We start from the raw sequence: 1153433 nt of genomic DNA, 5'->3' as shown, positions 1-1153433 counted from the left end.
ACTATCAACAGACTCATTAATGTGTGCTTGCTGTGTGTATTTCAACAATATGAATGTCTTACTATGCAGAAGGTGTCAGGTAGTAAGGCAATTTTTATGTGGGCTTTGTGACCCAATTGTCATGGAAAGCTGAAATATCATATGTTCTCAGTGCAGTTCAGAAAACAAAGGACAAACTTTTTGACTTTGGATGCCACTTCTTTTTAGGTGTTTGATTTATATGCTGGGTTTAAGCACTTTTATTTTACTATTTTATTCTGAGTGTAGTCTATAATTTTCAACAAGGTAAGTGACTTCCAAATTTATCTCTTTATGTGTATTGTTCTCCTGAAGTCCAGTTCATATTGAGAACACACACTTTTTGCAAGCAAGAATATCTTTCTTTTATGCTAGTTTTATTCTGAAGTAGCCTTAATAACCTTGGTTTATACCAGGGTGCCTGAGAACAGAATGAGGTCCAGTGACAAAAGAAATAGTGCATAGAACTAAATTTCAGTTTTGCAGCCATCAGACAGTCTTTAACATCAGACATCTTTAACAGACAGTCCAGTCATTTAGCGAATCTCATCTTGTCTATGATATCTTCTTTACTGTACGACAGAGAACCATTGGAGTTTTCACCTCATTACCAGTGTTTGCATACAAGTGCAAATTCATGTTTTCCTATAACAACAAAGGAATCAGTAGAGTAATGCCAGACCTTCATTTTCTTTGCTACATGCATTTTTTGTCCTTATTGCTTATTTGATATTGTCATATTCAGCAATAAAGGTCATAACTTCAGCAATACTGCTCCTAAGGAGTCAGAATAGTGTTTGAGAAAAAATGTTATATATATAAAAAAGCCAATCAAGTCATTAAAGTTGTATCTTATTCTCCCATAATGTTCCTACTGTAATATTCAGCAAGATTTTTGGAGTCAGTTTGACTGACAAGAAGACAAAGATTTTTTATTAAGTGTATGGATACTCTGAGTCTTCTCTGGCTTCAGGAAACATGGTATGCTCCTTTCTTTCATCAATAACTTGATAGATGTTTACAGAAATCATTTAGATTCCCAAGACTTCTTTTGAAATCTCACATTCCTAACTATGTCATTGTCTGGGCTCATTGTGAATGTTAAGTGCTGCAATGATCTTCACAAGTGAGCAGAGGGGAAAGCTTTTGTGTATGTGTTCCCTGTTTGCCACTATCAACAAGCATCTGCCTCCACAGAGACCCAAACATTTTAAGTTGATAAGCAGATAAGTCAGCCTTCACAGACAAAGTACTTCCCAGGAAACACTTTCTGCAATGACAAACTCTCAAAAGAAAGGGAGCTTGGCTGTCACAGTAGGACAATAGCAGTACAGTTTGTTCGGGACATTGTCACCACTTACAAATCCAAGCCTTAGCTGCCTGAGAGCTGCTGACTCCTCCATCCTGAGGCCCAAGAGGCCAAGCATTGTCTTCACCAGGAGAGAGCTGTGGCCTGGGGATGGAGTTGAAGATCTGCAGGGTGCTGTGGGGAGCCAGCATTGGCTACAGCAGAAAGATAGGGCAGGAGATTGAGGGCTCTTGGTGCCTGTAGGGCACTGCCTGGAGCAGCCTTCTGGGGATCAGAAGGCTGCAGTCTGCCTGTTTAGTTGCTTTTGGTGCTGAAGACATGTTGGCAAATGTCCTTGGGCATTTACACCATACATTTAATCCTCTAACTGTCTGAGCTATGAGTGTACCCATCCCCAGTCAGCAGCTTCTGAGCCATGGGAGCCCCAGTCTCCTCAGAGCAAAGATGAGGCCCTTGGGGCAATGTCTGCCTTGTATCGTGGTTACAAGGGAGCCAGATATAGGGAGAGCACTTGCACAAGCAGTGGTGGTGGCTGGGAAAGGTGAGTAAGCTGCCCTGCCATGCTGGGAAGGTGACCTGGGGGGGCTTGTGCAGTGGGGACAGTGCTGCCAGCCCTGAGCAGCTGCTGTCACGGTCCCTGCTGTGATGCTGGGAAGAGTCAGTTCTTTACACGTGATTGATGATTTTGAAATGTGACAGATATATTGATGCCCTGAGAGCCTTGGAGGGTGTTCAGAGTTTACCTAATAATATCCTGAGTTGCTAAGACAGATGTAGTTGTTGCCAACAACAGAGAAAGAAATGGAGCCAATGATGAATGTAATAACACTTCCCCACATTGGAGGAAGGCAGTTGCTATGTACTGCAGAACAGCTTTTTTTTTTTTTCTTTTTTTCTCTTTTTTTTTTTTTTTTTTTTTTCCTAAAGGATCTAATACACACTCTGGGTACATTGCAGGGGTTGCTGATGCTTTCTTCAAGAACTGAAGTCCCCTGTTGCCAAGTTTATGACATCTTTACCACGTATTTTAAACAGACTTCATGGCTGATTTCCATTGTCATAACAGACACTCTTTGAACTCAGACTTCAGCTTTTCTTTACACAGTACTCATCAGTAGATTGGTGTGGCCATGACACCCATGTGAAACTGATAATATCTGCATCACCTTATCTAATATATATATAAAATTCCTGTTGCATGATGGTTGTTTTCATATACAGTTCTTTAAATGTTTGATCTTTTTGCAATAGGAGTAATTAATGCTGGGAGTTCAGTGTTTGGTGATGTTGCTTTGACTTCATTAATATGCTCCTTTGTAATTCACTTCATTCAATATTTGCAAGCCGTGTTTGCAGTGTGCTGTCTTTTAGAGGCAACGAGCCGTACGGCCTCTCTTTGTTTCTGTTGGTTTACCTGCAGCAGAGCTTGAAAGGCCTGTTATGCAATATTTTTTTTAAGTAAACAATGGTGTTAAAAAATTTCTATGTCATAGTTTTGATTGCAAAGAATTGAATCCACACCTTTAAAAGTCCTGGCTACAGTTATGTTTAAAAGCAATTTAAGCATTTCTGCCTTGACAACAGTGCAGCATTGCATAATGCTCATCTGCTCAAAATCAATAGGCACCTTGTGGCCAACCTGAAAGCTTGCCAGGCACTGAAGTTAGCCTCTGTACGTGTTAATTTGAGGCTTCAGAGAAACTAGTGTAGTGCACAACTTTTGCACAACGGTTTTGCGGTTGGAGCAATCACCCAGAGGTGAGGGACCAGAAACTCAAGGTGTGTTGTTTAAATAGAAATCTTTCAACAAGTGGGTTGGAGTTATACTCCTTGTCACCTGTTTTTCTTTTAACCATGTGAGTATAACATTCCAGGCTGAGGTATGGCCAGGCAAACACCCTGTCTTCCTTTCCTCCCACCACAACCCTAAAGGATGGGTCTGTAATGTGGTCTATTTTATAATGTAGTCTTTATATTTTATATATCTATATTATAATTCGTAACGTAGTCTATTCTATACCAGTAGTCTATTATAAAAATGGAATGAACACAGCCAACAAGCAGCCTTCACAGGGCTAGAGTTCAATTCACCTGTACAGCTTTGTTCAGCAGTTGTGGAAAGGCAACATATTATGATCCTGGATCAGAAAGTGAAATTTCAGTGAGGGTAGGAAGGATTTTCGAGCTCTGTAGGTTTTCTGGCTACCCCTACGTGGCATCCTGTTCAGTGTCAGTTTTCAGGGGCACTATCTCTACAAAGCTCTAGATCATCCAGACATTGAAAATGGGTTACATGGTCCACCCTTTGGAAAGCAGGGGAAGTGGCTAAAAACCTGATTTTTTTGATAGCTCTGATAAAAACTCAGGCACTTCAGGTAAACTGCCATGCACTTTTTTTTTTCTTTTTTTCTTTTTTCTTCTTTTTTTTTCTTTTTTTTCTTTTTCTTTATTTCTTTTTTCTTTTTTCTTTACATTCATCTCCCCACCATCTCCAGAGCACTGTCTGCCAGGTGCAGAGGAACAGAGGGAGGTTAGTGTCGAAGTGGATCTTACCATGTTTTCCTGGGACCTCTGTGCTGGAATCAATGGGATAATTCTCAGGAGTCAGTTTTCTTTATGGTAACTCTGACCAAATTAATTCTGTTTCAGACCAACTCTGAGTTTCAATTTAATATTAAATATCTTAGAAGATGTTCTTCATCATGGCCAGGTTTTCAACCTCTGAATGCCATGTGTTCAAAGGCAATTTCACCATGTTTTTTAAGTATTCTGAATACATTCCTAATATCTGAAGCTTAATCTTATATTCTGTACTGATGATTTCAATTGCCTATGGTTAAAAAACTGCAAAGACTCCTTATTAAACCAAGTTATACACTGCTTAATATCAATAAAGTCAGCTATTTGTTTCACTCAAGCAAACAAGATGACTACCCACCCCTTCACAATGAGGGGTACACACAATACACGAAAAAAACTAGTTTCAACAGTTTTTGAAGCATGAGGACAAAGCGAAAAAGTTTATTTTTAGATAAACTTAGAAATGAATATGCATCTAATGGAAATTTGATACAGCTTTCTCCATCTCCTGGTGGGTTCTTGGAAGATTTTCAGAAACTTTTAAGACTCCAGTGATAGTTTGTGCATTTTGTATTTTTGTTTTAATTTATAAGGGAGGTATTGGCATTCTGCCTGAAATTCCAGGGAGAAATGTTGGCTCTGAAAATTTTATGGTGCTCAGGTTGTGGTTCTGTGATGTCCCATAAAAATGCTACCCACTAAGAAAAGGATTTAGATCCAGGCTCTTAAACTTAGGTTCTGATTCAGTTACTATTCACAGACATCTACGGCCATTTGGTATTCTCTGAAATGGCTCTGTCTGCAGTTCCTGAAGGGCACATATCTTCTCTAGGTTCTCTGCCATAAGCCACCAACTCTGTGTGAATCTTGGATGCGGTAGGCTGAAGCAAGAGGTACTGTGAGCTATGAGCTATGTGTATAAGCTCCTGCTGTAGCCCATTGAAACCACTGTTTTTCTCACCATAACGTAAACACCTTCATTTGGTGAAAAGCATTTCAGATTCCACTGACTCATACCCCTAATAATTCCTTTTAAATGTAATTGTAAATTTGCAGATCATCCTCACTGAAATGAATGGCATTGGGAGAGATGAAACAGAGAAAATTGCCATGCATGCCTAAAAATTCAAATTCTAACTGCGTTAAGCTGGTAGCTCTTGTGCATATGAATGGATTTGTGCACTACATAGCCTAACTCTTTGAAACATTCACAGGAAGCAAACACATGGATGTGGGAGCACATCTGGGAGCTGAGAAAAGGTGGTTCCAAAAATGTCTTTTCATTCAATATCTGACAAGCTGTAAGTTTTTGCTATTTATTCTCAATTAAAGTAGCATGATAACAATTTTGAAGTATATCATATATGCCTTACCAACTTAAAATGTTGCAGGTTATAGCAAAAAATTATACTTCTCATTAATAAAAGCCTGCTGCTTTCACTCTAGACTCCTGTTGGAACACATGGCTTTCCATTCTTCACAGTCCTTACGGTATATGAAAAGACACTTTGACATTGTGATGCATTGTAAAGCATTTTATAACTTTGTATCTGGCTAACCATATAAGCCTCCTATTTATTTCCTTATTAATACAGTGTTGTAGCCAGAAAAAGGCAGAACCAGCAATACAATCTTCTGGAAAATAACCTGAAAATTGCGAGATGCAAATCAGACATTCATATGTATTTTGCTCTGCCTTATGGCAAGTGATAAATCACATCACAGTACAATTTCAAGACTTGTCACAGGACTCAACAAAAAAATAATTTTTTCCCTTGTCCTCAGGTTTTTGGAGAGGCCTAAAAATCCTTTATGCTGATAAACAACTAGATGAAATCAGGATCAAAGACAGAAGGCCAAGACTTTTCCCCTGACAGCAAAACTCCTGCTGCTGTCAGTGGGGAAAGGAGTTTGTCTCAGGTTGTCATGTTCTAAGACACCATTGTGCCTCAGTAAAGCTGCCCCTGGTAAGTTCCTTTTGAAACAGACTCCTTGGAAGGATGAGGAAAATGTACTTGGCAAACAAATTAAGAGCTGTAGCAACTGCCCAAACACACCCACTACATGAATGAAACCCCTCAGTGCTATGCTCCCATCATTCAATCTCTGATTGATAAATCTGTGCACAGAACAGCCAAGGGATGTTTGCACATTGCTGGAGGGAGAATGGGGGAAAAAGTCAGGGCCAAATGCAATAAATTTGTTGTGCTACCTATACTCCAGATACCTCTAATTCTACTGAAAATCACAACGCAGAAAATATTGCTATCCTTGGCAGTGGTCCCCTTTGGAAGCAAACCACACAGCTCACAGTTGGCTCAGTTTTGGTACAGGATAAATCAATGGGAATTTGCTATTTACTTCACCAGGAGAATACCTGAATTCTGTTTTAGCAAGTAGCAAGGGTTCCTGGTGGTACTAAAATCTACCCTTATCTGTCTGTATATAAAGGCATATGCATTTAGTCATTCATTTTCCTTATATCTATAGATTTTTGCCATTTCTAAAAATAGAAATCTCAAAACAAAAAGTAAAACACAACAACTTTTTTTTTTCCCCAAGTGATTATAACAGAAAGTATTAGAGATGTAACGTAAAATCTTTATCTCAGCAGATGAGTTTTTCCTTTTACTCAACTCGAAAATATTCTATAACGTAAGGTTAGAGAAAAACTACATTTGCTCAGTAAATCGGGAAAAATGAAGCATAAAAAGGGGAAAGGACCTGTCTGTGGAAATGGTGTTTCAATTCACTGACTGAGCAGGGAACCAAATGGGAAGCTGGGAACCTTCTGACTTGTAGCCCGGTGCCAGCTGAGCTGGATCATGCCTCTCTCCAAGCACACAGGTGTATAGATCAATCTGACCAACTCTATTTGCCAGCTGTCCTCCCTACAAAACCACTTGCACATGGAGATAGGAAAGCTTTCAGTAGCTTTCAACGATTGTCTACTTGGTGCACTCAGAAACCTTTGCTGTACTTGTATTAGTCCTCTCTGTTTCCTTTTAACTCCATTTCTCTAATTCGTTCCCTTCAGTTTTATATCCTCCCCCTGCCTGGAAGACACCAGTTTCCAAAGACTGTACATTTCACAATCAGCTGTCAACAGCAGTAGTAAAAGGAAAAACCCTTACAAGACACATTGCTTCATCCCTGTGCATTTCTCAAGGAGGTGGTTGGGACCTGCCCCATTCCCAGGTGCTCTCCAGGAGAGAAGCTGTGGCCATTCCACTTGCCCCTTGAACCTGGGGAGTGCTACCCTGTTCAGCACTCTGTAGGACTCCCCAATGGTAATTCAGGTATGAAATCATCTCACTTAATTTTAGACATCTAAAAGTGAGCTGTCTGATTGGAGGTTTCGCATCAAGCCTGTTTATGTGGTCAGTGAATGCAGGCAAGCAGTTCCAGAGGACAGTACATCCCAAAGGCTGGAGTCCAGAAGAGGTGTGATAAACTGCCCTTTGGAGGTGCCTGTGTCTCTTTCTATAGGCTAAAGACAGTACCTGGCTAAGTGGAGTAGACAAGGTGCCTTATGTTTAGGTAGCTGTCATTAGGTAAGGTAGAATGTGCCTTTGATATCTTCACACCCTATTTTCCCCATCTGTTAACGGGGATTAATACAGCTGTCACAGGAATGCCAGGTGTCCACATTTATTAATACCTGCAATTATAGGGAGATCTTTGAATGTATAACTATGGAAGTATGAAGCACTCATTATTCACAGCTGTGACAGATGGCAGAACTGTTTTTGGGCACAGTTTACTGTAAATATTCTGTATATTATATTTTGCTAGGAGGTGTAACAAGGCAGCAGGAAGGTAGGATGACTACTTGCATTGCCTTGACTACAGAAATGAGGGTCCGGTAGCTGGTCCCACAAAGAGGAGGAGAGCAGCACAGCTTTTTTCCATGAGTAGCTGGGCAGACTCATCAGGGAGCAGCTCCAAGAGGGCTACATGGGGCAGAAGAGGAGCTAGCAACACCTTCAGCAGGGAACGGTGGCAGTGGAACAACCTGTGGCATCCCAAGAGGAGCAATGTCTGGCTTGGAGAGAAAGATGCAGGCCAAAAGCAATGCCTTCAGTTTTCCTGGGGAGCCAGAGGATATACTGTATGAGAGTCACAGTAGCCCAGAAAGATGCTGAAAATTGCTGGACTGGAAAGCAAAACTGGAAGAGAAGATGCCCCTTGGAAGGGCATGTTGAGGAGGGAGATTTATTATCCAGCCTTTTAATTTATTCTATCTCACCCAGCAATGTTGAGTTTATGTCATTAAGGGAGTTATTTTTTTCTCATTTATTATTTTCACACTCTGATAAATCTTGCTTTTGACTACTGCAGTCTTCAGATGTCTTGCAATGTCCATGCTCTGAAGAAAAAGCAAGGTAATTTCACCTCTGGCTCACAGGGAGTCATGTCACAACCTCTCTCATGCTGTCTACACTGGCATGAGTAGTTGTCTAGTATAAATGAGTACAGAACCTGATTCAGTTTTAGTAATGATGTTCCTAAATAGGTATTTAGTCCTTTGCCAAGGGTATAGGGCCTGGAGTTTTTACATGATGTTTACAATTTGTTTGACTTAAGATATGTTACAAATTCAAAGTTATGTCTGAAAGCAAACAAAATACTGCTGAAATAAGGGTTAAGCTACTTAGGCAGCTATTTCAGAGCAAAGCATTTGCTATAAATCAATACTCTCACTTAACTCACAATAACTTCTTCAGAAATGTACGGCGGGTAGATGAGCATACAAATGCCTTGGAGCTGGTGGAACTGGAATGCCTTAAGCCATTAGGGAATTTGGCCCATCACCTGTGATTAATATTAATTAACTTGAAATAAAGAGAGTCTTTTCATAATCAGAAAGGTTCTTTGGTTGATGTCAAATTACAGGCAGGAGGCCAGTTTTCTTGCTCTATCATGCCTAGCTCAAGCCATTTTGACCTTGGCAAAAACAAAAGAAAACTGAGTATTTGGAATATAATAGTGGCAGAAATAGACAGTAGAGCAGCTGAAAAACTAGCTCATGAGAAGATTCATGGACATGCAGAGGGCCAGGACAGGATGCCATCTTAATAAAGGCATATTTTGAGGATTTATTTCATCTGAAATGAGATACTGATGTACTGAAACGAAACTCATGGAAGGTAGGGAATTTTGACAGATAGTTTGTCTACTTTTGCATTAAATATTCATTTCTGGGGAATTTTTCAGCCTTGAGATTGTGTGTGCAGGGTGTGAAGCAATGGAGAATAGGGCTCACCATTGTACCACCCTATCCTCTTGTGTTTTTATAAAGTTGATAAATTAAGTAGAGCTGGACCTCTCTCCACCTTAGGTTTTCTAAAAAATAAATCCCATTCATACTCTTCTACCTGTATTGAATTCCTTTCACTTTATCTCACAGGAACAGCACACGATTTGTGCCATAATATATGGAAACCCACACTGCTCACGCTTCTGTTGCAAATGTCAGTGTAACGTGCAGCATCTGTTTACCGCTCTCATGAACAATTATGCTGAGGCACAGACTCAGACTGGTGTTAAGAATTATTTGGGTGTCCATAACAGTTCTCTTAGAAAGGACAGCTTCTGTGGCTGAACTGATGTGCTGTCACATACATATAGCAATCCACAATAGACTAAAAAAAAAATAATACAAAAACAAACAAACAAACAACAAAAAAAAACAAACAAAAAACAAGAAAAATGGTTAGCAGAGGGCAACCTAATTATTTAAATTGGGTGGGAAGAGGGGCTGTTTGTTTGTTTGTTTGTTTTTGTATGGTTGTTTTTTTTCCAATTTACAGTAATATCTTCAAGGGGAGCAGTTACTGAATATTCAAATTATTTACCTAATAAAATTTCATATAGGCAGGTGTTTGCCCCTAGGAACTGCTCAAACAACAGAATTTCTGTAAGACATTTCTGTAAGAAGTACTCTTAATAACACAAGCACCAGAAGCAGAGTGCAGCTTGAATTAGAAAGCATTTGCCTCATTCCTGAAGACAGGTGACAGTACATTCATTTTTCTTATATACAGCCACTCGAAAATTGGGAACCAACTTCTGAGAACAAATATTTCACTGAAAGGGCCCAAAAAACTGTAAAAATTTGTTCTGTGAATCCACCTGAGAATATACAGTTTTAAAACATGTTAATTTATACAGATCTAAACCATTCAATTAAGCTCATGTTCAAAATGGTTTCCTCTGACAGGAGCTGCCTGCCATCTGTTAAGTCAACTATTTCTATTGCCAATGATCTTGAGTTCATCATTTATGTTAGATTGATTGAGACTGTTAATCACAGATATAATCTGTTCTTTTCCTCTTGCTTTGGGTCATGATTTTTTGGGAAAATTTCTTAATCAGCAGTTTCTGAAAGTTAAACCCATCCAGGAACGGGAGAAGGGGTGGCTGTTATCGTTGCCTGATAGTTTACAGAGATGGTTGGTTGATCACAGTACTATAAGTGTGTGTGCATTTTCCTTTCATTTGATACATTGCCATGATTAAGAAGGATGGTGACTAAAGCTTTGGGTCACCTATTCATTCACTTTCCACACCCACAAGAACCTTTTAATTTTCATAAAAGGGTCAGATCCCAGAGGAAGTGTAAGAGTCATCTGAATCAGCAATATTTGCTTCAATAACCCCCAGAAGTTTACTTATGCAGTTCTTGCTAGCAAATCCTTGTATCTGGAATTTACATGGCAAACTTTTATTTTTAACTAAATTAAGGACAACTTCAGACAAACAAAAAGGAAAGAATTGTCATGGTGTTTCATTACTCCTTTTTGGAGATATACAAAATGTGAAAAGATGTCTTGTTCCATTTAGCAATACTTTGCTGTTTCTCCTTTTCTGATACTCATATCCACTTTTTTTTTTTTTTTTCCTCTGGCTGTTGTATCTCCTGGTCCATTCTCTCTCTCCTTTGCCAAGCCTTTGCTGTCAGAAAGTGAGCTAAGAAAGGAGAGATGAGGACCATCCCCTCTTAACGCCACCATTCTGCACAGGTGCTGAACTTGTCTTTCTTGCTCTGTAGCAGTACAGAGCATGGAAATTTATGCTTAAATTCTTGCTGCTGATGTTAGAGTCTACTGGGTCATAAGTTCATCCTGAGAGTGTATATGTATTGGCTGTGCAAAACTCATAAAGCCAAGCTGGTGCAGCCTCTCCAGAGCTGCAGAACAGTCAATAAGTACCTGCCACCTGGGAGCTGTCATGCTTGCATGAACAACATGGATTGTAAGAACCTCTCATGGCTTGTTCCACCCCCACCTCATCTCCTACTGTGTGTTTTGACCTAATGCAGCAACTCAGGCTTTGTGCTGCAATAAGAGATAGCAGGGAATAAGAATAAATTAATTATTGACTTTTTAACCATATACTTCAGGGTTGTTTTATTTCTCTTTGCCTTTTCACTGTGGGTAATAGGCATCTCATCCGAGTATATGAAGAGCTGGGTGAAATTCAGCATTGAAGACAAAAGGGTTTTATCAGCTGGGTAGCAGTGAGGGTGCTATTACTTTTGCACCACCAGCTGCTTACTACATGAATGATTTATGAAAGTGTGAATGGCTGACTTCACATTAGCTCCTGTTATTTCAGCACCCTTATTAGTGAGAATATTAGCAAAAATTATCATTCTTCTGTGTTTGAACAAGAATTTGGAACCTTATCTTGTACTTGTAAAGCAAACAACAGCAACAACAATAACAACAAAAAACTCATGGATTGCATTAAGAACAAGATACACTGATGTACTGAACTTCCACAACTCCCACTGAGACAATGGAGTGAAGGCACTCTGCATTTCCTGGGATGGGGAAATCTAGTTCGTTCAGTACACTGATAAATTATAAATACACAGCTGATTTTACAACTAGGTCTTGATGAAGAGTGAACAATCAAAGAGAAATCAGTGGCCATTTAAATTTAGCAATACTCAGTTGATACGCAGAAATGAACCTGCATAGTATGTAAGCCACTTGGAACGTTTTGAAGTGTGTTACATTTCCATGCCACTTTACATTTCCAGAAAAACAACAACAACAGCAAAAAACATACGGCCTTTTGATTGTACTCTACAATATTCCACAGTCATTTCCTCACTGATACATAGCTCTAATTTACTCAAAATATGTATTGACACTCCAAAGCTACAAAGTTCACTAGCAGTGTGAATTGTGAAGAACCATGACAAACCAGAGGAGATAAAGATGCTGTTTTAACATGAAATGTGAATTCCATTGGTTAAAATGCAAAGGTATTATTACTTTGCTGTTCTGACTCTAAGGAACTGCAATGTAATTAAGCCTGATTTCTCTCCTATTGCAAGCTCTGCTATTTAGCTTTTTATCTACTTTGTTATCAAATTTAACAACAACATAATAATATAACATAAATCCCAGCGATAGTAGGTCTTTAACCTGATCCTCCTCAGGAAACTAGACTGAATTTCATGGTATGCCATTATTGCAAGAAAAGTGCATGTTATGACTTCTGTGAAAAAGATATCAAAGCAAAGAGAAAAGCTGTATCTTCATGAACAGCCATACATTACCATGAAATTGATTTTTTTTTTTCCTCTGAATTTGGATCTCAAAAACTAGGGTGTGGTTATTATTCATGCCTTTTAAAGGTAACTGCTAACCCACAGCTCTCAAAGCTTGTGAGTGTGTGCAGAGCAGTGACAACCATTCTATATGACCACAGGGTAAAGCTCCATCAGTATTTATTATTATGAAGAAAGAACTGCAATTTAGGATCAGATCCCCATAGATATTTAGGTGCCTAAGGCTAATGCTGGCATTTCCAAATCTGCAGCTGAGCTTCTGTTCTTCCCGAAGGTGACTGTTTCCCCCCTTCAGTGTCTGTAAAGTGGCAAAGCTGTTTCATTGCTGACTAATTGCTCATAGACCAAGGTCAAGCTGAGGCCCAGAAGATTCTCAGAAGTGAGGTGATCAAGCAAGTATGAATTTGATATAGAGAGGAATATCTCAGTAGTTTCCTTTCCTTTCCTTTCCTTTCCTTTCCTTTCCTTTCCTTTCCTTTCCTTTCCTTTCCTTTCCTTTCCTTTCCTTTCCTTTCCTTTCCTTTCCTTTCCTTTCCTTTCCTTTCCTTTCCTTTCCTTTCCTTTCCTTTCCTTTCCTTTCCTTTCCTTTCCTTTCCTTTCCTTTCCTTTCCTTTCCTTTCCTTTCCTTTCCTTTCCTTTCCTTTCCTTTCCTTTCCTTTCCTTTCCTTTCCTTTCCTTTCCTTTCCTTTCCTTTCCATGTATTTTTTTTGTAGCCTTAATGTTTTGACCCTTTGTATTTCCAGTTCCTCAGCATGTGCTAGGAACATGGGTGGTCTGGGGGCAGGGAATGGTGGCAAAGCTCTGCCCATTGTTTTGGCTGACAGGGGAAAAGTGATGTGGTCCCTGGGGGATGTGGCAGCAGGGACTGAGCTCTGTATGTCAAGCAGTGCATTTCAGTGAAGCAAAGACTGTGCTGAGCGGTCATGCATCTAGGGCCAGCCTGCCATTGTTGACCTCAGCATGTCCTACTGACCTAATGGCATCCCTGCGGTTTGAGAAAGAGAGAAAGAGGGACAAGATGTGGTCCTTCATGCTCTGGTTATGTCTGTTCCTGCTTTTGCTTCTTTTGCCTGCCTTCCTAGCCCTGTAGGGTACCCTCCAAGCTTAGCTGACCTTCCATACAGAGATCCAGTGACAGTCCTAGTTGGCAGAGAAGGAGCAGAACAATTTCACCACAGTGACCATCAGAGAAGTGCCACATGCAGTTTGGCTGCCCGGGTTTGAGATATCTAAGCAGGTGATTTAAATGAAATGGACTGATATTATGGGTTCTTGGTTGAGTAGTGGACCCCTATCATCCACTATTTTACTCATCTAAGTTCTTCCCTTTCTTCCCGTCCTTGGCATTTTGCTTCTGGCCAGGTGGATCCCAACAGCAACTACAAAGAGATAAAAAAAAAAAAAAAAAAAAAAAGCTTTTTCCTTGTTTGGAATTCACAATTTGGGATTGGTAATCCGAGGTTTATTTGTGACTGGATTATGAAAAAAAAATATAATAGAAACACAAATTGGTCTGTAATTGCATTGATTTTGATAAATATTACCATCCTCTTCTATGCATGTATGTGTGTGCAGGTTAATCAGAAAGTTCATAGCCTTGCCTGTGAAAATCTACCTTTTTAAAATGTAGATTTGAATTTGGAAGTTTAATGAGATTTACTGAAATCTTACAGCATTTTCTGCTCAGAGTCACAAAGCAGAAGAAGCAATACTACAGTCTGTCTCCTGACCTTTTCTTGAGCAAATTGACTTTCTTGGATATACAAGCCAATTAATAACTCCATAGACAGTAATTACATCCATACAATATTTATTGCACACACACACACAGATACACACACAAATAAATAAATAAATCCACAGTATTCAACACACAGCACCCGCATGAGTGCTGCTTGTATTTTAATCATGAAGCTCAGAATCACGAAGCTCAGAACAAGCAAACCACAGGTTGATCATTGCTGTTTAGATAAAGAAAAAGAATCATAGAATCATAGAATATCCGAGCTGAAAAGGACCCACAAGGATCACCGAAATCAACTCCTGGGTCCTCAAAGGACCACCCCCCCAGAAAAACATATTCAGGTCATGTGTCTGAGAGCATTGCGCAAACACTTCTTGAACTCTGGCAGGCTCAGTGCTGTGACTACTGCCCTGGGGAACCTGTCCCAGTGCCCGAGCACCCTCTGGGTGCAGACCCTTTCCCTAACCCCCAGCCTGACCCTCCCCTGTCCCAGCTCCATGCCGTCCCCTCGGGTCCTGTCGCTGTCCCCAGAGAGCAGAGCTCAGCGCCTGCCCCTCCGCTCCCCTCGTGAGGGAGCTGCAGGCCACCATGAGGCCTCCCCTCAGCCTGCTCTGCTCGGGGCTGGACAAACCCAGGGACCTCAGCCGCTACTCATATGTCTTGCCCTCCAGACCCTTTACCATCTTTGTAGCCCTCCTTTGGACACTCTCTGATAGTTTTATGCCCTTTTTATATTGTGGCACCTAGAACTGCACACAGTACTTGAGGTGAGGCTGCACCAGTGCAGAGCAGAGTGGGACAATCCCTTGCCCGGCTGGCAGTGCTGGGCCTGATGCACCCCCCTGGGTGTACCCCTTTGGGCCTGACGTACCCCCTGCTACAGCTGGCCCTCTTGGCTGCCAGGGCATGCTGCTGGCTCATGTCATCTGGCTGGGACCAGAACCCCCAGATCCCTTTCTGCAGGGCTGCTCTCCAGCATCTCATCCCACATTCTGTACATATAGCCAGGTGCAAAATCCATCACTTGCTCTTGTTAAACTTCATATTGTTGGTGATTGCTCAGTTCTCTAATTTGTCCAGACCTCTCGGCAAGGCCTCACCACCCTTGACAGAGTCAACAGCTCCACCCAATTTGGTATCGTCTGCAAACTTACTCAAAAAAACCTTCAAGTTCTTCATCCAAATTGTTTATGAAACTATTGAAGTGGACTAGTCCTAAAATGGAGCCCTTGGCTCCATAGTAACAGAAGGCAGGCTACCCTATCTTGTGTGTACTCTGTCCCAGTCTCAATCTCTGTGCCTGTCTCATATAGATATATACAGTTGCCTGGGCTTCACATCCTAAAAGTAGCTTTTCTGCATGGCTATTTTCAGTCCTCTATTTTCTTCCCTTCATTCTACTTATCCATGAACATTCCCCACCTCTTTTTCATCAGACTCTTACCTCTTGCCTTGCCCTCTCTTTAGTCACTCTTTCCCTGAAAATTAACTGTCCTCATCTCTCTGCTGTGAATATGGAACCAGATTCTGACAGCCAGTTCTCCTACAGCTTGTGACAGCTTTTCAAATTCTGCCTACCACTCCATGAAGATCAAACTCCCCAGAAAGCATTTACAGGCTTCTAAAGGTTGGCAAGAAAAAGTGACGTTGCTTTCCTGCTTCCCCAAATAGTCTATAGTAGCCTGATTTGTAGAGCTCTCACCTAGGAAGCAAACTCAATTCCATTTTCAGGTTGAAGCATGTTTTATCATTCCAGCAGTACAATTCAAAACACAGTTTCACTGGGTGGGCAAGTGGCACAAGACCTGGGCTGGCTAACCTAGCGGTTAGACAGCTGTGGTATGGCTTGGTTCTGGTCTTTTCTACTAAGAATTTACGTGCATTTGGCATTAAAGTCATGACAATAAAATGCAGAAAGACTTTGCAAGACTTAGGCATTTGTTTCTTTACATTTTGTAGAAACACTGTGGTATCAAATAAGACTGTTTTCTCTATATACCCTGTCCAATATGTTTTGTACTTTTTCTGTATCATCACAGAGTGTGTACTGGACTTTCACTGGAGATGGTAAGTTTCCTGTTTTGCAGCAAACACATGGGCTATACCATCTGAGTGACAATAACTTCCCTTTACTTCATTTTTTCCCATGACCCTAAGACCCTATGAAAATAAGCAAGACAAAGTATTTTCAATCACATTTCAAGGTGCTGAGTGCAATACTCAGAAGCTCTAATTTGCTCAAGATTACCTTGTGACTCCCTGAAGGAGTATTCTTGAGGGAATTATGAAAGCGTAGTTATTGATACAATAGGAATAGTTCTGGTAGCACCAGCCCTGGGAACTTCTTCCAGGAAACCCTTCTGGCAATGTGTATGATCCAACAGTGGGCATCTTCCTACATCAGCCTCAGTTTGCACTATACCCAGTGACACTGGTATTTCTCCAGCTCTAAGAACACCCAGCACATGACAGCCCCCCTGCAGGTCTATATTGGTAGGTGTGTGGTTGTAGAACTTACTGCAGGGATTTAGCTTCCATCAGTAGCAAACTCTTGTGATTCTGCTGGCTAAATATTGACACGAGTTTGCAGGAAGTGCAGGTCTGCCTAGAAACCAGTGTATTCACCACTTCTTGGGCTCTTTGCCTATCACCTGCTTTGCTCAGTGTCTGGAGTTATTCAAGATGCTATTACCAATGGAATGTCTGAGAAAGCTTTCCCATTAATGTCCTGAAGTATGGGCATCAGCAGAGTACAAGGCCTGAGACCCTGACCTGTTGTTGGAGATATCCAGTGTCCAGGGCTTACAGGTCCTCAGGCCTGCAAGAATGACTGACTTCTTTTTGGATTTTCTCCTTGAAATGTGGATTTTCCATTTGCTCATTCAGGTTACGTGTTTGGATATCTAAGCAGTACACAGTTCCGTGTCCCTCCCCATCATCTTCCCAGAGGGGTTCAGTACAAGATGACCAGAGTGGGACAGCATCTTCTAAAAGGGCACTTGGTGGGTCATGGACCATAATTCAGTAGATTCACATATGCATCTACTGACATTTGTGAGGTCCTGGAGTATCCGAGACGTCCAGGACATCCAGAGAGCTGGACATAGAGAGGAATCTGTGCTGATAGGGGTCCAAATCATTCAGGGTTGAGAGACTTCAGGGATCTACAAATACTGCTACATTCCCGTGTGTCTGCATCCAGGTTGCACAGGGTATGGGTTAACTGGAGATGGGAAAGGGGAAATTACCAAGTGGTCCATCTGAGCCCAATGGTCTGCAATGGAGGAGCCTGTGGGACCTAAGGATTTGCAGACAGGTGGAAAACTCCACTCCAGACTGTTGACACTGAAATATTTATCAGAAAAGCTCTGTAAGAGTTGTGGCAATGTGCCTGTTCCCCAACAGACTGTACTAATCTTTCCAACAAAGACCACTGAACCTGTGACAGCTGAGCTCTTTTCATTAACCCAATTAAGTCCTCATTATACTGTTAGCTGTGTTTTTTGTTTTGTTTTGTTGTAGTTGTTTTTTAATAGAAAATACAAACTAACATTTGGATATTAAACTGCGAAGAAGTGAAATGGTTTTAAATGTGATTGGTCAGGAAATGTCTCCATCTTGATAAATCTGCTATGATACAATAACTATAGCTGCTACAGAATAAAAGGCATAAAGTAAATGGTGGCTAAAGTGCAACGAAGAGATAACTTGTATTTTGCGGAAATTAATATTAGGGAGTTGTGCTATAACCTTATCACAGTCCTTAAGCGTGGATGATAAGCATCTAAATATTACATTAAAATTAAAGTCTGTCACTTTGTAACCTATTCCAATGATTAATTATTAGGACAGGCTAATAAAGTTGCAAAGAGGTGGTATTTCATTAGTAAATTATACTGTCCATATGACATGGCTTATCATCATGGTATTAACAAATTCTTGCCAGTAATTATAAATTCACTAGAGCAAGTCCTTAATGGGAATTTTTATTGGTTTCAAAACAGAAGCTAATAATAATCTTCATATGGAGACAACTCTGGCCTCTCTGCTGCTCTCATGAAGGTGAAGACAGAACTCCCATTGCCTTTTGCAGATGCTAATCCATCACTTTTTGCTTTTCCTACAAAATGGACACTGAGGTTCCTGACAGACACCCTTCTGTCTGCTGTAGGAATAGTGACTGTCACTCAGTGTGCCTCTAGGTCTTGGGTTACTATGCAAACAGGCAACCATCACAGCTGTAGAATGTACCTACAGCTGGTGATCTAAATATATTGTTGTGATACTTCCATAAAAGAGTAAAGAAAATTAATGTTTTGCTTGTGTAAATAAAATTTTTGAAAGAGATGCATCCATTCCACAAGAGTAACGAAAGAGGAAACTAGTCTGAAAAATAGTTTAGGGAAACAAATAGAGAGATGCCATCCATGTATTCTTACTGTCCCATAACTTCAGATTTTAAGCTGGAACATTTTAGGAGACATTAATCTTTTTTTACAAATACCAGTCAAACAATGACCTTGCTTTCTTAGTGTAATTTATATTGAAGGTCATATTTCTGTCATAATTATTTTCTTAGTAGAACAAGATTGCTAATAGTAACTAATTAGTTAAGCAGTAGCCCTGGTTTCCCACTGGTTAACAGGAACCGTTGCATACATAATGTCTCATGCATTTTTCAATGACAGGAGAAGCAATTTTTTTTTTGTTTGGCAGCTCCCAAATGTCATTTTGCTGTAGCACCTATGTTAGGAATGGATAAAATTTCTGTTAGTGTCTGGGAGGTTTTCCAATTAAATGAGTTGGAGCTGACAGGACTTGAATGAGTTATTGTCTGTTTTTATGTCTTTTTAAAATTTGACTGCTTGATTTTTTTAGCACTTCAGCTGGGTTGTTAACATAACTTAGACTTTCTGTTAACTTCCCCAAAGTGACCTACATGGTTCCAATTTTATATGCAGCCCTCACTTAATCTGATTTCAACTGCATCTAGATTCCTCAACAGCTTTGTAGTTCTGTGCCTCTGTTCCTACACACCTGCTCTAATTTGAATTTATCAATCATATCATTTTATTTTAATAAGACTTAAATAAAATCCAGAAGAATGAATTCATCTTTCCTCTTCAGCAGGGAAAAAATATATTATGCTTGGATAGGAATAAACATCATCACTAATTATCATTAATAAATCATTAAATATGTCTTAATAAATTATTTAAAATTACAAAGAAGCAAGCACTTAGTGCCAACAATTAATTATATTTGAATTGAACCTCTGATTTTCCTAAAACAGCATCTGTTTTATTTAGGGATTTCACAATTTCTTGTACCAGTTTGCAGTATGTCCATTATGTCATTTGCTCTTCAGAAAAAAAAATAAAAATAAATTTGGTTGTAATGAGAATTCCTTTTATGAAATGATACCCAATAATCTTATAATTCTTATTTTTCTACATAACAGGGAAAGTTTCTAAGCCGTTACCGATCTTCCTCAGTTTATTTCTGTCAATTATTTACTTCACGCATTTTTTTCCAACCTAATCAATTTTCACACTTTTTTTTTTTTTTTTTTTTTTTTCCCCACAGTCAGGCTTGGAAACTAGAAACAATCCAGTTAGCTGAGGTGATGGCTTCAGTTAAATAGAATAAGGAAATCCGGTATGATGTGATTTATTTTATCAAATGCATACTGAACACCGAGGAAAGTTCTCTATGACTGATTTCTGTGCAATTTACATGACAATCACATTGGGCATTTGGTACTATTAATGATTTTTGAAGTTGGGCCTTTGTTCTTTTTCTGTTGTATGTGAATGAGGGTTATTTTTCTTTTCAATTGCCAAACCAAGAATCCCAGTTTTACACTCTGTTGTTTTACTCTATGAACAAAAGCCAGATAACCTGGATTAGGAATATTTAGGAATACCATACATAGGCAGAATATCAGCAGCCATGTGCTAAAGAAGGGCAATGCTGTGGATGCCAAAATGCTGTAGCTTTCCATGTGATGCACTGAAATTCACAATGAAGACCCAAGACCCCATAGTTGGTCAGTGCAGAAGCTCCACATGTTGCTTGCTGGATGCCAGCACCCCTATGGCTGCATGTACACACAGCCACAGTCTCCTCCCATTGGAGATGTTAGCCCCCAGCAGAGATCCAGAAACCAGCTGGGCTTATCTCATCCCACACCTTAGGGCTCTTGGGTCCCAGCAGGTACTCCTGAACATGACCATGCTTGCTAAAAATGCACTTGGATCCCATTTCTTTAGCAAAAATTGAAGGACATGACTGTGAGTTTTACTTTCACACAGTGCTACAGTCACAGGGGTGTTCTCAGGGGCTGTGTCAGGGACAACAATGTCCACTCCCACCACAGCCACTGCTACCACAGCTTTTCCTGGAGCAATAACTTAGGTTTTACTGTTTAGCCTTTAGGTAACTACATCTTCTCATCTTCAGAGTAGCTTCAAGTCTTCAAGACTTGTAAAAGAAAATAAGGAAAGTAAGAAGATAATTTAACTGTTAGGGTCCCAGAAAACCAAGCTCCTTTATCTCTTTGCCTTTTAGAGTGTTTGCCCTGAAAGAAGCAGCTATATGTCATAGAGCCATAGAATGGCTCACGTTGGAAGGGACTTTAAAGATCATCTAACTCCAACCCTCTTTTAATAGGCAGGGATGCCACCCAATAGATCAGGTTGGCCAAGGCCCCATCCAGCCTGGCCTTGGACACCTCCAGGGATGGAGCATCCACAGCTTCTCTGGGCAACTTGTTCGTGTCTCAGTACCCTTACAGTGAAGAATTTCCTCCTAATGTCTAGCCTAAAATATATCCTTTTTTAGCTTAAGACCATTCCCCCTTGCCCTGTCGTTATCTACCTGAAGATATGTGAAGACATTGAAAAGCATCGGTCCCAAGACAGAACCCTGAGAGACACTGTTCGTCACTGGTCTCCACCTGGACGTAGAACCATTGACCACTGCTCTCTGGGTGTGGCCATTCCTTATCTGCTGGATGGTCCACCCTTCAAATCTGTATCTTTCCAATTTATAAATTAGTGTGGGACTGTGTCAAATGCCTTACAGAAGTCCAAGTAGATAATATCACTTGGTCTTCCCTTGTCGACTGATGCAGTAACTGCATCATAGAAGGTCACCAGATTGGTCAGGCGTGATTTACCCTCAGTGAAGCCATGTTGGCTGTCTTGGACCACATCCTTGTCCTGCCTGTACCTTAATATTGCCTTCAGGAGGATTCATGATCTTGCCAGGTAAGAGGTGAGACTCACTAGTCTGTAGTTCCCCTGGTCTTCCTTTCTACCCTTTTTAAAAATGTGAGTAATGTTTCCCTTTTTCCAGTCACTAAGGACTTCTGCTGCCTATGTTATGGTAACCTCAAATCTCAAGATAAACTCCCTCAAATCTTGACTTAAATGCTTTGTTTAGTTATAGTCTACATCTTTTTTATACTCAGTTGCTCCAGATGATATCAGATGGAGTCTTGTTGAGAAGCTGCACAGGTATACAGCACGGAGCACAGGAGACAGGCAGCCTTTGATAGGGAGGGCATGTATGTGGCTAGATGGCTAGATATCACAGACAGATATGGTAGATGGAACTACATGTAATGTGCAAACAGGGTGATGGCTTGTAGCTCTCAGTAGTACCTCTATGATATTTAGTTTATTCTACAGTTGTAAAGGGTTTTTGTGTATTTCGTTCTGTTTCTATTGAAAGCTGGTATCTTGAAACTCCAAAGGAGAGCTATAGATAAGCAATGAACAACATCAAAGGACTCAGTTTTCTCTTTAGATATAAGAAATTTCGAAGAATCTTTTGTTAAACTGCAGTTCTGCAAATATGACTGGATTAAAGAACATCTTATTGTCAGTGAACCTGAGCAGACACTGATATTTAAACAGAACAAGACTTCTCGTTTGCCTTCAACATATCTTGCTGTTGTCAGTATTGTTCGCCTCACTTTATTACCCCACTTTGAATAACCAGTCCTACTGTTCATGAAGAAAAAACTTAACTTGACTTTTTGTTATTTTCTTTAGTGCTTTCAATATTTTTTTTTTCTCTTAGGGACACTGGGAAAAAGGTTTTGAAGATTTTGTCTTCTTTTCCTGTGTTTGCAAAGCAGCCAAATATTGAAACTATCTCACTGGGACATTTGGAGAGAAGTTCAAAAGAACTTAGCCCTCACTCACTTATAAATTCTAGTAGACATTGTTTTACATTTTTATTGAACTGATGATTATGGTCACTCTATAGCAATAAGATTTTCACATTCACCTTGCATTGCACGATCATTTTCGCATTCAATCACACCAAATTTTGAAACTTGTCTAGCTAAAACCAAAGGCATTTATCCATACATAAACACATGTGATAAGAAACAGTCTCATGTTGGGTATTTATGGTCTTCTAATATTAGGTCCTTAGGCAAGTGCACTCATCTCTTTTCCAAATGAAAATAATCTGCTTTTCAATAGAAGTTAAACCTGTTCTTACATACTGTGCTGAACTATGTAATGATTACTTGCCTCCTAAAAATAAATCTTCTTCTGTTTTAAAAATTCTTAAAATGCAAAAAGGCTATCAAGATTTGCTAAAATGTCCTTACACAATAGCAAAATCATTTGCCCAACTTTCTTATGCCAAGATTCCTTTATATTTTTTCAGTTTGGAAAACTGGGATTTAAGCAGCTGCGAGTGGATTTAGGGAAATCACTCACCAGACTGCCCATCATTTATAGATTTGTGCCCCCATTCAATACGATACCTAGCAACACAGATCTTTAATTAGGCTGGTCCAGCTCCTGTTAGCCAAGCCAAATGAAGATATATCCTCTTTAGAGCAGAAATTTTCAAACTTTTTATCAGTGAGTTGTTAACTCAGGATGTAGGATTGTATAAATGATATCTTGCAGAGAAGACACAAAAAGGTGTAGTAGGAAGATATCTCTACAGTACACAGGTATACAATAACAGCCCTAGTTTGCCTGAGGTTACATATCTCATCCTTGCAGCTATGACACAAATGAGAGGAGCAACACTACATTTGTGGGAGCTCCATCCTGGGAAGAAGTGCAATCCCCTATAGAGCAATTAAAATGTTATTTAGTGACTGAAGTGGATCATAGAATAAAAATATTGAACCACATTGGTTTGGAGATATCCCTTCTGATATATCATACACATTTCATACACATTTATCTCAGTCATCTTCTGAGGGGTTCTGGGATAGGAACTTAGGAGCACAATAGATTTATTTAAAATAATGTATTTTTAAGGAAATAATAATATTTCCATAGCCTATAAGCCTAGTCCCCTGAAACAATCTGTCAAATGTAAATCATCTATGATATTATCATGGAATAAATAATTCTATTATTATGATTATTCATGATTATTACCTTGTGTCTATGATATAGTACATATTTATTAAAATTTCCATAATGATCAAGGCATTTCTGTAATTGAATAGACTTTACCTTGATTATTCTATTTGTTCTAAGATGAGCTCTTCTTAATGCTCTGTTCCCAAAGGACATAGTTTCATTGCTCAGTTGGCATCAACAAGTGTTTATTTTCTACAAATGAAAGCAGTCAATGATCTCCCTTCACTGTTCTTCTGTTAGTTTTTCCTCTTCATTTTTTTTTTCTTTTAATTTTTCCAAATGAGTGATTGTGAAAAGCTGTATTCATTTCTGTCATAGCTTGACCACTACTTAAGCAAGCAGCTTCAGGAAATATTCTCGTTGCCATTATTATTCAAAATGTCCAGAAACATGCTTCTGACCTATACAAAAACTGTCAAGGGTGAATGACAAGTATTATTCAGTCTTCAGTAGTTGTCTAAGTACAAGCTCACATGAAAATGGGGAGTTCAGGAGTTCAACATGAGCTCAAATGTTATTAAGTCTGCTTTCCACTAGGGAGAGACAATCAGTGATAAATGGTTATAGTAGGGTATCGGAGTCAAAAATATATGTTATGGCTGCTATGTTCATTTAAAATTATTATCTGAGTAAATGGTACTACTGTGACTGGACAAACAATTCAAGACAATGACCAGCTAAACATGAACAGATGGGATTTGGCTTAAATCAATGAACCAGTGGTCCTTAAAAGATGCAGGTGACTGTGTGTCAAAGACTGTGACAATCAGCATGTGTGGCTGGAAAATGCTGCAAACTGATCCAGATTAAAAAACAGTGACATCAACAACAAAGATTGTAAATATTGGCGAGTGGATGCCACACATTTTTCCAGGATGGATCTGACCTTTTTATAAAATTTGGTTTAACTGATGAAGTGACAAATGCATATCCAGTACTTGAGGTTTCTTTAAACTCTGAAAGAAATCATAGACTTCATTGAAAGAAAAAGCTATAAGGAGACCTTAGAAGGTCATTGATCTCATTCCCAAATCTGAGTCAAACACAGTATCTAGGACAGCCATTTTTCTAACTGGAGCTGTTCTTCAAATTCTTAAGTGCTAGGATTTCTGTTACCTTCAGAGATAACTAAATCTGTGCTAAAATATATTTTGAAAGCTAGGATTTTTTTTATTATTTATTTATTTATTTATTTATTTTTGTAACATCTAAATATCTCTTGTTTTAAATTAGGCCAATTATTCATCTTGTTGATCACTGCCAATGAGAACAGTTTATTACTGTTCTAGCAGTCTCAAATATCTTAATATGAGTATAATGTCCTGTCTCAGTCTTCTCTTTTCTGGCCTGAACATTTTCTCCAGCTTTCCCTGTAAAGTTTTTTAGATCATGTAATTTTGTCCATTTCTAGGACATTCTCTCCAGTTTAGCAGTAACATTATTTAATGATGGTTTTCAAACTGGGACATAATGTTGTCATTGAGTCCCCACTTGTTCTGGGGAGTGCAATAATGACCTAGCATTAATAATTACCTGCATGTTAATATTTAACTAGCAGCGTCTTGTATGTAATGAGATTTCAAAATGAGACTTGTCTCTTGTGACAGCATCTCAAGCACTGACTCATTTTGTGTGTATCCCCTGCACACCCCAAGCCTTGCTTGCAGTGTTGCCAGCTGCCCAGTTACTATGCTTTTTCTCATTTTGTATTTATGAATTTAATTTTTGTTTCTTTCCCTGAGAACTTTTCATTTGGCCTTATTGAACTTCATTATATTGATTTCAGACTAGTCCTCTAATTTTCTGAGTTCTTAATTCTGCTCCTGTTCAGTGCATGTTACACTCAACTTCATCTCATCTGGAAATTTTATGGGTCTAACCCCCTTCTTCATCATCCCATTTCATAATATTTATACTGAATATTAATGGGAAGAGACTTTGGCAGGTTCTCCCAATTTGTCAGGTCCTACCATTTTGAAAGCAAATTCTTGTTAAATCCACTTCAACAGTATTTTCCAAATTTGCATAAGAAAACGTAGCAGGGACTGTTTGTCTTCTGAATGCAACCTACTGTGCCTCAAACTTTTCTAAAGTCAAGATATACCATATTTACTCTTTCTATCCTATCCACTAGAACTTGTTAGCCCAATGAGAGAGGGAGTTTTTTGTCTGTTTTTTTGTCTTTTTTTTTTTTTTTTTTTTTTTTTTTTTTTAGCTTATTATCCTTCAAGTGCTTACAGGTTGGTGGGTTTAGGAATTTGTTTAAACATTTTCCTGTCACCCATGTTTAGCTAACTGGCTGATAGTTGTCGTTTGCAAAGTTTGAGGCCATATTTAGGCTTGGTCCTCTGGTGAAAAAGTTAAGGAAAATTATACCTCAGTTCTGGTTTTATGTCCAAAAAGAACGTGAATAATATCATCTGGATTTCTGACAAAACTGAGAGTTTTGAATGGGGGAGTTTTTATGCTCTTAAAGTTATGCTATGGCTTTCCTGTGCTGAAAGCCTCTGTGAACAATATCTACTTGATCCACATTGACACAGAAAAATAGGAGATAACTGAATTTGAATAAGGCTAGCATTCCAGAGGATGCATTCATATTCCCATTGATATTTACAGCTGACTTTGCTAGCATTATAGACAGTTCCTGGAAGCAGAGAAGGAAAAAAAATAACTTCTGCACTTCAAGGGAGGTGGAGCAAGAGAAATTCAAGAGATGTTATGGGATCATTCCTTAAGCAGTGAAGTAGGTTGCATTCAGAAGACAAATAATAGGTTATAGCCTTTACCTGAAATTTCTTGTCAGTCACTTTTGATGGTCCCTCAAGATGACTATTTGAAGGTACCTGAATATTTCCATTATTTTCTTCACTCTCTATTTGCAAAGTGAAACCAGTGGAATTACCTTTTTTTTACACAGTTTATCCCTAGATAACTTAGCATAAATATACCTAGATGCTTTCTGATTATATTGTGTTTTATACAATGAGGCCCAGATAGCTAAGGACTCTATGCACTGCTGGAATATAAAATAAATAAATCAATAAATAGATAGATAGATAGATAGATAGATAGATAGATAGATAGGTAGATAAATAAATAAAACACGTGCATGAAAAAACTGAGCCAAAGGGGAGGAAATTGTTCTTTTGCTCCTTAGATGACTGTATAAAAAATCCAGACTCAGCTAGCTGGAGCATGTAGAGAAAAAAATTGTTCAAGGAGTGCCAAACATGATTATACTGTGAGAAAGAAGTATATAGAGGGAGTGCGCATGTGAGAAACAAATACAAAGAGATGTGGGAGCAGTGTGAGAAAAGGACACAACATGGCATATAAAGGACAGGACAGTGAACAAGTGAGAGACAGAGAACAACACTGAATCTGAGCAGGCAAACTGTCCCATTAAGACGGGCTATGCTGTGTTCTGGTCTCTGCTTCTGTGATTTTGTTTCTCGTCACTTAGCAAAAGGTTATTTACTAATAGAGCCATTCCAGTGAGTGGGAGAGCTAGCAGGCCTGCAGTGCAGAAGCAGATTCTCCTCCTGACCACTTCTGTGCCATAGGCCTGGCCACAACCTAGATGGGAGCAGGACTTAGTTTCAGCTCTTCTTACACATACACACAGCCACCAGTGGGCTGGGGAAGGATGCTCCCAGGGAGGTGGGAAGACTGAGGCTGAAGCCCATGGAGTGGAAAAGAGGACCAAGTCCCATTTTATTTCCTGGTTTTGTTTCCTAGTTTCATTTTCTGTTTTGTTTTCTTTAACTATTAAATGTGAACTTATAGGCATTAAATGAGGACCTCAGCTCCAGTCCTGAGACCCCAGCCTGAATATGTTTACAAGCAGGGTAGTTACCTAAGCTCTCATTACACTTCCTGAGCATATAAGTGCAATTCAGCTACCTAAGAACAGGGGCCCAGTGCCATTTGAGATTCCCGTAGGTGTCTGAGTTGTTCACATAGGACTGGCAGACATGACTGAAGGCACAGAGGACATCCCCACACTTGCAGAGTGGCAGCTGGAGAGACATCTCAGATACTCATGTTTAGACAACTGAATAGAGTCCTAAATCTCTCTTTACTGTAGTGAGAGTGAAGTCACATTTTAAGCATCCTAACTGGTGTGTCAACAACCTAAATTGAAACCAAAGTGCTGTGTGAGAGGTTGGGGAAGTGGGAAGTGGTGCTGAGCAGCAGAGCTCTGGTCAGCAGGGAAGACTAACAAAGGCACCCAGTGTTGTCTGCACAGGCAAGGAGATTCGGACCCTCTTCAACTAATCCCACCTCAGGCAATATGGGTAGATGATAGCATTGTTGTTGGTGGAGTTACAAACCAAAAATAAATGCACCTGAGTAATGGTGATACTTCTGGAATTAGGAGAGAGTCACACAAGTGTCAGGTAGCAGTGCTGGGCTTCTGGGCATGCACCTATGTGCAAGGGAAGCACGTCCATTCCCACATAACCTTGTCCTACTGCCTCCCTAGGTGAACACACAAGAATGTCCATCCAGTCAGTCCACATGACATCCAGAAGTGAAACTGTTAATGCTTTCTGTCAATGAAATACATAACACAGAGGTCTACATGCTGGGATTGCAAAAGAAGCCCTACAGGGGGGAGTGTGACTGAATTCAGTTACTCTAAATTACTTCTAGAAAAAAGCAAACAGACAAACAAACACCACCCTTCCCCCCCCCCCCCCCCCCGCCAAAAACAAAACAAAACAAACAAACAAAAAAATATTCATTTAGCAAAGTTTTCCTCCCTAAGTTGTGGGCCAACAGAAAGCAAAGTACTATCAGGAGACAGACAGCATGAAGCTTCTTCAGAGTTAAATTTTTATCCCTGGATACAGGGACAAAACTTTAATCTAATTTTTCTCATCCCAGGTCCCCAGGTTACACTAAATTTAGTCAACCAATTGCCAAGCTACAAAGAAAATAATACACATTTTATCTAAATATTTCTCTAAATTTCAAGCAAATTCTGTGATCTGATATATATATATATATATGCATATTTTTTCTTCTGCAAATAGGGTATTAACTTATAGTAAAACCCGTAGAAGACTAAGACAACAATACCTGTTATGACCTGTTATGTCTAAAGTAGATAACAAATGACCTCAATAAATACATATATAAGGTGCTAGGTGGAATACGGATGTTGAAGACCTAGAAACAATGACACCACAATAAACAAGTTGTTTAGCCTGGAAAAGTGATGAGAGAGGACTTGGTAGAAATAAAGCCTGACAAACAAGCTTAGCAGTACACTGAGATTTAACTGAATTTAAGGTAAGTACGAGTTAGATTTACATAAGATCAAAAAAAAAAAAAAAAGGTTTTATATCTTCTATTGTTAACCTAGGAAATTCATTGATAATATCCTGGATATCTGTGTTAGATATTTAGTAAGACTGAAAACAGAAATTTGACATTAATGGGGACTAGAAGAGCAATATAACTCTCTTCCTAAACAAATATTTGTATAAAAATATGCACTACATAGTTGAAAGAGGAGAAGAGATAAAGCTAATGTCAACTAGTAGAGGTTTGACAAATCTTTTGGTGAGGAGATTACAGCATTAATTTTTTACTAAATTTTAGTATAAAATGTCTGATCACTGTTAGACACATGATGTTTATAAGTGGAAAACCTGATATGATCTTGTATTTCATGTATTTCATATGATCATGTATTTCGTTGTTTGTACAATGTGTCTTTATTATCAAACAAATAAAATAAAATAAAAAAAGAACCAAAATAATCCAAGTGGTTAAAAAATGGCAGACTAGTTAAAACTGAGATTAATAGAGGCTTTCTTTGTCTCTAAGTGTGTGACATATCAGTATTATTCCTATTTTATTATGCTAAGCATGCAGTTCACTCAAAAAGAGATTTTTGTAATGCATTTTTCTGCTAGAAACAAAATACATATCTGAGATGTTTCTCACAAAATAATGGCTTTTGAGAGAAATGCATTTAATACATCTGAGGTTTTATATTCAATGCTTGCATACAATTGGTAGGAATTGCAAAGATTTAGCTGGAATTAGTGCCTGTGCTGGCTTTATGTGGCAAGGGTTTGGTTAAAGTGGCTGCAGGGGTGTCCTCTTTGAGCAGAGCCCAGCAGCTGCCCCATGTCAGATCAGAGCCAGCTCCAGCCAGCTCCAAAGGGACCCACTGCTGGCCAGAGATGGGCCATGAGCAACACTGGGTGGTCCTCTGGGAGAGCATATTGAAGAAAGGGGAAAAAAAAATATGTTATGCAGCAGCAGCTTGGGCACAGGAATGAGAAAACGTGAGTGAAACAACCCTGCAGCCCCCAAGGTCCATGCAGAAGGAGGGCAGGAGGTGCTCCAGGCATGCAGCAGCAGTTCCTCTGCTGCCTGTGGAGAGGCCCCTGGTGGAGCAGGCTGTCCCTCTGCAGCCCATGGGTCCCACATGGAGCAGATCTCCACGCTGCAGCCCCCCCATGGGTGGAGGAGCCCCCGGTGGAGCAGGTGGATGTGGCCTGGAGGAGGCTGCGGCCCATGGAGAGCCCCCGCAGGAGCAGGCCCCGGGCCGGAGCTGCAGCCCGTGGAGAGGAGCCCACGCAGGAGCAGGGGGGCTGGGGGGAGCTGCCGCCCACCTGTTGGGGACCCGTGCTGGAGCAGTTTGCTCCTGGGGGATGGACCCCGTGGTACAGAGCTGTGTGGGAGCAGTTCTTGAAGAGCTGCAGCCTGTGGGCAGCCCCTGCAGGCTCAGTTCAGGAGGGACAGCATCCCATGGGAGAGACCCCATGAGGAGCAGGGGCAGAGAGGGACCGAGAAGGAGCAGTGGAGACGAAGCACCGTGGACTGACCTGACCGCAGCCCTCATTGCCCATCAGGGGTGGAGGTGGAAGAGGGTGGATAGGAGGGAAGGTGTCTTTATTTTGTATTTTCTCACTGCTCTAGTCTGTTAGTAATATGCAATAAATTTTATTAATCTCCCCACATTTAATCTGTTTTGCCTGTTATGATAATCGCTGAGTGATCTCCCTGTCCTTATCTCAGCTCTTGAGGCTTTTTCCATCGTAATTTCTTTGCCTCCTCCTCTGAGGAGGGGGAGTGAGAGGAGAGCAGTTGTGATGGAGTTTAGCTGTCCATCAGGGTGAAACCAACACAGTGATGTCGTATCTCACAGAAATCCATTAAGTCTTGTTTAAAGTAAGAAATTCATAAATTCATAGAAGTAAAATTGCTTTATGTAGTTTTGCTGTAAGTTCTTCCATAATCAAAAAGTGATATTAGTCCCAGTATCCTTAAACTAAGCAATTTCCTTCATATTTTATTACAGTATGTGCTACCACTCTTTCATTTGGTTCCAACATGGCTTGCAAATCATGGAAGTAATATTATCTTCATTTTTCATAACAGGAATATTTCATAAAAGGAATTGAATCATACAGAAAATAAGTGTTTTGTCTGATCTGCCACTGGAAGGCCAATGCAGGGTCAAAAATCAATCCTGAACCCTTTGCTGTGTAAGACCAAGGCACACAGCAAGACCAGGAAAAATGTGACTGTTAGCAGGAGGAATGCGTGATGTGAAATTACTAACACAGTGTTGCACACCAGCATTCTTCCTTGATTTTTGAACTTAACCCTGTTTTTTTGCAGGTGGGTATTTCTACCTAAACAGAAAATAAATTCCTCTGGGAGAAGAAGGGAGGTCCGATTGGATATAGCTCTTGGTATGCTGGAAAATTGTTTAAGTTACAGTTGTATAAACTTTTTGGGCCTACAGTATTTAACTCTGACATTTCCCATCTATGACTAGCATCCTTCCCATGAGCTCTCATTTTCATCTGCAAGGAGCAGTGTCTGCCCTCCAGTACCTACTGGAGCACCTATATTGCCCTCTGCTTTTTTTAACCTGAGGAACAGAATAGTTGTTCACACTGAAATTCAAGTGATCCAGGGGCAGCTGAGTAAAAGTTTGCTAAGACGAATGGGGAAGATCAAATCACAGATACTCTTGTTGGTTTCAACCATCTCATGTAGTCATGTCTGGTTTGAATGAGTCATGGGTGATTTTTTTCACAGTTGTGACAACTGGAGACTTATTTTCACAACTTTGTTTTTGGTAAAAAGAAATAATTAGATCGTTTAGTCTGACTGGTCTGCCTCTTGCTATGCATCAGCTCTAAAACTCCCCTGTCCCATTACGTGGCAGCATTAGTCCTTGTAGATAATTACGTTTGAAAGTCTGACGTTGAGATTGTAACCTTGACCTCCAAAGTGGATACAGGATATGAACATTGTGATTTATGTGATACAGAACCAAATTACATTGCTTCTTGTCTTATTGCAATCATAGATCTTCACATGAATCATAAAAACGACTTAAGCCTCCTCCCCTAATTTTTTTAGCAAAACTGACACATTTCTACCAGTGTCAGTTCCATAGTGCATGTTCAGTGATTCATTTTATTAATTGGCTATAGAACTTGATGTAGCTCTACCTTAGAATGACAATTCTTCTAAGGCTCACTCGTTTCTTTCCAAAATGCAACCAGAGAAGACAATATGTCTGTTCTGATAGTATTTGCCATTTGCATCAACCCCTTCTGTTTGGTACATTTTCCTAGAAAGCGTGTGATCTAGGTTCAAGTTTACAATCTGACCTTACTTATTTTGTGAGATTACTGTCATATCCAGCTACAGGCAAGTTCTACAAAGCTCTATATCTTCTGCAATTTGTGTGTGTGCTTTACCTCCCTGGAGCACTCACAGTGCCTGGTTTCTCAAGGGGAGTGGCAGTACCTGGCTGTGTTTCTAGATCCCACTGGGGCCCAGGTCTACATGAAACAAGTCACAGCCAGAAGCAGAGCAGGAGGTGCTTTGGAGCTTGCAGGTCCAGCATGCACCAATCAATTTCATAAGGTGCCTGCAAAGGTATGGTAAAGGCTGAACACAGCTTCAAACACACCTGTCCAAAATTTTGCCTCAGATAACTACACAGGTCTCTGACATCATAATTCTAATCCACTCTACACATAGACATTTCAGAGAAAATATTTTCACATGTAAAACTAGGAGACCCTTTATGTACAAAATAAATGTTTTACATAGAACAAGAAAGGCTTTAGAGCTAGGCAGCTTCTCTGTGGATTGACCTGCAGTGTTTCAGCATCCTACAAATGCTATATTTCTATATAGAGATTACCAGAAGATCTAGTTGCTATTGCCTCATTGTGCTACCTAGAACATTCGCTATGGATAGAATGAAAAGAAGCTTTCCCAAGATCATGCTAATTACAAATGTACCTGCCAATGCAACCAATTCATTTTTTCAGTTTGATTGCAAGAACTGCAATTGTTATTTTATGAACATAATGATTTCAGGTGTGAAAATTTTACTAGTTGATTCAGTATCAGTTCTCCTTAACTTGCTCTGTCTTTTAATTTGCTTGGCAAAATTGAATTAAAGGAAAAGCTAAGAGTTGAGCAAAATTTTGCTCTTTTATCTTAGAAATGGCCTTCTTCCAATGTGCTTTGGCTTGCTCATCCTTTGTAGAAATAATCAAGAAAACACATAACAGGTATATTCCATCAAATGGAAATGATGAAGTAATTCAGTACACTATAATTCCAGACTATTACTCAAACACGTTTTGGTGTGGGTGGTAGAAAGAGGAGGTAGTTGCTTTAGAATTTCTTTAGTTAGGGAGTGTGGCTAATCAGAAAATGACATTTTCTACTTGTTTTTCTATGTCTGATGTGAGTTGACCCACAAGCCCAAGTACACTGCATGTGCTATTAGTTTTGCCCAATAAATTAAGGACAAGAAAAACAAGAAGAGGATGTGTGAGTACAACTTGCCAGAAACCTGGAAAATCTGTCCACATTTCTGTGGGGAAAGAGAGCCATTTGGCTTATCCTTCTATAGGAAGACTTACAAAAACCTTAATTCAAATTGTAGCACTAATATGGCATCACAGGAATACACCTAATAACTTCTAACCAGCTTGCAAGAAAGCCTTATGCCATACTACTGCCCATAGCTGCTGGATCCCATGCCTTTTCAAGTTGTTTGCGCCTAAACACTGTGTTTAGATCTAGACCTGAAGATATACTTTGAAGCTCCAAACCTTTCCTCTGGACAGGGATGCAACACAACCAATACAGAAACTAAAACACCATTTCTTTCTTACATGTGACCTTCCCTTTGGGCTCTTGCAGGTACTTGCATGGACTTACTTCTACATGGGAGTAGAATCAGAAGACAACCATGCTTTGCCATGCTATCTGAAGAAATTACCACCAACTCTGCCCTGCTCCTCTCTGCCACCTTTTCACTGGATAATGCTGCTCATTTAGATCTGGTGGTGAGCTGTATACAAGAGGCCTCTCTTGAACCATTTTTGTCCAAATGGGTTGTTCAGTTTAAATAGTTGGTCTTTGATAACTCTCCACATTTTGCCTGAAGTGATTTCAAGACCAGCTCTGAGAAAAATAGTATCTGACAGCAGGAACCACCAACAAACGTCTGAGTGCAGGTGAAGGGAAATTGTGATTTCCTTAGCTCAGCCAGCCAGAAATGGGCATAGTCAAGCACCAATACTGCAGAACTAATCAAACCTGAAGTGCCCTGTTAGCGAGTTGGTGGTTTCTCACCTCTTCAGGCCAAGGCAGCTGTCAGGAGCACAGTTCAGCAGGCACACCTTTGGCAAGTTAAGACGTGACCAAAAGCAAGCTCATAATTTGTCACTGTCACTGTTGCCATCACAGCAGTCTGTATTCTTGGTTGAATGCCATCTTCTTTCTTGTTTATTACAATGTGGGGGAAAAAAAGAAACCTGAACAGTTGGAAAATTAATAAAGGGAAATTGAGAGTTTCATGTTTTTCATGGAAAAGGAGAAAGAACTGTATTACTTTGAACTTAGCCTTCACGCAAGTAGGAAAAAAGGTTTGTGGATAATGATAATTCAAAACATGAGGGGATTAGTCCTAGAAAAGGAATTAAAATTAAATCATAGTAATAATTCAAAATAGGGCATAAAGGAAGGTTTAAAAGTGCATTTAATTATACAAACTTAGTGAATTTATATAGTAAAATTAACACGTAATCATGTTCAAAGGCTGTGTTTAAAGTTAACAAATTAAGTTATTTTTGAAGACATGATAAATAGATTACAGTCCTACTGACAGAGAAAATTATAACATGCAGCACTTCTGCTCTTTGATAGTCCTTTTTACTGCAGGAGAGGGATGGAAGCTTTCCCACACCTGAGTGATCTGAGTCCTACAAGGAAAACCATCCACAGAAGGTGGCTCTTCTCTGACTTAATCCTCACTGACTGCCTGGGGCCACTCCAGGAGGCTGCTCAGAGCTCTCCGGTCAGGCCCCTGCTGCGAGATGTTCCTGGAAGAAACCTTTCCCTTAGTTACAGAAGGAGGCTCAGGAAATTAGAACCTCACAGCTAAACATAGACTTCATCAACAATCTTCCTAATTTCTTAGAGTTTTTTCCTGGTTACTCGTTGTGTCTTACTGTCAGTATGTTCAAACACACTCACACATCTCCCTGCACTTCCAGAGATGCAGATATGTCTCACGAGCTGCAATGTATTGCACATGTAGAAAAATAAGCACTCTTTCCTTCAGAGACTTGTTGTAGACAAGCACCTAATTCAGCATATTATATAAAGGGACACCACAACAGACTACAAACATCCTTTCGATTTCCATCTGAACTGTTTCTAACACAGCACTTGTTTGCCTTCTATTCCTTCCTAACAGACTCCAATTGCAGAGCAGATGGGAATTGGAAGGTCTGTAACTTAAGTCCCAGTCACACCTTGCTCAGGAAAAGAAATAAGTGTGCCACAGTTACTGAATGACTTCTTATTCCTGTAATCCTTGAACTTTAATGAACTAGAGAGAGGAGTGTGGAAAGAAAAGAGTCAGGAAAATAAGGTCATCTACCCAACTGATCATATGCACTCTTTTGCTTTCTTCCAATTTTTATTTTGGTATTTGAAGGAAATGTTTCCATCAGTACAAAATGGGAATAAGCTGTTTGAACAATGACTAATCAGAAATGCAGTGTAATGCATCTGAAACACAAATAAAGAAATTTGATTCTCCCTTTCCTTCATATGACATCTTTCTTCATTTCCCCTTTATCTCCATTCCTGTACTCTGCTCCACTTTCAGGAGTTTCTATTTAATGAAGGGGCAGAATAATTTGGCAGCAGAGGTTATGTTCTGTCGTCATTTATCCGTGAGTCCAAAAGCTTGACATTATCTCTTGAAAATGAGTTAAAAGACACTTGCCGACGTGGACTTGCATCTGAAACCAGTCTAAAGTTTCCAGAAGGTTTTTCTTTGATGATACCAATTACTTCCTGCATTTCATTATGTCTTTGTTGCCCTTCACTTTCATAATTCCCATAGGCATCAGCAAATAGGGTCTAAATTGAAATCTATTTGCCTAAACAGATATTTTCTATCTCAATTTACTTGTGACAAGATTAATGAAATCATTGAGGCAATGTGTATTTGTGTACCACTTAGCTTTCAGAAATTGTTTGCTTATGTCCAAAAAAGTTAGGTTGTAGAACTCTGATGTGTCAAAATGTCTGGACAATATAGAATATCTCTTATTTGCAGCATCATTAGCTACCTACATATTCACATCCTAGGACTTCATTCTGTTTCTTTGCTTGCCTGTGTTATTGGTCACACAGTGTCACTCAGAGAAAAAAACTCAGAAAAGTCACTCAGAAAAAACAGTGTCATTCAGAAAAGCCAGAAAATGGGGTTCATTTCCTGCTCCCTTAAAGACACTGTAGAAAGGAAACAGAGAGACACATAGTATTTGTAACACATATGCCAAAAAAAAAAAAAAAGTCATGTCCCCCACAAGCAACAATGACAAAACAGATCAAAAAAATGAATATGCATAATTAATAAAATCCTTTTGGCATGAGCTTTTTATTTGAAAGTAAAACAAAGAATAGGATGGAGGGTAGGAATTAAGCTAGAGAGAATGATACAGTTTCTACATAAGCAGACGTGATATGCTAGCTGATTATTTCCAGGAATCTATAAAGATTTTCAGCATAGGCTTTCCTTCATGTATGTAACATTTCATGATGCCCTGAATTATTTCAGCCTAACATAGAGGAGGTGTTTTTTCTGAGACAGACAAAGAGATGGCTCTGCATGGACTAAAGTGGATGATCAGGCAGAATAAAAAGATCCAAGACACCACCAGTTTTTAAACATACATACTTGCTGCATATGCACTGTTCCTAATTCATACATCAGAGCGCAATAATATTACACCCATTCTAGTCACCTAACTTTTTCTGCCCAGTGTTGCTGAAATATTAAAAGAGACGAATCTTTTTTCCCATACCTATTATTATATTCCCATACCTATTATCTATTTTCCCATACCTACTAGACACCATTTTAAATGTGTTTTTTTTTTTTTTTTTTTTACAGTGATTTTTTTTTTTTTTTTCTCACAGTGTATGTTTTTAATTGTCATTTTGGTCTGTAAGGTAAAGGTCTAGACAGGCGTATATAGTCATGAGTTATTCATGCAAAAAATATATTATTTAGAGAACACACTTGTAATGTCAAGGGATTTCTAGAATTGTGTATATTCATACAGTGATCCTGAGGCTGTGAGTAGGTCAAGCTGAAGAGAAAAAAGTAAAAGTGAAAGGTCAGGATACAAGTTAATTTTACCACAAGGGTTTCTGTTATATGACAGATACTTAGTGTTCAAGAAGGAAAATTTATTTAACAAATTGTTTGCTTGAAATATAGAGCATTTCCTCAAGAACTCCGAAGAATTCCCTTTTGAATATACTTTCCCTTCCACTGCAAGCAGAGGCATTGTTTGTGAGTTACACTGCAGAATAATTTTTCTTGCTGACTGTAATGGGAACATCTCAGAGTCATCAGCTCGTAACCAGTAATCTTTATGTGGTCATTCCATATTACAATTATTGGTTCATCATATCCTTGGAGAAAAAAAAAAAAAAAAAAAGGATAGAAAACTGATGTGAAGATAATGCATTCTGTAAACAGAAATCTATGCAAGAGTTTCTAATTCCATTTATATTAATTTAAACTGGACTCACTCCTGTAACTTCAGAGGATTATTATAAATTCACTGTGGTGTTGCTCAGCACCCAGACTCAATTTTTTAGAAGTAAACAGGTTACATTTGTGTGGTATCACGACCAGAATTTTCTGTTATTCAGGAGACTTGAGAGTTAACAGCCTAGAGTTAAAATCAGTAAGACATAGATCAGAAAGGTAATGCCTTTTGGCTTATGGAAATAATAGAGCACACATGCTGGAAGGAATCCCAGGGACTGCACATACTCTGCCCTTGTTATTTTTTTTCATGGCATTTTGCATATAAAAGCACACATACATCTCACTAGGTGGGAATTGTTTGTGCATTTAGAAATGGTGCTTCAGCCTGGAAGCCTTTGTAAGCCTTCACTTTTCTTTAAATTCAAAAGTACCATTCATCAGCTTGAGAACAGCACGTTACATGACCTCTGTGGCCAACCAGTGGGTTACTGATGCAGTGATCTCTCCCAAGCTTCTCTCTGCTAATGCAGGTGGGCTAATAGTTTTGGAAGAGGTGTATTTGCACAGTGGGGTCACTTTAAAATTCTTCAGGAAGTTTCTCCTTTAAGTTATGTGAGAGGTAACAAAGGGCGCTACCTCATACACATGCGCAGCACTGTGCGCTGCCTATTGACCCATTGAAGTACCCAGAAAGGGACTTCTCTGACCAAATGTAACCAAGTGTGTGAAGGTAAAATGACATTCATGCACACCCACCCAATGTGCATGCACCCCGCTCTCTCCAGTTGCTGGCACTCAGACCTCCAGACATTTGTTTGCACACAGAGTTCCCTTGCCCAGGAGTGTACTAAGAAATGAAGTTAAACGAGAAGAAAGAGCAGATGGTGGTGGTCAGGCAAGGGTGGTACAAGTGACTGGAAAAGGGAACTGATCAGCAACTTGTTTACACATAGCTGACCCTCTTTTATTCCTTTACTCCTTCTGTCTTCCCACTCTGGCTGCTCCCCAAATCACTTTGATCCCCTCCTTTCCCCACTCTTTGTTCTTTCCTAAACATCCCATACTAACTCACATATAATCCCAAGTAGGGTTTGCCCTGCATCCCCTATGCTCCCCACCCATGTAGACAGTATGCCCCCTCAGTCTGTAAGCTTATCTAGAGAGCCTCTTCTGTTGACTAACTGACTGGTATCATCTCTGGACCATCAAGATGATGGCTGTCCTGTGATGGCCCTCTGATGACCCAGGTCAGGGTGTTTTATTGTTTTATTTTCTCTGATTAGGTTATTGTGGTTCCCCTGCTTGTTACTGTTCCTCCTGTTCCTCTATTCTCCTTTGTGTTCAGGGACATTTTTTATTTTATTTATTTATTTTTTTGACACACGGAGTAACAGCCATTGCAAACCCAATGTGAATGTCTGAAAAAGGTCAAATGAATGATGCTATAAACATTCCCATTCTCCCCATTGACTGCTTACCCAGCTCAGGCAGTCATGTGAATCTCAGACCTTCTGGTCATATTAAATGCAAGGAACCATATGTAGTAGGGAAAAGCATGAACATTTTCCTCTTTACATCAGTATAGGTCCTCCTGCTCTAAGACTTCAATCCACTTTTATTACCTTAAGCTATTCCGTGCTTGCTCAAAGGCAGCACACATTCATGTGTTTATCCCATGTGTTCTTACAGATTCCTCTTGCTCCTCAGTAAGCTGCACTGGCTTAGGTTTCCTTACATATTGGAAAAGTTTTCTTGGCACTTAAACGGACATGAAAAACTCCAAATTACTATAGGCAATTCTAATCATTATAAAGTAGCTGAATAAAGATAACAGGAAAGAAGTATTATTAATGCTGCTATACATGTATTTATAGAGGCAAGGCTCTATTATTCTGTACTGCTGACTTATGTTAATCAAACTAAATGCAATCTGAAAACTTGTAGTAAATACATAATTACGGTATTTCAGACCTACAAATCCATCAAAATGCCACAGAATTTACAAGAAATATTCCAATTCATTCTTTTTGTTACTGACTAATATCTTTCCATTAGAATTTTAGAAAGTATTCCTGATGGACATTTTGGCAAACAAAATTCCCACCACTAATTTAAGAGAACATTCTCTGTTTCATCTTTCTAGATGCAGAGAAATATAGATGGTTATAAAGAGCACCATTTATAAACATCAGAGATTCTTTTAAAGAGAACAATGTATTCTTCTAAGACAATTAGTCATGGAATTAAGACCAGATAGCCTCCTGCTACACAAATTGACATGTCAAAGAAACTATACTACCTAGAATGGGGAGCAACTCAATGTGTGCATATGTCTGCTTCATCACATAAAAAGAAAAAAATAATTAAAGGCAAACCTTCTTAAATTAGAGATGAGATCCATCCAAAAGAAATCAAGATATTTTTACTCAAGAATTCTGAAGTAGTTGTCTCATTTCAGTTATTCTAATCCTGCATAAGAATACAGGAAAACCAAAATGTCACGAAACTGGATAGCCGAAGAAAAAAGAAATACCTAAGTGGATCTGCCGTACTTTCACAATGATGAAATGACATCTCATTTATACCAATGCAGATGAAAGAAAAAATAGTCCTCATTGTCTTGATGGTATTGGCATTAGTGAGAGCTCATCTGAGCAGTCCAAAAAAGAGCAAAGACCAGGGTGATTAAGCAGTATGGTTATTGATGGGTTCAGCTCACTTTCTATCTTTCACTTCTCAATACAGAGATAGTTTTCTTTCCATGTTTCTGAATTACAGATGATAAAACTTCAGTCACTACACACCTTACTCTTTTCAACTTTCTTTCCTGAACAAGCCATTGACATGGCAGTAGTTACAGGGTCACCTCCCACTCACTAATTACAATGGATCCCAACACAGAACTCAGGGAGCACTTCTACTTGCTATGCTTATTGTGAGGACAGACCCAAGAGGTGATGCTGAGAAAGGTGATGCTGAACAAACTGAAAGAACTGAAGCTTAAGACAGGAAATAGCATTTCAACTCTTAATTGTAGGATGACACTGGAACACTTTGGATTAGATGTGATCCTCCTCCTGCTGGAGATAAAACACCTCTTGGAAGGAGCTATTCAAAGAAAGGCATAATTTCCTCCCTCACAAAACCTGACACCCTGTCCCATCCATTCTGAGAAGAGAGTTACAGAAGCAGTTCTCAGACAAGGAACAAAGAATAAATGATGCCTTCCTAGTAAGGAAAAAGGTTTCTAGATAGTTCATTATTGGACAGTTTCCGAATGTTGCAGATGAATTAGACGGCAAAACTTCCCTTGGTTTCTGTGGCAACAATAGCATTGAATGACAAATGGATGGGCAGGTAAATCCAGAAATGTTTCTATATCATGTCTCTCTGTGATAGCAAAAGCACTGGTATGTGCCACCAAGTCTGGTTTTGAGTCTTAGCATTGCGATTTCAAATGTGGATATAGCTGAATTTGCGGCTCTAGTGTTTTATAGAAAAAAACATAAACCAGCTTATCTCTATTGCTCTCTAAATCCAGGAACTATTTACAATAGTGATTATGTTGGTTCAGAGTGGTGTTTTGCAGGGGGGAACCAACACCACATACCTGTGTAATCATACTCCAGCAGTCCAGAGATCTGTCTAGCTTTATTGTGATCAGTTGAAGCTGATGGCCTTAGTAAGTTTGTAAGATGCAATTTTTCAAACTACTAGGAGTGAAAGCAGAACATAGTTAAGTTGCCAGGATATGGTTTGTGTGGAAAATTTGTTTACTATATTAGTGGAGGTGGTCAAGACCATACTCATCTAAAGAGAGCACCAGCATTTTGTTAGGATTGCCAAATCCAGTAGACCAAGAGATATGAGGTAGCTGCAGCTTTGTCTGGGAATATATTACAGTAGATCCGCATGCACATATACACAAATACTTTTATGTGTGTGTGTGGCCCAGGAGCTGTTGGGCCTCCTTGGACACTGGGCAGTGGCCAGGGCTTGGCAGCACCAGGTAATGGGGGTCCCACTACTGTTGCTGCTCTGCTTCTTTACATTTGTAGCAGTCAGCCCTCAACCACAGCACCTAACAGACTCCCATTTGGGATGCTATTTCTAGTTCCCCATCTGAAGGCTTTGGCAAGACAGTGAAATAAAGCACTTTTTGTGACTGTAAGCTACCTTAAGAAATGTTCCTGAATCACAGTCTCTGCAGGTTAGGAAAAAAAAAATACCTAGGAAAGGAGGAAATAACAAAATAACATATTTAACATATTCTGAAGATCTTCCTTGAGTTTTTCCTTTTCTCTTTGTGCACGTTGTGTGGTTCCTGTACATCACACAAGACCATAAAGATATCCAGTGTTTCTCTTTACGGCCAATCTCATGTTCAAATGAGTTCTTTCAACTGTACCTTAATACCAGTGAGGACAGTGATATAAGATACTGAGAACTAAGATTAGGAAATAAGGCTGAAAATAGCAAAATAACATCCAGCTTGGAAGAAAAATAAGTTAATTTACCTAGGGAAAAATGATACCAGATACAGCCTCACTGGGAGTGCAGCTTTGGGAAAGGAGGTATAAAGGATTTGAGCTTTTGTGTGCCAGAGCACAGCTTGGCTCTGACCGTTTCAGAGATGATTGTGATTGTTCTGTGTCTTTCTACAGACAAAGACTTAGTACTAGAAGAGTCTTAAAACCTCCCATTGCTCCAGTAAATTGGAATGTAACTTAAGTGATGTTTTAATTTCTGCCAACTTAGCCACGGTCCTACAAGATTCGTTTTTCTTTCTCAGGATGAAAAATATTTTTTACCTTTTGCTTTTCTTCCCTTACTCTTTTTCTGATTTTTTTTTTCCCTTCTGCAGGTGCATCCTGTACACCAGATGTAGAGAAGCCAGTATATCCAGCCTAGAGTGAACACATCCTTTCATTTACTCCCCTTCCTTAAATATAGAGCCCATTTTGAAGTAAAGAGAAGGAAAATGCTGTGATTCATACGGTATCAATATTTACATCTATGAGTTCACAGATTTGTTAAACTGTTTAGAAATCTCAAAGAGATTAAGCATTCATTTTCTTTAAAGGAAAAGATGAGCAATCTATTTTGCCAGGACCTTCTGTGCTGAAAATATTCTGGTCCTTCTCATAAATACTTTTGTGACAGACCAGTGAGGCTTGCTTTAAAATGTCAACTATCAAGAGGTTGCTAGCTTAATTCTCTTCATCTGAGAAACTGTAGATGTATCCTGGTATAGATTATATTTGGAAACAAGTATTGGCCAAAAATTGACTTCAGAGATGTTTGCTTACCTCTTTCTTGAACCGTATGTCCTTGATTGCAAATATAAACTCTTCAAAGTTTACATTTACGTTTACATAAGTTAACAGTTACATGGTTAAGTAGGTGAGATATTAATTAAAAAAATAATAATATGTGGGAGACCAGATTTAGCCATTACAGAATCACTGCTGTTCACCTGGAGCACAACAGTGCCAAAGGAGAAATCTCAGAGAAGAAATCACAAAGTTACACCAATGTAAATGAGACTGGGACATGGCTTAACATGTGTAGCTGAGGGCAGGGTGTATTGATGCTGCATTTAAAGGCTGCCTGGGTTCTCTGCTGTCACTTAACTCTTGTATACTGGCAGAAGGGAGAGCTAAACGGTGGACTTAATACCACTCACACTATTCACCAATAATAATCCATATGTGAAGAAATGGATATCTTTCAACATTTGTGCAAAGCTATTGTTATTTAAATCAATAAATTTGGCATTCCTGAAGTAGAATGAAAGGAAGAGTAAAGTAAGGAAAGGCAGCTGCATGTTCATTGTCAGCTTCAGGTGAATTGTCTCATTGTTCTCATCAACCAACATCCTCAAATCCTCTGCACGACAGTTCTCAACCTACTCATTGCCTAGCTTGCATTCATGTTTGGGATTGCTCAAGCCCAGGTGCAGGCCTTGCACTTGGCCTTGTTGAACTTCATGAAGGAGTTGCAAAAGCCCACATCTGAAGCCTGTCTAGGTCCCTCTGGATGACATCCCTTCCTCCCTGTGTATCGACCGCACCACAGAGCTCAGTGTATCGAGCAAACTTGCTGAGGGTACACTCAATCCCACTGCCCATGTCACTGACAAAGACGTTAATCTGAATCTGAAATCTGGATGAATATGAATCTTGCTTATGGAATCCAAATGAACACAAAGAGTCTAAAATGACACTTTGAAAGGTGATTTAATACAGTTAGAAATATGTAAGAAGATTTTTATGTACACTGTTGGAACATATTTGTCAATACAGGGGGTTCCAGCCCTAAATTAAAAGGCAGTATCATTGTTTGAAAGTTGTGCTTAGAAAGGAATAGGTACTGCTGACTGGATTTACTGTTTCCCAAATTATTTTTTGGTGCTATTACTGTTTTCATATAACTTGCTTTTTAAATTTCTGAAGTCAGAATATAACAGATTTTTATACTTCTAAGCTTGCAAATCACTAAATGCTCAAAAAACCTCTTTCTCCAATTATGTATAAAAATTCTTCACTCACAAAGATGTTGCATGGGTTAATATGTTCAAGAACAGAAAGCACTGAGATGCTATATTTACAGTATTTATACGTTCACTTGAAATATTCAAAGAAAACAGAGGATGGCCAGCTCAGCCACACTACCTACCACCAGAGGTGTTTCTAAGCTCCCCAACCTGCATGTTCATCCCTGCTCCCTTCCACCTCCATAGCAAGATGAGACAAATGCACAGGAGCACACATACTGCTCTGGGTAGCAGATGAACTGGAGCAAACTAAGCAAATGATTCGGGTGCAGGAGAGACAGGGTCCCAATGTACAATGTGTAATAAGGTAATAGCTAGCAATGTTATTTCATAACCAGTTATGGCACAGATGGTTTATACAGAAAGATTCTATTGTTAGACTCTGGTGGATCCAAAATTTGTCACAATTTCCTATGAATGAAATTGCTAGGAAATATGACTCAAACCCTGTGTAAAAGGAAAGGACTTTAGTATTGCAATATGGAGCACTGCAATACCCAACTTATGAGCAATTCGTTTCCACCATAAAATCTGAAACCCTGCTTTAGGTAAATGGATTCCTCTTACGATGACAGAAGGGAATTAGTGACTCTGACCAGGACTTCCCAAATCAATCCCTCTGAATTAATTAAGCTCACAGGGAAGGGAGAAAAGGGTGGATCTCACTCATCACCCTGAAAAATGTGGTTTAATGCATTGGGGTTTAATAACCCAGGATTCTCTCTTGCAAACAGATATTTGTGTTCTTACTTTGTTCTAAAATGAAATATAGATCACTGCTCAGCCAGAGAAGATAATGGGCAGGCCTCACTGGAGGACTGATCAGTATGCATACTCATCTAACAGCTTCGCTGAAACACCACTCAAAGCAGTCCTCAGAGACAGCTGTGATTGATAGACAAGTTGTCTATTCAACATTGTGTTAACTCAGTTGGAAGGGTGGAACAATATGCACGGTCCTGCAAAAAAAAAATTATTCATTGAACAGAGGGTGAGTCAAGGTGAAACATCCAGACTGGAGGTAAAAGCAGTTTGAAATGTTTCTCTGACCACTCTATCAAGGGGAGTCAAAACCAATGTAGCTTAGCTTTTGGGTCTGGAGATATGGAAATATCTTGTTGTGGGTTTATATGTGTTAAGACCTTGCTGGACAAAATATTTTTTGTTTTGGCTATGCCTTCATGACCAAAAACATGGTTATGACTTTGCTACCAAACTGAGCTTACAGCTTTGTTTTACAAGGCAAGATTAGTGCTGGAGTTTCCAGACAGCTACCATGAAGATTACAATGCCAACATTGCACATCTACCAATGGCAGACAAAGGTAGAGAAAACATGTTTATAAAATTGTTTTACTGTGTGTGAGAGACAGGGTTCATTTGCCTATTTTGCCTCAGGAAAGATCTAGCCTGCAGGTGGAAAAGTCTTCCATATAAATTTCCCCTGTGACCAGCCTACAGGCTGGTGTTAGGGTACACTCTTGGCAGATGTGAATTTGAATCCCTTCAGATGCAGAAGTATTCTTTGTTGTACGTGACAGTGCTCTAACCAGCTGGCCCTCCTAGGAGAAAAGCATCCCCTTACCAAGAATATCCAAAAAAAAAAAAACCAACAAATTCTGCCATTGTGTCTTGTAAAAATCACGGTCTTACATGCTTGAGCATGCTGCCTGGATGAAGTTGTTACAGGAAGGCCTATATTGCTGTATGAAAGAGGGTTATACGAAGGAGTAAGCTCAAACACTGACCAGCCACACTGTTTAATTCTTTGTTCATTATTTGAACTGCTTCGTCTGTCTCTTTCCACAAGAGGTATGCTGTAAAATGGCTTGTCCTCAGCAGCATGGGCAGAAGCCATTCCACACCATCAGGCCCTCAGACTGGACCTTTCCTATTTAGTATTGCACAACAACCCTAAGGAGACACAGATCAAACAGTATTTTTGATGTCAGTGGAGAAATTCACTTGCTTTAGCTCAGGAAATCACAAGTCAAAATCTGTGTAGTTTTCCTAGGCTGTCTTTACAGTAAGTGGAGAAATAGACACCTCTGGGGGTGACACAACTCAATCCAAGATTGGTATTTACACTGTCAGCTCTCATTCCATTCCCAGGTCCTGACTGGGAGTGAAATTCAGATTGTCCAGAACTAATGCCTGCCTTCAAGGGCTACCCATCTCTCCTAGAGGAGAGCACTGGGTGCTTTTGGCAAAGTGGTCCTCCCTAGGTTGATAATATAGCATCCTGCACCTGTGGTAGTCCTATAACAATACCTTGCACCCTTACGTGGCCAAGCCTGCCCACACCATATTCCTTTGCACACAAAACATACAGTACGTTTTACATAATGAAATATATCCTTGAATTATTTTGGTCACTTTGAACTGAATCTTACCCCACAGAACATTATTTTAGGAATCACCACAAAAGGTCTAGAAAAGATTGGGCCAAACGTGGATATGGTCATTTATCATTAAAGAGTGATAACAATGTGGTCTTCAGATAGTTGGTAACACCTAGCTCAGGGTTCTCTCCCTTGTCCGATGATAGAGGTGGTGCAAAGCTGGCTTTAAGGTATGTCCTAAGAATCACCTTTTTAAGTTACCTTTTTTCTATAAGGGGAATCTAGGGTGGCATGCTCAGATTTAGACATCTAACTTTTACATTGTTATGGATGAGCCTTGTAAAGTGATTTTTCATGACAAGAGCAGCAAAGGTGTTCAGGAAGGCATCATTTCCAACATAATAAACAAACACATTAATCCTTATCAAGTACCACAACATTTCTACCTGTAATGTCCGTGCATTAATGATTGTATCAAGAAAGGTTCTTTTGCTGTATAGCACAACATTAAAATTGCTCTGAAAAACTGGTTAATATTTATTATGCTTGTGACACTGTGAGAGTTTGAACGACTGATTTGACAGCTGTAGTTGATGATAATAGACTTAGAAGCCATTAAAGAGTTGATAGCACAAAACAGATCCTTCCATTCATCATCTAGTACTGTGTAATAAAGAAGATACAATACTTAACAGATCTATAGTCTACATAGAGGCAAGAACCATTCTCCTGAGCCCTAAATCATTTTACAGTTACAGAATATGGAGTACATCTATGTTACCATGTGATTCATGTGTTCCTTTCAATGGCTGGGCAGACCAGGTCTGACTAACAAATACCTGCCCTTGTGGCCCCATCATATACTTGCTCTCTGGTGGGTAAATTAATTCTGGGTTCTTTTATAAAAGGGCCTGATAACATATGATGACAGATGAAATGAGTTTAAGGCAATGGGATTTCTTAGTACTGGGGGCACATCTAATTTTAGAACCATTGCCTGGAACCCTGGTTATGTGGGACTGCAGAAATGGGTTGGGGCATATGGAAGTGTTGCACATCTGAGCATATAGATTACAGATTGTATAGATAACTATATTCCCATGGATTTTATCCAGTCTGGTTTTGTGTAATTCTGTATACTCTGGTTTTGATTCATTTCTTCAGAACAATGACTTTAGAAATCATATAAATTCCAAAGGGCTTTGTATGCAGACTGTACACTGCAGTTTGGTTTGCAGTGTTTGCAAATGAACTAGTACCTTCAGGCTCATTATGAGATTTGTGTTACAAAAACTAACTGCACAATCACCTGAAAAATACTGTCATCTCTGATGTATAAAAAAAAACTTTTCTTGTGCCTTCAGAATTCAGGCTGACATAGAAAAGCTTTAGGTCTTTTACAATTCCATGAAGACAAAACAAACAAAAACCAAACCAAACCAAAACAACAATAAAACACTCCGGCAGTTCTGAAATGACCTTTACTTCTTCCAGAGAAATAGCAGATCCTATCTATATGCTTTGTTGCTTCTTGAATCTTTGAATCTTTGAGCTTTTGGGTGGGAAAGACTAGGTTCTGTTGGAAAAGTGAGAACATTCAATTTGAGGCAGGAAGGTTTTACTGAATTTCAGTTTAGTTGTATTTAATAAACATTCAAGTGAAAAACACTTTTTTTTTTTTTTTTTTTTTTTTTTTTTTTTTTTTCCAAATGATAGAAGATAAATTAGGAAGAAACCCAGAAAACCCTCAAATCCCTCACCCTGACAGTGCTGGATATGCAATACTGAGCCCCCAGGTAACTTTATAATGATCTAATATATATATGTATATTAAGGTATTCGTTTAGTAGAATTCTGGGCTAACATTTAGCTTGTTTTTCTTTCTCTGTTACTACAAAAAGACCACTTCCTACATCTAACTGTCACTTAGATCCGTTCTTCACTTTCTAATTGATGCAAGGTCACAAAGGATATGTCAGCTGTAAATGACTGCTGAATCCAAGGAGCAAACCTTTGTCCATTTTTTTTTAACAACATCTTTCTACATAGTTCTTGGCATTAATTATAATCTAAAGGTTTCAACCAGACAAGAAGGACAGAATTTGCCAACCCATATATAGACAGTGATGGCAAGGCCAAGCCTTTTCTCATTAGCCCTCAGTTTGCTCTGCTTTGTTTAGCTGTCATTAGCTTGATCTACCAAGCAAGTAGGTTTCACACCAGCAGTAAGTGGAAAGCAGCAGCAACCTAGACTATAAAACTAATGTGAACTACAAAACAGCTAATTCTAATAACATTCAGCATTTGTTATTCTTCTTCTTTGATAGGAAGTCACATGATATTGTTCTTCAGTATATCATGACCTCTTTGGCCATCCCATGCCACCCATTTTAGAGGAATAAGATGTAAAACTAGCTCTATGTACCCATTTCACCTGTGCAAATCAAGAAGTACATATCCCAGTAAGTTGTTCAAAGAACTCATATTGTCCTATTTACAGATCAGGCAGATCTGTAAAGAAATCCCAGAGAACTAACTAATAATTAAAGAGGGAAAAAGTATAAAGAACTGTTGCTCTTATCCCTGGAAGTTGACAGAGCTCTACAAATAAAAAAGCAGAACAAACATTAGCAGCTGGAGTAACAAGTATACTAAAGGAAACTCTAACAGCCATAAAATGGAGAAATAATAATATGCTTGAAGTCTATTGAAGTTACCACCATTTCTCTCTCCAGACATCAGTTATTTTTCTCTTAGAGGGAATAGTACAAGGTTGGCAGGTCTGTATCCAATTCACAATATCGTAGCCAGGGAGAAAAACATCCCTAAAAACCTCAATACAAAAGAAGCAGCTGGCTGAAAAGATAAATTAGTGCCAAAGTACTCAGCCAGCCTATTCAAACATAAGCAAAGGAGGTAAATACTACCAGTTGATAAACACGTCAAATGAAGCAATTGATGCTCTCAGCTCATGTGGTACAAGGCAATAACAGCCAGTGCATGTACTCACCAAGCTGCTTTCCTCTCTGAAGGATAGCGATTGGGAAGGGGATTATGCTAGTTTCAAAAGTTTTTGCAATGACACTTGTGCAAAATAAAGAGATGGTCTACACATTTTCTAATTTGAGGAATTTGGGATTTATAGTTCTCTGGTCAATATCTCTCTGACTTGTTCTGTGTCAGTCTACTCCCTCCACTGAGCTGTACTCATCTTTGCTCTGAGAAGGGAGTAACATATACACTGCTTTCAGGAAAGAGCTCTGTCACTTTTATCTTTGTAGCTTTGTACAAGAGTTGACAGAACCCTACACTGTGAGAAGGGCTACCTCTACTCTGTGGCTTATGAAGCTGAACCAGAAAGCATACTCCCTAAGCTGTCTCCATGCCTTAAACGACACATATAGCTTTCCATCCACATGGGTTAGGCTGGGCATTGGTCAGCGGGTGGTGAGCAATTGCATTGTGCATCACTTGTTTGTACACATTATTAGTAGTAGTACTATTATCATATTTGTATTATTATTATTATTATTATTTTCCTGTCTTATTAAACTGTCTTTATCTGAACTCACGGACTTTCCATTCACTTTCCATTTCTCTCCCCCATCCCAGAGAGGGAGGGGAGAGGGTGAGCGAATGACTGTGTGGTGTTTAGCTGCCGGCCGGGTTAAACCACAACACTTGATCACACAGAATTTACTAATCTGGGTTGCCTTTGCAGCAGTCTGTGGTGGAATCTATGTAAGAGACTTCCTCTGAATGACACATATCAGACAGGTGATGGAACTACAGATGTTGATGGGACCATATGGTGAATACACATGACATTGTCAGTCTGGTCTAGCTGCACTGGAGGTAGGTGGTGTGACACTGAAGAGGAACAGTGGACCATGTTTCTTTTTCCTAGGAATGTGTCTCAGTTGAAAGGTCTACAATGTGGTCTGAACACAAGCTTGCATGCAAACTGTTGCTCAGTGTGCAGCAGTAGCCAGAAAGACAAAAAAGTAATAAGCTTCATCAAGAAGGGATGAGATGAAACATTTGAGAACATAACAAAGGACAGCACCTTGCTTCTAGGAAAACCTTGGTACAACCACATCTTGAGAAGTACATGAAAATATGTGTATTTCCAGTCTTTAACCAAGAAAAACGTAGCAGAAGCAACCAAAAGATCAAGACCTTAGAACTGCTGTCTTATGAAAAGACACTAAGGCCAGGAAGAGACTCTTGTTCTCCCCTTACTCTTTGGAGACAATAAGCTGGATGAGCTATGACTGAGATTTACCAAGCTCTAAAAACAGTAGATAAGGTAAATATAGAATTGTTATTCACCAAATTGTGTAATCCTTGAATATCATTTAAAAACAAACAAATAAACAAAACAAACAAACAACAACAACAAAAAAAAAACCCACACCTTGTTTAAAGTGATAGAATCTTTAGTTAAAATACATAAAAGAAAGTACCTGTTTCCAGCGGTTAGTGAACTTACGTAATTTATAGCCAAAAGAGTTTGTGGATGCAGATCATATTAATGAGATCAAAAAAGCATCACACAACCCATGTGCAATAGGTCCACAAAATATACTAAAAGCCAAGAAAGTAATGCACTTTCTAACACTTCTAACAACAGCTGGGGACGTAGGAAGTACAAGGAAAAGCGACAGCACAAAATCTTGGGGCCTGTGTGTCTTCCTGAAACAGCATCTGCTGCTGTCAATGGAGAGACAGAAAAGTGAGCTGGATAGACCCCTGGTCTAACCCAGACAGGCATTTATTCTCTTCTGCTGTTATTATCTTCACTCTGTCATGAATACAGTTACGTGCTAGGCAATTCATACTCTGTTGACTTCAACTACTTCACTACAAATGATTTTAAAGAAGGAAAAAAAAAAAAAGTCTTGTCTAACAATGATCACTCTGAGCTTGAATAAAAATGCAGTTCATCAAATAGTGAACAAGAAAGAAAACAAGAGAAGTATTTCTCTATATTAACCTATTTAATTCTTTATGCAAGCTTTTGTTAGTCAAGCCCATGCAGCTGCTGTAGTAAAAGAATACATCTGTTTCTGAAATGATACAGAGTCTAAAGGTGGAGAATGACCAGGTAAGAATATGGTTATCTAGTATTCAATTTGTGTGTGACATTCGGAAAGCAGCAGGAAGTGAATAAGGATAATTCCGTCATTATCGCATAGTGCTCACACTTTAATTCTTTTATAATGTACAGTAGACTTTCTGGGTCTTTCCACGGTAATTGCTGGGTTGACTCAGTATGCCATCAATATTCTGCAACTCCATTATACTGCAAAATGGTAATGGTATTAAAGCATGATAGTGGGCAAATAATTGCAACATGAAGCAAACAAAGAACCAGGAAGGGACAGAAGCATTGTGTAGACAGTATGTTGTATTCTCGATGAGGTGGAAAGGGAGTTGGAGGTACTTTGCACAGTTAATATTCCCATCTGTAGGGGTCTAGATGTTGGGTTCAAAGAGCTGTTCCATCCAGCCACTAGCGGAAGATTTGATTTAATATATCCGTGAACACATTTCTCCGGAGCACACAAACAAGCCTGCTGAAGGTCAGGTTACTATTCAATTCATTAACAAGACGTCAGATGGTTTTATGGATTTCTATATCAGGGTCTGCAACAGTGATATTTCCAGAGGTTGCAAAGGAACATGTATCCTCAGATTTCAAATACAAAGCCTAAAACTTCTTGATTGAACAAGGTCTACATAATGTTTCATGATATGAACAACTAGCATTATATACTTAATTAGAATGTTTCTTTGCTGCACAATATCTACAGCAGCTGGGACACAAAGTGGCATATGAAGAGTGGAGCATAATAAAACCCTCATTCATAGGTGGAGATAATACCTGAAACTTCAAAAAGACATCAGAGCTAAAATGAAATATTCCATTCACACCCAGCAATGAGTAGGAAGAAACAGGGACTGTCATATACTCTTCTTAAGCTCTGTTTGTTACAAGCTGACCACATTTATTACAGTTAAAATATATCTTAGGCTTTCTGCAAACAAAGCATGAACTACAAATGTAAAATATTTAAACTGTTTTTGTGAAAAGTTGATTTTCAGTACTTATTATTTTGTTGTTTACTAAAAACAGAATAAATTGAAAACTTATTTTTATGAAAGGGGTGTCAAAGTCCTCTGAAACCTTTAAAGAAATTCTTTTGAGATACCAAAGATATGAGTGTTTAATTATTGACCACATATATGTCACAGAGTCACAGAATGGTTGAGGTTAGAAGGGACTGCCAGAAATCATCTTGTCCAATCCCCCGTATTCAAGCAGGGTCACCTAGAGCATGTTATACAGTATCACATCCAGATAGGTTTATAATAACTCCAAAGAAGGAAACTCCACAGCCTCTCTGGGCAGCCTGTTACAGCGCTCTGTCACCCAAAACGTAAAGAAGTTCTTCCCCATATGTCGAAGAAACCTCCTGTTCAGTTTATACCCATTACTCCTTGTCCTGTCTCTGGCCACCACTGAAAAGAGTTTGGCCCCTTACGCTTTACATTGTCCCCTCAGGTATTTGTAGAGGTTCATAAGATCCCTTCTTAATCTCCTCTTCTCTAGGCTAAACAGGTCCAGCTCACTTAGTCTTTCCTCATAAAGGAGATGCTCCAATTCCTTAATCATCTTTGTGGCTCTACACTGGTCTCTCTCTAGAAATTCTACGTCCCTCTTGTATCTCTTCAGGCCTCCTGACTCTTCTGCTTGGCTTCCTGCATGTGGGGGTGGATGTGACTTCCTGCATGTGGGGGTGGATGATTTTTGAGCTTGGAGGAAGTGATCCTTGAAAGTCAACCAGCAATAACATTAATAATCAACCATTAATACCAGTTTTGATTACGTTTATCTTGTTTTGGCAGTTTTCCTATCTTTCCCCATTTGTGCCTATGTAGTGCTCTAATTTGCCCTGAATGATCTATACAAAAGTAACATTCTCAAATGAAAGCAGTAGTATTGAGTGTGTTAACCTTCTGAAATCCCTTCTGGTTCTTTTTGAATCAAGAGGTTTTGATTGTCTGTATGGTTATTTGTTAAGTTAAGTTAATTTGTTAAGTTAAGAAGGTAAGTTATTTGTTTCCAGTTCAGTTCTGGAGAAATAAACTTTCACTGGAATAACTTAAGTTATAGTCTTCCAACCACACTGCATCAGAGAAAGAAAAAAAAAACAATAACAAATTTTTAGTAAGCTAATTAATTTTAGCTTACAGATGCTCATATCAAAAGAGTAAGTAGCAAAGGGTTTTTTTAGATATGTGAATGGAAAAAGGAGAACTAAAGAATACATAGGGCCACTCCTTGATAGGGAAGGTCTTCTCACAGACGATGACATAGGCAAAGCAGAGACGCTTAACGCCTTCTTTGCCATCATCTTTCAATGCCGATGATGGGCTTCGGGACCCAGGGTGCCCTGAGCTGGAGGACCGGGACGGTGGGGATGACAAACTCCCAACCGACCCTGAACGTGTGTGGGATTTGCTACTCCACCTGGATCCCTACAAGTCCATGGGTCCGGATGGGATTCATCCCCGGGTGCTGAAAGAGCTGGCGGACGTCATCGCGGAACCTCTCTCAATTATTTTTCAACAATCCTGGGAGTCTGGAGAGGTCCCGGTAGACTGGAAGCTGGCAAATGTTGTGCCGATTTTCAAGAAGGGTCAGAAAGAAGACCCTAGCAATTACAGGCCTGTCAGTCTCACGTCAGTGCCTGGTAAAATCATGGAGAAGATGGTTCTCGAACGTCTTGAGGCGCACCTGGGGGACAAAGCAGTCATTGGTCCCAGCCAGCATGGGTTTGTGAAGGGTAGGTCCTGCCTAACAAACCTGATTTCCTTTTATGATAAGATCCCCCGTATGGTGGACCAAGGGAAACCAGCTGATGTGATTTTTTTTGGACTTCAGCAAGGCTTTTGACACGGTTTCCCATAGGATCCTGCTGGACAAAATGTCCACCATACAGCTAAATAAAAACATCATACGATGGGTGAGCAATTGGCTAACGGGCAGGGCCCAAAGGGTTATGGTGAATGGCGCTGCATCAGGCTGGCGGGCGGTCACTAGTGGGGTCCCTCAAGGCTCCATTTTAGGGCCGGTACTTTTCAATATTTTTATAAACGATCTGGATGTAGGAATAGAAGGTATTTTGAGCAAGTTTGCTGATGACACCAAACTTGGAGGAGTTGTGGACTCGAATGAGGGTGGAAAGGCCTTGCGGAGGGATCTGGATAGGTTGGAGAGCTGGGCGATCGCCAACCGCATGAAGTTCAATAAGAGCAAGTGCCGCGTCCTGCACCTGGGACAGGGAAACCCTGGCTGCACGTACAGACTGGGCGATGAGACGCTGGAGAGCAGCCTAGAAGAGAGGGATCTGGGGGTCGTGGTAGACAGCAAGTTGAATATGAGCCGGCAGTGTGCCCTGGCAGCCAGGAGGGCCAACCGTGCCCTGGGGTGCATCAAGCACGGCATCGCTAGTAGGTCGAGGGAGGTGATTGTCCCGCTCTACTCTGCGCTGGTGCGGCCTCACCTCGAGTACTGTGTGCAGTTCTGGGCACCACAGTATAAAAAGGACATGAAACTGTTGGAGAGTGTCCAGAGGAGGGCTATGAAGATGGTGAAAGGCCTGGAGGGGAAAACGTACAAGGAACGGCTGAGGGCACTGGGCCTATTCAGCCTGGAGAAGAGGAGGCTGAGCGGAGACCTCATCGCAGTCTATAACTTCCTCGTAAGGGGGTGTCGAGAGGCAGGAGACCTTTTCTCCATTAAAACCAGTGACAGGACCCGCGGGAACGGGGTTAAGCTGAGGCAGGGGAAGTTTAGGCTTGACATCAGGAGGGGGTTCTTCACAGAGAGGGTGGTTGCACACTGGAACAGGCTCCCCAGGGAAGTGGTCACTGCACCGAGCCTGACTGAATTTAAGAAGAGATTGGACTGTGCACTTAGTCACATGGTCTGAACTTTTGGGTAGACCTGTGTGGTGTCAAGAGTTGGACTTGATGATCCTTAAGGGTCCCTTCCAACTCAGGATATTCTATGATTCTATAATTCTATGATTCTATGAAATCAAACTTCTTGCACATAATAAACAGAATTTGCTACATAGTGCTGTTATGAGATGTTGTGAGACGTGTTTTCTCATTCTGGATCTATTTGAATCTACTTTCTTTTTACTAGGAATAAAAAATATAAAAAGCCAAAATTCTTTCAGATTTTCAACTTGAATAAATGTTGGGTCCCCAAAACCTTGCATAGAGTTTTCCAGTTTTCCATGTCAGTTGGTCTTATATCACCTCTTTATTCTCCTTAAAATCTTTCTTCCTTTTCTTCCGTTCTGCCCTTGGAGAATACCATCACTGCAAAAGGAGTTAAGTGATTTACTCTGCACGGCAGCAGTTAATTGGAGGAAATATTACGGAATTATTCTGAAACTATGGAAAACGGGCAATTCATGAATCTGTCATAAACACTGGTCTGAGGCCACTTCCCTCTCCTAAAATACTTCTAAGGTCAGAATTCTTGGAACTGTTACTTATAACACCATATGCAATTAGGACTTTCTGTAGCTACGCCACAGTTACAGAAATGATACTGTGTAGCAGAAAAGCCCTGGGGACATACTTGTTAAGAACAAAGAGTCTGCTGAATATTCTTGTTTCATGTGTTCTATGAATATACTTGAAATATACTATTTTGTTAGGCAATTTTAAACACCCCTCTTCACCATTCTGTGGTGATGGTACTGTGTTTTTGTTTTTGTTTTTGTTTTCTCTCTCTCTCTCTTTTTTTTTTTTTTTTTTAAATAACTTATTTTCCTTCCTCCAGGATTTTTGTGAACTATAGGCTCCTGGGATTAAAAGGAATAACTTGATGTAGGAAAGAGAACTTGCCAGTTTTGTAGAATAATAGGCCTTTCTGTTCTCTAAAAGCAATCACTCTCTAGGTCTGCATTTCTGCTAACAGTGGTCCCCAGTGGCAGTGTGCTAGCCAGCTGTCCTCTGCTTGCAAAAGTTATGGTTAAATGCAGCCAGCCTCACTCTGAAAAAGAAACAGAACATCTCAGTCATGTTGCTGCTAGTTGTAAAATATAAATAAAGAAATAAATAAAACTCTTGATATTATGACAGATTTTATGACTAACATAAGGACTGAGATTTTTGTCCTTAGTAGAAAATTCCTATTCCTTGACACACTCCTTAAAACATAACTGAGATGAATAGCTATAACGGTTTTAGTTAAACTGTGCTTCTTACCCTGTTACAGGAGGATTACCAAAAAATCCCTGGATTTTGTAGCATGACAGTTCTTCCCTTTCCTGGAAGTATGAGAAATCCTTCAAAGAGTCAGTCTGCATACATCCTTCTTATGCATTTGCTGCTGGGAAGAAGACAAAAGTGTTGAATATTGATCTATGTTGGATGTGGAACCATACACTGAGCAGGCTGTGCTGGAGAAGAAACATGAGAGATTTTGTTTTTTGATTCCCCACAGCAGATCCGTGCTCTTGTCGCTCAAAGATGAGTAAAATGAAAAGTCTGTTCCAACATGACAGCCTTGGCTGATAGTGCTACCCATTGTGTTGCTCCAGGTAATGACTTGGCTTGCTATCTTGGAAAAAGAAGAGAGAAAACATTTATCAGTTCCTTTTACTTTGTGTATTTGAAACATCTAGCATTTTGTGCATTTTAGAGGCAGATGAACTATTTCTCTAACAGGTTCTGTAAGATGCTTTTTGTGGGTAGCCCTTTATACTTAAATGAAAGCTATAAATTCAGAAGGATTTTGAGCATGCCTACAAACCAATCTACTGGGGAGTACTAATACCATTGCAAAAGCTCTGGTGAGGTCTCATCTGGTATAGACTGTACAAAAATATTCAATACAGAAAAACATGAATCTGTGTTTGTGCTGAGCCTGAAGAACTTTTAATTATGTGTGAAAATATGAAATAAAAAACATTTCGGAATAGAAATGATAAAATTGAATTATGAGCTCCCACTGCTTTCTCTATTTTTTTTTTTTTTAGTTATTATTTATTTATTTTTATTAAAATGTCCGAATACTTTGTGTAAGTCTGGTGCCATCATTGTGAAAGGAATATATGTGTCCAGTGACCCCATTTGACTGTATGTTGAGAATTTTGAAATGAAAGATGATGTCCGTACTCTTCTCCAGCCATCATCTTGGCTGGAGAACTGGCATCATAGCCCAGGCTGAGCCAAGCTGGTTTTGTGAGACCACAGCAAGCATTCTGTGATAGCCTGCATTCACCTAGCTGGTCTGAAGACAAAAGGATAATTCCTGAGAGAGCAGAGTAAAACAAGTAACAGTGAGGACTGCACAAAAGAAAAAGTTTGGGAGCTTTCTCTTTTCCGTGAAACCCTCAAGAACATCTGAAATTACGTGCCACTGCTTTTTGTTGCTGGGATACTTAGAGAAAGAAGTGGGGGAAGGCATTGACTTCTCTGCAGAGTAGCATAAAATCCCCCAAAGAAGATGATTTTCAGATCCTGGGGACACCAAGCAACCATTCAGGTCAAACTTCCTAAGAAACGGAACTGGAGAAGATCAAAGAGTTTTGTCTTCCAGTCATCGAGCATGACCTTCTTATAGTCTGCATGTAGAAAAAATGTCTTTAAGATCTTCCTGGAAGTAAAAATTAACCCATCAGTAAATCAGTCAGTAGAGTATTCTGTTGTGTTTTTTTTTTTTTTGTTTTGTTTGTTTTTGTTGTTTTTTTAATTATTATAATTATTTAAGGACTGTTACACTTGTTACTGTGTATTTTTCAGCACTACGTCTGTCATCAAATTGTGGTAAAGAACAGCTGAATTAAATGCAGTTGCCAATAGCATGAACAGCAATGAATTGTACAGCAGGAGTATTAATGAAACACTTTTGCAAGCATCAGGCAGCAAAGGTTCTTCTGACTTTACCACCAGCAGTTGGTGTCTTCCTTGGCAGGGACCTTATAGCCAAAGACCTGCACTGAATATGTTTCACCTCATGCAGATTCTCACTGCTGAAATGAAGATGTCCATGTCAAGGTCCTGTGGCTGACAAAGGTAAATAGGTAAATAGACACTTTCAACATCTATTGAAGAACTGTGTCACAAAAGTACCTTTTTTTTTTTTTTTCTGATGCCATTCAAGATGATAATGATATTTGTCAGATAACTGGCAAAGGTGTCATACAACCCCTATAGTCAGCAATATCCTTCACCAACATGCAATTTCTTCAAAGCCTTCAATAAATGGTCTGGGATGTTAAACAAAGCAAACTTGCTCCTCAAGTACTTTTGGAGCAAGATTAACACAAATTCTTTCTAAAGCAAAAAGGGGATAGAATAAATATGCTTATTCAAGGTTGCAAGTAGGTATCTAAATCTAATGCTAGAGATATCAGAGTTCTTTTCTCTTGTGTGTATGTATTTATGTACATATATACACATGCATTTATTTACTTTTCTTTTGGCACCTCCTCTTGTTAAGCTTATATACCTCACTCTTCTTTGCAGTTGTCTTTAGGCATTCAGCCTTTCTCATCCAACGCAAAAAGAGTTTTTATGTCAAAATCAGCATTGTGAATTCTATTCCTAGAATAAAGTACCTGAAAGTCCCTTTGTAGAGCTAACCCTTGAAATCCTCATAGACAGGTTCAAGAAAGATGAATTCAGACTGAAGCAGGTGCACAGAAGAGCTATTATGATGATGAGAGTAGTAGAGAGTATATTTTGTGTGAAAATTAAATGTTCAGATAGTTTAACAAAACACAGGTCACAGAGAGGTGATGCAAATGTTCTTTATAAATACACTAGAGAGAAAGTAAAACTATTTAATGTAAAGGAAATGCTCTTACAAGCACAGACATAGACTGCCAAAGGAATAAATTAAAATTGGTACTAGGAAAAAAAATATCTATTTGCTGTTCCAGTGAAGCTGGGGAAGAGCCTTCCAGCAAGGCTAATAGGGAAGAATGGGAAGCATTCAACTTCACATGCCTCCCAAACACCGAAAGAATTCATCTGATGCACCTGAATTGTTCGTGACAACAGAGGGCTGTTGATTTTGCTCACAATCTTTTTTTTCCCTATTTTTCCACTGCAAACATGGCATTTTCACTCATTTCTTGCTGGAGTCAACCTGTAGCTTTAGCAGCCAGTTTCAGGTAGGGCAATAAGCCTGGAAAGCCACAGATTTCTGTGGAGGCTAGAGGTACTATTTTGTTGGCATTGATAATATCAGGTGTTGATAGCATGCTTCTGCTTTTTATCCTTAATCCCTAGGTACTCTATGTCCTTGTCATGGCATGCCCCAGCTCAGGAGGCCCAGCTACAAGGCATGGCTGCAGTTCCAGCTGCATCACAATGATGAAGAGACCAGAGAAGGATGAAACCTATCCCAGGCAGGCCTTATCAAACATGTACCTGTGGTACAGCAGAGGGTCAGGTGCTTGCTGAACTAGGAACAACTCTGACCCATGGTGCAGCTGAAGAGCTGCTGAAGAGCAAACTAAGTGCCATGAAATGCATTCGTTTTTCAAACAACCTGGTTGTCTGATCCCAGTCTGTTCCTGGGGAGAGCTTTGCTCTCCCTTCTTTACACCCCAGCTCCCCAGAGTGAGGAAGAAAGGAGCTGCCTCTGCTACAGCCCCAGGACTTTTGAGCAACCCTGAGAAATAAAAATGTAACTGAGTGTTCCCTGCTTCTTCTCCTTACGGTTTGGGTGATCCAGTATTTTTTCTACCTATTCTACTGTGAGTTGCTAGTACCTACTTGTAGCTAACATGACCTTGATTTTTTTCTATATCAGAGATGATCTTCTGTAACCCCATGAATATGAAATATAACATTAAGCATTAAAAATTGCTCTTTTCTGTAGCTGCAAGATGTGAATGAAAGAATACTAACTGCCAGGCATGTATGAGATCATTATGTTGTTTTTGTTTGTTTGGCATTAATATTTCCTGACTGCTATGAAATATGAGATTTACATGGCCAAAACAGTCTTCAAAAGCACTGGTCCTCCATTCAGTAGCAGTGCTCCTAAAGGAAGTCCCCTTCCAATCCTTATGTTTGAAACATCCCAGGAGCCCAAAGTAGTGCTTTATAATCCCGCTTCTGCTCCCAGCTGTGTTATCTCAATAAAGGACCAAGTGCAAACCGCTGTTCCACAGTTCCAGCACTACAAAAGCCATCCAGTTTCATTTAGTGACCTCAAGAGAGTCAAGATCTAAAATTTCCACTAGATTTGAATTCCACTCTTGTGCCCTGGACTCATTTCTAAAACATAACCCGCAGTGGTTCTCAGAATTAACATCTTACAGCACTTAATACGTGGCACTGTGTTAGCCATACTGAATATGACACTGCAAATGTACCAGGCAAACCAGGGTAAACTAACTAAACTAGATGCTAAATTCTCTCTTCCAGAAGAACCTGGATCAATTTCAATTGAACTAAAGCTTTTGGTTAGGTTGCTCTCACACAAAAGGATTGGTGGTACATTGTTGTGGTACATAGTGATGTTAAATGTTCCTTTTATGTTCAAGATCAAAAGAAATATACATTTAACAGACTGACACATTTAGGGGAAAACAAATTTCCTTCATGCACACCAGATGGAAATTATAGATGCTGGGCACAAAGGAACAATATCTATAAATCTAGCATTTTATCTACCTATTTGAGGCCGTACAATTAGAAGTTATCAATTATATTGCCACTCATGATACATACCTGCTGAAGTGTCCCCTTCAGGAAGATCAAATGTCGAATGCATCATAAGGCTAAAAGATGTACAACACTGAACTTACACTACACTCCCAAGTCATGAGCTGGGTTATCTGGAAGCAATTGCATTGCACATGGAAACAATGTCAAGGCCCAGGGAATGCCAGAATTTAAACTTTACAGTCAATGATTGCACTAAGCAGATCACTGGGAACATTTTCACGAGGTTGGTTATCTTCATGATCCATACCCAATGGATGATATCTTTTAAATATTGGAAAAAGTATATTATGGATACACAAGGATTAGGGCACCTCAAATAGTCAGTAGAAAATGCCAGGAATATAAATTTTTTTTTGGTAGTTTTTTCTCCACTGATTATGATTCCTTTCTCAGGGCAGCAGCACAGTGCCTCTGTGACACCAGGTTAGATTCATCCCATCTACTTTTATAAGCCTACATCTGGGCTTGTCATCCTTTTCATAATGAGCAGATAAAAACTCAAAATTTCAGGCACAATTGATATAATATCCTTTAGAAAGCTACCCTAAGAAAAGATAAGTCATGCCTTAGTGTCTGTTTCTCCCCCATCTTTAAAAATAAATATATAAATAAATAAAGTAGAGAAACTCAAGTGTAGGCATCTGTGTTTCATCAGATGAATTTTATCCTGGGATTTGCGGTTGTACACTACTGCCTGTATGGAAGCTTTTTTATTTGTGTATCAGAGGAGGAAAAGTACGTGGTCACTTCCTGCACAAGCAGGAACAGATTTGACAGAAAGTTCCCTGGGCTCTTGCCCGTTCACTGTCTTTCAACAGTATGAGCATTATCCCATGCCACCAAATGCAGTGTGAGTTATGAAAGCCCTCTCTTATCCTTACCTTATTCAGATTTTCCCTATATTATATCTTAGTAATAAAAAATGAAAACTTGCCCAAGAAATTAAACATACCACTTCTAGACCTGTTTCATGTGAAGGAGACAACACTGAATTCAGAGTTGTTTTTTCCTAGGAGAAAAATGTAATTAGTACTTTGGGAACTCTCCTCCTTCCTGTTTAAGTTGGGCATATAGCCAGGAGTGTAAGAACATAAGAACATGTAGGTCCATAAGAAAAATCGAGAGCTCAAGTTTGGTCTTGGTCTTCAAGTACTTGACTGAGATTGGGTAAAACTGTTGATTAGAAAAAAGCTGATTATGCTAACATAATGATTTGTGTCAAGTTCATGGCTGTCTCCAAAATTAAGTGAGTTTTTGTTTTCCTAATTCATTACTTTGGTCTGTTTTTCTCAAAATTAATCCATATCTATTAACACAGGTAAACTTAAGCAAGCAATCCTGTTTCCTAAAAGATAATACCACAAAGAAAGTACTGCTGCAGGAAATGATGCTGCCAGCATTCCAGCTAACGAAGGTTTTTGGCACTATAGAAACATGGCATAGAAACAGAGCTTTCAAGAGCTATAGTTCCAATTATAATGCAAAACATGATAGTTCTCATGCCTTTTAACTAGTGTTACAGGTAGAAAAATACAACTGCTGTACTACCCCGGCCAATGTGTTTTTCCTCTGTCCCCATGTAGTTAGAGCAGTATTATTTTTCCTAAATGTTGCTTCCATCATCCATTTTAATTATCTTCTTTTACAACTAAAAATAAATGAACAAAAAGTTTTCAATATCAAAAAATTTAAAAGTATAATGGTGCTAGGAGGGCTAAACAACCTCAGCCAAGTATCCATCCTGTCTCCAGCAGTGAACAATAGCAGATCCACATGAACACAGCAAGCATGTTTTGACACTGATCTGAAGCCTGTAGCTGCCATGTTGTATGCGCTTAAGACAGAGAAGGCAATGGAAGATTTAAGAAGGACCAGGCCTCTACCAACTTGCAATAGGGAATTTGTTTATGAAATTATGTGTTCTAAAGAAAAATAAAATGGAAAAATTCCAACTTGTTATGGTTTTAAATTTCTTATGATTTTTTTTTTTTTTAATAGGATACTTCTCTTCATCCTTCCATTCCCTGGTCCTAGCACTGCCTTAGGTTCATAAGAAACCCCAGATTTACAAGCCCAGCAGCTAGTACCTGATAAACTGGGAGCAGAAGAGAGAACTTACTCCCTCCTCCCAGTATAGCCATGACAAAGATTATAAACTGGATGTAGATTTTCTTCAGGGTGGCAAGAACGAACTCTGGGGACATATTTCAAGTTGTGCCTCCAGAGTATGGAGTTTCCAAAACAGTTGCCTGATTGTTTTCTTAGAACTTTAATTGAAATGGCCTGAAAAATTCAAGCAGACAGCTTGGAGAGCTTCAGACAGAAGTTAGCAGAATTCCAGTTAAGTCAAAACCATAGAACAATAACATGAAGTTGAGCTGCATAAATAATACAAACCCCTCAGCTCCCCTCATTGCTACTCAGCCACGTCACCTTTCACAATTCACTCTCTTCTACTACTGCTTCAGTATTCTTCTATTCACTACTTCTACTACTACTAATCACTACTCAGGTTCTGCACTGCTAGGTCTGAATTTACATTCTTGGTGTACCAGGCTGCCAGGGGTCCTTGTCGCTGAGACAGATATGTGCTCATTTTATTGTCACAGATATTGTTGGCATATCCTGTTAAAACTGTGTATCTCATATGTGTGAAAGTGGCATTCGAGCAAGCCCCTCCCATGTGATAACATTCAAGAGGTTTACAATATTTATAATGTCAGTAGGTTTATATTATGAGGGGAGGCTGTCAAAGGGATGGAGCTGGTCTCTTTTCAGTTGTGCCCAGCAACAGGACGAGAGGCAATGGGCACAAACTGAAGCCCAGGATGTTCTGGCTGAATATGAGGGGCACTTCTTTACAGTGAGGGTGACAGAGCACTGAACAGGTTGCCCAGAGGGGTTGTGGAATCTCCTTCTCTGGAGATATTCAAAACCCACCTGGATGCCATCCTGCACAATGTGCTGTAGGTGGTCTTGGGGGGTTGGACTAGATGATCTTCACAGGTCCCTTCCAACCCTATCCATTCTGTGATTCTGTGATCATCTTTAATCTGATTTACAACTTTTCTGTTTATCAAGTATTTTGTTATAGAGACAAACAGAAAAACATCATGAATCTTTCTCAAACTATAAGTAGGGAATTGAAATAGTTTGCAGAAGAGCCTTGTTATTGGACTCCACCCAGGCAGTCTAGCTATGATTTATTTTGATTTTAAAAATTCCTGAAAGAAAGAGAAGGGTCTTCCTCTCTTGGAGATAGTTTTGAAGTTACCCTTCTAAAACTAATTTTTAGGCAAACTTCTCCAGGAGCTTTCTGAAGCACTGCTCTCTACTCTGCTGGGAGGCAGCCTACTTCAAAACAAAAAAGATACACAAACACAAAAGTCTTTGAAAGTGAAGACTTTGGAACCCAGTTCAGTTTCACTAATAAAGCAAAGATACCAGCATTTCAGTTGCTGATGTGGAGGACCCTAGAGTTAGATTTGCCTGTTTGCTATGTAGATAGTACTGCAGCAAAAGCTGCCTGTGTGAGGAAATAGGTACAGAAGCAGGAGAAAATATGAAAACAAATATGGTTAAAAAAAAATCTAAGTTACCAGCAGAGCATAAAGATTTCAGAAGTAGTGGGAGTACTAGTTACATGCTGGTGATACTGGTTACATACAGGTAGGTAGAATGGCCAAGGCTGGAGATATAATATACGATGAACTCAGCAACCTCCACCCCTGACACCCATTTGTATGCACCAGTCCTTTCCTTGTGAACACCACTGCCTGCTCCATGGGAGGATGTAACAGCACTGGGAGAGAAGGAAAAGTGCATTCACAGCCTTTGGACTAGTGTCTATGGCAGTAGGAGAGTTTATTTGCTTCCGGCTGATGCCCTTGCATAGAGCTCTTCTCTCCTCCCACTTCTTGTTGAGGCCCTGGTTTCATCTATATCATAATTTATTGTCTGGTGCTAACCAGACCACGTTCCTAGGAGTGAAATCACGATTTCCTCTGTGTTTTCCCAAGATCTTGCTGTCTGGAGCATTGTGACCCTTGTAAGTAATATGTACTATAAATGTGTAATGCCTGCCAGTCCCTTCTCTCATTCCAACAGATGCTTTAGGGCCTTACTTAGGAATTAACTCACGGTCCACTGCCAGCCAATACAAAGGCAAGCAGGAGACATGGAGACTGCTGGGTCACGCCTTGTGTGTTAACACTGCAGATAAGGATGGGTACACCTCAGCGTATGTGTACACACAGCTTGCATGTCCAGGTGCAAGGCAGTGTTTTTCCCCTGGCAGACACTAAATTTCATAATAAACCTAGCACAAGTGCTTTTGTCAATGTAAACAGTATGTGAATTTGACAGAAAGCATACTCTGAAAAAGCAGCTCTGAGCCTAGGAGTATTTTTGACAAAGAGAGCAAGAACTTGAGGCATGTACATGCAGAGACGTGAGCTGCTTGTCCCATGAGCTGGAGGTGGTTAGAGGTATGGAAGTGTAATGGCCTCTTACAAACAATTCAGGAATCCCCACGGCAGTTCTGACCAGTTTTTATGTTTTTGAAAAAGAGCCAATAATTGCCGAAAGAGAGGAGGGCAGCAATTTGCAGTCCAGCATGTAGCTCTCTGGTGCTGTGGAGTTTCACGTTTAATGAGAAGATGGGGTAGGAAGTTATCACTGTGATGAATATCTGGTATTAGGACAAGTAAACCAACAAATAGAAGAGATGTTTATGAGAAAAACAGGAAGACACAGAGATCCGTTCAGCTGCTTATAGGCTGCTATCACCTATTTGACTAAACAACTAAAGCTGGTTAAACGAGTGCTAAATTTCAGCACAGATTTAAAAGGGTGAAACACTCTCCCAGCTGCTGTGCACTGTGGCTGGTAGCACACAGCATGTCCAGCCAGAAAGTACATGCATGATCACGTTATTGTAATAAGCCACAGCAGCTTCCTAGGAAGGTATCTGGGGGTGTCCACCTACACCTTGTGAACACTGTTTGAAACCAGGGACACTCTCAATGTATCTACATCCTTCTGAAAGCCCCATTTCGATTGCAGGACTGGTTTTCGCTCCCCTGCTGTCTTCTGACCTCCATCTTGATTAAGATTCCACGCTGAAGGTGGACAGTAGCACAGGGATAACAATAGAGGAGCTTTAACTGTTGAGAAAATAAGCTGAACAAAAAGATTGCAACTATCCTCTGCAGGGCAGGTTTTCAATTCTGAACTCTAAAGAGAATGTAACTAGACATCAAAATAGTGGACTATAGGCTTTGATCACAGAACAGAAAGCTGTGGATTTATTACAAATTGCAGTTGTATTATAGCATGCCAATAGCATGTGATGAAGGACAGGACATAGAGAATGCTGAGCTACCAGAGATGCTTCCAATACAGCTACACATAGTCCATTGTTAGCCCAGTGTTGTGCCTGTGACAATCTTTATCTCCTGGGAAGACTGATCAATCCAGTCAAATACCACACCCTGACACTACCTGCCTCACAACCAGAAAACCAGAAAATTAGTTGCACCCCACTACCCAGTACTTCTGATTTCGGAACTGTCACAGGAAGAAGTTCAGGTCAGTCTGGACATGACAGAGCAATCAACTTGAGACAATTTGGAAAAGGAATCTGCCCTCCTGCAAAGCCCTGATCTTATTGAACTAAGTGCTAAACATTAACTGCTGCAGCTGCAGAACAGGTCATTCTCTATTATACTCCATAAATTTAGTCACTATAGCATTCAGAAATCATTTTCAATAGCACATTAGTCTTGCAGCCTGCAAAGGCAGCAAAGGGTTAATGTTTAGCTTCACTGAAACCAAGGAGGCTTTGGTGAACTTCAGTGGAGGCAGTATTCACCTTGTGATGGGTAACAGCACTCAGATTAGAAACAGTTTTCAAGTCCTCACAAATGTCAGTACACTATTTTCAAGTTACCCTGAAGAAGAATGAATTGTTCTTGCAGTGTAACAAACTGCTTTGGAGTAGGATTAAGCACACCCTGCCCCATGTTTTTCATCTCCATATCCCATGGAGCATGTGCTTGAAGCCATATTTGATGACTGACACCACTCACCCCTCAGCTCAGGTTGTGGCATTGTCCAGCCGGGGTTTTGGAGACAATTTTATGTGAGCTTTGTGGTTCACGTTTAACCCTGAGCCAATTTACTGCATCCAGCCCTCTATAATCTCCAACAACTTCTTCTGCCCACCTCCAAAGATAAGTTGGGCAGAAAAGATAGACCCACATTCTCTCTGGGAGGCTCCAGGCATGGGTCACTGCAGAGAGGAGGGTGTTGTAGGCAGAAATGAGACTGGGCTGAATTCAGGCTTCTTGAAAAGAAAATATGGATACACAGAGCTGGGCTGCTGACATAGCCTCAGCTTCAAACTGCTCCAAGGAAGTATCTAGTACAGGATGGACAAATGGAGACTGGAAAAACACAGCTGTGGATATCTTCCAGACTTCTGGACTGTAGTCCTGACCCCATACAGCTCCATATGTACATCAGAGCTTGGCCTGTGATGAGGTGACGGCTGTATTCAGCAGCTGTTGATGTGTCCCTGGTATGACACCAGGGTGCTGTTGGTGAGCCTGGACTTCCTGTTGGACTTGGACTTGCAGGTAACTAAAGGTGCAGTCTCAAAACTGTGGAGAAAAAGGTAGCCCAGGCGTGATGAGACTGATGTCTGCTTTCATACATCGCTGGGCCTTTGCTGGAAATTTTGGTCTGCTTTTATATATGAGACAATTCAATCTTCTGCTAGGGAGGTAACGGACTTTTATGAAATGTATAGATGGTATGCGAAATCTAGATGATATATGTGCTACTTTCAGAAATAAATACTTCTGAGATATTGTTGTTGCTTATTTCAGATCACCTCGAGTCTCTGAGACCCAAACAAATGCCCTGCTATCTTTGAAAAACAGATGCAGAAGCCATTACAGCAGTACTTTTCAAGGGAAATTTGAAAAGTGAAGTTAGTCTTCTGTTTGAAACAGATTTTCTTTATCCAGGATTTAATTTTATTAATTAATATATAGCTTTAAAAATAAGAAGCAGAAGCAGAGGGATTCAGTCCCTTTCAGATTATCATCAGTGAAGTACTCTCATTCAGTGTTTCCAGATAGGGAGGAATATATCATTATTGCGATTTTCTGATGATACTTCATTTTAGAAACCCAGGAGTATTTCAAACCTCATCAGTTCATCCAAAGCTCTAGTAGGTCAATTTTAATTAGCTCAAATCCTTGAATGGTGTAAATCAGAATAACAGCTGTCATTTCCCCCTCCCCACCACCCCCACTTTTTTTTTTCCCTTTGGTCTTATTTTTCTTTGAGGATTTTAATACATGGAAATTAAGCCCTCTACAATAGTGCTTTAGTTACATTTAAATGTCTCTGAATACTTCTTCATTTGATTGTATGCAGTTTATTTTAGTATTTTTATTTAAATAACAGTAATGCTTTTTGTTGAATGATCTTTATTTTTATGAAGTGCTTTAAAGTTTTAATAGGTTTGAAGCTGCTGGGTACTGAACATCCAAAGAAGGGGCCAAATGGCAATGGTATTAATGAAGCTGTCTGGGTGGAAGTTTTGGGCTGACAGTAGACTGAATTGGCTTCTTTAGAAAACTTTGGCACAGGGCTGCCCAGTTTGTGGAACCCTCACAGTTGGTGTCAGTGGAATATGTACACTTAGATCAATAGCTCTAGGAAGATAGGCATGTACCAGACTGGTTTCTAGGCAGAGGAGGCAGGATTTATCTAACCTTGCTATTTGGATGTTCCCATGTACTGGGTCTGGCTGAGAGAGGGAATGAGAGAGCGGTTGTCGGGTTTAGCTGCCCAGCACAGTAAAACCACCACACCCCAGTATGAATGAATATATCTTGGCTATACTATATACCATGTTTATGAACAATGACATAGGCCATTTTAAGATCTGATTCATCTCGCGTATCTTAGAGACGTAGATAGAATGAAAACAATCATTTTCCAAAAATACTCATAAATCCCATTAATGACAAAGTCATAGCTCAACACCTTCTGTTTGATGAAAATGCTCAGTACTGCTGACATATTAGCTGCCTAATGGGGCTAAGCAGGTGTTTTTGAATTGCTCTACAGGATCAAAGTGTCTTGTGTTCATGTAGATTTAATTTTAGGCACTTAAGCATTACCTGGATCTCGTCTTCTCAGCTTATTTGTCCATACAGACACAGGAGAGGGGTATAACAAGCAAAACCTTTGGAGATGATCTGGTTCCTAGTCTATTTCACAGCACTACAACTATGTATTTAGGACAGTAGACAAGCCATAGCTGATCTCATATGCAGAAATGCATCTTAAGCCTCCTAAAAAACTTAGCACATTTAATTAAGCCATTTCCATTCTCCAATCTGTAATGTTTTCCCTGGGACACTTAACTGTATATGTCACTCAAAACATTTGAGGAGCGAGGGACAATAAACATTTATTATCACTGCAATACAGCCCTGCAATATGTTTTACGAACAATCCTCCAGGTTTAGTCATCTCCTTTGCCTTCTGTAGCTACTGCAGAACATGGAAGTTCTCTGTCTGTAGGAATATCCATGGCTTGTTTGGTTTTCAAAATCCACTGTGTGAAACAGTTCCATGAACCTGTATGTTAGACTGATACTACAGTGCTCCTGAATTTATGTACAATGCAAAATAAATAAATGAATAAATAAATGTCTGGGGTTCAGGACTTAATGGAGATGCTTAAATTAGGAAGTAGATACTCCCCAGTGCTCTCAGTAGTCCATAGGGATAGACAGGTACCTCAAAAGAACCATTCAGATCTAACATATGTAGAACCACTCTTTGCACGTATTTATGTCTGCTGATCAGTCTGAAACCCCTGTGTGTCTTAGAATAAAAAATAAATAAGTCCTACCTCTGGAAGCTGGCAACCTCATAACACAGAAAGTACATAGTACAAAGTCAGAACTGTCCTAATCTCACAGGCAAATAATTGAACAGTGGGAATATTCTGTTTCTAAGTACATTTAAATACTAAAATTTAGATAAATTTAGATTTAAACACAAACCACTGTTAACCCCCTTTCCCTCCCTGTCCCTCCAACTTCCCCTGCTGTAGGAGCAGTTTAAAGCCCCCAGTTCGGAGAAACAAAGAATGAATGAATGAATCCCGTGAAATGTGTTCTGTGGGGAAGAAAAAAAATCAGATGCAAATAGAAACGAATTTTAAATGTGTATATGCCAGAGCACCAGGATTCAGTGGGCTGAGAAATCTGCAAGGGAAACCCCAACCTTTTGATAGGATTTAATTTTTTCTTTGGTTCAGCAGATTCCTTTTTCATTACTATCAGAAATATTGTAGAGCTTGCAAAGCTCTGGATAAAGTACAATAATGGTTTCAGCTGAAAGAAAAAAAAAAAATCATGAGTATGATACGCAGGATTAAAGGAAAGGCCTTCTGCCACAATAATTATTAGCTTTGGCCCTTACTTTCTGGTATTCCAGGAGATGAAACTGATATATGGAAAGGTTTAGAGCAAGAAATCTATCGACTTGAAAGTGTTGGAACATTACTATTGAAGAACAGAAGAAAACAAAGCAAAGCAAAGCAAAGCAAAGAAAGCTTACTCAACTGACACTGAAGGCAAACAAAACCAAAATCACAAAACTCCAGCAGCTCTCTGTTGTTTCAGAATCTCTTTTGTGCATTATGCCCATAACATTCTGCTTGAAATATATTTTAACATCCTCAAGGATTAAAATTTAATATCACACCCAAGTATGAAATTGTAAAGGCTTTGAGCTAAAGTGGGAGAATTGAATCTTAAAAGGAAAATTTTCATCTGTGATTACAAGCAAGTGAATAAGCTCTAAAAGGCAGAAACTGAATTCATTTTCTCCTTGCAATTTCTATGTTGCCTGCGCAATGCATGAGATTTTACCATAGCTAGTACATGAAGTGGGATTAAAGGGAAGGCACATATTAATGACAAGGTTTTACCTTAATATCCATTTCCAAATGCAGTTCAGTAGAGCGGTACAAGTGGTAGTGAGGTATGGTGTAATTAGTGACATAAACATCAGAGTGGCAGCTGATAAAACATGAGGTATATGAAATCCCACATCTGCCTTTCAGTGAGGTCTGCAGGAGTGATCTGGGCTCTGAGAAAAGGCAGTACACAGTCACCTTAATACAGAAATAAGTTTGTTATTTTGGTAAAAACAAAACAGCATCAGTCACAGATGCTTTTGCAGATGTCTTCAATAATGTCATGTAAGTGATTTCATCACACACGAACAGAAAATTAGCTGTGCTACTGATGCAAAAAAATAGGTATTTGTGCTCCAGTAGCATGTAATAAGAGAAATATCCTTCTTCCTACCCTTCATGATGTTCATGAAGTAGTGATTTAGAGCTTCTATTTAGAGTCATGTGGCAGAACCAGCAAAGGCATGAGCATAACCTAAGGGACTTTGCATTCCTTTCCTCCCTAATTGGGTTTTGTGTTTTTTGTTTGTTAGCTTGTTTGTTTTGCCCCAGTCCAAAATTAGATTGTTAAGTCTTGAAAGCACAGACCATGAACTCTCATTTGGTTCAGTCAAAGTCACTGGAGTTTCACTAACTGTCAACTTGCAATAGTGGGCAAAGAATCAGACTTGTCTTACTCTTTGTCCCCAAAGTCCAAAGTATACAAATGATGTTGTCACTTGAGAAAAGTTCACTGAATACTACACAAGTTGCTCCAGCTTCCCCGTTGTCATTTCTTTCATTATAGCATTACCACAAAAAAAATTCCCTGGTGTTATTCTTGTACCAGAAGAGAGAAGTGCTTCCTTGGCTCTTCCAAGGGTGGTTCCACCTCCTAAACTCCACTTGCAGTATGACGTATTTGATATATTTATTATTTATTGGTATGATATATTTATTATGGTTTTATGGTTTTAATATTTAATATACTTATTATTGTTTTGACAAATGTATTTCTCACTCCAAACCTGTTGGCCTCCCTAACATACAGTTATCAAAGGATTTAGGTACTCAAGTTCAAAATTCAGATTTTTAAAAACTCTGTGCTTAAAATTCTCTACACAGGAGGGATCAGATCAAGTGATTCTCTACACAGGAGGGATCTTTACATCAGGAGGGATCAGATCAAGTGATGCAACTGCATGTCTGTAGATACCACGCAGAGGGAAGACCTTCCCAGAATTGCACCATAAGGCATCTAAACTGTGTCAAGAAAAGGGTTTAGCCTGCAGCCCTCCTTTCTTTTTCATTTGCAGATGCCTGTAAAAGAAAATTTGTGCCTATGTTGTGTGCCTACGCACCTATGCTAACTCTTGTGAATCTCTCTATTTAGCATATACTCATCGCTGTGTACTGTGTGGAGGACTTAGACAACTAACTTAGCAGTGAGAGCTTCACATAGGTGGCAAAGAGCCAAAAGGCACTATTCTGGATCTAGGCTTATCAACAGTTTCTTGCATTAGCATTGAGAGGAACTGCTGCAGAAAACAGGAGGGTTTGCACTACGCAGGGATGCTCTGACAACCAAGACAGAATGGCTGAGCGCAGAGTGACTGACCACTGCTGCAGCTTTACTGCAGAAGTGCCAATGTGGAGCTGGCAGCAAACACTAGGAGAGCTGTTCATGAGTCTGTCTTGTGCAGTGCTTAGTTTACTGGGCTGACCACAGACAGGAGGATACAGCCTGAGTATTCACGTAGGTCAGTGAGTTCTGCACATCCATGAGTTCCATTTCAACTGTCCTGGGAAGGGATCATGAAAAACTTACGTGTGCAGCATGACAATATGTTAGAAGAAGCAGGACACGTTGATTCACTTGTTTCCAGCTGGAGCAGCTGCCTGAGCAACCATAGGCAAGACAAACTTCACATGTGAGTAGCAATCTGCATCTGGCATCTGGAATTTGCCATCTTGTTGCTGTTTGTGGATGCAGCCAAGATAGTGACTGTGATTTGAAAAGTTTTCTGGATCCCCAAGGATGGTTCTAGGAATCAGAGCATTCTGTCTTGCTGTGAACAAAAATCATAGGATAAAAAGGATAAAAAAGAAAAAAAAAATCCATGGGAGAAAAAGGACATCAGAAACCACTGCACAAACCATTTTCAGGTCAGTGAGATAGTGTGCGTATCACATACAACAGAATGACAAAAGCAGTGGGTATCAAAGGTCCTCCTGAAAATGTGAGGAAAAAATAACTGTCTGACTAGGTCAAAGGTCATACAGAGGAAGGGATCATTTGTTTAGCTTACATTACCTTTATCCTTGTAAAATTTCCTTCAGCTACCCACATGTGTATGTACAGAAGTATGTATAGAACTAACTAATCCCCAAATATCAGTTGATCGTTGTGATGTTTTCTTTATAAATAGTATAGGTTACATACACTTTCATATATGAGCAGAATTACAGAAAATGAAGGTATTATAAATTGTAAAAAGGCAGTGTGATTTGATGTATTCCTGTCACTTAATGAACCAGCTATTAAAGTATACCTTTGTAATTTATTAGCCATTTTATACATTAAACCTTAACCCAATACATGACGTTCTGCTTTATAATGAGTGCATTTGTTCAACATGGTGCTGCAGCATTTTAAATAGAAATTATTTTCATTTAAGTTATCTTAAAATGAGAACTATTTCTGTCAAACAATAATAACCAGGTACAAGCACTGTCAGCTTGAAACACAGTGAATCAAAAATAGTTAAAATGAAATTTTACCTACACCTGACAGTCCTCCTGCCATATTTATGGATTTTATTGTTGTAATAAAATTTGAGGGGGACAGGGGATTTGATTGATATTCCTTTTGTCACCTCTTAATTCTACTGTGCATTTTGAAAGATATATGCAGACAAGAGAAATAATTAAAACAAAAATGCTCTTAATAATATGAAGAAAAGAAGCTGAAAATGATATTTTGAGTCTCTTTCAATTACAGCAAAGATAACGATAAAATTGGAATACTTTCAGAGAGGACTGTTTTAGTTTGTTTGCTTTTATTAGGCTAGAAATGTCCCTTTAACATTATAATGTAAAATTGAATTATGCACATTCTCTCATGGCTCAGAAGAATGAGACAAATTTTAAGGAAGCAATTAATGTCAAGCACGCTTATACTGGCTTGTCTTGAAGAAGTAGTAGGGCTGACAGTTTTTTTTTTTTTTCACTTTTCCTTCACAGTTACTGTGAGTTTATCGGTAAAAACTAGATCTGTAAAACATTTTATTGTTATACATTTTACTTGTTATTTGTAAGTACTTTGAAAGAACAGAAAAAATACTACTCTTTTCCAAGCACATGAATCATACCTGTAAGATGTTGTCTGATTGCTGATCTAGGGAACACTTTGTTATGCTAAAGTTCTACTGAGATCTTAACAGAAGGTCAGGAAACTGTTGATTACAGCATGTTGTGGTTTGATAGGTTGATTATTCCACTTAGATAGTTGCTATCAATAAACTTATTTCACCTCGGATGAAAAAGAGCCTGCATTTCATGGTTTATATAGCACAGCATCAGCTTTCTCTTCATCTAAAATTCTTTGAAAATGTGGGGTATTTTTGACATATGAGTTCCCAGGTGCTGACTTAAGGTTGGTGTGGCTTACCTCTTGGAGCAAAGGGCTTCATTCAAGCACTGAAAACACACACCAGTCCTGAAGGCTTTTGGTGGGTTATTGTCTCCAGAAAACAGCCAAACACCCCCAGAGCTGCTTGCTCACTCCTCCCTCTTGCAGGACAAGGAGAAAATAAAAGGAAGGCTATAAAACTCATAGTCTGTTATAAATTAGGGAAACCAAAAGCTGCTTGTGCAAGCAAAACAATACATGGACGTTATTCACTACTTCCCATCAGGTGACAGAAGTCCTGCCACTTCCTGGAAAGCAAGGCCTTAGCACCCATAGTGGTTGCTTGGAAAGACAAACACCATCACTATGACTTTCTCCCTTCCTTCCCCTGAGCTTTTATTGCTCAGGACAACATCATATTGCATGGAACACACATTTTGTCTGCTTGTGTCAGCTGTCCTGGCTGTGTCTCCTTCTAGTTTCTTGCCCATCCCCAGCCTACTTGCAGGTGGTGCAGAGTGGAAAAAAGGGAAAACCCTGACACTGAGCAAGCATTGCTCAGCAGTAGCTGAAATACCCTCATATTATCAACACCGTTTTAGTCAAAATCTGGAACAAAGGACTGTGTGGGCTGCTATGCAGCAAATTATTTCCATCCCAGACAGACCCTGTACAGGGTTTCAGCTCAAAGGGTCACCTGTCAACCTCTTCTTGTGCTAGTTATCAGTCTGTGTTTGAACTTGGACAAGTCGCTCCTTGGCGCCTCAGTACACTGAGGAGGAGGAAAAATTCTCCTTCAAGACATCAAGAATCATTATTCAGAAAGGGCTTTTAGAGACTTGGATAAAAAGAGTGATAGAGTGCCAAATACATTGTAATATTTTTAACCTTAGAATTTTAATGCTATCTCCTCTAGATGTATTCAGGAATTCGGCTTAGATTTATGCACATTGAATTTTATGGTTTTCATCAAACTTAGTCCTGCTCATTAATCCTTTCATTTACATTTTCTGTGCATGTCAGGTCCCTGTTTGGTGAATCCATGCCCTGAGAAGACTTTGGAAATAGTTTTTAGAAACAGTTGAATATTTTCTTCCCACTGATATATAGGACTGATGTTGTTTTATTTCTTTATGTAAGCAGGTTAGAGTAAAACACTGATTAAAGTTACACTTTTTTTTTAGGTATTACTTTGTATGAAAAAATAATAGCTACAAAATTAAGCTTTGGAGTAACAGTGACCTACAAAAGAAAAAAAAAAAAATCCACCAGCAACACAGAGACAGATCTGCTCTAGGGATAAATACTGCTTGTTTAAAGTTACTAACAGAAGTTCCAAAGATAAAAAGAGGACGGGATTTCATAGCAACTCATTAGAAACTGACTACTATGTGTACAGAAAGGATGACAATGGCCTCAGGTACTGTAAATTAAGCCAATGCAAAATTAAGAAAATGAACCAAGTTCAAAAGGATGAGGGAGAGTAAGAAAAAACATTCTGGTTTCTAGTGGGATGTGCTAATGAAAGACAAGTAATCTGCACACAGATCCCAATTGGTTTCATCTTATTCATATGACTAACAGAGCATTAAGGGACAATACTTCTAGAAGTAACACAAGGCTGGAACCAAAGTTTCTGAATGCAATCAGCTTGAACGTTCAGCCTGAGAAAAGCTTTAACTAAAAGGTGGGTGTCCAGCCCCAGCAAGGAGCTGCTTGTGCTCTTCATTATCATCAGTGAAAGATACCCCCGTTATGAAGGTGCTGCACTGTCAAAATCACAGACCACAGGAGAGCAACCGAAGTCCTGCACCTCCAAGACCAGGATCTCATAACCTTGTTTTAACTCATGTGAGTGGAACATAACATACACACAGAGTTTCGTGAGTGAGCACCAACCCATCAGCCGCATGTGCCTCTGATGCAGCTGCCAGCTAGTTTTGCCCAGCAGTGGTGAGGTTCATGTTGGCTTTTCACTTTTCTGGACTTAGTGCTTTTGCATTGGTGGGCACCTCACAACTCCATCTCAGCAGCAAGGCTACTGTGGAGTGAAATATGGCCACTGCTGACCCTTGCAGGTGGTGCATGTTGCAGAGATGGGCATTTCTGCATGGGGTTGTACCTTTGTGTGTCTGGAGCACTGCCACAGAGGTCACTTGTTACCTGAGATTTACACCCACTGAACTAATCTGATTTAGTCCTCACCCCTCCCTGCAGGTACTTTCCATCAAAATGGCATAGCAGTAACAGTCAATAACATACACAGAAAAGTCACCATGCAAAATGAAAAAGTTTAATACAAGATTACTCAGTAGCTCTTTTAAGTTGTTATTTACAGTTTAAAGACCAACTGTAGAGTCTTTACACTATCTAATAACCAGCTGACATCAAATGTAAATTCGACTTTTCACCTTTTTCTCTACTGCATGATGCAGCAGTGACTCAGGCTGCATGTGAAGGGCAGTTCTGTAAAAACATGTTTTTGATCATTTTTAGTCTTGATCCTTTTTATAGGGTATGAGTTTCAGTACATTGCTATTACCCACTAATTTCATGGTCCATGGCTGAACATAAGGCTATAATTCAATTGTGGGTTTTTCTGATATTATAAACAGCAAGAGTAATGCTGATTTACATTCTCAGTATTCACTGAAGGCTGTGTATTGTTATTTAGAATATAGGCAAGGGATTTGCAGACACCTAGTCATTAAGTTATTTAAAGTCTGTCATGCTGGAAAAGAAGACTTAATCCATAGAATGTAGAAAGTAAGGGATTACAGTGCTGGAGATCTCAAAAGGAAGAGATTACTGAGAAAAAAAAATGAGCACAGTGTGTTCACTTGCTGTGGAACAATCATTTGTAGGCAAGTAACAGTGTGCAGTGTGCATGTACAATCAATTTTTTTAAAACAAAAATTATTATGTAGTTAATCAAACACTAACAAATCACTGCATTATAAGATATTTATAACTGAATACAGTGTCTACATAATAATACAAGGGAATTAATTGACAAAGTAATGAGGATCTCTTATATCTACTTATGCTTGTTCTGGCAGATATCTATTTCAAGTTATGTTCAGATGAATAAGAAAGTATAGTCATAATTGCAGTAGGAAAAGCTATTGAAAGATATGAAATCAATAGCTGTCCTGAAACTGGTACCAGAAGAGAAATATTTTGCAGAACGATTCACTGTGGAGCCACGCACTGTTGTAGCATTTGATCTTACAAGAAGCTGAACATTTTCCCTCTGCTCCAGCAGACCACTCATGTGTGGATGACAAATACAGTCCCCCTGACAGCACTGGCACTACTCATATGCTTATATTTAAACTGGTCCTTAAACAATTTGGGCTTTAAGCCAGGATACACAGCACCTTACAACAATGAGCCTTTAATAAAGATTGATTTACAGTCCAGAACTGAATTCTGCAGTCCTCAAGGTCAAAGCAGGTTTTGCTCATTCACAGCTTGTGACTCATGCTGCTTAAGGCACCTGGGTTACATATTTAAGTTATCCTTATTCCACAGTCTCTACACAGGCAAAATGTCCTTTGGTCTATCTACTAAAGCAGACATATTAATTCTACAGATCAGATTCAGGCTTTTTATAATAGGTTAATCCTTTTCCTTTGCTTATTAAGCATCCTCTATACCACAAGGTTTTAGGTTGATGATGTGTGTCACAAACAAAGGAGCGGTTTTGCTGCCATCACCAGATGTAGTTGTATCCACATACTGTGGGTGAGTGAGAGCGAAAAGGAGGAACCAGAGATGCTCATGCATGGGGCTGATATCTCTATCTTGTCTCTATCCTATATCTTGGAGTCTCCCACTCTGCTGGCTGCTTTAGAGGCTGTGAAGGCATGAATAAGTCACAGAAGTTGTGACAGGGCTGGTAAATCTATTATCCATCTATCTTGATGTCTGTTGCTTGCTGGAAAGCAGAGATTCAGAGGTATGGGAGCCTGCTCCCACTGACATGGGACAGCCCTCTGCCCTCCTCCAGACAGAGATGGAAGGCTCTCGTTCATGCCCTCTCTCCCTAATAACAGAAGTTCAGGTACATCAATTTCTTCTTCAGGTGGCTGAAAATGAATAGAGATATTAAGATGTTCCCTCTGTTATGGAGTGTCCTTACCATGCATGTAAGGAAGTTAATTTTATTAATGTCTATCCACTGAGTTGACAAAAACTAGAGCTTGTTCAGCTAAATTTGAATTTCTTTATAATAGGGAAGGCTGGTCAATAAAGATAACAGCATTGATCTAACTTCAGCAGAGAAGAAAATACTTGACTTGATGTCATACATTTTGATCAAGAAGCTAGAATAGCAGAAAAAAATCATGTGATAAATGGATTAAAAATTAGTCATGTTATTGATCTTAAAAATACCTGTAAATTAATAGTCTTCAAGTGTGTGTGCTTCTCATAAGTACCTCCAGGTATCTGGGTTTCATTCTGTAGTGTGTAGCATTATTCTCAGTGACCTGAAAGGAAACATAACGTCTTTGCAGATAAGATTTACAGATCACAGAGTGAGGAGTTGGGAAGAGTGAACAGGCTCGGACACTGATGAAGAGAATGGTGTTAAGCAGTGCTCAAACAGACAAAACATGAAGCAAGAGGGATAAATATAAACTCATAGCCAAGATTACAAAATGCAGATTATATATTCAGGTGGGGAAAGCCTAACCTAGTTGCAGTCTAAAAAGCATTTGAGGATCACAGTGGGAAATCTGAATATAAAAACCTATGCTGACATTGCCCAAAGGGTTAAAAAATTCTAGGATACATTAAAAAAGGAAGTTTTCAATATGAGGATAGAAAATTATCTTTTTGTGTGTGATGGGAGCATGCCTCCATGTGTCAAGAATTCCAGCTCTAGGTGTCCAGAAGACTATTGAAAAATGAGAGTTCAGGGAGGAACCATGACAAAGACTGAAGGGTTGGAAGCTCTGCCTTATAACTCATTCTAATTTGCTTTTCAGAATGAAGGTTCAAGGATGGATAAATCAGTTTGTGAGAATATATGTGAGGAATAAAACACCAACAAGGAAATCCTCTGTCTCACAGATAAGGTACACATTTTTAAATCTTAAAGCCTGCCCTGAGTTCCAAAACACTACAAGTGTTTAAACTTACACTGTCAGTTTCACTAAAAGAGGCATTTTTGTGTTTTCACTCAAATACTCAATAATGCAAGAAAAGACAATTTTGCCTGAGCTACATAAAAGGTCAGTGTATTGCATCTTAATGGCTCCTTCTGGCCTTCTGGTTTTTCAGAGTATATTCTGCAAACTGGTTTACCTCTATAATCTCTTATTTCAGACCTGGTGTTTTGAGATTTTTCTTCTTTCCTCTGACCTGGGAATTTCATTATCCAAGGAAAAACAACTTTATTAAATTGAACTAAATGTCATCTACTGGCCTGGCAATTTATGTTTACAAAAGAACATTACATGTAAAACATGCTGGACATTTTACACTCTTCATTTTTTTGTCTTCTGTGTACCCTGCTCATTCACAATCCCACCTATACAATCCATGAGGATTAAGTCTGTAAAAATAATTAAATTTTCCATTTCACTGTCAAACCAAAACCATCTCCTCACCAAAATAAACCTAAGGAAAACAAAAGTATTACATTTAGAGTAGAATTATTCATTCTCAAGTGTATGACAGAGAAAGAGACAGAGACTAGAGCAAAACAAGATGGAGGGGAAAGAAATAGTTTTCTCAGTAGTTCATTCATGATGTCAGCAGACCTGTTTAATTTACAACTTACACTGGACTGCTCAATGTATTCTGTTTTGGGGTGCCAGAAATACCTCCTGTTGAAGGTCTTGTACTAGAATTGCCTGCCTTTCCTTCTTTCCTTCCTTCCTTCCTTCCTTCCTTCCTTCCTTCCTCCTCCTCCTCCTCCTCCTCCTTCTTCTTTTTCTTCTTCTTCTTCTTCTTCTTCTTCTTCTTCTTCTTCTTCTTCTTCTTCTTCTTCCTCTTCATTTTTCTCCTCTCCCTCTTCCTCTTTGTGAATTATCTTCTCAGTGAGTAGAAAGGGATCGCCTTTACTGTGAGAACACTGCAAAGCTAGTCCACTGTATCTTTGCTTTTATTTAGTGTTTGAATTGAAGGGATTTTGGAAGCTTTTTATCTCAGAAAGTGTGAGAATTATCTTTTTTGTCTTTTCTAGCATTTTTATAATTTTCACTCTAACCAAAACTGCAAATTTATAACATGATTATGACTGTTCCAACACTAGAACTTTTTTTTTTCAAATAAAAGATTTATGAAAGTTATGAAGAAAAAAAGAGAAATTTAAAAAAAAAAAAAAAAGAAAGGAAAAAGAAAAAGAAAGAAAGAGAGAATGAAAGGGAGAAAAAAGGGAGAAAGAAAAAGGAAGGAAGGAAGGAAGGAAGGAAGGAAGGAAGGAAGGAAGGAAGGAAGGAAGGAAGGAAGGAAGGAAGGAAGGAAGGAAGGAAGGAAGGAAGGAAGGAAGGAAGGAAGGAAGGAAGGAAGGAAGGAAGAAAGGAAAAGAAAAAGCAAGCCTTGCCCATTCCTGTTATTATAAGCTCTTGCAATCACAGAATTTGTCATGGAGGAAATAAGAGTTGAAAGTTGTGTGTTGAAAGCAGTGTACCATGCTTCCTCTGAACCTCTTTCTGCCTTCAGCTTGGATCTGCCTCATCACCATGCATTTACTGGGTGAATGCTGGTCTGGTACTGGTTACCATAATGGGTCTGCTCTGCACTTCTCCTTGGGTATAGTGGGACAACCTGGGCTGGTGACAGGCTCCCAGCTCCCCTTCCACTGCAGAGCTGCAGGTTCCTGCCTTTCCCTGGCAGGCAGTGTCCCTGGCAGTTATTTCCAGGCTGTTTTTGATTTCCTACAACTAGTTCAAATGTAGCTTATCTCAAAATGCCTGGAAGTCCCTATTCAAGTTCAATTGCCTTCATAAAATGAGTAATATCAAGTCAGCTTTGTGACAATGGCTGTCCATGTCTTAATTCACACATTGTCTAATGAGAGCTGGCACTAGTATTCTTAGAACCAAAATGCAAGCATGGCTGACTATACAAAATCATTGGAATTACAAGCGCCTACATGGAAACAGGCCCTCTGACCCGAAGCACTGAATTTCAGAGCTCTGACATGAAGCACGAGGGCTCAGTAGTGAAAACTCATTCACTCCTTGCATCATAATTCTTACAGAGGCAAAAGGAAGAATTCAGCCTTCTTGCCTCTCAATATATCACCATTTTCCACACAGAAAGGAATTCTCTCTTAAAAGCAAACAAAGGAAAGAATGAATTAATGAATAAATAAACCAGCAGAAGTATTTGTCAAACACAGAGATACAATTAATGTGATACATGGCAGGAAACGAGTTTCCTGGGGACATAGATGCTGTTACACACATGTCTTGCTTGTGCAAAGATCCACTACATTACATAAATACACATTTAAGAGAAACCTTAGGCAGGAAAATTTCAAAATCTTGAGTGTTGGATTTAATGCCAAATGTTCTTGCCTTGTTTCTAATCCCTGGCAAACTTAAAACAGCTCCCTGCTAATAATCTTATCCCAGGACTGGAAATTAAAGAACTACCCCAATCTCTAATCATCTGTTGGGCAGGACAGTAGATGACCACTGACACTCATAGCTTAACCAATAACGTTTTTGAAGAACATAGTACATATACTTTTTGGTCTTTGCAAAGAACATAGTAATTTGAGGTCCTATAGAAAATAGGTAATTAAATGTAGTATTAAATTAACACAACCCCTTCTTAACCCATCCAGAATGAAATCTCCACAAAATGTTCAGAGTGAAAAATTTTGCTAAATAATCGTTTGTTGATAAAGAGATTTTTATTTTATTTTATTTTATTTTATTTTATTTATTTTATTTTATTTTATTTTATTTTATTTTATTTTATTTTATTTTATTTTATTTTATTTTATTTTATTTTTATTTTATTTAATATTTTTTTCTTCACCAAAACTGTAGGTAAACTGAAAAACCTTAATGGCAAAATAGGAGGAAGATAAACATGTTTAGAAACTCATCCAGTACTTATGGTGCAGACAGAGAGGAAAGTGAATCTAAATCTACTTTTGCTTTTAAAGGTGAGATCCTCCATGCACAAATCAGAATTCCGCCCCTTGTGATAACCTTTATAAAGCAGTGAAATATAAAAACAAGAATGTTAGTTTAAAAAATCACATTAATACAGCAGGATTACAACAGTTGCTAGATTTCCTACAGACTGATTTTTCTCAGAAAACCATCCAGAACACTATGAATGGTAGAAGCTGTGCGGATTTCTGGCTTAACATGACATACATAGCAAGGAGGTACAGAAAAAGGTTAAACTCTGAGGAAACTCTTATTTTTATAAATTTGCACTTGCTACTTTTGTCACCATTGAACTAAATCAGAAACAGCGGTGATGCAGGACTTCTTTAGGTAGTAGAGGCTGTGAGTAGCTCCTTAGGTGCTCACAGGGGCCCAATGAGGTCAGTGTAGCCACCATGCACTCTGTTAGGCAGATATAGAGGACACAGCATGTATGATACACTGATCTCCTTCTACAGGGACAGTCAGCATTGCCTTGAAATAGTCTTTGTGTAAAACAGACCTGCAGAACTGCATTAGACAGAGTTGAGTGTGATAAAAGGCACCTAAGGAGTCCTACACCTGGCTCAGAGGAACTCTTGTAGAAATATAGAAACCTTGACTGGAAGACAGGTGATTTAAAGAGATCTGAATGGGAAATGTGTCGTCAGTGTTATGGGAATTTGAGAACACAAAAAAATATATCATCATTCTTAATATAGGTTGTACTCTATTTTATTATCACTATATGTGGCTATATACTGAAAATCAGATAAAATATCTGAACTCAGAAGAAACTTCTGAGAAGTGTATAAGCAAAATTTATGTCACTTACTGTGTCTTTGTTTTGCAAAATTTAATAGCACATGATTATGTACAAGCCTATCCAAAAAAAACTTACATGTACATTTAGGTTCAATTTGAATTAGTAGCTGCTAAGCAAGCATTTAAAAGTTGATGAATGGTCCAGACCTTTACTGAATATAAATTGGGAAACTGGGGTTTTAGTTACAGCTTGGAAAGCCCAGCTCTGAGCTGGGATATACATGGACAAATGTCCACTGGGTTATATATTCATACCTTCTTTCTCTTGTTAGATAGCACTCCATTTTATTCACTGAAGTTTACTGGCTACCTTAAATGAGGATAAAAAATTGGTCCAAATGGACTAATATACATGTATTCCAAAGCAGGATATTTTTCAGGAAATATTTGGAGACCAAAAATCCTCAGGTGTGAAGAAAATTTTGAATCTGAAAAGATAATAAGTACACTTCAGAAAGGATCTTAGATCTACAGCTGTCATTCCTTGCAGAATAAAATACTAAAAGCTTTTACATTCTTAACAAAACCTCATTTTTGCAAAATTTCTTCTAAGGAAAAAAAAAAAAAAAAAAAAAAGCAGCTTCTATTGCCTGAATTCAAACTGTACTTAAACACATTTTTTTTTTTTTTTCAAAATCAAGCCTGCCATTAAATAAAGGGTATATTTATTAAATGTGGGTGTTAGATAATCAGAATTGTAGAATGGGTACAAGCTGTGCTTTTTCATCCTAGACATTTACAGCAACTGATTCCAGTTTTCCAGCAAGTAGAGAAAGAGTTTAGTCAAAAAAATTGTTGTTTTTAGTGTAAAATATACACTAAAGAGTTCTTTATATTCAAGGATTTTCATATTTGCTATAAAGGAGACAACACTCAAATGAAAAAGGCACAAATATTAACTTGAACAAGTTGTTCATGGCTGCTTTCCGTTCTTAAAAAAAAAAAAAAAAAAAAAAGGAAAAAAAAAAACCACCTTTTGTCATGTCATAATAATGATTACTTTCAAGGGCTGCCATTTGACAGTCCCACACAGTGTAGGAGGGGTGAATGAAAGCTGCTTCTTCTGCCTTCAGGCTGAAGCATACAGCAGACTCACACAACAAGCAAGAGCCGATAGGATGTTACATAGCATTATCTCAGTCATTGTCTAATGATGCTTTGAGTTGTCCTTAGATTTCATTTTGTTTTTCAGGGGGTTTCAAGAAGAGTAAGTCTTTCTTGCCTTCTAACTCCAGTGAGCCACACTTCATGGTTTTAACTATGTGCTTCATTTTGGTCTGCATTTCAAAAAACATGAGGCATGAAGAATGATTATGTTGTTCAGGCAAAGATAAAACAATCTCTTGTTAGACTTGATTTCAATTCCCCTGCAGACAGCCTACACAAAACCATGGGCATTATTATCACGGGTATTATTTAAATCACAGTTATATTCTTGAGGTCTGACTGACACTGACACTGACTTATGGCAGTTTACATAGATGATTCCTGAACCCTTGCTGACAGGCTAATGGAATCCATGAAATCCTGAGCAGTAGTTCATTTGCACTGAATTGCACCTGAAAATACAGTATGTGGGTAGATTTAAGTGTCTGTGTCCAGTCTTTCAGCAACAGCTTGTGCAACCAATTTTGTGCATATAAGAAAACACAGAGTTTTATGTGGAGTAAAACTGAATGTCTTAATTAGTTCTCTTACATTTATACTGAAAATATTTCTAACTGATGCACTTTATTGTTTGTTTAATGTCTCATACATTATCTAGTACTATTTTTAAAAGTTTCAGTTTACTGTTGCACAAAACAGGAGTCTGATCCAGCTTCCTTTAAAGTCATAGAATCATAGAATCATGGAATCATAGAATCACAGAATGGTTTGGGGTGGAAGGGACCTTAAAGAACACCCAGTTCCAACCCCCTGCCATGGGCAGGGACACCTCCCGCCAGATCAGGTTGCCCAAAGCGCCATCCAACCTGGCCTTGAACACCTCCAGGGATGGGGCACCCACAGTTTCTCTGGACAACCAGTCAGAGGGCCTCACCACCCCCTGTCTAAATAATTTCTTTTTAATGTCTAATCTAAACCTACCCTATTTTAGTTTAAAGCCATTCCCCCTTGTCCTAACACTCTGCTCCCTGACAAAGAGTCCCTCCTCAGCTTTCCTGTAGTCCCCCTTTAGGTAAGCCCAGTGTAAGGTCTCCCTGGAGACTTCTCCAGGCTGAACAGTCCCAGCTCTCTCAGCCTGTCTTCATAGGAGAGGTGCTCCAGCCTTGTGATCATTCTCATGGCCCTCCTCTGGACTTGCTCTAACAGGTCATAGAATCACAGAGTCATAGAATCATATGCCCAAGTCTTTCTTGTGCTGGAGGCCCCACAGCCAAATGCAGCACTCCAGGTAGAGTTTCGTGAGAGGAGAGTAGAAGGGGAGAATTTCCTCCCTTGCTTTGGTGTGTGACCATCCAGCCAATTCCTTACCCACTGAGTGGTCCATCCATCAAATCCATGTCTTGCCAATTTATAGACAAGGACATGAGCCAGCAATGTGCCGTGGTGGCCGAGAAAGCCAATGGTATACTGGGCTGCATTCGGAAGAGTGTTGCCAGCAGGTCAAGGAAGGTGATCCTCCCCCTCTGCTCAGCCCTGGTGAGGCCACACCTGGAGTATTGCATCCAGTTCTGGGCTCCCCAGTACAAGAAGGGCATGGAACTCCTGGAGCGAATTCAGAGGAGGGCTGCTAAGATGATTAGAGGACTGGAGCACCTGTCTTATGAAGACAGGCTGAGAAAACTCAGTCTGTTTAGCCTGGAAAAGAAAATACTGAGGGGAGACCTCATCAATGTGTATAAATATCTGAGGGGATGGTGCCGAGAGGACAGAGCCGATCTCTTTTCCGTTGTCCCCAGCATCAGGACAAGTCAATGGGCACAAACTTAAGCACAGGAGGACTTGCTTGGATATGAGGGGGCAGTTCTTTACTGTGAGGGTGACAGAGCACTGGGACAGGTTGCCCGGAGAGGTTGTGTAGTCTCCTTCTCTGGAGATATTCAAAACCTGCCTAGATGCCATCCTGCACAACATGCTCTGGTGATCTTCCTCAGCAGGGAGGTTGGACTGGGTGATCTTCAGAGGCCCCTTTCAACCTCGGCCATTCTGTGATTCTGTGATATCATGAAGGACGTTGCCAAATGCTTTGTACAAGTCCAGGTAGATGATGTCAGTTGCTCTTCCCCTATCTACATGTACCAATGCTGTAACCCCATTGTAGAAGGTCACCAAATATGTCAAGCACAATTTGCACGTAGTGAAGCCATGTTGTCTTTCACTAATCACCTCCTTACTTTCCATGTGCCTTAGCACATTGTCTAGGAGTATCTACTCAACAATCTTGCCAGATACAGAGGTGAAACTGACTGGCCTGTAGTTCCCCTGGTTTTCTTTTTTTTTCCTTTTTAAAAATGGGGGTTATGTTTCCTCTTTTCCAGTCAGTGGAAATTTCACCAGACTGAAGTCATTATATGTGCATTACCATGGCTATTGTAGGTGAGCACTGAGATTTTACGCAGTTGGATTCATATACATTGAATGTCAGCAAACCCAGCTGTGTTCACACCACAGACCCTAATAGCACCTTTATACTAGTCCTGTCACTTTCATCCTCCAGCTTGTTTACCATCTTCATGCTGCCCATGTGAAGTATATTGTTTTGTACTAGCAGTGCAGGACATTGTTATTCCTTCGGTATTTTTTTTTTCTAGCCATGAAATGCAGTGGAAGCAAAGAATGGAAAGTGTGGAGAGTAAAGAAGGAGGGTAAGTATGACACCTGAGTGAAAACTTTAGCCCCTCCTCCTTGCAGCTGAACATTTCACAGACACCAACCGTTTTCAGCCGTCTACCTGACCAGCTGTCCTGGTTTCAGTTAGCACAGAATTAATTTTCTTCCTAGTAGCTGGTGGAATGCTGTGTTTTGGCTTAGGATGAGAAGAGTGCTGATAACACCCCGATGCTTTAATTGTTGCAGAGCAGTGCTTATACTAAGCCAAGGACATCTCAGCCTTTTGCTCTGTCCTGCCAACGGGCAGGCTGGGGGTGCAGTAAGAGCTGGGAGGGGACAGACCCAGGACAGGTGACCCAAACTAGCCAAAGGGGTATTCCATACCATCTGACGTCATGCTAAACAATATATAGGGGTGGCTAGCTGGGGGGAGGGGGCCGGACTGCTCGGGGTTAGGCTGGGCATCGGTCAGCGGGTGGTGAGCAATTGCATTGTGCATCACTTGTTTGTACATACTATTACTTTCGTATTATCACCATTGTATCATTATTACTATTATTGTTATTATTATTTTTGTTATTATTATTTTCCTGTCTTATTAAACTGTCTTTATCTCAACTCACGGGCTTCACTCTCCATTTCTCTCCCCCGTCCCAGAGAGGGAGGGGGGAGGGTGAGCGAACGGCTGCGTGGTGTTTAGCTGCCGACCGGGTTAAACCACGACACCAGCATCCCAGAATACTCTCACTTTGTTTTGATACTCTGAAGCTTGAAACAGAATCTACCTGGATCTCATGTTTTGCAGGGATATTTCCAGGATGCATCCACCCAGCAAAACCTCTAATCATAATTTAGAAGCATGTTGTGATGGGACCATAACAGTCTAGGCGCATGCCACTGCCACAAGCTGTCAAGACTTTTTTTCTTTTTTTTTTTTTTCTACTTCAACCCCAGCAGGCAGCCAAGTGCAACCCAGACTCCCAGGTGGGATGGGGGAGAGAATGGGAAAGGTAAAAGTACAGGAACTCCTCGGTTGAGACAAAGACAGTTTGCTAAAAGTAAAAGGTAAAGTCATGTGTGGAAGCAAAGCAAATCAAGGAATTCATTTACAACTTCCTATTGGCAGGCCACTCCCAGGAAAGCAGGACTCATTGCATGTAGCAGTTTCTTTGGAAGACAATTTCTTCACTTTGAACATTCCCCTCCTTCATCCTTCTTTCCCCCAGCTGTTATAGCTGATCATGATGCCACATGGTATGGGACATCCCTTTGGTCAGCCCTGGTCAACTGTCCTGACTGTGTCCCCTCCCAGCTCCTCCTGCACCCCCAGCCTCCTCACTGGCAGGGCAGCACAAGAACAGTCCTTGGCTCTGTGTAAGCACTGTTCTGAAGCAATGAAAAACATCAGTGTGTTATCAACATTATTTTCAAAAAAATCCAAAACACAGCTTTATGAAAGCCTCTACAAAGAAAATTAACTATCCCAGATAAAACCATGACAAGATGTTCTTACCTTGGCATATCTTCATATAAAGGTTAGTTTTATATAAAAACTTTATATATATATATATATATATATATATATATATATATATATATATAATTTTTTTTTTTTCCTAAAAGTTACTTTTCCTTGGGACAGAAAAAGTGCTGAAGGAGACATGGCCTTCTGTGCCCCTAATATTTCATTCCTTGCATTTTTATCTCTGTTTCAGACAGCCAAACCTGTTAAAGTCTATAGTTGCTACACAGGTTCACAGCTGCTGGCCTATCCCACTGCTTTTCTGACTTTGATGGCATTAGTGCGAACTAACAAAGACAGGGAAAAAGAAGTTACAAAGACAGGGAAAAAGTAAGTCCATGTAGACGTTTGTATACTGACAGCTGCTAGTTGTCACCAATGACTTTAGTGAGTTGGAATCATTGTGAATTTCTGTTTGAAACAGATATGGGTAAGTCTGCAACTGGTAGTGCCTACTATAATCTAGGAAAACTAGAAAAAGTTTAAAGAAAGGAAATTTGGATGATCACATGACTGAAATGGATGCCAAAATAATAGACTAGGAGCACCCAAAGTGGAAAAGAGAAGACTGAGGCAGGAGATAATACTGAAATATTAAACAAACATAACATGAAATTAAATAGAAAGTAATAGTACTAAATACATAATATAAAAATCATACAAAAACAATGAATAAGGAATCATTGTTCACTATTTCTTATAAAAACAGATCCACTCAACACCAGCTGAAACTATCAGGTAACAGCTTAAAAATAAGACAGTTAAATTAAGATCTCTAGCCATTATTTGCCAACTTTATTTTTTCTATAACGGTTAATCTACCTATGTTGCCATTCCAAAACTGAATGAGACTACGTATAAGAAAGTCAGCCTTAACAGCTACATATTGTCACAAGTGCAGGCAAGTGAAAATAGAATTCAGAAGAGTGTGAGGGATCTTTATTGCCCTTTGTAAGACCTGGCATGAAAACTAGAAGTATTTGTCACCATCATTTAAAAGCAGGTATCTTCATCTTCAAAGAATCAACATTTTCTCTTCTGCCTGTGCTGCTAGTCATATCGGATAAATCATGATCCCCCAGATAACTACTTCATTAAGTAATACCGAAGATACCTGCAAAAAGAGCTGAAATAGTTACCCTTTGACATGGAAATGAGCTGTGCACTGGCAGCTGCAATGGCAGCTGCAATTGAGAAGGAAGATTTTTGTCCTGCTTTCAGCACTCCCAGCAAACTATGGACATCATGTTGAAGGGCTTGCTGAATGTCAAGAAGACATATGGGATACTGGACATTTGTCACAGAGTGCTCAAACTTCACTAACTGGCAAAGGTAATTGAAAGAGAAGAGTGAGTGAGATTTAAGGAAAATAACAAAAAACAAAAACAAAAACAAAAACATGATACACATGATACCAGAGAGCCTGAACTACTTCGAATTGGGACAGAATAAAGTCTTTTTGTATTCAGAGCACTGTAATACTGTTAAACATCATATCCTTATGATTATTAACCTAGTATTTATTTCAGTAAAAACAGTTATACCAAGACCATCAGAAAAATGCAATATAAAAATGATACTTACATTTTTATTACTCTTCAGTATGTCATAAGAGAAAAGTAATTTTAGGGAGGACATAATAAGAAAATTATATCAAAACATACAATAAAACAATCTATTTTGCACTTTGGGGACTGTAAATAGCTCTCAAAATAAAACTGCCAGGCTTCTGGGTCTCAGTGAAAAGTCTACAACAGCTCAAGCTAAGTGAAATACTCTAGTTGCATTAAAATGGTGGAATTCTGCATCTTGCCGTTATAAATCCTTAATGGAGTAACAGCCTTATCAACTATATTGCCTATCAGACACCTACTGTATCTTTTTCCAGTATTGGATCAAAATAATATGGGAAAGAGGCCCAGGAGAAACAGTGTATTAAGAAGCAGAGGGATGGGTGGAGTGGGACTGAGATGTCTGGATTACAGAAGCACAATGTTTGCCTGATGAAACATGTTTTGGAAGAACTATCATTATTTAAGTGGCATGGTAATAAAAGATACAATTAAAACTAACTTCTTTGTATTCTTTCCTTCTTTCCCCAAAAGCATGCAAAGTCATGAGCCTGATGTGTGATTTTTTTGCACTGGTAATTACAAAAATATGATTACTTAAAAAACACTGAGCTATCCAAACTGGTTGCAGTGCGAATCTTCTGGCAGAGCAGACCAATATAAAGCACAATCTCTAGGGGAAAGAATCCCCTTCCTGTTTCCCCTAACTGCAGAAATGAGTCCACAGGGTAAAGACAACAAAGATTGTTCTAGGTATCCTAATGGTGGAAGGAAAAGGCCTGTGCTTTTTCTAGGCCTCAACAGGAAAGAGGAATAGCCTATCAGATTACAGATGGTGCAAAGACAGAGTTTGCTGAGTTAAAGACAAATAGAGGGTGAAGTGAGAAATGCTAAAAATGATCATATGTATGTCAATAAATGTAAAGAAGCTGTTACGGAGCGACAGCCTGCCTTCAATTAAAAGGGAAGATAGCACAAAAGAATTACCAGATGGAGAGAAATGACCAAGATTGTTTGTTTTGGCTGGTTTTGATTCACCTTTCTTCCTTCACTAGCAGGTAGGTTGAGTCTTGTTATTATACAGTTTGAGGAGACAAAAATGTGCCCTGATGCTCAGTCAGTGAAGTAACTGACCTCGGTAGAAACAGATTTCACCCAGGGTCTTCTAAGTACAGACGAACATCTTAGATCAGGGGGTACTTATTGTTCTTCTTTTTCAGCCTAAGATGCTACAACTGGATTAATTCTAAGACAAAGTACAAGGCAATTTCATTTAACTTGCGTTGTAATGCAAAATATGGAACGGCTCTGTAGGTGTCTTAAGCATGGAATATTCTGTCTCTACCCTAGATAAAAATACAGAGTGGACCTTTTACCCCTCAGACTATAGGGAATAAAGATGGCTGAATACCAGATGTCTCACATCTGGTATCATGAAATGTTTAACATTTTGCTTGCAGAACTGTGTTTGTCAGAAACAAAGTAAATGCAGTAAAAAATGGATCTTTTCGCAGTCAGGCTATTTTTTCTGCTCTAATGACTTCTAGATTCTTTAAAGAGAAGATCTTTCTTCAAGATCTTTTCAAGATCCTTGAAAAAGATTTGAGGACTGTTTTCTACTGAATCACTCTAGTATTTAATTTTATGTTATTTATTTTATTTTATCATCTATTTACATTGAAAGACTTGTAGGAAGCAATTTGCTTGATCCCAACATCCTCTTAACTACTCTCAGAGATAACTCTGAGATAAAAGACTTGTATTGTGAGCAAGAGCTTGTTAGTTTTAAAACTTCAGATTACTTTTCATTTCTCATAGAGAAGAATTTTAGATACCACACATAAGCATTAAAAACATTGTTTTCCCAGTGACTTTTATATTGACCTTTGGTAATCAAACACTGTTTTTTCACAACCCAGGGAAAATTATGCCTATTATCTAACAAAGGAAGTTAGAGTCCTCATAAAATGCTTCAGAGACCTTACTTCAAAATTAAGTCTGGAAATAGGCTAGTTATTATGGACTTTCTACTTTCATTTCCTACCTTTAATGTGCACTACTGACAAAAATCAACAAACTTGCTTCAGTAAAAAAATAGTATTTTTTCTATGTAGGATTTAATGCTAGTAAATAACAGCTTGTGACTGTGGGTCACCGGTATTTTCATTTTATTGTTTCATTAAAAAAAAATCCATATCCACCTATCTGTCCAGATAGGTGGATAAATGTTCCAGAAGAAGGTTTCTTATAGTTTTCTGATTTTTTTTTTTTTTTTTTTTTGAGTCAAAGGAGAAAGACTTTAAATATGGAAGTAAAACCAGTCAGGGGAGGGCAGAAGCAGTGAAAAGATTGAGAAGATAATGCTGTTTCACTCTTGAAAAGACAGTCATAGACAATAGAGAGGAAAAAAGAAATGGTGACAGGTCACCATCAATGTCATGCCTCTCACTGTTTCTAATTTTTACAAATAGGAAAGGAAAGGAAAGGAAAGGAAAGGAAAGGAAAGGAAAGGAAAGGAAAGGAAAGGAAAGGAAAGGAAAGGAAAGGAAAGGAAAGGAAAGGAAAGGAAAGGAAAGGAAAGGAAAGGAAAGGAAAGGAAAGGAAAGGAAAGGAAAGGAAAGGAAAGGAAAGGAAAGGAAAGGAAAGGAAAAGAAAAGAAAAGAAAAGAAAAGAAAAGAAAAGAAAAGAAAAGAAAAGAAAAGAAAAGAAAAGAAAAGAAAAGAAAAGAAAAGAAAAGAAAAGAAAAGAAAAGAAAAGAAAAGAAAAGAAAAGAAAAGAAAATTCAAGGCATTTTTGGATTTTGCTCAAAAAAATCAGTAAAGTGCAAGTCTATTAAAACAGCAGTACCTGAAACATCATGAATGTAATTCAAACTGTTCCAAGGCTGCTGCAAAACCATTTAAACACACTGAATCAAATTATACTTCAAAACTGTTTTTGGAGCTCCCTAGCAACAGTATTAATTGCCTAACATAAACTAAACTCTCTGCAAAATCTTAATAAGCCAGGATGTTATTTAACTACAAAAGAAATTTCAGCTAAAACTCTAGAAGAGTGTGTCAGTAAATAATACAATAGAACACCTTGTTTCATTGAAGTCATTAGTAACAGGCAGCATATACATATGTATCCATATACATGCATATATAATATGCATAGTATACATACAATCAGCTGTACCTTTAGTAGATTAAAACATGTTAATGTTGCAAGGAATCAGTTCATGTGCATTTCAAATGTACCTGAGATATTCAGGTACATTTGATTCCCATTGAGTCTGCTTGGATTCAGCTTCTAGCCAGCAACACAACTGTTCATATTTAGGTCAATATTAACGTCCTCTCCCACTGGCATCCTCCAGATACTGTCCCCACAGCAGGGACAAGTAACATACATCTTTGCAAGCAGATGAAAGAGCCATCAAAGTCACACTTCAGGATTTAATTACATGTCCAGTTTATTTCGATAATGAAGATTACAGTCAGTTTGATATAGGATGTAGTCGCTGGCAAAGTGCTTTGAGGTATAATGAAAGCCAAATTAAAGTTTTCTGATGAACTGGTACAAGTTATGACTTTGAAAAGCTTTATTATGATATTTTTGTATAGACTAAAACAGTTAGCTCTCCAAAGCCCACTGACAAAGCTGGATTGTAGTACTCTCCTTGTAGTCCTTGTTTTTACCATTTTTAATGGTGAAAGCATCTTCACAGTTTTATATCTGTTGCTCTTTTACTTTATTGACTAAAAGGTTTTCTTGTAGCCCACTTTTGTGTTCTTAGTAAGAATTCTTCTCTGCCCAGGCTATCCATCCTACTGTAGCACTTCCAGAGCCAGGTTCAGTGCCAACTGGAGGAATGGCCAGAAACTCAATCAGGAGTGCTTAAATAGCAGCGTAAGGCACCCACTCCACACTCAGGGTAAGAGAAGAGGCCTTCTAAAACACCCATCTTTTGGTTCCATCTCCAGGCTTCTGAGAATACCACCCCCCCCCCACCCCCCCCTTTTTTTTTACAATGTCACTCCATCTTTGGTTTCTTGCCCATTAATAACACATCATCTTGCTACTAGGTCAGCTCACTGTGCAAGTTTGATATTTAGGGGTGAGGCAGAACTATATGTCCTTTTGATTACCCAGAACACAATATATAGTGTTTAACCGGTCTTTTGTCATCTACATGAAGATAGATACCTGATCCAGTCAAAGATCTGATGGCACAAAGTTTCCCCTTCAGAAATTTTTATGAGTTTGAAATGGCAAAGTGAGGTGAATAAAACTCACTGTGGCAAAGAGGAGGGCTGTTTTGTACACATATGCCTTGGGGATCTTTTTTCTGCAGTGCTCACTAATACTTGGTAGAAGTCCATGAAAGCCCCTGTACCAAAACCATCATGATCTGAGACTACCCATTTGTAGACAGGTCTACACGAGGTACAGGTGTGAAGTTGATCATACTAGCAGCAGTTGGCAGGACTGGAACCAGTATGATGCACAGGCAAGTAATAAAGGAACAGGGAAACAGGCTATGGGAAAGATGGGAGATAGTAAGACACAATATTGTGCATGTTTTGTTTTGTTTTGTTCTTTTTATAATAAAGGGATCTTGGAGGACAGGACACAGCCCTCCTAGGGTGAGGACTGGTCTATTTTTGCTTCCTGTGGCTGAGAATACATGCACGCAGGCTACCAATTGGTGTTAAATGAGGTGCAGGGACAGATATATCCCTTTTAGTTCCAATAGAACATAAATTCCTGGTCATTGTGATTTGGAAAATACTGCAAAAATATACTAAAAGCATTCTGATTCGGGGTTCCTGAAAATCTGTGCATTTACTAGCAATGTTTATAGTGAATCAGTTTTAAAGTTAATTCAGAAAAAAAGCATCTTATTTCTACAGAAAAGATATGTGGCAAAAGGCTGGGGTTTGATCAGATATTTTTTTTTCACATCCACATTTTGACCTGTTTGACTATTCATTTAGAATTCCCAAGCCTTTTTATTATTTGTGTAATCCTGTATGGGAGCTGCTATCTACAGGTTTTGAATTTATTATCTCAGGCTGCACAAAAGGACCATAAGATAACCTCCTCCCCTACCATTCTGTTATGGCTGATAGCAACTTTAAACATTCTAATAATGGAAAAGATCAGAGCTTGGCTGAGCAAGCTGCTAGCTTTTTTAAAGAGTATATACTAGTACTGCAACAAACCAGAGCCAGGAATGGAAGAGGAAAAGAGAATAGCTGGCGGAGAGGGGAGCAGGAAGAAAGCATGGAAGGCAGCAGGCAGAAAATCCTTTTAATACAGTGTTATACTTTGGAAAATCAACGAAAGTCTAAAATGAAAAAAGGAAAAATCAAAGCAATTCTAAAATGTGAAGCTATTTCAAGCCACTCAAGTGCCTTGGAAGGCTTTCCAAGATGACTCTTGCTGACAGTGACTAAGGCAGGACTAGCTGTAAGCTTGCCTGCAGCTACATTTGTCCTGTTTTATACTCTTCAAGGTCAGCTGTGAGTGTCACCAAGTGCACGTGTCTCCTTCAAACAATGCACCCTTTTTTATATCCTATTGCACACATTTTTTTATTTATCTCTCTCCAAATGAGAGAGATGGTTATGCCAGAAGAAAATTGTTCAGCAGCAGTGAAGGTCAGGAGCTGAACAGATTTGTTTAACAAACCATCTCAGTACTACCTTTTTAATCCTCTGGGAGAGGAACAGAGCAGAAGTGCTGTTAAAATTCAGTCTACTTCATTATTAATTTGCCTCTTTTTCTTCCCTATTAACTCATATGCCATAATACCTTCCACCTCTATGCAATGGCCCCAGGCAAAACCAGCTTCTGGCCTTAAGTGAGAAACATGTCTGTGTCTTACAGGAGCTCTCCAACTTGAGGAGATCGTGGGTCCTCCAGCTGAGTGAAACACCCACACATACTCCATCACCCTAATTCCCATACCCCAAAAAACTCTACAGGGAAATGTGGGATGCATCCACAGTATTAAATTTATTTTTTATTTCAAACTCAGCAACTGCCATCTGTGTTCACGTGGTTGCAGACTTACCATGATCCCCCAACTATGGAGATGCATGGAGTACCATGGCTTTAGCACAAGCACGGACTCTCCCATATGCAATCTCATCTGCATATTTAATGCAATCTTAACAACATACAATACACCACAGCTGATACTTTTTCTGAGCAGAGCCTGTGGGTGAGTGTTGGGGTATAACCAGCACCAGACCAAAAACATTTGGTAAATAGGATTTCAGGTGTTAAATTTATTATTTGATCCATGGAATAGATCTACACAATTAATAGCCCACAAGGGATTATTTATATACAACGTATGCATTCACACAATCTGAGAAAACAGTCAAATACCTAAATTAAAGCATAGAGTAAAACTGACTAAAAAGTGGCAGGAAAATTGTTATAAAGAGATCATAAAAAAATAACATACTGATTCCATCCATCGTGCAACTGCCTGTACACATGAACTAATATCTGAAGCTTTATACTAAAATATTTCATCCTGATGAGGCTGGCAAGGCAGGATATGGTAGAAAAGGAGGCCTGGAAGAAAACAAGATGGTAGAAGTCTCTTGGGATTCACGGGCTTCTTTGGTGCAATTATTTGATGAGGGGCTTAGTTTGCAGTTACTAAGAAGGTTTAGTCCCAAGAAAGGCAAAACTGAGCAGCCTTTGGGGATAAGATTTTTTATTAGTTAAATTATGGGGAGCAGGATTCTTTGTTACAGCCAGGGTGGGGTCTTGGGAGGTGAAAAGGAGAGTTCTTACCGTCAATATGTCTATCAGGATGAACATAAATATTAGACTTGTGAGTATATTACTTTCTTGTGCATGCTTATCTATTTCTTTTTTTAGCCACCCTGAAGGACCTGTACTCAAATGTTTTCTTGTAGCTCAGAGAGAGGAAGGCACATCAGGGTGGGAACCTGTTGTGTCTCTCACAGTATTGAACTTATAGAACTTATGTGGCACATGGGGTTCACAGTCCAGAAACCTCGTCCTTAGCTCATGAACCTGCCTTTTCTTCTGAGTGCTGGTGGCTTGCTCATAAAAAAAGACAAAACAAAGGAAAACACAAATATCCCATGCAGAAAAAGATGGTGCTGTCACTGATACTCTTCTTCTTATACAATGTCCTAATGTTTAGATCACTCATGCCAGTGATGGACAGATGTCAGACTAATGTCTCATGTCAGTCACATCCTTTCACTGATGGAAAAAAAGCCATAACCACCAACAAAGAGCATCTCCTCCCCCCTCATGTTGGTACTGGCACACAAGCTGTCTTGCAGCACTCCCATTCAGGAAACTGATAAACCTGAAATCTAATCACATATTTCAGGTAGGTCACGCTGAATGCACCCCTGTGTTTGTATGGTTGTGAATCTTTAGCAATGTTCAAGCCTGAAAGAACATTTTGCAATAAAACTGGAGACTTTCAGGGAGGGTTTTATGATTGAAGAGACACATCTGTGTCTCTGCATGACTGTTCACAAAACCTTTTAAATGACATGCCCACTTGGATTTTTCAGAGAACCTAGAATGGAATAACAGAATACTGTATTAGTATTTTATTTTTTATTTCAGAGGTGGGAGAATAAGCAATAAAAGACAGTATTTCAGAAACAAAATGTCACCCTTTCATATTATATTATAATCAATGAAAATCCTTCTGGAACTTCATCTGAGCACCAGAAAATCATCCCAAGTTTAACAAAAAATATGGTTACCTTTTTTTTATGAACAAACTCTTTCTCCAGGCATGTTGTAAAATCTATGCACCAAAGGCCATGTTACAGGCTATAAAGGATGCAGTAGCTGAAACCACTGTATTTTTCTCCAAGAAGCCTGAGATGATCTCTTGCTTCCACCTTCTTGTTTACAGTAATGGATTCACTTCATAGGTTGGATATTATTGTTATTTCTTCAATGTTTCTATGCAATTACTGTTCTTGCTTTAGTTCTCTGATTTCTGATTAGGCGTCATGCTTGATAGTGACTTCAAACATTTTCAAGTAGCAGCTGAATTCCACCCTATTATCTTTATTAACCAGACTTCTGATTGCTACTTCAGCAGTGGTCATCTAGGAGTGATGAAAAAGTAAGAGGCGTAAATCTTTCAAAAACCAGTCCCAGAATGAAAAGTCTTTCCTGGGGACTGTTTTAAGCTGGTTTTATACCTTGTTAGTGAAGATGCAGTGGCCTTTTGACACAAAAAGTCTCATTAAAACCTAGATGTCAGTGAACTCTCTTGATCAGGATTGATTTCTATTTCATTGTATTGTGCTTAATTGAGAGAAAAGAAGCAGTATTGGAGTAAACTAGCCAAAGGTTATTTATTTAAGTACAATAATATCTGCTCAATCAAGAGACCCCACAAGATGGCTTTTTGTTCTGATTAAGATATATAAGCGATTAAAGGCTTCAGATCAACTCCCTCTCAAATCAATGGGAGCTTTCTCCATCAACTTCAATGGTTGTTGATTAGGCCTGCAGAGAGGATGCTCTTTCATATTCGAAAATGTTCCCAGCTCACTCTTTTTTTGGAGGTAAATTACTTGTTGAAATAGGAGAAGTAAGATCCTGAGACAAGATATTGCTTCAGAGATTTCTGAAGTAGAAAATTTTTGCAAAGACGAAAAGTCAGGAGTTACTTCTGAGAATTTCTGCATAAGACCCATTTATTTAAGCTGGTGTACTGAGCTGCGAATTACAGGTGTATGTATTAGAATCCATTGAATAACCATGAGGTGTGCCCTTATTTTTGTTTGAGAATGCATTTAAATTCATAATGTAGATTAATAAATAAGAGCAGCAGAGCTTTAAAAGATTACAAAAGATTTCTTTCTTTTTTTTTTTTTTTTTTTTTTCTCCACAGGTGTTGGTGAGTTGAAGAGTACTAGAGAACTATCACATTAAATTTTCCCCAAGCTATTATTTCCTCTAGTAAATACTTGAAGTCATTTAATTTTAAGGAATATTTTAAGAGTCTGGGTCTTGCATTCAAAATGACTAACTCAAACCACCTACCAGAGCTGAGTCTTCATAGTTTCTTGATTTAATTCATTAACTTCTTGTGACTTAAGGATGTAGGCTGTAAATCCATACCCTTCAACAAGATGTGAGTCTTTCAATGATTAAAAGCAGTTAGAGTCCAAATTGTATCATTTAAGACCAAAACTAGCCAGAGGAAAAGCCATATGTATTTCCAAAAAGGTCAGAAGAGACAGAAGATGGCAGCTTCTGGTATGGCTGTCTTAAATTACTGCCTGCTCTAGCAGGTGTATCAGGTATATTGTGTCCCCAGATATGTTCATAGTTTGATTTGGCTATATACAAAGAGAAAAGTTGGGCATACAAACAACAATTATCCATATCCATGAATGTTTTAGCTATCATTAATGCACTGCCAGCAATTTGGAAGAAAAGATTAGAGAAAGGGAAGGGAAGGGAAGGGAAGGGAAGGGAAGGGAAGGGAAGGGAAGGGAAGGGAAGGGAAGGGAAGGGAAGGGAAGGGAAGGGAAGGGAAGGGAAGGGAAGGGAAGGGAAGGGAAGGGAAGGGAAGGGAAGGGAAGGGAAGGGAAGGGAAGGGAAGGGAAGGGAAGGGAAGGGAAGGGAAGGGAAGGGAAGGGAAGGGAAGGGAAGGAGATAGAACTCCTCATTCCACACTGATCTGAGAAGTGCAGGTGGATTTCAGACCATTTAGGGAAGAATTAGTGGATGGTTAAATTCCCTGGTATTTGTGAGTAGCTGTTTTAGTTTCTCAAAGGAACTTAGAAAACTATCAGAAGCAGCTCTCTGTAGACTAAGTAAGTTATTATCTACTAATCAGTAAGGAATTTGACCCAATTTGACGCCCTAACTCTGAAATGGCCATTCTGGATTTTTCTCACTTACATTATTTCTTTTGCAAATGCCAGAAGCCTGTGTTTCTGCTACAAAGCCATTGTGTGCCTGAACAAGGCTGAGATCTACCAATGTGAAGCTTGCAGCTGACTGTACTCAGTGTAACCACAATGGTTTGTGAAAGTCATCATCTTGTATACTGTCAGCTGATGACTTCCTAGAACCCAGGACTCCCTGTTTCGTCCAGAATATTTTAATAATTGGGTTACACTATGTCACTTGCTTTCTTTACCTCCATGAATGCTACATTCTTTCCTGTGCTTTGACATAACTGTAAGAGGTTAGGTAGAAGACATCATCACATGGATAGCGATGGAAGATCATGGAACAGATTCTCCTAGAAGCAATGTTAAGGCACATGCAAGACAAGGAGGTGATCCGAGACAGCCAGCATGGCTTCACTAATGGCAAATCATGCCTGACCAATTTGGTGGCCTTCTGTGATGGAGTAACTGCATCAACAGACAAGGGAAGACTGACCGATGTCACCTACCTGGACTTCTGTAAGGCCTTTGACACAGTCCCATATGACATCCTGATTGGAGAGAGATGGATTTGAAGGGTGGACCATTCTGTGGATAAGGAATTGGCTTGAAGGTCACATCCAGAGAGTGGTGGTCAATTTCTCTATGTCCAGGTGGAGGACGGGGATGAGTGGCATCCCTCAGTGGTCTGTTATGGGACTGGTACTGTTTAATATCTTTATCAACAACATGGATGGTGGGATTGAGTGAACCCTCAGCAAGTTTGCAGATGACACTAAGCTGAGTGGTACGGTTGATACAACAGAGGAGGTAATGCCATTCAAAGGGACCTGAACAAGCTACAGAAGTGGATCCATGTGAACCCAATGAAGTTCACCAAGTCCAAGTGCAAGGTGCTGCACCTGGGCCTGGGCAATCCCAGATGTGAGTACAGACTGGGTGGAGACCTCACTGAGAGCAGCACAGCAGAGAAGGACTTGGGGGTTCTGGTGGATGAAAAGCTTGACATGTGCCAGCAGTGTGTGCTTGCAGCCCAGAAGGGCAACTGCATCCTGAACCTCATCAACAGAGGAATGTCCTGTACTGGTGGAGGGAGGTGATTGTCCCCTCTGCACTGCCCTTGTGAGGCCCCACCTGGAGTGCTGTGCCAGGTCTGGGGCCCCCAGCACAAGGATGTGGGGCTGTTAGAGCAAGTCCGGAGGAGAGCCACAAAGATGATCAGAGGGCTGGAGCATCTCTCCTATGAAGAAAGATCTTATTGCAGCTTTTCAATACTTACAAGGGGCCTATAAAAAAGATGGAGAGCAACCTTTTCTTTGCTCAGATAATGACAGGAAAATGAGGAATGGTTTTAAATTAAATGAGAGTGAATTTATATTAGATATTAGGAGAAAATTCTTCATTCAGCAGGTGGCGAGACACTGGAACAGGTTGCCCAGAGAAGTTGTGGATGTCCGGTCCCTGGAGGTGTTCAGACCAGGCTGGATGAGCCCCTGGGCAACCTGATCTAGTGCATGACATCCCTGCCAGTGGCAGAGTGGGGTTTGAACTGGGTTATCTTTAAGGTACAACCCAAACTGTTCTATGATTCTAAGAATAATGGTTGTTTTCTGAGTGAGCATCAAATGGCATATTGTTAATGTATCCCACCATTTTGCATGTTCATGCTTCTGAATGAAGAATTACTTTGAACACAGAATATATTACAAAATGCCAAGAAAGTCTTGCATAATGCCAGCTTCAAGAGAATTAGCGGGCTATGGTGAGAAGAAACATTCTTGGCATCTCACAGTTTTGATCCCTTTGGCTAAGCTGTTTGCTTTTAACCATTTCTTAGAAAATGGTTAAAATTTCAATTTCAGGTTGAAAGCATCATTACTGTTACTGCATTTATTATTATAGTACTTTTGGACATGTCAACACAACATTTTTAGTGTGCATATTTCTATATAAAGAGAAAAAAAGTACAATTTGCCTCTTTTTCTAAGAACACCTTTTAAAGTGCTAGGCCTCAGCATTTTCACTTGTTTGGAATTAAAATTTTCAATCCCCCATTCTTGCCCTAGGATTAGTGAAAAACATCCATACAATGACCAAACACTCTTTTAATACAATTGAAAGACTGCAATGAAACATTCTTGAAACACTTTTTTCCCCCAGAACTTTCTACATGCAGAAAAAATATGCATATAAAACACAATGAGCCCATCCAAACATCAATGAAAAATTAAAAGAATAAACAATATTTATTTGTTGTTATAGACTCACCTAGTTTGCTTCATGATAGTCTGAGCTGATAGTTTTGAGTTAAAAAAGGAAAACAAATCCAACCGACCTGCTTGAGCAAAAATAACTTGATCTCCATTAGCTTCTCAGAATATCTGCTATCTCCTCAGGGATCTTAGACAGCACCAGTTCCTCAACATATATATATTAAAAAAAAAAAAAAGGTTTGTGTGTACTCTTATTCTTTATAAAACATCACCATCAAGCTGTTAGATGTTTACCAGACTTAAAGGATGTTTGTTTTGCTTGTTAAGCTGAGGGCATGGTGTAGTGAGTCTTCCGGATGTCAGTTAGTGTGGATATTCACATACATATTTTAGATGCAAGGCAGTAGAATCTGGATAACTGGGGAAGTACTATTGCATGTTACCTCCCCAGTGTGACTGGCTCCTGTGCTGTGGGGTTGCTTATTCTTTTCTATACAAATCAAACAAGTGAATTTGAACCATCTGTGCCTATAAATAATTATGCTTTAAGATCCCCTGTTTGACTTTGCATTAAAATGAAAGATAATTAGCAATCTCAATGAGGAGATGGAGAACAGCAGAAATACCTTTCAGCTTGTAGAAGTTCTGTGCTGAAGCAGCAAGTATATCACATTAAAGCAACTATATTCAGCAATTTCATATTTACCAGGTAATATACCTTAACAAGAAAGATTTACTAAAACTTGTTACACTGGACAGAAAGGTAAATACCCATCCAAGGCAGCAAGAATGATACTTTTGCTTCATGGTTCTCAGCTCCTACTCCCTTGGATTAATTCATAGAGAATTGATTCAGCAGATAATATAGAGCCAGTCCTTCACTATACCTCTGGCTTTGGAGAGAAACAACATATCATACTGTCTCCTTGTCCAGCTAGATGCAATACTGAATGCAGAGAAAAATCCTTCCTTACAAAAGGTGAAAGAGAAAGGTACAAAGAAAGAGAAAACGACCCTGACAGTATCTTCAAGGAAGGAAGAAAAGATGAAATCCAATATGGAAGGACAAAAGTGAAAACATTTTTAATGAGTGGAAAGAAACCTTCATTCTCGCATTTTCAAGGCTCTAAATGGTCATTCTCCCTTCCCCAAGATTAATCTCTAAGGTTATTCTCCCATGGCAGTCTAATAGCGCCTGTTCTTCTGACAGAAATCCATTCCAAACTCAAGTGTGGCAAGATGGGTTTACATGATATTTTGAGTCCTATCTGGCATATATCATGTATATATCACATGCAGCATTCATTTTGATTTTGCCAGAAATTTGTTTATTTTTCTTACTCCCTTCTTATTTGAACAGGACATCACTCTTTTATTTGCCATCTGTGAGCTCCATATGGTCACAGCTGATGAAAATAAGTCGTCTAAAAAAGATGACACTACTAAATAACCTTAGTTTGACTAAATACATTGTCTGCTTCTTTCAGAATATCCTTCCCATGATTGAATGTCAAGACAGATAGTCTTCTCGCAGGATCTGAAGAGGCGGGGTTTGGAATAGCTGGAAAAAAAATAAATGTTGCAATTCCAGTGAAATTTGCTGAAAACTCTCTAGAATTTAAGTCCTTTGGTATCTTTCTCCCTCGGGTAAGGCACATTTATATTAGCAACATTCCCTAAACCCTCAGCTCCATCAGAAGTTAAAAGGAATTTTAAGAATAATCACATTTTTTTCTCTTCCAGCCTTAGACACTTGAACCCCTTAAACTATACAGCTTATCTCTGACTCTATCATCTTGTTTATGAAAACACCCATGTCAGTGGGATAAGTAGCATGGGAATCCTGTGATGCGCACTCAGGCACCACAGAAACCATTGTATTTCTGAGCACTTTAGATGAATGAGAAAGAACAAAACCAGATGTATCTCCCTCCCACTTGTCTATCCCATCAACATCCTTACATTTAGTAGACAATAAAATAATCTTAAGCCTATATGTATATCTGTAGCAATACGACCTTTTGACCTCTGCACTCTGCCTTCCCCAGAGGAAATCTTAGCAACCACAATAGCATCTGTCAGGTGTCCCAGTGGAGCTCTCCAAGGATGCTGCTTTTGCTGAAAACTCTTGAGAGAAGAGGCCAGGATTTGCTCCTGATATATTTTTACACTTTAGGGATATAATTAAGGCTGGCTTACATCTGTGAAACCACATTAAAGCTTTGGCAGCCAGAGTCAGGACCTTTTAAGCCAGTTTCCAAGTTTGATTTTTGTAAGTTGTAATGTATGCCAGCATTATGTGGCTACAGCACTGCTAATGTACACATGAGTAGTGGTTTTAATGATTTGTTAAATTCCCTAGTGTGTTGGATGAGGTTTTAAATATTGTTTTAAAATATATTAAAATGAAATAATTAAATAATGTATTGCTTTTGAAATGCAACTAAAAGTCTATGTAATTAGAACAAGGGCTAATATACAATATTTAATTGTGGCCCCGGTGTTCTTTATAATGAAGTTTGAGTAATTAGTGGGATGATGACTGAGTACTTATTACTTAGTATGAGGTTTGTGTTCCATAGCAAAAAACATCAATCACTGCTTCGCCTAGACAGCTGTTATGGCAAAGTCTCTATTTTTCTCTTTTCTTTTGACTCTTTTTGCACAATTTTACAGTTTTCACAATTTTACATTAAGCTTTTCTCTGTCTGCCTTGGTTGTTTTGACAAGCAAGGCCAAACTCTATTGTGGTCTATATAATGTAGCTTGAATGACTACTAAAAAGGAGATTTATTTTTCCTTTTGATAAAACTCTTTCTTTCATTGAAAGGCATGATGCAAAAATGGCAGGTTTAACAGAATTTTCAATATAGCTGTGCATCTATGAAAATTTTACACCATGCCCATTTATTACAAAATTTAAAAGACCTTTTTTTGTCATCTAGGATTTTTTTTTTTTCATATATTTCTTTTGGAGGGTTCTTCCCATGCTTTTGCATGCTCCTTAAGACCATGGAAAAAACATAATAAGAAAAAAATCATCATCTGAGATTATGTGGCCTGATCCTCTCAATGGTTTCGAAAAGCAAAACAGTGATTCCTGTTTTGGTGTTAGCAACTAGTACCAAAGAAATGCTCTTCTCAAAATGTTTGAAGAATGTTGAAGCTATTCCCCTCAATACCACCTGAAGTTTCTTCAGTATCTCTGATCAATCTTAACTTTTAAAATGAGGTTAAGTTGCTCACAAATGGATGGATTATGGCCCTTCTTTTTGTGGCTAGGGAAAAGGTAAAGATGTTCTTTCATTTACTTCTTGCCATATACATCTCTATTAAAGACATGCTAGGGAACAAGCCAGAGCTATTTTAGTGACTGTGGAATAACTGGAATAGCTGGCACTCTAAAAGTAATGAGAAGGTTGAAAAGGTACTAACTGGCTCTTTAAAGGCTGAGTACAAATAAGAATTTCCTGACTACATCAAGACAGGTGTTCTTCATTCAGCATCTGATATCATACAGGCCTCGAGGACTGACAGTATTAGTGTTTGGGGTGAACATGAAAAATGACAGCATCTTCTCAGTAAAACTAAGGAGATTGTAGTACCTCCTTGCTAGCCAGCCACTCTAGGATATCCAAGGATACTGCAGTCAGTTTTCTATAAGAGTGTTTAATGGCCAGGCTAGCATCAATAGGCTTCCCCTCACACAACACACTGGTAAGGGACAAGCCATGTATATTTGATATAATATAGCAAGAAGAAACTTTACCAGCTGCAACAAAAGATGGCCTGCTATGATAGCTTCTCAGATGCAATGACACATATGCTACCTAAGTTACTGGGTGATACACTGTGAGTAAAGGTAAGGAAAGGAGCTACATGGTTAATATCTACACTGAAATGACCATAGTGAGGAATCTAGTGACTCTTCTACCTAACCAACAGCATAAGGGTCAATTTTAAGATGCACATACCTAACATCATAGCAACATCTGTCTAACAGAAGAAGGAGTAAAGGGTCTTTTGTGTAGATACAAATAGACTAAATAGAGGAAACTGTTCTGCCCTTTAACTTTTTCTTCTTTTCTACTGAAGAAGCAGAGAAAGATCGATTTACATAAGAACTATAGTTGTTGTTAGATAACACTTGGACTGAACTCTGGAACCTTTGGGTTTTATTTATTTATTTATTTTTAATTTTGTTTGTGTGTTTTCATCCGATATTCAAGGAACAGTGAAAGACAACTCTCTTTTACAAGAAGGCATCCTCGTGAGAGAAATAAAACATATATATGTGGCAAATTTGAAGCAAAGATTCAGCTCTGAAAAGATGCTAATCTGAAGTTGCTTACTCTTCAGAGCTGGTCAAAGGACTAAGGAACCTTCTCTTACAAGCATTGTTGTTTGTGCTCAGATTAACTCATATGGTTGATTTCATTGATTTCAATCTAACTTTGCAAGATGCTGAGTGCCCTTAATTCTTAGGGTTTCAAATTAGGTTGAAAGCATATGGAATAAAGCAAACTAAGATGAAGGCAGAATAGACCCAGGAAGAGTATTAGAAGTGAAATGAAAAATGAAAGGATTAAAAAAGAGAGATGAGAACAAGACATAGGGCAAGTACAGTATGACTTAAATTTGGTCACCTAAAAGCTAGAATGTTATCTGTGTTAATTTTCCAGATTTCTTCCATTGTCATGAAGAGAAAGTGAAATCTCCACAGAGTTATTAATTCCACAAATCTTGGAAAATTAATTTTAGGAAGGGATGAATTGTCCTTCAGGGCATCTGTGTCTCTCCATTGAGGATAAAGTCTAGGGAATAATTTGGAATGCAAGTTGGAGAAATTAAACTTTTTTCTAGGAGATAAATGCATTTATTTCAAAGAAAACAAATGAGTAGAGCAAAAAAATACCACTATCCTGAAGATAAACCAATTACAAGTTGGTCATATTGTTGATTTCTGTTGATTTGCTAGGTGCTTTATTGAACTATAAGATATAAAGATCTGAAAGGCTTTTTTGTATAGTAACACTGATAATTTTCGCTTCCAGCTCCACTCACTTTTAATCAAATGAACCTAAGTGTTTTAAAGTACCTGAATGGCCCTATATAGGAAATAAACCAGCTGTTACATGCTAGAAGGATCTCATATGCAGCCATAAACATTCACATTATTACCACTTAATCCTTGGTAGGTGTATCCCATAAGACTGGTAACTCCTTCTCTGTGGGTTAAACCACACCAGAGCTGAAGCACCTTAATCAGGATTTGGTCAGATATAATCTTTCTTTATGATCTTTAAACCACCGCTCAACTGTAGACATACTTCCTAATTGATTTCTAACAGCCTCCTCTGCAGAACTACTTTTATCTGAAACATCAAGTGCATCATTCATTACCAGTAGATACCTACGAAAAGATGCTATGAAACTCCCTGACCTCTTGTGCAATGACTAAGTTTCAAACATCTGGAAACCAGCCTGGCATCAAAGACTCAGAGGTGGAAGCTTAACAAGAAGTTTCAAACAATTCAGTAAGGAGCCATCTTTATCTAACCACTAGGAGAGCTCTAAATCAAAATAGTATTTCTCTTCACAGCTGAGATATCTATTAGGTTGTAAGAAGTTGTTATCATGCATGTAATATTCAGAAGTCAAAGTCCTCTCTAGAAGGTTGAACTAGAATCTGCCTGCCATAAATTAGGCATTTCTGAGATAAATAGATAGGGACCAATAAAATAGATAGGAATCAACGAGAGAAAGCTTTAGAGACAAACATAGATAGTTAGGTAGGGTCTCCAGTGTCACTTAGGATTGGGTATGAGTAAGGGAGTAGTGGAGAAGTAAGGGCAGGGTAATTGTCAGATCACACTTGGAAGATCAACTGTAAGATCACACTTGGAAGAGTTGTGAGAGAGGGCACAGAAGAAGAAGACAAGACAACTCTGTCAGAATATTTTGGCCTAGCCACTAGCTCTTTAACTTTCCTGGCCTTTTATTGAGAGGTTCAGAATGAGAATGGCACACCTGCCTTTTGTACTTCCTTCAAGATATCATAGAATCGTAGAATCATTTAGGTTGGAAAAGACCTCTAAGATCATTAAGTCCAACCTCTAACCTAGCACCAACAAGTCCACCACTAAACATAAGTTCTAAATTTACATGTTTCTTAAAGACCTCCAGGAATGGTGACTCAACCACTTCCCTGGGCAGCCTGTTCTAATGTAACAAAACCTTTTCAGTAAAGAAATTTCTCCTAATATCCAACCTAAACCTCTCCTGGTGCAACTTGAGGCCATTTTCCCTCATCTTATTACTTGGTACTTGGAAGAGGAGCCTTATCCACACCTCACCACAACCTTCTTTACGGTAATTGTAAAGCACAATAAGGTGTTCTCCAAGCCTTCTTTTCTTCAAGCTAAACAACCCCAGCTCTCTCAGCTGTCCTCATAAGACTTCTTCTCTAGACCCTTCACCAACCTTGTTACCCGATACTCTTTTCTGATTGTGTAGCCAAAAATGCTCCCTTCATTTAAGGTATGTTTAACTGTCACCTGAGCAACTTGGCCACTGATTCCCTCCAGCATCTGCTGAACAGTTGATCAACAAGTGGTGGGAGCCTGTTTCTGCTCACTTGTTATCTTGAGGAGTTTAGATGTCCACCTCTCAACTCTGCTGCCCTAAGACGACTGTTATAGCCAAGACCGACTGCAGAAATTCTTCTCCCCTTCTGCTGAAGTTACAACTTTGTATGAGGGAAAAATAAGTTTAGATTTCTATAAATAGAAAAAAAGAGAACAAATATAGACAGATATCTGCCTGGGAACAGTGAACCTATTTTTGCAGAGAAAAATTTCTACTTGTAATGACGTGGAACAGCTTGTACCCATCCCATGCACTTCCTTCCTAGGCGAATGCTCTGATTACTAGCTGAGGAATCAAGAGTTTTCTTCTACATTTTCTTGCTGAGCCTTATATCTTTTAAATAAATTCTTAGTAGCCCACTAATTCCTAACTAACTTTAGGAACAAGGTTATTTTATATGAATATTTTCCCAGACATGGCTTCTTTACAATGCAGAAATCTCATCTGTGAGTGCTTCAAGAAACTGATGTTTGTTCTAGATGTCCAGCAGTGTGCTGCTCCTGGCCTCCAAGTACAGTACAGCCCTCCAGCAACGATAGCACATGTGCTCAGTGGGGTGTGCTGGACCTGTGTAAGAGCTGAAAATGTCAGAGCGCACAATGCAATAGATCCAATACTTTTTGGAAGCATTAGGTTTACAGCTCATGCATCACAGATACTCTGGGTATGTACAATAAGTATGAAGCTGCCTAGGAAAATACAGTTTACTGGCACTTCCTAAATGTCACATGTGACATAAAGATGTTGCTCCATGTCAGTATACACAGCGAGAGGTTATTTTGGTTTCCCATCACAAGGAATTGAAGTCTCCCCATGTAGAGAATAGACATCTAGTATGGATCTGACTAAGTTCCAGGAGCAAGCCCCACCACATAAAGTGTTGTACTATGTAACTTGTGTGTGTCTAAGTCCTCTTCTATATTTTGTCCCAACTCTCTGTTCCTTTTTGCTAATTGGTGATATTCTCTACGTTGTGTTTGCTTTAACAGCTATGTAGCAGGAATGTAAAATATTATTTTGATTTAATGACCTTTGTGTTGATTTCAGTCAGATACATACACAACATATGAAGACTCAGGCTACTGGCCATTGAGCCTCTCTCTGTTTTTAGTTGGCCCCAAATAACAGCATTTTCTCAAGCAAATTGATTCATGATAGTCAGGATCAGTTTTCCAGGAAGTAAATATTTTATATTCCCCATCAAATCCAGGAATAATAACATGAAGCCATGACCAAAAAGAAAAGGTAAAAGTAGAAAAATCAACATTTCTCAGAAAAGTAACTGAAAAGCAGTTCTCATTAGTCCTAGTCCCTTGAAGTTATTACATCACCTTCCAAGATTACATTTTTAGTCTGAGAAGTTCATAACTTCAGAAGAATTCTTCATATATTTTTTCCTCTTAGTGGTTCAACAGCATCAAGGATGCTAACACTTTCTCCATCATGATGCATTCTCCATCTCCCTCCGTTACAAATGCCAGTAAGATGAATTTAGCAATTTCTCCTGTACTTTCACAGAAGACAGCAACTTGAGGACAAGAGAGATTGAGTGGTGACGTACTCATGATGTCTGTTAACTTCCCTAAGCCAAATATAGCCAAGCTGATTCCTCATGACACCACATTAGCTTGATAACTTTGAACAAGCCTCCAGAATCTGCTTATCAGTCTTGTCTCTTACCTCATTTTAGACTCTCTTCAAAACTTAAGTAACTAAAAAAACTGTACTGTTTCTCATCCCTCTCAGTTTTCTAGCTGCATAGAAAAAGTTTGATTTTTTTTTGCAAAGTCCATGTGTTGACCTGTTTTTTAAGTTCTGTATTACACTTCTCACAAAAAAAAACCACGGTATGATAAGAAAAAATAAATATTCCCTAATACCTCAATTAACATGAGTACTGTACATTGAGAATGAATTTTGAAGCATGAATTTAAAAATTAAAGTTGATATTCCAAGTCCAGATCTAATAAGGGTCAAATTTGAATGTAATAGTCAGTGGTCTAGTGAGGAGCATGGTCAACAGTTCTGCATCAACATTAGCTGTAGCTTGTTTGCCATTACTGCACCTTAAAATGGCATGAAAGGTACAAGTCTTGTGTCTCATTTCTGAAAAGTGCAACAAGCAATAATCTGATGCTAGTCTGGGTAAATGTCTGAGTAAACCCAGAAATATGAGTACTCTAATTTTGGTACATAATTGATATGAAATTATTATTTATTTCCCTAGAAGCCATAGATTTCCAAAGATAAATATAAGGTGTTTTTACCTGGGTTGCTTGCATGAGCATTTATTCTTTACAAATTGTAATGGACTCAGCTCTGAGTAACTGAGTGCATGGGCTTTCATGGAAAGCATAACTGAAAGTCACCCGTCTGTGGGAATGAAGTGTAATTTTTAATTTCACTTGGTTTTATGGATTGATATAAAAGCATAGACATAGGTCTCTAGTAACATCTGAGACACCCAGAAATATCCTGTATGTGTTCTACCTGCTGTTTCAGAGTAGAGTGAATCTCCCTCAGAGAGAAGGAGACTTGGTTATGCCACAGCATCTAAGACATCACCAGATGCATAAATTCAGTTGTCTTGAGTGGTCAACACATGCCCAAGTTAGTTGCCTGAGACAGTTACCTTTCATAACAAGTAGAGTTTAATTCACCATATTATCAACACAGAGAAGATACTAATAGGACTGTGTAGTTAAGTTCAGGCCATTTTTGTGTAAAATTCAAGGTGCTTGTCACAATGGTATTGTCTTTATAAAAGAATTGTGTTCTTAAACTAGCTACTGAAAGAACTGTGAAAGATCTGGTATATTTTTGAAGTTAAGACAATTAAACTAAACTAATGAAAAGTCTCACAAAAAAAAAAAATCAAAATAATAAGTTCTGTGCAAAGCTAATTAAAAAAGTTCAGGAACCGATGGACAATTTAGAGAATGTTCAGCTATACAGATACTAGAAAGGAAGGTCTATAGGTTTTGACCTGCTCTATACTTTCTTGGACATGTTTTCCCTCATGATAAGAAAAGTCTTATAACATTTGCCCAGCTTTTTGAATTAGGCCATGATCTAAAATTTGTTAAATTGAATTGAGGAAATTCTACTCATTCCATTCAATTGGAGTCAATCTTTACCTGACTTTTCCTAAGACATCCTTCTCCAAGTCTTGTTTTGAAAAAAGAGGCCATCTTGCTTGCCTGATGTTCAAAAGGAAACCAGCAAATTCAGAATTTCATCAAGCGCAAACTAATTTGCTCTCAGAAATGAAAATATTCTTTTGTTGTAGTTGTTTTTGTTGTTGTTCATTTATAGTAAGACAAGGAATCCAGACATATAAAAATTTGATTCACCTCTTCCTGAGACTTGAGATATGTATAGTTGAATGGAAATGCTAATGTTACAGTGGCATAACAAGGAGCTCCTCAGCAACTGAGCTGTGGCAACTGAGAGTGTCCATAGTCCTAGGAAATTTAAAATGTGAAATGAAACATTTTACCTTGAAGTTCCCTGAGAGCATGGGAGTTTATCACCCTGCATCTCAAGACAGGTGATGTACCCAACATGTATGTTGTTAGAGATGAGTTAGATTCAGTTCAGAAGGGTACATCCTCTATTGTGAGTATACTGCGTACCTGACCACAAACAGAAATCCAGACCAGGCATTTTCACTGTCACATTTTTTATTTCTTCATTTCATTAGTTTGTATAAAACTACCAGGCAATACAAATTAGACTGGGGAAAAAAAAAAAAAAAAGAGAGAGAGAGAGAGTGAGAGAAGAGAGAGAAAGAGACAGAGAGAGAAAGGGTGAGAAAAGATTAGGAGGGTGCATTGCATCTTGTAACATCATGATCAGTTAACTGTGAAATTACTGCTTATCACCACTATACATTTTCTATTACCCTATGGACTTTTTCAAACTCAGTATGTTGCTGACATAAAAATAAATTTTTTAAAGCTGCAGGTTAAACTCAAGGTTAGGCATATATATATGCATATTTCAAAATAAAAACAAACAAACAAACAAACAAACAAACAAAAACAAATAAAATAGAAAATGTTACTTATATTTTTATGGCTTAGGAAAAAATATTCAAAATCAAGGTGATTATCTTCTTAAGATGAACATCTGAATAAACAGATATTTGCATTAAGAAATCCAGACATTTTTAATTCGCAGTAGATTTATGTATTGAGAAGCTCTAAGAAGAGTGTCTTACCATCCATAACAAACAATTCCCTCTGTACCATTCAACTTGGCTGGACTCCAAATCCTGTCCCAGAGAGTGTATTTTCTGGTGGATATAAAAAGATTATATTTCTTCTTTAAGGAAAACATTGTGCACATGATTAATTGCCACAGGGATGTGATATTGATCTAGTCAGAAAACAGTATTTAGAACCAAGATTAGGAAGTGCTAATTCACAAAAATTTCAGTAATTCATTAAAACAAAGAGGCAGGGGTTGTTTATGTATTTATTGCAATAACATCAATCATAATAAAACTGTGACATTTGATAATAACACAGATGACATACATACTTACACAGAAATAGTTTGTTGACTTTTGTACAGCACAAGTGAGCCAAGTTTAGTATTGTCAAATGTCTTAAGAACAAGAAGCAAACTAATGTTATTCTGCAGTAAACATCTTAAAGGGATGAGCTAAATTTCAAAGACAAAAAACTGTTCATTTTTAAGTCATTCTTCTTTAATAGAAGGCATTGCAGTAGCTCACTTATTTTAAATAGCTGTACATTAATTTTTGGAATACATGTAAAATTATGAAAGGAATTGTAAATATAAAGATGCCAGGATGCTTTGTCATAGGAATTAGCATATAAATAGTGAAAAATAAAAGCTCAAACTACATTTCAAAGTTTTCCCATAAAATACCTTCAAATGACCTCAGAATGGTTTATAAAATAACAGATCTATTAAGCTATTTATCAGAGCCTAAATCTTGTAACAGAAGTTAATAGTCTACATTAGAAAGTAAAGAAATACAATAGTAGTGCACACACACACACACACACACACACAGAATTTAATTCAAGAATGGAATATTGCACTAGTCTACTACTAGTCTTCATTTTTCCTCTCATATAACTCCTACTGAAGTTGCTGAAAAGATTTCTAATGACTTCAGTGGAAAATAGACCAGTAACTGTATCCATTAGTAGATGCACACATTAAAACAGAGTTATTGGCATAAGCCAAAAGCCAACAGAATATAAACCAGTGACCTCAGTTCCAGATAAAATGCTCAAAAACTCCCATTAAGTAGCAGTGACAGTAAATAGTATGCCTATTAGTCTATCCATAGTGTTAAAGTTTAATAGAGCTCTCTGTGAAGAAGCCATGATGTGGCCATTCTCATATATATACCACTTAATTACATCTTCTAACAATACAACATTCAGAATGATATAAATTAATCAGCCTAGTATTTTATCACAAAAGGAACAACCTTAAAATAATCCACACAGACACAAAATTAGTATCCCTTCATCATATGACACTTTGAATCATCACCTTTGCTGTTGTGGGCCCTATATGTATATCTACAGAATATCTATATGTTTATATTACTGGTTCAGCCATGTCTTTCCATATGGAAATACAAAGCCTCTTGGAACTGAACTGAGCAATGGCTCTCAGGTTCAGCACTGTTGGACACTCTGGGGACGGGATGAAAGTTCACTGACCTGGAGATGGATGGGAGCTGTTATCACAAACTTATACCTGGGAAAGGGGCTTTCCCCGCAGCATTAAACCTGACCGACTTTTCATAAAAGGAATTGTGCTATGTGAGCTGGCCAAAAGGATATCGCAGGCATGTAAGCCTCTAACCAAACACTTGAGCTTGGTATTTTCAGCCAAGATTTAAAAGCTTGCTCTTCTAAGTCCGCTGTCTGCCTCAGCAGGGTGACACAGACATATGAGTCTGGAAGCACAAATCATTGCTGTTATCTGGGTTTGGCTCATGGGTATGAATAGGGCTATAGGGTTGTACCTTTTACTTGTCAGATTCTTTTTTTACTTGTCCTTTTGTTGTGGGAGTCAGGATTAACTGGTATATACAGACTTAAGACAGACATGACACACTGGAAATGGAGGAATGTTTAAAAGGTCCATGTACTCTTTAAATATAAATTTTAAATGAAAGACAATTCTTCTGAGAAAGGTAAATAATGAGAGTTACTTTATGGTGTACAGTGTAAAGATGAGACAACATAATCACTGTTAGCAATGAGCCCATTTTTATTTCTTTTGACATTTGTGCATGTTCATTCAACTGAAAGGGCAGACAGAACATGAACTCTGCAAGCCAGTGTCTAGTACCAGTTACACAGCTACAGATACATTGACGTCTTGCCAGTTTGTATGAAAGGTTTAGGTTTTTGAATGGAATCATGTGGTTTTATTTACATTAGCCTATTTAGGCCAGCAATGGAATAGTTTTAGATAAAGAATGGGAGCTAAGTCACTGTCCTCTTACATTGGATCCTTATATTGCATCCCTTATTAAATCATTTTCTCAGTAAAAAGTCAAGTGTATTTACTATGAAATATCTTTTTCTTAGAAAAAAATATTAACATAGATTCACAATACTTTGGAGAAAACATCATTGATACATCTCTGAATAATCTGTGTAACCCTTCTGTTTTTAATATATTCACAAGATAGCAGTGATTTTCTTTTTCCTTGTCCTTTCCTTTTTCTTTTTTTTCTTTCTTTTTCTTTTTCTTTTTCTTTTTCTTTTTCTTTTTCTTTTTCTTTTTCTTTTTCTTTTTCTTTTTCTTTTTCTTTTTCTTTTTCTTTTTCTTTTTTCTTTTTTCTTTCTCCTTTTCTTTTTCTTTTTCTTTTTCTTTTTCTTTTTCTTTTTCTTTTTCTTTTTCTTTTTCTTTTTCTTTTCCTTTTTCCTTTTCCTTTTCTTTTTCTTTATTTCTTTTTCTTTTCCTTTTTCCTTTTCCTTTTGTTTTTCCTTTCCTTTTTTTTCTTTTTCTATTTCTATTTCTTTTTCTTTTTCTCATTCTTTTTCTATTTTATTTATTTATTTATTTATTTTTGCAATTGTTGTGCAGCTTCTGGAACAGCTTCTGAGATTAAATATATTTTACATTTTTTGCAGATTGGTCACCCCATACATCTTCACCATCTGACTCTTTCTGTGGTAGACTTTACTATAATGACTTAATTATATTTTTTTTTGAATTATTTAATTATTGTATAAAGATATTTAAATCAGTATGCAGAAAAAAAAATCCAAAATTGCTCTAGGAACACCTCTGATGTATATTTCTTCTTTTCTTCTGTATTACTTTTTGCAGTCATTGTGCTTCCCTTTTCAGCATAAACTCTCAATTACTGAATGTTTACAACTAAACCAATATAATGATTTATAAATATCAGAAGAGTAATTTTATGGATTTTATTTTCAGAAAACAGAAGATATTTTACTTGTTGTATGAATGTAATGACAGTTGTATGAACATAATGACACACTCTCTAAAAGATGAGCTTGCATAGACTTAGAATTACATCTAAATTTTAAAGGTGTAGCTGTAGAACATAAAAAAGAAAACATGAATTCACCAGACATTTAGGCAAAGGTATCAGAAAAAGCCAACAACCTCTCTACCCTGCCCAAATGTCAGAAATAATAATTAGACCAGAGTTTCTCTGAGAATTTTGAAATATTAAGCAGAGATACTAAGAAACAAACATTGTAAAAAATAAGAAAATTGCTTTAATATTTTGAACATGTGTCTTGAAAACTTAAATATAGTAGATGAACCCATATTGACTTTTGAATTTAATTATATTCAATACTTATAGGTAAAACTTGAATTTCTTACTCAAATTTCTGCTGCAAGGACTGGAACTTAGCCAAACAAGGACATGCTGACAGCTGAGCTGATTTTGTTTTCTTCTGCATGACAATACTGTGTCTATGTGACAGCATTTGTTTTCTGTTGATAGAGTTCCTCTCCCAGTTTTCCAAATGGACAGAAGCCTTAGGATGTTTGTCCCCTCTTTCCTTCCCCCTGCCATCCCTGTCCAAAAAACAAGCAAACAAACAAACAACCACTACCACCAAGCAAACAAAACAATAACAATAAAAAAAAAAAACTCCAGGAAAAGATCTGAATAATGTAAATGGAAAAGATCTGAATAATGTAAATGTAAGACAGTATTTTTAATGTCTCTAAAATGAAAATTAAATTAAAAAAAAAAAAAAAGTTATTTGGTGTCAGATCTTATAAATCTTCATTAGCACCAAATCAGATTGAGCAAGCCAAGTTCAGGCAGACAAGTCCCAGAGACAATCTAAGCCATATATGTACCAGAAAATGAAACAAAACTGGTATAGAAGAGCTTGCAACTGTATGCTCAGATTTCTTATTCCTTGATAGTCTTTCCTGTCCTCTGAACTGAACATTGTCTGGAACATCCTGTTTCTCAAGGACCAAAACTCTTACATAATGTAGAAACCTATAGGCCAGTTTTGCTATGTCCTGGCAAGTCTATGCTTGTTTGCTTGTTTTTTCCCCCAGCACAGAAAGAAAGAAAGAAAGAAAGAAAGAAAGAAAGAAAGAAAGAAAGAAAGAAAGAAAGAAAGAAAGAAAGAAAGAAAGAAAGAAAGAAAGAAAGAAAGAAAGAAAGAAAGAAAGAAAGAAAGAAAGAAAGAAAGAAAGAAAGAAAAAGAAAGAAAGAAAGAAAGAAAAAGAAAGAAAGAAAGAAGGAAGAAAGAATGTGGACCTGTTAGAATGAGTCCAGAGGAGGATTACAAAGATGATCAGAGGGTCAAAGCACCTCTCCTGTGAAGACAGGCTGAGAGAGTTGGGGCTGTTCAGCCTGGAGAAGAGAAGATTCCGGGGAGACCTCTTTGTGACCTTAAAGGGGTCTTATAAAAAAGATTGAGAAGGACTCTTTACTCGGGTAGATAATGATAGAACAAGGGAGAATGGTCTTAAATTAAGAGAAGATAGATATAGACTAGACATTAGGAGGAAATTCTTCACTATAAGGTGGTGAGACCCTGGAACAGGTTGCCAAGAGAAACTGTGCATGCCCCACACCTGGAGATGTTCAAGGCCAGGCTGGACGGGACTTTGGCCAACCTGATCCAGTGGGTGGCACCCCTGCTTATGGCAGAGGGGTTGGATCTTTAAGATCCTTTGCAACCTAAGCCATTCTATGATTCTATGCTCCTTGGCTATTTCCTACCACAGATGTAACCACCATGTCAGACAAAAGGCCTATCTAGTCTCACACCCTGCATCTCAGAGGATCAGATGCTTGCAGAATAGGAAAATGGTGGATCAATAGATGATACCTTCCTAAAATCTTCTCCCAGACTCACCAGATGTGTCACTCATAGACTTCTTGAGGATATCTTTATCCTTTATATAGATAACTTGTCTTCAGTGCAATATGCTAACTTGCTTTTGAAATCCAAATAGTTACACCAACCACAATATTCTGTAGCAAAATGGTCTGCTTCCTAAACACATGTTGTATCAAGAAGAAGCTCCTTTCATTTTGTTTGAACTGCCACTGGCTATTTTCATTTGATGTGCCCAAGTTCTTGTAATAAAAGTGACATTGAACATTCTATTGACTTTTTTGATGCCATTCAATCTTTTATAGACCTCCATCAGAGCTCACCTTAAATAATTCTTTTCCAGGCTGCAAAGTCCAAGTCTTCTCAATCCATCCTGTGAGCAACTTTAATCACTCTTGCATCTTTACCAGTTCTACCAAATCCTTTCTAGATGAAAGCAGCAGAACTGCAAGGAGAATGGAAAATACTGAATATAGTAAGCCTACACAGCAGGGTATGATTTGTTTTTTATTCTCTATTATTTTTTTACAATTTTCCTAATAACATATTTGTATTTGTTTTAGAAAAGTGCTAAGCATTGTGTTGGCACATTCATACAGCTATCATATCTCCAAGTTATGACTTATCTTTCCTGAACAGTAGCTAGTCAAGTTAACATCTGACATCTTAATTTAGTATTTGTTGTTGTTGATGCTATGAAAAAATATATTTTAGTTGTTTATATTGGATTTTATTTATCATTTTATCACATTGTGATTCACTGTCTTCAGCCTGTTCCAAACCTTTTCTTAATCAGTTCTCCTCTTTATATATCCCCTTAAAACTTAGCACTGTTAATAAATCCAGCCACCTCAACTGTCTTCTCTTGTTTCCAGATCATCTGTGAATATGCTGAATGGTTGCAGTGGGGATCTCCAGTTCTAATGGGGAACAGTAGCTGAGAACCTCACTGTACTGGGAAAACTAGACATTTTTTTATTAGCTTTTTCTTCTATTTAACCAGGTCAGAAACTTCCTCCTTAATTCATGTGAGCTATTTCCTTGAAAGCACTTGGCGAGCACTTCATAAAGGAAATCCATCTAATACGTGATCTTTTTTGTTAACAGAGGTCTTTGAAGATTTATTCTCATTTCTTTGGTCTTTCTAACATCTCTTCATAAGTAATATACATTTTCTCTGAATGTTCTATATGTTTTTTAACTACTTAATGTATTTTCCATGTCATATAAAAATGTTCTACCATGTGTTTGCCCCTTGTTTTTTTTTTGTTGTTTTGTTTTGTGTTTTTGTTGTTGTTGTTGTTGTTTTGTGTTTGTTTGTTTGTTTGTTTTTGTTTTTTCAAGAAACTATATTTCCTCATGATTACATTGCCTTATAGAGGCCAGAGGGTGGGGATGTAAGGGGTGAGGGAGACAAACGATACACGGGACTTACTACGGCTGCAAAATGGCTGTTTATAAAGTACTTTATAAACAGCTTTACATTAATAATTTTGTGGTGTTGCTCAGCAAGCCACTAATTGCATCTCTTTCTACCTGTTCCTTGACTAGTTGCTCCAAAGACCGGCCAGTCCTTTTGTTCAGGAATATCCTCAGTTGTGGAATAGTCAGGAATTATCAGTTCAGGAATTATCAGTTCAGGAATTATCCTCAGTTGTGACATGTATCCTTTTGTCTGGAGTGTAACCAGACCTTCTCTGTTATTCTTCCATTTCACATCCTTTCGGTTTGTTGATTGCTCTGATCAGATCACAGAAATCATTGTTGTCCTAGTTGGATATTACTAGATGTTTCCTAATTAGAATGGAAATTTCGAGCAGCCAGCAGGGTTTCAATGTCACCTGAGACACTAAGCCTATTTATTTGATTTGGCTAGTCCCTTAAGATATAGTATCAATTACATTAGAGTCTATTTCCCATATAGTTTACACCTTTCTGTTACTTTGTCCCTCTAATTATTTTCCTCACATTGAATTTTTTGAACGCTTGCATATCAATATGCCAGTTTTAAACAAGAGACTAGTTTTTCTCATTTCTTAGGCTTCTGGCATTTGTATACAAAATTTGTATTTTTCAGTCCACTGTCTAACTGGGAATCCATTTACTGAGATTGTCCCTTCTCATTAACTATTTTCATTTTTTTTAATTTCTCTTCTCTTCTTTACCTGAGGATACACAACTCTTCACCTTGTATGCGTTGTCCTTCTGCATCTGCCATCTTCCCACCTCCCAGTATGTTAATTTAAATTTCTACTGTTTTTTTGTGTTTTTTTTTTTTTGTTTTTTTTTTTACCTTTAAGTGAAAACAACCTTGTTTCATTTTAAATTAAAATAATAATATATACATTATTATTATTTTGAATGATATATATATATGTATCCTACAAAAACTTCTCCAGCTTCTGTCCTGAAAATGCCAGAGTGAGGCTCTCTTATCTTCTTGGTCCCTCCCCCACATTGCAGGAGCTGTTAGTCGGGAGCTGGGATTGTTCAGTGGTGTCTCTGAAGACACTGTGGGAAAAAAATCTTTGCCTCCATGAAGGACCCAGTTCTGTACCTCATAACCTGCCCAGGGGGTTTTCTCAGTGTGGGTTTCTGTAATGTAACAGGAGAAAAATAGAAAAAGCTAATATAGTTTTAGGCTGTAAAAGTCTAACAATACAGAATAATCCTAGGGAGAAGAGAAAGTTACTCGGATCTCTAATTATGTTGAGGTAAACCTATGCCAAGCATGCAGAGGAACATTTTTTTTTTTTTTTGTGAAACAGGAAGAGAGTTGAAGGTACTGCTGACACAGGTGTCTTTTGCAGAGTGGGTTTCTCCAAAGTGTATATGATCAGAAAGTGGAATAAACCTAGGGTAGTCCCTAAAGTAAGAGAAAAACTGAAGGTTTGGGACTGCATGGCAAACACCAGGATTTTGTTTATTTCTTCAAGCACAGGGTCTGGGTTGAATTTTAGTTACAAATACTTTTGCAGTTCTGAAGGAGAAACACCTTCCAATTTAGCAAAGGATCTGAAAGAAGGGAACAACTGTGGCAAAACAGAGTGTGAACACAGTAGATTCTGCCAAAAGAGAAATCCTTGAGGGAAAAGGAGGATGAAGGTGAACTCTGAGTTTTTATTGGATTAGTTCCAGTATAGTGCTGCATGTTGAAATGAACAGCAGTGAGGCTTGAAACAATTTCTGGTCAGGAATCTGGATTTGTTTTCTCAGTTCCACAGTGCCACAATTTATGTACTTGTCATGTTCATTAGCTGCACATCACTAACTAGCTATTAGGGGTCTATAATTATTGCAAACTCAAGTGATTTCATAATTTTTAAACTCCTTTTAAATTTTAGCTTCACTTTCTTTGCCTATCTATGTAAAAACTCTTCATTATTTTATTCAACCATGTGAGTCTGGAACCCTCGACAAGTTAACAAGAGTAAGAACGTCATAAATTTATGACACTACAATTAATTTAGAACAAAATTTCACCAAATAGAATTGAAAGAGACAAACAGAGACTCAGCTGTGGAGAAGGTTGTGAGAATTGTGTTGGTCCTCCTGTTTTCTATCTGACACCTATTGTAGGGTCTCAGAGCTGGTGACAGACTCAGAAATCCAGTTACTGCTTTGGAATTATCAACATTTTCTTCTCCCTGTGATGATGCCAGGTACCTGCAAGCCACTGCAAAACAGTATTAGCCTCAATGTGAGCCAGAACTAGAAATCTAATTTAGTGTTTTAAATCAATGAGGAAGTCTTGCCAGGTGTCGTTAGCTCCAAATCTCAGTTCTTTGTCAAGAGGAAAATCCAAGTCCATAGAATTGTGCAAGCAAAATAAAGAATAGTGCAGATCAGTATAACAATAGAGGTATATTTCATTTAATATAACCAATTTAAAAATTGTAACAGCTCACACAAACATAAAATAGCAGTACATAAAAAAAAAAAAATAAAATCACATAATTAAAATGAATGAGGAGCATGTTAATTGAATAGCTATATTAAGAAAGAAAAAGCATTAGTCTCCTAATGCATTTCTGTTCATCAGCTGCTCAATTTCCTCTGTCTCTCAAAATAGGATACGAAAATATTCTCTTGCTTTTACAGGTAACGTCACATAAAAAATTGGAATATTTGGAATATACCTTTTACCTGAAATCTCCATGTCTTTATCAAATTTCTAAGTTAGCTATGATATCTCCTTTTATCAGAAAGAAAAAAAAAAAAAAAGAAAACTGAGACTAAGTCTCTGCCTACTGAAGAGCTACCACAAAAATTAAAAGATGAAGAAGTTTGTAGAAAAAGAATAAAAACCTTCAAACAAGATTATTTGGCTATAGCTACTCTACTATTTTTGAGAAGGTAACCCAGCTTAATCTCAGGAGTTTATGGTTCTAGCTTTTACACTGCTACTTGTTCTATTACTTCATGAGGCTCCTCCTGAGTGAGGAAAATTTAAACTACAGCTCAGCTTCTTAATGTATGCATGAACAACGTAAGGCCCAGTCTACCACAAAGTAGTCAAAACATAGTTCTTCAGCCCTGAGTGCTGTAAACCCAATCTACAGTTAATCTAACACATGTGGGAAAATGTGGTTTATGAGGTTCAGTGCAGTTAGTGCAGTGGCAATCTCCAAGGAAATCTGCTAAGGGGATCTAATGTTGGGAATTTGCTACTTCTTTGTGACAGATACAGAAAGCCTGCAATATTTCTTGTCATTAACAATGCAAAGAGCAGTGTTGGTAGAGCAGTAAATTATACTTGGACAAATACTTGGCTGTCATATGGAAAGCAGTTTAGCAGGCTATTTGGGATCTACTCAAAACTAGGACAGTTTCCAGGCAAAATTTGTTTGTCTTTATTTCATCCTACAGAACATTTAGCATGTTTTGGGAAAGGGAACTGTCTCCTGACTCTTCCAATAGGGAATAAGCATTACACACAGCAGGAAAACAGTGAATTGATTAAGCAGAAAAAGAATATGCTAATACAGGTGTATGCCCATGATTTATGTAAGTGCACTGCTGAATCATCTGGAGAATAGTATTGCAATTACAGAACAAGTGGGACTGAAAACTCTAGTTACTGCGGTGTAAGTTTCCATCCAAACTGCCTAATTTCAGTCATTAACAACTTTCAGGAGCTATCATCTACCAGGTTTTTCAGGTAGCTTTACTGTTCTATGGTAATTATTTTTTTTTCAAAGTTTAAGAATAAATAATCCAATTATTTCTGAGAAGAGGAACGGTAGAAGAACACTATTCCCACAGCAAATAATGATAACCATTTATAATTTTGTAAAAGCTTCAGCGTCATCACTGTTATCAGACCTTGAATGATATCCCACATTTATCTCTGGAGAAATATAGCTCCCTTTCTTGAAGAGCAGGAGGGAGTCAAAATGTACTGGAACAATGCTGCTGAAAACCATGCAAGGGGTGCAAAATGCTCCAATCTGCCCTGCTTCCTATCCCCCAACCTCCAAATGAAAAAAATCCCTTTAGATATTTACTAATCGTGTTTGAGAATGTTAGATTCTATTCATTGTAAAAGGGAAGTTGGAGATCATATTTAAGTCCTCAGCAAGGCCAGCACTCTGATAATGAGAAGTCTTCAGGACTCCTCCACCAACATTGCAGCTCTTGGAGAAAGAGCTGAAAGACCCAGAGGGCCACCCCCATCACCCAGGAGCTGCTTCACAGATAAAGCCATTCATCTCCACCAGAGCTGCACTGTGTCACAGTTATGTCCCTGCTTGGCCACAGACCTCATGGATCCAGGCCCCACATGCAGGCTAACATCCCCATACCCATGGAGGTTCCTGATGGGCTGGCTCTGTTCTTCATGGCCCTGGTGGAACAATCTCAGAATCTCAGCTGGTGAGGCTCTGCCCTGCCTGCCTAACTGCAAGCTTTGGCTGGCAGCTCCCCTTCCCTTACAAAGCAGCCTGCCCTTACTGCCCCTTGAAAAACACTGTTTTCCAAATTAAATATGTTAGAGCAAATGCACTGTGAAAAGAAAAAAAAAAAAAAGATGACGGATTGACTTTAACTGCTACTCTCTGCTCATTGCAAATGGGGTGGGATGCAGTCATGACTGTCAAGTAGTCACAGATGGACATCACTAAAAATGAACAACTAAATGGGACTAAAGTTAGGACCCTTGCAGTAAGAGCACAGAAAGCTTACTCTCTCACCTACAGTAAATTCTAGTAAATAACCTTCAGACTGTGCTTTCCAATTCACCTAGTGTTTTCAATCTGAGGGTTAGGCACCTTGAACATCAAGACTCTCTAAATAGCTGATAGACAGGGACAGGCATTTACAGACCGTGATTTATCCCACCTGTCTTGGACACCTTTCTCAGGATAAGGCACACATCTCCTTTTGCCAGACACAGAAGGATCTGAGATGGCTGGCTTAAGCTAAAGAATCAATTGCAATGATTTGAGATACACATAGTTTTGCGTGAAGTGTAGCTGGTGACAGCGGTGCTTAAAAAGTTTTTTAAAACAGTTACTTGGAACATTTCAATTACAAAATGTAGTACCCATGAAAATAGTCTTAAGTGCATAGAAGTAAAAAGGAAAGCAACTACACCTGCAAATTTAAATAGCAAATTGGCTGTTAGGTTATGCCTGTGTTTTACTTCCCTGTATGAACCACAACCCTCACAAAAGTTTTTACGTATTAGGCATCTACATCCACACTGCTGGCTACTACAGTAGAGAAGCCATCGATGCATTGGTTAATACATGAATGTTACGGGCAGTTTATAGTGATTTATTTTGGCTAAGCTTCAGGTCTGTGTGTTAGAGTGGGAGGCAGGGCGGCTGTCTGCAGCCTGGGGCTCTCGGGGGAATTTCACTACAAGGGATGGCAGCTCCTTGCAATTAATTATAAAGAATTAGTATGGCAGTAGCAATCTTGAAAAGGGTTTCTGTTGTTGTTTTCTCCATTCTGAAATTTTTGCTGGCTTGAAAGATCCCTTGAATGGGAGTCTGACTATCATGGATCTCCTGAGACTGATATTGATTTTTAGCGTTTAGTCCAGAAACATGAGGCTTAGAGGGAACTCCACAATCGTCAAGGACAATAGTTTGCAGGCAATCACTTTATGTAATCTGTCTTTGAAAACTCACCTATCTCTGTCTTAAATATCAGTCTTGTTCCTCCTAAAAGGCTGTACCGAATCTTAATACCCTCTGTCTTTACAAGACTTTCTCTACTTTCCAGACTGAATGTGGTAATGACAAATGTATGTTTATATGTTTTTTATGTCCAAACTGTGTTATCCTGATAACTGGTGTGCTCCTATAATTTCTGCCTATATCATTAATAAATGACCAAAAAATATCAAAAATCTTTTAGGAACATTAATCATTCCATATCTTAATGCTTCCTTCTATGATACAAATAGTTTTCTTCTCCTTCTTAGCTTCCTTACATTTTTGAACCTTTTTTCTTCAGAGTTACTGTCTCAAATGGCACCATAGAGCCATATATAAAAACATTATACCATATAAAAATATGGTAAAAACATGTTACATTCTTGTCTTCCTTGGATCATTTATTTCCATGGTATTAATTAGTATTTCTTCCAAATGTATTTTAGAGATTTGCTTACTACTGAGATAAATCTTTTGTGACTGATGTTTCTCCATATTTTTCTTTTTTGAAATATGCAATTCTCCAGTCATGAAGCACCGCCCAGAACTGACAGACTAATTTTAAAACTTGATGTTGAGAACTGTGATTTCATATGAATGTTCTTTACAGATTCTTGGATGTTGATTCTCTGATTGTATTGCATTTCTTGAGTGAGCATATTGCATTTCTTAAGTGAGTTTTCCACTCTGAGATAATTTCATTTTTGTTTTAAGGCATGCTTAAATTTTTTTATTTGCTCTGCCTTTACTTTCTCAGTCAATAACATGGTAGTTACTTAACTAAAGATGCTGTGGAGGATGCCAAAAGTGAAAAACTAAGTGTTATTTAACTTCAGTAATACAATTTCTGTATATAAATTTCCTCCTTATTTCCCTGCTTGGAAGCATAGAAAAAATATACTGGGTCAGACTAGAGGTCTACCGCCCACAATACCATCCTTCCAAGAATAACCTGTTTTCATTCCAGTAAGAGTAATAACACGGAAATTTAGATGATGTTTACCTTATACTATCTGCCTTTCAAGACCTGGTATTGTGAAATACCTTTAAGCAACTTGAAAGACTCATTTTTTTGTCTACTTCAATTTCAGATGTAAAACCTAACTTAATTTGACCTATGGCAAATTTCAACTTTCTCTTTCCTGATCTATGTTGTCTTCTTTCCTGTTCTGTCTCTTTTTTTTTCTACTACTGATTACTCCTGGTGTCTTTTCAGAAATGGTAGTTCAGCCTGTTAGGCCTAGAACTCTCACCTGCATGTTTCTTCTTTACTTTACTTGAGATGCAAAATCTAAAGACCTTTTACATCTTTGATTTAAGGAAATTCCATACGAACAATTTAGAGACCCTATTTTGTACAGTTTAAATCTTACAGGCTTTTGTTTGTTTGTCTGTTTTTGTTTTGTTTTGGAATTGATTGTCTTAGACAAAAAGCTAGTTTTTCTCATAAGTAAATTTGCATGAAGCAAAGCCTACGTTTTATTGCTGAGTCCAAGATTATATTCTAAAATATCTTAGAATAACATTCTCTTACGTTTTAAGAAACTCAGACTTAAACAGCACCATTTCTTATTCATGTAAGATTTATGTGAATAAATGTTTGAGCCAACATTTCTAGAAATACCTTTACCATATCCTTCATTTTCATTCTATCTGTTCTTCACTTTTATGTGGGTAGTTAAAATCTCCTACCATCACACAATTCCCAAAGGTATCTTTTTCTAGTGATATTTCAGATATCTCTGTTTCAGTTCACATCCAATTCTTGGGTACCATATAACACCTCTAATCCTTAGACTGCTTTTTAAAATGCCTCCTCAAACAATTTCTGACTTATCAGATTCTGTTTTGTCTGTACAATAATGGCCCAATTCATAACTATCTATCACATCATTATCTAGTGCTAACACTAGCTTAATTTTTATTTCTCTTTTTTCCTGAAGAGTATGTAACTTTTAACAAACCCAATCCAATCATGTCTGCTTTTTTACCAAAATTCCGTTATCCCTATCATGTTCCTAATTAATCTTCACTATACTTCCAATTATTTTGTGTCTTAAAAAAAAAATAGAACGCTTTCCTTACTGGTGTAAAGGTAACATATTTTGACTTGGTGCATTTTTTTTTTAATCTGAAACAGGTATGGACTGTGTACCCTCCACAGCAAATTTAAGTAATAAGATGTTTATACTTGAAATTTTCAGTCTTAAGTGCTTGTAAAGTCCATTTAAAAAGAAATCAGAAAATACATGACTATGAAAATATACAAATATTTTGAAAGTTAATACCAGGTTATATAGTATTCCACTTCAAAACTGTTTTCCTGTATTAAGTATATACAGTCAGTCTTGGAAACACAACCATCTGCACACAATTCAGGAGGTAGTATGTTCTTTTTGAACACTTTTAAGAACATTTTTTAAGATATTTTTATTAAAAATAGATGACATCATGTGGTACATGAAAAATGTAAAATATTCAAATGGTAATTGAGTGTCTGTGGAGAGTTTTTGGACATCCTGAGACTGCTAGCTACTCAGACCTGAGAGATCTAAATAGCAGCTTTGGAGCCTAAACACCTCTTAGCATTTTCAGACACACCCCATAATTCTCAATGTATTCCTACACTGATTCTCTTTCAGGGTAGTTATTATACCTATAGAAATAAAGTACTATTCTTTGACAAAATGTCATCATTCAATCATACAAAGTTGAAGTTTGTGAATGTGTGGTTAGATATTAAGAAACACATATTTCCTGTACTCTGCCAGTGTCCCATATTGATTCACATATTTCAAAATCTGAATGAAGAATTTCTTTTAAATTGGAAGAGGTTATTAAATCACATTCTAAGACCTTCTCCTTTAAAGACTTGGTTCTGTGGAGGCACTGCTTGAGGCTGTATACCTCAGGTTCCCTTTAGCAACTTCATCCTTCACCATTGACCCTCTCCACCAATACCCTGCACAAAGAAAAGCTGCTGCCTCCTCAGCCCCATGAACCGGTAATGTCTAGAAATAATGCAGAAAAAGACACTCTTGTGGTTAAGCTGTTGGATTGACATCTCCAAATTACCCCATAATAAATATATGACAGTAGGTTGTATTTATCAGATATAACTGCACCAATTTATCATAAATAACTGTCAGACATGTCTAACATCTGTTAGGGCTCTCCGGAGAGCAACAAAGATGGTCTTATTGCAGGACTATAGTTAGATGCGTAAAGTTAGGTGTCCTGAATCTTGGGAGATTGCTTCCAGTTCAAAGAAAAGCTGAAATATTGGACTAGATGATCTTGTAGGTCCTTTCCAACCTTCTGTTTCTATGATTCTATGATTCTATTCTCTTCTTGATGTTTCTATGAAATGTGCGTAAATTCAAGTTCTTGAGTAGAATTACTGAAGTCAGTGGGTTTTAACAACATGCTAAAAATAAAGTTTGTATGTGTTTTGTTTAATGGAGTTGAAATTCTGAAATTAAATATGCCTAAATATATTAATGAATTTTCCTTCTGTGTACCTCACTTTGTCAGCAAGAAACAGAAGACATTTTTGTGTTTTATTTTATTCAGCTTGTGATATATCAGAAGGAGTCTCTAAAAGTGGAATCTACAAGGTCTGATGCTGTCTGTGACTGTATTTCTTTGTAATGTTTTTCTCCTAAATTCATCTGAATACTCTGGAATCCAGACTTTCATTTCAAAAATGGAAAGCCTCTATGCTTCACAGAAATGGAGAAAAGTTTGAATGCATGTTAAAATTTATCTTGGCAGTTTAGCAATCAGATAACAAAAAAAAAAAAAAAAAAAAAAAAAAAAAAAAAAGGAAAGAAAATTTTAAAGCATCATTACTTTTAAATTGAACTGATGATAATTGGAGTTTCATTTACAGGTCTTGAAATGTTAAAATTGGTAATTCTGATCTCAGTAATGCAATGGTATAAAATTTTCACAGGAATCAAGTACTGTAAAAAAAATACCTTATTAACAAATGCACACTTTGATTGCATGACCTCACATACAGACATTTCTTTTTTATCTAGACATATTTCATATTCTTTGTCTCAGATAGGGACCTAAAATATGAGCTCTTCCCATTGCTCTTCTTAGTTGAGGCACTTATTTCAAACATCCCCAGTTATGGGCAGCAAACAGAAAATGTAAAATCAGACATTTCAGGTAAAGGCTGTCTCTTCCCTGTTTTTGTTGTTGTTGTTGTTGTTGTTTTGTTTTGTTTTGTTTTGTTTTGTTTTGTTTTGTTTTACTTATTTACTTATTTACATTTTACTTATGCCATCAGGTAGCCTATTCACAAAGAATAAAAATGTCCAAGATGTGCTTACATGTGTTCTTCTGTTTTAGAAGGAACCTAATCAACAAAACTACTGAGCAATCAGAAGAATCTTTTAAAAATTTTCCCAGGTTTACACAAAACCTAGAAACACTTTTGGTGGTTACTACTTGCCATACCTTGAAATACAAACAAATAAAACCACACTTTTTTTTCATCTCGTGAAGGTTCAGCTAGGGCTTATTTCATCTGTATTCATTTGCCCATCCACAACTGTTCGCATTCTGTACGGGTGTCTGGTCCCTAAGATAGCTTCAGGTATTAAAGTATGTCTCAGCAGGTTAGCTACTTATAACTGCAGCCACTTGAAAACAGTAGCAGTAGGAGAGCAAAGTGAGATTATCATATGCTTTTGAGAACAGAACAAGAAGTCAAGGAAAACAAAAGTATCTCAGAGAAATAAATACTAGAAAAAGAGCCCAATTATAGAACAAGCACATCTTATGTTACATCTTATGTTTTTTTTTTTTGTTTGTTTGTTATTTTTTGTTTTGTTTTCCCTTCCTCTATACAAGAATAACAATGCTTCAGAAACTGAGGAATCTTTTTGTATTTAAAGACCAAGTACTTTTCAATTACTTCAAATTAAAGCTTGAGTGAGGTAACGGTGTATTTTTGCCTCAATAAATGTACTTCAAATTATAACTAGTGGAAGTGAAGAACACCATCTTACCAAATACATAGAAAGCAGGATACATCCTAGTACCCACATTATAATAGATTTCACCAAAGCCATTCATTTAGCCAGCCAGTAAGTGAGAGGCAGCATAATCCTTGATATTTTATTTGTTTGGATTACATCTAGTTAGTAATTCAAAACTGGAGTTGTTAAAATTCAGCTAGCCAATCCACACCCCAAAAATTAAACTGAAGAGTAAGAAAGGAAAGATGAAGAACAGAAATGCTCTCCAGACTTCTCTCTATAATAAGGGAAATTTAGAATCTTATTTAGAATATCTACTGAAGTCTCAAAATACATAAAGTCAGGAAGAAGATGTATACCAGAAAAAGGAAATAGTGACAATAGGGCTTGGTCAAAATATGTTTCTTAACAAATATATTCCATACAGTATTTAATTCATTAAATACTATTATACTAATGCTATCATCCCTATTAATAGGGATATCTTAGGACATAGGTATAGTTGTGAACAAGAATATTAATATCGATCTGCTAAGAATAATCTGAAGATTTATTTCTCCTAGGGCTCTTTCTGCTTTTAATATAAATTGCCATATACTTTTTTGTTTGTTTGTTTGTTTGTTTTTTCTTCCCCATGGGATTTTATGTCTGTCCATTTTATGCTTGCAACAGAATGATTTTATTTCTTTTTTTAAAAAAATTTGCTCTTTATCTGGCTAGTAGCGAGGAAAATATTGACAGATTGTTTGTTTGTTTGTTTGTTTCTTTTACCAGTTCCAACTACACATTAATCTGTTAATTTGTAATTCTGTCATTTAGATGTTTCTGCAGCCCTGTTTCTTCCCCCTGAATATTTGGAAGGGATCAGTTGCTACAGAAACCATACCTGTGCTTTTGGTAGGAGTCCTCACCAAGACATTCCATCTTCTTGAGAATGCAAATATTTAAACAAGACTAGGGAAATGTTGTAAAAGAATTGGCTTTTCTCATACAAAATAATCCAACCCTAAACATCAGCAGCAGTGAGGCAGAGAAAGTTGGATGATCAAACATTCTTTGACTTAAAACATTTACATTTCTTTCAAGTACAGTGCATAGAAAAAGTTACCAGTAATGCAAGCAAATACCAAGGCAGAAGGCATAAATATTGCTGTCTCTGTTGACTCCAGCATTTATGCAACATTCAGGATTCCGCAGCTTATTTCTGTCAGGGGATGAATGGGTGGAACCGGGTACCTTTGATGCTGTCCTTTTTATTTACAAACAGAGGAGACAAAGTCCTTTTTCTCTCAACACGGCAGGAATGAAAAAGCCAGAGGCAGTTTACTTGCTTGCAATTCTACCCCCCTTCTCAGCTCACCACAGTTTAATAAATAGCTTCCTCTCATAGCAGAAATTTGAGAAAATGTAACTGTACTTCTCTGTTTGTATCATGGCCTCCTTGTTGTTTTCTTTGTGGTAAATGGTGGTGGTTTTAGTAATTCTCTTCAATTTATCACATCAGTCTTCCTTTACCTCCTTTGTTGGTATCAGACTGTTATAAATGGCTCAGGATTCAAATTAGGATTAAATAAAAAAAAATAGGATTTATTAAAAGAATATAAAGGAATAGAGGTAAGCAAACAGCGCTGGGTGCACCGGGAGTCTCCGCTCCACCAGGACGCACACCAGTTACATCAAGCAGCTGATTTTTATGCACCTAGACTAATACATATTCATTACTACTTCTAAAAAAGTAGATTATTATAATTAGCTTCCAGGGTCCAGTTCCTCCTACTGGAGCATGCGCATCAGTCTCCTCTGGGGGTCTCTAGGGGTCTTTCATGCTGAAGGCTCGTAGTCTTCCTCTCACCCTTTGTACTTACTCGGCACTGTTCCAAGTTTATGGAACACTCTCTGTACACTCTCCGCAGGTCTTGTCTCCCAACCGTCCTTCAGCTTCTTTTTCCTTCCTCTTAATCTCTTGGCCCCCTGGCCAGATACCAAAGATCCACATAGTATCCCATAACAGTCACTAGTTGTTATCAGTTGTTCTGAAACTCCCAGACATCAAACACAAACAGCTTTCTTATTTGACGCTTCACGAGTAATTAAAACATTCTTCCCCAGCCATTCACAGACACATCTATAGCAGTGTTAAGTTAATCTCAAAGAAGACAGGAAAAAAGGCTGTAACTGTTAGAAATAGAAGTCCGGAATAACAAAAGCAAACAGATTCATAAATTTAAGGAGTGTTTTCTGAAGACTTGATAAATTGACTGGAATGAGGGGGAGACTGGGACACACTGCCTCTGTGGTTCAAGAATTAAACTGCCAGTGCAGGGGCCAGAGGCAGACAGGATTCAAACAGAATTATTCTTTATGGACACGAATTTATGGACATGAATTGGAATTGTTAAAACATTCCTCACAAGACATTCATGAAAATCCTGGAACAAGAAGACCAAAGTTAACATTCATATATATTATTGCAAAACTAGGAAAAGATTTCTCAATAAAATGAAATAAAATAAAGATTAAGGGATGTAAACATCCAAAGTTCTCTTACTTGTAATATTTCTATTGGTTGTTTCTTCTTTGGACCCATCACTAAAAGGAGAATACCTTGTCAGGAGCCAACTAATCTACCTAACCTCAATGATAGACATCAATTCCATTCAACTAATTTCATTGAACAACATAAGAGTACTACTGATTTATTTGCTATCTAGGGGCACTTTTTCACATTGAACAATGTAATTTCTTCTATCATAGACCATGCATACAGTGATATTGACTGTCAGGCCCCTGAGCACATCACTGTGTGGGTATTTATCTGCCTGGGCTCAGGGTCAGCAGGTAATGGTTGAGGTGCCTGGCCTTGAAGAGAGCTGTTGGTGAAAACTGCTTAAATGCCTCAGTGAAGGATCCCCTAAAAAAAAAATCTGCTAAGACACCCCTGTGAGGAATCCACCTCCTTGCCCAGGAGCTGATATTAAGATGAGGTTTTTTCCCCAAGTCACTGCCATAGCTACACTGCAGCCTTGCCATGTACACGTGTAGGTAACCAAAAGACAGGAGTATCTGCACTGTTAATAATGGAGGCTACAGTCTATTTTCAAGGATATCAGAAGGTGCTACATGCCTTACTCCTAAGCAACACAAATGACACTTTGCAAACTATGCATATCATGAAACACATGGTCATGACTTAAATCAGGATTTGGCCCTGATTTACTGCACAATCTCAAAAACAAAACAAAACAAAACAAAACAAACAAAAAGTACTTATATATAATCTTTGTTGTCTCTCCATATAATGGATGACATACTCATTTTTAATATCATTTTGTTTTAAAATGAGTCTTAGTTCATTTAACAAGCCACAGATTTTAATGAAAAAAATATTTGACTGTCTACAATAAGAATTATAATAATTAAAACTATTTCAACTGTATTATTGTTAGAAGCCTTAGGTTAAATGGATTCAGATCAGCTTGTAACAGTTAAACAGATAATAAATCCTCTTTTCCTAAAAAAAATAATTAAAAAATAATTAAAAAAACATTTGAAACTTGTTCCAATAGTGCTTCTTGTAACCATCAGTTTACAGGGAAACACAGTCTCAGCCACATTATTTTATTATTTCTGTATTTCTGTGCATTTATAGAGAAGAATCTACTCTTAAGGCATGCTCCATAAAGAGAAGTGCACTGCTGAATGAATAATAATCCTGATTCAAAATGTAAGTACTTGGTAAATTCTTACTTAGCCTGTAAACTAGAAATATGTGGTGCTTTTTGCATTCCAAGTAAAATGTAGATGCATTCTTGGTAAGTGTTATCTTACTCTGTAAGTTATTTAGATGAAATCAGTAAGAATTCTTCACACAGTGAAGTGACACCTATTGTGAAAAAGTAACAGGGAATCTGATCATCATTGGATAAAAATAAAAAGCCAAGACTGAAAAATACTATTAGCATTCAGGAATACTTACAAGATGAAAAGGAATACAATGTTAAAAAATAAATAAAACAAGAATAAAAGACACTATATGCTAATTTGGTGGTGGGATGAAGCTTGGAGTTAGCTGTATAGACTATGATCAGAAAGTAATACAGGAAAAGAGGATGGCCATGAAGACTAAAGAATAATCAATGAACAGAATGTTAATAGCACAAAGTGTACTGCCATGTAGACAGAAAGAGTTCTGAGAATTTATTTGTAAACATGGAGTTTATACTTAGATGAATTTCAGGGAACAGAATGTCACTAAAGAAATATGTCTGCTAAACTGATGAAATCATGAAAAACAGAACTTTAAATCTAGAAAGCATCCCTTACTACAGGGAGAAAGAGAAGTATGAGTAGTATAGTCCTCTGGAGGTCCCATCAGGCAAATCATACTGTTCCGATTACCTGTGTTCATGGTGATGAATTCAGATAAGATGAACTCAGGGAAGATTAACTAGACTGTTCCAGAGAATGGAAAACACATTTGAATAGCTGAGACTGAGAAGTGTGGCTTGCTTAGACAAGCAGAAAGAATGCTGTGAGGGGGTGTCATTGTTGTCTATAAATATCTCAAGCAGAGAAAGAACAAGAATGATACAGATCTGCTTATGCTAAAGAGCAGCTTTGGCATAGGTATGAATGGACCATGATGTATTTACTGATTATTTCTAAATATCACAATGAAGTGCTGAACAGGTTGATTGGAGATGTCTCAGCAATTCCTCTCCCATCTTGTTGAACATATTGTGGCACAGAGGAGGTAAAAAAAGACTAGCAAAAAAAACCCTCAGATATCCTAGGAAGAGGTTGTTGGACTAAGATTGCCCTCCTAAGGTATCTTTTGCATAGTCTTGTTTTGAAATACTTGAACAATTATTGGTGGTGGAATTATTTACTATTCTGCACAGAGAATTTATATACATTTCTATTGTGAAAACAACGACAGAAAAGTCATCGTAACATTATAAAATGCTATTACAGGGACATTTATTGTAACATCACTCTTCACTAGAGCCATACCTGATCTGATTCACATTCTGTATTTAATATTTAATGTGGATACAGAATGGGTAAGGGCAAAAGGTAACAGAGTTGTCTAGCTTCTCCTAGAGTCAGACATTACAATGTGGAAGGAAGTGAATGCCCTAATACTCAAAGTGTTTCCCAGATTGGTAGAGTTTACTGTTTTTTTTGTTTGTTTGTTTTGTTTTGTTTTTTTCCCCAGTGACAGAAATCAGTTGTGTTTTGCAACTTTCATATAACTTTTAATTGTGATATCTATTACTTCAGCTCCTTGCTGACCTTTCAGTTTTTTCTTTGGCTCACTGAAACTCAGCATGGTTCTCACCAGTGAAGATGGTTTATTTTTCCCTTTATGCTTCTGTTTAAGACCACATTTCTGCTGGGTCACCAGTATCAGAAATTGCACTGAGATACAGAAAATCAGAGTTCTATATTGCTCATGCTATGCTCATTTCTTCACTGTTTGCTGTGACATTTTGTTTGTCTTCATGCCTCTCTGCATGGCATTTAGAATGAGGGAACTCTTTAAATCACAGTGCCATCAGAAAACTGGAGCTCAGGCAGGGCTAGAGGAGCAGTCAGTGGTCAGTTAATGTGGCAGCGACAGTTACAGATTTTTCAAATCAATGTTGTGGGCTTTCTGAGGACAGTTGTTAAGGGAGGGTGACTTCCCATCCAGATTCCCTGCAAGGGATAGAAGAATTGTTCTGGAAAAAAAAAAAAAAAACAAAAAAAAGAAGCTTGGTGCCTTGCTCTGCATCCTATAGTACTAAAACTCTGTTCACCATTTTTTGCTCTATACTGATGGTCTAAGCATACTCAATATTCAAAAATCATATCACATATCCCAGGCATTGCATGAGTGATTCTCCATACAGTTCTCTGAACTACTGTCTTGCATACAGTTCTCTGAACTACTGTCTTGCATATGACTACAACATTTCACACGTACTATAACGCCAACAACTGTAAGGTCAGTTCCTTCGTCCTGCTGACTTTGGGGCTAGGTGTGTCCCCAGCCTGGAAAATGAATAACAGACAGCAGAGTCCCATGAGAAAGTGCTTTGCAATCCTATATCTATGTTACCTTCTGTTAGATTGCTCCCAAAGGATATGCCAGCAAGGTAGGCCAAGCCTTCTTCACTTATTTCAGGTCCATAAAGTACTTTCTGCCCTTCCCAGCCATCTTCACACATTGCAAGTTATTTGGGGATTCTTTGGGAATACTAGCTGTCTTGAAGGTCCTGGTGATATCTTTGGCAAGGCCATTCCAGACCCCAGGTCACATTCTAGTTTGTCTTCAGTTCATATGTTTTTAATCATAGAATCATAGAATGACTTTAGTTGGAAGGGACCCTGAAGAACACCCAGTTCCAACCCCCCTGCCATAGGCAGGGTTGCCGCCCACTAGATCAGGTTGCCCAGTGCCCCATCCAGCCTGGCCTTGAACACCTTCAGGGATGGGGCATCCACAGCTTTTCCAGGGCCTCACCACCCTCTGAGCAAAAAACTTCATCCTACAATCCAAGCTAAATCTCTCCTCTTTCAGTTTAAAACCATTCCTGCCTTCCTCTCTAAGGGAACTGCCTCTCACAGTGCCTCAGGATCCACACTGCTCCTGCTCTGCAGCACACTGCTACAAGCTATGACTCACAAATCCGAGAAACAGTAACAGAAAGAGCAAATATGCTGCAGCATCACAGTGCTACTGCATCACTGTATACCCAGGCAAGACTGTCATTCTTCAGAATGGGATGATCAAAAGCACACAATTAAATTCAGGATATGAAAAATCTGCTTTATAGATCTTTACTGTTTTCTGGAGAGCAGCACAAATGCTCCCAGGATCCTATCTGAGTCCAGAAGGAGAGCATCACTTCCAGAACTCCAGTGTGATCTTTTGTGAGACAAACTTACACCCGCTACTTATCAGACATGCTGAATCCATGTCATGAGAGTACACAACAAAGCCTCTGGAAACCGTATGTACCTTTGTGATGCAGTTTGCGATAGTCCCAAGCACACTGGGAATATTCATTCTCAGACTCTTTCCTTTCTTTTTCTGTGTGTTTGTCAGATGCTTCTTGCAGACACTTAAAACCATCAGTGAAGTCTACATCACCCTGAAGTTGGTACCATTTATTGCTGTGCTCTGGGTTGTGCTTTTTCACAGTAACAGCTCTTAATGAATTTGAGAGGATTTTTATTTATTTGTTTGTTTGTTTGTTTGTTGTATCTGGGAGACTAGAAAGCTCATGAGTATATGCATCAGCAGATCAGTCCCAGACCCGGTCCCCCAGTTGGCCAAGCATTAGTTTATTCTTGAGCTCTCTTGCCTGGTGGACTAGTTTACTCTAAAGCAAAATCCTCTCATTGTTCTGCTGAGAGATGATTTGAGATGGCTATCAAAAAGCGGTCACAACAAGAATGCACCAGATTTGTCTCCTATCATTCTGTGTACCTCCAAAAAACTTCACATACCTGTATTCACGTTGGCATGCTATCCTCTAGGGTGTGCAACACACATCCTTAGTTTCATGACATAAATAACCAGTTATGTATGTGTCCTGGTTTCAGCTGTTATGGAGCTAGTTCTCCTCATGGTAGGTGATATAGTGCAGTGTTCTGAATTTAGGATGGACATAATGATGACACACTGATGTTTTAGTTGTTTCTGAGCATTGTTTGCACTAAGTCAAGGACTTTTCTGCTTCTTGTGCTGCCCTGACAGAGGAGTCTGGGGGTGCACAAAGAGCTGAGAGGGGACACAACCAGGACAGCTGACCCAAATGGACCAAAGGAATATTCCCTACCATATGATGACATCGCACTGAACAATAAAACTGGTGAGAGTTGGCCATGGGAGTTCTCAGGGACTGACTGGGCATTGATTGACTGCTGGTGAGCAATTGCATTATGCATTGTGTTTTTTGTTGTTGTTTTGTTTTGTTTAGGAAAGACATTCTTTTCAATAAAAAACAACATTTGCAGGGTGGAAGATGTCAGTTGAATGCTAAGGGGACTTGCCCTGTGTGAATGCAGTCACCCCATATCAGAGGCAAAACTTCGTACTCTGAAGCAGATACTTTAGTCTTAGCCCATGTACACGTCATTTGCATTGACAGTCCACTATAGCCTTAAATACCTGCACAAGCCAGTCTTTGCCCAGCCTCAAGGTGCCTATTCTGTTCTTACCAACTCTCTTCTTCAGACTTCAGAGGACCTTCCCTTACTTTTTTCTACATGTTCCATCATTTCTCTGTTGCCATAACAATACCATAACAGCCTGAATTAAACAGCTAATCTACGGATAATTTCTCAGCCCTTTCTCATCTAAGGTTTGTTATTTGAGAAGATATTTATTTATATTATTTTGTATGCTGATCAGAATCTATTATGAAGTAAAACAGGCAGCTCCTTCCTCCTGCAAATCCCAGGAGCTAGGCCTACCTTGAACTACACATATATTCTAACAATTTTTCAACTGTTTTCCACTCCTTCCCAGATTTTCTGCCAAGAGGCCAGGTGCCAGTACTGTATCCTATATTCTCACCTTATTTCATTCTAAATGTAAGACTTTGGAGTGCTCTCTTTTCAATGAAAACCACAATAGTGCCTTAATCTATGTAACTGGCCCATAATTCCAAGGACTGTGCATAAAATAGAGTACTTGGGGTGCTACTAATCCCAGAGGATGTTGTGTCAAGGGAACCAACACATACTAAACATAACTCTTTTTTTTTTTTTTTTTTCTGTTCTGTTGCAGATAAACTTTAAGTCTGCTAATAAAGAGGCCAATGAAAAAGGCAACCCTAAAAAACAGCCCACAACGAAGAGCACTACACTGTTTAGAAGGGTAAATCAGTGTTCAGAGAACATATTTATAAAGAATAGGTGTTTTCTAGAACTAGCATGCCAAATCTGAAAAAATCTTGTAATACATAGGGAGAGGCTCACATTTCCACTGAGAACACTCTGTGTTACTTAGAATCAGTGTCTCTGAAACACTTTTTTCCTTGACCCTTTGTTTATTTGAGCCAGCTTCAATTAGACCAGGTGCTGTCACAGAGCAGTGACATTTCAAATATCTTTATTTACTTGAGTCACCAGGAATCCCTCAATGACCCTTCAGACTAAATACACAGATTAAATACCAACGACAGCAGGTTATTTAAAGAAAGAAAAGGAATAGGAGCATTCTATTCTCTGAGAAAAAAAAATTTCTTCATGTGTCCAAGAACCAGTTACATGGCAGTGCTGAGGTAATGCCTCCCAGGTGCACAGAGGAGGTTCTGTGGTGAGGACAGAGGAACCTCAAAGAGCCAAAGGGGTCCTACTCCATCTGATACACAATAGCCCTTCTGTACCTACCTGCCAGGTTTGCAACCCCAAAGAGTGTTGTTTAGCATCATGCCCTGGATAAACAACATAATTCTGCTGCTTGCTGTGTTAGTAATAAGTCTCTAGTAAATATCAAGTAGATACCTGGGTGCCTGTGGGGAGAGGAAACATCCACTTACATGTATATGTTTGTAGTTTCAGTAATTCCCTCAGGGTACTAAGTTTGAAACTCTGGGGGTCTTTCTCTTCCTTCCCTTTCTTCCCATAATGATTTTTTCCTCAGTCAAGATTAGGCTAAGATTAGGCTAAGCATGACCAAGGGCCACCTAGCAGCTTTGTTGATGAAGCCTTTATATAAAACCTTTTAGCTGTGTCAGGACTGCCCATCTCAGATGCTGTTTGTCAGTGTCAAACTTTTAAGCAATTCTTCCTTAAATGTCAGGAAGATCTGGGCAAAGACTCATAAGCATTCAGTCTATCCATGGAAAATTCAAAATTATAGACTCAAATTTCAACTATCAAACAAATATTTTTTGTTTGTTTGTTTTTTATACATGTAATTTTTATACACATTTGTTTTTTTTATACATGTAATTCTGTAGAAATAGAAAAATTTTGAAGAATATGTTTGTTGATGTTGTTTTTGTTTTAATACAGAATTCATTATCCTTTGTCTGATTTAGTTCCCAGTTTTGTTTTGTTATACAAATACAGTAAATATTTTTCTTAAGACTATTACACTTCAGGCAAATGCGAAGAAGCCACAGTGTAAATTATTATTAGGCCCATGGATTTTCTTGACCTTTTTCTTTCAGAAATTTCCTTATATAATTGTGTCTTTCCTTTTCATTGTTGTTCTGCTATGCTTTTGAAAGGCTTGGATAAAGCAATTTATTTTACTGTATTTCCTTGAATAAAGGGGTTAAACTAATTGTCTAAGGAATCACACTTGACTAAGATTAGACATCATTGTTGGAAGCCTAACACTTAGGATTTTGTGAAGAGAATGAGGAACATAATGAGTATTCCTGTAGAGCCAAGGTAAAGTAGCTTTATGTCTGAAAGTTAAGAGAAGCTTCAAGAGGCAGAGGCATCGTTTTACCCCTTAATATACCACTCACTGTTTGCACATGATGATCTAAATTTAATGTGAAGAAGCTGTAATTCTTAAAAGAGAAAAACAGCCAAAGGGAGAAGTCATCTTTCAATATACAGCAGACACAGTCACTAAAGGTATAGCTTTAACACTTTAAAAAATAAAAGGTCATATGAGTTAATTAGGCTTTTTTTTTTTTTCCCTTTTCCATTTAATAAGAAACAAAGTTACCATGGAGACTGACTGGATAATGCATTCTATTTTGGTACAAAAACACCTTTTAGAAAGAACATATTTAGTGAGGAAATTTCAAAGGCAGTGAGTGCTGTGAAAAAAAAAAAAAAAAAAGAAAGCCTTTACTTACTCTTTACTTCCTTTTTTTTTTTTTTTTTTTTTTTATTTGTGAGTGCATTAGTGGTTCTGACCCTGTTGTCTGGGGGTTATCTGCAAAGATTTCTTTGCTCTCTGTAGAATAAATATGTTGCAATAGTAATTTTGGCAAGGGTAGCAGCTATACCTATGTTGAGATTGCAAACTACAGTCCATATTATCCATGGATCTGATACTTGTGGCTCCCCCAAACCCTTTGAAATCTCCACTCAGTTGCTTTCTAATGCCATAGACCCTAAATTCCCTATGTCTAAGTTGCCTTAGGTCTCACATTACAGCTCTTAACCTGGCAGTAAGGCCTTCACAGGAAAGAGAGAAGGATCTTTCTGGACCTCTCTGTATTAATTCTTTCCCCAGGAAGCTGAGCCAGGACTAGGAAAAAAGGTGTTAAAAGGAACATTTTCCCTCTTATTTATTTGTTCATTTATTTATTTATTTATTTTCATTTGGTATAGGCACCTAATTCAGATGAGGGCCTCCTCAGGTAAGTTTTCTACTGAGACAAATTTTTCTATGCCATTTGCATCTTGATAGTTGGTAGTAAGTACTTTCTCAGGCACCAATCCTCTGCTTCTCCAGACCATGCTTTGAACAGGTGACTGTCTCAGACTACCATTTGCTGAAACACCTAAAGTTTTCCACAAGCCAAAGGGATTGCCATTGCTATTTATAACTGTTTTAGTTTTTATGAAAAGAAATTTGTCTTATGGAATGTATTGAGACTGTGACTGTAACTCTGAGACTTGTTAACTATTTAGTATTCTAGCTTTATATTTCTCAGTAATATTTCATTCAGGTTATTGGAAGATCCATTCTTTACCTTGAGAAACTGTTCCAAAACCTTTTCTGATTTGTAATTAAGTTTAGCTTGACAACAGATTTTTCATGTGGGCTTTCACATGAACACAGCATGAATTTGCTCCTTCAGTCACAGAAAAGCTAATGAAAATAGATAATAATAATCAAAAATTAAATTATATACAGAAGTGTTTGAAATGTTACTTAATATTTTTTTCAGTATTCACTCAGTTTCAGAATACTAATGTTTAATAAAAATATATTACTCTTACTCAAAAAACAAGCTTATACATGAATTACAAAATGCATATAGTAAGAATATTTTGAAGGACAGTCATTATCTGTTCACTAGATTAAACACAAACAATGTAAATTACTTATGCATCCAGATATGTGGAAAACTCTCTATAATGGCAAAGGAGTATTTCTGTGTGTTTTTTATTATTTCTTTTTTCTTCTTTTTTTTCCTCACTGATTTTCAATTCCATTCTTTTTCTTGTACCTAAAACAATTTAAGGAAATAACTGCACATACTCCAGTTTAAATATTTAAGTAATATACCATTCTTCTAGCATTTATATACACAGAAAAAAACCTTGACTGAAAGTGGGCTATTTTAAAGTCTCACAATGAGTCCTTATCTAGAAGGCAAGGAGGCAAAAGCATCTGGATGAGCTTGATTATGGTCTTCAAACAGAGCAGGTAGTAGCTGTGTGGAACCAAGCGTAATTTATCATACGAAAGGCTTACTTGGGGCACTTGGTAAAAGTGAGACCATTTAGAAAGGAAGTCATTTTTCTTAAATTTATTCCCTGAAGGACAAGAGGAAATATTAAATATTTAACAACTGCGCAGAAAAATAAAATTGCCAACTTTAACTCAATTTCCAAGATTGATTGATGCTGTATTATTTCTACAGCTACATAGGTGACATGTGCCCATAGTTTGTTATAGATGTACAGAATAGTAAGCAAAATATTAGAAATATTACTAACTTTGATGCATTTGGTAATTGACCTGAAGAATATTGCAGTATATTTCTCTAACACACAAGCCAGATAAATAATTTGAAAAAGGACATGTTCAGGTTCTCATTAACAGTGATAATGGGAAATTCAAATAAAGTGTTTGTAACATAAAATTGATTTATAATATGTACTTCTAATGACTTTTCCTAGAGTTAAGTCTTAGCATACAGATACTTTTAGTATTTCATTGATTTGTGTTTGATATTTACAGAGAAGGAATGAAAACAATTTTGCGGTAGAGTACTAAATAAGTAGTATGTAAGGTCTTGAATCTTTTTAAATATGAATCTACAATACAATTTAAAAAAATAAGGAAGGAAAGGCATCAAAAAACATCAACAAGAGTAAAATTGGATATGTATACTAGAGATCTCTAGTAGTGTTGTTGAAGCATAAAATCATTTTTTCTTTCCACCAGGTATACTTCTAAAGGCACGTAAGAGAGGACTTGTTGAGTGGGAGCCATATTGTCTAGCTTAAGGTATCTGACAGTGGGATGTCAATAATGATCTAATACCTGTAAGATACTTTAAGATAAAGAGATGAAAGTACACACTATAAAAGAAGGGTTAATAGTCCCTTTGTTGGACTCTGATCACAAGACAACATAATTATTTTTTTTCTCTCCACTGGTAATAAAAGGAGCCTAAGGTGCCTAGACCTAATTTTCAGATGCACAATCTAACAGTGACTCATCCCCCTTGTTTCTTGTGAAAACATACTTTCCTTTCAATTTATTCTCCAATTTAGGTACAAGAACTGATATGAAAGAGGAAGAGTTCACTGTATTTCATTAATACAGAGAACAGACTGAGCATCCCATGATTGTTGACACCTTGAATTAAAGGAAAGGTTCAGGGAATGTTTTGCTTGTTTGTTTGTTTTTGTTGTTGTTTTTTTTGTTTATGTGTTACATTCATTGTGTATATCACAGCTTTTCATAGATATACCAGTGCTTGAGCTTAGGATGCAAAGTATAGTTACAAGTCCTTTTCTGTAGGTAGGTAATTTAGTTACAGTCTTATAGCCAGAAACTGTACTCAAAAAATTAATTCAAAACTGTGAATTTGTGTGAAAAGGATTATCCAAATTCTAGTATTTATTCTTTGTGTGCCTTGGGATCAGGTGATTACTAGTGCTCCTCATGTCCTTCCAAACACTTAATGATTAGTAGCCCTAAAAGATAAAGAAATAGAAGTGCTACTGTTCCCACAGTATACCCAATTTATATATGCATTCCACATAAACTCAATTGTATGGGAACTTATAAAGAAACTCAACACTGAAGAAACCAGAAGAAGTAAAGCATTTCTGTAATGTTATTTATATCAGTAAAATCAAAGTTCTGAGTTGTTAAAGGATCATGCCTTGTGTTTTGTCAGTTGAACTGCCCTTCTGTGCTATGGCTATGCCCAGGCCATGGCTGGGCTGGGCTTTGATGCTCCACAGGCACCAAAGACACAGAGAGAAAATTACTGGTTGCTGTAATGAACAGTGCTCTGTTGGCTGGAAGAGCAGAGACACTGGGAGGCTTTAGAAACATCAAAAAACACATTAAAGCATGGAAACAATAAAATCTCTGAATGAAAATAAGAATTTCTCACCTCTCAAACTGCCTCATGCTGGTCACTGCTGGTTCCAAATGGTTCCAAAATCAACAGTGCTGACTCACCCTTTGATGAAACACCATCCTGTCAGAGGAGTCTGTGGCACCGTGGCTCAGGCACATTTCATCTCCTGCAGCCAGAGACAGGAGAAGACATGTGGGGAAACACGTGAGGGCTTATCAGAGGATACAAGGAGGGACAGAAGGTGCTTTTCCTAAGTGTTTATTTAATGTTTGTCTCTTTTGTTTCTGTTGTGGTTTAACCTGGCTGGCAGCTAAACACCACACAGCCGTTTGCTCACCCTCCCCCCTCCCTCTCTGGGACGGGGGAGAGAAATGGAAAGTGAAGCCCGTGAGTTGAGATAAAGACAGTTTAATAAGACAGGAAAATAATAATAATAATAATAATAATAATAATAATAATAATAATAATAATAATAATAATAATAATAATAATAATACAATGGTGATAATAGTGCTAATAATAATAATGTGTACAAACAAATGATGCACAATGCAATTGCTCACCACCCGCTGACCGATGCCCAGCCTAACCCCAAGCAGTCCGGCCCCCCTCCGCCGGCTAGCCACCCCTATATATTGTTTAGCATGACGTCAGATGGTATGGAATACCCCTTTGGCTAGTTTGGGTCACCTGTCCTGGGTCTGTCCCCTCCCAGCTCTTGCTGTACCCCCAGCCTGCCCGTTGGCAGGACAGAGCAAGAAGCTGAGATGTCCTTGGCTTGGTGTAAGCACTGCTCTGCAACAATTAAAACATCAACATGTTATAAGCACTCTTCTCATCCTAAGCCAAAACATAGCATTCTACCAGCTACTAGGAAGAAAATTAACTCTAACTGAAACCAGGACAGTTTCCCAACAACAGAACTAGTAATTTGAAACTTACCTTAACTGGCAATAAATAAAAGCAAGTGGAATTTCCTCAGTTAAGACTGTTTTGCTTGTGACAATCTGATATTGGGCTTCATTTCAACCAGATTCATAGAATCATAGAATATTCCAAGTTGGAAGGGACCCATAAGGATCATCAAGTCCAACTCCTGGCACCACACAGGTCTACCCAAAAGTTTAGCCCAAGTGACTAAGTGCACAGTCCAATCGCTTTTTAAATTCAGACAGGCTTGGTGCAGTGACTCCGTCCCTGGGGAGCCTGTTCCAGTTTGCCACCACCCACTCAGTGAAGAACCTCTTCCTAATGTCCAGCCTAATCTTCCCCTGTCTCAGCTTAACACCATTCCCGCAGGTCCTATCACTGGTGTTTACAGATAATAGGTCACCTGCCTCTCCACTCCCCCTCGTGAGGAAGTTGTAGGCCATGATGAGGTCCCCCCTCAGCCTCCTTTTCTCCAGGCTGACCAAGCCCAGTGCCCTCAGCCGCTCCTCATACGTCTTCCCCTCTAGGCCCTTCACCATCTTTGTCACCCTCCTCTGGACACTCTCCAACAGTTTAGTGTCTTTCTTGTACTGTGGTGCCCAGAACTGCACACAGTACTCGAGGTGAGGCCGGACCAGCACAGAGCTGGTCTAGTGGCAGATGGGACAGAACTCTTTTCATGATCACCTGAATGGAGACAGCACGAACAGTAAGATAACACATTTCTTCAGTGTCCTGTCAATGAAATCTAGCCAGAGAGAGTAAGTGGGTACAAGGCATGTTCTTATTTCACAGTTCAAACCTCTGATAACAACTGCAGAGTAGGCAAAGCTATTTGTTTTTTTTCCTCTCTTTGTACAGATAATCTTTACATGAAGTTTACAAATTCTCTGCTCTTTCGCTTTGCATGATTATGCTTCCATGTATATAATCATATCCATGTCTATGAGAACCATTTCCAAAAAATATCCTTCTAACTCACACTGACAGGGAACAAAACAAATGCATCAACTCTGCTGCAGATTCAGTCTGAAAATGCTGGCATCTTCAGCATCAGCCAAGTGGACTTTTGCCTTAGTATATGTAGGCAAAGTGCTTAAATTCTATGGTAGGATTGAACATGCTTCTATTAGGGTTAACTAATGAGTTAGAAATGTCTGTGCCACTCTGGAAATCTCTAACTGAATCATTTGGTATTGCTCTTCTTATAAGAGAGAAAGGAATTCCTTCAATACTTGCTGATGATAATACATGCACCAGACACAGAGCAAGTCAACCAATGACAGTCTCTTCAATGTTTTCATTTTTCGCTTCTTTTTTTAATCCCTAAAGAACACGCAGGCATATTTTTTTTTGAGGTACCCAGTAATTGCATGCTACAAAACTTTTAAGTTTTGCTTTTAGGGACACACTTATTTTGCTTTAATCTGTGTCTTCTTTTACAGTGTCACTGGAACTCCTTTTACTCAGACTTAATAAAGAAAGAAGACAATGCGTAGACCTCCCATGTTTACACTACTGATTTTCCTACATGCAATATTTTTATTTTCTTCTTCACTGTAAACAACTTTATTATTGTGTTGATGAACAAGTAGGGATGTGCCAAGGCATGCAGCTCAAACTGTTAATTGTTAATGATGTGATTCTTCAAGCAGGAACAGCAGCCTGAGAACACAGGGTTTGTTTTTAGTAATTTAAGGAATTTACAACTGTGTTCATCACTCCACTGTAATTTAAAGTATGAAGTGAGAAACACATTTTGTACAGAATTTTGGCATTTGATGAACTAAAGTCATCAAGTAGTAGCATACCTTGTTTAGTTAAATAATTTTGAGAATTTGATTCAGTTATCTGATATTTTCTGGAAAAAAAAATGGAAAAAAAAAAAAGCAATAGTAATTCAATACATGGGTATACATTTATGCATCCTGCGGAGGATCAGCTTGTGACATTTTAAGGATTTGCATTATAGACAGGGGAGAATATCTTCTTCCCAGGGTTTATCCCATAGGCTTAGTCTGTTGTTTGTAGAAACAAGTAGACAAAGGCAACAACTTCAAAATAGCAAAAGATGTATTTTTGACAGAAATAGAAATTGAACAGAAACATGAGCACACAGAGCTATAAAACAGCTCAAAAAATGCCATTTAATATCAGGACTAGATATTTTCACAGCATCCCAATCCTCTTGAAGCCTGACTGGACTGTTCCTCTACTGTATCACTGGAGGAAATATGGGTAGGAATTTTACCTCAAGAGTTCCCACGTTGGATTTCTTCCTACTGTCTTCAAAACCTAGGATCAAGTGTCCAAATTGTTCTTTCAAATAGCTAAAACTCAGCCCTAATTCAGACTGTTTACAAACTCCACCTGCCCTTGTGACATGGCATATGAAAAAGTTCCTAGGAAAGGCTTGGTGTCCTGTTAAGGAAGGACCCAAATCATTTGTTCCACCTGACATACTCACTGCAAGGTTTCCTTTAAGAATGACAGCTATATAGCCTCCTACTGCTAGCTTATAATTAAGTTGCTACTACTAATAAACCCATTATTCTTAATATTAATCCTTATAATTAATTAATATGAAACTGTTTGGGCTTGAGTCTGCCCTCTGGCAATGAAGGCACAGTCTTATAAAATTCCAGCAGGGTTTTTACAAGCCTGCATGCCTTCATGTGCAGAACAGAACATCAACCCACTAAAAAATTGGATATGTATTTAACCAAAGTGTACCTGGAAATCATGAAACCTTTCTCAGTCTATCTTTTAGTGATGAAAGTAATTTACAACATCTCTTTTCACTTAGGTATCTTACTACTCAATCTAGAATGTATTATTTTCCTCTTTGCTGTATCTGCGTTTATAAATTTGAATTAAGTTTAGTTTACCAACTTTATTTCAAATTTATTTTGCTTTTAAAAAATTTGAAATAATTGTAGACAATAAAGGCTAGGTTTGTTGTTGTTGTACAATATGTCTTCACTGGAGGCACTTAAAAAACCAAACAAACAAAAAATACCCATATGATAAACTGTTTTAAAAATTGCTTTTAGCAAATGCAAATACAAGTGAGAATTAAACCATTATATCCTGAGTGGAAACAAAGCATTACAGCTTTGTTGGTATGAAGGGAAATGTATTCCGTATTTGATACCCAAGCCAAAAATTGAGCAGTAAGGTTATTTTTTTTATTTTTTTTTTCAAATTGAATTATAGCCTGTTTTGTGGTTCAGTTTTGAACTGTTAGTCACATTCACTATACTCTCTGAACACCAATGGAAGGATTTAAACATATTTCACTTCCTCATGAAAGGAAAGCTACCATTAGAAATTTGGCAACTATAGTACATTTAATTTAATATTCAAAATAAAATTCACTACAGCATGTTAAAGCAAAGAGATAAAATACTCAGAGTCTTCATTAATTTAGAGAAAATAAATAATATATTGGCAGCATGGGAGGGAAGGGAATGGGGAGAGAAGAAGCTGTAATGCTCTTCAAAATATCTCCTGTTTTGGGTAACTAAGGGAGGAAGACCCACACTACATATGAGATATTTTCTCTAATTGCAACAAGCTATTACGTGATGAAAAAATTGATGTTTTCACTTATTAAAGTTTTTGTTGTATTTGTAGTTGCATTTGTATTTATGAATATGTGTGTATATGCTTCAATCTTCTTGAATAAATCCTTTCTTTCATTCATCGTTGGTTTCCCAGGCTTAATTAGAATCATTCACATCACAAGCACTGTGGCCACTGCATCAGGGAATCCATGGATGAGATACTTACACCGTAAATCCATTCATTAAACAGTATTATTTACAGTCCTCAGAAGAAATTTCTGTAAGTGTTCCTGGAAAAATGCTATCACTTATTCTGTAATGATGATAATGGTTTCCAGTGAGGATGAAAATGCTTGTATGTTTATATGGTCTTTTTTTTTTTTTTTTTCTTCAGCACTTCCCTTTGTTCTGGAGGACACATCTAGAACATTTTTTCTGTAGCTGCCAGTATTACATATTTGAAAATCTTGTCCTATATTTGCACCATTTGTGGAGAATGCCAGCTATATTTTAACCCAAGCTTTCTATATTTTCTATAAAAGCGACCATGCCCCATTTCATTTTTTATTGCAGTAAGCTCAAAATTGCTGTTTTCATGTGCCAAAAGTGGCAGTTGGCAGTTAATATTTTAGCCCATGCAATTAAATGGTCTTGGGCAGCGGGCCATGCCCATTGCATACAAGCAGGAGAGGACACAAGTTTCTGGAAACATAAGCGGAGAAACTGCAAAACATTCTTCAGCCTTCTGCCCATCCCCATCTGTATGCCCTGCATCGTGCCACTACATACTGTGAAAATCTGGAGAAATTTGCCAGTTGAGGTGAGTATTGTGAGAGGCCAATCTTATCCTGTGCACATCATGGCAATTCAGAGACAACAAAAAAAGACCAAGTACCCAGCGGAGATACATTCTACCCCCTCAGTGTGTGCCTCAATTCTTTCAAGTCAATGGTGCTTTCTTGTTTGCAAAGTTTATGCAGCTATTAAGCCACGGAGACCTGAACTGACAGTAGAGAACTGAGGAAAACTACATGCTACTACAAAGTTTTGTCATCGTATTTTTATGTTTTACTCATATCCTGTTCATATCTGCCACTGATTTACATCCTTACAACAGCAAGCTCTGTTATATAGTTCACCTTAGTACTGGCATGTCGGCAGTAGCTTGACAGAGTTATATCACTGTGTTAGGTAGAGAGATCAGTATTTGAACGCTACTCAGGAAAGGTACATTTGCTCTACAGTAAATGGAAGATCACCTTACAGGCATACAAACATAACTATTCAAGACTAGGCTAAAATTGGTTGGAACAACCCGTATATTTGTGTCTTGAATGAAGCTACAAAATGACTTCCATAATTTTATGGCCTGATGCAAAGAAGTAACTAGGTTATTGAATCATATTTAACAAGACATTAACAAATTATCATTAATTTGTAAAGCAGCCAAGAACAGGACCATGGTTCACAGATCAGGTGGAAGATTGATACCAGTTTTTCTGGTACAGTTGTCACACATCTTATCTGTGCTTTTGCAGAGCACTTATTACAAGGTTCTGATAATGGATCTGATATGTTATTGATAATTCTTTAATGGAATTTAACAAATTGACATAAAGGCAAAGATTGTGCCCTGTGTGGGGCTTGGGCAAGACCATATCTAAATACACAAAAATTCTACTTAGTCCCAAAGTCACACAGAAATCTCAGATAATGTGGAAAGTGATTTCTATTAAAGCTCTCTACTATTACCATGTAGTAGAGAGGAGCTACTTTCTAACCTTGTCAAGATGCCCGAAGGAAGTAGAGATGTGAAAAAAAAAAAAAAAAAAAGACATAGAGAAAGATACAGTCATTATCTGTATTTAGCCCAGCACTGCATGAAAGATTGGTCATAATAAATAATCACATGAAGCAGAGAGGCCAGGAAAATGAAGATGACGTTTCCTTTTCTTATTTGGGGAGAGGTGTCATTCTGCTCTCTTTGAGTGTAGACGGGCTTTTTACAAGCAAGCATAAGTGTATGAACAGAAAAGGATATCTATAGACTCCGAAGAGTCCAAACTGTGAAATCTATCATTATTGTCTGTCTCCTGGAAAGAAATAGAAAAAAAACAAAAACAAAAACAAAAACAAAACAAAACCACAGCTTTTCCATTCAGAAGCATCCACTGAATTTTAAGTTTCCTAAATTTTCTACTTTTATGTATGAAGAAAATAGCATAGAAGAAATAAAAAGACTACTTTAGTGGATATGAGTTCTAACTAGAAACAGTGAACAGTAGAAGAATCACTTCAGTCTCTGAATTTCTGTAAAACAGGTAAAGAAAATTTTACTGCCTGTCTTGGTTAATCTTCCTTCCTAAAAGGTCATCACCTGATCAGTGCTCTTTTTCTAGCTGGAGCACCAGTTAGATTCAAGTGAAAGGAAAAAAAAATCTCCTTCAGCTACTAGGGCAGAAATAAAGAAAAGAAAAAAAAAATCTTTCTTCTGCCAACCTTATAATTAAATTTAAGTAGTTGTATTAATTTGGTGACTTGATAATTTGATACCATTGATTTATTGATTCAATTTCAATGATTACCTTGATTTAATTCTTGTATTAGTCCATTTTCAATTAATCTCACACAGCAATATTTGCTTTAATCAGTGATGTATACATTTAATTATAGATTACTTTGTTCTTTAATAAAATTCATAAAAGTAATCAGTTTTGAAACATTCTTTCAACTTTCATTCCTCTAAAACAAATGTGTTTGGTGTTTGGAAACCAAATGGTTTTCCTTCTAAATTCATAGCTTTACCTCTCACAGTTATGTCATTCCAATCAGCAATAATGTTTTGATCCATGAATTGCTGTTTACTGGCAGTCCTGATAAGGAGTTGTTTTGGTAATGTTATCTCTATCACCAGCAGAAATGGAATAAGCAACCGGAGACTGTGATTTAAAAGAAAGTAAAATGTAACTATATTACGATGTGTCTTTTGCCTCAAAATAAAACTCTCAGTGTTCTCCCTTAGCCAGGACAACATCAGTTTATCATCCCTTTGCTCTCTAAGCAAAAATAATTATTTTATTGAACATTAAGAATGAGAAATATCAAGAGTCACGGGAGTAATAAAACACTAGATTTTTTTTCAGTTTATTAAATTTAAGAGAGGATGATGTGCATAGCAAATCATCGTTGGATTTGAATACCTATTAACTGGCTGTCCTAGTGTAGTGACTGTCTGTCACTACAGCACATCCATCCTCTAGACCTATCAGAAGACAGCAGTGGAAGGATGCAGAGAAAAATCAGGTGTGCAGCATGCTGTCCTGGCACCCAAAGGCTGAAGACAGTCAAAGTCAATACTGTGCTGTAGCATTATTGTTGCTACCTGCCTCAGTTTCTACCTACAATGTACCTCCAATATGTTAATGCATAAACTATCACAGTCATTCATCAACAATGTGCTTCCAGATGTGGCATGCAGCACCTGTGAGCTGCCCTCCCCTCTATCACCTTTCACTGAGTAAGGGCATATTAAATTAATGCATATTTTGTGATGCTGCCGTTGTTTTTGGCAACCTGTGTCACACTTTGCTGGCAACAAGATGAAGCTGTTTTAGAAGCCATGCTAAAGAACATTACAAATGATTTATCCATAAGAATCTGACTGTCTGTGTAGCCAAATGGGAATTTATACTCATTAAACTTTCCAGTCTTTTGTAGACCCTAGAGGTCTTACAGAATTTAGCAGATAAAGGAAATAATAAGAATCTGATCTTTTCTCCAAGAATGTCATTAGATGTCCACAGGGTCTTCAGAAAACATTGTCATTATCTGCAACAGGCTAAAATTTGGATTAATGCTAGAAATTTTTCCCTAGGAAGTAGTTGTATTAAAGCAGTTAAGTTCACCATTAGTATAGATGCAGTCTGCAACAATAGGCACATGAATACATGTGAGTACTTGCTACTGCTCAAAGACATAATGTATAATTAAGAAAACTGTCCACTATATAAGGGTCTTCTAGTATGTCAAAGATGACAGCTATGTCTGTAGCTTTACTGAATTTAGTAAAACTTTCTACCCTTCATTGAAATAATCTTTTTCTGGAGTTATGAATTTGACAAATTAGATTTAAGAAAAATCCAAATGGAACCAAGTAATAGGTGACTCCAAAAAAATCCTGCACAATTTAAAGACAAAAATTTCTGGGTTTTTAGATATTATTTTCTGTTATTTCAATTATCTGTGTACTCCATGTTTTTAGTAATAATTTTGAGGCTTTTGCTCAGGCATGACATACTTGAGTAGTGAAAAGGGTGAATAAAGGCATGAATAAAATTTACCTCTTCCCTCACAGCAAAGAGAAACAGACAAAATGGTTCAATTTTTAAAGACTGTTAGTTGATTTCAAAGATAGCAGCCAGATGACAGATGCCATTCATACATTAACAACAGGGAAATTCAAGCTTAGATGCTAGATACAGAGCTTCCACCAGTTCAAGCTGTGGGTTATAGAATCCTTTTCAGAGAAATTTAGATTGGGTCTTAACTTAATGTGCTATGTTTAAGATATAATACCCTTTTTTTTTTTTTTTTTTGGCAATTTCTCTCCTTTCATTACAATGACATTTTCCCTTGATATTTGAGGAAAAAGAGCAGAAAAAAAAAATGTAATAAGAGTAAAGAAAATAGGTATTTGGAAGGTAGCATGAGGAATGTTAAAGTTATAAAGGGACATTGTTGTAAGAATTTTAAATACTAAAAGTATTTATACAGAGCAGAGATACCAACATGAAAAGCATGTGAACAACATCAGGTATATAGCTTTGTGTCCTCTGGATTTGGCTTTACAACTGTAACATAATATAGTGAGGAATGCATCCATCAGATCTAAAATAGATGTGGCTACTGGTGTGTGCTACTGAAACCTGTCTCCTAATAAAGACTGGCTGGCAAGACTTTATTTGTCCACTAGCTAGGGACACACAATCAAGGTCTAACATCTAGTCTTGATGTCAGCCCAACTCAAATATTTATTCCACTATTACACTGATGGGAAAAAAAAAAAAAAAGGATATTCATAGGAATGCATCTCCTACTTATAGCTTTCCTATGACAGATTCCACAAGTGTCATGACTACATAAGATGAACCAGCCACTTTTAGAGGAAAATACAAAATACATTTTTGTTATACTTCATATCCCATGCATATTCTTTCACATCTCAGAGACCCTCTGGAAATGGGAAGAAAAACCAGGGGAGTATCAGCCAGTTCAAACAAGAAAAACAAATAGAGTCCTATGGAAAGAAAGTAGATTGTTGCACAGATCATCTGTTTAGAATGCATCAGTAGTGAAGGTATGCTCATTCTACAGCAGCTAGTGGCATAGATGGCTTAAAGGAATTGAAAATAAAATTGAAAATTATATCCAGCTCAGATTCTAGTGTAGTCACTTGGTTTTATTTTGCTGAAAACAGTGTTTTACCTGATATTCTTGTATAAGCAAGATATACAATATCTGTATAGTTATTTCCATGAAATTAAGAACATTCTATAATGTAGAATAAAACCTTTATAAAATATAAACTATTAGTTTCAGAAATCATATTCACTTACAAACACAGTTTGGTCTTAAAATTTTATGAATTCATAACTATCAGCATACTGCATCTAATGTTATTTACGGTCAGTCTTTCTTAGATCCCATAAAACCTATATATGCTTCACATGAAAATTTTTCAATACTTTCTTTTATAGACCAGCTTTCTAAACAATGGACAGAGGTATCTACATATAAAATACTCATTAATTGCCACTCTGCTAGTCAGAAGAGCTATTACTGCCAATAAAATTTTTGACTGTAGCAGTTTTCTGTTGGTAAAGCAATTCAGAGCTGCAGCCAGCAATGACTAGAGGAACAAATTTTATACACACACATATGTAGTATGTACAAACATATCTATATACTGCTATCAGTGATGGATTTCTTACAGAAAGACCTTCAATATACAATCAGTAAAAAAAAAAAAAAAAAGTTTGCTGTTTGCACTTCATTCCCAGACATTTAGAAGCTACTACACTAACGCATGACTCCAGCTATTTTGGTGCTAAGAATTACATTGAATATGGCAAAGAGGATACATTGATATGATACATTTATTTGGATTTTGCTTGTGTAGAAGCCTCCTCTCTGGCCAACAAAGAGTACAGTTAAGATTATATAGAAGGATGAGAATATATATACATATGCATCAATATATACTATATATATGCATTATGTAGATCAATCTGAATGTAGATAAATTTAAATTAATATCCTAATCTGATTCAATTACTAATTCAGACGTTATTGCTTACAGGAAAAAAAAAAAAAAAGTAATCTTTACATAAACTTTCATAATTGTTACTCTTCAATCTGTAAGTCTGAAAAATGTCTATGACACACAGTTTTGGTGCGCCTAAGCCACGTTTAAATGGACTCCTGATGTCTCATTCAGAATATTTTTTGTGATTTTAGGATCTTTGCTCATCCTCAATATACATTAATTAATGTCACATAAATCTTTAGAATATCCTTTAAGGAATTAAAATTATATTAATTCAGAAATCCAAAATATTGCATACATGTTTATATACAGTTTGCCCGTATTGCTAACACTTGCAGAAGCAGATTTTTATGTTTTACCTGCTGTGATTGCATAGGCTCCCCACCAGGGCTAGAAAAGGATTAAAGGGCCACCCATTGAGAAGAGGCACCACATCTGTGAAGCCTAGTTAGTTTAAGGAGCAATTATAAAAGCTTACTGTAAAGGGAGAAATAATCAGAAATTGACTCCTACCATGAAGAGTGTGGCACATTGCTTTGTCTTCTTGGAAGAAGTAGGAATTATTGTTGAAAGAAGAATGACTTCAGTGCATGGATTTATAAAATACTTAAAATGGACTCCTGCAAAAGAGAAGATGCATAGGATAGCTTTGCCAAACTTTCAACACATTTAGCAAAAAAGGGTTTCTGATGTCTGGAGTCTTCAGGTGAAAACTGATATACATGTTTCTGTATGCTGTATCTTTTTCAAATATTGAGTACTGCTTTTGGAAATATAATGGATATTTGTACTGATAGTTCTTATTATGACCTCATACAAAAAAGAAAAAAAAAAAGTCCATCAATTTGATCATTGAGAAATATTTTGATGTTGATTTCAAAGTGAAACTCCCTCTCCGCACTTTCTATTTCTTCTTGCAACAAAATAATTTGAAATCTTTAGAGGCTCATCTTCCTTATCTGAGCTGATTATTTTTTTTTAATTTTTACTTTTTAAGTAGAATGAGCTTGTGAATGATGAAAAGAACAATTTTTCCAGCATTTCAGATTATGAAAAATGTTTTATACCTACCTCTGTTAGAACATTTTTTAATCTATCAAATAACTAAGCTGTCAAAATACATGAATGTATTTATATAGTGTGAATATCCATACTACTATTGAGTAATTTCCAATTAGTTTCATACTTTAGACCATACCTAAAACTTGAAATAGACTTTGAAGTGTGGCTTCTTTAATAGGTTACTCTAAGACTTTGTTCAGGCACAAAGAATAAATCTTCTCAAGATATTCCTTATTGCTCTTCAGACAATCACTAGAAGTTTAATCTCAACATATCAACCTTACCCTCAGGAACTGATGATTCAGAGTAGTCAATCAAAAACATTTAATTAATAGATACTGTTCATTACTTTAGAGGACTGACACACTCAGGAGATATGCATTATATCCCCTCATATTTTCAAGTTATAGATTTCCTAAAGGAAGAGAGGTTTCTGCAATGGAGCACTCTGAAAAATGGAATCAATCTATAGGTATGCTATTTAAGTCTTTCACTGTCTCTCTATTTATTACTGAATAAGAGCTATCTGGTCCTGTAACTATGATTTGTCTTTCAAACCATGAACTAGTTGAGGGAATAGAAACAAATATCTATTAAACTAAAGCACTGAAAATACCTAAATAAATAACAATATCTATCAATTAGAATTTATACTGTTTCCATTTTCAAAAACACATGCATATATTAGTTTGCTGTTGTAATATCAACTCATTTGCTACATACTATATCTTTATTAGGTCCTAATCCTTTCTTACTCAGTCTATATAAAATATATGGTAAGAAATTCACTTTTCTAAGCAGCACAGAATGCCTGTTTTCTTTATTGTTACATTTTTTTTCAGCATCAGTCACAAATATAGTGCTCAGAGTCTCAAAAATCTCCTCCAAAATTCTTCCACACTTTAAACAAAATGAGTATCTACCCTAGCTCAGTAAATTCCACTTCCACTTTGTTTCTGCTTCATAGAAGGATCTCACTCCAGCTTTCTGACCTGTTATCACTCATGTTCTGCTATTTAGGCACAAACATAAAACCTTTGCTTTTGCATTTTGCAAATTCCTTTATACCAAACAAGAGAAAAGTATGAAAGAAAAAGAACAAAGATTTTTTTAGACACAATAGTGTTTTTTGTTCTGTTTGTTTGTTTGTTTGTTTTCCTGCAGTATGTTACAGCACTCTGACTGGCAGATTACTCAGTTAACATTAATTGTTAGTAAATTGTATCCAGTGAGTCTTTCTTCTTACAAAATCATGACCCACCCCACAAAAATCACTGAAATTTGCTTGCATTCTCTGCTGAACTCGGAGACTTTTCTGTTTTAGTATGAAAATTATGTAGCATTGTGCATTTGAATATTTCCAAACAGTAACTCTGTTTGTTGCTGTTGTTGTCTGTCTGTTTGTTTGTTTTGTCCATAAGGAAGAATACAAATGTTTCCAATCTTTCCCACCTATAGGAATGCTTCCCACCATTGCCCTTGATAAGGTCAGGGGCAATGCTGTTGTGCAAGTATCAACCTAAACAGATTGTTCTCTCCTTATTTGGCCAACTAAACTAGTCACCTGGACTCCCTGTGTATTACTGGAAGGACACAAACACCTCTGGGACGTAAATTCTACCTGTCCTTGACATTTTTCTTAGGATGAGCTCAATTGTTGTCTTTCTTTCAAACCTTTCTATAAATGTGGATGTGCACTTTCTAATCTTCAAGGGGATAGCTGAGTTTTAGAAGGTTAAATTCAGGCAGATGTACATCCATCATTTTGTGTCTATTCTGTTTTCTATAAGAATCATGTTCATTCTTGGTGAAGCTGATGAGGGGTCTGGAGAACAAGTCTTACAAGAAGCAGCTGAGGGAGCTGGGGTTGTTTAGCCTGGAGAAGAGGAGGCTCCAGGGTGACCTTATCGCTTTCTATAGGTACCTTAAAGGAGGTTGTAGTGAGGTGGGGATTGGTCTATTCTCCCAAGTCTCTGGTGACAGGATGAGGGGGAATGGGATAAAGTTGTTGCAGGGGAGGTTTAGGTTGGATATTAGGAAGAACTTTAACGAAAGGGTTGTTAGACATTGGAATGGGCTGCCCAGGGAAGTGATTGAATCACATCCCTGGAGGTCTTTAAAATACGTTTAGATATTAAGCTTAGTGATATAGTTTAGTGGAGGACTTGTTAGTGTTAGGTCAGAGGTTGGACTCAATGATCTTGGAGGTCTCTTCCAACCTAGATGATTCTGTTAATCTGTGACTGCTTTATGGTGTAAGAAAAAGACAAATCCAGCAGTGACTTTCCAAATTTTCTAATCCAATCTTATCCTACACTTTCTAAATTGAGATGTAACAGTCTTATAACAATTCACAGATTTTGTTTAGTAAATGGGATTGCTTGATCACTTTTCTAAACTTACTAGAACTGACAGTTGGTAGAACTGAAGGACTTGAAGACATTTCTGAAGTTCTCAGGTTCAAGTGATATTCTGATGTGTTTGACAGCATGCTATGCCTTAGCTGCATACTGTATAATTGGTACATGGAAGCCATGTCGTACTTATGCTGCATTATGCAGAGTTCTCTGATCTGACATTCAGTGGACACAACTGCAATAATACTGCAGCGTTCATCTGCTATTCATCGTAGGTGAGCTGAGATCCTTCTTCAGCAATGTTCCAGCCTCCCCTCTGCGGACAATATACTTCCATAACTTCAGGCACATCTTGTCAAAGGATGTGAGCATTTGAATACAACACCCTTTAAATTAATGATAACATGACCTTTTGAAATCATTTGATGCTTGAGAATGCTCAGCATCCTGTTGTATACGTGCTGATTTGCAGTGTCAAAGCAAGACAAAGGACAAAATGTACGCATTCAGTCACTGCAATCTTACAATTAAAATGGTGTTCACCACAAAGATGGAGAGCATCCTACTACACCAAAACAGTCCACCACAGGTGGGTAGTGTTTTGTTACACTATTGAAAAATGAATGGAGAAATTTTTAAACAGGAAAGTGAGTCCACATGGAGATAAACAGTAGACTGTGTTGCAAATATAAACAAAAGCACTGCATTCATAAGAAGAAAACAAGGAGACAAACAAACAAAAACAAAACTCTGCAGTAATCAAATTATTTAATGTGAAAATGTTACCTATCTGAAAAATAAGCAAATAAGTACAGGGCAAAAGCCTTTTTTTTTTTTTTTTTTTTTAATTTACTGAACCGAACTCTCTCTTCTACAGATAATTATTTTGTCTCACATTTCACTGAAAACTTGGTGTATTAAGAAATATAGTTCTCTTTTTCTTTTGAAATTACACAAGGTTTATCATGGTAATACAATCTGTCATTCTTTAGACAGGCACACAGCAATATATGAAAAAGTTGGCTTAAAAAAAACACGATTCCAAACTTTCCTTGTATGGCACGTCATTGCCTCTCACAGATATCACAAAAATGTAATTATAGTGTCACAGAGTTTTATCATTCAAATATGGTTCTTATTAGTCTGTCTGAGTCTACTGTATAGACCTTTGAGTGTACACAAAGTGTGAAAACAAAACATCATCTGACAATGCTTTTTGCTGTCTCAGATATCCTCATCACTCATATGTTGGTGTGTCTATATCATCTACCCTGATCCTCTATTTTATCGTGAATGAAAATTTATTTTCATTTTATTCTATTTTATTTATTTTCAAACTGACTAGCTGTTGATACAATGCCAGAGTTGAGAATTTATGGGACTTCCATATAACAAGCTTCTACCAATTCCTTGTATTTTTAATATAAATGAATATATGACACAATCTATATAAACAGGAGTTGGAAAAAAATAATTAAATGCGTGTTCAAGGGGATAAATAACAATACATTGTCTTGAATTCTGAGAATTTCTTTTACTGTAGTTAATATGTCAAAGATATGCACAATATGGATATTAGAATGGTAACGATGAGGATAAATTAATGGTCTATGACATTATAACTATGAGCCTGTTAAAATATCAGGACACATTATGGAGAACCCACAGTATGAAGAAACTGTAGTGTTATTTGCTGTAGACACAAAGGTAAAATTAATGAAAATACAGGTGCAGTTTGAAGTAAATTTTGTTGAGATGACAGTCTTTAAGATCTTTCAATCAGTGGGAGAAAAGGATATTACTCTTAAAACTACAAAAACAGAATCATACTTCTGTCTTTGTTTCATATCTAGAAATATTTATTTCTGAAATTTAAGTACTAAGATGCTGTCAGGCAGTGCATGTTCATATTCTCACATTCTCACCATTCTACTAGAGGAAATAGTAGAATATCTACTTCCAATAAAGTACAACTTTACTAAAGTCATAGATCAAATTGACATATAAAAGCCCAGAATGAGATGAAAGAAAAATCTGAAGAACTCACTTACACGAAACATTTCGTTTAAGATATTTTAACTATGTTAAAGTACCTTAAACCTTATATTATGCATTATATATATTTTACCCTAAAATTTGATGATAGTTTAAGAGAATCTACTTCCGTTCCATCTAGTGAGGCTATCTGTAGGAGCTTTGCTTTTCAGATTATTTGAATATACGTTATTTAAGATTTGAGATGCCAACATAATAAAAGACAACTCTAAATTATGTGATATACTTCAGCAATCAAGTACAGACAAATGAAGTAGGCATTCATGGTCTCAATTTTCTCAGAAAATGAATAGTTGCTAATTACAGTAGGCACTATTCTATCCTTCTTAAAATACCTAGTAATATTGTATCTTTGTTACTAGGAAACCATTAACACATTATAGGAAACGTGAAATACCATAGTAATGCATAATTTTGTTATTTAGTCTTTCCTTTTCCCCACGAACCCTTCAAAATGGGCATTTTTCTGTGCTTTATAGTGAAGAAAATAAATATTTTTAACACTCATGGAAGGCATCATATTCAAGACAAAAGTCCTTAATATATTCATATGGCTGAAAATACGAATTTACACATACTAATTTGTTAATATACATCACAAACTAGAATAAGCCTTTCAGGCATAAAGGATTTCTCCGGTACTTCTGTGAAGTTTGCCAAAAAGGTTGCCATTTGATTTCCTTGGCTATAGGTTATGTGGTGGTACTACACTCACTAGAAAGCAATTTAAATATGCATAACATCTTGGTCAAATAATAATCATAATAAAAAAGTATGAAATAACAAAAATTCTTATGTTAAATGAAGTAGAAATAAGCTGAGAATACCAAGCCACAATACAGTTTCAGGAAAGTCTGCTTAATAATTTTTTGCTATTTTAATCACAGATCTGTACTAATTCGCTGATACAACTGACACGATGAAGAGAGCATCATACACCTGCAGGAGGAAGTGAACAAATATTTAGGCATGCAGGAAGCATAAATGTGTTGAGCCAACATTGCTGCTGAGTTCTTTAAACTGAGAAATTGAGGTTCCACAGAACTCAGAAGGTGCTTTTGTAGCAATCAGTACTAAAAATAAAGTGCCATTTTGTGCTTTTAAAAATGAGCAGGAATAAATCATATTATATTGAAGATATAATTTTCAAGTGGATTTACCACTAGGAATGGCAAACAATAGTGGAAATCATACTAAGGGCATTTAAGACAGAATCCTTGTAAGGAAAAACATTTTTGAGAAAGCTTCAGAATGAGAACTATAAACTAGAAAACAACTCAGAAAAGATAAACAAGTGACAGTGGACAGATAGCTCAGAATGATATCCTAACATCTCTTTTCAGTGTAAACACAGGAGAGTATTTGAGATGATCTTTTCCCTCAGTATATGACATTCCAGGACTAGAACATCACATTCTTGCATTCAAACCCCAAAGGGTGTGGGAAAAATACAGTAGGAACAGGAAATATCACTCAAATTATTCAGAGCTAAGAAAATAATTTTAATTGTAGACTGAAGGAGCTCACTAGGTTCTGCTTATCAAAAGGGTGTATGAATGATTTGTATACATGTAAACAGATGTTCCAAGAGATAAAATAGTAGATATAAAAGGGTTCTATTTGGACAAAGATTTGTATATTCTGTCTTAAACATCCATTTCCACATATTGCTGAAACACTTCAGCTTCTAACGACATTACCTCTTACAGATAATTTCAGTCTTACCAATAGGATTTCTTTGTACCAAAAATAAAAGTAGTGGTTGTTTTTTAACACCCCTGTGCGTATGCTCCACAAATATAAGAAAAAAGTAACTTGGTTTATTGGATTTTGAAATTGGATGCAATTGTTCATTCTTTTCTTTTAAAAAAAAAAAAAAAAAAGAAGAAGAAGAAATGTGTAGCTTTACAAATGTACATGGAGATGAGCATCAAATATCTATAATTTCATGAGGAAATAGTATGGAAAAAATTAGTTCTGCAGAAATGGAAGATTGTGTAAGAGTGTCTGCCAATCCTTAAAACACAATATTCTTTCCTCCAAATGTATGAGAATCTTTTTTAATTGTTAAAAAAACAAACAAACAAAAAAACAAACATGCTAACAGAGAAGAATTTGCCAGAATTTCATTAATCAAAACCCCCAGAAATTCAGATAGACTGATTTTAACAGCAAAATCTATCATCAATATAACAGAAAAAAATATGTTACTATGGTAAAAAACAAACTCTCCTTTCTCACTGTAAAAGATAAGAAACCATCTAAGAACTGCTTCTTTCCAGGTAAGGTGTGCTTTTGTTTGTTTGTTTGTTTATTTTGTTTTTGGTTGGTTGTTTTGTTTTGTTTTGTTTTCAGATTTGGTGACATGAGAAATGATGTCAATAAAGATCCACTTTGGTAAATAACCAGAATGTGTGTACAAACATGCAGTGTACAGTTTCTCGGTATTGTCAGTTTGAATTAAAGATTAACATTTCCTGATTGTTTATTATTTATTTATGTTTGCTTAAATAAACAGAAGAACACAGGTGCAGCAGTAGAGTACAATAGCATCGTGTTACTCATCTTGTGCTTTCTCTGAAAAAAATATTAAAGCAACACGTCATATTTATGACATTCAGGAGAAAGGATCAGTGTAATAAACCTGTAACACACAGTGTGCTGGCAGGAGACTGATTGTTTTTTTCCTGGCACCAGTCACACAGTCTGGATAATGGCCACCATATTGACTTTCACAGTGTAGGCCACAAGAGGACAGGATGCTAATCTTATAATGTTTGTAGAGTGACTCATCTTCCACATAACTAATAAAGGCAGAGAAGCAGTAATGTCATTGTAGTAAGTCTTTCCACAATAGACATTACTAGAATCTGTGGGGTGAAATATGGGAGACAGTGAGGGAAAGAAGAAAAATCACAAAGTATGCATAAAAAGGGAGGATGTGTAGAATTGCTGAGCTTTGCAGTTCCGTTTCTGCTCTTTCTCAGAAATGAAGATTATTAATTACCTACTCTCACAGCTAGGACAAATAATAAGAATTGAGATAAGCCCACCAAATCTCTGTATTCCAGAAAAATAAACGCGATTATGATCTTCACACTTTCAACTTTCCTTTAAGGAAAATATATGTAGAATGATAATCATTTATCATGCAGGAGATTGAAAGAATAAAGGGTAGGAAGTGCCAGGGGAGCTGGATTACTTACAGTAGACAGGAGTATAAGACAGAAGGATAGCAACTGGTTTATGGAAGAGCTCAGTTTATCAGGCAGGGTTGAGCAGTAATGAAGTGGCAAGAATTGCAATAGGACATCTGCAGCTACTGCAGGGTGTTGACATGTGTAAGTGTGTGGTATTGGGTGGTTTATTTGCTTCTAAGTGATGGGTTGCTTATATATATGTCAGGGGTGAAAGTCAGAGCCCTGGTATTGGAGACAGTATTGTTCTTGCTCTTTCTCCAACATTGCTCTTCATATCTGTGGCACTTCCTCGGAGATGCAGGGTGTAAGATCATTGAAAAACAATGGAAAAAAATCACATGACTGGATGAAAAACATACAACTGGATGTTAAAGTAAAGGAAGAACTACCAAGTAATATCATCTGTCCTGATGAATGTCTAGCATTCCAGCAGATATGCTAGGGATGCAAAATACATATGGCAGATTAGAAAATAAATCTAAGCTCTGAAAATGCTGTTTCTTATTGCAGTTTTTCTCCTTTTACCTAAAGTAGATTAGCTTTCAAGATTAGTTGATGCAAGAAAGAGCTATGGGTTCAACAAAAGGAGATACATGTCATTAGAAAGAAAAGTCCAAGCAAAACGCTTAGTTTCAGTCCTGATAGACATGTTGGCAAAGATAAGTAATAAAAGTTGGTGTGATGAACACTTTGATGGTCCAAATAAGAAAGCACAAGAAAAGACTGAAGGGGAAAAAGACTGCTGATTGGAGAATTTGGATACGAAAACGTGCTTGCTTTGTTAATACCAAAATTGAACTTTGCATGAACTTTAAAGCACATATCCATTTCTCATTTAGAAGGCAATTGGGACACATGGGAAAACTAAGAACTGATGAGGGAATATTCATTTTCTAAGAGGGTCCAGTTTAATGACTGTGAATGGGAGGGGAACAAATACATGCTCTGCAAGGCCAGTAGCCACAGAAGATAGGATCTTTGAAGGGAGCAGCACAGTGCTATGGAGAATTATTTTATTTCAATGAGCAGGAACAGCCCTACATAACCGCATTCTGTAATCAGAGGGAGGAGTTAAAAGAAAGTTGTAAAAAATAAAGAAATATATACAGGGTAATATTTGTCTGAAAAAGGAATTGATGATACAGTGATAAGGTCAGTGGAAATTGTTAGACAATAGCAGGAGCTATTGACAAAGAACGAGGAGACACATTGAGAGTATTCGAGCAGAAAGAGATCTACAGTAGGAGACTGCATTGTAATCAACAGGAAAGCTATTTAGCAGAATGTGACAGGAGATCAGTGGAAAGGTCTGGCAAAAAAAAAAAAAAAAAAAAAAAAGGAAGCAAAAGTAGAAGGAAAAAAGGTCAAGGGAGTCAAGGGACACATGAATTACATTTTCATACTGTACATCAAAATGTTACATAAAAATGTTATGTAAAAAGTATTTGGGGGCTTTGTGTTTTTCTGAAGGCATATGACTTTTTCAGGAGTAAGACTTCTATTCTGTAGAGTACCTGCTACTTTGAGGTCCTCTGAAGTTTGTTGTACTACCAATATTGTGCAACAGTAATTTTATTACTTCTGTACAACAGCTAGTGTGGAAATAATACGGCTTTGGATATATTATCTGTGTTTGCACATGTAAGATCATTTCAGACATGCATACAGACTTAACTCATTTGGACCTGGAAAACATAAATACGGTGCTCTGTGCACCCTGCCACAAGAGCTATGTGTAACACAAAGCAAATCTGATGATGGGTATCTTCCTTATCTTCCTGGGCATCATAACAGAGGCAGAGAATTCTTTGTCTCCCATATAGCCATGACACAAATTTTAGTAAACTTGTCACAATCAGATGAATCTTGTATCTTTCCTGACTTGTATCTTAGAATTACTTTGTTTCTCAAACGTGTCCTGAAACCAAAGAGATCATGAAGGACAAGGTACTAGCAGAATCCAGGATTAAAACAGACTTGCTTTGTGGAAATTTTTGATTTAAGTCATTCTACTTTGCCCTTTTAACTGGACTATGTTTTCTCCAGATTTCTCTTTGTAAAGAAGAGAAAAGAATCAGGTCTTATTTCTGAACATAATATTAATATTAAACAATGTATTTTTAAAAACAGCATTATTAGTCAAAAGAAATAAAATGAATAAGAATTACTTTTTTATGCAGAGTAAAAAAAAATAAAGCGAAAGAGTCTAATTAATAAACGAAGAGGAAGAAAATTAGTGATGATGATATAATTGCTGAGCTGCTGACTACTAGGTTTTTAATGAGGGGAAAAAAAGGAGGGAAGTAAGTATAATTAGAAAGTAATGAAGCTTCTCTAAATACAGATGCTGATAAAATAGAGGTAAGAGAACATACTAGAATGTTTAATGGCAATATTCACCAGCATAGTTTTGTACCAAAAGCACTAACAGAGGCCAGATTCTCCTTTTCTTACATGTAGACAGCTGTCACAACCTATCAAAGGAGCATAAGGGTTATCTAAGGTTTTCTGCAGAAGTTAAAAATAACATTTAACCTAAAATATTCTGAAGTGAATTTTCTAACTAATTTACTGACATTGTTCTTGAAAAGTCATAAAGAAATGAGAGCACACTTCAGATAAGTTTCTGGAGTTAAAAATAAATAAAAATATTTGTTGGCATTCAGTGTTTGTTGGTTCAACACTTGTCTTCTGAAAGCTGGTAAAATGGCTGGAAGGTATGTCCTATGAGGAGAGGCCGAGGACACTTGGGTTGTCCGGTCTGGAGAAAAGAAGACTGAGAGGTGACCTCGTTGCTCTCTACTACTTCCTGAGGAGGGAAAGCGTTGAGGGATGTGCAAGTCTCTTCTCCCTGGTAACTGATGACAGGATGCATGGGAATGACACAAAGCTGCACCAGGGTTCAAGCTGGACATCAGGAAAAATTGATTTCATCTGAGGGTAGCTGAACATTGGAACAGGCTTCCTAGTGAGGTAGTGGATGTCCCATGCCCGTCAGTGTTCAAGAGATGTTTGGATAATTCATTCAATAATAATTTTTAACTTTTGGTTAGCCCTGAAATTGTCAAGCACTTGTACTGTACTAGATGGTCATTAATAGTATAATCAGATAAAGGTCCCTTCCAACTGAACTATTGCATTGCATTCTGTTCTGTTCTGTTCTGTTCTGTTCTGTTCTGTTCTATTCTATTCTATTCTATTCTATTCTATTCTATTCTATTCTAAAGAGAGAACCAGTCATTATCTACATTATCATTGTTTGGAAACAATGGCTGCTACATATCTGAAAATGGTTTTGTACTTTCAGTTTATTTAGTAGTGGACAATAGTCAATTTGTTTTGAAGTCATTGGCACTCCTGTCAGACAGGACAAGATGGAAAGAGGTATTCTAGATAAATTAACTTTACCTTTAAGGATGATCATCCAAGGTCACAGATGGGGCACCTAACTGATAAATGTAAAGAAATTTGTAACATTTCCTGTAATCTACTTGTACACAGGCTAGCTGCTGACTTCAGTCTCTGTGATCGTGGATGAGTTCTCATGAGTAGAAATTTCACAAGCTTTTTTTAATATAAAATACAAGACAGTAAGGGAGTTCATGGAGCATATAAAAAAATTGATCACATAAATAGTAAACTGCAAGGACCAATTTAAGGCAGGGATGTTATATTCAACGCTAAAAGTTCACACACAAAATGAACAGTCATATGAATGGCTGCTGATATCAACACATGGAGGATATTTAAGAATTACAGATAACTTTGTATGAGTGGCAATTTTTTTGGCCATATTGGCTTGGCAGCAAGTAAGCAAATTAAATATGTTTTACATGCAAGAAGATCTGAAGAGAAAGGGTAAAGCAGAAAAACAACATGTTCTTTATACCTGGTGATCTGCAAGAACAAATTAACTTTATATATGTATATATATATATGCATTTAAAATGATGTTTTACATTTTAAAAGGTGTTATATACCAAAGGAAGCACAGATATTTCCAAGTTTCTTTTTACACTCTCACCTCTTGAGAGCCAAATTCAGTTCTGATATCACACAGAACTCACAGAGTATCTAACATCCTATCTATTTATGTTCAAGACTCTACAGCTATAAAGGATACTAGAAATTTTTGTTGCAAATAAAAAACATTCATTCTAGGAAGTAATATGTGTACAGTGTCTATTATGACAGGATATATCTCTAATTGGTGTCTCTGGCAACATTTTAAACAAGAATATATTTAGTCTACACAGTACCAAATAAAAACAATACTGAGTTTATCCAATTCAATACCAAATAAATACAAAATGAAGCAACAGTACTATTTATTCCTATTTTCAAATTCACTGAACCTAATCAATTACATTTAACATATTTTAGATCAATCTGTTCAGATAAGATTAGTGAATTCACCTTACCATAACAAACAGTTTCTGTTATTTTTACAACAAAATAAAACAAAACAAAACAAATAAAATAAAATACTGAGCATGCTGACGAGGTCTGCTTTAACTAAATCTATTCTCTTCACTTCTTCTTGATCTTCAGTGGATGATGGTAAATGAAGATGTTCTGTCCTTTGTAAATCACCAGGGAATGCAGAGCTTTTCAGGGATATTCCTTGGTGGGGGCCTCACTAAAAAGACAACTCAATACGTTGCATGCTTCAGTTCATCAGGTTTATGCATTTGACAGAATTTATGATACATGGAACCTTTTTTTTATTTTTTTATTTTTTTATTTTTTATTTTTTCCTTTTTTTTCTTTCTTTTTTTTTTTTTCTTTTTTCTTCTCAGTTTTACCATTCCACTCCCACAGAAACCAGTTTTGCCTGATTATCAGGAATGAGACATTGAGACATTGAAAGACTAACTGATCTGTCATTCAGGGCACCTACATCCTCTTTGGCAATAGCATAGTGCAAATAAAGAGTGGGCAAGCTTTTTTTTTTTTTTTTTATGATGTATATGAGATGAGAGTACACTATAATTCCCAAATGACAAATGGATAAATTCTAGAAACCTGTGTTATCTTCAGCTATGTTCCAACCATAATTCAGAGAAGTGAAATGGAAAATATCTTTAAAAGAGCAGGTCTGCAGCTCTTCAGCTCTTTCAAGAAACGTGTCAAAAAGGTGGGACTTCATAGCAAGGCAGTTGAGAAAGAGTGAAGACCACTAATTATCACAGGAAGCTGGAGATTCAAGTAATCACCCTTCAACCTCTGTTACTGATGCTGGGAGGCAATAGAATTATTGTTCTGTCGTTCTTGCCAATCTGTCTTCAAACTTCTGTTTTCCAGCTTCTTCCAATGATTCCCTTCTTTCTTGCTTCTCCTTGTCACACTCAGCAGTCTCCACCATTTACTTCCTGAGAATGTGCGGTTGCTCTTCAGGAAAGCTGTAACATCCCTCTAAAGCATTCTACCTGACCCAGTCAATTTCATCTTAAGAGAAGATAAAAGGTGAATTCAAATCAGTCAGTGAAGAGAACATATACTGTGCATTGTGGCTGAATATATTGGTACCTGGTAGAAGTAGGTATACCCTGCTCTTCTGCATGATGATATATTGAATTCCTGTGGACCTTCTAAGTTTAGGTCAAGATCTCAGAGTTTAAGCTTTTTTTTTGTGCTCTGAGTAAACTTGGATTACAAGTTCTAAACCCCTCTTTCTCTCATATGGATATTAGTATGGTTGCAAAGGTCTACATGTTTCTCAGAGCAATGGTTTCCAAGACTCTATCAAATGAACGCTCAACCCGCATTTTGAATGTCTGTGCTCCCACCCCTCTAAGAGGATGATAAATGGGATAAATACAGTGACAGAAGTAATATTTTTAATTCTGAATCCTTGAAAACATGAGACTGAAACAAATATCACTAAACAATTTATTTGAGGACCAATGTGTCAGAAAATACAAATGAGTTAATAAGAGTCAGGTTAGACTGCATATTTGGCAGGGCTTTAACTGGACAAAAAGACTAACTGAATATTGTAGAGGAGGGAGGCAGTATATTACAAAAGATGGTAGAAGGGGTAAATGGAATATTATCTGTCATATGTTTAATTTTAGTTTCACCAACACAATAGTTAACTATTAACATTTTGAGAATTATGACCTGCAGTTTCTCTCCATGCCCTTTTAGCAAGTCTACCTTCCAAATATTTTATACCATGAATTTTATTTCTATTCCATTATAAGAAATCATAGAGAGATTCTGTAGATGGGGCCTATAAATATATTTTACAGTGTTTAAATTTCCACAGTGGTATATCAAATGTACACGATATATGAAACACATTTAATGAATCTTATTTCTTAAGAAAAAAAGATGTGAAACGAATCTTTCAATTTTATTCTCAGAAAATCAATGACAAATGTGCTAACACTGTTGACCCTCTTGCTCTTGTATGATCCTGTCTATATGATTTCACATTAAGACTTGGATTCATCTCATCTGTCTTGTAGCTGGAATGCTAAATGCACAATGGTGTATAGTGACCCTAAATACCTCTGTCATAAACAAAAAAAGGTGTCTGCAAGGGTAAATAGAAGAAGAAAAAATTAAATTTGCACTTACCTATGTCTTAACTTATTTGTCTGGTGTCTGAGGTTTTGATTTTGCTATATTCTGGAAGGACATAAGACATAATCAGGAAACCTTAACTCTGTATTATCAATGACTCATGACACTGAATATAGACATCACATTCAAAAAGAAAGATAAGCTTTCTTTTCATTTGGCATTGCTATGACATCATCTAGAATAATTCATTCTAATCTTAATGATACAGAGATTTTAATAAAATTGAGAGACTTCAGAAGTGAAAAACAAATTATTAGGAAGATAGCATGGTAACAAGCTATCTGTGAGTGTTTCTGCAAATAGAGAAGAAGTGAGACTGTGACAGCATTTGGAAAATACAGAAAAGTGTAAACACTGGGAGTAGCTGAAGTTGTTCCAAAACATTCTCACTTGTTGAAGCAGGAAAACTGTGTAAAAAAACCTGATTGAACAGTAAGAAAAAATAAATCACGGACAGTTCTTTAAAAAAGGTGATGCGTGTCTCATTGTAATTGCAAATGGTACTGGGAGGCACATAACGGATAATGTAGGGAACAGCCTCATGTTTTTAGGCACAGATCTCCTAACCTGACTATTTAAAGCCATTGAACATATGCAGCCGTGGGGAAGTCAGAATGCTCAGACTCTCTAAAACTGTTTGCCACAGGTAAGAGTATTCTGTTCTAGTTTCAGCATTTAAGTTAACTAAAGTAAATCATTTAGATCTCTAAGTCAGACTTACTAAGGACAGATAATCTTCATAGATAATAGCCAGAAACATGCATCTGCAGTGAGCAATGCAATCCAAGACATCTAAGGATCCTTGACATTAATGATCTGGATGATGGGGCAGAGAGTATGTTCAACAAGTTTTCTGACGCTGCAAAACAGTGAGGAATGGCTGATTTCAGGCATTGGAACAGGTTGCCCAGGGACGTGGTGAAGTCACAGTCTCTGGAGGTGTTTAAGGATGTGGTACTTATGGACATGGTTTAGTGCGTAATAATAGCTGTTGGAAAATGGTTGGACTAGATGATCTTAGAGGTCTTTTCCAACCTTAGTGATTCTATGATACATTAATGGGTCATGCTGCCATACAGAGGGACCTCAAGAGGTTAAGGCTGACAGGAACCTCCTGGAGTTCAACAAGGGGAATTGCAAAGTCCTGCACCTGAGGAAAGTCCTGCACATGTTGCACAGAGTGGTTGTGGAATTTCCCTCCTTGTAGATACTCAAAAGCAACCTGGATATGATCCTGAGCAACCAGCTCTAGGTGTGAACAGGAGGGTTGGACCAGATGGTCTCTAGAGGTCCCTTCCAACCTCAGACATTCTGAGATAGTTTGAAGAAAACTTACATACTCCTTCCTCAGCAAATGCTTGCTTCTCTTATTTGATTATGAACAGAAAAGATGGTGAATAGCCCAGTATTAGAGGTTTGGCTTCTACATATAAAATTAGGTGAAATGATTGATAATTTCCATTCACTGACAGTTACTTAAATATAGATTTAATTGTTAAGTAGCTGGATTTTGGACTTAAGGACATAGGCAAGCCCATAAGATGATTTCTGCATTTTTCCTACAACTTTTTAAATTTAGTTTTCAGTCCAGCAACCTGTGTTCTAGGTCCAAACTTGAACTTGAAGAATATAAAACTTATTATTCCATCAATAGCAGTTTTGATCTGAGCTAAATTCCTTTTCTCTGGAAATAAGTTCACAGTGGAAGAAAAACAAAATTAAATATTGTAAGTACAGCAACTATAGCATAATTATTGTCAACATAAATTACCATATAATTGTAACATAATCTTTCAAAATTGTCACCTTTGCCTTATTCTTAGTAAATGTCATTCCTGTAGCTAATTTAGTTGTAAGTAGAAATTTTGCAAACTGCCTTGAAGTAGCTTAAGAGCAAAGAAACAACAACATATAAAAGTTAGTCCATGTGACGTTTTGATTTTCTCAAAATGTATGAATATAACCAAAGTACTCATTGGAAACCACTCAGTGAACTGACATTACTTAAAGCTTTGTAAATACAAACCAACACAAAATTACTGTATACACAAGTCTCCTGAATTTTTAAAGTGCATCCTTTTTTCCTTTTTTTTTTTTCTCCTTTTTTTTTTTCCTGTGTAAATAGGATCCAATAGTATAAAGAATCCTAATTTCTCAGATGAAAGGTACTGTTTGTGTTCATCACATTCCTAAGCTGAAATATAGTCACCATCATTGTGACAAAGAATTATTCAGGCTGGAAGTGACCCTGGGAGGTCTCAAGACCAACATTCTGCTCAAAACAGGGTCAATGCTGAATTCAGAGCAAGTTGCTCAGTTTAAACTATCTAGATCAGAAAAGCAGAAGTAAAAGGAAGGAACATACAGCTGGGGATGCAAAGAAAAGCCAGAAACAGCCATCTCTGACTTAGACTAAACTGTCACAGAACTACCTACTCAGCTGAATGCCAGCACTTTTCCATGGTTACAATCCTTGGAGACAGACATCTGGAAAAAAAAAAAAAAAAAAAAAAAAAAAGTGATATTGTTCTAAAACAGAGGCAACAGAGTCTTCTATATGTTCTTGACTATGGAAGCAACATGGGATGACTACATCTGAGGCAAATCATTATTTGATTATTGCTGATTTCAACAGTAGTTTCAGCATAACAATAGTCATACCTGACCTACAAAGAGATGGCTTGTAGGACAGTACAAAGGAAAAAGCACACAGTGAAGCTAGGACCTGTTTATACCAGCACTGTCAGCTAAAGAAATGCTTCTCAGACTGCATCCTTGCCTGAAAAAGTTTTAGATATCTGAAGTTGGTCTAGACAGATTCCATTGTACACAAGGTAACCCTGGAAGTTTGTATGTGTGAAATATTCAAAGTTCTGTCTTGTATAAAAAAATAAATAAATAAATAAATAAATAAATAAATGTGCCACCTTTTTTTTTTTTTTTTTTTTTTTTTTTTTTATATTTCTCCTTGTATTTGCCTTATGTATACATAATAAAATTGTGGAAGGCTTATTACAGCTAATGGTAAGTTATTTTAAAATATCGACCTAGGAAGTTGGGACCAAAGACATGAGCATTGCCAGGTATGCACCAAGTACAAGGTTTAATGTAATAGTTATGGTCTAATACTTGAAGATTGATATCTTTTGGATGTGAATGTTGGTTTGAGCATTTTCCTTGTTTTGCTATTTTCATTTTTAGGAAAATTCATCATTAATTTCAGCAAATTTTATTCTAAATCTAATCTTTTGGAGGCTTAGTTTAGAGGAAGTTAATATTTGTTCTTGGTGGAAGAAGTAACAAACAGAATGTTAAAAACACCCATGTCAATAAATAAATGTTTAGAGTATGTTGGGTTCTAAGTAAAAGCAATTTCTAGCTTACAGTCAAAGCTCAACTTTTTTTTTTTTTTTTTTCTGAAAGACTCTTACACTCAGCTACACATGCTGAAGTAGCTTAATGATTCAATAATTAAATGCATTCTTTAATTATTTAGTACAGTGCCAGAGTAAAAGAAAGCAGCCAATGTCACCCATGGATTTTCCATTTTTCTAAAAATTATCACAATTGCATTGACATTAAGAAGGAAGTACTATATATTGCTGTGCTTTGAAAAACGAAGAGGTGAAAAGGGAATGTTGTGCTGTTCCTGGTGCCACAGTTGCTACTGAAAGAGTTTTCATCCTGTTGTTATAAATGATCTGGCCTTAAAATTTCCGCTCTAGCATCACTCAGAGAAATGTTAATACTTTTCAATCCCACTTTTCTTTTTTCTTTTTTAATGTCACTGTTCTACCTAAATTCAAGACATTGTCTTGGAATATACTTATGCTCATCAATTAAATCATCAGATGATCAATGTTTAGTGTTTACACTGCAGACACATCAAGATTCTCTAACACTTTATTTGTATTATCAGATTAATGCAGCAAACTCTTGGACTACATTCTTATCCACAACAATATATATTATGACATTGATTTCAGCGGTGTCCCATTGAATTGTTGATTTATATGAATTAAAAATCTAGCTCTCAATGTAAGAGAGATTAAAACTGTGTGGGTGCAGGTACAGGTATGCCTTTTTGTCATTTTTATCAGACTTGCTTTTCCAAGATGGATTACAAGAAATTCAGAGAAAGAAAACTGTGGTTTGTAACATTTACGTTATTTCCTTATATTGCAAATAATTATAATGTCACTATTAGTGGTAATTAAGACTATTTTTGTGACAAGTTGCACATCACCACCCATTCAGCCTTAGGACCAAGCTGTACACATGCATTTATTACACATTCACCAACATAAAATATAAACATAAATGTTCACCTATTTTGATTGCCACCCATTCCTTCAATTTTAATATAAGAAAATAATAGTGATGATATAGCGAAAATTCTCAGTCACGTAAGCAAGTTTCTATCTTCCTTCTGTTCTTTTCTAGATTCCTAAGGGTGACATTCCCAAAGCAGGTTTCAAAAATGAGATGAAAATTTCATTTTTCATATGGAATTACTTGTTCCATTGATTAATCAGTACATCATTCATTTTATGATATGAATAAAAAATAGGTATTTTAAAATATTATTAGTTATTTAGTAGTATTTGTAAGAAACTGTAGTTTGAGTCAGGCTCCTATTACATGTACTTTATACAAAAAAGGGAAAACCAATTTCTCCTGGCTATGCTAAAATGATGAGAAAGACAAAAACTGCTGTCAGGTACTAAAAAAAATGAAAACAAGAGGAGAGGGTGAATTTAGCAATAACAATAACACTGACAGTAAACCATTATAAAGCCACATGCACAATTTCTGTGGTTCAGAATCGTATTTAAATTATAAATATTAGTAATAAAACAAGTGTCAGCAAGGAATATAAGACTTCTTTGTTGTAATGTATGTGAAAAACATATAACATTAGACATTTGTGCAAGCCTTGTTAGCATTTATGTTATGTGATAGGTTAGAGTAATAAATGTGAAAAAAAAAAAAGAAGGAAGGAAAGAAGGAAGGAAGGAGGGAAGGAAGGAGGGAAGGAGGGAAGGAAGGAAGGAAGGAAGGAAGGAGGGAAGGAAGGAGGGAAGGAAGGAGGGAAGGAAGGAGGAAAGGAAGGAGGGAAGGAAGGAAGGAGGGAAGGAAGGAGGGAAGGAAGGAAGGAGGGAAGGAAGGAAGGAGGGAAGGAAGGAAGGAAGGAAGGAAGGAAGGAAGGAAGGAAGGAAGGAAGGAAGGAAGGAAGGAAGGAAGGAAGGAAGGAAGGAAGGAAGGAAGGAAGGAAGGAAGGAAGGAAGGAAGGAAAGGGTTTGACTTTTCAGTTCAAAGAGAAGGAAGCTCCCAAAGAAGACTGAGTCCCGTGTTCCAGCTGCTGAAGAGAACTTCATTGTGAATGGAGATATGGTATATCCTTGATTTAAGTTCTTATTCAAGCATGCTCTTTTAGTCATTATTTCTTATTGGTCATCTCTAGGCAGTTATTTACACAGTAATACAAGAATTCTAAACCATCTCTGGAGGCAATTATGTAGAGGTAGTTGCCTCATATAACAGAGAAATAGAAGTACCTCACTTAGATCTTCTTAAAGATGGCTTTGCTGGGAAAATTCTTTTCTCTAAAGAGAGACAGAACCCACATATGATTCAAACCATATTGATGCAGTATATCAACTTAATAGCAGGCAGAGGACATCTCAAAATCTGTCACTGGATCTGGTCAATTGGTCCATTTTTTTGAAGGCGCAGGAAAAAAAAATATTAGACAAAGGTATCTGTCCCATCATGCAGTGCTTACTCTGAGAATGAAAATGGATGCTGAACAAAAAATAATAATAATAAATATATAGATATATATATTCTGGCAGGGCACTGGTCTGAGTGCATAAGGCAGAGCAAATTGTCAATAAATATAAAATGTTTATCAGAATGTTCTGGATCATCAGCAAGCCAAAATGGGATTTAATCAGTTTTGCTGAAGAAACATTTAGCCAGAAGATCAAAAAATAATGACTCTATTTTTGCTTTTAAATGCAAGAATGCAAGTCCAATCAATAGTGGAAAGTATTCACAAACTCAGCTAACTATGTTTGAAAGGAAAGCCTTTTATGTCTAAGCTTGCTAGAACTTGATTTCAGGAGGCTGAGAATAACTCCAAATGACCCTACCCAGAATAAAAAGCAAGTACAATATTCTGTAGCATGTACTCAGCAGAGACTACCTAAATTTCCAATGAATTATAAAAAAAAAAACAAAACAAACAAAAAAAAAAAAAAACAGCAATACAAAATTCTGTACAAAAAAAAATAAAAATAAAAAGGAGGGATGATGTAAGAGTGGAAGGGCAATCTTAGGTATAATTTTGCCTGCTGCTGCAAAAATGTAAAGATACAGGTTAGACAGACCAGTTGTGATAACAGCTCCCACAGATAGTGTTATGTGCAAAGAAAGCTGTCATAGATAGGGAAAATATGGAGAATCTTCAAAGCTTAAAAAAGAAATAAAAGTAGAAATAAGATACTATAGTAAGATCTTTTGGGTTCTTCAGTTAAACTCAGTGAACAACTTTGTGAAAGGAGAAATTACTTATGTAACATTTATGCATACTCAACACTGAAGTTAAAAGCTGAGGTAAAGATTGTTTCCTTCATACCCACACCAAACTCAAATACCTTGCCAGCTACCTATAAAGAAATTAAGGATGACATCGATATGTCTACCTAAATTTGAAACTGCAAGTAACTGAACTCTGTGGAGATTAATAAAAACACAATAGTTACCCAAGAAAATGAGTCAAAGCTGTGAGTATTGGTGAGTCCTTCCCCTCTCCCCTCCTGAATATGCAGCTCTTTAAGATGCAATGTGTACAAGGCATGATGAGACTGATTGTTTTGATCAAATGTAATTTTGGCACTGTTCTAACATTGTAACTTTGTTACTACTTGCCAGATCTGTATAACCTGTAGCCTGATGTTACACTACATCATGTTAGTATACACAGAAATAGATTGAAGTTATTTCAATGTAAGAACAATAAAAAGAATTAAAAAAAAAAAAAAATTCTATCTAGAATAAGTTGTATTAGTGTATTCTTTAAAGCTACCTCCCACCTACTCAATAAAAAAATAAAATAATAAAAGCTGTAGAAAGCATGATTCCACAGTCCAAACACCCCAAATTTAAGTTTTCTTGTGCAACTTCCCTTGTGGTTATATATTATGACAGCCAAATTGCTTGATCACTTACTAATTTTCAAATGATATATTGGAATGTCTTGCAATAAGTTCTACAGCTCTTATGAAACACATTTTGGAAGGTATAGTTTTCCTGGAGACTTTCCCTCACTGTGCATCTTGGTAAAAAAATATTATGAATGGACTTTGACATACAAAAGACCTGTACATTTATAAATAGGTTGCTGAGAATTTATATGTTTTTATCAACAAAATGATATGTAACTGTGAAATTCAAGGCAAATTTGCCACATTTCAGAAGTGTGCAAATGGCTTCAGTGAAGCTTACCAGCTTTACCAAAGTTCCCATCCCCTTTCTCTCTGTAACTGCCCCCTTTATTGCAGTCCTAGGAAGATCAAATCCTGTCAAGAACTTCAGCTAGAGATGTATATGTTGAAGAAGTTTTCAAAACTTCTTCCTTTAACATTCCTATTTTATTGACAAATGCAAAACACCTAAAACTTGTGGTTTGTTTTATTTATTTGTTTGTTTGTTTCCCCCTTCACCTGCATGTAGGGGCAATTTACAAAAGATTGTCTTAACATTTACAAGGTGAGTGTATCAAGGCCAGGCAGGTAACCTGGGAGAGAAACAGGGTTGTGCTGATCTCATTTAATTAACACCTAGGGAGTGCCACTGACCAGAACTGCTGCAATTTGTATGAAAACAGCAACTCTGCAGTCAATAAATATGTTCACACAGGAGGGAAAAACAAGTAAACTTAAAGAATGTTTCCGAGGCTGAACAGTACTGCAGGAGTCAGCACAATGATGATGGTGATATGCCAGAATGCACGATCCCCAGCAGAAGTTAGTGGCCATTCCTGGCACATCAGAAATCTTGACACAGATAGAGCTCCTGAAAAATGACTTGGTCATTAAATTTTCATGCTATGCAAAGTTCCTGCTACTTCTCTCCAAGACTTAGCTAGAAGTGATGGTGCCCTCATCTGTATGAGATGTGCTCTGCTTAAGTCATCGAGTCACCAAGTGAAGGAACTGAGGGAGATGGTGAACAGACTATTGGAGAGAAGTTCTTCTTATAGACCTGTCAGAGGTCAGCCAGAAGCTACATTTGAATGGGTGGGGGCTGGAAATATGCAGGATTTCCACCAACAAATAGAAAGCTCTTGCTATTACTGTTGTGCAACTGGAGGACCCTTACAACAGGGGAAGAAGAACAGGTTTCATAACTGGAAATGTGTTGTAAATGTGACACCAGGAGAGACTAAGAGGCTGCAGTGCTGAAAGACTACTTTCTACAGGTAATAGAGACAGTCAGCTGCTGACTGGACCTGCTGTATTTGGAGGTTTGTTTCCAGGTGCTTGGATCTAATATGTTGCAAAGAGGTTATGAAATCCATGATCTGAGGGCTTTCCCAGACCTCACGTTATCATCTCTACTAGCCTCATGAGCACCAACACAGTCGAGGGAGACTACAGGGCTCTGGGAGATAGGTGAAAGAGCATAGGAGCCCAGATAGACTAGTGTAGGAATGGAAATACACTATGGATCAGCATTTGGCTGTGCAGCAGGCTTGGTAGGCAAGGTTTGGGCTTTTATGATGGAGAGGTGATATCTGTAAGACAAAATGGGGCATCTTTTTCAATAGGCTTGCCTCATGAGGAGAGCTTTAGTCTATGCTTATCAGAGGTTAAATCCCAAAGCCTGGGGAGAAGGTAAAGAAAGGAAGAGCATGAAGAGGGGCCTGGGGGACAGTATATTCTTCCCCTGAGAAAACAGCTATAGATCCAAAATGCTGGGAAAATTTCCAACACTGCATTGGAAACAAAAAGGAGAATTAGAAGTCTGCGGAGTCACAGAGCTGTGGTGTACTGGGTCTGGCTGGGGTGGAATTAACTTTCTGTCCTGGTTTCAGTTAGGACAGAGTTAATTTTCTTCCTAGTTGCTGGTAGAATGCTATGTTTTGGCTTAGGATGAGAAGAGTGCTGATAACATGTTGATGTTTTAATTGTTGCAGAGCAGTGCTTACACCAAGCCAAGGACATCTCAGCTTCTTGCTCTGTCCTGCCAATGGACAGGCTGGGGGTGCAGCAAGAGCTGGGAGGGGACAGACCCAGAACAGCTGACCCAAACTAGTCAGAAGGGTATTCTGATGTCATGCTAAACAATATATAGGGGTAACTAGCCGGGGGGAGGAGGGCCGGACTGCTCGGGGTTAGGCTGGGCATCGGTCAGCAGGTGGTGAGCAATTGCATTGTGCATCACTTGTTTCCAACACATTATTAGTAGTAGCACTATTATCATCATTACTGTTATTATTATTGTTATTATTATTTTCCTGTCTTAATAAACTGTCTTTATCTCAACTCACAGGCTTCACTTTCCTGTTTCTTGCCCCCATCCCAGAGAGGAAGGGTGGAGTGTGAGTGAATGGCTGTGTGGCGTTTAGCTGCCGGCTGGGTTAAACCACAACACTTTCCCTGCAGCAGCCCATAAAGTGCTGTGCTCTGCACGTGTAGCTAGAACAGTACTGGTATCACAGCAGTCTTGAGTCTATTACTGCACAATACTGGCACAGCATCAAGACTCCCTCTAGTCCCCCAAGAGCCAGCAGGCTGGGGGTGGGCAAGAGATGAGGAAGGCACATCACCAGGGCAGCTGACCTAAGCCAACCAAAGAGATAGTACATACCATATGGTGTCATACTCAGCAATAAAAGGTGGAAGAAGGAAAGAGAAGGGAGGGGTGGGCTCTCATTGTGAAAACATCTGTCCTTCTGAACAGCTAAGTGCGTTGAGGCCCTGCTTCAAGAACGTGGTCAAGCATTGCTCCTTGGTGGGAAGTAGAGAGTAATTTATTTCCTCTGCATTTCCACATGGCCTTTGCCTGGTTTTGTTTTTGTTATTCCCCATTATCCCTTTCCCTTTTCCCTTTAGTTAAATTATTTAATTAATAATAATTTTCCCTTAACAATTATTTTTCCTTTAACTAAATTATACTTATCTTAACCTGTGAGTTGTTTCTTCTCTTTTCTTCTTCCCCTCGTCTTCTGAGGAGGGGGAATGAGAGAGCGGTTGTGGTGGAGTTCAGCTGCCTAGCAAGGTGAAACCACCCACATGTGGTCACAGTTCTTTGACCTCACTGAAGTTACAGAGGCATAGTGAGATAGCTCACCTGGCTGGAGCACTTCAGTGGATGTACACAAACTGTTTGAGAACCACAGGCTGGGAGACAAGGATGAGGGCCTCTCCACTACACAAGAAGAGGCTTGAATGCAGAAAGCTCTAATATGGAAAGGTAGCAGGTAAGTCAAATCTCATGGAACAGGATCATAGTGGAAGTCCACAAGAGGAAGCTGTGATGACCATTTACTACAGACTGCTTCAGTAAGAATAGGAGGACAAAGCTTTCTTTAAACACAAAGAAGCCTCATGATTGCAGGTCAAGTTCTCATGGTTGGGGAGTCTTTAACCAATCCAATATCTGCTCGAAGGGTAACATGGTAGCGTGAAAGCAATCCAGAAGTCTTCTGGAGTCTTCTGAGGACACTGCCTGGAGTGTGCAGGGATGGAATTGGGAAAATGCTACCTGTGAGCTGGTTATAAATTATATAAGATGGACATATACCCACAGTCAATACTGCAGAGGAAGTTGGCCAATATCATTGTAGGACTACTTGCTAGCATCTTTGGAAGGTCACAGTGAACAAGGGAAATTCCTGATGGTTGGAAAAACCCAGATGTCACAATCATCTTCAAGAAGGTTGAGAAAGAGAATTGTAGGAACTACAAGTCAGTCAGCCTCACACCAGCCCCAGGAAAATTGTGCAGCAAGTCCTCCTGGAAGTCATTTTCTGGCATGTGAAGGAGAACATGAGTTGAAACAGTCAACATGGATTTATCAAAACAAAATATACTTGATGAATCTATTTGTCCTCTTTAATAATTTGGCTGGTTCTGTGGGTAATGGGAGAACAGTGAATGCTGTTTACCTTGGCTTTAACAAAGCTTTTGACATAATCTTTCATAGTATTTTTGTAGATAGGAGACAGAGGAACTGCACAGGTGGACTACAAAGTGCATGGATAGCCAGGTTTATAGCACAGTGGTCAGCAACAATTGAGAGCAGGTTATTACTGGCAATCATCAATGGTGGATACCAAGTTGTCCACATGGATTTTAGTAAAGCATTTGGCCATGCTTCACACAGTATGCTCCTGGGGAAACTGGCTTCTCATGGGTTGGACAGGTGTACAGTTCACCTGGTGATGAACTGGCTGGATGGCCTGGATCAAAGAATCATAGTGAATGAAGTTCAATCCAGGTGGCTTGTCTCTAGTGGCATTTCCCAGAGCTCAACATTCATGCTAGTTTTAACATTTTTATCAGTGGTCTGGCTGAGGGAATGAAGTTCACCCTCAGTAAGTTCAAAGATAACACCAAGTCAGTGGGGCTATTGATCTTCTTGAGGGTAGGAAGGCTCTGCAGAGAGATCTGGAGAGGCTGGATCAATGGACTAATTGTATGACATTCAACTTGGGTAAGTGATGGGTCCTGCATTTGTGTCATAACAACCCCATGTAGTGGTATAGGCTTGGGGAAGAGTGGCTGGGAAATTGTCCAGCAGAAAAGGACATGGCAATGCTGGTCAACAGCCAGCTGAATGTAAGCCAGCAGTGTGCCTGGGTAACCAAGAAGGCCAACAGTATCTTGGCCTGCATCCGAAGTAGTGTGGCCAGCAGGACTAGGGATGTAATTGTTCCCCTGTGTGTGGTGGCACTGGTGAGACCACACCTTTAACACTGTGTTCAGTTTTGGGCCCCTCACTACAGGAAGAATACTTGTGCACAGTAAAGAAAGAAAGCTGATGAAGAGACTAGAAAGCAAGGCTTTTATTAGGAGCAACTTAGCAAACTGGGGTTGTTTAGTCTGGAGAAAAGGTGGCTGTGGGGAGACTTGATTGTTCTCTACAGCTACCTCACAGGAGGGCATCAGTCTCTTTTCTCAGGTGACAAGTAATAGGATGCAGGGAAATGGCCTCAAGTTGCACCAGGGGAGGTTTAGATTGCACATTAGGAAGAATTACCTCACAAAGGGAATGGTCAAGCATTGGAAAGGGCTGCTCAGGGAAACTGTGGAGTCCCCATTCTTGGAGGTATTGAAGAGGTGTGTGGACATGGCACTAAGGGATGTGGTTTAGTGGAGAACTCAATAGGTCAAGTTGATGGTTGTACTTGATGACCTCAAAGGTCTTTTCCAACCTAAAAGATTTTATGATTCTCTGATACCAGGGCTGATTATAAGGCAGCAGTGAAATCCTACTGCTCCATGAGGGAAGGAGCAATAGAACTCAGGAGCTGAGTATGACAACACAGTCAGAATGAAAGGGACCTTGCAACTAAGGGCCTAGTACCACCATACCAGAATGAGTTAAGAAAGGCAGGTGGTAACCAGCTCAGACACAGTCCAGTGATCGCAGGGCAAGCCCATCAGTAAATAAGTCCACAGGTTGGGGTCCAAGTCTGGATCAGCAGGGCTTGTGAGGAGGCACAGGAATGTCTGCAACACAATGGGAGCTGTAGCTCAGCTGGGGACCAAAGAGGTTTGCTGCAGCCTAAAGCAGCTCCCAAGACAAAGAAATCAGACTTCACTGAGACTTTCCTGCAGAGCTGTCTGGGAGCACCTGATCCAAGACCACCAAAGAAAGCACATCAGACCTCAGCTACCCTGTGTCTAAGTGGGCTTTAAGCCCAGAGAGGCAAACCTCTGGGAGGGAAGATACTCTCAGGACTCTCATGCTGATATTGTTTAATGATGTCTTTATTAAAAGGCAGAATGACAGCATGGAGCGCATGCCCAGAACTGTGACTAACACCACTGTGAGGAATGGCAGATAAAGTGGAGAGCCGGGCTGCCATCTCAAGGGACCTCAGCAGGGAGGGAAACAGGCTGATAAGGTTTGTCAGTGAGCAGCAGGGGCTGGATAACCTGCTAGGGAAAATGAACAGGGAGCCAAAAGTGGCTGCAAGGCAGACCTCACTAAAAAGGATCAGAACGTTGAGTCTTTAAGCCTGGGTCTGGATCAGGTCCAGACACAGTGAACAGGTCAGGCCTCAGACTGGTGGTCACCCCAAAAGTCTGCAATGACAAGGTGGGTCCAATGCCAGGCCAGTGAGCTAAACCAGAGGGACTGGGCCAAGGTCATGATCAAGAAGGTACAAGATCAGGTACAGATATAGATGGTACACAAGTGCAATACAGCACAGGCTGGAGCCAGCAGTACAGCCTTAGTTAAAAAGCAGTTCCCAAGGGAACGGAGGGGCATGCCCTCACTTGTCTTGCTTCACAACTGCTGTTACCACTGAAGGAGCTGCCCTTGGACTCAGACAGCTGAACTCCTTAACTCAGACAACCGAATTACTAGCAGGGAGTTAGTCCTCAGGAACCTGAGAGTGCCTCATGAAATTCAACAAAAGCAAATGCAAAATCCTGCATCTAGGATAGAATATTACTATGGCACAGTCTGACTATCTAAAAAGCAGATCTGTAGAAAAGGACCAAGAGTTACCTAAAGGACAAGAAGATAAGCATGAATAAGCACTGCACTTTTTCAGCAATGCAAGTTTAAGAGCAGCTGAGAGAACTGAGGTTATTTAGTCTGGAGAAGAGGAGGCTCGGGGGAAACCTTATTGCTCTCTACAGCTACCTGAAAGGAAGGTGTGGGGAGCTGAGTGTCGGCCTCTTCTCACAGGTAACCAGTGATAGGACCAGAGGGAATGGCCTCAAGTTGCACCAGGGGAGGTTCAGGTTGGAAATGAGGAGACATTTCTGCTCAGAAAGAGTAGTCAGGCACTGGGACGGGTTGCCCAGGGAGGTGGTGGAGTCACCATCCCTGGGGGTGTTCAAGGAAAGGCTGGACGTGGTGCTTGAGGACAGGGTTTAGAGGGTGACATTGGTGGTAGGAGGATGGTTGGACCAGATGGACTTGGAGGTCTTGTCCAACCCTAATGATTCTATGATTCTATTATAACAAGTGACTCAGTCAAAATTATTATTCTACCCTAGCTGGCACTAGTGAGAAGGCCTTTGGAGAACTGTGTCAAGTTTGGGGCTCCCCAGTATAAGAACAACATTGACAAACTAGTAGAGTGAGTCCAGCAGAGGTCATCAATATGGTTAGAGAACCAGAAGACAAGATGTACAAGGACAGGCTGAGAGAGTTGGGTTTGCTCATTTTGAAAAAAAAAGGAGGCTAAAAAACAGCTATTCACTGTCTTCAGATACCCAGTTGGTGGAAGCAGAGAAGACAGAGCCTGACTTCTCAGAAAAGTACAGAAGAAAGATGAGAGGCAATGAACAAAATTTGTAGCAGGAGAATTTCCTATTAGTTAAAAGGGGAAAAAAAAATGTCACCATGAGTGCAATCAAATATTGGAAGAAGATGCCCAGGGAGGCTGTAAAATCTTCAACCCTGGAGGTATTCAAAACTTGACTGGACAAGGTTCCTCAGCAACCTCAGTTCAATGTTAGATGTAACTTCAAAGTTGACCTATTTACGACCTCACAGTGTTGGAGGTTGGAGGGTCAGAGAAGGAAGAATTAAACCAGCTCACCTCCCAAGGACCCTCCCAGCCAAAATTACTCTATATTATGCACCTCAGTGTCAGCTCAGCTTTTAGGAATGTCTTAGAACATATTTTGAAAGCAAGACTTTGAAACATGGTCTGTATATAACTAATAAGATTACAATGTATTGTTACAATGAAGAATAGGTATCAATGTCTCACTGTCCACATGAAAAACTGTCTTGCATATTTCCACAGGGATGACAAAGGCTAGATACTATACAAAAATGTCATTAATGATCTGGATTATGGAATAGAGTGTGTGCTTATTAAATCTACATACAACACAAGGCTGGAAGCAACTGTGTGTACACTGGAGGACACGATTAGAATTCGTGATGATCCTGACAAACTGTAGGAATGGTCTGAGGAAAAAAAAAAAAAAATAGATTTCTGTCACACAGACAGAAGTGTGAGGCATTACTTTTAGAAGGCATACCAAATTGCACAAATACAGGATGTGGCTCATCCAGCTTGTTTGTACTTCTACAGAACAGGATCCAGGGGCAAGAGAGGATCACAAGCTGAATAAGAGTCAACAATGTCAGGTTGCAGCAATAAAAGCAAACAACCCTGGCATTTTTTCTTTAAAAGGTGTAGTCTGCAAGACATGTGAAATAATCTTCCTGCTCTACACAGTACTGTAAGAACTCAATTGAAGTAACAAATCCAGTTTTAAACTCTACTTCAGGAAAATACAGAACAATTAATTCAAGATCATGACCTTAAACATAAACCCTATTGGAATTCTGATGAAAGGGTAAGTCTGACTTACTTTCCTGGGGCACCTATAAACATCCAGAAGTACATCTTTTTCTCTGCTGTGTGCCACACCCCTTCTACTACAGTCATAGATTGAAATGATTAAGCCAAAATCAATAAAATATCATGAAGGGTAATCCTAAAGCAAGGAAAATTAAATAATAGTTGGAACTTGAAGTGTATCATGGCTCCTTTATAGATGGATTTTTTTTTCTTTTGATTTTTATTTTTTTACAGTAATGTCAGAGGAGAAAAGAACTATCCTGAATAACACATTCTTTTCATTGTAGTGCATGGAAACAGGCAACTAAATAAATCCCTTTGGGCAAATCCTGCACTTACTTTCATTCATAAAACTTTTCTGAAATCAAATGTTTTGCGTGACTGTAATGAGGACTTTGTTTATTGGGTATTTTTCTAACTATTTATAATGTAACTGATATAAAAGTTAAATGTATATTTCATGAAGATAACATCTAATAACACTTACAGTTACTGTAGGTTCCTGCTGATATCAATATTTTGGTAAATTGTTGATTGTTCCCAGACGATAAAATTAGGCCTTCAGACATATATCCATTTCTGACATAAACTAGACTACCAATTTTAAATTTTTCATCAATCTCTATTCCTTGGTGCATTATAAATGTAAAACTGATAAAATTATAATTTGACATTATCTGTTTGGCAAAAGGCTTGTAATCAGATATGAGAGTTTGTCATCTTTTTTGTCACCTGTTATTGGTCATAATGTAGTATCTAGACAAAGATGTGTGACCAGCATACTTTCTCTGTAAGCATTTATTAGGTTCCAAGTGTTTGAAGGATGAACACGAAGACGCATATGAAACAAACATAATTTGCCAATGGATCGAGTCCTTTTCTTCAACTAATAAACACATTTAATAGTAATGATTAGTTTGCCATATTGTTGCGGGGAATGTTTCCACAGAAAGTTAATTTCCACACTAAGTTACTATCTAGAATCATAGAATTACAGAATATACTGAGTTGGAAGGGACCCATAGGTGGATCATCAAGTCCAACTGTTTAGAAACACATTAAGACAAAAATATCCAAAGTAGCAGTAATTTAGGTCATACATATGGAGCTTAAAACAATGCTAGTTTGTATTTACTTTACTGTGAGGGTGACAGATCATTAGAACATGGTGCTCAGAGAGGCTGTAGATCCTTCTCTGGAGATATTCAAAATCCACCTGAATGTGATTTTGTGCAACGTACTCTAGGTGACCCTGCTTGGCGGGGGGGGCTCAGCTAGATGATCTCCAAAGTCTCTTGCAACCCCAACCATTCTGTGATTCTATATCCTTTCAGGATGCCTGAATTCCCTAACAGCTACATGCTTTTAGCCTCTAATTACTGTTTGAAATTTAGAAGAAAAACTATTATTCACTAAGTACAGCACATGGAAAAAAAGTTGTAAAAATCGTCCTGGACTAACAGTGATAGTGTGGACTGATTTCCTTGTGAATTGTCCACATTGTGATGGAACTTCAAAAATACAAGCATTCGAGGATAATTCTTAAAGTTAGCTGGCAGTCTGGCACATGGAAGGCAGCGTGCTTAAGGAGTAGGAGATAGGGAGAAGAGAGAGAAACATGATGTTTCTTAAAGTCTTTACTGTTGTATAGAATATAGATCTTCATGGAATCTCATGTTACCAAATTCTCATTGTGAAAGAGGTAACATTATACAGATCATGGAGATGAGATATCAATATAAACAAAATGAAAAATAAGTTATGGAAAGGACCGACAGAGAGGTTACCTCAATATTAAAAACTACTGTATTCATTTCAGTATTGAAAAGGTTTTCATGATTAAGTATGTACAAATAAATAAAAAAAATGACTGAATTTTTTATGTAGCTCTGACCTGTGGTTTTACAGTAAGACTTGAGGATGAATCACAGAATAAACCCTTTCAAAGCCAAGAACATAAAAACTATGCATTACAAAAACAAACTGTACTGTCCATTATCTGAAATATTGTGAAACCTCTTATTTACATCTATGCATATTTTATTATATCATAACGAAGGCAATTAAGCAAAAAATGACAAGTTGAATACATATTTTCATTTAAGAGAAAGACATATTTTAGTGGTGTTGGTTACTGCTTAAGTGCTTCTAAGACTATTACGTCTTTACTCTAAAAGCTTATGCTGAATGAAATCTTACCAGTAATATTTACAACCATGAGACCAAAGATAATATCCACTTTATTTTTATAGCACAGAGTATAAAAAGCAGAGAGAAAATTAATTTTGAATAATACGAATTTCATATAGTTATTGACTTTTTTAAATTACAAAGGAAATACTTGGATACCGTATTGCAATAAAATTCAAAGTAACTTAGAGAAGTCATACTGGTTTCAAATACGTCCTTGTGATTGAGATGTTTATAATCTCGCTTGGAAGGCCTGTTACAATGTTTCTGAAATGGCACAGGGTATAACAAGACTTGCCTCTGGAAACTTAGAAGACACTTTTTTCATGTTTTTCTCTTTCAAGACAGAAGAAAAGCAATTATAGAAAAGCAGAAAGAAATCATTTACAGCTAGAGTAGCAAGGAAAGTCTAACTTCAGGTTTTTTACTTCTTTAATGCACCCTGTTGTGTGGAAGTTTAAAAACAGTGAATGGAATGGTGAAGTGAACTATTTGGTGCAATACATATGCACAGCAGGGTAAGTTCAGATGCTGAGATGGCCTTTCAGTTTGTATTTTCAAGCTTTTTTTTTTTTTTTTTTTTTTTTTTTTTTTCTTAAAAGTTATAAGATATCCTAGTTTTCAGGAGCAAGGGCCTAATAGCACTTCCTGAGCCTGGCACAGGAACAAATTACATTATCCTTCCTCATGAGAATAGTCTAATTAAACACAACAGGAGTCCTCATATGGACATGGTAAAGCAAGCAGTATTTTGATGCCAGTGTGGCAGACAGATAAATGAAAATTCTCTAACTCCTTCAAACTTGGCTCAGTCCTCATCTACCTTGTCTAAATATTTGAGGGGGAAAAAAATAAAAATAAATAAAAAAATAGTGTAAATCAAGCATATGGCTGTACAAAACATTTAAGTAGTACAATTGTTTGTACCCCAGCCTGTCTTCTAAAGCATGTCTCTTCATGCTTTCTCAGTTGAACGGCTACATAAGGTTGTTACTCCCCAAATAAAGGAGTATCTTCTGTAGTATTGCTACAATTTATTTTACAGCTCAAATAAAAATTGAGCTAAAACTTTAAACACTTGTTAGCTTTATTTTCTCCTTCATCTGTTTATTTGTTGCAAGCATAGTAACATAAAAATATATGTCTTTTTCTTTGTTTTCTGAAATTGTACTCTAGGCCACCTCTGGCATTCATGGTGTATATGCTGAGAAAATTTAAAGAATATCATGAAATAAACCTCCCATCATCTACTACAGGTGATGCAACACTATGCTCTGAGACCAAAAACATTGCTTTCGCCCATTTCAAAGGGGAGCAAGTGTTGGGAAAGGTACAGAAAGGGATGAGATCATATGCTTGCACTGGTATTTTCTTTGTGAACAGTAAAGGAATGTGCAGAATCTTTCCACACATAAAACCTCCTGCCACACCTATCTGGACCTGTTTCAGTGACTGATCTCACAAGCTGAACTGAAAATATTATAATTATGTAAATATTGGGATTTGCTAAAGCAGAATACCATGCTGGGCTGGGACCCAGCTAGCCACCTCATAAGTGGAATTGTCACTGACAAATTCATGCTGTCTCTGTATGGAATATGTGAATATCAAGGAGAGGAGACAAATGACGTATTTAAAGAAAAGAAACTGATAATTTTCTGAAGCATTTCTAGTGTATGTAATCTAACTTTAATTTTCAGTCTGATGAGGTGTTAAAATGGAAGCAAATAAACACCGAAGCTACTACAGAGCTGAGATTAGTGTTACAGATTTGTTGTACTTTCAGTATGCCAGCACTACAATAATGTCCACATGAGTTGATGAATGGCTCACCTCAATGAAAGTTTGCTTATCAAAACCAAACACTGTTGATTAGAGAAGACAGCTACTTCTAAACTGTGTTCCAGCTTAGAAAAATAAGAGAATATGACTCTGGAAAAAATTATTTGTAAAACCAAATATGAGTTTAAGAACTAAAAGAAGACTCTAATACTAAGCATAATGTTGGAGATTCACCTTCCTTTAATAACATCTTTTTTTTCCTTATACTACACATGGCATATTATGTGATTTCAGCAGAGGAAATGACAGTCAGCCAGTTCTATTTTAGTCCAAGTCCTAAACTGGAAATTACATAATGAAGGATTTTGCAAATAGAACTTCCAAACAAACTCATGATAAAATTGTATCAGAAATTCAACGTGGAGGAATGCATGAATAATTGTATATGGAAAAGTTGTAGACAAGAAGTACCCCATCCTTTGGGTATACGTATAAATTTTGGAGTCTTCCACAAATAGCGTGAAGTAGAGAATGAATAAAACAGATATCGAGCCATATTTTTTATCCCAGTTTCCTAGAGAAAGGAAGCTTATGTGGTTGTGCTATTTGTCCACCTATTCCATCACAAAGACAAGCAACAAGCCAATGAAAAATATGAGGCAAATTCAACAATGGATCTCAAAGTTGTGAAGTTATTCTGGGATTTGTAAAAATTGGACAGTGATCCACATTAATATACCTACCACTAGAAAAGCAATTATAACTTAGCTCCTCACCCATTTATCAGACAGCAGCATGATCAATCAGAACAAGAAAACCGCTCAACCCATCAGCCAACAGGAAGCTTGCAACTATACTATTTGTAGCAACATGCCTTGCCAAATAGGCAAGGGGAATAGTGAAGGGAAGAGCTGTTGAGTGTTAGCTGTTAAGAGTATTACAATTTTTACTGAATGTCAGAGTTCTAGGTTAAAGTTTTAGTTTTGCAAAAAAGGCATATATTCTTAAATTTTCAAAAATATGTATGTGTAAAATAATTTAAGTTTACACTAACTTGAAGACCTCCAAACTCCAAGAGGATACTTGCTTGCCAGACGGGATCTATACGTGAATGAAATATCCCCTTCTCAGATCAAGATGAAGATTATGAGGCAGCCTAACATCTGCATAATGTGTTAGTTTGCAGACAAGAACAGTAATTTAACATTCCTACAAAGTTTTACCTTTTGAATTGTCACAGTTTTTGTTGCTGTTGTTGTTGTTTTTTTGTTTTGTTTGTTTGTTTTAAATGGGAAATGGGGCAAAGTAAAACAACCAATGGAATCTTTCTCTGAAAGTTCCAAGTTATGGATTTTTGCCTATGGATTTTTTTCTTGATAATTTTAAAAGCTTTTGGAATAGGACTTACTTTAGCCAATTATAGAGATAGCAAGCACAATTCAAAACATACTCCCCCATCAGCTCATCATTATACACTAGCTGGAATTTTTTGCCCCCATAATTCCACAAATGATATACAAGAGCTCACACACTACAGTCAAAAGTCTGTCTGGTTGCCTCATGGGAACACACCTCCTTGGGGGTTTAAACTAAGATGGCTGTCTTGGTATTTAAGCAGGGTTTTTTTAAGTATTTAAACTGCATTTGCATTCAGTTTCACTAGTTGTGTTATGGCTCTGGTGGGAATGGAACCTCTGGCCCTCCAGGAGCATGTGAAATCAGATTGTGCCTTCACTCAGAGTCATACAAGGTTGCTATAGGAATACTTCCCTGGAAGAATTCAAGGCCAAGCTGGATAGGGCTTTGGGCTACCTGGTCTAGTGGGAGGTGTCCCTGCCCATGGAACTGGGTGGTCTTTAAGGTCCCTTCCAACCCAAACCATTCTATGGTTCTATGATTCTACAATTCTAGGATGGTGGCAAGTTGCAATGGAATTTCCTTTTAAGAAAACTTTGTTCTTTCTTATCTCTCATAACAAATCTTTCAGGTTTTCTTGTCATCTTTTGTAGCTTTCTGAAATAATATTGGTTCTGAGATTCCCAGGTAGCCACTGTTTTAGCCACATGTATGCATCTGGTCTATGCATACTGTCAAGCACCTACAGGGCTTGCAAAACTGTAAATGTGATGTATTTTATTTACAAGTATGTAGAGCTAATGCCTCTGATGGTACAGAGCTGAGGTCTTTTCTTGGTGGAGCCTACAGCAGATGTTGTAATCCCGGAGGATGTACTGATCAGGTCCTGCTGATTCACTGTGTTTGTGCAGTTTGTTGTCTACAGGAGGACTGACACTCCTGCCAAATTCCCAAATTTGGGGTTAAAGGAGACAGAATGAATGGTATTGAGGCCTGGGGGCAAGATTTGTTGTAAAATTCAACTTTGTGGTTACAGTCACTATGAAGCCAAGATAGAGTGCATTTGTGAATGGGGATGGATTATCTCCAGCACACATAGAGCAAATACATAGTTTTATTCAAACCACTATTTGAATAATTTAAGCCTCTTCAAAACATATCAAAGGTGCTTCTGTTTCTCTGATATAATACCAGAGAGGATTGAAAAAAAAAAATGCTGGTTGGCATCAGTGAAACAAATGGGCTCGGTAAAAATGCTCTTGACTGGGCATCTCCAAAAATAACACTGGCACTGAGAACCAGAAGTAGGAGATGTGAGTAAGAACTCCGTGATGATATCCATCGCTGTGAACAAGCAGCAAGGGTGCTCTCTGGCTGGAAGACCCCAGGCTTTCCCCTTTTTGTCCCCACACCCCACGAGGTCACACCTCAGGAGCCCGAACGTACCCCCCCCCCCCCCATTGGAAATCGATTAAAAAGATGCACCAAACGCTTCGTGCAGACACTTTTAACACCCAGCAGCCCGGGATCAGCGCGACCACCGCGACTGGAAAACACGGGACGCTGCCACCCTTCGTGACGGGGCGCCTCCCCTCACGAAGACCGCCACCCCTCTCCCTCAAGGGGCGCACGGCGAGGCGGCGGGGCCGGGGCCGAGCCCTTTGCCGGGGGCGGCCCCGAGGCGAGGCGGGCGGGCACCACCCCGGCGCTTCGGGCGGCTCCGCTCCGCTCCCCTCAGGGCGGCCCCCGCTGCACCTGCTCACCTGCCGCCCTGCCGGGAGGGGGGGCCCCGGCCCATGCCCGGCCACTCCCCCCCAGCGGGCTCGGCGCAGGCGCCCTAGCGGCTACCGCAGGCAGGGGGCGGCAACATGGCGGAGTGAGCGGCGGCGGGCTCGGCTCCACAACAACAGCGGCAGCGGCGAGCGCTCGCCCCGCCGCTTCGCCTCCGCGCCCAGCCGAGCCGAGCCCTGCCCGGCAGCTCGGCGGCGCCCGCTCCTCCCGCCCCGCGGCGGGGAGGCGGCCCCGGCTGGGCAGCCTCGGGCTAACGGGGCATCGGCGCCCATAATAATCCCTCATTATAGCGGAGCGGGGGAGCGGCTCCGGGGACGGTGCCTGCGCCTCGGGCCGGCTCCCTGCGGCCCCGCCGGCTGCGGCTGCGGTGGATGCTCGGCTCGGCCCGGCCGGGCGGGGAGGAGGAGGCGGCGGCGGCAGGTGCCGGTAACGGCGGGGGGTAAATGGCGAGCGAGAAGCCGGTGTCGGGGCCGGAGCCGCAGCCCGCGGGGCTCATCTCCGTCGGGGCCGGCGGTGGAGGAGGTGGTGGAGGAGGAGGAGGAGGAGGAGGAGGCGGCGTGGCGGTGATGGGGGAGCTGAGGGCGCCGGGCGCCGGGTCCGTGGTGCTCCCCGCGGGGATGATTAACCCGTCGGTGCCGATCCGCAACATCCGGATGAAATTCGCCGTCCTCATCGGGCTCATCCAGGTCGGTGAGGTCAGCAACCGGGACATCGTGGAGACGGTGCTGAACCTGGTAAGCGGCCCCGCCACCCCGCCCCGTAACGCCCCGGCGGGCCCCGGTCGTCGTCGTCGTCGTCGTCCCCCCCTCACCGGGCACCGGCCACCCCCTGCCGGGACTGCCCCTTACGGCCCTCCAGACCCCCGCACTGCCCCTGCCCCGAGCCCCCCGCACACCCACGGCCCTTCTCCAGCCGTGGGCGGACCGCCTCGCCTCCCCCGGCTCCTCTGGTGCCTGTTTTCCCGATCATAACGCCAGCCGCTCTTCCCCCTCGGCAGAGCCCCCCCCCCCGAGCGCTGCCCGAACTCCAGGCAGGACCCTGCGAGGTGCGGGCAGGCCGCTTGTCCCCTGCCCACAGCCTCCCCGCCGCCTCCCGCAGCCTGATGCTTCACGTTAAATGCATGATACAGGGATGAAGTAATGGGCAACTCGGGGTTCTGGGTGCTGCCGTGTAACCTGACTTCTTTGGAAGAAGAGCGGTGTGGATGTAGTAGCTGTTTTTAATTGGGGAAGAAAAAAAAAAAAAGGTTAGAAAAGCAGCCTGAGCTGCTGGCTTTTCTTAGTGGCTGAAGCACGTGAAGGGTTTAACCCTGTGAGCTCAGAGCTGGCTGAGCGTTTTATGTAGGGAAGGGGGAGGAAGGAGATTTTTGCAAGGATTTAGCATGCTTTAATATCTCTAATAAAGAGTTAGTTGTATTGCAGCGTTGGGCTGCTAGTGTTTAAATAATCTGTCACGCTTTCCAAAACACATTCTTGTCCGCAAAGAAAGTGCTGTTCCCAAATTCAGGGTCTGTGCATTGCGAAATGTTATTATTTTACATTGGCGAATAGCTTGAAACGAGGAGATGGTAAGATGTAGCTCCTTAGTCATCTGCTCACTTCATGGAGTGAAAGAGTTACTGCAGGACTGTATGACTTAATGTTTTTGCGCTACCTACACCAAAGCCTGAGGAACCTACAGAAGCCAAACGAGTGGATCTAAAAATGAATCACTTTCAATTATGTGCAATTTGGTGCTGCTCCTGAATGCAAGATTTGCTGCAGCAAAGCTTTTGAAGCAGTTCAGTCAATGAAATATCCTCTATTTTTTGCATATAAAACAGGATGGAAAAATGACTGCTTCAAACTGAATGGCTATTAATTGAAACTGCCTTTGTTTCAAATGAATTTACTGCTTCTGACCTATACCCGTTTTGTAGAAAGTCATGTAAAAATATATTTCCTTTCAAAGACTTTAAAAGGATGTATTCCCCTGTTTGTTTGGTACCTATTTGCATTTGACCTAGCACAGGCTGAATGGAAAAGCTGCAGCATGCAGAGAAAGACGTGATTTGGCCAGATCATTTTAATGTTATGGCTTATACAAATGCACAGGGTTAAAACCTTAATAGTTTTTTGAATGTGTCAAAGCAGTAATCTCATATATTTCCCAGTCCTCTCTACAAGACATTTGATACTTAACTGAAGCATGTTTTTTAAATATTTTGTATAACTATAGTACAAGTCATCATAACTTTATCGGATTTTTAGCCATTGCTGTAAAAGTAGCACTCAAAAGAAGGGAATGGCATACACTTCTTTCATTAACTGGCTTTGCGTGGATCATGACAGATACTAAATTTTTTAATCCTTTCCTGATTATCTTTCTTCTTTCATTCTACTTACTGATATTTAAGCTTAGTTTAATTCTGGCTGTTAATGCATCAGCAACTGGACTAACATTGGCTTATACTTTGGGGGTGTTAGAATGTGTTTTAGTATTTATTTGGAGGACGTACAGTGCTTGGCTGTAAGATCTACCTTCTTAATTAGTTGCTATTGCTGGAAACTATGCTTATATTTAAAAATAAATGCAACTGTTTCACAGTTCTCTCAGCACCAGGAGACATATATGAATGTGAAACTGCTTGGGAGTCTGCTGCAGTAGCGATGCATTCTGGATCAGTCATTACTTAACAGATGGACTGTAATATACAATAGTCAGTATTCCCACAGCAGAGAGAGGTTATATTGTCTGCTAATCTTTTTCTTCTCAGTGCAGCAAATGTCTCAAACTTCTGCTTCTATATTTGAAGCTTAATTTACTCACGTGTAAAACAAGCATAGTGAATAGGGCAAATACAAAGTAAAGCTGATGTCATACCCCTAAACCACTAAATTCTAGCTGATTCTTTGTTAAGGATTTTAATAGCAACTTTAAATAAAATGAAATTTGTATTTTAGAAGCATTCTTGTGGGAGTGGAGGGAGAGAACTTGATTTTTTTTTTCCTTTGCCTTTATCTTTACTATGCTGTTTCTGAATGACTTTTAATGCAAATGTGATAATGAGTAGCCGGTGTTTAGAGCTGATCTCAGTCTGTGTTGTCTCTGAAAGGAATATAACCTATGGTTTAACACAGTGGGTATTTGTAAGTCATTTGCTAATAGCATTTTAGTATTAGAATGCTGCATTGCTATGACTTTAGTTATTACCAGATAGAATCAGAGGTTAAAGTTTGAGATACTTTTTTTTTTTCCTATTTTTTTTTCCCTTTTCTCTGTCTGAGATTTCTGCTTTCTTCTATGTAAAGCTTAAAGAAGTCTTTTGATTCTTCCTATATCTGCTATGAAGGCAGCAGCAAATGCCTGAGACAGAACTTTTGTTTGGCTTGTCCTTGCCCAGGAGATAGTCAGTTCTCTTTCCTGTTAGTTTTCTTCTTGAGCTTTCTCTAGGACAGTTGTTACTTTGAAATGTTTGATTTGGTGATCCCACACAGTTGTTTGATACTGCATTTCAGAGTTATTTCATGTGCTACATTCTGATGTTGATGGATGCAGTGACTTACCGTGTCTGTGAGTTGATGATATGCTTTAATCCAGTGTTGAAAATCTTTTTCCATGTTTAATGTTGTTGGATTTTCACCGTTGCTAAATTTTAATAGTTGACTTTCCACTCAGACAGTGTTTAGTTTGTGTGCATGGCTACACTGTTTATGGGGTTTGTAGCAACAAACACTTATCTTTTCCTTAGTGACCCTTCTTGTCCTCTGAAATTGCTGTGTGTTCACAATCGTGTTATACCAGTGAATTTGTTTAATGAAACATCACTTGGTAGAGTTATTAGTATTGCTTATATTATTCTTCATGGTTTCACATTAAGTGGAAAACATAATGGAGAAAGGAACCCGCCCTTCACGTGCAAATGCCAGTGAACTACTTACAGTTAACTCCTAGCTAACAAGTTAACTCCTTAAAAAAAAAAAAAAGTGCTAGCATTAATAGTATGAAGGTCAGAAGATGCTAAGAGTCTACGAACTGCAGGCTTTTCTACCATGATTTTCTAGAATATAGTATTTGTTTCCCATTTCTGGAAATGGGAGGGAGCTTCCCATCATACCTCATGCGTTCTTTTATGATGATGCTTATTTTGAGGTTTGTTTTATGGGTTTAATATGAATTCCCAGGTCCAGTATGCTCCATCTCACATGTACTTTGTTTTAACATTGACCTTTGTGTACTATGAAGTAGCAAACTGAAAAATACTTTCCTCCCAAACTGTGTAATCCTTTTATTGTTCTTTTTGGTTTCTCTTTGGGGGTATTTTGACCCCAGTTCCATGCATCTATTGATGAACGAGGCTTTTCCTCTTTGAACAGCTCTATTAGTTTTCTTAAAATACTGTCGAGGACATTGGTATAGCTATGATAGATGTGCTTGTTGGTGTTCTCCATAGTCCCTGTGCTTCTTGATACCTTTCATTCTTATGGTACATGTTAGGCTGGTGTTAAATTGAAGTTCTGCACAGTGTGCTCCAGCAAATACAATATTAGGGGTGGAACTGGGTCAGCCTGCCCATCTGTATTCTTACTTTACTTCAAAGATATTTTTGTTTTGCTTGTTTCCTAGTTAAAAATTTCACACATGGCCTTGATTAATTGGTCTATAATGCATCTCCAGTAGCCTTTTCTTTCATTATTTTTTACTGACTTGCTTCCTTAATTATCAACTTTTTCCATATTTTAACGGTTTTGGGACATTTTTTTCTTCATTGTGTGCTTTTAACTGTCACTTGTATGGCCAACTTTCATCAAATAAGCCCATGTGAATTGCATCGTCTTTTTGTTTTAGAAAGCTTTCTTTGTTCCAGTGTGAATTTCTTAGAATTTGAGTTACGTACTGCTGATTCCGTGGCAGTGCAAAATACGAAAGGTGAACAGGAAGCCAGCTGACACTAAAAAATTGTGACTGCTGCTGACACATGCTGCTTGTTTTGCTTGTGCGTGTTGAACAGATGATGTGATGCAGATTTGAACGGATTTCAAAGTGATGCAGGTGTAACTGACCAGTGTTGTTGTGCAATCTGGAAAACTTTGTTTCTTTATGTATCGTTTTTTTTTTTTTTGGTCAGGCTACAGAGTGCTTGAAAGAAGTAGGTCAGACACCAGGCATAGTTCAGTCTCTTGCTGTTCTTGTTGACTTCAGCCCACGCTTCTGCCTAGCTCTTCTCATTTTCTTGACTGTTCCATCCCACTTTGGTGTTAGTCACCCCTCAGAAGAGGTAAGCCATTTTTTAGTGCTCCATCACGTGTTGTACTTGCAGGAATAGAATTTGCTGCTTCAAAGCAATTGGTTTGGATCATGTGAGAGATGATTCTGGCCTTATGGTCTTCTTGGTAGTAGTGGTCATGAGGAAAAATGTGAAAGGAGGCATATATAAGAAACATCTTTTTAACCATTGGTTGAGTGTTGTCTTGAGCTAATGTTGGGTTTTGATATTTGAGTTGTTTTAATCCACTTACAGTCTTGGTTGCTGCAACTTCCTGGGGCAGAGGTCTCTTATTGTGTGGGGAGAATTGCTTTTGTGCTCTGAGAAAGGGGACCTCATGAGTTTTAGCCTCAGTCATGTGGCTTGTGTTTGTCTTGTAGAACTGGCTCTGCAGGCTCAAGAATCTTACTGCATTTTCTTGGCAGAAGCCTTTCCATTTTTTGTAGTATAATCCTCTGCTGATGGACAGTATTATTCAGAAAAAAACAAAGTTTGCGGAAAATTTTGAAGCTTTTTTTTATTTTTATTTTTTATTGTATCTGTGTTTCTGGTTTTAGGTAATATTTAAATTGAGGTGTCAGTTCTTGTCCAAGTTGCTGTTTATCCCACTGGTCCCTATTCTGCCCATCCTGTCTTCATTCTAAGCTGCCTGAGAGTGACTGTAGAAACTACCAGACCTATAGGAAAAGTGCAATATTTGATACTACAGGTTGTAATAGCAACCATGTAGCTGCCCAAACATGGGCAGCTACACAAGTATACTGTAGTCACTGTTGCTATCTAGTACCTTTGTGGAAAACTCAGTTCTGGTTACAGAAAATCTTTCACTGGATGTTTGCTTATTTTCTTCTAGAATAATTACTTGCTTTTAGCTTTCTAGGTGTTTATACCTAGGTGGAAATTCTTTTTGATCCTTGTATTAGTCATGAAGCCCGAGTGATATCTCAGCAAGCTGGCTTGGAATCTGCTATGGTTCTGGTGTAATGGATAGATACATTTCTATAGGCAATATATTTTTAACTTTTACTGACTTGCTTCATTAATTCTCTACTTTCTTAGTATTTTAATGGTCTCAGGACTTTTTTCCTTCATTGTGTGTTTTTAGCTGTCTCTTCTACAGCCAGCTTTCATCAAATAAAACCATGTGAATTTCATTTTCATTTCATTTTAGAAAGCTTTCTTTGTTTCAGTTAAAATCTCTAAAAAAAATAAAATATTTTTTTTTTTCGAGATTGCAGTGCTGAATCCTGTGAGTATTTCTTACCACTTAAGTTTGAATAGGTATTTTCTTCTTAGCTTTACATCTCACTTGTTTTTACAGGATTCAGTTCATGGTTTGTAAGGGAAGTGAACAACTAAGGCTTTTTTTTTTTTTTTTTTTTTTTTTTTTTTTTGTCACACTGAAGTAATAAAGCTCTGAGACTGGTATCAATAAAACTCCTCCATTCTTTGTCCTTTTCCCCCTACCTGGTACCTTAGAATCATAGAACATCCTGAGTGGAAAGGGACCCGCAGGGATCATTGACTCAACTCCAACCCTAGCTATGTTTTATCCTTTTGCATCAAGCAAAGTGATAGCACCTTTCTCTATCAAGATGCTATTTTTACAAAACTGTGACCTCATTCCACATTTACACTGTGTGTTTTACAAGACAAAGTATTCAGCTCTCTGCTCAGTTATACACTAATCTTTGCCCTCCGTATTTTTCCTCACTTCCCCCCACCTTCACTTTCTGAACGGTACTCAGAGGGGTAGAAGTCAAGGAGTATAGCTCGTTACATTAATGAGGCTGATGTCTAGGAGGCTACGGTGCAGTTTTTCTTCTATTTTAATTTTTTTTTTTCAGTGCTTCTGCCCGTACTTACCCAATACATGACACGCTGTGAATAACTACATACTTAAAAACAAGAACAGCAGCAATGACAAAAATTATCTAGTCATCTCTGAATTTCTTCTGAAGGGTTTGTTCCCTCTGCCTTTTACCATACTGAATTTAGTCTAAGTGGAATGAAATACGTGATTGGGTTAGTACCAAAACAGCAACTATTATATCCTGGTAAATACTGTGGCTTTTAATGGCTGTGTTAACTTAATAGGCTATCCGAGTTGCTTTAAATCAGTCTCATAATCTTATCTGTTCATTACTTGGTACTGAGTTTTTTTCTTTTTGTACCATTGTCTTGAGAAGTCTACCATCTTAAATTAACTGCTGTTGCTTCAGGTTGCTGTAGTTTTTTGTAGCACTTTACACACAACACATTGTTGCAGCTGCCTCCTTAGGTGACTTCTTGTATGTGCCTGGTGACCAAAGGATCCCTGCAATAGTGTTTGTTTATGTTGATGAAGTTTCATTTATTTTTTGATGGAATTAGATCTTTAATTACTATTCTTGGTTTTGGAAATACCCTAGTGGCTGTTTTAGTAATTCTTGCATAAAGAAAACCTTTAATTTATCTTTAAATCTGAACAAAATCTAGAACTTGCTTTTATAATCAGAGGTGGTAGATCTTTTGAAACACCGATTTTGAATTTGGTAGTCTACCTACCACTCTTGTCTTCTAAAGGTTTAAATGCACTTGGGTGCACACCTATCAATATATGATACTCAGCGTAATGATTAAAAACAATTTTTAAAAATGTATATATTTGTGAGGAGCAACATACCACTTCGTTAAGGATAGAAATACATGTTTCAACTACAGGATTATGTTGGACTTTAAGTAATTGAGCTATAGTTTCTTAACTTCTGATTTAAGAAGTTTGTTTATTACAGTAATCTCAAAGGGACAGATTGGGTTCTTTCTGATCAGAAGTTGTGGTGCTTCTCTACCAATCTACTGACTCGACTCTGCTAGAATTTGTATTGTGGTATTTTATGTGGTTTAGAGTTTGTTCTACTTTGGAAGTACATGGACAATAATAGTCTTCAGTAACTAAGTAAGCCAGTATCGTTCTGGTCTTACTGAGCTTTGTACCATGATGTCAATTCACTTATATTAATACAACCCTATAATGTACCTACCCGGCTTTAACTTCAAAATTGGGTTGCATCAGTGAAATTGTTCCAGCACAAAGATTCTTGGAAAGCTTACATAAATGTGAATACTGCTTATACTGTTCAATGGCTTACAAATGCTTTATTTCTTTAGCTGTTTATAGTTGAAAGCTTTTCTTAACTATGCAGACTAGATTTTTTTTTTTTTTTTTTTTTTTTGAATTAGCTGAAAATGACATAGGGCAAGATTTTCACTTACGAGTGAAATTGTTATTTATTTGAGTGCATTTAATCATGTTTGTTTTGTACCTGATGACGTTTGAAGTGCTCTTACAGTGTAGAGAGAATGATGGAAATAATCAATCTCCTGACCGGAACCTTCTAAACTAACTCCAGAACCAGCAATATGGCATTGTAATCTGTTTTTACATGATCTCACTCATCCTGGCCTTTTAAATTTTCAGTATTCTTTGATAGATACTAAGGAAGTCTTATGTTACTTTTATTGACTTTTGATTGCCTACTTTGAATTGATTGTTTAAGAACCACTTTAACATTTTTTTTTGTACTTTCTTATGTAAAAAGAAAATGTTTTGAATATTTATAAAATTGTGAATATAGAGTACAAAGGAGCCTTTACAAACCTTCTGAAACAAAGACTCATTCCTAATGCAGATTTATATAAAACTGAGATATGCTTTTATTAACTATGGAATAATAACCACGAAATACATGTCCAAACTGGTAATGAAGTGACTGAATCCAAGCCTGGACTTGGACTGCTCATCCTTGACCAGTCTGTTTGTTCTTATTCTTAAGCTTTTTGTAGCTCACTGCATTAATATTTTTTGATTTAGTTGTGAACTGAAAAATTTCCTATGTCACTTTAAGTGTTAAGAACCATCCTTTAAAAACAAAACAAACAAAAAAACAACATACTTTGAAATCAGGGAAGCTTTCTGGCTTAAAGTTGAATATATGTTTTATAGCTAGAGTGGGGAAGTCATCTGTGCCTTCCAATAGGACACACACATCAGAATGTGACTACAGAGTTCTGTCAACTCCAATTGTGTACCACACCCATAATGTGAGCAAATGTACCTGAAGATTGGGAAACACTAAAGCACTAAATAATAATAATGAAAACTGAGGACGTTATGTAGGGAGAATGAGCTTCCCAGTCATCTAGGGAATGGACTTGGGGCTTTTGTATCTTTGCAGGAGGACATTAGCTGCAGCTTTCTAATTGCGGGAGGAAAGTTGAGGGAATGAGGCAGGAGCTGTTGTCTGAAATAATAAGAAAAAGCTGGTTTTGTAGGAAGGAAAGCAGCTGCATCCCTCTTCAAATAATATTTTTTAAATCTTAATGATGCATACTAAGGGACCTCTAGAAACTACAGTGCGGGTATGTTACAGAAAATGGAAGGAGATTAAGAACCTTACTATGTGGTATTTTACACATTCATGGTTGGTGTCTTTTGGCATTTTCTTTTGATATTGAGAGCTCCATTGAAAGCTATCATTACCAGCTCATTTTTTACATATGCAGTAGGATTGCTGGCCTGAACATGTTCCTCCATGAAAAGAAATGAAACTTCAGCATGCTGTCCTAGGCTCACATGGAACTTTTTATTATTTCCCTTACCCAAATCACAATAATAATCATGCCTCTGAATTCTTCTCTTTGGCATTTACATTGCAACATCCTTCTGAAACGTCATTGTTCAGGCACTTTTGTAAGCTAGCAGAATAACAGAAATTTATTAGAACTGTATAACAGCCAAAGATGGCAGGGACTTCTGGAGGTCACTGGACAGAAGTCCATGCTCAAAGCATGGGCAACTAAAGCAAGCTGTGTAGGGCCTCGTCTGGCTGGGTTTGGAATATTTCTAAAGATGCAGGATCCCAAATAAAGTTTTTACTCAGGTGTGATTTGAATTTGCTGTGCCTTTTGTCAGCCATCGTGTCATGTGGTGCTACTGAGAGGAGTCTGGCTCCGTTGTCTATACTCCTGACCTCTCCCCTGTTCTGTCGCACCAAAAATAAGCATACAGGTTGATAACATCTCTTCATACCTTCTCTTCTGTCGAGACCATAGGCAGTCTCTCAGATCTCTTCAGACTTTCATTTTATGTCCAATGTTCCAGCCCCTGAATCATTTGCATGTTTAGGTCTTTATTCTTCTTGGGCAGAAAATAGCGCTCTCTTTTCCAAAACATGAGAGGTAGAGTCTGAAAAGGCTTTTAATTATAGCAACTCCTTTCCTCTTCTCACAGTAGGAGCTACAACATCTGCTCAAATGATCCAGTCAATATTGCTATGGCTGACCCAGCAAAGGACAATTTGCACCACGCACAGCTGGGAAAGGAAACAGACCTCTGTGAGCTGCAGCAGTGGGTGTTTACTTTTCATCTGTTGTGCCTGCTTGCTAACAGATAGCCATGCTCAGACACACAAACCTCTGCCTGCAAGTTCTGCAAACCGCGGTTGTGGTTCTAGGAAGGCTTTATTTCTTGGATTTCAGAAATATGACATCCACATTTGATGTTCTGCTAAAAATGTATGAAAATTATATAAATGGCTTAATATTGAGTTAATGAAACTTTGCAGCTCTTAACATGTATTTTAAACGCTACCTTTTCAAGTACTTAGCATGAACTGAAATTAGACCTGAAGAGCTATTAGCATAGTCTTCAAAGTTACAGATGCTTGATATCAGTAGAAAAAAATACTAATATTCGGTACAGAGCCAACGTTCTTTAAGTTATGAATCCAGTTTGTTGAAAATAGTCAAGGTTTTATATAAAGTCTAATTTTTACAGATAAAATATTCAATAGTAGTATATGTGCATATAAATATATGTAATGTAGAAATGGTAATGTGTTACACAGTCATCACTGCTTAATAATATTTTAATCATTCTTGTTTTGTACTAATAAAATAATTCTGTTCAGAATAACTTGTGTGATAATAGTCACATTGTGACTGGAGCCGTGTGTAGGTATAATCACTGAGAGGGAGTCAGTCACTGACAGTTTATACAGTACAGTATTTGACATTTTAAAGGTAGTGCTCATTGAATAGGAGTTGGTACTGTCTTTAAAACAAACTGCTCTTCAACAGGTGTGACTTCAGTTAACAGTTGCAGCTATTTCATAAAACCCAGAGGCAGGTTGTTCCCAGTTCTCACAGTTATGATCATTGCCCTTAATACTTGCAAGTTTAAGAGATTCATAAAACAATGAATACTAATCATAATAAATACAGATGATCTTTTATAAACACAAAAACTTTTTCTTAAAATTTATTTTGTAGAATACTTATATTTTGTGAAATATAAGTATTAATTCCTATTTAAGAACAAATTCGGACCTACTTGCTTTGTTGCATGTCCTGCTTCAGTTAAAAAATAGTTTTCAAGCCTGTAATCTCACTTGAAAGTAGTTTACTCGAAAAGGTATCACATTTTTCTGTAAGCCAGCATCTCAGCACAGTGCAAATGCATGTAACACATATTAAGAGCCTTTGGTGTAAATCTAAGCAACAATCAAAACAAAGGATACAAAAGGAGAAAGCTGAAGTTTCAACTGAAGGGGCTAAACCATGTGTGCTGATACCTTTTAGACTGTCAAGGATGATACTTTTCCGTTTGGGTTTGTTCTCAAAAATACCAGCACAAAAAATGTAAGCTAATCACTTCACTGAAGTTGAGTGATTAAGAAGTGATACTGCTGAAAGGCAGCTTTACATTAAAAATAAATAAATAATAAAAAATCAAATGGTATGAGTGGAAAACCCTGAGTACAAGCAGCTATCTCCTCTCAGTGAAGCAACATCTACCTGGAATTACAGGGACCTTAAAATGCATGTTTTTCATTTTTTTTATTTTTTTTTTTTTTTACTTGTGAGGTGTCTGAGAGAATTGCCACCATCTGTCAATACCAGAGTCTAAGCCTGCATGTGGGTTTCAAAATGCTTTAAGTGTTGATTTTTATTTTTTTTAATAAGAAAACAATCTCTTAGAGCAGGTATTAAATTTCAGTGTAAAAACCAAATACCTTTTAAAATAAAGGGCTTTACAATCAAATTTAAGCTCTTGAATTGTTTGTCACAGCTTTGGTTTGTGGCCCTAGCCTGTCATCTGAGGCTAGAATAGACGCAAATGCTTGTAATTGAGCTCTGCTCCTGCACTAATTATGACATAACTGGCTTTTCAACTTACTTTAGCTCAACTGAGCTATGGTTTAGCTTACTTATTCCCCTCCTCAAAAGACAGTGACACATACAAAATATTTTCTTCTAGCTCAGATCAATTCTGAATGTGTTTTGTGCTAAAAACTGATATTATCCAGATGTACAGAAAGAAAGCCATAAGAAGCTTGAAGTGTTGATATAATCTAAATCCTTTCTGGAGGTCAGAGGAATCTGCAGAGCACCTTGTTTAAATTATCTCAAACGCCTCTCTCTCATGTTCTCCTCATGAAGGTGCAGTAGATTTTAGGGCTTCCTCAGTAAGGAAGCTGGTTAAGTAACCTGAACTCAACTGGTACCAGCCTGCCAAAAGAGGTTTTCTTCACTCCATCTGTAGTTACATCCTTCTAAATTATTGTCTCAGTGTTGTGTTTTGCCCCCTGCACTCCGCCCCTGTATAGGTACTAGGGCTTTCAGGGGTGTGTGGCGTTTTTGGGGAGAAAGGTGGTTTCTTTTTTTGTTTAAGCAGCATATCTGAACTGGCTACGCATGCTTTTGCTGCAGAAGTTTAAAAGCTTAGCTTCTAAATTTCCTTTCTTGTATAGCGTTTCCTAGAGTATAAGCCGTTGAGGTGACCGTATACTTCATAGCACAAGCAGGATGCAGTACAAGCTAGAGTTGATGGTGCAGCCAACGTGAATTTTGCTTTAAAATTCCTTTAAGATGTCCTGAAGATTTCCTGGGAGATAGGAAGGTGATGTTTGTGGTTTAATAGCATGTCTGAAGAAAGTCGTCTTGGCATTTCTATTTATTTAGAAAATTGAAATCCACCTAAATAGCCTGCCCTTGTGTAGCAGAATGAGATCTTTAAAAAGCTATAATGAAAGGATACTGAAACGTTATTAAAAATTTATACAGGCAAGAGTTATTGATGAAAGCAGCATTTACCAGTAATTGTTAATACATTTTGGTACTCCTGTATCGTAAGTAGTTTCTAAATTCTTAATCTGTGTTAAGCTTGCCTGTTAATATTTTTAATTATTTTTTAACACTTTGTTGTTTTCATACTTATGCTGAGTTAAGGGTAACCACTCCAGATCAATGGGTTTGTACTGTTACTGAAAATGGAGTGGCCTGAGGTCTTTTGTTGTAAACATCAAAATAAGCTCTAGAGAAAGCATACTTCAAGTTATGTCAGTGATCTTGAAGAGAAGAATGTCACAGAAAAAAATGTTTTAAGATGCTTTATGGGGATGGGGTCCGAGGGAATGCTTAGGTTTTAAAGGTGTTGGGGCTGGGGGTCTTGGGATACGGTTCTGGTCCCAGAGATGCTGAGTTTGTTTAAATGATGGAAACATTTTGAAATGCAAATGTTAAGGAGGTACAGAAAACATGCAAATTAAATATTTTCATGCATAATTGTAAACAGAATAGCAGTTTTACACAGATTGATCGATGTATGGTACTTGTCATTTCTGTTTTTCAAAAAAGCACATCTGTTTTGCAGCTTGTGAAGTCTGTCTTGATTGGGTTGACATTTGCAGTGGTGACGTATAATTAAAAAAAAAAAGTGATCGATCCTTTCAGGTGACGAGCAAGGTTTAGTTATGCGTACCGGCTTTCCTAGACACATTGTCATTTCTGATATGCCAGTGGATTGTGACTTGTTTTAAGAACTGGCAGTGACGTGTAGCTCTTCAGCAACTCCACTGCCTCCTTTGGAAGGTCTCGTTTGACAGAGTAATTGGTTTGTTCTCTCATGCAGATTCCTGACATCTCCCTTCATACAGATGAAGCTATTTAGAATCTTCTTGGAGGAGAGTGTTACCAATAAACAGCTTGAATGAAGCTTTTTGTGTCAATAATCCCACGTTCGACTTCAGTGCGGTGTGGATGGAAGTGCTTAAGGTTCATGCTCTGTATGTAGGGTGTGACGTTGTGCACTAGTTAATAGGAAATAATGCCTAGATTTATGAACAAAAGCCTGTGTGTCATATCTGCTGAAAATGCTTACCCAGCTTTCACACAGAAAGCTCAAAACTTGTCTTGTAGGATTTGCATCATCTCATAGCTACACTGTGCTTTTTGAGTCGTTGGCTGAACAGAAGGAAGACTCTAAATGTTCTCGTGGAGAGCTCAGTGTGGTTGGGATGTTTTACCGTGGCTTGGAATACTGTAATTAAGAATACATTAAAGAGGTAATTAAATGTTTTCTTTTTCTAGTCTATCAGACAGCTACTGCTATTTAAAACTCACTTGTTTAGGATAAAACTGTAATTTATTTGTTATGAAGGTTGAATGCTAAGTTAGAATTTAAATGGAACAAACAAATGAACGAAACATCAAAAGTTTAGATTGCTGCATTTTGAACATATGCAGGACCTACCTAGCTTTTTGTTAAGCATCCTAGTGTCACAGCACAGTTATTGTGGGATTTTTTTTTTTTTATCCTAACGTTTGAACTTCTTGCTGCTTATCATTATCTCATAGTATTACTGGTTTGACTGCCAGAGACTACTATGTGTGTGTTCTACCTGGAAACATTTGATTGCCTTTATCTGTGTTTGGTACTTACGGTATAAGATTTTATTTTTCTTTGTGTAGGTGAGATTAACATTATTTCATTTTGTGTGCTTTTAAAATTCTGGAACCCTTCTCTTTTATTCTTGCATGGAGCTAGTTAAGGCTTTCACAGATGTCTGGCGGATTTAATTGCAAACTGCCACTGAACTGCACACGCATTGTTTGGTTGGATCATCTTTTTATGTTTAAAAAATCATGGCAAAAAAAAAAAAAAAAAGAAAATGGATTGTCTAGTAAATATCAGTAAATTGTAAATGTAAATATAAGCATTTGGAAGCATTCTGCACTATGAAGTAGTGTTAATGTAGATGGTGTTATCCAGCTTCGAATCACAGGATTCTGAAGCCATAAACTATAATGGTTGGTTAAAACCCCCCAAAAATGCCTTGGATTAGTTACAGAATGTTAAATCGTGACTCATAGAACAATTTAGAGTGAAAGGCTTCGTATTAGTGGTAGTCAAAACTGAGAAAGCGTGCATTCAAGTGTAGGCTCTGGGGGAGGGTATGATGGTTCCAGTAGAACTGTGCAGAACAAGAAACCTGATACCTGCCAAATGCTGTGTTTTTGTTTGTTTTGTTCACAAATACATACAAAGATTCCTGTTACTTTCCTTTCAAAAATATGAAAGGTTACTTGTTGAAAGATGTAGCGTTACTGGGCCTGTACAGTCCGTTTGCCCTCAATAGGAAGTGACTCTTCTGTTAAGTCATTATTTGCAGGTGAATAAACTTTGTTCCTTTGCTATGTAGTGGCTATGCAAAGCTGAGTACAGTAAGAAGTAATTTTTAAAAGTTATATGTCTGCTCTAAGTGAACAGACACAGCTGAATAAAATGAGATACCAGTTTTAGGAGGTACTGAGAGTTGTTCTAAGCATTTACTGGCCAAACAATGATTTCTGTCATTGTTCCATGGTCTGGATTTGCTTTCTTCAGAATGGAAATTTAAATTCATGTACTTAAAGATTCACTTTTTTAATACTTTACCATCTTTACTAATTAAATACAATTGCATTATTAAAGTTTCCTTTAGATCTGCAATAACAAAGATGACTGTAATCCTTGTCATAAGTGATGTCAAACAGTGGGGTTATGGCTTAACTTTCAAAGGAAGGAAAAAATGAATTGTCATGTTGAACAAGTATTGAAGATGCATTTCAGTGACTGCATTTGTGGAAAACTGGGTAAGTATTGCTAGCAAAGACAACTATAAAGCCAGGCGTCTGATGCAACTTCTCAGACTTTTTTTAGGCACATTCAATTAGATTTTTTCCCCTTTATTTTCTGTAGCTTTGCTGTGTGACTTTCCATTAGTTTATAGTTTGTAACTGAAATTGTTTTTTTTCTAAATTATTAATTTAAATCTTCAAAATTAGTATTGTTACTTTTTTTTGAATGAACGTGGGGCTACCATAGTCTTTTATCCTGAGTAAACATATTGCATTTTCCTGTACTTAATTTTTTATGAACATCAGAGACGTGCCTGTTCTTACAGGATTTGGGGCTAATTAGTGTTCTTGCACATTTCAAAAAGAAAAAAAAAAAGTGCATGTATTTCTAGCTTTGAATTCCTTAAATACTTGTCAAATAACATTCACGGTATTTTAAGGACAAAATATTTTTCCAGCTGGAGTATTTTAGCAAACTGTGACTTTCCATTAAAATCTTTGTGCTTACATTAATTTTATTAAACTGCTTTTCATAAAGAAGAACAGACAATCAGTCTCAGAACTGTGTGTTTGGTTTTGTGTTTTGCAAGTCTTGGGGGGAAAAAAGTAATTTTTTTGATGATACAAATAATGACAAACTGGAAAAAATCAAAGTCTCACTTGACTGGAAGTTGTTATTTTTTAAACTTAGAATACCAATTTGTTTAAATTGTTTTGTTTTAACTGTAAGTTAAAACACTGGTTATTTGCACAGTGGGATGCTAAGAGGGTGTTAGGAAGTCTCAGCTCTGGGTATAGCCTGTGAAAGTTTTATTTCCAGATCGATTTGTGATAGACAAATTTATCAAGGGCTAGAATTAGATTGCTAAAATTGTTTTCACTTATGACAGAATACTGTGTTTTAGGCAGCATCAATAAAAGTTAAAAGTTAATTCATTTTGCCTTGTCATGGTAGATTAAATTTCTACTTCTCTTCATAAGTTTTTATGATTTGTGAACATCAAAAAATGTATTTCTGTGGATGCCCACCTACTGTTGAAGGAAAAAAATGAGTTTTAAGAGAATATGGGAAACTATACAAACAAGTTCTAATGAAAGAATCTCTGTCACTCTGAAGTTTGATTTCTGTTGTACATTTTACTTAAAGGACCACTTTCAGTGTACTTTTTTTTTAACCATGTCTATATTTAGCATCTATACAGTGGGAAATTGTTTTTACTTCAAAATTATTCTGTTCCATAATACAGTAGCATATAAGCAAACACAACTGTTTTTTCATCTTTAAAGGAAAAGAAAACTCTTTTTTTTCCCCCCAGAAGTTTTGGTTGCCTTTTCTCTACCTTATAATGTTAGTTGGATATTTTTCCCCCCCTCACATTTGTGAAATCTCTTATGTTAGATAAGCCATTGTCTTCCATTAAGTTAATGGTGGAGCAAATAATTAAGTTTGGACAGTGGTGGAGATGGTTCATGCACCATGGGTAACTTGAGTTCTTCACCAGTTAAATTGTATTGAGAAGGATAGGTTTAGGAAACAGTCCCTTTGAAAAGGGAGAGTTGCATAATTCTGAAAAATCTCGTCCAAATATCTTGGCCATTGATATAAAAGATGGCATTTAAACCCCTTTAAGTATTTCCATAGCCAAAGAAGCAATACTAACAGGTAAGTTGTACTGTTAACATGCATCTTGCTCACTCAGATTACAAACTGAATTTCAAATTAGTCTTAAATGTTCAAGTACGGTAGTAAACACTTTGTGGAACTGTTAAAGTCATTAACAGGTTATAATATATAAATACTAAAAGAGTTATGAAAGCTCCTCCATTACTCTGCATCAATATTTTTGGAAAGGATAGATGGAGGGGGAAAATAACCCATCAACATTCAGTAATTTTTCAGTTTCAGGATTTAGAAATCCATGTTCCAAAATTACATGGTGTATTTCTCTTATCTGTCTGAGTTAAATGTTTTTGCTGTAATAAAGTATGCTTGTATTACACAAAGGTTTGATTATAGGAATGATTCTATTTATTTAGTGAAAATATCAGTTTGATATTCTTGGCCAATTTCGAAGCGTAGAGGTTCCAGTCATAAGCCCATCAGATTTCTGCTTAGATCCTTGATTTTTGGTTGGTAGAGGAGAAAGAGAAGTGCCCTTTGTCTTTATTGTGATTAAAAAGTTTTTACTAGCTTTTTTTAATTCTATAATAGCTATATAGTTCAGGAGTCAGTAATTCCTGAGCTGATGTGAGATTCTTTCATTAGGTTTTTTGATTTGACAGCAAGGGTGCATTGAGGACTGTTGATGAAACTATTATAATTGCTGTTAAGAGGCATGTTGAAATGGGCCGTACATAATGCTGTCCTTAAGAATGAAAATTTGTGACTGCATGTCAGACCTCAAACAGAAAAGGGAAGAACATTTAGAAGTTCAGTTGTTGGGATCAGGTTTTGGTGAAAGAGGATCTACTGATAGATAAATTTTGAGTATGTGATATCATTCCAAAATTAAATTCTAACATCGCTATGAAAAATATCCTACAAAACTTCAGTCATTTCTAGGAAGACATCAAGAAATCCTTTTTTTTTTTTTTTTTAATTTAAAAAAAGGGTGGGAAAAAAGGCTAGGTTTTAGAAGTGTGAAGCTGGAAGCTAAAAATTACTTTTTTTTTTCTCTCTTGCCTAGAATCTTGCTTTCTACAACTTGGGGGAAAAAATGGTAAACCTAAGTATCTTTTTCAGATTTTACTTTTTTGTAATACACCGTCATTTTTCCTAAAACACAGGCAGAATGCTTGTGCCTGATATAGCCAGCCATCTGTTGTAGGAGTTGTCCTCAAGATATCACTGCTTTGTGTGTATGGAATTCTAGTTTCCTGATTTCCTCTTACCAGCTCTGCTTTAGTGACATTGCCTTATCACAGGTTACAGTATTAGTGTGATTTCTGAAACCTCTTTTAGAATACTTTTATAAGCTACCTAAACCCATACTAAGGTCCCTCAGATTATGATTCCTCCCATTCTTCCCCAAAATTCTTTCATATGCATCTAAAGAAAAGTTAATCGTCAGGCTTCATCATGCTCCTAGCAGGAAATTTAGCTGCTAAAAGGGACTTCGGTGAAGCTTATCTTGTGTTCACTTCAGGTCACACCAGACAATTGAAGTATTGTTATGAAGCTACCAAAACCTGCTCTACAACCAGTGCAGTGACAGCATGCTACCATGAACGTGCTTTGCACAGCAGCTAATCAGAGCCTGGTTGCTTTAGACTGATTCTTAGCTGTGAACAGCCTCATCTCGTAGCTAGTCTTGGTTCACTATCCAGAGCTCAGCTTGGGTCAGTCAGACATGGCAGCCCATGTATGAGTGGCCCCTCAGAGCAGCCATCATTTCTGGTCCCTCTGGGCCCAAATAAACTTCAGCCTTACCTGTACTCACGACCACATGCCTTCAGAAAGTTGCTGGCACAGTTCTGCTGACAGTTCTTCTTCCACAAATTGATGGTAAGACCATCAGACAATCTGAATTAGTAAGCCTTTCCGTTCAAGTTGGTTGTGATTTATCTGATGGTTTGGAAAAGGTCATTCATGCAGCCAGAGCAATGTGGGCTTATCAGTGCTACAGAGAAGGAGATTGCTACCAGCATAGGGCAGCTATGGTAAGGAGTGGGTGCCAGGCATTTGTCTGGTGGTCGGGGTTATGATGTGCAGATGAATAAAAACACGACTCTGTTATTTTACTTCTGTAAGAAGGAATCAGTCTGTCATGGAATGGATCAGCCTTTAGAAGTAGCACAAAAATATTAGACTGCCTATCGGAAGTTTCCTTTATGGAGGTAATGAACGCTGGCAAATGAGAAATGTGCATTGCTTTTGCTTAGGTGTTATAAATAGGAGTTATAATCTGTCCTTCATGTGAGGATTCATGAGGATCTGTTTACCCTGAGATCAGTTTTGCATTGAGGTCTTAAATGCAGTATGCTAGGCAATCAACTCAGGACCTTAGTCTGTGTTTTCTGCTGTATTTCTTTAATTCCTTGGTGACTGAGATTCTGATGTAGTCTCAAAATGTGTATATAGAGGGGAAGGCTGAGATGAAGTGCTTGTGACCCTGTTTGTGACTGTATGGGAAAGCTTAGGTTCCACTGTTATTTCAGTCAGTTAAGCCTGTTAGCTAGGATTTGCAAATCTGTTGTGTTCTTGCAAGACTTGCTTAGTCAGAGGATGGAGTGGGCTATCTGTTAGGTGAACCTCATATTCCTTGTGAGATTAATTTTGTATGCTAGTATCTTTCTTTCCTAAACCTGTTTTTGATTTTGTCAGGGCTATGGATTCTATTAAGTGAACTGAATTCAGCTTCTTCCTGGATGATGATCACCAAATTATGATGCTTCTCAGCTTCTCAGGCTGTGAGCTCCGTTAAGGTCTTAGATAGAGGCATTCCTCTTTATATCGGATCCAGGGAAATTATCTTACCATGACAAGCCAAGGTATTGATGTTGCAGGTTGTTTTAAAGGTGCAGAAATATTTGTCTAGAAGATATCAAAGTTGTATTCTGGTGTGTCAGGACTTCTTACAAAACTGTCAAGGTAGATTCGGCTCAAGCTATAAAATCCATATCTTTTTTGGAGAAATCTCCTTACTGGACATAAAAAGGCTATAACCTGGAGCTTCTCTCTTTTCTATGGAACAGTGCATAATCACAGCATATGCAGGTACAACACTTTTCTGTCAGAGTTTTGCTATAACTTTCTGTGCTGATTCTGAAAGCTAGTTCCAGTAGCTCATGATTTCACAAGGTACTATACCAGGATTGTAATTTCTTTTGGAATCAACCCAATGTGTTTGTGCCTTAGAGTTTTAAATTATCTATATATATGTGTGTGCGTGTGTGTATATATATATATATATATATATATATATATATATATATATATATGTTACACTTCTGAATATGGGATTACAGTTAGCTTCAGGGTGCCAAATTTAGGAACTTTCTTTCCTTCTATGAAAAACTTCAGCATCATGATATCCAAGACTGAGATGATTGGTAAAAACTGAGGGTCAGCTTAGTCCTTTGACTAATGACATTGAGTTGTCTCTAGCCCAGTGGTGGGGAGAGTGCTGGAAAATTCAGATTTCTATGAATCTTTATATTTAGCTGCTGTAGACCCTATTGTAATTTTAGAACGTGATTTTGTCATTCCTCAAATGAGCTCTGTCACTTTAAGAGAAATGCCCACGTTAGCAATCCATGCTAGTACCAGGTGTTCTGCAGAGCAGCACAGGTGGCACAGGGAACCCAGTTCCCATGTGATAGGCATTTTAGGGGAAGTTATTCCAGACTAGACTGTCTGATCCTTTGGACTGCATGTTTGTTAGCAACTGATATGCACTTTGCTATTTTTGAAGATCTGCCTTGCCCTGAGTTTATGGATGTGTGTACTCCTGGAGTGCATCTTTCATTTTACTCACCCAAAATGAATATAACTTTAGTACTCCAAAATCGTGTTGTGATGCAAACTGAGGCAAATGAAGTTCATAATGGAGAAATCTGGAAAATTTGTCTGAGAAGCACACATCTGATCTAATGAACTACAATACTAATGTAGAGACACTCTAAATTTTCCCTTTTCATCTATTTTTATATATTTTCTATTTAGGTGCATTAATTACCAATCCTCATTTCTCAACCAATGAGAAAATGTAATGATTATGACTTTAATTAGTTGTTGTTCTAAAAATTTTTCTCTTTAATCTGTGTGTTTCCATTATGACTTTCCCTGCAAAATGCTAAACTATTTACTTATGCAAAATTTTGCATTTGACTAATCTAGGTATTCCAACTGCGTTTGGTTGGGAAAATGCAAAGTTTACGCTGTCCTCTTCTGCAGAGATCTTAATCATATTTAATCATTGGTATTTAAACTAAGAGGAAATACCTGAACATTTTGTTTAATCACACTAGCCATGCATTTCAGCCTTCACTGCTTCGCTTCCTTTAATATGTAACTTCCTGTGGATGGCCTTCTGCATTCTTCCTCAGTTAACTGTTAATGGAATTAAACAACTGTCTAAAGTATGATTTTGCTTTTTTTTTTTTTTTGTATACATTTAAAGCTGTCTGTTACAGCCCACTGCAAGAAAATAAATGGTGGGAAATTGGTGCTGCCTTGACCAAATGGAATTTGTATGTGCTCTGAGAAAGTAAGTAGTCTGAGTCTGTGTCAGAACAGCTGCTAATTCCTCTGTTTTTCCTTGTGCCTTTTACACTGGAGATCTTATTTTATTATTTTGGGACTGTAAGCATCTTCTTTCACAGAGGAATTTGATTTTTTTCATTAAAATATGTTGATTTAGATCATACCACTTATACTGAGTCACACCAAATATCTAGACCAGTGTTCTGTTTTTCAAGAGTGGATGTTTAGGGAAGAGTTTAAGAGCAGGGTAAGCAAATAACTTAGTTTTTGTTTGTTTGTTTGTTTGTTTTTCTCAATGCTGTTTTAGCCACTAGCAAAGCATGGCTCTGAGACCTCTTAGCCAGAGGTGCCAAATTGTACGGAGCATCCATCAGTGGATTTCTTCCCTGACACCCTTCTCCAATGCAATTTTCTGCTGCTTTTGAACATATGTAAAATGTTTTAGCATATATTCTTGTAAATTAATTAAGGAATTAAAATTGATTATATAGTATTTATTTTTAAGCCTACCTTCTCACACTTTAATGTAATACCCCTTAGCTGTTATATTCAAAGAGCTATTGACTTTTGTCTGTTACACCCAAAACTTTGTCTCTTGTATTTTTCCTCAGATGCCTTTTTCAAGCTGAAGAATCACAGTTTACTTGTGTGTGTGTGTATATATATATGTATATATTTTTATTTTTTTTTTGGAAACCATTCCACATCTACACAGAAAAAAGTAAAAATGATGAATTGAAAAATATTTTAAAGCCCCACGTGAGATCCTAACTGAAGTGTAAAGTGCTTTCTGGAATTCTACCTTCCAGTCTTAACTACTGTTTTTTTTTTTTGTTTGTTTTGTTTTGTTTTTTTTGATTTCTTGTTTGTGAGCATGCTTGAACAGTTTGAAGTCATAATCCCATAGTTTTTACATCCTATAGTTTTGAGAACATACTGGTTTGGGTTTTTTTTGCTTGCAGTTTCATCTTGTATTGGCCTTGCTGCCCTCCATACTGGCTGGATCCTTCTGTCACAAGTAATTGGAATAAAGATGCAGAGGTGAAACTGTTTTTACTAGAGTTAAATTTTATGGCCTTTCGCTTTTCCTTTTCAAATAGGATACTGGGGAATATGTGAAGGCCTGTATGAAAATGTAACTGGAGTATTCGCACTAGCCTGATCTGGATTCAATTTGCTGCTTACAGGTAGCTGAGATTGGTGGTACAGAGACATCCACAGAAGGTAGTAGTAATACTACTACCTTGATTCTTGACTGGATTCAGCTACCTGTAAATTTGATGCCGTGAAATTTTTTATCAGATGATATACTGAACTTCTGTAATTTATCAAAAGCTTTCATTTAAGTGAGTGTGTTTTTTTTTTTTCTGGTGTTTGTATACCTGTCACTATTCGAAAGTGGGAGAAAATTCTGTTTCATGCTTTATATAGAGCATGAGGACCTAGATAAGTGCATTTAATTAGTGCCTTACAATGTGCTTATTTTTTATTTATAAAGCATTAGAATACCTTAAATGTCAGGCACTTGGGAGTACAGAGGTAGTAGTGTGTTGTTTCTGGCCTTTTAAAAAACATCTCAGGGTGCTGCCTTTTCTTCATATTTCCTTAGCTCCTGACAGGAGAATTGAAAAAGAGGTTGCCTGGCTTTTTTTTTTTTTTTTTTTTTCATGGCAGGTCCCTTAATTTAGTCTCTGATTTGCAAAATAAATTGCACTGATGAAGCAAAGAGATGACTTTACTTGTCCACGTGTGACAAGTTGCCTTATTTTAGTAGTCCATGTTTGAATATAGACAAAATTGTGCCCATTTTTCAGTACCTTAAATTTAGTTATGTATAGATCTGGTCAAATTATTGTGCAATTCTTCTTGAGTTTAATTTTTCTAATTTGGGGTGCTGATTTAAATCTTTTTGCTGTAGTCATCTGTAGAACCTTAACTTGCTTCTGTGAACTGCTGTCAAAATTCAGGGTGTTACTTCATACCTTTTGACACTAATACTACTGTCGAGCAGTGTGTTAACATATGTATTACCTGGTCAATATTCACAAGAATGTGGCCAAAGGCATTATGAAGATATATGTAGATGGTACATACTCTGTGAAAGAATGGCAGAATACCAGAGTTTTCTATAGTTCAAAGAATATATTTCAAAACAAAGTTTTAAAAAAATATATATGTAAATATATAGATAGATAGATACATATATCCTCTGAAAAAGGTGATGTTAACTCTGGTTCTGTGACCGAGTGCTCTGCTGCAGGGCTGTGGAATGGGTAATTAAAGATACTGTGGAGTAGTTTTTCTTTTCCTAGAGTTGAGTCATACACCTGTTATAAGATTGTGAAATTGTGTAGTTAGAAATGAATCCAGCAGTACATCATGGGTTCTCTGACAGGTCTTTAAGCTCTGATGACTGAATGTGTCATGAAGGGAGGGTAAAATGAGATTGGAGAGCTGGTGATGATTACAGTGTCTAATAGGTACCAAGTTTGAGGCTATCATCTCTGTAGATGTTCTTTATCACCATTCACAGGTGGAAGAGATGGAGAAGAGTTCATACAGAGGTAGAAAAATGCCTGATTTAGAATCTTTATTTTCAGTTGACCTTAGAAAAGCTTTTTCCTTTTTTTTCTGTTTATCTTTTTCTCAGGAGATTAGCCCTTTATTTAGGAACCAAATTAGATCTCTCAAATTTGGTGCTGTGGATGTTTTCCTAATCACCGAGTGATTAATTTTCAGTTAATTTGAGATCTATTAATGCACAATCAATATCATCTTTCTTCTTGTGGTGCAGTTAGTGGTACTTACATATTCAAATCTGGGATTTCTAATTCAAATTTGATAATTTATTCTTAGAGTTTTATAATGTGTTAGTTCATTTTTTTAACCCAGAGTCTTCTGTTGTAGTCTACTGTTGGCTATGCAAATTACTAAACCAGTATATGTAAAGATTTTTGCTGAACATTTTATTATACTTGATATAAAATACATCTTTTCATAGCTTTTCCAGAATAAATTTATACATACGATTTTAGACCACATTCAGACTAAAATTACTGAAATGTCAAGTTTGTTGTTTTTCCTCTTGGCATTTTGCACATTTTTGCATGGTGCATCTATCTCATGGGTGTTCTTTTGCTTGGCTGCAGGACAGTTACCTTGTTAAAATCAGTTTGTTTATTCTTGCTGTATTTGTGTCCCAGACATATTCATTTATGTGATTCCATGTTCTATTTCTTTTTTTTAAATAAATAAATAAAGTTTTTATTGCAAGTTTCATTGTTGTGTTTTTCTTCTGGCGAAGAAATGTCTCATCCATTTATTTCCGTAAGATTTCAACCCCAGAATTAGTAACTGCAATGGGTGGTAATCTTCCTTCCAGACTAGAGGCCTTTATTAATTGGAACTTAGTTTTGTTTATGGCATTACCTATGGAAATCCTAATACTTAAACAAAAAATAAAAATAAAAATGTAAGAAATCATGTTATCGCATCTTTTAGAAAACTTATGTTTGGTATATGTGAATCAGTACTCAGATTCTCAAAATCCATTAATGTGAAGAAATTGATTTATATAGTAAGTAATGTTAAAACCTTAAGTTTTAAAGCTTTTAGAAATTACCACCCCCTCAAAAAAAAAAAAAAAGATAAGCAGTGTATTCTTATAGTGATTTTATGAAAAAAGCATGTTTTTAACAACAACAGAGTTTAAAATCTGTCTCATTGTCTGTTCTCAAATACCCAGCCTGAAGCTCGTATTCTGTTCTCTCTGCATCAGTGATGTTATAATTGAGCATGTCTAAGGAGACTGATTGAGATATTAATTAGGAGTGATTCCTAAAAGAAATGGTGTTAAACACTAATGTTGCCCTCCACTGTTAGCTGGAGCCAGTCAGTCTCTCCATGTTGGAAAAGATGTGCTTGCATTTGGTGCTCGATGCCTCCTACCTTTTCTGTCTTGCTCTGTTTTAAGGTTCTTCACATGGAAGTTACAATGATTATGGCTGTTACAGCTGACAGCTGATGTGGCCTTTGCTTTCCTTTGCTCATTCTTGGAGCATAGTGATTTAGTGAAAATATTTGAGTTCCCAGTGCCAGTCCAGAAGTGCCTTCTTTTAATGAAATCTGTTTGCCATAGCTTGGTAATCAGAGTTTTCTTGCTTTCTTTATAAGCTAACGATTCTGTAACATTGATTCAACAAGCATTTTCACCATGCACAAAACAAAAATATTTATTAAGTCATAGAATTGTAGAATAGTTTGGTTTGGAATGGACCTTAAGAAAAACATATCTTTCTTGTAGGCCTTTAAAGACTGGAAGGCTGCTATTAGGTCCCCCCAGAGCATTCTTCTCTCTAGGCTAAGTAACTCCAACTCTCTCAGCCTGTCTCCATGAGAGAGCTGCTCCATCCCTCTGGTCATCCTTGTGGCCCTCCTCTGGACTCGCTATAACAAGTCCATGTCCTCCCTGTGCTGAGGGCCCCAGAGATTAATGCAGGGCTCCAAGTGCAGTGTCATGAGAGCAGATCAGAGGGGCAGAATCACCTCCTTTGCCCTGCAGACCACCCTGCTTTTGATTCTTCCCAGGATATGGTTGGCTTTCTGGGCATCAAGCACGCATTGCTGGTTCATGTTGAGCTTCTCATCAACCAGCACCCCCAGGTCCCTTTCTACAGGGCTACTCTTAACATATTCTCTGCCCAGCCTGTAGTTGTGCTTTGGATTGCCCCTACTCAGAAGTAGGACCTTGCACTTGGCCTTGTTAAACTTCATGAGGTTCACACAGGCCTACCTCTCAAGCCTGTCCAGGTCCCTCTGGATGACATCCCTTCCCTCCAGCATGTCAACTGCACCACACAGTTTGGTGTATTCAGCAAACTTGCTGAGGGTGCATCTGATCCCACTGCTCATATCATTACAAAGATGTTGAACAGTGCTGGTCCCAATACTGACCCCTTGAGGAACACCACTCGTCGCCATCCTCTACATGGATGTTGAGCCATTGACCACAACGCTTTGAGTGTGGCCAGTAAGTAATTCCTTACTTACTAAGTGGTCTGTCCAACAAATCCATGTCTCTCTAATTTAGAGAGAAGGATATCATGGGGATGATTATATTTGAGGTGTATGAGATGACAGATACTTCTGCTAAATTGGATTTCAATGGCAACTGCGATTCATCCAAATATATTAAACACTATTTTAACACCGCTTTTAAGATAATCATGATTCTTTTCTGAAGTTTTAAAAATATCACAGAATCATCTAGGTTGGAAGAGACCACAAAATCACAGAGTCCAACCTCTGACCTAACACTAACAAGTCCTCCACTAAACCATATCACTAAGTTCAACATCTAAATGTCTTTTAAAGACCTCCAGGGATGGTGAGTGAACCACTTCCCTGTGCAGCCCATTCCAATGCTTCACAACCCTCTCAGTAAAGAAGTTTTTCCTAATATCCAACCTAAAACTCCCCTGGTGCAACTTTAGCCCATTCCCCCTCGACCTGTCACCAGGCATGTGGGAGAACAGGCCAACCCCCACCTCTCTACAGCCTCCTTTAAGGTACCTGTATAGAGCAATAAGGTCGCCCCTGAGCCTCCTCTTCTCCAGGCTGAACAAGCCCAGCTCCCTCAGCCGCTCCTCATAGGACTTGTTCTCCAGACCCCTCACCAGCTTCGTCGCCCTTCTCTGGACTCACTCGAGCACTTCGATGTCCTTCTTGTAGCGAGGGGCCCAAAACTGAACACAGTACTCGGGGTGCGGCCTCACCAGAGCAGAGTACAAGGGGAAAATATATCTAACAGTTACATGCTCAACATTTTGGTATTTATTAACATATTGATCAAGAAACTGAAATTAATGAGTATGGTATTCTGAAACAGCTTAGACATGCCTGCAAAGCACCCAAGTACACCTGAAAATCTGGCTCTGTATCTCCTAGATATTTTTTTAATCTGTACTTCTCTTCTAACCTATCTTTTTCTTCGAAGAGCACAACTTTTGTGTGCTTATTTGCAGCTAGTTCAGATAAAGAAAACATTCTTCTGCTTTTCATTAAATGGGATAATCCATTATCTGCTTTTCTTGCCACCTTAGCTTATGTTGTGTTGCAACAGTTTTCTCTGCCTGCTCTTATTGATATGGGACTTTGCTTTTTAATTACAGAATTTTAATTTTGATTTTAAAATGTTTTGCAAAGATGTCAAATAGTATTTTCTTATTTCTTATCTTTAAGGCTATTTCTTCATGGACCTGCTTCAGCATAACCATGATAATCTTTTATAGGTAGCTTATGTTTTTGTTATTTTACCTGTAGTTATATGGGGTGGCTCAGTGTTTTCACATAGATTTGATCTGAAATAGAATTTAATTGCCTCATCTCGTCAATTTATTTCTAGTTGTCGGAAAGGAATAGGTGAGAGTTCTGCATTCATTTTTTTGAGCTCTTTTAGAGGTGTGTATGAGTTTCAATCGTGTAATTGTTTCTGGAAGAGATAGGTAACAAGGACTTGATCTCCAGCTGACTGCTGAAACAGCTGTCTGACCTGAAGCTTCAGTTGCTGTGGTTAAAGGAGAATGCCATGAGCAATCCAGTTCTGAGATGGATTAACTTTTTGAAGTAAAGCTCTGTTGACAGCATAAGGTGTATGCTTGTTGGACTTGGCCTTTTGAAAGTGCTTTGTAGTATCAGAAGTCAGAGATTTGCCTTGGGCAAATTTAAGGACTAACAGCAATGATGTGCATAATTCTCCTACTATGATAAATATTTAAAAGATCCTGATGTGTCTATTGATTCAAGACTGATACTGAAAGGCTGGGGAAAAAAGGCATTGTATGAGGTGTGAGTTAATGAACGGGCAACCGATAGCTAAGAAAAGCTAGCTATTTTAGCAGAAATAGATGGAAGAGGGGAAGAGAAAGGAAAGAGAAATAAGGTGACATTTGAGTGGCAGTTTAAAGAAAGGATTCAGAATGCAGAAGATTCAAAAGACATTCCTTCTAAAGAACCTTCTAAAGAAAGGAGTGATATTCTTGGAAACGTGGAAGAAGTTTGAGAAGTAGTCAGAATCACAATAACAACACAGAATAAGGATAATCAAAATATTTGAAAGACGAGAGATTTGTGTTTTGTTTTGTTTTTTTTTTTTTTTTAAAAAGGTGAGAAAAGAAGGACCCAGTTGAATGGGAAGGTGCAATTGTACAATGTAGTTCTTTGATTTTGACTGAAAAAATACTATCTTAAGCAGTTTTCTGGCAGTTTTCAGTCTAAAGCACTTGTCTTAACGTTCACTTTTCACAGCCTCAGTTTGCAATTTCAGTTTGTATTATATGATTCTGAAAAATGACAGGGGAGTCTGGCTTGAATGTCATTAGTTGTTAGAAGTGTTTTTGAGGCTACTTGCATTTCCTTTCCTCAGATCAGTTAATTATGTAAACTGGAATCATGATGTGAGTTCTTCCATAGTAGCCTGGTCTTCGATATCAATTTGGTCTTTGGTTTTGCAACACTGCCCATGAGGCTCTAGTCTGCCTGTTTAGGTTCACTGTGTAAAATGCTCTTTGTGGTTCTGGAGTCATGTTTTCTCCCAAAGCCGTACATGGGCTACCTACCCTTTATGGCCTGTCTGACAACATTTGCCTGTTTGGCTCAGCTGTTCACATATCCAACCCACTGCCATCTTGTCATGACTAAAAGTGAAGTCAAGAAAATACAGTATTTAAACGTGACTTGTTGCAATTGAAAGTTAATATGTATTAATCTTCTACATGGTATATTATTACATGGTAAAATAGCTCAAAATATATCTTGTAAAGTGTAAGTAATATAGTTGTAAGATATTTAATGCATTGGAACTAAATACTTATTTCTGCAAGATACATATAACACTTTTATGTGCTGATCATTACATGACTTATTTCAACATTTCTGTAGCCTATGTGGTTTATAACTTTATTTACTAAAACAAAGTAAACCATAAAAGACTTCTCAAAAAATGAGATAGTGAAGAAAATAAAACTATTCTGAAATGATGAAGTTAACTCAATGTTAGAAATTCTGTAATGTATCTTAATATCAACACCCTCTTATTAAGATTGAACTGAGAGAGTGAGATCATGAGAGAGACAGAATGTATAGCCTCTTATCCACTTAATTATGCATCCAACGACTTGGCTGGAGAAGTAAAATAGTTGTAAAATGGTTTTGTACTATACCTGATTTACATAGATTTAAAAGATGCCTTTAATGTATATCTTTTGCTTTTCTCCTCTTTTCATTTTCTTTTAATAAAGTTTCCTGATTCAACAACTGCAAACAATGGCTTTTTTTTATTATTTAAATAAATTAGCTCAAGCTTAACTCTACCTATCTAGCAAGACTTTGGAATGGTTGTTTTACAGATAAGTCATTTAAATGATATACTTTGTTTACAGAGTGAGTTGCATACATTTAAAACCTTTGGAAACATAACTAAGACTGCTAAATTTGTAAAAGTAACAAACTTAACTTATTTTTCAAATCAAATCAAACAATCAAATGTTCTTAAAAAACAATCTTAAACAATCCAAAAAAAACCAATCAAATGTTCTTAAAAAGTAAGCTGTGTTCTCCAGGGAATTAATTCCCTCAAAGTGGTGAAAAAAACAACAGTTTTTCTTTCAAATTGTAGGTTGTTTTTTTGTTTTGTTTTGTGTTTTTTTTTAGGCATTTTAGGCATGCTGAATTTAAGTGCTAAAAGCTATGTGAACTGCATTCCCGTGTAATTCATGCAGGTTCAGTTAGTTGCTGAGAAGTCATTGAAGTGGTATTTTATTGAAAAAAAAAATCTTACTTACACGTCTTTTGGACCATTTCTGAAAGATTTCTCAAGACTCATATGAAAGAATATTTCTGCCTATTGACTTGAGTCTAAGAACCACTTTCAAGAAGGATGAAACTAGGATATGTTTCTTGAAGTGTTTTTTATACATACCCACCTAGATATGATAAAGAAGCTTGTGATATTAACTTCTGGAACTTGCTTGTGAAGTATGCTCAGTGATTGAGTCAATGCACCTTCTATGTCAGAGTTTAGAGGGAAGGAAGAATTTCTTTGCCTTTTTGGTTCTTTCAAGCTTCTTGGGTTCTTTCAAGCCACTTCAGAGCTGGCATTGCTTTCTCTCATTATTTTTGTGCTATTTTGGTACAGGGGAAGAAAAAGGTTAGGTGGGATCTGGAAGGTGCATATAGTCTCTTAAGTTTGCAAAGGTGGAAGCATTGCCTTTGGCTTCTCTTAAGAATCAGTCTCCCAGGATCCAAGTCCAGCCACACTTACAGCAGTGGAACATTGGGGGCTTGCAGTGTTGGATCACATTCTATTTGTTATATCACCATCTTTCTGTCCCAGTGCATCAGTCATCTTTCTACAACCACATGTCACTGTAGCACAGTGCATGCCCTGCTCTTGCCACTGTAGCCAAATGAGGTCTAGGGTTTTGTTTATTTAGCCAACAAACAGAACAGCAAAACCACAAAAAAAAGAAAAAGCAAACACTATTGCTATATCTTACATGCACATACTTGGTAAATTTTGAAATTATTAAGATGAGGAAGAACTAGATCTGTCAACTGCTGAAAAAGAAGTTGGACTGAACGTATCTGGAGCTTAGATAAAATGTTGTGTACCTTGCAAGTTAAAATATTAATTTATTTTGCACGGGAAAGTTACTATTTTTGTAGGTGATACCACTAGAATGTGTTAAGAACTGCTATGCCATTGAAAAAAGACGAGTGAAAATAGTGACAATGACCAGAGTTTGACATTGTGTCAGTTTTTAAACTAAAGATTGATTAAAAAACAGATGTCTTCATTTGTGAAGTTATGTTCTAAAGATAAGGCAGACACAAAAACATTTGGCTTCTTCACCAGACATGAATGAGGGTAAATTAAATGTGAGATTATATTTGCTTGGAAGTAAGGTGTTTAAACAAGGATTTAGTTAACTGAGATATTATTAAAGATTTCCTGTTAGAAATGTGATCAACCTGTAGTTGGAGGTTGTGTGGATTATTTACTTGTATTCAGTTCCCTCAGAAAGAGCACCACTTTATCTGTGGCTTTGCCTTTCTTTTCAAAGTCATTAATTTTTAGTTTTATTTTCTTTATTTCTTATGTATTAACTAATAGTTAAGTAATAAAAGAGGCAATAAAAATCCGAGTAAATATTAAATGTTTTTTTTGGGGGAGTGTGGGTTTGTTTTTTGATTTGCTTGTTGTTTTTTTTTTTGTTTGTTTGTTTGTTTGTTTGTTTTTTAAAGATGACAAAACAGGTATGAGTAGTGTAAAATTTAGAAATACAAGTGAAGCAGTCTCAAGAAATTGGCCAAAGTAGTTTTGCATTGCTGTGGTAGTTTTAATATAATGAATATACAGGGCAGATTATCTTTAGCCCTTTGAATTTAAAAAGATGACGAGGAGGTGAGTTATGTCTTTTACCTCTTATTACTACAGTACGCTTCACAATGTAATCACAGTTGCCTCTAAACATTTCTCTGAGATGAACTATTAATATTTTTATTGTAACATTATGAATCTGAAAGTCAGATGTGTCTATATAAAGATGCAACTAAAATGACTTGTTAAGACTTAATTTACCTACTTAGCGTGGTATTCGTAAGGCCATCATAGGTATTGGTGTTAGAAGTAGTTATCATCTTATTGGGCTAGTAGTTTTTTTAAAAAATTAACTTAAAATAATTCATGTTAGGGAGGTATATGATTTATATAACCATGAGTGTTGCAATTTATAGTTAATAAACTTATATCAAAGTTATAAGCTGCATATATAATTGTGTATGTAAGCTATGAATATAAAAGTTACAAAAGCTACGTACATGTATAGTAAACCAGCTGTATTCGAGTACTCAATACAGTGGCTATTAAAAAGTGTCTGAAGACAACATCTTTATATTTCAGTATGCCTACTTAACCATGTTTTTTGCTACGTGATCTGAAGCTTTCTCTCCAGGATATGTTCAAATCCCTGGAGATGTTTCAAATTCCTGAGAAGTATCAGATATTATTTGATAACTTTTTCTTCACTTTAGCATCAAAATAGGTAAAGGTTTTTTTAAAAAGTTGAAATACACTTCCTTCTGGGTTGATATGAACTTAAAATGCTTGTTCTAAAGAGCTTTAACGGTGACTTTTTTGAGTCATAGGTCAGAAAAATAAAGGCTGTGCAATGCCATATGAACTGAACAGATGTAGCTACCGTGATACTTGGACTTGGTAATTCTTCAACAACAATCTGGTGTTTCAGTGTTGCCTGCAGTCTGCTAGATGCAGCATGATGTCACAAAATCAGATTGGAAGTACTCCAAACAAAGCCTATAATGTCCTCCTGTATGGTAACCGGTGACAGATACAATCTCCAGTGTCTGCTGTTTCCACTTGCTGATAAATGAGTGCAACATCTGTTACTTAATGAGTATCTTAAGGAAAGGGAGAAGGAGAGAATGTAAAGATCTTTATTATTATTTTTTTTTTTTTATACCCACATTGACCTGTATGTTAACGTAGTATACTTTATTTAGTTTTTATGAAGAGAACATGTTTCATTTTGGGAAATGTATTTAGCAATATAAGAACATTTCAAAGTAGGGTATGTCCCACAATGTGGTTTAGTATAAAAGAAATTTAAATTGTTGTGGAAACAAATGTGCAAGTAAAAAATCATGGACCTGATTCCATCTCTGATTATGTGGCTATAGTCTGAGTTTTTGAGGGAGCTGTTTCTTACATAACCCTACTCCGTTCCTGGGCCGTGTTTGATGCAGAGTGTGTGCATGCCTTCCAGCATTTCCTGAGCAGTGTGATAAGTTTAAGTCATGGGCATTTTCTCCCCATGGGGGGATAACAAAATTGGAGTAGAACCCCACATTTTAAATGTTACCTTAAAAATAATAAATAAAGAAATAAAAAAATTATTTCACTCCTATATATTATCTTGAGGTCTTTGTTGCTCCCAGATCAGATATCCGCAGCATTTCTGCAGTGTCAAGATGATTCCATTAAGAGTGAGTACGTTTTACTGAGGACCTGACGGCAGTGGGACTGTGTAAATCTGCTGGGACTGGCAGTCTGTCCCTTGCTGCGTGACTCAGCAGTGTGTCCAGCAGCATGTAACCTTTCTTCTGTATTTGGCTCTTTTGCTGCTTTATCCCACTCTGCTGACCCTACCAGGAAATCTTTATGTCTCCTGTGGAACAGCAACTAACAAACAAGCCCAGGTGAGCTTCATCCATCCTTTGTAAGGAACTCAAGTACAAGTAAGTAGAATTGTATGGTACAATCACAACAATGGAGAGCTCAGGAAAGTATAAATCAGCACATCTGCTCTGTGTACTGGTACAGGTAGAAATAACAATTCAGAATACAAATAGTGAGCATGTGGGTAAATGCTGAGAACATTTCAACTTTTTAAGGATTATCAGGCCTCACAAAGCTGTCAGCATTTTCTGAAGGAAACCGGAATATGAACAGGTGATAACATCCAGGGTATTTGGCAAGATTTTTCACCAAAAGTTCTGTTGTGATTTAACCTGGCCAGCAGCTAAGCATCACACAGCTGTTCGCTCACCCTCCCCTCTCCCTCTCTGGGGTGGGGGAGAGAATCAGGAAAATGAAGCCTGTGGGTTGAGATAGAGACAGTTTATTAGGACAGAAAAGAAAATAGTACTATTATTATTATTATTACTAATAATAATGTGTACGAAACAAGTGATGCACAATGCAGTTGCTCACCACCTGCTGACCTATCTCCGAGCAGCTGCCTCCCCCTACCCCACCTAGCCACCTCTATATATTATTCAGCATGAAAATATGGGTTAGAATACCCCTTTGGCCAGTTGGGGTCAGCTGTCCTGGGTCTGTCCCCTCCCAGCTCCTGCTGCACTCCCAGCCTGCCCACTGGCAGGACAGAGCAAAAAGCTGAAAAGTCCTTGGCTTAGTGTAAGCACTGCTCTGCAGTTAAACAACAGTGTGATATCAACATTTTTCTCATCCTAAATCCAAAACATAGCACCCTACCAGCTACTAGGAGGAAAATTAACTCTATCCTAGCTGAAACCAGGACAGGCACCTAAAAGAACTTGAGCTGCCGTGGTATAAGAGGAGAGATTCTTACACTGGTTAAAATCTACAGTGAAAAGGACAAAAATAAGTGTTCCCTTTTCATAGTGAAGGGGGGTCACCAAAGGAATCCCATAAGGATCTGAACTGATGCCTGTGCTCTTAATATATTCATAAATCATTTAGAAAAGGAATGAATAATGAGGTGTCAAGGTTTGCAGACACTACAGGGTAATTCAGGATAATTAAAAAAAATCCCACTGATAAAATGGCAGTTCAGTTCAATGTAATTATGTATGTGGAGAAAGGGAATAATCCTTATGTTACATATAAACCTATGGTCCTTAAGTTGATTGTTACTACTCAGAGAATGAAACCTTGTAATTGAAATAGGTTAGTGAAAATGTTAGCTCAGTCCTCAGTTACATAAAGGGCGGTTTTAGGAATCGTTATGAACTGAATTGGAAGAAAGAGTAGAACAGCACACTAATAGGGTACAGTTGTGCTTGAAATAATGATATGGAGAGTTGGACAGATTTGCTGTTGCTTCTAAGTAGTTCTCTTACTACTTAACAAGTAGAGGACAGCTGAAACTAAGATGCTTTCAACATAATGTGTACTTAAGTTGTGAAACAACTTTCTAGGGGCTTTTGTAGCAGAAGCTACTATATACAAGTACATCCCTGCTAGCTGAAGAAATCTGAACAAAGTACTGTAGGCTGCAGGAGGAAAATTGGGGCAAGTGAGGTTTATGCTTACCCTACTTTTACATTCGTTACATGATATCTTTTAAAAGCTATTGTTTATGCCCAGATATTTTGCTGGATTTTTTTGTCTGACCTAGTACAGCACTTCTAATGAACTTTTTCAGTAGGAAAACTTTATTCTGGCCTCAGGGTCTAATTAAAACTCTAATTAAATTCATCTAATAAGAGAGGTGAGAGGGAAAGGAGAAATACTATTTTCTGTTTCTCTCTTGCCATGGTGGTCATGTTAATTTATGGTTCTCCTGTAGTCCTGCTGACACTGATCTGAATATACTTCCAATATTCTATTTGTCATGTGGCTGTACGTAGATGTGATGTGATTCTGTTTGCTTTTCCATTAACATGCTCATCCAGTCCTACCACATCACTACACTTCTAGTGCATCACATTCCTAGTGCATCATCATGGCACAGCAGCTCTTTGCTTCTTCAGTTGCTTGTATCAGGTGTAAGAAATTGGAGGGAAGCCACAACGATCAGGTAGAAATACAGATTTCCTTCCAATTTTGCTATAGAGCAAGATATAAGGTTTGAAGTTTTAGTTAAAAGCCATCTTATTTTGTATGTCAGAGTAGTTATAAATAATATTTCACCTCTTCTCTGTATGGTTGCAAAGTAGAGCAGGATATCCAAACTGGTTAATGAAACATTGACCTGAATGGGAAGCTGTACTAGAAGAACTTAACTGTAGCCCTGAACCAGACAGTTGTTCTGTGCTATGGCTCATTTGCTTTCCAAGGAGACAAATGTGTGCAGTGTTAGGGTTGTTTTGGGCTTGCTAAGAAACAGCTTAGCTGTTAAATAAGATCAAGTCAGAGGCATGCCTTGGTGTGAAAATTGTGAAGATTATTGGTGATCCTCCGTTCTGATGACATTCATTGGCGTTGAACTAACTCCTGTTAGAAATCTTTGCAATACAGCAAGGGAAAAAATCTTTTTTCTTCAAAATAAGTTGTCAACTTTAAACAGATTTGAACATGGATAACAACTGAAGAAAAAACCCTGAGATCCTTAAGATAAAGACCAAATCTTTAATTTTCATTGTAACACTCTAAGAAAGCAGTATGGGAAGTGGAAGGTCATATCTGATGTGCTTGTGGCATTTGTCTTTTAGGCACTAAAAACAGTGCCCTAACATGAATCTAGCAAGCCCAAAGCAGGTTCATCTGCTTAATTATCTGGATATAAGTTACTAGTGGATTAGTTTATTACAAAATGATGCTAGGAGTAATGCTGAAGTACAGACTGAATTTGCTGTTCTCAACCATTTGAGACTTTACTATGGATCAAAACCCTTCCTCAAAATCCTCCTCTCTTTCTCTGGGACAAGCTTCCATGTTAACTGTGGCTCCTGTCAAAAACCAATACAATAAATTTGCAAGTAGACTATTTTTTGAGAAATTTTTTAATGCAAAAATGCTGCAATTATTTGAAAATCTGCTTTTATTTGTAAATTGTTTGTCTACAGTGACTTGCAGATTTTGACTAGTTAATTAAAAAGTTCCCTGGGCTCCATCTGAATGACATTTTATTTATGAAAAAGTAACACTTCTGTTGCAAAATGTTACAAGTGAGCAGGCAAGAGCTTCCCATTGTATAGAAGCCATGTTTACATTGGGGAGTTTGATTTTTTGAAAGCATGGATATCTGGCTTTTACAGTACCTGAATAAATTAATTAAATTTAAAGGCAAAGTTTAAGTGCATGCACACACACAAATAAATAAATAAATAGAGGGTGGTATTTAAAAGATATAAAGAAGATTTCCACTAGTTCATGTATCTATATGTTGTGGGTTTTTTTTTTTGTTTTGTTTTGTTTTGTTTTGTTTTTTGTTTTTCCCAGATTTTACTTTGAAGTGGATGTCTTTGTACTTCCTGATCATTTCTGAAAGCAACTGATTTGACTTGATTGTCATGATTATCATATTTGGAGAATTTTACTTTTTGACTCTTTGACTGAAACATTTGCAACTACATTATAACTGAGTAAAGATGACTTTTTGCTCTTTCTCACCAAATCTTGAAGCATGTGCTTCATAAAATATGAAATTATTAAGGTACAGTTGAGAATGTATCTTTGAAATCTTTCTTCCTATGTAACCATGTCTAAATCCAAAGTGGGTCTGATACGTTTTGAGATCTGTCTCAAGCATTCCTGTTTTGCTAAAAATTGCAGAAGTAAACTTTGCCTCAAGTATATGTATAACTATTTGTCCCCAACTATATACACTTGTGAGGAGATTGTGTCCCATGGGTAACCCAGCTAGAGCAGCAATGCCTCTGAGAGGCTGCAGCCCGTGGGCAACTCACACCAGAGCAGAGAAATCCTGCAGGGACAGTCCTGACTCTCTACTGCATAGTGATCTGTTCATTGATGGATAGGTCTATAAAATATCCACTATAAATAGCATGGTTTAGAGCTTTTTATGAATTTAATTTTTACAATTGTAGAGTACTTGAGAGATCTGGCTAGTTTAATAAGTGAATAAATAAATAATCTGACATCGTTTGCATGCAGTCTGATTTAGGCAGCTTAACACCTCATGTCTAAACAATCAGTATGCTAAGCTAAAATTAAATAGACTTGCTAAGCACAGGCCAGAAATTTGTTTCAGTTAATGTTTAGCTGACGTGTCATTAAAAGAACGTTTTATTATATCGAATTGTGGATGATAGTTATTTGTTGTTTGCTGTTGTATAACTTCTTTATCTGGTTCGTCATCTACTTTAAAATAAGACCACATTAAGGGAAGCCAAGTTAGGACCTTCATATTTGAAAATATTATCAAATACACACAAAATAATGTGCATTTAATATTAACAGAAGTCTAGTGTTTCATTCTAAAGTTTTGTTCTACCATTTAGTTTAGAAATGACAAAGTTGGCTGTTCTCTGGCAATATCTAGGCCTCTGTTAGATGAAATATATCGGTGTTGCTCAATACTTGAAGTCTTATTTTGTACGTTTCTGTTGGAACTTTTGTAATCTATTACAGTCAAGTCAGCTTAGGAATTTTCACCATAAATGGATGTAGAGTGGATCATTATCATCTTTTTCGGTTTGTTTGTATTTTTTTAGTAAAATTTAAATCAAATTCTAAAGCTAGTTATTCAAGAAATGCATTACTTTATCTCTGTATCATTTTATAGGGTCATACATACATGGGGTATGTGTGCATCCTAATTTCTTTAAATGTTTTTACAACGGACTGATGATCCTGAATGAATAAAATACAGTTAAATATACATTCTATTTATAGTGTTCAGGTAAGAATGCCATTGATGAAAAAAATTGCATTAGCTCTCAATATTTTGATAGTGGTCCCCCTCCCTCTCCCAGGGATCACATTTCAAATTATGTATACCCGAACAGTCACTCCAACTGTGTCTGTTCTGAGTAGTATGGTGAGCAGTGAGGCAGCACACAGCTCACATTGCAATATCACCAAAGCTAATAGTCTTTTCCTGGTTGAATATAGTTTTCCATTTTGAGAGGCTAAGTCTTCTAACACACTATTTGCTGTACCATTTATTGGGTGAGCTGTTTTGCCTCTGCCTCCTTTTGCTGAAGTACATTTCCTACAGAAGCATAGAGTGCTTCTGGTCAAGGAGGTCTATCTTTTCTGTCATCTGGGTGCTTGCTTGCAGAGGCTCAAAAGTTATCTGATAAGTTGTACTCAGTCAAGCTATTTTTCAGTTAAGTCCTTCAAACTACTCTTTTGGCCAGATGCTTGTGACATTTTGGACTGTGCAGGATCTACACGGGTATTTACATATCTTTCATCCCGATTGTGCATCTGATTCATTATAGCTGGGTAGTTATCTGTGCCTTGATGAATATGTTATAGCTTGGTAAAGGATTTAATCATTTCTACCTTGTTATGCCACTGCGGTTACCAAAAGTATGAAGATGGGGCATAATTTCTTTTAATGAGCACTGCTCAGGAGACACATCTAGGTTCTACCTATGAAATAATGTAGGTAGTAAGCACAACAGCAGTCTTGTAAACACAACAGCTTAGAACAGTTTTAATCTGGTGGGGAGTCTCTATCTGATAGCAACTCTATGCTTCATAAACTTGCCAACTGTGATAGGCTTTCAGCTGTAACAGATTATTTCTGTACAAATGCTGGCAAGATTGTGCAAGATGCTTATCTGACTAATGTATTTAAAGTTCAGGGGAGTTTGAAAGAGAATCTTTACAGTCACGGCCAGCAGAGAAGATTCTGTCCTGCTGTGCATTTTTCCTTTTCTTGTATAGAGTGGACAGTAATTGAAACATAAACCCTTGTGGGATGCTTCTTGAATTCCAAATACATCACAAGAGATGTAATTGCTCACATAGTTTTTAGTCTACCTCAAGAAAATTTAGCAGAGGTAGGTGCTGTGATATCTGTTGTGGGTGTCAGCTCTTCTTCACTAACAGTGAAGCTCATCTACGATAACTAGTCCTTTTGAAAAAGAGGCAGGTTAGTGGTTGGTGCCTCCTATGTGGAGGAGAGCTGACAAAGAAATACAATCAAATAAACTCTTAGTGTTTGTTGTTGTTGTTGTTTGTTTTTGTGGCAGTACTTGTGCGAAAATAGAGTACTATTAAGTTCTGTGCTGGTGCTTTACAGATCAACATAAATTATTCTGCAAACCTAGCAGAGTTCTTTGGTGATTATCTTAAAAGCCGTTGTTAGACTTCACAGTCTCTTGAAATGTGCATCTCAATTCAGGCCATTTACTTCATGAAGTTTTGAGCTAGCTAAAACCTGAACATAAACAAAATAGCTAACCAAATAAAAACACTGTTAGCTACATAGTCCATTTCTTGATCCTTTTCTTTCTGTATTTGTTTCTACAATTTATGTGATGAATTATTATTATTTATTTTTTTTATAAAGCTTTGATTCTTGTAATGCTCAGCTCTTGAGAAAAGCAGGAATGTATGCTGGAATATGACAAGTGCAGAATAGCTCTGAGTTTTAATGCACTGGGTTATGCATTTCAACATATCTAATGCAGATCTGAGCACAATATGATTAAGCGTCTAAATCCCGTAGCAGGTGAAAAGAGACATTTTCATTTACTGAGCATCCAGATGGTGCATAGAGAAAATAGGTTAATCCCTATTTTGTGTACGAAACTAGTACATACTTATTAGCAGATTTATTTTCCATGAAATTTGTCTGGTTACAGCAGAGCTCTTTTCCATAGCTGTTTCATTATTAAAGCAAAAAAAAAGTCTTGCATTATGTCTAGACCCTTGTGATTCTGGAGTTCTTGAATTCTATGATGCATATTTTCTTAATCAAATCCTTCCTAATAGAAATGTCAAAGGTTGCTTTGAATATCGTTCCTTCTGTCATGGATGTTCTATTGAGAACTCTCAAAGAGAATGGTCTGCTTCACTAATAATGCTATTTGCATAAATGAAGTCCTTTACTCATGGAGGAAAGAAAACAGGAAGCTTGTTGATGGCAATCATGCTTGAAAACTCTGTTCCAATCCTTTATCTCAAATATTTGCATCGTCTTTTCTTTGGCTTAGTTGTACTTCTGGAATTTGTTCTGGAAATATGTATGTGTGGATTGAAAGGTTATTTTCCACAGGTATGGTTATTTTCTATGAACTTCGCAGAAAGCAGTCAACAGAAAGGATGTCTGTAGTGATCTACAAAGTTATACAGAGCAATGTGGATGCTCTTCAGTTTGTGAATCACACTCTCATACTGAAAAAAAAAATGTTGCCAGAAAGAACCCAAAAGCATAATGGTTATTATGCTGGTTAGCCAGGCTATTTCCAGAGCAGTGGTAGGATATAGAGTAGAAACATGCTGAAACAAGTATGAAATAACCCCCTTGTAAGGTAGCTGAAGGTCTTCCAGAAGAAGAGTCAAGAATGTCCAGTTGAATGCAATCACACCCCTTTTCCACACAGAGAAAGGTCAGTTTTGTCTGATATGTTCTGATAGGAGGCCTGTCACAATAGATGGATGATGCTAAGTCCATGGTTTATCAGTTTTAATGTCAGTCTACTACAAAATGTAATAGTAATATTCATTTAAATAATTCAAACAACAAATATTTCTAGGTGAAATGAAATGGTAGTTTCAACAGTCATTATAGCAGTTTTCCAAAGCATGAGAATTAGAATAGAATAGGTCAGTTGGAAGGGACCATCAACGATCATCCAGTCCAATTGCCTGACCTCAAGGCTAACCAAAAGTTAAAGCATGTTAACAAGAGCACTGTCCAAATGCCTCTTGAACGCTGATGGCCATGGGGCACCAACCACCTCTCCAGGAGGCCAGTCCCAGTGTCTGACCACCTTAACTGCAAATAAATTTTTTCTCTTGTCTAGTCTGACGCTCCCCTGGTGCAGCTCTGTGCTGTTCCCATGAGTCCTGCCATCAGTGACCAGGGAGCACCTCTTTCTGTGCTTCCCTTGCTCAGGGAATTGCAGAGAGCAGGGAGGTTGCCTCTTGGCCTCCTTTCCTCTAGACTGGACAACCCAAGGGTCCTCAGCCTCTTCTCAAAGGACATGCCTTCCTGCCCATTTGCCAGTTTTGTTGCCCTTCTTTTGTGGCATTCAGGTACCTTAACATCCTTTTTATATTGTGGGGCCTAAAACTGCACACAGTATTCCAGGTGAGGCCGTGCCAATGCTAAATATATCAGGAAAATCACTATTTGACCAGCCAACTATGCTGTGTTTAATGCACCTCAAAACATGGTTTGCCCTCATGGCTGCTAGGGCACACTACTGGCTCACGGTAAGCCTGCTGTCAAACAGACATTATGTTTTACAGAAGAATAGCTTTTATTTTCAAATATTTTAAAATGTAATTTCCCTGCTTAAATGACTATGCCTAACTAAAACCCTAGACAGAAGCCACGGGGAATTCTAATGGTCCCATGCCTTTTTTCAGATGTTGATGGCTTTGAAAAGCAAACCTAGAATCTTATTTAACTGTGTGACTTAGGAAATCAGAGCCAAGCTGAATATAACGATTTAGTGACCTGGTATACTTTGCTGAAAAAGTTTTTTTATGTGTGCGTGTGGCTTTGGGGATGGACCGCACATCCAGTCCTTTCTAAGTCTGATAAGAACTTTTCATGAAATTAGTTCATAATTAATATTAAATCAAAATGATTTATTAGAGGAATAAGTGTGTATTTTCAGCATCTGAATCATATTAATTGTATTTAGACAGTCAGTGCGTCTTCCTCCACTGTGTGCCTTTTTCAATTACGTTTCATAAAGGAAAGTTCAATGCTTGGTAGCTGTTAAGATATTCTGATTTGCCTCCAAATGAAGTCATATATTTGAATTTGATTCTGCCTTTCTGTCTGTGAGCAGCAAAGCCTACTAGTTTAGAACTGATTATGTTGGTAAATATTTTTAATTCGTAGTGTACTGATTAGAGTTCGTCAAAATCAGCTTTGCATATAAAACTGACTTAAAATAGTGCATGTGGTTGGTGACTAAGTTGACTTCCTGGTTTTTCATGACAGTAGAACTATCAGATCTACATAAACATTTATAGTCATGTATTAAAAAGTGAGGTGGGAAAAGAGGGAGTTATTTTTGCTTATCACCTCTTTCAAACTTCTGAAATGAGCTAATGATCTAGAGCAAAATAGTAATAAATTTAACAATAAATGAAGTTGGGTATTTTTTCAAAACATTTCTCTTAATCCCCAAAGAGACCCTGTGTCAAGAGCTGGCTTAGCTTCAACAGACTGTGGCAGTTAACCAATTACTTTCGTCTGTTTTGTTACATTTATCTGTAAAATTTCAGGTGCACTACTTAATTATAGCATTGCTGCAGTGTATTTGCATAAGATCTAATCTTATGTAATTATTTCAAATATAATTTTAAATAAGTTTAGTTTTAATAATTGTTTCTTTAGAAAACATTTGAATATTTTTGTGAAGATTTAAGCTGTTCTACATACAAAGAATTGAACTGAGTGACTTAGATACGTGACTTAGAAAAGTTCTCTTGTAGTCTCAAGTATGACATTCTTGTCTAGTCTTCTCGCTGAAATGTAGGTCAGGCTCTCTTAAAATAGGAATAATTTTTCTGTCATGTTCACAGTTTTGGTGGTCTGAGTTCGTGAGCAGTCCTCCTTGAACAACTGCAATAAAGCAAAATGTTTACTAATCACATAAACACAAGCAGATAATTTGCAACAATGGAAAGGATCCTTTTGTTGCAACAAATACTAGGGAAAAAACAACAGAAGATTCTGTTACAGTGTATGGTGGTAGGTTTTGTCTGTCACTTGAGCAATTACAGTGCTACTTTATACAGAGGGAATCTTACTCTGCTGGAAGTCTTGATAATGATCCTTCAGGGCACAGCATTTTTAGGTCTTCTCAGAAACAGACTTGTGTTGCTGTCGCAGGCAAGCATAAGCTTCTTCTATCTTCTTTCTTACTGAAAGGACAAATAGTAGGTGTCCAGGAGAGAGGAAAAAGAAGGAAGACCTAGCAAGGTACTAAGTCTCTGTGCAATACTTGCAGGACAGAAGCTTTATTTTTTTATTTTTTTAAAGGTATTTTTATTCCAGTTTTTAGCAGAAATAGGAGAGCCAAGTACATAAATTCACTTATTTTTAAGCTATCACAATTCTGCATCTTGTGGAGGAGGAGGTAAATTGTGCTAATCCCTTCTATACACAGTACATTAAATGTAGCATTTTTGTAGTTTTTTTTAGAGAAATGACTCAACAATTTTATCTGCTTTAATATTTCATATATTCATATATATTAATATCCTTAGTATCTGATTTAATACCTAAGTAATAAAGGGGAATTCACTTGACTCTACTCTATGTCAATTAGAAATCTGTGCACTTCTTTTCACTGTCTCCTGCTTACCCAAGTAAAGTTAAGGACAACCTTTCTAGTGACTTTGCATTTAGAAGTGCTCACACTGGCTGTTGTCACTGGATAGGAAAAAAATATCCATATCTTGTCCTAAAATGGGTCTGCAATGAGAAATAATGCTTGCTTATAGAGCAAATGCTGCTGTGTTATTTTCCTGGGGAGTTATATGACCTATACCTGCCAAACTTTGCTTACTAAGAAAATGAATAAAAGCATGAGAAACTCCTTTTAGGAAATTAAAGTACTACATTACAAAATTGGAAGTAAAGTTACAGGAGACAAAACATAAAAATGTAATTTTAAATCATTCTTTGTGTTTTAGGTCAATAATTGAGTCATCCTTTCATTCAAGTTGTTTTGAACTTTTGTTTCTTTAGACTGTCATAAAATGGACTTATCTTTCATGTTTTATGCCAAATAAGCATCTCACTTCGGAATTTATGTTGCATCTAGCTATGAAAATCTATTTTTAATCCAATTTTCATGATGAAAAAAAAAATGCATGTGTGATTGGAGGAACACTTTTCTCCTGTCTTGCATTCTGAGATGGTATTCTTTCTCTCCTTTCAGAGAATTTTCTTAAATTCACCTTTCAATTGTGTTATTAGTTAGAATCATACTTGATAGCTAAAGATGATGGTTTTCATCGAGTCGTAAAATCTTCAAGAACATGCAAAATTTTATAAAAGGCCTATCGAGAAATACTGATTTTAGATGCATTTTATTGCAGTCAGAAATCATAGTGTCTTCTCACATTGACCATAGACATGACAGTTAAAATTGACAGTGAGACTACTTGTTGCAGACTACTTTCTCCCTGCTGCTGCTTCATTTTGGTACATTCATTTGAACTTAGCATAGTTCAGCTATCATAGTTGATTAAAGACATAAATTTAAGTTCTTAGATTAGGTAGATGAGGAAAAGCAAATGACTATGAAATTACTTATCAATCCAAGAGAAACTGCAGAAGATTTTAAGAGAAATAAGTAAACTTATTTCTTTTGTTTTGCTTCTGAAATTCAGTTAACTCTTGTATGTTTTAATAACTTAATTTTAATCCTTTTTTTTTCCCATCCAAATTGAAAAAAGGCAAGTCCACTTCAAATAACTGGTACAGACTGTTTTGTAAGTGCAATTTTCAGGAATTTGGAATTGAAAGCAGAAATCGTGATCAAAGGAGAATGTAATTAGTTTATTCCAACATTGAAATAAATACTTAATGAAAGATTTATATCACTCTTGGAAGGCCTTATTCTATCAGAAAAAAATCAACTAAGAGAAGAAATGGCCAACACAGTCCCTGTAGTTTTTGTGAACTGAAATAAAACTGAGGAGAAAAGTTATGAATGCTTAATTGCTCATAGTCTGACCCAGAATTTTCATTAGAGGATAATTTTTTTTTTTAATTTTAAGCTATTAGAAATGTTTAGACATTATACTAATATAGAAGTCAGAAAAGTATGCCGTGTTCAAGAAAATGTTTGAGATTGAAATGTCTGCTTGAATTTCAAATGTGAACTAGAAAGTTTGCTTCTTAAATCACTTATGGATATATCTTTTATACAAAAAAAATTTTACTATACTGAAAGATAGGTTGTATTTATATTTACTTCAAATTAATTCTGTAAAGTATGGCTTTGGTTTTAAAACCACATAATATGTTTGATCATTTTGCTTTGAGTTCCTAGTATCTGAAATACTTTACAAGGCGTCTGTGCAAGTCTTGTAAACTTTATTGAGGTTTTGAAGGAAAACAATTGTATACAGTAGTGTACTGACAAAAAGAGGTCATTAAAAATGGCCTAGAAGTCAGAGATTACTATCTTAGTACTGTCAGTTCTGAATACTAGCTTTTACCTCAGGTGAAAACTGAGAAACCTAGTTTATATGAAAATGGTAATTATATTTGAAGTTAATTCATTACCAGATATATTAGATTATTCAGTGGGATTCAAAATATCATCTGACTTGACAGACCTTACTCTAGCTGTGGTCTGCTCAGTTAATATAAGTTCCGTGAAGGCATGGAAGTGTAAGTTGATGATTTGAGTGTCTGCCATAACTCTGTTGGCCAGACAAGGCAGGTTTAACTGGTGAGGTCATTACAACATTGGCTGTGGACTTGGTCCTCTGTTGATTTACTTCCAGGTACTTCCTCAATCTAGAACAAAACAGTAGCTGAAGAAAAGAGAGACTGTATGGCTAAACCTGACAAGATGCATCTCCTGAGTGAGTTCCTGTGCTGCTTCTGCAAATTCCTCACTTCTGCAAATTCTTCTTTAGTAATTAGAGCAGGAAAGAAAACCTGAGAGGATAGGATGAATGAGTACTTGAGAGGATAGGGAACAGAGAGCAGCACAGTTAGCCCGGAGAAGTAGGTTGCTTCACATCATCCCATCAATTTGCCATGGTCTCCACAGGTCAATGATCACACCTCTTCATCCTGGTGTCGTTCTAGCCATTACCGTCAGCTTTAACGTCAGTATCATCCTGAAATCTCTGTTGTCCTCTACCAAAGCATCATTGTTCCAACCACCCCCAGTTTCTGACTGTTTCTGGGAATGAAGCAAGCTACGAAGCAATAACTTAATCCCTTTTGCAACTCTGAATTCCCTTTGTGTATCATCTAGCAGTGGAGGAGAGATGATTACCGCAGGTAATGTCATGGGGATTACAGAAGACTGAACAGGCATGAAAGTAGTTGGAGGAGTGGAGGGCTGTAAGAGCAAGGATGAAGGGAATTGTGGTCTGGTGAGGTTTAAAGTGTTCTATTTTGTTCAAATACCTTCTCTGATTTATTTCTTTGTTGCAGGAAAAGGTGTTGCATAAATAGCAAGAACATGCATTTCTATCTGTTTACAAGATATTGAATTAGAGCACACCTTTAATGTCCGTTTCTTAAGTGGAAATTACATGCATGTTGGTAGTAAACTAGCAGTATGGAAGAGCTGAATTCATCCACAGTAGTTGAGTAGCCTGAAATTTCAAGGTCAGAATGTGTATAGTAAACAAGAATGAATAATATCGTTCAATAAAAAAATACTGTCAAACTGTTTGGATTACATGTACAGGTAATGTTTTAACTAGGTAAGTTTATGGTGCATGTGTGGAAGACAGTATAAGTTCTTGGTGTCTCACTTCAAAAAAAAAAAAAAGTGAAAGTTTTAGGTATTTTTCTCTCCTCTTTCTTCTTTACTTTTAATCTAAAACCCTTTCTCAGAGTGTTTTTTTTTCCTCAGAGTGACTTTCCTGAATATAATCTAGGGGAAAAGCTGAAATCGTGCTGGTGTAAATAACGATGTAATAATTACTCTGTTAATTTATAGGGAAGAAAGGGTGAATTGGATGATTGCAAGTGAATGTGGGTAACCTTTAGCTTTCCTTTTGTTTTCTCTAATGAAAGTTCAAGAGTCTGCTAGATATTCCATTTTACAGCGGAATGCTGGAGTTTGATGTATATGACTTGCTTATGACTTGCTTCATTACAGTGATAATTATTGGGGATTTCATGTCTGTTTCTTATTAGAGAGAAAGCATGGTATGAGTTTAGGTGTATGCTAGCCATAATTTGTGTTCCACGCACAGTAACCTTGAAGTAGAAGTAATTATTAGAAGTTATACAAGCAGATTTTTTCATAAACTGCAGCCTGAACTTCAGTACAGGGCTTTAGTTGTTGTTCTGAAATTGATCCTCTCTTTTGAAAGCACACTTCACATGTACACAGCAAATCAGGAAAGGTTTCTGTTAAAATAAAAATTTACTAGAAAAAAGCATAGTATTAAAAAATGTGTAATAGTGCCATCTGCTGACCCCTGTCATAACTAAATGGTATGCGTAGGCTGGAGTAGTCATTGCAGAGAAAGCAGAACTCCAGTCAGTTGACCCAAACTGAGAAATGAGCTAAATCTGGTCAGAGAAGTTAAATCTGGTCAGAGACGTTAATACACTTAAAGATTGCATTTATAATGAAAAGCAAACCCAAAACAAAAACAAAAATAAATATTGTTTGAAAAGATTTGCTAAGAATTTTCTCACCTATTTTTCAGCTTTATATGTTGATGAATAATGAAATTTTACTGAAAATTCAAGTCAGTCTGATGCTTTCCTGCTGTTGAAAAATGTTTTTGACTTTGATCTTGCAGTCAACATTAACACTTTTGCAGTCATGATGAGGCACTCATCCGAAGTAAGAGAATACAAGGAATTCATGGCCAGAGAGAAGAGGATAAGACTGCTTGTTCCAATGGCAATGCATTTTTGGACTGTCTCAAGTTGGTCATGAAGGTGTCATTGTTAAAGACTTCATTTGAATCATTGTGAACATCTCTCTATCATATTACCTCTGTCGGCCTTTACTCCTGAGTGTTCTTCTACAAAGTTTTCATTGTAGTATGGCTGTTCTTAGAGGAACTTCATTTAAAAGTTTGCTTTCGCTAACAGCTATATTGAAATATACTTATCACTTGGGTTAAGCTGAGGAATAAGATAGAAAAATACAAACTTGTAAAATGATTGGGAGCAACATCTAGAAGAGCAGTGATCTTGAAACTGAAGAGTATCTCAGAAGATCTGTTAGAAGTTCTGGAAACTGACTAAACAGCTGGGTAGAGAAGTTTACTGTAGGCATACTTGGAAGGGCTGAGCAACTGGAAATACAATATTCAATATTAAGTAAAATGTTTGTGTCGTCATTGCTTTTATTTATATATAGCAATAAACTATAGTCTCGGTATTTCATGTGACTGAAAAGCTTTAGAGAGAATTATACAAGCCTCGGCTGAGTTTCCTTTATATTGCACTGTAGTAAAAGACAGGCAAAAATGCTACTCTAAAAACAGTGAGTAACATAACTGTCACCCTTTTTAAGATTTACTTTGAAAAATTAATTATTTAGGAAAAAATAGGAGACATTTTTTAGGAGACATTTACTCAAGCATATAACAAGAAATTCCACAGAATCATTTTTCATAAGGAAACCAAAATCCAGTGTAGCAACAACCACTGCATTTGAACAAAATACTTTTTTTTTTTTTTTTTTTCTGTTTTAAATTATTGGCTTTATAGCTATTCCTTGTTTTGCAACCATCATAGTTTTCTGAAGTTTTGTTCTGAAGTTTTGCTTTTAATTTGCAAATTTGAAGTCTAGTACTCAGATTCTATGTGGGAAAAGGCAACGGACAAACAAATACAACTGCCATCCTTGGACATAAAAAGATCTTTTCTGAAGGAGAAGCATACAGAAAAATGTAATGGGGCTTTATGTTTCAGGAGTTCTAACTATAATACCTCATCTGCCTCTATGTTGTTTATAATCTGGGAGGAATACAGAGATTCTGCCTGTGCATGCAGAAACTCACTCTCTTGCGGTGAAAGTCAAAGGCCAACTGGAACTACATCTGATGAGGGATATCAACGGGAACAAGAAGGGCTTATGTAAGTGCATAAATGACAGAAGGAAGACCAGGGAAAATGAGGGCCTGTAGCTCAGTGGGGCAGGGGCCCTGGAGTCACAGGACATGGGAGAAGCTGAGATGCTGAATGCCTTCTTCATTTTAGTTTTTGCTATCAAGATCAGCCTTCAGCATTCCCAGGTCCTAGAAACGAGAGAGAAAGGCTAGAGGAAGGAACATTTATCCTTGGGGGAAAAGGATCAGGTCAGGGAATACTTAAGCAAACTGAGCTTACAGAAATCCATAGGACCTGATGGGATGCATTCACTAAGGGAGCTGGCTGATGTCATTGCAAGGCTGTTCTTTATAATCTTTGATCATGGTGACTAGGAAAGTGCCTAAAGACTGGAGAAAAGCAAATGTCACTCCTATCTTCAAGAAGGGCAAGGTGGAGATTCAGGGAGCTACCTCTCAGCTTCACCACGATCCCTGGGAAGGTGACAGAACAGCTAATCCTGGAAACCATTCCCAGGCATTTGCAGGTAGTGAAGGTGATCAGGAGTAGTTAGCATGGCTTTACCACACAGAAGTCATGCTTGACCAACCTGATAACCTTCTATGACAAAAGGACTAACTTGACAGATGGTAGAACAGCAGCGGATGATATTGTCTACCTTGACTTCAGGAAGGCTTTTGACACTGTCTACAATAAGATCCTCAGAAAGGAGCTGTCGAAGCATGAGCTGGATGAGCAGGCAGTGAGGTGGATTGAAAACTGGCTGAACAGCTGGGCCCAGAGGGTTGTGATTAGTGGTATAAGGTCTAATTACATAAATTGGACACCCATGTGCTTTTTCATAAAATACGGGCCTACACGTAGTTAGCTGAATAGTTTTCTGGATTTCATTGACTGTATTGCCTAGAGCTTTACTGTCAAAAATTACATATCTCATATCTAGATAGTTAAATTAACAGTGTCTTCAAACTGTTCTAAAGTTCCACCTGACATTCATGCAGGACCCCACAGTTCTTTCTACCAGAAAGCTTCAGACGGTGAATTTAGGTCTCCAGTTGACCTCACTTAAGATTCTGATGTTCAAGTTTTTTCTCTCATTGGAGCGCTTGAACTTGTTTCAGGGATTTGTGTTTATCTCTTCCAAATTCTGCCAGCAGATGCTTCTTTTATCTTTATGGTGAATCATAGATCTCCCTTTCACTTTTGCTGCGCATAACTATTTTTTTCCTTTTGGAACATATTTTTCATAGTCAAGAGGATAAAACTTGTCTCCCTGTACTTTGTTCTCCAATCTTGTTTGACAGCTTATGCTTATTTATTTCTTTCCTTTTCTCTTTTAAATTCTTTAACACCAAAGTGCCAAAACACCACTGTAACCTCATCTCTGATGTGTTTAAGTATGTTATTCAAACTCTTAACATTTAGTCCAAATGTTTTTCAGTTTGTCTAGCCCTATTTTATACCATTTTATGTCTCTTTAGTGAGCTTAGTTCGATTTTCCTTTTTAAATGTGAACTTGTCCTCAGTTTAATGACATATTCAATGATGATCCTCCTTACTCCTCTGACTGGTGTGATGGTATTAGTACAACTGGGCTTTTTTTCTTGTTTGTCCTGTCTATTTTTTGGGGTACTGTTTTCTTCCTAATCTTCTCTTAGTATTGCTGATGTTTTAAAAGCATGTTGAACACTTCTAGCTTGCAGAACATCAAGTAGGACATTTTGTGATATGTCCTTTAGTCTAAACTATGTTTAATGAGAACACAAATATTTTTAATTATGTGATAAATAACAATAAAAAAATAATAAAAGACTTCAGTATATGCTTGACTTACATGGAAGTTATGTAATAAAGCCCTTAGTTTCTGGGTGAAATCTTAATATAATCATTATAGGATGATGTAGAAACTTGCATATTTTTACTAGTACCTATCTGAAAGAGTGGTCTAATATGAATTTTAATAACTCGACTTTTTGTCTTTTAGTCTCATTTTCAAAATAGATTCAAGAGACAATTTCATATATATATATTTGAGGGGGGAAAAGGGGCAGGTGGGACATGTGGACTTATTTTTGTAATGCTGTCAGGAATGTTAATTGTTACTTTATAACTTCTGTTTAGCTTTGTCCCATTGGTATAGTACTGTGGTTTCTAATTTTCATTTTTGCCTTTCTCTGCACCTTGTTTTTGGTTATAATTCTTTGTTATGGGACTGTAGTTCCTGCTATTGTGCTGTCTTAAAATGTGTGTAAGTGCCTGCAATGCAGTAGGTTTTCTAATGTATTTATTTTTACTATCCATTGAATTTCTAGGTGATACTTAATTTACCTGTCTTGTAATATCAAGAAAGTAGGACTTTAAAATTTCTGTGAATCACTTATTATTACTTTTAAATATTCTTTTGATTTTGAAACACAGTCTTAGATTATGAATGTATTTTATAAAGATTTTATATAAGTTTAGTGTTTTGTAGTTCAAGTCTCTGTTTTTAGTATGTGACGGTTGCCCTGTGTGCATTTTTTAATATTAACTGAGAACAGACATCTTCAGGGAATTGCATCAGAACACTAGGGGATTTCACGCTTGCTTAACTTAAACAATGGTGTAAACCTCATTGTTTCCAAATCTTTTACGTCTTTATTTTTATGTTTGTTCTATTACGTATAGTTGAATTTAACTAAACTTTAATTGCTAAAGGAAAGGAAGACTGCGTTAAAAGAAGGGAGAGAGGGGGACACATGACTGTTTTTTAGTGTTCATTTTCTTATGCAGTTTCAAGCTACTAGCCAAAGGGCTCTAGGTCTAAACTGCTTTGCCGTTGGTATGCCAGAAATGTGATACTGGGCTGCTTGTGCATTGTAGAACTTGAAAATTAGCTAGGTAAGCTATCAACGCCTGGACCGATTCCCATTACCGTGCTTTGGCTGGACAGTCTTGCCCACTTTGAGTTTCATGAACAGTTTGTTACTGAAGTACAGAAATAATTTGTCTTTTCCAATTGTTAACATTTATGATATTAAAAATGAAATATCTCCATATATCTTTATCAAAGCTCTTGTGTTTGAAAAGTCAAGCATTTATCAATGGCTGTATAGGCTTCTCAAAACATTCAGACTTAGTAGTCCTGATTGGTGAAAGTTATCCTCCTGTCCCATGGTTTATGCAGAATAGCAATCACTTTATTGATGCAGGGACTTCGTACAATGCTACTGTAAGACTTTATATTCAAAAGTTTTTCCATGTTCATGGTTGCCAGACTGATAGTTTCTAAAGGACAAAATGACAAAATCGTAAGTATTTTATGAACCAGTGCATTTTTCCTTGAGGGAATCTTTTTTCTTTCTTTGAATATATGCCTGCTTCCTCATTTGGAGTCATTCCTCACTGACAGTGTCAGCTAAGCAACAGCTTTTTCTTTATTTGGGATCTCTAAAAAGATATTACTGTTTCTTTTTCAATATTGAAACTGCAATGAAGTTAAATGAAATGCATATAGTGGACTCCAAAATCTGTTTAATGCAAGCCTTTAATAAACACAATTTCAAATACAAAACTGTAGCAATAGATTTTCATTATAGAATCAAAATGATTGATAGTTTGGCATTAAATTTTCTTTCATCTTTGAAAAATATTTCTCTTTTGAGATTTTTTTTAAATGTTTGTAAAGGAAATATCTGTATGTTTACTAATGCATGACAGTTGCTATGTAAATAATTATTTTTTTTTACCTATGGGAAATCTGTGAAGTTTTTACATGAAAATGTTCATTCTTTTAGCATCGTGATGATAGGAATGCACACAGAGAAGTGAGTCAAAAGTAAGCCAGCTGGACCTGGGCAAAAGGCACCATTGTGTATCTCTGGTTTCATTACAGCAAAGTCATTTGGAACAAGCACAGACCAGTGAGACATAACGGCCTGTGGGATACTAGGGGCTCTTTTGTTAATGCTTAATAAGCGTAATGTAAGGGCAGCTGACAGTGGAAGCAGGTGGAAATGCTGGAAGTAATTACAAGCAGTGATCGTGGATTTGAGAATTGCAGTGGTAAAAGATAATGAATAATTAAAACCACAAAAATTGTAGTTTGTGTTTTGCTATTTAAAAATAAATGAATAAACTCTGTGGACATCTGTTTTAGTGAGTATATAGAAACACCTAAAGCTACTAACCCTTATGCCATTCAACTAAAGACACTTAGGATCTCAGATCATTATATACAGTGTTGAATTCTGCTTTGCAGTTCTGTATGCAAATCATAAAGCTTCACTGTAATTGAATTATTCACTGTAATTTATTAATTCCTGGCAAATACCCCACTTCACAAATAAATCTGTTGTTATTTTAATGCTATAAAAGATTTTTTACCTTTAAAAAACAAATCATGAATTACTTAAAAACAAGAAATATGTCTCAACAATTAAGACATTTTGCCAGGTTTCCTCCATCAGCAGTCTAAAGTGTCTTTCAGTGACATTTGAACATTGACTTCAATATGATATTTGTCTACATACAAGAGAATGGCTTTGTGATAGAATGGGTTGGGGCAATCCCAAACAAGAGCACAAACTGGGAGAAGAACTTAAGAGCAGCCCTCTGGAGAAGGACTTGGTGGTTCTGGTGGATGAAAAGCTTGACATGAGCCAGCAGTGCATGCTTGCAGCCCAGAAGGCCAACTTGATCCTGGGCTGCTGCATCAACAGAGGGGTGACTAGCAGCGGGTTGAGGAGAGTAATTGTCCCCCTCTGCTCTGCCTTTGTGAGACCCCACTTTCAGTACTGTGTCCAAGTCTGGGGCCCCCAGCACAAGAAGGATGTGGGTCTGCTAGAGCGGGTCCAGAGGAGGGCTATGAGGTTGATCAGAGGCCTGGAGCACTTCTCCTATGAAGAAAGGTTGAGAGAGCTGGGGAAGTTAAGGCTGAAGAAGAGAAGACTCCAGGGAAACCTCATGGTGGACTTTTAATACTTGAAGTGGGCTTATAAGAAAGATGGAAAGCAACATTTTGCTCAGATAAGCAAATGATAGGACAAGAGGGTATGGTCTTAAACTAAAAAAGGATAGATTTAGACTGGACATTGGGAGAAAATTCTCTACTGTAAGGGTGGTGAGGCACTGGTACAGGAGAAGCTGTGGGTGCCCCACCCCTGGAGGTGTTCAAGGCCAAGCTGGATGGGGCCTTGGCCAACCTGATGTAGTGGGTGGCATCCTTGTATGTGGCAGAGGGATTGGAGTTAGGTGATTTTTAAGTCCTTCCACCCCAAGCCATTCTATGATTCTATGCAATGGTAATTAAATGTAGAGTTTTAGGTAGGATTATGGAATTCTCTACAGAAAGATATTGTAGGAAAAACGCAGTCTTTTCCCTCATGAACATGTATCTGTAAATTGCCATATTGCTTCTTTCTACTTTCCATATTTTGTATATTAATTTTAGATAGTATTCTCAGTTTGAACCATTATGTGATTTCCCTTCTCAAAGTGTTACGTTGCTAATGCAGAACAGTACTTGAAGTCAAGTGAACCAACCTGCATAGAAGGATTGTCTCCTGTCATCATTCCATTGATCAACCATGCCTTCAAAACTGTTACTGAATAGAGTTACAGTTAGCATGAGTGAAAGTTATGGACTGTTTAGATTTTTAAAAGGATATTATCTCCGTTATTAATGTGGTTACACTGTCAAATACCTTAGGTGCTGTTGCATGTTGTGCATTCTTACCTCGTGTAGGATTTGTTTGTTTTCTGCTTGTCTAAGGTGTGTAACGTATCACAGGCAAAATGGTCTTGGCTTGGGAAATTTTTTACTTAATGTATTGCCAGTTAACACAAACTTTCAGTACTAACTAAGGAGAAAAAGAAGATCCAAATAATCAAACACCACATAAATACTGTTCTTCTCCAGGCTTAAAGCAAGCTGAATCCCTGGTATGCTGCCCCCCAACCAGCCTCAGCTTCCCCAGTGGTCATTGCACTGTACTGGGTTCATCCCAGCTCCCTTGGTGGCAGCACATGTGTTTGGGGTTATCTACATTATGGTTTCCATCCAATGCTTCTGAGCAATTTCTGCAGTAACTTTTTATTCTCAGTGCTTTTCCCCAGCCGCATGAGGCGGCTTCTGTTTTTGTTCTGATGTGCTTCTCAGAAGTTATGGATGATATGAGAGGAGGAAGTGTAAGAATAAATAGAGAAGCCTGAGGCCCATACATGTAGAAACACTAAGTATATTCACTGAAGTTTCAGAAAGTGGCTGCAGCAACTTTTCAGGTGACATTTTGCTTTGAAATTGAGTGTCTACCAGAAATTGGAGAATTTTGTCCATTGCCTTGAATCTGGGTTTATACACTTCTTTTTTTTTTTTTTTTTTACTTTTTTTTTTTTTTTTTTTTTTTCTGCCTGGCTTCAAAAACACAGTTTTCTTGTATCTAGAGAAATCAAGTATAACACTGATAGTTTCAGCTTGTGACCTCTTTGAAAGCTGCTATTCTTCAGGATCCACTACATGACTTGTCTTCTGTGCTCATTGTCCCATGTAACAGTCAATGCTGATGGTGGTACATCAAAGCTATTGGGTACTGCCTTAATTCTTCTTAACTCTTAATTCTGGGAAGAGTTAAATACCTAGAGGTCACTTTGGACTGCAATAAGACACCCCTTCTCTAGGTTAAGCTACTTGACTTTTCTGGCCATTGCAGCTTCTGTCATCCTAAAGGGCATAACAGAAGGAGGCCCAATCCTGCAGAGATGATATGTGGTAAGAATAAAGAATTAAAGAGTGAGGATTTTTGTTTCAAACTGAGCAGGAGGGTTGTTCTGTGTACTTCTGAATTTTGGTAGTTGTATGCTTTTTCTGCTGTGTTATTGAACATGATTTCTCTATATTCTTGTTTCAGAATGTGCAATTGTTTAATACTGATTCTAGCATTGCAATGGTGGTAAAATTATCTATTTTCCTGCTTGAAGGATCACTTAAGTAAAATAAGAAAAAACAGACCATATTACAGAGCACGTAGTGTAAGAAAAGCAAGATAGCAGAAGAAATGTTCACTGGTTTAGTAGCATCCCTGGGACTGGTAATGTATCTGAGCATATAATGTAGGTTTATTTTACTTCATTGCATTTTGTGTGTCTGAGCCATTTCGTCTATCATCTGTTTAGTTTTGTAGCAATTTAGGCTACAGCCATAAAATCTGGGTGTTCTAATGTTCAAAGCTAAGAACTATAAAAAGATTGCTTTACTGGACTCTTGCTTGTATGGTAAGCGTGTAATCCAGAAATTCTTTGGAAACACCATAATTTTAATCTTCCTAATCAAGTGTTTATTGAATTACTCAGACTGTAACATGATCAATTTATCAATGCTATTATATTTCAATCTGAATTGTACAGGGAAAAGTCAGTCCTGAGTTTCCTAAATGAAGGGTACCTTAACATTGCTGAACAGGATTAAATCTGGGAGCATTCTTAATTTTTGCCAATCTCTTTATTTTCTAAAGGGAAAATCTGCTCAAAACTCACATTACTCTTCAAGATAACAATACTCTTTATATGTTCCAAGTAATATCAGAGTTCTACAGGACATGATACTGTATACATTTCCCAATGGAAAAGCATGAACAGCTACTGAAAACATGAAGGTCTTGCAATTATTTTTAACTTTGTGACAAATCTACTGAATATAGTGTGTATTTTTTTGACTCATGATCACATAGGAAAATGATCACATAGGAAATGCACAGTGGAGCATTTACATCACAAAAATAGCTTAGAGAATCAGTGGTGAATGTATAGAAAAAACTGATGACTGTAAAACATCAATACTTCCTTTAGGTCCCGAATTGCTGGGCTAAATAAGTTTAAGTGGGCTTGTTCAGCCTGGAGAAAAGGAGGCTCAGAGGCGACCTTATTGCTCTCTACAGGTACCTTAAAGGAGGCTGTAGCGAGGTAGGGGTTGGTCTGTTCTCCCATGTGCCTGGTGAGGGGGAATGGGCTTAAGTTGTGCCAGGATCTTAGGAAGAACTTCTTTACCGAAAGGGTTGTTAGACATTGGAATGGGCTGCCCAGGGAAGTGGTGGAGTCACCATCCCTGGAAGTCTTTAAAAGACGTTTAGATGTAGAGCTTAGGGATATGGTTTAGTGGGGACTGTTAGTGTTAGGTCAAAGGTTGGACTCAATGATTCTGAGGTCTCTTCCAACCTAGAAATTCTGTGATTCTGTGAAAATACTTGATAAAAATTAATCTTCTAATAGAATGGTCTACAGGGCCATAGTGGAATTATTTAAAATTTTCCTCTGTGTTTTAAAAAAGACACAAAACTAGTACCTGTGTGGGCATTGACACTGGTCAGAGAAAAGCCTTAGGAGTTCTCAATATACGTGGAAAAGAAACCGTATTTATGAGTAGGGAATAGCTAACAAAGGGGCGGTTAGAAAGTAATATACAGGTAAAACTGAGCATTAATATATGTAAGACAGTTCACATAAGAAACTTACTGGTGTTGTCATGCATATTTTATACGTTGCTGTTATGTAAATTAGATGTGCTCAGTAATTACAGTAATTTCAGTGATTCTTCTTCTGGTACGTCTCCAGAAAAATTCTTCCCAGCTCAACAAGTGAATACAAAAAAAAAAAAAAAAAAAAAAAGTTATTTTACTATTCATTAAGAACATAATAGAACTTTAAACATTAAGGTTGGTTTTATAAACAGACCTTGAATACTGTTATTTAGCTGTAGTCACAGAACAAAAAGAACTTGCATAACTAATGAAAAATGAGTGTATAATAGAAAGAAGAAAGAACAGCAAATAAGGAAGGAAGATAGACATTCTTAAATAGGAGCAAGGGGAGGAGGGATTGAGAGAGAGCTTCCTTTTTATCTTTGTTAAGATTATGTGAAGAAAACTGCCTGAATCATTTAACAATTTTGCCAAATTAAAAGGAATTAAACCTTTGTGTTTTCAGGCTAAATGAAGATGAGTGAAGACCTCTGGGGTGCAATTGTTCATCATAAATAAAAAAGTAAAAAGTCTAATTTAAGGGGGTGGCATATATTGTATTCTTGTTTGGTTTCTTGAAAGGTAACTTGAATGCTGCTTAGGAGCACAAGTTTTCTAATATGGATTTGTTTATACTTGCTCTTAAAGATATAAGGTTCTGAAAATAAATAACTATTTAGTTTCTTCCAGCACCTTCTTTCTATTCCACTTTCTCATCTATCTGTGGCCCAATATTTGTGCATACATTCTTTCAGAATGTGTGTATGTGTCAGTTCCTCTGTAACAATACACACATCATACATTTTTCAATTATTTTTCTCCCCCTTTTTTCTTTCTCTACTGAGCCTAGAGCTTCTCCAGTCTCCCTGCCTCCCCCTTCAGCCCCCTCCATCTAGCCTTCAAAAGGGATTTGTTTTCTGTGTCTATAGTAGAACATCTTGCAGGAAAGGGCATAAAGCTCAGTCAAATCAACTTATCAAAGAAGATGAGAGGTGACTTGATTTGAAGTGTGTAGGGACTTCCTTGTGATAAGATTTTCTGTTATAAAAGTCTTGTTAATCTAGTGATAAAAAAAAAATCAGAACAAGTGGCTAGAAGCTGTAACCAAGCAAATTAAAAAGCAGATGCACGTTTTTAATAGAATGAAAAGCCACTGTAAGAATTCACCCAGGAGAAGTAGAGTATCAAACTCTTCTTACTACATGTTTTTAAATCAATGCCTTTCTACTTCTATTGTCTTTAGCTAATCTAAGCGCAGCCAAACTCATGTTTCCTTTGGAAAGGCACTATAATTTGCTTAAATTTGACTACAAAAGCAAAAATGCATCCTGACAACAACTGCTGCATTTTAAGCTACTTTCCAGAGAAGAGTAAATGAGGTTTTTCAAGGAAGTGACTAGAATTTTAATAGGTGCAAAAAAGTTTCCCATTGCTGTATTGGCTGTATATTATCAAAGGTACTTAGCCCAGAATTATTCCAGTTGGTGGAAAAAAATAGTTGAATTTCAGCTTCAGGTGTTTAACCTAAAACCCACATGGAATAGAGTATTTATAAAAGTTACAGGGTAGCCAAGTAGAGGCCTGAACATGACTGTAATCAAACTCTCGCATGTAAAGAAAGCTCACATTCCACTGATTATTTTTATTAGGTTTGTGTATCTGATGCAAACTTGCTCACTGTCCATGTTCTTGTTAGCCTATTTGTTGTACAGTAGCAAACCTGAGGCCTTAGATTTCCCTGGATTAGAGATATTTATGGAACATATTGTGGCATAAAGGTTTTTTTTTCTTCGTATTCTACCATCTGATAAAGTCATGACTGTGGTGAAAAATTGTGTATGATAAAGCCCTGGTATTACCTTTTCTGTATGCAGGAAGGAGAGGAAACCATTTTTACAATGGATAGTCTTTTTAATCACCTGTCCTTTTAGTCAGAAACCTCTTACTTGGGGAAAAAAAAAGGCATAAATCAAATTGAATAGGTAAAAGAACAGTCTTCATCTTGCAAGGTGGAAGATTTGAGAGGAATAAAAGACATTCAAATGAGTGCTTAAGGTATGGAGAGTCAGCAGTTAGATTTAAATGAAGTTTGGGCAGCAAGAATGACTTAATATCTTTCTTTTAAAAATCACATAAATAATACATAAGTATTAATACCTACAAATTCTGTAAAACCAATTGAGGGTTTAATAATTTAATTAGTAAATTTATGATCAAATAAATGTAAAAGCACCTATGTTTTATTGTTTTGATTGTTTCCTCAACATAATGATAGACATAGCAAATAATTCAAACTTAAGAGAGTACAGATCATAAATACTGGGCTTCCTGAATACACCAAGTTAGCTAATATTCATTAGGTTATTGTTGTTTGTTTGTTTTTTGCTTTTTTTTTTTTATTGTTATAGAGATGGTATTGGTTAAATACATACTGCAATCTCTGAAGCTTGCAGTAAAGTAGAGAAAATAACCTAGTTTCTGTTCTCCCTCTCATAATAAAAAGACAAAGTGAAAGCTTTTTATAAGCGTATTTTGTAATGGAAATTTTAGCAGCCTTTTGAATGAACAATTATGTCTTTGTTTCCATGGAGCTAGCACCAAAATAGCTCAGGAGCAATGTGATGGTATTAAGAACATAATGTAAGGGCTACTATGGGGAACTTTCCATTTGATCTGGTCAAGGCGATTTCAATTAAGTAATTTGTCAGAAAAATATCATCTGAGTAAAAGAAAAAATTAGGAGAATATTTGTTTTGATGGAGTTTTAATTAGTGAACAGTGCCCCTGCTACTCCCACGTCTCAAATCCTTCAAGCCACCATAGCAACTGTTTACTTTTTTTATGTACAAATACTGCACTTGTATTTGTTTAACCCTGGGTTCTCACCTACAGGAAACATGAAACACCCAGGATACTTGAGTTTGGGGCATTATGTTTCTCTGTTCATTTTGAGCTATGCCTACTTTGCACCCATTGAAAGGGTTTGGTTTCATCTGACTGTGGAACTGGAGTATGCATATATGTTGGTATATTTTTATTTTTTAACTTAGGGATGATCAAGATAATCTTTTTATAGCTTAATATAGCTGTTCCAGATGTCTCAAAGCATGCAAGCTTATTTCCCAAATGGGTATTAAGAAAAAAAAGAAAGGAAAAAAAAAAGTACTTTCCTGTAAAAAATACTTAAGAGTATTTTTGAGCTCTTCAAATCTCCTCATCATTGAACTTGCAGGATGTTAGAACATGAAACTGAAATCCCGAACCAGGTGATGATTTACGATAGGCTCTTAGCAGTTGTTTTCCAGTATAGGAAGGAGTTTGTTGAAACTACAAGTATAACGTTTCCAGCTGTGGCAGTCAGTTCAAAGCTTTGGAATATAATTGTTCTGTGGTGACTAATGACCAGGAAGGTACATACTTCTGTCATGGGGCTTGTTTCCTCAGGAATTAGAGTTTCTTACCTTTCGCTGTCTATCTCCCCCTCAACTTTCCCCCACCTCTCACCCAGCACTGGCTCAAGGATTGCTGTGAATCTTCTGTAATGAAAAGAAAGGCTGTAACACAGACATTACTCCTTATTACCAGACTCTGATCTATATTTTGGAAAATTTGTTGTTTGTATTACAGCAGCAGGCATCAGAAGTTTAAAAAAATAATTTTTGTTTTGCTTCCCTTTTAACCAGTAGCCTTACTGTATTGTATAGGAATATGTAATCAGATTTTTAAATAGAATAGTAGTAAAACACAAGAAATGTCAGGAAATCTGAGGGAAAAAAATAAAATCATTATAACTATTAATTACCTTTTTCAAATACTTTCATTGTAGCTTGAAGAATAAAAGCAATGCACAGTTGATGTTTAACTAGCTTTCAAAAGGAATTCAAAAATTTTAGAGTGAATATCCTGGCCAGTATGTAGTAGCTGATTTTTTCCAGCTGTGTCACTAAAATATTTAATCTGGCCAATCTGGTGTTCCTTTGTGTCCAGTCAGTTTGGTGAGGACTGCTATGGGAGGTACCTGAGGCTTCTGCAGGTGTGGCACTTGAAAACCGTTTTTGAGACTTGTGTTCTGTAGCAGAGTAAGGCAGAACAAGTCCTGTCTTATTCTACGTCATGACTAGTAGCTAAAGTACCTGGTCTCCTGACCTTCATTCAGCCATCCTCTCTTTTTGTGTTTGTTTGGTGTAGTCCTTGTAGCCCTTGACTTCAGGTTAGTGTAACTAGTGGCTCTCTGGCTTTAACTGCTGTTTTGGGCCCTGTTAAACTTCTGTAGTTGCAGGAACTTTAGCCAACAGTGAGCACAGGATAGTTACAACCATAATTTATGTAATAGTGAATATCCCTAAGAACTGGATGAGTAAGCCAGTATGAGTCAAATGGCTTTATCTGCCCATAAAACATTTTAAGGAGGTTGTGGGTACTTACGTAGTTATTGGTTGTTCATCTTGGTGTCATCTCCTGTGTGCTAGTAGATTTAAATTAGAGCAATACTAACTCGTTGCTATCTTTTTTTGTTCTGTTAACTGGTTACAACCAGCTTTGAAATGTCTGTTTAGTCTGTCTATTGTACTTTAAAGAAAGGCTTCAGCAAGGAAGATCAGTCTTTCCATGCAGACAGGTTTATAAACTTTAAACAGATGTTCTGCAGTTCACTAAGCAGAAACTTGCATGTCTTGTCTGTTACAATAACCTGGGTGTAGATGTTTTTTAATATATTTATGAGGCTGCTGCGTTGTGATATGTTAATTAACTAATGCTACATAAAGTTCCTCTTGGAAACTATGCCAAGGCACACGGAAAATAAGGAAGTGATCGGTGACAGCAAATATGGCTTCACCAAGGACAAACCATGCCTGATGCATCTGGTGGCCTTATATGAAGAGATTACAGCATTGGCAAATAGGGGGAGAGAAACTGACATCATTTGCCTGGACTTATGAAAAGCATTTGTCACTGTCCTGCATGATATCCTTGTGTCTAAATTGGAGAGACATGAATTTGAGGGATGGACCACTCAGCAGGTAAGCAGTTGGCTGGATGGCTGCACTCAAAGAGTTGCAATCAACAGCTCATGTCCAGGTGGAGATCAGTAATGAGTGGTGTTCCTCAGGGGTCAGTACTGGGACTGATACTGTTTAACATCTTTGCTGGTGATCTGGACAGTGGGATTTATTTCACCCTCAGCAAATTTGCCAATGACACCAAGCTGTGTGGTGCAGTTGACACACTGGAGAGAAGGGATGTCATCCAAAGGGACATGGAGAAGCTTAAGAGGTGGGCCTGTGTGAACCTCACGAGGTTCAATGAGGCCAAGTGCAAGGTGCTGCAGCTGGGTCAAGGCAATCTCAAGCACAAATACAGGCTGGATGGAGAATGGATTGAGAGCAGCCATGAGGAGAAGTACCTGGGGGAGATGGATGAGAAGCTCAACGTCAGTCAGCAATGTGTGCTTGCAGCCCAGAAAGCCAGCAGTATTCTGAGCTGCATCAAAAGCAGTGTGGCCAGCAGGATGAGGGTGGTGATTCTCCCCCTCTTTTCTGCTCTCATGATGCTCCATCCAGAACCATGTGTTCAGCTCGTGGTCCCCCAACATAAGAAGGATATTGACCCATTGAAGCAAATAGAGAGAAATACCATGACGATAATCAGAGGGCTGGAGCACCTCTCATATGAAGAAAGGCAGAGAAAGCTGGGGCTATTCGCACTGGAGAAGGCTCAGAGGAGAATTTATAGCATCTTTCTAGTACATAAAGGGGGCCCTACAAGAAACCTGGAGAGGTACTCTATCAGATAATGACAGGACAAGAAGTAATGGCTTTAAACTAAAAGAGGGTAGATTTAGATTAGATATATGGAACAATTTCACTACTCAGAGGATGGTGAGGCACAGGTACAGGTTGCACAGAGAAGCTGTGGATGCTCCATCCCTGGAATTGTTCAAGGCCAGGCTAGATGGGGCTTTGGCCAAACTGGTCTAGTGGGAGGTGTCTCTGCCTATGTCAGGAGCATTGGAACCAAAAGATCTTAACGTCCCTCCCAACTAAACCATTCTATGATTCTTTTAAAGTATTAAGTACTAAGTGTTATTGAATGATACCCTGCATACACTGAATTTCTAATGTTTATTGATACTCCAGATTGAGTGGCAATATTTTTTTCATAATCAGTTAGATTCAGGCTTACTTTTTGACAGTGCTATGCTAGCTTTCTTTCAGTCTATTCATATGGTCCCTAACCAGAATTATCTTAATTGTTTGAAGGTTCACATGACTAACTGCAGTATGAATGACAGCTTTCTGTTCTTTCTGAAAACACAATACTATTGGAAGTTTAATAAAAAATTGTTTTTTCCTTTTGGTTTACCTACATTTAAATACATGCAGTTTATGCAGGGAAAACATTTTTAAAAAGCCCAAACAGAACTTCAAGAAGCAGAGCTTGCATACTGTAACTGGGGAAGCATAGTACTCTAGTCACTTCACAGACCTGTCTTTTAGGAGGGTAGCAGACTATCTTTCATCATGTAAGAAGCATTATCTGAAGCTTTCCTGGTATCTTTCCTATACCAGAACTTGGTAGTATGTTTTGCGTTTGTATACTGTCCTTAGTTACACAGTGTTGTCTGTATTCCCATTTTCAAAGTGAGGAGTTGCAGACATCTTCTGAAAATATCTATTTGAGGTAAGAACTTGAGGAGCATACTTAGTGTGCAGTTAAACTCATTTCTACATGCTGTAAATCACATTTACTTCTTTTTAATAAAGATGTCAGAAGACTGCACTCTGCCTTTTGGAGAAGATTTGCCAGTATTTTCAATTTTGAACATGTACTTTCAAAATTTTATCTGATTTGATCCTATCATTCATAACCAGTTGCAATGCTGCTAGATTTTGCAGGGATCTTGTAAGGGAATCTTAATAGCATTATTAATGTATACTATTTTCTGTAATTTTGCCTTACTTTGGTGTATAAAAAGTTGTCTGTGTTGTTACTGTCTTTATGCCTTGAATACTTGCATTTTTTATTTTGTTTCCAAATTTGAGAATTTCAAATTAAACATTTGAAAGAAAGTAATCTGTGACACCTCAGTGTTATGTATCTTGTGTGTGAAACAGTAAGTATCTGACTATAATGGTTTTTGTCATAAAATGTCATAGATAAGTCCTTTGGTCATGTCTTCTGTTATACGGTGCCTTCTTTTCACATATTTTCAGTGTTAAGTCTACTTTGGCTATGATCTCATACAGCTTAAAATGCCTTTTCTAGACTTCATTCTTTTCATTATTTTTAAAGAGTGCAACTTTAAATTTGAAACATTTAACTTTTTAACTTTTTTTTTTTTTTTTTTTAATAAACATGGTAATGAGTTGATGTTTGTGGTCTTGTGGTCTTGTCTGGTTGCTGTTGCTGATGTGAAATTAAATAGTTCTGTACTGCATAGAATAATAAATAGCATTTAAAATACAAAACAGAAATTTTTCCTTGTGGTAATTTAGGGTTTCCCTAAATTTACTCTGATATAAGATGTTTAAGTGCTCATTCTATCAAAGATTTAAGCAGGTCTCTTATATATTACTACATATTTCTACACCTTATGTGAGAGAAACTTTGTGCAAATTTATAATATGAAATCTCCAAAAGTTGAGTAATGTATATAAAACAATCCCATTTTAAAAAGAAACAAATCATAGATATCTGTACAGAGGAGCAGTGTATGGTTTGTGCTTTAGAGGAATAGAGAGGGTAGTTGGTGAGTTTTGATAATGATAATAACATAGAACTCCCAAGGTCCCAGAAGAAATACAGAATCATAGAATGGCTTGGTAGGGACACTTGAAGATCATCCAGTCTAACCTCTCAGTTGTGGACAAGGATATCTTTCACAAGAACAGGTTGCTCAAAGCCCTGCCCAACCCAGCTTTGAATATCCCCAATGATGGGGCATCCATGTCTCTAAGCAACATGTTAAGCCTCACCAGTCTCATTGTGGAAAAATTTCTTCCTTATATCTAATCTAAATCTACCTCTTTCCAGTTTAAAACCATTGCCTCTTGTACTGTGACTCTTGCCCTGGTAAAAAGTCTCTCTCTCATTCTACAAGCCCCCTTAATGAAAGGCCACAATAAAGTCTCCCTGGAGCCATATCTAATTGTGTATGAATCTATATCTTGTGAGAACTGAGTGATGCAACAATGTTCTGCAATGTCTTTCTGATGAAACTTGGCCATGTCTTGTGATGCTGATGAGAGTCAATGAAGCACAAGGATATGTAATGGATACTCACCCTTTTTTCTTATTCATGAAAGTATAAGCTTGATTTAGATTGCAACCTGTGTCATTTGTCGATCCCTTTATCAGTGTAAATTTTAGGAGAGTTTGTAGAGAAAAAAATGTGTTAATGCAGTATTAACAAATGTATCAAGCATGAAGTACTTATAATACAGTTTGTGACCTACTTTTTGAAATAAGAAATATTTATTTCACTAATTCATCATTAACAGTAAATCTTCATGTGTCTATGTCCCTAGCTCTTATGGTTTTAGATAAATTCAGATTATTGATCTGAGAAAAGTAAGTTTTACATTGTCGGTTAAATACCTGTTAGTAGTTATAATAAATATTAGTGATGAATTTTCTCATAAAATTTATTACAAATATGTGTATATATGCAGTTCTAATATTTAATAGACATGAATGTAGTTGTATTAAAGAGATGGGCATCCTAAAATAATAAAACAAAGGTGGAGAAAAAATAACTTTCTCACATTTTTTGTAGGAATTTTCTTAATTCCATTTTACAAGGGATCTGAAATAAACTTTTAATACTACTTGTAATATCAAATTACACCTGAAAAGCATGTAGTTCAAAAAAATAAATATTTAGACAAAAAAAGTGTTGTTTTTTTTTTGCAGTGCTACTTGTAATAAGACTGATACTACTAAATATTTTATAGTAAGTTTTGATGCCTTTTTAAGTTCAGTTCTAAAAATTGTTGTAACTTGAAAATTAACTAAAATGATACATAAAAGGACCTATATTGTGTCTTTTAAAAATATTATTATAAATATAATTTGGTCTGGAATATCAAGAAATGAACCAGATGAGAGAGCTGTGTGAAAATTGCTACTCAGTCATCTAAGATAATTTAAATGCCTTGACCTGGGAGAGTAGGAGTTACGGGGATTTTGATAATGGAGTATTTTTTGATGACTTTGTCTGCTTTTGCACACTTGTGTTGTACCATATTGTTAAACATGCTTTGGATAGTTTTTTTCTTTTTATATACCTGTTAGCTTTAATGAAAGGTAATGCTGTCTTGCTTTTATTATGTGCCTAAAACTTTGAGGCATTTTTGTATGTAAACTTAGCCTTTCGTGTACACTTAGACTCCTATAAGGTTGCTTTTTTGGTAACATTTTTTATTTTAATTGGATTTGCTCTGAAATCACTTCTATAAAAAATGCAATTCATAGGTTTTGTGGTTTTTTTGGTTGACAACAAAGTAAGTGTGTTGAAATTCTAAAATCAGAATAAATATTACTAATAAAAACATTTCACATATTAAGGATCTTGAGCATTTGTCAGTATGGAGTCAGCTTTCAATGTACCTGTGCCCTAAGTATAGAATTTTAGTTAAGTACACACTGTTTGCCCATTTGTTCCTGTACAAGTCAGTTTGGACTTCCAACAGTTGATCTACTAGCAGTCTACTAACGTTCAGTCCATGGTGCTCCAATCTGATATTAAAAATAGTAATAATAAAAGACAATATAATCTTAATTGAGTCTTAAGTTAGCCTTTGTCCATTGTTTTCACTGATTTTGAATTAATTAAACCTCTTTTTGTAGTGTCAGCATGCAGTGGTTGACACCACTTAAAACAGAATGAAATGGGTCCAGCCAGCGATAGCACTCCCATGTCAGCATGTTCACCTTTATGCAGATGGATTGCCTGCTTGCCTAGGCTCCTTCAGCACAGCCCCTGCTAATTCAGTGGGGTATTCTGCATGTGTTAAGCTCCTCCTATGTTGTAGTAACTGCTTAGCTTTGATTGTTAGGCTGAGAGGGAGGCTGATAAAAGGATCCATCACTGTCAGTATTAGAAACCCAAAGTTAAAGTCCCCTATGTCAATCACACTTGGAGTGAGCTAATAGAATGATGATCTAAGTGGGAGGTGTCATGACACCAGAGTGTCATGCTACCATCCAAAGGGACTACAACAGGCTGGAGAATTGGGCTGACAGGAATCTCATTAAGTTCAACAAGGGGAAATGTGAAGTCCTGCACCTTGGGAGGAACACCCTCATTCACCAGTACATACTGGTTGAGGCCAGCTGGAAAGCAGCTCTGCAGAAAAGCACATGAGAGTTCTTGTAGACACCAAGCTGAACATCAGTCAGCAATGTGCCTTTGCTGCAAAGAGGACTAGCAGTATCCTGGACTACAGTAAGTAGTTTTTGCTCAGCAGTGGTAAGGCCACACCTGCAGTCCAGTTTTGGGTTCCCCAGCACAGGAGAGACATGAATGAGCTGGAGGAAGCCTGACAATGCCCACCAGGATGACCGAAGGACTGGAGCAGCTCTCTTATGATGTAAGGTTCAGACAGCTGGGAATGGAGAAGAGAAGGCTCAAAAGGGGTCTCATAAATGACTATAAATCTCTGTGGGGAGGGGTGGAAAGAGGACAGAGCCAGACTCTTTTCAGTGATGCCCAATGACAGGAGAAGAGCCAGTGGGCACACACTGGCGCACACACTCTGAATGCCCACTTCTCTGCTGGGTGGCTGATGGAGCCCTGGAACAGGTTGCCTATAGAGGCTGTGGGGTCTCCTTGGAAATCTAAAGTCATCTGGACATAGTACTGGATGGCCTGCTATAGGTGTCCCTGCTTGAGCAGAGGAGTTGGACTAGGTGACTCCCAGAGGTCCCTGCCAACCTCAGACATTTTGTGATTCTGTGAGATGTTTGCAAAAATCATAGAATATCCTAAGTTGGAAGGGACTCACAAGGATCACCAAGTCCAATTCCTGGGTCCCCACAGGACCATGTGTCTTAGAGTGTTGTACCACCGCTTGGGGAGTCTGTCCCAGAGTCTGACCAGCCTCTGGGTGCAGACCCTTTCCCTAACCCCCAGCCTGACCCTCCCCTGCCCCAGCTCCATGCCATTCCCTTGGGTCCTGTCGCTGTCCCCAGGGATCACAGCTCAGCGCCTGCCCCTCCGCTCCCCTCGTGAGGGAGCTGCAGGCCGCCATGAGGCCTCCCCTCAGCCTGCTCTGCTCTGGGCTAACAAACCAAGGGACCTCAGCTGCTCCTCATACGTCTTCCCCTCTGGACCCTTCAGCCTTAAGCAGTGTGACCAGAGCTCAATGAATCTTTCTTTCAATACAGAACTTTATAGAATCGTGGAATCATAGAATGGCCTGGGTTGAAAAGGAGATTAAAGATCATCTAGTTTCACCCCTCCTGCTCCAAGGAAGGGTTGCCAACCACTAGAGCAGGCTGCGCGGAAGAGGTATAAGAGGCATAGTGCCTCTCATAAGTGAAGCATTCAGAAAAAAAAATAATAATAATAAACCTCAAGTATCATTTGGGAGCGGAGAATGATGTATACTGCTTTGCAGTTAGAGTTAAGTTTGACACCAGAATTCTTTCCCTGAGCATGCTGTCATCTTCTTTGGGAGTGACGCTTGCTTTATGATCAAGCTATTATTTTTCTTCCTGTCACTAAGAGCAGTTAGAATTTCATTTTGCAACATTTCTTCTTCTGCTTTAATTCTGTTTAGCTAGTTATGGGTAAGTACATATTCTTTTGTGGATTTTCCTGCTGCCTAGAGAAATAAGAATTGTACAGAAAATAAAGCAGCATAAAATAATTGGTTTATAATTTAGATGTTCAGAATCAGAATGAAGCAATCTGCTGCTTATAAATAATAATAAGAAAATAATAATAAAAAAATCTGGTTACTGGAGTTCATAATTCTGATATTGCTATCAACATGGCTGTAAAAGGAATTTTATTTTTTTTCTTCCCTCCTCTTCATGTATTTCTGGAACTTCTGCTATGGATAGGATTTATATGTGAATTTTTTGAGGAGATAAGCCCCTGACTATGTATTTAAATTGAAATAAGCCAAGTAGAACTAATGGAATAATTAAATGTTTCATTAACTAGTGAAATAGTTTATTTGCACAATAAAATCACGCTTATTGCATGTATTCAGTAAGTCAAGAATACAAGAAGATTTGCTGTATAATAAAATTTGGAGTAGTATTGGAAAGAAAATGTACTTTACATTTTTATCAAGATTGCACACTTATTTTGAAGAGTATGTTCTTGCAAAGTTGTTCTCATCTGTTTATACATATGGTGAAATATTTTTTAACTTGGCATACATGCTTCTCATTATTATTCATTTGTTAAAAGAGAAACCAAATACGTTTTCTATTTTGCCAGTTGGGAATGGTTACTGAAGACCTTACTTTGAAGGAGCTTTTACACATTATTATTCTTTATATATGTCCCTTCTTTTTCCATTTATATAATTATTCCATTTCCTGTAGAGTACCATTTTCACCTAAACAGAGTACAGTTTTACACAGGCAAAAAGGGGAAAAAGATACTCAGTGTTAATCATGATGAACTAAAACAAATGTCCTTGACAATGTTTGTGAAACTTCATGAATTAATATAAAACAAATAATGCATTTCAAAAGGTAAAATCACCAAATAACAATAACTATACTTCTAGGTTTTTTCTTGTTAAATATTGCTCTTTAGCATTTCACATATTCAGAACTCTAGTTGAGACATTTAAAATACTTTATGCAATGAGTTCTGAAAAGTGCTTTTGATAGTTGTCTATTTTACGATGTTAGATATATTTTGTATTTAATACTGTGTTTAGGTTAGGTACAGCTAACTATAGTTACAGTGCTTTTTTTTTTTTTTTTTTACTCTTGCTTAATCGAGTGAGTGGAAAGGGGAAGAAAACTAACTGAATCCAACCTTTTGAATAGGCATTTTTTAAAGTCCCTTTGCTTTTTTACTGCTTAGTATACTTTTCCTACAAAACAAAAGGTGTGTAAAGGCTTTTAATATAATACAAAAACTTTAAAATATCAAGTGTAAGTACTACCTTTTGTGAATCGTCTAATTCTGTTGTTTTACTTTCTCATTTCAGTTAGGTGAATAGATTTTTTTTTTGTCTTTTTAATAAAGATGTATTAAACTCCTGTGAAATCTAATTTCTTCTAAAATTTGACTGAGGAATGTGAGTTAGGCATCTCCAAACCTAATCACTTCAAATGAGAAGTATGATTATTTTAGAGCCAAAGTATTCATTAATAAGAGATGGCAACATAGAAGAAGTAGAATTAAAATGGGTTCTAATTCTATTTTTTAAAAAACTTTTTTTACAGCTTTGCCACCCCCCCCCCCCCTTTTTTTCTGGAGTCAGTAAAACTGTTCTTACTAATAAGAATGTATTTCTTCCAGAGTAGAGGAGGTAAAAAGTTATTTAAGTATGGAGAAAAGCACAGCTTTGTACTTGATAAATGTTTTTTATTTGTTTGTTTGGTTTTGGTTTTTGTTTGTTTTTAATCAAGAGGAATACCATGATCCATAATGTGATTTGAAACTATATTAGTTATGTCAATATCAGCTAAGCATAATGCGAAAGAAATTGTACATATTTCTAAGAAATTTGTTTTAATGTAATGAAGAACGCTTGACTTTCCTCCATTATACAACACCTATCCTTGCGATTATTGACAGTTCAGTTATAGTTGTCTTATAATCAAATCAGATCATATGTGATCTTTGCTCGGGTGCCATAAAAAGAATGCTTAGTACACGTGGAGCTGATTAATTAGTTTTTTTCAGATAGAGTGTTTGAAATTCAGACCATAGGAATTTTATTGTCAGAATCTGGGTCTGAGTCTTGGAAATATCATAAGAGTGCATCCTTAGCTGTTATGTCCAAGCTTCAGCCTGTATTACTTAATTAAATTATTAATAAGTATAGTATCAAAACATGGAAGATATGTGAAGTTCAAAGCTACATTGCCTGTCAAATAGTAATTTTACCGTGTACTTTATTATTATTATTATTATTATTATTATTATTATTATTATTATTATTATTATTATTATTATTATTATTATTATTATTATTATTAAATAAACCAACTAAGGAACACTAATGTGTTGTCAAGAAAGAGTAAAACAAAACATTTTTATGCCATTGTATAAACCCATGATATATCCATATATTCAGTGTTGTATAAAATTCTTCATAACTTCTAGTTTCCAAAGTATATATTTGAAGTAGCAAAAAATAGTAAGATAAGAAGGCATGAATAAATACGAACTTCAGATGAAGAGCATTTTTAACAAAGTAGGAATTTTCAGCATGGAAAAGAGATGACCAAGTTTATTTAGCATGAATGTGAGTTAAATGGAGAGTGTGACAGAAAACATTTGTTCTTTATTATTCAAAAATGCAAGAAGTAGAGGGCCGAAATGAAGTCATTTATATATATATATATATACATATATGTATATATGCACACATACAGTAGATATATAACAATCTTATTACACAGTACATCAAGAAACAGTGGGACTCATTGCTACAGGATATTAAAGGTCCAAAAAGATGAGAGTTCAGAAATTAATCAGAGAAAATCATGGAAGGAAATCCATCAACTTATTGAAACAAACTTTTAATTCTGGATCAGGAAACTCTCAATTCACAGGTAGTGTGAATCTGGGTCTTTGTAAAGGAGAAAATTCAGTATATGCTTGTCCTCTTCTTATTTGAAGATATTTGATGTTTTGCTGCTTAAATAGGCTAAGTAGACCTTTTTACTGTTCTTATTTTCCTGAACAGTAGTTCGAATAGTAACACCAGGCAAATACAAATGAGCGAGCTAGTGCAATATTGAGATAACCTTGTTCTCTTTACTTGGACTTCCTACTGCAATAATTTGGTTTCATTTCCTTATGGGTTTCATTTTTAAAAAGGTGTATTTATTTTTTCAAGTGCTGCGACACTTGTGTAGCAAGGTAATGTCATGATTTTAAATAACCAAAACAGAGGGAAGCCACATACATTCAGTATCAGAATAAATCATTTTTTTCACTCTCAACTTGGTTCTAGTTGCATAATTGTTCCTAACCCTAATTTCATCTAGATCATGTGAAAAGGTGAAAAGTATGGGCACTTGTACATTAAATGGTGTTCAGCTTGGAAAAAATGAACAATTACAAAACTTTCATGAAAGGGAAACACACTGACCACTGACAAGTCGTTTCTTATCCTTATTTATCTCCTTTTAATTTCATCCTTAAAATTAACTTCCATGGTTAGAGTTGCATAATTGACCTCTCCTATTTTGCTGCGTAATTCTGGCCTTTCCTTTCAGCAAAAATTTGGCCTTTTCTTCTGCCAGTTAAAGAAAATTTTGTTCTATTGAATAAAATTCATAATAATACTAATGCTAGTAATAGTAATAAAAAGCAATTAGGGTTCAATTCTGCCTTTGTGAAACAATTGTCATCACAGTCTCTTTTGTGCCTCCTTAAGTGGTTGTGGCTTTAGGTTATACCCTTGCAGAAAAAAAGTCTTAAATATTAATGACAATTAAAATCCTTTGGAAGACCAGTCAAAACAATTATCATTGTGAGTTATTTAGAGAAAGAGAAAGGGTCTAATGTAGACAAATCTGTTTTGAAAAAATCTTTCTTACAAATTTGCGATTGCTCTTATAACCAGTGGAGGTTTCCTATAAGGATGGCTTAAGAGAGTTTTTAAAGCACTATACCTGTCTTATAACAGTATCCCACTCACTTTCATGGACAAGGAGAATGTGACACATGATACACCTTCTCTTAATTTGCCAAAATACTACAAAGAAAATAGCATGGACTGGCTAGAAAATAGCATGGACTCTAGAAAATTTAGATTTTTTTATTACTGTTTTTATTTAGTATTGTTGTTATTTATTATGGAACAAGTTTCAGGCTAACAAAATTGAGAAGCCACAGGAGTTATATAGCCATCGATATTGAATCTTGCTGTTAATTTTCCCAACCATGGGAAAATGACACCTCATGTTATAAACATTTGCATGTTTATTTTGATGGCAACACTGTATTTTATCACATACTGAACAGCATTATAAATGCATAAATGATTGCATTTGCAGAGAAATTATTAAAGCTTTTTTACTGACTAATTATATTTAGAAATGTATTGTTAGCTGTAAATTAAATTGAACTATGACAAAATGCACTTATCAAGGAAACAAAGTAAACTTAGAGATAAAACCACGCTTGTTTACATATTTGATTTTATGATTATTTATAAAATATAGCCAAAAGGCATTTCAGTCATAACAAGAATTATCTAGGTTCTACAGGAATCCTTTGTTCAAGCTCCATGTCCAACACTTGTTTTGTAGTCCAAAAAAGAGTTGTAAGGAAATGAGGTAGGGTTTTTCATTGTGCTTAAATACTGGTTTGTTTTCTTTCATGCTGTATCAATACCCAGGTTAACTTCTGGAACAAAAGACTGTAAAAAGTGGTTAATGCTTTTGGCATGTAATTAAAAATGGAGAACTGTTGAAAATGAACATGTTGAAATAAAATGCGAAGCATCATAAACTGATCATAAGTGTTAATATTGAAAAGTTTCAAAATACTGACATGGGAAGTGTTGTCAGATATCTCAAAATTATTGTTGTAAGCAGTCAGCAGGATGTTGAGAATTAAGCACATTTTTGTTGTTGTTTTCATGAACTTCTTACACTTTAGCAATATTTTCAGATAGACTGTAAGACCAGTATTATGCACTTCTCACTTCACTGTTTTAGATTATGTATCCCCAGAATGGTGGTTCTTGCAGGCTATCACTCTATCATTAACCATTCATGTAAACAGGATACCTTCAACACCTTTGTATACTAATGGCACTATTACAACTAAATTAATTAGAAATGTTCTACTTTTAAATATCGCATAGCGGTGACTTATAGTTTTCAGTTTTTCTGGAGTCTTAGAGCATCTTATGACAGGAGGAAAATGTTTCAGTCCTAAATAAAGGCAATTAAACATCCTAAATAAATCAAAATCTAAGAAAAAGATGGACATGAGAGAGCACTATTTAATAATGGATGATTTAATTTTAGAATAGGTAATAGATAGCTTAATCTTAATGAGAGGAATGTAAATAATTCCAGTTCTTACCAAATGCCAGTTCAAGTGTATATATACAAAGGAAACTGGGTTAATAGGAGATGATATTTAGCAAGGTAAATGAATTGCATGTGTTGATTATTTTTATAGAAAGCTGATTGCAGTATGAAAACTACCTAGGCTAAACTTCTTTATGTTCAAATATTCATGTCCTTTAGACTAAAAATAGGTTATTTTTTGTTTGCTGAATATCTCAGGTAACCAAATTTCACTTAGTATGAAAGAACAGGTAATTAGAGAAATATTTTGCTCCTGGGTTTTTGGGAAGGATGCAGGACATCAGTGCTGTGTCAATCCTGTTAAAGTATATTGGGTATACTGCTTTGTAGTGAAAATAACTTATACTATGTAAGTTTGCAAGGTCTGTAGGGCCAAAAGCTGAGGCCATGGGTGAAACCAGCTAGGAACTTGCAGAAGAGCTTCTAATGGGAAAAGGGTATGCAAAAGGGCTCTTTAATAGTGAGGAAAATGCAGCTAGTGCCAACAGAGAGCATCTGCTTTGCATCTCTGATTACCTAATGGGAAAAGAGGAGACTGTAAGAGAGCCTGCAGGCTCTTCCTTTTGGGTTCACCAGCCAAAGGCTGACTGCTTCGTTGTACAATGGAAGGAAACAATTATTAATATGTCTCTGAGACATGATCTGGAAGGAAAAAAATGCAGTTATGCTGGTACTGTAGTGGTAAAAGGTGCTTCAAAATAATAAACATATATATGTGGCCCAAAATTATCTGTTGCAGATTAGTAAAATAAACAGGAAAAGAGCCTTTTGCTGCTGACACAGGAACACTAGACCAGGAGGATGACTTTGGTAAAAACTGAGTGTTTTTGGAGTTTTGGGTTAGGTATTTGTATGTAAAATATCTTGCTCAGTCCTCATTTCTGCCACAATCCATTGGATTCCTGATCCAACTGTCTTTAAGTGGGTAAAATTTGTTATGTGCCGCAGGACCTTAAACTCTCACTTCGCATTGCTTGCTTCTAAGATAGGACTTTCAAGGAGTTGCAGTTTTGTGCTAGGGAAACTTTTATGAGGCCAGACATTTGAACTTTATCAGACTAATTTCTGTCCCATGCCAAAGTCAAGCATTCTTTAAAGTTCTGTGATCTGCTGGAGAACCATTGTCCTCTTTTTTGTTGTTGTTGGTGATGGTGGTTTGGTTGTTTTGTTTTTCTCTTTAAGCCTCAGTGGTACTTAGGAAAGATCTGGCTATGTGAGGTATGGGTTGACAAAAAGCAGGGAAGGGAAAGAGTTGAAATTGTTATTCAGCTAATGAGTAAGCCAAACTGTTGACCCTGTCTGTAAGTTATGTAGACTTGCAATGTATGTGAGCATAATTGATGCTTATATCTGTAAATCATGTGTGTGCTTGACTGCAGTTGACCTACCATTGTTTTGGATGCTTTGGTTGATTGCTCACTTGTATTACACAGAATCTGGTATAGCAGTGTACCCATAATTCTAATCTTAAAGTGTTCTCAAAATACCTCTCTACAATGTTTTTCTCTTATTTGACTTGTAGATCTGTGTGTCCTTCAGAAAAGCCAGTCAAAAATGACTTTTTCTCTATGCCAACGTCATTATATTTTATTTATTAAATTTCTGTTTTGTATTTATGACCTGAAAAAATAACTGTGACACAGTATATTTTGCCAATTTGAATGTGCTACAGTACATTGCTCCAGCATTCCTACTATAACAAATAGTTTAAACCATGCCTTAACATTGTGATCTTTTAAAAATAAATAATAGACTGTCATTTCAATTTATTAGGGTTTCTTCTTTCTAGTGAAGTTTCAACCAAAAAATTTCAACGCATCATGACAAAAACAGATACTAATCTGAAGTACATGGGGCAGCTTTTCTGAGCAGCACAACAATTTTTGACATTTTCACTTTCTTGTATCAAAGCAGCTTTGATGCTAAGAATGGATGAAGAGAGTCTGGAATAATATCTCACAGCACATGCAACTCAGTTTAAATACACAAAAACCTTTGTTCATTATGGACAATTCCTTTAAAAGTGTCTGTCTGGGACAAGCTGCTGAACTGACTTATTGTTAACATTTCCATTACTTAAGCATTATCGTTATCCTTAGTTAAGCATTGACAACCACTATTTTGCAGGGCTTATAAAAAGAGAGCAGCCCTTTGGAGAAGGACCTAGGGGTACAGGTGGATAAAAAGCTCCACATTAGTAAAAAGCATTTACTTGCAGCCCAAAAAGCCAACTGTATCCTGGGCTGCATCAAAAGCAGCATGGCCAGCAGGGCAAGGGAGGTAATTGTCCCCCTTTTCTCTGCTCTTGTGAGACCCCACCTGGAGCCCTGAATTCAGATCTGGGGACCCAGCACAAGAAGAAGGACATGTTAGAGTGAGTCCAGAGGAGGACACAAGGATGATCAGAGAGCTGGAGCACCTCTCCTATGGAGACAGGCTGAGGGAGTTGGGGTTGTTCAGTCTGGAGAAGAGAAGGCTCTGGGGAGACCTCATTGCGGCCTTCCAGTACCTAAAGGCGGCCTATAGGAAAGCTGTGGAGGGGCTCTTTGTTTAGTGGGTGTAGTGATAGAACAAGCTTTAAACTAAAAGACGGTAGATTTAGATTAGATATTAGGAAGAAATTCTTCCCTCAGAGGGCAATGAGGCACTGGCATAGGCTGCCCAGAGAAGCTGTGGATGCCCAATTCCTGGAGGTGCTCAAGGCCAGGCTGGATGGGGCTTTGGGCAACCTGGTCTGGTGGGAGGTGTCCCTGCCCATGGCAGGGGGGTGGGACTGGGTGGGCTTTAAGGTGCCCTTTATTTAGTATCACCAAATACCACCTTTATGTGGTATTACATTTATATAACTGCATTTTGCCAGTTTTGCCAAGTGCATGGCACAACCATCAGTATAATTGTTTAGATAACTGTAGCCATTTTTAATAAAGTATCACTAGTGCTAAATAAACCAGTGTGCCAGTTTCAGTTTGACTGTTGGCTTTTTGCTTTCATACTAGAAAATCTGCCAGTGCCAGTGGTATCATTTACAGCTGTCTGGCAGAAATTAAAGAAAAGAAGACGGTTCTTGTAATAATTTTTACTCTCTGTTCCTGGTTTATGTCCCAAGAAAGCTAATGTACTGAGGCAGATAACAGTGACAACAGGAGGGCATTAATAAGTACAGAGTTAATCTTCATTGCTTAGAGAATATTTGTTCTTTTACAACTCATGTTATCTTCCAAGCATTTCAAATATATGTTTTTGTTTCTCTTCATGATTGAAAAAGAAATGTTCTGGGAAAAAAAAAAAAAAAGTGTAGGTATTGTCAAAACTATTGATATTGACTTATAGAAAAGGAAGGGAGAAAGGAAATGATAAAATATTTTTCCTGGATAATTGTACTGGGTTTGAGAGCAGAGGCCAAAAGTTTTAAAACTGTGGTGGGTTGACCCCCATCAATTAGCTGCTCACTCACCGCACCCCACACCTTCACCAGAGTGATGGGTGAGAGAATCAGGACAGCCCACAGTTTTATTTCTAGGCATGACATGATATAGTATGGAATGTCCCTTTGGTCATTTGGGGTCAGCTGTCATCCTGGCTGTGTGCCCTCCCAGCATCTTGCTCACCCCCAGCCTACTTAAAGGAGGGACAGAGTTTAAACAGGGTGTTGACTCCATGCAAGCACATCTTGGCAATACCTAAAACATCAGTGCATTATTAGCACTGTTTTAGTCACAAATCAGCACCATATGGGCTGCCATGAAGAATATTAACTCCATCCCAGCCAGACCCAGGAGATGCCCTCTGTTTGTATAATAACATGCTTAAGCTTGGAAGTGACAAAAGAGATGTTGAATGTGTTACTTCATTCATACTTTCTCTGTAGGTATAAAAGACATGTTGAAATATTTATTTTTTCTCAGAATACTTTAAAATTGTCAATAAACTTATTAGGTAGTATGCATTTAGTGGCACCCTATTGTGTACATACTATATATTACTCAAGATAAACATATTTTTGAAGCTAAAATGAATGAAGGTCCCTTTAAAAATGGTATGGTAATGTGGAGAAAGACATGCTGTTTTCGTGATTCACATGAGAATCAATCTTTCTAGTGCTGTCATTTGGTTATAAACCATACTGTGAGCACACTGTGTGAGATTAATCTGACATAACATTAGATGTGTCTGTCTGGACTAGCTCTCCTTTTATTGTTGGTGAAAAATACTACATTCCCAGGGTAAGAATTATTTGATCCTAATGTTGTATCTAAAATCAGTGAGATGAATCACTGTCCAGATGCACTTTTTAGATGCACCTTCCATTGACAGTAAAGAGAATTTTGAAAATTACCCTGAATATAAACATCTGTAATTGAGATTTCTAAAGAACTGCATTCCAAGAGCATTTAAAATATGTATGTGTGTATATATACATGTATATATATATATATATATATATATGCCAGTTATGGAAAATAATGGAAAATATCAGTTTTAAGTGTTTATTATTTGTGGTTTTCTCTGTAGTCATGTTGATATGTTTAGATTAACAAAAATTCATGTGATCAACACACATTGGTCACTGAAAAGTTTCACTTATTTAATTTAGAATTCTAAACACTTTTCCATGAAGAAATAAACATTTATGTGGGTGAAAAAAATCCTCCTAAAAACTCTGAATTAATTGGTTAGAAATTAAATGTTTTAATTAATGACCTGAAAATAATAGCGGTTTTTTGTTTGTTTGTTTTTCTCGCCTGGGCCCACCACCTCTTCTGTCAGACTAGTGTGTCTGAATGCCTGAACTGGAGCTCTATCTTAATAAAAGAAGCAGTAGCTACCTGACTTCACATAGTTTGAACTCTCACTTGTGATTATGAAGTCAATGCAATGCTTCTTTTTGAGGAAAAGATGTTCCTGTTTGAATGAGCACTATTCTGGAATGTTATGTGATGGCCTTTATTAGCAAGGATAAAAGGTTTATTAGTTTTCTCCTTATAACTGTGAACTAATTTAGGATTTTAAGAGATTATCACTCCTATCCCAGCAGGTTATTTCTGACTTTTTCCCCATGGAAATCTATGCCAAAAGCAGTCAGCTGCTTTGCAAAGCTTAAAAGATATATGAAGATCAGGGACAGGAAAAGAATTAATAAATTTGTTTCACAGTTTGTTTCCAAACTGATTACCTCCTGTACTCACAAGGCAAGGCTGATTATCCTAATCAAATGTGTATATATTTAAATCTAAAGTGGTTCTCACAAACTAGTCCAAAATAAATGAGAATGGTTGTCATGTTGTCTGTAATATGTCCTTATTATTCTTGGCTTTAGAAAATGCAGAGCAAGTGTGACAGTAGTTAATTAGGAGGGGGGAGAATCAAATGCCTTGGTGCAAATTTGACCTGGATGTTACTAGAATTGTAGTAATTATATAATTGTGCTAATGCAGTTTTTCAATGGCACTGGCTGCCTAGTACTCTGGAATTTATATTCTTCATTTCTATTAAAATAAACACAGATAATAATCCAATTTGAAGGAACCAAGGAAAATGTACTGCTTTCAGCACTGATCAGCAAATTTAGAGATTTAAATATTTGAAGACTGTTTGTATAATTCTAATATATTTTCTTTGATCTAGACTAATATATAAAGTATAATTCCGTCTTAATGTGGGTGGGAAAAAAAAAGGCTTAATACTTAGAACTTGCATAGAGTCACTGAATGGTTTGGGCTGGAAGGGATCTTAAAGATCATCTGATTCCAAGTCCCCTGCCATGGGCAGAGACACCTCCCACCAGACCAGATTGCCCAAAGCCCCATCCAGCCTGGCCTTGAACCCCTCCAGGAATGGGGCATCCACAGCTTCTCTGGGCAGCCTGTTCCAGTGCCTCACCATCCTCTAAGCAAATAATTTCTTCCTTATATCTAATTTAAATCTACTCTCTTAGTTTAAAGCCATTACCCTTTGTCCTATCACTCATTGACAAAGAGTACCTCTTCTGCTTTCTTGTAGGGCCCCCTTTATGTACTAGAAAGCTGCTGTAAGGTCTCCCCAGAGCCTTCTCTTCTCCAGGCTGAGCAGGCCCAACTCCCTCAGCCTTTCTTCACAGGAGAGGTACTCCAGCCCTCTGATCTGATCTGATCTTATCTGATCATGGTCCTTCTCTGGATCCACTCTAACAGGTCCTCATCCTTCTTATGTTGGGGGCCCCAGATCTAAACACAGCGGTCTGGGTAAGACCTCATGAGAGCAGAATATTTATTACACCCTTAGCAAGTTTTCCAACGACACCAAGCAGAGTGGTGCAGTTGACATGCTGGCAGGAAAGGGATGTCATCTGGAGGGATCTGGACAGCTTTTACAAGTGGACCTGTGTGAACCTCATGAAGTTCAACAATGGCAAGTGCAAGGTCCTGCACCTGGGCCAGGGCAATCCCAAACACAAATATAGGCTGAGTGGAGAATGGATTGAGAGCAGACCTGAGGAGAAGGACCTGGGGGAGACAGATGAGAAGCTCAACATCAGTCAGCAATGTGTGCTTGCAGCCAAGGAAGTGAACTGTATCCTGGGCTGTATCAAAAGCAGCGTGGCCAGCAGGGCTAGGGAGCAGATTCATTGCTGGTAACTGCAAACAAATTTCACTTTGTTCTGGATAAACATGAAAATGAAAAAGTATGTTTGCCTGCCCAAAAGCATTTACAAGTTAAATACAAGATGAGAGGTCCTAGATGGTTATAGATAACACCCTTTTCTTTTTGGATGCATCCTTTTAATTAATATGACATTTGAGGAAACCAAAAACTGTTCAGAAAATCATGTTAACAACTAAAAGTATGTTTCAATTGTGCAAGTTAGTTAATAAGACTGAAAAAAGGAGGAATAGAGAGAAGCATGTGTAAAGTGCTAAAAGTAACAGAAATATTCACTTTAAGTGACATGAAACTTCTTCCAAAATTTGAGTGCAAAACATAGAAAAATAGGTGGTTATGAGAAAAAAAACCAAAAAACTATTTTATGTGTTAACATGAAAATAAGTGCAAAGAAAAATGTTTTATTTGATCTCTCTGTAGTTCAAATTTTGACAATTTATTGTTATTATGTGTTTGCACTGAGTCAATCTCTTTAGCACAATGCTCTCATGCACTTTTAACTGAATTTAACTGAAACAATACCAAATGCTTCTAAAGTATTTTCTTGCGTCATATGAAATCCTTAGGGTTCTTATATTTGCCTTTTTTCTTTTTTTTTTAACCACAGATGAAATTGTGTTGAAAAACTTTGTGTCCTCAGGGGTTTTTGTTTGTTTGTTTGTTTTTTAATGTTAGAATTAGTTCTGACCTGTGCTTTGAATTTTCATTCAGTATCAGGTCATCCTGATGTTCCATTTTTGTGTTTCTTCAGAGATTGTCTGCCATCTTTCCTGTTCTTTTTCATTCATTTGAGGAATTTTCTATTTTAGCTGCTATCTACTATCTCTTTGTTTCAGCACATTTCCTCAGAAGAATCTGATTCTGAAGAATTGTGATTTTTAAAACTGTGTAAATGTAATCCTAGATGTTCAGGAGCACATATTTTGCTCTATATCTAGAATTCAACTGTCAGATATACATGTATGTAGTCAACTTCTATATTTTGGGGGAATATTTAACATTTGTTCTAGGCCAAAAAGGTGTAAAAGACCATCTTAAGTTCTGCGTAGATGCAGAAGCCCATGAAGAAACAATTCTATTGTATAGCATAGTGAATGGGAGAGGCTTACTGAGGAATTGATGCAGTATTCAGGAGAATGGAGATTGAGTAATGCCTTTGAGGATGGTGATGTAGGTTAAGATTCTTGGAGCAATTTGCAAGGAGTTTCAACCTGTCATTGTAAACAACCTCAGGATAGAGAAGAAAGCCTAATTTGCTTATAGCTGACAGTTCAATACTTCTTCAGGAGGAGCTATGTTTTTGGCCGTTTTCATCTAACTTGGAACAGTGGTGTGAAAATTACTTTGCCTCTTCATTTATAACCACTTTGCTGTGAAAGATGCAGAGTAGTTTAAAAGTGATATGTGACCTTGACAAAGTACAAGCAATAATTCAAGATATTTAATCACAGTGAAAGTATGGTCTTTACTGAGTATGATGTTCACTTGAAGAATGCAAAGGAGGACGGAATGTATGACATAACAAAAATATTATATTTAATCTATAAGATGTATAAGGAGTACTGATTTATGGTATGATATACCAGCTACTGTAAGGATTTGCTTATGTTCATATTGTACTTCAGATGAAATTTGTCTTAGTACAGAAGTCTGCAGCATGTTATGTTAAAAATGATTACTTTATGGCAGGGCAATTTAACTTTCTGTATATGGTATTGCAGTCAGAATTGTACCCAAATTATGAAGTTGCAAGTTCATTATGACATTTCCCAGTTAACCACAGACAACTTTTAGTGTCAGCTAGTTATTTAAAGTTGTACCCATACTGGCTCTTTCTTTTACGGATGATAATTTTGAATTTGAGAGCTTGTCATATTGTAAATATAGGTAAAACTGTAATAGTGTGGTATTACTTTGTATTTACTAACTTTGAACTCTTTGAACTATATGTTATTGCCTGGCTACTTGGTATCATAAGAAATCTTTTCAACTCTTAAGAGTTGGTGGTTTAAAACTGTGTTTAATGATTTTTGGCTCTTCAGCAAACTTTGCCATTTCGTTAATATCAGCACTTGTTACCAACTTATTATTCCACTGGTACTCCACTTATAACTTCTCTGTGTAGTAAAGTCTGGTTAGTTATGATTGGTTATTCCTCTTCTTTTCTTATTATCCTAGGGAATTTTCTTACTTTTCTGGGGAAATGCACTTATAGACTTTTTTTTTTTTTTTTTTTTGAATGCATTTTGAGATGCATTTTTGAGAATTCATTTTGGTTTAGATTTTCCTTGTCATCTTAAAATTTGGTTCATGACGACTTAATATTTTACTTAAGAAAAGCAACTACTCTATACCCTTCCTATTTTTTTTCCATTAGTTTATTATTTTTTTTTTTCTGTTATTGAAGAGGTTGATTTTAATAATTGTGATCATTGTTGTGATCTAAATTTGTTTATATCTTTGTTAGGGGCAAATCAGGTTTAGTGGGTGATATTGGTGGTAGGGGGATGGTTGTACCAGATGATCTTGGAGGTCTTTTCTGACCCTAATGATTCTATGATTATATTTTAATGTTCTTTGTAGTGAAATAAACAGTCACTGACAGACTATGAATCTATTGCTGACAGATGGACAAGTATAAAAATTTTAATACTTACTGGATAGTCTGTAGTCCAGTACAACACCTTCATTGAAACCAATTTTACCATTCATTGTATTGTTGATACAGATTCTCTGTTTTAAATATACAGACATCTTATTTTTAATAGAACTGAATCACAGAATCACAGAATTTCTAGGTTGGAAAAGACCTCAAGATCATCGAGTCCAACCTCTGACCTAACACTAACAAGTCCTCTACTAAACCATATCCACCACACCAGGTTGCCCAAAGCCCCATCTAACCTGGCCTTGGAACACCTCCAGGGATGGGGCGTACACAGCTTCACTGGGCAACCTGTGCCAGGGCCTCACCACCCTCTGAGTGAAGAATTTTTTCCTAACGTCTAATCTAAATCTACCCTTTTTTAGTTTAATGCCGTTACTCCTTGTTCTATCATTCCACTCAAAAAGAGTACCTCCCCAGCTTCCCTGTAGGCTCCCTTTAGGTACTGGAAGGCTTAAAGGTCTCCCTGGAGCCTTCTCCTCTGCAGGTTGAACAACCCCAGCTCCCTCAGCCTGTCTTCATAGGAGAGGTGCTCCAGCCCTCTGATCATCCTCGTGGCCCTCCTCCGGACCTGCCTTAATAGGTCAATATCCTTCTTATGTTAGCAGTCCCAGAACAGAATGCAGGGCTCCGTGTGGGGTCTAATGAGAGCAGAGTAGAGAGGGACAATCCTCTCCCTCGCCCTTCCGGCCACATTGCTTTTGATGCAGCTCAGGACATGGGTGGCTTTCTGTGCTGCAAGCGCAGAGTGCTGGCTCATGTTAAGCTTCTCATCAACCAACACCCCCAAGTAATTCTCCTCAGGACTGCTCTCAATACATTCTCCACCCAGCATTTATTTGTGCATAGGATTTTAGTCTTGTGCATTATTTTAGTCAGTTTTGCCCATGCAGTGTTAATTTGTGATAAACAGCATATGAGGAAAATGAGATTAGTCTATACTGAACCTCTACAATCTGATAGAGATACTGCTATTCTTTTGTTGCTTTTAGATCTATGTTCTCAAAAAAAAAAAAGAGTGGGATTCATCTTGCCTATGTTAGGTATCTGAAAGTTGTGTTTCTAAATAGAATTGTAGAATAGTTGAGGTTGGAAGGGACCTATGGAGGTCACCTGGTCCAATGCCCCCTGCTCAAATGGGGCCACAGGTTGACAAGGTCTGGGTTCAGATGGCTTTAGAGTATCTCCCAAATAAAATTTGTTCATCCTAGTTTACCTGCATAGAAAGAAATGGAAAGAAAACAACAGTTCCATAGGGTGCATAGGTATATATTCAGGGTAGAAGCCAAAGCTAATCCTTGCTTAGTTGCATTAATTTTCTATAGATTGGAACTGAAGGAAGACTGAATATTTGGATAGGTTTATCTATAAAAAAAAAAAAAAAAAAGTTTGCATATTATTTCATATTGCTTCTTATTTGGAGTTTAATTTGAAAGCAATATAAAACCTTCTTTTTAATGAACTATGAAATAGCCTTGTTTTAAAAGTTAGCACTGAAATTATGCACTTGAGTTCATTGACTGTCTTTAATTAAAAATATTACTGCAATTTTAATCATATACCTACCTGGAACAAACAGAAAAGATTGTCTTAAACTTATTTGAGAATTAATTTATTTTGTTTTGTCTTCTGAATTAGGTAATATATTTCTAGTTATTGAAATTTAATATTGGTACTTTCAGAATTCAACAATCCTACAAGGATAAAGTAGGATTTTTTTTCCTTCAAAACTGAAAGGTATTTCTGCCATTAAAGGGCAAGCTTAGCTTATTTTTAAGCTAAGTTTATATACTGTTCAGTCAGATTTTCAGAGTTTATGTTCTTAAACTTACATAAGTGGCTATTTGTTTGGGATTGGTGACATGGTGAGTTCAGCTGCTTTAAGATAGTCTTAGTCTTGACTTGTTTTTTTTTTCACTTTTTCCTTAGACCTTTTTTTTTTTTTTTTCCTCCTAAAATGTGCCCACTGGTTGTGCCATTTAATTGGAATTCAGGGCATTAGATGGCATTTGGCACTTAGCCAGGTAGATAGGAATCAGTCTGAAGTTTTATCAGTGCTGCTGTTAAATCGCTCTTCATCTGAGTGCTTGTTCCTTTCCCAGTGCTGTTTCTTCCTACACCAGCAGCAGGTTTACATGGCCACATGATGAATTGTCCTGTGGTATAATTAGCACGTTTTCCATGGTTCGTTTGGTCCAGTGTAGTTCACTGATTCTTATTCTGCAGATGACTGCACAGAGGTTTGGGTGGTATAGAGGGAAGGGCAGTAAAATCTTGAAAACATGCAAGGTCAAGCGTTGTGTTATATCAAGAGGAAATATAGATAAGTTATTTTCAGTGTCTTTTTGCAGGTAAATTTCTCTCCCGACAAATGTGGGAAAGCTTCAGTTACTTTTTAGGTTTTCAGTTTCTGCATATTCTCCACTACTTCACTTTGGGCCAGGCTACCATTTCAGTTACTTTACAGTAAGGAATATTTCAAATATCTTTTGATTTTATTTTGTGAAAGTGTTGTAGTCAGCACTGTTACAAAATTTAAGGTCATATTTTATGCTAGTAGTGGATATATTTTGTACAAGATATGTTTTGCATAGCATGATTATCAGTCTGCTGTGACATCAAACTGATCAAACTCACAGCTGATCATAACTGTGAGTTTCTTTGTCAAAAGTACCTCCCTCACCATACAAAAATATTAGGTGTTGATCACAGTGCAGGTATGAGAGCCATTAAGCTATGTATTTCATGTTGTAATGTTGTTCTTGTTTTCTTTTGTAGCTGGTTGGTGGTGAATTTGATCTGGAGATGAACTTTATAATCCAAGATGCAGAGAGCATTACATGCATGTCAGAGCTTTTGGAGCACTGTGATGTAACATGCCAAGCTGAAATCTGGAGTATGTTCACAGCAATTCTACGTAAAAGTGTCCGTAATTTACAGACTAGCACGGAAGTTGGCTTAATTGAACAGGTACTGCTGAAGATGAGTACTGTGGACGACATGATTGCAGGTATAAATTACCAACTGATAAAATAATTCTTATATTGCTGAACTGTCAACTTATTGTGATTATGGAGGGTTTGGGGATAATTTGTTTTTCACTTAAAGTAATATTTTGCTTTTTCTGACTGCTATCGAGGCAGAATTTTTACCAGTTTTAGAAAAAATGAAGGAAAGAAAAGGCATTGTTATTTTAGAATATATGTAGATAACTGTCTAAACTAATTGTCAACCTGTTTAGGCTTGTTACCTTTCAAGGTAATATATTAATTCTGAAATGCATTTATCATTTTGAATTAGTATTATGATGCTTGAAGTATTGTTATGACCCGCTTTAAATGTGAGCCACATCTGACAGCATATCAGAAATTATTCATATATATGAATGCTGGATATATGGATTATATTAAACAGTTTATTTCTGTACATCATTTAATAATGTATAGCTGTGCTCCCTATAATGTCTCTGTTGTTTGTACTTGTGAATTTTAATGGCCTGAAATTTTTTACAGTAGAAAATGTAGCATTCTTTGCTCACTGAAAATATCTGATGTTGTTCTTGCATAGCTAAGGTTTCCACATTACTTTTGAAGGAGTTTGTCATTCCATACTACATCTGCTCAGTAATATGGTAATCCTGAATGATTTGGCTAGAAAAGCAGGTTGGGTTGTCTAGTTTAAATATGACAGCCAAGAGCTACATGTGCTTACTTATCTATGCCTTATTTTTACTGGAGAGAAACTTAAGCATTTTCTTTCAACTAAGTGTGAAGTTAATTCTTCATCTTTATATAGCTGGGGACTTCTAATATACTTAAATTGTGAGGCGCTTTTGAAAGATTGAAGAGGTTTTTCTTCCATAATTCTAACTCTTAAGACTTTAGGTAATGATCTGATTCCTGGCAGATATATAGACTTTGTGGAACAATAAACCAGTGAGGATTTCAGACCAGAAACAAGAAGAGGATAACAGCAGCATGAAATATGAATTATTCAAGAATGTTTTTATCTTTGGCTTTTTTTCAGTATAAAGGTGTTAAGTATTAAGTATTTGTGTTAAGTATTGTGTTAAGTGTTAAGTATTTGAAAAAGCTGTAAATTCTGTATTTCAAGGTGTTAGTGAGCAACTCAGTCATTAAAAATGTATGTGCAAATGCTAAAACCAGAAGCGTAATGTTAAATATTCTACCATGAGATTCAGACTAGAGTATAACAGGTCAATAGATTCACAAACTAATGATTTTCACCAAGTACATTTTGTTTCCAGGACTGGTAAATATGTCAGAATAGTAAGATAAGGGAAAGTAAGGGAAAGATATTGTTTATTTTATGTTAAATATGACATTAGTTGATGAAAACAGACATTATTGTTTTGAAGTTTATCAAGATTTTACTCATAAAAACCAGGAATCATACTAATTAAAATTTATTCATTTTGAGGTACCCTAATGTATTGGGTTAATGTGTCAAGGACTTGGTAGCAGGGAGGCTGCAGGGGTGGCCTCTGTGAGAGGAGATGGATATGGTCACCCAATAACTAATCAATAATAACTAGTAGGCACTTGATGAAGAAATCAGTAACTATTTTTGCATTATCTTTGTTTCTTAATCTGATATGTACGTGCTGAAGTCATGACTGACTGTAGATGATTGTAGAACTGTTTTGCCCCAAGTGTTTCAATGAACTTTCCAAAATCTAAGGATAAAGTAAGAAATTTTGTGGCAAAATGGTTTTGAATGTTCAGAGAGGCTGTTTTGAACAAGATCTGTTAGTGCTTCCTCCTAAGAGGTTAGTACCAAAAATCCTAATGTTTGCAACTGACTTATCATCTCCAAAAGAGAGAGGCTACCTGATTTTGTTTTTTTATATGTTTTGAGGGATTGTTTGTTTGATTTCAGGTCATCTCACCTGTTTCCTCATGAAATGTTGTGATTAAACCTAAATAAGGTTTAAACAGAAGAGACAAGTATAACCTCTATTATGTTATAACAGCAGTGTTTTAGGACCAGTCGAAACCCGAAGCTAATTTCCTCTTTTTTATGAAAGTAAGAGAACAGCAAACAAAAATGTACTCAATCTTTTTCAGTGAGAAAAACTTGGCTGTCTGTTCAGATGAAAACTATCAGATTATGAAGCTTCTCAGCACTTTAGATATCCCTCTTCTTGAGATTTTTCAGATTGTGTGGTCAAGAATAAAAGTTTAATCATCTTGACTCTTGACTGAAATCCAAATGAAATTATTGCCACATATATTCCAATTTGTTTTCCAGAAGCGTTATTCACCACAAGTCATCTGGGCACTGTGATAATCTGTTATACTAAGAGAGGAGATGATCAGGCTATTTATCAATGGTTAAGGCAAAAAGATTACTGAAATATTCACATAGGTGATTGGCAGACATTTTTATTAACAGCTGCACAAGATTTTCCGTGAGGGATTCAGTTTTTACAGATCCCTCATTTATTTCTCTTTGATGAGTAGTGATGCAGATCTGCTCAGTGAGATTCCTTGAGATAACACATCTCTAGTAACTTCAGAGCAGTCTGAGTGGTGAACGTAACCCTAACCTATACTGAATGGATGTGTCTCCCTTGAGCCCCATTTTATTTGCTGTACTTTTGTTGTGGTGCTGTAGGTAATTGTTCTGAAATTTCTGGAATCTAATTCTTAAGTATTGAAACAGTTCCTAATTTCTAAGCAAAAATGTTACTTTTGGACTGTTCTGCTATTAACAGACTGTTAACAAGCATTTCTCTTCCAACTGGATCCATAAGAAAAGCTTCAAAATTCTCACATTCTCTGTTGCCAGCCCATAAAAATTGATCTACTTCACAAACAGAGTTAAAATTCACAATTTCATGGCTGGCTGTTTAAGGAGGCATTTAAGGAGGCATGAGGTAGTTTTTCTGAAGTTGTGTTTCCAAAGCAGTTTAATATGTCTTCTAAAGTTAATGCCATACCATTCACTTTGATATATGCTTAGTTTACTTGAGAGACAGGCAGGCTCTTTTACCATTGTATTTTCATATGAAATGACTGAATTAAGCATTTCTTCAAGCTTTCTGGTGAATTTATAGAGCATGTATAAACTGCTTAGCAGGAAAGTATTCAGAAAGTGCCATTAACAGAAATCTGTTCCATTCAGTACATATTTGAAATGCTTAAAAAATGAGAAACGGTGCCTGCTTTCTCCTTCTGGCCTTTCTCATTTCTGAAATGAGATCATAGATACCAGTTATATATGTGATCATATTTAATATTACAGAAAATGAAGAAAACATTAAAAACAACAACAACAAACAGTTATAGTATGTTTGCAGCCTTTGCTCCTTTATAGATAAGTGGACAATTAGGATTATAAACCAGAGGTAGACTGACTCTTATATTAGATTCTAATACATACGAATAAAGATATGTATTATTTGAGTACTTTTTTTGTTCTTCTTGTTATATTGAAACAAGAAATAATTTTTTGTTTGTTTGTTTGTTTTTAATGTGTTAAAAGTAGTATTTTTAAGTTGCATAATTACATTGACTTTCAGGGATGTTCCTTTCTTTATCTTCGCGTGTTCCCCACTGGACTTCAATCTTTGTGATCTTTGTTTAACCCAGGGATACAATGATAGGGTATTTATATTTCTTTTTCTTTATCAACTTTTTATTCATTGCTTATAGACATGTATTTCATGTTTACATGAAGTAGCTTGATTTAAAACACAACCTAAGGCTACAAAATAAAAATTGGGAAATTCTCAGCTGAAGGTTGGTATTCACTCATGCTGATTTCTCTTTTTGAGTTTTCAGTGTGTTATTGTTCTCAGTTTCTGATCATGTGCAATAGGTGTAATCACTGCCAGTTTCACATTGCATGCTAGAGACTGGACAGTGAAAGGGACAAATGTTTGTAGGTACTAGAGGATGAGCTGAATCATAGAATTCACCATCATATAATATACAAGAGTTTTTGTATTCACTTTATTTTGCTTTCCTGTAAGAAATTCTGTTACAAATACAATCTGCTACTAATTTTAAAAGGAGTATTTATTAAACTCTCAAGTAGACTATTTAGAGAAAGGAAAAAATATGGTTATACATCAACATCAGGGACGTAATTAGATCTTTTGGTGAAAATGACTGCAAGTCACAATGTTTTATTTTGCTTTTCCTGACATGCAGTTTCACACACGGAACAGCTTAGTATGTCTCCTGCAAATTAAATGTTATTTCAGTCTTTACACATGCCTGTTGAGTAGGACCAGAGGCTGCTTTCACAGTGGCACAAGTAAATAGATATTGATGGTTTTACACAAAAATGCATATGTAGGGGTTTGCAGATAAAATTTCTTAAAAACAAAATATCTAAAGGATGAATATTTTTTAACACTACTTTTTGTCATCACCTTCAAGAGTCATCCTTTCACTGGTGAACAAAGAGAACATGAAGACCTGCAAAGAACATACTAGCTTAATAATGTCTTCTGAAAGGCTTATGGGGAGTATTTTCTGATTGTTGAGTGGTGAAGAAATTCAGAATGATTGTTAATGCTGATTCTGTTCAGTCGTGTTTGTTTTGTTTTTTTTTTGTTTTGAAAAACCTGTACTCCACAGTTTGATCTCTGAATTAAATTTCTTATGTAACATCTGCTAAGATGTGCAACTTGTTTTTCCTTCTGCTAAAGGCAGTAGTAATCATTAGTAGTGCTGTTTATTCCAGAAGAAAATGCAGAGTGTAAAGCAAGGTCCAGCATCCCCTAAACTAACAGATTCTTAAAATTAAATTAAATGTTTTAAAATAAAATCCAACAACTAGCAGTAATTTTAAACCCGATGTTCTCTGATAGGCAAGCTACATAATGCTATTACTTTATATGGATTTTGCAATGTTTAAATGAAATCAGTATTACATAAAATTTAAAATTTTTGATGAATTCTTTTTACTGTGGTCTTTTTTTTTCTCACTAAGATTGTTTTGCTTGGTTGGTTATGGGTTTTGTTTGTTTGTTTTCTGGCTTACTCTGATAAAAGTTGGAAGTATCACTAGCAAAGCTGTGGGAACCATGCAAATTCTCAGTATAAAATACTTAAGTTAAAGAATGATGTCAAGCAACTTTTAGTTCTGAAATGTCTGAAAAATACTATCTACAGAGGAATGAAGAAATCCTTATCCCATATTATGTAAGAGAAAGAAGCAAGCAATAAGTTCATAATGAATATTATAAAAAGAGAAAGAATTAATTCTTCATAAATTTAATAGATACTTTGTTCAAAGTGTGATATAACATCTAAAACTGCAAATGTGCATTTATTTTTAAAACTGTTAAAACAATGAGAGTATGAAATCCTTTGTAAAATATTTAAGGCCACAAAGTTTGACTTAGAATTTGTGAATATACTTATGTTTAAAGGTATTAATGCTTGCAGCTTTTTTTTTTTTTTTTTTTTTTTTGTCAAAACAATGAAATTCAGAGTTCAGAATAACTTTATTTTCCTTTGAAGATCTTCTAGTTGATATGTTGGGGGTTCTTGCCAGCTACAGCATCACTGTCAAAGAGTTGAAGCTTTTGTTCAGCATGCTTCGAGGCGAAAATGGAATCTGGGTAAGCTGTGATCAGATAAAGCATTAAGTGTCATTCCATTAGAGCCTGAAGTTAACATAAATTGTCTTCTGGGACATATAAGCTTGAATATTTTTTTTTTTATGTTGATTGAACATATGTTTATGAAGTAGTTTAGCTAACTACTATAGAGTTAATTTGCTGTGTTGTGTGAAAACCGTCCAGTTTCCATTATAGCTTAGAGAGTACAAAAATATTGACTTCTCTGCAATTTTCTTGTTTTCACAGCCAAGACATGCGGTTAAGCTATTATCAGTCCTTAATCAGATGCCACAGAGACATGGGCCTGATACCTTTTTCAACTTCCCAGGCTGTAGTGCTGCAGTAAGTTTTCAATTAAAATAGTACAATTTGAGGAACAAATAGATTGCTCCTTATTTGCATTTCTTTTAGTTTGAATTTGGAAATTCTTGCAAGGGAAACACAAGGGGAATTACAGTCCTGAGTATCACAGACCTTGCCTTCCATAGGTTTGCAACGTAGTTGTAGTGTTGAGAAGTTAAACTTGAGAGGACAAGAATGTCAAATAGAAGTTTTTGACTGCAGAAATTACTATTACAGTGAAAACTTAAAATTCCAAAGAATAACCCTATTTGATTTGAATAATGTAATTGATAATATATTACATAAAGCTTGAGGAAAATGTAGTGATATGCTTATGCATATCATCACAGTGACATTTTAAAGTGACAATTTAGTCAGAAAGTCTTTTTTTTTTTTTTCTCTACTTGTCTGAACTCCTCCAGCTGATTCTTTTCCCTCGAGGCAGTGAGTTAAATGTAGTCTACTTCTGGCTTTACTTTTTGAGATAAATCATTACAACAAAACTCTTAAAAAGGAAAATCTAATGGATTTTCTCTCTTTAGTGCATGAAAATGTGCACATAAATCCAGTTTCAGAAAACCTGCACATAAATCCAAATATTGTGTACAGATCTAATAATATGTTTATTAAGGCAGTAAATACAAATGTTAAAAAAGAGAGAAATACAAATTTGAATGTGTTTTGGTATGGAATGATATAAGCTCATGGTAGAACTTGGAAACGTTTCATAGAATCATAGAACAGCTTGGGTTGGAAAGGACATTAAAGATCATCTAGTTCCAACCCCCCTGCCATGGTCAGGGATGCCACCCAATAGATCAGGTTGCCCAGGGCCTTGTGCAACCTGGACTTGAACACCTCCAGGGATGGGGCATCCACAGCTTCTCTGGGCAACCCATCCCAGTGCCTCACACTCTGAGTGAAGAATTTCTTCCTTCCTCCTAACCATCTACATCTCCCCTCTTTTAGTTTAAAAATATTTGCCCTTGTCATGTCATTATCTTACTGAGCAAAAAGTTGTTCTCCCATCTTTTGCATAAGACTCCTTGAAGTACTGAAAAGCTGCAAAGAGGTCTCCCCAGAGCCTTCTCTTCTTCACCCTGAACAACCCAAGCTCTCTCAGCCTTTCTTCATAGGAGAGGTGCTCCAGGCCTCTGATCAACTTCGTAGCCCTCCTCTGGACCCACTATAACAGATGAACATCCTTTTTGTGCTGGGGGCCCCAGATCTGGACACAGCACTACAGATTGGGCCTCACAAGGGCAGAGTAAAGTGGCACAATCCCCTCCCTTGACCTGCTGCCTACTTGATGCAGCTCAGGATACTGTTGACCTCCTGGGCTGCAAGCATGCACTGATGCCTCATGTCAATCTTTTTGTCCACCAGAACCCCCAAGTCCTTCTCCATAGGGCTGCTCTCAATGAGTTCACGCAGTCTGTACTCCTGTCTGGGATTGCCCCGACCCAGGTGCAACATCTAGCAATAGCTCTGATAGTTTTCTTCATGCTTAAACCACCACCTCTTCTCTGTCAATACAGCTGTTGGTATGGCAGATTTCATCGGGGAAATAAACTGCCTGAAAATAGCTGTTTTTCACCTGGGGTATTTTTTGTCTATATTACTTCCCTCATCTTGTTTTATATTTAGCTGCTCAGACAGAATTACATAGGGTGGATTGAGTGAAGAATTAATAGCTGAGTTCTGAAAGAGAGAATTTCATTTGGTACTGCAATGTTAAAACCACGGTTAACCTCTCTTGCTCCAAAAGTAAAACTGTTGTAAAATATGAATTTCTATTATGACATACACTGCTGTGACATTTCTGGGCTTCGGTGGCAAATCCTGATTAAATGTCTATCTTATATTTCATTTTCTGTTAGATATATGTATAAAAAAAAGAAAAGCTTTTCAGGGCAAGAATTTCAAATATTCATCCCCATCTAAGGAGGTGCAGCAATTTTCATCAGTTATTGGAAATCATATTGAAAATTCAGTTTTCAGTACTGACAATTGTACAGTGGCATAAAGTTTCTTGATTGAAATGCATAGTAGGCATTCGTCTTTTCTTGGTCTGGATCTCATTTCATATACCGCTCATCACTGACTGCACCTGTAAATCAAGAAATACAAGTTTCAAATTTATGTTTCTTGAGCAGTCCATGTTGTATTATACCATGAAATTCTAGAGAGGAGTCATTCTCTGAAGTGGTCTGGAGGAAATGATTTATAAAATGATCCCAGCAACAAATATTTTGTTAGAGAAAAGGACTTAGTTTACAAGCATTGAATTGAGATTTTCAGTTGTGATGGGCATTGGTGCCATCAGTATCAACACAGAGAAATAGCATCATGTTTACCAGGCATGATAAATATCTTTAAAGTTGGGTGCATTCTCCACATGTAACCAAAACTTCAGTGGTAATATAAAAGGGCTTAGAAGTCTGCTGCACCAATAATGAACTGCTGGTGAGAGCTGTTTTACTATTACAACTGAAGGTCTCCTCCCAGAACCATGTTACATCACCAGTCTATCCCAGTAGCAAAACATTAGCCACTCCATTAGGAGGACACCCTATGATGGTGGTACCATTCCCCGGTATTATTCCTGTTTGTCATCAAACACCTTTTCCCCTGTCTCATGCAGGGAATTCTCTCACAGGAGGCAGGAGTTCTACGCCAGAGCATTTCCTTGAAATGTTTTGTATTGAGCAAACAGTAGCAGACTAGTAGCATAATTGATGTTATTTATTTTATCTAGTCAAATGCTAGCATAAGCTGAGAATATTGCTGTATCAAATTTTAAAAAATTACTTTGAGTTCCCTATCGTTCTTAATTACCCATTTCTCTGTTCTTAAAACTCCTTCAGCAATTGTCTTGTACTTTTCTGATGTATTTTACTACATAAAATAGAGTGTAGAATCTTAGTGTGAGTCCTAGAATCTTTTGTCTCTATTCTCAATAGATTTGTGCCCATTCTGATTTTAAAGAGTAAAGGAATTTGTTGCTGGTAGTAGTATTTTGCATGGAATCAGCATAGATACTGTGCTGATACAGATACTAATGCTCCTATATTATATATATATTATAATACTAAATATTATTATATATTATAATATATACAAGTATTTCTAACTGTGATTGAAGGACTAGAAAGTATCAAACAGAATCACAGAATGGTTGAGGTTGGACCTCTGGAGGTTATCTGGTCTAACCAAGTATCTTAACTTAAAAATTGAATATGACTTTACTTTGTGTATAGTTCTCATACTCAGTGAAAAATATTTTTCTTTTACTGGTATCATAGAAAAAATATTTTAAATGACCTCAGAAGTTCATCTTGTCCAATTTCCTCCTTAAAGAAAGTCTTCCTTCAAAGGTAAATGTTTCAGGGCAGTGCTCAGGTATAAAGAAAAAAGTTTGTGGAAATCTCTTTATCAGTGCTTCAGCCCAGAGAAATAAAGCCTGGAAAAAACAAAAAACTTCTTCCAGGTCATGCCTTATTATTAATTTATTTAACTATGGAGGTAAGATTTTGTTTCTTACCTTGCTAAGTGTTTGTAGGAAAAGAAAAGTCATAGTGCTCTAAGATTTCAGAGAACAACCTTTTTTTATACTATAGTTTTAATAGTGAATCTCTGTTTTACTGCATTTTGAGATTAAGTTGATCTTAATGTTTAGGTTTCTAGATGACATTAATACTTACCAAATGCCAAATTTATATTTTAATTTATGCATGTCATTTTCCTCTTTTTTTCCTCTTAATATTGCTCATTCACAAATGTAATTTCATGTCCTCTATCAGTAAATTTGAATAGTTAAAAATTATAGTATTTTAAAATGAATGGAAACTAGTGCATTTATTCAAAAACACTATTTAAAGTTTTTAAATTGTCTTTGGTATTTGAATGTTAGAGAAAATCTGCAGATTTATAGTAGAAATCCAGAAAGACATTATCTTTAACAGTACTTTTCAAAAATATGTTTTTGACTTACTGTTTCCTTAATCTTTTCCTTTTTTTTTTTTCTTTTTTAGGCAATTGCATTGCCTCCTATTGCTAAGTGGCCTTATCAAAATGGGTTTACTCTTAACACCTGGTTTCGTATGGACCCACTAAACAATATCAACGTGGATAAGGATAAACCCTATCTCTACTGGTAAGTAGCTTATAACCTTTTAGTTATAGCTTCTTTTGGCTTTGTAATAACCATTTATTTTTTAATTTTGTCTTTAGTTTCTTACATGCTTTTTTCCCTCCAAAATATCTGCAGATTGTATACTTCATATTTTCTGTGTCAGAGGAGGCTTAGTTCTCATTTCATTTTAAAATATATTGATTTAGACTTTTTCTCCAAAACTGTAGCCTGTATTCACTTTGCTACTGAGAAGTGACATATAGAATATATGTCATATTGTCATATATATGAATATATGTCATATTAGAATAATTGCCACGCGTACTCTAATTGCCACAAAATCCCTCTTTAATAAACATTTTTCTTTTATTATCATGTTTTGTGTTGTGTTTTTTTTTGTTTGTTTTGTTTTTGTTTTGTTTTTTAAATATAGCAGTAAATGAACCCTGTTAAGCTGTACTTTGAGTTCTCAAAGAACATCTGAATTTCTTCCAAAGAGTGTTCTGGGTTGGTTTCACCTTAAAATTACACTCTAAATAGTATTTTTATGAATATACTTCTTATTAGCTACAACCACAAGGTTTCCAATGTTTTCTTTTGAAAATGTCCATAGGTGGTATGGCAACTGTGATAAATAACTTAATATAATCTCTATTTATTACATTTATTAGAATAAAAAGTCTATCAGGGTAAGGAAACCTTTTTTTTTTTTTTTTTTTTTTAGTTTATTTTCCCCATGTATGATGTGTACGTTTTCTTGTTTTCAGTCAAATAGTCAAATAACCCAGAACATATCAAAATATAGTCTATATATAGTCTATAACATATCAAAATATAGTCTATATTTTCTTATCACAGTTGGGAAACTTGAGGAGAAAGTATAGCCACAATATGTGGAGAACTCTCCTATTGTAGCAGTTAAAAGATAACATCTTTAATAAACATACAAAGTAACCTTTGGGCATATCTGTGCTAAATGAATGAGTTATCTCTGTGTCACATGTGTGCATGCACACACACACTCTAATTGTAGTTCAGTGTCTCACTTTCTTTTGTTACCTCTTATTATGGGGTATACGTAAAATGAGATTATCAAGCACAGGACATGAAACTTCTATGACTAACAAGTTGAAACTTTGCAAGTGCTTCGTATGAGACACTGAATAGAATCAGTCTTACGTAAATCACATACCAAAACTGAGACTGAATGTAATATGACTATATGTAATAAGAGAACCTGAATCTGCTAGCCTCAGGAGGAAATTAGGGAACAATGCAAATACTTGTTGTTTTTATATAGTGGCTTAAATTGAGTCATAATTAATAATTAAGAAAAGGAAAAGTATTCAAATTAAATTACCATCTAAGCTTCTGTAGGTAGATTTTACATTTTGCCATGAGAGGTTGAGTAATGGAAAGGCAATAAAAACAAGAAACTAAAGCAATGATTTCTTCTGTTTTGAATATGCTTTTTGATCGTGTAACATCTTCTGTTTAACTAGGTGTAAAATGTATCGTACAAATTAACTCTACATAGTTTCTTCTTTAAAGTCATCTGTCTTTTAAAGAATCTTGACTTTTTAAAAGCAAACAAACAAAAAACAAACCAAAACAACAACAACAAAAACAGTAATGTACTTGCATGAAAAACTTTAAAGTATGATTTTGAAACAGAGGTGCTGAAAACAGGGTCAGCTACAGTAGGTTCCTCAGGACCTTGTCCAGTCAGATTTTGAGTCTGTTTGTGAATGGAGACATCATAACCTCTCCAGGCAACCCATTCCAGTGTTTGACCTCAAAACAGTTTTTTTTTTAAACTTTAATTTAAATGGAATTTCCTGTATTTCAATTTGTGCCTGTTGCCTCACATACTGTCACTGGATACCATTAAGAAGTCATCTCTGGCTCCGTCATCTTTAGTCTCCACCCTTCAGGTATTACATGTGGATAAGATCCTCCTGCCCCCTTTGAATTCTCTTCTCCAAGGTTTAATAGTCATTTCTCCAAGACTTAATAGTCCTTTGATCCTCTCCTCAAGTTAAGAGACTGATTATTCAGTCATCTTTGTGGTCCTTTGCTGGACTTTCTCTGGTATGTCCACATCTTTCTTGTACTAGGGAGCACAGAACTGGACACAGTACTCCAGGTGTGGCCTCAGCAGTGTTGAGGAGAGGAGAAGGACCACCTTCCTTGACCTGTTCTCCATGCTCTTCCTAATGTGGTCTGGCATGCCATTTGCCTTCTTTCCACAAGGGTGCCATATGGGCTCGTGATCAGCTTACAGTCCACCTGGCCCACCAGGCCTCTTTCTACAAAGCTAATTTCTGCTTGGTCCCCAATATCTATTGCTGCTTGAGGTGTTTCCTCCCCAGGAATAGGACTTTGGACATTCCTTTGTTGATCTTTATGAGATATTTAGCCCATTATTCGAGCCTGACAAGGTCCCTCTGAATGGCTGTACACTTTGATGGTATGTCAACCACTCTTCCCATTTTTGTATCATCTCTACACTTGGTGAGGATGCACTCTACCCCACCATTCAGGTTAACGAAGCTGAACAAGATTGGACCCAGTATTGACCCCTGGGGTACTCTGATAGTAACTGTCCTCCAACTGGACTCAATGCCACTGACAATATCACTTTTAGCCCAGCATTTCAGCCACTTTTCAGACTGCCTCGGTCTACTTACGTAGATCATTTTTCATCTGATACATTCACTGTGATAGAATGTTGAATAATCTTTGCAAAAAAAACAGGATAAACAATATCCACAGCTTCATTCACCAAGCCAGTCATCTCATCATATTAAGTTATCTGTTTGCTCAAGGTTTCCAATTTGTAAATCCATGCTGACTACTTCAAGTCACACTAGGTATGATCCAGGTGCTAAGTGAGTACAGAAAGAATTGTCCAGAGACCTTTCTGGTGGGAGAGAGCTGTTGTATGAACTTGTCTATAATGTGAAACTTTATGCTTAGAAATGGAGAAGGAAGGTAAAGGAGTCCTTTCACATTTCCCAGATGTGAGGGAAAACTATTGTTTTGTAATTAGATGAACACTAGATGCTGCTTCAAGAACTGAGAGCCAATTTGTTATATACATATACATGTAGTTGTTTCCTAGAATGGTGTTGAGCAGCTGCTAAGTGAGTGTTTTAATACTTGTGTATTAAAGCAGTTACTGTAACTTACCAATTACAAAATGAATGATAACAATACTGAAAGGAAATTCTTTGGCATTTGTATGGGTGCTAAATAGAAATAAAAACACAGACTTTGTTAAAGAGCAGTCAGGTTCAAATGGTAAGGTGAACAGAATTCAATAGCACGAATTTTTAATACAAGCAATTCGAGGTCATATACAGTGAATAATGGGTGCCATGCTTACAGAATCACCTGTTATGTATTAGAAAGTTGAAATTACAGAAGGATCTTCGGAGTTATTGTAGGTAACCAACTGACCATAAACTGCCTTTTCATTGTTCTGACTGAAAGAACTAACGTAACATTTTCAAGGAACAAACAGAGAAAAGAGTGAAGGTGATATGGTTGCTTCCTGAAATCTTGGCAAAAGGATTGCTGGAATGCCATTTATAGTTGAAAATTGCTGCTTCTTTTAGGAGACCATATTAAAATTGGGTAGAATTCAAAGAACACTCTGGAGTGAACTGTGCTCTGGAATACACATTTGATAATGAAACTTTCCAAGAAAAAAAATGGGGGGGGGGAAGATAGGGGGAGGAAGAGGAATGTAATTAAGGATGATCTTGACTTCTGTTTTCAGAATGTAAGCTAAAATCTCATGATTATGGATTGTTTAATATGAGATCTGGTGGGTAAAAAAAAAAAATCAAATTTTTAGACACAGTCCTATGGTCACTATAACTATTACAATTATAATAATACACAGTATAATATTAATCAGGATTCAATAAATCATTGGAATTGTTCGCTTAAAAGTGGCATATAAACAGTGAAAATTTAGGGCTATCTTCAAGCACCCAGTTGGGAAGTCTCAACACTCTAAGTCTCTATATTTACTTCTGCTAAAAACAGAGTTAAGGCGACATCGCATCCAAGTAAATTCAGGAGTTAGACAGACTCAACACAGATATTAAGATTTTTTTTTTCATTTTTTATTCTATTTTGAGATGCTCTATTTCAATTTGTGTATTATGGTCTGTAAAGAAATTAGAGGGTGAAATTTAGGCTAGATTGTCATAATTTTAGAGTTTTGTCCTTAAAAAAAATCCAAGTGCTTCCACAACCATGCAATGGAAGAAAGACTAAAGTTTCTGAAACAATTTTCTAAATTCTGTTTTTAAAGATGTAGGGACAATAAGTACCAAAGAAATCCTTCCAGACTTTTCATTCCATCTCTGGTGCTAATAATAATAGAGATAATGCTAAACAGTTGTAAAAGCATATAGTGGAACTCCAGAATTAGTAGAAAAGAAGTCATTTTTTCCTTCAGGCAAGAATTAATTAGGATACTGAGACTGGGAATATATTATCTTAAATGCTCCTATCTTAAATTGCTTATAAAATCATAAGCTAAAGAAACTGGACTCATTAAACAGTTTCACCAGTGGATGGAAGATTGCTTACCTGCTATTGAAGTGTAACAGCATCCAGTAGCTGCTTTGAGAGAAGAGATGAAATGAGGCTGATAACTGTTTTTATGAACTATCTGTAGTAAAATCTTATACCAGCAGCTATGGGAAGTAGTTTAATGCTCATTAAACCACGTGGGGGTTGACAGTATTGTTCTTGTCTCCTCTGTGCATTTCCTTTTTGTATGTGGCAAGTTCTACATGTGTAGTAAGGCAATTTACGTTGACTATCCTAGAGAAGAGTCCTACTTTACTTTTGGCAAGAAAGAAAATGTGAAAATTAACATAATCTTTATATTATAATATTGAGGTAAACAGAGAACATATTTGTGTTCTCAGTTTCTCAACTATGGTTATATGAGAATGCTAATTAATGGGGGGGAGGGGGGAGTGAAATCTTGATTGGTATTGGCAAGCCTTCATGTTTAGAAAATCATTCTATTCCAAGATGGAGAGAGCTGTCCTGCTCAGAAATGAGATATTACTTCATTATTTCAGTGCTTTCTTGTCTTCAAATGCTGAGCTTCAGGAAGTTACACAACCAAGGACATTTCAGTATTTAAAATTTCAGGAACAGTCCAGTTTGACCACAGTGGTGACAAAATCAGTCCAATAACTGGGGGGTAAAAGGGAAAAAGTTAAGAGGTGTAGACATTTCTTCAAAACCCACCACCCCTTTTTCTTTTTTTTTCTTTTTTCTTTTTTTTTTTTTTTTTCAGGGTGTTGTCAATGTGTAACAAAATATTTATTAGTTTCTGTTAAAAGTTGTAGTATGAATTTTACAAAATGTTAATAATGTTTTATCAGATAAAAAATGATGGCATTTTATCAGATAAAAACATAATGGCATTTACACTTATTGGCTGTTTGAAACTTAAAAAAAAAACAACACATTTTATTTGACATTTTTAATCAAATAATACTACACCATATGTCAGAATGTAATGAATCTGTGCATTATTTTTTTTCACTATCCTTGAAAATCTGATTCTGTTAGCCAAAACTATTTTAGCTTATAGAGATAACATATGTTGCTGAGAAACAAATTTGGCATTGTGAGAGATGCAGCTATCCTGTGAAAAGTTCTTTGAATGCCATGAAGCCCAAAGGAGGTAAATCAAAATCTCAAACTAGCCCACAACATGTCCAATTGTTTGTATTGTCAAGGCTGCATTTTTACATGTTTAACCTTTATTTTATTGTATAGAATTAGTACTGTGGTATTGTAGGTTATTTGTTTAGATGGGTAATGCAGGTTATATCTATATATGGGTAGTATTCTCCCCTGAGACTGTTCACTGATGCTTTTTGTTGTGGGATATGCCTGCCTCTGGGGTCATTGTGAAAGCTAAATCCTTGAAGTAGATCTGTGTTGAAACTAATTCTCAATAGACAAAGGAGAATGGCAGTGCTATAAATTGTCTTCACTTTTGAGGTCGGTTGTGATGGGCAGCATATTTGTTTTTTTTTTCCTGTTCATTCTTAGATTATGTCTTAGGTTTATTTAGGCTCATTAAAATAGTGTCTTGTTTTTGCTAGGAGGGTTGTGTCAAAACCTGTACAAAGGCTGTGGCAGAGGAGTGTGCTCCTTCCAGAGTGGCAGTTGGAGGGGAGCAAGAGTTCTGTACCACACGCAGAGGCAGACAGAAGAATGAAGAAAAAAACACAGTCTGAATTTGGGAAAATAAAGCTTCAGTAATATAGCACCTTAACATTCTGCTAAAGGGAAAGAACAAACCAAAAAGAGGCTCCAGGCCAGCAGAACCACACTGATGACCAAAGATCACAGAATCATGGACTGGCCTGGTTTGTAAGGAACCTTAAAGATCATCCAGTTCCAACCTCTTGGCCATAGTCACCCACTAGATCAGGTTGCCAAGGGTCTTATCCCCCATCCAGCCTGGCCTTGAACACCACCAGGGATGGGGCATCTACAAGTTCTCTGGGCAACCTGTTCCAGGACCTCACCACCCTCTGAGTGAAGAATTTTCTTAACCTCTAATCTACATCTCCCCTCTTTTAGCTTAAAAGCATTCACGTTTTTTCTATCATTATCTGCATAAGTAAAAAGTCACTGCATCTTTTTTATAAGCCGCCTTCAAGTATTAAAAGTCCTCAATGAGGTCTCCCTGGAGGCTTCGCTTCTTCAGGCTGAACATCGCCAGATCTCTCAGCCTCTCTTAATCATTACTCCAAATGGGGCCTGACGAGGGCAGAGTAGAGGGAGACAATCAGTTCCCTAGATCTGTTGGCCATGCCTCTGTTGATGCAGCACAGGATGCAAATCTACAATTTGGAGACCACTATGTCATGTGGGACTGTGTCAAAGGCCTTTCAAATGTCCAGGTAGATGACATCAGTCGGTCTTCCCTTGTTTACTGATACAGTTACTGTTAGAAGGCCACCAGATCGGTCAGTCAGGATTTGCCATTGGTGAAGTCATGCTGGCTGTCCCGGATCACCTCCTTATCTTGCACATGCCTTGACATTGCTTCCAGGAGGATCTGTTCCATGATCTTCCCAGGCAGAGAGGTAAGGCTCACCAGTATGTAGTTCCCTGGGTCCTCCTTTCTATCCTTTTTAAAAATGGCAGTGATGTTTCCTTTTTTCCAGTCACTGGGGACTTCGCCTGACTGCCAGAACTTTTCAGATATGATGGAGAGAGGCTTAAGAATTCCATCAGCCAGTTCCCTTAGTTCACCTGGGATGCATGGCATCAGGCCCCATAGACTTGTACCTGTTCTGTTTCATCAGGTGTTTGTGAACATGCTCTTTACGTATAGCAGGGGGCGGTGTTTGCTTACCCAATCCCCAGCTAGAGGTTCATGGACTCAAGAAATGTGGGAAGGCAGACTGGCAGTGAAGATTGAGCAAAGAACTTGTTGGGTATCTCTGCTTTCTCCATATCTGTTGCTACCAGTTCTCCCTTCTCATCAGAAATATTACACTCTCCTTGGCCTTTCTTTTCTGGCCAATGTAAGTACAGCACCCCTTCTCCTTATTCTTTGAATCCCTTGCCAAGTTCAGTTTCATTTGTGCCTTGGCTTTCCTGATCCCATCCCTGCACATCTGGATGGCATCCATTTACTGTTCACAGGCCACATATCCCTGCTGCTGCTGCCTATTTGCTTCCAACACCTCAGTTTGACCAGCAGGTCCTTGCTCAGCCATGCTGGTGTCTTACCTTCTCTGTTTGATTTCCTAAACACGGGGACGGAGAGCTCTTGTGCTCTAAGAAAAACATCCTTAAAGAGTTGCCAGATCTGTACAGCTCCTTTTGACCCTAAGGACAGTGTTCCAGGGAATCTTGTTCACTAGGTCTTTAAATAGCTTAAAGTTTGGTCTTTGGAAGTTCAGGGTCCTGACTTTGCTCTTTTCCAGGCCCATGCTCCTCGAGATCATAGACTAAAACAGGGTTTGCTCACTGCAGCCCAGACTGCCTCTGATCTCTGACTTCATCTGCACTGGTGATCACCAGGCATGTGATATGAGGCATAGTATGCTGCAACTCAAAAGATGACTTAAATCGAGACTGTAAATAAGGACCTCTGCACAAGGACATGCTGGTGTGGAGAAGAGTATGTCTATAGATGTTCGTATTCCTGTTCGCTTTAGCGAACACTGTTTTTTCCGTTTAGTATAAGTTTTCTAATTATTAACATAAAACAGCAGCTTTCTGGAACTTGAGAATTTGAAAGTCATTTTTTGACCCCTTTAAACAAATTACTTCAGAAAAAAACATCTAAGATCTGGCCACCTCAGCGTCTAGTCACACCACCTATCTTGTAAAGCTTATTTTTTTTCTCAGCAGGTTATGGTTTATCAGCTATATTCTTGACAGCGAAGAAAGAGGAAAATATTTTTTTCTCCATTAATGTACATATACAGATTTAACTATATGTTTCTGAAGATGGAATTAAGTATATAATTATGAGTTTTTTTGCATATTGAAATCAGGATGGCATTAGTATAGTGGGATAGATTAAAGATGTAGAGTTTCAGCAGCTATTAAGTAAGATGAAATTTGAACTCTTTGCATGTGATTTTCACCTCCTAATGGCACTATGAAAACAAACGAGTAAATGTGTTTAATGAAAATATTCCAACAGTAAAACCATTTAAAACATCATTATTGTAATAATATGAAATTATTTTGAAAGCAGACTGCATTAATGAAATGAGAAAGTATTAATTACTGGGCTATATGAGTATATGCAAGTGTTCATATATTTGTAATTACTCTTTTTTTAATACTTTAAAAACTGCATTTCAAATTTATGGATGAACTTCACCATTTAGAACCAATGTATTTCAGCCATTGGTTATGTTTTGTATCTTAACTTGTAACTTTTAGACTAAAATTTTTGTAAATTGTGCTCTGTATTAATGATAATACACTTCTTTTTATTGTACACAAAAGGGAATAAATAACATACCTGACATAGCAGTAAATGTGGGATTAACATTTTAAAAATCCCGTGTTTGATTTAATTCATTAATTTCCACCAACTACATTTGCAAAATGTCTTTTAAGAAGTTCAGAATATCTCTTTACAATATTTTTGATTTCAAAAATGCATAAAGAAATGTATTAGCTTTCAGCTTTTTCTATCTTTATGATGTTTGCCACAGGAAAGCTGAAAACCTTTATTAAACTTACTTTTTAAAAATTGCAATCCATCATCTAATTAAAATAAATCTATTACTCAGAGGTTTACAACTTCATAGATCATTGTCCTAACTAAATCATCAGTCCTGAAAAAGAAATAATTCTTGTGCATAGTAATTACCCTGAATCCAAACTTACATGTCATACCAATTTTGTTGTTCTCCTAGCCCCTTGAAACTGCAAGACATCGTTCAAAATCTAAGCATAGCATTTGTTTTTGTGATAGATTTGCATTTACAGCTTAAATCAGATATAATATTTGAAATTATGATGGATTAGAAAAATTAGGGCAAAACCTGAAAATATGAGATTTGCCATCTTGCATTTCTGGAAACTGAGGAAAAAATAAATAAATATTGATTTTTAGAACATAGCCTGGAATCAAGTTCATGGTGAAGATTAGTAGCAAACCACTGATTGTTTTCCCCCACCAAGACAGGGCGGGGAGAGAGGATGAATAAGAAATTAAATTCACTGTTCCAAAAGCCAATTTCTTTTCTTCTCACGGCACTTTAGAGTGTATTTGAACCCTGTTTTATTATATGATAGATCCTATTTTTCTAATTTCTGTAATAATCTTTCTTTTCAGTTTCCGCACTAGTAAAGGTGTTGGGTATTCGGCTCATTTTGTCGGCAACTGTTTAATAGTTACATCGCTGAAGTCAAAAGGCAAAGGTTTCCAGCACTGTGTGAAGTATGACTTTCAGCCACGCAAGGTAAGCAAAATAGTATTCACAGTAAAGAATAACGTTGAAAATGTGACAAAATGCTTTTGGAAAGAAGTACTAAAATCATTTTAGTGATATGGCATCTGTAGATTATTTATAAGCTTATTTATATCTATTTATATCTAATCTATTTATAAGCTTATTTATAATTAGCTTCTCTGTCATGTAGAGTGTTATGTCAGTTACAGGCTAGAATCAGTTTAAAAATAATAATAATTTATGAAGTTACCTTTCTATAAAGTTAACTTGTTTTTAAAAATACTGCTCAATTAGCTTCAGATGCTGAAGAATTTTAAGTATTTGTGAAATGGTTGTATTTCATTTTAAAAGGTCTGTATGTTACAGAAGTAATTCTTTTTCTGAACATTCTGTACTTGGTAACATTGGTGACAATGCCTGGAACAATTTTGCTGGCAGTGTTAGAATTTTGCTTATCTGTTGCTGGGAGAAACAAGGATCTGAACTTTTTCTATATTGGTGATGTTTTGGGATTTCTCATTTTTTATAGTAAGTCTTGATTATTTCTCTAGACCATATTAGTGTTTCTTTCTGCTGTATGTCTAGTAGTGTCTAGTAATCCTAAGAGAACAGTGATTCTGCTGGCTTCAAAGATTTCAGTTAGTTGGCTGCAGCATCAACTTTCCCATACAGCAATCATTTTTTGTTTGTCATTGATAACATTCCTGTATGTATTTTGCTGTGAAGATTTTATTTTATTTTATTTTATTTTATTTTGGCTTTAGGATTCTTACACTGAATTTCAGCACAGTCTTTTATATTTTAGCAAGATATTCTTTTTACCATGAAGGACTGCAGTTTCCTTCATGCCAAACTTGGAAAATGATAACTCTTGCTATTCTACCTAAAATAGTTAATTATGAAATACTAGTAAATGTCTATCTCATTATATGATTATCAGTGTCAAATCATCAGCTGATCTGCTGAAGTATATCCAAATACATCTTTCATGACAGTTTTATATTTCTCCTAGATCTTGCTTCATACACTTTGGGTCATATGTCCGATTTTAGAAAGTATTTGGAATAAATCATTATATTTGCAAGTATTTTTGTGTGCCTGTGGTGGTTTTACCCTTCTGGACAGCTGAAGTCCATCGTAGTCACTCTTTCACACCCCCTCCTCGAAGGAAGAGGGGAAGAAAATATGATGGAAAGGGCTGAAGAGTTGAAATCACTCACCAATTAATGTCACATGCAAAACAGACTCAGCCCAGGGAGATTAATATAATTTATTGCCTACCACTAGCAGACAAACCTAATGAGAAACTAAAAGAAAACTGAAAACTGAAAACTCCGAGTGGCACAGGGAACAGCGAGGGAATGGGGGCTGCGGTCAGTCCCTGATGCTTTGTCTCCACCACTCCTTCACAGTCACTCTCTGCCCTTGCTCCACGTGGGGTCCCTCCCATGGGATGACGTCCTTCCTGAACTGAGCCTGTGGGGGTTGCCCAGAGGTTGCAGCTCTTCAAGAACTGCTCCCACACGGCTCTGTCCCACGGGGTCCATCCCCCAGGAGCAAACTGCTCCAGCACAGGTCCCCCACGGGTGGGCGGCAGCTCCCCCCAGCCCCCCTGCTCCTGCGTGGGCTCCTCTCCACGGGCTGCAGCTCCGGCCCGGGGCCTGCTCCTGCGGGGGCTCTCCATGGGCCTCAGCCTCCTCCAGGCCACATCCACCTGCTCCACCGGGGGCTCCTCCATGGGCTGCAGCGTGGAGATCTGCTCCATGTGGGACCCATGGGCTGCAGGGGGACAGCCTGCTCCACCAGGGGCCTCTCCACAGGCTGCAGGGGAACTGCTGCTGCCTGCCTGGAGCACCTCCTGCCCTCCTGCTGCACTCACCTGGGGGCTGCAAGGCTGGTTCGCACTCCTCTTCCCCAGCTGCTATTGCAGAGCAGATTTGTTCCCTATTTTAAATCTGCTTCCAGAGGCCCAAGCAACGTTGCGCACTGGCTCAGCTCTGGCCAGCGGCAGGTGCCTTTTGGAGCCAGCTGGAGCTGGCTCTGATGTGACATTGATTGAGTAGCTGCTGGGCTCTGCTCATAGAGGTGTTCCCTACAGCGCCCTACTACCAAACCCTTGCCATGTAAACCCAATACAACAGCATATATTGTTTTCTATTAAAAACTTGTGCGTTTATGAGTATGGGAAAGTGCATAGAGAATAATGGAGGAAAGCAAACCTGTCAAATACTCTAAGTTAAAACATAGCCTGTTTAACATGTACATTAATTTTCTTCATATTGTTTAGTTATTACTTTGGTTCCACTAAGTATGCACTGAATGCGTTGATATGCATTCAAAAAAATTCATTTATATTTACAAAGCAGAGAACTGTCAAAATTGTATCTCAGGAAGAGCTAATTTTGTCACAAGACATACTCTTTTCTAGCATCTGCTTACAGATGGAAACATTTTAGCAATAGCTTTTGCCAAAACCATCCTCATCAAGCTTCTGAATAATCAATTTAAAAAATATATTTTTGTTGAATCACAGTAGAATTTATGTTCAAGCCACCTGGTCAAAAGGTCAGAAAGATATTATGTTATTGTGGAGGTCTTCCCACTGTTAACTGTCATGTGACACCCTAGGCAGTATAATATGAAATCTTGATTTAAAAATTTTTAGACAGGTATATAAGCAGTTATTTTAGGTTTTAATTAATGTATTTTAACAGCATTTTATAATTGTGTGTTTATAAAAAGTACTTGAGAAACTTTGTCATAATGTCTCATATAAAATGTGAGTGTAGATTAATAGAATGACCTCTTGACAGAAAAAGTATGAACAGGAAAGCAATTTAGTCAAGAACAAACAGCTTTTTTTCTTTTTTCTTTTTTCTTTTTTTTTTTTTTCTGGTGTTTTTAATCCTGAACACCTTTCCTAGTAGTAGTATAGATTAAAATTACATTCTACGTTTTGGAAAGATTGTATTCTTAGTGTGAAATTCCTCCTTTCTCCAATTGTACTGTGCTATGAAGTAAGAATATCACTTTCTCAGAAGTGGGTGATTAAACTTAAAAGATTTCAGCAGTATAAAAATTGACAGGCTCTTATCTAACTAGAGGTGTCTTTGGGTATTACCTAAGGAAGTTCTTATTACAGCAGAGAAGCATGGTATTTCGGGATTTTTGAGAAAATGGTATACAGAATGAGCTTTCAGGATGAAATTATAGGAAAATTGTATTATTGACATGTAAAATAATAATAACAATAAAAAAAGGTAAGCAAATTTTTCAGCTTAAGCTTGAAAAAAAATGTGAAAGAGTATAAAGTTTGTTTGGATCATAGTGTCATAGTAAAGTCCTGAAAACCATGTCCTTAAATACAGAATATATGAGAAATCAACTAACCCTTGGTACAACATTATAAAGAGCATCCAGGTTAATGAGACAGGTAGTAGGAAACTGTGAGACATACATATATACTCGTTTCTGCACATCTAAAAATATACATGTATATATATAAATGAAACTGTAATTGCTCTCTTAAAGGAAGATTTTCACATAACAGAAATATGAGATTTGTTGACTTGATAGTCAAAGAATCACAGAATGGGTGAGATTGGAAGGGACCTCTGAAGATCATCTAGTCCAACCCCAACTTGAGCAAGTGTCAGTGGATGCTCATTTAAAATTGCACTTACAGTTAGGAGTGAAGTCCTGTATTAAAGTCCTGTATAATAATACCAGTTTAGGTAAATAAATTCACTGTAACAATAAATGAGTTTCTGAATGCTGAAAATCACTAAGTAGAGAAAACATGCTATACAAATTTAATTGCATGATGAGGATGGTTATAATATACATAATAGACTAGGAAACATGAGAATACATAATAAAGAGAAGCTTATCTTACTTTGATATGAACTGGGTGACGTATTACTGATATGAGAATTCAAACTTCTAAATGTCAGCAACATTTGGATTTATTTCTTGTTGAAACTTTTGGAAAACTCAAGAGCTGCATCTCACTTGACTTGGTCACACACAAAAAAAAAAAAAAGAAAAAAAACAGAATGCACTTAGATATGTGGGATATTTTTATTTTAAAGGAACTACAAAACAAAAAACAAACAAACAAACAAACAAAAACACTTCACTGCTTTAAAAAAAATAAAAACATTAGAAAAGGTGCAGTTAAAAGATGGAAGTGTTTGATAGTGTTGAAGCTATTTCTTAAAGACAAATATACAGAAGGCTGAACAAATATATACTTAGTCCAAAAAAAAATCAATGGGAAGCTTAAAAGCTCATCATAATGTATCCAAACACAGATAAATAGCAAAGCAGAGACTATTGTAAACAAAAGAAAATCTTTCAGAAGATGTAAGTTGCATCAAAGTAAAGAATGCTTAGAAAAGTATGTTATAGCAAATTATATGTGAAATGAGAAGAATATATTTTTTTTCTACTCCATAAGGGCAGTCAGATGACTAATGCATAACAGGAGCCTTTGAAGAACAATGTTGTAACAAAAAGGCTAAATGAATTAATTGCATCATTGTTTACTACAAGACAATGGGGATGAGTCAGAGGAAGTGTTTTAAATTGAAATTTCAGTTGAAGAGGTATAGAAATCAATATAAGAAAGAGTAATTAGCTGTCAGGACCATACAGTAGGCACCCTGAAGTTCTATAGGAACTTGAATATGAAATTTGCCAAAATTTTAATTATGGTATGTAATGTATTTTGCCAAACAGTGGGTGATAGAAAATGATACAAAAGGCTTTGTCCATTACTTAGAATTACATATTTGTTACTTCTGCCTGGTTTCTAAACTATCAAAATGAGGCAGAAGCTAGAAAAAAATAATGAAAGAAAATATTAGAAAATAGATAAATAAACATATTTGGGACAAAGTAGTACAGTACTGCACTACATTTTGTCTCCAAGTTCTGTTGGAGGATTGATAACCGTATACACCAGTATGTGGATTGCCCAAGAACTTAAAGCATTTTACTCCTCTGAAGGCCTTAAAGAAATTAAATTGTCATGTGGTAAGATAATTGATATTTGTTAAAATACAGGGATGAGAAGGATATAAATTGAGAGAGCAAGAAGCTCAAAAAAACTTGATTTTCCTGTCAATGTGAATGCAATATGAATTTAACTTTTAGTTTGTCATCATCTATTGCGGGATGGTATTTCAGCATCTATTTTCATCTAGTATCAATCAAACTATAAGGAGTAATGTAGCTTTTCAAAGCTTGTTTTATCTAGATTGGTACTAGTGATAAATATGACAAAAGGAGTAAACCATTTTTTGAACAATACTCAGTACAAAGAAATAATAATGTAAGATGTAAATTTAGTTAATTCAAGTGCAGGAGGCAAAAGAACAATTTTTTTTAATGGATTAGTTGTGGAGCTGGGACAAATTGTGTGTACAGGCACTTGTGTGTGCATACATATATGCAACTAAAGAAAATCATAGAATTATAGAATGGCTCAGGTTGGAAGGGACATTAAAGATCACCTAACTCCAACCCCCTGCCATAGACAAGGATGACTACATCAGGTTGGCCGAGGCCCCATCCAGCCTGGCATAGAACACCTCCAGGGATGAGGCATCCACAGCTTCTCTACCTCACTACCCTTACAGCAAAGAATATCCTCCTAATGTCTAGTCTAAATCTATTGTCTTCAGTTTAAGACCATTCCCCCTTGTCCTATCATTATCCACCTGAATAAAGAGTCCCTCTCCATCCTTTTTATTAGACCCCTTTAAGTATTGAAAAGCCACAATGAGGTCTCCCCTGAGCCATCTGTTTAGGCTGAACATCTCCAGCTCTCTCAGCCTTTCTTCACAGGAGAGTTGTTCCAGCCCTCTGAAAATCTTTTTGGCCCTCCTCTGGACTTGCTCTGACAGCTCCCCCTCCTTCTTGTGCTGGGAGCCCCAGACCTGGATGCAGCACTCCAGGAAGGGCCTCATGAGGACAGAGTACATGACCACCAGTGAAGACCGAGGCAAAGAAGTACCTCTGCCTTTTCCCCATCTGTCATTACCAGTTCTCCGTCTTCATTTGTCAGAGGCGCTACACGCAAAAACAAATTCAATGTGTTTTTTAGAACTTGCCTTAGAGATCGGAGCAACAGATGTAAATAGTGCTCTGAAGCAGTAGCTATGCTAAAGATTCAAAAAAAAATGCGTGACAGGAAGGAGATTTTGACTAAAAGAAAATGCATATGCAAGGAATGCTGGTTACCATGCAAATAAAAAAAAATAGTAAAATGATAAAATCTGTGGGTTTTTGTTTTTTTAAATAAAGCTTGACATGCACACCAATGCTATCAAAAGATGGTATTGCTCATGTTATGGGATCTGTGGACAGTGTTGCAACAGAAGATTAATGAGCTATTTGTTTCCAAACAAATAGTTTAATCTACACACAACGGGACAAGCTGCACACCAGCTTGCAGACTGGTATGTTGTCTGAAATGCTCTTAAAGCATTGTAAAAGGAAAAAAAATCATAGAATATATGTGGACAGAACTTGGAGTTTATCGTTATCAGATTATTACAGAAGTAATTGTAAATATAAGTAAATAGCTATAAAAGATACAATTTTTAATAACGCCATTGCAAAGAATGTCTCATCTCAGGAAAATCATCATCATCACTAAGTGGAGATTACTGTTGAATAAACTGTGAATGAAAGAGGATGAATTTTTCATCTAACATATTTTTGTTAGGTGACGTGGAAGATTCAGAAAAGAAGCATTGACTAAAGCACTGACTAAAAGTAGTTGCATGGTTTGTACTTAGCTTAGTCAAGTTAAATTTCAGGGGTCTCAGTGATTAATTTTCTGCTGAACTTATTGAGGTGTTCCTTTGTGAAATATAATCTTCCTACAAAAGGGAAAACATTTTTCCTTCCCGGGGTCTACAAAATTTCAGCCCACAAAAATTACTTTGTTCATTTTTGCTTGGAAAAAAAAAAATTAGGCAGGCCACACGTGACTTCAGAAGACAAAGCTGCAGTGGTATGTCCTTAATCTAGTATGACCCAATAAATCTGTTTACCTGGACATGAAGGAAGTGATATAATCTTATGTACTATTGTACAATGAGTAGGATTTTTTTTACCCTTCTGTTAACTATAAGTTTTTAAGCGGAAAAAGTGAAAATACATTTTTAAAGACCTGGAAAACGTGTGGAAAAATGTGCATTCTAATATGCATGTAAAAATAAAAATATAAAAAATGCAACTCAGTTTAAGGACTACTGCAAAGATTATTGAGAATATATATTTTGCTGCATGCTTTTTTATTTCTAATTATGTGCCTTCTCTGATTTCAAAAGCAACAAGCAAAAATGTTTTTACTTTTATTTCCTCTGATACAGAGAGGGAAAGTTTTATATTAGTAACATCTGTATCTATTAAACCTGCCTCAGAGAGTGAGTCACCAAGTGAATCTGAAACCTGTACTAAGGTACTGTGTTGAGAAATTAAAAAAAAATATATGGATACAAGTTAGTTGGGTATGTCCTTATTTGTTATTTGATGAGGGACAGAGAAATCTTTGCAAAAGAAGTATAATATTAATTTTCTAAAAGTACTTTATTTCCCTAAGAAAATAAATAAATAAATAAATAAAAAGAATAAATCTGCATCATTTTACTTCATACTTAATACAAAAATATCATCCCTTAACAGCGGAGAGAGTCTTGGGAACTGTTTTGAGGAAGTTATGGATTTATACAGGGAGTTTATAATATATAACATATATGTATTCAGTTGTTTGTTTGTTTGTTTTTTAAGTAATGAAGGATATAAGTGCTAGACTGCTTGCCGTCTTTGTAGCACTTAGTCTATTTCAGGTCTACCTTTGCAGTTTCCAACAAATGCAAGAGAAAACTGTTTGACTCCAAATTACTCATTTACATGCTTCAAGTGGCAAGCGAAAGTAAGGCTTTCAGTGTGTAACTAATATGAAATTTAAACACTCCTATTTCTTCAAAAGTTTAATAGCTACTTTTATTGAAAAGAACTTGCTTGTAATTTAAACTATGTGTTTAAGAATCATTAACTTTACAAGTTACAGGGAGTTGTATCCAACTGAAAGAGGCAAAAGAATGGTACATGCGAAGGGGACATTTTCTATGGAGAAGTGAATATAAAATATTTATTTATATGCATGTAGGATCAATAAATTTGTTGTAATACAAAATGTTTTATACCTGTTTTTACTTTTTTTTTTTTTTTTTTTTAAGGTAGAAGCTGTAAGAAGTTCAATGATTCAAGTTGAAATATGGTTATTGATATTTGTAAAATAATGTTACATATACTATGGTTCCATTCTTAATGAGTGAAATTGATCAGGGCTTCATTTTTAAGTCATGCTTAGTAGACTGTATCACTTAACTTCTCAAGAGTAGATATGAAGTAGTTCATTTTGACTCTGCAAGACAAATTGGTAAAAGTTTCTTGACATGTTTCTCACTAGGAAGAAAAGAAAAAGATAAAGGACCTGCCTACAATATTTTCAATTGTCCAAATAACTACAGGGTACTTAGGAGAACAGGTGAAAATTATAACTTCTTAATTAAATCAGAGGGCAGAAGACAAGTTTGTCAAATATATCGTTAACATGCTTCATTTGTATGTCCAGACTAAATGCATTCTGTGAAGTATTTTTTCGAAAATTCATGACAAATAACTGACTCAGTATTTTATAAAGATAATGATAGTATGGCACAATATTATAGATGAGAGTATTGTTGGTGTAGAAGAGAAAGACCACCTCAACCACTTAGAGGATAGCTTCTCTAACTTCTTGACAGCTGTTTTATATTGTAAAACAAGTCAACAAGGAAGGAAATTTAAATGATTGAAACCATCAGTGATTTAGTGAGACAGTTCAGACTTTACATACATGAAATTCTCTATTTTACTTTGTTTCTTATGGAAGAACAAACTTTGATATGTTTTCTTACCAAGGCAGAACAGAAGGTGAAGGAGGAAATGAATATTTTTTCTATTTGTGTTTATTGTGTTGTAAAAGCTACCTAGATTATTTTGATTAGCTCTTAGGAGGTGGGTTCTTCCAAAAGGTTAGCCATCTAATCTAGTCAGCTGAACAAGAAACAGGCACCTGCAGCAAATTATTGTGCAGGTGTAGCTAAGACTTGGAGAATGGTATTTAATGCCTACAAGTACTCAACTTGATGCACTCCTTATTTAAGAATTGTAGGTGACTGTCTTATAGTAGGTATATATATATAGTATATATAGTATATATATAGTAGGTATATATATATAGTAGATATATATAGTAGGTAAGTGAACTTTGGTTTTCATAGATTCTTATGATTGGATCATTCAGTAAATATGATCTGAGTTTGTTTATTAGCTTGGCTTTTGTTTATGAGGTTCTCTACTTCAGAGAACCTCATAGCAACTAGAGTCAAATGAAGTAACACAGTTTCTGTATTAGGGACCTCTGTTATGTTTGTTTACTTATGAGGCTTTCTGGGACAGCCTCATAAGTATTCTTTTAGGAGGATGTGGAGCATAGGCCTAGAAATGCGGTTCATTTTGGATATTGAAATATTTTACATACAGTAGTATAAAAATCACACAAAATGACACAAATTAATGCTTATGGAGGTTTAAAATAACTTAAACCTTTTGCCGAAGTGGTAAATCATGTGGGGCTGCATCTCTTCAGAGTATTTGAAGTGCTATTTTCCAAGGGTGGCAATTTTTTAGTAAAGTGCATACGGATATGAGTATTTTGCTGCATAACTAGTTCAACTTTATTCTAGCTTTGAAACTGTAGTACTACTTTTGAAGCCCTTTCATGGTTGGACTGAATCCCATGGGAGGAGGAGGGATATACCTTTTTTCATGAAGATGTGTTTACTAAATATTCTGAAAAGTAGTGGCATAATCATAAAAAAAGCTTATTAAAATAAATCTTCAGTGACATAAAAGTTCTTTTTTTTAAAAAAAAAAAAATAAAATAAAAAGCTAAACAACAGTCAAAAAGTAATAATTAAAATGTGCCAAGAAAGAGAAAGCAAATAAATTGTAAATGACTATTCCAAATAATAATATATTAACATAATAAATGAGCATTTGTACCTGGTAAGTCCAGATGATAACATATACAAGACTGCTACTATAACTACAACTAAAACAACTGCAGCCTTACTCAAAAGGGAAAGATAAAGTCCATATATTCAGTTTAAGCAGTTAATTGAAAAAATAATTTTTAAAAAATCACTATGATCTGTCTTTTGAGATGCTCATAAATTGGCTTGAATTCTGACCAAGTGAGTAATTGTTCATTATGTGTACTCCTTCCCTGTTCAGGGAAGTGGCAACTAGATTAGGCTGCTCTAGGTGTTTCCAGTCAGGTTTTGAGTATCTCCAAGGAAGAGATGCTTCACAGCCTGTTTGTACAAACTGCTCTACTGTACAACCACCCTTACTGCCAGCCTTCTTACTTATGCTTAAATGAAATTTCAAGTATTTCAGTTTGCTCCTGTTGCCTCTTACCCCGTTACTAGATACTACTGAGAAATCTCTGATTCCCTCTTTACTTCCTGCCCATTAAGTATTTATACACATGAATAAAATGTCCCTGAGCCTTCTCCTCTCAAAGTTAAACTGTCCCATATCTCAGCTTCTCTTCATGTGTCAGAGGCATTGATCACTTCATCACGTTTATGGCTCTTTGTCGAACTCTCTCCAGAATGTCCATTTTCTTCTGGTTTTTATGTGTTTTGAAAGAATAGAATTATAGTTAAGTATGAGTTGATTTTCAGATCACAAAATATTAAATTACCATTCCTAGGATTAGGTTATTCTGAAGGTTGGGTTCTAAAGGAAAATTAAGATTTTCTTCTTAAACTTTATAATTTACATTTAAAATTCATCATGGACATAATGATTCTAGTTGAACAAATTATTTGAAAGACTACCATAGTTGTACTTGGAAGTGTTTTACTCAGGTGCTTTCTCCCCTTGATTATAAAATAGGAAGCAATTGAGGTGAGGTGCTAAACTGGGCTGTAAAATCTGCTGTGATGATTTTTTTTCTTTCTTTTTATTTAATAATTTCCGATAGATTAAAAGACAGAGATGTGTGATGTTAATTTGTTAAGGCACATAGAAATGGATTTCTGATGAGACCTGAGTTGTATTTTGTGTACAGCACATATGTTTTTAGATTATGCTTTCAGGAAAGGGAATGTAATAATCTTTTAAATTTTATTGTGTTTTAATTTTATTGCATTCTTTGCTCATATCCCATAAAAAGATGTTGGTAGGTGCATTGTTATGTCTGATCACTGTTCTACCGAGTGGACTTGGAAGTTCCACTGATTTGACTTTTAATCCTATAAGTTTGTAAGGATTCATCTGGTCATATAACTTCATGAGCTTTTTCACTTATTTTCATTAAGTTTATGTGTTATAGCACAAAAACTGCCACTATATACTGATTTTCCATCTCTTTTCAGTGGTACATGATAAGCATTGTACACATCTATAATCGCTGGAGAAACAGTGAAATACGATGTTACGTGAATGGTCAGCTGGTATCCTATGGTGACATGGCCTGGCATGTTAACACAAATGATGTAAGATTTTATTTTTTTCCTTTCTTATAGCTTCACAGTACATCAAACTGTTCACCTCATTTTAAAGTAAATGAAAAAAGAAAGAAAACTACAGTATTTTCTCTAGATCTTTGCAAATTTTCTTTCTTTCTTTCTCTCTTTTTTTTTAAGCTTTAAAATCCTTAGTTATGTGTTTCATAAAATTTAATATTGCCGTGGTTTCTTTGTGTATTTTTTTTTCCTTTTCCTTTAGATTATAATGGATTTTGGGCTCTATTTTGCAAAGTTGTTTTAAGGAAATCTGTGGAGCTTTTGTTAGAGAGACAGTTATAGTTATTTTTTTTAATGTATAATATTGTTAGAGGACAGTGATAACAGTGGATTCATATTTCACTTTTTCCATAGAAAGTTATGGTGGAGATTTGAGATATGTAGATTAAGGAAAACCCTTAAGAAAAACTGATTCATTCAGCCTAATGAATATGTATGCTGCAAAGTATTTTTGTATCTGCCAATAATTTTTGTATTATGTTAAATTCTGTTTTATTCAAGAAGAGACATCTGTTAATGATTACAAGATTTCTGTGATATTTTTGTTGATTGAACATTAGATTTTAAGTATATACTTTTTTTTTAATTGCAGTAGAACTGAATAGTCTGGACCATAGTCAGAGTCCCATTGTTTTAAGCACAATACATATATATATATAAAAATATTGTGAGAGATAATTTCTTCTATGAAGAACTTACTATTTTAAAGCAATGAGACAAACAGAGATTAAGGAGAAAAAAAAAGTTAAAGCTGGAAAACAGAAGCATGGAGAAGCGTAAGAAAATTTATGGCATTAAACAAAGTCTGATGTTTTACATCTATATCCCAGTAGCAAGCATATTTTGCCTCTTTCATTGTTTGACTTGGATTAGTTCATAGGCAGTTGACTACTATTAAAAATGCTGTGCTTAATTATTAATTAATGTCCTTAATTATTAAGGATTTAGTATTTAATTAATGTTGTTAGCAAGTACAAATTAAGTACTACAAAGTTGCAATTTTGTATTTTGAATTTTATTGGCTTGGATGACCAATAGGGAGACTATGGAGACTACCAATAAAAAGATACTGAGACACGCAAAGTTGCGTAGAACAAGTGAATACAGTGTTGTTGTGTCTGCTTGTACCACAGGCAGAAATGAGTAATTTTTACCTAGAAAAGATTGCATGTATACCTGTAAATACAACTAAATGTTAATTGGACAGAGGTCAAGTTATGTTAACAGTACATTCTTACAGGAAATGTATCAGATTTAGTATTTTTGGATTATAAATTATTTTAATTAAATCTATCTATGCTTTAAAAAAAAAAAGAGTCCACTTTCTTCTATGATGGAACGAATGAGACTGTACACCTAATGATGAAGAAAACACTAAATATAATAAAGATAAAACTTTTCAGATGCTCACTGTGTCAAAGTTACCACTGGATAAAACTCATTTGGATTATATACTTTTCAGATTAATTTAATATATTTGCCTTATTGAGTTTAAAGTTAAGGGACTGACTGAGTTACATTTTCTCTCAAGCATAGATTTTATCTTGGAAAAGACTGTGAATTGATTTATTCCCCTCCAATAGAGCTCACATTACAGTTTTTTTATATTTTAGTGTCATTTTTCATTATGTGACATTTACCTCTTGTATCCAGTACTTTAGTCTACAGTTTTCATATGTGCAGACACTGAAGATGTCTCGGTTAACTCCATCTTCATTAATGCTATTTAATAAAATATAAAAGCTATAAAAAGTTTATTGTGTTAGTTGTGTGTCACATAACTCAATGTTTTTATTCCAAGGACTAATTATAGTTAGAGATTATGACAAAAAAGATTAAATTAAATGCATGAAAACACATAACACAAATAATTGAATGTGTACGATTACTAGCTGATCAGTACATTAAACAGTTGATTATAAGAGATCAAATAGCATTTAGAGATGGATGTTACATTGGAAGAGTTGATTATTATGGATTTTAGATTAGGAATTTTCCCCCAGTTATGGGAAGACATCAGAGAAAGCATAAAACTGTTCAAGATGTAGAATTAGGGGGTTGACAAAGTCTTTTGGAAGATTTTTTGCTCAGATACTAAATTGAAGACAAATTTGATGATGTCATAGAATCATAGAATATCCTGAGTTGGAAAGGACCCTTAGGGATCCTTGACTCCTGGCTCCGCACAGGACCACCCAAAAATCAAACCATATATCTGAGAGCACTGTCCAAATGCTTCCAGAACTCCAGCAGGCTTCCTAATGCAGATTACAGTAGTTTAATTTGTCTCAAAAAGTGAGGCCCATTCCTTGTTTTCATTAAATAAAGTACACGTGGCAAGGAAACTAAGAGAACTTTGCCAAAGATCATTATGCTGTCGATGAAGTCCTCTTGTGCTGCATCTTGTTTCCTAATTTCTCAGATCTTTATTCTGGATGGTTAAGTTCTAAATTTCATTTGATCTAAAAGCCTTCTTTCTTCGAAGCACCAGAAGAACTTAACCTAATTCTTGCAAAATAAATTTAACTTGGGAAGAAAAAAAAAAAAAAAAAAAAAACCAAAGCCACACTTCAAATACGAAATAATAGGAAATGGACAGATAGAGAACTGCGGAAGGTCTTTGTGCATATAGAAGGATAGATGTGAGAAGAAAGAACAGAAAATAGTGACTTCTCTGATTGTGGAAGAAGTCAGAAGGGGAGTTTAAGTTCAAATCACATCACTGTAAGGTGTAGTCATAGAACTGTGCCCCAGTTGCAAACTAGAAAAAAAAAAAGTATTTGTTTTTCTGCCACAAGTGTTTAGCTATTTTAGCACAACAGTGAAAGAATAGTGTATTTTGCCATTCTAAATTTCTCTATTGTATGTTAAATGATTAATAAAAAAGAAATTCTAATAGCCAGTCATAACAGCAGTGTAATACCAACCCATAAAATAATACATGTTAAGATACTCAAAATGAAATTGATCACTACAAAAATTTCTTAATTACGGTCTCCATTTATTTTTAGCTCCAGTAGTTGTACATGATAGTATTTCATTATATAGTTTGTGTAACTAAAGCTCATTATCATTGCCTCTTTCTGATATAGAGCTATGACAAATGTTTTCTTGGCTCTTCGGAGACTGCTGATGCTAATCGAGTGTTCTGTGGCCAGCTTGGAGCAGTGTATGTATTCACAGAAGCACTCAACCCAGCACAGATTTTTGCAATACATCAGTTAGGACCTGGTTATAAGGTAATAATGGATCTTAAAAAACATTGTTTTGTAAAACTGAAAATAACTGATAGATAATACTTGATAGATATAGTTGGAAGCTATATGTAAATGTAGATATTCCTCTTGGGGTCATATAGAGCTGTGTGATTTGTTTTCAGAAGAAGATAAGGATTTTGTCAAGTTTCCTAACTGTTCTTAATTTCTACCAGCTTTTTGAAAGATGCAAGTAATTGCTTTAAAAAATAGCTGAAACATGATTATATGTGATTTTTATAAATTTGGGTCATAATCAAATTAGAGCAATTTTGTGTTTGAGTACTAAATAAATGGCTGGGGAAAAACTTTCTTCCTCCCTCCTGTTTTGTGTTTAAGAACTGAGTTAAAGTAGACTAACATTGAACAAAGCATAATAAGCCAATTCTGTTCAAATACACAGTTTTAAAGAGTTCTGCTGAAGTAAAAGTTGAGCTTTTCATATATGCTTTGCCAGAGAAATTTAGGGGGGACAGTATGGACAAATTCATGGTGCACACATAAACTTTGATCAATGATATGTATGAACAATGTTAGTTATTTCTTGAAATGGCTGTGTACAGTATTATTTTATCAAGAAAAACAAAGTAAATGTTTTGCAGAAGTGTGTGGAAACTGTTTGCCCAGCAGAGAAGACTTGAAAATGAATGATTGGCCCTAACCTATATTAAGAGTATGGAATTTCTATCATCAATTACTCCCAAATTTTGTTTTTGTTGATTTTTGAAATTTGCAGTATCATCTGGAATACTTGCAGATTCTTAGTATATATCATATATTTTTAAAATAAAGACTTTTAAAAAGGGGCAAATACAGATCAACATTTAGATTCTATGAACATTAATTTGCTTTGCTGAAAATGACTTTGCTGTAAGTCATTTGATGACAGCTAGCATCTAAATGACAGTGACAACTGAAAATATATTTTGTGGTATATATGTGGTGTGAATAGCCGAATATATGTCAAAGGTACTTGGAGGAGAGGAAGTCTGTTGCATGTGTTTGATGGTTAAAACCTGCTGTAAAACCTAAAATGTTCAGTTAGTCAAGAAGTGTATCACACGTGCAAACAAGGGGTACTTTATTTCAATCTTAATACTGTATTTTGTTCAAACAAAGATTTCTGCAAATGTGGTTTTTTGGTCATACAAAAGAAAATAATGTGACCTTATAGTGCTTAATAATAAATGTATAAATCTTTATGAATTTATTAAATTCCCAGATTTGCAGGAGCATAGTGTAGTTATATGAAATAGGAATAATGGTTTCATTTGTTTCAAGTGAAAAATAATATGTAATAATATCGAGTGTTGAAGGGTTTCGTAAGGCATATGTGTTTTCATGCTAAACAATATTTCTAGTAGTTACTGCACAATCATTATTACATTTATTGATTATTAGGCTTCTGTTAAACTAAATTTCTTCACACCTATAGCTTATTACTGATTTTTATAAAATGTCAATTAGATTAATTTAATACTTCAGGGATGTTTCTCCTTGGTATATCATGATTTTAGGTTTAGACAGTGTTCCCAGCACAGCTAACGCCTCTTTCCTCTGTAAAGTGTTTTCATTCTTTCTCTAAGTATCTGAAAAAATAGCTTTTACCAATAATGGTTAAACACTAATTAATGCCTATTTCTCATTTGTAGAAGCCTCTGAGATTTTAACTTTAGTTAACATATTTAGCTATTGTTTTACAATATAATCTATATAATATTGCAGTATTCATTCATTTTGTCTATGATGTTCAAATGCAGTCAGCTACAGCATCTACTATAATTACTTCTCACTTCTGAACAACCTTAAGTGCTTCTTACCGTTTTAGCTTTAGCTTCAGTTGCATTCAGCGTTGGATACTGCAGATGAGTTGGACTACGATCTTCTCTTGTTTCCTGTGTATTATTATTGTTATGCTTTTATTGGAAAATTTGATGTAGAATGTGTGTAGTGACATTAAAATTTATGCTGCAGAAATAAAATTCCTGTTATTATAAAGATAATCCTGCAACAAAAGGAAATAATGCTTAACTTTTTCCAGTGAGTTGAGGCAATTTCTTTTCTAATATTAATAAATACAAAACTGGTAATTGTGAGTTTTTAATTTTGTATTGCTAAATTTAACTGCTATGATTCTAGTATAAGCCTATGTCTTAATAGCCTTATGCCATGCTTCTATTTACATAGGTATTTTCAGCTGCTTATCTGGTTGCCCAAAAGCTTAGATTTCTATCTTGACAATTTTTATTAGTTATCGTAAGTTTTTAAATTTGCAGAAATGTTTATGATCTCTGAATAAATTCTTATACTATTTGTAGTCTAGCAATAAATTCTGATACCACTTGTAATCTGACACCATGTCTACCACCTATGTAGAACGTGCAAGCAAAAGTGCAACGAATTCCAAAACTTCCTGCAAGTAGGTTGTTTGCATCTGCTATGGAATTCTGTATACTGTATGAATATACTGTGTGAATATATTATATATGCACTAAGATATTGTTTGTGCTAGATGAATGAATTTAGGCTTATCAGTTCAGTTCAAGGGTTTACCATTTAATCAACCATTTAAAGGTTGATTAAAAGTCATCTGCTATGTCCCAGGTGACAAAAATGCAGCGTGAGATGGCAGTAGCTCTCCTAAAAGTCTTCATGGTATTTTTTGCCTTCCTAAGTGGAAAATATACATATGGGATATATAAAAAATCCAAATTTATAGTTTTTTCCATGTTAAAAAAATAATTATATCCTGACTGAAAGCTTCATCCTTTGTTGTCAAAACTAATTTAGGCTATTTTCATTATAATAATCACAGGGCATCATACAAGTTCTCCACATATCCAGTTTGTAGCTAGAATAGACAAATATCACTCTCCTTCCTATGAAGTTTGGAAAACACTTTATATTGATTCTCTAATGCTGGTTACACTAAGTAGATATTAAATGTACACAAATTCACATGTATTATGTATTTCTGAACATTGTTTATTATACTTTGATAACCAGATAAAAAATAATGGCTAAAAATTATCTCAGGAGTTCCAGTGAGTGTTTTAGAGAAGGTGCAAGAGGTTGTGGCAGAGAAAATCAAAGGTGTGGGTTTCTTGTAAATCATGTATGTATCACATAGGATCTCATATAAAATCATATATATATCAATCCTATATTGAATAATTGATAAAGAAGCTAATTTATGATGATAAGGTATAAAGGAATAAATATATGTATTTGCCATTCAACATCTTAAAACTAAGGCTCTTTGTGGTCTTTATGCCCTCACACTGGTTGTATGAGATCTCAAACTTTCATTCCTCCCATGACCAGTAATTAACCATTTTCTACTTGACCTTATACACTTGATTGCCTCTGCTGTCCTCCTGTGGATGCATTTTCCCAAGTCCCCAGGACAGAATGAGTATGCTAAATTTATATTCTTTTTTGTGTAAGCTAATGTTAATAACAAAGGAGTATTGTGTCTAATTAGTAGTTTCTTTTTCCATCATACCATAATAATGTGAATAGAACAATAGCATTTCCAATTTAAGATCATTCTTGCTCAACTTGGATGGCTGTAATTCTTTTTTCAGACAACTTTTGAAATCAGTGAAACGACTGAACTATTTCTGTCTCTGCAATAAGTGTACAAAGATATATCTGTATAGTTAAATATGCTCTCTGGGGAGAAATGCATCATCACCTTCATCAGGACAAGTCTCTAACCTGTAGTAGTGATTTCCTGATAAGTGAGATTTAGACAGCCATATGAACTGAGAGCCAGCTCTCAAGCTGTAAGCGTAAGATTTAGTCTGCCTATTTCTGCTTCAGTGAGCAGTGTGGCAAGATAAGGGAACCCGTTTATAAATTAAAGCATTCGATGCTGAAGGCTGAATGTCCACAGTGTGTGTATCAGGGTTGGGGGGAATTATTGCTTCAGATTGGTTAAAGTCTGATACTTTGGACTGAATGACTGTCAGCAGTCAGTCAACATTTCTAGTTCAGTTTCTTCCAAAAGGAAGTCTCTTTGGTGCTGAACAGGTTTTTAATATGCACAAAGCAGTAACTGGGGATCACTGGGAGTTTCCTTACCAAATATACTGACTGACAGATCTGCTCCAAGGGTTCTCAATCAGCTGCAGTCAAATGCCCAGTTTATTCAGTCTACATCTTTCTTATGACAAATTGATGCTTGTCACAAGAGCTCATATTGTCAGTCACTTGAGCAGTCACCCTTTCCCATCATTTGGCCATAAACAAGAAAATTTATTCAGGATTTCCATCAGCCTTGAGAACTCTGCAAAAGCTGCATAGGTTTTATGGGTTTACATAACTGGCAGAAACCTGTACTATTTTTTGAAAGAGCAGCTGATAGCCTATAAATTGCCTATTTTAATTCTTCCACCTTGGATAACAACAACCCTAGTGATTACATTTTTTTACAGTTTCATGATGTATTTTCTTACTGTGTTGGGGGCAGGAGCAAGAGAGAAATTTGTTAGGACAAAATGGATGAAAACAACTATATAGATGGCTATATTCAGTAAAAATAAGCAAAATAATTCATATTTATCCTCAGCAATAAATCATTTTAAGATGAATAAAGATTTTAGAAACATAAATTGAATTTCATATTACAATGATGAAATGGTGATAATTTCTAATGTATTTACTTGTATCAACAAAGTACTGTGTGTTACTACTAGTTGTCTCTTTGCCACTGTCAAATGTAAAAGTAGGTGTGTGCCAAGTAAATCTGACAACGCTTTGCAGAAAGGAAGATATCTATCTTCTTGTGCTTGATTGATTTGTCAGTGTTGCCAGAAAAAATAGTTTTAGATCAGATATGGTTCATGGTATGCTTAAGGATAACAGAGATTTTCATTCTTTTTAAGCTTAAGAATCTTTAGTTTGAAAAGTGGGTTTTAGAATTTGTTTTATTTTTAATTTAAGTATCTCATTTATATATAATCTGGATTGTTAATGAAGCCTGAGATTTATGCTGTTTTAAAATAACTGTTACCTTAAACAAAATTGATTCAAAATTCTATTTACTTTATAAAGCTTCTTGTTTGTTGGTTTTTTTTCAGAGCACATTTAAATTTAAATCTGAGAGTGACATTCATCTGGCTGAGCACCATAAACAAGTGCTCTATGATGGGAAACTTGCAAGTAGCATTGCATTTACTTATAATGCAAAGGCTACTGATGCCCAGCTATGCCTTGAATCCTCACCAAAGGAAAATCCTTCAATTTTTGTACACTCCCCACATGCTCTTATGCTTCAGGTTTGTGTATTTTATTTTACTTTCAATAATTGTAATTTTTAGTTGACCAAATGAGAATACAAAAGCTATAATTTAACCGATTATTGTTTCTGATTATTAATATTATTAGCAAATGCAAATTTTACAGCTACTAGGTACACATTAAAACTTTTCCTTTCATTGAGATTGTTTTTGTCCTTTAAATCATGTATTTGCCTTTTTTTTTTTTTTCTATGTTCTGTGCATCTCCATATCAATGCTACTATGGCTGTTGTTCCCAGCATAATCTTTGTATGCTAGTTTCCCGGAGAGGAAAAACATAACAAAAGTACTTGCATCCTTTGGATTTTCTCTGTTGAATACTTCATGTATATACTAAATTCATATTCTGTGATAACTGTTAGCTCATCATCATTTGGATGACAATATAATTTCTGTGCTATTGTACGAGGATACTGTAATTTTATATTTCGGTTCTTAATAACACCTATCATGTGAACTGTCTTTTGCTAATTTTTTTCATTAAGAAATATATACTTCAGACCATAAGCCAGAATTTGGCATGATCCTAAAGTTTTTCTATTTGTTTGCCTTTAAGTATAATGAGTATAGCTGAAACATGAGTAATGAAATTAAGTTAAAAACATGTCTTGTTTAGTTTGTACTCCATTCAATGGTAAAGTGTTCCCAAGTTATATTTGTAACTATCCTTTAAAACCGAGATTAGTGGATTTTTTTTCCTTCTATTTATTTATTTATTTTTTTATTAATTTAGGATGTGAAAGCTATCGTAACCCACTCCATTCACAGTGCAATTCATTCCATTGGAGGAATTCAAGTTCTTTTTCCTCTCTTTGCCCAACTAGACAATCGACAGCTGCATGACAGTCAGGTGGAAACAACAGTTTGGTAAGCTTCTTTCAAGCAAGATAAACATTGAATTCAGCTAAGAATATTTCAGTTTCTGCTGTGGGAATAGTTTTTGTTTGTTTTTCTTTTTGTAAATTATGTGATGTATTTTACTTTTGTTTCTTTAAAAATATGTATTATTTTTGAAAAAGTAATTTACTGTAGAGTTGTGCAAATTGTAATAACCTGAGGAAATTCCAGGCAAAATTGGACATAAGTGATTGGATTAAATAGTGAATTCAAATCACATTAGATTTTTTAAGGATAGTTTTGTGATAATTTTGCAACTTCTGAAATAAATCAATGTGTTTTTGCTTGACAATGCAATGTTGTTTACTTCTCAAAGTCTGTGACATTTAAATCCATACTTAATCACATTCCAAGCAAGGGAAAGACACCACCATATTAACATGTTGTCAGAAAGTCACACATCTATGCTCAGCTATGTTTTGGCCACAGTACAATTGCAACAGTAACTGGGGGAGACAGTAACTGGGGGAGACTTTAAAGAGACTTTTAAACAGAGGAATATTAAACCTCTGTTCTGTTGACGCAGACCTACCCTTCAGTTACTGAGCACACGTGGAAGTTGGATAAATGCTTCAGTGCATAACATGCAACGTACTGCTTAGAAATCTGTCTGTACCCTTGCTGACTTGTGTAAAGCTAGCTCAGAGGTAGTTATTTTTGTAAGGATCTTGCTTACCATTTAAGATCTCATGCTGTATCTCATGCTGACAGTGAACTTATTCTAATGCAACACGAAATGTCTAGAATTGTTAGAGCAAAGTGTGTGGCCTAATTCTCTAGAGGTAGGATAGGGGTTTGAAGGGACCTTAAAGATCACCTAATTCCACCCGCCCTGCCATGGTCATAGACATCTCCCAGTAGACCACGTTGCTCAAAGCCCCATCCAACCTGTCCTTGAACACCTCTAGGGATGGGGCATCCACAGATTCTCTGGGCAACCTGTTCCAGGGCCTCACCACCCTCAGAGTAAATAATTACTTCCTAATGTCTGATCTAAATCTACCCTCTTTTAGTTTAAAGACTAAAATATCCCCTTGTCATATCACCACAGTACTTGATAAAGAGTCCCTCTCCAGTCTTCTTGTAGGCCCCCTTTAGGTACTGGAAGACCACTGAAAAGTTTCCTTGGAGCTTTCTCTTCTGTAGGCAGAACAATGCCAACTCTCTCAACCTGTCTTCGTAGGAGAGGTGCTCCAGACCTCTGAACATACTCATGGACCTCTTCTGGACTTGCTTTAATACGACTATGCCCTTCTTATACTGGGGGCCCCAGACCTGAACACACTACTCCAACTGGGGCCTCACAGGGGCAGAATAGAGGGAGATGGTTACCTCCATCAAGCAGAAAGTCATGCTTTGACTTTCTGGCCTGCAAGTGTAGATTGCCAACTCATGTTGAGCTTCTCATCAACCAACATCCCCAAGACCTTCTCCTCAGGGCTGTTCTCAATCCATTCTCCTCCCAGCCTCTATTTGTGCTCAGGATTGCCCCAACCCAGCTGCAGCACCTTGCACTTGGCCTTGCTGAACTTCATGATCTTTTCACATGCCAACCTCTCAAGCCTGTACAGGTATCTCTGAATAGCATCTCTTCCTGTCCAGCTTATCAATCACACCACACAGCTTGGTGTCTTCAGCAAACTTGTCCCTGCCACCAACAATGATGTTAAACAACACCTGTCCCAGCACTGACCCCTAAGGAATACCACTCATCACTGATCTCCACCTGGACATCCAGCCAGTGACTGCAATGCTTTGAGTGTGACCACCCAGCCAATTCCTGACCCATCACATGGTCCGTCTATCAAATCCATGTCTCTCCAATTTAGAGACAAGGATATCATGAGGGACAGTGTCAAATGCTTTGCACAAGTGATGTCAGTTGCTCTTCCCCTATCCACCAATGCTGTATCCCCGTTATAGAAGACAACCATATTCGTCAGGCATGATTTGCTCTACAGTGAAGCCACGTGGGCTGTCACCAATCACATCCTTATTTTCCATGTGCCTCAGCATAGTCTCCAGCAGGATCTTCTATGAGATCTTCTTGGGCACACAGATGAGACTGACTGGCCTGTAGTTCCCCGGATCTTCCTTTTTTCCCTTTTTAAAAATGGAGGTTATGTTTCCCCTCTTCCAATCAGTGGCAACTTCAATGAACTGCCACAGCTTCTCAAATACGATGGATCGTGGCTTAGTGACTACATCCACCAATTCCCTCAGGACCCATGGGTGCATCTCATCAAGTCCCACAGCCTGGTGTAGCTTCAGGTCCTCAGATGGTCTCAAACCTGATCTTCTCCTACATTGGGCAGTTCTTGATTCTTCATGACATTGCCTTCTGGGACTAGGGCTAGTGCTCTTGCTGGTGAAGACTGAGGTAAAAAATGTAATTGAGTACCTCAGCCTTCTCTATAGCCTGAGTAACCAGGTCTCCTAATTCCTTCCAGAGAGGGCTTTTTTTTTTTTTTTTTATGTACCTTTTAGAAACCTGTCTTGTTTCCTTTGGCATTCCTGGCCAACTTGAATTCTAATAGGGCTTTAGCTTTCCTAATCTGATCACCAGCTGCTCAGATGATCTTTCTGTATTCCTCCCAGGCTATCTAGCCTTGCTTCCACCTTCTGTAGGCCTCCTTTTTCTGCTTGAGCTTGACCAGGAGCTTCTTTCTTCTCCATGCAGGGCTCCTGGTGTTTTTGCCTGAATTCCTCTTTGTTGGGAGGCATCACTCCTGAGCTTGGAGGAAGTGACCCTTGAATATTAACCAGCTTTCTTGGGCTCCTCTTCCCACCAGGGCTTTGTCTCATGGTACTCTACCAAGCAGACCCTTGAAGAGGCCAAAGTCTCTTCTCCCAAAATCCAGGATAGCGAGCTTGCTGTGCTCCCTCCTCATTGCCATCAAGATCCTAAACTGCACCATTTCCTGGTCACGGCAGCCAAGGCTGCCATTGAGTTTTACAATCTCCACCAGCCTCTCCTTGTCAGAGAGAATGAGGTCCAGCACAGTACTTCTCCTCATTGTCTTCTCTTTCACTTGGAGAACGAAGTTATCATCAATACATTCCAGGAAGCTCCTCAATTGTCTATGCTGTCCATCCAACAGACATAAGTATTGCTTAAGAACCGTTACCATATTTTTCTGTACAGATTTTAGGGACAATATAAACTGACTCCTGTATTTGAATAAATAATGAAAATAAGTACATAATTCAAAGTATGTGGCTTATTTTCCTGCTCAGAATGCATTCTGCTGTTAGTTATTCTGGATATTTCCTATTGCATTAGATAGTTCAATAATAAATTATTACACTGAAAAATAATAATAAATAATACTATAATGACCTATGACTTTGAAAAATTTATCTGGAAGCAATACATTGATACATTGATACATTGATACATGATACATTGGTATCATTACTACTGGAAGATCACATGTCTCAGTCTAATTTAAGAAACTAATTTGTTGAAGTTTTGTCAATTTTTTTTTTCCACTTGGTAACTCAAATATTTCTAGCTAAGATGGCTAGATGGCTGCTGGGTTTTATTTATTTATGTATATGTTTTTTCATATATATATACAGTGTAAAAAGTAAACATTCTCATTTCATGAGAATATTTTAGTACAATGGTGAAACTAATGCAACAGTCTTAAAATTAAGTAGGTCTACTTCCCTGCATTCCCTGCAGCACAGTAATGAAAATAATTTCATTCATTGGAGAAAAAAAAAAAAAAAAAAAAAAAAAGACAGAAAAGCTGGTGGTGTAGGATATTGATTTTTTACTAATCTGTTTTCCATCATATACTTTTCATTGAAGTGTTGTGAAGTAGGGGGTGGGGGTAAAGGAGGAGTTGAAAAAATTCCCTGTATGTTGTTTTTGGTTTTGTTTTTGTTTTTTTTTACTGGCACAACAGTAGGCAAAATAGTTTTTTTTTCCAATTTGAGGAAAATCATGTGTGTATGTGCACATATATTTATGAATAAAATATATGTTAAATTCATTAATGAGCTGAGTCTATAATAAATGATTAATCAGCAACTCAGTCTCTTTAAAAATGGAGTGTTAATTTAATGTAAATTGTAGAAATTGAGAGAAAGGCTAATTCTTCCAAAGTGTGTGGTCTTTCTACTGAGTGAGAACATTAATAAAGTTCAATATAAAATATATAGAACTGTTTCTGGAGTTAGTTGAACTGTAAGTAGGAAAACAGTTCTCTGAATAAATCAAAACATTTCTTCCATAATTAGGTTTTTTTTTTTAGAGCTCCGTAATTCATTGTTCTACAGATTATACAAATACATAACACAACAAAATGCGATCCAACTCAAGAACATATTCAAAACACTTTTAACCAAACGCCTGTTTGATGAGATGTGACATAAATGTTGAATTACTGTTTTTTCTGGTGTATGTACATTTTTTTCTTGTATTTAATTTTACAGGATGCTGATATAGAGAAGAAATAATAGTTCAGGTGAACAAGGAAGTAGGCAAATGAAGGAATAAAGGATTTCTGTGGTAAAGGAGAGAGGTTATGGGGAAAGAAGAAAGGGAGCTAAAAGGGTTATGTTTAAGATTAGTTTGTGGGGTGGATTAAGGAAAGTACACATTGTTTCCTTTCCTTCTTTTCCATTGTTGTTTGGACTATTTGGTCATTTACATTCTTCAGGTGTATTTTCACTTCCAAAATTCAGTTGCAGAACTGGATCTGATACTTGTTTATACCCAAAGTGTCTACAAGGCAGCACTTCTTTCTGAAAAGTAGTTGGCATTCAGCACTTCCAATATATCTGTTTTTCTAAGGTACCATCAAAAGGTGGATAACCATTGTGCATCTTTGAAAAAAAAAAAGTCCAGAGGATACTTGATGACATTATTGACACTATTATAAGCCATTATGTTTATAAAGTCTTACTCTAGCTGTTGAAGTATTTCTTTCTTTGTGGTGGCCAAATGGGAGGACTCAAAAGTTGCCCCTTGGAAAGTTGTGCTGTCTCTGGTTTTGCCTTATTGTGTTCCTGGAAGATGAGAAGAATCAACAGCTTGATACCCTAATGTATGAGCAATCCAGACTACTTTTCTAAATCCTTCTCACCTGCTACACTCCTTCATGTTTCAGTCCATTTAATAAGTACAGGTTTCTCTACTTTTTAATTAATTAATTTATTTATTTATTTATTTATTTTTCACAGAAGAAGTTTGGTAACAGGACTGGGAAGGACTACATTGCTTTAATCTCCTTGATTCACTTACAGTTTTAATCTTTTCTAAATGAATAGATTCATTGTAAATAACATTCTGAATGGACAGTGGACATTAGCAGGACAATAGCAGGACAATGTGAATACAGCAACTTCGTGGCTTAATAATATTATTTCTGAATGTTCTTTATTCCTCAATACGCATATCCCTGTATGTCTTATCTACATCTTCTGTAAGACCAAATATTGAAATATCCTACAATTCTGCTTTTGAAGCACTTCAGAGGTTCTTATGCTCTCATTCTGAAATTAGAATGATCAAAACTGAGTTCATATCTTATGAACTTAGTATTTTCTTATTTTAAATGGTGCACCTGCTACTTGAAAGAGTGGTCTATCAATTTGAATACCAAGCTTGCCCCTTTTCATCTTGTTTTTCAGTACTCTGGTTAGAATAGAAAAATTACCAGTCTAAGCCAGTGACTAGTTTATTTAATAAAAATCAATATAGAGTGGATTTGGGGGGTATTTTCTTGATACCTTTGATTATACTACATTGGTAACATGATAGGGAGGATTTGCTTTGTTTGCTTGTGGCCTCTTGTGTACAGTTCTGAATTCATTTGGGTGTGCTGAGCACTGATATAGAGACTGATTTCAACAAGGTATCAAGTGTTGATGGCTTTGGTACTGATCCAATTCCAACACGGAATGAAAAAATAAAGTGTTAATTCAGTTGATATTGTTGCTTTGAAATGTATCATATTGGGAACATATTTGAAAATAGAAGGATCTACAGCTGTTTACTTAAGATAAGGTCAAAAGATTTCTTTTTATAGAAGTTATTAACTGTATTTGCTAGATCACGTAAACTATACTAGAGTAATTAAAAAGGTTTTTATTGTTTATCTTACTAAATAAATGCAGTGCCTAGGGCCACCTTAACTTTCTCAAAGGTTAACACCCTCCCCCCAGATATGTAGCAAAATAAATGTAGTATCTTTTCAGTCAATTTCTTAAGACATTATTTTGACTCTTTAATTTAGATAGTCTATAGGCTCTGATACAGAGCATATAGACTTAGTCTTAGTAGGTGGACAATATTTCATTTCTTTTTAAATGCAAACATCAGTGAAGGGGGCAACAATAATATTTGAACTCCTGCTCATCCTTTCCTTTAAATGTTTTATGTGATTTGTTCTAATCAATTAATATCTTTAACTTTTTTTTTTTTTAATTCAGATGACAATTTTTTAGGTTCCTGTCTGCAGTTAGTAGTGTTCCCGCATATGCTTTTTGTTAGAGTAACTTAGAGAACTATCCTGTCTCTTGGGTAGCAAATATGTACAATTTCCTACTTGTTTCCATAGCTGGGATGTAGCACAGCTTGGCAGGATATATAATATGATATGTTATTTTTTTCTTATCCTAATATGGAAATCTGTGAATTTCCAATAATTCTTAGTTAATCATGTCATTAGTTTAAGTGAATTTGTCTTTAAAATCATAACAGAAGATAGGAATGCCAGGTACTATCTTGCCTATCTGCCTAACCTGTCCTCTCCTTCAAGTATGTTTCAAGGATTTTCTTGTTTGCCCCAGCTGGGCTGGGTGCCTGTGAAAGTCATACTTTTTATGACCCATATCTCCAATAGAGTATCAGGGTCGCAGTTCATTGTTGCTTCCAGTATAGAATTTGGAGTTTGCAGAGTTTGGTTCTGATAACCCACTTCTTATATGTTTCAAAGGGAACAAGGCTAAATATTGCAACTGAAATTTCAGATCTGTTGTATCTAGCTGTGATCAAAGGAAATCAGTTATACTCTTCCCAAAAAGTCATGGAAGGAAATGTTACTTCCCAAATCAGACTGCTGGAATTTCATTTATTTCATTCATTAAAAAAGCAAATAAACTAACAAACAAAAAAACGGTCATTGTACCATGTGTCAAAAATGCTCTACAAACTCCCAAACTGTGGTACCTCCACATATTCAGAAGATCCAGAAACTATTGAGGATGGCTGATTTATGACTGGAGTCTGTATCCCAAAATTTTATGTCCATAAATGAAGTTGTGTAATGACTATCCTCTTCAGTTCTCCCAAATCTCACCTATTCATGCGACTCATGTTTCATGGTGTCACTTTGGATGAAATATATAAACAGTTTTCTCTTATTGTCTTCATCATTTGATGTGAGAAAAAGAAGAGGAACAGAGAAGAGAAAGTAGTTTCCCCTTTCACTCCAATAACCTTACAGAAAGCAAATAGGTACTTAAACTGGTATCTAAGGAAACCCTTTAGAAGTTTAGCTGTGAGTGAGCTGTGAGCTCACTGGATCCTTTCTCCATCCCCACCAACTGTCAGCATGTCTCTTCTGTTCTGAGTTCATATTACCTCCAATCTGTTTAGGAGAACTCTTCCTGTTTTTTCATCACTATGGCTTTAGTAGCAGTGACTGAATAAAAAGGAATGAAAGAATATGTAATTTAGTCAGTAATCTCACAGAGCAATTAGTTGCATTAAAACATGCACGACAGCAATGAATATACCATGAAACAATTTTTCACCTTTTATATTAAAAGTGGAGTCAAAAAAGTTTCTGAAATCTGTGCCTTCCCCTTGTGGTTTGCATTTTCTTCCTGAAGGAAAAAATGTAGAGGAAGTGGAGATCATCTTGTGTTTTCTGTGCATCAAAATATATTACTAGTATATTGCTAAAAACTAATACTGCTTCTCCCTGAGGATTTCTGAGTTCATAGTATGGAACATTCCTCGTCTAGTAAATATTCTGATGAAGTAACGTATCACTTAATGAATCAGCCAAACTTGCTTAACTTTTTTCTGAAAAACTTTTTTCTCTGGAAAAAAATTGTTAACATTCAGATGGCATGGGATGCCAGTGGATGAAAAGCTTTTTAAGTAATAATAATTTTCTTTCTAATATAGCCAAGTACTGAGTTTTGTATGTTCCTGTCAGTTGAAATTATGGAGCAAGTGCCTTATGATTTTTGTGTGTCTGCAAAAATAATAATAATTAAAAAAAAGGTGTATGATTTTCCTTAATTCCAAACACTCTGTTTATGCAAAGATTAGTTTTCAAGAGTTATCACATAACAGCCTATGATGGAGTTAATCATATAATCTCTTTATCTTATTTTGTAGAAGCTGGAAATAAGATGGAATTAGTTTATGAAGGATCCTTCTGAAAGATAATCAGACAACAAATTCCTGCACCCTTCTTTTACATAGCATCTTCAAGTTAAATAATCTATTATTTATTAAGATACTTAGATATTCATAGCCACATGCTTACTTAAATCTGCTTTTTGTAATGCAAAATCCAAATAATTTTATAGCACACACTTTAAGTTGATATTTTAAAAAATAGGTAAAATTTTCAGAGAAAATTTTAATAGAAAAGTAGACAAGAGAAACTGATCTCTTCAACGTCTTACTGAAGGGGAAAAAGAAAAAAGAAAAAAAGAAAAGAAAAAAAAAAGCATATTTCACTTCACTTATTCTCCAAGAGTCTTTGCCACCTGAATATTTTTTGAATATATGCAATGGCTGATGTTCCCAATAGGATGCAATCACCAGCCAATTTAGAAGTTGACAAAGAAGATTCTTTGTCTATTGTCATAGTAAAGACTTCATAAACCATGTGACTTGTAATCTGCACAAGTTCTTTAAAATTCCCAAAGACATAAATGGAGAGTGAAAACAAAATATATATTAATGTTTTTAATTATTCGTATTTTTAATGAAGAAGGAAGGAAGAATACTCTATTTACCTCAAAATTCTGGGATTTGAGGACTGTTACCTACAGAATCAATTATTTTTGTGAATTACCATAATATATTTTGTTATTTAAGGAGCAATACTGTATGGCTGTTGACTGCAGATTGTAATGTTGACACATTTCAATGTCAGCTTCATGGTGAATTATTGAAACATAATAGTTATTTTTATTGTATCTATAGTTTAGAGTGAATTAAAGATGCTCGGTGGTATTTGTAACCTCACAGTGTGTGTCATAAGAATGACTAAGAATGAACATAAGAATGATCTGTAAGGCAGGGTATTGACAAATATCATGAATGTGTATAAACATGAAAGCAATCTTAAGAACATCTCCCAGTCAGGTAGTGCATGCTGTGCACACCAATTTTGTCCTTCTGTGGTTTGTTCTTTTTTGATTGTTTTATTTTCTCTTTTGTCTTCACAAGAGATATGTATGTTTGAGGGGAAACATACTATACTATAATAATGTAATTAGTCTTTTTTTTTTTTTATGTAACAGTATCCCAGTGATTTACTGTCTGTACACCACACTAATTACGGAATAAGCAGTGTCATAATCATTGGAAATACTGTAGTTTTATTTTGGTTTGAAACTTTTTTTTTTTTTACTTTGTAATGGAAAACTGGAAAAAAATATCCTGAATTTTCCTATAGTAGAAGAAATCACAATTCTGCCTGATTTAGTGTTAGTGTGTGTACATACTTTCATTGCGTGTCTGTATATTAGCTGCACTGCAGACGAATTGATGTCTTCTAGGTAGGGCATGGAATAGAGGAGATGTAGGAATGGGCTGAAGTATCCTTTATATTTGCCTTTGTATCTAGGGGAGTTGAAAATAGGCAAGAATGGAGAGAAATTTTGTATGGCAATGCACAGAATTTTGCAAGTTTAATGTGAGCCCTGCACCAATCCGATGCATTTTAGTTACTGGTAAGTTTGTTAAATTCTGTTTGAAAAATTTTTCATCTTAGAAGACAGTCTTCTAACCAATACTATTTCCCCTGTGTCAACAGTAACTTTTTAAAAGGCATAATTTTGACAACTTGGTTCTGCTGATAAAGATTTTTATATTTAAAATCTTAATTTATTTTCAGTTTCCAAGATGATGATATAAATTGACTATCCTTAGAAATATGTTAAAACTTCTGGATACAATCCTCTAAATTAGGCAGGTAGACTAAATTGTTAGAATGCAATGTTGAGGAGAAAACATTCATTATGTGATTAAGCATTTATTGCTACATATAGATATATAGATATATAATACGTATACTTATGTGTTTGGATGAGGTCAGTCTGAGTATGTAGAGAAGGAGAAGTTCTGAAGACATCGGGGAAAGCATTGAAAACTTTTGGGTCTTTGCAGGCAGATTGAATGCTCTCTAGTATAAAGTATAGATAACATAACGTAAAAAATATTGTTTCATTCAGCAGCTGTTATTTAGTACAGTTTAACTCCCTCTTTCCTCCTCCAAAAAAAAAAAAAAAGTTTCACCCAAAACAAGTATAAGCAATATTTCTGGGAAAAAAAAAAAAATTAAAAATAAATCAGACTAAGCATGTAATCTGTTTTCTGCCTGTCTCTTTGATCATATTCTTCAGGTAGTACTAGCTTTGGTACTGTGTGTGCAATTATAATTTAAAAGCCCTTCCATTTTGATCTTACTATACTATACACTTGAAGGTGTAATAATGCATTCACATGTGCTATCCCAAGATTTGAGTTAGTATATACTACAATTCTAGTATTTGTGGTGGTAATCTTGGATAACGTGGAATGATGAAGAATATAGGTAGAGTTACTGCTTGCAGTGCGGGCTTGTGGTGTCTTTGCATGTCTGGTTTCATAGATGTTCAAAGCAATTTTGGCCTTAGAAAAAGGCGTAGCACATTCACAAAGGTATTGTCTGAATTAATACATTTCCCTGAAAGTAGAAACATTGGCATCACTTTGCAGTGACAGCTACGTTAGCTCTGTACAGAGCTAATGTGGACAGGCAGGATTAATCAGTTCAGTCATATCCTACATAAAAATGGCTAAAATCATCAAAATGATATTTAGGCTCTATCTGTATCTGAATTAAAAACTATGTTGATTGACTATTCCTTGTACAGAACCAGCTTGTGGTTTTTTGTTTCTGTGGCATGGTTAAAGCAGGCCACTGACTGTTTCACAGTCAACTGATGTATTTTTTGCATAATTAAAAAGAAGTAAAGACAGAAAACCTACTTTGTTAAGATGTCTTAGAATTTGTGTTGTCCTATCAGATTTTATAACCATTGTGTAAAAATTGTGTTAATATGAGATAAGTATAATTCCACTCCATGGGTTTACATTTAAGTTGATAGGAGTGACAAATAAATTGCAATACAGGCTTCTGGAACATCACTCACAGAAATTATATTCCAAACATGTCTAGTGGTGTTCACATGCTATAAAAATCTTTAAAATCCTTTTTAAGAATAATCTTTGATTTTCAATATAAAATTAATATTATTTGTTATTGTAATTTAGGTCTTAATCCCACAAATGTATGTTGTTTCTTAATTTTATGCACTTTTGTCCTTCTAAGTCTAAAAGTTACTCATAAAATAGGATAGTGTGGAATTTTATTGGATCTTGGAGTTTTCTTTGATCTATTCAACTTCTAAATTTTCTAAGTATAAATCTTCAAGGCTTTACATGAGCTACTTATGTCTTGTCATGTAGTAAAAATGATGAATGTCTCATTTTAAATGACAAATACAATAGGAATTTTCTGTCATGGTAAGAAAAAATTGATGTATATAACCTGTTTTGAAATTGATGTGACAGTTTGACAGACTGTTTTGATAAATGCTTTAGAGTATTGTAAATGGATGTTATCTGTGTTCTCTTACTGCTGACACTTTGTGGAGAATTCTATATGTGTTTTTAGACTGATTATCGTGACCAGTCAGCAATGAAACAAGACAAGGCATTGTTTCATGTTCACAGTATGTACTTGGCCTACACTGTGTACTCTTCACATGCCAGCCTTTCTCACCAAATAGAATACATCTTGTTCTCCTCAGCACATTAATTGTGTTTTGGATTAATCAATCTTAACATTTATTTCAGTGTAAAAGATTGAATTTGGAGAGAAATAGAACTTCTTGCTAACTACATGCCCTATGTAAAATTGAAATTTATAAAATGTAGGTTGGTCATTTTCTTTAATTCACTTTTTCATACTTGGAAATGCTGCAGTTTTCACCCTTGCCTGTGGCCAGTACTTGTGTGTGAGAACCTTCATGATTTCAGATACTTCTTTTAGGAGTTAGGAATTGTTATAAATATTTTATTCTTAGAAAAGGGAAAATTACTTTTTTTTTTTTTTTTTTTTACATTTGTAAGTCAGCATAGTGCATTCCATCACCTACCTTTTTAAGCTATTTCAAAGTAATTTAAAATATTTTCTTTTCTTTCTGTCATAACATTTTTTTTGTTTCTCCTTTTCCTCTGGGTTTTCAGCAACAAATGAGTATATTTTTGTTTCCCTCTCACTATACAAGAACCAGTCGTGGTTTCTTTCTCTGACAGTGAATTGATCTGCCATATATTCCCTCTGTTTGTTGGTTTTCATAACATAGTTTCATCAGACGATGAGTCTGTCCCCTGAAGTCTTTAATATCTCTCCAGTTTCTAAACTGAACACTTTTTCAATTTCTCCCCCCTGTCCCCATCCTTCTCATCTGGTGCTTTCTTAACACCTCATGGATATTAAGCACATCAGAGCACATCTGGGAATCTGGGATGGACTGCTGGGTGACTTCCTTGCTGCTCTGAGTCTTTTTGTGCATTCCTACAAGAATGAAAAGTGATTCTCAGCCTTTATTTGGTGAGGCCTAGATACAAGTTTAATGTTTGATCCTGAGAAAGTATGATGGAAGCTCTTCACCTTGCTGTTACACTGTGGTTTGTGCTGGGCATTGCTGCCCACATGCATGTTCAGCCATTTGAGTCCTCATTTCCATGGTAGTAGTGTCTATAGGAACTGAAAGTGTGGAATGATGATTTATACCTAGGGGTTGCATATTTTGCTATTTAGCATAGTCTGGATGGTCTGATGGCTGGACACAGCCTTCAGCCTGCATCATTCTAGAATCATAAGCTGGATCCCACTCTTCATCTCCTGCCTCTGCCAACTGCAAGACCTTTGGTTAGAACTGAAAGTTGCAGGACTGGATACTTAAAAACTTGGGATAATTCTGTTCAAATCAGGAAAGCTAAAACAAATATTTTTCCACTTCTATAATAATAATAACTCCCACTCTTACCGTTGTAATATGTGAACAACCATGGGAGAAATCTGTGAACAAGAAATGTAAAATTTATATTCTTTCAAGGAATTGTTCACCACTTTAAGCCTGTTTCTGTTCATTTAGTAGCTGGTTAATATTGGGAATGCAACAGACTGATTCTTCTGTATTTGTAACGTGAAAAACACTTGTTCTTTACATGCAGTGCTACCCTATTGGCTTTCTTGGTTGAGCTTCTTAAGAGTTCAGTAGCCATGCAAGAACAAATGCTTGGTGGAAAAGGATTTCTAGTCATTGGCTACCTCCTCGAAAAGGTATATGTTTTTGATTGTTTTGTTCTTTGTTCTTAGTATTCTACTGCCATTCTTGTATTTCCAATCATTTAGATGAAATCTAAAGGCTGGTAGAATAAAACATATCTGTGGTTTTAGACATTTTTATTTGTAATTCTTCCAAGTTGTCTACAGGAGTTGTTGGTTTTTTTGTGTGTTTTTTTTTTTTGTTGTTGTTGTTGTTGTTGTTTTTTAATCTTATTTGTCTCTTATCTCCCAATATTGAAAGAAGCAATCTTCTGGATCCTGTTTACCTAATTTACCCTTTTACTTTAGAGCTGTTTGTGAATCACTTTAAATGTATTTTCTTTTGTGTTTCTACACTCTCTGTCCCCTAAACTCTCTTTTAGGCAACTTGTATTGTTCCCAGTTTGTAGAAGCATATCACAGACATGCAATAATTTAGGTTTACATTTCTTTGTTGTGTGTGTTAATAAAAATTAAGTTAGTCATCTGTGGCTTATTTCTGAAATTGTTGATGTAGTTGATCTGGGTTTTGAAGAAAAAAGCTATAAAATAATTTTCTTTATGAAAAAAACAGTTGCAAGTGGCATTTCCTTTGCTTATTTGTTTTTACACATGTTGAGCAGTTATCACAAAGCTGAGTTTCAGGTCAGATGCTTATCTGACAGATGTTATCTGCTCCCTGGCCCCAAAACCTTATGAGATCCAGTTACTGTAATTATGCACAGCTGACAGTAGTTTGTCTGTCAACTAAAAATTAAAAGAGTAATACTCTTACAGTTGAATCTTATGGCTGTGACATTCTTGAGTGGCTGATATTATATGTGATCAGCATAATAACAATCATTTGAGGAGTTACCTTTATAGTTTTGTGTTCTCCAATGATTAAATTATGATAATCATGCATTTAAAAATGTATTGAATTTTAAAGAGGATTTATAAATAATTTCTCTTATTCTGATGCCTATGTTATTTGCACCTAGGAAAATACATTCTTACAGAGAAAGAGTTTACCTTCATTGAAGTATTATATGAAAGTAGATTATTCTCTTTGCATCTATGTTTTCCATACTAAATAAGTGTGATTTAAACTGTTGAAGGATTATTGTAAGATTTTTATTTTTGTTTTATTTTGCTGTGGTAGGTTTTCTTGTGATATATAGTCAGAATGAATTTACAAAGCTCTTAGCTCCAGTTCTGTATGTTATGTGCAGGCAGGCCAGTGAGTCCACATGGAGTCCTTTGCTCTTGAATAGAGCACTGTGGTTCACACACACTGAATACATTGTACATTTATATGTACAAATAAATGTACATTGTACATTTGTTTTTTGTTTGTTTGCTTGTTTTTTAATGATATATTTGCCTTGGTTGAAGTTTTTTAAAAAGATGTATTTTATTTTTTTCATTATATGCTTCTGTTCAGTTGGCACACGTCAGGAAAAAAACCTTTTGTTTCCCAGTCAGGCTCTATTTTATTATTTGTAAATTATCTGTTGTTCATTTTCTGACATGAACATCAAAATAACCTGTTTGTTCTTATTAGCTGCAGACTGTTTATTGTGATTTGTGATGTACAAGCCAAAGGAAACTCAATATCCAGACAGAACTTGTATTACTGACAAATGGACTTTGCATCTAAAAATAACAAATCTGCATGTTCCCAGACTGTATTTATAGCATTAAATGTAACTGGAACATTTTGTAGGGAAGGCAAATGGGAGGATTTTTAGTGATTTTTTTCCTATTGGTTCCTTTTGTTTACTTGGTATATAAAGAAGTTTGTCAAAGACCACATGCCATGTTGCTAGTTAGGAGCAGGTCTTAGCAGTGGTTTCATAACATATGCTATGAAGTTGAACAGCTCTCTTAAAATCTGATGAAACTTTGAACCCAAATCCTTAATTACTTATGTTTAACAAAGCAAGTTTCACAGTAATATGTATTTACATGTTGATAAACCCGATTTCAATAAGACACACAAACTAACTAAAGAAGAGCTAAGGACTTCAGATGGAAGTTCTCAAGGCACTGTGTAGCATGATGTAGCATGCTGACTGGCTTGTATTAAAACAACCGAAAAAGGAAAAAATAAAAAGGATTTACACTGAGTTGATTAATAATTTGAACTCATAAAATGTAGTCCTTAGAATGATCATAAATATTATTATGAAATATAAGTTGTTGATATCTTTTTGTATGTTCCTTTCATATCCAATGAAATAAAAACATATGAGGTTGCATATATTTAGTAAAGATGAGCCTGGTGAAAATATTGTTTAATATTTCTGCTGTATTTTAATGAAGAAGTTAAAAAAAAATCCTTTTTTTTAATGATTATTTTTCCCCAGTCATCTAGAGTTCATATAACCAGAGCAGTTCTGGAACAATTTTTATCATTTGCAAAATATTTGGATGGATTGTCTCATGGAGCACCTCTGCTGAAGCAATTATGTGATCACATCCTTTTTAATCCTGCTATCTGGATACATACCCCTGCAAAGGTAATTGTACACTTGACAGATGTTATGACTCTTATACAGTGAAGTGAAATAGTAGTGTTCTTATATGCCATGGGACTTTTATATATATATATGTATATACACACACACACATATATATATATTTATAATTTATGAACATAGTAATAGCAAAAACTTCTTAGATCAAGAAGTCTATCCCCTGCTTAACTATAATCTCCAGTGAGTCTTATGCATTTGTACAAGTAGTTATATCCTTGCCTAAGATTCTGGCTAATTCTATCAAAATACTGTTTCTGGAAACCCAGTCCCTTCTTAAGTGGTTGCATTGTTTTCCTAGTGATAAAGCATAAGCATATGTATTTTCATTTGTAAGCTAAAAGTAAGCTATCTTTTATGACACATTCACATACATTTTCCCTTTTGATTTAAATTATGTATTTGGTTTCATAAAACTATAAAAATAAATGTCATTTATCTCTGATTATAGTGAAAAAAAATATTTCACTAAAAAATCACAGTTCAGAAATGTGGACAAAAGTGAAAAGTGGCATGGTCCTAAAATCTAAGAACATATACTTTTAGTATAAAAATGCAAAATATAATACTAACCAGCACATTTATTTTTGCATTAATCATAATCATAGACAATTTAGGTTGGAAGGAGTTTCTGGAGGTTATTCCAGATGAAGATCCACTCTCTGCTGTCTGTAAAGCTTTTTTTTTTTTTCTTATATTTTTTTATATCCTATCCAAAGTAAGTCCTAACAACTCTTCAAATTAAAGCTGTTAATATTTAACTTGCACCTATGCAAATAATTATTTCATTTCTTAGGTGCAGCTGTCCTTGTATACCTACTTGTCAGCTGAATTCATTGGAACTGCTACAATCTATAACACTATACGCAGAGTAGGAACAGTACTGCAGTTAATGCACACACTGAAATACTACTACTGGGTGGTTAATCCTGCTGATAGCAGTGGCATTACTCCTAAAGGGTTAGGTAAGTACCATGCATAAGAAATATATTATAAACACTTCCTGTATAGCAAGATGTAAATTTGTCAAAGCTCCTTGGATTTATAGACAAGGAGGTAAGTAATCAGCAATAATCAGTACCAGTCTTCAACAATACAATGACTGTACAAGTATTTTTAGTAAAACTCTGACAAGCAAGTTACTCACACCATTCTTTACATTTGTGTATTCCCAACAGATTCTTACTCTGGTCTTCAGTGTTATGTGGGGCTACTTTAAAAACATAGAAAAATCACCGATTCTTCTGTACCAAAGAAGAAATGTTGTATATCTCATATACTAAACAAAGTTTTGTAGGGTTTGAATATCATAATGATTGATTTGTAGGGTTAAGTGACATTGAAAACAGAGTGGAAACCTCTGGTTCTTACTACTGAGATTTCCAGTTCAATAATATTGTCCTTACAAAATAGAGATTGATTTAACTTTGTTTATAGTCAGGTGCTTCGTCTAGCTCAGGAAACATTAAACAGTAGCAACAACAAAATATGATAATACATGAAGGCTAAATGCTGCATGTAACAGATGTGTATTAACCAGAGCATCAAATCATTGTAATCCTATACACTCCAGCTGTAATGTCATTACATTTAGCAGACTACTTGTGTAAAGAAGGGAGGATTTGGCAGAAAGTCTCTTAAAAAATAATTGATATTAGAATGTTATTAATTATCTTTATTCTGTTACTACATTACTGTCATGCTGAAAAATTGAACAACTGAGAGATGCAGTAGTGCTGTCAAATATGCAAATATTTAAGAATCTGAATACAGATAAGTTATTGGCTAATTCTTCTATTATTGGAGCTATGTGCATAGCTGTATGTAATTATTTTGTGAATAAATAAAAATTGAAGGAACTATTCTTATATATACTCACAGGCAGTGGAATTATAACTTGTTGAGGCCCACAGGAATAGCTGTCTGAGGATGCTTAATCTAGGATAAGAATTGTTCCTACCATTTTTATTATTAACAAAAAAAAAAAAATGGAGCTGGGACCTCATTCAAAGTTATCTCACAGTATAATGTTAGACTAACTATATTCTTCATAGAATAATTAAAAATTGCTTTAAAAATACCTAACAAAAGCACGCTGTGCTTCTGTTCTCTATTCATTTGAATGAAAAATTTGTAATATCAGATTATGAAAATTAACTGCAGCTGTTCCTTAATTAGCTTGGATTTATTTTTTTTTTTAATGATAAAAAAGTATTTTCCACTGATACTGACTCTGGATTCCCTCTGCCCAAACGGAATTAAGCCACATTCATCTTTAGTACCTACAAAGTAGGTGTTTCAATTTGAGCTAGATGTCTGCCGATAATAAACAAAGGAATATAGGATGGATTCAGCTGCCTGCATTTGGCTTTCGAGCATTGTTATTGTCTCTGTGGGGCATCCTACTTCCTTTTCAGGGTCTGCTGCAGAAAGATGCAGGTTTCCTGTGTTTCACTGTTAGCAATGTGTAGATATCTTAGATACCTTATGGTGTGTCAAATTGCACTGGAAAGTACATTTAGGAAACTGAATCCTGGCCTGAGTCAATACAGACTCTTTGGTTTGAAAGGTGTTTGCTCTCTAGTCTCTATTGGCTATATTGACTAGCCCTCCACTGACTTCAGTGGAAGGTTAGAAGCAGGTCTTATGTGAAGCCAAGTATACTGTAGATGTCTACAAGTAGGGTTAGCTGAATCCTGCCATAGGGCTGACTCTCTTCAGCCTCATGCTTGTGACGTCCTGATGAAGATTACACTGCAGTGCTACTTAGGCACAGTTTTACCTCCAGGCAAGCTAACCAGAAATGATCTCAGAGAGGAATTAGGATGCCCAGCTGATGAGTTTATAAACACACTGTTATTTGTGACTGTTGAATGAACAGCTACTGGGAGGTAAAGTTTCCGGATGTCAGCTACATTTACATCTAGATAGAGATCTGGAAAATTGCTCAATTAGTTTGAGATTGCAAGTTTGATTATATTGTCTACTTTTTGCTCTAATTCTTTTTTTGTTTGTTTGTTTCTTTTTTATTTTAATTAAAGAGTACCTGTAGTTCTGCATCATGATACTAGTTCCTAACAACACTTTGGAAATGTATTGCATGTTACAGACTTCCCTATGGCTAGACTTGCTCTTCTGTGGAAACTGTGTGACATTTCTTTCTGCGGGAGATATGGCTTGCTTTTTCCTTGCCCAGATGTGCCTCTCTGCAGTGAGCTGTATCTTTCGAGTATTCGTGTCTGTAAGGCCACTTGTGTAGCTACAAAAAATATATAATGTATTCATCAAAATCTGAGCAGAAGGCATGGGGTACACAAGGACACAAAATTAAGAATGAAAAATGAATCAGTTACTGTGAATTAGCATACGTATGGCTCTTTTACTTCCCTATCTTTTCTCTAATTCTTATGTATTTTAAGGGTGTAGTACATTCTCTTCTCATTTGTGTCAATTCCAGACTAGGCACATTTGTTTCTGTAAGAATACAACTAGATAGCTCTCTAAAATGTAATCGGATAGTGCAGATTACTGTTTGTTTGGTGTAGTGGTACAACAACAAAAATCACAATTACTAAGGCCTGTGTAGTGTAGTTGGGAAGGCATTTTATATATGGTGAGTCCATGCACCTTTTCAAAATATGTATAGATCAGAATTTCCTCCTTTTGTCAGCTAGATTTCCAGATAAACTTACCTTTCTTCGAGGCTAATTTCAACTTCTTCCTTGTTCCTCCCTGTTGCTTAGACTGCAGAAAGTCCTATGTATTTGATACAGCTGTATTGTGTAGTATTTCCTATCTAAAAATGACTTTCATTGTATTGAGTTGAACATGTTGGCTTGCCAGGGAAGAAGATCAGTGACATGGCACTGTATCAGCAAATCAACAGTAAGATTTTTTTGCTATTATGTTACAGGTTGCTTCTGCTTCTGACTAGCACAGGGGTAATAATTATGATAACTTGTAATCAAATGACTGTGGAAACACATTAATTGCTGATATGATTGTTGCTAAATTTCATTTCATATTAACTTAATTTCATGTTGTTTTATTGAACACACATTAATTACTTTCATCGATTGATAAAATTCCCTAAAACTTTTCAAAATGTTTGATTGACTGGATATTATATTACTTCATTACTTTTCTTCCCCAGACATCCTTATTTTTTTAACATTAAATGAAATCTGCCAATGTGATGTAGAAATCTGGTTGATTCAGGCTCATAATCTTAGAATGCTACAAATAGAAAAAGCTGTAGATAATACTGCCTTATGTTTTTTTCTTTACACTTCCATTTTCAGCAATTCATGACTTCACCAGTCCTAATAAATCAGAGAAGCTAACTGTTCCAGGATGTTGTTTTTGTGTTGATTTTATTAAACAGCGTGCAGCCACTACTGCCACATATTGTCTGCAAGTTTACCATTCATTAAAAAATAACACAGTGTGTAAAGAGAAGTTTGTAGAAGCAAGTAACTTAGGCTTATAAAATACAATGATGTGAACATTAGACTTGCTGCCTCAAAAGTGTCATTTGATATTTCAGAATGAAAGAATGAGACCTACTGAGTGGTAGTTTTACTGTAAGAAACAGAAAAATATCACAATATGAGAAAATCAGAATGGTTTGGGATAGGAAGGACCTTAAGGATCATCTAGTTCCAACCCAAGGGGTTGGACTAGTGGTCTAGTGGACACTTTCCACTAGAAAGCTTACCACTGAATCAAAGCCCCACCCACCTTGGCCTTGAATGCTTTCAGGAATGGTTCATCCACAAGGTCTCTGAGCAACCTGTTACTGTGCCTCACCACCCTCTGATTTAAAAATTTCTTCTGAATATCTAATCCAAATCTACTCTCTTTTAGTTTAAAGCCATTACCCTTTGTCATATCACATCACTCCCTGAAAAAGTGTGTCTCCCCACCTTTCCTTTAGGTTTTAAGGCCTGGTAGTCCACTATAAGGTTGTAGAATCACAGAATCATTAAGGTTGGAAAAGACCTCCAGGACCATCTGATCCAAACATCCCCCTACCACCAATATTACCCACTAAGCCACATCCCTAAGCACCACATCCAACCTCTCCTTAAACACCCCCAGGAACGGTGACTCCACCACTTCCCTGAGCAACCTGTTCCAATGCCTGATTGCTCTTTTTGAGAAGAAATTTCCCCTAATTTCCAACCTGAACCTCCCCTGGCGCAACTTGTGGTCATTCCTTCTAGTCCTGTCACTAGTTATCTGTGAGAAGAGGCTGACCCCCAGCTCCCCACCACTTCCTTTCAGGTAGTTGTAGAGAGGAATAAGGTCTCCCCTGAGTCTTCTCTTCTCTAAGCTAAATAAATCCAACTCTCTCAGACTCTCTTCATAGGAGAGATGTTCCAGCCCTCTGATCATCCTTGTGGCCCTCCTCCAGAACACTCTAACAGGTCTGTGTCTCTCTTATGTTTGGAGCCCCAGCGCAGAATGCAGTATTTCAGGCAGACACCACCTGAAATATAGCAGTGTAGAGAGGGAGAATCACCTCCCTCAACCTGCTGGCAACATTTCTTTTGAGGCAGCTCAGGATAAGATTGGCTTTTTGGGCTGCAAGTGCACATTTCTGCTTATGGAGTTTTTCATTCACCAGTACCCTAAAGTTCTTCTCAGGGCTGCTCTCGATGTATTCTCTACCCAGCCTGTATTCATGTTTGGGATTGCCTGAACCAAGTGCAGGACCGTGAATGTAGCCTTGTTGAACTGCATGTTGGGTCCACCTCCTGAGCCTGTCCAGGACGGCATCCCTTCCTTCCAGTGCATCAGAATGAAATATGGTATTTCCTTATAAGAGACAACCAAAGCTTTAAGCTAACTTGGAATAAGACCTTTCAAATCTGAAAGAAACTTTAATATAAATCATGCCAATATCAGAAATTTGACCATGTTATACTGTTTTCAGATAATTTGCTGTCATATTAAAAGTAAGCTTATTCATGCATACATTTTAATAGCATAATGCTTTCTTCTTGTATACGTTTATAATTTTTTACACAGCAATATCGAAACACATTTTAATATTAGCAGTTTGATTTACTATTACTTGCAGACATTTTTCTGCTTTGAAGTTTTATTGCTTTCTCCTGTCTTAACAAAACACAAAGTTGGGTGTGTTTTCTGTACTGACTGAGTTTAGTATACCCTCTTATTTGACTAACATTTTTTCTCAAAAAAAAAGTGAAAGTTCACCTCCTGATTCTTCTGCAATTCAGCTTATAAAACAGGACATGCAAACATTTTGAATTACTTAAAAACTCAAATACTTGTTTCAAATTTGGTTTTCTATCTTCTTTTTCATTATTGCTTTCATATTTCAAATTAGTATTTCTTTCTTTATTCACTATGGTAAATTTATGTTGTTTTGTTTCCTTTTCAAGTATTAGAAACACTATTTCAAAATGTATAGATACTTGATACATATTTGATACTTGATACATTTTTAATATAATTTTGCTTGATAGTTTTACATTTCAGATGTACATGTACATAAAGGAAGCAAGTTTTCCACTTAATACTATGGAATTGAGTTTCTTATTTTATTGTTGTGTTTTGTTTAATTACTTGTTCTTGATTCAATTGTCAATTATAAATAGGTGGCAGGAAAAAATGAAGACCACATTAAATGGAAACCTGTGAAATAATCCTGACATTAGGAAGTACAGCAAAATAGTACAGCAAAATGCTATGCAGACCATTCTTCCAGTACTTGTAGCTAACTGGTTTACATAGTGTTCAGTTTCTCTAGCCTCTGTTATTTTTCTCTACCAGTCCTCTTTTAATTTTCAAAGTAATGAAGTCTTTTGAGTAGAGACTTTCCCTATTTTTCTGATTCTAAGGCAATGAAGTTTCAAAACACAATTAAAATACAAGGAAAAAACAGTAACGGAGGACAAAGCAAAAAAAGAAAAAGCATTGTTCAGTCTGCTTGGCATATAACCTGCAAGCAAGAACTCCTTTTGTGTCTTTTGCATGTTGAAGAACTCAAAAGGGTTCTTCTGTATCTCCAGAGAAACTATTGGGTATGTGAATAACTATGAAACTCAGGTATCTTTGAAGAGGTTCCAAGTTAATTTGGGATATTCTCTTTTTAATCCACCCTTTGAAATTTCTGTTACAAGAAGGCTTTGTAGAGCTCTCCGTTGCCTTATTGTTCCATTTTCTGTTTCCATAATTACAGTCTTTCAGGAAAGACAAAACACCTCGGTTTTTAGGCATGGTTTTCAGATATTTTATGTTATGAAACCTGGTAAGGTGTAGGAAGACAGAGGCAATGTGAAGACACAGATTTCTGTGATGCAGTTAAAGGAGTTAGATTCTGCATTTCAATTAAGGGAAAAAATAGCTGTTGGCTAGCAACACCATTGCCAGAAAAGCACATGCAGTTTTTAATGTAGTGCATTTAGTACCAAAACACTCAATTATGTTTTTACAACAGGAAGTGGGTGTTTCATGGTGCCATTAGAATGTATTCATAGAAAACTGTTCATATAGCTTCAAAGCCTAAACAAGAGATTTTTACAACAATACCCTTACAGTTGTGACATATGATGGTATGGGGAGAAAGCTGAAAGTTATTTGCTTCTTTCTGAAATTTACTCAACTCTACTCCTCTTCCATCTGAAACAGGGAAGAAAACTTGAGAGGATTAACTAGTCTGTTTCTTCTTCCTTGCTAAGCAAATACAACTCATCTTCAAGTTTGCAACAAGCACTTTCCTGTATTAGCTGTGTAAAGCAGTGACTTCACTTTGAAGAGTGGAGCCCGAAATTTAATATATAAAAGCATATATTAAAATTTTGGATTTAACTGGATTTGAAATCCTACTGAGACGTATATGTTATTAAGCTTTGATATTTGTTTATCAGCAAAAGATAAAATGGTTAATGAAAAAGTAAATTAGGATTCACTGATTTTCACTGTGCAAAATTTATGACTGTGTATGACATATATTGTTTGAAAAGTAGGAATTTAACAAAGAAATTTCCAGTTCAATCTTAGCCATTTATGAAAGGGGAGAATGGAATATACAGTATAGCAAAGTTCAAATGAATATATTTATTCTAAGTCTTTGCTTCTTGATTTTCTTAAAAGAAAATCTAACAAACAAAATTTTAAAAGGATTAAGGATTGCTGACTTTTTTTTTTTTTCTGTTTTAAATTGATTCTATTTTTTGGACTCCTTAATTCTCTTCGATTAAATTGTTTGTTTCTGTCGCAAGTAATAGCCATCACTAATATTTCATTAATTTATTCTTTTTTGGATTTCATTCTGATGGCATTAACATAGTGGGCTAGTTATTCCAAGTTATCATCAAAAATTTTAGGTGAGATTTGGCTTTGTATTCATACCCTTCTAAGCTTATTTATACTACTTAACTTGCACTGTTTTCAGTGGAATTTCATTCAGTATAGTCAATAGAACTAGATTTTTATCCTGAATTGCGCACTGACCTTGGGACAGTTGAGTAGAATTAGTCAATAAAGAGACTGGTTGTCTATATTCGGATTTGTATCTCCTGGATCATATGAGAACATGATTCTACAGAGCCTATACCTTAATTCACTTGTGTGGGTCAAGATCTGATTACTGCCCTGAAGGGCAGTGTCTTGTGTTCTTGTGTCTTTGTTTAAAAAATATATCTGGATTTTTTTTTTTCTTCAAAAATGAAACATCATTCAAGGTGCGTTGTGTCGTAAAATATTATTCTGAAAGTTTTATATAATATAATATGAGATCTGTTGTAGGAACGGAAGAAGGTGCACTCATTAGAGGAGTTAACTTATATTTAAATGTGGTATATTTTGCTTCTTCCAGATGGTCCTCGGCCCTCACAGAAAGAGATCATATCACTAAGGGCATTTATGCTTCTGTTTCTGAAACAACTTATTCTTAAGGTAAAACAGTCAATTACAGATGGAAACCATTAATATCTGTTATATAGGTTCTTTCACAGTAGTAAATAATTGATACCTATCAGGAGTTATATCTGTTTCTGGTTGTTAATTTTAATTGATGCACATAATTCTGACAGACATAAAGGCAGTAAATGCATACAATATTTCTTATTAACCTCACCAAACTAAGCTATATATATTTTATTAAAGGAACATACAGAAATAATATGTAATACTACAGAACCTTTCAGGTATTTGGGGTAGTTTTGTATGATGGTAGATAAAGAGACATTGATAAAGAGACAAGGTAATGGAAGTAATTAAGTCAGATACTGCAGCTACTACATTTATTTATTTATTTATTTATTTATTTATTTATTTATTTATTTCTCCTAACACTGTTTGAAACAGTCCAGGACTCTTTCTCTCTATTACAGATGGTCTTTGAGGTATAATTTTCCATGTGAGACTTGAAGCTACACTGAAAAACAGTATTTTCTGGTCTATCTTTTTTTTTTTTTTTTTTTTTTTTTTTTTTTTTTTTTTTGTGGTTGAGCATCAGGAATTGGAAGAGTGGCAGTAATAGCTAATACCATCCAAACCCCACACTATAAGAATCATTTCTAGCAGTAATAGAGGCCTGACTTCAGACTGTTTTGTATTTCCACTGTGGTACGGAAAAGGAATGTAGTGAAAATGAGAATTTAGTTTTTTGAAGTATAGGTAGTAAATTTGTAGAATTACTTGACTCAGTACAAGTTTTCTTAGGCCATGCTTTAAAGAATGAATTTTCTCTCAAAAAAAATCTCATCTTTTCTTTTCTTTTTTTTTTTTAGGATCGAGGTGTGAAAGAAGATGAACTGCAGAGCATATTAAATTACTTATTAACAATGCATGAGGTACATTACTGTAATTACCTATCTTTTACTGTAATCACTTGTATCAGATCTGTGGGAAGCTTGCTGTTGAGGTTAGTTTGTCGAGTAACATTGGTCTTGTCATACAGGACGAAAATATTCATGATGTGCTGCAGCTGCTAGTGGCACTAATGTCCGAACATCCAGCATCCATGATCCCTGCTTTTGATCAGAGAAATGGGATACGGTAAGACAGTGAAGTGAGAAAATATTTTAAAAGTAGTTGCAGTATTACCACTCTCCAAATGCCTTCTGTTTCACACAAATATCACAACTGCTGATCTTTCAAAGTACAATTTTATTAATTTGGTATATAACTTTTTCAAAAACAGACTGGTTTTGGATAGCTCTGAGACTAAAATTTTCCCCTTGAGGTTATCACTATCACATTTGAAGGTAAATGTACTGCTGTACTTATTTCTCAATCTCAAATAGAATATGTAATTAACAAGATACATCAAAAAGCCAAGTATCTATCTCAGAATCATTGAATATTCTGTCTTCTGATGTTCTACATAATTTGGGAAAGAGGAAAATGAGAGAAATCATGTCCTAATCTCTCAAATTCTCTCTGAAAAAAAAAAGTAAGGTGTCAGTGGAACTTATATGGTTATGTGCTTGTTCATACTTTTAATATCTGATAATTGCCAGAAAAGTAGGGTGTGGTTTTTTTTGGTTGGTTGGTTGGAATTTTGCCTGACATGGTAATAGAAGATTTTTCCAAGATTAATAAATTTAATGGTAATAATTTAATGTTTACTATAGGTTTTTATTTTGCATTGTACTTTGGAAAATACAAGAGGAATAGAAGAAAAAATGCCTATCACTGATAAATTCAAACTGTGTATTCTATAAAATATTTAAAACTTCATAATACTACTTATATTTAAAACTATTTGAATGGCAACGCTAGGTGAAACAAAAGTATAGGGAAGACCTGTTGAAAAGTTAGGACTTTTCTGTCAGTTTTCTATCTATAGTTCTACAGCAAAATAGCAAAAACAAACAAACAAACCACATTTTTGTTTTCTGTACTATCCAGTTACTTCAGGAAACCACCCTGGTGTGACTTTGTGTTCCAATCTTTTCCTTTTGTATAAGCTATAACTTCTCAGGCTATCTTTTATTTTCTTCTTCTAGCTAGGGAAGACTATTAGGAAAGGTTTTTTCTTTCTGTTATGAAATGTTGAACTGAATGAAAACACACCATGCCTCTAACCTAAAGAGCTCGTAATCAAATTCTTATGCTGTGCTTGGTGATTTCAGTATACCCTTCCATTTTATGTAAATTGTTGGGTTTTAGTGTTGTAAGTTCCCTATAAGATATTCCTATTTAGTGAAATACAATCTGTATGTGTGATGTTCAGTAATAAAATGAAAAACCTTGTGAATTTGTTTTTCTTTTTTTTAGAGTAATTTATAAATTATTGGCTTCCAAAAGTGAGAGTATTTGGGTGCAAGCTTTGAAGGTTCTTGGATATTTTCTCAAACACTTGGGCCATAAGTAAGTGTAGTTTCAAAATTACTGTAGTAGTGTAAATTCACAGTTCTTTATGCTTTTTTGTCATAATTACTTTGCATAATTTGACAGTCTTCAGAAATGACATAGAATAAAATTGTTACATTTCCCATTTAATCATTTGCACATTCTGTTACCTTTATACATTAGGATAAAATTGATCTTCTAGTTAACTCGTTACTATTATGAGATCTGAAAAGATAGTGTTTCTATACCAAATATATGATATGTTGAAAATTAAACACTGAAATGATCTAAAAACATTTTTCAAAAATACATTTTAGAAATTTCTCTTACATATTCAGGTAAGGGTTGTAGGAAACATGGTTGTCATCAAAAATTTGTTGCTCAAATTTTCAGTGTGATTGCAATGAGTGTGTCAGGATTGTACTTTTAAAAATACCTTCAAACTGATGGGGAAAATTAAATATAATGTGTTATTCGCATGGAAATGATTCAGAATAAAAAGTAAACAGCAAGTAAATGATCATAAAAAAATGAGGTAAGATCATGACTCTACAACAAGGGAAGTAAGAAATATTCATATTTAAAATGATCTGTGTCACAAAATAGATGTACTTAGTCTCATCTTCCCTTATTTGGTGTTAAGAAAAAAATGAAAATCATGCAGGGCTATGTAACCTGCTGCTGATCACTTTTCCTCTTGTATGCAGATATTCCAGTGGGATAGTATGCAGGATGGAAATTAGCAATGTGCTTTACTGTAGACTTCATCATGTAAAACCTTCTCAGAAGGCAAAGAAACTAGGACTCCAGACAGAGTGCAGTATTGCTATACATGCTTTTCTCCATAAGATCAATAAAGTATGACAGCGTAATTGAGAGGCAGCTGAGAACATACTCCCAAATGGGATTTTCTCATGGGATCCAGCAAACCAAAGAGCATTCTGGGAATTGATAAAGCAAATTCATAGTCCATTCAAGAATCTCAAAGGGCTTTTCAAACATTGCTTACTAAAAATGGTTCAAATTCATAGGAGTTGAATTAAGACACACCAGATAAAGGTTTAACTTGCACAGAGGCCTGTGTCCAAATAAGTACATTTGTTCAAATCATTTATTGCATATGTAGTGAACTGAATAGCAAATACTCAGCAGAACATTACAGAAAAGAAAAACTGGGATTTTTCAGAAGCTGAGATTTCTGTTCCTGATCCTGAGCATCTCTTTGTAATTATTTATGTATCTGTGGAGTTTCCATTCTTCAGTGAAAGTACATACTTAACATGACAATTAAAAAAAAAATCTTATTTTGTCACGTAATTGAAATCATTCAAATCCACTTGAATATTGTGCATCTTTCAAGGTATCTTTGAATATTAGGTTACTTTGAATAAATAAAAAAAATAAATAAAAATCTGCAGAGTCCTAGGTATCTGTGAATATTCACATTTTAGGTAGATTTCAGCAACTAAAAATGTCTCCCATTATCATATCTTATAACTAATTCTTGTGAGGTGTGCCTATTTGTGCACATATATGTGTGCATGTGCATAGCTATATAAAATTGTGGTCAAATACAGGAAATTCTAAGAAATTGCAAAATTGTAAACCACATACATTTTATAAACCACTTATAAAATTCTGTTTTATATCACAGCAAACAGGCATTCTTTTGGCATTCTACTTTAATGCACTAAAGTAGAATTGCATAAAGAGATGTTATAATTTATGAAATCAGAACCAATACAATATTAATAACCAATGAATAGATTAAAAAAAAAAAAAAAAAAAAAAGGAATCAAAATAATACATAGTTACCAGTCAGTAGATTTTCTTTGCAGATTAATCAAAGAGTTGAGATGATTAGCTACTCGGACAAGATGAAACTCTGAATTTTGTACTTAATTTTTGTTTGTGATCTGTGATGACAGACCACTTTGCCTAACCTTATCAGTAGGCAGAATAATATTCTTTTCATTTTCTACCTCCTTGATGCTTCAAGGCAGTTACAGCCAGATTTTTACTTTTTATCCGCACATTTAAACCCTCTTAAAACAGGACTGTATAGGTTTGTATGTTTATAATTTTCTACTTGTAATTATATCTAATCTCAAATACAGCAAAATAGAGCTACAAAATACATTAACATGTGCTATTTTTGGTGTTTCTTAACATTTTTTTTTCCCTAATAATTAGTCTTACCAGTTTTGGAGTGTCTTTACAATAAAGATTTTACATTATGTAAGTCAGATCAGGTAACTACAAAGCAAAATTTGGTTTAAGTGTAACTAGCATAGGTATTCCAATTATTTTTCCCTTCCATGCACCACATCATAGCTTGGAAGGTTGAATACACATAGTTTTTCTCATAAGTTACGAACTCCTTTCAGTGTGACAAAGACTAGACGCTGTTTTAACATGTTGCCGCACTCTTTTGCGGTTATTTGAAGATTTAAATATAATGTATTCATTTCAAAAATTCTAGAATGAATCTGTATGATTTAAGCCTGTGTTATCATCAGCAATCATGAAAAGGGTACTTCTTAGCTTAACTAGGAAACTTTATTAAATATTATTTCATGTTGTCCTGCTGCTTTCATATAGATTGTTAATTATTCTGAATAATATTCTTTATTTTGTATTTTTACAGCAGTAGATAAATGTAATGATGCAATATACAATAAGTACTCTATTTATTTTTAATTCTATATTCAATTAAAAATGAAGAGTGTTTGGGGATATATACAATTCACTGACGTGAGCTGCTTTCTTCTCTGCTTTTTAAGATTATAGTATTTCTTGTTCCTGACTGTAAAATTCCCCTCAATCAATTTGAATTTCGTAGCTTTCAGGATCATAGTGAATGAGAGAATTATGTGCTATTTTATTTTATTAAAAAAAAAAATCCCAAATATAGTATCGCTTGCTGTGAATCTTCATATACTACTACAATAACATTCAAATCAGGAAATATCTTAAATGAATGATGTTTAATTCATAATATATGCAGAAGAACAGGTTTTAGAACTTTCAGTACAACATCAAAATATTTGACTTTAGTGTTTTTGCATTTACTTGGAAATTTTCAGCATGCTTGGCATTTTCATAGAACTTTTGTTTTCTCTTTCAGGCGAAAGGTTGAAATCATGCATACTCACAGTCTTTTCACTCTTCTTGGAGAAAGGTTGATGCTGCATACAAATACAGTGACAGTTACAACATATAACACGCTTTATGAGGTACAAATTATTAAACATACAGATTGTAATCTCTATTGTAAAATGTATGGCTTAATTATATTTTGTATACATAGCGTTTTTGTACACTCTGGGGTTTGCAATATCCTGATTTGCAAGACTTTTGAGATTATTTTTTTTTTTATTTTAAGGAAGGACTCTGGCTCAGAATTTATTCTCCCATGCTGTGGATATTTCTGGATATTCTTAATAAAACTTTTTATTTACAACATTACAATGGGTGGTGGAAAAGATCCTGCTATTTAAGTTGTTAAGTTGTTCATCACTTTCAAAAATAATAATAACAATAAGGTTACTGCAGGCCTGCAGGCCCATACTCCTAAATTGTTTGGATTAGAGAGTTCTAGAGTGCTAGAACTAAAGAGATGCATTTTTACCATTTTTACTTTTTTTTTTTTTTCCCCTTTTTGGTGAAATTCTTTTCAAGTTAATAAGATTTTGAAAAGTGCTGTTTTTTCTTTTTTTAACTAGCCATGTTGATATGATGATAGCTTAACACAGTCACTTTGATGTAACAGATACTCTTTGAGGAAACTAAATGTGACCTAGAAACATTTAAATGTCTAGCAGCCTCTTGTAGAAAAGTAATTTTTGATGATGCACAATTTAGTTTATATATTATAAACATGAAGTTGGTCCAAACCCACATGAAAAATAAGGACATTTTTGGTGACAGCCCACATGGCTTCATTATAAAGCAAATCATGCCTGACAAATCTGGTAGTCTTCTACAATGGGGATACAGCATTGGTGGATAGGGGAAGAGCAACTGACATCATCTACCTGGACTTGTGCAAAGCATTTGACACTGTCCCTCGTGATATCCTTGTCTCTAAATTGGAGAGACATGGATTTGATAGATGGACCATGTGATGGGTCAGGAATTGGTTGGGTGGTCACACTCAAAGCATTGCAGTCACTGGCTGGATGTCCAGGTGGAGATCAGTGATGAGTGGTATTCCTTAGGGGTCAGTGCTGGGACAGGTGTTGTTTAACATCATTGTTGGTGGCAGGGACAGTGGGATCAAGTGCACCCTCAGCAAGTTTGCTGAAGACACCAAGCTGTGTGGTGTGATTGATAAGCTGGAGGGAAGGGATGCCATTCTGAGGGACCTGTACAGGCGTGAGAAGTGGGACTGTGTGAACCTCATGAAGTTCAGCAAAGCCAAGTGCAGTGCAAGGTGCTGCAGCTGGGTTGGGGCAATCCAAAGCACAAATAGAGGCTGGGAGGAGAATGGATTGAGAACATCCCTGAGGAGAAGGTCTTGGGGATGTTGATTGAAGAGAAGCTCAACATGAGCTGGCAATCTACACTTGGAAGACCTAGTACCCTAATATGCGGGACTGTGTCAAAAAAAGGCATGGCCAGCAGGTCGAGGGTGGTAATTTTCCCCATTCTACTCTGCTCTCATGAGACCCCGTGTAGAGTACTGTGTTCAGCTCGGGGGCCCCCAACAGAAGGCTCTTATAAAGAGAGGCGGAGATTTGGGGTTGTTTAGCCTGCAGAAGGAGTTCTCCCTCCAGGGAGATCTTATAGCGGCCCTCCAGTACCAAAAGGGGGTCTACAGGAAAGCTGGAGACACTTTATCAGTGAATGTGGTGATAGGACAAGGGGCAATGTCTTTAAACTTAAAAGAGGGTAAATTTAGATTATTCATTAAGAAGAAATTCTTTACTCAGGGAGTGATGAGACACTGGAATATTTTGCCCAGAGAAAATGTGGATGCCCCATCCTTGGAAGTGTTCAAGGCCAGGTTGGATGGGGTGTTGAGCATCCTGGTTTAGTGGAATGTGTCCTTCCTGTGGCAGGCAGGGATTGGAATTTAGTGATATTTATAGTCCCTTCTAACCCAAATCATTCCATGATTCACAAGCAGGTAGAAAGAACAATTGAATCTGATGACAGTATCCTAGACTGAGTGGAGTAACTAGATATGTGGTTCTAGAAAACATATCTCAGCTCTAGTTCTATTTGAAGAAGAGATACACCTTTAAAGAATGTATTTCATTTGGCTCATTATATTATTTGTGTTTGTATGTGTGTCTGGGTATCTGTATTTAGTTTGAGAGATTTTTGTCTCCTCAACCCACATACAGACATCCCCCAGCTGTACCGCATCCCATAGAGTCCCCTCACAGTCATATATTCCTTAAATCTCTTTTTCTGATAACTGTTAGACCAGTTACTGGTATAGCAGAGACAACATACCTGCTCTTATTTCAGTTCTTGGAAAATGTTGTTGTCTTATGTGTCTTTGGTTGGTTGGTCACCATCCCTGGAAGTCTTCAAAAGACGTTTAGATGTAGAGCTTAGGGATATGGTTTAGTGGGGACTGTTAGGTTAGAGGTTGGACTCGATGATCTTGAGGTCTCTTCCAACCTAGAAATTCTGTGATTCTGTGATTCTGTGTTGGGTGGGTTTTTTTTGCATACAAAATTCACAATATCTCAATAAACCTAAACTCAATTTTTTAATGAAGTACTCCAGTATTACTTTTTTAACATGTCCCACCATTATTCCTTAATGGATCTTAAACCTGAATAAGTTATTGATTTCACCAGCCTTGTGGTTAAATAGCCTTAGGTCAGTTTCTGCAGATGAAATTTACAGGAAAGCTATTTCTGTTTCATAGCAAATTTTAATCAACGAATTTCACTTTTAATGCTGGTTTAGAAAAATTACAGAATCTTTGTTTAGTTTTTATATATTTAGCCATAATTGAGTTTAATACAGAAACTGAAGCAGTTCACTCGTGCTTCTCTTAAATATAGCTGATATATTTATTCAACACTTGTCTTGAAGTTCATAGACCTGTTGTAGACAGCTGCTATATCTTTGAACTGAGACAAACATGGTGATTTTACTTACTGTAATATACAAATATCCATGGTGTAAACAACAGTAAATAAATACTATCTGACTGTAGGTTTCCTGCTGACAGGAATTACTTCATTAGGAATTCACTATTTTTTCAAACAAAATAATTCCCTTTTCATTTCTGGTGACTAGGTGTTAAACTCTTCAATGTGAGAAGTCTGAAACTTTAAAGAGATTAAGATAAATAAGTATGAACATTGGAATAGGATCTTTGGTAATTCTCTTCCCATTGTTACCAGATTTCATCCTTCTGTGAGCAATACCTTATCAAGCAAACAGCAAGCTTAACACCTAGGTTTCTCCTAGTTTATGTCTTACATAGACTCATCTCTTAAAAACACCATTGCATGTTTATTGAGTTAACTAAAACATTAGCCAACCACAGTACATCCATGAAAGTCTTACTCCTTACATGGAGGAATTGCTTTAATCTATTCTTGAGGAATAAAATTTTACCAAAATGTTTTATATGAAGTTACAGTGTGGCCATGATAAATGGTATTCTTAAAATTTAAAACAAAAACAAAGAAATGCTGTACCTTTTATTTAAAAATCATAACAGGAACTTAATATTATGTGTTTTAGATTTTGACAGAACAAGTGTGCACTCAAGTTGTTCATAAACCACATCCAGAGCCAGATTCTACAGTGAAAATACAAAATCCAAGTAAGTACTATATATTATGTTTGTACAATATATATATTGCTTAGATTTTTATTTGTTTTTGAAAGAATATGTTTTTTTCAAAAGGCAAGAACGTTTTATTAGCATATCTCAAGTGCACTTGAGTTTCAGTTACTTGGTTGCTGTCAGCATATTGGTTGCTGTCAGCAACTTTATTTTATTTTTATACCAAATGCTGTTAAAATGTGTTATTGTAACTAATTTATTCTTTCAAAGTGATTCTTAAGGTGGTGGCAACGCTGTTAAAAAACTCCACACCAAGTGCAGAGCTGATGGAAGTTCGACGTTTGTTCTTGTCTGATATGATAAAACTCTTTAGTAATAGCCGTGAAAACAGAAGGTATGTCACTACAAATAGTATTTTCTCATCCTTGATTGTGGATAATAGCAATCTGTTGTACTGTGTATAGAGTTTTGTATTGTAGATTAAATTAAATGTATAAAAATAAATTTAATAGGTTTGTGGTTTCTTTTCTCAATTCAGTAACTAGTAATTGGTTCTTCTGTTAAGAATATATTTCAAACTTCTATAATCCTAAAGTACTTTTAAGGTTTATTCCTACAGTTAGATTGATTTTAAAGTAGATGCACCATGTTATTTTCCTCCTATTTTAACTTTCGTAATGTTAAAATAAGTAAGCTTGCTTTGGATATATTTTGACCTAATTATTTCACTTTAGATGTTTACTTCAGTGTTCAGTGTGGCAGGACTGGATGTTTTCTCTGGGATACATTAACCCTAAGAACTCTGAAGAGCAGAAGATCACAGAGATGGTTTACAACATTTTCCGTATTCTCTTGTATCATGCAATAAAATATGAATGGGGAGGCTGGAGAGTGTGGGTCGATACTCTTTCTATAGCTCATTCCAAGGTAAGAAATGACCCGTGAATATTCTGTTATTGTTTTTGGTTTTGTTTTTTGAATCCTGATAACTCTCCCGAAGGGACTAGTAATATGGTAAAATAATATTTAAAGTGATTTAGTGCCATCTGGTGGCTGTGTCTATACACGTCAAGGTGGGATTTTTTTTTTTTTTGCAGGTCCTCTTATGTGGAAGAGTTTGTGAGCTGTATGTAATAAGCTGTTAAGATTCTCATTAGATTTTGTGCAGGTTCATGTATTCATCGACATAATTTATTTTTTTAAGGTCACATATGAGGCTCACAAGGAGTACCTAGCTAAAATGTATGAAGAGTATCAAAGGCAAGAGGAAGAAAACATAAAAAAGGGGAAAAAGGGTAATGTGAGCACTATCTCAGGTCTTTCATCTCAGACAACAGGAGCAAAAGGTGGAATGGAAATCCGAGAGATAGAAGACCTTTCACAAAGCCAAAGTCCGGAAAGTGAAACGGATTATCCTGTCAGTACAGATACAAGGGACTTGCTCATGGCTACAAAGGTGTCTGATGATGTGCTTGGAAATACCGAGAGACCAGGAGGAGGAGTACATGTGGAAGTTCATGACCTTTTAGTTGATATAAAAGCTGAAAAGGTAGAAGCTACAGAAGTAAAACTTGATGATATGGATTTATCACCGGAGACACTAGTAACTGGAGAAAATGGTGCACTTGTAGAAGTTGAATCTCTTCTAGATAATGTATACAGTGCTGCTGTTGAGAAGCTCCAAAACAATGTTCATGGAAGTGTAGGTATTATTAAGAAGAATGAGGAAAAAGATAATGGTCCATTAATAACTCTGGCTGATGAGAAAGATGAACCTTCTACTAACAGTACCTCATTTCTCTTTGATAAAATACCCAGCCAAGAGGAGAAACTTCTACCTGAACTTTCAAGTAACCATATTTCTATTCCAAATGTGCAAGACACTCAGATGCATCTTGGCGTAAATGATGATTTGGGATTGCTTGCACATATGGCAGGTAGTGTGGATATAACATGCGCTTCAAGTATAATAGAGGACAAGGAGTTTAAGATTCATACAACTTCCGATGGAATGAGTAGCATTTCTGAGAGAGAGTTGGCTTCATCATCTAAGGGATTAGAATATGCTGAAATGACTGCCACAACTCTTGAGACAGAGTCTTCTGGTAGCAAAACTGTACCTAATGTTGATGCAGGAAGTATAATATCGGATACAGAAAGATCTGATGATGGTAAGGAAGCAGGAAAAGAGATACGGAAGATCCAGACAACTACCACAACCCAGGTAAGTTTCAAGTGCTGTAGCTATATGATGTAATCATTAGTCTGATGTAATCACTGTTCTTTTTTTTTTTTTTTCTGAATACATTAATAGTTTGTGGTCTGAGTGATTTTTGAACTGTATTTCCTTAGTAATGTGAAAAGTTTCCATCTTCCAAGCCTACTTACTTTGAGAACTCCTTAACTTAACTTTTATGTCTGCATAGAAAATATCTCTTGCAATTGTGGATGCTCAACCTGGAGAAGAGAAAGCTCCAGGGAGACCTTATAGCAGCCTTTCGGTACCTTAAGGGAGCCTACGGGAAAGCTGGGGAAGGACTCTTTATCAGAAAGTGTAGTAGACAAGGAATAATGACTTTAAAGTAAGACAGTAGATTTAGATTAGATATAAAGAAGAAATTATTTACTTAGAGAGTGGTGAGGCACTGGAACAGGCTGCCCAGAGGAGATTTGGATGCCCCATCCCTGAAAGCGTTAAAGGTCAGGTTGGATGGGGCTTTGAGCAACCTGGTCTAGTGGAAGGTGTCCCCGGCAAGGGCAGGGGATTGGAATTAGATGATCTTTAAGATCCCTTCCAACCCAAGACATTCTATGATTCTATGGTTTAATTTTAAAAACTTTAGCTAAGAGAATCTCTTATCCATTTCCCATATTTCCTGTAGATAGGTTAAGCAGTGCTCTTAGAATTCTGTTTTAAGCCTATTGTTAGCACGTCTTCTAAGATTAGAAATGAAATATCTCTATTTTATTATGAGATACACATAAAAGTTGTTTAGAAAGAAAAGGAATAGTTTAGGGATAATAGAAGAAAAACTGTGACTTGATTTCCAGACCAGAGATCATTATTGAAATGAGGTATCTACATTCTTCTCAGGGATTCTTTCTCGTCTAGGTATCTCTTTGAAAAATTCTAACTAGTGTTTTTGTAAAAGCCACAGCATTCTTAAAATGTGAAGTCCAAGAAGCATTCTTAAAATGGGAAGTTCAAGATAGAAGTCCACTCTGAATTTGTGCTTTTGTATCCTGTGCATGCTCTGTATGCACAATGAAATATAGGATCACTTTGAACTTCTAGAGCATAGAATTAATTTACTCACTAGCATTGTTCATGGCCAATAGCATGTAATCAAAGATTGCTTTTGAGGATGTTATTGGGGGAAAAAATGACTAACTTAAAGATTTTACTATCTTACGATAATGTCCAGGATGTACACCAGCATTTATCTTCTAGAATTTTAAAGCCAAGTAGGCTACCTGAAATTATGGAAGAAGAGCCAGTGCTTAGAGAAGTTGCTCTGTTTGATGCTGTGTTATGTGTGCCACATTGTCAAAAAGTTTTAGAGCTACACAAAAACTTACTCACTGGTTATTCATACCAGAAGGTACTGAAATCTCTCTCTTCTCAGTCTCTATGACAAGAACCTCTCTTTTGAATAGAAGAGCAGACGAAACTCAAAACTTTGCATTCCCTAGACAGGTATTATAAGAAAAATTTGCGGTTCTCCTGTTGCATTATTTCAAAACTATGAAAGGCCTCATAACATCAGGGACAGATAAAGGGTTGTATAGGGATTATTATATTTGAAAGGATTCTATGTAATAAAGAATGAGCCCTGGAGATTCTTGATCGGAAGTACCATATTTTAAGTCTTAAAATTAAAACTGTTATTACCATTCAAACTGACAAATGGGACGGAATGCAGGAGAGCAAGAAAAAGGAGCAGACAATATTTATTTTGAGATGTGGGATGTGGGTTTTGTTTAAAGAGTAAAAAGCAAGAGAAAATATTTGATTTCTATATACAGATATGCAAACATAAACACAATGAATTAGTAAGATGCCTTTAATGAACAAAAAAAAATCTGACTTCATACTTGCTAGTGTTGGTGTGACTTTATGACATTTTTGTCCTTTAACCTCTTTTCTTGATGAATTTTATGTGCAGTAATTGATTTATAAACATAAAAATTCTTCATGAATTCCTAATTAACTTTTATTAAATCATTACAGGATAACAAAACCAAAATGTTTTCAAATGCTTTACTCTTAGCTTCCCAGAAAGTTCCTAGCAGATAGTTTGGATCTGCAAATTATTTACAAACTGTATACTCTTCCAAAGTCCAACTCTAGAAGTTATAGGTATTTATCTCCCTTGATTCTCCATATGTTAAAATTACAGTTCTTTCCCACTATTATCCTTGAAAAAATAATATGAGTTAGTAGCCATAATATCTCTTTTAAACTATTTTCTTGAAAACAATTATAAAGCATGTAACCACCAAAATTGTTGTCACTTCTTTATGTGTTTGGAAATGCCCAGTGAACTGTAAGGTCTCCGTAGTTATATCATTTATTTTTAAATGAAGTTAACAGTAATAAAAATAGATGGAAATGTGTATTAAATATTGGAACTGTGTTGGAACTAGTAATCTCTAAGGTCCCTTCCAACTCAAATGATTCTGTGATTCTCACCAAGGATTGTCATTTTCACGAGTAAAAAGTAGTAATATAATTAGTATGTTTACAATGAGACTGCAAGTTTAGATTGCAGCATGTGTAGGCACTGCCACATTAGATTTGATTCTACTAGCTTTGAGATCACTGAAAACATTTTTGGTTAGGTTACGTTACATTACGTTACGTTATGTTAGGTTTGAAGATTGGCCACCCAAGTAGGTATTTGGGTTTCATGGTGGTTTGTGCAATGCACATCAAAGCCTATTGTTGCAATTACAGAACTATTATCTAAATAATAAGCTATCCTGTTCTGGTGCAGTTATGATACCATTATTATAAGTGACTTGACAACAGCATATAGTTGTACCATAGAGGGAGCAAGTGGTATGCAAATGTAAATGATAACATGTTTTTCTAAAAACAGATCTGCAATCAGTTCTCTACATTAACAGTAAGCAGTAAGCATGTCTTACTACTCAAAGTAAGCTCAAATGGACTGAAAGGAGGCAACAAAATGCCCAACAAGGTAGAGATGGGATCTCCTCTATATTTGAAAGATTTAATGCCTTTGTCAATAGTAAAAGCAAACACCAAAGAATACACCAAAGGAAATATTATTTTTTCTGTGACCTTAACTATGAAAGAATAAAAATAGAACTGAAAGCACACTGCAGAAAAATAATTTAAAAGGTTGAAATCGCAATTAATTCCTGGGAAAAATAATTATTATTTAAATATAACTTTATTAATGTCTATATTAATATTGATATATTAATATTCCAAGGAATAGATAGGAATTGGAAGCCACAGCAACAATATTGTCAAACTGAATGAAAGAAATCTGCCCTGCTCTCAGAAATCTGGCTATAGGTCAGATCAAAATCAGACTAAAGATCTAAGAAGCTTTCCAATTTAACTCCAGTGCTATTTCCAGGGCCATTTCCATTTTTATGTTGATACAAATATTTCATAAACATCTTTTTGCTTTTAAGCAAAATTTAAAAGCAGTTTATAGAGATCGGGAAATGAGTATGTGAGCAAAACAAGTACATTTTCTGTTTTTCCAGTCTAAATACTTTGTATTTCTTCCTTTCAGAGATGTTGTACAATATAAATAATGTCGTTGTTATGAATATTGGCCTTTAATTTGGTCTAAATGATTGTTCTTTACTACTTTTTCCTTCACAGTTTTCTCCACCATAATCTCTTTGTGTATCTTTTGCTTTTGTCATTAATCACCAAGAGGAAACAGTCATGACTATGTAGATATTAAAAGGGTATAAAATTCCCATCTTCTACCTGATGGGAGAATCTAAAGAATATCTTAAGAATCCATAAAACTGTTAACCAGTTAACAAAGTGTAACAACATCAGGTTTGGGAGTAGATTTGATCCTTTAATGATCCTGCTAAAAACACCAAATTAATAAATTGGTTTTAGAAGATGATGAACTATACAGTGCAAGCACACTGATATCTTGAAGCCATCACTATGTAGTTTGTCAGTTTGTTTAGTCAAAGAAAATTGTGCTATCTATGCAAAAGAATAGTTGTTTCCTATAAACAAAATCTTGTCACTGCTGACCTTGTACATGCTGCGTTTAGTCTTTTCTGTAATATTTCAAGTGAATAACCCAAATGTAAAATGTCAGCAAAAGGAAGGCAAGCCATAGCACCTCTGTGCTGATTGATTTGGAGTATCTCCTTTATTGAATGATAGTGCCTGCACTGGAGTATCTGTATCTCCAGTTGTTTGTGCTTGAGTCCATTCTATCCTTTGTGCTTGAGACCATCCTAGATGGGCTCTGTCCCATCCTTTCTGAAAGTCTTTGAACCATTCAAAAACACATTGTAGAAACTTAACATGATTTTTGAACTTCTCGTTAATGTAGGCAGTACAGGGTCGATCTGTCACCCAGCAAGATCGGGATTTACGTGTTGACTTGGGATTTCGAGGAATGCCAATGACAGAAGAGCAGCGACGACAGTTTAGTCCAGGTCCACGCACAACTATGTTTCGTATTCCAGAGTTTAAATGGTCTCCCATGCACCAGCGGCTCCTGACAGACTTGCTTTTTGCACTAGAAACAGATGTACATGTTTGGAGAAGGTAGATGATTACTTCTTATTTAAATCTTGTTTTACATTTCTGTCAACAAGGAAAAATTTGATGTGTTGTTACTGAGATAATGGGAAGAGAGAGAGTTGGTGTAAGCTGAAGTGCCCTACCATATCTTGTATCTTTTCTTTTCGCCCCTTCTGTCTTTTCTAGAGACTGTATAATTCATACATACCTGACCAAACTGAGCTGCTGTCTCAGCTTATGTTTAGTGTTACAATCTGTGCTCATGCTTCACACTTGAGGAAGACTTCTGTTAATTGCCAATTTTTTTTTCAATTGTTCTAATTAAAAGAGAGCTTCTCTACCTGCAAACTGTATATATATATATATATACAAAAAAAAAAGTCATAATTTTTTCTAAGAAATCACCTTTTCTAGTTGCTAATTGTATTTTGCATGCCAGCTTCTGGTTGTAGTTAATCTTGGTGGTTAGATTACTTCTAATGACAGCAATATGATCTCCTAGCTTTTTACACTCTTAACAGAGATACTCAGTAGCTTCTTGTTATCAGTACCTTTATAATAGACACTGTCTAATCTCATTTCTTGTACACAATAACTCATTTTCAGAAAACTTTACCTTAGTTGTATCAAATAACTAATTTATATTACATTTAGTTTCCGGTTTGGGAAACTTCTCTGTGATGGTCACTAGGAAATAGGCAATTTAAATATATATATATATTTTGGAGAAATATTTTCTTTTGTCTTTTATGCTTATGTGACACTTGGAGATTAAAATTTTGGCTTGCATATTTTCAGTTGAAGACTAATTTTTTTGGCTGGCTGGCAACAAGTTTTTTTTGGAAAAAGGAACATAATAATAGGCCAAGTATTCCTCAATATGTTCACATAGCTTTTTGTATTTTGGGGGAGTGACATGGGACAATTTCTTACCAGTTCGGAGTTGCTGAGATTTCAGGTAATATTATTAGCATACGTAGCTCCAAAACTTTGGCTAATGCTAAAGCTAATATTAGTTAATATAGTTAATATTAGGTCAAAGTATCACCAGATCATCAAGTTTCTACTTTAAAACACCATCAGAAGGTTTCTTTGATCAATGCCACTCTAACAGATTAGCCTGCAGGAATGACAATTGAAAAAAATCAAGACAAAATGCACCTAAGTTCATTAGGTTTTATCAGGGCTACCTCACATGACACTGGTACTGTATGGTGGACTCTGTTAATCACTTGAATAATAAGAAACAATCTTTCAGTAGAACTGCCTCTGAAGAGAAGGACTGAGTGATGGGAATAACAGGTTTTGAGCCATTGTTCTCAACTGTGTATCTGAAACTGATCTGAAACTGTTTTTCACTGGCGTGAAATTAGCAGTCAATTTGTACATCAGATTAGTCTGTTTGTATTTTTAGACAATTTACATGCAAAGTTATGTAGACAAGGATCTACTTTATATCACAGAGACATTCATGTCTGTTTGACAAGAATAAATTTACCTAAACTTTCACTGTAACTGCTTGTTTTTAATCCATCCTTTCTTTCCTGTTCTTGCAGTCACTCCACAAAGTCTGTGATGGACTTTGTCAATAGCAATGAAAATATTATTTTTGTACACAACACAATACACCTCATTTCCCAGATGGTAGACAATATTATTATTGCTTGTGGAGGAATTTTACCATTGCTGTCAGCAGCCACATCCCCAACTGTAAGTACAATATTTCCACCTAGTGGTCATATTAAAAATTGTTGTTAATAATACAAACTACTGTTTGCAGCTGACTTTATTTCTTTACGGATTCCTGTCCCATATCCACTACTTCCTTCAAAAAGTTTAAGTTTATAATTGAAACTGTTAAGCTTCAATGTTCAGAGTGCTTATAGTAATTTTCATTTTAAATGTTAAATTTATTAATGTAGTAGTAGGTAAGTAAAAGTAAGAATAGTAATATTTCATCTGTATTTAATATTTCATTTGAAAGAGAAGACCATTATTACCATGTTTGTGAATTATGGCTACTATCAGAAAATTCCACGCCTTACGATGGCCACTCATTGATATTCATAAACATGTGTTGCTTGGCCACCATCTGTTTGCATGCCAAATGATAAAGTCATCCCCTCGCTACACTCTATTTACTTCTTCCTTCAATAGGTACTGATCTTGTTACCTTTCCTTTATTTTTTTAATCTGTTCTTATTGATATTTTTATCTACTCTTATGTTCTTAATAAGTTGTAAGTTCTTAGGTGAGAAGCAGGTAGATTAGCCTAATAGCTCAGATATGTTGAGTAGCCTAATAGAATGCTTCATGAAAGAAGAGAGAAATACTTTGTGTATGTTACATTATTGTCAAGAGTAAGTAATACAGTATTTTAATGTAATGCCTTGTCTGTGCATGTAATATCTGTAACTATCTCATTCAAACTAAAAATTTTATTTTGAACATCCCATAAGCGTTTGTAGCTAGTACTGGTCTTTGAAAGGGGAGAAAATGAAGCACAGAAGTTCCTCTAAAGTGGTTATTAAGTACTAAGCACTGCAAATGTAACTTTGCAAAATAAGCTCAATTTCTTACCATTTACCAACTGAAATTACTTTGCCTCTCCTATTACTTCTAGGTAGTTAACAAAAGACTGTTTTGCACTATTTTATTTGAAAGATATGAAAGTATTGACTGGTAATGGGCTAAAATATGTTTTTCAGACAGACAATTAATGCTATTTCTGCACTATTTTCTCTGTTAACTAGGAAATTATTTGCTATTAGCAGAAACACAGGACTCACAGAAAAGATTTGAGTTTGTAGTCACAAGAATGACACTAAAATTGCTGAATAAAAGGTTTTGCTTGTTACATTTTAAGGAATGTACAAGAGTGTGCACGAACCCATCTTGAGATGAAGGTTGTACTTTAGATAAAAGGACCTCAGGAGATATTTTTAGAAAGACATCATTTAGGCATCATTTGAAAATGAAGATGTTTTCTTTTTTTGTCTTTTATACAAAAAATACAAAATAGGCACAGTGTGAATGAAACTTTCATTCCATTGAACAGTATTCTTGTTTTTAGCTTTTTTGTCCTGGTTTATAACACTGTGAATCCCTCCTCCCTCCTACAGGATAACAATTTTTCAATTCACTATTTCCTTTATTTATTCTGAATAATGTGTCTGTTGTGTGTATATATATATTGATACACTTTTATAAATTATATATCCATTTGTTAAAATACTGTGTGTTCATACTACCTTGCAGCAATAGTAGTGATTTTCATACATCATTACAGAAGACTACATTTTCAAATGTATTTATTACATATACATTTCTCCACTACATGGGGACTCCATGTATTACATAAGTGCTCAAATATACCATCTGTTTAGGATGATAAAATTAAGTTATGAAATATACTCATTCACTTAAAGATCAATAACTGTTTTTAAACTGAATTAATCATACTCTGAGGAGAGCAGAGCAGAACAGAGGAGAGATGAGGATTTATTCATCACCGTAAGAGATGCAAATAGGCCAGCACATCCTTCCTCTTCCTTTGAGAAAATATTCTCCTTTAATATTGTTCTGGATGACAGTTATAAAGGGATTGGATACCCTGTTGGACCTCTTCTGAATATCCATCGTATGATGAATTTAAAGTTTCATACTGCTTCTCAGACCTCTAAAACTTTTGCATCCTAGAATTGCTCTGGAGAAAGTGGCTGATGTGATAGTTAGGAATGTATTTCTTCTCAGACCTGAAAGGGCAAGGTAGTTTAGTGCTTACAGTCATTTACTGAGACTCTGCCTCACTCTCCTCCTCCCATGAGCTGCTAATTGGAAGAGAGAAGTATGAAACTAGAAGATTTATATAACCTCTCCACAGAATAAAAATACTTACAACAGGCTTAATAGTGACACTTTCTGCCTGAGTAACGATCAACAGATGAAAGAGCCTATCCTCTTTCTCCCTCACCTATTCTAAAAAGGACAAAATGTCTGAGGTTGGAAGCTGACCTCTGGTCAAAGGTTGAACTCTGGAGGTCATCTGGAGGTCATCTGTTCAAGCAGGGACACCTAAAGCAGATTGTCCAGGACCCTGTACAGATGCTTTTAAAGTTCTCCAAGACCCTAAATACTTCCTGAGCAACCTGTGCTCTCTCACTTGCACAGTACAGAGGTGCTTCCTGATGTTCAGAGGGAACTTCCTGTCTGTCAGTTTGTGCCTCTTGCCTCCTGTCCTGGCAATGCATGCCAATGAAGAGTCTGACTCTGTCCTCATTGCACTGTCTGTACTTACAGTAGACATTGATGAGATCACCCCTGAGTCTATCTTCAAGCTGAACAGTCCCAACTCTCTCAGCCTTTCCTTATAGGAGTGATGCTCCATTGCCTTCATTATCTTCATGGCACTTTATTGGGTTCTCTGCTGTATGTCCATGCCTCTATGGAGGAGCCCAGAACTGCACACAACTCAAAATGTTACTATTCAGGGAATATTTTCCCGCGTTTACAGTCCCAGTTCTTGGGCCATATGCAAGAATTATGACGCTGAAATAATAGAGAATATTTGTGCATTACATGACTCTATCCCAAGATTTGCCACATACAAGCGACTTGAGATCTTTACTTGAGCAAAACTTTATATTATTAAAGAAACCACTTCAGAATAAACATATCTTCACACATCTGGGAGAAGTCAGTTTTTAATTACTCATTATATGTTTGCATATTTAAAAATTATTACCATTAATGGTAAGGCAACAAAATTATCTTAGACCATTGTGGAAAATACATGTATTTGATTCATGAGCTACATGACAAAATACAGACTGTATATCTTGTGAGGAAAAACAAACAAACAATAATTGAAGTAACTAACTGATGCATAAGAGGTTCTGTCTGAACATCCGGAAGCACTTCTTTACTGTGTGGGTGACCAAGCACTGGCACAAGTTGCTCGGAGAGGTGGTGGAGTCTCGCTTCTTGGAGATCTTCAAAAGCCACCTGGACATAGCCCTGAACAACCTGCTCTGGATGTCCCTGCTTAAGCAGGGGTTGGACCACATGATCTCCAGAGGCGTCTTCCAACCTCAGTGGTTCTGTGATTCTGTAATTTAAACTGGGCATGCTATTAGAAGTCCAGTCAAACTGTATTGCAGTGCTATTATGAAACAAAGGGTTCACGCTACATGAACTTCCATACTGGGGCAGTCCAGGGGCCTGATCGGTATACTATTCTGCCTCCAATAATGACTGCAGCATACAGAAAAACTACAAAAGTCTGAGCAAGCATATTGATTGCTCTAATAATACTATATTTCAGCATTTAGGATTTTAACAGCAAGAGGGGGTATCCAGACTGTCATATTTAATAACAACTGAGGAATTTATCCTTCTAGAGTTTATCTAATCTGTTTTGAAGCTACTTACTCTTTTAGCCTCTGTAATATCCTATGGCATCAAGTCTGACAAAGTAATTATATAACCTTTGAAGCACATTTGTCTTTGTTTTTTAAGCCTGTTTAAAAAGTATAAAGACACTATGTGCCTTACAATTTCTGCTATGAAAGGAGTGCTTAATCACTTTTTTATTCATCTCTGTATCATTTATGACTTTGTAGGCTTGAGTCATATATCCTGGTGTGTCTGTTTGAATCCGTAGAGCCTTCGTCTTGTTTAGTCTGTCTGTCTTTGGAAGCCACTCATCCTCCATATCTCAATTCTGTGGAGCTTTCCTGTTTGAACTAGGGTGTAAAAAAACTCCCATTTGTAGATCCTGTGGAATACCTGTATTCAGTTTATCAACAAGGATGAGCTCATTTTACTTCACATCTTTCTTCCTTGCCCTTATGAGAGGATGATAAAACATGATGAAATTCAAGAAGGGATTAGGGTAAACTTAGGTATCTGCTTGAAATATTTGCATGTGAACTAGATATCTAACCAATGGGGATCTACTCAAGAGAAGCAAATTATTCAGCTATCCCTAAAGTCAACCATATCTCTGTAAGCTCCACTGATTGTGATGAAGGTTAACCTGGAGCTGAATACAGAAATGCATAGTGCCTTTACAAGATCACATGTAATAATACTCCTTTTCAGCTCCATATAAGTTCTTTGACTTCCATATGTCAATCTGAGCATAACTGAGGCCTTGTACTGGGCTGTTTAGTTTTTAACTGCACTTAACACCTCTCTTCTCAACAATCTGGTATAGAGTTAGTTGTTATTTCATATATCTCATTGCCTCTTTATTATTTTAAAGGCATTTCACCTTTATATCAGTAGAATAGACACTGTATATTGGATGCTTAAATTAATTAAGGTTATAAACAAAAAATAATCAAGAGCTAAGTTTAGAAGTTTACTGTCAGGATATTGGAGGATTTATTTATTTATTTATTTATTTATTTATTTATTTATTTTTGGCTTTGTGTAACAGCTTCTGTGTTGTGTTCCTTCCCTTGCTGCAAAATGAGTATTGTCACAGTTTCTTTGTGGAATTTTCCACTACAGAAAACTTTTTCTTTACATAGTTAGGATTTGTACTGAAATGGCAATGCTGCTATCTTGGGTGGAAGATTGCTTTATGATTCCTTGTCTGCTGTAAAACAGGCAATCTTAATCCAGGGATTTCTTTACTGTTGAATGCTTGAAATTAAAATCTATCTTTTGCCTTGCTTTTTTTTTTTTTTCTTCTGTCCAGATGAGGATAATCTGAATAGTGATATGAATAAGGACCATTAAATATGAATAGGAAAAAAAAAAGTTTTCATATATGTAGGCAGATGTGAAAACAGAGAGACGCAAATCTGTGACTGACTCAAGAGAAGAGAGAAGTTTATACATTTGCATGGAAAGTGTGTTGCAATTCACTGTAATCTATTTCCACATGTAATCTAATCCCACTGTAATGTAATCCCACATTTCAGTATTTCCCTTACTTTCAATTACCACCACCCCTGTGCAAGGGTTGTCTTCAAATGATGGTGTTTTTAAAGGGACAGGAATTGTACGTGTGAACTAAAGTGAAATGAAGGCAAATATTAACAAAATATACAATCAATTCCATTGCTTTAAAGTATAAAATGGAGTGTGTTCCACTGTTGATTCTTGCGTATTAGATTGGGAGTTAAACTACCAATATTTTAGAGAGATGATACTGATTTCCTGTTTCTTTGTTCCTTGTTTGTGAGGGTGGTCTTTGAGGTTTATTTTTAATAACACCTGTAGGGAAATCATCTTAAAATGGTGTGCAAGTATACGCATATTTGGGAACTATAAGAAAGAAGGTTTGCAGAAGATGCTTTCTCTTAATAGCAGCTCATTGCAGGATAAAATATTTTGTGTACAATCTAGGAATTTGAAGTCATCATTGCTTACCACAGGGATAGTAGCTGTGACAAGGACTCAAGGACATTGAGTAAGGCAAAAGAAATGCGTTTGAGGAGTTTAAATGATTGTGACCATTGAGATAAATTTCCAGACCCCTTGAAATTACTTTTCCACTTTTACAAACTCTAGAATTTTAAGGCTCTCCGAATTCATTTAAAACTTCAGCTCTCAATTGTGATCTAAGGATTGCTGGTGTTATATGGACAGCTGTCTACAAAACTCAAATATTTAAAGACAACGTTATTGGGTCTGTGGATTAAAAACTGAGATTATATATTTTTCTGTGTGTTCTCTGTATAGTGTTAGCATTATGATGTACGTGACTCATGTATACCATACTGCAGTGTGGTCTGTAACATTTCTGAGAATCAACAGTGGTGTATTGATCCAAAAATTATGATCTAGCAATCTAGAGAAAATAGCAACAGGTTAATTCTTGAGGTGCATCCAGCTACAGAAGAAGAAGGTATATTTAAGAGGTTGAGTGTGATATTTTCTGTTCCAAGAGGAAAGAAATTAGTTTGTTTCAGCTTGTTCTACCTTCTGCCAGATTAGATTTTTCCACTACTTAATGACAAAAAAATTGCCTAAAAACAAAACAAAACAAAACAAACAAACAAAAAGCTTATTTTTTTAAACGTAACTAGTGAAAAATTACAGATGATTTCCTAGCCCATATTGATAAGAAAGTGCTTCTAACCCAAACTGAAACATAAAAAAAATAACGCAGTAACTTAATTGTACATATAGGAATTTGAAGACTAACTCTGTCCCTGGAGCTTGGTAAATCTTAAATTTTTTTTCTGTGGTTGAAAAGCATATCCAGCATGATACTGGTTCAAGTTAAAGAAGATAAACCCAAATGTATATATCCCCAAATACACCCAAATGTATATATAATATAATATATAATGTATATATTGGACTATCTTGTGTTGCTTCAAAGGAAGGAGCATTATGCATGAAGAAACAGTTTACTTTTTGTGATTTATATTTATTTTGTCAAAACATTTTAAGCCTACTTGCCTCCTCATACAAAGATTAACTACTTTATTGCATTTCAGTTGAATGGTTTGTTGTAAAATGCTCATTTTATTTCTATATAATCAGTGAAAACATTATTTTGGTTTACATTGCTTCAGAAAATTGCTCTATGTACTATATAAAATATGTGCATTGGTTTGGAAGAATCGGTGTTTACATGAACTCTGTAATAATACAAGATTTACAGTGCTTCTTTCCTTGTAAGTAGCTATCTCTAGACATCTTCATTTTCAAATGTTCATGCTGAGCTGAAATGCTATGCTGTTCTAATTATAAATTAAACAAATGTATAATTCCAAGATACTAATTTGTTTAAATTTTACATTGTACTTTTAGTTAACTTAAATTATTTTCTTTTTCTTTTATTGTTGTGATCTGTTGTCTGTTTTGTCTGTTGCATGTCCAGGGTTCTAAGGTTAGTATTGCTGCTGTAAGTTTCAGTTTTTGCATTTTCAAAAATTTCTTGGTTTTGATCATTTAGTATTTTGACTTTTTTATCATTATTTTCCTATATCAAATAGTAGGATGATATTAGGAATATAGTGACTGTATTAACTTCTCCTAATGTGTTTCCCTTCAGTAACTTAATGCATTGTCAAATATGATGCTTACTGTTAGCTAGAAGACAAATGTAGGCAGGTCCATGAGCTAAATTATAAATGTGGTTCTCAGTAGAAAAAAAATCTTTAGGCCCTGAACTTGTAATTGTATGCACAGTAGACATGAGGTGGTGATAAACTCCCTTTTTTAAAGCTTTTTAAGCTAAAATATTGAAGACAGCTTGATCAAGTGGAACTTATTTTAAATGTTATTAGAATATTGATATGCTGTTTTAATAAGGAATACTGATAATACGTTTTGCTTTAAAAAGTCCTCCAGTCCTTTAGTTTTGTATAAACTAAGACCTCAGTCCTTTAGTTTTAGTTTAGTTTTAAACTAAGTCCTTTATATATATGTATGTATGTAGGTGTGTATATCTATATATATGTATATATATAGATATATATATATTTTAGGGAGATTTTTTAAAAAGATTTTTTCAATTCAAATTTTTCAAAAATCTTGGTAAAATACACTAAAATGTATATTTTATAAAATGAATCAATTACATAATTAATTACACTTGCAGCATAAAGCAAGAGATATACTGAGAAGGTTTTAAGACTGTGATTGATGCAATACTATTAAAGTTTGAGAAAAATCAACAGCAGGCAGTCAGTATGCTGCTAGCAAACCTGATGTTATTTGAAGCATGAGTTCAAAGTTCAAGTTTCTGTAACCACATATGATATTTTCTAGAAGACTGTTATGGCTATAGATTTTTTAAGATCTATTTTCATTGGGTGAGTGCTTTTAAAAAAAGATGTTCCAGTCTCTTACAAAAAACAGAAACTAATTTTCCAGAATGTAGGAACACAGGACACACTAAGAAGGGAAGACCTGACTAAAGAATAGAGGCCAGAAACACTTATCATTTTACCATTTGTCTGATTTCATTGGACAGATCAGACAGATGACAGCCCTTCCCAAATCACTTTGGTAACTGACATGCTACGTCCTTAAGAAAAATTAAATGAAGTGTTATCTATCATTGTGATGACACATGCCACATTATATCTTACATGTTTAAAAACAGTTTTATGCTTAATACTGTTTGGCACAGTTTGCATTCCTCATATGTTATAATCTAAGCTATTCTAAAAAGTAACTCTTCAGGAAGGATACTCATTTTTTAGAAATACAGAAATAAAGGATTTTAATTTTTTTTTCTTTTTTTTTTTTTTTAGTTTCAGAAATGTCCCTAACAGTACAAAAAATGTTGTACATTTTTCACAGATAATCCTAAGCAAGTGAAAAAAAGCAGCACGTGACAAAAGTAACGTTTATTAAAAGTGACTGAACTCTGTGTTCTAAGAAGCCATGTGCTCTGAAATCTTATTGACAATCAATAAGAATCAGCCACCTGTAGACAATTTTTAAGTTATTGTTTAAGCATATAAATGTGGACAGTCAAGCCAATTTTCAATCAAATTTCAATCCAATTTTCAATTTTGCCTAGTTCCAGAGGTAGAAGTAATGTTTAGGTGTTTAAGTAGACTTTTTGTTAATTAAACAATGTTTGCTCACTCATCTGCACTGTTAGACACCCAAATGCTTTTGAAAACATGATTCTAGACACCTTGGAGAAAACATTTTTAGATTTCAGAAATAATGAGCTCATTCAGCATTCTTTAGATTCCCATTAAGCACTACATTACAGTACAGCACTACATTAGAAAAGAAATGGTAATTCTCTGAGAAATGTGAGTTGCATGCCATATAACTTGTCACATTTTTACTTCCTCCTTGTTGCTGTAGTGAGAGAGTAAACATACTCTATTCTGATTTACAGGAGAATTTGTACAGTGCTACCAATATAATAGTAAGAATTCCCAGGGAGAATCAATTCACGGAAGCAGGGCAATACTGTCCAGTTTTTCCCACTCTTACTTGTTTATCTAAAGGAATGTAAAAGATGTACGGACTTTAATTAATACGTTACCTGTCAATTTTGTTAGCCTATGGAAGAATGTAAGACTATGTTCTACCCTTACATACTTTACATTGTTTTACTATCTGAGCACGCTTTGTCTTTATGTAGTTGCTGATAGATTTCCCAGTTATATTAGACTTTTTATCATCTATTAGAACATGTAAACATAAATAATTTTCTCACTCTTCATGCTGTATTTGAATTTGGATCACAATTTATATTAGTGGTAATAATATGAGATTTTTTTTAATAACTTTTCAATGTATTTATCATTAAGTGTAACAATTTAGCTTTGTATGTGTATATGCTGCTGTCATTATATTTCAGTTGTGTTCAAGCTGTTTAATTCAATTATCTCCTTTTAAAGACTGAATTGGAAAATATTGAAGTGACACAAGGAATGTCAGCAGAGACAGCAGTAACTTTTCTCAGCCGTCTGATGGCAATGGTTGATGTACTAGTATTTGCCAGTTCTCTAAATTTTAGTGAGATTGAAGCTGAAAAAAACATGTCTTCTGGAGGTCTAATGCGACAGTGCCTGAGGCTTGGTAAGTCTGCAGACAGCACGTATTAAATAATTACTTACAGATCAGTGAGCTCAAGCTAGATAAAATACTGACACATATAGGAAAGGTCCTTGTACTGACTGTGATGTGATGAAATAATAGTATGCTGTTGCTGATTTGATGCTGTTTAAAGGTTGATTCAATAAAGACACAAAAAATAATAAAATGGCATGTCTGAAAGTGTTAATTCCTTTGTAAAAGTTGTATACATTTTTGAGTAAAAATATTAAATAAAAGTAAATGAACAGAGGAAAAGTGTTTTTCCTAGAAGCTGTTTTGCTGCATGCCTACTGCAAGTTTCCTTATCCAAGTCTCTGTAGATTTGAAAGACTGTTTTCAGTCCATGTAAGATTAAAAGCTTGGGATGTGTGTACAGACTGCAGATCTTAATATAAATATTGCAACAGTCTAGTGCCTTTCTTCACTATTTACCATTTGCTGTATCTTCTTACAATTGATTAGGCAATTTAAAAATTTCTGAATAGTTTGAATTATTCTTTCCAACCTATATCACTTTGTCCTGGTGAACATCTGTCATCCAGCATGATGCCATTTCTTTAATGTTGTATCCCACAACATCTTTCAAATTCTGAATAATTTTTAGACTCTGATTTTTGTCCAGTTATTATTCATACCACTCATTAGATCGTTGATTATTATACTGCTACTGGTATAATGCTTGTGGTTTATTATCACTAATCAATTTTAATCGAATTCTCAATTAGCTCCTACTATTTTCCTCTGTTGCAGCTGTGCATAACTGCATTCAGATTTAAAGTGCTGATAACTGATCAATAACATATGAGAACTTCAAATTTTAATATAGTGAGATAGTTATAGAAAACATTAGGTTGTTCAGCTAAAAGAAGTCACCATTAGTGCTTTCTAATGGAGTCTAATGCGATAACTATTGCTGTTATTATTTAGACATGGTTATTGATATATACAGACTGCTAACTGATACTCTAAAAATAATTATGAGAAAATAACTCTAACTTGTTTAATTTTCATGACTTTTTTAGTTTGTTGTGTGGCTGTGAGAAACTGTTTAGAGTGTCGGCAAAGGCAGAGAGAGAGAGTGAACAAGACTTCATTAATCAGCAGTAAAGCTCAGGATGCTCTCCAGGGCGTAACTGCAGCAGCAGCAACCAAGGTAATCCAGTCTTTAGTTACCAACAGCACTGACAAGACTGTACCACTGCTTCTATGATCAGAAAGCAATTGTGTCTGCCCTCTCAAGTATTTGACAAAAGCTTATGCAAAAACTTAACTCAATGGTACACTGGAGCAGTTTTAAAGAGCTTTACGACTCCTGCTTTGTTTTGAAGTTCCCTTCTTCACATCTGTATAGTTCTGTTTGTTTGTTTATTTGTTTGTTTGTTTTATACCTGCATAGCTTTTTTAATTTCTCAAGGCATCTTCAGTTTGGATGAAGTCCTGTAATTACATCTGTCAGTGGAACATCTGAGTCCCAGTAACTTCAATATACCATTGCATGTACAATACAGATCAGTATTCTCTTTCTGACTGAATGAAACCTACTTTTTTGAACTTGATAACAGCTTTGAGTCTAAAAAACTAAAATCCTGAAGAATTTAGTGTAGCCTGTGACATAACTAAAATATATCATTTTAGCTAACATAACAGATTCATGGTTTTTTGATACTATATTTTCGTTAGGAACTTTAGTGTTTTTTGTTCTCTAATGCCTCTTACAGATAGCATTTACAAACTCAGCTTCATTCACACTATTATTTTATTAAATCTCACAAAAGGCATTATATTTTCCACTTTATCACATTCAGTGCAAAGCAAGTAAGTATAACGATGCTTTTAGGTGTTTAGGCATAATATGCAATACATTGTCATTTTTTAAACAAAGCATAGTACTCTATGCCTTTGTAATAATTTGTAATAATAAGAATTATACTGTAAATAGTCTGTAATAATTCTCAGTAAAATGAAAAGAAAATGATTTTTGAAAATATTTCTGCTCATGTTTTTTAAATGTATCGTATTAGACAATTTATTGTACTGCTATGGAACAACTATAATCAGAAATCATCTTTTGTGTGCATATTATTATTTAACTCTGCAAAAAGATACAGTTGTTCTGATGTAGTGGGATGATGTAACAATTTATATCTAAATATTTAGTACAATAATTCAGACTGTTTTTTGTAGAAGCCTTGTCTGAGTGAAAAGTACATTGTTAGTATAATGAAAGTACATTGCATAATGAAAGTACATTGTTAGTAGAAGAGCATCTAAGATTAACAGTGATATCTAAAAATGTATCAAATTAAGATTCTAACACAAATGCTTTAAACTTCCCAGGACATTTGGGGGAAAAAAATTCTCATAAGTGTTTTATTTGTAGACTCCCCTTGAAAATGTCCCTGGCAATCTCTCTCCTATAAAAGACCCTGATCGGCTTCTTCAGGATGTTGATATTAATCGTCTACGAGCAGTTGTTTTTCGTGATGTGGTGAGTAATATGTGCTGTAATTCTACAAAATCATCACTTCCATTTTCAAAGAATTTTTGGTTGTTCTAGAATTTAAAATACCCTTCATTTGTCACACTTATCAGCAAACCATCTGCTCATGGCTTTGTAACTGCCAGCCACTTTCTGCACTTTAAAATCACAGAATCATAGAATGGTTTAGGTTGGAAGGGACCTTAAAGGGACCTTAAAGATCACCTAATTCCTGCCATAGGTAGGAACACCATCCACTAGACCAGGTTGCTCAAAGCCCCATCCAACCTGGCCTTGAACACCTCCAGGGATGGGGCATTCACAGCTTCCCTGGGCCACCTGTTCCAATGCCTCATCACCCTCAGAGGAAAGAATTTCTTCATAATGTCTAATCTAAACCTCCTCTCTTTTAATTTAAAGCCATTCCCCCCTTGTCCTATACCCCCTGGCAAAGAGTCTCTCCCCAGTTTTCTTGTAGGCCCCCCTGTAGGTACTGGAAGGCTGTGGTAAGGTCTCCCTGAAGTCCAGGTTGAAAAACCCCAACTCCCTCAACCTGTCTCCATAGGAGAGGTGCTCCAGCCTTCTGATCAACCTCATGGCCCTCCTCTGGACTCACTCTAACAGGACCCTGTCCTTCTAGTGCTGGGGACCCCAGAGCTGAATGCAGGGCTCCAGGTGAGGTATCACTGGAGCAGAAAGGAGGAGACCCACCTACCTCCCTCACCATGCTGGCCATGCTACTTTAGATGCAGCCCAGGATATGGTTGGCTTTCTGGGCTGCAAGCACACATTGCCAGCTCATGTTGAGCTTTTCAACAACCAAGTCCCCCAGGTCCTTTTCCTCAGGGCTGCTTTCAGTCTATTCTTTATCCAGCCTGAATTTGTGCTTGATCATATTGATAAACCATTTGAGATTAGTACATAATTTTGTTTTACAGTCAGACTTGATCATATATTAGCCAAATACTCACAACCAGAATAAATCAGTTATATCCTGAAATAAAACTGTATTAATAAAAGCGTCATTTATTTGTCAAACCATTGTAGGTGGAAGAATTATTATATTTATTGCAGAGCTGCAGCAAATTGATTAGAAAAAAAAAAAAAAGTCAATTTTTACTTCTTCTAAATGTATGTGTCATATATATGTAAATACATATATATGTTTTTCACATTTCTGCAACTGGTTTTACAGTAAAACTATTCTAGAATATCATTTTTGAAAGTACTGCATTAGGAATTATTATTATATATATGCAGATATATATTTTAAGTTTAAACTTCTGCAGCTTAGGTTTGAGTGGATTGAAGAAAAACTGAATGTAGGAATAGTTATAAATGAAGAAAGTACAATGAGAAACAAAAGCATTTATCTGTTAGAGTGATCTGACCTAATCATCTTTAAAGGCCAAGGTTGAAACTGGGTGATGATCTTCTCTCACCTACTCTTTCCTTATGTATAGGAGAAGAGAGTAGTGAAAGCAGATTCTGAAATTTCTGTGAAAGAACTAGTAAGAGGATTTACAGTTATTTTAAGTGTTGCAGTGACATGCAACCAAATTAAACACACAGAAAAATATGGAAAGCAAGCCCTGGATTTCTGATAGAAAATGGGTACCTGTAGAATTGAGACAAGTTGAAACTCTACTTGTTGAACTTGAAGCCTCTACTCTGAAATGGCCATTGACTTCACAGGCTTGGAGATTTGTGTAGTTTCCAAATTACCTTTATGATTAGGTACTTAATAAATATTGTGTACATACTACTTCAGTGAAAATCCATTAAATCTTCTAGTTAATCCCTTTGCTACTATGTTAACAGATGTAACATTTCAGTTGGGCATTATTTATAAAGCTTTGAGATGATCATGAGTGAAAATTCCATTGAAATGTCCAGTATTATAGGTTTGTTCCTTTCTCTTCAACACAGGACGACAGCAAACAGGCTCAGTTCTTAGCTTTGGCAGTAGTCTACTTTATTTCAGTTCTGATGGTCTCCAAATACCGTGATATTCTAGAACCACAACGAGAAACTGCAAGATCTGGGAGCCAGGCAGGTAGAAATATCAGACAAGAAATAAATTCACCAACAAGTACAGGTACATTTGTTTTCTTTAAATGTTATTTTTCATTTTCATGTGTAGATTTGTTAGAACTGTAATTATCTGAGTTCAAAGTACTTGAGCAGTTTAAAATTCTAATAGGAAATTACATGGTACTTTCTCTAAAATAATTTTAATGTACATTGGTAGATTTCACTTATTTTGTGCATTTGCTTATAGGGTATAACTAATTCTCATTTTTGTATTGCTTTTTATGCTTTTGTTTATTTCATTTGAATATAATTGAAAAGAAACAGTGTGTCTGATGGGGCTAATGCTGTAAAGTACAAGACAGTTGATCACCACAACTTTCTTAGGCTATTATTTGTTAGTAAGAGCAGATATCTTTATACAATGAAATATAAACAGCAAACACAGCTCTTCGCCCATGTAAACTCTTTTAGTTTAAATTAGGAGGTTTGTGAAAAGGTGGTGGTGGAGGACTCCTTTTTGGAGTCCTGCTGTGTTGGTGCCTACACTTGAAAGCCTAAGGAAAGATTATAAGAAAAAGGAAGCATTTCTCTTGCCTTCTTCGAACTGCTTGTGATTTATTTTTTTTTAATAGTAGTAGTGTTTTTCACTGGCATGTGTTCTTCAGCCTGAGAGGGAGGGAGTCTGTTAGCTGTCAGAGCCCATCAGAAATTAAGAATCCAAACTTTACCCCACTTTGTTTCAAATTCTTTATACTGTCAATTCAGTAGGTTTTTCAAGTCCCACTGGATTGTTTACAACTGTACCTTCTGTGTTAAAAGAGCTGAAAACAGTAACTGAACTTGTCCATGAAGCTCTTCATGTATGTTTTTTGTCTCATATTGAATTTTAATTACTTCATTTACGGAGTTTCTGATTTTCATTCTTCATAGAATGTATGTTCCAATTTGTGTCACATTTGCATTTGGTCATTATCTTCTAATACATCATTATGCTTTCTTTAATTTATTATTTATATATCACTTCTGAAGTTCATGTGCTTAGGGGCTTCCCATTTCAAATATAATACATGAACATGGTCAATTATGAGAAATCATATTTTTTGTGCCTTTCTGGTTATATGTTATTGTCCTGCACTAAAAAGCTGCTAGTTTCAGTGAACTATTTCACTCATGATTATCTTCTGTGTACATGTGTGTGCATATATATATGTGTGTCTTTTTCCCCACATGATTGTTGCTCTTGAAGTGCCCAAATAGGTGTGCTGTTTCCTATCTCTTGATACAGAACTTGTTTTCTTCCTTTAGAAATGCACTTTATGTTGATAATACCATATTTGCATGTTTCAATGAGATAGGACTTCTGTCATGGATCCACAGTGGACCAGGCCACACATGAATATTAGCTGGCTCACATTTGATTCCATGATTTTCTCCACAGTTGTGGTCATACCATCTATCCCTCACCCAAGTTTGAACCATGGATTCCTTGCCAAGTTAATTCCTGAGCAGAGCTTTGCCCACTCATTTTACAAAGGTAATATTAACATCATCTCCTAACCTGTTTGGGTGTTCTTATTTAATGTAATGTAATACAAGAACTAACTGTGATGTAATTGTTGATAAATAAGTATACGCCTCAGGTTACATGGAGATCAGACCTGATGACACCTTTAAAACTTTAACTTCCTGCCTACATATCTCTAGGAAATCTCTTTCCCAATTTTACTATCACTTCTTAACTTTACTTAATATGAAATAAATTTTATAAAAGATTAGTGAGGAGGAGGGAGTGGATGTAGAAAATTCTAAATGCTTTTGGTTTGTGGTTATTCTACTACAATATTAGGCCCATAAAGTCAGGCCTATTTTTAAAAAATATTGCATACCACATAACGTATGTAGTATTTTTGTACTGTTCCCTTTCCCTGTATATTTTCCTGTTATTTTTCCTTCCTTTCTTGCTTTTTTTTTTTTGTTGTTCTTGCTTTCTTGATGGTATGTAAACCTTTGATATTGTTTGTACTGTTAATTATTTTATGCATGTTAGTTAATGTGCTGTGTTGTGCTTTTCTTGAATGAGAACACTTTTGTGACCAGAGCAACTATTACATGTTTTGGGCCTGCTTTTGTTTGTTTGTTTGTTTGTTTTAATAGTTATGTTATAATATAGAGAAAATGTTTTTTAGATGCCATTATTTGAAAAAATAGGGTTACCCAGTTGTAATTTTAGCCAAATTTGCATGTACATTTCCCCATTTATTTGCATGTACTATAATGTGAATACAGAAATATAGGTTAAAAAACAACATAATGAAAATTTTATTGGTATAATTTTGCAAAATCTCAGTGAGTAAAAAGTTTGATTTATAGAAAGATGAAGAGATTAAAAACTGTTTCCTGTATATAAACAATATAAATAGTTAACTTCTTTCTTTGCTAATAATGTAACTTATGTTATATTTATCAAATCCTGTTCTGGGAAAATTATGTTAAAATTTTTATTAGATCAACTTAAAAAATCACTACGTTTATCTTACATTTCTTAAATTTCCATGTGTGCATGTAAGTATATTATAAAGTGTTTGAAATTCTAACAATCAAGGGTTTATGATTATAATTAAAAAGTCTGTTGTCTGCCATATGAAGAAAAGAAATAAAATTTAAAAATACATTTTCAGTCATTGAATTTGCTGATATAATATTCTTTGTTGTTACATTGCTGTGTTCAGTATATCATAGATTTTAAAAGAAAAGCAGGGCGAGGGGAGGGATCATTTACTCTTAGTTCAGAAGTGTACTACAGTGTTACATAGTACTAGACAATAAAAACCTGGAACAATTAGATCTTCCTTTCTCATCTCCTTTTGCCTTTAAAGCACATTTTTGTGTAGCAGGCACAGATATTTTCTTTCTCAACACCTTTTGCTTGAAAAAATGAAAATGGTTAGATTGCCTCAAAACTTACATTTATTTAAAAATATTTTTTAATTTAATACAATAAAAGAAATTATGCAAAATACGTGAGATTATGTTGCTATTTGTATATTGCTTGACATTTGAAATAATGGATGTAAAAAGGAGTGGAAAAACAAATATTTTTTCTTCTTATCCATACAAAATAAAATATACACAACAAAACCAGAAAAAAAAGACTAAAAATAAGTCTTTTAAAAACGGAGACAGCTGTATAGAATCACCAAAATATTTCAGATAAATATTTCTCAAGAGATATGTCCATTATACTATTGTCAATAGTATTTGCTTTACCTCAAATTCAAGTATATTGTAGTTTTATTTTGATTTGTTCTTTTAATAGTTCAGTAGAGTTACAGTAATAGTAATAGTAAAAAAAAAAAAAAGTAAAATGAGATACAGAAGAAACTGTAAAGAAGAAATTGTCTTTAGAAACAAATTATTCAATACAGGAAATTTTATCTGTAGCTATTTAAATTTATTTCTTGATATTTTCTCTTATACCCAACTGCATCTACATCTCTAATCTCTGTATTCATATATTAGAGAAGAGCATTTCTGCTTCTTAAATTCTGGAGTCAGTTCCTCAGTTTTGAAGGACATGAGCAGGAACTGAAAAAAAAAAAATGTCAACACTGTCAGAGAGGCTTAAAGTCAAAACCTGTTTTGTCATTTCAGGAATTTTTCATTCCGGTGACTTAGCCATTTCATTTAGACGTGCTTCCACATTTTGGCAGCAAACATATAATACATTAAAAATATTTTATATTTTAAGATTTTTTGACATATTATAGCATGATTAAATTTAACATTTAAAAGTCAATATACATTTTTAAAGCACAATCCTATTTACTATAAAATGGACAAAAATTCATTTGTTACATGGAAATAAAGCCTCTATATTTGGATGTAAAGGGTGTGTTCTTTGTCAGTCCAATTCAATACAGCAAATTGTGTCATCATTGCACTATTGTTGGAATGGTACAGGAGTTCCTTGGAACAGATCTCTGTGGGATTTAGGGAGATTTTAGAGAATTTAGGGAGAATGATTAGCAGCTTAAAAGAAATTTTTTAGTAGATGGAATTTAGTTATCTGACCAGAAAACTTCTGGGATGAGTAAAATAGGAATAGGTATATTGCTGGTATTTAAATAAGGTACTAATTTTCTTCTTAGTGATGCTTCATTTTTTTACTTTGTATATGGCATACTCTTTTATTACAATATATTTAAGGATGTGTAAGCTCCTACTTATCTCAGGTGTATTACAGTATGTGATTGTTGCATGCTTCTTACGAGTAACTACAGTTGGTGTCAAGTGCAGTTTCTAGGAATTCTAAACATCATTGACCTTGATATGAAATTTTTCATTTCTCATCATTTAAACATGTTGACCTTTTCCCAATTTATTGATGATATTATATATTAATAAAATTTAGTATTTAAATAAAACAGTTTAAAATGTGCTTCACAGGGAAATATATTATAGCTTTACTTATAATTGCTTGTAGTCACTAAAATAAAGTTTAAATGTTTGGGTGTTTTTTTTTGTTTGTTTGCTTTTTTTGCTGTGAACCAATTATTGTTCACAAGCTATATGTTATCTTATGGTGTTTAAAGGAGAAAGAACACACAAAGGAAGAGGAAGAAAAAGGTAAACCAATGGTGTCCATTATACCATTGTGTCCTTGTATTAAATGGTGTATTTAATGGTATTTAGCAATAAAAATGTGTATTTCTTTATTCTGCTGTTTTTTTTTGTTTTTTTTTTTTTTGTTTTGTTTTGTTTTGTTTTTCTTTCTAAGCTCACCATGGGAAAGATAAAGGTGACTCTATCTGTGGATTTACTCTTTTACTCTCTACAGTATTTCTAAAATAATTTGCGCTTAGTCTGACAAAGCAGAACTTGTAAAATCAAAAGAAATCTGACTCTTTTCTATTTAGTTCATATAAAGATCATGGATGCATAAAGACATGAAAGCAACCCTCCTTAGTTCGTATTATTTAACTTCATAACTTCAGAGTTTTAAAAGGGGAGACAATATGATAGTTTTCTATGATATCAAAAATCTTAAACAGAACTAAATTCAGCTCCAGAGCTTTAAAAAGCACCTTGACATGTGGTATTAATCTTCATAAAGATATCATGGCATAGCTCAGAAAGTTTTATGAATCAGCTTGTAAGTCTGCTACATCAAGGCTTATTCCACTTGCTGCTTCAAGTGTCAGATACTGAGAAATTCCTTTGGGTACATCAACAAAGAAAAAGACATACAATATACACATACACTACTGTTGGCTTATTTATTCTATGCAACATCTTCATACCTCATGTTATTCATGGCTGGATGCCAATCACATAAGTGAAGACCTCATCTGATTCAAATGCTGACAGTTTGGCAAGATTTCAGTCAAAAACAAATGCTTGTAAGGATACTCTGGAGAAAACTTAGTCTTGCTCATCTTTTCAAAGATACAATGCTTGTTTACTACTCCTTGAAGTTCAGAAACAGTTAAGACAGATCTTGGGCAACAGAATGTCTCCTGAAAGACAGAAGTTGACAGTTGACTTATTGGCAAACCTTTCTTCCTTTGTGCTCTACAGCTTCCAATATGGTGAAGTCAGGTGAATCTGGTTAGACAATCCTGAATGTGCAGTACAATTCAAGCATCTATTCTACACTAATTATCACAGTCTCAGATTAAAAAAAAAAAAAAAAAAAAAAAAAAAAAAAAAAAAAAAAAGTAGATTAATATTCTTTTGCATCTGAAGAGTGTCTGAGCAACACAGTCCAACAAAAGTAAATGTTTTCAGACTTCTTTCTGTTCACAATACCAAAGAATTAGAATAAGGGCTTTTGGAATGTCAGATAGATCTGTTTTTCTGAAATTGTACAGGTTTCAAAATGGAGTCTTTGGATTGAGAATTATTGAAATGCAAGAGTGACCTGAAATGTTTCTTGGCCTAGTGTGGTGGTTTTACCGTGCTGGGCAGCTAAACCCCACAACCGTTCTCTCACTCCCCCCCCTTTAGATGAAGAGGGGGAGAAGTAAAGTAAAGAACAACTCACGGGTTGAGATAAGGATAATTTAATTAAAGGGAAATAATAACAATAATTAAATAAAGATTATTATGAACTAAACAATTTAACTAAGGGGAAATAAAAAGGGAAAGGGGAAAAGGGAGGGGAAAAGGGAAAAAAATAAGAAGGGAGGAAAACAAACAAATAAAATAAATGAAGGCTATATGGAAGCGCAGAGGAAAGAAATTACTCTCTACTTCCCACAAATGAGCAATGATTGACCATGTCCTTGAAGCAAGGCCTCAACGCACATAGCCAGTGTTTGAGATGAGGACTGATGTTTTCCCAACGAGAGCCCACCCCTCCTCTCCTCTTCCCGTTTCCACCTTTTATTGCTGAGTGTGACATCACATGGTATGGAATACCCCTTTGATTGGTTTAGGTTAGCTGCCCTAGTGATGTTTCTCTCCTCACTTTTTGCCCACCCCCTAGGAGGGTAAGAGAAAGGCTCGATGCTGTGCCACTGCTGCTCAGCAGTAGACACAACACTGATGTGATAACACTGCTGTTCCAGCTACAAGTACAGAGTACGGCACTGTATGGGCTGCTGCCGGGAAAGTTAACATTCCAGCCAGACCCAGTACACCTAGAGATTTTTTGGTTCATGGGATTTCTTCAATTGACTGGGATGAAGATAAGCTCCATAATTAAAATATGGAGTTAGAAAAAAAAAAAAAAAAAAATTGATATAGCATTATAATATATTTGCCAGAAAGGGAGAGTTATTTTCACCTGACTATTCAAAGATGATAGAAAACTTACTTTATCATTCTCAGTATGTCAAGTGGCTGTGGGTATTGTACCTATAATTTGTACTTTCTGGAAAATGTTTCTCTTTTTCCATTGTTATTATTTTTGTCTCCCCTCAAGCAGTCCTAAGCGAATTTTCTGTGGTTGTTTCTCTGGTTGAAAGTCTGGGAGACCTTGTCTGACTGTAGAAACTGCATCTGTTGAACAACAATCTAATACAGTACCTATTTTATCACTTCTTCATGTACTGGTGTTTTGAGGGGAAAAATAGCTAATGGAAATCTGCCACACTTAGCCAGCAGACCACAAAGACGGTGGTCAGTTACATAGCTGAGATCCCACATATAGCAAGGCAACTGTGATCTAACTGTTGCAATAACATTTTACAAATTTTCTGTACTGGAGTGGTGTAGCCAGTGAATTCTGTAACCCCTTTATTTATATCTGAAAAGAATCTGTTCATGCCTGTGCACTTGAGTAGTATATTAAGTACAGAAGCTCTGTGGTTTTTTTTTGTTTTGTTTTGTTTTGTTTTGTTTTAATTAAGTTTATCGCATGGGAGGACTTAAAAGAGTTGACTGGTGCTTTTGCTCAGTTGATCAGCATTTGTTACCAAAGTTACTCCACTAGGGAAAGCTGAACATGATACATTTCTTGTAGAAGCATTTACTCAGGTTGTCCATGTTTGAAGAAATTGCTCTGCTCAATTTATTATAAACCTGCACTATTGCAAAAGCTATAAAATACACATTAAATGGGGTAAAACATTTATTTGTTTTTAGGTATTCCAGTCTCCTTTTTTGCCTGGTAAGTGCTTATGATCCTTGAAGGAGACTATTCATTGAAGTCCGATGCTGTAGCAAACTCACTTTCAAAAATTTTTGGCTTTCATCTTTGGTGATAATTTCATGTGTTGTATTTGCTAGAGAAACAGTGTTAGAGCTTAATCTCTACGGTAAAACGGTACTCTTGCTACTGCTGAGGAATGATTTCAAGTTCCTTGAAAAGTTTCCTTTCAAATTCAGTAGGTTGAAGGTAGTCCCAGTATGCAAAGCTACTTCCTGTAGAAGGCAGACAAGCTCCTTCTGTTTTACTTTACAAGCAAGTACTCTAAATTAACTTTAATGTCAGAGGAGGTTCAGGTCTCTGTAGGAGGCTTATCAAGACTCTGACTTCTGACTTAATGGCACAGTGGAACTTGCCAGTTCCTGGAGCCATTTTAAGATAACATTGTAGTGGTTGAGACATCCTTAGCAGTCTTTACCTCTGTCCCTTTAGTCAGCAAGAGCTACCAAATTCTGCTCTTTCACATGTAGTGAATTTAGTGTAAAATGCTAAAATCTGTATTTCTGGAATAGTAGCAACTTAAATAGCTTAGAAGACATTGTTTTCTTCTTGATTAGCTTATCTGATTTTTTCCAAATTTGTTATGAAAATATCTCTGTTATGTCTGGAAGGTTTGGAAGTCAAGACTGAAACACTGAGAGTAGCCCTTTTTCTTACCAGATAGAGGGTAATCGGTGTACATTTTGAGAGCAGAAATATCGTATTGGTGGAATAAGCCTATGAAATAATAGATGAGCATTGTGTCTTCTGTTAAAAGCAGCTAAACAGCTTTATATAAAACCAAGTAACCTCTTAAAGGCATGGCTATGAATTTGAAGTAGTTTTGGTTATGGTGGCCAGGAACAGCAGGGTGAGTTTTCTCAATTCTGGTCATTATTAAAGCTATACTTGCTTACACTGAGGGGTTATTATATTATTTCAACGGTACTTCCATCTCCACTTCATATCTCCAGAAGTGGAAAGGTGTGAATGATCTTTCTTTGCACATTAACTGGAAGCCTATACATTCCTAAACACACAATCAATACTACACAAATAATGGAAAGATATTTTCAGTCAAAAAAAATGACGTTACCACTTAGCATTATTCAGGAGCGTTTTCGAAATAAAAGTGTTGCAACAGTTCAAATTGCCTTATATCATATTGTGCGGAGAACATTGATGTGTAACTTATCACAACACTTTATCAAAAATGGATTGGCTTTTCATCTCCTTTGATATCGCTGTCTATATTTTTCCCAAACACTGTAAATGAACAAATTTTTAAAGGTATGTGCTGTAGAAGAACTGAAAGCTATTAATTTTTTTTTCTTGATAGAAGTAAATATATTAAGAAGTTGCAGAAATTGCTTTTTCTTCTGAGGCAAGTAAAGCATCATTTTTCTGATCTCTGAGTATTGTCCATTGATATACCATTATTCGTATTCCTAGTGTAGTAGCATAGATTTTCAGCCTATTTTTAAAATACCTCTTTTGCAGAAGGACAGCAGTCTAACTACACAAACTGGGCTAAGGGACTAATTTATATTGCCTTTCCAAATACCCTTTGCCTCCACATAGCCCTGATAAAATCTGTGGCTTCATCTTCCTCAGAATATAGTTGTCCATATGCTTTCAAGAAGTTGTGTTAAATCTTATAAGCGAAAAGAATGATAGTCATGTGAATGATAAAAATTGATTTTCTGCATGCTGCTCCAGGTTATTATATTGCTTTCCTGATTACATAAAATATATGCCACCTATTCTAACTGCTTCTGAGAGGAAGTATATTTTAAGATCTTGGCATAATAAGAAATACATCTTGATCAAATATTTATTACCATTCACCCACTACCTAAGGGATCAGAAGATACATAGTTCATTACTAATTAATCAATCATTATATACCCATGAAGCATTTGTAATTTATTTTTGTTTTGGTTAAATAACATTAACACTTAGATTTGTTTGTACAATTTACGGATATTTTAAAAGTTATATTTTTTCTAAGTTTTTCTGTATTTCTTAATTTAATGCTTTTAGTATAAGTTTTATCATGTCTATGGAATATTTTATTCTTCACTTTTTTTTTTTGTGACTGGATTTTGTAACCTATTTGACAGAATTTTTGTTGTTATTAGTTTTATAATAAATGTCTAAACAAAATTATCAGCTTTCCCATGGTGAGTCAGAAATATAGATATTATCATAGATAACTACTGGCTCATCTTTTTTTTCTTTTAAAATTGTAAGAAGGGAGGGTAGAAACCTTTAATGTCCAACAGAGTGAGAATCACAACTTTATTCTTTCTGTCCACCATTCTGCCTTCTTCACTTAGTTTCTGTTCCTGTGATCCTTTTTTTCCCATAATTTCTTCACAGATAGTCTTTTGTTATCTGTGTGTTTTTTTTTGAGTTTACACAAGACAAAAATAAAATAAAATCTGACAAAAAACTAGGGAAATTCAACTACAAAAATTAAAACATACTCTCATATTGTTCCTGATTTACATTTGTTTTTTTCTTTCAAATGCAAACTATTTACTCTAAAATTGATATGTCTTTATTACAGCTTTTAATTTTCTGATTATATTTTTCTTATGAGTTTTTTTATCTAATTGCCTTAGTTAACTTTGTCCTGAATAGTTTTAGGATCATTTAAATTTTGTTTGGTAACCAGGTGATCGGTCAGATTGATGTACACGTGTTTATTGAGCACTGAGTGAAGGAGGTTTGCTTAGTAAGAAAAGTGATAGTAAGACAGAATCAAGACTTTGATTAAAGACATTGCCTAAACAGATCATGAGTTATAAGTCTTAAGTGACTCTTTTAATACTCTTTCTTTGATCAAGGTAGAAGGAGCTGCTCTATATGTCTGCCTGAGTCCAGAATTGATTGGGGGGGTGGAGGGTGGAGTGGAAATAAAGGCTTCTGAGGAATTTAAGCAGAGTTAGTTTCCAGTGAACAAAAAGAGAAGACATGGACTTACAAGTGTCCATTTGAGAAGCTGGCTGATGACAACTCTGTTCTCTGCCATACAGGCTCCTCATCACTTACCAACCTTGAATCCCCCACCCTGTCACTAGATTTCTCTCCCATTTCAGAGTCTTTTTGTTCTGCTAATGAATGCTGCAAAATACAAGTTGCTGTTAATCAGATAACCTTGCATCAGAAATAACAGAATTCCATGAAGTACATTAGTGGGACATGGCCAAATTTGCCCATTAATGTGTAGTTGTTACATGAAGAATAATACTGTCTAGGCTGCTATATACATTATATATTATATATATATTATATATATTATATATATTATATATATTATATATATAATACTGTCTAGGAGTGCACATTATGTGGTTAGGCCAGGACCAGGAGGACAGGGAACTTTTTCTGTACTCTGTGATAACTTCCACATAGAAATAGAAATGCCAATAGGACCAAAGTTACTGAGCAGATATTGAGTAGCTTGGCATGGTAATGTTCTTTTTAGTGTGATTTTTACTGTTGTGCCCTAGCCTCTGAGTACATTTCAATTGCAATTCCATTTTGGTTATTCCATTCAGTGTAATTTTAAATCAGACCCTTATTACTCTTTGATTCCATCCTCTTATTTATTTTTTTAATTTTTGTATAACTGTGCTGCTTTTCATAAGTGAAAACTAGTAGATCAATATTGCTAGGAAGAACTTGTTCACCATCTCTTTATAGCCTAGAGCTTAGCCATTGAAGAGTTCCCACCTGTGGGGGAAACTGTAATATCACTGCCTTGTTGGCTTGAAAGCTTCTCCAGCCTGGGATGTATGCTCTCTTTAAAAATGTAGAATACTATGGAGGGGTCTGTAAAATACAGCTAATAAGGTTTTAATTAGATACAGATATCTTAGAATACAGATATCTCAGAATATCTGTACAGAGAACAACACACATTTTCTAGTGCATGTGAAGACTGAAAAGTGACAGCAACTCTTACACCAATATTGATCCCGAAGCTTCCATTGCCAAATAAAATGACAATGATTAGGATAATGCAACTTTCAAATAGATTTCATCATGAGGTGGAAACTAATATATTCAGACACATCGTTAAACCAATTACAATACACTTCATAAATCACAAGCAAACAAGATATTTTAGGCAAGGAGTGTGATGGGTAAGGTTACCAGATATACATGTCATTTAGTTACCTTAAGCCCATATTTTTTCCATAATGTCGTAGATGAACTCATTAGTTACAATGAAAAACAGTAAAGAAGAGGCATCTGGCTTCCAACTGCCTGTTTCTGACAGGGTTAAGATCACTAGATCTAGTAATGTTTCTGCTTTGTCTACTGACATGGCCTAGTGCTGTGGAAAACTGATGAGGTTTGCTGAAAATTTACAAGATTACTGTCAGAACGTTATAACATAGACAGATGTAATCAGTTATATTTTTGCTTCTGTTCATGTTTAAAACTATTGTTTTGCTAGTTTGTTTGAGTATTTAGAATTTTTTATGAAAGCATACATTACAGGTTTAAGATTTTTACAGAATAACTTGTGGATATGCAGTGTTGCAACTAAAATTGGTTGTTTTCTGTAACTCAGACTCAGGAGCTTAGAATTTACTTATAATAGTACCAATAATAATGCTGATGCAGAAGGTTTTTATAATATGTCTTTTCAGACATATTTTTTTTTTCTGAATTTCACAAAAACTTACTCACTAGTATTCTTATTTGAAAGACAATTACTAATCAGTTTATCTGTTCTGAATTTATTTTGGTTTGATTTACAAAAAAATAAATTTGATTTTTGTTCATTTGGCTTGCCTGATGTTTTGAAAAATAAAAGTTAATACATTGGATATCAGCGGTTTTTAAAGGATTACCATTTGTGGTGATACATCAGACTAAGCTTAATATACGTAGTGCAGTATATGCATTAATTTCACTGCAGTGTGAATATACACACTGGAGACACAAGAAAAGTGCAAATACAAATCTGGTTTCTGTGGAAATAAAGTATCAATACACTTATCTTCATGTAGAAGATGTCTCGTCTCATGATATTTGTGTTCTTAAATCATTTTAATTAGCTGTTACGCATTGTATGGAATGTCATATCTAAATTCTATATCCATAAATTTAATTTTTCTTCCACTTTTGACTTCAGATGGTGCAATTCTCTTGGGTCTTTTGTAATCCTTTGTTCCCAAATGAGAGTAAGAAACCTGATGAGTAATTAAGTTCACTCCTATTTATAACATATGGAAATTAGTTCTGTTTTTTTGAACTTGCTACACTGACTGGAAGGATATTCTATAACCTTAATTCCATACTGATGGCTGTCACTTCTCAAACAAAATTTATTCATAATGGATTTGCATTCAGTTTATCTCATGACAACTCTTCCATTTAACTTAAATCCTTTTTCTGGATTTTGTATCCTAAAATATATATGTATAATAGCTGTTGTATACCCTCTCAATAATAATTAGGCCAGACTGTATCAACCAAACTCCTTTTTTTTTTTTTTTTTTTTCCTGTAAGAATACATCACTTTTTATGTGAGAGTGTGTCTATATGGTGGCATTTCATCTCCTTCAAATACAGCTCAAATACCTCAAATACAGTATTCCACAGTGAAACTACCAAAGCCTTTTCTAATGCCTTTAACACTGAACTGTTTCAGGACTTCTTTTTTTTGTTGTTGTTTTGGTTTAGTTTATTATTATTTTTCATTAAAATTTGGAATCATGTTTGCCTTTTCCATGACATCAGTTGGTCACTGGCTATCCAGGGATTGATGTGTCCAGGTCCTTCTTTTTGGTCATTTCCAGTTGCTGAATTCCAGTTGTTACAGGAACCTCTGTGTTAGTCACTGAATGCATAGCTTTGAACTATTTAATTTAATTTGCAGTTCTACCTTAAATCCTTCTGTTCATCAGTTTTACCTTACAACTTTGTCATCAGTAAGTTGCACTAGAGCATACCTGAAATTGTGATTAAGGTTTTAAACAAGATAACTTCCATGGTAGTTTCCCTTTGATACTTTTTCTTTTGAAACTATTTGTTGGCTCCTTCTTACCCAGTTTCTTTTTTCACCCTCTATTAATTTACAGTTTCTCTACACTAAAGTAAAATCACTTGTGACACCTAAGGTTTGCCAAAATTGACCTTTTGGGCCATGTTTTCTTTGACCAATAAATATTAAGAAAGCATTTAGTTTAGTCTTTCAGCAAAGCCATTTTATAATCTGTCTCATTCCACATCATTACTATTCTTTACTCCAAAATAAATCCTGAAATCTTGCTTACTGTTGAAGTCTTGCTGTTTTCCAGATCTTTCTTTTTCCCTTTCTTAAAATAAAAAACTACATTTTATATTCTCCAGTCATATGTCTCCACTTACATCTGGGAAAAGTACTTTCTATTAGACCAATAATTTCATAGATTGCTTCTTTCAAAATTGGCTTGGAGTCAGTCAATTCCCATCATTTCAACACACTTAAATCATTCTGGTTTAGTTAGAGCATTTGAATTTTGTCGTGGTTTAGCCTTGGCAGGCAGATAAGTGCCACCCAGCTGTTTGCTCACTCTCCCCAGGTGGGATAGGGGAGAGAATTGGAAAGGTAAAAAGTTGAGATAGGGAGAGTTTACTAGGTAAAGCAAAAGCCATGCATGCAAGCAAAGCAAAACAAGGAATTCATTTTCTACTTCCCATCAGCAGACAGACCGCATCCAGGAAAGCAGGGTTCATCACACGTAATGGTTTCTTGGGAAGACAAATGCCGTCACTCTGAACATATTGCCCTTCTTCCTTCGTTACACAAACTTTTATTTCAGATCATGACATCATAGGGTGTGGAAAATCCTTTTAGGTCAGTCTGGGTCAGCTGTCTTGCTTGTATCCCCTCCCACTGGCAGGTCAGCAGAAGGAGCAGAAAGAGTCCTTGGCTCTGTGTGAGCACTACTCAGCAACAAAAAAAATCAATGTGTTATCTCCACTGTTTTCATCAAAAATCCAAAAGACAGCATCATCTGAGCCTCTACAAAAGAAATTAACTCTGTCCCTGCAAAATCACAAGAAATTTCCAGAACTACATTTGCATTAGTTTTACTGCCTATAGCTTTGTGTTCAACACTGTTGACCTTAATGAAAATTGAATCTAAGTGTACCCTACTTTCACCATGTAATCTACTGTCTTCCTCATTTGTATCATAGTGGAACCTCATATTACTTTATTTAGCATAGATTTCAATAAGTACCTTCATTTTACTTTCGGCAGTTCTCACTTGCTGTCCACTACTGCACTTATAATAAAGCTTTCTTTGATGGCTATTCCTTTTTTCCTTCCTTGCATGTTGTTTTTTAGGTTTTAAATAACTGCAATGGTAATAAGTGAAAGAATATTTGCTTTTGTGGTTTTATAATTTGAGTCTTTTTCTCAAGAAGCAAGGATCACAATATTTAGTTCCCTAAAGATGTATTTTTTAGATAGTTTATTAGCAAATAAGAATTAAATTACCACTCGTCTCTTCAAGCTATTCAAATCTTAGTTTGAATAATCATAAAGTAGTCACAAATTCTAGTCACAGTTCCTGCAACTATCACTGAACATTTGTTGTGCGTGAATTTCTGTTCTGGCCTCTATACATTTTATATTGCTGCCTTCCCAGCAGGTAGGGTGTTCAGCACAGAAATGCAAATCCTGTTTAAACATGGCAGCAATATGCTTGACTGCTTGTCCAGTTCTGCTCTTTAATTCGCTGTTGTCTTTGGATGGATAAAGTTAAAGACAAACAAGCAGAAAATTCATTAGGCTTATTCTGTGGATCAGATGTCCCTCTGCGCCAAATATAGGCAGTACTAAGTAGATATGGATTTTTTTACTTCCTGAACCAGCAGATGCTAAGTGCATCGTATGCAGCTCATAAATCTGGTTTCTACTTCCTGCTTCACAAAACAGGGCTCATGTCCATTTGGTAAGAAGTGTTTAAGGCAATTAAGAGAAAGAGAAGGAGGAAGTGGTTTCAACATTTATGGCTGTTAAAAAAAGAAAATACTATTCAGTATAATGAGTCATTCAGCTTTGTATTTTTAAAAACCTCTTCTGTTCTATCTATAAGTTTGTCAACTCTTGCATATGTGATTAGCTTTACAGTAGCATATTTCAAATAAATCTTACATGGATTTTTTTTTTCTATGTATGTGCATACACACACTTATGCCTCTGTGGTAAATACATAGATATTTTACAGCTGATTATATTACAAAATTAGTAATAAACTATGTACTCGTTATTCAAGTCATATTGTTGAAAGATATTTTTGTTTGAAATAGCTAGATAGGCAAAGCTTTATCTATGTTCTAAATTTTTTTCCAAAATAATCAAGACTTAGATAGCTTTCTATAAGCTATCTATTGTTTTTTTTTGTTTTTGTTTTTTTTTTTTTGGATGGTTCTGATATAGAATTAAGCTTTCTATAAGCTATCTATTTCATACACAGGACAGTTACATTCTATAGCAATGCAAATGACCAAATGAAACTAAGGTAGTATGAAAATAAATCTAAAAATCATTTTGAGTGCAAGCCACAATCTATTGCTCTAAAAATGTAACCAAAAAGATGAAGATGCAGTTTATTCACAACTTTAGCTAACTTTCTACTAAACATATCAAATTGTTCTTATCAGAATTCTTATTAACAGAAAGTGTTGTGCGTTCACTGCAATAATTAATAGAGGTACACTTCCTCGGTTCCAATATGTTGTAGAGCCTGTTTCAATCTGGAAATGCTCCAAACTCAACAGATTTCACTTTCCCATCTCTATGAAGCTGTGTTTATTTTGTTCTGAATGTTTGCCAGAAAGAATTACTGAATTTTACCTTTTGTGAATGAAGAATTATTTAACAAATAAATAACACCTTTTTTATTTGTGTATAAATAAATTTGTATTCAATATAATTGAATATAATTGTGTGTAAAATGTGTATAATGTACATTTTAAACAAAAGGATGAAGAAAATAAAAGGTGTTGCACTTCTTTTGAATTTAAACTTAATATTTGCTGACAGCAATAAAAATCCTTAAGCTTACAGTAATCCTAAAGCATAAGTGGTTGCTTTTTTCTTTTCCAATAGTCTTACAGATTATGTTGATATGCAGTCTATATACGTTATGATTTTTAATGTTGTTGCTGGCATTATTCTTCTATTTGATTACTGTGTGAGTAGCAGGCTGTAATTTCTAAATGTCACTGAGCTTGCATAATTCAGCTTTGGGCTCCCTCTTACAAGCCTTTATATATGCCAAACAGCTATTGTAACCAAAATGTTTTGTATGTAGAATGCGTTTTTACTGTAAACTACTAAGATTTGTGTTCTTCCTAAAACTTGTGTTTCTGTTTTACAAAATCTACTGATTATATTTGTGGAAAAAAAAGAATCAAACTAAATCGTATTGTTCCAAATCTCTATTTCACTACAGAGACACCAACTGTATTTCCAGAAAATATCAAAGATAAAGAAACACCAACACCAGTTGAAGATATTCAGTTGGAAAGCTCTATTCCTCATACGGATTCAGGAATTGGAGAAGAACAGATGCCTAATATTTTGAATGGGACAGACTTGGAGACCAGCACAGGCCCTGATGCTATGAGCGAGCTGTTGTCTACTTTGTCTTCGGAAGTGAAGAAATCTCAGGAGAGCTTAACCGAAAGCCCCAGTGAAATCTTGAAACCCTCATCATCAATATCCAGTATCAGCCAAAGTAAAGGCATCAATGTCAAGGAAATACTGAAAAGTCTCGTGGCAGCCCCTGTTGAAATAGCAGAATGTGGTCCAGATCCAATCCCTTACCCTGATCCTGCTCTGAAGAGAGAAGCTCAGGCTATTCTTCCCATGCAGTTTCACTCATTTGACAGGTATATGGCTGGATTCATTGTTTTATATTGATTTAATTCAGAAGTTTGAAAGTGGTTTTTTTTTTATTATTATTATTATTTTTTTAGTGTTGTTATTCTTCTATTGTTATATATTAGGCTGTCCTAAAAAAAAAAAAAAAAAAAAAAAAAAAAAACAAACAACCAGCTTCATTAGCTCTACTTTACTGTTTTACTGAAGCAGACCACATATATAAAAGTGATTCACCTTGGTTTGCTCCATCAGTAGCGAATAAAACTCTGTAATGTACTTGGGAAACAAGCCTATTTTAAATAAATATATTTGCAGCCATTTTATTTTTTTTTTGTCCTTTAAAACAACCTTTTAGTGAGGGGGAGGAGAATCTGCTGATACAGAACAGATTGGCTGTGTAGAAATTCAGCTGAATATTCTTTCAAAGGCTTAAATTTTAATTGGATCCATCACTGCACTTGTTTCCTAGTACTGAAACGCTGCGAATATGGCAGGCAGAATGTATAGTTATAGTGGAAAACAGTTTTCTTTTAGGTCTTTAAAAAGCAAATATGCTTAAATGTTAGTGTTTAAAAATGAACTGTTGAAGATTTACCCAAGGAATCCTTTGTTTCTCTTGTTGGGCTGTAGTTTCCAAGCTTCTAATGAAAATAATTTCCATTAAATGTCCAGCCTAACTTAGTTACACTAAACATAGAAATTGTGATAAAATGTGCAACTGTCAACATCCTTTGGGGAGAAGGGAAACCTGTTTTATTGCAGGCTCAACCTGCAATGTGTAAAGAGCTAATTCTCATGTGTATGGATGTGATTAAATTTTCCAGTATGACAAGATCCCTGTAGTTTATTCATGAAACTGTTAAAAAATATATATATATATAGTAAATGTAAGGAATTGAGTTTTAACTCAAAGATATGCTAACTTGTGTTTCAAATCTTTAAGCAGTTGTAAAAAAAAATAGTTTATAATTTAGTTGTATCTACAAGAACTAAAATTCTGAAAGTAAAAAATAAAACAAGAAAACAACTGCATTATGATTTATAAGAAAAAAAAATCTGAATTTACAGAAAACCTGCAAAAATGTCAGAAATGTCTTAATTAAAGTTTTAAGAAAAAACAATGTGCAATCAATGTTTCCAATATAATGTAACCAGTAAAGTGCAAGAAAATAGATGAAAAGTTTAGAATAAAAATGAAGTGCTTTTTCATCATGAATTGCATAGAAAAGCTGATGGCTTTTGTCTGTATGCATAGATTAGTACTAAAGCTGCTTTTCTGAAATAATTCAATAAACAATCAGCATCTGTTGTAAAAGAGAAGATTGGAATGAGATAAGAAAAATGAAATGTGCCTTAGTAGCAAATAATATTTCCCTTTCTAATTTCTAAGAATATTTTCCCTTTTCTAATATTATTTTGGGTCTTATAGCCATTTTAGAGAAAGCTTATTTTAGCAAGTGCTTCATTAAGAGAATATTTTTGGTTCATCTGTCTGCGTGGGTTGATTTTAGACTGATTTCAATGTGAACTTTACTCTCCAAACATTAAAATGATTGGAGAGACGAGTCTTATTATGTATTTTTGAAGTATGTCTTTATAAAAAAGCATTAAAAAACACTACAGGGCTGCAGTAGGTTGACCACAACTTCTATTTTGTGTGAGCGCCCACCTTAGATTCTTCTTGAAACAAGGTGACTGCTCAAACATTTTGAATGGTAGCTGTTAATATAGAATTATGGAATAATTTGAGAGCTGCTGCACACCTAGAGTTTACATTTTTTTTATAGGCATTCCATACTTAATAGGTTAACTTAGGGCCTAGAGTGTTTGGGGTTTCTTTATTTGTTTATTTGTTTTTATATTTATTTATTTATTTATTTATTTATTTATTTATTTATTTATTTATTTATTTAATCTGCTCTCTTACCCTGCTGACCCAGTTGTGATTTCATTCTTCCATGTGCAAAGTGTATAACTATGTATCTTGTTAGTATATGTTGTACCATATCAAATTGGTATTATTTTTTTTTCCAAAAAATAGAGGTAATGGTTGGGGTTTAAGCAAAACACCTATTGGATTGACTTCATTAGGATATTTTTTCTCTTTGATAGATCATTCTGCTATCAGATTTTGTTCTGTGAGGTAGAGCACACTTTTTATTATAACCAACAACTGTGAAGGGAAAATTGGCAAGTTAGGCAGGTCCCACCAGATCAGAAAGTGTTATATTCTTATTGTCAATTAAATGGGTGTTATTGAACAGTTGGCATTGTCCTACGTACGTTAGTGTTCTTCACCCAAAGGACCTCAAATGGCTGGTTGTACCTCCAGACTGTATCACTGAATACTACCATTGTTCAGATACTTATCTGTGCACTCCACTCATGTTTTTAAAGTATTTTCTTGACCATTGTGGTACTCTTTGGAGTTAAAAGGTGGATGGATTCATTGCTTTTCTTCTTCAAAGTGCAGATTGAGATCCTTACCATGAAACTTCTTTTGGAGGGGGGAGGAATAACAATTTACATAGTATATTGAAATCTATCACTTAGAGTTAATTAAAATGTGAATTGAGGAAGAATCATGGATTTTAGCCTGTGATGATTTATTAACTTTTTCTGTTGCCTCTAGTATCCTAATTATCATTGGAAAAATGAAAAAAAAAAAGTTACAGCTTGGTTCTCTGTCAATGCTTACTCATGCAAATATACTTGTGTTTAATGATATAAACTAAAAATCAAATAATATATATTACATATTTTTTGGAAGCCAACACTATGCTAGTGAACGTTTTTGTACGTTCTTATGTTGCTGTAGTTTATGCAGCTTTTGGTACTTCACTAAGCAATGTGGCTGTTGGTCATGTTTATTCTGTCTAGGGAAAACCATAAACAACAGAGTGTATTTTTTTTGCTAGATTTATTTGTTTCAGCTCTTTTTTTTTTGTTAACTTTTATAAAATATACACAGTGATTCTGTATTTATACACAAATCAAGATTAGAGAAATGTATTTTTCATTTCAATCAGAAGATAATTTTAGTCCTTGTGAGGCTATAGTGGTTTTTATTTTTAATTTTATTTTTCTATTTGGATGGCTGAGTGTCTTATAAAAGAAGTTATGATAATAAATAATTACTAGAAAAATAAGAGTATCTTTGTTGTTTTACAGTCATTTCATTAGCTATAATCTCTCATTTTATATGCAGGTAAATGGCATATGAAGCAAACTACAATAAATAGAATTGAAGTCAGGAATTCTGTTTATCATTAAATATCATGTGTTTATTCCACACATTCTTTTAATTGTACATTGCTAATATGTTCATAAAAGTCGTTGCCTAATATGCTGCAGTGCATTCTGAGAATTCATGCAGTTATAAATGAAATATAAAAGCAGAAAATGTGCCCAACATATTTTATCAAACCGGACTTCTGTGCAGTTAATGTATGCAGCGGTTCAAGAACTATCGAATGTAAATGATGAGGTGATATTGATGAAAGGAGGGGATTGAGGTCTCGGGGGGCGCTGATGACGGATTGAACAGAAGCGGCCTTGCACCACACGTAACTCAAGTCTGTCGTCTTCACTGCTCAAAGCCATAATGGGAGGTGGCAGTCTGAAATGAGTTGCCACGGCAAAGAGTATTATTTTTGAAATGCTTTCACACAAATCACTAGGCCCTGCATACAACTTAGTTTCATGCTTTAATGTCATCAGGAGGCACAAATTGGTGTGTCTAATTGTTTGCCACCTGCCAGCAAAATGAGCTGCCAGCCAGCCAGACGGGTTTGATTGTCTGTCAGCTATTCAATAGATTGAGAGTGACAACATCAAAAATTTCACTTCAAACTCTGAAGCTCTGAGCAGCTTTTCAGAGACCTCTTCCCCACAAGTGCTTCTGGACAACTGCATTTTTCAATTAGTTTTCAATATATTGCTGCCTTCTGCCTCATCTGTCTTAAGGTAGCTGTAATTACATTATGAGCTATATAAACAGATTTCTGGGACACAGGAGTCTGGATTCTCAAAGTTATGACATGTCTTTTAACGTCAGACTAAATTCCTTGAAAATGGCATCCAGGATGACATTTTTAGAAGCAAACACTAAAGGGTTATTTCACCTAGGTTTGCAACTAATGGAGCATAACTCACCAACAATTTCTTTTTGCATTCTCATCTTCTGTCTGACAAAAATCAGTATCTGTTATTGATTTTAGGGTTTCAGGCTTTCCTTGGGTTTTAGTCAGTTTGCATTTGTCCCACTAGACAACCTAGACAGTTAACATTTGTGAATTTATTTGTGATTCTACCCAGTACTACACTCTAAGGTTTACATTTGTTCCATTCTACTGTTTTTCTAGTAGAGAGATTTTAGAGTGAGGCTGTTTTTGAAATTGAGAGTGCTCTTGGTTTTGTATATGTTTGTTTGATTTTTTTTTTCTAAATTAGATTTTTATATATTTATATAATTATTTTTTTCTACATGTATCAGAATTATTTCAATAGGAGGCATTTTTTCATAAGCAGAAAATCTTGAGTTCCTGGAAATTAGATCAATTATTTTTCCTAAGTTAAATATGTTACTGACTTTTAATGCATTATCATTTCATAAATTGGAACATTATGGGTTATCATAGTTCAACAAAGTCTTTACAAACATAAGTTAAAATATTTTGAAGACATACTTTTGAAGAATTTTAGGCTTTTTTTTGTTGTTGGTTGATTGGTTGGTTTTTGTTTTCCCATGGAAGGTCCTTGGGGGCCAATCTTACAGATATTTGTATGCTAGAGAAGATGGACATTTTGTGGAATCCAGTCAGGGATGGTATGTGTCCTGTCAGTATGGAGAAAGGAGGTATTTTTAAAATACATTTAGATGCATAGCTATATTTTGTATACATGGACTATGGTTGAAAGTAATTGTCATTATCTCTATGTGTTTTAGTAGAATGAATATGTATATATATTATATGTATACATAAAACTGATTACAGGAAGGGAAAAGAACAAGAACTGTGAGAAAAGATACTCTGAAGGCTCAGATGGAGAAGTTCAGTTGTATCTGTTGTATTATTGCACATCTTTGGGAGATCACTGCTGTACACTGGTCTACCTCAGTCTTTTACATAAAATACCTAAATCAGTACACTACATTCCTGTTACACTACATGTCTCCAAAAAATGTAAAACAGATTTGCCGAAAACTAGATTTGGTTTTCTTGAAAATTTAATACAATAAAATGTAAAATGAGCTATGACTAAATATGTTTTAGTCTTCTCCCAGTTAAAAAAAAAAAAAAAAAAAAAGAAAGAAAGAAAAAAAAATAAGATTACTTTTTAAAGTTCATAAATTAAAATAATTGGATAAATCAAAATGCCTTTCCTACGAATCAGGTGGGGACAGGTGCTGCCTTAGACATTGCATTCCACACTACTTTGGGTATCACACAAGTTTTTTGTAAACAATGAAAAACTAATAAGCAATGTAAAGATTCGGGGCTTCAACTGGGGTTCTAGTCCACTCTCAGTAGTTTTCATGATTTTTATGCAGTGGATATTGGAGTAAAAGGAAAGACTTGAGAGCTCATCTCTCTAGAATATATTTCCTCATGTAGTAGTTAAAATATGCTCCAAAGAATGAAATGTATGGTTTCAGATCCCATTAGATAGAAGAGGGAGATGAAGTTGCATTGCCTGTCTTCCTGGATGGTGTCTTAGTCACTGATTTCCTAACTAAACAAAGGAAAATGTGGAAGAGCATCTCCCCCTCAGCTCTTCATTTAGAACAAATTTATACTAAATTTATTGATAGGTCAAGTCAACCAAAATTAGGTATATTAACCTCTTTTTTTTTCTTTTCATCAAGCTGTTATCATGTTCCTCTTGTTTGTTATTTAACAATCTAAATACAGCTCTCTCAAAACTCTTACAACCTATGTGATGTTCATCTTTTCATATTCAGTGCACTGAAATAGTTATATCTTATAAATGTATGTTTTATGAGGAGAAACTAGTATCTCTTTACTCTTCAGTATGATTCATCGGATATACAGCTGAAAACTATACTGGGTTTCTGTCTTAATTTTTTTTATCACAATAGGCCTCTGTAAAAAAAATATGTATATATTAAAGCTTTATTCACTTTTACAGAACTGCTACTTTTTAGCTTTTGATTTATTTTTTTTTTTAATATCACAGATAGATTAGTTTCCTTCCCCATTCCCAGTCTACATCTCATATTATTCATTCCTTTATGATTTTTCTTTATTCAGTGATGTTTCTTGCACTTAATACATGACATTTTAGCTTATATTCTATTCAAATTCTTCAAACTCATTAAATTTCTGGTATTTCCAATTTCTCTATTCAGTCATGACCATTTGTCTTTCTTAATAGTAAGTTTTTTTATCTCTTGCAGTATTTTCTTGTTTCTTGACACTTTTTAGATCGTTTTAGATGCTTCAGCTAATTCATCATGAATGCCAGGGAGATTCTGCAAATTGCACTGGAAATACAACCTGAAACTCACTCTCCCACTTGATCCAAGCATGAAATCAAAGACCTTCATGTTCTTGTCCTAAAACCATACCTAAGACAATTCACTTCCTTTATTTAGAAATAATAATCATAATCATAATTGTTTAGTAGATTAGGAACACATTATATACTTTAAAATTTTGATGTTTTGATGTATATATGCTATCAAATGACTTAAAGAACCAATAAGTGGATATTCAGCGCTAACATTTCATTTGCATGAACTTCAAAGATTATATATTTCTGTGAGACTTCCAGAGTTACATCTTTACTCCTTGATTTCAGATGAATCTTATCTTAATGCAGTAAACCTAATAGAAGGTTGTCTTAAATAGGATTCAAAAAGTGCTATTAATACTTGCTAACAAACACTTTAAAAGATTTTAACCATGATCTGGGAAGAATAGTGAGAAATAAATACGCATGTTTCATACTGGATCAAACATATATAGGTATAGAGAATACACAAAACTTTCTACTGTGATTTCTTCTGAACCATCTGGCAGAAGTTGATGTTTGACACAGAATACTCTTGTGAAAAAAACTTACTGAGGTATGTGCTTCTTGAATATTAACAGAATCATAGAATAGTGTGGGTTGCAAGAGACCTTAAAGACCACGTAGTTCCAACATGCTGCCATGAGCAGGGACACCTCCCACGAGACCACGTTGCTCAAAGCCCCATCCAACCTGGCCTTGAATACTTCCAGGGATGAGGCATCCACATCTTCTCTGGGCAGCCTGTTCCAGTGCCTCATCAGCCGTACAGTAAAAAAATTTCTTCCTAATGTCTAATCTAAATCTATCCTTTTTTAGTTTAAAACCATCATTACACTCACTATGCTCCCTTTAAGGAGTCCCTTTCCATCTTTCTTGTAGGCCCCCTGTAAGCCCTCTTCTCTTCTCCTGGCTGAATTCAATTTTCTCAACCTGACAATCCCAATTCTCAGCCTGAGAAACTTCAGGCTTAGGTTTAGAATTTAAAAAGGACACTCAGAGCAGTAGAATAATGATTAGTAGTCACATTTATGTTTAGAATTGTAAAATACCCGATGAACTTAGAATGAGTTGCTACAGCCAATTACTGCTAAGCCTTTGTTGACTAAATCACTGAGGAACATTTGCGACCATGATGATGTGATTCAGGAAAATGTGCACCAGTTTGGAACATTTAGGAATCCTGAAATACATTGTATAAAATATGATAAAATATGGCCTAAAAAGAAATGACAGAATTATGTATGACCTTTTCTTCTAGACTGTAGATTTTTGTTCCTTCATGAAAAGAATATCTGAATACTTGGCAGAGACACATATCAGGCATCTATCACATTAAATTATTTCTTTCATTCATATTATCTTTAGGTAGATAACTATGCATCTTTCATAAATCTGTTTTGGTTTGGCTTGGATGTTGTTTTCACTGTTCATGCCATTGGAGTGGTTTGATTGGCTAAAAGATGGTGTGTGTATTTTTTAATTTGAAAGCTGTCAGTCTTTCACTTTTCTTGTTCTGCTACTACTTTGTTTTGCACATTTTTGTCCAGTCTATTGTGTTGTTCATAGAGTTTCTTAGTCTTCTTCATCTGGATGTCATTCTCTATATTCACTTATTGTGTATTATTTTATCAAGAGAATGAGACATTTTGACAAGATTACCATGGATGATATGTCAGAAAACGGCATTTTCTTTCAAGCTAGGATGATAATGTCTCAAGGTTTTGCATCCTCTTATGGTAGAGATGTTTCTTGTGATTATTTTTAATTTAATAACACCTTACCTGTCTTCATGTCTTGATTCACACCTAAAAAAGAACATCAACCAGATGTGAAGCATTAGTACTTGTGGAATACGGGGAGGATTGTCCTTTCTTCCAAATGGAATTAATTTTTAGACTTAAACTACACTCAAGAAAACAGTCTTCTAAAGAAGATTTCTTCTTGTGTTTTTATGACATTGTAAGGACTCTGCACTTGTCAGTAGCTACTCAATATTCCTTAACTCAAGTATTCCAGAACTCAAGTATTTGATTGAAACATTAATTGAGCTAGAGATCTTTTGTGTGGATACGAGCTAATTTTAGGAATTTTTATACTTTTATGGTGCAGATTAATCTACCGGTATAGACTCAAGTTTTATTCACCTGTAGCAGCTGCTATGTAAACACTTTACATCACCAAGGACCGAAAGATATTATTAACTCCAAATGAGAGCAATTATTTTAGTGTCATGTATCTTAATCAATAGTTATTCCATTGTGCAAACTCATCTTCTCCTAATGTGAATGGAAAGAGACAGAAAAACATCAATGTGCCTAGAATTACCTTTCTGAAATACATGCTTTAGGGTAGTGGTAATGCTGTTGTTGAGAATGCAGAAATATTAACTGGGACTGTGATCCCCTTTAAAAAGAGTAAATTATTATTATTATTATTATGCTTGAGGAACCTTTTGTACACTGTCATCAGATAAAAGATCATAAAAAATAAGCTGTATGTTATTTTCACAATGGCTTCACAAATAAAATTTCCATCACCAGGCTTTGAATGAAAATCCAGAGAAACTGAGGACTTAGACATATATTAACTACATTTACAAGAGACAAAACCAAAACTCTTCACATTTTGATCCATTATGTGCCATCATGTTTACATGAAAGTGTCACAAAATAATTACCAAAGGAACTTCTAGAGCAAAATGTGGCCTTATTACCCTAAATAGTTGCATTTTCTCCCTACATTATTTCGTTACAATAATTATTTTTAGTTATAAAGGAAAATGTATCTGCTCAAGTAGAAAATGTGTATGATGATGATAATACATTGTCTTAACATTTACAAATATTTGTTTCAGGTTTGGTTTTTCACTCAGTTTTACTATTGGCATAGACTTTTATTGGAATCATTTTTTAAAATAAAGACATTAAAAAAAAAATAGAAAAGTTTAAATTTACCTGTCTGCACTATGACAGCTGTTCAGTGTTGAAAAAGTGTTAATTAAATGTCTATACAATCTTTTCCTTCTTCCATTTTAGCATGTGCAATGTATTTACAAATTCTCAAGACTACACTTAAACATTATTTTTTAAAGGGCATAATACCAATATTGTGCATGTAAATCTGTACTACTAGTATGCTGGCTTAGTTTTGAATGCTTGGTATTTTCTTTGCAAATCTAGAACACAGGCACACATAGTGGTGTCAACAACATATCAATGAAGTGATGTGATGTTTCAGTTTTAGGGGCACTGAAAGAGAAATTGAGTTTCTCAGAACAACAAAGAATAGGAGTATGGTTTCATATATGTGAAACTATAGGGTTTATATGAAACTATATATATACATGCATATATATATGTGGTTTGACTATAGGTTAACTATGAAACCATATATTATATATATATATATGGTTTCATATATAGTTCACGTAGTCAACCTATTTCAGAAAGATTAAGGAAATTGCCTTTATTATGCATTCTTTATCAATAGCATTATAACAGAGTGTAATCCTGTAATAAGCAAAAACTGTTGCTAACTCTGCTGCAGAGTTTTAGTAATCTGCCATTTCTTTTCCTACAGGAGCGTAGTTGTACCAGTGAAGAAGCCCCCACCAGGTAGTCTGGCCGTGACCACAGTTGGAACTGCCACAGCGGGGAGTGGGTTGCCACCGGGTAGTACACCTAATATATTTGCTGCAACAGGAGCTACACCAAAAAGTATGATTAATACAACAGGTATCGTCCTTAAATATTTTTGTGACACTCATTTTTCCTTTTTTTTTTCTTTGTTTGTTTTTGTTATTTTTAGTGGTGTTTTGTTTTGTTATTTTTAGAGGTGTTTTGTTTTGTTTTGTTTTGTTTTCAACCATCTTTTTGGTTACTGTTTTTATACTGTTCAAAAAAAACTGGAATGACTAAATCTTGTCCTTTGTTAGAGACAGTATTCTCACTTGGTGTATGTTTACAATCTTTGATAGTACATGTTGGACTTGCACAACCTTTAAATAAGTGAATAAATATTGTTTTATAGTCATAGTTCAGAATAAAAATGAGCTAGCTTCTCCAGTGCTCTGTAGCAGAGGATGTTTGTACAATATATACCAATTAATACCACCCTGCACACCAAAAAAAAGGCTACAGGATATTTATGCATATATCGTAGGTTGTGAAGGTAAATAGTTTTGTCAATCATTATTTATCAATACAAGTATTTTATGGTTTTTGGAAGGTTTTTTTGGTAAGAATTTACCTAATTTAACTCTAGTCATGTCGTATCAGTAGTTATTTATTGTGACCTATAGAAGGAGGATAAGAGTTTTTTTAATTATTTCAACTATTAAAAGTGGGATTGTCTATCATGAAAGAATCTGTTGACTATGGAGACTGTGGTTTCCTATCAGAAATGAATCCTTACTGTGAGAGCAACCAATGTTTATTTAAACTCCTTTGAAATGTCTGGCTATGGTCTGTTTTCTTTCTAAACTAAGCAAAAGCACTTGAGAGAAGAGCTCTCTTCAAGGATATCACAACTGCAGTCAAGGGTTGAGAAAATTAAAATCTCCCTGGGGTTGCAGAAAATGGAGGGGGAAGCTTTTGGCATCCTTCTACTTCATGGAATAATATGAAGACACACTCATTATTTTTTTCTTTCTTTTTGCAGATTACCTTTAATACCTGGTAATAGAACTTTGATTTTCCTAATGATAAAAAACAAAACAGACAAAAAAAACCCCTCTAAGTTAATTATCCTGAGGCAGATGGGAGGGAAGAATGCTTTGAATATGTTTTTGCTTCTATGAATGGTTTTATTTTGTGTAGCCAATTCTGTTAATCTTGAATGGATTTCCTTTTAGGTACTCTTGTATCATGCAAAAAATAACCTACATTGGAAACCTTGTTTTCCAAATGATATTGAGTAGTGTGAGCTTTTCAGACTCCTCACTGATTAAAGATCTGGCGTATTTTGGCTGGAATGTAGTAGCTCTTCTTTGTAAGTAATAGCATTTAAAAATCAGTTGTCTCCCTTATACCACTCTTAGTAGAGGACAGTATTGCGGGTACCATGGTATGTTCACATTTTTGTAGATTTTATAGCTTTTTCTGGGTTTTGTTTGTTTGTTGTGTTTGTTTGTTTGTTTTTGTTATGTTTTACATTTTGTATTTGTCTCCTAGCTTGATTTATGGAAAGTATTAATTATATGAAACTTCAAGTGTCAGATTTAATTAGTCAGAACTAAATGTGTACTAAGCTTCTTGTGATCTTACTTGGTAAAGCCTTTTATGCCTGAATTCATCTGAATGAATTTTATTGATTAATTCTACCAAGAAAGAGTTTTCAAAATGATTCCTTTCCAACAAATTTAATATCAACATTTTAGAAACAGTAAATGCATTAATGGCAGCAAGAATTAGCATAACATTGAAAACATATATATATTAAATTAAAATGCTTGTTTTGCAACTTTTAATTTAGCTATGCCTACAGTAGTTAAAACAGTGATTGTATATGTCAGTTTTTGAGGTGTATGCGTCAAGTATCCCAATGCTTTCAGGTTGTAGAGTTTGTGAAATTACCTGCTGTTATTAATGATTTTAGGGTAAGAAAAGAAAACTTCACTAAACTACAGAGATTTTTACTATGATAAGAAAAGAACAGTATACAATTTTATTAGAAACACTAGATGTCCCCCCAAACCTATTTACAGCTGTTTTTACAGTATGTCACAGCGTGCCAATGCAATTTTTTTTGAGGTATATTCAGTGCTGAAATTCTGAGGAAGGTGGTGTGTGGGGTTTGTTTGTTTGTTTATTTGTTTCTTTAAGTTATTCATAGATTGGAGTCAGTGTTTACATTTCATCTGCCATCGCTGTCATAGTCGATGTCACTGTCACAATGCAATGAAATGTATGTTACTGATGCCCTTTTAGTGCTTTGAATATTTCTTTTGGGAGACAGGTTTTCTTCCTTCATTACTGTAAGAGTCTGTTTCTGTAGTTTTTAGAGTTGATTTCTGTAATTCCTATCCTGATTCTCACCTCTGTGTTAAATCTGTAGTTCTTACTCTGTTTAACCTTATCTTCTGGGATCCTCACTGGTTAAATAACTTAGCAACTATGTTTTTAAACAAAAGCCATAATGAAAAGGGGAAAAGCAATGTGTGTTACCTAAGAATATATAACCCACATCTCACTCACACTGTAATAAAATTGTAGTAATTAGAGTAAATCAGCTCCTACTCTAAATCCTGAACCAACCACTATAGTAGCCCAACAAAACCTACTTCATTTTGGTATTGTTTTGAATGTTTTTGTTTTGTTTTGTTTTGTTTTGTTTTAATGGGACAGTCAAAAATCCAATTTTTACCTTAATTCATTTCAAAAAAAAAAAAAAAAAAAACTAAATACTTAAAGGCTAATAATAATAATAATAATTGTACCTGCTGCCAGAAAATATTTGCCCATTACCAGCCTTTTATCTCTACTTTATTTTCAGATGGCTGCTGAAGCAGTTAAGAAATCATACAGGCTTTGTAAATATTTTATTTGTTATTTGTAGGAAATTAAAATATATATATATATTAATATGCCTATATATCAGTTACTAATACTGACCAGCAATGGGGAGTTACTAGTTAGGATTTAAATGAAATTGGTAGAATAATGTAGTTGATCCCTTAACTTCATTTTCTGGGGTCTTCCACCTCTTGTTGCTAACTTGGCTAAATCTTTTGCTTGACACCCTCATCTCTGGTAACACTGCAGTCTCTCCAACTCTACAAGAGTTAGTTGATACCTCTGTTGCTGTGATGTGTTACATGGTGACCGTGCAGCAGAACACTGACAGCATTTATCACGATGCTTTCACTACTGCTCACAGCCACTGTATGCCTTTTCTGTTTTGCTTCAGAGAGTCTGAACTCACAGTGCCGTTTCAGCAAACATGATAGATTGGCATTTATAGTCTAAGTTTAGCCCTTAGCTCTGACCCACATCACATAAAATATAAATGTACACTCTGTTTGCATCTTTTTTCTGGGCAGCTGTTCACAACCCATTGAAATGATATCCCCACTGCCCTCCTTACTCTTCAGGTCTTAAAATTCCCCTTGACTTGAGGAAGGAAACTGAAAAACTAAAATTAGAGTCTTGTTAGAGTATTAATATTCTTCAGACACTAGTTTCTCCCATTACTTGCTGAAGGAATGAAAAATTTGTATTTTCTCAGTCATTTTTTTAAATTTCTATTTAAAAAAATAAAATCTATTTGCCTGTAGTTGCAACTGGGCAGCCAAGACATATGTATGTATAGAAAAAAAAAACAACAACACAGTTTAACTCCTATTCTTCTCAAGCTCATCTTAAATATACCTCTATTTTAGAAAGTTCTTGATTTACAAGATGATGTAAAAATGTTTTCATCTTTGGAATATAATTTGAGAATAATGAAAATGAGGTAAGGATTTATTTTGCCTGACTTTCAGTAGCTATTTAGTTTGTTATTTTTATACCAGCAAAATAAGATATTAATTTATATGGTATTCAAATTTAATGTTTTTAATTGTTTTAGATTAAGTAACATTATTTCCTTACTTAAAATTAAATGAATAAGACAAGGAATATATTAAAAGTTTCTAAAAGTTATATTTTTTCAGATTGAATTAAGACCTGTATTTTTTGGGGGACAGGTGCAGTAGACTCAGGATCTTCTTCTTCCTCTTCGTCATCCAGCTTTGTGAATGGTGCTACCAGCAAAAATCTCCCAGCTGTCCAAACTGTTGCTCCAATGCCAGAGGATTCAGCTGAAAATATGAGGTACACAAGTTCTATCTTTTAATATTAATTATCATTTCTTTTCCCATAACAACCTCATACATACAAAACACTATAAAAAGGAAAAAATATATATATATGAGAATGTATTTTTAGCTTCTTCATTACGCCTTGCTGTAGTTATTCGTATAATTCAATATATATTTATAAACTTCTTTAGTACTAAGAATGTAGAAACTAAAATAACACTTCACTGAAAAGCCTAATTTCTTAGGACTATGCTGGTCAGTAAAACTTTGTTAAAAGTTATTTTTTAGTTTACCAGCTTTTTACAACACTCAGTAGTGAAAGTAAAAATCAGAATGCAAGCACAACTTGGTAATAGGGCATTAGTAAGTGGAGAGACACAAATTCTTCTGAGCAAACAAAAGCCCTGTTTAAACTAGAGAGGGTGAAAATGAACATGCATTTGTGCAGCTAACTAGATGGTGGACTAGATCTAGATATAGCAAGAGGAACATGTCATGGAATAGTCCCCTAAAATCACCCTCTAAAATTCCTATTGTGTATCTTTGTATGATAATTTATTTAGTAAAGGTATTCATTTGTGCCATAGACAGATTTTCAACCTTTTCAATGTGCACACCTATTTGCCCTAAAAAGCTGCAACTGGATATAGTAAAGAGGACAAAGTCTTTTATAAAATTCAGATATTGAAGTATGTTAAAATTAACTTGAATCTTTAATAAATTTATTATTAAACAATTTTACTAATGTAACATTCGTATATTTTTTCAAAAGCATTTTGAAAGTTTTTGTCCAGGAGTCAAAGAACAACTTCAGTTGCAAAATCAGGCATTCATATTTTGAATTCTGAATTTGAACTCAAAAGTAGTTGTACTCCAAGTACTAGCTGTAATTAGTCAATGGAAAAATGTATATGGAGCATTACATCAAAAATGTAGATAAATTAATCAGCCTGAGTCTTTGGGGCTTTTTTTCCTTTCTTCACTTCCCTTTTCTACTAAAACTTTATTTTGATAATAAACCATTTTTGTTTTTCTCATTTTAAAATTATTGTGCTTGTAAAAATCAGAGCTGTTTGTGGGGACGGAAAGCATGAAGTGACAGCTAGCTTGTCTAAGCCTTCCCTTATAGTAACTGCACAGGAAAAAAATAACTCCTTATTGCTGTAGACCAAGCAGAAGAGAGTGAGCAGGAGGATGATCTTGGACTCTTAGGCATTTAATAGTCTTGATTCGTAGGTGGAGGTTTGGTCCGGCCTGAGGTTGCAAAGGTAGCATACTTGGGACTGCGACAGTGTGTGCCCCTATCTCAGAATCTTGTTACATCTCTGCTGTGGTGAGATGTGGTGATATATCCAAGGCTAGAGATCATGTTGCTTTTTCTGTTTGATATCACATAACATTACAGAAATTGCAAAACATTGTACAAACTACACTTTATCATGAACATACAAAGTGTTTACTCTTTCTAAATATTTTCAATTGTCATTTAAAGTATTTTACTTCTGCCTTCTGTTTCTTTTTACTCTAAAAGATACATTTTTAATATCATACATTCTATGATATTTTATCGTGTTTCATTTCAAGTCTTACGAGAATCTTTAGCTATAAAAAAAAAAAAAGAAGAAAAAAAAAGTAGGCACACAGAAATTTGGCTTAATAACCAATCATGTAGGATTGGTGGGCAAAGAGTGAATTGATTCTCCTGTAATTTCACATTCATCATTCATAGACACTCTGCTTTTGATAAGAGGAAAGTAAACGTGTAATGTGTAATAACATGGTACTAGTCCTGTTGAGAGTAAAATCCTACTAAGGAAGTAAATTAAATGGTTCAAATAACAGAGTTAGTTTTTACAGTAGGGAATTTAATTCCACAATCTCTTGTCTGTAGCTTGTATAAGCTTTGTGTTTCAGAAATATTTTATAAGTGAGGCTTTTAATCAAATTTTATCAGTTCGTTTGAGATAAAATACTGGTCTTTAGATCCTATATTTTTATTTAGATTTAACAGTAATACACCAAGAACTATTTCAAAAGATCCACTTGGATTCCCTGCGATTGATACTGTATATAACAGTACATTTAATAAAAGTTATTCTTGACATTCTTGGTAGGTTTTATGTAAACCTTTATTTTCACAGGCTGAAGTAAACAAATTGCATACCTAATTCTCTCACTAGATTGAAGTAAATTGCTTACATTCCTTCTTTGTGAGCAATTCAAGTGCTAGCTACTAAGAACTATTCACAGGGTTATTTGCTTTTTTCCCCCTGCAGTTTAAAAAGTATTTTTTTAATCTGATGCTGCTACTATGCTCCTTAAGTAGTCTTTGTCCCAGTTTATCACCTTTGTGCTCTTGCTGTCTCCCCTGTCCCAGTTTATCACCATTGTGTATATGGACATCATATATAATTATATATAATATATATTATTTATTTTCTTAATAATTTTTTCAAAATAAATAGTCTTGAATTTGGATGCTATTAAAAATGTATTTGCATTTAAGAATATGTACAACTGGAGAGAAAAAAAGTATTTTGTTTATTGATCACAAAATATCCTTAAAAACTCTTAGCTCAGTCATGAAAACTAGTTACATGAATCCCCATAGGGAGTTCCATAATGGTTGCAGGATGCATTATAAGGTATAATAGATGTGAGAAGCAGCTGTAGTATCAGATCAGTCTGTCTGTCCTCTTTAGCTTCTCTCTGTGCATGTGGGTGGACCATAAATTCAGTAGATGAGCCACCTGCTTCCCTGAATCTTTTTGGGGTCTCTGTTTATGCTTTTTTCTTTATTCTGTTTCTTCTTTTTGAAACTGAAGGAGCAGAACTTCAGTCAGTTTTCAACACATAAATGCACCTTAGTTTTATACAAAGGCAAAAGATTTTTTTTCTATTTTTTTCTCAATTTAAATATTAATTTCCATCATTTAATATGAATTTTTAAAGAGTGCTAAACTTTGATCTTAAACTTTTACAGAATACTATCCCAAATTCCCTCTGAACAGATCCATAATGTACAAGACCAATCACTATCCATTTGATAGCAAGATGCTCAAATACCTTGAGGTATTAATCATAGAATGTTTAATCCAAAGTGTTGATTAACAGCACAACCATACCTCCCATGTGATTAGATCTTTAAATAAAATTTTGGATAAAAATTTTGGAAAAAAAAAATTTCTTCATTTTAAAACTTTTTAACTTCTTTTTTTCTTTTTTTTTTTTTTTGAAAGTTTTCAGTTACATGAACTTAGAACCTTAAAGTAAATTTACGGTGAAAGCCTAACTTAAAACATGGTTTAGAGAAGTCTAGTCTAGATTTATCTAGTAGTTTTTTCTCTAGCAGCAAAAGCTTGCTTTGCTCTATATTGCAAATGAAAAACTCAAAGCTAGTCATCAGTGTTTCAAGTACAGTCAATAGAAGCTCTAGCACGATGAAATTCACTCCATCTAATCATTTAAAACAATGAAACTCTGGTTTAGTATATTAAAATATCAATATCTTAATTTGAAATAGGGAAGCAGCAACTTGAAAGAAAATAAGCTATAAGAATTCACTTTAAGCTATTAAAGGAAAACTTCCAATGTGTTTATAATGTGATATTTGTTTTTAATTGTAGGAATCTTTATGTGACCTGAATCAAAAGGTCCACATTTATTTAACGTTTATATGTAGTAGATACCTTTGAAAATTTGTTAGTGTTCATTCTCTAAGGTTCTGTCAATAAATGTAACTTCTTCCTATACTGTGCTTTTAAATGCCAATAATATTTTGTTGTTGTAGTTTCAGCACAAATAAAATGTTCTGCTACAAACTGTCTGGGGAAAAAATGAATGAAAGAAAGAAAAAAGCAAAAGAAAGAAAGGAAATGACAGAAAGAAAAAAAGAAAGAAAGAAAGAAAGAAAGAAACTTAATAAATATGTATATATATTGGTAGACCAGAATATGTATGTAATATAATTTGTTTTTCAGTAATACATCATTTCTTTGAGGTTATGTGGAAAGTGTTTAATCTTGGCACAAGAGTTTCAAAGTGCACAGGTGTTGTGCTCTGTCAGGTTTTAAAAGGGACAGAATAAAGAAGGAATCTAAGGAGATAGAGTTCCTCAGATAGTACACAAACCTCAGCAGTACTATTGCTAGCTTTGTATACTTGGAAAAAGGTATGTTATTTCAGAAGCAAACAGAAGTCACAACACTCCTTCCCATTGTACAAGTAGAAATTTAGGAATACTCCATGCCTCAAAAAGTCTCAGCAGGCAGAAAGGTAGAAATGCAGTAGAAAAGTGATTTACCTGTGATCATTTTCCTCCAAAGTTGAAGAAAATAGTATTGATTTTTCTTTATTCCTGTTCTAGAGCACTTCCTTGTCTACCTTGTCTAGAACATTTCTTAGTCTACCATTTCAATGACAGATATTGTTATGTGAAAGCTTGAAGAAAAAATCAAGTTATTTGTGATTGCATTATGTGAATAAAAACTACTCTCTTCAAGTTTTCAAATATATATAAAATATAAGGTGAGATAGGTGAAATATCTGACATTCTTCTTCCATGTTTAAAAATGAGAAAAAAAAAAAAGTTTGCTTGTTTTGGAACTCTGTCAATTCTGTAGAATTTAAAAGGCTGCCACACTGCTGAATCTGGAATAGCATTTTCATTTACATAAAACCATTTAAACACATGTAAATAATTTAAATTATTATCATTTTCTTCTCTAAAGAATCTTACAGAAACTTTTAAAAATGGGTGTGATTTGACATCATTTAATTTCAAGTTTTAAGTCTTCTTCCAATCATGGTCTCTGTTTTTCCACAGTATCACAGCAAAGCTTGAAAGAGCCTTAGAAAAGGTGGCCCCTCTCCTGAGAGAAATTTTTGTTGATTTTGCCCCTTTCCTATCTCGTACCTTGTTGGGCAGTCATGGACAAGAGCTGTTGATTGAAGGTACTGTTTCTAAGATTATATTATTTTAGTTATTAGTAGTTTGATATGAATACTGTTTCTTTTCTACTATTTTTGATAAATAAATGAATCAATTGTTAATGTCTTGTGATTTCACTTACCCTCATTTAAATTTATATAGAGTAATTAAAAATGTTACCCTGAGATATCCTGTCACCTTGGAGTGCAAAAATCTCTCTGTAATTTGCTTTTTGCTCCTCAGAATAATAATGTGTCTTTCATATTGACTTTGAGAAACTGTTGAAAAAAGTGCAGTCAATTCTTATGGAAGAAAATAAATTGAAGAATGTGGTCCAATATTATTGATATGTGCATCTAGATTTGGTAGGGAAACTGTTTCCTCGGGTGGGTCAATTGGATTCACATGGGCAGATAAAGAGCTGTCCCTAGAGGAGAATAAAAAGCATTTATGTATGTATGTGTGCATTTATTTTAAGAGAAGTATCTTTGAACACTTTCAATGATTTTTTTATGCAATGTCATTACCACTAAGTAGTTATAAAATTTGAGAAAATAATGAAAACTCTTAAGCGAGCCATTAAGTAATCCTGAAGTTATGTAGAAAGTAATGAATCACTACTAGCACAGCTAAAATAGTGATGGGGGAATGACATGAGCATGCACTTTTCCTATGTCATATATCCAGAGGAACATATTCTGTCAAGGAAATTTTTTATTTCATTTCTTATTGTCAATTAACTGTCAATATTGTTTACTGAGAGGTAAAAGAGTCATTAATGCAAAACTCATGCTGTGTGAAGATGTCTGCAGGAAAAACAAAAGAAATCAAAACAGTTTTTCTTCCTTCTGCTGTATATACATTTTCTCTAAATACTTGTGTAGAGGTAGAGTCTTTTCCTATGCTCTTAGTTATTATACCCCATGTTGGCCTTCTTTTCTTCTTAATTCTAGAAATATTTGACCTTGTGACTCAAATCTTTTAAATAGCATTTTCCTTTTTTGATATACATATATTTTTTTAATAGAAGGAGTGAGTGGTAAAGTAGCTTAATAATTCTCAGAAACTTACTTTTTTTTTTTTTTTTTCTAATACTGTTTATTTCATAGCTATGTGTAAGTTGCTGTTCTCACTTAATGACACCTGAAGCTGAGCTATTCAGTGAGAACATTGAGATGACTGTAAAATATTTGATGTGTTTCATTAAGTCTTCATTTCAGTAAAGTTGATTTTAAAATTTGCAGCAGTATTATTTTTTTCTGTTTGACGATTGTTTAATTGCATTATATTTTTTATAGAATACAAATACAATTGTCTTAGTTTCACCTCAGCTCTTTTATAGATTAAAAGTTTCTTCTCCAGTGCTGTTCCTACTTCATCTTTTGGTCCAATTTGTAGTGTGGACAGGGGTCCAACGTTTTTCAGCATATGACAAGACTGAAAAGCTACAGGCCACAGGAACCCCACAGTACATGGCAGTATGAATCTATGTCATTTCTGTCCAGACAGAGATCTGGTCTTGTTGGCCGTAGCATTATTCCAATATCCACTTTGACTGCCTTTCCAAATTTTGTCTCTTCTATGATTCAGCCATACAATTCATTCTCAGGAATAACTGTTTATGAACCAAACACTGAGTTCCAAATTACTATTTTTTTCTATCACTCTTTCCTTAGTGTTGTATTTACCTTTTTCTTCAATTGCTCTCATTTTTAATTTTTAATTTTTAATAAATAAATAAATAAAAAGGTTCTTTCTTCCCAAAATGTTGAAATAGCAATCTATAAAGAGAAAAATCCAATCAGAGGTTAGATTCGTGCACTATATGCCTCAGGACTCGTATTTCTGTTCACTCTTACTAAAGCAGTAGGACTTTTTTCTTCTTAACAAGGAACTCACAGAGTAACTTTTACAGTCACTGTGTACTTCTCATCTTAGTTTTCTTTATTGCAGACTTGATTTCAACTAAACTGGTATTACCTAGCTGAGTTCCCTTTAAAAGAGAATTCTAAATTCTCTCCTAATCATTTACCTGAATTACTTGCAAATTTCCTGTCATTGTTTACCAATAACTAAAGTTATTGATAAAGTCTTATCCCCTGAAAGTGCTCTCTATATAATGACTCTGCAAAACAGAGATTATTAGTAGAGTAATTCAAGGTATTTGAGTAAGCAGAATTTATTTTGAGATTAGATAATTTAAACTTGATTTTTTACTGGCAAGTACCAATTAGCTTGACAGTTTTATATGAAATAGTTTAATCTGTTGCTTTGTATGTAAAGGTTTTACTTACAGGAATTAAAAAAGAACAAATAAACTTCATTTAATCAAATCTGAAGGTGCTGTTTTTCAAAATGACCCCCTGATAGAAGGGGAACCCTATCAAGTAGTAATCTGACACTGCATTGCTATAGGTAAAACTCTTCACCCATTTACTTACTGAAATAGGTCTCATCTCCCCAAACCAGTTCTTTTTTTCAAAGGCATCATACACTTCACTGTTCTTCAAATGTTTCATCCACTTTCCAGAATATTATGTAAGTGGAAGGTGTCCTTACTGATAAGTTAAAAATGACTGCAGTTGATTGCAAATAGCTTTAAACAAAATATGCCAAAAATGGCCCAGTATTACTGTGGTTCATCACCTGAGGTTCTTCAATGCCTCAGAGAACAGAAGTTGCAAAGGTTAAAATTGTCAGTATAGAATCTAATTGGAAACAAACATGCAATATGTGCAGGTCATATATTTAAACTTAGCCATACTCATTGTGGAGTTCCATTTAACACTTGCACAGATATGTTTTCACTAACTCTAGTTTCCATATGGTCTGCAAATACCTTCCATGCAAAGTGCATTACAACATTCTAGCTTTTAGGTGAAAATGTTACAGGCAACTGTAATATGATACATATTCGAAAGAAAAGTTATATCCTCTCTCTGTTGAGTACAAATAAGTAGAAACATTTTCAGTGCAGCTGTACTTGGAGTATCCTAAACAACAAGAATAAGATTGAAACATAGTCACAAATGATCCTTTCTCTTCTCTTTGGTGAGATACCAAACAAACATTACCATTTTTTAATTTTTTTATTATTATTATTATTTATTATTATTTCCTATGGGATTACTTAGGTAGAATGTCAGCCAGATACCCCTTCTCCAAAAGATCTCTTACAAATTCTTTGACATACATTTGATATGTTTCTGATACATACACAATTCAAATCAGATAAAACAAAAAACATTTAAATGCTGATAGGAGTTTCTCCTCGTTAACTCACCACATGGCCCTATGAAAATATTCAATAGAAGTGGTGATGTATGTAATAATAATAGTAATGCCATACTAGCTTTGTATGGTGTTTGACAGGAGACTTCTTGAAACAATTGAAAAATTGCCCAAAACATTCCTTTGGATAGAGAGATAGAACTTGAGTGCTCAATGGCACTACTTTAAAAGCTCCCAAAGACCACAGGTGCTGCATCACTGTGGCATCTAAGAATACTATCACAACTTCTTTCTGATTTCCTTGAACAATACTGAGTTTTGTATTAGGAGAAACAGGATAATCATTTTCCTGAAATACTTTAGTAATCTGGAAGTCCTTTATAGTTTCTGGAGGGGAAAAAAAAAATAAGAAGTCCTATTTGGTGCTTAATGTGGCCCTTGGCTTTCTCTTCAAAAAATTTTCAGCACCTTTTTATTATTGTTGTGCTCAAGAGCACAGATGCTGGAAAAGTGGAGTCATGGCATGCACTTGCACAAATTTCCTTTCCTGTTCATTCTGTTCTGTTCTCTCACTCTTTCATTTCACTCTGCCACATCCCAAATATTTTTGTTTGTGTTTACATGTGTGTTTTCTTTCAACTAATCTGACTTCTTGTATTTGCTTCCAGGTCTGTAGCAAAGAAACTAACTGACATTCTGAACAAAATAAATAAATAGATAAACATTTACAAGTGAGAAAGAGAATACAAACATAGTGTTATGATTTTAAAATTTGCTTTAAATAGGATTAACTGCTTCTAAGTAAAACTGAAACTATTCATAATGTTGAAATTTCTGTGAGCCACTTTTTGATCCTCTTTTTGATACTTTTAATAATAGTCTTAACTACACAATGGAACTATTTCTGGCAAAGCTAACTGATTAGACAATGATATAAAAAAAAATCAGAAGAAAGTCATTTTGCTGAAGAGAAATGCTGAATCATTTTGTGGAATAACTGCAACTTAAGAAATAGGCATATTTCCACACAGCCAAATGCTGAGTTGGATAGCTAGGAACAAAGAGCAAGCTATATCTAGACAGATATATCTAGGAGGTGAGGGAAGAAACCACACAAAGTAGGTGTTGTTATATGAATTAGCATACTCTGAGCTCTTTTAGTTTCATGCTGAGGCAGCAAAGACTTGTCCAATCCATGGAAGCTTAGAAAGAGTAGATTCATTTCTGTGCACAACTTCAGTAAACCTGCTACCATTCGTTTCTGTAGTGAGTATTTCAGGAATGGTATGCACATACTGCAGAGGGAAGAAAAGAGCATGGTACAAGAGTGATTGATGAATGGGAGATAAACTCCATGAACTACAACATAAGCATCTGGATTTATCCAGTGTACCAAAGATAAGAGAGATCCTCATGCCATGTGTGCAAAAGTTAGATACTACCAGATATCTCAGTCTTTCTACTAACAGAACACATAATGAGGGTAAATAAGGTGGAGAACTTTACTAGGACTTATCATCAAGTATTGAGATCAGTGTTACTTATAGTCTTTAAGTGGTTTAAATTTTCATTCTAAATATAAATCTTCAGTGCAGCTTCTCAAGACAAAAAATATGATGTATCTGCTGAATGGTTTTGGTGTTTTATTGTTACCTCAGAACCCATGAATCCCCATTTCCTCTGTGCCGTACCCTTCACATAATGGTAGTCTGTATTGACCTTAATTTTCTCTAATGTTGCCATCACTGTGTTTGTTTGCATGGTCATAGATAGATAGTCTTCAGTGTCAGCTAGCTACCAGCAGCGATCTGTAAGAAAAGGCGTTTTTCTTCTTATTCCACAGTTGGCCAGATACAGTTGAGAATATATCATGCCTTTTAGGCATCGAAGATGGTCACTGTTCAAGCCAACATGAAATAAGACTCTCTCCTGATTTATATACATATATATATAACTGATTTTTATTTTTCAGTGGAATTCTTTAATTATCATGTTGAAGCTCATTTTAGTATGGTCTATGAGACCATTTCTACTTTCTCTGCCTGAAGAAGCCTGTTTAGTCAGACAACCCACATATAAGGCTCGTGACAGCTATAGTTTGGTCCTCATATTTCAGTGTATGAATGCATAACTATGTGTTTTTTGTGGTTCTAAGACTTATACGATCTCACTGGATCCACTCAAGGATCAGCCTTTAATTATTTTGATAATTTTTGATTGTGTTAGCCAGCTTCAACCAGTTTAACAGAGGATGCTTAAAAGGTATCTCCAATTTTCATGAAAATAGGTGTCTGGTTAAAGAAAGGATACCCTACAATGTCTTGGCTGAGGCAGTAATTACATTACTATTTCTTCATCAACTTCAATATCTGCTATGTGGTATCATTTGGGGTATACCATCATTTTGTAGGGAATAAATGGAAAAACTGAAAAGTAGCCCCCTCTTGAAAACCCTTGAAATTCTCCAATGCATATGATGAAAACTATTACTGGTGGTTGAAATCCTACCTGTACATGTTGTAATCTCTTCATAAACAGAAAAATAATAAAGAAGTTCAAACTCCTATTTATAGGCTGTTGGAATTTGATGTATTCATTGTAATAAATTCTCTATCTGTGATTCTCTATCTCTACCTTAGTGTCTTACTGGAAGGCTCCACACATTATTCTTACTTGTCCAAATGCTCTGGGCCTGAAGGTGTTTTTGTCTAAAGAATATTGCTGAGTCCAATATTCATGGAGACAGAAAATAACACCAGTTTTCTAGAAGTCTTTATGGTAGGAACAACAAAATGATGAAAGTTTGAGTAGATTTTCAAATCTACCTAATTTTCATGTGCACGCCAGCTGAGTCAAGTTTCAAAGTTTTACATCTTTCACATTGTTTTTCAGAATACATTAGTATTGCAATGTAAGTTCGACAATTTTGTTTTCAGAGGAAAAATTAAAGAGCAAGTAGCACAGCAGAAGTCTTCATTATTTATCCACAGTGAAATTTTCAAAGTGTAAAGGCCCCCACACCAATTACAGAACATTTTTCTCTCACATAATATTCCTTTTTGATGCTTTTAAAAGGACATCATTATAAATACCAGAAAGTGAAGAGGATGCACATTGATCTGATTTGGAGATTTAACTCTTGAATTACTGAAGTTCCTGTGCTGTTCAGAAGTGTGCTCTGAACAGATGTTTAACATGGCAGGAAACATTATAGATGAGAGATCCAGATAGCAACTAGAAAATGCATAACATCTGTCACTTTCTTGAATATAAACCTGCCAATAATTAATTACATATATGAACCACTGTCTAATGAATTGGACACTTACTAAGATGTATTAGACTACATGTATGTAACAGAGGTTAACTGCGTATGCCCTCTCCTTTGTCTTTGGCTTGTGTGGTACCAGTGTAACTTAAGGGTAGAAATAGTTGTTGGCACCTTGATTATAAGCCCTTGATTATATTATCATTGTTACATTAATTAATGATCAGGGCATCTTTAAAATCCAAAATGTGTGTAGACTCCATTACGTAGAATTTCCCTAGGTTATATTACTTTATCAATGGAGAAAAAAAGAAAAAAAAATGTTATTAATCACATTATTCACAGTCACTAGTGGTGTTTGCCAGGGCTCGATACTGGGGCCGATCCTCTTTAATATCTTTATCAATGATCTGGATGAGGGGACTGAGTGCACCCTCAGTAAGTTTGCAGATGACACCAAGCTATGCAAATGTGTCAATCTGCTCGAGGGTAGGAAAGCTCTGCAGGAGGATCTGGATAGGCTGCACCGATGGGCTGAGGTCAACTGCATGAAGTTCAACAAGGCCAAGTGCCAGGTCCTGTACCTGGGGCGCAATAACCCCAAGCACAGCTACAGGCTGGGAGATGAGTGGTTGAACAGCTGCCAGACAGAGAAGGACCTGGGAGTGATGGTGGACAGTCGGCTGAATATGAGCCAGCAGTGTGCTCAGGTGGCCAAGAAGGCCAACAACATCCTGGCTTGTATAAGAAGCAGTGTGGCCAGCAGGGCTAGGGAAGTGATTGTCCCCCTGTACCCTGCTCTAGTGAGGCTGCACCTTGAGTAATGTGTTCAGTTTTGGGCCCCCTCACTACAAGAAGGACATCGAGGTGCTAGAGCTAGTCCAGAGAAGGGCGACAAAGCTGGTGAGGGGTCTGGAGAGCAAGTCCTACGAGGAGCGGCTGAAGGAGCTGGGCTTGTTCAGCCTGGAGAAAAAGAGGCTCAAGGGTGACCTTATCGCTCTTTATAAGTACATTTAAGGAGTCTGTAGCGAGGTGGGGGTTGGTCTATTCTTCCATGTGCCTGGTGACAGGATGATGGGGAATGGGCTAAAGTTGCACCAGGGGTGTTTTAGGTTGGATATCAGGAAGAACTTCTTTACTGAGAGGGTTGTGAGGCATTGGAATGGGCTGCCCAGGGAAGTGGTGGAGTCACCATCCCTGGAGGTCTTTAAAAGACATTTAGATGTAGAGCTTAGCGATATGGTTTAGTGGAGGATTTGTTAGTGTTAGGTCAGAGGTTGGACTCGATGATCTTGAGGTCTCTTCCAACCTAGACAATTCTGTGATTCTGTAATTGTAAAATTTAGATTTTAGAATTAGAATAGATTTTACAATTTTAGCTTTTAGAATCAACTACATATATTAAACAAAATACAGAAGTATAACTAAATAAATAACTAAATAGATGCCCTCAGGAAAACAAATGCTGGTAGTTAAGTAAATTAAGATTTGCTGGAAAGTTCAGAAAGTTGTCCTTGTAAACACAGAAGCCACTAGATGTTGGAAATTATTAAATTACTATTGAAAGTGCTACTATAAAAATAACATGATTAGAAAACCAACCATACCAAATGCTGTTCTTTGAAAGCACATGAAGAAAAGCACAGAATACTGGAGCCTGTATATATGGAGCCAGTGGAACCTAAGACTAGAAGCTGTTTGTGGTCCTCAGATCCTACTTATTCCACAAGTCTATTTTTCAAGTTTTTGAACTTTTGAACTAGTAGCCTTTGACTACTAGCCAGCTGCAAGCCATTTAGGGCTAGAAAGGGCTAGCCTTCTAGTCTTAATAGAATATCCTCCCTGATGACTTCATATTCCTCATATATATTTCTACAATCAAGGTCAGATATCCCTTTTTCTTCCTTCTTGTCCTAACTTTCCACTTTCATGGAATATAATTTTCGTTTCTTTTTTTTTTTTCTTTTTTAAAGTTTGTCTCCTACTAGGAAATTATATATATATATATATATATATATACATATATATATACATATCAATCAAGAGATCTACATATATATATATATATCAAGAGATCTATATATATATATCAAGAGATATATATTTCATATAAATAGTTTTTAATTAATTTTAATGATTCTTGAGAAAATTCTTAACATGTTTGAGCACTACTGTAACATCACCTGTAGGTGGACTCATCATATCAGGTATACAACAGTAGTGCATGGTAACAGTGGACTAAGTACAAATTTTTTAAGAACAGCCACCTTCTTTTTCCTTATTATTTTCTCCTCCACTGTCCAGGTCCAAAGAAAAACGAGGTGGTATGCCAAAAAGGTATTCAGTATCTACAGGATGTTCATGCTGTGACTGAAGCTCCCTACAGGCAGAGGTTCTCCGGTTCTTATTCCACTTAATTCATCATTCAGAACTCAGCAGGGGACTCTGACTGATTTTGGACTTGAAACAGTTAGGCTGGTATTTGCCCCACCCTTTGTCCTCTACAGGCTTAAAAATGGAATCAATCTACTTTATTATCCCAGCAATATTTTCCAGAGAACTACCTAACTGATAAACTATAGGGTGCAAATAACATCTCTGTATCCGATTTTGCCCTGAAAGATGTATTTCTCATGAGGTACAGTTTAATAAGTGTTTTCCCTGTAGCCTGATCTCTACATCCCGTTTCTTTACAATCTAATCTCATTAGGGCTGGTCACAGTTTCTCATTCTATATTCCTTCACTTTCTGTCTACTTATCACCTGCTTTTATGACCCAGACTGAAACATTTTTATCGGTAACCAAGTTTAACAAAACTCCCTTACTTGATCTGATGATTTAAAGGCACTTCTGTGGTTCATCCTATTGGATATGGACGTGCTTCTTTCTGTACCTTCAAGGCACAAACAAATAATATTCTGCCACAACTCTTGAATTAACTTGAGAAACCCCTGCATTTGAAGAACTTTAAAAGTAGGTATACTTCCAAGATTCATTTTTTGATAGAAAAAGGCATTACAATAGCATATGCATTAATTAATCATCCAGCTTTATTTATCTAGATGTTAACAAACTCCCTACAGAAATGGAATTATGTTTTGCAAGGACTAAGAGAGTTAAAATAAAGATGTCTTTAGTATGTTCAGTCTAGCTTTATGTCAACATTTACTGCCACAGAAAAACAAAACCAAAAACTGCTGAACTTATACATTGTCTTATATCATGTCTTATTTTTGTCTGTTGGCTGTTGGTGTGTGGAATTTTATGATCAAATCCTTTTATACTAATAGTGATGTTTGTCTGTGGAGATTTTCTTGCAATGGGAGACCCTCATGCTGAAAGAACTTGTCAGACAGTAGAGACAGTTATGATATGTCAAATTAAGATGGCAAAGTGATGTCAAAGCAGGCCTAGGGAGAGCCTGTAACAATGTTACTGTCAAGCAAATAAAGGAAACTGAAACACAAGAAATGCAAGTTATTTCAAGACATCTGTAGCTGCAGTATGGTTCTGTGTTTTGAGAGACGCTGTTTTAGAATGATTACCATTTGTCAGTCGGGCTTCAGAATAGGAGCATGATCTGATGGCTGCCAGCCAAGGTCAGCAGAGTCCTTTGTGGAAATGAAGCTTTTTCTCCCCCACCCCTCCACCCATGTCCCATCGTTATCAAATTCTTGGGTAGCAATGACCATCTAAACAAAATACTGCCTCACCCAGCAAGATATAGAATGTATCTGTTGGGATTCAGTGCCTTATGCTACTCAGGAGATCAGACCAGATTAAAATCTTTTTGGCCTTAGAAATTTATGAAGCTGCATGAGTTCTGGGCATTTATGTTGTAATTAGTTGCAGTGGTTCACTTGCTGATGTGCTCTTCTGGCCTGTGTATGGCCACAAGGTTGCCAAACAGAAGAAATACAAGAAGTAAGGAGGACCAATAAAGAGTTTTACTGCTGTGCAGCCCATTTCAGTTGTACAAAGCTATGATGACATGCTGACAATATTCTACCTTTAATAGGAAGTAATGTAACAGAAAGAAATAGAGGGCAAAGAACTGGGAGGGAGGGGGTGAAGGGGGTTGGGGCAGAGCAAGGAAGCAATTCCTGTCTTTAATAAAAGAGAAGAAAGAAACAAGAAAACAATTTAGTAGGGAAAATATAGCAATAAGTAGGAATAAGTTACAGGCTGAAGCTAAGGAAAAAGCCGATAAATTTCCAAAGGAAAAAAAAAAGAAAAAAAAAAAAAACTTTTAAGCTAAGGAAAATATAACATTCAATGCATTTGAAGTATATTCTTTTGTTGGGTTTTCAAGGAAAGCATGGTATTTTAGAAACCATAATTTTGGATCATACTTATGTTACACCTTGTTCAAGATGTCACTTTTGACAGCTTCCGAAAGAACTCAAAAGGGTTCCTGAGATGAAGAGAAAACATCACAGGTCTAGTGAAGCTATAATGTATACGTATTTGATTATGTTAGTGAATGAAATTCAAGTCCAGATTTCTGATTGTAAACTTCTTTGAAGGTAATTCACTGTTGAGGTAATTTTTTTGAAATGTATTTCCTGTAACTCAGATTTGAGAGGAGGTGACAGAATGAAGAAAAGAAAAAAATAAAAAAGAGAGAGAGAGAGAGAGAGAGAAGAGGGGTAGAAGTTTCTTAATTTAAAAAAAAAAAAAAAAAGAAAGAAAATGGTGAGAGACAAGTATGACCTAGAATAGCTTTTTGGTTGTTTTTTTTTGTTTTTTTTTTTGGTTTTTTTTGGTTGGTTGGTTTGTTTTTTCCCAGATGTGTTGAAAATATGGCAACTTCTTCACTATCAGTTGTTTTAATTTAGTAGGTTTTGTTCACACTTATTCCTAAAAATAGCAACATGATCAAGTAAGTCTTGAGAGACTTTCACATGACAGAACTTGGAAAATCTTTTAACTTTTTATGTTTTGAATTAATTTTTAAATGACATTTTCTATTCTTTTTTTCTTATTCCGTCTATTGAAGTTAAATGTCCAGCTGTGGCAGAAATTTAGCCACAGGTGCAGTCAACAACAAAATCATTGGATAGAGAGGAGAATCAAAAGACTTTCAGGATCATATTTTCATTTGCCTATGGGGCTGTTAGATGCTTCAAAATAATAATAGTAATAATAATAATAATTGGAATGATCTCCATTGAGGTTCCTCCTAGATAAATAAGAGGTTTGGATTTTCCAGTACCTCTTTCCGAATGCAGTTTATTTTTAAGTTCTTCCAGGCTTCCACCAAAAAAAAAAAATGTTACTCATCTACCTGAAACTGAAGTAGACTTCAACAGAGAAGCAATAGTTCAATTTTATAGAGACTTTCAAGGTTAGAGGTGTTTTAATTTGATCAGATGCAGTGAAATGTGATCAGTGGTTTTGCTGTTTTGACCCCCTGTCTAGAATAGGACTTTGGACAAAGAATCATATTGGTTTTCTAAATTATATTCTAGTATATGGTAATTTTCATATTATGCAAAAATAAAATAAAATGCTGCACTTAAATTTATCAGGGAATTGGTTTCTTATAATTAACATTTGTGTTTGTTTGTTTGTTTTTTATATTAAGAGAATAATTTTGTGTCATTTTGCTCAATAGAACAATTTCTCAATTGATACATTAGAGATATATATAAATTTAAAATCAGTTATAGTATAGCAATTAAAAAAGTGTATTTTTTCACTACATCAGAATAGATACTTTAAAAGAGACCCATTCAAAGTGATACTGTTTTTAAGAGGACACAGAAACACAAATGCATGTATTGAGTCATTCTGAATGGACCATTGGGCAACAAAAGAATTACCACAGGTGCTTAATGAAAAAAAATGGATCAGTTTTTAAAATTTTCACTGAGATATTAAACTGGATAGTAGTGGTAGATTTTATTGTATAGATTAAATGGTCTCATTTGATGAATGAGAATTTATTTGTGCATCCCATTAACACTAATGGAAATTTGAAAAAAATTCCGTATATCATTATAAGGCTAGAGTCTTCAGAGTAATGTGGCACCAGAATCAGTTTTGTCAATATCATATGGGATCAGAGTACAAAAGTGTGTAATTTTAAAATGTCAATCATATACATTGCAATAAATCCTCTTTCTTTAGATGTGCTCTCAAGAGTTTTTGCCACTCTGTGATTCTGTCGGGATATTTTATAGTCCCCATTTAGATTCCTTTTAGTAACTGCAGTCATGAAGAAGTATAGGTTTTCTTCCTTTAGGAATACAATTCCAGAAACTATTATATAACATTGTTAAAATTTTACATTTTATCCGAGCATTAAATCTGATTTATTTCACAAATTTGACTAAAAGGACTGAAAAGTTTGATTTGGGTTTCAACAGATAAAAATCTATTGTTTAGATTGACCTATCAGTATTAATTTGAGGTATTTATCTTAAGCTATGAATTCCAGAGATTTCTGATAGTATTTCAAAAGTATTTTATTTGATAACTTGGATGATACCTCTCCTAGACTTTGTGGTAACAGATAAAAAGAATATTACACATATTGTTCTATGTTTATTGTTCTATGTACAAAAACAAATGTAGGAAATGTAACACTCTTGATCAACTATAAACCGAGTCAACTATCACCGAGTCAAATTCACATTCATTGTGTTTTTCTGTGTCATCTTTTGCTCTGTAAAGGCAACCCACACAAAGGATAGGCCAGAGTACTACTGCAGTCATCCTTTGTTGTCCCTAAAGTTGGTGATAATGTATTCTGCCAGTCAAGGCTACTGAAGGGAATAGTTAAATACATTAGCCTAACTTTGTTGCTTTAGTGAGTATATTTTCTTTGGAATAATATTTTCTTTTATTTAGTAAAAGTGGAGCTATAATTATTATGTAACGTGGCTGTGATTTCCATCTGCAGACTTTCTGCAATTCCTGAATATTTGCCAACTTTTTATTTTCATAAGCTAAGATTATTAGTGTAATTTAAACGTCTACAAAGTATGATATCTATGATTATATAAAAAACAATTTTGAGTGTAATCTTGCAAAACATTATATTCTGCTTTGGAGGACTAATTACTGTATTCCTACATTCATACTCTTGTTTTCTCCTTCCTTGAGAAGAATAGTCCATCAAAGTTTGACCACTCTGCAGTCCTTTGCACTGTAAGTCATTTAAAACTGAAAAACAAAACAAAACAAAAACTGTGCCCATTCATCACCTGTAGCTACTAAATTAGTTCTTTTTCTTCTGGCAAATTGGATGTCTCTCACTGTTTGGTGCAGTTTTGATGCCTCTATTTTTTCCTAGGCAAGGGTTGGCACCTCTATTTTCTAATAATCACTTTGCTTGGAGGAAGAAAATCTTTCATTTCAGTTAATATTTTTACACGCTCACAAACTTTTCAGTTATCTTTATATTTTTCCCCCTATGCTTTTCAGATCTTTAATGCACTTGCCAGCAACTTGGTAGTTGACTAAAACCATGAATCTGAATGACAACGTATGGCAGAGAAAGAATAATGGAGATTTAAAATATCCAAATAATTTTAATTAATGGTCAAAAAAAGAAATACTAAGCTTATTTCTCTGATTCCAGTTTGGATTTCGCAAAATATTTCAAGAAAATATTTGTAAAGATTTTGATGGCAGGATAAAGAGATCTTGCAAAAACAAACTTGGATTTACAACCAAAATATCAATCTCTTTTTTTCTCAGTGTTGTCAAAGCCAAGATATGCTTTAGTGTCTGTCATCGGCATGAACTGTCATCAGAGTTTTTTGCACCATTGCTAACAAATTTTGAAAGGAGTAAAAGATAATAGTCTTATAAAAATGAAGACATGTAAGTTCATCAATTAACTGGGGAAAATTCCTATTCTGTGTCTTGGCACGTAAAACAGTGAGGATTATGGGAACAGATACAGTACTAATTACCAGTACTAATTACTAATGAACAATATGAACAATGTACATTTTTGTTTAAGGTACATGAAAAGCTCTATCAGTAGGAAGTATAAAGTAGTTGACCTTATGAAAATATAAGTAAAAAATAGAATTCCATAGAATCACAGAATTGTCTAGGTTGGAAGAGACCTCAAGATCATCGAGTCCAACCTCTGACCTAACACTAACAAGTCCTCCACTAAACCATATCACTCAGCTCTACATCTAAACGTCTTTTAAAGACCTCCAGGGATGGTGACTCCACCACTTCCCTGGGCAGCCCATTCCAATGCCTCACAACCCTCTCAGTAAAGAAGTTCTTCCTGATATCCAACCTAAAACACCCCTGGTGCAACTTTAGCCCATTCCCCGTCATCCTGTCACCAGGCACATGGAAGAATAGACCAACCCCCACCTCGTTACAGCCTCCTTAAATGTACTTATAGAGAGCAATAAGGTCACCCTTGAGCCTCCTTTTCTCCGGGCTGAACAAACCCAGCTCCCTCAGCCGCTCCTCCTAAGACTTGTTCTCCAGACCCCTCACCAGCTTTGTCGCCCTTCTCTGGACTAGCTCTAGCACCTCGATGTCCTTCTTGTAGTGAGGGGGCCCAAAACTGAACACAGTACTCGAGGTGCAGCCTCACTAGAGCCGGGTACAGGGGGACAATCACTTCCCTAGCCCTCCTGGCCACACTGCTTCTTATACAAGCCAGGATGTTGTTGGCCTTCTTGGCCACCTGAGCACACTGCTGGCTCATATTCTGAATGTACACTGAATATACAGGTTCATAATTCTGGTACAGGTTCATAATTCTGGTACTGAATCTTTTTGTTTAATTTTAGGACGTTATGCTCATTTCTAAGTTAATTTTATAATAATGCATACACTAGAATGTCTTTATTTTATCATAAGCTTTATTTTCTATACCAAGCTCCTGTAGTTTTGATGACATGGTATAATGTTTTCTCTGTGAGGCCAACTTTTCTCTGTGAACTAGGCTTAACAGAGTAAACTTTTTCAGGCTTTTTTGTAACCATACCTGAGACTTCTCAGTTAAGTCACAACTGTAAGTGAGTGAAAGACTTCTGCAGCTTCTGCAGGCTCTAAAGTTTGGCTAATTGCATCTTTTTTCTAAGTTCAATAGAAGAGTTAAAACATTTAACTTTTTGTTTTTCCTAATATTACAATTGCATCCAGTTCCAATAAGGGTTTAAGTTGGCAAAGTAAAATCATTGAAAGAAAATGCAGGCAAACTTTGATAAAGACCAGATGAAATTGTGGTGGTATTCAGTTAGACTCATACACACATTGCATTAATAATAACAAAAAGAAGTTCAAAAACGTGATCTTATTTCATAAGGATTTTTTAAATAAATTATTTTATCAGCTTACATTATATTTATTCAAAATAGAAATTCATACTGACTTGTTCAGCATGGTGACTTCAAGGTTTTGAACCCATGATTTCATTAATGCCATAGGCATGACTAAAATAGTAATGTTGAAATTAATCTTTTTTAGACATTAATAAGTCATAGTGAAGAGAAATAATTAGCATATCTTTGGGGCACCAGAAGAACACTGAAAAAGAAGTCATGTAAACCAGAGCATTTCAAGATAATTGCCAGGCATACATCATTTATTCCAGATTAGCTAAGGTCATGCACTTGATTCTCCCAATTTTTGCATCCATATATGTGGTCATTGTTGCCATCAAATTGCTGAATTTTGATGGCTATATTTAATGGGCTGAGAATAGACCATGAAGAAAAGTACTAAGAACAGCAAATATAAAGAGCAAGTACTCCATTCAGTTAAACAATGACCTTTTTAACCTTGCTGTATGCAGGAAATATCCACTTGTATTTTGGTAATTACATTAACTTCCTTAATGGCATTTGATACAGATGGTATAGGAAGAACTTATATGCAGTTGAAGAATGCAGGCAACAGTTTTAGTTTGAATTGCAAATACTTCACATTGGAGTTAAATGGGGGACACTAGGGGAGAAAACAGAAAATAGATTTGTATGCTTTCCTCAATCAAAGAAGCCATTATTTTTCAAAGCTTGCCATATTTTTTGTTTCTCGTGATTCTATTTTTGATTCTGTGAAGATACCTCAACCAGTTTCTGCCTTTTTGCCTGCACAATGAGAGTAGAACATTTTCATTCTCCTTTGTTTTTTGTCTGTCAGAATATCTACTGTCTGAAGAAATAAATTATTTTAGTGTCTGTACCAAGCCTAAAGCAGTGAGGCACTCAATACAAGCTGGACTTCCTAGAACAGAGGATTGCACAAACTTAAAAAATATATATATTATTAAAACGACCTTTTCTCCCATGTATGTGTGCTAGTTCAATAGAAGAGGTATGGTGGTTCCTCTTTAACTTACTCCTACGCTTTCGATTATGTGGGATTTTCATAAACCAGAGGTTGCATTGTCAGTTCTTCCGAATAGTAACGAATGGATCTGTCCTGTTTTTATCATCCTCTACTACTGACGCTACAACACCTTTGACAGGTGAACATTAATTGTGCTTTGTGTAACAGAGGAGGAAAAAAAAAAATTAAAATTATTTCAAACCTTTCCTGCTTAATCAGTAATAATCAAAGATGGGAAGAAGCACAAGGACACAAAATAGAGCCCTTGGCAGCTAGGAATGAGGAAGCGGAGCATACAAGGGAGGGCACACAGATTCCATCATATGTTTTGAGTAGATGTTTTGAACATCTACAATTAAACATCTACTATTTTGAATATCTGCTATTTGAACATTGAGTAGATGTTCTGAACATCTACTCTACCGAAGTGTGAGTAGGAAGCTGATAAGAAAGAGTCTTATGATGTGAAATGGTGCCCCTGCTCTTTTTCACATTTCCACAATCTATTTTACTTCAAGTAATATACAGTATAAAAGCTTAGAGAAAAAAGATGAATAAAAGGATTCTGCTTCTACCCTTCGTCCTACTCATTGAGATGGAATCTCATTGAGATTCCCCCTTTTCTGTTATGACTTTTCCTATCTTTCCTTATTTCTAACTAGAGAATTGCACACTTCAAGCTGCTTCTTCTGCTTTAGGCAGAGCTCTCTGTAAAGGCATCCATCTTTTTCACCATGAACCTGTTTTGTGAGGCTTTCCTATTTCCTTCTCTACTTTCACAGGTGAAAAGTGCCACAATTTCTAAGTTAGTTGTTTGTTTGTTTTTTACTTGAAAATCCTCACACAAACGTCTAATTTCAAATGAAATTGTTATGAGAGGTGTTAATGTCTGTTAGCAGTGGTTTATTTCATCAGCAGGCAAATACAGAGCTGGTTACAACTAATGGATTTGCTGATGTGTTAACCAGATGTCAGTTCTGTATCCTCCTCTTCTGAATTTTACCAAAATCAATTCAGTCCTCGCTCTTATGCTAGAAGACTACATCCAAGATCACAGTTGATTAGCTCTGGTATACAAAAATTATCAACTGATGTTCAGACAAACAGAGAAAAGTCATTGATTTTAAGATCAGACAAACACTTTATTTATTTTAGTTATTTATCAAGCCCATATAATTATTAGGCTTTTTAAAAAGTTTAGTGTTAACATTCTTGTTACTGTTAAATAGAAGACTTTGAGTTAAAGTAATTCTCATTGTCTTCAAACAGAGTGTCCTGTTTTATGAATTATACAGCATAAATGCTAGATCATCATTGTTATTTGGATGATAATAACAAGTATTTGTCCTGTTTTTCTACCATTTTAGGCATACTTGTTTTGTTCTATGCTCCAAAATTTATTATTTTTATTTTATTTTGTTTGAAGCTGGTGGTACAAGTATTACCAATTGTCTTTGAAAGATAAAAACTTCTAATTTAATTAATTAATCCTGGAAGTATTCATTATATGTATCTCTATAAGTGAAGTGTAGGTTTTACATCAAATTTTTTATTTAAGGAGATCTGGTCAAGATGCAACAAAATTACTGTACCTATATATAACCTTTATTGTGTAATTTGATTGGTTTATTTTTCATAAGTGTGTATCATGCTTATGTTAGAGTCATAAGCATAAGCTCTTTTGATATGAAATCAGAAGGTAAAGATAGATAAACATTTAGAAGACTGTAGCATGGGAATTCTGTAGCATGGGAATTATGTAGCATGGAAGAAGAGCATTATTCTGTCTAGATCGTGTTCTCATACATATGAGGTTAATTATGTGACAGAAAAGGTGTTTGTTAGTGTTATAGAATATGAGATGGATTCACAATAAAACAGCGAATATTCTCTGGTAAAATATTTAATGTATCTGTGCTACCTGCATTGGCTTAACTATGGAGTTTGCTCTTCTGTTTGGATTTTCTTTGTCAGCTTTCAAACAGTGGAGGTAGCCTGCAGGTGATAAGTATCCCATTAATCTTTCTGATCCTCTAGCACTTGAGCATGAGAATAGCTGATCAATTACAGCAATTGTCTTCCTAAATGAGCTTTTCACATCTGCCTCTTATTTCATTAGTTAACTGTCTGCTTGTATATCTGATAGAATGGAATCCTAGTAGCTTCTTACAGCGTGTTCTGTGTTACTGTACAATGAGGATGGGATTGTTAGCAAAATGGGCACAAAAGGGTATTTATCCATTACCCTCAATAAATATCCACGCTATTGTGTAGGAGTGCTTTTGTCTCTAATCGCTGTTTGTTGAAACCTACTTAAAGCACGTCAGCTTGCTTTTCAGCTTCCTGTTTGGTCCTTAGTTGTAAGCCTTATTATTTGTGTATTTATCATTTTTATGACATGAACAAAGTGTTTCCGTGCCCTAAACTGTTATATCAATATGTTCCCCACGTGATTTTAGAACCCAAAGGATACCAAAGTTAAAAGTAGAAGCATAAATTCCTCTTCATCTTTCCACAATGTATTTTTTAAATACCTAGACGTGGTATCCTTTTCTCTGAAAGTTAATCAGTATTCCAATTTAAAAAAAAAAAAATAAAAGTATTGCAAATAGTGGTAATGTGATTACATGATTACTCAAATTAAGTACAAAACTGTGAACAATAATTACGCTGCATAATTCAGGATTTTCAAGAAAAACAAACTACAAAGTATGGATTCTAAACGATAGGAATTAGATTTCACACACGTGCACCTTTCATTACTCCTCAAACTTTCAATTACAGGAAAAACCGCTGCCAGATGAGAATTAAAACAATTTCTGTGCAGAGGCCTTATAATCTCCCAGTTAATACCTGGTCAGGTTAAACACTCACAAGATTTAATTTTTAAAGATTGTTTTCTTATCATATATTGAATTGCTTTGGATGATATAGGTAGGTAGGTAGATTTTATTTATTTGTTTTGCTAAATAATGAACTGAGCTAAATGACAAAAAAAAAAAAGTAATTATATATATATATATACACACACACACACACATATATATATATATATATCCTGATTCCAGTGTATGTTTTTCTAGGTGATGTTTTGATAGTTTCTGAACATTTAAATATGTTTGAATCTGAAGTTATCAGATGTTTGTACTTGAAATATGTTTCAGTGGATTTAAGTGATTTTAAAAAATACAATACAGAGATTTTAAGGATTTTCTAAAAACATTTAGCTACAATTACTAAATATCAGCACTATTTTAAATTCACTTTTGACTATCTATTGCAGGTCTGGTTTGTATGAAGTCGAGTACTTCAGTGGTTGAACTTGTTATGCTACTTTGTTCACAGGTAAGACATTCTCTGGTTTTAATTGTAGTAGTTATCTCAGTGCTGGATTACTGCCAGCCCAGAAATTCTGTATTGCTGCTTGTTTCATTCTTCCATTTCAGTACAGGAAAATAAAAATTAATCTCTTCTGGTAGCATAAAGATATATACACACACACAATTTTGCATACTGTCTCTATATTCAAAGAGTTTGCAAAGTATACTTGTATTTGGCTTTTAAAAGTGTATGGATGTATATTATGAACATTTCCTGCATATTAATTCTCTTTCAAGACAGTTCTTATTTACAGTACATGAATATAATACTGTTTTCCTAATTTTATGTTAAAATCTGTCCTTGAATTAGTGATTTCATTAAACCATACTTCACGGTGGCTTTCAGTATATGTGACATAAAATACTGCATATTTTTTATAGCTATCAGTACATAAAAAGCAGAGGAACATGACTGAAGTATTCCTCTAGACCTGCCAGAAGCAGAATGTTTCTGTTTAAAAAAAATGCTGTGGTTATTATTATTATTTCTTTTTACCATCGTAGTAACTGGTTTCTCAGAAATCTGAATCAATTAACATTTTGAATTGCTCTCACAAGTAAAATATTTAAAACTAAAATAATTCCTCATGGTTTTCAGATTGTTTACTTCTCAATTTTGATTTTATTTGTTTCTACAGTGTTATTGGCTAATTTCTTATATAAAGCCTTTTACTTTAAACTGCCAGTAATAAGCAAACATTTTAGAATTCTTCTCATTTTTTGTAAGACAAGGCAAATACAGGTCCCAATATCTTCACCATTTTTTTAGTTCTAAAGACTTATTAACAGTGTACCTTTTATCAAATTCCCCACAGATTTAAGATACCAGTTAAACACATTGCAAGTTGTTACGCAAAATGCCTAGGGTAACCTTTAAAATTATTAGAAAACAAAACAAAACAAAAACATTTATTTGTAGTTTTCATTGAGCATTCACAGCTACACTTTGAGAACATGCACCAAAAATGTACAAAAAACAAAAGGGTCTAGGAGTAATTGAAATTAAGATCTTCTTTTGATGAAAATAATTAACATTTACAACTGATTCAGGGGGGAGGTGTTCCAACTTACCTGCTGTTTGCTAGTCCATAGATTGCATTTCTTCAAGCTTGTGTCATAAGGAAATCATTAAATCTTGTTTTCCTTTTTTTTCTTTCTTCTTCTTTATTTTTTTTTCCTCTTAGCCAGGATGGATATTTGTTAGGAAAAAGTGAAAGAAAAATACATCCCTGGCAGGAATCCTCAGTAGGGTTTGAAGTTCAAACCCTCTCCAGCAGGATACTATACTTGAAAAATTTGTTACCTAATGGTGAAATCCTGACTTCCAGGAAAATTCCAAAAGATCCATTAAAGCTTTTGAGCCTTATGTTCATGTCATGCAACCTCTTTTTTTTTTTTCTTTTTTTCTTTTTAACAGCTTTTGAAACCTTTACTTGAGGAAAGGAATAACTTACAATCCTTTCTTCCCTAGCATTTGGTTTTACTGCAGTTCTCAATAGTAAAGTAGAATGTAGCATTAGGGTCTAGTGTCTTTGATGGCCTCATCATCTAATCAGAGGTTTAACATTACTCATTTGCTGGCTCCAGGAATTCCTGCCATTAAGGGCCCTGGAGATGAAACTTTGCCTCAAATATTGATTGAAAGGAAGAGAGAGAAATTTAAGCTCTTTCTGCAATGCTTTTTTTAGACATCTTTGTAAAGCTATGTAACAAATGCACCTAAATCAATTTGTTGTTTTTGTGACTATTATACAAATTATTTATTATTTCAAAATATTTGACTATCTTAAAAATAAGCCTAATTGTATACCTTATACAATATTAAGAGTCTAATCATTTTGGAATTTTGAATATTTATTGATTTTCTATGTTTGATTGAGAGCTATTTTCTATCTGATTACTTGGGAAAATAACAGCTTTTAATTCTTATACCCTAGCTGATATTTTAGGGTTGCTTCCTTGTCTTGTATATGAAGACGATTTTCTATGCCTATGCTTATTTCTTGTGCCTATTCTTCTTATTTCTATGCCTATTCATTACAATTACTCCAATGCTCCAAGCTTGTTGGGGGAGTGATGCTAAACGTTTCTATAGGCATTTGTCAACAGGGGGCTGTAGTGGTGTAGTGGCTCACCTAAAGCATTGCATCTGCACAGAACATGGTATCTGCATAGAGCATCTCATAGGTGTACTAAACAATCTGTGGTTCTGCTCATTTACATGAAAACTTTTTGGTAGAATTTTGTATTTAATTTATTTAAAATTATTTGTTGAAAGAAAACACATGGTAAATGTTTTAAAATACTAATAGGACATAATTAAGATCATGACTAGAAGAGAATGGCAGATAAAACATATAATGTAATCCAGCCTCTAGTTAACAGAATTTGGAATTAGGAACCTAGGAAATGTTGTCCGCAACAAAATGAGATTAAATCATCTAATCATCTCTATATAAAAATGGGTAGCGCTACCTGAGCTTTTCCATATGAGAAATTGAATAAAGTTCTTTTTTTTTGTTTGTTTGTTTTTTGTTTTGTTTTGTTGGTTTTTTTAAATATTGCCAATGTAACTAAGAGTTTTCTTCCTATCATAGGTAAATCTTTCATATTCAAATTGAATAACATTCAACAGATTATTTGGAGAAGTTTGAAATGTGTCATTCAAAAGATAGATGATAATATCAAAAACCTTTGAAAAGTGCAATTTTGTTTGCACAGAACAGAGTAACTTTAGACATGGAAAAGGAAAGGGAAATACAAAGTTTGTTTTCCTTTCATTTGCTACAGCAAATTAGATGCTTTTATGCTCTTTATGTTGGAAATTCCATGTTAACGACTACAGATTAGCAAGGATGTCAGAGTTTTTTTTCTTATCTGAGCTCCTGAATAAAATCAACATTGCCAGCGGCTCACGTCCAAGGTATGGTCTAAATTTACATGAAATATCACATTACAAATGTCTGAAGGTACATGTCATGGATAATTCAGTTCATATGGGCAGCCTTTTAGACTCTGAGGGATATGCAATCAAGTCTTTCCCCCCAAAGGAATTTAGAGTTTCTGTGAAAAATACATTTTAAATTTTAAAGGAACTCCTGTAAGGATGGTGCGTTATTTTGGGGTTTAGGGAGGAATAAAAAGTGCTTACTGTAGCTCGCTTTCCTGCACCCGTATTGTTTTTTTTGTTTATTTGATTTGTTTTGTTTTTTTTCCTAGTGTCACCTACTTCTAGACTAAAATTTAGGTTACTTTGAAGGTTTCATTTTCTTTATTTCTTATATAATCGAAACACATACATTCAAATACTTGAAATATTGTTTGGGGGGGGGGGGGGTTGGGTGGATCAGCAATGATTGATAATAAACATGTCGTTATTTTCACTTTTCATGAAAATAGGCATATTCATTAAAATTTTGTCTATTTTAAAATAAAATGAATGAAGATGTGGTATGTTTGACAAGATCTGTGCTTGATTAGCTAGCCTTTGTTCCCTCAGCCTAGTTGAGTATGTCACTGCTGTGTTGTTATTGGAGTGGCAGATTTCTTCAATAAACCATATAATTAAATATATATATTCTTTTTTTTTTTTTTTCAGTGTAGTTCTGTGTTGCATCAGATTTAGATTTCATTGATTTTATTTTATTTTATTTTATTTTTTTATTTTATTTTATCCCAAATGCTACAACAGTTCCTAATTACTTCCAGATCTCTTGGAAGTATTTCTGTTTGGTGATGCAGCTTCTGCAGAAACTGAATGGTGTTATCCCAAAGGAGTCTTATCTCATGCCACTTGTATTTTTCTGTATCTTATCTATTAACAGGGGAAATTTATCTTATAAAACAGAAAATATTCTTAGTATTTAAGACACATTTCAACTTTACCATTTTAAAAACATAGTGTTATAGTATAATTGGTTCTCTAGGAAAAATGCTGTCACTTGCAGATCTAGAATACGTGTAGAATATCTGACTAATTTCAGGATTTAGTAGTTTTCAAAACATCATTCATTCTATTGATTTCCCCTCCCCCTATGTTAGAAATTTGATCAAGATCAGAAGCTCAGGAGCTTCCAAAGGAAATATCAAAGCCAGAATGGAAATAATCTGCTTCTAAATTCCTATGTTGAGGATTTTTTTTTCTTTTAGATGTTATCCATTGTAAATTGGATTTTACTAGAAAATCTGGGAGTGGGGAGGGAAAAGATATACATAACCAATAAATGCTTTTAATTAAAACCTTTTATGAGATTCTCAAATAATTGATAACACATGGTTCTTCTGTAGGTAAGCTGTAGGTAAATTCTGTAAACAGTTTGCATTTATGAAAAAATATACAGCTGAAAGTGTCTTAAAGAAAGCAAACTATATCAAGAGTATATCAATTTCACAAACCCCGGTACATAATTGATGGATAAACTGGGCTTCAGCTAAGCCTTTCAAAGTTTGTTTAACAGTGTGAGACTCGTAAATGAGTTGTGTTTGTCTACATTGTCTAGTCTATTAACCTGGAAAGTCAGAAGCTGCTTGGATAGATTCCAGTCTGTCTCTCCATATCACAGGAAGACAGTCAGTACATACTTAAAAAAAATAAAATAAAAATCTGTGAAGGATCTTCTCCCATGTAGCACAGTCCATAAAATGGTCTCCAGAGATTTGATACATGTAAAACATAGTGGTTTTATACTATTACATACATTACAGCAATCATATGTATGAAGTGGCAAAAAGGGGTTGGGAGGAAAGAATGCATTATCCATTCTCCTAAGTGGCAAGAAAATATTTGAAGCAAGAAATTAATCCCTCTCCAAGGGAGGAAAAAAAAAAAAAAAAAAAAAAAAGGCAAGATCTATAAACCAGGTTCCGGAGAGATTTAGTACTAAATGCCCTAGGAGATCCAAACGTGCATCCTGTCTCAAGGGATGGTATATGTCCTAGGCTTCAGAGAATGGCAGCTGCCCAACACAGAAACTCAGAAGTTGATCAAAACCAGAAATCCTTTCCTGGTCCCTATAGCTGACCAGAAGAAGCCTTGAAGTGTGGGATTCATATAAAAGAAGCACAACTCATGCTTCCTGATACTACTCATATTCTATTCAATTCTTTCTAGAAAAGTAGGAATTCTACGGCTCTGTGGTATAGTTCCTTCTTATCAATACCACTCCAACAGGTATCTTATCAAGTGTCCATCTCAAGACAGTTAACCTTTCTTTCTGTACTACAATATTTGAATGTCTGAATGTCTATTTTTTACACTTTATATATTATTACAAACATTTTAATTTTCATTATAATTTTATTTATTTAATTTTGTATCTATTTAATCTTCTTGCCAATATTAGATTATTTATGACTATTATTCCGCCTTTGTTCCTTCCTAAGGTATCTCTACATATCTCATGGTTCTTAATTTTTAATATCTCTTTAAGAGTACCTTTGATAGTAGCCCAAGTGTTTGCTATTCATGTTTTTCACACCAGCATTAGTAGGAAGGCTGAAGAGAAATTAAATGATTACTTCTCTTAAATCTAAAGAATGATGAACCTAGAACTTAATTTACTTAGGATATATGCAACACAATTTGAATGAGGCTGGTTATGAAAATTCCTACAGAGGTGTACTTTACTAACCTTTTTTTTTCCTAACCATGAAACAAATTGTCTGTTCCACCTCTGGCCATGTTTACTCATTCATCCTGTTAGAATATTCATTGTTTCTGTATTTGTACCCATGCAACTAGGAGACAGATGCTGCATATCATATCATTGCAAAAGTCTGAATTAAAATTTGCTGAAGGGAAGGATGTCTATGTATATCTCTATACACAAGTTCCACAAGTTAAGTGATTTATTTATTTTTTTTTCTCTTGGAGTTTCTCTCTTGCTTTGTAGAATTCTGGAAGTTGTCCAAAAGTTTATCCTTTTGTGTTGTCTTTGTAAGCTAAAGGAGTGTCAGAGAATTTACTCCCATTAATTCCTTGTCCATGTGGGGAATGTCTTTCAACCCAATCTCAGTCTTCATCTCTTGGCCATCTGCTTCTGATAATCTAACTTCCAAATGGAAATCATCAATGTATTCTTTCCAAGTAGTGGGGAAATCTTATTTTCTTGTTTATTCTGTGAGGTGTCTTTCCAGATACCTGTACACTCAGAAAGCTAATTCAGTGTTTTTCCATCAGTAACAAGCAGGATCTCTTCCATATCTCATTTACACCTGACTCATCATAAAAATTCTGGTGATTTCTCTCTCCTGTTCATATCAGAATATTTTTTGTAAGGGAAAAAAAAAAAAAAAGCAAGAAGTATACATTTATTAGACACGAGTAAGATGCTGATTTGAGCTTTTTCTAGATTTATGGCAAAACAGGATGGATCAGAAAATTGTATGAATTACTTTCCTCATATCCCTGTATGTTAAGGTGTCTTCCCCTGACTTTTCTATTAACTCATCTACAATTGAGAAGGATCTTGGGTAGATAGAGGAAAACACCTAGAGTGTCAGAAAGAGCCATCTGGTATTTCTTTAAGGACTGAGAGTGGTTGCAAGACCTCATTATTGGAGACCATCATTATTGATAGTTAGTTGGCTTTCATTTTAAGTATGATGGAGAGAAAGTAAGAAGCAGTTTTCTGTACATTAGAAAGTCTTCTTTTTACTGCTGTGTTTTGCAAAACTTCAAATTAGTTACTCACCTTCAGCATAAAAGAATAGTAACTGGACTAGCTTTTAACATGATTATCCATAGCAACAAAAGTTGCTAATAACAATTTTAAAATGTCTCAAAAAAGTATTTTTCCAGTCATGAAGTAAACTCTAGAAATTCTGGAGATGTGTGCATCTTCTAACATATATGTATATATCTTCTATCTGTTTTAGAGGTATGTGATGATTTCTACAAGACAATTAAGATTACTACTGTAACATCTGAATAAATTTGGCCATTTCTCTAGTACTGTTTGGATAATGTAACTGTTTTTACAGTTGGGGACTTTTTTTTTTTTTCCTCTTTTCTTCTAAGATACCAATGAAATGTTCTTCTGGTAATGTTTGACTTCATTTTCAAGATAAATTGGACAATTACCACAGGTGATCTGAAGGGCAATGGGTCTGCGTGCTTCCAAGGGAAAAAAAAAAAAAAAAAAAAAGGTTAACATAGATTAACATTATTCTCAGTCAAGAATATAAAAGGAAAATGAGTCTTGCGAAAGTGAAATCTAAAACTTTCTATTACCTTTGCTGCATTGTTAAAGTCATATTCACATAAATTGTGTTGTGAAAGCTTCACATTCATTTTCTTTTCTGAGATTTGGCAAGAAGCCTAATGGATTCCAATATTTTCAGATTTGCCTTCAAGAAGAATGCTGTCTGTCATTATGCAGCATCTTTTTTTGTGGGAAATAGTCACTTTTGAAAATGATGACCTATCATAAAATTCTAAAATTATTTCCAAATTTACTTGAAAGAGTAGACCAAAATACATTTTATTTATAATCTATTAACAGTATATATGTTAGTATGGGAGAAGAATAAAAGCAATAAAATTCTTAGATCTGATTCTCATTCCGAAGAGTAATGGAAGGCCTCTTACATTTTGGCCTCTGATCTCTGTAGCTCAATTCTTTTAGGAATGGAAGGAAGGATCCTATGATCTTAAAATCTACACAATGTGCTCAAAAATTTATGCGGCTATATCTTTAAACCATTTTTTTTTTCTCATACCTACTTTTAATGGGCATGTTTTTCTGTAATAAATAAACATTTCCCTCAATCTGATAATGTTTCCTTTGAATATTTCTACTTAAATGACATAAAGCAAGTTATCAGTGATTTTAGTAGGAAACATCAAAACATGGAGTTCAAACCCAAGGTAAATTACATGCATGTTGTGAATTGCAAACACATTTTTATAAACTTTTCAGTTCCATATCCTTATAAAAGGTAGCACTTGTACAGCTCCATGCAAGACTTTTGTCCAGACATATGAAAGTGTCCAGAAAGAAGAGAATCAATATAACAAAACTGCATCTGTCAAGAAGTAATGATTAAAATACAGTAATTGAAGAACTGAGATATCAAGTGGGTTATTAATATCTTAGACTAGAAAATTAAATAAATATTCAATATGACAAAAAGGAAAAAAAAAAAAAAAAAGGAACAAACCAGTACATGAAGAGAGAAGTCCAGAGAAACTGAAATTGAGATTGTGGCTCCTGTAGTGGAAAGAGTTGTTGAATGATTATTAGACAGGGTATCTGTCTAGTCAGTAAGTGCAATTTGTTGAGACAATTCTGAAGGAAAGTTACACTTCATTAGAGAAATTGGAAATGTTCAGAATTGTCACATAGATTATGAAAACTCTGAAAATCACTATTTTTTTTTAATCAAGGTAGAGTACATCAGATTTATTATTTAATTTACTAATATATAATTAATTGATATGTAGCATTAATATTACATATGTAATATGTATTAATATTATTGTGTAATATGCATTAATATCATTTATGTGTAATTTTAATATGTAATTAATACATAATTTTAATACGTAATTAATAGAATAATGTATAGAAATTTAACATGATATATTATTTATATAGTACATATAGTATATTATGAATATTCAAATGATATTATAAATAATATATTATAAATATATAATATATATTATAAATATATATTTATATATTATATATAAAAATATATGTATATATTTATAATATAAATATTATATTTATAATATATTTATATATTTAATATATAATGTATTATAAATATGTTATATTATGAAAAATGTCATAATTTATAGTAATATATAATTAATGTAATTAATAGTTAATTATTTGATTATTTAATTTATCAATTTTAAATATCACAAGAGTTTTTTGTAAAATAAATTGTCTACTTGTCATGAATAAAAATCAGAAAAGTAAGCAGAGGCTGATTTGGAAAGAATATAAAGAATACAAGAATGAAGAATACAAACTGAAAAAAAAAAAGATTTTTTTTCAATTTTTAATTGGACAAAAATTTCAGAAATTCAATTTTGTTGTTGTTATCCTTTTATATTTTTTATTATTACTGTTTGTTGTACTAGAGATTGTAGGAGATTGTAGAACTGTGTACTAGAGATCTGTAGAAGGAGCAGGTTGAGGAAAATGTACTCAGAAAAAAAAAAAGTAACTATATCAGAAAATAAGAAAATATACATCTTATTTTGAAAGAAAAAAAAAAAAAAGGCCGGAATTTCATGTAGTATCTATACTGTGATATGGTTCCTTATCTAGAAATTTTCACCTTTTACCATCATCTCAGGTGTTTTTGTTTGTTTGTTTGTTTGTTTTCTAAATATAAAATATAAATATAAAATATTTAGAATGCAGAGAGAATGGACAGTAATTTAATTGAATGTCATATATTACATTGTTTAGTTATTGAGAATGAAGACATTTTTTGAATTTTTGATTTTTTTTTCAACAGCAAGAATGTTAAAAAAAGAAAAGAAATTCAATATCCTCTTTCTGTTTTTATTATGAAGAAGTGCTATCATTCTAGAATACTGAGTCTATTAGTCTCTAAACATGCATCTATCCCTGAGTCTTCTATACAATGCCTATGATCAAGAGGAATACCTTGTTTGGGTAGTGGTACAGTGCTGGCAGTATTTTAGTCATAGAATAGCTTGGGTTGAAAGGGACCTTAAAAATCTAGTTTCAACTCCCCTGCCATAAGCACCCTGGCAGGTTGCTTAGGGCCTCATCCTTCCTGGTCTTGAACACCTCCAGGGATAGGGCATCCACAACCTCTCTAGGCATCCTGTTGCAGTGTCTCACCACTCTCTGAGTGAAGAATTACCTCCTAATCTCTAATTTAAATCTCACTTCTAGTTTAAAACCACTCCTCCTTGTCCTGTCATTATCTGATTGAGCAAAAATTCACTCTCCATCTTTTTTTATAAGTCCCCTTTAAGTACTGAAAAGCTACAATGAGGTCACCCCAGAGCTAGTTCTTCTTTAGGCTCAGCAACCCCAGCTATCTGAACCTTTCTTCACAGGGGAGGTGCTCCAGTCATCTGCACTGCCCTGTGAAGCAAGACCCTTTTTCCAATGGAAAGGGAAACACATTCTTCTTGTATAGAAGAAATTCTCTGGTAAAACATTTTGGCAGTCTTCATCATGTTGTTAGTATCAGCAGTTGTGATGCACAGAAAAGTCTCCCAGCTCTCGTTTGAAGGCCCAGAAGTTTCGTGATATGAACTACACTTGAGATGTAGTTATTTAAGCACTACATTGTTAATAACCAAATGTGTATGCTATGCTTCTATTTGCCTGTAGCATAAATTGTCCAGTGGTCACTGCATTCTTTATATTTGGTGTATGCATGTCTTTCTGCTTCTTGCATCTCGAGGGTGAGAAAGATTTTCTGTGGAAACTAAGATAATACAACAAAACCTTTTCACATTCTTTGAGCAAATAGTTCTAAGTCTTAATTTCACTTCTTAAAATGTCTTTTATTTTTGTTATTTGTTATTGGTGGATTAATGGAGGCTTGGAATATATAGCAAATTTACCATGAAGCAATGCATGAACTACAAATCCTTGTTTCTTTGTGTTTCTGCATTGTTACATTTCCATTAGTTTTTGATAAATATGTGGGTAGGCTTCATACACTTTCATCATGAACCAATGAGATTTTCTATCTATGAAGACATACAGAGAGATTTGTTTGCTAGATCTGCTGGCATTTTAAGTACCTTGAGATATCTCACCAATGATCAAGTTAGGTGGCTTAAATTTCATGCAGTATTAAGACATTGAGCAGGAATATCTGACAAAAGACTTGCAAATATGTCTTAACTTTTTGTGGACACAGGTAGACAGGATAAACAAAAGTACTTAAAATACCACTAGGTACCTATATTGAAGCAACTGAGTCCTTTCTCTATTAGTTTCTCAGATAGACTTTGTACTATACTAAGGACTTAATTTCTTTCAAAAACTAGATCACTAGACTTGCTTCAGTCACTGGTTTTGGAAAAGAACAAAATGAACTCCACTGAACAAAGGATCTTTTACAATGGTTTTCCAGCCCACAAACTAGTGGCTTGAATGTTGATACTCTGTATTCCCTAACTGAAACTTACTTGCTCAGTAATGGATATACTTGGGTATATGCATCAGGTATTTTAGCAACTTTCTCCTTACAAAACCTATCAGGAGCAGAAGAATTGTTTGTTATGATTTGTTTTGTTTTTAAAATGCTTAAGTTGGTCAAATATATGAATTTTCATGGTAAAAAGCATGGTTAGTGGCTCGTTTTCCCAACAGTTATTTGAGAAAATTTCCTCATTCTGTGCAAAACTGTTTTTCCTGCCCATGTCAGGAGGCAAGACTTGGGAAATTCTGCCTGATGTTTTTATTCCTGGAAAAAGGGAATGTAAAGCAGAATAGCTCTGCAACTCTAACTCTCTCTACCTGTTACTGTTTATAATAAGTCTTAGACTAGATGATTTCTCTCTGAACTGTAATCCAGCTGATGTATTTTTATATTTTTTTCTATATAATGAAAAGGAAATGTTTAAATAAAAGTTCTAAGGAATTATCCTAAAAGAAAATTATCTTTACTTTATAAAGAGATAGCTTGATTTTATTTTATTTTTAGTTCAAGAACCAAAAGACAGACAGTTGAGGGGACAGAGGCAGTGTGTTTTATGACATAAATCTGTTTATGTTGCATTAAGAATTTTGTCTTTAGTCAAGTGGTATATGAGGTAAAAATTATTATCCTTTAGTATTCTATTAAATGGTTTAAATTGGTTTCAAAAGTTTATCTTGTGAAACCATGTTAAAAGTAAATAAATAAATAAAATTTAAGTTTCAGATTATTATTACCTACTTATCTTGTTTACAGACAGAATAGGGGGGAAAAAAGCAGAGACTGAACTCAAGTGTGGGTGGATGGTATATAGATTATTCCCTGCGTTACGTGAAATGTACAAGGTGTAACAGTGAAGTAAAGTGAAAAAGATGATGCTGCCATGCTTTGTTGCATCTAATATGTTCATTGGGCAACTGTATGAATGGAAGAAACAAGATTTGTTTATTTTGTGTGTGTGTGTTTTCAAGACAGGGAAACTAAATATTGCTTAAGCATAATACAGAAAATATGACCAGCTAAACTTTATTTGAAGATTAGAATAAATTACATGTTTTACATGATCAGGTCATCCTTTGTAAGGGAGGGGAAAAAAAAAAAAAAAGAGAGAGAGAAGAAAAAAGAAAAAAAGAGCAGCATTAGATTAAGAAGTTCAGACAAAATTACAAAATTCAAGCTTCTTAGGAAGTCATCAGGGTCAGTTTCAGAAATGTGGTTTAAAGTCCTTGGGTTTTGATCATGTTATATTTTATCTTCTTAGGAATGGCAAAATTCTATTCAGAAGAATGCAGGACTTGCATTTATTGAGCTCATCAATGAAGGAAGGTAATTAATTTTAAAGCTTTTGAAAAAGTAGTAATTTTGCATTTATTCCATTGGGTGATAATACTTACTCACCATCTGTTCCAAAAAGATTGTGAAAAGGCCATTATAATTAACAGATTTATTGTATAGATACTTTACATTGCAAATATTTAATTTAGAAATATATAAAATCTATTTCTTTTTCCATTGGCAGAAGGAAATAGAGACCCCATATAGATATTTGGGTTTGTTTAAGAATTGAACCACCATTTTCCTGAGCAGCAAGGTTGCTTTACCCAGACAGTCCAGGAAGCCCGATCTGTAAACCCATCTGCTGCTCCATCTGTTTTAGAAGCACAGCATTTATTGTACAGATGCACATCTTTATACTGTCAGTTCACAAGGATTTTATCTAAAATGTTGAGTCCAATTTTAGTCCTGGAAAGCACATAAGACACCATGTTTAGAAGAGCTGCCTTGCTTTTGCAAGTTGTTAAGATAGTTTATTATCAATCCTCGAGTAATTTTAATGCTGTATCTGTTTATATCTTCTACTCTGTGCAATGTTTGTCAATACTTCCAGTCAGTCAGCTGGGCACCAATGGGGAAATGGGGACTCTATGGCCTAGCTGGTAATGGCATGCCAAAGACAAATGCAGCCACTTGTGTAATGTGTGTCATTTCTATTGGCCAGTAAATTAAATCTACTTAAATCTAGATGTTTTGATAACTGCATTTGAAAAAAAAGTATATAGCAATATGCCAGTTGAAGAGATTTACGTGTGTTTTGTTGTTTATGTTTTCCCCAAAGATAGTGCATAATTGCCAGTAGTAAAGTATCAAATCTCTGTATTATAGGATACGTTTTGTCTAGCTGATATTTCAGTGGCTAAGCCATGCATTCATTTCAGAGGAAAAGCAGAAAGCATTAGAGAATAGATAGGACCATTACAATCTGGAAATCAGGAACATGTGCCTTTATACCCAGTTTTTGGTTGGTATAAATTTTCTTAGATTCCATGCAGATACTGAAGTTAAAGTACAATTATAACAGTTAGAAGTAGATTCTGTTCATTGGAAATTTTTTATTGCTATGAAGCAGCTATTTGAGTTTACACTGTAAAGGGCTCACCTGCGTGAGTTACATACTGCACCTTATGCAGTAAATATTATACATAATAGACCGAACAAATATATTAAATTTATGGTGTTGTGGGTTTTTTTTGGATAATATTGTAAAATGCCATTTTGATCCTTTTTATTTCTCAACCTGACTAGTGAGGTCAAACATTATTGCATGCTCACTATTGATAAAATGTTCCTTCTGAACAAATCTCATATCTGCATATTTTTAGCAATTAAGGTATTAAGATATCAGTGGACCCTTTTCAAAATAAAATAATATTGAAGAACTGCTACTTAAATACAGTCAAAGGAATGTCTAATCAAACTGCCCTTAGACACATGCTCCTCTATATACTTTTGTCATAAACATGTCTTAGAACAAGTGTGTGCACATTACTAGAATGCTCTTCTTTGCAAACAGCCCATCCATTTTTAATTTATCCTTTTGGGGATAAAGATAACAGTCTTTTAACTGAAAATTGTTATAAATATTTATTCTACTTAATAGCTAAACTTGTGAATGCAATTCATCAATCATAGCTAGGGAATGCAATTGTGCAGTTGTCAACAATTAACAGGATATAAACAGTTGATGAATGTGCAGCTGAATTAAAGTGCTCCCTAGGATAACCTGAAATTATAAACTGGATCATTTAAAAGAATCTAACAAAGGATCTTTATAATTAAAACAAAGCAGGGTTAATGGGATGTAAAATTGCATATAATTACTGTGCAATAATGATTGAATTTTAAATTATTAAAAGCAAAACCAAGACTAAGAATACTTTGAAGGACTTTCTGGGTTAGATTTTGAGAGACCTGGGTAATAAATCAACAGTTTTGAGCAAGCTTTTTCATTTGAGGGTGAAGGGGAAAAAAAAAAAGTGTAATGGAGGGGATCATAATTTTTAATATCCTTGGTTAGATGTCTATCTGTTCAAATATATGCATGGTATTACAAGGTGATTTTCTGAGTACCTAACTTTAGTTTGTGCGGTAAATCATTCAAATGCCTTTCTGGTCTTTGTCTTTATTAGAAATGTTCTGAAACATAATATTTCAATGTAGCTATAGTAAAAATAATAATAAAAATTAACATCTATTTTCCTGCCACTTTAATAACTTGTGTTTTTAATTTAAATTTATTGTGTTCGTTTCTGGTTTTATTTGTTTTAGATCATGTTTTACCAGGAACGTCAGAATAAAACATATTTTTAGAATTGAGAATATAAACACTCTGATAGAGCTTTCTAGATTAATTCTGAATTTGTTCTTGACTGTCTGTCAAGTCAACAGTTGTTAGTATAGCAAGAGTATCTGACTATAGATTTAAATTAATGCTTTCAAAAAAATTACCTGCAAAGATATTTAATTTCAGAGTGTAGAATAGCACAGTCTGTAACATAAGTGAAAGATTTAGAGACATCATCTTTAACTTTATGCTTCTTTTTAATCAGTCTCATGCTATGAATATATGATGTGGAGGGTATCACACATGTCAAGAGCTTCACTGATAGCAGTTTAATTAGGATTTTAGATTTACATTAGGGTATACACATAAGTAGGTTTCTTAAATTATGAGCTAGATGCATCTGCAATGTCAGCTGTATTAGGGGACTTAGAAAGAGTTTGTTTAATGAGGAATGATATGGGAGGGACATTATAACCCATGTTTAAGTGGACTGGTAATGGACAAAGTCAAAAGAAAAAGGATACGGGGGGACAAGAACAAGAGATAAAATAGGAAACACCTCAAATATGTATACAAATAGGAAACAAGAAGGAGCAATTACTCCATATGCAATATGGAGTAATGCAATAACAAAAAGTAATGCAATAACAGAAAGTATGCAATAACAAAACCATGGCATCACTAGGATGAATGAGATTTGGTGGGATAACCTGGGATAACATTACAGAAGTGCTGTGATGGACAGATATGGGTTCCTCAGGAAGGACAGACAGAAAGCAAGGAAAGAGTGTTTCCTTCTGTGTAGTGTCAGGTAAAATGTATGGAGCTTTTCAATGGGACAGAGGACAGTCCGACTGATAACTTGCAGGACAGGATGAGAGAAGAGGCTAGTAAAGGTGACATCGTGGTGTGAGGTTGTTACAGGTCACCCATTCAGTACAAGGGAAATGAAGAAGCATCTTTAAATAAATCAGGAAGTGCCTGAATTATAAACCCTAGTTGTTGTGTAGGTCTTTAAGCTTACAGAGTTCTGCTGAAAGTATAACAAGTGGGACGCACAGAGTCAAGAATATTTCTGGAGGATGCTGGGTATAACTTCCTCATACAAGACGAACCAACTAAAAGTGACACACAGCTGGATCTACTATTCACTAACAACCAGGAATTGTGTTTGGATGTAATTAATGTCAGCTTGGGCTATATTGACAGTGAAATAGCAGAGTTCGAAATACTGAGGAAAATGAGGATGGAGAGTAGCAGAGTAAAAACACCCCAGGGACAGTGATGCCACCACCTTCCTGAGCAACCCGTTCCAATACCTAACCACTCTTTCTGAGAGGAAATTTCCCCTAATTTCCAATGTGAACCTCCCCTGGTGCAACTTGAGGCCATTCTCTCTTGTCCTATCACTAATTACCTGCAAGAAGAGGCTGACACCCAGCTCCCCACACATTGCTTTCAGGTAGTTGTAGAGAGCAATAAGGTCTCCCCTGAGCCTCCTCCAGATTCAACAGTCCCAGTACCCTCAGCCTCTCCTCATAGGACTTGTGTTCCAGACCCCTCACCAGCTTTGTAGCCCTTCTCTGGACACAGTCCAGGGTCTCAATGTCTTTCTTATAGTTAGGTGCCCAAAGCTGAACACAATATTTGAGGTGTGACCTCACCAGTGCTGAGTACAAGGGGATGATCACCTTCCTGGTCCTGATGGTTACACTATTCCTGATATTCAGGATGTAGTTGGCCTTCTTGGCCACCTGGGGAATGCTGCTGGCTCATGTTCAGATGAGCATTGACCAACACCCTCAGATCCTTTTCTTCTGCACAGCTTTCTAGCCGCTCTTCTCCAAGTCTGTAGCATTGCATAGGGTTGTTGTGACCAGAGAGTGGCACCCAGCACTTAGCCATGTTGAACCTCATCCCATTGGCCTCTGCCCATCGATCCAACCTGTCCGGGTCCCTCTGCAGGGCCTTCCTACCCTCCAGCAGATGGAAACTAGCCCCCAACCTGGTGTTGTCTGCAAACAAGGGTGCACTCAATTCCCTCATACAAATCATCCATAAAGATATTAAAGAGGATGGGACCCAACACCGACCCCTGGGGAACATCACTTGTGACCAGTCGACAGCTGAATTTAACTCCATTCACCACCATGCTCTGGGCCCAGCCGTCCAGCCAGTTTTTAATCCAGCAAAGAGCATACCTGTCAAAATTATTCAGGAAGTGGAAGTAGGGACAGGCTTGAAAGGAGGAATTTAGAAACATTTCTGGGACATGTAAGGAATGATGTCAGGAAGGTCAAGGCTCAACTGAAAATGAGACATCTAAGAGGTATTAAGGGCAGTAAGTGATTCTGCCACTTCATTAGTAGTAAAAGGCTGACCAAGGAAAACATGGTCTGTTGTTGAATGGAGAGGATGATTTAGTGACAGATAAGGCTGAGGTGCTCAATGCCTTACTTGCCTTAATCTTCACCAAGCCTCTGTGTTCAATGAAATGGTTCAAGGAGAACTACAAGTAGTGCATGAGGACTAAGTCAAGGATTCCTTTAGAGACGTTGTCCAGTGGTAAAGAGAATTCTTGCAAGGGATCTCCCTATTATCTCTGAAAGGTCAAGGAAATTGGGGAAGATCAGTGATGCCTCAAGAAATGTGAATGTTGCAACCATCTTCAAAATAGTCCAAAAAAGACAGAGAACTGTAAGCTTGTCAGCTTCTCTTCTATCCCTTGGAAAATCATGAAGCACGTCCTTTTGGAACATTTCTGACCACATGAAGGAGAAAATGATTGAGAAAAGTCAACTTGGATTTACCAAGCCTAAACCATTCCTGACCAACCTGTTTGTCTTCTATGATAAAACAACTATATCTGTGAACATGCAAAGAGCAGTGGACATCATTTATCTTGTCATTAGCTAGGCTTCCATACTGTCTCCCACAGTACTCAGGTATCGGAGTTAGAATGCTACAGTCTGTATGGGTGGACAACTAAAAATGTAGAAAACTGGCTATGGGATTGGGTTCCAAGGGTTGTGGTTAATTGGTTGTACATTACCTTTACGCCTTTGGCAAATGGAGTATCTCGGGGGTCTAGCCTGTCTCAGAGAAAGACACTACAGATCATTACCAATTAGTCTTCCAGATATGGATTTCTATCCTCATTCCACTTACATTTTCTTCACCCTTTATATTTTCACAACACTAATCTATTAAGGGATGACCTTGTGCTTTCATCTAAAATCATTTCCTTTCCTTTTTTTCTTTTTCTTCTCAGAATTTCCTCTTTTTTAATAGCAGTAGTCGTCTAATCATAACAGAAATTTGAGGAAACACGAGACTGTATTTCTTCTCAAATTAAAAATTATAAGCTTTATTTCTGTAATTTAATCTCTACCTAAGTCTGATTTCTGCCTGTTGCCATGAAAATACACACTTTTATATACTGACCTACCTAGACCTCAAGACAAACTTCACAGGAAGCCTTTTTCTTTTAAACCCTGTAGCATTAAGAGTTTTCACCAATTTCCTGGAAAGAGTGGTAGAATGTCTGAAAAGACTGGAAATTTGTTTTATTTAAATTTAGATAAATTACGGATTAAATACTGAAAAAAAGACTAACAAAGACTTATGCTGCATTCTTTCCATGTCACCTCAACTGCAGAAAACTTTCTTTTGGACATCTTTTATTGCAGTTTGACAGTTCTGTTAAGTTTAGTTTGTGGTAATTGAGCTCACTGTCTGCGGCTCTTAAATGCTCAAGCCCAGTGTTCAAAGGTATACCTGTGGTGCAATTTGCACCACATCAATCATTTGACTTATGACTTGCATTTGCAACTGGTTACTTACATACACCTTGAAAAGCTCATTTAGTATTTGAGTCCAAGCACACAGGGAGAAAAGATGGTGTTCCTGGCTTCTGTCTTGACAGTGGTCTTAATCATGGAAACCTTGAGGTCAGAACAGGGAGCTCATCTGAATCATCTAGAAATGCAAGATAACATGGTCTTCAGGCATCATGGGTACTATGTAACTGAGGGCTAACAGAACAGTTTGCAGAGTTATGCAAAATCGAATATATACAAATCCAGACAGAAAATAGCACTGAGGTACACTATGTAAATATGAAAACAGGTGTTTGTTCATCTTCTCTTTGACAGATTTAGCCAAATTCTGTTGCTGTACTGTTAGCCTCACCAAAAGTAACTTCTGATTGGAGGAATCCTTTATTAACTTTGAATGGCTGTTTTATGGAAATTCATCGTAAATGTTTTCTTCCATCAGTAGAAGATTCCTGTCATAGACACTTACATAAAATTAAGCCCTGAATGTTTGTATTTCTGCTCCAGCTGAGGCATGAGTTTGAGCTCCCTGTTAGATTCACTTTTTATATAATTTCACATTCTTTACATCAGATGTCCTTGCCCTGTCTCCAGACTAGTAGCCAGTATGTGTTGAACAAAACATACACTGTTATGAATACCATTTATTCACTCATATGTTCAGTATAGTAGGTTCAGTGGAGTCTTAGACCTTTTTCAGTTTTTGAAGCAACTTCTAACCTTCTAGTCTTCCTTGGTCAGGTCATATCTCAAAGCTGAGGCTGATTGTGAGGTGCTGGCCATCTCAGTGGTATCTGTTGTTTTGGGATATTTACTAAATAACCTCTATTTTAAAGAGACAGTTTCATCTTGATTTAAAAAATTCTTACGCAAAATAGAAAATCTTTAACAGGAGCAGATTAGATTTTTTTAGTTAACTCTGAGTGACAATGACTCTTACTGGTTCTGTAGAATTCCTGAAACATTAATGGTTACTCTCCATAAAGTTTATCTTGCCACTGTGTTCATGTTGTACAGCAGTAGCTGGTCTTTGCATATTGTACTTTCAAACTTTTCTCTAGTAAATTCTTCATCATTCCCCTTTTGCAAGAATCAGGCCTCTGTGCCAGACATTACCTTCTAATGTTTATGGGAATTTACTTTCAAAGTATTTACAGCAGCACCTCATCTTGTAGAACTTCAAACTGTTCAAGTCAGGCTAGTATATGAATCCTATTATAGGTACCAAGTTCAATGATAGGTTTCATTTCTTATGAATTCCATTAAGAGTAATAATTGTCAAAACAACTGTGTTTGGTGAAAAGTGGCATATTTCCAGGCTGCTTCTTGGAAAAATTAAGCTGTGGGCATCTGATGAAAGTAAGTCAGAGAAACATCTGTTTCCCTGGACATGTGAGTTGGCAGAACTTCAGGAATGAGTAGAGGAAGCAAGACCTTAGCTAAATTATAACAAATGTTCATTTTGTAATCTGTTTTGAAAGTTACTGCTTGGGACTGATCAGCTTTTTTAGTTTATCTCAAATGAAAGAAAGATTGGGTAACATAAGCACAGTTGTTTTATCTAGCAGTATAACAGTTAAGAGCCCTCTTTCTCTGTGTGTGAGATTATTACTAGAAATAACTGACTGCAGGATAAGAGTCAGCATAGAATAATGAAATACAAGTTTTCATCCTGTATTTTTGATGGGTGTAAAAATAGCTCTGTTTGTCATAACGTATCCCAATTGAAATTTAAATCTGTTTGCAAGCACATTACAGTTCCTACATGTTTCCAAGACAGTTTGGGACGGTTTGGACAGTTAGGTATAGTCTTAGCATTGTCTCTGTTTCCAAAAATTCAAAAGATATTGTCCCAGGCTCTTATTATTTACCTGAGTGACTTCTTAGAATGTAGAACTCCCCAGTCCAGCCTTTTTAAAATTGTTTAAAGCGTCTGAAACACTGGCCATCTAATTGTTTACACATACGTTTTCACAATTTTCTTTAAACTAAGTTTGCACTTTGCTAGGTGCTCTAGACTTTTAAAGTAACCTTACTGAGGACACAATTACAGAGAGCAAACTACATGGATTTAAAGTAACTTCTTGCATATTCCTAAACAACATTTGCAAAAAACTCATGTTTATAAATCAACATGTCCTGAGATGTTCCCTCACTCGGTGTGCTCTCTGCCATAAATCTGACTCTTCCATTGATAGGTGAGGGAAAGCCGGTTCGCTACTTGCATTCTTACACATACTGCAGCCCCATCATGCTTATTTTTCAGCATTGGCATATCTAAAATCTAGTTTTTATTTCCAGTTTCCATATGTTCAGCTAGAAATTTCACACCCATCTGTACAGAAAACTCACTTCCCTATAGAAGAGTACCAGGATTTGAGTCATAAATGACCTCAGACTACTTTGTTGGTGGATTCTTTACTGGAAATCATTTGATTCAGTCTAAAAACAAATCAAACCAATTTCCTAATAAGGCAGCTTTAGCTGTGGCTCAAAAATTTGTTGGCATTAATAGAAATCAAGTTTGTCTTGATAAAAAGAAACCATAAGTTACCAAGTTACTGTTTCATCTTTACCTTATCCTGTAAGAATTGCAGCTCAAATGATAAAAGTTTGGCTGATTATCAGTTCCTAAGTGAGATCAGCTCATCTGAGGAAGGAAAGGGCAACACATTTGGCTTCAATTCTGATAGGAGTTTCAGTGGTAGAACTGAATAAATAGATAAAGCCAAAAACTTTTCTAGACTAATTCTGGTTTGGTCAATCACAAATGAATAGGAAACATTACAAAAAGTACAACAAGCCTGTGGTGACTCTTCTCAGACAACTCCTTAGCCCTGGGAGGACTACTTGTATGGGCATTAATAAGGAAGACTAAAGGACCAAATTCATCTCTATCTCAACATCAACATGGACTAATGTCCATCTATTAGCCACTCTCAAAAAAACTTGTATAGGATGAAGATTTACAAGAGTAAATAAGAACAGTGGGTATGATTCAGTCACAAGAAATGTTCAATCATCAGTGATAAGGAAGTGTCATTAAAGAATATGTTTTATTTCCAAAGAAGAATAAAAGTGGTATTGCTCTCAAATTTAAGATTTTCCCCTCTATTTAGCAAGTACATATGCATTTTTTTGTGCCTCAAGCTCCTCATTAGGTGGATTGGTCACTCCAGTGTAGAAGGATGTTTTGGGAAAGATGCAGAGAATATAATTTTATCTGAGAAGGAGTGTTCCATAAAAATCTGTGAATAGGAAACATAGTTGGGCAGATGACTGAAATATTGATATATATTGATATATATCAATATCAATATTCAGACCTGTATTAATAATGATATTTTAGAACAGCATTATTATAAGGTATTTACATATTATATAATGTAACAGTATGAAACATGACATTTTTGCTAGAGACATATATGCTAGAGAATTGGTTTATCTTTTGGAAATGTCTGAGGAGGTAAAAGACCAGTCTATCACAGAAATTTTCTTGTAGAAAATTGTAGAATATAGGGATAAACAAAAGAAAAATACTGTTCTAGATGTGCATCAGAAAAGATATTACCATTGAGATACTGCAACATTACTGTTACTATGTAATTAATGCTGAGAATTTGTCTATAATAATGCTGCCTGTCTGGGCTATGCACAGTTAGGAAAGGTGAAATCAGTCTCTGGGATGAGTAAACCCCAAAAGACAATCTTTTAGTAAATATTCTGGCATAAAAGAAAAGTTAAAGAGAGCTGCATTATTTAGCCTAGTAAAGTAGGGACGGATGGAATATCAGAAGGTCATAAGAAAGAACAAGAATTAAAACTAATGCAAACATTTGCATAAAAATGAAACAATAAAGACTACTGAAGAATACGTTTTGACTGGAAAGTAAAGAAAGAATTTTAACCTTCGGAGGACTTTCCAAAGCTGTGCTGGAGGCAAGAACCTTGATCACATTTTCACAAATAAAAGATTTATGAGCTAGATTTCATGAAAACACATTTCATAAAGATAGTTTATGAAGGAATTTTTATGATGTAACTGCATTTTGCAGTAAAGGAGTAAATTTTCTGGTCTTTGTCCCTCTCTTTTATTTATATATATATATATATATATATGTATTGTTTGTTTGTTTGTTTGTTTGTTTCATCAGCAGTCTTTGATACTATCAAGTGTGAGACTTTTCCTGGTTTGGGATCCTTTCTGAATTTTATTTTTTTTTTTTTGTAAATGACGATCCACAAGATAGTCATAAGCACTTGTTCTCATGCCAGAAAAGTCTGAGATTTCTTTTATTTTAATCTTGTGCCATGCATGTGATTGAGTTAGTAGGATTTACCCAGGCAACTGGGAGACAACTATGAGATGAACCTGAAGATTACAGGAAAGCAAACATCACTCCTTCAGGAAGGGCAAGAAAGAGGACATGGGAAACTACAGGTCAGTCAGTCCCTGGGAAGGTGATTTAGCAGCTAATCCTGGAAACTATTTCCAGACACATGAAAGAGAAGAAGATCATCAGGAGTAGTCAGCATGGATTCACTAAGGAGAATTCGTGCCTGACTAACTTGATAAGCTTCTATAATAAAATGAACAGCCTGATGGATGAGACACGAACAGTGGATATTGTATTCCTGGACTTCAGTAAGGCCTTTGACAGTGTACCCCGTAAGATTGTCATAGAGAAGCTGTTGAAGTATGAGCTGGATTTGCAGATCAAAAAATGGCTGAATAGCTGGGCAAAGATGGTAGTGGTCTGTAGTATGAACTCTACTTGGATGCCCATATCAAGAGAAGTACCCCAGGGCTCAATACTGGGTCCAGTCCTGTTTAACATCTTTGTTAACAATCTGGATGATGGAGTAGAGTTCACCCTCAGGAAATGCAGGGATGACACAAAAATGAGTGGAGAAGCTGACTCACCAGAAGTGAGCCATCAGTGAGCCATCACTCAGACATCCAGAGTGACCTTGACAGTCTGGAGAGGTGGGCTGGCAAAAATTTCATGAAGTTCAACAAGGAGAAGAAGTGCAGAGTGCTGGCCCTGGGGAGAAACAACTCCAGGTGTCAGTATGGGTGTCACTCAGCTGAAAGGCAGTTCTGCAGAAAAGGACCTGGCATTCCTGGTGGACACCAAGCTGAACATGAACCAAAAATATGCCGTTGCTGCTAAGAAGCCTAATGGTATTTTTGGCTACATTAGGCAAAGTATTGCCAGCAGGTAGAGAGGGGTAATCCTTCCACTCTACTCAGCACTGGTAAGGTCACATTAGAGTGTTGTGTCCCTCTCTAGGTCTCCCAGTATAAGAGAGGCCTGGACATCCTGGAGGGAGTCCAGTATAAGGCCACCAAGATAATGAAGGCACTGGAGCATTTCTCCTATAAGGAGAGGCTGGGAGAGCTGTGACTGTTCAGCCTGGAGAAGAGGGGACTCAGGAAGGATCTTATCAATGCCTATAAATCCCTGAAGGGAGAGGGCAAAGAGGATGGAGCCAGCCTCTTTTTGCTGGTACCCAGTGCCAGGACAAGAGGCAATGGGCACAAACTAGCACACAGAAGGTTCCCTCTGAATATCAGGAAGTGCTTCTGTGCTGTGCAGGTGACATTGCTCTGGCACAAGTTGCCCAGAGAGGTTGTGGAGTCTCTCTCTTTGCAGACCTTCAAACACCACCTGGACATGGTCCTGAACAACCTATGTATCCCTACCTGAGCAAGTGGGTTGGACCAGTTGACCTCCAGAGGTCCCTGGATACCTAAACTATTCTGTGATTCCATGATTCTGTGAAAAGCAGCTTGAAAATACAGAATAACCTCCTGTTAGAAGTAAAAATTGGTAGCAAAAAAAGTGTTTTTTAAGTAGTGTTTTTCAATTTGAGATGGTAACAAGTTTTCTTGAACAAATACAGCAAACAAATAAGCAAGCTCCTTTGCAAAAGCCTCTGTGAGGCATCACTTTCCTGACCTTACACTAGCTGCCTTTCCTTTCAAAAGTAAGATGAAATATTTAAATGTCTTAATGCATTATGCTTCTGTTTTCTGCCCTACATTCTTGCACTTACAAATCAAAACATCATGACATGCAAAATTTATTGTCAATGGCCTAGATTTTAACTTTTCTCTTTTTTGAATCTGTTTTTCTGGTAGAGGTTTTTAAGACTACTGTAGTTCTTATTAATCCTCCAGATGCAAAAGCATCGTTTACCTAGTCTTTGAAGTTCTATCTCCAATGTTTGCATATAAGTGAATCACTATATGTCTCTTATTAGCACTGATTGGTACAATATTGTTTAATGCTTGTACAGTATTGATAGGTCATGGCCTCACTTTTATCATAATCACAATGTGCTGACCACCATACAAACATTTTTTTTTCTTTTACTTGAAGAGATTGCCCTCAGTAGTAGGCATGTGAGTACATGAAATAGCAGGCAAGAAACAGTTAAAATAATACTGAGAGATTCCATAGATAAGAATTTTGTCAACAAACAATAAGGAAGAGAGAAGGTATGTCTATAGTTTTAAATACAGCCAAATAGCCTGAACTAGCCTATGTTAATACGACTTAAGGTTAGCACCTGAGAGCAGACTGCATGCATCTGTCCTACAGACCACGCAGTCTAGGTCTTCCCTGGAGCCTGTATAGTTCCCATTTCACTTCATTTAGTTAAGATTTTTCTTTGAATAATATAAGGGCTACCCTCTAGAATGATGGTATGTTCTATGTGTGCTGGGGTATGGGACGAAAACACCTGCACAACCTTCCTGGAAATAAGTTGATTTGTTCTTATCTATGCATCCTCAGTGCACAGTACCTTGAACCATGTCCAAAATGAGTTGGGGGAAAGCTAGTACTTTGAGTGCTGCAGGCAATCAGGACCCTGTGTGCTCAGGCATACTCATTGGTTCCCTTTTATTTTTCACTTCCTTTACTTTAGAACTGTGGACCCTGAAGATTTGCAGCATTTCCAGTTTACCTGAAATCTGGGTAAATTTGTGGTGTCCAAAAGCTGCGGCAACTCTAAAGTTACTCCCTAAAGAATCAGAGTTCTCAGATTGTGGAGCAGAATGGTCCATTAGAGGGGTTGGAGATAGAACTTGGGTTACCAGCAGTTTCAGCCATCTGATTTGAATCATCTCTGCACATCTATAAATGTTTTCATTTTTCTGTAAAGCGGACAGATACTAGTGTTGACAGATTTTTGTTTGTACATATATATTTTTTCCATGACTATTGGCAAGAGATTGGTTTATAACTTGTGGAAATTAACATTCTCTGAAAGTCTATTTGAAGCCCCCTGTAGGTGTTTTAATGTGTAAATGGGCACTCCAAGAGTGTGAACACTTCTTATGATAGATAAAGACGACTAAGATGAAGGTAGTACATATTTATCATTGCCCTTTTGGACACCAGTTCATGAACAGAAGCATCTTAGATTATTTTTTGAGGCATAAAAGCCATGTCCAGATGTCCCAAATAATAAACCCAGTAGATCTGAGCTAGTGTTTATATTTTCTCATGAAATTCCTGGTAGAAGGGAGAAACCTATTGATGTCACCTGAAGCCACCCTGAAATGGAAATCCTGCCTGGACCAAAACTGACTCAGACATACTGAATTTGCACAGTGCTTGAATAACTGACTGATTTATTCCTTCAGGAGGGATGTGTAGCTAGTAGACACTTGAAATCTATGTGTTCAGTTTTGAAATCCTAGCTAGCTGATCCCTGGTCATAAGGAAAAGTTCAAGAAGAACTGTGATATAAAATTTGATTGGAGATGGTAAACACTCAGTTCTAGTATTTTCTCATATCAGAGAATCTTGCTAAAGTCATGAATACTCACACCTAATACATTTATCTGAATACTTTATATTAATAAAATACTAAAGCATATCTTTCAATAGGGTAGATTTTAAAATATAGCTAAATTTTGAAGAGGACAATGGAAGCAACTTCAGTCTTTCAAGCTATGCTTTCTCAAAAACTTTTTAATTTGAAGAATAGCAAGAAATATAAAAAAGAATTATTAAAAGCATGAGTATCTGTTGTGAAATCTTGATCCAAGTTTGTTTGTCCTTATCTCTAAACAGAGGTCCCAATATTCATGTTTTGCCATGCCACATGTCCATATTAAACATTCAAGGAAAGTGATTTTCTTCCTTCACAAATGGCAAATCACAACAAAGGAAGCAAAAATAGAGTTCAAGTCTTCCACCTTAGGGTATAACACGCAGTAATTATGGATTCCATTTCTAATAATTATGACTGATTTGTGGTGCTCCCAAGCACCCAAATTTATGGTGGGATTGACTGGTAACTTCATGTTCTTAATATTGGAATATCTGAATTTGAGTGCTTCTGTGATGCTGCAGAAAGGAAAATCCTAGACAACATGCCCATTTGGCACAAAGAGAAACAGTTCTTCCTGATCCTAAACAGACAGTCCTGTCAGATCTTTGCATCCTGAAAGATATTTCCTCCCTGCTCATAAGAAGAACAAAGCAATGTTGAATAGAGTGAGCAATCTTAGGTATGGACAGTAGGGACAAGAAGCCAGTTGGTTCCATTCTTCCTGTCCAGTAAGACTTGACATCAATATTATTAATTATGCAGTGTTGTTTATGTTGCAATTTTACTATATGTATCAGTCTCAATTTAATCTTAATCTCTTTTTTTTTTTTCTTTTTTTTTTCTTTTTTTAAGTAAAATTTGCCTACTCCTGATGCTGTAAAAACCTTGGAAACATGACACATTTTTTACTTCATTGTTTTAAAAACACATGGGAGATATTTATATTATTTAGCAATCTTAATAGAATCTTAAATCTCAATGTCATTATTTTTCAAGACTTGGAAAGGGAATATTTATATTTAATAACTATAAATATATATTTATATAAATAAATAAATAATGGTATTTATGGTAATACATAAATAAATCGTAAAGTAAATGGTATAAATGGTAATATATAAATAAATAATGGTATCAGTAAGAGTTTAAATAGTTGTCTAGGTTTTTTAAATGATGCTGCAATATTCATATTAAGACTTCTGTTAAAAACATACTAGAAATATAATTCCATATTTTCCCTTCCATAAGAAATAGCAAGCTTTTTCCATGTGACATAATTTCTTTGTGTACTTGCAAATAGCAAAATTTTGGATAAAGGTAATTTTTTCATGTCAACTAATTTAGCAATTACATTGCACTAATTTCATGACTTTTTTCATTTTAAGTATTAAATAACTTATATAAGCACATCAAATGCAAAGGTTGATTTTGATTCTTATTATTTTAGATTATTATGTCATGCAATGAAAGACCATATAGTGCGTGTTGCAAATGAAGCAGAATTTATTTTGAACCGACAAAGAGCTGAAGATGTCCACAAGCATGCTGAGTTTGAGGTAAGCCTAAAAGTTGATGCATTTTTGCTTTTCTGTTTTCACTCAGTTGTCACCTACACTGTAATTCCATGCAATAAAGATTTTCTTCCAAGAAAGAAATTTATATTGAAGACATTTCAAAATTAGTTTTTAAAAGCCTTAGCTTTAAAAGCCTCAAACACAAGGAACTGGTTTAATTTCTCATCTCCTCACTGAAATTCATGAAAACATTTACAGCTTGAAGAAATCCCTTAATCAGAATGTCTGCTAAACTGGTATGGCAGACCCTTTAGTTTCACAAAGAAGTTTTCTGATTTATTGCAAATAGTAATGCAAGTCACATTACTAATTATTTCTGTTGGATTTTATCAACAGTAAGTTCAGTAAGAAAGAAAAACAGCTAATATATATAAGGCATTTCAAAAAATTAAGAAATATAAATGTTTTGTTAGAATTTGTATTTTATGACATTTTGTTAGGATACTTTTGCTTTTTGGATCTCCTTAGAGAATTTATTTTCTATAAATTACATATTGAAACATGATAATACGTATTTTAGCTACTAGTCATTAACTGATCATTAACTAATTAATCATTAACTACTGACAACGTGTTTACATTGCCTGTTCTTTTTAAGTATTGGAAGAAGTAACATAGCAGCTGGATCCCATAAATCTATAATTTTTGCCCCTTAAAAGGAGTCAAATTTTAATTGCTTTTTCCATCAATAAGTGTTGTAATTAAAAGCAAATTACTTGAAAATGATGTAAATGTACAAAAAAGCTATTTCAAAAACATTTTTTCAAGTTCAGTGTTTAACATGTTTTTGATGATTCCTTTGGGATTAATTTTGTTCCTATCCAAAAAAAAAAAAAAAATCATGCAAAAGTGGTCAAATGCAGTTAAAATTCATATTTTTGGCATGACTTTACCAAATATAATTTTGTACTTTTAAACTGCCTTTATAAACATTTCAACATCACTTGTTTTTATTATTTCCAAACTTGCTTGTGTTTGCATACATTTGTATATAAATATGTATGTACAAGCACACTTTTCATGTGTTTTAATTCTCGAGTGACCTAAGATTGAGATAGACTGACTTAGTATTAATGATAAGAAATAGCTGTATCAATTTATCCATCTGTCAGAAAATGTCAACAAGCACCTGGTGGATAGAAATCCAGTAATCTTAGCTTTGATGAGGTTTTTATCTCATTGAAACAGCTCTTTTAAATGTACACTTTGATGTACTAGTTCTTGTGCTCCTTGACCTAGCTGAAAAGTGTGAGACGGAGATATCTGTTGTCATTTCGAGTACACATAACCTTTACTTCATTTTGTCAGAGCAGACAGCAGACACTTGTCATATGGGATTGCAACAACTTTATTACCAAGAATATACTGAATATTTCAAACTTAGATAAAATCACATTTACAATTAAGTGTGTGTCAGAGTGAAGTTTCATATTGCCTCAACAATAAATAACATTTGATATTTATCACAGCATCACGCAGTAACCTAAGATGACAATAGAAGATTGAGTTATCTGTTCTTTGAAGAATACATAGAGGTATAAGGTCTGTCAGAACTCTAGACAAAATGAGAATATTCAATTAACTTCCAGCTTCTGTTAGCAAATAGGATTTAGAATATTAACTAAATTCCCTAAAGGAATAGCCTTAAGTCAGTCTTATTGTCTGGTGAAGAAACCAACACATTTTTCATATATGAAATTTTTCATTATATTTGTCACATGAAAAACCTCAGCTACATGTTTCAGATGAATAAGATAAAATCTGAAAGTCATAAAAGAAAATTATGATATGTAGTCTGTGTTAAATATGAACCTCAGATGTACTTAAATAAAGTGGCAGTTAAAGTCTGAAAGAAAGTTTTATATATTGCCTTTAATAATGGTAGGTATATAACCAAGCATTTTATTATTCATCCTACTTGAAAGTAGTAAGGACAAAGAGATTTCTGGTAGTTTTCTCTTGCATAATTGTAAATCTGTCATTTTGTTTTAATAAGCTGTATTGGTATATATTCCGGGGTTTAGTACATGTTAATCATTGCTCTCAGCAAGAAAAGTGAGTGGCTATTTTATTTTTACCTTTTAAACTTTAATTGCATAATTATGGATGAAATTATTTGGCCCAAGCTGCACTGAGTTTTGCCTGCGTAATGGGGAGGCCTTGGACCAGCATGTAAATTTTATTCTGTGACTACAGCTGCAGTCAGGGCAAGAGAAAATCCTCCTAGAATGGTTGCTTTGCAGTTAACTTCCATTTTGTTAACCTTTGTAATTGTTCAGGAAGAAAAATGAAAATTTAATTTTACTGTCCAATGAGCTGGTGAAATATTAACCTCATTACTAAGTGAGATCATTGTACTAATTGGTGCTTCCCTGTACAAGAAGATAAATTGAAAAATGAATTAACCCTTTATGAATTAGTGTAATGATTGTTCTTTTCCAGATAGATTACTTGAAAAAATGGCTATAGCCTAGTGGAAAGACCACTGTTAAAGTCTTACCAAATACTAATGCAATCACTAGCAAAAGGGTAGTGTGCAGAAATATGAAGAATAAGTACAATCTACCATGAGGTATGCTAAACTGTAATTGCCTTTTAGAATATTAGAAAATAGTGGTCTATTCAACACTAAGTGTTACAGCAGTGAGTATTGGTTGAACATTCTAAAATGGTGCACAATAATCTGTGCATGCAAAAATGTAGGTCTTTAAAATAGGTAATTTTCAAATTAGCTCTTTTTTGAGAATAAACCAGCTTTTGTAATTTACACCTAGAAAATTGACTCCTTTTAATTACCGTAGCTACATTTGCTTTATTTAGACATTTTGAAAGGATCTTTACTGGGAGGAGAAATTGGATTTAATCTTAACGTGGTTTTGAGAAAAGAAATGGAAAATTTACATTGTTCTTATTATATGTAAAGAAAGGATTTATCAAAACTAAAATGCACTACTCAGTTTTGACTATTTTAGAAACAAATTTGCATGAATAATTACAGCATTTATTTTAGAATTAATTACCTGTTAAAGGAAACATTATAAAAACTTTAGATCTTAGTTGCAAAGATGGTGACTTTTTTATCCATTCAGATATTTTAAAAGTTGTGTGTATGTTAAGAATTTTTTTAATTTTATAAGACCGAAAATATACTTCTTAATTTGATAGTCAGTTTCCCTTTAGCACCCATAATAATATTTATTTTTTTTATTTCTTTAATTTGAATTGTAGATTTTATTGAAGTTTAAGAATCAAGCCCAGCATACATGTATATATATACATATATTTCTGCAAGACTGGTTTGAAGTAGAATATACTGTATATACATATGTTATACCTGTATTTTATGCCTGAGAATACATGAAAATTTTGCAAAACCAGCTCTTAAGGCATACCCATGGTCACATACACACACATGGAGTATGTATGTTTTTAGTTGTAATTCAGATGTTTTTGCCCTTGATTGCCCTTTAAATTCTACATGTTCTGACATCTTTCTTGTGAATTAAATATAGTAGTAGAACCATTTAAATTGAATGGTGTGTCCTGTTCCTCTTAAACATATCTTAATGAGCTTGTTGGTTCTTGATATATTTAAAGAGTTTTAGTACATAACCATTTTAAGGTGACTCCTAAATAGCCTATCTTTTGTCAAGTAGATGTACTTTCATTCCTAGTCACAGTGTGCTCAATATGCTGCTGACAGAAGAGAGGAGGAGAAGATGTGTGATCATCTTATCAGTGCTGCTAAGCATCGAGACCACGTTACAGCCAATCAGCTAAAACAGAAGATACTCAACATACTAACAAATAAGCATGGTGCCTGGGGAGCTGTTTCTCACAGGTAAGCTGCAAACATAAAAAGCGTGGTTTAAATTTTAATTTCAAAGTTTAAGAGCAACAGTTACTGTATAACTGAAAAATGAATGTAGTAGGAGTTAGAATTGCCTAAATATATTCTTTCTCTGTTGTTAGTCTTTTCTTCAACTGTTTTTTTGAGAAGTCCTCTTTGCTAAAGATTCAAAGATTAAATTCCTTGATAGATTGCAAACATGATATTTTACCATAATTTAAATAAATTGTAATGGGTATTTGTCAATCATAAAGCAGATATAATACTGATACTGTTGGTGTATCATTAGCTTTTGAGGCTCCTAACAGTATCATAGCCTCTCTGAGTGAAATGCTCTGAATGAGATACTAAGAGAAAGAGAGCTTGCCATACAGATGTCAACAAAGGAAGCCTGAACAAAAGATCAGAGAGTCAAAATGACATGTCTAGCATTATAGTCAGTATTAGAACAACCAGCAGAACTGAGTCACGCAGGTTGCTGTCTAATACTTTCTTCTGTTTATAGCTTTTTTGTGCAACTGATGAAGCAGGAAGGTCCAGTGGTAAAACTGTCCTACTATAAAACAGTAGTCAATACCAGCCATGCAAAAAGTCTATACACTTAAAGCAAAACCTATATGTCTGCTTGAATTTTTCATCTAAAGCTGAATGCAACCAAAGTGCACTCAATTTTGCAGGTGCTCCTGTAAAACCAAACAAATAAAACAAAACAAACAAACACTGCATGATCCAAAATATAAAATTCTTATGATATGTAAGTGATAAAATATGTGAGATTTTAATCAGATCTGTGTTGAATGCTGTTTTTAAAAGTTTATTCTATTTGACATAGAGATGAAATGAAAGTTTGTCATACTAAAAAAACACAAAGCCTTGCTCTTCTGAATCACAAAAATAGCCAGTGGCTAAGGTGCTGACCTTCATGTGGAAGAACTGAGCTCAAATTGCTCTTTTCCTTTATGCAGAGCAAGGTCTTGAACCTGGGTCTGTCATGTGAGTGCCCTGTCTGCAAAGCTAGAGACTGGCAAGTCTCTTTCTTGTTTGTGCATTCTAGCCAATTAATAAATTGATTATTTATTCAAACTGGAACAGCTCAAACAGTAGAGATTCAGGAAGTTTTGCTCCAAAATATACTTTTTTATAGTTTAATTTCCTTCTTAAATCCTGTTTGTCTGCTCTAAGTCAGGCAGAGCAGAACAAAGAGTTCCATTTAAGCTGAGAAGCCTTTTCAGTAAAAATCTAGTTAAGACTGATATGCTGATTTAAATAAATAAATAAATAAATAAATAACATCCATACATAAATATTTTTCTTTCAGGAAAAACTATCTGAATGTAGATTCAGCTTATTAGAAAAGATGTTGAATAATAGACTTGACACATCAGTAATAACATTTTATAAATACCATGTGTACTGTTCATTCTTTTTGTCATGCTGTTTAGTTGGATCTTGAAGTTTACAGTGTAAACTAAAATGTAGATTTTCGTATTCATCATCCTCATATCTTCCAAAGAAAACACAATTTCCTGGATGACCGAGGAGATGTATTTTTTTTTTATTTTTTTAAGGCAGAATTCAGCCTTGAAATTCTATAGTCTAACATCACAGACAATTAATTAATTAATATTTAAATACATTTAAAAAATAATTTTAAAAATGACATTAAGATTCAACAACCATGTTATCTCTAGTTGAAACTTAAAGCAGTGTATCTGTAGATTTGAACCTCATGAAAATAAGTGCAATTTTCAGTCCTTTTAATGTCTTTGAATTTTTTAAAAAGTTGTGCTTCAAGTTTGGTTGCAGACACTTTGCAGGCTTTGGTCAGTTCCTCTCCATGCCACTGGTCACTAACTCTTACAGGAAACTATCTCCTCTGGGTCAGACAACTTTCCTCTCTTGCATTGTTGAAGGCATACTAAGCGTCAACAGACCACTGCTGCAGCTTTTTTTTGCTTTTTAGTCCATGATAGTTTTTGATGGGCCATGAAGCAGCTAGACACCTTTGACAAATCTATCATATTTCTTATATCAAGAAAAATAAACTCCTGTTTTATTCCTATCATGACACTTCCCCTGTGTGCTTGCTTCTCAGTTTCTTGCACTGCTGCTTTCATATTTTGGCCACATATAATGCAGCTGTTGGCCTAGTTGGTTTTTAGATACAAGCTACTTGTGGCTAATTTTTAACCTAGAGAAGTGAGCAAGTTGACAGTACAAGGTCTCCAGGTGGGGTTCACCATTCACAAGAGCTGAACAGGACACGTCCTTGCACTTTAGGTCCTACCACACATGTCATGGCAACTGGGTGATCCATCACACAAGCACACTTTCTGTTATGAGACCTAATGGACTGTAAAGGGAGAGGCCTATGACACCAGCAGTTATGGGAAGATGACCAGTTGGAAAGCATCTACACCTTGTTAAGAACCAAGGTCACTGGTTCTCGGTGAGCAGATTTAAAAGGCTTCAAGTGTAGAAAAGAGAAGGCTAGGGAAGCTATTTAGGCACGGAAATCAAAACCTGTTGTTAATTAGGTGGTTTCTCCAGTACTTTTTATATAATGGAAATTAAGATGTAATCTAAAATTTTACATTCCTGTTGTCTTGGCTGTCAACATGCTGACAAAACATATTTAAAGTAATGATTTTTATTCTTGATGGAAAATTACAGTGTTGGCAGTCTCTTCATGCTTTCCTATGCCCCAGAAGATACAGTCTAACTGGAAGAGAGCTAATAAAAAAAAAATAGTTTGGCATTCCAGACATCTAGACCTCTGTAGTGACCACATCACTTCTGTCAGGAAGAATTTGTAGAGTTTTGAAAGCGCATCACCAATTCCCTGTTTAGCTCTTGAATCTGAGAACATTGTTGGAAACTGCAAACTAAAGAAACATGACACACTGGAGTACGGGATGGCATCCAAGCCTTGACGGGCTTGAGAGGTGGGGATGCACAAACCTCATGAAGTTCAACAAGGCCAAGTGTGAGGTCCTGCAGATGGGTCAAGGCAATCCCAAGCACAAATACAGGCTGAGCGATGAGTGGATTAAGAGCAGCTCTGAAGAGAAGGACCTGGGGTTGTTGCTTGATGAGAAGCTTGACGTGAGTTGGCAATGTGTGCTTGCAGCCCAGAAAGCCAACCATATCCTGGGCTACATCAAAAGCAGCATGGACAGCAGGCCAAAGGCCCATATACGCTGCTCTCGTGAGACCCCAGCTGGAGTACTGCATTCTATAGCCCTCAGCTATAGGGCCACCAGCTCAAGAAGTACATTAATCTACTAGAACAAGTCCAGAGGAGGGCCACAGAAATGATCAGAGGGCTGGGGCACCCTTCTTAGGAAGACAGGCTGAGGGAGTTGAGGTTGTTCTGTCTTGAGAAGGCTCTGGGGAGACGTTATAGCAGCCTTCTGGTAACTAAAGGGGGCCTACAGGAAGCCTGGGGAGGGATTCTTTATCAGGTAATGTCGTTATCGGACAAGGTGTAATAGCTTTGAAGTAAAAGAGGGTAGATTTAGGTTAGATATTTGGAAGAAATTCTTTCTTCTAAGGGTGATGAGGTACTGGAACAGGTTGCCCTGAGACGTTGTGGATGCCTCATCTCTGGAAGCATTCAAGGTCAGGTTGGATGGGGCTTTGGGCAACCTGGTCTAGTGGGAGTTGTCCCTGCTTATGGCCTATGGCAGGATGTTGGAACTAGGTGGTCTTTAAGGTCCCTTCCAACCCAAACACTCCTTGATTCTAAGAAATCCTTATAAGGATTCTTATAAGGATTTCTTAGAGGGGAAGGTGAAGAAAGAGGTACCCAGTTCTGCATGAGAAATGTTTAGGAATAGCAATGCCTTTTGATATCCAAAATGGGTAAGATAGGTTAGAATCTACTTTTGGAGGATGAGTGTGATTTTTAAGAGCTTCAGTTCTCTATGACATACACCATCTGCTGCCACTGATATACTGACAATTGCACCACATAGTGTATATATATATGTATATATATGTATACACATATATACACGTTTTTATTTCTTTGTGTGTGTGTTTCAAGGTAAGGAAGAGTTTTAAGTCCTTTAGCAAAGACTCTTATGATATAAAATATTACACTGTTTCAAATATAACAAAATATAACACTGTTTTCAGAAAATCTTTTTTCCAAATTTGTTATCTTTTTAACAAATATTTTCCCTTCACTTCTTAAAGAAGAAAAAAAAAATATTTTGCTCCATTTTTTGCAGGTGTTAGCATCAACTCCCCTACAAGAAAAGGAAATTATTGAATCATCTTATTTTCTCCTACATATCTCAGATAAAGAGTAATGGTTTTTATAATGTTTGTGCCCTTAAACCAAACTAATTCTGTTTTTCTCATTTGGGCAACCATTTTAGATATCTTCAGTTTAGATATCATCAGATTAGATATCTTACACTAAACATAGAGTTTTCTTTTATTCTTTCTTATATTTAACGTTATACCAAATTTGTATATCTGCATGTTTTTTTTCCATTCAGATGAGCAATTGATGAGTTGGCTATTTCTTTGATGCATTGCCACGTACACACAGTGAATATGCAACATCCTATTTCCTTCATCTTGGGAAGAATCAAACAGGGTGTTTCATAGCTTATCGTTCAAAGCAACTTTCAGCCAGCATTTACCCTTAGATTTTTTCAGGGTTATAGCCTTCATGTCACAACATATGCTTCCTTCTGTCTTCTCTGTCAGCTTCATATGGTGCTTCTCTTCCTTCCCATCTGCTTCACTCCCCATACACATCTTTCTTTTAATATATATGTATATGATATTTAAAAAAAAAGTTTACTGAAACCTGTCTGTGAACATGAATCAAATTGCTTCTCAGCCACATGTATGCCTATTTTTTGGGCTGTAATCTGTCACTGTGCTTGTTTGGAGGGTTCTGTTATTTCAGCTGCTTGGTTTAATCAGATACCACAACTTTGTAAAAATTTTTATTCAAGAATACTTCACGTATAGTTATACTTACAGTTTCTATAAGTCTAAGGCAACCAAGGGCAATACAGGAGAGGTCTGAGCTCCAGGTTCTGTTCTAAATCAAATACAAAATATTTGTCATTGATATTTTCACATTATCAGTTTTGATATACATGGGAGGATTACTATCATGAGAAAAAATGACATTTAAAAGTGAGACTTGGTTCTCTTGCTTTCAGTGATTTGACGAAGGAGGTTCCTACATTAAAGCAGCTTTACCAAATAGCAAGTATACAAGGGCTTTTTCTGTTCAAATCCATCTTTGGTTAAACTAGACACCCATAACAAATTAATCATTCATGGTGGAGGGCAGAGCTGTCAAATTCATTCTGTGGTGAAGACCAAATTTGTCTGGGGAGACAGGCTGGAAATAAAGTTTCTTGCCAGACAGCTAGTTTTGCCTCTCACTACAGCATGTGCTTCTACAGAGATTGGGTTCTGCGGGGGGTGGGGGGGTGAGGGGGAGGGGTGGGGCAGGGAGAGAACTGAAAGAGGAGAACTCCCCTTTTCTGAGCCTATAGGGCTTGGCAGTTAAACATGTTGATTCTGGAAAGACACTGCTTCTAAACCAAATGTTTCCATTTTACAGCAAGAGGGATGAGAACACATGAACTGAGTAAGCAGGAGTTTCCCTTACAGCCAACCTTGGCATGCTCTGACTCTGTCATCATACTAGCTGCTGCCTTAGGAAGTTGAGAGAGACACAGAACCCATCCTGTCCCCCACTGCAAATCGTCTTCATCTGGTTTAGCTATTCATTCATTTCTAGCTCATTTTAACTGCTAGACATAAATTGCAAAGGAAGCCTTAGAGTAGTGGCAAAGATGTAGGACCAGATCCAGTCTACTGAGTCTAGCAGAGTGTTTAATATACCTATTGTTTGAGGGTCTGTTAAAGTGATGCATTTTTCCACATAGCCTGTAAGAATTAAGAATTTGTTTTTGGAATTGGTGGAATATGGTTTTGTTTACAAAACGTTGCTTCCGGATTGATTTCATGGAATCCGCATACGTTTCAGCTGATTCATTAGATATTTTGGTTGCAAGTTCCAAATATTCAGTTCTGAAACAGTTTCATCATGATAAAACATTAAGAAAATGCTTTTCTGTCTTCTGTTGTTTTTACTTAACTGCACTACTTTCGAGGTACCTTGAGATCACCAGATGTGTCTTCATTATTTACATCCTTGGTCCAGTATTAATCACCCTTCTGTAGCAGGATTTGGACATAAAAGTGATTGAGATTATTTTTCTAATTTGAACACTTTTTTTGTAGTATTTTACTACTTTGATGTTCTTATCTCTCTGCTGTTCCTGCTGCTCTGCGCCCATTATATTGCATCCACTACCTTTTGTGTACCCTGCTAGTTTCTCCCTCCCTGATTGCTTACCACTGTGGTGGAAGGCAGAGACTGTCCAAAGAAATTCTTGCTAATAAGTCTGTACCCTTTGAAGAGCACAATAGGGACAGAAAAATTCTGTATCAATTCCTAAGAATAAGTTAGATGTAGGATGCTATTTGCAACTTGCCAAGAAACAAGCATTGCATAGCCAGAGATGGGCCACACAAGTGAGTTCAGTTTGCTTGAGTGACATTTATTCAGTTCTGAATTTGTGCAAGGACAGTAAGTTGTTTTGAACTGTGGTGCTTTGTGCTGTAGATTTTCTCCCACAGCTGGGAGCAACCTCTGAAGAAAATAATTTTTTCCAATGTGAATTTATTTATGTAGCAGTATAAAATTATTTATCTCTAGTAAGTACAATACATTGTACTTAAAGTACAAAGATATTCGTTTAACTTTATTACTTTTGCAAGAAGAGATTTATTTTTTCCTTATTTACTCTGTCTTTTTCCATTTTTAGGAGAAGTTTTTGGTTGGTTGGTTGGTTGGTTGGTTGGTTTCTGCCTACATTTTTCCCCCCTTTAGCTTCACAGCAAACACAAAGAGGAAAATTTTGTCCATGTTATTTTTCTGCAAGCTTTACACACAACAGATCTTTAGATTTCAGTATAGTCTTGAACTGGAACAACAATCAGAATACAAATTCACATGACGTAGTGTCAATTTACTATGTATGTTTTTATTATAGCAGTAACAAGAGGATTAAAATTGTATGTATGTTAAGAGAGACCAACCTTAAGAGTCTGAGAGGGCCTTGTGCTTCTTCTTAGGTCTAGCCATAGAGATAAGAATATGCACATACAGCAGTTCAGCTTCCAGTATACTGGTCATAAGAACGGGTTCAGACCAGCAGTCCATCTAGCTCAGTAACCTATCTTCATCTATAAGTGAATGCTTAAGAAAGAGCAAGAATAGGTGAAGTAGACATGATCATAGAATCATTCAGGTTGGAAATGACATCTAAGATCATCTAGTCCAACCTTTAACCTAGTACTGACAAGTTCACCATTAAACCATGCTACTAAGTTCTAAATCTACATGATCCTTGAAGACTTTCAGGGATAGTGACTCAACCACTTCCCTGGACAGCCTATTCCAATGCAATTTCAGTCAAGAAATTTCTCCTAATATCGAACCTAAACCTCCCCTGGAGCAACTTGAGGCCATTTCCCCTCACCTCATCACTTGGTACTTGGGAGAAGAGCCCAATCCCCACCTCACAACAACCTCCTTTGAGGTAATTGTAAAGTAAAATAAGGTCTCCCCTGAGTCTTCTTTTCTCTAGACTAAACAGCCTCAGTTCCCTCAGCCTCTCCTCTGGACTTATTCTCTAGATCCTTCAACAGCTTCATTGCCCTTCTCTGGACACACTCCAGCACCTCCATGTCCTTCTTGTAGTGAGGAGCCCAAAACTGAACACAGTACTTGAGGTGAGACCTCACCAGAGCCGAGTAAAGGGAGACAATCACTTCCCTAGTCCTGCTGGCCACCCTGTTTCTCTTACAAGCCAGGATAGTGTTGGCCCTCCTGGCCACCTGAGTAGACTGCTGGTTTATATTCAGCCAGCTATCAACCAATACCTCCCACATCCCTAGCTGCCAGGAAGCTTTCCATACACTCTTCCCCCAGCCTCTAGCATTGCATATGGTTGTTGTGCCCCAAGCGCGGGACCCAGCACTTGGCCTTGTTGAACTTCATAAAGCTGGCCTCAGCCCATGAGTGCGGCCTATCCAGATCACTCTTCAGAGCCCTCCTACCCTTGAGCAGATCAACACTCATGCCTAATTTGCTGTCATCTGCAAACTTACTAACGGTACACTCGATCTCCACATCCACATAAAGATAAAAAGATAAAGATATTGATAAAGATGTTGAAGTGAACTGGCCCCAGTACTGGAGCCCTGGAGAACACCACTAGTAACCATCATTCATCCAGATTTAACTCCATTCACAAAGATTCTTTGGGTCCGGCCACCCAGACAGTTTTCAGTCAATGATATGTCCATCTAATGATGGACATATATGCCTGTCTAATACTCCCTCAGACTCGTTCAACTCAGGATTTCCTGAGGAATCTCAATTTCAGTCAGTCTCAATTTTGAAATCTCCTTTTCTCAGTAGGACTTCAAAGTCCAACTGCCTTTCTTCAATTTTTCCTCCCAGTTCCTTCAGGAAAAGCAAGCTCTGCAGTGAGTATCAGAAGACTGAACTAACAGTTGCTGGTTTTGGACAGCGTTTCTAGCATCTGTGCTCCTTCTTTTCCCACCTCCAATTTAGACAGAGATTGAAACTCAATAGAAACCATGAGGAAATAATTTCTCATTAGGCAGATAACATTTCCCTCACATGATTCTCACTTTTTCTCCAATGCCAATCAGATCAACATAGCAGAGAATCTCCCATCCATTTCATATAGAAAATTGAAACCAAAGAATAAAAAAGAACAAAGGCCATGGATTAGAAGATTCTGAAAAAATAAGTTTTACATTTCTAAGAAGACTTTTTTTTCAGAAATGAAAATTCTTTGACTTGTTCTTTATTTTATGAAATAAAATGGGTGAGAAACATTCTATTTTTAAGTTGTGGTAAGCTGCTGTAGTACCATTACATGTGAGGATTCTTTCCCATGTGGTGCTTCAAGTACATTACAGAAGGTAAATGCTGAACTGTTTTTTTGTTGTTGTTGTTTTTTGTTTGGTTGGTTGGTTTTGTTTTGTTTTTCTAAGAGAAGCATTTACAGTGTTTTGACAGACTGTTGGAATTTTTGGAAAATTTCCAATTTTTGTTGGAATCATCAGAAATGCTAAGTTTGACAAAAAGAAAACCTAGTTGAGCTATTTTGGTTGCTCTCCTCTCAAAATCTTACTGTCTTGTACTTTTTTTTTATATATACTTGAAATGTATTTACGTCCAACCATATGCTTGTAAAATAATTTGAGACATTCAGGTTAGTCACTGTAGAGGAACTCAAGATTAAATCAGTTTGAAGCTCTGAGGCAGGCATAATTTAGAACATCCCTATCACATGTTTTGTATCCCCTATTTTTTGGGGGATGAGGGGAAGAAAGCGGAATTCAGCAGGAACCTTAGGAAACGTGGTCCTTTCTAGCCTTACAGTTGAACTTCCATGTGCATTATAGGATACTTTTCTTTGCTGCAAATTAGATGAATTATTATTTAAAAAAAAAAAAAATGGTAGTCAGGATCAAACTTAGAATACCTTACTGAATTTAACTACTTCCCATTCTAGCATAAAAATCTTTTTATTTTTTTTATAAGACCTGTCATTTTAATAAATGAGTCCTCTGACAACAAGTTTAATGTCTTTTTTCAGTTGATTAAGAAAATTAGAATCAAATATCTCTCATCTCTACCCTCTTTCAGAGATGGTGGTAAAGATTTTTCCTTTATATTCTCTCTCTCAGCATTCAGTACTATTTTTTTTTCTTTTTAACACTACCCAGACTTTCAAAGAGTTTGTTTCATGCCTGTTTCTAAACTTCAGAAGAAGTAAATTATTACATGCTAAACAAAAAGTGCTTTTCTTGTTTTTCCTTGGAAACGAACCCTGATTTGTTTTGACAAGTTTCTGTAATGCCAGCCTAACTTTTATGTTGTGGATATGAAGACACTTATTCTTTCCTGTAATTCCCATTTTCATCACTGCAAGCTGTAATCAGCTAAGACACATAATTCACTTCTCTTGTCTCCTCAGTTATCCTGTAGCAGCCCCCCACCCTCCAGAAAAAAAAAAAAATAAATAAAATAAAATAAAAACAGACTTTGAGGTGTTTGTGGTTTTGTTTGTTGGTTGGGTGGTTTTGTTTTTTTCTGTTGGTTGGTTGGTTGGTTTGGTTTAGTAATTTTTTTTGCTTCTTTGTGGTACAAAATTATTCTCTTTCAAACTAGTTTATAATTTCCCTAAACTGGTGTGTCAATATCATACAGGCTATCTGATGATATAGAAAACATGTTTTGTCTCTGCCTAGCAGGTTTTGTTTTGAATCATAGTCCTGTGTTTGAGGAAATCAAAGATCTCCTCAGCAGTGTCTGTTCTGTCTTCATCATCTGCAACTTTCTTCTGTCCTATATGATTAATCACTTGTGCCTATGTCACTGTATCTCTTCTTTCTCTGTCTACATTTACGTCTTAATGAGCTTGGCATCATTTCTTGCACTATTACTACTGACTAGACAGGAGACAAGTGAGTGAGCAACAGCTGCTCTCAGGTGCTTCACAAGAGGTCCTTTTTACATGTGACAGAGGGTCTCTGTACAGGAAAAGCATGGGTTGTTGGACACAGAAGCCAGCACACAGAGAATTCTCCTTTCTTTTTTACCTTGATATAGCTTACCAGGAGAGTTCTATGGATTTGGTGTTTCCGTATGCATGTTGTCAGCACAGCCTATATGTTAACAGGTATTAAACTATGAAGATCATCTTTACACAACTCACTCTTCTGCTTTCTGAAGCATATTCTTAGCAGACATTTCTCTTTCAAGAGAAATGTGAGGGCCCCTCGCTACAAGAAGAACATTGAGGTGCTCGAGCGAGTTCAGAGAAGGGCAACAAAGCTGGTGAGGGATCTGGAGAACAAGTCTTAGGAGGAGCGGCTGAGGGAGCTGGGTTTGTTCAGCCTGGAGAAGAGGAGGCTCAGGGGCAACCTTATCGCTCTCTATAAGTACATTAAAGGAGGCTGTAGCGAGGTGGGGGTTGGTCTGCTTTCCCATGTGCCTGGTGACAGGATGACAGGGAATGGGCTAAAGTTACACCAGGGGTGTTTTAGGTTGGATATTAGGAAGAATTTCTTTACTGAGAGGGTTGTGAGGCATTGGAATGGGCTGCCTAGGGAAGTGATGGAGTCACCATCCCTGGAGGTCTTTAAAAGACAGTTAGATGTTGAACTTAGCGATACGGTTTAGTGGAGGACTTGTTAGTGTTAGGTCAGAGGTTGGACTTGATGATCGTGAGGTCTCTTCCAACCTAGAAAATTCTGTGATTCTGAGACCACTCCTGTGTTTTGTTTTGTTTGGTTTCAGTTTTCCTGTTTTTATTGTTATTATTTTTTTGTGTGTGTGTTTGTGTTTCAAACAAAAGTAAACAGAGTAAACTTACACAGGTTTATTTTGACTGATTCAGAAACCCCACATTTGTCATAGACTTTACATGACTTAATTATACTGCTTTCCTCATTGATAAAATAGATACAGTAATGCACTGTATACTTCTACAGAGTGATTAAATCATTCAAGACTGTATTGAAATTACTGTGTAGTAACCCGAAAAGCCCATTCTTTCAGTAGCAATATATGTTCACATAGAGATTTGAAGTATATGGAAATATTTCTCATACACTTACAGATGCAAAATACTAGACAATGACAGATTGCATGGTTCTTCCAATATTTGTAGTCCCCAGTATATTGATATCTTTTGTCAATAATATAGGCTGTTGGTTAGGTTGTAAAGGTCCCTTGCTCAAGAGTGTTGTATTTTGAAGTCATTTGTCATGGATGTACTGTAGAGATAGGAGACTATTTATGTTTATGGCATTTTAAGTAACTCAGTAAGACCCTTTAGAATATACAGAAAAGGCTTGTTTACTGTCATCACTGCTCACTTAATCCTGTGACCTTGACATGATAGTATGCCCATAAAGCTCCCTGCGGGTAGTTCAATAAAACAGATGAACATCAGAGTCTAACGATTGTTTCAGCTTCAGGAATATACTGCCTCATGCCATATTTTTTTCTTAAACATTCAATATCACTGAACCATTTTAAAACAAAATAATGTAGCAAAATTTCAAATTGTCTAGATTATTGGAAAATCCACAAAAAGATGCATAAGCGATATGCATTTCTGCTCTTCAATTTGAAATTGCTAACCATTGTTTTAAAAACTATTCTATATATACAGTATTAGCAGACTAAAATCAAAACAAAGTTATTTCTTTAAATTTCTGTACCAACTCAGTTACCGAGTACTTTTTTTTTTTTCCTGGTGTACATAAGTATACTTATTTTTCAGGTTACTTTTGTTTCTTTTGTCTTTACTCCTGATAGCAAATTATATTTATTGGGTGGGAATGCTTTTTGGTTTTGTTAGTTACAATCAGAAACTAGGAAAGATTAATGTGTAAGAAATGTATTTTGATGATTTACTAGAAGTTACGTTAGCACTAATGGTAGGAAGCAATAAAACCTTACATAAAGAGAAAGCTAAATGTGATGTCTCTTAGGCCCAGTTTAGAAATACTACTAAAGCCTTTGGGATCCTTTGCCATAAGAGGGCCTTAATATTTATGCATAATGTACCTTCTGCTATGTGAAAACATGAGGGAAAGTAAAGTGTGATATATATGCCTCATGGTGAGTGTTTGGTTTTTTTTTAGTATTTTGAAAGACTTTTTCATTATTTTTTTTTTTAATTGTTTAATGTATAGACATTTAAGCTTCCAGTTTTCATTATCCAAGAATGCATTATTTTCAGACACGCAGTTGTTTACATTTAATAGTACCCCACCCTCTCATATTTTCAGGATTATATTTTTTTTCAAAGTTGATGACAGCTTGATAATTGAGAAAATATATTTGGTGACCTTCAGACAGTATTTTCCGTGGTAGAGTTTCATGCTGAACTGTCGAACTAAGGATCTAGTCACATTAATTGACTGATACCTGTAAGAAAAGAATAGCCAGGAGCAAGATATGATATCTGTCTTCATAGCATATCAGATATACTCGTCCTCAGTTTTCCACATTTTTGTTTTTTGAACTAATGATACAATTTACGTTACTCTTGTTTGCTGATGAAGATATCCACTTCCCTGGAAAGAGGCAGATGTTTCTGAATGCAGGTGCAGGTACATCAGTTTTCTAAGGTGTGTGTTGCATAAACTAAAGCTTCAGGTCATTTGTTGTTTTGGTTTGTGTGTTTTTTTTTTGTTGTTGTTTTGTTTTGTTTTTGTTTGTTTGCTTTTCTAATACATTCCCTGAGTATCTGAATCATTTGATGAATTGTTCTGTAGCTGAGCTATGAAAGGGCATTATTGGCTACTGTGCAAGGAAGTTCAAAAGATTCTGCTGGACACCACCTTACTTTTATTAATATATGGCAGAGACCTTTACTTAGGAATGTCCTATTCTAAAAGTACTAGAATAGCATCTTTATTTCAGTGACACAGTGACAAATTATGAGAATGGCTCTTTTCATGTAGTATTTATTTAGAGAATTCCACTTCTTTAAAAGTAATAAAAAAAATCTTAATTTTTGTACACTAATACCAAAACAAAAATAAAAATCTAAATTCTTGTCCTCTGGTATTAGGACTAACAAAATACATTTCCTTGGCTCCTTCTTTTGTTAAATTTGATTTTTCACAACACCCACGGTAAAGTTGTAATGCTATGGTTTTCTAAAAGTCATACATTCCTTATGAAGGATGACTGCAAAGATGTATGCTGTAGAAATGAAAAGACTACAATGGGTATGCCTGTACTAGAGAAGACCTTCAGATTCCTTTTGTCATTCACGTTTTCCAAAACATTTATAAGATGTTAAGTCACAAGTAGTATACTGAGGGATCCTAAAAATTTAGTTTTAAAAGTGCAGTTGTACAGGAGTAATGTTCATCACAGATTCTGTATTAGGTCTTTGTTATTCTGTTTCCAAGTAAGCAGAACTCTAGAATGTGTTATTGTGTGTTTAAAGGCATATTAATTAATTTGAGGGCGCTTAACCTAGTCCTGCATTAATTTCCATGAGGATTTTAGGTAGCTTTCAATAATTGTTTTTTCTGGCTACTGATTACTTAAGTTCACCATTGGCTCTAATACTCAGAAGTTTTTTGTTTGTTTGCTTTTTCTCCCACACCAGTCAGTATTACCAGTAGTAAAGACAAGATCCATACCTTCTACGGGTATGTTTTCAATCCTATTAGAGATTCATAGCTAATGGTTCAGACATTAGAGAAGGAAAAGGGGGCAGTGAGTGATTTAATTGTCATACAAGTAACTGATTGGTTATTTGCAGTCACTTGGACAGCTAGAGCAGGTGAATTAAGGAAAGGAAGATTTTCATACTGTCTGCCAAATATTATTTGACTAAGAAATAATGGTAGATTTAATGACTGAAGAATAATTTGGTAAAACCTTCTGCAAAGATCTGGAAGTAGTGGTCGTTACTCCCCAGTTTTTATTCTTGTGTCTGGCATCAACAGTAAAACTATAATGTATCAGTCCATGCATTTGTGTTGCTTTTTGGAGTGCCTGGATTTCAAATTAGTAGCACCTTTTTTTAGCATAGAAAAGAGGGGGGGGTGAATTTATTTATTTATTTATTTATTTTTAGTCACACTCACTACTTTTAACTTCATTCTGCCTCTAATGGCAAAAAGGCAATGAGCAGCAAACTCAAAAACTGTTGCTAGTCAAACATTAGTACAGAAAAAGTCTGAAGACCTTTTTAGGACGGAATAATTTTCAGGACTTTCAGGAAGGAATAATATCCTTAGCAGAAATTCTAAACTCATGTATCTTCACATTTTACAGTTTGCATCAAAAAAGAGCAAAATTCTTAGGGTCATTGCCTGAATTTATGAAGGAAGGAAAGATTACTGGTATTCCAGCATTTACCAAATATTTACATAATAAATTACTTTTTCTTTCCTAAACAAACCAGCACTGACAAAGGCAGAACTTGGTTTGCAGGAGTTATAGTTGTGGGGTCTATCTCCCTTTCCCCAGATTTCTTCCTAAACACAAGTGCAATTCAATTCAATTCAGAGACAATTATGTGACTCCAATTACAGTAACTAGGTGTTGCCCACCTTCTTAAAACTCCCTGTAGACCTTGGTCAGTGAAAAGTTTCTAAAGGACACTCTGTGCTGAGTTCCCTTTTATCTTGAAATACTTAGAAAAAAAATGTAACATAAGAAAAAATTTAACCTGTATCAGAAAGAAGTATCATGTATACTTTTACCAGTAGATTTAATAACCTATGATTTAGGGATAGGGACCCCCTAGAGATGAGAACAATCAACTTCATATTTACTAAATCATTCATTCAGATCAATTGCTTTTTCACAATTTCAGATATTCCTTACACTGTTGTGGCCATGTACAGTTGCTTAAAAATAGTTTCTCCTATTGAGTAAATGTAAAATAAGGGAGTTTAATATGCACAAATTACTTGGATGTTTCATGTATTGAGATTAGCAATTAAGTACTAAAAAATGCTGTGCCACTTTTTTGTACTCGGTTAAATGGTTGTGTTCATGCGTTTGTACCATATTATGAACTAAGTCACAGAATACAGTGTTCATGATATTCTTCAACACTGTTACTTAATTACCTTGAATTTTGTGGTTTTGGGGTTTTCTTTTTTGTTGTTGTTGTTGTTGTTTTTTGTTGTTTTGTTTTGTTTTTATTCCTTTGAATGTTTAGTCTTACGAGTTATATGCTTGGGCATATTTCTTAAGCAAATGAGCAACGTGGAAATATTATGTACATAATTCTGGGAGAGATTATTATTTTTTTTTTTTTTTGGAGGGGGGAGGGTCAAGAAAGCAATAGGAGTGAAAAAATGATGTGTTATTTCCATGATCTAAATGTTTTGCAGCAGTAGCAGCAGCTGAGCAACTCACTGTTATTCAATGCTACATTAACTTTTCCATTAATGCTGGTGCTGTAAAATATGAAGCCCTTAAGCACTGTGAAGTTGCTGTCTGATTTTTGTTCCTTTACATGACTGCTGTATATTTGCATGTTACAACCATTATGTGGATAATCACCGTCATTATTTTTTAGAAGGTCATTCTCTTCTTGTTCTGAATATAGTTAAATGTAGAAAAGCCTTAATAGAAGAAAGAGTCTTTAAATATATTCACTAAAAATGCTGGTTTTTTATTTATTTGCAACTGCGATTATGTGATGGCAGCCCAAGTGTCAACAAGATTTTTATCTTCTGGGTTTTTCTTTCTTCCTTAAACAAAAATAATCCAAGAACACAAATGAGAGACTATGAAAAACCTATGTTTTTCATAACAAAAGTGAACTAAAAAAAAATGGGTAGATTTTTTTTTTTTTTTAGAAATTATTATCTGTTCTTTTGCACTATATATTTTTTTATTATGTAATAATGTTTTCAAAATGTTGTGTGTTTTGTTTTGTTTTAGTGAATAATATACAATCAGAATAACAGGTTTTCAAATTTCTTGTTTTTTTGTTTTTTTAATCTTTGTTGAAAGTATACAGATTTATGGAAATAGTGGATTTAACAAGTGCCATTAACAAACCATAGTAGCAATTCATGGCATTTCCAGCCAAGGCAAACCAATTGTTCCATGCACTCTGTACTGCAGAATTTGCACTACAATTCATACGGAAAAACAGGCTTCTTTATTGTGATGTGAAGGCACTCACTTTATGCCCTAAAAAAGGAAGTTATCATCTTAGCGTTGCGAGTGAGATGACATCTCAACACTGAATATATCATTTCAGTCTTTACCTTTTTCTCTTTGTTTTTTTCCACCTGTAACACATGACTTACAGTACTTTGCTAACAGAGTGACCTGAGATCAGTTGATAGGACAAAAAAATAGTGCTTAACTCTTTTTTTTTAATTATTATTTTTTAAGAGAAAGGCTTTAAATATTTAGTGCTGTTTTGTTTTAATTTTAAACATGGTTTAGTAGTGGAGCTTTTCAATGAGTTTTTGCTATGCCTCAGACTCATTGTGTTCATGCTTTTCATGGTTAAAATCAAGCAACATCTCAATAATAACAGTATGAATTTGTGTGATGGCTAATATAGAGTCCATTCTGTCTGTATTTTGTCATTGCCATTGCACATAACAACTGTTTTAGTCCATTTTGGAATAGATTGAAATTGTACCTCTTTAGAGTGGCAAGTCCTTATTTGTATATTCAGATTTTTTTTGTTTAATTTATTTTCCGTGTTTTTTTTCCTCCTACCTCCCAGTCTTTTCTCTTGCAGAATTTTACTGATACCAATTTGTCTTTTTCAAATTCAGATATTTTGATGTTGGTATTATTTGATCTCAAGTACACATAGGAAGATGAATTTAGTATCTAACTAATTTCATATTCTGTAAATAGACAGACTTTTCGTATTGAGTCCTGAGTCTACCTTGGGTTCATGATAATACAATTAAAATTATAAATATTATATCCTTTCAATTTTGATAATATTGCGTTTATTTCAGGTATTTTGCTTACTTAATGACTACCTTAGTCTAATATAGGACATTTTCACAGTCCTGATTAGTAATCGCTGATCAGGATGGCACTGTGTTACTCACAAGTGTTTTGAATATGCACTTACTAAATCGAAAATTTAGTACACTTACTAAATCGAAATCAAAAATGAAAAGAGCTTTTTCACAGCTCTGGATGATGACCTATGGACATAGGATTATCATTTTTCTTATTTATTCTTTTACACTTTAATCCAAAGAGTATTTCTTCCTAAAACTGTTCAGTATTTTGACGTCCATGTTGGATAGCATAACTGCACTTACCAGCAGCAATTGTGGCCAATGTGGCACTCGTTTGTGGTCCAATGGACCAGGACCAATGTTTGTAGTCCTGTTTAAGCATCTCATACAGGGGATTTGTAAAACATGGAAAAAAATTAAAAAAAAAAAAAAAAAAAAAAAAAGGTGGAACAAGCCTGTAAGTAACTCTTAAGAATTTTTCAATGCAAAAAGATACTAGGATGTGATAAAATAATTGCCTTTAAACTTCAACCAACATTGCTGCTTTCAGAATATTTAGAACAAGAAAAGCTGTAAAATTGAAAATTGTCTTATGAAATTGGACTTTTTTTTTTAATTCAGTTTTATTGTTCTGAAGGGACTGTCATAAAAGTCAACAATTACATTTGAGCAAAATAACATATAAAATGTCTGTTTCTATTGCTGAGGAACAGTGGAGCTCTTAGATATCGCAAAAAAAAAAATAAAAAAAAAATAGAAAAGCCTAAGGTGGATAAACCCCAGTGTGTAAATATAATGTTGCCTATGTAAACGTAAGATATAGATTTTTGTTTCGTAAAACAAAATGTTTCTAGTGTTAGAATTTGCTTTTCCTTTGTTATCTGGGGGAAGGGTGGCAGGAGGAAATAACAGTTATCCCTGAAGCATTAAATGATTCTAGATTTGGGGAGCAACTTAGTGTAAGAATTCAATATTAATTGCTCCTTAGTATTTTAACTTGAAGATCTGGTTTGTCCTTCTATTCTTAAAAAAAAAAAAAAAAAAAAAAAAAAAAAAATCAATGAAAAGAATCGCAAGATGCACAATCAAAAAAAAAAAAAGTTGTTTATTTCTTCCATTTAAAGGATTAACACTATATCTCTGACTCTGAAATTAAAAGGCAAAAAAAAAAAATATTACGCAAAAGATAATTTTAACAGTGATTAGCTGCTCTGTGGTAAAATAGATTTCACTTCACTCAGTAGAACACTATATAACACTATATTTTCTTGAGAATCAAAGTTTACAAAATAAATTTCTATATTTTTTAGTATGGCAGGTGATTAATGTTCTCCCACAGAGGTTATATCAGAAAATCAATATTTGTAAAATTGAAACAGTATAGGTTTATATTGATCCATGTGGCTAAATCAAAATGAAAGGCTTTGTAACAGCTTTCTTAGACAGCCTGCTACCCAGTAATGGCAAACTATCAATTTTAGCTTTCCACTGATAAATCAGCTTGAAAATTGGATGTCAATTTTCTTTTTTTTTAACTGAAGCAGTGATTCTTTTATGCCCTCTAACCTTTCTTGATGTGTTAGATTGGTTTATAAGACTAAGCTCTGCCTTTTTGAAAGCAGTTGTCAAAAGTGACATTTAGATGCATTTTGAAACAAAACATAAACTCTTGAAGCTTAATTTTATCTACTAGCTGGCTTGCTGGTAATCGTATGTGTGCACCTCTGCAAACAAACATGAATATATGCTTAATACTGAAAATTATGTTGATTTAACGTTTCAGGTAAGTATGTTTCTCTGTTTTCTGATCTCTGGAGTTCAAAAAGGTCAGGTCTTGAAATGCAGCTCTTAGAAATTAATGCTCAAGGTGCTATTTAACTTTCAGTAGCTAGGAATATTGATTTTTCTTTAATTGACTGATTTTTTTTGTTCATTTGTTGCACTGAGATTTTATGAAATGATAGCAAGTACATCAGTTTCAGAAGCAGTTTACAGTGTATGCTGAAAACCTGAGTGTTTTTTCATTGTTTTTAATAATAGAGAAATGAGGACACATTTGCTGTTACTCAGAAAATAGATAGCAAAATCCTTTATAATAATAGGAGAAAACCCTTAATCTGAGTCAAATGCAGTAGTTTTCAATGACAGTTGACAGACCTTCATGTCTGTACAGCAGAATATAAGTTAGCTTGAGTGGATATTGATTGTGAAGTTTGCTGTTGTATAATTACTTTTGGCTGCAGAAAAATGTGGTGTGTATTGATCTAGATGTAAGCATCTGAGTAGCAGTTTCCCTTGGCTAACGGTGAGTGTCATCTTTCAGCCATGATAAATGGTAACGCTCTGGGTCAGCATAATTACTTTGTGGTGAAATGAACCTCCTGTACCCTTCTTTCTCTCGCACCCAGGAACTACCATAATCATCTTTATCTGAAAGCCATGATTTACTGAACTAATCATCCCCTTAATAAAGTCCTTTCCCCACTCCCCACAGTATGTGCCCAACTTAATTATAGCTCTATACTAGTATTTTAAAAACTGAACTCTTCTGCTGTGAATCCACAAGTATGAATTTTTCCTAATTCTCCTCAGTTCACCCAAACCTGCTGGAGGTCCAGGTATTGTGACAACCTTTTAGTTTACTGTTTATGTAGGAAGAAGGGAAAGATTAAGGTCTTCATTGTTTTGACACCCTACTTTTTAAGTCTTGGAATCAAATATTATTAATGCACTAGTAAATAAATAGAGGACTGCAATGAAAACTATTGTATGAATTTATTGTCAGTACCCCTTTAATTTTATAGAGTCATGTACATTCTGGATGTGCTGTCTTTTGAGAACAGATAAGGATATCTTTTCACAATGTGCTGCTAAACCAGCTTCATTTATTATAATTGTGGCATCTCATTTAATAGGAGTTTTAAATTTAAAATTTCTTTTCCAAATATTAGTCATTTTCACGTTCTCATTCTAATAGGTGACAAGCATGTTATCAGAAATAAGGTAATGTATTTATTGCCAGAACATAAAACTATGATAATTTGTATTATTTGGCACCTTTTTAATGGGGAGTTTTCAATTTGTTATCAATATTTCATTAAAACTTCGTAGCATGTTGTTGAAAATGGATTTGTGTTTACTTGCCAGTAGGGTAATATGGCCCTGGGGTAATGACTTTTTGTTAAGTAATGTTAGTTAAAGAAAATCTGGCAATAGTTTTAGATCATTTTCAGACAGCTGTGAAGGGTTTGGATAAAGGTCATTTTCAATGATTGTGCTTAGTTAAATAAATGTGAAGGGTTTCACAATGGGAATCTTGCTTTTCAGTATGCTGTCATAAATTTCCCTTTAACACATCTGGGAATACAAAGTAAAATGTAGTTTTTCCTGCCTTGAAGGCAGTGTATTTTATATTTTCCTTGCTTTGTTTGTTTTCCCCTTATAATACTGTTTATTCACATAACTAGAGTTCAAAGGTTTTACTTTGTCATAAATTAAATCTTCTATTCTCTGACAGTTTGTGGGACCCGCTGGATATAGTTTTCAAATGGTTGTAACTTGAAGATTTTTCGCTGAGATTTAGTCATTAAAAGTGTTAAATTTTCTGACAACTCAGCCTCTATTGTGACCCTGGTTCATTGCTTGCTCTCTCCCTTGGCCACAGCTGGCCTCTTGCTGTTCACAGCTGAAAAGTGAAATCAATGCTGGGTCTAACAAAATGCAGATGAAAGTCATTCTGATCATATATAGTCATTTCCCGTAATTTTATCAGCCTTCAGTTTCTTAAATGATCTCTGGAAATCATTGTTTGTTCATGTGAATACAATATCAAATTTTGCGATAAAATGTGCTGTCTTTTCGAAAAGTAATACTTTCTTAAGCATTAGCAGTGATATACAGCTCACAGAGCCATCACAATACTACTTAAAATACCAGTCTGCTCATTCCTCCTTCCCTCCTAAAGGGAAGCACTTGGTACCAAACTCTGTCAGAGCTGCTGGTGGAACTCTGCTCATTTTGAGCCTTTGGAATCTTGTGAACTGAGGTTTTTATGTTCTACAAGGCTCAGAGCTGGAAAGTAAGAACTCTTACCATGTGTCGATCCACATTTCCATTGATCTCTCATCCTTTTTATTTTTATTTGAGCAAGATTGGTAGGAAAGCTCTGTTCCAGTTATAGGTGGCAGTGTATGATGTAGCTTAATGCTTCAAAGGTCACAGAACTACAATGAGTTTGATGGAAAACAGCCTTTCTCCTTATTTTAAACGGTTCCTGCTTTGATTACAGGCATTTATTATAATTATCAAGAGATTAGTCTGTTGTTATAGAATCCTTGTAATGGAACCATTTAAAAGGAATATAATGGCAGTTTATTGGATTTTGCAAAGGAAAAGAGAACAGATAAAGTGGTGTTTTTTAAATGGATCAACTGCTGCCCTGAGAATAGTGATTTTTTTCTTTTGTTTAACTTCACATTTGTTTTTGTTTCACAATTTTTAGTTACATACTAAGAAAGTAATCCTTTTTTTTTTTTTTTAGTTTTGAAGAGAGTTTTTGTTTATAACATTTTTCTAGCAATCCAGCTATGCAATTTAGCAGTAAAAAATATTCCTTCAATAAGTGGTTTTAAACTATATATTTTATAAAATGTTAACTGTCTTATATAGCTACTTTGTGATTTTATAAATATTCCCATTCTGAAAAACAGCAACAAAAAGTATTGTTGATTAAAAACAACATAGAGAAGAAACTGGAATGTCTATATTTCACTGGTTGATTGGTAACTACGGTAATTTTTTTTCTGTTGTAGCAAAATACCATAATATTGAGGAAGTTTAGTTCATTTATTTCCTGTTTATATTAATCTTTCCCTATTTAAGAGTTTACAGTTATATTTACTGAATCTACTCCAAAAGAATAAATGTCAAAGTTATCACAGGATCAGAGAACTGTAGGGGTTGGAAGGGACCTCAAGAGATCATCGGGTCCAACTCCCCTGCCAAAGCAGGTTCCCTAGCGCAGGTTCCCTAGAGCCCTACCTGGGGGTAGGTGTCCAGACAGGCCTTGAATATCTCCAGAGAAGGAGACTCCACAACCTCCATGGGCAGCCTGTCCCAGTGCTCCGTCACCCTTACCATGAAGAAGTTCTTTTGCATGTCGGTGCAGAACTTCCTGTGTTCCATTTTTTGTCCATTGCCCCTTGTCCTGTCCCCACAAACCACTGAAAGGAGGTTGGCCTTATAAATCAAACATCTGTATCAAATGTTTCAGAATATCATTTTTGACATGGCAGTGAATATAAGTACCAGATGACATTTTAAAAAAATAAAAGCTTATAAACTTTTTTTTTAATATACTAGAAATTAGGTTATAATTCAAGAGAAATTAATTTCATTGTACATATAAGAATGTCTTTTGAAGAGCCAAAGTCCTCTTGCTGAGAAAATGCTTTCTTGTATTAGTGAGCTGAGTGAGGGCACGAATTGCCTAGTACCACTGTTAACCTGAGGAAGAACGTCAACTGGGCTGAAACTTAATTGACATGGGACTATTTTGATGGCACCAAGGAATTAGCCCCAAAATAACAGTGGAAAATGTTAGGGCAAACAAGAAGTGTCACATTACAAGTCTGCTGCTCTCATACCAGTCAGTTGCCAGTGGTGCAGGCGTAGGGAAGACAAGTATTTCCCTAGGTAAGATTATGACGATAGTCCCTCAGCATGTCCTCTCAGCTTTCAGCAATTTGTAGCTCAGGGACTTCCTGAGCCAGAGGTGATATCCATGCATTTAATAACTTTTGGTGTTTTTTTGTTTGTTTGTTTGTTTTGTTTTGTTTTGTTTTCCCTCTGAAAGGAAATGTCTAATCCCTTTGAGAACTCATGTTCTGTTATCTTCTGATATCAGACTATTTCACTAATTCACACTATTCATACTACTTCATTTATTTTGTACATGTTGTGTGATAACTTCAAATTCTCCTTAGGTCCTTTCTTATGAGAATTAGTGAGTCCGTATTCACCATCTTGATACCATTCCTTATATCATCGCTATCATGATCGCTATTGCACATGATCACTATCATACCCCTCTGAGCTATGGTTCAATTCTTTAGCTGGGGAGGTAGAAAATGGACTTCTCCACCTTCCTGGAGGCTCCCCTAGCAGGCTGTAGCTTATTCTGGAGTAGGACTTTGTTAATCCATCCAGCTGGAGCTATTTTACTTAATAGCCGGAAAGAGAATGACATACACATGTACTGCTTCCCTCTCACTCCTCGCCTACTCTCACCCATCTGCTGTGTGCCAGGTTGTAGCTTTATTGCCATTAGGAAGCTAACCAGGAATGACTAAAGATTCCTCAACCAAATCCATGCATTTACACTTACTCAGTATTTTCAAAAAGGGAGAAATAGTAAACACTTGGATTATAAATCGGAGAAATGTGGTCAGAGATGAGTCTGGGCCTGTGCCATATAGATATAGACTTTTCATTTCACATTTCAGTTAATGTTTTACTAGTGTAAAATGAGAAAACGTCATCAGTAAAGGCTGACAGCATTCCATTCCACAAAACTTCATTGATTCATGGAGGAAGCATATTGTGTTAGCCATAGCTTTTCTCCTATGATTGCATTTAACTCCAGATAGAATCAGCTGTAAAAGTCTCAGCACAAATTATTATTGGTATGTGTATTTGTGAAATGAACACTTCCTTGTCAAAGCCTGAAAAAAAAATCATTTTGATTTACTGTGGCAGGCTTTCAGAGTGTGGTATATGTCTCAGGAAGACTGCAGGCGTAACTCTATGTAGTGAATCATATTCTGATGCCTTTGGATTTTGATTAAATTAAATTAAATGCATATTTTACTGTGCTGAATAATGTTATTTATTTATTTATTTATTTTCACATGAAATGTACAAAGAAAAAATATTTTGCTTCCAAATTTAACAGCTTGAAAATTTGTGAATGTGACCATGATTCTTCCACTAGTGCATACACCCTCAACAGTGAATGGTTCTTGGCAAAAATTGAGTGTTGGGAGAGACTGCAATAAGGTATTCCTCTTCATTTTTCTAAAATTTCCATATAGTCCTGGTGCTGAATCTACTACTAGCATTCTACTAGCATTCTCCTATGGAACAGAAGTGGAATACAGACTTTTTTCAAGACCTTAAATCGCACTTAAGCCAGAAAAACATTTAATATCAGGCAATGCTCAAACCTTACTGCATTCTTCTTGCTAAAATTCAAAGATCTGTTAAAAAAAAAAAAAAAAAGTATTTTTGGAGATATTCATTAAGCAGTGTTTATAAACATTTGCAGTGAAAACACGAAGTATTTTTTAAAAAATGATCTATTACCATTTCATCCAACACTTTTTCATAATGTACGCTGTATTTTTCTTCTACTCTCTGAATTTTCAGTCTTTATTGTGAACGTTTCTATTCTAAAGGCTGACTGTCCTGTGCCATGAGTCATTTTCATGATGTCAGAGCAGGCCCTAAGGGAAGAAATGACTGAGTATGCATTTGTGACTATTAACTGGAGATTGATAAAACTCTAGCAAATTAGTGTCTCAGAAAGGTATATTACTGAGAGTAACACTGAACCTTGTGTTTCTTTGAATGATGAAGGCCTTTCAGAGTTGGAAGAAGTACCAGAGAAGTACCAGTCAGAGCTTTACAGCCATAGTTGTACATTTAGCCTGAACGCCATACAAATGTATTGCATGTGATAAGCCCACTTCTTTTTAGAGGTTTTTACTGTTTCTTTTGTACCATGTTAGCAATGCTGAAGGCTGCACAGATATTCACACATATCAGCAAAAGTGTTAAACAGCAGCTTGCTTCTTGGCCCATAAATTAGTATTTCTAATCTGTGGGAGGAGATAGCCATTAAAACAATGTTAGCTCCATTTTATATTGTGCCTTTTTTTGCACGTGCAGTTTGGACCCACATCACTAACAAGTTCTGTATAAAAGACTGAATAATATTTGAGTGCTTTAGCTTTTCATACTTTTGTTAATTCAATTCACTTCTCAGTAGATATATCAGAAATTTTTTATTAGTTTGGCTTTTTGGTTGCATTGTTTGCTTCTTAAAAACAAAACAAAACAAATGTTTTAGAAAGTAGGAAAAATATTTTTAAAAAATCAACTGAAGTCTTATTTTTATGTAATAAAAAATAATTTCCATATATATTTGCCTAGCAGTGTTCAATCTGCAGCGTAGAAAATACATTGATATTCTACCTGCAATTTAAGGCATTTTCTCAAATTTTAATGGAATTAAGCTCCTAAAATATGTCCTGAATCATGTCTAGTTTTAAGTATGTTGTTGAATTGAATGGAATCACTCATAGATTTATATTTGTTTAACTCCTTTTTAGAATTAATCCTCAATGATTTTTTTTTCTTTAAAAATATGTATATATTCCATCACAGATTCAGACTGTCCAAAATAATGTAGATTTTTAAACGTATTATTATGCATAATAAAGAGTATTCTGTTTTTAAGTATTTAGGCTTTCTGAATTGTTTTATTAACATAGTCTGACTTTTAAAAACTATCAGCTTTTATTTCTTGAATTCATATAATTTTGTGTTCATTATTTTGTATCAACTCAAAGAATTTCTTTTCTAGTGAGGCAATTAAAGTCTGAATTTGGGGACTTTTAATGCTGATCCTCTGCTTCTTCACTGATATTTTACAGGAATAAAAACATAACCCCATTCTGTAAGAGTTCTTCAAAGAGGATCTTTAAAATTATTTTACTTTGTACATAGGAGATGACTTCTGTGAACTTTTGTCTATTGTATGTTTCAGGATTCCCTGTAGCATGTCAATCAGGTGATGAAAAGACACCTCCAAGTAACTTGTAGGAATACAAGATTAAGACAAGTCAATCAACCACTTTTTCCAATTCTCTCATTTAACTGGATTCATACAGTCTATAATTCTCATATTCTCTATCCTTGCTCTTAGATTTCACTCAATCATGTGAATTTTCAGACCCAATCCTTCCCTTGACAATTCAACACAAGTCTTAGATGCCAGATTCTTTTGTGAGAAGCCCAGTATTTTACTTTCTCTAATGTTGAGACCTTTGTTATTTGAGACAAGAGCAGCAGGATTCCTATCACCCAGCTTATCCCAAGTTGCAACTAGTTCTTTCCATTGCCTATGAAATGGGCCTGGGTTGATTAGTTAAATGTCAATAATGTTGACATCTTAAGTTAGATAAAAGAAACTCAACTCAGCTATCAATTGGCATAATTTGACAACCTTAATCTTCCAGTAAATTGCAGCTGTCAGTTGCTAGTATTAACTTCTTGAACTGTGCCTCCCAGATTGCAAGGAAGGAAAATAAATTCTACCAGGTCATAGGTAGGTCCTAAAAGGACCAAGCTGTGGTCCCTTTAGGAAAAGCAGTTTCCAAAGGTGTCAACTTCACAGCATCTTCAAACATAATTTCTGTTGAGCTACACAGAAGAAATCTGGAGCAGCTAAATGAAGCAAGAAGTCCTGAAAGAATGAAAGTAATGAAAGGGAACAGACCATATATTGCCTCAAGTTGGTCATTAGAAATGGGGCAAAAAACCTGCTCCATGCACACATGCTCTTAAACCATTTATGACTTTTCAGCACTTTAAGAGTAGCTCCTTCCCAGGGTTCATGTCCCACAAAGTTTGGAAAACAATATTCTGGGTGATGCAGATGCATAGCTTGGAGAAAGTAAGCAAAAAAATGCCATCACCAAGTTGCCTTGAAAGACTGAGTCCAGTTCTTGTCTCTCTTCTTCCTGCTTTTGAACTGCTATAATTTTGTCTCTTCTCATCTTGTTGTTTGCATATCACAGTTGTGAAGAGTTTTGATTTTTTGGTTTCTTGGATCCAGAAATTTGGCTACCCATGTTTTGAATGGAGAGCACATCTTTTTGTTTCCAGATGCACGATTCCTTCCTCCATTAAGTGTCTGCCTCAATACTGATCCAGTCAGTCAGCTTTCCCTTCTGGTATAATAGACGGATTTGACATGCTGTTCTCACTTCTGATCTTCTATGCAAACTATGGGAAGAATAGCTTAAATAAATAAATCAACTCTTGCCCAGTGAACGTGTACAGGACAAAATCAGCTGAATTAGAAAAGTTGAGGATTGTAATTCCTTTTGATGAGAAAGTTATTATATATGTATTATTACATGTATTATTCATAAATCATATTATTTATGATATATATATATATACTGCTACTGACACTTCTTTAACTATAGTATATATTTGAGAACATACAGCCAAATATAGCCAAATATGTATTCTATATTTTAATTCTAAAGCATACTCATAGGAAGTCATACCATACATTATCAACTGAACAATGAAAATATATGGAAAATGCAGAAGAATACATATGGCCCATAAGTTACATATTTGTATTACAGACAAGGGAAAAATCATCTATTTCTAAATCATCTGTTCCAAAATTACTTAACAGATTAAGTGGTTAAAAGGAAGAAAACTATTTAAAATTATATCTAGGTTCAGAAAACTATTAGAAGTTATATCTATGCATAGTCAAATGCTTTGTATGCAAAGATTCCTTAAAATCTTCAGTGCTTGTTTCTCAAAACCCACAAAAATAGGGATTTTTTCAAGAGAAAGAGAATTAAGGTTTCTTTCTATGTTGTCTTTTTTTTTTTTTTTTTAATGTCATGTCTGCTTCTCCTCCCATGAGTTTTGCGGAGCCAAAAATAAATTATTAGGTCATGTTGGTATATTTTGGGACGTTTTATAGAAGACTATTTCTATACTTCTAAAGAACATTTTGATTATCAGAAATAAAGTATAAATAGAATGGTTTTGATTTGCTTGCCAAGCTAGTTTCTTAGTTTTTACAAATATTCCAAACAAGAAAAATAAAATTAAATTTAAAATTAAGATTACTTCAGCATTTATTTGATAATATAGTAAACATAGCCTCTGTCAAAATTCTATAGCTATGCTACTTGGCAAATGTTTACTTCATCAACACAAGTTGCATGTGTGGATAGTAATACTTTTTATGCACCAGTCAGGATTTTCCACTATTTGGGCCAACATGGTTTTTGTTTCAATTATTAAGAACAATAATACATTTAAAGGTAGATCTGTGTGCTTTGTCTTAATTTATTCTGTACTTCCATATGATACTTGGGAGGAAATAGAAGTCTATCCTAAAAAAAAATAAAAATAAAAGTAAAAAATACTCACCAGAAGTGTAAAATTTCAGACTTTTATAAATTTTGATTTCAAAGATTTCTGATTGCCAAGCTTGAATCAGCATTTTGTAAAAAAATAATAAACAGCTCTGCTGTTTATGACAGAAATTGCTTAGGTAAAACTTCATTATTTACTTTGATTACTGTTGCTGTTGGTTGACAAGTTTTAAGGAAGCTAATTACTTCATCTCATTGCCACTTTTATAAGTTAGCATTTTTTAAACAGTTGCAGCTTGAGTAATTTATAGAGGTTTAAAACAGTAATTCATTATGGGTCTTTAAGAAACAGTGTGTTTATGAGAAAAAAAAAAAAAAAAAAAAAAAAAAAAAAAAAAAAAAAAACACTTGAAGCTGTGTGCCCTAGTTTTAGAATAACACTTTACAAATATCTAGATACAACAGGTTTTTTTCCTTCTGATTAAAGATTTTGAGGGACAAAATTTCTGTTCCTGGATGCTATTGACTTTAAGCTGTGATTCATGAACAGGACTGACTGATGAGATAATCAGTCCTAGCTGTCTACCCCAATCCTTCTGTGTATGTTGAAAGCACAGCTTTCAACTAGATTTTTGAACAAGTCATTACTTGTTTGCTTTTGAAACTGGGATGTAACTTATAGGTAATCAGCTACTGTAATCAGTAGCTTCTTCAGTGTTTCTTCCACATGAAATTCAGGTATCTCAGTGTACATTTGGAATAGAGTAGACACTTGGGGCAGCATCCTCATCTGCAGTCAGTTACCACTACTTATAAATTGGAGGCTTTGGTGTTTGACCTTTAAATAAACCAATGACACCAAAGGATGCCCACTTTGAAAGCTTGGGAATATTTTTTCAGTTGTTCAATCACAGTAATCTTAACTGAAGCAACTTTTATCTAGTGTTTAACTCTGTTTAACTCTTCCAGAATTGAACATAAGTCACAAAAATCTAGCTTTTTTTTTTTTAGAAACTCAAAATTTATTATATATTATTTTTAATATGATAGGTAAAAATCTGTAGAAATACAGCAGTGGCAGAAAAAAAATATTCTTGTAAAAGGTATCTGCTTTATCAGAACATTTGCAAAACCTCAGAACATCTGTGATGTGTTGATGTGGACAGTATAGTACTTTTATATCAAGTAGAGGAGGGACCACAGTGATAACCTCCAGCTTTGCTTATGTTACCTGTTTGTCTTTTTAACACAATGTAATGAAATATTATTGCCATTCAGAATTCAAAAGGAGAATTGATTTATTTTTTATTTTCTTTTAGGAAAATTAGGAAAAACCTCTATAAAGAGTCTGGTAGGATTAATTTCACTCTGAAACAAAATATCCTATCACTTGCATAAGCAGAGAAGACAGCACTCATGCAGAGTGCAAAAGAAGGAGGGTGTCTCTATGAGATTCTTCTTTTGTCTTGCCTTTTCAGTACTAAACCTGAAAGCAAACACCACTAAAAAACAATTAGACAAGCAAGGTTTGGCTTTTTATGGAGTTATTATTGGTTTGGTTTGTGTGTTTTTTGTTTTGTTTTGTTTATTTGTTTGGAGGGAGGAATTTCTGTGCAAGAAGGGAGTCAGAGAATAAGACACTACATTAGAGGCAAAGTAGAGTAGAACACTACCAGAGAGTGTTTACTTTCCATTGGTCATAACACCAGTTTATGTGGTGTTTCTGTAACCAACTCTTCGCCTTCATGAGATGGAATTGAGTCACCATGCTTCTGACTGAAAATGTACTTTCATATTCTTGGCTGAAAAACTGAACAGAAGTAATGACATGTAGTATCAGACAATGCTCTCTGCAGAATTGATGCTGGAAGAATATTTAATGTTTGAAGCCAAAAGTATGAACTGCATCAAATACTTGATTAAAAAAAAATGCAAAATTTAATTTTATATTTTAGGTAGTATCATAACTTTATCTATTAAAGTTAATGTTGTTCAAAAACAGCAACTTTATGGCAAAATCAGTAGTTGCCATAAAACATTTTCTATTTAGTTTATTGAATCAGCTTTTTACTTTATTAAAATTAAGATATACCCCGTGATGTTTCTTATGGAATTATAGTAGTAAAACAGCAAAGTATTTTCAAGACAATTTTACCAAGTTTTCCTATTTCTGAGGGTTCATTTACTGTGTTCAGAGGGCAGCCACTTTTATTTGTCTGTTGTTTTATATACAAGATATTTCAGAAGCTAAATAATATTGTTACCAGCAGGTGGTATACTTGTACAAAACAGAATATGAGTTGAATAAAAATTTAGTTTTGAAACTTTTTTAAATCAGAAAACAGTAATTTAGTTAAATCTTTTGGTTAAAAAAAATATGGAGTAAATTCATATGAAAATATCTTCCATTTTTACTTTTATTTTTTTAAATGAGTAAAAACCTTCACAATTTTTCATTTTGAAATTTAATTTTTGTTGTCATGTTTAATTTCTTCACATTAGGAGTGCATAATTATATTTTCAGTGTGACATTATAACAGACATAACAGCCAAAATATAAAATAGATGCTTTTTTTATATATAATTTAAATTGGAAGATCTTTTGCAAGATACTTTTTGTTTGATTTTTGTGTCAGTAAATCTTTGAGATATTTCTACCGTATGAATAAGAAAAGCCATACACTTGACATGAACTTAGTAGGTACATACATTGTACTTTATCTTTGACATCTCCAATTATGCTTCTAAGTCTAAACTATTCTGTCTGTATTTTTGCAATAACTTAAGAAAGAGAAAGGCAACCTCATTTCAACATTCATATTAACTAGTTGTAAAGTGGCATCATGATATTTATGAAATCTTACTAAGTATGATACTGCGCTGAGATGACATGACACTAGAAGTACACTTAAAATAGAAATGTCCTAAAATATTCTATATTGCTTCTAAACATCTTCCAAAAGTGAATTTGACTCAAATTATCATTTATTTGAAACTTTGTTTTATTTGTTTTTTGGAGTGATGACAGTCTGAAATAGAAGAAAAATTCTGAAATAGAGATCTGAGTTAAACCACAGAATGTTGTTCCAACTATTTTTTTTTCTTAAAAAGTAATGTTATTATGTGCATTATTTTCAGTAACCTTAACATTTCTTGCATTTTAGTGTTTCAGGGGATACAATTTATTATTCCTAGAATTCAGTGCAATTGCATTCTTTTATAAATGATTTTTTGTTATTAAAAAACAAAACCAAAAGCAAACAAACCAAACCCACTATGGTGATTCTGGCAAGTCAAACACTGAGAATTTATGTATCCACTTTTTAAGTTGCCTCGGTTGTTCATTCAGTGTCAATGGATTAACTTAAAAGTAACTGAACATAAAACTGAAATTGAGGAAAACTGAATTCTTTCATCTAGCTGTACTACATGTAGTGTCCTACTAATGTGCATAAGGATTTTGATAGATTTGCCAAAGCTACCTTGCATTCCTTTAAATTTATATTTCATGCTAAATCTATTTAATAATTTAAAAAATACCTTTAGTTTTACCTCACAGAATCACAGAATCACAGAATTTCTAGGTTGGAAGAGACCTCAAGATCATCGAGTCCAACCTCTGACCTAACGCTAGCAGTCCCCACTAAACCATATCCCTAAGCTCTTCATCTAAACGTCTTTTAAAGACTTCCACCTCATAGACATTTAAGTTATTGTCATTTGCATTGCTAATTTTCTAAGCCATATTTGGCACATATATTTTTGTCTCCTTTTTTTTTTTTTTCCATATAGCTTTATGTTTAACCTTCTTTTCCTGAAATCACTGCCTCTTGGTACAAATTTAATATTGCTCAACAATAAAGCAGGCATTCCAGAAAGAAAAATTCAATCTGGGGAATAAAGGTTATTTAAAAAAAAAAAAAAGTTATTAAAAAATAAATAAATCTAGACAATCGAGCTAATTTTTAGCCCTTCTTATTCTATGTTCATGATCAGTTTGTTCCTTACATCATTCAGACTCTTTGCAATATAGCCAATATTCCCGAGCCATTTACAAATTGTCTGCATTTTATATAAACTTTCCTGTCGATCAGAGACAAGTTATCTGGCTATAAAATATCCTCTAGAAATTAACTGCCTTAGAACTTTGTGTTTTGGGTACTATTGTAGCTAAAAACATCTCTATTACCACATCTTCCTTTTTGCACCTACCTACACAACTTTCCTTTCTGACTTCATTTCTAACTGAAGATTTTTACATCTGGAGAGATCTTTATTTTCAGCTTCCCCTTTATAATTTTCTTCTTTTGAACTTGAGTGTTCTTATTTTTTTCATCCAAATTAAGTTGCAGGAGTTGGAGAGTTTTCTTATGAGTAGCCAATTATCTGTTCATCTCAGCTTTGTCCTTCATTATTAATGTAAGAACATTAGTAACATGATCATAGGAGAGAAGCTGTGATGGCAATTTATTTTGCTTTTCAAAGGTGACTCCTCTGCTCCTTTTGTGATGATTACCTGCAGTATTTTCTGTTACTCACTTTTGGTTCATCTGTGCTCTATTTCACACTTATTTCAAAGTTATATATAACTTTAAATATTTAATAATGATATTGTACTAGTAATTTGAAACCAGGAGCAGGAGTTATAGCTGATATAAATGAAGAAGGTGGAAAACCATTGAATCAAACAGAACAAAGTAGTTTTTTTTACCATATGATCCAAAAGCTCTTTCAAGCCAACTATAGGTTTTGCATAATGCTGCAGGAATTTATTCAGGATTTACAAGTATGAAAACATTATAGTAAGTTCCAATACATGTGAAGGGAGGAAAAATCAGTTTCAACTATGAGATAGTAACTATCTAGAGCCTCATCAGAATGTGCATGTATCTCTCCATCTACACACTAGTAATCTGATTAGCAGAATAGGCAAGCTAAAAGACAATTTTAGATCTTTACTTACTGCAGGTAAAATACAAGTTTAGATATTGGCAAAGACAAACTAATTATAAGAAACAGTGCCCCAAACCAAACAATCAACAAGAAATTATGTGAAAATTAGAAATGTAAGGTTTCTGAAACAAACCTTAGCTCTTAGCTCTTACTGGGGAAAATGGAGCATTGAGTTTTTGGCACTACTAAAGTTCTGCAGAACTCCTTGGGAACAATTTATTACAGTATTTGCTAGGAATTGCCCACCATCAATAAACATTATTCTGGTAATAAGAGGGAATCTCTGTAAAGGGAGAGATACTACGAAGAAGAAGAACAACAACAACAACAATTTGATAATTAAATTAGAGTTCTACATTGTTAGAACCAAATGGCTTTCTATGAGCTCCAAAGAAAGTTAAGCTAACAAAAAGTGGAATGTCTCACTAAAATCATCTGGCATGCTATGAAATGAGTTGGTACCTGCATCTTCAGATCTTCAAAACAGTGTGACATTTTTCAATATTGGTAAATTAAATTATAATTTAAATTGTAGCTCTGAAATTATACTAGATGACTACAAAATGGTAAGGAAAACCATTGTGTCTATGTAACAAAAATGTGGCTTTCTAGTTTAGGGGAATTTACAAAGTATGTCAACAAAATAATATTGGAAAGGAATCTACAGCTGATTTAAAAGTATTTTGATTTGTAAAAGACTTTTGACAGACTTCCTCAAATTAATAATTCAGATGACTGTAATTAAATGAACAGATTTAGTAGTGGATTAGAAACTATTGTTTAGTGAGAGGGGAGAAAAGTCAGGATATAGCAGTAGTTAGAAATAGTTTCTGTTTTTACACTTGATTAAAAAATTAAGCCTCATTATTTTGAAGTGCTAAATGAGATATATCAAAATTTACATCTCTAGATAAATCTACATCTAAAATTTACATCTTTAGATAAATATTGTGTTTTCAATAATATGTTAGATGATCTATAATAATTTCCGATTTGTGAATTTGAGATACTTTTATTAAAGCCAATGAACTACAGAAATCTGTGAAGTTTAAGTCTGGAGGATTAGGGTTGATCTTTGGAGTTCTGAGATTACTTTACAAACTTTAAAGTAAAAGGGAAAAAGTATTAATTTTAACACAACTGTTAATACATGCAGCATAATTTACCAGCCAATTACATCCTAGCAGACCCCCAGGTTTCCCTTTGGAGACTAGAGAATGGTAGAAGTTTTTAACAGATAGGAAAGAAGTTTTGAAGATGTTCAGTTCTGAAGGACAAATGCAATTCATAACCTGCAGACTTTAACAGAGATTGGTATTTGTGTTTCATAGTTTTACTAGGTTGTTGTTTGGTTTGGAGGGTGGGAGAAAAAGTAGGACTCAATAAAATTTCTTAAATTACCTTCCACTTACTTCTGGGGTACTCTGTTTTGTAATTGCTCAATGTTAATAGAACAAAAACATAAAAATCCTGGACCACTAGTATCAATTAAAGGTTTTCTGTTGACTTCATTTATGTTCAAGTTTTTTGCTATTAAAGTCTGTATAATGAAAAGCAGAGTTGCCATTTTCAACAGATGAGGTGCTGCAATATAATTTCTTTAATGTACTTATTAGAAATTAATAAAGAGGTGAAGAAAGAGTATGTACCAAAATCTATAAATCACAGAGCTTCTTTAAAATGAATGAATCTGAAAACAATTGATTTGAAGCCTATTGATGTTGATGAGGGTGTTTGTGTTGACTCCAGTCAGTTTTAGATTAAGCATATTGAGAAAAATTTAGGTGAGACCCAACAAAGTTACATGGATCAGTGAAATGATAACAGATGAAATTAACTTTAGACAAACTAAATGTACCTTTTAATAATTAATTTGAAAAGTTTAGACACTGATATTCTCAAAGGGCTGAAAGAAAATAAAGAAATAGAGGTTTTGTTCTTAGTAGTCTAATATCTTCATTATGAATCCATCCAAGAGAGTAAACAGCTATTTTATATATCATTAACATTTAGAAAAGCCGTAGCCCATTACTTGGTGATGCTAGTCATTATGACACTATCTTCGTGCATACAGGATTTACAGATGAAGAGCACCCTTACAGCAATCCCAGCCAAGGTGGTAGAAGAGTAATTCAAATATATTTTTTTTTCATTTTCCACAATCTCAATTGCCCTTACAATCTCTTCTTCACATCAAACAGCCTTGATAATGCATAGCAAGATTTACTGTTAAAAAGGAACTGAGTAGCTCAGCAGTTAATAATGTTAGAAGCAACAACCAGGGTGTAATGACAGACAGCAAGAAAGGAAAATTTACTGTAAGTTATCTTTATAATAGTATGTACTCTTAAGATTGGGTAACCACTGGTATTAACATCAATTTTTTTTTTTTTTAACTCCATTTCTTGCACCTGTCAATGGTAGTTGTTTTTATTATTTGCATGTACTTCTCTCATCTCATCCACTTTCACAGTTATTTCTCTTCTAGTTTCTATAGTCATTGGTTTTCTTCTCACATCTCTATACCTTATATTCCTTATATTCCTTATATTCTCTATTCCTTATATTTCTTACTACTCATCCATTTTTTTTCAACTTGTTGTTTTTTCCTCACCAATCAATAATTACATTTCAAACCTTTCATCTACACTTCTCAATTTCTTTGTCTCCCTATCTGTTGCCTTTATAGTTTCCCATTTCATGGTATCACAGAAAATAATCTGGAAGAAATCTTTACATCTGTTCTGTTCCTGTGCTGTTTTACTCAAGTAAGATTACTCCAATGAAAATTACCTATTGGTTAGATCCTATTACTTTTCTTTTTGAAATTCCTCGCTGCCTAATTCTAGACTTTCCTACCAAGTCAATTTCCTTTCTTATTTGTAGTGTTCTAACTTTGACTGTCTACATTTCTGCTCACATTTCAGCAGTTGTTCCTGTCTCACCTCTCTTCTTGTTTTCATTTTTCACTTTTTGGCAGCCCTACAGACGAGGTACAACTCTCATGTCTCATGACACGTCTGCATAAGGTTTCCCTGGCATGCCTTCTAGCCATGCTGCAGGGATTTAAGTCATCTAGCTGGACTGCCGGGCTCTCCACACTACTTCCTCTATCTGTCAGTAACTAGGACACCACCTGCTTTCAAATTAGCAGCCAGCTCTGTTACTTCCTCCCTCCTTCCATTGCAGCTAGTTTGCTGCAATGATTGAGAAAAAAAAAAAAAAAAAAAAAAAACACAGAGAAAAAGACAGTGGCTATCCCCCAAGAAATGCTATCTGTAAGCAATCCTATAGGCATACCTTATTTGCCCACTGACACACCTTCATCTCTTCATCTTCATCACCATACCTCAGTATTTATTACCAGTACTCTTCACTTGCTCTATATGTTCTTCATACCCTATATTTCTGCTGCTATGTCACCTCACTGGTTTGTGAACGTAGCTTCATCACACTGGACTCCTAAGCCTTGAAGCCCTGCTTCCAATGTGTATCATCCATGTGACTTTCCTAGGACACATTAAACCAAATTCTTTCACAAAGTTACAGTATGAAACTTCTCACACAGAAAATAAGTTACTCAGCCTAATATCCATAAAAGAACTACTAAAAGATTAAATACTAGCCACATTTCCCTGAATATTTAGCATTTTTCTATTTAGACGGTAAGGTCTTGTTCAAAGACATTTTTCCCTTCTGCTATGAAACTCTACAAAGTGTTCTCCTGATATGTAACAATGATAATCCTTTTTCATGTGTACTTAGGAAAACAAATGTTGTTGTTTATTAAAATGCCTAAAGATTTTTTTTTTAATGTTTATTTATAATATTTTTACCGTCCTTACAATTTTCATTGCATTAGATGTCTCTCAGGTTTATAGGCATCTTTATTCCCCATGCTGGTATTTCCAGTTTTTAGGCTTATTAGTATTATTCTTTTTTAACATTTTTTTTTTTTTCTGGGAGTCTAGTATGTTATTTGGAAAAAAAAAAAAAAAAAGTAATAAAACTTTAAAACTTTGTGATTTTTGTTAACAACAACAACAAGAAAAAAGGCTTTTTGCATGTGTAGAGGAGTTATGTTAATTAAAACTTCTGATGTTTGTTTCCAATCAGGTACATCAAGGCTTAATTTTCTTTTACTCATGGGATGGGATTTTTTAATACCTGCCTCACACTTGCTACAACCAGCAGGCACTGTTTCTGTTTTCAAGCACAGTCAGAAAAACTTCACCCTAATACAATTATTGTATCTGTTGATACGCAGTATTTCCTCTATTTTTGTTACAGAAGTCTTTTATGATTTAGATCTTCTGGCAGAAAGATTTATATTTTAGCTTATACTTTTTAACTAATACATATTCCATAAGTAATAATTTGTTGTTTTGTCATCGTTTGTTTGTTTTGTTATGTTTTGGTGGTGGTGCTTTTGTTTTGTTTTGTTGTTTTTATTTTATTTTATTTTATTTTATTTTATTTTATTTTATTTTATTTTATTTTTGTATTTCAAGTTTTCTTTTACATACTTTTTATTTTACAAAATTTCTCTTCCTCATATTAAATATTAGGGATTTTTTTATATGTGTTTCCAATGTACATTTCTTCCTCTTTTGTCAAAACATAGTCATAATTCCAGACTCTGAAAAGAATGGGGTTTTCTCTTTAAAATATATTACAGAAAATAGAATAGAGCTAATTCTTACAATAATAGATCATCAATTCCTTCTTTTATATGCAGTTTCCCACTATTACAAAGACTATGGATTCTCTGGCATCCCTCCAGTTCTGTGACCCACCTCTTTTTCCAAACAACTTTTTCCCCTTCCCCCATGCCTTCAGGCTTGTTCCTCTCCATTAGCATATTCAAACTTAATCTCTTCCATCTGGCAGCCCATCTTTTGGGCTGCAGTCTGAGGATCTTTTATGGACATGTGTTCTGCTGCTATCCACAGTTTTTGTGTTTGCCTCTAGTTGCTGTAGCTGTAGGTGACATAGAGAAAAATGCATCTGTAGCACGCAGTATGAAAGTGAAGGCTCCCATGCAACACATGCAGGGATAGGGCTTCACAGCCATGAAGCTGCAGTCACAGATGCTGGATGCCCACAGGGTGTGCAAAGATTTGCTGTTTGGAAAAGCTAAGATTTGTAAGTAATAGAAAAAAAAAAAAAAAGTCCTTCATATACACTTCTTCAGAGCTGTGGCTGAGGGATTTAAGAGAAAATCTTTGAAAAAGTTGTCTTTAATAAGTCTGAGCTACTAAGACATTGGGAAAGACAGGAAGGACTTTGCTGTGTAGGCTAGCTTGGTACTTCTTTGAATTGTGGCAGAGAGCTCCACAATTTCTAAAAAGAATACATGTTGGGCTATCAGAAATACTTTAGTCTGTCTTAATAATATTTGTCCCAAAATATACGGAAGGTGTGTGTGTTATTGTAGCAGTGTATTATACAGAATTCTGGGTGATTCTGACTTCTAGAGCAACATGCTTTTAGAAGCGCAGGTCTTTTTAACATCTTTGCTGGGGACATGGATAGTGGGATCGAGTACAACCTTAGTAAGTTTACAGGTGGCACCAAGCTGTGTGGATAGGTCAAAACACTGGAGGGAAGAGATGCCACCAAAAGGTATCTTGACAAGCTTGAGAGGTAAGAATGCGCAAACCTCATGAAGTTCAACAAGGACAAGTGTAAGGTCCTGCAGATGGGTCAAGGCAATCCCAAGCATAAATACAAGCTGAGCGATGAGTGGATTGAGAGCAGCTCTGAAGAGGACTTGGGGTTGCTTGCTGATGAGAAGCGCAACATAAGCTGACAATGTGTGCTTGCAGCCCAGAAAGCCGACTGTACCCTGGGCTGCATCAAAAGCAGCATGGACATCAGGCTGAGGAAGGTGATTGTCCCTTCTGCTCTGCTCTTGTGAGACCCTGCCTGGAGAACTGCATTCAGCTCTGGGGCCCCCAGCACAAGAAGTACATGAATCTACTAGAACAAGTCCAGAGGAGGACCACAGAAATGATCAGAGGGCTGGGGCACTCCTCTTAGGAAGACAGACTGAGGGAGTTGAGGTTGTTCTGTCTTGAGAAGGCTCTGGGGAGACGTTATAGCAGCCTTCTGGTAACTAAAGGGGGCCTACAGGAAGCCTGGGGAGGGATTCTTTATCAGGTAATGTCGTTATCGGACAAGGTGTAATAGCTTTGAAGTATAAGAGGGTAGATTTAGGTTAGATATTTGGAAGAAATTCTTTCTTCTAAGGGTGATGAGGTACTGGAACAGGTTGCCCTTAGATGTTGTGAATGCCTCATCTCTGGAAGCATTCAAGGTCAGGTTGGATGGGGCTTTGGGCAACCTGGTCTAGTGGGAGTTGTCCCTGCCTATGGCCTATGGCAGGATGTTGGAACTAGGTGGTCTTTAAGGTCCCTTCCAACCTAAACCATTCTATTATTCTTTGATTCTGTGAAGACTTTAAAGCTGTTTGATCCAATTTACTAAAATCCATGTTTGCTATCTGGTGTAGCAGAAGACTACTTTGCCTTTCCATCTCATGCTGACCTTTCACAAGTTCAAATGCTGTTTAAAGGAGGAGAATATACACAGTGAGCTGCTAAGCAGGCACAGGTGATGATAGTGGCAGTGAAAAAGAATTTGTAATCCTTCAATAACTGTGTTAAAACAGGGTTTATTTCATTATAATGTGTATGTATTGTATGAAATACCATACATCTGAAATTTTGGATTAAGTTTTCACTGTGCACTCCACTTCATTATTAGTAACATTGTAATATCAGTAGGTTCATACCAGTTCTTGTGATGAAAGTGATGATAAGGATGATAAAGGTTTATATTAGGTTATACTATAGTTTGTAAGGAAAGTATCTTGACAGTTAAGCTCATGAAATAGACCTCTTTGGGTCATGTGTTTTAGAGTACATTTTAAGCAGTTTCAGTTAAAGGAACACAGGTATACTTGTTGGAAGTATTTAGAAGTAGCTCACAAATAACGCTATGAACCTCTAGGTTAAAAATAATAATAAATAAAATAAAATAAAATAAAATAAAATAAAATAAAATAAAATAAAATAAAATAAAATAAAATAAAATAAAATAAAATAAAATAAAATAAAATAAAATAAAAATAATTTTAAAAATCATTATTATATGCCTAATACACACTTTTTAATTAAAACAAGCCTAACTCAAAATTTCACTTAAATGCTGTAAAATACAAACAAATGAGAAACTGAACGTAATCTGGTTGGCTATGGAAATAGCGTTTGCTACATATAATTAAGAAAATAAAAGCTTTTTCAAGTATTGTACTTGTTGCAGAAATAAATTACTAAACTAACTTGATGTAATAACAGCAATTCTAGGAAAAATAGGTTGTAGCACGGGGAACAATTTGCAGACATGCCCTCTTCTAGGACTGACTTGTATCTAGTACCTAGAAAGTGTATTTCAGCTTGATTTTCAGACATGACTTAAAACTGCCTAGCATTTATCTAGATTCCTGAAATTAATTAATTAAGTAAGTAAGTAAGTAAAGCCTGAATAATATACACAGAATTAGAATATAAGTATTTGTAAAGTACTGTTGTTAAGGAGTTAGACAACTTGATTGAGTCTGAATTGAGGACTGAATTGATTCAGTCCTTATCTCTGGGTTTTTAAAGCAGGCAGCTTTCTTAGTTTTAGGCTAAAATTTGTGCCACAGTCTTCATAAAAATACTTCATAGTATTTTTAATCTAATCCAAGGAAATATGTAACAATATATTTTTAAGAAAATCCCAAGGTAAGTCTTTCTATAATATAAGTGATGAAAATCAAACATTCAAAGTTTTCAAGCCTCTGATTTCTTGCAAGCAATAGCAATAGCATAAGAAGAAAATTTGATCACTTTATTAAATATGCTGCTCAATAAATAAGTCAATAGTAAATCTGAAAGTAACTGGTTAAGATCCAGAAACCTTTTGTTTAGGGTCCAGGTATAGTCTTCAACACAGTTTATACTGCAATACTGTAATTCAGTCCAGTGCTTTATTCCATGAGCCCAAGACATCTCTGCCTTAATGGCAGTACTTGGCAGCCTGATAACTTTGTAGTGTTTAATTCCAAGCTGTATATATGAGTTACTCAGAATCTGCTGTTGTTCCAGGATTTATCCAGTCTTTTTTGCTGTTGTTTTGTTGTTGTTGTTGTTTTTCTCAAATAAGTTGAAAAACAACCAAACAAACAACAAAAAAAAAAACACTATTTTGCTGCTTTTAGTAGTCCCCTAAGATACTATATGTGCCTTCATCACTGCTTACCTAACTCTGTTGAGCAGACCTTTGTTGGCTTGCATTATATTGTTCAGAAAGATTATTGCAGCAAAACATCTGGTGGGAAATACTGTGTCTACCCTAGACAATTTCAACAGTTCTGCCACTCCCTGTGGGTGTTTTCTCTGAGAAAGGAAAAGTCTTTAGAAGGATTCAGATTAAAGTATCTCAGGTTCTGTTATTACTGATTAGAGCTGGTTCATATATGCAGCAGCTATGTACGTTGACTTCATGCCATTCATATAACTTCTCTTTCCTAGATGTTCTGTGTACCCAAGCGTCACTCTTAAGCTTTTATATTTGAAAACTGATTTCAAACTTGATTAAATCAGTAAATCCTACAAACTCCAAAATGCATGGACTTTGAACTAGAGAGAACAAAAGGCATCGTTTCCCTGAAAGAAGAAGACCAAGTAGGGAGATGGAAGCTTGTCAAAACCTCTGCCTCTTGATAAATAACAAAACTGTGACAACTTTCTCATCTTGTTACTCTTCTCATGCATCATCTTCATACAGTCTTCCCCATGCAGAAGCTTTCCATCTTTTCATTTGTACAATGAAATACTCTTAGAAGAAATTATGTCAGAATCTTGGTTTGATTATACATAATTTTGCATAAAGGTCTGACACTATGCCTACTAACAAAAATGTGCTTCTGGCCTGCTACTACCTGATGCCCTGAGTTGCTGCTCTGTATATTTATCTCCCACTGCATCTGGCTGCAAGCTGGCAGAGACTGCAAGCTGCAGCTTTAGGTTAATAACATTGTGGGGTATGTTTGGGTAGATCAGTCTAGGAAGAAACTTCAGCTGTGTTTTAAACAGCCATGTCATTTGTGATTAGGAATAAGTTATGTGTACTATTATCTCCGAATTTTTATTTTGCACCATTATTTCAGATTATTTCAGTATTTCAGATGTCAAGCCCTGGTTAAGTTATAACCTTTTGGGATCCCCAAAATAGACTTTTTCCTCTGACAATTTTTTCATTTATTTACTTATGACTTCATTGAAGTAGTGACTTTAAAATCTGTTTTAGAGTCACAGAATCAGGTTGGAAAAGACATCCAAGATCATCTAATCCAATCTTTAAATCACCTACTCCGACCTTTTACTTGCAGCTGAGAATATACAGTATCCTTCAGGCTGATTATTGAAATGAATGTATTACCAGATTAAACACAGAACAAATTAAAAATTTAACATTCTTAGTCTTTGAATATTTTTAATTTAATAAAAGGTTTTTAACTCTTACATAATTGTGTCATTTTATCAACTTAATTTTTGTGATGAAAAATACAGATTCACAGAACTCTTGCTTTTTTAAAATAACTTTCGTTAATGTCTTTACTCCTGTTTCATTATTGATTACTCTTAGATGGATGTAAAAAGGGAAAGTTCTTGCCTTTTAAAAACAATGACTATGATAAAAAGCCTTTATTTTTATCTTTCATATCATGAGTTTAAAACAGAGTCTTGAACTCTACAAGGAGATTTTAAACTCTGTCTTTAAGCCATGGGTCAGCTGTCTGCACATTTTTGCATTTATAACACATAGCGATCAAGTGTACTTAGCGGTCATAATAAAATTATTCAGTACTCAGTGTAGAAGGGTAAATGATGGACTGATACTTCAGGCTAACAAGACATCTGTGAGCAAAAACTGTATCAGTACAGAAAAAAAAAAAAAAAGTAGTCTATTACTTAGCAAGAGAAATGTGGTACTCAGGATAGTGAGATATTTCTGTTTCATAGCATGCAAGCCAGCCCATTAATATTGCACCATCCCACTGTGGGAGCTGAGTCACTATTGCCTCACCTTTATGCAAGATAGTCTGAAATGCTCTCAATGAGTAAGCAGCTCCTGTTGAACTTCTGAAGATGCCTTCTCAGTGACTGTAGCTACATAAAATAATGCCTGATCCTCAAGACAACATCAAGAGTAGGACCATCAAGCAGACACGAGAAGCATATAGTGAAAATGTCGTTCAGAGTACAAAAAATACATTGAGTAAAAATAATAAACTAAAAATGTGTGCTACTTCTGAAAATGTGACTAGGAGTTATTCTGCTACATCCATTCCCCTTGTTCTGTGTCCTTCAGAACTGCATACTTATAATGTTGACATGGGAGATGTTTGTGTTGATAATGTCAAGAAGTTTTCTGATACAGAGTTGGTCATTTCTGTAGAAGTGAAGTTAAATACCAGATTATTACATATATATGTTTTGAGTTGAACATAGATTAACATTGGTTTATATCATCTATAGTGCTTTAATATTGCTTTTGAATGTAAAAAAGCAATGTAATGCAAAGATGGTCATGGTTGTTAATGACTTGTATTAGCTGGAAGCTATAAAATCATCCTAGTACTCTGTTAGTGCTGGACTAATAATTTACCAAGACAATTACCACATGGTGGAATTTTTTTGCTGCTCTAATTCAGTGTTATTAATAATGAATAAAATCGCAATTTTCTCAGGTTGCTAGGGGCAGTAGGGAATTATTTCAATGAATATTTCAGCACATTAGTTTAATCATAGTTCCACAAAATTCAAGTGGGCAATATTTTATACTTCTAAGTTCAGTCTGCTAAGGGACCATAGTCATTAAATTGCAAACTATTTGCACTGAGGTCCATTCTATGATTTACAAGCCTTGTTAAAAACACTGTAAAAGAAAGCAAGCTGTGCCATTAATACTTGTAATTTGATGCTGCATTTGTTAATGGGCTCAGTGTGATTAATGTTTTTAGCAGCAGGCAGAACATTTTGAGACAGGCAGTGCTGAGGTTTATAATGTATAAATGCATGTAAAGAAATGTTAGAATATTGGAAGTTTTAGTAATATGTGTTTTTACAAGATTGTATTCCAGAAATAGAAAAGCAGTAGTGAAATTATAGTATAATGTATGTAAATACAGTTCAGGCTGTGGTAGGTGCTGATGTGTGTGTTCTTTATTTCATAGCCAACTGCATGACTTCTGGCGTTTGGATTACTGGGAAGACGATTTGCGCCGACGGAGGCGATTTGTTCGCAATGCTTTTGGGTCTACTCATTCTGATGCTCTTCTGAAAGCTGCAGTGGAATATGGTCAGTACAAATTCCTGCTTAAAAAAATCTTATGAATTTTTCTTCATGTCCATGAATCCCTGAGAATAGCATCCCTTCTTTTTTTAAGGATAGTGCTGAGAATTCCTAGAACATTTTCTTAGAAAAGGAATTCTTTCAGTTCTTATACTTTAATGAACCAACAGTTGTGAGCTTGGGGGCTGTTATGTTTTCTAATCACCAGGGGATTTACATCTCTGGCATTCCCAGATGTTAATTTTGAGACACTGGTAAGAGTAACCAAACTTGTGTCTCCCAAGTGACAGAACAAAACTGTTAAGCCACCAAACTAATGTGTCATAATAGTTCCATTGGAGAGCTCTAATGAATAAAAGATTAACTGTTTTAAAAAAACATATCAGATGTTTTTATCTTAGCATATTCTTAGCCAAAATTTTTGTTTTGTTTTGTTTTCTGCAAATCATGAAACACCTAACGACTTGCTTAAAGAATGCATTTTGAGGATGCTTAGGATTGAATAGTGTACTGACCACGTAGGAGATTCAGTCTTTGAATTTAAGGATTAGATGATGATTGATTTTCATGGAGAGATAGCTGAGGTATAAAAGAGGAGGGAGGAACATGCTTGTAAATTCCCTTATATCATCTGAAAATTTAATGTGTTTAGTGACTTCTGTACAGCAGACTAAACCTGAGTACTCCAAATGTCTAAAGCAAATTTACTTCTCACATTTAAACTGGTGTAGCTCTCTAGCATATCAAAGATGGAGATTTGTAAAGAATTTGTAAAGAATCTCCAGAATATTTTTTCTTTCCTTTTTTTTTTTTTTTTTTAAATCTGCAGTACTGGAAAAAAAAATATCCTGGGATTCTGTAGCATTTAGCAATAAAATTGTGCATCACTTATTAAAAACTGAGGAAATGGAAGTAGTTTGTCCAATGCATGTTGATTGTAGCCCTTGTAGTCAAGGGCTAATGTTACCAGGAGTTCTGAATGTGACAGATATAAAGGTAGCTCTGTGTAACCTATGTATTTCACCAGCTTTGCTGGTTGTTGAAGCAAATAGCTGGGATTAAAACAAGGTTAGACATATAAATGAGTGTCTGCCTATGTGGTTATACTAGGTAGTGTAATTTAATACTTATTTAAATGCAAAGGCTATCATGTGCAGAACTTCAGGTCATTAACTGTTCACCAGTTGGGTTAAGACATCACTCCAGTAGTATATATTTGACAGAGGGTTATTTCAACCACAGTATTCCAAAACATCAAAACGGAGATCTTATCAGAGGCAGATGCAGAATTGTGCTAATTGCTATGTTGCCTTTGTAAGAAAACTATTTCCTTTGAAATATATTTCCTTTGTAAGAAAAATAATCATTAAGACTGAGGGCTTTCTGCTTTATTTAGGAATAAAAACTTTTAAAATATTTACTTTTAAAATTGATTTTAGAATTGATCTTAATTTTAGATATTAAACTAGCATTAAAACAAGAAGAAATCTGATTTATAAGCTATAATGAAGTTTTATGCTTTGATACTATCCAGCTTTCCATTTCTTGCATTTTATAGTATGAATGTTTTATCTTTGGGATAAGATTGAGCTCAGAAGATGGTGGAAGTGTGTTTTTTTGTTTTGTTTTGCTTTATAAGAACTATAATACAAGTTGAACTTAAATGGTTTTATTTTAGCATGTTGCAAAGATTACCTCTTAGTGTAGTTTTTATGGTCTGGTATTTCAGTGGAGGTGACAGCTGCCTGGTAGTAGAGCTAGCCTGCAAGATAAAGCTACAACCAAAAGAAATAGAAAAGCTGAAGTAGTAATAGTTTCATACTGTGTTGTTTCTATATAGTTTCATAGTACTCACCTGTTAGTGTATTCAACATACGGGAAAATTAACTCTCAGGTATTTTTAGAGGTGGTATGCAAAAAAAAAAAAAAAAAAAAAAAAAGAGAGAGAGAGAGAGACAAAGGTTGTCCTGTTTGCAGAATTAAATAATTCTGAATATAACTTTTTATTAAAATTAATGTATGGAATTTTTAAGCAGCATGCATTAATGTTATAGTTCATGGATTCTAGCTACATGTACTTACTTTTCAGAGGCTAAGCCTTTGGATTTTAACATTGAAACTTTTAGCTGACCTTTCTCTGTAAGAAAACATCCTTAACACTGATGTTATTTTTATGCCTCTTGGTGTTACTAATGAGTTGAATAATTTATGAGGTTGTCATGTGAAAAGGATTTGGTGCAGTTTGATGTACCTTTAGCCTCTGGTGTTGGAATGTGATTAAGAAAGAGCTGGAGGCAGATTTTTTTTTATTATTATTTTTTTTCCATAGGGCTTAACTTTCATTGTATTTTTTTATTAGCTTTGTTTTGTTAATTTTGTTTGGAACACTTTGATAGTAAAATGCTCCTAGCTTCCAACACTAAGCATGAGTACAGAAAGAGTTTAAAACAATTAAAAAATATATTTGTGCTTAGTTTTCCAGTAACACATTTTTTCTTGACCTCAGCTACTTTGTTTGTGAGAAATAAAAAAAGCTATTAATCAAAGCAAAATTTGTTGGGCTTTTGTTATATTAATATAATTTTTTCATCTTGACTGATACCTCTAGCACAAGAAATTGTATACTGAGCATCAGTAAAATAGTGGAAATATAAATATTTGTTATCTATGTTGACTGTCAGTTATCATTTAGGATTTTGTGCATAAATACTGCAGTGGAGGAATGTTTAGTCAAAGCCTAAGTCAGCAAGCTACTCTGTATCTACGATCAAAGGCATCAGCTTAAATAGGTCTGATCAGGCATTGCAGAGGAGGGCAAGCAGTTTCAGATGAGCAAAAATCACCAAGCAAAAATGACAAAATTAATCAGTCTTTTATTTGGCAGTAAATAATAAGATGTGCTGAGGATTGCAGATGAGAGAATTTCCAGATTCCTTGGAGATGTGCCTGCTTAACACCTGATTTATCTAAGCTTGCACAGCCATCAAGATGACCTTGATAAATAAAAAAAGTGCTCTACAGCTACTCTAGTACTAAATCAGAGATGATGTTGGATGTCTGGATACTGTAATTATGTAATACTTGCAGTCATCAAGGAATGGAAAATTCTTGGAAATGAAAACTATGTCTGTGATCTATATGTTTGTTTTAGAAAAAAAAATATAACAAATGTTAATATAACATAAAGAAATAAAAATAAATGCCTTGAAGGGCTAAAAAAATAAAGTGTTAATTTTGTCTGATAAGGGCCTTCTTAATATAGGAAGCATTAGCTGTTATCTGCTATATGTAAGTAGTATTCTCTCAAAAAATCTGCTACAAGACAAGTGGGTAAAACTTTTTAACTACAGGCTGTTACTCAGCCATTGTATGCATGCTCAGATGTCTGTTTTTGATAAAATACAAATATGCATGTATGTGTGTATGTATAGATATATACGTGTGTTCAAAGCATATGGCAAGTAAAAAGATTTCAAAACTGAAAAATTATAACATATTCCTATAGCTATACACTTAGTTGTCCTTTGAGACTGTCAGAACAGAGTCATAGCAGCACTTACAGGAGATGAAGTGGAAAATTTTTCCCTTTGGATTATTCTCTTCCATTTCTAGCTATTTGACATTAACACTGGATTTTACATCCATTTCATATCTGTATGTAAAATTCAAGCCTAATTATTTCAGAATTTTATCTGCTGTACCCTTTTGTTTTAGTTAACTTCTTACTTCAATAGATCCATGGATTCATTTTTCCCCTTTTGTGAAGCTAATGGGATCCTACTTACTACAGTATTAAAGTGAAAGGCATAAACTGGGATTTTGAACTACTGAAAAGTTTATGTAGAATTTTAATTTTATTGACATTTCAATGGATTTAGAACAGTTCTTATTTTAAGTTTAGATGGAGCTTCAATGTGGTTGATTAAACTGTAGATTAAAAAGAGGGGAGGAACAAAAGATTGTGCAAGACATTTTAGACTCTATTCTCTTCCCCAAATTTTGCTACCTATAAATGCAGAAAATATACCATGACCCAATTCACAGTGATTCTGCACATGTGGTAAAAGAACTGTCTCTTCTAGTTAATCACCTTAACAGTTTACAGTCATTGGAAATTAGTATAGATGAGACACTACTGTACCACCCTGGACAGTGAAACAGAATACTACTCCACAGAGGTCAACTTAGCAAAATAGTGAATTTATTAAGCTTTGGTTCTTCAGCACTTAAAGATAGTGTTCCACAAACCATTTGCATGTAGACATGATCCAAGAAAAGCCACATTTTCTAGTCTGCAGTGGAGGTAATGGACTTGAATAGCTCAGTGGTTATGTTCTAAACATTTATATGTAAGCTGGTCAAGTATTTCTAATGTCTTTGCTCAACAATATTTGGCTGGTTAATCTGATTATCGTGACAAATCCTGAATGCTTAGAATGCAAAACAAACAAACAAACAAAAAACTAAACACCTTTGTAATGTAATGTGTAATTCATTCAGGTTTTGAAACAAAGTTACAGATATGTCATATAAGTGCAATATGGCAATTGCATTTGAACTTGCATATTTTAAGTTTCTCATGCTTTTATATACATATGGACATCTAATTAAAAAACTTATTTTAAGAGCAGTTTTAACTGAAGTAGACTATATCTGACTCCTGGGAGTTGTCTTCACTGCTGTAAGTTTCAGCAAATATTGTATATGCTTATCATTAGAAATAGGATTTGATTATATAAACTGAGTTAAAGAGCATCAATTTCTGAAGTCTGAAATGTTCAAATCTGAAATTTACTTTCATAAAATAACCTGGAGTTTGATAGACTTTCAAAGAACTGTAGGCAGGATTCCATCAGGCTGCTGAAGGACTTACATTCCTAGAACATTTAGCTTCAAGCAACTGCAACCTTAAAAGGTGTGTGGATTCCCTACTATGAAACTGAGTCTGAAATCCATGTAAACCCCTGCTCAAACCAGGGTCTTCAGAACAGGGATTTTGGCTGTCCCACATTGGGCCTTATATCAGTACTAAATTTGTGAGGATCCTCAGTATTAAAGAAAAATGTACCAAGCTGAACTTCCAAGGACTGTAACTCCAAAGTGACCTCTCAATGCTGAGAAGTCCAGAGCAGCTCCTGCTGTCCATCTCCTGAACTGCTGTGCTCATCATTTCTGCAGTTAGTGTTAGAACAAGATAGAGGGAGGACATTCCAGAGAAACTGGTAAGAAGTTGGTTTCATTTAGCATGCACCAGATATTGTTCCAGAAAGCTGTTAGTGTTTTATAAACAAACTTATCATGACATTTGATAAGGGATAAGACATTTTAAGAAATAAAAATGTCCTATGAACTGTGTGTTCTCAATGTCTTCATCTCTGTTCAGAAGCTTTGCTATGAAATCAAATGCTTAATTCTAGGAAGTCTGAATGCCCACTTGAAGACTAGTTTTTCTTTCTGGGACTTCTTAATTAAAACTCCACCACATTTTTCAATAAGTTCAAGAGTGCCTGTCAAAGTTGCAGAGTATATATATATCTAAGAGTATTTACTTTTTCTCAACTTCACAAGGCCCTCTAACTTTATTACCTTTGACCCATCTCTGGTCTGTATTTATTCAAAATACCATATCTACCATAGTTCCAGAACAGTCCTTAGGGTCTGTCTCAGCAATGCAGATTTCAGACCTATTTTAAAGAGAGCAGGATTTTTTCAACAACTAATGCAAAACTGGAAGCAATTTGAAGATAGCTGATACAGAATCATCACCTACCAGAATTTTGCTAGCAGGACCACTAGATGCATGAAAAATGTTATCTAGGCATATCTAGTGAAAGCATTCTACGTGTACTATGTAAGATATGAAACACCAAAATATGCTTTCAGTTTTGTCTATTAATATTTTTTCCATAATATGTCTATATGAACAACTTTACTGTAAGGGCCATAGTTGAAATTGAAGATCTTTTTGTAGTTTTTGTTTGTTTGTTTTTTACATTTACATTGATTCCTAGTCTGATCCAGATATTCTTTAAATATTCTTTGCTTCATCTGAAAGAGACAAGGCTCAGGATGGGGGAAGTCTTGTAGTTGTATATAACCAGTTGGGAGAAAGTAAAGAAGATTCTTCTCAGTGATACTCAGTAAAAACATTTTATTTATCCTCATGGTAGTAAAACAATGGAACAGGTTGTCTAGAGAAGCTGTGGAATCTCCATTGTTGGAAAAACTGAAAACCCAACTGACAATGGTCCTGGGCAGCCTTCTGTGGCTGACCCTGATTCAGAAAGGGAGTTGGACTAGACAGTCTTCAGAGGAGCCTTCCAGCCTCAAGGGCTTATATCTCAATGTTCAGGACTAATGTTATGCAACTTCTCATAGACTCAAAAAAAAAAAAAAAGCAGAAACATTTCATCAAAAATAGGTAATCCTCAACATCAAGTTACTTTCACCTGTTCACCAGGACTCAGGACTCTCGGGTCCTTTTCTGCAAAACTGCGGAAGGTTCCTGTCAGCCCACCTCTCCAGCCTGCCAAAGTCCCTCTGGGTGGCAGCATGACTCTCTGGTGTGTCAGCCACTCCCCCCAGTTTGTCATCTGCAAATTTCCTGAGGGTGTCCTCTGCCCCATCATCCAGGTCATAAAATACTTCTAATATCATTTTTCTCATGGACAGTATACTATTACTGAAACTGAGTTTATTGTGCCACTTGAGCCACTAAAATGTTTTTGATAGTTTGGTAGGAGAGTTTAAGGGGGTGGAGGGGTATTATTGTTGTGTTGGTTTTTTGTTTTTTTTTTTTGACTTCTTTAGTGCTCTATCCTGCACTGTCCTCCTGAAAATTAGTCACACACACAATGTCATAAAATACATTGTTCTGAGGAAATGCAGGTGATGACCCTTATCTCAGATAACTTGCAAAAATATTATTTAAGTAATGTCATATGTATGAATGTTAAACAAAAAATAAAGAAAACAGAAGCCCCCGACTAAAAATGAACCACCTTCATTCATCCACTACATGGCCACTTAATTTTAGCCTGTAAGTTTACAAGCTAAGAAGTAACTGTGAGTAGTTTTAAGTTTCTTCTTTATGGGCAGAAAACACATATGTTACATGATGTTCAGTAGTAAACATCTTAAGAATATGTATGCAGTCATTAAGTTAATCCATAACAATGCTTCTACATGTCATCAAGTAAATCACCTCGATTCTTTAAAAGTAATCATGCAGACATGAGACAAATGTGTAAGCAATTCCACTTCATTTGGAGCACCATTTTCTTCCTCTTTTCTTTGTTTGACTCTCTTTGTCTCCATTAGACTAATTACCAGCCAAGTGCCCCTTATAAGAAGAGATGCCCAATGTTAGATATATGATTTAATATTAATAAAAGAAAAATATATTGAATGTTGACATCAAAAATATTCTTGATTTTCTTTCACCTAAAATAAAATTCTTATAACACAACTTCCTTTCAGTACATGTACTAACTTCCACATCTGATTGTGAAATCTCTAATGTATTCTAAATGAGTTTACATCCAAATTGTGTGCCTGAAGAAATCACAAAAACCTGTGTATTTATTGAAAGCATAATAATTTAAGATTTGCCACTACAGATTTATAACTGTAGCCCAACAGTGCCATCCACTGCTTCACCAAATAAACTTCCAATTATTTCATCCTCACTGGATTTTAGGGAAAACATTACAAACACACACACACACACAAAAAATAAATGTATTTTGCTAAGGTTTTACATGGTAGTTTTCAGATACAGATGAAAATAAAATTTGTTTAAATAAGCCAGGATTAAGGACTTTCATTAGAGAGTAGTATAAGAGATTACTAACTGTGATGATAACTAAATCTGAAATACTAGATTTATCTTGGTGGTCTTTCTAGTATTTCTTAGTCCCCTCGAAGGACATTAATATATTCTCATTAAATATATCTACTTTTTTGGTGATCTACCTCAAGGTGTGAACACTAGTGGAATTTACTTAGGTAGAGTACTGAACGCTATTGGTTTTCTGTGTCTGGGCTTCTACTGTCTGACTGGATAATGGAAATTAGCTGTGACTGCATGCCTAACATAGTCTCTGTATTTCTGCTTTCTGTTATCTGCCATCTCTAGCATAGGAATTTTCATAGCAGCTTGGTAATAAGTTTTAAGTACAGATTCATGAAATAAAAGACTTTTTTTTTTCTTTTTCTTTTCTAATTTCCTCAAATCTTTAATGTCAGAATCTTTCTTTATTTTGAGCTTTTAGCAGATCCAAATAGGATGTGAAAACTTTCCTCCCCCCAAATCTCTGTGTTGGATTTCAAATGCCTTCCTCTGATGTTCTCAGTCTATCTGGCATGACCTGGATTTTAGCTGCTACTACAGGTCTGAGTTAATTTTACAACAAAGTTTTTTTTACCAGCAGTTAACATAACTACTTATTTTTCTCACTTCAGATTGCCTCTGAAAGCTTATGATTCAAATTTGATTCTTAAAGTAATCAAATTGCCTGGCAAAAACATTCCCACATTCCCAAGACTACCAAATTGCAACCATTGCCAGTTTTAGAAGTCTAGCTGCACTTTTTTCCTTTCCAACGTTATATTTACATGTGAAAAGAACAAACTTTAGCAATCTGCTCTTGCAGAATGAAAGTAATCTACTTACCAAAACCAGTAAATTACTATGATGTGAAATGTTTTCAAACCATTGTAAAGAATTTATTTGTTCTTTTGATTCAGTTCTATTGCTAATTGACAAAGAAATGGAAGTTACTGACCCATGTATATTCAGTGCCTCTCATAGAAACTTTTTGGAAGAACATTCTGTCAATGAAATGTCTAATTGTCCTTCAGGACATCTTTCATGGCTGGGTGAATGTGACTCTTCAGACTCAGATTTTACCACGTGCTTTTCTTACCTCCAATCTTCTGTGCTTGAAGACTCCATATTAAGGAGTAACAGCACTCCTTCAACTTTAGTTGAACACAACAACACGTTCCATTTTTAAATTTTCTCCACTCTTCTTATCTTTCATCTCTTCTTGACTGCAGGAGTCTGTTCTCCATTATGTGGAGACTAAGTGGAAATATATAGAATTATTAAATGAAAAAAGTGTTTAATAACATTTTTTTAGTGGAGTAAAGAAGCCCAAACTGAACCAAATGTGTCTAAAAATGCAAAATGAAATTTGATTGCTTCTACTGAGGAAGGTGTTTTCTAACAACACTGAAGAAAGGTGTCTAGGAAAGGAAGCCAAGTACTTGACTGGAATCAAGGGCCATTATTTCCTCAGTGCTGCAACTATTGCAGCCTTGAGTCAGAAGATCACAGTTAGAACCCCTTCTCTCCCATTCTTCCACTCATGCCAGTAGAAGACATGACAGGCTTTTAGGCAATGACCTCTCACAAGGTGAAGATGTGTTAAGATGACAGAGGTAGATTGTGAGAATCTCTTCAGTATAGGTGATTCCTGGTCTTTCACAGAGTTAACAGAATAGCTCAGTACAGACTATAAAAATAAAGGAATTAATTTCCAATAGTGATGTATTTTCAATATAGTAAAGTATTTTTCTTTGTCTTTTTATATTGCACTACTTAAATTTTGCCACTAAAAATGTATTCTTATATCATATCAAAATTATCATTGATGTTTTATGTAAATACTAAGATTTGTACACAAGAAAAAAAGTATGTATGCATGCACTGTCTGTTCTGTATCCATTTAAGCACAGTGAGTTCTTCAGTGAGGCCTTATTTTATGTATTTCTCATTTACCTTTGAAACACACACAAAATTATGGTACAACAAACTGGAAGATCTGATGAGTTGTGCGAGGTACAGACAGGGGTGCAGAAACACCTAATGAAAGCACTGTATTAAAAGCCAAATACATTGTGAGAAGTTCTCAAATATACCAGTAAACATCATATCAAGAAAACCAACTTGTTAAGAATTCCATCAGCCAGCATATTATACGTTTCCAGTTACATAATTAATTTTGTTTTTCATAGCATGTATGCTACATCATGACACGATTTTTTTTCTTATTCTTGTATGCCTTAAATGTGTATCTCCCTATATCTTTGTGTATGAACATAAATATCATCTACAATACACAAACTTTTGTAGCTGAAAGCACTATGCATAATGCCCGAAGAGGGTTTCATTTGTATCTGTTTTGCCATATAACACAAATCACTCACTCCCGTGTCTTCAAAAAGTGAATCATGTTGTCAAATAGCATCTCAGCTCCACTCTGGATAGAAAATATTGCCAATGCTTGTAAATTTAACTTAAGCATAGCATTTTTTCAAATATCCCTGAAGTAGCATGGAATTTTTTTTGCTCTCTGGCAACCTTTGCAAAGCAGAATGAAAGACATCACTAACACCACACTGAAGCTTAATGGGAGATAAAATACTGTTCTCCTTTTTCCTTTACTATTGCTGCTAAGATTTCTGTGAGTTAACTTTCCTTAATATACACACAGGCTTTCTACCTGGGACAGTAATTACCATTCACCTATTTCAGAGACAAAGTAATGGAAATCTTGTAGAAAGTCTCTTTGAGCTGTTGTAGTCATAGACTCTCAGACTCTGCTTTATCTTCTGTATCACTACTACGTCACTTTTTATCTGCTAGACAGTACGAAACAAAGAGCTTTTATAGCTGCAGCTATTAAAAAATAAATAAATAAATAAAAATAAGTGTAAAATTCTGCCCCCAATCAATCAAATAGAAAAATTTTGATTTTAATTTTGCATTTTAGGTTCAGGAACTAGGAGCTCATTTTTTCACAAGATTTCACAACAAATAGGATCACTGTCTTTTGCAACTAGATTATAGCTCTTTAGCAGAGCTAAGAGTTAAACACAAATATTCCAATGTTAGGGCCACACTGCTGTCTCACAAATGTGAATATCCTGTGGGTGCTGCCCTTTGTCTGATGTTGCTATAGGCATTGATCTACACAGAAATAGAAACAGTTCCTCCCACCAGTTACTGTTGTTGCTGAAGTGAAAATGATGCATGCCAGTTCTAAAGATGTGGTGATCCATGTGAGGATGAAATGAAATTTGCACAGAAAAAAAAAGAATCAAAGCAGTACACTGAACTAGTTGGGACTGCACAGTAAAAGACAGTGTAATTAAAAGTAGATCTAGATATTCTGATAAGATTATTATATTTACAAATTTATGATTTATGTAAAATGGGGGCTATCCTTTTAAGAAAGAGTTATAGAAGACATCATGTCATGTATAGGAGGTTTTGCCTGTGTAAAGACTACATAAGGTCTTCCTTCCATATGTCTCAAAAGAGCAGAATTTCATTTGAAATGATTAACATTCCAGAAAACAAAGATCATTTCAGACATTTTGGCAAATAAGTATCTCAAGGCTTTTGAGTCTTTCTTCTCTGAATAACTAGTCTTAATAGAAATTAAAACAGTTATTTTACTATGGGAATTTGGATAGTTACTATAAAATCATTTTAAATGTACTTACTACACCTGCATTTTCTGTTCTAGAGAATTAATTTTTTTTAACTGTCCACTCAGGATCTGGTAGCAAAACTTTAAGTGGTGAGGGAGAATAGTGCCTTCTAGCAAAGATATGATTTACCACAATTTGGCCATAGAGAGGAAGAATTCAAAAATTAGAAGTCAATCCATAAAACTACAGATAATTTTTTTTTTTTTTTTTTAAATCCTGAGGTTTGAACCTGTCTCGTGGATTGGAGGCTCTAATTATTAGGTAAAGTTTAGAAAGGTTGGTGTAGAATACCCCAGTACAGGAGCTAAGATCAGGTTTCTCACATGCCAGTGCATTACCATTGGGCTACTAGCATGCACCAAGCATCTGTGTTTCTAAAGAGTGTTTCATTTCTCCCCAAGGCTTTCTCATTGTTAGCTTTCTCAATTAGAATATTTGTGAGCTGGAAGCTAAATTAAGCCTAGTGTATGTAGGCACGGTTCCTCAGTACAGGGTGTGCCTTTGTAGAAACCTGACAACTTTGATCCTGTCTTTGAGCTCCACAAGCAGATAGAGTCAGAACATGGCTTTTCCTGTAGAATGTGTGCTTGTTTTAAGTATTTCAAACTTGAAACTAATCAAAAACTTTCAAGACAAAATCCAGACATGAATGTTGAGAGATTCCTTGTTTTTCATGTATGTGTTATCTTTTAAAAGTTGTTATCAGATTCTATTTTAAAAGCATTGAATATATCATTTAACAGAATTCATTTTTTCGTTATCATTTCATACATATTTAAATTCAATCCCCTTTTACTTCTTACCTTACTAATTACATTTTTTCTATTGAAACAGTTTGATTACCCTCTTCAGTGGCCTGTCTTAAGAAACCTTTGCTTACATGTGAATATTTTGAATTAATGATAAATGAAATTCCTTTTTGCTGTCAAAACTAAATTGTAAAAATGCATTGCATGGCTTTGAAAATCAGTACACTCTATTAGCAGACCTGTCAATATAAAAAGTGCATTCCATTTCCACCTCTTGCTCTAATAACCTTTTCTATGTTACTCAGAGGCAGTTCACATAATCAGAGTATATTGTCAGCTTACTGGAGTTGGGGAAGCATGAAATGAAAATCGCTTTAATATTGATCCAATTCTCTTACTTGCAAGTGTCCTTGATGTCCTTTCCACTGAACAATAACTGTTGGTGTGATGTAGTTATTTTTGTGTTGGCTATTACTGTACTTTAGTAAAATGGTAGGAAATAGGAATATTTTATTGCTCTTAATTATTTTTCTTGTCTATCATTGCCAGTTTAAGTGATCCACAGCACATCAGGAAATTCGGTTTCTTTCTGCAATTTATCAAACTATAGTATCCACTGAGAGGCTACATTTCAAACTGACAGGGATTTGTAAAGGTCATCAGTCATGAAATATGAATCCATTCTTGTGTGTACAAGTTACAGTGGCAAACTACATCTTAATCCAAATATAAACATTTGGCTGGTTTAAGTTCCAGTTAGAAGGACTTCTAGTTGCAGTCAGACTGAAGACTGACCTTCAGATGTGTGAAAATGCCTTATAACATCTACTAGACTGGCCATATCCTGTCACCCTCTGGCTCATTATGACCTGTACTGAATCAGTGCAGTTTCTTTCTCACGAGCTCAGAACATCTGAAATCTCAAATAAGTATAATACTTATGACTAATAAAAAATAATTTAATATCACTCAGAATCTTAGTTTTCCTATCTGTAAACTAAAGGAAAAAAAAAAAAAAAAAAAAAAAAGTGCCCAGCATAGTAACTTCATCCTTATTTCTATATAGGACCTTTTATACTGATACACAACAATTTAACCACAACTATTTATTGCTAAAAAAAAAATAATTAAAAAAAAGTCTCTTGAGAAACACGTTAATTTTGTCCTTGCTTTTATTCTCAGTCTCCTCATCATTGTCAGTCTCATTGTTACAATGCAAGACATCTGAGAAGTTATAAGAGTATAATGTATACAACAATAAAGTATTTATAAATGACTCACCTAGAGAAAATGTGGTCAGATAGCAGGTATAAAAATTAGACATAGAGGAAAATGTTTGGAAAGTCTCAGATTAAATTTTCTATTTATCTATTACTTATTATTATTATCTTATTATTATTACTTCTTATCTATTACTTCTTATTTATTTATCTATTAAAGAATATAAAAATATGTTTTGGTTTTGCTTTTAGGCAAAAAGTAATTTCCAAAATAAATACATGCAATTTTTAATTTCTACACAATTTTTCCAGTTTTTCCCCTTGTTTCTTGAATGATCTTTGATAAGGAAAATATGATTTAGATCCCTCTGGCTTTTATTAAATCTATTAAAACCAGCCCTCCTTTAATAAGAGTCACTTCTCTGATTCTCCAGGGAAACTAAATTATATGCCAGTCAAAGCTGCCAGTTTCAGAAACACATTGCAATTTAAATCACAGCCCCAACAGACACAGGTGGGGACAGTTCATCACAATATGCCAGCAATGTTCTGCTCCTCCAAGGCTCTTGAGCAGACACAGAGATACCTGGTCCCCTCTTCCCATGGAGTGAACTCAGCCCTGGAAGGGCTGGCTCTGAAGCCATGCAGAAAGATATTGGGCCAGGGGGAGTGGTTACCATGTCGATTATTTAATCTTTCTGGGTTTTGTAGAGGTCAGTCTACAGACTGCCAAGCAGCTGCTCTCCATAAATGTGACCGCTGTGAGGGTCCCGGTGCCTAATCGAGTTAGTAAAGATTAGCAATGAAAGCAGGATTTTAAACTGTTATAATATATAAAACAGGAAGATTATCTCCTGAAATGTTTTATAAGTATTTTCAAGTATTAATCATATCAAATGAAAAAAAAAAAAAAAAAAAAAGAGGGGGTAGTTAATAATGTTGCATTTTAATTTAAGCTTGACTGTTCCTGTGAAAGTTAGAGTTTGTATAATAAACAAAACAGTACATTCAAAGTCTGTTGATAAATTTTACCTGTGATATAATTTCATGATTTACATCATCACCTGTGAGATAGTCTCCTGTGAGGAACTAATTCTGAATTCCTTTATTCAATAGCATGTTAAAATATACCTCAGGTTATTATAACTCAGGAAAAAATAATAATAATAATTCTACAGAGCAGTGCATATATGTGACCTGTAAGAGAAGAAAAAGCAATTTTATCCTTGAAAGTTTCTGAGGAAAGCTAAGCTTCACAAAAACTGTACTTTAGATTCTATAAAAGAGAGTTTTTAATTAAATGCAGCATTTTACTGTAAAGAGAACAGACTTTACGTATGTCAAAATGCTTCTTTAGAAGCCACATAAAACTGTAAAAGACAATATATGAAAAAGCTTTCTTACAGAAAAGAAGAACACCATCCCATGGAGCAGATTTCCAGATGTTTGGAAACATTAGAATTTCCTGTCAGTATATTTAGGTAACATTAAAATGAGGTTAACTTTCCATTCTGCCATCTCTCTTCAAAGATCAAAGAGCGCTCACTGCATAAATTGCCTTATCGGTAATTCGTTGAAGTAAACTATGGAAACAACTTTATAAGAAGCAGTAGTCTTCTTTTGTTGGTTACAGTATTACCAAGCAAACTTTTCTTAAAATTAACCATGTTATTACCTCACTATAAGTACGCTAAGTACAGAGGAAAAACAAAACAAAACAAAACAAAAAAAGCTTTGAATAATAAATGCACAGCAGCAAAGATGGAAGCAAAAACTCCTCTTCAATATTCAACAAAATCGTGGTAATCAGTGTAAAGTCTAACAAAATCAACTTACATAATAGAAGTGTAATCAACAATACGTTATTTTTGTACTGCTTATTTTAAATGTATTTAGGGATACCGTTTATGGGTTTGGACACTAACAGTAACTTTGAAATTCAGACTGTGACCTCAGAACCTGTTGTGACCTACAGCATTGATTTCATTGAAAACTGAGAAGCAAAAATTCAAATATTACAATAAAAACAACAAAATATTTATTTAAATATTGCATGTATTAGATGATTCTAAAAGCTGTAGCTACTAAATAACTTGAGATCCTCCTGTTCTTGCAAAATTATTAGATTTTTATTTTCTTTATTGTTGTTACCAGGTTTGTTAGTTGTTTTTTTTTTTCTTTGTGGGCTTTTTTTTGGTCAGATTACTAGTTTCTGTTACTTTTTAAGGAAAATTAAATACCTGAAATTCGTAATTTTTTCTCGGTGCTATACAGGTTTACCATGCAGCTCACATATAAAATACATACCTTTTCACTGAAGTCAGGATCTTGCAGATGAGTGCTAGTTGCTTTCTTTGATTTCTGTTAAAGATTAGCTCTTTTCAGTTATCCTAAAGCCAGTTTTTACCATGCAATGATCAAGATGATAACAGGTGTAACAAATGATGGATTAAAAAAAAAAAATAAATTAAAAAAAAAATCTTATTTAGTCTTATACATACGTTCTCTTGAAATACATTTATGACAGAACCTTCAAGTTTCAAGACATTAGGGCACTAACTTCAGCGGGACTTCAGTGAGAGCTGGCTTATTCCTTTAAGTTCTTTGCAAACTGCTGTTTTAAGAAATATTTACCTTCTTATTTCATGGTTTCTTTCTAAGTTCCAGTCTGGAAAAATATCCTTTAATAAGGATCTTGCTTCTTTGAGCACCGATAGCATCTGCCAGTTCCAGTTCTGAGCACCCTGATGTTAAAATGTTGCTTTCTTCAAATTATATTTAATTTCTTTTTTCTTTCTCTTATTTTAAAGCATTTGAAACATTTTCTAATTAGACTTAAGAACTGACATTAATACAATTCCGTATTATATTTTTAAAAAGAAACTTGGTGTGTCTTGGGAGCAGTTTGAAATTAAGTATCTGGAAATGAATTCCATTTCATAGTAATTTTGCCATGACTTTAAAAAATAATTTGAGTTTTGATTTTTTACAAACATGCTGAAATATCAAATATTAATTTATTCATCACTCCTTTTTATATCATTGTTAACAATACTAGACATAGTTTTATGTCATATAATTTTTTATTCAGTTTGTTGTCTGTTTTTAAAGAGACAAGTTGTTTTTCTTTTTACTCTTATTTTGAGAGCTCCTCTTATTTTATAACCTTTTTGAAGTCATCTTGAAATTTAAAAATAGAACATCTGTGACAGATCTGTTTTGAACATATTTCACATTTCAGGATCCAAGGAGATCTGGTGGTCTGTGGTATTCGCTTGTTAATTTCTTGATGAATGGGTAGAAAGGCCAAGAAGTGCACTCAGTACAGCACGTCTTCTGAAGATAGATGATCTCAAATAAATTCTATTCCCAATCAGTTTTTGATTTGTTAGGTGTTAAACCATTTCTTTGTAAGGACAGTGTTTACAAGCCTTGTAATGAGACAGCCCTGTGAGACCTTACTCTTCTTGCTGTAATTTTGATAAATGGAACTCTAATTCATAAAGGATATAGTGATTGAAGGGCAACTCTGGGTCTCGTACACTTTCATTTAGATAAATGTTTAGTACAGTACAGCAAAACTGAGGTGCACTCAACAAAGTGATAAATTTAAACAACAGCCAAACCAGAGCCTTTTCCATCACAAGAAAGAAGCACTATTTACTATATTTCTTTTAGATAAATGTATGTTTAATATTATAAACCAGAATGGCTTTTAGAAGCATTTGTCTTGTTGCTCAGCTCCAAATTTGCCAAACTAATTTAGTGCCTTCTCCTCTACCACATTTCTTACACTGGTGTATAGCAATATTTCTGTAATCTGGTAACTGGAACCCTCATCACAAGGGATTTAAAAGGCACTAAATTTCAGGTTCTTCTGCTGATGCATCTTAGTAATAATGTGAACTTTTTTCTTGTGACTGCATCTCTTTGTGCATAAATAATTCAAAAGGATCGTCACTAATCTAATCAGTTACTACAGAAATGGTTGAAACTATTATTATTCCAGATTAGTACTTTTGAAGTAATTTATTTGAATATTATTACGTCTTATAAAGCTCAGAAACTTCCATAACACTCACTAAAACTACCAAAAAGGAAGACAAACATATTTTCCTGCTTCCTTCCTCCATTGTGTTAGTTCAGCTCAGATCCGGTCTCCTTCATTGTCAAATGCTTCACACTAGGAGCTATTACCTGTGTCAAATGCTGAACTCCCTTGTAGTAAGCACAAGCAAACAAAATTCCAATAGTAGTTAAATACTCAATACAGTTCTGATGTAATATAACTAAAGGTCTGTTACAGCACATTACTCCATTATGTTTTCCAAAATTCCTACAATTCTTACTCTTTTTTTGTGAATTAGGGAAAAAAATATAATTGTAATTTGAGTGAATAGTTACAGTTAGTTGCACTAAATAGTGTTAGTATTTAGCACTACATTTTCACTCATTATGCAAGAGAGGTAAAGATCACAGCTTAGTAACTGAACACAGCAAATATATTGGTATACCAGCATATATGTCAACATCAGTAGTGCCTTTATCACTATCAGTAACAGCATTGTCTTCATGGAGATAGCAACAATTAGGAAGACTAGAGATGCTATCCTTAATTTTGAGCTTAATGAAAAACTGCTTTTTTTTTTGTTTGTTTGTCTTAACCATGTTCTGTAGCTTCAGAAATAGCAATTTGGATAATAACAATAATATAGAGAAGGTTATTTTTAGACTTTAAAATGTGAGGTCTCAGTTTGTGGTAGAGTCTGATATCAAGTGGCATGTTAATAGTTATCTTCAAACAGAGTAAACACACTAAAGGTAAAATATGTCTCCAGAATTTTTATTTATAAGCTGTGATTCTTATGTGCATGAAGTAATTAAAAGACTCATAAATATGAGTGGGAAATAAAAACATAACACCTTCCCCACTGTTTTTAATAACAGAACTGCCTGACACATCAATTCAATTCCATGCATGTATCTTCACTAACCTATCTGTTTACTATATTCCAGTTAATTGTCCTGTATGAATATGAGGCCATGAGTTTTAATGCAGTTTACCTCATCACTTTACATCTGCCATAGTAGCACTCATCAAGCTCAGGCATTATGGCAAACAATCAAAATGAGAATAAAACTTTCTACCAACAAAGAAACACTGTGCCTACCTTCTTCTTACTCTTTATTGAGATTACCAGTCTCCTACTTCACCTTTCTGTCCCTCCTGTCTCCCAAACCAAAATCATGGCAGATTTTGAATTCCCAAAAGCATCTCCTTTACTTAGAGTAGGTGGTTTGAGCTCTGAGACATCAGTCAGAGTCAGAATACCAAGAACCCAAGAGACACTCCTGCTGAATTTCTTGCATGTTGAAAACTAATGGAAAAACATAGAACATAGAGCAAAAAAACAATTATTAACAGCAAGAGGGTCTTTGTGAAACAGGGTTTGTATTTTACTCAAGATATATTTTGAAAGACAGACTAAGGCTGTGTATTTTGTAGACCTTGATAAAGACCTTTTTCAAACAGCTGTTTTATTCTGTATTTTTCACTAGACTGTGGTTGTTTAAAATACTGTTCAGCTAAGTTTACAACACATAACTTTTTTTTAGGCACTGAAGAAGATGTAGTGAAGTCCAAGAAAACTTTCCGAAGTCAAGCTGTGGTAAATCAGAATGCAGAAACGGAGCTTATGCTGGAAGGAGACGATGATGCTGTCAGTCTGCTCCAGGAGAAAGAGATTGACAACCTTGCAGGTAATTATGATTTTTCATTACAACTAAGATAAAAGTCTGTTTTTAACTTGTTAATTCTGAACCTTTGCAGTTATTCTCTTAATATTGACAGCTAAGTATGCAATTACACTGAGAACAGCATCTTTATTTTCTAGATGTAATATGAATGTCCTGCATCCATGAACTAGGGGAACTGATTACAAAGTATGTGCCCATTATACAATCTTTCACCAGAGGTGTGAAAAATAACAGTACCTCAAGTGCTCTTATGATTGCACGTGACATGTTATTGAAAATTCTATAAAACCACTGTGGAGCAGTTCTTTTTTGGTTGAAATAGAAATGAGGGTTAATTCTAAAACTCAGTGTTTTGTGAGTCAGTGTGGCTGTGATCTTTCATGACCTGATGCCAAGTGCCACGCAACTTGTTGAGAAACTTCTACACTCCTACTGGCACCCAGTGCTCTCATTCATCAGTGTGTGAAGGGGAACCTGAGGTATCAGCCCTGAAAGGGAATATTACATGCTGTAAATAGGGACTAAGAACAAATGAGACTGTAAGCAAGGCACGGACTTCATTAGGTACAATGAGAGTTGGGAGTGAATCCCCTGTAGAAACATTCATGAGAAATCCTTTCTAGTCCTTTCTCCCTGTGCGAAGGTCTGCAGCAAGATCTCAGTTTTATCCATGTTCCAGCAGGTTCTGTTAGAGCTCCGTCTTGAAAAAATATTATGTTTCCTGGGGAAGCAATCTGGAAAGAAAGGCATGCTGAAAGTTGAAAATGCAATCTCCTCTCACATGAGATAAAAATGTGAGAACTGTGAAATGCAGTATGGATTTTTTAGGTTAACTTACTTAGGAATACCTTTATTAAATTACTCGATTAAGGGGAAGTTTTTTGATGTCTGAGGATTTTTTTCAGTATAATTGAATTTCTACAATAGCTATCTTTGCTCCTGCATTTTCTTCTGATGCCCTAGTGGAAATCTGAAACAAAGATAAGATCATAAATGGATATTAAAAAAAAAATAAAAATAAAAACTAAGTGGAATTTAGTCTCATGCTTTGAAACTAGAGTGGAGGGCAGACATAGATACTTTAATCTGGGAGCAACCTTCAGTATATTATCATAGTTAATACATCAATGTGCTTTCTCAATCTGCAGCTAACCATTGCTGAAACACTTGTTTTAAGTCAATAAAACAGTAAGGCAAACAGGACCATTAGTGGGGATAATTTGATCAATATCCCTTTCTCCTTTAGAAGGGAAAACTCAGTATGGTTTTGGCTAAGTTCTCGTATATAAGAGCAATGCTTCCAGCCAAAAATATATACTGTTGCTATAGCTAAGGCTGCAACAAGCAACTACATTGCAGTATGTATTAGAACTGCAAAGAGGTCAGGAAAAATTCTTGCCCAGTCTGGAAAACCTCACAGTCAGGCCTCAAAACTGCCATTTCATTCAAATGGACTGATGTGATATAAACCTTATAGTTGCATCCTTCTGAAGGAAAAAAAATAAAAATAAAAAAAAAGTGTATATCTTACCAGAGATCCCTATGTAGAAAACATCCCCTGCTCCTTTAGAACGTAGAACAGTAATTCTAGTCCTTTTCTTTTACAGTGCAAACAGTGGGGTAATGCAGGTATTAGCAAAACAGAAATGATAGAATTTGAAACAAGTCAACTTTTCAAATATTGACAGTCTGTCCTAACAGTATCAGTTAGTAACAGATAGATCATGTTTGTGTTTCCAATCAACACTAAGAGAAACAAGGTGCTTCCAAGTCTGGTGAGGTGACAGGATATTGGTGCTGTATGTGTACCAAAACCTGTGAACGTCTCAAAAAGAACCCACCTTCTACAACCTCATTTTTTCTATCAGATTAATTGCAACCTTTGCTATTCAACTCTTGCTCATATTAGAAGTGGAAATAATTCTGAAAGTTAATGATCCAACCCAGTATCATATGTGTCTCCTGTAAATTTTACCAACCAATCGGTGAGAAAAACTAAATCCCTCCATACCCTCTGTCTATATTGCTGCATGATTTTGAACAGAATGATGTCAATGTTTTCTATGGTTTTCACTGTTTACAATATGACTCTGAAACCTGAGACCAGGAACTGAAATCAAGAAAATCAGTAGGCAAGGAAGGTGGATTTTATGCCTAAGAAATTTAGAATAACATCTGATGGCTCTGAAGAGAGCCCAATAAAACCATACTGTCCACTCTTAATTCTGAAGAGTTATGTTGATTCGGTGTATGTAATCTGGAAATCTTTGAGACATATCAAGTTATGGTATATCAAAACATCATTTATATCTAGTTACTGTTCAGATTGGAATGACACATAGGAATTTCTATATTCAGTTATGCTCTCAATTTAACTTTAAAGCTTAAATCAATTTAAACTTGGTTTACAGTGATTTGGAATGCCTCAGTAAGGCATAGGAATTAAACAAAATCATTATAAACCAGGTTTAAATTGATTTAAGATTGTCCACATTTAACTAAAACAATTTAACATTGTTTATTCCATGAAACTAAGGCAGCTTTTAAAAAGGCAGCTTTTAAGGTTCTAGAAAACTTTTAATGAGGAGAATATAAATATTACAATATTTTGATATGTGAAGTTAAGACTAAAAAAGGAACGTCTGAAACAGATTGAGACTGTTCTTACAAAGTTATCTGTACATACCTTTTGTTCCAGAGACTCTTTATAGTTTTTCATCAACCATGTGGCACAAATCAATGTAAAGTTCACTTTGATAAATTACATATGGGATGGTGAATTTTTTAGATAATTATAGTCTGAATATTTTTATTATATAATCTTAGTATTCCATATGTTGCAATGGCAGTTGGTCAGATTTCATTATATTAAGTAGCATTTTAATAAAATATAAAAATCAGATTCCATGTTATTACATTCTTAGAATTATGAATTCTAAATTTGCATCAAGATTTTTAACTAAAGCAGTATTTTATCTGTCTTACAGTATAAGTTATCAAAAGATGTTCTCATTTTAGCACATACATATTAAAACATTTTACATTTTTCTGTTTCAGTTTTAGCTCCTTTACTTCCCAGACTGTTCACTTCAAGAGGCAAGTCACATCTCTGTTAGAACTAATGACTGAGATAGCATAGTCTATTTTAACACTTTTCTAATATATTGTGAATCTGTGGGTAATATAATCAAATTCAGTGTAGCAACTTGATATTACTAACTCTTCTCCTTCTCTTTTTCTCTTCAGTTTTCTAACACTGCAGTAGGGCTCTCACATACTTACCTTTTGTCATAAGAGCTTGAGAATGCAAATTTGCTAACAGTTTGTCTTCTGCGTAATAGATGATTTTTTTTTTAAATTAAAAAAATATATGGATGTGTTCTAATATCAGAAGCTAGCTTTCTCAAAAGGAAATATGCTTTAATAGATAATTAATATTCTTTCACCAAATTTCATTTTAAAAAAGTGCACAGATCTCATAGATCTGGCACTAAGATAGATCATAGCAGATAAATATTGAATCATTTAGGTTTTATGAATTTTACATTTTAGAAATATGTTTTCTTTGTCACGGAGTTGCAGTTGGCTTGCTGAGAATTGTGCACATCTGAGAACAGAATTTAGCTTAGTCTATTTTGTCATATGACTGGTGGCACTAGCAAATAGGCCCAGCTGAACAAAGTATCCCTGATAAATTCTTTTGCTACTCTCAAAAAAGTAGTTCCTAGTAAAGAAGAAAGGAAATAAAGATAGAAGTATGTGAGGCTTTGGGCTATTTTAGGAAGACAAAAGGCTTTGGCAAGCATCTGTCTGGTTACTTACATAGGCTCAATCAACTCAGAATCTGACTTCCTCATAAGCCATGGTGAATTACAGTCTCATAACAGCCTTGCAAGAATAAATACTTACTATTGTCTCTGTTATACTAGGAGGTTGAGCAACTCACCCAAAAAAAGCCCGAGGAAAGCCACTAACTGTCTTTAATGCATCTTAGTCTTAATGTACCTTAACCTTCAATACAGAATCTTCCTTTCTTCTTGGACAGAGGTCTCTAGATGGAGGGAACTCCCCCACAATGCAAATGTGCCAGGAACACTTGTGAGAAGCAGCAGCCCAGCCTTAACTTTTAGCAACCATATATTCCAGTGTAGGAATATTTCTAGAAAGCAGCATTACTACTTCTCATAAAGAGCTGATCTTCCATCCAAGTCAGCATAGCTGGCTAGTCCACATTAACTTAAAGACTAAATATGGTATGCTTTCTATCCACACTTTTCAGTAGTGTGCCGAGTGTATTGACTTACTGCCCTGTGCTGGGTCATGAGGATTTGACAGCTTGTATTATTATTAATGAGATATAAGACCTTTCACTTCCAGGTCATCTGTTTGAAGTCCAGACAAGACTGGTGGTAACAAAACATTATCAACATCTGTTTTGTAGCCTATGCAAAATAAGCCTTTTGTCTCATTTCAGACAAACTAACAGAAACCATCACAATTTTGCAAAATTTCCAATTGAAAAAATACTTGACGCTGTCTTTATAGGAAATTGGAATAATGCCCAAAAGTTCTACTACATAAAGCTACAGTTAAAATTGTATGGCAGTACCTTAAAAAAAAAAAAAAAAAAAAAAAAAAACTATCATCTAGCCCTTGGGGAAATTTTCTATTTCAGGTTCTAACAAAGGACTCATTTACATTTCTGAAATTATTTTGAAGACTTGCACATGGTCAGATGCAGTAATAAAAACACTAATACACCAAGGAACTGTATCCAAGGCCACAAAAAGCTCACAAAATAAGTATTTGGGATGGAAAACCTATACATATATATATATATATATATATATATATATATATTACTCATCTTTAAATATACATATATTTATTTAGGTATAGTAAAATTGCTTGTGGCCAAAATCAGAGGCTGAATTTTCTTTACAGGAGCTGACAGCTGACCATTGTAGACTATCTCCAATAAACAAAATAGTTTGTATCATTTTACATAACATAAGAATTGGTAAATTCTTAAGGAGTGATATAGAGGTACATTTTCATTGTTTTTCTTCTGTTACCATCTTAAAATGATTCTAAGGCATGTAGGATCATTTATATCTGTTTTATTAGTGTAGCTAGATGAATGGTGGACCTTATTAATTAAATAAAAGAACAATGACTTAGGGTCTCTACTGAAAAGGCAAAAATTGAAAATATTAGATTTTGCAGGAAAAAGGTATCATTTGCTTGGGCCGCCAACCAGAAGAAGTTTTGTTGTATCATCTGCTGTCAGAGTAATAGGTTATGCTCTCAATTTAACTTTATAGAGAGTAATAGGAAAGAAAAAATCAAATAGCCCATTAGTGTCTCCGTCAGCAAGCACAAACAGCCCAGGAGCACATGGAGAAAAGGAGAGGATTCATCCCTGGAGCTCCTGGAGGGCAAAAACATGAGAGTGGTTCCAAGAGTGCTCTCATCTTTCATCTCCAGTCCTTCTCCAGCCTCCCTTATGAGTCCTCTCCAGCAAGGTTCTGAGAGCCCTGCCACCCATTACATGCTGTCCTTCTACTACGGCAGTCGTCAGCCATACACCAACACAGTGCTGTCCATCTGCAAGGATCCCTGGGGGCAGAAATCAGCAACCACAGAGGAAGCTCAGGGAAGACTGTAACATGGCTGTAGTGATGCTTCCTAATCTCCCTTATCCTCCAACAGCTTGCACCTCTGGGGCTTCCAAAATCAGAGGTAGTATTTATTCTCTTTCTCCACTCCCCACCCTCCACCCCCATTTTTTTCCTCCTCCTCTCACTTATTCTTTTTCTGTTTGTATGAAGGTGGCTGAGGTACCTGAATGAGTTTTTGCTGTTTTTATGTTTTGTATATGTGCACTCAAATGCATTTTAAATAAGAAAATGTCAAAGTACCATTCAAATATCCCCCCAAAGAAGTCTTAATATTTCTCCTATTTTTTCAAGCTTTTCAATGGAAACTATTCACTGAATTCAGTGTGCACTCTTAAGTAGTTCTCTCTTCCCAAAGTCCATTTTTCTTGCAAATTAGCATTCAAGATAGGAATCTCATTGGAGAGGTTGCTGACTTGTGGGAGAAGAGTGATTCCTTTTCCCTTTTTATGGTAGATATTTAACCACACAACCCTTGTACTTCCAAACATGGAAATTTCATTCAGCCAGATTTCCATAGTTTCTGCTTATTATATATTCAGATTTTGATCCTCAAGTCTAAGTATATAAAAGAAAAACATATTTGTATGAGTTTAATTTAGAGTATAGATTCAGGCATAAACTGAAAACAGTTATACTTTTGATATGTAGTTGGCTTCACATTGAAAACAAAAACAAAAAAATGCCCCACGGTTTCTAAAACATCCTATTTTTAGACATCTCAGTGTTTATTCTAATCATTTTTTCCACATTACTATCCAAAATAGCTTAATATTTTATAAGGTGCTTGTCAGTCACAGATGATAATGCTCCTCAGGACACATTTGAAGAGCTCTTCCCTTTGTACCTTACTATTCCCCATTCTAAGTCTCAGCATCCTTGACTTTTAAATGGCAGCTGACTTTCTTGCTTTACAATCTTTAAAATTAATTCAAGCTCTGTTGTTCTGTATTTATAGAAGGCTAATATACCTGATGTGTAAGAGAGAAACTGCAGAAATACAGGCCTAGACATAAGGAGACAGAGTCCACTGTTATGCATCTTGTTTCATCTTCACTATGTAATTGATTTCTACATGAAAATCCCTGTTCTCCAAAACCTTCCTAGGACCCGACAGGGACCAACTTACACAGGCTAGTGTTAGGAATGTATCCAGAATGGCATTAATGGTACCTATGTTAAACTAAAAGTTTTGACCTATGGACAGGGAATTTTCCATTTTGTTTTTGGCACTAGTGTTACAGAACCAAGCTAGAATAGCAGTCAAGCAGATATTGTGCTTGGTCTTGCTTTTGTTGGTCAAAATATGTACAAGAGACTACCCTATCCAGTGCATTTGAACAGCCCACTCGGGTAGCCTGTTCACATGAGTCCTTTTAGCGTGGCTTTCTGAAGAAACAGTATTTATGTGACCATACTTTGTCAACCTGTCTTTGTAACTTCTGAACCTGGCAGCCATTTTGAGCAAAATTTGTATGCAGGAGTGGGGATTTCAGAAATTACCATCATCATCATCATCATCTGCAGTGAAATCAGGCTGTTAAGAAATAATAATAATAATAATAATAATAATAATTAATAATTAATAATAATAATAATAGTATACCTGACAGTGACTGCTGAATTGGTTTTCCTTTTATTAGGTACCAGAGAATCTTTGCAGGAAAGTCTTTAGAAATTACCAAACTGTAGGAAAGCAAAACATACAATCAACCAGTAGACACAGTTGCACTTGAAAACACTCTTTACTAGTTCTGGTGTTGTTTAGAGATACTTGTGTTTTCTGAAAATCATGAAGTCAGAGCTATTTCATTTTAGATGATTCTTCCAAATATACCTAGCAAGTTAGATGCTACTTCAACAGTTTCTTTTTTTCTTTTTTCTTTTTTTTTTTCCCACACATATCTGAATAGCTAACAAAATAAGTGAACTTCAAAATATCAAAAGCTATCTGAATGTAATACTTCCCTTCACTACTAAAGTCTGAAGAAATACAAGTCTTTCAGTTTATCCGGAAGAGCTTTTCGAGAATGGAGACTGGAAAAAATGAGAGCTGAGGGCTCACATCTTTCATTTCATTTCTAATCAATTGAGCTCTATTGGCATGGCAGTGTACATGGGCTGGACTGTATAAGATACCTGTCAAGTCTGGTTCGCTCAGACTCGGGACTGGGATTTGATCCTTCATGTTCCTGACTTATTACAGTGAGTTCCTGTTTCAGTGGTATATTGCTATAGTAGGATGCTATCTCTGCTTTCATGTTTCTTCTTCTAATATTAAATATACTTTTCTGAGGTGTATGTTTTTTTTCTGTTACTTTTTGATTAAATAGTCAGCTACAGTGGTTCTCTCACAGAGAAAAACTGTCATCTATATGGGCATGTTCAGCACAACTCAAGGCTTTCTAGGCTGAAAAAAAAGTACTTAAAGTTTTACCTGAAAATGAGGAAGCTGTCGCAGGTCATATTGCATTAGTGTAGTTTACTCACATCTGGATGCACTGCTAAACGATCAAGATCTTAGTTTCTAAAATAGCTTAAATTACTCAGTGCTTCCAAGGTATAGCTTCAGGCAGAGAACACTGCATGAATCTAATTTTGAAGTGGCAGAAGTATGCAATGCAGTAGTAAGGTCCATATCTCAAACATTCAAGTTTCTGACCAGCTGTAAATCATTAAGAGAAGTCATGATTATTATTAATACTTGATCATCTGGCAGGCTGGCACTTGACCACATCCTGGAACAACACTAACCCCATGTAAGCTACTCTGAGTTTTAGCACAGTTATGAGATTTTCATGGATGCCATAAAACAAGTGAGTTTTTACCTGCATAGGGAGGCAAAATTTGATTTCCTAAGTTGCTTTAGGCTCCTAGACACACAGGCAATTCTTGCATTGGACCTTAAGTGAGAAGACACCTAGAAAGATGAACTTTGGTACAATATTGAGTTCGTCTCTGCATCTACTGTAACCATTCAGTTAAGTGGTTGCTTTCTATCACATTTTGAACTATATAAAGAGGAATAGTGAAACATACTTTCCTCAGGAAGAATTACCATTTTTTTATTTTTCTTGTTGTGTAAGCAGGAAGGCATGGAATTCAAATAATAATTTACCTATGGAGATACATATGTAACTTAATTTAATAGAAAGTGTCTATATGCTTGAGAGAAAATTACTTCTCTCTTTCTTAAGCAACACTATCTTTAAATATATGGACAATTTCATCAAAACTATATATTTCAATAGCTTCTTACTGTTTTATTCACAGTTGTATTACATAAAAATTAATTTACATTTTCTTTTTAATCAAACACATTTGTTTGCTGTTATGGCACCACTTAAGAGAACTGAGTTGTTGTAATTGTTTAGCTATTGTTGTTGAAGAAGACGATTGAAGTTGATCTTTGATGTTAGTAGTAGTAGTGTTACATGCTTTATGGAGGAAAGGGGGGGGAAAAGTGGGGAAAAATTTGGATATCAGGGCCTATGCACACTGGCAATGACATTCAAACAAACAATAAAAATCAATCCCTCCCTCACAATGTGAAACATATGATTGTGGAAAAGTAAAAAGGCAACAAAGTAAGCTTGGAGAACTCTGAAAACAGGAAAGGAATTGGGGTTGTTATTCAATGCAGGAGGAGAAAAACAAGACTATAACAGTCACATTTAGACTTAGATTCTGTTTTTTGCAATCAAAAAAGTTGTGCAAATTGTTCTCTTTATTGAAACCGTTGAAAGCGATACGTAAAGGGAGATGTATAAATGCATTCTTATAAAAGCCTTGGCTTGAATGAAGGAGTTACTCCCTGTATCTGCTATAGTGGAGAACAAATTGGGGACAGTCATGTAAGTTCAATATATTTACTGCAGAAGTCTTTTTAAAGGGTGCATTGTATCAGATTTTTGATGACAATAGGAACAAAAGAGGCTGAATTCTGTGAATTGTTTAGGAATCTTAAGTTGTTTATTGATTATTTATGTAGCAGTGCATGCATTATATTAATAATATTAATTTGTTGAAATATTTTTTTGCTTTTCTGACTACAGAGCTTTTCCCAAAGTCTTATAGTGCCTATACCTGTTTCTGCTTGTATACTATGTAATGTATGAACATAAGCCTGAAGTTCTTTATGTGCATGAACCTTTTGTGTTATATGTAAATTGTTTCAAGTATAGGGATTTGTAGTCATTTTAAAAGCAGGCTACTGCCAAATACACTTGGCTTTAGAGTTGACACGCTGAGGGAATTTCAGTTGTCATATTTCAGGCACAATGTGAGTGATTGTAATAATTATTCTTGATATTTAAATTTTTGTTTACTTATCAATTTATCAATTGTAGTTTATGCAAACTATTTTACCTACTAATTAGTTTTAACTAGTCTGTTTTATATTTTCCATTTTAAATGCTTTATGGCAAAGAAATTGATGTGTTTTTCTTTCAAAACAGAGTCATCTCAAAATTAGTTATGGCAATATTCACCACTTTTTGTCAGAATAATCATCAGTAGATTGTAAAATGTAACTGGTCTAGATGGTTGGAAATACTTTCAAGATATTTAGTGCACCTAGTATTTTTTCATCTGTTAATAATCACCAAAATATTATTTTTAAATTTAGACAAGCCAAACGAAGTCTGCGGCAGGTAAAAATGTTTGATTTCATAAATCTGCATATAAGAGCATATATTTTATCCTATTTAGGAATAATTATGCCCCACCATCTTAGCAAATATATCTCCGGTGTAATTCTCAGTCTCTTAAGTGCAACATGTCTCTAGCTCTTACAGGTTAAAATGACAGTTCATGAAAACAAAAATGTTTGAATTAACAATTCTTAATATGACTCTTTGGGGGCTTTCTTTTAGAGGTGGAATTGTGTTGCTGTCGCTTTAGTAGGTATCAGGTTCTCACCTGATGTAACTTTTCACTTGCGTTGACTTTCTGTGCCAACTTCAAAAATACAAGAACAGAAATGCAAAATGCAACAGTTAAACTCAAGAACTGAGGTCTCCGTTTAACAAAAAATAACGGAGGGGAGGAGAGGTTACATTCTGCTTTTATTCACTGGGACCTGCTAATCCCACAGTCATTTACTTTCGGAAGGGAAATATTATTTTTAAATGTATACGTGCAGTAGCGTTTATTTTAGAAATGTAAATCACATGTGCCGACCACAGGGATCAGACAGGGTGGAAAATCCTACACTTGAGCAGATCACAGGACGCGTGGATCCGGAGTGACTTCTGCTCTGCTTTTAAGGCCACAACTTCTTTGTCAGGTCGCTGCCCGGACCGTTCCGGAGCGATTGGGAAGAGGCAACGAAGCAGTTCCTAGAAAGAGATGCTCCTGGTCGGAGTCCAAACAGCTGACGAGCCCTTTAGCCAAGCGTCCTTCCCACAACCCCCAAACCTCCTGGTGAACGGGGACAAGCCGCGCCTTCGCTTTTTTTTTCCGGCGCCGAAGCGTCCCCAGCGGTGCCGGCGGCTCCTTCCCTGGCCGGGGCTGCCTGCCGTGCCCGACCCAGCCCAGCCCGGCTCGGCTCGGTTCGGCACGGCCCCGGCCGAGCCCCCACCGCCCCGCATCCCTCCTGCTGCCCTCTGCAGTGCTAGGTCGAGTCCCCGGTGCCCCCGCACGGCCGCGGCTCGGCGGCGGGGACGGCGCCGCGCCGGTGCCCGGGGCTCGTCTCCTTCCATCCCCGCGTGGGAACGAGCCCGGCCCCAGGCTCTCGGCTCAGGTGTGCCCGGCTTTTGTTTCAATTAGATTAGCAATTGGGTTTTGGGAAGGGAGCCGAAGCTTCCCCCCGTAGCTCGGTGCCATATGGAAAAGCTGCAGTATTTTGATTACGCTCTATGTAAACATTTTAATATCGGATCCTTAAAATCCAGAGACTATCCCAAAGGGGATTAAAACATAATCCTCTGTCTCTATAGCTGTAGTGGATTAATTTCGTATTCTCTCAGTGGCTGGTTTGCTCCCTGAAGGCTACAACAAAAAGGCTCGCTGCTCCTTAAACATGCTATGGAATTGGAAGTTGTAATTGGAGATTTCCAAAGGACAAGTGTAAAAATGACACGCTGCTAATACCGAATATTTTGTTCGTGTTGTGCTTCCAGGAGAATATATATATATATGTACCTACAAAGACTTTTTTAATTTAATTTGAACCCTCCCCTCCCCCCGAATCCCATAATTTGACCGTTTAAAAAAGACTTCCTCTCCCCCCCTCCTTTTTTTTTTTTTTTTTTTTTTTTTCCTCCCGAAAAGAGGAAACCCAGGCACAAGCAAACGTTTTCTTATCTGGAAAGTACGATAACCCTTATTCCTTGCCGCGTCCTAATACCTCCGACGTGTTTACACCGCAACAAATCTGGGGGGAGCGTTTGAGCGGAGCGCAGGGCGGATGCCAAAGGAGCTGCCTGGGAGCAGAGAGCCTTCTCTCGGGAGGAGGAGGGGGAACCAGACACCCCAGCTTTTCCCCTCATGCAGTAACAGGCAAAAGAGCGAATTCCCCCTCTCCTCTGTGCCGGGTGCTCGTGTTGTCCTCCCCTGGATGTCAGACTACAGGGCCCAGCCTTTTGACCATCGAATAGCGGTGCCTTCCTTTTTATTTTACCCACGCAGCACCGAGGGGAAGAGCTAATTGGATTAAATTGATGGCCTTCCTCCAGGACGCACCCTCGGAAGCCTCCTCGATGCCCGGGTGGAGGCTGCGGACGGGTGCGGGGCGAGGCTGGGCCTCCACGGAGGAGGACGAGCGCTGCTTGCGGGCGGGCGGTGGCGGTCTGCGAGGCCTCTACCTCCCCCCCCCCTTCTGTAAACACAAAGAAAAGGGGGCCTGGGGAATTGAAACCCAAATCCACTTGTAATCGTACAAGGGAATCGGGCGTAATTACTCGAGCAACCTAGATTAAGATTGATGAGCCTTTAAAAGCGGCGTTTCGGATCGATCGCCCTGCCCTTCTTCGCAGCCAGCAGCCCGGGTTTTCCCGGCTCGGCTCGGCTCGGCTGGGCTGGTTTCTCACGGCGAAGGGAGGGAGAGAAGATGGAGGCTAGACGGGGAGAGCGGCAAAGCAGCCCCGGCGCATGTGATTCAGATCAGCTGACTAGGGTCAAGAGGCTACCGTGGTTTATTAGGAGATGGAAAACAATAAAATGAAAGAAAATAGAGTTTGTATCAATATTATGCAGCCTGCCACGCTGGGCTGCTGAAAGCTGTCACTGAAACTGCGTTTTAGCTTCCCCTTGTACACACACTAATCCGTGCCTTCCTCTTTATTTATTTTGCAGCGAAAAAAATGACAAAACATTGTGCAATACAGCCTCAAATTGGGTGTTACAGTAAAGTAAAACATTAACAACATGACAGTTAGATGCACTGATACAGGACTAATTTGGGCTAAGTGAGTAATTTGAAGCGTCGCCTGCAAGAACTGGTAGCAAAGTGCCTGTGCGGTGCCGGGGGAGGAGGAGGAGGAAAGGTCGCATCCGTGCCTGCCAGCCGGGGGGTGCTGGTACCTGGGGACCCCAGCCGCAGGCACACGCGGGTTCTCGCTGCCATCCTCCTGAGGTCTTCTGTAGTGAGCTTCTTTTGAAGTGCAGGAACCCAGCGCAAGCTTTCTGTCCCTAGCGAGGTGATGCCTTTGCCAGTTCCCAGGAGGTGCGGCGCTCGGATGCTGCGCTGAGTTTCTCAGTGCTGGGGCGCGTAGCGTGTGGATGCGTGTGTTTGGCCGTGGGTACACAGATTACCCTACACCATTCAGCGGTTTAACCTGGAAGAGTGTTTTATGTTTAATCTTTTCTTTTAATTAGAGCGAGCGTCCTAAACACCGACGCTGGCAGCTTTAGCAGCAGGCTGCGTTCGTCTCGAAGATAAGATGGCGAAAAAGTGATCCTCTGCTGTCTTTGGCATTAAAGTAGAAGTTCTTTCTTGAGCTAAACCTTAACAATGCGAATGGAGAAGGCTGCCTTCTGCATTAGGTTCCCCTCATCCATCTTCCCAGTGCCCGTGCGAGCGCCTCGTTAAGGAGCGTCCTTGGGCGAAATGTCGTTACCCTCCTTTCGAAAGGCTCAAGCGGCAGCAAATTGAACTCCAAACTCTCTGCCCATAAATACCCTTAACGAGGGCAGCCGTCCCCTGCGTGCGGTGGCCGCCGGGCTCCCAAGAACCCTTCGTGGGCTCGGCCCGGAGGGGGCGAGGGGCCAGCGCTGCTCGGTCGCCCGCCGCCTGCCCGGCTGTGCCGCCCCCCCCGGCTCCGACACGGCCGCTGCTGTCGCCCATAAACAGCGGGGGTGTTAACGAGGAGTAAAAGGGCACAGAGACAGGGGGGACCTACTCGGAGGAGGCAGCCCCCGCTCCCTCTGACCCCTCTGCGTGCCGCTGCTCACTGATTTATCTCGCGCCCCGCAGCTCACTAACTCTTATTTATTTTTTTTTCTTCTTCTTTTTTTTTTTTTTTTTTTCCTGGCCTGACCGCGAAGTTCAAAGCACGCTGGCCGCGGGCAGGAGAGGGGCAACGGCGGCGGTTTCCAAAGCGGGGTTTACGAGGGGGCATCGCCTGGCGGAGGGAAGGGGACGGGCCACCGGGGATGGGCCGGCCGGGGGCCCCCAACCTGACGGCGCTGCCCTTGTCTTGCAGGCCCCGTGGTGCTCAGCACGCCGGCACAGCTCGTCGCCCCCGTGGTGGTGGCCAAGGGCACGCTCTCCATCACTACCACGGAGATCTACTTCGAGGTGGACGAGGACGACCCGGCCTTCAAGAAGATCGACCCCAAGGTGAGTGCTGCGGGGGGCGGTGGTGGCCCCGGTCGCGGACATGCGTGGGCCGGGGTCGTCCCCTCCCTCCGGAGTGGGCGCCCTGCTGCCGGCTCTCGCTGCGTTTTAGTTTAAAAAAAAAAAAAAAAAAATGCGCCGGGTATTAATGATGGTAAATCCTCTATTACGGCGGCGTGCGCGTTTTTCAACAGCCTTCGCTCAGTGCCTTTGTATGAACGTGGGCAGATTTAGTAGCTAAGCCAATTGCTCTGAAATCCCTGGAGGTAAGAGCAGTCCCAGACTGCAGCCTTCCTAAGACACAGCGAAGGGCTCTACCCCTTCTGAGGCTATCAGAGAATCTCCTCGTTTCAAGAATGTTAGGTACCATGTCAGAAAATACGGTGCATTTTAGTAAACACGCTCCCCGCTGAAATGCAAGCTACTGCTTATTTTCTGGAGTAAAAAAAAAGGGGGGGGGGGGGGGAAGGGGGATGGGCATGTACCCAAGACTTGATTCCTGGGAAAGCTGTGTTTTGTTTTTTTTCTCCAGTCACTTACTACTCCCAATTCCCCAGCGCCCCCCTCCACCCCCGCCGAGCCCCCTCCCCAGCCCAGCCGCGGAAACCTTCGCGTGGCTCCCGCCGGGCTGCAGCCGAGCGGGGGGCAGGAGGGGGCACGGGCAAGGGACGGCTGTGACCGGCTGCTCCCCTCTCCTGCACCTCTGTTCCCTCTTACCGTTGTTGCTTTGTTTCTCATTATCGAGCTGGAAAATGTTAGAAGCTTCTCTGGAGAGAGAATAGGGGAGAGCTTTGACAAAAACCCTTTGGTTTTGTTTTTGGGTTTTGTTTTTCTTTTTCTTTCTCCAGAAATATCGTAAGTCATTTCCAACAAAAAAATGCTAGCGAACTTGTCTGAACATAAGTATGGTTTGTAGTAAGGTGATTCCTGTTTGGTGGATAATGTCTGAAACTCGGGACTTTTTTCACAGTGCTGGGGAAAAAAAAAAAAAAGGATTCTTCCCTAATCGCTGGGAATAACGGGTTCTTTAAAGGGTACCCGCTGCAAATAGCTGCCAATGGGTGTTACACAGGCACTCGGCCTCTTTCAGCACTTGTTGACTGTTAGGGTACTCGGCAGAATGCTCGCTGTGATTTTGCATTTTGGTCTCAGAGCGGCTTTAAAGAAACGCAGACTTTAGGAATAGGAAGAGGCAATTCCTGACCGCTCGCAGTTTGGAGGAACCCACATGTTTTTTCCCTCTGGATGCCCTGCGAACGCAGGGGCTCCATTTCTGTGAGCAATCTTATCACATTCATAGCGGACTCGTGGGTCAGAAGCAATAACGTTGTTCTCTTTATTGGTGCTGGCTTGACCCTTTCACCTAGACATTTTGCCTCCTGCGTCCCTCCTTGAGCCGAGCCGCTGGATTTACCAGGCAGCAGGCTCGCTGCTCGCTCCGTGCCCTGCCTGCTTCGGGGGCGGGCGGCGCTTCCTCAGCATTGTTCGACCCCGGGCAGAAACGCATCGGCTCCGCAGAGGAAACCTTTAGGAAATAATTTGTTTTTGGGCGGCTGGAACAGTGTTACTGAGTGAATAACTACATCGGTGCCTGACGGTTTGCTGACGGTCAGCTGGAGCTAAATTCTAGTGTGTTTAAACCGCCGATATTTCCTCGTCCTCCAAAACTAGCCAAAACGCAAAATCAGGCGGCTGCTGCCCTTAAGTTTTCCAGGATTTTAGCAACTATCATCAGAAAGTCAAAATGCACAGAACACAGCTGATCTCTGATCGTTCAAGTAGAAAACTTGATTCTGTATTGAAACGCTTACCCATTGGCATTTTACTTCATTTATTAGCTTGTAATTAAATAAATCAGCAACAGAAATTAAAATCTAAATCACAAAAGGTAATTATCCAGTGTATTTCAAGTGCATTTTCAAATATATAATTCCAATATTCAAGCGTTATTATATAAGCAGAATCCAAATTTCTTTTGAATATATTTAAATAACATTTCAAGTATATTTATGGAATGTTAGAAATAGAACAAGCAATATATATGAAACGAAAAAATGTAAACTTGTTAAGTTCAGACACTTCAAAAGACAATTAACAAAAGTACCATGATAAAATCTACCTTTTTAAATGGTATCTTCTCTTTAGCAGAAAATGTCCTTGAAGTATCCAAAATGGCAATTTAACTTCTGTTCACCAAATCACAAAACACCAACATCCACAATTTCAAAGACAATGTGAGATCACAATATTTGATACAAATTAAAAGGTACATTGGGGTTTGTTCAGGTGGCATATCCAAATAGCTTTTACTCACAGAGGGATTACAGAAAAATACGGGGTTTGTTATAATCCGTTGGTACCATTCCTAGGCAGAGTGGTCACAATCAAGTTAAATTACAGCCAATTTTGCTTTCCGGGTTAGACGCTTTTTTTTTTTTTCCCCCTTTTTTTTTTTCTTTTCTATTTTTTTCCCCCCGCGGGAAACTGCAAAACTGTGGTGCAGATAAGAGGCATGATACTTGCTGTTTTTATTTGCGTTTCTCGGTGAAGAGCCTAAGCTATATTCCTTTTTAAAAGAGAATATGAGTTGCACTGTCAAGTGGAAACATCTGACTTTTCGAACAGGAAGCTTAAACTTCATCAGGATCTCAGACGCTTTGTCGGACAGGCCCGCTCTACAGTTACCCCCTAAAGTTTCTCCAAACTTTTCGGGTTGGTCAGTATCTCCCTAGCCAGTCGCCACGTCTGTTTGGCCGCGTTTTCCAGGGCTGAGTGAGGTTTGCCCTGAAAGAGGTCTAAATTGGGCAAGAAGTAATGCGGGCACCGCCTGCACTGGAGGCAGGAGATGAGCTGCAGTAAAATCCCGTTGAGCCGATCGCCCAAGCACGACTCGTCCCAGTCCGACTCTCGGGGGTGCTTTTCGCATTCGTATGAAACCAGAGTCTTCATGTGATAATTATTCAGGGGCTGGCCCGGCAGCTCCAGGTGGCGGTCCCGCAAGGTTTTGAGGATGGAGAGGCATTTCTTCCTGCAGCCGCCCATCTGCAGTCTGTTCTCGGCTTCGGCGAACTGCAGCACCCAGGCATCGCTCTCGGCCGAGCTCTGCTTGCCGGCCAGCGAGTGGCACTCCTTGGACAAGAGGTTGAACCCTTCGGCCTTGACCTCCGCCACCCGGTTGGGTCCCGGCCAGGGGATGTGGGGAAGCGGCCAGTGGGCAGCGCTCCGCGGCCAGATCCCCGTGCACTTGAACGCCGGCGTGATCTGCACCACGTACCTATCCCTGATCCGCAGCTTCACCTCGCTGGTGTCCGCCACCATCTTTACCACGTCTCTGTAACTGCACTTATCCACGGCTTGAGCCACCAGAGTCTGAAATCTGGAGCGGATTTTGCGAGCGGAGAGGTAGCCAGACGCCGTGATGAACTCCACCCAGAGGGACATGCTCCTCTTGCGCCCGTCGCTCAACTTTAACACAGCGCAGCCCGGCAAGGAGCCGTCGTCCACGAAGTTGAAGACCCCCATCTGGTTCAGATAGAGCACGACTTCGAACTCCGTGGGGGAGATGACTTCCAAGCCCTCGTAGCGATTGTCCATCTCATTCAGGGAGCTGATGAAGCGAGGCTCCTGCACCTCCACCTCCTTCAGCACGTCCGACACCACTTTGCAGACTTCGCGGATCGTCTTGGCGATGGCAGCTTTCCTGGCTTGGCATTTCTCGTTGTAGTATTTATTCAGATGATACACCAGCTTGGCCTGGGCCGCGATCATGTTGGGGCAGAGATCCGGATTGTACACCGGAGTCTCGCAGTAGGCTGTGGGATCCAATGCGGCTGCTAAGGCTGGAGCCAACTTCAGAGGAGAAACAGGCTGCTGCACTCTGAAACGTAACAAATGTTTTTCAAAATGCGCTGTGGCTGCTGCTCCTCAGATGCTCTCTTCCTGCTTTTTTAGATCAGCCGTCTCGAAGTGTGTGTGGCGGGGGGGGCGGGCGGGGGACTGGAGGGGGCGATATTTTTCCTCCCCCTTTTTTTAAAGGGTCCGTGAGTGAGAGGCAAGCATCGAGAGCTGCACCTTCTCCGGCAGCAATAAAAACAAAAGTTGCACTGAGACACAGCGAGGCTTCCAGTAGTCAAAATAATAAAACCTCTTCGTATTTATTTATGTTTTCCCGTAGTAATCACTGTGTGTGTGCAGGGCGGTTAATCAGATGGTGGAAAAAGTGCCGCGTGTGTGTGTGTGTATATGTCAGAAGAAGCTGGCTGTTGGTTTGTATAAGAGCCCAGATGCACTCGTGTGGAAATTATAAAGGCAGGGCCAGGCAGGCGGGCGGCCAATCGCCACTGGGCTCGTCACTGCAGCCTCTTTCAGCTCAAACCCGGCTAATTAATCCCTCTCTAGGAGATAGATATGTATACGCACACGCACATATACAAAGGTAGCCGGTTCCCGGCAGAAAATCGCCGGGAAATCGAGGGACACCGCTCTTCTCCGGGTGTAACCCCAAGGGCAGGGACGTTTCCAAAGGACCCTGCGCGGCTCCGTTCCCAGCGGGTCCCCCGACGGCGGCGTCGCGCCCGCAGGTGCGGGTGGCTGCGTCCCGGGGGGCGGCCGGAGGGCCAGGGCCTCCCGGTCCCGGCCGGAGCCCGCCCGTAAGTTCATTTAGAGCCGCCCTCCTCGCCTCCCGAGAGCGGTCCGTGACTGCCAGCGGGAAGTTTTGGCTCTCCCGAAGCGGCCGGGGAGCGAGGCGGCAGATGCACGGCAGTGTAGTGCCCTTCGGAATAAAAGTGTGCCGCCAAAGTTCGCGATTTGGGGGCGTTTTCGGCGGACCTTCTGGCGGGGTCGAAGCGATCTGGAGGTTTCAGGCGTTTGTGCATTGTGTCTCGCCTTGCTTTTTGTCTTCCTACCTTCTGGAGGGGAGAATCGATCGCTAAACGGGGCTGTCAGGTCTTTTTCACGCTCCCTCCAGAAACCAAGTAGCAGATCCGAAGGGTAAACCTCCTCCGCCAGCTCCTAGCTTCGTTCCCGTGCTCCGCGTAGCGCTCCGACGTGTGGCGAAGGCTGAGTGTTTGGCTGCTGTTGGAGACGTGGTGGCACCAGGAGCACCTATTAATTTCAAACCTGGACGGCTCATTGTTACAGCGGGCTCTGCTAGCAAGCTGCGTTTAGTAAATGCGCTCACGGGAGGGATGCTAGCGACTGCAAACGTGCTGGCATGCTGCTCATCTGACACCTTGGGTTTCATGCGCGTGATGCGTAATTAGCAAATTTCTCCTTCGGTACCTTAAGTGGTAGTAATCGGAACCTTTATTTGCAAATAAGCCCGCGTAGCAAACTCTTCTGCTTTCCAGCATTTACCGAGCTTCACTCTAAGAAAACCCTAAATTATATATATATATATATACATACATGTATGTATATATATATAAAGAAAAAAATACACCCAAGCTTTTCGTCGCTTGTCTTTAAGGAATCTTTAAGCTGCTGCCCAATTATTAATTCGTGAAGTGGCTGTCACAGACGTATGTGTCGCTAAGGAGAGGTCATAATGCAAGGAATATCTTACAACATTTGTTCACCGCATTAAGGCGACCAACTTTCTTGCATACAGCGAAGAATTTCTGACTTTGCGCTCTCCTCCCTCGCTCTTGGAGTTTCTGCGGGCGATCCCCTTGCCGCTTCCTAGAAGGAAGCCGATGCGGGAATCATTTTTCTGCCCATTAGTATAAACAAGGCTAGGACCGGCTCGGGGCTCCTAGCAGAAAATCTGCAGGTGACAGCTCGTCCCAGAGAAGCCTTCCCTCTCCTCGGCCCGCCGGCGGCGGGGCGGCCGCTCCCCGTCTGTGCTGGGCTAACAGGGGCAGGTTTTCCCCCAGATTTTTGCGGGGAGCTTTCGCGGCGAGTAGGGGCGGCTGCCGAGCGGGACACAAGTGGCTCCCCACGGCCCCGGCTCCTTCCCGGGGTCCGAGACCCCCCTATACATTCCCCAGGGACTCCGGGGGGCGGCTCCCCCTCCCCTGCCGCGCAGGCACCCGTGAGGTCCCCTCCAGCTTCAAGGGGAGGCCGGGACACCCCGGCGGCGGGCGGGGAGGGGAAGGATCCCGCCCCACTACACCCGGGGCTGGGACTGGGGTCGGTCCGGGGCCGATCCCCTCTCCCTGCCCGCCCCCTGGGGCCGCGGCGGTGCCGGGCGCGCCCTGCCTGCGGAGGGGTTGGCTGTGTAGGGGGCACGGAGGGGAGAGGAGGAGGAATGGGAAGGGGCAAAGCGGGAGGGTTTTGGGGCAGGGGGACCCCCCGGCGCGACCCCTCCGTCTCTTTCTGGCCGGGGGGGCGGCTTTTTGGCGGTGTAAATCAGGCTGAGCTCCTTTCCCTGCGAGGTCGCGTACCGCCGCCGCGTAAAAAACGAAAGTTGAGGCGGGCGGACAAAAGGGGTTTGGCTCGCTCCCCCTATCTCCGCCAAGGGGAGCAGCCGTTTCCTGTGGGATGACACGCAGTCCCAAACTCCGAAGTGCGAGTGGAGCCTTCAGCTGCACGTTGACGATGGAAATATTTCGGGCAAGGTTTTGTTTGTTTTCACCCGGTGGGTTTTCGCTCAGGAAATGCAGTTTCTAAAGGCAAGAGGCGATATCTCACCCCTTTCAATCGTCAGGAAGCTGAATTTTCGTAATGTAGCAAAATTAATCGAAATTAAAATTACGTCTTCTCTGCCAAATCACAGCCGTCTCTATATAACGTTATGATTAACCCCCCATGTCAAATAACGCAGGTTATATGTATTGTATCTCGGCGGTTGTGGGAACTGTTGTGCCTATCAGACTTAGCCTTGGCTGGGTTATGTTTACCACTAAAGGTTACGATCAATTTCACTACATCATTTCATTTCACACACAGAAATATAAACATTTGATAGCTTGAAAATATGTGGATTTAGGCACGGCTGACACCAGTCAACTACTGAAATGTAACTGTTAAGGTGACCTGATCATTTCAAATGACATGAAGTCGGTGGTTTGCTTTGGATTCTGAAAATGAAGATATATCTGACTTTACGAAATATAAAACATGAATATTTTCGAGACTTCTGACCACTTAGCAGTTAGTTTTTCTTTGTATTTATTAACGTGTTCTTAATAAACTATAAAAGGAAGGAACACCTTTTCACCGCTGAGTTTTATTTTTATATGGATTGAGTTGTTCTGGTAAATTGAGATTAAAATCACCTCATTAAAATGATGATTGAGAGTTTGTCATTATAATAGTACTGTATGATATTGGTGACTTTTACCAAATTACTGTTTTCTAGATATTTTCCCCTAATTAGAGTACTATAGCTACATTTCTTGAACTCTACTTGTTATTTCAAATCTTTCTAACTACATTGCCTTGTCATGCAGTGTTCTTATTAGCCAGAAAGCCAAATAGTGTTGAAAATGTATGACTGCAGGTACTCGCCTATGCCACCAAAATATATATATATATATAGTCGCTTTTATAAATTTCACCAATAATTTATTTTCATATGGTGAAAAGCATGAGTGAAAATGCACATGCTGATGCATATACACCCAAAGTGCTTACATTGATATCACTTTATATTTCTTATTATGTAGTGATAGTTCTTCCACAAACAACTGTGCTCATGAATTTTAAAGTTTTATTTTTTAATATCTGTCTATTGCACTAGGGAACTAGGAAAAAATGAAGCTGAGATGATTAAATTATTTATCCCTACTGCTGAAGTGAGTTTGAAGGCTCATTGAATGTATCTGATTTCTTGGATCCTCATTCTCCCCTTCCCCCCCTCAATTCATTCTGGTTATTTCATCCATATCATCCTGCCAGCAACAATAAATTTACTTTTTTTTTTTTTTTCAAGTAGGAAAACTAAAGACAGATATTTGTGGAGAGTTTGCTTTAAATGTCACTTTATATAAAATACGCAGCATCATTTTTTGTGATAGAGGTTGACGGTACTTGCAAGTGTTTGCATTCCTATTTGCATTTTACTTTTTGACTACACTTTCAAACTTAGGAACAATGAAATGGTAAGCTTAAAAGTAAGTTGCTAGCGTGTTTGCAAACACTTTTTTTTTTTAATTTATTCAAATGATGTTGTATGCTTCAGGACTTAGATTCTGGGATATAAATTTATGTAGAATTATGCACGCAAATATTTTCCTTCAGTTATCTGTAGTTTTCCGCAGATGTTTTTTACTTTTTTTTTTTTAAGAAAATGTGATATAGCTCCTTTTTGCAGTACACGAATAGCATTTGTTAGTGTTAAACTTAGCATGTGTATGTATTCTCTTCCCATTAAAAATAAAAAAATGAAAGGAGTTTGCATTAGTTTTGGACTTTGTCATTCTAGGTCACACGGCTGAACTGTTAATGCTTTAAATTCTTTTAATCTGCAATCTGTTAAAGGAAAATCCAGTAATTGATTTGTTGTCTTTAAAATGTTACATCTCAAAAGTAAACATAGAGCTTGCACAACTGCAAATTACGATTTTAGCTAGAACCGCAGAAACATCCAGGCAGGAAGAAATGCATTGAATTATTCATTTGGTTCACTTCTACATCAGCTTCTCCAAAGCCAGACATTCCTTAAAGTACAGCATTTCATTTAGGGAGTCCAACATTGCCTTTTTTTTTTTTTTTAGAAAACAAAAAAAGAAAAAAAAAAGAAAAAAGAGATTTGTTGCTTTGAGAATGCTCTTTTCTGCTGAACTGAGAGGAGTATGGAATCAGTGGGGATTAGCGCCTTTTAATCTACTACATCTGTAGCGGGTCATCCAACACTGCAGAACTCTCATTACTGTTACATGCTGTATATGATTAAATGACTGAAAATATTCAACATTGACCTTGAAAATAAAGCTGTATGCATTGGATGATCAGCTTCCTAAGTCTTCATCTCTAAGCTAACCTTTCCCCTTGGTAACTTCTATCCCTGCAATACATTGTCTGAAGAAGGACTAGAGCATAGAAAACACGTGCAAGTTGAAACTAAAGTGTGGTAGTATTTGAAATGTATCATTATATAAATTATGACATCACTCATCTTGTTTGTGTGTGTTTTTGAGTAACACAACATCTTATTAATCCAGCTGAAATGTAGGGGTGGTATGCCTTGAACAGATATACTTCTACGACTGGTGTTTTTATATAAGCTGGTTTCATATCGACCGGCAAACTGAACTACGCACTCGTGTAGGTAGTTGCTAGAGCTGCTGAAATCAGCAGAAAACATGTTGCTTAACATCTTTGGGTGCTAACCTACACCAAGCACCATTTTTCATATCCATTTTGTCATGCTATGTGTTTATTGCTGGTTTTCATACTACATATAATATACATTTAGCCCCTCGTAGTCAAAACTAAATGTGTTCTCTCCCCTAACAATAGCATGAGTATGGTAAATCACCTATGTAACTCACTTTATCTCAACTTAGCTATAAAAAGACATGCCTTGCATATTTTAATGCAGACTTCTATTTTTTAATGTAGTGTACGGCTTTCAGATATTTTCTTTCAAAATAAGGGTGAAGGGAGGAGTTGAGTGAGTTGGTCATGAGTGATTAATACATTTCATTGAACCTTATGAAGGCCCTGATCCTGCCAATACACACATGGTTAGCTAAACAGTTGGCTGGTTCTGATGAGGTCAGTGGCTTCTTTAGGCTAACAGTTGGTTAAGTCCACGAGCTGTTATTTGCAGGATTGGGGCCGAAGCAGGATAACGCTTGGAGGTTATAATTTATGACTAGTATGAACATGGCATGCCTTCACAATATTTAAAATATCAAATGCATGTGTTGGTAAGTATAATAAGGAAAATATATTTTGGGCCTGAGCATCTACTCTCCTGTCAAGCAGGACTTCCCGCTTAATTTCATTGTATTTTAGTGATGATAGTGTTGATTTAACTTCCTGAGAAAGGACAGTGCTGTTTTGTTTTTTGTATTTAACAGGATGCTCTCGTAAAAATACTTTCCCTAATCTGCTCTAAAGCTTTTACAAGGAGGATAAGGTTATTCATAGAAATGAGTGAAAGACTATGATTGCAAAATCTCAAAACTGTACTTTTCATGTACTTACTTTCATACATTCAGGACTATTTCTAGAACTCCCAAAAGGTACAGGATCTTTTAACAGTCTTAAATATAAGCAACCCACTTGCTAAAAAACACTTATTCATTGTTCCTAAAATATGTTAGTTGTAACTGTAATATAAACATGTCAACCAACTTATTATTTCAGGAAGAAAGGGAGAGATCTCTTCAGGAAAAGCTTGATCCTAAAATCTTCCGGCCTTTAAAATGTGTCGATGTTCCCACCACCTCTCTGAATGCTTTTTCTTAACTGGTGAAATATTGTCACTCCAGAGTGTAAACTTTTTGTCTGAGGGTGATTCACGTCTCTTATTAAGAGCTCTGGTTCTCCTCTTATGTGGGTATGAAAATTTAACCTAGGTCACCTACCGTTCTTCCTATATAATTTTTTCAGCATAGCTCTAGGATAAAGTATACAGACGTGGGTGCTTTGTGGCACAATGACAGTAACATTGAAATGGGAATGACTAAAGAAGTGACACATACATGTAGTCTTGTAATTTCATCAATTTCCAATACATTTGTTGATAGAGAAATACTAGCTGCTTATGTAAATATCTGTGTTTATCTTACAGCAGTATTTCTGTCAATTTCTCTTAATAGTAGAAATAGATTTTGCTATTTGAGCACATTATAGTTTATAATACACTAGTACCATTGAAAAGATGAAAAAAAAATGTGGTGTATCTGGTAGGGTAGTGATAATGTTAACAATGTTAATTAAGTCTCCTTAGTTTTGGAGGAGGTAAAGAAGATATCTTTATTATTTATCATTTTTTTTAAACCTTCTTTATTTACAGTTTCAAGTGATTTGGAATAATTATTTAATAATACTAAAGGAAACTTCCAGGACTTTATTATTTATTTATTTATTTATTTATTTATTTATTTTCCTGGAAGTACTGGTTTTAATGAGGTGAATTTACTTCTGTTGCATGATGTGTCTCTGTCAAAAATAGATTGTAAATATTTTCCTTCCTACTTCTTTTTTGGCCATTACTGTGGTAATTTTAAAGTTATGCCACGTGTACAGGCCTGTTAAGAGAGAAGTTACTGCAATCTAAATGATTCTGTCTTATTTCAGTGAACGTTTTACCATTTCCATTATTTCGTTTTTCTTGTTTTCTTCTGCAAAGTATTTCTGGGTACAAAATGGCTACATTTAACTTCAATTTTGAAAATAAGCTTATAAAAGGAAACCGCTAGCATATGCAGAACTCTTACTAGCACTCTGAGGTACACAGGAGTATATTGCGTATGCTAAGTTGCGCCATAACTCTTGCAGTTTTCAGCTATACTTCAACAGATTGGTTCTTTAAGAAGTAAAAAAAAAATGACGGCAAGTATGTTGGACAACAGTTTTCTCATTCGTATTCAGTCAGTACATTCATTATGTATTATCAGTCCTTAATTGTAAAGATAAAATAATATAACCATTTATCATGGCAAACCCATTATTTATAATCTGTACCTTACAAAATTGTGTGGACCTTTGTAGATGATTTCTTCTACACATCCTATTTAGCTTTTTTTTTTTTTTTTTTTTTTTAATGTAGTAGATGAGGAAAAAAACTTTCCAGGTTAGATTTATTACTAACTTAAGCCATTCTTGATAGGCAAACGGCATATTTCTATGGGGTGAAAGAAGTCCCTTCTCCCCCCCCACCCCACCCCCCCGAAATTCAGTTCTTCATTTGTTTTGTTCACCACGCTGCATTAACACAGTTTTCCCCTGTGTGCATCTGCCAGTGTACAATTTAGCCACGGGCATCTGTAGACCTTGTGGTGATCAGTATTGCAGGCAAAAGCCATATGTGTTTAAATAAAAAAAAATCTCTTTATTTCATTTGCTGTTTTAACTGGATGGATAACTTTTGTGCCTCAAGACAGAGGAAGAGAAAATACAGAAATAATTAATTGCCTCTATTCTTGAGGCAGTTTCATTTTCCCTCTCCAATATGGAATGCTTGTCAGCTTTCCTGATAAATGACTGCATGTATTTGCATAGATTTTACATTAACAAAAAAATTAGTTTTATTTGTGAAAAACTAGTTTACATAATAATGCAAAATCTAGCATTATGGATTATGTTTCCAAATTTGAGAGACTGTGGAGAAGTGAGATTTTTTTTCTTATTTTTTATTTATTTTTTTAATGTCAAACCATATTAGTTTTTAGCTTTGTATTTTGTTCCTATAAAAATAACTAAGTCAGGGTCTTTTAATGTTTATAAACCATTTCTTCTGTCTTTCATAAATTGAATAATTGATGCTGGTATGAAACCAACTTCTTTCATAGACTTTTACACATTGCGTTCATTAAATACATTCTTAAATATTTATACGTTTGCAAAACCTCATGGAACTGTTTTGAAAAAAATATTGTGGGAAACTGTTAAATGAATAAGAATAAGAATATGCTTTAAGTTTCTAATGCTGCTTTTAAAATAGTGCTCCATCAGGTATTCCTTCAAAGTGGTAATGTACTGCATTAACTTGTATTCCAATGTAGTACTTTTTTTTTTTTTTTCCCTGTAGCTAATAACCTGTCTGTTTTAAGTAATTAGGCCTTCCTGGCTTGAAGTGACAGTACCATACCTCTAGTTAAAAAGTGTGTTTTAATCACAATTTTTCATGTCCATAAAGTTTATGAGTCAATCAGTCTGCAATATCTTTGAAGAAAATATACTGTGCTAATATTGAGATAATCGCCATTATTTTCAAGTTTCATAAATTGGATATTTGTAATATAAACCCAGTGTCTTGTTGTCTAAAGACAACTGCTAATTATATATCAGCTTATTGTCCATGCTGAAGTAAACACAGATGCATTCACTGCTGTTATTTCATGCTGTATAACAAAAAGAAAATATTGCTCCTTATGAAGCATGCTATACTTAATGACAACTTAAGGTAAAAGAGCGCCTTTGCCACTTCTTGAATCTGGGACACCCTAGGTGCCAGCTGTCACTGCTCAGCTAATGATGACAAATGCCCCTCTCTATGCAGATTGCAGAGCTTGCAGGCTGCTATGAAAGGCAGCCAGATTACCTTTCTTCAGATAGTAACTTAACCTTTTAAACTCAAGTGTCAGAATGAAATTATTAGCTGGGATAGTTTCAATATCTATTTCTTAAAAAAAAAAAAAAAGGAAAAAAAAAAGAGGAGATGGCAGTAACTTCAAATAATACTCTAGCAGCTCATATTCACCAATTGTGTGTGGTTCTCTGATATATTAAAAATAGGAAATTGCTGCCATTCTGCCTGTGAACACTATATGGATTTGGCCAGTGTTGACTGTGTGAATACTAAAACCTGACTTCTTGGTAGCACTACACGGAAATGGGGCCAAACTGGTCCAAATTCTGTCCTTGCTTGCATCCATGCAGTGTTTCTGATGCACAGATGTGACTGATCACAGGTTACCTGATGCTGTTTATAAGAGACCTTAATTGAACTTACCTATCAGGGCTATGCTCAGTTCTACATGTGACATTTCATGTTCTAAATCTGTGAACACAGATAGAGGCCAGTGTATAAAAATAACCAATTATTTACCTTATAGATATGAGCAGTTTCACAGAACTCAATGTCACTCAGTGTCATGTAGTTAAGTTACTAATTTAAATCAGAGTTTGGGACTTATGTTCTGGGCTGTCTTGGAAGAAGCTAACAGGCATGGGGACATTACATGGTTCCTTTATAGCACGTAGAAAAGTAACAGAGCTTTAACTCTGTGTACACCACCTAAAGGTGTAGGGAATTCTTTGAGTGTGTATCTGTATTTTTATGTGGGTATATTTGTATGTGCTTACCTGTTTGAATATACAAGCAAATAAATATATGAGAATTCATGTCAACGTGTGTGTGTATGAACTAGCTTACATGTTAACCTCCAGAGCACACAAATTCCCATGTTTGTATTAAATTACTGACATATATGAGCAAGTTTAACTTGCATGTTCATGTTATATTTGCTATTAGATCAGTCTGTATGGTTAACTGCATATGAATATCACCTTCCCTCTGAGTAAAGCATAAGTTAGTTCCAGTAAACAAGTATTTACCTTCAAGATTTTCACATTATCAAATCTTTGTAGCAGTGGACAATAATAAAAAATTACGGAAATAAGGTGAAAAAGCATTTAATATGAAGACCGGAAATTGAATGAATTATGGATACAAGAAAGTAAATAATAAGGATTTGGTATGAGATTGGAATGTCCCAGAGAGAAAATAGTTGTTATGATTGGCAGAAAGTACAGGAGGCAGAAGAAAAAAAAAAAAAAAAAAAAAAGACTACATAATGAGGTTGAGATCTATGTTGCATTAACTGTAATGTGGTTGGTTCTGTAATAATCATTAAAGGAAAGGTGATCTAATATGTGAATATAGGATTAATTAATATTCTTTTCTACAGAAAAAGAATCTGATTGCTGATATGTGTTCTCAAAGAATTTCTGTCAGTATTTACTTCTTTTCATAATATGATGTATGAAGTGGAGATGCTGTTTAACATATGTTAGAAATGTTTCCTTTAAAGTTTGGGGATGAGTATTTGTTTCTGCCTATGCATAAGTATGTTAAATTTAACATTCCTGTTTTGTTTTGTTTTTCTTAGGACATTGTGTTTGAAGTATTTAAAACTATATGTTTCATTATTTCGAGCAAGTGTAGCACAATCTGGGAAATAAAAAGGACAAAGATCTAGTGTTTCATAGTCAGGTTTCCTAGCTTGTTAGTTGAATAGGCATCAAATGAAGTCCAATGCCTATACAAAAGAAATGTTCCTTGTTTGGATTTGCCCCATCTGTGTCATCTGGTGGCTTATGCAATAGGAGGTGTTATCACATGAATCCAAATGCACAAGCCAGTTGTTTTATGGACTCTTTCTGTGCTTGGAGGAGTTTATAAGTTGCCCACTCTATTGTGTGTCACTCCCAGATGACATGGGTGCATTCTGCTGAGCATATTTTGGGGGTAATTATAACTAATGAAGCCTGGTACACAGCTTGTTCACAGAGTGATTTATTCTGCTGCTGTCTGATTCCTGAGACTTCTGTAAAATGGTTATATTGTGCATTCCACTTTGGACATGTATGGGAGCATGTGGTATTGAGTCAATCTGAGAAAACTGAAATAATTTGCTATTCAGTGTACCACAGACTAATTACAAAGATATTAGCTGAGTACATCTGTTTAAAAACATAGAGAGGAATAGAAATTAAAAATTGGATCTGCAACTTTAGGGATACTGACTTTAGTATGGTCCTTGTTTAGTTATTAACTCTTCCCAGACTTGCAGTAAGCTGCTTAGATGTACAGCTTGCTCACATTTGCTTTTTTGTTGCTAACCTCAACAGTTAAGGTTAGGTTCCCTTTATACCTTTCAGCAAAAATTGCTTGCAGATTTTAATTCTGCAAGTTAAGTTCTGATAGCAAGTGATATTTTGTGGGAAGATAGATTTAAAAGTTGGGAAGAATATACCTTGTAACTTTGCAGGTAGAAAGCAATGGAAAAAAAATCAGTACTGAAGCTTGAGTATCAATCTTTATTTAACATTAGATGTACATTCTCACTGTAATTTTTCTTGAGTTAGTCTCTCAGGCAAGTAAATCCACTGACATTAGTGGGACTTCTCCTGTCTTCAAGAAGTGCTCATGCATTTGTTTGCCAGGACAGGTTTTAAAATCTTTTTTTCCAAGATGCTAACATAACTTGAAGTCACGAAGCAGTGGGGTGCATTAGAGCTGCACAGTTTTGTCACTTCACCTGCTGGAATCACAGATACCTAAGCAGAATTGTTGTTTTTACAATTATCTCAACATTGGTGTTCAGTAATAATAGTCTTCAATTACATCTGTCTTCAGTTACATCTGCTTCTTTCATCTTTGTCTTCTAACTCTGCATCCAGACTTGAAGGACTTTTTCATTTTTTTTTCAGTGCTTACACAAAATTTACCTTTGTAGAAAAAAAAAAAAAAAAAAAAAAAAAAAAGAAAGAAAAAAAACAAACAATTATACCTCTGAATGGGAGAAGTAAGATGTTTGGCACACATTTTATAAGAAGCATTGTATAAGGATGGAAAACAACTGCTTAGAAAATACAGTTCACATCTTTCTTACTGGCTGCATGAGTAGAAAAATAGTTTTAATGAGAATGAATTATTGTTTTCATATGCTTTTGTGAAAACCACCTGAGGTTTGTGCAGGACAACAATCACAACATGATGGGTGAGAAGATATCTGTAGTTCACAGAAGTAAATCATAAAAGATGGCATTCCTGAGTTAGTGTGTTAAGACAGAGGAAGTGGTCAACAGCAGACCTTAAGTTTGCCTCTAGCCTAACCTATCCCCACAGTGAAGTTTGGAGGATCAATACCATTTTTCAAATCAGTATTTTCACTGGGAAAGAAATGAAAACAAAACACAAATTCTACTCAGTTTTTGTCTCATGAAGATAAAAATGGACAGAAGGTCTGCCGGTGACTTCATTCCTACTCCTGAATTTGTGCATAGCACAAAGGAACTTGTAGAGTTCCTAGAAGGAACTTGTAGGGCAGTGCTATAAACCCAAGATGATAACTATCAGAGGGTGAGAGTGTTGGAGAAAAGCTGTTTGTACACAATGTGTATAGAGAAACATACACTTTGAAAACTGACTGTTTGGCTGAGAACAATTGTATCATAATGTAGCAGTTATGCTTAAGTTGTTTTAAATAAACAGAATTTGTTCTTAAACTGTGGTGAGGGGGATGTTTAGCTTTATGCTTTGTTCCTGATTCCTGCCATAAATGTGTGCTTTGAGGACAATTTGTACATGATGATTTATGGCAGTATGAAATCTGACCTGGTTTGAGGTTCACTGGCAATACAGTTATGATAAGTTTTAACTTTTGATAACTTTTAACACGTATATTACCTACTTACATACCTTCCATAACAGTTGCATGGAGTAAAGTAGGCTGTGTTACAAGAGACATACTTATCATTGAAATCCCTAGATAGAATTAATTTCACAGATGAAACCCAGAATTTTGCACATTTTGTAAGGTTTTCTGTTTTGTTCATGGTGGTGGTGGTTTGCTTGTTCTGTGTTAAAGGAGCATGACAAATTACAATGGCTGTTAAAATAAAAAATGCCTAAGAATGAACAGTTGTTTTCTTTGAAGAAAGATTGTTACACATTTAAAGAATGGTTATCTGGAAATGTGTTTTTGTGCTGTTAAAATATTGCAGTTGTCAGGTGTAGTTGTTTTGTGGGTAATCTGCTCATGGTTAGTCAGAGTACATCTGTTATATATCACTTTTAAACATTTCATAAAATATTTAAGATTAATGGTCCAAATCAAGCACAATCTAAAAATGATGATGCTAATTACATCAGTGAAACTTATATGTCATTCTTTTGCGCTGACCAAACTTTAGTTGCATGAACTCATTTCTCATTTTAGTCAGCCACTCAAGAGTACTGCACTGATAATCGTTTAGCAGAAATTGAAACCAAGAAGTTGAGTTGTTTGTCGGGCAATAAATTCTTTGTTGAGCTCACCGGTGTTACTGGTAGACTTTCCTTTTTGTTGTCATGCCCTTCCATTTTTCCTGGTGGTCTACCAGATTCAGGGGGCAGGCTGCCCAGTTGGACTCTCTGTTTACTAGAAATTCTAAAAAAGTGTTGACTGAAGACCTTTTGCCATATTCCATATGTGCAAATCAGTCATAGAGTGGACACGTTGGACTGCTTAAGAAGCAACAATTGGTATGTTTGAGTTTAGCAAATGCATAAGGAATTTGAACTCCAACCTCATACTGACCCTGTAGTATCGTGATGATCAGTTGTGAAGGCAAAAAGATACTGATTCAATTAAACTTAAATTGATATAAAAATTGGATTTTATATAGCTTTGTGGAATAGGAGAAATATAGCATAAACAAGAAGATAACCAAAACACATTGTGTTTGTGTGAGAAAAAAAAAATAAATAAATCATTGGATAGAATGGGGATTAGGGCAAAAATATCAAAGAGAATGAATTTGAAATGAAAACCATTAGAATTTTCCAGGAATAATTACATTGAAAACTTCTCGTAAAATTTATTTCATTGAAGGGAGGGGAATTAAAAAACAATGTATGTAATCAAAGAGGAAAACCAGAGGACAGGAAGATCTTTGCTTAAAGAAATTTGAATTAAAGTGTAAGCAAGTAGGGCTTACTTCATATAAAGATAAATACCGTACTAAACAGGAAATCCCACTTTCATGAATCTCTACCAGTGCATCTAAGCACAGTTGTCCCACGTCATGACTCAGGTTGTGAATCATGGTTACAAGTGTCAACATTTTCCGGGCTTACTCTTGACTGTACTTGAACTGAGCCAGCCTGACTGTAACTGCTGCTTTTGTGGGCAGAAGTCATTGCTTTGTGAAAGCAAATAAGGTAGCTCTCCAAGAGCAGCTCTCCAGAGCCCCAGGCAGTGAAAAAAAAAAAACAGCCTTTTCAGCATCCTTCACTGACCTAGAGGTTAACCTGTCCAGAAGCTTATGCAATCTATACAGTAAGGGAAAGCTTTATTATGATGGGAAACAGGATATGCTTGAGAATAGTGAGAAAACAGAGAGAATCCAGGAATTGAGAGGGAGCAAGTATAATGAAGTTCGTGCCAAGTCTTTAAAAGAATAGTTAATTATATTGACACCTTGGCCAATATTTTCTTACCTTCTAAATTAATTTCTAATGACAAAATGAGGTCTTTTTGGATGCACAAACTGCTGAATTTGCTTGTATTGCATGGTACTCTGTGTTCTTAAGTTAATGTTACCAAACATGGGACTTACAAGGCCTTAATTCACAAGCCTACATTATTTGTTACTGATCTGGTTTAATATTTATACAGTGAATTTCCATGTTGCCTTAGAGAAATAAAAATTATGTGATTCTGACATCATTTTACAGTTTAATTTTGGGAAAAGCAAGAAATAATGAAAAAAAATAGAATAGGTAGAGGAAAAGATAAAAAGATGGTAATAAAAAATGTGTGCTGTTCTATTATGTAGGAAGCTTGTCAACATAATTTTTATTTTTTTACTTTTTATTTATTTTTTATTTTTAGGAACGTATAAAAGAAGTTGATTTTAAGGGTTAGAGAAGCAACAGCTGAAAGACAAAGGTTAGAGGTGTGAGGATTAGATTTCCATTTGTGTGTTCGGGTTGGGTGAGGCTGCTGAGAATTTGATCAAAGGTGTTTGAATGAGATGCAATGGCTAGTACAGATAGAATGTTCTACAGAACAGAACATTCCACCATCCTTGCTCCCAAGTGGATGAGTTGAAGACTAAATAGTAGGCAAACTGCTTGTCTTTGCCTGCTAAGCAGGCTAACCGAACCCAACAGTAGCGTTGTTGTCAAGGTTTCCCAGAAATGCACAGTTCAGTGCTTGAACACAAAAAAATCAGCTGCAAAATTCACTTGTGAATAAGAATCTAGGCTCAATTTCCTTTCCAAGAAAGCCCAACAAAAAATCTTGGCAATGGGGAGCAAGAGGATGATGACATCAGTGTAACACGATCATATGTTATTTTTTAAGTGTGGCTGCACTAATGCATCACACTACCTTGTTGCAATATTAGGCCTGTAATGTTACCTCTAGCTCCTTTTGACGTTTAGTGCTAAGTGCTAAGATAGCTCGTCGGTATAGAGAGGTGGGGTGCTACATACCTGAGTCTTCTTTTTGGATACCTTTGAGGTCACATTTGTAAAATGTGACATTTTAACCAAATGCTACCATTCTAGTTTTGATTTTTCATTCAGATTCCATGATACATCAGAAAGCTCATCATATTTGTCTAGTGCTGAATGAAAAATGATTCATCTTTTCAGTCATAGCCTGCAAAAGTGTGCAGAGCATTTCATAAATGTTCAGATGATATTCTGCCTGGAATATCTCTGTTAGCTTAAAAACAAATAATCAATTATTTATACTTCTGAACTGATTAAAAAGAAAAAGAAAAAAAAAAGGAAAAAAAAGGAAAAAAAAGCGTTTTTAAGATTGAATTTGTGTCTTTAACAGAAACAGTATAATCATTGAATTGAAGCTGTGCATGTCTAATTACAACAATCAGGTGTGAGTCAACACAAAGACTGAATTATAAAATATCTGTGGGACTGCATGAAATTCTGGCATAAAAGCTGACCAGTTTTATGGCTTATTTATGATCTTCATAGCAATAACATGTTGCACTTAGGAGGCAGTTTTGCACAAGCACAATTTGTTTTGTTCGTGTTGTTCTACTTAGCTGGCTTGTAGTAAAAAAACATGTAAACTCTATATCCATGAAGCAAAGAAATTGCAGTGGACATAATTCCTGTTGTTAAACCTGTTCATTTATTGATGTTAATTGTTAGATGCTCGCTATACTGGCTAAAAAGTCTCTCAATAAAATAGTTTTGTTATAAAAAAAGCAGCTTTGTCTCACGTAAGGAAAACTGGATGTAATGCTCTGCACACTACATTTTACAGGAACGCATAGGATCTGTTTACCTGGTTGAAATTCAAATTGTTGTATTATGGTGTCAATTCTTTGGTTTTGGCAGCACTTCTAAAGTGTCTATACACAAAAGGACTACCACAGTGAATGAATGCTAGTGTTGACACCACCTAACAAGCAGGGATTATGTGTTTACAGAAGACGTAATATGATAGGTCAAGTATAAGAGGCACTTCTCAAGAGCACTTCACCACATAATGAGTGACTGACTAGAAAGTGCGGAGCTGCCACTCTTTGGCTTCGTTTCGGTGTTGATGCCTGCCTCTCTCCTCCAAAGCCCTCTTGATCATGTTCAGCTGCTCTGTTCTCATGTGGTGAATAATAGTAGAGTAAAGCTGCTTTTCTGTCTCATTTTTCTTGCTAATTTACACATTCAAGCCATTTTTTGTTTGCTATCCTTATTTGCTATTCCCTTTTGTCAAGGCACTGTTCTCTTTTTTGCCTCAGGCCTAGGAACTAATTTGAGCTTCTATAATTACTTCATGTTTTACACCTGTCTGCATATCATGCACCCCTTGTCTCTGTACTTAAGCTGTATATTTTCTTGGGAGAAAAAAAAAAAAAAAAAAGGCTAGTTTTCATACACAAGGAATCCCCAAGTTTCTCCTCTCAGTCTTCCTACAGGAGAAACACAATTAAACTGTTGAGATGTTCTCAGCAATGCAGCTGACCTTTTGGGTTCATGAAGGACAAATGAATGCTGTCTGTTCAGACAGTTTGTGTTAAGACATTGTTGAGCAAAGAGCCCTGAGCTTTGTTCCTCTTGAATGAAGCGATGGTTGTAGTCATTTTAAAATCATTAAGACCCTGAATGCACAGTATCATTCTACAGTGTTTGCTCTACAGCTGCTCTTCTGCTTTAATAGCAGCTTATTAAATTTGGGTCAAGCGCACTCTGAAGAGTATCACAATGAAGAAACTGTTCAAAAAGTTACCTGTTTAAAAAAAGGCAATTGATTAGATTTTTAACTTAAGTGACAGCTGCAATTCATTGCCTGTTCTTTGTGGTGTCCTGCAGTCAGAGTGGAAGCCTTTTGTAATTTGGTCTTCATTTTGTAAAAGCTTTCTTGAATAATCCAGGGTTGCTTTCCACTCTGAGACCGCCTCAATCCAATTAGGAGTTTAACAAGGGTCAAATTAAGGAGACTTTACACTTCATGTTTGCATCATTAGCCATAAGACTGTTTTGTGTGTGCATGACTGTGTGTCGAGGGAGGAGGGGAGGCTGCAAGATGGGGCAGACACAAAGCTGTCATCCACCATGTGGTGCATCCCATAGTTGAATGGAGGCACAGCAGGCTAGGAACAACATTTCCAGTTGTCTTTTGGGGCTGTCGTCATGTCGATTTCAGCTGGTACATAGTTGTTTGGAGGTTACAGGTGCTAGCTAGAGCTGAGCAAGAAGAGCGTGCTCTATGCCTCCTCTTTTCTCTCCTGGTAGCCTATTGTTATTGGACAAATGACTGGGAAGAGATGAAGTTAGAAATCTCTTGAGCATTCATTATTTTTGATGAGATGACAACTACCCCAGTTCCTTGTTCTCAATACTGCTCTCAATACTGTTTCCTGTTATTTTTTGAAAACATATTTTTTCTGCATGTTAAGTGTGTTGTACAGTGTGAAATTTTTTTATACAAGTAGTTTGTTTAGCAGGCTTTTGGAAATCTGATGTGTCTATGGAAGACTACAAACATTCACTAGTATTTTCTACAATAACAATCTTCTAAAAATGGCTCCTGTTTTATTTATGCAATTTTTGACCATGAGCACATTTTTTTCTAATGAATTATTTATAGAAATTGTTGAAAATTAAAGAGAAAACCATAAGACCCTCTTTTCTGTGTAAGATTGTTCTTAATGACATGAAAAATTCTTCTGCTAATCAGTGTTTAGATGTGTGGGATATTGCTAGAGAACTGTTGCAGTGTCTCCTTAGCAAATGCTTTGTGCTGCTACATACAAAGTAACGATTTATCTAAAAATAACACTTTCATTGTTCCTCCCCCCCTAAACCCATTAATAGGTACTTTAGTATCATGCGAGTTTTCATAGTTTAATCCCTTTTCAAAAGCTTTTCAGAATAAAAGCTCTAAATGGTCCTCAGTATTAATTTGATGTGACTTCTGTACAATATGGTTTGAAACTCTCAGAAGCACATTTTTACAGCTTACCCTTTTTCACTGGATCAGTGTGTGTGGAAAATACCAGCTAAATGTTGCATGGAGTCTCTGCTGTAAGCCTTTTTTGTTGTCTTGCAGATGCTATAGCTTTCTAGTGATTTTTATTTAGTACCATCATTATTAGATAATACTTAAGCCAGATCAAAAAGTCCACATATATTAATGTTCATTGAATTTAAATTTTAGGAAATGCCACTTTAAGTATAATTTAAAAAAAAAAAAAAAAAGTTTTGACCTGTCTCTTGAATTTCATTTGATGAGAATATAGCTTCAAGAGTAAACTGTGCATAATAAATGGTGATTGAGTTTAATGTAGTCTGTGTTTGTAGTCAATCAGATCTTTGTTTACATTTAGTCAGGAATAGCTGGCTTTAGGGCTTTGGACACCCATAAATAATTGCATTTTTAAAATGCTCAGCTCTCAGTGAAATATTAATATGAAGTGTCTGATGGAAGTAACAAGAAATAATTTAAAACTTGTTCTATCAATTTCTTTATCAAAATAAGAATGTATTTTCTATTTGGATTGCAGTATGCAGTGACTTGTGAAATAAAAATATTTACTATCCTTTTTTTTCATAATGGATGTCTCCTGTAGCATTTTTTCCCGCAAAATACTACTGCCAACACTGAAACAACAGAGTTATAATAGGAAAAAAGTATTGCTTTTGTGTATGACTGTGTGTTTTTCCTAGTTAACCCAATTTTAAGGCTTTTGCATAAATTAGTATCACAAATGAGTGAAGTGAATGTAAATTGTATGATATAAGCCTGTTTGAATATGTTCAGGCTGTTCTGAGCTCTACATATCCATGAGGATCACAATTTTATGAGATTCAGAATGTCACATATTTTGTTTGTTTATTACTCTATTTCTTTAGTTCAAAGAGAACCCAGTAACTTAACTATAGAAGTAATTATTTCTGGTACTGTTTGCCATGCCCAAGTAAAACAGAGCTTCAACAGACATTTTTATATTAAAGAAAACTTCCATCACTGATTTGTAACATACTGTCATCCCAACTGAACGTTAAGTGTATATATTCTACACACACCACTTTATGTTCTTTTAACCTGGCTACCTTAAGAAAGGCATTTCATTTTATAACTTCAGGATCCTGCAGCTTGGAGAGAGATGCCCTTTACAGAATTGTAACAAACTGAAATGAAGAGCTGCACTTGTTATGAAACAACTACTGTAACAAAATAGTTTATAGTCTGATGTTTTGTGATTGATGGACTGAAAAGTGCATTATTATTTCTTCAAAATGAAGAGGGTGAATACCTTCAAGAGTAAAAGTCCCTGTTATTGTAAGGTTTTTTCACTTTATAGACTGTGGAGTATAGGTGGTCTGCAAGAAAAAATAATGGATTTTACAGTTGCAGTACCATAATTTACAGGTTGAAGAAAAAGTGGGTTTATTGCTAATAAGCTTTTGGTGACCTTTACCAACATTTATTTAATATTTATCTATGATATACATTGATAGGAAAAATATTCAATTTCTGTATTTCAGTAGGACTTTTTGTAAATATACATATGGACATTTTAATGTAAATTAGATACAACCTTTGAGCTGTGTGGAAGTTATCAGAGCAGTGTCACAAACATACTGCCCTCTCTACCAGGATTCATATAGCCATAACAGAAGAGACAACAGCATGATTTATGCATCTGTGTAAGTTTCTGGGAGATCATCCAGTCACAATTTTGTGCTGGTGTCACAGAGATCTGAAGGTGTGAATGGTAATCAGGCTGCTCAAGTAAAACCCCAAAATTTCTGTCAGCTACGAAGGTTGGAATTTTAGATAAACCAGATCCAGAACTTACATTATGTCAGAAAATAAATAATTCTTCTCAATTACAGTAAATCTGTACTGCACAAATTCTTAAAAGTAGTGACACTTCTAAGGCCACTAATCTGAACTTTGAGATCATCCATGTCAGTGTGTAAAATTTCGCTAATATTTAGCATTACATAGATGTTTTCCTCATTTTAAAATGTATATGTTGTTCTGTGTATGTGTTGGTGTAAAACATAAGTTTGATCTATATTCAAAGACGAAGTTATTTGGATTTTTTTTTTGTAACAAAGTTACCGTATATCTTATTTCTTTTGTGTTTTGTTTTCTTATTTTTAACGTACAAAACCATTTACAAAACCTAATTTTACTGTCAGAGCAACTGTAGTATAAAATCAATTACATAGTTATCCATAGGAGGATCAGGTGCCTGCTTTATTTCTTTTAGAAGGATATCTACACTTTTTTTTGTATAACGAATTTAGTTCTCTTGAAAGATGCTGGATTGACAGCCCTGAAGACCAAAGTCCTTTATTTATGCATGAGCAGCAACAGTTCTGGCTTTCCCACACTGCCCTCCTGATATGTTTCACCCATGACCTGAAGGATCCCCCTTAGGGGTGACAGCTTTGTAGACTTCAGACCCATTCACTCCTCCAGTCCTCTGCTGAGAGTGCCAACAGGAATGCCAGTGTGGTGATGCCTTTTTGTTGTGAACGCTTGATAACCACATTTCATCTTTCCTTGGACATCTCCTTTTCCATCAATTATCAAACAGCAGTCTGAGGGTTATAATTTTCAGTCTCTTCTGAGTAACGGCAAAGGAGAGGTCTTAGGGTAATTAAGGAAAGACCAGGATTTGGTTCAATTGTTGTATATAGTCTACTAAATTAGAGTCAAGTTCTCTAGCCCATTACCAATTTCCTGAGTGAAGTAGTCTTCCAGGACTTTTTACAGCAATACTAACATTCCTCAAGCCCTCTTCTTTTACTCAGAGAAAGCAAAGAATAATTTTTGCAAGCACATGTCACAAATAGCCCAATTTTCTCCTGGCTTACAAAATGCAAAGCATAACTAATCTGATAGTGGATTGCACCAAGTTTAATTTGCCTCCAAGACCGTATGGGCTAGTTGAGTATGTTTCTGATCTCATTTATGGTAAAGCAAATTTAAATTCCATTTGCGTTACGCTAGATACACATGTGGGCTTGGTTCTCTGTGTAGAACTTACATACTGGCTGTAGTAATTAGTCCTTTATGGGATATGAGATTTACATGCAGAATTATAATGGATTAAATAGATATAGTACTAATAGAAACTCTAACCTTTTCCCTGCAATAAATTTATTGATTATATTTTGCATCAGAGATACATTTACATTGTAAATATGTGCTCAGTGCATCTGAGCTGCGATTTAGTTGCCTGCCTTTGCGTATATTTCAAGAAGAACGTACCAGAAATTTGATTTTATATTTCTAGTTATTGCAGCAAGTAGTGCATACATGCATTAAAATAAATGACATTAGAAAAAGAAGGAAAAAAATAATTGTTTTCCTATGCTAAATGGGAATAGTTTTGCTGTTCAGTGGCATATTGCAATATTCCAGGCTCTAAATAAGAAGACATAAGTCTGTGCATGTGGAGAGTTCCACATGTGAATTTATTTTATGATTCTTAATGGACAATTTAAGTGCTAAAATAGTAAGATAATTCAGTAACGTATGCATTAAAATCATTAAAGGAAAAACCTGGTTTTATATTTCAGAATATGAGAAACTACATTGCATATATATATAGCTACATGCAAAGCCTTCATCCCATTGCTAAAGGTTATGCATAGCTCTTGGGGGAAAAAGTATTAATTTCAACCCAATAGTTTTATATTTGTCAAAATGATTGTGTTCTTAACCACCTACATTTTAAACAAGACAAAATTTTAAATGAAATTTTTAAAACAATCCAATAGTCAAGCCTGACTATTTTTTATTCACTTAAAATATTTCAAAACAATAACCAATCCCTTTATGAAAAAGTTACGCAATTGGAAAAAGGGTAGGGAAAAAAAAAGGCAAAAAACAATACATTATCACAAGTGGTACAATCTCCTCAAAAGAAAACTCTACATTCAATTTGAAAGCATCACTTCATAAAGTTGTTGATAATACTGATTTATCTAAGGCAGAATAGAGACTCTTAACACAATGATGGATTCAAATGGCAGCATTAGAGTGACTGTAAATTATTTTTTTTTCTCCCCTGTGCTCATTAATAAAAGTCCAGGGAAAAATCTAGAAAGAAATCTCTTCCCTTTTTTGGATTCTGTGCTTTATAGGAAGAAAATTAAAAAAAAAAAAAAAAAAAAAAAAAAAGTGGATTTTAATTTTATATCAAAGAAACCCTTGAGGTGGAAAGTTAGGGAAAGCTGCATGGGTTTGTAGCACAGAAAATGTCGCTTGAATTTTGCTGCTCAGTAGTTTGATATACTCATTTGCTGATGTGAAATGACGAGGGCTTAGAAAGCAGGGTTTTGTTTTTTAGCTGTCTGTAGACCTAGTGGGGCCTTACAGAACCCAGTCAGCAGGTCATTAACTCTGGAGAAAACAGCTTGCATTAATATGCTCTAATCCGGTATAATTAGTCAAATTACTGCACGCCGACCGGCTTGTCATGTGTTGTCAGATTTGGCATGCATGCAGGATCGCCAAGGTCCCTCTGGAATGCCACCCTGGATCAGGGAAAATGGCTCGTTTGTAGAGCTGCTGATCTCCTGATGAGGAAAGCAAACTGAATCAGCAGCCATAGCCTTCCAGAAATGGGGAAAAAAAAAAAAAAAAAAAAAAAAAAGTAATTATTTTGTTGAGAAATAGGGAATTCATGTCCTGGAAACTGGTTGTGGTTGTTATTTCTAATGGTTGTACCATTAGAAATAGAAGCAATTCTGTTGCTTCTTACAATTTCTAGGTATCTAACACTGGAGATCCGCTGTACTATATAAGATTAGCATTCATAAAAAGATTTAAAATAAATAATTACAAGAGGATCAGCTACAAATTACCTACCACACTGTGACACAGATTATTAAACTACCAGGGTGTGCGAGTGTGGGTGTGTGCATGTGTGAGCTTGTGAGTGTGCGTGTGCCCCTTTTTCCAGCCAGGGAGGAGGTTATTAAACTATAAAAGGGCCATATTAGCATAAATTTACAAGAGCTCTTGTTCTGGCGGCATGATAAAAACCTGTGTTACCTTTGCATTAACACTGAATTGCTTGTTGTGCTTTTGGCAATGACAGATAAGTCAGTGTAATTCCCCATCGCAACGGAAATGATGCTCCAGATTCCAAACGCATCCTGAAGATGTCACTGACAATAATCTTCAAAGAACGGCCAGTGAAAGTGGGCTGTATGTTTGCAGGATGATATACTGCAAATGACAGGAAGAATTATGTGAGTGAAGACGAATCTGTAACATATTATTAAGCAATTTCACGAGAATAACAGGGATAAAAGGATAATGGATGAGGGTGTCATTATTACCTTCATGTAGAGGGAAAGCAAAAGCAAAGGTAGAGAGACAAGATTAATTGAGGAAGGGTGAAGCATTCATTGCTCATCAGCTCTTTTGTACTCTCTGCTCCTGAAATTCCAGACAAAAAAAAAAAAAAAAAAAAAAAAAAAAAAAAAAAAAAAATTTGCTCAGGGCTGCATTTTAATGCAGCTGGCAAGACAGAGCAGAAAACTGACAGGGCACTTTTTTGTCACCTCCCTGTTTCCATAAACACACAATGGCTATTACTCCTTTAGTCTTCCCGTGGTCATAAGAGTAAACTGGTAGGATGTTCTTTTTTTGTTGCAGCTACTGCTTTTAATTGTGCTTCCAAAGTAGGCAGCTTTATCTGCCGATGATGTGGAAGTGAACAGGTCATTCTGCATGCATTGTTTGCATTGCACAGTTGCAAATGTAAGCAGACTGTACATAATGGATGTCAGTAGAAGTGCTTCCTTCAAACACAAAGGCAAACTGGAGTGTCCTGTAACATTAGTGACAACATAAAATTATGTCAAGGTATAAGATTTTACTGCTGTTTAATATACAAGATGAAAAAACAGGAAATGATTTGGCAATTGGCCAATCCTGCAGTTTTAACTCAAGAATAATTCCAGCTGAAGTCAAATTTTGCTCAGAGATCTATCACTGGGTCAATAATTTCAATTACCAGTCTCATTTTCTGTACTTTCTCCAAGAAGCAGCTGATTTTACTGCAGAAATAGGTTTTAAAAATATTTCACATACTTTAAAAAAGCTTAGTATATAATATGTATATATATTTAATATTTATTATATAATTATTTAATATTTATTTAAGACGTAAAATGTTTTCAGCTGATAAAGATGTTCTAATCTGTATGCATTTTAATATCAAAAGGAAAGTCAGGAATCATGATAATTAACATGTAACTATTTATATTCAGAGGATGGATTCTAGATGTTAAGCCTTCATAGCTTTTAAAAAAGTAGACAGCTTTCTTGATTTTCGTTTCTATGTTTATTTTATATAAGGGGTGGTTTTGGTGAAGCAATTGGGGGAGGAAGGTTTTTTTTTTGTCATTTTTCTTTTAACCAATAAAAACTATTTCAAAGTTTTGACACCAAAAGAAAGGGAAATAAATTAATTTCTCAGCTGCCCTGTGTAGGGAAAATGAGCGTTGTTTTTTTTTTGTTTGTTTGTTTATTTGTTTAGGAGCTTTAAGGGAGACAAATGAAAACCTGCAGTTTGATAAGAAAAAAGAAAAAGTGTAATGTGCCTCGATTTCTTTCTTTTAGTAGTGAAAACACTTTTCTAATTGATTAAGTTGTGTTTTCTTTAAACTGAGTTGCACAAATAGAGTAAAGGGCATATGCAGGATTTCAGAAGGAATTCCTAAGTTTGGTGGCACAAGATTGCTCACTGGCAGAGTCTGAAACTTTGACACTGGGGGAGAGGGGTGTTTTCTGCTGCCTCACATCTAATAGCAAGACAAACAGAAGAAAGAGTACTAAAGGACAGAAGTGGGTCAAGAGCTGGGTCAAGAGATGGGAGGGGGCTACACTGGTGATTATGTGAAAACAGGAAAGAATCCAGCTTGACAATGAGATTCTCATCTGAGTTTGCATGACTCATAGTTATAAAATAAATCTAATTCTTTTACACCCAAATTGTTCAGACATTACCTGAACTAGACAGGGTGGAAAACACTGACTGTTCACAACTAGCTTTATAGCAAGTTTTGGAGACATATCTAGTCTGATATGTATTCATACTAAAATTAAGAGTAATTTTTGCCCAGGAAACTTGAGGGACATCCTGACAAGACAGTAATTTCTTCATTGTATGGCTTTGACAACTTTCAGCGTGTAGTTACAAATTGCGATGATATACCAAAAGATCGGGAAATTATAGTTATAATTTGTCTGCCCAATGCTCCTCCTCTCTTTGTTTTACAATCTACTTGAGTAGGGTGATATGTTCACCTTTCTTTCTGTCTCTCTTTCATTGTGCCTAGTGCTGCATACCACACTTTTTAATGACAAGCACTGATGTTTCGCCAATCACAGTTCCTTTTGATCGAAAAGTACTGAAATCAATAGGAAGACCTAGAATGATTTCAGTGGGTTTTGGGTAAGGACCAGTCTTACTAAAATCAAACAGATCTGCAAGCCTTGTTGAACGTTTGCAATTTAATGTCCATGAAAATCCTCAGATTTGCTCATCTCAGCAAGGTCATTTATCACAGAGAGAAATTCAGACTGCTGATGAATGCAGGTAATAGTTAACTTTTTGGTGTTCATATTATGGTATTTTTTTCTGGAAGTATTTGTTGAAGTATGTGATGTTTTAATTCAATATTTTGACTTCCCACCTTCATGCCCTCTAGTGGACAATGGAGCTTGTTTTCATCAGAACCCAACACATCTCAGATAGAAATTACCCATAAACTTGGTTTCTTCATTGGAAGTGTTGTTTTCCTGTAAATGGTATCTTGAGTTCTTTACTCTTCAGTTGGGATCTATTTAATTTTTCTGTACTGACATAGGAAAATGTTGCTCTCTTATGTTATTTCATGTAAGCTTGTAAAATATGATAATAAATGGGTATTTTTCTCAGTCTCCTAAATACAGATCCTAGTAGGACCAGACTGAAACTTCCTGTATTCTAAGGTTGTAATAATAACTTTGAAAAATTTGTTGATATATTCCACTACAAAATGGAAAAAAGTATTTTAAGTTTTCAGATTTTCATAGAACTAGTTGACATTTTCCATCATTAAAAAATTCTTTTTTTTCATAAACATTAAAAATACCTAAAATTTTCCTGCAGGTAGAGAAAGAAGTTCCAACAGCAACCAATTTTTTTTTTTTTTTTGAAAAAACTCCTTCAAGAACAATGCTCTCACTAGGTTTCTTAAAAAATACAGTTTTGACTATCCTATTTTTTGTGATAAACATACAACAATGTAATCATACAGAAGACTTATTTTGATATTGTACAGTTGCACTGGATGACTGCAGCATCCACAGAGTATGTCTCTGTTTTCATTCATGGAGGTATTTATCACATAATTACACCATAATTCCGTTTATGCTTTGCAGTCTCTTAAATGTATGATACTACTGACTCTTAAGGATAAATGGCCAACACTAGGGAGGAGAAATGTGCATATCTAGTCCTCCCCAGAAGCAAATAGGTAAACACCTGTTCTCAACAGTTCCTTAAACAAGACCAACACACTCTTCCATGGGACAAGTAAGTAAGGTCTCTCTGTAGATTCCCAATATTGGGTATTTGAGCTTTCTGAAGCACTTCCAGCTTCTCCTTCAGACTTCTGAATGTAACAGCTGCTGTGAGCACTCAACATTTTTGCAAACAAGTCCAAAATCAGTATTATTTATTACAGCTAATGTAGCTTATTTAGATGCTATGTCAAGACTGATGATATGAAAAAATCTTATTTGTTTTCTGTGCTGTTAAAGTTTTAAATTATTTATAGTAGTTTATAGAAAATGGATTCATCTGTCAACAATACTGATATAGTTCATTCACTGAATTTAGTGGGAGAACATCAAAATAAATGTAGGAAATAATTCCCTCCAGTTCAGTCTTCCTCTCCCTAATTCTGCTATAACTTCATTTTGGTTAATGCTTTTTGGCAGAAAAGGCAAGTAAGTGATTGTGGTAATTCTGTCTGTTTTGGAAGTGTATCCTCATCCTTGTCTCAGTTTGCCTGTTCTTCTTTCAAAGGAGAAACACATCTTTCAGTTAACATTTTAGAGTACAAAACTGAAAAAATGCAAAAAAAAAAAAAAAAATCTCATAGAAAAGAAATACAGGTATTTAAAGGGGATATTGTGCTTTCCACATGTACAAAATGCTCAAGTGTTGGTATATTCTAAGAAGATGCATAGATATAAATTACTTTTATGTATTCAGCAGAGGTAACTAAAAGTGAATATAACATTATCATCTATGGTGATTAACATTAAATTTGGATAGAAGAAAGTTGGGTGCTGATCATGATAGGAAAAAGGTTAATATTTTAAAGTGAGGCTAAAGGTTGACAGGAGAAAAATTGAGTTAGTTTGCAAAAAAGAAATTTGTTTCTTTAAGTGAAAATTGGGGTCAAGAGGCCAGAGCTCTCTGCTTCTACATGAATGAAATAAATTAAATAATACTACCATAAAGCAGCAGTGCATAAGCTAATGATAAAATAGTACATGATGGCTTTGAAAAAGATACCATCCAAGAGAAAAATTCTTTACAGAAATGCTGTTTCAGAATACTGGTTTTCTTTTGTTGTTGTTCATTTGTTTGCTGATTGGTTGGTTTTTATTTCATATTACCCTTGTTTTTGAATAGAACAACTTTCTCTTCGGTTGAAAGCACTTAAATTTTCACAGGACCTTTAATTATTAACAAAGGTAGTAATTCTGATGCTCAGAAAAATTGCAGTTTTAATAGTCACATTCTGTCTACTAGAAATTCCTGGCATTTCAGATAGTTGTGCTGTTCCATACTACTTCACTGTTTTGTGATGTTAAATGATATTTCACCATCTCAAATCAACAGAAGCTGTCTGTATTTCCTTGGTCTATGTGTGGCAATTCCTATATAATATAGAGGAAATCCTATAATTCCTCTAATAATAAGCAAGTTTCTTTGTTCTCTTTTTCAAATTAATGAAAATAAAATTCCTTTTAAAAAAGGACAAAAATGAGGGCTTCTAGTATTTTATTTTCTGTCCTCTAAAGGACTTTTGCAATGTAGATAGCTTATGTATCAAAATGCTAACAGGTTTTGTGGCAACGCTTGCTGCCATCATCCCAGCTTTTAGATTTCAAAGGTAGTTTAGGGTTGTTAGGTTGAATTATATGTATGTTTGTGTCTATGTTCCTCTCAGAAATGCAACTGTATGTAGAGCACTCATAGAAGATGTTTCCAATTGTATGTGCACAGAAATCCATCTGTATTACAGTTTGTCCTCTCAAGTCTGCATAGTTTTTGAGCAATGGTAAGCTTCACTGTGTATCCTCCTGCAAGAGCTTTACAGGTTGGGTCCCTCAGTATATGTTATAGACTTGGCTGGAAGCTTAAGGGTCAACAGTTCTCACCGGCATTGGCAGTGGGTGCTTCATCCAGTCTTCCCTTCCCTTCCCTTCCCTTCCCTTCCCTTCCCTTCCCTTCCCTTCCCTTCCCTTCCCTTCCCTTCCCTTCCCTTCCCTTCCCTTCCCTTCCCTTCCCTTCCCTTCCCTTCCCTTCCCTTCCCTTCCCTTCCCTTCCCTTCCCTTCCCTTCCCTTCCCTTCCCTTCCCTTCCCTTCCCTTCCCTTCCCTTCCCTTCCCTTCCCTTCCCTTCCCTTCCCTTCCCTTCCCTTCCCTTCCCTTCCCTTCATTCTTTTCACAATTCCAGCTGTGACGTATAAATTGTGAGAGAAAAAAATCCTTCTCTATTTCCAGGAAAGTAAGACAATACTTAATCAAATGCCTAATATCTCAAAATGGAAAAAAATCATCTATTTATTCGTCAGGTTAAAAAAAAAAAAAAAAAAGTGTTTTGCTTGTTTGGACCATCTCATCCATACAGAAACATCAGGGTAGCTGTGGCTTTAGTCAGCCTATATTTGGCAGCTGTATCTAGATGTTACCCTTCCGGCTGGGGTCATAGTTTGTTTTAAAAGAGTTATGTATGAATTTTCTCTAAATTGCAGCAGAGGGTCATGAATTAGTGTCTAAATGTGGGCTTGACAAGATTATTATAGTCTCTATTTCATGCCAGAAACAAAGATGAATAGAGATAGCAAGCTTTTAAACAGACTTTCTGACATCTAGAATGTCAGCAGAGAGTGAATGAATGGCAGGATGCAATAACAAATCCTCATTTTTTTTATTATTTTATAGGGATTAGAAAGACCTACACTCATTCATAATTTCTTCCTAAAATAGTAATCTAAGTTCTTCATGAACCAGTCATTTTCATCCCAGTTACCTTTCAAATAATGCAAAATATTTACTAAGATGTACATATTAAAATACATACACTAGATGCTAAATATAATTTGATTTACATTTAGGAGTAGATAGGATACACTTAATTAACATTGTACATTTTTCGTTTAACTGAACATGTATTTTTAAGTAATTTTGTTTGTTTCTAGACCTAGTAATATGTTTTAATATTTTTGGGGGGAACTATTTTTTTTTAATAATAATAATTTTAATCTCTCTTTCTGTGGATTTACTGATTATTAGATTTCTGGAACAGAGATGTATGTTAGCAATTTTTGATTATTAAATTTATCGAGTGGGGATTTGTGTTGGCAGTTTTTGAATGAGAAAGACAGGGTGTCTACTAGTAACAATTGTTTTTCTGTGTGGTACCTTTGAAGACATATGTTGAAAGTTTTCGTTAATATTTGTTTATTGTTTGTGTTTAAATAATTAAAAAAAAAACACCTATGCTGAGGACAAGGGCATCAATAGTTTAAAACAAAACAAAACAAAACAAACAAACAAAACAAAACAAAACAAAAAAAGCACACACGGTTCTTAGGTATGAATATTTTGTTTTTTTTAAGCAGCATGAACAGCCCCACCATTGTCACTCTGGCAGTCTTTGACCAAATGATAATACAAGCCCGAGAGTGATGGGTATGAAGAGACATAATACTCAATGAACCTAGCTTCTTTGAAGTGATGAAAAACAGACAGCATGAGTCATACATTTTTGTAAGTTTATCTCTGCCAATGGGTACAAATATTTTAATATCTATCTATATATAGAGTGTGTATACATAGCAATATATGCATTAAAAGCATATCAAATATAAGAAATACTGGCTTTTTTTTTTTTTTTTCACTTCTTCTGTAATTCCTGGCATTAATGGGTTTATTGGTGCTTCTTTTTGTCAAAGGAAACACTGCACATTAATGGAAACCAGCAAGAAGTGATAGTAGCTTTTAAAAATGTTTTTCTCTTATTTTTCCAAAAGGTATAAATTCTAAACAACGAGCATTGTTTCCATCCTATTTTTTTTTTCCTTGAGCCCATCCTGTCAGGCTGAAAGCGTGAAAGTTATTTTCTGGTGGTGTGATTAGATTGGGGCTGAACTCTCCAGCTGGCAGGCCTGTCTGCGACTGGCGGCGGCCTGTCCCCAGTGCTTGTCATTTCCTGACGTGCCTGACAGGATGGGGACAGCAGCCCCAGACAGGTTCATTACATGGTGTTTTCTACAGCTGGGCTAAAAATAAAAAAATAATAATAATAATAAAGTAAAGAAGGCCACGCTTTGTCAAGGCCCAAGCTGTAGGGGCCCTGCTTGTTGGTTTAAACCAAGGCCTTGTTTTGACAAATTCTGATCTGTGCGGTTTTTAGATTTTCTGACACGTTTTTGTTTTCTTCCCCTTTGGCCTGCACTCCTTGCACTCTGCCTTGTTGCTGCTTCAAAATCCTAACACCAGCTTCCCAGGAGAGCTGGGAGCATGCTTACTGAGGGTTTGCAGGAAAAAGAGAACACTACAGTAAAACAGCAATAAGTGTTCATTTCCATGGTGATCAGCCCAATGGCACAAAAAACAACCTTGGGACTCTCAATAAGCCAATTACAAGAAAGGTTAAGAGTTTTATAGTGCCAGAAACATGCCATCTACATGAGAAAATAGTATCATTACCAGCAATCTACACTGTTAAATACCTTGCTGTCTGGTGGTGCCAGAAATTTAAGCTGTTTATATTATTTTGTGTTTTTGGAAGCTGCCAGAGTTTTCTGGTGGTATTGTCAGACTTTGATGCAGTATATCAAAAATGTATGTGATTATAGATTTTAAAACAGCTTAAACTAGTAAGAAAGCAATTTGAAAGCACGAGGCATATTGAATGGTACAATGTGAACTAAATAGATTCAAACACTGCATTTCTTACAGATTTGTGTGAGACATTCACTTTAGATTTTTATCATAAAGACAAAACATGAAAAATATTTTTTCATGTCATCTGTGATTAAAGAGTCTCTTATTTTTGAGTAGAAACAAACAAACAAACAAAAACTTAATACGTTATTTTTTACTATTCCATTTAGTAAGAACTTATTGACTGCTATAGTTTTCAGACTGGTGACTGTAGTTTGACTCCACAGTTTTATCTGTTATTTTTCTCTCTTGAGTCCAGATATTTTAGGTAGCTAAAACATGATGGTGTGTCAAGCATGTCTCTAGTTACTGGAGGAAAAAATAAATAAATAAATAAATAAAAAATTGCCATTTGGCAACAATATATTATTTTGCTTCCTGTGCCCCTCTGCTTAGAACTGCAGTGACCATTACAGCTTTTAAAGTTGTCTGCATATAGCTGCTTCCAGGGTGAGCATTGCAGCTGAAACCAAGCCCTTCATTCACAGAAATCCTACCACTTACCTTTCCTTTGTATTGTTAGTTACTGCTGCTTTAGTTCATGGTCTCTATGACAACTGTTTAAATTGGGATGGGCAACTGTCATCTGGAGTATTACGGAGAGAAAAGTGTTAGTGAGCACACAGTTTCATAGATAGAGCATTTCAATATAATCCAATTTTAATTGAGCTCCAGAGACTTTGATGTGCTGCCGAAGGTTGGGAGAGAGCTATTCCAGGGAGAAATTAAAGCAGCCCAGCAAGGCTTCACTACTCCAGACTGTCACCATTTTAAATAAGCATTAGCATCAGACTTAACCTTCCCCTATGAAACATCTTACTTTTTTTTTTTTTCTTCCAGCTTTTTGCTTCTTTTTCTGCAATATGTATAAAGCAAAGACACTTTCATCTTTTTATACACATTTTTATATTCCCTTGATTAACTTTGAAAAGCATGTACTGGACCTGAGACTCATCTGAGGCTGTCTATTGGACCTTGCATTGCAGTTCATGGAAAGAAATAGAAGCAGAGCGAGGATTAGTTTGCAATAGTCAAATGGCATATGTTGGATTTTCTCTCAAAGACTGACCCAAAAGTAACCCATCCTTGTGCTAAAAGTTGAGTGGGGACTTATTTTAGTTTGGTTTCATCATGAATTCCTTTTAGTATAAATGAAGAAAAGCATATATTTCATGGTAAACTCTTTTACTAGCAAAACTATGCTCTTTCAATAGCTATGTGCCCCCTGTTTTTTTTTTATTTGTTGTTGCTTTTAAGCATAAGAACCAAAAAGTCATATAACAATTACAATAACAATTAGCAGTCATCTATTTTTTTTTCAGTGATGAAATCAGGTGACTGTAAACTTTTGAACTGTTGAGTTAAAATCTCTGATTGCTTCATGTAATTAAACTATATTATCCTTTTGTAACATTTTCTTTCACTGTTACAAATACATGCTTATGTAGAATAAACTCCTAAACTGAAAGAACTTCATAATAATAATGCAAAACCGAGGATCACTGTATGTTTACCAGTACTTTAGCATACATAGGACATCATTATATGTAAGAGAGCTAAGATTAATTATTCTTGCTTTTAATTTACCCTTTTTATTTCCTTTTGGATTTCACTTTCTTGGATTTCAGTGAAAGAAAAGCAAATTTGCAAGCTGCTGAGCTTGCCTGTTGTATGCTCAGCTTCTACTGGAGACTAGGAGTTGGGATTCTCAGCTGCAAAGAAAAGATGCATCTCATAAAATTGAGTCTATCAGACTATTACACAGGATGCTTGTATTCTTTAGAAGGAATGTGGTATGCATCAAATCTGGACTTAATGGCAGTAGAAATGTAACCGATCACGGTACAGCCAGTAATCTGTCTGTACAAGTTAATAGGGTTTATTGTCTACTAAAGCAATTAGCCTGTTACCCACATTAAAAAAAATAAAAAATCTAGATTAGTAGAAGAATTTGAATAGTGGACTATTGTAATGTATTAAAAATGTGGAAATATCAAATCTCTTCATAAGCCTTGAGATAAATTCCATATTATTAATAATTTTCTTATTAAAGCAAAAGTAAGAATACATTTACTGAGGCTCTATGAGGGAAGCCTCCTAGGCTAGGATTGGCACAATTTTTCATAGCTGTATACTATATCCATAAAATCCAAATGTCTACTGTGGTGGTGCAGTTTATAGTGGACAAAAACATAGGAGCATTTGCACAAAGTATCTCTACATGCTGACAGGTGTTGCAGTAATTTCATACTGGGAACCTAGAGTTCACCACAGGAAAGCCGGTTAGTATGCCTAAATTTATGACACACGGGTTTGCATTCCAGTTGGCTAGAAATCCAAAGAGGAAGGAACTGTATATTAAATCTGCTATAACACTTCTTCCTTTTGCTATTATAGACATTGGAAGACTGTGTGTCCCATAGTTCATCTTTGCTAGATTGATAAATGGACTCTTAATATTTCTCCTAGTTTTTTTTGTTTTGTTTTGTTTTGTTTTGTTTTGTTTTGTTGTTGTTGGTTTTTTTTGGTTTTTTTTTTGGTTGGTTTGGTTTGGGTTTGTACAGGATTAAACACCCTGAAAAAGTTGTACATATCTATCATTTTGACTTTTACAATATTCAAATTAAACAAGATGATTGATAACAATATGAAAGAATGTATATATGGAAAATATTGTATAAATGTGGCTCCAGTTACTGAAATTAATATAAAAATTATTCATGGGGTTTCCATATGCAGTTTACATTTGATACGTGTTAATTTCTGCAGTTTTTATACTTTGTGCTGATTTATTTTTTCAGTGCTTACTTACTGTATCTGATACAAAGATTGTTCCTTTAAGCAAGTATAGAATGCCTATGTACTTTTTCTTTAATATTAAAGCAAAATAACTGTAAATACAAACTAATTAAATGATTATTTAGCTACAGCAGGCTGTTTACCAGCACTCCAAGTTAATATACACAAAAGAAGTATTGCTCCACTTTCCTTGCACAGACTTAGTAACATAAGATAATGTTCCGTATATAATTACAAAAAGTATATTAGAATTTTGATTGCTATAGGAGTAGTGGATCAACATTTTTTTCCAATGTTATAATTCCTTGCCTTCTCCAGCAATGCAAAAGAAACTCATCTTATATTCATCTTAAATGGGTAAACCAGTTGGAATGGCAATATATTAGGAAGATGAAGATATTTTGATATGCATTCATCATAGTTTACCTAAAGTATAATAGTTCTTCGGGGCCATTGGAGGCTGACAGTGTAAAGCAACCCTAAAGACATCAAGCAAACTGACTTCCACCAGTCTCGTGGCTGATAGGAGAGGGCAAGGCAGGTTTGGAGCCTGGTTCACAGCTGATAGCTGTGAAGAGCTATCTAGATATCTATAGATAGATAGATAGATATAGACATAGATATAGATACATAGATATATCTATATCTATCTATATAGCTAGCTGTTAATAGCTACTGAATTTTGAATTTCTTGAGGATTATGTCAATCTGATACAAACTATAATACTGAAAGTTTGGGGGTGATAAGGATGTTGTAGATGTATGTTATTTTATAAATCCATATACTACTTTTTGCTTATAAAAATCATTTTTTTGAGATAGCTAAAATTTTAGAAGTAGAATTAATCCAATTTTATCCCCAAATGTCAGGAGTAACCAATCAAGTTTTGTATATGAAGTTCACAATAAAGTATTATATGGTTTATGATCTTATATAAGGAGAGATATTGTGGGTCTCTTCCAACTTGGGATATGCTATGATTCTATGATATCAGGAACAAAAACTTTAATAAGCTCCATAGTAGAAAAATATGCTACCTTCTAATTACCTTTATAGTTTTTAGCTCTTACAGGTTCTGCATTGAATAAATCAAATGTTAAACTGTTAAAGTCCAAGATGCTTGTATCTTCCGTATGAGATTGAGATTATATCTGTAAAAAGAGTGACATTCATTTTTATTTCTACCTATCATTTTGTAGTAAATGGGTAACGTTTCACAAAACTCATTTTTTACAATTTTCTTAAGACCTTTTTCTTTTTGTGCCTTCAGTATTTGTAATATTAAGTAATTGCATCATGATACATTGTCGTCTTTAGACTATTATTAGAATAAATATATCGGTATGCAAGTTCTGTGAAAAAAGACCCTGAGGATTTTATGATGTCTTTATTCTTGGGAAAGAACATATTACATGTTTTTGGATACCATGCGTTCTTTATTCCTCAAACTATTCCTGTTGTTTTTGTTTGTTTGTTTTGTTTTGGTTTGTTTGTTTGTTTGTTTTTCTGAGTCTTAAATGATTGACTCACTTACCCTCAGTGCAAGGCAAAAAACTAATACACAAGGATGGAGTTAGCACCAGAAGGCACAATTTTAGAATGTTAAAGAATGTAAGGTTCTTACCAATAACTCAACTCACACAGAAACTGGGGAGACTTGTTTCATTTCTCGACTATTTTTGAAGGGCATGGAGTTTTCTCTTTGCGTTTTTATTCACTTCTCTAATTGTTATTTAGAAAGTCGAACATCAACTACAGAGAATGAGTCCTGGATTCAAACCACCTCAACATCATGACCTGTATCTAGTGTTTCCCATGAGGCAACTCACATAGCCCCAGGCCAGCTGGTGGGAATAGACTTCAGGCTGTCTGATTAAACTGTCTGAATGTAGGCTCCCTGGTTGGTGGCCTGGGCATTACTGACTGTTGTTTTTTTTTTTCTTTTCCTTAATCATACCATACCAATCATACCATAGTTGGGTTGGAAGGGACCTTAAAGATCATCTAACTCCAACCCCCCTGCAATAGGCAGGGATGCCAAGGTCCCATCCAGTCTGGCCCGTATGGGGAAAAGAAAATATTTTTCACTTAAAACACAGCTACAAAAGAGCTTGGCTGATTTTGTGGTTCAGTTTTGTGTATTTGCCCATTTGATTTTGGGGAAGGGGAGTGTAAGTCATAAAGGAGCATTCCACAGTGAATGAATATATACTAAAATAACTGAATATGGGGTGATCATTTTACCTTCTCAACACTTTTGCTAGTCTGTAGTCCCACATCAACAAGTAAGGACTCCAGTCTCATGTTAGCATGCCTCAAACTGTTTCAGTGCCTCCTCCAACCATCCAAATATGTTTTCTCCCTGCCAAGTCCTACTGCTTCTAGGTAGGCCCTGGCAGAGGCCAAGTTCAAGCTAGCACGGTAGGGAAATGACAGAAATCTGTTGGATAATGCAGAGGAAATTAGCATCAGCTGAGTGAGTGGTGATATGAGACAGTGCTGTACTGTGTTGATGGGAACATGCTGACCACTGCATGATTTTGCCTGTACAGAGGAAAGGTACAAACTTTCTTCCATGAGGCAGCAGTTCCCATTTATTTGAGAACTCAGTGGGCAGCAGAAGCTGTTGGTGCCCCAAATGGTCAATGACTGCTTCTTGGATGGATTTTGCCAAACGCAGAGCAGCACTATGTACTCCACAGTGCCTACAAGTGCCAGTGGCAGCCAAAAGCCAGTCTGGTCACAGTGGATCATCTTACAGCCCTAAAAATAGTACACTAGAGCCACCAATGCCTTGCACAAAGGCAAGAAGTAGCTGCTGAATAGCTTCTGCAGGCACTCTGGAGCAGGTTGCTAGTATGTTGGCAAGTTATGACCAACAAGCAATGCTTGCATCGCAATCCCTGCAGGAATGTGGCAGGAATCAGGGAGCTTCTCTGATCAGTGATATGTGTGTAGGAGCTTGCCAGGAGCTGCTTGCTGCTGCCTTTCCTTGGAGCAGCAACAGCTGAGGCAGCTGACTTCCTCCCTGCTCACTTGTATGATGCTCATCCTGGACCACTCTTCCAGCTGTGAGCTGCTCATATCCAGCACAGCAGTGAGCTCGAGCAGGCAGCACTGTTCAGGAAGGGTGTGATTTGGGTTCAAATGCCTTTAAGATAGAAGGAAGCTGAATTTGAACACCTATCCCAACTTTTCACTTTAAGCAACAGAGGACTTTTTTGTTTTCACACTGGTGTTTAAATCTAGTCCTGCAAATTTCTTCAGCTGATACTGTGAAAAATTCTGTCAAATCCGCCAATATTTCAAGTTAAATAAATCTGAATTTTTCTGTCAAGTGACTTTTCAATGAATAAATGTACAACTTCTGTTACCAGTTATAGGCGTTTTATCAGCATTGCTTTCTCCCTGGATCTGTGAAAAGGACAAGTGCTTTCTTTCTATTGTTTACTGTTGCTAAGGAGGTCCAAAATGAACCATTTGACAGAAAAACAAGCTTTTCATTTATAATCTTGAAAAAAAGTTCGGTGTTTTTGCTCAGATCATATCAATTTTATGTGTTATTTTTTGGCTTGTCCACTCAACCAAAAATGTAATTTGCACAGTTCTACTTGGAAAAAAAAAAAAAAAAAAAAAGTATTTCACAGTATATGATGCTGAGGCAGAACTGCTCAGAGCAGTTTAAGTGTAAATACTGAGATCACCACCAGCCTGTTTGGATTAATCTCAAAGCACTGTATATAGACTCCAAATGGAAACAGCAGTTCTCTTAAGATTTCTCACTAGAGTTAAGTCTAATTTTCCGTTGTTGCCAAAGTCAACACAAAATCATTTTAAAGCTTGTGAGGTGAGAGGCACAATCTGCTTCAATCCCATTAATAATGAGAACTAATTGTGCTTCTCTACTTTGTATTTTGCCCCTATATTTTTTTCCACAACCTTTGTCTTTTGAGTTGGGCTGTGCTCCAATATGTCTTTCTATTCCATGAGAATATATTTATCCTCTGCTTCTTCATGTACATTGTTGGCCCAGCTAGCATAGTTGGTTTTATTCCTGCTTTTAGAATTCTTAAATCAACTGCAACTTCTGCTTAAAACAGTAATTGTTGGAATTTAGTTTGAAAATAGAGCTTGCAAATGCCTCCATCTACCTTTTCTAAGGTAGTAAAGTCTGCTATATCTTCTTGATTATATTCTTCTGAAGAATTGCAGTCCATAGCCAGCATTCCAGGAGTTTTCTAAATTGACAGTCTGTACATAGTGAAGAAGGGAAACCATGCAAAAGTACACAGACATGTAATGCCCATAAAATGAATGATAAAAATTGTTATTTCAGAATGCTGTGTTGACAAAGGTAATATCTTCCCATGTCAGTAGCAATTACTCTTATATTTAAAAACCATGTATTTGTGTTTCGCAGAAGCAGAACAGTTAGAAATAATGCATTTAGAATACTTAAAATATTCTCTTTGGATTATTTTGATCAGAATGTTAACATTTAGCAACAGCATTTCCATACCTAAGGGCAGGGGATTTTTTACTCCATTGACCTTACTGCTGCTACTTCTCAAGAAATCCCCACATCTTTTCCATTAGTTTCCTAGAACACAAAATAATAACATGTAAAACAATCTTACCGCTGAAAAGAGGAAAATGGCTTGAAAATGGGCTAACTTCAAATAATTTTTCAGATGATTGAAAATGAATGTGGGAATAAGAGCATCAGTTACTGTCAGCTGAGTGGACATTGTTTTAATGGATACTAAAGCAGTATGCTGACCATAGAAATCAAATATATAAAAAGTTGGGGTGAACAGAACCTCATCTTTCAAGAAAAGGGGCCTCTTGAAAGCTTAGAAAAACATTGGAAGTAGAAGTATAATCTGAGAAAAATTGGCAAGGAAGTAAAGCCCAAAACCACAAAAATAATATCTGCATTTTTTAGATCCCTGAAGAGGAAGAGAAAAATGAAGCAAGAGTGCCAACATTTATTTAAAAAAAAAAGTCTGAAAAAGATTTTTAAAATTGATGTGGACTGAGAAATTATAATAGCACATAAGTGCTCCACTCATCCTGCAGAACATAGTATCACAAGAACTGTTTGGAGTAAAGCTTTTAGGGGTTACAAATAAAGAAATATTTTGCACATAAGTATGCCATTAGTAGGGGGGGTAGAGAGCTAAATATAAGGAGAAATTGAGAAAGTATTACTAGGCTAAGGAGCATGCTAAGAAAAAAATGGAAGTATGGCACATTGGTGCAGAAGTGTTTACTCTAATGTGACTAGACAGGATGATCTTACAGAGGCTACAAGGGTATATGAAAAAACATTTAAAAGTCAGTGAAACATTAGGATAATAAATACATCAGGGTATTAAATTCATTTTCCATTTATTTACATTTTCAATTTCCCATTTCAGAAAAACAACTGCATGCTGCATCATCATTTGAACTTACCTGTTTTTCAAATTGCTTAATAGATGTATTTTTTTTCTTTATACATTTACACGTCTGGAGAGGTCATACCCCTTGTTACACTGTATGCATATCTTTCCTGCAAAATCTTAAGTTTGATCTTACTCAGTACTTCACTAAATATTTTTAAATGGTATGCTGCTTACTCAGTATAGTATTTCATAAACTCTATGAGACTGGTTCCATGCCATCAGTGTCTCTCATTTCAGTCTGTGTTTAGAATACAACAAGCAATCGTGCAGTCTGCCATTCAGAATTTTGCAGTTTCTTTGAAGCAGTGATGTTAGCAAGCACTTGAAAGAGGGCAATCCAAATGCCTAACAGTAGAGGAGAGTATGATTTTCAGTAATTGTTTTCTTTTGTTTGTAACTTCTAGAAGCACACAATAATGCTAACCTGTTTTATGAATGCCTCATGTAACTGAATCAGGTGCATAAGCATGTTTTTGTAGGTAGCTCTAGACAGGTCTATGATGAAATATCTATTCACTATGGTTTGTTTTGTGAATTACTCCACATTTTACTGGCACATAGCTACTTTTTAAGTGCTGAGGTTGTAAAATGGGACACATCCAGTAACACATGGATTTGGGGAATGTGCTAGATAAGTTCCATTAAGTTTATGATTATCAGGCTGTTATGATATGGTTATTATGAACTTAACTGCTTTATGCCTGAAAAATAAATAGAATGAAAGGTAGCAGATTCTCCTACAATGATAGTTGTTTTTTATTCCTTTCTCTTGCATCTCTTTTCTTCTTTCCTGCCTATCCATATATAAATTTGTATTTTAGCATTTTTTCTTAAGTACTAAAGACCTGATAGCTCACTTTATACAGAAAGTAGAAAATATAGTTTCCACCAGATGATAGGGAGGAAAAATACATAATCAGAAACCTTTTTGACAGTTCATGGCTATTACAACTATATTTTGTTGTTCTTACGGTAGGGTAGGGTAGTGTCAGACTAAAAAAAAAAACTTTTTTTTTTTTTAGTTAACAATAGAATTTCATTGTAAAAACAGACAAAAAAAAAAAACACTTTCTCAGCTTTAGGGAAAATTAAATATTCATTTGACAAGGCAGATTACAGAGAGCTACCTCTTCCCTTCTTGATAACTGAATTCACAGAAAGTCTGTCATGAGAAACCATATCCAAGCTCATTACCTGGAAGCCTAGGGAAAGGAATGGGGAAGGCAGTGAGAAAGACCTGGGAGACCGTATTATAGTAAGGTACGTATATGGGCTTCTTGCTAACACAATAAGATACCCTTATCACAGAATCACTGAGGCTGGAAGGGCCTCTGGAGATCATCTGGTCCAACACCTTGCCAAGCAAGAACACCTAGAGCACATTGTGCAGGATGGCATCCAAGTGGGTTTTGAATACCTCCAGAGGAGACTACACAACCACTCTGGGCAACCTGTCCCAGTGCTCTGTCACCCTCACAGTAAAGTGCCCTCTCATATTCAAATGGAACTTCCTGTGCTTCAGTCTGTGCCAGTTGACTCTTGTTCTGTCACTGGGCACCACTGAAAAGAGTCTGTTTCCATCTAGTGTAGTCTTAGCATATATATATAATGAAAAACCCAGTAGACACTATTTCTCTTCCTCTTCAAAATTGATGGTAAGATAGTATGAAAGACAGTTTTTCCTTTTTCCAGAAATCAAGAGAAGATGAAAATGTGATTGTCCTTACACTTTTGTACAGAACTATAAGAACAGGGGAACTATGAAAGTGTTTTTGTTTGTTTGTTCGTTTTCCCTGAGTTTTTTGCAATAATTTGTTTTTCCCTCATCCTGGAAAACCAAGGCAGAAAAATTAGGTATATTCCTTTCTCCCTTCTTCCAAACAATCTCAGCCCTTCCATCCTTCCATCTCCATCCCCATTTCCTTTTCCTCAGTCTTTTTTTTAAGGGAAAAATGGGATGCTTTGCTTTTGGTCTTTTTGATAGCATAGGTGTGGGGAATGCTGTGCAATTGAAATGAACTAAGATTTCTTCTTGTTTTTTGTTCAAGTTTGGGACACATGAGATAGATAGTCATAGTTGGCTTCTGCAGGTAATCTCTCTTCCAAGAGTTGTTGATGATGAGTGAAGAATGAAATACTAACAAAAACTCTTTTCAAACTATAAATCCAGTACATGTGGGGATGACAAGAGCTTATTTTGTATTGGAAGAAACCCAACTTCTCAAGCTTTGTTAACAAACAAACAAACAAACAAACGAGGTACAGCATAGTCTGCATAAATGAATTAGTTGTAGCTATAATTGCCAGTGTTGAGGAAGATGTGCTGAGTTAGCTGAAAACTACAGTTCTGAACACCTAACTTAAAACATTTATATACTGTAAAAGAGAGAGAAATGAATAAATTATTGGGTTACTGGACTTATCAGGAGGCAGATTGTGAATGAAGTGCTTTAAAGCATATGTCTGCAGGCCTTTGAATCAAATAAAAACATGAAAGTTTGCATTGGGTTGGGCTACCAGGATGCAACAGTATCCCACTCAGCATCCCTTGCTCAGTCAAGGAAAATCTTTGCAAATGCAGAGCTAATATTTGTTGAAATTTAAAGATTAAAGTTGAAGAAATAGGAGGGCTAAATTTACAAGGAGGGAAAAGGGTGAATTCTTTATTTTTTATTTTTTTTTTTGCATCTCCAGAGGAAAAAGAAAATGAAATAAATACCACATGGCAAAGACAATACCCAGTGTTGCCAGGTAACAGATAGATCTGATTTTGATATCTAAACTAAGGGTATGCCAGAGCTCTTTCATCGATGCAAAGGTCGGCAAATGTTACAAGTATCAGCTGAGGACAATGTGCACTTTCATTGAGGAATTGGGTTATAATTAAAATACCCTGAACCAGAAACTTGGCTCTAAAAGATAAATGATCGATTCCCATTGAAAACGGTAACTTAAATTAACAGGCAGAGGCATTAATGAATCACCCAACACCCAATAGGGCTACTAAAAAAAAAAAAAAAAAAAGAAAAAAGGGGGAGGGGGAAGGGGAGGAAGAAATATTGAGCAATAAGCAACAATTCTTTACAAAAGGCCAGGGAAGTGAACTTTCTTACTATGAAGTAAGCAACTTTGAATACATGATTTTGTGATTAGTTCAATTCCAAAAATGGTAATCAAAAGAAAAGGGCCAGAACTGTGTTGCTGTGACCGGTGCTGTGAGATACCAAATACAGCATAAAGCTGCAAAAATACACCTAATACACCTCAATATGAAAGTGTTTTCCTGTGGGAATGATCTATTAGCTGATACTAACAGAATGGAAACTGGTATTTCTCATCTTCTGGTTAGTGTAATACTTCAAAATTCAGCTGTTAGTTAACAATGTTAACTTGTGCTGTTAGAGTCACAGTTTTATTTTAACTGGAGTGCATCCTAGCAATATTTTATTCTCAATCTATTGTCTGGCCAGTGGACTTTTTATTATCTTTAAAATATACTAATATTTCTGCATAAATTAGAGGTTTTTAAAAGGAGAAATAAGCTTTAAACCAAGTAATTACATCTTATATTATAAATGAAAATTTGCTCAGTTCCAATGTAGATGTGGTTGGTTGTTTTTCATTTTATTAAGAAGAGGGATCTATCTACAATTCTGTGCTTAATCATACAGTTTGAGACATTAATGCATGATAGGACAAAAAATCTTCACAACTGTTTTTTAGGAGACAAAATCATAAAACTATCAAAACAAAGAGCACTGCCTTCAAATATAAACAAAATCAAAATATTGGATAGAGCACACAAAAATTGTGGCTTCAGATAGCTGGGTAATAATTTCTATGCCTTTGGTAAACAAAGTGGATATTTCAATTTCTTTCTCAATAATGAAATACACAGTATATGTGGTTTGTAAGAAATATGAAATAGCCAGGCCCGCATATGTATGATATGAAAAAGCAAAATTATGTCCTAAATAATCCTGAAAAAAAAAAAAAAAAGAGAGAGAGAGAGAGAGTACAATTCCTTTTAAAGGATTCAAATTCAAAAGAGGGTAATAACTTTATCACAGAATCATAGAATGGCCTAAGTTGGAAGAGATCTCAAAGATCATCAAGCTCCTACCCTCCTGCCATAGGCAGGGATGCCACCCACTACCCACTAGATCAGGTTGCTAAGGACCTCATCCAGCCTGGTCTTAAACACCTCCAGGCATCTACAATCTCTCTGGGCAACCTGTTCCAGTGCCTCACCACCCTCTGAGTGAAGAAATCTTTGTTTTTATAATAACAGGAAAGAATCCTGCAGACAGTTCCAAAAAACTTTAGGTCCTAATACCTAATAACAGAAGGATTAATGCATTGTGTGAATGTAGGGTTAGATTAATGTTTTGGAAGATGACAAAAATGGTAGTATATCTTTGACAGGAAAATACAAAAAAATTACTGAAATAAAGTAAATGATTTGTTATCAATATGATAATGTTATATTTGTAGGACTAAGAGACAGTTAAGAGTGTAATTGAGGACAATAATTGAAATATAGCCTCCCTCCTTTCCTCTGATTTCCTACCCTTTCTACTGCTTTAGGCTCATCTGGAATGCTATCTTAAGTCATTCATTTGAGGGGATGGGGGCAGGGATGGGTAGGGTGTGTGTGTAAATGTACATCTTTGAAGTTATGGTTGTTTTATACTTGTACAGAAGAGAAAGAACGGAAAGGCAATCAGTGTATGATCAGCATATAACACATTGATAGTGTTGATCTATAATAACTTAGCTCTGGTTCATAACAAGACATTGTAAATGTATTATTGTGAATGGTGTAGAATGTTGATATAAAGGATGTAGTCAGTATTACATGTTTTTTTTTTTTTTTTTTTTTTTTTTTTTCCTTAGAAAAAAGTAGGATAACTAGGAACAATTTTGAAATAAAAAGTGAATTCCTCAAACAGGGTGTCTTGTCAAGGAGATAATTCTTTGGCAAATCTGCTGCTGCTGTAGATCTGGTTACAGTTATGTACATTTCAGACTCCTCTATGAGAGACTGTTCTCATCACTTAGTCTTTTGAAACTTAAGTGTTTTCCTCCCTATTTCCTATTAGTATCTTAAGAGAGATTGTACTAACAAAAATTATGTATCATCAGCGGAATACATATGAAGAAGGATGTACTCTCTTTATACTTGTACTTAATCATCTGAATTTCACATACACAGTAGCAGCTGTATCCTATATCTGATCTCAGTGAAAGACTGAAAGAAATTTTGGTTTATTTAGCTTGTCAAAGAGAAAGCTAAACAGTAACTAGAGATCAGTCTGTAATCACCTACACAAGGAAAAGATATCTAATTTTAGGGTTCTCTCTAATCTCGTAGACAAAGGTGTCATGAAATCCAGTGGCTAGAAGCTGAACTCAATAAAGTTTAAAGTGAAAATGATGTTCAGAGTTTTAACATGAAGGTTAATTTCCCATTGCAAGAATTTAGCATATGATGTAGTAATACAACAGCTAGCCCATGACTGCATGGAGGGAGCATATAGTCTCTTACATGCATCTCAGGACCTCCAAAGAATTCAAGCTCCTTCCTTTCAAGGCTTTGTTTAGTTAGTTTAGAGAGCTGAGGTGAATGGAACAGCTCACACAATATAGCTCCAAGTCTTCTTATGTAGACAGTACAGGGGGCTCACCATGTTCCTCTCACTAGCTTCTATCAAAGACAGAACAAACATTTGAATACTTTTCAGTGTGCCAAAGCACATTTTGGTTTGTTGCCATTGTTACTATCATCTCTGAAATAGACTCATCATGGTTTTGAGAAAAAAGCTATGGAGGACAAAATTTTGATAAATATCCATGGAGCTCTTTTAATGTAATATGTACAAACTTAAATTAGCTTTTTCATTTATGAAGATGTTACCAACTTGAAGATATATCAGTGAAAAACTGATGGAATACAAATTCTATGGCCTCATGAAAGCACGAAAGATAGATGACAGCAGCAACATATGGTCTCCCTAACATCTTCCTGTTCAGAAGCTGGGGGGAGGTCGTGGTTACAGAAAGTAAAGGCCTCAATTGAGTGACTAAAGCATAGCAAGCTGGTATGCTAAAAGTTTCTGTGCACATAATGGAGAACAGAGAAATTAAATCCAGTCAAACCTTCCTGTTGCTTTTCCCTTTAGTGACAGTGTCCACTGTATTTCTTTATGTTACCAGGAATAAATATTCTTTTAACTGCAACCTAGGGGAATGCTCAGTCTACAGAACCTGGGAAATGCAATTAGGTGGAGCGCTGGGGGGGGCCCATCCCAAAATTAGTACTCATAGGAAGAAGTGTGTCAGGGTCTCAGGTGTCTGCAAAGCCCACCTGAGCAGAAGTGGAGGGCTAAATGCAGCCTTCTAGATGATGGGGGAAGATGATTAGGGAAGAGTTGTTTTGCACCAGATGCTGCTGCTGTAATGATGAGTCACAGATGAGGTTAATAAAGGTGATACCTAATTAAATTGTGTATTTTTGTCTGTTTTCCTGGACATCCAGAACAGCAAAGAAGGAGTGAAAAATAATTTGAATGTTTTAATATCTAATACTGGATCAGTACATTCAGTTAAGAAACTGACAAACTGCAAAAGCAATGCTGATTTTTAATTATTTTGTTTTAAAATACTTTCACATTATTTAAAATGCAAAAATACAAAATTGTTTAGTTTTCTTCATGGCTTGGGATATCAAATATACTTAGTTTCAGAAACATTACTTCTTTGACATATTGTTCTAGCTATTTTCTGTATTTATTAATGGAATATAGAGAGTTCTAACTTATGAGTTTGAAATGGATATCAGTAGCAGGATATATTGTTTTGGTTGTACTTAGCACAAGCTAACCTTAGAAGTAAGTCTGTTACCCAGTATATAACTGACAACTCTATCATGTGCGCTGTTAGAAGAAAAGACAGCTAAGTATAATTGCAACTGTGTCCATTATCCTGTGCTTGCTAGTAAAGTTTGGTGTTTTTTTGAGGAAAAAAGTTAATGTGACTCATGAGGAATACATCTTAGGAGTATCGGGTTATTGCTCTTACTGATATTTTTGTAACAGCTATGCCTCATTGCATTTTTAAGACCTTTCAAGTTCATATTTTACCTTATGGTTTTTAAGTTATAAAGAAATACAGTTAACTTACTTGTACTTTGCTGATGGGCACAACTTAACTATGTTTATTGTCATGAAAAACTTCTGCCAATAACTGTCACCCTTTAATTTCTTTAAAGGTCCTTGCCTATACAGAAGGCCTTCATGGAAAATGGATGTTCAGCGAGATTCGGGCTGTTTTTTCAAGACGTTATCTTCTCCAGAACACAGCTTTGGAAGTGTTTATGGCAAACAGAAGTATGTCTTTATTTTGTTGCATAAAAAAGTTCCAGTTGGTATTTTGCATAGTATTAATCTCAGAATTTAAACTCTGTACATCCTTTGGTAAAGTGGTTATTATATTTTTGTTCAACTGTGTATATCATGTTATAATCAATCACGTAAATCAATTTCACTTTTTTCTGTGCAGCAGTAAGATAGATGTATTTATAAAGGCAGATCATTGCAATTGAGAAATTCTTCAAATGTTTAATAGGATATTAAACATTTTCCTTTGCTTTTCCTATCTGCCCCCTTTCCTCATTTTTTAATAAATGTTTTAGTGTAACATCTACAACCACAGAAGTTTTTCAAAAAAAAAAAAAAAAAAGCAAAAAAAAAAAAACAACTGAGTAAATGGTTAAATTTTAACTGCTTATTTAATTAGCAATTATACTTTTTAAATTAGGAATTAAATTTTGATATTCAATTTTAAATTTCCGCTATTATTAATTAGCATAACAATCCATAAAAAAATGTAGCTTACATAAATGCATATATTTCAAATGATATGAGTTCCTTACTCAGAGCCCAGACTACTGTGAAGGGTATTTACAGTACCTCCTCCAGACTTTCATCTTAGGCACAACTCAGAGAAACCAAGTTAGGACTATAAGGTCTCTTAAATTGTCAGAGAGGAGAAATAGGTGTCAGTTGGGCAGTTTACAGGAGATGGATAGAAATAAAGTTTCCCATGTATAGGAGATAAATACCATAACTGTCCTGTATGCTTACCTGAAGGTATTGTCCATGAGCTCATGAATTGGCACTACTCTTTTGTGGTTTTGTTGCCACGTGGGATTTCCTGGTGTTAGTGAGTTTTTCTTATAACTGAGGCTTTCTTAATCATACATACCTATGTGGATGTTACATAGGTTCATTACAGGTTTGTTCTTCATTTCACTGCCTGTTTACATGAAATGTAGTATTTCTTGCCCACCAGAGATCTCACTGAGCTCTTGGTTCACAGCTGGCGATAAGTGGCATTAATTCATTTTTTCCTATAAGTGGAGTCTCCCAGATATGTCCATTAGAATTTACACATGTAATGACTTTCTTTGCTGAAGTTTAGTACAGCTAGTATATTAGAAGGTTTTCTAACAGATGCCATTGAGTAAAAGAAAAAAAAATCCAAATTACAATGTTCTGCTAGTGTCCTGGGAAGGAAATTTCCTTTTCTAATTAAAACTGAATTAAAATAAAAAGGACCAGATCAGTAAATGTATCCACTCTGTTTTGTGTATGAAAATATGCTACTTAAAATTAGAGTTGAGTGGTTGGTGAGGTGAGTCAGTAGTCTTTTGCCCTGAAGAACTTTGATGTAAGCTTTTACATCAACTGGAGAGGGAATTAAACTATTTCTGGTTCTATGTGTTTTAATGCACCAGTTAATGCACCAAATACTATGCAAACTATTGAATGGCTTCCCAGCCTGATAAGAGATTATATGGGCTAATGATAAGATATAATTCCTCTGAGGTATACCTCAATCAGGCCTTATGCAAACTGTGGAGAGTTAGCAAAAGATGTTAACCAGCTAATGCTATAGGTATGGTGCATGCCTGGAGTATCTGTTCTAACTTGAACACCCCAGAGGATAAAAGTGGAACTGACGTCTCTTCCCAAATAAAATCTAAAAAGTGTTTTAATACCTGGTGGTGACGATAAAGAATTCTGAAGATGGTTTACTACTCTGTATTCTCTCTTCTTCATTTAGCTTCTGTTATGTTTAATTTTCCTGACCAAGCAACAGTGAAAAAAGTCGTGTACAGCTTACCACGTGTTGGAGTAGGAACCAGCTATGGTTTGCCGCAAGCCAGGTAATTTTATTAAAATAACTTGTAAATTCTATGATTATTATACTATATAAATTATATTATTATATGGGTCAATACTAAAACATTATTCCTGTCAAGAAACTCTAGGTTTTCTATTTTGTTAGGGTAGTTTGAGAAATAATACCCTTTACTTAATGTATGGCCTGTTATTGTAGAATAGAAGTAAAAATATTCTAAATTAGATTTTGTGATCTTTAAAGGAAATAAGCACCTTCCAAGTGGACCAAACCTTCAAAGTCCAGTTTTCAGTCAGGTTTTATAACTGTATGCAATAATGATCATCCTTGCTGTGGTTGGAATGTAGGATATGGAAGTAAACTTGACCAGGCTTTGTGTTTACTAAAAAAAAAATATTTTTGTTTACATAACTTCTCACTGGCCATTTATATGAATGTATATGCATTTTACTTCATTGCTTATCAGTAATGCTCATCAAAACCTACTTTGCACTTTCCAAATTACTTCCATTCGTTAGAATGATTGTTCCTCTGTTTCCAAAATTATGGATGATCTATATTTTTGGAAAGACCAACCAAGATTCAGTTCTAGAGGTTTTCACATACTATGGACAACTACAGTCATTATTTATTCTCTCATCAATATCAAATCAACCCATGGTCAGAGATGAGGCTGGTAATTGTCAGATCCTGTGCTATAAAAGTATTTGTATTTCACTGATGGAGAAAATGGTATTTATGTGTACTTGACTGAGGTGGGGTGAAATTTCCTGCTGCCTTATTTTTGTTTATTTGCTTAGTAATGTCTGTTTAGACAGTAAAATTTTTCTTGAGAGTAAATCACCAGAAGTGATGTTTCCTTTTTTTTTTTTTTTTTTTTTTTTTTTTTTTTAGATTCAGTTTGAATTTCTATTCAAAATCAAAGAAAAATAAATATAAGAGAGAGGACAGAAAAGAAATTCACATAATATGGTGCCTTGGGTTCAGATCTCTGTTTGGCTTGATTTGGCCAGAAGCCGATGACTTAATCATCAGTGTGTTGTCTGGGATGTGTCTTTCTCTTTCTTTAAGTCATTTTCTACAAACTAAAAATTCATATTATCTCCCAGTGCAGAATGTGGAAATACTCTGTAATGTCAAAGCATTTGTAGGATTGGAGAACTATTTCTTTCCCAGCTGAACATCATTCCTTGTCATGAGCTTAAGAGACTCATGATGCCTAAGGCTTGATCTCTTGAATGTGCTGAAATCTTTAGGCAAACTGCCAAGTTTCTTAAGTTTTCACTGAGATCAAGGAAGTTAAGGCATCTCTTTGGAAGGTGCATCTTGTTAATATTTGCATTGCTCTTCCAAAAACTCAGATTACAGGAATTGTTGTCTGTAAATGGGAAATAATAGTATTCTTTTCTGAAATAAATAAAAAAAAATAAAAGCCACATGTTCCGGAACAAACAATATGCAAATTTCTCAATCAGAATTTCATATTTATAGTGACATTTTTTAACTTTTGAAATTCATATGCTTTGTGCATTATTCACTGAATAATTGTCTGAAAAAGTTTGTTGATATATAATTATTCAGAAAAGTTTCAGCTTCAATATTATATGCAATTATTTCCATATTTTTTGATTATGGTTCAATTAGAATCAAAAACGGGCTTGTTAGCCTTCAGAATAAATCTGGCATATGGTAGTGAAGTTGTTCTACTTTCTTGTTTTTGTGTAATTGCTCTGTGATTTATGCACCATAAAGACCCTTTAATCATGGTTTTTCTTTTATTTCTGTCTACATACCCTTCAGTAGTATTGCAGTGGAGTAATTGAGGAAAAATGTGGCTCAATAACTGCTCTGTAGTTAATATTTTGTTGATGTTAGAATATAGTTTCCCTTCCCATGAATAAGTTGGCTCCAGAATGCTAGCAAGAATTTTTTAAAGTTATGTTTATTTGTATCATAAACAGATATGATGCTGAGTAGCCAGCATCTACGCAGGGAGCTGCTACACTGAGTAAAATGTTATCATATGTTATGCCCAATTTTTTAGATTAACTTGAAAAATTTTAACTTTAAAATATTTTATCTAAAACAAATCTTTCTAGTAGTTTTGGTTAAATTCCTTAGTTTTAATTTGATAATATTTTTATCCAAATTTAATTACATTGTCATAAAGAAATGCAATTCAAGATGGAAATAATCTGAAAGAGTTAAAGGGTTTTGATTAAGTACATGGACTTTAAGTGCATTTCTATTTTTATGGAGAAATCCTATGATTTACAAAGATGGAAGGAAAAAAATATTTGTGATCTTCTAATATAGGGGAATACAAGAGAAATCTTTTAATACAGAGAAATGAAAGTAGGCAAACTGGTATCTTCTCAAGACTGTTTGAGAGCAGCTGTTTTGAGTAATTCTCCAGTTTGCATCTGCTGGCTTTCCCTATTTTTGTCTGTCTAATGCTTTTATTCAACAAAGCATTCAAGACTATACTTAGAGTTATAAAGTAATTATATCCTTAAAATCAGTCACATGTTGAAGTGTTTGGTCTTGTTTGGTGATCAAATTTATCTATCCTCCATATATTCAATTTCATTGTTCCTAAATATGTTGCATTGATTGTAGTTTTTGATGTTGTCATATCAATCGGGCAGACAGTATTTATTTGACTTTTATTTATTTCTTCATCTCTACATAGGTAAAGTAATGTTTTCAGTTTTACAACACTATTACCAGACCACTTTGTAGGGTTTTAATGACTCAGGTGTAATTTACTGATGCAATTTTATTGAGGGTAATGTCACAGACCAGAAAACAAGTGTGAGCTGCTTGTGGTTTTGGAAGCATACAGGGATCAAATAATTGGTAAAAGATACAGTTACATTATCATACTTCACCATTAAACAAGCGCTAGCACCTGAGTCTGAATTTTGGTGGGCTGTTAATGTGTTAGATAAACAATAGCTTCAGTTATTAAAGCTGAGAAATACAAATGATGAAGTTTTTTGCTAAAGGAAAACATGTAATTTGGCTGATGTAGCTATCGACATCATTTCATCACTGTCACTAAAGCATAAAACCCCTTCCAGAGTTTTGATTGAACGCAAATACAGACGAATGTCTTACCAGAAGCCTATGATTTTTCCCAAGCCTTTTATTTTTTCTGTATAAGAGCAGCATAACACAAAACATCATGCAGATGCTATAATTTTGATAAGATTCTTTGTATGAGGTTGTAGATAAGTTAAAAGTGATTGTGAAAGGGGGTGGGTCATGCTCCACATGTAGAACAAGCCTTCCCTCAAAATTTCATGAAGCATTTAGTAAAAATATTTAAGGCATATAAAACTTGGAAAATTCTGCAGTTTCCATTTTGAGTAAGTACTTCACAGTTCCCAAGAAGCAAAGGAAGCACACACATTTGTGCATCTTCATATTTCTGAGGGCATATTGAAACAGAGAAATGGTTCTATCAAAGTTGGGTGGATTTAGCAAAACACAAAACAGTGGGTCTGCCTTTGTCAACTGAAACAAGCAGGTTGTGGAACCAATTTATTGTGCATATTTTTTTCTAGTCTCTTCTGAAATAGTTTCAAGTTTTTCAAATACTTTAGGTAAAAAACAAATGAGGAACCTTTTTAGTATATTTTGATTTTATGTAGAATTCAATTAAATCAGGCTTTCAAATGCAAAGTCTAGCATTTGACAGTTCATAGATTTATTTCAGTCTCTTGGGTGAAGTCTAAAAGCATCTACTAAGTTGTACTGATGTGTACGTTTGTTTTGTTATGAGAGGAACAAAAAGTCTATGACAGAAATGCTTTATAAATTTAATTATCTCTTTAGTATTTTTATTTTCTGCATTTATTAATATGTGTGTAGCATTAGTCATAGTTTACTGGGAACAATACAACTTTAAGGCTTCCACTATAAAACTAATTGTAATTCTATAAAATGCAATATAATGTATGCCTGCATTCAGATATTTGTTAACAGAAATTGTTCACAAGAAGCATTATAGAAACAATGTTTTGTTTTGTTTTGTTTTTAAAAAAAAATACCGTCTCCTGTGTACTAGTAAAGTTTATGTACTGCTGACATCTTAAAATCTACTGTAAAATAGGTGGCAAGACATTATGCACTGCAGTTTAGGGTAAATATAAAGAAGAAAAAAAAGAAAAGAAGAAGTGTAGATAGACTCACATAGTCACTTTTGTATGCCCAATTTGTAAGAGTAAGCATAGCAGTCACTGACAACCTAGACATTGACAATTCAGACATATGATTGTGATAACTAGTCATTCCAATAACTTTTATCTGGAAGTAGGGTATAATGCATGTATGCATATATATATTTATAAGTAGGTGGTCCACATTTTTGTAATCAATGCTTGGTTTGACACCTTGTATATGACTTTTTTTTTTAGGAAAATACTCAGCATTCAGTCTTGAAATAATACACTTAGTATGTCTAGTGGGCATCTGAAAGCTGGTATCCCCAGCATGGGGTGAAAGCATTAGGTGTACCCAGTTACTCATGGTAAGAGATATATATATATATATATATATATATATATATATATATATATATACACATGCATATATATATATGTATGTATATGCATATATATGTGTATATGTATGGCATGTGTATATATATATATATATACACATGCCATATATATAATATAATATCTATATATAATATAGATAGATAAAAGTAATGAATAGGCTAAACTTCAGAAATCTTTTTTTTTTTTTTTAGCAAGTATAAACATTTTTCTATTTTGATCAGTTTAAAATTGTATGTTTCTGTAAAAAAAGGTATCTGAGGAGATGAGTTTTTCCTCTTTCCAAATATTTTCATTGTCTCTTTTCAACAAATACAATTTTCTTTAGAAACAAGTTGGGAGCAGTTAAGCCATTTCTGCTTGTTGCAGATTTCTTTCTTTAGTGCATTAGTGACTGAATCCAGTTTCCTCTATTTTACTAACAAGGGACAGCATATATAATGGGTAATGTGGTGCATGGTATTTGGTTATAACACTGTTGTCAAATTATATCTGGAAGAGCTGCAGTTTTCTGCTTTTCTATTCCTTGGCACAGTAGATTCTTTCTCCCTTGTACAATCATGTAATTTTTAGAAAATTTGTGGAAATTAAATATCTTATACTTGTATTCCCTTTCCAAATTTAAATGAAATGCAATTCTGGATAAATTATCAGTTAGTCTGGAGAGACAGGCAGATGGACTTGTGAGCAGAATAAAACTGGTTTCTTTCAGAAATCAGGATATAAATAGAAATCTTGTAGATTACTGGGATATAGGAGTGGATCATGGGTAGCTGGCCATGGAGAAGGAACACCATGTGGAGTAAGTATCTTCAACCCTTGCACTGGAAATATATGGCACTTTAATACCTATCACTCACCTTAATGAACTTATCTAAACATGTCCTTTTGAAACAGGGAAATGGTACTCCTCTTTTATTCCTGCTGGACAACACAGGCACCAGGAGGTCTGCAGTTCCTTTTATTTCCAGTCTTTTAACCAGATTCAGAACAAAATAAAACACAAAATATATTCTTCTGAATTATTACAATGCTGTAGTACTGGTAAAATAAAATAGAGATCTTAATTTTAGTAATTTCTCAAATACGGTTAATAGTATCTTCTTGACTTCATTAAATGAGATAAAAAAAAAAAAAAAACCCTCTGAGAGAATCTGAAATTAATCACACTAATAATGTTGCCCTACGTCTTAACATTTAATGAGGCTCTTAAAATAATCATTCTTTAAATATATTTCCTAGGAGAATCTCACTGGCCACTCCGCGACAGCTTTATAAATCATCCAACATGACTCAGCGCTGGCAGAGACGAGAGATCTCTAACTTTGAATATTTGATGTTCCTCAATACTATAGCAGGTAAGGCTTCTGACTCTTTAATCCTTCATAATATGTTTATGTTTGTCAAAGTCTTAAGCACCGTGACTTGATAGAATACATTTATCCCTCTGGAATTCAGCTGCAGCTTTATGATAGATTCTGAAACACACGCATTAAATTTTATCAGAAAATGCACAACCTATCACTGAGACTTTAGATTCATGTATTGTTGTGGAGGCTGTTCCTTGCTCTCCTTCTGCCATTTCCTCTGCTGACAGCTTTGTCTGAAGCTTTATTAGAGTCAACAAACCATTGCCAGAGAGTGTCTGGAAATAATAATGGGAAAATGTAATTTTGCTACTTCATCATTCTCAGCAACAGCAACTAGACAGCAGAATAACAACAGTATTCTGCCTAGTACAGATGTCACCTGGATTGTGGTATGATTAGATTACAGCATCTTTTCTCATTTAGTTCTTTGAACTGAAATATAATATCAGATTAGGTATTTAAAATGAGAAATAACTGCCACAGACATCCATTCATTATTTGCAAAAGAAGAGTTTTCCTGGCAATTGTAATTAATTAAACATTTACAATGGTTTTTCCTTTTCACCTTTCCCTTTTCTATGTATTAACTTCTGCGGTAATTTTAATTGTAAAAGGCAGAAATTTTCTACGCTATATGCTAAGATTTCTAGGATGTTGTCTACTATCATGATTCCTGCTGCTAGCATGTATACTGCTTGTGAACCTGCCTACAGAGAGGCTTCGACAGACGTTTCACTCTAGTGAGCTTTGATTTGAAACCCAAATTAAATTCCACCAGACACCACTTTGTACTCCAAAACCAAAAACTTTGTATCTTTACTTGGTTCTGACTTTTGTGCTTGAGGTTATCTTCAGGCCAGATATAAGACAAATGCAAGTGCAAAACCCAGATGTAGCACCCAAGTGACCATTAGTCTGACCAGTGTGAGTCACTGCACTCTTCCCAGCAGGGCAGTTGCAGAATTCAGTAGATGTCAAAGATGCTTTCTTTGAACCTTCACACTTTTGCCTCTGTGCTTGTGTGGTAGTCATCTTCCCTGCATCCAGTCTCACAGATATTAATAAATGTGTCATCAGATTATCTCAGTGGGATACAGAAGTGCTGCCACTGAATGGGTAGAAATCTGAGGGCATGTTTACATTGGGCAGTGGAGCACAAAGCAAGAGTCCAGTCCCTGAAGCTACCAGAGACCTGGGCTGGAAAGTCTGTATGGTGCAGTAGCATGCAGGCACACCAGCTTGGCTTCCGAGCATTATAGCTACAGTCACGCAGATCTCTGCCTAAGGAAGGAGTCCTGCTGAGCGTTTATTACCTCTGGCACAGGGCCACAAGAATGCTGCTATCCTGCTTCTGGACACTGGCCTGCATCCAGCTGCTCCATGTCTCTCACGCATCTGCTGCCCTTCTGGTTATGAGGAAATTCAGGCAGAGCCTCACAGGCTTCCCTGCCTAAATTTGGAGGGCTTACTGAAGAGCTGGGTAGTTAGTCCAAGTCCTCTCAGCCCTTGTCCAATACATTATTGACAAAATGTCCTTCACTTGTAATTTCCTTTTTATGTATTAATTTCTTCTGTAAGCAGTATGTCTAAACTCTTTAATGAGAGTAGACAAGAGCTAAGCCAATTTTTGATAAATTAGTTTTCATTTTTAATCAGTTTAAAAACTTGAAGGTCATTTATTTTTAGGTATATCACTAATATATCCAAACCTGGAAGGCATCCTTATGTCTAAATTCAATTAGGAATTGCAGTGAAACTTTGCACCAAAGTACTAATCCCATCAGAGTATCCCAGAAGTCTCAAGAAAAATATTTTTTTGACCTGTTCCTTGATATAGAGCTGCTAGACAGGCTTTATAGCCAAATACCTAGATGCTAACGTAGGCAAGTTTCTCTTAATGTCATCTAGTGTTCACTTAGATTCACCTGCTTTACAAAAGGATAGCCTTCCATTTGCATTCCAGGTTCCCAACGTTTGGAGGATTACCAACTCATTTTCCTCTTTTTGTCTTTGAATTTGTATTGTATTTGGAAAAACTTACAGCAGCTTTATTAGTATCTTAGTAGTGGCTCACGATGTCTCTCTACTTTCTGGCAGATTTTTTGGTATCATTCTATTATTGTAAATCTCTTTTGTTCATGTAATCTCATTGTTCTTTGTATAAACTCACTTGCTCATTTTAACAACATTATTTACCATCTCTATCAAGTCTTTCAGCAAGACATGATCAAACTCAAATTTAAATTTTGGTGAAGACTGTATTTTCTGAAAGAGGTAAAAGAATCTCTAGAAGAAAGTCATCCCAGATCTTTAACCCCATTTTTAATTGACTGACTTATTTTGTAAAGTTGTTCTTTTTGATGACATTTTGAGCTCACATGGAATAACTTTGAGCGTTCTAAAAGAGAGTTAATATGCTGATTTAAAAATTTTTAGAAGTGAACAAAATTTGTTAAATAGCAATCAATAACGTCTGCTATGACTAATATGCTAATATCAGCTATGACTAGTGTGTATGTTAGAGTGGTCTTCAATGCAAAGAGCTTGAAAGAAAGCATGATTGCAATGATATATTATGTGCTTTTAATTTCAGCTTTTTCATTTTTTTTTTCAAGGTTTGAGACTATGAACATAGAAAAATAGATATCAGTTGCTAGCATTATAACATCTGATGCATAGAATCTCCTGAGGTTTTGTTTGAAAGTCAGAACAAAATTTACCGTTGGTAGCTGGCCCTCCTGCCAGCTACACACACACAGACAAAAACTTTCTGAAAACAACATAAGAGAATTAATTCTGTCTGCAATTCTACACATGTCAGTAAACTTCTTATTCCAGTTTGGAATACATCCTACAATTTTTGAAGTTTCTGACAAAAGCAAAAAGGAAAAAAAAATTCAAAAGTCATTGTATTTTAATTATCTTTGTGTTAGAAACATTGGAACTGATAACTGTCCAGATACATCTGTGTTACACAGAAGCAAATTTCTGTGTATGAACTAGACACCACCTTTGGCAACCAGAAGAAAATACAATATTTTATATTTCATACACAAACATAAGATATTGAATATGACATCCTTTGCCAAGTAAAGAAATGATGTATTGTTTCTTTCTTGTTTTGGAAATCCAATTTCCAAGTACACTTTTAATTATACTCATTTGTAGTGAGATCCCATAATAAAGATTTCTTCAAAATCTTTTAGGTCTTTTAGGTCAGAGGTTGGACTCGATGATCTTGAGGTCTCTTCCAACCTAGAAATTCTGTGATTCTGTGAAAAGTTACAACTTCTTTACTGGTAATTGTGTAGACAGTGATGGCCTAGTTTTGGACTCTTTGTTTAAACAAAATATTCATGTTTAACAATATCATTGATTTTAGCTATTGAGAAATATGTGCACCAATTTTTCTTAATCATGTTATCATTTAGGTTTCTTTTGGTATATTCAGCATATCTGAACCATAACCTAGTCACTTAAAGAAAGTGGATGTTTGCCACTTAAAAAATGTGGATTATTTGCTGCCAAGTGACAAATAGGTCCCTTTATCATTTTTCTTCTCTTCCAAATAAGTAGAGGTTCACTAACAAAGGTATTTAGTACACTTTTTGCTAATTTCTTGTATTTCCCTTTCTTCTTACGACGGTACTTCATTAGCCTCTAACTGTTTTTAAAACAATCAAAAGTCACTCATGTGACTATTATAGGTTGGAGTAGATGGTCTTAGAGGACTTTTCCATCCTAAATGATTCTATGATTCCATGTGAAATTCCATGGAATTTCAAACATATTGTCTTCTTTCAACCTGTTTCACTGGCCCTCTAGCCACCTATTTTCTCATCTCCCTATTCTGTTTCACTTCTTTCACTTCTGTCTTCACTTCTTTCTTGCCCTCTTTACTGACTTGAGCCTATTTCGTCATGTTTACAACTCTGTTTTTTTCCCTCCCCTCAAAAAAGTAAACACTGCACTCTGCTATTTATCCATCATTCTCAGTGTTATGCTCTCTGTGCCCCTGTTTTTTGTCCTGGCTGTGTAGACATAAGCCTTCCTGGCCACCTTCCCCCTCCTCCTACCTATTCCCTTCCCAGGGATTCTTTAGTTTTGAACGGCTGGGAGATGCTATGATTATACTAATTGCCCTTTCTTCAGGCACATAGAAAAATGCCATATTACATGTGAACAATGTGTGTCAGCTGAATTCTTTGGGTGATATAAGGCCCCAGTAATTTTTATTATTCTCACTTTCAAAATTATTGATACGAACTTAAAAATAATCCCACTGTAGCAAAAGAAATCAATAAGAGTGGAGACAAGTAGTGTATGTAACTGACTTCTGCTATTTTTTTTTCTTTTCAAATTGTAGTATATTTAATATGTGTTTACATTTGTATATTGGTATTTTAGTTCTTTTAAATCCTACCTGCCACAGCTCTTAATAGAACTGGAGAATAATTATATCCATAGTATTTGTAAGTGATTTCTTCTAGTGGAAAGGGATTATTTTTAAAGGTTTGTGGAAAAACAAAATGACATCTCGAGTCAGGTAATAAATTCAGATGAACTTCTTCCCCCTCCCTCTTTTTTTATTTTTGCCTGTTTAGCATTTTCCACTTTTTTACTCTGTGATGTACAAGCCCTAGCTGGTTAATTATGTATATATTTAGCTACTGCATGTGTTGGGCTTATTATTGTCATCTAATTAGATGTAACTCGAACTACTTGCTTCTAGAAAAATCATTAAAAATTCTTTCCTAATGACCTAGAGATGACAAAATGTCTGTAAAGTGTGAAGAAGCAGACAAGCACAGGAACATTGCTCTTAAAGAGTGTTAATCCAGATGCTGCAATCATCTAATTAAACAATATTTTGCTGTCATTAACATTTTCACCAAGGAATTGCAGTTATAATTTCTTTGTCAGCTGTCTCTAGCTCACTTTACCTTCAAAACTAAAGTGCCATATAAAAACATTAAATTGGATGGTTTAATTAAAAAGTTTTTTTTTTTTTTTTTTTTTAATGAAGAATATATCCACTATTTCTGAGATCTCATTTACTATGCCTCAGTTTTATTGTTCAAGTAGATTAGTGTCAGAGGCTTGCAACATTTAATATTCAGCCTTTAATATTAATCCCTATAAGCCTACTTGGGAAAAAAATCTGAAGCTTCTGAAAAGGTATAGTGACTGCTGATAGCAGTATAGGTTTGTTTTAAATTTATTTATTTATTTAGCTAAAGAAAGAAACAAATGATTTTTTCTGGAAGCACCAGACAATTTAAGAGAGGGCTAAATATATTCGTCTGCTGACTTTTTACTCTGAAAATAGCCATTATAAAGTCATAACTGATGAAGAAAACATTCCTAATAAAGCTAAACCACTAATATTTATGCATGTTTAGAATTAGGGATTTGTAATCCCATTACAGCCCTAGATCACTGTCTTCTGCTCAGATAAGCATAGATGTGTGGTCCAATTTCATCATGAGTGTTTGCTCTCCTTTTACAATTTAAACTAGGGTTCATCTTTCTGAGTCATTTTTATTTGTTGATATTAAAAAGAAAAATGTTTAATTAAGAAAAATAAATGATGAAATTTTTACTAAACAACTTAATGGTTATTATTAATAGTTAATCTCTTCATAAGAAAATATGTTTTATAAATATTGAAGTAGGAGAGTAGTAAATATTTTGTTTATTTAGGCATAAGACTATGGTTACATTTATCAAATACATAATCACAAGGGCTCCATAGTATGTAGCTTATTCTGTCTAAACCGTGAGATCATCTGCTTCAAATTATTTCTCATTGTGGAGTTAAAAAAAAAAAAAAAAAAAAAGTTTTACTGATAGCACAGAGCTAATTCCACATAATTTTTTCAATTGTCCATAATATAAGTAAACTTTCAAAAGCACACAGCAAAGAACTCACGTACAGCAGCTAGGCTTGGGATTGCTTTTTTTCTTGTGCTGTTTACATATTTGTGATTTTCACATGTGGAATTGGAACAAAAAGTCAAAATCTCATTGATAGAATACTGAAATTGAAAACAAAATAATGAAATAAATATTGAAATGAAATAAAATCTGAATATGTAATGGCTCAGTTTTGAAATTAAAAGTAATTTTGGATAAATCTAAATTTCTTTTTGAGAATTTTGAAGAAGGATGTTCTTACTTTTACAAATGTTTCACAAAGTGTTTTTTAAATATATTTTTAGGTACCCTTTCCATAAAAGATTTTGATTCTGAAGAATCATAACGTTTGCTTAGATTTTGTATTAGACTCTGCTCACCTCAGTCATTCTTTTCCTGAATCTCAAAGTTACTTTGGTCTGCTGTCTACATAAACAGCAAATGTATAACAATAATATAAATATATGAGGTAAATGTGTCACTGAGATATATTAGAAAGAAATTTTTGCAGTAGTTAAAATTATTTTCTGACTTCTAAAATATTATGTAAATTATTTCTTTCTTCTTTTTGGATGAAATTTTAGAAGAGGAGAAGAATATATTAATCTCATCTATAGAACAGGAACAGAAAAGTTTGGGAGAAATCAAAAGGAAAATTTCTGTCTCTGAAATTTCACTTCTATCTTTTTTGGTATATTTTCTATTGTGGAGATTTTTACAAACTATTAGTTGATGATTGTGATGGTGAGAAAGTCATTTATTAAATAAAGGAATACTTGTATTAAGGTCACATTTTAAAAAAAAAAAAAAAAAACATTAAATTTGACAATCTGAAGAAAATTTAGAAATCATATGTAGTTAATCCCTTGCTAAAGCAGCAAACAATATTCTGATATGAGAGACATAAAACGTGACAGACTTACCTTCCTTAAAGATTTAGGAGTCCACCAAAATTTAAACAAAATCATTAATATTCTGCCAGAGAGTACTTTTCCTCTCTCATGCTGATAAATTTTGTTTTATTTCTTGATCTAATTGTCTGATAACTACTCATTGAGTCCAAGAATGGTTTTGCATTCATTCACTGTTAAGATTAAAGAATTGCCTTTGTTCCTATCCATGTTTATTTGTATGGTGTACACAGTGCTGTTTATATATATATATATATATATATATATATATATATATATATATATATATATTTATTTAACAAAGTTGCAGGGTTCTAAATGTTAAAAACCAACCAAACAAAAAGCACATAATAATAACAATGTGCACCTTTCCCTTTTTCAGTGAGACTATACACAAAATACAAACATACTTCTTGTTCATCAACTTCCATTGAAAAATAAGGTGCTTGTAGAGCAGTGAAAGTTTCATATTTCATTAAAGCGGAGCTGATTTTTGTGGAGAATTGCAAATGCTGCTCAGAACAAGGAAGCCTGTGTTTTTCTGTGCCAGGTTTTGTACCCCAGGAATCTGTCCAGAATCTGGAAGGAAGCAGTTAGCAAGACAGGGCCGTAAATCTGCTGCAGGACTGGGAATTGTTAACCTGGGTTATTTCAGTCTGCTAATTATATTATATAAATACACACACATATATTTATTATGTGATTTTGTTTTTTAAGACTCGTGTTGCATATTGTGTGGTTGCCAGTAAATCAATATGGTGGATGCTTCTGTTCCGTATTCTGTTCCATATGAGCAACTTCGTTTGTCTTATCACTGAAATGTTAGACACCACTAAATACCAGTTGACACCAAAGTAACAGCCTTTCCAAAACACACTTTTCCTGGTGATGAACTCATAATTTTCAGTTCACTTCAGTCTCAAATTGTTCTTTTGAAACAGTATCTGAAGATGGCTTTTGCATATTTGAACTACTGCTGGGATCATAGCAATGTTTCTTTCATTACATTTGTAGAGAGTAGGCTGGGGCAGTTATCTCCATCTTTTATGAGTGGTACAATGTTTTTTAATTTTCAAAGTGGCTAGGAAATACTGTTACAGTAAGCATGTCTTCTTCTACCTCTAATTCTGAGATCTTACCCTTTCGTCAGTGGAGAAGTGTTGTGGGGAATAATGGATTAATATGCTTCAGGTCAGATCTCCATTTTCAAACCTCAAATAAACACCCTTGCTGTTGGACTGTCATTTGCAGCTAATCACATTGCATATAGCTTATAGAAAAATAACACTCCAATAGTTTTAGATTTCAGCATTTGTGCTAGAAAACAGCTCCATGGAAATAAAAAGGAAAGTTCTTAATGGCATAAGGTGTTTTATATCGATTTTGAAATACACTGTGCTGATATTACACTGATTTCTGTGTTGACTTCTGTTTCAAAATAAGTGCACCTAAACAACTGCTAAGCTCTGGAATATTTATATCTGATTCTGCCTAGTGGGATGAATTAGGAGCATGTAATACAATGAATGTAACTCCTAGATTGCTTTTCAGCTGGAGAAATTGACACTATTTCCTAATTCTTAAAACATTTTCTTTCTTAATAGGACGAACGTACAATGATTTGAACCAATACCCTGTATTTCCATGGGTGTTAACAAACTATGAATCTGAAGAGTTAGACCTGACCCTTCCAGGCAACTTCAGGGATCTTTCAAAGGTATTGTTCAATACTGTTACAGACACATAGCCAGCCTTTTTAGCAAGAATTTTTGCTTTATAACTTAGTCTGGTTAATAAGTAAATCTTTATCTTAAAGTCAGAAAAGTATGAATTAGACTTCTATTTTATAATTATTTTATAACAAATCTCTACATTACGTATTTATATGACGCTGACAGATCTAGTTCCAAACTTGCAACTGTTCGGTGCCTTTTGGCTTCCATTTCATAATGAGACCACTTGATCTTACTGTCTCCCTTACTTCATGAAGCTGATCGTTTAGAAATTAAAAATTCAGACTGATTTTTCACTTCTTTTGCAAGGCCTAGACTGCAGTAGCAGCGCTTGTTGGTTTAACAATTGTTAAGTAAAGTATTTTTTTTATTTTAGAATATGGAGTATCTGGTTCCTATTATTATGTGGTCCTCCAATCAAACTTGGACAGTTAGTTTTTTATAATAATAATACATTTCCTGTTATTTGTTTCTCTAATGTCACCAGATTGTAGTCTACCCAGATCTTTGTGCCAATATATTGAAGAAAAATTGTGTCCTAGCCAAGGGTGGCAGAAGCATCTAGGGGGTTCTAGTTTTGGTCATCTGGGAAGGAAGACAAGAAATGGTTTGAATCTGAGTTGTGGAAAGAGTCTTCCTTTTCAAAATGCTCATGCATTTTGAGTGAAGCTCAAAACTCCATAAGGCTGTCACTTGTTGGCTTTATAAATGAGGCTGGAGAGAATAAAATGACGCTCAAGGCCTATGCTGCAGCCCCTGGTTTACCTGCTGCTGTTAGGGATGAGGGTTTCTGGTGCTTCTGCTTTTACGTATGCTTTTCTTTCCTCCTTTTCCTGCAAATGAACATCTTGGGCAGAGAGAGCCCACCCTCGGCATCTCAGTGTCTTGTATCCCTGTTGGAATGGCTGTACTTGCAAGACCTCTACATGCAGTACCTATTGACCCTGTACCTGTAACTGTTCCTGGAAGCCTGCTTTTGTGAGACTTCCAAAATAATTTGAATAGTACTTGATTGAATAATAGCAGATAGACACCTAAGTTCCCCCCCCCCCCCTTTTTTTTTCTTAGGTAAATAAAGATTTTTTTAAAGAAACTGAAATAAAACTACATTAACTATAGGCCTCAATTGTAGAAAAATTGGTTGAGACACTACTTGTATTGTGCAGAACTACTGACCTTTCACAATATTATATGTTTGTTTCACAAATGTGTTTTTTACTTGTATAACATCACCGTAAACTGTACCAGAAACAATAAAAGAAAATCCACTAATGTGAGTTGAATAAAGATCAGTAATAGACTTGCACTGGCTTGTTCATTAGTGAACATTATAATAAATGTTTTAAATTGTTTATGGTGATAAAGCTTTCATTAAGACCCTTACACTTTTCAAAATATCTCAAATTCACTTCTTTCTAGCATGAATAGCAGCGTGTGTGGTGAAGTGCAACAAGATTAGACTGTGTCTCATGAGTCTTTCATTAGCTACTTAGTTTTGGTTGAATCCAAATTTTTATGGCAGCCTATTAAAGTATATAATTGCAACAGGAAGTAGTGTGATAGCTGAATAGATAGGTTTTCCTCACGAGTCAGTAAAGACATTATGGAATTAGTTCTTGTACGGTTTATTAAGTATCACCGCAATCCTAGTAGTGCTCTCCTTTGAAAGCAAATGTAAAATCAAGCCCTTGGTTATTTGTTTCTTCAAGAATCCATGCAATGTGCACAGCAGTATTTTGCCTAAGGACCTTTTCTTACCCAATTTGATAACTATATCCTCTTATTAGAAAATTACCAGTGGTTTCCTCTGGAAAAGCTAGGTTTGGGCTACTCTGAAAAAAACTACACAGAAGTAGTTAAACAGAATAGTCTCCCCTTTCAGCCAAGATCTGGGCTGCATTTATTCCATGTATGTGTGAGAAAGCACATGTGCAATCTGTGAAGTTTTTTGGGATCCTTCAAGATAAAAGGGGTGTAGTTGTCAAATTTTTCAAGTGTTTATTACAATAAGGTCTGATAGCAGCTCCTTAGGTTTCATTTCACAATGGTTTTAAAAGGAAATTTAGATTAATGATTTTCTGTAAAATGCAGTGGCCAGTTACTATGAAATGCCATACTTCTGTGCACTTCGGCTGTTATGTGTTACTTACATCCTGTTTCAGTTCATGCATTATTAGTAGGTTACAATCTTCAAAATCAGACCTTACCTGAAATATTTCCTTGGCAATTCTGTTTCCATTTTCATTCTTGTACAGAACCTGTAATTAAGCCCCTTTTTTCCTTGTTTGGGAGGTGAATTCTGAGTAGCCTAGTGCTTAATAACTGGTGATTTATTATTCACGTTATTGAAGCTAGGTGTACCACCAGGCTTCAGTCAGACCTCTGGGTCAGGTGCACACAGTATCTTTTCCATGAGGAGCTACTTTCTTCTGTCATAGTTTACCCTGGAATGCATTTCTGCAGATCTGATGGCAACTCAGAACCTCAAGCTAAGCTGCTGATAGATAAAATCTCCTTTGTCAGTTCCTGACCTTCTGTCTTCCTGTAAGTTTGCCCTTCTTGGGTTTCAAAAAGCCTCTGTCCTTAATATTTAGCAATCAATATGCCTCAAACAACCTTTTGAAGACATTTAGAATTCTAACGGTACTATATGGGTTGTAAAAGTCCCCAGAAACAATGAAATTGAAATTAAAAGTGATGCCACCTATCATATGTTGTTTTGTTGGTTTAAAACATCTTTTACAGTTATAAATATAAGTACTATACCTATCTTCTTTTGAAATCATCCGTGTATTATCACACAAAGTTCCCACAAAGCTTCAGTGTCATTTATGATAACTGACTACACTTCTTTTGAATTTTTTTAATCTTTGATTCCTAGGCTTTCTGTATAAAATATTACACATCACCTATGCATTTTCACAGCTGCTAAGTGAATATACTTTATAAATGTAATTCATATGTTTTGTGGAAATGAAATTAGATGTGTTTGGTTTGCTGACAATGTCAGTGACAGTAAAACATATGCCTTTTGCATTTAACTCGTACTTAAATATTTACATTTCTGCAAAGCAGTCTTGAACATGTAACTTGTCCTCTCCATGTATTCCATTTTATTCTAGTTTTATTTAGCACTCATTATGGTGATACCTCTGCATCCAAATATTTCTTGTTCTCTCCAATTAGTCTAAAATTAGTCTAAAAATATTAGTCTAAAAATACTTACACACCTTTTTCTTTGAAGTGTTTGGAAATTCCCCTATCAAGTGTTTTGTTTTGTTTTCCTTTTTACATATAATTTGAGATTTAAAAACAGGGCACATGGGATTTGAAGGTGATGTAGCTGTAGGATATATTGGACCAGGCTTTGAAGATGATGTAGCTGTAGGATATATTGGACCTTTTATTTGGTTAGACAGTGTAGGCTCAAGTTTTATTCATTCCTTATACAAGGTTAAAGGTTATATTTATTGTTTGACAGGATGAAAAGCTAATGAAAGAGGCTGTCATAGATACATAGATTATCTTTTCACTATCAAACTACCAAGTGATCTGCTTATTTTCTTCTTTATTGAAATTTCCTTTGGAAAAAATGCCTATGGTAGTAAACATTAGCACACAAAATGTGTATGCAGTCCCTCCTGTACCCAGAGGTTTTGGGGGTATTGCTTTCAGGCAAAGCACTTAAGATGTGTTGTAGTTTGTGCAAAATTGTATGACTTTTACTCCTAAATTATAGTGAATGCATGGGTTTGACATGCTGCATTGTTCCTGCTCATTAAAGTGTAAATGGGACATTTTCCTCATTCACTTCTAGTCATACATCCGGTTAAATAAAATTATTTCTTCACCAGGAAAAATAATACTAATATTGGCATGTGTGTGAGACATCACACACCCATTCATTGAGTGGAAAAAAATATATTTTGTTAATATAGAAGGTGTTTGACTGACGTGTGGTGATAAGCATAACCACTTTTCCTTATTACTGTGCCATTTCAAGAAAAGGAAGTGATAAAGCCCGAAGGCTTCTAAATGTAATAATGCAAATGAACGCATCGAGGTGTGAATATTTCAAGGCAAACCGCACTTAATACTTCCAAAAATGCATATACCATGGAATGGAGTTTATGAGTATCAAGAACCACTCTCACCGGAAAAATGAAAACTGCAACTGAAACTTCTCTCTTTATCACATGCAACTCTACTATCAGAAGGAAAATTAGTTTGTTTCTCATTTAGTTTAAGCCACACAATTAAGCATATTATTTTATTAAATAAAAAGGTTTTTTACTGAGTGAAACTCATACTTTGAATCTACCAGAACCCTCATGCCAATTAATAATTTTGAGGTTGATATGCCAAAGAAAAGCTGTTTAAAAATGTGGATAAATTTAGAATTTAACTTAAATTTTAAAGTACCATGCTGAGATGCCCTACTTAAAGGTTTCTGTTTGCTGTTGTTGTTGTTTTTTTTTTTTTTTTAAAAAAAGCAAGTAGTCAAGAAAAGCTGTCTCTGTTCAGCCAAAGCCAAATAAATGCATGCTCAAGATTCCTTTTGTATCCAGCTACAATTTTGTGCAGTGCATTAGAAAAAGAGATAAACAGATAAGGTAGCTGCTGCCTGAATTAGAGTCAAGATAAGCAACATATTTCAGTGGCCAGATAAATAGGATGCTGCATTCAGTTCTGCTCTCATGAGAGAATGTAGTTCTATGAAGATAGCTGGCAAAACAGTAAATATTACATGAGCTAGCATAACATGTCCACTGGATATAAACACTAGATGTATTGACAATACACTGGTTCAAAGGCCAGATGTCTGAAGAGATTAGCCAGATAAAAAAGAGTGACATGAATAGCAGTGTGTTTTTAATGTTAAAGTAAATACTTACTTTATTTTTAAATGGAAAAAGAAGCATAAAATAAACTAAACAGCAGCTTTTAGTACACCAGACGTGAAGTGGCTGAACAGAAATTGTCATAGAGGGAGATGTTTTACATGATTGGAGCAAAGAATATATTATGAAAGCTTGTTATGAAAAGTTATATTATTTGGTAAGAGTCCTTAAACACTTCTGCTTTGTTTTGTTTTAACTAAAAAAGAAAATGATGTATTTGGCAAAAGCTTTTTATAAAATTTTATAGAAATAACTTTTTATTTAGGGGTCAAAACAATTTGTTTGACTCAAATTCAATTTCAATACTAGTCTTATGGTTAAGGTACAGGACTGAGAAACAATACATGGATTCACCTTTGCCTTTGTATTTTTTGTGCAAGAGATTTTATCAAGTTTGCACAGCAAGAGACCTTAATGAAATTTAAATAAAAGTATTTTCATCCATTACATGAAGATGCATGGATAGTTCCATATCTAGAATTTATCTGTATTTTATAACTATAGTATCAGTTTAAAACTGTATTAGTTGACTTTCTGGGCTGAGAATGGCACTATATATCTATGGAAAAGTGACCAAAACTCCCTACACCCTTTTAAAAAAGTAAAATCAAAAATGTCTCATCCATACAAAAAGGAAATGTGAGAGACTACCTTTATTGTAGAATTTATCTAGCATCACACCTGATTTATCAGAGTAAAAATGGGTTAGTTTTTAGTTTGTTAGTTAGTCTTTTGCTGAAGAATGAACTTTTTGCTTTGGGCAAAAATATTTTGCTACATGGATGTCAGGGAAAAAGAAAAACCACTAAGGAAACTAGTGGCAGGCTTCTTTGCATTTACCCCATACTTGATATTTTATTTATTTACTGTTCCTCTTGCATTAAATGTCTGTTCATTTGGTGCACACAAATTGAGGTTAATCAGCAAGATTTTTAATTATGCAACAAAAGAAAATAAGTTACCTAAGCATTTTCAGTTAGCTTTTTCAATGTGTATGATTTCATACATCAGGAGAGATTAAGTTGATTCTATTAATGTATGAAGTGCCTTATAGAGGAAATCTACACCTGCAAGAAAAGGAGAAGAGGAAGATCAGATGTTTCGTGTATTTATTTGCAGCAGGCCAAAGAGAACTGGTGTAATTCTGAACCAGAAGCTGGAAAGTTGCGTGAGCATGGTGCAACTCCCAGCTCTGCTCCCTAGGCAGTACTACAGCTGCACTACTGACATTTGTCACCTGTGCATAAGCAGGGTTGTGCTTCTATGCCAATCATTCTAGAGCGAGCTCAGGGACTTTTAGCACACCTTTGTATTGCAAACTGTAGTCATACCTAAGCAGTTTACCCAGGAACACTGGAAATATTTGTGGAATGGCAGAAATGAAGCTGTATCTCTTGAATCCCAGGTTACTATCCAGATCACTACTTCATCCAACCGAGTATCTCTACAGAGAAGTCAAGGTGGGATTTCATAGCTGGAGACAGGATCTACGTTCCCTGCTTCTTTCTTTCCTTCTTTCTTTCATTCGTCGTTCGTTTGTTCATTCTTTTGTTCTTTCATTCTTTTCTCTCTGGGCCAGGGAATGATAATTCCCAGAAAATATTATCCCTAAAACTTTTCACATGAAAATTTTCACACTATGCAAGAAGACGGATGACTCACATGATGTTTCATGTAAATAGTAGATATTTTGTGCATTTCATCATTTTCCTTCAAATGAATCCTAAAGGAATTGAAAGAAAAAAAAAGTATTCTGACTCTGAAAAGAATTTTGATGAGGATGAAGGTAATCTTCAGAATACAGCTGTTTAGGTTTATCATTTAATAAAATGAACATTTGTCTTCCAAAAGTAGATTATTTTGGCTACTTGTGCATGCATCTTTTATATAAAATTGGCAATGTATGACATATCTTTTATCTTCTAATTGAAATAACACTTCTCTCTGAAGAACCTTGAAAATATGATGGTGTATTTACATAACCATTTCATTATAACTATTTTATGACTTTAGGAAATAGTTGTCAAGCTTTTGAAAGAAAGTACCTTTTCCTTGAATACAGCTATCCATCAATATATGCACATTTAATAATGTTGTTTAAACCTATGGGTTAAATCACCATTAAAAACAGTATTTTGCTGGTATACAAAATGAAACGTCTTGTAACTGATACTGAGGATTAGTTATATTTCACAACCATTCTCACCATTGTAATTTTACAGTGAAGAACAAACCCACATAACTTATTTGATGAAAGGCATCTGATTGGCTTCAAATATATACTGAAATGCCTGCATTTTTGATTTTCAATCTTGCTGTAATCACCATATCATTCTTTACTCTGCTTTCAAGCACATATGTACAATAACATTATGACAGATCATTCCTCTGTATCTCATAGCCTCAGAATTCACTGTAGCATGGGGTAAGATGCACCTTCACAGTAGAGGGAAGATATATTCTCAGGGTGTTTTTCCATTACAAAGTACTATCTCACTGACTCAGTTGCCAATTTGTATATCCTTCTCGGAGGGGGTGAACATTTCCTGTAAACACACTATAGTGTGAATTACTGCCTTAGATTTGGAAATGTTCAGCTGGGGACTGGAATTTGTTCTGTTAGAGACATGGATACAGACTGTCTTGATGAGGGTGGTATTGGCAGGTCCCATACAGTCCACAGAGCAACACAGAACCTTGGCATAATTTAGTGAAGTGCAGATGTATCTGCACAGTTTGTCAGTGGAATAGGAAAATAATGTCTTTTGCTAAGTTACTCTTTCAAGAAAGTAGTTGAGCAATGATTTTCATGTATTGGCAACTTACATGCTGTAATAATGCCTACATGTTTCCTCAAAGTGACAGGATGTGTAATGAAACTAACAAAAATGCAAATATTTATTTTATTCTTTTTTTCCAGTAGTTGGGAAACAAGCCTGGAAAGTGTTAGGGAATGGCTCCTACATCCCTTTCAAGAATGTTTTGTGAGGTCTTGCAGTGCAATCTACATCAGATAACACTGATCCATAGGGATTACTCATACATTTTACACGTATGCGAAAGCTATTAACATCTCCACAACACAGCAAAGTATTAAGCATCCAGAGTGTTTCATGTGAAAAATAATGAAATCATAGTGTTTATAAATGTAACACTTCATCAAACACTGCTACGTAAAAACAAGCTATAATATCGAAAATTGGAAAACAACAAGTTCTATGTCAGCCTTTTTAACAGACAACTCAAAAAATGTAACAGCATGGAAGGAATAAAATATCTGTAGCTTTGGAAGTGTTCAGTTACATACATAGTGCAGCGAAACACACAGATTTAACCTTATTTTGGTATTTAATTTCTTGGATATCAACTCAGTAGAAAAATTGTACTCTGGAATGAAATGCAAGAATACCTGTCAGTGTTTTGAAAGGGGTCAAAGATCTTGAGTGTATGTTTATTTTCAAGTTGTAATTCCATTAATAATATGAATTTATAGTAAATAAATAAATAAATAAATAAATAAATCTTACTCTGAATTTTTGAGAATTTCAAATCAAGTAATCATTTAAAATTGTAGCAAATTCTTTGGTGTGGAAATGTATTCTCCTTTTTGTGTTTGGTTGATTTTGCTACAAAAACTAAAATCTAAAGATTCTTTGTAGATAAGTAATAGAGAAACACACTACTACTATCTCATCCGGCAAAACAGTTTTAAGATCACTTTGCATGTATATCTTTCATCATTTTGTTTATATTTTATTTTCCATATGTCTTTTGTATCACACAGTAACAAATAGATTGTAAAAAAAAATGAGATAAAGTGAGTTAAAAAATCATACAAAAGCATAATCACCTAAGTACACATTTCAAAACCAACAGTTCCTATTAATGTCTTACTCTATTTCTTTTCATTTTTCTTATTTATGTAGATTTCCTCTTAAGTATTCTTTGAATGGTCTTAGAATTTGTGAATAATTTCCAAATGGTATTGTTTTTAGAAAAAGCTTGTTTGTTTCTCTTAGTAAAACCTGGTTTTGTTCAGTCAGAAAGTAGATCCAGTCTTGCAGGGTTATGCATAGTTTTTAAGTATTTCTGCTTAGGATCACCAGACACCATCAGCAGTTCCGCGTGAAATCTTTTCATCATGAACTGTGCATTACAAAGTATCCTGTGTGAGCAAAAGTCAGTTTTCATTAGCTGTGTGATTACAGTGAATGACAGCAACAGAAATATTAGTTTGGCCTCAATGCATTTTAAATGCAGTTTTAGACGTTTATTTTCAGAACAATGTTACTGAATTAATTGGGAAACTACTCATACTTTAAGAAGGTCTTGAAAGTTTGCAGATGTGGATCACTTATATTTGTCAATTAAAATAAGGAAAGTCATAAGACTTTTAGTACAAAAAGCTTTTGAAATAAAATTCTAAAGTTACAGCAGTCTGAAAGGATTACTCCAACATGAAATGAGTTTGGTTGCAGAATCTCATATTTAGTGAATCTTAATTTAGAATTAACCTATGGCATGCAGCCCTTCAGCTGATATTTGACCTCTCATCCCTTTGCAGCCTATTGGTGCTTTGAATCCAAAGAGAGCGGTCTTCTATGCAGAACGTTATGAGACATGGGAAGATGATCAGACTCCACCTTACCATTACAACACCCACTATTCTACATCTACTTCTACATTGGCTTGGCTTGTTCGTATTGTAAGTATTTCTAGATCCTGCTTTTCATTAGCATCTTTACCTACAGCATCTCTTCCGTCATTTACCACTATTTTGATTTTATTAATGAAAGTACCTTCTTCTCAAAATCTCTATGTTCTTCATTAACTTAAAAATCTCACAAATTCTCTGTGTATACTGTGTATACTCATTTGCAATGATCAGGAAGTCCTTCTTACCTAGACAGTCTGAAATATATTTAATTGTGGTGGTGTAAGGACATGTAAACCATGTGATGAAGGAATCCATCCAAAATTAAATCCATCTAAAAAGTCTCTAGACAATATGCAAAATTGATATTATTCATATATTCATTTATTATTTTCAGCTAGAGACAGATATATACAAGATTAAAGAAAAATCTTTCATAAAAACCACATTAAATTGTGTCAGGTTGAGAGGGAAATTATAGTAACAGCTTTATATTAAAATTGTATGCTGTAATATTTTATGCAAATGAACTATGATTCATAATGAATTAATAGCTTAAAATTTTCTGAACTGTAAAAATCTAGATTCCAACTTCAAACTGCTATTTCAGTTACAGAAATCTCATGCTTAAATCCTACTCTCAGAATTAGTCCTAGAGAAGGGGGGAAAAAAGACAGAATGAATCTGGATTTGTTTGATGTGTTAACACAATGAATTACAGAAAAGAGAGTGTTGATGAGAGACTTAAGGTTTCATAAAGAAACCTGAATTCAAGAAGAATTGAGTCACTGTGTAATTACTGAACTTGAACTCCACTCTGTCAATAAAAATCTGTCATATAAGGTGCATTGTAAGCACCTTTCACACACAACCAACCAAAACAGAGCTGCATAATACTAGAGATCTGCGTTATCACTCATCTCAGCTTCCCTAGACATGTCCTGGTAAGAAGGGAAGGGAAGAATTCATGTGTCTATGAGTTCAGGATATAGTTCTTAAACCCATGGGAAACTAAATGTTGATTACACTCCTATACAGGGTGATCACTGTACTCCTTTTAAAGACTGCTAAATTATTCATGTACTGTGAATACATTTTATGGTTCACATGTGCTTCTTTGTTCCCTTAAAGTGTATTAAAAATAGTGGTTTTATTTGCATGTTTATCTATTAATTTTGGCTGGTATTCAACAAAAGATCCCCTCTTGCTAACCACCAAATTCTTAGGTCTAAAAGTCTGCTTGCTGGCTGAACTTATAGCACACCAAGGAGTATTCATTTCCTGTATTAGGCTAATGCTGTGTCATTTTTACTGCTGTTGTTTATGTAGTACTGTAGGTGTTCTAACTGTCTTTCTTTCCTGCTCTAAAGGAGTGAGAGAATAAGGTCTCTGCCTTGATGACCTCGCAGTATAGATCTGACAAATTATGTTTGTTGGAGAAAACAGTACATTGTGAGAGCATAAAGCAGAAAACAAAGCAAAAATAGTGCTTTCCAGGGAAGTGGGATAGTGCCAAGAAGGTGAAAACATCTAAGGAGCATACCTAAAATACACAAGAGCACATCTAGATAGATATTTGAGGTTTAATTAAATACAAGTGACAATCAAAGAAAAGCAATCCCTACTGGGAGGAGACGACAGAAGTGAAAGGGTGGGAAAACTTTGAAGCTCATAAAAAGGTATAAAGGAAATGCTTGAGAAGGCTGGAGAGGACTGCATGTGGAAAACCAAAATAAAGATTTGAAAATAAGTCTCTAAGGAGACAGTGAAAGATCATAGATATGGAGATTATAAAATCTTCATGATCCTTATAGAAGATTTTTGGCTACAAAGTAGAAGATAAAAAAACCCTAAGGGAGAAGATTATGCAAGTGAAGTTGATAGATAAAGCTAAGTCAGATTTCTGGAAGAAAGATTTCTTGCTCATGAAATTTTTTCACTCATGTTTTGCTATGAGTTAGTGAAGATGACCATATAAGACTTTATTATTATTAAATAAATTATAATCTAGTCCAGGAAAAGAAAGGTGCCAATTAGAGATGCAGAGATCCAGACAGAAAATTACTTTCAGTGTTTTAGGATGTTGGAAAAGTTTTGTGGGAAGAAATGTGTTACAAGAGAGCTTTTGCCAGAAAAGGACAACAAAATGAGTGTGAAAGACAAGAGAGGTAAGTAAAATGTTGGGAGAAGACTGAGTAACCCAAGGAATAAAAGGAAAGAAAGAGAGAAAGAAAATGAAAGATAGAGAGAAAGAGAGAAAATGAAAGAAAATGAAAGAAAACAAACAATAAAGCTATACATTGAAAAAAAAAAACAAAACACAAAACTACACTGAGAATGAGTCTAGATAGAAGTAGAGCAAAGAAGTATAGAGTAATGGAGATCTAAGAGGGAGAAAATATATGCTTAGGCCTTTATATTGGAAGAGGTAATTGTTGCAGTAAGAAAGGTAGTTTCAGCCTCTCTGAAGTATATGAATATAGAAGTATCTGAATATAGAGAGAGTTGCCACAAAATTTAAAAAATAAAATATTTGAATCTTGCTTTTTTGGCTTTGACAGATGCAATCTGGTTCCTGTCAGTTCTTTTCAAAACATTGCTTCAAAACATATCATATTTCTGAGTCGATTCTGTGATAATCTGGGACCTACTGTCCCTCTGTATATGTCCCTCTGTTTCTTTCCTTTATCTAATATACCAGCCTACTTTTATAAAAGGCACTTTATACCTTAGCGTCAGTTCTGTTCTGTGTTATTATTCTGATATCATCAATCTCTGCCTGCCATTTGTCATTAATCTGTTTTTCACGGCAAGTAGAATTTTCTCTGAAAATTGAATTAGTTTGTGTACTAAGATTGTCCATAAAATGTCCATCTTTAGAATTGACCTATTTCATTACATTTTCAAAAATATCCTATTGGCTCAGCTCATAATATGTTGAGACTACTTATAATTACAGCAAACATAATCAATTTGTTACTGTGTTCTTCTTCCACTTTTCATTATATTTGATAGAATAGGCTGTAATCCTTAACTGAAGTAGTTATGAGATACTGAGATGCTATTGCATCTGCAAAGCTTCTGTTTGTATTTTCTGTGACCCATTTGTACCAGTCTAGATGTGCTCTATTCTCTTCTGCAACAGCTCTAAGAGAAAAATGAAGGCAGTTTTAGGACCGTAAATGTCTCAGCCCCACTGGGCCTTTCCAGATTGTTTACAATCCCTCTTGAGGGTTTTACAGCTGAGCCTGAAATTCTCCTGAAGCAAGACTATGCATGCACTCTTCTTCTGTACATATGCATACATTCATATGTGAACAAAAATTATAATTTATCATTAACCTGTACGTGTTGATTAAAACTAATGGTTTGTGCATTTAAGAACACTATATCATTACAGAATTTTGAAAAGTCATGAAACAACCCTCTAGCTAGCTTCATAAAAACTGAGCCACTGCCTAGAAATATTTGATGCTAGTATTACAAATGAATCCCAAATGATCTCCAAACAATAGGTTCGTATCTAAAATCAACTGTTTCTAAAGAGTGGTTAGCGTTCTTTCTAAATTGATTAGTACTTTATTAGCTAGATGACTACTTTACAGAAAGAGATATTGAATGTGAAAGTCTACTGTCTACAGCATTGTTCAGTCAGGTTAATAAAGGTGATAAAAACTAACACAGAACATTGATTTATATAATATTGCTTTCCCATCCTTTGAGGTGTTACTGAAATCAAAGTCTTTTGCACATCACACGTTTAGATATAAATCCAAGAAGCTGAGTCAAATTAACCAAAAGGTTCTACTTATTCATTGGGAAATCTGAGCCAACATCATCCACAGGTTTTCTCCAGCAAACAGAATGAAAAGTAATCTGGAAAGGGATGCTCTGTTCTGTAGGTACTGTTATATTTTGTACAAATGAAGTTCTATTATTTCTATGTATATTTCTTATATATATATAGATCTTATTATATCTAACTATTCATAACCATATTCATGGTTATATTACCTTACCACCTGATTTGAGAGTGTTTTTTGTTGATGTTGTTGTTGTTGTTGTTTTTTGTTGTTTTTTTTTTTTTCCATTTATTTTCCATCTGGACCAGTGAGTATTTAAATTGCAAGAAGGCAGAATAGTTAAAACAAAGAATTGTACAACAGAATGCCATATACCCTTGTAGCTTTCTACCTGAAAAGCAGACAGAATAAAACAGAAAAGTAGACAGAAAAAGGAATTCTGTCTTGAGTCATGGAATGGAAATTGAGTATTGGTATTGTTTTCAAGTTTTTTGAGGTGAAATAGGCTAGAGTTATGGTGCAGTTGGGTGGTTGCTGTTGAAGAAACTGTGTTTGTATGAATTAGTTACATCTTTTTGGATGGGGTGATGAAGAAGTTTGTAGAGGACTTCTGGTTTCTGTTAGAATGACTAAGTACCTGTATAAGTTAGAAGAGGTCCTGGATTTGTTGTGAGTCATGTATGATTAAGCCCTAAGCAAAGGTGGGGAGGATTTTAGGTCCTCTTGTAAATAGATTGTAGTAAACATGAATCTATTCTGTAAGCCTGAGCAGGGCAGTCATAGATATATCAGATAAAAAGTGTACATCACTCTGAAAAAAAAATAACCTCTTTTTTTACTCTGACAAAAGGCTGAAAAGGCATTTTTGTTTAGCATAAGATGTCTCAGAATGACACATCCCTTCCTTTCCTCTCCCCTCCTCCCACCATAAGTGATTCCAATGGGACTATGTGTTGTGAGAGGGTAGATGGAGGAAGAGAAGTGCTGTTGAATGGAAAAATTACTCGTTCCCACAGCCCAAGCTTGTATTCATTGTAATCAAGAATCCCACGAATTTCGCTTCTCGTTGGCAGTGAAGAAGGCGTGAATTTTATTCAGAATATGAGGAATGAGTGAGATGGGGTTATAATGAAAACATTGTGCAGCTTTATAGTTTTCATAGCAACAAAACCTTTACATGAAATGACAGTAATTGGTATCATAGAATAACACTACTTAAATGAGTCTATTGAATGAGATATGAAATATATTTATATGATATAAGCACTTGACTTCCTAGAGAAAAAAATACCTTCAAAATATGTGAGAGGTCTGAGATAAAGCAAGTGAAAGCTGTGAATTTCTGCAAAGGATTAAACATCCAAAAAGATAGGCACAACAGGTCATAGTAGGATAGCATAATAGGGCACCCTGTAGTGCTCAACTATTAAAGGTTTAATCCTTGATTATGAATTTTATTGCTTTTGTATATTTGTCTCAGATACTTAAAATAATGTTGTCATGGAATTTTGGATTAATATTTTTACATAATTTATTGTAATTACATCATTTTTCTGGTTTCTGCTTTTTTTAATCCATCAGCTGCTTCTGATTTCAGAACCTCAGCAGTGACCCACAGACAGTACCACAATGGCATTCACAACAACTTATACATTTTACAAAGAATAAAAGTGGTAGGCAGGGGCTGTTAGGCAACAGAATTGTTTACGTTCAGATAAAGAACTTATAATTTTTTTTCTGTATCAATAAGCTAGAAAAAATGGCATAATTTTCAAAGATTGCTATTGCGAATATACACAGAAATTGTCATGGGAAAGGGAGGCGAATGTAATTAAAATGAAAATAATTCTATTGTTAACATAATTTAATGTAAATATAATGTTAAGATTATAATAATAGCAGAATTTTAGGGTGAATTAGATATAATTATAACTCTGTGTACATTTTTTCAGTTTGCTATCTCTGAATCTAAATAATACCCTTTATCATTTGTATTTTACATGGAGTTCCCTGTTGGGAGCACTGTAAAATATCATAGAATCATAGAATAGCTCAGGTTAGAAGGGACGTTAAAGATCATCTAGAGCCAACCACCCCGCCATAGGTAGAGATGCCACCCTACCTATGAGCAACCCATAGTTGCTCAGGGCCTCATCTAACCTGGTCACCTCCAGGAACGGGGCATCCACAACCTCTCTGGGCAACTTGTTCCTGTGCCTCACCACCCACCCTCTGAGTGAAGAATTTCCTCCTAATCTCTAATCTAAATCTCTCCTCTTTAAGTTTGAAACCATTCCCCCTTGTTCTTTCATTATCTGATTGATAAAAGAGTCGCTCTCCATCTTTTTTTGTAAGTCCCCTTTAAGTACTGAAAGGTCACAACGAGGTCACCCCAGGGCCTTCTCTTCTTTAATTTGACCAGCCCCAACTGTTCATATATATATATATATAATATAAAACAATTTATATTCTTTCAGTATTTCTGTTCATTGTGATACTTTTATGCTCCTCTCCATGTTGAGCTACTGATAACTTCTAATATTTTGTTCAATTTATAAACCTCTTTGTCATTTGCTGTGCACTCCCCATTTCAATAATAATAAATGCAAACAAAGCTGTTGTGCAATGCGACTTAGGGTACTCCAACAATAAATGATATTGTGATGTTTTTCATGTAATTTATTTATTTTTAATTAATTAATTAGCACATATTGGCATTCTCTGGTTGGAATTAATGTAGTATCAAAAATAAATTTCTAAGATTTATGACTATTGTTTTGAAATTATCTTTTAAAAATAAATTCCCAATGTTTTAATAGAAAAAAAAATATGAAAAAAATCAGAAAGCAATTAGAAAGTAATAGAGTGACTGGCATTGTTATAATGAAAATGATTGCATGTACTCTGAAAGTTAAGATACTGGTCCTTGAAAAAAAATCTTTGTTCAAATATAAACAGTTGCTTTAAGCTACTTCTAAAGTACCAACATACTGTGATAACAATAACAGAGTCATCTAATTCCTTCTTCTTTAGAGAGAGAAATTTGGAATATTTCTTTTTGAAAGAAAGTAGCTTGTGTTGACTGTTGCATATGATAGAAAAGAGTAGTTGGGAAGACATAAGGATGAAAAATTTGAGAAAAAAAATGATCTCTGGAAACTGGAATTCCCTCACCTTCCATCTTCCTCCTCATTTGGAATTCTTTCAATACCTTTGCATCCATGCTTTCCTTATGTATCTCTTAGCTGTTAAATGCTAGTGAAACTGAACTACTTTAGTCCTCTATAATCCTGGATAATTTAAATACAATGTGTATAATGAGACATAATTTCCTCAAAAATTCTTCAAGAATCCCCTGCTATATTCAGAAACAAAATATGTAATAAAACTCAAATAGTAGCTGTGTAATGCTATAATATGAATTATGATCTGGTGATTATGAACTGCTTTGAAGATTAATGAAGTTTCCAAATAAGCAGACATACACGGAAATAAATTTGGGCATGAATTTAAAGGAAGAAATAAAACATTTTCAAACACTCACCACAGTACTTTGGAGAAAAGGAAGAAATGGTTTCCATCCATGTGGACATATTGCCAAATATTAATTGAATCAGAGAGCTAGTGGTGTGGTTCTGGAAAACCAGGTTGTTGGCAGTAATCTCAATAATCAGGTCAAATTAAGGATTTGGTCCACTGTCAAACCCTTCCCTTATGGGGAAAGCAGTGACATAAAAATGGCTTCTCCAGACTGTCAAAGACTTGAGCTCTTCCTACCCAAAACTTAATAGCTGCTTCCATTAGTAAGTATTGGGAGTGTGGTTTCAGATAGAATTAGCAAAAATAAAAATTCTAAATAGTTCAGCTCTGAGTGCCTCTGTAGGCACTGTACATACTCTGTATACTTTTCTTAAAACCTGGCACATAGATGAAGAATATTTTGAGCAGGGAAAACATCGTAGCTGACATTTGGCTGCCCTTAAATAATGATAAAGTTGTAACTGCCTCAAAATGTTAAGTACAGCCATTCTGCCCACCAGGAGGAAAAATTGAACTTTCTGAGGTCTTTTAAATTAAATGAAAACAAAAGGAAAATCCAAGCAGGGGATTTTTTAAGATTTTATTTTGACATACTGTCTTACAAAAGGTAAACAAAACATAAGTAACACATAGAGTGTTCACAATGGTTGCAGTGAAGTAGGCAACCAGCATGAACTAGAACTTAAATCCATAGGTCTGCCACTGATAGATAATTAAATTTATGGCAGAGTGAATATATAAAATAGCCTTTCCTACTAGAGCTCAGGATCTATGTGTGCAAAATATGTTAGCACCAATAAATGTACTAAGATATTCAGTACAGATTATCATGCATAGATATAAATACGAAGTGCCATATTTTTCTTTAATTCTTCCTTTACGAATTATTTTGATCTGAAAAAGTCATTTGGATTTCATTAGAAACCTGCGTCATGATTCCTTTTGCTGTTTTTTTAATCTGTCTTCATTTCATTGACTACAGGAGCCCTTTACAACATTCTTTCTAAATGCAAATGATGGCAAATTTGACCACCCAGATCGAACCTTCTCTTCAGTAGCCAGGTCTTGGAGAAACAGCCAAAGAGATACCTCAGATGTGAAGGTAACATACACACTAAATGAATTAATATGTATTTTCATTTATGGTATTTTGTTTCTTGTAGAGACAAAGAATATTTTGTATGTCATATCTTTACATTCAGTACACTAGATTTAGTTTAAATAAAAAGTAGATGTTACCAAAGATTATTGTTCTAATAGAAACAATCAAAGATTCTTTGAAGTTGAGTGGACAAAAGGTGTTTTGTTTTTATGGAAAAACAACTGAACTGATCTAATTTAGATCACATAATCAGGAGATGGAGAAAAGCCCAATAAATTGTTCTTTCCTGCTGTTAACTCGATATTTGGCCCACTCCATAAAACACAGCAGGAATTGGATTTGACCTTAAAGTGTCATATTGTTATAGCTTGCCTAGCTCTGGGTTTGCATTGCCTGGGGCAATTAATAAAGCATTAATGACAAGACCCATTTAAAATGTTGGCTTTTCTGTACAGCTTTAGCTTTTACTTGACTGTGCCTGGGGGTATTATGCAACAATACACATTAGATTAAAACAACTTCTACATGATATACAGAAACAGCCGGAGAGCAGGGTGATTTTACTGTTGTTATTCCTTACCTATTGTTAAATACAGAGGGCTATTGTTTGTGTACACGGAACCTTATCAGAAAGAAACCAAAATCTTATAATATTTTGAATTTTGTTATCCACTTTTGATTCTCGTTTTCTCATAATAAGGTAGGCAAAAACTGAAGTATACCCATAATTGCTTTCTCTAACTTATATATTACCTTAAAAAAAAGTAGTAAAATAAAATAAATAAAATAAAAATATCTCTTCTATTTCAGTACTGCCACTCATACTAGGAAATGCATAAAGAAATGCAGGGTCACATTACCATTATATTTTTTATTTAACTTGACAAAAGAAGAAGTAAGTTTGTTGATTTAGTTTTAATCCAGAGCTGTTTGCATAAATATTTTAGCAGTCTCAGAAGTGTATGTGGACAAACCATGTTATTCTTGTTCAGTTTCTAGTTAGAACAATGAATTGTAAATTATACTGTTTTCTTAATATATGGTAGAAAATGCTTTTTAAAGAAAAGAAATTAACCTATCTCTCTTAAAACCCATTTCACACTTATTTATGCTCATCTTGAAGTCAATAATATTTTAAGTATTATTACTGGTATTACCTTTTTCACAAATAGTTTTATTTGCTTTTTTTTTAAAAAAAAGGAGGAATGAAAAAAATATATTTTCAAAACTTGTTGGAAGGAGTTCAAATTACTATCTACTAATTTGACATGCAGCAATTTCTTTGAATTCACATTTATGACATTCTTATTTTTCATTTACAATAAAACCTGGTTTTCTTAGTACTCCACTGGAATGGCCTCCTAGGAGTGGGTTTGAAATAACAGATAAGAGCCTTAAACTGAGGAATAAGGGAAGACAGTTGGAAGTGACTGTAATCTTCTTTCCTGGTTTTAGTACACAGGAGGAGGGCAGTTAAATACATGAAGGCATAGCAAAAGATAAAGGAATATCTATGGACAGACGGAGAGATTGTATTCAAGTAGGGTGTATAATTAGTGAAATGATTGTTCCTAAACTAGCAACCAAATGAGTTATCAGTAAAACAAGGAACTGAACTTATTTATGAAAACACCAGGAGCCTTGTGAACCACGTGGGGTAATTTAAACTACTGCTGCCAGATATTGCAAAGATGCAGGAATTATGGAGGAATTTTGCTGTAGTTAAAAAAAAAAAAAGTATTTTTATTAGAAAAAAAAAAAAAGTTATTCAGATAAAACAATATTTAAAAGTACTCAAAAACAGGTACTTGCCTTCAGAAAAGGATGGCAAAAAAAGTGAAGATATGGTATAGCTATGTACTTTGATGTCATTAAACATAAAGAGTGGAACTGTGGAAAGCTTGGATAAATTAGTAACAATTAAGGGTCAGAGTCTCATCGGGGACAAGATTGTAAAATAATTTATTCTAGCATACATTTGGGATTCTTCTGTTGAGCCCCAGAGTCAGATTTAGTTATATATATACATTTCTGTTATGCCATTAGAAAAAGAAATACTACTTGGAACTAAGTCATTACAGAAAATCTAATATGGGAGGCACAGATGAGGTATGTTAGCCAATAAATGTTTTCTCCAGATAATCCCTGGCCTGTCTGTTCAGGGATACTTCAGGGATTAAAGATGCTGTTTAAAATATGGTTTTGTTAATTAATGAAGATACAGGGCAGTTGAGTTTAGAAATTAACCTTGAGTTTATTTATCATGAGTTGGTTTAGCTTAAGATAAAAATAGACAAAAGCAGATTTGAAAATAAACTAAATCATTTAAGGGCTGCTAAAGCAAATAGAAAAAGTTCATAAGCTGTTTAAATAAAATAAATAAATAAATAAAGGTAGAAAGGAAAAGAGGTTTGTAGGTGTATTTAATAACAGCATTAAATACATCACATCATCAAATTAATTTATTATGTATTGATACAAATTCACTACTGGAATAAGTCTTCAGTACACTTCAGTAGCCTAAGTAGTATATGTAAATTCATTTCTGTTTTGTGTTCAGTTTTAAGAAGGAAACTTGAAAATCAGCAGGACAGTGGAAAGCTAACAACGAGACCAAAGTTACATGCTTAGCATTATGGCAACTGAAATATATCATGGCATCTAAATTCCAGCTGAAGGAGTTTGCTTAGTCTTTCATTTGTTTCATAGCTCTCATGTTCTTGGAGAACACAAATTTTTCTTTTTTCCTTGTTTGATTTTTAATATGTATGCATGCTGTATAAAGCAAATCCTGAGCTCTTGCTCTGCTGGAGAACAGCTAGTGAAAGTATATACTGAAACCAGAGGGAGCCATAAGAGCAGTACAAATATATTTAAGGAGTTGGATACAGGAAAAAAAGACCGTATGTGTGGGACAATTAATGTCTAAGAGTGAAGACATGGTAACATAAATGCTATGAAACATGCAACTGTATGAAAGGGAGAAAATTTTTTGCCAGGGAACAAAGAGGTAAACCTTAAAGGAAAACCGAAAAATGTTTACTTTACCAACAGAGCATGAAAAGTTAAAGAGAAAGAGAGTATTCTCGAAATTTGAATATCCTTACAAAGCAAAGTGATAAAATCCTTATTTCTCAGGATTCTTAGAAGTGTAGACTGGTAAAACAGTGGAAAAACATCAGGGACAATCATGAATCGGCAAGAGGATGCACTAGTTGACCCTGTAGGGCCTTTCCATTTGTAGAGTCTGTGTTTCTTAGCTATAAATCAAGAATGAGTATAGCAGCTAATTGTTGCTGTTGTTTGTTGCTTAAGATCTTAATGAACTGCGTTTCTCAATGCCATGACATCAGGGCCAACTTTTCCCTGAGGCCTCAGAGTTCATTCTGAAAAAGGACAGGAAACTGAACTATTATTAATATTACAAATACCCCATTTTTTTCAGATCAGTTGTGCTCCTACTTGGAATGCCTGTCAGGCTTCTTATGCATTTTTATCAGTTTTCAGACACAGGAAAAGGTTTGAGGAGCCACCAAGAAACCCCCTCAAAATTCCTACACATTTTTCCTCTTTTCTAAGCACAGCAACCTCTGTCTTGCACAATTAAAGAACTTCAGCTCTGTGAGCATGAAGCAACCAAACATTCGTTTTCAGCTGACTGATAGCATCTAATATTTATATAGTAGTCCTGCAAGTCAATGCTGTGCTAAAGAAAAGATGTGTAGAGCTTACATGTGAGTATAAAATCTTAAAGCATGCTATCTGTCCAAGTATTCCTCATATTTGTGTAGCTTCTTACTGGCTGCACACAAAACTGGACGTGTAGATCTTTGGCAGTGGCACATGAGGTGGATCCCATGTGATATACATGCTGGAAATGGTTTTCCCACCCTAGAGATTTTGTTAGGCTTTACATATATGAGGCATGTGGAATATGGACAGTGCATCAAAGTAGCAAACTTTCAAAAGTGTTAAGAACAGCAAATGTTCATTATTCATGTATTCCTTGTCGTATATTTTAAATTCATCTGAGCTGCTTTAAGCACATTTAATCTCTGATCTTGCTAATCTCATTAATTACTGTGGCACAGGTTATGAAATAATTTAAAACAGTGTGTGTAATGAATTAATCTGACATTTTTCAAAGCCATATTGTAAGATGGCCTGTTTTTACTTTCAAGTGCCATATTAAATGACTAGCCTTAATTCTTTATTAGCATGTCTATTAAAAATGTTTTAATTTTTTTTTTTTTAAGAAAAGTGAAATCTGTGTTATTTATTTGTTTATTTTTTTTCCCTGTGGGTTGTTATTTAAGAAAGAGGACTAAGAAGTGCTGAAGTCACTTCTGAAGTTGGTCGGTTTTAACTAGTAAATTGAGGTTTTAAGCATTGCAGACACTTCCCACATCAGTGTTCTTCTGCAAAATCAGGATATTTTAAAGAAAACTTCCAAAGCACACTTAAAGAATGCTGCATTAAAATTTAAAAAATAAATACTTGACATTTGCAAATGAATGTATAACTGTTTGGGAAGCTGCAGTTTTGTGGGTCAGTCCCGTTTTTCCATATGCATGTGTCCTCTCATATTCTCTCTCTCTTTCCCTCCTCCCTACTTTCTCTCCCTTTGCATATGTGGAGTCTCCTGTGGAACAAAATTATTTTACATTGAGATAAGAAAAACAGGGCTGTGGCAGTAGTTTGATCAGTCTAAAAACAACCCATAATTTGCACTTACTGATACATCTTGAATTGTGACAAAAGGTATGCCACCTTTGAAAAATGTAGCATGTGATATGTTATTGATCAGTGGATGATTTAAGATCTACTTAGGCAATTTTGTTAGCTACATTTGGGCTGGTTTGGTTCATTTTCAAAGAGACCTGTTCACCTATAGTGAACAGAATTAATACAGTGTGTGCTACATGAGAGTGGTAACACCCAGGGGACAACCTGGATAACAGTTTATTTTATTGTCTCCCTTTATCAACATCGACCTTCTCTCCGGATAATCAGCACAAGCTGGACTAGGAATGAATGTTAGTGGAGTGACCTTTGAGGAAACAAGTCACCCGGAAATGACCATAACTTGGCCAGTCAGCTTTCACATTTTTTCCTTTTCCCCCCTACCTCTTCAGTTTTTGGTAACACTGATTTCCACAGAACCCCCAGTTCAGGCACTAATCTTTCCTAATGCCTCTCAAACTTGTTATATTACTTTTTGAATAGTGTGTTTAGAAGGTAGCTCTGACAAAATGTCATTAAGGTGCCTTAGTGTAAATTAATGCAGTTAATGGAGGTACTCATGACTGACTCATTGACCCAGTACTGGGCTCTTGTGGAATTAATGGATGCCAGGGGATCAACCTTTTGGGAAGAAAAGAAAGAAAGAAAAAGAAATGGCAGCTTTAAAACCTTGAAGTGAATTATATTAGAAAAGTGAAAACGTCTGGGTTGGATTTGATTTCATTGGGAGGCCATAAAATGGTATACCCTTAGCAAAACATATTAAACAGAAACGTCAGATGTGATTCAAACGGTATACAATTATGATAGTGTTAATAGTGGTCCTCTATCACTCCAAGACATATTTTTAAAGTTTAATTTCTCAGCAGCCTGGATTTGTCACAAGCTTGTAAATTAGAACATGCATTTGGGGATGTTTTCTTATATGAAGACACAAGGCATATAATACTGTTAACTATACCTTGGGGTTTTAGTATAGCTATTAAAATAAACTAGAGATCACATTTACAGACAAGAAATGTCTGTTATAATATTCATTTTACCTTTTTTTACACCCCTCAGTAGCTTTACTGCATTGTTCTTCATCTGAGAAGAGCCAAGCATCTCAGGCAGCTTGAAAGGTGGTGACTATTAAATGATAGAAAGCTAACCTGTCTTATTAGAAGTGTGAATGAAAGGGGAGCAGAGGAGGTTACCAGCTTGTGAAATGTCAAGGACAACTAGACAGAAATTACTGCAAATGGATTTAGATCACTAGAATCCCTATTTTTATTAACTCTTTGAACTCTAGATATTTATTGTGGTAAGAAATTACCCATGACAGGTCATGTAGTCTGAAAGATTTATTTAGATCCTTTGATATGTTTTGACAATTTAAAAAAAAAAAAAAAGTAAAGAAATTTACTGAACTGTATTAGTTAACGCAAAATTGTATATCAGCTGAATGGCACACAATAACAGCATGCATGTAAATTGCTTAATTGGTCTATGAATGTTTTTAAAATATATTTTTTTTCCCAATATTGATCCTGTGTCTTAGTTCCGTTCATTCCCTCATTTTATGCCCACAAACTGAGGTAACTTCTGGGGAAGTTTTTTTACATTTTATTCTTGATGTTTTCCTTCATGTTGTATTTTACACTGGCTGACTCAATGTTTTCAGTTTAGGAAGACAGTATTTTGAGATTTGTCTTTTATGAAAATTTGTAGCTTGATGTAGAAACTTTACAGAAGAAAAAAAAACAACACAACTTTCTCAAAATCATAGTAGTTTCAAACAAACATGCCTTTGCACAGGCCTGGGTTTACACTGACCTTTTACCACTCCAGGTGAAATTAGAGTTTTAAAGATCCATTTATCAAACAAGCCGAGTCAAGTGCAGAGCAGGATGGGAGACAGAAAGTCCTCTGTGTCCCATCCTCTTGTGTACCTACTATCACTGAGATGCATTTTCCCTTGCTAATTTCTGAGTCTCCCAATCCACACCTTAAGGGTGAGTTTAAAAATGACCCTTCTTATGGATGGAAATGGTGTAAGAAAATATATTATATGGTAAATTCTGCTCTGTATAAAAAGGAATAAAAAATAGCAGGTCTTGTCAAGGAAGTATGCCATCTTAATCTAAAGGTCACTGAGGTTGACTTCTATTTGATGAGCACTTGACAAAATATAATAAGGCCAAAGTATATAGAGGAATAAATGATGTTATGCACTGTTTAGGAGTAATTTGATAATGACTTCTAATGACTAGTTTGGGGAGAAGTAAAGAATATCTTACAGACCTGTAACAAAATCTTAAACCATGTAACAATACAGAAGGTAAAATCATTGTAACTTATTTTGAGTTTTAGAAGCTGAAAATGTGTAAAGGTGACATGAAAATGCTTTCCAAATGTAATAAGTGTAAAGAGGAAAGAGTAATTGATTCTCTGTATTCACTACGGATTGGTGTCTAGGACAAGGGAAAATAAGCATGGATCATGTAAAGAAAGATTCAGGCCAGGCATTAGGTAAAACTTGCTCAAATGGAGAATGATAGAGTCAACTAAAGGAAGGACTATGGGCTTGCTGTCAGTCAGATTCTGGGACAATAGGGTGGACAAATATCTGTTTAATGTGAGGAATGGATTAGGTCACATTTCAACATTAAACGTATTTGAGATATTTCCTCCCTGTCCTGAACAGGAAAAACACCCAAAGAGCTGCCTGTATCTACCCGTGTGCATTATTAAAATATGAACTGAAACAACCCCACTTGTGAAACAAAGAAAACTCAGGCTCTGGATGAGAAAAATGTAAATAGGTTTTGAAAATAAGCCTTGCCTTTGCTGATGTTATCCTTTCCTTCATTCTTCCAGATTTCAGTGGCTTTTTGGTTAACACAATTCTCCCCGGGCCCTGGTTGTCATCTTTCTGTCTCCACAGAGGTTCCCTCCTGTCTGCTCCCTGCCTTTCCCAGCAGCCTCCCAGCTCTGTCCTTGCTTACCCTTCCTCTCTCTGCTGTCCCCAGTCTGTGCTCCCCCAGCTAAGCATGCTCAGGGGCTCTGGGAAAGGGAATATTTGCCCTTCCATCCTCACTCATCCCCTGCTGTCAGCACCAGGTAGAAGAGATATTTATTTTTTTTCATTTTTGAAATTAATAAAGTTTCAAAACACGCAGAATAGATGCATGAAATCAAATGATCTTTATATCACACTTCTCTAGGTTAGCTGTGTTTTCTGTGCTTCCAAGTAGCTGAAGACATATTTTGAATCTATTTTGCAATGTTTGTCAGGTTAAGGAATGCCAATTTTATTTTTTTCCAGTGGGTCCTTTTTATAGTATAAATAGTATATAGTATTAATAGTATATAGTATATAGTATAAAGTATATATAGTAAATTGTATATAGTATATAGTACTCAGTATCTGGAAATGAGAAGGGGATGGATTTAGCTGAAATATTTTTAAGTGGTGTGGTTATGTAGTATAGTCAGTAGTGAAGACAACAAAATTTAAGAGGCATACCAGATGATATCAAAGAAAACTGAGTGGTTAATGCAAAATATGGGAAATATGTAACTGGGAAAGGTCACATGCGACATTTTTTGCATCTGCAGTAAAGGTTCAATTAATGCTAAGTAGTATTCAAATAAGCAAACATAATTGTAGGCTGCACTAAAAATAACATTGAAGAGAATGCTGAGACTATAACAGTGGCTTTATTTAATTTTTTTGCAATGCTATATTTTGATTAGTTACTCTAATTAAAAAATAATAATAATTAAAAAAAAAGCAGGAGATGTGTAACTGAAGTGATTAGGGTTCTAGAGAGTGCTATTTCAGGAGGGTTTAGAAGTCTGGCACTGGTTAGTTTCCAGAACACAGGAATAAGACAGGTCAGGCTAAACATATACAATGCAATAAATCTTATGAAGAAAGTTAATCACTTGCTTTCTATTTATTCTATTTCTATTTATGTTTGCTGCTATACCAGACAAGGGAACATTAAATTACACTGAAAGCAAATAGCAACAAAGATAAAATTTCTAAATGGAAATACCATAAAAAATATTCAGTGACTTAGATCTCTTTGTTTCAAGATACCACTGAAGTCAGAAGATTAGGAGAATTCTCTAACACTTCTCTAAATTCTAAAACACTAGATGTGTCTCTGGGTCACTCTGAGTAAATCTTTTGGGTACGTTAGATGTAAAAATTCAGTTAGATCCTAGGATGTGTAAAACTGAAAAAGAAAAGTTGAGTTTACATATCTTTGAAGGAATCATAAACATGCTTGCTGTTTGAGATTATGGGTTAGCTAGCACATCACCATACTGTATTAAAAAAAAAAAAAAAGTTAAAAAACTGGTGTTTCAAGCCTTATATCCAAAACAGAAATGCACTTTATTTTAAAGTTATACTTTTTTTCACCACTTAATTCTGTTTCATTTGAATAATAATTTTAATATAGCTTTGAATAAGTAATATTTCAGCATTCTTAGGTCCTCTGGAATTTGAGCTGTCTTTGAGGCTGTCGTTTAGTGAATTGTAGCACATGTTGCTTTGTGGCGAGCTCTTAGTCCAAAATTAGTAGTAGAAAGCTCTACAAAGATTTGTGTCTAGTGTTCTCCAACTTTGAGGACTATTCCTTCTTCTTTGAGCTCTCAGGGAACCTGAGAGTTAGTGAATCATGCTTAGGGGAAAAATTTGCTTTTAGAACCCTGAAAACCATTAGAGGTATACAATCAAAATTAAGATTGTCAGTAAAATAATCTATTTTCTTTTAACCTTATAGGATATTCAGGATTGTTTTCTGTTTTGCTTTGCTCTGGTTGCTCTTTTAGTTTACCACATCAAATATTTTTAAACATTTATGGTTTTTTGAAATTGTATTTTGTAATGAGCCATTCAAACTCAAACTTGTTGCATTTGGCTAGGGGTTAGATATTGATTGGCAATGCATTTTAGTCTAACCTGAATTCAGACTATTTGTAGTATATTAAAATGATGTGAAGAAGGCAAGTAAATTGACTCCCCCCCAAATACTTAAATTATAACATAAATATTCATATAAATATATGGTTTTAATGAATAAACTTGAAAGTACTATCTATGCTTCCACTCTCCTATTCTCTATGGAGCTGCAGATCAGATTTAATTAGATAAATTAGTGTCTGCAGTGATTTTTTTTACACTCTGGATGTCTGCAGCTTTGAAAGGACCACAAAGAGGTTCAGTTTTCTGGTGCTGTGTCATCAGTTTTGATCATGTTACACAACTGAATGCTATAGTGCTTTTAACAAAGGAATTTAGAGAACTTAATCCATGCCTGGATATTAGAAAAGAGATAGTGGAGTTCAAAGCTTTTTTCTTTTTCTTTTTTTTTTTTTTTTTCAGTTCAATGCTTTCTGCTAAAATAATAGCAACATATGGAGATGTTTATTATGTCAAAATGCATTTCTATTTAGCTATCTGGAAATTGGGAAAAACATCCCACTCTAACTTATCTATAGTACATTAATACACCACAGATTATTTAAGCTACTCAGTCATTGAATTTTCACAGTTTTAATGTCATGTATTTATGCTTTAAGAACATCCACTGTAGTGATATTTTTCTCTCCATGTATTTTTGAATCTTTATTACAGTAGAAATGTTCATTTACCCTGAATTAATTACCCCATATAGGTAATCAATTGCCACCTCTTCTTCAGCATTAAAGTATATAAATAAAATCGATACAGTGTTATATCAGCAACCCTTTCCCCCTTTTTAAATTATATAGTTAAATGCTGATTAAAATATCCCATTCATTTATAGTACTGTATAGGATCACCATACATTTTCTTGAATGTATTATTCTGAAGAGGTCTCCTTCACTGATTTGCTTTGCTTTTCCAAAGTTTTGCTTTTTATGACAACAGGTATGGGAAAAACAAAGAATATTTCTTTATGAAAATTTTATGAAGTACAAGAAAAAAGATTGTAAAAATTCTTAAATATATGCACAGAAACATATGCAAAATAGGAGTGCTTTCATGAATACTACAATAGAACATGATTCCAGCAGCACCATTAGGGTGCTGCCCTCTAAAAATCTCTCTACAAATGTAAGGTCTCATTTTGTGTTCTCCTTCCTAGGAGTTAATTCCAGAGTTTTACTACTTGCCAGAGATGTTTGTCAACAGCAATGGCTATAATCTAGGAATCAGAGAAGATGAAGTTGTTGTGAATGATGTTGACCTCCCCCCTTGGGCCAAGAAGCCTGAAGACTTTGTACGCATCAACAGAATGGTAAGCAGCACTTTAATTTAGCCTGAGTTAGGACTTGTATGTTTTAACAAGCTGCTTTTTCATATCTTTACAGCTAGGTGTAAATAAATAAAATAGAAAGTGAAGGAAAATTTACAGTCTATCTTACTTGACAGAACCCTTTAGTTTACAATAAGATTTAGTTTTTACTCTCTCATAAGAAGACATCAGGTGGGTGTGAGTTGGACGCTGCGGGACAACCTAAAAAAATTTAAGTCTGTTTCTCTTCACTGTCTTCTACATGGAAAAAAAAAAAAAAAAAGTTGTTATAAATGATGATGCATTGCAAGAAATATTATGTTTCTTACTCATTGGAAGCTATGTACTTCCCATTCATCAGAGATGAACTGGAAGTGTAGAGATATAAACATTAGCCAACAACTGCAGTCTCTGAAGAAATTTTGCAAAAGAAATGCTCTGATGTAAATCATTACGATGTCTGAAGAACTTTAGCGTGAAAAAACATTTATCTGTATTGGTAGTTGGGTTTTGTGTGTGTGTGTGTGTGTCTGTGTGTGTTTTGTTTGGTTGGATGGTTTTGGTTTTTTGCCTTTGCTTTACAGATAATGATATCCATTAATGATAGAATTAATATGTAAGTATGTTTATAGTCATTTTTAGGAAAAGCAAGGTATATTCTAATGTCTAGGCCAGTAATAGTTCAATTTATGATTGTATTTTTGAAATGGATCTTCCTTAAAATGTGTCTTATTTATGCTACTTTAACAGTCTTTGAAGCTATGGGTTTCCATACAGTTGCAGAGCCATTCAGCTTGTGCATTATTCCCTACAGTGCTTTTGTGGTAACACTGGATGTCTAGCAATGTTGTTTTTCTTATGATCACTTTGGCAATTTAATTTCAAGAAATGTGTATTTAGAGAAAATTGTTCTTTAGGGGTTGGTGGAAAAATAGACATCTAAAGTTCAAAAGAATAGAGGAATGTTATAAAAACAAACTTATTCCTAGATGTGTGTGATTTAGAAGTGTCTGTTTTGAACAGTAAATGATCTGACATATGTACAGCAGTCTCCTAAGGAAGTGATGGCAGCCTCGTCACTTCAGGCTTATGAAAATCACTAAACAAAGCACGAGAAATGTGTTCCAGGGAGTAGTCCGTCGTTGGCAGGAAGAAGCTGAACAACATTTTCCTTTTTTTTTCTTGGCTGCTTTCTCTTATAGATGCATATATTGTAACATGTTTTCAAAAGCAAGTAATTGTCAAGGCTAGTGGCAATAAATTCAAATATTCAAATGCAGTTTTACCGGAAAAGAAAAAAAAAAAAAAAAAAAAAAAAAGTGTGGACTAAAAGGATCACTGCCCTTTATTTCCATTCTCGTGTTGTACACGCAGTTACAGGTGACCACCTCCAGGGTGCCCGTTTCACTTCACAGAGCCCTTTTTCTGGGTTGTGGTTGTAGTGAAACCTGAGCTGGACCCAGGAGTAATTACGCTGAAGTTGACCAGAGGGTTAGTTTTGACGTCTGTAAGAACAGAAGCTTGATACCATAGTGGCAGAGGATAAACAAACTGCCATCTTTGGGGAAATAAAATGAGAGATGCATACTGATTAATTCCTTTGGGGAAATTTTATAAAGAATGTTCCTTTTCATATCCTAGATTGTGCTTCTCCATCTTCCCACAAAGGTGGAAGGATAAAAGGTGCTATGTGATAAGAGATCACTTGAAGAAAATCTTTAGTTTTAGTATGTTTGATTTCTGTTGTGCAATTTCTACTTTTTAGAAAATAACATAGGAGTTCTCTATAGAAAACTTTTGTTCTGGGATATTTATGGTTGCTGAAGAAAACAGATGCTTGTGTGAATTTAAAGTACAGTATTTATGCCCCTTCATGACTATAACTTCAATAAGGGCTGGTAGTTAAAAGCTGGAAATACTTCTTAAATATTAAGCTGTAATAGAACTAATAACTGATTACAGATGTGTATTAAGTACGCTCAGACTGCCATGAGTCAGATGAGCTGGTGTTAAGATTGTAGCATTTAAATTACAGGCTTCAACTAACTGAGTAATTTTCCAATTTCTAAAATCAGAAATGATCTCATTTATGTATCACAACCTTCCACCCCTGTCCCCACAGATGTGAGTATCACGCCATTATTACACAGTTTCACCTGGAGGCATTTTCTGTGTGGCCTTTCTTCATCCCAGCATCTACTTTACCAAGAGCGTGATCAGTAGTTGAAGTTCAGTTCTACACAGATACATACTGTCTTGAAGTGAACAGCTTGATGAAGTTTACAAATGACAATAAAGTTGGAAATTGCTTAGAGAACACGAGAAAGAGGCATGGATTTAGTTGAATTAGATGCAGAAAATACATGGGAAATCACCTTGGGAGGAAAGAATTAAAGATATTCAATAGAAAGCAGAAGTCTAGAAACAAAAATAGTACCAAAAGAGAGCAGCAGCAAGGGAAGGGTGTTAATGAACAGCAATTAGATTAGATATCACTGTAATTCTATACAACACCAGGTAGGATCCAATGTATTTGGATGCCATCTACAGAGAATTGTTGCATCACAGCAGATGTATACAGTTGTACCTGCCTATGGACCTTCTGAGACTGCACCTGGAATACTGGATTCACTTCTGGGTGACTAGATGACAAAAGAAGTATTTGCATTTGGAAGCAGTTCAGAGGATAGAAACAATGTGAATAACTTCAGGATGTTAAAATAGCCTTATATATGCATAGTTCTTTGTAAAGCTTATTACAAAGTAGCAAGTAGATAAAGTAGGATAATCCCCTTCATGGAAAATGCAGAAAATATGTGTAGAAAGAAGTCACATAATAACATATTGAAAGATAAAACATGTAATAATTTTTCAGAAACAAACAAACAAACAACAACAAAAAAAAAACCAACACTTCCTCACATAGGGTTTTAATGCGTAGGGCGAACAGACCATATCTTGGTCACTAAAACCAGACAGGTCAAAGTAGGGAACAAGTATATAAAAAATAGAAAGTTTGACATTCCCTACGTAACATCAGAGTCCTTGTTTTGAGCTGGTCAGCAGATGTATTATTCAGTTAGGTCATCCTCAGGCCAAGCTCTGGCTGTTACACAAGAATCTATCTCAAAAAAAAAAAAAAAAAAAGCTAGCCCGGGTGTGGTGCTGACGTGTAAAACACAGCAAGCTTGTGCAAGTCTGGAATTTCTACAGCAGCTTTGCAAAGTGAGTAGAGTGCAGGTTTACAGGAAAGCCACAGAAAATTGAAGAATATTTCAAGTAAGTGTTATCCTGATCCCTTGTCCAATGAAGTCAGTAGTAGTCATTTCATTTCACTGGAAAGGATCCTATGTAGTACTGTGTCACATAGAGTGGGAACTCCTTTCTCCTTAGCTGACAATATTTTAATCTGTTCATACATATTTTTGCTTGCTGACAGCATATATAAAGTGTAATTTTATGTGGGAATAAATACAAATCTTTTTATAAGGCCTACTTGCTCATTTTCTTTTAGTAACAGTGATAATTTCAGCATTTCATCTTAAGGCATACCAAAGCAAGCAGAGAACAGCCTAGCAAACACCACAGAGACAGTGACGTGAAAGGGCATACATTAACCAATTGATTAACAAGCTTTACTAAAATTCTGTTCAGATTAATATATGAAAGGTAGATTTGGGGTGTTTTATTCAATTTTTCAGTCAGGTGTTATACATTTCTAACTAAACACAGAAATTGAAGTGGAAATTGATTTCCATCAAAGGAGATGACTTTAAGCTTTGGAAAATTAGACTTGTTATAAACACTGGAAAAGACAGTCAGTCCCATTATGTTTAAGACCTAATGCAGCAGATCCTAAAGCACTCAGTGTATACATCAGAGATTGTTGTAGCAGTTTTATTTATCCATACAACGCTAGACTGATTACTACAGACTTACTCATGAAACATTAATAAAGCACTATGTTCAATGCTAACATGATTATGGTCTGACCTCAGTGATGGCACAAAGGACAGAGGCAGAAAGTGTCCCTGATAACATTACCCTAATGCTGGGCTCATCAATCATAATCTCCCAGTTTACCAGGAAAAAAAAAAAAAAAAAAAAGGAAAAAAAAAAAAAAGCACACATAAAACCTTCCACAGATGTGCATCTGTAGTCCTGCTCAGCTTCTCAGTCCCCACAGACTTGGAGCAGTCCTGAGAGCCAGAAATAGAGCATATTCAGTCAGTAAGTCAAGCATGTTAAATCAAGGCGGGGAACACCACTGTGAAACACTGAAGCAGAGCTTTTATAATAACCGTTCTTTAGTTTGGAAACAAAAGATGCAATATTGTGTAATTCAAAGTTAATTATAATGATATTTTCATTATGGCTTAGGCACATATTAAATTACAAATTACAGTGTTGAGTAAAATGCATTCACATAAATTATTTTTTTGAAAGCCTAAATGGTGTCCTGTTTTTGTTATACATATTTTGTTCCTATTACATAACTGTTACTACGATTGAATTTTCTTTCTGTCTTTGAAATGATTTATTTACACTCTTCTGCTGCCAATTACATTTTTGTACAGTTCCCTGGCTATTCAGAAGCATGCATAGTATTTCATAATTAAAAAGCTTCTTGAATAGTCATTAGATACCTCTATTATGAAATCTCTGTTTTGCGAGGATCTGGAAGATTTATCTTTTCTGCTCACCATTCAGCAGCAGCTGACATTCCTTTCTTAGCAGATAAGCAGTAGATAAGATTTTGTATTATTTCATCACTAGTAGCTTGTTTGATTTTTTTTTGTGTGTATAGCCAAGGTTTGTCCTTAATACAATTAAACTCATTCAGCTCACAGGGGTTTCAACCAAACTGGGAAATCACTGGGATTTTTTGATTTTTTTTTTTGAAACTTTCTATATCACAGAAAAATTTATTTAAATGTCAAAGCTGCACATGTAAAGGATCAGTTTCTGTGCAAACATCCCTTAATAACCCAAATATATACAATGCTCTTCAGTCTCACTTTTATTAAAAGAGTACTTTGCTTAAACAAAAAGAACTAATTCCAGATATCAGTATTTCCTTTTTACTCTTATAATCAGTTTTGAAAGGGTTTACTCTTATAATCAGTACAAGAAATGCTACATGAGTAAAAGAAATATTCGGCTGAGAGAACCTGTACATTCAATGCTTTTCTCAGGACACAAAAATACCTGGCTAAATGCAAAATGCCCATGTGCTAGAAAGGTGTTGGAATAGTACATTCTATAAATATAAATTTATTTATAATAAATTTAGAACTCCAGATACTTCACACAACACATGGTTTGCATAAAAATAAAAAACAGTGCCTCCTACTGGAATCTCTATAAAACGTCACTATAACTCCAAATTAGGATGATAGAAGAGGAAACTGTGCTACCTTCTTACTGCACAAAGCTCCGAATTTAAGGGAGAGTAATTTAGTGTAAGTACAATTACCTAGGTTTTTTAAGCCAGACATCTAGTGGAAAGTGTAGATGTTCAGATGTTCCTGGTTTAATGTTACTGAGGAGTGATTTATGAAATTTGCCCAGAATTGAAACTGAAAATAGTTATAGAACCTGATCTCACTAAGCAGTAACTTGGCTAATATTTGCTTTTTTTAGCTTATACATAAGCATCAACTCACTAATTTATATTTATATTTTACAACAGTTACAGGTCAGATTTTCAGCTTGTGGAATGTGTGCATACACTTGCATGCAAACACGTAAGAAACACAGTACCTTTATTTCAAAATATTTACCTCACAACATTTTTCTATTGTTAATTATAACAGAAAACAAAAACCTGGATATCAGCTTATTTCTGTGAGATTCAGTGAGAATCTTTTTAAAGGACATAATACTATATCATTATTAATATATATGTGATATCATTAATATACATATATAATATACCATAGAAAATACTATTCTGTACTATATAGAATCACATAGAATCACAGAATCATATAATATCCTGAGTTGGAAGGGATCTATGAGGACCATCAAGCGCAACTCCTGGCTCCACACAGGACTAACTAAAATCATCACAGCGTGGCTGAGATTGGAAGGCTCCTCTGAAGGCCCCTGGTGCCAGCCCTGCCCAAGCAGGGACACCCAGAGCAGGCTGCCCAGGCCCACGTCCAGGCGGCTTTTGGAGCTCCCCAAGGAGGAGACCCCACAGCCTCTCTGGGCAGCCTGTGCCAGGGCTCCGTCACCCGCCCAGCACAGCAGTGCTGCCTGGTGCTCAGAGGGAGCCTCCTGGGTGCCGGGCTGTGCCCATGGCCTCCTGTCCTGGCACTCGGCACCACTGAGCAGAGCCTGGCTCTGGCCTTTCTGCACCTTCCCTTCAGGGGTTGGACTCATTCGAGTGTGTTCAGGTCTCTTTTGCATGTGGGAACCCAGAGCTGGACAAAGCACTACAGGTGCAGCCTTACCAACACAGAGCAGAGGGGAAGGATCCATCTTGACTTACTGGTTATACTTTGCCTAATGTAGCCAAGAATATTAGCCTTCTTGGCAGCAAGGGCACAGTGATGACTCATATTCACCAGGACATATATAATTATATAAGTAATATTTTTTTTTGATTGTTTGTTTAGTCATATTTCAGATTGAAAATATGCTCACAAAATTAATATCCCCAGTATATTTTAAAGCCACAATCTTCTTGAATACCATCTTCTGTAGGGCCATCAACAGCTTATCTTAAAGATTTTTTTTTTCTGCATGTTGTTGCTATTGTACCTACAAATTATATTTACACAAAAATTCTCTCACCCTATTCCCCACTGAGCACTGAATATTCATGAGAAACCAAACCATATACTGTTGACAGTGACACACTCATAAATTTTCAGGAGGGACCTATGTGGAGCGGCAGCAGCCTGTCTCTGCCGAAATCCCCATTACAGTAGTCCTCCACCACGGGGACTGGCAAGTATTCCCCTTGCCAGACCAAACATCCTCACAGCCTCCCCTTTGGGCTTCACCCCTTACAAATTTCCCCAAATCCTGTGTTGCATTTCAGCATACAAACCCTTAAAGCATTAGACCTCTAAACATAGTACAATAAATCTGCTTAAATCAGAAGACAGGACACGCTGCAATGGAAAAGTAGCTCATTTATGTAGTAAGTTATTAAAGAGTAGTTCATCCATGTGAAATAGAAGTTCTTCAGACCTGCCAGGGTCACTGAGACCTTCTTGGCAATGACAAGCTGCTAAGTAGGGGCTGGTCATGCAATCTGAAACTGCCTCAGGGAAACATAACTTAGGCATTCCATTCTCCTACCTACTATGTGGGAGAGGATGTTAGAAAATATAATGGGTGAAATATGCTGATTTGACCCAAGCATTTTTTTTTTCAAATTTACTGTCCAACCTTTAAATAGTCTACCTTTATCTGAAAGTTTTGCTAGTTTCCTAAAATGTTCTGCATACTCTAGAAATAAAGATGCTATTTTTGACCAAAACAAACACCTAACATTTCCTTTCCATGAAGTTCTTTTTAATAAATAAATAATAGATATTGCTGGAAACGAACATTATAAATATTCAAAGTTTGGAGGAGAAAGAGAACAGTTGAGCTGCTTATTGTAAGTTGGTCAGAAATAGATGCTGGAATGGATGGATACAGCAGGCTTTAAATTCTGTTTTAAATTTTCTTACGTACAAAGTAACATTAAAAATTGAGCATTTAAAAGTTAGGAAATGCTTTATTTATGATTGCCATTGCATATGTAATTTTATATTTTGCATGCTATCATCCTGCATACTAAATGAGGTAAAAGTCCTATGAAAAATATTATATGAGATCGTGCAGTAACTAACTATATCATGTTGCATGCATGCAATAAAATATAATCATGGATCTGACATTTCTAATTATTTATGGGGTGACACACTTTGAAACCAAATACTATTAGTCTAATAATATTTAGTGTTAAATAGTATTAACACTACTTAAATAATATTAGTCACAATTTGCATGTGATAGCCTCTGAATTTGAAAAGGGAACAACACATTTTATACATTTTTCTGCAACATTTGTTTGTAGCTCCTTATACAATCCTGAATGTCAGCCCTTGAAAACTGAGTTCCATGTCAGCTATTAAGCCCCAGCCTTCCCATCGATTTTCTTCAGAAATAACATTCACTGATTTTGACAGAAAAGAGTCCAGATTTCCACCACACCATAGAGAGTTCTTCTTCCACATGGAGCATTAGGGGGAATGTCTGAGGAATGATTGCATGGTTATCTGAGGAGGCAGACATGGCTGGTTTTCTCTGCTGGCCGCTGTTCCTGCCTGTGGAGTGGTGGGCAGGGGGCTGCTGCTGGTGGGCAGTGTGTGACACGGTACTCTAGTGTCTGGTGATTATTACTTATTAAAGTTGCTTCCTTTTAATGTAAATTAATACAATGAAAATAGATTTTTACAAAGATTATCTCCCTATGAAATTTAAACTTTCCTGGGGCAGACATGAAACTTTGTCCTAGCTGGAAAGTGTTTCCACTGAGTAGTGGCGCTTTGCTAGGAACAACTCAAGACAAAGCAAAAAACAACAACAATAACAAAAACAAACAAACAAAAACACCAAAAGTCACAATCTGAGAATTAAAAGTATTGGATAATGTAACATAGAGGGTTGCTGCCAGCTCTACCTGTCATGTATTGATTAACAGTAAGCTTGATATGTATGTTTACGTAACACATTGTATTAAAGCTAGTATTTTTTTATTTGTTTATTTTTAAATCAGAGATAGACCCTCTTCAGTGGTGCCCAGTGCCAGGACAGGAGGCCATGGGCACAGCCGGGCACCTAGGAGGCTCCCTCTGAGCACCAGGCAGCACTGCTGTGCTGGGGCCTCCAGGGGCCTCCACCAGGGGCCTCCAGAGGAGCCTGCCAACCTCTACCAGTTTGTGATTCTGTACTTCATTTTCTTCTAACTGTATAATTAAAGTTAGTTCCCAGAGCTAGGAACCGAACCTCACCTGCTCTGATCAAAGGGAACAACAGTGTACAAAGGCAGGACTGTGATGTATTTTGGACAAAAACACGTATAAAAACTTTGTTAATGGAACAAAAATCTTTTTACTACCCAGTTGTTGTTTATCACAGACCTTCTCTGAAGGTAGTGTTGGGAATGAAGGAATGAGTGCACCAGCAGGGCATATTAAATAAATTCTCAGCAGCTAATCTGGTAGAGGGGTAAGGAGAAACTGCATAATGCATTCAGACTTGAAAGTTCCAGTTCAGGCAGTGGTATCTGTAAACGATTCCAATAATGTCTGATAAAGGTATATTGATTGGATCAGACAACAGTAAGGCTGTCATCAGTTTCCTCTGTCTAATATTAGTCTCTTTCCATATGCTGAGCAACGGAGTGGCAATCCTTGAAGCCATTTTTAAACTAGTTAGTCGTGGCCTGTCTTTTCCCCAGTGAGACAACTTCGTATTAGAACTGAGTGTGAAAAATTCTCCTCTCCTTTGAGAAATTAGTCATAATTCACACAGAGAGTTCAGAATCTCATTTTGCCGATACAGCTTTTTAATCCCCAAATTTCCATTTTAGATATAAAGATAATTAGAACTAGTTGGAAAATGAGAAGATTGGAAGATTGGGTTTATGAAATTGTTTTCCCACTTTCATCAGTTTCTCTTGACAAATTAACTAACTTATTTGACAAGCCCAAAAATTAATAATTAAAACCCTTGCAGCTAGGAGAAAGCCAGTAGCTGGGAAGAAAATTAGCTTGATATAAAGCTGAATGAAAGAAGAATATCTTTTTAGCTTTTCTCTCATAATGTAATTCTGGTTTTTAATATTTGAAGGATTTCGAATATACCAAATAAGCCTGAACAGGAAATGTAATGATACCTATTACGTTTCTTCAGTTAACAAGAGATGGTAAGGCATAACTTAAGCATGAAATTGCAGGATGGAATTTACCTCCTAACTCTAAATTTCACTTACAGGCTCTGGAAAGTGAGTTTGTGTCATGTCAACTTCATCAGTGGATTGACCTTATATTTGGCTACAAGCAACGAGGACCAGAAGCAGTGCGTGCACTCAATGTTTTCCACTACCTAACATATGAAGGCTCTGTGAACCTGGACAGTATCACTGATCCTGTCCTCAGGGAGGTAGGTTCTTATGCCATTTCATTCTAAAAACTGCTGTCATCTAACAAGAAATGGTACTTTTTCCGTCTTTCACTGCTGCAGAAAATTGTGGTGTGTGATTCAGAACTTGGGGCCTAGGTGACTTCTGAAGCAAGTATTAATAAGCTAGCAATAAAACAGATGTCCCAAAGTATTTTGTTTGCTTGGAATTACTAATATATTTTATGGTCAGCTATGATATGGAAAATTATAATGCAATATATTTTCTGTAATTTATATTCTGCTACATTTTATAATTTATTTTTATTAAGTTCACTTAATAGAACCAAGAAACTAAACAGAAAAACTACGTCACAGTCATAGGAAAAAATCTCACCTTTTCAGTCAGATAAAATAGGAGAGAGTTTATATGTGAATAAGAAAATGTTTGCTAGATGGGCAATGGAAATGATTCAGATTACTCTTCTGTTAATCATGTAAAGCATAATCAAAATGTTGCCAAAATAGAAAGTGTTTGCTATTTGTTGTACATACAAACATTTATGTTTGTTTATATGTGTGTAATATATGCACGTGCGTAAATAGAGTGTGCATTTCAAATTTATCAGTAAATCTTAAGAAAATTTTTCTAGTTACCTTGATATAGGTTTCCCTCCAGTGACTGTATTTTTTTTTAGTAAGACTATTAATTTGAATGATTATTTCTCAAATATCATCCATTCGTTGGATAAAACAATTGAAATGAGGTGGAAAGTGTGAAGAAGCAACAGCTGCTAGATGAGTACTGCTGTGATGAAGCTGTACACACAATCTTCCATTCCCCCAGATAGCTACCATCTGCTGTATGTAAAACAGTAATAATTTATACATTGCCAGGCAAAGCATTATTGTTTTCTTGTTTGTTTGTTTGTTTTTACATCTTGGAGACAGAAATCTATGGATTTCAGAAAAAAATACATTCTAGGAAGCATTTACATTTGACTTCATACTGGGTTTTGTCATGTTGCTTTCTTTCTACCTATGGTGCTTTTAGAAGAGTAGAACTAAAAAACTCATTCAGACCCCTAGGCTGCTATAGCTGTATTTTCATCCCATGCACTGCAAAGTTTATATTTTATAAACAGTGTTTGCTCAGTTTTACAAATGCATTAATCCTGCTGCCTCAAATATTTAGTGTTAACATCTACAATTTTTTTTTCTGCATTTAAATCTGAGCATGAGAAGAGTCAAAAAGGTACAAAACTATAGATACAAAGGAGCAATTTTTTTTTTTTTTAAGTATAAAACAGGTGTCAAGCAGCATGAATACAAGGGATTTGCATGGCTTAAGGTTTTGATTTGCATGGGCAGACTCCTATGTCTTGACTTTAAAGGTCTGCTCCCACAAGGCAGCTTGTAGGATTGAGGTCTATCTGTCTGCCTGTGCACCTTATTTAACATCTTATGACATGATGAAACTCTTCAGCTCTCCTGTGGCTCTACTTACATGCATAACTTGTCATCAGAAATTTCAAGAAATTCATGGAGGATGTGTTTTTGTGCACTCACTTGTACATCTAACCCATGCCCTGTCAGTCACTAGCATATAAACCTCTTCTTAGGCTTTATTTATGCCAAGTAAACTTCTGAAAGCACAACTTTGTCTTTGACACAAGTAAGATTAGTAAATAAAATGCATTGCTAGGAATGAGAAGATAAAATATGTAGAAAAAAAATTGAATTCTCTGAATTTTAGTTTTATGCATATATATAAAGTTTTATGCACATATGTAAAAGTAGTATATTTTCTCTTACAACAGAGCTCTGACAGTGGGGGTTTGTGGTTTGGTGGAAACAGGTTAAATATTTTTATTTGTTTTTAATTAGAAGTTATAACACACATGTAAATACAGACAGATATAGAGCCTTTTTCTGTTTCTTTGGGCTCTGTTTATGAAAGTAAAAAAGACATTCTCCATCCAGTAATAAAGCGTTTGACTTCTAGATGATCTAGTAGATAAAGTATATATCGTCTGGTATATTTTTTCATTGACACGTTTTTTCTTATTCTTGCTTCTAGTAGATATTCCAGAAAATAAATTAAAAGCAAAAAGGATCTTTTAAAGCTTATGAAGACCACTTAGAAACACAGAAATGTAAAGATAGAAACACTAGATTCTATACAACTAATGAAAAAAATAGTTTAATGTTTTATGGTGGTAGGTGGTGCTTTCTGGTGTCTTGGAAGCATTAACTTAAAAATTGAGTTTTGCAGTTATCCAGGAAAATTCATATCGCAGCCTTCGAGTTCTCTTGATATTTATTTTCTAAATAAACTGGAACACTTCCTTGTTTTGTTACCCTGAAGATGGTGAATGTTCTCAATAAATTACACTGAAATAAGCAAATAAATACATGTTTATTGGTAGCTGCCCATGGCCCCAGATATGGCAGTATCCTCTTCAGTCTGGGGCCATAACTAATTTTATATGCAACTGAGTCCCAGCAGAACCTGTTCAGTGAAATGAGGATCCAAATAAAACCTGAAATCCAGGTTTTTAGCTGATTGAAGGACATCATTTAAAAAGGTAGAACCTGGTGACCTATTCATGCTATACCTTGGCCTTTTTGCTTGACCCTTTTCTTGAGCACCTCACTTAGCCACTGAGGTGCTTAGTGGTTATTGCTCTTAGCTTTCTGTTAAGAATGATAAAGGTGTAATTTCAGTAGCCATCTGACTGGAGTGAAAATATATTTAATGATGATACAGCTCATCCCTTCCATTACCCACATCTTTATCCCTCATGTGCAGGAGCCTTGAAAGAACTCTAATTTTTATCACTGCACAAATGCCCATCCTGTGCTGTTTTACCTTTTGACCTATATAGTGTAAGAGAGTCTCTGGCTTGCTGTCTTTGTTTTCTATTTTGCAAATTCAGAATGGATGAAACAAGAACGGTGGGATTGCATTTAATTTTAGATTACAGAAGTCTATGAAATCCCATACATCTGTCCCTGTAATAACTCTTTGGGTACTTAAGATATGCACTTGATGGGTAAAATAAACTGATTTCATTTAACACACTGATTTTGATTTTTCAAAAACCTTTGTCATTTTCTGGTAGCACAAAACAAAAACAACAATAACAAAAAAAGAAACAGTAAAAATAAAACAACAGCAAAATTAAAGCCTTAATTTAAATGCTCCACAGAACATATAAACCTGAATTTTGTTGTTTAGATCTTTAATGATTAGAAATTGGGAAATTCTCTGTGTCTGTCAGTTCTAGTAGCCTCTCTTAATCTACATAATGCAAAATTGTTTTCATATTAAAGAAGAGAGAAAATGTGTAGCAAAATAAGCATTCCTTAGGCCCAAAATTGATTATTTTATTATTAGTAGTAGTAGTAGTATTTTTAATTGCAACCGTTTACTTTTTTTTTTTTTAACATAAAAGCAGTGAGGTGAAAGCTAAAACTTGAAGAACAGCTTAAGGATATTGATTCATTCTTAGTTGACAGGTGAAATCATGGTTGCAGCACTAACCACAGCAATTACAGCATTAAAATGTCAAGAAATTAGAGGTCAGAATAACAGATAATTTTCTTCCTTTTGTCAGATTAAAAATTGACATTCTTTGACAGCACAGGATCTCTGGCTGAGAAAATTATGACAGCTTAACTCATCTTGTACTTGTAAAGCAGTAATTGATAATGAACTTTACCATGACAGTCTACTCCTGTGGAGAAACATGACAGAACATCCCTGGTACAAAGCCTGTATCTCTTTTTAATATGTAAACAGTAGTTATATTGGACGTTAGATGTTATTTGGAATTGTCTTTACTGTTAGTTTACATCATAATCCAAGTCCATTCCACCGAACAGATTCTGCTGACTTCAGAGTGTTGATGCTGACTTCAGAATGTTAATGCATAAAGAATAATATCTGTAATTTATTGATTATTATCATTTAATAATAATATTGATTGTATTATTGATTTATTTCTTGAGGAAAATATAGTTCCTCTTCTGTTTTTCTCCAGAATTTCTACAGATTTCAGGAGCCTCATTTTTTCCCAATTTCTGTTTATCTAAGTTGAAGTGCCTAGAACAATGTTTATGCAATATTTTTGCATAAACCAAGCATCTGAATGCCTGGAAATCTGAACAATATAAAATCAAAAGTTGTCTTTTATATTACACAGCTATTGGTTTGCTCTATGCTTTAGGCTAACTTCTTGTCTTCCTTATGTTCAATGTGAGCTGCAAATACAGCTAAGCTGTACAGCATGGTAACTATCCTGCAAGCATGCTGCACCTTCAGCAGAAGCTTACATTCCCCTAGTCCAACAGGGATTGTAAGCATGTAGGAAAGGAAGGCAGTGAGAAGTGACTGGGCTCAGATATTTGTTCTGAACAGCCACCTGTCAAAATACCTGAGCATACTTGCAACTCACACAGCAAATTGAAAAATTATTAAAATTGCTAGAGTTTGACAGCCAGTTGCTGAGCCTGTAAACTAATCCTAGGAGGACAGTTTTGCTGCCAGATAACAGAGCATATGGCCTATGCAATATTTATTTATTTGGTGGTGACTTGATATTTAGCATATTTAAATAAATTGAAAAGTCATAATGATGTGTTAGTCTTGCGGTGCTTTTCAGTACCCTCATTTCTGGGTTTTATTTTTCGTATTATATTTTCTTCTGTTATCTCTTTCTTTGATCTGACAGGAATAACAAAGCATCCCTCTGGATCTGCTATAGTGAAATATGCCCACAGGAAGCAGAATAGATCACATCAGTTTTCACTTCTTTTTTTTTTTTTTTCCCTTCCTTTTTTCCTCTTCCTTGCTGAAACACTCTTTGCTACTACAGAGGGCTGACATGATAGGGCTGTCAAGACTCAGCAAGATAGATATATCTTTAACAAAGGGAGGGGGAATGTTAGCCTTTCCCTGGTGGCTGAACCTGGGAAATTTATGAGGAAAAAATTAACACGCCACTCTAATAGCACTATATAACACTTCCAAGGTAACACCAGGCCTTTTGACCATGTGCTTATTTTTGCTTTCACTCAGACTTATTCTTATTTATTCTTATTTCATTTGTAACTTGTTAGATCTTTCTCTGCCTAGTACTGTTTCTTTGATGTGACAGGAATATCAAAACCACCCCTATGGATCTGCTTGATTGAATTGTACCCACAGCACCGGCCACTTACATGTTCAGTTGTGCTTAATTGCCTCCATACAAGGAATGGTCTTAGCTTCCTCTCTAGGAGCAGCACTGGTTAGACATGAATATGGATAGCTGTGAAATAAGTAGGAAACTGCAAGCAGTATCAATATCCACTTCTGTATAAGGGAATTGAAGGAATCTGTACAGCAGAACCACTCATTCAAGTAAAAAACCCTTATCAAAGTGAAAATTATTTTCTTGTATGTGAGGAGCTCCATTCTTCACTGAGAAATGCATATTTGCATACCTGCATTCACAAATATTGCCTTTTCCAGGGACACAAAACATTTTTTTTTCCTGAATTTATACCCAGTTTTGGGGTATAAAAAAGCACTTTCATTAGCTGATAAGATTTTTGTTTGCCTGTGATTCTGTTCTGTATGAGTGAAGAGACCGTCAACAGAAAACTAAATATGTTTTTACATTTCACTCTGGAGTGTCTGCTTATAGACATTTTTATGTCTTCCCGGTGAGTTTCAGCACTCGGTATCCTCTTTTGTAAATGCAAAAGGAGAAGTCTTTACTTGCTGTTACTTTGTTCTGCTCGCTGTCTGTAGATCAAGAAATACGGGAATGTTTTGAGGGTAAGATATTTATTTCTATAGGTAAAATTCCTGTAGAAGGTTCTGAATACAGCAAGAGACACCTTAAATCAGAATACTCAATAAGTGTAAATTGCATTGGATCACTTACCACATAGTAACTGCCTGATGTGTAGGCTTTTATTTTGAAATTAATGTGTGCTTTGTTTACCTGTTTTTCATTCAAGGGAAAGGGCATTCAGGAGTTGCATGCTGCAGAATAGATGAAAGATTCTAATTATACATCCAGTATTGCTATGGAAAAACTTTTAGGGAGCACCTATCCCAAGTAACACAACTGTTAGTAATAAGGAGTCAGAAATCAGAATCTGATCCATAGAATTCCAGATGAAAAGCGTCCTTCCACCACGGTTAAAAATAATTAACAGATCATGATAGCTGTAGTTTATTTTAGTGAATCTGTTCTATCTTGAGTTCATTACTGTTTCTGGACTGTGCTGTTATATATTTAGAGGAATTCAGAATCTTTTAATAATTAAGTCAAGAAATTGCACAGTCTCTAGAAGTAAAACAAATTATGGTGTACAGGTGTTTTCTGGTCCACAGTGGCATGTAATAAGGTATGAGATTTGTCTACTGGTCACTGTACTGGTGATTAAAAAGCTCAGCATCCAGAGCTAAGCATCTCCACATAACATATATTAGTAGTCATATAACAAGCATTCAAACTGAAGAATTGCAGGTAACTTATGTAGCTGACAAGACTTCATCCAACCAGTTTAATAAATAACAGATCATGAATTAATCAAAAAAAAATATCAGGGTGACTTAATAGCTCGTAGCCCAGAAGATGTCTCAATCTACTTTGAGTAGTTGACCAGTTCTCATATACGTTATATATTTCTATACATTTTTGTCAGAACATTCTGTAGTCTTACCTAGACTGAGTTTAGTGTTTTGCCCATATAAAAACACATCATTAGCCATAACCACTCTATTTTATTGCAGAAATATGAAAAATGCAGCTCTTGCATATGAAAATTTCTTCTTTATTGTCTGGTTCTTTTGTTTTTCTCCATATGGATGACAGGTACCAAATACTGATTTTTAAAATTAGCAACAATCATTTTAACATACAATTAAAGTAATATTTTATGTGAGAGAGGCAGAGAGCAAGAGAGATGGGGTGAAAATTGCTGATGATGATTGTAACAGAAATAGCTGGAAGGGGCTTCTTTTTGCCTATTAGCACAGCTTTCAGTTATATTACGGTGTCATTACCTCAGCATAAATTTACTATTATTCAAAGCATTTCACACACATCAGTTTATTGGAACAGATAATACTCAGTCTAAGTATCTAGTCATTCACTAAAAACATGAAAAGCTGAGCTTCCTAAATGTTTTAAACATATTGATAATGTGTCTCTTTAATGCCATTTTCAAGTCTGGGTACAGTATATCTCTATTATTGTTTTCAATTTATGTCAAGAACAAAGTGAAGTTTTGAAGAATGTGTGCTTGGAAATACTCCAAACAGAATTATTTCTTTATAAGCTAAACCCTGAAAATAACTGAGAACATTTATTTTAAATGTAACAGTAAAAGCTACTTCCAAAACTGAAATTCTAATACACACTGACGCTTCATGAATACAGTACATGACAACTTTCAGTTTGTACTTTTACCATCTTCTCCATCAGTCCCATTTCAGCTTTTAGTTTTGAAGGTTTACCTGTTCTCTGAGATAGTTCTTGTGTCCTGCAGTGGATAAACTGATGGCTGGCAGATGTTTGGAGATATCAAAACCACTACATTTTTGGTAAAGTGTATGTGCTTTTCAAATCTCAAAGCACCTTCCTAGGGTGGGAACTAGGCAGAAGATTTGTGAAAGGTGAAGCTGAGAACAGAGAGAGAAGCTAGCTTTTTTCAGTTCCGTACATACAGTAATAATTCATAAGGTAAAAAGTATTATCTTCGTTGAAGTTTTTTTCACAAATCTGAGATAAAATAAATAAAAACACTAACGTTGAAGTTGAACATTAACATTCTTAATCTGATGCATTTTAATTCATTAACAAGTAAATATTGTACTTATGAGTTTTGCTATTTTTTTTTTTGGTATAGTTTTACATTTATGAAACATGAATAAAATATATATATGAGGTACTTTGCCTTACTGAATCTATTCTGCATTCCAACCATTACAAAAGTCTTCAGTGATCATTTATACCAATAACAAATGAGAAGGAAAAAGCCACTACTAAAATGCATTCCTTAATGATTAAGTACCCTTTCCTGTTTTATTACTGCAAGTTTTCAGGAGGCCTGTTCTGTTGTTTGCTTCTCTGTTTTCCTGTTTTTATTTTGTGTTTTTATACAGGGAATGATTTTAATTGTTAATAAGTAGAAATAAGTATGTTGTGTGTGTTCTGTGTAATGGCTTTCTGGAATGTGTGTAAATTGTTTTTTTTTGTTTGTTTGTTTGTTTTGTATTTTTTTTTCTGGCGGTAGAGATTACTCATTAGTTTAGCTATTAATAACATTTATTTTCCACTACAATCATATTCTCCAGACTTGATCCTATACCTTCATTTATTTACTTCTACATCAAAAGACTTTGATGTCTCAGTAGTTCAAAAGATTACCTACTTATGATTATCTGAATTCTTGTCAACTACTGGCCACATTGCCATGGGATATGAACAGTCCCTAATAGATCCCCTTGGTCTTGGTTGAACTTCTTCTTGAATATGGTGTGTTATTCTATATGCCAGCTTACCAGAAGGATTTGAAAGAGTTCAGAGAAGAGCATTCTAGTGATGAGAGGACAGAGAAGAGTGATTTATGATCAGGGTTTCCAGGGCTTGGCAGGAAATAATGGAGTGAAAGGCGAAATGTAGCAGAAAGGCAGGAACACGGAAGGTTGCTTGTGCTAGCTCAGATAGGAACATTACTTGGTCTGATATCAATTAACATGACCAAGTTAATGTTACATGACCAAGTTCATAAAGAAAAAGTTAAGCTTAATGGCAGAGAAGTCTGTAGGCTATAGCTCTGTACAAATCTCATACAAGCAATTGTAGAAGCCTCATTGAGGCCTCCTTGAGTCATTTCAAACAAGAATGGGCAGGCAGTTGTCAAATCTTTGTTAGGAAGAGTGTCATATAGAATAACTGATACTTTTCCATCTGTGTATTTTGACTTGTTGTGTTTTGCTACTGAAGGTAGGCATGAGCATAACAAGAACCCAAGTCCTTTGTTAGTAATTCTGCATCAGTCTGTACCTCTTATGATTGCATTAACTTCCAGCTCAAGTCATTTCATCTTTTTGTTTTTTTTTTGTTTTAATTCAGTTTTCAATTTTTGACAAGTAATTGTTTATATAGGAATTCATTTTAATAATGGCTACATTTTTCAAGACACACAGTTTAGCTGTTTGATGTTCTTCATTGTTCTGGAATATTGGATATTTGGTCCTCTGCTGACTTTCATAGACTAAAGTCATTCAGTGAACAAATGTGTTCAGTAGATGTGCTAAGTAGCTTCCATTTATAGATTACTACCCAGAGCCACAGCTTACTGCACTTTCTACAACCAAAGCTAGTTGCATGTAATTTAGACCAAGTCCCAAAAATTAATTCCTGGCCTAAATATTCACATTCCGTTTTTTTTTTTTTTTCTTTTCTCTTACATTTCCAATTTTGTCAGAATTTCACACACACAAAAAAAGCATGTAGTAGTTTTACAAAAATTGAAACAGATGTGTGAGCCTTTCCTAAGGTACAAAGAGGACCACAATAAGGAGGGAAATGTAACTGAAGTGGAAGAAGATTCAGCAAATAACCTGAGACATTTGTCATAAAGCAGATACAAATTCAGTTAATGGACAGAAAAATAAAGTAAAAGGTAGAGAAATTTAAGAATATTTGTTTTTTTAAAAAATCACTCCCTCTCCAAATAAACTTGTTATGCAGAAACTTTATACACATTTATTGTTGATTTTAAAGATTTTAACTGTGATTTTTTAAAGCTCACAGTTCAGCTTTTAAAATAAAAAGTGTAGTTAAAACCAGCTGTAAGCATGCACTGTTAAAGCTCCTAGCCACCAAGAAAAAAAAGTAATGAGAAAAGAGTGGATGAAATTTCAAAGTTTTAATGAAACCTCCTGCTGATATTACTGTTGCATTTTTATGGATAGGATACCTATGCTTAAGGGCCTCTGTGCTCCTAAAATGACAATTAAAAACATATAGTGTGTCTTAAACAAAGCCAAAGGCAAGGACAGCTAATAAATAGTATTAAACCTGATGTGGTCCCCAACAAATTCTTCCTTCTAATGGCATACAGTAAAATTTTGCAAATACATAAGAGGCAGAGCACTGTTCAGATGACATCAGTCTCCCTGAAAACCATGGGAAGTAGCCCAATGCTACTTCCTTGGCTCCACTCCCAATTACTCCCTAAAGCACTTAAATAGTCTACGGTACTTGGGGTTTTATTCTTGTCCCAGCTAATTCTTTCCTTCATTTCAGCAGCTGCACAGGTGCCAGCAAATCCAGGCTCTTTCTGCTCCTCTGACCTTTCCTGGCTAGCTGAAGTCAAGAGCCACTTGAAAGTCAAAGGTCCTTCAGATATATTCACTCTCCCAGTTTCCTCAGAAATACCACTGCTTTTTTCACTTGATGCATTGGCCTGTTGAGAGCTGTGAGTGGAGGTCAGGTAGACCACTTCTACTTCCCAGACAGGGCTGCAGAATAAGGATTCTGATTAATATAATTGGTGATTTTTCAGTGATGCTTGAGTCTGACTTTTTTTAGTTGATTCTAAATAAAAAGAAAACAAACAAACAAAAATCTTTATTTTCTTTCCCCTCAGAATAAAGCTGTGTGTGTGCTCTAGCATTTAACTGACCAAGACAGGGTGAGCAGCTTATTTTCATGTCTGTAGAACTAAAAGAAATACAAATGAAAGAAATTGAATTGCTTGAGATGATGGGCATTACACAACCCTGTCCTCTTATGGAGAGGAAGAGAAAGATGCTGAGAAAGACCAAGACACAGTGGGAATGTGTGAACAAAAGAGAGGAACGGGACAGTCAGGACATTTTGAGCTGTTGGCATGGAGAAGGAGGAAGGGAAAAGGCTAGGTAGGTGATATTGGGAGCCTTATAGAAGCAGAACTCATCGTATGGTTGTTAATGCAGAGAAATGATGTTTGCAGCATTTATGAGATTTATGAGATATTTTAGTCCTGACATTTGTAACTTCTTATTTTCATCAGTGAATTCACTGAGATATTATATAATATAATCAGGCATTTCTAAACAACAAAAAGAGGGTTTTATTTTAAGTACTTGTATAATTTAAGTCTTGTAAAGTTGAGCAGATTTCTAAATTCAGTGGATGGTGTTTTGAAAAATACTACTGACAATTTTTAGCCTATCATAACTGAAACTTCAGGCTTTCTGGCTGTTACTCATTGTTTTTCACATGTGGAAACAATTTTAGCATCCCAGACAGCAGCAGTAATTTTTTTTAGGATGCCTGTAAATTTTAGTGACTGCCAACTATGGGATGCTAATGACAGTTTTCATATAATTATTTTATTCCTTTCCTTCCTCTTTTTTAGACTTTGAAAATTTGTAGTGCTTCCAGACAAAAAAAAAAAAAAAAAAAAAAAAACAAAAAAAAAAACACCAACAAAAAAAAAAAAACGTTTAAAAATTCAGATGATTTTTTCTTTCTTACTCAAAGAAATGTAAACTATTTATTTCCATGTTATACAAGCCTTGAAGTAACGTTTCATTACTGGAGGCAATGTGTTTGGGTTTCTAGGAGCCTTTTTAGTAAAGACTGTTGATGTCATAAGTTAACTCTGTCTAAAAAAAAAAATAAAAAATGTTTCCATCCCAAAGATCTAAAAACATAAATTAAAATTTTAGTATCCTCAGTTGTATTTCATATGAAAAAGAAATTAGTTAAAGGATGTCATAAGGGAGAAGAAGACAAGGATAGCTTCAAGAGGGGCTTTGGAAGTAACAATTTCTTGGAACTTGAATCAAACTCAGAAAGAAAGAAACGCTTTGGCCATAATAAAAGATGATGTTCTAAATAAGACCTTGCAAAGAACTGAGTGCAGGCTCTCTATTAGTAACAGGATTTATACAACCGAGGCACATTGAGCAACAGAACTGGTTTGGTTTGTTTTGCTAGATAGGACACATCTGCAATTCTGTGTGTTGTGATGCTTTGATTACCATCACATAAATGAGTAATACAAAGGAGTAATATCAACAGGGAAATTCTATGTTGCAGGTGTACATTTTAGTAATTTGCATTGCAGAATCAAGATGTCAAAGAGGAGCTGGCTCCATAGACTTAAACACCAGATGGGAAACATCATCTAGATTGGCCTCTCACCCAACAAATCACATAGAGCTTTTGTCCATGCAGCCTTTTGAATGTAACCATAAGTGTTGATGCTTGAATAACAAAAAGAAGATATGGAAGCGTTTCATCACATAGGTACAGTTTGAGTGATAAAAAATTATTTCAGTCCCCTTAAATATTTATCATCCAAAACCTACAAATATTCTTGTTTTAAATGAAATGAGGGAATGTCTTCAGAAAAGATAACATTGTTTGTCAGATCAAGAGGAGTGCTTGTTTCTGAAGTTAAACATTAGGTAACAATAGGACAATTTCAGGACAATTATCAGTCATGTAAAAATAAAAAATCCCAACTGACCAGGTTTCAAAACTAACTGTTTTTGACATGATTACATGTTTAATGAATTATTTTATCATGGTGTTACGTCTCTCGCAAAAGTAACTTAGCAGTAAAATCTTTTCTAATGCATTGTACTCAGCAACTTAATGATCAAAGAAAGCAACATTCTCTTTTATAAACTTAATACAGACTCGGGAGAATGATGACAGAACAATGATTTCATTTGGCATGACATCAATGAACACACAAGAGTTTCAGTAAATGTTACCAGTCTGAATGGGACAGGAATGATTACTAACATGGCCATAAGAAATACAATAGCTCAACTGAAGAAAATAATGACATAGAATTAGAATATAGAATAGAAATAATGACATAGAAATAGAAGAATAAGAAAAATCATTATTTAAAAGAGAAATAAATTAAAATAGTTTTGAATTAAATTGTAAACAAAATTATAAAAAATGCATGACTTTTTTCATTTGCAGCTGATGATCAGAGTTTTGCACAGCAGAGCCAAAGGGATCTCCCTGTCTGTCTTGTGTGCAGTCAAACAGCAGGGAAGAAAAGGCAGCAAAATTGCCATCAGCTGGGAGCAAAACCCGCAGTTTGAAAAATTATCGCAACCATAAAAAGAAAGTGAGCAGTGTGGCCTGAGGAGCCCCTATAAGAACATAGACCTTGTCAGAGGAATTGGGAGTTAAAGCTGTTGGCTTCAGAGCATAATAGAGTTTGCTGTAGTTTTTAGTGTAATTTAATGAGAGAATTTCATTATAGCAGTGGTAAACTCCATTGTTCCAGGCAGAGTTGGAAGGATACAAGATACAGGGGAGAGTGAAAAACTACAGAAAGTTGCTTTTTCCTTCTTCTATAACTAGGACTTTTCAGTGTAAGGAAGTTTTCCATGGCTTTTAAGGGAATGGGCAACTGCTGGAGAGGAAAGGGAGGTTTTGCATTCAGATATGAAAGAGCCTCAGAAACACTGGCTTGCACAGGATAGCATGCCTGAAAGAATAAGGGACACTCTCACCTAAACCTGCCATGGCTGTGACATAGCCATCTTTATGCTATTTTTACTTTACCTTCTTTGTTTCCGTTTGTGAGGTTTAGTGATTTTTGTTTTCCTGTTTCCAATGTCTTTAACTAAATGCCTGCTTATGCTGGCAGAGTGTTGAAAGGTTTTTGTATCATTTAAGGCATAGCAGACTGCCGGGGACAAGAACCGGAGAACTGTGAAAGTAAAAGAGGGGAGAAGTAAGTATCACAGTCAGTAGTTTAATAAGGTAGGTATGAAAAGTCAGTGCTCCCAGAAACAAATAAAGTCACAGATGGGACTCATGTCTATTAAGAGGATGGGAGATCTTAACTTTAACATTTTCCTTGCTTTCGTATTACTGCATCCTCTTCACAGAGGAATGAGAAAAAAAAGATAGGGGTTGTGCTGACTCTGGGAAGGGATTAAAGTCAGCTCCAAGTTACTGGTCTTCTGATGGGAAGCCATTTAATTGTACACAGGATCCAGTGAGATACCTCCTGTGTGGGGAAGGAGCTTAAGGTTGCCCCTCTCCATTGTTAAATTAATAAAGTAGTGACCTGCAGAGAAAATCCATTTCTGTGGCCATCTTTCAGTCCCTTGAGTATCCTGATTAAATAACTAACTGTATCAAAGCCTCCAGACTAGTTGAGTCACTGCTTGTCTTTAAACTACAGCACTTCTTTCCTTCAAGCATACCGTAATAAAATGGAAATCAATACTCTTAACCTAACTTACCCAAAGTCCTGAAGATATTGATGTCATTTAACAGCTGTAAATGCAAATAAATAAGCAGTATCTAACACTGCTAGTATAAAACGATAACATTTGCTAGGTGCTTATGCTACCCACCAAAGAGCTGTCAATCATGTTTGTTGGGAAGAAGACAATGCTTGGGGCTGCTGACTGCATTGGCTCCATGGGCAGAAGAGGCCGTCAGGAAAGCTTGTGTTTGCTTGGATGCAGAAATGAAACAAACTTTCAGGAAAGACAAATTTGGACGAATATGGCTGTGGTGCATATCTCAAGTGAAGGAATATAGATTTTGGTTCTTTGTTGGGCTCAGTCTCCATGCACAGGTGAAAATGATTTGCAGAAAAACCTGACTGTTGTATGTTTGAGGAGTGAAACATACCAGGGTTATGGAAATAAACAATAAAAGAATTAATTAATATGTAAAAAGGGAATAAAAATATGGAGAAACAGTATATATTTTTTAAAGTTTGACTTATGGTACTAATCAACGAAGATGAACAAAACAAAGCCCCCTCACATAGGAATAAAAGCATTGTCTTACTATCTGCAATGCAGTCTGCTTGTTGAAGTTCCGTTCTTCTCATCTGTTCTTAAATAAATCAAAGTGCTCCTGTTTTTATGGTTCTTGTGTGGTCACCATGAACCTCTCATAGCAAAGCAGAGTTCATAAATAAGATGAACCATTAATACGGTCCTTTGTTATTTTACTGGCATTTCTAAATAACCTTTAGGAAGAAATATGTTAAAAACAAACTCACATTCTCACATTTTCATTTAGAGTATGTGAACTGGTTTCTAGGGTAAAGGGGCGGTGTGCTCCAGAGCTCCCACTAACCAAACTCAGTCACCACTGGGGGTCCACAGCCCCCACTGGAGCCAGCCTGGTGGGAAAACCCTGCAGTGGGCATGGTTTCAGTATAGGATTCTTACTACTGAGTTTTTTGCTCTGCAGCTCTCCTTTTCTTGGGTTGTGCTGCTTGTTGTTGGAGACATTGCCTTTGACCACTAAGAAATAATTCTCTTAAACCTAAAGAAATTTATTGTTTGCATTATTTAATGGCACACTTGATTTGTGTTTCTTTCAACCTGCATTATTAAATAGAAGGAAAAAATGCAAATAAATAAATAAATAAATAAATAAATAAATAAATAAAAGCACCACAATTCAGTAGACTTTATAAACAAAGAAGACATATCTATCTCTTTATTCATTGGGAAACTGACACTAGGGACTGATCCTCCAGGCTACAGAGGAGCATTCCAGTATATTTGTGAATGTGCAATCTGCCTTTAAACATAAAAAAATGGAACACAATAATTTACTTTGAGGCAAACACATTTATGATATTATTAATTGAAACTAAGATTAGTATGAGTAGTATCATTCATAAAACTGGATTTTATTTTATTTTTTTGAATTGATGTCTAGTTCAAAATTGTATGTAAACATAGAATATGAGTCTCTACATATTACATGTCCAATAGTAAGTCCTATGAAATGTATTTTCCTTGATTGCATAAATTAGGATGTATGAGATGTACTTACTTTAAACATTGAATTCCCATCTAGTTTGCAGATGTTTTTCTTTCCTTGTTTGGACTATGATTATTAAGTAATAGTCTGAGGCCCATTTTATCTTTCTGCAATACATGATCATATCCAAACAGATACTCCCTGAAGTGTCTGGAGTACAAATCTCATTTTACGTGTATTAAAAACAGTAGGGAATCTCAAATCAGCTCACTAAACAGCTTTCCTGAAACACCTTATTAAGAAAGTGAAAACTAATATAATTGCCATTTTGCTGTTCCAAAAGTGTTAAATCTGGCAGCCACTGAATTCCAAGCTTATTATGTTTGTACATGAAGGACATTTGAAGGTGAAATGAGAATAAACTTAATTTTATTAAAATGTGCATTAAATTGACTAGAATGTGTGTTTCAGGGAGTGGTGTAGCACTTTGCACATGATACTCATGAGAAAATGGGAGAAAAGAAATTGATTAATTAGGCTAAAATGTTTAAGACAAATAAATCTGTAGTTTGATGATTTACAGTTCAAGAAAAACTGTGGTGTACACTTACCAGTTTTAAGATTAATTTCACATACAGCTAGAGTCCTCTTGTAAACAAATCAATGCATTACATTATTATTCACAGATCTGTTCTGTACCTGCTTTTCATTTCATGTCAAGTGATCTGATAGGACAGAGCATTAGAAATACCCTTGGGCCAGTCACTTTATCTCTGTATGCTTATGTTTATCTTCTTTGTAAGTTTTGACAAGGTTTTTCTGTCCTTTTTAAGTGTTTTGAAATCTAGAGAGCAATAACAGTTGTAGCTGTGTGCAGCTGTGGGCTTATGCAGTCTGTACTCTCAGTGTAGTAGTTGAACATTATGGGTATTTTTAAAGAAACATTGTTCACTTTCTTTAAAACTTCCAAGAGTTGTCAGTTTTACAAATGGTATTTTTGCAAGAAAAAGATAACTTTACTGATCATAGGGTGAGAGAGAGGGGGTTGTCCTCATAAGTGCAAGCCAGCAAAAATATTCAATATTCCCTGAATATCAAGGTCTTAATTCTTCATTTGTTCTGACTACAGGACTTGGAATTAACTTAAATGTTTTAAAGAGTAGGCACGTAAAGTACATACGTGAATATGTGCCAGGACATCTTCAGCTGTAAAATAACAGTTGCTTTTGACAGCTATGTTTGAAGTGTCCACCTGAAAAATTCATGCCAGTTTATTATTGTATTCTGTTCATCTTTCTCTTCCCTTGTTACTATCATAAATCTACCTGGAATGGAAGGCAAAGCCAGAGAAGTTAACGTGTGCAGAATTTATAGCCTAACAATCAGAATTTGCCAAGACTGGACAACATGAAAGTAAATGTGTAAATTAGAATTAGGCTGCGTTTAAAAAAATAAAAAATAAAATTAATAATTCATTTCAGTGTGCCTGTAAGAGGACAGAAGTATCATTTATGAGATCGCTTAAAGGGTGATAGGGGAAGATCTGGGTTTTGTTTGGTATTGCTGCCAAATATAATTCACACTCTTATTTCAACACAGAATTCTTTTAAAAATTAAAGGAATAACCTTGATAATTATTTGGGAAAAAAAAAAAAAAAGTTACTTTTCTCAAAATACTATTGGTAGATCTGTATGGAGACATGTATTAAGCACTGCCTAATATTGTTGATATTAGTCATCATCATTTTGAAATTGAAATCCACAAGCAACTATAATTCACTTATAAGAAAACTTATGACTAAGAAAATCAGTTACAGAGTACTGAACATAATAGAAAATACTACTGTAATTTGAGCTGCATTTTATTTTCCTGTAAAAAAAGTGTCAGCATGAGTGAAGGTTTCTACATAGCATGTAAATAGAGACTGTTCATATGCTGCTGCAGTATAGGTGTGTACAAACATACACACATATGCCCACACAAATACATTGATTTTGTATGAAATCACTCTGTGATTTAAATTCATCAGTAAATGATGTTAATGAAAAACTGAGATGCTCACCAGTTCCTCTGTGCCTTATAGACTAAAGCCTACCCTGAATTAGTCAACAAGCAAAAAATGTCCAATACCAGGATAGTTACATCATCAAATGTGCTAGGCTACAAACCATGGAAGTCCTTCCCCACTGGACTTTGAAATAAGTTTCTTTTTTTGTCAAACATTTCTTAACTGTATTCCATTATACCTGTCAATCTAGGTCATCAGAAATGGTAAACACTAGCGACCTGTCAGGAAATCTCTCTCTAACATCTGTTCTGGCTTCAATGCTGTGGAGTGCAGGAAAGCACAATTTGGTTTGTAGGAATTACAAAATAAGTAGATTGAAAGGATTCTCCAGCATAATGAAGTATTTATTGTGTTTCTTACCATTTCATGTCTGAAAGAAATAACATAACTTACTAAGTCGTGTTTTTATTATTTTTTTTCATATTTCCTGTACAGTAGCAAATGAAAAATTCATAAAGCTCACTAGAAAAATCTTAAGGGTCGGTGTGCAGGGCACAGTGTATATGTAGGTACATAATGCATAGTGTACTTCAAAATCCATCAGTTTTGCTTTCTATGAATGTTTTATTCTTGAATTCACAAAATCAAATGAAATAGTACCTGCTTGAAAAGTAAGTGTTCTTAAGCAGTATTACTTTTACAAGCAGCAATCTTTTGCCAGAGTTTTTAAGAATGTATCTCAAATATATCTGTGTTTGAATGAACTGTTTCTGTAGTGGAAACCTCACAGTTGGACTGTATTCTTAATGAGTTACTCTATATTTATTCTGAAAGTAGCTTGAAGCCTCAAAGAATAAATTGGAATTACTGTTTTCACTTCAAAACTGTGAAGCCTGAAAGCCCATGAAAAGGTTACAACAAAATTAAGCACAAAATAAATACTTGGTGAATGAATGCAACTTGGAAAGATTTTTACAGTAGCCTCAATGTGCCAGGCAAGATTTGTTTCTGGTATTTTTGTTGTTGTTGTTGTTTTAACTTGCTAATGTTGTTATTGAAATAGTAATTACTTTGCTATTATTGTATTTTACACATGAATTTTTCTTCTCAGTTTGCTTTTTTTCCCCATTTAAGATTCCAGAGGCTTATTTTATTAGAGATCCTCATACTTTCCTCCTTACAAAGGACTTTATTAAGGTATATGTGTTGTTTTTAGTGAAGAAAAAAAAAAAAAAAAGCGCTCTCAAGACCTGAACTGCATGTCCTCACAGGTTAACATTTTCACATATAATGCCAGTTACTGGAAATGAGACTGGTTAGTTGGGTAACTGAAGCATGCTTGAAAGCAGAAGCAGAGCTTGTCTACAAAATACTAACACTTGGCTGAGTCTGCAGCCTGGGAGGAGAGCACCGGGTGAATTTTCTGGACTTTTTTCATGGCTGACTTGGGATATGCCTGCACTGTCACAGAGTGTGTTGACCTCTCTCCTTGATGCATATTGCTCATGACAGTCCCTCTCCCTTCCCTGCAGGCCATGGAGGCGCAGATCCAGAACTTTGGACAGACGCCATCGCAGTTGCTCATTGAGCCCCATCCACCTCGGAGCTCTGCCATGCACCTGGTGAGACATAGCTGCTAGCTGGGAATTCATTCACTTTGAACCCAAGGATTCTTTATATGTCTTCAAATACCTGTTTAAGCAACACTTTAATGCCCTCCATTGCCCATACAGCTGTACTTGCTTCTTGTGGCGGAAATAGCTCACAATGCTCTTGCAGAGCAAGGTAGAATTTGAGGATCTTTAGCTTCCTTTAGTACTGACTTTCCTGTTTAATACAGTGTTAAAAGGCCCTATCTTCATAAACATACACTTCATAAATACATATTTACATTCTTATTTCTACAAGTAATGGGAATGACTGCAGGCTTTTCTTACAGTGAGCATGTTTTGTTTTGTTTTGTTTTGTTTTGTTTTAAAGGAGATATTGTTAGGGAGTGACTTATGAACAATACTTGCTTGACAGAAATGAAGTAATGGAGTTCAGATTGTGCTGGAATCCTCCTGCCCTTGGAAGAATACAATGTATATTTCTAATTTCAATTTGAACTTCAAAATTCATTACCAACATATTCGCATGTGCTTCATGTAAATAATTATACAAAATAGCCAGACTGAAGGAGACAGATCTTTGCCCCTAAGTGCCTTTGATTAAATGCTTAAAGCTAGATATTTTATTTTAAGCTTTGTAAATGAAGAGTAATACATACAGTAATTTCAATTGTTTCATCAATCTACAGGGAAATCACTCTCTCTGTTTGCAGACTATCATAGTGGGAATTGATCTGGAAATGTTAGCTATATTATTACAATATGTACATGTTAAAAGTGCATTATATTGAATAACAATTTAAAGTGACAAACAAAAAGAAAGGACTATTTGAACTTATAAAAATAATTCTATTTGTTATAACAATGGTTGAAAAACACTAACATTAAAAACAATACTTTGTATAATCTCACTTATGATAACAGTGCTACTGTCTGCGAAAAGAACACGTCTCCTGTAGAATCATCAAATTGATTTATAATTGCTTAAAGAATCCCTATGCTTTTCACAGAATTAAAGTGTCTGCTTATGTTTGGAAATGGTGTATTTCATATTGAGAATTCATTAAGAAAAAGTTAAATATCTGAAAAAAAAATCTAAATCTGAAAATTTGAGTCCCTCTTAAAATTTCTTTTTTTCAACCACTGTAGTTTATAGCATTTACACTTATGATTTACCAATAGATGAATTGAGTCTTTTATTTGACTCATATCTCTGTTATATGGATACTAACTGTTGTTTCATTTTATATTCAATTGTATATTAATTAATGCTAACAGTCATTTTGTGTCCTGTAATGGTAACCTGGTGGACCCTTACCATCCCTATTCTCTACTTGTCCTCATGTAATGATCCAATATTAGCTTCTGATCTTGCTCTCCTCCTTCACTAGTGTAGATGCGCAGGTAGCGTTGTTTTCCCTGTATGTGCACATGCTTGCCTACTCGTTTTTTTAACCTCGTTTTCCCTCAGACCTCCTCACTAATTGTGTTATCCCTTCTGTTTTCTTCTGCTCTCTTCTCCTTTCTACTCAACAGTGTTTCCTTCCACAGAGCCCCCTCATGTTTAAAGATCAGATGCAGCAGGATGTCATAATGGTGCTGAAGTTTCCATCAAATTCCCCCGTCACACATGTGGCAGCCAACACACTGCCCCACCTGACCATTCCTGCCGTGGTGACTGTCACCTGCAGCAGGCTGTTTGCAGTCAACCGGTGGCACAACACAGTAGGTAGGTTCTCACAGGTGCTTTTCATTCAAAATGAAAGATCTTACTGCTGCAGCTTTTAATTTTGAGTGGAGGTCAGCTAGATGTGGGTTAATCTCACTCACTTGCCTGTTCACAAATACATAGAAAACTTACTGTTTATTCTGGTTTCTGTCAAATAATCAAAGCTTCTGTTTTCTCTGCTGTCATTCCTAGAAACACTCTCCCTAACAGCAGCACATCACCATGGCAGCTAATCGATTTGTGGTTACATCAGGATCAGCCTTTGATATAATGTTTTTCAGGAGAGTGGTGCTGTTCTTGACACAGTCTATATTAATATGTCCCAGGTTTCAGGAATCCATACTGGCATGCTACAGAGTGTACATCACTGTCTGTTGCTGGAAATACATTTCAGGCCTTTCCCTGGGTCACTGTTAGGTAATGTGGAACCCAAAGCAAGCCTAAGTGGTCAGACACCAAACTATTCTGAAGAGAAGTTTCTTCTCTCCCTCTCAAAAGTCTGTTCACTGGGGTTATCCCAAATTTCCTTTTCAGTCCCTCTGCTCAGCCCTCCATTTGCCCATAGGACTGTATTGTCTCCTCATCTAGAGATGCAAGTGCTGAAGTTGTCCCAGGCATTGCTAGGGTAGGGCCATGAGCTGCTGCCTACACAGGAATGAACCAGTTTCATTTTCTAAGGTAGCTTTCTGCTCTGATGGCCCTTATGCTGCAGCACATGGAAACTTTTGAATGCTTCTTACTGCCTGAGAAAAACAAGAAGCTGCCTCATATATAAGAATGTGTCTCAGGAGCTGCTTCAGGAGTTTTGTCAGGATAGAGAAAAAAAAAAATCTGCCCCTCTTCCAGCACAGCAGAACCCCTGGACAGAAGTAAGTCACCATGGAGAGGAAATTGTAAGATTTATCTATTTCCAGTAGAAATAAATGATTGTGACATTATCTAGGGATATCACTGCCTTAAATGTAAGCATCTCAGTAAATAATTGAAGTCAGGTGAAATAGATCCCTCTTTTTTTTGTACAATACTGGGCAAGGACTGGTGATATTACAAGTCATAATTAGAGGAATGAATAGGAATTCCCTTACAGGGATGCATTAGGGGAACTATCCAGGCAAGTTACTAACACTCTAAATTCTTGAGTAGTAATATAACTTTTAACATGAATTTTATTCTGACTTTTTACATAATTTTAGCATGAATATTAAAATTTTAATTAAAATTAAAATGTATTCAGAATGTTTCTATTTTTTTCCAACAAAGTTTGCATGGTAGTTTAGAGTATACAACAGAAACAGAACAGAAGATGTCTGATTGCCTTTCATAAATCCATGAATTTTTGATAGCTCCACCAGGTGCAACTTCACGTTTTAACCATTTCTTTAAAATTAAAAAAAAAAAAAAAAAACTAAACTAAACTAAAAAAAAAAAAAAAGAACAAATTTTAACATAGTTGTCCTCAACAGAAGATCTCAAAGTCAAAACTGTTTCAGAGGTACAGAAGCTGTCCACTAGCATTTTAATACTTTTTTGACTAACATTGTTTGTTTAATCCTTAATTAGTTCCCCCCTTTTTTTTCAGGGACACTGCCAAAGTATGCTGTATGCACCATCACTAATATCTCCTCCATTTGAGGAGGCTCATTTAATTCCAATCCACTTTCTCAGACTATTGTGTGAGGGAATGCATAAATTCCTATCCATACTTTACTGTGAGGGAGTCAAGGTCACTGATACTGCAGTACTCTGACTTTCAAGAGTTTCCTTAGCAACCGTTATTTAGGGAAGTCATCTACTTTAGTAGAAGTTGTGTTGGCCTTTGCAATGCGTGTGACTTGGGTTTCAGTTTTTCAGATATAATTTGGAAAACATAAATCATATTGAAAAAAATGCAAAATTCGTGTCATGAACTAAATTTCACACTGAAGAAATGAAAAGCTCTGGTATAAATTTAAAAGAGAGGAATACTTTCTGAATATATTGTAATAAGAAGAGACAGGAAAGCAAAGTTGTTTGGAAAATCAAAATTCGTTCTCGTGATGTTCTTAACTTTACATCTCACTTGGCAAAATCTTTTATTTTGCACGAGACTGTTCCAGGATAGGGTATCAGTTTTCTAGTATTACCATAATATTATTTTAATAAGTCACAACTAGCATAAAGGTTAACCTACAGAAATCTATACACAAGCCACTGTTACAGTAAGATGTATTATGTAGAGCTTTATCCTTAAGAGTTTGTATACAAACAAAGGCATTTACAGGCCCATCCCCCAGTAGAATTTGATGAGTCTAAGCAAATACCAGTAAAGATCTGTTCCAAGCTGGTTAGGTTTTGAAGGAAGAGAGAAATGAGGGAAGGAGAAGGGGGAGTTCGAGAAGCAGTGTTTTTCAGATCTGGCAATTTTTCCTGCCTTCTCCGGTAATCTATTGCAATAGTAGAAAATACAAATTATTACTGAATACAGAGGTTGTTGGTGGAGAGTTCCTGATGTGTAATATAACACATTTTGCAACTAGTAAAAGTTTTGCTCATGGACAGTTTTGTTCACCCAGAATCAGGAAACCTTATATTTTTCAAACCTATATTAGGGTTTGTCCACTTAAGTGCCCTCACACTGCAATTCTTTCTAACTGGGAATCCAGAGAGACAGCACTTCACCTCATCTTCAAACTCATCAGAGATCATTATCTTTGATCTACTGAAAGCAGTAGAGCTAGAAATATGAACTAAACAGCACTAGGACCAAGAACATTACAATTTCAATCATCAGTTTGTACTTGGAATATATTCTCCAGAACTCTGCATCTCTCCTTATGGAGGATATTCTTGTGCAACACAGCAGTTCTTGACAAAACTTTTTGACCTTTGTGACTCATACAACAGAGAAAGTCTTCAGAAGAGCCAGATCAATGCCCTCGTTTCTTGAGAGCACATAACGCTAAATATGTAGCCCCTGATGCATTTATGAAAAGCTTGAGGACTGCAGGACTGCTCAGGATAGAACTAGTAAGAATAATTACAGCAAATTGTACTGTTTACAATTTCCAAAAAAAAAAGATAAATCTATGAAAAGGTCCAAGTTTTTGTCACATAGATTTCACTATGTAAGAAACTCATAACAATTTAAACTGGCTATTTTTCTTTTCTGTGCTATTATTAGATCTTACCCAGTGTTTCAATGTAACAAAATGATCTTGGACTATTTTAAATTAGTTATTTCATGAATATTAGTGTCTGAAGAAATGACAATGAAATTAGCATCCATAAACCTAAAATTTCTATTACATAACCAAAAACAAATCCATATTTCTGTAGCATCGAGGAAGGGAACTTAAAAGATTCATAGAACAAGAAATAGTAAGAAGCTACATATTTATTTGGACATATAATCCCACAATGCAGTTTTAAACCTAGAAAAATCATACAAAAAAAAAAAATCAGGCAACAAGATTTCTATGTGCTTTATCATCCTTTCATGTTTAGGCCTTCGGGGAGCCCCAGGATATTCTTTGGATCAAGCCCACCATCTTCCAATTGAAATGGATCCATTGATCGGTATGTCAAGATGAAAATGTAGCAATATATTCAAAAATGGTATTTTCAAGAGTTATTGATTAAGCTATATTTGTATATTATGCTTCATTTAACACAGAAGATAGGAAAATATTTATTCTTGTCAGTCTCAGAAAACTAAAAGCATTAACTATTGATGCTGGATGAATTACATGAGTGCTATTTATTATTAACATCACTAGCAATTGGTATTTATGAAACTACCAATTAAGTCAAATACATTTTCAGCCCATATTTATAATTCTGTTCTCTTATGAGGTCACATTAATAAAATAAAATATGAGGGTCTGGTGGAGTTCACAGATTGTCATTTTTTACAACTACGTATATCAGTGCAGATGTAGACTTATTTATTTCCATTCATTATTGGGATTTTTTTTTAATAGTGATTACTAAATTAATAAAGAAAAAGATCAGATTTTAAATTGTTGTATGACTGTATTTGTTAAATCTAAAAATATTTGAGAAAATTAAATATTTTTAGAAATAAGAAACAGCCAAAATTATTAGTGTTATTAAGAGAAATTACTGGCCTTATAACTGGCAATATTTCTCTTTAATTGGAACTGTTTGCTTTGTCTTTTTTTTCTATTTTTTCCTTTTTTTTTTTTTTTAATAGGCATATCTTTTGAGACAAAAATTGTGGATAGAGAAGGCTCTTAGAGCCAATTTTGAAGCATCAGTGAGAAAGAAAAATATATATTTAAACATCTCCAGATGAAAAGTTCCTTTTTCCACCTGTCAGTATCTGAGGTTGAAAGATTTATATACAAACAAGTAGCTCAGGAGATTTAAATTTCTCCTTCTGTATGCTTCATTTGCTCATAAATAATGACAATGGTTTTCTCTTCAGATTTTCCTCTCAAAAGCTAGGGAACAACCATTGCACCTACCTGTTCTGGAAATCTGAGTAATTTGTTATCTTTCAGTGGATGGCCACAGAGGGTCTGGTAATTTACATTTGTGCTCTTGGAATGTACATAAATATGGCAGTAACTTCTATAAGCATATTTAAAATAGCTGGGGGGGGGGGGGGGTTGTCTGTTTGGCTGTTGAGTCTGTTATTTCATGCAATTTTGAGCAATATATGTATCATAACCAAAAACCAAGGATAAAAGAATTTTCAGAGTATTATATGCATAAAGTCATGTTCCTATGGTAGGAGAAAACATGTCTCTCAGAGTGAGTTTTATCTCAGCTAACTTCAATTATCTGAAGTTGGTTGTCAAGATTCCCCTCCATAGCTACTGTAGGAAGAGAAACTTTCCTCTGGAGTTGTCTAGTACTGGGACAGCTATTACAGCATGAAATGACTTGACATGTGAAATGCTCTCTCTCTCTACAGTGAGTATAGAAGGAGTGTAGGTAATTAACTTAGATTATATACTGAAGTTTTATAAAGCTAAGATCCAGTGAGAAGGAACATACTTTTACTGTATTTCCAATTCCTGCCTGTAGTGTCATGAAAAGCAAAGAGTACTTTAGCCGATTACTCCCAGTCACTCCTAACAGATCCACTTGACATACAGGGTGGTTGGATTCTGTAGGAACCATTCATTTTCCCTTTGTCTGTGTTAATTTCCAAGTGGCATTACCTATTTTAACGCTACTGTCCATGGCCTGGCTCCCTGTTTGATGAGTAGACAAGAAGACTGATAAAAACGCACATTGTATTTAAACAGCTTCATTGCCTGAATCCTTATCTTTGTCTTTGATCTGGTTAAGTGTCTGCAGATATAGGGGATGTAAGTGTCACACAACACAAGCTGGGGTATTTTCTGTAGACAAGGTACCAAATGACAAGAATTGAGTCTGCTGTATTTTTTGCATTGACTTGGTAATTTAAATGGACTTTCATCACTTTCCTGTTGTTCAATTTGTTTTTGAAGGGTTCTTCATCAGAGCACTTAAAATATTGCCACATATTATGCAGTGAATCAGGCAGTTTATAAGAAATTGTCATCACCTGTAAAATTATTTGTCTTATTCAAAGGGAAACCAAGAATCTCACAATAATTTTGTATTTCTGACATCCATATAGACAGCTCTAAATGTTCATATTCAAAATGCTTACTCAACAACAAATTCACAGTTCATTGAAAGTTAAATGTATTCATTTTCTCCTGTAAGTGGATGACAGGAAGGTGTTCAAATGGCTTGCTTGTAAAATGTGTTTTGCATTTCGTTACAGCCAATAACTCTGGTGTGAACAAACGGCAGATCACAGACCTGGTGGATCAGAGCATCCAGATCAATGCACATTGCTTCGTGGTCACAGCAGATAATCGCTACATTCTTATCTGTGGTTTCTGGGACAAGAGTTTTCGAGTTTATTCTACAGAAACAGGTGACCCTAAATACAACCACCTTTTTCTTCTTAGGTCACAAAGTGGAGGGTTGTCATAATACTACCATATCTAATACCTGTGCTTACTCCTCAATAAATGATGAAGGGCAGTTTGTTAATCCTTCATTATTATCTGAACATAATAGCTTTAGGATGCTATTGTTCCTTTTAAGAGAAAAGGTTTAATAGGGAACAGAAAGGCATGCAGTTCTCTAACTAGAAACTTTTCAAACCCTGGTTATATTCAAATGCACTGATTATATCAAAAGGATCAACCAAAACTTTAGTTACAATATTTTAATGGCTGCATTAGCTTCACCTCTATTTATTTTATTCCCTAAGAAAGGAATTTGCATAGCCTTCACTGGGAGTTGATATTTTGTTTTGTTGTCTGATAGCTTAGCCTAATATTCAATATATTGCTAAAAACTGGTTTCAATACAGGAAAGAAAGAGATAATGATGGAAAAGTTCATATACTGTCTTATTCATTCATGAAGCTTACAATAATATGCTAATGCAATTGCTTAAATACTGATGGAGCAGTAACTCCACTTAATATTCAGTGACTGCAGCACTGACTTGATTTTCAGAGATAATGCTTAGACAGTGGATTGACACAGGGCACAGACCTCAAAAAGAATTGAAAAAGAGAAAAAAAATAAGTTTTCTTGTTTTAAGAATAATTTTTTTGAATTTTTAATCTTGGTGTAACATGTAGTGAACTCAGAGATATGAGGCAAAAATTAAATTTGAACTGAATTTTTATTAATAAATGAGTTATGCAAAAATGCAAATGTTTAGAAAACCTGAATTTTTATCACTTTGCATTCTCACCAGGAAAATTAACTCAGATTGTGTTCGGCCACTGGGATGTCGTTACTTGCCTTGCCAGATCAGAGTCCTATATTGGTGGTGATTGCTACATCGTGTCTGGGTCTCGAGATGCTACCTTGCTGCTTTGGTACTGGAGTGGCCGACATCATATTATAGGTGACAATCCAAATAGCAGTAAGTACATCCTGCAAAAAACTCCTTCTTGAGAGCTCCTCTGCCATGCCTATTCATTTTTAGAATTCTTTCTGTTAAGTTCAAAATATACTACCAAACAAATCAACTACTTCGCTTACAGGTTGAAAGTTGGAATAAGAGTGCCACATGCTAAGCAATTCATAGAGTACTAGCCAAAACAAATGTTTAAACAGTTTGTGTGTGGTGACAGATAATAATATAAGAGTAATTGTTCAATTCATAATTGCTCATCACTTATAGCATCATTTTATCATGAACTAGAAAAAGATGGTTATGGCCTTTAAGTGACAATGTATATCGCTATATTTTGATTTTTCTTTCCCCAGAAATACTTCTTTGGCATTTTAATGCATTCCTTTTGTACTACAGCATGCTATATCAGCTGTTTGCCTTTTCAAAAAAGGAATGTCTCACATACCTTGGAATTAAATGAGTCTTTTTGAGAAAGGTATTTCTATAGTAAGCAAATCTTTGAAGAAGCAATGTGATTGAATAAAAATAGAAAAGCAATGAAATGTTGGAAAGAGTTTGCATTTCATTTGCAGGGGACTAATAGTGCTTTGCAGAGTGAATGGAACACAGTAATGATGATATTAAGTCATACAGGATACTTAGAGATGCATATTTAGAAGGCCACTTATAGAAGTGCACTACTAATTTATACGGAGCCTTCATCCAAGCCAGAAATGTAACCACAGTTAAAGACAAAAGCACCTGTTGTCCTGTCATGTACAACACCAAATTCATCCACAATTTTAATTTAAATCAGAGTTTCTGAATTCTAACGATTATTTTCAGCACAATGATATTGCCTCTTTGATAAGCATAGAAGAATCCATCACCATCATTTTTGATCTCTGGTTCAAGTACTGACTGGAGGCAGTTTTAGACCTGTCAGTTACAGACATCTAAGGGAAAGTATTTCTTCACCTGAATATTTCATGGAAAGTTTTTATTTATTTGTGATAAAATAATTATTTTGTTAATTTGCCAGCAGCATTTTTATTTCTTATCTTTTCATTTTCTCCTATTTATCTGTAACCAGAACAAAAGAGAGACAAATAAATGGCTTGCTTTCTCACTTGACTTTCTTTTGCTTTTATAACAGCAAGAAAATGGAGGCAAAAAATATATAAATTTTTGTTGCCATAAAAAAAATATTTAACATATGCACGTTCCATGGCTTATTTAGCATTTAATTCTCAGACAGAGAGAAATTAAGTCTGAAAAGGAATTTCATTTCAATGCACTCTGTTTAGCTTGATGCCATTTTGCTTATTTGAATGCCTGTGTGAATCATATCAAGTATTAGTAATTTCTGTAGTAAGAGTCAGAAGAAAAATAAAAAAAAGCTTTCTCCTTTCATTGAAGAAAATATGCAAGACTTCTTCTTTGCCTCCTTTTATTATGTGGGGCTGAGACAGCCTTGCCATTAGCATCTACCTACTAGATGATACAAATGTCTCCACTTTTTTTTTTGCATATTATTTTATTTCAGATACCTTTTGTCATGGTGAACATACCTGAATATGAGAAGGTGATACATTCTGGAATCTCAAGTTTAATATCTTAATGGAGTAGCTTTGGAAGTGATTTAGAGAACCTGTAATTTTATGAAAAGAAAGAATAATCAGTCAGCTGACAGAAGTTAGTGAAAACAAAGCCAATTGTATGTTTTGCTCCCTATCACTATGTCTCTATGGGTAATATACTTTTTCTGACAAAAAGGACTTATACCCAGATTCATGGGAGCCTACGCTGCAGGTAGTCATGTCCAAGGAAATGTAATCTCACAAGCGCAGGTATCAGCACTCGTGAATATTTAACAGCCAAGTTTGTTGTGATAACTTCCAAATATATCAATTAGATTACTTACTACTAGTGTTGAAAACATGTTAGACTCATGAAGAATAGGGTTTTCAACACTGTTATTGCTATCTACACTCATAGGATTAAAATTAACATGGATATGTACTAGTACTGTAGTATAACCAGAACTTCATGTGTTGTAAACATATCCTTATCAATAGACATTTAGACTTTTCATGAGCATACACTAGTAAGATCACAGTAGTGATTATATGCATGAAGGGCCTTCTGCCTTTTAAAACTTCTACAGTTGTTAAATCTTTCTGCTGAAGACTACCAAGCTCTGTTCCATACCATGACCAGAAATGATAGCTTGTTGTACGACTGATTACCCATATAAAGCCTCATCTAGTGAAAGATGTTCCTACCCACGGCAGGGGGCAAGGCCTAGATGACCTTTAAAAGTCCCTTCCAACCCAAACCATTATATGATTCTATTATATTAATTTTTAGGAGTGAAGCATTCTCAACAATCCTTTCAAAGATAGGTTTAAAGTTTTTCTTAGGTCAAGCCACAGAAGTAGTTTTATAAAGAAACATTTTCTAATCTATTCTTCTTCAGTATTTACTGGTAGAAGATTAGGACTTATCTTGTAGGAAAAATGAAAGTGAGATGTTCACTTGAGGTCAAATCCAATTAGTTAACATCTTTAGAATGAATTTCCAGAAAGATGTAGATGATATTTTCAGGGGAAAAAAAAAAAAAAAAGGAAGGATTAGTTTCATAAAAGCTGTCATCTGGAGACACAGATAAGCTATTTTATATCACAGACTGTAGAAGGTGGAGAATTCAAAGAAAAATGTCAGGTATAGTAATTATCTGGGTTAGGTGCTTGACTCTATAATGATCTTTTAAGCTGAAAGACAGTTAATTATCGATTTCAGCTCCAATGCATCCAATTACTAAAAGGAACTTTAGTTGTTTCAGAAAATGTTGGGGGGTTGGTGGGGGAGAAGCAATCCCCCAGTCCTAAGTGGTTTATATAGTTTAACATTCGTATGGAAAATATATGTCCTATTTCAGTAGAAAACCTAGCTATCACAATCGTTTATTGTGGAACACCCTGGGGCAAAAAATAGTCAGAATAAACTCCTTGACAATTCTGCTAAAATTCCATACTCCACAATCCATGAGTTTGATTCATTCTGTACTAAACAACACATACGTCAAGAACCCAACCTGCTGGACTCACATAGAGCTCTCTGGGGAACAACCTGTGCTGGCTTGTGTTCAGAGGGTGACCCAAGCTGTGCCTGTGGGGAATACAGAACCAGCTCTGATTTAAAGAGGAGAATAGAGAAAAACTATTGTTTGGATGAGACCCTTGCAAGTGGCTGCTCCAGCTCAGTTGTTGGAAACTTGTCTATGAGAGCATGGTGGGCTTCCTTATAATTTTAATAGATTTTTTTTTTCTAATCAATGCTTTTATTAAATTATCACTTTTCTTCTCCTACACTATATATCAGAAAGGAGTTTCTGGTTCAGTTTACACTTGTCATACTTATTTTACAGACTGTGAGAAGGGTGAAATTTTGGCAGATTTTAAATACAATGTTTTCCATGAATTAGCTTTCAAAAATAGTCTGCATAATAACCTTATGGTTAGAATGTTTGTCCAGGAAGTGAGAGACTAAGTTCTTAGCCTCCAGAGACTGGGGGAATTCAAACCCACATTCCCATATTCACAAGCATATGCTGACTATCAGGCTATAAATTAATGTGGGAGGGGGCCCCTGTGAACCTTCAGCTTTGATAGAAAGCAATTTTTTTTTATCTACTTATGTTTATGGATGTTCTATGACATAAAATTTGGATGAAAATATAGATAAATCAAGAAATCATGAACCAAAACTGCATACCTTCAATAACTGTGTAGGGTGAATCTTCCTAGTTGTCCTTTCTCTGGTCCAACCAAAATTGGCTTCATGGCTATATAATAGCTAAGCACCAATAGCAGTGATAGAAAATGTCATTTTATATCATAGACTAGAGGCTGGTGCCTGAAGATGCTCCCAGAAAGATATGGCATGAATTCCCTTAGAATGAGGGGGAGCTGAATGCAGTTTTTTTATGTTTTTACATATGTTTAAGCCTCCTCTTATTTCTTTAGTGTTGCTTAGGTAAGTACCACCACCAGGACAAACACTGAATTGAATGAAGCTTAGCCATCCTGCCAGGGTCAGATAACAACTCTCTAAGCCAAAACTGGCCATCTGAAATAGGTAATCTGAATCTGCACCTTATTAAGTTGTTGATAATATACATCTGCTGCAGTTGAGAGAAGAGTGAAAGGAATCTGCTTTCTCTTAGGAAGACACGGCACATACAAAGGACATCGTTTACTTATTTTAATTCTTTTAAGTGATCTGGAAAATGTAAATCTTTGCAGTTCTAAGAAATTGAATAGAAAAATTATTGGTATGTAGTTTGATGATTTGTGTTTTGATTTTTTTTTCTCTTGTGATATGTAGGGATTTGTTTTAGCTGAATGCTAATTTGTATACAAATTTCTTCTCACATAGCGACTGTATTAGTCATCATAAAAAGGAGCAAAGAGAATACATGATATGCCCTGGAGTTCAACATGTATCGTTATAGTTGTTTTATTTTTATACTTTATGATTGCTTTATTGAATGTCTCTTTGAAACAAGTGACATTAAAAATGAGAATTATCTCAGAGTCTTTGAACAGATACCAAAGTAGATGACAGAATTGCAGAAAAGTGAGGGACAGATGCTTTCATCTGAAACAGACACAAATTCAGAAACTAATTTGGAAGTGATAAAAATTAATTTGCACACTTTAATTGGAATCAGACTTCTGCATGAAAGAAAAGAAGGAGGGTAGGCAGCTTGTGCTAAAAGTTGATTGAATTTTTTGTCAGGTAAGTATGTTGGACTTGGCCGCTTATCCTCTTGAGCCTCTCTGTGCAATATATTACATTCACCCTCTGACTGGTGTTCTTTAAAAGGATCAATGCTATTCCTGTTGTGTCCCTAGAGCCTGAAATTTTATTGATCTTGGGACTTGACATTTCTCATTACCTATTGTAGCTTCTAAGAGGATGGTCGCAAGAGGTGTGAGAGTTAACCCTCCTTTTTCTATCTGGAGCTGTGCTAACCATAGTAAAATACTCTCTCTCAACCCAAAGCTTGGTTTGCACAGAATTATAACATAGTCCTCAGAGGTGCTAACTATCCGTCCTCTCCTAGGAAATGTATTTGTGTATATCTGAAAGGAAGGGTAAGTGTTCCAAATAAGGATCTATGTCAAGTTAGCTTGTGTGGTTTTTTTTGTTTTTTTTTTTTTGTTTTTTTTTAATCTATCACAAAGAATACTGTTTTTTGTTCATTTTAGACATATAATACAGTTATAACAATTTAAAATTGTGGATACTGAAGATTTTGTGAGCTTGTATCTTGAAAGAGTATTTATTTCAAACTCTGAATATTCAATGTATTATTTTATATCCCTCCACATATATACCCTGTAGCATCGACTAGTTTAACCTTGACAGGTCAGCAGTTTAAAAATAGCCATCAATAGGCATCAATAGCCATTGGTCTTTTGTACCAAGTGGGCTGGATAGCTGTCTAAAGGTCCTGCTCAAGGATATTAGCACACATGCAATCTGCTTTACATGTTTAAAGAGTTACTACAACACTTGTCTGTGCAATTTAGGTGTGAATTTTAAAAATATAGTATCTTGGCACGATTTTGCCAGAGTAGAAGCTCTTTGAAAAGTAGTGCATAATTTGTACTGGCACTGTCTCTACTCTGCTAGCCAAAGACATCTCTCCTAAGACTGCTACGCAAAGGCAAATAAGCCAATAATACATCTGAACTAATGCAGTTATATTTAGCATTTTATCAACAGGTGTCTGTGCCCATGTTTTGCTACATACCCCATGGGAGCAGTATAGCACAGGGCAGATCAGTGACTTGCCAAAAATCTTGAACCAATATAGTGGAAGAAATTGGGAACTTGCAAAATCTTACTCTTCTCTCATCCACTGTACCACTCCCCATTTGGGGTCAGGATAGCTGCAAGATACCTAAAAGTCCACTCACCTTGGTCAATTGTTTGTAAATATATAAAATGCTACTGACATTCCTCAGCAAATAAGCCAACGCTGCCAGAGGTAAGAATATTTTGCATATATGAATATTTTTCTCTCAGCAAACTTTCTTTAAAAACATCGCTCTCTTGCATTGTGGACATTTTTGTTGACTATTTCCTATTTTGAAGTCTTATTTATTGGATGTAGCTTTATCTTTTCACCAAATCCCGTGCCTGTTTTTTTTTTATGACAGTAAAAATTCAAGTACTAGATTATTACACACTTCCATGAAAGTCATAGTATTTTCTAAGATTGTGTTTTCTGAAGAGTATCCCCTCAAAAGTGTTAACAGAAAAACAAACAAACAAACAAAAACCAACCTTGTATCATAAGGATTTTATTTTCAACAAATAATTCGGTTATAACCTTGTACTTTCTTCCATGAAAGTCAGAGATCAAATGGAAGCTGGAATTTACGTTGTGGTCTCATATTTCTTTAAGTAGAAGCCGCTCTTATGTGTTCCCATGGCAAACAGTACATAATTCCTGGAAATGTACAATATGATAAAAAAAATGATGACACTGTCCATTGCTTTTTCCCTTTTCCCTTTTCCTTTCCTTACCTTGTGAAAGTGCTGTTACATTGTAATACTTTACAATGGTATTAAACATGTTTTTCAGAGAGAAGGAAAGACTTAAAAGTATTTTATTTTGGACTTTGTAGAAGAATCTGCTTGTTTAGAAATACATCACAGATATGTTTTTTCCTTCTGCCATCTAGTAATTTGGTTCAGAGCTGCTCCTTTGGGGAAATTACAGGGGATTTACAGTGATGGTATTTCAGTTCATAGGTAGGATGTTTTCACCTGCAATTCCCTCAGAGCTACATCCTCTGACCTCTGGCTGCATCTATCAGATATGATGTGACAGTGACAGAATATTTTGCTAGATTTTGAATGATTCCTGGAGTTCACATCTTCTGTCCTTAGCAATAAAATGTAATGTGATTGAGGTTCACTCCCCCATGCCACAGCTTTTCCTATAGAAAGCATCATTGAATATTTTTTTCTTTGAGTTCTAAAGGGAAAAATCCTATTTTCAATTAGTGTCTGACTATTAAAAAATAATGATTTTATGACTATTAAAAAATAATGATTTTATGCTATTATTAATTTGTATTTACTGAAAACCACAACTTTAGATAAGGGCAGTTTTTTCTTGTAAGTATTTCTGTTTGTAAGATAAAATGTCAATTAATGTGCTAATTTTTCAGATTCTGCCATTCTACAGTTCCATGATTTTATAGTATTTTCTGAGGAAAGGATGAGGAAAATGTTCCTCTGAAAGTAGTATTTCCTTTTCTGCTTAAAAGTCTCTAACAATCAACTAATTTCATTCACTGTTACTGGCAGACTGATGTGTGCATTTCTGTAATCAGAAATAAGGCCAAGGAAAACTTCAGCATAATTCCTTTTGATTCCTGGAAGATATACAGAAGAAAAAAGAAAAGAATGGGAAAATTCTAAAGATAGCTTTAGACATATATATGTGTGTGTGTGTGTATGTTTGCGTGTACGTGTATATGTATACATGTATATATATGTATACACTTTTCTATTAGGCCATTGGAGAAAAGAATACCTTAGAAGGAGACAGAGGATTCTGAATAGCAGCGCTGATTCAGAAATTATAGGAATCTAAGCCTCAAAATATAGCCATCTTTGATCATACATACCTGATGTCTTTCTCTGTTTCTTCCAAAATCCATCCTTCAATACCAGTAAAGTTTTGATCAATTTACATCTTCAATTTCCAGATCAGAAAGATTTTTTTCTTTTGAGGTAAATTGAAGATTGAGAAACTAGGATTTACCAAGGTACCTATTTTCATCAGAGATAGCAAAATTGTTGATGTGTCTGTACAAAGCAATGATAAGACCAAGTAGATTGACCTATCCTGTATTATTGGATACAAAAATGAAGTCTGTAAATCTATGTTTGGTAGTTCTCAATTGCTTCAGAAAGTGATTGTAAAACACATAGGACTATTAATTAAAATTTTGATAACAGAAGTGTTTAGTGTTGACTATTTCTTAGTCAAGAAATACTGTAGATTCATTGTAAAATTTCAAGAACTATTATATACAATTCTGGCTACACACATGTTAAGAAAAAACTCAGAGTGCTACAGGAGCTTAAGTGGGTAACTGCAAAGACTAAAAAGAGACAAGCCTGTCACTTCAAAGAAGTTTATAAGAGTGGTGTTTTTTTTAATAAAGTCAAAAGGAAGGGCTAGGAGGGCTGGTTTCTTCTATAAGAATGAGTAGAGAAAACATAAGCGAGAGAGAAGACCTGAAGCTAAAGGACAGTGCTGACATAAGAACAAAGAGATATAAGGTATGCAAGAATAGATTCACACTGACAATCGGAATATTTCTGTCCTTCACAGTAGGAAAGTTCTGGAATACCCTTCCAAGTCACATAGCCAGCTAGCTGTTTCATTAATTTATTAACAGGTTTATATAGTGTGAGTATCTGCAATAAAAAAGACTAAATTCTTTGACCCACAAAATTCTACTCAAGACCCATTCCTAAAGTATATCTTTCAGAAACCCTTGCACTATCGTTTAGATACTCCAGTAGCTCCCTTGTTAATTTGTTTTAGTGTTTAACTGTTTTTGCAGGTAGGAAACTGCATTTTATAGCAGGGTTGAAATATGTGCAGCCATTCACCCACTGGACCCTGTTGTGCTATTAACTGTAAGATAAATTTCTGAGCTATTGGACATCTTTTACGCCTTTAACTCCCTGGCTATGGCAACCAAGTCACTGCTCTGCTGCCTGTGCAGTGAAGAGAGAAAACACTTTAAACTCTGTGCAACCTCCTATCCTACTCTCTATATCAGTTGTGTGACCTTTATTGGAGCTCATTTCTGAAAACGTGGGTACAATTTTCTTTCCAGTCTAAAGTAGTAAGATAATTCCTGATTCATATTAGCTATTTTAGGGCATTGCATTGAAAGCTAATGTTGAGGCAGTTCTGCGTTCTGACTTCATAAATCCGTCTCTGTCTCAGTGCTTTCCAAACCAAAATAATGTCTCAAGTGAGCAGAGCTTGTGTTTGTCAGCAGTGGCAACCTTCCACCTAACTGCATTCAAAATAAATAAAATAATTAAAATGCATTTGGCCATGTTATTATTTAACAAGACAATGCAGAGAATGCTATAGTAATAGCTTTCTCTTTTCTTTATGCAGTTGCCCATGAATCTTTGTATCAGCTGTATGTTATTATATCTTACCAGAAAAGATTTTATATTATTCTGTGGATAAAGTTACTGCCTAGTATTTGGCCAAGAATTACTTCCTGCTCCCCAGGGCAATACCTCAATATCCAGTATCCTAATACCTAGCTCCTAGTGGGTACCCTCTTATGGACAAAAAATATTCAGACCTGTCAGTGAACTCACTGCTGTAACATCCCTGCTGTCATCAGGCAGTTCCATATAAAACAAGTTTAAATCAAAATCTTGTACTACTAAGTCAAATGTCTTAGGAAAAAAATACATGGAAGCCATTCTAAAATAGCCGTCTTTATCAACTATACCTGTCGTCCTGTCCAAAGCAGATAAAAAGCTTGCTTGACAAGACTCCCATTGCAGTACAGCATGGAGACTGGCATTAATGAGATTTTGGTGTTCAATTCTTTGTTGACTGAACTCTAGACTATATTATTATTATTATTATTATTATTATTATTATTATTATTATTATTATTATTATTATTATTATTATTATTATTATTTTACTTTATTATTATTATTATTATTATTTGGAGGGTTAATGTTATGGTAATTCATCTGTAGTTTCCCAGATCATTTCTGAACTATACTGGCAGAGTGCCAGTCTTTTGGTATTTTCCAATTTTCTGTATTTCATGTGTACGAAGAAAATATAACCGTATGAAATCTCTGTTGTCTAGCAGGTCACAAATTTTCTGTTGCTACATAGCTTTTCTTTGCCTGGCAAAGTGATATCAAATACTGAGCACTTCCTTACTGCATACAGGAGTTTCACTGTTAAGATGTCAGCATCTGTTATTATTGGGAAAAAAAAAAAAAAAAAAAACAGAAATGCTCCATAAATGGCTACCTGTTAGAATCCACAATAAAATATTTTTTTCTCCTGTATGTATAAAATAAATGTTTTGAGAATAGTCTACTCTACTCTTTAGTAAAATTAAATGTGATAAAAATGGCATACGCACCTACAGTGATATGTATGAAATGATGTATATTTATAACCATATTTAATTATAATTTTTATCTATAATCATTCAATGTGATTCTGAATCAATAATGTCTATGCAATAGCTGTATCTTTCTAGTACAGTGCTGCTCCTCCTCTCTCCCCCCCTACAGCTTCATGAAAGAAATTACAAACATTAACATAAGAAAATCCTCGACTTATCCTACTCTTTAGGTTCCTAGAAGAAGGCTACAGACATATATGTTCAATATCAGATACTTACATTACAGATGTGTTTGACACCACCACCAGTTGTTTTCCTTATGTGAAATTTTAAATTTTCAGTATTTTTAGATCATAAAACAGCCATGTATTTTTATCACTCATGTATTGCAAACATCATGGAGTCCATCATTTCTAAACAAAGGAGTTTGCTTTATGTTAGTGTATAACTTAATGGATTGAGAAGCTGCATATGTGAAACTTTACAATGTCTGAAAGTATTTTGTTCAAAAACCTAGGTATGAGATATTTAAACAGACTGTACTTTCCTTTGATGCTTACTGATTTAATGCAAATCAGAGCACAGTTCTCAGTTCTTTTGTTGTCAAAAAAAAAAAAAAATCTGGTATTTGTCTGTTGTTTCCTTTTTATTTTATTATTTTTTTTTTTAACAGGTGATTATCCAGCTCCTCGGGCTGTTCTGACTGGTCATGACCATGAAGTTGTCTGTGTGTCAGTCTGTGCAGAGCTGGGACTTGTCATCAGTGGTGCTAAAGGTCAGAAATACTTTTATGATTTAAGACATAATATTTTTAGAGCCTTTCTTAATGGTACTTTTTGGTCTTCCTTCAAGCAAGATATACTTTAATTTTCCGAAGTCTCTTCTACCAAGATGTTCTGTAATTCTGGGGGAATCTTCAGCTGCTTCCTCTGAGCATTATTACTGTCTATCTGGACTTCAGATGCTTAGACACAAATTAAGTTGATTGCTCTTTCCAAGCACCACTACTACTATCCACAGATTTGGAAGAATTATATAATAATCAGTAACTAACAATCTTATTTTGAAGAAAATTCGTGATAGAGACCTGGATTTAGGGTAGGGCCACCTCCAAATTCTCCAACCTGATCTTTAATTAAAGGGCAGTTTGTGTGACGGACTTGAGTCTCCTTGGCAAGGGAAGCATAGACAATTTCCTTGTTTTGGAATCCATAGACCAGCATTTCACACAGCAGACTTTTTTTAGTGGATAGGTTTCCAAATAATCAGGAGTTTACAGGTTTGCTATTACACTACTTCCATTAAAATTTTTGAGCCATCTGTTCACATGCTGCTCGTTATTTGTTTATAGAATCCAGAGTATCCAATAGTTACTAATATAAATTTTCAAATTACCTTTACAAACCTGCAGCAGTCTTCTCTAGAACTCTGATCATCCATGTAAATAAAGCACTCACATAAATGAGTGTTTTCTTAATCTTTCCTTATTCTATTTCTCACTTGTTCTGCCCAACTTCTTCTTTTCCCTTTAATTCCACATTCACTTTTCTTCCCCCACTTCTCTTTCTCGTTTAGGTTATTTTCTTATTTTGGCAAACTTCATGTCTTTTGCTGTCATTCTTTCTTCTTTGGCTCCCTCTTCTCTAGCATGTAGCTCTTACTGTCCTTTGAGCTATGTTATCTCTTCTCCTTTCTTATTTCCCTTTTTTTTTTACACTAACCTTACCATTCCTTAAAGTTGTCTTCCTTGTATCTCCTCCTACTTCATTTCCACTCCACTCCTATATCCTTATCCAGTCATTTGCTTTCTCAGTTCACAGTGATATCTATTTTATATTTTATTTATAGTATCATAGAATCATAGAAAAATTTAGGTTGGATCATCTAGTTCCCTGTCATGGGCAGGGACACCTCCCACCAGACCAGCTTGCCCAAAGCCCCATCCAGCCTGGCCTTGAACACCTCCAGGGATGGGGCATCCACAGCTTCTGTGGGTAACCTGCTCCAGGGCCTCACCACCCTCTTTTTAAAAAATTTCTTCCCAATGTCTAATGCAAACCTACCCTCTTTTAATTTAAAGCTACTCCCCCTTGTTCTATCACTACTCCCTCTGACAAAGAGCTCCTCACCAGCTTTCCTGTAGGTACTGGAAGGTACTGGAAGGCTGCTCTAAGGTCTCCCTGGTGCCTTCTCTTCTTCAGGCTGAACTACCCCAATTCTCTCAGACTCTCTTCATAGGAGAGAAGCTCCATAAATCCCTCTGAATGTCCTTGAATTCCTTTTTAGAAAGGTTGCTGCTTCTGAGAGTAGGAAGGACATGATATTTGTCCTGCCCCCTTTTGCTCACAGCTAAGCTCCTAGGTTATCATCTTTTATACTGACTCAGAACTCCCCTTTTTTTTTCAAAGCTGAGTATAAAACTTTTAGTAAAGACATTTTTAACAGGAAATGCAAATGGGTCATTAACTTTGGTAATGACTTACTACATAGCAGTGGTAGGCGAAGTCAGGACACTTATAAATAAAATGCATGGTGAATATGAACCGAGTTTTGTTTTGCAGCACTGCTATTTCTTTATCTTCTTAGGCAGCCTTATATGATTTTACTGCCAAAGTACCCTTTTCAACTATCTTGTAAATTTCCTCTTATCAAAATAGCTGGATGTGTACTCAGTTATCTTCTGCTTCATTAAGTAATATATTTTAAAGGTAAAGGCTGCAAGGGGACCAAAGATTTTTTATGTCAAATCCAGAATGTATTTGTAATGGATCCACGGAGATGGAGACCTACCCTGTCAGATCCTGTCCCCTGAGTTACTCTTCCCATGTCCCTCCTTTACAAACTCTATCCCATATAAATAAAATCCTTTACATATACATAAAAAAGCCTATACATATACATAAAGCATTTTTTCCCTCCCTGTTGCACCTCCATCACACCTACAGCCCTCCAGACAACCTGCACTGAGGCAGGGAGACCACACAAATGGAATTCTTCTCAGAAAATTCTGTGACTCAGGTCAATGTTTGCATGTTCTTAACCAATAAAAAGAGTGGTCGCTCAATAGATTCCGTCTTTATCCCAGAATCCTAAATCTGAAGATGCCTTTTAGTGCCTTTTAGTGCCTATGACCAATCAGTTGAGCCAAGGTAGTGGCAGCTTTGTCAGTGCACTTAAACATGAAGTTATTACATTTTTATTTTTGAAACTCTAACATGGTAATTATTTTAAAAGTAGAGGCATCACTGGCATTTCAGTATTATTATGATAAAATAAATCAATTCCATTGCATTTTTATCCTGAAAACCCAGTCAGACTTGGAGTCTCTCTACATAAAGCTTGTTGCAAATACAAATAAGAATGTGCACTGGAGAGCTCACAGACAAGTTCAGTGATGCTGTGATTTGTTCTACCTGGCCAAACCCAGCTGCAGTGTGATCTTCAGAGAAGTTACAATGGCTTAACATGAGGTGGCTGAGTCTGCCAGTATGAATTTATTTTCAGGGTCATAAACCAATTGTACAAGGAAGAGATTATTATGCTGTCCAGGAGTATCTTGTGATTTGTAAAAGAAAATATTTAGTATTTACCATGACTTATTACATTTACCACAGAAGAGACTATTTTTCTCAGTAGGATTACAGATCTCATTTTCAAAAGAACATTCCCATAGATCTTGAAACGGAGATATCATAGTGTTGCATCTTAAAACATACCTCATAGATCTCATAGCTGTGTTTTTCTTTCATCAGCAATAATAATAATAATAATAATCAGACATTAAAATCTCATATTAAAATCTCTCTGGAGTAAATGCAGTTATAGCATGGTCTTACAGTCCCAATATCATAGTTACTCTTGGCTGTCAGATGACACTCATTGTTAAAGCAATTCAGGACTGAAATCTATGCATGTAATACATTCACTGGGGGAGAGGACCTATAGGAACTGCCATTGACTATAGGAGAAATTTGCAGTGATATGATTACATGCCCTCTGGGAGTTGCTCCTAGTCAGTGATAGGGCCCCATCTGTTTAATGTGAATGGGCAGGCTAAGGAGAGTTCATGTTCTTGGAGGAAAGCACTAAGACCAAGGCCTCTGAATGCTTGGAAAAAGGAAAATATATTTTAGAGGTAGATCAATGATAACTACTACCAGTTTAAGGAAATAATGAACTAACACTATTAGGCATTTTTTATCTATTTTTTCATCCACTAGCTCTTGCATTGTCTGTTCTGTTGTCTATTTTAAATTATTTAGGCTAGAATTGCATCTTCTCATATCTATGCAGGACTAATATAAATGTGTATTATGTGTTGCCTCTGTGCACAGAGTATATAGTTTGTATAAACAGCAAAAGCATGATATATTATGTTTTCATATGCAGAAGGTCCTTGTCTTGTACACACAATTACTGGAGATTTGCTGAGAGCCCTGGAAGGAACAGAAAACTGCTTGTATCCTCGCTTAATTTCAGTATCCAGTGAAGGTCACTGCATCATCTACTATGAACGAGGACGGTTCAGCAATTTCAGCATTAATGGCAAACTCTTAGCTCAGATGGAGATCAATGATTCAACCAGGGTAAATCTAAATGCAAACAAGTATTTGTTGTGTCTTGCCTTTATTTATTAAAACAAATTGAATTTATCTGCAGTGTATTTTAAAGGAAATCGTACATGTTAAGTTGCCACCTCCTAGTTAAGTTATATTCAAACGCAAATCCTCTCATCTCCATCTCCAAATGCAAAAGTGCACTTGAGCTTTTTCAGATAAATAAGAACAAATTGTTTATGGTCCCATACAATACATGGAACTTTTGTTTGAAATCAAATTTCAGTGGGAAATATACCTTTAAAACAAAATACTCTGGAATGAGTCCATTCTTCATTTATTAGCCAAGACAGGAATTCATGCCTTCAGGGCTCTGCTCTGTCAAGAGCACTTGAAGCAACATTAGGAATGCAGATTGCTGCTGTGCTTTAGGTGTTAGTGATGGCACTGAGTTTTGTAGGACAGAGAAATGTTATGTCCTCAATTTAAGTCTTGGTGTATACACTGGAAGAGTTTTGTGGTTATATATCATATTTAAAACCACATAGTTTTTTATTTAAAATTTAGTGATCCAAAACTTGTACTTTTATTGCTTTTATTTGAGAGAAAGAAGAGTGGAAGTCTTTCTCTTCAACTTTAAAGTGAACAGAGAACAAAAAATTCCCATAAGTTGATAATATATTAGTGGCACTGATCATTTTCCATAAAAGCTGACTGCATACATGGGTTTTGTCTTATTCTTCTGAAGGCCATTCTCCTGAGCAGTGATGGGCAGAACCTGGTGACAGGAGGAGACAATGGTGTGGTAGAAGTATGGCAGGCCTGTGACTTCAAGCAGCTCTATATCTACCCTGGCTGTGATGCTGGCATAAGAGCGATGGATCTGTCTCATGATCAGAGGTGAGTTTGTCATTAATATTTGTATGTAAATAGCAGAAAGAACCACTACCCAGGTCATGATCTGTTTGATTTGTTTTAATCAGCATGATGTCTGATCCTTGAGTCTCACAATGTAGGTGCTTAACTTTAAGGTGAGGTCTTATATCACTAAAGTTAGTAAGCCAGAGAATCAGCTACCAAAAGTACTAGTAAAATTACATTAACTTAAGAGCATGCAAGCAGCCAGACTGGATCAGACTGCAGTAGTACCTATTAATAAACACTTTTTAAAAAAAAAAAATACAAAATTTATGTCTTACTTCTGATTTTCAGCAATGTAGAGCTTGAGAGCTTCTTGAGGTTTGCACCTAAACTATAACGTGCAGTATTATCAGTGGATCTATCCACCAGAATGGGTACAGTCCTTTCCTTTTGACTTTCTCTGAGCAATGGAGATGCAGGGTACAGACCTAGATATGTACAGTGATTGCTGTGGCACTAGAATGCACAGTGCAAATGTAAATATATGTGACCCCAACACTTGGACTACTATTGTAATGTGATTATAATGTAAACCTATATGTTGCATTTATGCAGGACTATGAGTGCATTCACTGTTTACATCATGCATGAGTCTTGTATTTCTTATTAATATACAAAATGCTGCAAAGAACTCACGGGATGTTAGAAAAATCATACAACATTCGCTAAAGTTTTTCTTACACTTTTCAGCATTCCTATCTATGTATCCATTTTTTAAAGCAATAAAAGCACCTATAAATTAAACATGCACCTAATTTATTCATATCTGAGTAAATAATGAGAAAAAATATTTTTGTCTCAAACAGTTTAATCAAAACTAAATTACTGGAAAAGGCCTATTTGCTTCTGGAGCTTTGCCAATTTATGCAGTATTTGCCAGTTTTCATACAGTACTGTGCTGTGTTCTAAGATATTTATTTACACTGTGAAAATTTTCTGGTAGCCCATTTTCTCTATCCCTGATTGTAATATTAGGTTGGGAAGCCCCAGCTGTGTGAAGTGCTTTAAGTACCTGTTTAGCTTTGGTTGCTTAATTAAGCAGAGAATGGATTTTGTATGGTGTGATAGAAGTGGAGATAGATATCTAATCCAATTTTAGAATTCAGCTACCAGAATTGGAGTGTTGATGATAACTGGAAAATCACCTCAACCATTGCCACCAGAACATAAATATAGGGGTAAATTTCCATGTGAAGCTTTTTAGGAGTACCAGGGTGTGATCAGCTTACAGAAAGCAATGATAATAAGCTCCCATAGTAACCAGAGGAGATTTACTCACTACAGACTGTGAAGTCAAAAGGACAACTTAGTACACCTTAGTACATGCATAGTGACCTGTGGAGAGTAGGTCTCAGGCTATTTTGAGGGTATTGATTAGGGCCCTAATTCGGTTGCCTCCCCATAGCCACTTAGTACTTTCTGTTTGAGATACTTCGGAGGTCTGAGGTACACATAAGGGGTGGCACATACGACCTAGTGAAAACCCACCCACACCCTTCCAAGGGAGGCAGCTAGAGACAATGCAAGACAAAGAACATATAAAATGGTCCTGTGCTTTTATCTCTGCAAAGGTGAATGGAAGGAGCTGTGTTCGTTATGGTTGACCATAAAATGAGAATACGGGAACTGGTTTCATATATAGATATTTAAATTTAGTGTCTCTATGGCAAACAGAGCACACCCATGAGTTTAACTTTCATACAGTATTGCTAAAGAGACTTGTTCTTGTAGATTTTTTACTGTTTATGCAAGCCATGATTAGGTAAAAGAGGATTAACACAAATGTCTTTCCTATCTTTTTCAGAACTCTGATTACTGGCATGGCTTCTGGCAGCATCGTAGCTTTTAATATAGATTTTAACCGGTGGCATTATGAACATCAGAACAGATACTGAAGCAGAATGAAGAACTGAAAGCCCAGGTAAAGCTGAGAGCACAAGTGCTGCAATGAAAGGTGTAGTCTCTGGTGGAAAACCACGTCTGCATTGACCTCCGTTGTACATTCCATTACACCCAGCAATAGCTGTACATTGTAGTCAGCAACCATTTTACTTTGTGTGTTTTTTCACAACTGAACACCAGCTGCTGAAAAGCAAGCTTGTATCATGTAAATTATATGAATTAGGAGATGTTTTGGTAATTATTTCATATATCTTTGTTTATTGAGAAAAGGTAGTAGGATGCGCCACAAGAGACTTTTGCAAATTCTGAGGAACCTTGTGTCCAGTTGTTTCAATGTTTAGGCTATGAACCTAACATGCATCCCATTTCCAGCCTCTTTTCAAGCTGAGATTAAAAAAAAAAATACGTTTGATACTTTGTACATCAGATGCACATCTTAACTTTAAAGGGATACTTTTGTAAAAGTAAAACCTTGTATAAAGAACAAAACTGTTTCTTAATTTTATTGTGGAGTTACAACTTGCATGTACTTTAAACCTGATGTCTTGAAGGAACAGGTGCATTCACACAAATCAAACTGGAAATCTGCCTAAGGGTACAGCTTGTGTTAAAGGGTTGAATTTGGGTGCAAACAGTAATTTTGACATTTTCACCAACACATGTTTTTCACTTTTTGAATCTAAACTTTACCCCTTTTAAGTGGAGTTCTGCTCATAAAGCATTTGGATAAAAAGCCATCATTTGCCATATTTATACTTTATACAATAGAAATTAAATTCCTCCCTTTTAAATTCAAAGACTAGATAGAAAGGGAGCAAAGAGTGTAAGTTCAGTTTAATGCTTTGTAATGCTTAATTATTCCCAATACAGACAAAGTGCTATACTTCTGGATTATTAGCATTTGGCATACAAACCATTGGGCCAGAGAGCCTCAAATAATTTTTTTCCCTCATTTTTCCTCTGAGCAGCTTGGTTTATTCAACAGCCTTAGCTTCATTGTGGAGGTGACTGAAGTTATTCTTTTGGGTTCTTCTGAAAATCTCACCTGAAGCCACTCAGACTAAGGCACTTCATGTTTTACAATACTGCAATGATAATTATCGGAATAATTTTCTGCACATTGTACTGATCAAATTACACACCCAGGGGTATATACACTTTAATTCATGTTTCTTCTTTGTATATTTGGTGACTGTATTGTCATAGATGTACATATTGTGTCGGTAGGGCTATGAGGCATGTAACAGGAATGTAATTTTCTCAGAATTTACACTCATTTGCAGTCATTTATTTAAAAAGATAATGGATTCTTTGTATTGGCACTTTGCACCAGAAACATATCATTATTTATTGATGTGATTACTTATTTGTTCTCCACCTTGTATTAGTAAGTTTAGCACTGAATTTCCCTCTTCATTGTTGTTTGTATTTATAAGATTCGGAAATCATGGGGATCAGTGTAATGATTAAGTTATTCATCACCAGTCTGTAAGCAATATCTTGAGTTCGTAGCTTAGAATTGGGAGACTATTGAACATCTGGAAGACAAGTTCATTTCATCTTGAGATCATGGTGAAATATTTTGGATATATAAATTCCTTAAGCTATTGTAACCATGTTTTATTGCAAAGATGTAAAATATGCCAGATGTGTGTGAGTTGGAAATCAAAAAGAAAAATAAAATATGCAAAGAATTCAGTGATAGTTTTTCATTTCAATGAATTTTTCATCAAATAGTTCACATTATCATTAGGAGCAAGCAATTATTTTAAGAAATCCTCTCTTACAGACAATGTATATGCCAAAAATTATGTATGCTGGGTGGTTGTATTTCCTGGGGTGTCAAGAAATAAAAGAGAGGTTACAGAGTGTGTTTTGCAACTCATTTGATTTCCAGTACATGAAGAGAAACTACTGAAGATACTTTGATCAGCAGAAGAATCCTTGTGAACAGGCAATAAACTTTTATAATACACCTCACAGAAAGCAAAGATCTGTTGATAGCCATTTTGGGTATCTCTCAATATCTGATAAGACAGAACTAATTTCTTCTTGTTTTAGGCATTGAAAGTTAGGTATCTACACTCCTGCACAGCAGAACAAAATGGGTGGGATAAATCACCTTCTGAAAATGCTGAGGTCCCTACAAAGTTATAGTAAGTAACTGTAGATAGATAGATATATAATATCAAATCATAGAATTATTAAGGTTGGAAGAGACCATCGAGATCATCCAGTCCAACCATAACCCTACTACTAATATCACTCCATAAAACCACGTCCCTAAGCACCAGGTCCAACCTTTCCTTAAACACCCCCAGGGACAGTGACTCTATCACCTTCCTGGGCAACCCATTCCAATGCCTGACTGATCCTTCTGAGAAGAAATGTCTCCTAATTTCTAACCTGAACCTCCCCTGGCCCAACTTGAGGCCATTCCCTCTAGTCCTATCACTGGTTACCTCTGAGAAGGGGCAAACCCCCAGCTCCCCACACCTTCCTTTCAGGTAGTTGCAGAGAGCAATAAGGTCTCCCCTGAGCCTCCTCTTCTCCAGACTAGACAATCCCAGTGCCCTCAGCTGCTCCTCTTGTGTTCCAGGCCCTTCACCAGCTTTGTGGCCTTTCTCTGGACGTGATCCAGGGCCTTGATGTCCTTCTTGTATTGAGGGGCCCAAAGCTGAACATAGCACTCGAGGTGCAGCCTCATCAATGATGAGTACAGGGGACAATTACCTCCCCCTCCTGCTGGCTACACTATTCCTGACACAAGCCAGGATGCCGTTGGCCTTCTTGGCCACCTGGGCACACTGTCAGCTCATGTTCAGGCGAGCATCGACCAACACCCCCAGATTTTTCCTCTGCACATCTTTCAAGCCACTCTCCCCCAAGCCTGTAGCATTTCATGGTGGTGTTGTGGCCAAAGTGCAGGATCCGGCACTTAGTCATGTTGAACTCCATCCCATTGGCCTCTGCCCATTGACCAACCGTGTCCTGTGCCCTCTGCAGGGTAGTGCAAGAAGCAAATCAGTCATTGACTCTGTGTGAGCACTGCTCTGCAATAACTAAAAACATTGGTGTGTTATCAGCATTATTCTCACCCTAAATCCAAACCACAGCACATACCAGCCCCTATGAAGGAAATTTACTCTATCCCAGCTAAAACCAGGACTCAAGGACCCTTAATGTAGGCTCAAGGTCCCTATTATGTGCAGATCTCCAGTTTATGTCACAAGACTTTTCCAAAGCATCAACTGTTCCATCTCGTTCACATTGTAAAGCTAGAGTGACTCATCTTTTTCCTGTATAGAAATGGGAGTTACTGATTCCAGGGAGTCTCTGAGAGACTCTGTGGAACATGAAGCAGCTCTGATGAAAATGGCAAAATGGGGCCAATCTTTCAGCTAATGCAGACACATTATTAAACATACAGTTGTGCAACTAAAATATATCTGCACTGTAAATAACGTACAATTATTGGCTGTGCTACTGCCAGTCTGTCGTAGGTTAAGAATGGGACTATAAGCCAGTGTTGTACCAGGAGCATGATACAGCAGCTGTGAGGCTTTTTCCTTGTCCAGATTTTACCACTGTTGAGGAGGGTACTGTTTTCTCTACATGAGCAATGATAAAAGAAAGGCTGCTTAATTTTACCCCAAGGAAAGACTACTTAGGCTCAATTTACTGGAAGAGCTTCAGATAAATAATGATTATGTTGATAGAGAATCTCACAGGCTGTGCTTGTAAAGCTAAAAACACTGCCTGGGAACAACTGATGTGGTGAATGCTTGTTATAATATAGTGTATCAACCCTGCTGACAAGCAAGCAGGGTGTTTGAAGCAAGCCTCGTGCTGCCAGGGATAAAAGCATTTGGAGCAGACACAGGGAGCGAAGGGCTGACTTCTGATAACAGCAAGAGAACCACCTCCTGATACAAGACATCTAGTACCTATAAATATTTTATTTGGAGATGTCTAGCTGGAGCTTATGCTCATATTTTGCAGTGGTTTAATTGTGGACTCTTTTTTTTTTTTTTCCAGTTACTTACAAACATTAAAAATGAGCACATTAAAAGAGAATGTTTTATTTAAATAAGGAAAAAAGGATTGTAAATTTATTACATCTATGCAGTACAGTATAGTTTATAGATTTTCTATCCCCCATGATTAGTTTTTCAACAACCACAGTTAAGTTTCAAGATCTGCAACTGACAAGAAAACAAGTCTGGAGATAGCTTTCTTGTAAACTTTATAAGCTGTGGTCATATAATTAGTTTACAGAGGGATTTACTTAGATGAAAATCTGCCAGACAGCTGACTTGGTTTCTAGATCCCTCTGTGATGACATCAGGCCTAACCAGCACAGCGGCTCCGCATCGTTAGCCAGAAGTACATCCTCTCTCTGTTCCACCCCACTAGCACAAATAAGGACTTAGATAACTAACATGGGTACCTATGCATAAAATTCAGAGCCTGGAGTAAATTTTTGTTGTTGTTGTTCATTAAAAGCCTGGCATAAGGGCTCTGTGTGTCTTAAGAATGCCACAATACCAAGATATCTTCAGCCTATGGTTCCTAACATGGAGGAGAGAATAAGTCCTTACATACAAAACTAGACAGGAAAGAAAATCTTCTCTCGTGCCAGAAGACTACAAACAGCTAAAAGCTAGCAGCACCAGTGGATTTGACTTTAAAGTTTCATGTCTGTTTATGCTTTGAAGAGATTCAGTCCTGGCAGAATGCTTCAATTAACAAGCCCTTTGGCAAACCTAATCCTGGTGTCATATTTGTGCAAATTTAAGCCATTAAGAATGATGCACATAGTCTCCCTCACTGCATATCAGAACTAGCAATTCCCGGAAAAGGCAGCGGAACAATTGAAAGTGGTCTTTCAATCCAGCTGTACAGCTATGCGTATAAATCCAGTGCCCATGGCTGTTCAGATACATTACTTTGTGCAGAGCTATCAAACAGGAAATAAAATAGTGACTGGTTGCCAGTGTCCCTGCATGAACATCTTTTCAATTAATAGCACTAATACAAAAAGAAACTGTTTCAGCAAAAAGACACTGTTTCAGGAGGAAGACAGCTGGACTCCAGGCAGGGGCCAGGGGTTTGGAGGAAAGTCAGAGAGGGAGGGATAGCTTTCCTCTTCAGTCACAAAATACCAGGGTTGTTTCTCCCAAAGAGGCCGACCTGGACAGATTGTCCCCAGCTTCTCTCTTGCAATGCCCATTCTTGCTTCTTTTCCTTCAGTAACCCTTCTGTCCCCCTTTATGGAACTTGCCATGAAGATATCTCATCTGTAGATTGGGTTTTCTGTCTCCTACAACCATGGAAGAACCTCACTGGTACCTATCACACTCCCTCATTATCCCTAACTGCCAGGGAGAAGCAGACTCAGCATAAAGTACACTTGTGAGGCTCCAGAAAGCTCATACAAATCTATTTTCCAAGTTCCTTGCTGTCCCAGTGTGAGTTGCAGGTAGTAAAAACCTGAAATGAAAAGGGATTCACTATACCTCCTATTTTTCAACTGCCTGTTCAAGCAGAACCAAAGGTCATGTGGGAGCATTATTCTCCTAGCAAATAACACAGGTCAGGGCCCTTCTCTGACCTGAAGGCAAGTGGCATGACATAGGCTTTAGACATGCCACCAGACTCCCTGGGACCAGCCTTTAACCCATCCTACCCCATGTACACTGCAGGGTGTTGTTTAGAGAATGATAGGTTAAATGCATGTCAGTTACACCGTGCAGATAAGTACCATGCAGTACCCAAACCTACAACTCTCATTGATCAAGTTGTTAGCACAGTTCTTACTAAAATTTTCCCTCAGGCTCCAAGCTCATCAGCTTATCAGCCATACCACACATTGTGACAGGTGGGATTTGGGGATCAGTAACTTCTTGGGATGAAGACCACTGTGTACACCAGGTCGGACTCCTTAACAGGTTTGGCACAAACCTTTATTCTAGTCATACCTTCTTCATCAATATTTGAATTTCCCTCAATAATATTCTTTGTTCCTACCTACTTCGGACACCAGAAGCATCTGCATTTACCTATAGTTGAACTGGCACCTCGTGTTCTAGCATCTAGGCAGAGGTCTTGAAAGTACGGAAGACAGCTTTGCTGCTGCTCTACATCTCATCACCTTTGTGATTCTTCAGAGAATCCCTGTCATGACTCCTACCTGTGTGGCAGTCAGCCCCTCAGACAAGCGAGTTTTTACCAGCACTTGCCATGACCATTGAATGTCTGATACAAACTGATTTCCCTTTTGTATTTCTCTGTAGGAATCCTTGTCAAAACATCTGCTCAGGCAGGAGTTTATCAGACTTGGTAAGCAGATATGATCCCAGCTATACTCAGGAGGAAGTGGATCAGAAAGTAAAGCAGATGTATTCAGGATGAAAGCAAAATTGTTTGGATATTGAGGCTTGGTGCTGTGAACAGCCATAAACCTTTTGATTCGATACAAAGATTATTTCATATCTCTTAACTTGAAAGGTATTAACTTCCATGACTTGCTCAGATCACTACCATGAGAGGACTGATAACACACATCCAACCATAAACACATTAATAAGTGGTGTTTCCTTCATTTTTATTTTTATTTTATTTTTTATTTTTTATTTTTATTTTTATATATATATTTTTTGCAATCTAATAGCTCCAAAGGTTTTTGTTTGTTTGTTTTGGAGGGTGGGGATAGAGGGTGTTTTTGTTTTTCTTGTTGCTTTGATTTGGCTTGGCTTTGGTGTTTTTTGTTGTTTTTACTGGTTGTTGTTGGTGGTTGTTTGGGTTTTTTTGGTCTTGTTTTGAAAGATTTTTGGCCTATTGCTACCCCTTTCAGGAAAAAGACATAAGAATACAAGTTGTTGATTAGGTCATAGGGACATATCTCTAGGCATACTATCAAGAGTAATAAACATCAATCCAATTTTTTTATGTCTGGAGTTTTAAATCCCAGCTGAATCCTTCCCACCTGGCATTCATAAGTGCTATAGTAGGTGTCTGGCTAGCAGGCTTATCTCCTACAAGATAACTTCTTACCATTGAGAGACTTACAAAGTTAGGGCAAAAGCCTCTGCGAGGCCCTGCCTAGCAGTGCTAGGTCACACTGAGAGGGTATGCATGTGGTTCTGAGTGCAAGGCTGAACATGGATCCTGTGCAGGAGCTGGCTACAGATAGTGTACTCACGTACACATCATTCTGTTCAGGCTGGGATTAGCATCACAAGGGGTGCTGATCTTTCTCCTTTGATGGATGATCTGGCCAATACACTAATCAGGAATACCTTCTGATTTCTATGTCAGTCTGATTTCCACATCTGTCAGATGTGATGAGGCAACACATACACCACTACAGAGCCCAAGGGTTATGTTTTTCTGCAAAGTGCAATCCGTTAATTGAAGGAAGGGTGAAAGTACAGGTTACAAATGTACATAAGGACAAAAACTTGAAAGAAAAAAAAAAAAAGTTTGCTTGTCTTCATTCCTCAAGATGATCTGCCTACAGAGACTTTTCAATCTAATGTTCAATCCCTCTCTCCCAAATCCCTCCCTGTTTTCAGGATTTCTGTGATCCCCTTTGTCACCCACCACGTGTGTGCCTTACGGAAGGAAGAAGCCTCTGCACCTTCCAGGTGCACTCACAGCACATGAGTGCCTTCATATGTGTGTGCAGGGCAGCTCAATTTTAGATCAGTCTTTTTGATACTTAGGGAACTTTCCAGAAAACAAACAAACAAGCAAAAACAAATAAAAGAGAGAAACCATTACATCATAAGGTCAGGTTGTACCAAGGAAGAAAAAGGGAACAGTGGATATCTAAGTCTGGGGATATGACAGGACCTGGTTGTTGGTAGAAACTGGAAATCCAAGCCCAAGTTCATTTTTCAGAAGATGAAAACATAGAAAGAATATGGGGTTTCCACTAACCTTCCTTGAATAGACTAGGGATGTGCATAGGAACCTTTCCAGTTTCATCAAGATACCAGAAGAAATAGTTACATTTTGGATGCTGGAAATGTATCCATTTTTAGATACTATGATATGAATATGATCATAATTTCTTGATCAAAATATTCTGCAATATTTTTCATAGGCCTTTCACAAAAAAAAAAAAAAAAAAAAAAAAAAGTTATTCCTTTCAGCACATTTGTAAGCTCATCAAAAGCATGTCAAGTCTGCCTATTTTCACAAATTATTGTGAATAGAAAAAAGCTCAGTATTTTCATTCATTTGTAAATTCCTTATTTATTATATTCTATTATTTTATTACAGTTCATTTTTCCTTTTCATATATTGGCAAAGCTTTTTGCATTTTCATCTGTTCTCTATCCCATTTCCCCCTTCTTCTGCCACCTTCCCCCCAAACAAACAAACAAACAAATCAATCAATAATCAAAAATCAATCAATAATACAAAAGACACCTCATTCAGACCTTCTAAAGTCTTGGAGATAAGTTACAGAAAATGTATTGGGGCATCTTATGTTAGCAGAACTTCTTACGTCAAGCGTATAGAAATTATGCCATGGCCTTTGATAGAGTTCTCTGATCTCCACGTTGGAGAGACATGGGATTGAAGGGTGAACCATTCAGTGGATAAGGAATTGTCTCAAAGGCTGCACCCAGAGGGTTGCGGTCAATGGCTCTATGTCCAGGTGGAGGCTGGTAACAAGTGATGTCCCTCAAGAGTCTCTCTTGGAACCAGTACTGTTTATAATATCTTTATTAAAAACATAAACAATGGGATCAAGTGCATCCTCAGGGAGTTTGCAGATGACACCAAGCTGAGTGGTGCAGATGATACAACAGAAGGAAGGGATGCCATCCAAAGAGACTGGGACAATCTGGAGAAATGGGCCCACATGAACCTAATGAAGTTCAACAAGTCCAAGTACAAGGTGCTGATTCTGGGCCTGGGCAATCCAAGTCAGGAGAAGAACTCACTGATAGCAGCCCTGCAGAGAAGGACATGGGGGTTCTGGGGGACAAAAATCTGACATGAGCCAGCAGTGTGTGCTTGCAGCCCAGAAGGCCGACCGTATCCTGGGCTGTATCAACAGAGGAGTGGCCAGCAGGTGAAGGGAGGGGATTTTGCCCCTCTGCTCTGCCCTTGTGAGGCACCACCTGGAGTGCTGCATCCAGATCTGGGGCTCCCACCACAAGAATGATGTGGAGCTGTTAGAATGAGTCCAGAGGTGGTCTACAAAGTAGATTAGAGGGCTGTAGCGCCTCTCCTATGAATAAAGGCTGAGAAAGGTGGGGCTGTTCAGGGTTCAGGGTTGGAACTAGACAATCTTGAAGGTCCTTTCCAACCCAAGCCGGTCTGTGATTCTATGATTAAGTAGCCTCTATTATTTAATTTGAGATTTTCACTGAAAGACTGGTGACTACGTGTAGTGTCCACGCCAATATGCTTTCTTCATATTTGTTGGCTTTCTGGGTTTCTAGCTCACAATGCTGGCTCATGTCCAATTTTTCATCCACCTGTACCCTAAGTCCTTCTCCCCAGGGCTACTCTCAGTCTATTCATCTCCCAGTCTGTAAATATGAGGAAGGGATTACGTGTAGAGCAAAAAGCTTTTTGATTAAACTAAAATCAAGAGTATCCAAATATTGGAGGACGGGAGACAGAAATTTTATATCATTCAGTCTGGGAGAGCAGAAAACATTGATGAACATATGAGAAGGACTGATTTCAGGTTTGTGCCACAAACATGCTCAGCGTCCGGGCCAACATGAGGAACCCCCCTTCCTCCTGACTCACTCTCAGACTCTGCCTCAGACTGAAGCATCTTCCAAGGGGCAAGCAAGGGCAGTGCTGCAGGGCCAAATGCTCTGTGACACCTGCACTGCCCTGGGCCGCGGATTAGGCTGGCGGTGATAGGGGCGTAATCCCTGTGCAGCAGCGGGGCTGGGCGGGTGGCGCTGCCCAGGCTCATTACACGATTATGTTGATGAGGCGTGAGAGGCACCAGCTGGTCCCCACCAAGGTGCAGCACCAGCATGAAGATTTGGAGCCTGAGCACCCAAGCTAAATCAAAGTATTTTATTGACAGCCTCTGCTCCTTCATTTCCATCTGGTTGTTAATCCCATAGCTGTTTCAAGCCAACATCATGAGAGAATAGAAGAAAGGGAGCTTCAAACCCCACCCTGAGGGAGCCATGTGCCCACTCATGGTAGAAAGAGCACAGCTATTTTGAGCATATAACACAGAAATTTCCTATGAAAAAGAAGGTTCTATGTGCATTGCACACTTCTGGGGCTGCCAGGGCAGGCATGGAACAACACTTAGAGTACACCTAGTTCTTCATTTGGAGTTGGCCTGCTTCCTTGTTGGACTATAGCACAATGCACCTCCCAGTGCAGGCCTGGGGAAGGCATCTGGCCTTTCAGCCATGCATGACAATAAATAATACAAAGCAGCTTTTATGGGTTTATGGGCTAGCTGGGTCATATAATAAGGGACTTATTGGAACATATTTAGGGGTCGACCAGAAAATAAATGACTGGAGAAAGAACAATGAATTTATATAAGGCACTCTCCTAAATGCTCCAGCAAGTAAATGTGCAGCAACTTTTTTGAGAGTTGACTTGTTACTCCAAAGTTGAAGGTACCTTCCAGTTTAATGAATGTACTAAGTGCAAGCAATGTTATGTACTAACTGGAGATCTGTGTATGTGCTAGGAGTGTCCAGATTAAAACAAGATTGTCAGCAGTTACTAATAAGCAAATGGATACAATCCCCGTGTATTCTGAAGAAAAACTGCTCGTTTTCACTCTGGTATTGATTTAAATGTCTTTTTAAGTTTTCAGGGAGCAGACATTATATAAAAGGTAGAGTTTTAAATACATCTAATACAACCTGTTAAATAATGAAATAAACACGATGTGGCAATAAATGCGGTAAACATTATCTTCTGTAAAAAGTGGATCTTTTCTAAGCATGAATAAATATTTTTCAATGTAAAATAATATTTTTATATGTAAAGCCACTTCGGAGTAGACTCCATGAACCTGGATGTGATTTCATAGAAATATCCACCCCTTGGGTACAGACAACAGGTAAATAAGGATTAGACTGACAGCAGCAGAGATTTCATTAGCACCAATATTTTTTTTACATATGCCCATTTTTGTGCTGTCTAGAATTCTTTTGTCTAAAATTCTTCTACCTTGTAGGTTTAATTCTGTATGTGTAAACTCCAACTAAACATGTAAAGTTTGTCAAACCTGGGTTCCTTGCTTTTCTTTATTTCCCAGCAGGGTTCTAGCAAATCCAATAGCCGATTTTAGCTCAAAACCACATTTTCAGGAAAGCAATTTTTAATCTCAAGTTCTTTTTAAATTCTACCTTTCTTTCTATTTACATATTTTTGTGCAATCTTATTTATATATTATATAATGCAACAAGAAACAAAGAAGTTATGGTATATGGTATTATTATTACTGGTTAAAATAGTTATTACTGGAGAGATTATAACTAATTGTATCTATGAGGCATAACCCAAACTTTGAAAACAAATGTAAAAACAACTAAAACATTGTTATATTTGAAAAAAGAAAAAAAGTCTACACATGGCAACCCACATATAATACCAAAACTACTTCACATCACCTCTGTTTTTAATAATCACACAGCTACAGCTGCTGAGGTGCATCTAGTATAAAACTTGTTATGATATATCTGTTTAAATGGTACAATCATATGACATCTTTTTGAGGCAAGATCACCCAAATGTTATAAAATTACATAGTCTATCTAGCATCATGATTGGCAGTTGCCTGGAGAAAAACCTATGCAATCTTACTTGGCATATCACGGAAGTGCAGGTGAGATCAAATACTGCAAAATTTGCATGCACCTTTTTGTACAGTTTTTTTAATTAATATTTGATGGTGATTTATCAACACGGTAATCAGGCAGCAGGCATATATATTACAAAGTTCTGTTTTCCAAAATGGGTTACGCTAACAGGAAGGACCTGGGCTGAACACCACTAGTTCATAAAAGACAGAAGAAAAAAAAAAAAAAAGAAAAAAAAAAAAAGAAAAAAAAAGGGGGCGGGGGGGGGGGGGGGGAGGATTAGGACTATCTATCAAAGTTTTGAACTTTTTAAAAGAAACCCCATTTTCCCACAAAGGAACAACTCACACCCTGGAACAGCTTTCCAATGCTTTGCTAAAAGCACTGTATCATTCTCTTTTCAAAGAAGTGGAACCCAGCTGCCCAGCAGAAATCATACAAAACATTGTTGTTCAACATGTTGTTCCCTGAAGTAGGGATATCTGGATAAAAGAAATAGGGAGCAACACCATCATCGTCTGAGTAACACGAGTGCCCCCAGCTTCTTAACAAGGAAAGCTATGCTGCTGACAAGCACCCTATTAGCTCTGTCTTTCAAAGCCTTATCTAGGGAGACTGCTGTGAAATCAGGGAAGAAAATAGGAATACAGCTGTCATAACACCCTGAGAGAATCACCTGAGTGAACTCTCTATCTTCAGAAACCAGCCACTGTAACCGTGAAGCGGAGTTGGAAAGCCCACCTTCGCACCAGTTCCAGCTGATAAGTAGCGAGTGACACTTGGTAATGTTAGGCTAAATGCTTCTCAGAAAGTCCATGCCCGAATTAAGGAAAGACTAGATGTGTTCCTTGATTTTGCTAACAAGTTTGCTTTTCCTTATCTATCCAGTCCACTAACAATCAATGTGTAATGGAGAATGCAGAGGCTAAAGGAACTCAAGACACTTATTTCACAAGACACTTATGCTCAGTGATATTTACAATTGAAAACTACATTTGTCTACAAGTTTATCGTAAGAAAATATTTTTTTGAAATTATAGAGTTGTTTCAAACATATCAAAAATTATAACATAAATCTCGTCAAAAAAAAAAAAAAAAAGACTGACAGACTGACAGGTATTTAGATACAGAAGGAATACATTTTTACGTTTTGAATTGACTTTACCTCTTCTAAATCTTCTAAATCTGGGTTAAAGTGATACACTGGCTTACAGGTCTGGTTACATGCAGAGAAACACACTTCTTGGCAACATTTATTTGTATATCACACTTGACTCTTAATTTATCATAGTTTTCTCTCTTTCTTCCATGGAAGAACAGAGATAGGCTGTAGTCTGAAATTCTTACAAAAGCTTGGTGTGACCCCTGAATTAAAACATTTTATTTATTAACATTTAAAGGGCAACATTCTGTAAAAAACATTTCCTGAAAACCTGAGACTCAAATCTTACCAATCCTAATCTAGTACGTCCCCAAATAAACTGATTCCCAGTGAGGCTAGTCACCATAAGGAGCCTGTACTTTTGTGTCATTTAGGTATTTATCAACATCCAGATGGGTTTCAAGTCCAGTGGGCGGACAGAAATGCCTAGCACAGAAATGCACTCGCTAAACCCAGGATTTATTTCACTCAGCACTTCAGCTGTCTAAGATCAGATATCCAAATATGTACCAGTCACTCCAGGATACCTGTTCTTTGTCGGTGGAAAAATATAAACATACAAACATATATATGGCATTTGTGGAGTGCAAGTAATTTGAACTATTTAGATATTTGTCTTAGGTTATCTAAGATACCTAATGAAAGAAAACAATGAAAGAGAAATACAGACACTGGGGTGATTGGCTTAGATTTAAAAACCTCACATCTATACAAAAGTGGCTGTGGTTAAGGCATTTCAAGCCAGTCCTGGCCATCTGAGCCTTCTTTGCCATTTGGTCTAGTCCCCTGGTCTCCCTTCCCACCACACTGCAATGGCTTCTTCTCCCATCTGCCAGGGAAATGGGTCAGGAGGCAGATCAGGATCAGAGAGATACCTTCTACCCCTGTATGTTCCCCACTGACTTCATTTTTGGCTGGATCAGTTTTCTGGATTAATTAAAGCTTAGTTGCACTGTCTGACCACCACCCTACCCCACCCCACCCCCTTTGCACCATGTTGTAGGTATTCCTGGAAAAAAATAGTGGTAGGTAATGTGTAGAGAGGTGAGAGATGGAAGAGAGGAGGAAGACAAAGGACCCGAGGCAGGTGATGAGCTATAAAACCTGACATGCTGTGCTGAGAACAGGTCACCCCTGGCAATCTGAGGGCAGGCTGTGTACAACGAAATAGGTCAGAAAAACATCTACTATAAGTCAGCCAAGTGCAAGGAGAGGGGCTTTTCTGGCTGGATCATTATAGCAGTAGTTTGAGCATGGTTTTCTTTCTCCGGTGTTTCTTTCCAAGCACCTGCAACCATGATTTCTGTTAGTATGTTGTAAACGAGTAAATGGATTTGCGTTTTATTGCCTCCTGATTTGAATTAAGTATGAGTTCATGTTACCTACTTGCAACAAGGAATCCCTCACGCAGCATACAGGAAATCTAAACTACAATTTGGTGGCTAGAGGAATAAGTGCCAAAATGCACCAAAACCCTGCTTGAAGTTAAGAAAAGAAAAGCAAGGCACAGTCCCATAAAAGACGCAAAATCAGGGGATCAGGTGAGGAAATGTCTTCCAGATACTACTAACAGCCACAAAAAATTCCAGGTGTTTAGCAGTGTTTGAGGAGCGTGCTTAGACCCAGAGATATGTCCTTAGACTGTGTAATTGGTGACATTTCCAAACTTTTACTTAATAGTATGTCTTTATTAACAGACTGGGACATACTTTTACATCCACAGCAATAGGTCTTTGCTTTGAAGACAGGAAACGTATTGACCAATAAAAATAAACTCTGCAACATCATGGCATAATGCAGGGTTAGAAAATAAGATTTTTTTTTTCTATATTCTGTATCTGCTTTTTAAACTCAATTGGCTAATGAAACATATACCTCCAACAGTATCCCATTTTCTTTTTCTTAGCTATGTAGCACAGATGCAGCAAGCAGTTAGAGACAAAGCAGAATTAATTTGTTAAATAATTTAACTAAGCAGAGTGAGTTAAGTAGGTTCCCACAAAATGAAATTCATTGTAGAGGGAGGGCCTTACAAATAGTACAGACACCTGCCTGAAATACCTGGAGAAACTCCATACAGAAAATTTTAAAATCTCCCACGACACTGTAAAAATTGTCTTGTGTAAACTGTTGTGCATTTTATATTTTATTTGCTATACTGAATTTATTTTATTGTTGGGTAGGGAAACAAAACCTGGTTATTAAAAACATCTGATTTCAGTCCAACATTTTCTATAATTTTATTTTGTCAACAGATGGGGGGATATCTACTGAGCATATAATAGGTTTATCACTACTCAAATGTAACTGCTGCCAAATCTCTAAAGTCAGATTCTTCTCTCAGCTATTACACTGTAAAATCCACAATAACTATATTGAAATTCACATTTTTGTGTTGTTTTAAATGAAATTAGGTCCTGTAAAATTAGTATATTTGTGTTACTATGTTAGTGTTACCTGGTAATTAGCAAACATTATCAACAAAGCAGTGCTGAATTCCTGAATGCTTGATGATCTTTCTTCTTAGCTAATGCAGACACAGAATACATAAACTGACCAAACGCAATATATCACAATCTCTAAGGTTGTTTTGAATTATACTACTGACATTTTATTACGTATATTGGGCCGGCCAGCTTTTAAAATTTTATGTAGTGTTTGCTTTGGAATGGAGGTCATTTCTGTGGTTATGGATTAGTAGTACAGCTTGGCTTTTCCCACTCCCTGTTACCTCAGGCTACAGCCAGGGAATATTTTTTGTTTCATATTGCCAACTTAGAATTTATATGTGCACAGTTCACACCACCAGTTGCCAGAGGCACTCATAAACCCTTCTTCCTAGCACAACCTATCAATATATATCCTGATCAGGAGTGCATGCTGAAAGCAATGGGCCTTTGTTTCCCTCTGGCTGCAAAGTGCCATTGCAGGCCACGCAGGACTTGGGTAAGAGGAAAATGGTGATAGCTACTGTGCTTTGACAGATGCCTAGGCAATTTTAACCTGCTGATATACAATAGAATAAAATAGCCCTACTTGGAACCACTCTACAGAGAAAAATCAGCTAAAACCCATATTTGATCTGAAAATGACCAGAAGGACTCAGTACTCAGGGGAGTTCAGAAGAGGAGGAGAGTTGAATGTTAAGGTCCTCCTCTGCTTGATCAGAAAACTACTAGTAAAGTAGAATTTGTTCTGAGATGTCTGGGAGAAATGTCTTTTCAACCTGAAATTTCACCAGAGAAAGGCAGCCCAGAATTGTGTCTGTAAGGTGCTGATCTAGGATGTGAGGGAGCCTTTATTCAAAATGATTTTTAAATGTCAAGACCATGTTGAGAAAGACCAAGCAGGGTCTGACTCCCAGAACAGAACTGCTCACATATTCCTATGCACGCATATGCATGGAAAGAGTTCACCCTTCATAAAAAGTGTTCAGAATGATTTTTTTTTATTATTGCATTCCAGTGATAACAACAACAACAAAGTCTGTCCCTTATTCAAATCAACCTTGAAAAGATATCAACAAGAGCACAAGTAGGCTTCATTTTCCTACCTTCCCTTCTACCTGTGTGGAGGAGAGGTTTTTAATAAAAGCATAAAAGAAGAATGGGTTCTAAACCTGACAAACATCTGCCCAAGAACAAAGCAGGTGGAAACCATCTTCATCTGCCCAGACCTACAAAAGCTGCTTGTGCCCTTCCTGCAATAGAAACAGGACACTAAAGGCTCAGTTTTCACCATCTCCAAAGACTTGGCTAGAAATGTGGAACAGTTGAAAAATACTTCAGACTGTATAATTTAGGAGATCATAAAACCAGTAGGAGAGTTTGAGAATTATTTAGATTTATGAGCTGAGGGAACTTATTTAGACATCCACACAGTCAGAATCTCTTCCATGAAGTCAAACTGCTTAAAGATCAAAGTATCTGTATCAACATTATCACCAGGCATCAAAAAAAAGCTGCGACATACAACAGATGCCCCCTCTGTCAGCCCTCAGACTGTCAAGAGTTTGCAGTTTTCAATGCTATTGGGCAGGGCACACACAACATACATGTGTAAGGGGAGGGAGACTTGAGGGGAAGAACAAAAACATTGTTGAATAAGCATTTGGATGGAACACTCAAAATAGCCAAATTTGTAATTTCTCTTGTTGATAATTGTTCTTTAAACTTCTAGTTTTCATTATATACTTACCTTTGTACATAAAAAGTCTGGACATTGGGAAGTGTGTGTATTTCCAGCAGCGGTGGTGAACAACGAGCAGTTCTAAGCTGATGGTGAAAATGAAGTAAGCTACTAATGCACCTTTGAAGGAAGTAGGATAACAATGGCTTACATCAGGTAATAAGGCTCCTGCAAATGAATGTCCATAACTTCACGAGAGTCATGCTGCTTTCTTCAGAAAATTATCTCCATTGTGGTTGTTCATTCTTTCATGTTCTTACCCTAAGGTTCCTGAAATAAAAATTAACTTCAGGGGACATTAGTAATCCATGGTGTGTCCAGTAGCAAACTACATTTAAAATTTGAACATAATTTACACTTATTTTTTTAAAATTGTGAGTAACATCGGTTCTCTAAAAGGTAGTGAGCTTTAGATTTCTGAAAGATGTTATTTCATATGCTTGAAAAACCTTAAATATGTAAACATCTTTTGCTTTCTTAAAATATATATATATTTATATATTATGTCGACAGTTATGTAGAACACTAAAGCTGTTGCTCACAACTGCGTAGATACAGCACACTGCTGTTCTTCCTGCAGGCAGTGGAGCTCCACTGACTCCAGCAGGAAGAAGCAGGCTTTCATGTCAGAGAGGTCTGCTGAAAGGTATTATGTGGTAAGCCATACTTCAAAGACACACAAAAGCAATTTGACTAGACTGTGAATCCACTCTTCGGTGCTTCTGTTATACTTCAGGCAAGCTGTAAGTATTTACCGTCATGCACCCTTACCACTGCCTTTCTCAAACCTGTAGATATCAGAGCTCTCTTAGTATCCAGGTTTCCACTGCTGAAGTGCTCGAACATTCTTTGTCCAAGCATTGCTGAGCTTCTTAACACTTATTTCAATTTTAAATCCTATTTGATGCTCAAACCAGACAGGAAAAAGTCTATCTCAGTAGTGAGGAGCAGTGGATCAGACAAATTTGTATGCACTCTTTCACCCACCTCTCACTCTCTGGACATCATCAAATAAGACCACAGAACTTTGGTCAAGTGGGTTAGACAACTTACCCAAAGTTAGGAAATAAGGATTTTGAGTTTTTCTTCTCTGCCTGAAGGAATTTTATTCTGTATCTACCAATGTGTAGGAGAGTGCCTTGATCACCCAATTCTGGGGGGCTGTGCCAACCCTTTTTGCTGAATTTGTTATCCTGATGTTGGGACAGGTGGGACTACCTGACAGCTGGGACAGAGGAAGTGAGAAGGATGTAAAACAAGCTGAATGCCCTAAACATCCAGCTGTAGCTTGATGTGCTGCCTTGTCTGGCATGCCTGTTCAGCGTACATGTACAGGATGGGGCAGTAAGACATCCAAGGCACACTGCCTTCTGCTGCTGACAAGTCCCAGCTGTCATCATCTTCTGTTATCATGCGATGTGAGGTAACCCTGTTGTGGTTTAATCCCACAAGCAGCTAAGCACCACACAGCTGCTTGCTCTCTTTTCCCCGTTGGGGTGGTGAACAGAATTGGAAAAAGGTAAAACTTGAGGGTTGAGATAAAGACGGTTAATAGGACAGAAAATGAAGGGATAATAATGATAATGATAATAATGATAATGATAACAATAGTAATAATAATAAAAGAACATACAAAACAAGTGATGCACAATGCAATTGCTCACCACCTTCTGGCCAAAGATAAGCCTATCCCCAAGAAGCAGCAATCCTGCTGCCCATCTCCCAAGTTTTATTGTTCAACACAATGCCACAAGTTATGGAATAACCCTCTGGCCAGTCCAGGTCTCCTATCCTGGCTGTGTCCCCTCCCAGATCCTTGTGCATACTCAGACTCCTCATTGTCAGGGCAACACAAGAGTCTACATCCTTGACTTAGTGTAAGCATTGCTCTGCAACAACTAAAACATCAGTGTTATCTGCATTATTCTAATCCTCCATCTAAAACACAGCATAAGACCATCTACCAGGAAGAAAATTAAATCTCAGCCTAATGCAGGACACCAGTGCTATGTATCTGCTCTACCCACATCATGTCATTGCTCATAAGCAGTGTGTGTCCTTGTTGTGAAACCCAAGCAAACATCATTTTTCTCCTAAATCCAAAATAAGGCACCATACCAGTCTGAAGAAAATTAACCTTATCTCAGCCAAAACCAGGGCAACCAGTAAAAGAGGCAAATACACTCTTGAATGCACCTATAGGAGTTGGTTCCAAGAGACTGAGGCACTTTTACTGCCATTAGAAAAGGTAGTGCAATGAGATTTTGTGAGAAGTATGGTACAGATTTCTGGTCAACCATTACTAGGAGAAATGAATTAAAACTGTGGCAGGTGCAGAAAACAGTCACCAGGTCTCATAGGCTAAGTAGAACAGGAGGGCAAAAACAAAAGATTTTTTTAAAATAAGGAGTTATTCCAGGGGGTAAAAAAAATACAAACATGTAAATATAAATTAGACTGGGAATCAGAAGGTTTTTAGCAATCACAGAGTGGATACTCCATGATGCAGTTGCTTTCTAGGTTATTAGACTCAAATGACTCAGAAGTTTCGTTTCTTAGTGCATGAAAATCAAAGAAGGGGGAAGAAAGAGCTGGAGATGCTGACAAAACACTTTAAAAACAACAGTTGATGTAGAGAAACTGAAACCCCTTCTCAACCTTAGGTGACTTGATTCCATAGCAAAGGGGTTCCTGAGGAACCTGTCAAAATTGAAGGGGCTTAATAAACAGCTCCTGGACTCAGAAGGGAGCTTTTCACTGGAGCTACCTGCAATGAAATAACTAGACCAGACCAGTAATCCTGAATGTAAATGGACCAAAGCCTCAGTGAACAGTCAGGAGCAGAGAGGTAGATGAATCCCTGCTTCCCCTACCTCTCTGTTGCCTGCTGTGCTGTCTAAAGGAAAACAGCTGTTTCAAAGCATCTTCAGTGAAAACTGAAGCTTCAACTACAACATGACCCTGAAGGGATGTTCCTAACTAAAATTTTACAGGTTTCCTCCAACCTAAAATTGGAGGCTAATATTTGACAGCAGGGTGTGAGGCTGGGAAGCATACCAGATAGCTATGCCAGACACAAAAGGGAAGGGAAGCATTAGAGGAAGGAGAAGAGGAGTCTCAGACTGCCTATATCCTACCCACAAGGTGTATATACCTGACTAAAGAGCTCTAGAGAGACATCCAAATATAGCTACTCACATTTTTCAAACTGACATCCAGAAATAAATGGTGTGTGCAGAGAGGTCACAGAGAACAGACGCCGTGTGAAGATCTGGGATTTCCACAAAAGGTTTCACCAGTTTCTCTTGCAGACTTAATTTTGAGAAAATTAGCCACAAACCCCACTGCCCCAGAAGCACTTGGACATTTACCAAGACTGCAGTTTTCCACTTGAGAGCCTGTGTCCTTCATATTTTCCTTCTAACCACTTTGCAACCCAGGGCTGCTATCCCCCAACCCTTTTCGTTCCCTTATTTTACAGGGCAACATAATGTGATCAAGATGTTCACGACTTCCGGGCTGAGGCTGGAGCAAAGTGGATACCACACTGAGCTCAGATGAAACAGGGAATAGAAGGCTATTTGAGATAAGAGTTCAGGAAAAAAGATCCCCTCTTGGAGACCCTGCACATGTAAACCATCTCTCAGAGGAAGGGAAATGCCTTCTTCCCCTTGTGAATTGAAGGTGTGTCAGAGGGGCCAACTCTACTATAGCAGCAAAATGACAATCCACTCTTCCCACCATAGCCCTTACCAAGTTATGCAGGACTCCAGGAGAGCAGCAACTCTGCTTGTGGTTCAGGAGATGTACATCTTCCTTCTGAATAATGAAGTCCATTGCAATGTGTCTTGCAGGAATTTTCCCAAAGTCCCTTTGCAGCTGCAGTGGGAATTGGGTTGCCTCCCGTGCACCTTCTGAGCTCATTGCCAATTTCCTTGTTCCCAGTGAATGCAGCTGCTGTGGGAGAAATGCAGGTAATAGGGGCAGGTAATAGGGTTTTTTCCTAAAGATGTTTCTAAACACAAGATAAATATTTTGAATCATGGCCTTATTTTTTTTTTCTTTTTCTTTTTTTTTTTTTTTTAATTGATGTTTGTTTGTTTGTTTGTTAAGGAGAGAGAAGAGAAAACTGACCCCAGGGTGGCACGTTCACATAAACTCGTTACTCTGTTGGCAACATCCTGTAATTAGATGTGTTGGATCTTTATCAAGTTGAGGTAATCAAGTATTATTTGTGCTCACTCAGCTTCTCAGACTGTAGTGGGCATGGGACGAGCCTCACCCAAAGCAGCCTACCTGCAGCTAGCATAGGCATGGTTACATTTATGACTGCCATTCAGACATTGCCTCCAAGAGTCATCCTTCACATTACTATGCTACTTCTCTGTGCTGGCAATACTCTGCACGACAGGGGCACCTTCAGTGTAAGGACTGTAAAGCACTCTGCAACACCCAACTGCTTATGAATTGAGCCTTGCTTGTACTGGCAAGCAATTCCTGTAGTGATTGAAATTCCCCTTTCAAAGCCCTAAATAAATTCATGAGACTATAGAAATCATTTCAAAGGACACGTGGGATCCCTTGCCTTCCCAGCCCTCCTCCTTCTCTCACAGATATATGCAGTGCTGATTATTGCCTTCATTGAGACAGATTGTAATTAATAAAACTGAAGCTGCACACATTTTTAAAGTACACCAACTTTGCATTACTGTGTTGAACAATGAGTCTCGCTGTGGCAGTAGTTCACAGTAATTGCTTGGTCCTTTGTTTTCTGATTTTTGATTTAAAAAATGCTTCCCTGCAATACTTGGTTCAGTAAAAATTAAGATGCAGGAAACAAAGGGTTGTGAAAACATTCAGAACCCTGATTAATGGGAAAAATCCCAGCAGAATCGAATTCTTTGATTCTCACATTTCTATGGTAAGAGAGACTTCCCAGGAAGCTCATTCTCACATCAGCAGCATACCTGATATCCAGGGAGTAAATGAGCAGGAACTCACCGCGGTGCCAGACTTCTATCAGCCATTAGAGCAGGAAAGATTTACAGCAGAAGGTGTATAATAAACCGTCTTTATGGTGATAAATCAATTCTCAGAAAGGAGAGAGGAATGTGCTTCTATGAGCTGCTGTGGTTAAGGTGAAGAGTAGATATCAAAAAGAGTATCATGAAGAAGGTACTGTATACCACCATGGTACTGCTATGTGAGCTTTGGCAATTCCTGAAAAATTTCTGGCATTGCTCGTCTTGTGAGTATGACATTTGCTTTTCCCCTGTGTATTCATGTCTGGAAGGGCTCTCACATCCTTAGGTGGGAGACACTGCAAAAGCACAGTCTTGCGATATTTTCTGAAGGAGCAAAAAGGGTTTAAAATATATTTTAGTGTTTACAGTGTTGAAACATGCTTTAGGAGATCTATACATTTCTTGAGGGAAGCATAACAATGAATTTCTAATGAAGAATGGTCAAAAGGTCAAAAGAGCACAATGTGACTCCCTTCAAAGTGATGTGATAAGCTGGAACCTCATGTCTGCAAGAGACTTACCGGGAATAAAGAAAGCATCCTGATAACAGAAGTTAATCAGATGTCACAGCCTCACCAGCACATACTGCCCTCTCTGGAAAAGGAGGGAAAAAAACAAACCTAGAAAGGAACAGCATTTCAGGGACACATTCCTGAAAGTGAAGCTCTATAGCAAATGGGAAAACAAGAAATTTTTCACATATCAAAATGGAGATACCATCTACTGGACATGTGAGAAAAATCTGAATAGTGGGAAATATCTACTGAACTTCAAGCTTCTGTTGCTCTCAGCAACAAATCAATCAAGGAGGAAGAGATGAATGGGAAGAATAGACTAGGACCTATCTGTCCTTGGGAACAAGCAAGGGGACAAGAAATAAAACATGCTGTTCAGGTGCGACTGTTCACACAAATGGTATGTGCTGTGGGCATCCACAGCTGTGGTAGTTGTCCTTGGTTCTCTTTACCAACAAATAAGATAAATAGGAGTTTCCAGAGTAGAATTCCCCTCATGCTAAAATAAACACTTAAAATGGAGTTCTCCTGTTTTAAAATGCTTCTTTCTCTCTTTTGTCTCTAGAGTTCAGGATGACTAGTTCAAATTGAGACATAATAAGCTGGCATGAGGAAGCCCATCCCAAGAATCATCTCAAGATGAATTTCCTCTCCAAATCATCCTGCCAAAATATGATACCTGCCTCAGTGATACAATAATTCCTTACAGAAATGAAGCTGTTGGGAACCTTCCTGTCTACAGAAAGAAAGGAAATTTGAGAATGGTGTTTTGCAAACAAAGGTGTTTGGACCTCTGAATAGTTTTAACCGTTTCCATGTGTTATTATTTCTAACATTAGCAACGTTCCTGTTCCAAGCACAAACTAAAATTGACTGTGAAAATGGTCTTTTGCTTTTGTACACTCTGTTATTCATATGGCAGAATGAAAGTCTCATATTTAACTATACATCTGAATTCTTGGCACATCTGAAATCCTAAAAGATCTCAAATTTGAAAATGGCTATTTTTGTTTAAACAAAAATAATTCCCTGGGAGAAGTGTAAAACTCATTACAATGTTACCTATGAAACAATGGCTGCTTAACAATAGCATAAACAAGACTTGCTGGTATTTGCAGCCAATTTTTTTAAATTTGTAGATTTCATAATGGGAATAAGCATATACTAATGACCAAGACATTGGAATGAGTGAGAGATCCTACAGCTTTCTGCCACTGATGAAGGAGAAGGATTGTATGAACTAAATATTTTTACAGAACATAGCAAGACGGGCCCATGGAGCTTAGTGACACTAAGTGCTAACATAACATAAATATTTAACAACCTCTGCTTCCAAGAAAATTCAGGCCACATGAAACATAGATTAAGATTGTGTGTCATGAGCCTATTCCAGTATTAGCATTAATGAGATCTAAAATGGCCAGCCAAAATAACAAAATAGTTGCTAGAAAACAGCAGCTAAGCTATGTGCCATGCTGTCTTCATCTGTCGTATGACAATCTGAGTCCAAGCTGCAGTCAGTGATACTTACCCAAAAGTCAGAGAAGATTAGTAAGTCAGGTGTCCTGGTCCACAGTACTGGGCTGAAAGATAAAGTGGAATTCATTTAATCTGATAATCAGGATTCTAACATTCAAATGTCCTATCCTGAAGCTCTTAAAACTGACATTGTGCTGAATGATAAAGTTAATATCAGTTGACAGTTTGCCAGAAGCCATTAATTTAAACTCCCAGTTTTGTTTCAGGGCTTGTTAATTTTGTTGTGGCCTTAGAAGAGGAAGAATCCAAGTAAAGAACCAGCATGCTCCCTATTCTTTTCTTTCCCTTTCTTTTTTTTTTCTTTTTTTTTTTTTTTTTTCATGTAGAAAGGTCATTCGTAAAATTTCCCTACACACACTTTTTTTTTTTTCAAGAAGCAGAAATGAAATTAGACCTTTGTTTATACAATACTGCGTACTGGCCCTGGATTTATTTTTGAAAGTTGGTAAACTCTCCTTCCAATTTAAATTGAATAAATAGGTGCAGCTGAGTAAATGGATAGAGTTAGGCTGTAAGTCATATGTTTTCACTTTAAAATTACATGTAGAGGAACACAGAGAGAGGAAGCAAAGAAGAAAAAGAAGTGTGTAGAGGAGAGAGTATTGTATTCAAGATTAAGAAAATAGCATTGCAAACAAGATTTGATGCAACCACATTTTGCTTTCATGTAGCAAATGCTGTGCTCAGCTGTGGCTGGCTGACTCCCACCAATGGCCCGAGATACAAAGCACGCATCTCACTAACCAGCACTGTGTTCTCAGGAAGTATCCTATCCTGTATCTCATGCTATTGCATCAGCTGGATAGATTTGCATGGCTTGATGGCAATCAAAGATGGAGTAGATGCACCAAAATCGAATCATTACCAAAATGCATCTACAATGCTTCTGTAAGAAGGTACTCCAGTCAAAAACATTTTCTTTTTTAAAGAATTTAAAATATCTCCAATCCCATGAAGCAAGCAGCATCTGTAAGTCTTCAAATAAAGAACCTAGCAATTCTACTTAATTCTATCGTTTCCCTACCAAAGCACATATTAAGACTGTAAGCCTATTCCATTGTGTACATGAAATAATTAAGGTACTGCAATGAACTAAATTGTTTCCACAAAACTGAAAATCAAAGGCAATTGTGTAGGCAAAAGGAATTTTATACTTTTTTTTGTTAAATGGTAAATAATACAAAAAGTATAATTTTCTTATAATTGGATTTTTTCTCCTTGCTAATAGGAAATACAATATATACATAAAAATATGTGTACATAAAATGAAATGTATAAACAATCCAGCACAATGGCATGGTGGAACCTGAAAAAAAAAAAAAAAAAAGATGTCTTACGTACTCTCCTGTTGGAAAGGAGCTGTGTAGGCTAATTTACAAAGAAAATCCCTGAAAGAAGACTGTGAAAACAGCTTCTCTATCTGCTCTGGAAATTTTTGAAGATACTATAACAAAAGAAAGACGTACTTCTTTAACGTATACACAGGACTATTAAACCAATCTTTTTTTTTTTTTCCTTCTCTATATTTTATGTCTTAGTGATACAGCATTTTGGACTTGTCTCTAATAGGAATTTAATCTGTTTTCACCAACACTTTTCTACAGTATTTACAGTAAACTTTCCTGAATTATATTCATCCATATTCCACATAAATGCTTTCCCTTTCCTGCCTGTTTGCTCTAGGCAAACACAGAGAGTGGACTTACACTGCAAGATCTAGATCTTGGTTTTATTTAATGGGTCAAACATAGTTTCCATATAATGTTGCTCATTATATCTTAATATTTAGTCATAGACCTAACCACAGATCTAATCACTACATGACAGAAGTGATATATGTGAACCATTTCCAACACATACAGTTAAAGTACTGCTAAAATATTTTCTTCTGCACTGAGAAACTTGTTGAATAAGCAAATGGGGATCCTTCCCATTACCTATAGCAGAAGCACAGAATGTTTTCAGTGTTACTGCTTTATCATTTGGGGCTTCACACCTTCAGATCATCAAAATGCCCAGTTAGATGATCAGTGGCACAGTTCTCAATGCAAATATTGCACGGCTTCTGATCTGCAAAAGTGAAGTTTCTACTTCACTTCTACTTCAAGAGTGAGAGGTAGCTACATTTTGCAACAGGAATGCTGTGGAAGCCTCTCATTGACTCCATGGGAGAGCCACTCTGTGAGCTTACAAACTCCAAAAGAGAACACTAGACAAGGAGGAAAAAAAAAAAAAAAAAATGAAGAGAGAGAGAAGAAAGGTTGCCTTATAAATATCCCTGTTCGCTACAAATGTGCGTGTTATCAAGTGAACAATCAGTGTTTTCAGTCAAGCTTTGGTGTTATTTTGCACAGACTTCTTCTAGTTTCTAGTTTGGAGCTCTACCAGAGAGCAGCTTTACCAGGACCACAGGAAGCAATGATTCTGGCAGCTTTGAGTTTGTTCTTTTTCATAGTGGTTTTCCAAGAGCTCTTTTAGACTAGATGAATTAGTGAGCTACAAGTACTGGTTCATTGATTCTCCATGCATCATCTTTCAGGAACATGCTAAGTGTTACATTGATACACTAAATTTCAGCCTAGCACATTTTCTGGATTTTTCTAAGTATCAGGACCCTTTAACACCATTTTCCCCATGTTGTGACCCAGCCTCCCATGAAATATTCAAGCACAGCATCAAACCAGAGTTGTGCTTTCCTGAAGGACATTGCTTCCTTTCTAGCAGCAGTAAGCATAACCTGGATTTCTGTTTTGACCTTATTGTTTGTTAGTCTTCAGGAACAAAACATATTTAGAACAGGTGGCTTGCGTTAAATCTACAAGTAATCAGATTTCTATAAATCAGTCTCCCACTGAGATATTAGCTTTACCTTTAAGAAAATGTAGCTCTTCCCAGGTAGACAGTTATGTATCTGAAGGACTGATCTTCAGGCCATCGTTATGCATACACACCACGGAAGAACTGTGTTTGTAGAAAAGCTTTTAATCTTTACCATATTCTGGGACTTGCCGATATTTGTTAATCAGGGAATTCCCTGGTATATTTGAATGCAACATGAAACATCTAGTGTCTCTCTCTCCGCATGTTATAACAGCCCATATACATCTAGAAGATCCCTATCCCAGCACACTCATTATGCAAACAAGACTGGCCATGTGGGATTCACCTGAATTTAAGCATTTTAGCATCCATTTTGTCAGTAGAGAAAAATGAAGTCTGTATTGCAGACATCAGAAGTTATGCAAGAGGAATACCATCCAGCCTGTTTTACCAAAGCAGAATCAGTGCATGCTCCTGACAGTCAGCTTTCTCAGAAGGTGGGATCATAGCACAGACTGAACCGGGCAAGGGTAGGGATATTGCCATAGTGCAAATGGATTGGCATGAAAAAAACAACGTAGTGGAATTATACAGTCAGAGAATATACTGAGTTGGAAGGGACCCACACGGAACATCGAATCCAACTCCCGGACTTCCACTCACTGAATCAAAAATCAGCAAGGAACAAGATGAATTTAAAGTTCATCTCCTTCCTCCTGAAGGACTACGTGTATCTCAGGTTCTAAACTAATCAGGCACAGTTAGTGCATCTTCTTCTCCTTCCTACCTCGCATATCTCTCTCTTTCCTGTGATGAGATGAAGGGCCAAACTATGCCTCTCAGTGTGGGAAGAGCATCACTCCAGAACAAAGTCCACCTCTTTACCTGTAAGCTGTCAAAGACCTAACATTCAGAGGACAAAATTGTTCATTATATACTATTGAGGTGGTTCCAGTGATGTGCTACCCTGCACAAGCAAAGATAGTTGATAGGAATAAAAACTATTTCTTAACAATTCCTTATCCACTGAATGGCCCACCCTTCAAATCCATCTCTCTCCAATGTGGACATCAGGAAGTCATGTGGAACCGTGTCAAAGACCTTACAGAAGTCCAGGTAAATGACATCAATCACTCTTCCCTTGTCAACTGATGCAGTCACTCCACCACAGAAGGCCACCAGATTGGTCAGGAATGATTTGCCCCGGTGAAGCTATGCTGGGTGTTGCAGATCGCCTCCTTATCTTGCATGTGCCTTGACACTGTTTCCAGGAAGATCTGTTCTATGGACTTTCCAGGTGAAGAGGTGAGGGTTACTGATCTGTAGTTCCTTGGGTCCTCCTTTCTACCCTTTTTAAAAATTAGAGTGGTGTTTCCCTTTTTTCAGTCACTGGTGACTCCATCTGACTGCCAGGACTTTTCAAATATGATGGAGAGGGGCTTGAGAATTACATCAGCCAGTTCCCTCAGGACCTTGGGATGCATGGCATCAGTCCCCCTAGACTTAATAATCAGTAGTATTTGAAATTCAAGAGTTCAAATCACAGGGTCCAAAACTACTGTGAGAGCCGTAGCACACAACATCAGCAAGACTTTGGTAGAATTAGAATAAATTATACCCAGTAAGTCAGCCAACATTAAAACCATGACCAGCATCTGCTAGCAGCTACTGCAAGGGGATGTCAGCAGGTGCCTATCCCTTGGGTCTGAGTTGGAACAACTTTTTTGTCTATAGAGAAAAAAATAATAATAATAATTAGAAAAAAAAAAAATAATGGTGCTGCTCGTTTTCTGGTGGCCACCCCAGCAAAAGGAACAAATCCTTGAGCACCCAGGTGCTGCTTGAGCCTTGAAACTGGAGACATATAGAGGTTCATTATATTTGACCCTGTGAGACAGCTCCAGAGAGCTTGGTTCCTTGACTTCCTTTCAGATCCTGGTTTCTAGGATTTTAAAAACATTAACATTTGATTAGAAGCTTTACAAAATATCTTGAGTTATTGTTTTAATAATAAAAAGAACTAAAGTTAGTAGCAGACACTGAGCACTAAAGTAAACTGAAATTCCTGGAACTAACTTTAATTTTAGAGGGGAGTGGGAACAGTTTTCTTATACACAGAAGAAAATGGAACTAAATTGTTTTTACAGATATAAATGAATAAAATGCTGAATTACAGCAACAGCACTGTAAAGACAAAAGAAATGTACTTTAGCAAAATCTGTGCACAGGAGACCCACTGGGAAACTCAGTGAGTATGACAAAGGGGATTAAGGGAAGCGATGTCAGAACTACAGCTTGAGCAAGTGACAGGTCACATGAACTTCAGGCACATGCTTATGAATGAATATGCAAGTCCCGTGTCAGTACCTGTCCTTGTGTGGTTCTCATGGGGCTCAGACTGCACCTGAAGAGGTTCTTGGCTTCTACCTGCAGCACCCACAGCTGCTTCGGGGAGCCACCCAGCTGTTATTTCTTGTGGCAGCAGTACTTTAGGCCTGACTGTGCCCATGAGAACTGCATTAAAATAGTCTTCTCTGTGCATTTCTCAGTGCTGCTATCCGTGAAGTTGTCACTTGATGTTGAGCTGGAGCTCACTCAGCCGTCACCACAGCAGCGCCAGCCTTCAGCCTCAGGCCAGCTCCAGCACCAGGGCTTGGAGGCAGCCAGTCAGAGCACAGGCTGTGCATTTATCTCACTGTGTGGCCACTGCGAGGTGTGATGCATGGATTACTCGTTTTTCTCCTGCTTCTATACAAAAGTCACAGTTTTACCTATCACACCCTGTTCTAGCCCTTGTCTCAGGTTCAAACACCTGCCAACTATCTTATGTTTTCATTTCATGTTTTCAGTTTACTTTTGATGGTTGGTCACAATGAAAGGTCACACGACATGGGGGCATCACTGTATTAAAAGTGGCTGGGAAACTTTCTGCATAGGAAATATTACTGTGCTGAACAAAGACTTTACTAAAATCAAACCAGTGTTCATCTGTTTGAAGCTGTTATTTATAGCACTTGAAACCGTTTTTTTTTTAAAAAGCCCCCTCAGCAAGAAGCTGTATTTAGCACCAAAGTGGGACACTTTTTCAATACCTTTTCTTAGGAAAAAAAAAACCTCAAGACCCAAGAAACTCACATCCCTCAACTGGTGTGTCCACACATACTTACCACTGAACAGCCATGTTTAACAACTGAATGCACACACCAGTAGCAAAATTAATGTTTAGCCACTTTTACAGAAAAGCACGTTGAAGTTTCAAACATTGGTCTTCCCATTTTACAATCTGACCCCAAGATTTTTTTGTGAACTGAAAAATAAAAAACACATTAGTGTTTTTTTCTTCAAAATCATCATTTCATTTTTTCTTCAAAAAATTTGTTTTTTTCTTCAAAATCATCATTTCATTTTTTCTTCAAAACATCACTTCAAAATGAGCAAAAACAAGATTAAAAAAAAAAAAAAAAAAAAAAAAAAAAAAAGTATGAGAAGATTGCCACCATGTCATTACAAGAAGATAAATATTCCAGATATAAATAGTTAGCTTTATCACAATGTAAAGTTAATATACTTTGGGGCTGGTTTTATAAACAGAGATATAAACAGTTAAGTTACTAGAGTGAAACTTAAGCTTACTGTCTCTGTTTTACATTAAAGAAGCCTTGTAAGTGAAAAGATTTCAGATATCAGCTCCTTATTCCAAATATCCATCTCTCCCTTTTGTAAGCCTGTGTTAGTTGAATAAAACACTGACAATTATACATTTTTCCTTGTCATATATTTCTGCCTTCGTGCAAGCTGGATAAACACATGTATCAGGGGACTTGAAATGGGAGAGTTACTAGGAAAGAATAGCAGCATCACTTAATCTAATTTACAGAAATCATTTGAAGAACAGCAGTGAACCATGGATATATTAATTCACTCCCCTCAAACCACAAATTTTCTTCACACAAGAGATTGAAAAAAAAAGCAATAGACACAGTGATGAACAGATCAGCAAAGAGCAGGATCATTGCCTGTTCTTCCCTGCCACCCTACTCTTATCCCAAAGGAAAAAAGAAATCACTAAATCTCTCTAATGCCTGTCTAATGCTTTTCTTTCCTACTTTTTCCAATACATTAAAAATACCAGGTTTATGGTGATCCACTATGGAATGGAACTGACCTTGAAGTGCAGGCACAAGGAGATTAAACCAGAATGGTGATCCAGAGAAAGACAGTTTCTCAAGATACACACACACAAAAATATATATAATCATAAAAGGAAAAAACATTTATGTTTTTAATGGTCACTGAGACAATGGCCCAATGCAGAATGTTCTACACCCCTCCCTGAAACCTGTGATTAAGACATCCAGGAGGTGGAAGGAAGAGGATCTTTAAAACATTGAGTTCCCCACCTTAGCACACACAAAGCTGTGTGTTTATGGCTTATGCATTTTAGCATCTAAAACCACAAGTCAGTGGCTGAGATGTGTGCTTGCAGACAGCATCATGAGGGCAGCAGGTACAAGCCACCTTCTCACCTACAGCCTTAAAAACAGACAGGATTCCCTAGTGTCAGTTCCTGTCCTTGTTATGACAATCCAGTATTAGGGAAGTGTTTTTTGTCTTCATTAATGTGCATTTACTCATATGTGTATGTCTAGGTAACTTTTAGTCATGTCTATTGGGTCATAATTATTAAAAATATATTGCAACAGGGAAGTTACACCCACGGGCTTTAGTCTGGTCTTTTGCAGATGTAAGAACAACCCTATGGTGAAGAGTTTTTCATATCCTACCTTGCTTTCACTCGAGGGCATCTGGACAAGAAAGTAATTGTAGTTTGTGAAACGCTTAGCCCATGGTATCGTAGCACTGAATCCCAGCCTGCAAACCCACCTAAGTCTGCATCTCTTTGTATGGAAACATCCCTAGTTATAACCTGGGCCTCTCAGTACAAGTGTCTCAGGCCACCTCCCTCCAAACCTCATAGGCTCCAGCTTCCCAGGCAGCTGCTCAGCAGAGCCATGCGGCCATGAAACTTCACAGAAAATGCCATATGAGAGGGGATTTGTTTCTGTTATACAAGGGCAGTTTTCAGTTATGTGACGATATGCATAACTGGTGCTCTTTCCATTTCTCCCCACACATCATTGGTGTTATTTGAATTAAGCTCATGCTACTGATCTCTTCCTGAGCAGCTAACGGAGCAGATGTTATTTGGAACTTACTAAATGGAAACATGGCACGTATGTTGTTAATGGACTATGCAGATTTTTGTGAGGCAGAACCGAGGAAATCAGCCCACTGCTGTTTCTGGCTTTGCTGGCCGGATGTTTTTAGCATAATGTTTGCATACGGAAAAACCAAGTCCTAAGATTGCAAAGACTGGCACAGCCAGTGTTCAGACAGGCAGGCAGCAGGTTGGCTGGGGAATACTGTAGTAAATGCCTGAACAGTGGATACGGCCATGCTAAAACCTAGATTTTTTATTCCCACCTTTGCCAGACATTACTTTAGAAAACCTGTGCATAAATTATCTTGCAAAATGGGTAAAAGATGCTTGCAGGTGGGGGAGCAGAGACACTAGAGCAAAATAAATGCTATGAACAGCAGATAATTAATTGTGGCAACTGGTAGGCAACATCAGCCTACAAGCCTTTGGTTCCCAGCCTAATGGAGCGTTTTTCTAAAAGACATGGTTTCACTTCTCTTAAGGATGTGGGGAAAGACAGAAAGGAGCTCCTATATAAATGTGTACATCATGTGTGGCACTCTGCTGTGCAGAGACAACTTAAGGATGTCATTAAGTCACTTGTACGTTATCATGTACTGTTGGGGAGACATGTAATAACTTTCACTAGACCAGTTCAAAACCTTGAAGAAAACAAGTGGGCATAAGGAGACAAAAGCCCTTTCCAGTCTGAAAGACACATTAAACTACAGGTTAAGCACCAAGCAAGGGCAACACCTCAGCACTACTGCTACAGGCTCAAGAGAGAAACAAAGCAAAATCCAAGGATAGACAACCCAGACACTGTGGACTGGCTCTGATCCTACAAACTGGCTCAAAGAGTGTAATGCCGTCAAACAGTTAACAAATCATCTACAAGGGACTTATCCTAAGTCCTCCTTTCCTATAAAACTGTGTTTGGGGTAACATAAGTCAGACTCATTGGAATTTTTTTTAATGAAATAAAACCTTCAGTTGTAAAAAAAAAAAATGATGATAATAACAATCACAGGATTAGTGCAGACAGTGGTTGATTTAGCAAAAGAGAAATTTTCTGCTCATTCTGGCATAGCTCATAGACTAAGCTGAGCCAGGCAGTCTGAATTAAAACACCAAGTACTTGGGATAAAGCCCTTGCATGTACACATGTGAAGATCTTGCACTTGAAAGGTAAAATAAAAGCTTGGTAAGGAAAACCATTCCTTAAACAGACTGGCCTTGTCCTGATGAAGTCAATGGCAAAGCATGAATCTCTGATGGAAAGTGCAGATGCACCATGAATTTTGGGAGGTAAAACCATCCAATTCTGGGAGGAGATCACAGGTTTTTGATATCTGAAAGCATGGTAAATCCATCTTATTTTTTATCTCTTCCTAGTAGCAAGCACCGAGAAGCTACGTCCTGCCCTTTAACTGGCCCTTTGACAGGCAAGTGTTTGATGTCAAGACACCTGACAGTGACTGCCATGTCAGACAGATATTTGCTGGATGTTTCCCTGGCAGCTGCATTTCAGATAACTCTCTGTTTTGCCATCTATTCACTGGCTACTGTGCTGACTTGCTCTCTTCATTAATCTTAGCTTTCCCAGATACAAGGTCATGTTTTTTTGTTTGTTGTTGTTTGTTTGTTTGTTGTTGTTTGTTTGTTTGTTTGTTTTGACCGGCTCTGCCTTTGCTCCAGAATGCAATGTTTGGGGCTAAAACAGACTCTGAAATTCAGTAGTCAGTGGGCAAACCAGCTGTGCTGGGATCAATGGCACTGTGACCATCTTGTGCCTGGGCAGAGGGCTGGGCAGCCAGGCACGGAGCTGGCCATGAAAATCAAAGAGCAGGACACTGGGCCTAATTCCACCTGGAACTGCAAAAATGAATCTGCCCCATTTATTTTGCTCTCTGTATTAATAAAGCTGCAGCTCGTTATAAAAACCATATGCTGTGTCTTCAGCTGGATGGGCAAGCAAAATCCTCTGAAAAGGGAAGGTTGGCTTTTCCTACTAAAAATGGGAACTCATCTTCTTTTGCTAAAACCCTTTTATCCTTCATTTGCCAATTTCCATTTGGTCACAGTCTCTTCAGATCCACTTCTTACTCTTCAGTCAAAAATGTAACTAAGGATTGCCAAAAGGGCAGGACCATGGGGGAGGGGAAAGCTGACAGGAACAAGAAATGATTTTCTCCAGCATTTCACGTTCATTTTCTAAGTACTTCTTTTGATTTTTCTTCCTTACACCCAAGTAACTTCCCTGCGTAAGCAAGAACAGATGTTGCAACAAGCAGAGTTCACCCTTTGACCCCAAATCTCACTGCTTCTTTTCTCTGGTGCACGTTTGGATTCAGAGTGAAAACCCTACAAAAATGCATGGGGGTGGGGTGAGATGTGAGGCAGAGGGAAGAATCTAATTTTGGAAAGTCTACCCTAGCAAACCCACCCCAAGTTCCACTTGTCTTGCTTTATTTGCAAATGTCTTAGTTCCAGAAGCTGAAGACATCTGAAACGTGCTCAGATACCACTCTGAGCAGTATCATATTGGAGTACCCGAGTGCATAAATTAGATCTCCTTCTCTACAGTTATTTGCAGAAGACATGACCTATTGCCATTCCTACTGTGCACAACGTATTGCAGCAGATGACGGCTCCTTGTCTGCATTAGCCCATGCACAGACCCCTCTGAAGAAAGACATGTCTCATAGGTCCGCACACACACACACACACACAATTATTCTCCAGTAATTTAAAACCAAAACAAAACAAACCCATCATATTGCAATACTATTTTCCTGTTTGATACAAAGAGCTGTTTGAGATGAGCAAGGACCAAGATGCCCATTGAGGAGTGGATGCTAGCTACCCTGTGTGGGGACAGTGGCTCACTGTGATAGGGTTTGACAGCCAAGCACCATCCCAGGAAAGCAGGGCTCCTGAGCAGCCTGCCTTTGCTGCAGTCGCTGCTGTGGCTGCCAGAACACCCCCGGGTGCTGCAGAATCAGGATGGAGGCATCCCAGATGCTGCTTGACAGACACTAAAAAAAAAAAAGCCAGCCGAGAAGCATTAAAAAAGCTGACTGTGGGATCCCAGGACATATCTCTGCTGCTAGCGTAGGGTCCTGTGAATATCTACACTCCCACAGCTCCCTCCTTGATGATCTTTTTTCCCCTCTGGCTTCTTTGCTCACAGCCAGGACTGCTGAGCCCAGTCAGGCTGCGGGAAAAAAGCGCTGCCGTCCTCCCACGGGACACCCATCCCCTCACTGCCTTCTGTGCTGCTGAGTGAGCAGCACTGCTACTGACATGCAGATGACAATGTTGGGTCCTTGCCCCTACCAGAATCAGCTCACACTCCCCAGGAAAACCCACTCCAAGAGCAGCAAGAAAGAAAAACAAACAAGAAAACCAGCGCAATTACAGCCATTATATCTCAGCACATAATTCTGAACTTTTTATAGCCCTTTGTCTGGCCTAGTTTTGTTTGTTCAGAGGACCTTTCCCCTGGGAGATTGTTTCTCAGCCAAATACCCTGTCAAAAATTTTCTCAGCAACCACAGTTTTCTGCTCTGTTCTTTTCCTCTTAAGGTTTCTTTTGATATATCCAAAGCGCACTTCCCCATTCTTCATACATATCTTAAAGTATTCTCCATACATATCTCAAAGTATTTGTAGATCTGAGATGTCTGTCCACTTTCACCACCCAAACACTTTGTTTTCTTACAACCAGTGTATAAGATGTGGCTTTCTAAATCTTGATATTAACTAAAATTTTCCAAGAAATTAGTTAAAATTCTATAATTCTAACTATAACTCTATTTTTCCAATGAACTCATTAAGAATATGGATCTTTGGATCTTTTGTTTACATATGTCCCCTGTTAAAAAGGAAAAAAATACATCTCAGTATTTAACTGATGCAGAAGGGTACCTTGGAAACAAGTATTGTCTAACATGAAAGAACATTTTCTGAGAAGGGAGAGAAAAACAGAGATTAGAGCCGGCAGCTCTCCATTGTGTCACCACTTATTGTCACAGAATCCGGCAAGCGACGGCTCCTGCCATTTCCTTTTGATTTCTCTGTGTAAATCTGCTCTCACCTAAAGCTTGACCACATGACAGTATATACTCACATTAAACTGATTATTTCTGTCTGAGCTGGGTGTAGGCGAGGCAGTCTTAACTTCCACATAAAAAATGTCCCTTCTGGAAACACTGCCATTCACTGCAGAAGGAGATGCATTTCACATCCCTAACAGACCCCTGCATTTTATGTTAACGTCTTGACGATAACCAGGCAAAGGACAGCTCAGCCTAGCGTCTGTGTTAGAAGTTGATTAAAATGTCTGGCTAAGGTAGCCAGACACGCAAATTAACCTAAAAATCTACATGTTTCAGATGCTATAGGTCAGATTGAAATCTTACCAATCTGAAGCAATTTCAGCCACTTGCCACAAAATGCACTCACAAATTTACTTGGATAAACTGGAAATAGTTTGTAGTTAACCAAGCATCGCTGCAATGCAAGGTGGTAAGAGATGATCCATGCCCTGTTGAGCTGGCACTCCCTGACAGATAGAGAGCAAGTACAGAAAGCAAGAGCAGCTGGGCTTTCACAGCAGAATAAATTCCCTGATTGCAGATTTCTCATATAGATGGCTAGGCCTCCCTCTTCCTGCAGATACAGCATGTATCTGGAGAAACTAGTGCATTTTGAGGATGGGACTATAAGCAGGTTGGATTAGCTAAAGTACTGAGCATCCTGCTGGTTGACTCAGCAAGCTATCTCTGTGGTCCCCTTGGAACAGCAGAAGTATGGCTCTATTTCCTCCTTTCTCTGGCCTCACAGCTGTTGGGTCAAAGGATGCTTTAAATCCACTAATCAAGCAAAAATTTATAGCAAAACCCAATCAGTTGCATTTTACTAATCTATTGCAGAAGATGCTGACATCACACAAATGCAGGTTTATAGTTTTTTATTTGGAAAATTAAGCTATACTAGAGCAAAGTAGATAAATCAGTCAGACCAAGTATGTGAACAGTTGTAGAATTTCAAGAAGGAAAGCCTCTTTTATAGCATGGACATGACCCAAAATGATTTAGAAAGTCTTATTAAAAGGAACAGGATGCAGCATTTCAAACGTTTCACCATCTCTAGCTTTGGGACAAAGGATAAAGGTTTCTGGAACTCTCATAATTAAGCTGTTCACATTGTTGGTTGCACATCATCTCTGAAGCCACAAGGAATTACCTATCATCATTTTATTTGACTTTTCCTCTCAGGTTGGTGGTATGTTGTTGGACTGCACACAAGAAAGGAGACCAAAAATTCCTAGTTTAGGATTTCATATGTGACCTTATACAGGTTACAAACATTTCTGAACAACTCAGAAATCCTCATACCTAAATGTTATGAGGTGGGATCCTGCTGTGTTGGGTGATGTACTAAGACTGCTCTGAAAAGCTCAGAAATCAAGTAACATAATAAATGGTCCTTGCAAGCATACAACCAAGGAACTACGTTGAGAGACCAAGACCATTATGTCCAGAAGCACACACATTTTGACACAATGGTGTCAAAAGAAGAACTATCAAGAAAATTCCTGGTAAAACCAAGGGAAAAGGAATCTAGGATAAAGGGGAAATGGGAAGACAAGCCAAGGAAATCAGAAAGCTCATACGCCATTTTTGTCAGCTTTAAACAAAAACATTGAAGATTTTGGAACCAGATGTACAGAATGACTGGAGGAGTCTTAGTGGTACACCAATAAAAACTCATTTTTGATGGTATTTTTGACTTGCATGACTTTGACTCAAACTTTGCTCATAGTATCATTTCTTATATTCTCATAATTTACTATATCATCATATACAATCTACCCTTCTAACTTTGCTTTTACATCTGTCTCTTTGAACTGTATGCACTCTTCAACAGCTGACCTAGGCTATGTAGCTATTCTAACATGTTTCTGTTATCCCTCTATAATCCGCTTGCACCTGTGAGGGCTGGACTTCCCTATATTTTTTTTTCAATTTGCTGGATTGTCATATTTCTATATATATTGAACCTAAGCATGGAGACTATAAAAGTGTCTGCTGAGTTTCCTTTTCTGTTTCTGAGGTTAAAGATCACTTTGCTAGTCATGTTAACTGAAGTCCCAAAGGGCTGAAATCCAGTTGTTTAAGAGTAGTCTACAGAAATGCAAAATCTATTCCGTATATGACTGTAGTCAATACCACAATACTTCTCTAAAAATTCAAAGCTGGTTATCGTCTTCATAGTTTTGTCAGACTTTCACCCTCTATGGAACAGGAGGATTCTTCTTAGAATCAATGGAGCTTCCATTTCTATGAGTATATTTGTCAACCCTGGTAATTATTTTTCCTATATTTCAGTGAGAATTTGGTATTGATGTTTGTCCTCATTTGAAGGTTTACAAGTAGATTTTCTTCCAGAATCCTTTTCAGACTTCGGCGTGTCCAAAGCACATCTTTTCATTCACTGCATCTATTTAGTACAGGCCTAGCATCTCTCATTATTAAGTTATCATTTGGTTCATAAAAATTTCTATTCTTTGTGTTCAAGCAAATTTCATGTTCTTCTCTAATGGTTTTCTCTCTGTCCACAGATCATTCTGTCTTATCATCTCTCTGTGCTACAATTACCTGAATAGTACATGTATCTCTTTTCTTCTTTATACTCCAACCTCAGTGGATGAGTGGATGTACATTATTCTACTTTTTTTTTTTTTCCTGCTGTGGCCATGTGGCCACTTTCCCTTCTCCCTTTATCACTTATATTCTTTTTGCTTTTCCTGTCATTCTTCAGCACATTAAACCTATGCATTAATTCTATTCCATATCAGTAGAGTCAAACTGTCTTCTCCCTTTAACCATGTTTTGCCACATACAATTCTTCTTAGCTAGCAGGCTGACTTCCAAAACTTCTTCTTTGGAGGATGACTTGGTATGTCTGTAGACCCTCCGTTAAGTGCATTGCTCTAGCACCTCCTCCATCTACTACTGGAACACCAATCAAATACATATTAGGAAACCACCTTCACAAGAACATAGACCTCATGAATTTTTCTCCTCTCACCCCCAGATCTGCTGCATTTTTGTCTCAGTAGCCACATCATTTTCTCTTCTTAATTCCTGTTCTTAGAGCTGAAAACAAAATCTCACAATTTCCTAGAGTCTTTCAGATACCTAATCCCATTTCCTATTTTCAGTATTCCATCCCATGAAAAATGTATAATCTGAGGTAACACACTGTAAAATGGCAGTTACACAAGGAACATTCCTTTTAATATCACAACTGAACATTTAGAGGAAACACTCACATAGATTTAACTTATAAATACACTGTTTATCACTATGTCACCACAGTTATGATCCAGTGAAAACAATTTTTGAAACTTCTCACGCTTCTGGCTTTCCTGCTCACAGAAAATGTCTATATGAATAGCCGAAAGAATACAACCTTCACCTTTCTAATCCTCACTCTCATTGCTGCATAGTACTGTGTGATGTTGATCTGATGTTTTCCACACAAAAATTTGCTAAATTTAAGTTTCTTATCTGCAGATATACTGTTCAACTTCTTCTGGCATTTTCCATTTTTCCTCCACAAAGCTTATTATGAATGCACCAACTCTATAAGGAGAAATATTATTTATACTGGATCTACTACTTACCCCTTATTTATTTGATTTTACCTTATCTGATATCTTGTTTCTCGGCCCAAATATACATATGCAAATCAATTTAGAGTATTTCCCATTTCTTTATAATTTTTAGTTCCCACAATTGCATATCTTCTGCAGATTTATTCAACTCCCTATTCACTACTGACATCTTGACACTAACAAGCAGCCGTTCACTGCAAATCTTTTCCCATGACTTAATTTGGGAATCAGGTTTTCCCTATTTCCTTTGTCTGTCTACAGACAGTTTAAGCACTAAAGGTTTTCCCCTGATCAACCACACTGGTCTAAGAGAACTGAATTAACCTTCTTCACATCCTTTATGGGGTTCATCATTTATGAACCCTGATGATCCTCCCAGTCCAGAGACCATGAGGAACCCCACCCAGAGCGTAAATCCCAACTTAAACCCTCCTTTGCTGGAAAAAAAAATAAATAATAATAATAATAAAAAAAAATCAAATGGATTGAATCAGATGGTTTTGAAGCCCCAGTAACAATCACTGTGCATGGAAGGACCTCATCAGTCCTGCTATTTCTTTGCTATTTCACAATTTATTTCTTTCAGACTCCACAGATTAATACCATCTGCTCCTGCTAATTCACTGCATTTGTCTTTCTCAAGTTGCTTCATAACTTCCTCCTGAGAGACTGCCATCTCTCTTAAGGCCGTCTGATTTCCCATAGGAAATGCCCTCTGAATAGCACCTTCCATGGAAAACACAGATGCAGGAAATTTGTTTGACTTCACTCTTAGCTAAGTCTCCTTCCCAGTTGACTCCTCATTGCCTAATAGTGTAGAGTCACTCATGTAGCTCTCTAAACACTAACAGGTACTTGCAAGTTTTTTGTCTTGAAAATATTTTTATTCTTCATAAAAACAATGTGTGTATATATATACATATATATAAACATGCCATACATGTTTCTTTTTTTCCCTTTATGTTCTCATTTTCCTTTATGTCCACAACCATCATGTTTCCCTGAAAGAATTTCAATTGATTAGCAGCAAGTCTAGCCTTCTACATTCCTCACCTCAATTAACTCCTGCAATTACATGATGAATCTCTTCCTTTTTCACAGTCTCCAAAATGAGTTATCAAATAATCAGTTACTTATACGCTCAGTAAAATGCTCCAATCTGCCATTCTGCAAAGGCCAACAAGGTGATGCACTAATTATGCATCACTACAGCTGACAGTTTAGTAAGCATCTCACAAAGGAATTGTATTTGGCTAAGACAATAGTTTGGGTTTGAATGTTATGTATGGGTGCTGCTTGTTCAACCAGAATCAGTAACATTATTTTAACCTCACTGACTTGGGAAAAAAATATGGAGAAGCATGCACATTCTGCTGTCAAGTCAACAAAGAAAACAAACTAAGACACAATGAGATTAAAAGATGGCATAAAAGTCTGAGATCAAAGAATCCTCCTCAGAAACTCTTATGCACCAACAGTCTTTTCCCATGCAAAATGAGTTGCAACTATACTGAAATCAGACAGGTAGAAAAAGCAATCCCCAGAACAACCAGAATTGTTGGTTTCCAAGGGGTTTACAGCATCAAATACAATTCCTTATACTACTATTATAAACAGTTTGGAAGCTAGTGAACACTACAGAGAACAGGTGTAGAGCACGTCCTGCAAAGATTTGCAATTAATAGGCAGCTGTATTCTGTACTTCTGTTCTGCAGCTACAGCAGATCCAACAGCAGTGAACCCTGTTCTCTAATTATGATGTGCCAAGTGGCTTAATCTGTTTACAATCTTTCCTTTTTTAGCTAAATGAAAGCAGGATTGAATAAACAGTGAAGAGGTAGGAGGGCATCCTCTGAACAAAATAATCCAAAGCTAGGTAACGCTGAACTATCATCAACATCTGGAGACAACAGGCAAAGAATCAATCTCAGGGTACTTTTGTGAGGTCTGGAAATACGGAAATGCACAAAGATAATACATAATGAACATGCTCTTGATAACACCAGCTAACACTTGTAGGATGCCTGTTCTACAGTTTCAAACATTCTTTATAGTAAATCCTTCTTCAGTAAGTGCAGCATTTGTATTTTCTGTCATTGCTTCTTGTAGAATACTAGTAAAATCTACAACACAGGAATGTGTGACCCCCATTTTACCAGACTTCTTGAGTCACCAAGTTTCCATTGTTTTTTCAAGACAGATAGTGCTTAGAAGATTTTAAGGAGATTATTCTATGGATTGCATCCCTGGTGGGTCATACTAGTCAAGAAAGATGCAGGAAGTCAACTGCAGACCAGTCGTGGCCTAGCTTACTGGTATTCTGGTGACATTTATTTCTACCAGCCACCATTTGAAACTGGTTTATGCTTTGAAATATACAGGAATATGTACCTTCAAAATCTTACTAAAATTACTCCCTGGATATAAAATCTCCCTAAAAAAATTCAGATATTTCTTTACAAGCTTCCTACTCTATTTTAGAAATGCTTATGACTACAAAGTTTTTGCAGGTTTTCCTGGTATTTGTTGCCTTGTAGAATAGCTGCAGATTGTATAGTACGAAGAAACACTTTGTTATGTCTTTTTGAAATATGTTGCCTTTCAATTTCCTTGCACACTACCTTTTTTTTTTTTCTGTATTCTGAGAATGCATAAAAAATCATTTGGCCTGTACACTTTATGTTTATCAGTTATTGCTTAGTAGATTTTTATGATAACTTTTTTCTCTCTTTTCTAATATAAAGTAAACTGCTCAGCATAAGAATTAATCATTTTCATTTCTCTAAATACCTGCATGGCTAAACCCCTTCCTGTTGAGATAACCTGAACTAAATATATTATATACTGCTACTTCTGTTCTGAAATAAATACTGATTTATGTAGATTGCTTTATAATATCTCCAGAATTATTATCATCCCTGTTCTAAAATATTGCTGAGGTTATTTTCTTTATTGTTTTTGCTCATTGTCAGAATTAGGTTCCCATAATAGTACCCAGGTGTCTATCCTGAGTTAATTGAGAATTCAGGAAGGTGTATGACTAATTAAAACTTCATTTAAGGCCTAGATATTCTTGGGGGATGTGCATAAATGACTTTATGACACTTTAAACATAGAAAAAATGATCTGTGGGGTGAGTCAGCTTCTCCACACCTCTACTGTCTGAGAAGTAATTAACTTTTTAAAAAGTATATCTTTCTCTTAGCCTTTTGGGATGAGCAACAGATAAGAACATTTATGAGCAACAGATAAGAACATTTATATATATATATGTGTGTATTTTTAAGTATGTGAAGAAGCTACAACCCTCATTTTAGTGTTAGTTGTTTTAATAGTTGATACAAATTTTACAGGAAAAGAACAGGGGAGAGATTATGTAATAGATTATGTAATACAATTTTCTACAGCCAGACCTGTCTTGGATACATTCTCTTGATTTCTGCTTACAGACTCAGAAGATTACAAACCCTGCAGATATCAAAATGTGGCTCTGGAACTGAAAACGAGGATAAAGTTATAAATAGAAATTCACTGTCAAATATTTCTTCAGCATCAGTGGAGATGAGGCACAGACGGAGAGGAGATTAAATCTACAGGAGACCTGGGGTATATTAATTAAGTGTCTGACATTACAGAACACATGTCTGGGGTGAACATAACCAGTCTCGTCTTGGTGAATTGATTTTCTGATAGTGTCTTAAAGACTAGTGGCCAGTATAGTTGATAAAAATCTTTACATCTACATTACTCAGTGAAATCAGGAAGTAAGCATCACATTCTGGGCATTTATTAGATTTAGCTCAAATGCTAAATTCTTGCATGGCAAACAGCCACGTTCTCTAGAGTTACTGAACTTATTCCCTATCAGATGGAAAAGCAACTGTGAAAAATCTTTACATAAGCCTGCTGGGAATCCATCAAAGCCAGGTGTTTTGGCAAAAGGGAATTCTTCATCTGATCTCCAAGTTTCCTACAACATTATTGCCTCTTCTGATATTAGATAGAAGAGACAGGAACTGATGTTTAACTTACTAACTGAAATGGAAAACAGAGATGTACTGGGTACCATAACACCATGTGTTTATTGTGGCTTTATAAAGATTTAAACATAGATAAAACTAAGGAAAAGCTGTATTAAAATAATTTTACTAAGCTTGCAAAAGCAAGTAGCAAAAATAAGGAAAATCAAATACTGTAACACAACTAATGATGCAACCTCCATTATTATCAAAAGAGGAGGTCTTCAGAAAATTTGGAAGTAAAAACAAGTTGCAAAATTAGAGTTTCATCCACTCATCAAAACAGGATACATACAGAGCCTTGGCATGTACACATGCAAACACACTGTTGCTAATTTTTTCCTTTCCCAAACCATTTTCCCAGACCTTACTTATAAGTGACCTTTTTTATTTTCCAGCAACCTACTGATTTCCATCTCCTCTGTGTGCAAGCAGGAACTGCTATAACTTTCCACCCCTTGTACACTGATGTAGTGAGACTTTCTGCTTTTCTCTCATTTTCAGCCTTACTTCATTTCTCAGCATATATATGAAATCAATTATTAATATAAGTTAAATTTTCTCATTGCACATTAAAAGCACTCTATCAGCAATATGGGACAAAAATAAAACTACTAAGAGATATAAATTCAGATCTTTTAAACCTAGAATCCTATCTTGACAAATATAGCAGGAGGATGGCACAGGAAAGGAATGGTATGGCAGTAGCCGTATTTGAGAAAAAGAAATAATGAGCAAATTGTCGCAGGATAGGTTGAAATCTCTCCTTCATAACTACTACCTCCTGCTCCAAGGCTTCTAATAAATCTACAGTAAAATGTTCATTTTACAGTTACCTGTGGCTTTTTCAGAACTCAGTCATGAGCTTTTTGTTCTCTTTCATAACATTTACTGCAGTGATTTTCTGATTTGTGGCTGGCGCTTCTGTGCACTACTTTACAGTATTAGAAAAGCTTCCCATTTGGAGATTCATTTGGGAGGATTCTTCAGGTTTTGAGCCTGTGAAATAGCTGGGAGAAGGAAGCCCACCCCACCAGCATTACTTTTTTAGTTAATGTAGCCCACATTGGGAACACCATATTTTATTGATATATGTTCATGGATATCTACTCTCTGTTCAGTTCTACCTTCTAGTAGCCTTCACGGTCTTAGTGGAGGACTCATGTATATCATCAGCAGAAAATGTCACTATTTAATTTACATTTTAATATATGCTGGGTAAAACTACAGACTTTTTTTTTTTGTATGTATGTATCCACTGAAAACCTCCTCTGTGAATGAATTCAGCTAGTGCCAAGGGAGCAGGTTTACAGAAAAAGTCAGCCAACACAGAATCATGACAAAACGACATGTGGCTTAGAGGAAGCCATCAGAGAGCTTGAAAAGCTGGAACATATTACTCAGCTCTTTTTTTTTTCTGTGTTTGTATGTATCACTGGTCCCTAAGTCGCCCAGATAGTGGCTGGAAAGGGTAAGCAGATGACTGTGCTCCCAAAATCTGTGTTGCATTGATTGGGTACCTCTCCTGGCCACTAACAAGAATTTTTAAAGCTAATCAGTAAGCTTTAAGAAATTCAAAGAAATTTCTCAATCTATTCTGGTAAGAAGACAAACACATTATACATATATATAATACATACACACAGCATAAGTATGCACACATGTGTATATGTATATATATATATAATATATATGTAGCATGCAGAGCAGTAGTAGCAGGTGCAATGTAGAAAGTAGAGTTCTCCTCTACTTTCTAATCAATAAGGACTGGAAAAGTTTAGGGAATTTGTTAGAGCAACATTGAACTCAGCAGTAGTATTTTACAGCTATTAGTGCAAGGCCCTGTTGTGTTTTTCTTTCTTCAGGGGTCGTGCCCCTTATAGTGTTTTGTTTTTATAGTGCTTCAGAACTGAACAAACCAGAAACTAAATTAAATGCAGCTAAAACTGTTGTGGTTAATCTAGGTGTGAAGCATGACATCATGAAAAACAGAGTTTTGCCCAATTTCCACACAAAACAATAATCAGCCATGGCTGACTCACAAAAGTCAGTCTATGTTCACCGGAAACTGCTGAAACTTACTTTTCCTTATGGAATTTGTTTTATTTTGTTTTGTTTTGCTTTGTTTTTGTTGTGTTTGTTGTTGTTTTTTTTTTGTTTGTTTGTTTGTTTTTGTTTTAGATTTTAAGGAATAAAGGTTAAGAAATCCAAACCTAAGAAAAATTATCTACATTTTTCCAAATCTCTTTGAATCTTAAGAACTATAAAAACTTCCCCATTTTGTTCAGAGAAACAATGGAAACCCATTCTGAAAAACAAAACAAAACAAAACTTTAACAAAAAGAAAAAAAAAATCACCTGAAGAAACCTCAGCCTTGCACTAAACCAGGTGTATTTCAGCTTGTGTCTCAGTCACGAGGAAATACACAACTGAAGTTTAAAACTGTTATTTCAGTAACTGAAATAAGTAATTTTCTAGCTCAGCTTTAGCATTTAGATCAGTCCATAATCCAATTCTTGTCACAAGTCTATACAACAGCTAAAATGAATGCTCCCCTACCAGTTTTATATTCTTTAGGTCCAGAGGAATTTCCTTTCCCTGAAAATATTAACCTCTTCAGAAAGTACTAACCCTCTTCAGTTTAGACATCTCATTTATGTCAGAACTAAGTCACAGAATCACAGAATCACAAAATTTCTAGGTTGGAAGAGACCTCAAGATCATCGAGTCCAACCTCTGACCTAACACTAACAGTCCCCACTAAACTATATCCATATGAGATATAACAATATCTCATCCAAATGAGAGTGTCTGCTCTACTGTCAATGCTCACTAGATATTATCAAAAATAAGTTTGAAACAGACAACCAGAAAATACATTTTGTTTACCTTTCTGTAATGAGTTACAGTTACATTGCTACCTGGTATGGCAGACAGTCAATGGGACTTTCCCCTTCTTGTTGACAACTCCACCACAGGAAAAGAAAGTCCCTGGGATGACTAAAAATGAGTCCTGAAGAAAGGAGCCCAGGGAAAAGGGAGACTTATCTTCACAGAATTGCTATTTCTGTTTGCCTGACCCAATCAGTTGGAGTTTCATTACTTGAACTTACCCTAGTCCAGATATGAACAAAGCCTGGCGCATCAGTATTTGAAAGGTTTTTTGATCTCTCAGAGGCACTTACTAGCAGAAAGATCTGACAAAGTATCTTTGGCTAACTGATGACTGGCCACAATTTGCCACCAACATCAACTTGTAAGGTAAATAAGCTCTTCACAGTACTCATTAACCTGGCTGCTTCTGCAAACAGCCCCAACAAACACTAGTGACTTAGGTGCATCTACATAGATGAGGCATTCCCTACCCAAAAACAATCTTTAAAGGTCCTAATTACTGCTTACCAAAGCCATAATTACCATTTCTGGATCCAGCCAGTCTCTGCAATTACAGTTTAACATACAACATAGCAAAGGACGAAGCACCAGAGAAGTTGTTTGAGGCAGTGGCTTAAAGTTATTTCCTCCATTTCTCCCTAAAGTTTGCTGTACAAGAGTTTTCAAGTGAAAAGTTTTTAATAGGAAGCTAACCAGGAAGTTTCTGAAAAAGCCATTTCCAGGCAGGAGCTGAGAACACAGCGACCTCCACAAACAGACATTCGGCTCAGTTCAAGATGTGAGCAGTAAAATACCCATTTTGTTGTCCCTTGAATGCCTGTGGCAAGAAAATATATTATCCACACAGAAGTATACCTTAGGTAAGATGGACTAAAGCCCTTTGAAGTGCTCTCTATTAAAGTGAAGGTTTCTTTCCCTGTTTTTGTGGGGGGAAAAATGCCAAGTAATGGACTGGAAGAAGAGGACCTAGTATTATTTGTCTCCGTAAGGCCAGGATCTAAAATGTTAGGAACAGAACACCCACAAAAAAAAAAAAAAAAAAAAAAAAAAAAAAAGGCAAAGAGATTAAAAAATACTTGAAATGGCTGTAAGGATATAGGAAATAATTCCACATTTCAATAACACTGCTGTGAGAGGCAGAAAAACTGCAGTATTTGTATGGGAAAGACTCGATCTTTATTAACTCAATCAATATGATTGAAGAAGCCAAAAATGTTGTTAGGCAATTCACAGGCGTGAAGTTATTGCATTAAATTACAGAATGCTTATTCAGCACACATTGCCATTCAGAGTACAGATTTTGGTTCCTACCTTTGCCCAGAGAGAATTGCTGGCAGGAAGGGTTCAGGACCAGATCCAAGACCTCCTTTGCCCTTTGTAACCAGAATGTGCCTATGCCTGTCACACCTGTGAGCAGCAGGGTCATGGCATTGCTGCATGTTTTTCTCATTGTCTTGATCATCTTCCAGATATTGTATTGCCCCCTGATCACAAAACAGCTCTTTTGCTTCTTCTTTTGGTTTTTGTGCCTTGTTTCAGGGACAGCTGGAAAAGGAATCGTCCCACCTGCTTTTTTTTCCCATTCCCCATCCATTGCACTCCTCTACAATGTGCACCGTGTCTGTTCCTATAGCCTTAAAGTGTTTTGTTAGTTTGCTTGCTTGCTTGCTTGCTTGTTTATTTGTTTGTTTCCTGGAAGGACCCTGTTTGATTTTATTTAAGGGACCAGGTATACTTGGGTGCCCACAATTAGTTCCTTGCCTCATTTCATTGCAACATGCATCCTGGGCTGAGACAGCTAGCAGGTCCCTGCAGTACTCCCCTACTTGCTGGAGCTCTCAAATGAAATTGCAGAATTGAGGCACATTCGTTAGGCTTTTAGTTTTCATTTCATCATTTATGTAGGTCTCTTAAAATGCCCCATCACAGGGAAAACTGAGATTGGAGACATAGTTCAAGTATCTGAGCAAATGAGTATCAACGTCTTTGGAAAATGTCATTTGTTCTGGAGACCTTTGGTTGAGATGTACGAATTTCTAACACCATGTTTTCAAAATACTCTCTGACTGAGTGCTTAGGACATCTGTGTTAATATCTCAGTTTCTAAATAATCAGTGTCAATCGCTGAATGATGCTAGTTACTCGTACGTACAACATATCGCATCTGAAGCTGCAAAAATACTGTAATCATGAAATAAAGCTTTTAGTTATTGGCAGCTTGAAGAGGCTCCATCTGACGGTGTACTGAGTCCTCAGCTCTTGACAGCAAGAAATGTGGAGGAATCCTGCCACTGGGAAAGCCTAAGGGTAACATGGTGGTGTTCAGGAGATAAATGGTATAGCAGGACCAAAGCAGAAAAATAGGAAGGGGCTATTCCCCATTAATGTTATCCTTACAGATGTCTGCATCTGAATGGGTCATATAGGTGGTGCTTTGTTTGACTTTGACAGTGCATTTATTCCTCATTCCCTGCCTCCCATGGGTCTTTTTTCCTCCCTTTGCCAGGCATCCTACACATAGAATCACAGAATGGTTTGGGTTGGAAGATCACCTCATCCCAACTCCCTACCATGGACAGGGACACCTCCTACCAGGCCAGGTTGCTCAAAGCCTCATCCAGCCTGGCCTTGAACACTTCCAGGGATGGGGCATCTAAATCCTCTCTGGGAAACCTGTGCCAGGGTCTCAGCACCCTCTGAGTGAAGGATTTCTTCCTTATATCTAATCTAAACCTCTTTTAGTCTAAAGCTGTTACCCTGTGTTCTACCACTACAGTCTGTGGAGAACAGTTAGACTTGTTTGGATAAGCACCAGCCTAGGGTAAATGGGAATCAAGCAGTTTGTTCTTGTTTATCTCTTATACAAACCTTGGGTGATGAAGGTCAGCAAACCTGGGATGAGAGGCTGCTGAAGGAGGGAGTCTTGTGTTGGTGGGACGGCACTCTTTTGGTGGCAGAGCAGAATCTTGAGGGCCATGATGCCTGAGAGAAACCTTTTGCTTCATTATCTGTAAAATGAATATTCAAGTTCATACTCCTGAGTATGATAATGAGCTTAAAGATATACACACTAAACATATATAACTGTAGTACTCCACACTTCACCCAAATCATGCTAAATATCACCCCAGGGAGGGAACAGATTAAAAGAGTGTTGTGTTAGGAGTTAGTGTAAACTTATTGGAGAAGAAGAAAGAAAAAAAAGTGAAGTTAGAATGAGGAAAAAAGAAGAGCTGGTGGCAGAAAGAAGAACCCGGAACCTAGAAGAGGCTGTGCCCTTTTCTCCTCCACCAGGATAGGGAAGCCTTCTTGGTAAGCTCTGTGCCTTCACCCTTTGGTGAGGAATATCTGCGACAGCATTTTGCTATCACTATTATCATATGTTAGTGCTATGGCAGTAAGTGTACTTACCAGTGGCAATCCTGAATCTGTTATATCTGTCCCTCATTAAATACATTCAACTTCGTGAATCTGTCTCAGTGAAAATCCTTGGCAGGACTCTGAAACAGGCAAATGTTGGACTGCAAATACTTTCAACTTTCTGAGACTGTCTCAGTGAAAACCCTTAGTGGGGATCTGAAACAGCTGGACTCTGATAAGTCCCCCTTAATGAGACATACTCCCTGACAAAAAGTCCCTTCTCTTTTTCCCCATAGGCGCCCTTCAGGTCATGGAAGGCTGCTATAAGGCCTCCCTGGGGCCTTCTCTTCTCCAGGCTCCACAATACCAACTCCATCAGCCTGTCTCTACAGGAGACAGGTTGGAGAGATGCTCCAACCCTCTGATTATCATCGTGGCCCTCCTCTCTACTCACTCCAACAGGTCCCTGTCCTTGTGCTGGGGCCCCAGTGCTGAACACAGTGCTCCAGGTGGGGTTTCAATGAGAGCAAAGCAGAGGGGGAGAGTCACCTCCCTTGACCGGCTGGCCACACTTTTGATGCAGCCCAGGATACTGATGGCTTTCTGAGCATCTGACACATCCAATGGCAAAGCATGGTCGTGCTTTGAGCCATTTAATAAGTTTTCTGTTACAGTGGATAAACAGTTTTTTCCACTGCAGTGACGGTGAACTGGGAAGTATCTCTGCCTTTCCTGACCCCATTGTTTGCTCCCCACATGGCTCATGCAATTCAAATGGCCCTGACCTGATGGATGCTTTGGAGGCAGTGGAGAACATGCAAGAAGGATGAATCATGTGCTCAGGGCCTGGGTTTGTTGCTGCTTTGTGTCTTGGCTCGGAGAGGAGAGCCTGGCTGCTAGCTGGTGGCCTGCAGCCCTGGGGTGAGCCAGCAGCACACTGCATGGATCAGGCTAAACAAATACTTAATCATGCATTTATTCATAATATTCAAAAGAGCCAACACAGTCACAAATGCTTGTAGTAGGTGTAAGCAGAAAAATTAAAGCAAAAATATGCTTAATCTGTTTATAAAAAGGTAACACGATAAAGTTCCCTCATCCCATTATTCAGTGGATTTGCTGTTTACCTCCAGATGAGATGATAGAATTTCTGCCTTTACCCATGCCTCATTTTTGAATGGATAGCTCAGTTTTTATAGTCAACAGTTCCTTTGAACCCTATTGAAGAGTAAAGACTGGCTTCATCTTTCACCTCTAAATCTTTTTCTGCCTGAAATAGGAGATAGTATCAGTAGGAGACAAACAAAATAAAGGTTGCTTCCCAGCCACAGCAACATAATAGTTTGCTATTCTTTTTTACTCATAATATATTGGATCAATTATAGCATATCAGTATTTCTATTAATTGTTTACTAATATTTTAAGGAGCATTGCAATAGGAGTCTACTGTTCTTAACTGGTTGGTAAAGGATTGTGGCTAAATGAGGTCTGAACCTCTTGTCCCCTCCCTTTGACACCTTGTTGGTTAGGCTCAGCGAGGAACATGTTTTTCATCGAAACCTCTGTTCTTCATCAGTTTGTATTTAATCATGCAAGCTTATACACTCTGGCAGTGTATAATTCATTACTCATCTTTTGACTGCACCCAAACAAGACAGCAATCAATCACAGTGCGGCTGCAATGGATTTGGGGTGACTGATCCTAAACCTCTGCAGGGAAAGATGAGGAACATGCTGCACATGGATCTGAGAAAGAAAAACGAAAACAGGGACATGAATCTCCATATTCTCAGCTTTATATGTGCTCATGGATTTAATGGTAGGAAGAATTGGGTCTACTGGCTATTTGTTTAATTTTACGCAGAAAGGTTGGACTACGTTAGCCTTTTTTCTTCCATTTGTAATAAAGCTGTATTTTGTTGACATTGTCATTTAATTATGAGGTTGAAGGGTGTGCTCTGCCCTTTTGCAGACCAGGAGATCACAAGACAGGGATTGCAGGTCTATTTGTGTTAAAGAACATTACCGTGGGAAAGCAATCCTTTGCTTAGAGTGGATTAAGGACCAAAATAGATTTTGTTCACTGCTTCAGATAAGGCATGCAGACCAATTCACACTTCAGAGAAGGTAAAAATAAAGGGACAGAGATGTAAAATACATGGCAAATTATGCAGCTCTAAGCAGAGTCAAATGGTCCCCAGTCTGTGTTCTGTACCTGTTGGATCATCCTTCAAAACAGAGAATGTGCTTAGTTAGGGGAACAATTGTTATATAATTGTTTACCAGCTGATCAAAAGGGTAACCAAAAACAAAGAAAGGAGAGGAACAGAAGGAAAAACTCCACATAATTTCAGTGTAATGCAATGCAATACAAACTAACTAACAAACAAAAAGCCCCTTTCAAACTAAAAGTCATCAAAGTAGCATAACTAATGCCAAATTGGTATGGATGGTAACCTACTGGTAGGAAAAATATTGGAGATGTAGATATTGGCATCATGTCATCCTGGAGATAAAAACAATACATTACAAAAAAATCTAAAAAAAAGAAAAGAAAAGCCACAGTCATTAATATTCAAGAACGTGCTTTTGTATTTCCATATAAAACTAACTGAGGCCACCAGAAAAGGATTACATCACAGGGCAAGTTAGGTAGATGATGAAGTGGGCAAAAGAATTATGAAGATAGAAGGGTTATTCTTGTACCTGAGCAAAAAAGAAACATGCTGATTAAGTTAGCAAAACAAAGTAAAGAATGGAAAGAAACCTCAAGTAGGAATGACTCAGCCTATAATAAACCTGAGGGTTCAGCAGGAAAAGCAAAGAGACAAGGGAAACAGTTACAAACTTGAATTTAAGGAAAAAGTTTCAAACTGGATGATGGGAAAAAAATAATCCAACTCAGAAGGTTATTGGGTTAAAGATCAGGCTTCCAAAGGAAATAGTTCAAGAGACAGTTATCAAATAATTTAACACTGGAACTGAAGAGCATCAGGAGACTTATAACATTTCTATATGGGGTGGATTCACCCTGAAAAAGCCAGCAAGTGGCTCAGACTAGGCAGAATTGTGATACTTTCCAGCCAAATTTCTCCTATAAAAACAGAAAGGAATTCTTTTTATTTGTTTCCAGTAAATTAAACCACATCAAACTTATTTTTTTTTTTTTTTTTTTTTTTATTCAGATGTTGCAATGTCTCTGTCTTTGCAGTGTTTGTGCTGTGTTCCAGGTCTACAAGGTTACTGCAGGTTACAGCATTATTATCTGACACATGCACATCATTACTGGTTAAGAGTGAAGTGTTATATCTATAACAGCAGTGGGCTGGGGCAAAAGAGATTCCTGGTCCAAGCACCAAAGGACAATGCCAGCTTCTGCTGCCATATGGCATGGGGACAAGCACAGGGGCAGTGTTTCACTGTTTGTTGCCTGGTTTCACTCCTCAGATTGATGAGCATTAGCCAAGGAACTGTTCACATAGGCTCACAAAGCAATGTCACTTGCATAGCTATCCTGTGTAAATTTTTTAAAAAGAATAATGCTAAAGATGTGCAAAATATTCAGTCATTGGTTATTTTTTCCATCATCTTTTTCTTTTCTTGGTACAGGCCTAATAATGACTTCTAAGGAAAGTCATTAGCTAGCTGGAAAATTATTTTTTATTCTGAGAAGAAAATTAGAATTATTAAAAAAGAAAAAAATATATATATAAAAATATATATATATATACATATATTGGGGGAGGAGGGGGTATGGGATGGGATTGTGTTTTGTTTTGTTTTGTTTTTTTCCAAAAATATTCACAGGACTCCAGTATTGAAGAGGTAGCAGTGAAAGCTACAATCCCTGTCACTGAACTTCAGAACAGCACTTTTGGAAAGATCACAATAATACAACTGAACCTAGGATGGGAAGACTAGAAACAGCCATTTTCATCTTTAAATTCAATGCATCGAGAAAAAAAAAAAAAAAAAAAAAAAAAAAAGGAAGGCAAAAGGTCACTTCTCTCTTTATATAAAAAGATAAAAAGAAGGGTAAAAGCATCCCTTCAAAATAAGGAATGAAGCAGAAGTAGAAGGAAAGGAGGAAGAAGATGAAGGAGCTATTCTGTCCTCTCAGGGTTTTCTTGCCATTCAGCTATATTTCAGGACATTGAAATCAAGTCCTCCATCTGCAGGTGTGAAAATGTGATAGCAAAGATGCTGCAAGTTCTGCCTCGTGAAAGTACAGTGTACTGCTCATTGCTGCCCAAATAAGCATCAAGCCAGTTTTCCACCTGTGTCTTCACCCACCCCAGGCCAGCACTGCTTCCAGAAAGGTGGCCAGATGTGACCACCAGGCTTCTCATTTGGGCAGGAAATGGCTCCCATTGACCTTTCTCTGGCATGAGCTCAGCTAATTTGTGCTTCTTTCAGCTACTGAGCTGCTGATTGTCACAACGCTTGTAGGTACTGAATTATTTTTGAGCATTCTGCCACTTCTCTCCAAATTGGTTGAAACCAGCCAACAGATTCAGAAGTTAAGGGAGGAGTGGGTGAAGAGTGAGCTGATGACAGTGGGACAAAGAGAGAGAAAGAGAGATAAGATTTTAACTAATGGCATTCTGGCACCCAAACTAATGGATTTTTCCCAACAGACGCAGTCAAGCAGTGGTATGTTGACAGCTCTGTGGGCACAGGAGCCTCATTTGACTGTAATTTAAGACGCACATGAAAGGCAGCACACACGAGACTGAATGGAAGTCCTTTGGGTGATTTTTCTTACACGTTTTGACTTCAGTGACATAACAAAGTAAGTCTGAGGTTTGATTTCTGCTTAAGTGCCATTGTTTTGGGCTTGTGGAGGGGAAAGTCAGTTCAATTCTCACCAGGAGCCCCTGACCTCTGCAAGAAATGGAAGCCCTGGGAGAGGTGTCTTTTTGCTCCCGCTAAATTATATTGAAGTAGCAACCAGGATACTGGATATCCCATTCATTTGTGTGACTTAGTCCAGGTTTCCACAAGCTCTGTGTAACTCCTGGCCACTGGGGAGATGTGTGCACAGCCCTGGTGTCCTGGCGAAGCAGTGAGGTAAGGGAGCGCAGCACAGCAGGGAGCCCGGACCTTGTCACCTTTGTGCCTTCACATTGAAATTGGTGGCTGGTTTGTCTCCCTGTTCTTATTTTCTTTCACTTTTTCCCTGTATTATTTGTCTCTGTTACCTTTTACCTCATTAGCTCTCCTGGCTATCTGGAGAAAATGCTTTCTGGAAAGCTAATGCTTTCTGGAAAAGTGCTTCAAATTTCTGCTCTTGGCATAGGAGCCTGCATGCATGAGGCTGACTCTATCCAAAAGTATTCAGATTGAATGGACCTCTAAAACTTTGCATTTGTCTGATTTCCTTCATATTTTAGAAACAAAAGAGCAAAGCAATCCTCTTCTCCTCCTCTCCCTCAAGTCAGCAGCAGCAGCCAGTCTCTGGAGTGGCGGAGAGGGAACAGGGCACCAGGCCTTGAAAGCAAACAAACTTTTCAAGAGGAGTGAGGTCTCCCTCCGTGTAACTGTCTCAGTATAGCCCACTAACAGGTGCCTAAATCTGTGTCTGTGCCATCCTGGCCTTGTGTGCCTCCAAATGACCATGGCAGCATTAGTTTGTCCCCATGGCCAAGGCTTCAGAGGCACCACCCTCTGGTCTCAGATTGGCTGGTGTTTCCCCTCCTGCTGGCACTGTATTTGCTGAAACAAGTCTGCTTCACTGAAACAGGAAGAAATGGATGCCTGTTCAGGTCACAAAATGCACCATAAGATTTCTTTTTTTTTTTTTTTTTTTCATTTGCTTGTTGCAGTGCACATTGTGATGGCCCTGAGACAGCCCCCAAAAGAGCCATCGAACCACCCAGACAAACTGTGTTTGAACATAAGGTCAGCCAGCCAATTTGTTTTAAACTCATCATGGTTATCCAAAGATAATAGAAATAAAATGTATTTATTAACACACTTCCCCCAGGTCACTGGGCTCTTGCAAGATAGACCCCTTCTTTCAGCCTTGGCTTCATCCAACTCCATGGGTTTTTGCTTGCAGCAAACTCTTCCCAGTTCATTTTGCTCCTCCAAATGCACCTTCCCTCACTCTCAAGCTTGGGCCATGTCTATTCCTTGCTGTTTTCAGCAGCTTCCCCATGTCTGCCATCCCTAGGATTAGGGAAGCAGCTCTTGGTGGAGCACCTGGTGAGGTTTGTGCTGGCCACTTCCCTGCCCCATGCACCAGTACCCAGCTTACCATCACAGCATGCAAGCTAAAACTTAACAAAACATCTCTTGGCCATCACATCTGCCTTGTCTGTTCAGACTGGCAGCTCATTTCCCCATGGTTTCTTTGAAGAGCCCTGGTACCTCTGCTGCAAGGATGTAAAATTTGCCCCTGAGCTGATGCTGGGGATGGAACAAGGCCACGTGCTGCTCCTATTATTTGGGCAACTTGAAAAGTCTCTGCGTTCACCGATCCTCACACATGCTCATGAGGCCATTAGAGCTTTATTTCAAAAAATCTTCCTTTGTTTGATGTGCTTTAGGGCTTGCTCCACACCAGCTGCAGCGAGGTCTCTGCTGAGCGGGGTGTAATCCTGTAGCACAGACACAACGTCAGAGCTGCAGACAGGAGGTTAAAACAATAGCAGCTGTCACCTTTTCCTTGGGCCTAAAAGAAAATCTGTGGGTTTGGGAATCGAGTGGAAATCGCTGCATCATTTGCACACTTGCACAGTATAAAATGCTCCGTAGCCAGAGCGGCCGGCTCCTGAGCTGCTTGGCCTTTCAGACCGTGAGTCACTGAAATGCTGCAGGCTGGAAACTTTTGCTGGGTTGGCGGCGTGTCGGGCTTTTGTGCTCTCCTTTTCAGCTCATCACTCTTCACTGGGTATGTTCTCTTGATTTGTGAACTGCCGGTCTCTAGGAATTTCAGTGCCACATGGTTATTTGTGGTTTGGCTCTCTCCACCTAGCGTTTTTCATATATATACATGTATGCAAGTCTCCATCCCGCTGCAGCTCCTAAGACTGACTGTGTTCTCAGCTCCTCTCTAGGTTTTACTGGCAGCCTCCCGGAAGAAAACACCAACTTCTGGCTGTTCACATGCAGGCGCACAACCATGCATTAAACCTTTCCAAAGCTCTCAGAAAATTTCCACCTATGGCAATTACGGTGCGATCAACCCTGAGTTTCAGGGAGGAGCCTACAAGTCTCCCTTCCCAATATAGCTGCCATAAGGGGTAAAGGTTGACATTTTAATGGCAACCACTGCATATTTTACACAAATTAGGCTATTGAGCACACTAATTCATGCAGTCAGTGAGTTAACTACTTAACTGATCAATTTTATGGGTAAGAATGCAGGCAACAAGTAATCTCTCCTGACATGTAAAGAGAAGAGGATGACACTTTCTGATCCATTACAGACTCACACTCAGAAGAAAATAAAGTACTTTGAGGTGTTTTCATAGCAACAACAAAAAACACTAAAAGGAAAAGCCCACAGTTGTCCATAAATGAGCACAGAAACTATAGGAGAATTTTCTGCTACTCTCCAGTGAAGGAAGAAGGCTGTCTTCACTGATGCATATAAAATTTCAACTATTTTGGAAAAAATATATATATATATAAATATATATCCTCCTAGAATAAGTGGAAGGAACTGATTCTGCAGAAGACCAGAAGAATGACTGCACATCTTCTGTGGCACTTAAAGTCAGCATTTCAGTAAATGAATAAATTGCAGTGCTACAGCAGCAGGTCTGTGGTCTACTACAGCCTTCTTCCCCTCTCAGCAGAAGGGGAACAGCTGACTCTGCTTCACCTCCAGCTGGGTGGCTACAAAGTCTGCAGGTAGAAAGGGGGCTGGTGGGGATTTGCAGTCTTCAGTGATTAGGCCTCCAGTAAGAAAATGTTTTAATTGTTTTTTAACCAGAAAAAAAAAAAAATCTAAACCAAAACACCTTTCTTCAGTTCAATTCAGCGTCACATGGTCAAAAATGAGATATTTCATATTCTTAAGAAAGAAAGTGGAACTGACAAATTCATTACTTAATCAGGCTAATCTAGTAAATTAAGAGGTAATTCTGAAGAAATAATGAAAACTCTCTGGTGGCATATTAATTATGACTTTCTTTTGAGCTATTAAGAAAGGAGGATTACGGATGTGGCCAAGAATAAAAAGAGATCTATTTTCAGGGTCAGTGGATTTATCTTTTCACGGGCCTAACAGAAAAGAATAAATTGATTTCTCTCTGTGCAGGTGATTTAAGAAGCCTTGGACCAGAGATGTCCTTTTTTCCCTACATTTGTCCTCTTATCTCCAGATTGCATAATTAAATTTGATTTATTTTGAAGTTCAGTATTTACTAAAATACACACAACTTAGTATTTTTGAGCAAATATCTAACAAGCTCCAATAACACGCAATACTCTGCATGTTAAAAGCTTAACTTTTAACTGTAATGTCATTCATTAAATTTTCTACCTGCGTATTTTGTTTCTGCTACCTAGAACTAACATAAACAGATATCTATTTGGGAGATATCAGGGAACATTGTGGTACTATAGATTTGACTATGTGGCAATTGCCCATAAAAAAACAACAAATGGTACATGAAAGGAAATAAATGGAGAATTAACAAGGTTTCTACACAGGTGCTTTTTCTGCCTGGAATGCAGTATGTCTGTATTTCAGAATGAGCAGCTGGAGGTAATCTAGATCCTATTTTCCTTATCTGCTTGTTACCCAAAGAGGAGAAACATAAGATTTGGACAGTTCTTTGATGTAGTGCTGTTAACCTTCTTTTTTGTTGTTGTTTCCAAAGTCCCATTTCCCTGAACATAACAGAAACAAACAATAGGAAGCAAGTTTGACTTTTGAACATGTTTCCTGTTCAGAAAAAAAAAAAAAAAAAAAAAAAAGAGAATAAAAAAAAAAAACACCACACCAGACCCATCTGCTTTCCAGGGATTACTTGGTTATGGCCACTTACTATTGATTTGCAAGTGGTCTGCAGGCTTCCTCTGTGCTACCGGATGCCTGGCACATGCTTGTGGCTAGGACAGAGGCAACAAATGCAGTAGCTGCATTTTTCAGTCCCCTTGCAGAAGCATTATCATTTGATGGTTATCAGTATCAGACTGGGGAGTGTGGGGAGGATGTGACCCTCAATTCAAATGTGGGCAAGCCATCTCAAACTAGCTGAGGAACAACCCATGCTGGTAGTAACTTTGGGATGGCTGCAGGACACTGTGAGAGCAGAGAGGCAGGAGAGCACCAGCTTTAAGTCATTCCTTCATCCCATTTGTTAACAGCTGCGAACCACTGGAGTGACTTTTTCTTGGTCGGATGCTTCAAGACACCTGGCAACAGCACTGTTAGTCCAATATTAATATTAGCAGTGAAATTAAACACCAATTCAGCTTTTGCTTGGAACTTGCCTTGCTGTTCTCTTCCTTAGGCAGAGGTGTTTATCGGTTCAAATGTCGGTCAAAAAGAGGATTTCACCAGTCTTCGTTTAGCCAGATACTTAATGACACATCCATTTTTACCCTGTCTGGAGCTGACGATGACCGCACAGTGCAGAGGAGCCTCCAGGCTGCTGATATTTTATGGCAGAGACCAACCATGCTAAGCCTTCCTGTGCCAGGGTTTCGTTTTCAGCCTACATCACCACAAATGAAAACCTTGCCTGGCCAGCACAGCTCTGCGGCAGAGAAAAAGGCTGTGACTAAAGCAGCATTCAGGCTTAAGGTTTCCAGTAGTGGCCTTTGCACATATCGGCCAGCAAGTGGAAACAGATGATGAAACCATATCTTTTGCCACCTTGTGGCAAGTGACTACAGGATGGAGTCTGTGTGTATCTTCCACTATGGTCATTTAGAAAGTACTAGAAAAACCTAATGCACACATGTATAGGCAGTCTGAAGGGAAATGTGATGCTGTCTCACCAGATATTCACAGTTTTGCTGAATATATGCAATGTTTAAATATAAATAATCATGTCCCAACATCCTCTGAGTCTTTCCTCTTTTATAATTCTATTTTTTTATTCACAAGATCACCCCGTTCTTTCACCTCATTCAAAATAAATAAATAGATAAATAAATCTTTGAAAGATCTAGATGTAAAAAAAAGACAGAAAAAGTGTGGAACTTGATCCCAACAGACAACAACTAACATTTATTGGCCTTTGTCCCTTACTCACATCTACACTTGAAGCCACCACTTCTCTTGAAAGCAGTCCCACCTTCCCACAGCAGCAGCCACATTGTCACACTCTTTCTACTTGCGTGCTGGTGCATTGAAGCAATTAAGAGAACTAGGTGGTTAAAGTAAAACTCTTTTATTCCCCTGGAGTAGTTTCTCTGATGGGTTTTACCACCTGGATGTACAACATGCACTGCACAAGAGAAGGGGTGTGTAGGAAGGAGAAGGAAATGAGTGGCCTGGAGGGGCTGCAGGTGTATGGGATGGGGTAGAGAAGAAGGAGAATGTTTATTTTGAAGACAATGAAGGTCTATGAAGGTTTGAGGTGGGCTTGCAACACTAGCCTTCATTTCACCATGCCAAAAACGCGTGCTGTCAGTAAGACACAGTCTTTGGGAAGTCCAAAAGGGAAATTGTGGTACCACGTGTCTATGACCTTGTTGTCTCTTTATAGTCCCTGTGAAGATACACATTCATCTTCTAGACAGACTGATTTTGAGTCTCTAGTTTTGCAGTTATCTCCCCCATCAAGAACGGTTCTATGAACCAGCTGTTAAATAGCAACTATTAGCTTGTAAATGAGAGGAGGATAAAATACATGCTTTTATCAACCTAGATAAAATGGCACTTTTTCTGCCTTTCAGCAAAAATAATCAGAGAGCCCTGGTGGGGTTTCATATTACTCAGACTCTTTATTTGTAGCTTTTACACTCCAGCACTTACTGATAATGTATGAAGTATGAAATTAAAACTAAATCAATTGTCAGAACAAATGAAAAAGTACACTGTGCAGTGCATTATCCTCTGGTCTTTTATCGTATTTCTTCATTCACCTGCTAATTCCCCAAATCCAGCCGTTTACAATGAATCTTCCAGTCATTAGTGGGATTTAGCTGGGTTCCACTGTAAAACAGTATTCACATTTCTCATGAGAGCTGGTATGTATAGTGTTGAAGGGCACCAGATACAAAAGCTGTCAGTCCACAACTATATTTGATTTCCATGTGCTTACCCAAACTCACTTCCTGTGCTGGGAAATTAACACATGAAGTGCAAATTTTTTGAATAGTTCTTTTGAAAAAAAAAATCATGCTTATCAAAACTCACTCATGTCAGTGCAGAGGTTTATGTGGGAAAGCTAGGATGTGGCTGCATGACTAATTTTTAAAGCCTGTGCACAGCCTCTCAGGAATGCAGCTCTACATAAGTCCTTAGTGGTTTGGTTGTGATGACTGAATTGAAATATATTGCAATGCTTCTCTGCTCAGGAAACACGAGCTCATTAGAAGTTGAGACTACAGCTGAAGTATTAAGTGATTTGTCCTTTTCTGTTTGCTGTTGTTGTTTAATTACCAATTTAGAGCAAACATTTTAAATAAAATTAAGTAACCTCTTAAAAACTTAACTTATAAGATAAGGTGATAATATTGGACCTTATTCCTGCTCAGTCACATTTATTAGCATAAATGGCAAGATGTGAAAAATATCACTTGTATTCCCTCCTGATTTTTGCAGCACTATATATCATTTAGAAAATATATATAGTATCTTGAAAATTAAAGATGTCACTCAAACCACATGGCAATTAATGAATTTCTTATTTTTTTCAAAGGAAACAAAAATTTTGCTAAATTGAAATTATTTAGAAACTTGTTTAAAGGCAACCAGTTCATTGGATAGCTTTTTAGCATGCATGAGAAAAGCTCTATTTAATTTCACACTCAACTAATCCTTTAACAATTTTCTTTCAGGCAGAATATAAAAGGTTATTATTAATTTCTTAATAAAATAAAAAATAAGTTATAGTGGATATGTCTTTAACCTTGGACCAGCTTGAGTAATATTTTTTCCCTCAGATGAGACACCAAAGATCAGCAAAAATGGCAAGCGATAAATTGGCCTATGGGAATTACTTGGGAGTCCCCTTCCTCCCATTCTCTCTGGAGATGCCTCTCCTAACCTACTTCTGGTTTTAGCATCAGTCAGTTCGATTCCTCCCACCCCTGAAAAATCAATGACAGGAATTGTCAAGATCTGATGTCACCCACCTTAAGTTTTAACTCCCAACTACACAGAAGTAATTTAACAAAGAAATTTCACAAAGACTACACCTAGTTAAGATTCATGAACACCAAATTGTCAGAAATTTAATTTGTATCTTAAAAGCTTATTTGCCTTCTCTGATATGCTTGGATTTGCTGAAGAGAAAAAAAGTCGTATCACTCTCCTTTGCAAGATACAGAACCAGCAATTCCATGTTACATTCAATCTATTGCGTCTTTGCAAATAATCTTCTTTCTCATTCTTACCAGTTGTCAAAATCTCACTGTACTGTGGACCCCAGCTTCAATAGCTGTTGGCATCCTGTTTTTGTTGTTTTTGTTGTTATTTTTTTTTTTGTTTCTTTGTTTTGTTCTTGTTTGCTTGCTTTAATAAATGTATAGGTGCTGTTATTCATACAAGACACTTCTTGTCCTGTTAGCAGATGCTAACAGCATTACCGGTACCTAATGGGATGCCAAGGTTAAAAAAGTCATTGCCTCGGAATGGCAATGGTGGTAGTAGTAGTAGTAACAGATGTAATTATAATGTCAGTTCTTCTTGAGAGTAATTCTGGACAAGTAAGACTTCTTTATCACCACCTCTTTCTTTTCTCCAAGCACTTAAAATTAAAAGTGTATGAATAACTCTCATCGCTAGCTTTAAAACCTGTTAGGAATGTAAAAATACAAGGTATCTTCTCAGTTTCTGAGTCCAATCTATTCCTACAACAGGAAAACACATACTAGGATATATCAGAAACACCTCTAGAAGCAAGTTTCTCATAAACAGATCAAGTTCCACCTGAAAATTAATTGCAGTTTCTTGACTCCAATGCTCCTATTGGAGAAAAAAAAAAAAAAAAAAAAAAAAAAAAAGCTCTAAAATCTGTTTGATCTGTTAGTCAGTAACCATCTTCAAAATGCCAGTCTAAATTCATCATGGCTAACTTCTACCCATCTTTTTTTTCCCAGCTCTGTTATATAACGTAAGGAGAGATTTTCCCAATCTGACATTTATTTGTGGCTTGACAGAACATGTAGCCACGTTGGTGGTGCAGGCAATTCATTTTGTAGGTGCTGGGTACCCTAGCAGGTGAATGCAGGAAAAAAAAAAAAAAAAACAACAAAAAAACAAGGCAAGCCCTCCCCAACACTCCCTCCCCAAACATTATCAGAAATAACCTGGCTTTGCAGTTCATGACTCTTTTCCAAGTCAGTCACTAGGAAGGATTATGTAGACATCAGCATTACAGGTGGGTCACTCTGTGGCTCTTTATTTTGTGACTGTTTTGGTCCTTTCCCTGGCCACAGCCACAGAAAATTGCAGGTAATACAAAGCGCAGCCTCAGTATGGCAACTCAGTTTTTATTGAAGGTGTTTGGCATGGGCTATCCAAGTATATATGCAGACAAGTAAAAAATGCATAGACATCACTTTTGAAAGCTGTCATTTTCCAAAAGGAACCATTAAGGTAGAAGCATGCTGTGGAATTGGTATTAAAAAAAAATTAATTTACAGTCATTTTTTGAACACCTAATTTCCCCACCAGCCTGTATGTAACACAACTTCAAACAGCTACACACGGTCTCATTTAGTGAATATACGAGGAAGAGGTCTGCATTATGTTTGCTAAAAGAACTAGGATTTCAATTCCATCTGCCGCTGGGTGTGCTTGATTTGTATATTAATTATGTCTGTTTGTAGCTGTAAATTTGCTCCAGATTAGTAGCTGATTGGCTCCGCACATGGATTCATTATACTGAGTGGCTCCTTGCACTTTTATAGTTGCATGATTCCATACTTTTGCTTTTGAAAATGCTTTTAATACCTCTCTTATTCAGTGTGAGCTTTCAACCCTGTCTTATTCAGACATTATTTTTTTTCCTTTAAGAGAAAACATGCTCCTTTGATTCTTTTCTTTCTGGACACTTTTGGCTGGTGGCATGTCAGCTTTGTCCATGGTGCTACTCTAAAGCACAAGATGAAACTGCTTCCTCTCCCAAGGCTATGGGGAAATTCAGCTTATTCACATTTAGCTTTTGCTACGTGGAATGACTTACACTAATGGGTTTAGGAATTACATGAGCACTCGGCGGGGTATATATACAACCCCATTACTGCACAGGCTTTAAATGCTCGTCACGTTGAAATAAAACCGTCCCACATGTGGAACATTTTTGCTCTTGATAACTGAGTTTTCTCCCTGGTTTTCAAAATGCCCCAAAGTTCTGAGCTGTCAGCTTTGTAGTTAAGGCCTGCAAGATATGCTTGAAAACATAACACATTTGGAATCGGCTGCATAAATTGGCCTTTGTTTAAGGTGCTCCGATTTGTGTCTGTGTACGTGAATGTTTGTGTACAGTTAGAAAATAAATGTTGAAGGGGTCAAGATGATTTTCCCTGTATTTTAGGAAAGGAATCACTCTGAGTTGAAAAATTGTATGCCAAGTTTCTGCCTGAAGCCAATTTTTACGATCAAATTAAAAACCTTTGAGAATAAGAGGTTATAATGGAAATACTAACACAGCCTTACCCATGGCAGCACTAGCAGGCACTGCAATAATATTAGGAAAACTCTCCCTGCCCACAATCTAGACTAAATAAAAAAGATGCCATTTTCTAACATATACCCCAGGCTAGCAAATATAACAATGATTTAATGCGCTTGCCCTGTGGTAATATAGTAGTGCTGCAAACCTCTGAGCCAATTTTTCTTTTTTCTTTTTCTTTTCTTTTCTTTTTTTTTTTTTTTATTATTATTATTCTTTTTAAACATATATGCCCCATAGGGAAAGGATTGCAATTTAGCTCTTATTTGTGGATATATCACTTTCATTTCAACAATTCTTGAAAGCCTTCCTGCTGTCACACACTACTGTATGCAAGCACCCAACTGAATAAAGACCCACCAGGCTTTTTCAGGAGTTTATTCACAGGTTTGGCTTTGCTTATTGTAGTATGCACCACATTTAAATTAGATGAGGGCTACTGTAAAGCAATAACATTGTCAATGACTGGAATCTCACTTTCCCCTCTAACAGTCTGAAGCAAATTAATGTATTGGTTGTTCATTAACAAGTAAACAGTTTCTGCTACAATGTCAAGGAAAAAGAAAGTGTTCATTAATATGAACGATCTTCATCTACAAAGATGATTTACACAATGCATGTCATGAGATAGATAGCTTTCCCCTAACTAGTACACTACCAAACTGAAAAGCTGATTCTTAGGACTTTCTTGAAATTACAATATTGTTTGTTTACCAATAAGAAAGACAGTCTCAGTCACCTATGCCACCATTGTAAGCTCTAGAGTAAGTACTTAAAAAAAGAGAGATTTCTGGAATCACTTGTGGAATTAATAAAATTGAGAACTACAGACTTACACTGCATCAATGATACATATTATTCCTGTGATAAGTTAAGCTAAAAATAAGATTAATTTGGTTATAGAAATTCCTTAAACAACAACACTTAAATTATTTCAAACTTGAAATTTTTCAAGAATTTTCTGAAAAAATCAGCAAACACTGGCTAAAAAAGCAAAGCAGTTTGGATACACCAATGTAATCAGCATGCCTTGTGCTTTTCTGTTAACCCTCTGAGTATAACCATGGTATTCTGGATTTTTTTTGTACATTAATGCTATGAAAATTTTAACTGAGAAATTAATTTCTATGTCATGAACTATTAAATCATGTTCAAAATATATTCGGGCTAGCCACCTCATCTAGTGAGCAATTCTTCCATCCTAGAACTTTAATTATCCGCTAGAGAAGCTAGTCTCTATAAGGGAACCATAAGGGAAGCTGAGATGATTGCCTTAGATTAGATGCTTAACTCTTGGATGGATGCATCTAGATGAGAGGAAGCCCATTTCAGGACCATTTCACTGTGCTATCACCTATGACGTATCACTACATTTTAACATTAAAGTTTGCTTACTGTGTGCAAACTCACTGGAATATTGCACTTAGGGTGGAGTCCACGTTATCCCCACTCACATTTAATTGAGAGGAATGAAGCTGGAAGTGATCCTGTTCTATTCTCCTGTTAGTACTTAGATCAGACCGACAGGCATTTCAAGACCAAATATTAGATGACCTGAGTCACCCTGTGGACGTGCTTCTCTCCATCTCCTTCATGATGGATGGTGCCTACCATGACTGCCATCCATCTCAGTTAACTACATAAGCTTGGTGGGAGGAAGCTGGTCTTTTATACATAATATGCATTCAAACCAAAACAAAACAAAAACAATGAAACAAAAAATACCAAAACTCATCACATTTAGCACCAATACGATGCAAAGAAGATTCAAAAGTGAAATGAAGGAAGCAGTCAGGAGAACTGGTATGTGTTACAATAAAATGACCAAGGTGTGCTATATTGTCTCTCAGTTTATCACATTAGAAATATTCTGATTCTTTGATTATTATCTTTTTTTTTTTTTTCTTTTTTCTTTTCCCAATAGTGTTTCAACTATTTTTAGGCCATGTATTCTGCCTTCACTTACCCCAGAAATTTAGAGGTTACACAAGAAGAGGGGCAGATGCTAGCAAACAAGCCTGAACCATTACTATATCCACAAAACCATACGTATATATAGATATATATGGTTACATTTAAAATATATACAAATATATTTAAAACCAGCATGAAAACCTCTTTTAAAACAGTTTAAATATTCAGACACTTTTCCTTGAAGCCTAAAAAGAGGCTATCAGCAGTCTGAAACTCAATCTCTCACAGACCTTAAAATAACTTAAAATAAATATTTCTATAGTTATGTTCATAAAACATGAACCAAAGATCAGAAACACAGAAGACGCTGGGGATGAGTAGGGATTTCAGGATCTAGGATTATTTCTACATACATTTTAAGTAGTGCAAGATGGTGTAAGATGAAGGAGCCAAACATCTTATTTTAATGACAACCCTGTATTCCAAAGCAAAGCAAAGGCGATACAAAAATCCCAGATGGGTTTTTGAATAATATTTCTCCTGTGTAAGGTGAAATGTGTTTTTATATTATTTTTTTCTCCCGATCTCCCTCTCTAATTAAGAAGAATGACCATTAGCCTTTGCTTTAAGCCTGCCAAATTTTCCCAGCAGTCAAGGAGCATGTGGTATTAATGGACAGCTTTTTGTTACCAAATGTGTGTCTAGCATTTACATGGTTGAGCTGCATCTATTCTAAAGGGATAGCTGTAATACGATGTGGGAAGGACCATTCTGGAAAAACACGTGCCAGATCCTGACCTACTAAAAAGTGATGTAGATAAGTAAATGGCAAGTGAGAATTTACCTTAGCAGAGAGTTTGGTCCCATGATAAAATGATCCCTGTCCTATCCAAATGTTATCAAACTATGGCCATTAACATCACAATGGCAGTGGCTGTGCCCTATCAACCAAGGGACTTCTCTCTGAAGGGACTCTAGAGTTGGATGGGCATGATCAAGGATAATGCATAAATGCAGCCCTTTCCCAAACCCAAAAGTCTGAAGACTTAGGTATGGCAGTTCCTTTATTCCTTCACCTCTTGCACCTGTGGAGTTCTCCAACAAGACACCTATTTGCTTCACTTAGGTTAAAATGTTGTTATTCGGGTTATAACTAGAATAACTGAGCCCATGTGCCGGCACTGGGCTTCTGCCTGTGGGTGTGTATTCAGAGATCAGTCTCCTAATGACTTAGGGTGCAATTCGACCTAGTAAACTCAATCATGTGAAGTTTAGTGTCTGATGTAAGCTTCTATCAGTGCTTCCTTCTATACTCAAAGGAGCGGGAGCAATAGGTGAATCAAAGCATGAGTCCTTCCTAAAATGTGTGCCCATGACAGATGGGATGAATCAAACCTGGAAATGCTTATCTCCCTGTATTGCCAAGAAGTCTGGAGATCTAATTAACACTAAATATCTCACTTCTAGTTTAACATTGGGTGAAGTTAATTGCATTCTGTATGAAATACTTGTATCACTTGTGTGAAGATTCACAAGATGAAATTCTTGTATCCAAAATCTTCAAAGCTTTTAATATACAAATTTTCATGATGTAGGCAATGAAAGATGCATTTTAAAGGGTGGAGAAACAAAACAATTTCAATGTTTTTTAAAGTACAATTCATTTGATACTTGCAACTAGAAATGCAAAAGAGCATTACACCAGATCCAACAAGCTGCAAGTTCAGTACCACAACTGCTCATAGTGATAGGTCCGTGTACAAACACAACTCAGAACAGAAACTGCGCTCTAGGCAACTTGCCCTGTTCCTCCAAACTTTATTTATACTTCCCAGCAAGATCAGCAAAGTCTGCATATCTTTTTGGGCAGCATATTGATATTTCTATTTTTAAGATATGAAAGAGAAAGGGACAAGGAAAGAGGAAAAAAGGGGGGAAGGAGGTAGGAAGAAAGAGGAAACCACATTTTTATGACTCTAAAAACACCATGACAAAATTTTAACTTTAGAGAGGAAAACATGAAATATCGTCAATTTCATGTGAGCAATAAGATAAAGTATAAATTTAATGTTTTTTTTTATTATTATTTATTTTATTTTATTTTATTTTAGAATAGGATTTTGGAAGCTGCATTTTTCATTCCAGTGGAATTTTGAGTGAATTTATAATCATTTTTCTTTCAAACTATCACATTTGAAGCAAAAGTCTATGAAGCTTACTATTTCTGTGGAAGCCAATTTTATGATTATAGTTAAATGCTATAATGCTATATTAAGGTTTTAACAAATGGAAAATATGTATATTTTGTGTAAATGCCCATTTTATGAAATATTACAAATATAACTGGTGAGTCTTTTAGTTTATCCACTCTCAGACAAAACTTTCACTAATGCAGGTTAGGCTTTACATATATATTAAATGACTTGGTCTTCCCCAATTTAGAAATAATCTAGCTATTTTAAGGGTAATTCTCAATTTTAATCTTTAACTCTTGCCACATCAATAACTGTGGCTATCTATGGAATAATCAGATAATGCTGAGAGGATGTCTGTACATTTTTGAATGTGAGGCAAAAGATCCAGGAACTTCTCAGCCAGATCATTACATACCATTACATGACAGAACATATCCTCAAGCCATTTCCCAAGACACTGCATTGTCATTAGTAGTAAACAATATGGAAGCAACCTTTTGTGGCCATCATCATGTCATCTTCTGTAAACTTTGAGGCTGCCCTGAACTGAATTTCCCATTTATTCTGCACAGTATCTTCCAACAACAGTCAATTTTCTATGGACGTATAATGCAGGTTTAGAATGAGCTGCAGTGGAAGATATGTTGATTTCACTTTATTTTTATTTTTAAAGCCTGTAAGCAAGAGTGTGTTAGATATTGTTTTGGCCAGAAACTAGCAAGGAACTTTAGGGTACCATAAAAGATACGTGCGTATAAAAGCAAAAAAGCCAGAATAAAGCCCTAATGTGGGCTGTCAAGATTTAAGTTGATCATTTACTCAGAGGGTTAACATGTGCTAAAATTACATACTGCAGTTCCTAGCTTCACTGATGAAAACATTCACTGCTTCTATCTTGAAATAAAAAAGCAAAATAGCCTTAACCCTTTGAGGATCATGTTAGCAGCAAGTTGCAATCTAAACAGAGAACAAGTATTTCAATCAATTAGGAAATTATTCTTACAAAGATTCTGTAAGCACCCTTTTGTGTTCCAACATCCCAGCAGGTAGTGCTGGATAGATCGGATGTAATCACCTCACACAGGTCTGAAGGATTTTCAGGGTCTCAAAGGGTTAAAGCCAAGACTTTTGAGTAAAAGTGTTTTATTAAAAGGGTGAATTAGGTGAGCGAACAGTCTCGGATGAACTTGGTGAATAGTCTTCCGATTCGGAGTTGAGTTCAGGTGGAGCTTGCTGTGCCTTGTATCGTCCCCTCACATCCTGGTTGCGTCTTCGTCGGAAAACCTGCCTCTCCTTATCAAGAGCGGTGGTCTGGCAGGGGCATAAAATAAGAATAAATGAAATTAGGCTGTGTGTGAAATGCAAAGCTAATGAAAACCATGAGTTTGTATGTGGCCTGGAAATACCAGGGATAATAAATGTTCAGACCAAATTAAACCTGTTCTGATTCAGTCAGGTCTGAAAGGTTTAGCCCACAACATAGCTAAATGCTTTAAAAAGTGCATTTCCCAAACCTTAAGAGGTAAGTGTGACATCATCAAGTAGATACAGTACCATATATATGGATGCCATATGTTCTACTTCTGGATGCTATTAATTTCATACTTTAATAGATTCAGGTTTCAAGCCAAATACCAACTGACCTTCCCCCCACCCTTCTCAAAGTATAAATCTGTTTCTACAGGCAAGGCAGAGATATATGTTTGTCTTTGATTTGACCTAATGAAGGTTGATACACACTCACCCATGTTCAAATCAGTGCAATTGGCTAACAAAGATGGATTGTGATGAAGTTGTCAGACAAGAGAGGAAAAACAAACACTGAGGGGAGCTAGCCCAGCTCTTCGACACCTCCTCATGCCACTCAATGGATGTTCTTAGGGAGAACACTGAAGAGCTCTGATGGAGAGACCCATTTAAGCCTGACCATCCTGTCTCTTCCTGTTAACCAAGGTCTATCAAATTAAATAGTCTGCTAATTTTAATCTAGAGTCCAGATATGGATGGCAAATCCAAAAGCGGGGAAGGAGAATGTTTACTTGATGGGCTTTAATTTTTTGGATCATTTTCTGCTACTGTTGAAAATGCAATTCTTAATAAGATGGCTGTAACTTCTAGCCACAACCTTTCTTCTGCTTTGTCTGAGACATTTACAAGGTGAAACTGCAACCCAGGTAAGGGCAGTCCAAGTCTGACTTCAAACATGAGACTGGATTTCACTATTTTCCTGATTACAGGGCATTAGACTGCAGTCCCTGAAAGCACTGTAAAATTACAAATTCAACGGGATGGCCTTGATTCAGCAAGAGCACTTTGACGCATAGTTAACTGCTTTCTGTAGCAGTGTTGATTTCTTAAAATATGACCCATGATTTGTTTACAAAAAAGCAAAAAGGAAAAAGGCAGGTGACTAGTAAGATGACCCACAAAATGGAAACAAATATCTGGTCATGGCACTGCAGGCAAAGGTAACTTTGAGAACTGAATAGGTTTAACTGTTAAGTCTTGTATTTTTTTCCCTAGTATGAAAATCTCCATCTAAAAAAATGCAGCCAAAAGGTTACTCTGCTTCAAAGGATTTATTGTTTTCTCTTGAGATATACATGACTGATTTCTCTAGAAAATGTACCAGTTATAGTGTGAGCCTCATAGGAGAGCAGAGATGCATTTATAGCCAACATATTTTTGAGAACAAAATGAAAACTAAATCCATCATACCAGTGCAGAATAGCATTATAGCAATCCATGCTCTAAAATAATGCAATCAGCATTCAATAATGATGTAATAGAGACAGAAAGTTGGACAAGAGTACAGAGCTACTATAGCAAATGGATTTAGTTAGGCTAAGTTGCTGAACTATTATTTCTGCGTCCAGAACCTACAGAGCACTACTTTAAGTGGGTAAAATAATTAACTTTGATAAGTTCATCCCTGTATTTTAAATAATTGCTACAAAATCCAACACTTATCATCTGCTGAGAGTTTCTTTGTTTACTGTTAATCTTTCGGTTAAGAGTTCTCATTAGTATTTTCAATGCCTTCAATGTTTCTTAGCCTTGAACCAATTCAGTTTTTGATTATTTTTTAATGTGAAACAGAAGAATACCTAGATCTTTTACACACAGTGAATATACTGCATACAGTATGTAATTCTGTGTGAAAATTGAAAAGAATGGCATATATTACCATTCTATAAAATACAGATTTCCATTTAAAAGATTTTTTTATGCTTACAGGAAATAAGCATTTATTTAAAGTTTAAACCACATCACATCATCCTGTGGTAATAGATACTCTCCTCTGAGAAGGTTAAACATTTCTGGCCGAATAAATAAAAATGCTTGTATTAAATTCAAAATTTATTTTTAAAGCCTGGTACATGAGAATGGTAAACGTATATGCAAAAAAAAAAAAAAAAAAAGTATTTAAAATTAAGTTACACAGAAGTGAATACTCTTGAATAAAAGATTCTTTTTAAAGTTTAGCCTAGAGTTTTGTTGTTTTTTTTTAAGGACAAAATTGTGAAACTGCAAAACTAGTTAGACAATTAAATATCATGACATCATTTTAGAGATGCCTTTAAAAATAAAATCCCAGATACTGCATTTCTACTATTGTTAAGGAAGCTTTGGGGGCTATTTGTTTAAATATATGTAAAGGCACTTCTTGCCTCAACAACCAAAAATGTTAGAGAAGCAAAAAACCCTGATGGTTCTACCTAATCAGGCACTTTATGCTACAGTTTGTAGGACCAAGTATTTTTGGCTTCTTAATCCTTCAAAAACTTCCTGAGATATTTTTGAGACTTTTTTTCTTTACATTTTTACCTAAAGTCTCCCTTGAATTTGGTCTGATTGACTTTTATCTATAAAGCCATGGCAGACTTGGTGGCAGCATATGCTTACTCTCTTGTGCTGAGACAGAGCCTTTCTCACCCAACAAGGTTAACAAAAATGTGTGAGTCAAAGAAGGGAATACTGATCTAATGAAATCAAAAATACATGGATTGTATTCTAACATCTGTGTTTTAACATGTCAGAACTGCAAAATGGGTCAGTTCTGGACACAAACAGAGCACTCAATTCCTGCTGGACTTGCAAGAATGGGTTTATTTCACCCAATGTTACAGTGGTATTTTGCATTTCCAGTGTCCATCATACTGCCATTCAGTATAGCCATTCTGCATTCTGCACAGATGTTACTTTTCCTCTAATGAGGTCAGTTACTTTTTACCTCCAAACAATTTCAAAATATGCTAGATTAATGCTTTGCAATGCAGAGGAGGGGGCAATATACTTCAGAGTATTGATTGCATGTGTTTTGTAAGTCATCTTACCTACTGTACCCTCTTGTGCATGTGAGATATTACAAAATCAGCATTCTCATTATTATTGCTATTTTGGTAACAAGTCCTTTTATATGCATCGCCTTGGCTTAATAGATTTATTATTTCATCATTCAGCTGGGTGGTTGACCAGTGCATGAACTGGTCCATTATGGATTTTCAGGGCATTTCTACTTTAAGCTACTCCTTCAATAAATAATAAGAGGATCTGAAGTGCACTTATGCTTCAGAGGGCTGCAAAGCCCAGATTTTCATTATCACATTTTGACATTTTTTTCTCAGCTTGAGGTGAGAGAGTGAGAACTTTGAGCACTGTATGATAATAATGGCAACTAAAATGTAAGTATGGTGTTCTTATTTAAGCTATGTGGCTGTCCTCTTACAATCCATATGAGGAAATGTAGAGCTTCTTATCCAGTAGCAGATAAGTGGATTGCCTTTAATAGTTTGGTGCTGATGGGTCTGAAGCACTTCATTAAGCACTAATGTATTTTGCATCAACATTTAGTAATCCTGACACCCGGTACCAAATAGTTAACAAGCCTTTTTTTTTTTTTTTTTTGGAAATACATTTCATTTGAAGTAATATAGCATGATTTTAAAATTATTGTTTCTGCCATCTATATAGTAATATGTCATCTATATAGTAAGTTTCTAGGATTTTACCATAGGGAACATCATTTTCCTGATCTCTAATTCATGATGTTGCAGGACTCCTGCTCCATACAAATTCTTTTACTCTTGGAAGATGTGGAAGTCTGTGTTTATGAACAGACATTCAAAAACTACAGCTGCTTTGATATACATGTGGGATTTGCAGAAGGAAGCACCTTATTTTAGCTGTGGGGAGATATTTTCTGTCAGGTCAGTAATTATTGGATTGAAGTAACAGCATTTTATGAAGCAAGCAGTGCCTGTTTTTCTTTTCACTTGTCTTAATTTACTGCTGGCTACCAAATACAGATATATATTCATTTCATTAATAAAAGAACATTATTGTTGCATTTTGCCTCTTAGCCCATCCATTATTCATACCAGCTAGGAGACTGAACTGGGGATGCAGCTGTTCATGCATTAATCTAAGAACCCTTCCCTTCACTTGTTTTCGTTCTGCAGGAACATATTTGCAATTTGTCTGTAATTTTTGCGATGCTTTGTTAGTGTGTGGAATTAAATAGACATATGCATTGAAACATTGGTCTTTATCTTCCCATGCATTCTTTTATATACACACATGTGCACAGATGTATTTAAATGCTCACTCCAACATAATTTTATCCTATTTCCTTAAGCTTCTGGCTGGTGACCTTGATACATTGAGATATGTAATGGCAGATTTCCGGTCCGTAAAAATGACCATTAAGCAATAGCAGCAGCTTTACAATGCACGGGCATGAGGGCACGCCAGGCACCCTTTCAGTCTGTCCTTTTTATATTGTTTTCCATTGGCTTCTCAGGTTATATATATATGTGTGTATATATATATATATACATATAAGTATGATTGATTCATGATTCCAGACACTTCTTGGAGAGTGCTACAAAGTTTGCAATGCACCTCAGTCCAGGAGTGAAAGACACATTTATTTTTAGCCCCTCAAGCACAAGCCATAACTAAGTCAAGTTACATGGTGATTTGGAGACGTGCAAATGACCACATCGAGGGGACAAATCCATCGAGTGGATTTGAACCTAGACCTCCAAATGCAAAAGGCCAGTGCTTTAGTGCACCATGTAACTTCGGGCATGGAATTTTGCTAACACAAAAGTAAAAAAGAAAGAAAATCAAATCAATTTGATGTATGCTTCATACAGTATTGGTGAGTGAATACAAAGATAAGTATTCCACACGTATAACTGCTGAATTCATATTGCCATATTTAAGCCTGTGTTTACTCTTTGACATCCCCCCTTTTTGGAGACACAATTCCTCAGCTGGTTTCAATTACACGTGGAAGAGACTTAGTGCCAAGTTGTTTGCATGGGTGAATTTTATTTATAGTTTGTAAATCAGTTGTGGTTTTCTTAGTCAAAGAGCAGGAGAAGAGATTTTAAATGAGTTTAGATGTTTGTCTGTTTTCACCAGTATTAAGTTTACAGAGGGTTTTACTGCATTTAAAATGGCACTTTACAGATAGCAAGCCTAATTCCCAACCACTCTGCCCACTGTCAAGACATTTGCCTTTACCTTTTGACTTGAAAGTGTACTGTATCCACTTGGGACAGGTGTAAGTAACTTGACAGATGCAAAGTACTGGGAATTAGGTACCAAACACAAACTGGAATGAAGGATTTTCAAATGAGCTATTCAGCTACTTTTTAAAACTGGGACAGAGAGAACTGTACTTTAAAAATCCAGTATTTTATGAATTCGTTATCAACAGGATTGATGATTTCATTACACACATGTGTAACTGGTGTTCTTGCTATTGTCATTATTTAGCTAATTAATGACTTTCCCATAATGACTTAATGACTTTTCCTGGGTTTTATTTTACTCCTTTAGTTTTACATGTCTGTAGATAAATCAAAAATAATATACATTAACTTTTTATACTTATCTTAGATATACTTATATTTTATACAAATATTTTATATTAGATACACCCACTCTGGTGTTCTCTTCATATTCTGAAGCCGCCCAAATAGGCAGAAAATGGCCATGTTGGCAGTAGCAAATTAAAAACGTGTTAAGATTCAGACATAAACCAGAACCAGTAAGGAAATTTAGGCAGTGTCAAAGAAAACGTTGGCAAGTTATTCAAAATATTGTCTTCAAAATGTGCTGCCACTGGCAAGAGTTGGTAATGTAGCTGAAGAAGGCTAAGTTCTGTCCATTGCAACACTTGGGGCAAAAGGGAAGTAAGGCTTGAAATACTTTCACTCTTAATATTCTGGTTTAGTTAGAAAAAGGCCAAAAAACTTGAGCCACAAAAATGTTAAAAGCCTCCATTAAGAAGATTATAAAGAAAAGTTCCTCATAAGAAAGTAAATCTAGACATTTCTAAAGGACAATGGGGGGCCATCCTATCCATTTGGATTTTTTGTGGTCACTTTGTGTGGTCATTTTTTGTGCTAAGTTCCAGCAGAAGGAAAATTGTAGATTAATATATTGCTTTTGACCCTTTTGGAAATTAACCTATTAGCAAACAGGCTGACTTTGGCGGAAAAAACAATCCCAAACATAATACTTCTCAGAGATGAGAAATGGGTGATCTCTGCTGTCTTTAACTTGAGTTGGCATTGGTAATTTAGGGTGAAAGAACATGGGAATGCACCATAGGCAGAACCCACCTACCCCCAGGCTGCCTTTCCTGGCTATCAAGAATAGCCTCAACCAAACCTATCATCTTTGGGTCTAAATGATTTCAGTGATTTGGCCCCTGTATTTTTTGTTTGTTTGTTTGTTTCTTTGCTCCTTATATTGGTGGAATATTGAAAGGTTTTCTATCCATTGTATTTTATACTGGCTACGACTATTGCTGGGCATAAGGTTTGTTGCATTTTAGTACTTCGAAAAAGTCCTGTCACTTAAAACACTTGTACATATTATCTTCCTGACAAGAAATAAAACAGGATGCAAAATGAGCAGTTGGAAAATTAGGATTTAGAGGCACTTTGAATAGGAAAGTCTTAGGTAGAGAAAGGAAAAGGTTTTCTGGTTGATTGAAGGAGGAAATAGTGCTATTTAAAAAGATATTTTAGAAGACTGCTAGAAACTAGGGATGAAAATGATCAAAGGAGCGGAGAAGAAATGAATAGTTTAACACTAACAAAGGGAGCATTACATTTTCCTTGGGACCTGCTTTCATTTTTCGCTGTACTTGTGAATTCAGGTTAATTTTCATGGGCCTGTGACAAATTAACTGTTTTATAGATCGAAATTGATGAACCTTTCATATGCTTTGCATTTGTGCTCGCAGTTACCACTAAAAGTAAACAATTGCTAAATCGAAAATGGTTTTATTTATACTAAAATGCTGGTCACTACAGCAGTTGCTTGTTTCTTGGAGATGAAAGAGGAACAAATACAGACCAGGGCTTGTTCTAAGCTACCCCTGTTATAGCATTTCCTAATTACGCCTATGAGCCCTGCTCTCCCAATTTGCCTTTGCACACTAGGTGCACTGTTTAGAAAGCACTAATTATAAACATTGTTGTTACTGCCCCCAGCTGGAAAACAGAGCAGTTTATGTATGAATACGGGAGATTATCGCCCATCTGCTCCAGCCCATTATTCAGGGATGTGTCATTTTGTATGCTGATGGCAGCCATTACTAGTGCTTTAGTCAAATGGCCTTTTTTTATTATTATTTTTATAGAGTTTATTTATTTACCAAGTTGCAGGATTGGAGTCTTTCCCTCTACCTCTCCAAAATGCATATGGTTTGTTTCAAAATCTGGGCTGTGCAGTTAAACTGAGTCAAGGCCAATCTGAGACGGGTCTCTAGCACAGGCTCCTTTCTGGTTGTCTGCTCTCCCTGAAGCTGGATTAAAATAAAAAATAAAAAAAAATATCCAATACTCTATATAACAAATGGAAAGACAGATTTTAAATGTATTTATTTTGGTGGGGAGGGACGGGGGAAGAGCTAAATAAAAGGTAGTAAAGCAGAAAAGGAGTGTAAACTGATCATGGGTAGCAATTATACTATGGAAAGATAAATCAGTGATGCTCTTGTGAGCTTTCCTCTGTTTTACAGAAAAGGCATTACATTTGCAGCTATTTGACAAAGTCCTGCCTGACACAAAATGCCATCTTTCCTTAGGAAGTGGAAAAGATAAATGCTTTTAATACTATCACACTTGGCTGAAGCTGGGCACTCAGGACCCATTCTCCCCTTCTTCAAGAGCAAAACCAAAAAGCACAGCTGCTGTGCTGCTGTCTCCTCACTTAGCTGTGTTACAGGACTGGAGCCTGGGAAGAATGATGCCAAGGGACAAAACAGACAAAGCATGTTTTCCTATATTTTTTTTTTCAGGTTGCAGAAGGTTATAGCCATGAAGACAAGTGCGATAGGCTAGAATTACAGGTACTGCTACCCATTCAAACACTCGGAGTGGAAGAGTTGCTCAATTCCTGCCAGCCAGTGTTTAAATGATGGATGGGAACTACTTTTCTACTTCTTGGCTGAGAAGTAGGATTTTTTTTTTCTTTCCCCAGAACATCCATATCGCAATCTACTTAATCCTCAGTGGGAACCGCTAGGTTTTATGGAAACTGTGCTGCAGCCCGATCCATGCACTCAGTGAAATGATCCAGGGGTGGAATTTTGCTTCACTGGAACACTTGCAGTGATCAGCTCTGCTGTTTCGCCAATGTGGTTAATTTGCTGATTTTTTCGAAATACCTCACAGACGAGTTTTTAAAGGCTTGAATCATTACAGTGTTAGAAAACTCAGCTTTCGTGAGAAACTTATAAAAATCTCCTTAGCTATCAAAACCCAGGTCTTGTGAGTAATAATGAGGAAAAAAGCCAGCAAATAACCACTTGATGGAAACTGCAGGGCCCTTGATTGATTGAGGAGGTGTGTGGGCCTCGTGTGGGCTATCAGAACAGGATCCCTCCTTGCCCCCGCTCCAAAATAACCCCCTCCCACCCAGAGACCCATTTTATCATACAGCCAGCTAACGACAACCCTGGCACAGTTACACAATGAAGAAAAAATATATTAAAAAGACTCATGCAATATTAAAAAAAAAATCAAAGAAAAAGAAATAGGTATCAGAAGGGTTTTAAACACAAAATAGAAAGAATGCATCGTTAGAAACACAAGCTTACCAGCACATACAATGCATTGTATTTCATTGAACTTGGGAGAGTTTCTACGTACTACGTTCTGCAAATGCATTGTTCCATCTAAGGTAAGGATTGTGTTCAGTGGGTTTAAAACGACAGTATATAGCTCCACATCTCGCATGGAAAAAAAGGAGGAAAATATATATGCTGAGAGCCTGTTGCTGCTCCGTGCGTTTAGAGGCAGGAGCAGGCAGGAAGCGGATGCCTTAAGAAGCAATAGGAGGGGGGGCACACCCCAGCATATCTGGAAGGGTTTCTATATACACTGTCCTTTTAACTAGAAGGGGAACTGAGACTGAGCATGTGCGATGGAGAGAAAGCTGGCGATGTGGGTGTGAGGGATGGGTGAAGAGAGGGAATGGGGAGGGGGGAGGTGTGTGGCATCTCAACCGAGATTCAAACGAAACCGATAAAAGCAGCGTATGGACCGGAGAACAAATCAAAAAGCATGTTTATCCACCGAAGGAACTGGTTAATGGAGACTGCCAGCACGTTGCCATGGAAACACTGACTGTTGGCGCTGCACCATCTCATACCTTATCCAATACATTCCTGGTTGTTGGTAGTAGTCCAAAGACCCTGATCTCTTGATGGTAAACCCGTGGTCCAGCTGAGCAGAGAGAAACGGGGCAACTCAGTGGATCGACATTAGGCTAAAGAATTAAGACTCCAGAGCAAGCCGTTCCTTATTTAAGTGCAATATTTACTGTTTTCACTTTCAGAAGGCACTTATCTAGCATCCTAAAGCTATGTACCGGAGACGAGAAAGAAAAGAAAAAAGTAAAGAAACAAAAGGAAAAGATACTAACTTTAGAGTCTGTCTTCCTAAATTAGAAGCCAATTTATTCAAGCTAAAATGGAGTTTGCGAAATAGGTTACTTAATGCATAATGCATTCATTTAAAAGTCTGACAAATATCTTGTTACCTCCGAAGACAGAAGTGCCCTTTTAAGTTGCACGTACCAGTAATGGAAAATTATCTTTTGCAATTAAACTGAGAGGTTTAATAATTTCTAAAAAATGCAGTGCAACCATCACAAGGAGCAGGCTAGACAGACTACACAAGGCTTAAATTAGACTGCTTCATAATCATGGAATGTGTAAAGATGAAAAGAATCAGGTTTTGATACCCCATCAATCATGGTAATTCATTTCTAAAAATGCGTTAACCTTGGAGAGGACTACTCAGAGCCATGAATAACATTGTTTATCATTTCAGCTTACACCTCATGCTCAAAAAGATAACAGTACAAAACTATTAGGTTTAAAATTGCACCAATTAAAGTCAAAATGGAAATGAACTTAACATTGTGTCCAGTAAAGTGTGCTTGAGGTATTATTTAAGGAATATAGATCTTTGAAGTTTAGTTTATCGTTAGCAGAATAATGTGCATAGGAACAAAGAAAACAGGCTGTTTTCTCTAACCCTCCTGGTGCTGCACTAGCAAACGTTTGAGACATCATTAGCTGAGTTAAATAGGATTTTAGGGGTAAATATCTTGAGGGAGACACTCTGCCCACTTTAAAACTGGAAGTTGTGATGCTTTTCACATTTTGCCCTATGAAGAGAAAAGGCCATTTTGTGCTTCAGTAAGAGCGTGGCATATATTTCCGACACTGGGAACAGTTTCTAATTCTAAATTCAGTAAAATGGTTCAACATGCTTCTGGTTATGAACTACTTAAAGGGTAGCTACGAGCTAACTGCAAATTTAAATTTTTCTTGATGACTATATTACAAGTGTGGAATTTGATAATTTATTCCTTTTTTTGTTAAAACAATGCCTGTTTCATCTTATTTAGAATTATATGCAGGACGTTTCCTGTTTAAAACATGAGACCCTTGTACCTATAGTTCATTTTCTGTTGCCTTAACTACACTGGTCTGCTATTGCCATCTACTGGCTACATACTATACTGCATATAAACATATAAAAGGGATGCTTTCTTAAAAAGCAGATCAAAAAGATCGCTCTAAAATCGGATAGCAAAAAGGTAAGATAGCTAAAATCAGGGGACTTAGCTTTCTAATAAGAGTTCAAACAATTTAGCCAGTGTGGAAATAATTCCACTAAAAAAACAGATGGTACACACTGAGCCCAGAACAACACAAACAACGGATAGGAAGTGACATCTGAGTCACGGGTTCGTCTTTAAGCCAAGCAAAACTAACAGACTGAACTTGGCTTCTCTTCCACACCACCCAAGAAATCCCCCTTTTAAAAATGCCACTTGCAAGCCGTCATTTGGTTTTATACTCGGCGGAAGGCATGGCAATGACCCATCCACTGCCCTCCCCTTGCCTGGCTGCAGGCAGCAGCCCCAGTTTGGCATCCCCAGCTGACATTGGCCCCCTGCAAGAGGCAGAAAGCTGCATCAACTTCCAGCACAGCTTTTTTCCTTTTCTGTCCTACTCCATTCCTGCGAGTCTCCAGCTGGAATTTACTCTCATTGCCAAGACAGAGACCTCAAACAACCTTAGCATTACATTATCGTTAGTCTTCTCCTCTGTCTTAACAATGGCAAAAATACAAGCACATAAGTGACAACATACAGGCAAAGCTTTAACATTTTAGACAAGAACACAAACTGAATGATGCTCAGTTAATATACAGAATTATGGTACACCTCTGGATTGTGAAAGCATTCTTTTTTTTAAAAAAAAAAAAAAAAGAAAAAAAAAGATTTTGGCTCTTGGCATTATGACACTGCCACTAAAACCTACAGTGTACAGCCACAGATTATTGTTTAGTGGCCAAATAAAACATGGGATGACATCCTTGAAGAACTGAATGAAAAATTCCAGTCCCAAATTTTGAAAAAGACTACTTAGTGAAGGCCTGTTTTTGTGATTTTACTGCAGTGTCTGTATAAACACCATCACAGATGTACAAAATAAGCTGTATGAGAAACCTGACCCTGCAAATCTTTTGGCACGTACTTAGCAGTAACACGGCCATTCTGACACAGACCAACGGGGACCTAGCCTGGCAGCCTGTCTTCTGCAGTGACCAGTAGTTAATGCTTATGACAAGAGTTTAAGAATAGGGCAAGTATAGAGATCTTTCTCCTACATACTCTCCCATCAGCAAGCAGTGTTTTTTAGGCACTTGTTAACTCTATTGCTGTTTTAGAAGCTGGCTCTCCAATTAAAATTTTGCTGGCAAAGCTATGTTGGTTTAAGGGAATTTTTTCCCAACTGACATAGTTATGCTGGCAGAACTTTTAATGAAGTATTAATGTACGAACAGAAAAGTCTCTTTGCTGGTGCAGTTAATTTTGTTTGAGCAATCATCTCCTGCTACATCAGCAAAGGAGCTACTTTCCTAGGCATGCACAACACGTTCATTCTGGTAGTTTGTCCAAATGGCCAAATCCTTCCAAATGTGGACAAACTTAAAGTCTGGACACATGCGTGAGAACTTGTAGGATGTCTCCATCCTGAATGGTCAGAGGTAACTTTTACAAAGGATTACTACATCAACAAAGCAAGCGTACACCTGAGCAAAAGGAGTCCATACAATGTACTTGGACATTGCTGAAGGAAGCAGTAGCCACAGTACACATACGTAAAAAACAGATGGCTTCAAACTTCCTCCCAGTCAAGCTGACCACAAAAACATCCTTATGAATGTAGTTTTCATATTAGAGTCTTATAAGCTTAGTTTTCGTATTAGAGTTTTAATTGGTGCATATGATAAATACTGCTTGAGATCTTTGAGGTGTGTTACTTCTTACCACGAAAGAAAACAGGCATATAGTATCATACCAGTGTGAGGACAAATTAAGAACTAAATACCACAGATTAGCTCTCTCTGTACATAAATAGAGTTAGAGAACTCAAAATAATTCTAATACTTATAACTATTAATTAATCTCTATAAATATATGCACATATTAACACATTTTCACAGACAGACACAGATGTGTTACATAATATATAGAATGCATCTCTATATATTATATACACAAGCACTCACTCAAAAAGTTACAGTAAACATACAGGCAGGAACAATAAAACAATATTTTTGTAGAAAATATACTTAGTGCACGTCTTCATTGCTGAACATTTTTTTCAGCATCTGTATGTACTTTGAAAATTCTAAACGCAGAGCAGGCTTAGTTAATGAGATTTACTTCTATGATATTTGATATTGCACAGTTAAAAGGAAGATTCCCAAATGTAAAACCCTAATGACATGCATGCCAAATGTATATTACATACACTTTCAAATGCAGAAACAACAATTAAAGGTTTTGTTGTCTTGCTTTTGCTTTATTTTACTTATTAAAGGTAATTTATTTTTAAAATCAATATTACCTAGCTTTTTGGATCATTATGAAAAGATGAAGAGGTCTGTAATTTCCCCTATCTTGCAGAATTTTAGAAATTAGTTCACACAAGCTAATCAAACCACTTTTTGAATTTTGTAAAAATATTCTTAATATTTCTACTTTATAGGCCAACCTGCAGGGTTAATCATGCCAGAGTATGATGCTCACTCATAGAGATGATCACTAAAAATAATTAGTTAAATTTCCAAACTCTACAAAATAAATAAAAGCCATTAAAATATAAACAAACTTTCTTTTTTTCCTGATTTGTAATGTTCTGCAGTGGAAAGATTCACTACAGTGCCTTTTTCATTACTCAAGTGTCAAACTGCTGTAAACAATTCCTTGGCAGAGCAACTAGGGCAAAGAAAAAAATAAAAGAGGAGGGTGGGGAAACTAAAAAATAACAGAGGCGACGGATGGATGAGGACAGAGGCATCATTTCTTGCTTCTAAGCTTTGAAGTCATTAGCATGGAGGATCTGAGCAGTAGTTCTCATGGACAAGCGTGCTGGCAGTCCATTCGAAAGGAACACAGTTTCAGCTAGTCTATACAGAACATACCTGCAGTTCAGATGAGCAATGGGTATGTGATGTTTTAGTTGTGGGAGAGTTGTTGCAGTATTATTGCTTAAAAATGAAAATAAAAAAAAAAATAAAAAAATAAAAAAGCTGACTATGTTAGCCGATGACTGAGAAAAATCTAAGAAAAGCATGAGGAACAACTTGCTTCCATGTTGAGGAACTTTAGGGTTGGGAAGAGTAAAGAAAAATATGACATAGGCACAGCTTGAAATTTTAAGTACTTATACCAAGTAACTTTGAGAGAGTATCCATTCTGCTGTACAAACAGTTCACACCTGTGAGCCAGATTGCATGTGCTGAGCTGAGTTTACTTCATGCTGATTTAACTCACCACTGGAGGGGCTGAGCTGAGAAACATGAAAGTGGAAACAGTACAAGAAAGTGTACATGTGCAGTCACACCACCTGCAATTTATGGAAGCTGGGAACGAACACTGAGTAATCTGATATGGGAATGGTTATGTGTCACTTATTTTTAGTGACTATTTGGAGCATTAACATTACCATGAATAATAAAGAAAAGCTTACAAACACAGGCAGATGTATCAAAAATGTAAAGGATGTGCATGTTACTATTTAATGGTATTAGTATGAATAAGCTCATAAAACACTGAATATATTCTGTGTGTATGTATATCTAATACACATGTTCATCTTTAGGCAAAAAATACAAATGCATATGATGTATACTATGCGGAGGATGCCATTGAAACTTTAGTAAAGCTTGGCCAAAATTTTGGACAAGCTTGGTTTCAGAAGCTCCCACACATTATGACCTGGAATGTCGAGACTGCAGTTGCAGTGTGACAGAAGGCAGCAAGAAACTCTATTGAGTTTCTACCCAATTAAGTCATTCTGCCCAAAGGGGAAGCAGGCTGCAAGCTGCATGTGGCTTTGGCATGTAATAGCAACATGTTAATGCTCAGCTAAACCTGAAGTGGCTAGACTAACATCAACCACGAAGGTGGCACTTCTCAGCAAGCTGTGTGTCATCATAGCTCTCTTTGGTGTCTTCAAAGAAGAGAAGCTCAGGTTGCCATATGGGTTTTCTGTTACAGTTCTGAAATTTTCACTCATTGTAAAGTGCTGCTGTCCTTCTGCTACAACCTCTGTATTGCCCCAATCCATGTGAAGATTCTGCTGCCAAGTAAAATGTCATGATACCATAATTCAAAGTGTAGAATCTATATTGGAGTTAGGTCCAACAATCTTCTGGCGGAATGTGGAAGTGTGCATACAGTTAGATCTCCTAGGGACGTTAAATAACAATGTGACTCACAAGGAGAATCAATGGAGAAATTGTACAGAGTTACCAGTCTATGTTTATATTAATTGTTTGAACTATCTAAAGATTGACTCTCTCTTTTGGTGGCATGTCCTAAACACACACAGTCTTGTGGGCACATATTTAAGTGTTTCAGCTGTGTATTTCAGATGCTTACTGCTATGACAGAAACTCCAGCTGCTGTGCTGTTCGGTTTAGGGCCTGTGTTGAAATGCTTCTTTATCTTCCCAGCTACTGATAGCTGATGTTCATTCTCTGGAAGACCATCATCCTGCAGAGAAACAAAACAAAACAAAACTTCAGAGAGAAAAGGCAAAAAAAAGGCTTTGTCAAGTGATTCTGATAGCACCTGTCAATACAGAGAAGTTTTAAAAAAAAGTTTGTAATGAAATATGGGTCAGTCATTGTCTTGGTATTTATAGGATGAACACTGAATTACATAATGAATGAGCCTTTCTCTTCTTCTTTACGCAACATTTTTCTCTCAAACTTTAGGTTATGATAATTAAATATTTTTTATATATTTTATTATTATTTCTACCAGGTCTTAACAACCAGTGCCTGGTTATTCTTAGGTGCATTAATTGGTCCAAAGCATAAGCTTGGACCAATTTATTCTTCTTTTTACTCATCAAATACATTTGAAGATAATGAGTTTAAACATAGAAAGAAGCCAAGAGATTATAGAAACCCAAAGCTTCTGGTGTGGTAGGGTGCAGAAAAGATTTCCAAATGCTGTGTGAAAACCAAGTTCAGAATTGCTGTATTTTGACTAAATTATATATTTTGATACAAGAAGAAAGGAAGATTTTATCTATCAATGTGAGTAGAAGGCTTTCAATTTTGAGGGAGCTTGATACAAGCACGCACTGGGTATTTGTCAAAATCTAACCTGAGGCAAGGCACTTTATACCTTGTGCCCATGGCTTCCCCAAGCCAGTCACACCATAGATATTTATGGGAATTACTCTACATTATTAAATTTTTGAACTCCTTCTGGTGCTACCTTATGTCTACCAGTCATAAAGGTGACAAGCCCTGGGATTGTGGGGTTGGGCCAGTGCTCCAGCTCCGGCTTAGTGAGCCCCAGGGAGAGGAAATCCAGGCAAGATGGGAGCTGAGACATGCCCTGGCCCAGGCCTGCTATGTGGGTGAACACAGGCCCTCATGAACACCACGATACATCACAAATAAAAAAACATTTGCAGGTCAGTTTGGGGCATCTGGTACGCAGAGGTATGCGCTGCCTGGGCAGGACAGCAGAGGCGTCAGCTGGAGTCAGCTGTGGGTGGCCTTTTCTTCCTTGCCAAAAACCACGTGTTCTCAGCTTGAGCAAACCTGAGGTAGAAGTTACACACGGCTACACGGCCAAGTACAGGCAGACACATGTTCTCCTGTTGTGTGCACCCAGCCAGCCAGCTGTGCCAGGGCTCTGGCCCAGAAGCTGTGCAGCTTCTGGAGGTGCCCCATCCTGGCTGACACCCCCTGCTCCTGGCAGCAGGAGTGTCTATCTGCACCAAAGCACGCAGCCAGCCTCCATGCAGAAGCTGAACTCCATCAAAAAGAATGGAGTTTGCAGTTTTGCACAAGTCAACAGGTTGAATTCAAGACCAAAACAAGACAGGAGCTTCTAAGAAACTGCAAAAAATGTCTTTGTACCTGATTCAGTGGGCAAGAGGGAACCAGCAGGAATGTCCGTGCAAAAAGCACCACTTCCCTGCTAGCAGAATAAGCAGGATTTCAGACAACGACATGCAGAATATACAGAATATGTAAGATATCACGTGCCTGGTCATCCAGGGGCCTGATATGCATCCATCTATTACTGCTTTGTATGTGTAGCTATCAACAATTGAGAAAGATCCTGAAAGTCCACTTAAGCAAAATTCTAGCAGAAAACATGGAAACGAGATAAGAGCAGAATACAGAGAGATTTCAGACTAAGATCAGAATATAGAGAGATTTCAGACATTTTTTCTTCTGGCTTTACAGAGACTCTGAGTGCACACAAAGAGTTACACAGTTGTTGCAGTAAATCATGATCCCTGTGAGCATATGGGAACTTTAGGGAGGTTGGTTTGGGTTTGTTATTTATTTAGTTTGGGGAGTTTGTGTTTGGAAATCCCTCACTCACCCCTTAACAAAATGTCTCAGCTGGCAAAATATGGTCAAGTGCACACAGCTGCAGAACACAAAACAAAACAATGCGACCCAGTAGCTGATTATTGTCTAGCACTGGGGAGTCTTGGCTCGGTGGTATATGACCCCTAAAAATAAGCTGCTTTCCGCTGACCTTGCCTTTCCCAGAAGAAAGTCTATAAAGTGAGCTCTTCTTCACTGAAGGAAAAAAGAAATCATTCTCTTGGCTTTCTTGACAATGAAAGCCTGCCAAAGTTTCATGTTGTCTTGTCAAAAGGCTAAGTTACAGAGAGGACAATAGTTACCAAGACTGTGGTAATATTTTACTGGTGAAGCACCACACCCTCTGTTCCAGTGGCAATCTGCCAGAGATGTGTACTTGGGGCTCCAGCATTCAGATGAAACATTTTTCAGCTCAGTTTAGGATGTAGCATAGCTATGTATGGGCATCACTCTTTCATTATGACATTTTCAAACTACTGTCAGTGCTACCTGATGTTTACTTTTTTAAAATGTATTTTTTTTTTTCAATTCCAAAGTGCTTTGTGAACAAGCTAATATATGTTTTTGCTGGCTCCTGGAATCACTTCAACCAACAATAAAATAGATAGATATTATGGGCGAGAGATGACAGCTACACACAAGGCAGGAAGTTAAAAATAAAAAATAAAAAAAAAAAAAACAAAAATCACCGCACCAGATTCAGCAGAATCAGCAGGGTTAAGTTGTAGAACTGGAGAAGAGGCTAAATATTCCTGACAAGAATTTCATCAGGTTACTGTGATGGGAAGGATGCAAGCCCTCAAAGAGGTTAAAATTGTCTTCCCCCTATGTTACCCTCTAGGAATATGAACTACTTCTTGCAGTGGGTTACATCCACAGAATTTCATTTTAGCTGTAGCGGTCTGGACAAGATCTTTTAAAGATGACTTGTGATTTTTGGTGCTCAATTCTGGGAACTTCAAAGGGTTATGATTTTCTGAGAATGCTGACTGCTGATGCTCTGAAAGAAGTGCTCTCCTGAGCATGTTTCAGAAGCTGTGAAGAAAAAATTCTTTGACAATTTCAAAAGTCTGGTCCAGAATTTAAGTTTTCATGTGGCCACTGTTAAGTGCCTGGGATCTTCCAATTATTATTATTTTTTCATCAGGCTCCACGAAATCCCTTTCATGTTCTATTTGCAAGAATTCATGTAAATAAATAAATAAATGCGGCAGAGGATCTTGGCATCATTTGAGTAATTAAAAAATACTGTTTTCATATCTGCAGTGTTCTATATGGCAGAAGACATAAAAAAAGGGGTGTTAAAAAGAATGAACAAAGTTCAGGATTCCCAGACTCCTGCTGCCCTGAAGCACTCAGATTCACTTCACAAGCCAGTCACAAGAGTTTTACTTCCCAGGTCTGAATGCATCAAATGAAGAGGTTATTATATAAATACCAGCAGAAAATGAGAGCAAATAAAAGTGCCGGAAAAGCTTTTTGGCTGTTTCCTTTAGGGATTACAAGGAGATTTTTCTCTGGGCAGTGTCCTAGGGTGTGACCAAAAGTACAGCAGCTGCTGAATAAGAAATGTCATTTTAAATTAAGTTTCTTACAAATGTTAAGTTTATTACTATTTACTTCTTGGTTATTCATTTCTTTTACACACAGATCTCCAAGGCAGACAAGGTTAAGGATATACATAAAGGCTACAGTTTCCCTAATTCTTTTGAAGCTAGCATGCCATCTTCTTCCTCCAGCAACAGCACACCACATTTTATATTGATTATTTTAACAGAGAAGGATTTATAGAATGCAATCAGTCCCTTTCAGCATTCACTGCTCAATGATGTACAAAAAAAAAAAAAAGAAAAAGAAAATACTTAGTACTCAGACAATTGAGTAGATTTGTCCCGTAACTTGCCACTAGTATACTGCAGGTTATATAAAGTTCCCAACCTTTAAAATGCCCGACCTCAAGCTTCCAGCCCTTCTTAAAATTCTTTGGGTTTGCAGAGAATTTGAGCAGGTAAAAGAAGGAACTGGGGTCCCAATAGGGGAAGTATAAACTGATGGATTTGTTTCCAGGTCTAAGTGTACTGCATGTGAGAGACAAATCCAAATAAACTAAATGGAGGGGGCAAAGGACTGCTGCTGAATTGCATTTAGAATTCAGGATCTCCATCTGTGGCAGTGGCAAGTAGCCAACATCTTTTCAGGTTTTGTTTTTTGAATTGAAAACAGCTGGGATATTATTGACATAGGAACTGCTTTACTGGTCTGACTCTGACCATAACAAGTTTTGCAGTTTCCAAGAGGATTCCAGATATTTTTATAGCAAAAACTGAAACTGAAATGAGGGTTGGCTCCTATTGAAACTGTCAAAGTACATTCCAGGAATCTCAGCAATTTACCAAGTAATCACATAGTAAGCAGCTATAAAGTGGAATGGTTATTTACAATCTACAAAATGGTTTTATACAGTGTAAGCAGTTAGAATACTTCTATCAAAGGTTTGATCAAAGAGAGAAAATGTTTCTTAAAATTGTCAAAGAAAACACATGCCTGCTTTTCAATCCAGCTGCTCTATCCAATGTTTTAGCTTCAAGTTTACCATTATATGAATAGTTCTAAAACTGAAATACAGAAAGGAAAAATAAAGCCCGGAATTTGATGTCATGGAGAGCAATTTAAGCAGGTTAGCTGGGGAAGTGGAGAGTTAGGTGAAAACTCCAGGTGCCATTTGTCTTCTGCAAAGGAGAATATTTTACGAAAGTTGCAGAAAATTGCCCAGGACACATGTATCTCAGAACATTTTGTAAACAGGGACAAGAATATTAATTCTTTGGTCTGAAACTGGGAATGAGGTACAGGAAGGCTGTATTCACAACTGGTCAAGCTGGGGATAAAAGTACTGGAATGAGAGGTTGGATGTGACACCAGTCTGTCATTCTGCCTCTGCACACAAGCAGCCTTTCATTGCTAGGTTATCTGTCATGTGTGCCTCAGACCCACTCAAGGGAAGTATCCTTTTTCATACTTAAGCACCTGTTTCATCTCAGCCATGTTCTTATTTCTCCTGAAGTGAACTAGGAATTTAGTGCAATCTAGTTAATTTTGTGGCTAACAGTAAGCATTTCCATGTGTGAATCCCTGAAATAGGAGAGACCTTTGGAATGCGTTCAAGTGCTTTCCTGAACTGGTCCCAGCACTAGCCCTTCTTCCAGAAAAAATATCTGCAGGATACGTATGAGAATTCAAAAGGGGTTTTGATCTGTGTTACAAACTATCGGTAGCATATTGCTGAAGACAAAACACTGACTCGTCTCAGTTCCTAAGAGCAGCAATTGGACGGAAAAGAAGAAATTACAGAACTCTCATGGAGTATTTGCTTCAGTTATTGGTGGACAGAGCTGCTACAGGTTTTGATTGCAAAAAGTTATAACCAGCATAGAACTACAAGAAGTGCAGCAGAGCTGGACTAAAGCTGAATTAAACTCAGTATCCAGTTTCCAACAGTGCATCAGTCACAGTTCATGAGATAGTATGTTTAAGGAACGAAGGCAAGAAGAAATTGAACTTTCCTTGCTACATCGTCCAATTTCTGCCAATCAAGTATTTAAGAACCTTGTGATCCAGAAGTTTTATCCAGACCACAGTATTTAACAGGCGCCAATGGGATCACCCTCCAAAAATGTATCAAGCTCCCTTTTGAATCTACTCATACTTGGCCTCCACAGCACCTGCTGGCAAAGGGATCCATATCGTAATTCACTGCACAGAAACCTAGGAATTTGCAAGGGTGCTTCAGTAACCAAAGAATTGGCTACTGGAGCTCTGCAATGCTGGAAGACTTCAGACATCTACTCCTTTCCCTGTTCCCCTTTGCAGGAAGTATTAGCAAGAGCAGGGAGCACGCTGTCACCTTGCCTGCATACCACAGCCTCAAATTGCTGCACCTCTTCTTAATGCATCTTGCTAAAAGACCTTCCTAAGACACACTGTGGAGTAATTGAAGCACAATTAAATAAATAAATAAAAAGTGTCTGGGGGAAGCAGACAGCTCCAATGTATTTTTCACAAAGGAGAAGATTAGCAGCCACATGCTTATGTTGCATAAACAAGTGGTGTTTCAATAGCCTCAGCAGAAGTATGCAGACCGACACAGTGGGTGACCTGGCCTCTCCACTTCTTCTTAGCAGTCTCCTCCATCTCCTTCTCACCAACATGCCAGAAATCCCCACCCTCCCTTTTCCCATGGAGATAAAGAGACACTTCAGTTACCAAAAGTCATTATAAATTGTGACAGAACACTTTGTCCAAGGACAGTACCTGGCATCAAGGAAAATTATTATTTCAGCTGCTTGAATGTCATCTTAAAAATGAAAAGGTTTTCATCACGCACTGTCCTGGATCCTTGTACTCTCTGTACACAGCAAAAGCACTCCGCATAATACCATTTACAGTAAAAATACTTTAAAAATAAGGTTTAGGCAGTAAGGTAGCCTCCAGGACTAAAGCATATACTTTGTAAACACTTCAGTGATCATCACTATTCCAGGCAATATCAAAGTCACTTCCAAAGAAAAAAATACTAGCTTTTGAGGTTATTGTATCTTTGAATTTTTCGAGCAGTGTTCCAGTGAGAAAAATTGTTTGGATACAGCAGCTCAGGGAATCTGTTAACCGAGGGACAAAATAGCATTCTAGTGAGAATTGCACATTCCAACTTGTAACAAGGAAAATGAAATACTGTTTCTTCCTCCTTTGATTTTATTTTTCTCTGCTGATTGTAGTTGTATTTTTTTCTCCGTCTTCCTTTCTGAATTTGAATCTAGAATTTCTCCAGTTCTTCTTTTTGTCATTCAAATATTTTAAGAAATACTAAATATGAAATAATTGACAAATACTAAGTAGTGTCCTTGTCTCAACATTAATCAGAGACAAATCTCTTTATTCTCTGACAGATGTATCCATATGCTATCTCACTGATTACCACTTCTATGGCAAATGTCCAGTCGCTTAGAGATAAGCCAAGATGCATAAATAGCTATTTCATGGTAACTCAGATTAAATGGATATGGCTGCACATAAATATATGTATATTTCAATGTCAGCAGTTAAGTATGATGCTAAAGGTTTCCCCATTTCATGCTGGATCAAGTAGGCTTAACACCATGGACTGTATTTCAATAGTTTTTAATCATGACTGTCAGATTTTTGAATCCATCTGATTTTAGGAGAGCAAAATGTGCCATTGAACTCAGAAGCTGATTGTTAGAGGTATAAATTTGTCAAGTGTGGTTGAGATATGTTGAAAACTTGGCACAAATTATTTCAGAGAAAATGAAACTGAGCATGCATAAAATAGTAAATACTCCAATGTATGCACAATATGCTAAAACAGCATGTAACCCAGTCTATTTCCAGTTAAATCTGTGGCATTTTTTAGAACATGATGGCTCCAAAAGGGCATAGAAAGGATGTGACAGAGAAGAGCTCAAAGATGCCAAATTAGAAGCAGCATCTACAAGCCTGAGAATACTTACGTTAACCCATGGATGTTCAAGAACTTGCAAGGCTGAGAACCGCAGATCTACATCTACTTGAAGCATCATTGTGATAAGTTCCTGAGAAATGGAACACTGGGTCAAATGTTTTGAAGAACAAATCAACAGATTTAATTTACTAAAGTGCTTTTTAGCTGATTACAGAAGAGTGCTCAAAGACAGAATGAACTACCAGCTGCAGCAATATATTAAGATTATTAAAAAAAAAAAAAAGAGAACTATGAACTGATCTTCAAGTTGAACTTTTATATCATTATCTAACAGTACCTTGAAAAGCTAGAGGACAGTTCTGAGTTACAGTTCTGTTGCCACTGTTTAAGAGAAAAGCACTTAAGACATAATGTACGAAACAGATGATCACATAAAATTAGGTTAGCTTCTCATTAAGAAAAAGCCAGTTTCTCTGTAAGGAAAAAGTCAGTGAATCTAGAATTTTACTTTAAGCTCTTGTTTAAATGACATAGAAGATATTTGATAAACCACTTTTAAACATTTTTTTTTCATGCTTCAATTTCCTGTGCAATTACCTTGTTTTCAACTATCATGTAAATAAATACATAGCTAATTCCATCAGTGAGTAGAATGCACAGAAAATAGGACTGCAGTATGTTGGCAAATAAAGGGATATCACCAAAAACCAAAGTTAATAATTATTACTGACAAGGAGAAGAAGCTAAATGAGCAGTCTAATGCTTCAAAACAAAATTTGGAAGAAGAGGTTTTACAGGAAAGGACCTGCAGAGTTCTCATTACTGATGGTTCTGGAAAGGGTCCTGAGCAACCTGCTCTAGGTGGCTCTGTTTGAGCAGAGGGGTTGGACCAGATGACCTCAAACAGTCCCATCCAACCTAAACCATTCAGTCATTCTGTGATCATATATGCAATAAAGCCTGCTACAAAATAATGATGTAGATTAGAAGACTTCCAACTGTAAGACCGTATCTTATTTGTTAACCTCATTAGTTAACAAACTAAAACACCAGTCCTAATCATCATCCACACATCTGCAAAAGCAGGATGTTATCAACACCAAAGAATGGAGATTCAGAACTTAGAACAGTACTCTCATCACTCACATCCACTTCCAAACTTGTCTCCAGCCACCCATATGAGAAAGATGACAGGGAATCAGATGGAGCCCAGCAGATACCTGCCAGGATGTTAAGAGAGCTGGGCATTTTTAACCTGGGGAAGAAGAAACTGAAGGGCCCCTACCAGCAGCTTTCCACTATTTAAAGTGGAATGGCCTGAAGCTGCAACAATGGTCAGTTCAGGATGGATATCAGGAAAAAGCTCTTCACCAAGAGGTGAAGAACTGGGACGAGGTGAAGGGGCACTTGGACAGGCTCCCTAGGGAAGTGGTCCCTGCACTGAGCCTGCTGCAGTTCATGAAGCATTTGGACAATGCTCTTAGACACAGGGTCTCTTTCAACTCCGATATTCTGTGATTCTGCTATTCTATAAATGTTTTGTGATTAAACACACACTGAAAGCAATAGGAAGACAGTTTTGTCTGGGTTTGCCTTGCAGACTGTGGAAGTAAATTGGCAGAACTCTTATATATCAGGGAAATTAAACACTTAACTACATGTTAACCATATAGTCTATGTGTTTGGTTTTTTTGACATAAACATACATACTATCTGTCTCTCTATATGTATGTATATGACTATAGTGAATGTCAGATTCCTAGAAAGTTTGTGAGGGAAGCTGTTGTTTCAGCACAGTAATAAGAGTTAAAAAACATCGGGATCTGTATCTGAAAAGTGCCGTATCTGCTTTAGCACATCCCAACCTCCAACTCCTCCCTGCCATGTGCCAAGAGGCTACAACCCATGAACTGGTGGACAAAAGAGGTCCATATTTCATACCACACTGACACCAATGAGGAATTACAGGCAATGACAGGCCTAGTTCTTTGACAGAAAGAAAAAACAGATGTATCATCTAATGAGATTAATAAAGGAAAACAGCTTCCCTATAACATTATTATATTATATTCAAAGGCTCCAGGTTGGAACCTGGTCCCTGTTGTGAACACATAAAAAGCATGGTCCCAGGGAGTTTTCAAGATAAGAAGGATAGATCAAGCAGAGATACACAACATTTTTCTTGGTCAGTAAAGGCTGCTGGGTGTCTCTGTTGTATGAGACATCACATAGAGGTGGGGTCCATTTCAGAACTGCTTGGAATCTAACAGACAGTGATCAAAAAACAGTTTACTTGATAACCCATGGGAATTTACAGGTGCAGCAGGGATGTATGGGACATGTCAAATACAGCTCTGTGAAAGGGTAACAGCCATTATCTCAGGCACTGAGAATATTATTGGAGAAGTGTCATCAACTATATAAACTCACCTTTGCAGAGTCAGAAACGTTGTCCCAGTACGGAGATGGAAAATCCACCTGTCCCATCAAAATCTGATCAAAAAGCACTTCCTGGTCATCTCCACTTCTGTAAAGTAAAAACCAACCAAAAAAAAAAAAAAAAAGACAACAAAACCCACAGAGACATTATTTCCTGAGCTGGTTTTAAAAAGCTTCTTGAAATTGCTTTTAATTGGAGTATGCATTTGGAAACTGTTTATTCTCCTCAAGCATGCAACCACAGGTGTGAATGCTGAGATCATAACACAAAGTGCATTTCATATCTTCTTTCTGAGGTAACCTGCTTGTCTTTAGGACTGTCAAACACTTTTCAATTGCTTTGAGGGGGAGAAAAGATCTGACATACCCTTATTAAGTGGCTTAAACTTTATTTACTTTTTACCAACCACAAAATATGTTGTATTTGGTCCATGAAAGAATATGTTTATTTTACTGTGTATTTTAAACATCAGGCAAAGGCACCCAGAACCCATAATGGAGGATCTTGTTTTGTAATGCAATGAAGTTTAAACTAAAATAAACACACATGAGACAGAGACTTTACAGTAAAATCACAGACATTTACGGGATTTGTGTAAATTACTATACAAATCATGGGAAAAAACAAACCCTACAAGCAGAGAACCTTTTCCAGTTGTGCTTAATGCAAAAGCAGTACAAGAACCAATTAACAAAGCAAGGATGGTTGAATAGACCAGTCCATACCCACGGAACGGAGGAAAACCACAGAGCAGGATGTAAGTAATCACTCCCGCTGCCCAGATGTCCACCTTCAAGCCATATCTAGAAGTGAGAGAGATATGATTAGAGAAATCTGATTTCTAGGAACTACAGTACGGGAACAGGGGAAACATCTTCAAAATTATTAAAAACTTACGTTTTCTAATTTAAACTTTCTCTATGTCCTATCTACCTACCTATTCTAATTCTGCTTTCATATCTTTTTTTAGATTTACATCTTAAAACTATATCAGATAAGAATGTATGAATGTCCAAAGACATTGCGCTGTATTGCTGAGCTAGACAGTGACCTTCACCAACAGAAAGCCTGCAAAACTGACCACAGTTTGCTCACTGGCAGATATTTATTTAATGGAACAAATCAGAAGAAAAGGATGGTGTTTGATAATGAAATAAAACTAAGTAAATGGTACTTAGCAGTCTCTGGGGTCAGTGTAAGAATTACATTTATTGTATATGCAAATGGATAGTTAGTAACTTAGTGAAAAAGTGAGAATTTTGAGGCTAACTGACAGAGCAACCTGCTTTAACTCCAAATTCAGCATTGCTTTGAGCTGGTCTGGGTATGATAGCCTCCAGAGGTCCCTTCCAACTAAAGTTTTCTGTGCCATGATTCTATGTCATACCCAAGCAAAAGCAGCATAAAAATCCTGACTACAAGAACTTGTATCTGGCATAACAGCAAGAACACATTTCACCGTGAATCTATCAATGAATCATCACTAGAAGTGATTTACCCAGTTTCAGCAATGATTTCTGGAGCTACGTATGTTGGGGTCCCACAAACAGTGTAGAGAGGTCCATCCACAATGGTTGCTAGGCCAAAGTCTCCTAACTTCAGAGACTTGCTTCCATCTTGGTGTTCATAAACCTAAATCAAGAATAAAATTCAAAGGCTTAGAACAGTTCTACCAAGGGAACTACTGTATCATTTACTAAACGCCTGAAATGTTCCTTCTAATTTACAGTCTTCTTTCTCTTTGCATACAAGTTACTTCCCTGCATGCTTTGAAAATTCAGACAAATAGGACAACTTCTCTTGAAGACACTTGGAGTATTTTGGAAGACTTACTTTGCTACCTGGCCAACAAGGGATGCATTTCTTCTTGCTAGAAGCTAAAGCCCAAAAGCAAAGGTCTGACCTTCCAGCAGTGATGTTCCTAGGTTAACTCCCCACTGACAGCCAGTTCACAGTGCAAGGTTTTTGAATTTTTAAGTTTTACTTCTGCAGAATTTAGTTCCACAGAACTTCCACAGCTTGCACGGGGATTTCACATTCTTAGAAAACACAGCGGTGACTGCACTGATAGCAACAATAGATGCTTCTCTGTGTACTGAAGCTGCAAGATACAAATGTAGTTGGACTACTTCACCTAGAAACAGTCCTCTCCTTGGATGATTGTTATACACCAGTCTCTCAATGGAAAGTTCCTATCACCTTCAATGTACATAGTCTAGGCTGTTAATGAGTACACTTGAAATTCCTCTCTTAAAAGATGGTTTTTACAGCAGTGTGATTTTTATTATTTTTATTTAATGTGTGAAGGGAGATTAAGATATAGTCACAATCCCAGTAAGAAATACACAATTTTAAAAGCTGGCTCACTGCAAAAGAAGAATTCCAATCTAAATTAAACATTACACTATGTATCTTTCTTTAATCCAGGTACTAGTTTGGGTTCTTGCTTCCCATTTTGAATGTTTATGAAATTTAATGCTGTTTACCATAACAACACTTTGAAAATGGAAACAGTCAACAGAAGGGCTTCTTAAAGTATATATGTATCACATTATTGTTTTGCAACCCAAATCAAAGCTCCATGCAGTCTGGCTCACCAATAGTGATATCATGTAAACAATTAGCAGCAATGCCTTACAAAAATCACCCCTAATACCCATTTTGAACAGCTATTACAACACCAGAAATCAGACTTATCTACAACTTCTTGCAGAGCAAAATCCTGGATTTTTTTTTTTTTTTAAATGTCATGCTTTCTACAGTGGACCCTTGAACAGTTCACTTGGTTCAGAAATGAAACCCTGAAGTCTTCTTGCTATAGATCTGCTCATAATAGTTATGTTATACCAAAACCAAACCAAAACAAAAACCCGACAAACTCAAATGCCAGCACCCAAGCTTGTCCTTTTTTAACACTAGTCACATCTAGAGAGGAACCCCCTCTCTATCCTGAATTCCCACTACCAGGTGATACACTCACAAGCAGACATTCAGATTACACAAAATTCTTCTCCCTTCCTTATGTTATTTTAATAATACAACTGGATTTTAAGAGGACCAACAATTTGATATGGATTCACATATCTCTTCTGCTAAGCCACAAGAAAGATAGGCTTATAGAATACCACTGGAAAAAAAGCAATTATGGTTTTATTAAAAACACAGATTGTTAAATACATCTGGTTCCTGAAACTGAAGAAAGTGCTCTCTGAAATGGCAGTAATAAATCTAATTTCAACAACAGTTTTAATTAAAGGCTAGAGACTACAACTTTAAATATTCACTTGCTGAAAAATGTAAAGTGTTCATTTAGACATCAAGAGCTGAATCCAGTCTAATTAGCATTTTATTCTATTTCATGCAGTTATCTTTTATAAAGTCTTCTCTGAGTTGTGTTGACCTAGTGATTATTTATAAATTTCCTCCATTAACAGACCACACCTTTTATGACTGATATATGCTAAAAAAATTTTACTGAAAAGGCTTGTTTGGCAATATTTACTGATGCAAAAGGTTTGGTAGTTGTGCATTTTCTTGATTTTTGCCCCATCTGTTTCCAGGGATTACTTTCCTTGGAAAACTACTTTAGTTAACTTGTAAAATTGAACAAAGTAACTTTTCCTCACCCTGTTATAACTCCATATAAAAAGGAGCCCAATGTGAAGCTGTGGTATATTACTTGCCAGTCAAGGAATGTGAAAGATAATTTAATGCTCGTGTTATTCAGAACAAATGCTATGTATGTTCTACTGCATTTAAATACGGAAGGGCAATTAAAGAAATGGGGATTAGTGCAAATTACCCACTATGTAGTGCTTTCACTGTTTTAACTAAGCAGTAAAACTGTGTAATTGTACAACACTAATTGAATGCAGCCACACATAATTGTGTGCCACCATATGTATCCTATTACTATAAAGACTGTCAGTATTTTCTAAGCTGCTCTTGTGATCACTGCAGATGGCAACAGTCAGAGAAGTTGTTCTCTAGGGTTTATTATATGGCTATAAAGACATCCCATGACTTGACAAAATAAACGTGCTAAATAGCAGCAATTATGAAAAACGTTCGAATTAAAACATGGAATACCCTCTCTAGAGAACAAAAAATGTGCACGTTGATAACAAAAACACAGAGATTCAGCATACCCTAAAGTCTAAGACATTTGACTGTTAGGTAGGCTTATAAGTGCTTTATAAAAGCCAAGAAAATAACCTTAATTGCAATCTGATGATATAAGGAACTATCAAAGTAGAAGGTACCTAGGAGGTACCTAAGGCCATGAATAGGGTCAGAACCCATATAAGATTGGTTCAAAAGCTCTCTTCTAAGACAGTGTTCACTTATTTCAAAGATCTGATAAATCTTAGAGAATTAATATAATTTGTTAGTCAAACGCTGGCTTTTGAGGATTACGTTGCTGCATACTCACAGCTCAGTATCAATAGCAATGTATGACCTCTATATACATATGACACTAGAAAAATCACTCAGAAACAATTTGTCTGCAATGCAAAAGGAAATCTGGTAGCGGGTATTACCGGAGATGGCTGGGCAGGCAGATTGAATCCTCTTCCAGTTGCCCCCACCTCCTGACAACTTTCCTCTCTTCCCCCAAAAGCTTCATCCTACTGATGCCAGGCATTCAGACACATCTCAAGTCAAAAGCTGGCCAAGTCTTTGCCCAGACCAAGACACTACTGTACATCCCAAATCAAAGTGAATCTTGACATGTGATTGCTGTTACTTCTGCATGCTGCTACTTTCGAACAGCAAGGGCTGCTAAAGAAATATCAATCATTGGTTTCTAATTAAACTTCTGCCCAACATGTTTTAAGCAGTTTCTGGAAGATTGGTCCAGGCTACTTCATCACCCAGAATTATTAAGGCATCTACCACTAGACAAAACTCAATGGTAAAACTACTGTTCCCTGGAAGTTTGGCAAGATCAACTGGAGTCGACTTTCCCATAAAACCTCTTCAGTGTCAAGCAGTACTAAATACATGAGAGGACTGATATTCTACATATCTTGAACACTGTTTTATGGTTGCAGAATGTACGGAAGATTGGGACATCTTCATACTGGAACATGTCAGCAAACTGGGAAAACTCAGAGAACAGTGAAATAACAATCAGAATAAATCAATTTATCAGAAGAAATGAAATCAAGTCAGTTGGGGGAACACAACTGCTGCATTTAAGAGCACAAAATCCCCAGAAGAAGGACTAATTGTCAGGGTGGTTTTTTTTCACTGTCTTCAGTGGATAGTGTTCATATACATTAAATCATGAAAAGGAAAATTTAGGATGTTTGTTTAGGAAAGTGTCTTAATAAAAAGTTCTGTAGGACTATCTGTGAGGCCCAGCAGAGAGAGAAGGACTCAGAAGTCTCTTGCTGGTTCTGCTCTGACATGCTACATGATTTGGATGCAACATTTATACAATTTTTGTAAAACTAAACTGCTGCTAATTGCATAAGCAGCTGCAATATGGAGTCGCCTATCGAGGACACAATACCTTTGTATTTATGAGAAATTTGAAATTACACTGTAGCTCACTAAAAGGTCACTTCTAGCGATCACTGGAACAATTCTGTCGCTGCATCCTGGTGAGTAGTCTGGACATACCAGCTGATGTTACTGCCTTCTTCGTAATAGCTATTAATCTTAAGAGAGCCTCACAATGCTAAGATTAAAACTAAATGACTTAAAAGACTGAAAAAACTTGGGGTGTGTCTGTAAGGAGGGAGAAGCACAGACCTTCTCTCACACACTCCCAAGTTATCAACACTGGAAGCTGAAATTTCACTTACCAGGAGATTCTCCGGCTTGATATCTCTGTGGACAATGTTCAGGCTGTGAAGATATTTGATAGCACTGGCCAGATTGTAAAGCATCCCACTGGCATCCCGCTCTGTGTATTTGTTGGTGGAAGTAATAGCATCAAACAGATCTCCTCCCTGGAGCAAAATGACCACGGCATGTAAGCAACATTACTTGTGAAATGACTGAAATAATTTAGGTAACATCAAGGAGCATGATTTACAGAGAAGAACGAGGCAGGAGGACCAGTAGTTTCCGTGCAGAAAACTACTATAATGTTTGGGCAATGTGCTTACATCCCCCATGATGGCAGCTGAACATATCACTAACTCAGTACCATTTGTCTTGGCTTAGTTGGTCAGCCAGGAGGCTGGAGTCTCCTCTGCAAACCATTCCCACCTGCTGCTGCTTTTGTAATATGTCCAGCACTTGCCAACCTGCGTGTTCAGAGCCCCTGTTGCAAATTTCTGGCATGCTTACATACTTGCCTGTCATGGTTCTGCGTACCAACCCTTGCTGCTCTATTATAATTACAAACAGGCTGACATCAAATATTTGTCTAAGTCTGACCGAATACCAGAAAGATGAAGAAATTCTGAATAAAACTCAAAACAGCTACCTGTCATTACTGCTAGCCTATTTTAAAAGACTGTTTCCATATCATAAAACTTTGAATATTTAGATTTTAGAAAGCATTTTCTCTACACAACATGTGACATTTTTGGTAGTAAGATGCTCTTCTTGCACCTAATATGGGTAGGTGAATGTAGCTAATGAAGCACATATGGGTAATACTGAAGCTAATGCTCTCTCATATATATATTTCAAAATCCTTCTGGAAGACACTTTAGAATTAACATTATTATTTCACCTTAGCTACAAAAACATCTGGCACTGTGCCATTTCCAAGAGATCACGCTGTCTAATTCAGTTTATAGCTACTGTCAGTGAAATTAAAGAGAGAGAAAAAAAAAGAAGAAATGAAGGAACATTAAGTGGAAATCCTTAAAGTTGAAATGATCTTCAACAGGACCAGGGGCAGCCAGCACATTTGGATTGTATTGCCAGAGCTGAGCTGGCAAGTGGGAAGAAGAACATGTAAGTGTTTGGAGAAAGACTTAAAAAAAAAAAAAAAAGTTTTAAAGTAGAGATTAAGAAGGAAGCTATACAGAACAGAGGAAGAAACAAACACTTATTAAGGAAGACTACTTCTGGCCTTTGCTCAAAACCCAAGCAGTACCACAGAGGACCACCACCACCACCACCAAAAAGAATAAGGAAAGGATAATTTTGCAAAAGCAACACAAAAAACTGTACTGCAGTCACATTGGGATAAAAAATACATCACAGAAAACTGCTGTTTTCTTTAACTGTTGGTTAAAGAAAAAGTAGGTATTTTTCTGAAGGCAACAGAGGTGTCCCAGCTTTGCAAACTCTCATTTTATCAACAGCCTTAAGTTATTTAGTGTTTTGGTTTTTTGTTTGTTTGTTTGTTTTTAAGGCTCTACTGCAGGGTAATAAACACTGTTTTCACTCAGAGAAAGAAGGAGAGGGGAGAGACATTTTTTTTCCAGAAATCAATCGTGTATATTTAGAAAATAGTAGGAAATGGCAACCACCAAAGGCTTGAACCTGAGAAAACAGCCACTACTTAAAAATAAAACAAGACAGACTCAAAAGTATTTAAAAAACGGCATTGTTGAGATGCAGCTGAAGTCTGCCTGTGCAGGTTTATTCCCACTGTAGATGCAGAACTCCAGCTTTGGAAACTGCTTGCAGCCAATCGATGTCAAATCTGGACCACATCAGAACCTCCTGCTCTGGTTGGTGACTGATCAAGATACGTCAAGGAACACAGTGTCAAGGAAAAGGAGGAAGAAAAGGCCAAGCTAAACCAGATAGAGGATTACAGAGAAAAGCCAAATATTTGGCAAAAGTACAATATCATGTACTTCATGGCATTACCTGATCCCTAAGTATTAGATATCAGCATGTGGCAAAATATGTGGGATAAATAATCTGTCTTCCCTAAGCTCCTTCCTGTGAAGCCCCTATACCAGCTGCTTTTTAACATGAGGTAGTGGATTAGACAGATCTTTGGTCTTATCTAATATACTCCAGATGCTCCAGAGAAGTGTCCATAACATCAGCAAAGGATCTGCCTCCAAACAAAGAAAACAATCTGAGCTGAGATGTGAGGGACAAGAAGGAAAGAAACTGAACTTTAAATAAAAAGAGGAGGGGAAACTTCAGCGTGAAGTCAGAAGAAAAAGAACAAATGTTTATGTGCAAGGGGAACCTAAACTCCAGAGAAGACAGAGGATGTAGAATATGTTAACAGATCACCGAGCCAATTTGAAGTACAATTATTTTCTCCAGGTAAATTGTCTACTTGGTAAAGTTTCTCATCAAGTAGTCTGGTAAGAAAAGAGAGCGTATATTCCATCCGTGAGACTCTGCAGCCAAAAGAGAGGTGATATCCTGGAAAGAGTTAATGCAGCTGACAGCTATATCAGACAGAATGGTTTTCAGACTTCCCCGTCCCTGAAGAGCACTTTACCCTGCAAGGTTCTGCTTAGCTGATTCACACAGCGGGTCCCTATCATTTATTCAGGCACAAGGGGTGAGTTCAGGATGACATTTCAGCCTTAAATCCCCTGTTTGGGAGTGAAATCAGACCAGCAACATCTGAATGCAGTTTTTATCATCTGCGCACATGAGGAAGTATACTTGGAAGTACAGTAACCAATTATTTATTTATTACCTTGTTATGTAAATGATATAATCTCTCTTTTCTTCTGCAAAAGTGAAATCATATCCTGGAGCAGTAAAAGAAACTCTGTAATAAATCTTGCCTGTTAAATTGGCCAAACTCCTGTTAGGTTTGAATAACAATTTTGTTTCGCTGTGTAAAAAGGCAATGTGCCAGAAGCCAGGTCCTTGCTTCCTTTTACAAGCACCACTTGCAATGTGTTTATATTTGTATTTATGAAGTGCTTTTTCTTACACTTTACAAAGCAATGAATGGTCTATCTGCCATGAGGTGAGGGCAGTATTTGCAGCAGCCACTTATGTCAAGCATGTTACTGCCAATTAATGCAGGGTGGTATTAACTGAAACCGTGCTCTGCAGTATCAAGCCTTTTCTCCTTGAATTTCTTTCCTGTCTGTGAGTTTGATTTAAACTCAGGTCTTCAAAAGTCAGTCAATAACAGATGGTTAATCAATTCTAACAGTGCATACTATGAAATGGTAACAGTCAGCAATTGGTGAATTAACAATTAATGTCTTTCCAGAAATACCTTCCCTGGTGCCCACAGAGCCTAACAAGTCTTTTGTGTGTTTTTTTCTTTTTTTCTTTCCCCAATTAAATATTAAGCAATAGATGTTTGCTTCAAAGAAACAAAGTTAACTTCCCAGGACCAGGATATTTCTTCCAAATTTCTTCTATTATTCAACATAAAAGTATAGAGCATAAAAACAGTGCTCTCTAGGATATCTGAACTATAAAGATGTCTACAAAGCCCTTCTATTGCATAACTAAAACCATAAATATCATACTATTTTCAGCAACCCTGAAGAGTAAAGAAGAAAGAGTGCAAGAAAACAGATTTTTTCCAGAAAGTGATGAATGGTTTTCTTTATATAAATCTTTTAGGCTAGTTATTTTGCAAGAGTTTCTGGTCTCCTCCTCTCTTATTTAGCTGAGGAGGACTTTGATTAAAAATTCACTGGAGACTACAGTTTGAACATTTTTCAAGCATGAATAGCACAGCAGGTTGCACCCATAAAACCAGCTATGTGCGTAAGTCTTGGCATGTTAGACAAGGCACAGCTTTTACTTCTTAGCACACCTCATGGGGCCAAGATGAAGGATTGATCAATAGAGGCTGAAGTGGTGGCTACGCTAGATTACAATGTTGTGCAAGAGTACTTGAGGTACCTTTGAACAAGCTATCACGGGCACTGCAGAAAGCCTACAGTAGCATGTATCTCAGCAAGCTCATTTACCACATAAAAGAGCAATAATTATGATTAAAATAGTGTTAGATGGTTAATGGCATCTGATCTAAAGCTGTGCTATTTCACATTGCACTCACAAGTCCATGAGAGGACTGTGACTATGAAGAAGGTGGGAATATTCTTCTGGGACTGGCTACAGAGTGGAAGAGTGTGAGCATTTTGCTTTTTTTTTTCTTGGGATTTAACTTCTCCATCAGAGACTAAATGAGGATGACGAGTAGCCTGTCAGTTCCTTGTCACCACCATGTCCCTGTGTGCTTCCTCAGGGCTTGGAGGTGGTGGACACCAAGGTTAGCTAGACCATAAGCTCCACAGCACCACTCCAGCCAAGTAGGTGTCTGGAAGGCTCAAACCTCTAAGGGCAATGCTGCCATCTCAGGGCATAACCTGAGCTTCCCAGGGACAGCAAGGCTGTCTCAGCCTGCTGTAGGGACAAGGAGAATCTGTGGCCATCCACCCACTTGACAGCCTGATGGTGACTGTTTTTCACGACAGATACAGAGGATGCCTACTGAAGGTGACCACGCTTTTAAGTGGAAGTGATCTAAGTGGCTGATTTGCTCTTAAGTGTTGAGAATCCACATACAATAGGCCTGTGTTTAAATGCTGCTGCACAGCCAAGGTTTCCTTACTATAATATTTGTCCTTAAACACTTAAATCAGTGGATTTCCCAGGTATAGACCTGAGAGACTGCCTCAGGAGAACTTGCTGGTCAAGATACAGGTCTGGAGGTGGCTGCTGGAATTTCCTTTTTGCAGAAGAGCTGAGGAAGGAAGAAGAATTGCTGATTTCATAATGAATGTGAAAAACAGGTGTATTCTGTTACAATAAATATGGAGGACAAAATGTCCTCAGTGACTTTCTGTCCTCATTTGGATAATTTACTCAGAAGTATTTTACCACCTTTTATGCAGAATGACATACTTGTGTATTAGTACCAGAACCAAGAGCTAAATTCAGACTTCATACACTGTCTTGTTGACAGTATGGGGACAAGAGATGACCTGGTCTGAATTTCATAATCCATTTTGAATATGTAATTCTATCAGAGAACAAAATAAATGCATGAGATCTGGAAGTTACAATGAAGGAATAAATAGGGCTCCAAATATAAATACTGCATTTGCAAAGTTTGTTTTCAGAACAGAGCCATGCTTGAAATAGCAGGTTCTCCTCTTTCACTTCCCCTCTCCTCCAGCTGAAATCTAGGTTATTATCTGACAGTGCATTAATATAAACCAGTAAAGAGACAAGTAATATTGTTTAAATTTAATATAAATTAGTAAGATGTAATTAAACTCTAATTTTTTCAAAGAATATTGAATTTTGAAAGCTGGTATTTATACCTATACAAAGTGGGGGGCCTTTCAGTTCACCTCCAGGCAGATGCCTTCCGTTTAAGAGAAAACTTTTAAAAGAGAAATCTTCTGGAGGAGCAAATAAAACTGGTCATGTCCAAAGTACTATCCATAGAGCTCTTCTGAGGGGGCTTTACAGCAAGCTAGATGAGTATTTATTTGAAAGTTATAAGGAGCATTTGAGTGCAGGTTACACATCTTTCAGTAGAGTGCTAGACAAGACCCAACCGTTTTAATTATTCTAGGATTATATGATGATTAGTAAGCTCTAGTACCAATGTGATTTCTGAATATGGTTGAAAAAGTTCTTAATAAGGAGCTTAACTCCAAAATACTCACCTTTACAAGTTCCATGACAAGGTACAACTCGGTTGGCATGTCCATCTCCTCAATCAGAAGTACAATATTGGGATGCTTGACTCGTCTTAGAATAGATACCTCATTCTGTATCATGTGTTCCTGCCACACAAAAGAAATCTTTAATGACTATGGATTGGTGGGAAAAACTTTCACTTCCATGTACATTTTCCAAATGCAGAGAGAATTGAGACCTACATGGATTATTCAGGATTTTAAAAAAAAGGCAATATAGAAGAAACAAGACTAGAAACAACATCAGTATGATAACTGAAAAAAGAACAGAGAATAGAACACCCAAAAAGAAAGGCAGGAAAAGATGTATTTCCAACACAGAGAAAAATTTAATATGGAAGCTTTTAAATCTTTTTTCCATTTACTAATCACATCTTCTGAGAGAATCTTTTGTTATAAAAATTTTAAAAGTAACAGAAATTCATTTTGTATAAAACTGACATCAACTTGATTAACCTGATGATACTGATTAGACTCAATGACTGGTGTTGCTATATTATTTTTTTTCTATGACATCTGGGATTATGAAAGATAGGAGACGTAATACTGAAAAAAAGAATCCTCCTCAGATATTGTCTCAATTGGAGTATTAGGGTGAGGTACCATTGGGTGTATGTCTTTAGTTATTTGGTTTATGGCCCACAGTTCCTGCACAAACCTACACTCTGTACTATATGGTTTCTTCACTGTCAGTATTGGGAGTATAAAAGCTGGATGCACATTCACAGGCTGAGGGAAGAGTGGCTGGAAAACTTCCTGTCAGAAAAGGACCTGGAGGTATTGGTCAGTATCTGGCTGAGTATGAGCCAGCAGTGTGCCCAGGTGGCCAGAAGGCCAACGGCATCCTGGCTTGTATCAGAAACACTGTGACCAGCAGGGCTAGGGAGGTGATTGTCCCCCTGCACTCAGCTCTGGTGAGGCCGCACCTCGAGTGCTGTGTTCAGCTTTGGGCCCCTCGCTACAAGAAGGACATTGAGGCCCTGGAGCGTGTCCAGAGCAGAGCTACGAAGCTGGTGAAGGGCCTGGAGCACAAGGCCTGTAAGGAACGGCTGAGGGCACTGGAGTTGTTTAGTCTGGAGAACAGGAGGCTCAGGGGAGACCTCATTGCTTTCTACAACTACCTGAAAGGAAGATGTGGGGAGCTGGGGGTCATCTCCCCAGGTAACTAGTGATAGGACTCTCACAGGTAACTAGTGACAGGACTAGAGGGAATGGACATGAGGAGACATTTCTCCTCAGAAAGTGCAGTCAGACACTGGGACGGGTTGCCCAGGGTGGTGGAGTCACTGTCCCCAGGGGTGTTCAAGGAAAGGTTGGACATGGAGCTTGGGAGCTTGGGGACATGGTTTAGTGGGTGACTTGGCAGTGCAATGTTAATGGTTGGACTAGACGATCTTAGAGGTCTTTTCCAACGTAAATGATTCTATGGTTCTAAGATAATTACAGACAAGGGGAGCGCACATACCTACACACAACCAACCAAATGCAGAATCAACCCATGCATCTTGAAAGGCATTTTGTAACCTTTTATCCTGATACTCCACGGGTCTCAAGGGGACAGGCAAAGACTTCAGTCAAAAAGGTTGTAACACTTGTCAGGCAGAAGATAAATATAACAGCTTCCCAAATGGATCTCCCATAAAATGTTTCTTGAAAAAAAAAAACAAACAAACAACAAAAAAAACCATTTTGCTCACATTTGAATTTTTGTACTTACTTTTCCTCTGCATTTACTTTTTTTGATTATTTTCAGAGCATATTCTCTACCAGTTGACCTGAGGAAAGAAAAAAATGTACGTTCAATTACATTGAATATTTTTCTCTATTTTTCTCAGTTCAGTTTCTATTTGTCATTTGAGTACATTATTAATGATTGGTAAGACTTATGTTCTAGGCAGGAATTATGTTCAAGTACTCATTTTGTCAAGAAACGTTTAAATTTATCTGAAATTGTAAACTTGAGCCAAATTTATTAAATATGTCCACCTGAGAAAAAAAGCATTTTTTTTTAATAAAGATATTTCAGTGTTTTCAAAACAAAGTATTTTTTTTTTCATTTTATAGTGGTTTTATTTGTGATTTTATAGTGATTTTATTTAATCTTTTTTCCGCAGTTTTATACAAAACCCAACACAGTATTTAGAGATCCCAATCTTCTTAAGAATTAAAAGTTTTGTTTTCCATAAAACAAAATATGAGCTGTGGAAAATACCTATACATCTGCACGCACAACTGCTAAGACAAAAAAGTCACTCTTGGTCACCTTGCAATAACATTCTGCATATTCTGTAAATATGTATCTAGCAGAATGAAATAAGATGTTTATGGGATAGAGTGTGAACAGTTCTGGAGACATTAAGAAATCATAGAAAATTAATTCAGTTTCAGGACACATTTCCTTTTGGGTGTTTCTTTAAATTATTTTTTGGAAACCATAAAATATTTATCAGTATTACATATATAGATATTTATTATAGAATATTAAAATAGAAAACAAAGCCTATAGACAAGTTCACAAGATCAACTTCCATTTCTTAATCAAATTATAAAATCAAAAGAAGGCCGCAAGGATGAAACCAAGAAGCTCTGGTCCCAAGTTCTAATTTTACTATTAGGTTAAATGGAAAATGAGCAATATAGGAGAAATTTTACTAAAAAGTAAAATTTTGGCATGTAATTAAAATCTAAACAATTTACATAAGGCCTTAGGCATATATTTGGATTTAAAAAAAATACCCCCCAAGCATATTTATCAGGCAGTGTAGCAACTGGACAAGGGGTTTAAACTTGAAGAGGGGAGATTTACATTGGACATCAGGAAGAAATTCTTTACTGTGAGGGTGGTGAGGCACTGGAATGGGTTACCACAAGAAGCTGTGGTTGCCCCATTCCTGGAGGTGTCCAAAGCCAGGCTGGATGTGGCTTTGGGCAACATGGTCTAATGGGAGGTGTCCCTACCCATGGAAGGGGGTTGGAACTAGGTAGTCATCAAAGTGCTTCTAATCCAAAGCATTCTGTGACTTCATGATTTTTCATTCTTCATTTAGCAAAAAAATAGTTAAATTGATCCATTAAATTGATATGTACATGTAGGTTAAATGAAGAAATGAATATGCCTAGAGGTTAAGCAGGACATGCAGAGTGAGTCCTAAGCTGAAAGCACTGCATTACTAAAATGACTGGGCATTTTCATTGCCATATTTAAGCATACAGATATCTTCTGGCAATGATGTACCAGTAGGTATTAATTTAAGGGCCATGAGGACATTAGCAGAAAGAATAAAAAAACAAGCCTATTACTTCACTTCAAGTTCACAGGTCAGCAGGGAGGGTCAGGACAGACTGTATTAAGACATCAATTAAAAGATGATGCCAATGCTTACAGCTTGGAAAACATGGATGTTCAAGGCTTAAGCAAAGAAAAATTTAAAACTTTTCCTATCTGTACTTCCCTGACAGAGGGCTTAATGCTACAGCCCCCAGAAATGGGGCACACTCCACATGTTGATGCTTGGTGGCTACAGACCCAGCACAGTGAGAGGACAGGCAGAGTTATCAACACCATGTTTTGGGGAATGAAAAGGGGAGGTAGGAGAAGGAATATTAGAAATTAAGATATCTGGGGTCCAAATTCAGACAAAACACACTCTCTTTCAGCAGGAGTGTCTTTCAAGCTCCTTGGTTGCCCTAGGAATGCTTCCTTTCTGTCATGAGAAAGGAAATTGATGGTTTTTGTTGGCCATGGGAGACTCCATGTACTCGAAAACACTGAGAAATATGAGCTAGTGAGGAAATGTCAGAATTTGGAAGTATCTGAAAGTTAAAAATGAACACATATGAAAACACCACAGTACAAATTGCGCATATGATGGAGCAGATACGTAATGAGCAGATGACAACTCTGACTGCTCTTTGTTTTGGCAAAAAGAAAATTAAAGCAAAGATAATGCAAATCCTTTCCCCTAAAAAGCTGCAGAACCGCAGGCTGTCAGCAGCTCAGGAACCTCTGTAAGTTACAGACCCACCAAAAATATGCATGGCAGTGCCAGAAAGCCACAGCGAAATAGGCATATCACCTCTCACCTACCACTTAAACTGAACAATAAAAAGGTGCCACATGAAGTAGGAAACATTACTGCGGGATTAAAGTCTGGAACCACAGCACTAGCACAGGGTACAGCATCAGACCTCCAGTTCGCAATGGGGCTCTGGGCCACACTCTCCATCTGCTTTAACCTTTTGCAAAGTTCACTGTGATTTCTGCTGTGCTTGAGTCAAAAATCAACCTTTATTACTTCTGTGTGCACGTTACTTTTGTTTGTGTGTGTGTGCACCTTCAGGAGTGCAAAGAATGCCTGGAATGGAATCTGGATGTCCCCGCATGAAAATTTTGAAGATCATTTTTAGTTTCTATTCATACTGTTCATTGTCAGAGGAAAACGCCTGTGAACGCATTTGAAGTGTGGAGCTATGGAGAAGATATATCCATGTGATCAGTGAAGATGTATAACAAGAAGCATTCCTAGTTGCTTAACACCTCACGGCACTATTCCTTTGAAGTCTCATGCACAGAGGAATTGAACGTCAATAGCAAGTGGAAAAGTCCTCTGTCCCAGGTATCACCCCATCAATTCTGGCTCTGCTAATGATGGACATATCAGACTTTGAAGTGAGGTGTTTTTTGCTTAGAAAGACCGTGAAGAAAGTTTTTGAAGGTGTTTTACACATACTGGCTTTAATTTACCCTCTGAGCCTTTAATTTCACCCTCCACACTTGTGATGGCAGAAGTATCCCGCTTTGGAAATGGAAAATAACAGAAATAATTATATTTTGTTTTAATGTTCAAGCTTTCTCGGTGTAGTAACTCTCTGATATACAAGGGATCTGCAGTATGGTATGGCTCAGAAACAATAAGAGTATTTATTTGGGAATATCTAAGTAATCATGCTAGCTTAGTGGATATTCACTAAATACGCCGTGGTACTAGATACTTCAGGGACTGGGAGGATACACAAGAGGGCAGGAAACAGATTTCATTTAAGCTCCCTAGTATATTACAATCAGTATTATTTTTAGTTGTGGTGGGACCTATATTTAATATTACTCATGTCTTTTCTCTCAGCTTGGGAAATGGTGGTAATGCACACTGGTCCATTCAAACTAGCTCTCAGCACAGCCAACATTTTCCTCTGAATGCCAGTGTATCCAAACCACGAAGGATTATTCTGCCCTGTAACCCTGTTCTCTCAGTCAGTACTCACTTCACTTTCCACTTTCCTTTTTCTCTTTTCTTAGTGAGATGTTCACTCATGCTTTCCATCAGTTCATCTCTCTCCCGTAGGGCAGTATCATGCTTTCTTAATATCATATTGCTTTGCTTTGCTTCCCTTAGGCTTCCATATTCTCCAGTCCAGCATTCAGACCCTAGAGTTTGATCTGAACAGCTACTGCCCTCTGCACAACCAGCTCCACCACGAACTCCCTCTGGAAGAGCTCTGAAGGCCTCACAACAGCGTGGGCCAAGTCCCACAAGTACACCGTCAGCCAATACAAAATTCACTCTTCCCTCTTCCCCCTTCCCCAGCAGCTGCCTTAATCGTCTCCAAATTGCCAGACACTGTCAGATCCAAAGTGGGACCTGTCTTTTTCCAAGGAGATTCACATTTAAACCAGCCAAGCTAATTTATCATCATCTGCCATGAGATCTATTCTTGACTTAGTCTCTAGGATTAAAATCACGTTCTTATAGGCTGAAGAGCAAAAGTATTTTTTCTTTGAGCCTAAAGGTGAGTCTACAGTCTTCTGTAAGCCTAGGATATGATAATACTGGAAATAAAAATTCATTCATGGAATTTCATTATCAGATTTTGACATCTCTATTGTTTTTTTCTTTTGGGTATCTCCAGCTGTGGCTTTTTTTTCTTTTTTTTTTTTTTTTGCCTTTCATATACTACTGCCATCTAACATGAACAATCTTAAAATCTTTTCACATACAGGCATCTTCTGACTTTTTTACCCCATATTCTCCAATGTTTTAACAATACCAACAAGAAGCACCTGCAGTTCTACTCAGCATTTCCGTCTTCTGTTCTCTTCTACTTTACACTCTAAGTGCTGGGTTCATCCAGTTCAAACACGGTGGGCAAGACTCATCTTAATATATTTAGTAACTGACATCTAAGCTGGTCAACCTGGACACTTTCAGCAACACAGATGTGAGAGGTGACTTGTGACTTCTCTAACCTAGAGCAGATGTCTAAAATTAGTCTGTCTTCAAGGGTGACTGTTCTCCCCTTTTGCCTGCACAGGGCACTGAGGAAGTTAGATGTTGATGTCCACAGTGCAGACTCCTAAAGTTAGATGGAGCTCATGCAATGGTACAAAGCAAGCAGGAGACAGATTCACATTTTATTAAAGATAAACATGGAAGAAGTACTCCACAGTGTCAGATGGAAGAATAGATGGATCTGAAGCCATCTTTTTGTGCTTTCCGTAATCACTGTGCCACACACAAAACTTTCTGAAATCTTTATGAATGCTCCTAGATGTAAAATAATTAACTGGTGCAATGCAAATGGCAAGTTGGAAGAACACACCACAAGAAAAGATGTTATTTCAGTGCAAGAGGAAAGATACAAAGAACTGGTAAAATCATGCTCTGTGCAGCAGAAAAAAAAAACACAAACCCCACAAAGAATTAAAGTCATAGATTGTCCCTTGGACTTTGGATGTGCTCTATTTTCACATGAGAGAGCATTAGTCTACTTTTTCCATCTGGCATTGAGACATTACCTTATTCCATATGTCCTATATTCTACAAAGAAAGACATGATCTAGAAAAAGCATGGCATTAATGATTTCTTTTACAGTAATAAGCAAATTATCCTTCTCACCTTTCTATACACTCCTTCACAATAGCAAAATTTCCATCTCCTATAGTCCTTCCAACTTTATATCGCTCTGCTATCGATGCTGGAACCTGGAAACCTTCCTCCAACACTTCTGAAAGAATCATTAGTACATTTTTATTGTTAGTGAAGGAAACACAGATGTTGCACATAACATGCATTTTAAGTCTATGGTTTAGGAGCCTGGAAACCATTCAGAGTCAGTATCTCACTTACTGTACAGTGAAACCATGCTGCTGACATTGTATATACTCAACAGGTTTCACACAGATACAATAATGAAAAATAAGACTTCTGGGGGCTCAAACATACCACCATTCGAGTGTTACATAGTTTACCATTCCCATTGCAATATGCCCCCAGGACAAAACCAAAATTGTATTTTTTTAATTATGAAAAGGCCTCTGTGAACTGCACAAGCGCAGACCAGCCTCCAAAAAGGGTTGGAACTCCTTGACACAGCATGATTAAATATATGTACCAAAGAAGTCCAACACTCAAGCACTTATTTTATTACATCCTGTAAACTGAGACATCCATAAAACTCCTCATGTGCTAAGTGCTAGTTCTCCCCCTCCCCCAATATTAAATATTTAGTTTTTAAACAAATGTTCTCAATAATACTACCTCACATGCAACCTGGGCACCAGATGTTTAGGTAAAATTGCATTACACAGTGTCTAAGCATAAGAAAAGTTTGTAGTTTCATGTGTTTTAGTGCTCATTCATGTACCATTATTTTTAAATGTATTTGAAATAGCGTGTTACAAATACCTAACATGCCTCTAAAAGCCAACTGTAAACTGCAGCTGATACAAGCTACTATACAAATATTATAATGAAAAATGCACCTCAGAAATTTTCACTAAGACAATGCTTTCTAACTGTATCGTATCTTTATCGGTCCTTTGTTCCAGTTTAGTATTAAAAGCGAATGTTATGACACATGGGGGCTGGGGTTTGCCTGAATCCATAGGCAGTATGAGGAGTTACTATCGGACAAGGCCATACATCCACACTTAGGTATACGTGCGTGTGAACTGGCAGTGTTAGAGCAGACATTATCGCTCAGCCACCTCGTTCAAAGCCTTACTATGGGGTGAGACAAGTTATCACTCAGCAAAGACCCCAAATCGTTGCATGCTCTTTGGTTTTGTGACAGATGAGAGAAAACATCGGTGAAATAACCCAGCAAGCGCTGGGTCACCTGTGGAACTAGAGCATCCTGCAACAGAGACACCTCGGAGCAGGGATGTCCAGATCAGATGTGATCCGGAGTGAACCTGAGCTGCTCTGCCAAGGCTGTCGAGCCTCCGAGCCGAGAGTCATCCAGCCTGCACTGCTCCCACTTTCTCCGGCAGGAAGAATGACTCATTTCCTACACAGCTGCTGTTATCACTACATCGACTGCTTTGAAATGTCAGCCCTCGAACGTTACCTTCTGCAGGTCCATCATTTTCATCCATAGAGCTGCAAACTTTGGTGGATGCTAATGAGGTAGAGGAGCCACTGTGTTGGGAGCTCTGGAAATGGAGAGACACAAATGAAAACAGATGATTTTTAAGGAGCACAAGTACCCACAGCATGTCCCAGAGAGGCTTCGGTGTTGTATGCAAAGTATTGATTCACTTTTGTGGAGGGACATGCAGATGTTTGTGAACACTTCAATTATTCCACCGAAGTTGCACTTTCAGTACTCCGTTTAAACGTGGGTATCCGCGATTCATTACATGCAGCGATGCTTTTATGTGTGGTCCATTCCTTCTCCCTACTCCACACATATTTTGGCAGAGAAAACTGAGGTGCTGTATGCCCTCTGCAGGCAAGAAGCCGTTCCCTCAGCAGCATCATTAACCTAGCAGGCACTTAGAGCAAAAACATCTGTTTTGACTGAAGTTGGTTTTGTTTTGGGCGCAATTCCTCACTTCTGAAAATCCCCCTCTGGTGAAAACCTCCCCAGCTGTGCTCTAGAAAGGAGAAATCGTTATGAAAATGTACGATTAAAATAAATGTCAGGGTGAATATTTTTATTATTATTTTGAAATAAAGTGACCAGATCTAGCCCACTTGAGGGCATGGGTCTGTACCTTGGTTTTAAGCCCTTGTACACCGAGTGTTTATGTTTGCCTACACAACTCATAGGGGGAGGAAGGTACCTGTATAGCCTCCAGAGGGAAACCCTCAGCCTCCCAGCTTGGATGCTGAAAATACAGCAGGCAGGATCTTACTTGGGAAACCTATCTCTGTTTATCAGTTCTGTATAAAATCTAGGTATGTACTTCAGGAAGACTGCTTCATCACACATCTAGGTGGATGAAACAACACAGAGACACAAGATGGGCTGGATTTCATTCAAAATTTTTATCCTGTGCTGTATAACTATCAGGCAAATATATCTTCAGGATTTTCCCATGTTCAGCAGAAACCAGAGGAAGCTACAAATGTAACCGTGGTCCCTTAAACTTAGAGCAAAAATGAGCATTTCTTCAGGTTCTCACGCTGCAATGTGAGTTTAGAAGTATTCAGAGGATTTCCAGCACTAAAACTCTCCCGGGTTCACATAGTTTGCATGCTGAAAGGTTACAAAGCACTGCAGTATTCAGTCACCTCCTGTCTATATATTATATAAATCATAGGCTGTGACACATGTAAGCAACGCTGTGGATTGGTTCCTCATCTGTGTTTGCAAGGTATCTGGATGTCCATCAGGGTGTCAATGAACTTTACAAAGGCAGCAGACCTTCTGTAGGACCACCGCATCTGCTGTGGCGCAGCAGACAACTGCAGCACGAACAACTAACAAGGCAGTAGCTGCAAACTGTGCAGAGCATGGAGCCAGGGAGAACGCAGTTAGCAGAGTTAAAAGCTGGCCAGTGTGCTGAGTTCATTTGAAAAGACAGATTTCTAATTTCTCCCACAATAGATTAAGGTCAGATGATTGAGACAAAGGCTGAACTCAGCCTGCTTTTCACTAAATAATCTGGAGAGCTTGCACACAGCCCATCTACGAGGAGATTCTTGGCCTGTTTTCGTCTTTTAATCAAGCCCAGCCCAGCTCATTCTTTTCTTCCATCCAAGCATTTCTTCTGAGCTTTGAGCAGAATTAAAAATTCCATTAATCACTTTTTGGACTACTTTTGCTGCCTCTTGACAACAGAAGCGAGCACTGGCTGATTTTATGCAGTTCGCTAAGACACTGCAGCCTCGTTTCACGATGAGGACATGTTTATGCATGTGCTATTCCCATGCTAAATTCTGCTAGACATCTCAGGAAAAACTTACCTCAGGTTCATTTTTGAATAAACGAGCAGAGGAGGATCAAGGTACCGGGAAAATGCTATGATCTCTCAGAGCTGGAGAAGTCATTCTCAAACTCGTTATTTTTACATGCACATAACGATAGAGAAATGTTTCCTTTACATTCCTGATAGTAAAACTAGCAGGAAAAAAACACAACCATACATATTCTCTCTGCTCATTCTGCTGTGTTTGTTTGTTTTCCTAGACTAGGCATGCAATTTCTTACTTGTTTTTCCACTCCACAGCATTTTCCTAAAGGAATTGCAATGTTTAGTTATTTATTATATATTCAGTTCATTAAACGAATCTTTACATTTAAAGGTTACTTCGAGATTTTCAACAGGTTATCAAACAACTACTCTATTCAGCTTTTGCATTTTGAAGGGTGAGATTACACTTTTTGGCAGATGTTAGGTCGAGCACTGCTGACTGCACCCCTCTGCTGCTTCCTCTGGCAGTTCGACGGCCTCCTCACAGAGTCGTGCACTCCTTGTCCTGATCTGTGAGCATGGGAGATGTTAAAGCCCAGACCTAGCTCAGTGGCCACAGCTTCACTGAATGAGTGCCTAGAGAGAGTCAGATTTCTATCTGGGAACCTATTTCTCGAGGATCCTCAAGCTCTGGCTGAGCTGAGAACCGCAACTGCTCGGTCCTTCCGAAATGAGACTCCTTTTAGGTCCCACTTCGGCACAGCACTTCAGCAAGTGCTGAGCTTTAAACAAAGAAAATGGATATTTTATTACCTTTGCTGAACCCCACCTATTAAAACAACAGATTAGAAACCAGCAGGAACCATAGGTTTGCTCACAGACCTTCCACAATTAAGGAGATGTTGCAAGGTAAACATGACACACAAGTATTTTGGTCTTTATTCAGCCCCCTTGGAACAACACGCAGGCACTTATTTATTTATCTTTACTTAAGCTAGAAGGACATTGCGTTTATTTAGACTTTAATTAGCTCGTTGTTCTCAAGCTGAAAGCCCTCCGGGTCCAGCAATCCTTGTGGGTCTTGGTGTTCCTTCCAGTTGGCTTGCCAATCGCGAGGCAGTCTGTTGTGCACGCTGTTGTTCTCCCAGCTGCGGACCCCATTAGGGATATTACAGATGGGAGGAAAAAAAAAACAAACCCTAAGCAAGAGTATAATCTCTTCAACACACAGACCTTAATGCAATTAGCTGTTTTAATTTTAAGAGATGCTGAGGTGCTCGAAATGTCATCGCTTTGACATGGATTTAAAGGGGTCCCGTTGCACAGGTTGCCGGCACATGGCCATTTTTATGGCACACCTCCATAAAAGCGATGGCATAAAAAAATCAGGTCTTTGGTGTAAGGACTTCAGATCCTATTCAGTTTTATATAACAGATGGCCAACACACCACACATCTCATTGATGTGAATGGAAACATTAGTGCTCTAGAGTTTCATCCGTGTCTCACTGGGAGATTTATTTAGCAACTGTTTTGTGAATAGCTTGTATCTCAGTGGAAATTGTGCTAAATCCATGAAAAACGGCAGTAAAATAAATATTATTGCAATTTCTCTCTCCCCATACTCACCTTTGTCCTAAATTAATCTTAAAACCACACTTCAACTCAACAGCAGGAATAATCCTTGTGGACTATCACTATCAGCTATTATGAAAGGAAACTTAAACAAGTATGCCCAAGGAAGTTTGATTATGCAACTCAGATTCCTGAATCTTAAAAACCTAACACTGCATTATATTTTCCAAACCTCTCAAAACCTTTATTAGCACATATGGAGCCTACAAGCTCTCTCAACAATAGATTCCTTTGTATTTTCACGGCATGAAGGAAGCATCTGGATGAAATGTGAGTAACAGAAAGGCACACAGGTGTAAAGCTAAGCCTGGAACTCATGCAGAGTTATACTCGTTGAGAAATGGCATTAATGAAGCAAAGGTTAAAATTAGTAAACAAATTGTAAATGCAGGAATGAGGCCCGGGACGAGGGAATTCTTGATGTTTTTAAGTGATGTCTCTTAAGGTTTTCCCTATTCCCAAGAATCCTATGTAATTTAAAAGCCTGGGAAGAGAAAAAGCTACGTGTGTCTGTAGCGTGTTTAAGATAAAGTTCAAATCAGCAAGGGGAAATAGGATTAAAGACAAAGCAAAACAGCTCAGCTCTTATGGAGCCCATGCTAGTGCTCACTTTGGTTATAAATAACCTTTGCAAGGTAGCTGTTGTGAATTTCTGACACAGCCAGCTCCACAGCCTAAAGATCTTCATGGTTAATGGTAAATAAAGACAACAGTACAGTGCAGTTAGGACTTTGAAGGACTCACCAAATTCTTGTAATATGTACCAGTGTTAAGCGGAGGACAGCTGGTTTCACATAATAAAACAAATATATTTGGATGCAACTTTTAGAAGACAAACCAAGTTTTCCTTACTATTCAGCTTAAAGAGAAACAAAGGGTTACACTGAAACTCCAGCTCCCAACTCTATCTGGAGAAAAATGTTTTTGATTTTCCTTTGTTTAATCACTTGCATTTTTGGCCCAGCCAGCTGAAAGGGGAAAGAAGTTTTCATGTAAACAGTACAGAGCTGGCAAAAAATTACTTCATGGAGAAACCTCAAATCTTCTTGCTGAAAGAATGGAAGCCAGTGGAATTCCATGTACAGAAAGAGAAATGATGCAACTGTTTTCTTTGCAAAGTCGGACACTGCACTGAACTGACACGTAAGATCCACATTCATTTATAAACTGCTTCATTTGGAAAGGAGTAATAAAAAATGTATGTCAATATGCTACTTATCCATAGCTCTACACCTTGCGCTATACTGTTAAACAAGTGAATTAAAAGATTTTTAAATCTAAAGTTTTTTTTTTTTTTTTTTTTTTTTCATTTATGCAATTCAGGATTTACATAGCTTGGAAAAAGAGGTAAATGCGAACAGCAAAAGCAATAACCCAGCATGTGTCGTGAACTTATTTTTCCTTTTTGAGGGACAGAGAGACAAACGGGCGAGTTTGCAAGAAAATGGAGCTGGCAGACTGAAGTTAAACTTCCAAGCTGAAGCACTTGGTTCTGTTACAAAAAATTAAGCTGGAGCATCAACTGCTTATATACTGAGTTGAATTGAGTAACAAGGCAGTTCTGAGAGACCCACAGAGTTCTCTATATGGTATTTAACAGCAAACTTAAATGTAACCCCCGCTAGTTCCTAACAGCTGCTTCCCAAGCTGAACCATAATTCAGACAGGAGGCTCCCTCAACCTTTGGCATCTTTGAGAGAAGATTGATGATCTAAAAAAAATGGATGTATCATGTTCATGGTATCGGAAGTTGACCTAGCATTACTGTATCCATACCGTGGTTAACATAAAAAGTTACATGTGCAGCGGTGCAATGTGAAGGTTTCTTTTTTTCCTCTTCTAAAGCCGTACACAGATAAAATTTTCCACTCGACTACAATATAAAAATTCAAAGGCAGTCAAAGGAGGTTCTGATTTCTTCCACCTAAATAAGGACAGAGCAGTCACCACTTTTGTTTTGCAACTCTTTTGAAAGCTCTCCTGATATTTTTAACTGTTACTTGGTAGACAGAAACCTAGCTTATTGTGCTTCCAGTATTTCTCCATTCTGTAATGCAGTTTCCTTTCTGTGTCTGTATGACTTTTTCAGGCAGACCTATTTACCAGTAAGCAAGAGGGTTTCAAAAGTGGAATTTTTAGGAGGGCCACAGATCTCTCTAGGAGAGTGTCTGAGAGTCACCTGAAGCATCAGCCTGGCAAAGGATATGTATATTTTATATATATATACATATATGCAAAAGAGTAGAAAGCTGTATCAACAAAACAAGGTACATACTTTAAAACACTGGGTATGTTTCAGTACTCTTAGCTTTTTACAGGCATGTTTTCCTAATACGTGACATAAGAAGAGAGCTGCTACAGCTCAATTGTCAGCAGGGGCTCGTACCTTGCTGTGGATGCAGCACGCTCTTTTCCCACTTCATACTTAAATCTACCCCGTTGTGTGCACACTTCTTACCCATAAGCAGTTCGAGGCAGGTATACTCACTGTCTCCATAAATCCCATTAAAAACAAATTCTTCCTTGAAGGATCTTTTACATCTAAATACCACGGCCCGGAGTTTATTATTGAAAAAAGCATTGAATGCATCCACTATTTAAAGGAACCCACCGGGATGCATGAATCCCATATGCTTAGACCGAGTGAACTGTCAGATAGACAATACTGATCCAAAATGAACAAGCAATACCGACTGCAAGTATTTTTTTAAAGCCTGTTAATCACGTTTCCAAAATAAACTCACTGAACAGTGTGTATTTTTTAAATATATTTATTACATCGCTTACAATAATCTACAGTAATGTTAAATCTAGCGAAACAACAAATTGCAACCAGGATGACATGGTCAAATATGAAACACAAGTACAACACAGTATGATGAAACAATGGCACAAAAATGAAGGTGATTTTCTTCAGCTGATTATATTAAATAAAACATTCATCGGCATTTATTTTTTGCAAGTTTAACATTTTTTTTTGCTGATAAATCAACAGCTATCTTTTTGGTTTCCTGCATCACATTAATACAAAACCGGTATATTTTAAAAAGCAAATATCCAAGCACTTTTCTTTAAAAAAAATAATTGTATGCATAACTTTGTAAAATCTTAAACTTATGTTGGAAATGTGCCAATATTTACAAGATCATAGTGCAACTAACAAAAAAGAAGAGGTCTTAGCACAAACATTGGTAGCTCCTCTTTCACTACAGCTCAAACTCCAAAACACTGTATCGCAGGGCAAACCACAAACTAATTACCTCATGTAACATCAGACAACAAGCACACGCTGAATACAGTATATCTTTTGTCATACTTCACTGCTGAGGGTTAATTTAAGCGAATTTGAATATAATCAACATGCACAAACACGGACACTAAAATGCATACAAGTACGTATGCAGGCTCTGTGTGTGTTTTTAACCCTTCTATTAAGTTGTGCGTACACGACAAACATATCTACATATCCATTGACTTCAGTGGGGAGTTAGGGCACCCAGCCATCCTGAAAAATCTGGTGCACGGTGAAAGAGGCAAAACAAGCCAGTCGAAAGGTGTTACTACAGCAAGCACAGCTTGGAGTAACACTGCCTTGTGAACACAGGGATTTGCTTGTGAGGCATTACACCTCTTTCAAATGAGTGCAATCATCACTTGCTTACTGCTACCTGCGTGTAAAGCTACTGCTGGCTGAGTAACATAAAGCTGTTTTCCTCTTGATAACTCACAAGATCTTGTGCTATCACTAACAGATGAACTGAAAGTGAAGGTTAAATTAAGAGCAATCTTGTATTAGGCTGTATACAAGAAAAAGCACAGATGACATTAATCTTAGTATTCATCAAGTGACAAGGTAATTTAGCACCGTAAAGATTTTTTGTTTATTTTTTCTGCTGTTTTTGACAAAACAGGCAGCCTGGATTGATCAGAGGTTCTTTTCTATATTACTGTTAATGAATTTAAACTTTTAGAGTTGGAGAACATTTTCTGTAACATACTACACCACAGAAAGTTCAAATGCAGTGTGAAATACACAACTGTAAAACTAAACACTACTGTTTATTTGAATTGTTAAGTCAAACAACCTCAAATCCATGTGTTCTTCCAGACTGTTTAACATTATGTATCCCTTCTTATAATGCACATTTATATTCACAATATTAATGCCCCAGAATTTTCATTTTACAGCCTGTGGAAATGGCTTGAAGGGAAAAATAACCAAATGTAATGTGCTGTCCCTGAATTATGTTAAAAATTGAAAAGCAATTTTCACAAAGGATAGTGAATGTTAACAATTTTATTGATATCAACAACAACAGGAACCAACTTCTAACATTGCATGACTTAACAATTGCACTGCAGAACGGTGCAGTTGAGGAGATACAAGTCTGACCATGTCAAAATAATGCCATTTCAGCTTTATGGTTAATGTTTTGTCAGTGTGTATATACTTTGTGCATAAGGTCCTATCCTTCCTACCTTGAAGTCAATCACGGTTTTGCCACCAACTTAAAATGGAGCAGAACTAAGCCCTCGTTTGTACGTGAGATCTCTTAAAATTGTGTAGGATTCCTAAGGGGAACTGCTCAGCAGGGAGAGATCGGTACAGCTCCATCGCCTTGAACAGAGCTGAAGCGAATCCCACAAGATGGACATCTTCACATCATATATTTTCCCCACATATTCATTTAAAGAAGCCACATATGTGACTTAACTGTGCATGGATTTCGTAGCCATTAATGTATGTATTTGTGTGTGCGTGTGTGCACAGACGTACACACACACAGACACATTCTGTGCTTCACATGTGAACTGTTTGTTGCAGAAAAGAAAAAGGAAAGAGATTAAAAATAATCCAGAAAGTTGCAGAAAGCATTAGGGAAATAAACACGTATTCAAAAAGCTCAAAGGGAAGCAAAGCATTCACAATCTATACAAAACTCTTTAGCTACATCATAATCACCTGACAGTAGGCACAAATAATGCAGCATACAGAGAACTATGAGAGGTTCAGACACTATAAAGTTACTTGAGCTATTCTGTTATTTAATGAAGCTGATGAAATTTAGGGACAAACTAAAACCCGTGCTGTTGCGAGTAGAACTACAGCATCATGAAACACAATTTCGGTTTCACCAATAAACTGAAACTTTCTGGTCTCGCTCAAAAGAAACATTTCATTTCTGCTCATGTATAATGGGAATTACATTCCACACAAAAGGGATCTCAAAGTCTATAAACAGTGTACCTTTTCAATCTCTAAGGGACTTTCATTCCTTAAATGAAATATTAATGATACATATTGCCCCTGAATTGCCCCTTAATACAAGTCATATGTTGAAATGATTAAATGTTATAGGCTAGCATATTCTTTGCAACAGCGTTGATGGAAAACTCGCTATGATAACGATTACTGATTTTTCCATTTTTCTTTTCCACAGCTAGGCAAAGCCACACCATGCCTGTTTGCTGGCAAGCTGGGCTCTCTGTGCAGAGCAAACATTCTTAATAAACTGCCTTAAGCAGCAGTAGTCTATAAAGAAGAGGGGAGGAAAAATAAAATTCCTGGAATTTATTTTCTTTACACGAAAAAGCAATTTGCAAAAAGTCAGTACGTGTTTTGTTCAGTCTGGTGGAGTTCTCTGAATTTTTGGAAGCTGATCCCAATGCACCTTAACATAATACAGGTTTCTTGGGATTAAGTAATACATTTTACTAAGACATTCCCTCCTAACAGGCAAAAATGCAAGAAACTTCACAGCTGTGCACTTTTTCAGTAGAACAGGACAGCCCTGTGAGTACGTGAGGGGGACTGCTCCTATTGCTGGAAGCAGTTTTAAATCCGAAGTCTGAAGCAGGAATGGCAAAACATGCATTTCAAACTGAAATGACCTAACTGCTTCAGCAAACCTGCCAGATGAGTGACTTTCCCTCCAGGTGATACTGGAACCGAGTATGGAAAACAGAGAAGGTAAGTTTTGTATTCTGCTGCCCATTTATTTGTTTTTGTAAATATCCTCCATAAAGAAAACAATAATGATACAGCGAAGCCTTTATGTCACATGCCAACGTTTTTCAGCTGCTGAATTTTATTATGGACAAATCAGTGTGAAGAAATTATTTCACTGTATTTAAAAGTTGGCATGTGGCAGCTAACCATTTTATTCTATTAAGTAAATTTGCCTGCTTTCAAAATATATTAAATCATCACTAAGTAGATCAAAAATATAATCTCTATAGATTTTTGCTGAGGATCAGAATCACACTAATTTCTAATTCTTAAACTATTAGTATTTAAGATACTGAAAAGAAGTGTATGAAACAGGAACAGTGTGCCATCACTACACTATGGGCTTAAATACAACAGATAAATATTAAAGGAATATGCAACATACAATAGGAAATATTGCTATTATGTAAATTAATGTAGTCAACTAAAATTCTCACAATAAAGCAGCAGAAAACAAATAAAATTAGTAGATATTTGTTAAGCAACTGGTTATAATGCATGACCTACTTTAACACTAAAGGAGTTTTGCATATTCATGCTGTACAAAACGACCACCTCTAGAAATTATGAAAGCAGAGAAATTAGGTCAGTAGGAGGATGATTTACAACACCGCCATTTCTGTGTGCTTTCATTTTAAAATGGCATCAACTGCCTTATTACAGCAAGCCAACAAAAAAATGTTCTTGTCCTTAACATAAGTGCAAATAATCACAGGTTTCTCAGGCAAAATGTGTTTTACCAAAGGTGTCATCATACGTGTGTCAGATTACACTGGTAGCCAGCAGGCCCACCTATTTCCTCTTTTAGAAATGTGTCCGTATTTACTTGCAACACCTGGATGATCAGTATTTACAGCTCTTGCAAGGTAAAACATTCATGTTGCCTGTGACCACTCGTCTGTTTACACTCACCAGAATGTAAGAAGAGAACTTTAACTTTGCTTTGAAAGCATTTCCTTTCTGTTCTGCGACCACACAAGATTTCTTCTTTTTCCTTTCACTTAGCTAAAAAGACCAAACTCTGAAAGGAACGAGAGGAGAGCGCTCCAAATGTTTGTGTTGGGATCAGACAGCGTGGTACAAGCAGTTTAATATGGCAGGTTTTTTCTTTCCTGCATTTTACCTATTCATTGGTAAAAGCAAAGCATTCATTAACTGTTCGTATCAAAATGAATAAAGATACCTATGTTAAAAACAGAACATATAATCAGTACCTCAGATGATAAAAAGAGTGCTATTCATAAATGTGCCCACTATGGATTTGTGCGTTATATTCACCTTATTCAATCTCCATTGCTTTAAGTGTGCACAATGCTGTTTTGTACTTGATGGGCATATTCAATGGCTCATTCATTACAAATTCTTGCATTAAAATGCAGTGGTAAAGCCAAAAATACCCCCGCACACTAGAATTAATTTGGCCCCGTGTTTTTAATATTAAATATGCAAAACTCTTTTGTGTGATTCACTATTACTGTAAATTAGCAGCTATTCTCTTTAAAAATGTTAAACCTTCACCAAATCACAAACCATAAACATTGTTCCATTTTCTCTTTTACACTGAGTCTCCTACTGAATCCAAATCATCCGAGGAGAGTGGGCGATACAGGTCCTGTAAGATGAAGTGCAGTATAGATTTGTTTATTGTGGTCGGTTTCTTGCACTGCTACTGTCTAACAATCTTTTTGTTACTGTGGACCAGAAGATGTCGTTTAACATAAAATACACATATACCATATAATCAGATTTTTGCTTATTTTCATACAATTATTTTTAATCAACAAATAGATCACTGTAAATAAATCTGGAGTTTCAATGTACAAGATATTCTAAGAGGCAGTGAGTTTTTCCTTTGATTCTTTCCTGTTAAACATTATTAAACAATCTCTGGCTTTTCGAGAGTCTCCTAATTGTTTGGAGGCTTGGCAATATGAATTTAATCTCTTTTTTTCCAAAATAGGATATATTTCCCCTTTTTACTGTTTTGTTGCCAGCAGTAGGAAAGCAAATGCTTACCTTACATTGCAAGGTAATCAAAATTTGCCACCCATTGGCCATATACCACGGATCCAGCAGCATTTGAGCCCTGAATGCTGACAGTGAACACTGCCATTACCTGTAGTGCACTGACAATAGTATCTTTTTTCCACTTTTGGGGGCTTGTGTGTGTAAAGCAGCATGTAAAATCCCCCAGTCCTGGCTCTTTCTGATGGTAGCCAAGCAACCAGCTCATGACAGCAGAGAGAGCAAGTCTGAGTGTACGGATCCACTTCAGTTTTCAACACCCACTCTGAGCATCCTCTGAGTGATCAGATAATCCTCAAATACTGGAGGTGCTAGGGGATGAGACACTGCCCTAGTCAACCTACACAGCACAACAACCTCCTCCAAGGCACACGGCAGCACAGAATGAAAGAAAGTTCAACGAGGAGAAGCGGTTTGGGCTAGAGTACTATCTTTTTAGGGTGAATTCAGCACACCTGATGGTGCAGAGAGGTGCTGAGCAGTCACATGGCTTGCAGCTCTCTGCCTCCCCAGCACCTCACAGCCAAGCTCTGCTACCTTTCAGCTGTTTCTGGGCATCCGTTAAGTACAGAACATGTTTACAGAGTACAGCAAAACAAGTTCAAGACAAAACATTGGCAAGATCTGAAAAATACAAGAACAGGTAAGAAGGGGAAGGCTGATGGAGCCAGCTTTAGGGTTTTTCTTCATTCATCACTGGAAGGTAACTTTAAAAAAAATCCCAAAGCTATTTTATAGAACAAGGACTACCTAAAATGAATCCTTTACAAATTTCAAATTCACAAGGCTCTACATGATCTATAAAGGTTTCTGTTTTACTTGTAGGCAAAGGAAAAATAAAAGGGATGTTAATTCCCTGGGACGTATTTTAGTTCCTTGGAATCCTTATTTTACATGGGCACGTGTACATACAGTAAGCCATGGTACACGCTTTTGAAAATCAAGTCCTAAACAAATTTCTCTTTTGTTGTGAACAATCTGGACGAAACAAGAACTTCAAACAGAGAAGCCCATTCCGTTTTGAATACAAAGTAGTTAAGTGCTAAAATTTCTTTTGTGCACATACAGTTTTGGAGTTTCTAATATATAGTACCAAAAAAAAATTATCTGAGGTTAACAAAACAAACTTTTGAATTGCACGTTCCAGGAAATTGCTTAGTCTTCTGAATATATTAAAAATAGATCTGTAGGACTGCCTTTTAGTATTTGGGGAATATGCCTGTTTTAAAGAAGAATCATGCACAAGATTTCAGGATCTTATTCTCTGCCCTTTCATATAGCTTTAAATACTTGGAAGATATTTTTATCTGCAATAACTTCCCTTGCCTGTACTTTGCTGAAGAGCTGTATATTTAAAAAAAAAAAAAAAAAAACAAAAAACCGAGGAGAATCTATTATTTTGCATATATTAATAAAAAGACAAAACCTGTTGAATGAGTACAGCCTTCTTGGACACATACAACTCAAAAAATCCTTATATACCCAGAATACAACTTCTCTGTCTGATTAGGCAAGAAGTGCCTTAAGTCTAATTTTTTATCATCCAGTAGGTTCTAGAAAAAAATCCTTATAATAATGGGAAGCAACTGAAAAATCAGATATGAAGTATAAAACATTTCCACTCCAGCTGAAGTACCGACACTGATTACAAGAGAGTGGAAAACCTAAGTTCATAAACTATTACAAAGGCTAATTAAATAACATGTGGGAGATGCTCTGATGTGTATTTATTACTACGATTGCCCTGTCATGTTTTCCGAGTCCTTATCATTAACCTAACTCTGTTGTGGCAGGAACTGTGAGCATGTGCAGCATGGTAACTGATTCTACTCAGCTGCTGTAAGCCTGAATTTCAGATGGTTTCATTCTGCTCGGAAATACACAAGTAAGGACATATTTTTTTTTTTTTTTAAAAAGAATCTTAATTCCTTATCAAAAATAATTAAGATATAAGAAAGCATAACTATACTACACAGGGTGCACGTTTAAATGCTCAGAAGCTGAAAACCAGAGAAGTTCAAATGATTCCTGTTTCAAGTCCTCGTATTACACCCACGACATTAATCTTTCAAATCCTGCCTTCCCCAAATATAGACTGAATTTCAACCAAGATTATATATATGACTTTCACTGACTTCTGAATTTATGGAAATAACTCAGCCATGTACATGTGCGAGAGAGAAAGGATGAAACTTTATCTTTTATGTCCTGGATTTGAGGGTCTAAAATTTTATTGGTGGGGTTGCAAGAGTACAGTTTTCATGATCGTAGTACATGTATCTCAGCAGCATTCTGGGTTTTATTTACAGGAATGGAAAGCCTTGTGTCAAAGGCCAGAATTTATTTTTTTAAAGGTTGAATGATGAAATGTCAGTAAGAGGAGTGATCCCTATTTTAAGTTGCCTAATGCATTCCATAATTAGAAGGAGTATTTTCTTTAGAAAAATTCTACCATCTGTACTATTTTTGCAGGTCTTTACTATTCACAGAGACGAATCCCTTAGCCTACAGCGTTACCTTGCTTTCATCCCTCTGAATTCAGAAGCATGATTTCCTTCCTCTCACCTGTATTTCCCAGGAAGAAACACTGGCAGCCTGCCCAGACCCCTGAGCAGATTTGGAAGTACCAAGCCTACAACTCCCTCAAAATACTTGGACGGGGCTGCTGAAGAGCTGATTAATCACTGACATCGAGGGGAATCAGGTTATATGCTAGAGCCCACATTCCCTGCAGTCTTCCAGACCCAGCACTACCAGTGGCACTCCAAGTGGCAGGAGAGCCCAGGCACCCTTCTGATTCAAACCACACGGAGAGAGGGGCAGAGAGAAAACAAACTACAAAGTCGAGCTGGCATTCCCATGACCCATCATCTTATTTCAGATGTCTCTTCTTTTGGGCAGGGGGCAGCAACACCTCACCTCTCAGCACTGGGGACAAGATGAGCAGCGAGACTAGTCTCCTCTTCAAAGCCTACCACATGATACCAACACTTTGATAACCTCCTAGGGAATAAATCTGCTCCTGCAGCTGGCTAGTCGGCCCTCTAGGTAAAGTGGCTCAAGACAAAGCACAATGCTCTGGGTTCAAATTTGGTTTCTGACAATATGGTACCTAATATAACCTGTCTTCTAAACAAAGTTTTATCACACAAAAGATGGCACTGAAACAGAACAAAATGTTATTTAGACTGCCAACACCACAATTTTAGATTAGTAAGCACTGTTTAATGCTTTTTCATGCAGCTGACTTAGTCATTGGAATACGTGTTATGACCTTTAACAACACAATCCTGTGTTTTGGTATTGGACTTTTAGCTCATTCACTTCACAAAGTAAACACGAAAGGAACATAAATTCTCAGAGCATGTGTAAAGTTTCCATCCCTTAACTTCTTAGAAGTAGTTTATCTAATGTATTTCGTAAACTAAATAATACTATACCAATGCATTTTCATGTAACTGTATTCCGTGTTTCTGCAGCTACAGTGGTTTTTTTTGTTTGTTTGGTCTAGAATAAAGTCAGAGAAGCACGAAAGGGCCCCTACCGAGGTCTGCGGGACTGAATGTGAATATCTAAGAAGAGAATTCAATTCTTACACAATTTATTCTCTCTCCTGTAATTTATTCCAATACTTATTCTCTACACACTTAGCAATGTAAGTATGTCACCACTACACAGCCCTGTGCACCCGTAATACTGATCCTGTTACACTTCCACACAGGGAGCCTGGACGAGATGAAGCCCATCTGCCTCACTCCTCACATTTTCACGTCAGAAACCTTGTGGACAAACACACCTTGTGTCTAATGGTGCTGACCACATGGTTCCCACTCAGCCATCCACAAATGTTAACAGCAAAACAGTTCTTCAATGTGGGAAGAGAAGCATCAGTGCTGGGGAAGGAAGCTTTGGGAAGTTACTAATGAAAGCAGACAGCCTTACAGCAGATGAAGATCTACTGTATACTGATATCATCCATCTTAACAGACACCCTCACTTCACCCATGTATAATTCATTTGGAACTTTCTTCCCTCTTCAGTAACATTAATGATTCAGTAACAAGCCTTGAGAATAAGAGCAAACAGGTGTGGAGGACACTGTGTTCAGGATTTCAGTACTTATCCAACTGAAATTTGCATCTTAACTCTCTGTGTACCCAACACGACTGGGGCAGTCGTGTACACACGACTGCCCCAGGGCTCCAAGCTGCCACTCCTGGCTACCTCTACACTGTAAGATCACCAAGTACTTCCAAGTCAGCTCCCAAATCTCTAAGCAATCTATAGTCCCAGCCTTGCATAAGACATGGGCACGCACAGTTCCTCAGCTCCCTCGTAGCCACGGGAGAGAAAGGAGGGTACACAGGCCAGAAGGAAGCTGTGCCATGCTCCAGCTATTTCTGGTCTGGGTACCTGGGGAATCAGGTCTGCACCAGCCCCTAAAGCCAAGCAGTGTCAGCACAGTATGTAATCCCTTGTTTAGGGAGACAGAAATCATCTTTATTTAAAAATTAAAAAGGCAGAAAAAGCCATGTGTTCAAACTCCGTTTATAAACAGAAGTGTGAGACAGAGCACTGCCTTGGGGAATCTTTCATTGAAAACTGATCACAGTTTAGGAAATAGCAGAAGAGAAGACACATAGACATCTGTCCCATTGCTTTTGAACAAATACGATTAATTAAATCAGCATGTGGAGCCTTTTGGGTTGAACGAGTAATATTCTGTTGGGGCATTACAGCAGTAGCATAGGTACTACCGTAATCCTGGATGCTTAGGTACACTGTAGATTCTCTATACATAATGCTAACAGGAACCTACAGCTGCTAACAACTTATCCAGGAAAGTGACTGACAAGTCTCGTGCTGCCTCATTAGGCTGTGTATCACACCTAATCCACAGCTAAATTTCACATATTGTTTTACCTTGCTTCAAAATCAAAGCTGTTTATAGGTTTTACAAGTGATAAACAACAACAAAGTCTCTGACAACATGAATATTTCCTTTCAGTTGCAAAATGTTTGGAAATAGACACTAGAAACAAAAGAAACTTTTGTAAAAATGGAGAAAGATAACCCCTACTTTCCCTCAAGGATAAACCCATTCCCATCATACTTCACATTTGGACAGACACAGAACTGTTGTTTCCCACTTAATAATGTTGCACAAACAAATCAAGGACCGTAGCCAGGTTCTTCCACCCTACATCTCTAAGCACAAGGTATCACTGGGGAGAAGGTTATCTGATTAATAGCTATGCTCGACTCTTCCCAGCCATACTCAGAAATCAGCTTCCTTATTTCCTTACCCTCTGTTTCCGTAGGCTTCCTGGGCTGGTGGGAGATGGGCTTGGAGACTTCCCAGAGCGGGGGGTGGAAAGTTGGCTACCAGGGGTTCCATTCACTAAAAGGACAACAAATTGAAAAAATAAATACAAGGCATTATTAAAAGCAAAGGAAGAGTTAAATCAAGGTATCCCATTCCTTCTCATTCTGTTTTGAACTTTTTTTTTCATGTTTTAAACATTAAATAGGTTAATTCATAAAAGAGCTGCTTCCTCAGAGTTTTGGCTCATGAAGCCAATTTTTATACAGAGTGCAAGCAAATAATCAATGAACCTGAAAAGACTGTTTACTCAATGATAGAAAACATGTTTTCTTAAACTGTATTGTTCCTGTGCTTGAAAGTGATGGAGAGCAAGGTGCTTTGTTAACCTTAACAGATATTTGCTATATTTAAACCTTTTTCATTCAATTTAGTTACAGCCTCAAGTGCTACCCACCAAGAATAAAAAGCAGTACTGCTTGCAAGAACAAATCAACTGTTTGCTGTTCCTCTCTCACTCCTTTGAAGAAATTTTTGCATTACCATCTGACCCAACCATCACCTCAGGCTTAACCCAGAAGGGCTTTCTAGGTCTAAATAAATTGGATACAACCTCTCAAGTCAGACTTACAGCAAAGCATCACTTTCTAAAATAAGTCAGTTCCTCCAGCTCTGGCAGTGCTTATAATTGTAAAGCATCTTTTGCATGCATGTGACATTATCCGTTTAATTAACAAAACAATTCCAGCAGAGGACAGAATTCTACTACAAAGTAATCACACAAGAGGCTATCAATAATGTTCTCACTGACAGAAACACTAAAAAGCGTGTATCACATATCTGTGTAAATATTCTTTAAGCAAGCCACGATTCTATCACAGTCCAAATCTATCAGCATCAGGAAAAACAGAATCTACAATCAGACTCCCCAATTCTGAATCTCTGGAGCATATTTACATAGCAGGATATCAACAAGGCATTTGACTTACCTTCTATGAGTTCTAACATGGACAAAATCTTACTGTTTAACCTGACAACAGCGAGCAGCAGAATTCCTGCTCTCTGCTAAGCCAAGCTGTAGCCAAGCTGAGAAGCAATGGGATTAGTTAAGGATAGCTAGGGCTGCTCACAGAGTGAGCTGAATGCGATGCAGGATTCATAAGCAGAAGCCTTTTCTGCGTAAGGCTGACGTCTTCAGAGCAGCAGTGGGAGGTGCAGGTGCTGTCTTAGGGCTACATCAAAGGTGTCAATTAAGCATAATGCTGCTGCTTCACAACGCTGAGCCACCGCAACCCCCACTCGCTTTCCACGGAGCCCCGAAAGCCTAAGCAATTTTATCTGCTGTGCACTGAATCATAACGAGGTGCCTTTGGGGGCAATATACCAAATGACTCATCTGGAAATCAAAATGACAATAACTCTTGTAAAACCTTGGCTGACTGGCAATCTAGCAAATGCTAATTCCTTTGGATAATACAGTAGGCATTTTTAATGGCTTTTCCTTACTTTTTACATAATACATTGTTCTCACTGCCTAATACTGGGCCTGCACATTACAAGAAAGAAGCATACCACACATCAATATATAAAATACATTATACTGAACGATAAATGATGACCCCTCAACAAAGATTAGTGATTAGCACCTCAAAATCATTTTGTGCAAGGTACTGTTTAAGATAGGGGTGCAGTGTTTTGTACAAGCACAGGAACAACTAGAAATGGTAATTGCGTTTCAATGGGATCCTTTTATAGAAAACCATTCCACTCATCTAGGCTACACATTCTCTTTGTACAGAGGACAATGGTTTGTATATAACAGCACTGATTCAAATGCTGTCCAAAGTGTGTGGGGGAGAGCACAAGCATATGGACACATTCACTGAAGGGCATCCAATACCAATATTCAGAAAAAAAAACAAAACAAAAAAAACCCACATAGGTCTGGCCAATTGTACGATCTATGACTAAACCCAAAGTCATTAGCAATACTTTCGCAAACAATTAGGAAAAGGGATACAGGAAGACATCAAAAATGAGCTTCTTGGGGTCTCAAAGCTTCTGAAGTTTTTCTTTATTTGTGTTTCTTTTAAACAAATTTGGTATGACTTACAAACTAATACTAAACTACTGCTATTCACATGGACCCTGACCTCAAGACTGCTACTGCATAGTAAGACTTGTGCTCTGTCTTCTCTTTAAACCAAGCAGATTTTCTTATTATTGTTAAAAAATTAAGCTAACAGGGACACTTTAATAAACTTTTTAGCACTAGGCACAGGTTCCTGTTCCTTCTGGATTGACTGCTTCTCTATAATTTCCAGGATTATTTTTTCTCAATTATTTTTTTTTCCAATTGCTACTGCAAATTTTTGTCCTGAACAGAGAAACTTGAGGGTACCAACTGAAAACAAACAAGTAGATGATATAGTGTCTTTGACTCATGTACCATGCTGATGAGCAGTTATTTTAGATGAAAACATGAAGTATTATAATCCCTAAAAATTACTCACTTGCCACTACTGGAGCATCCGGAGTGCTTAAGCTATGCTCCAATGTTCTCCCCAACAGCATTTATTTTTTTTAAACTGAAAATGATGATCGCTGTTTTGGTTGTGTTAGCTGTCTGAAATAAGTGAAATCAAGAGGAAAATAATGGACCAAGGCCTTCAGGATATTAGTTTGCTCACCTCCTTATCCATGTCCAGATACAAAAGCACAGAGTACCTTAAAAGCCTATCAGGGTTTTTGTGAGCATACAAGGACTTCCTAAAGAGAGCTGTTTAGGAAACTAGAGAGCTGACAACTAGCTCTGGGGATGAGATCCTTTTTACCAATCACTGGGTAAGTACAGTGTAGGCTTCTACATTTGAAGTAGTTTTCCAGCTCATTTTAACCAACTTGCTGTTGTAGAACAAGCTGTATCATCCTGAAGCAACTAAAACATCTGTTCGATAATGTGCTGGAAATGTCCACTGCGGTGTAGACTTCTAAAGTCAGGCAAGATAAATCCAAACCCACACATTTGGAGGATTGGTATATAGTTGACTCTAGGCAAAATTAACAAAATTCTCCTCCCCCTATCAATTTTGATGGATTTCATACCAAGCACAGGACTCCGCTAAACTCTGATGTCCTAAGGCTGTAAGAGGTCTACACTCGAGTCATCTGGAAAAAGGATTTGGGTGATGTGGGCTCTGCTCCCAGCTCTCTATACAATTCACCACAATATCCAACCTAACTCAAGTCATCCTGACCGTTCTACTTAGGCTTTACGTTCTGGCAGAATCAGCTCTCTCAGCACATCATGTTGTCTGTATTCTGGATGTTTTGCCTATGTAGGGATATGCATTTTTATTATTCCTAATTAATGTAATGCCTAAGACAGAGATCACAACTAGGAAGAAATGGATATTCCTAATAATTCCTCAATCTACTGCAGTAGTCCTCCTTTTTTATCTTCTCATTTACAGCTTTGCTGGCCATTCCACCTCCAACTCTAGTTTCTTACAAATCATTATATTAAATTTCAAATGGAGTTGATATTTGGTGCTGCGGAGCCGAAAAACACAGGACTGATTGTGATCACCTCCATCAACTCCACTTACAATCACGACACCATTCTTACACATTCACTTTATGACCAGATGACATGGCAACAAATATATGGACAAAATCTGTAATATTTTATAATAACGCATTTCAGATAAGTAAAGGAATATAGTCTAAACTGCTCCAAAATCCATTTCTGTGCATTCTGCTCTGAAAATTCATTCTTGTCCAGTATCTGCACTACATTTCTCACTAGCTGATACAGCTCATGTTCCTACAGGGAACCCTGATGTAGATAAAGATATATGAAATTGGTAAATCACTGTTGTGATTAATCATGTCACTGAGTGAGGCAAGAGCTTTCTTGTCACTTTTATTCATAAAATGGCAGGGGTCAGAGACATCAGCTTAACACACAGCGCCCTCCCATCGTCTCATGAAAAAGATTTATCTGTTCAAAAATTCACAGGTGAAATACATATTAAAAAGCTAGAACAGTAACAAATTATTGTGGCTATTCTGAAAACACGTATGCATGTGCTCAGCTGTTGTGAGCTCCTTTGCCTGCGGTCATCTCTCCTGAGCTTGGATGCATTAACAGGGCAGGAACCTGTCTTTTTTTTTTTTAACACCTGGCAAATGCATGAAGGTAGGAAAAAGCCCCCACAAAACAGAACACTAAAGCTGGATACCATTATCTACTGAGATAAATGAAAGATAGGTTTTCGTATGAAGATGTTTATAAACCAGTCAAAATGCTGTAAGTAGAAAGTACATTGATAGCATTCCAATAGGTAAGCCATTTTGATAGTGCACCTTTTTATTAAGTAATAAAAACAAGAAGTGAGAGGAGATGAATTAAAATATCAAATGCCAGTCTGAGAAGCTGCCGATGTCAGTGCCATTACATTAAAATCCTACTCTGCCATAAAGCTGCTTGCTGATGTGCTAGTATTTGTATCCTATAAAACATGTTGAGATGATGCTGCTTGTCTACAAAAGTGGTTTGCCAAACAGAAAAGTGTGCATGAAGAGGAAAGAGGAGACTAAGAGAAGTGCTGGTTGTTTTGCAACCACAATTTATTCATGACTAGGACATGCAACAGCTGAAACTAAAAAAAAAAAAAAAAAAAGATTTACAGAAGTTACAACAACATGTGTAGGTCATATTAGCAACTGTTAGCTAGAAGATGGTGATGCCAGATAACCACCTGACCGTGTCTCAGTTACTCTTGTAGGCTGTCAATGTCCTTTTCAAAACAAAATTTTTGTTTCAAGATTATGTAATTTCTAAGTGTTTAGGGAACAAAATCCTGCCTTTTAATTCCTTCTCATTTTGCATTCTATTTGTATACATCTCATAATTTTTACCTTCGTTGCAAAGAGGAGAGTTTGTGCAGAGCACTGTGTTCCTTACTGGTCCTCAGTAAAGACAAGGCTTTGTCAAGGCTTTGTGTGCAACTGGTTGAGATAAATCCCAGGTAATCAGTACTGCATTGGTTACAGCTGGAGCTAAATTGTCCTTTTAAAATTCAGTCTTTCCTAGAGTTTATCAAGAGCCACACAAGAGGCTTGGCAGGTCCTCACAGGCTGATCTCAACAGGCTGTCCACTACGATGGCACTGCTACCTCAACCTCAAGTCAGCTATGTCCAACTATCAAGCACAGAAGTGCTGCAGACATAGACATTGCAGACATGCCCAAGACCTCAGAAGACAAGATGAGATTTCCTTAATATTAACATAATATTTCCTTAATATTAATAATGCCCCAAAATCCAACAGGATTTTCTTGTTGCCTCAGAAGGTGGCTAAGTACCTGCTGTTGGCTTTTGCTCTGCATTTCATCAGAGATGTCTATGATCTTGGCAGTTAATTTCACATAGTGCTTAATCTAGACAGCACCTATGTGTAACGCAAGATTTAATGAAAATCTCTCTTTTGAACTGTTTTGCCTAATTGGAAAGATCAGGATTCTCAAATTAGACTACGTGAATGGAGTACCAACTTTGAGGATGTTTCTTTATTCAGCATTTAACTTTTTAATTCTTTAAGAGCATCTAGCCAAATCTATTTCTCCTACTGACTCTTGATTTTTATTATAAGCTATAAAATAATAAAACTTTTTTTTTAATGATTAGTATCAAATACCAACAGCATAAATAAAAAAATAAAAGCAAGCCAGGATCAAAGTAAAAATCATCTGGAAATCCCTGGGTCTGTAGGATGACTCCATCACTCCCATGGGTTTGTAATCCTGGCTTTGGGAAAGTTTCGTTTCAGCATATTTATTACAAAAGCTGTCAGCTGAGTACCTGTAATAGTGTGAATAAAACCATGTGACCCCACCAGAGATAATATGATATGTCATGTTCCTTCCTTTGGGATCCAGAAGACCTTCTTGAGTCAGGTGGCTGAAGAAGGGTTGTTTCTGGATAACAGCCGAAGGATGAACTATCAAGCTAAATGAAAACATATCTTTTTACAAAGGATCACAACTACTTTTTTTTATTTTTTAATAGCTGAAAAAAGTACAAGCATCTGCTCTAGAGAAGCTTTCAGTAAGATCCAATTTCTATATCCTGAAACACTTTTTTCTCTAGGGAACATCTACATTTTTGATCGGCTTTAGTTTGATGTGTAACTCCACAATGTCTTTGCCCAGATGTAATTTAAAAAAAAAAAAAAAAGCCCAGCCTTTGGTAATACTTGAGACATTCTTCACAAACATCCCCTTTCTCATTCGGAATAGATATGTATCACTCAAGTTACTCTTGCAATATACTTATCTCACTAAATAACCAAAATTCCAAAATAGCTCTTCTAAGCATCAAACCAGAACCACTGTTACAAATAAGATTTCAAGCATCTGAAATATTTTGGGTGATAGTTTGAGGGTAAAAAAAAAAAAGTAGTTGCTTTTTTTTTTTTTTTAAGCAAGTCCTGAAAACCATAGCTAGGATTCTGGAGGCTGAAAAAAAAATAATTCATCTGAATGCAGTAACTTTCCTTAATTTAACAGGCTGAGGATACAGTAATTCCAGCTGCCTCATGCTGCTCTTGATTTGATTAAAAATAATGATCATGAAGAAGTAAGCATTGCTCTCTTCAAATCCATTACCTCTTCACCTGCACTGAGGCTGCCACCAGTGGTGTTAATTGATAGCTGGACAGAAGCCGACAGCTACTGAATAGCTGTCAGACATTCCTAATTTTCAGTCACTGGCAATGGGCTGATACCTGGGTCTAGCTGAAATTTAACATCTCTTTTGTCATCTCCTTTCCTGAGGAATATCTGATGCCAACAAAAACATCAAAGGCCCTAAGAAGACATCAGGACAATTAAACAGAGGCAGGATTATCTGTTGCACTTGAACCAGACTTTAGCCCTCTGCCTGCCTGTGAGGTGATGCGGCCGTTCTCTGCTTCTCTTCTCTGCCTTCTCTGTTCCCCACTTTTCTTTTCTATTTGGACTGAAAGTGTTTTGAAGCAGACAATATCTCAAATGTATTTGTGAAAAAACAGAAAGCAATTGTCCTGCAGTGAGATTTCTGTCTCATGCTGCTATTTTAAAGCACTCTCAAATGTAAATAAAAAAAATTGAACAAAACACATAAAAACAGAGAAGTCGGCCCATACCACAGAGCTTACTAGCTTGCATGTACACTTTTAAGGAAAAAAGTCTTCCGTGTTTGTATAAATATAGGATTCATCTGCTCCCAGGTGCGAGGGAGGCTATCAGGAAAATAAAAGCATACTAAACATATGTTGTCTTAAAAAAGGGAAAAAGCAAGGCTGAAAAAGAAAGCTGAACATCACCTATGTAAATGCTTACAGTTCTCTTCAGTATGTCAGGAAATGGTGTAAAAATGCAGATGCAGCTTTTTGCTCACTTAAGATTGCATTAGCTCAAGGAAGGGTGAGGAGCATGTGTCTGCCATTCCTTTATAGCCAGCCTTGTATTTCCTCATCCTGAATTACAGATTTGAATCTGCAAAGCACTAAGCCCTGGTGTAGCTTCTGGCTTCGCTAAGTGTCTCCCTCTGTAACCCTGCAGCCTGCTCTCCAGTGTGTCCTCGAGCCTGTGGGGCAGCACTTTGCCTTGCTCTCATGCTGTTTTCATCTCCTCGCACCTGCAAAGCCCAATAGTGGCAATGGCAGGTTCTGGACTTTCAGGCTTGCTACTTGATGGTTCTCTGGAGCAGTGAACCACCTCTGGATGTTCACTGCTCCAGAGCTCACCAAGGAAAGGGGACTCAGTATCTTTTGCCTGTTCCCATACACAGTTAGGGACCACCACAAACAGCAAGCTTTACACATTAGGGGCAACAGCCCATCCAGCAGGATTTTCTCTAAAAATCATTTGTTAACATTACAGAAATTGTCATCTGTGGTGGTTTTACCCCGCTGGGCAGCTGAACTCCACCACAACTGCTCTCTCACTCTGACTCCTCAAAGGAAAAGGGAGCGTAAATACGATGGAAAGAGCTCAAGGGTTGAAATGAGGACAGGGAGATCACTCCATAATTACTATCAGGGGCTAAGCAGACTCAGCATAGGGAGATTAATATAATTTATTGCCTATCACTAGTGGACCAGCACAGTAAAAAATTAAAGCAAACTAAAAACACGTTCCCTCATCCACACTATGCTGTGTCCTCCCCCTAGACATGAGGGGAATGGGGGCTGCGGTCAGTCCCTGACGCTTCATCTCTGCCACTGCTTCACGGTCCCTATCTGCCCCTGCTCCCTGTGGGGTCCCTCCCACAGGATTCTGGCACCTCCAGACCCCTGCTCCTGCGTGGGCTCCTCTCCACGGGCTGCAGCTCCGGCCCGGGGCCTGCTCCTGCGGGGGCTCTCCATGGGCCGCAGCCTCCTCCAGGCCACATCCACCTGCTCCACTGGGGGCTCCTCCACCCATGGGGGGGCTGCAGTGTGGAGATCTGCTCCTTGTGGGACCAATGGGCTGCAGGGGGACAGCCTGCTCCAACAGGGGCCTCTCCACAGACTTCAGGGCAACTGCTGCTGTGTGCCTGAAGCACCTCCTGCTGCACTGACCTTGGCTTGGGGTCTGCAGGGCTGCTTTTCACCCCTCTCTCCCAGCTGCTGTTGCACAGCAGTTTTTGTCCCTTTCTTAACTCTGCTCTCCCAGAGACACAACCAGCATCGTTCATGGTTCAGCTCTGGCCAGCAGTGGGTCCCAGCTGACTGGAGCTGGCTCTGATCTGACATGGAGCAGCTGCTGGGCCCTTCTCACAGAAGCCACCCCTGCAGCCCACCTGCTAACAAACCTTGCCATGTAAACCAAATACATCTTCAAAGCACCAGTTTTGGTAATAGAGTATTTCGCTAAACTTACAGGTGTGAAACTGAGACACAGACATTAAAGAAAACCAAGCAACCCACCTGCCAGACAAACCACAAAACTACCCCCTTCAATTTCTGTCAACAACTTCAGAAGCTATTGGGGAAAATGTGGGCAACTCCATACCACTATTTGCTCAGAACAAGCACCTCATGGACTTCAATGCAATTTATAAACATTTAGTTCAATCAAAGTCAGACTTAGTTCACTTATCATTTGTAATTCTGTGCCACAGAGGGGAACAGTTCCTGAGGATATTTAGGTGCTTAAGCCAAAGCAGTCTGTTCTCATTTCCTAGCCTCATTTACACATTCATTCCTCTAACAATGTGTAAACAACCCAAAGACAGTGCCTTCATTAACTCTAAAAATGATGAATTCCTATCAGCTATCCTTTGCTAGAAGAGAAACAAAGTAATACTGACTACCTACATCCAAGATTACAACATACTATAGATGCATGTAGCAGAGAATTAAAGGTAAATCAACGATATCCCTTCATTTTAGGATGTTGACAGTTTTAATATCTAACTGTTATTTTTACATTTCTGAACATCTATACAATATCCTTGTTTTGACCCGTGTGGTTATCCATGTGTATTATCTTGATAAGGGCAAGAATTGATGACTGAACCAGGCATCTGATCCTTTTCCTTAGCAAGAATGTGCAAACTTTTAAGAATGCAGTAAGAACCAAACAAGGAATCACATTCTTTCTAATTAGCAACCCATTCCTCTCTATATAGCTCATTTGGCTTTTTTTAAAAGGGCACACAATCAATAACATTTTCTGCCTACCCAGTATTACTTCTTTTCTCAACTTGCTGCTTTTTACTATGTAACTCTTCACAAAATGATACAGCTTTATTTTGAAATGTGTATATATATATGTATATACACATATATATATATGTTGCTTGTGACTGGAGCAGAGAATCAAACCTTTCTCAACTATTTTTTATGTTTATATCTAATGAGAAAAAAAACCCTGACAGGAGTTGTTCGCTTAAAAAAAAAAAGTATTAAAAAAAAAAAATAAAAAAAATATCTAAAAGCAGTTTAAGAGCACAGAATAAAAAAAATACGTATATATACTCAGTAGTTAACAAAAACACAGCAAAAGTGTAACTTTCAGATATGTATTGGTCATTTAGGAGCTGCTCTTAATAGTGAGATGCTTAATGTAAGCAACATAGAAAAAATCATCTGCTCATATGTGCACTAGACAGTAATTTCTATATTCTACTACAGTCACATGTACATAATTCCAATTAGCAGACAACTTTTTTTAGGCTTATTGGACAGCAAAACATTGAAATTTACATTTTCTGCACTTCTTTGGATAGTTTTATTTGTTATTTAATACCTGAAAGCAGGTGTTTTCTTTGCACTGTTTTAGTGCAGAGTCTAACATCAAGCTGTATATTTAAAAAAAAACTACTAATTGCTATATATATATATATTTTTTAATCTCTCTCTGCATGAGATTAAGATTTACTCACTTAATGTTTCTCCTGTATTCTCCTGCTACTATTTGGAAAAACAAACAAACAAACAAAAAAAACCACCTGTAACATCCACACACTAAATAGGGCCTCCCTTGCTAAAGTTTAATTTAACTTTATTCCATCTAGCTACAAAGAAAGTAGTTTAAAATATGTTTAAAAGCCAGTCTGTGAGGCTCTTCCTCACAATTCATACCTGTTCCCATCACTTCTTTTCAGGCTTCTCTATTTCAGCTGTTCTTAGGATGCGTGGGAGGCACACTGCCTCCTAGCTTCGCTACCCACATCTGCGCCTCTGTCTCATTGTGTCTCCCCCACTTTTCTCCTTCCCTGAGCAAGGATGTCTTTTTTCTCGGTTTACTCTTCTTGTGGAAATATGGTTCCAGTTGGTCCATACTTCCCCTCTTTGAAACCATCTAGGAACACCTGGGCAGCCGGACCATTCTGATCACTACTTCTCTTTTCCCTAAGGACATTACGGTGCTGGATGCAGGTAAGAGAGAGGTCCAGTATGATGATCACTTCCCCAGAGACAAAAGACATAAGGCAGGAAATAGTGAGGTGGCTCTCAGACAGCTCTAATGTTTGTCTCTTTCAACATCTGTATTCACAAGCCATGCTGCAAATGCTGGATTGGGTCTACTTAACTTGCTCATACCAAATATTATTTGTATTTGCAAGCAAATTATTCTGGCAAGTTGTCTAATGTACTTTTGTTTATTTATTTGTTATGCTTGGGAAGAAGCTGCAGGAGGGAACTAGTCATAAACTACATGGTGGGAGAAGCTGCGAAAGCAGCCAAAGCAAGGCCCTTCAGACAGAGTTAGAACTTTTTAAAGCTTTTTGCTGAGCCTTCTACAGCCTGTACCGTTGGCTTGTTGTGTCAACACTGATTTATCTCTTCCTCAGCTATCAATGCACCGCACCTCAAATTCACATCTGTATTTGCGTTCTGTCCTTGCTCTGTCCCTCTCCTCAGCATGCGAATTGTCTTTTACCTATCCATTCCTCACTGCTGGCTCGTAACTTCCCCAGAAACAAAATAGAAAATAAATTATGAAATCAACCATTTTCAAGCACAGATCCTACACTGAGTAACTTCGACTACTTTCTGCATTTTTATTCAGTTCTTAGTAGAAGGGATACTTCTTTTTGTCAGTCTTTACTGGAAGCAAAATCATGCAAGAACAATGAAGGAAAACGAAGAGAGTAATGCAAGAGTATGATCTGTAAAACACTGAAGAATTCTTTTATACTGGAAAGACGCTATCTCAAATGCAACTGAGAAAATCAGTGAATTTTTACTATCAACTATTTTACACACACTTCTTGCCAGAAATGTGGTATTTTAAGCACATTGCTAATTGTATTGAAACAGATTGCTGTTTTTTAAGAAAGATTTCTCGCTTGCTTTACCTGAGCTGGTAGAAGCAGGAGACTTGCTGCGTCGGGATGGACCCGGGCTCTTGGTGGTGCTCCTACGTGAACTTGAAGCTATTTTGGTATAGGAAGTAGATTTCACCACCCGACATTCTGAAAGACAAAGAAACCGCATAAGTTAGCAATTAAGAAAGCCAGCAAGATTCTGAAGCAGAAAGAGCATGAAAAGCACAAACACTTAGCCCACGCTTGTTTTCATTCATCTTGAGGAGTTTTATGGGAAAATATAAAATCTGTATAAATGGCTCCATTAAAATCCAAGTACAGTATGTACCACTTTGCAGACAAAGAACTGCTGCAGCAATCCAGACTTTCAGATACCATGGTTACTGCAGGTACTTAGGACTGCTTAATTTAACAGTGCCGAGACGACACAATTTTTTTTTTTTTTACTTTTGAAGATTTCAGCACAAGTAATGCAGTGGTTTCTTGTAAATGATCCAGTTGCAATGTAAGCATTTTTGCCAGCCTAGGCAGTCTCCTCTAGCAGAACCGGAAGGCTGCTCTTATATATCAAAATGTTAAGACTGAAGAAGATGACGCAGGTGTCTGTCACTCATGAAAGGTTTGAAGAAAAGTGAAGCAGGTTTGTTGCTCCTGCTTAATCCTCTGGTGAGCAACAGCCCACATTGTGGGCACACGCAATTCATCACAGGTTGAGGGAAATGGCACTACTTGCTCATAAGAGACATCAGTAAAATCAATGAAGAGGCGAAATTACCCTCCCACTTGAGAACACTGCAAGATGTTCAGGTTAGAGTTTACATACACCCACACGGCTCTGTAGGCATTCTTGCATTACGCCTGCAAAATGGTTCTTGGCCTGAGGATGAAAGAACTGGGTGTGCATAAAGCTGATATCTTGCAGTCATAATGGATACTAAATTAATCACCAGACATATTATACAGTCAGGGGAAAAAAAAAAAAAAAGATTTCCACTTCTTAGCCAGTATACTATTATAAGTCTGCAGCAATGTTTACACTGTATTCACCTCTCAATGTCAGTATACTTGTTTAAAAATAAATAGACATTTATTTCTGTATCAGACCTGTTCCCCATTTTCTTCCCATGGTTAAGTTTCTCAAAATAGGTTAAGAGAAATAAACAAGCCTTTTTTTTCTTTTCCTCCCTAGTCAGAAAATACTATGTACAAGCCTGCACATTATTTAGTCTTCACAGATGATCAGTGGAGCCTGTAACATAGTTTAGACAGATTAGAGAACAAAGAAATAAAATTGAGCATAACTAATTAACTTAAATATATCCACCAGAGAATGATGTCATGAAGTGTATTTCTCTTGGCTGCCCTAACTGCTTGTCTGTCGTCAAGCTGTTGAAGGAAATGGAAGCAAGAACTGATGCGTTACTGAAGGAATGCCCAGCACAGCTGAGAGCACAGAGGACCATGAAAAGCCCTGGTCTTACCAAAGAAGCCTTTCTTCCTAAACTCTCCCATCTTCCTAATGCCAAATAGCAGCTAATTTCTTTCTGTTGACTTTTTAGGCAACTCATTGATGGCTAATCTCATTGTTAAAGCAAGCAACGAGGGGAAATGGAGAAAGATATTTATTGTGTTGTAAGAGTTAATCATCTACTGAGAACAGGAGGAAGCAGATGAAAGTTTTAAGTTAGACTCAACCAGGCAACTACATTAGCAATCTTACCCTGATGCATGAACTGCTGCTCCTGAAATTGTCTATAAATTTCAATTGCCAACAGGTTACCTTTCTTGTTAACAAAGATTTAAAATGTTGAAACAACATCTAACAGCCAATATAGAATTACAGAACACGTTTGATCTTGTAAAATTAAGATGTCATCCCAGTGCAAGTCCCCATTCACAGGAATCAGTCAGGAAGATAATTGCAATATACAACATTTGTATACAACATACAATTGCAAAATACAACAGTAATGGAAAATAAAACAAAAGAACAACAACAACAAGAGAAAACCTAAAATAGAATGATCTGAACAATCAGAAACCATCAGACTACAGTCATTGGCTTAAGAGTCTATGAGGAAAACAGTCAGCTACTTAACGTAACATCCTCTACTATCTAAGAGGCCTTCCTCTACTTTCATCATATGCAGAACACAGTATCTGCCTCCTTTTCTTGCAATTCATGCTACACACTGCACCTTATCTCTCATCTTACTACAATTATTAACTCTTATTTAAGTTTCGGATACCTTATAACCGCCAAGGGTCAGAATGAGATTAGATAAGATTCTCCATTCAAACATGTATTTCTCCTCACATTACTGCAAAGTACCACGTAGAAGGTAGTATGAAAGACAAGAATAGGCACCTAAATGCACATCCAATTTATTTTCTATCCTACTGATAAAATCCTGCCTCAGACAATATACAAGACAGCAGTTATTTTCACCCAACAGATTCAGAAATGAAAGAAAATAATAAAGTAATTCTCCTTCACCTGAGCTTCATCACACATGGACGAAGAAGATATGCGTGAACTGAAATGCAGAGCTGTTTTGTCACCATTTTCCTTCTCCCCTGGCAAAAGTGCTCATGCTTATATGCTATGGAAGGGTGTTACTGTTTGTAGGAAAGAGGGAGGCTGGTAGCCACCAGGAGATTTGACCACCCCTCACTACTGACAGTCCCCTTCATAGTGATGTTAGGAGTGGGCTGCAGGTTGCCCTGATGCGCCCAATATAGACCATAACCTGTTATGTGAGTAACCCTGCAGTAGTGGCATAGTATCCTAGGAGAAACACACCTTCCACAGCTAGCTGAAAAACAAATCTTTTCCCACTGGAGAAGAAACCCTTATGGGTGCTCACATGTAGATGAGGCCATACCTGGAGTACTGTCTCCAGTTCTGGGCTCCCTAGTACAAGGAAGACCTGGACATACTGTGAAGAGCCCAATGGAGGACCTAGAGGTGATGATGGGACTGGAGCACCTCTCCTGTGAGGACATGCTGAGAGTGCTTGGACTTTTTAGCCTAGAGAAGCCTCTTCCTACCACCCATCACCATGACGAGCCTGACTCAGCCTGCTTGGTGGAGATCCAATGCTTTCCCACAGGCACTGGGTGCTGCTGGGAGGTTGCCCCAGGGTCACCCTGTCCCCAGGCTGAACTGGGCTCCATCAGCTTCTCCTCACATGGCCAGTCCTCCAGCCACACATCGTCATGATGGTCCTCTGCTAACTCCATCCAAATTAGTGATGCCTGCCTTGAACTGGGGGGCCTGAAACTGGAGACTATCCCAGACGTGGCCTCCCACGTGCTGAGCATAGGGGCCTGGCTACCTCCCTCTCTCTACTGGATCTGCTCCTGCTCACACAGCCCTGGATCTGTTAGCATCCTTTGCTGCCAGGGCATTCTCTCTTTTCTAGTCTGTCAGAGAATTTTCCCCTCTTTCCTTGTTTTTCTACTTGTACAAACCATTTTAAAATCAGTTATGAACGTCTTTGGCACGATTTTCTTTTTCCTCACCATAATAATTTCCAGGTTGTGAAGTTTTAAAAGATCATAGTTCAATACTCTCGCTGCTCAAATATCACTGTGAACCCCAAGGTAAGTTTTGTCAAAAGCCATTTTTCCTCTAGGTTTACAAGTTTATTCATAAAAGGCATGGGCTATGGCAAGTGCTGCAGATACAGGCGAACCTTCAGTGCTACACACACCAGGGCCAAGGCAACTCATGTTTTCAAACACTAAAAAGACTCGCAGGCACCATACTACCACGGTACTTGTTGCAAAAAGGTCTGAGCTCCCATGAACAGTTTATGTATGCAATTATGTTGTCACATTAAGTTTGGAAAATTAAGTTTTACTGCAGGCAAAGATCCCACTCAGTAACCACACAACCACGGCTTGTCTCCTCTAAGACATCACCATAATCTGCCAGTTTCTACAGGAAAACTATGTGTACATAAAGAAGAAGGGAAAACAAAACAAAACAGTGTGGTTTTTAAAACCATACTTTCTACTCAGTATCTATATGGGTACAGACATATGTACTTACCCTCTCCTCACCAGCAGTGTTCCCATAACTACAACAGGTGCTTTGTAAGCCATGAAATGGAATAGCATTTTTTTTCCCCCAATTTTCTTTTGATGCCAAAACTGTACCAGAAATAGATCTGAACTCCTGACAGAAGACAGTTATGCTGTCTTTCTCACTCATGTGGGCATGCTCAGCGAAGGGAAAACATGACATTTTTCTATCGTGTGTTCAGTGAGGAAAGAAATGTTTCACAAAGCTCTGGTCCTTCCTCTCACCATCGACGAAGATTAAAGCAACAAAATGATGATACCCACAGTAAGCAAAAGAAGGTCAATTTCAAGGTCTGATCCCAGACTTTATTGCTTTCCAACTCAGAATACCAGATAAATAAGAATGTTTCCCAGCCAAAACATCTTGCAGTAAGATGTTCCATTGTGTAGCTACAGCCCGAACTACAAAGTAGGGGACGATAAACACAGACTACCAGCAGTGAGACTAACAATGTAGCACTGCAGTCCCTTTACAGCATGCAATATTACCACAGAGGTCTGAGGCATTTAATGGACATTAACAACAATAAGGCTGAAGGAAAAAAAAAAAAAAAAAAAAAAGAGGAAATATCCCAAGGCTACTATGTGACATTGCTGAGACACCTTTGGGCCAAGACAAGGAACAGAAAGTTCCTGAGACTGCACAGTGATGCTAATGAGTGGTAGCAACTGGTACAACTAGTAGGAAGCCCAAGATACTTGCAAGCTCCTGATTATTCCTGTTCTCAAATGTATGCAGTATAAGCACGAGGTAATTCAGGGATGCTAATGCGCAGAATCATAACGCCTCCAATCTCCAGGCGTGAGATTTGAATGTGATGTTCCATTTCCAAAATGCTTAATTAGCTTTTATGTTCATTAAACTTTACAATGGCAAGAAAGCAGCAGAGAGTAACTAATCTGCAATAAATGTGTCAGAAAACGAATGAATTTAACATGTTACTAGAGAAGGTTGCGAAAAGTTGTCTAAATCACCATGAGATCAAAAAGGTTTACTTGTCAGCTACTCAGAAGTTAACTGTATGAACTTCTCGAGTTCTTTCTGGGCTAAAGCATCACTCTCTGTTGCATTTTGCCTTTTTTGAGGGCTGTGTGTAGGGGACAGATACTTATTTTTTGGTATCCCTGCCAATCTGTTTCTCCGGGATGAGAACATTTAACTTGGTTTCAACAACAGCTGTGTCCTACAGATAAGCAAGGCAGGAGGATCAGCGATGTCCATGCTTGTTGGTAAGCCACTTTACTCTAAGCCTGCGGCTTGTACCTTTTACCACTGCTTAAAGATGTTAGCCTCACTAGCAATGTCCTCAGGCCAATCAGTAGATCATTACCCCAGATTTTAGCTTTTAATGTTGAGTGATTTGTTCCATGTAGCTAATTCGTAATGCAGCTAATAAGATTTTACTTTTTAGTTGCATTCATGCCTTCAACTAAAAACAGTAATCTTCTGTTTGCAGAACTAAATTTCACTCTCTTCGGCAAAAGGGAAATGGTATCGCCCTCTCTAGTGGCATTGATACATAATGCAATTCACCCAACCCTACAGATGTAGCACTGGCAGCTATGACTTGTAATTATGACATGTTCAAAAGGGTAACTATCAACCAGTTCCCAGAAAGGAAAGAGATAGAGAGAGTTTTACAGGGGCTTAAGCATTTTCTCATCATCTGTTTTCATGGTTGTGCCGACTTTAATTTTGTTCTGCATGTCTTCCTGTTCAATGTGTTTCTGATGCAGATGGACAGTGATGTATGGGCAGAATACAAAATCCTAAAGTTTTATCCCATGCACTAAGCTATCTGCCACTGTAAACACATGTTTTTTTGAGATATCCTATCGTTTGGTTTGATTTCTAATCAGCAACCAGCCCTCTGCTCATGATAAAGATTAGGAATACTGTTTATTTAAACTGTGCCAAACATTTGTAGTAGCAAATATGTAGCCTTTTTTTTTTTTCTGAGAAACATGGTTTTACTGAAAAAGCTAAATCTTTGTTAACGTGAATGAGCATTCTCCAATCCTGAAACAGGGATAAATATTCATTGATGAGAGAAAAGCTTCACAGAATAATCTGCAAGCTGTTAGGAGTCTAACTAGATTCACCCGACCTAACAATGCATTCATATGTAGGTACCACTCCAAAAATGCTTTGTAAGTTAGAAATAATGTGTGTGTGAATTCAGTATTTGCAAATCTGACTGGAATATCATTTATTATCACTAATTTCTAACTCCCAACTTTCAAAGCCCTTATTTGTTTCCAATTTCTGTGAAATCAACCAGAAAGTTTTAATAGGAAGAGATATTGATTGCATGTATAATCAAAACAATGCTTCAAGTATCTCCTACTTTATCTTCAAACACGCTCCTTTCTCCATAACTTAAGACACTGATGGCAGGATTGAACTCATTTACTGTTCGACAGCTAAAAATATGATGTATAGGTATGAACTATTCACCCTTCCACAGCCAACAGAACATGCTGGTTTCCATGACTTATCTTAGGAACCTGTAAATTAGAAAAGATTAATCTTATTCATTAAATGACCAGGTAGGGATTACAGAGTTTGAGAACTGGTGAACATACTTTAACTACAAGCAGTACCTTTGTACGGGGCTGGGCTCTTTTATTCAATATATTTTTTTTTTGCTGTAGTCTGTGATCATACTGCAAACAGATTTTATCTTCCTACCTTCTCCAAGTGTCAACCTTTTTGTCAGAATCACTTATTTTTCGTTATATAAATGCTATAATATTAAATTTTACTTTTTGACAGAGACAGAAAAATTCCACCCCAGAGCAGTGATAATATGGAGATTAAAAATAATAATAATAAAAATTTTCTTGTCATTCAATAGCTTCACTGACAAGGCACAACATCTAAATATTTTCTAACTGCATTTGTAGGCAGAGAAAATTAGAAGACTTCTTCAAAACCTGGTTGTCTAAATGAATCTGAAATATTTCCTACTGAAACCATGTGAATGAATTTTTATGTGTAAAATGCTACTATCTGAAGCAGCATTATCAGAAACTATGTTTAAAAAGCTTGAAGACTGAGTTGAAAAAAAGAATTCATTTGCTGTAGCTAAAACACACCTCTAAGCACACATGCAGATTTTAACACGTATGTCTCGCATGTCTTGCCACATACTCTGCTTCATCTTCAGAGATTTTAATTAACATTACTCATTAAAATTAACATTGTTCAAGATATTTCACTGGAGCTGTTCCAGTGGTTATACAGATGTTCCTCACGTTTGCCCCTGTATTCAGAACCCATTCGGGTGGCATACCACCCGACCTGAACTGACCAAGATGCTGAAAAGTTACATTTAACTGAAACGATTATGATACAGCTGACTACAACTGCAATCAAGAGAATGATTTTTATATATAGACTCAGCATTATTCTTCCTGAAAGAAAGACATGGCCAAAGGCTTCTTTTACTTTCTGTGACAAATGTATATTTATTGGGCATATACTTTAACAGCAGATATTATTTATCCCTCAAAGACCTCAGGAGAAACATCCATCATTGGAGTGCCTTTACTTTATCTGCACAAATTGGATGGCATTTTCTTGGCATTGTTTTATTCACGCAGTTGGCGATGAAGTGAGAGGACAGAACAAATTCAGTATTTCTTAAATTTTCTGTTCAGCAAGATCAATGGTTTGCCTTCCTGCTCAGCGCAGAGAGGTATAATATTTGTCATATTACCTATTAAAAATCATCTTGTTCCTTACTTTGAGAATAAACAGACCTCCAATCCAGTCCATATGGTAAATATTAACATCTTCCTAAGCATCAAGTATACAGGCATTCCATCATATTTTTTTGGATTCCAGCACAATGGAAGTGACAATGTTGCAGCCCAAAAATACTGGGGTTTTGGTACTGCTTGCTATCTGCTGTCTCAAGACTATCACTCGTACTAACCTGTCTTCATTCTCAAGTGACTGTTTCGGAAGTTCATAAGCTTAAGGCCCTTCTGCAGTTGGAAAAGTAATTTCCAATTAAATTCAATTGCAGAACGCTGGCTCCACGTGGAAAGCATCAGTTAAGGTACTGCTGAGAAACATCCATTCGAAATGGTCAACTTGAACACACTTTAACCTGGTTTCTTGGAAGTTTCAGGTTATACCTTCTGATTTGTGGTGAGAATGAAAAAAATGTGTTTAAACTGAACATCCTATTTATTTCTGCCTTTAAAGCTTTTCTGAGTAAAACTGCTTCTTTATGATGAACTTATCACTGAAATTACTTTATCAGGCAGAGTGAAGTTTTAAAAACTTTTTTCCCAAAGAAACAAAACACGTTATACTGGGATAAAGATTATTGTCACAAAGGTTAAGCACAAACCAAATTCCCATTGCACTCACACATTTAATAGATTAGATTAGTAAGAAGTCTTGCACAAAAAAAGAAAATATACAAATAAAAACTAATCATTAAAGCAGACAAATCTGAGAAGCCAGCTATTTAACTTGTTTTGATGTTGTTGTTTCAATTTGCTTTAGAAAGACTACCTGCAATTATGCAGATAATGTAAACTTAGCAACAGAGGGATTAGAACACTACAAGCAGAATAGGTAAGAGAGAGTCCTCAGATAAACATTTGCAAATTGGCTAGACGTGCAGACCACTTAGGGACAATCTTTAAGCTATCAGGTGCCTGCTTTCAGAATTGTGAAGGGCAAGTGAAGTTCCAAGAGACTAGAAAAAAAATATCAAGTGCATATCTTAAAAAAATGGGACAAAGCAGTAAGCTGGGAGTTGCAGAACAGTCAGTATAACTTGAGTTTCCAGAAAAAAAGAATCTGAAGGGAGGGCGCAGAGAGGACAGAGCCAGGCCCTGCTCAGTGGTGCCCAGTGCCAGGACAGGAGGCCATGGGCACAGCCGGGCACCCAGGAGGCTCCCTCTGAGCACCAGGCAGCACTGCTGTGCTGGGCAGGTGACGGAGCCCTGGCACAGGCTGCCCAGAGAGGCTGTGGGGTCTCCTCCTTGGGGAGCTCCAAAAGCCGCCTGGACGTGGGCCTGGGCAGCCTGCTCTGGGTGTCCCTGCTTGGGCAGGAATGGGGGGGGGATATGATGATCTCTAGAGGTCTCTTACAACCTCAGCCATTCTGTTGTTCCATCAAAATACAAAATTATAAAGGAAACAAACAATCCAAAGCTTAGAATACATTAAAAACTATGTGAAATAGTCTAAAATAGTTTTATCGAGAACAAACTGCATCAAACTGGCCTTTCAATGACAGCATAACAGGGGGAAGAAGAAGAGATGAAGAAGTGTTTTTCTTAATCTGGAATTTGAAACCCAAACCCCAATTTAGGCAAATATCATCTACAGAAATTGCATTTAAGATAGGTATTAGAAAACAAATCCAGAGTAGTTACCAATAGCTTATTCTCTCCTAGGTTTGAAAAGGAGCTGAGGAGCTCAACAGGGTTGTTTCTGAGCCTAGTACTAATCAATATTTTCATTAATAAGCTTAGAATACATTTTAAATCTGGACATGGCATCACCATAGGTAAAACTATACTCACATCAGAACAACAAAAACAGTATTGAAAACTAGGAGGGAGGTCATCAGAAAAAAAAAAATAAAATATATATATATATATATATATATACAATTGAAAATGTCCAAAGCAGAATGACCAAATCCAGGAAAATAAGCAACAGAAACAAGGTTGAAGCCAACTCACTATTTGAATTGGTTGCATAGATGCTAGACAACAGCTCTGCAACGAGGGACGTAAGTGGGACACATGCTGAATCTGAAGCCAACTACTCAGCCCAAGGAATCATCATCCTGCTGATATGAACAGGAGCACTGTGTGGAAGACACCTGCATTATTCTGTTCTCCTTAGTGCTACTGAACAATTTGCTACCACAACAAATGTACTTTTGTGTAACCCATTCAGAAATGTGGTTTTCATCTTGAGAGGGTCAAGCGAGCATCAAGAAAGATCACAACTCTTGGAAACATGACCAATGAAAAAGACGTAATCTAAATCTGATTTATTTTTATTTTTTGGGTGGTCCTCTGGGGACCCACAAGCTAGACTCGATGACCCCTGTGGGTCCCTTCCAACTTGGATATTCTATGATTAAATGGGATCATTAGCTCAGAATACAGGTTAGAAGGCAAAAAATAGCAGTCTTTAGTACATAACAAATTGCGAAAAAAGAAGAAAGAAAAATAATTCCTAATTCAGTAATGAGAGAAAATAGAAGGATCTTAAGTTTCTACAAATAATTCCAGATGATTAATGACACAAGGAAACATTTTTTTAACTGCAAGGAAGAGGAAGAACTGGAACACATCATGTAGAGGACCTGTTGATTTTCCCCAACTACAATTTGATGCAAACAGGTTAGTCAGAAACCTGTAAAGACAATCTGGGGTATAGCAGATCCTCTTCTGGGACCTCTCAGATCCCTTCTATGGTTCTTTTGATTAACTCTTCCTACTATGACTCATACAAGGTACTCAAAAGGTTCTTCACTGTCAGCACTTCTGTCTGGATTTAGCTGACAGGTAAGTAAAAGGAAGAGACACACTCTAATACAAAACTGACTTTAAGTCCAAGAGCATTATTAGCAAGGGAAGAGTGCTTGCTTAATGGATAAATTAAAATCAGTATAATTTCCTGAGTAGAGTGACTACTGAAAGATAAATCTTTTATTTGTCTTCAAAAACCAGACAATTGATTAGCTTTAAGAACTCCTCTCAGCAGGGCACTAACAGAAATGATATCCCAAAATATACAGACATTTTCCTTCACAGACAGTTCAGGATCTTGTTGGCCAACATCCTCTCATACCATTAGGATGGAACACTCATTCCAAACCTATGATATGATGTAACTTAACACTGAGAGAAACAGGTCCATACTGACTTCAGGGATTACATCGTTCCTTACTCTAGCAAAACTGATGTGCTGCTAGAGTTGCTTGAGGAGGCACACCTCTACCTCCCGCAACTCAATCTGCTCTAGAAACATGTTTTTTCTTTAACGGGCATGTCCATATTTAAAACAAAAGCAAAAAAAACAAAACCAAAACCAAAACAAAACAAAACAACAACAAAAAAAGCAAAAACAAACAAACAAACAAAACCACAAAAACTCACAAATGCTAGCCCAGTTAGTAGCTATCATAAAGAAACAAAATAAAAGCCAATCAACCAAAAATATGTTCGCCCACACCATCTTCTGAAGCAGTCTGGACCTTAAACATATCAAGGAAGGATTACAGCTTAACTTGCAGCTGATGCTTAAATGATGATCAACATGCAATGGGTAAACAAGTGAGGACAGGAGGAATGTTAACTATCTATTAATAGGACTGTATTTATATATATTCAGATGGGTTATTGTTGGAAGCAATGCTTTTACGCTATACATTTTAAAATAACAGATATTATTTATGGTATTATACATTTCAGTGGATTGTTGTTTTTAGTCTCTTTTTTGCAAGGTTATTTCACTACTCAATTGCACAAACTTAGCTGATAATAGACAATTCCAGCTTGAGTTGGCCTTCAATTAAATGAAAGCCATCACTATGGCTGATAAAGAAACCAGTGTTGTACATGAGTATGTTTCACAGGTGTGTCTCACTTTTTGAATTCTTTGACCCGTGTAATTTTTTGCCTGCAAGGCAAAAGGAAAATCTCGAGCCCTGTTTCTTTTCTACTAATTTCAAAGAAATTCAAATGCAGAGCTATGTTGTTTCAAATAAAAATGAAATTCTCCGAAGTACTTGAAGAGGGCTGTCAAATGGGTTGACAAAACACTGGCTGCTTTTGAGTTGAAGTCGTGTAGCAACTATGAAAGATGAAAAAATAATTAATTTAACAAGTTCTGCCATATTATTCTTTGTGAATCACCCACAATTTTCTCAGATATGTTCTTTATTTAAAGTCTTATTTCTCTGAAATATGCATTTAAAAGTCTGGGATTGTTCAATATTTAAAGTAAGAGTACTCCTAGTCTTGGAAGGGATGCAACACTCCGAAGCTGTTTCTGAACAGATAAGGAACAGCTAACAGTAAAGACCTGATGCTAAGCCAATGCTTAATAACTTATTTTCTACAAATATTCTCAAAAAGATACTCAATTTTCTTTGAAAAGTCATTCCAACATACTTTTCTTACAATAATATCCCCCCCACCAAAACACTGAATGAGGCAACAATGGCAGTAGTAAAATAGTCCCTGAAAATTCTCCGATTCTATTCCCCTAATATCTGGAACCCAAGAAGCTTTCAGAGAACCTCACAGATCTGCTTCTTAAGCAAAATGCAGAAATACCAAAGACAAAGTATCCTTGTGGTAACTTTCCCATTTGCTCCCAACCTCCCCGTGGTTTTGTCAGTGTCAGTCCCAGCTTCCCATATGTCTGTTTCTCCCACAAAAAAGCCTCTGCACTTTCTCTGACACCATGTCCTATGAATAGAAAGCTCTCCCTGAGGCAACCTGCACAAGGCAGCTTCCCCCTCTGCATGATTCCCCGATGATTTTATAGTTTAAATATTGCAATCGAGATGATGTAACACAATGCAAAACAAACAGATGGGCAAGAGATGTAAAGCGTGGCCAGGCCTAAACTGGAAAACATCACTGCCAGAAATGTTGTTGGGCTTGCAGCTGCTGACATTGCTCCTGGGATGCGTGCACGCTGAAGCTTTGCTGGCAGCTGTGCTGCTGGCTGAGGTTTGCAGCATGTGGTTCTATTTAGGTGCCACAAGCTGGGCTTTGTTTGCTTACTCCAAATTTACATGTGCCTGCATGCAAACCTGTGGAGATAAAAGGTAATTCCGGATGCCAGAACTCTGTTGGGTAGATCAGGCATGTTTTCCTACACTACAAGAATGCCACGAACAAATAGGGTTTTTTTTAATGAGGCATCTTTACTGTGTGACTGCAGTTCCGAGATCTGGAGATACCATTTCCTTAGATTTAAGCTCAAGAACTGGTAGCAACCTAGCTACGGGAAAATGGAGCTCAGGAAGGTAAATGAGCATATGTTCAGCTCCGCGCTGCTGCAACAGACCGCTCGACTGGGGGTGGGGGTTATTTAAATCCCATTTGGGCATCTCTAATATTAAACAACGGGAACTCTGCGATGGTACTGAGGAAAAACAATCAGTCCCAGTCCAATTTCTTTCCTACTTATTATCTACCCCACTATCTTCATGTGACAGAAAGTGAAGTTCATCAGTAATGTAAAAGTAGAGTACCAGAGACATCTCTAAGGAAAAGTAGTTCTAACAAAAAGGAAATGTTAGGAAAAAAGACACAAGTACTATAAACTGATGCAAGTGCAATGGTAAAGCACAAGAGAACACAGTAAACCAAGTTCTCAAGAACTTTGATTGTCCAGTCTCAACCCCATCACCCTACAGACTGTGACAAGAGACTGACATTTCTGCAGCAGTTACGGGCTGAGGCTAGGAATGCCTGATGAGCTATATGCCTTACGTGACCAACTGGAACAGCTGAAGAAGAGCTGTGACGTTGCAGCTCCTTGAACTTGAACTGTTCCAAACAAGCTTCACCTCTGAAAGGCCCAACCTGAAGTGTAAGTTGCCTTCTTGCTTGAACAGGAGCTCCTACTCCTATTATTTACAGCTGATAAAGTCTGGATATTCTATGGCTTTACAGGAGTAAAATGAAAAGCCTCACCAGTGAGAGGAACACACTGCAACTACCCATTTCTAGAAGCTGAAATTAAGTATTATGAGTTATTTGTAGATAAAAACAATAAAATACAGACCTACAAGTAGCATTTCAGACGGGTTCAAAGCCATTATGGGGACACAACAGTTTTCAGAGGAGTATGAATAATGAATTCATACCTCATTTCCAGGACAGTAGGGTTTGTAGGATCTACATTATCGACCTTGCTTTGAAACAGATAAATGTACACAAAGATTTTAATTTTGATCATTATTTCTTTCATACCATCACTGAAATTTATATATTATGGGGTAAATATTAAAAACATATTGATAAACAGAGGCTCTCTGCATCTTTTCCCCCAAACCTAACTCTTCATTCTACGACGCCTGCAAATTTCATACCAGTACTTATCAAGGTAACACAGTTGAATTACATACATAGTTGTTATCTGCAAAATCAGTCCACTTCCCATTATTATTCAAGTGTCAGGAAACATGAAAGGAATGGATTGATGAGGCAGGAGGATACGATGACCCAAATATATTTTATTGTCTTTTTTTTTTTTTTCTAGCTATTGATGCAAAGACAATGGGAAAATTTGCACAACTGCACCTAAAACTCATCACAGACTTCAAGGCAGAAGACATCATCAGCCACAGATCCTACTCACAGGCACCTCATCAATGATTTAACATGACAGAGGGGATTGCAGCTTCATTATCTGGTAATATTTTATTTATTCACATTTAATTACTGCATATCATAACAATCCAAATCTTGACTGCATTGCAGAAGATGAGGGAAGGAATGAAGCTGTTAGACCGGCTGTACTAACACATCTGCTTTGCAGACCTACAGGGATTCACTAAGCCACAATATATAATAAAAGTGAAAAAACACTTATATCCTACAAATGAGTTACAAATTCTCCACATTGAAACTGGGTGAAATAAACAATGATGTCTTTAAAACGCATGTAGTGGACACGAAGAATTCTATTTATCTTCATTATAGGCTGAGAGTGTTTGGACCAAAATCCCCAATTTAGGTGAACCATGAGGAGGAAAAAAAATGATGGCAGGGGAAAAAAAAGTAACATGACAAATTAGCAGAACCAAACCTCTCCCCCAGTGGGAGGGAGAGGTGAAGGCCAAAGGGTAGATTAATCTTGCTATATCATATGGTCTTGATCTTAAAAATTTCTCTGCATGTTTAGCAGAAATCACACGCACAATGGGGAGACTTTGAAAAGATCAGGAGCCAGAGCAGATTAAGATGAAATGGGGCCAGGTCCAAAAAGCCGTCAACCTCCCACCCTTTCCTGCAGACTCCCATGTGGGCAGGAGATTGTTTCGTGGCTCCAAAGTGCTTGTCTGTGCTGAGCTTGTTGATGAGTGTTCTCGCTCCCCGTGTGTCCGACAGAGCAGTTCGGGCTTCTCTTTTCACAGGAGTGCGAGCTGCAGCTGTAGAGGCAGGTCTTTGTAACCCCCTGCACCTCATGGCCCCAAAATTACCACATAGAACCTGAACCTGGCTGAGCCAACCACAAAAGCGGATCCACACCCCATCAAAAAAAAAAAAAAAAGGAAAAAAACAAAAAAAAATCTTTTAAAAAGCAAACAAAATGAAAAGCTTCCTTAGCTCCGCTTTAAGGCAATAATATTAAAAAAAAAAAAAAGGCTCAAGCAGATGATGAGGTTACTGCAGCTTACCGTGAGTGTCAGCTGAGTCACAGCAATTATCTGCATCTATCCATGGTAAAAGTGAGTTAGTGCAACATGGCTTAGCTGAGCCTACAATAGAAGGAGATCAAATTATGTGCACATGGACAATTGCTACAGCTCAGCTGATGTGCGATTGCTTTTCAAGATACTGAAATTGCTTGTGTATATGAACTTCAAGTCTACCAGCCAAGCAAATAATTTAGAATTAAAAAATGGAGTGGAAAGTGTTTTAAAATCATCTGTTCGTTCAGAAAGACACCTGACCACAAGACATGATGTAGGAGCCCTAAAAAGCAGTGCCGTGAGTATTGATCTGATAATTCAAATGTATCTGTATGGAAAACTGACCAATTTGCTTTCAGAGCAGCGAGGTGCAAGAGCACATGTCCATTCACATAAATCTAACAGGGGTGTTTTCACTCTCCTTTAAGATAAAAGATAATTTGTTCCATGATTTATGATCTGACTTCCTGTATTGAATTAGGCAGCTGAAACAATGTCTATCGTCCTGCAAAATTATTAGTAATATGATAGCATACACAAATTCACAAACTGATGCATTTTATCTGAATTAATTGTGAGTCTAACAAAATAACTTTATGAGAAAAGGTTTATACATCAGCTAATGTCAAACTTTTGCAAACATCCGCTCAGAACTTTTGCTTTATGGAGATGCAGAGAATGCCAAACGCAAACACCGATGTAATTCCCAGTTAGACACTGGCACAACCACCGTACTATGCAACTTGAGAAACCTCCCGTATGTCAGGTACTGTGCTGCCCAACAAACAATTTTGTAAGTTTTGTTACATATGTATTCTTCAGTTGCTATTTTTTTTATTCTTTCTACTTTTTGCTCAGTTTCCTAATTAGATGGCCTAAATGTTTGCCCTTTCGGTATCATCCTACAAATGTCTACCAATCCAATTACTACTCACTGTACTATACAGGACCTTTTTTTCTTCCCTGTATTTTTTTCCAGCAACCGTAACTCTTTGCTCACTTCCATCTAATAATTTAGATGTTGTTTGGATGAAATTTGTTGGATTTCAACACGATGCAATGCACATGTTCATAGAAGGCAACGTGTGCATGTTCCACCGTCAGACGCTCCAACAACAGAACAGCCATTTATTAAAGTTTTACTGTTTCTCATTCTCACTTCCTTCTCATCCTTCGCTTCATTCACCCGCTGCCCTGTCCCAAGGTCCAAATGGAGCATCTGGGTGCACCAGATTAAATAACGGACCCTTTGTTTGAAGAAAACTCACAGGAACATTGGGCTTCTCTTAAGACAGGAGAGGTGAATTCATGGGACACAGGACAGGAAAAAGTCAAGGAGCCAAACTGAGACCTGGGATTCTTGGGGACAGAAACTTATCACCTGGGCGTGTGAAGTTCTACCAGAGATACTGGAGTCCTAATGAAGTAGGTTAGAAGGTAACCGTCATGGCAAACTGGGGTTCCTCTGCCACTCCTATGCTGGTGGCAAAAGGCAGAAAAAAATCTCACCTAAATGTGGAAGGTTTTGTAGATAGACTGTAGCTCAAAGACAGAATGAAGAATTTGACCTCGTGTTATTTTTGTCTATTTCTGCACAAGTTTCCACATGTTAATGTTTCTCAAGAGGGTGTATACTACATTTTTTTTTTCTACATTGCACCTCAGAGAGAATAAAGTAGCTAATAAAACCCATAGAAGTTATTCAAGAGATGTCCATCGTTTCTCCAATTCAACCCAGTGAGGACACTTTTTAGGTCAAGAGAACTCCACATCCATCCTTGGTTTAATACAACACGTTGCTTTACATTATGGCAAATGAGCAACTAATTTCATATTAATCTGAAGGTTACTTTAAATATGTGAAATTCTGCAGAAATTATTTCAGATCTTAGTGCTCTGGGTTCCCCTTCCCCCCCTAAATCTCATAGATCCAGTCACCAAAGCTAACTGCAGATCTTCTATATCTGGACAATTGTATCCAACAAAAGATTCCTACATACGTAGGTATCTAAATATTTTATGGCTCCCCTAGCAATTGGAAATGGAAAATGAATCTCTATGGAAGCAATAGAATTGCAGCATAGCAGTGTGCTGCTGATCTCCACACGATTAATTTTATATCTCAGGCAAAAGCTATTTTTTCATTATGTACGTAGGGGGTGGGAAAATATGTGGTGATTTTTACTGTATTGGTACTATAGACGGGGAGAACACCTACATAAAGAAAAAAGCCTTATGCTTCACTTAACTTCTGTGGCTTTATTCAACAAGCTACTAAGCAACAAAGGAGATGAGGAACAGTCTTACCTGTTTTTACCTCTTTCATCTTACATGGAAAGAATCAATTGGTTGAAGCTGTCACCAGATGCAGGACCTACATTCTTGAGACTCAACTCAAAAGCTATTAGCTGCATGACCAGCATGCTGTAAGAAGAGCCATGCTTCACCCTAGTGAAGCTTGACCTTCCCCAAACTGGATTTCCCTAAGTTTACTGGTCAGAATCCCAGAAATGTTGCGGCTTCATTAACACAAACCTGTATGGTAAAACAGAGCTCTGGATTTCATCTCCAGGTTCCAGACAGCAATGGAAAGAAGCTGCAGCAAAAGATCATTTTAGCACGTGCATCAATAAAGAAAGTTTGTTCTCAAAGCATGCCACAAAAACAAACCAAGAAGCGATCCAGTCTTACCGATTTTTTCCCTGTCATTTTCACAAAACTGTTCCTACTCCCTTCCCCATATTTCTTTGGAATTTCCCTAACTTTCTGCCTGTACATCATACTGATCATATCTGAAAGGAACTGGCTGAATTCATTTAGCAGATAGTCAGCCTTCCTTTAATGTAGTATCTTACATCTTAGTTTTTATGGTTTCCATAATTAAATGGCCCTCATAGATTTTCAGCTTTACAAATGTGGTCTACAGAGCTAAATGTCTTAAAAGAGAAAACAATAGGAAACAGATTTTTGCAGTTTATTTCAATCTCAAAATATTTTTAGATTTATTTTTTTTTTTTAGAGCAGATGTTTAATGTGCACACATCAGTGCACATTTTTGACTTGTACAACTTGATTTTAATTGAGTTACCACCAAGGGACTATGACAATATATACCAGCTGAAGATGTTCTTGGATTGTGTTTGGTTGTATACAAAGCTTCTAAATAAACTTCCTATTTTTTCCTGTATTTCCTTAATTAAATAATTACACATTTCTGCAGTGATATTTTAGATTTTGTAAATTATGCGTGCCTTTTTTTTTTTTTTAAACTCTAAACAATATGAAAAGTGAGATTTGGAAATATGTCTTATTTGAGGGGTGTAAGTGAATGCCTAAAGATCTGCCATTTTTGAATATTCACAACTTGTAATCAAGCTTCTGCTTTTTATTTATTTATTCATTTATTATGTTTGTTTGTTTGTTTTCTCCCCACAGCAAGTTTGTTTCCAGCACAAGCAATACCACGATTTTAGGTAGGAATTGGAGGGGGAGGGGAGGGCACTCCAAACATGTTAAGACTATCGAAGTTACAGCACTAAAGATGAAAAAGACAAAATCTAATTTAAGAGTTACAACAGGGTAAAACAAAATACATTGAAAGACTTTGATGTAATACAGTTTCTCCCATTTGTGTAAATACATCTTTCCATAACTTCATTTTCAAAATTATTTTGAACAAATTAGTTTTCATCACTGAGAGGAAGGGAATACATGGGATAATTTTGGTTCAAAGGTCAGTAACACCTTAAAGGGAAGTATATATGAAAAATGTCATTCCCATGAAATTCAAAGGGCAAAGATGCTTTCACTCAACACAATATTCAAGAGTGTCCTTAACTGCTCTGTACAGACAAAAATATTGTCTGCCAGCATCTTATCACATCTTGAGGCTTATTCTGTCACCTCGCTCCCCTTTTGCCTGAAAGTAGGTGGGGGGATGTTTGTTTTAATGATACAACGAAGCAGTGAAGGAGTAGGAAGAGAAATTAGGAGAGAATAATGTATGAGTTCACTGTAAATTTACAAGTGCAGAACTTGAAGAGGATCAAAGAGAATAAGGATAGAGAAAAGGCTTTCTGATGCAGCAAGGAATGGACAATCAAAGAAACCACATTTGATGGGCTGGAACCACAAACAACACTGGGACTGTAGCTGGAGAACAAAGAAATGACCACAATCGAGGATTTGAGAAGATGATGTAAGGGGAAGATCACCGGAGTCAGCTATAAGAAAGGTGGTGCCACGGCAAAGGAGGAGCCCACAGTGTGAGACAGACACCAGTCCTTTGTATGCCCAAGTTCAAGTTAGGAAAACTAAAACATCAAGGTTTCTACTGAAATTCTTGTGATTATTTGATCATTTTTTACTCCTTCTGGTATTACTCTGAATCTGCTGGGTTGCTACAGCTACTCAATGAAGTCTTACCATTGACAGTCACAGTGCGTTAGAAAGCAGTCTCCTTTTAGCACTGAATTCATTTACTGTTTCAAATCTCTGCCATATACAGACTCAATATATGTATATTGCAGTATCTCTGCTGGCATTATGAGAAGAGGTAGTAAAGACACAAGTTCAGAGGGACAGATGCAACTTATTTTTTCACTCCATAGATTGGCTTAAAATCAAATGTCAAGATTAACTTCTATTTCAGGCCTCACATTTAATACCATGATCTGCTCTAAAATCTTATTTCTAGATCTTCTAAATGCTTCTGAGTTCAGTGTAACTTGCTTTTAAAAAGACCTTTTTTCAAACAGTTCCAACATCAAGCTACGTAAATTCATCAAAGATGAAAATGTTTCAATACTGCAGGTATTTTTTAACTTGTTTTTACCAAAGCCATCTCATATTCCTAGATCTTGATAACACACTGAATGTTTTTGAAAATCTTCATAAAATTTTCAGCCACAAAAGATGCCCAGTAACTTCTATTGAAGTTTTTTATTTTTGCTCTGATGATATATGTTCAGACATCTCTGAGCACCTGACTTTTGGGAGGATTTAGATCCCCAGGCTATTAATTGCATGAGAAATCCAAACTGGCACAGCTGTATCAACTCCAGACACCATGCCGAACAGATGTCTCAATATAAAACATGCAATGTTGTTCTTGCTGTTGTAATTAGTAGCACCACTTAAGATCCATTTTTAAAAGAAAATGGCAATTTAAAATTTTTGTACTTCTACTGAAGTGCACGTCAAGAAATGCACAAAGAAACACTAAATTATTCCATTCTGTGACTCATATTTACAGCATTGCCACATTTAAAAGATACTTGGTGCCAAGAACTTTTGTTTCTCTGCAACTCACGTGTATAATGTTGCCTGAACCACACCATCAGCCCTCCTTTCTACTGCAAAACACATTATTGAGATTACATTAAGTGGAACATTACAGTTCACTTCAACCAAACATTCAATTGAATGTTATAGTTGAAGCTGCTTGATACCTCCCATTACAAAATGTTGTTTACCAGTTGCTCATAAAACTTCATGAAAACTTTAACACTGTGGATAGAAATCTTCCACGTTGTCTTGTCTGTTTTCAGGATGATTTGCTCAAAGTATAGGTCCTCAATTCCTTGAAGTTAGAGAAGGTTAGGGAAAAGTTTATTATTTGTCCATCTAAGGAAATCAGAGGAAGCAGGGCTGGAACAGATCTGAAAACATGATTCCATAAAAACTCTCACTGATTAAGGTTTTGGGTTGTTTTTTGAGATTTATACATCTCCAAAGAAAAAAAAAAAAGGTCTGGACAAAATTCACACCTCTAGAAGTGCTTTCATGTGAATAAAAGATTCCTTCAGAAGTCTTTGGACCTCACAGAGATGCTCTGTGAAGATCCTGCCCACACCCTGGAGGACACACCACCTCTACTTCTTCTGCCTACTGCATGCGTGGTTAGTGTGCCATGCTGTATACCACCATGGAGCATTTCCCCCCCCTCCCAGAGCTGGCATGGGAGAAGCAGAACCTTCTTTCCAATTCCCCTTCCTGATATCCGCAGGCTACTGCTATTGCAGGCATGGACTTCCAGTCTCGTACTTCCAGTGCTGTCCTGCAAGGGATGGCAGAGGAAGGAGGAAGCAGTGATGCTGAAATGTTGAGAGAAGCAGGTAACGGTGAAGTAAACTGCAAGTATTAGAACAAGGGATTTTGTGCTGTTTTTTTTTTTTTTTTGTTTGTTTTATGTTTGATTTTTTTGTTTTTGTAGTTAAAACATTTATTTGGATTTTTACCAGTACTTATACAAAGTAGATGCTTAGAAATAGTATCATTTTACCAAATAATAAGCAGTAAAGAAATTACTTCTGAGCTGAAGACCAAACCAAAGCGAAATCCTCTGTAAAAGGAAGTGAAAATCAACAGATTGCTAAAGGAAGAAAATCCCTAAGCAACAGAATCTGTATACTGGCCATTATAATTTTGTTCTCATTTGTACACACACACACACGTCTATTCGTAAAGTATTTTTAGCTCTTTCCTTATACTGTATCTGTTTTTATTACAGCCCAATTTTAGCTATTTCCACACACACCACTTCTATTTCTGCCCAGCTCTACCACAGACCACACGCTACCACACTCAGCCGGTTACACCACGAGGGGAGGGGAAATCGAGTGCCCTGGTAGGTTAATTCGGAGGTACTTGGAAGGTAAAAGAAGACATGTCAAAAAGCATTAGCGTGAAATATCTTCAGCATCAAGCTCTAAGAGCTTCTCATTGGCATTTCTAGGTGGTATCAATCATCCCTGGTCCTGCGAAGAGGTGAGCCAGCAAAGAAGGGACAGTTTCCTTGGGTGAAGTGCTAAGGCCTAAGAAGGGACAGCTTGAACGCTGGCCAGAAAGCAGCTGGGAACTGCTGCGCCACATTTGATAACCTTTTGGCATCTCACAGCTGAGGGATCTAAGAAAATAACACGATTAATACATGTAAATGCTCAAAAAATAAATGAGTTTTCAGACGTATATACCAATGCCTATTCAATGAAAATTTTACTAAAATCCCAGCTAAGTGGCCCCAGACACTTATGTTTTTATTTTGGCATTGTTTATCTGTAAAGTTACGGTTTCTAGCTACCCCATGTTCTGTTTCATACTCCCTAGCATCAGATATTTAAGTCTGAGATTTTAATTAGCACTCTGTGGCTTTCAAATACCCAGGAGGTACATATTACTGTTGCATTTCATTTCTTTTTTTCCTCTCTTCATTACCGGGTTTGCAGATCACAGGCAGCTTTAAAGAAAATGACGACAGCTCCCACTGCAGTGCCGATGGTGGCAGTCACGTACCCTGCCCAGTCAGGCACTTCTAACACACACACTGTGAAGAGTTTAAACACTTCCAGCGTGGGAGACCTGACACCAAACTACTCCTAATGATAGGAGTTGGACTCGCTGATCCTTGTGCGTCCCTTCCAACTCGGGATGTTTTATGATTCTGTGATAACTGCGCAGCAAGTGAATGCTGCAGTGGGAAGAATGGACTCCAACTTTTAAAAACTGTGTTTTGGGATGAAGATCTCTTTTTCCTCACTTCTCCCATTCTCAATGCATGAACTGGTCAGATCTCATCACAGTACAACCAAGAATCACATTCAACTTCATTGTCCAAGTGTCTACACATTTACCAAAACTGTTCCCAGCTACCTAAGATGCTAACCACACACAGAGAAGTATGGAATCATTGTCCAGACAAATTTGTAAGGGAGAGAAGTACTATGATGGATAGACGGAATCATTCAAAATCACATTCAGAGGTCCCATATATACTAACTAAATCATAATTTCCTCAGACTTGGATTGAAAGACTAACCCACAGGATGAATGTGATGGATGGTCTTCTCAGACCACTCAGCCACCACCGTGAGTCTCAAGTCAGCCTTCTGCAGTTGCAGACATGAAAAAGCCTGTGTGTAACTCAAATGATGACAATTACCCAAATTTGTAGAGAGCCCTGTAATAGGAACAGCCCTGCTCATTGCAAATGGTGGTGAATAACGGTATGGTAGAATACCATCACCATTAAAACAGACATGGAGAACCATGAAATATTCCGTAAAAGAGAGATAAAGACATGGAAGTACTTTTCAATAGTTTTGAGAAATATAGGTTATCTAAAATGGAATAAAAACCACACACGTACTCATGTAAAGCATCAAATATTTTCAGGTGCCCATCCACCTAACTGCACCATGAATTTCACCAGGAGAAAGGTAAATAATATCACTGAAGAAGGATCTGAAACAGAAGTTTGAGGTCATGTGGATGAGTCCGGGTATGCTATTTTGCGTGTTGGGGAGGGGATAAAAAGGATTTTCTGGCAAGCACGGGGAAACAGGCCACCAGACTACGAATACTTGTGAAAGAGCAGATGATGTTATAAGGTGTTCAGTAAGAAAAGCAGGAGCTCTGAAGGGACTTCTGGGACATTTACAAAGGAACTATCATTCAGAAAAAATCCATTCTGTAATTATAAAGTATGCATGTATAAGGGTTTTCCGTATGATCTGTTAAGGACTGAAAATACTTGTCTAGAAAACCTGCCATAGCCAGCATGCTAACATAACCTTATTTATATGGACATTCTTTATTAAATTATGTCTACAAATGATTTACTTCCCAAACTTGCCAGATAAGCAGAAAGCATGTTTCAGAATTTTAGGCTTGTATTAAAGCAGGTAAGTTTACAAGGATATAGCTATACATCATACAAAGTTGGCTTGTTCCCATCTATCAAGACCATCATTTGAGAGCTTGGAGAAGGTATGCCCCCTTTATATATATAGTTCCAACAATACAAACAGAAAAACACCAGCATGTCAATATTTTGGGACAGCAACAAGAACTATACAAGCTGTCTTCAGTATGCTGTACCAACAATTTGTAAAAGTTACGAGAATGCAGGCATTTTTGGAAATCTTCCAGATGACAGATTTGCTGGAAGAAAAGGGCTGCTGCCCTATACTTCATAGCCAAAGCACCCTCACCCCCAAATCCAAAGCACAAAAAGTCCCTAAAGATAACAAAATCAATACAGTTTAATGAAGACAATTTACATGCTTAAAAAAAAAAAAAAAAAATTAAAAAGGAAGCCTCAGTTACATCCAACTGCAGCAATATAATTTGAATAAGCTACAATCCTAAGGAGCTTCCATTTACTTTTACCTACAGGCTCAAAAAGCATCTACTGAAAGCAGCTTCCATTACTGACAATCTATACGCCTTACTTTTCTCGATAACAATCACTGAACCTCCTTATTCATGTCTCCAATTTCAACAAGACCTATCTGTTTCCAGCATCACGAATTCATTCAGAATTCATTCTTAATAAATGGTGTGAAAGAGACTGCAACAAACAATAATCCGCAAGGGCTCTCTGTGGTCTTTCTTATCCTGTTGTCTCATCTAGAAGGTCTTTAAAGAATTAACCTGGCACAGCTTCAGGCTGGAAGCATTTGTCCTTGTCTTGAAATCCTAAAGAATATTTATGAATACTCCACTTGAGCTCCCAGGTTCCTACTTTGCATTGTACTCGTACACTCAGGTTACTTTCACATTAAACAATTCCAAAAAGTCTTTTTGTTCATCTGTACTACAAGAAACTCCTGCTATATAGCCATGTCTCCATCAATAAGTGCCTGTCATCTGTATGGAGTTTAAATGCATAATGAGCACCTGGACCAAATTCAGAGTCAGAAATAATGACATCATAAAAGTCGGAAGTACTCGATATCCTACCTACAGATGAAAGCTGTTAAAGCACAACGCATGCAAATTATATTACAGATCAATGCAATAAAAATCCAGGGAACGCAGAAAACCATTAAAAGCCGGATTCACCTCTAAGACAACAAAGAAACCCATAGCATCAAGGAATCTCTTATTTTAGCTAGAAGACTATCGCATCACTTCTGCAAAAGGAGCTCATCAGCTAGACCCAAACTCTAGGCCTGCAAAGGTTATGCTTAACGGTGGAGCCATGAAAAGGATTAAGATGACAAAAAAGCATGTTCTCCACAGATCCTTCAGTCACTTGAGATTGAAAACTTCTATCATAGTCCTGCAGACCAGAGAAACACCAGCTGACCATCAGCACTGCAGCTCATGAATAACCACAGTTCCCGTGTAGAGTCGGCTGATGTACCAACTCCTCAATCACTTTATAAAACTGTCATTAACTGAGCTCTTGGTCTTTCCAAATTTACTTCATTCTTCAGACCCCTGACCAAGCAAAAATGCAATGCCACAAGAACTGTGTGACCTCTGGTAAGGCCACAAGCTGTGAATGGCCATAAAGCTCTGAAACTAAATGCAAACTCTACCTTTCAACCTCACCTGGACTGCAGAAACTCTAGGCATAAAAGCAGAGATGAAGAATAAGTTGTGTATGTAATTACTGTAACAGGAATAACAGTACAGTATTTGTGTTAGGTTTTGACACTTGTATTTGATTTTTCAATGTTTGAGCACAAGCTTCTTCAAATTACCTGTTAGAGCTTTTTGGACTCTCTGTACATCTCCAGCTCATACAGAAATCCTTCTTTGTAATGTTAATGCCCCAGTAAGCTGCAGGAACAGTTCAACAACTGCTTTTGTGTCCCTGTTGTCAGACAAGATGTGATTACATAGTTTGAAAGATGGTCATTCTTAAGTCATTTACAAATTACACTTTTCCACTTAATTCGTTTTTTTGCCATTTAAGATACTTAAAATTGAAAATAAGCTCACAAAGGACTGCTAACAAAGCAGTCTGACTCACAAGAGAAATAGGAATTAAAGGGAAAGATTGCAGAACTCCAGAAAAACTTTTACGAACCTAGAGAAAAATGAGGAAAATTGTTTTATCAGTTTAGTAAGCAAAAGTAACCCTAAATTTTGTTTGCCACTGGGACACTATCATTAAAAAAAAACAGGCACTGTACTAACTGAAGACCATTGTTTAATTAATAGCTGTAAAATGACTGTGCTGAAATTCATCAATAATATGAACAAGGATATAGAAATATCAAATTGAAAGTACAGGCATGATTAAGAAGCTATGCCTATTGAATTCCGGTTTATAAATGCAGCTTGAGGAAGTATTTGTTGAGGATGCAACCTGGAAGACAAACTGTTCTGTACAGCCTTCTCTTGTGAGTTATCTTGAGGCCAACACTGGGATTGTCATCACCGTCACTGCAGGTGTTCAAGGCAAGGTTGGACATGGTGCTTAAGGTCATCGTTTGGTGGGTGACACTGGTGGAAGGGGAATGATTGGCCCAGGTGATCTTGAAGGGCTTTTCCAACCTTAATGATTCTACAAAGCCTCTCAGGTCTGGAGCCTCATTTCCGAAGTTTAAGGTTCTCTCCCTGCTGAAGTGGATTCAGAGAGCCAAGCCAAGTTACTATGACAGGAGCCCACCTGGGTGACAAAGTGACATGGGATATGCCCAAGCCAGCAGCGAGGACCTTCCTGAGGTTATGTGGTCTTGCTTACTAGCCCGCAGACACATGCTCTTTCTTGCTTCCTATTCCAGTTTCATGCCTCTTGCATTCCTGCATGAAAAATATCAAAGCACTTGTTTTGGAGGCGAGAAACATGGACTAGTGCCAACGAGAAGCAGACTGTTTTAGCTCAGTAGGAAGTCATTGGTTTTGGTACCCAGGATAGCTCAATCAGTGTGTAGGGTTTTAGGCTAATTATAGATTTGCCCATGGCAAGAATACCAGGTACCCTGGAACTTCGCCAAAAATGATGGATAGTCTGTGCTATCTTTCCATGTACCTACAATATCCACTGTGAAACTACTGGCATGTTTACTCTGCAATTCTTGCGGGTTTTCCTCTTGTTCTTTACTAAACATCATCCATCCACTTAAAATAGTGTGTTAAATCACAGAGAGAAAGAAAAAAAAAAGTGTAGTTTCTTTTCACACCATTTTCTCCATCCTCACTCTGAAAGCTGTATTCAAATCTAGTCCCCAATCCAATCAGACACTTATCTAAATAATGCAATTATTCTAAATCACACCCAGGTAACTTGTCTGATTTTGCTTTTGGTTGTCAGGAACATTTAAGTAGTGTAGATTGCTTGTAATGGGTAGGGAAAAAGAGATGAAACTTTCAAAACATTGTGGAAAATAGAGGAGGAATAAGAACCATATTTTTGTTCCATTTAAACACATGCTGTTATGTAAGTGTCCACTGCAGTAGGTTTGGTTTCAAATAAAGTTAGACAGGCACATACTGTCTCTTTTGCAGCAAATAAACTTCTTTAATATACCTCAAGGAGTTCAGAATATTAGAGACTGACCTTTTTTCTACTTAGTGCCTCAAATCTGCCTGTAATGAGTATTGAAAGTGATTAAGCAATGTTTTTTAAAGGAGAAAACTGTAGATTGATGTTGTCTGAAGGAATAAAAACACCTGGTATTCTAATAGCTATTTAAAAGAGCGGCATTACTTAGCATGCCCTTAAGAAAACAAAAAGCATGTCAACATGTCTATAGTTCTGAAAGTTTTTATCCATTTTTTGTACACACAATACAAATTATTCAGGTGTGAAAGAAGACAAATAGCAAATCAGCTGTTGCCTGAAGTGTCTTCAAATGGACAGAAGAAAAAAAGCAAAATTTGAGATTCAGTTAAATGCCTTACAATGCAGAGCTTGTCAACCGTGTGTTTTCGCAGCCAAAATCCTCGTGTGCAGAACAATTAAGTGCAGCACCCTTTAAAGCAAAACACTTTTAGATACCGACATTAAAAGCCCATTCACACCTGCACACATGTGCCCCGCACATGGAGCTGTGCTGCAGCATGGGCAACAAAAGCCTGGCGGGTGCTCTCTGTGGGCACGTTCCGGTGCCAGCCCACCCACACTTCAGCCTCTTCTACCTTCGGGATGTCACTGCTGTCTTCAGCTACAGTGGACTTACCGCAACATTGCTGTACCCATCATCAGAAAAGCCAGAAATCAGCTTCCTCAGTTAAAAAATACCAAGAACGCCAGAACTGGCTCTAATTTACAAATCCCCAGGCAGCTTTTGCCTCTAATATTAATGGGTTCTCCTTGAACGCTATCTGGTTCCGGCAATTAAATTTTGCTGTAATTATTTAGATAAAACTAAAGTAAACAGGCTGAATCATGCTGGCAATAGGCTGACAGTGGGATATTTGGAAAATGTGGCTTTACTAAGAACATCTGCTAACACCATAACACTTACTAAGGTGTGTAAAGTCCCAGTGTTGTTTTAATCTTCTGAGAAATTTTAAGTAATTGCAGACTGGAAATGCAGTTAGGCTGGAAACAGACCTAGCCTACAAAACCGTCTTTCATTCTGGATATCACAGCATACTTAAGGGAGTGTTCAGAGAATATTCTAAGGTTTATAAATGAGTTTGTTTGTAAAGTTGATGTCCTAGCTGAGAGCACATAGACTCTGCTTTTCTTGGGTATGATAAATCAGATTAGTAAAGAAGTGACAGACAATCTGTAATCTGTGCTGGTACCAGTTTTGTGGAGGGTGAGCATCATTAAGTTCCTGTTATTATCTTGGTTGCACATACAGCATATACAAGCTAAAGTTTTTTTCCTCAACCATGACACACTGCTACCTGCACAACAGATGTGTGCATACTGCACTGTATCATCACTTTAGTTCTTACAGTTCTTTTATGTTTTATCAAATTTGATTTATCAAGGACAAAATCAGCATAATTTTGTCAAACGCTACTACGTGAATATTTTCATCCCTAGCTTTTCGTAGATTTCCTTAACAATGTATTTTCTCCTTTGGATAGACACAAACCTGTCAGGTTTTGGACCTCTGATTTAAAGAAATTCCAAACCTCCAGTATGTTCAGGTACTCAGTATCTTAAGTACAATGGAGTTCACTGATGAATTCTTTTGATTTTTCAAAGTATTCTCTCTTAAAATAAAATAAAAGACTTAATTGCTGAATTGGCTTGATCTTCTTGAAACTTCTATTCAACAACTAAAATCAACATAAGATTACAATATCTAATGCTCTAGGACAGTTTTGTAATATTTTTATTATTAACAGCACTAAATCTAGAACAGCATTATGGTTTATAGGTTCACTAAACACAGCTTTCACAAATGGATAAAATGCTCCCAGTTAGCATTAGCAGAATTTTGTCTCTAATCTGCATACTGGAAGTTTAAAGCATTTCTTAACACATGAGTATTCCTCCCTCTGGTAAAAACTACACAGCTGTCTGTCTGGATCCAGTCTGTAATCCCAGAACACTCCCAGAAGAATCTCCAGAGAACTGTCCTCCTCAAAGGGATTAAAAAAAAAAATCAATCCTGTTTTACTTACGTGGGTTTGTCCTTTTTATTAAATGCTCACATATTAATTTTTTTCTTTTTATTGACAATTTGAGGCATTTTAGTTGATTCCGAAGTTAGGCTCCCTTGTCTTCACTCCCCCATGGTTCCCCAATTTATGGTTTTTAAGCAGAAAGGAAAGCATATGCTGTCTTCCAGCCCTGCAATACAGCAACTGCTACTAAAAAATGTGTCTATTACATTCTCCTATGTCCTGTACATACTGATGTGCACTGGTAAAGCAGACAGAGCAGACAGAGTTACAGAAATATTTTTAATAAAGATCCATCAAATTTGTTCTTTTGGAGGATTTTTTCTTCCTTAACATTGTGTCTTTATCAGAAAGTGCCTGGCTCTTTAAGCTGTCTTCCCCTTTTTGCTCGACAATCTTCTAAGCAGCCGCAAAAAATGTTTCTTTCCTATTTCAGAATAACAGAAAAAAATTAAAATTCACAATTTTTGTCTCTAACCACCCTCTACACAGTAATAATTAGCTATCTTTCAAAGACTTTTCTTGACCCAGGTCCTTCAGTTAAAAGAGATCTCGGGTTAGTTCCCCTCTTGCATTCTAGGTCCCTAGAGGATTTTCTTCCAAAAGAAAAGAAAACATAAGTGTTACAATTCCTTTAGAACATTTTTTTTAAAGAAAAAAAAAAAAAAAAAAGCTCTGAGTGAAGAATAAAAGAATCCAAATCACAGCTCCATGACCTACCACCTACGGGTGTTCAGTTCCCTGGCAACATGAGACTTCCTAATGATTAGTCAGCCTTAGATTACTTTATGCATAAGATTAGCACACAGTCCTCCTGCAGTGAGCTACGCTATGAAAAAAAGTTTAGTCGAAGGTGCCTGTTCACAGGAGCCACCTGAACTGTCAAGGTAGCGCTTGGAATTTTTTACATGGGAAATTTCTGTAGGTTGCATTTCAAAAATAGCAGCACGGAGCCAGTACTTCAACATATATTGTAAGCCATCATTTCAGCAGTGCAGACCAACACCACCATTATACAGAGATCTACTGGATGTGTAAATCCATTTTGTGGGGTTTTGTATTATTTGCATCTGTACACACGGAATAGTATTAAATATGTATGTGTATACAAATAAGAATACCTATCACTGACGTACTGTTTCGAATCTTTCCACTTTGAAATGTTATCCAGGTTGGTTTTCACTCTTTCAGCTTCCATACTGGGGCTTGTGTTTGATTAGACTTTTCAGAAAAGGCCCTTGCTGAATATTAAGGACAAATACGTTTTCCTTACACATCTGCTTTCTAAAATGAACTATAGATTTTGATTTATTGTTCTCTTTTCAAAAGGGTTTGCCAGTATAAAAGAAGCTTTGGACACTTCTGGCCTTAAAAAAACACTTACATACACACTTATTCAAGACATGACAGCACTCCAGGTATAGAGTCAGCATCTAGTATGAGAAGTAGAAAATTACAATGGCCATATTTTAACAACTCGGTCCAATTTTATTAACGATGAGTAGTCTAATCTCAGTACAAAACCTCTTTGTACAACCACTACCACCCAGTAAACAGGCAGCTCTCCAGGGCCCATTCTAATACAGTTTGCAGACAGCACAGTTTGTTCAGGTTCTCAGGCTGAATAATGAAGGACTAATACTGCAGGAACAACTCATCTCGAAGATGTCTCATCCAAACTCGTAATAACTGGAGAAAATGGGACTGTGCTGCTTATACAAAGGATCTCCTGGAACAGGACTACAGGTTACAACTTTTCAGAAACAGATCCAATCCTAACAGTTTCTTGCACTGGAAAGGATCCACAAACTGTGAAAAATACAAACCTACTTGCCAAGATTACCAGTCTTTTATACTCCATTTCACCAAACTGCTTGACAAGATGAGGAAAAGTATATGGTCAAACATGTACAAAAAGTGATCCCTACGAATCTCTAAATTTAAACCTGTTAATGCTCGACACCAAACTCATTAACAGCCTTGGGGGAAGGAACTATTGTATAGAGCTACTTTTTGATGCTTCCATCTTCACTAGAACTAGAAAAGCAAAAGATGAAAAGTCTCTCCTAAGTAGCACTCTCCAATGAAGCTGGCATATTTGGAAGTTCGTGTTTTATGAGGACATGCAGAATGGAACTTTATACAACCTATGGACTATGCTTAAAGGCTAAAATAAAGTTACTTCTGCTTAAAATAAAGTTACATGAAAGAGGAGGTATCAGGCAGTCAAATTAAGAACTCAAATGCCAACAGAATAATATGAAGATCTGTTATGCCTGCCGAATTTCTGTGTTACTCCCCCAGCACAAAGTCTGTTTTTGGAACTGGAAATAAAAATCTGAGTTTCGCTCCTTGCATTTGGATGTACAATAGAAATGTCTATATTTGGGGAAATTAGCTTAAAATCTGTTGTAGGAAAAATCTGTGCTCCTGAACCAATCTGATTAATCTAAATAATCCCCTAAGAAGATTCGGTTCAGGAAATTTCAATGTAAGGAAAAAAAAAAAAAAGAAATAGCAAAAGTATCATGCTATAAAACACCAACAAAAATAAACACATTCTGTCTACTCCGTTATTAACAACACATTAACACCACCCGATACAAGTAAAATCTCCAGTATATTAATATAATAATACTGATCAGTTTTAAAATAGTTTTTGTTTTGTTTTTTAAACAGGCTTAAGTTTCATGTTATAAATTCTCAATCAAAATGCAATTTAACTCCATATTTATCATTGAGAAAATCGTGATATTTTGTGGCCCAAAGTTCTTCAGATTTTTATACCCAAAACAAACTTTGCCTTTGCCAAATGTCAAAGGAAGATGCATACTCAAATCCTTATGCAAATGAAGCAGGAATTTCCACCAGCTCTATTTACTGGATGGCGTTTCATTCGTGCTATTTTTAACAGACATCAGAGAAAGCAAATGCTGCAGAAAACATATTGAGGAACATTTGGTTCAATGAAGAGAGTGAATTAGCCTCAACTGCAGCACTGCTGTTTGGCTAGTTTCAATGAGCTACTGTTTTGTAAGTTTCAAGCGATCCTGATTTTTCCTCATTATATATATAGGCAACTTTTTCACAGCAATAATGCTGAAAAATGACAACTATGCAAATATACATGGATGGTGAGGAGGTAAGGGAAGAGAAGGAACAAAGAGGGACTACAGTGGAAAAATCTGGACTGGAAACACTTATGTAATCTTCTCGAAAGCTCTAACATATCTTTATTCCTGTTTAGCCAGAGGGGAGCAAAGATTCCTGATGTGAATGACCAAACCTTCCCTGCAAGATATGCTTAGGCAAAAAGGTGAGAAGTGTCAAATAAGTAGACCTGTAAGACAGAGTAGTGAATATTCAAAGCAAAGAGCTTGCAGGCAACAGATAAAGAAATGACCCTGCATAATAAAGAAAGAACATATCAATAAAAGAGCTAAGTGTTACAAGAGAAATCCTGAGCAGGAAGCACACAAATAAAACCAACCAAGTCAGCCTTACATGGCCGCATACTTCCATGCAACCAGATCCAAGCCTCGTGCCACCGAAGCTTGCCCAAGAGATGGGTACTTCTAGTGGGGCTGCCCCAGGTAACAAACCTTTTGGGAGCACTCCCTGTCTGCCTGCATGGCCTGGCATCTCTCCACAAACAACTCAGGGACACGCCAGACATTTTCTACCGAGTTTGGCATGGGTAACGGTGCTCTCAGTGACAGGATATCCCTAAAAGTTTTGATAAAACTGTGCAGCTGTCAGTGTGATGGATACATGGGATGCCCCATTAACGTCCTCACAGCAAGAAAGGCAAGAGGATGAAGGCGAGCACCAGGTGGGAAGGAGCTGAGGGCACTGGGCAAGTGTCTAAGAGATGATGACAGGGTAGAGATGAAACTGGAGGTCCTGGAGCAGGAAAATAAAGGAGGCATTGGATGCAAATCCACAGGAAACCGAGCTGCCTTCGTTCTGCCTGCTCTGAATGATTAGTTTAAGTGGTATATATGCCAGAGGACTAGCCCCTTCCTGCCTTTGTTTCTGCCTCATACACAGAATATCCGTCTCTAGCGCCCAGCAGTCGATGACATTTGGAAATATCACAGCATGCTGGAACACTTTATATTTATGCCTCTGTTGAAAGCAAAGTTGTATCTCAAAGTCCCTAGAACCCACCATTATTTTCCAACTGCCAAAGCACGAGTTTTTGATGAGGGCAGAGTAAGTCAGCCAGCATGCTCTCCACTCCTAAGTCTAGCCAAAAGCTGCTAACACATCAGTCTTTGTCCTGTAAATCAGGGTAGACGAGGACTACAACCAATTTCCCCTCTCTCCCTCTTTTAGGAAGGACAGAGTAATCGAGGTTAGAGAAACCTGACAGTTATTAACAGGGATAAACACGATCCTCCTGACCTTAACCGCAGTTACTGAATCAGATGCATGTGCATGCCTCCGTGCGCGCACACGTGTGCGGACACCGCAGGACTCAGATTTTCCTGGCAAGCCGGCTGCTGCTGGCAGGATGATGCAGTACAACTGCTGGCACTGAGATGTCGAGCTGAGGACAAACGCAGGCCAGCGAAGTCAAAGGGAAATTAGGTTTCAACGATTCCAGTCTTAATTTTCCCCTCGAAAAGAGTCGTTCTCATCATTGTTTCCATTAACAGGCACATGTGCTCTTCACAAGTGATCTGAAGCTGTTTCTACATCCAGACATTGTATATTGGTTACGCTCTGCTTGGAGGTAGATACTGGCTTGGGTCAGTCTAAATCGGAGCTTTTTGACATGATGCGCCTGTACGTGATGAATTCTGTCATGTTTAGGAGTTAGACTGTGCGACTCAAACTTGCAGAGCACCCGGCCAACATTAACTAAACATAAAGCAATTTTTTGAAATGTAATTCTGATATTGCCAAAAACTGACTTATTTTACTGTGCTAAGGAAGAAATCTCTGTACAAGCCAAGGAGATGTTCTCATTTAGGGACAATCCCATGAGTTATTCATATTGCCAAGTCCTACTTCGGCACCTAAATAATAGCTGATTGCAAATGCTTTTGTGAGTATGGCCTTTAAATCCTAATCTCTGCCAACATACAGCTGAGGGCTATAGAAAAGCACCCCCTGACTTATTTCCTTCTTTGAAAACTGAGCCACCAGCAGTTAAAGAAAAACTGGGACTTCTGGGCAAGTTTCCAGAAGTGCAAGCTAACAACGCCTGAAGCAGCCACTGCCATATCCTACACTGAGGAATTCTTCGCCTTACAAGCTGGCTGATGTAATGGTATGCTTCATTAATATAATTTTTTGTGTGCTTACACTGCCCACAAAACCTTCCTGTGCAAACAGAATCACCAGTGCTGCCTGATAAACAAGGGGTGTTTACTTTTTAACGTTACGGCAATTCCCAAGTGTTCTCACATCCCATCTGTACTTCTCTTCATGGAAGCGTATGTGGCTATCGTATGTACCCATCAGGTCAGATGTGGAGATGACTGCTAGGAATTATGAGGGGAGTGGCGTCTATTGGTTCTGTATTTCATGCGATAAACAGTGTGGTTAATATGAAAAACAGCTGTACATGAAGGCAGAGAGAAGAAACAGCGATGTATAGTGCCGACTGCTTATTTTGTTCTTTGATGAATCGCTAATTAACTGACTTTTCTTAACTGATTGCCAAGGGGATATGCAATGCCTCTTCCTGAAAGACATAAAACAGAGAAGGGAGATGATACAAAGGAGCACATTCCCTCTTTCAAGGACAGGTTTGAACCTGAAGTCAAAATAATGAAAGGCTGAGCTAATTGCTCAGCTTAAAGAAGAGGGGGCACGTAGCAGTCCACAGATTTTTCTAAGGAAAAAAACAATCATCTGTTTCCCATGTTCACCGTAGATAAGAGAAGTAGCAATGGACTTCATTTAAAGCATGGGAATCTTGGATGAGATGGCTGAAAAAAATCAAGGCGAGTTTACCACTGGAACAGCAATTCTCCGGAGGTTACAGAATCCTCATTATTGGAGGCGTCTAAAGGGCATGTTAGACAAGCACCTCTCAGAAAAGAAACAGGTAAATATTAATCCCAAACTTATACAAGAAGATTGATTCCCTGACTTGCAGACTTTTGTTTTTTGTTTTTTTTTTCCTTAATTTCTGATTCTGGGAGCAAGCTATAGAAGCAAAAACCAGCAAGATGTCCCGAAGTAGTGCAGACTGATGAGTCCTTCGTCACTTTCCTTCCCATTGGGTAGAATTTATCTCATTCTAAAAGTTGGTTACCAACTTTAGAGAAATACAACACAGATAAAAAACAGCCTTCCCAGGCACGTAGATACCATTTACAAAATCAAACCAGGCACTTCTAGAGCATAATTCATCTGAACTGTCTTAAACCTCTACCTTTGACCAAGTCAGTAAAACATCTACCACCTACCCCATCGATAGGTCTAATGTTTTATTTACTGGGAAGGGAACTTATTGGGATGACTCAGCTTCTCTTGATACCTTCCCTTAGCTAAGACAAATCCCAGTGTAGGTGATTGATTTTCCAATTCCAGAAACTTACCTTTTGGTGCTAGTATCAGGAGCTCTGAACCCAGACCATAAAACAAGGGCATTCTTCCTCCCTGAAAAATAATTCCCTCTTTCCCAACAACCCTGAACACCTTGATAATTTAGTCATTTATTTTCTGTCCTTTTCTTTCCCACCTTCAATTTTGGCTTTTCTTTACTCTTTAGGCTGCAGCACCACAACTGTTACTCTCAACATCCAGCTGAAATTGGGAACTGAAGGGATGTAGCGACAGAGACTAGCACAGAGCTGCTTCACGCTGCTTTTCAGGGAAGCGGAGACAGGCTTTCCACGTCTTGCACAGTTGGACAGTACTTACTAATAATTTTAATGTTCTTAGACTAACCGTGAGGAACACACAGACACAACATGAGCACACAATTTTCTTTTCACTTGCCAAGCGAAACAAGCTAAAAGCTCCGTTGTTTTTTTTATAGTCTCTCCAAATCCTGCTCCTATCTCGGAGAGGGCTGAATGGATCCGTACCAATTGATATGTCAGCTAGTAATGGCAAGGAACCTAAACAAATTTTCTGCTTCCAAACTTCCCCAAAAATGGAAGGCAATGATGATGTGAAATTTGCAAAGAAATGAGAAACATAGTCTGGAATATTTTTTTTTCTCTTTCCTAGCTTATTACAAAAGCAAACACCAGAACAGGTCACTGAAGTTGTATTTTCAGCTACACTTTCAGCTACTTTCTTATTTCAACTCTGCATAATATGTATTTAAGCAGAAATGTTCCAGAAGGACAATGCTTACTCAAAGACATGATGATATGTCAAACAAATAAAAGCTAAGCAGAGTTGGGTTATGTCTGGATTTTGACATCACAACTCCAAAGCAGATCTATATACTAGATTTAGACAAATCTTTTATCAGTACTTCTCGAGTCAGCTCCTCAAAAAGTGTGGCAGGATTCAGTGAGCAGACACGGGGCAGCTGCAAGCGTCATCTTTTAGATAAGAGACACAACTGAGCCCAGACTACACGGTCAGCTACCTGCATCTCTGCTCTTGAAAGGCAAGGACTGCAGTGCTGGCCACATTCCCACCTGGGAAACAACCCTGCTGCCCAAGCACGTTCCCCTCACATTTCTAGTTCTTGTCCTGAAGTTGGTTAACATTACTTTTTCCTGTTTGTACATTTCGATTTATAGAAAACCACAGCAATTTCATTATTGCAAAGAGCAAATCTGGTGCACTATTTGGTTTTTATTTCCTTATTATAAGGTCTTCTAGAGAAACATGGAATGTGTTTGCATCTGTCTGTGACCAATAAAAATGCTACTGCCTTTTTCAGTAGCAAAGATACCTGCTTTTTCAGGCCCTTTCAGTACACAACGTAAGTTCTATACTAGCTCACTTCTTCTGCTCCTACACAACTCAATCCAACATTTGTCCAGATGCAGCTAAACCAAGACGCCTTCCACTTCTACACATGATGACTATGAAGTACTTGTTATAAGAAGTAATTGTTACAATTTTTTTTCTGATTCTTCAAGTCAACTTTTCTTTCAGACCTTGAATATTTTCAAAAAAAGATCAGAGGAGTTGATAGCAATGCATTAGAGACACTCTGCACTGTGAAAGAGGAGGGGAGGAATAAAACCTTTGCTGGGTCTTGCTGTGCATAGAAATAATCTCGAGTTAAGTGGTTACTCTGTTTTCAAATGCACAATGTTAATAATTTCTTTTTCTTACTACTACCATTCACAATTTAGGCATATTCTTTATGTCGTTAGCTGCAAAACAAGCATAGTTTCCTTAGAGGATTTTGTACATCAAATAAATTACTTTATTAGTCAGTCTCTGACTAAACAGAACTCCCTGAATTTCCTGATGACTTTGTATTTGCTGCTTGTTTATCGTCCATACAGAGTTGTAATTTCCTGCATCATACTACCTGTGACACATTATCTAAATATCAATTATAAGAACTGTGAGGTTGAGAGATAAGTAGAATAAATTCAAAGACAAAATAAAGACAAAACACTAAGAAAGACCTTGTAAAATAGGAGTTTCACCAAGGAGATTACTATTTCCTATGGCATATAAAATTCAGGCTGAGATGAAGTTTTATGCCGCATGAGCAGATATTTTTCCCTTGGTACCTTTATTACTGCTTTCAGTTACCTCTCATTTTTAGTATCTGGAATTTAAAGAATAAAAACATGTATTCTTTTTCTGAAATTTATTTAGGTGATAGAGTTAGGGCTAAGCCAGCACGATACAGAAAGCTGTCCTTTTTGCGCTGGTTGTAAACATTTTTAAAATACGTTTCCTTACCACTTTCATCCAGCAAGAAGTCATCCTGGTAACGGAACTTTTCCGGTCCACATGCAATAAAAATGTCATCATCGCCAAAGAAATCCTGAAGGCACATCACCTGCAAGCAAAAAGGAAAGGAAGGCATTGTATGAAATACCTCATCATCGGAATTGTAAAAACAATAAATCCCTCCTTGTTTCCATCTGCATGAAAATTCTTCACTTTTAATGGAATCAACAGGGCTTCATCTCCAGATACATTTCAAAGCTGTGCTCTGACCATCTGTTACAAGTGAGAAACACTTTTATGGACACTGCAGGAAAAGAGAGATAAGGCAAAATGCCCTAACTGTCACATTTATTGCACGATGCATCAGTGGGGTATGAGGTAAATGCCTTTTGTTTACGCACAGGGTACCATTCAGCTGTTAGTGGATAATTAATTTGCTTCTGAGCCCACACTTCTACTCTTTGACAGCCATGAAATTAGGTAACAGTTTCGTATGCAGAATTAAATGTAGTTATTTCAGCAAAATCTTCCTGACCAGGAATGAAACTCCTATGGGTGAACTGAGTCTCCATCATACATTCCTCATCTCTGCCAGCAGAGTCCCTGTAAAACCTCTTCATAGGCACCAATCTGAATAATCAGATGAGCTGGGAATTCTTCTCGTACAGAATAAAAGGATAACTAACCTCTATCAACTCCCAGATGCAAGCAGCAGGATTAGGTTGGTGCAGTTTTATGACCATACTTGAGATATCGTTATAACAACTTTTAATTTGCAAGGCGCTACTTAAAAAGTTTAATATTTCTTTACTGATGTTCTTAAAAGAACAATCAGTAATGTTCTCCAAACCTGCCTTTGGACTTACCAAATATCAAAAACAAATTAAATATCTGACCATTTAAAAAAAAAAAAAAAAAAAAGAAAGAAAAAGAAAGATACTTTGTGAGCAGCATTATATACTCTGTCCTTGTTTCACATTTATAAGAAAATTTTAGTGGGTTATGTTTGCTTATTTTTATATAATGCCTTGCAATTAAATAGCACATTAATGTTTGAACAGGTAATATTTCACGGTTTCACACCAACTGAATTCAGACAGGAAAGTTACACATAAAGCATTTATAAAAATTGACAAAAGAGTTGAAAACAGTCCAATTGAAGGAGAGCACCCCCCTCATGAAAAGCAGGGAAAAAGTCAGCATTTTAAAGCCTATGAACAGAGAAGTGCAAGATTTAGCTAGTGAGGCTAGCCAGGGTCCTGCAGACCTCAGCATAAAAGCAAACACACACCACCAGCTGCCCCAACCTGCAGCGATCGGCATCGATGGGGTCTGAAACTCCTCTTGTGCTTTCCAAAAGCACAGCAGAAGGCTTCGGCACCTACAGCAGTTGTGAGGCTCTGTGCTCGAAAAGTCTCCAGGAAGAAAAACAGTGCTCCACGTCGTGACTGGCTTGCAAAGTATAATTTGTCATTAAAACTATGTTAAAGGTGGAGGAATAGCAGCTGAAAAATGAGGAAATCAAGTGAAGAACTAGCTGAAGTAAATACAGGGTACTCTCAAAAGACAAAGGTACTCTCGAAATTGCTCTGTCCTGGAGCAATGCACATAATTTTCGATTCAGGTCTACCACAGCCCCGTTCCTATCAACATCCTCATATTAACAACACCACACAGCACCTGAGCACCAACATCAAATATGTAAATATTTCATGCAGCTTTTTTCCGTGTTCCTACTCAGTTTATGTTCTATTAGTGTATCAGCCTCAGCAACCTTTTTATAAACTCACTGAGTTTCCATCTTTTTTTTTGTCCACAAGACATATCCTGCCTATCTTCCCACCCCATCCACCCACCAAGCTTCAAACATCTCTTTCCCTTCAGTCAAGTTCCTCTGAAATTGCCACCTCTCCCACATCGTGCACAAACCCACTAATTTTCAGGATGGCATTAAAAAAAATCCTGTGATTTCCTGTGTGCATCCCAAGTTTGACACAATTCTGGGGAGCAATGACCTTCAACATTTACCACCAAGCAGAGCATCAGAACCAAACAAATGCCCAGCGACCCTATGCACAAAGTTGAGCTGTTTTAACAACGTGCATGAATTAAAATTAAATTCCTATTTGAATAAAAAAATTGTACGGGTTTTATAAAACTACAACAAAACAACAACAAAAAATTTGGCTCTGGGTAGTTACAAGGGTTTCACTCAAGCCAAAACAAGACATTAAAATGGCCATAGTGAGACCTATGCAGGTTCAACCAAGCCAAAATTTAAAGCATCTAAGGTTAAGTGCATGCAATTTAGATGTAAATAAGAAAATAAAAGAATATTTTGTACTTAAATATACTTGTTTTATTTCATCAAACTTTATTTTTTCAATCATTTTTCTTGCCTCCCAAGATTTTAATAATTTGTGAATGACAATTCTAGCACCTATAAAGTTTACAGCAAGACTCTTCAGAAGTATCTTCTCTTCCAGCTCCGGTACCTTTATTTTATTTTATTTTTGATTTTATACTATTTAATTTAAGCCTTGCCACTTCCTTCATTGTCTACTTCCTCCTCTGTAGCCTTTTCCATCCTTTGTGTCTCAACGTCCAAGGCCTGCTCAGCTCCCCAGCTCCAGTCCCTCGCGGGTTACATTGCAGGGTTTTTCCAGAAGGCATCGAACAAACACACAGCACCCGCTTTCAGGCCTTTTCACAAGAAATCTGCAAGCACTTTCTACTCACACTCAGTCATCAGCTAAGCAGCAGGACCTGCTTTTTATTACCCGTTTTCACTTCTGGAGAAAACAGCTCCTCAAAAGTTACGGTTTAGGAGATCAAGGATCTGCATCACCTGTTTTGAACTGTGACAGTGCTCAAGAGGTCAGTGTGCTCTGTTGCACGTAGCCAGTTTTTAACAAGCTATGTTTCCAAGGCCTCCCCCAGCATTTTTGTTGTTTCCAGCTCTCACAATCCTTCCTCTCCCTTTTCAGATTTTTCTTCCGTATTCCAGCAGGACGTTTCTCACAGCAAGGGAAACAAAGCCTGTGCAGGAGCAGTCAGACATACAACTTTGGTAAAACAAAACTGGAAAAATAAATGTTTTCCTCTACACACCTGGTGCTAAGTGTACACTTGGACACAAACAAGTTGCTGGCAGAGAGGTAAAATTTAAAGTTAGTGGTGTCTCTTTAGGGGAACGCATCGATAACACTAATACCAAGGGACAAGAAGTCTCAGGCATTAGGATCCTTTGCCTGAGTGACAAGAGAGAAGACAAAGAGCCACAAGGAAAACTGGTCACTAGTAGAGGCACTGGGCAGTACTCAAGTCATACAAAGTCTTGCTGAGCTCTACACAGCAGATGCAAAATAGCAGAGAGGCAGAAGTTGTCATGCCTACACTTACCTGAGCAAAGTTTTACAGGCTGAAGCCTGAATCCTTCTCAAATCCCCATCTTTCTTGTCCCAGTAAACAATTTAGGAATCCCATGTGCCCCTTCAGAGGGAAACATGGGAAGAACCCCATATGATTTTTTTATTATTTTTTTTTTTTTATCTCAGGTCAGTCTGGTGCTTTCACTAGGGGACACAGGGACCAACAGGAGCAGGCTCAGCACTGGCTTTGCACCACGGCATGGGAACTGGAGGCACCTTTAAAATTACCTTCACTTCTCTTTCTTTCTTTTTCTCTCCCTCAGACAGGGGTGTACCTGGATCCAATGAGGAATCTCCTAATTATTATGGAGCCGTTTGTTATCCCTTAACACACCCGAAGCATTTAAGGTCTTAATATTCACCTCTTTGAAGTTGGTAACTGTATTATGGAACCACCCTTTCCTGTATCTGCAGAAAGATGTAAGGAATTATGCTTTACATTTAGGAGCACAGATGACCCAAGAATAAAGAACAGCAGCTTGCAGAGGCACTGGCTGGCAGTTAACAGTGCCAGGAAGGAGCTGCAGAAAAAGGGAGACAGGGAGAGGGAGAAGGCGGAGGGAAGGAAGGACGGAGGGAGTGAATCAAGCCTTTTTCTAAAAGCATTAAGCAAGTTCAGATAAATAACAGATGAAATCACCTCCTATAATAGCTGGATTCTGGTTATAGCGAGGCCAGGAACCTCTCTGAATTCACGTTTTAAACCACACAAAACCAGAACAGGCCTCTTTGCATTTGTCTCCTCAGCGACAGCGCCCTGACTGCTTTCCCACTGTTTTAAAGTTGACCGTGTATCACGTTAATAGTGACTGAAAATTTTAATAAAAAAAGAATCAAATAACTTGAATGATCCTCTAGCTCACAGCTCAAGCAACAGCGTAACACCACCAGTGTTACTTGCTCTATGTTTTTATTACACTTTTCATATGCTGCGTTTTGGGGAGGAAAAGAGCACTCAGTGTGTTTGTCTTCCTTCAACAACAACAACTTAATTAGACCTTGAATTAGACTCTGTTTTGGATGAGCAATGAGAAGATCTCAAGCTGGGGTGCCCTAAGGCAACGTGGTTAATGGAGAGCTGGAAAGCAAAACTGAGGACAAAAAAATAAAGGAGAAAACAAAAAAGATGCACAACGATACAAAGAAAACTCGGTAAGTGGGTATAGCAGTCTTCTGGAAAGAAAGAGAAATGAGGGATGGCAAAAGGAAAACGTGAGGCACAAAGGCAGGGAAATGAGTTTAAGAAGAGCCGTAGGCTGCAAGGCAGGAGCGTGTTCAGAGGGTGACAGACACAGAGAAACTCACGTGGCAAGACACCCGAAGGTGGGGAACTCAGAGCAGCCCCACAGACAATCCTCTTGGCAGCCAGTTGGGAAGTTTTAATGAAATTGTTAGGTACCTTTTTGTACCTGAGACAATGCCATGTTAAGTTCAATTATAATTTCCCTTGCTGTGAAGTAGACATTAGAAAAAAGTTATCCCTGGAAAAACCTCACTGTTTAAATGATTCATCATTTTAGGACTCTGACTCATGAATTTGGTGCTCAGTTTTGTAAGTTCATGGAGGGTTGGTAGGTTGTGGGTTTTTTTTTCCTGTTACTTTTGATTCACTCAGATTTGATGTTTTATTCCTGGCAGGTCTCTTTAGCTCTAAGGAGCTCTCTATATCTCTGTTCTACTCTTAGGTTTGTTTTTTTTGTGTGTGTGTGGTTTTTTTGTTGTTGTTGGTTTTTTTTGTTGTTTTTTTGTTTTGTTTTGTTTTTTCCCAATAAAACAAAGTTCATCCTTAAGATTTAAATTGATCTTTATATATTTCCCTCAATTTTCCTCCTTAACCAAACTCTATTTTCCAATTATCACCACCTCTGAAGTACTTATTTTATCCATGTCTCCACTCTTCATGTACTGCTTCATGGAGAAACATCTCAGCTTAGATCCCGAGCTAACTTCACTGTCATCCACCACTGGCAGCCTTGTGATAGTTACGGATATTCCTGAGAGCTTATCAATTCAAGCAAGCTGTTTGTATAGGACAAGACACCACGGTTTTTCTTTAACTTCCTAATCCTAGCAGAACTACAGGAACAAAAGACCTTCTATATCATTATATTTATCTTCTAGCCAGTATAGGGCTACTTCCCACACTGTATTTCTGAGTGCTTTGTTCAGTTTTTAATACATCCCATACTATACAGTGCTTCCCTTAGCAGACTGTGCTGCAGAAAGACCAATAAAGCAACCATTACTCATTCAAGAGGTTTTCATGGCTTCAGAACAAAAAAATAATAACATTTCCATATTGGCGTAATTGCTTTTTAGGTCATTACTGTGAAATCAGAAATCCAAACATAGCAATAAGGCTTCTAGGAAGAAGAAAGAAAAATACTTGCTGTTTCTAAATAAATTTGCTATCAACACCCTTTTTTTTTTTTTTCTTAATATGTGTATTTTGGAGGAACCTCAGCCTGCTCCATTCTTCGTGGAGTATGTGATAATTGCACATAACATCCTTTATGATGAAAAGGTATCAGACCTCAACACGAATCCACAGAGCATCACATTGGAGTATTTTCTCTACATTTAAGGCAAGTCTCTTTCCCTTCCTGCTGACCCAGGCTCCGAGGCTTTTGTTCATGCCCTTTCACATTTATCTGTTGTTATGCACATGACACTTCTTTAGATCCGGTCATCTACAAAAAATATAATGTATCATCAACATGTATGTACTTCCTCTCCTGGTTTCTGATCCAAGCTCTCTCCTCAGGTGCTGGGTTAGCCAAAGGCACTGGGAGGTATCTGCTGCACGCTTCCCAAGTTGAACAGCACTGAATTATTTCTTTTCTGTCGGAATGAAATCTCCATGGTGACAACCGCATCATCAAGCTGTGAGAGCTTTTCAGTGAAGAAGAGCATTTTATCATGAGATTCTCATTACAAGAGTGCCCTCTGTAAATGAAGAGGAGATGTTACTGCCAGGATTTGGGCTGCCTGAAGCTGCACAGCCACACCGCCTTTACAACCGGCTTGTGAGGCCACGCATCAGATTAATGTCTCTTGAAATAGCATGTTTTACACCCCCCTGTGAGATGAACACAAGACACTACCATAAGAGCAGTCAGGAACACGAATTTTCATACTCAATGGCTCGCTAACCTGCTACCCCCCCAGAGCCCAACCAAAAGGTCCCCAAGCCCAGGGGAGCTGCGCTTCACCCCATGCTCACCTTCCCTCCTAAGCTGCCTCTTGATGAGCACCTACTCAGGACGGATCACTCTTCCTTTTATTCCACCACAAATGAAAAGGTTGCTCTATTCATTTAATTCCTGAAAATGTATCAATTTATTTCTGCGATTTGTGTATTCATCAGCACCCATTTTGTGCTACATGCAACTCGGCCTTCAGGATTTTCAGCCAGGTAAGACTCAGCCAATAAATTAGTAGGAACAAACTACCTGCCTTCCTCAGTTCAAATAACACGTGTTTCTGTCTTGTTCTTCTCACAGGAACAAGAAATCCTCTCTACACTATGTGTGACACACTGATCTTAATACATTCTGGTTTGTTCTTCCATGTGGCATTAAATGATGCGAAGTTTAAAAGTAAATCAGTGTAAATTAAGATTCCAGGTTTTGCTGTTGAGATATCAGGTGAGACTTGAACAATTTCTTTGTTGGACAAAAACTACTTTTCTAAAAAAGTTTCTATGTTACAGAATTTGAGGAGAGCAGGGGATATTTCCCAGTAGGGAACTTAGGGGGTTATGCATGAATGTAACACCGAGAAACACTGATACTCAAAGTTTCATGAGGTTTCTCTCTGGGAAGCACTAGCATGGACAGCTTAAACCCCTGTCATCAATTGTTTCATGGGAGACAGGACAAGAACAGTGAGAACCCAGCTCCTATCCACACCCAAAAATTACTCCTGCTCAAACGTTACCATACTTTGACATCTGTACCAATGCATAATGGCACGAACTAGCTGATGTAGAGCAAGGTGACACAAGTTCACACGTGAAATAGGAAAAACAAAGACAGAATAATCAAGCCTAGGATGGGCATCACCTCCTCCATTAAATAGAAACTTGCTGCCCTCATTCAATTCTCTGACCAGCTCATTGCTTCTTTTGTCCCCTCACTCTGCTATTCGAACCCTGTAGCATACTAAAATTTTCTTTCCCTCTGTACCTCTTACTTCAGAAAGTCTCCAGTACTGACGCCTGCTCCCCTCTCACCCTTCCAAACCATCCATACCACAAGACCTGCCCGAGACAACTCTCTCTTCTACCAGATTCCTTTATTTTTCCTGCATATGAAGTCCTTGAGCAGGCTCTTCTGTTACCCTTGCTCATCAGCATTACAACATAATTCTCCTCCCACATCCCCCTCTTCAGTACCCTCTGAACAGCTCCACAGCCAACAGCTTTATAATCTTTATCCAGCTCTTTACAGTCTCTCCGTCACTTCATCAAGGATGGTTTTTGCAAATGCACCAGCAGCCTCTTTCTGAAATGCTTCTTCCTCATTGTCTGCTTAACTCCAATTTACCAGATCCACATAATCTGCTCTGGAAATAGTCTTTCTGGCTTTAATAGTACCATATTTAATTATTCTCCTGCTTGCAACGACGCCACTCAGTTCCTTACAGATTCAATTTCTTCATCTCTCCCACTCTTTCATTTCTAGAGTGCCTTACTGTACCACATAGAAGCAGTTCTACAGCCTTGCTTACAGTTCACCAGAAACCCAATACCTTCCATCTCCACAGGGGTCCTGCCCTGTGCCACTCCAGTCCATCCAAAGTAACTAAGAGGAGGTGTTTCAGAGGAGTATCTTGTATCTTGCAGTTATCAGATGGGAGCAAACACCTTTACTAGCTGCACCCAACCCTCTAGCTGTTGAAGACCAACGCAGCGCGAGCTTTTGCCCTTGCAAAACTGGAGGGCATTGCAGGTTCACGCTAACAGGACTTGCAGTGGGAGTTTCACTAATTCCTCTATTTTCTGTTTTCTAACATCTCAGCCTTAACCACAGACTTTGTCTGAGTAAACTGGTGCAGCAAGTGAAGAGTTGACTCAGTTATTTACTGGCATTGGCTTAAATTGAAGAATTCCTGCGTTAAGTTCTAAATAATATACTTTTTTTTTTCCTATCTGTGATTTGACTTCCTCAAAAATATACATGTGAGGAGAAGCAGTAAAACTTGAAAGACTGAAGTCTTTCATGCCCTAGTTAGTCATGCACATCACCTTCCCAGAGCCTCTTCTGTTTCTGCTTTATCTGTTCCTGAAGCGATCATCATACACAACTTAGTACAGGGAAACCTGGATCTGTACACTTTATGTAGCAAGCAATAAATTTCATGTTTTATGCATCTTATCTTTATATTTGACGTTTATTTGGTTGCCAATGTGGATTTAACAAATGTCTTGAGTTATCCACCAACTGGCTCATCTTCCTTTTGGGGCACTTCAATTCCCCGAGTTGCTGACAGATGCCGCTCCTTGGCCAGAATCCAAGGTTTGTGTGCTGCAGAGATGTTACTGCCTCGGTAAGGTTACATTAAATGAACTGATGAATGAGAGCATCACAGTAAAGACATCATACCACTACAGTTTACATGGATACTTACACTCAGGGTCCCGTAACTGAATCAACTGCCCCCAAAATTGTTAAATTACAGGATCATCTCGATGGGAAAAGGCCTTCAGGATCATCAAGTCCAACCACAGACTGACATACTAAGTCCCAACATTAAACCATGTCCCTTAGTGCCACATCCACAGCTCTTACAGGAAGTGGAGTCCTCCAGGGATGGGGACTCTACAACCTCCCTGGGCAGCCCAGTCCAACTTGACCAACATCTGCATGAAGAAATTATTTTTTTTAGGGCTCCATGATTTTTATTTTTTGGCATTTCCTGCAAAAATAGAATTTGCATTTCCTGCCAGCTACATCCTATCTTTTGACTGAAAGTACCTTGCAGCATTGGCTACTCCTTAAACTACTATAAAGTGTCTAGCAAAGCATAGAAAACAACAAATAAGCAATGCCTACAGTGTATAAATATCACATAATGCTTCATCCTGAATTTCCTCAGAGCCAGAAGAGTCATTTGCATCTGAATCAAGAGCTGTATCTTATTGTTTTGTGGTCCAACAGGTGCCACAGATGAAATACTGGCTGTTAAGAGCAGAAAGCAATGCAAAAGCAACTTTACTGGCTGTCACAGGATGACCGAGAAAGTGGGATTGGGCATTATTACCTCTTGCTTTGGTACTGAGAAATGACAGTGTAACACTGTTGACAAAGAGGATGCTCTCTGCCACCTGCAGTTCTGCCCAACACACCCTCTGGAAGCGGCAGCTGTCCAGGTATCTGCACGTTGCAGTCCAAGTCACAGCTATTCCCATCACCAGGAAAATCCAACACCACAGGCATCACTTCAAAAATATTTGTTCTACTTTATTATTCATACTATTATAGTTTAATTAATATTTTAATTAAATATTTAATTTTCATTTGTGAGAAAAACAATAAAGCTGAATTAGCTAATAGATTATCCGGGCAATAAGCAAACAGGCATACTTATGAGCAAATTAAGGACTGCAGCCATTTCTAAGTAATATTTTTGGCTAAGAAACGGGAAGATGAAGCCTTAGTGTGTACAAGTCCAGCTGGATTAGGAAGCGGGATATCCATCTGTCACAAACACATTCCTAAGGCATCCTTTTTCCCTCTCAAATATGCAATGCGTATTTTCTACACCACAATTAAATGGGAGATAAGTTCGCAGTCCCAGAGCCCAGACAATCTTGCTTGTCGAAGTCACATACATATGCCAGCTCAACATTTCTCCTCAATTATGAATCATTTGGCCACATCAACTACAGTTGTCTTTTTGCATCGAAGGAAACTGAATCCTGCTTGTCACCACAAAATATGATCCCGTTAATCCCGTGGCAATTGCACAACTGATCGGCGTGTTCGTGACTGAAATTCCAGACAACAGAATAAAGCTCGTAAGGGGACGGAGAGGAAAATAGAAACTCCTCATACTTATTTAAAACAAATGAGCATTAAACTGTTGTTTCAGTACAACCAAACGTTAAAAGAGCAGCTGATTTAGCAGCAGAAGATGTAGGTAATGGGCCGATGAAAAAGCAGTTGAGACTTTTATTGCAGAGTTCAACTACAGCTGGATTACATTGGGTTGTTTTTTCTGCCATATTCATACATTTTCCTGTCTCAGAGGCAACACAACACTACCATTTAGTGGTCAGACACGCACAGTGCGGGACATCGTTGTTTACAGGACTCTGGCAGCCAGCCCGCATGGATTTTTGTACAAACACACGGCACGGCAATTATTTTACGAGCAAATTGTGTACTCACATAATCCTAATAACCAGAAAGTTAGGGATTGCTGAGAAAAATCAAATTTCTTTGAATTCAAGTGCTTGAAAAAGCCTTGTCAGAAGAAATAAAATAGCTTGAAAGACAGGCAAGTAAAACAGGAAAACAGTACATGTTCTTACCAGGAAAATATATACCAGGATTTCACACAACACTGTGGACTTCTGTTGAAAAGAATCTGAGCTTCAAAGCATCTATGTTCAACAGGAACAATTTACACAGATACAAAAGCTGACTTTTGCAGAAGAAGATAAATGCTATATCATGCCCCTGTGAGTTATTTATTTCATGATTATTACTGAATTCTCATCACATTACCAGAAATAAAAGAATTAAGCATAAAACACGTTGCCTGTGATTTCATGAATGAGGAATCCTAAGGAAGCTTGTTCATCCTCTTACAGCTGATGTCTTTTGCTAAGCTGGCAATTACTTATGTATTTCCCATGCAAATCATTGCACTCCTGCAACTGGACTTGCACAAAAGCTGCTGGTTTCAGACCAGTCTCAAAAACCATCTTACGCACTTGTCAGTGCATTCCTCCAAAGGCAGCGAGAGCTCAGGGGCTGCACGAGGCCCTCCTCTGACAGAAGCTCTTATGAATGAGGATCCTACAATTTGAAGGGCATGCAGTACGAAGTCCCAGTGGCTTTTCGATCATCACTGATCATGTTAGAAGTGCAAGTACTATTATTTATTGGTTTGGCAAGTACTACTCTTTAGAATACTGTGCCAACTAATTTCATTCAGAAATGAAAGTCCACAGCTTTGTTACAGTTGTAATCAACAGCAGAGCACTGGACAAGATCCCTCTGTCTGTGCACAAAGTTTCTAAAATAAGCAAGAACCAGGCAGATTTTTTACTCTCCGTATTTCAAGACAAATTTTCACAGATGAATTACTCCTATCCTTTAAGTTGCTTAGATCTGGGAAATGAGGGGGCAGAGACCAGGTAGGTGAAATGCATTCATTCAAAAGAAAAATTTAGTCAGGTGCCAATTTGTGGGAATTATAATTGCAGGTTCTGAGACAAGAAGGAAATGTCTTTTTCAAGTACAGATAAAAATAGTTTTCAGGGTAAGCTTCTAGTGTTAGAATAAATTGAACATTGTACTCAGTCAGACTCACTGTATTTAATAAATGTGCTATATTGGCCCATTTCCTCCTAAAACAATTAGTGGGTCTGCAATTTGCAAGTAGTTTTAATGCACTTTTCCCCAGATTTTGAAAACTTAGATTTTATGAATAAATCTCAAAAATAACCCAATCAGCTTTGCTCAAAATCTACTTTTTCCAAATATCCACAGGCCAGTAAAGCCTTGTGACAGGAATTTCTCCTTGAACTTACTAGTCTTTTAACCATGGGCTCTCTAATCATTTTACCTTATTTTACCTTACCAATATTGTTATTTCCTTATTCAACTAAGAGCTGAACCAAACACGTACTGTAAGGCAAGTCTGATTCCTTGAATCTTTACAGCAGAAATGATTTTTGTTGTTGTTTTATTTTGTTTTTACCAAGGTCCACTGCGTAATTTTCTAGAGGTCTGCTTATTTTTGTGAAGTTGTGCTCAGCACGAGGGTCTAAGCTTAGCTGGCCAGATGCTGCTCTCTACCTTCCCGGTGGAAGAAAGCTGCAGCCGCTTTGCAAGACCCTGGGAGATTACTTTGGAGACTGGGAGACACTGTCCATCTGGGGACTGGTCTGGATAAAATTTCCCATATGTCTGGATCCAAATCCAGATGGAAATCTTCTATTTGTAATTTCACTTTAGATGCTGCGAATCCTTCCGTAACAGAAATCACATTATATATTTCGCTGAATGATGCACAAAAAGGTCAAAGTTAAAATCTACACACCATTATCAAAGCATCAAGGTTGAAGACTACCATGTCATCAGCTCCACCTGTTGGCATTCAAGGAGGTAGTGTCTTGAAAAGCACCCAAAATCAAAAGATTTCCTTTAATTTGACTGATCTCTGGATTCAGAGCAATCTGCCTCACAGTCTGTCTTTGTCAAAGAAGGGAATATTTCTGGCTTTCTTGTTCTTGCGAGAGAGAGAGATTGAATGCTGCAGAAGCAGGTAGAAACATGGATTTTGTAAAAACTATTAATACCTCAAGCAAATCTATCACGCCTTGTGCCTGCAGCAGAACTAGGTTTCAACCAGTAAATCAAGTAGCAGATGGACCGTGCAATAACACACAGGCACCCGTTTTGAGATGGGAGATTTATTTTTCCTTCTTTGAAAACATTTTAATTCCAGAATCCCAGCGCTACAATGCGGGCATCACCTTAACGTCCACGACACAATGTTCCAATGTTAGCTTCTTGACTAATGGTGGACTCTGGTGATAATGCTGTAAACCGCATTTCTTTCAGGCATAATCATTAATAAAAAGCATTCGAGACATCACTCCATCTCGTACTGTCTGGAACATAACTGAGATGTCTGATGCCTTTTGGCTAGATACACACGCGAAGTTAAGGCTCAGCATGCAACGCTGAAAAAGAGCGACATGGTTGACTTCTAAAAAAAAGGAGGAAAAGGGAAAACAGATGTCAAGGTTTCAACAAGTCGTTGCACACTGCAGCTGGCACCAGTACAAAACCAACACAAGTATGCTGATAATGTAGCATTTCATGTAACGATAAGGGCAATAAAATAGCAGAAACTGCAAAACCTTGAAGAGCCAAACACCTTTCTCAAATTCCGGAGGGTCAGTTGGGCTGAACAATAATAGCCACCTTTTCAATAACCAGCTCATATGATCCAATTATTAAAGCTCTTTACGCTCAAGAAAAGTGAAAATTGAGAGGTCCTCTTTCTTCCAAATGCGAGCTGTGGACAATAAATCTGAAGTGCAATCCAAACACATTCACACGCATGCTATCTCATCACCATCACTCTTTAAACTATTTGGCAATACTTTCCATTATTACAACAGATGTTAACAAGATGGATAGAAAGTGTGTAAATTAAACATTAATATTAATATACAAGTATCTAGCTAACAAAGCCACTGTTCAAATTATATTATTCCCCGAGAGCATTTCTGGGGGAACTAATCAGAGAATCTGTCTCACTAGAAATACTTTGAATTGATGGTATTTACTAGAAAAGTAGAGTATTTACTTCAGAAAAATTACTAAGCAACATAGTGTCTACATGTGCAATCCATAACTGGAATCTGGTGGAATGAGTCTTTTAACTGGAAAGTCATTATCACTGGCTTAGTTCCTTAAGATAGAACGAAAAAAAATGTAGGGAATCTACTTAAAAAAATTTACAATGTCAAAGAGTTCAAGGCAATAATCGCAGCAATCTGAAACTTTAAGTCCAGCCCTGTGGAAGACGTATCTCAGTTTCCTTCCCATAATACGGTCAGAACAATGTCCTCACTACTTGAGCTGGTCTCAACAGTTAACATTTCTGAAGCACACTGAACAAGGAGATTGCTTTGCCACATAGTTATTTCTTACTGAATCCAAGGTTACTGCTTTTTTCTGTGAGACTTTCAGTACAGCAAGTTCTGGGACAAAATCTAACAAAGTAAAAAAATCTGCAGTTTACAGATCCATGAACTATCGATATTATAGCTGACAACAAAGGAATAAAGCAAAAAAAAAAAAACAACAGATTGACACTTGGAAGAAAGATTTTGCAAGGATAAGAGCCACAATTGACTACTCAAACAGTGGAGAATTAAAAAAAACTGTCAAGAAGTAGCGAAACAGAAAAATGCAGTGTCAGTTCAAGTTTAAAATAAATCCAGGTCAGCAAAACAAGGAATAAATGAACACAGCGATAGGAGGCAGAGGATCAAGAGAAGCTTCTTTGAGTACATCAGAAAGTTCCAGCATAACAACACAGAAAACAACTCCTTTGAAAACCTTATTTTGCAAGAAAATCTTTCTAGATCTCAGCTATGAACTGTGAAAGGAAATAGTTTTATTAAGAACAGATAACCAGTGTTGTTACTCTTAAGATTAAAATTATTAGACTATGTTGATACCAATACCAGTATTGTTAAAATACACCTGTTGTCTGAGAAAATGTAGAGGCAAGTATTTGGCTGCCATACAACCCCCTTGCATTCACCTGACATTCCTACTGCCCTGACAGCTGCAGATTTACAGATTTCACAAGCAAACAGTGTTGCATTTATGCTTAATTATTAGAAAGCTCATCCTCATCTGTGCATCTTTAGGGTGGTTTACTTTAAGCTGTAACACAGCTGGCAGGGAAAATGTGAAGACGTAATAAATGTCAAAGGAATTTGGAAGTGTTTTGGTGGTCGACATAAGAAGGTGCAACAAACTGACACCCTGATGCAGATGCACACCTCTGCTGGCAGCACAGCACTGCTTACATGCAATAGTTGTGTCAATAGTATTTGTCACGTGCACTTGCACATGATATGCATTGTAACACATATTTAAAGAATAACTGACTCAAAAAGCAAAAAAGACAAAAAAAAAATTAAGCACTGCACCTCCAGATACAGTCCTGTTGAACCAGGGGCCCAAAAGTCCAGCAAATCCTTCGGCTCCTTGGCTGTCCTTACACAACTTTCCGACCTTTTCTCTCTTGCCTTGCATCACCTGTATTCTGATACCACTACCAGTAATGAACTCTTAACTCCAAACTCAGCTCAAATGCATTTACCTTTGAGATGCTACATCTTTGGGGAAATTATGTGATAAAGAAACACGAGAGAAGTCAGGCTATGAAATGTAGAAGAGTTTATTAGGTTTGTAATTCAGGAGGCTGCTAGGTACAGATGTGTCAGAACAAGATATAACAACAGAGAACAGCACCATGTGGGGAAAGGAAATTTGCACCAAAAGCAATTTCAGCTGTGATAACGCCCTGCTGGGTTTTTGAATTTCCTTTTCACCCACTGATGCTTTTCTTCAGTATAAAGGGCCAGAGCCACAGAAGGGCAATTTCTGTGCAGGGCTCAGAACAGCTCAGCATTTGGCTCCAGAAGAACAGCTCAGGCAGCTATGCCTGTACATTTCTCCATATATTCAGTACATATCAACAGATCTAAAGATCCCAGGACACAATTTGCAACTGCCAACCATGAAGAATCAGACAGAAATGTCTGGTCTATAAGAATTAAAAAAAAAAACAAACAAACAAAAAAAAAAAAAAACAACCACAGATGAAGGTTTGTTCAAACTGGTTATTCTCTACTACGTTTAAGTACGTCTGTGAAACATCATTGCCTGAATCTCTCTCCTTTGCTTGCGTGTTTCTTGTTTGTGTTGTTGTTTCGTGAGTGGTTTTTTTTTTTTTGGTTAACCCAAAATCTGAAAGAACTGTGTTGACAGTTCAAAAGAGGGAAAAAGATAAGCATCTTAACCACCTGACGACAAAGTTGGGGCTGTGGACAAGCTGACAGCTGTAGTTGGCTCTTCTGTGCAGAATTGAAAAGAAATATATATCTGTATCTATGTAGATGTAGATGTATCAGGTCAGGCAAAAGCAGCAAGAAGGAAGGAACTATACAGCTCACAGATGGTGACACACTTGGATGGAGGATGGAAGCAATTACGAGCCAGTCTGAGTCCTGGGACTCTTCAAGGAGTCCTTGAACGATATTCACAAACATCAGACACGTGACAGGGGTTGAGCACTCTCACTTAGATTAATGGCAAAGCTCCAGTTATTCAGACTGACTTCATTAGTTTGGAAGTGTTATTAATTCCTTTGAGCAAGTGCAGGTAATGCTTCAGAAAAAAACAGGAGATGCCTTGCTATCTTAACAGATTCTGCAGCAGCTGCGCGATTTTGGAATCCCAAGACGAATTCTTTATGTTGCTTAAAAGAAAGCCTAAAAAAAAATATGGTGAATAACACAGAAATGAGAGCTTACCAACCACGCTTGCAGAGCACTGTCGAGTGCACTACTGTTAAAGTGTACTCTGTACAGTTATTCTTTTCAATTTATGTTAGGCAGCAATGTATATGAGATGAGTTTGTTTTGCATTAACTAGGTAATTACACTTTCTACCAGTGTGCAACAGACAACCAATATCCTTAGCCAACAATACCTCAAGTACCTGCCCTTACTTGAGCTTTCCTCATCATCAGATCAACGCTCTTGATCCCAAAAGACACTTCTTTCAATCCATTTTTGTTGTTATAGATGCAGTTATTTTGTCTTTTCTTCAAGCTGAGTAGCCTGTAGCACAACCCTTCTTTGCAGGAGACAAGAGACTGCCAGCATACTTTCCTTCTTACAATAAAGCAATCCTGAAAGCACACAAAATGCCTTTTGTCTACTTCAGAGCAGTAACTTGATGTAGAAATCATCTACAAGGACCTAGACTAAGCTCTGAGTAAGAGCCAGAGTTTTTTTTACAAGAAGTGATGTATCCACAGAAGTCCAGAATTAAGATTCAGAACAGGGGCTTTATATGTCTTTTTTTCTGAGCAATATATGATTGGGCACACCTTAGGCAGTAATATTCCTTTACAGCTGCTACAATAAAACTGTGCTTCTTTTCCCTTGACATTCCACACAAGGAAGAGAACGCACTCACAAAAGTTCACACAAAACAAAACAAACAGAAAGTTGTTCAGTAGGAAAAATAATTTTAAAAGCTGGTTCAGAGCAGGAGGAAAACTTTAAGTGCTCTGAATTACCTTCAAGAGGTATCTTCTGCCTGTAGAGTCTAAGCACAAAACAGCCTTACCAGCCAACCTTCATAAACACCTGCACTCAGCATCTTTATTTGTCTCAAAACTTCCTGAACATGCAGATTAGTGCAGGAGAGGAGGGAAATGGGAACACAGGAAAGGGAAAAGAGAGCACTAATTGAGACTCTTATAAGGTATCTAACGATCCTCTAGTTTACATCTGAACTTAGCTCCGCAGGTAAAAGCTGATCGCCCAAGTACAGTATTAATTTCTGTCAAGTGACCCAAAATTTTCAGGAAGAACATTTTCGATGGGATCACAGCACCTGCTGTTTAGATTGGCACAATGAACCAACTTGAAGACTCGGAAGAACATAAAGCTAAGTTACTCACTGGAGCATCTTTTAAAATACTTCCTGGGCAAAACCAAGTGCCCACCTTCCTGAGCTGGCCGCTTCAGAAGGAATTTGCTCTTAATAAAGATCTGTCATCCTAACTGCGTGCTGCAGCCTTGTGGTAGCCCCTAACCAACCGTGAATAGTCAGGGAATTAATGTTGCTTCTAAATGAGACTTAAGGAGTTTGTGTCCATCTGAAGTGGTTCCAGTGGTCTGCATTCCATTTTAATTATCCAGAGCAGCATTCAAACACTCTCCGTATGTGGCTTCATCTCAGGAACACCACGAAGAGCCTGGCTGCTGTACCAGGAATAAACTGTCGACCTTCTGATGCCCAATGAAGGCAGATGGCTGCTGGAAAGCGGCGCCACTTGCTGCTCCTGCACCCCTGGACCACGCACGATGCACACCTGGAGAGGACAGCGAGGGCTGCAGGTGGCTGTCCCCAGCAAGGAACAGGGCAGAGGAGAGCAAAGAAGAGCAGAGCAAAGTAGAGCACATCCCCACATCCCAGCACATGAGAGCACCCCGGGCTGCTGCTGCCGTGTCCCCCTCGTGCACCAGGTGGAGCTGCGACTTCACGAAGCCCAAACCACAGCTCGGCTCGGCGCTGGCAGCTCAGCCTCACAGCTCCGACCTCACGGCTCCCTCTGTGGAGGGGTTTTAAGGGTTCTGCTGGGTTTCATGTGCCTTTTTTTACATCGTTTTACCCTCTCCAAAAAGGAAACTGCGGCTTCGTACTCAGCATCGTTATATCCAGATATTCTTAAAGGGGGAAAAGGGAGCATAAATGAGCTCTCCTATATCCCCAAGAGCATTTTTATTGCAGAGCTCCAAGATCAATGACTTCATATTTCTTAAAGATAAGAAGTCTGTTGTTTCCACCCAGGAGGACACCACACTCCTTTCCTGACATTTCAGCTGCATTAACTTGTTTTCCTTACAGCCATGCTTGCCTACGAGCAATCTGCAAAGCGAGTTCTTGCAGCGTGAGGTTTGTGTTTCACACATTCCCCCATTTTCTCCTGCAGTTCACTTTCTTCTGCCATCACTCTTGCTCTTGTTTTTTCTTCCTTTAATACCTGCTGCCTCAGCTACCTTATTCCCATCCTGTTGTCTCTCAGCTCACTCTTCATCTTCTGTTTCTTGCTCTCAGGCAGAGAGATCTGCCTTAGGAAAGTCGCAGGAGATGCCACACAATCGACATCAGAGCAAATGGCCAGGTCCCACCAAAGCATCCTCCATCTCTGTAGTAACGTGGGACAAGAGACACTACAGGAGAACATAACCATCACAGCCAGGAAACATCAGTGCAGGTGTATGAACTGTCACAGGTACTGTAATGAGTAAATTGTACCATCTGAATCAACACCCAAGTGTTTCCCTGTGTCACAAGGGCTGCTAACATGCTGGAAGTAAACGTGCAGTATGCTTCATTTTATGGAACTGCCACAGTAAATGTTCTGCAAAAGGAAGCCGAAATTTCTGATCATTTTTTAAAATGATTTTTTGAAACTAATTGCAAAGGATAAGCAGAAGCAGCACTTATACAGGCTTAGAAGCAAAAAAAAAAAAACTCCCGACAGGTGGCTATGAGCCTGTTCCTGAACAGCTCATTCTTTTAAAAGAGAAAATAAAATAAAATCGCAACCTCAGTTTTTAGCAATTTTCCTAAACAGAAGCAGAACAAAAATAAAAAACAGAACAGACCGTGATTTACAGGAGATAGCCCTCATCTTCACCAATTCCTCCCGCTTTTGCCAGTGCCATGGGACCAAAGGCCTTACTGACTTTACCTGGACATGAAATTGCCAAGCAACCTGTTCTGATTCTACCCTCTTCTCTTCATGAGGATAGCTCTGTTTCACCTGGTCACGGGCATTTCAGTCCAGCTCTGGAGGGGGGACAAAAGGTTATTTTCCCCTCCTGCATTGCTTGCCTCGATGAAGGTGCATGGTGGTCCTGTAAGAGAGTAGTGCCAGCTCCAAAATCTTCTTTCCTGCTTCTAAAAGCTGCAGCACACCTCACATGAAGTTGGAAGAGAAGCCTCCAATGCTCTTTCTGTTGCCTCTCTGATGCTGTGAGCTTACCTGCCAGCACACAGTTAAAGCCATCGTAAGAGTACTAAAAAATAAATACCGAGTCCATCACATTACACACAAAACTAAAAGCTCAAGCCTGTTATGGAAAGAGATACTAAGCAGTGTTTCAGGACTGGGGCTTGTATCTTTATTATTAGTTAAAGGAGAGAATAACCTGTATGAGAGAATAAACAGGACACCCAGCCCTGAGGAAAGCTACTCTGTTGTACCACCATGTCTCTTCCGCAAGTCCCTTATTTTCCACTAACAGAAAGAAAAGATTTAACACAAACTCAGCTATGGAAAACTCTAAAACCAGTTCATTTTGTTATAATTTACTTGGCTAATAGAATATTCTTTCTGTTGCTAACCAGCACTGTTAAATTCAGTGACATTTACAGCAGGCAGACTGCAGGGGGCCATGCAGGCACATTTTGGATGCAAGGGGGCCGTGCAGCTCTGTAGCCCTGAAATTACCACGTCCATCTCGACTACAACAGGTGAGAATGAGATTCCCTTGGACATCGATGCATTTTTTTCCTCAATTCTACCGGACTTGTTAGTGTTAGGTCAGAGGTTGGACTCAATGGTCTTGAGGTCTCTTCCAACCTAGACAATTCTGTGATTCTGTAAAATCCACATCCTTCAAGGTTAACAACTTACATTTTACTAAACTAATCCCATTTCACAAATAACTCTGCGTTCCTGTGCGACTCCATCATCTGCTAGCTCTGCTTCCCAGCAAAAGCCCTCCAACAGTCGCTCACTTTCTTGTTGCAGTCTTCGCTGCAGCCTTGACAAATAGGTGTTTCCATGGAGATGACAAATGAGTATCATCCATGCTGCAATGAGCTTCTGATTTCATCTTGAACCATTAGCTTTCCAACCACAGCTTATTCATTATTCATCTGCAGTAAGGAAATGGCCGAAGCCCAGAGCGTTACAGCCGATGAGGATCTGTGCACGCAGTCCAGAAGGAAGTGCGTTTGCTACCATACAAAATCAACAAAACTCCCTGGGAGTAAAATAACAATTCCAAAAGCTGTCCTAGAGGCATGCAGAAATTTTCCCCTCAATTAATAGCATGCATACTGAAAGCATGTGAATTAACATGCTTTTTAAATATTCAAGCAGGCAAGGGAAAAAGCAGCAGGTGACCACAAGAACGCTAAATGCTTTTCAAAAACTCAGGAACAGGCACAAACAAATCATTACAATTTTGACCTGCCCGGCCTAGTAAGAACCTGTGCATTTTCATGCTTTCTGACAGTTCTCGAGCATGAAACCAGGCTCTGATTCTCCTTAGGAAAATGCCTTTCTTTTATCAGCCTGACACGTGACTACTGTCTTTGGTGGTTTGGAGGAAATCTAAGAAAAATACAGGAAAATACTTTCAGCCTTCCTCTAACCAAAAATCTTTGCAGTTCCTGTGGTTATTTTTAAAAAAGGAATTTGAAGCTCATGAGCTTTCTACTCTGTAAGAATAAATGTTTATGTCTGTCTGTTCAGCTTAGAGGAATATTTCTTCTTCTAAATGGAAATAAATTAAAGGCAGTGAGGCTTTAAGACCGCCAATTACACTACCACACCGTATCAGTGCATTCCAGCATCCGAAGACATTTTAAGCCTTAAGACCTGTGCTAGAAAGAAGAAAAAATAAATGCACTGTTATTGCTGCAATTAGCAACTTCTCCAAGAAATTTTCTATCTTCTGCCTTGAGCATGTAAGGGTTTCAAACTCCTGGTAATGCAAAGAGCATAAAATACCCTTCTTAAAGGCTGGCACAAGGCTGGCCTCCTCGGAAGGAAGGGATCTGTGACCAGTGCTGGGAAGATGCAGCAGAGGCACATGGGCTGCAGCACCATCACCTCATTTTACTGTCTGCTCGTTACCTGCCACTGCTGGTAATGCATCCGAATTTACTATAATGAAGGCAGGCAGGAATTTCTCCCTGCTTTTGATGCTGAAGGTGTTTATATGCACATGACACAAGCTACGTCTGTCTGGATGAAAGTTACCGTGCATCTGACCCAGGGAAACGAAACAGGACACGTGAAAGTGGGACGTCCTTCACACTTGCCCTGGTTAATAACATCCGTGCTCCTACTGCCTGAGCGCTGGAGTTGTCCTGGGAAAAGCATGTCAATTAGGGTAAGTTATAACCAATTACATGTCTCATCATTTGAATTACCGTCCATTAAGAAGTGACCTTAGTTTTTAGAACCCATTTCATTCCCATAATAGGCTTAATACCAGGGTGACAAGAGGCCAAAGGGTAACGAGAAATGATGAACAGAGATTGCTTTTGTTACGTGGGAAGCAGACAATGAGCAAGTAGCTCATTTTCTCCACTAAAGCTACACGCCAGCTTCATCCCACTACTTCACCTACTTCCTCAGATCACCATGCAGAGGCAGTGACTCCATGCTCTGCTGCACCAGCAGCCATCTCCTTGAAGTCTCTTCATATCGCACAGATGAGGCTTTATCCAAGCATAACGCAGGAACGAGATGAAGTAAGCACTAAAGGCCAGCTCTTATTCACATCAAGAAACATGCAGACAGTCTACACAAAGCTCTTCCCATGCAGGTTGCCACACGCAGAGCAGCTCTTCTATTAAGTGACCTTTTCTGCAGGAACATCAACTTTTCAGGATCTTTTTGTTGCTGCTGCAACAAAAAAGGGGACGAGGAAGAAGAGGAAATGACCACACAACTTTTGCAGCCTCTGAGGATTTGATCCGCAGCATTTAATTTGGGGATTTTTTCTAGCCTAAACTCAAAATAGAAGCTGCAATTCAATCTGCCCATTACTGTAATTCACAGTAGTTAAGGTCTCGAACTGCCTCAGGTGAGAGATTTGAGGTGAGACATTTGGGACATGGGCTGGGAGAAAATGGATTTCTCTCAGACCTGACTCTTGCCTCATTTGGCAGGAAATGTGAAACGTTCTCTCTCCATCATGCTCTTCATTTGTCTCTGAGCACAATCCATAATGACCACTACAGCGTGTTCTCATTCACAAGCACAAATCGTAACTTTCCTAGGAAATAAAAGCAACAGGCAGAGAGACAAAGCCGTGGAAAGCTTTCATAACAGCACAGTCAGGATTCCAGCATTGAGCTAGATGACCAGTGGAGCGAAGCACATATGTTTTTTTCCCTTAATAAGGAAAAACAAGAAATCCCAGGATGGAACAAGGTGTTCCAGATACAGCATCACTGTGCACCTCTTTGTAACACCCATGGATGAGGACACAGAAGACATACTTTTGGTGACCAGGCTCACTAAAGAATAAATGACCACCGAGTATCAACCCACCATAGAGCACACTATCTTTTTGAAAGATGGCCTGATGTTGTTGTTGTGTTTGCACATCCTTGTTTAACCCTAACTTCTCCTTGTTTGCTCTCTTGTGTACTTTTATGAACTTGTCACTGTGTGTCTACCTCCTACAGCCCTTATATTTTCCAACTAGATATGGAGAATTAATTCCTTGTGCAGACAGCACAGGACAATCTGAACCACTAAGGAGTGAGCAAACATGGTCCTTCAGCAGTACAGTCACCGTGGCCACCCTGCTTCACCTGGTGCAGAAGCAAGCCCTGCTGTCTGACGACTTATTCTGGTATTATTTTCAATTAGATGCTGCTGTGCACAATACACTTGACTCTTTGAACTCTGCAGCTGCTTTTTTTTTAATTATTTTTTTTTTTAAACACAATCCTGTATTTAAAATTTTCAAGTGCCTTACAGCATCAAAACATCTGCAAGTTCAGGTAACATCTATAGGAAAACAAGAAACTAGACAGTTGTCTAACTTACCATTTTTGAGATGACTGCAAAGTTTGAAAATCACAGTCCTCGAAGTCCAAAATTAGAAACTGAGATGCAGGAAGGGCTAATTAGTAGCCATAATGGATTAATTAATGTACTGAGTCCTAACAGGGAATAAAGGTTCATTCCCCTCTACAATTTAGACCACATAGATTTAACCCTTAGGCCTAGGAACTCGCTGTTCTAGGTCCTATTCCAAGCTCGATTCCAGTCTGACCTTCCAAAAGCCATGAGGTGATTTGCTCCAGTTTAATCAGTGTGTTACAGCACAGCCATATTTTTCCATACATCACAAAGTGTCCTGATTTTGGAGCGTATTCAGTAAAAAGCATAATGCAGAGAAGGAAGTTTATTTTCCTTGAGCACTAAGGAAGAAGCTAAATCTTCTGCTTTAACCCTGGAATAAGATATAAAAGGTTTATCAATGAAAACTATTTGGCCTTTGTTCAATGACACTGTATTAAAGCAAAAGCACATTGATCTTTAAAAAAATTTATGCTATTGTCCCTTCTCCTATTAGAAAATAACTGCATTTCACAGAGCACGGCTTATTTTTTAATGCTGTGAAATATGGTGATATTAAGGCAGAAAACTATTTCAAGCACAGAAAATCTCATTTGCTTAAGTCACCCTACACAGGGAGGCTTTTCCCCCCTCACCAGCCAAGCACAGCTGATGGTGTGCAGCGAGTCTCTAAGGGACGTGGCTCAACGCGGTGGCACCCAGGACATCAGGGACCACCTGTGTCACACCCACAGGACATCACCCTGCTGCAGTCAAACTTCATGCAGTGTTATCAAACCTACTGGTCACTGCAACTGAAGCTATTGGATCACTTGGTAGAAAAAGTGGGAAAGGCTCAAGTATGTTTTTGCTAAGACCCTTGACAACCTATAAAAAAACAGGAGAGCTGCTGAAAGCAGGACCTGCTGATTTACAGAGCCACACTGCAGCATTTCTTCTTCCCTGGCATTTCAATCTAGTGATTACAGCAGCGCACCTTACCTGTCCTTCTGCTTTCCCTCCTCATTTGAGTACCTAGGATGGTTCCCCACAACCTGTTGGCAGGGATCTCTACCTGGAAATCACCGAGAGGCTGACAATGGGATAGAAAGGCTGGGGCTACCTAAGGCACTGTTAGCTCTGCAGCCACAGAGAGCTGGTGGAAGGAAGCCTGAGTGCGTGGCATGCCCACGAGTGCAATCACAAGCCCTCACTCACACACTCTGTATTTATCAGGTGTAGCTGGGGCCGCACACACAGCTTTTGATGACAACTTTTTGCCAGCTTTGAGGCTCAGCTACAAGGCAGCTTCAGCGCTGAACAGCTCGTCGCGCATCCCCAGAACACGTAGGTAACCTCCACAGTTCCCAACCTGCTTGATTGCGAATCACAGCCAGAACGTGTACAACACTGAGGTGGCAGGACTAAAAGGGAGATCCTCTTCAATTTTAAATTACCACTACCTTTCTCAAAGAGACTGTTTTTGTTTCCTGGTACCTGTTTTTCCTAACGTCGTCTTTTCTGCAGAAAGGGGGATTTATGCAATGCGTGGAGCTGGCTCTGCTATGTGTAGATAAGCTATCTTCCACACGATCACCTTTGATGATTATCATGTGGAGATCCTAAACCACCTGACATTTTTCACACTAGTGTCAGTCCCAGAAAACAGCAGGGAAAGCTTCAGCAGCAGCTGTTCAGCTGCTTCCAACCAGTTCTGATAGAAGTCAAACAGCTCACAAGCGTGCTGCACAGCTGCTGCAACCCTGCCATCCTTTGGAGCAGGGACTGAGACATTACACAGAAAAACCTCATTTCTCTACCTTTGAAAACTCCGGTTTGCTCAATTTTTAAGGTGCACGTGCATTATGCAAATGCACACACTGCAGAAGTGTGTCAAAATTGTACAACCTTTTCTAACACTCTACCTCCCTAGGGCGATTCCAGTCAGCAGAAAGCACAAAGCAGCATTAGCTACCACGTGCCCCTCCCAGCTCTATGGCACAAGAATCCAAAAAAAAAACACAATTTCTGCACGTGCAATTGCTGCTGCAGCCACCAGATGCTACTGCGGCATCACAGCTGGGAGCTGGAGGCTGCGGCTGCCGTGCTCCTCGTAGTGCCCTACTGGGGAATGGGCATTATATGGAGTCTTTAATTACACGCTCATGCACTACCTCATCCCCCGAGCAGGTGTCCTTTGGAAGAGGATAATGAAGAAAGCCATTATCTGCAGGATCCTTCTGCGTTCGCTGGGAAAGTCGGTAGATACGTATTGAATGAAAGGAGACTGCAGGGAAAGAAGATGGTGTCACAGCAAAGCCTGGGGAACACAATGAAGCTATGCCACTGCAGAGGCTGTTAGAGGGGCTGCCTAGCTGGGAGCCAGGACACAGACACACCGCTCTGGCTATTCACAATCAAAGGGCATTTGAAACGCTGTACTTCACCTTTCAGAGGTTCAATTCCCTCTGCAAAATGGGATAACACCTGCCAACATCGCTGCGGTACCTTTGTGAGCATTAATCAAATACTGGCTCCAACGCGTTAACACATTCACATCTAACTATTAATAGCATTAAGACCTGATATCACACATATAGCGGTGGAAAAATGTCTATTTAATACAAAGTCATTCAGGTAGTTTTGTTTTCTTTTTGAAGTAAAAGCTCAGTATGTACACATACACACAAACACACCCCTGAAAAAGGATGCTTATCCAACACGCTCTAAGGACCCTTGACAGCATTTAGTATTTAAAATACAGCAGTACAACTTAAATTCTCATCTCTTTCCAGGCACAATGGAAGGAAAATTTAGAAGCCATGATTACAGAGAGGTTCTCCATAGGATGTCTGTAGACAGCCAGAACACCCCAGTCACTGCTCATCTCTTGCAACAAAACTCTAGCTCTGCTTGCCCAGCACAGGGAAAATGATGAAGTTCTGACATCAGGTGTATCACAGGTGGCAAGATAACAACATTAGGACATGGAGAAGAGGAACAGGTGCTGGAGCCCACAGTGACTCATTCAAACAAGCATTCAAACTACACTGGAAGCCTAGACTTAACGCTTAACCATTCAGCCATTTGCAGTCCAGTTGCCCCCATCACACTGTAGCTTCACTGAATTTTTGCATTACCTCCTTTCTTGTTTGCTACAACAGAAGAACAGCACGAATACTGGTCTGTCAACCTGAAGGTTTAAATCATGCTGAGAAGGGACAACTGGAACCAGCTGAGCTCCTTCTCCCTCCGTGATGAGAGCTGCTTTGCAGCTCCTGTCCAGGAGGCTGTTCTCTGCAGACGCAGAGTAGGAAGGAGGAGAAGAGGCACAGGGGCAGAATTAATAGCTTAACTTATTGAAAGCAATGTCAGCTCCAAATTGAAGGTAATCATACCACAAGAAAGAGAAATTATGTCTTTTTCCTTTTATTGTTTCCCTTACGATTGCACTGTACTGATAAGCAATCAGGCTCCACCACTTGAGCTCAACATGCAGAATCTACAGTCTCTGAATTCATTTCCTCTATACATTATTTTTCCTTCATCAAAACTAAGTCCTTCCGTCTCTCTCTCTGCCATACCTGATTCTCAGCTCCTTTCCAGCACCACAGCCAGTTCACAAGCCCAAAGCAGATGTGCTGTCCTACCGCCTTCCATCAACTGCCTCGCACTGTCGGAGCTCCAGCCTTCCCTGCAGGCATTTAAATGGCTGGCGTGCAGATCCCTCGCCTCTCACCTTCCCCCTTTTCCTCTATCAGAGGGAACAGGAGCCTGGGACAAAGGCCGGGTTTCTTCCCCCTCTTTTCCCTATGCATTGCCAGTTCATCCAGCACCGCAGAGCATTCAGACCGCTGCACAAAGGGATGCTGCTGAAATGGCAGTGTGAACCTAAGAGAGCACCGGGGAGGGCAGTCTGTCCAACCACCTGGGGCACGGGCACGGGGGGCGCAGAATGAGGATGGGGTGAAGGACAAGAGCAAGGGGGTCAAGGAGAGAGAAAGTAGAAAGGGATAGAGGCTGAAAGAGCGCTGTTCAAAATCTGAAAAGGCTTCTTAATGCCAAGATCTTTCTGGGTGAGTTCTGGTGGCTTTTCCCAGTGATTGCTCACATGGATCTTACTGTCAGAAGAGGTTTATGAGCTTGTGGTTAACAAAGAAGGAAAGGGCCTCTCCTCTTATTATTTTGAAGGTTACCATGATTTCAGATTCTTTTTTAAATGACAGGATAGTTATATTTCACTTTCTTAACCAAGTTTTGCAGGCTATTTTTCTGCTGTAAGCCACAGCGAGGTTACAGACACAAAAAAAAAAAAAAAGGTGGATGAAAGACTGTCAGGTGTTTGGTTATGTCTGAAAGAGAAGAGCAACTAACTACACCTTAATATTGTCCCTCTATTAACACAACTGCGTGCACCATAGGTTGAGTAACTCCATTATTCTACTAATTCATGATTTACTGAAAGTTTAAACATAGCAAGTAATGTTTCCTGATTTATAAAGCCCTAAACTGGCCTAGGATTTTTCAGTGACTTTAAGCCCTTTGAACACTTTGCACCATGGAAAGGCATCAGGACTGTCACAAGGACAGGTCACTGAACCAAGCCACCAGAAATAGTCACGGCTGGAACCAAAACCAGCGTAACCCCAAGCTGTAACAGAGCACAAGACATAGTGGTAGAACTTAAATCTTTTGGTTTTGCAGTAAAATAGGTGCAACTACCACGAAAAAGGAGAGTCTAAAGAAGCAAATTATAAATGCTTGTTCTTTTATTAGATGCTGATGCAGTCAATGCTTTAAGTCCTGTCAAATGAGCTAGAAAGTGACCTCTAGGGCAGAAGCAATTTCTGTGGAGCACCGTGGGCTCTGTCGCATTATTTCTCAGACAAATGTTAGATGGCTGCTCCAGGAATGTGGTAAGAACAGGGAAGTTGCCAATTGAGCAGAGAAGTCTCATATGAGTAATACTGACTGCAAAGAGCAGTACTAGAGACCAACCAGTAGGAGACAGGAGCTACCTTCATCTCATCTACTCCATGCAGTTGCTCCTTGGAAGATACAGAGAAATCAGTACTAGTGCCATGTAATGAGCAGTGTATTTGCCAGGACCTGTGTGGGAACCATTCAGTGCAATAAGCCCCCAGACTGAAGGGATAAACATACGTGTCACTTGCTGTGTGCTGACAGAGAAACCTCCATGAATCTTCCCACATACATGTATGAGTTTCTTCACTGCACAAAGAGAGATGAGAATCAGATTTGTAGTTCGGTTTACCTTCCCACAATAAAGGAATGAAAAGTTAGTTTTTGTAGTGATGGCCAGACAGATCATCTCTGGAAATGACGGGGGCAGTTTCTAGCTAAAGAACCTTCCACAACCCCGGGACTGCATTTTTGAGAAGTTTATCTTCAAGGGGTAATTACTTACAGCAGGACACCACCTGTCTGAAAACCAATGCTTTAGTAACAAGTACCCTCATTTCTATCTGGCTCCACTCTTGGATCCTCCTTCACATCAGGAAGCAGAAAGATTAATTCCCAGGCATCTTCTACTTCCATTGAAACCCAGCCCTATAAATGAAAACCACTTAATCCTCTCTGAGGTCTTGATCTTCTAACAACAGCGTCTCCATTTTCCCTGCACTGCTGGGTTAGAAAACAAACCTCCAAATCTCCCCATCCACGTGTGGCTACTGTTTCCCAGAGTGGGGCAGCTGGAGGCTTCTGGAGAGAAGCACAAATGCTGCACTGTTCCCTCTAGCTTAGAGAAATGGCTTCCAGTTCTCAAATTGTGGATGTGCCTCTCAATGCTTTTCAGTCTGGCTCTGCATTCATCATCAAATCCCAAGTGACAGAAAATGCTTCCCAAAGAGAGGGGTTGTAGGAACAATAGTTTTGTTTCTTGTGAAGACTTTGCTCCTTTTAAAAAGTAATACAAGTGGTGAGAAAAGAGATTATTCTAAGTTAAACTTAGTCTAAGCTTCACCACCTAATATGAAATCCTTCCCAAATTCCCAGTGCAGTTTGTTTAGAGCATTTTAAGCTAGCTTCAAGCAATGCCAGAAGGAATTTTGCTCCTTTGTGAGCTTCTCCCATCACACTGATAGCAATCATGTTGTAACCATAGAAAACCTGTGAGAAGTAGCACTCGGCTGGCCTCAAAACCAGCAGTGCTGATTGTGATGGCGTTTGGCTGCCATTTCCTATTCACAAACCCCTTACGCTGTTGCAGTGCACGCTGTTATGCAAGGTAATTTTCCAGTTTTAATGAGGTTTAAAATAGCTCGAGAGACAATCTAGAACGAAATAGAGCACATGGTGTAGGTATTTCTTTTCCTTTTCAGCTTCATTATCACTAAGGCTTCCAGCTATTTCACTGATAGAGGTGTGACATTATTTCCACACAATTAAGCATAAGATTTAGATCTTGAAAGATCGATCCTGAATGTGAACTCGGTGCTGTTTTAATTCCTGTACATTCATTCTTTTGCTTCAAAAGGATTCCCTGACTTCTTTCTTTCTGTGAAATGTGATGCCACAGTACAGGGAGAAGCAACTGCTAGGAAACAGCAGCACAAAGCATCGTGATGTCTGTGCTGCAGACAGCAGGGGCATACCCGCCCTCTGCCAACACTCACTTTGGGGAAGGTGGAACAGCCCATCCCATCCTTGCTCTCGTGAGGCTGCAGGTAAACTGCTTCCAGGATTGATCTGTTAACTTGAAACTAGCGTGGAAGTCTTGACTGTGTGATAGCAGCACAAAGACACAGACTGTCATGGTATTATTCTCCAAAATGGACCCTTCAGAAGAAACAAGAGCAAAATGGAAACCATGAGCCAATTTTAATTTTCATGCCACAATAAAACTGTGAGTAAGGGTGGACACAGCTGCATCTGGATGATTTTGCCAGTCATTAAAAGTTGCCCCCTTCCCAACTGCAGTACTGTTAATAGAACAGGATACAGATACAGAGGACAAAAACAACGGAGCTACACATAATTATCTACATGGAAAGTGATAAATTGAAAATGCCTAGACTTGCTGGTTTTAGTCTCCTGGACTACTACAGTGTGTCTGAAAGAGGCAGGGAGCACCTGCTGCGTGGCAGTAACTGTGTGTGAGCCACCAGCACAGCAGCACACAGCCAAAGCACAATGACTGCTTGCACTCGAGCTCACCGTGTATCAGCTTTGCTGCGTGAGGGCATGCTGAACTACCTCAGTGCTGGTAACTCTTCACCCTTCTACAGCTTCTGCAAGGTGCTGAGCATGTGCCTGTGAAGGACAGACACACCCCACTGCAGTTCACGCAGAAAGACTCACCGAGCAGCACTCACACGTGGCCTCTGGGTCCAGGGGCTTAGCAGCAGAAGGCTGTCGTGCCCTCCCAGCTCACCAGGGACTCCTTCCTTCTTCACCTTCACAGCCCTCTCGAGGATTAAAGAGCTCATTTGCTAGTTTTCGAATGGCTGACTTGTGAAGCAGCACGATGTAATTCTCACTTTGCAAGGCAACCACCTCATCCAGGCATCTGAAGGAGAACAGTCACAATTCTGCACACCATTACCCGCCAGGAAGCGCCTTGGAGAGAAGGCACAGAGCTGCCTGACCGCCTTCATAGACAAGAAGTCTGTATCATGCACTGACAGCAGGACCTTCTTATGTACCCGTACTACTTTAAATTAAGATGGAGAAGGCTGTTGTGAGGCCCTCAATCACCTGTATCTTCAGAGGTTTATCCAATTTTCTTCACACTTTTTTTTTAAAGCCTTTGAGACAGATCTCAGTCCTGAGGTTAAAGCTATTTTCCAACCCAGAGAAAAATTCCAAGCATAGGGATGCAAGAACTTTAGCATTTTTTATCTAATCTAACTGCATCCTTAATTCTAGCTTCTGATCAATCCTTCTGAAAATACTTTAAGTGCCACTTCCATACAGCAAGGCAGGTGAAAACATATGAGAAGTATGAAGCAGTGCAATTGCAGGCAGACTGCTACCCAAAGGCCTTTTCATTCTCTATTTTCCTTCCTCCACAATATTCCTTTTAGAAGAGCAGTTCAAATGCCAGAAAGTGCCATTCAAGACCTCTCCAGGTACATCTGACATTTTAGTGCAGCTCAACCTCATTTGTCCCTTTGCCCGTCTGCCTCGCCAGTCACCCAAACGCTCCTTCCCTGCAGATCAGTGCAGAAGCAGACTTTATCTCAATTGCCATTTTCTTCTTCCTTTCCACTAGAACGAGCAATGCTCTTTTCCACCACTGCACAGTGACCGAGCTTTCACTCTCAGACACCAAAATGGGAAATGTGTGCCTGGCTCTTCATTAAACCAACACTAGCATTTCACTGCATCTCTTCCTTTAAAAAAATAAAAAAAATAAAAAAAATAAATCTATCCACTAATCTTCCAATAAAGACTTACTAAATGCTCAGTTTGTCTTCAGGATAAAGACCAGTTAATTGGCAATGTAAACTGGGTTACCTCTGAAGTAATAATCCCAATCTAAAGATTAGTGTAGAAACAAGACTGAAATGATTACATCAGCACACACCTGCAGCTCTTAGAGATGCTCCCTGTCTTTCAGTGGCTACACATTTCTTTTAGAATGATGGGTATATCCAACTGGAAAAAAATATATATATTTATTAGTTGTCCAGAACCTGTAGCTTGGCCAAGCACAATAATATGGGCTAAAAGCCTTTCTTGGTTTTGTGGTTAAAGAAAAGTAATTTAAAATAATTTTAATCAAATCACACAAATGGAAAAAAAAAAAAAAAAAAGAAGAAAAAAAAGAGAAATAAATAGTATGACAGGAAAAGCTGTGAAAGACAGATAACTGGTAAGAAAATAAGATAGAGGTAAATTCTCACCTCTGAGAATTCAAGATAATGAAAATGTTCCAAGCAAATTAAGAACCAAAACAGTAGCTCAGGTTCTCTATGGATCAGGAAGGCACAGTTGTTAATAAAGTTGGATAAAATGCTTGTCTGTCCTGGGAAATTGTTACCATAAAAAAGTTACCATATCAAGCAAGAATGAGTTATGCTCCATTCCCCTGATAACTGATGATGGTATCAGAAAGCATCCAGTACAACCTTTTAAAACCAGAAGAGCTGTGTCAGTAGCATCCAAAAGTCTAGAAGAGATTAGCTAGAAAAAAAAATAGCCTTTCTTGTTGATACATAAATCTTTAGCTATTACAGATTTTTTTTTTTTGAAGACTGGAAGAGGACAAATAAAAAACAAAAGGTCATTCCAGATATCACTGGCAGATACACTCTAGTTAGCCTGACATAAATCCTGAGAAAAATTATGCATTTTGGAGATAACGAAGTAGAGGATAAGAAAATAATTAGTGTCAATGCAGTTCTGCACAAAATCTATTTTGTCAAGCAAACCTGTTTTTATTTTCTGATGAAATTAGAGTTTTGGTTGATGATAGATGCAATAGACATAAGCTTAGATGAGACATTTGGGTTGTTATGGCACAATGATATAATTTAAAAAGAATAGTGCTAATCATATCAGTAAAGCACATAATAACTGGATTAAGCTGGCTGAATTAACAGTTCTTTAACAGTATCTGGAACTGGGAAATCACCTTGAAAAGGCAGCATTTCCAGCAGGGATCCACAGGGATTGGCACTAGGTTTGATGATTTTTTAACAGCTTTTTTTTTTTTTTTTTTCAGTCAGTGACCCAAAACTAAATATAATAAAGTCATTGCTGATGAGATTTGTGAGCAACAGGGAGAGGCATAATATGTAGGAAACGCCTGGCAAATCGTGTTTTATAGATTTCTACTCGTTCCTCAGTGCTACTTTGGCCCTGAGGTGCCACCTGTACAAGTAAATTGACCATTTTCCTAACGTGGGAGTGTACTCAGACCAAGAAGTATCCCAAAAAGGCTTCCAACGACTCAGTATTGCAGACAAAACAGCTCCAGTGCCAGTAGATGTCTTAAAGACTAAGAAAGACAATGAGCAATGAAAAACATGTATGAAACTTGACATATGAGACAAACTGAGCATTTTAGAGTTATTTAGGCTGGAGGGAAAAATCCTAAGCATGTGCATATAGAAGGGACTACTGCACGGGAAAAGCATATGTAGCTCAGACAGGAAGAAATTTTATTAGAAGCAAGGAAGATTTATGTTAATCTTCAGGAAATAAAGTTTTTGACAGCAGTAACACTAAAGTACTGGAACAGATTCCTCAGAGAAGTCGCAGATCTCTTGACAGTTGAGGTTTCAGATAAACACATGCCAGGAGTTGCTCCTGCCTTGGAAAAGGGAGGTTGAATCTGTGAGCCAGTGACCTCTTCTGAGCCCTTTCAATTTTTCTTCCACAATACCACAGCACGCACACACACACACACACAATAATGCAATTCCCCACTTCTGGAAGAACAGATATCCTTCTTCCCCTTCTGCTGCCAAAACCTTGCATTTACTACACATCTCTTAACCAGTACAGGTAAGAACATCCGCAAAGTCACAGAAAACCAGAGTCTAGAAATTTCTGAGCTCTGCTCAAGCACCTTCCTGTATTGACAAAAGTAATTTAAAGACTCAGACGCCTTTCCCGAGTCTTTAAGTAAGATCTTTAGATAATCTTGATTTTGCTGTATAGAGAAAGGCCTACTTCTGGATCACTCTACCATGGGTTTTCTGGTCACCTCACCTGTACAGGTACCATTAACTGTACAAAAGACAATGTTCATGCCTGCTAACAGAATCATAGAATTGACCTCAAGAGATTATCGGGTCCAACTCCCTGCCAAAGCAGGTTCCTTAGAGCAGGCTGCCCTGGTAGGTGTCCAGACAGGCCTTGAATATCTCCAGAGAAGGAGACTCCACAACCTCCCTGGGCAGCCTGTCCCAGTGCTCCGTCACCCTCACCATGAAGAAGTTCTTTCACATGTTGGTGTGGAACTTCCTGGGCTCCATTTTGTGGCCATTGCCCCTTGTCCTGTCCCCGCAAACCACTTCAAAGAGGTTGCCCAAATCCCTCTGTCTCCCACACCTCAAGTATTTATACACAATGATGAGATCCTCTCTGTCTTCTCTTCTCAAAGCTGAAAGCTTCCATGCTAACACAGTGTCAAAAACAAATTATGAAAACCCAAGAGACTGAGTATAATCACTGAATAATCAGTCTGAACTATTGAATTTTGCTAACTTCTTGAGACTAGGATAAAAATTATTAGGATAAAAGCCCAACTCCTGACAGAAAGTACCTTTAAACAAGATTTCTGGCCTTACCATTACACAGAAAATGTGTATTTTTGAACACCTCCTCTCCCCCTCTGCCTGTACACAGAACTAATATTTTCAGAACTTTTTTAATTTGCCTGCAGCTTAAATAACAGACATACATAAGACCATATCTTACAGTCATCAGCATTTTAATATAAAGTTGAGATGGAAACTAAAAAGGAACTGGAAAACATGATCAGTTTTGCCAGTTGGGAATGTTATCTGCCCACTCACCACCCCAGTTTAATGCACAGCATTGAGAGCACGCAGCGTATAGAATGAAATAACTTTTTTACTGGTTTTTATTTTTCTGTGAAGGAGGAGACTAGATTTCTGTAAAAAGAATTGGGATTGAGTTCTGCCAAACACCACTTCTCTATTTATAAATGAGACTAACCATAATTTTTGTCCATACCGTTGTAGGGCGTTACTGGGTGGTCTATTATTTGTATATTTGGGGGTCTCCAATCCCCAGCTGGAATAGGGGCTGCGTAAAGGGTGTACTTACATGCTCATTGTTTCAGGATGACAGGTAATTTGTGAGATTAGAGTACAAGGATGTGAATAACACACAGGGGAAGAAGCTGACACATTTCTACTATTATTACCCAGAAGACAGAACAGCCAGTCAGGGCCTGCCAAAAGCTCCAGCTCGCCAAGATCATCTCTGACAGCAGCCAGAGGTGACTTTGAGGGGAAAAAAAGAATGGAAAATGCATTCAGTGATCTTGCTAAGGTACGCAGGCGGATGACTAGACCCTGATCTGAGGTTTAGTTAACTGCAAGACCATGAGAAACTGCTGGATGTCCAACTGACAGCGTGAGAAGCTGACAGAAGTCACAGACAACACCCAGAGGAATGGCCAGGCCAGGCCTGACAGGCGCCTAAGGGAAGCCGTGACCAAATCTCACAGCTAAGTGAAGGCGACCACCAGGAACCTTTCAAGGAGTACAGCTTTGCAAAGGCAGCAGTGCCTACTTAAGCCTTATCAGTACTACCACACAAGACCCAGATAGATGAAGTATCAGAAATTAATTTGTTGAGACCTTAAAAGAATTAGGATTAATGGGGAAAAGTAATTTGCAGCAAGTTGTTTACTGGTGAGAGACAAGACAGCAGAGAGACATCAGGGTGGACAGAGAAGAACAAGAAGAGGAAAAATGACAAAAAGAGGGATAAAAAGGGCCTGTGGGTGCCAGCAGGCTGCCAGTCAGTATGCTTGTCCACCGCAGCTTCCCCCATCTTCGTATGAAGGTCTCTTTCTGACTTGTTTCTGTGCACATGTCTTCTGCTGTGTGTGTGCTCGATGTGACTGCCCGCAACTGCTCCATCTCCATGCTCATCGGTGGGGACAGCTGCACATTTTGTGTGCACACACTCAAATCTTTGGCATCACTGCCAGCTGCACCTAGGAATTGGGAACATCAGCCATGTCTTACAGCTTTAAGGCTTAGGAGGAATCTGCAGCTCCTAGAGCTCCACAGAGTCAGCCCTACGGTATCAGGAAGGAGAAAGCACCTGTGCCCCCAGACCCATAGGACGTGGCTTCTCTTAAACAGGTCCTTCCCCTGGAATATCCTCTTATTCTCTGGAAATATCCACGCAAGCATCCTGACTTAAAGATCTGAAACACATCGGTGCATGGTTAATGGCCATGATAAAACTAATCCTCATGAACATGACCAATCTCTTCCTGAATTCATTGACACTTTTGGCTTTCACGGTATTGTGTGTTCCTGAATTAAATTCAAAAACTCAATTTCTGCTTCAGATCTAACACATATTGCTCATGAGATGAGAAACAGTGAGCACTAATTCCCTATTTATCTTTCTCACATTATTAATGACTCTACAGCCCTTAGCTCCATTCCCATTTTGCTGTCTTTTCTCTCCACAATAAAAAGCTTTAGTCTCAGAAGAACTTCCAGGTCTTTTTTCCACGTCCTCTACCCATGCCTGTACATCTTTTAATTTTAATTTATCCTTCTTAAAACAGGGCTGAGCAGGACTGCCATCACAACTTGAGACGAGGATGAGGAACATCTGCTGTTCTGTCACCAAACCACTTCTAACACCCTCCTTGTGTCCCTGACCCACTGCTGAGCACTGAGGCTGAGGCTTTCAAAATACAATCCATTTCAACTTCAAGATCTTTTTCCTTAACAGTAAGAGCTGATTTATAATTTTTTAATGCCTAGTTGGGTGTGTTACCTTATTATGAATCTAATCTTACTCCCACCACCTGTTTTTCAGCTTTTCGTTTGTTATAGGGTAAGCAACCTTTTCACTCAGATCATTACTTTTTTCATTGACATACGGAGAGCCACAGAAATGAACCTTGAAAGGAAATCCAACCAAAGATAGGAAAACCTACAGGCAATTTATATTGGATATTTCACAGCATGAAATATCGCTGTCATAACAAAAAGAAAACAAAATAACCTTTGCCTATTTAGTTATAAGCTATATTTACCACATAACTTAATAATTTTCAAATGTTTGATACGAAGCCAAGCTTCCCAAAGTTCAAATACTCACAGATTTTATTTTTTTTTTAATTTTTATGTGTGTTATTCATTCTTACCTCTATTTTTGGACCAATGACATTTCATTAACTTATGTTAATACAGGGCTTCCGTAGGAATAAATGTCGTGTTTTGCTACCTTCAAGTTTACTCTTCACCTGCAGAACTTCTGCATATTTTATTATCCAGACTTACCTGTTGACTCCTCAGGCATCTTCTCACACATTGGATCTCACTGCTGTGATGAAGGCTTAGTCAAGTGAAAGCAAAAGCAGCAAAGAAAAAAAGTGCAAAGGATTCTAGGGAACTCTGAGATAGGAGTCACTTGTGCAAGTCTTGTACAGTAGACTTGGCAGCTCTGTTTATACTCCACTTCTTTATCTCATCAATCTACATTCCAGTTTAGTCCATAAATGGTTTGGGAAAAGACTAATATTGTGCATTGTCCAAAACCTAGCACAATCAAGTCAACAGTGCTTGACCCACATTCAACACTGTGCAGCTGAAAACTCTTGATAACCAAACCATTCCTTAGATACACATTCCTTTGTGCCTTCAGCTTCCTCTTCGCATTTACAGAAATTATGTCCATGTGCCCTCACACCCACATGCATGCACAGAAAGGGAGCAATCAATCCATATGCCCAGATTCATTGTGTAGGTAAAAGGTGCCACAGCCCAAAGCACTTCAGCCTAAAGATGTTCTGTGTTCAGCAACTGAAGGCTGGCTTCCAAAATAATTTAATTTCAATTATATAGCGTTAGGTGTTAGAGTTATAGATCTGGAGAACAACAAGAAACATACTTTTCCAAAGCTAGCTGCGTGCACTTCCCTGTTGTCAGTACCAAAATAAATAATAAAAAATAAAAAATAATAAAAAATAAGATAAAAATAAATTTAAAAAATAACAAATAAAATAAACCAAAGTAGGTCCCCCAGAAGGATACGAGTTGAATGGGATTTCAAATCTTTCTTCCTAGGAGGAGAACCCTTAGGAACTCCTTAAAAGGCTGATGCTAAAAGGCTCTCATGACCTCGCTTCCTATGAAACCCAGACTGGATTCTGACTCAAGCAGGAGGTTAATGAATTGAATAGTCTGACATGTTCATTTGATAGGCAGTGATGAAAGGCCAGCTGTCAGATTTAATTTGTTTGAAGATAAGCTGATTTATTGCTTACAAGTAATATGGCTGGTACAGGGCATGTGTCTGAGTAATGGTGTATTTCGAACACAAACACAGCAACATTCAGTTCTGGTGAGTACATTGTCCATGCTGAAAAAAATAAATGCAACTTCTGAAAAGCTGACTCAAGTTATCATTTTTTCTATATCTTTCCATGCTCATGAAAAATGATTATGTCCTACATTTTTTCTTATCTAACTGATATACCACAATTATCTGCTACCACTTTTATCTGTTCTTAGCCACTTACTCACATTCACCTTTAAGTTTCAAAAACTGAATTGCAGTATATTTATAAAGAGATTTGGGAAAGATTTTTTGTGGATGAAGCAGCAATCTGTTTTCAACTGCATATTCCCTCACGTTCCGCTTGTAACAGTATCTCCTGATATTCTAACGTTTTACCACAATTTTGCATGAAAAACAAATCTCAAATCTACTAAATAACAAGGATTCAGAAAAAAAAATAATTTAAAAAGCAAAAACAGACCTGCCACATGACTCAAGATGTTATATTACCTTCAAATTAACAAGGACTTGTAAATGAGAAAAAGATTAATCAAGTTGTCCTTACAGGATAACCAATGAACAGAGAGTTAACAGCAGCAACAAAGTCATCAACGCTGAAAGGCAAGGTACAGAGAAGTTGAGTGACAGGATAAGAGGCAGAAGACTGATAGACCAAGGTGAATCTTGACAATCAGGAAGGATGAATTACAGTTACAGAGAAATAGGACAATGTACAAAAGTCAAACGAAATGCCCTTTTGCTGAAGGGAAAATTTAACCAAGGTAGAGATTAAAAGGAGAAAGCTCTCCAACTATTTAATGGAAAAGGAAGAGTGAGAAAGTTGGAAGTATCTATTGGAGAAAGTGAGGAACAAGGAAATGAACGCTACCAGCTACCACTGCCTGCCGGCTCCAAGGCTGGGTGACTCTGAGACAGAGCAGCTTCCACGAGGGGCACTGTCAAAGGCAGGCATTTAGACAGACAGCAACACAGGAACAGAAGATTTTCTTTTTATGATCCAAAACAGGCATTCCAGAATGAGCAGAAGAAGAGAAGGAAAATAAGTCAGATATCCTGGTTTCTCCTGCCTCTGCTACTACCACTCCATCTTCTGTCCTCCTCTAAGCAGACAGGCAGGAAGCATCTGCTGACTTGGAATTCCTATCCCCATCTCCGCACCTACTCCACTCCTGAGTTTGCCTCTTGATATCCACTGAAATTTTTTCCAAACACACTTGTGACCTCTTCCTTGTCCCTACCCATCCTCTACACATCACTGTACCATCTTACCAAATCACTGCATCACTAGTGGTGCAATGCTTGTAAACACCACTTAAAAGTGTTTGTAAAATGGGCTGCACAAGAAATAAAAATTGATTTTTTTTGTTTGTATTTAGCAGACAGCAAAGTTTAGAAGTACTTCACTGTTTCGTTAAGAGGGATCATAACAGTACTGTGATTTTATATGGATTACTTAAATAATGCCAGGTAGACAGATTCAGTATCAGGAAAAGAAACACAACAGCATTTTATCTTAGCCAGGCGCACAGACACTAGTCAAAATGAAGACAGTAATTCTTTTTGTGAGGCAAGGCCATAAAGGAACAGCATGAGCCACAGCAAGAAATAAAGCGGTTGCAGCCAACAGGAAGCTCACGTTTCGCATTTACCCAAAGTTTTGCAACGATGATTTCTGAAGGAACAGGGCTGGAATTGTTCTCATTTTGCACTGAAAGGAAGGGCTACGGTCTTCACATGAAGAGCTAGCCCATGAGCCATTCACTGTAATTGCAGCATGAAATAAACTTTTATTGTTTCTGAAACAGCAAAAGAGGAAAAGGGAATTGTAGGAAGTGTCCGAGGCATCAGCACCAGAGCGACGGGGAACCGTCCCCACTAGGCCTCACCACAGCCATGGCTGCCTACTGCTAATGTCAACTCGTGCCGTGCCCGTCCCCACAGGACACATTTACCTCAGCAGTTTGAAGTACTTGAGAGCTTCCCTCATGGCTGGTTCCCCTGCCACAAAAAGCTTCAGATACCTGATGGACTTAATGGGCATTTCTTACAGCACAGCGCTTCAGTCATTTCTCTATTTCAGTCTTGAGGTAGGGTGATGTGGTGCCATCTGAACTCACACAGCAATGTCCTCTGTCTGCTGTTTCCTCTGTTAGACATTTTCCTCAAAGCCCTTAATAACAAAAAAGCTGTTCTGTAGATGCACCCTTGCTTCTCAGGATGGATTTTGTCTCTCACGGGGAACAACCATCCCCTTCCAGAGCCGCCTGCGTCAGTTCTGTCATGAACTTTACAACAAACAGAGCATTGCAAGCTGCAGGCTGCATAAAGAAATACAGCTTTATCATTCCATACTGCTCTTGTTACAAGAGATGAATTTTAAGGCCAACTTTGAAAGAAAAAAAAAGGAAAATTACCATCAGAACAGCTGTTTACTTATAATGTCCTACTTAATATAAAGTCACAGTAACAGAAAGCCAAGAGCTTCCTTTTTTCTACAGGGATTTGGCGTTTCACTTCAAGTCATATCTATAATTACCTTGTTTTTTACCTTCATCTCTAACGCTGCCCAGGAGGCCAAGAAATGTCTCGTACTGTAGCCGTACTCCCGTGAAGAGCTATGGGAGAGTACTTGAGAAAGGTGTTAAGCTGATACAGGATTTTAACACCTTGCATAGCAATGAGAGGCTGAACCCTTCACTGTGTGCTCTCAAGAACTGACAATGCATTCGCACTGATGCACATAGGGCATGAGAGAAGAGAAGTAAAAGTGGTTGCTCAAACGGAACAAGGCTAAAATCAGCAGCACTTTAGAAAAATGTAAAGGAGCACCTATGTTTGTCAAGAAAAAAAATATCTGTTTGAGTATCTTTAGCTCATAAAAGAAAGAGAATTAGCTAGGAACAGCTGGATACAAATGCATCCATTTTGCATCTGTCTCAAAGAAGAATTTGGAAGGTACCTGTAAGTTGCGTGCACCCAAAAACCGATTTTATTCCAGACTATGCTGCTCCTACTTGGAGGAGGAAGATGGTAGATGATGCAGAAGTAGAAAAGAAAATAGAATTCAGTGATGATTCTGAAGTTCTGCCAAATGTACTCTGAAGTATGTTAATTGTCTCTGTGACAGAACTGGAGAACCACTCTCTTCTATCTGAAACAACGCTTACCTACTGAAAATCCTTCCTTCAGCTGTATAAAAAGTAACATGAAAACCTTCCTTGTTGAAAAAAAAATAAAAAACAAATTATGAAGGGCAGCCCTTTACCACAAGGAAATCTTTCTAGTTTATCTACCAAAACCCACTGTTTTTTCTTACTGAGTACCACCAAACACCTACATTTTTTCATCAGCGTTCATAGAGGGGAAATACTCCAAGAGTACAAGCTCACTCACACAACAGCAAGGCAATGGCCCTTCCTGCTTTAACCAACACTTTTCCTGCATCCTGTACCAGGATTCCTATGCTGACCAAGTAAAATTCCATACACTACCGCTAGCTTTGTCTATTTTTGCCAGCCATTTCTGTCTCCCCTGCTTATGATTCATTTCCTCCTTGCTACCCTCCCAATTCTCTTAATTGTCTCCATCCTTAGGAACGCTGGCATCCTGAACCTAAAAAAAGAATGACATGTGCTTTCTGAAATGGAGGCATTCATAATCAGAAAGAGTAGATTGACAGATTCTCCTGTTTTTTGGTAGTTTTTGTTGTTGTTTTATTCCTATGGCAATTTTAAGTATCTCGAATTTATCATCCTCTCCATCTGTAAAGCAGACCTACAATATCCTGGAAGCTCTTACATTTTGAGTATGTGAACTCTGCAGCTTTGAAAAAAAATCCTATTTAACACGTGTTTATCTCTAAAACTGTGCAGTTATGTCACTACTAATAAAATTCAAATGAAGTCAGTAACAACACTTAAAAAAAAAAAAAAAAGAGGATAAAGTCCCTTTTACCACTAGTGAGATTAGTTTTGAAGTCGCCACAAGCAATGTGACCTTCTGTAAGATGCCACACTATACATGGTATGCCAAAATCAGATCAACCCTTATGAAACACGCAGAAGGAGTAAGTAGCCACCACGCTTTGCACAATGCAAAATGCCTTTGCTTCTGGGAATGTAGATTACTCTTTGGAAAACATTTATTTAGGGCATGGGCTTTTTTTTGATTCTTTCGTCTCAATTAACAGACCTGGTCAGGTGTGTAATGGTTATTTATGAGTAGTAGGGTGGTCCAAACATATTTTGTACCCACTGAGACCTTAGAGAAGAACAGTAGCAACACTGAGGCCTGACTCTACATTTCTGGATAATTACCAAAGGTCCCACTGCTGAAATGCAAAATACAATCCTACAGAAATTTACATGAGGATTAGATTTAATTTGAAGACAATTCTGAAATCAAAACTCCATCTCTCATCAGCCCATTGATATCCACAAGTTACTAAAACCTGAGTGCTAGAATTTCACAGAAAAATCCTTTTGCATTACAGCACCCTCCTTGTATTGCAGAAGCATTCAGCTGCTGTCACTTGGAATGCAAGACAATTGCCGTATCAGCATGATCCCGGATAATAATGCACTAGTTGAAATTAAGCCAGGCTCCAGCACCATATCCCTAAGCTGCTGCTGTATGCCAAGTAATTGTTCATCTGCAACATCGCACACAGAACCGATTTGCAAAGCATTTAAATTAGGCTGGCACACATTCCAGGACCTTTCCACAATCATGCAGGCGAGCAATTTCTCTAGTTGCGTTCCTGCTTCTTAGATGCTAGGCCATAATTAACTACCTTACGGATAAGAAGTAGAGGTCACCATGCTTCTACCTGGAGAAATAAACTGTTGAAAAGATTGATAAGAAAATTTGGAAGAGAAGTAAAATTAACCAGATGAAGCACAGTGTTTCCCTGTTTACCTAAGATACTTTATCCTGCAGCATTTATTTCAGTTCCAGGGAAAGGAAAGACCTAGGAAGAAGAAATGACGTCTTGTTTGGATCCTCTTCATCAATGCATCAAACAGAACAAGGCAGGGTAACTTAGCTAGACAGACCCAGTAACATCAGAACAACACAGCAGTCAAATATGGGTTCATAACATTTCTGAACGCTTCCTTAAGACGCAGATTTATACCCCACGTATTTGAGTGTGACAGCTGAGCCCATCACAGCTTCAGGCAGGAGCAAAGTCTATAAATACAGGCGTTGATGGCAGCACTGGTGAGCTGAATGAACAAACTGACCCGAGACTGTGATGCATGTCAGCTGTCATGGTGTCATCCTAGTGCCTGTTTTACTCTGGCTTTTTACATATTACGAAAAGTTACAGGGGATTTTTAATGCTAGAGACTATGACATCCAAAAGCAGCCACCAGTTAAATGCTTTTAATTGGGATTTTATTTCAGTTCCAGAAAGAACAAAGACACGAATCATCTGAATTGTAGATTTGTAGATTCCCTCAGGATGGCAGAAAAGAACAGCTTCAACAAAAAGCCTCCAGGAAAACTGATACTTGGAACACTGATCACAACATTTGTGCAACCCTTGATATAAACTGCAGATGATGTATTTTAGCAGAAACGGCGCAATCAATTCTCTACAGTTCAAACCATGAGGAAAGTCCTTATGATACCAAACACATTTCAAAGCCACATGCCCAGCAGGGAATCTATTAAATTAACCATAGAAGAGCAGAGATTTTTGTTAGGAATTGTATTTCATAATAGGTTTTTTATTTTCTTTTAGCTTCAGTTTTAGCCTACAACTTTGGGTACAGAAGCCTTCTGCTGGCAACGCTGCAGCCCCTGACCCAGCCTGAGAGCGGCAGTGATGGAGATGGCTCCACTCGGTAAAGTCCTGAAAAAAACACCATTGGTTGTTGACTCCAGCTAAACTGAACAATATAAAAAGCAGTCCTACATAATCTACCTCTCTTACACTTTGTAAAAATGGTCAGAGAAAAACGTTACTAACCATTACTCAGAACATCAGTTTTGCACATCAGTTTAGGGTGACAAGGTCCTACAGAAGAAAAGGACAAGACAACAGAAAAAAAAAAAAAAAGAAAAATTAAAAGAACCACACACCAAAGCAATAAAAGAACACCCAAACCTAGAACTGCACTAAACCAGAAATGCACTGATTTCTGTTATAGTCTGATAGTGTTTTAAATCGGTAGGAATCATAAACAGCAGCCTCCTCATCTGTAAATCTTATGCTTATACATATAATAAGTAACTTGGGAAACGGAAAGACAAATGAACTGATTTGTTAAGGAAGTATGCCCTTAGAAGTTTCCCATACGTTGCCTAATCCACTACTATCTACAACACTACTATCCTGAGGCTTTTTTTTTTTTTTTTTTTTTTTTACAGGAAATATTTCTTCATCTTGTACAGGGTGAGGCACATTCAAAACAAAACAACCCCTAAACTCCTGCTGCTATTTTTCATTAAAGCCAGAACACTGTTCTCACTCTGCTGTGGGTTTCGTCAGTGTCCTACAGAACACGAACGAGCACGGCTTGAAGCAGTGCACAAGCTTTGGAAGATTAAGGCCTGAGGTCTGCTAGATCAACAACAGCTTAGTAAATACACACTTCTTGTGTTTCTAAAATGAACGTTAGGTTTTGTCTGTTCTTTGACACATCCTAAGGTTTCATTCATCTCAAAACCAATCCATACACATGCATAAATTGAGGAATATTAATAATCACCTTTGTATTAAAAAGACAGCCTATGAAGAGAGTACACAAGCTACACTGATATATAACTTTAAGAGTATCTTAGAAAATGAATAAATGTATTTTTTATTAGGCTAACACCGTTGAGAAGGCTTATTCTCAATAAGCCTTTCTCTCTACATTCACAAAACCTGCAAAAGCATGAGGATTTACAGAAAGATGTGGAGGATGTTTCCATTGGAAAAAAAAAAAAAAAAAAAAAAAAAAACACCTATAAAACAGTGAAAAGATGAACAGAACACAAAGGCAGATGGGAATTAGGAATGGTTAATTTTCTTTCTTTAATCAATGAAGGTGCCAATGGTTTTATTTTGAGAGTTTTGGTTTTTTTTGAGAGGTTTTCATTCTCATTGCCTGCTAACCTTCTTTCCTGTAGTTTCAAGGGCGTTAGTAGTGAAACACCCCTGTAGTGAAAATTTCCTCAACATAGTTGTTGAGATAGAAGCTCCGATTAGCAACCCTATAGCTATAGCTTAAAGATCTTTAGTATCTCAAAGCCACCCATACTCCAGGCTTAGCTTTACTTTAATCTTGGCCCAGGCTGAACTTGGGACTTCGGGAATCCGAACTAACCTGGTTTAGCCTTTGTTAGTCCTACATCCATTCCTTAAGAACTTTCCATCTCAGAGACAAATCCTCTGCACACAGCAGTGTCACAGAGGTGAAGACCTTAGGCTTGGGTTACTGTGCTACCTCCATGTGAAACCTGGATTAAAGCCACTGCTTCCAGTTCACTCCTTTTCTGTGCACAATCCTTCCAGTTCTGTGTGCCCCAAGCTTTGTCTTCTTTTTTGATCCTTCATTATGTCTTGTTCCATGGTTAGTACTCAGAAAACCCTCTCCCCCACTGGTTTCCAGCACTTTTTGAAAGTTTTAAGGCAAGATTCCCTTTCAAACTAACTGTGTTGAGTTCTTTATCCTATTTATATCTCTAATTAATGTTTTGTATCTCCCACTTTCTTTACTAAAACCATTTTTAAGAATGACTGCATTTTCAGGATCAAAGTAGAAGCTTGCATTTAAATAAAACATCAATGTAAAAAGCCTATATTTCTTTTAAATGCTACAAAATTAACTGCATGCAACTTTGTAAAGCATTTTTTTTCTATTTTTATGTTCTTTCAAAAAATACTAATTACCAGTATAACCATTCCTCTTCCAGCAGAATACAGCTTTGCCTCTTACAAAGAGCTTGAATAATTGAAACTTTCATTTTACTTGCAACTTCCACTAGTAATTACCCCCTAATAGCACCTTTCAAAACCAATTCAAAACGCTTAGCTCCCAGGAAGAAGTCTTAGGAAAAAATGGTGCAAACTATACTAGTCATCTCCAGCACATGCATTTGCAAAAATACTGTTATTGCTGGTAGTCTCAAATTATTCTTTCCGTAAGAGAGTCAACAGCAACTACTAATACAAAATAGTTATCACGTGGCAAAGCTTAAACAAACAAACAAAAGCCCACATCTTTCATATATTTGAATGTACGTCCCACATCTGCCATACATTTGAAGAACTGATAGTCTACTTCAGTCTACTTCTACTTCAGCTATCCACAGTCAGAGAAACAGACCATGGATGAAATGGAAGACTTCAAGACTTACATATATAAATATATCTGTGTATATATATAATTATATATATATAATTTTAAACAGAAAAAGGACTGCAGTGGATTTATATATAAAAAATACTGGAGTAACAACTACCATGCAACTTGGATCTAGCACCTCTAACCACAGATCCTCATCCTTGATGAGGATCCTTCACACCACTTGCTTTTACACGGAAGAAAACCCGACAGAAGACATAGCTGTTTGTTTCCAAGGAAATTCAGGGTATTAGTGTTCTTATCTTACCTTATTTGCTTTGATAAAGGACTCGAGATAAAGGTGTAAAACAGACAGCAAAACTCTAACCTGGTCATTAGCTTGCGAGCCAACAACTTGGCAGAGGGTTTATTTCTATGCATGATAAGGAGATTCTCATTAAGTACCCAAAATCCAATTCTGTCACGCATGCAAAAAATTAATTTCTAGTATAACAAGTGGATTTATATTCTGTGGTTTATGCTCTTGTGTAAAATGGGCTGAAAAAAACACTTGTTTTTCATTTCCCGACGTTTTTCATTGGGAAATGAGGATTTGGTTTAATTAAAATATTTTGTGAGAACATAGGAGTATCATCAATATTTTAAACAAAAACATTGCAAACGTTTTTGAAGTGTTCCATCCTCAAATGAGATTGGTATTTTGTCCCAATTAAGAACAAAAACTCTGACATCTCAAATTTTCCCACAGAATAAAAATTCCTTGTGATCTGTTACAGAACTGACACAGGCCTGCAAGTGGCTGTCAAGTCCATTTCAAAGCGCACTTAGTTGCATTTATAGCAGAAAATGCTTCATAAATATAAACTGGAAAACTGCTGGAAATAATCACCACAAAAATAACAACACTGCAAACTCTCTACCCCTTCATCAGTGTTTTATTGTTCTTTGAAACTAAAATTGTCCACATTCCATTTGCAGCAAAATTAAGATTTCTTTCAAGAATATCCATACAAGTCCATATTTTTAAGAGTATCAACTCTTGACTTTTACACATATACAAATGGGATTGTTCCGGTGACATTAATGAATTTTGCAGCTTGCAGTGAGGGTATGAAAAGGAACAGTATCTTAGCTTACAGAGTCAGGCAATCTTCACAGCAAAACAAAACTTGTTAAGATGGTGCAGTAAATTTGAAGTTCATCGCTTCAAGTATTTCATAAAATTATGATAATCTGAAGTCTTCTTTCCTACCTCCCTTTAAAAGTTCTACCATGAATCTAGCACAGCATTCAGTACAGGTTGCGTTATGAAGAGGTGAGGAGTGAAGCTTCCCTTTTACCCTTCTTAGTGCTGAGACTCCTCTCGCTCTTGATACTCTGAGCACTACCTCTTTAATTACACTTCCCAGGATTTCTTGTGGGACTTAACCATAATAGATGGACAACTCTTCCAAGGTCATGAATCATCACACATTTTAATTTACCCTTATTCCTGCACTGTATGTGTATATTCTGAGGATAGACACTAAAACTGTCCCTACTGAAAGCAAACATCCCAACGCAATCAAAACCAGTATTTTATCTCAGTGACCTGTTCAGAAGGATGAGCAATTCTTTAAATCTAAGTGCAAATTGATGCAGTTGGTACCACTGATCATGTTTCATAATCTTCCTGAACCTTCTGAAATATACTTTTAACTTCACCAGCAAATGTTTGTGTAAGAAACTGATAGAGAAAGATTTAGAAAACAGCTTCATTTGTACATTCCTTAAGCTCTTACGCAGAAGCAAAGGCCATCAGGCTGATCATCGCAGGGATTCTTGTAGACCTTGAACTGCTTACAGGAGGAAAGCACTTCTCTACTGAACAGAAGCTCAAGTACAGTATTTTGCTTACCCATACTTCTGGTTACCTGGGAAATGTTTTCCTGGGGGAACATCTCTTTAGTAACTCAAGTATGTGTTTAGTACGATGGACCATACATACCAAAGCCATCCTTGAAATTCGGTGTTCCTGACACTGGTCTTTATCCTCACTTACTGAACAGTCTCAAGTTGTTCACCGCTTTTGGATGAGAGCTGCAAAGCTTTGTTTGTAGTACTGAGGAGCATTATCCAGAGCTGGGGAGCAGCAGGTAGCTGTATCTGAGATAGTTGGAGACGTTCCCTCTTCTTCTGTGCTCAGTCTGCTGTTGGCCACTCATACAGAAGTAGTACTGCCTTGCAGTAGACTGCCGTGTTTTCTTTCCTGATGAAAGATTTTTTTCCCTTAAGTGCTGCTTGGTGGCTGTACACTAAAAGATGACTAACATTTGGAAGTCTGAGAACACTAGAAGAACCACAGAAGTAGAAGAGTTCACAAACTAGCAGCACTGTAGGTCAGGAAATTAGTCAACATAAATTGGAGGAGGAACAGCAAAGTGAATTTCTTTGAAATGCCTTGTTACAGCTGAAGCAAAAAGAATGCAAAAAGGAAAACATTTTTGCATGTGAGTTGTTAACTAGCTGTAAGACAGCATACAGACTGAAATAATACCCCCTGCTATCAGCATCGAAGGAGTATGTTAGCCAGTTACTCCTGAAAGGGTTTTGAATCAGTAAACTTTGGGACACTCTGTGTTTAAGATGAATACAGTGTTCTGAAGCTATGACAGTCCAGGATGACTGGGAAAAGGATCCAGTTCAATGTTCAATGGAGCTGGACAGAGTTTCTGGATAAATGACGTCCTGTCAATCAGCCACAAGGTTCTTGTAAATTAAGACAGTAGCTGATATAATGTTTGAGCAATTAAAAAAAGAAAATACAAGGCATGGTAAGTGGGACAGCTGTATGGAAAACAGGTCTCATCGAATTAATTTGGTCTTTTTTGAATGTGGAAACAATTGCTTTAGAAGAGGTGTGCTACCCCTGATGGCAAACTGGTAAACATTAGAAATGGTGTGAAGTTAAGAAAGGGCAAATAGAGCATTTGGATGTACAAAGCAGGGGATCTCAAGAAGTGGTAGAGATGATGCTGTTTCCTCATTTGCACTGGGTGTTTCTGGAACATTGTCTACTCTGGGACGATGGCAGTGATTTGGAGAATTTAGAGAACAGCCACTGGAACAATGGAGGGCTCTCATGTACCTCCACTAAAGCATTCAGGAAGATGTACCTCTTTATTGTGTCCAAAAGAGGGTAAAAAAGACTACGGACTAAGCAGCTACACAGGAAACAAGCTTAACTATGTGAGAATTATCGTCTAGCTGACAAAGACCTAAGCGAGACAAGTTACTGGATGTTGGAGCTGGATAAATGCTGATCAAACATATACCGTATTTCTTAACAAACAAAACCATTAAGACAGTAACTATGAATGGTTAAGGTAGACATTGCAAGCACTGGGTACTTTTTAAAAATCAGCACTGATGCTGCTATTCAAAAATAGCTACAGGTCTGGGAGCCAAGATGAGAACAGAACAGTCTCTTTGGTCTCTTTTACATGGCAGATAAGGGTAGGTGACCACAACGGATCTTTCTCATCTTTTTATCTCTGAGCCCCTGGAAAATTACCCCTGAATTTTTCTTCAATACATAAACACTACATTCTATTATGACCAAAGCCTTCCTAGTTGTTCACAATGCACTGTAAATAGTAATTATTTTGTACTGCATTGCAGTTTTGAACTGAAGCCATTAGAGTAACAGCCTGTCAGTTCAACAGTTTTAAGATACTTACTTGACTTTCAAGAAGGCAGCCCCAGTGACTTCAGAAAGTGACTTACTTTACTGAAAAACACAGGTCCAGAAAAAGCAACATCAGCAAGTCCTAAATCTTCAGCAGTGTGTTCACAGTGTGCTGCTCTACAGCAACCTGGTCTCCTCTTTCCAAGAGGAAGAGGAAACCAAGAGCAAGACAACACTTTGCTAAAACAATGCCATAAAATTGATTAAGATCTCTTCATATTCACTTTCTAGTCTTCCTAATAAACTGCTCTTATCAAAAGTAGAGTAAATACCATGCCTCACTTAGGTATTTGTCCCAATTACTCCTCACTGGTGAATCTCTGTATTGAAGTGACCTGCTGTTGATTCACGGGGCATCTTGCATTCTCTGCAGATGTTGGAAAGAAAGACAGAAGTTATGCCCTTATGTTTTGTCACTAAATTATATATTTGTTGGGAAATGCCTTCACATAGCTTTAAGCACATCTGTATGCTGACAAGAGCAGTTGCCTTGGAAACTAAATTGCTCAAAATGCAGTAAGGACAGAAAACATGTTAGTCAACAGCTTCAGAGTTGTTCCAATCATTAAACAACCTCACCATTTTTCAGTCTCTATGTTATTGCAGGATGTGGTGCTAAATAATTGTGTCATTAGATATTTTGTCCAGAAGAGAACCAAGAAGGTTCCTTCAGGGAAGACAGCTTTTACTATTTATGCATCTATAGGGTTTTGGGGTAGGGATTTTTGGCTAGAGGGCAGTTAGATTCAGAAGGGAATTACTCCCTTTGTAGCTTGTAGCTAGTAATTCATCACTCTGATATTTGGAAGGGAGTAAAACCTTACAATGATGGTTTTCACGTTCCTCATTCCTGTAAGATCAGGCCACGGTCCTCACTTAAACTTTTCAATATCGCAGACTGTCACTCAAGGTGCATGTGGAGAAGTGAACCAAGTGACAGCTGCTGAGAGGAGCCATTTTCAGATTTCTGCACACGAAAAAAATAATTGTGCAGCTTCATGTATTTACTCACTTAACTCCAGAAACTGTACAATTGTCACCAATTAAAAAAAATGAAATGAGTTCAGATTACTGTTCAAAACATACCATACCAGCAAAGAAGTCGCATTTGTAAAACCACTGTGGTTTATTTTAATATGGGTATAGTGTTTTACATGCAGGCATTGACACACAGGGACTAATTTATAAAGAGACATTCCTCTGACTGATACAAAATCCTTGCAATAGCCTGCATTTTTAATTATCTTTAATACATCAAACACAGTAGGATTCAAACAAGGAATGGAGAATCCCACATCAGCATGCAAGAGAAAAATTGTCAAAAGCCCTTAAGGTTATCTTTGCTCTAAGTCATCTTTTTTCAAAAAAAAAAAAAAAAACAAATAAAAGACAAGTCTGCTTTGTTAAGAATTGTCTCTCTGGTTGAGGAGATTTCTGTTAAATTCAGGAGAGGAAGAGGAGTCACTTGTACCCCTCTTTCAAACATACCCCACAGCCCAGCAGTCAGAATATGGGGGAAGATGGAGAACCAAATCTGATCTCAGTAAGAGCAAAGATTTCATATTGTGTTCCTTTATCTGTCTATGAAAATACCATAACTGTTGTGCTGTTACAAAGAAAAGCATATGTGCTGAAGTGTTTGCAGAGACTGTATAATAAGTCTCAACTTCATCCTGACATAGCACAGTTAAAAAAAAAAACATGTTGTAGGACAGTAATGATGCATCTTCAATTTATGCCAGTAGAAGAATTACCATTGGCTTAAAAAAAAGTATATCATACAAAAATGTGGAAAATCATTCATAGAAGCAAAATTTACTAAAATATATATAATTCAGACTGCAGTCTCAAAGAGACGTTGAACACTTATGAAGAATTAACCAGTAAGCCCCAGCAGCATGCCATGCCAGTTCACAGAAACACGCATCCATGTTCTTTTGCTTATCACTGCTGGGAATTGTGTGTGTGATTCTGTGTTTCGGTGAAATCACAGCAATGCAATGCCATCCTGCCTATAAAACTGGAACAAAGAGCTCTCTTTGTCTTACCAATACTCTCCTCAAAGACAATTCTTCTGCCTTCACATCTTTGTAAGGTGTTACTTTGCACCTCTACAGCTCCAGGGGGAATCCATGACAAGCCTAACCAAGTCTAAGACTTCCTTAGTGGATAACAGTGAGTGAGTAAAAAGTTCAAAAGAGCAACTTCTTTCCAAATCAATATTGTTTGTTCTTCCCCAAAGCACTCAAGAAGAAGAGGAAAAAAGGTTAAGCACATAATGCTGGGAGCTTGCTTCCAGCTCATCCCCTTTCCCAAGGCTTAGGTGACCCAGGATGTCCCAGACATCCAACAGAGCCCCTTGCCTTAATCCGCAGCATTGCGCTTGGGAAGCAGCTCTCCATTCCTTTCCCATTACTACAGAATCCACCTTTGAAATCTCTCTGGAAATTATTTTTATAGTTTCACTGTTTATTTCCTACTGTGTTCCAGTCTCCCTATCTCCACACTATCAGCCAAGAAAGCCATGCATAGTTGTCAGAGTTAATAATGCACTGATAATTTTTGTAATACTTTCTGATCTGTGATGAAGACATACAATGACGAGTCCAGTATGTGCCCATTAGATGACAGGATCACGATAATTGATTCTGTATGAGCTTCCTTTTTTCTTCCCTGGCCTCCAGCATGGCTGCGAGCTTTACCTCAAGGGATGCAGCAGCATCAGAGCAAATTTACCTTCAGACATTTCCATCTAAAGCTCTTCCTGCAATTATTCATATTGAGCTGACAAGCTTTAAGAAGCAATTTCCTGGTACCCTTGTATTAGCCTCCAGATGGTCTCTTGCCACAAGCAAGGCAACTATAAAAGACCTGTTTGGGGAATCTGTAATCTGCCCTCTCGACTGCATGCACAATATAAACGAGACCTTTTCAGAAACATTCCAGTGTTAGGGAAACTGCTACAAGACAACATCTCGACACGTAACTTCATTGCCTCATGAATGCCTACCCACAGCTAGTGCAGATGAATTATTCAGGCAGTTTGATATGGCCCCTACACACTCCAAGAACTGGAGCCTACAAAGGAAAGGAGATAGTATGGTTAGGCAGGTAACAGACTGCAAGCTTAGTGGATTCTGAAATTCCTCGTTCATGCCAAATGTTATTTTGTAGACAACAAGTGAATGAGCTGGGTTTAGTGATAATTGGAAATTTTCTCTGTAGTATCAGGAAAAATGAAGAGAATGCCGGCACTAGAGGTTAAATGCTCGGTCTCCGAGTCTATGCATCAGTTTGGGTACCAGTTTTACAGCTCTTCATGATGTAGATTCCAAATTCATCTGTGTCCTTCAGAAACAATACGGAGACTAAGATTTCTGGACAAAGCTGAAGAATGAGACTTAGAGATAGTCACTTAAGAGCTAGTCACTTAAGAGCATGCAGCAAGCCAAACCTCCAACTGGCTGATAAAGAGGCACATCAATTTCTACTGTTCATTTGCAAGTAGTTTGCAAGTTTGCCAAGTCTTCACACTGGCATTCGTTGCATATGTGTCTCTGCCTATAGGTGCCATGTACTCTTTCTCTGCAGCTCTCTTACCACTAAGCAAAACAAAAACCCTTCCCTCAAATACAGATAGAAATAAGACTCTGACTACTCGCTGTTAGAGGACCATTCTGCTATTCTAAGCATCCAATCCCCACTGAGTTTAAACAATACAACCACACATTTTAAGATCTGCTTAATATTTTCACTTATAAGACCTTACAAGAGAGGTGGGCAGATTTGTTGCAGTTGTTTGTGGGTGTGAGCGAGGGTTGCTTTTATAGAATGAAATAGGCAGAAGTTGAAGGGCTACCCCGCAATTTTAAAAACAAATTTAACAAATGAGTCAAGGCAGGATTCAACTTGTTTGACCTCAGCCAAGCAAAATCAGGGTATTTAGCCTAAGCCAGTTGTTCAAAGACAGAGTGTAGTCAGTGGAGGACAGCAAACTGATGGGGTAATTCATTGCATCAGTCATATCTGCCTACTGCAAGAGGAACTGAACTGCCCTGTGGAAATACCTGTTCATCTCTAAGCAATCAGCCTACACTAGACACTAAACTTTAGTCAGTGTTAGGACAGATAAATTGCCCCTTCCTTTATTCCTTTCCACCTCCGTACCTGCCTTTGCCTGATGGAACACAAGGAAAGTATTCCGTTTGTAATGCATGGAGGGTGGACACTTGTACACTTGTATCCTACTCAGCATCTCAAGTTTCTGGTGTATTAATCCCTCAGAATTTCTAGCCTATAGGGGACAAGTTAAATACAGACATAGCTGGGTTTTATAAAACAACAATCCCAAATCAGAAAGTGCTGGTAACAGACATTTTAATATGCTCACATCATATTAGTCTACAGGTGTTCTCCTCTACTTCCAAACATCACAAAAGGGGAGGAAAAAAAGACTTCAAACGGAAGCAGCTCTTCAAAGACTGTCAACCACAAAAGCTCGCCTACCCACAGGCCTTTTCAAATGAGACACAGCAGGTAGCTGAGACAAGCAAAACTTCAATCTACATTGCCATCTTCCTTAGCAAAACATTCAATTTCAGCAAACGTAGAAAAGGTATATAACTGCATCCAGGCTTTGTTACCTAATAAATTCGTTACTGAATTTTCATTTAATCAATGGATATATATATATATATATCCCCCAGCAAACACAGGCTGAAAGTCAAACATCATCTGCAAAAGAATTGTTTCCTTTACCTCTATGAGATTTTGATCAAAGCATCTTAAAATGTCCTAGCACCCTGCGTATAGCCACATCTGCCTTTTACATATTAAAAAAAAAATCAAACATAGAAAGTGACAGCACCGCAGTGCAGGAGGAAACAGTGTCACTGAACAACCTCCTGAAGCTTCTACTTCTCGCTTTTATCCACGGGGAAACCTTTTAGTACCACTTTGCTAAGTGTCCCACTGAATTTGCAGTCCTGTCTAATCATGAGCCCCACAAAGCACAGGAGTGACGCTGTCATCTGACTGCCAAGGGAAAAGCCAATGAGGTTCTCAAGTAATCATGTATTTTCATGGCCTGCTGGACAAACTGACTAATGGACCTGGGCTCTGGAAAAAGAAATGCTGCTAATGATGCAGAAAGAAAGGTTGCAAGATTGGGGATACATTTTAAGATACAATGTGTTAGAAATTCAGGACAGGAAGATGGCCTCCATAGGGTTCGTCTATTTTAGCTCTGAAGTAAAAATAAAGGGCAAGTCCAGCCTGCACATCAGCCTCACATACAGAATCACAGAATCATTTAGGTTGGAAGAGACCTCCAAGATCACAGAGTCCAACCTCTGTCCTAACACTAACAAGTCCTCCACTAAACCATATCACTAACCTCTAAATACATCTCCACAGGCAAAAGCAACAGGGTTTGTTTAGGGAACGCAGATCACGCAACCTGTGTTTAAAAAGAAAGCATGCAGTACAGTACATGCTGCAAATAAATAGGATGCAAGCTTCTATGCAGGCAGTACCCAGTCCTTCAGCTACAGGAACTGTGCAAGGAGCACTCCATTCCAGCTTCACAGCAATCCCAACAGCAGCTGACACATGACAACTTGCTTCTAGAGAGAGACACCTTTTTACATGAAAAAGCACCGCCCTCAGAAGTTTTAAGTACCTTAGTTTTATTAGTTTTTTGTTTTTGTTTTTTTACTCTAGCTGCCTAAGTTCTGGATCCTTTTGCTTTGTATCTACCCATAACACAAGCTGAAAAATTGGAAGTAATGCCCAGAAGTTTTAAACGATGCCATCCCATGAAGAGAGGGCAGTGTGGGCAGGCAGCATGCTCCTCCTTCCCCAGGGTTCAGGGAGCCACGAGCTGTCACGCTACACGCAGCGAGCTCTGTCTCATTCCTCATAAGCTCTTCTGCTAACAGCATGGCCTTGAATGGAAGGACATAAATTGCATTAATGCACCCCTTGCACCCTATTGCTGAATCCTGCATCTACAAGCATCTACAAGTAACTACACTGGGCTATGTTACAGGCACGGTGAAACAGCTGTATCAACATATGTGCTGGTGGTGGTATTGGTAAACTCATCAAGCACCCAGTCAGAGACTACAAGGTGTCTGCACATGGAAACACACCCTGCAACTTGTGCTTAGAAACTGTGCAACCAAGGCAAAAACATGGAAGGATTTTTTTTTTCCTGTGAAACCATCACTGATGGTTATTTCCCTACAAACTATAACGTCTTTCAGAAAAGAAAACCCTATTTGAATTTATGGTGTAATGAACAAGCTAATGTCAAACATTTATGTTTATGGCATCTTTTATGACATGCCTGTAGAATAACAGAGCAATATGTTTCCAGGCAACATCTTCAGTTTCCGTCTAAATGCTCAACACTAAACGCTGAGCCTCTTAGGGGTGCACGCTGCCAGTTCAGGCCCTGGTGGAGCCAGCCCTGCAGCGATGTGGGAAGCTCCACACTAAATGCACGAGGCAAGTTCTCACCAGTAAAGACTTCCCACCGACTGACCACCTCCCCCGTTTCTGACCCTACAGCAGGAGAAAAGAACTCGGAAGCAGAAATGAAGGCGTAACCTCCTCTGAAGGGAACAGGAAGTTTTTGGCTACAGATTGTGGGGTACAGAAGCACTTAAGAAGTTCAGGAGTGTGGGTGGATGTGTTCCCTCCTTCTTTATCTGCAGGACTGATGAGAAGACAGCTTGCTGATGTTCCCAGTCGATCTGGGAAGGGACATAATGGAGCTTCGTGAAGCCACCTCCCAGCGTCAAAGAGCTCCAAAGGGCACCAGACATACAGAGCAATGCTGAACTGAGCCTAGATAGCAGTTTTTTCAGGGAAGAAAAGGCGACATAGGTATGCAGATGCTGGATCACAGCTGGATAAACAGTGCTGGATGAATCCATGGATATAATCAGTGCCTGAAAACAGTCTTCCAGCTCCTGTCCTTTCAAAGGACAAGACTTTCCAAAAGAAAGTATTCCAACTCGAACTGCCCCACTAACAGCACTGAATCCAAACCCCAAAACATTATTTCAGTGCTGCTGCTATGAAGAGTACGAACCAAATAAAGCTCAGGCAAAACTGAGGGGAACAGATGAAGTCTGAATTATTTTCATGGTCTTCACTGGTCACTAAGCCTCTATGAGCTACTAATCAAATTTGGGGTGTTGGTAACAATCGTAACACTTCCATTCTAACTCTTTGCTGAAAACTTGCATGGAAGAGATAGTGTAATCGTAACAGAGAAAAATAATTTTATTACCATTCTCTTTTACAAACAGAAATGCTCCCAAGCCTACGCTGCCTAGCTGCAACCATTTATTTGCTCAGATATAGAACTGGTGAGTAGGAACTGCGAACCTGTACGTTGCTGGGTACACAAGCCCATCACTGGCAACCCACAGAAATACCGTACTTACGGTATTCCCAAGACCTTCATGGTGGCTCCAAGACCTCAGAACCAGCCAGGTTTGACTGCATTGCATTGGATGATCATGTATTTAAGGATAAAGGAAACAAAAAATGACTGATGTTACAAGTGGGGTGAAAATTGCAAGCAAAAAAAAAGCTTGAGGTAGGCAGACAGCAGCTGTGCACACAGACTTCACCTTGGGTATACTCAAGAAAGGCAGAACCTTGGTCAAGATAAATGAGGCAGGCATTTATCTTCCTGATTAGATGCTAACCATGATGCCTCTACAGCACTTCATCAGATCTCTCAGGAATAGGATCTAAAACAACTAAACGCCCTCAATGCAGTGTCTGAGCAATTACCCAGAAAAGTAAAGAACAGAGGGATGCAGCGACGTACCTTAAACAGGACCTCTGCCTATCTTAAATGCTTTACTCCAAGCACTTTCCTAGAATTCAAAGCCTTTATATAAGGCAGAAGAAACAAAAGTACTTCTTTTTAGCCATCAAAGGCAACAGGCAAGCAATATTCTGATGGTTAAAGAAAGTTTTTCCCTTTCCTAAGGAAAGTACTCTAACCACCACATCAAGCTGCTCTGGGCAGCAGTGGTTAACCCTGTAATGAAGGTGTTTCACTCTGCAAAGCACAACACAGATTATTACCCGTTTAGAAAGCCAGCTGATGTGAAGAACCATAATTTTCTAGCCCAGACATTAGTGTACTCAAGGGCAAGGAAATCCCATGACGTGAAGCTTACTTGCAGGGCTGCCCTGTGGGACACCTTCATCTCTTCATACTCCTCTGCTACACAGCACTTCAAGCATCAGCCCCTCCTTACAACTAAGTCCAGCTGCCAACAAATCACCTGGAAGCACTCAGCCCCCAGCATTAATTCCACAACATTGGGCATCCATAACACAGCAAATTGGTTGTTGTGTTTAAGCAAGGTAAGGAGCTGATAAGAGGCAGATATAAAAGTGTTCCCTCATACTGGAACACTCCTTATAATGCTGAGTATTTTCAGAAATGTATCTAAGATATATCAAGGACTGATTTCTTTTTAAAATCAAAAGCAGACAGAAAAGGCAGCTTTTTTTTTTTTTTTTTTTATAAACTGCTAGCAAAGTAAAAACCATGTTTGCTGTTCGCTTTCTGGCAAAAGACAGAAAAAGATGAATGAGGAGAGAAACATCAAGTGACACCCTCCAGTCTTACTAATGGCAAGGTGATAATGCAACTTACAGCAAGACCACAGTGAATTTTTTGGAAGTACTAAGATATTTTTTTCTCCAAAGCTTAATATAAGCTAATCACTGCTATTTCAGGTGCCATTAGACATTTACACGACCTATAAATACAGCACCCCCCTCCCCTTCCAGTTTCCAACCCCCCATTTTGCAATGCAGCCTCCAGCAGAGGCTCAGAGACTTGCTCATCATCACTCTGCTGCAGCTGTAACAAGACTTCTTTGCATAAACTACCTTAGAGCAAGATGTAGATGAAATATTCACGTGTTGACGCTGTACCTATTTGTTATGAACATAATTATCCAACATGCATTTCTTTTACTCACTTTTAGTTTCCACTGCCTAACTTCCCAAAGACAGCAGCCTTGGCAATCACCAACAGCGTGAAATTTCACAAGAGCAAGGGCCAGATTCTGCACCTGGGATGGGGCAAGCCCGGATGTATGCACAGTGTTTGGACAATGCTGCAGACGTATGGTTTGATTTTTGAGTGGTCCTGCATGGAGCCAGGAGTTGGACTCAATGATCCTTGTGGGTCCCTTCCAGCTCAGGATACTCTGTCATTGTATGAGAAAAGCAAGACTACACGATGTGTTTGGGAGGTCAGAACAGAGACTCAATTGTAACCTGAAGAAGGCACTCTTGGCTCCTAAAACTAGTAAGCACTGGGAAGCAAAAGGACAAAAAAATTTGCTTTTATGTTACATAAAAGTTTTTTATTTTTTTAAATGAGAGGAATAAGGCAGACACCGTCCTTTGAAATACACAGCTCATCTGTCTATTTTCTATCTTATTTCTGAATTAGTAATATACCTGCTTCTTATGATACAAAAGCTTCTCAAGTAAGTAAATAAATAAATCATCTGATTAGCCCTAATGACTCTCTGGCTTCTGAGGTGAAAGCTTTCTGTTCAAAGCAAGCGATCTATTATTTCATAGCCAATGCTGCGTATATTTTTGTTTTGTCTCATTAACCTGAGCTGAGCATGTTGTAAATAGAAAGCTCTGTTCGGATTGATTCATTTTTAGAATTAAAACAATGGATTCGGCAAGAGATGCAAGATGTTTATCATTAGTAATGAATCACTCCAGCCAGTGCCTAAAAGACAATCACTGCTGAAAAACAATCTTATGCTAACACATGGCGAAGCGCTTGAATTTTATTCACAAACTTACTTTTAATACTAAAGGCCAGATGCTGCCTGTTAGAAAGATGTACTTAAGCCAAAACCGTCATCTCGTCTTGTACGTACCATAATGACAGCAGAATTTCTACCAGATTATGCCCTTTGATTTTCCCATATGTATGTGTGCAGAGCTGGGCGTGGGAAGGACTTGCAGATTTGCAGTTTGGAAAAACCAAACATGGTTAGATAAAACCTGCTCCTGGAGCTGCAGTTAGATGTTGTTATTCCTACCTGCCTCTATTTTCCTAGAGGAAAATCAAAACAAACAAACAAACAAAAAATAACCACACTGATTTCCAAGGCAAAACTGGTAGTCATTGTGTTGTGGAAGCAACAGGATTGTTATTTCAGGGAGGAAAGTGTATAAATCTGCCTGCCTGCTATCTTTAGTTAATTGTGTCTCAGGCCAATCACGATTGTTTATCTGATAAACAATATCTAAATATATTTAGATATTAAATACAAATCTGATAACAATACAAAAATACTGTTATGTTATCAGGGCAGATCCCACTCTTCCTGGCTAACATACATAAGGCAAAATTATGAAATGGGGTTAGCAACTGGAATTTCACAAATCCTGTAGATTTGTGCTTGTTTTTTTTTTTTGACACCTGTACTGTTTCATTGAGTTTCCTTCCTACCAGCAGATAGGCAGAAGTTTGTCAACAAAAATTCTCATTTTTACTTAATACATTTACATTTATTTATGTACAAATACATTTACATTTTCATTACTATATTGATGTTTACATAACCAGCAGTAGACGTAGTAAATATGAAATAAAAGGCCAGAGAAAATATTACCAGAAAATATTACCTAATGTGCATTTTAAGAACTGACTCAGATATTGAGAGAATCACTGAATCACATTAAGACATTTTTTACTTAGGATCTGAATCCAAAGATTCTACAACTTCCAAGTCAATCCTCCCAACATTAAACCCTTTGAGATGGGTAGCTCACAAGGCTGGAATTGCTACTTTGAGTGGTCAGTGTTCGTTGGAGTAATGCTTAAAATGCAAGGCTTAACAAGCAAACACTGAGAATAAGTGAGAAAAGGAAAAGAAAATGGATCTTACCAGAATAAAATCATGAAAAACAACTTTCCATAACCTGCAGTTTTGACATGCCAATGTGTGAAAATGTAAGAGAAGAGGACCCTTTCTATTAATGGTATTTGAGGGGAAAATTTGGTAGGCTTAATGGATGAACATCTTTGAGATACACTGAGAAACACAGCTAGGGTTTACAGATAATCAGACACGGTAACTCTTTTCACCCTGTTACAGTCTATTTTAAGCTAAATGCAATGGCCAAAAGGCAGATGTGTAGACAAGCAGCTAAAATGCTGCAGTCCTACTTGAAGTTAGGGCAATCATTATCTGTTGTGAAACATCCACTGCAGTACACAAAGCACACTGCGTTAACTTGTCCTTGAAACTGAAGGTATCAAATGCAGAACAAAAAATATCCGCACAGTGCACAGCATTTCTTAGTTTCTTCCTTCTGAGTTACTTTGAACCCAAGAAGGCAATATAAATATATATATATATATATATATTAATAATAATTGCAGCACAACATCTACTGCAGATGAAATAGTTTTAAAGATAACCTACTTCCTTATGAATTCAGTGGGGTGCAGATCCCAAATCTCCGCTCTTACGAAGGCTGGCTTTGGCCTTCTCGATGAAGTCCTGCTCAGCCAGCCAGACCTTGCCACACCTGAACCCACAGAACTGAGGAGGCTGGTAGCACACACCTTGGCTATATAACTATATATGAAGTAACTATTTCCACCAGAGACGTCTGACTAGTATTGTATCATCCAGGCACTTGTTTTACTTCTATGCAATTTTATTTCCTTATGCCAGGAACATTAAAATAATTCTGTATAAGCACTAAAACAGATATATTGAAAGCAATCAGGAAATCCTGAATATTTAACTAACTGCTCTAGGGAATAAAAGAAGCTCTGTGAGTTCAGACCATTCTAGAACTGAGTTAGCATTCGTACAGGTGAATGCAATCAACAAGGCCTTAACATGATGTTACTCAGTGGAAGCAGAAACCCTCCTTGGTACCTTCAAAGCTCTAAGTGGGTTTCCAGTTTGGGACAGCGTGAACTGAAGGGGAATTATTGTACAGTGAATGAAAATGTTGTGGGTGCTGGGGGTCTAGGTTTTGTTTCTGTAGAGAGACAGGCAATCCAAGTGAAAGATCTGTCTGGAAATGAAGACAACATTAGATGAACAGCTGCTAAGACAATACATCACAGTGCCTGGGAAGAAAAGCTGATACTTGTATGGTTCAAACAGGAGCAGGCTGGGCAAAACGCCGTTTTCCCAGTACCAGTAAGAGTGGCCCAGCTCCCCACAGGGCCTCCTTTTGACCTATTTTATAAATAAATGAGCGATTCTCACAGAACTTTGGACAACACTCAGCCTTGAATGGCTTGAAAAGAAATAACATTCAGAAGGTGGTTTTGGTCGGAGATTCTTTGTACCAGGAGTGCACACAGCATCTCTCACCACAGAACACCTCTGAAACAGAGCAAGCATCTCTGCTCACCCCATCCCCGTCCCACCAGGCTGTTTTCCACAAAATCACTCTCTATAACCCGCTCCAACAGCCACTAACACCCTTCTGAGCCTGCAAGATTCTTCTGTGTGAGGATTACAGAAAAATTCATGGGATTTGATATTTCTCCTTAACCGCTTTTTACCCCAGACCACAAAAACTCGTTGCGGGTGTCAATTCTGGCATTCCCAAACAGACACAGACCCTATTCTGCAGAGGTTCTCAGTTTCCTTAAATCCATTAGAAGTTGTGTATGCCCAATAGTTGGGGTGGGGGGTAGAAATAACAATCACAGACTGGGCACATCTCATACTCCTGCCTAAAACTGGGATGTCTGTTTCCAAAATGTAACCTATTTCACTTGGAACAGCCAGGAAGCTGTAAGAAATGCTATGCTGTTCCCAGGAAAAGCATATCCATAGACAAGCAATTGAAAATAAATTCTGGCATAGAAATAAAATTAGTTTGTAAGCATTTTGGTACTAGCTGAAGAAATAAGAACTTCTAAATAAGAACTTAGTCGAGGAAACTAACACCAAACTAATTTAGTTTATTTAGTTTGGATTATTGTTTGTAATACCAACTCTGTGTGACAAATGCCAATCCTGTAAAGCACGACACAGCAAGCTGGGACTTGAAGCTGCATGGCACTGTTCCGGTGCTGCTCCAGTGATCATCCACAAATCCTCAGCATAAAATACTCAGGCAAATGCACCAACAGAATATGAACACCTGGAGCACACTGCCAGTGAACACTAAGCAGTATTTGGATAGATTCAAATACTGATTAAAAAGAGACTTCATAGTAACTAATAGTTTTTACTGCTCGTTTTCAGGAGATGAACATTTACCCTTGGAAAGGCAGATGTTATTTCTACAGAATGACAAACAAAAGAAATGGGAAATCAAGACATTTGGATGCATTACATCTGATACGCAGCCTTTGAAAATGTAAATGGATGGCTCCTAGCCTGACCTAAAGCAACATAAATTCATTTTCTTCACTACAGGAATATACACTAGTCCTTCCATAGGCAAGTTTCCTTTTGCCGTTAAAGATCTCGTTTTATTTTTATTAGTAATTAACAATAAGTCTTCATATTGATTAAGATGTTAACAGCAATTTCATGAGTAGTTCTTCCATTTTGTGCAATTTAATGATGTCAGGAAAAGAAATACATACCCAGAGCCTGTGAAAGTTATGAAGCAAGCTTATCACCATATTTATGAAGGACTTTAAAAGACTTAACAAATGAGAGGTCATCTAGTTCCCAAATCTCGGCTCCAATTTGTTCTGAAGGTGCACAGCCTTTGCCAACCTCCCTCTCCTCCCACCCATATTTTAATTGCTAACAAACTCTTCGAAGTCTGGGGTTACGTTCACAGGCCAAACCCCATATGCAGCTATGAATCCCACATATAAGCAAATGAGAAGTAGCTGCTTTGATCCTGTTTAGGTTCCCTACAGTAGTAGTGTGCACACCATGAACTCCCATCCAGGAAGGGAGCTCTGGCGACTGACATTTTTTCCTGTTCATGTACAATTACGTAGTTCCAATTAATAGATACTGTGTTAGGCTACATACATCTCTGCCAAGCGTCTCAAGGAATTTTTGCAGAGTCTCACTTTTTAGTGTTTTTCAACCCTCTGTACCTTGCTTCATGCCAGAGTCAGCAACAGCCCAGCAGCGCTTCAGATGGGCTCCCCGCTGTGTCTGCACCTCCTGGGGGAAGCACTTGCTTATCTAGCCAAGGCACTCGGTGCGGAGACAAGGCACTTGAAGCTGGCATCTGAGCAACACGGTCAGCTGGGTTCAACAGAGAAACCAAGTCTTCGGTGCTGAGCCTCTAACAGGCCTGCAGGACAGCACTGCTGGGGTGCAGCTCAGCCACCCCAAGCATCAACTAGGCACAGCAGAGACCTTACCAAGAAACACACCGCTAGCAAACGCCACAACTGGTGTGCTATCGGATTTCCTCTTCTGTTTCCTCTCTCTGCAGAAAATGACAGGGTAGGTTTCACCCATCTGGTGAGCAGAGTATTTCCTGGGCTTTGGAAAGTTATAAATTTGGAAGGAAATTTTATTTCCTACCCCATCTCCTCCTGCTCAAACACTGATTTCAGCCATGGGCAGCTCCCCTAACTGGTATGGCCAGCTACTGAGTATTTTATTTTATTTATTTTTTATATCAGAAGAGGGTGTTGATTTTTTGAAATATCTGATAAGACAAGGTGCTGCAATGCACATCAGGTGCACTTTTCAGATCCCGTTGTTTAGTACACATGAGCATTAGCTTGCAATTACATGCACACTGATGCGATAAAATTAGGTGTCTCCAAACTACAGAGATGCAACAAGAACCGATACAGTCTCAACCTCTTGGTGCTAACACAGAGAAACACGATACAAACCTTGCAATAAAAGAAATTACTTCCTGGCTTACTTTCTGAACAAGCTAGAGAATCTGCAGGGAATAAATGCCCTCATGTTTACACGCTCAGTCTGAACTCTGAAACACAGCTCCAGCATTGGTGTCAACTGTCATTAAACAAGGCCAACTCTGAAATAAATTCTGATGAATCAGCAAACATAATTTGATGTTTGACAGGCACAGGGAGCATACACAGATCTTTTAGATTTAAAAAAAATATATACCACTATCTGCTTCTACTGTCTTCTGTATACTTTTTCTGTGCACCTAGCATCTGCAAGTCTGCTCACAGCACTACAAGTCTCAGATATTACTCAGAAACACGCTGGAGTAATCACACTGATTTTATTCTGCTCAGCCTGCAGTACAGAGGTCGGATCCAGGCCCCCAGGAGGATACATCTGGTTACGCTTCAGAGAGCTGCATTTACTCAGGGCGACTTGCAAGTGTAAGAAAAGGGTCTTCAGGGCAAGGCCTGAACTCGCTGCCCTGGCAGCGGTTGCAGCAGCGTAATTTGGGGCCTGGTGCAAGCCTTTGGCTGTGAGGGCCGTGTCACCACGAACCTACACCCACACTGGCCCCCAGCAGTGCTGAGGCTGTCACAGTCACACACACAAAAAAACAAAAGTCCTGTGACTGAGCTGTCAATCCAAGGCAGCAGAAGTAACCGTTCTGCTGCAATACACATGCCCTGTCACAACCCATAAGTCCGATGGCAGCAAAACCACTGGGGATGTGCTCTGAGCTTCCAGGTGTGGAGAACGCCACGCAGCTCTCCTGAAGCACAGAAGGAAATTAACCTGCTAACCAACTACTGTGAATGGGCACCATCGACAGCTAATTGGGAAAACTGTGTTTCATTTGATTAAGTCATCATACTTCCCATGTCTGAGCTTTACTTGCTTTGTCTTGAATGTGCTGAGGCTATTCAGGATTTTATGTGACTGGACCACTCATTGCAGAGCTGTGATCTATGCAGCTCAACATGTTACATTTCTCATCTCCAAGGCATAATGATTGATACCATCTACACCTCTACCACATGCAAGAAAAAAAATGAAAAAGATTAACGCAGTTTCCATGAATTTACAACTGGAGAGACAACGCAATGACAGAGGAAAAAGACAAGCACATTTTCAATTGCAAATGCACTGTGATTTCCATGTCTGTCTGCAAGTTTTTCTGAGCCCAGAACTGAACTTAGTCATCATTTTCTTTATGAACACTGCAGAAAAATCATATTCTGCAGTACAAACACTGCAGTACACAATTTTATGTCTATTACTGCAGGGAGGATTACCTTCTCTACGCTGCTTGGTAAGCAGATATCTGCTGCTGTTTCAGAGTGAAGCTGTAGTAAAACTGCGGGTAGCACACGAGGTATGTTTTATAAACGCCAGACACATTGAAGCAGTCAAACCTCCCCTCCAGTACCCTAATCCACAAAGCTGGTTTCACAAATTCCTCATTAAAGGATGCACTGGGGCGGTCCCGGTGCATGTCATAATAAATATGCTGCCTGGTTTAATTCTGGTATCCTACTGGAAAAGCCAGATCATTGAATAATCAGATTTAGCTATCAGCACAGCAGGAGATCTATGTTTTAAACCAATTTAGGGACTGCAAATACCATATGCCAGCTGACAAAATCAAGCAACGTAATTGACTCAAACGCTATCCTCTTCTGTTAGGCTGTTGTTTATTGCGGGACAATCTACAAAGCTTCCATACAAGAATAGCGACAGCTTGTTTTGTCAGAGGCCACTCAGCTGACAGGCTCATTAAAATGCCTTCATACACAATCTGCATGAATAATTGAAGCTCAGTATTTCACCATTACAAAGTTTAAGCATGGCTGTGGTGAGGGCAGGTTAGGGAGAAGAGGAGTGGAAGAGGATTGTTTTATATTAAACAACTTCAATTTTTTCTTCCCAGACCGTGTGGCTTTCTCCATTGCATTTACTGCACTCACATCACTGAGAGAGAGTCTTCTGTTCACTGCCTCCAGCTCCCTACAGCAAAGGCAATCTACTAGGATGGAAGAAGAGTAGAGGCTGCAGCAAAGAGAGAACAAAACCTGTGCTGCTGTGACCAGAAAACATTCCTCACCTGACTTACAGCTAGCTCAGGATGCACAGGAAATTGCAGTCACACTCCAGACTGCATTGCAGACGTGCCAGGAGCCTTCTTTAGCACAAGGCAGCAGAAGCTCACAGAGAAATATTCAGGAGAACAAACACGTGGCTGTGACCGCAGGCTCTCCTGAGCTTTTCACAATCTGTGGATTTCACGCAGAAGATGGTTGAAATTGTGGATTTCAGTTTAGCAGTCGAATCTTTAAGTTACTCAACAAAGGTTTCACAGGGAAGGCCCTCCCTGAGCTCCTCTTATCCCTCCCTCCAAGCTATTCTATACGGCTTCCCACTGCACTGCTCAGATTTGGAACAGGCTGACGTGCAAGAAGAAACAGATTTGCTTTTCATTTTTATTATTTTTTAAATATGGCCATCCAGCAGAGCTGTGTGCTGCTCTCCATTTCTGCTCTGACTAGCATGCTTTCATGGTGATCTGCAAATCCAATACTCTTTGCTGTGGGTACTTAAAATTCTTGAGTCTGAATGGCACAGCGAAGGTATAAATCATCCAGTTTCACAAGATCACGGAAAATTTTCTTTCTGCAGGGAGTCGGACTGAAACGGAGAGTTCATGCTGGTTACACCAGCTGAAGACAGATCAGAGTAAGACCCTGCTCACCTATCAGTTCGTATGTATCACCGTAATCCTCTTTTTACATCACATGGATCTACATCAATTGCATCGCATGTAACTACATCAATCTCCTTACACCATGGTACTGAAATATTCATTACGGCATGGATAGAAAGAGCAAAGGCAACCACAATAAATCCAACTTCTGCACCTGCTGGATGGTCTGCTTGGGGTATAGCCATTGAAACAGTTTAACTGATAGATACAATCAGTTATCCTGTAAAAATACAAGCAACAGAATACAAGTTATGATATCTCCTTGACAATATTAAGGCAATAGTTCCTTAAAGTACCTTCTGGTGTTAAAACACATGGTAAGATGAACAACTGAGTATTAATCTGTTCAAGCTCATTTTACTGCCCCACAGTAAGCAGCCAGCAGCGATCCATATCCTATACAAGTGCTACCACATTACAGTTAAGCTAAAGACAAACAAAAATCAACCAAACAAAAAATATCACACTTAAAAAGACAGGACCTTGCAACCAAGCACCGGAAATAGTAAGTGTCATTAGGATCACCACGCACTTTGGCTGATTTTGTGCACAGTCATGACATGCAACAAATAAGATGAGAAACCTAAATGAGGAAAATAAAATGCAAGCACATCATTAAAAATGCAGCCTGGACGCTGAACAAACTCAGGCAGGCAGGAAATGGCATTCCTCTGGTTTTAGTATGATCTCAGAACGGAGCTTTGCAGAGGAAGACAATTCTCCCCTCTTTTTTAATGCAGTTTTCTGAACATGACATGAACAGGAAAAGATCAAAACCATGAGTTCTGAGGTTTTACCCTAAGCCACACTTGACAGCAGCACAGGAGCTCAGTAAGACAAACACCAAGAACCACAGATGCAGCCTGCCCCAGCCATGAGCCACGTCATGGAAGTTTTCTAGAGATTTGATCATTCTTGGAGCTGTCACATTTTGGCTGTCTTGAATTGGTTAAGGATCTTATCTGAAGGCTGAGATCCTCTGCAAATCACACTTCATTTTACTCTTTAATCACATTGCTGAGCCAGAGCAGTGGTGCATATATCCCTCTGCTTACACACCCAATGGCAGTATTTTCCAACAAGATATGAGCAGCATTCAGCTGGGATTGGCTACAAGCTCAGAATACTTTTGTTCAAATCTGCTTAGCAAGGAGCTAGTTTTCATCTTGTATTTGACTATTTCAACTGCAGTGTAGCAATTTGCACTTAGCTTTACAGCATTAAATAATAACAAAGGGAAGAAGAGACAACCTTTAAGTAGGAAACTTAAAACAGATAACTGCAAAACCAAGAATTTCTCAGCTGCTGAAAACAAGCATAATCATATATTTAACTTGGTTCTAAATCTCCTTTGTAGGAGTTTCAACTAGATAGTATTTTTCCACCTTGTTCACAGGAGTGCTAGGGAAGTGCTGAAAGCTTTCCTATAGTCAACATGCATCAAATCTTCCTTTCCCATATCCAGCAGGCACGTTGCTCTGTCACAGAAGGAAGACAAACAGATTCAGAATGACTCGTCTTTGACAAATCTATGTTGATTGCTGCTTGCAACCTCACTTATTTCCAAATGCTTGAGTTGTTTGTTCCAGTACTTTTCCAGGAATTAATCTGCCTGGTCTATAGTTCTGTTCTCAGCATCCTGCCCATGTTCCCTTCACAAACAGGCACAATGTTTGTCCTTTTTCGGTTTTCCAGAATTTCAATTATCTTCTGTTCATTCTCATACGAAGTTCCCAATAGCATCAAGCCATTTTAGTCAATTACCTAAATTTTCAATACACCTTAAGATTATATAGGGAAGAACCCCAAGCTTTAACCTCTGTGCTGGATTTCCACATTGTGTTCTGACATCTTAATCTCTGTGCGTGTGAGACCAGTTAATCCTGATCAGTAAAGCAACCTCCAGCAACATCTGTTGCTAACTTCCGAGCCTCTTCACGTAAATTCTTCCCTTAGCTGTTTCTAATGCATTTGCAGAATATTTTCTTCTTGCAACTTTCAAGCTATGTCTTGTTTTGTACCTAGCCCTTCTAGTAAAGCCTCTGAATGGAATTACTACTCTTTTAGAAGAAGCGTTCAAAAGCTGACCTGGTATCCCATTTTTACCTGGGTCCTTCAGTTTCAGCCTAATGAATAATTTGCAATTAGGCAGTGGCAATTATGGCAATCTTTTCTTCTCAAAGAAACAGCCTGTACTTGTGCCCTTACAGCACTTCTTCAAGAAACCACTGAATCTCTTGAGCTTCTGTCCTTAGACTTCCAAAAAAATTCTTTGATTTTCTGAAGCATGCTTTTTAGGCCGTTGATTAATAGCCACTACAGCCACTTTCATCCAATTCATCATCCTTCTCCACCCGATTCCTTCCTATTAGTTAAAAGCAAATACAGACCTCCACCACGAGGTGCTTTCAGCACTGTTCATCAAAAGGTTACTCACCAGATGGTCCAAAATTCTGCTAGACCATGCACTTTACAGTCCTATTTTCTGCAAGTTGCACAAGTAGTAGAAGCTCCCCTTAATGCTACACCTTGCACTTTGGGAACAGACGTGGATGAAAGACAGTTTAATTTAAGAAATCTAAAGAAAACTACCATCACTTTTTTTTTTTTTGGATTTTACCATTGAAGGTTTTCAACACTGCCTAGTGGATTAAGAAAAGGCATGTTTAAAATAAAAAGGAACATTTTTGCCTCTTACCTGTACTTGTTTTTCTTTAAATAAACTGTATTTATTCAGCACTTCAGTTCTAAAAATTATTCCACTCAATTATGCTGTTACAACTTTTTTATACAGAAGTGTTCCAGTCCCCCTATTTCCTCTTATTTATTTATATAAGCACAAATAAGGATGCATTAGCCCTGGAAATACACTAACATACCACTTCCAGAACTAACGCAGAGTCCCCATGGACTAGGAACCTGGCTGAATCCAAAAGGTATCGAGTCCTTACTGCCTTCTGCTCAGAACAGCAACACTTAACGTGGTATGATCAAAGTGGAATATCATAATGAGAGACTTCAGCTCGCTTCCTTTCAATGCAGATTGCAAACATCACACCATATCAGGATGGAACATAACGACTTTTTTTTTTTTGCATTAAATCAGTGACTTTCACATAGCAGCTGTGTAGGAAGCCCACAAAAGAAAATGCAACCCTTGATTTCATCCTAAATATAGAGCGACTCTTCAGCTTCAAGATTTTGAACTAATCCTGCATGCAATAGCTTCCCAGCAGGAGCAGTGAAGGCAAAAAATAAATCTTCAGTTGCACCTGGCTTCACAGTGCAAATGGGAGAAGAAAGGAAGCTTGTTAAGAGAACCCAAAAGGGTCAGACAAAGAACTTCAGATCTTCACAGGCACTGTGGAGATGACTAAAGGTGATAAGACCAGAAAGACAAGATAGGTACACGTTTCCCATTAAGAAAACATGTGAAAGGAAAAAAAAGGAAACCAGAACGGTTAAAACAGCAGTGTAGGAGCAATGTCATCCTCAAAAAAAAAAAAAAAGCTGAAGTCATGCACAAATAGAAAAAAATAGCTCAATAGATCACAAGCACTGGCAAATTAAATGTAAAAACACAGCAAGCCAGGCAAAACAAAACAAAAAAAAATCTGATGAACAACTAGGAAAGACTAATGATAAATCTTTCTTCAAACACATCAGGAACAGGAAGCCTGCCAGAAACTCAGTGAGGCAATTCATGTTCAGAGCAGTGAAGGAGCACTCAGAAGATAAAGGCATTACAAAGAATACCCTAAACAGACTCACGGCAGCAATGGTAACAGTATGAGGCACCTGGGAGCCTCTGTAAAGGACTGTAATAGAAATATCAAGATTGGCGTGAATGGAGAAGAAACGGTGATGTTTGAGCACAGCAAAACCAGAAAAAAAAAAAAAGGAAAAAAACATCAGAAGAGGGAATATAAGAATGATGTACATTGGTGGCACCTAGATTAGCAGGCCAGCAAGACTGCAACATGTTTACGTGTATTGTTGCAGGATAACCCAATCAGAAAAACAAGGAGCTGAAAACACGGGAGTGCAACCAGTTCTTAATGATACAGAGGTAAGAAAGGACAGAGAAACTAACCACATACCAGCCAACCTAGGGATAAAAAAGTTGTGATGACAACTCAACAGCAGGAATCCCAGGTCCTCCACATGACTGCAAGGAACCCTGGACCAGCAACCTGACACACATCTTGGTGCCTGCATGCTGAGCTGCATGGACACGCATGTCTTGGTGCTTGTTACAGGGATCTGAAACTGTGGAATGCAACCAGTTCTAAAATAAAGTCCCTTCTCCCTCCTGTAAAGTGTCGCATTGAGTTTTGAAATGTTCTTGCTTCAGCATTAGAACACTACTTCCCAAAATCCCCATACAAGAACTTTTCTTTGCAGAGGACTCCAAGGATGTGTTTGAAATTGCAATGACTGCAGCAGCCGATTCAGAACAAACCACCAAACCACACTAACAACTCACCAGGACCAGACGGCACGCAACCCAGGAATTCTAAAGGAACTCAAGCATGAAATCGGTGAATTACTAACACAACCTCTCCATTAAGAATATTTTGGTAGCAGAGGACTGCATGGTGGCAAAGGTGACAGATCTTTAAGACTGCAGGTGAGACTCTAAGGATGAGACCTGCCTTATGCAAACAGAAACTGCATTAAAAAAAAAAAAAAAAAAAGGATTGGAAGGTAGCTGGATAAATATGATCTGTTTGGGAAAGGTCAGCATAGCATTTGTAATAGAGTATCCTGACTTAAAACCTTCTGAAGTTCCATCCATGAGCAAGCAGAGAAGGCTAATCCAGTTTTTCTCCTTCATTTTCAAATAAACACTGAGCAGAGTTTCAGAAGGACAAGGACGAGACAATTTTATGGTCTATGGAAACCGTCCTCTCAAAGTCCAAGGCAAGAACTATTAGTTCAATGGTACGTTACTCTCTAGAATATCTGAGGCCTGACGGACACTTTGAACTTTTGGTGGAAAAGCTTGTATGGAAGTTTTCTTCAGAAAGGTCAGGTTAACAGAGTACTTTCTTTGATTCTTACTATTCAAAACCAGAGCATTACTTAGGTCTCACAAAATTTCCCCTCCCTACATTTGGCTCTTTTATCAAGACTCAGAAGGAGAGTTTCAGAAGAGCATTTGTATTAGCATCATTCCCTAAATCTTTATAGAACAGATTGTTATATTGTTCTGTCTGTATGCATTTTCATGTCAGATACAAACAGTAAAAACAATTACACCAACGTGTCCTGCTTTCTGACAATTGTCTTTTTACTGCAGGTTAAGAAATGTAATTAGATGTCCATAGGCCAGAAAAAAAATACCAGGAAATCTAATTGTCTTCCTGTCAATTAATCTTTTGAGGCACATACAGTCACACTAAATAAAAACTGAAATTGTGAAATAAGCTACACCTCCACCCTACCAGCTATCGTTTTTCCACTAACAAACAGAACTTTTCCTTTTTTATTTCGGGGGGGGGGGACACGACACACATAAGCCACCCCTAATCTGCATTCTCTTGTTATACCCATTTTTGAGTGGTCTGTTTAAAAGCATGCCAAAAAGGCACTCTATATACAAGGCAAAAAAAAAAAAAATAAATCGTTCAAATTACTTCTGCTTAAGTAGTTAAATTGGTTCTTACAACATTGTCAAATCCAAGTGCCCCAAATGCAGAAAGGCAGCCCCTAACTTTCCAGGGTAAAAAAAACAAATGCGGGATCTTTAATGGTTAAGAAAAAACAGCACGAGGATAAAACACCATGAATAACATTTCCAGAATGTCTTCATAACCATAGGATCCAGCAACTTAGAATTAAAAAAAAAAAAAAGTAAATACAGATTCTCACACAAAGCAACTTCTGAAGCCACATTTTGAAGACAGACAATGACTACCACAAAATAAAGGACAGAAAAATTAGAGCTGCCAACACTGCAATTAAACACCTCCGAACAGCCAATTTTGTTTAAAGTTTGAGCAAACAGCATCCTCAGTCTGCTCTTCTCACAGCCTAACTGTGTCACCATTCTCCCATTGTGGGTGTGCTAAAATGGTGGTTATATAACTCCCTCATTCCCAAGTGAGATTAAAAAAAAAAAAAAGAAATTAAATTCATAACTGAAAACCAGGATTTTCTTCAGGTAAGTGATCCTCCAGGTAGCTCTATTACTCTATTGGTTTTGGGGTGGATCCACAGATAGCGGAGGGTCCCAGACCCTGCCTTTTCCTTCAGCTTTTCCCACTGCCCAACATCCTGGGTGTCCTCCTACGCTGCGGTGATGTTCGTCCCTAGCTGTAACTTTCCATGATGCAGCCTCTGTGTATGCTCCGCTTACCTCAACCTCCATTTTAAACACAGACAATTCTCTCTCGCAGGTCCAATTCATCTCATCTCACAAAAGATACATGAGTCATGCCTTAGAAATGCCGATTTCTTTTCACTGGCTATTAAAATAGTCTAGACGATTAGCTTAAATAGATGAGTCTAAGCTGAAAACACTTAACGTGAGGCAAATGAATCTCACTCCAAGACATGGGCTGCCTTAGCTCTTGGTGCCATTCTCCTCAGGCCTCTGACATATGTCAGTCCTCAGCCCAGCGATCCTCGGAGCTGAATTTAGATTCTTAATAATCAACTTGAGGAATAAATGAATACATAGCTTCATCAAATTTGCAGGTCATTAACCATCACAAAGAATCAAGCACATTTGAAAATGTATGAGAATATTCATGACAGAATTAATTTCCTCTTTTTAAATGGGAAAGTAAGTAAAAATGCAAATGTATCAACTTGTTAACCTCTATTATCACAGCCATACTCTTCCCCGAAATCAGTAACTTCACCTTAATAAGGAAACTAAGTCAAATCCCGTAAACAAGAATCAATTTTGTCAATGAGTGATGAAAGGGGGAGTCCAAACAGAACAGGACTTCTCAATAGCCTTTATTCATGAGATTAAACAGCTCCAATGGCCATTGCTAGTGTATGACAAGCCAGTGTGTGACAGCCCCTGGTCAATAAGAGAGTTCTCACCAGAAAGAAGATGGTATGCTCAGCCCAGTCATAGGATGGGAAAATGACCTTTAATGAAAACAGAGATGCTCCTTTCCTTGGTGAGGGTGGTCACTTCTGGTCCTTCTGGCCAGCTGGATCCATCTGAAGGGTCCAAAACTACCCAGATCCTACCTTTTGCTCCTCGTGCTTGTTTCACTTTTTCTTCTCTCAGGCAAATGTCATGTTCAAGGAGCCTGACAGCTTTAACTTCTCAACCTCCCATCCTCATACGCTGTAATCAATCTTGAGAAGGTTTCTTTCAACTTCCCTATCACTTCACTATTTCTGAACTTCGTTGTTTCACCATTAACCAATCCCTTTCTCTCATCTGTTTGTCAAAACCCCAGCCTTTCACATTAGCACTCTCTTTCTGCGTAAGTTTTTTGTGCCCCAGTTCAGGGAACTATTTCGCTGCACTCCCTGATACGGCAGGCATTCTTTGCCACTTTAGTTTTCCCATCTCTGATCTAAAAAAATTCAATATCCAAAACAAGATTGCAAATTCTATCCCAGAAGCCAGAAAGACCAACAGCACCTAAGTTAAGCTCCTGCTCTGAGAAGTTCTTTCTCTCTTGCCCATGACTCCAGGAATTAGTCTCCTACAATGGCTTCAGTACAGCCCCAATTGCTTTATCTTAGCTGTAAAAGAGAGTTGAAGCTACAGATAAAGATCATTGCCCTTCAGCTTCAACAGAGGCACATTTGCTAGACACTCCAGGTACTGCTGAGGTTTCAGAGTACAAACTGGTAATGTTACAAGACAACCACATCATGACACCCTGAGTGATTTGCCGAAGGCTATGCCTCAGTGCTACAAAAGTCCACTAAGTGGACATCACAAAAATCACTCTATATTAGCAGAAATGTCACGTCTTATTTAAGAATGAGAACAGCAGCATGGGATCTAGTTTAAATGTTAATTTTCCCCTGTATGTTTTAATACTGTATATACAAACAGCAGAAGTGTAAGACCCTCTGGTTTGCTAGTTCAGGTAACTCAATGGCTGCAGTCACTGGAGCTCTGTATTAAAAAGCTTCTGACCCAGAAGGGCAGCTGCTAATGTGACGAGCAGATGCACCAGCCTTCACCAGCTGGCACACAGGGACGGCAGATAGAGAACTACCGCTGCCATCTGAGCTGGCCCATCACAGCTGCTCCACTGCGGTTTACAGCAGGAGATTCTGCTTGAAAGAAAAATGGTTTTCCACAATAGATCATCAGCACAGAGCATTACCAAAGTAGTAGTTCATAAAAGTTGCCTGATGACTTACTCAACTCTACTGTACAATCTTCATAAATGCTGATTTTCCTTTGATTCATTTCTCTGCATAAACTGGATTATTGCCTGAAAACAGACAGGAATTATCTTTACATAGAAAATGTCAGAACCTAGCACCCACCAGCAGGCAACACCATCATGCTCTATTGACCATGCCTCCATTCACAGTTCAGTTTTGGACAGGGTCATGGACTGCCTACATCCCCAAAAACAGTATTTCTCAATTCACAATACTTTAGAGGAAGATGCAAATCCATAAAGGGCAGGGAAGACGAGCAGAATTTCTAACCATTTGGGCCCTAATACAGTATTTATTCTAACTGCCTTAGAAAAACTGTTGAGAAAGAAGTGTACTGAAAAATGCTAAGTTAGAGTTCCTGTCGTGTCAGAATTTTTATCACCATCATGCACAGTATCTCCAGACATGTGCAGTCAACTGTGTAAGACCTCACCCTTGGCTGCCAAGATGCCTAGGGGTGCTCTAGCCTTTCCATCCTCTGGTTCTGCTAACTGCTCCCAGAAAGTCACACAGTAGATTTTTGCTTTTCAGATTTGAATCCCAAGACACCAACATACCTGGTAAAGCAAGCTCGGGGCCACAAACAATATCAGAAAGAGCAAAATATTTTCCAAAGTAACTAAAAACAATACATGAAGGAAATCTGGGGATTTTTTTTAATACCAAAAGCACAGCAGAGTCACGTTTCTCAGCAGCATGGAATTCTCTTCTTTTGAAAAGAAATGGCAGCATGTCCATGGCTGTTTTTGTGAAGAAAGTAGTGCCAGAACATTAAAATACACATACAGCCTGTTACAGCATGCCATTATAACCAAAAAACAGACTCTGATATATCATTCTGGATTATTCCAAAACAAAGTTAGACTTACACTCAACCTTATACTAAAGGCCACGTGCACTTGAATCCAGAATTTTTCAAGAAATCCCAAACAATCCAATTCCGTAGGGAAGGCCTGTTGCAAACAAAGTGTACTGCACAGTGCCTAATTATCTCCACGATGTTTTACATCACTGCCTTTATCCAAACTTGACAGAGAAGCAGATGTCTAAACTATTTGACATACCTGCTCACTGTATTACACTTCCATAAATATAAAAAGAAGAACACAGAAATGCCTCCTGTGAGGAGCTCACCTTTGTTGTACAGCAAGGCCACGCAGCCCAGACAGGTTACGATCACTGAAAAGCCAGCAGTGGTTGCTTTATTACACTCCAAGTCACTAACCACAGCTAGCTTGCTCTTTTTCTTTGTCTCTAATGTCAAAACAGAGCAAAATAAAAATCCATTAAAATTATTTGTTGTTTTCATAAAACTAAAAAGCAAAGGCCTCCGTGATTTTTACTACTTGGCATCCTTAAAAAAAAAAAAAAAACAAACATGAAAACAACCATTACTGCTAACTTCAAAGCACAACATCCTAGCAGAGCCAGGAAGCCCAGCTCTTCAAAACATCTCGAGTTTAAAAACAAAACAAAGCCAAACAGCCTTTTCTACCCCTGGGAAAACTAAAACATCTAAATAAAAACGACGCTAGCTGATATTATCTTACTCTTCAGGGGAGAAAAGGCTACAGTATTTAAAGTATTTCATAATTAACTCTTGCACATTTTACCTTGCTTTTATCCCAAAAGTCAGCACACAACACATTTTTCAGTCTCCTATGTTATCTGTAGAGAAATTAGTTTTGTATGAACTCTGTATGGCCTCAAAATCCCAATACATTGCAGCAACAGACAGGGGCAATCAAGTGGGATAAAGAGTAAGCAATGAAAGCAACTGCTCATGTGAAGCCCTGGCTGTGTGTGCCTCCAGTTACTTGTGATTTGAAGCATACCATGCTGATCTTGCCACCGGCCAGCTCGGGGGCCCTGGGCAAGCACTTGCTTTCCTGAATAAGCAAAAAAAGAATTATTCTAATGGGTTGCAAACTCCCCAAGCTTTAAGCACCGTTAAACGCATGCCAGTTAAGAACTTTCCACAAGGGATTTCTGTGAAGACATGAAAGAAGTTTCCTCCTCACTCATCACTTAAATACTGCTTTATCACAAGATCACAACCGTGCCCATCTTCATGTAGCTTGCTGCCCCCAAAACATCAGCTTCTAAGCACGGTTATTTGCTACTACATTCCCGTGTTTTACCTAGCATAACATCTTTATTTTAAGGCTGAAAAGAGCACTTGGTCAATAAACAAAGTTTGCTGAATAATCCTTGTTTGTTTTGGTCCTGTAACAAGCCTCTCTACACTTAAGTTCTCTGCCCTGAGGCATAAACTGGCAAATAGATTAATAAACAGATTTTTCTGAGGACTGATGAAAGGAAACCAAGCAGCTTTTATAAAAGCAAGGAACACATGACTGTACGGTATGCTGGGCCATCACCAGTCACACGGGAACTTCTCCCTCAGAACTTGCATTGGAAGGAGGCAGGTCTCTGCCCAACAGGCAAAGCCTGCTCACCCTCCATACAGGAAGGTGAGCTCAGCAGCTGTGGGCACTAACCTCAGTGAAGTAGCCTTCAGCAGCAAGGCTGAGCTCACCTATGGGACAATGATTTTAACCTGCTTTTAAAAATTGAGATGTTCTCCACAATTTGGCAAGGTATGATGTACTTCCCATGCCATGTAACACTCTCACTCAGTCTGCTATGAAAAGACCTTGTTAATCACCATCTGACAAGAAGAGATTTCTTCAGATGAAAAATCTTTGAGCTCTTGTTTCCATGAGAAGCCCTTATAATCCTGCCGTCTGGAGCACAGACTTGCCTTTTGGTTGGGAAGCTGCAATAAAGTTCATAACTTTCCAAATTCTTGTGAAAACCCCCTTGAATGCGACCAAGCTGCAGGCTTCTGAAATGCACATAACTCAAATACTTGGGGCAGTTACTTGCTAGGATGTGGTTTCACCAGCAACTGCAGCCAACCCACATTAGTGCTGCTGTCATGTGGCTGGTCACATTCAACCCTTCCACCTCTGGCCAGCTGCAGCACTTTCTCCCCAACCCTTAGGCTGTACCAGGATTAAATGCTTTTGGGATCCCGGTCAGCCATCTCCGAGTCCTGGCACTGGCACGGGAGAGGCAACGGGGAACACAACTGCATCTTTTGGCAGCGCTGCTCAGGGAATCCGAGCCAAGCAGGAAACTGCTTTCTAGGATGCTCTTCTGTGTCAACAGCCAAGTTCTGGAGACAGGATCTGGAGGAAACATGTTAATTATAACACACTTGCTAGAGCTGGTAATAAAAAAAAAAATCCCATCTCACAATGACAATGATCAGCAGCATCTTAAAAATAATCCTGAATTTCAAAACACCACAAATCTCTGCTACATTTTTAATGACTACCATAGCTGCTCACAGACAAAAACAGGAAGGTACCTAAGTGAAGATTCGCAGTAAAACAAGAATATGCTGTAGGGCCACGAGGATAGCACGAAAGAAAAAATGCAAATAATCATTTTCTGTTCCAGAACTGACACTGCAGTAACCAACATGTTTGAATTAGTTTTGGTAGAGGACTGAATAAATAAATAGACTAAACAGATAAAGTCACAGAAGGGCTTAAAAAAGGAAGGGAGATAAAGACTACATACACAGCCTGTAGTCTTTCTACATGATAGCACTTCTAGAAATTGTGCACATGTACATTTTTAAGCAGAAATAAAAATAATACGTTTATAACAAACCAAATATGGGTACTAGTCTTGAAACTGAGACTTGCATATACAGTTCAAATACGCTTTGACATCAAGTGTTCTGTACAATACATATTTATGTATGCTCTCTATTTTTGTATGGACGTGTTATATTGAGAGGTCATACCAAAAAAAGGCCTACTTTACACATATTTGACTTGAATAACAAATACCAGAAATTCATCTAAATCTCAGATCTGCAGAGCATATGAAGTAGTTATCTTACTAGGATTTTGAGGCAGAGAGGACTGTAGTTTGTTGCTTTTTTTTTTCCAAGATAAATTGCTTTCAAATTGCAAGACTAAAGTTTTGTTATAACCTTAAAAAAAAATTTAAAAAAATGGTGTATCGTGGAACCTCAGTGCTGCAGTATGCCGAGTCTCGTATTTTCTCTTGATCACACAGCATAAAGATCTTACTGCACACACCTGCACAAATCTTGAATCTCTGCACGTTTTGATCCATCGGCAAATAGACTGAAAACGCAGATAAGGGATCCATCTACCAAGGAATACTAATTGGTAAGATAATTAGCCCCAGGCATAGAGATGGAGAAGTGCCAGCAGTTTTGATTTACAGAGCATAAAAAGGGAGTGAAATCTCAAGACTCCAACTTCTACATGGGTTAGTTATTACATGGGTAACACGCAGGCTTCAAGACGAGTAGCTACCAAGTACCTGTTGTTCAGAAGCACACTTCCCTGAGGTACATAACCTTTCACATTGAATGTGGGCTATAAACAGACAATTGCCATTCAGCAGTTCATGACGGAAGCTGGGCTCTCTTGCCTATTCAGGCCAATAAAAATTAAAAAACAGATGCACCAAAATGCAGATTTAGGAACTATTCACAGAGCCACTGAAGTCTGTTTGGACTAAAGACCTCTATGGATCCTTTCCAATCTCCCACTCCCTCCTGCTGGCTTCATCTAACCAAGCTGCACAAACTGCTAGGGATGAAAATTACATGAACTCTGAGCAAACTACTCTAATGCTGTACTACCACCCTACTGAAAAGGTTTCTCCCTAGTGCCCAAACAGAACTTCCCAAGTGAGACATTCCCCTCACTCCACTGCTTCACACCACTGAGAAGTTTGACTCCCTTATCACTGTAATTACTCGTAAGACCCTAAAGCCAACTATGAGGTTGCCTCTTAAGCCTCTGTCTGCCAGATCAAGCACATGCAGGTCCCAGCACCACAGGCTGTGTGCCCTCAGCCCCAGCCACCTTGCCAGCCCACCAGTGGCCTCTCCAGTTTCTCCCATCCCTCTTGAACTGGGGGCCCACAGGCAGACACACAACGCACCACGTACAGCCTCCCTAGCACCAAACTGAGGTGGAGAATAATTTTCCTTCATCTACTAACAACTCCTCCTAACATAGCTGTAGCTCCATACATTGTGTTATCGCGAGTACATTTGGTTGAGGTTCAGCCTGAGAGCCACTCTAACACCACATCATTTCCATCATTCCCTGCTACTTGCCTAGCCTCCCCATGGTTATATTGCTCCAGAAGAATTTTCCACTTTTCCTTATTAAACCTCCTGACATTACTGTCTGCCCAACCTTCAGGTTAACCAAGGCTACTGTCTGAAGCTCTGCCACCTGCCTTGTCAGCCACTGTCCTCCATTTTAATGCCATCTAAAACACCCGCTGTGGTTGGCCTCCATGCCTCCAGCCACATTTTTGATGCTGGTGAGTAAGAGCGAGCTCCTACCACTCACCAGCTGGACACTAGGCACTACCCCCACAGTCAGCAGCTGAGCCCATTTTCCTTGCATTAACAGTCCAACCAGCCCATGCTTCCTCGGCTTTCAAATGAGGATGCAGTGCAAAATGCTGCTAAAAGCCTTAATCAAGCCAAGGTACATTAGGTGCACTGCTCTCACCATGCAGCCAATCACACACCATTATGGGATGCAATCACATCAGTCGAGTACTGTTTGCTCTTGGAAAACGTGCTGAGGCTTCCTTTTGTTCTTTACCTGCTTGTAGGTGGGCTCCAAGCAAATGCACTCCTTAACCCTTCCAGGGACTGAGGTGCTGATCAGCGTACAGCTCCCCACACTCTCTCTCAACTTAGAATTAATTAATAATAATAAATTAATTTTGTTCAAGTAAACAGGAACCTTCCCCTGCCACAATTCTTCACAAATGATGCACGGCAGCCTCACAGTCACTGTGGGTTGCTCTCTCAGCAACCTAGAGCATATCCCATGCAGGCCCAGCAATTTCAGTGTGCCCAACCACACACAGAAATAATCCCCCATGCTCCTTCTCCACCACTGCTGGCTGCTCCTCTCCCTCCCAAACCATGGTACTACAGATAAATTTCGGAAGGGAGCTTTGTCTTGGAAGACCGATGGGGTTGTGACGAGCACTTCAGCCTTTTGTGCATTACCGTCCCTGGGTTACTTTCTTCCATCCTTCAACATCCCATTTTCCCTAAACTTTCTCTTGCAGCTACCAAACTTGTAGGATCCCTTCCTGTCACCCTTCACATCCCACAATAAAAAAAGTTCCTTCAGCAAGCCTCTCAGCAGATGATAAAAAATTATGCCTTGTTTCATTAAACAGTCATGCTTAACTGGCTAGATTATGAATCTTAAAACACTTTGAGGAAAAAAAATACAAATTTACATCCTCTCCTAAATGCTGAGGCAGCTCATCCAACAGTAATAGACTTCAGTGGCCACGCAGCAATGGAGCTGAGACTGTGGACAAAGATAGTTAAAGCAAGCAGCAGAGCTGAGACTGAACTTCAGGAGAGACTCTGGATTCTTCAGGGAATTGCTAGGTGGAAACCAACGGGAAGCAGCCAGGATGTCAAGTGTCTAACCTACGTACCTTCACATTAAGGAGCTTCTGCTGCTCAGTCCAATGGGTTATTTTTTTTTTTTCAGAATATATTTCTATTATACTAGGTTGCTGCTAAGATTAGACATAATTTGCTGTGGTCAGTATGTTAAACAGATGACCTATTACAATATTGCACCTATTACAAAAGTGTCATGCAGTGTAGAACTGTTCTTTCTGGACATTTAAACCAAAATCATAAATTAAACTGAAAATCCAAGGCCAGTCCATTTTCTTAGTGACTTTCCTAACTTGCTTCTGTGAAGGGGAGCCTTTATATGGCTCACTGGTACAACTATTTGACAATTTCTTTTGAGACTTCTAGGTGCTGTACTTGCCCAAGTTTGTACAGGAAGTGCACCCTGAAAAAAGATACCATGTACTTCCAAAATCTATCTGGTTTAGCTTATACGTGCCAATTTCTACCCAACGCTATTTATCTTAACACAGGTTGAGAAACTTGAACATCGTAGACAAGCTTAAAAGGCTTGTCTTAAAATCCTAGAAAAGCTTGTGTTTCTTCTGGCAGAGACAAGCAGTTGAAAAGGTATCTAGGAGGCTAATGAGGCTGTTAAGCATCTAATAAGACTTTCAGATGAATACAAGCTACAAGCAGCTGAATACACATGAACGGCTTTAAAAATCTTGCCAAGAGTGGCGAGATGCTCCTGGAAAGTAACTGCGGGAAACTCACAAACTCCAGGCTGCCTCGTAGCAAAGAATTCTACCTGTTTGCTTATGAGCCCCTAACTAGAGGGTTTGTTATCTCCTGCATTTGCCACCAAATCTATTTGCAAAAACTGCACTATCTGATTGGCACTGGTTTCTTGTAGATCCTGAAGTTACCATTTTGAAGATCTCTGCTGTCTCCAGTAGTTTCTGCCTGGACACCAGTTTTCCTGCTCTAGAGTGAAACTTTAGACAAGTCCTGGGAACAGGGGATAAGCTTAGAGATAAAGTAAAACAAAAACAATTATTTGGGCTGAGGGACAAAGTTTGCAAACACTGCAAATTGCTTTATGTAGTTAAATCACACTGAAGGTTAATCTACAAGGAGATGAATGAAGAACACAGACATTTTGTATGCTACTACAGCCTTGCCATGTTCTTACTTACAATTGTTTCAAAGCACTGCAGTATTACATATGGCTTTAATACTTGCACTGCACATGCAGGATGCTTTGTTTTCTGTATCATAATCCTGGCTTGGAAATGGGGAATCCCAACTTCTCCCTCTAGGAGACTGTCAATACATAATTTTAATCAGGAATCATGCAAAGTTTTGTGATTTCCCTGAAGCGCCCACTTCTGGTTTCTAGCAGTTATGTAATACTTGAATAACTTAAATTTCTTAACTCGGAAGTATAAGGGAACTGTTAACTATGCCCAGCTGAAAGAGTGTCTGGTGGGGAAAAAAGGCAGTGAGTGGCTGAGGAAGAGAGGGGAGGTTTCATTTTTGAACTCTCAACTTAAGCATTCAGATCTGTAAGCTGATAGTGATCATTTGGTCTTCCATTTTCAAGTGCTTGCAATAAGGAGTGGCACAGCTCCTAGTCTGAAGCCTGAGAAAGTAGCCATGCTAATATAAATAGCTTCTGCTTCTGGAATTGTTGAATCTTACAAGAACTGTAACAAAAGACATTACATGTTAGTACATTGCATGGACACTTTATTCAATCCAAATATTTTTTCTGACCATTAGCCCAAAACCAAGATGAAACGCTTGTCTAAGATATGACAAAGTGACTGGAAAACCATAAATACAAGAGACCACCACTGTTGTGCAATATGGCCAAGATCAGCAGGATGTGGTAGAGCTGACAGTTTTCAGCTAGATCCTGCAGTTCTCCATGTACCTGCCAAACACTGATTCACAGGAGAAGAATTCTCAAAACACTGTAGAGCAATCAAGAGAAAGCTATCAAGAGAAGCATTATGGTTTGCTGCATAGGTGCAAGCAAATCAAAGCTGGATTATTTAAAGACATCTTCTCTAGATAAAAAACAACTGATGGATTTAATGTAGGAATGAGTAACGTTCAATACACAAAGCACCAGATTAAAACTCTACCCCTTTCCCAACCAAGGAATTGCAAGAAAAGCAAATAAATAAATCCAAACACTAAATACGTATATAAAACCCATGTCCTTCAAGTAGCTGAAGCTATGCAAAGAAGCCTCATAAGCACAACTAACCCACACCCCAGAGGTGTGATCACTGCCAATGAACGTTCAAGCTTGCTCAAAACTTTCTGGCAGCCACTGCCCTTCAAAACTGGACTTCATAGCCCGAGCCAGTGCAGCACTTCCTGAGCTGCCATCTCCTGACAGTGAACATTCATCCCTTCCCTGAACACCCCCCCCCCCCAGCTGGCTTCAGCTCCCCTTATTAGGATGCAGCCACACCTAGGAAGGCTGCCCAGCACAGCCCCTTGGACCTTCTGATCATCAGCAAACGGAGTTGCGAAGTACCAGGCCAGGTTCCTCCCCAGCTTTGAAGCCATAATTTAAAAAGCATCACTTTAAGCAACAATGGTGAATGAGAAAACAGCACATTCTGCCTGAAACACAACTTTCTCCCAAGCTTTCCCCTGAAAATAATTGCCAACAAGAAATAAAATTTCACTTTCAAATGTAAGGATGGGCTCTTGCCACTGCAGTGCAAATATTCTGAAGCCTGTGCATGTTCAAATGGAAGCACGTATTTCTGAAAGCTCATAATTACTACAACTTCTCTTTTCTCTCTTTAAAATAAAAGGATAAAATAATTAATATCATCTGTTGTTCTGTCAGCCAAAGCAGCAGGTTTGTGGACAACCTAGAAGGTCCAACTTGGATGACTAAACAAAGCAGTGCCAGTGATAACCTAAAATGAAGCTTTTTCATGTAAATATGCTTCAATAAACTCAGGAAGAGAAACTAAACCAGACTTAAACTCAGTAAACCAGCTTTGAATCCTGGTAAATTTTCCCTGTGGGCATATTTGAAATGTCACCCATATTAGATGTAGTTTGTGTGACTAATGAGCTGAAACTGTTAAGGCCTCACAACATAAATATTAATAAATAAATAAAATTCTCAAAGGCAAAACTTGCACAAGTTTAGTAACAAAAAAAACTTGATCTCTTTCTGTTCCTTACCTTGCAGAGGGCATCCTGCTTTATCTCTGTTACTCAAAATAAGAGGTCTAGCTTAGCACAACCAAACTTGTTTAATATTGCAGGAAAATGAGTAATATGTAAAGGAACATCAACACGGCTACCTGACGTTCAGAAATAACACGGCCAACACTTACCTACATGCAGTCATTAATCATGTCAGGTTTACAGAGCTTACAGAAGGTTCTTCTATATAAAGCGGCTTATAGAAGGTCCTTTTATGTAGGGTACCCAAAGTTCCTCACACCTTTGTGGAGCATTACATAACAAGGTAGCACACATAGATCTGGAACTGGGTAGTCTTTAAGGTCCCTTGCAACCCAAACCATTCTGTGATCCTATTCAGCCAGAAACTACTGGCAACTTACTAAAGGAAAACTCCAGTCACTTGATGATTTTTAGTGATGTTTCAGAAAGTCTCAGTTCTGTGATAAAATTCATCCAAATTACTCTTACAAGGCAACCTCTCCAGAAAGATTTCTAGGCAGCTATTTACTTGGTCAGCTGAATTCCTTTCTTCAGGATCTATTACCAGTCTAAACAATTTTCTCTCGCAGCCCAGCTCCAACACATGGTACAGATTGTAGCTGAGCTTTAGTTTTGCAAATTTTAAGATGTCCTGTGGAGTACTCACAGTTATACTTAGTGTCTCTTCCTCTTTTCCAGATGCTTTGGAGGCCATATAAAAAGAAGTTATTTTTCAGCTCAGTCTAAGATGTGTTTTACAGTAAGCCCCATTAATTAGGCAGCACAGATGTGCTAAAACCACCATTCACTTCCTCTCGTACGAGACTGAACTACAAGATACTTGCACTATTTAACACAAGTGTTCCTTCACCCAAGAACTAAACAAGCGTAGTACTTTGATGGCACCAAAAGCAGGGGAGGATATTCATGCTACCTAACGTGGCATTTGGGCTGTCACGTGCAGAGCCACAGGTGCAAGCAACCCTGCCACTGCTAGCGGAAGAAGCAATGCAAGGAAGTTACTGCACTCCCTCCATCTCATCAAAGCTGTACCAAAGTGGGCAATTAAGAGCTTCCCAATTCAAGTCCTATTCCAGGATACATCCTTTCTGGCCATTACAAAAATAGCAAAAATAAGGATGTTTTCAGAAATTGATATTCATGCGAGCGTTCAGCACTGATTTTGGCAGGGTAGGCAATAAAGAGAGATGGAACAGAGGACATGCACTTTACATAAAACATTTCTGTGGATTTAGAGTATCAAATCTGGATTTTAAAGTCTTTTATATAAGAGGAGGGGAAAAAAAATCTCTCCAATTTGGCCAGGTTCAATACCATCTGGATGACTGATCTCATTTAAATAAAGGTCTAACAGTATCAGAGGAAGTAGTGCTCAATAATATTTCAGCATCCTTTTCTCCCATGTAAATTATATTTATAATAAATATTTTTATTTTATAAATACCGAGACAGCAATCAGGCTCTCAAATCAACCTCTCTTTTCAGAAAATACTGGTACAGTTCAGAGTATCTACACCCAGCCACAGCCCTTGCACCGCCCTGCATCTGGTTCAGAAGGACAAGTTTAGGTCAAACACTTAATCTAGTTACCTCGCTTTTATCAGCCTGTGCTATAACTTGTACATTAAGTATGTTTTAGTATCTAATTGATTCATATAATTTTTAAGTAAATCATGCCTCGAGTGACTTGTAAAGCTATTTGGGCAACTGCAAATTATTGTAAGTGCATTATACAGAAAGAGAATTCAATGTTCCCCATTTAATAATCCCCAAATGGTTTTTAAAGAACATTGTAGGGCTTGTATCATGAAATACAGTACCTGAAAGAGAGAGAAAGTACAAAGGATAGGCTGCTATTTATGGCAGTAATTAAAAGATAGGTAACTTTCTCCTTTATTTTCCAGTGCATTCTGTCTTCCTTATTCAAAACTTTCAGATCATAGCTAACTAGGTGCAAAACAGGGTTGGAGGCAGTTTTCACACTGCGAAATATCAATACCATACTCTCTGCTTTATTCCTACCTTGCAAAACGTAGCTGGTTTGCTTAAGCAGCAATACAACATCTGACATCTGGTACCTAGTTTATCTAACAGTGATCTCAGGTCAAGTTAGGGCTTAGGGATTTGCAACAGGTTTATCCAAGCCGACTGCACTATTGCTTTCCTTACAAATATCCTCACTGGCAAACATCATATTATTTTTACTGCAATACAGGAAAGGTTTGTGCACTTCTCCATTTATGTTATGGGGAAAAAATAATAAATTCAGTAATAAAGATGATTAACAGCAGTTAGCAATAAAACTGTGCTTCTCTCAGAAAACCATCAAGCTGGGAACACTGCACAGAGGCACTGACTGGCTTGAAACTAAACTCCAGTCCTCTAAGGTCAGAACATTTCATAAACTAATCTAAACAAAGTCAAAATAATAATAATAAAATCCTGCAGGTTATCCTGCAGGTGTACTGCTTCATTTAAGCAGAACTAGTATGGGGTAACAAATGGCTTTAAAAAAAGCTGTGAAAAACTATAAAGTGCTTTTTGGCCTCAGTTACCCAAAGGCTAGGCTCTGCTCAGTGCCTACAAAAGCAACGTGGCTGCAGGTAACCTAGCTTTTTGCCTAAGTCACAGAACTAGAAACACCAGCAGATTTCAGAGCATATGGAGAAGTTTAAAGATTAGAAAGAAGCATTATGATGGTAAATTCCTCCTGGTGTTTTAGCTACAGGAGAGAAGAGCTACACTTGGCCGTGCCTTACACACCTGTGGGCAGACAGCACCATGCAATAGCTATTCTACTGCAAAGGCGTATCTGCATTTCTGCTGCTTTACACAATACTCACTTCACCCACCCTATGGATATTCCAAATACTACTTGACTCGAAACCACCGGTGAACAGCGCTCATGTGACACTGCATTGTAAGGGCACTTCATCAGAGAATCAGCAAGAAGAGGTAGACTAAATCTAAGCTACATATTCTGTACTAGAAATCAAAAGATCCTACTTCTGTGTTTACATTAGCCTGTAAGGAAGAGCCAAAGTGCCTCATCCTTTCATTCTCAAGGGATTGAACTTATTATTATGTCTATGTGCTACGTACAACATTGTAAGTATTAATAAAAAAATCCTTGTACTGTTTAAAGACTTGATTTACACTTACACAATTAAAAGTCAAATCAATATTTTCCTTTACAAATATATTATTTTGTAAAATACCAAACAAATTGCTGAACTGCTTTGAGACCACGTACTCAAATTCACAGCCATACAACTGACAGCTGGAAGACAGCCTCCAAAATCAAACTTTGCACTAAGGCAGAAGTATGACTCACAAGATGCTTCCTCTATCTGCATGCATTTTAGAAAACTGATGAATTGATGACAGGTGTCACTTTGTGTTTCTTGAAAGAAAGATCAGATGGGAAACCAGATTGCAACTATACCAGAGGTCAAATAAGAAAATACTTCTCCGAGTTGCATAGAGCACAGGGAACCACATGTCCAGGAGCGTTCTTAGCAGCGTTCACTTCTAATTCTACCTTTGCTAGGATATGGAGCACGACAAAATTATGGTCAAAAAATGGAGCCCAGGAAGTTACGCATTAACATGCGAAAGAACTTCTTCACGGTGAGGGAGACGGAGCACTGGGACAGGCTGCCCAGGGAGGTTGTGGAGTCTCCTTCTCTGGAGATATTCAAGGCTTGTCCGGACGCTTACCTGGGCAGCCTGCTCTAGGGAGCCTGCTTTGGCAGGGGGGGTGGACCAGATGATCTCTTGAGGTCCCTTCCAACCCCTACAATTCTGTGATTCTGTAACATTAATTGCTCTCTGCAAATACATATTTGGCAATTTGTTATCTTAAAAAAAAAAAAAAAAAATTTACAATTTAAGCCAGAGAATCACACAATTTATTGGATAGTGGGTTACACTGTCCCCAAAACATGTGTTTTCCACTGCATTATGTGTATGTAACTCTTACACCTCATGCATCTATTGCAGGACCACAGGAGTCCCGCAGCTTCATATAACAGGAGGTTTGTGATGGCTGAATTACAAAGGGAAGCCAACACCTTAATTACACTTAAAAATAGGAAGAAAAAATTCCTACTAGCATTCAATATGGAGACCATACTGGAAAGCACACCACACTTATGCCTTCCCCTCGTAGCGCCAGGAATGAAGTCACCAGCGGGCAGCCATGTCCCTGTCCTTTGTGAGGCAGGAGCGGCTCCTTGGCAACCGTTGCAGACCATCGAGCTGCCATGGAAACGGCAACGACGAATTTATAAAAACTCCGAAACAAAGCAACTGCGAAGGCGAACCAAAATAGGGTGGGTACACCCTGTGTCACTCCCTACAGAACTCCCGTTGTTAGAAAAAATCATGGAAAGCTCTGAATTGTAGTAAAATTGGAGTCACTGACAGCTCTTGTTAATAAGCAGGAAGCCCCTTGCTCCTCGTGGCTCCCATTGGCAAATACACCTGAAGACTTACAGCACATATGATAACGACCCCTTCCCATTTCAGCCAGAGATTTCTCCTTTAGGGAAGAGGAAGGCTGAGGGGCAAAGGCAGGGAACGACTGGCTGGGGCTGTGCCCGGGACATGTGCTGGCTGGGTAAAACAAGTACCCACAAGGTGAGCACCAGAGCCCACCTGAGGAAAGGATGTTCATTCACACTTCTTATTCATTAGTATTAGGAGAAAGTATTTTACCTTCTTCAGTAGATAAAGAGACACCTGGGACAATCATCTCCTGAGAGCATTTCAGCTACGTTTATGTTTTGTGTATGTCCGTGTGGGGAGAGCACATGCAAGGAAATTTTATTTTTTTTTACCGGTGAATGAGGGGAAAAAGAATGCGCTGTGTTTCTCAAGAAATGAAGCCAAACCAAAGAACACACTGTCTTCAAAGAGAAAACTAACACATTCAACTGCCCAGCCAGGCCACGTAACTACTCAGTGTAACATACTCAAGAGAGAAGGAGGAGAGCACCTGGGTGCATCTGTGCACAGCGGCAGAAGGGCAGATGCAGGCGCCCTGCTGAGGGCGCAGCATGTGCTCTCCTCACACCACATCAACCCCAGCTCCCTTCCAATCCTCCTCGACACTTCCACGGGTTATGGTTAGCTGGTAATTATTTCGGTACTGACTGGCCGGTCGGTACCTTCTGTGCTGTATCAGCAGCTGGCTACTGCCAAATAGTGCATCAGTGCGAGGATTTCCGCCTGCCTTACCTCTGCAGAAGGAACAGGGAGCTTGCAGCACTGAGGGTGTCAATCTGAGCCATAAAATCCCATGGAGTCAATGAAGCCACTCGTAAATTTCAGCTGCTCTTTCAGGTTGGACTTTAGTAGACCAATAGGTTCCAAATGTGTTGGACAAGGACTAAAATAAATCATTTCTGGCTTTATTTCCTTGGGAAACCAAACTGAAACTGAACAAATCAGTAAGTTTAAAAGAATATGTAATTTCTGCTCTGCTCTTGAGGCTTTCTACAAATCAGCAAAATTAGTCCTACAAATGTGTTCATCCACAGCTGCTCAATGAGCTGTGAAAACTGGTATTCTCACTGAAATTTGGTGATCATCACCAGGATTGTCAGGTGTGTGAAACTCACTGAAGCTAAAGGAAAGCAGCTGCTCCAGAGAAACTATGTATCAAACAGTTACTGTGAAAAGGAAAAAAAGTACATATATAAATATATACACATCCCAGTTAGGCAATCATGAAAAGACCTCCAAGGTCATCAAACCCAACGATTCACCTAACACTAAGTCCCCTGTTAAGCCCAGTCCCTAAGCACCATGCCCACCTCTCTCTTAAATGCCCCCAGGGATGGGGATTTCCCCACCTCCCTGGGCAGCCTGTTCCAATGCCTAACCACTCTTTCCATGAAGAAATTCTTCCTGATATCCAGTCTAAACTTCCTTCAGCATAATTCAGTGTTGTTGCCTCACTTCCATGTTCCAAGTTCTCTTAGCTTAACACCTTATCTATGTACATCAACAAAAAAATCTGTACAAATTCCATCACTAGTGAAATAATTTCTGAACCATAGGGTGCTTGTGAGAAATTTCTCCAGTGCTTTACGTTACATACCAACAGCTTATTTCCCACCAGACGCTCACCCTACCCTCCTGAGAAACGCTACTCCATACACCTTCTCTAGAGAGTTTACAGCTTCAAGGGTTGGCATACCAAATATTGTCTGCCAAGTTCTCTCTACTGCATAGATCCAGCAAAACTACAATAAATAACTTTTGAGTTAGCCTTTGGGATCTAAAACCTTGGGATATGCTTATGAGTACAGCGATATAGTAGGGAATATACCTAGGGATATAAAAGAAGTTAAGTATTTGACTCCTGTTAACTGGACACCAGACAACAGCTGTGAATGCAGACCAGATGTGCTATAGCTGGGTATTTTTTCTCTATTTCTATCTCAAAATTGTTTATATACTTCAAGTATTCGGATGCCTTAGAAGAATTAGAGCTGTTGTCACCTTAGCCAAAAAAGGTGGGTGGCACACATTCTTGCCTCCTTACAGACTGTATGCCCAAGTGCAAGTGGTTTTTATTAGCACGTCAGCTGTTCTGTCACTTCACCGAAGTACATCACTGCACATCTCCCATTTTCAAGACACACTCTGCACCAGGCAGTCACAATTCCCCTCTGTTGAAAACCTGGTTTATTCACAAATCTTGTTCAATTTCCCATGATCTCAGGAAGTCAGACAAGAAATCTCCACCATCTGGCTATCTCTGACAGCATTATACTTTAAAGACACTTCCAAAACATTGAGCAACAAATTCATTCTTTACTGTTTGCAAGATTTCAGTTTACCCACAGGTATTCAGCCTCAAGAGGAAAACTAACTCCAATTTGCCATCAAACTATCAACTCATTGGAACAAGGTAGCCAAAGATGTACATTAAAATTAGATAATGCACTTTAGTGCTTATTTTTAACAGTTCTTTCATTGCTAATCCTAAAACATTCCTTGGATGAAGGATCTTTGGGCATTCTGACACACAAGCAACAAACATTTCCCCCAACACCTCTGAAAGTGACTTCTGCATTTTTTATTTTTTAATATAAAAGCAACAAACTTCAACAGATCAAAAGCAGCACCATTAAAACGACTCTATTAATGATAAGTTTTTCCATAGCCTGAGAAGATTTTTACAAATATTTTGAAGCAAGTGGCAGACTGTTTGCATATAAATGTGATGGTGTAATAACAGAATAATTCCCCTAACTTCCTAGTAACGTTTGCCTCCTCCCCAACCTTTTCTACAGTTTCCTTTCCTACTCATAAGAAGGGAGAAACTAGAAGTACAGTTTGCCCAGCTGTTGTGCCATGTTGGTAAATAGCTTTAGCCTTGACAAAAGAAGAGAGTCTCCAGAGAGTTTGAAGTCTTATGAATGAGAGCACTGCAAGAGAGAGGAAGGAAAGAAAAGATACAGAAAAACCCACAACTTTGGTTAATTTAGTTCATTACTGGCTGTGTCATACCACTACAAACTTGTTAGCATTAGCTAGTTGACTCAGAATGCTATTATTCATGGCACTTATATCTATTCTGAGAAAGGAAGACTGAGGATATAAAGCCTACAGAAAAGGATTTCAAAGTCATACAGAAAAGAGCTAACTGAAAGGAAGAAAAATCCATATTATGGTTCTGTCACTGAACAAATCAAAGTCAGGCTACTAAGCCCTTCGTCTGGTAATTTTTTTGTTGTTGCTGTTAGAAAAGCCTTCATTTAGCTTCAGCTAAGGCTTTGCCAACTTAACTCTTGAGAATTGTCTACAACTGACATTTTTTTCAGACCCTCATAAATCTAGCATAAATACTTGGATACATCATAAATTGTGTAGATAGTGGAAGACTGTAAATTACTTGTTACGTCTTGGAAATGGAGGCACATCTACTTTCCCAGGAGCTGGTCACACATTGTCAGTGAGCCTTTGTTCCCTCAGAACAGAGAAACAAACACACTGCTATTAATTTGGGATAGAGAAAAGCAAAACCACACTCCATCTAGGTTCTTTTTAGGGAGAAACTCTGGAGCTGGAAGGCTGCCTGTCACATCAGAATTGCAGGATGATGTTCAGTTTGCTACTTGGAAATGTTAAATATATATATATATTTATATACAGACATACATGCACATGTATATTATATATATATTCACACAGTCTGATGACTGAATAACTTCATAATATTCCTGTTTCAGTGCAGCAGCAGGATGAAATGACTCAGTTTGAAACTAAAGGGCAAGGGAGAGCTTTCCCTACCCAGGGGAGGAACTGGTTGGAAGAGCTATTGGAGGCACTGGTGAAAAGCTTCAATCAGTACAGCCACCATACAACTCATTTTGCAGATCATGAGCTTCTTATTTCAGTAACTCTCCTGATTATTTGCTTATAAGAGAGGAAGTGCTGTTAAAGCTTTTCTCTTCCTACGGAGGAACCATATGACATTCAATTATTCCTCTCTCCCTCCTTCTGTAACATTTAGGAGCAGTTCCTACTGTACGCTGTGAGAGATGTCTGGCATTCACTTGGACTCAGCACAAGAGAAACCAGAGCTTCATCTCCTTTTCTAGGACAGCCCTCCTCCACCTGCAGGTAGGAGGGTTCATTTTTACAGGGATGCCACATTTAAAAGCTATTCCCCTGAAGTGCCACTGACAGAGAAAGGAAAAGTCTCCTCCTTTTATTGTCCTTACATCCCTCATCTCCCAAACGACCAAAGAATAAAAAATTGTCAGCTAGATTCTAGGACTCCACATTTACATACTGCTAAAATAGGCTTAAATAAAGCAGTAATGTGATTTGGGCTGAAAACATTTTTCAAGAAGGTGCTATTCCTACAGATACTATTAATCTATAATGACTCCAATGCATCTTCATCTACTTGCTCCCTTGGTCCCAATTTCAAAACCTACTAATTGTTTTAAAATTGATGTTGAGCTTCATGGCATTACTTCTTGCTCATGTCTTAATAAAGCTGTCTGAATTAAAAAAAAAAAAAAAAAAAAAAAGACATTCAAGTGAATAGCTTTTTATCAAAAGCCAGAAGTAATTTGGCAAATGTATTCCATTTTGACAAATATTTCAACTGAAAATATCAGCCATTTCATTAATTGCTGGAACACATATGCACAGCTATAAAAGGTTTTCTTTCTTTTTGGTCCTGTGTTAACGGAGCCCCAGTGGGAATTGACCAAGATGGTTGGCATGTCCATGCTACCGAATGCTCATCTTAAGATTTCATTTCTAAATTTAAGCCTAAAAGTCCAAGTGCCAATTTTCCTGGTTCTCAGACTGTTTCACCCACTTCGATACTCTGTGCCCCTCAATCTTTGCTCACCATGCTGGGAACAATCAACGCTAATAGTAGCATAATGGTCTTCACATAACTAAGGTACACAGATTTTAGCTTTCCTATGTCTGATGTATAAAGCAGATAGATCTCAGCAACTGCATTCACAAAAATCCTTATCAACAGAACAACTCTAAACACTCCTTAATTTTAAGGTCCCATTTCCCTACATACCTGCATTTTTCCATCATGTCATAGCAATGAAATGTTCAGCATTTCTTTTGTTAAAAACCTTCACATACCATGTGTACTGCACTCTCATCTGGTTTCTGTTCCTCCATTTCTGATAGGCCATTTGATTATTCTTTCCTATATTAACTACTTGATTTTTGCCTTATTACATTTTACACTGATTGCACTCCTTGTTCCCAATTCATCAAGATCATACTCTATTTAAAATAGATTCCTCCAGAGTATTTGAAATGCTCCTCAACCTGCCCCAGAACAGATATGTTCTGGTTTAAAAACTGAAACGTCTAAACATTTTTTTTTCCTAAAAGCTTATAAGCTTTCTCCTTTTTCAGGAATATTTAGGAAACTGAATGCACTGGTGCAGAGGAGGTAGTTTTAATGGAAGTGTACTAGCATTTTAGATGGCAACATTTACCACCTGAGTAAAACAACAGAACAGGTAAGAGTGTCTTTTTGTACTCCAGGTGCACCTACCCCAGACCCAACTTCTTGAGTGTAAACTTTACTACCACCATCATGCTCCCACTGCTGCACTGACCCTGTTCATGTAGCTACAGCAAGAAGTGCACAAAAAAATTAATTATATCAGAATCAACAATGTCATATATGGACTTTTTCATAATCATGAGCTTCTGTATTTTAACCTTTTAATTTTTAAGACAGAATTGTTGCATGCACGAATTCATTCTCATGTGAACAGAGCATTCCGCATTATCAGTGTCCATTGTGCCAGGACCATTTCCCACCACACATGCATGTTGTACTCACCTCCTTCTCAGTTATTTCCTCTCCAAAGCGCACATAAGTGTACCACTATATATTGCATTAGCTATGACTCAGGTTGTTAGTACGATAAGGGTATAAGATCCAAGCAATGATTTCATACAGGTAGAAACAGCAGATTGTACGAAGTAAGATGTACAAACAGAACCAAAGAGATGGATTACAGCATATAAGTGTTGCATTCAGGAGACCATTTATCACACACTAAAAAAAATATATATATATATAGAAACTGCTATTTGACAGAATTTACTAGATTTCACATCAAGAGGAGTTCTAAATAGAAACAAAAAAAGAGGTAATACTGAAATACACAGGAAGTATATAAACAAGCAATTAAAATCTCAAAGAAAATGAAGGGGAAAACCCACAGAAACAAATGATTCAGAGGCAGATAAGAAATCAAGACAGGCTACATGATCCAGGAGGATAATTCAAGGACAACTAGAATAAAGGAAGTGTCAAAAGGTTTAGCTTTTGGACGCATGCTATATAGTAGCAGCTGCAGTCTGCCATTCAAATTAATGCAAAACAGAAACATAAACTGGCTGAAAGGGAAGGCAGGTGAAGTATTTTAAACAGCAAACATTCTTCTGTTTAGAAAGTCAGCGCACGCACTTAAGGTTTAAAAAGTGGGGAAGAAGCTTATATCTAAGGCATCCTACCTCAGCTATTCCACAAGATGCACCCCATCTTCCCCTACTGTCTGGCAGCTCTAAGAAAAATCATGGCTTAAACCAAGCCAAAAAGATGCTTAAAAACAGTTCAAACTCAGATTTCACTCTCCATTCACCCAGTGAGCGAATGTCTCTTACAGTTTTAAGCCATTAAAGCTCCGAGTTTTACATAAAAGAAGTTTCTGAGATCCAACATCTAATGGAAAACCAAATCCACCAGACCAGAACAACTGATGCAGGAGAGGCAATCAGCCCCAACTACTTGAGCTTTACTTTCAATAACCTGCAACCCTGACTTCAAAGCCCTATAATGCTTTGCTGGTTCCACTATGAGCATACTACAATATTCTGTCTTGCTTCCTAAAGTTAAGCTTACTTATCTCTGATAATTCCAAACCCAGCTGTTCTCATTTTTATCTATGTGTGAAGTACCGTAACTCTGCACTGCATGCCTCAAGTCCCCAAAGACTTCTTGCTCTTCCATCTGCGACTTCAAGAGTTCAATCTTCAATCCTATTGAAGAATCTTGATTCCCTCCTCAGCAGCATTCTCAAGCCAAACGCCTCCTTGAAGCAGGTGTTCTGACCTACTTCTAAAGTTTATGAGGGGAGAAAAGCAATGGAAAGTTTTGACTAGAAGTTGAGAACAAACTTCACGTGGTACACACCTTTCAATTCCTGTTACATACCATTAACCCATGACAGGAAAACAGTCTCACAAGAGGCTAACTTATTTATAGAAGCTTAAGCCCTCTTCAGAGAACTACTGTCTGCGTTCAGTACAATGGAAATATTTTAACCTACTGGTAATTGTATTAGTTCCTAAATCTGATTGAGTCTGGACATTCTGCCCCCATGAACTGGCACACAGTAGCAGGGACATAGATTCAGAAGAGATTACTGCAATACTTCCTACGAGATTGAACAAATTGGTTTCAAGCTTAAAGGGGACTGGACATAGAAAAAGGCAGAATACATTGTCCTTCACTGATTTTATAGTACTTAAAGGATGTTCAGGGACAAGAACAGTAAGTCTCAGTCCCATTTCTACTAGAATTCACCCCAGAATCCTGAGACACAAATAAAGAGAACAAAACAGAACAGTATCTCAAACTTCTACACACTGCAGGCTTGTTTAGGAGAGGTCTGGATTCATCTTCTTTAATCCGATGAGCACCTGAGAGGTCAGTCAGTGCCCAGGACTCACTCTGTACACAAAAAGAACTGTACGAAGCAATTTCAAATAAATACGTGGAGTATCTGAAGAGATTTATGTCTCTTCCCATTTGCTATAGGAGACAGCAAAGTGCATGGCTTAAGAAGCTGGAAAATATTGAAAATAAGATGCTTCACAGCTGACAAGTTTATGAACCCAGTTTCTAAAGTGAAAAGCTCAACTAGAAAAACAAGGCACGAAGTTGGGCCATCTGTCACTGCCATTCCTTGCACCATCCATAATTCTAAGATTGTTTTGCCAGTATCAATTACACCATTTACAAAGTGATCATCTGCAGAATTTCCTTTTACACAACAGCTTGGCGAAACGGTGAAGAGAAATGTAAATGGAAAGAAATAAGTAAACAAAGATGCATTTGTACAAAGCCTTAGGTAGCTGTTCAAACTTGAGTATGACTGCAAGGAGTTATCAGCCTTAAGTTTTCGTAACTCAACATTGTCAAAAAACAGACTGCCAAGATTTTTCAAGCATTGGTGCAAAAAGGAAAGACCCGACAATCAGAATTACTCTAAAATGCCTAGACTAACAAGCAAATACATAGATACTAATTAGCTGCATAGAGTATTAAAATTTCTCCTATAGGACAAGTCAATTTCTGTGGAAAGAAACAGGTGCTACAAAAAAAAAAAAAAGAAGAAAACTTTCTTTTGATGCTTTTTAAAATGCAGTTAAGAGACTGAAATTTCTTGATCCTCTTGTAACAACTAGTTTCAGAAGGAACAGAAAGAACCCAGTATATCCAAGATGTTACCCCTTTTTACAGTCTTAGTACATCCTACTACTACAAAGAAAAAGAAAACACCACACTTATCTACGCCAATGAAAAAACACTGCTAACAACAGCCGCCACAGGGAGCAAAAATAAAACCATTCCAGTGAACACAACATTTGGAAAACGCACACTGTAAAGTCTTCAAACCACCGAGTTCAGCTCGTTCAGTGAATGTCATGAAACACAGCATCCTAATAGGACTGGTGAGCAGAACAAAGTTTAGGAAGACCACTATTTCAAAGCATTACTAGACAGATTTCTACTGCTGACAGAACACAAACCTGTTCCTAAGGACTGCACGTTACTGGGCAGTAGTAACTTTTTGGTCACCACCAATAAACTCACTCCTGTCACAAAATATTCAGAGAAATTTTAAGTCCTTTTCAAGGTCTTCTTTCACTAAAACAAAGAAAAAAGCAAAACCCCAGAATAAAAGAACAACCCCCAAAAAAAAAAAAAAAAAAAAAAAAACAGAAAACACACATGAAACCACCACCATCAAAAACATACAGTTGGAGATAGCTTCTGTTTGCTTTTCCCCTACCCCTCACCAGTCTGCAAGACACACATCAGAATTTAACTTGATAAGAAGCTCTTCTCAGTTGTTTTGCACACTTTAAGAAAGGAAGCAAAGTCCAGATGTGTAGAAAAAGGACACTTTGTCTAGTCATTCAGAACTTTGGGTTACTAGATTATCTCCTTCGTGCTATAGTACCCTTCCTTACACATGCAACATGATCCTCCACTTCTGAGGAATCAAAAACGACTCTTCCAGATGACCCTTACACAAACTCTCTAATAGCTGGATGCCTTTATAGGACAGTAAGGTCAACTTCTGTAATGTTTAAAGCATACTGAAGCAGATATGCAAGCTTTCAGTCTTCGTCATTCAGTAACAGTTTCCCTCCTGCATGGCATGAAAGCCAACCTAAAGGCTGTGGAAGATGGAATTTTCTCCTAATTTTCAGAGTAAGCCTACAATTCATACGAGATGCCAGTCAGCAACCCTGGAAACTTCCATTGTGAGAGGGCTTTTAGAGACTGAGCAACACAGTTGTCAGTCTCAGTTTAATAGGAATCAAAACTAGACAAATGAACGCAGGCACTGTTTTCAGTTAGGAATGTGCTTCTGTTCACTCTTTTACAGAAGGTTTTATCTAGATAACAATTAAATCTGTTAGTCAATGTCGTTAATGGGACATCAAAACAGCCTGCTCAGAGTCACGAGGGCTCAAGGACTTGTAACAGCTCTCCTTTAACACCAGGATTAACTTCAGTTGCCAGCAAATTGTTTATCCGTTCCATGTCTTTGGCGTATTTTGAACCAGATTTTGATACTTCCTTATTAAAGTCCATTTTACAAAGCAACTCTACCTTTCTCAATAGGTATCATGGGAATCTTACAAGACCCCCGGAGGTTACCACCAGCTGCTGAGATGGGTAATTTTCATCACTGATTTTTGCTTTCATTTTTCAGTCCATCAAGTCTGCAAGAAGCATCTGCGGGCCTCTTTCCCTAGCGTTGAGGAAGAAATAGCGTTGAGGAAGAAATAGCCGTTGTTCTTGTCCTTCCCCCAAAACTCAGTTTCAAAAGGCCGAAGCCAGGAATGACTCATCTTCCTGAGAAGGAGAAAAGTTGTTGATTAAGTACACTGCAGGCAGGAAGGAGGGAAAGTGAGTTGCAATAAAAGCTTGAGAGACTCTCTTTGCTCTTGGAAAGCATCTCTCATGGTAGTCCATCAGCATCTCCCTCATAGTGCCCTAAATGTCACATCTAAGATTAGGCAGCTTAGATATTTTCCAGGGTATAAAGGGATTCTCGTATAAACACATGTGAAGGAGCAGGTTGTACTGTGTAAGCACATTGGGTTTCAGCTCCCCACCTGGAACATGCCCGGTGGTGGTACAATACCGAAGTACCACTACAAAAACATACAGACAAGTTTCCCTAGCTGTTGCTTCCCTGATAAAATGTTTGTGTGATCTGCAGAAGCCATCTTTCTTAATATTCTTCTCCAAGTAATCAGTATCTGCACAGCTACATCTCACAGAGAACTCAGCATGGTTCTCCAGTCAATCAACACCGCCCCGTGCCTGCGGCTGGCAGGGAGCTGCGATGCCTCCAGTAAAAGCCACAGGTTGCAGTTACTGTGCTCAAGAGGGGTCATACAGCAGATAAAACAGCACTTGTTGTCCACATCTTTCAACACAGGAGTAATTTCACATTGCATGCATCTCAAGTGAATTGTAACTACAACCGAAGAATAAGTAAAAATAACATGCACAACCTGTCACCCTTAAGATTAAATGCCTATTCTGTAACAGGAATGGAACTGATTACAAATGCTGATGTGAATTAGAATTAGAGCACATACAAAACAGATCATTTGCTACACGTAAGTATTATTTTCTTTAATGCTCATTTTGTCTAGATGGTTCTGAAAAATAAGGTACCCAAACGTTAAGTAGAGAACATTTTTCCATGCCTGATACCCACCTTGCTTTTCTGTATCAAGAACAATTTGGTCAAGAATTTAGTGTAATGCAGGCGTGATTAACAAATATTTTCCACTTGTTAAGAAAAAAAAAAAACAAACAATAAAAAGGGTGTGCTTAGTTTAGGTGTAGATGCAAACAGCTGTTTTCTTTTTCTCGAGTTCATTTTCTTAAAGCATCAGTGCTAATTCTTTAAAAACTAAAATATAGGTAATATAGGTGCCTTTGCAGACAGAACTCTAAAGGAAATAGTTTCCAAACTTAACAACTCACTCTTCCAGCAGGGTTCCAATAAAAAACAAAACCAACATATTATACTCCATGAGGAAGCTTCAGGCATTCCAGCAATGTAATTCTCCCTTTTCTTGAAGTCACAATTCTTTGCATAAACTATTTAATGGCTTGTAACAAGGCTATTAAGGGACTCGCTTCCCATTTCACACTATGCTTCTCACACACTTCTACGAAGTACGTCCTCAAGTTCCAGTAGATGTATTTCATATTTGTAAAATTAATGCTATTTGAAAGAACGTACTCCAAAATAAAAATTAATCACATCATGATTTTTATTCCGGTATTTCTGCCACTGACCACTTGTCTGTCTGGAGTCAAATCCACTGCACAATAAACAAACTGACAAATAATTTGCATAACTGCATGTAGTTAAGCTACACTAACCACCTGTTCAAATAAGCAGGTCCCATTGCACTGCAGATGTTTGTTATTCCAAAAGCAAATGGGGAATGTACAAGGTGATAGAGCACTTTTGTCCAAACACCAGTCTTAGGCTAAATACTCAGACTGCAAATACCTCATACAAATACACACACTACAACACTCAAAAAAAGGCACAATTTCAAATGGCAATTATGTTTGACCTTCATTAATATTCTCCCATTTTACTCCTCAGTTTTGTTCTAGAAGTGCATCATTATACAGACACCAGAGAATTAAGCTTGCAACACAGCAGCATGGCTCTATCTCCAAGGGCAGCTTGTATCCTTGACATCTGCATTGTCCCAACATGCTTTCTTTTTACAAAACTGTATCTTAATGCACATTAAACTAAAAATGGTATCTTCTGCTAAGGGAAGATTAAAAACCAAACTGTCATGATACAACCATGTGAAAGCAAGGCACATTTTAGCTAGAAGAAAGTGTTTGTTCCTTGCACAAGTACATGAGAATATTAAAAGGCATTTTAAGTGTTGACTTAATGGACTTAAACTGCCTTTTAATCTAAAATATAATACAGTAAGAGTAGTCTCATGATCTGAATTCCTACAGGCAGTCATTGAACCTACTCATTCTATTTTGGTTTTCCTTACACAGCAAAACTGATAAGGAAAAAACTTCTAGACCTTCACCTGGATAGTTTTAAGTATGTCCATGAAAATGTGCATGCGCTATTCTAGACAGTATGAAACCCATCCTTCTCTGAGGAACCATTAATAATTTATCTGAGAGGATGGTGGCCAGCCTTTAGCACAATGTCCTACATGATCAGATGACAGTTGTATCTTCTGCCCCTTTTGTGCAAATTAAATTTCTTTCTAAAAGGCTCAGAAACCTTGAAGTCAAAATACAGAGTCTGACCTGCGCTATAAGGAAATGCAAATAAATGATTAACCATCCCTTTTTAATTTAATATTTTAAACAATACTAGATTAAATGCATGAAATCCAAAGCAAACTTCTACCTAATACTGGAAAACATCAAGTTTCAGACCCTGAACTGCCACTGACCCAGTGAGACAAGATCAGTTAAGGTTGTTTTTTTCCTCCCCCTGCTACTTCAGTATTAAACACGGAAAGGGTTACCGCAGCACACCTTGTGGATCAAGCTCCTCCATTCTCAGGAACACCAACAAGGCATGAAGTGTAAGAAAAATGAGTAATTCTCCAAAATCAAGGAGGTTTGGAGGCTCTAAGATGGGGAAAACATCTGGATGGCACAGAACTTTCTTCCTACCAAGGTACATAAACAACTTTCTTACTCAATTACTCAAATTAGCATCAATACAGGACAACTGCCCAACTTGGGTAGCAGTTCAGACTCTGACCCCTACAACTTTCTTCTAAGGGGTATGAGGCATCTTATGCTAGTACCCAACAATTGCATGCACACCTCAGGGCTCACCTGCACTGACGATATATGGGACTCACGGCAATTTTTGCCATGGATGGGCAATTCCTGTGTTGGCCCCAAAAAAACTCCCAAGAGAAGATGATACAGAATAGCCTGTCTTCCAGGTTATGTTCTCAACAAATAATCCTAGGAAGGCTTTACCCTCTTATCCTTTCAGTAAATTACTTTTCTTGCTCAGAGCTTTAAGATTTTATTGCTTTTTAAGTTAGCAATGAAAGATTTAATCACAGATTTGTTAGATTTAAGCACTCAACCCAGGGTCTTCCAGAACCTTCTTGGCTCCAACAAGAGCTGCAGGAGAAGTTCCCGACTGTGAATGCTACTGGAAAAATTCTGGATTTACCACGGATTTCCACCCAGTAATCATTCACAGCTTGAGTTTAGCAATAAAGAAATCCACCACCGTGGCCCCAACACCATCTGGGAGATCAGGCTTTTGGCAGAGAGAAATGGAGCAGCAATCGCCTGGCGGCGCAGGAAATCAATGGCTCCCCCGAGCACAGATCATCGATTTCCCTTTCTGCCAGCAGAGTCGCTTTGCACGCTCAGCGACAAGTCTCCCTTATCCCAGTAGGGCACACGCACTTTCCTGCAGATCCTTCCCTTACCTATAAGGCAGACAGCTATGCAACTTCAGCTGAACAAAAAGGGAAGGAGGGAGTAAGTGCCCAGACACCCATCTCCCAGGAGAGCCTTTACACAAAAAGGTTTCAGGCTGAGAGCTTCAGGCTGTGAGGTGGATAACAAATGCCCCAGCATGCTACTGACTGAAACTCATCTCAAATCCCAGGACTTGAGAAAGAATCCAACTTTGACAACATGTGGGTCAGGAAAACCTAATCTTCCCTTCCTGCCCAGTAATAAGGCAGTACTATTTTTGCCAGTAATTAGTGCTCCAAAACAGGTGTAAAGGTGTTATTTCATTTTAAGCACAACCATATAGGGGACTTTGGAACACGTGACAACCACGTCACCAAAAAATAAGTGAGCACAGGAAACAACAGGTCACATCGACACCCTTCCATACTGCGTTTCTTCATAACTAAACCACAGGTTTACTTACATAGCCCAGAGAACCTCCCAGTACAACCCAGTTGATGTATCCTTTTTACTGAGAGATTTTACAGGAGAGATGCTGAGAACTGGAATATTCACTCAAAATCTCCTGCCAAGGTCATAGAAGAAACCACCCCTGATCTCTGCAGTAAAATGTCAATCCCTCCTCAAATTTACTCGCCTTGCTGCTCCCTGGAGCACAAAGCAAGGTAAGGACAGGAATAGAGATTCCCCAGACACACACTTTACCTTTGCTGCAAGCAAAATGAACTCCATGTGCACGCTTTTGCCCCAGGTCCAAGTTCCCAATGAAGTCACAGTAATGGGGACATGAAAAGCATGCATGCAGTAACCAGGAACTGAACAACTGTCTGTGACTGGTGTCAGAGGTTACCGACATACAACGGCAGATGGAAGGGACTTCTGGTCAATCCAGACTTGGCCCTGATTTGAACCAGTGCTCTGAATAAGCAGCTTGTCCAGGAACCAGCCATCTCTCAGATCAGAGGGTAGTGCTGTAATTATTTTCAGAGCTATGCCCACACATTAACCCCAGCAACTGCAGACACGTTGGGCTCACCACTGGATCAGACTGACAGTATTTACCTGTATCATGCATATTTTGCAGCCATCTGCTGAAAGCTAGGCTCAAAGATTCACAGAAATCTGTAAGAGAGTTATAATACACTAGAAATATCTTAGCCTCTAGGAGCTTCTCAGGGAGACCACTAACTCGTGTCTCTGCCCACATTTTACACCTTCAGTTTAACAGGTTACATTTGTAAGTGCAAGTATCTGCTGTATTTCTCTAGAGTCACCATTGCTCCAAATCAATTCAGGTCATGCTGAAATTAGTTTTGCCCTTCATCAGGTTAACTGCTTCTCCAGTTTTGCTATAATTAATACATGTCCGCAGATAAATTACAAATAAAGTGAAAGACAAAAAAGAAGTAGGATTAAAGTGTAAAATTTTTCCTTGTCCCTTCATCCCCGAATTAAACAAGAAGCCTCTCAAAATCTCACCATACAAATTTAATCAGTGATGACCAATTAATCAGTTACCAAAAAGAGACACTGCTTAAAGGTATTTCACAGAAAAAATAACCTACAAGAGACTCTTCAATAAATATGAGTAACGCAGTTAACCCAACCTGTTTTCCTGTGAAAGAGAAAAAAGGTCATGTTTTCTAAGCTTTTCACCTTTCTCCTGGTCCATCCTAACTGCAGTAAGACTCAATTTGGCCATTGTGGACTGCAGTAGGCCTGCATTTAGCATGGTGGAGTGTGTGTCCTCATGGTTTGTTTTTACAGTTTATGGAAAGGCAAGTATAATGAAGCAAAACTGCTGCAAGAAAGAGCTGGAACAAGTTAAGAGAACAAGCTTCTTTGAGACAACATTCTTCATTCTAGGTTTCTGGCATGCATAGCCAAAACTCCATTATATTCTTTACTGACAGATTTAGAGCTATTATTTATTACAAATAGGATCATTGAGGCAAAGTAGTATTTCATGGTATGTTCTTGAACTGATCAGAAATCTTACACAATGAACACTGGAAGACTTGGTTCTATGTTCTAGGGAAAAGTAATTTTCTACTGATGTACTATTATTTTCCTCTGGGAAAACTACCTTTTCTTTATGCTGAGAATGATTATAATAAAAATTCTTACCTGTTTTCCATCTAGTGTGTACAAGCGTTTGACCACCCCTGAATCCAGCTTGATGGCATCAGTTATATCAGTAAGAACCTGTTCAAATGAATGTGCTGTCTTCTTGTTAAGCAGAATCCGGACTGCCTTCCGTGGTTTCACTCCACTCCTGATGATAGTGACTAGTTTAGGCCTAATGAAATCCTTATTTTCTTTTGCATCTGGAGTACCTCCTTTAGCAGTGGCAAGAGACGGCACTGAGCGAGAAGTAGAGGTTGTCTTAACATTCACTGACCAGTTTGGGTTTACATTCTTCGTGTACTCCAGTTTCTTGAAGGGTTCTATTGAACCACATACATAGCTTTCCCCTGCAGAAACAGAAGTGCGAGAGCAGCAAGTCAGATTGGAGGGGAGAAAAAAAAAAAAAAAGGAAAAAAGAAAATTCAAATCATTGTCAATTATTATTCTTACTACTCTTGATCTATAGTACATAACGCGTTGATATCTTCCCTTCTTTTATATCTTTTAAAGATCACTCATCAGCTACGCATCAAGCAAAGGCAATGCTGTGATGAATTGCTTGAAAGCAACAGTTTTCTTTTCAGAAAGCACCATCACAAGTGGGGACTGCTACTGTCAGTAAGCAGTGTTCACATTAATCATTTGTCCAGACCTAGGGCATTATCACGGTAGTCCACCAGCCTTCACACTTAAGTGGCCCGTTCCTCACAAAAGAGCAGGCCCCAAACACTTCAGAGGAAATAGTATGAACTGTTATCAAAAACTATAGGTTACAAATTACTTTCAATAAAAGGTGGGTGAAAATGTCAGAGGAAATTTGTTAACATTTGATTATTTAAAGCTTTAAGTAACATAAAACCAGGATATAGTGAGGTTTCTTGCCTGTACCTATTATTCTATTGACTCAACGTATTATATGGAGGGAAAATGAAGGCAAAGAACAGTAATTACAGAGCTCTCCTCCCACCATAGTTGGGACCATGGTTTAAAGAAAATGACAGTTTAATGAAAAAAGTTGATTATAGTTCAGATTTCTATTGGAACACTATCTACAATGAACTATTTCCAGAATTACCACACCCACATTTTCTGGCTAGGTTAGAGCTCCCCAGCAGTAACACCAGCGTATCCCTATTCCTTAATCCATTCCAGCTGCAGGCTGGTGTGACAAAGGCACCCACTTGTGTGCTCCCAACCTCTCCCTTGTGCTTGGCTGAGTGACCGCGCTGCCAGTTGCAGGGGGTAGGTTGGACCAGCTTGTTCATCTGATGGAACATGAAGACAACACTAATGCTTTAGCAAGCTGATCCAGCTCTCCCTCTGGCTGCAAGAAAAGAAAAAAGATGGAAAAAAACCACCACATGAGATCCAGCAGGACCACACCTTCTGGCAGAGTGCAGTTAAACTGGATTGCAAGTAATGTAAAATCCTATCTGACTAACACCACAAAAACATTTGAGATGTTTCAAGTCTTCAGGGTTCAATAGTTCAGTAGGGACCTTTATATTAGCAGTTTACCCCAAGGTATTAAGATAAAAACAGAACAAAATGCAGTAATGTACCTCCTAGGCAAAAACAGCACACAAGAACCAAATCCCCTGAACACTAGAAAACAGACTTTCCTAGTGATCCCTACCATAAGCAAGGAGTATTCATGTTTTAATGATTATAAAGTTTTTTGTTTTTTGGTTTGTTTTTTTTTCTAGACACACTAAGATTCCAGGGCCATTCAACCCCACAGACAATACAGCACACAAGAACACAAGGAATGCTGGCAGATGCACAAAGTTCCCACAGCTAGAACTGGAGGGGGAGATGAAGGGGAACCCACTGGGGCACAAGGTCCCAGGATGCAAGAGAGGTTCAGGTCTTGTACTAGCAGAGCTGGCATGATGCTCCACAGGGGAGATAATAAAGACAGGAGGATGCTGTAAAGATCAACAAATGATCTTGAGAACAGATGTTGTAAAGACTAGAAAGCCAGCAGAAGGACACCAGGAGTGTACCAAAGAATTCGGAGCCACACGTGAAGATGGACCACTGAGCAGAAAAGGTAAGTGCAATGACAACACAAGATCAAGCAAGTATCACAGGAAGATTTTTGTTTGGTTTTTCTTTTAACATTCTTTTGAAGCTGAACACAAAATGCAGAACGGGAGATGAAGTAACACATTCCAATGTCTGATAGTCACTGGAATTTCAAGTTCATCTGCACTTTGCAGCAACTTCTTAAGCGGTAAGAAAGGAATCTAAGACTGAATGCTTACACCAACCTTAAGAGAGAGAAAGGTAAACTCTTACTGAGAGAGAGAGAGAGGGGGCACTCACTATATATCTGGTAACAACAGAAAAAGGCTTAGCAGCAGGAATGACCCAGGAGTGAACAAACAAGACATGTTCTCTTTTATCTAAGCCCTGTTCCAGTATTTGTTGCACTAGCTACTCAGTTACAGCAAGGTCAGAACGTACCCACAACATGTTTTATTAAAATTAACGAATTTTAAAGATAACATTAATAAGGTTTTATAGAAAGGAAAAAAGTAAAAAGATCCTGCTATGAATAGGACCACCCTCAATACCATAGTAACTGTTGTATAAAATACAATTATTTTTTTTTACTTCTGTGAAGTATCTGTGCAATTTTAGCTCCCTCTAGAAAAATTTAAACAAAATTTATTCTTGCCTCCACTTGAGTTTGTAGTCAGATTTAAAAATCACCAGCAACCTCTTTGGGAGAAAAAAAAAAAAAAAAGTAGAAAACATTTAATTTCAGAGTCAGAAAGTGTTTGACTTACTGGCGTAAAATAAGGATTATTTTATTTAAAAAAAAAAAAAGCTTCATATTAAAGCTCACTTCTCACGGGATAGGTGAATAAACAAACTGCCATATACAGCATAACCAGAAGTTTTATGTTACATTTATAAAGAACAAGTTTGGTTCCTTTTATTGAAAGGACAGCATTCCACGTGGTTTTTAATACCAGCTATATTTAAAGGTCAGCTGGCTTCCTTGCAGTGTGTAACAGCACATCATCTCCTAGCTACAAAATTAGTTTTGTGTAAATGACCATAAAATACTCGCTGAAGCTGTAGGAGTGTTTTAACATTGGACTGCTTTCCCCTTCATTTCCAACAGTACTATATTACACCAATAAAATATGCGCACCAGGATACTCTCTTTTTCCCCTTGAAGAGGCTTACATTTATATACAGAATGTCTCAGAGACAGAATATCAAAAGCCTTGCAAGATTAACTATTTATGATAAGAGCTATCATATAAGAAAACAGAAATAGAGATGCTTCTACCATCATATTGTCAACTTAAGATTGTTTATTCCTCCAACACTTTGCCTGAAGTACAAAAAAAACTTTAGGAAATTTGGTCTGCGACTGCAGTTGTCATTCACAGGTGCTCCTAAGGGTCAGCCCTGGAAGCACACAAGCCAAACAGATCAGAACCTCGCCCTAGAAAGTATCTCGTACCTCATCTTAAAAACGTGTAAGTATCATTTTGTGGTGATATTCAGCAATTTTTGAGTACTCCTGACTTAAGTATAAGCATAAATTTCCTGAACTTGGGACCCATGTTGACAGCAGCCAGAAATTTCATTGCGTAGTTTAATCCTTTACCGTTCGTGCTGCTTATATACAGAGGAAATGCCAACATACAGGACAAAAAGCCTTCATCTTGGCTTTCATCCTCTCTTCTGGTTCATAGTTACCTTAAGAAGAGATGACTGCAAAAAGTTTCACAATGGACATGCCTTACTAATCCAATAAATTCACCACCTTCTGCCTTTGCTACCACTTCCTCACAAGTCCCTCCCAGCTGCTGTAATGACGAGGCAAGGAGGTCTGTGTTTCAACAGGGTGAATCAGAGTCTGGAAGAAAGCAGGCTCACTGCAGTTAGGGCAAGACTAAAACTATCAAGTGATGAAGCAATTTTTCATGTTTTATTTTTGGTAACCTTTTGCTATCGTTGTCTTGCAGACAACAGCCTCAGCACGGTGATTTGTACCAGAAGGGAGACAGAAACTGTAATTTGCTGACAGCTCCAGACTGAGAAACACATTTCCAAAGGGTAATGGGACTTAAGCACCACCAACTCTTGGTCCAGATCAGGCCTAAGCACAAGGCCCTGAAGCGTGTCCAGGGAAGGGCTACAAAGCTGGTGAGGGGTCTGGAGAACAAGTCCTACGACGAGCAGCTGAGGGAGCTGGGGGTGTTTGGTCTGGGGAAGAGGAGGCTCAGGGGAGACCTCATTGCTCTCTGCAACTACCTGAAAGGAAGCTGTGGGGAGCTGGGGGTCAGCCTCTTCGCACAGGTAACCAGTGATGGGACTAGAGGGAATGGCCTCAAGTTGTGCCATGGGAGGTTCAGGTTGGCAATGAGGAGACATTTCTCTTCAGAAAGAGCAGTCAGGCACTGGGATGGGTTGCCCAGGGAGCTGGTGGAATCACTGTCCCTGGGGGTGTTCAAGGAGAGGTTGGACGTGGTGCTTGGGGATGTGGTTTAGTGGGTGACATTGGTGGTAGGGGGGTGGTTGGACCAGATGATCTTGGAGGGCTCGTCCAACCTTAATGAGTCTATTCTATGAAAATACAGCCCCAAAACATCAGTTTTGACTAACTGACAGCTGGAAGAAGGTGATCTGTACAGGGAATAATCTTCTGTTACAAATCAAGTGTTCCAAGACCTATGTTGAAGAAAGAGATCCCGGATTAAACAAAAATTTAGGAGACTGCCTATTTAAAATATCCATTAGACAGCACTTCCCCAAGAGACAGGAGTCAGCATTTCCCAGTGCAGTCATCGGTCCCTAATGAAATTTTGACTCTTGATGACAGTATCCATAGGCATTAAGAGCGGAAAGGGGGGGCATCCAGCTGTTTGGGGACATCTGACATGTAGGAAAGAGTCATTACTGCGCATTCAAAACCAATCCTTTCCTGACAGCCCCCTGCCTCCTCACATTCTCAGCAACACTGTGAATGAAATGTACCACGCTTTAACCCTTTAAAATGACACACAGCACTTGTTTCCTGGTTTTGAAGCAGTAATCTCACAATGTAAGTTGTGTGAGTGCTCAACGCTCCAGAAATCCCAAGCAGAACAAGAATAAATCTTAAAATAAATCTTAGTATTAAGAGACTAATAAAAAGCTAGTCACGTAGGACAGATCCCAAAACACAATTTATGTTTTAAAACAAATGAACAAATTTCTTATTACCTGTAGTTATACATCTGTCAAAATTCAATACAGATGAACCACTACAGCCATTGAACACTGAAGGATAGGTCTTACAGGTCACGACAGAACTTTGCAATATGCTTTATGTATTAAATTAAAAAATATACATGTCTGTATACAGGGTGGCTGCTAACTTTAAGTACTGATTCAAGTGTTTGATTCCCTCTTTGGCATATGGGCATTAGCAGTTAGTTTGTTTCTTCCAGCTTGCTAATTTTCTCATTACCAGAATGACCAAACCAGCATCTCCTAATTAAAAAAAAAAAAAAAAAAAAAAAAAAAAAAAACACACAACTTATTTTCCTTACACTGCTTTTCTACACTAACGGCAATCTGGACTAAAATGGCTTCAAAATGGCTTCATACAGAAGCCAGTTGGTCTTAGGTAGAAAACCCTGGAGAAGGAATAGAGAACCAGTTTGAATCATGGAGGCAAAGAAGGAACAATCATCATTTGTGAGGCAGCACAACTTCCAATTTATTGGAAACAGCCTTGGTTGCTTGTAGAAGAGTACACGCTACAAGAAGAAAATCCATCTACAAACTGCAAAGGTGGGAAAACTGCAGTAATGGCACACTTGGGAGGTAAGACATCCCAGTGAGGGTGCTCAGTCATTCCCTGCAGTCCGTTTCCCCTGTAGATGTGACAATGGATAGAACCAGACAATGGGGAAGGGGACTGGCACCCCCAGCACTCAGTGCACACCTGCTCTTCTTCACCTCCACCCTTTTTTTTGCTTGACTTCATACAAGCAGAAGACAGAGGACTAATCTCTCTGGGGAGATGACAAGGAATTCTGACTATCCTCCACCACACAGAGCAGACTGCAAAGGCGGATGACCTGAACCAAATAAGTTACTACCAGACAGTTCCCAAATGTGTTAGTTAATAGAGCAATAACCTACTTAAACTACATTACTGCTGCCTTGTCTTTTTGCACTGTCTGAAAAAATGCAATCCTGCAAGTGAGATGGTGCACCTATAGGAAATACATCTGACCTGGCCATGCTCACCTAGCAATCAGATGCACCATGAACTTTAAACCAGGTCTCCTCAGATTTTCTAAAGGACTTTTTTGGCACATCGTTATTTTTTTCTGCTCAGCTCAGGCTAAAAATTCTTCTTTCTTCTTCTTTCCAAATCAGAGGAAAAACTAGATATACTTCTTTCCAATTCTGCCCCCTCCTTCCAGATTTCCTCAGTCTTGAGGAAAGCAAGACAGGTCCTAGATAGGTCTTGTACATGCTTTTAGGATTACTGGAAAGCACCTAGATTTTGTTGTTGCTGTTGTTTTTAAAAAGGGCCTTCCAAGAATTTGTTTAGGAAGACATAATGTGAAATGACTGGCTATTCTGGCTAATGGATGAATCTTCTCAAATTCATCAAATAAAATAATCAAATAGTGCCAAAACAACCCTCTACCATTTTATGCAACAGGATTATTCAGCTGTTTGTTTATTAAACAATATAAGGATTGCAGACATCTCTGCCGTAGGATCCAGTCCAAGTTTCAGTAACTTTGATAGCCCTGGATCAAGTCCATGGTAAATATCCAGTATAAATTCAATCCTATAAACAAACGTCCACATAGATTCAGCTCTGCAAACATTTAAACAGACACTTTACTATTATTATTTCCACTGCATATTGCACATGAACCTTTCCAGCCCACTAATTCCCAAGCACTGAGGTAGGCACGACCTAGAGGAAACAGCAAGAGCTCCAGAGTGCATCAGAGAGCAATTCCTGCAGGCAGACCAGGCTGGGCTTCTCACCAGCACTGCTGGAGCGGGCAGCAGAGTCAAGGAGGCAGCAGCAGGAACAGATGCAAGAGCAGAAAGCAGAGATGTGAGAAATGAGGTGACAGTGGAAATAGCAAGACAAATACAAAGCATCAGGAAATCTTTCACAGCCCACCACTTCAAGCAAGGAGATGGCTTTCTAAGATCTTCCACTGGAAGGCAGCTTCCCTGCTGCGAATGCTAACCGCCTGCCTCCCCTCACAAGAGCCTTCTCAACCCTCGTGGGGTCCATCACCTCCTCTGCCACTCCTGGGAGATTCCTACCTCCAAACAATTTTTTTACCAGATTTTCAACCTGGTATATTTGTGCTTTTTGAGCTGCTCCTTCGATTAGGATTACTGCTGCCAGATAATCCTCCTAGAGGCATTATTTTTTTTCCAACTATTCCTTAGTATTATTTTTATGATTATGCCTACACAACGTGCACGTACGCATACAAATCCTTACAATAGTTTGGCAGCACACCCAATACTGGCACGTGACAATGCAGTTTCCTAGTACTCTCTCACCCATCTCGTGGTTTGGGGTTTTTTGGTTTGTCTTTGACTGCCAGTTCTCTGCCGCCGGCTTCGTCTTTTGTGGTAGGTATTGTGGAAACTTAAAACAATTGATTCTGGTTCATACCCAAGGCTCTGAGGTAATATTATAATAAAAATTAATGAGAAAGGGATGCAATACTGGCTATAGATTGGTTCTGTGGTCTTTGTTCCACGCAGTAGGACCCCAGGAGTAAAAACTGTAAATAAAACCCTTTGTTTCAAGTTTATCCTGCTCATTCCAACCCATTACTGATCTTAATGCACCGTTCAATGCTAATTCTTGGGGTAAGAACCATCAGTCTATCTCCATCGACAGCTTTAAAGATGCTACCCTTTTGGAAAAGCCAAAGGAATTGGGTCCTTTCTAGAGACTTTGTTTACAGCTAGACGATTTAGCCTTATAGCAGCTTCACCTTTATTGTTTGTACATGCCAGATTCGATATCATACTCAGAAAATAAGGTCACTTCATGTTTGGAAGCCATTATTTCAAGGTAAGAGGGTTCTGAACATCAGGTCTGACAAAGAGAAGATGACCTGAATCTATTACATTCTTTACTTCATCTAAGGTAAAAGCAGAGAAGTTGCTGAGCCTGTGAAACTTTTTATAGCAGTAACTACACACTTTGGGCAGTCATTAGTTTCAAGTAGAAGCAGGCCATGTCCATGCACCTCAAAATAACCTACAGCACCAGCACACACCCATGCCAGCTCTGAACCATATGCAGGGGAGAATGAAATATTACTGAAGCAAAACAGCTCCTTTGGGACCACCTTTCACACTGTTCTATGGATTTTGCTTGGGGATGAAAGGCAGTGGCTGCTGTTTTGTATTCCCCAGGAGCCAGCTGCTTGTCTTTGTTCATTTACCCATATGGGAAGGTAAGAGCTGAATAACTTCCTCACAGGCATAAATGCCAATCTCCAAATCAAGGCCTCACATGTTTACCTTACAATGCCATCACCAACTCAGAACCCATCAAAATACATAAATAAAGACTGGGATCTGAATTTTAAAGAGTCTCATGAGATTAATTCATACAGTAAAGGAATAGTCTCACCATGAAGAAAGCAACACTTCAGATTTGAGGACAAATTTTATTTAGAAAAAAAAAAAAAAAGCAATTTTCCAGCTATTTAAACACAAAGTACAGCTTCAAGCTAATTGATGCTATACCAGACTAGCCAAACACTAATAAATTTGTACAGTAAAGAGTGAAACGGGCTTACATAAAACCATCAGTGAGCTAATAATACGTGGACTTGTATTCTACAATGAAGCTCTATAAGGGGATCAGAACAAAACACCCCATCTTAGTTTTATACAAATAGACAGAAGCGCACTTTCAGGTGGAACAAGGATGTAGCTCATTTCTTAGACACAAAATTTGACTTCTGTAAATCCCACAGTGTCAATGGCACAAGAAAATAAGATTGTCTAACTTGAAATCTACACACAGTAAGATATGTGTTCGTCATAAAATTAAGGACTGAAGTCCCACAGAACTTAAGAAAATCCCCAAGCCCTTCTTTAAAATAAAACTTATGACCTGGTACTGTCATTTACTGTGATTTATTTTGGCACAAATAGAGAAGAATAACACCAGTTATAAATCAGTCAATCTTACAGGTTGCTGAATTCATTTCTGTATTCAGTTGGTGGTTTTTTTTTTAAACAGCTGTGACTGGCAGCAAAGGCTATGCAAATCAACATTGATATCAATGCTACTTGCTTCTTGACGAGCATACCAATCAAATAAGCACAATTATTTATATCACTACTGAGAAGAAAATACACAAACACTGCTTTTAAACAGATGTTGATTAATATTGGTCTTTCCTCCCAGTAATCAATTTTCTCCACCAATTAAATATCACCCTCACAAATGCAGTTCTAACTCTGTCCTAGAATTCATGACATTAATCTTGGGACCAGTTGCCTTTCCATTTTGCTAGAACTATATGGTCCTAAACCCACAAACTCTTACTTACACGGGCAATCCCATCACTCCAATTTCTCTGAGCATCTTTGTGTTGTTCCCTATTCTGCCTCATTGGAACGGAAGATTATCAAGAATACCCTCTTCTCAAAACTTCTCTTTAAAAAGCTTTCCTCTGTTATGTTATCTGAAGGAGACAACTCAATGGTGGCTGCACACCCGCTATGCAGAGATGTGCTCCTCTTTCAGGAACCTTTTTCAGTATTACCCTTTTCTTCTTCTCTCCCCAGATTAGCATTCTTCTGATCATCTCACTGCACCCTGGCACTGTAAGTTCTCTCATCCCATGCTAAAAATGAATATCAGGAGGAAATTGTAAACTCTGTTGAAACTCTAAATTGGTTCCCCAGCAGCTATAGGTCCATAGGTTTTAGTTTACAGGTCTGACCAAGGCACATTGAGACCAAGGGCAGAATGAAAGCAACAACAAAAACATTATTGTTCAGCTTTTATTTTCTTTGATCGCATCCAAGGATCTGCACTTAAACTTCAGACAAGAAACATGTTACTTATCCCTTCGTACTGGTTAATGCTTTCAGACCTAATACATTTTCATGTTTTATACTAAGAGCTATCGTCTACACACATAAAAAGACATCCACTGCCAGGCAGAAGCACTTTATGTTGGAGTAAGTGATAGTGCTTTATAGTGCAGGAACACAAACTTGATTAAAAAGCAACCTAAGGACACCAAGGGACTAGAAGAAGAAGAGCAGAACTTTTCTCTCCTGTAGTGTTTAATTCTATTCAAACCATCTCCCCCAGCTGAACTACAGCTACAACATTGCTCTTTAAATGGCTGCCTACATCTATTCCACCCTGAATGAAGGGTACTTTACGCATATCATTTGTAGGAAGAGTTGGAGATCTTCACTTGGTAGTGAGAGACTTAAAAGAAATAACAATTAAAAAAAAAATAAAAATCAGAATTGACCTTCCTCTAGAGGTGAAGACATCTGCTGATGATACCTAGAAAACCTTGGACCTCATCAGGTTTAACTGACTAAACTCTCATTGCCATTTTTAAATAAGCAAGTTCGGAAGAAGCAGCAGGTGAGGTCTTCAAGATCTAGGTCTACCAACAAGAGGTTGATAGAGAAAGGTTAGACTACTTTCAACAAGAGGGAAATAAGTAGCAAAGCAACAATACTTCAAGGCCCAAATTATGATATTCACAGTTCTAGGTCATTAAAGATCCTTTTCCTATCAGTAAGAACAGTAACATTGCTTATTTGCAGAGATTTAAGACGTTAGCCAAACCAACCCTGACCCAAACATAACTCTACACTTCCCAATGTTACTGCTTACCTTCTACTAGCTGGTCCAAGGAGGAAATCTTCTTGGAGCCATCAATCGTGTAGATTGTTCTCACTCCCTGGGGCAGATTCACATTGTCAGACAGAGTTCGGGTCAGATCAGCCAGCAGAGCTTCAAAAGATCTAAACCGGTCAGGGGAGATAGCATATACAATCCCTTTGAAATACCGGTCTCCGTTACGATAGAAGCGAACTTTCTTGGCTTTTTTCTCAGAACTCAGGGTCTGTAGAGTGCGGGTTCGGTAAAAGCTGCAGTGGGCACTGTGGGTAGGGCTGGGCAAACCATTCACCCGGGACCCTCTGCCATACCGCTGCGCTTTATCACGCTCATCAAAATGCTCCAGCTCCATATCTCTCCCAAAGGACATCTTGAAGTTCAATCTAAGGGATGCACAAGAGAAGAGAAGGAGTTTAACAACTTCCTCATTTTATTGGAGCTCACTTTAAGATATCAAGGAATATACAAGGCATACACAGAAGACTGCTTTCTAGGTTGAGAAAAACACTTGAGTGAAACCACACTACGTTCATGTGTTCATTTTACAACCCTCCCACCGTGCCATAAAATCTATTTTATTAGCTAGGCTTCTATATGTCATAGAAACACCACTCAGGAAACCCACTGCCAACAATACACAAACACTAAGAACTGTTTATTCAAATTCAGTAAGAGCTCTGAAACCGAGGTGACAAAGTAGAGCTACTGGGGAAAAAAAAAAAAAAAAAAAAGAACAAATGGGTCAGCTTTCTACTTCTCCTCATCTTACATTCGGGTGGTATTCAAGACCATTCGCCCCCACTGAACTGTTTGTTCCACCTGTGATCTCAAAAGGTGTCACTTCAGAAGGTAGTAACTGTTTACTGATTGGCAACAAGTAAGAACTCCTCAGAGCAATAGATTGCAGGCTGGTGATGAGAATCTGGACTATTACTACAAGTAAGGTGACTTGGTGGGTCAAATCAAATGTAGTTTTCCCTACAGTCTTAGCTTTGTAATCATCTATTTCAGCCATCCTTACACTCTAATATACTCTGGGTATTCTGAAAAAAACAGAAATGCTCAAATGCTGTGGAAAAAAAGAAGGTAAGAGGGAAAGAAGAAGCCATAAAACTCATATTATTCAATGAGCAAGCTACTTCTGTGCTTTATAAAATTTTCAAGAAGTATCATTAATGTCCTAGGGCTAGCATTCAAAGCGGTTAATGGTGACAGCTTCTTTTGCCAATAAAAGTATCACTGAAGGAGTGAGAAATTCAGTGTCAAACAGCAAACCAGCAACTCACATCTCCTATGCTTGACAGTGGCAAGGACCTCTCAGTTCTGACCAAAATGATCTCAGCCAGCTGTTCAATATAGTTCACATAAATAAAAATTCACATTTTCAGAAATTAAATCATGGAGGCATGTACTTGCTCTCCTTTTGTTGGCCAATGCAAGACTAAATACTACAAATTGCACATAATTTTTTCTATACTTAAAAAAAGTGAAGATTAGAAGACGACCAAAAGATCATCAGGTTCAAAATGCATTTCTTCTAATTTAAATGCCACCTTGATTTGCAGTTGGCTGCAGAACAGCAAAGCACAGTAAGCTTATTTATAGCACAGATACACAGACCTAATTTAGAAGTGGTCTCTCTCATTGATTTCCAATAAAATGGAAAAAAAACAGCAAGCACAAGCTTTGTTTAAACCACTCATAATTATACGTCCATTAAAAAAAAAAATATCCAGACTCACTGTAAAGCAATAAGAGCAAACACAGAAAGACTTATATACGTTCTTTAACGTACACAAGTTTGTATGAAAACAGTGATTGTACAGCTGGACTTTGATGCTGCAAAGCTGTAGGGAATGTGCTCAACAACTTCTCTGAGCTGTTCACGTGCTTAACTAGACCATGCACCTAAGGCTAACCACTGCAAGCACAGGGCCTTGGGAATTATCTACCCTGGTTTAGGTACAGCTCACAACTTGTTCTGTTGTGCAGGCACAGGGTCATGTGCTTATGTATATATGCAAGATTTATCTTTCTAAATACTTTTAAAGCGACCTAGTATGTGTGGATATATATGTGTATGCACACATATTGCATCATATAAGATGTGTGTGTATGTGCATGTATGAATACACAATAAAATGTCATTATATATATAAATATAAGAGAAAAATAATCTGTTGTCCCTCATCAGTACCCACACACAGTTGAGCTAAGAGGGCATGAACATCCGCTGTGGCATTTCACCGACAGTCCTCCATGGGTCAAATACAAAATGCTGCTTAATGGCCACAGCTTATGCTCAGGACTATACCACCAGTGACACTATTTAAAAAGAATTATTTATAAAACTTATTTTGCTTCATTTGTCATTCCAATATGAACCTGTTATTCCCAGAACTCGCAATTCAAAAGCTGGATGTCGGAAGCAATGCCTGTGACGGGAGAAATGGATTCTCCTGAGGTCTGCTGTTCCCTTTGCTCAAGCCATCTCAAGCACACAAAAGGAAAACTAAGTTTCTATGAAGATACACTTTTAAAAAAGACCTTCGGCTGTAATAATTTGGGGTTCTGGGGGAGAGAGAAGCACGAGGCACTGCCCTTTCTTCCGCACGCTTACGCTCCGATCGATAATGGCCGTAATTCCCAATTACGCCCTCCAAAAGAGAAATGGAGCTCCCTGCACAACGCCGCCTCGCTCTTTGCAGACAAGCGCGTGCGATGCACAAGGTCAGAGCAGCAGACAAAGAAATCCGAAATAATTTCACCACACGTTGCCAGCGTGCGGCTAAATACCACAATCACTGCACACACATACACACGGACGGCGGCGGGTGCACCTCACGGGGCACACCCCGGGAGCCCGCGGTGCCTGGCTGGGCGATGCAGGTGCGGGGGAGCCCTTACATAAAGCGGCACGGCGAGAGACCCGGGAACCATCACCCAGACCGAAAAAAAATAAGAAATAAAATACGGATGCATGCGAAGGCGGCTTGGAATAAAGCGATATTGAGCTGGGATGCGGGAAACGTGCTCGAAATACACCGAGGAGAGCGCTGAGGCGGCACCCGGTGCCTCAGCCCCTTCACGAACCCACCACCCCCCCCGGTCACAAAAGCGGCACCGGGAGCCCTCCCTCCCGGCCGGGGGCCCACCTGCCGGGCTCCCCGGCCACAAGGGGCCTCTGCCCGGCCTCAGCCACCGCCTCGGAGCCGGTTGCAGGCGGGGGGCAGCGCCGGGAAGCCCCCACGGGCGGCACCGCGGGCACAGGTGCAGGGCGGCGGGCAGCCAACGGCCGCGCCCCACCGGTCCCCGGGCACGGCGGAGGGGGCGCCCGCAGCCCCCCGGCCCTCCCTCACCTGCTCTCCGCAGCCCGACGACCGCTTCTCCCTCGGACCTGCCGGCGGGGCGCGGAGGGAAGGAGAAAGGGGCGGCGGCGAAGCGAGCTGGGAGGCGGCTGACGAGCGGCGCCTTCCCCCCCGCCGCCGGCGACCACCCGGCTGCGATCGCGGGAGCAGCCGCGGCAAGCGGCTCGGGCGCCTTTGTTACGCCTCCCCCGGCTGCAGAGTGCTGCTGGGGAGGGAGCCCGGGCTGCAGCTGCTTCGCCTTTCTTCGGCTGCTGCCGCTGGCGGTGATTTGCATTAGCCCGGCCCTCATTGACATGCGGCTCTCCGCAGCAGCCTCTCCCCGCCGCTCTCTCCAGAGGGCGGCGCCGCCGTCTCCCCCTCTCCCCCCGGCTCCCCTCGCCAGGCGCTGCGGGGCGGTCGCCACAGCCCTGCCCGCGGCCGCCCTCAGCACATTTCTGGCCGCCCGTCGCCTCCCTCAACCCCCCCGGCCAGCCCTGCCGCTGGCGAGGCCCTGGCCCGGCGTCCGAGGACGTCTTTAGGTGTTTTTACCGAAAATGTCACTTGCTTTTCCCAAGGGGCTTCCCTGATGCCAAGGGTCCTCCCTGATCCCAACGGTTCTCCCTGATCCCAACGGTCCTCCCTGACCCCAAAGGTTTCCCTGACCCCAAAGGTTTCCCCGATCCCAAAGTACTGAGGGTGCACCCAGTCACTACAGCCCCGTGACAGGACTTTTTTTTTGTGTGTTGAACGTTGAATTGGTGCAGAGTTCGGGTACTAAAATGGCGCCAGGCTTCCTCACACTGCTTGAGAAGCTGCTGGCTGACCGTGGAGCTCACTAACCTCCACAGATCCCCCAGTTTTTATGCTTAAATTTCCCAGAAGAGGTATTTGCCCCAAGGCATTTCAGGCTTCATCTGACTGACCAGGCTCGTGCCCAGGCCCCTCGGGTCTTGGGCCACATTTGCAAAGTCAACTGCCACACACAAAAACAAAACAAAACAAAACAGTTATAACCAATGCTTTCTCCTCAAAGGCTTGGTTATTCTTGATGTTAGTATAAAACTATCAAAGGTTAAAACATCCTCAAGGCAGAGGACCAGGTTTGCCCTCCTCTGTGTAGGAAGGAAATTTAACCCTCTTCCACTTGCCAGGTAAACAGCATGCAGTCCGGGGGGACCTGAAAGGAGAGAAAACACTGTCTGGCCTTCTGCTGAAGCTGCTCCACTTTGCACTCTCGAAGAATTAAAAATGCATTAGACCAGAGAGAGGGAATTAGTCTGTAACCTAGTGGTTATGGCACTCAGTCGGGAAGGACAAAAGATGGCTTTGTGTGCATGTGTTGCAGACCGTTTATGTGTTTTATATCCATAAATCCAGAAACAGTCAGTGGAGCATGGCCTTAAGCCCAGGGTGCCCTGCTTCCATTGAAGACCTCTAATCAGGCTAGAGCTTCCCACTTAATCTGCCTGGTTTTTGGCAATTGATGCCTTCAGTCTACGAAAGCTGTAAGATGCTCAAACTAAGAAGGGGATAGAGCACTCCTTCTCTTCCCTATTCCCCTAGACCACAGACAGGCTCTTCAAAGACAGAAGATACCCTGATGGAGAAAAAAATGGATTGTACCTATGTCTTTAACATCCTGGAGGAATTCTTTAATAACTAAGGTATTGCATAGAGCAGAGGCGGGAGTCTTCTGGATACACTTGTTTCCTTAGTTTTTGAAAGAGAAATGAGCACCTAAAACCTTCAGGAAATCCTCTGCTTGAAGGAGTAATAGCAATAAAATTCCTGAACACCAAAGCAATTCAGAACTCATTGTACAACTCTGACCTTGGCACTCTCTTACTGCCTTGCTGAGTTTTGGGGGATCTTGGCACTTAATTCTCCCCAGAGAGTCAGTGGGGTGCTGAGGCACTTAACTAAGGATTGTCATTTTTCACATGCAGGTTCTCAAAAACTGAGCACCACCACATTGACTGTTTCACCAGCTAAGTTACTTTTTAGTCTACTGCTTTTGAAAATCTCTTGATGCGTATTTAGATGTACCAGATAAGGTGATACTTGTAGAGGTTAGTGTACTTGACTGGAGAACGGAAAATATTTTTCAAAGAATTCTGGTAATCTTGCATTAAAATTCTGTTCTTTAAACCACTGCTTTTGTAGGTCAACAATCACATAAAATATTCATGACAGTCTTAAATGATAAGAAAAACCAGGAGACTGCAAAGATTAGAGATGGAAAAGACTATCATGGTCCTGACAAAGGGCTGCTCTTTAACATTCTTCTTCAGTGCTCTTTTGTCCACCACTATTGCAGGTAATGGGACTTCTTCCCAAAGGAGACATCCGTTCAAAGTTGAATTCCTCCAGTTGTAAGGATATTTTTTCTGACAATCAGGTTAATGGAAAATTTCTTATGTTTCAGCTCATTACTTCAAGCTGTAGTGCCCTGTGTTCACGTACATAATTTATTTCTTCCATTGGTGTTTACCTCTCTCTGACATGTATTATTCACGTCTAGGCTAAGTGTGCAAAATACTTTGCAGATGTTCAAGGAAGATCCTCGCTCTGATTACCATTGTACCGTAAAATACATTTTTAAAAATACACAAAGATTAAAAGAATGCAGTATAAATAAATGCTAAAGTAAAAATCTAATAGGCATGTATCTTCTTCGTTATTGTCCATTTACAGTTTTGTGTTTAACATGAAGACACAACACAACCTCACAGTCTGCTTGCCTTTGTCATGCATACTTCTCATGTGTTTTTTTTTTAAAGAACTTCAAGAGATGCTTCTCCACCTTTTTTATTTGTTTGTCCACAGCTTGCATTAAAACAATCCAATTCTAAACAGAAGCATAGACTGTGTAAATTGTTTCAACAGCTATATAATCATCCTGATAGAGAAGTGTACTGTTTTTCTAATATGAAATTGTCTTTCTTGGTTGCAGACTTTGGAACTTTGTGTGTTTCAAGAGTCCTCTGTGATGCATGTTTATAAACCACAAGACAGTCACTTCTTAACCTTCTTTTGGATAAAGTTAGCAAAGTTGGACTTCACATCTCTGGCGTTGCTAATCAGGTTTGTCAGATCGAACAGTGTTCCAGCAGTGCTTTTATGAACATTTCTAATTTTTAAGCACCATTTTGAAATGCACGCAGTAGAACTGGATACAGTTATGTCAGCACCCAACTGTCAGCACTGTCTCTTAAGGCCACACCAACTGCCTTGGGACATTGTTCTGGGAGCTTCTCTTTAGCTGGCTAACCACTGTGACCCCTAAATCCCGTTCAGAGCCACTGCTTTCCAGGACACAGTCTCTAGTCTTCAAAACGTGACCTACATTCTTTGTTCCTGCTGAATGACCTTGCATTCAGCTGTCTCAAAAAGCACGTTCAAATAATCCTGGCTTACTAAAGGATGTCAATTTCCCTACTGAAAAACTGTTTTTTTTTCCTTTGTACTGTTTAGTTCTGTATCCATTTTATGTCCTCTGCCAATTTTACCAGTTATACCCTTAAATATCCCTTCATTTCACTCCTGTAGTAGTAGAAGACAGCATTTTCCAAACCATGGGGCTTTCCAAGCCAAGGCAAGAGCACCGAGGGTGCGTTTAGAGCTCGTTCCACCTCGTGTCAGCGAGGCATTTGGTTTTCAGGATGTCAAAGCAGGTTGAGGGAGCTGGTGTAGCATGGCCACATACGCTGGTTTCAGCAACCAGCCTGTGCCAGCTCCCAGCAGGAGTTGGAGCAGCTGGAGCTGCACCAGCTGAGCAGGTTTGCAAAGGGCTCGCCAAAAGCTTTGGGGTGGGCAGCATGGTCCTGAAAAAGAGTCCAGAAACACTCTGGGAAAAACTCTCCTATGAAAAAGAGCAGAGATCTACAAATTGCTCCTGAATTACCCAGGGGTTAAGGATTAGCTGTTTGTAGTTGCTTTTGGAGACCTGTCATTCAGCTGTTTTTTAATTAATTATGATGTGTTACACTGATTTTGTGTAACACTAGTCACTTAATTAGATTGATGAGCTGTTGTATGTCTGTATGTCTGTTGCTTTACAGAGGTGTATGTCAATGCAGTCACCTCTATCAATCATTAGCACTAATTACACAATCATATCTTCTATTGATTACATCACATATCAGCTATTTTACCTGCTACTGATGCCAGAATAGCTAGAATTATATACCACAGATCTTTTTTTATGTTGTCTAAAAGCTAGCATAACCTTAGCTTTATACAGGATTTTAATGTTTCCTCGATATTCCTAAATTTCTTAAATAGCAACATCAATTGTTCAGGCAGTCCAGTAATAAACTATTTTTAAACTACCAAGGTATTAAAATGATTTACCTATTATTTTGAACAAAGCATAATTCATTCACAATGAGAATGGGACTGCATTATGTAGAAATAACCATTGAATACTTCTGTCCTGCACTGTTGTTGACAGTTTCAACTGTTTGATTCTAATAACAAACCTCTGACTTTGCTAGTATTTATTTTGTTCATTATATATTTTTTTATTGATTTTAATACCTCTGTCCTCAGTACTTCTGACTGTAAAATTTTCCCATTGATGATTTCTCATGTCTGTTGTTGAACAAGCGAAAAGTTTTTGCTACATCTTCTGTCCTTCTTCAGTGAAGATATTTTTAACAAAAGACAATATCCTCTCTCACTACATAACTGGATTTTTGATTCTAGTAAAATCATTCTCAGTTAAAGACTTGTTATTTATTTATTTATTTATCTTGCCTGTAACTAACTTCCTCAATAAATTTATCCTTTTAAAAATAGATTATACATTGGGACTGAACTCAGTCAATATGCAACAGTGGACATGCTGGTCATCAGATATGACATTACTGAAGTTATTTTTACATATTTTTCCACTGGAAAGAGGTCCCATTGTAAAGTGAATTTGTGTTGAATGTAACATCATTTTTTGTGTGTGTTGGAAAATTATGGTATTTCACTTCTTGATACACTATGGATACTTTAACTATGGCAACAAAAGACCTCCAGCATGGTTTGTCAGACTTCTGTCTCCTTTTTTTTTTTTTTTTTTTTTTTTTTCTTTCAGATATTATTCAGATATTTCAGATACGGCTATTTCAGGTATTATAAAGTGCATGTTTAAAGAGCTGCTTGTCTGATTTGATTTGCTTGCCTATATCAGATAACAAGTGGAACCTAAAACCCTATCATTTTGGATTAGCCTGTCCAGGAGGTAGGCCAAATCCTACCCATGAAACAACTCCATGCATCTCCAAAATACACTCCATCGTTGTGTAGTATACTTATCTCAGTAAACTGTTACTATAATCTTTTTCCTTTCCAGGTTGCCAAGAAGCTGAATTAGAATAGTTCTGAAATGCATGATCTGAATTTTTGCTGGGCCTTAGTTCAAACTAATTAAAGCAAATTGATATTCTTTGCTGACTGCTCAACTTTTGGCAGAAGCATTTTAAATAATTTAGAATATGTATGTTCACAATAGCCTCAACCCTAGTCTCAATGGTATTCACATGCTCTAAGCTGAGGATATGGGGATCGTCTTTTACATTATGAGTAAAACCAGAATGTTTTATGAATATAAGTGCACGGATTGTACACGTTTTTTGGAATGACCCAAGAACAGCATATGTGGGAGCTTCTCTTACCAGTGTTGTAAAAATAAGTTAGAGGGGCTAGGGTTGGGAGACATTTTTTACAAATGTTATTTTTATAAAAGGCTTGATCCCTGCAAGTAATTAGAGGGTGAAAATCACTGAGGGTTGTGTGACGGCAGCAAACAGGAAACAAAAAGCAGAACTCTCAAGTGACTCAAGGAGGAGAAACGATGTGGGAAGATGTAAGTGACCTGGGAGGGAATCTTAAATTTTCATGGTGTAGGAGTAGTTTCTCCACCACCTAGATGGTCTCTCTTGCAATGTGCTGGTCATACAAGGTTGTCAAGCAATGTCTGCTGGGCTCCACACTTTGTACAACCAAAATCAGGCCCTTTGAGTAGCAAATATCTTTACTGGCTGAGTGAGGATTTGGTTGGTATCCTCCTCCTGACATTGACAGGCTAGGGGTGTTGCTTTACCTGCAGTACCATTTCTTTCCTCATGCATCTAGTATTCAATGGAGGGATCCTGGTATACTGCTCATATGCTCTGAAAAGTCTCCTTTGCTGGCAGTACTTCCACTCGACCACCACCACATGGATAAGCACAATACTTGGTAGAATTGATTCCAGGACATTTAATTAAAGATTCATCTACATTATGGCTGGAAGTCCAATTCTCATTAATTTAGAGCAGTTTCAACCTCCAAATTATCATGGTAATCTTAAAGATTTCAGCCTAATACCATTAGTGCACAGCTAAATGGTAAGTATTATTTTAAGTTGCTGAGTTGCAAATAGTTTTATTCCAACTTATTAAAACATAATGTTTAGAGAAGCCCTCTTTAATAATGTTTCTGTTGATAATAAGCTTAGCTATAAGAAGGTTGTGCACTATTGTAAGGTTCACCAGGTGAAAGACAAACAAAATGATCACAGTTATTGCTCCTAAATACCTCATTGTTAAAGAAAACTGAAGATAGATATATAGGTAGTAATAGTATTATATCTGATAAATCAGAGTGTTTTAATTAGCAATGATACTGTAACCATAGGAGTTCTAACTCCTATGGAACATGGTTCAAGGTAAAAACAGATCAAAGTGTAACTTTCCCATAGTCATCAGAGATTGTGCCAAAATAGATAACCAAAATAGTATGCACAGAGTAAGAATGTAAATTAGAGAATCTCAGTGAGATAAACTAAACAACTAATGGAGGCAAGTAATCATAATGGACAGCCTTCTCCCCTTCCCCTCTCACTTCCCTAAAAAGAGAACTTACATGCCTAAAACTGTGCTCAGACTTTAGATGCCTAAGTGCAAAACTGAAACCTGCCCAATGCATTACTCTTCCAGACAGCTCCAGATACCTGCAGTTCAACAGCACCAAGCTAGAATTATGCTAAAGTACATTAAAACCTTGACCTTTAAAAGTCCTCAAGCAGCTCTTTCAAAACTGCTTAACGATAATGATCTGGAATGATTCAAAATTAAATATCTTTGAGCTGCTATTTAGCATTGCTCATTAGAAAAGGTAAGGCAAAAGTTCTGGGTTGGGGTAGATAGATGTCTTTTGTAATTCAAAACTCTGGGAATTTTGTTAGCTTGGTCCTTTGGTGAGAAATAGGGCCTATCTGTACAGTGACTATGTGTGGAGAAACGAATGACACCTGGAAGAGAACAGGGTAGCTAGCAGTTTTACATCACCAGGTGGTTGCTTTGCTGCTTGACCATGTGGTTATATTTTCAAAGTTTAGGCACAGTCAAATGAAATATATTAATATATAGCTTTAAACATAGATTTAAATAAATAAGAGGCTGTTAATATCCAGAAAGAACTCAAACACAAATCTTAAGATTACATTCAAACCATTGTTGATAGGAAAGAAAGTAGTATTAAGCAAGCTAATCCACATGCGCTTTCTTAGATGGTAACAAAGCAAAACCTAATTTGCCGTGAAACTGGAATTCAGAGTCCTCTGTTTTGAAGAACTAATTAATTTTGTTTTAGTATAGGAAAGTTTAGTGTAACAAATCCTTCAAAAATTTATGATGGGCTGTTTAACATGGTCTTGCATAGAATGTACAGAATTATACCCCTTTATATCTTTGAAACAAAGAACCTTAAAACATGCATGGTTTAAGTTTGTGAAGCTCCAGTAAAGCTTATCCATGTGGCTAAACTGCATTGTTTAAGCTTAGCAATGAATTAATGATATGGCACTAGATAGTGACATTAAAATTTTCTTTTCCTTTCTTCCATTTTGGATGATGTAAGCCTAGCAGAAACTCCCTCCAGTTATTCTTGTTTTGTTTCCTTGGTTTAATTTTATCACGATTATTATATTTAGAACTGTTTGGACATCAGAAAACCCAACTGTCAGTTTAAAAAATGGCTGGGATTTTTGATGCCTTGGAATGCCACTGTGGAAGAAATCAGAGGGTAAGTAGATGTGAAGCTAGCGTGAACTCCAAAACTCTCACAGAATCTAGTTTCAACCATTTTTTCAATCTTGCTAATTACACAATAACCAGAGAAGAGCAAGATCTTTCCTGTTCTTTCATATGTCAGGTTTCTTTGCAACTATAGTCCTTGAATAGAATTCCTTTGTCAGATATCTTTCTCACCGATGTCAGTGTTTCCACTGTAAATCAAGGTTTCCTTGTAAAGCAAGGTGACAAACTTGAACGCTCATTTCTCACTCCATAACGCTGCTGTCTAGTGTGATGATGATAACATCTCACTTTCCTAAGTGGCAAGTTATTTTGAGGATTGAAGAGTGACCAGTGTCATGGCTGCAGGGAAGGCTTCAGCTAAGTTTTTTTATTATTATTTTGGTCGCTCCAAATCTGCCTCAGACAGCCTCAGAGCTGAAGTACTCTATTTATCATCCATGACTTACCCAGAAGGTTGGATGAGCTGCAGTACCTTTGGGATTCTGTATCCAGTAGACCTGTCAAATGTCACGAATTGAAACAGATCCTGCCTCTCCTCTTTAGCTCTGACTGCACCTCATGCATTGATGCAGTGCAGCACTTTGCTTTCCTGCTTCATCATGTTCCTGAGATGGTATCCGAGCTCTGCAGTTCCCTCCCTGCCTCCTCCTCTCAAGCACATGCTATAAGGTGCCAGACACATCCCACACCGTACATCAGTCTGTGGTGCTCTGCCATGCACAGGAGAAAAAGAGAGTTAAGGAGCATATGAAGATGTGAATCCTTATTAAAAGCAAAGTATGGCTTACTTTGAAGAAGGGACAATAATGTTAGAGAAAATTACTTTAAAATGTTACAGAAATGTATTTTTTTATTATTACAAAAGCCCTACAATTTTTGATGGTCATCTATGAAGCTTCCATATTATCCAAATAAAAGTGCTCACTATGCCTCAGTTCTGTTCTTGCAAACTTGCCTCTGTCTTTCAAGGTCCTTTTTCACCCTGCTGTCATTCTCTCCGTCTGTGTTCTCACAGCCCCTTCTGCTCTTGTCTGCTCAGCAGGAGCTTTCAGAGCCAAGGGCTCTGGTCGTTGACCCTTACCAGCATATATGTTTGCTGAAGTAGCTATACTGAGCAAATTTCTTTACTGCCTGTTTCCTCTGGCAGAGTACTGCCAGATGAGTCCTAATATAGCAAGCATCCCATTAACCAAGCAACACACATAATCTCCCTCAGAACAGCACTAAATTTAACACGGTCATTAAAAAATGTTGTTAAGGATTCATCTCATAGACCTGTTACTATTCTGCCGCCTGCAAAATAAAAGACTAGCACACCATCTTCATTGTGCCACATAGTTATGAGCTCCAATGAGAGACTCTTAAGATAGATTTTCCTCAGAAACTGAAGGGGAGCCCATGAAAAGGGGAGGGAATTGAAATGAAGTTGCTAATAAAGCTGAGATTTTCTGTACTACGCACGTTACCATGTCAACCTGAGTTATGCAGCATCACATTTCAGATCTATTCAATACCGCTTCAAAGGCTTAGCAACTAACCAGGATGTTGTAGATGGATTTTCAGCTGATTTTGGCATCTTTGCTTGACAAATGATACTTAACCACATTCTTTTTCTGGTTAATATCAAATACAACCGAGCGAATGTTAAATTATATCCATGCAGATGGCTTATTATATAAGAGATAATTACTTGTCCCACTTTAAAAGTACTGAACCATGCAGAAAACATGAGGCTCAATCATTTTAAGATGGCACGTGCCTTAATATAAATTATGATTCCTTACACATAGCAGAGAGAAACATGGAACCTAAGTATCCTGCATATGTATTAGTTTCAGGTGGTTTAACTGTAATTTAGTTTGTATTTCCTCTGTTCTAGCATCCTTGAAGTCAGCATATATTTCTAAAGCTATTTGAATTAAAAGCTGTAAAAGGAACTGTAAAACTTGTTTGCTGATCTCTCAGAAAAATGCTTTTCTTTATTCTTAAGTACTTATATATAATGGCCTTCTGCATTACTAGTTTGCTAAAATGCCTTACGTATGTTCTAAGCAGTATTAGTTCCAGTTTCAGCATCATAGTTCTGAGGATTGTATGTGCTGGTACATAACAGAAGCTGGTGGCTAGCAGCTGCTGAGGAATTACATTTGTACCTGCTTCCCATATTGGTTAAGCTGCTAATATTCATATCTAAATGAGTTTCCAAAAAAAAAAAAAAAAAAAAAAAAAAAAGGTCAGAAAAAAATGTCTTAAAAGAAAAATAAATGTAGCAGCCAGGAATTATTTAAATTCTTAATAAATAGCCTATATTTTTTTCTTGAGTAAAGCAGTCTCAAACATGGAAAAAGAAAAAATGCAAAAGAACTGATAAATTTGTTGTGCTATACCACGATAATCACATACCTAGTTGAAAGTCAGTGATAATTTCAAAGTGATTGAAAAAAATTTATCAGGTGCAGGAAGTTCCCTCGTGCTTAAGAGAGATGCTGAAAACATTGTTCCCAGAGCAGCAGAACGAGCAGAGTTCAGTCAGGGGCACGTCTTGCCCATATTGATTCTCTGATGCCCAGTGGTGAAGGAGCTGCTTAACCTTTTCTTCAGCACAGACGTAAACATCCAATCTCTCCCTGCTAATTTCTCTCCTCTCAGCTGCCTAATTTCTTAACATTTTAAAGAATTCAACATATTGAGCTTTCTTTTCTTTTCTCTAACTTGGTTTGCTGGTGGGTGCAAATGAGGTACATCATGAGGCAGCTGATGGCTGTGGCTTGCTCGCCAAGAGGTGCAGGCTGGCTGTCATCAGCCAGAATCGGAAGAGCCTCTGGGGGAGGTTGGGTGCTGAGGGTTGGGTGCTGAGGTGGGAACTCCCAAAAACATGCTGATAACTCACAGAATCACAAAATCATCTAGGCTGGGAGAGGCCTCCAAGATCACCTAGTCCAACCTCTGACCAGGAGGACTAACCAGTCCTCCACTAAACCATATCACCATTCAGACCATGGCGTTTAAGTGCTCAGGTTGCTGGCACTTGCTCCATACTTTAGATGAGCTAATTTTGAATTAAGCCTCACTGGATTTTCTGAGTTTTGCAATCTCAGAAAATAAAGCTCAAGCAGTGCAGAAAACCTCTGTCTTGGCTAATGCAGAGTCTGTCAAGAAACCTCCCTTCATGCAGTGTCTGCATGTTCAGAAAGTTCCTTGGGCAGCCCAGCACATTCCCCAAACACCCATAACCATAGCAGAAAACTTGTTATCTTCTTGTGTTTCTTCATATTGCAGAACAAATGCAGGTGGATTAGAAAGAAAGCAATAATCATAATAATAATCATAATAATAATTACTTTTGAGGTGTGTGAATAGTTTTGAAAAATGTATTCAGAGCAAAATCTGTGCTTTTGGCAGGCTTATAAGATAAAATAATACTGATCGAAGTCAGTAGTTGAAGTGTCCATGAACAAATGAAGGCTGAGCTCCATAGTAAGAAATACCTAAGCACCTGGGGTAAAAAAAATTATTCTTCCTCCTTTCCCATTAAACAGGAATTCCTTCTTTATGGCTGACCATACCACCAGCCTAGGTGAAGTCCTTCAGCTTCCCCACTGACACATGCTGGATAGTGGAAAGCCATGAGACTTGCCCAAGATCCAGCATTTTTTCTCTAGTTCTGTCTGTGTAAGAAGCCATGAAAGCTGCAGGAAACAACATGTTGCAACAGAGATTTTCCTGAACCCCCTGCAGAGGTTGTGTTGTTCAGACGTCTTCATTCGCAAATTAAACAGGAAGCACAAAGCTTCTGGGTGAGAAAGGATAAAACGAGCACAAAGCTGGATGAAGCAAAAGAAGAAACAAGGTAATGACAGACCTCCAAAAAGTGTGCTGCATTTTACAGTGCCATCACCATGTCTAATGACAATATGCAAGTACAGTCACCGGTATCATCAGCGGGAATATGTGCTCTCATATAGATTTGCTATCATATGCTCTCACAGTTAGTGTGGAAGATATAATGAAGATTGTGATTACAGGTTTTAAAGAGCACTAATTACTGCCCAGGTTGGGTCAGTCCCACTTATATTCCACAGTGTGCCAACTGAAAGCAATAAAGCGTGGTACGTCTTCCAAACTGTAAGTAGAGCAAGATTTTGTGATGATGCCCTAAACAAATAATGTAGCTGATTGTGTTATCGTAAGATAATATAGCTTTAATTACTGGCTACTTTCCCTTAGGTACAGCACATTTTCCCATGAGCAGAATCCAGTAGAACAAAAGCAGAATGGGCATGTTCCTAAGTTAAAAAAAAAAAAGCTAGGTAAGGGTATATTCTGAGAACAGAGGGACTGCATACCTCTATAGCAGAGAGGGATGACTGCCATGTGGGAGCTGAGAGGAAGAATCTGAGAAACAGGCTGCTGTGTGGAAAACTGAGGGGGAGAATGGTTGTATAACTACCAAGAGGAAAGGCGAGGTACTGCCTACAAACCAGATATAAGATGATACATTTTGAGGAGAGTCAGTGATAATCAGAGACAAACAGGAAAAGAAAAGGATATATACATACACCCATGTACCCACATCATGCAGACTGCAGAACTGGACAAAGGAAATTAACATTTTAGTGTTTGTACAGACCCCTCATATTGCATATGCTACCCTCTCCATCCACTGTTACCTGTATCTTATATATATATATATATTTTATTTTTTTTTCCTGGGGTAAAAGAATGAGCTAACCTGCAGGAAACCAAATTGCCTTGCTTTAAAAAAAAAAAAAAAAAAAAAAAAAAAAAAAAAAAAAAAAGAGAGAGAGAGAGAGAAAAAAAGAAATACATGGCAGGTATCCTTAAAGGGAATTTAGCCTATTCCAGGCTAAGGTCTCAGAAAGCCAGGCTTAAACCTTTAATGTATTACGTACCGGCTCTTTGAGAGGCACAGCCCATTGATTTCTCAGTTTTTCATTTGAAAATGTTTACCATGGTGTGATTTGTGCAACACTTGCACACATATCCTTTCTATCTTTTCATTATTAAAGAAAAGTCCACCATTTATTTTATGAATCAGTACAGTGCCCAAAGAGAAGGCAAGGTGGTGGCCCCTTGTATGAGACTAATACAGATGACATATAAATAATCCTTAAATGTTGAGGGAGAAAACAATGGGCCACTGGGTGTAAAATACCCCTTTTCTTCTTAACCCCAGTACAGACTATGATCAAATTCTTAATCTTGCAATTATTGGGTTATGTGTACAGTACTAAGGCATTTACAAAATTAACGTTTCTGCTATACAAACAATTAGAAACTACCTTTCGTTGTGAATCAGAGGAGTAGGCTGTGGAAATTAGTAGTGTGATAACAGGAAATAAGAGGGCATGTCTGCACATCCATCCCTGCCTCCCTTCTTCAAGTGCTTGGCAAACATTGAGTTAACAAAATGCTCAGGTTTCAGCAGGGGGAACATGGCTGTGTTTGTCATGCCAAGTAGAAGGCAAGCCCTGTACCCTTCTGGTGACACAGTTTGCAGTTGAAGGACTCCATACAGAATTGTGATGGCAGGTCTGTTTTAAGCAGTGACAGACAGCACCTGCTCAGGTTAGTTTCCAACCTCTGTCCCCATAAAGCTTTAATCCTTCAGATTGTCCATCACCCTGCTGTACCTCTCTGGTCTGTAGGAATTGCCTAACTGCCTCTCTTATCTCTACCATCCAGGTGGAATACGTCAGTCCAGGACTCCTCTGTATCCTCGATGGCAGGCTCAAAGGGTCTCTGCAGCCTTCTTTGCAGACACAGGTCATAATACCATAAAATAAAAAACACTGATGACAAGCTCTGAAAATTGTTTCATTAGACCAAATAAAAGCCAAACAAAAACCGTCTACTGATGGGAAGGTTACTTAGGTGGGGAGTCTGTATGACAAAAAGGTTTGCTTTCTGAAAGCAAATGAAGAACCAGTTTCTAAATCACTAAAAGACAAATAGGGAACAAGTATTAGAGGGGTGAGATGAAGAGCACATCCAAAAGGAGATTTGAATGTGAGTGACCTAAACTGAACACTACAGCACAGGCAATGCAATTTTTATCAAACAAACCAGGATTTTGATTTAGGAAAACATTTACATATAAGCTAATTGAAGTCCACACTTAAGCCACATAGAAATCAAAAAATTTAAGTACTCACTTAAATCTCTTCCTTTAATATTAGTGGGGTTGTATTTTGTTTAGAAATAATGCAAAATACTGTGCACTCTTTGTAGTTTTCAGAAAAATGCTAGGGAATGAAGAAGAAATGTAATTACATAGGAGAGGTTGCATCTGCTGCTCAGAACTGTAAGAACAGCCCTCGTGAATGAACTCGGCTTCACTAAAGCACAGCCAAGTTTGCAGAGCTGTGAAAAGCTGTGCTTAGCTGTTCATCTTAGGTTTACACATTTGTGTTAAAGAAAATCTCAGCCTGATTCAGTGCATTGCTAACAGTGGCAAAATTCTTTATCACTTCAAGGGCTGCAGGAGCAGGAGACCTTTGGCATATGAATACTTTGATGATGGATGAGGATGGATGTAACAAAACAAAGTTTATGACTGAATGCTGTTTCCCCAGATCAACAAGGCATCTATTTTATTATAAGTAACTATAATGTACCAAAGAGCTGACTGATGGTCTTTGAAGTCATTGGACTGTTGGGCTTGTTTAAACTGGAGAAGAGAAGGCTCCAGGGAGACCTTACAGCAGCCTTCTGGTATCTAATGAAAGCCTATAGGGAAGTAGGAGCAGGTCTCTTTGACAGGGAGTGTAGTGGTAGGACCAGGGGGAATGGCTTTAAACTAAAAGAGGGGAGGTTTAGATTAGACTTTAGGAAGAAAATCTTCACTCAGAGAGTGGTGAGGCAGTGGCACAGGTTGCCCAGAGAAGCTGTGGATGCTCCATCCCTGGAGGTGCTCAAGGTTGGATGGGATTTGGGCAACCTGGTCTGGTGGGAGGTGTCCCTGCTCATGGTAGCAAGGCTGGAACTGGGTGGTTTTCAAGGTCCCTTCCAACTAAAGCCATTCTGTGATTCTGTGATTCTATGATTTTTGTTCTCCTCCAGTGAGGAGAAAATTAACAAAAGGAAAACCATTGTGACCTGAGAGGAAGGAAGCAGCATATTCAAGGGTCACATAGAGACAGACGGTGGATTACAGAAAAAAAGTACCAAGATGCTTTCACCTTCACACTATGGGTACAGAAGCACAACTGATTGTATTATTTGATACTGTATTTCCCAGTCATATATAAAAAAATAAGCAAAACAAATTATCCCTCAGGTTCAGGAGCGTTTAAATGTTGATGTTTCCTGGCATAATAAAACTGTAATCTTATTAAAAGTTGGTCCTAAAATATTATCTAGTTGACTATTTTAACAGAACAACTCCCCACCAGATAGTAAAAATCATCTGTTTTATAAATGGCAGTTTGTCTCTACTTACCCCCAAAATCTTCAGAATCTATTAGAGCCCTATACTAAATAATCTATTTTAAAAACTAAAATTGCTGTCTTCAGTATTCTAGGTAGTGGAAAAAGTTTCAAGAGCTAACTGATTTGTTCCAGTAGAAAGTTCCAATAGTTCGAGCAATATGTATAAAAAACAATATTTACATATATTCCAGTTTTAAGGCAAAAATAATTGCACATTAAGTAGCACCTTGTGAGCTGTTATGTTATTATGAGCTGCCTGAGTATGTGGTTTCTGCAGATTAAATCCTAGAATAAATGAAGCTGTGCTTGAATAACTTAAAAAAATAAGAGTGGAATGTTAATACCAGGGCTTCACTATAGGCAAAAATCAGATAAAGGTTTCTTTATTGGGTTATTCAACACTTTCAGGGGCTATTGCAGTCCCAAAGTCAAGAAAGGTTCAGGATCAAAGTAGGGAAATAAGATCTAAATTGTATATGATGGCAGTCATCCTCCAGCCTTGTGACTATATGTGACACCAGCAAAATAACTCTATTTCAGGTTAATCCAGAACTGTAAAAAAAGGACAATGGTGCAAATTAGATGGTTCAAGATACAGCTTCTTGTGCAATTGCTATCAGGTTTGGATACAGATAGGCTATAGCATAGATTAGCCGAACCCCTGCATTTCTTAACCATTAACATGCATTCCTCCATTTTAGTTTTTCTTTTAAAAAAAGCTGAGCTTTTTTTCCCAATAACAGACCTATGCTCATGAGATCCCCACAGAGAGAAGAAAATGATCATGTTTGAAAAGCAAGATCCGTAAGAAAATGAACAGAATAGCATTTTTAAAGGATATATTTTAGGTATTAGATAGTAACAATTTACTCAACCACATACAGAAACCCAGTTGAGCTTCATCAGTCTGAATTTGACCTGTTGCTTTTGTCTTATACCCTGAGCACGTTTGGCTCTGTAATATACATCTTGGAGCTTATAGTCTAACAGGGACAGAAAAAATAGTATGACAACTAATTAACATTTGGAAGACGTTTGTGCATTCCAAATGCTTTGGCTGTATAAACCAATTAAAAATTAATATTTAATGTAACAAGTTAGTTGTCTGAATTGGCCATAAACCACACAAGTCTTAATTTTTTAGTAAATCTTCCAGCAAACTGCAATTGTGTATAGCATTTTCTTCGCACAGATCTTTAAAAAAGGATGAAAAGTATGTTAAAGTCTTTGCGAGGGAGGACAAGTATTCAGCTATCTTCTCTGGTGATAGCAAGATAATACAAAATAAACTAGACAACAAACTTTTTCATTTGAATAAAATATCTCACACAGTTAACACATAAGATAATAGAGAATATGTCCTTTCTGCTTTCTCAGATTGGCAGCTGATTCGGAAGCAGTTTGTTTAGATCATCCCGCTAATGCTGTTTTCTGATAGGGACTCCATGTAGGAGACATCAATAATATTGCAGTAATAAAAGATCAAACAAACAAACAAAAGCCCAACATCAAAATGTCACAGAATCACAGAATCACAGAATTTCTAGGTTGGAAGAGACCTCAAGATCATCGAGTCCAACCTCTGACCTAACACTAACAGTCCCCACTAAACCATATCCCTAAGCTCTACATCTAAACGTCTTTTAAAGACCTCCAGGGATGGTGACTCCACCACCTCCCTCGGCAGCCTGTTCCAATGTCTCACAGCCCTTTCAGTAAAGAAGTTCTTCCTAACATCTAACCTAAAACTCCCCTGGCGCAACTTTAGCCCATTCCCCCTCGTCCTGTCACCAGGCACGTGGGAGAACAGGCCAACCCCCACCTCACTACAGCCTCCTTTAAGGTATCTGTAGAGAGCGTTAAGGTCGCCCCTGAGCCTCCTCTTCTCCAGGCTGAACAAGCCCAGCTCCTTCAGCCGCTCCTCATAGGACTTGTTCTCCAGGCCCCTCACCAGCTTCGTCGCCCTTCTCTGGACCCGCTCAAAGCACCTTGATGTCCTTCTTGTAGCCAGGGGCCCAAAACTGAACACAGCACTCGAGGTGCGGCCTCACCAGAGCCGAGTACAGGGGGACGATCACCTCCCTAGCCCTGCTGGTCACACTGTTTCTGGTACAAGCCAGGATGCCGTTGGCCTTCTTGGCCACCTGAGCACACTGCTGGCTCATATTCAGACGACTGTCCACCATCACTCCCAGGTCCTTCTCCGCCTGGCAGCTCTCCAACCACTCATCTCCCAGCCTGTAGCTGTGCTTGGGGTTATTGCGCCCCAGGTGCAGGACCCGGCACTTGGCCTTGTTGAACTTCATGCAGTTGACCTCAGCCCATCGGTGCAACCTATCCAGATCCTCCTGCAGAGCTTTCCTACCCTCGAGCAGATCGACACATGCGCATAGCTTGGTGTCATCTGCAAACTTACTGAGGGTGCACTCAATGCCGTCATCCAGATCATTGATGAAGATATTAAAGAAGACTGGCCCCAGCACTGAGCCCTGGGGGACGCCACTAGTGACTGGCCTCCAACTGGACTTGACTCCATTTACCACGACTCTTTGGGCCCGGCTATCCAGCCAGTTTCTAACCCAACGAAGCGTGCGCCAGTCCAAGCCAAGAGCAGCCAGTTTCTTGAGGAGAATGCTGTGGGAGATGGTGTCAAATGCCTTGCTGAAGTCAAGGTAGACCACATCCACAGCCTTTCCCTCGTCCACCCAGCGCGTCACTTTGTCATAGAAGGAGATCAGGTTCGTCAAGCAGGACCTGCCTTTCATAAACCCATGCTGACTGGGCCTGATCGCCCTGCAAGTGCCGCATGATGACTCTCAAGAGGATCTGCTCCATGAGCTTCCCTGGTACTGAGGTCAAACTGACAGGCCTGTAGTTTCCCGGGTCTGCCCTCCGGCCCTTTTTGTAGATGGGCGTCACATTTGCTAGCCGCCAGTCAGCTGGGACCTCCCCCGATAGCCAGGACTGCTGATAAATGATGGATAGGGGCTTGGCCAGCTCCTCTGCCAGTTCTCTCAGTACCCTTGGGTGGATCCCATCCGGCCCCATCGACTTGTGCACATCCAAGTGCCATAGCAGGTCACCAACCAGTTCTTCGTGGATGGTGAGGTCCACATCCTGCTCCCCATCCCCTTCCACCAGCTCAGGGTACTGGGTATCCAGAGAACAACCGGTATTGCCACTAAAGACTGAGGCAAAGAAGGCATTGAGCACCTCTGCCTTTTCCTCATCTCTTCTAACTAAGTTTCCCCCCGCATCCAGTAAAGGATGGAGATTCTCCTTAGTCCTCCTTTTTGTGTTGATGTATTTATAAAAACGTTTTTTGTTATTTTTAACGGCAGTAGCCAGATTGAGCTCCAGATGAACTTTGGCCTTCCTAATTTTGTCCCTGCACAGCCTCACAACATCCTTATAGTCCTGCCTAGTGGCCTGCCCACTTTTCCAAAGATTATAAATTCTCTTTTTTCTCCTAAGCTCAAGCCACAGTTCTCTGTTGAGGAAGGAATAGATTCACTAAATAGGAATGTCATAAGGAATAGATTTACTAAATTGTACTGGATCCATATTTTCCCTGGAAAATATCATATTTTATGATAGATGCATAAGCAAGCATGTTGTATATATGAAACTCCCACTTTACTTCTCTGACTGGTATCGCCATACCGCCTTGTTTATATACTTTAAAAAATAAGAATAAAAAATCTGTATCCAATGAACTGTATTCATGAATTCAGTTGAACTGATTTTAAAATGCAAGCAATGCCTCCCATCCTGCATTCCAACAAGAATGTACATTGTCTTCTGTGCTCTTCCAGCTTACATGCTGATTTCGACAGGATTCGATAGTGACAATGCTGCATGTATTTGTAGACTATCTTCAGCTTCCATTTCAGTGACTTTTAAAAGAATACATACCTACCTGTGCATAGAAATGCAAATTCCTCACACTGGCAGTCCACAGGCAGTCTGCTGAGTTAAACTAGTTAGGAAATGTATTTTTCAAAAAATACTTCATTTGGGTACTAAGTCATTTTAGGTACCTGATTGCTCTTAGGCATTTCACAATATTCTCAGACAAAACACATAAAGCTTTCACTGCAGTCAGATTAAATCTGGCCAAATATTTGTCAGTCATTTAACTTTTGCATGATTTGCTTCATTCTGTACGCTTTCATAATTTGAGTTAGCCTCTTTATTGCACATACATCCCACTTTGTCAATGCACAACTAAATGAAATTGGTTTAAATCAATATTGGGCTTAGTGTGTCGAACTGTTTATTGGTTTGTTACTATAATTTTATATTCCAGCACTGTGAGCTCAATTGTTTTCCATCACATTGTGTGCATTATTTTACAGAAAAGCTTCAGAGACTTTTCTGCTGCTGGAAGCCTCTTGCAAATTCATTCTGTTTTGACTGGACGACAGGAGATCAGCAGGGGATGACTAAAAACCAGCAATAACAAAAAAAAACCTTCCCTCTAGGAGACTCAAACTCAGCTGGAATACAGACTTCTTGTTGGATGGGAAGGAATTTTTAATTATGCAGAAAGAATAGTTGAATAGAGAAGAAAATGTAAATAATTAACAGCTGGCTTCACCCTACAACGGCAGGAATTCCTCTTGATTATTTTTAAACAGAAAATAATTATAATAATATTTCAGAGTTTGAGAAATAAACTACTTTTTCAGGTACTGTTTTCTGTTTCCTAGAGTAAAACTCCCCAACGTGACTGTGTCATTCAAACATTTGTAAAGGGAAGAAAGTCTTGTGAGCATCCTTATGCATATTCTGATTAGCTCATGGAAATGTCAGAGTCTTCGCACACAGAACTGGTGTGTGAAACTTCCCAACAGTTAAAGGAAGAAGGGGAGAAAAAGCCTAGATAGTCTGCCTTCACTGTAATCAAATTGCTTTTCTGATGGTATCCTGATTTAGAGAAGCTGAAGAGCTAAGCCCAGAACAGAAGCCCAGAGTACGACAACAGCTGCTGGAACTGGGGAAGCACTGGATAATGGTTGCTAGATTACCACTGTGCAATGAATCAACTGAAATGAGCTATGAAATGAACATTTTCAGTAGGGTTAGTTCTTCAGGATAAGTCAAACTGGGTAGACCAATGTGTTTCCTTCAGAAAGCCCAAACCTGAAGAGCTAGAAACCCCTCCTTAACGAGAGCAAGGTAAGCTTTGTACAAGAAGATGGTGGACACCTGGACTCCGCACTGACTTTCAGGACTGAGGGGAGACCTCATCAATGTGTAGAAATATCTGAGGGGAGGGTGTCAAGAGGATGGAGCTGATCTCTTTTCAGTTGTGCCCAGTGACAGCACGAGAGGCAACGGGCACAAACTTAAGCACAGGGGGTTCCTGCTCAATATGAGGGGGTGCTTCTTTACTGGGAGGGTGACAGAGCACTGTGACAGGCTGCCCAGAGTGGTTGTGGAGTCTCCTCTGGAGATATTCAAAACCTGCCTGGATGCCATCCTGTGCAACATGCTCTAGGTGATCCTGCTTGGCATGGGGCTTGGACTCAATGATCTTCAGAGGTCCCTTCCAACCTCGGCCATCCTGTGTTTCTGTGGTAGGGAGTGATGAATTCCATCCTACAGGATTCCTCTTTTCCCTGGGTCCAGAATATCGATGTTCTTCTTGTGCCTGGGAACACAAAACTGGACACATTTCTCTAGATATGGTCTCACAAGTGTCAAATTCATGGGAAGAACGCATCCCTGGACAGTTTGGGTGACCAACCCAGGAGGCTGTTGGCCTTCTTTGACAGAGGGTCATTGTTGGTTTTTGGATGAGTTGTTCTCTACCAGGACCCCACTGTCCTTCTCTGCAATGCTGATTTCCAGCTGCTGGCCCCCAGCCTGTGTTAGTGCGTGGTGTTTTTTCCTGTTTCAGAAGCTGGAGTTCACATTTGCTTTTATTGCACTTCATGAGGTTCCTGAGGTTCTTTAAATCCCTGAGTCCAATTAAACCCCACAAGAACTGATTTTGTTTTTTTCTTAGATTAAAAGAAAAATGAAAATAAAAGCAATGAAAACAACTTTTCATTCAGATGGCTGTTGGAAGCATTGCAAACCTTCGGGGCTGCATTCTACTTACCACTATGTCATGTCTGGATAATGAAACTGGTGAGTTTAGTACACAGGCAAATAACCTTTGGTACTCCCCATGTGGTAAGTATTTTTAACTAATAAAAGGACAGTAGCTCAGATACATTTTTTTAGTTTATCTTCAGATACACCATTTTGCTTTGACACAGCGTCTACGTAAAATTATTTTACTTTATCAGGAAATGTAGGCACAAATCTCAATTCTTTTTTTAAACTTTGAGCTTCTTAGATCCAGAATCTTCCTACTAAAGCAGACAGTCTTATTTATGAGCCTGAGGTTTGTTCTACCTTGTGATACTTAGAGCTTTATTTATTGTCTGTAGGCATGTGTAGCTAAAGCTACTTCAGGAAAGCAAGACGTTACTAGCATTTTTATTCCGGTTGTGCAGGCATTGCAGTAGAATATATTGCTTACAAGTTCTCCATGGTCCACAAATGATGGCAGTCTAAATAGTCTTTAATCTTCTTATTGGCATGAGTTTCACTCCTCTGCAAATCGACAATGCTCTGCCTAGAGGAAAAAAAAAGAAAGGAAATAGTCCTATTACTGTTATTACTTGCAGCAGTTTCTCCTGCTGATAGCAATGATAATCAAGGTGATGAAAACCCACACACTTCATTTTTACTCAGTACATTAAAAAAAAAAAAAAAAAAAAAAAAAAACAAGAAACAAGAACAAGTCCTGAGCTCCTTAGCTTCGATAAACCTCCACTAAAAACAAGAACAGTTGTCTGAACAATAATTTGTATTTCAAAAACTTAGGCACCTATTTGCTTTTGCTTTAATGAAAACTCAGTATAATTTTTATCAGACTCTCAGTTTACATTTAGTTTGGAATGCCATATGTAAACTGAGTAAAATAAAGAAGGTAATATTTTATCCTGCCCAGATAGCTAGGCATTTAAGATAACACAATTCTATGATAATATTGAAGAATTTAACTTATCAAGTTGGCAATATTTGCTTTCTTCTGATAAATTATCTCTGTATACATACATGCATATTTCAAACCATGTTATGTGGTGCTTCAAAATGTTAACTGGAGAAAGATAGAAGACCCTTTAGAGCTCAGCAAGAAGAGATATTCCCTGAGGAGAGCAAAGGGAGAATGAAGGTCCTTGAGAGGTACTGGCGAGGTATTTTCAGATGACAAGAACTGCTGGCAGCACGAGAACAAGCAGAATTCAATGATCTCATTATTTCTTACTAATGCTTGCATTTCTGTGCCTAGCTTTTGCCTCAGATCAGAGGTTTTGTGTGCTTTTTTTTTTTTTTTTTAACTTTTGCTTATTTCATTTTTAATCCTACTGAATTCCTGTTTTTAAATAAGTCAGAGTAAACTGAAGAACACTACACTAGATCGTATGGCTGAGATCCCTTCCATACACACCCTAGCGTGGCACAAACTCCATTGGTGATGGTGCAGCCCCTGCAGAACATTATCTTACCTCATGTACTGTGTGAGTCCATTTCTGTGGATTTCCTACCTGTAGACATCAAGGTTGTGACCAGTGGATGGAAGCTGTATCTGGTGGACCTCAGACTGCTTCAGCCCTGCCCCTGAGGGCCAGCAAGCAGCCAGGCTGAGCAGTGTCCCCACTATGCACACATATACACACACTGGGGACACCACAAACAGCTTTCACATCCACATGAACAGTACAAATGATCCGATCCTTGCCAGATAATTAGGCTCAAAGTTTGCTAGCAGATCCCATGCCCAGACTCCCACAGACACAAACCTGGGCCTGTGGTCCCTCCAGCAGCCAGCTCCCAGACCCCTGCACTCCCAGTACCTGGTGCCCAGCCCTATGACCTCTCCAGTAGCTGGCTCCCTGACCTCTCACCCCATTCTGGCGTCCAGTTCACAAGTGTCTCACACACACGCATGCACACATGCATAGAGAAGCAGAATAGAGAGCATCCTCAGACAGGAAAATAGTTAGGAACAGTGTTTAAAGAGAATGCAGGACAGAGTGCAGCTTTGCCAGACCAGGAGCTTATTTATACATAGCTGGCCCCTTTTATTCACCCCTCCTTTTCATCTTCACGTGCCTGTTCCTTCCACATCCATTGTGGTTCCTCCTCACCTTTGTCCCTTCCCCCAAACAACTTATATCTCACACTTTTCCACAATTCCCTTCAAGCACTCCATAATGAGTTTTACACAATCCCACAACCCCTCTCAGATACCCCCCAAGTAAGTTTGCTCTTTGCCATGAGACCCATGGTAAACTTCTTCCTCTCCACAACTTATCTGTTACAAAGCCCTGGTTGAACCCTCTCAAGGATTTGGGCAGCTCCTGTAGTGGCCTCTCAGACAGTGATCTGAGCTCTCTGGTTTATGGGATTGTCTCTGTTATCTCCTTCTCCTTAGGGTTTGTGTATCTGGGTGTGGTTTACAACTTCTCATGTCTTTCATGCCGAATAGCCATTAACCAGATATTCCCACAGAAGAGATGCCCTGACTTGCCAGCTATCTACACAGCCTATACTTGCCCCATAGCTTTTACCTTCCACATACCTTTTAATTCCATGTATCCTTGCACAGGTTTATGACCATTAACTTCAGGCTCTCAACTGAGTTTCCTTCATGGTCAAAAGTCAGTGGAAAATTTTAGTGAAAAATGTGCTTGTCCCAAAACTAAACCGGCTTCTAGGAAGAACTTGCTTTCTTTATTGTCTTGAGAGGGAATCTTAAGACTAGGCTCCCAAAATGAGGACTGAACATATCCCTTATAGGGTGATAAACTGCATAAATTGCTAAGTATTGGAAAACTTAAAAAAAAAATAAAATAAAAAATAAAATCTCTTTCAAGATGCACATCTCAGGCAGTCTTTCTCCTTCCTTACTCACATTGCTGCAGAAACATAGCCAGAATTGGATACCACCAGATTCAGACCAGGAAAACAGTCCCCTTTGAGTGCACGGCAGGCCTCATGGCAGTGTGCAGTAATGTCCCCTCCACATCCCGAACCAAACATTGATTCCCCCTCCAGCCCCAGTGATGAGTACGGTGCATCCCAAGCAATCAGATTTTGGCATTTTCCTGATAACTTGGTCATCCTGCACTCACTCACAGAGCGCCTTCCTTCAGCAGGAGCAAGGGCTGAAGTTGAGAGAGTCACTGATGAAAATGGGATTCTGGCGTGAAGGACTGCATGAGAACAACGTGCATTTGCCCACCTCCAGAAGAAAGAGTAACTTGTGGTCTTTTTAACAGCAGCTTCTCTTTCTCTGTTCCCAGGGAGCTCGTCTGTCTGGCTGAGCTGACAGGGAAGGGAAGATAGGTAAAGAAACATGTAAAGAAACACAACAGCTACCCACTGCCTCTAAACCAGCTCTGCCAAGGGCTCCAGCAAGAACCTCAGGACAACTGGCAGCCCCGACCAGTGCTCAAAGAGTCTTTAAATTTGATTATTCCTGCTTGATCATGAATGAGAAATGAAAGATGGCTTAAGTCAAATCTGGTTTGAGTCTCATGAAGGAGTGCTGCAAAATACCCACATTTCTTTGACAACGATGCTGCTGTCTCATGCCACCTCTTGTGTTGAGACATAACTCCTCTGGCAGCTAGGATGAGGGAAAAATCTCCCTCAATGGCTTCTTCATGGTTGTTTCTACTAAATTTCTGGGATCTGTATTCTGGTGTGTGTTCCAGCCTGCTAGAGGAGGTGATAGATGGCCCCAAGGCAGAAGTCTGGCCCTGGTTTCGGGAGAGCAAAGCTCCTCACACACATAAATACACAACTGTCAGAGTTGCTCACAGGAATACCTCTGGGTAACTCATAACAGGGTGCCAAGGGACTTTCACAGAGCATCTGAGATAGCTCTACATACAGCTGCTGCCTCTATAATGGCATCTGTATGCACACAAGCAGCACGCAGAAGACCAGTGACTCAGGCTGTTGTAACAATAAGAAAAATTACTCTTGACAAGGGATGGTTTGTGCACGTGCCAAGATCATCTTCTTGTGCATGTTACGTATACCTGGCATACTGACAGTCCGCAGAGAAGGTGAATGACTGAGATACAGGTCCTGAAGGACTGCATCTGCCAGGAATGCCTCTGTGCCATGACAAGGGCTGGTGGTGATGGGTGCCCAGGCACAGGTGCCTCCTACAAGAGCTTTCATTGCTTTGACATGTTTCTGCAGTGTAAATATATATATATTTAACAAAAAAAATCGGTTAAGCACAGGGAAGTGTTTTTAGGCAGGGTGTACAATATTGTAAAGCATCCTAGGAGGAATTCAGAGTGTCTCAGAAATCCAGCTTTGAATATACCTTGTACAACCAGATAGTGCCTTAACGTTGAATATAACATCAATTTTCCCTTTTATTTGATACAGGAGATCAAACAGCTGCTTGCGGTAATAACTTAATTTGTTCTGTAGTTAAAATAATTAGAAGAATGCTTATTCCCCTTGAAAGCAAGCTGTGCTGCTTAATGCATTAACACCACACTCACCATCTTGGCTGCTTCTGTCAGGAGGAAAGCAGCAGGAGCTCTTCCCCAGGAACAAAATCCCATTTCACCTCATGTGACACAGCTCTGTACCACCACAGAGGAGTTCATAGGCAAAAACTGTTATGTTCCTTGAAAACTAATGTTCATAGAAAGTATGCACTACAAAAATTGGCTTAACTAGTCATCGGCAACATTTTCTTTAACTGAAACATGCACAAGTCTTAAAATGGAGGAAGTGCATCAGAAAGTAAAACGTGTCCACTATTTTTTATGTGTAAACACTTTCCATCCAGAAGAACTGCCAGTTGCTTCCGTTTTATTTCATTTCCATATATTTTATTGCTTTTCCCTCTATTCAGTATGATCCATTTTTTTCCAAGTCAAATCAACTTGTATAGATTTTAAAAATATATTTGAAAATTGAAAATCCTTTATCCTTCATTTTCCATGCTGCATAATGCAGAGGCAGATCAAAATCTGTCAATCAGAGACCTTTCCCTGTGATCATTTTTTCTCCTGGAAGTCTTACATATTTGAAACTCTTTAAGGTGCATTGCTTCTTTGCCGTGCCACAGGGAGGTCAAGTTTCAGACCAGCACTGCCGGTTCACACAGCAGCATTGTAAGAAATCGCAGTGGGTACTTATGGTGTTTTGATCACAGGGATGCATTTCTTGCTAACTCATTGCTGGAAATTTGAAAATGCCTTGAAAGAAGACAGACTTCTCCTTTCATCCTTCCAAAAGTAGAGAGGAAAAGAGCGTGTACTATCATTGCAGTTATGCCATTCTTCTTCCCGTCAAGCTAAATGTCAGCCTTTTAAAAATCCTGCTTAAAGATTCATGTGAACAGTCTTTGTCAAAGGCAGATTCTCAGGTGAGCTGGAGGTTGTGGAAAAGTAGATGTCAAGCAGTGACTTACAGACATAAGCGCACGGACAGCAGGAAGCTGAGAAACCAGCCTTATGTGTTAACTGCAAATGGATTTCAAGTAAAGTTTAGGGTTTGATCTCTCATTTGTACTTTTGGTCTATTTTTGTTCTGGAATGAGGGAAAAGCTGGTTTCACCTTTCAGTTCTTATGTAACAGAACAAATTTAGAGAAATGTTTACATTTCTTCTCAAAGGCTTTTGCTCTGACTATGGCTATTATAAAAGTGCTATAACAACAAGAGCTAAGAAAAAAAAAATTCAATTCTCTTATGTTACACAAATGATAGCACTGTGTCAAGTGAGATGTATCTAAGCCTCCTCTGCCATCACAGCTCTGGGGGTTTTAAGCTGAGTAAGAGGCCCTGTACAGCTCGCAGATGAAAACAAATAATGACTTTCAAAGAACAAAAGAGAAGGAAGGAGATGGGAGAACGTGTGGACCATTGGTAAGGTTAGCACACTAGTCTGCTCTTTAAAGGAAGCAGAAGGCAGCAAAAGCAAAGCTGTGCCACACAATTCTTTGTTGTTACCTCTGCTTTGCAGCTGCATTTGCTGTCTGATCTCTAACTGACAGGAGCCATAGCCATTTTTTGGCAAGTGGTTTGTCCTTATACGTCACTTTTAGAACTTTATTCCATAGCGCATGACAGGAGAAACTTTCCTTACTGATCTTCAAAACCCCTTGACAAGCAAAATGGCAAGCTATCACAGCATCGTTCTCTTAATTTCTCTTTCTCAGGCTCACTTCTGCATATCATTTTTGTTTTGATCATGCTCTCTCAATGAATGCTGGTGCTACTTGACCTTTAAATGTCAAAATCCATTTGACTGGCATTAACTGTGAGCTCTGCTGCCATACACCATATGTGAATGGCTAATATACATGAGAATCAGGAGATATATTTCACCGCGCATAACCAGGCTTATGAATTCATTTTATTATTCCTATCACCTCCCCACTCCCATGAAAATAAATTTTCAACTACCTATTGCTATTTTAGGAAGAGAGGAGGGAGGGTATACACAGGCAAGCTGACTGACAGTAGTCAGCTCACTCTTCCAGCTAAAGGTCTGAGCCTGCAAGCTGTTTCTTGTGGGTGGATCTTTTGCTTGGATTGAGAAGCCTGCAGAATTTAAACTGAAATAAGCTATAGCTCAGCTACAAGGCATAAACTCTTACTTTAAAGGTTCTTCAAGTGAAGAACCACTTAAAAAGTGAAGTCACTTTACATGTTATTGTTACCACTTCTCGTTTGCTGCTATCAGTTTTGCAATACAAATATTCTGCCTTTTAATTTTTTTTGTGTTTGTCTTACATTGGGAGACAAGAAGCAGCGTCTGTCACTGCATCTGTTTGGATGAGATCTGAAATCTGAACTGAGTATCTCATCTTTTTCCTTCAAAAGTTATGGAGAATGGCAGAGCAGGAGAGCCACTCGTGAAGAAGAGACTTAAAATATTCCCAGCAGAGTCAACGGTTTTGTTCAGGCTCGCTTCTCTAACCCAAAGCTGTTTTGGCAATGATGCAATCCTATTAGATGTTCTGTACTCATTTCAGCTAAGACAAAATAGCATATTGTGTCCAGTTCTTAAGCCAGTAAGGAAGGAAGATAAAGGGTCTCTTTCCTCCAACAGTTGGACATCTGAACATGACAGATTTCAAAGCCATTTATTCAAAGTTTTGCCCACAGCATGCTGAAGAAGAGACTAAGTATTTCCACATGTGGCTGTCCTTTTGACTGCAAAGGTGGGCTGGCCTGTCCTACCCATTGGAAGGTCTTCCAGCCCATGGAGAAGAGGCTTAGTTTTCAGGACAGGAGAATGAAGAATACTCACTAACTAACCACTGAAATTCATTTAGGCTAGACTGGTAGAAATTTACATGACAAATAAATGGGATCGGGGCTCTACTGTGCTGCAGAAATAGTCCATGGCCTTAACAGCTCGCAGGATGTCATTGTAAAAAACTGGGTATGACTTCTTGCTGGGTGGCCAGCCAGTAAAGTCAGAGAGCCTCATTTCTTTGGTGTTCAATAAGAGTAAGCACGCACCATTTCCACCATTCATTCAATTTTCTTGTGTCGTCTTTCTGAGTTAGCAGGCACTGACTCATTTGCAGGTTTTCACCGGTGATGCCTGTCACTTCGAGATGGAGACACCTCTAAAACATGACAGCATTACAGTCCCTGCAACACCCACAGGAAACAGTTGTTATCCCACAGGCAAGTGAGAAATTGAGTCACAGTATCATCAGCATCTCCCACAGCCCAGTCTAGTGTCCTAATTATAACATCATTCCCTATTCAGGATCCTCTGAGTAAAATGAAGCCTTCAAGGTATGTACCTCGGTCATGGTGCTGAGCCTTGCCGGTGCAACAAGCTGTGATGGACACCTAGGCCAGAGCAAATCCTACAGGATGACCCCAGGAGATCCCGTAGGCCCAAGCAAAGGCTGCTCAATATTCACCCAGTGAAATGCCTTATTCTGAAGGAAACCAGACGTGGCCATTACCTAGGAACTTTCTGCCCTGCTACACAGAGCTCCCCCCTCCATATTCATCAGCACACATAGCTACGCAGGTTTACTGAGCCTTCATCCCAATCAAAGGAGCAAATTTGATTACTTAATGGCCTTTAAAAGGCAAATTTAAAAGTAATCATCTATTTTTAGCTCAACCACTTCTTTCAAAAGTGTTTTCCCAAGAGCTTAGGCCAGATGAATGGGATGCTGTTCCCAGATCCATGCAGCTCTCCGGCAGCTTCTGCTGACTGCCCTGGAAGTTTAAGGTACAATATAGCAAAAAGAAAGAAAATCTTCGCATTACAAACCCCAGAAAATCTTTTGGTTAGATAACCGCCACCTGAGAAACAAATTACCAGGACTGCAGATTTTTGTGGTGTTGTCATATATCAGCCTCAGGTTTTCTCACACAGTACAAATCCTCCATCCACCATCCTGAACGTGCACTCCCAGCGGGTGCTACTGCCCTGGGAGTATTGTTACCTGTGGTGGTGACAAGGACTTACAGAAAACAAGGCCTGTGTTCCTTGTACTGAAAACACCACTTTCAGCACCCGAAATTGGGCTCTGAAAATTCAAAGACAAAACCAAGACACATAAATAGAATAATATTCACTAAAAGCCATTATAAAACTTTGGTGTGAAATATTTTCCACATTTTTTTCATGTTTTACTGTTGAAAGAAAAATACACACTTTAGAACAATGATCACCAGCATTTGGTACTGTGTTTTTTAATTTAATTTAATTTTTTTTTTTTCCCATAGCAAATAGTCTCTTATTACAGGGAAGCTGCAGTCCTAGACATGCCACACGTCCTTAAGGCTGACTTTGATTTCCTACCTTTTCTAAGAAAAAAATCAAGCAGCTTTACTCAAAAACCACCTAAATTTTATAGGTTTGTGATTCCACTAACCAGTTAAGAGCCAGGTGCCTGAAAATAACTTCAGCATTCAACTACAAGACTGGCACCTGTAATGCTTTCACCTCAGCCATAGTTTAAAATCACAGGACAAGACATGCACAATAAAAAAAAAGGCTTTTTTGGGAACAGTTTCATACTTGGGGAGAAAACCTACTGCACACACTGAAGCAGCTCAAACTTCACCTTCCCGAGAGCTACAGCTTGGCTGATCAGCTCACAGACAATAATTTTGCTATCCCTATTTTGTTAAAATTTTCAAATTGTGACTTCAGACTCTTTAATATTAGTTATGTTTAAGGCTAGAGGGAGGTTAAAGGGGTTAAAGAAGAGGGAGAATTACCTCCTATATTTAAACAAATGCTTTATGGGCATCAACAAAGACAAAGAATGGACCCAGGTAGAGCATCGCTCCCAGGGATGCGCGTATTATAAATGTTGATCGGCCAGAGAGAGGGTGAAAAGGTTACAAAAACCTCCGTGACATTCCTTATTAAGGAGACCTTTTCATTTCACTTGACTGTGATTACTCTGAGATTTGTTGTATATGGATACATTTAACAACATGAAGTGGTATTTAAAACAAACAAAAAAAAAAAAAAAAAAAACACAAAACAAAACACTAATTTATTGAAATATTCTAGCAGCATATTTTCTGTTTCTCAAACCCCACAGTTTTCCGTGACTGTGGAAAACATCTATGTGGCAATATGCAGGTGATGACATCAGTGATGCCTTTATTTCTGTATGGCACAAAACCCTGCTAACAAGGAACCATAGAAAGGCTGAAATGTTCCCAGCATTTTGAGGGATCCAAAATGGAGTACAGCAAAGACTTTCTGGTTAAGCTGCATTTCATAGCAAAGTGGTCAATAACTGAAAGTGAAGCTCCCCCCAGAAATAGCTCACTTGCTTGATTTGGATAAGATAGAGCAGATTTGAAGGGAGCTCTCCACCATTCCTCGTCCTGATCCTGATAGCTGGACTACTGCCTGGATGGCTTATGCTTCTCGCCATTCAGCATCTGAGTGCTGCAAATCTCCTCCTCTGATTTATGACTTTCCCCAGTCGATACAAATTGGTCATCAGAGGCAGATTCAGCACCACGAATTCCCTTTCTGGAGCCTAACTTTCAAGCCCTGTCTCATTTAGGCCGCCTTTGACTCCAGTCTGTGAAGTCCTTTGAAAATCTGGCTCACATCGTAAACCTTAATAGCTCATTCTGTGCTATTTTCTCTTTAACCCTCTTTTTAAAATGCCCCTGAAAACCTCTCTGGGAATCCACTGAATGCTCTTTGACACACTTTGGACAAGTACCTCAGCTACAGTTACACTCCTATTCTTAAAAGGAATGCCAAAATCTTCCCGCTTTACTTGAGAGCATTGTCTCCCTCTATTTTCTTTATGTGAAAATTCAACCAGTCCATTAAACTTGTTAAGCTTTATCTTTCTGAGTAAATAAATTATGCCCTTGGCAAGCCCCTTTTCTTCTGTAGCAGAATGATCCTCCTTGCCTCTAAGCACAATTTTAGGTTTAAAATAGTCCCTCAAAAGTATTTCTTAAGTAAACCTTTCAAGGAGTTTTATAAAGTAAGCTTCCTCCTCTCCCCCGTCTTTTTGCCAGTGCTTGTTTTAAATTAATGTTTATATGAAACTACAATGTTTTTATAAAAATGCTGGATTTTCCCAGAAAATAAGTTGAAACTTTTATGGATCAGTTTTGTCTTCCATGGCATAAATCTGTTATTTAGGTAATAGTCATAAAGTTATTCTTTGCACAAGAATATCATAGGATGTAGTTATATAGAACAGCCCTGAATAAGTGAAGAGTAATTTTTAAAATACAGCCAGTTTTAACTAACTTCTATTTACATTTTTATATTGCTTCCCTCTTCTGCCTTTTGCACATCCCCAGAGCTTTGGCTGGGAAAGAAGCAGGGTACTGTTTGTCCTCTGTAATGTTTGCATGTTCTTCTTCCCATATTCTGGATCTTTGGGCACAGACCATTCCTTCTTTCTGCTCTGGTAAATGCCAAGGGCACTGTTCCCAAATGTTCATTCCTTCAGACCAGACAAGTAGTCCACAGAGCTGTATAAAGCAGTAAAATTCAAGCAATTCCTCATTAATATTTTGCCAGTGAGACCAGGGAGAGGAGCGCAGAGTTCAAAGAGGGCACAGCAGCAGCCAGAGCTGGCATTAGGAAACAGATGGTGCCAGGAAATCACCAGGTCAGCAGCTCACAGCTGAGCCCTGCTGTGAGTCAGGCTTGCAGGTGACCAGCTTCAAGGGAGCAGGATGAAGGAATCGGTTTGCAGCACTGTGAAATGCTATGGTGAGAAAGCTTGTGCTGCAGATAACGGAGAAGTCAAGAACAAGTAAGTAAAGCAATTAACTAGGAAGAGCAGAGTGCTATGAGGAGCAAGGCAGGTATTTTACCAAGGATTTTGGAATATCTGCCATGAAAACTGCTGAACAACCCCCAGCCCGTGTTGGCAAAGCCAACAACAGATAATGCCCAACTGCGTTGAATCGTGACATACTGTCAAATGCTGATATCCAATACTAAAAGCATCCATGTTGATATAATTGATGAATTTTCTCCTAACTGTCCCACCTCCAAATTGTGAGGCTTCAGTGTAAAATCTCAATTTGAAGGCCTTGGGGGTCAGGAGGAGGAGAGGTGAACGTGAACCCGCCATTAGAAGGTAACTTGCAGGAACGTGCTGCCTGCTAAAACTGTAAGCGCTGGACTGCCAGTAACAATCTGGGGCATGATAATCCCTTAATGAGCAACAGCAGGTGCTAAAGTGCTTAAAGTAAATCACTCCTGCATTTTAGGGAGTTGTTATTTGTGTCATTGTTATCAACAAGAGCAAATCTGACAGGACTGGCAGCAGCTGGTGACCTCTGCTGCGGAGGGGTTTCTGGTCTCTGGTCCCACCGAGCTTGCTCCTGGGGCCTCTGTGGTAGCAGTTGTGCAGGTGACATGATGACAGGGCACCTCTAGGGCCAGTGGTTCCCCTGGGGACAGGGGTAGCAGGGCTACATGGGCCATCAGGGCAGGTCCTGGCAGCCAGGCCTGTCCCACCACTACCCCAGGCCTAAGCAGGGCCACTGGGCCCACCAGAGCACTCCCAATCTTGGGCATCAGGCACCTCCCTTGGTGGATGGATGGACGGACTGACAGACGGACGGATGGATGGATGGATGATAGACCAGACAGATATCAGCCTGCAAATGGGGGTGGTCAGGATTTCTGAGGGCAGTTGGGGTCAGAGGCAGCTTGGAGTGGCTGAAGCATCAAAACCTACACGACGATTTAGCATGTGGTTTTGTAATACCAAATATTTGGTCTTCTAATTGTGATTGGATTGAAAGGCGGTGTTTTTTTCTGCTTCTGGCTGGCATTATGTTGGCATAATTTCTCCAGAGTTCTGTTACTTGCCCAGTTTTGCATGTCTGTGGTGTACACTCAGAAAAACTAGCCATTGAAAAGGTATTAATAAAAATTGAGAAACATTAGCCATGACAGCAATGAGCAAAGCATGACACGGTAATTTTTTTAATTTGGTGTTTTATTGCAGATGTCCAGAGTGGGGAACACAGCACAAATGTGTGGTCTTTCAATCCGTTTTTACTGTCCCCATTCCTCATTTGCCCTTGCTGCAAGAAGACTGACGGTGTCCTGGGCTGCATCAGGCAAAGCACTGGCAGCAGCTTAGGGAGGTGATTCCTCTCCTTTCCTCAGCAGTGGTGAGACACACCTGGAGAAGTGTGTCTGGTTCTGGGCTCCCCAGTAGAGGAGAGATATGGACATACTGGAGACAATCCAACAAATGGCCATGAAGGTGATGAGGGGACTGGAGCACCTCCCCTGAGAGGAAAGGCTTTCAACTCAGAGAAGAGGAGGCTCAGGGGGATCTCATCCCTGTCCATAAATCCCCTAAGGGAGGGTGCAGAGAGGCCGGAGCCAGGCTGTGCTCAGTGGTGCCCAGTGCCAGGACAGGAGGCCATGGGCACAGCCGGGCACCCAGGAGGCTCCCTCTGAGCACCAGGCAGCACTGCTGTGCTGGGCGGGTGACGGAGCCCTGGCACAGGCTGCCCAGAGAGGCTGTGGGGTCTCCTCCTTGGGCAGCTCCAAAAGCCGCCTGGACGTGGGCCTGGGCAGCCTGCTCTGGGTGTCCCTGCTTGGGCAGGGCTGGCACCAGGGGCCTCCAGGAGGTCCTGCCAGCCTCAGCCATCCTGTGGCTCTGTGATTTTGTATGCAATAGCACAGGAGAAGCATTTGTCCTCAAGTGCCAGTGAGAGACAAAAGACTTGGCCTGAGAAAGAAACAAATGATTTCTGGTGGCAGATGACTTAATCCAAACATTTTAAGTGTATTTGGACAAATTATCCTTGGCCTAGAAATATATTGTACTAATGAAGTTATGCTGTCAGCCATTGCAGGCCTGGCAGGACTTGCAAACTACTTTAATCCTCCAAGAACAAATTTGCCCAGGCAATAATTTGACTTGTCATTAGTAAATTCCTAGCTCAGCTTTTTAAGAGACAGGAACATACAAAAAAGTATTGATCTCTACATTATTGATTCCTACCAGATGATTGCATCAGGTTTCTTCTGAGGTCTGTAGCAAATTGATCTATGGGCTATATTTTCCCACCTGTATATTGGAGTTACACAGGCTTTAGAGAGGGCTTTTTAGAATAATGCAGCAGCTTGTTGTTTTGATTTCAAAAGAACATGGAGCTTGCCAAATCTCTTCAAAAGGAGGGAAAAAAAAAATAAGGTAATTTGTCCTTGTAAGTGCTGATGAAACATGAGAATAGATCAGTGTGCCTTGTAAATAGGGTGCTTAAGAACAGGTCCTCTGTTGTGTGCTGGGCTGTTGCATGAAAAAAAAAAAAAAAAGATAACACAAAGGGGAGTCAGATTGCAGCAAGGTTTTTATTCTTGCCTTAACATCTCTACTGATGTTGGGTGTCACTCTCCCTAACCAGATCAAGAAAAATAAAGATGTTTTCAATAACAGGATTCAACCTACCTAGCTACGCGTTAGGCAGCTTTTCCTGAATTTGTCATCCTAGATTTTCTTTCCAGTCAGTAGAGAGAAATCCACTAGATAGGTCATCTGATCCATTTCTCTCTTTGTTAGAATGAGAGGAACTGCTCACTGATGAAGGTGTCAATTTCCTTCCATTGACTACACATGGAGCAGATGGTGATTAGCTCAGGTTTAGATGTATGACTTCTAAGCACTAGTCTGAGACAGATCCCATGCTTTTATTTCCTCCTTCTCTCTATTTATTTTTTTTTTCCCAAGACATATCACTGTCCTATTCCTAATCAGCACCAGATGAGTCAAGAGGGCACACCCTTGTTGCTTCATCCTTCCCCCAAAATAACCCTTCAGCTGTGCATGACTTCCCTGCTCCCCAGCCTGCATTGCTCGGTTAAACCACGCCATTCCTGAGCAGATTCCCCACAGGCCACTTGCTAGTGCTGAGGAGGGCTTGGACAGCTGCTGCAAGCAGTGCCTGTGGTGCAGTGGGAGCACAGCGTGTGCTCAGCCACACCTTACCAGGGGTCCTTCTGTTTTCATGGCTCACATTTTTTCCTTTGACAACGGGAGTGATGCTGCTGGGCTGCGTCCATTGGGCAATACCCTGACATGACTGATAATATTTTTTTTTCAGTAAGACGCAGCAGACACAGCTGTTAAGGGTCTGCACTAATGGGTCTGCAGTGTTATCCTTCACCATAAGACAAAAGAAAACCCGTTTGATTTAGGTTAGGCTTGTTCGGGCTCATTGTGCTTTTACCAGCTGGTTTCCTTCCAGCACTGCTGTGTTTATCTTCATGTTGTTTTTCAGCATACGGTTCTCCCCACTTCAGAGGTGGGTTGCTGAAGCGGGGTTTGCCTTGTCCCAGGCAGCAAAGGAAGGGGTGAGGCAGTTGCATGGAAGCTGTGGTGTAGGAACTTCGCCAGCCTGGGAATGAAGCTCGGCTGCTTACCTCAGAGAAGTCAGCACCAGGGAACTCGCTGATATCAAATCCTGATGGAGTACTGGAGATTCTCAAACATGGACTGGGTCATGGCACCAGAGCACTGAAGAAACTGCATTACCTACACCTGGAAGCCCAGCTCTACCTCTGCGTTAGAAACTGCCCAGGTAGCACAAGCAGTTGATCAGCATCAGCTGATCATGCCTCAAAAGAGCAGCAGTCCTGGAGAACTGGGTTCCACGCTATAGCCTGTAAGGAACCACATGCAATGTTTGTATCTTTGGAAGAGAGGGTTAAAATCATCTACCAAGTTAAACAAACACTGCCACCTTGGAAAAGCCTCATTACATCGCCTAGAGATGTCTGCCATTAGTGTGACACCTCCATGTAAAGAGATAAAGCTGTTGCAATTAGATGTGATTTTCATCCATGCAGTTTACTTCTGCTTCCAACCAGTTATTTCAAATTACTGTTTGTGTTTGACACCAGGCTGGCAGCAACAGCAGAAGCTCAACAGCACACGGACTCACTTATTTATTGTTTGCTGTGCCATATCACATTTCTAAAGATGCCTGTGCAGCATCTTCCCCTACTGGAAAGGTATTGAGAGTAAAATATGCACCTCACCTTTGCCAGTGGAAATGGAGTATCATAGCAATCAGGAAAGCTGTGAACTGTGCCACCCACTCAGTTATTTACATAGATCATCCATTAAACAAAGCATTTAAGCAATGAAATATCTCTTCTATTCTGTTAATAATGTCTGCAATATGAGGAAACTCATCACCCAAGTTCTCTGGAGTCTATGGTTCTGCTGTCTAATTACTTAATAATTACCCACATAGTCAATGTCTATCCAGTAAACATTTTATTTTTATTCTGCCATAGAGGAATTCAGTGCTGCTATACTGATTTATTAAAAAGAAAAATCGTGAATCAATACCTCTACATCACAAGAATTTAAAAAACAGTAGTGAAATCATGTTTGGGATATCATGTTTGCTTAGCAGAATTTTATTTTTTTAATTCATATTTTCCAGCAACAATAGGGCTAAGTACTTTAAATGCCATAGTTACCTCAATGTCATGACTTGTCTGAAACTGGTGGAGTTACGTGAGTAACCACGTAAAGGAAGTGTGTTCTCAAGTCCCAAGAGTTACGAGATCAAATTTCCCGGTCCACTGATTATGGACACTTACACTACAACCAATCCATCTGAAATCCCAACTATATTCTGTACCGCAGGAAGAAGTTTGGCCAGATTCAAACCTTCAGCTCTAATCCTGCCTTCCTCTGGCATTTCGTTCCATTCACTCACTGACCACAACCATCAGCAATTCAATTTCCTATTTTTGTCTTCACCCACTGTTTAGAATAAGCCACACAGAAAAATCGTAGGAGATAAAATTTACCTTACAATGGCTTAACAAAACTGCAAAAGGTCACCCTGCCATGAAAACAGAGAAAAAAAACAGACTTCACTATGCTCCCATCTCTAGTTTAAATAAACCTAGCTCTGTGATTCAGTCTTCTGGGCCTAGAATGAGAATAATAGTACACACTGTGCATTGAAGGATTAATGACTCTTAAATGCACTGAAACCTTTCATATAGAAGATGTGTAAAGACATGCAAGTGTTCATTGCTGCAAATGTAAGCACGAATCATTTCAAAGTAGAGTGTACCAGTGAGAAAAGTCTACACAAAACAAATCCAGGAATTTCAAACACCTGTCCACCCCAAAAAAACCTGACCCAACTCAAATGAAAAACCAACCAACCAACCAACAAAAACTAACAGTGTAAATAAAAGTGTTATTGAGGTCCAAAGATGTAACACCGAAGAAGTTCTTGGTTTTCACCACAGTTCTTGGATTTCCCTTGAAACCGTAGTTCTTCTGAACCCACAGTTTTCTTTTGAAACCAAGAACTACCTTTTAGCTGCTGCAAAGAAACTCGACTCAACAAACTTAGTCATCAGCATGCCCTTATTTTCAGAAAGACATGAGGAGAATGAAATGCCAATTTAAACCGCATCAGTAGAGAGCTACAACCGCTTTGCAAAGCAAATGCTACAGCTGGACACGTAATTAGTATGGTGAAACACATGTTTCAGTGCTTAATTATCATACTGCTGAGTTTCAAATCCTGAGCTTGTTCCTGGCAAGCTGAAACAGGGACTAAGAGGGACATAGTCTGCTCCTCTTCTCAGGTCATTACTGCACCAACTGTACCAATAAAAGTCTCCTTTTAAGCTTCAAAACTGTTACCTTAGTAAGGACTACCCATTAGGGAATTGATCAAGTCTCCTGCTTTGAATAGATGCTGCTCTTCCGTGCTTGCACAAAGTTTTCAGTCCTTTTGAGGTGTTACATGGCCTGAAGTTGAATGCATTGACTAACGTTTGCTTCAGAGAGAGCAGTGATAAATGTTTGCTGCATGAATCCAAGAACTGGATATTCTTCACTACTGCAGATGTCCCTTGTCTTTTGTGCCAACAGAACTATTATGGTGATTTTTTTCCATCTCCTTCTCCGCAAGGACAAATGCCAGCACAATCAGAATTTGGAAACTTTCCATGTAAAAAACAGGAACGGAAGAGAGACACCCTAATCAGCTGTGCTATGCCGACCAGCCTGCTAAAGAAAGAATGATACCAGGTGCATCGTAGTAACATTAGAAATATCTGTAATACATCCCACCCTGTGTAAGAGAACAAATGAGGTTTGCATACTGAATATGCTGCACAATACTGCAGGTCTTCTCTCCCTGCGTTTTAGGATGACATCATTGATCTTTTTGTAAGAGTTTAATTACAGCCTCACTTTAATGCTGCCAGTAATAAGGAACTATTTGTACTCCTCTTAAAGAGGCAAAAAGCCTTAGTAGGTATTGCAAAGTGCTAGGGATGCTCTTAAAATAATAAAGGGCAGTCAATCAATCACATTTGCTCTGCCAAGAGCTTTTAAGATGTAACCTAGAGGCTTGGAGCTTCATTATCAAAACATTTTTTTCTGTTGCCACTTAAAAAAATTCCGTCAAAGTTTAATGACTAAAATGTTGTAGGTAATGAAACTGCAACAATAATTGCATGCTTGAAAATTAAAGTTCAATGTAGTCCTACTGTTCATTGAAGAGACCAACTTTAAAGACCAGCACTATTATGGACCCTAAAAATACACAAATCAGTGCCACTGAAGAATACATAGAGATTTTTATGGAACCCAGGCTGTGGATACAAAAATTAATTTGAGAATTCAAATTCCCAATTAGCAACATAGCATATCAGGAAACATAAAGTGTATGTAGTGTTTAAAAGGAACAGCCCTCCACAAGACAGGCTCTAAAGAATCCTTAAAAATGCTCATTTGTCTTTCATTTCTCCCCATAAGTAGTGCCTAAAGCAGATGGACATGGAGGCATGCTTCTAAACCATGCAAAGGAAAGGTAGTGGTCAACATTGGATCTGTGGCATGCCAGCTTTTTAAAAAGTTAAATTTGGAGGTGTTTCATCTCTCTGTTGGAGCAGTAAAGTTCATGGGAAAAAACAAAACAAAACAAAACAATTTGATATTGTAAAAGAGCTCTACTGTATGGTGTCATGTAAGAAATCAGACTGGATAATAAACTATGTGTTGGTCTTTTTAAAAGCCACATGAAAAACGTGTCCAGCTGTACCAGCACCAAGCTACTTGAGAGGCTCTCTTTGATGCTACACCAAGGGGGGATGCCCTTGGATGGAATTTTCTCTGAGATTCACTATTTGGGCAGAGAGATTACATTTCAGATTAAATCAGTGCTTTTTTTTTCTTCTTCGTTGAGAGGTCAAAAATGTTAAAGGCTTATTTATTTTCAAGTTATTGTGCAGTCAGAGTTCAAGGATCTACATTGGCTATAAACAAATGAAATGTCCTCCAAGGCTCCCACTTCCCTGATGCCCAGAATCACTGATGAGAACCAGAATGGAAAAGGTCAGAGCTCACCAGAACAAAGATGGCAACTAGAAGAACAATTTCATCAGGCAAAGATGAACACTTACACTAGGGCTGCCAAGAAGATGCACTGGGTCTGGGCTCAGTATAATACAGCACAAATACATTCATTTTGAATTTAGAAATTTTCAGTTAAAAAAAAAAAAGAAGAAGAAGAAGAAACGTGATTGGAATTCTTTGCATGTATATAAATCAGTGCTTTAGTTTTGGAAGCTGCTTCACTCCTACAGTCTTTTTTATCTGTCCTTTTTGAGGATTTACCATCTTCGGGTTTTGTAGAATGCCGCATCTCTCCCTGAAATAAAATGGGTAAAGTTAGCCATCAAATGTCACACTTGCTGTAAGCTTTACTGCTAGAAATTTGCATGCTTATTATATTAGCATAACTGATTATTATGGTGAATTAATAACTCTGAGAGGAGAAAAAACAAGCATATTTCTAGGTTTGAGGGCTAGCAGAGCATTTAATTATTCTGCATTCTAAACCAATCCTCATCTCATGATTCCTGACTACTTCCTGTTATCCGAATGATGGCATTTGAAGAACACGAACAGAATACTAAACATCTGCACAAAGACAAAGCTTAAAGGAGCCATTTTCATCAGTTGCACAATCCCCATCAAGAAATGGAAAACCCCTCCCTGTAGATGCAGTCACAGTTCTCCGCAGGTGTTTCAGCCTGTGGCCATTCTCTCGAGCCCAGGATCATACATGAGAACTGCTGGTAGCAGGCTTCTGAGTGGTGCTCATCAGAGACACATATGCCACCTAGGTGAAACCTACCAGAGCTGTTTTCATCTTGATCTAAGAGAAATCAGTGGGTATGTAAACACATCTCCAGGGGGGGAATGGCGATTCCACAAACTGGAAGGCTCACTCTCATGACCGAGCAGCATGCATCTCTACGCTTACACAGAGCATCTTTGTTTCTCTCCCTGCTCATCACTGAAGCAGACACAAGCACTTCATGTACTCCAGTGGCAATATACAGGGTTTCAGTGCCTCTCAAGTAATAGGCATTCTGAAGTAAAACATATCACACCCCCACATCTTTACATTCATGATGATAGCCAGAGAAATGTTTTGTTATGTGTTGGAAGTTGTGATGACACAAACTGCGCAAGCTTCAAATTTCTGGGCAAACATCCAAGTAAGCTGTCCCTAAGGCTCCCTGGTTTTCTTGAGACCAACACTTCTTTTGTTCCAGCTCTTGCAAGCAGCCACAGTCTTGAAGGGAGAGCTGGCCCCGCAGAGATACGGAGCTGCAAGATTAAGAGCATGGCAGACCAGAACCCAAGGCTCTGGTCTGCTCAATAACCAAGTGATGATTCAGACTCGGACCAATTGATTACGCAAAGTCAAAAAAACACTGCAGAGCTGGACCAAGCATATGTCCGTGTGGAATTCTGTATGCAGCAAAACCTCTTTCCGCTGAGAACCAGCTGGACTTATGCCAGCTGCAAGCCAGAAGCCAGACAGTTGCAGCCAGGACAGTGCTGGAACTCAGCTAAAGGCCCTGCAATATGCCTCAGTGTAACAGTAAGGGCTCAGGATGACATTAAATTGGCTGCTCAGACTACGTCAGACACTTAAGTCATTAAGATATCCATGTTTTTTTTCCCAGTTGCCTTCTTATCTATTTTTTTGGTGTACTGTGCAATATCATAAAAAATGACCTCTCTCAAGATTGCCTTCTGTATTTGGATGGCCAGGGGACAGAATGCATCAACAATTAGTGTTCACAATTAATCTGAAAAAATATTACAGTGTTGTTTTAATATATGGATGGGGTTTTCTGTATCTGTACCTAGAGTTAAAACAAACATTAAACATTGTTTCTTGGTATGGTTTGAAATCCAGTGAAGACAGGTGTTTTCTGAAAGGCTAATAGAAGAACTCTGGACAGAAAAAAGATCAAATTATTTTCAAGAACAGTTTATTTTCAATCACACCTATTTCCTCTTACTTGGATTAAGTTACTCTCATTAATGTCAGCTTGAATGAACAACCTTCAGGCAGTAAATCAAAACATAATTAAAAAGGAATAATATAGCAGTGACTGTAATAACTTTGTGATGATTGAGGGGCATTTACCTGTATCTAGCGTTTAAAATACAAATGAGGCCAAATCCCCATTCTTGTACCTGTGTTGTATACTAAGACCAAAGCTTGAGTTAATAGTTTTAAGTCACTGGTCACAGAAGCCAATGTTTTGCAAACCAGATTCTTCACTACTATGGACAATTTAAAAGATGAGTGTGTGTAAAGTACTTTGAAGTTAAAAAAAAAAAAAAACTCTGAGGGAAAGTAGATGGAAAATGGGTATTTGGTTACAATATGCATCCTTTGAGACCAACAGGAAACCTTATTTTCTTTTGTTTGATATAAAGAAAATTAGAGAAACCCGCTGTCATATAATTTCAGGTAAGCAATATACTAAAATAAATTAATTAAACCCACAACAAAATCACAGTTCAGTGTTAACCCTCAGAAAATCTCAGCGTCTGGGTGATGATATTTAATCTCCCAACAAAGACAGTAAATTCTCCTAATTCTAACTTCCTGACCTCTTTCACATGGGCTATGTTAAACAGTGGTGGTTTCACACCAATGGCCACCTGAGCATCACAATCGCTCTCTCATTCCCTCTCCTCAGAAGAAAAGGGAGAGAAAATACAATGGAAAAAGCTCGTGTTGAGATAAAGACAGGGAGATCACTCACCAATTACTGTCACTGGCCGGAGCTGTCCCTGATCTGACATGGGGCAGCTGCTTCACCCTTGCAGCCCCCTCACTACCAAAACTTTGTCACATAAACCCAATACAAATGCATCACTGGGTCCAGATGCAACATGCTGGATATATATGGGGAACCTCAGACCCACATAGTGCTTTTTCTGTATTGAGAAACTTCAGTTAGAGACATTAATTCATATTGTACCATGTTAATTCATATTCTACTAAAATCCTCCTCTGGAGCATGAAAATCCACTGTTCCAATTTGAAATCCTGTTATTCTGTGCTTACAGAGAATGAAAAGATAAAGCAGGTAAGCAAATATGCATACACATTTTCATGCTTATAATTTACTCATTACATTTTTAGATGCTCTCAGTATGTATTGTGGATGCTAGTATTAATAATATAGGTAAGTGGGTTCATGGAACAGTATTTATTGTGAGATGCTAAATACATAGAAACCATATTAGCTCAGGAAGTCTTCAAACAGAAAATGTTTGGGAGAGTTCCAAAAGCAAACATTTTATCTGCCTGCCCTGATTTTACACACTGTTGTAGGCATCTACTTATGGTGACTGGAGGCAGGATACTGGGTTCAACACACTTCCGATGTGATTCCCTGTATTCTTCATACTTTATATTCTTAATATTTTCTGTTCAGTTAAAAACTAAATCTCCCCTGATTTCAAGCATTCTCAGAAGCACTACAATCAGAAATTAATTTTATTTCTCTACAGCTCAGAACAGGTGGGCTCGTCTCACATTTAAATTTCTAACCCATATAACTAAACAGAAATCTGTTGAACAATTAAACCTTCTTATGTTGCCAACTAAAATCACTCACATTATCATCCTAAAAAGCCTTACAGTCTCTACTGACTAAAAAGCACCAGGCTAGGCAATTATTTAATTGAATTACTCTTAATGGATTAAAGAGTACTCTTGCTGTCCCCAGTCCTGCAAGTAATAAGGAAAAAAAATTAGACCTTTTTAATACAGGTTGAAAGGGAAAAACATCAGAGAGCTTGCTAGATTTCAGAGAAGCCACTTAAATATATGTATTTTCAATCATGCAACATACTTAGTATTAAATAAAACAGATTGAAAAGCAGTATCAAAAATGATGTTAAGATTATTATTTTATCATTAGAATTATGTTTAGTGATATTTAACATGAACAGAGAATTGCACCAGAAAAAGAACGAATATAAATAAATTTACCTCAATATCTGGCTTTCTCCCTTGACTCTCAGAGCATCTGCTTTTTGCCTTTCAACAACTGTAAGTGTAGATGAAGCCTGCAATAGCCAAAGTTTTACAAAACAAGTTAAATCCTAATCATAATTACAGTTAATACAGTCAAATATTTTCAAACTGACTGACCAATTCTAGTCTTACTGCCACAAAATACTTTAAGCACATATTAGACCAATGCCTTGTTTATTTGGGGGAATGGAGCACATGCCAAAATTCCTTGCCACACAGAAGTATCTGGATAATCAGAGACTATGTAATTTAAAATTAGCCTATTTTTGGTCATACCGCCTTGAACTCCATATTCTCAATGAAGAAGCACTATGTTTCTAACATACTTTTCTGAATGGGATACAAAATGTACTAAATTGTAGTGATTTAGTTGGATTTTTGAATGATTAAAGTATTAATTAAGAACAGGTACTACTTGAAAAACAGCACAGCATGGAAACCTCTGCATACTCTGGAGGTCATGACAACATTTCTGGACATGCTCAAAACAACCGTTGCTACCCTTGGAATTGCATTTAACAGAATCTGAGCAGGATTAAATCAGTTGCTTCTGCTGCTCCTTAGCTCATGGTGTTTCCTCCTCACCCAACGCTTGCTGCTTTTCCAGCTTCCTTTACTAGAACTACCTCTCAGAGGTTCGGCTATGCCAAGGTAAGAGAAACAGAAAACGGAGCAGGTGTGGGGCTTGTCTGGCTGCCACGCACACTTGAGTGTCTAGCACAAGCGAATCGAATTTTCTCAGCCTCTTTAAAACAGGTCCATCAGGAACATACAATAACTGCGTGGTAATCATGACATACCATGTGCCAGCTATACCAGGCCACTGAAGACTTTTGAAAGCCTAGGATTAGATTTTGGAGCTACCTAAAGAAGATTCAAGGTCTGGATTATTTAAACATCACATTATACAAGATGTGTGAAAACATCCTGCACTTACCAGAAAAAAAAAAAAAATAGCACTGAAGAGAAGCAAGTCTCACTGGTTATAGGACAATGGTTTCTGCTATGTTTCCACGTATATAATGCATTAGGCAAGCATTCCTGACCCAGTCACAGCAAAGTCAGCAACTGAAGACAGGTAGATTAACCTGAAGATGATTATTTTCATGGACCTAATAGAATGAATCCAGAGGAGGGCCACAAGGATGATCAGAGGGCTGGAGCACCTCTCCTATGAAGACAAACTGAGGGAGTTGGGGTTGTTCAGCCTGGAGAAGAGAAGGATCCAGAGAGACCTTATAGCAGCCTTCCAGTACCTACAGGGGGCCTATAGGAAAGCTGGGGAGGGACTCCTTTTCAGGGGGTACAGTGGTAGGACAATGGGGAATGACTTTAAACTAAAAGAGGGGAGGTTTATATTAGGCATTAGGAAGAAGTTCTTCCCTCAGAGGCCCTGGAACAGATTGCCCAGAGAAGCTGTGGATGCCCCATCCCTGGAGGTGTTCAAGGCCAGGTTGGATGGGGCTTTGGGCAACCTGGTGTGGTGGGAGGTGTCCCTGCCCATGGCAGGGGGTTGGAGCTAGGTGTTTTTTAAAGTCCCTTCCAACCCAAACCATTCTATGGTTCTATGAATTGCCCCCACATGGTTCTGATATCATGGCATTGAGTACAGAAAATGTAATACATGAGTCCCTAATGCCCTACTTAAGCAACATGCCACTGCATATGCCTCACTTCAAATGGTCTTTCATGCATGTTTAAGTGCTTTTCTGGGCAGCCCAACATATATGCTATTGCATATAGTAATGAAAATATCTTTTTATGCAGCACCTTCCTCCAACAGTTCCCAGCTTCACTGATATATTACAATTATCAGTCTGGACTTCCTTGTTTAATTCTGGAGAAGTTAGCTTGAGAAATTCTTTCAGATTATCTAAAGTGGCAATGAACCACATAAGAGAATCACTTGCCCACTGTGCAAACACATGGAAACACTGCTAATTACAGCCTTTCACTCCAGTTAGCTATGACAGGGATTACATGACAGTCATTCCTGAATATCACACTAAGCTATTACTTCTACATTATTCAGGATTTAAGAGTGTGTTGGTTTTTTTTTTCACAACAAGAAGCACCAGAAATCTTTACAGGTTCCCTGTAGCTTGTAATATCGACTTTTATGTATTACATAATTTGCAGCAATAAAATTTAACTTCTGAGTTCATAAAAACAAGAAACCTTATCTTTTATCTTGTAAATTTAATTGAAATACGTACTGTATTGTCATGCTGAGCTGGCTAGATAGCTTGTCTTTAAAAGACAAAAAAGGAAATATGAAAAAGGTGGGTGACACTGCTCCTAATAATTTGGTTCTGTTCTTCAACTGAAACATCAAACTGAGCCACAGGGGTCTTGTGACTATTGGATGGACAAGCAAGTATCAGCAGATTGCTTCAGCTTTCTCAGTTAAGGGCACTTTGACTATCCTTGGAAGCAATGAAACTATAATTGATACAAAAGCAAAAAATGGATTTAAAAATAAAATAAATTGAGTAATCCATCATTCCTAGCTCTTAAACATTTTAAAAAGCAATTTTTATAATGAATTTGGAAGACGAATGAAGTGATAACAGACTTTTAGCGCATGGCATTAACAGATGCTATTGCTATATTAAGAGAGCATCAAGATTTTAGAAATGTACTGAGTCACACAGGTTTTTTGCTTACCTGTAAGATCTCTGAGAGGTACATGCGCCGCTCATCATTAGCTTTGTGGTAAGCCTGTGTTTAAAATAAGCAAAACAGGCTACTAGTAAGCAAAATACTTAAAAAGCTGAATCATACAGGAAGAAACAAATACAGAGCAGAGCTTTTTCCAGTGACATATTTTGGGGAATTATTCTATTGTGTGTTGCACACACATTGTCTGTCAGACAGTGTAACAGCTTTTATAGACTAGATTCATACAGTGATTACAAACCTTTGCCTCTTGTTCCAGTCTAAGTTCATAATCTTTTAGCTGATTCTGGAGACTTTTCTTCTCTTCTTCTAGTTGTTTAAGAACCTCCTTCAAGGAACCCTGTGGTTATAGTAAATAAAACAAATATTTCCATTCTATGTAAAGACATCACCATTACAGCCCTTATTCTTCAGGCATTATGATGCTTGTCGCTGTATTTGCTTCTTGTGCACTTTTTGTTTACAAGGTTCTGGCTGGCACACCACAGAGACAAAAGCAATTAACCATATGTTACAATTATCAGTTGTGAACTGCACATTTCCAGTGCTTTAAAATGATACAGATAACAGTTTTCCACACTTGTGGGCCTTGTTAGGTAAGCACAGTCACTTTGTTGTGACCAGCCAGAACTGCTTCCTACTTCAACCAAAGTTCACTCGGTTACTTTTCTAAAGGAGGAAGATTTCAGATCCCACCTGCACATCCATCTTCAAACTACTTGCCAAGGGAGCTGCTGGAATGGCTGAAGAAGTACAGGGAATGTCAGTAGTAACCCAAAAGAACTTGGCTAGAAAGCAGTATTTTGGAGAGATGCTATTTATTTGTTTCTCTCCGAAATGTGGAGCCACTTACCCTGTGTATAACTGGGTTATGTGGGAGTAACCATGGCAGAGTCCACTCTTGGTTACCAGCACTGGCCCGTTCTCTGTAGTGCAATCAGAACACACACCCTAGTGGGACCTCCTCCATTTCTACCACAGGAAACTGATTCTTGTAATCCCTTTCATAAATTGATCCACTCCATCCAGTAGGTACATTCTTATCAGGAGGCTCAAATAGACTAATTTCTTAAATTTCTTGCCTCGGATTATTCAAGGTAAGCTTATACCTGTTTGCTATTGTACTGAAGTTATATTTAAGGTAACTGCTTTTCTTGGCGTTATACAGAGAAACTAGGAATGTCTTATTTCAATGTTCATTTTACTAGGATAAATGAGATGAGCTTTTAAAAGTGGTCTCTCATGCAGCAGCCTCTCCTTTCATCAGATCATCACAGTAGCCCTTTGTACACCAGCTGGAGCCCACACTTACACTTGGAGAGCAGAGCCATACTGGAGCATGCAGTACTCCAGAAGCCTTAACAATGTCAATAATGCTTCTTTATCTGTATAGAGAAACATTAAGATTGCATTTTCCTTTTTCACAGCTGCATGGTGATGGCTTACAGTCAACATGAGATCAAATACAATACCTCTCTATACCCTCAATAGATTCTCCACTGCAGCTGTGTCCAGGTGATCAGCTCTCAATTCATAACAGAATTTGTTTACTACTTCCTCAGTCCTTTGGTCTATACTATTAAATTTAAAACCCATTTTTAATAGCTTACTCTTCCGTGTCATTCTCTTTCTAAACAACATCCAGATACCTATTATATTACATAATTGGTATCAGGAGAAAATGTTGTGATTTATTTCTATGTTGTATATCAAGGTCATGCATAACATGCTGAGATTATTCCCAAACTCAGTCCTGGAAGAACTCTGCTTGTACTCTCCCAGCAGCCTCCTATCCACTATTATGTTCCATTTGCCAGCTCCTTACACCTTCAACAAATTGATTAATTATCACTGTCTCCAAACTAATCAGCCACTTCCCATGTGACATGCTATCTTTAGTAGAGGTCACGGTAAACAGAATTACTGTGTTTATCCTGACAACAAATCTATTGTCTCATCACAAAAAGTTAGCAGGTTTGCCTGGCATGAACCACTTTTAACAAATCTGTATTTCAATTTTGTTTTGCCCCAATTACTCCTTTATCTTACATCTAGAAAAAAAATTGCTATTCTTTAATGCACACAGTACTACCATCCACAGCTTTATTAAAACCATTTGCTATCAGATCTGTAATGTAGCCAGACAGTTCTCTCAAAATCCTAAAGTAGAGATTACCCATTTCCCTCAATTTAAACCTAACCAGCTCCTTGAGTTTTCCTTAGGATTTGGTTACTGCCATTTCCTCCACGTACTTGCTGACATTAGCTAGCTCTTTCTTTGTCCTGCATTTTTTATCATTTCTGCCCTTATTGAAAGCTTAGGCAATATCTATATATATATAATGTTTAAATTAAAACAAATAAATGTATGATGACTAGGTCTGACAATTTTATGACTGGCTTTTCTATAATGTTCTTCTAGATTTTCCAAATCTAGAACAGAATTCTCTCCTTTTTATCCAGCATTTTCTGATAAAATGTGCTAGCACAACCACTGAGATCTGTGCCTCATCATTACTAGCGCTTGGTTTTAGTCTTTATTTACAAGCATCACATGTGATAACAGTTTCTGGAAATAGTCATCTAATGATATTATATCCAAATTCATAACCATCCAAATATTATATTCATATATATATTTGATGTCATGGACAGGATTTACTCTGAGGTGAGAATATCTACATTTGAGAGTCGGCATGTGAACTAAGCTCCTGCTAAGAGTTACAGTCAGCACCATCAGTGATGCTCAGAGTCATTCAGCTGAGCAACTACAATTCAGCTGCCCTTGGAGATGCCGTAGGGCGTCCGAGACATCTGTATGTGGCAGATATGACACACGGGTTACAGGAGACGTGTATCCTTCTGAAGCAGCAGTGTGCTATTCTGTACTGAAATGCCTGCAAGTCTCTGCTTACACAACTATTCCATCAAAGATACCTACTGAGATGAATTTAGATACCTATCTCTATACCAAGCTGACTGTATCAACGAGACTTCCACTGCCTGTACTAGGAACTGAAGATCTAGCTAAGTAAACAACTACATATAGACAAGAAAATACTCGTGTCCTAACATTTAAGTGATTCATGTTGCTTCAATATGTATTTCAATACTATTGGCAAATATTATTGTGATAAAAATGTGTTTTCCTATCCTTCCTCCAGATGATTTAATTCAAACAGATGATGAAGAAAGAATTTACAAACATGTAAAAGTCTCTCGTATCTGCAATGTACCACATGTACTTCTGTTTTGATCTTTCCTGCAATGTGTATCTTTAATACTTGTTATCCCATCATCTTTCCATTATCAATATATTACTTCTCATGCTCTACTTTTTTTTCTGCTTGTCTGCCTAGGACCTCTTTGTAAAAGAAGGATTTTATTTTCTTTTATTTCTAACTGCAGCATCTTTTTAGCCAGAATAGCTGAACTCTTTTACTTTCTGTACTGACTACCTGACCATTGTCTTAGTATCATTTACTCTCACTGACATAAAACTTCACAGTGCCTTTATTTACCAGATATTCATTTCCCATGTATAAAACATGTAAAGGAAAATAATAAGAATCTCTCCAAATATTCTTATCTCCTTTTTCTTGTAATTTTTTCCTACACATCATGCAAATGCCAGAAGGCTGGTATCTGTGAATAGACTGTTTCTTAGAAAGTTGTTTATAAATGTTTGCTAATGGTAAAAAAAAATTCCCAAACCCAATCTTAAGCCACATGTTGGCCTTTATTTTATTGTTACAATTGCTGCCCTCTATCTCTCGGTCAGCACCTTGGTCTTTTGGGCATCCATTCAGCCTGGCAGTCTTCTTTGTCTTGTTTCATAGTGAACTTGAAAATGTCCTTTGACATTACACAAAAGATTATGTCATTCTTATAAGAGCACTTTCAACTCAGGTCCATAGCTTACATCCTTGATTCTGGACACCATCAAACCATTCTATTTTCTACGTCAGTACAGTGACATTCTTACCAATGGTTTCTAACAGATGGCCACCATACACATCTGCCTGTTCAAAATCTCCAGTCTCCTCCTTTCTAGTATGTGCAGATTGCTCCATCTTTTCTTCTCTTTCATAATTTTCTGTATATCACATTACTTATTCGTTTCCAAACTTTATTTTTCACAAAACTATTTCTGGCTGTTACTGAGATTTCCCCAGGAATGATTTTCATTAAAGTCAAGATTTTGCAGGAGCATAGCAAAAGACACGGTGCATTAAAACATGTTGCCAAGAAAGGATAACCCCTCCCACTGTTCAAAAAAAGAGAGATACAGAAGAGCTGTATCTTTCAAGAATGTTTCACACATGACTGAACTGTTACTAACTTTAATCTGTTACAACAGACACACTGGAGAACTGAAAAGAATTCAGTTTTTCTTTTTTTTTTTTTTTTTTCCTAATTAACACAGAAGTACCTTGGATGCAGATGAAACCTTTGTCCTAAGACTGAAGGCTCCTATATTGAATAGTTAATGTTGGCCAATTCAAGGACAGAAAGAAAGCTGCAGATTAAAGAGAAGATTTGGCTAAATTCCACTAGGGTCATGTGCTTTTTCATTACATCAGTGTCTGTGCAGAATTTTTTAAAAAGACCAATAGCAAAGGCCTCAGCACGGTCAAGCTGGGAAAACTAACTTTTTTGGTCTTACTGACCTGCTTACACATTAAAGATTACAACCACATGACAATATACTTTTGTACAACATATTTTGTACCCCCACAGTAAGCTGAAACACAATAAACACAGAAGTTCATGCAGTTCTCCAAATTTCTGCTCTGTAAATCCACATCCCACTACTTATTTCCTCACAAGACCATCCATCAGTGCTCTGTAAGATAGCAAGCATGGTGCTGCAGCTGTGAGTCACAACAGAGCTATTGGGTATTGTACTGGGTATCTCCTCAATGATGGTATCAGTCTAACTTCTTTGAGTTCTTTCAACTCAAAAGCAAACTACTTTTAGATCTTTTTTCATTTAACCTTTTCAGAAGTGCTATCTATTTTTTGCTGCCAATGCAGCTGGTCCAGTGCAGATGCCTGGGCACTCATTCAGCTCTGGAGCAAGGATGAGATCCAACTGCAAGCAAACTGTGTACTACACCATGGCTTTTGATGAGCAAGCAGACAGAAATAAGTTGTTGATGTGACTACAGTATACAGTTATCATTTCTACGGAATCTGTGTGCCCCCAGAGAAATAGGAAAGTGAAACTGCTCCCTGTTTACAGATTGGGAAGAGAAACCCAAAACCGAAACAGGACTAGCATCTAAATTACACTTCAAGCAGAAATTAACATCCCAAAGCAGTCTATGCAATGTCTTACATTCTTCACTTCTGGTGTTGTCATAAAACTTAGGTCAGCATCTGAACTGTTGCTATTCTAACTTCCCCAAGGAACAGCCTTAATCAAGGTGCTTAGTTTTCTGCTGAAAGTCTTTACAGAGTCTCAAAGCAAAGTTTTTGGTGGTCCCGGTTGTGTCCCACCAGGGCACAATGTGATAAGCATGCTCTATCTATATTACATGAGGAATGATTTATCTTCTGCCTAACAGTCTAAAAATTAAGTGACAAAGGAATTAGAAGGCTGACATTTTAGTTCCCTGCCACCCTAAGAGCTTTAATTGACAGCATCTCACATCCTGAGAGAACCCTTGCCATGTTGAGATAATTGTTGAAGCCAAGCTGCTCACCAGTCAGGAAAACAAAACTTACAGGGATGGAGAAGGAACAAGTGAAAATGGATGCAAGGCCATGCATACTTCTGGAAAGGAGACAGGATTTCAAACACAATTCTTCTGCATTTCTTACCACCTTTCTAATAGTCTTTCATCTCTATTATGCACTCTGTTGTGAATCCCAGTCTATCTGCCCTTCTTCCAGTTAATACCTAGGAAACTCAGGTTGCTAACAGCCTTCTAATTTTTGTTCCTGGGTCCAGGCACCTAACAGACACTGTAGAGGTCAGTTACAGCAATACTTAAGTTCTTATGTGAATCTAGCCAGATATCTGCTCCTACTCAAATAATAAAACCCTCCAAGTCCCCAAATATTATAGAAGGTAATTTCAAAAACAGACAAAATTTTCAGTGGTACAACTTCAGACAGGTTCTAGAGACCCATGTTAATAAAGACTGGTTGTAAGTTACCTCCTCCCTTACGGTCAAGGCAGTAACTGAATAACTAGCTGAGAGCTTATATACCTGAAGTTTTAGCTCCTGCACAGCAATACAAATCAGGAAGTGGGAAACACCAGCATATGAACTCAGCCAAACCATTAAGGACTGGCTTTCTCTTTCCTGAATTCTATGGGAAGCAAACACCAAAAAAAAAAATTAAAAATAAATAAATAAATAAATAAATAAATAAATAAATTGAAACAGGTTCAGTTCTCTGTGCTTATGGTTATATATATATCATCATAGTGCTTAACAGAGTCAAACAACACAAGAGCAAAAGCTCCCAGAAAGCAGAGCTTACAGCATACAGTAACACCAAGTTGTACCAGAGCTCTAGGAGGAGCACAGAACAGCCTCAATACAAAGCAAGCTCCAGTGAGATCTCAAGGGAACTAGAAGGAGCCCTCCCCCCTCCAGCAATGCAGCACTCCCCCAGAAGAAACTGCCAACTAGACTCCAGAATAAGCCAGTAAGATAAATTCTGAAAAAGATTTTTAAGAATTCAGATGACTTATTCCTGGTATTGCTTTAACTGAATATTGAAATATTGTTTTAAGTCAGATTTTTTACAGGTTCTTCTACTGAGCCTTGAATAGCTGGACAATGTATCCCTAAAAGGGAGACATAAGCTGACTAAGGGATTTAACCTGAATTTAAGATTCTTAGTTTTCATTAAGTTGCCTATGTCAAGTCCCTCTCAGCAATCTGGTAAGCTAAAAGACACACTGCGATTTTAAATGAATACTTTCTTTCTGTAAAGGAATTTTGCAGGGCTTAGCAAGATGCACTCTCTGAGCAATGATACATCAAGTCTCAAGGCCAGCAGTGGCAAAAGCCCAGATTTTCACAAAGGGAAAACCAATTCTCCAGTTCTTTTTTTTTCTTTTTCCACATATTTTTCTTCTCATTCAACTGAAGTTACATATTTGGCTTAACACTTGCCAGAAAAAAAAGTTGTTCAGAAGGTTACTGCGGCCGAATTTTAAAGCTACACAGAAGTTATTCTCATCCTGGATTTTTCCTTGCCCTACTATCACTGGCAACAGATGTGACAATCAATAATTCTACAACGGACAAGGTGACAAATATGTGACATCATCAAGAAGCTCAAATATGCTTTCATCAGAGCTTACGCAAACTATTGATCCTTATAGCAATTTGATTCAGCTTTTTTTTTTTAATTATTCTCCCTGAGTTAGAACAGAAGCAATACATCTGTCAGTTGTATAGGAGAAAAAAAATCACACAAGAAGCCTTTGCAATCCATTCTACTTCACATTTTAAATAAAATTAAGTTTTATTTAGAAAATAAACTCTCCCCCCTCCAACATTAGCAGCTGCTGTTCATCAGCTGATTTAGCTGAATCTTGTAACATATTTTAAACTCATCAAGAGCAAAAAGCAATGTTACCTCTTTAGTTTTACTGTAACTGAAATTAGTTTTAAGTAGATATCAATAAAGTCACTACACGTATATTGTAGCAATTACGGGAAAAATGATACATAGAAATTACGTAGCATAGCATATTCCTACATACAATATACAGTCGATATATATGCGGTAGATACTGTAAAGGCTTCAGTAGAGGTGAAGAAAGAATCGCTGTACTTGTTTAAATGTCAAGTGCCCCCTTGTGGTTAGTGTGCTCTTCTGATGTTCAAATACTCAATACATTCAAAACCAAACAGAGCTGAACTGCATGAATGCAGCGCGCTGTATGCATCACACACTGTCAAGGGCCAGGGTAAAAAGAGCAGCCTGGAGACTTGTTGGCAAGTTCAGGCTCCCTCAGTGTAACCAGACATGGGGCAGTGCTACCCGTTTCCTTATGCCATCAGTCTCCACAGCCTTTTTCAGAGAGGTCAGCTGCTGAACTAGGGGGGAGGAAGTTGAAACTGCTCCCTTGCTGCGGTTCAGATTGACAAAACAAGATGTTATTGGCTCCGATATGTTTCACTTACTGCCTCTCCTGCAAGGCCTTTCAGAAAAAAAAAAGCCTAGATTGTTTCATTATACATTTTCCTTGGGAGATATCCAAGGGTCCCAGTCAATCGCCAAGCCATTGCTGGAATTCCTGAACTGGCACCCAGCTGGAGAGCAGCCAGTTAATAATGTCAGTTGACTGCGAGGTTTCTCACTGATTGTTTTCTTTGAAATACCAAGTGCATTCTGCCTGTGGGAATACCACAAAGTGATCTGAGTAAAACAGTCTGCCGCTTTGTGCAAGGCCACCAGGAGGAACAATTAATGCCAACATGACAAAGAAAGGGAAAAATGCAAGTCAAAAAGGTCTCCTGGAGGCATCCAAAACGCTCGTCCTAAGTCGGATGAAAGGAGTAGGAACAGGAAGTCTGTGAGGAGGCAGGAGGCAGCTTAGGGCTGTCAGACCAGACTACACAACTTTCTCCAAAATACTTTGAAGCCTGACAGAGAAGACAGGATACCAGATTTGTTTTTCACACAGAGCTCTTGGTGACTTAATCCAGCAAGAACAACCAGGGCCACTTCACAGTGACTTGCTAAAGGAATTGTCAACATTTCCTATGCCATCGTGAAGTGCTGATGTTCCCTATAGGCAGTCATCAACACCTACAGAAATATAAATTCTTCGTTGCATGTTTTCGCAAACACAAGATGCCCCTCCAGTTACGTTGCCAACACCTTCTCCAGTGTGACACTGCCACATGTTCTCCTTGCAGTTTCAAACTGACAGCAAAACCCTCGAGGTCGCAGTGTGAGGATTGCTGCACGTGGTCATTACGGTGTCAGAGAGGCAGCTTTGCAAAGCAAGTATCTGGCCCTTACTGTGAGAATTTTCTCAGTTATGGTGCTGGGCAGTCCTGAAAATGGTGATTTATGACTGAAACCCGGGTTCTTTGGCTAATCTTAACTAGAGCGTTGCTAAGGCAATGCTATCGGGAGTGTGCTCTTCTGAACTGATTCTGTAGTGTGCCTTTCAGTATTTGCATACTAAAGCTGCTATCTAGGGATCCTTTCTTGCTGAAATGGTGATATAAATCATTTTTTTTCTACTTATCCAGGAAATTAGCAGACAACATGTATTTCACCAAAACTCACTTAATGAAAAAACGTGAACAAATGAATGCACTGTGTTTAAGGGGATAAATAAAATTCACAGCATGTTAAGCTTTAGAGAGGAGGCATTCCATCTGTAATTATTCCTGAGATAGTGTATGACATTTCTATTATTCATTGGGACATAAAGGAAATTACTGACTAAACAGTTTTCAGTGTTGCAACTCCCCTGTGCTTGTCACTGTTTAGGTTATTTTTAATCCAGCCTCAGTACAAAAAAATGCTCTTCTGTATCTTGGCTATGAAAATATGAATGTTCGAGGTATTGAATATGCATTTACTGTCATGTGACACCATCATTTTTTCTAATAAAAAAAATATCTCAAGACAGTATAAGGACTTCAGAAGGATAGTTGTATATTTATATGATTAGGGTTATTTTTAACAGCAAGGAATCATTCATCAGTAAGATTCTAATTCTAAAGTGAAATAAATGCAAACCACCTGCAACAATCATTGCAATTTATGAACACAAAATGCTCTGCCCTTCCCTTTTCCTCACTCCAGAATGTGTGTTTGTGTTCTTCTCTTTCATTCAGGTTTTTATAGCTTGCCCACTAGCAGAGTACCTGACGACTAATCTTTTTTTTTTTTTTTTTTTTTTAAGTTTCCTGTATCTCTTGATATCAAGAAAATACTTTATTGTACCTATCTCTAAATGAGATGAATTACTCTGTGGACATGCTTCTGTTGTCTACAGTAAGACCTTAATTGGCTGGCCAAGTGAGATAAATACCCTTACAACCTTTGAGATACCTCAGAAAGGACTTACAAGTGCTATTTTATTTTCTAAAAATGTTCCTCAAAATCTACTGTCCATTGTTGTCATACTCTAGAAACTGTATCATTTTGCTGAAAAATCACTTTGCTATCTTTTCACAGAACTTCATATGCAACAGCAAGTTGAAAACTGAATATTATAATGTACTTTTCATTTAATGCACACACTCAATTTTTATATATACACACTCTCAGCATTTTTACTCTGAGCGAATGTAGATTGATGACTGGCTGCAAAGCTCTTTGCTTTTCTACACCCACTCACCACATCTGCTCTTTATTCTCATCTGTGGAGAAGCTAAATATTCCCCTCTGCTTCCCTGAACAAGTCTCAAAAACATAAAATGGATTTGGATAAATCTATATGCTTAGGCACCACAAATTGATCCGTGCTTTTTTTTTTTTTTTTTTTTACCAATGTTTTACCTGCCAAAAGCTCTGCATTCTGCAAGAATAACTGTAAATACATTGACTGTTCTGATACCTTCAGTGAAAAAAAAAAAACAAAAAACAGCAAAGCCCCCAAAATACATCTGCTTTCTTCCTCTCTTTCTGTCTTCCAACAATCAAAACAAGCCAAAATGAAACATCTGACTAAATCCCTAAACACCGCTGTTTTGTTTTTTTTTGTTGTTTTTTTTTTCCCCTCTGGCTAGTCAACAGATGAATGTATTCACTAAATTGGAAGGGTGAAAAACTAGGAGAAAAAATATGGCATGGCACATGGGCTCTGTACTTCCCTAGGTGTAACTGTGTAAGTCCAGGCCTCTCCAAATTGTTTCCTAGATTCCTTCTGGCAGTAGGAACCTTTCAGTTCTGCTGTCATTATTTCCTTTACGGGAACAGTGATCAAACCTCTTAGAACAATAGCTGATAGGTGAAGAGGCAAGGCAGAATTTAGTAGGGATTAGAAATGTACTGAATCAGTGCAGTACAGCTGCCAATAAAGCTCACGGATTATCTAACTGGTAATGACTTTTTGGGTTCTTGGCAAGGTGTAATTGGATTGGTTAAGACAGTGTTGGAAATTCGATGGAAATAAACGCTTTTAATACTGTCAGCATGTGTGCCAGTCAGTGCTTCACAGGCTGGCAGGAATAACCTTGTCTGAAGCAAACTCTGCTGTAAATTTTTTAGAGCAATGTTCTGTGCTTCAAATATAATTCCAGCTGTATTTTCTAATCAACTCCCTGACACATACAAGCGGGATGGGAAGGATTTTGTTCTGCTATTGCTTTTAAGTGGTTGTTTAAAAAAAAAAAAAAAAGATCCAGCCATCTAGAAAACACCACGGAGTCTAGGACAGTACTTAAACTGGCAAGAATATTTACAACCCGAAGGCCATGGATCAGATCAGGAAGAGCAATTAATTATTCACATACTGCTTACAACGAGCAATCATTCCCACTAATATGGCATGCAGCCTCCTCTAGGCTCAGTGAACTCCCATTAATCTTCAGAATCTGAAGCACAAGAATCAGATGGAGACACTCAGAGAGGCTTTCTATGACTTCTTTAAGTGCATGTGAAGTTGGAATAAAAATAAAAATCCTCAAAGCCCTGCCTTGTGATAATGGTCATTACTCCTGCTTATGCAACAAGGCATTATTACCACTTCTATATTTACTTCCCCTACTTCTAAAAATGGTTAAGTGGCAGAAAAGGTCTCAAAGTAAAATATTTCAGCAAATGACTAAGGGAAAATAGTCCTGAATCTAAATTTGTTTCACTTAATTTCCTACTTCAGTTTTATTAATGGCCAAAACATTTGCTGTTTTTTTCCTACAATTTTCTCCTCAAGATCAAAGGAAAATGTTTTCTGCTTTGTTAAAATGCAGATGGTGAAATATGAACGTATTAAGAAATAAAAACTTAAAACTGAAAACAGACACTTTGTGTGGCAAAAAATGGGGCACTTACTGTAAAATGAGGAATTTTCCTGTAACTATATTATTCAAAATGTAAGTGCAACTGTTGATATTTCTTATCACATATGATACAAAACTAGGAGTAGTGTTTGATATGGCAGAGGGTTGTGTTGCCATTCAGAGGGACCTTGACAGGTTTGCAATATGCATGCAACTGCATGCATATCTGAAACCATACAAAAGTAAGCAGGCCTGATTGCTTTGGTTTCTAGACAGGGCCACTGGTATTTTTTGTCATGGAACAGTATCAATTATACAAGTTCTTTAATTATACCATGGGTTTGATACTTAAGCAATTGAATTCCACTGTACTCACCACAGGCATTTGATCAAAGATGCGAATAATGGACAATTTATCTACAAATAAGCAAAAGATGCAACCCATTAATAATGATTTCAACATATAATCACTAATTCTATTGAAAAACAGTTATGGATATCTATTTCTACCTGTTGGGTTTCCACGAATAAGCTCCATTTTGCCTTTTAGAATACTAATTTGCCTTTCCAGCTGTCTATTCAATTCTACTTGCATCTCGTATCTGGTTTTCCATTCATTACCTTAAAAACAAACAAAGGGTTATTCTGTTTCCCAAATTATTTTATGCGTTTTCAAATTTAAGTTAGCATTCTTTCAAACTGTTCCTACTTTGTTCTGGAGACTGAGAAACTCTCCAGTTAGTCATCTTCATAATGAGGAAGCATTCATTTGAATTACAAAACAGCTTGAAAATATAAATCAAGGGTTTTGTTTCAATGGGCTTACTGTGGCCAGAATATTAACCAACTAACTCTATGTTATCGAGTTATCCATGTTATCCATTGTTTCTTCAAATAATAACAAGAGGGAAAAAAACTAATACAAAGTATTTAGCATTCCTTAATTACATGTTTGCAATTATCACACCTATAATAAGCGTGTTTGAAAAGGAGGAACTAAAATTCCTAAATAAAAGCTTGCATCTCCGTAGGGTCTACCCAAAAGAATTAATTTGTTGCAATTCCTAACTCATTACAAGATTCTGTTGAATTCACTTACCTTCATCTTCAACACTGCTAAGTCTCTTTTCCAGTTCTTTTACTGTGTTTCTCAATTCAAATATTGAGTTTTCAAGCATTTGCCTATGGGTTTTGAGAAATCAATTAATTGGCTATTACATTAATCTAATTATTAAGGTAAAAAAGACTAAATCAAATGTATTTTTAGATGAAATATCTATCAGTCTTTTCTACGTAATTACAACATCTTGCTCACTTTTTTATGTATTTTTTCTTTATAGTTACATTAACATTAATTACACTTAATGCATTATAGTACATTAAAAACAACAGAATGCCTATTTTGTGAGTAAAATTACTTCCATTACAAAACAACATAGATGTTTCCTAAAATGTAATATTTGCCCAGCAGATCATCAGCATTAAACAATTGTAGAAAAGACAGTGGAGTTAATTCTTCAACTAAAGGATGCCTAAGAAATTCTTTATTTGAAAAAAAGAATAATATTTCCTTGTAGGAAAACATACTTTTTGCCCATTGATTACTTTCATATACTGCTTGGCACCTGGCATATACCTTGGAAACTGGACTCTTGCTGCCTTGGATCAATGACCAGTAGCAGAATCTAGGAGAGGACTTAGATGAGAGCACAACCCACCTACCTGCACCAGAGTAAGTGCTGAATTTAAAGAAAATAAAATAAGCAGAAGTTAATTAAAGGTAATTTAAGTAAGTTTTCAGTGCAAGAAACACACTGGAGGATAGAAACCTCTAATGACAGAGAAGAACTGCATCTTCCAATCTCTCATTGCTCTAATGCTGTTGTTCCCTACCAACTTTAAATTAGAGAGGGGGTCATAGGCAAACAAAGAATGAAAGTATGGATAACATACTGGAGACAGAAAAGGTTATGGTGAAAGTCCCACCAAAGACGGAGCTGAAATACATGAGTCAGAAAGCTTAGGTGCAGGAAAAACAGAGGAAATCTGTTTGCTGCTGCTTATTTGCTTCCACTCCAAATGGAAGACGCAGATGGCTAGGAAGAAGGAAGACAAAATCTTATTATATTGTTGGTATCATTCCAGTACAAATGGATATGGCTTCCTTAAAGCAGATTTCTGTCAAACTTAGTGCTTGGAAAAGAGGAAATTGGGGTGATGGTGAGTGTTAAAATGGCACTTTTGGAAGGAAGGAACCCTGGAAGTTAGACACAGTCAAAGCTGTAATTAGAGCTGAGCTGTAACCAAATTTAATTAATTCTTCCTCTTCAAGAAAACCCTAAATAGGTGCTTTTATAGATGCAGGGTAGCATAATACAAATGAGTTATTTAGATCCGGTGCTTTCAGTTTTTAATTTCTGTTATCATTCCAAGACTACGCACAATATTTCTCAGAAGTACAAGTTAGATTGTATTCTTCTTTCTGCATCATTAGCAAAGCTGCTAGCCAACTTCCAATTATATTCCTTCTGGATGAAAATGTACACTGAAATGATAAGTTGTCAGGTGTCAGACTGTAATTGCTACACAACAGAAAACCTTATTTTCATTTGGAAACTGAAAATAATTTTTAAAAAATTGTTATTAAACATTTAATATTCCAATAGAAACTAAAAAGTATGCAAGGTAGAAGCTCTCTATTTTATTCAGTGCATATGCAGTAAATTATAGTCCCTGCACTGACAGAAAAGAGACATCAAAATTAACCACTTCAACCAACTTGGTAAATATGTCAGCTGTTTATTGTACTAGGAGTATGTATTTTGAATTTATGGAGGTATTTCTAATTGTGATAAGAAATGACAGCCCACACCACTTATCTGTTACTGTGAATTTGAAGCAGCTGTGTGTAGCTGCTTGTCCAGTGTCTTGGTCTGTACTTTGACGGGCTGAGGTGTGATTTTACTGACAACCTGACATTTATTTATAACCAGACATATTCAAGGCCTATGAACCTTTCCCATGTCAGCAGACTCACAGGCATCACAGAAAAAGGTCCATAAACTCTGGAAGCTCATCAGTTTGTCATCAGGCAAACTTAACCACATACTTGCATACTAAACAACAGGAATGTGTTTGTGAGGAAAAGGAGAAAAAAGCTGCAGTTCAGGTAAGAAGACTGTGATTGAAAATAACAATTAAAAAAAAAATGCAGAGTTTCCTTTTAAGACAGTTTGCAGGTGTTATTTTACTTGAAAGTGACAGCCTCTTAGGAAAATGGCCATTTTCCTGTACGTTTTGTTATCCAGATTTGGGTATCCGGTGTATCTGGTGCATGTATCAGCCGAAAGACAGCCTGAAGCCATTTTCTTTATTGGAAAGAAACCTGTGAAACATTATGGGAGAAGCTCAAGGCAAATCATCAGTTCCAGGGCATCAGCTCTACAATGTGGCAGACTTTTACTGGTTTGCGTAGAAGACAAAATACACAGATGCCTTCAGAATCTATGAACAGAGCAGGAACAATACTACACAGTGCAAAAGGCACCACACGAAAGAGCATATACAGCACTGAAACCCTGCCAGTCAGCAGCGTGCTGGGCAAATCCTACAACTTTCCTCATGTGGAAAGCCACAAAAGCTGAAATCTCACAAGCTGAATTAACATGCAACCCTATCAACAATAGTAAATCGATAGAGTAAGCTGACATGCATAAATGTATGCCTTTAAGAACTCTTTGTCTATTAAGTAGTATACTGCAGTGTTTTACATGCCTTCCCTCTCTCAGCAACATTTGCCATGACATTTCCCAAACAGAACCTGTGCTGAATCTTGATTACAGTAATTCAGTGTCAGATTTAAGCTACTGGCTTTCATTAAGCCTTTCTTAGTATTATATCCACAATCATTGAGAATCAGCAGGTACTTAGGTAAAGACCCCTTCCTGACATGGATGATTCAATTTACCCTTTGAAGTAAAAATCCCTTCTTCACTAGAGTGGTAGGTGGGCTGTTAGCAAACTGCATGAACGGAACAATAATCAAATAAACCAGTGAAAAGATGACAAGGGTGACATTGCTCTGGAGGAATGCGGACATCTATCTACGAGCCAGGCAGCCTCAGCTTTCTTTATACCCAATGGAGAGAAAACTTCTTAGGGTGTGTGACTCATCTCACTCTGAAACAACCAGCCAAAGTAGGTCAGATGAATCACACCTTCAAAGAGCCTTTTTGTATTCACAGACCATACAAGCAACTGGTTTAGATGCTGGTTTTTAACAAACCAGGTTGCTAACAGATAGGTTGAATACATTACTTGTGAAATAGGCAACAATGGTGTTGTCTATTTGCATACAGAAGACAAACATGGGAAGTAGTTGCATAATCCACCTGTAGCAGCAAGTTTTTTATTGTGTCTCTGTCATGCCATCAAAATAGAGACTTTTATTAAATATACATATTTTTTCCTTTGCTTGGCAATGGCACAGCTTCATAATGTGACCTGCACTTTGGGCGCAGTCTTGCAGAACAACCTCAGGAAGTTAAGTTGCATAAAATACCCAGGTTTTCCTTAATTCAAAAAAATAAAAAAATAAATAAAATCAAAGCAGTGAAACAAAGCCAATATTCAGATTTTTATCTGACAACCTACAATATCAAGCTTGAGTATCTGGTAAGCCAAAGAATTGGCTTATGCAGAGGATAATTTATGTATTACGCTGACACGTAACTTACTGGTCAGGAGATTCAGAAAAAGGTCATGTGCTTACACACAGGTGTAAGCATGACCAAGCTCCTTTGTGTCCCATTTTGACCCCAGAAGCTGCCTAACCATTTTGACTCTGTTAATACTGGCTTCCCCCTTTCCACTGAAGAATAGACATTTGATAAAGTCCACAATTTCAGGAATAGTTTGCAGGAATCTTCAGCCTAGAAACCGAAGGAAACATTGTCTGGAGGAAAAAATCATCACGGAACCAAATGTCTCAAAATTGTATAGAAATGTAAATATTAAGGGTCTGATTTAAGGCAGCACAAGCGCTTCTGGCATTTTCTAAACTTTAATTTATTAACATTCAAAAGGCAATAATGTTCTCTAACAGAGAAAAACATGTGACTTCCTAAGCAAACTGAAAACAAAAACAAAACAAAAAAAAATCTTGAAATCTTTGCTGCTTAAGCAAGAGGACTAACTGGTAGCAGTAACAAGTTATCATTTTCTTTGCAGAACTGCACTAGAAGGAGATGAGCTACTTTCCCAGTAGGTATTTACTGATGGTGGAGCGATATCCAACTTGCCCGTTTAATTCCATGCTGTGGAAAAAGGTAAGAAGGCGTGTATAAAGAGCACCTCATAGCCTGTTCCATTCCCTCTTCTCCATGCCAAACAGACACGATCTGATTATGTTTATTTGGGGGCTGGTCTTTGAGGCCCCAGGAGTTGGACTCCATGATCTGTGTGGGTCCCTTTCAGATATGCTATGATTCTGTGATAACCCACTTGTTACTGCACCCCAGCTCCCACCCCCAGTCCTATTTTCCATTTTGTTTTAATGCCAGCTTCACATGTGTCTGGGACTACTTATCCTGTTTCTCCAGGCTCCTGGTGCCACCCCAGCCCCCTGCCCTACACCTTCTCCTCACCACCTCAACACCAAGCGGCGAGGACTGAGTGCCCCCACCAAACCCCCACTCACTCCCTGCCCCACACTGCGGTGCCCACCCTCCTGCAGCACCCACGGGGCGTCCCTGAGGGCGGAGAGCCCCCTGGGGCAGCGCTACCCCCACCACACACCCCCGTGCGGGGCTCCACCCGTGTGGAGCCCGCGGCCGCCATTTCGTGCCCGCCGCCCCGCGCCGGGCGCTCACTGCTTGCCCCGCTCCCGCTCCAGCTCCAGCGCCAGCCCCTCGGGCTCGCCGCCCTCCCTCATGGCGCCGCCGCCGTTGCGCCGGGTAACGGCCGCCGCCTGCATGGCGGCCGCCTGAGGGCGAAGGGGCCGGGGCCGAAACGCAAATACGTGTTGATTTTTTTTTTTTAAGCGCTTCTTTGGGATGGAAAATAATTCCATAAATTCTCTGAGCCACATGTGAAGTGCCTACCCCTTGTAGCTTCCTTAGTAATGGTAGTCGGTGCTGTGTGCAGTTTGCAAGTGCCTAACCTGTGACATGATGGAAGATCTTAGAATAATCGGTCTTAATTGACACCGATCAGTTCAATAGAGCCAACGAGCCAATATATGTTGGCTGGTATTTTAATCTGTGTCCTATATTGGCCTGTATACAAGCTTAAAAATGTTTGATGTTGATTTTTAAGCAAGGGATTTCAGATGCTTCCTCGTCTTTCTTAAGGCAAAGCTTCATGAGGTAGACTGAATTGATCTAATGGCCTACTGCTGCAAGGGTGGCATCACCTCTGCCGCTCTCCCTGTCACCTTCTCCATCTGTTTCAGTGCCAGCTCTGACATTCAATAACGCTTCAACAAGCCCATACAGCCCATAAAAACTGGGAAACTTGGAAAAAAAAAAAATCAAACCATGTGGTTCTGGCTGGTTAGTGAGCTGAAATAGCTCATCAGCTGCTCAGAAAAGTACTGGTTGGTGCAAGGGATCAACTCACCAGTTCATGGGACCAAGTGCTTACTACAGAAACTTGCAATTCCCTTTCTTAGGAAGATGGGCTATAATTTTGCCTTACTGCCATGCTATGAAAGAACAAAGAGTGTAGGTTCTCATTTACTTCTGCTGCATGGTCAGCAAGCCATATATGATAATGCTAGAGCTTGTTGGGTAGCAGACATGCCGCTTCCCAAGTTTAAAACAAGTTATGTATTACCATTAGTTTGTTGTAGCATAAATCAGCCTTGGCATCCAAAAGTTGGCTCGTCTTTTGTGAAATGTTGTGAATTTTAGCCCTAAGGTGACATTGGGATGGGCCAACATGACACCTTGCTGATCCTGAAATGGCCTGGTCCTGATCCTCACCTTTAGCTGCATACACCTGCTGCTTGCCTTATGCCAGTTCAGGAACGTGTCAATCTCTATGAGCCAATTCCATTTGCTAACTAACCCAACAGAAAACCAGGAGGCAAAGAGCCAGAAAAAAAGCAGACAGTTTCTGGCTGGCTTAGTGATCCAGTAAGATCTCCTGTGTGAGGGTAGACCAGAGAATGAAAAGCCTGACTGTAAAAAGTCATTTTAATTTCATTTATCTGATACGTATTAGGGCAGGAGGTGATATTTGACAGTCTCTAGTTATAATTTATGCTATTATCTAATCAGTGAATTATCACTTCAGTTGTGGATTGAATATAAAATTATCTGAGATACCTAATCAGGAAACAAAAATTTAGACAAATACTGTACTGTAACTGCATTTAAGTGTTGCTGCTTATTCTGCCTTCAGGATTTACTGAATAATACCTTTTCTAAATACATATTGAAAACATTCCAGACCAAACCAGTAATTTCAGTATTGACTTGAACTTAGGTTAGCATTCATAATAATGCTGTACACTGCCTGCAACAGTAAAATCTTAACACCAAGGGAGCTAACCGGTAACCACTCGTTACCAGGTTTTCTGAAGAACTATTGTAAGAACTGGTTCAAGAATTTAACCAGCCTAGCGAAGAGTTGTCAAACAGGAGGATATATTCAGATGTCTCAGGAAGGGCCCTGGAATCACAAGAAAGTCTGAGAGTAGAGAGCATGCTGGAACTGAGCCACAGTGTACTCTGGCTGCCCCAGGAGACGCTTCTTTGACCTCCTCTCCAGGATACTTTCAGGTCCCAGCCTCAACTCAGGGATTACGAGGTGTCCTAACCTAACTAGGTGAGATCTCAGGAACTAGGTCACAGAGTGCACGTAAGGATGAGCCCAGACCACACCAGTTGGCTGGGTTGGCAGAGGACAGCAAGTCTAAATATGGGCTTTGCCAGATGGTTTGGGAGTTGGAGTGGGAGAACAAGTGTCTTGTGGACCAAGGTCATGTACGTGTAGGTTAGTACTTCATTAAGACTTTTACCAATTACTGCAGTAATTTCCTCCATTTCTTTATCCTAAATAAAGAGGCTAAAATTAGATATATGGATACCTATAAATGTATTTTTGTTGTTCTAGGGCTTGTAATGTTATTTTTGAGATTAGCATTTTTAGTAAGCATAAGAAAAGTTAGGGAACTTGATCAGCACAATATGGTTTGAAAATGATTTTATAGTTAAATACTTATCTTCAGGCTACGTGAAGACAATCAACAGCTACTGTTGCTTAAAAGCAAAGTAGACCAGTTGTTGAAGGTAAACATTTGGATTATGACAAATTAATTTTGACATAGAAATACATTTAGTTATTTTCATAGCACTGATATATGTAGCATAGAGATGACTGGCTGTGTGGACAAGGGGAAACAAATGGTTATTGTATATTTTGACTTTACCAAAGCCTTTGACAGAGTCTCCCATATCACCTTTATAGTCAAATTGATGAGATGTGGATTGGATAAATGGAAAATGATGTTGGTGGAAAACTGGCAGGTTTTCCTGCCAAGTGTGGTGCTCAGCAGTATGACTGCGTGACTCCAGGATCAATCCCTGAGCCAGTACCACTTCATTCTTTATTAACAACCTGGAAGACAAGGAGGGAACACTCTCATCAAGCTAGTTGTTGATCAACAAATTGAGGGGAGCAGTCACTCTGCAGGAAGGTGGAACTGCCTTTTGGAGGAGATTGACAGGCCAGAGAGACAGGGTGCTGAAAGGAACTGAATTAAATCCAAAAAAAACCACAAGGGCAAGGTCCTACAAAGTACAGGCTGGGGGCAGTGACTAGAATGCAGCTTCACAGGCAAAGACGTGGTGGTTCCTGGTGGCCAACCTGACCCTGAGCTGGCAATTCACCTTCCAGCCAACAGCTTCCTGGGTGGCACTAGCACGATCGTAGCCAGGAGGTTGGCAGAGGTGGTTCTTTCATTCCCCTCAGCACTTGCAGGACCACATGCTAGAGTGCTTAGCTTTGTGCTCCCACACAGATCCTATGGGCTGCCAGGCTGGTCAGGGGTTGGCAGGCATGAGTGTTGTTCAACCTGGAGAAGGAAAGGCAGTAGGTCTCTGTGTGGTCAACAGCTACCTGAAAGGAGGGTGTAAACAAAAATAAATATCCAGGCTCAGTTTGTAAGACATCTCTAAGTTAACAGTATGCACAAGTGTGCATGAAAAATTTTGACTCAGTCTAAAGGAGAAATATTTATCTTAATCACGGTCAAACATGGCAAAGGTCGCCCAGGGAGGTTGTGAAATCACCATCCTTGAAGATACTCATAACATGAGCTGATGTGGTGCTGCTTCACCCGTGGTTCTTTGGAGCAGGAGATTGGACTACAGACCTTTGGAGGTCCCTTTCAACCTATGACATCCTATGGTGTCCTGAATAACCATGCCTGGTCAGCATGTTTTGTTAGAAGCTATTTTTCTAATTCTTTTTAAAGGATAATAGATTCAGTTGAGGGCAGAACAGTGGTTTATACCTAAAGAATGGTGAAGATGCCAGGGACTGCAGTAGCTTTGAAGGACATGGAGGTTGTTAAAAGTAATTCTCAGTACAAGACTTGAGACCAATATTGCAGCAGAAAAGATTTTGAAGAAACCAATTTGGAAACAGCACTGCATTAAGTAATCTGGTAGCAGTTCACTCAGTAAACAGCATTAGTAAGACTACTACAAGAACTGCCATACATCAAAAGATGGTCAGTGTTCAAAGTGAAAGCAAAGCCAAGCTGGGAATAGAAAACAAACCTAAGATACGAGGCTTAGGGAGCTTATATCTAAGTGTATAAAAGGAAGGGCTGAGATAACAGTTTGTGTGTGAAAGCTGTTCTGTATGGCACAGGAACTGAGGAGAAGCCTATGGATTTGCTGCCCAGAGCCTAAGTAGTGACAGCTGAAGCAGGTTAAGTTCAATGGCACAATACTTTTCGCACTGAGTGGCTAAACTTTAGACCCCCATGAAAGGGGAGGTCATGGATATATCACATTAAGAAGTGTAAAAAGGGCTAGACATAATTTAAAAAAATAATAAAAAAAAAAACCTTTAATCTACCCTGAGACAAATTTGAAAGACTGAGAGACTGAGTACACGTGAAGAAGACAATGTCAACAGGTTAAACAGGACAATGCCTGACACCGATGGCATTCAATCTCCCTCTGCTCTCCTCCCAGTACGCTACAACTTGATCTCCTGAAGACTGTAGCACTTCAACTTTAACTGCTTTAATACAATCTGTTGTTTAAATAGTTTACAGATGAAACTAGAGGGGATGAGCTACATACAAGACCCAAATGGCAGGAAGAAGGAAGATAAAAACACAGACATTCCTATTGCAAAAGCAATTCCTAACAAACATCCTTTTGCTAGAATGAAATCCATATTAACTTCAAATTGGTAACACTTGCTGAAAAGTGACAGACTGTAGTAACAGAAATTGTTATGCTGTACATTTCATGGGCCTTTTTATTTTGAAAAATTTTAAGGTCTAATTGATGAACATGTTTCAGTTGTAGACATACTCCAAGACTGCTCTTTTATTACTTCACAAGTATTAGTTCTTCCACTCACTGATCTGTACCATAACTTTACATCATAAGAAGGCCAAGCACAGTTCAACCAATTTTAATTATCTTTATTTCCATAAATCACAGTTACACTTCAAGTGGTTAGTGCCTTTGTTTCACATTTCTCACCCCAAGTACACACCTACAGTAGCTACCACAAAATGTGCACTTATTATCATTCTCACAGACATGTCATTACTGCCTTTTTTCCCCAATCTGATACAAATATAATTTGCCAAAAACCTTTTATACTTATTTTCTCTAATTACATGAAATGGAGACAACTTGTGAACCGATGGTTTTCTGTTTGTTGCAGGTCCAGCCAAGATAAGTTAGAATGTATAGCAGCTTTAATACTCAATAACGAACTGATAAATAATTAGCAGTATAAAGTCATCTCAAGGACTTGCATATGGACTAGGAATAAGATATAGGAACGGGATGAGAAAGCTACATAATATTTATTCTATTCCAGACATGTCCTAAGTAAAAGGTATGATAACAGGTATTTTTAAGAGACGTCATCTTGTGCAGCTCTGAATTCAACAGAATAAAGATATGGTTAGAACTACTCGTTGAAGCAAATACCTAATGCCTTCCATCAGGGATCTGCAACATATATGCTCTGGATTTTTCTGTACTGGTTGCAAAGCACAGTATGCATAGGAGTTTCTAGTAATCTCAATGTTTTTTATGGAAAAAATATTTTCATTTATGCAAAAACACACATCCTCTTTATACAAAAAAAATCTCAGTTTCATGGAATCTTACTCCTTATGGAGTCAATCGGGGAATACATTTTTTTCCTCGAGCTATAAATACCCTCTATTAGAAGAAATGCTTGATATCTTTGGTCTGCTTACATGCTGGAGGGAGAAAAAATAGTTTTAAAGGAAATGACTACCTAGCTACCTGAGGTTCATCTTTCATTTCTTCTAATATGAACTTTGGAAAACATTAGCTATTTAGTAGCTGAGAAGGGAAATTCTCTACAAAGGAAAGAATAAAGCACAAAAATATTTAAGTAGTGCATATTAAATAAGATCACTCTGTTTTAGTAAAATTAACTCTTAAGGATAGTAAAAAAACAGAACTAGTAACCACACTTGTATAAGAATTAGTAATCCTATTTGTTCGGTATCACCACCTTCTTTACAAATATAATGTATTACAAAAATATTCATAACATTTCTATATTAATCTATTGTTCCATACTATATTTTGAAAAAGTGCTTACAGAGGCAAGTTTATCAACTGGAAACTCACATCAATCTGCATCAATACAAAACAATTTAGGAGACTTTCATTTTTCCTTCCAAAAATACCATTCTATACCTTTGTATTTTCCACTGCAAATTAAGTAACAGTTGCTTGAAAAGTAGAGTATGATTGGCATTAAATCACAGATTAGCAATGTAGTTCTAAGTAGGAAGTTTCATATCTAATGTAAGGCTTTGAGAAATATTTCATTGTTTTCACTTTTTATCTTTTTTCTCCTTATCCAGTACTTTATACTCATCTAACACAGCATGTCCAGTTTCCTTTGCAGTTCTCTTTACAACAGCTTTGATACCGATATTGTCAATGTTAAATGCTGTCACACCAACATTGATGGCAGAATTCACAGCGTTGTCAGTAGCGTGGCCAGCATCATCTCCATACCTTTTAAGAAAGATAGCAGATTTGTAGATAAGCATACTTAGTATTTTTCTCTTCATTAGAATTCTTTCAAAAGCAAGAATTTAAGCGTTACTAAGAACAGAGAATAAGCACACAGCCTAAATGTTGAAGGAGTAAGATGCGAAATTAGCAAGTCATTTAAGTAAGGGCTGCTCTTCTATAAGGCGAATTTCTCTTTAAAGATGCCAGTATGCTTCTGTCATTTTTCCTCATCAAAGTGTCCAGTCTGTATTCCTTCTACCTCTCTAGTTTTGAAGAAAGGAATAGAAGGCTTGCCTACAGAACCGTAAGAAACAGGGCTGGCTTCTGTGTGCACGCCTCATACCAAAATAACCCCAAATTATCCCAAATAAGTCCACCTTTGCAGCTGTTCAGCCTCCTCAGTCTGTACTTAGTGTTAGGTCAGAGGTTGTACTAGATGATCTTGGAGGTCTCTTCCAACCTAGATGCCTCTGTGATACTATGGGTGACAGCGCTGAGGACAGAGGGCAAACACTGTCCTGCCTTCTCAGCTGTTACAAAAAAAATGGACTGTAGTCATCTCTGGCATATTTCTTCTTGGTTGGCTGGTACCACCACTGTGTGAATAGTGCTTGGTTAGTACTCATCATAGATCACCCTTCCCTTTGCCTCCACAGTATAACGTAACATTATGTCTGGTGTAAGAATGACACACAGGTTTGAAGTCCCCAGAGCAGTCACACTGAGGTTGTGAATCTCTGTACCCAAGCAGTTTAACCCAGACGGTCTATCATGTCTCCTGGGGACAGAGGATTGTTGTCACAGCTGTGCTTGTAATGTTGGAGGTGGCAGGGTCCCTACAAAAAACTCCATTGTGCAGTGAAAACTTATCTGAGGTAACATAGAATCAATACAATGGTAGAGGGGAAAGTGGCGAAGAAGGGGAAATAATAATAATAAAGTCATTCAAAACCCCAAAAGGCTCAACAAAGCTATCTTGAGGATATGCTGAAAATTACTGAGCAAGAAAACCTCTGGTCTCTCCAGTGGACCATGGGTCCGGCTTCTTTATGGTTTAGGAGGCAACTCTGCAGTCAGAAATTAACTACTTAAGTGCGAAGAAAGATAGAGAGAGTGTACTGAAGAAGGGCAAAAGTATAGTGAGAACAGTAACTCCAGTTGTTGCTGGCAGCCAGACATTGCCCCAGAGAGCACTGTAAGCAGACAAACCAGGCCAAAGGGAAGCATTTCTTGCAATGTTGGAATATCAACAATTAGCAGAGTTACTATTTCCCCATGTTTCTTATAACCAGAGATTCTTTTTGAGGACCTCAAAATAATGCTAAAGAGAAGTACAGCATATGAAAGGTTCCAAAAATCTATCGCATTATTAAAAGAGCAGCCATGGCATATTGGTGTGAGCCAACAACGAAACCAAATTAAAAGGATCAGCGTTTTTGTTTTGTTCCTGTTTTCAGTCCTCTGACAGTGACGGCCTTGAATCACCACCATCTGATTTGCAGATCACAGAATTAATCTCACAGCAAAAGAGCACTACTTGTCAATTTGATTAGTTATTTTCACTTCAGGAATATCATAAGCCATTTTGCCATGACATCAGTAAATAAATAGTAAGACTATTGATTATGCAATACAAACAGATTAATAATTTCTTAAATATTTGATAATTGATTTTTCCCTTTGCCTGTCTCAATGTCATCATTTGTGCCTTTTTTAAAATAAAAAGTTGGGCATATGCAAATACTGCAAATACTTATACCACTATAAAAACACAGTAGGTTAGTATCAAGGTACTTTTGCAGAACTGTTACTTCTGAAACTATGTTTTTCCCCAGTTCTGATCAACATGCACATTAGATGAGCATCTCTTTATAACTGCATCACCAAAGGTATTGCAGCTAAATTTTAGCAGGTTTTTTTTTTTGTTGATTTATGAGAGACTATGACGATGCTCCTTTAGCTTTGTTTCCAGTAAGGGGAATTTAGCTGGTTCACCAAGTACCTGGAGTGGAAGAAGTCTTTTTGTCACTGAAATAGAAACCAGCTTACTGAAGAGATGTGTAGAATTTTAATACATTTATATAATAGGATAAAGTCTAAAGATGGAGGAAATCTTCAATTATCAAGTATTTTATATTGTGTTGTAATTAACTGCAACTTGTAATTACTTTGTTTTTCATTTAGCGTCTGGCACCTGCTGATCTCCGCACTTCTTATTTTTATATCTAAAAGAAAACGTGAATGTGAATTTATACGAAAGAGTGCTGGTACAATACCTCCTGACATCCCTACAGAGGATGAATGTTAGCAATAAAACACCCCTGTTAACTTGCTATCTGGCCTCCTATTTGAGATGCATCAGAACAGAACCCCAAATGTTGGTTGACCCAACACTACAAGCTGATGATTACCTTGTTAACCTCTGCTCGTAGCCTGTATGCACTTTCAGCAATCCTTTTTACTCCATTTAACCTACATGTTTTTACTTACTCTTCACATTCAACTATAAATGTTGCACTTTTTTTTTCTTTTGAGGGCTACATTTCATAGATACTTTCAGTATCTTCCCTTCTTCTCCAAAGCATCTTTCAGTACACTTATCAACTTTGGTCTTTGCATCATCTCAGTAACACAATCCAATTATTTTTTTGTAACAACATCTATATTTTGCAAATCCAACTCCATGTCTCATTTTGTTTCATCCTATTATCACTATGCCTTAGATTTCCTTATGCAGTTCTCCTTTTGTATTTCCTTGCTTTAATCTGACCTGCTGATAGCTGAAGTTCTTTTTTCATCAAGTTCAGCTAAGTTTATATAAATTCAAGATGAGAGTTGAGAGGTTTAAAACAGCTACTCTCTCCCCCCAATGACACATTGGAGAACAACGATATAAATCTGAACAATATTTATTAACACTGTCTGAAGCTGTCATACTTCTAGAAAACAATATGTATATTAAACCAGAAGCATTCATTCATTTCATACTTTTACTTACAGGAGATACTTGTTACTGTGTACTTAGCAGCTTATCATGTGCTGCATAATTAGGGTATTATGGTAGTTTTCCTGCACTTTCATGAGCTTTTTTACCAGTATGCAACCACAATGACAATGCACTGTAGAAAAGGAAACCAATAAAAAAAAATAATAACTTACTTGTATTTGACAGTTTTTACAGTCTCTGTTGAAACACTTTTAGCAATGCACTTAGCTGCACTTTCTAAACCTTGCCACACTGTTGAAAACCCTGTACAAAAAAAACAAAAACAGATTATTTGAATATATATATATATGTATATACATGCACTGAAAAGTATGCAATTAGAAAAGCATAAAGATTTTTGTTACCTTGAACTCCACTTGCTGCTACCACCAGAGCACCATCGAAAGTGGATTTGCCATCTTTGTCCTTCTTAAGGGATTCTGGAACTAATTTGCTGCCGTGCTTCTTCACGTGTGGAGCCAGCTCCTTTCCAACACAGCTTGCTATAGAGCACACTCCCTCAACTAATGTAAGAAAATGCATGCAGATTACTTAGTTAGAACACAGAATCTTTCTTTGAAAGTCCTTACCCCTTATTAAAGTAGTCTCAAATTCTACTTTTATTTAAATATGCTTATTCTGAAGACAAACTTTAATCCACACTTAAGTACCCAACTGATATAGAAGAATTTTCAGATTCTGCACAGCTCCAGTTCCTAAGAAACAAGTAGAGTTGGTCTTGTGGCTAAAAGCACTAGAAAACAAGTAAGATATTTGTCACATGTTCTAATTTCAAAAAAATTGTGTCCATGGCTTTGTTACCCCCAACGTGCAGATGGGGAACAAGATGTTTTCCTTTCCTTTCTTGTCTTCTGGAGAACCCTTTCTTAGAATCATTCCAGCTCTCCAAAGTAGTTACGTAACATCCAGCACTACTTACTTTTTAACTTAGATGAGTCATTAGATACTAAATATAAACACTGATACAAATAAACAACAGAATGAACTTACTGAGAGCTGCTATGATTACCAAGCACCACAGAGCACAAAGCCATTTCTATTTGGAAGACTGTACATAGCCAATAGCTTTGTTTCCAGGCCTATGTTTTTATAACTATGCACACACACACTATACTGATGTAATATATGTTAGTCATTACCGATAGCACAGCTTTTAAAATGCATGGTTATTAATTTCAGAAGAAAAAGAGACCATTCTGAACTAAAACTTCGAAAAAATTGCCAAAATTGCCAAACTTAAGACTGCAGAAATGCTCTGCTATATAGACTGTTCTTTTTAGTAAAGAAAAATATGCCTCAAAGCCATCCAATAAAATTATTCCTAAAGCACATCTCAAATAAGAGATAACCAGGTACCAACAACTATTCTCCGTATTTCATCAGGTCAGTCCCTCCTCTAGTTCCCTGGCTAAAGAAACCAGCTCGTTTTACACAATATTTACTCTTAAGGCATAAATACAATATACTATGAGATGGGACATGTTACCTAAGAACTGGCTGACTTTCACAGCTCCTCCAGTAGCCTGTTTTGCTACATGAAGCCCCTTTGCTACAGTTGGGTTGACTTCCAGAGGTTTTTCTTCGGGTTGAATGTGTTCTCGCAGTTTAGAAGCTCCTTTGTGAATAGCTTTACCGGTGTATTCTGCTCCTTTTATTAGGCCCCAGCTTACCCAAGATGCACCTTCAAGGCAAAAATTGTTATTCTAAAGACATGCAGAGTTTCACAGACTGGAATTCCCACAGCTTTCCCTCCTCTGCCTCTCCAACACTGACCTTAGAAACATTCCCAATTACAGTCTGCAATTATACTCCTCCCTAACTGGGCCAGTACGAATTCCTGAAATGATTTCTGCTCCTACACCACCTACATTTTCCCAACTCATTTTATTTAAGTCTGGTACAACCATTCCTCATCCAAATGTCAGCTTAACACACAGATACTCAGGTTTTGTTTGTTTGCCTTGTTTTTGTTTTTTAAATAGACATCCAGGTCCCAGCAGGGTCAGAAGTGATAAAACTGCACAACTCAATACTATTAACATTCTGAAAATGTATAACCCAGCCCACTTGCCATTCTAGCAGATTCATATTTATTCCAGTCAGTTGGTCATTTGTGTATTCCACCGCTTCTCAGAGGACAAGAACTGTTTATCAGCAGACACCACAATAGCTGCATGCTTTAATATAACTGCTCACACAAATAAAATTGTGCTACCATGGTCGTTTGAGTCACATAGGGCAACATCTAATTTACATTGTCATATTAGGAGCCCAAACCGTTCGCAACGAGCACGACCGTTGGCAGGGGATTCAAATTCTGTACTGTTTTTGTAAAGCACACCAAAGTATCCTTCACATTATTGTAACTGGAAGCAGTGAATAACTATTTCTGACCCCTCAAATTTTACTTGCACAGAGGCACTGAGGTGAAAACAATGTTTACATATTACTTGCAGAGATTTCTATTCAATATAATCTTCTCATTACAACAGTACCTGACAGGATTCCATGGGCAACTTTCTCGCTCCATTCTGGCAATTCTTTCTGATTTTCTCCTCCTTCTGGTTGCGGTTGGATATGTACAGTCTGAGGCAAATTAATCACATCGCCAGAGGCTTCTGAAGGCTGACAAATGGAAATAAACACCTGAGAATCCACTTTGCAAGATATCAAGATTTCTACTTTAGATCATAAAGATTCATTAACAAAAAAAGGAAATTGTGCGTTCCTGTGAATTCAATTACTTTTGCACACTGTACATTTCCTTCATCTAGTTACACTGAGAAGATTTGCTTGCCAACAAGGCCATATAGTCAACTAAGTAGGTATAGCCTACAGTACACGTTAGCTAGCATAAAAGATAAACAGACCTGTCCATCTATTTTATTTAATCTCCTCAGAAGGAAGTCAACTCTGCTGTGATTCAGTATGGGAATCTTTACTCAGTGAATCCAGCTGCACTAAAAGAATGCAGCTGTTTTGGTTGTTTGCTTCTCACCCTTTCCCCTCCAATCTAAAAATAAAGGGGATTATTCATTACCCACGCTGTTGATGCTTTTGCAGACTGGCACAGCCAAGGAACATGCCAAGCTGTGCAAGATACTGTTCCACACTTAAAGCTGGGCAGAGAGGCTCTGTGCAATGTCATGTCAAACTCCAGAGTTTGTTGAGTAGACATAAATCATTCAAACACAGCAATCACCACCACAGTCTGGTTAGTGTTTCTAAAAAGTGTAACACCACTTTGCAACAGTTCACAGACGATGTGTAATTAAACTTTAACTAGAGAAGGCAGAAAGAAATGTAAGGGATTTAAGCCTTGGTTAGGATTCTATTTTTAGTACTTTTGCAATGTAAAAGCCAAAATAAACATTTCAGTGATTGAAAACAATGCTAATTAGCGAGGGATAGAAAAAAAAATGTTTGTACAAAAGAGTCTATATGAAAGCATCTGCAGATGAAACATACAAGCAGAACGCATGATACAGAATCATATTTGAGAGTGCATGGAATTGTTAGATCCCCCTGAAGTATTTATGGGATATAAAAATATAGGGTACTGCACAAAGATGACTGTTGCAGTAAAAAAAAAAAAAAAAACAAGATCTGTAACAGGGAAGAAGAGATGAAGTCTTATTAAGTTGCTCCCCAAAAGGTTAACAATGTATCACTGACTTGCAGTCCATCAGCAGTTGCTGCTCAGCAGCAGTGTGAAATCTCATTTTCAGGAAATGCCCTTAGCATGTGATCAAAACACTTTGGGGGTTGGACAGGAAAAATAACCTCAATAGACACATACAATGAAAGAAATTGCTCAAATCAATTAAAAAACAAACAAACAAACAAAAAAAAAAAACAACACATCGCTGCTGTCAACCAAGTTTGGATCTCAACAGTTTTAAACTGTATTTCAGTGACTTTTTTTTTTTTTACTATCAAATTTTTAGAATCACTGTCCTGGAATTTACCTGGACTTTGTGGCCAGACATCTTTTTTAACTTATCTTCAAAATGCGCTCTGTCTGGTGCTGGGAGCTGTGAAGGTAACCCTACTCTCTCATGGGATCCTTGCACCTGTGATATCACATCAGGGAATATTAACAAAAACACAGAGTTTTAGGACAATTAAGAGACTAATGTGATATCCAATAAGAACTACTTCTACGCAGGCAAGATTACAGAATTAATCCAGTAAATCCTGCAGTGAAACATCACATAGTTCTGTACTACTTTTCCCTTTTAAGTAAAAATTAGTGGCCTCCTGCTGAACTCAACAGGATTTGCAACAGAACTCTGCCCACATGGCATGCAGCCAACTGGTCCCTCACCATCAGCGCTTTCCGGTGTCGGTGATTCAACCAGATGGCATCTTTCGTGGACAGATATAAGCTTGCTATCAGCTATTAAGTGGTTATCGATCACCATTCTTTGTGAAATGGTGTTCAAAGCTCTTAAAGCAACATTTTCCACGTTTCCAGTCACTGTATCTTATTGCATCTTTGTTAATTATGTTTTTTTCCCTATTTTCTCTCTTAATATCTTCCTGTAATTAGGTACCAGATTAATCTATTTTGAGATCCCATTTGAAGGAGTATTTTTTGAGGTACTCACTATTTTCAAATGTCATCTTTGAAGCTGCTTAACATTTTTGAACTGTAAATGCATTTGTGTACATTATTCCAGGAATGGTATCATCAAAGCTACACAGACCGTGTGCATGTGTGCGTGCCCATAGGAAAAAAAAAATCATGCTTTCTTCTGAAAAAATCATTTGGGGACCTTTGGGGAAAAAAAAAAAAGAAAATATATAAAATGGTTTCCAATTCCCCTCTGTGTTTGCAATGTTCTATTGTAAAAATTTCTTCACTCCTACCACACTGAGCCTACAGTTACATTACTAGGTGTGCTTAATCTTAGCTACTTTATTTCTCACTGGTGAGCTTCCCAGCAAGACACATGCTAAATGTAAGCTGGCATCGATCCCTTCCACCTCTCATTATCAGTTCAAAAAAGGCAGCCTGGGCCTTTACCTGCAGTCGAAGGTCAGACATCTGTTTTAACAGATCCTCAAACAGCTCTCGGTCGGCTGCTGGGAGCTCGGAGGACAACACCACTCCCACATAGGACCCTGGTGTCTGGGACATGGTGTCAGGGAACATGTAGACTCCGGTATTGCAGCACAGAACAGGAGACTGACTACTCATTAGAGGATATAGCCAGTCACAAACCTAGAAGAGACAAATACTTGAAGGAATTAAAGGATTCTTTGATTTTTAAAAGACAGACAACACATTATTAGCACTGCAAACTTGATTTTACATACTGTTTAATATTAAAAAAAAAAAAGCCTTAGACATCTTGAGAAAACAAAGAAACAAAAAAATCAATCCCACAGACAATTGAAAAACCTACACGACTACAGAAATATCATTCTTGATTAGCCCTGACAGTCTAATACAGAGAAAATACTAACTTCCACAGGACTGGAATGTAGGCTGGTAGCCTCTTGGCCGAAGCCTTGTCTTGAGGCCAAGCGCCCTGCAAAGAAATCAGGTGTCCCAGCACCTCTAGCTCCCTGTGTATCTCAGGACAGGGCTCCATGAGAGGATAAAGAATGTACGGCCGTCACTGGCCTGCTGCTGAAGATTGCTGACTCAGGAGTGGGTGCACCAGCAGAACCTAAACCAGGAACTGTTTTGTTTGTTTGTCAGAGCTTCCCCTTAGCTGCTGAGACTTCCAAAGTTAGAAACCAGACCAGAAACACAATGTGCATTACAGAACATGCCTGCATGAAGCAAACATGGACTAAAAGAATCCAAGTAATGCATCTTCTGCATTTGTAGATCAGAGTCCAGATTAACACGGGCCCTCAAATTCCAAATTGTCATCTCTCCAAAGCAACAGCAATACTTTAACACTAGTTGAAACTGAAGTGGATACTGCATCAGCCCACTGAAATGTTCTGACGTGAATTAACATTTCTTCTCTATGTGAGGAACATTAATGTTATGAAATGAAAAGAAGTGCTAAGCCTTTAGAAAATGGAATTCACCTCAACAGTAGGCACTCAAGAACTTTGGGAAGACACTGGAGTAGTTTTCTCAGCAAAGCCCTACAAGTGTTTATTCACAGAAAAGCTGTAAAATCCTTCGTATTGTCACACACAGATTTAGACTCACAAAAGCAAGAACTTTGGAAGATTGCCTTTTAAAGTTTTATGGGATTTTTGAAACATAATTAAAGGAGAAAATTATCTTTCTGTTACCTGAAGAAACGCAGGCGGACGATTCTGGGCCACCTCACTGTCCGTATCCAAGAACTTCACGATGCGCAGGTAGCCAGGATAGGAGGGAGCACTGACCTGCCCATCAGGAGTCACAAAGAATATCTGCACTCCTTGGGGAATCAAGATCAGCTCATCTGCATCCACTCCCAGATTTTCGAGGGGAGGTGGCTGAGTACACTTCTTGTAGTAGTCCTCACTTACGGAAGAAAACTCCCCAGAGTCTGTGCCGTAAGACACAGTGAAGTGGCCATTGGTAGCTTGAGGAGTATAGGCAGGAGGTGCTTCGTTTGGCAGACACAGGGGTTTTGCAGATGATGGGCTCATAGCTGGAATTTGCCCCTGGTTCACAGCTGCAGCGCTTCCATCTGCTGCAGCTGGCTGGCTTGCTACAAACAGAGCAGTAGGTGGGGGGGGTCTTTCTGGCTTTTCCGTGGAAGGAATCGATGGGTACAGCTTGGGCACTGCAGCAGGGGCACCCACTGCAGGACTTGCTGGTACAGGGGGGCCGTTTTGTTCTAGAGTGCCAAGTCGAGCATGAACATTTTGGAGGGTCTCCCTCATCTTTTGTTGCATTTGCCTGGCAGACTCCCACTGGGGTCCCACGCATGCAGGCCCCTGCGCTGGAATGCTAATTCCTCGGAGCAAGTGGTCAAGTCCTTGCTTATAGTAATTTCTTGCCTCTTCCTTCTGACCCAGTTCATCTGTATTCAGGCCTTTATTGATGAAGATAAAGGCTTTCCTGTACTCTTCGTTAATAGCTTTAATATTGGCGTCTTCCATAACTGGATCCTGCAGTTGTTCCATCACTGCAAATTGGAACAGAAGTTAGTAAGAGCATTCATACATGAAGTCAAACAAAGTTTCCCTTATAACGAAGTGGCTTCTCATTGGTTTCTAACGATGATCACACACTGTGTGTTAGCAGAAAGCTATCTAGCTGCTTGGTACAAATCCTGAAATATTGCAGTTTTCTCCCATTAACCTTCAGATTTGGACTATATGACTCCCAGTCAGCACAGAAGTTAACTCCGTAACCATCGCATCTAATTACATCACATCACATTTATTTCTGAAGAACTTAAGTATCAGAAGAATACAGACATGCCTGATGTTAAACATCCCATCTTAAAAAGTGTTAAGATCAGTAACAAATGGTGGAGAAGAGCACATAAATCTAACTTAACTTTCAAGAACGTTTTCCACCCAAATCCCTAAGGTATTAAAAAATTCAGTTAACAGTGTGTCTACTTAAGACTGAGCTCACAAACTCTACATTTTTATAAATAAAAAAAAAAAAATAAGGAAAAGCACTCAGCAGATTTAAACAAATCTTGATAGTCCTCAACTAACATCAACACACAGAACTTGGGAGTAATATTTTGGACGGTTAAAGCTGTGCTTTATAACATGAATACAAGGAAATACTTCCTTTAGAGCATTTACAACAGGAGAAAGAACATTGGTGTTTTCCCTTCCTTGCTCCCCAGGAGACAAGAACTTGAAGTACTGATACATGTATGTACCAAAGGTTGTAAATTCTGTTTGTATTTTAGGATATATTCCTCCAACAGCCTCAAGTATACTTGAGCAACTAAAGAGCAAAAACGAATCTGACAGATTCATTTGAAGCTCAAAACGTGCAAAGTCACGTTTTGTTTTAACTGAACTTGGCCAAATACAACAAATACAACTTGTTCTTGGACTAAGACAATATTTACAACACCCAATGTAAAAAAAAAAAAAAAAAAAGGTGAGTTTATTTTGTTGACAGTGTTGAGAGCCATTGTCAATTCAGACTGGGTTATCATACTAGAAGAGAGTAATGATCATGGGCAACAACAAAAAAAAGGAAAGTATTTTAAAAAGAAACTGCATTTCACTAGAAACAATTCTTTTCTGTAAGCCATAAGGAAGAAAGGAGAAAAACCTAGGGACACTCGTCTATCACAACGACCTCATGCTATGTAGAAAAAGCAAGTAAAAAAAAATCAGAAGTGCAAAAATAATAATAATAAAAAAAAAACTTCTATTACACACAGTAGCATTAATGCCACTGTACCAAACACTGGTGAGACCCCACCAGTGCTAAGCAGCATTTAAGAAAGCTGCACCAGAAGAGGAAGAGGAGTGCTGAAGGTTACTAAAATTTTCTGGTGAACCAGTTACTCCAGGGAAAAGTAAAATAAGTTTGGCTTATCAGGCTAATAAAGCAAAGGGTAAGAAATTGGATTAGTTTCTATAAATACCCTGGATGAAGTGAAGAATGTAAGTCAGGAAAGAAGAAAAGAACTATTGAAATGCAAACTTCTGTTACATTCTTGAAACAGTACCTGCATTTATTTATAAGCTTTTATTGCTTTGTGCAAACTGTCAATAAAACAAAAGCAGGCTCGAAAATTTCCTTCTCCCCCAACAAAGACAAACAAACTTCAGAAGCGAAGGTCATAAATACATCCTAAAGAGGCAAAGAGTGAGCGCTGTGCTCTACCCTCACATCCTTTACGACCAAAAGCAGAGGGCACTTTTGTGAATAACACACCTGCAGGCACCTGACAGAAGTGTCAGGCAGTCCGCAAGGCACCTGTTACCTCCGTGACGTGACAAAATCCTGCTCTGTGTGAGACGAGCTGTGCACGTTTCAGCCAGGAGCATTACAGGGAGGGCTGGAGAAGGCAGCCCGCATGGAGCAGGTCACAAGCCACCAGCCTTGTTGCCCATTCCCTGTCATGCAGCAGAAAAATGAATCCTGGTCTGGAGCAGGTTCTCTGGCTGGCTACTGCCCTGCTGTCACTAGGCTTGATGTCTTTGATTTCAGCTGAGAACACTGGCATACAAATAAATATGCGTTTAGTAACCACTGAGGCATAAAGATTAGAAGCTATAAGCGTGGCTCTGACCAGGACAACAGCAAGCAATTAGAATGAAACTAACTGGGAAGAATTAACATCTTTTGGGACCGATCTTTATCCCTACATGAAAGGTTATGTGACATGGTTATGTAGACTTTGTGATCCGGGACAACCATGCTTATGTCTTGGAATCACTCCTAAGATGTGCAGCAGTTATTAAGTTTCCACATAATGGAAAAATATAAACATTAAACACGTATACGGAATAATTAAAGATAGGTATAGTCATTTACTAGCAAAAATACCTAAAGAATCCCAAACCACACTGTCCTGTGTCAACACCTGTATTTACTAATGGAAGACCCATTTTTTCCATCTTTATATTCTTCTTAAAAGGAAGACACCTTAACAGTGAAGAACTTGATCTAAAAATTATTTTAAGCTCCTGCACAGAAAATGATTAGAAGAAGAAGAAAAAAGGTCAGAGTTTAACAGGTTACTTCTTCATGAGCAAAATCTAGCGTTTTGACATTTTTTGGGCCTGTGAATCCAGTTCTGTAACAAGCCCCTTCTTAAAGCTTTATGTAAACTATTTGGGTGAACAAAACTGAAGTACCACCGTCTACTTTATCCTGTGTTCTGATCTGGTTTTCTTGGGAGGCTAAGAAGAAGTTATTATCCAGATTTTACGTAATTCTTTTGCTAACAATTTTTAGTGTAAAACAAGGAAAGACATCATGAAAAATCCCAAAGTCATAGCTGCATTTCAGTTTAATAGTGAGTTAATTTTCTGTTCAGGGTATGCTCACTGTACTGTCAAGAACACCATTCTTGCTAAAGCTCATTCTTTATTAACACTAAAAAAAAAGTCTGTAAGGAAACACAGATGTCAGCAAGACCAGTGTGTACATGGCAGCAGTGCATGGCCATGTGTGGCAGAGATACAAAAGCAGGATCAGTGATTCAGAAGAGCAGGAGTGTTGTTAACTCGGTTGATTGTTCAAAATTGTGCAATACACACAGCAAGCACAGTTACTGCCAAACCATGCATTTGGGTGACAGGGAGCTTGGAAACTGAGGAAGGAATTTACAGTAGATTTTAATACAGAGTAACTAAAAGTCAGCCTGAAGGGCTGAATTTAATTTTAATAAATAACAATGAATTAACAAGAAATAATAGCTGATGTAGTAAAGTAAATAAACCAACTGTGTTGCTCCCTTACAGCACAAGAGGAAATATCCTCTGAAACAGAACACTTAAGTAGTTAAATGTTCCATATTCAAGGAAGATCCTTATCCTTGGTCATTATCATTTTCAGTGTATGATTTCAATACCGTATTTAAGTGTCCTGCATTTTTTAATATTTATCTGTAATCCATTCCTGTACAACGTACAGTTATTCCCTCTGTTTTAAAGCTGGAAGGAATGGCAAGGTATATATCGGTAGATACAAGAGCGCTAAAAACCAACCTCTGGCCCAATGGCTAGATGTACAAACTGGCCCAGATCTGTGCTTCTTAGTGCTAAGTAAGATTTAGAGGAACTTGGACAAAGCTGGTCCAAAACAGCTAAGAAAAGAGCTAACGGGCACTGCAGATAATCACAGATCAATCCAGGGCTTGAACTCATTCCTCAGCCCTTTCTCAGTCATCAGTACAGGTATACTCCGTGGTGCTAAGCGACTTGACCACGGAGTTCTCCAGGGCAACAGGGAAATGTGGGTTCAATTTGACATTGCAAGCTAACATCTCAGCAGCAAACCTTTCTTCATTTAATAAATAAATAAATAAAACAGTTCAGTTGTGGATCTTACTGCGAAAAGGTAGACATGAAGCCTAAAGCTTATTAAGAGGATTAAGTATCCTGACTGACAGAGGTAGAACATGCTTCTCAACTCCCTGCATTTGAAACTTGGGGGTGGGGATAAGGGAGGGAAGAAAAAAAAACAACACCAGAACAAACCCCTTAATCCAGGAGATCTTCCTACAGGTCAGCTGTTTTTGTATCAGCCACTGATATCAGAGATGAAGACAATGAAGGAGAACTACAATGCAGACAGAATTATTTAAGCCTTATTTCTGTAGGGAGGAACTAAAATATCAGTAACTTTTGAGATTTCTGAGACAAACTGATTTAACACAAATGGCCATAAAGGATTCCAACTAATATAAGCCAGGTACTAGCTTATCAACTTTGCTTTCTTTTCTTCCCCTTTTATTTAAATTAGTTTCTTTAAAGTAGCCCTTAAATTTTTCATTAAGTGGTGGCTTACAGCTGGTATTTAAGCACTTAAGGCTTAGTAATATGTAAAGAGAGTTGGTGATCTGAGCTAACATGGTAATTCTTACTCTTAAAATTACTGACGACTTCAGGTGACTCCCATCGCCTGACATTTCAACATGGATTAATTTTTCCAGCCGGTATCCCAGCACCTACATGCATGCAGCTAACAGGCCTAATTCCCCTCCTCTCCACACTACTGCTGTCTCAAGCCGGTTTTGCCCCAAAGCACAGACTTCCTTCCTGGCTCCTGGGTCTGTCCTTGTGCCGCAGGGCTCCAGCGCCGAGCTGCTAGGCTCCAAGGTGTCCACTTGGCACACCTCCGAGAAGGAAAGTGAATAACCAGCAGGGCAGACACGTGCCCTCCTCACACCACTGTGCCGCCCAGCACCCTACCTGTCCTCTGCCATCGTGTACAAAGACATTGCCACTACCTGCAGCGTCCTGTGGGCAGCGATCCTGACGGCGTGACAGAGAAATGAGGGTGACGTGAGATAGCTACTCAATGCCTTACACCAGGAGCAGGCCTGTCACTGCCAGCAGATCCTCCGTACGCAGACAGAAACTCCCCTGCTTGTTTTTAAGAGCGAATAGTTGCTTCTAGTTAACCACACTGACAGGAATCTTTCAGAAGAGACAGAACACGCAGAGCAGGTCCACAAATTTTGACAAATAACCCCTCGCTTCCACACCGAGCCACTCCATAATGGTTAATCACCACTAATTACCGTACCTACCTCAGCCCTGCCCTGGGCTCTCACCCCAGCAGCTCCCCTCACCGCGGGGCTGGGATGGAGGCAGGGAAGGAGGGAGGGATGGAGGCAGGGCACTGCCACCCCCCGCAGCAGCGACCCGGGCCCACGGGGACGGCCCGATGTTTGCCCAGCCCTGCTCCCGTGAGCGGACAGCGGCCCCCCGGCCCCACAGCCACAGCCAACCCCAGTCCCGTCCCGTCGCTCCGGGCAAGCCCCAACCCCGCCGCCGCCGCCGCCCTCACCGCGCCAGGCTGTGCCCGCCGAGCCCCGCCGCGGCCTCCAGGCCCCGGCAGCAGCGCCCGCTCCGCCCCCGGCTCGGGGCGGGCCCCGCTGGGGCGGTGGCTCCCGGCTGGGGGAGGCTCCGTGGGGAGGCTCCGAGCACGCCCCGGTTGGGCCTCGGCACCTGCTCCCGGCCAACGTGGGGGCTGCTGCGGCAGAGAGGCAGGCCGTCTCCGTGCTCCGCCACAGGCAGCTGCCTTCGCACAGCGAGCCCCTCAGTGTGCTGCTGGTGTTTGTGGTTATAGCCCAGCAGCAAAGTGGCTGTCCCTGTCACAGTCACAGCACTGAAAGTCTCAAGCACTTTCTGGGTGACTTCCACAGCACAGAATTGCAGGCCATGTTAACTCTAGCAAAGGTGGTGGTGTGTGTGCTAGCACACAGCTCTCCACTTGCCTAGTTCTGGGGCCTGTATACTGTCAAAAAAACTATTCTTGTTTTCATCTGGCTGTGCCTGTGTTGATTGTGAATCAACCTTTGACGCACTCAGGACCTCAGGCTGTGTGAAATTAATGGTAAACTGTATATAGTGAGTGGCACCCGCATCCAGCACGGTCCTGGAAGGTGGGTTTGCCTCTCAGCCCTGTTCAGCTCTGAGGTTTCTCTAGGAATTTGTCGCACTTTGTAGTTTCCAGTGCAAACATTATCAGGGAATTCAACCTCTGACCTGCCTGCTCTTCACTCTCCTACTGGCAGGAAACACAGAACAACCCAGAGGAGAGAGGAGCTGTGCGTAAAGCAGGGAGTTCCTCTCTTCAAGCAGTGATGAGGATGACATTTGTTAGAGTACGAAGCACACGATGAGGGGGTGGCATATGAGGTTTGGGTTGGTAGAGGTGATAGGTTGGGCTCAGGTAACTAGATGACTAGATGACACTAAATTATGTTATGTGAGTACATGCAAGACTTAAAAGTAATTGAAGAACTCTTTTATGAAGAAAAGTAACACTCATATGCTTTTTTTTAAACAAAACAAAACAAAACAAAACAGTGCTACAAGTCAGTATGAAGTCTCTCTCTTTTTTTGTTTGTTAAGCATTCAGGTGGTCAGACACTGTCACAGTTTGCCAGGCAGGCTGTGTATCTTCCATCCTTGGGGTATGTAGCACTCAGCTGTACAAGAGCACGAACAACTGAACAACTTGATGTACCTTCAAACCTGGCTGTACTTTGAGCAGGGAGTTGGACTAGATGACCTTCAGAGATCCCTTCAAGACTAATTTTTTCTGTGATTCTGTGAAATAAATATTTGTCTCATCCTTCAAACAAACAGGAAGAAAACGCAAAAAAAAAAAAAAAAAAAAAAATAGAGGCCTTCAGTGGATTCCTAAAGAAGAATAGGAACAACATATAATTCTTTGTCTCAGAGCTCTCCTACTTCAGTTTGGTTCCTTCTTAAACAAGTGGTTTAATCAGAATCTATAAATAGATTAAATAAATTGCTGAAAGATTGCTGAAACAGGTTAATCCTGAGAAGATGTAATTCATGAGGTAGTAGATTTTTTTAATTTTATACCTGTAATAGCGTAAGCTGCAAGTAGTTTATATAGATCGCTTGAAAGGATACCTCCTAAAGAGAAAAAAAATATATAATTTATCTCAGTCAGTAGAGAGCTCAGCATTTTCAGTAGTTCAGTATTTTCTAGCAACAGGCCTAAATAATCTCCTTTATAGAATCATAGAATATCCTGAGTTGGAAGGGACCCACAAGGACCATTGAGTCCAACTCCTGGCTCCACACAGGATCACCCAAAAATCAAACCATGTGTCTGACAGCATTGTCCAAACCCTTCTTGAACTCCAGCAGCTCAGTGCCATGACCACTGCCCTGGGGAGCCTGTCCCAGTGCCCGAGCACCTCTGGGTGCAGAACCTTTCCCTAACCCCCAGCCTGACCCTCCCCTGTCCCAGCTCCATGCCGTTCCCTCAGCTACTTTTACCAACATTGTCTTGAGGAAGCAGCCCTCATTAGGCCTAAATATTGATCAAGGATACAGTAGCATCACAAGAGAGAGAAATAAGCTGAATGTTTAGAGATGTTTAGAGATTTCAATTGAAACAACCACAGTGTGCTTGCTTAATTTATGTCTTCACAAAAATCACTTTCTCCAAATCTCACCTTTTTTATTCTTTAATCACAAATAAATGTTTTACATCAGCCAGGCAATATGCATATATTGCCTAGGTATATATTTATGTGTGTGTGTATATATATCAAAGTTATTTAAAACCTCATCCAAACAGTGAAGTCACTGAGGGATCCCAAACTGATCTGTAAGAGTTAGCAAACATGGGGTATGTGAGGCTGTAAATAAAATATGCAAGAATTCTCCAAAACCACTTGCTGGTATGCAAATGAATGTCACTGACATACACCAAGTGCCAGTATGACAGTAACCTGGTTTAATATGAAGGGAATCATGCTGCATAGACACAGTGCTTTTAGTTAGCAGCCCCAAAAATGCTGATGGAACTGCAATAAATCACTGTTGTGTGCATATAACTGAATGTAAAACTTTATACAGCCTATAATAGTAAAAAAATAAATAAAAATGTAGTAGACAAGTACTTGTGTCGATTAGAATTTTTTTTTTCTGCCTTCAAACCCCATAATCATTTGTAGACAATTTGTCCTCAAGCAAAGTGAGGAAATGGTAATAACAGCTGGCATTACAGCTTTTGAAATTATGCTGGCTACTGACCTCCGAGTGAACTGGCAGTTTTTTGAGGTGCAAGAACCACCTTAGGCATGTATGCACAATGTTGATAGGCTTCAACTACAAGCAGAGGTTATACACGTAGCAGCCCAGAGAGCAGATGGGTCAGATGGGTGTGAAACAGCTGGAAAAGGCAGCTGGCTCACAAGGGGCTCTCGTCTGGAGCACCGCACTCCCAAATGGGCATTGGATTTACCTGGCTGGTGTCAGTACGGCCCTGGGAAAGAAGAAGCCGGACCCTGTCCAAGATCCAGATATCAGCTGTGAATTGTTTTTGGCTGTTTGCCAGGCTGCAACCATCTTGCGCATGAATTTTTATTGCCCTTCCGTCTGAGCTGCTGTTTGCATGTGTGTAACCCTGAAATGCGCTCTCCCTGATCTGCAGCATTCTTACCCTGAATGAGGGTGCCTGCAGTGTAAGCACAGAAAACCTAGTCCATCTTGGAAAACCTAGCCCCCATGATGGGCTGCCTTAAGTCGAGTGAAAGCTCAGTTTGTTAGCTCAGCACTACAAGAAGTAAATTGACAAAAATGGTCAGAAGAGAGTACTACCAGGAAAATACCTGGCTCTTCAAAGACTAGTGGCAACAAAGCTTTTCTCTTGGGTGGTGTATAGCTAAGTGTGTGCCTGCTGTGACAGGTCACAATAAAGCTGGGCATCACACTACTCCAGTTATTCACACATTGCTTACAATGTTGAGATGCTGTTTGTTCAGCTCAGAACATTAGATAGCAGCTATATGTTGTCCAGAATCAGAAGAACGATTTGACAGACATACTGTCAGATCACAGAAAGCGGTTGAGGTGGTGAAATACATTTCTTTTTCTTTTTGCACCAAAGGTGCAAAGTACGCTGCTGCCAAAAAAAAAAAAAAAAAAAAAAAGAGGCCAACAACTGTGAACTTCACAAATCTGGGAATGAAATTTTATGTAATGATTAAATAAATCTGAATTATGCATTTTATCAATTCATGCCCTTTTTTTGGGGTGGGGGGAGGAAGGGAGGGCTATACAGAAAATCAAAAATGCAGAATTAGGAAGCAATGTATCTCACACTGTATCCATAATTAAACATTTTATTAATACTCCTGATGTCTGGGAGAAACAGATGTTCACACACTGTTTTCACTTCACCGTAAAATAATTTCTCTGGCAACATGAAAGCTAACTTCTTGTTTGTCTCCTGGCTTTTTGTAGCCAACACCACCATCAAGCCGTAATGTGTAAAACTGAAAAATATGCATAAGCCTAGTGATGGGAAGCCTTGCTTTTTTCTGTTGTTTCTCAATGGCCAATGGAGTGGTTTCAGCGTCTGTGATGAATCGAGTTAGTCATTTTATGGTATGTATTCTCTTCATCTTTTAGTAGGAAGCTGTAGTTTTCAGTCAGCTGTGTGTGTGTGTGTCTATGTGCACAAAAGCACTAAACTTCAAAGTATGCTATTCCAAAAATGACATTGGCAGAATTAGGGCCTTGTGATATATTACATGTCAGAGCAACTGTCGTCAAGATTTTGTTACAGAAGGCATGGGGGAACATCTGTTTTCCTAATGATTTAGGTGCAGCAGTCTGGAGCCCTGCATGTGGCAGTTCTGTCTGTTCTTCGTGTAGTCTTAACCCTTCGTGATTGGAAATGGAGGCTAATCTCCTGCTCCTTGATTTAAGGATTGGTCTGAGGGCTGTTATTCCAGAAGTAGCAACAAGATTTTTTGCATTTTCCTTTGACAAATCTGGTGAGATTTTGGACTAGACAATTCTGTGAGCTGGTCCTGTGCAGGGATCTATGTCATATTGTGTGTCTTGTTTGGTAAGGATATAGGAAACACTAGCTATGAGACATCTTCTTACGTAGATTTCCTCTCCTTTTACATTTAAGATTTGTCTATCTTTGAGTAAGTTTTGCTTTCTAGCTGGAGTCCCATTGTGTGTGTGCTAGTTTATATAGGCTTTTTCTTCTTTAGTTGGGAAGTGGATAGTTTTGCTCATATCTATTCTCATACTTAGAAATGAGGCTCTGTTTAACTAGGTGACATATCTATCACAGAAAGAAACCAGTTTTCCCCACCTAGGGAGGAAAGTTGAAGGAGTCACACAACATGATTTGTTCTGAAACACAAACTCCTCAAAGTGATGGGCAGGGGCTCAGCCAGAATGATTCTAGTAATCCTCTGAGTAATCCCAAACTACAATCTGTCTCTGCACATTACACTCTGTGCAGTGTGTGGAAATGTGCTGTGGAAATCAGTTCTTCTACTTCCACATGTAAGTGCTCAGCCATCCATGGCCCTCTCTGTCAGGGCAAGACCTACACATGTGTCTTCAGTCTCTTGGCCCTTTGCTTACCCAAAGAGGAGCTGAGTAGGGTCCTGAGTGGATCAACATCTTGAGCATGCAATGCTATGCCTCCAAAAGTGTCTCCATATAGCCAAAGGCAGAACTCAGACAGTACGGTTTGTTCAATTGACACCCTATAGAAACAGTTTTGGAACAATTGATGGATCAAATATAATAAAAAAGATGTTTGTTAGACAAAGCATTTTGTAGAAATCCTGATCTTTTATAGGTGAATCTCAAACTGGAAACAATCTAGACTTCACATTACAAATGTGTGGTTTTAAATTGTACATATTAGTTGTACCATTCACCTAAAATCAAGTATATATCTTTAAAAAATAAGATCCCACATTTATGTGGGACAGAATTTTATATCATATTATTACTTTAATAATTAATGGTGCATACATATTTTTCAATCAACAGAATTGCAATTGTATTTTTTAATTCCTATTCCACTCTAGTTGAAACCAAAACTGAGAAAGTGTGTAAAGCAGAACTGAAGAAATACTGTGACTGCATAGCTAGATGGCAGTATGCACATTGCTTTGAGAAAAGAACTCTTATTTCAAAGATGGGCAGAAAAATCTGCCTTCTCTTTAACAACTGAATGACAGGCTGCTATTTTGAAATGTGCTGGATAAGAATGTCTGAATACCTGATACATCTGAGTCTGGCCACTTGGTTTAGATGTCTAAATCAGAGGTGCTTAATTTGGCCCTAGAGGCCAATTATGAAATGTTGCATTTCCCTCTTTATCTTTTTATCCAATATTTGTCTACATTTTTCAAAACAGGTTAATATTATACATGATTCTTTTCATTTGAGGATTTGGTAAAGATACTGCAATAAAATAAAATAACATCATTCTTTTACTTATATTACTCAATTTCCTAAAATTTGAGGCAATATTAATGAAAAAAAAAAAATTGCCATTGACTCAGCAGGCCTTGAATCATGCATTGAATTATTATCTTTTACACTTTTCTTCATTAGAAAACCTCCCAAACCTATTTAATTACAAAAGCAATTAAATGTAGTGCAGTAAAATACACAAACTATTGAACTTGTCTATGGTAATAGACTAGTCTGTAAACACAGCAAACAGGGAAACAGGTCCAGATTCAAATCCCAAGAAGTTACTTTAAACAGCATTAGAGGGAAATGTATGTCTATGGTAGCATCACACAATGCTACAATGAGCTTGTTTTGGTGATAAAGGAATTTTATTCCTTTCACAAACATAACAAAATACTCAAAAAAAAAAAAGTATTCATGAATGCCTAACAAACTCCTTCACAAGGACAACTTTCAGGACATTATCGTGTTTTCCTCCCTCCTCACTGCAGATGTTTATGTGGCCAGTCCAGGGTACTGTGCACAGTGGTATAAGCCTTCCTTTCCCAAATGTGTCAGCCCAAGAGCCTGGGAAGATCTGGGACAGGGGATTTCAGCCCTGCTGGCTCACACAGCCTGAGGCTTGCACAGAGCTTCTGCTGCGAGCTTTTTGTCAGAGGCTGGCTCCACGTTGTCCTCCCAGCTTTCTGGGGCAAGTCCAATATCCTAAGGCTCATTTGCTAAAAAGCCTGTTTTCCAATTACGTGCAATGTTGGGTGCCTGGTGTTTTATGAGAAACAAAGTTTTTTGGACTCAGCTGAAGACCAGAGTGAGTTGCAAGGAGCTGTGTGGCAAAATGCACAGAGAGCAGGAAGGTAGGGGTATGAGTAAGGAGACTATAAGTAGCTTTGGGCTGTGATTTCCGAGCAGCACAGGCAATACATTGTCTAGTAGGAAATCCCACTGCAGTCAGGCTTTCTTTACCTTCTCATCTCTTTGTATTAGTTGCACAGAAGACAGAGAGGGACTGACTGGTGTCAGAAATGCAGTGCCATATGATGCAGGGCTGTGTGTTCATCTAAACAAAGGGATGGAGGACAGAAGGTCTACAGTTGTGCTGGTTTCTCCAGTTGGCTTTCTATTCATGTGAATCAAGCACTGACTCCAGTTTTGATCTTATATGGGATCTTCCCTTAGGAGACCATCACTTTGGAAAAAGTGGACCTCTGTTTTGTGGGATAGGAGTAGGATTTGGATAGGGCAAGAGTGGTAGTGGCTTTCAACCTGCTGAGCTATTGAAGATATAATGCAGCTAAGGAGATGAAGGAAATATGCTGTTTGTGCTGCTGAATTTATGCACATATTGTGCTGGACTGATGTTTCTGCCATGAAAGACAGTCATGTGGGCTAATCAGCTTTATGGGATCTGTACTGTTGGATGTAGGATGCTGTGTAGATAACCAGTGACAACTCTGGATCATTTAGGTCATTTGAGGGAACATCTTGGAAGTTGTTAGAAGAGCTGAATACTCTGTATATTTTTTCTATTCCTTCAGAAGATAGTCCAAAAGCTAGACCAGATATACCCTTGGGTTATTTTTTTCATAAGAGATGACTACTTGTTCTTCTGCAAGAAGAGTCAAAAATTCTTTAGTAATTCCCATTCTTGTAGGCAGTTGCTCACATAAACATTTTGACTGATTTCACTGCTAACTGTTTACAAGTTCTCTCTAAATGTATACAAATGTATATATTCCTTTACCTGTATGTCCTGGAATCCCCCTGTCTGTGATGTTTGTGTGCTGAGAGCTGCATAGATGCAGAGAGCAAAGGGGAAGCTCCCACACTGGGAGAAGGACTTGCCATCTGGGTAGGAGACTGAAGATAGGGGATACAGACGAGAAATTCAGGAAAGACGTGGGACTATTCAGACCACATTCAACCTTAAGATCAAGTAAATTAGAGAGAAAACTAGAGAGTTCTGATATCTTCTGAATGTCAGATCTATTCCATACTGAGATCATGGGGGTAGACCACATGTCCAGCAGGCTGGAGGAGAGAAGAAGGAGGCTGAGGCTGGCCTAGGGTGGTAGTCATCATTACAGTTGTGACACTGCTCACAAGAGCCTAATATTAGACTGTGGTGACCTGATCGGGAGGCCAGAGGAGGTCCTGGCATTGTCAGGGTGGTGTAGGCACATTGTTCTGCATGGCTGTTGCTGTGGCCTCAGCAGTAAAGCAGGGCTGAGTTTTGCCCTGCTATCACAGTTTTAGTTATTTGTGAATTTCAGTCCCGCTGTCCTTGGAGGTACCATTGAGAAAACCTCTTCTGCTGCTCTTTGTATTTCTTATCTCTAGTTTGTAGACTAAACTGCAGAAAGCAAAGCAGGCTCACTGTGTGGTGTGCAGTGAAATCAAATAATGCTGCACTGAAAACCAGGTTTTGCTCAGGTCTGTCTACACTGCATGCTGTAGTGTAGTACAGAGATATTTATACTTAGATTCAGCCTCTTTTGGGTACAAGAAATAGTTCAGTCTGCTTCTTGGAAGGGTAAGTTAGCCCTTTGGATGCTATGCGATGCATGGCCCCTAGAATACAGGATGACATCTTTAAACCTATTTCCAGTATTTCTGTATAACACTGAAGCTTATACTATGGACATATCTATTTGAAACCATAGTGTAGCATTTTAAAGGATGATTTTATTAACAAAAAATGCACCACTATATTTCTAGTCCTGTTCCTACACCCCTGTGCCCAAGTACAATGCCTGCATGTTTTAGTTTATAAGATTTGTTTTTGTATTTATCAGATCAGTGGAGGAAAGCTGGCATCAGAACCTGAAATGAAGCTATGAAGTTTTTGCAGGTCTGTAGTAACAACCACAAGTCAGTTGTTCATTAAATCTCATCCTAAAAATGCATGTAGTATGAAACTAGGGTGAAAAGTTCATTAAAGTTCATCACCAAAGGTATAAAAGTGGGACGAAAAAGTCACCTGAAAGTTCACAGCTGTTTTCTTACTTATCAGATAGGAGCTCAGTATGAAACATTGCCCTTGAATATTCAGGTAAATGTATTAGGTAATAAATTACTTATCATTACAATTGATATTTATATTTATTTATAAATTTACTAAACCATAAAAATGGTTTAGTATTTATTTATAAATTTACTAAACCATATAACAAAATGAGACCATAATGATACAGACGACTAAGTACATCCTTAATTCTTGGGCTGACTTGCTGTAATGGACCTGCTTGTGTATGGTTTCATCCAAGTGTCCAGAGGACTCATGACCCATTAATCATTCTGTTCTTATATGAATTCCTCTTTCCTAGATTAGAAGCCTATACCCTTTAGCCAAAGATACCTCATAGTTATTTCAGCTTGGCAGTTACTACATTTAAGTACCCAAAGTGTATATAGAACTTGAACTTTAAGCAAAAGCTTCTTTGTTATTGTCTTTTTTGTACTTCCTTAGGCAAATTACCCAGCACAAGGGTTGTTCCAACTTTGTGTAAATAAGTTACAGCAAAATTACTTTTTTCTTCATTCAGTCAGGATGAAAGAAAAATATGTATTAAATTCAGTAAACACGGAGCTCTCCTGAAATGAAACAGGTATTTTTTAATTTTCTAAAATTAATATGAGACTTCAAAATTATTGTAATTCAAATACTAAATATCTTTCCTTTCTATACAGGGATTAAAAGGAAAACCCTTCAGGGACTCATTTAACACAAACAAGTCCCAGTAGCTAGCACTGAAAACTCTTTAACCTGCTGGATAATGCATCTGTATAATATTGAGATACAAGTAACAACATTATATCCAAAGGATACAATTTTTATGAGAAATTTTTCATGCCTTTTATTCCCTCAGAGCCTGATACATTATTATATTCCAGTACAATTATTTTATTACCCTCAAATACTCTGTATTTATTAAAAAGTTTAAGAAAACATGCAGCATAATTAGATGTAGATTTCTATGTGCATGGGTCTCAATATGTGCTATTAGAGAATTAACCTGATTTGAAACCTCTTCTTGCAGGACCAAAATAACCTTTCACTTTCCCTCTTGCAAATCAGGTGAACTAATACTTATTTCACCTTCTTAAAGCTGAGGAAGTCATGCTATCTGCATACTAGTGAAATATAGGGTGGCTGAGCATGTACCTACCCTAATAGTCAAATCACCCTTGTTTAAAAACCAGCCAATGACCCAAATCAGTGAAGAACTGTTTGTTTTCCATTGATGCGACAGGCTTTTAGAACTGCTAATGCAGTTTATGGTAGGTCCCTGTCACGGTCACATCTGCTTATCTGCTGGGATGGAAAATTGCAGGATGGAGGCAGGAATGGGTGGGGTGAGAGATGAATAATAATCAGGAAATAATTAAAACAGCTTTTCTGACAGAGAAATTGGGGCACCACCAACACCCTAAGGATGTCATATACACCTTCTAAGCTATTTCTCTTGTGTATAGTAGTGACACGGTTCCTTTCTTTGTTGGCTTATGCAGGCAATAGGACAGGGACACCATTCTTTGCTGGGAACAGACGATCTGCAAAACCAAGGTGTTCTGAGGAAAGTACACTTCTGTTCATAATGAAGCACATACATTTGGAGGATGGTGGCTTGCATCATCCAGGAAAATGACACCTCCACACAGAGTCAGCTGTAGCGCTGAAAGCTAAATTAGCTTTCCTTACATTATGTCATGTTCCATCTTGGACTGTTCAAATGATTACTTTGTTATAATTTAAATAAAACACATACCTGAAGATATTAATTCCCTCCAACATGTTTTTACTTGTAAAATGCTCCGAGTTCAATAAATATTCAATACATATTTACTCAAGTGGAACTTGTTCCACTGTTCTTGTTTACTGCATAAATATTATGAACATTTTCAAAAGCTGACTGAGTAAAATATAGATATTCAAGAGCAGAGTGTTGTTATCCTGGCTTCAAAGGTCAGGGATTAAGTGGCTTATGCAATTTTCTTGTTTTATTTGAAGCTTTTAAAAATGAAATAGTAGACATTTTTACAGAATCATAGAAAAATTAAGGTTGGAAAAGACCTTCAAGATCATCTAGTCCAACCATCACCCTACTATCAATGTCACCCACTAAACCATGTCGCTGTGTACCAGGTCCAACCTTCCCTTGAACACCCCCAGGGACGGTGACTCCACCACCTCCCTGGGCAACCTGTCCCAGTGCCTGACTGCTCTTTCTGAGAAGAAATGTCTCCTAATTGTTTTAATTGTTGAAGAGTAGGGGCATAACATTTCAATTTTTCCACTCACCAGGGACATTGCCCAACTTCTAGGAATTTTCAACTATGTTGCTTGGCAGCTACATCAGCCAGTTCCCTCAGGACCCTGGGATTCATGTCATCAGGTCCCACAGACTTGTACCTGTTTAGATTCATCAGGTGGTCTTGAAACTGCTCTTCACTTACAGTGGGTGGGACTTTGATCCCCCAGCCTCCATCTATGGAGTTAATTTCCCTGAACCCTCCATCTACGGCTTCAGGGAACTGAAAGACTTGGGAAGCCCATCTACCAGTGCAGACAGAGGCAAAGAAGTTGTTGAGTACCTCAGCCTTCTCCATGTCTGTTGTTACTCAGATATAGAAACCCATTCCTAATATAAGAAATTAGCCACCTCTAATCACTTACACACTCTAAGACTCAAGACCTCTTCCCATATAATCAGTACCCACAGTACACAGCATTAGCTTTAGCTATCCCCTGCCCCAATCTCCCCATCTCCAATGACAGCAGGAATGCTACCTGCTTGGGTTCACTCAGGCTGAGAACAGTGAATGTACAAGAAGTGCTTTGGGACTGAAATTAACATGCCACATTCAACCTAAATTTGAGTTAATCCCTACTGAACTGAATTCTGTATTAACCGGATTAAGCACATCTGAGGTGATACAGCCTCCAGTTCTTTGCTTAGTCTAGTCTGAAATACTTACAGTTAGAGGGCCTATATCACATCCCAACAGCTCGCTTGATTCCTTGTATTAGACCCTTCTACTTCAGCTTTTGTGCCTATGGCAGAAACAGCATTCTTCAGTGGTGTCAGAAATGTTGTTGTGATCCTGCTCTTTACCTTGTTCCCTTCTCTCAGGTTCTTGAATGCCACCATCCCACGGCCACTGCAGCCAAATCTCTTCCTGACCTTCACAGCCCAACTAGTTCTTCCTTGTCCCTAAGCATGAGGTCCAGTAGAGCATCTCCCCACTTTTGATGTAACCATAGCTAACCGTGAGACATTCAAAGCCTTTGAACCTTTGTTTCACAGCCATTTGTTGCAAAGGCTTTAAATGATTTTTTGTCAAGGTACAGCAGACCTCAAATGCTCATTGCTTCTGTTATGACACAGAACTTCTCAAAATTAAGATAGCACAGACCCCAGTTTACTGTGATATCAGGTCCAGATCGTCCTCACAAAGTCCCCACTGAAGATACCAGACTACAGTGTTTGATGGGAAGACAGCTGCTTATTTCAGGTCATTTCCAGCAGCAGCATAAAAAAGTTTATTATCCAAAATGCTTCTCACAAAAAGTTTGGATGGATGGCTAAGGTGATGGGTTATTTTGTACTTTGTTGTCAATGTTCTCCACCTACGCTGAGAAGGGATTATTTACTGAAGCAATCTGTAACTAAAACAGATAATTCTATTCTGATTAAGGACCACAAGGTTTAGCAACAGTGTCTTTTGGGCTAGGCACAATGTAGCTGCTACAAGGACATTGAATAAAGAAAGCTCATGCAAAGCCAGAAGTATGGCAGGCAGTGTATTTCTCTAAACATATGCAGGGGGAATATTCCCTCCTAAAACCATTCTTGCCTCTTGTAACCTTACTGAAAGCAATTCTGTTCATGTGTTAGCCAGCACTGATTACCCTACTCTGTATAATAGCAACAGATGGGAAGACCTATGAACAATCCTAGACTTTATCTATATTAAATAGAGTCAAATAATGGTGTATTAAGGTATGACTTAACTGTGGCACTAACATAAAGAGACCTGCACCATACTTTCAGAGACTGATAGCCAAAGAGATGAAGTTAATACACACGAGTTAGCAGGTTGATACCACCTATCAGAAGGAAATATCAAATGAGGTATGGTTAAATCAGTACAATATAGATATGGTAAACTGGAATATTTTACTAACAGCTCAGTGATAACCAGAACATTGCACTACCTGGGCAAGGCAACAGCGATTTTGTGCTAATATCAGGGCTGTACAGGGGCAAAAAGCTTGTTCCAATCTAGTACCAAGGTGCTCTTCCCAGCTGCAAAGGAGGGAATTTTTCCAATCTCGATGGGGTAATGGGAAAGATTATATAATTAAGAGGGTTGAACCAACAAGTGTTTATTGTCAGTCTTGGTCAATCTAAAGTTAGTACCTCAAGCAACCAATTAGTATAATTAAATCAGTTTGGTCAAGTATGCTGGAAATATCCACATCAAAACCAAGGATGATTCAGAAATTCCTTGGACTATTTTTGTCATTAACTACAGGGAAAAAAACAAACAAACAAACAAAAACTAGCTAATTATCTTTTAGTGATACACTGTTTAAGCCTTAACTCATAAACACTTGTTTTATTTTGTGGAAACATTCTTGTACCAAACATTTGCTTAGAAAACACGGTGTAAGTGCCATAGGGCTTTATGAATAAAGCATTTTAGTAAAATTATTCAATACAGTCCTTAGAATCAGTGAGATGTTCTCACCACTTTCCCACTGTTATGGGTGCTTAGAAATCTGGTGCCACATGTGTTCATGAAGTGAAATGCATGGTGAAGTCCCCACTGCCACCAGCTGCTGGCCTTTGCAAATTATCCATCTTGTGCAATAATTTCTAAGGAGCAGCAGCTGGAGTTGGTGAGGACTGGGAGCTGTTAAGCTGGGAGCAGAAAAGGATGCGTGTTCATGGCCTTATTCATTATTTTGCTACCCAATTTTTATAAAAGCCAGGAGATGTCTTCTTGTGAGACAGCTACACTACCTAAGTTTGCTGTGGAGCACTTCAAAGCCAAAGTGATTTCAATCTCCATGTAGACAGAAGAAGGTGTGCAGAGCCACCAGGCTATATTCCCATAATGACTCATGGAAAGTATCTTTTGTATGCAAAGGGTCTTGTGTGGGGGACACAGAAGAGAAGAGAAAAAGGCCTCCCAATCTTTCAGAAACCTGAAAGGTGAAGACACCCACAGCTTTGCAGAAGCTGAAGCCATATCTCACAAGTGTTTTTTTTTGGTTGTTTTTCAGATGTTCTGATCCTCCTTTCTCATTCCCTTAAGATTCTAACTGCCACAGGCGAATGCCCCCAATGTACCACAGCTGCAAAGTGGCTGCAAAGAAGTGCACCAGCATGTACTTTTTTTTTGTTTGTTTGTTTGTTTGTTTGTTTGTTTTAAATAAACACCACCATTTTCTTCAGTTTCCAGGTAGGTTCTGGCCTGTGTCAAATCCTTCATCCACCCGACCTGAGTAGAATAAGTATTCCCCAAGGAATCGAAAGTAGGGACCGTGGTTTGGGCTCTGTAGGTTTTTGTGTACTGGTGTTAGCAAGGAGGTTGAGCTGGCACTGCAGCCTTTTAATGGCATCTTTGGCTGCCATTTTAAAACAGCAACACTTCTAAAGCTATCTGATGAAAATGTCATCATGGTCAGGAACTCAGGAGGAATTAAATGTCCCTATGTGTGCTTGCTTCCCACAGCTGTAACAGCGAGTTTCCGGGTTGCCTGTGCAGGAGGAGCTGATGCCTGCTGTCAGCCTTGCTTTTCCCTGGCTTCCCTAGGCACGGCTGATGGGGGGCTGTGAGCTGGACTTGGAGAAAGTTCAGGAGGGGTGGGGAGGTTTCTGTGTCCTCTGGTTTTCCCTGTAGAGTTGCTATGAGCTCTTCCTCAGAAATGGAAGAGTTTCTGCGATTCCTTTGTCTGGCATCTGCAATTAAATAAAAATCTCTGGGTGAGATGCTCTTCTGGATTAAATGTTCTTTGGAAATATGTTATTATCTTCACCAAAAACAATTTTGAAACCCTGCGTATTTGCTTATTCCTAGTTTATTTCCTTTAGAAAAAAAGTCATAATATTACTGAAAGGCAGAGTAATACTGAATAATGTGATGTGATACCATCTTTTTCTATTGCTTTAGTTTTCTGGATGTGTCAGCATTATCTTTCTCAGCAGTCATCACTGCACTGAGCAGATATAAACTCTTTTGAGGAGACTGCATTACAGCTTCAATTGCACATAGCAATCACCTTGAATTTGCTTGTCTGTCCTTCGAGAAAATCACTAATAATACCTCAGTATACCTGATGCAGATTGCCTTTACATGCAATTCAAGTGTTAATAAATTAAATTCATTCAAAGAAATGGCATCCTGTGCTCTTGGAATTGGAAACAAATCCTGTCACTCTACCATCTTCTAATTAAAGCTGGACAAACACACGGTTTATGATTTGGAGGCAGTCAGTAAGGAGACAGCACACATTACTCATCCATTCTGCACTTCTGAGACCAGTATCAGCTGGAAGCCACATAAAAATATTCTGTTCTGCCTGATAAACAAATGCCAATAGATGCGTAGAGAAGACGTCTCTTGATAAACAGCCTTTTATTAAAGGTTTCTTAGAGGAAGTGTTACCCATGGAAGAGAGCGGCCCCCCACGTATTTGTTTTTGATATGAGTTTCTGCAAGTCGATGTGCACACCGGCCCCAATTAGTGTGACTGCAACCAGCCTGGAGCTCTCAGGGCAGCTAACAGCAGCAGTGCTATGACTGATAGGCTGGGTAACCAGGCTGTGCGGGGCCGTGCAGTACCGTAGTGACCATCGTCATCGTGCAGAAATTGCAGTAAAAGAGCCTACAGGCAACCAGATTAACATTTTGGATCTTAAAGCAGTAGGGCCAAAATCTATGCCAACCTTCATGTGCAAAAATGATATCCAAAGTTATATTCCAATATACAAGATATTGGAAATACACTGAGCAATGTATATACTTATTTTAAATATCTAGAAATAGATCTCAGCACCACAGAAGGTGCTTTACTGGCTGCCAACACAGAGCCCAAGGGACACTGGAGAGGAGCATCCTTGAAATCTCTTTGCTGCTCCTCCTCCCAGCCCATCTGCAGCCATTAGCACTTGGTTACAGAGGGGCGCACCGTGGGGCACCGCATGGCTGCCCCTACCTGCAGCATCCCGCAGCAGCCAGCTCTTCTGCTGTGTGCCTCGGCTTCTCTTTGGATCTGCATATCCTGTGCTTTATCTTTTGTTGCTCATCAAAGGGAGATGAGAAGAATGAAAAGTCTTTGTTCCAGCGGTGATAAAAGCACACACAGGAGAGATGATGTCTTCCGTTTTCCTTCAAATGAGCAAAAGTCAGTCTGGGAGAATGCCACATGCATCAGACTCTGGATTCTGGGGGTGTTGGGGCAGTGTAGGGGGGGAACAGGGTGCCAGGACAGTTTGCTTCATCCTCCTGGCAAGCCAGCAGTGAAGATTTGCAGAAGAAAACTACTGTCCCCAGTGATTGACACACATTTCTATCCAGAATATACAACTCTTAGTGGGAAAGGAAGCAGGAACACATGGTTCAAGGTCATCATTAGCCAAAAAAAAATGATGCTGAGAGCTGTATATCAGAATCTCCTGTATACTTTGGGACCGGTTTGCAGGCAGACAACAACAGCAGCTCTCCTGGGGTGCTGGCATTTCGTTTTTGCAGGATGAGGTTACGCAGGGCAAGCTGGTGATGGCAGCCTTCGCAGCCCCTGCTGACTTGTTTGTTCCCACCACAGAGAATTCAAATCACCCCTTCAGCACCCCCTGCTCCATGGGGTGACACATATCCTGCCTGAGGACTGCTCTTGGCCCATGAGACGGTGTCAGTCAAGTTAAAGGGTGAGTACTCCTGTTCTAGACAGCACTTTAAGCACAAAAATAACAAATTTTGCTGAATATAGCTTTTCTGTGAAGAGGAGTTCTACCCTCCTTCGATAACCAGGCCAAGGGCAATGGGTACAACCTGGCACCCAGGAGGCTCCCTCTGAGCACCAGGCAGCACTGCTGTGCTGGGCGGGTGACGGAGCCCTGGCACAGGCTGCCCAGAGAGGCTGTGGGGTCTCCTCCTTGGGGAGCTCCAAAAGCCGCCTGGACGTGGGCCTGGGCAGCCTGCTCTGGGGCACCAGGGGCCTCCAGGGGGTCCTGCCAGCCTCAGCCATCCTGTGGCTCTGTGATTCTGTGATTTTGTTCGCAGAAATCAAGGTGAGCACATCGCCCCTAGTGGTCCAGATCAGAAAACTGAAGTCCCATTTCTATAAAGATATTTTCCCTCTACTCAAAAAATCAAATCACTACATTAGCCAATGTCATAGTCTATGCACACATTCATTTTTTTCTACTGAAGGATGTTCTTACACAGGTCTGCCCTGCCCACTGCTCTGGAGCTGAGGGGCAGCTGATATGGTGACTGGAGCACAGAACGGGGGCAGGATTCACATCCTCTTAGTCCAGGAAAAGTCTGATATGAAGCCTTCTTAGCTTGAAACATTTATTACTTGACCATTATCACCAACAACACTAACAATTTGGTGAATGAGGCCCATTTCCCATGCTTTTCAGGGGTCCTAGAAGATGCCCTCTGGCAAAACATTTAATCTGGTAAGAAATAAAACAAGTGCAAAACCCTGAAAAAAAAGATATTTTATGTCCCTTTTTGTTTTCTTGGTTGTTGTTGCTGCTTTATTACTGTTTGGTTGGCTTTTTTTTTTTTTTTTTTTTTTTTTTTTGGTTAAGTTATGAGGCAAGAAAAGATATTAGCACAATCCTAACCTGTACTGCCAGGCAGCAGAGTCAAACCTTGGGGTGTTATTACTGTAAGAGTGGGGGAATGGGGCTCACTGACAGCCCCGCAGTGAGGCTCTTTAGCAATACATTCAGCAGAGTGTTCGGCAGTGTGGTTAATTCGGCTCTTGCTACAAACAATGATTTTTGTTCCCTGAAGATGTCACACATTTTTCTTGCTTGTAGTCTGTGCACACTCTTTTCCTCTGCACACATCAGTAGGAGGCTGGAGCCCCACTGTGATTTCTTATCAGGATTAAATTAACTAATATCAGAAATGATGGACCAATTGCAATTGAGTTGCATCAGGGACAAAGGGGGATTGATTATTTCAGATCTGTAGATGTGTTTAACACTGAGTGCAATTAATAAGAAAAATAGCTTGATAAGCATCATCCTCTATCTAGGTTTGAATGTGTCATTTAGTTGTCACACAGTTACTGCAGTCCTTCAACCTCAGTTGTCTAAGTGGGCTGACTTTTCTTGTGATCTTAATACTTCAACTGAACTGTCTCATTCAGTTATTGCTTTTAATTGTCAAAAGCTCCCCCCATATATTTTTTTCATACTACACTCTTTTCAAAGTCATTGTCAAAAGCATTAAGAAACAAAATCCTTTCCTTAAATACAGCACACCTTATTTTTCTTATTATGATCTTTGCAGTGCACTTCTACAGTTAATGCTGTACAAGGTACATTATCTGTTGGAAATATTATTGGAAAGGCAGGAGCAGGTGAGGCAAAAATGCAAGTTTTATCTCATTATCTTTAGGAGCCTCTGTATAAAACTGCAAACGGGTGTTTTCATAAAGCCTTCCAGTTCTTGCCACCCAGCACTAATTAAAGCTTTGTATAAATTTGCACATTTTGTCACAAGCACAGAGAAAGGATGGGAAAATTAAAAATGCAAGCACTGCTGCCACTCATGTGACCTGTTAATTTTGTATATTTTAGCTCTCTTTGTTTTGAACAAGAATTTTGCAGGGGAAATTAATGCTGCCCTATCAAATGAATAATTTTAGTTAGATATATACACACAGGTGTTTATATTTCTGTGCTAGCCCAAGCAGGATAGGGACCTGGAACACCAAATTAGTGCACAGAACTGACCTAATATAACCAGACAGGAACATTCAGCCTCCCTCTAGGAGCCTTGCAATATAATTTAAAGTTGCAAGCAGTAAGGATAACACCCAAGAGGCAAGAAGAAGGGAAGAAGATGGGATGTCTTCTGGAGAGCCAGGCTGCCTCTTGAACTTTGGGCTCTGTGGGTTGCGCTGGTTTCCTGATCATTTGAGGTCCCTTTCTCCTCTCCTTCTGACTCAGAGCCAACAAAATGTTGGTTCTGCACCCAAGGAGCCCTGCACCGCAAAACCTTGTGGGGTGATGTTCTCGTTGAAGGAAATGGGAATCCCCCTGGGAACATTTCAGCTTTCAAGACACTCAGCCTGCTGTTTGACCTATTCCCCTCTTGAGTGGCCTCTTGTTTAATTTCTTACTGCCCTGGATTTTGTATAATCACATGCAAATGCAAAAAAAAAAAAAAAAAAAGCTGGAAATTTCTGTCAAATCAGGCTGGTAGCGATGTGCAGTTTGGACAGCTGTTCAAACTACGTCACTGGAGAATCAGGCCCTCTACTGTGAAGCCACCAGCAAGACACCAAGCTCCAAAGCCTACCTTGGATGGTGAGAGATAGGATTAGCTTAGGAGTGATTCATTAAATAAGAGTTCATTTATTCTACGTAGTACTTGCCGTGGCGGGTTCTGAATGTGTCATTTTTGCAATCTTTTCTGTTACCGAGTCTCAACAGACCGTGCACAAAACCGAATTGTGACTTGGCAGTCACAACATGAGTCTGCTGCACATTTAAGCAGACTGTTGAAAGGGAATTTTTTAACAGCTAAAATCCGAGCACCTGGCAAGCAGAATGTTTTGCAAGGAGATTGGTTTATTTCAGCTGACAGTTTTATTAAACTTTAATCACCTTCTCAATGCTTGCATTGTCTAGTACTTGCTGTTCCTATGGCCTAAATCAGGGACTTTTAGAAAAGATGAATACTTATTTTTCTGATTCTCAAGCCCTGTGCAGTTCTGCTGTCTGTCATTATTAACAGTAAATCAGAGGGAGAAATTGGTGAGATAAAACGAGGCAATAAAACAAAATTAAAGTGCTGTCAACACTAGATTTGTCAGGAACTTAATGAGCTTTGCGCGAAAGGGTGCTGATTATAGGTAATATTTCACAGTGCCATTCATCACTCAACAAAATAATATACTTTTAGGAGACAACCGTAACTGCTTTCTGGAATGATGGGGGTACTTACAGGCTAGATGGATGGGTGCTGCGAGCAGGTGCCGTTCCCACTGCGCTCCAGTGAAGGGCTGTGTGCATGGTTTGGGGTTGAAGTCCTCTCCTATGGTTTTATGCAGATCCCAGGCTTCTCTTGTTTCTCTCTGATCTCAGGATCTTCAAGGAAAGCTTCTCCCCTGCTGAAGGCATGCATTCAGCACCTGAGGCATGGTAAGACTCGGTAGCCAAAGGTTTAGTAAGATGAGCCTGCTGTGGATCCTCCCACCCCATTGAGCAGACAGCCTTTGGCAGCCAAGCCTCCTGGGGACAGCCCGTAGGGCAAATGTTTGAATTTCTGGCAAAGGGACCATAGGGAGACACTTTAATTGCTCTCTTGCTGCCCCAGTACCTGGAAGCTTGCCCTCCAGTTGTATTCTAGGAAAGTGAAAAAAACATCAAGAATGTACTTAGGAACTTAAAGGTGGATTTTCCAGCTGGGTCAGATCTTTCATTTGCCTTCACTGCCTTTTTTTTTTTTTTTTTTTTTCCTCAGCTCTAAATCTAGTTGTTTCCGTAGGTTGCTTTCGCTTTGTGGCTGTGCAGAGAAAATGAGGTCAGTCAGATCCACTGGATGTCATTCTCTGCCTATTTGCATTTGTGCAACTTAATGTGGTTGCCAAGCCTGGAAAAACAAGAGCAGAGTGAGGCTCCATGGGCACGGTGACTCACACCCGGTGGTTGCACTGCCAATGTCTTCCCCAGCGGGAACGCGCTTGGAAACTGATCCCTTGTGTCCACAGAGAGCTGTATAGAAGTGACAGTCTGAATAGCTAAGCAGCTGACTTCAGTGTGGACACAGGCACTTCGGCGTCCTAAAGCTGGAAACCATCTCAATAGCATGTGCATCTTTACACTACTTGTTACTTTTGGCTGCAGTTACACAAGTTAATAATGGCTGACTTTTTTGTTACCAGAGATTGAGGAGATTACATCAAAGCTAATTTAAAAGGTGGTTTTAGAGCTTAAAACTACGACATGTCAGTCCTAGTCCTGAACATCTTTGTTTGTCCTGACTCACACAACAGCTTCCTCCTTACCAGAGCCCCATTCACATGAAGGAGTACTGAAGGGTCTGAGAAAACCTGATCATGCATTACCTGGAGCTGGAAGTACAGCTGTAAGATTTAAAAAACAAACAAACAAACAAACAAAAAAAAACCACTTTAACACTTTTTTTAAGTGTTTGTATTTCTGAAGCTGAAAGTCATCTACATGCGCTAGGTGATAGCTGGATTAACAATAATCAGTATTCCTCAAGTATGCATCCAGCGCTGTATTTTAGCACTTTGTTGCTGATAAATTTACTACCATGACATCAGGACATCAGGACACCAAGAATGTAAGCCTGAGGGTGTGGGCTGCTGGGCAAGGTGCTCTGGGTGGCCCTGCTTGAGCAGGGGATGGACCAGCTGGCCTCTGGTGGCCTCCAGAAGTCCCTTCCAGTGGTGGTGGTGGGGGAAACGATGCTTTGATTCTGTCACTATCATGTGAGGCTATGGCAGACATTGTGGGTAATCTCGTATGGGCAGGGGAAAAAAGAAACAAACAAACAAAAATAAAAACCCCACAGTTAAATGTGGTTTACACCCTGAAATGTACACAGAACTGGACTTGGCATTGACTGGTAAATTAGTTAGCCCTGAGCAGGTCAGGGCAAGCCGGGTAGCTCTAACCCTGGGACATTTTCTGGTATCCTAGTAAATGTCAGCAGAGTGTCATTTTGCTTTTCGATGCATGCCGAATCCCTTTTAGACTGAGATTTGTAACAGTGATTGTCATTCCTTTGGGGGCTCTCCGGAAGATGTTGACAAGGTTGTGAAAAAGACTTACTAGTTCTTTAATAAAGTCACGAACCCAGTAAATCCTAGGGAGAATAACAATTTTTGTCTCTGGCTATGTTTCGATGAAGACTCGAATATCCTGGAATTCATCACAAACTTATCCCACAGCCTGAAAGCTGACTGATCAATAGCTGGGGAGTTTCTGGGCTGGTGGTTCTTGTTGGATCTTCCTACGTTGCAGACATTGTCTTCTCTTTCATCTTCCTCTCATTTCACAGGGCATCCAGGTGCCTGCCACCACGCACACAACCCAAGATACCTTCAGCCCAGTACCTGACTCACCCCGTGCTCCTTGGGACTGAGAAGGGATTTGAACTGAACACAAACCACCCACTGGCATTGATGTTCCTTGGAAACATCCTCTTCTCACGCCATGGCTGCTCAGGGCATGTTTCCTTATGTCATTTGTTTCAGCCCGTTTTTATTGACTGGGTAAATAACTCTCTTGATTACAGCAGTTACAGTTTTCCCCGTGGTTATGTTTGGCAACAAGCTGCTTACCCTTCTTTAACTGTGCTGCTAATTAGGAGATCTATGTTTCCTTTCTTGTCAAAAGCAACTAAGCTCCCTGTCACTGGGACTGCTTCTCCTCCCCTCTCCTGGGGTGAGGGAACAGTGATCGTTTGCTCGGCTATGCTTCAACCCTTCTGTATGCTTTTAATAAAATCTGTAATTAATACTTTGAGAGGGATTTTGTTTTCTCGTGGCTGAGCACGTCTTGAGCACAAGTTTTTAATGACAGTAAACAAAATTAGGGAGTACTTAATAGTGCTCCCTGCATGACTCTGACATTTCTCATAATGATGCCATAGCCTTGGGTGGCTAAGTGTGTATGTCTAAAGGAGGTCTTTATTGTATTTGTAACAAGCAACCTGACTTCATTAACTAATCGAGCACTGGAGGGAAAAACATGCCATTGTCTTTGGCAGTGTTAAAATCCAGTGACGCTGGATGGTCTGCAAACACAAGGCTAGCCATTAGTGTCCTTTTCCTGGGCTTTAGAAAAAAGCAGCAATAATGTTTGATCTGTAAAAATCTATAAAGAGTATGAAATGCTTGAACTGACTCCAGCAAAATACAAAGGCAAAATTAGACAATATAAGCAGAAATGAGTCCAAAAACAATACCCACACACAGGAAAGTGGTAACAGCATTATTTCTAATTACAGTGTATATACTATTTATTGCCATCAAATATTATAGACTGAGAGTCTAGTCTTAGTCTTTGTAAAAAATTAGACAATACTATGCTTCTAGATTCAAAATAATCATAGGGAATTGTGTCCATCTTGCTGAGACACAACTTGCTGAGACAGTCTCTTTCTGTAGCCAAAGGAGGGAGAAAGGTACCTCCTGATGCTAAGAGTTTTCAGTTTAAAATGAGATGTGCCCTTCTCTTGCAAGAGAACATACATTTCTAATTTGTCTTCAGGAGACGATAAATTTTCAAGCAAAACAAATGTTATTTTCCACACCTAGACTACAAGATTTTTTTCTCTGATGTATATGTTACTGATTGTTACAAGACCAGAAATCTGGAATATAACGAGGATGCAGCACTTTCTGTGCTCTGCACATAAATCTGCACATAAAAGGAGTTTTTCTGAAAACTGAAGTGTTGGTCTTTGCCTGAGGTAGGCTGTCCAACTAGGTGAACCGAAAGTCTGCTGGAAAGACTGTCTTTATATACCTCCTCATTCATCATTATTCTTGCTTATTTTCATATTCCTGTAACAATCCTCTACCTGATTTTCTGAAAGAGGTCATTTATTTATCTAGCCATTAAATGAAAAATGTATTTACTGGCTCTGAAGAAATGTACTGCTTCCTATGAAGTGCCCTGTTCAATACTTACAAATCCTTTGCTGCCTTGCTTGTAGCATATAGTACCATATAGTTTGACTTGAAGGCATCCAACTGTTTTCCAGCTTTGAGGTTCCGTTGTGTACCAAGAAACCACATGGTTAGCTTCCTTACCATGTTGTAACAGACATAAATCACAAGATGCTCCTACAGACTGGAGCATGGGAGAAGACAAATAATTCCATATGAATGCAGCCTTTAACTGTCATGAAGACACGGGGAATGGCAACTCTACCATATTCAAAGTGACCACAGAGGTGTGCTGCCCTTCAGAGGGACCTCAGATGGCCACAGAAATGGGCAGGGAGGAACCTCATTAAGGGAAAATGCAAAGTCCTGCACGTACAGAGGAACAACCCCAGGCACCAGCATATGCATGGTGCCAGCCAGCTGGAAAGCAGCTCTGCAGAGAAGGACCTGGAGGTCCTGGTGGACAACAAGCTGACCATGGGCCACCCATACATGCATGCCACAAGAAGGCCAAAAGCATTCTGGGCTGCTTTAGGAAAAATGTTGCTAGGAGGTTGAGGGAGGTGATCCTTCTCTGCTCAGCACTGGTGAGACTGTACTTGGAGTGCTGTGTCCAGTAAAAGAAAAATACAGATATTTGTATAAATGTTTGTGGTGGTGCACTCTATATATTACAATAGGTACTTTATGAAATAAATCCACATTAAAATATTTGAAATTGTATTCACAAGTTCTAAAATGAAGTTTTGCTTATTATTTTTTACATAACAGAAACTAAACTATGTCTCGGACTAAAATGACATTTCAGAAAGCTACAATTTCTAGCAAGTTAGTAATTCTATTTCAACTCTCTCAATTTCTCCAGATTAGGAGTGTTTTGTTAATCTACTTCATAAGCAGCAACTGAGAAAAGGCATCACGTGAAACGAGGAGAACCTCATCCCTGGGGATGTACTGCTGATATCAACCAGAACTGAAAGCCTCACAGAGTCAAAGGAGAGTTTCCTGTGTTACATCTTGTGTCTTGTGAGAGGAGAATTGGGTGTGAAGATAATCACTGTAATAATTAGATACTAATCAACCTCTCCAAGACTTCAATATATACCTGTTTTACAGGCACAGAGCAGAATCACAGAATCACAGAATTGTAGGGGTTGGAAGGGACCTCGAAAGATCATCGGGTCCAGCCCTCTGCCAAAGCAGGTTCCTCAGAGCAGGCTGCCCAGGTAGGCATCCAGATGGGCCTTGAATATGTCCAGAGAAGGAGACTCCACAACCTCCCTGGGCAGCCTGTCCCAGTGCTCTGTCACCCTCACCATGAAGAAGTTCATTCACATGTTGGTGCGGAACTTCCTGGGCTCCATCTTGTGGCCATTACTCCTTGTCCTGTCCCCACAAACCACTGAAAAGAGGTTGGCCAAATCCCTCTGTCCCCCACACCTCAGGTATCTATACACACTGAGGAGATCCCCTCTCAGTCTTCTCTTCTCCAGGCTGAACAGACCCAGGTCTCTCAGCCTTTCCTCATAAAGAAGACGCTCCAGGTGCTGTATCATCTTTGTGGCCCTCTGCTGGACTCTTTCCAGGAGATCCGTGTCATCACAGGGTCTTGCTGAGATTACAGTGGCCACCACTGCCCCATCTTTGCTGTGGACCCTATTAAAAGCCCCCCTGCCAATGGCCTGACATTCACTGAGCTTCTAGGCACTCTGAGAGCCATCTTGTGTGGCAGGAAGAAGAGCACAAAAAGGATATATCGCACAGCATATTTTTTATTTCTGTCCCGTAATGTTGCAAGCAGAAATAAAAGGTAAACATGACCACTTGAGCAATTTGATATACAGCAACTTGCTTCACGCTTCTCCACTCTACCACAGTCTTCAATTTGATTGTCATCTTTACTTGAAGGCAACAACTAGACAGTACACTAAAGCCATCTTTTGTTCACCTGCATGTACAAACCACAATATGTACCAATAGAGCAATGCACAGGCTGAGACTGCAAGTCTGGAGCTCCTACAAGGATGACTGCAGGGCTGCAGTGCCCAGTGCTGTCTTGAGAATGGGAGGACAAAGATACTGCTAAACCTTTTTTTTCCTCCTGAAAAACACAAAAGTTACTTTTACGGTATGCAGTAATGGAGGTTTTACCCTTGAAAGGAAGCACAACATGCCACCTTATGCTTCTCAGCAAAACACTGCTCCCCCTCAGACTATTCTACATACGAAAAGTCTTTCTGCTCTAAACGACGTATTTGTTTGTGGGTTGGTTGTGTCTTTTTTTTTCTTTTTCTTTTTTCTTTTTTTTTTTTTTTTTGTCTGTTTTGTTGTTGTTGTTGTTTGTTTTGTTTTGCTTTTGTTCGTTTGCTTGTTTTTATTGAGCAGCATGGCAGTCTGGAGTCATAGCATCTCTGGCTGCCAGGTTCAGTTTAGGCACACGGTGTTACTATAAGGTTTTTCAAACTGTTAGCCCTGTAATGCGGCATGAAGGCAACCATCAGGCTGGATTCCTTCCCACTTGTACCTACTTGCCCATTCCAGAGGCTCTCTAGAGAGCTCTCCTGCATGTCTGAGAAACCAGGTCTGTCTTACAGCAAGATGAAGTTGAAGAACAAAACATACAGCTAAACTCTGGATAACACTTGTGTCTTTATTTGCTACCCAAACAAGTTTTCATACATGTAGACTGGCAAATGGTGCTGTGTCTTCCCAGCTTGTAAGCAAGATCTTGGAGGTCTTTTCCAACTTGACTGTTTCTATGCCTCTCTGTTACACTGGTGAGAGAGAGGATCGAGCCTGAGCTGGAAAATGTTGCGTGGAACATGTGGAACAAGGTAGATCAGGCTGCAATTTGCAAGGTCCTGCGGTTTTGCCACCTAACCTAATCTAGAAAGGTGGCCTAAAAGCAAGCTGGAGACGGACTCTGTCAGGGAGTGTAGCAGTGGAACAAGGAGTGATGGCTTTGAGTAAATGGAGGGAAGACTTAGATTAGATGTGATGTGAGGAAGAAATTCTTCACTCAGAACGCAAAGCGCACATGGAAATTAGGGCTGAAGATGCACCTTGCTTCTGTTCCTCTCTGTAAATTAATGCTAATTACATAAAAATCAGTGTTAAACATAAAGCCAGGGCACAGGATGGGAGGTGGAGGGCAGTCCCTGTGGCCAAAGGACAGCCTTTCTCCCTGGCAAACCAAATGGCCCGGGGGACCCAGCCCCAGAAAAGGGGCCCTCAGCCCCCCCAACCCTCCTCCTTCCTCCACCTGAGGCCATCTTCCAGGCTGCTCCCAACACAGCTGCCTTTGGCCACGCATGGGCAACTCTGTCACAGAGGCTGGCTGAGGTCACAGTGGCCACCACTGCCCCGCCTTTGCTCGGGGCCCTATGAAAAGCCCCCCCTGCCACTGGCCCGCCACTCGCTGAGCTTCTAGGCACTCTGAGAGCCAACTTGTGTGGCGAAGAAGAGCCAAAGCAGCGAAGCGAGAGGCAGCCCTTTTTGGTGTCAGCAGACAGCTATGCAGTCACAGCAAGCACCAAGAAAGAAGGCAGCTGATGAGAAGGAGAAGCATTACGGGTGGAGGCAGAGCGCTGGCGGCACAACTGACACCAGTGCCCGAGGAGCGAGCTCTGGCATGCAGCCCACAAACACCTATAAGCGCTACCATTGGCACCGCAAGGACGCAGGGAACGGGCCGGCCCCTCAGCCATCCAACAACAGGGGGCCTGCGCCTTCCCAGCGGCACAACGGGGGCACGGGGACAACGCAGGAGCATCAGGCAGGCAGCCGTGTGGAGCACAGGCACGCCTATCGTCCATACCACAGTGCGGGACCCAGCCACGGCCATAACACAGATGGCAGCATCGGACCCACGCGTGGAAAACAAACACACAGTGGCATGGCACCTAGGCGTGAAAGTGGACAACCCTCCGGTTCAGCACCCCGGTCTCAAAACTTCCCAGATGGAAGGCACACTGTGCATCCTGTGCCAAGAAACGATGGACTCGGTCATCAGCCACTCCGCGCCCTGCACAGTCCTTCCAAGAGACAACACAGCAACAGCGGGTCTGCGCCTTACTACCATGGGCACAACGGCAGCACAGGGAGAAGGCAGCAGGACCAGGCAGACAGCCGCGGGGAGCACAGGCACGCCTATCATCCATACCACAGTGTGGGACCCAGCCACGGCCACAAACAAGATGGAAACATCGGAGCCGCGCACAGAAATCAACCTGGCAGTGCACGCAGGGGTGGAACTGGACGAGCCCGTGGTTCGGCACCCCAGCCTGGAAACCTTACGCATGGAAGGCATCCTGGTTGGGCAGTCCCAGGCAGGGACTGGCTGAGCCTTCTGCCCAACACGGAGGAACCCATGGAAGTGGAACCTCCAGCAAACGTGGACGAACCAATGGAAGTGGACATACCTCAGCCAGAACAGACCTGGGACTACCGCGGTGCATCTTTTCTCTCCGCTCTCCGTGCACAAAAACGGCGTCTCAGGAGTGTCCGGCCAGCCCCCTACTTGTCGTCGCACAGGCTCCATCGCAAGCATTAGCTTGGAGCCCCCAGACACCATAGACATGCCGGCAATAAACCACTCTGTTGCCAATTCTCAGGGCTTGTGTGAGTACTTTTTTTCCCATCCCCCAGCCCTTGTGCCAGAGGTGGCATCCCTTCTGCACAGAGCCTCGTGGAAGAGCACAAGAGAGGACCCAGCTTCCTTTGGGCTGCTGCACTGGGGTGACAGCAGGAGCCCCCAGGGGCCACAGTGCGCCTTTAACATTTGTGAAAATACACCGAGGGGTGAAAATAGGAGTGTGTCAGCGATTATAGGTGGCTAGTTTCTTCTATTAGCAGTGAGTTTCTGTATCTGAGTAATTGGTAATGACAGACATGGAGAAGTCTGAGGTACTCAATAACTTCTTTGCCTCCGTCTACACTGGTAGGCGATCTTCCCAAGTCTTTCATTTCCCTGAACCCGTAGATGGAGGCTGGGGGTTCAAAGTCCCACCAACTGTAAGTGAAGAGCGGGTTCGAGACCACCTGATGAACCTAAACAGGTACAAGTCTATGGGACCCGATGACATGCATCCCAGGGTCCTGAGGGAACTGCCTGATGTAGTTGCCAAGCCTCTTTCCATCATAGTTGAAAAGTCCTGGCAGTCAGGTGATGTTCCTGGTGAGTGGAAGAAGGGAAACTTCATGCCCTGTACTCTTCAATGATTAGGAAGAAAAAAAAGAAAAAAAAAGGAAAAAAAAAAAAAAAAAGAATTGAAAAAAGAGCACTACTCTTCAACAATTAAAACAAGTAGGAGACGTTTCTTCTCAGAAAGAGTGGTCAGGCATTTGAACGGGTTGACCAGGGAGGTGGTTGCATCAACATCCCTGGGGGTGTTAAAGTAAAATTTGGACTTGGCGCTTAGGGACATGGTTTAGTGGGTGTCCTTGGTAGTAGGGTGATGGTTGGCCCAGATGACCTTGGAGGTCTTTTCCAACCTTAATCTTTCTAGAATTCTATGACTTGATGATTCTAAGATACTTAAGATATTAAACATATAATACTGTGTGCCTGGATAAGAAAAAATTGCTATATTATCAAGGGAGAGAGAGCAGCTTCCCCAGAAGACAATTCAGAGGAGACGAGGAGACCGCTGTTCCACATCACCATCAAGAGAATTGCAGGCTAGCCTCCTAGGCATTACAGTTAGGTACTTCATGTTGGTCACTGTAGAAATATTTTTGCAAGTGGAAAATGGACAACACCCCTTAAAAGTAGCTGAGGTTCTTCCATAACATGCTAATAGACAGACATTGCACAGGCAGACTAATCTTGTCCTTAAAGCATGTCTCCAAGTTAGCGGGATACCCAGGCCTCTGAAAGTGAAATAAGTCCAGAGCACATCAGGAGTCCCTCGGCAGGATGGGAAAAAAATCCAAAAGAGGAAAATATTAATGAGGTACAAAATCTGCTTTCTACATTCCTTGCAGCACGGCTACTGTCTAATGGCTTTTGAACATCACAGATGCTTATGACCTTATTGCTCTTTACAGATACCTTAAAGGAGGCTGTAGTGAGCTGGGGGTTGGTCTATTCTCCCACGTGCCTGGTGACAGGACGAGGGGGAATGGGCTTAAGTTGCGCCAGGGGAGTTTTAGGTTGGATGTTAGGAAGAACTTCTTTACCGAAAGGGTTGTTAGACATTGGAACAGGCTGCCCAGGGAAGTGGTGGAGTCACCATCCCTGGAGGTCTTTAAAAGACGTTGAGATGTAGAGCTTAGCGATATGGTTTAGTGGGGACTGTTAGCGGTAGGTCAGAGGTTGGACTCGATGATCTTGAGGTCTCTTCCAACCTAGAAATTCTGTGATTCTGTGATTCTGTGATAAAAATAGCCGCTTTCTGAACTTGGAACCTGAAAAATGGCAGAATTAAAAACTTGAAAAAAGTGTGTCATCAGCCTGGTAATTCCAGAGACACAAATCATTGCCACGTGTTGGGGCTTGGCCCAATGCAATTGCTCACCACCCGCTGACCTATGCCCAGCCTGTCCCCGAGAAGCCAGTACCTCTGCCGTCCCCCAGCCAGCCACCCCACACTACTTGCCCAGCGTGACACCAGATGGTATGGAATATCCCTCTGGCCAGCTGGGATCCCCTAACTGCTTCTGTCCCCTCACAGGTCCTCCTGCACGCTCAGCCTCCTTGTTGACAGGGCAATGTGAGAAGCTGAAAAGTCCTTGACTCAGTGTTAGCACTGCTCTGCAACAATTCAAATTAATCGGAGACATTTCTTCTCAGAAAGAGTGGTCAGGCATTGGAACGGGTTGCCCAGGGAAGCAGTGGCCTCACTGTCCCTGGGGGTGTTGAGTGCTTACTGGAGTGTTGCCATGTCTGGCTATAGGCTCCTCAGAAGGGACAGGCAGCACAGAACGGGTGGTTGTGTGGCTCTCTGTATTAGAGAGTGTTTTGATGTTGTGGAACTCGAGACTGGGAATGATAAGGTTGAGTCCCTATGGGTTAGGATCAGCAGGGTGGCCAACAAGGCAAGCATCCTGGTGTGGGTCTGTTATAGATCGCCAAACCAGGATGAGGAGACAGATGAGGAGTTCAACAGGCAGCTGGCAAAAGTTGCAAAATCACCAGCAGTTGTTTTCGGGGGGGACTTCAACTTCTCAGACGTATCCTGGAAATACAATACAGCTCAGAGGAAGCAGTCTAGGAGGTTTCTGGAGAGCGTGGAAGCTAGTTTCCTGATGCAGCTGGTTAGTGAGCCTACCAGGGGAGGTGCCCCACTGGACCTTCTGTTCACAAACAGAGAAGGACTGGTGGAAGACGTGGTGGTCAGGAGCTGTCTTGGGCAGAGTGACCACAAAATGGTAGAGTTCTCTATTCTTGGCAAAGTTGGGAGGGGGACCAGTAAAACTGCTCTGTTGGACTTCCGTAGGGCTGACTTTGAGCTGTTCAGGACACTGGTTGGCAGAGTCCCTTGGGAGGATGTTCTGAAGGACAGAGGAGCCCAGGAAGGTTGGGTACTCTTCAAGAAGGAAATCTTAAAGGCTCAGAAGCTGTCTGTCCTCATGTGCCCAAAGACAAGCTGGCGTGGATGAAGACCGGCCTGGCTGAACAGAGTTGTGGCTAGAGCTTAGGAAGAAAAAGAGAGTTTATGACCTTTGGAAAAGGGGGTGGGCCACTCAGGCGGACTAGAAGAATGTTGTAAGGCTGTGCAGGGACAAAATTAGAAAGGCCAAGCTCATCTGGAGCTCTGGCAACTGCTGTTAAAGATAACAAAACATGTTTTTATAAATACATTAACATGAAAAGGAGGACTAAGGAATATCTCCATCCTTACTGGATACAGGAGGAAACTTAGTGACGAGATGAGGAAAAGGCGGAGGTGCTCAATGCCTTCTTTGCCTGAGTCTTGAGCGGCAAGACCAGTTGTTCTCTGGATACCCAGTACCCTGAGCTGGTGGAAGGGGATGGGGAGCAGAATGTGGCCCTCACTATCCACGAGGAAATTGCTTCCAACCTGCTACAGCACTTGGATGTGCACAACTCGATGGGGCCAGATGGGATCCACCCAAGGGTACTGAGAGAACTGGTAGAGGAGCTGGCCAAGCCGCTTTCCATCATTTATCAGCAGTCCTGGCTACCAGGGGAGGTCCCAGTTGACTGGCAGCTAGCAAACGTGATGCCCACCTACAAGAAGGGCCAGAAGGTAGACCCGGGGAACTATAGGCCTGTCAGTTTGACCTTAGTGCCAGGGAAGCTCATGCAGCAGATTATTTTGAGTATAATCACGTGGCACTTGCAGGGCCACCAGGTAATCAGGCCCAGTCAGCATAAGAGGAGAACATTCAGAGGAAAAGCCTTTCTGGGCATTTCCAGCCAGGTGCTGAGAAACTTCATTTCTCTTCAAATTAGAAGATAGTACCTGGAGGACAGAGGAATGTGACCCCAAGCTCTTGAGTGTCCAGACTAGAAAAGGAGGAAAGTGTTTGTAGTTCTTTTACTGCAATTTCTGAGAAAAAAATTGCTTCCAATGTAGGGAATCAGGCAAATACATGTATAAACATGCCAGTGAAAGCTTATGGGGTCATCTGGGCAGGGTTGCCATAGCCCAAGTATAACTCTACAGGAACCGATTTTCAGACAAGATTTGCCTCGATCTTGTAGAGTTGCTTTGATCTTAAGGGCCTGTTAGTTCATCTTATTGAGCTTTCTCTCTATTAACATATCATAGTGGTATTTTTTCCCCATTACTCCATTATATAGTCTGGTAGCTCATATATCTTTTAGATAATGTATACCTTAAGTAGAGGCATATTGAAAATGTCAAAGACATCCTGTTCCCCCAGGGGTTGCTGTAATGGGTAATCAATCTGATTGTTACAAACACTTGCTTTATGTCTAATTGGGATCTGACTGTTTTCAGGTACCTGTCATTGGATCTTATCATCGCAGTGTCTGCTGAAATAAACGAGCTTGTCAGGTTTGGTATCTTCTTCCCACAGGAGTCCTGATGCAATCCTGTCATCTTTCAGTCTTCTGCTTAATCAGATGTTGAGATCCTTAAATCTCTTCTTGTAAGGCTTCTTTATTTTTTTAAAGCACAACTTATTTATTATTTTTTCCTGCAACCTTTGCTACATTTTTTTTTCTACATTTTTTTTTCAGACATTGTTTTTCCCTTTAAGATCATCAGTCACATTTTACACATTATGGTTCTCATCTCACGAGCTCTTATTCACCACTTCATTGAGTTTGGAAATTTGAACCCTATGATTTCAAAGCTTCCTGGCTTTCCAAGATGCAGTCAAGATGAATGTTAGTAAGGCAAAGAGCACAGATGACTATGTGAACAGTTCTGCTTAGATTTTAAACAATGTAAATTAGATGTGTTGGATTTTTCCCTCCTTTATTTCCCCCCTCTAATTACCCTTCTCCTCTGCTTATAAACAGATTTGTTCTCTATTTAGTAATTGGATTATCCTATTGTTAGTATTTATTTTATTCATAGTAGACTTTTAATATCTCTCCCTCCCACAAGGTCATTTTTTCCAGCTACACATTGCATTTTCATGAGACATATACACTTGCAATTACAGGTGCTCTATGAATCATCATCACTGTGAATCAGGGACATAAATAAACAAGGCTGATGAAAGACCTTTTACTGCTATCAGTTACAACATAAAACGGGTTACACAGACAAGCTGTGACCTGTGAGATCAGATTGGTATCTAGAGTTTTAATCTCTGTTCTTGGCTGCAGTGGAGAAAAATGCCTGTCATTTATCACCAGCAAAGCATGCAGTATGCAATAAGAATGTGTGAGCTCAACTACATTAAACAGTAGCTGCTGTGTACCTACACGAGCAGTGCTGAACCATACATCTACTGCAAGCACTTGTTAGCAATGTGCTGTGATTATGAGCACAGATTCATTACAGAAAACTTGAAACAGCACAATTCAGATAATTGCAATGGGAAAGTTTAATTGCAATGAGCAAGCATCATTAACTAATTCACTCAGATAACCAAGGGCCAACTAGAATTATATTGTGGAGAAACCACACAATATTCCAATTAAAATACATAAACCAAAGAAAAAGGCAGGGAACTTTCCAAGCAACTGAAGAAAATGGAAGAGAGGAGACTTTTATTTCCTCTTTCAATATGCTTGCCAGGCTGTTAGGTTAATGATCCTGGCATACAGTTTGTGATGGACAATGCATTGTTGCAAGCAGCCATATATTTGTATTTTTCTTTAGTTTGAAAAAGGCAAGGCTGCAGTGCTCCTGCTCTGGTCCGTATAGTACAGACTATTTGCTTCTCAGGTTATTATTACTCCATGCTGATGTCTAAGGAGCTCATCTAACATTTCTGGAGAATGGTACCACTGACTTCTAGGGGAAACAGACCACCAGGAACACAAAAACCACCCAGCAATAGCTCCAACCCTCCATCTGAGCACCCATCTCCCTTCACCACTGCAGGGTAGCATGAAGTCATGACCCGAAAATGTAAGGCATAGAGTTCAGAGGATAAGCTCTCTTCTAATTTAGATGAAACAATTACAAGATCCAAGCAATGAAGAATTTGGTTATGCTGAGCTAGCTAGAAAAAAACAGATGCTTTTCAGGATTAATTCTGATAAATACTCTCACCATCCCCTCCAAAAACAAAACAAAACAAAACAAAACAAGCATTGCTTTTGTTCAGGAGTTGTTCATGTTTTCAACAGAGATTTGATTTTCAATTTAATTTAAGTGCTTGTAATACCAAAAAGTTAAATTGCTGGAATCTAAGAACTACAAGTTTGGGCATTTGGCTTCCTTCTATTACAAGCCATAATGCCATATCAAATTGCTATTCTATTAAGAAATTTATTTAGAAAGTCTTCAAATACTGTGACCAGTTCTGCTCTCATCCTTTAGTGCAGCTGTAACAAAGCATTACAGTATAAACTTCATCATGTGAAAAGTCCCAGAAAAGTCACCATCCTGTCAACATCCAACTTAGAGCATCCTACTGAGATGAGGGTTGGATTTGATGCTCTTAGACATCTCTTCCAACCTAAATGATTCTGTGTGTGAGCTTTTGCTTTCCCAACACTCTGTATAGTGTTGCACCCACTTTTCAAAACAACACTGATAAAAAAGTGTATTTTCAAAGATTATTGTTGCTATATTTTTCCCTCAAATTCTGTCACAGGTAGTTGATCTTCATCAAAATATTACTAGTCATATAAAAAACTTATCTGTTTTGTATACTCACAAGTCACTTGTTTATTAACAAAAATAATTAGACCTGATACCAACAAATAATAAATAACTGCTCTTTTAATGTCCCGATGCTGCACTCTGGGAAGAACTTGTCTGTAATCTGAGCTGAAGAGCCAGCTTCCATAGGATCATCAAGTCAAACATGAACTTTCCTCAAAGTTTTCAGCTGTCAACTTCTGAGTACAGATTAACAGCAGCTGTCAAAACCAGCTGAGTAACACATGCTGTGAATATGGGGATCATAAATTAGGAGCCTGATTAAAGAAAAAATCTAGTATACAACAAGGGCATTAAGTATACACTTCAGCAATTTCTGGCAGAAAGGTCTAGCTGCTAGAGCCAGATAGTTATTTCAACAGAGTGACTTGAACAACCCCAAAATGTCTATTTTTGAATTATGCAGAGCTGTTTCAAGGTTTTGTCAAAGTTACAAGTGTTTTCCTGTGTTGTTCTGAAAAGAAACGGAGGTTTGAGATATTCATGTTGTGTGAAGGACATTCACTTAAAACATGCACAGCGCTAAAGTACGCTATCAGCTGCTGTACAATACAGCAGTGCATGTGAGGGAATAAAATAAAGACAGGAGGAATGTTTGATTTTAAGCTTGATATTTTCCTTTCACATGCAGCACTAAGGGGTATAGTTTAATGAAAGCTTAATCCTATGATTGTTTTGATACCAAAAAACCTCCTTTTCTTTTCCTTCTGGGGTGAACTGGGAGTAACTGCAATCAATGGTGCTGGGCAGCTTACATGGCCACAAAGCTCCTAGGAGCAGCCTTCATCTGCTGTGCAAAAGCAACCCCACAGCTGGCAGTGTTTGAAGCTGTGCCTGTCACCTGTCCATAGCACTTGACTCAGACACATCTTTGGGGTCAGCTCCAGGCAATTCTGCTGCTGTCACTGGAATGCAAGGCACTGGGGACTGCATACCCTGTGGTTCCAGTAGGAAAGGTATTCAGGCTACATAAGGTAGTGCTTAAAATACCATTTATTGGAGCTAATGCAAGAAAGAGAAAGAAGACAGGCAATCTCACATGTCTTGAGGTGCTGGGAACCTCAAGCTGTGCAGCACCAGAGAGACCCCTTTGCTCAGAGCACGGCATGTGGTACCATGGGGTCCTATCCGTAGCAAGGTTTGCTGACATTTTGGTTTGGAGACCCTTTACAGAATTTTCCTAGAAGACAAAAATCTGTATTTGTCATTCCTACTGTCAAGCAGCAACACGTTCATGTGACAACTTGTTGCTGTGCTTCTCGATAAAGGCAAGGCCACGCAGGTGGTGCAGTCGCCGGTACCGAGTGGGAGCTGCCTGCAGGCTCCTCTGTTACCACCAGCTGGCTGCCTTCATGCTGCAGCCACGGGATTATGGCACGGCACAGCACGGCACAGAAGGACAGGCTAGACGTGCAGCACAGCACCCACCTGTCCATGCATAGGTTTGCTACTATGCAGATCACTAAGTCCCTGATGCACAATAGCCTTCTGATTAGGATCATTGCAACCCCAAAGGGGAAAATCTTGTGCCTGCTTCAAGGCTTTAGACCTTGCTTCCTGCTGTAGGTGCTGGTGCTTTATGCCAGTTTAGTATAAAGCTGGTATAAAGCTTGGTATAAAGCTTGCCACTTCTCTGTGTGCTGAGTTCTGCCTGCAAATGAGACCAAATGGCAAAGGCTCATTCCTGGAGGGTCCCTTTATCACATAGCATGAGGACAGCTGGGATTTGCAGGCAGGCCATGCCCCAAGGTCAGCTGGCCCACAGAGACCATAAGGACAAGGGGCACATCAGGTTGCTCCCAGCATCAACCACGCCATGCACAAGGTAGCTGCAAGCATGGAAGTGAGCACTTTGCTGCACAGGAGACATGATGCTTACGGCTCTGTCTGTATATTCCTGCATCCCTTCCTTCCTCACATAGACACCCTGAGATTTCCACTGGGTGTTTCTGTCCTCTATAGCAAGGGGAGGATGGGTACGTGAACAATACAAGCAAATGTTGCAGCTTTACCTTGCACAGCGTTTGCCAAGAGCATGGATTGTGTGCTGTGACTCTGAAGACATTCAGCATTGGGAAATAGGAATCTGCTTTTGAGGGCTCTTCTTACACAAACCTTTCACAGCTCTCTGCTGTTCTGCAGAATGGACTTGCGGGAACACCCTATTTATTACAGTCCTTCATTTCTTGTTCCCCCTCATGGCTCCACATTTCTGTATAACCACAGAAATAACAAGAAGCACAGAAATAAGAATTACTTCACACCAGCTTTACATTCAGTATACAAGCTATGGTGGCATAAAGTATAGCACTGATCAGAATATGATCAGAAATTTTCTCTTAGCATTCTATGTAACAGAATGGGCTGCTTTTGATTGATCCTCCAAGCAGTCTGACACTTGCCAAACTGGTGATTTGATTTGAGGAAAATCACTCGTTTCACTTTTGAAATAAAGTTGCTATTGTGTAATCTGATATCAAGCATGTAATGGGTAAGAATTATTATCTAAGGTCTCTATTTAGGAAGAAAGCTTTAACTCTAACCCTTGAAGTCAATTGATCTTATAAAGTCAGTTTGTTTAAAAATACACAAAAGCTTGCCACAGAGCCCTAATACACACATGTAAAAATGTAACTTTGGAGGGTCTAGCGGTTTAGTGCATGAAACCTAGTGGAATTTTAAAACTTAAAGCTTAAACTTTAAAAACTTAAAGGTGTGCAGACATCATTCACAGAAACGTCGTAGAGAGGAAACTTAGATTTTCAAGCACATCAGGTATGCATATGCCAATTTAAAGAAACTTGTTTGTTGGAAGAAGGTAGTTTCTTTCACACCCTGTAAATTATAGATTAATTTTAAACATGGTCTCAGCAGACAGGATACATGTAGCTCACTTAAGGTATACCAATGTACTCCAGATAATCAGTACAACCTGTACCATAAATTTTGGAGTAAAGGCCAGTCAAAAAAAAGAAATAGATTCTACAAACAGTCTCCCCCTCCCTCAGCCTTCAATGCAGTTCCCATCTTCTAGGATTCAGACCATAGCTATTTTTATAAAACTTTGCTGAAATATTTTTAGAAAAGCAATTCAGGGTTTTAAACTTTGATTTAAATACAGCATTGCCTCTTTTTTTTTTTTTCATTCTGTCCTCTTTTTTTGCACATGAAGGCAACAGAATGAATGATAGTTTACTTTTACTTTTTCTTTTGGACAAGTGTAACTTTGCAAAAACTTAGGGAATGTGGAAAAGTTATGGAATGGCAAAAGAAGAAACACAAGAAGATGAAAGGAAGCCAGATGGCAGATATTACTAATTTGATTGCATCCTGACAACCTCTTTCAGTTATGGCCTCTGTTTGAGTTTCTGGAGGGTGCTGAATCAGCATTGTCCTTGCTCTCAGACCATTTCTTCCACATTCAGGAACATAGCTCAGAAAAACTTACAGTACTAGGTTCTCTTATCTATCAAAATGAGGGGTCTGTACATCAGCTGGCCATGCTAACCCTTGAACTGTGCTCATGAAGAGATGAAAAACATCATCCTCCATGAGCCTGAACTGCATCACTGACTATGTCAGGGTTGTGTTACAACTGTAGATTACTGACCTGTGTGGTGGTGTAAATCTTCTGGCTCTTTCTAATGCATTATCATAAGCAAGGCAATATAGGCTGTGCCTGTGACTGCTCACACTATCAGCCATATGTGATCCTACCTGTCAGGTTGTTGGGTGCACAGAGATTTTTCCCATTGGGCTACAGAGCTTGTCCAAACTCACTGTTCACTGTGGGCCTTCATGCACAGGCATACCAGGTAAACTTGGACGTGAGTGCTGGTTTGGGCCTGTGCTAAGCAAACTACAGTCAGGGGACTATACACTAACTCTAGGAATCACAGCCATACAAAAGAAGAGGGATCATGTTCACTGCCACTGTCAGACCACGCAACATGGTCCCGATGGGACCTTGCAGGTCATTGAGTCCAGGCACTGCTATTATTCTCAAAGAGATTTCATAATCCTCTTTAATAAACCTTCTGAATTTCAAGACTGCACCTACAGCACGTTTTTCAAGGCACAGTCATGTGTTAAATTTGCCATGCAATGTGACTTTCATGGTGGCTCTGCAATGGGCTGTCCTCAGAGGAGCTGCTGTGTGATTACTCTGCACATTGGTCCAAAAAACCTGCCTAAACATTGAATGTGACCTGGCAAAGGTTGTAGTAACTCTGTCTGTCCTGCCTGAATGGGTTTTCTTATATGAATATTGTTGTAATGCAGTATTAGACCTGGAGTAACAAGCTGGAAAGTTGCACCAGTCTTATGTTAACAGCTTCCCAGTTTATAATTGTGTGTATTTGTAAGAACGGCTGTTTCATTGCCAATGAGGATACTACTTCCAGGCTGCATGCCAAACTGCTATTTAGTCCAAGCTGAAAACTTATGGATCAAAGGACAACAAGGATCAAAAGACACCTAAAAAGGTGAAGAAGGAAGGGGACACCTGAGTGTGGTTTGATGTGTGGACAGAGGGAAGCTGCTGTTAGCTTCTGAAGTAGCTGTGTCCTTCTCATGCTCATGAGAGGAAGAAATACACAGGATAATATTTGGGGTCAATATATGCTGTGATTACCTTTCAAAAGGCAGTTTTGTCCCTGTATGTTCATCATTAGAGCATAATTAGAGTGAATCACATGTCTTCAAGCCACAGAAGTAAAGGATGTTCCCAAAGGGTGACACATCCAAGATCCCAGGTGGGGTGTGTGATGGTGGCAGCTCAAAAACCGCACATAGAATAAGGAAGGAAAAAACAGAGTGTGTTGAATCTTTCTGCTGCTCCTGGGTACAGTACCAAGCACTTGTCTTTGTACAGACAGCATTTCTCTCTCCTGTAAACAATCTTACAAAAAAAAAAAAAAAAAAGATTGGTATAGTAAAGCACAATCTTCAAGTATTTCTACAGGCAAGTTAAAAAAAAAAAAAAAAAGTATTGCTCTTGGATCTCTAAAGAAACCCTCCATGGCATTCTGGGGATGTCTGACAATGGGGCAGATCTGGAGGTCCAGTTCAGTCACTCTTCATGGCCCAGAGCAGAAACTGAAGTCCATGTGGAGTTTGCTGTGTAAAAGCTGGGACTTAACAGGGCTCCTCAGAGTGGAAAGCAGGAGCCTGTTCCTGCTCCCAAGGCATGGGATGATAGAAGTCCCTTTATTTGAAAAAGGTACTGAATTTGGAAATTTCCCCATTCACAGTGTTAAAAAATAGAGAAAGGAGCTAGGAAAGATTCACATGATGTCAGAGAAAAGTCCTAACCAGGCCTTTAATACTTCTTCCAGGGCCACAAAGGAAGCATCCTTGCCAAGACAGCGATTGCTCTGACTTCTCTGTCTTCCTAGAAGTCGTGATAGTCTTCAATAAGACAGAAATTACTGCAAGAAGCCCTAAGGAGTCCACTCAGGAAGGCTTTAGTTTCCTCTCAAGCACACAGAGGGAAGCTCAGAAGTAAATGATTAACGGTCCAAAGCTTGATTTGATCTGCTGCTACAATTAAGTAGTAGCTGGCAAAGCTCACCAGCCTCCCTCAGGTACTAATCCATACTGGGCTGTTTCAAAGAGTTCCTGAGAAAGTGGAGCTTAAATAACCTCATTAAAAGCCATCTGAGAGGCGTTTCAGTTACACTAATGTACTGTGCAACTACTGAGGACATTCATAATCTGCTCAAATATAAAAATATAAATAAGTCATCTGCTGGGTAGCTGAGATTCTCCAGTTACATCTAAATGGCATATAAATATGAGGGGTATTCGGATATAAAAGCTACTTACTGACTGAAGATGAATTCAGTAAATAATTGCTGTTCATGTACTTGGCTGGGAGTGACACATGATCTTTCCATGAATGTGAATTATGCATTAGACCTGTAACTACCAAGTTCAGATATTTCTTGTGACAAGCACCTTATGGAGTGAGTGAGCTGTCAGAAAAATAGGCTTGGGCAGAACAGAGGTAAGGTTATTTTTATAAGCTATGGGCATTTTTCACAAACAGTTCATTTACCTATCTGACAATATGTACTTGCTGTATAGACCTCCCTCTCCTTCCCCAAAAAAGGCATGAATTAATAAAATGCATAATTCAGACTTATTTAATCATTGCATAGAAGGCCCTACCGCTCCCATCGTGGTCTGGAAACCCAGACCAGAGAACTGACCCAGCTGGAAACAACACTGCCTTGCTGTTGTGGTTGTGTTACTTTTCAGGTGGACTAGGTCTTGGTTTGCCCGAGGACCACATGAACCCTTGTGGGATTGCCTGGGTGCCAGCAGCAGTGAGCCCTTGCCAGGGCCAGGCCACACAGAATGTGAATGGATGGGTAACCAGGGTGCTGGGGACATGAATATCCTCGGGGATCTAAGCCTAGAGCCATCATATCCCCCATGTCCCAATAGAGTGCCCTAAATCTTGTCCTCACTATGTTCTAACATCTTACTCTCAAATATACAACTTCCGTTCTTCTCACAGGAGATTTTGCAGCTAGCAACCGGTATTGATTTAAGGTCAGAAGAGTAGTGCCAGTTACTTAAAATGTAATTATAGACTGAAATTGGGGTTTTGATACTCCTGAATTAGAATAGTATTGCTAAATTGTAATTTAAAGTTAAAAAAAAATTTTGCGTTGACAGAAAAATCACTTCTATTGCTAAGAAGTGTGAGACTGGGCTTATTCTTTTTTTTTTTTTTTTTTTTTTTTTTTAACTCATAAAATATATACATTTCAAATGCCTTTTGCTTAAAAATGTTATCAAAACTGAACAATTAAAATGTAGAATATTCACATTTTCAGATATGGTTTTGATTAAAATCCACCTTCTTAGACTGCTATAGATTCTACATATTTCCTAGCATGGGATTTTAATATGTTTTTTTGAGAAATCCAATCAAACCAGTGGTATAAAGGGTATTTATTAGTTATGTAATTCAAAAGTTATGCTTAAGCCGATGCTGAATGTCAAATACTTAATTCCAGAAGCCAATACTCTGCATGAAAATGTCCAAAGAAGTGTTCCTGAGTGAGGTCTTTCCTGTGCAAACCTGGAGCTTAGAGATGATATAAGGAACAGGAAGGACACAGATGCACTGTGCAGCTTTCTGTCCCCTGACCTGCTGTGACAGCTCAGCTTTGATACCTACAGATCAAATACAGGTGACATTTTTCATCTTGAGATATACCACTTACCTCCTACAGTACATTCATTTGGAAGAGAAAAAAAAAAGTCAAAAAAACATTTGAGATATATGGAAGAAAAAAATACAGACCTTGTTACAGCCTGGAACTGCTAAAAGCAGGTCTGGGAAAAGACTTGTTGCTTATTGCATCCAAATTTTGGATCAGAGCTCCTACAGCTCACTGATACTGGAGAGCATCTCAAGACATACCACAACTTTGCCCATGGCAGAGACATTTCTGACAGCAGTTACTGTAACTTGATCTTACAAATTTGCAAAGGGGGAAGTCCCACAAACTTCCCATGCCATCTCTTCTGGGGCATCACAATCCTGATGTCTCACGTAAACCTCATGCTGGGGTTAAAGTTCTTGTACTGCTTGCTCTTCCCATTGAGCACAGAGAGACCATTTAATCCCTTTCGTCCTCCCTATGGGCTTTCAGAGGGCTTGTGTACCACACAAGCTACTCTCCTGTTTGTTCATGCTAGCACAGCCAGGAATGTGGTGGCTTATGCTCCACTGGAGGTTCATTATAGCCTCCTGCTTCTTCTTCACAGAGCTGCTACTGACCCAGATGGTCCCCATCCCACATGTCTGCAGCTGGTGGCTTTGTCCAGCCCTGCTCTGTCCAGTCTTTCTTCAAAAGCATCCCACTTTTCCAGTTTGTCATGATCATTTCTGAAATCTCGTCTTGTTCCCCAGCATAGCCACTGCCCTTCCCAGCACCATCGGTGGTGTCATCCACAACTTCACTGAGTCTGCTACCTGTGTTACTATCTGCTCCACTGCTGAAAAATTTTGGTGATATTGGACAAACCGCTGCTTAATTCCTCTTATAAAGCTCTGTGTTTCCACCCTGACACCTGAGAACTGCTCTTGTGCACAGCTTCACAATCAGTTTTGCAGTTGTCCCCTTGTTTTGACTTTATCAAAGTGTTACAAGGGTCAAATAGATACTAAAATAAGCTAAAATCAAAAGGGGTAATCGATTTTTTTGACCTTGACTGTTTCCATAAAGCTTCTATTGCCATTCATACATCTTTTTGTTATATCCTAGACGTTTACAGACAGAAGATAGCTCTTAATAACTGATTATTTGTTCCCAGACTCCTCTGGAAATTCAGATTAATCTCACTTGGTTCCTGCCCCAGCCAGCTTTCCCCTTGTGGAGCTGGGCACCCCTCGGTGTTTCTCTCCTAACTGGGTAACTCGTCTGTCCTGTCGGAGCTCACTGAGAGGCTTGGGGTCTCCAGGGTTTAATCGTCAAGTCCTTTAATAGCATCAGGCAGACTTGTTTCCTTCCTTATAAGCTTTATTAATAAATTAATTATATTTGCAACTGATATTTGTCAATAGTAGTATTAAAGTTATATTATGAATATTTTAATAGTGTAGGTGATTTGTTGTATAGGGGTGGGGTTTTGGCCATCCTACTGCTGGCATCCTCACCGCGGGGGACCTCCTGATGACATGAAATCCCTCAGCTTCTCCTGCCAACCAAGCGCTGTGTTTAATGCACACCAGTCCTTCCTTGCTGCTTCCCTGCCAGCAGCGCACTCCCAGCTCTCTTGCCATCCTCAGCCTCGCCTCCTGGCTGCACCTCGCCTGCTCTTTGGACACTCCACACAGTCTCCACACCCCCAACAACCCGCCTTCACCCCACTACACTACGGTGGGACACCATCAACCCCTCCCCACCGGCAGCGGGGCGGGGAAGCGCGGCCCAGGCCGCGGCAGGGCCGGCCCGGGCGGGGTCTCCATGGCGACCCGCAGCCGCTTGCCCCGCCAGGGCGGCTGCGCCGGGGGTTGCGGCCGCCGCTTCCAACTGGTCTCGGCCAACAGCCGCCCGCGGCCGCCTATATAGGGGCGGCGGCGCTGCCTTCCTGCCCTCCGTCCCCGCATCCATCCATCCATCCCTCCTTCCTTCCTTCCCAGGGTCAGGCGTGGCTGCTCCTCGACCGAGTACTGGCTAATTTTATTTATCTGTATCTTTTATTTTATTTATTTTTTAATTATTTTTTTAAAAATATTATTATTTTAATTTTTATTATCTTATTTATTTATTTTTTTTCCCCCTCTCTCTCCCCGGAAGGTGCCGGCGTGGGGGCGATGCACCGCACCGGCGAGATGAGCCGGGCGGGCCGCCTGGAGCCCTGCCCCGTTGCCCCCCGCGGCGGCCGGGCCGTGCTGGGGGTGCTGGTGGAGAACGGGCAGCAGCGGCCCGGCGGCCAGGTGAGCCCTGTTCGTGCCGGATACCTCCTCCTTCCTTCCCTCCTTCCTTCCTTCTTTCCCTCTTTTCTTCCCCTCCACTACTCGTCCCTTCCCCTCCGGGTGGGCTCTGGGACTGGTAGCTGGCTGCTCCCCGCCAGGCTGCAGGTGAAGGCGTGGGGGGGTGGTGGGCTTCAGGTCATCCGTGCTCTAAAATGTAGGGGGTGGTTTAAAAAAAGTCGCTTTGCTGATGCTTGCCTCAACGTCCCGTTGCTGTGTGGCTGCTCACGTTGCTGTCAGGGTGTGGGTGTGTTTAAGAAGCTGGGTTCACAGCTGGGTGTCCTCCAGTCCTCCTGGAGCTAGCTGGCTGCTGGGGCAGGGGAAACGGAGCTGTGCTGGCTTGCAGGACCTCAACCAGCAGCTGTGTGTGTGCAGTCCTCTTGGGTGCGACTTCTTGAAGCCCCAAACTCAGCTGGTGGCTCACATATAGTAGATAACACGAAGGGCTGTATCCTGTTCACAAGCTGAAGTCGTGGGGTTTGTGGTGCTTAAACTCAACGTTTCCAACTTTGGTTTATAAGTTGACATGCATTTGTAAGTCTGTGGTGGTGCTTGAGTGGTTCTTCTCATTGCCCTAACTTGCTACACTTTCTAAAACCTGCTCTGTGCTACACTGAATGTGGAGCACACCCTGCACTTGCCAGCTGTCAGAGCCAGGCAGTGCCCTTGCTTCCAAGGCAGTGCCAGTGCGTCCCAAGTGCCAGCTGCAGTGGGTGGCTTTTCCAATTAACTTCTGTACCTTGCTTTGTTAACCAAGGAAAGTGATTTGTCTCTCTAAAACAACCAATACTGTTTGCTTTCTTCCTGAATTGCCCTGCCACAGCATTGCCATGCACTCTGTTTCAGAGTACTGCTGTTACCAGACACCTTCCTGTCTCTAAGAATGCCATCCCTCCAGCTGGAAAAGATGAATTATCCAGCTACATGATCAGTGCTGCATCAAAGCAGGGGTTTACTATCTACATAGATGAACCGGAACAGAAAGAAAACTACAACTGCCAAGTGGATGAAGAGCTGGAATCAAGCCTGTGTGAACTGGATACTAGTGCAATGACATCCAGTGTTCACCTACTGCTGGATCTAAGTACAGGTAACCATGGTTAATACATGGTATCTGTAGCACAAGTATGTACAGTTGATCATGAATTGTGGTGAGCTGGTGAGTAGCTTATTTTACAATAAGTAATGCTTCGGGATAACTTTAGTTGTGTCTAGGTGACGCACAACACTTCTGCTGTGCTAGAAATAGCAAGAGAAGGTGAAGAGGCTAACTATCCAAGTGTCTTTCTGTCTCTTTTTGCCTGCTAGCTTCTCCTATGCTAGTGGATACATCCTTCCAGTCTCACCCTGTGGAACAGATGGGAGATGTCATAACTCTAATGACTGTGGGAGAGTATGCAGATGACATTCATCAGTACCTCAGAGAAGCCGAAGTGAGTGTCTTCTAACAAACCTAGAGGTATTTGGGATGTGGTGGGCTGCAATACTGCAAAGCTGTATGGTTGCTCCAGGATAAGTCTAGGCAGCCACTGAGCAAGCAATAAAATCCATCTCTCTAGCTAGAGAGGTTCATAGGTATCTTCTAGACAGTTATGAGATCTTTCAGGTATTACTCTGCATCCCAGAAATACCCCACTGTTGGAGCATGCCTTGACTCCAAGGAATGAAGAGTTCTTGCAGGTGGGAGGTGAAAACTGCAAAATTACTGAAGCAGTTGGATGTGACCTCACTGACAGGTCTTCTGCTCCAATAGACTTTTTTTTTTGTCATTCTTTATCAGAACAGTAAAATGCAGTCTCTCAATAGGGGGAGGGGAAATAAATGATTTGTTTCTCATTGTCAGGTCCTCCTGAATTGCTTATATGTGCAAAGGCTCAACTTGACAGTCCAGGAGGTCCTTTACTTTTCTGTTACTAACATGGTAGCTCTTATCTCTTCAGTTTTTCTAGAGATGCTGCTAGTTAATACTGCTAGTACTGTAACTATAGCTAGTAACTAGTTATTAATAGTGTAACTGCTCATGTTCCTTTTCGTAGAAGTTCACAGAATGTTAATCAGCTCAGCCTTCAATGGTCCTTTCCAGGGTAAGCAACCTGATTCTTCACTTGTCTCTCCAAACAGATTAAATACAGGCCCAAGCCCCACTACATGAGGAAGCAACCAGATATCACATCAGGAATGCGTGCCATCTTGGTAGACTGGCTGGTAGAAGTAGGGGAAGAATACAAACTTCAGACAGAGACGTTATACTTGGCAGTGAACTACCTGGACAGGTTTCTCTCCTGTATGTCTGTTCTCAGAGGGAAGCTGCAGCTTGTAGGAACAGCAGCGATTCTTCTGGCTGCGTGAGTGTTTATCTCAGAAGATATATGTGAGCTAAAACTTATTTTTAGGACTGAATCTTTTTGTTTAATTTGATAGACTGAAGCTTGCAGTGGTAGGTAGGTTTTCCTGGTGTCTTAAGATTTGCCACTTGACCTACTTGGGCACTAGCTGAATTAGATGCTTAATATTCGTGATTAAGGAACTGTAGTGGGAAAACCTTAAAACCTTGTAACCATAACAGCAGAAGAAAAACACTACTGTATGAGGCTGCTAGCCCATAAGGCTGTAATAGATTAAAAGCTGCAATCTGCAATTAGCCTTGAACTGTTTTTAAACAGACTGGGTGCCCAATGAAGCCTAGGAGCACATGAGTTTTTATCTGGAATGCATGGTGTTACTGCAACTTGCTCTTTAACACTCTGACTAATAGAAAACTCCTAATATGAGTATGTCTCACTAGACTAGTGGACTTGGAATACCTCTAAATATCTTTGCCCCACAGATTTGATTCTCAGCTGTTACCCAGATCGGAGGAAGGTTTAAAACAAGAACTCCAAGCAAGTCTTACTAATACCATGTTCCCATCCTGATAAGGGAGAAATGCTTTTTGTTACCCTGACTTTTAAGCTGACAAATACGGTTTCTCTGTTTCTTTTGAAGGAAATACGAGGAAATCTACCCACCAGAAGTGGATGAATTTGTGTATATAACAGATGATACATACACAAAGAGGCAGCTGCTAAGAATGGAACACCTGCTTCTCAAAGTGTTGGCTTTTGACCTCACAGTGCCTACTATCAACCAGTTCCTCCTTCAGTATATTCAGAGGCATGGAGTCTGTATCAGGACAAAGAACTTTGCAAAGGTATGAATTACCATCCCTTTAGGATGGGTGTTTTGTAGAAGTCTGTGCTTAGACTTCTGGATAAGTGTCTGATTGAAACACTAAGCTTTGTGTTATCTGTCTGGTCAGCTAGTCTGTCTTACTGGTGAGGAGGTAGGAATCCATTCTTCGACAGTGGCATGCATAGTAAGCCTGACCTGGACAGGATGGTAAAACATACTGCTACACAATGACGCAGCATGTGCCCACAGAACTGCCCGGGGTACCATGCTTATACAGATCAGGTTACAGGGTAACCCAAGCTTACAGGAAAACACCTGACCTGCTGCTTAGCTGCAAAGGGTGTAGTATTTATACAGTGCCTATTCAAATGGAGCCCAAATTCTGTTTCTGAGAGCCGCCCACTTAGCCCAGATCTCCAAGTGAGGTGAACAAAATCCTCAGAGGAGAGCATGGCCTCTTTTCCTTTACAAATATTTAAAAAGATGTCTTTTTAAACAAAACTTGATGATTCTATCTGTAAAATTACATCAAAAACAATCATGACCAGAAGTTCATTATAATTTGGATTGTTTAGGCTTTGACAGGACAGTGGTCTCTGTTACCGCTGGCACATGATAGGTTTTTCTGAAAGATGAACAGGACTTGAATGCTACTTCTGCTCACCAGACAGATATAACTCATTTCTTCAGTGAAACTGAAACTATTGACCAACTTAAGTGCTCAGTCTCTTGGCCTTATTCTACCACACAGGGCCATTCTATTTGATTGGCTTGCTTTTTTGCTCAGTATCTTGCAGAATTGAGTCTCCTTGAAGCTGATCCTTTTCTGAAGTACCTTCCTTCACAAACTGCTGCAGCAGCCTACTGTCTAGCAAACTACACGGTGAACAGGTCTTTCTGGGTAAGAAAAACAACTGTGTGCTAAAGTGCTCAAGCACTTTATGATCAAAACTTTGAGTAGCATCAAAACATGTTTTCATAAAGGCTGAAATGCTAGGATGAGTGGCTGTTCCTGAGCTAATGGGTCTACCTGATTAACAAATGTTAAATCAATCTGAAATATCCTGCCTTCTATCTGAAATGGGAAGGACCTTGCTGTCATGTTCACTTACATCAAGTCAGTAACTAAAACTTGTCAGTAGTTAGTCTCAAATGCCATAGATAGAATTCAGGGGCTTTGGGGGAGGGAAGGGGAAAACTGAATGTGCCTGCTTCAGTGAAGTGACTACACTCAGTGGCTGCTGTAATGCAGGCCTTGGTAGGCCTCTCAGGCGTGTGTTGCAGTAATAGCTTTAGCAGGGAGCAGAATCTAGAAGAGACGTAATGGATGCAATATACTTATAGCAGAGTGAGATTGGTCTGACAGGAGGTCTGAAAATACAGACCTATAGTGAAAGTAATGGCAGGATACACTTGAATCCTTTTCAAGCCTAAACCTAGAGCGAGAACTGATGACATGGTGAAAATGGTTCCTGCTTCTGTAGAAAATACCTTCCAGGTGACTATTCTCTAAAATAGAGTAACACAAGCGTTTTTTTCCCCTCTTCTTACCAGCCAGAAACTCTTGCTGCATTCACTGGGTATTCATTAAGTGAGATAGTGCCTTGCCTGACTGATCTGCACAAAGCATGCCTTGATGCTCCCCGTTGCCAACTGCAAGCAATTAAGGAGAAGTATAAGCACTCAAAGTAAGTAACCAAGAAGCTACTGCTTTGTAACTTGGAGGTTGTAAGCACAGGATGGCTCTGGTTGAACAGCCTGGGCTACAGCTCAGTAACTGACAAACTTGTCATAGTGGACAGCTTCTGTTTCTGAAACTGAAGCCTCTGTCAGCATCTTGAGGGGAAAGCTCTTCTGGGCAGAAGAATAGTTAATTCATTGGTATGCAGATGTAGTGGATCACAATTCCCTTGGAGCAGCAGGATGTGTTTTTTTTTCTTCCCCAGTGTTTCTCAAGAGGAATCCTTAATGCTTCTTTAAACTTGTCACTAAAAATATTAACTTGTTTGATTGCATTTCTATTCCAGGTATTTGCAGGTGTCTCTTCTAGAGCCCCCAGCGGTTCTTCCTCTACAATAGGGATGGTGGATCCTGGACTTTGATAACTTCTTCCCAATCTACAAAGCTGGTCTAACACTTCATTGAACACTGCAGGTCATGTGTCTGTAACCATGGTGACCAGAATGGTTTTTAGCTAGCATTTTTTAATTAGATGCCTTTTAAAAAAAGGATATTAGACTATAGCTCTTAATATATCTGACAGCACTTTTAATAAATGTCTTATTACACTTCCTCTGAATTTTCTGACTCCAGTTAATATCTGCAGTAATGGTGTGTGGAAAGGTTTTCTTACAAAGTAATTGAGATGGCCTTTTATGTTAGCTGGACTGGATAAATGTATCAAGCTTTGTTGGTTCAAACCACATGTCCACAGACAGGTGACTGGCTGCAGTGTATTACCTGTTTTTTTCCTATTCTGATACAAGATCATGTGGCCATGAACAGAACCTCTTTTCTGGAACTTGTTTGCCACATCACAGCAAAAGCATCCACAGGCAAGTGGTTTATGAACACTCTACATATGTGTAGAAGACCATCAACGCTGAGGTAAAAATTAAACTTCCATTCAGAGTGAAATAGGGCAGCATCTTCTGCAGGAAGACGGATGAAAGGGTGGTTTGAAGAACCTTAGGAACCTTTCCAATGCAGGAGGATTCCCTGTAATAAAAGGCAATGTGAAAAGCTACAAGCAAGAACATGTAAGGCCCTGAGGGGCTGGAATAGAGCTGGATGGCTCTTGGCATTATACTTGTGGTATTTGATGGTTTTGTGACTTAGCTGTCTGAGGTGATGACTTCTGCCACTTGAACACTGAGTGTGTAATACTCTGCAGTTTCTAGAGGAGCCATCACTGTCAACAGGAAGGAAGGGGTGGAAACTCCTAAGTTCTTAACTATCTTATCCTGTGTTGCTATGCTGTTGTACCCCTCAGTTCTTCACTTGATAATGATTAAAAAAATAATAAAAATCCACCAAAACCTACCTTGTATACTTGTAAAATGCAACTCTTGTCCAAAGTGTCTCAAAATACTCAGTTGATGGTGTTAGTCAACATGCAGGGAACTATAGTCAGCTCATCAAAATGGCAAGGTAAGTCTGAGGCATTCTCTTCTAATTTTAAGAGTAGAAAACATTCAAGACCTACTCCTTCTTCAGAGAGTAATCTGTGCAGGGCATTGCATTTCCAAGCAAGAATATGCTTTACACTTGACATTAAGATGCAATTCAACAGAAGTGCTATTTCTTGCACTTAGATTAAGTACTAGCTAACAAGCCTCTTGCTTTAATTTTAAGACCTGATTACACCAGCATGTGTTGTGAAGCTCGTAGCTTCAGGTGTTTCACTTTCCTTGACAGGCATCAGAGCTTCCCCCCACCTCCTCCCTGTCTAGGTTGCTGAATCCTGCTAGCAATGAGAACCCTTGTATACCCCTGAAATGGAGGCAGTGGTAAAAACTAATTCACTTAACAGAAAATATCTTTTAAGGGAGGGGGAGTATTTCTGTTTCAGCCTATCCTATGCAGTTTTTAGTGTCTCACTTCAAACACTTTCTAGTTAAGTACATGAATCTATTTTATTTACTGATATTGACAGTTGTGACTAGACATCCTCTACTTATGTCACTGGTACCCACTTCATGGTAGGAGCTAGTGCCAGCTCATACCTGCTGCAGTGGATTTCATGGTTTATGGGAATAAATGCCTTGGAGTTGGGCTAAGAACTTCACCCATGTGTTCAGGCAGCTCCTTTAAAGTGGCTCAGAACAAAGGCCAGAGAGGGCGCACAGTCACAATGGGGAGTGAGGGGTTTTTGATTTGCTGTTTCATAATGGAACAATAAGTGTACTGAGGAAGAGTATTTATAAATATGCCAGACTTATGAGTTTCAGCTTTATAATGCTGCTTCAGGCTGAATATAACATATGCTGAAACCCTGTGTTAATAAGCCTTAATCTATTTGTAAGGTATACAGGTGCCTGTTGAACTTTGAGTACAGCAATGCAGGGTGTTTTGGAAGCACTACTGAATGTCTCCTAGTGCTATACCAATTTGAAGGTATTCATGGTCACGGCAGAAGAGATGAGTTTTGATCTTAGGAAGTCTGCTGCTACAGTCATGTCTCATCCTCGTGTGCCAACAGACCTGGTGCATTTGGCACTATAGGAGCTGAACTCCTGATCTGGCTTGCCTGAATGTTTTACCATGTGGTGTCTTCCTGGAGGCAAAACTTTCCTTCTGTTTCTCTTTCTAGAGTTTACTTAATTATAAGAAAGATACGATTGCATTAAACTTCCTTGAAGTTTTTTCTCTGGTATACTAACCCAACCGTCTGATTTAAAAATATAAAAAAAATCCTATGATCTCTGAAATAGACTGCACTCTGCCTCCTTTTAATTTTTTCATGCTTTTGAAGCTGATTTAGTAGGTTAAGCACTTTTTTTTTTAGTCCAAAAACTGAAAGGGAAAATCGGAAAAAAGTAATTGAGGTGAAGGATCACATAATTCTGCAGTGTGAATGCCAAAAGGTCTCTTCAAGATGGATTAGACTTAAATTTGTGGGACAGAAGAAACTGCTATCAGTGTTCTTACCTGTGATGTGCGTTTTGAATGTTCATATTCTATTCTCACTTTTCTTTGCTTTGGATTTATCTTGCTCAGAGCAACGAGAAGTCTTACTGTTCTTGTCCAAGTGAGCCTTGACTCTTCAAAGGTGAAAATTGCCTGCTACCTCCTTTAATTCATGTATGTCATGGCACTTAACCCTGGCCTATCCCTCCTTTGGGCTCTCCTCAGCAGGTCATGTTTGAGAAACAGATAATAGCTGCTTCTGTTGGGAATAGGGTGGTAATGAAGGTGACATAATGCTGATTTAACAAAATGAAGTGCTTAAATGCAGATGCAAAAACACTCAACAGTACTTGACTATTTTCAGTGCACGTTTTAAGTATGCAGAAATACGTGTTTGTAAGAAAGGGAGATGAAAGCAACCCAAAAGGAAAATATTCGTTGATGTGGTTCTTGGGCTATGCAGAAGAAAAACAAGACCTGCTAAGTTTACAGCCATGTCTGATGTTTAAAACAAAGAGAACCAGGCTTCTTAAAGACAGCCATATCCTGTAACTGAAATAATGGGAAATCAACATTAAAGATTAAACAGTGGCAGTCTTGATTTTTTGGTTATCCCATTTACTGCCTTATAGACAGCAGCCACAAAGAAGAACTCATTTCCTCTGTTCAGGAAATACTTAAGCTGTTGCAGCTTTGGAATTGTCAAGCCTGATTTTGCTCAGTTAACTCTGCTGTGAAGGAGATCAGTCCCTTGAACTTAAAATGTGCGTTCCAAGGGCTGAACGCTGACTTCTATGCAGGTCTCAGTATCTCCCCACACCCAATTTAAAATGTATCGGGGCAGAATGAGTAGAGCATACTGGTAAGGCAAGGTGCTTTGAATAGTGACTCTGTGCTCCTAGGTAGGGTGGGCTGAAACTGAACTGTTAAGGATTTTAATTTTGACCCATGATACTCAGTTCAAGTGCTTTCTGATAGCATTACTAAAAACAAACAAGCTCTCTAATCTTATTCTAACAGTTTCTAAGCTATTGTGTAGTGACTTCCAGAAAACCCAGATATACTGTGGTTGTGTGATCCTGATGCTTCCCTGTTGTAGTTATAAGTCATGGGTTAAAAAATGAATATTAACTATTGCAGATGCATCTGATATTCCTAAATTGCTGCTGGGAAATCTTCTCTTTATAGCTGGGGATACTTGTGAATCCATTGTTTTCCTAATATGAACAAGCAAAATTAGAAATAATGCTCTGTAGGAAGGTACTGTGTTAACAACTAGGGTCTGCCTTATTTTCCCCTTCTGTGGAGTGAGTTAAGGATGTCTGAGAAGTAATTGGGTAATTAGGGAGAATGATTTAACTGTGGTCAGGACAGTTAAGCTGTTAATTCATGACTGAAGGGTGTCTGCCTTGCTGGGAAATCTGGCTGTGTAATTAGTCTGTGTACATACCTACTTGCTGTCAGTTCTATAAATGACTAGAATTAGCTCTGATCACTGAGGTTGGTACTTATTTTGCCAGTGACCTTGAAACAGCTTCTGGGGCTGCTTTTAAGGATGAGAAAGAAGCTAGCAGCATCAGTGATTGCTTCCTAGAATTAAGGTTTTTGGCTTGCAGTTTTCCTAAGCACCTGCTACACCATAGAAAGATCATCTTATACTGAAGAGTTGTGCAGACTCTGCTAGGTAGATGTGAACTGGAGGAGATGCACATCTTGTTACACAGAAGTTCTAGAGCCCTGGCAAGTAGGGTACTCTACAGACCTTGTTAGCTACTCCGATGATTTTAGTGGGTATATGTATATTTTTTGTTGTTGTTGCATGTTTTTATTCTTATCCGGTTTATGGTTCTTGTCTTGTATGGCAAACTCAGACTTTCTCTTGGATAGTTGTTCAGATTGTACCCTCTTAATATAAAAAAAAAAGAAAATACAAAGCTCTGCAGAATAAGAGTTTCATAATGAACATCCATGGCAACACATTCATGGAGGACATGAATTATACCTGATGGTCCTGCAGAGATGCAGAGAAATATTAGCTTGGAAACCCTGCGTGATGAGTTGCTAATATAGCCAGCCCTAGTTATTCCATGCTCTGCTTGGGATTTGCTAGTGTATATGGTAGTGGTGTGATTGTTTGAGAGAATTAGCACAAACATACTTCCAGGACAGTCCACAGAAAGATAAAAAGCATACAATTCAGTTAATCCTGAAGTACATGCCTATTCTCATCAAATTAACTCGTCTAAACACAGATGAAGCAAGAAAGACCAGGCAGTCTTGATGGCCTTAATCCCTGTGAAGAAATCCAAAATCATGGCTCTGTGTCCTGAGTTCTGTGCAGTGCTGGTACTGGAAAATAATGGTGGTAGAATCAAGGACTGGTTCCTGGCCAAACGTCTGTCTCCATTTGGCTCATTACCGTGGTGCTTTGGGCTAGCTCCTTTCTAAGTAGATTTGTCCTGGGGAGAGCAGTACAAAATAGTCAGTGTGAGCTAACAGGCTGTGTGGGTGCTTGTGCTGCGTGCTCGTGTTTGCTGTCTGCCTCTCTTTTGTCTTAGCAATGTGCTCAGCATAACCAAGTGTCCCTGTAGCTAATACCAGTAAACACCTAGATAAACTGTAACAGAGTCCTGAGTCCTCGTTTTTCAGATGTTCAGGCCCTCTTTATTTGGACACAGAAAAGCATTACTGGAACAAGTGCTGGAAGAACAGGCTCATGATAAAGCTTTGAGTTCTGGCAAGAAATTGGTCATCTTCCTCCACCATCTGTAGCCAAGCTGCTTTTTCTGTTTATTATTGTTTATGTTTTGATGCATAACAACTTGGGGGGGGGGGGGGGGGAGGGGAGAAAAAAGGGAGAGAGCCCTACAGCCCACAGCATAATTCAGCAGACATCGACAGATTAGGCATTTGGTACTAATCAGTGTGCTGCTTAGAGTAAAACACTGCCCTGTCCCTATTAGGCAGAAACTGGAGTGTGATGTATCTCAAAACCAAATCATCCTCCATTTGGCTCTCTGTCCCTCATAAGAAGGTTGGAAACATCTGGGATTTAACAAAATGGGCGGCACTGCAGATGAGCAGCACGATGATGTTCTCTCATCTCATAATGGAGTAAGATGTTGGGGTGGCAGACCCTGCACTGCACATATTCAAGAACAGTGTACCTGCCCCGTAGCTCTAATTTATCGTCACCTCTATTTACTTAGGAGGCATGCAAAGGTACTTTCAGGTTCAGCAAATCAGGAAAATACTTGACCTCTTCAGCATATTAAAACAGAAGCAAGTAGTGAATTCACTTACAGTAAAAACAAACAAAAGCCAACCCTCAAAAGCTCGTGATACCATATGCTGATGGTCTCCAAAGGATGCAACCAGGAGAGGGCACCAACGTCCTTGGTCCGCAGCTTGAGGGAGAGGTCAGCCTAATCGCATCCCAAAACGGTGCTGGGTCAGAGCTCAGGGAGGCTATTTGGTCTGGGACTCGTTTTTGCGTATTTTTGAGCAGAAGAGCAGAGTGCAAAAACACGGTAACAGTACTGTTGTTTTCCACTATTTTTCATTAAATTGAACCAGCATTTAGTGAAGCTGCAATATAAAGTCATCCAGGCTGCCTACCTCTCACGTAGTGCTTCAGGGATACTTGAAGAAAATAAATGATGTTTTCCAGATCATCCATAGTCCTCTACTGTGGAGTGGTTTTTGTTGTTGTTGTTGTTTTTCCTCACTACTTTATCCAGTGTTTTCAGCTAGATCTGTTTCTTCATTGCTGTGCAAAGCAGGATATCTGATGTAGACTTGAATATCAAACCTGCTACAGAGAGGACAAAAATATGATGGAAACTGTTAATGTTCATGGCAGGTGAGTGTTCTGTTGAAGCAGATCTGGTGGAGGAGCATCTCATTATATTGCAGGTTAGGCAGATAAGGTGTTTGTAATATTACAGAGCTTGTACGGTTTGTGCAGGAAAAAAGGGGAATTCCTGCCAGATTCCTACAAATTTGGAGAAGGGAAAATAGAAGATTAATTATGATCTTTAAGTTAGAAGAAGCTCCTATTTCTCACTGAAAATTTCAGCACTGATTCTTCTTCCAGGGTAATCTAGCCAGATGCAGAATGCTTGCACAGGACAGTGACGTAATTATTGTCTAGTTTGTGGTGCACTTCCCCCCCCGCCCCCCGATCTTAGTCATGATTTCTTTGTTCTGTTCCCAACTTGAGCTGAGTTTCACATTCACATGCTGCTCACCCATCCAAATCTATACTTTGTCTGCAGCTACTTCTAAAATGTCTTCACGCTCAGCTTCCACCTCTTAGCAGGGCAGGATGTGTACTGGTACAGTCAGTGAAAAGCTAGTATCCAGACCAGTCATTTAAGGGTGCTGCGAGGGAATGTTAATTGCAGAATTTATTACTGATAAATTTGAGAGTCAAATGGAAATGTTGGACAGTTATGTTTCTGAGCTGTGACTGAGCCCAGCTTCCTTACTCTTTTTGAGTTTTTGCAGATATCTGCTCAGATGTACATGTATTTTAAGATGGTTGCTGAGCCGGTTGTTTTGTGCACAGATGTATGGGTTTCCTGTGGAGCTCCATGGACATTAGCTAGAGGAAAATACATGTTTTGTTCTGGCTAATAGTAGCAACTTTTGGGATGTGTTCCTGTTCATGAGTAGAAGAGGTATGGGGGGAAAGAGAGCAAGTTCATCTACGTGTGTGTATCTTCAGTAAGTACTTGAGAACCCATGAACAAATGACATTTTCCACATACAGCTGTGCATCTGCTAGCTGAACGTTGCGCTCTTTCCTCTGTCTTTCTCTTCATTCAGTGACTGCTCACAGCTTTCAAATGATGTGAAATAAGGATGTGGCTCTGCAGAGGTTTTTTTGCCAGCAGGATAAAGCTGTGCAGGGCTCCTGATCCAGAGCCAGAAAAAAAAAAAAAAAAAGTCCCATTTTGCAGGGCTGATGTGCCTGATGTTGAACCCATTCTTAAAAGTGCACACCCATTCTTAAAAGCATCTCCCTGCACCAAATCTCACACATGAAGTTGGCTCTTAATCTTTTTGTTTTTAGCTACTAATCCTGTACCACCTGGTGGAAAAGCCTGGCAGAGAGTAAAGAGGCTCTGATGGCTTATTTTTGCAGCAGCAAGTAATCAGAACAGAAAGCTCTGCTGCACTTTTCCAGATCACGCCTTACAAAACTGTGTTTTCAGTAAATAGCTTCTTTTCTTACTGAATGAACGTTAGGCCATCATGAAAATTACAGCACAACCACTGTCAGTGTTCTCAGTTTCTCACAGATAACTGAGCAGGGCTGTATGTAAGCGATGTGCGAGTAGATTCTGCTGTTTAATACAGTTCTCTGGGGCAATTCAGAGGTTACAGTCTGGGAACTGCTGATCTCTGTAACTTCTACTCCCGTTAAAGCAAATGCTGACTGGACTTAAACTGGGAAAATCTTTTATTCTACTGCCAGAGAAATCTCCAGAAATTTTCATAGCTATCTTCCACTAAGTCTTCTAATGAGAAATTAAGGTTTTATTTTGTTAAAAACTCAGTTTCACTTCATCTAATTTCCAAGATGTCATCAATATTGTATCAATACTTTACTGAGTTCTTTCTAGCATAACATACGCTAGCTAAAAAAGTTACTATTTCCTCTGTCAGGGGAAGAGAAGTTTCTGGATGTTTTTGGAGGGGAAAAGCTTCTACAGGTGGTTGATGTCTGAAAAGATATTTCTAAATCTTTGGGTTTCTTCCTTGTAGTGTGACAAGCAATCACACTAAGGATACATGAGGGGATTCTAGAAATTTGTTCTTTGTGGTGGTTCACGTTGCAGGTTAAAAAAAAAAAAATAATCAAGAGTAATAGTGTAAAATTCAATGTAACATTAAAGTTAAAAAAAAATCAGCTCACTAAAATATTAAATGTAATGAATCTATCTGCACTTGATGTTCTGTAAGTGACTTTGATTTCCTTTAATCCTTTAGATTTGGATTTTTGTTTATTGCCTTTGATTGCCACTACTTTGAACTACTGAAATCTTCACTACTTCTCATTGTCTTCAGATGAGGCCTGGATTTCACCTGGCACATGAATGACTCAAAAGGAATGGTTCTCAGAATCAGCCTCCTGACTTTTCATAGAAACAGAGGGAAATAACCTTACTATTGGGGGTACAGTATTTATAGAAATAATTAACGTATGGCAAATAGCCAATTATTATGCTATTGATTGTATATACAAAGTTGATTCTGTATCAGTTAATGAGTTATTAACTACACCTTGTTTACCTTATGGTCAGAATTTAAGATAGGCAAAATATTTGTAAAATATATTCTTATCTACACTTTGCATCCAAGGTTGATGGTGACAATTGCTTAAAGCCCTTCAACAAAATAGATGCTGATCCAGAACTCCATTATTTGGTAAAAGGTTCAGCTCCTTTAACATCTCTATCCCAAAGAAAAGTTTTACATTTCACTGTTGACAGCCAAATGAACACATGAAGCCTTCAGTTCTTGCTCACGATGCTTGGGCTGGAATGAGCAAATGATCTTAATGTGTCTGATACCATTGTGTAGGGACTGAAAAGGAGCATGGATCCCTTTTGTTCAGAGAGCCCCTAATGTGAACACTTTTTTGCTTAATTCATTAAGCCTCATTTGGATTAATTTTCTATGATTATTAAATGCTTTGTGTGGTCCTGCTGAGCAGAAGGCTTTTCATGTGTTTGACCAGTGGTTCTGCTCTCTGGACTTTTATTTAAGTTATTCTGTGCATGGATAGCCTCACATTGTACTTCAGGTACAGAAAAAAATGATGTATTATTTGATATAAGCACTGTTAAGATAGCTGTGGGCAACAGTTAATAGGAAGACCTGATGCAGTGCAGAGTTTTGGCAACAAAAACTTATTGTATTGCTTAATGTAGAATCAGTGTACATAGAGGCCTTCCTAGATATATACATATATCTAGGAGAGAATATAGAGGCTTTTCATGACACTGTCCCTATAGATGCATCGATTTTTAAGGTCAAGAGAGACTACCAGGTTTTCTGATGCCTTTTATACCTATTTAACCATGTTTGATTGTTGCTAAATCACCCTTGCTATTGGAAACTTTCTATTTCTAACTTATGTGTAGCTGACTTTAATTTTGAGTCCATTGGTTTTTCCTTTTCTCAACTTGGTTAAAGAGCCCTTCACTAATCACATTTTCTTCCCATGCGAGGATGTAACCACAGTGATTAAATTACCCCTTGTTTTTTTTTTTTCCTTGTAAACAAAATGTACTGAGGTTTCTTTGCTTTTCACAATAATAAATTATTTCTAGGTCTTGTGTGTTTAAAGCACTTCTCCTCAGTTTCTGAACATCCTCTTAAACAAGGGCATCAGAGGATGGGATGCAACCCCAGCTGTGTCTCATGAATTTGGTACTAGTTAGCCATAGGACTGTAAGACTGAGGGAAGTTAACTTTTTAAGTAATATTGGAAGTGCTGGCAGCTGAAACACTGCTGTGGACATGATTCTTGCTGAAGCCTCGTTGCTGATTCACCATTTTTTTTCCAGTATATGCAAACCAAAGGCAGCCTCTCTGCCTCCTGGCAAATTACCAAAGCCATCATTTAGGCAGGAGTTGGCCAGATGTCTTCTACTCTGAGAAGTACTGCTAATATATACTAATTGCATTGATTATGCCAGTATTAAATATCACCATCTGTTTTTATCTGAAGTCTGTGCCACTAGAGGACATTAATCTCTTCAAGGTATTTCTTTAAATTTCAGACGTGACTGGATTTCAGTCCTTACTTTGTTTCTAGTAACACCCACCTGAGTGGCACTTGGATGGTCAAACGTGTTAGGGACAGCTTCTTATCTCTTCTCTCTTGATGTAAGTGTTGTGGAATTAAGGTAAAGAGGGATAAGCAGTTTATGAAGGTAACAGTCCAAATAGGTCAGGAGACTCAGTGGTGAAGGACGCAGGAAAGCCCAATGCGCACAATGGCATCTTTCCTGGCAGGGTTGTGCTGAGGCCGCCCATGTCTCTGAGCGCTTGGGGGTCACACAATAGTTAAGGATTGTCTAATTAAAATGGTGTTTTGGGTACCAGTGGTAAGGCTGTGGCAGTGAGGGGCTGCAGGACAACCTCTGTGAGGCGAGGCTGGGGCTGCCCCATGCTTGGACACAGCCGGTTCCAAATGGCCGCAATGGCCCCAAGATGGCGGTGCCTCAGACAAAACACGCTAAAGAGAGGGAAGAAAATGCCAGACAGGGAAGGAAACTACAGAGGGAACCAATGTCAGAGGAGGAAGAGGTGCTCTATGGCCACAGAGCACATATCCCTTGCAGCCCACAGAGAGGCCCCATGCTGGAGCAGGGGAGAATTGTGAGGAAGAAGGAGCAGCAGAGAGGAGCCACCATGGACTGACCCCATAGAGGGAGAGAGGAGCCTGAAGCAAAGCTGAGCCTGAGAAAGGCAGGAGGAAAGCTGTTGTTTTAAAGTTCATCTCTTTGTTTCCCACTACCCAAATCAGTAATTAAATATTTATTTTAATTGGCAATAAATTAAGCTAATTTTGCCCAACTCCAAGTCTGTTTTGCCCACAACTGAGGAA

The 1153433-nt window shown here is 37.6% G+C and overlaps 6 protein-coding genes and 6 long non-coding RNA genes across 39 annotated transcripts; 5 read left to right on the top strand and 7 right to left on the bottom strand.

Moving 5' to 3' along the window:
• Positions 1 to 117505: 117505 nt before the first annotated feature.
• LOC110351687 (uncharacterized) lies at positions 117506 to 145555 on the bottom strand. The gene is made up of 3 exons (XR_003500929.3): positions 145426 to 145555; positions 119319 to 119440; positions 117506 to 117703 (listed from the first exon to the last, which is right to left on the bottom strand). It is a non-coding gene; the product is annotated as an uncharacterized lncRNA (long non-coding RNA).
• Positions 145556 to 194074: 48519 nt separating this feature from the next.
• Positions 194075 to 703262, top strand: NBEA (neurobeachin). 15 transcript variants are annotated; one of them, XM_027470228.3, is made up of 60 exons: positions 194215 to 194905; positions 282568 to 282799; positions 288288 to 288388; positions 288635 to 288730; positions 292765 to 292886; positions 302737 to 302863; positions 314365 to 314484; positions 317607 to 317753; positions 322853 to 323050; positions 323805 to 323938; positions 337461 to 337569; positions 339903 to 340055; positions 340867 to 341035; positions 348922 to 349001; positions 349838 to 349900; positions 350008 to 350105; positions 351330 to 351422; positions 354532 to 354640; positions 358122 to 358203; positions 358438 to 358561; positions 358902 to 359094; positions 359372 to 360391; positions 364737 to 364954; positions 366487 to 366640; positions 373776 to 373799; positions 376270 to 376450; positions 377491 to 377621; positions 378849 to 378956; positions 380877 to 381045; positions 382420 to 382515; positions 398085 to 398523; positions 408635 to 408771; positions 412740 to 412866; positions 417679 to 417806; positions 437887 to 437948; positions 450396 to 450460; positions 465891 to 465999; positions 469692 to 469858; positions 514955 to 515079; positions 534161 to 534304; positions 537359 to 537397; positions 548625 to 548761; positions 600352 to 600469; positions 602208 to 602310; positions 608093 to 608208; positions 616652 to 616764; positions 626246 to 626386; positions 634661 to 634780; positions 645649 to 645801; positions 655801 to 655968; positions 674849 to 674911; positions 675247 to 675336; positions 676861 to 677053; positions 680537 to 680608; positions 682818 to 682973; positions 683813 to 683983; positions 694859 to 694960; positions 698575 to 698771; positions 699490 to 699641; positions 701467 to 703262. In XM_027470228.3, the coding sequence occupies exons 1-60, from the start codon at positions 194615 to 194617 to the stop codon at positions 701555 to 701557; spliced, it is 8940 nt and encodes a 2979-aa protein (XP_027326029.3). In that variant the 5' UTR covers positions 194215 to 194614; the 3' UTR covers positions 701558 to 703262. The 15 variants fall into 15 exon arrangements, with proteins under 15 accessions (XP_071888710.1, XP_071888711.1, XP_027326029.3 ...); XM_027470224.3 differs by having other exon boundaries at positions 408635 to 408789; positions 676876 to 677053; XM_027470207.3 differs by having other exon boundaries at positions 408635 to 408789.
• On the bottom strand, positions 545002 to 546588 carry LOC140001329 (uncharacterized). The gene is made up of 2 exons (XR_011806459.1): positions 546329 to 546588; positions 545002 to 545318 (listed from the first exon to the last, which is right to left on the bottom strand). It is a non-coding gene; the product is annotated as an uncharacterized lncRNA (long non-coding RNA).
• MAB21L1 (mab-21 like 1) lies at positions 547218 to 554031 on the bottom strand. The gene has a single exon (XM_005018364.6). The coding sequence runs from the start codon at positions 552524 to 552526 to the stop codon at positions 551447 to 551449; it is 1080 nt and encodes a 359-aa protein (XP_005018421.1). The 5' UTR covers positions 552527 to 554031; the 3' UTR covers positions 547218 to 551446.
• A 62144-nt stretch (positions 703263 to 765406) lies between the features above and the next one.
• Positions 765407 to 1006265, bottom strand: DCLK1 (doublecortin like kinase 1). 9 transcript variants are annotated; one of them, XM_027470372.3, is made up of 18 exons: positions 1005602 to 1005978; positions 1002237 to 1002625; positions 991334 to 991680; positions 884329 to 884428; positions 845669 to 845785; positions 833816 to 833910; positions 817049 to 817133; positions 815596 to 815704; positions 810419 to 810476; positions 808669 to 808788; positions 802939 to 803085; positions 798624 to 798757; positions 797851 to 797928; positions 797116 to 797212; positions 794735 to 794815; positions 787222 to 787335; positions 781399 to 781472; positions 765407 to 772026 (listed from the first exon to the last, which is right to left on the bottom strand). In XM_027470372.3, the coding sequence occupies exons 2-18, from the start codon at positions 1002610 to 1002612 to the stop codon at positions 771969 to 771971; spliced, it is 2190 nt and encodes a 729-aa protein (XP_027326173.3). In that variant the 5' UTR covers positions 1002613 to 1002625; positions 1005602 to 1005978; the 3' UTR covers positions 765407 to 771968. The 9 variants fall into 9 exon arrangements, with proteins under 9 accessions (XP_027326173.3, XP_071888700.1, XP_027326152.3 ...); XM_072032599.1 differs by lacking the exons at positions 781399 to 781472; positions 1005602 to 1005978 and adding an exon at positions 1006139 to 1006265; XM_027470351.3 differs by lacking the exon at positions 781399 to 781472 and having other exon boundaries at positions 1005602 to 1005977.
• LOC106016741 (uncharacterized) lies at positions 828093 to 832746 on the top strand. 2 transcript variants are annotated; one of them, XR_011806457.1, is made up of 5 exons: positions 828093 to 829152; positions 830303 to 830394; positions 830982 to 831213; positions 831411 to 831557; positions 832021 to 832746. It is a non-coding gene; the product is annotated as an uncharacterized lncRNA (long non-coding RNA). The 2 variants fall into 2 exon arrangements; XR_011806456.1 differs by lacking the exon at positions 830982 to 831213.
• Positions 1006266 to 1006425: 160 nt separating the features above from the next.
• LOC140001328 (uncharacterized) lies at positions 1006426 to 1010589 on the top strand. Its single transcript, XR_011806458.1, has 3 exons — positions 1006426 to 1007253; positions 1007536 to 1007906; positions 1008543 to 1010589. It is a non-coding gene; the product is annotated as an uncharacterized lncRNA (long non-coding RNA).
• Positions 1010590 to 1037838: 27249 nt separating this feature from the next.
• LOC110352508 (uncharacterized) lies at positions 1037839 to 1038874 on the bottom strand. Its single transcript, XR_002401534.4, has 2 exons — positions 1038693 to 1038874; positions 1037839 to 1038425 (listed from the first exon to the last, which is right to left on the bottom strand). It is a non-coding gene; the product is annotated as an uncharacterized lncRNA (long non-coding RNA).
• Positions 1038875 to 1038938: 64 nt separating this feature from the next.
• Positions 1038939 to 1042822, top strand: LOC106016740 (uncharacterized). Of its 2 annotated transcripts, none has more exons than XR_011806455.1 (2): positions 1038939 to 1039059; positions 1039663 to 1042822. It is a non-coding gene; the product is annotated as an uncharacterized lncRNA (long non-coding RNA). The 2 variants fall into 2 exon arrangements; XR_011806454.1 differs by having other exon boundaries at positions 1038945 to 1039574.
• Positions 1042823 to 1042934: 112 nt separating this feature from the next.
• CCDC169 (coiled-coil domain containing 169) lies at positions 1042935 to 1075210 on the bottom strand. The gene is made up of 8 exons (XM_027470482.3): positions 1070571 to 1075210; positions 1065800 to 1065882; positions 1065211 to 1065321; positions 1065077 to 1065117; positions 1053003 to 1053101; positions 1052750 to 1052803; positions 1050038 to 1050114; positions 1042935 to 1046371 (listed from the first exon to the last, which is right to left on the bottom strand). Exons 1-8 carry the CDS (start codon positions 1070786 to 1070788, stop codon positions 1046269 to 1046271), a joined length of 786 nt encoding a protein of 261 aa, XP_027326283.2. The 5' UTR covers positions 1070789 to 1075210; the 3' UTR covers positions 1042935 to 1046268.
• Positions 1075211 to 1075357: 147 nt separating this feature from the next.
• Positions 1075358 to 1092546, bottom strand: SPART (spartin). Of its 4 annotated transcripts, XM_027470470.3 has the most exons (10): positions 1092386 to 1092546; positions 1086238 to 1087064; positions 1085003 to 1085200; positions 1083942 to 1084046; positions 1082469 to 1082598; positions 1081460 to 1081654; positions 1080318 to 1080476; positions 1080126 to 1080216; positions 1079135 to 1079191; positions 1075358 to 1076966 (listed from the first exon to the last, which is right to left on the bottom strand). In XM_027470470.3, the coding sequence occupies exons 2-9, from the start codon at positions 1087060 to 1087062 to the stop codon at positions 1079143 to 1079145; spliced, it is 1752 nt and encodes a 583-aa protein (XP_027326271.1). In that variant the 5' UTR covers positions 1087063 to 1087064; positions 1092386 to 1092546; the 3' UTR covers positions 1075358 to 1076966; positions 1079135 to 1079142. The 4 variants fall into 4 exon arrangements, with proteins under 4 accessions (XP_027326271.1, XP_027326229.1, XP_005018411.1 ...); XM_027470428.3 differs by lacking the exon at positions 1079135 to 1079191; XM_005018354.6 differs by lacking the exons at positions 1079135 to 1079191; positions 1092386 to 1092546 and adding an exon at positions 1092126 to 1092338.
• A 43957-nt stretch (positions 1092547 to 1136503) lies between these two features.
• On the top strand, positions 1136504 to 1142477 carry CCNA1 (cyclin A1). Its single transcript, XM_027470501.3, has 9 exons — positions 1136504 to 1136701; positions 1136832 to 1136971; positions 1137854 to 1138097; positions 1138316 to 1138440; positions 1139129 to 1139352; positions 1139993 to 1140197; positions 1140966 to 1141079; positions 1141733 to 1141866; positions 1142206 to 1142477. Exons 2-9 carry the CDS (start codon positions 1136849 to 1136851, stop codon positions 1142255 to 1142257), a joined length of 1221 nt encoding a protein of 406 aa, XP_027326302.1. The 5' UTR covers positions 1136504 to 1136701; positions 1136832 to 1136848; the 3' UTR covers positions 1142258 to 1142477.
• Positions 1142478 to 1153433: the final 10956 nt, after the last annotated feature.

Source organism: Anas platyrhynchos, chromosome 1 (genome assembly GCF_047663525.1).
Source record: "Anas platyrhynchos isolate ZD024472 breed Pekin duck chromosome 1, IASCAAS_PekinDuck_T2T, whole genome shotgun sequence".
NCBI classification, from domain to species: Eukaryota; Metazoa; Chordata; class Aves; order Anseriformes; family Anatidae; genus Anas; species Anas platyrhynchos.
The sequence above is the reverse complement of the archived record's forward strand: the minus strand, read 5'-3'. Positions and strand labels throughout refer to the sequence as shown.

Bases quoted from the DNA above. Each gene is read 5' to 3' on its own strand.
- NBEA (XM_027470207.3), top strand. From the start codon at position 194,615: ATGGCGAGCGAGAAGCCGGTGTCGGGGCCGGAGCCGCAGCCCGCGGGG. The intron at 288,389-288,634 runs GTAAGCTGTGAT...TTGTTTTCACAG, and splicing joins GAGGCGAAAATGGAATCTGG to CCAAGACATGCGGTTAAGCT. The intron at 358,204-358,437 runs GTAAGTACTATA...ATTCTTTCAAAG, and splicing joins AGTGAAAATACAAAATCCAA to TGATTCTTAAGGTGGTGGCA.
- MAB21L1 (XM_005018364.6), bottom strand. From the start codon at position 552,526: ATGATCGCGGCCCAGGCCAAGCTGGTGTATCATCTGAATAAATACTAC.
- DCLK1 (XM_072032599.1), bottom strand. From the start codon at position 1,002,612: ATGTCCTTTGGGAGAGATATGGAGCTGGAGCATTTTGATGAGCGTGAT. The intron at 815,705-817,048 runs GTAACGTTCGAG...TGATTCTTTCAG, and splicing joins AAATGATGGACCTGCAGAAG to AAGTGTTGGAGGAAGGTTTC. The intron at 797,213-797,850 runs GTATGGACTGGT...TTTACTTTACAG, and splicing joins GGTTTTCCTCCGTTCCGTGG to AAGTGGAGATGACCAGGAAG.
- CCDC169 (XM_027470482.3), bottom strand. From the start codon at position 1,070,788: ATGTGGCTCAGAGAATTTATGGAATTATTTTCCATCCCAAAGAAGCGC. The intron at 1,065,883-1,070,570 runs GTGAGCGCCCGG...CAAAACCCATAG, and splicing joins GAGCGGGAGCGGGGCAAGCA to GCAAATGCTTGAAAACTCAA. The intron at 1,046,372-1,050,037 runs GTAAATTTATTT...ATTTTATTTCAG, and splicing joins GGAGAAAGCCAGATATTGAG to GGAGAGATGCGGCATTCTAC.
- SPART (XM_027470428.3), bottom strand. From the start codon at position 1,087,062: ATGGAACAACTGCAGGATCCAGTTATGGAAGACGCCAATATTAAAGCT. The intron at 1,085,201-1,086,237 runs GTAACAGAAAGA...TGTCTCTTCTAG, and splicing joins GTCCGCCTGCGTTTCTTCAG to GTTTGTGACTGGCTATATCC. The intron at 1,084,047-1,085,002 runs GTAAAGGCCCAG...GTGATATCACAG, and splicing joins TGTCTGACCTTCGACTGCAG to GTGCAAGGATCCCATGAGAG.
- CCNA1 (XM_027470501.3), top strand. From the start codon at position 1,136,849: ATGCACCGCACCGGCGAGATGAGCCGGGCGGGCCGCCTGGAGCCCTGC. The intron at 1,136,972-1,137,853 runs GTGAGCCCTGTT...ACTCTGTTTCAG, and splicing joins AGCAGCGGCCCGGCGGCCAG to AGTACTGCTGTTACCAGACA. The intron at 1,141,867-1,142,205 runs GTAAGTAACCAA...TTTCTATTCCAG, and splicing joins GAGAAGTATAAGCACTCAAA to GTATTTGCAGGTGTCTCTTC.